The sequence below is a fragment of the Acanthaster planci genome, linkage group LG15 (assembly GCF_054643075.1).
Source record: "Acanthaster planci isolate LZ-2023a linkage group LG15, COTS_SCS, whole genome shotgun sequence".
Lineage (NCBI taxonomy): Eukaryota > Metazoa > Echinodermata > Asteroidea > Valvatida > Acanthasteridae > Acanthaster > Acanthaster planci.
This window is the reverse complement of record NC_141791.1, coordinates 11,421,301-12,567,424: the sequence shown is the minus strand read 5'-3', so window position 1 is coordinate 12,567,424 and position 1,146,124 is coordinate 11,421,301. Positions and strand designations below refer to the sequence as shown.

Sequence of the window (1,146,124 nt, the reverse complement as noted above, 5' to 3'; positions counted from 1 at the left end):
CACCATCTGAGATCACCCTGCGCATGTTGTACATGCAAAACAAGAAACTCGAGGAACAACTCAAAAAGCAAAACGAGGAGCTCCAAGAGATAAGACAAAATATGCGACAAGGGGAGGTAAATTCGAGAGGAAAACGTGTTGCTGTTCCTCGTGAATGCTCGGTGAGATTATGAAAAATGTTTTTTTTAAATTTTGTCTCCTTTTAAATCAATTTGAAATGCTGATTTCCGTCAATTTCAGATAAGCACCGCAACTTTAAACATTGAATAATCTTCATGTGAGGAAATTAAAATTGTACTCATTAATAAGACTTAAAATGAGGCTACAATGAATGCAAAGAATTATGGGAAAACAGAAACAAGCAAACGAGGAACAGGGCGGTTAACTAACTTTTTCAGCGACTTTTGTGCATGACATTCTATGGGAAAAGAAAAACGGTGGCATTAATGATAAGTACATGTAAGGAAAACTGTAGTTACAATAAATGTTCTTGACAAGTTTATATCAACCCTTTCTTTCCTCATAGCAATCTGTGAGGGACGTGTACGGAAAGTTGTACAGAGATGGGATTGGAGGATTCAACCTGGCACAAATGTACGTATCAAATTTATCATGCAGGCGGCATGTGACATTTCCATCACTTAATTTGTTTTCCTCTTTAAACTAGTGGTACACAGTTTATCATTTTAATATTATCAAAATGACCAACTGACTTTGCAAATAAAAGAAGAGAAGATTTTACACTGTGAATTATCATATGCAAATGCTTACTTTTTATAGCAAAACTTCCAGAGAAAATGAAGAGACAATTTCGACGTTAACCAGAGAAATCAGAACTCTTCATGGACGAGAAAAATGGAGTTCTGCTCAAATACGAAGTAGGTGAAAATGCAGTATTTAGGATATGCATTTGGTGAATATTGTCACAATACAAGCCCAGCTATTGAGATCGGGAAAGGTTAACACTCTTTCTTGTAAGATTAGAATTATTTGAATCTTTTAGTGTTAAAGTTGAACGAAATGTCCTCAGGGATGTGTTAAAAACATTGTCAATTGTCTTAAATCTCTGTAAGATGAGTTTAGAAATGCAATTTAATTTGCGGAAATGGGCAGCGTATGCCTACGTATAGTCCTGAAATTTATATGACATAATTTGCTAATAGCCCGGCTGTAGTGGAATTTGGCAATGGCTGTTTCTGACGTCTGTTATCTGTATGTCTGGGTATATATCAATGCTTATACCTGACAGTATAAAAATTCATGCGTATTATTGTGTTTAAAATTTCTTTATGCAGAAGCTGCCAAAACGTACTTCACGTCGCTTCGTGACAAGCAGCGCCGCATGGAGCGTGGAACATACGATCAGCACGCACTGGCGGCTAAAAGGCGAAGCAGGAAATTCAGGGTGAGTTCTTCCCTCTCATATATTTCTCATGTTGAATTGTCCTTTCGCATAAGACATCACTTTAAAGCAATGTTTGAACTGATGGCACGGGTTCATGTTTGAGTAAAGTTTCAAGGGGTCTTTTCGTTTAGTTCGCATGGTATCTTACAGTATTTGACATGCGTTTCAATACGAGTGGAACTAATTATACAAAGCTTCACGTGATTTTCAAGGTTTAAGCCCTTTGTGTTTGTCTTGATTTGCCGAGAGAACTTTATGCTCATTTTTGTGTCACCTGCTCATCGACTTTTTCCCTTCAATTTCTTTCTTTTAAACAGAAACTACAGAGGCGACAAAGCGCCCTGAAAACATTACAGGCTTCCCAAGAGCTCAAAAAGGAAGCCCTCGAGGTGTTGACAATAGACTACATGTCTTCCGAGGAGAGTATGTCGGAGGGCGAGGAGGATCGCTCATCTGGATGCAAAACCAGAAGGCTCCTGAAACTGCCGTGGGAGCGGTCAAAGCTGGCATCACTTAAACATAAGCTGGATGCACACTTTGCAAAGACCGCTCCTGCAGTAGTTTCAAGGTTGCTTCCTGAATTTGTCATCTCGAATGTGCCTTCCTCTCGCCCTCCGCCATCAGGTGCTCCCTCTTGGGCAGTGCGAACCCCACCAAATTAGTTATAGGCCTACATATATTTAATACCCATTCCTGTTTTTTTGTCTATTCATAATCGGTAAATAAAATATTAAGGTTGAACTTGATTTTTAGAGAGAACATGCAAAGTAAAAGCTTTTGTTGTTTGTTGCTTTATGTTAAGCTACTTTCGGGTTTATTGTATTTTAAAACCATTCAAAGTTTCTGCACTCCGCCAACCTCAGTTCAATTTAAAGGATTTCGGAAATGAAAAAGCCAATTGATTTTGTTTTACACATTGGAAACACCACTTTATCGAGAAAACAGGATTTATGATCAAGGGCAAGTGAGAAAAGATTTCTTTTTTATACTGTTGTTAAATTGGGACTGGATTTATAATTCCCTTGAATTTGAATTGAAAGAGTTCTCCCCAAATTTTCGTTGTGATTTCTAGTTTCCATTCTTATGAAGTTTTCTAAAAAACGATCAAAACAACACTGGGTGTCCGCTTCGTATTTTATTGATCTTGGTGCACCGTGTTTAATGTTCGTTTACATGTATATAGCTTTATTTTGTGTTGTGAATCACATGAAATGTGAGACTATGTTTTTCATCTTAATTAACTCATACCATGGGTCTATTATGACACATTCACAAAAAGTGGGCAAGTGGACAAATAACTCTAATTTAGGCATTGCTAATGCATGATAACTTTGTAGATGTACAATGTACGTGTACAGTGTACATTTATGTGTAAACGTGGTTGAATAATGAAAGTGCACAAATGCACGTGGTTCCACTGGGTGGTACAGAAACAGCCCGTGGTCGATCACTGGGAGACAGAACAAGGACATATTAGCTCCCAAGAGCACTGAGGTGGGACAGCCTGGCCTCAGTTGAAACTGGAGGTCATCCAGTGGCTTTAACAAAATTCACCACCACACATACACGCGTACACGGGATCTTAAGACGCGCGAACATAAATAACTACAAATAAATTTTAATATGATGCATTGGTACCATTGCCAATGAATGAAACAAAATATACATGTACCCACAAAGTTAAAAAGACATTTTTGGAAAAGATTTTTATTTAAGTTTGGCTGGTTCACTTGCTTATGAGATGATTGGATGTAACTGGATTTGAGATAAAATAAAAAATCAGGGGAAAAAGATGCGTAAATGATTGGCTTTGTGTCCTTCCATTTAATCATGTTTTGTTTCTTAAATTAAATCTATACTCATGAAAACCCTGTTAAGAAATAAACTGTGCCCCACACGAGGTTTATCCTTGAAATAATCTGCACACATTTTGATTTCCAATATTTCATGTACCATCTTAATTAACAAGAAAGTACCCAGTGGATCAATTAGGCATGCAAATTTCGGTCGCGATTCCGATATTGCGGAAACGTGGTAAACGACCCAAAGGTTTCCCCGCCAGTTTCCGTGGGGCAGTAAACGCCGTAAACGAGGGGTGCATTTAAGTACCCAGGAAACGGGCATGGAAGCGGCCAGCGGAAAGGGACAGCATACGCGCTGGAAACTGGCTGGTTTGCGGCCAGTTTCCACACAAGTTTCCGCATGCGGAAATCAAACTTTTCGCACAGTGCTAGGATCGGCCCTTCTTGAGGGAGCTAGCGGAGAACGCATTGATTTATAGTGCGTAAGTATGGCGTTTAATGCGCACGACTACTTTCAAGTTGATCAAATTCGGCTTCCTACGAGTTGAATGTTCGCTTATTTAGAGCAATGTACCCACCATCAACATTGCGAAGTTGGTGAGGTGGTTGCATTCGCAGACGACAGACGTCGAGTCCGACAGGTCAAAGTTCACCTCGCAGCCTTTTGTCGACCAGCCGCCTTGTTTATCTTCAAAATAAATTAATCAAAATAAACTCGTTGATATCATTGTTAAAGGTGGGACACATTTGGTTCTGGTTTGATCATCTCAAAATAAGAAATCTTTCAAATCTACAGGCTTGTCATGGTTTTGTTTTCCTTCTCCGTTGTTTGTGACTAGCTTTATAAGCATGCACACTTACTGCCTGAAGCAATGTTTTTATGGCAACTGCCGTAAAGACGGCATCGCGTAGAATGAAAGCCCTACTTTCAATACAGGCAGATTTCACTTTTTAATTGACTTACCATTGGCTGCTGTATCCCAGTAAGCGCACTGCGGGTTTTTAGCTTCCTGTGGATAATTGAGGTTCATGAATCCATCAGAAAAATAATAGATTTGAAAGAATTTCCAAAGGACTCGGTTCTGGACATTGTACTCTCTTGGGTATATGTTATTAATACATTTGCTTGCCTTCTTTTCTTTTCTCTTAGGCTTTCGTTTTAAATTGTGTTATCCATAACTTGTGTGGCAAGCAGACTACTGCACAGTTATAACAGTGACCCTTGATTCTCACTGTTTGAGTCCTCTTCAGTTGCATCAAGATCGGCTCTCGTAAATCAACGACAGACAGGTTGCCCATGCCCGCTGATATGACGGCGCTGCTCAGCAGCGTGACAGCGCCCTCTGGGGCCGGTTTCAAATCACCAAAGGGGTGCGCCACCGATGTTGTGACCACCTAAAATAAAATTCCAAAAGAAAGTGCAAGAGTGACAAGACTTGGGATTTTTCCTATCGAACACGGGTATATTTCAAGACCATTTTTAAAATTTAATTGTGTCAAGCAAGGTGGAAGTGGCGAGATCAGAGACAAGTTCTTTAGGTGGCATTACAGAGCTGAAAAACAAATTCAAAAAAGGGTTTGAAACTTGTTTTGACAGTATGCGAACCCTGTTTGTCTTATATTGTTTACTCATGGCAACCGCCATCCCCCCTCCCCTTTCGGACAGGATAAGAGACGGAAACCACTATAATTATATATCTCTCTTCAAATATAAGAGACACCTACAGCAATAAACGAAGCAACGGAAGTCAACTCGCAGAAATCTACTTACGTTGAAGTATGTTGTGTCTTGGTACAACAAAAACTGTGTCCTGCTCAGTTGGTCTCCAAGTATGTGGAGGAGGCTTGGTGGAAGAAGCACTGATCCTATGAGGTCTGTCGCGTTCTCTGGGGCACTTCCGTTCAAGACAACGAAGGGCTGAAAGCACAGTTTTTCATTACTAAACAAAATGAATGCCTATAAAAAACCTGCAAGAATTTGTATTGTGCTCAAACCCGAAATTTGATAGTGCATATTTCATGCTGATTGAAACAGATAATTAAATGCACCAATATTTTTATGTCAACTGAAAAAGTGCCTAATACATACATGCTTGTAATTGCAAAGATTTGATTGATCTGCTAAACTACACGCGATTTGTAGTGAGTAGGTACCTTCACATTGTTATTCTCCAATGAACCACCGAAAAGCAGACTATCGATTGACTGATCAGCGACATCGAGAATGATGACGTCGAAAGCACGTGACTCCGACGTCAACGTTGATGTGTTCAGTAAGGGGACGTGGAGCGCTATTTCATCGATGAGTTGCAAAAGCCTGCAAGAATTTCAATCATAACTTGCTCGCAACTGGTTATCAAAAACTGGACTGTCATAGCAACAGAAACATTTGTACAAGCAGAAGATCAGAAGTAGTGAATTGAATGCTGACAGTAAAAACCGATAGTTGATGTAGCATCTGATTACCTGCTCGTTGTGCGGTTTATTTTCTGACTCTCCACAAGTTTTTCGAACTTCACTGACGTCATCTGATTGGCCGTTACCATGGCATCCAGGAAGATCTCCTGACCTTTCTCAGGGTACCGGATGAGGGCCTCCAGCAGGCTCTTGAGGGCATCCACAACGACCGCCACATCATCAGCTGTTAGTGCCGGGGCGTATGACGTCACATTTTTAAGCTGATCAGAAACGTCTAGCACATTATCTAGTTTAAAGTTAAAGACATAAAAAATGTAAAGCGAGTGAAGTTGAGTTGTGCTCACTGTCCAAACTTCCCTTTATATTGCAAACGAATTTATCCTCTGTTTTAACCACCTTCAATTCAACAAAACCTACTACCAATAACTGATTTCCTTGATGTTTTGAAGTGAGTGAGTTATAGAAGCGGGTCAAAGTTTGAACTCCCGCTAAACCCGCTTTAGATCTGCCAGCAGGTGTACTCTTTTGAACACAAAAAACAATCACAAGGTTAAATTATTTTTTTAAATGAAACAGAAAACACATTTTACCGTATGTGATGTTTATGCGGATAAGTTCCTCCAGGGCTCCCGATGCGGTGGGACATTCACTCATGTCCGGTTCTTCCCAGATGACCCAGCCTATGCTGGCATACCCAAAACTGAATCGAAACAAAATCGAAAATCAATCATGGTTTTACTTTCCACTAATAAGGCTGCTTTGTTCTTGATAGTGCTATCTTAAAACTTCAACAGTTTCGTTTGTTTGATTGAGGAAAGTTAACTTCGCTTGTTGCAAATACAGTTTTCCACCGCGGTTGTCCAAAGCATAGAAATTCGTTTCGATTGGTCAACAAAGTTGTTCACTTTGACTTATCTCTTATTTCAGGCGCGACTTGTATCTTGGTTCTATTGATTCAAGATTTAATCATTTATGGAAAGACAGAAATAAAATTTACCACGTTCTACGAGCGTATCGGTCGGTCTCCGGATCCGTGAGGGACGGGTACGGGCAAGGGACGACAGCAGTCCGGTTGGCAATTAGTGCCGGCCACGTGACGACACCTGTGTCGCCCTCTGTCACCTCTTCCGGGCACATGTGGCTTGGAGGAACCTCACTGCTGGGTGACGATGATTTAGACTCCGTTGTGGGTTGTGACGTGGACGGGGACGATGCTGCAGTTCCTAGGGGTGTCTCCGAAGTTACCTGGTATGGTGGTGGGGTGTCCCGTCCACTGTCTGTCGGTTGAGTTTCACTCACCAGACTGTTGTCGGTCGACTGCAATCCCCTGTCTGTAAAGGTAAAATGAGCGGATGGTGAGGTGGCAGTGGCTGTTTGAGGTTTGTTGTCTGTCCATTCTGTTGGAGACCGCCAGCTGTTAGTTTGTTCAAAATCTGTTGAGATTGAAGGAGTCGTCTGATGTCCGATGTCTGTGTGGGAAGTGTCAGTTGAAAGGTGTCCCGAAGATGCGCTAAGATGGGTTCCAAACGTGGCTGTCCCAGTTGTTGAAAAGGGTTCTGAGGTCTCCAGCATGATTTCCGTCGGCGCAGTGTCAGTTCCCAAGAAGGGCGACGTAGTTGGGGATTCGGTTCCAGCAGACGACGCTTCCTTTGTCATGTAAGCTGCCGAAGTTTGAACCTTGTTCTCTGTGCGCCAAGATGCGGTTTCTGGGAAGGACGTTGAAGTGTGGGATCCAGTACCTGTGTACAGCAATCGGCTCGTTGAAACGGGGTCTGATGACGCGACCACGCTATCCGTCCCTGGGTGTGTTTCTAGCAGAGGTGTCGGAGTCCTTCCCGTGGTGTATGTTTGCATGGTTACCCAGTTGTGTGTCGTCACGGGGAAACTTGTCATCGGAGAATCGGTGGTGACGTGGCTCGTGTCTGTGTGCAAAGGGCAAAGTTTTCCCCAAAATTTCGCATTTCAGCCTCTGCATTTTAAATGTTGAGATTCCCATTTCGAAGTTTGAATTTAACTATCAGTAAATCGACAGAAATTTACCTGCTGTGCTTGGTGCTGCAGTTGTGATAACCAGCGGCCTCCGAAAAGGAAAAACGTAAGTATCTGAAAGAGTAAAATGGAACGCAATTTTCTACTCACGCAAATATCGCCAACGTTCACAAAATAACTGAAAGGCTCGATTAGCCTTAATCGAAACATATAATGCAAACTTACCGTTGATGGTGTTGAGCTCTTGATTGCATCCGTCGCTCTGACAGCAGTAAATGCACCGCGAGGCCCCACCGTCAGTCTGTCGGCATTGGGCCTGGTTAACGGACGAAGCGGCCCTTTGACAGTTCATCATGACAACACAGGATTTATTCATCGAGACGCTTCCATCCACAGCGTAGGCCACCTCATTTTGGCAGGTGTCTTCCTGTTTAAAAAATATACCCACGGTCCCTGCACAATCACGCTTTTGCCGTAATTTGACCTTTTGCAAACAATAATGTGGCATGTTGTTGGCCTTATTGTACAGAGGTTGGTGCAAGTGTGGAATCCAGGCTGCCGGCCCGAGTTTTGGCCCTTTTTGGTCCACAGCTTTATGCGGGTTTTTAGACTGTTATCTAACATTGATTCAATTTTGGGAGTTTAGACCTTTATCATCATTGATTCCATTTCAGGAGTTTTTCCCGAATACAACGTAACGTTTTTATTGTTGACTTACAGGAAAGCACGTGCGTGTAGTGCATTCACTACTGTCAACAGCGTTGAGGCAAGTGTGGCACAGACGGTCTGTGAACAAATTGACCGCAGAACATCAATGAGGAAAGCTTTAAAAGGTGAGACTTGCCAGATCCTTGTGTTTCGACAGACAACTAAGACCCTTAAGTTCAATAAGCCTTTTGCGAGTTCACTTTGACCCAAATCTGGCACACTGGGTTCTTTAAATTCACGTGAACATAACAATTTGATTTCTCCTTACTAAAACCACTGTCGCTATGCCTCGTGATTCGGGGCAAGCTTTTGCTTAGTGACATAAGAGACGCCTCGCAACAATACACTGTTCTTAATGGATAAGAAGGGCACAAAGGAACCAGTCCATTCCAGAGATCGTGGTCGCTATGCAAAAGCTTGCCCCAAATCACGAGGTGTAGCAACAGTGTCTTTAGTCTGGGGCATTCAAATCGTTACGTTTATGTGCAGTCAGATAACTCAGTGCACCAGATTTTATTCAAATTGAACTCGCAAATGGCTTATTATCATGCTATCTAGGCTGTTTTCAAAGGGTTACTTAAACGTATGATGTTTCGCATGACCTAATTGTGGGTTTAGTGGCACTGAACGTTGTCACTGTAGTAGCGGAAGTTCACTGCTCATTTCAAAGAACCCCGATTGGAGCCCAAATCAAGTCAACACTTGCAATGCGAAAACTCTTTTGTGTAATTCTAAGCAGTTTGTGAGACTGTAACGCGAAAATCCATTGTGTACTCTTGCCAGTCCAGCCTCTTTTGGCACCGCAACGCGTAAAGAGCTCATTGCCTCGTTCCTTTACACGACGTGCAACACTCACTCTTAAAGCAAAACGTGGCGTCTACTACCGCTCTACCGCTGTACCTGTCGTCCCCGCACACGGCACCCTCAACGATCTGAGCACTCACGCTCTCGAGGTTGATGATCCAGCTTTTGAAATCGGTCAAGTTGCAGCCGCATTCGAGCGGGTTACCTGTAAGTATTCTGAAGCGAAAGGCGGAAAAGAAAGCGATAAGGACAGACGATCATTACATCAATCAACAATCAGACAAAATTTTCAGCGACTTTGTACTCTTCTTCAATGTATGAACACTCATAAACAATCGGTTAAATGCACTGAAAGGTGAACTTTTTTAAACGCTTAAAATTATCCATGATTTCCTGGACAACTGAGGGCGCTGTTGCCGTTATGTCATCCAGGGAAGACACAATTCTGTGCACCGGATTTTCTATTAAAATTGTGAAGCCAGAATCTGCTTACTGAAAACATTTCAGAGAAAAGCACTCGTGCCCACGTATTGCTATGCATATAAACAACAATGAATTAGCAAAGAAGAGAAAATGTAGTCCAGCAAAATCTACAAAAACGCATGATTTTTGGGTTTACAAACCAGTGTATCATTTCGGCTTTCTTCCTGGGATGACATCACTTTTTTCTTAATGAATATGGAAATACTCATTGGCATAAAACCAAAAAGGTAGTAAAATAGTGGAACAAAAACTGAAAATAAGGTTAACTGAAACACAAAGGTGATTTTAAAGGTCATTATTTATTTAAAACAAATTCATTGCAGCTACCCTTTAAAGTAATGATTTGTGAGGTTCTGGAAATTAAAGCAAAAGTGTACATGAAATTACTTTTCCTGTGTAATGTTAATTCGCATATGACACTCATCCCGCAAATTTGCTCAAAACCAAACAAATATTCCCAAAATATATGTGGCAAAGTTTCTACTTACAATTTCTGTAACGTATCCAGACGCCGAAAATGTTGTTCTCGGATTAGCTGGATGTTGTTATTAGTCAGATCTCTTTGAAAGCAAATTTACAACGAAACAAAACAAAACAACAAAAGCAGGAAATGTTATAAGCATGTCATCATATCTTTTTCATCCATCCTTTTATCGGAATAATCCTCGCTTATCTCTCATTAAATGCATGGATACCAGGCAAAATTCACTGTTAATGAACAAAGTCAGCGCCATAAATAGACGCAACTGTAAAGTTTTGTATTAGCTCGATAACCTATTGATATTGTCGATAAGATTTATAAAACTGAACAATGTGTAAGATTGAAACGTGCCTCAAATCAGTGGGATAGAAACTCAATTTCTCCACCAGAATGGATTTCCTTATTGTCCTTGGATTGAATCGAATCGATTGCTTTATCACTCTCCTGAAGTTTTGCATCTGTACTGTACGAAAACTATGGTAGCTGAGATAAAATTCAAAAGAGGTTGCAAAATTAGAGCAGGCGACTTACAACACTGCGGTGTTGACCGGTATAGTGGGGATGTCCGTCAGTGATCGACCGGTGCAGTCGATGTTGAACGCCGCGTCCGGGTCCACCTGCTGGCAGTTACACCGGGTCCCGCTGCCACCGGGCCCAGTGCCGCTCTGACACACGTCCTGGGAGTCCGTCCCTACGAAGACCGTCATTAGTAACAGAGATGCCACCACGGCACCGCGGTGAACCAAATTTCGAAGCCTGCTTTCCATCCTGTTTTTTTTTTCCAGTTAGACCCGAAAGGGACGCCTCTAAAAAAAAGAACGCACATTATTACACCAGTGCAGTGATACTTAATGTGAAAAATCTCGCATACTCGGATTTTAACGAGCCCACTTGTGAGTCCATTACGTTACAATCAGTCCACATTCAGTTTGCAGGTGGTCTTGCCCTTTTGCGAGAATATTCTTGGATAACATTGAGGACATTGAACTTTCAAAATGTCACGGCACATTTCAAGCTGGAAGTGGGTGATGAGATTATAAAATAGAGAAAAAAAACTTGTGTACATAATAAAGAGGATGCCAGTACCAAGACAATGTTCACCGTGGACGGGAATGACACCAAACACCTGACCCTTCCAGCATTGGGCGTCATTGGCGCAAGGTCCCCATACACACAACAACGCAGCAACAGCCTGGGATAGAAATCTGAATGCACAAGTTCATTTGTATCGCAGATTGTTCACTCGAAAACTCTGGTACCCAATATACCAGACCATATGGATCCCTTTTTTCGCAACATAAGTGGGCAACGTCCATGCATCTGACATCCACTTCAGTAGAATGTGTTGTCTGATTGGTCTTTAAAACGTTTTAAGAGTATGAAACGATACGTTCTTTAGGGAAGAACGTCAGCACTGGCAAAAGCTTGGTTGTTCATTTAGTAGTGCGTGATATCTATACCGATTGCTTAGTACCTAAACAGACATCGGCGACAAAAAAATAAAACTATACTTTCAGTGTTATGTCAACACCAAGGTTTTGTTTATGTTCGTCTATTTCTATTTGTTTTATATCCTTTATTTATTTATTCTAATGAATGAAACAATTTTTCTACACTGTTAAGCCACATTTTAACGCCCATTCATACCAAGCTCTGATTCCAGATTTAACGTGGTAAAATTAATGTTTAAATAACTTTTTATGAACAGTGGAAGAAATGAACTGTGGCTGTATGCCTCGTCGCAGAAATGACTGTCAGATGAGGCGAGATAGCGTCCACAAGTGGTGCTTTACCCGGGGGAAACAGATCTATCTTTCTGAACTGCCTCATCAACACCGATCGTGTAGGGTTTTCAAGCGCACTCGAGCCCGATCCAGTCGGCTGGCATACGCGGCACGTTTCAGCCCCCCAGTCTGCTGGCCCGTCATTTGTCAACTCAACAACGTCCACCGTTCCCCGTAGTCCCGTTTTGATCCAGCTGGTGATTTTTCCCCTTGTTAGTACGGATCTCAACACTATTTCGCAGCGACACGCAAAATTCTGTCCAATAGCGTGATCTCTGATAAAGTGTACGCCAACTATTTCAATTTGTCCGGTCACATTTTGCAATAAATTTTGACGAATGCTGATGATTCATTGACGTTTTGCCAAGACAGGTGTGTAGGAACAGATGGGCAATAAATTATTTTTGAACTCCATGAATAATAATGTTGCACAATCTAAATCTAAAATCTTACTTCAAGTCTCCCAAATCATTGAAAGATTAAAGCCTCCCAAAGCACGGTAGAGGCCTACATGGCAAAAAGCAATAAAAAAAAGATTAGTTTCAATCATTAGGAGATATTGCTTCGTTGAACTACATGAAAAAGTACGCTACATGTAGTACGATGAGCTGTTTATTAGCGAGCTATTTCATATGTCATCTCAAAAACGCTCCCACACGCGGGCACTTATCTGGATGAAAATGCGTTTCGCATGACTGATTTGTTCACGTGACTTTTTTGTCTTTCAAAATCGAACTGCCAGCTCCGGCGTATTGAAGTGCATAATCCGCAAGGCAAAGAGAACGTAGAGCGGTGTAGCAGGAAAAACGGACATCAAAATATAATTGAGGGGAGATACTCTTTTCTATTTGGTGACAAAATTAACGCCTTCGTATTAAAACAAAAGCTTGAGCTGGCCACGAGCACGTTGCGTACGAGTCACTGTCACCTTTTCGAAATCTTATGCCGAGACGATGATGAGGCTTGTAGACATGCGAAACGGCAATTTATGACTCTGTTATCCTATCCCAACGCATCAGAAAGTGCCTCAGTGCAAGAATACCGTGGACTAATCTGAGTACATGTATACCCCATCACGGGCATCATTCATTTGAAGGGCGTTCATCATCGATTGCCAGCTGTATATTTTATTGCTCCTCGTTGTTTGTTTCCCATGTTGCGGACTATTGAATTTTGACACCCATGCGTGCGTTGTGTTAATGTTGACTTTGCCATCTCGGTATTTTCTCGGTATGCCCACGGAGAGTGGGTGATGATGGATGCAGCTGAGCTGATTAAATCTAATTGGCTCTATCTAGTTTCTTATAAATTCCTTTATACGTTATAAACATATGCTGCCTTTGTGTATCAATCTATCCCTCTTCAAATCATTTAGTTTGTGATCTCATCGGTCACAGTTTATTTACTGGGCCAAATTAGATGGATTATCAGACGTCAGTTCGGAATACCTATGTCAGGTGTGATAACATTATTTTCCTTTTTGTTGTGTTTATGGGGGGTGATTGCTAAGAGCAATCCAGAATATCGTCGCTCAAATATAGTGGAAACGTACATTTATGGCAAAAATACATATTGACTATAGTTAAATAGAGTTTTTTTCTGTGCGCAGGAAGATCCGTTCTGTTTAACCCTACCAGCAAAATCTCCGGGGGGGGGCCGTTGACAAAGAATTGTCTTTGTGCATGCGTGGTCCATAGAAAAATTTACCAGTGACAAAGTATTTGACATTTTGCTCAACTGGTGTTAAAAGGACTACCAAGCACAAGTGGGAAAACTCATGAAAGCTTGGCGCTAATCAAAACCGGGGCCGTGCTACACAGGCATTTCACCTCGCCCCGTGTAAATCAAAAGAAAAATGTCGGCCCATATTATTTGATTCGGCCTTTAGTAGGGTTCATTCTGATAAAATCTAAACAACTTTGGAAGAGGAGCGACCAAAATGTAGCCACATGGAAATTTGACTAAATTTATAGAAAAAAACTTTGAACAGTTATACTCCAATTGTTATTTGTTGTTGTTGTTGTTTTTTTGGTTTGCCTGACCGTGAGGGTAAACTCTATAGGTGCAGTGATACTGTAACATGCCGTGTAAACGATCTTTCATTCGTCGATGTGACCATTTATACTGGTGAAATACCCGAAAATAGCCAGCACGAATTCTGACAGCAGTGTCAATTGAGTGTAGAGTTTCTTATATTGCCTACAACATACACTACAAGAGCTTTTAGCACGTACCTCTTCGGTCCGTTTGAGCAGCAGAAGTCTCGATTTTCCCCACGGCAAAATGATTCCCGTGAAAATGACACACAGTGAAGGCACGGACTTTGAAACAGATAGGACCTACACGATGTACTTTGGCAAATAATCGCGGGAAATATTCTCATCTGATAACCAGTTTCTGAAAATTCCGTAGCTTTTATCTAACAAGATAATTACATATAACGTAGACATGAGCGGCACGATAAAACGTGGTTGTTTCTTTGGTTAATCCTTAAACCTCACTTCAGCGCATACTGCATGACTGCTCAAATAAATCAATTTAGCGTGCTTTCTAAACGGTTGGACATGCATTCTACTACTCGAAAAGGAAAAAAAAGAAGTCATGTTTGGCCTTTGACCTTCTTTCTAATGTTTGTTGACACTGTGGGTAATTATTGCACAGGAATTTGGTCTACGGGCGATAACTTAACACAAGGTACAGTATTTGGCAATGTGTGCAATGCAATTACACGCCAATATTTTGTGAACAAAGCGATCTGGGGCAGAACATTTGTTCTTTATTTGGACGTCATGTCGTGGACCTAACACTTGACAGTCATTGTATGAGAACAAATCAACGCCTGCGGTCGCGAGGGAAATAAAAGTACTGCAACCGCTTCTCGTGTGGAACACTCCGATTGCACCATGGAATCCTTGCGTCTAAATACCGAAATGGGCCCGTGTGGCGTTGCGTTTCATCGCGTCTTCTTTACTGCCCACCATCAGGCACACGCTGTCGAAACTTTCCACCGATTTTTCACTGCCCTCCCGGTTGTTTTCATGCATGATTTTATATCATATTTAAAAACCCGTATCAGATTTGACAATGGGAAGTAAAATCAATGTTCATTCGGCAGCCATGTTGGCGGCATTTTCTTGTTTCGTTCCGGTAACAAACAATAGATGAACAATGAGCAACACCCATATCGGCTAACCTCGTGGAACAAACGGCACCCATCTCTGCTTGACTTACCATGTTGCATCCTAAATTAAATTTAAAACGTGTCTTGAATGGCACGCGTGTTCTGTCTGTGTTCCTTTATCCGCACGTACAATTTCCCCACAAAGAAGTCCTCATAATTATTTCATAAGCTTCTGTGCTACGCATACCAGAAAAGTCAAACATAATACGGTCAGTTTGCAAATGAATTTTCTAAATACTCCTGTTTCCAATGAGTGAATATCTAGAAACTAAAATCAGGGATGTGACAAGACAAATGTCCATTCTATCCAATGCCTACGGTTTCTGCTTCTACGTTTCGTTTCAAACATGTGGTTTTGTCCGGTTCTTCCTTTCAGTATAAAGTGTAATTTTACTCTTGGGAAATAAGAGTGGGCTTTTATACAGGAAAGAAAATAAATTTGATCCACCTACTTGAGTCTGTCGAGGTTTTATCTGCCAATTTTCCAGTAACTTGCGATGAGCTCAAAGGGAGACGCGCTGCTGGTTGGCATCACGGGCAGCCACGGAATGAAGAAAACCCGAGCGGCAAAGCGCGCGATCCGTCCAAATTTCACGGGAGCCTGGCAACCAACCAATCGGATCATGCGCAGTTCAAGCCCGTCATTTCAGTCCTGAACTCAACCTGCAACTTTGGGCCTTGCTGACACTTTTTTCGTTGAAACACCACGGCAAAACGGAAGAATTAAGTTCTTCTGGCCTCAAAGATGAAATTGCTATCGTACGTAGACGGAATCCTATAAAGCAAAGTCCGTAAGAAATTTGTGCCGAAGTGTGCAAACGTCACATACCAGAGCACGCCACTTGGATGCACGCGTATCCAAACAATACGTATCAGGCCTACGTGTATCAAATGCCACACTTGTTACCGGGTACGGTGCGAACGCGAGATTTCTCATATCAGCGGTTTCTGGGTTTCGACTCGGAGGTGTACAAATGCTAGCTGGTTGTCAGCTAAATATAATATATTCACTGGGGACTGTGAGTGACATTACTAGGTTATCAGTGATATATCCGCAAGCAATGGACAGGCAAACAACAGCAAAATAGCCAAAGTGTTCTCTATTACGACAGGTAGTGCTAAATTTAAAATTCCGGAATAAAGTTGTTTGTCGGCTGTCAGTATTTTCTATTCAATATCGAGCCACGTGTCATACTTTGCCCGTGAATTGGTTTCGATGACATTTTCCTCGTCCAGAAAAAAAGTATAGGAATTGGGATTAGTTTAAAGCGCGGAGGAGGCTTTGCAAGAAGGTGAACAGTGAAAGCACTTTCTCCTTCCTTGAAATGATAAAACCTAACGTGAATTTAAACATTAATATGGGTCTTAAGAATTATGGAATCGATAGATTTTAGTCAGTGGATCATGTAGGAAGATCCAGAGGTATAGAGGCCTTATTGCATGCATTCTGGAAAGATAAAAACGCCGGGAAAGCATTATGAGATTTCATTTGATCAACTGTGTCACAAACACGACGAGTATCTCTTTCCCGTTGTCTGATTGGCCAGGCGTAGTACTACGTGCATACCGCACCGGTACGGTACATGCCAATAGCACTGCGATCGTGCAAGCGTAAATTCAGAATGAGCCATATCTCGGTATTTCCAAAAAAGCGACTCAGGGGTCGTTCGGGAACACAGAACACGCGTGCAAGGCCGCCCTGGGCAGCGCTGATTGGGCAGCCTCGTAAGCGCGTCCGAGTGACCTCGGACGCGCTTCATTTTGGGCATGCGCTGTTGGAATACCGAACTAGTTCACTGTCTTGTCCTAGGGTCGCATCTGCTCCTTGGTTAAGCAGAGTTTCCACATAGACGTAAAGAGACGGAAAGAGCATGGCTGATTAGTTCCCGACGATACATAATAAAATGGAAACACTTTTTCGTGACTAACGCAAACAGGGACGGCGACAGCCGGCAAAGCTGAACTTGGTTAAACTTTGCTGACTTTCTGCGCTCGGTCTGTCTGCCAGCGTAGGCTGTAATATAAACACGCATGCTGGAATGATGTCTCTCCTATGACCGTACATATGACGCCCCCAATTACTGTCAACAAAGTGGCAAACCGCGACCAAATAATCCATCAATCTGGAGTATCAGTTTTGCTTCAAGAGGTGGCATCACCACGTAGGCATTTCATGAGAAAATTTTCCGAGATTCGGACGCCATTTTGCTTGTGTTGGAGGAATGACGTCGCGCAGCCTCTCTGTTGTGCGTCTTGATATCATGCGTGCCACCGGTGTTCGTTAAGTTTCCGTTATTCGTTCGTGTATGTGGAAAATATAGCTTCACCTGTGATCGTATGAACAAAGACACAATCTTCCGTTTCCAAGAATGAATTTTTGACGTATGCTTTTCTTTGTACTGAGTTTTTTTTATAGATGTGAATTCAAATTCCCGCCTTTATTGGATTAAGATTATTTTTTACAAAATCGCTCTGACATGGAATATGATTGCTATGAAAAATCAAATCATTTCATGTATAGTGACCGCTTATCCACTTCTTAATGGCCAACTTTTTTCCGCTTGTTTAATTTTTTTAATATTTTCCCCCAAAATTGTATATTTTCAAATTACCTGAAATGGTTCATGATTCTCTTCTTTTTTTTTCTAATTATGTTTGTTTTATGCTTTTTTCCAATCAATGAAACACGGCAAGAGAACAAAAAGGCGCATCCCAACACTTTTAACAATCGTTTGAACTGCAGAAACACCAGTTTTGACTTCAATCGTTGCGATCTATTAACTCGAGATACTTGCTGTAAAAATAAAAGAAACCTGCAGTGGTGCGAAAAAACGGGCACTGTGCGCTAAATTTACCGTGGATGAGTAGGCCTGAGCGTTTTCTAACAACTCTTGGTGTCAATTTTCCCCATGACGAGGGGGTGTACAAGAGTTGTTGTAGCGAATGCTTGATACTCGTGCTGTGTACAAGAAACAGCTCGTGAGAATCACTTGCAAAACATAGCAAACGAACACGCTTCTCTGCAACGAGAACTGTGGCCCATTTCAATAATAACCCAGTTCAATTGTAATGATTAATCATAGTTTATTAAAAAGTCACTCAAGTGGGTTAAGGAGTATAATGTTTTCATGTTTAACATGCATTTAGAATCTTGACAAAATCTGTCAGTTGATGTACTTTTTTCTGCATGGCAACGCATTAATTTGCTGATCTACACAACTTGTACTCCATGCATTTGATGTATTAATTTCCTCTCCCTTTTAGTAGAATCGAAGCAGGTAGAATATTTCACAGTGTCTTCCCTTTGATCCGTGATATTCGGGCTGTTAAATTAAGCGTTGGTTGTTGGGACTAACTGGTTTGGAAAACATTACACAAAGTTGTTGGCTGAAGTAAATAACCATAAAAACCTTTCACGTCACTTATTCCTTCTTTGCTGTTTCCTCCTTCTTCCGAATCAGCATCATATTGTCCTAATTTTGTTTGTTTTGGAGGGAAAGAAATAAAAAGAGATGCTTTCGAAATTAAACAAAATGTGTGAGATCGTTTGCTACAGTTTTTATGAAGTACGTGGTGAAACCTCTCCAGCGGCTTTCTTAAACCATAAAAAAAGTATAATTGAGGGAGCAGACTGCACGAGCGGGTGGAATCTGTCACCGCAAAGGACAATTTGCGCAACTTCACACGCACCGCGAACAAATAAATACTCTCACGAGCCCTCCATCAAATGCGCTGAGCCGCGGGGCCATGCTCATCGAATGATACCCCTAACTGGTCGAATTAATCAAGGAGATTGAATCTCGGAGGAGTAGACGTGTGCGCCGGTAACGTTTGCTCGCGCCTTTGTTCTGTTGATTCTGTCTGATTGTGGGGAGAGAGAATTGTCGAAAATCAACAACGGGATGATTTATTTGCATTCACTAAGCAAACCTAGGAAAATAAAAATCCCGAAGTGTAATGTACCATTGGTAATTTTACACCGTGTATAATTAGTCTCTTATTACTAAAAACTTAAATTCCCATGACCTCACCCACAAATGCATTATTCTTACATGAACGGAGGGTTACCGACATGTAAAGAATGCAGCGGTGATGACAATTGTATAATTTTGGTTTGTAATAAATCTTTAATATTTTGAAACTATGACCTAAGTAGCAACGTGTTTAATATTGAATTTAAAAAAACTAATAAATGTCTGTTTAAAATTATGCAGCCAAAAAAAAAGGAATCACAATTTCAGTTATCCCCTTTGGCGTTTTTAAAGACATTTGAGAAGACGTTAAGTTAAGGTTGACGTTTGATGGTCATCAGTGCCCTGCTACTCAAACAGACGCCATCGCGCTTAATCCCTTTCCTGTCAGTGGTTGCTGAAAGCCAGTGGAAGCGCGCCATCAGCGTCAGCTCGTCACTTCAATTGGGTAAACGCACTGACATTCAACACACTGAGACCCCTTTAGCTGTTGACCTCAACTTCAAGAGATTCTTGACGAGGTACAAGTAAATAAGAAAATATTACTTCTGTATGTCCCGCTTTCCAGCGAAAAATTTTAACCAGACAACTGAACTCAAGCTGAAAAGTGGATCCGGTGCTAAAATCCTCGTAATTTTAAGCATTTGCTTCACTTGTTTGAAAAAGTTGTCTTCTTTCACTTGAGCGACTGCAAACTGAAAACGTTAGAGTAAAACTCGACTCATCAAATATACCCGATAGACAGAGTTTATGCTCGATGCACCATCATGGACAGAAGGCTGTTGTTCTCGCGTGATTAAGACGAGTAGGCGTTTTGCATTTTGATGATTGTGCCCAGTCTAATGGATTATCCTAACCACTAATTTGAATGTAATTAACATACTTATGCTTGTATCTGAATGTTATTTATCATGTTTATCTCGCATTTGGTAATCTTAGGATCGATATGTTTCTATCTTTTTACCATTGTGTATCTAAATATATGTCAATTTATTATATCAAATATAACATATAATGTTTACTCTTTTATATATGCTATAATTATATCGCCTAGTCCTTAATTTTCTCTAAATGGCTCATTGACGAAAATACTTTCATCACTAGCTGTTTACTTAGGTTACAGCCTCTAACTACGTAGGTCTCTTTGGAAGCAATGTCTCCTTGGTACGATATTGCAGTAATTCGTTCAGACAAACGAACGTCATAAGGTAGCAACTCCACCAATCCACTCACTGTGAATCACAACAAGACGAATAACATCTGCCAAATTTCATTTTTACTTTCGAGTGGTCACTTTCACATTCCGACGGCTTCATTATCCACTCATTGTTCAGTGACATGAGTATGCTTGTTTGATGACAATAGCACGTGGGTTCATTTCCGTGTTGTGAAGGAATTTCCTGTCCTGCATATTCAGTCACGAGCCCAAGGATGGCCTCCATGATTCAACAATTAAACCCGCTTACATAACTCCACTTTGTTCAGTAGAAGGAAACCTATTCACGCGGACACTAAGGGCATTTGCAGTGGGATAATCCCTAAACGGTGACTGGTATTCAGTGCTTTGGGAACGGCGGTCCGTCTGCTGTCTTTATTTCCTGGTGTTCGTGACAACTTTTGTCCGCTCAGATTGTTATTTCACTCTGACGACTTCGCAAAAGTTTATCTGTGGCTGAGCAGTTTATGCCCAAAATAATGCATTGTTTTGTTGGTTGGAGAGAAATCGTCGATCCCTTCACTGTAATGTAATGGCCTGGTGAGTTTTGGGACAAACACATAAGCGAAGACTGCACCAACGAAGCTATAACTCGAGTCACTGTTGACTGGATAAACAGTGAATCGTGCGTGCATAAACCACGAATACAGATCAACGGAGCGGTAAGTTGTTTTCGATGTTTAAATCGTGCCTGGCGGTAAAATCGTCGGGGGCAAGCGCTCGAAAAAGTGCACTGCAATTTCGAGTTGTTTGTCAAAAGTAACGTTGTGCCTCTTGCGACTAATAATTGGTAATGGTGCTAATATTTTATTTTGATGATTATCGCCGGGAAAAAGTGCAGAGTCTCAACTGCCGGTACTTACCTCGCCTTCCGCCTTTGCGACCCGGGGATCGTCCCTACCTAGGCCGACATGTGGATTGGGATTTCAGTCCTAAGACTTAACTGTTCATCATTGACTTCTTCCCCATGGCTACTTTAGGGAAACAGTTTGTAAGTTTGTAAGTGAAATTAACCCCGGTTAAATGAAGAATAACTAAGACAGAAAGAAACGAAACGCTACGTAGTAATAATATCTCAGTCATAATTAGCCATTACAAGTCATGGAAACAGAGTTGCAATGACTCGAGTCAATGACTGGATTGAGACTGACTTGATTGAGTCACAAGTGTTGGCGACTCGTCCGGAGTCTTTGCGACCAAATGACTCGACTGGAATCGAACTCTCATGGAGATTCGACTCGAGCACAAGCTTAAAAGACTCAAGTCTCAAAAGAATTAAAAGCAAAATTTTAGTTCGCTAGATACCTGTCACCCTAATTAATTTCAGTATGTCTAAATGAAAATAAAAATACCAAAAAATGGCTTAATTACCTGCAGTTTTGTTTTTCAATTGTATTTTGTTCAAAAAATTGTGACTGAAATTGGCACGAGCGCGGTACTTAACTCGACTGGAATCGACTGCACAAAATGACTCGACTCGAGTCACCTAATTTAGTGACCCTTTACAACACTGAATGAATTTACCCATATTAATAGCAAAGGTTCCAGGATCCCCATTTTTGTACATGCCCAACAAACTGGCTTGTAAATATAACATTCTTTCAAATAATTATCCCCTATGAAAAGAAACATTTGCCCCTCCTTTTACATCAACGCTCCACCAGTTTGGCGTTATTCTCACAATAATATAGAATTAGAAATTTAACCACTTCTTTTAGCTTGTTGACAACTTTGTGTTGGAACTTCGAGGACAACAAGCCCATAAATATGTAAACATGCAGCTGTGACAGGCCATTCACTTGATCATTTCCAAACATGAGTCCGTTTTAATACCGAACCTTGAAAAAGGATACAAACCTTTTACATAAGCAGTAAGTCATGAAGTTGTGACCTACGCGGCTTCAATTAGTACGGCGATACTGCTTGCAAGTCTTTTCTTTACAGCCAAACTAAATGCCCTACCTGACTCCATGAACCCTGAACTGTATATAACCCTGCATTACCTTAATTCAAAACAACAACAGCAACAAAACTACAAGAATAGTTTTTGGAGCGTGTCAGTCCGCATCCGTTTGCATTACTCGACCATTAACCTACCATATGTTAATTAAGTACTTGTTCACAGAAGCTTTCAACCTAATATCCCCACCGCCCGCAGAGGTCATAAAACGTACCAGGCGTTCACTTTCATTCGTGGTTCAACGATTACTGCATTTGTTAACTAACAGGCATCGGGCCATTTTGGTCGAGATTATCCCTCCCACTTAATGAACATCTCACACTTCCAAGAGAAACCTTCATTACATTCATTATCCAGCTTCTTATGCAGTCTCATTGATTGGCATGCGGTGGCCCCGAAAAGTACCGGCAAGTTTTGCTTTCAATATTAAAGTTTACCTTTGAGGTGAAACCGTTCTGCTGTTTTGTCACCAACTAAATAAAGATAATGACGGAGATTTTGGAGACCCAACAGCCAAGAAAACCCCAAACCACACTTTACATTAAAAATTCCATTGAGTACACTGCAAAAACCGGGTTTAGCCAGTAAACATTTTTCTAAACTTTTTTTTTGCTATCAGTTTGTAAATATGTGTAGATGCTAAGCGTGTTTGGATTTTCACTGAATTGTAAATTGGTTGTTAATAACTTTGATTATATTAATTCTCATAGTGATGACATCATCAGAGCCCTTTCTTGGCATAACTCACAATTATAATTGAACCCTTGCCATAAAAGTCTTAATTTCACGAGTCACCCGTTCAAGTCAAAATACCTGGTCGATGATGAGCTGTGACGAAAGCATTCCTTTGTCACTGTCCACCCCTTTGACACTGTGACTTGAAACCTGACTTGTTCGATTACCTTAGCCATCATCCATAAACAGAGTGCGCCACGTGTTGGCTGTTGCTCCGTTGTGAGTGCAGTTTTCCCCAACTTTGAGTTATTTATCATCAGTTCTTTTATTTTAAAACAAATTTGTAATGTCCGGTAAAAAGGGACAGAAAATTTGGGAACTAAGGGGGATGTTCGGTCTTTCCGAGTGTTCGGTATAGCGATGTTCGTTACAGCGACGTTCCACTGTATTAGTTACATGTAGTGGCAAAATATTTTATTGCGATTTGAAAATTAAATTACAGTTCCTTAAGAAAGTTCAGTCGGGTGTCATTCCCTAAAAGTACTGACAGTAATTGTTTACATATTTCTTAAAATATTCGATTTGACTTAGTGGGAAGAGGCTTGTAAATGAGGGATGTTGGAATCCCAGCTCTTCCGTTGTTAGGACCGAAAAAGATACAAGCGGAATGTTGCCTGGTGATGTTAGAGCGTCTGGTGCTGCCACCAAGGAAATAGTGACATAAAAACTAGCAATAAAGAAAATGACAGTCGGTATTCTCTGTAAAAACTGTCCTGAAGTGAGCTTAATTTTGGACCACGTTGTTGTAAATATAATAGATTCTGTCCATCTTTTCAGTCTGTGGTTTCACTCTGTAACGTTAGCAGATCATGGCTTCAGATTTGTTTAGCATTGGGAGTTCGCAGATTCATGGAGAATTGTGGAGACGCCCCCACGGGGCTAGAGGTTTTTAACTTTTTTTTTAGTTTCTCAAAAACTAACATCCAAGCTCTGAGTTCCCTGTGGTGCAACCGGAATGGAAAGATTTGGGCGTGTATCATGAGCAATATGGAGGGTCAATTTTGGGGTCCGAGCCCTCTCCCTCACGGCAAATGTTGGGTGCACCACTGGACATTAAACTGGCCCATCATCGTCACCTACCAAGCTTCGCACTGGCAACGTCACAAACGAAAGTTTGAAATAACTTACTCAAAAGCAGATTGTGAACACTGTACATTGTAACTAGGAAGTTAAAAGTGTGCTGTATGTGCAATGGTGATTGTTGAACATTGGTGACATTGGCGCTACACGAGGCGCATAGTTGACCCAACTTTACAAAAGGAAGTGAGAGAAGCACCGTATATAGCAGAGTCAATAACATTAGCCAAAGGCTTTATAATCAAAGAGATAACCTTTCATATAGAGTGTCAACAAAGAACTTCTTTCCAGCACGTCTTCTCGGCGGCTATGGAATAATGCAATTTGAATTAAAAAGGAAAAAAAATCTTAATACAGTCACGTGTTGGCCTTTTCTTTTCATATTCTTGCACGTACGTGTGACATTTACGCCAGTGCGTAAGATACAACACACCTGTTTAAATGAAGTCTGAATATTTTCTTTCGATGTTCGTTACTCGGGATGTAAATATGCCGCATTCCATAACACACGGGTTGCCGTCATCTGTAACCGTCACGCCAAATCAAGCCTGGTTTCCATGTCGACGTAGAGGGGTGCAGAGAACATCGCCGATCAGTCCCCAACGAGACGCATTGATATGAGAATACTTTATCATGACTAACGTAAATATTGTCGGAAAAGTTGGATGAGGTTCAACCATGGCGAGCCGGCGTTGAGTTGCAGAGATGGTCTGTACACTTGATTACAACTTAATGAAAACCGGGCTTTATACAGACACACAGCTTGATGAATGGAATGACACACAGCTCATTCTTCAAATTGTGTGAAAAACCTATTCCAAACAACACATATTTCTCCGAGATTTTGTGTCATTGTTCATTATTTTATACAAACGGGGTTTTACCCAATGCATGAATTTTATGGGAGGGTACAATGCATGGAGATTTAAGCAATAGGGCCTCGAAAACCAAAGCAGGTCCGTACTCATAATGCCATCTGGTAGCCATCTTGACTGAGCGCGCATCATTCAGTAGCATTTTACTGCCTGTGATTTGTGTGAATTTGATTCCTACACTCACGCAACTAATGTGTGGTAGAATACAAAGTCATTGTGGTGCCTTTCTTTTTGTCGATGAGAAGGAAATGGATAAAATTAGACAACACCATCATACCCTGAAGAAGGATTGTGTAGTTTCGATTTAATATCTTTACTACAACAGTCGTTAAACTTGGACTTCCCTTGCGCCCTTATAAGGAGTATTTGCCGCTCACAGGATATCTGCGGAGATAATCACAACTTTCTTTTCTGGCCACAGCAGTCCCACTTCCTTTCCCGTAAAAGCCATCTTTTTAAAATAATAAACACGTCAGTGTCAGTCTGTAACATTTATTTGGGTTTCCTGCATTTCTAGAATACCAAGGTGGACTTTTTAAGAAAAGTGCTCAGGAACTTAAACGCATTAGGCGCTTAATGAAATGCAGTTGTTATTCTAATAACTATTACTAGGTCCTTTTTATATTTTTATTTTCGGTTTTCCTATTCTCTTTTCTTTCGAAAAACCACATCCACGTTATTGATCATTCTGTTTCGCAATGTACTGGAAGTCGCACGCCGACTTGCAGATTTCCAGAGTTCGTTTTGTGAGTTTGGGTCGAAAATTGAAGTTGGCTTTTTTTTTCAAAACAGAAAACCTGAGGCGGTGCGTTCACGGAGACTTCTATCATTCCGGCAACAGCGCCAGTCATGACGACCATTGCTCCAACCTCCCTCTTGTTTCTCGTCCTGCTGTTGATACCACGTGAATCAGCTGCAGTGGCCAGCCAGCAACCGTTAGCGTGCGGTGACAGCACGGGCGCCGTGGCGCCCCTGTGCCGTTGTACCGTCGATGGCAGCAGGAAGATCGTGAACTGCTCCGACTTGCAGCTGCAGACCGTACCCGCTGGTATACCAGACGACACACATATACTGTACGTGTATAATCAACTCAAAACCTATTGGTTATTCTTGTTTTCCAGGAGTTCCTCATCAAAGCAACGACTAAAATCCAACCAATGTAACGTATGTAGGATACATCAGAATCATTCTAATGGGTATTTAATGGACACCGTACACACTGCCATATCATTGGGTGATTGGCAGGACATCGGGCTAGCTTGGAAGTGTGATTATGTACGATCAATTAACTTTGGTATGTATCGATTCACTTGCACGACCATCAGTGTTGTCAATATTTTGACAAGATTGAAACTTGACGCATAAGCCAGCAGTATAGGTGACCACAAAGACCAAGTTTTAACCAGGTTTCTTTCTGTCTCCTTCCAGAAACCTCAGCGACAACTCTATCGAAGAACTAAGTAGTGATGTTTTCAACCATCTGGTTGAACTTCGAGAACTGTAAGTACTCGTTCAAACTTGTATCCTTAGCGAAGACTAATTTACATGTAACAGGATTTCTTCCGTCACAGTTTGGACTCTAACCCTGGGCCAAATTGCAGTTCTTATACGGCAGCCCAGTTTGCTTGCATTTTCTATAATTAAACATGCAATAAACTCGATACAGAATACCTGGAATGAAATGCTATGGACTATCTTTCCCCTCTGAAAACCTGCGTTTCTCAGCAGTCATTCAAAGAAAAATTAAAACCAGCAGTTTCGGTCGTCACCTAGATTAATAAACTTATGCCGTTCCACATTTCAATACATATAATGTGATATCTCGAAAATGGAGAACAGTTTTTGTGTGAACTGTAATTTCTGACCTTTGATTTCAGGTATATGGTGCAAAATGCAATACGCAGCGACCGTCTGGACGTTGCCACTTTCAGCCGTCTTTCCAACCTCCAATTACTGTAAGACAATGACGAAAAGTAGAGTTTATCGAAATCCTGTGCAATACCATACTCATAGAAATGTCTCAAAATATTGCTGTGTCCAAATTGGTCAGTTTGCTAGCCTCAATTGTGAGGTTTTTATAAAGCTTTCAATAATTCAGAAAAATGCTGGTTAATCCCAAGAAGTCGGGCAATCGCAACTGTATTTGATCAAATAATTAAGGACAACCAGTCATGCTGGCTCCCTGATGATAGCCAGCCTGCGTTATCAGCTCAGTAAGCATAATGTTTGGCGAGCAGAAGGAATGTGTTGCATGATGGGCCACTCTGTAAATTTAGGATTGATGTGTGACACTTTTTTTCCGGTTAGTGTTACACCTGACCGGTGTACTATGTAAATTGATTTCCAACTGTTTCATTTGTTTGGTAGGTAATTTGCATTACTTAATCACTCCTGGAAACTACAGGATGTGCTCCAAGCTTTCAAAATCATGTGACAGATGTAACGTGACCCTGATGCGTTTCGCTTTGCAATTGCTCTGGTTAGCAACAGGCGTCATTTTATGACATTAACAACAATAAGAAGTACCAACCATGATTTATTTCATTGCTGTATTCTGTACATTTTCCCGTTTATTTTAGAGATATGAGCAGGAACCGACTCAGATTGCAGGAAGCAAGTGACATAGAACCGTTTCTGCCTTTATTCAGGCTGAAAACTCTGTGAGTATAACCGAAACGTATCGGGCAAGTTGGGTCGATATTGGATTGTCAGTTGACAGCCAAAGATGTTTATCGAGGTTTTTGGTAGTTGGTCAAAGAAAATTGTGAAGTATATTGCACGTGTATGAGAGCAGACAAAAAGACTGTGCAAGGCTCATCGATAGTTTTCTTTTATGCCTTATTACAGAGACATGGCACACAACAACATTGCAACAATCGACACGTCATTTCTCACCGTATTAGACCGACTTGAAAACCTGTAAGTATCACATTCATTTCCAAACCCGTAGATTTTATAGTCGTTTCTTTCCTTTTTCGCTCATCTAATGCCCACCCAGTTAGTACGGACATCGCTAGTTTTTTATGTTTGACTAATTTGAAGGCTATTTTCATTGTGAAGAGCGTAGATGCCTAGAAATGTATCGCTTGTGCTCTGACAAGACTCTGGCAGATATGCCTGGTCCTATCATAAAAGGTTTCATTAAAAGAGACTGTGTCACTAAGTTGGATTGCTTTTGTTTGTTCGTTATTTTCCTTACAGCTACATGACAAACAACCCACTGGTGTGCGACTGTAACCTCCTCTGGTTTAAGAACTGGCTGCTTAACAAAGGGACGCAGCCAAACTTCGCAGCATCAGGGGTGCAGTGCTTCACGCCGGAATCTGTGAGACAGCAGACGGTCGATACTGCGAGGTTCTGCATACCAGGTTAGCTCTACAAGACTAAGGAAGCGGGCAAACGGTCTTTATGAGACTCAACCCACAAAAATAATTCTGACGTCATCAGAGTCGCTATTGAACTCATATCTCGTAAACAAACCTTGCAAACAGGAAACAGTAATAACCATGTTAAATTACTGAGCTGTCAAACTGTGCGATTTGAATAGCCAAATTAAGGATACACCCGACTGCGTTAAAGGTGGCGTTTTCCTACTTTGGGACAAGTGCAAATATAGGGCAAACTGCTTCGGTTGTAAGAACGAAGTAGTTCTGAGTAAATTTGGCCCCTCAGGCAACTTACACACATCAATATCATTTTGAGACTATGAAACACAGCACATTGTCATTTCGATAGGTCAGAAGGAAAGGTCAAGTTACTTAGAACTGCTTCGTTATGGCAGAGGTAATTCTTGAAAAACCACGACCCATAGATTTTCATGGCACTTAATCAGTCTGAATGTGTTTTGGTTTCCAATTATTCTGGGAGAGCCTGTGGATGGATAAACATTTCAGTTCCCCAAATGACATAGAAACTGTCGACTTCTGAAGTTTAGTACATATATTTTCTCTTACAGTGCAGCGTTGCTACTTTTGTGACTCAGCTTCCACCAACGCTGCCTGTAATTTTGCGCAACAACAGTGCTCAGGAATCAACGTAAGTTCACTTGCTTTGCTCTAATTTCGTTTCTGTAACGAACCACCAAGTGCACAGCTTTGAAGTAGGTCTCCCAAAACTATTACTGATCTTAAAAATTTTACACTTCCCCTTTTTACCAAATGAGCCGTTTCTTCCACGATTTGAGTAGAAAACCTTACCGTTACTGATAAAATCCTTCAACTGTGCTAATTCAAGGTAGAGGGCTGCAAAATATGATAATATAGGGAAAAAAACAATTGATATCGTCGTTTTAGGAAAGATTTCAGTTTCCTTTCTGGTGAGAATAGCTTTATAAAGGAGGAAGTCAGTATCTCAGGCTGTATACAGACTACAAAAACGTTTACACCCGTGATTTGAAAGGTCATAGGTAAAAACTTAAAATAAGTAAAACTGTATTGTCATGTCGGCCTAAAGAACTTATTAGAGTAACAACTAACATTTCATTATTTGAGATAACTTTGTCATCTTATGTTTCTGCACTGCACAAATCAGGTGTTAAATTTAACACCCCTGATGTCATCAGAGGACAACACCAATACCTTTCACTGGTGTTAGAAATTTTGGTGTCATTTGGTGTTACTTCTAACACCTTCGAGTGCATTGTAACACTTATAGGTGTGCAAAGTAACACCAGCGGTGTTAAATAACACCCTATGATGTGGTCATCTGATAACACCAAAAGAGTTGTTTTTAACGCCAGAGTTTTTGCAGTGTGTATGACTTCACCGAAACGTGGTTTATCACTGCGCTTCTTTTGTACACTCACTGCAGCCGGCCTGCCAGAACGAGGTGCGAGTCACCAGCGGGAGGTTTCTGATCAGCAAGAGCTGCCAGGCCCTGGATGCCTGCCTCGTCAACGCCCAGCAGAACCAGAATGATTGCAGCTCGAGTACAGTGAATTCCGTGTGCCGCTACTGTTGTCAAGGAGACAAGTGTAACTCCCCGGAAACCGCCATTTTGAGTATGTCTCACCATTTGCGTTACTTTCGTATAAACTTTAAAATGGAGAGTAGCCTTCTCATGGAGCTGAAAATTAATATTATTGCTAAGTCAATCTACTTGCTCTAGGGCGTTACTCAAAAACATCTTAGACCGCGTGTGGGCCAGTAATGAGCAAGGCACCCATGGCGGTTGGCTGGTAATCTGTGTATATGTATTGTTGATTAAAGTTAACAAGATGTAACTACACGGGGAGAAATTTGCTAACGCACAGTAAAGATGAAAAGAGGGAAAGTAGTTCTGGTGAAAACCACTGGAAATTTTTAAGTCGGTGGGATGCGGTCGATTTCTTGTGGTTGGTAGGACTGTGCAGCTGTGACAGCGACAGTTTGGAACTTAATTACATGTACATGTATTACAACCACTGCTGTTAACTGATCTTGTGTTCAAAGCTGTTAATATGGTGTAAGCGTGGTAGGATAAAACTGAAAGCGTTAAAACATCTCGGAACACATACTCCATGCAGTGTACATGAATTTCATCTGAAAAGCGGAGGTAAACATTTTGTATTTCTCTGTTTTGCCAAGACGGGTACCGGTTTCCATTCCCTGACGAGATAACGGAACCGCCAACAGCAGGTATGTTGGTTCTCTGGATGTTTCTCCAAGTACTAGAAACAAACTCAGTTTCAAACTGAAAGATTCAAACGTATGGAACATTTTCATAATACCAGTATACTTTCCGTTCAAAGATTAGTCATTGTTAAGCCATTATTTTTCCGTACCTTGGATACTTATTCTTTTTGTCATCGTACATCTTTCTTTTATACTGCCATCATTAACACCAATAATGTATACTCACTGCTTTTGCTTTACTTAGCCCAAACAACTACCCAAACCTTATTAACCACTTTTAAAATCCAATCAACTGATGCCCCATCAACTACTCTCCGAACCCCATCAACTACTTTGCAAGTCCTATCAACTACTATCCCAGCTCCATCAACAAGTGCCCCGTCAACAACTACCCAAACCTTACCAACTACAGTCCAAACTCCAAGCACCAAGGTGCTGCGAACTCTTGATTACAGTAAGTAAGCAGTCCACTCATAAGCTGAAGTGGAGAGCATGAATGATGGTAATGGTCACTATAGAAGGTCAAGGTGCACGATCGGTAGTATCCACCAAAGATCGTCCTCAAATACTAGAAATGCACTAACCACTTCCTCAACGGCTCAGCTGCTGCACACCAACACCCAATTTCAAGCAACGAATCGATTGCCGCAAATCAACAACCAACAGTCACTTGGGGCCTATCCACTTTCAGCACCGTCACCCGGGCTCCACTTAGGATAGACTGCCTCACCTTTTCAAGATAGTAAGTAGGCCTCGCTACAGTGCATGGTTTTCCATTACTGCTTGTGATTTGCATGACGTCGCCTTTGTGGATCGTTGTTGGTTGTTCATGACATCGCTTAACTCCGTTGCTGCACTATTTTTTTGTCTTCGCTGATTATACACCTATGTTGTAGGTAGTTTGTGGACTCGTTCAATTCCGTTACTGCATGTGGAATGCATTGTTTTGGTTGTAATGAGAAGTGCACAGTGTTGCCCAACTCCCTAATTACATTAGGAATGCGCTGTCCCACACTAGATGTTCGGTCAGCTCTTAATCCCATGCTTTGATCAAGATCAACTGTCCATGTATCCACAACGCCAAACAACCACTAAGATACCAATCCACAGCCATTAACCAGCATGCCCATCGACTTTACTATCAAACCCTCCACTCATTCAGTCGCCATAAACTCCCACCCAGTACACCAGGCACCTTTGCGGGAACTTGTCTGCGAGGGTGACGAGTTCTCCATATCCTGCGGCATGGGTGGGACCATTGACGTTCAGTGGGCCCTGTACGGCCGCGAAGACGGCAGCCAGGCCTGCATCACGCCCCGAGCCACTCCGTGCGGTGACCCGGAGGCCTCCTTATCCATCGTTCGAGAGATGTGCCAGGAGCAGATGCAATGTGGATTCGTCGTCAGTAATGAACGATTTGGGGGCGATCCATGTTATCTGGTTCATAAATACCTGGTTGTAAACTATACCTGCAATGGTCAAGGTCAGTACATCATTCATGCACATTATGATTAGAGCCTCGGGACGTATGGTCCCTTGAAACTTCTTATGAAACACCTGTAAGAATGCAGTCTTTGTACCTGTATGGGTGTTACTTGCCTGGGTAATTTTCACTGTTTTGCACCAACGCAAAGTTGAACATTCTGTTACACGCACCACACTAGACCCTCCGCTAGGAACACTTTTCATGATAGTAGAAGCGACGATTCTGTATCACTGTTCAGCACCTTTGGTGGATGGAATTTCAGTTCTCGGTGACTCGTTGATTGCATGCCATCCAAGGTGGAGAACTCCACAAACATACTCGGTTTCAAAACGCACAACCTCCTGTTTACACACAAATTTAAACGTAGAACTTCCACGAACAGAGTAGGGCAAATGCAGAAGTCGACATTTCACCAATCATTCATGTAGGATATAGGATGGAGATCCATTGGGTAAATCCTCTTCAGCCACTGACCGCACCCATGCCTTACCCTATATTCTGTCACCACCTGTAGCATTTTCGAACTGCTTTCACTTCTGCTCTTTGATAAAGATTCCAATTCGCTTCCAGTTGGTTCATGCGCTCCATGAACCATATCTCCTCCGAATAGCGCTATAGTTTATCTGTTTTTCCCAAGGATGATGATGCACGTATTAACCTACTACTAATGCCACTGCTGAATTCAGCCACAGCAGAGACTTCTGCTCGACGGCTCATAACCATTTCAAAATCCGGAATAGTTCTTACCCGTGACAATCCTACATCTGGGGCAGCACTTCGACAGCATGGTACAAAATGCCACCCGATTTTAGGCACTGACAGTGCTGAGTGACATGCGCACTGGTGGGACTTTGATTAGAAAGCCAAGGTATTAACACAAGTCTCGTGGTTCTTTTAGGGGAAGTATCCTTGCTTCTTTAACCCTAACACTCCTCAGTCCTCCAACAGGTGAAGGAGTGAGGAGGGTTAGGGTTAATAGAAAGAGTACACAGATTCAATAATTCATACGCCTCATAATGCCTCATTTCGGTCCCATCAGAAAATAAGTTCTTTGAATACGCCGTAAGTTGAGTACAGCCACTGCAGCTAAACGCACCGCCATCTTGTAACACAGCCACCGCAGCGTGCGGTCAATTCGGCTTTTCCTTTTGGAAACATTGTTAATGTGTTTTGACTCTCTAGCAACTAGTACCAGACGGCCTCCGCCAGCCACGCCGACAAGCCGACTACCGGTGCCAGCCCCATGTCCGGCTGAGGAAACCCGGGGTGTGACGGGGACGTTTCAGTGGCCGGAGACGGCTTCTGGAGATATTGTCATCCTGCCGTGTGCGTACGACCTTCAGCTGAAGAGTGCCACAAGACTATGGTAGATACTGCCTCTGTTGTTTATATTGACACGGGTGACGAGTTGGTCATGGATTTGTTTCGTCTTCGCGCGCGGTTCGCTGCTGTCCGCACGAGCTTAGCGTGTTCGTTAACTGGTCACCAACTTTGCGACGATCGACCATTTAGTATAAAAACAAGTCGCAACTCGACCAACTATTTCACTTGTCTTATACGAGAGCGGCATCAATGCATCTCTACTGAACTTCACAGACAAAGCGCGACTATCTAACCAGTTGCCATTAACTGTTTTGTTTATAAATATTTTTTAAATTACTTAATCTTTGTTCACTCAAAGCTTATGTGGTAAAGGTTGGTGTTTACAGGTATCTTATTTGTCGTTTAGGCTTACTTTGAAAAAATACAGGTCACATGTCTCCAAAAGTCCAAGCATCCAATTATAGAGTTGTTAATTTCGCAGTTTTTATTAAATATCGTATACCCGATTTGTCTTACAGTGGGGACGACTCATCTGGTTGGGTTGAGCCGAATACCCGCGAATGTCCGACTGCCTCCACAATTCTCGAGGAACTATCAAACGTTACCATCGTAAGGGGTGAGTCGATTTGACTATCGACTGAAATTCAGTCACCAAAAAATGAGTGAAGCATTCACTCAGTCTCGTCTTCTGCCAATTTTTGGACAGTAGATTCACCAATGATGCATCTAACGATCCACAATTGCTCAGAACAGTTTGTGTTTCTTGCTTCAAACAGAAAACGCCTTGGACGTTTCTGAAACTTTGACTGACGTCACTTCAGTCCCGGATGTTCTGAAACCAAATGACGTCAGCAACGCTGTAAATACTTTTGAAAATCTGGCCAACGCCCTCGGTAATTATCAGGAGGAAAGCCCAGACGTCTTTGGAAATGTCTTGGACACCTTAGATCAACTAACCGGAGTGCCCAGCGACCAGCTCGTACAAAGTCAGCTGAATGACGACTCTTCATCCAGGTAACAATAGTTCTGTTGTAAGTTGTTACCTTTTTCATTGGAATGGAGCTCCAGATATGTCACTTGAAGTTGAAAGCTGCCGGATGCCTTGAAAACAAACTGTTTCTCAAAACTAGTCTTACGTTACACTCCCATGCAGGCTTCTCCGCTCTGTTGACACTTTCAACCTCGGGGTCCAGTTCCAGTCCAACGTTCTTGAGGAAGACACACCCTCTGTGGACGTAGTGCTGGTAGACATCACTGATCCAATGGACAACGGCCTGCTTTTCTTTGGATCCGGCAAAGACCTAGATAACGCTCACGTGAGTGTTAAATATAAACCACATTTATGAAGCCTGCTACTTTTAAGGCCACGGGGGTTATGGCAATTTGAATCAAACTGAAGCTTTAGAAATCATAATTCGTTTTCCTAATAGTGACACTTTTTTCTTGAAAAGCCCACATTGGTATCTGGTTCAGCCAGCAATGCAGACGAGGTCCAAACCAACAACAAGAGCTCCAGCACGGATGAGATTGTCAAGGGTTCTATCTACCTGCCAAACTCCTTGCTTAAATCCGTGGGAAACAAGCTGTCGCGATGCCAGTTTGTCATGTACGAGGAAACCACATTTTTCGACGTAAGCATATATATCCAAAACTTTTCAACTGCAAGCACTTTGCAGTCCACGTTAACGACGTAGTGTTTGTCTCTCCATTTACTCAAAAGCTTTGTGATTGCCATCATCATCTGAAGAGCTAATTCATATGCACGCTGTCTCCAGGTTATCCAAGAATCAGCAAGGAACAGAACTATTTCCAATAAGCAAGAAGACGAGGTTGATGCTATCCCAACGACAGACAGTGGGGTGTCGACGACGGACGTTGCGACCAACTCTACCTCAGCAAGTACATCCCCACCTGCAGATTGTATCGCCATTTCATGTCGCGAGGGGTACAAGACCGTCATCAACAGCGTCGTCATATCCGCTGCGGTAGCAGACCTAAATATTACCAACTTGCAGGAGCCAGTGACAGTCACATTTCGTAAAGCAAGAATGGTAAGATCATAACGTTGGTCAGCTCCTAAAATGTTAAAGGAACAGACTTTTTCGTGAGGCATACTGGAACAAAATTCAATTATAAGGGGAAATTTTGCCATCGAATACCTCCACTTATTTTCCAGCTAAAACATAGTTTATTAAAAGCACGGAAGATTCAGACAGTGGTTTTACATACAATCTCATGCAAAGATCTACCATTTTGCTTGTTTCGTTCGTAGGATGCAGACAATCCCCGATGTGTCTTCTGGGACGAGGCAAAAAACGGTGAGTGGCTCCCCCACACGACTTTTAACTCTGGTGTTTTGTCTTGGGCCTGGCACTGAGCCAACGGGAAATACTGCAACACCAGTTTTCGTACTTACCTTTATGGTGATTGCCTCATGTTGTACTTCGAGTGTACCAACAAGAATTCTGAACACTTTAGGGGATGAAGTGATTTTATGAGCATAGCAGAAGGCAAACTGCAGTCCTGTTAAAACCTTACAGCGAGTACCAACAGCAGAAAACAGTTTTGCGAACTACGAAGTGGTAGAATACAACTGATATTGTGAATGGCCAAATCTTATGTCTGTTGCCCCTGGATGAGAAATTGGTACAGTGTTCTGAAGTCAATCAGAAGTCAGTTACAATAATTAACAAAGGCAAAGGATGTTTCCTTTAGAGTTCCTTGGTATAATCACCTGAGACAATTGGATTCATTCTATTAATTCATCAGAAAATTTTCTAAATGCCAGACACTATAATTTACAGTATTCAGAGCAAATAAAGACGTATGGATCGTGACTCATTGGTGATGCCATCATTGGTGATGCCATTACGGACGTGAATGACATCATTCCAATTTGCCTGCAAACGTCCAATTAAGCAGCGTATAAATTGTTGAACGGTTGTGCTGTCACACGACGGGTGTAGATTAAACACTACCAGTCTTGTATTCTGTGAATCAAAGGTGGTTGGGGAGGCTGGTCCAACGAGGGCTGCAGCCTGGATATCAACAACAACATAGACGACACCAACGTGGTTTGCAAGTGTAACCATCTCACCAACTTTGCAATGCTGATGGTAAGTATGTGTTGTAGTCAGCACCAATAACGTCTAAATAGCGATAGGCTTTAAATTCACTTTCTTCCTTTTTCAAGGAGGTGGTAGCTCGGCTGCTTTGAGCTTGCAAACTCTGATTGATAGGGGTGCATAAAGAATATGGAAGAAGGGTGAATAGTGTACATAACATTGCAATGAAAACCACACCCTATTCGACTACATATATACCGCTACTTATATAAAAGAGGCCCGTGTAGCAAAGTAGGCTACAATACCTGTGACGCTAATCGTATGATGCAACACAGTAGATAGATTTATAAGTAAGGCTAGTCAGCGTCACGAACGTTTGCATGCAGAAGGCTCGAACAAGCTTCACAAGTTTGCCAACTGTATTGCGTCATACGATAATATATTAGCGTCACAGTTATTGCATGGCTATTTTGCTGCACAGGCCTCACTTATAAGTTGCGTTGGGTAGTCGGATCGGGTGCAAACCAAGTACTTGGGTTAATGATTACACAGAGAATCAATGTTTATGAGTCCAGTAGAAATTATTTCATGAGGTGATAGATGGAATGTTATATTTTATTACTGATCCTTCCCTATTTCTTTGATTAGGATATATACGACGGACCGGATATTCCGCCAGGTCATCAGCTTGCACTGTCTATTATATCATACGCTGGATGTACGCTTTCCCTCATCGGACTTGTGTTAACTCTAATAACGTACACTTGCTGCGGGTAAGACAGTAAGCAGGATATCTCTACTGTGAAACATTTTTTTTTTCAAGTTTCTCCACGTTTCGGCAGATTTTTCTCATAGGCCTATCAGCACATGAGATATTTTGATTATGAACTCTTGGTATGTCATGTTATAGTGCAATTATGTACAATAAAGGGACCCTCATTGGCTGAGTAATTGGCTTAGTCATTTTGGTGTAAAATCTCAGTTTCTTTCTTGCTTGATTTTCCTTTCTGATGAACATTCCTTTGGCTATCTTTTTATCCCACAGCCCAAGATCCAAAGCTAAAGTGCACGAGTGAGTAATTTTCGAATGCTTTATTGTGAAAAAAAGTTGTTTTCGGCTCTTTTGTCCTTCGTTTGTAACTCCAATAGTTTGGAGTTTCTTTCTAACTGAAAATTTGGTATTTAATTATTTTTAGTATACTCGAAGCCCAAGTATAAGGACTTACTAGTTCAGAAAATAGTCATTGGGTCTGTCCATCCTTCAGAAAAAAATGCCTCTATCAGATGCCAACCAGGATGTATGCACCTTAGTGCTGTTTTCTTACATTTCAAATATTGTTTCTGGAAATGAAACCAAGGATGCCTCAAATTTTGAGGAGAACCATTGAAATCAAATTTGGATTGGAAACTTGAAGCTACATGTCGACCGACTCAGGTCGAAAAGGTGAAATAGGGAAAAATAACCCTGTGCCAACTTAAATTTATAATGGTGGGAATACATAAAAGGATTTTGATACTTGATTCACAGAGCATAATGTAACTAAGATGGTGTTAACCTTTCTTCCATTTTTCCGACGACAGCAAAAAGTTCAGAGGCGACAAGCGCGCCAAGGTCCTAGTCAACTTCGTCATCTCGCTGATTTTTGTCAATGTCTTCTTCATCGCGGCATCCGTGACGGCCGAGTTCCGGGAGTCGGCGCCGGACGAGCTATGTATGGCCCTGGCCGTCTGCTTGCACTTCTCGATCTTGGCCGCCATGGCCTGGATGGCCATTCAAGCCTTTAACATGTACATGGCACTGGTCAGGGTCTTTGCAACGTATTACTCTCACTTCCTGCTCAAGATGGTGATCGTGGGCTGGGGTGAGTCGTCTTAATTGACGCTGTCAATAGACGTTGATAAATTAAAGTCCACTTGAAATCTCACCTCCATGGCACTTGGCACTTCTTTTCTGTGGATTTATTTATTTTACTTCTCCATCACAGCCCAAGGATTACATTGAGGACAAGTTTACAATAAATTCAATAAATTAAAATTAAAGCAGTATAACTAAACATCATGTCTGAAAATGTGACGTGTTACGTGTACATGGGACTCAGAGTAACATGGAAATTCTATTCTAACATATCAACTTGGTCAGGCTGTAAAAAGAAGGGTTTACCGTAATAAGAGAGACTTACGTCAGTGGAAACGTTCGTTTCTAGTGAAACAAATCGTTGAGATGATTGCTGAGACTGCTTTTGAATAATGTCAAAGAAACAAGAGGTGACATTGGCAATGCATTCCACTCTCTTTTGGAGGAAGTTACTTGGAAAGACTTGGTTATTTGTGAATTTGACCAAACCTGTAGTGCTTTCTGAATTTCATAAAGCCAGGTATTTTAAATGGAAAGCTGACCACTGTAACTGCTGTTTTTCTCCCAGGTATACCACTTATCATTGTCGGGATAACAATAGGTGCAGACCTTCAAAACTATGGCAGCAATGCTGATCTGTAAGTTGGATTGCTCATTAGTTTACCCAAACTCGCAAGGCAGCGTGTTAAAGTTCTTTGCTATTAAAGGTTTTATAGGGCCAATAAGTCGAATTTGTTGCTCTTCGTATAGCAGCAGGAGATGCAGGAATGAAGGAGCATAATAATGTAACGCATGTTCGATGCCGGATGTGGAGGCCCGTCCGAAGATAACAACTCCAGCCTATGTATTTATTTTACAAGGTGCTGGCTGAGTGGGATCCCATTCTATGTGGCCTACCTCCTCCCTGTCTGCCTCATTCTCCTCTTTAACGTGGTGGTCTTTGTGGCGGTCACTTGGAAGCTGTGCCAACTGCGCAAGAGCAAGATCAGCACGTCAGATCGCTTCGACGTGGCGGCCCAGCTCCGGGCCACGGTCAGTGTCACCATCCTGCTGGGGCTGACCTGGCTCCTGGGCTTCTTCGCCATCGGCGATGCCAGCCTGACCTTCAGCTACCTCTTCGCCGCTTTCAACTCCCTGCAGGGCTTCGCCGTCTTCGTCTTCCAGTGCCTGCTGCAGCCGGAGATGCGGCAGCGGTGGGTGTTGGCCTGCTGCCCGTACTGCGCGCCGGAGACTGGTGACTTCCGCGACTCTAAGTCTGGTGAGAGAGATGATGGGAATTACCTCTTCCTGTCATTCTGTCTTGACTCATTTGCTAAATTGTTCTGGTTTCTTCCTTGCCGTGTTCATCCTAGTTCACTGTTGAATCTTTATTCTCTCTGATTCTACCCACAATCGATCTAGTATGGTCTCATCTGATTTAGTCTCATCCAGATTTATCTGATCTTAAATTAATCTGATCTAAAATGGCTTTCTTATCGAGGCCGTAAAGGGGAATCTTCAGCTGCTTGAGTTAGGTCCCATGCAGAAATTATTCTATGTAGTGCATCTCAAATCTAGTTTAGTGGTCTTATTTTGGAGATGTATTTGTTTCCTATTCTGCAGGAGTGTATTCCAGATCTGGAAGCCAGACTAATGGAGCAAAGGCACCGAACAATAACTGGAGGAAAGGTACCACATCCACAGCCGCATCTTCGTATATGGGTAAGAAAATGAAAAATTGTGACTTGCAGTGAATATTCATACGTCATGCTCTTTCATTTTGTATGCCCACCTTCTGCCTTCGTCAATGGGCCTTGAGCTGGACCAAGAGAGGGCGCTATTTTCTTAGCAACGGAGGCTTCTTCGGCGGGAACTGAACTTCGCCGGTACACAAACGACTAGGAAATGCATGCGTCACGGCCGCATTGCTACCGACAAAATGAACCCCGTGATTAACCGATGAGGGAGCGCTTCAGCTCTAGGTGGATAATGTGCTCCGATCATGCCACAGTAGTAGGGCCTTTGTGATTTCCATGTATGTGCTATCACTGGCACATCATGCGTTTCTGATTGTTGTATTTTGTGCAGCTTTGAATACACCTGGAGCTGTAAAAGGTAAAAACTGTTGACAAAGATTAACTTCAAAAGCAGGGTTTTTTTGCATGGCCGTGTCTGTTTACACTTCCAATATGGTTAACTGGTGTCAAGCACATGCCTCTGCCAGCATGATAATTCATTGTCATTTGTGCCATCTACATCAAACCACATTCACCTTTTTTCCTACCTCGTTCACTAGAGCAAATCCATTATTAAGTGTTTTTGTATAGTCTGCAGTTTGACATGCTTGTAAATGAGCTTTCCTCTTATGAAATAATTTGATGCTTTTTTCATACCCATCGACCTTGTTTGCCACTTTATGAAATATTTTGGCCTGCATTGCCCATCCAGGTTTTGTTGAAACGCATTATTTTCACATGCATGGATACCAATAAATACTAACGCCCTCATTATTGAGCTTGTTTTAAGAAGGACAATGTCAAACCTTGCCAGTGGTTCATTCAATTTACCATCGTTTCAGACGCTGCAAATGTATGAACCTGCAGTGAATTGTCCCTTTGTTCGATGAATACATAACCGTTGTTTAACTTTTTCATGTCGCAGACAATCCAGTCTATGAGAATACAAGTGCACGCTGAGGGTAGAAGCTACGCAAGGGCGGGAGGCCAGAAGACAATCAAAATGGAACTTTCCATTCATGTGCATTCACAACGACGGCCTTCATTGCATTGTGTTTTACTATAAATCTGTAATTTGTAAAGTAAACTGTGATTCTTACTGAATATTTTTAAAATCAATATTTAGCAGTAGTTTACATTAGTGCTAGCATTTTCGCTCCGAATATTACACACAGTTTTGACTGAGCATAGGCCTAATTATTTAATTTCACTTTCATAAAAATAGACTGATATTTTTGTACAGAATTATTGTTGTCGAGAAGAATTAAGCAAATACGCCTACAAGTACTTTAACTTTGGCTCACTGTAGTGTAATTCACTGCCCAAACTGATTCAGTTGATACTTTTGATTGATACTGATCTTTTCAGTACCTGTAACATGAAATCTGAGGTTATGCCCTATATCATGCTGGGAGATAATCTTCAATGGGGTTTGGGCGAGCACGACTCGGCCCTGTTTATTTTCAAGTCGACTGAGTTTGCCTCAAAGATTTAAAACATTTCTCTCTTCCAAACCTCGGCGGCACCACGGAGCATCTGAAATCCTGGAACAGTCAGAGAACCCTGGACTCCCATCGCAGCCGCTTCGCGTAGGCGCACCGGCGTTAAAGGCAGCACGTAGAACCTGTTTATTTTAAATCTCAATCAGTGATCTCGATGCTGCCTCGCTCCTTCCATTAGGTGGGTGCTGATGTCAGTGAACTAACGTTGGATCACTGATGCGATCCGGATTTGTGTGAAATAAACAGGCCTACAGGTTGGATTTCGGCCATCTAATGAATGCACCCATTTCTGGCTATGCTATCAGTGCCTACACCAACAGGTGACTCTAGGAAGAGCATTGTGATTCAAAGTGTCAAAATCTTCATCCAACTTAGTGTTGCAAAAGTCTTGGAAAGGAGGGCGTGGGAAAGAGCGATCCGATGGCTTTTTCTTTTTTTTTATTTCAAAACATTTTATTGATTTCTTTCCCTCAGCTAGTTTTCAGTGAGGGAATTTTGTAGTTCTTAATTCTAGTTGGTGAATGTCAAAGCTTCATGAATGATCGCCTTTTGGGAGATCAAGCTTGATCTATGTTGGCTGATTTTACATCTATTTACGCACGCGTAATGCAACCTTTTTGTCTTAATTTAGTCACCGTCAAGATTCCAAATCATGTACAATCGAGGTGTACACTATACTTGTAGTAGACTAAATAAATTGATAAATACATCTCAGATGTAACAGAAAACATCTTACTTCTTCATCCATTTCAAATCGATTTTTTGTCATTCTGTAAAGCCCATTATAATGCTAGTAGTACCCAATTATTTTGCAATGCTGTGACTGTGTACCGCGCGATTCCATGGACTATGAAAAGCAAGTATTTTTACGTATAAACAAAAGACCAGTGTGAGATTTTGAGACACAGGTGGCAACAAACATAGCGGTCCTTCTTCAAGGTGCTACGTGCGCTCAGAATTATGCATGCGTTATATAAAAACTGGTAAAAAGGACGTCGACCAGAATATTTGTCGCCACCAAGCGCCTTAGAGTCTCCCATTAAGACCGCAACCCTTTCAAGTATACTTATCTTATCCTAAACTTAGATCGAAGGCATGGAACTCAGTGATTGGTTTGCAACACGCAGAATTGTTTCATTATAAACAAACCTTCAAGTGACGTTGTGAGGCCCTTGATATACTTTGAAGTTTATGAAATAAGGATGTCTCGAATCTATGTACATTCTGTGTTGAGTTACAGTGTTGGTAGCTTTTTGAAAGCAACCATATATAGGTAAGTACTACATGTACATGTACTTCAGAGTTACATGTTTTTCCTTAAGAAGGTGAAAATTTTTCTTAGGTGAAAAAGGGTCACCCTAGATCCAAAAAGGCGTGGTAACCACGAACTCTAAGCACCAATAACGAACATTGTCAACAACTCTTGAAAACTGGCATGGGCGTCCTTTCATCCATCTGAGATATCCTTTAAGGACGTCACCGTCGCCGCTCACACAACGACCGTGCTCTGGTTTTCCTCTTCCCCAGGCCCGGCGTGGGTCTCATTTCGCAAGGTTCTCGCCTGCAGTTGGGCTCGAGTCAGCATATCAAACCTACCCGCCACGCACATCCGCAGCCGGTAGCAGCCGTAGGCGACGGAATGGAAGACGATTGCAACAACCGCGAAGGCTATTACCGCCCCGATGGTCTTTCCGGGGTTGGTCCAGTCCAAAAGGCTAGGGTAGATGGCTGGGCTGTCGATGTAAGGGTTAGTCCCTCCAGCCCAGTAATACACCAGGGAGAAGAACATATAAAGCAGACCGTACCCGACGGGATAGACAAAATGCCAGAATGTAATCGGTGCGGCAGACACGGCAAGGTCGAGGTACACGAAGATCGTGTTGAATGCATGACGGTGGACGGTCAGCGCTACTCCGTAGGCGCCTCCCTGATTGGCGTAGACGAAGTCGGGGTCGAAGATGAAAGCCCAGTAGATGATGCTGATGATGGGTCCAAAAGCAAGACACACGTTGAGGAGCACCCAGGTGATCTTGAAGTAGAACGGTAGCCGTGTGGGAGTTATCTGAGGAGATGTGTCTTCTGGCACCGAACCGGACGATTCGGGATCTGGTGAAGATGACTGTGGGTAGTTGTCATTGCTTCCCGGTTGACGAATGGGGGCAGTCTCGGCTTTGTTGAGGTTTACTGAAAGGAAAATAGTGCTTACTCATTGATCAGTTTCAAAAGCCATTGTCGGGGAGTGTCTCCAATATTTGGTGCCAAAATCACCTAGTTCGAACCAAATACTGCAATGATATATATAGTATTGATTAGTCTTTCTACGGACACCAAGATCAGCCGAGCTACAATAACTGTTAACTTCGATCGCAGCCATAAGGTCAAAGTCTAACGAGATGGGACGTGTCTCCTCACTTTTAGGAAATCAAAAAGTGCACATTTACCTTTATAAAAATAAAGCGCATACCCTAAGCCACTAGCCCTTCACATGCATGTATCACTTTAACTGTAAAAGCTCCAGAGGCCTGTGGAATGAAGACACTGTCAAGGTCAGGTCTTAAGGTCAGTATATATGATTCCATACGATGTGCTCTGTCTGAACTTGTGAAGGACAGAGACCAGGAAGATGAGGCGCAAACTCTGCACGATGTACTTACAATCCGAGGTGCGCTTTCTGAGCGTGTATACGTCGCATACATGCAGGAACTGGCAAGATACCAGCTAAGCTTACTTGCATCCAATGTGTGGAATCTGACCTTGATGAAACCATCGACAGGCAAGGGATGAGCACGATCAACATGTACTTACATCTTGTGCATGTAGTCTGACCTGGCTACACAGCCCGCGCGGACCTAGGAGCTGCTTAAGATTGACACTTAGAACTCAGCATTGTGTAGGCCTATACATGTACTTACCATCTGATGGGCACTGTCTGGTCCTGTACGAGGCATAGGATGTGGATATGCATGAGATGACGAGATAAAAACTGAGCAAAATGTAGGTCCAGTTGGTCAGGAAGACAAAAAATCCACCCAGCCCCGTTGTCTGGCCCGCATTGACGATAGACATAATAAGCCAAGCGAAAGTGTAACAGGCCAAGAAGGCTCGGTAGGCGATAAAGACGGGCTGAGGTATGGACCACTGTCGGCAGAAGAAAAAAAATGCATCAAATACAAAGGACACTTAAAAAAGACCTTGCACAATAGGTGGTTGTTTGGTTGTTTTCCCTCCCTTCTCCTCTCCCCGACTCAGATAGATAGCCGACTACATCACCATTGGAAACGGCATGTGTTGGTCATATAACTGTTGACCTGTCAATCCAGTGGAGGTGGGTCACCAAGCAGTTGTATGATCACGTGTAGCTGATCTTTATTATGCTTGTCCCTTTAAAAATCTGTATGTGTATGGTGTTCCCAATCCCACTTTGGAACTTTGATCGATCAGTGTGGCGGCCATCTTGGATTTAGACAAGTCACCCCACTTTGTGAGGTGATTTGGGAAGGAGGAATGCATTGGAAGGATTGGTTTTATGATTAGCACGGTACCGCGATCCATTCACTGCCATAAGTGATTCTTTATCGTTAAATTTCACATATTTTCGATTATGCAGGAGAAAGGGCTGATAACGTCCTCCGTCTAAACACTCATTTGCGTGTAAGTTTTCTATCCAACATTCAGTTTCAGAAACCGCACACAGGTCCGGTCCTTTATTATTGTTCGCAAACCAATTGTGCATGTGCGCGTATAGAACCATAATGATACCAGCAGCATATTAGCAATTACACATAAAAATTATGTGCCTCCCATTAGAAGAAACAATTATCCGGCGGATGACGTGCAAATTTAGGCATAATGTCGTTACATGCACTGAGGTTAAGCCGTTGAGGCGCTGTGACAGTAGGCCTACCTAAAATAACTTTACGGCTACTTCGTGTCGGGAATCATCATCCACCCGAGGTTAGACGCTTGATTCGAGCTAGTCAAGCCGTGCTTGTTTCAGACAGGGAATATTGATAAAAGTTGTTTCCTCTAGAACATTATTCAGAACTTCTTCCTCATAGTGGGACCTGGCGCATGCCCTTAGCCAACAAGCAATCGTGTGTGTTTTCTCTTAGAAGGAAAACATTTCAGCCATTACACATGCAGTAGTCTGTCGGATCCGTTGAAATCCGGCGTACATGTACCTGTACAGTATTATGTACTATATGTACACACTTTGTCCATGCATGTTTTGCCCAACCCTAATGCTAGTTGTTATCAGATAACAAGGCCTTTCCACTTTGGGTCTTTACTGTGAAACGGGATCCATTTGTCGTGGATCAATTTCGGCCCAGCAGATAGTTCATTCGTATAATGGTTAACTCAAGGCAACAGAGGCTAGGGTTCCAGGTATTGTTCGCAATGTTTGCCCGAGTGGCCCATTCACAATAGATGACTATTGTGAGGTGCGAATGGTGGGTCCCTGGCTGAACCAAACCTTCGCTGTCAGTCGAGGAGCCTTGTTCGTCAAGTGCTCGTATGATTTATAGATTCAAGATTCTCCACAACTGCAATTGAAGCTCGCGAGTTTTCTTGTCGGAGCAAAGTTTGCAGTCTTCCTTCATACAGACTGAATTCGTGAGAACGTTCATTCGTGCCAAATGTCAGTTCATTCGTGCCATATGTCAGAGGGAAATGAACATCTTATAGGCAAAGACAGCCTTGAAGTCTGTTATAAGTCTATACGGACAGTCTATACAATCCATGTGTTAGTGGGAAACTTTCGCGGTCGAAGTTAATAGTTGGAAACATACGTCAGGCCTACCATTAATATAATCTTAGCTATCACACAAATAATTTGGCGATCTTTTTATGTTTCATTCTCAGTGTTAAACGGATATATGGCAAGTTCATCTTTGGGTTAAAATTAAGCAGATCCAATCTCTTTAACTGAAATAATTATTAGAGATCGAAATATTCCTTCTCGAAAGCGAAACATACAAGCCCGCAATCATATACTTTGTGTATGTATAATCCCCGACCTCACCTGGGAGTCCATGAAAAGTGTGGCATCTTCACTCAGGCCGAAGTCCGTCGGGTGCGGTGGGAAATGATGAACTAGCCAAGACCAGATACGATTAGGGGTACACGGCGAACCACACATGATGGCAACTCGGAGGAGACCCAGCCTGGGAGTGAGGTTTCCCTGTAGTGTAGGTCTAACTCAGTGGAAGACGTGAGGCACCAAGGGCTTTCTGCAAGCAGACAAGTTAACAGAATTGTCAACCGATGCATTAAACCTCCTCATAGGCATATATTAACTCCTAGGATAATGGAGGTTGATAATAGAATGAAGTCCCTTCCTTGTACGTTATGTAGGCTCCCGCCAGTCGTTTGTGGTATTAGAATTAAGGAACACTGGACAAACTGAGGAAGCTACTTTGGAGCACACAGGTCAGGCAGGCTGTGTTCCAGTTAAGCCACATAGGTCTACACGTGACGAGTACATTTGATCCGATTCCAATAACAAGGAAACAGGACATGGCAGCATGCACTGCGGCAACATGCTATACTATGCTCAGTCCGTGTGTGATATACGCGAAACAGCAGTGCATAAAACACTGCATATCATTATCACAGAGAACCTAAAGCATATAGTGAAAACAATATTACAATAAGCCCACTGTACTATTAATTTCTGTGTAGTACCTTGTATGTATGAACCGAGTGCGCGCAGGCCCGGCCCGGAGTGAAGTTCAGCTTGGCAAAGCTGTCCACGCCGCTCGCTACGCGATAGCTGTTCAGTTCGTCTGAGCTTCAGATCGATTCAAGCTCCACGAATGTTTGGACCCCAGATAACAGTCTCCGATAAGACTTTAGGATTTAAAAACAGCCCGTGTGGTGTGGCTACGTGCACTTGCAAAATCATGACCCCCATGTTGCCCTTTCTGAATAATAATAACGGTGTGAGGTTATCCTGGAGGTCATGTAGACGTCACGGTAAGATATAGGCCTGGCATGGCGACACATTCTTGTGCCGTGACATAGCCTACGCGGTAATTTAGCCTCATGCAAATTGCAGTGCCAAAGCTCAGTGTATCTTTGTGACTGAAGCTGTTTGGCATGTAGCCTAGAAACCAATAAAACTGCAACGTTGTTATACTTGATCCATTTGTATTTTATCCACCTGTAAAAATGTAAATTAATGTTAATTGGGAATATAACCATGAAAAAAAATCCACAGTAAATTATCATGATAATGTAGGTCACGCCCTTTACATGGGCCTCCACAAAATTATCTCCGAAGAAATCAAGGGACCTGCCCAACTTATAACTTACGGTTTTCATGCCTTTTAGCAGCTGCAATAATTCGATGTATAACACTCGGATATTGATCAAGCAATAAAGCCAGACGGGGGGGGGGGTCAGTCGGATGGCGAGAGTAGCCGATTTATTGAGAAAGTTCGACTGAGTTTGCCCGGTCTCCAGAGGGCGCGTTGTCAAGCACTACGAAAATGGCGGCCTCCGTGACGGATTCAACTCTTTTGGATGTGGCAAAGGAACCGCATGAAAACGAAGAGCCCATGGATGAAGAAACAATGTACAGAAAGCTACTGATGCAGGTTAGAAAGGGCGAGAAGTTTCAAGCAAAAAGGGGGAGTTCTGGTTGGCTGGGCATATTTTGTTCAGGTTTTAGAAAAATGGTTTTAGAATGGTGGAGGAATTATGATAAGAACATTCCTTTCAGATCCATCGTGGTTTACTGAGCGTGTCTAATTTTCATGACTTTCCGCGTGCATTGCTGTTGGTCGGCACAACGAGGTATAAATTATGTTAGGCCTACTACTGCTGGGTTCGCCCTGTGCTATAAATTTTCAACTATTTTTCTGTTTTCTTTGTGAAGTGAAAGAGGATTTCAGAAGAAACATTTTGATACAACTTTAGGCCTATATAGTTTGGATTCCATCGGAAGTAGGGATATTTGAGATGTTTTGGGATGTTTGTACTTTGTAGGCAAGTATATAGCCAAAGGAAGGACAAACAGTAACCATGGTAACTGATTATTTTGTACACAAAATGAATGTGGATTTTGAATGAATAGCTTACAATTCAGATTTTCATAAAAGTTTTGTTCTTTCTCGTGCCTTATATGTCAAGGAATTAAATGCTAGCTTCACTTGAAATTTCAAAACCTTTGCAATCGAAAGAGAGGAGCAAGAGACAAAGAGACAGAGAGACAAATTTTAATCACATTTTCCTTTTTAAAAAAATGAATTCCCAACTGAACAGCATCCTGACTCATTTACACATGTCCTTTAGGCTTTAAAGCCTGGGTCTTGTCTCATGTCTCTGATTGGTCAGTGCTGGCTGACCAATGTGGAATCAAACTTAGGGAGGTAAAACCACACCTACAGTGGCAGTAGTACTACACCAAGGCATGCGCCTAAGTCCTGTTGTTTTTAATTTCAAAATTTCCCCACTGTTTTATGCAATAAAAATATCTCCCACACTATTCACTCCGAGCGGAACAAAAGAGAGTGTGTTTTTTTAGTATTCACCGCACAGATGCGCGTTTATAATGGGATAAGTGGCATGCTTGACACAGAGCACACTGAGTACGTATGACAAATTTATTCCTTACTGTAATATCATTGCGTACACGCAGAGCGTGAGCAAGAACCCGCTTGGAAAACTTACTACCAACTGTCTTTCTTTTGTCGCTTGGGGTGCGCTTCAACTCGGGGCGGATAGCAAAAGAGAGTTGTATTCACATATATTGCTGTAAATGAGGAAGAAAGCACATAATTCCCTGTTCAAATGGACGGACTCAGCTTTTATGTGTTCATCCTGGAGCTTTCACAACCTGAGGACACAACCTACAGGAAGTTGAAAACATAGTTGGCTTCTTCGTAGTGCTTGTTTTCATGGCAGACTGTCACGGAGCTCCTTGATGGTATAGGGAGTTGCATCCTCAAATTGAATAGAGATTTTCCAACAAGTGTGCAGTAGGTTGAAAAGCCTCCGACCAAGAACATGCTTAAATATTAGGCTTCACAGTCTAACATAGGCCTACATAACATGCAGTGGGGCTAGTTTTCATGGACAAAAGTTGATAGTACTTAAATGTACTTGGTAGCCTCCGACCAAGAACATGCTTAAATATTAGGCTTCACAGTCTAACACAGGCCTACTTGACATGCAATTGGGCTAGTTTTCATAGACAAAAGTTGTTAGTACTTAAATGTACTTGGTTGTTGTGTTACAGTGTTAGTTATACATGTGTGGGAATATGCTTCCTCAAGCAATGGAAAATGATGGACCATAAACATAAACTTATCCCAGGTAGGCTTGTGGATTGTGTAACAAATCCAAACATCCTTAAGTAAAACTAAACCCAATGCGGAGCTTTTGAACTTTTGTACATCAGGACAGATGGATGATTCCTGGTTTTGACTAACGGTTGTCTTTCTCCCCTGCCTGTCCTGTTGGAGATTTACGCACGTACTTCAAAGTTGCAAACGTCAACATTCATCACAGATATAACTCTGTCAGAGTTACTGATACCAGCAGTCTGTTTCTCTTTACCCTCCCACCAATTTCTATGTACATTTAGGCTGCTGAGATGCAAGGCCTTGACCCCAATGCGTCCACCCCAACCTACCACAGAGTAAAGCCAGAGCCAGGCTTCTGCATTAAAACGAAGAACGGCAAGAAGGAGAAGGTCTTCATCAATGTCTGTGTGTCATTTGAGGTAATTAAGAACCAACCTTGTGTTCCCCTTTGAAGTGAAATATGTTCTTGAGTACACACTGTTGTCGACTTGAAGGGTGCATAACAGTCAAGTGGAACCGACTGATGGCAAAATATACACTTTGAAAAAATTTACATCGTGTATCCCACTGTGACTGATATGAAATGTGCACTTGTTTTATTGTCTAAGTACACTGTACATGTATGTGTTGAAAAATACTGGTCATAAAGTTGATTTGTTTTTTTTCTTCAGTGAGCCAGTCAGGCACAATGTATTAAAAAACTGTATGCACAAAATGGATTGCATCAGGTCTTTTGGGATTTATCAGTGTGTGTGTGTGGTCAGCTGCCTCGTACCATAGAGGAAGGACACAGAAGGAATTGCAACTCTGGCACTTCAAAGTGTTCAGTGATGGTCGCCGCCGAGTCGGCCAATAATAGAAAACATTCCCCAAATGCCCCATTACTGTCTGTATCTTAGCGATCATAGGGTACAAAGGGGTTTCATGGTTGTGAAACAGATGGTACGTAGCAAGCACTCGCTGCACTCTGGCTATGGACATACCTGGCATGCCAGAAAGCAGAAATTGGCCAGATGTTATAGCCCGGGCAGATCAAACTCCTTCTGTGTCCTTCCTCTATTCTCGTACACACTGAACATGTTTCAAGTATTTTATCCAGAATGAACTTGACTTATTTGAATACCGAGCTGGCTTATTTGTCTCCTCGCCAACATTTTGGAGTCCCTTTAAGCTGCTAAGCAAAACTCAGGCACTGATGAGCAGGCATACATTAAATGAATTTCTGTTTCACCTCACAGCTTCCAGCTCCTTTAGACATCACAGAGGGAGAGTTGGTAAAAATCCTTGAATCTGATGAGCCAAACTACAGGGTACCACTAAGTATCGGTGAAGGACATGCAGAAGTGGACAAAAGTAATTATCAGTCCTATGAAGGAACAGAGGTTGATTTATTTTGAACATTGTCAAGGAGGGTGGTTGTTGAAGTTTCATCCGGGGAGAAATGATGAAAAGTGTGTAATGCACGAAAATGTTGCTTGTGAAGGCCTAAGAGAAGAGAACGCTTCAACTACTTTTCAATATGAGTTGAGAGCATTAAGTAGTCTAATGAAAATGGATAGAGTTCTGCAAACATATCGTAGGCTCTTCTTCTACTCTTGCTCCATGATCAAGACCTAATTCACTTAGCAGCTTTGTTGAGCATAACTTGGCAGGAGCTGGTCAGAATCAATGTAATGTTCATTACAAGAATTTTGGGCAAGCAACTGTTTCCGCAAAGCAAATATTTTCTCTGTTCCGTAAACTTTTGTGCTAGGCAGCTTCTTCAAATTCAACACAAGACGAGTTCAGAATTGACTGGAGTAATTTAAGATGGCCTGGAAGGATGAGCCTTTCACCATATCTTCCAACATAAGTAGGAGTACACCATCTCCTCTTTGGATTGATAGAAAATCTTTCTTTGCTTCCAGGTGGGAAAGGCTGCATTGCTTATGATGTTCTCATCAACACAAGCTTTTATGAGAAAGTGCAGAAGAGCGACGTTTTTAAAGGTTTCTTGATGTCTGTCATCTTTGAGGGTCTGGAAAACAAATACCAAATTCTGCTTGACAGAAGTAAGTCCTGGAGTCACTTCAGCAAGTATCTTGCTTTATTCAGCTTTCTTTGTATTAAAAACTTTTTTAACAGGGATTAAATGATCATGTAAACACATGTAGAATACAACATCATGTATAAAAAGCTAAGATCGGGAACTTACATTATTGAGCCTCCCAACATTCGGGCCAGAATTTCATAGAGTGTCCTATTATACAAATACAGCATGGTTTGAGGGGAAGGAGTGGGAATTACTGGCCCTGAGGTGTAGGTCAGCTTGATTACCTCCTGACGCGAAGTGGAGGGAATTAGTCAAACTGACCAGTATTTCCCAACATTTTTCCCGAAATAAACCATGCTGTATTTGTTTTACTGCACCTCATAAATATTCAAACAGAAGTCTCACGTTGCTTGTACTCACAGACACCATTGTTGGTTTCTCAGCTGCTAAATTTCCATGTAATGATAGTGGAGTGCAGATGTGCATAGAAACAGGGCTTCAGTAGTCTGGTGCTGACATATGTTTTGGGTCTTTACTGTAATAGTTATTAGGATACAACTCCAGATAGACTGGTTCTGTAAAGATTACATGACACAGACTACATATTTACGCTTTGGGTTCCAGAGGGATTTTTTATGCTACAAGAAAAAACAATTGCACGGCAGTGAGGTAGATACTCACCGTTATGATGTCACCTGGTCGCGTATCATTTCTACTTCCCAGATGCGAGGTGGAATCGGCCAATGACGTGCTCCGATTTGCTCATGAATATTTACGAGGTGTAGTAACACAAAATACTGCTGGGCAACTTCATGAGCTTGACCAAACTTGGCAAGACCAGTCACACGTAAGGCATACAGAACTCGTGGACTAGTAAGGCGACCAAATAAAATATACACTTCTGCTTCCCATTACATGTACATGGCATCTAAAAACAGGAGATGTATTGGTAGGAATTTCTTTTTCTCACTTTTTATAATACTTGGTCAGTGTGCAGCTAGGTGTTAACTTCTTAAAAATGACAACAGCAAGAAAAGTTGGATGGCATTTGTTTCAAATGAAATGAACAAACTTTTAAAGTGTACTAGTTGCAAGCATAACTAAGTCCATTGAACCTTTTGGCATCGCATTCACACTAAAACAGACACTTTTTTCTTTATTTTTCCCAAAATTTTCCTTCAAGACATCTAAGATTTCAAGCTGACAAAACAAGATAGGTAAACATGAAGCAAAACATTTTAGGAGATTACCTCACCTAATTTCTAAGCTTTGCATATTTCTATGCCCAGAAGTTCTGAAAGATTGGTTCCAGAAGACACAAAGGACTCCTGTCAATGTTATAGTTAATCCTTAAAAATCCCAGAAAAAAACATTAATCGCTTTGGAAATTTCATATTTTTACCTGGAAAAATTAAGTGAATTTGAACTCTTAATAAATTTGGAAATAAAACTCACTGAAAAAGCGATCTCAAGTCCCCTTAAGTAGGCCCCTGGACCCCAGGCCGTGATCCGCAAGACTCTGGTTGCTTCACTCCCTCCCTTTGCCATTACTATATTGTCCTGCACTAAAATATGGCTGGCTTTAACACCGACTCCTATATGGGAACATTAGTCTTTGTGAAGTCAAGAACCAATCACTGTTGAGAACACAGGGGATCTCTGATTTGTCGTATTCCAAGACTATGCAACAGAGATGTTACCAGTTCAGAGATACTTCCTAATGTCAACTCTTCCAAAAGAATTTTGAGATAATTTTCACCGAAAGCACAAAACCACCAGTTTTAAAATCTCCTGAAACACATGTAATGTCCCATTTTTTTATATTTCTCAATTCCAGAAATTATAAAGTTTCAAGAAAAGAAAGTTACGAAAGTTATAAAAATTACATTACGAACTGCATAGTTAACTCTTCCTCTACATGTATATGTCTTCGAAATTTCTACATGGTTTAACAGCATTTGTAAGTACATGACCTGTTACATACCTTTCTTAAAAACTCTTTCTGTTAAACAGTTTCCAGGCTTTTGTTCAAGTTAAATGAGTAACAAAGTAATTCACAAGAAAAGAAAAGTAATGATCAAGTTGTCCTTTTCTTACAGATTGGATACAGCTTAAGAACAGAAAGAGTCTCGGAAACCTCAATGAGCACAATATCCGGACCAAATCAAAACCCAGGATCCTCGAGATGGAATCGGCCGATGGGAACAGCCCAGGCACAGGCACTCAGGAGAAGCCCAGGGCTCCCTTGATCACAGAGGTGGACAGCCCTCAGACAGTGGTCAATGCCTCCCCGAAGCCGGACTACACCATCATGAGAGAGCCCGCCGAGGGGCATCCTGAGTTCCTAGTGGTTGAGATTAAACTACCTGGTGTGGTGAGTAGCCGTTTACTAACTTCCAAAGAACCAGGATTAGCTATTTTTTTTCTGTAATTTGATTGGCTACTACCACTCCTATGAAATCCCCGGTCCCCTGGCCGCATCTAGATTTCTGCAGATATACGGTGTATCACCCACAATTACAGATGAATGTAACCTTTACCACGAGAGAGAACATTGGTTCACATTTGAGGGATGAACAGGCAAGGCATCACACAGTCATGGTGGGGGTACCTGACTACATGTATATACATGTTTCTGTTTGTCTGGTCTACATTACTAAGTTTAAATGAAACATTTTGTGTCAGTGGGATTTTTTGCAATTGGTAATCCACTGGTGTTACTGTACCATGAGCATCACTTATTCTGCATTATTTGTAGACTTAATTTCATCACGAAGCATTAAGGATCCCACTGCTTTCAACCTTTTGTAGACTTGATGATTATTTAACCACTGCACTAATATATTGTGTGTATATAGAGTGAATTGGTGTATGAAATGTCTTTCATTTTTGCAATCTTGGTCCCCAAGCACATGGTGGCTATCAAAAGCAAAATTAAAAATACTGACAAAATAGGGAAATTAAGAGTCATTTTCTGACCTTTTTTTTAAATACAAGCACTGGCAGAAGGCAAACGCTATTCACAAAACATATACCTGTATATGCATTCCTGAATTTGATCTCTTGAGAATTTATTTTGCATCGTTTATCAGAAATATCAGTGGCATAATATATACAATGCTTGAATTGTTCGGGGTTACGTGTTTGGCTCAAGCACATTAACCACGTGAAGTATGTTACACTAGTACACATAGGCCATCTGAGGAGCATACTCACTTAACATGTGAGAAGACCACAGAGCCCCCTTCAAAGTTGTTATGTTGCAAATACCTACCCCTCATGGTGTATAATCTGGATCATCTACGTCTTGGTTACTTGCTTCTGCTGCAAACTGACGCCGTGTGCGCTTGCACAGTTGGGATAGACTCTCCCGTGCCATCTTCCACAGTATCTCACACTCTACGCCACTGCATTTTGGGCCGTACATCTTCATCAGGCACTCTGGAAAAAGTACAGATCAAAGGAGGCTACAGAGTGAAATCAGGTCACCAGAATCTGTGGGTACGGTGCTGACAAAACAAGCCAGAAATGGAGATTATACACTGTAGAAACAGGAATTACAATATACATTTGGTCTACAGGATCGTGATAGGTTACAGGTTGAGTATAGATTGAGTACAGATGAGACATGCCCATGGGTGTAACCCACGGCTGCAGAATCCATTGAGATACAAAGTGTATCAAAGCACAGTGTTGTGAAGTGCTTAGATCTAAAGGCGTAATCATATTATGATAAAATATGAATTGCAAACCTTTAATCTTCTTGATACCATCTCGCTGGAGAGGATTCATTCCATTCCGTCCTGTCACTGTCGACTTGGACAAGACTTCCGAGCCAAAGATACAGTCCCTTGCAAGCCTGATAGCCAGCCTTGGTCCGCCAACATAGGGGCTGAAAGTATTCCAGCGTTCATCACTCATGATCTTCTTGATCATATCTGCGTGAGATACAACGTTGCAGTGTAACAAGTGAAAGGGAATCACTTGGCTTCATCGTTTTTTTCCAGTTACTTTGAAAGTGCATTTTTAAATCAAATCAAAATCAAATCTTCTTCCAGAATAATTTCTGAATTAACCATACACTGCATACTCACCCGTAGGATTGCTTTTTTCGTGTTCTCATTAAAGCCCAAACAGTAACTAAATCTAAGCAGAAATAAAGCAGTAAAATCCTCAAAATAGATATACGTGTATTTCTGTGTTATTTCAGTTTTGTTGATGGTGTCCAGACACTCAACATGATGGACAAAGAACCTGTTACCAATGTGGCTGCATTCAATGCTGTAAACACAGCCTGACATCATTATATTTCACGGAATGACCATCGGTCTCTTTGGCATATAACCCCAAATTACCGTTGCTCTCTGGTGTGTTAATGGGAGGCAAGGTTGTCTCCCATGTCTGGCCCTCGGGTTCTTTTTCGCTCTCACTTTGCCCAGGATCCTCTTCACCTGCCTCCTCCACCTTCTCATCCCTGCCTTCTTCCTCTTCCTCTTCTTCCTCCTCCTCCTCTTTGAGACCATCGATGGCATCAGACTCAGCAGAGACTGTCCCGGGCTCTGCCTCTTCTGTCTTCTCAGCGGGTTGAGTGATGATCTCTGTGAGGTATTGGAGCTGGTCTTCCATGGATGCTAGCTTGTCGGAGACAAATTGCATCTAGGAAATGGATACAGTAGCAAACGTGCCGTAATGAACTCAGGAGATAAAAACCTCACAACCATTTCCAATTTTTCCGGCCTTTTTCCAAGCAAAGCAGCTGAGGTAGTACAGACGCGAATATGGAAATTGTTCTAATATACAAAACTCCAGGCTACATGTACACCAACAGCACTTGTTATTATGAAAGAAGGACATTTAACTTCTTGGAGCAGGCTAATCTCTAAATTTTGATTTATAGCCAGCGTTTCAAATAAACCCCAACTAGTATGCACGTACATGTACATAATTGTGGTTCTCCCGAATTGTTGACCTGACAGTGTAAACACGGAATTAAACCTCAGTGGACCTGACGATGCTGACTGCTGAGGGTAAAACGGTAAAGATTTCACCCACTTGAACCCTCACTTCATCATCTCTGTATTGAAATAAAAGCATGACTTGAAAGGGATGACAGTCACTCACCCAGGATTGAAGCTCAGGCAGAAACATGGAAAAGCACTGCGTGCCTGATGATGAAGCAGGAGCACTACCTCCACCATTGGTGTTGTGTTGCGACTGGATGCACTCATCTTGAGGGGAAGGAGAGTATGTACCATGGCCATTGGCTGATGGTAGAGATGATTTTGATACAGCTTTCTGTCCTAGGCCTCTTGGCTTTACTAATGGTTCTTTGTTAGTTTGAAAACTTGTCTCTTTATTCTTGCCTGCACTTAAGTCACTGATGAGATTGTTGGAAGCTGAATCAGAGGTTAGTTTATCCAACTGTTCCCTCCCTCTTCGTCCTATCTCGATTCCCAGAACTGATGATGTCTTAGCAGCCAGGCTCGAAGTTAGTGCGTGCAGCCTTGCCGTCTGAGGATCATTTTCTCTGGACGTTTTCTGCTCCGTGGGAATATTTTGAAAACTCGGGATGGTTAAATTGGCCCTTGTTTTATTCTGAATTTGATCGCCCGGGAGGAACTGACTTGCTTTCCGTGATGGCCTACCCAGGTACTGGTCAGAGTGACGCTGACGATTTACCTCTGCACCAGACCATCTGCTGTCATATGTCTTCACAGGCTGCTCGTTAGAAGCTCGATTCAGTCTGCAATTTGCCGCAACAGCTTGCCCCTGCATTTGATGCCCTGCATCTTTGTGCATTAGTTCCTTCTGTGTGTCTGTATTCGATACAGGTAATTGTTGAGAGCCTGACTTTTGAAGTTGTTGTCTTTGTGGTGCAGATTCTCCAAGCAGGAGATCCTCTTCCAGCGAATCACGTGTTTCTTGGCAGTGTTTAGACCTGTAGCCTCGCCGAAAGGTAAAGGTACTTGAACTGTGCACATTGTCTTTTTTCGAAGTGCTATCCATTAATTCTCTGCTACAAAGCATCAATTTGTCTTTCCATTCTTGACAGCCAACCAGCTCCTCCCGGTAACCACTGCTTCCGTTTATTGGGTTTGCCCTGTCCGTGTCCATGGTTTCGTCCTGAAAGGCTTCTGGCTCTAAGATCAAACTGTCCTTTGAGGAAGAGTGCCTCAAGGTTGTCTTGGACAGCAGCGAAGGTTCAGCTCGACCTTGGAAACCAGCCGGACGCTTCTCTGTGATCAGGTTCCTTCTAGGCTGGTTCTCCTGAAGATGTAAAATTTGCTCTGTCACAAGTTCAGGAGCCTCGCGTCCATAGACCCCACTTGAAGAGGTGGATGCTTGTTTGGCTTTGACAGAGCTTTTGGAGGGTATCCACTGATCGTCTTCAGTCTTTGATGAATATAGTTCTGCAGCCTAAATTTAGAAATAAAAATGAAATCAAAACGTTTATCCCTCTGATCAAATTCAACAATGGCTTTTGCATACATGTATGTAGTAACAAATAGGTGGAAAAAATAACTGGTTTATTTAATTTCCTTGTTTGATGAGTATTCAATTTTGGGTTGGGTGTAACAAAAGAGAAAAAAATGAGCTGAATGAGAAAGCTAGGTATGTGTATTTCATTTTATTATTTTTCAGAACACCAGGCGCTGTTGTTAATGTTATGTTTTTTTGTCTTCTCTGTGGTATTTGTTGTTGCGCCTTGACCTTGTTTTGCCTTTAATTCCTCTTACTTCTTCCGTTTTTATTTGAACTGTTGTTTTAAATGTGATTTTACTTGAATATGGTATGTATGTACCTCAAAGGTTCTTGTAGCTTGTCTTGATGGCGAAGCCGTTGATGGCCAGTAAGATGTCGAGTCCACCTTTAAGTTGCGGGGTGAACCAAATTTAGCTGGACAATCCGATTTCCGTTTCCTTCCCCTCCTCTGCGCGGACACAAGTGACGTCATACTCACTCGTCTTACTCCGTCTCGAACCGTGTCTGTCCATCTGTCTGCAAGACAAAGGGTTTCTTGACCCCCAGTGGACTGAGTCAGTTCGAATTCTTCAGAGGCAGGGTTCTGGTCGTTGATTTCCTGTTTCATGTTCCCTCTTGTCGCACCTCGGGTCACGCCAGTGTTATCGTTGTTTGTTGGAGTGTACAGGCCATTCGCGGTGTTTTCAGCTTCCACTGAGTCTCTGTTAGCAGTGCATTGTAACTTCGGATCGCGGTATTCCGTTTGCTGTGAATAACTTATGTCGTTTAACAAAAGCGATGGACTGTCTTCTGCTCTTCCAGGAAGAAAGCCCGCGTCAGCATGAACGGAATTATTTCGTGTCAGGGCTGGCGTGGTAGAGTTTGCGTCGTCCCCGTTGCTGTGTTTAGCCGTCCACCGCAGTTCACCAGCCTCGGTCCCAACCGGACCAGCGCACCATACCTTCCTGTCCCGGTCAACCCTAAGCCCCAGCGTCTCCATAGCCCTGAAGACGGTGGACCGCGACAGGCTGTGTCCTCTATTCAGCAACTCCTGGCTGAGGTGGGAGATGCTTAGGATGTCCATCTCAGCCAGGATTTCGGAGATGGCCCGGAGGAGCCCCCCGGTCAGCTTGGTCCGCCGGCCCTGCCGGCCCTTCTTCTTGTAGTAGCTTGCCCGGCGTTGTCTTGGGCTCAGCATTTTCTTGGATCCATATACTGCGATGTCCATGCTTCTGAAAAAGAACAATACACCAGTATTTATAGCTTGCTGACCACAACCAGTTCGTAACTAAAAAGTGGAACGGAAAATTGACCTAAGCCCAGTGCCAGGTGACAGTAAAATACCTACTTGTAACTTGTTTTCATGCATTCTTGCAAGTTTCGTCCGTGTACATGTAACTTTCAACTTTTGATTCCTTTCAATTCAGCGAAGACTTTCTCAACTTCCTTGCGTTCTCTCTCCCTGAGTCCCCGTAAAAAAACTTCAAAATCCTGGCAGGGGGTAGTAGAGTTTTACTGGGGTAATTGTTTAATTTTGTTATACACCCAGTTGTTCTCTAACTCCTGTAAGAAGCAGTTGGTCGAATTAAAGTCGAATTTTGCCCTTTCTCTTTCTTAATTAATTTTTATGCTTTCAAATTTATTGTTGGAAGGACTAATGCTTAGTAAAACAACGAACTGCAACAAAGATAAAGATAGTCTAATGTTCGCAGATGGCTGTATAAACTGACTATGGTTTGACATAAAATCCTAATTATAATCGCGCGAAACAAAATTGAGAAGTTACAAATCTAGAGGCCATCATAGTGTTCAAAACATTCATGACTATTGACATATTTAATTTACAAATAAATGCGTAGCTTTAAAAAAAGAAACCAAGCCGGTCCATAGCTATTGAGCACAGCATGACATGTTTTCTCAGTCGTGGGCCATAAACAGCCCTCACATCTGACCGTCTTTAAAGTCTCCGGCCAACGACCTCCGGCCTGATGGTGATTTTGTTTCTCTTTTTTTTACAAACATTTCCGGCTATCTTGTGAATCACACCACGCCGAGCTAGACGTAACAAAAACAGGAAATGGATGTTTAAAAAGTGAAGTTTCCGCCGAGGTTTTGTAAGATAAGGGATGCTAAGCGATTTTTTAAAAGAAAGTTATTTTGCTCCAAATCCTACATCAATAGCAATATCTGCCGTTGTTGATGTGGGTAGTAGCCCCGTAATGAAATGATTACGATAACAGGCTGTTACGTAAGATCTCAAATTCCATTTTGTCGATCCGTGTAATCTGGTGTCATGTAAGATTCTTACTACCGTGAAAACGTGCACTGCTTGACATGTCATGGCACTGCTCGTCCGCCATGTACGCTGCATGCGCAGCTGTGTCGAGGGGTCCGTTTGTCAAGGAGTCAAAATTTATTGCACACATGTCGTAACCCAACGTAATCATCCCCAGTACGCTGTGCGGATTAGCTCTACACCGCCTGTTATTCCATGTCTGCGGGTGTGGAATGTTCCGACGATGGAATTGCTATTCATTAATTACGACGGCAAAATGAGCGACATAAATAATTTGTTATTGTAAATGTACGCTGACCTGACGGATCGATTACAAGGAGCCGGAAAGAGGTGCTTTCAGCTGCGTATAGTACATGACTTTGTAATTGTATATGAAATAAACATGCAGGTTGTCCGGATTTTTTAAAAAAGATACACCAACGTACCAAACTAAAGCAAACATTTCAAACGGGGCAATAAATATAGAAATTTGTGTCAAACATAGAGTTTCTGCTGGTTACAAAGAACGGGAATATGGGAATTCCCTGAGTCACTGTGTGCCCCGTGAGCCTTACACTTTACACTCTCGAATTATGCTCTCCCACATGTACCATTTTTACCGCTGTCATCATGACAACGCGAACTTCCAAACACAAAACCAGTTCTTATTGCCCCACGCACCTGCAATTCTAGTTATCGTTTCTATAATATTCACCGTTATACATACTTGCTATGAAGAAAGAAGTTGCTAAAGATACTTACCTCAACTTGAAACTACCACAGTCAAAAAGGCATCTGAACAATGGCGCCGAATACAGAGAAACGTTTTTTTTTTTTGCCCTGAAGAAACCGTTGCAGACGTGGCACACAGCTTGATAGTCCGGTACAAAGATCAAGGCCGTTCCGTTAGCGTTTCCCGCCGCACTCAGCACAGCCGGCCAGCCCGGCCCTGGGCATTCGTTGGTACGTCTCCGCGTGTTACGTCAACCCTGTAATAATAGACGTTTACGGTCACTTTATGACCGCACTCCACCAAGAGACCCGTATCTTTTCGAGACACGTCGAGATAAAACTCGCCCTCCACAGTACACCGGTAGTTTGCTGAATTCAGCTTTGGAAGAATTCCAGTGTGAGGAAAGAAAACGCCACGAACACACGTGACGTGTATCTTGAACTCTTGCCCAGACTTAACGGTTGAAATACATGTCCCAAAACCTCCACTGAACCACAACCAAAACCAGACAAAAAAACCGGTTGTGTGTTGAAACGCGTCTGTACAAGGAAGGAAATGGCGTTGTTGCAGACGTGATGTCGACCGACTCGCTGGCTGAAATGAATACAGTAGGCCTATGTGCACGAACGCTGCACGCTGAGCGTGGGGACGGTTTATTGTAATCCTACACCAGCTTCCCAGAACACGTGTACCACGCCAGCATTCTTTAGAAAAGACGGGTTAGGATCATATGAGAGCTGGAATACCAGTGTTAGTCCACGGGGTATTCGGCTTTATCGATATAGTAGACCACGCTCTTCTTCACACGACTCCATGTTGACACTGAGCCAGTTCTGACGGCTCTGTGAATAAACCATGGTCTTAGAGAGTTCCCTCGTTTCATTTAATTGAACGCAACCATTAACAACGAGGAAAACTATAGTGATCGGTATATATGCTCTTCCAGTTTGTAATTAATATCCCGAAACTAATCGGTATAATCCTTCAGCCAAAAGACCATGAAAGCGTTAGGGAAGAATGGGCTGAAGCGTTTCAGTGAGTGGTGGGCTTTTCAGTTTTCAGCTTTATTGTTATGCTCATGCTGAAGGGGTTTTTCGTTGTTGGGAATGGGTAGGCCTACTACGTGTTGAACATGGAGGCTTTCTGAATAATTAATTCATTTTCTGTGTGGTTATGAGGGTGCAGATCTCTGCAGCTTTTAACGTTAGGCAGGCGAAAGATCATAATGCGTCGATTTTATAGTTGACCTGAACGGCTACAGCATAAAAGATATGCGATTTTCTTGAGTGTTATGGGGGGTACTGAATTTTCACTTGCTAGTTCCGGTCCCCCGGACTTTCTTCTGGTTACGCTAATTAAGAAAAGGTGTCCCATGGTGAAAACAGAGGTCTTTATTTGTTGTTGGTTTTTGTTGTGCAGTTGCGGAACCATAAATGAACTTATAAAGCACTACAAAGTTGGCTCACTTCCAAGTTCATTCTTTCTGTTTAACTCGCAAACTATGATGTGTTAACATAATGACTTGTGGGTGATACATGTATTTGTTGAATTTACTGTACATGCAGTTATCAGAATTGACCTGCTGTTTCACCTGCGTGCGGTACCAAATAGTGACACTCAGATTACGGTGTGGCACATGTATAACGCATTTGTCGCCGCACCATACTTTCAGAACCCAGAAAAATGAAAGCGTAGGTAGTTTTGTCCCATTTTTCTCAAAATGATGGGTTAGTATTATCACGTTTTTTTGTCTGACAAATAGTAAAAAGCAGTAACTGTTTTCTCTAAAAGTAGTGACCATGGTTTATTAAATCAAAATCAAAAACTTGACTATCTGGCCACGTTGTTTACTCAAACACCCCTGACAGTGTACCGGTGTGTTTTCTTCCCATGGGACACCTAAAAAAAAAAGACCCACGAGCTTGTTTTCTGTGCTGTTACCCCCAATTTCCGAATTCAGAACTGACGGCTTGATGATATCACATTTTTCTTACTCGATAGAAATACATGCTCTTACTTTATCTTGTGTGATATTTTCTTGTTGGTTTGACGTGGGGGGAAACAGGAAAGATAGCGGATGAAATATAGTGTCCAAAGTAGAAACTTTAGAAAACCAATAAGAACAGTGTATTGTAACGAACTCTCTGAATACTGTGCTTACTCGGTACTTCTGCTGGTTGTAGGATGTTATAGTGTTTTCCTTATGTCACGTAAGGGCAGCATAAAGAACGCTGTATTAAAAAGTACTACTAGTTGTTTTCTGAAATCCTTATTTTGTTACCAGTTACAACATTGCGTAAATTTGTGTTATCTTTTCCAAAACTGTAACCCCTCAAAAACTTTACAAAAATGAAACGTTTTGGTTTTTCTCGCAATTTGTGAAGTCTATGCACTGTATGTTCATTATAATTTCCTGAATAATAAAATAACGTCAAATAATTTCGATTATATTTTTAATGGTTCCAAGAGTCAATTTTTTATTTTTAGTGGGCTCGACTGCCCAGATAAGAATTTCACAATAACAGTTGACAATAAATGCAATACAAGCAAAACTCTGCATTCAGGTCACACTATCTCTATAGGTGAATAGATAATAAGGTCATTACCAATTTTTGGTTTGGGGCTGGTTTGGGCCAATTACAGTCATGTATTACTGTTACAGGCCTTGTGGTACCCCTTTGAAACACCCAGTCATTGTGTGTTTGTTGTTTCTTGGAAATATCTGGCGCCTGCAAACAATTACACATCGTTACGTTACTTTGCCCCCTCGTGACTAAGTCTCGAGAGTAGGTTTTTGTAATTTCCAAAATGCCATTTTCAAAAAAGGATCAGTTTCGCTAAAAGTTGCAGTCGATGTATCGCTTTTTAACCCCTTATATGGTTTTTGTAACCATGCTGTTGAACTGAAGGGCTCCTTTAAAACTTGGTTTGATAGTCTACATGTACCTTTAAAAGTGAAGGCTAATGTATGTGTTTTCAGGTACACGATCGACGTTACAGGCAGTTTCATGGCATTGATGTTATTGGCCATATGAATTATATATGTAAATTGATTGTTTTTATTGAAACTCATTGGGAGTGACCTTGTATTTTTTCCCCTTAACGTAATTGGATATTTTCTTTTCGTGTATGTTGTGCCATGAATTTGTTCGCCTAAATATATCATTATAAGTTCAGGCAATCTCTGGTCCGAAAGAGAAGGGGATGTCCCACTTTTTTCGGATTTAACATTGCGATAACTATTACAAGGAGACTTCAACTGCAGAATCTACAGTTCTCGATATCCACGCAGTTAAATAACAGTCATTCTTCCTTTCTCCACAGAGAACAACGAAGACGCTGAGTCTCGACCTCGGCGAGGATCGAGTACTTCTCCATGCCCATCCCAACCTCTACCACCTTGACATTTATCTGCCCTTCAGTGTCGACGCTGAGGAGAGTGGGGCACAGTTTAACAGAGATAACAAGGTGAGCTACATGAGTAGACACACTGCCGCAAAGTGGACTGTGCAAGTGTCGACAACTATGAATTTTACACCCCATGGGTTAAAGGAATTGAATTATAATTTCTAAGACTTTACCAATTCCCTGCAGCGATTGTTTGGAACACAACACGCTTGGATAACCAGCCTTGAATTGAGGCCATCAATCGAGGCTCTTGAGGACATTTTTCCAAAGGGAAGATTCCACGAGTTGTGAAGTCTAGTCTCCTCTCAAGACTGACAATAAAACCAGTTTGCCACAGCACTTGTGTAAAAATATTGCTTCCTGGCAAATTGTGCATTCCTCTCAACTACCATTTACATGTACATACTATCAATAGATAATACAAAAGAAATAAAGTCCTAAAACTCTAATTAAATACTTCCAGTGTGAGTGTATGTACACCAAAATTTTACACTGAACCACAAGACAGATGTTATCCAACACACACACCAGTGGGGATTTAATAGTACAGGAAACTGTACTGTATGGGCCTGGACGTCACGGAAACAAGAATATCTCCGAGGGGACCTCCTTTCAGACACAATACAGAAACACCTGAACGACTTTCGTATTTGTGCAGAACATCAAACTTTACTCTTTAAAAAAAACAATTCAATGAGATACAAATATAATTCTTTACAGACAGGCGACGTATCAATCCACATGCATTTCTTGTTTTCTCTTTGCTAGATACACTTGCACAAAAATGCCTTCCGATTTACATGAAAATTGTAGGCTGTATAATTTGCTGAACATCATATTACCAAATAGCATCACAATACCATTTTTACACTATTTAACTTATTAATCCAGATCTATTAATGCAGTTGTGGAGCAAAATGTTCAACTGTTGCAGTGCCAAGAACTTCTCTAGTAAGAACAAAAAATACCCAGAACATGAATTTTCTGTCATTCCTGCAGAGAAGAGCAAACAAAACACTATTACATATACCAAATTGCTTCTTGTACATACACGCTGACAGTGTCACTGCCAAAATCACTTCTTAAACTGCATTACACTGGTACATATGTACAGAGTAATTATACTGAACAAAAAGGTGAGAAATCGTCTTCACACACGTACGGGACGGACGGACGGGAACTTGGTTTATTTTAAAGAAGTCCGTGTTTATTATATCAGAAAACAGGGTATTTGCATGTTATAATTGTTTGGGATGTACGTGTAAAGTGGACTTTTGAAGCAGAGTTAGTGAATGGAGGATAAGTAGAAGATATTGTGCCGTATCAGACCCAAAATAGCTACATGTATTCTGACGTCTGCAACATTAGTAAATGAATGCTGTCAGCCCCTTTCTAGTATTAAATGGGGAACTGGGAGGAAAGGTGTAGGGAGAATGTACAGTGTTATTGAAGAACAACTTGATTTGGACGTAAACTTTAACTATCAAACACTCCTTGAAATTGCCTGAATTCCTCAAAAATTCCCCCACTGCACAGTAAGCCAGTTTCAAGGGAAATCAACTAGCGTCAGACTTGAAAAAACTGACCTCCAAGACACGGGCACACTGTGACAAGTGATTGTACATGTAAAACATTGGCGCTAGACCACTCACTGGCCATAATTGAAAGCTGAACAAGGAAAGCTACATGCACGGGCTTGTTCCCGATCACCTCATTGGAATGCAGAGGGGCCCAATCTCATCAACTTCCGTCCTTCAGAAAATGTATGCACAAATCTGCTTTTTGTGGATTTGTTATTTAGAGGGCGCTTCAATTATAACAGCCAATCAACTATTCAGATTTATTTTGAGATCAGTGCCCTTGGCTGGCACAGTGCCCCAGCCGTAACTGGGGGTTTCAGAGCATCGAAGGATAAACAGGGTGTCTTCAGTGATGCTACGAGAGCAGTTAATAAAGTTATCTTTTTCTCCTTTTGTTTTACACAGATCCTGACACTGACACTACCTGTGCTTCCCCTGTCCAGATAAAAAAAGAGTACCATTTGCTTTACCCTGCCCCCTTCCAGGCTGGCTAGGATATCTGACAATTGCAGGTGGACAGGTGCAGATGGATAGGAGCGGTGGACACCTAGGTTATTTTCCAAGTAAGAATAGGCGACAATGTTCCGGAAGATATTCATTATTTCAAGTTGCCTTGTAATGGTAGGAGTAACACTGGAAAGTAACATGGGACCGAAACCTCACTTGGGACCTGGGGGATTAGATTTGTTGGGGCCCTCATAACCCCGTTCAGTGGTGACATTTATCGGTTCCACACTTGAATGTCTTTGCCAGTTGTACACATGAAGATCCTACCGGCTTGTGCACATTTCGTACGAAAACTAGTTCAGTGTACTTGGCGTCAGACCGAGTACATACAGTATACTTAACTATACTGGTGTGTCAGTTCCATGAAATCTATTACTTAGAAAACCTGCCTTCTCAATCATGCGAAGAATGCACACTGAGTTCTATGATAGTCTTTTCAGTTTCATGGAACTTTGTTATTTTTGTTTCGTTGAAATATTGTTTTATATTGGAAATTAAATTTATAGACTTTCATGTACAACTGTACATTATGCCAATAAAGGCAACTTGTTATTAAAAAAAGTTTTTAAAGACTTTCTGTTGACAGTTTTAGTGGGATGTGAGCCTGGGGAAGGAGAGGCAAACGAAATATATTACTCTTTTTGCTAAAATATTTGGGTTTCACACACATTTCACAGCATTTATTCATGTTTAGTTTGTGCTATGTTTGTAATGGGTCCCTCCTGGAAGGGAATATGTTTCCAGTAACTTTGAACCTGAGTTTTAGGTTTGCAAAAATGCCCCGCTAAGGCACTTCAGGCTCTCTTATCTATTATCAGTGAAGCCAGAAACTGCATAGTAGGAGTTACTCCTGAGGAATTTCAATAGAAGACTCTTTTCACTGAGAATGGAATATGAGAGGTATCTTTCCCAGAGAACAGGTTAAATTTCCTTCTAACTGGCTCTAGTGGGTCTCAGTTCTGTACAGAGGTACCAGAGTTATCCCCGAGTTCACAAGCCGTGACCTCAAAAGTGTGAAAAGCATTAGACTGCTAGCACCTGATAAGGGTAGCAGCCCCCTTGAAGGCTACCTACCCGAGGTGTGATGGCTTTCTAAAAGGATCTAAGACTTCCTTGTCTTAAGAAGGCATCTTAAAAGTTGGAATGGTTCCAATGCTCAGTTGGGCACACTGGCCATTTCACTTGGTACGGTCAGTGTTCCCAGCCGAATGTAAGAATGGCTGCCGTCCTGTGGGAACGATCTGTTGGACCGTTCCATGCTTTTTCCTACCTCTAGTTTTGTGCCATTTTGTAAACGAAAACCAGAGTTTGTGGCATCACTGTCTTCGTCAAGGATGCATGCCTAAGGAATACAATTATTAGATGGACACACAATGCCCAATTACAGGTGTCCCTATTTGCACTGTTCCTGTTCCCAGCCGACTGTTCCAAGGGCATATGTGCCCCATGCAACGGCTTAACCGTTCCACTGGAACACGGAACAGTGTCTGTGCTGACAGGCAAATAGACCGTTCCAGAGAAATGCAGGAGTGATCTGATGAACAGTCCAACGGCACATTCCCATTCCGCTTTTTGAGATGCTCCTTAAATCTGAGCAGATCCCCTCACAGGGTGTCATACACTCTCCCGGATTACTGCCTGTCCACGTATATCAGCCCAGCTCGGGGAGCAAGGGCCAGTGTAAGGGAAAGCCCTAATCGTAGCTAGTAGCTCTTGACTGTGGCTACCACGTGTCTAAGAATGCTCGAGTGCCAGCCACCTAAAACATTTCATGTGTCGAAATGAGCTGTCTCACTATCGCAGGGCATTTCATCATGCTGCTTGGATTCTGCCATATATTCTAGTAGATGGTCCATGTGACTTGTTTGATGTGGGACTGCTGGCCTTGGATCTCCTCCAGGGCTTGTCTTGAGCGATCTGCATTCATCATGCGGAGAGAATATAAGGAGAAAAGTTAAGCTCACTATTAAACGACAATCCGGTACAAAACATGATATAATTATTTCCATGTGTGATTACTTCCCTTGCACTTATCTATGTTGTCTTCTTAGGTTTGTCTAAAGCAACAGACATAACTTTCTTGACTTGAGCCAATTTACCCCAATATGCAACGACTTTTCTCAACTATTTACTGCAGTATCAACTTCACATTGTACAACTAACTGCGTTGTCTTTGCATTCCATTGTGGGATACTTCCCATTAAAGTAACCAGCTTTGCAGGTTGGTTACTTTGGCCAGGCCGGAGTATGTGTCTAATCTAACGCAGTCATGCTTATAGCTCTCAGACCTCTCCTTACTTTTCTAATTCACTAGACATAGAAGACTCACCTGTGATACAAGGGCAGCCATGGAATAATAAAATGGAAATCCGTGGACAGAATTGTACAACTGCTTCAACTGCGTCATCTGTCAGGTGGATGCAGTGATCCATGTGGACCTCCATAAGCGACTGCTTACAGACTCCCATGGCCAGTGCAATCACGCCTTCATCTGATACCTGAGGTCAAAAACATAACGCTCAATATTCATGTAAACTCTCTGGTTTAAAAGGAGCCATTTATGAAACAATATTATCAGTCACCCCCAAACCGGTCTACAATCTGGTAGAGTTTTGCCATGACACAATGCAAGATTGGTGGGCATTTTATAACTTGAATCTGCTTTCTCCAACACGATTCACGGAAGGATAAAAAATTCACAGTGACATCTCTGTAAAATGGGATGTTTGTATCTTTGACCCTTCTGCTTAGCAGGGATTGGGAGCAATGCAGGAAGGATGCCATTCATGCCCCTTCCCTCAGTCTCACCTGCGATTTGGAAAAGTTAAAGCTTCTCAGCATGCGGCAGTTCTGACCAACAGCAATGAGCGATGAATCGGTGATCTGACGGCATCCACCGATGTTGATCTCCATCAGCTGGCGACAGTTCTGGGCCAGTGCAATCAGGCCAGCATCGGTGACGTTAAGACAGCGGCGGAGGTACAGGACCTGCAGCAGGGGGCAAGACTGAGCAACCACTTGAAGGCCTGTGGGGAAACGGAACAGGCAGCTCATCCCATGTTACTGTCTTCATCATCAGTCTCTGTAATGCTACACAGATTGCAAAACTCATCCAATGCCATCAATTCCTGCCACACATATGGCATTCAACATGTGATAAATGGACATCGGACCACTAAAGTTAACAAACATGTGTATAAACATACTTACACTTTTACAATATCCCATCTCTTCTCCTGATCAATGGATTCTGTACATTCAGCACTGTTTACATGAAAAGCTCATAACAAACACCTCAGAAAAGCATCTACCTCAGTATAAGAAGTCCCATCAAGTCGACCACAAAACTAGATATCCCAGTGAATCTGTGTGCATGTATTGACCACCACGGAGTGGTCAGCATGTACATGTTCCCTAGCACAATCGAAGATGAGTTTAGCACAAATAGTGATTTCACAATGCCATATTGGAGTGTGGATTTAAGAAAAAATACGGCAACGGAAAATTCCCGACCAGAATGAAAAGACAACTGTGACTTTCATCACCTGCAGACGTCACTCTCGTTCTGCTCTCTTTGGCCGAGTTCAAGTCAAGCTTCCGGAGATTCTTGCAAACAGTCAGCTTATTGAGACCCTCATCCGTGATGTCACACTCTCCAAGGTCAAGAATCTTTGTGCCATTGTGAATTACCTTGGGGGGGGGGAGTACAAGGATATACTTTAGTACATGTAAGCATGTCCAAGACATTTTTCAAACATTTGATAGTAACCCACCAGATATTGTGGGACAATCCACAAGGCTGAGCTGCAAACTAACATCTGATCTTTGATGAGAAACTGCAAACTACAGCAATTCTATGTTACTATTGTTCATCTCAACATTTAAAAATCTTACAATTACATTAACTTTGTGAAAAGTATTCAGATGTGTGAACCGGAAACCGTCTTCATTAAAACACGGTCAATTTTGCCCAAATCCCCCCCCCCCCGAAGAAGAAAAACTCGCCATTAAAATGAAATTACCATATGTCAACTTAGAGTGTTTCTCAAGTGTGTCATTCCTATTACATGTAAGTGAATTGTATAAAGACAATATTCGGGCATTTCACAGTAGTGAGCCTCTAAGTGTTTGCTACCCATTGACCAATCACAGGGCGCGAAATCTGTCTGTCCAATTCACATTTGGAAAAGGTTGACAGATTTTGCACCTTGTGATTGGTTAACACGTTGCAAACTCTTGGAGGCGCACTATTGTGAATCACCTGTAATTCACACCATCTGCACTGATGTTGTATAGCTGTATGTACCCAAAGCCACTATTTAGAATCCTTGCTGCACACATGCCTGTGTATGGACTTGCTGACAAAGGCGTAGTTATATTTTAAGGGCAACAGGAAAGGGTTTTCATTTTGGCAGAAAATGTGACTCTCAGAAGTATGTCACAATATGAGTGGGCAGTGATGTCATCTGCAATGGGTCTTCTGGCTACCTTGTCGATGACGTCATCTGTCACCAGGCCTCTTTTGCTCATCAGGTGCAGCAGCTTGTTTTTGATGTGAGGAGGGAGGCGTTCCACATCCGACAGGTGGTGAGGGAGGACACCGAGGAGCTTATCCACACTCCTGAAGGGAACAAGTAAGTGAACCAACTGATTGTTACTGTGCTCGTTGTGAATGCCAACTACTATGAGACTATGGCTGTGCCTCACATACCTGGCTGTGGCTTGAGGTCAAACACGAGTCTATGGTCAGGCCTGCAGCCATAGAATCATTTGATTTCGATTTGTGGCCTATAATGAGTAATTTGGACTTGGCCTCATTTCACAAGAATTGCCGACCTTGGATATTTGCTCAGTGCCAAAAATGTTTACTTTGCAAAGACCGGTTACCAGCCCAAAATAATGATTAATGTGCATGTTTCTTGTGGCTGGTACTCTGCCAATTTTGGCTTACCCGCATGTATCATCAACCAATTAGTAAGATATCTTCCTGGTGGGTTTATGAAACTGGGGCCCAAATGGTTGGAAGTCAAACTATGGTAGTTTTCAGTAAAATGATTTCCTATCACTAATCAACCCAAACACCATTTCTGCATCAAATTTGAAATCAGAGGCTTTAACTCGCATTTGGTTAACAGTGATCTACATATAAATGTACCAAGTACTACCCTACGCTACACCACAGCTTTGACAGGTGTTAAAATTATTCTCATTGCTATTGACATACTGTGGTCATCACTACACATTACATTACCACAAAGACCTGATTGCGAAGCGCTGTTTAGGTGGAAATACTGACGGGATCAAGTGTACAATTGTGGCTGCATGGGCCTAATCTCTATGAAAACCAACATTCATGTACTATTTGGACACTTTTAAGCACCTGGAAAGCACAGTTCTTCTTGTTAGCTTAGGTGACATGTGAAAATGGTTTGGACTGAATACCTGTGTTATTTAAAACTGCATCTTCAAGACAATTCAGAGCCGAAATTTTCGTGGAAGAAGTGCGAGAACTTTAGGTTGCATGCATGTAAAAGTAAAGTGCATGCTTGGGTAAGTGGATTAAAATCGTATGAAAATTGGGGTAATATCAGGCCTCATAGTCTTTGTTTTCACAGATTTCTTTCCACACACGTGTGCATGCATTCACGAGTGTAAGGTCAACTGATCAAGGATCACCCGGATCTGTAGCCAGGCCCCAGACTCTGGCTACATGTAGGTCTAATGTGTAATCAGTTGGCCAATCACGTTGCCATGGTTACATAAAAGCAGGCTCCCACAGAACTACTCCTCGTTAATATTAGGCCACATATCACTGATCTCGGTCATGTCTGTCATACCGAGATATGAACCAGTGCATGTACCTACTTCATGTTCAACTGTTTCGTTTCTCCAGACTAGGCCTAGTACTTTTTAGTAGTAATATTAAAAACCATCAAAATAGCCAATGGAAGTACTAATGAATGAAAGCAGACATTTGTTAGCACCCTCTAGACAAGGTTCAAGGAAACAATGACAAATATCACTGCACTTTGACCAACTTACAGCGTCAGAAGCGAAGAAATTGCAAAGTTGTTCAAATCGTCCGCCATCTTTCATCTACTGTTTGTATTTTGATGCCTGTAGGCTGCAGGATATGTGCGCGCTGATGCAGTTAGACTAAAGAGGGCGCTTATCAACCAGTCTCACTTTGAGCGCTTAGGGGTGCACTGAACCAATTCTAGCTCCATTGAAAATAGTGTAAAATCAATCAAGTTTGGAGCACCATGGCAGGCAACTAAAGTCCCTGAGGCCTCTCAAACAAAAACAGTGTGTTGTTTGGTCCTTCAGATTTCATTTGATTTTCAATTTTTAGTAGGCTAACCAATGAATTTTTTAATTATCCGCCAAAAAACAAACAGCAAAGTGACGGTTCACACGCCTGCTCGAGGCCATTTTTCAAATGGCTATTCCCTTTACTTATTGAACACTGAGGACCGTTTTTCATCCGTAATTTTATCAGCTCTGCCCTCTGACGGACGCACCCGAAACCCAGGGAGTCGATTATGGCTTATGTTTCCACGATCCCTGTATTTTGTCTGGTAAACAATCTTAATGAGCGCGACAGAAGTTATCTATTGAATTAGGGCACTACATCCTTGGGACACTTTCTCAGCACATTTCAGCGCATGTGATAAAGCTGGTTTCCGTATCGACGTAAGAAACGCAGAGAGCAACTCAATCAAGACGCAAACTGCAACGCAGACAAATGGAAACATGCCAAACGGAAGTATCGCCGATAACGCAAACCAGCCCGAGACACTTAAAGTATTTTAAGTTTAAATAATACATCCTGGGGAAAAGAGGGCTGTAATTCACATATGACTCCTATGTTTTTAGAAATAATTGTGCAAATAGTATAGGTTTTCCCGGCCGAATTCATCATCTTTGCACACGAATTAGCGACAGTTTCATTCAAATTTGCACGAAATGGATTGGCGATTTAAATCACCATTCAGAGAGCCAAACCGATCATTCATTTTCATTGTAAGAGCATGTGATTGTACAATCTTGTGATTCAAAACGTGAAGGGTTATGATTCAATTCGGAAAATTCGCAAAAAGCATTCGGATTTGCGCGGGCACTCCTGCGTTATGTGTCTTGGCGTTCACTTTCATGAATCGACAAGCACTTTTGAGATTCGTGCAATGCTATTTATGAAACGTTAAATATTCTAATTCTTTTTTTTTCTTCTTGGTGACTAATTTAGGCAAAATATTTCATGAAAGGAAACATTTGGTTCACGGGTAGAGATTTCTGTAAAAATAACCGTTACGATTGATCAGTGTTTATTTGCTAATTTGTATTTTGTTTCTGTTTGAATTGTTATGAAAGAATAAATAACAGCGAAGTAAATTTATATTTATATCCCACAAATGGACAAAGTAGTGAAATGTCTAAAAAGGATGAGATAAAGAATGAAACGTGAAAGCAAAAACAGTACTTTAAAAATGTGCTCAAAAAAGGAAGTAAGCCGTTGTTTAAGAGAATAAAAAAAAAATCTTAGTATACATGGACATTTACGGAAAGAGATAGAGCGAGTTTCTTGTGTATAAAAAATAAAGAAAGAAATTACAAATCAGTAAACTACATCAAAAGGATTTGTTTCAGCATCCGTGATGAAGGCCCAGGTAGGGTTTTATTTCAACATTTTGATTAAACGGGCAATCAGTATTGGATCAAATGTACTGTATTCCCGATGTTTAATTTGAGATAATAAATATATACATTCAAGTCAATGCATGGGACACACTTCTAGCGTGTTTTCTATTTGGAATTTCCCTTCCTGTTCTATACACACCAATGGAAATGCCCAGAATCAAACTGACTTTACTTTCATGGAAATGGCAAAGTTGGAAATGTGCTACGGAGTAGCGGTTCAAGGCGAGTCGCATCATACATTTACTGTAGTGCTGCACGCTTGCTGTCCACTGAGTGCGTGGTGTGTAATAGAAATATACGCTAGAATCTCCATCATATTGGGAAACAGTTTGGAGGAACGTAGCACTAAACTCTCAAAGTATATAACAAATATTCTCTTCAGCTTGGGATCCTCATGCAACAAATAAACAACAAACAATTACCCAAATCAAAAATGAAGAAGTGCACCGCTATTTCTCCAAACAGCACAGGAAACTTCATCATCCCTTTGTGCGCACCACTCTTACACATAACACGGTCAAGCATGAGGATCCCAAGCTGTGGAATTTTCTAAACGTCTCTATTAAGAATATATGGAATCTACAAACATTCAAACAAAAATATAAGGCTAAATTATCAAATAGGTATATAAATTCTACTTAATTTTATTCAGTTTCTATGCCTTACAGTGTTACAAGACTTACTGTTTCATGTATGTTCGGCCTCCATAGCCTGTGCATTTAGTTTGTGTATTCGCGCATGCGCAGTAGTGACATAAAGGTCGTTCGGCTGAAAAAAAATATTCAAGCAGACGACGCCTATGGGTGCATGGTGACCCATGTGAGGAATTTGTACTGCAATAACTGTTGAAGACCTCATGTGTGAATAAATGGCCAACAATCTATCAAACGGTGATATTTAATAGCTTCTGGTAAGAAATATCTCCGGAAAATTATCAAAGAAAGTGGAAAATGTCAATTTTACGACAGGATAATTATGAAAGAATTATCGATTTTTCACTTAAGTTTGTGTTTTATTTTCAAACGTTTGCCGACTTTACCTTCGAATAACCTTGATGACTAGTAACTCTTATGAAAAAAAAGTTGATCACTTCTAGGACGAAAACTTTTTTTTGAAAATCACTTTTCCGTGCTTTTCACCTTACCTAGTGCCCATTTTTCACACTTTTGTTGAATTCCCCTCAAATCATCGGTGATACTGTTTGTAAAAGTGGTAAACCGTTTGTATCTATCAGCTCAGTTTTTCAAGACCGAGAGCATTTGTTTGAAATGTGGTTCATTTTTCATGCGGATTCAAATGTTCGCACTGAGTCTGACGACGTTCCAAAATAAGATGTCCGGATTTTGGGCGAGGCATTCACGTACACGCACATATACCTGAATACAGGTGTGTTCTTGTCGTACAACGACGTCAAATTCCCCGAATTAAAGGCACAAACAAAAGCTTTCCGTTATCATTCATATATGCGGTTTCCTTTTTCATGATACTTTCCCATGAGAGCGTTCATAATATTCCTCACCACTCACAAGTAGCGAAATTGTAGGGAAAACCCGGCAAAACTAAAAAAAATCCCCTCAAAAATGTTGACTTCACTTCCAGCCTGTGACTGTTACTTTGGAGGTGCGTGACAAAGACGTGCAAAATATTGACAGAAAATGGTTTTCTGTAGTGTACGAGTTAGCAACTGGACTTTGAGTGTTTAAATTCTAATCGGTATGGAAATGAGGGGCAAAGAACTTTATCGGAGCTTGATGTTGATCGATTATTTTTGGGGTCCACCTGCCTTAGTCAAAAGCCATTTACTGGCTTCTGGCTGTAGTGGGATTCAGTACACATGCGCACCAACTAATTGAGTGGCATGAGCATACGTGTATTAAATGTGTATTATTCCTACTCAGGGTTCCTACTATACTCGACAAGCACGGCTTCTATGGGACCCCAACCCCATCTATACCTACATTAAGCCTACAGTTATGTGAAAAAAAGAATGAAAAGAATGAATGACTGAATCGTGGCTACGATCCCTGCATTCTGTCTGCCAAACAATCTCATTTTGAAAAAAAAATGGTTTAATGCTAATGGGCTCAGCAGAAAATATCACTTGAATTAGAGCATTGCACCCTTAAGACCGTTTCAGCAGTTTCCGCGACTTTGTCTCTCACTTTGCAACTCAGACGTCCAAGCCAAAAATAAAATACCTCCTTAAGCAAAGCTCACTTGAATAAAGAGTACATTTTGTATTTGGTTTTCCCCTTTTTAGTTTTTTGTCTTGTTAACGTATCATCCTCAATATAAGATTGATAATATTTTACCTAATCATTCACTGCTCTCTGAATCTACATGTAACCGAACTTTTCGCCGTGTAACGAAGCCACGTGTGAAATTTTACATAACTCGAATAACCAGCCAATGTTTTTCTTTATAGTAACTTTCTTTGAAGCGATTAAGAACTTTTCAGGCAATCCTTTATAGAAGTGCGAATAACAGTCAGCTTGATATCTTCTTCCGTGTTCATGTGTTGCTTTAAACTTAAATACCCATGAGTTACCTTTTCAGTTTTTCTCTGCTTAATGTGGTTAGTTTTGTCGGTCAATACTACATTTCCACTGATACGTAGTATTTCAAGACAATCTTTCATTGACGGTTCTACTAAAATTGGTACAAGATGGGATCGTCAAGACCGCAAACAGTGGACTGGACCAAGCCCGTGGTGGCAAAAATACTCGCAATTAACCCTCACTCTGTGGGGATGCTACGATTCTCTCACGATACAGACTTTCGTAATACTTCATGCTCTCCTCAGCGCAGGCCCGCACATCTTCCGCGAGGCTCGCTGGATCTGGGACAGGGCCTGGCTTGTCGAATCGTTTGCTCTCGAAAGCGTGCTTGTAGAAGTCCAATAAACCGTTCGACACTGACAGAACCTTACACATGATCCACGTATTGGTGATTTCATCTCCCGGTTCCCAGTACAGGAGCTTGCTAGAGTACGGCATTCCCATCCTAGCGCAGTACGTGGACAAGATCCCTGCCGGATCCTGCAGCAGATCGTCGGCGTCCAAGATGGCAGGATGAGGGTCGATGTTCTCCTTGACGTGCTGCACCAATTCGAACAATTCTTTGAAGCCCCTTCCCGGAGGAAATATAAGCGAAGGTAAGGCACGCATGTCCGGAAAATCGCCCATGATAACAGTGAGGTGCTTCTTCCAAGAGCGGAACACCTTGTAAGGATGGCGAATGAGGAAGCTGTACTTGAATCCACGAGGCAGCAAGTCGTAACGGCCGTCGAGGTACTGAGCCTGATCTCGACAAAGCAAAACTTTCTTGTCGGGATAAGAGGCTTGTAAGATCTCATCCCGGATCCCCTTAAAGGACATGGAAGACGGAGCAAGCCCCCCCAATTCTGCCTTTTCACCTTCTTCGGCGATTCTCTCACGTAGTGCAAGAACTTTGGTCAAAAATATGTCGTTTGGATCAGGCTCTGGTCGTATCGCTTGGGGTCCATAGTAGAAGGCAGTCGCATAGGGCTGGTTCACAATTTGAATCCCGTCGACGTAGCTGAGACACTTTAGCACGGCTGTCGACATGCTGCGAGTGACGCCCCATAGAAACACGCGTTGAAGTTCATCGGTCATTGCTGCAACGCTACTCAGTGTAACAGGATTCGTGAAAACACACACACAGTGCCGGAGTGACGACTATAATCAGTTTCCAAGTTGCTTTAAATTACAGCAACCTTTCTTCGGGACACCTTTCCGTATTTCAGTAAATTAAAACACACAACGATCTAGCAAAGGAAGGTCCAACTGGTTAACCCTGTAACTTGGCTAGGCTTCTTATGGTATGCGCTCTTACACGCTACGGCCATGGGCATAAAGAGACTCACACTGGAAGTTTCACACGATTAAATATGGTCAGTTCACTGGTTCCCGGTGGTCAGTTCATCATTACCGCTCGTACGCTGCACTGGAAAAAAGGGCAAGGGTCATTTGAACATAAAAGGAATCGTTTCACAGTGCGTCCTGAGCGGGCGCTCTTCTCTGACATTTGTTTGCGTAGTGAATGTTAAATACGCAATTCAGCTAGAGCTCCGATTTTTATCAATTCTTTTCAAGTTTGAGTTAAATTTTGTCCAGGGATGGATGTGAGAAAGATCTTTCAATTGATGAAATTCGTCTGTGGACCGTGCCCCGATGGAAAGAACTTTTCAGGAACAACAACATATACATGCTGTATTTAGATTAATCAACACTTAATCTACCTTAATTTGTATTAAATTGCCTGATAGTTTAAACTCATACTTATTTAAAATGTCAGTTTTCTTCCATTTTCAGTTTCATTATATCTTAAAGATACTGCTTTCTGTGAAGATTTCCTGGAGTGAATTCCATACACGAATGTGACTAGACACAAACCCTATGAGGCTGGTCTGATAAGTGTTTTCTAAGAAATGCTTCGATTTTCTCACAGCTAAATTTGACTTTTTAGGACATATTACTGCTTTCTGGGGGCTGATAAGGCCCTGCATGGGAAAGTTAGTGACATTTGTATGCGTTTGATGTACAAAATGACCATTGCTATAAAGTTCATTCGCGCACGCGCAGTTCGTAATTACTTCTTGGGGCATGCTTTACGCTCATGGCATTATTTGTAGGCTGGACGAAGAGTGAATTGGCCATTTTATGTCGTCGCAGCATGAGTAGTTATTAATAGTGAGGCAATCAGTTGCAGGCTAAGAATGAACACCTTTAGATAAGTTAAGTAAGAGGAACTGGATGCACAACCTTGTATGTTCCAACAAGGTTGCGTGGGCATTAGATAAATAACATAGACAACGTGGTTAAGCAACAAAGGCAAATTAGGAATGGGCACTCTTTGGTTTACTCAATGCTTGTTTAGAGTTTTTAAGGTAGCTAGGGTTGTACCAGACTCTTAAGAATGACGGCACTCAGAGGCAGAAATTGGTTTTGCAGTGCTACTTCTATTTACATTATTTGACAATACGCTTTAGTGTTACAGCAAGAGTTGGTCCAGAGCTGGGGGTAGTGATCGTGATCATGCTACATGTGTGTATTTGTGCATGTGCGTTCTTTGTAAGTCGGTGGCCCTCTTTCGGTAGCCGAGAGTCCTTGCCTTTAACCTATCCTATAATTCAGTTTACGTATTACATATAAGGTTTACTATAATTAATGAGTAACAAAACCAATGATAAGCTGTGGCAAAAGTTCAGAGAATGGTCTGACCATGAGCTGTTTGTGTTCGTGCGTAATCACTCTTTGTAAGTGCAATGGCGCAAGTGGCAAAGTTCATCTGAAAAGATGCCATCATGACCCGGCCGTGGCCACCATGCTCTTTCGAGATCTGCTGAGTTTATTAACTCCGGAGAGCGTTGACCTTTATGTGAGAAAGTCAACTGACCTTGATCTCAGGTGACCCGTTTTTTGTATGGCCGATATGCAAGGCACGGTTAGCAAAAAATGCTCAAACTGTAAGGGTCTGTGTGCTGCATGCATTATATACCCCCTGACCTTTGCAATCCTGCAGCTGATCTGTGTAAATAATACGAGTTAGCTTCAACATTGTTGTTTCTCAAAGCGTGAAAGTTTATATGTTCTTTTGTGAAGATGAAGCGGACTGTTGCGACCGTTTCACGTCTACTACAAGACTACGTTTATCATAGAATCCTGCATGGAACTGGTTTCATAAAGTTGACCGGGACAGTCGGGAGTTCATTTGGCAATCATGGAAAAGGGATCCTATATTTAAATGCAGTAACAGAAACGATGTATCATCAAGCATCATGTTATAATTACTATTAGTTTATCGCATCAAGTGCAGTATGTACAATTTCACTTAGATCTATGGTTCATGAGTTTGACACCCGCTTCTTACCCATTGCACGTTAACTTTTTAGTCTCCCAGCCAAATTCGCTAGTCTTTTTCCAGTCGGTGTTCTGAGTCACTGCTTGCAATCGCTGGGCGTTGAAAATATAGACCCTATTTACGTAGAGGCCATTTTTTATCTTATTCCCAAATCTGTTTTATATGTTGCAAACTGTCGATTAGGATGGCACCAGACTGTTTTATAATTCTGTGCATTCCAAGCCTCCCCTTCATTAATTTTCAGAATCTGGCAAGGTGTTCCGTGTGTTCAATCATGAATTCGAAATTATTCATTGTATTAGAGTGGACAGGTGCAAATTTTTCACGAAATTTCATTTTATTGCTTTAATTTTTACTCTCAACATTCAAAAATGGAGAGTTAACCTCGCTTTCAAATCCAATATGGCCGGCCTCGTGAATAAAGTCTATTGTCAGACGCGACAGGCGTTGTGAACATCCCATCCGCGGTTGTGCAAGCCACAATGGACACACATACAAAATCCATGAAGAAGCTAGTCCACTGCTGTCAGGCGTATAGTGTTGGGCCTTGCACGCTCTTAACTTCGAGCTGGCCTGATCTTTAGGAAGAGGCTGCAAAGGAGGAAGTCAAAAAGGACCAGGAAGCCAAACTTGCGTCCCCCGACGTAGCCTGCCAGAACACCATGCCAGTGATCTGCTTGCAGTTTCCGCTTCGCCCATTTACCACTTCGCCCACCCGCCACTTTGCCCATTTGCCACTTCGCCCACGCGCCACTTCGTCCACGCGCCACTTCGCCCCGCTGTACATGTACATATCCGACAGAATGCACCGCCGAATCACGTACCTTAACTTCACTTATAAAAGTTGAACATTTTGAGTATCACGGCTTTTTAACAAGTGTCATACCAGCAGAATGATTACGTATATGGAGAGAGTATATATATGATGGATGATACATGTATGTGGCGACCATTTTTTGGCGGGGGGGTCACTGCAACAATTTAAATTTCCAGAGGGCGCTGTTTCACCGCAGCAAAGTTTCTGGACTGTATCGCCAGTGCCAATTTATGACACACGAAGGAGTAAATTTCTGGACAAATCGCTCTAATTTTGACATGATCAAACCTCATCAGCTCTGCAAAGTGAATTACAGTCTGTGGCCTGGAATCGATACAGTTGTTTATGTTTGTAATTGATGACGCAACTTTTATAAGTGAAGTTTAAGGTACGTGCCTCGGCGGTGCCTTCTGTCGGATATGTACATGTACAGCGTGGGCGAAGTGGCGCGTGGGCGAAGTGGCGCTTATGGGCGAAGTGGCAAATGGGCGAAGTTGCGGTGGGCGAAGTGGCAAATGGGCGAAGATGTAAATGTGGGCGAAGTGGAAAATGGGCGAAGTGACCGACACCCCATGCAAGTGTATGTACTCGCTGACAGAGGCTTATTTATATTTTAAGGACAACAGGAAAAGTTTTCATTTGGGCTGAAAATGTGACTCTCAGAAAACTGTCACAATATCAGTGAGCAGTGACGTCACCCACAATGGGTCTTCTGGCTACGTTGTCGATGACGTCATCTGTCACCAGGCCTCTTTTTTTATATAACGGGTCTTGCCCTTTTGCTCATCAGGTGCAGCAGCTTGTTTTTGATGTGAGGAGGGAGGCGTTCCACATCCGACAGGTGGTGAGGGAGGACACGGAGGAGCTTATCCACACTCCTGAAGGGAACAAGTAAGTGAACCAATTGATTGTTACTGTGCTCGTTGTGAATGCCAACTACTATGAGACTATGGCTGTGCCTCACATACCTGGCTGTGGCTTGAGATCAAGCAAGAGTCAATGGTCAGGCCTGCAGCGAACTACCGTAGAATCATTTGATTTCAAGCTGTGGCCAGTCCTAAGTAATTTGAACTTGGTCTCATTTCGCAGCGAAATTGCCAACCTTGGACTTTAATTGCTCAGCGCAGAAAATGTTTACTTTGCAAAGACTGGTTACCAGCCCAAAATAATGGTTTATGTGTATGTTGCTTGTGACTGGTTCTCTGCCAATTTTGGCTCACCCTCATGTATCATCAACCTGCTAAGTAGAATATTCTTCTAGTAGGTTTATGAAATTGGGGTTGAAATGGTTGTAAGTCAAACTATGGTAGTTTTCAGAATATTGATTTGCTGTAACTGATCAACCCAAATCGGAGGATTTAGACCTCATTTGGTTAACAGATATACACATGTATCATGTACTGCCCTATGCTGCACCACGCTTTGGTGTTAAAATTATTGTCATTGCTACTGTGATCATCACTACACATTACATTACCACAAGGGCCTGATTGCAAAACACTGTTCAGATGGAAATACTGACGGGATCAACTGTAAAATTGTGACTGCATAATGCTGATCTCAACGAAAACCACCATTGACATTCTACGTGGACACTTTGAGCACCCCGGAAGCGTACTTATTGGTACTTACATGACGTTTAAAATGATCGGGATTAAATCTGTGTAGTTAAAAATTGCATCTTCAAGACAATTCAGAGCCCAAATTTTCAGAGGAGAAAAGTAAGAACTGCAGTTTGCATAAGTGGATTAAAGTCATATGAAAATTGTGTAATATCAGGCCTCATAGTCTTTGTTTTCACAGATGTCTTTACATACACGTGTGCATGCATGAGTGTTAAAGGTCAACTGGTCACGAATAATGCAGAGATAGCCCCAGACTGTGGCTAGGTGTAATATCATGTAGGCCTAGTAGGCTTCCTATCATGTACCACATAACCAGTACTCCTCATAACAGGCCGAACAATTACGTAGATACATCATACATGTAAATAGTAGACGGTATCACTGACCTACTGTCATTTCTGTCATGCATTCAGGCCCCATACTAGCATGGTGTAAAAAGAAAAAGTTGGGCTGGATAACCACCATGACCACCGACCACTAGCACTGGCAGATACGGGTCCAGTGTGAATGTGCCCAGCATGTACCAAAGTCACTGTGTAAGAAAAACAAGTAATTTTATACCAGATTCACGCAGGAAAACGAAAATTTTTCGCGATGTGAGGGGCCACCATCTTTCTTTGTTCTGCCGTCCACGCGAAAACAAGATGGCGGCCGGTTGGGCTGCACGAACAGAATCGACATCGTCGCTCAAATTTCCACACTCAAATATCATTCTAAATAAATGTTATATAGTGAATATCGTCATCCAATCAGCCTGGGAGCGAACGGCCAAAAGGGATTTTTTTGTGGGCGGGAAAACGCAGGATCTTTTCATTCATATTGGGGTCACAATTAATGGGGTAAACATTAAATCACGATGTTTTTGAAATGGTTACGTATTTAATGTTATTTTAAAATACTCATGCGTGAACTAACTGTTTTTTATTTCTGTTACCCTTTATAAGCACTGCACCCTTGTGATAGTTTTTCAGCACATGTTCACTACTTTCTTTTCAGCTCAAACAATCAAGCTGAAAATACAATAATACCACAAGCTAAACTCACTTAAATAAAGAGTACATTTCTTTTATAATTTGTTGTATTTTTCCTTTTCTGGCAGTAACAATGCCAGATCTATATTTTACCTAATCACAGCTCTCTAAACCTACATACAGCCGAACTTTTCTGCCATTAAACGAACCCACATGTGAAGGTTTTACATAAATCGAAGCAATCAAAGTTTTTCATCATAGTGACTTTCCTTTGAACCGATTAAGAACTTTTCAGGCAGTCCATTACATAATTTCAAACTGCGAAGAACCGTTAGACTGATTTCGTCTTCTGTGGAATAGCTAATGTTTAAGTAGTAAACTTAAAAACGCCCTTGAATATCCATCCTCGTCATTTTCTCTTCTTAATGTAATTCGTTTCGTCTGTCGTTAGTCCATTTCCACCGAGGCGTAGTACCGGTATTTCAAGGCGGCCTTTCCTTAGTGTTTCTGCAGAAATCGGTACAAAATGACACAGTCAAGACCGGGAGACTGGACTAGACTAAACCTGTGTATGGGAAAGTACTCAAACTTTTAAAACCCTCACTCTACGGATGCCGTGATTCTTTCACGATACAGACTTTCGTAATACTTCATGCTCTCCTCAGCGCAGGCCCGCACATCTTCCGGGAGACTCGCTGGATCTGGAATGGGGGTGGGTTTCCCGAACCGCTCACTCTCGAAAGCGCGCTTGTAGAATTCTTGAGATTCATTGCACAAGACGATTTCCTTACACATGATCCACGTTTTGGTGATTTCATTCCCAGTCTCCCAAGACAGCATCTTGCTTGAGTATGGAATTCCCATCCTGGAGCAGTAAGTCGATAAGATCCTGGCCGGATCCTGCAGCAAATCGTCGGTGTCCAGGATGGTGGGATGAGGGTCGATGTTCTCTCTGACGTACTCTACCAAATCGAAAAGATCTTTGAATCCGCATCCTGGAGGAAAAGCCAAGAGTGGCAATTCGCGCATGTTGGGGAAATCGCCGAAAATGCCGAGGAGGAGCTTCTTCAAAGAACGAGCCACCTTGTAAGGATGACGAATGAGGAAGCTGTACTTGAAGCCACGAGGCAGCATATCATATCGGCCTTTGAGGTAATGCGCCTGATCTCGGCAAAGAAGAACCTTCTTGTCGGAATATTGGGCTTGCAAGAGATCGTCCCGGATCCGCTCAAGTGACATCAAAGACGGAGCAAGCCCCCGCACCTTTGCTTTTTCACTGTCTTCTGATAGTTTATCATACGTTGCGACAATTTTGTTTAGAAGTTTGTCGTTTTGATTTAGTTCAGGCCGTTCTGCTTGGGGTCCAGTGTAGAAGGCAGATGCGTAGGGCTGGTTTACGATTTGAATTCCCTCGGCGTAGCTTAGACACTTCAGCAGGGCCGTCGACATGCTTCGAGAGATGCCCCAAAGAAACACTCTTTGGATGTCATCGGCCATCTTGTTGTTCTCACATAGCAGAGAATACCTTCACGGGAGCATCCAAAATATTAGGTTGTGTTTGATATCAACATTGTATCAGCCATGATCAATTTCTCAAGTTCTACATAGAATTGCCACTTCCGAACAAGGAACCAGCGACTACATGACACAAGCGTCTGTGAATGGGACAGGAGGCGCTCAGTAGTTTCCATGGCTGTACTGTACGAGTACACGTACATGTACATGTACTGTACAATGTATGTCAATACTCAATCCAGTAAGAACATTATCATGGTACATACGCAAGTGGCAAAGTTCGTCTGAAAAGGCAGCTGCCATGACCCTGGGCGCCATGCTCTGCCGGGAACTGCCAGGTTCATTGATTCCAGAGTGGGTGACCTTTTACTGAAAATAAAGATTTCAGGCATTCAGTGGATATTAAGTTCAAATGAGGGCGCTGTTCAAGCTGCTGCCACATCTCCTTTTAAATTTTAAATCTCGTTTCTTCTGAAGTTGGCATTTCCATCGTATTTAAATCTTCGTGTGATGTGATTTGTACTTGTCTGTGGAATTTAGTTTGCTGTATTTTGTGCAATTTGGACCGTTTTGAGTAATTTTTCAGTAGATGGTTTTCACCGTCACGTGGCCCTCGGTGACCCCCGGCCCATGACTCATGCATTGTAAAGCGTTTGCTTAGTGGGTGACCCGACTGAGTCTCGCAAACAACATGCAGAGGTTTTCCTGCGTTTACTGTGTTCGAAACAGTCGGAGAGATGACAGAAAATGTCAGATTTTTCAGCATACCACGCATAGTACCACACCAAGGGAAACAAATGCGTGAGATTTCAAGACTTAGATAATAAGAATGAACAGCAAATATTCACAGAGCTGCGGTAAGCAAAGGACAAGTGAGGCACGCACACATCTGCTCGCTGATGGCACTTCTATCAAGGTAAACATGGTAAACATGCCAATAATAATGTCATTCAACCGCTCAAATCACTAAGTTTTGAGAGAGAACACTTGTATTTATTTGTTGATCATATCCACATAAATCTTTTATTTGTTAAATGAATTGGAATCCTTTACTCATGACAGGGGTGGAGGGGGAAATCCACTTTTTACTACGCCATATCATATGCTAAATACAGGAACATGAGGAATGGCGGTAAATAGTGGTCATGGTGGGGAACACCATCTTGAATATCTGATTATTTCTCCTTCCAAAGCTTCCATGAGTGACAAATGTGCACACTTAAACAAACAAACAGCCAGGAGGGTCACATATCCTGGCATTCGATTTGCAGGCGGGGTTGCAATTACCTGTAACATGTTAAAGTTTACAATCACATGCATGTAACTGTACTGCTGAAAACAGTGTCCTCCAACATTTAGGGGGGTGTTCCATTGATCCTCGGAGTATAATACTTATTGGAAAATTATATTTACCATCAGCTGTGTACATTTGATGTACATGTGCACTTAAAACCTCAGAATATTTCATTTTACCAATTTCTTAATCTTGGCTAACTTGAATTTGAAGTTGAAAAGGAGTCCGAGTTAATGAGCTTCAAGCCCTATTTTATTTACAGTAGCCCTGAAATACCTGTCAGTGGCTGTCGAAACAATTTTAAAAACTGAAGTAAGAAACAGCTCTTTGAGTAATAGTTGTACTCTCTGAGAAAAAAAAGCTAGTGAATTCCTAAAGATATGCACACAGGGCCTCAGCAGCATGTAGATGTAAGTAGCAACATTCTTTCATCAGTCTCTTCAGAGGATGAATTATTTCCTGTCATGAGTACAACAGCTTGCAAACCATTAATGGTTTACATTTTTTGTGTGCATTTATACAGGGAAGCCAGCAAAGCTGTATGATGAGCAAACTCACCCAGACTGGGCACCTTCTCTCTCGATGGGCCACTCATCAAGCAGTGTCAGAGAAGCTTCAAACGTTCTGCACTGAAAGGGCACCAGGGATTTGTGCATGGATCAGCAAAGAGACGATCATCCCTTGAGGCTATAACAACTAGATCTATCTGTAATCATGCAGATGCACAATCACAGACCGAAGGCAACACAACTGCTGAAACAGCATAAGATGTTTCATGTATATCTAGTTCCTGTAAAGATTTGGAAACGGAATTAGCAACGCGTCTTACTGAAATGCAGATTGACCAAACATGGATGGATGGAGACAGACTTAAAAATAAACCTATTACAAAGAAAGGCCCTGATAAATCCTTAGTTGTGGACAGTTTTAACAACGAGGAGAAAGTGTATTTCACACTGATCTACCATCCTTATCAGTTATGATGGCGGTCCTTGATTTTCGTCATAATCGTTTTCGAAGTCCTACCAATACGTCTCAACGACGGAGGAACCATCTTGCGTAAAACGCATCAGTTCAAAAATTCCAGTTGTATCAGAGTACTATCTCAACACTTCAACGGTGTTAACAGTTATGGTGTTATTTCAAACTGTTAGTATTACTTTCGATACCCTCTAGTCTAGTGCAGTGTAACATTTATAGTTGTATAAAGTAACACCAACAGTGTTAAAGTAACACACTTTGGTGTGGTCAATTATTAGTAACACCAAAAGTGTTGATTTAACACCACAGATTTTTTAGATTTACACAAAATAAAAAGCCAGTAAACTCTACAACAGCATTGAGTTGTTTCCAGTTTTAACATCCAGGTTGTCCCTGTTCATAATTGGCATGTCTCGCTGTTTGGTATCAACAAAGCTATAGAAAGTGGCGAGGCCACAGACCTGTGTGTATCGATCAGTGATCCTAACGCTGGTTCGCACTATCCATTAGGCGGGCTTTGGTGATCCAGATCCGTGTGAAACAAACACGGCCAAAGTGTTACATTGCTTTTCGAAATTGTGAGGCATCAATCGGGCCGCAATTACATAGGCCTATGACGGGTCGACCCTCGCTCTACACCGATGCTATGATTCTCTCGTGGTGCAGACTTTCATAGTACTCCATGCTCATTTCAGCGCAGGCCCGCGCATCTGCCGGGAGACTCGCTGGGTCTGGCATAGGGGTAGGCTTCTCAAACCGCTCGCTTTCAAAGGCACGCTTGTAAAAGCCTTGGCATTTGTTGGACACCGAGACGCCTTTACTCATAAGCCATGTGCTGGTGATTTCATTACCCGACTTCCAAGATAACAGCTTGCTGGTGTACGGGATACCCATCCTGGCACAGTAATTGGACAGGATCCCCGCTGGATCTTGCAGCAGATCGTCGGCGTCAAGGATGGTGGGATGAGGGTCAAAGTTCTCCTTGACGTACTGTACCAGTTCGAAGAGCTCTTTAAAGCCACCTCCCGGAGGAAACGCCAGCGACGGCAAGGAGCGCATATCGGGAAAATCGCCCCAAGTATCGGTGAGGAGCTTCTTCAAAGAACGGAACACTTTGTAGGGATGCCGAATGAGAAAGCTGTACTTGAAACCGTGAGGAAGCATGTCATATCGGCCATTCAGGTAATGAGCTTGATCTCGGCAAAGCAGAACCTTCCTGTTGGGATAAGAGGATTGTAAAAGATTGTCCCTGATCCACTCCATTGTCATGAGAGACGGCATTATCCCCTCCACCTCTGCTGTTTCGCTCTCTTGTTTGAGTTTGTCACTTTCTGCAACAATTTTAGTTAGAAGTTTGTCCTTTGGATTGGGCTCTGGCCGTACGGCTTGGGGCCCACCATAGAAGGCAGATGAGTAGGGCTGATTCACAATTTGAATTCCCTCGGCGTAGCTCAGACACTTCAGCAGGGCCGTCGACATGCTTCGAGAGATGCCCCAAAGAAACACTCTTTGGATGTCATCGGCCATCTTGTTGTTCTCACATAGCAGAGAATACCTTCACGGGAGCATCCGAAATATTAGGTTGTGTTTGATATCAACATTGTAACGGCCATGATCAATTTCTCAAGTTCTACATAGAATTGCCACTTCCGAACGAAGAACCAGGGAATACATGACACAAGCGTCTGTGAATGGGACAGGAGGCACTCAGTAGTTTCCATGGCTGTACCGTACGAGTACATGTACATGTACTGTACAATGTATATCAATACTCAATCCAGTAAGTATAATGGTACGTACGCAAGTGGCAAAGTTCGTCTGAAAAGGCAGCTGCCATGACCCTGGGCGCCATGCTCTGTCGGGAACTGCTAGGTTCATTGATTCCAGAGTGGGTGACCTTTTACTGAAAATAAAGATTTCAGGCATTCAGTGGAAATCAAGTTCAAATGAGGGCGCTGTTCAGGCTGCTGCCACACCCCTTTTTAATATTAAATCTCGTTTCTTCTGAAGTTGACATTTCCATCGTTTTTAAATCTTCATGTGATTTGATTTGTACTTGTCTGTGGAATTTAGTTTGCTGTATTTTGTGCAATTTGAACCGTTTTGAGTAATTTTTCAGTAGATGGTTTTCACCGTCACGTGGCCCTCGGTGACCCCCGGCCCATGACTCATGCATTATAAAGCGCTGGCTTAGTGAGTGACCCGACTGGGTCTCGCAAACAACATGTAGAGGTTTTCCTGCGTTTACGGTGTTCGAAATAGTCTGAGGGATGACAGAAAATGTCAGATTTTTTCAGCATACCACGCATAGTAACACATCAAGGGAAACAAATGCGTGAGATTTCAAGAACAGCAAATATTCACAGAGCTGCGGTAAGCAAAGGACAAGTGAAGCACGCACACATCTGCTCGCTGATGGCACTTCTATCAAGGTAAACATGCCAATAATAATGTCATTCAACCGCTCAAAACACTAAGTTTTGAGAGAGAACACTTGTATTTATTTGTTGATCATATCCACATAAATCTTTTATTTGTTAAATGAATTGGAATCCTTTACTCATGACAGGGGTGGAGGGGGAAATCCACTTTTTACTACGCCATATCATATGCTAAATACAGGAACATGAGGAATGGCGGTAAATAGTGGTCATGGTGGTGAACACCATCTTGAATATCTGATTATTCCTCCTTCCAAAGCTTCCATGAGTGACAAATGTGCACACTTAAACAAACATGGCAACAGCCAGGAGGGTCACATGTCCTGTCATTCGATTTGCAGGCGGGGTTGCAATTACCTGTAACATGTTAAAGTTTACAATCACGTGCATGTAACTGTACTGCTGAAAACAGTGTCCTCCAACATTTAGGGGGTGTTCCATTGATCTTAGGAGTATAATACTTATTGGAAAATTATATTTACCATCAGCTGTGTACATTTGATGTACATGTGCACTTAAAACCTCAGAATATTTCATTTTACCAATTTCTTAATCTTGGCTAACTTGAATTTGAAGTTGAAAAGGAGTCCGAGTTAATGAGCTTCAAGCCCTATTTTATTTACAGTAGCCCTGAAATACCTGTCAGTGGCTGTCGAAACAATTTTAAAAACTGAAGTAAGAAACAGCTCTGTGAGTAATTGTTGAACTCTCTGAGAAAAAAAGCTAGTGAATTCCTAAAGATATGCACACAGGGCCTCAGCAGCATGTAGATGTAAGTAGCAACATTCTTTCATCAGTCTCTTCAGAGGATGAATTATTTCCTGTCAAGAGTACAACAGCTTGCAAACCATTATGGTTTACATTTTTTGTGTGCATTTATACAGGGAAGCCAGCAAAGCTGTATGATGAGCAAACTCACCCAGACTGGGCACCTTCTCTCTCGATGGGCCACTCATCAAGCAGTGTCAAAGAAGCTTCAAAAGTTCTGCACTGAAAGGGCACCAGCGATTTGTGCATGGATCAGCAAAGAGACAATCATCCCCTGAGGCTATAACAACTAGATCTATCTGTAAACATGCAGACGCACAATCACAGACCGAAGGCAACACAACTGCTGAAACAGCATAAGATGTTTCATGTATATCTAGTTCCTGTAAAGATGTGGAAACGGAATTAGCAACGCGTCTTACTGAAATACAGATTGACTAAACATGGATGGATGGAGACAGACTTAAAGATAAACCTATTACAAAGAAAGGCCCTGATAAATCCTTAGTTGTGGACAGTTTTAACAACGAGGAGAAAGTGTATTTCACACTGGTCTACCATCCTTTTCAGTTATGATGGCGGTCCTTGATTTTCGTCATAATCGTTTTCGAAGTCCTACCAATACGTCTCAACGACGGAGGAACCATCTTGCGTAAAACGCATCACTTCAAAAATTTCAGTTTTATCAGAGGACTATTTCAACACTTCAACGGTGTTAACAGATATGGTGTTATTTCAAACTGTTAGTATTACTTTTGATACCCTCTAGTCTAGTGCAGTGTAACATTTATAATTGTATAAAGTAACACCAGCAGTGTTAAAGTAACACAGTTTGGTGTGGCCAATTATTAGTAACACCAAAAGTGTTGTTTTAACACCACAGATTTTCTAGATTTACACAAAATAAAAAGCCAGTAAACTCTACAACAGCATTGAGTTGTTTCCAGTTCTAACATCCAGGTTGTCCCTGTTCATATTTGGCATGTCTTGCTGTTTGGTATCAACAAAGCTATAGAAAGTGGCGAGGCCACAGACCTGTTGGTATCGATCAGTGATCCTAACGCTGGTTCGCACCATCCATAAGGCGGGTTTTGGTGATCCAGATCCGTGTGAAACAAACACGGCCAAAGTGTTGCATTGCTTTTCGAAATTGTGAGGCATCACTCGGGCCGCAATTACATAGGCCTATGACGGGTCGACCCACGCTCTACACCGATGCTATGATTCTCTCGCGATGCAGACTTTCGTAGTACTCCATGCTCATTTCAGCGCAGGCCCGCGCATCTGCCGGGAGACTAGCTAGATCCGGTACAGGGGTAGGCTTCTCGAACCGATCGCTCTCGAAGGCACGCTTGTAAAAGCCTTGGCCTTTGTTGGCCACCGAGACGACTTTACTCATTAGCCATGTGCTGGTGATTTCATGACCTGACTTCCAAGATAACAGCTTGCTGGAGTACGGTATGCCCATCTTGGCGCAGTAAGTGGACAGGATCCCCGCCGGATCTTGCAGCAGATCGTCGGCGTCAAGGATGGTGGGATGAGGGTCAAAGTTCTCCTTGACGTACTGTACCAATTCGAAGAGCTCTTTAAAGCCAACTCCCGGAGGAAACGCCAGCGACGGCAATTCGCGCATATCGGGAAAATCACCCCAAATATCGGTGAGAAGCTTCTTCCAAGAACGGAATACTTTGTAGGGATGCCGAATAAGAAAGCTATACTTGAAGCCGTGAGGCAGCATGTCATATCGACCCTTCAGGTAATGAGCTTGATCTCGGCAAAGCAGAACCTTCTTGTCGGGATAAGAGGCTTGTAAGAGATTGTCCCTGATCCACTCCATTGTCATGACAGACGGCATTATCCCCTCCACCTCTGCTGTTTCGCTCTCTTGTTTGATTTTGTCCCATTCTGCAACAATTTTAGTTAGAAGTTTGTCCTTTGGATTGGGCTCTGGCCGTACGGCTTGGGGCCCACCACAGAAGGCAGATGCGTAGGGCTGATTCACAATTTGAACCCCGTCGACGTAGCTCAGACACTTCAGCAGGGCCGTCGACATGCTTCGAGAGATGCCCCAAAGAAACACTCGTTGGATATCATCGGCCATCTTGTTGTCCTGAGGTGGCGGAGAATACCTTCACGAGAGCACCCAAAACAATAAGGTGGTTGTGTTTAATATTAACGTTGTGAGAGATATAACCAATATCCCTAGTTCTTCATAAAATTGTGACGGCTGAGCAAGGAACCAACCTTTCACACCAAGAGTTTTTCCATTAGAAATGTCCCAGAATGGGACACGAGGCACTCAGCAGTTTTGATGAGGCTGTACTTTACAAGTACATGTACTCTACAATATACATTAATATCCAATCCAGTCACACTATTCAATCTAGTAAGTACATGTCCAATGATGCATACGCAAGTGGCAAAGTTGATCAGAAAAGGCAGCTGCCATGACCCTGGGCACCATGCACTGTCGGAAACTGCTGACTTCATTGATTCCAGAGTGGGGGACCTTTAACTGGAAAAAATAAAAACAAATTAGGCATTCAGTGGATATCCGGTTCAACTTGTTTGCGTGTATATTCCTGTATTTTGCAAAATTAGATTTAAAAACTTGTTTCCCTTGAAAGTGAGAAGGTGGTGGTAATTTTTCAAAAGAGGCTTTGCGCCGGCACGTGACCCACGTTGACCCCCGGCCCATGACACATGCATTATAAAGCGTTTGCTTAGTGAGTGGCCCGACTGGGTCATGCAAACAACATGGGCAGATTTTTACGGTTGAGCGAAACAGTCTGAGAGAGACAGAAAAGGTCAGATTTGTCAGCACGCACAGTTATTCACGAAGGGAAACAACCGCGTGAGATTTCAAGACTTAGACGAGAAAAAGGGATAGCGAGATATTCGCTAAGGCTGCGGTAAACAAAGGGACAATACGGCCGTTTCACAATAGTGCTCCACCAAGAGTTTGCAACGCGTTGGCCAATCACAATGCGCGAAATTTGTCGACCCAATGCGCGTTTGGAAAGGGTCGACAAATTTCGCGCGTGATGATTGGCTAACACGTTGCAAACTCTTTGGTGGCGCACTATTGTGACTCGCCCGTATTGATGCACGCACACATATTTGCTCGCTACCGGCACAAACCAGTAGCTGCAACTGCACTTGGTACCAGTACGGACTACTCAGATTCAGTTTGAGAGAAGCATCACAGCTTTTGGCCAGGCACACTTTAATTCCACTGTCTACTGCTTCAGATAGGTTGTAGCTTCTGACATAAAAGGGGCACTTTGTGTCGTGACAAAAACAGGATGAGATGGCATCTGGACTCACGCCGAGGCACGGGTAGTCTGGATTAATTAGCAGGCCCGAGTAGTCCTTGAAGTTGAAGTCACTATGAAGTTCAGTCATTTCCTTCAAGAACAAAACAAACAGTTTTCATCCAAACAAATCAAGGTAATAAAACTGTCTTTTTAAAAACAGTTCTATGAGTTCACAAGAAATTTGTAGTACATAGATGGGAGCACATAGTTTTGCCGATATTGCACTACCTTGATGGTTTTCATCATAATGGCACATACACGCCCACCCAACTGCACTCACAAATGGACAAGGTGGAAATAGTGTATAAATAAAAATAAAATTCAATTTGCCACATCTTTACTATATGGCAGTCAAAAAAATCTATTGTGTACTTGTACATGTATTAATTCTGAAATGTGAAGCTCATACAGGACACAAAATGCACGTGCGTCCTTTGCCCCAATTACCTGTTTATACTGGTCCAGTGCTTTTTTCTCATGTGTACAACCCCACGCAGTAGCCTTTGATGAGAAATTGGATGCAATGCACATATCCTTGATGAAACTTATAGAGGGTAAAGCTTGGTCAGAACGACAAGCCTAGTGGAACATGCTGGCCGTTATTCTGCCAGCTGTCATCTGAGAATCTTGGTTTGGCCTCGAGTAGACCTCTCTATCCCTTTAGACTGTTCCACACATACATTGATCGTCTCAAAAATCTCTTTAAATTTAATCAGTAAATCTTGTTAGCTTAGTGAGGAGAGTTCTTTATGGTAAAGTTGAGCCAGTGGCTGAGGCAGGTCGAGGGTTTCCATCTTTGGACGGTAGTCCTTGCTGTAGGGTGAAATAAGTGACATGATTGCAGAATATGTGTCTGGTGAGTGTAAACTTTCAGAGAAATTCTCGATCTGTGCTGGTGATAAGTGGTTCTTGAAGCTTCTGTTGGTTGGCATTCAGTGTCTTTTTGGTTGAATGTAGACGCAGCAAGTCCGTCTATCTATGCTTTTCCTTTTCTTCTTCATTTAACTTAACTTGAAGTCAGTGTGTCTCAGTTCCTGATAAGGTGTGCCTGAGACAAGTGTTGGTATAATCCACACATAGGAAGCAGATGTACAGGTCTTGGTTTTGAGGAATCGCACTCCAGCTTCCACAGCAAACAGTAGAGCCCCAACATGTGAGCACACTTCGCCTAAATCGACCACAAAGTTCCAATGAGTTATCAATCTTACGTCAGTGGAGTCTGATGTATGCGTTGAGAGCGGTTTACCTTTTAGTGGCTTACAGTTTACAGTGTTCCTGTTGAGGGTGTTCTATGCTTTTCTTATTTTCACCCATGAGGCCTACGGTTTTAAGTTTGGCCTAGCCTAGTCCGAGTAACTTGGTCTCTACGAATCGCCTTGTTTAACATTTGGACCTGGTTGGACGATCTAGGTCCAAATGTTAAACAAGGTGATTTTCTCAAATTAGGCCCAGCCCTAGTCTAGACTATGGCTCCGTACTGGATAGACTCTGTACTTTGGAGTCTATTCAGTGCCAGGCCATTAACTTTACACAATAGAACGTGTCATTACTTGTCCTAACTGAGCCTAAGGCAAAGTTTAATCAGCTTAGAAATGTCATCGATTGGTGGTCAGTGTCTCGGGAATCATGGAATAAACGTGTTACCGGCTTTGAGAGACTAACAACCTTTGCGATCAAAATCTTTAATCTGTCACTTTGCCGACATAGATGCATCAAACCCACCAAACAACTCTCTGAAGCCCTTTCCCCGACCAAAGGCCATTGAAAGCAATTCGCGCATGTCGAGAAAATCGCCGAAGAAAATGGCAAGGTGCTTTTTCCAGGAGCGAAACATCATGTAAGGATGGCGAATGAGGAAGCTGTGTTTGAATCCGCGAGGCAGTATGTCATATCGGCCGTTGTCATGCGGAGCCTGATCTCGACAAGGTAAGACTTTCTTGTTGGGATAATGGGCTTGTAAGAGATCGTCCCGGATCCTCTGAAGTGACATGAAAGACGGACCAGCCCCCCCCCCCTTCTGCCTTTTCTCCCTCTTTGGCGAGTCTCTCATTGACTCCAATACTTTGCTTAACAGTTTGTCATTGGGATCAGGCTTTGGACTTACTGCGTCAGGCCCATGGTAGAAGGCGGAAGAGTGGGGCTATTCACAATTCGGATCCCGTCGACGTAGCTCAGACATTTGAACACGACCGTCGACAACCATGCCCATGCGGGTGCACAACAATTTTACATTCAGTTGCTACAATATTATCTTTGATCATAACAAAAAAACGCATTTTCTTCCCTGGGCTGCATCTTCTCGGTATGTTATAAAGCCTGGGGGAGGGGAGAGAAATGTCAGCGGTGAAGGTAGAACGATTAAGGTATGACTCTGTTCCCATGTTGGTAATCAGGTTTGTGGGAGTTAATCAGAGTCTAAAATTGGGGAGGTTTGTTGCATAATCCGTCGAAGTTAACAAGTAATACCCTTAGTTAGTTTGTAGGGTCTCTTGTGAATACCAGTATGCGGGGGTTTTTTAAGCTTCGATGAATGTGGAATCCGGGATGACGTACATGTATTGATTGGTGAGGAAGGAGCAACACTTTAATCAATTGAATTAGAAAAAGAATCATCAAGATTGCTGAGCGAGTTTGAAAATGATGTGCTTGAAAGAATATGGAAAAACGATCGGCTAATGTTGGGCATGTCACAATGACAACACATCCATGAAATACTACTGTTAGGATAAGCGTGGTAGACTTTCGACAATGTTGGCCCCATCTTGCTGATTTTTGGCAAACAGGGCAGGGATACTGAACAGGTCGTTGCCCTGGGTTACCCTCTATAACCCCAGCCTGTCAGCGGTGAGTTTGTCTGTGAGTTGAACTTTGATTTCATTGATAGTTATTTTATGGAGCTAAAGACCATCATTGATCCAGGTTTAGATGGTTGTTGGTTTAAGGTTGAGGTGGTTACAGTAGTGTCCACAAAGTTTAAGCCCATCTTGCTCTACCAGAACACTATGATGCTGGGTGGACTTTCCTCTACATATTCCTCATCCCTGTATATGGTAGGCCTTCGCGTTTCATTCAAGTTCCGATTGGTTCAGTCTGAAGAAGGTTGTGTGATCATTAATACTACTGTTGGGTTGTTCTTGATAATAAGCACAAATGATAAAATCAGTACAACCAAGTTGAGGGTCATGGGGAATGGCAGTGCCATGGTTGAGATTATTAGGCCTAGAAACTGATCAAAATAATCTTGCCACGCATTATGAAGTGGGTAGAGACCAACACCAACAGCTAACTATGCTGAAAACGATGCTAAGCAAGAAATTGAAACATGTGATAGGCCAGATGTGAGGGATGAAGTGGTTGTGTAACAAAAGGCGGAGAGGTACACATATAAAGGTCTCAGGTCTGCCGGGATGTACAAACATCACAGCCTCGATGCCATAAAAACATAACGAAACTAAAGATTACAGTCAGCTGGTCGGTGACTGCGCGTGCGTGGTGAGGTCGCCATGTTAGATTTGAACCAGCCGACACACAGGAACTGCAAAGGGGGCCAAATGAGGTTTCCAAGGTTCCAAAAAGCAACAAATTGACAGAAAAGCACGAGGAGTGTATCACAATGACGTCTAAGCTGACAAATAATCTTGTAAAAAGTAGGAAAGAAGAAGTGAAAGAACAAAGAACGGAGCTAGAAAACTGAGTTGCACCCGCACTGCAAATGCGTGCGCACGTTGGAGGCTGCCGTTACCCTGGGCAGCATGCACTACCTTGAACTGCTGAGTTCATTAATTTCGGATTGGGTGACCCCCCTTCTGAGAAAATTAAATCAAAAGTGTAGTGGATATTCCGTTCAACTTGTTTGCAAGCTTATACTTTATTTTATAACAATGTAAACAATATGTAAATACTTTTTCCTTTGGAAAGGAAAAGAAGGTGTTTTTTTTCAGTTATAAGGAAATGCTTTCATAAACGTGTGTACGAGGGCGCTATGTTAATGCCACACGAGGCACTCCTTGTCAAAAGAGCATAACAACATGACAAAGGTCAATCCTTCAAAATCTCCCACCAACAATGCTTTCAAGAACTGGTAATTTGAAAACCAAGTATTAATTGAAACTTACTTCAAGTACAAAAAAGAGTGTGATACATAATACACAAAGCTGTGAAAAATACTCCACTTCTGCCTTGGTTAAAAGGCGTGGAAATCGTCATTAGAGTAAAATGCAAAAGGCTGTCATCTCTCTCTTTAAGTATTACAGCGGAGTTGGACTGTCATGGTAACATGAAAATCCGATTACATTGTTCTTCTAAGTCAACTGTCCTAAAACTTCAGCGACCTGTATTTGTCTGGCCGATCTGCATTGTACGCATAATAGACCGGCGTTGCTGTTTCTTAAAGCATGAAAAGTAATTATATTCTTTTGTGAAGATTAGCGGACTTGCTACAAGTCGTTGTCTATGTTTCTAATTACCAAATCTTACTTTTTTATATATACAAAATCAGAAACACAGGCAAAGTCGAGGGTTACACGGCTTTGCAAATTTCTTTTTTCCGGACTGTCACTCCACCGGCATTCCTTCACCGGTCAAACTTCGCTCTATACGGATGCTACGATTCTCTCACGGTGCAAATTCTCGTAATACATCATGCTCATCTCAGCGCAGGCCCGCACATCTGCCGGGAGACTGGCTGGATCTGGGACAGGTGTTGGTTTGTCGAATTTTTCGCTCTCAAAAGCATGCTTGTAGAAGCCAAAAGAACCGTTCGACACTGACACAGACTTACTCATGATCCACGTGTTGGTGATTTCATCACCAGGGTCCCAAAACAGGAGCTTGCTGGCGTACGGGATTCCCATCCTAGCGCAGTAAGTGGACAAGAGCCCTGCCGGATCCTCCAGAAGATCGTCGGCGTCCAGGATGGCCGGATGAGGGTCGATGTTCTCCTTGACGTATTGCACCAACTCGAAGAGCTCTTTGAAGCCCCTTCCTGGAGGAAAGATCAGTGAAGGCAAGGCACGCATGTCGGGAGAATCGCCCACTACAGCAGTGAGGTGCTTCTTCCAAGAGCGAAACACCTTGTAAGGGTGGCGAATGAGGAAGCTGTACTTGAATCCGCAAGGCAGCAAGTCATACTGGCCGTTGAGGTAGTGTGCCTGATCTCGACAAAGTAGGACTTTCTTGTCAGGATAATGGGCTTGTAAGATCTCATCTCGGATCCCCTGAAGTGACAAGAAAGACGGAGCAATTCCTTCCCCTTCTGCCTTTTCGCCCTTTTCAGCTATTTTCTCACGTAGTGCAAGAACTTTGTTCAAAAGTTTGTCATTTGGATCAGGCTCTGGTCGCGTCGCATGGGATCCATGGTAGAAGGCAGTGGCGTAGGGTTGGTTCACAATTTGAATCCCATCGACGTAGCTCAGACACTTCAGCACCGCCGTTGACATGCTGCGAGAAACGCCCCATAGAAACACTCGTTGAAGTTCATCTGTCATTGCTGCTGCGCGGTATAATTTGCACAGAATACGGTACCTGAAAACACGCACGTTGTGTTGCAGTGGCCGGGGTGACGATTACAATCAACTTCCAACTTACTTCAGATTACAGATACACGAGGCCTACCCTCATATGTGGGACACCGCTCCAGTTCGTTGGTCAAATACACAACGATCTCGCCTAGAAAGGTCCAGCCCTGCCACTCAGTTTCACATGATTTAGTGTGGAAGAGTAGGGTGGGCCTAGAATTTTGTGCAGGTTGAGTACGAACACTGGTATACGAGTGCGGCATTTCGGTACAAAGTTCAACAATGCAATGGCTCCTGTCACGTGCACTGCGTAAAACCCTGCTAATTATAGACAAACCTGTTGAATCGCCGTCGCTACATTCATTTATATAGACTAATTCGGGGAGACGCCATAACTACGGTACCGGTAGCATTGCACGGGCGTTTTTAAGCCTGGTATGCTCGTGCTTTTGGCAATTTACAGTACCGTATCCGCTCTGAGCGGAACAAAAGAGGGCGCAGTCTTTTTGGTACTTACGGCATAGGCGCGCAATGAAGCGAGCAAGAATATGCGCGTTTGACGCTGAGCACGCGTAACTAATTTATTCCGGTTTGTATGGTCTTTGCGTACGCACAGAATGCGTGCACGAACACGCTTGTAACCATTGGTCTTTCTTTCGCCGATTGGGGGGTGCACTTCAGCTCGGGACGGATAAGTTCGCATGTAACAAATTTGGATCAAGTGATAGTGCTATTATTTTCAGTTTTCTACCTGCCTGTTAAAACGATCTGGTTCAAAAGGTTATCGATTGCTTTTTAAAATTTATGTTTATGCCAACAAGGCGACTTTTGATCACTAATCTTGTATAAAACACGGAGACCGAGCTTTTTGTCAAATGTTTGTTTACTATTGATAAGAAAGAAAACTGCGTTTTCCCTCAAATATTTGTGATTTTTTTTGAGTCAGTTGTTATGAATGGATCGAAAAGCTCCCTAACAAAAAATTATCTATTTTCCAAGTTTCATCACTTCGTAAAAACTTCCAAGATAATGCTGATCAACACACAGCATTTGCTATCCGCAAAGTTCCTGATGTCGCTTGAACCTTTTTTTCCGAAATAAAAAGATGATTGTACCAAGATAACAGAGAAGTAACTGCCTCGCTCCCTTCGTTGTTTCTCATCTTGCAGATTTAAAGTTCCTTGCTTAACTCATGGTAAACGTGTCGTTTCTTTCCAGGTACATATTTATATGCTGAATCGTGGACTTTTCCTTTCAAAATTGGTTTGCACAAAATAAAGAGCCAATCTCTCTGATTTCTTTTTCAATATTTGTAAACATTTACAAACTCCCCAAAATTAAATGGGTGTTTGACTTCCTGACAACATTTCCTAATGGCCAGTGGCAAACTGAGTAATGGAAAGATCAAGTCTGGCTGACGGCAGACCGGCAGTTTGTCCCGACACCTTCCAATCGGATTTGGACAGCCGCAATCAGTTCCCACACCTGGGAAACGCTAAATTGTTAACGATAAATTTCCCTTCCGACCGGCCTGCACCATCAGCCAAACGAGGTGGCGACGGAGGGCAAAGTTGCCAAGCATAATCAACTTCAATAATTTATGAAGTTTAATCTTGGAGTTATTTGCAGTTTAACATCCAGGATGGATATCAGTAAATAAAACTGTCTTGTCGATAATCCACTTATTCAGAATAATCCCAAATGCCGTTAGCCCCTAATAATGGACGAGAACAAACATGAAAGTTTGGTACTTAAAGACAGAATTTTTTTTGTTCAGACTCATAAGGCAAAGAATATCAACGACAACTCCTTTTTATGTCATAGTTATCCTTTGAGAGCTGACAACTACAAATTACCACACGTAGTCGTCCCTGTTGGCACAATTGACATTTCTTGCTATTTGGTATCAACAAAGTTACAGAAATCGGTGTGGTCAACTGTTACATTGCTTCTCGAAATTTTGAGGCGTCACTCGGGCCGCCGGGATTCCATATCATGGGTCGACCTTCTCTCTATACGGATGCTATGACTCTCTCGCGATGCAGGCTTTCATAGTACTCCATGCTCATTTCAGCACATGCCCGCACATCTTCCGGGAGACTTACTGGGTCTGGCATAGGGGTAGGCTTCCCAAACCGCTCGCTCTCGAAGGCACGCTTGTAAAAGCCTTGGCATTTGTTGGCCACCGAGACGCCTTTACTCATTAGCCATGTGCTGGTGATTTCATGACCCGCCTTCCAAGATAACAGCTTGCTGGTGTACGGGATACCCATCCTGGCACAGTAAGTGGACAGGATCCCCGCTGGATCCTGCAGCAGATCGTCGGCGTCAATGATGGTGGGACGAGGGTCGAAGTTCTCCTTGACGTACTGTACCAACTCGAAGAGCTCTTTAAAGCCGCCTCCCGGAGGAAACGCCAGCGAAGGCAAAGAGCGCATATCGGGAAAATCACCCCAAGTATCGGTGAGAAGCTTCTTCAAAGAACGGAATACTTTGTAGGGATGCCGAATGAGAAAGCTATACTTGAAACCGTGAGGCAGCATGTCATATCGGCCATTCAGGTAATGAGCTTGATCTCGACAAAGCAGAAGCTTCCTGTCGGGATAAGAGGCTTGTAAGAGATTGTCCCTGATCCACTCCATTGTCATGAGAGACGACGCTATTCCCTCCACCTCTGCCGTTTCACTCTCTCTTGCAATTTTGTCACATTCTACTACAATTTTGGTCAAAAGTTTGTCATTAGGATTGGGCTCTGGCCGTACCGCTTTGGGTCCATCGTAGAAGGCAGATGCATAGGGCTGGTTCACAATTTGAATTCCGTCGGCGTAGCTTAGACACTTCAGCAGGGCCGTCGACATGCTTCGAGATAGACCCCAGAGAAACACACGTTGGAGGTCATCGGCCATTTTGCTTTCCTCACGTGGCAGAAAATACCTGAAAGAGAGCAACCGAACAATTAAACGGACATGATGAATATCCCGGGTTCAGTATATGACGGCCAAACGAGAACCAACCTTTCACCTTTCACAAATCAACAAGCTTTCTATCATCAGAAACTGCACAACGATCTGGTGTAAGATGTTGGAGCCGATCAGTGTCTGCCTGACACAGTTGTCCAAGAATGAGACTGGAGGTAGGCCCACAGAGCGGTTTTGATGACTGTACACTAAACCACATATACATGTACACCTGTACTGTGCAAGTACTGTACAGCGATATTCCCTCGTGTAATTAACAATGGGGCCAGTGGCAAAGTTTATCTAAAGCAGCTGTTATGGCGATGGCCAACATGCACTGCCCAGAACTGCTCAATGCATTGATTCCAGAGTTGGGGTGACCTTTATCGGAGAAAATTTAGTCAACTGACCTTGATCCCAAGTGACCTGTATTGTATAGCTGATTTGCAAGGCACGGTTTGAGGGGGGAAACCATGCTCCAACTGTAAAGATGTGCGCTGTATAGCTGATTTGCAAGGCACGGTTTGAGGGGGGAAACCATGCTCCAACTGTAAAGATGTGCGCTGCATGGAGGCACATTATCACGGTAGACCCCCTGACCGTTGCAATCTTGTGGCTGGTCTGTGTAAACCTAGAGTAAGGTGTAAATCAGCTTCAACATTGCTGATTCTCAAAGCACGAAAGATTTTGTTCTTTTGTGGAGATGTAGCAGACTGTTGCATTTTTGAGCGTCATGTTATAATATTATTATATATACCATTAGTTTATCGCATTAAGTGCAGAATGTACTACATGTATTCCGCTTAAATCTGTGGCTGACTTGCATCTGTTACACAACGTGGATCCTACAGTTGGTTTTGGTATCTACTCATAGCCTATGCTGAAAAAGTTTGACACCAGTATCTCATTCTAATTCTAGCCAAATTTGCTAGTCTTTGTCCAGTCGGTGTTTTGAGTCACTGCTAGTAATTACAGGGCGTTGAAGATATTGTCAGGCGGGACGGGCGTGGGGAACATCTTCTCTGCGTCTGTCCAAGAGACAATGGACACTTAAACTTAAGCTGGCCGGATCTTATATGAAGAGGCTAGAGGAGGAAGTCATAAGAAGCCAAGCTCGCGTTGCAGCCATGCAGCCTGCAAGCAAACCATGCCAATGATCCGTTAACAGTTCAGCGACCCTGTACCAAGCCTTAAGCAAAATATTTGCTCAGCATTTTTACAGTTGTACATTGGAACATGTGTCGTGCAATTATTGTATTTAGGATTGTTAAAAATTTTCCCCAAAAATGAGGGCGCTTTTCCATTAATGTCATTTCAGGAAGCTCTGTGCAAAGTTAAGACTGCCAATTCATTGACTGTGAAAATGTTCTTTATGCTCAAAAGGAAAAGCACTCGTGTTTACATTTGTCACCGTGTGCTTCAGTACGTTTATTGGATTATGGATGGTAGAGCACATAAAAACTGACAGCGGCTTTCAACTGCTAAACAAAATATGTGAGTTTATAAACTTGCACTAATACATAGCCTACGATTACCATTTGGCCCAGGTGGGCGCCCAAGCACACCATCCACGGCCAGCCGCTGTCCACTGCTCTTCCGGACCGTTTCTCTACCTTCGAATCCTGATCCGAACGCTGCTGGGATTGAATTCTGCGAGCGAGTGACAAGTTGCTACAAGGAACCGCTGACCAAAAAAAACTGGGGCCTCGTCTCCTAAGGGAAGTAAAATGTGGCACACTTTTCATCTCCGTTGACTAGTGCTGTTTTGTGTCTCGTACGTTTAATCCATTTTTTCACGGCTGTCGACAGCTCTAGGAACGCAATTTTAGCGGTATTTCAACGCCACTAGTCCGCAAAGTTGTTATCTGTGCAGTAAACCGTTGCCTCAGGATGTAAGTTCCGCTCCTCGAGGCTTCCCAGGCTTTCAACGTCCTCGAACAAGACTACCATACGACAGTCTCGTTGCACATTGCGAAACACAACGGCTCGTGTCTCGCCGCATTTCTGCTTAATTGAGTCTGCGTGCATTCTGCCCTAATCTTGAATGCTGCATGTGCCACAAGTTGGGGCCGGTATTGGCACACAGTGGGCGCTGGGCCCAGGGCCTTCGAGAAATAAATTCGAGAGCCTCCCCTATTCAGAGCTACGCAGATGTAAGAAAAGGTTCGGAAAGTTGTGCTTCATTTCTAGAATGTCCAATTTGAGGGACAGTTAAGCCCGCTCAGAGAATCAGACTCAATATAAACTGCTAACCAGCAATTTGAAATTTTTGGGATGATGCCCTCTAATATTGGATTCACAAATGGAATGCTGTGGTCGATGTTACAATGGATCACATTTACAATACAGAGACGAAGTCGAACAAGGACCGACAGTGAAACCAATTCAAAAATCGATGAGACTGTGGTACGCTGTGTGTGCACGTACATTGGCAGGATCGCGGCTGGAAGTGCTTGGAAAGAGTTCTTGGGTTAGTTGGGTTAAATGTTTAACCCTAAAAGAGCCGGGTGGAATGCGCTCCAGCCTTTTCTCCAGTGTCGTTGCAACAAGTGCCACGCCGTAGCACCTTCCAGCAGTTTTACCACCAATTTTGTTGAAAATTGGGACATGCCGTTCTTCTTGCAACGGACATTTCCCCGAGACAGGACAGCCTAATTAATGTATTCATTTTCCGTTGACCAGTTAGATGATGACGATGATGCATTATTTATTTCAATGCTGTTATTCTTTACAATGTAACCCAAACACGTTCGCATTACTTAAGTACTGAATATATCTGGCCATTAAATTGACTGAATAACTTTACGTAAAACAGGATTATACATTTGATAAATTACATGACAACATTTAAGTTTAAGATTAAGCAGGAAGGCTGTTGTACCCCAACGTATAGACAGACGACAACGATGAAATATAGGACAGACAAATGATGAATAAGACAAAGCAAGAATAAAGGGCCTAGCACAGATCCCTGGGGTATCCAACACGTAATGACTCGTTTGGTAGAATTTACAGTTCATTGCGTGACAGAAGTAACTTAGAAAACCCGGAGTCACATTGAATTGTAATTATTTGAAACTGATAACTGTGTCTTTACATACATGCCAAGTTACAAGACGAACAGGCATGTGACAGCCGAGTTCTGGAGCGAAAGCACTTCAAGTAGGAGAAATTTCTCGTGTGGCAATCCTGCTTTTGAATTCTCGTCAGAGAGTAAGGTTGTGGATGAGGCGTGACTTGTTGACGTTGACAGGCTGGGCGGAGCATAGTTCCCAGTGCCCGTATAATGTTTAGACTCGGTACTACAAGAATGTCGCTCTGATTTTGTTCTCGACACGCAATTGACACGTATCGCCTAAGTGTATTGGCGTAGGGACGCTTGTTGCCTTGTCCCCAGCTTGCGGATGACGGACCATCCAATTAACTGAAGAATTTGTTTTCAGATTTGTACACAACATTATGAGAATCACCAACGAATTTTATGCAAATTGCACGACTGGTTCATACTCCAGGGTGATAATTATTCATTATAGCAACCTACACATGTGTTCAGGGTCACTACTCAAGGCACGTAATTGTGTGCATGTAGTCGCCTATCGATCTTTGTACGGTAAATTTAAAGAACTCAAATAATTCCTTAAGAGATTTTACGAAGCTACTGTTAGTAATTTAGATTTTGGAAAACACTTAATAAAAATACCACAGTCTTTAACGCTATAAACAAATGCAAAGATACAGCTGGTTCCCACCAAGGACAAAGTACCAAGGAAAAGGAGGTACAGTGATCAGGCGAAGCAGACGGGTACAATAGAGGAGGAGCTTCTACGGTACCTCGGGCAGGCTTTGGCGCCAACATGGTTCGTCTTTATGCTTTTCGTCTTTTTAAAACTGAGCCCAAAGGGTGGATCCAAAGGGAAAGGGAAATGAGGTGGAGTCATAGGGGGGCATGGCCCAATTTCCCCCTCCCCTCCCCTGATCCCTCCTCGCACGATCCACCCTCCCCTAAAACAAAACCTAGGTACGCCAAAGCTCATTGTCCCATACGTGCACAAACCAATTGTGTATAACAGAATACACACTGCTCGTTATGAATGAATCCTTTTTAGTTTCTACATAGGGGCAGAGCATCATGGGGAAAAAATATTCATTGAGACAAGGGATACGATCTCCTAGATGGGTACAATACCTCCAGAGATAAACAGTTTTAATGACAGAATGGTAAACCAGGATATTCTGTCCGCCCGTCCGGAGAAGGAACATCCCTCTTGAGAGAAAGACACTCCCTACACGCGTGCCATGTAACTAAATGTTAAATGGCGACGGCCTTTCATCTAGTCCAGTGACGTCATTCTCGTCGATAGAGGGGGTAGTTGGGCCTGTAGCCCGGCCCTGCATTTCGGGTTCTTCTCGTGTAGTTGGCTCTGCGCGAATAGGGGGCACGCCCTTTTTGCGTCTCTTGAGGATGGAGACAAGCACCAGCAATGACAGTGATGCTACGAAGAAGCCGCCGCCTGTCAGATAGGTTACCGTGTACCCTCCAGTTATGTCATAGATTTTACCTTGGACGAAAGAAAAGCACCGGACGTCACATATTCAGCAAACTATTCATCTTCAGAAAAAGCAGAAATACTCAGCTCTCATTTTGCTTGACCAACTTTCCAATCAAAATCAAATCGGTTTCCTACTGTTGTGGAAATCCAAAATGCACTCAACAAAAAAGTTACAATCTACATACCGACTCTGCAACCCGACATAAATGATAATTTTGACCATGATAAGATATTGGAGTTTTGACATGATGGTCATGTGGGCACCGGCTCCCTTTTCCTCCGATTTCATGCATCATTTTTATCAGACAAGTTTTGTCATCTTGAATTTCATTCATTACATTGTTTGATTTTAGACCTCCTGGAACATTGGTAGGAAGACCCTTCTTGTTTCACACGGACCCAAATCTCGATCAGTCATTTGTCGTTTCACTGACACCATAACCAGACTGGTGGATAGTGCGAACCAGCGTTCGGACCTACGATCGAGATCCAGAGTCGTAGGAAACAAAAACAGGCATGCAATTTTTTAAGATTCAAATTTTCTAAACGGATATTTACCTGCGACCACCGAGCCGGTTCCATTGGCGACAGCGAACACTGCCACGAACCAGCTCATAGCTGACGGGATCTCTGCTTCAGTGACCAATGTCTTCAAGATGACGTTCATTAAAGGAGATGCTATACCCAGGCAAGCACCCAGCAGAACTGCACAACTAACCAGGAAGCCGTAACTGTCTGATACCGGATTAAGGGAAGTCGCCAGAGCAGCTCCTGCCAGGCATCCGAACTGGAGCTGAAAGCTGCCGATGTACCCTTTGTCTACGAACCAGCCGTGTGCCGTCCTCGTGGTCATGGAGACGACGGCGAAGATCGTCAGTAGTAAGGCGCCTTGGTCTTCGGTCGACCCAGCTTCCTTGGCCCGCGATGGGAGATGCGACAGATGAGTCACCCACCCCATGGCATAAAAGAAGACTGCGGCAAGGCAGAGCACGAACGGGACACGAGTGAAGACTTTGAGAAAAGCCCATTTTTCCTGAGAACCATTCCGGTTTTCCGATTCTGTGCTTTCCCCACCCTGCATAACCTCCATCTCAAGGCTGGTTTGCCGTCGCGAATCACTGACAGGCTCAGTCTTTACTATGGGTCGAAAAAGCGCACTCCCGACGGCTGAATTCATTTTAATGGCTCCAAGGATAAACATGGCACCTCTCCACCCATAATTAGCGATCAGCAAGCGAATCAACGGAGGGAAAACCATCTGGCCCACGGTGCCACCGAGAAAATTTAGACCAATGGCCAAGGCGTAGCGTTTCTTGAAGTACTGTGTGATCATAATGATACCTGTCGGTAATAACAGCGACGCTGCTGTACCTAAATCAAGAACAAAGAAGATACATTTGAGACATCGGTTTTGGAGAGTAAAAGCCAGTGCTTGAATGTCACAATTTAGCGCTAAGAGAGGAATTGGGACGGAGTGGGAAAATGCAAAATGGAGAAATATCCAGCATATCCACGGTCTTTTCAATCAACACGAACTGCTCGTAGAAAAATTCAATGCCCTCCTACCTGATAACACGCCACAGAGGTACAGCTGCCATATATCAGTGGCGAACGATCCAAGAATGGTGGCAAGTCCTATCAACGCGCCACCGACCATGGCCAGTCTACGGACACCAAGACGTTGGGCCAGAGCACCGATGATGAGACCTAGGATGTGATCAAGAATGGTATTCTTCTTTTTTTTATTAATGCTCGTATAATACGGCCGATTCACAATAATGTGCCACCAAGAGTTTGCAACACGTTGGCCAATCACAATGCGCCAAATCTACCGACCCTTTCCAAACGCCCACTGGGTCGACAGATTTTGCGCATTGTGATTGGCCAACGCGTTGCAAACTCTTGTTAGCGCACTATTGTGAAACGCCCGTATCCGGTGTATATTGATTCCATAAATTTAACCAGGACGTGGAAAGGTCCCAGGACTAACATCAATTCTCCGGGGTCGTGAAATTGGTAGTGCAACAGGATTTAAACTGGCAAGAGGAATGCTGAAGTGTCATGTTGTTGGAAACAGGATTACTCATCGATTCAAAACCCTTTCATCGTGTATTGATCGTATTCATCCTTGTCAAAATGGATTCTATTAGACACCCGACATTAACTGATCCATGAGCATTACCAGGTTCAAATAATGACTGCTTTACTCACTAAGTACTGAAACAGTCAACCAGGGTAGACTGAGAAGCCAGCTGCTAGCTGTTGCCGAGGTGTCGAAGTGCTCCTTCCACTCGATGTACAGGACGCCAAGAGAAGTGAAATAGCCCACGGTTACCATTTGACCCAGGTGGGCGCCCAAGCACACAAGCCACGCCCAACCGCCGTCCACTGCTGTTCCCGACGGTTTCTCTGCCTTCGAATTCCGGTCTTGCCTGCGATCCGACCTCTGGTTGGACTGCATTTTGCGAGCGAGTGATTGCCTAAGTTCCTACAAGGAGCTGCCGAAAAAAGGAAAACAGCCCCATGTGTCCTTAGTAACGAAAGTAAAATGTGACACACTTTTATCTCCGAATACTAATGCTGTTTTATATCTCGTACGTTTCATCCTTTATTTCACTGCTGTTGAAAACACCTGGATTGCAATTTTAGCGGTATTCCAACAACACTAGTCTGAAATCTCGTCATTTGGACCTAGCACCATACCACACACAATATTCGCCGTGACAAATCCGTGAGATGCTGATGATTTTTTTAACAATAGTTCCAGGCGAGACGATTATTGATCTGTATTACTGGTGACAAAACTAGTTCGAAAATCGATGAGACTGTAGTACGTTGGGCGAGATCGGGGGTGCCTTGTGCTGAAAAAAAGTTCTAGGATTAGTTGGAACGAAGGTTTAACTCAAACAAGCCCAGTGCCGAGCACCCCCCCCCCTTTTCACTATCGTCGCAGTACATTTTTGCACACGCCGAGCTGTAGCAATTTGTAACGTCTCGCAGTCTTTTTGACATCAAAATGACTGTGAAAAATCAGACATGCCGTTCTCGGGCAACAGACATGTTTTCCGAGCCGAGACGGGTCAGCTGCAAATGTATTTTTTCCACTGACGTACTCAATCCATAAAGGCCATGCAGGCCATCAACTCCAAAACGACCATAACACCAAAACCCTGTGCCATATTTTCACGTTAAGTCCATTCTCAGTTGATTCACTAATAATTATAAGCAGTTATCAGCAGAGAACAATTTATATCTTCAAACCTTGGGGGGGGGGGTTAAAGTGCAGAAATCGTACTTTTTATTGACGAAAATCTCTTTCACCAGGCCTGCTGCTCGGAAACAGCTACCATATTTGGATCATGCCATTCTGTTCTACGGGTGATTTTGAATTTGAAAAGTTTTCATGTGAAGAAAATCCTTTCCTTAATTAAAATTTAACTTCCCACTGATCAAATTTATTCCCTACTTTACACCTTACACTCAGCTTCCATAATTTCAGTTTATGATGCCTTTGGTGAATTCCTGTCGGTATATTTGAAGCTGTTTTCAGGTTTATCCGTTCATTAATGGAGACTCCCAAAACATGCAAACACTACACACAAGAAAATTGGCGACTGTTAAAGAAGTGAAATGAACTCTTAGTCGATGGTCAGCCGACCGTTGTAAAAAAGAGACCAATATTTATGTTTTCTCTAAAACTACATCAGTCTGGGCGGAAATATTTTACAGACTGATTAAGACTGTTATGTACTGCCAATTAAGATATTACAGGATTATACGGCAGTCCGATTTGGGGGATTTTACCGATGGTGTACACTGCCTTAAAAGAGCTATTTCTTTTAACTGAGTGAATCCTCTTATTTGCAAAGTCCTGCGCATTACACCTCACTGCAGAAATGCATTGCATGTATATTATGGGGATCGTGTGGTTACAGTGCGAGAACGTATTGACTATGTCGTCAGATAAGTCCAAACTCGGCGAACTATATTACTTACATTAAATCAGAACCGAGCCGATGTATTTCGACGGATGTTCGCGGACAAAATACAACTATCTAACGCCTTGTAATCAAGTCAAGGAGTTCATGGGACAAGCTTGGGCTCGCGTGGTTGGTTGGTGAGTTGTTGCCTTGATCTCTATTGTACAGTGGACATGTTGGAGTTGGCTTGCCTTGGACACCAAGCCAGTAAGCAGTTGGCGTTGTGGTTGACGTTATATGTGATGCCTGTTGCAAATCCCTGGATGGACTGTTTTATTGTGTTCCTAGCCTGCGCCTGCGCACAACGATTCTCTACATGTCATACATCCACCAATGGAAGGCGTGCGCACACACGCAGAGTCGTGGATACCAAACACAATGCAGTCCATTACGCTTTGTACTTGCATATTGCACGCTATGTGATGGGGCGAAATTTCCTGAACCCAATTTCTTCCTGGGTCCAAAGACCACCGTACCAAAGCAGTCTCAGGGCTAGGACAGGTTAGTTTTGGTGGAAATATACCGTTGAAGGAATTGATTGCCTGAACCTGCTGAATAAGTCACAAAATACGAACGGCGGGACACCTGATCTCGGGACTCAATGTATTTCTGATTTACTGACCAGATCAAGAAATAAAATGGCAATAACATATGAAATGTATTGGGTGAACTTTTATTTATTGAACCTGCTGTATGGCTGGGCCGCCATTCACGTGCAAGGCTGACTTACCTCGCTGTGTGGCAGACTACGTTTCTACACGGTTGACTAAATTGTTTACAGTTATAATTCACAACAGGATTGTAGGCCAACTCGCCCACTGGCCGACTCGCCCCTTACCGACTCGCCCCCTAGTCAATTCGCCCCCTGGCCTAGTCGTCCCCTAGCCGACTTGCCCTTTGCTCATTTTCCCCTAGCAAACTCTCCTGCTGACCATGTCGCCCCCTCAGAGGAGAGTCTGCTGGTTTGGACCGTTAACTACATAATTTCTAAAGTCATAACAGGCCTAATTGCCTGACAGAAGGCGGGATATTGACAATTCACCCTGAGGGGATTATTGAGAATTATTTAATAACCTTCCGTTCGCTTTATTGTACAGCGCGCTAAGCTTATCAGAATTCATTGTCTGGCACGCATTGTTACCTCGACATGCGGGTATTTAAATTGTTCTCCCCAACTGATTTTGTGTAAATCTCACTTTAGATGTAATTTAAATAAAATGTTCTTTGAAGCTGAACTTGAAGCTGTGTTCATTTTGTTTTATTATAACCATTACCACCGTCCTTGGTTGAGCGCATGATCAAGGGAAGCCGATAGTTTATCAAGCAGCGCGTCGGATCACACTAGCTTAATCCGTTTTCAGTGTTGGTTTGCATCACTAATGAAGAATGATGTCGTGATTGACAACTTCTGAAATGCATTCTTGCTTGTGCTTTATTGGGTTTGGAAGCAAGGCAAAATCGCAACAAATTGTGAACGACCACTCCAACCGGCGCCACCTAAGAACATACATGTATCAGCATACAATTACACATTATTTCCCCACAATATCGTAATTCTTAATCGTATCGCTTAATGCTAATAAGGAGCGCGTACATCGCGCTCTTACACGCGCGCACGATAACAACCGCAACGGTACATCCCCTCAACTGAAAACAGGAGAGTCTTTCACATCATTTTTCTTGCCTGGCTTGATATTCATCCATGCCTTTGTTGACGTACTTGTCTTATTGTTCATCCCACATCTGCATATTTGTTTCTCTGGCCTCAGTCAGCCAATCTTGATAGGTGGCATTGTCTTCCAATTCTGAACTGCACGTATCTTCATACGGGGTTTCGTTATCAACCTCCTCAACAGGTTCCGAATCAATGTCAACCTTGTTCATGTCTGATTCCTCTTCAGCGTGGATATTTTCCCTGTGCCTCTCTAGATTAGACTTCCTGGAGTTGACTGAGCTGCAACTCTTATACTTCTGTGGCAAAATGATTTGCAAGAAATGACACCTAAACAAACGAAACATTAGTCGAACATGTTCAATCAAATCGTCTTTTTTTGCAATTCATTTGGCCACAAGTGCGGTTGCAGCTCCGTCAACTCGCTTCTAATCTTTTAAAGGAGCGCAATTACAAGGTGTTTGACTTTAAATGAACATTGACAATAGCAAAATGGGAATTGAAGAGCAAACTGAGCAATGAAAAGAGCAAAATGAGCAATGAAAAGAGCAAAATGAGCAATGCTATACTTACGGCTTCTCTTCACAGCACCACCCACGTTCGCATATTACACCTGTAATGTGGATGTAATATGCAGATGCACAGTTTATACATCTATGTGGAACTGCTTGGAAGTTATCTTATTTGGCTGTGCTGTTCATTCCAGAACGGCTTTTATAACTGTAACACAAGCTCTGAACCAATAGGGGGTTTCCAGTCCCGGATGGGCCCTAAACACACACACACAACTACTACTGACGTTCCCACGCTCGCTTCCTGAAGCACACGGCAATGCTGGACACCGTGCACCCAATCACATCTCATCTGTACACGGTCCGCGTGCACTCCAACTGTGACACTGCTCAATGTGGGACTTCCCCTATACAGTCTAATTTGAGAGGAACGTTACGTTACCGTGCATTCCCATTGAATTTAATTTTGTAATTCTACGGGAAAGTCCCGGTAAGTTACCCAAAAAAAGGCCGATGGAAACATGGCTTTAAATAAGTCGAACTTTCGTCACAGTGGTCATGATACATGTGCACATAGTAATGTACATATCCATAATCAAATGAATAACCTGTCGCTTAAAGGGTAGCTGCATTCAATTTGTTTTAATATGAACCTTCAAAATGTACCTTTTTGTCTCTATTATACCTATTTTCAACTGTTGTTGATTATTTCTAAGGGTATTTTACTGCCTTTTAGGTCTTTATACAAATGATTATTTCCATATTCATTATCAAAACTGTGATGCCATCCCAGGAAGAAAACTTAAATGTTACATCGGTTTGTATAAAAAAGTCATGCAGTTTTGTAGATTTTGCTGGACTAAATGTTCTTTTCGTCCATGATTCGTTGATGTTATGTGCGTAGCAATAAGTAATGTTTTCAGTGAGTAGATTCTGGGTTCACAATACATGTATTAACAGAAAACCCAATGCAATGAACGATGTCTTCCCTAGATTACATCACAGCAACAGCGTCCTCAGTTGTCCAGGAAAGCATGGATATTTTTAAACGTTTAGAAGAGTGCACTTTTCAATGCATTTAATCACATGGGAGTGTAAAAAAATTCGTTGCGGCTACACTTTCAACAGTAGCTATCCGCCCCAAGTCGGACAGGGAAAAGGCACAATTCTCATGTTATGCATGCGTTGTGATTATATCGCAACCAACAATAAGAACACTTTCCTCAACATGGCTATAATTTAGGTGCTTCTAAAGGCGAATGGGCCAGTTTGTATATACGGCCAAAGTTTATAGAAAATCCAGTCTTGGTTGGCTACAACTCCTGCCTCGCGATGCACATTTTGCATTTTCAGTTTTAAAATCAGGGCATTTCTATTTAGTGGTGAATACACATTTACTATTTGTATCTATCTTTGTATAACATCACATTTATTAATTCATTTTGCTGTATTGTATTATTAACTTGTGGCATTGTGGAAGTAAATGTCGATTGATTATCTATTTAATATGTTATTGAATAGAACTTTATAAATAAACCATGATTGGCAAATATTTTGCGCATGTGAGGTAGCAAAAGACATGTTTAACCCTGTTGCAGAAATGGGTAATTTTAGGGCTACTCCAAATAAAATACATGTCCCAAGTAATAAATCAACCTTCCTAATCACATTACTTCACATTTCATTTGTTTGTTATTTTAGAATACATTATTTATCCTGTACCGCCAATTCCACGGTCATCAAGGTTTTTCTTAGCAGGCTTGGGCCCATCGTGTATTCAACATCGTTAACACTTAGTCACAATTGGCGTTATGTTTCCTCCAAAACGGACCTACACTTTTAGCCTTGGGGTCGCTCCGATCGAGTGATCTCCTGCCTCTAGCAGGATTTCGCGCTGACTTGGTTCATCTTACTGTGCTCCCTTCACCTTGTTTTTCGTTTTAAAATCGAGCCCGATTAGCTATACCCCCAACCCCCGAAGGATGGATCCAAATTTCGGAGGCCAAATGTTGGGGGGGGATTTATTCGTTTAATTTTCTTTGGACTTTCTTGGGATTTTACATGTTTTGAAAGGAAGGCAAATGAGATGATTCAAAATTCACTCTTTCTCTCATTGGGACTGTTTGAAAAAACAGCTTCGATAGGGGGGGCTGGCCTTGATGTGCTGGACTTGGATATGCTACTGTTCGCTATACCGTACATCCTAAGTCGGTACAAAGTCGTTGCCATGTCCGCTGTTCAATTGAATGAACCCTTTCCTCATTGGGCAGAACATTAGAAGGGGAAAATTACCCATAGAGATATAGGAAAGAAAACTAGAAGGAAACGATCCTTCCCAGGATAAACTGTCAGGAAAGGAATATCCGTCGTGAGCAAAAGACTCTCCCTTTTCATATATCGTAGTAAAGTGTAAAAATGGCGACGGCCATTCATTTAGTCCAGTGACGTCAGTCATTCTCACAGCTAGAGGGGGTAGTTGGGCTTGTAATTTCAGAGCCGTGTATAAAAGTTGCGACATGAGTGTCTCTGTTGTTGGAACCAAAATGGTGGATTATACGTCAGTGCAAATTGACAATTAACCCAAAATAGTTGCATGTCGTACTGGTTTTGGTTCCAAAGTCTGAAGTTGACGCTACTCTTTCTATATACAGCTTTGTGTAATTTGTCCCTGCACTTCAGGATCTCCTGGTGGAGCTGGAACTTTTCGACCAATTGGCACGCCCGTTTGGCGCCTCTTGAGGATGAAGACGAGTACCAGCAATGACAACGATGCTGCGAAGAAGCCGCCACCTGTCAGGTAGGTTGCCACATAGCTGCCCGTTAAGTCATAAATTTTGCCTAGGACAAAACAAAGATCATTCTACGTCATTGTTCCTGTACCTGTTCTGTTTACATAAATTATTTTGGTGCAATTGGCATTTCAAATAAACTTTTTTTGGTGTGAAAGCCAGAATTAAAAAAAAAGATTACAAAGTCGCAATTCGCTCGTAGAGGCCTGAAATCACTGGCCAGTGCGCCCCTCCCCCCACACACTTTTTCGACTGGGGGAATTTTTGCAGGCCCTACAATTGGTGGGGCTTAATGGATCGGCCTATTAATGGCTGATGCCTGATGGTCTCACAAATGCCGCCTACCTCGTTTCATTCCCTGAAATACGTGTCTATTAAGCTCTGAAAAAGTTTCAATCCTACAACAGTAACCGTCAGGGGGATAGTGTAAACACATTCTACCAAAGTCAAATCTCTTTTTACATTTGTTGTAAAGTAAATACAGGTATTCCCTGCCACCTGGCATTTCCGATATTGTCAGTTATTGATAGGCAACATTGTCGAAGCCAACTCATCAGCTGATGTAATTGTTGGCGACTTTCAATATGGTAGACTGAGACATCTCCCCCCTCCCATGCCCTTGACTCTCAGTACACTGATCCGAGGAGGCGCCAGCCCCCATATCAGGTGGTTTCTTCATTTTTCAGCTTCGTTTCCAGTTTGAACCACTGGAAAGGAAACATTCTTTTTACGTCCTGATCCGATGAAGAAGCAGCGAGGAAATTTTTATCTCGTGCATTTGTAGTGCTTAAATTCAACGTGCATGACGTGTTTTCTCTTTTGCTGTGAATAGTCACATTCACTTTCCCTTTTAAACAATCCCCATTTCTCCATTTGATTATAATAATGAAGTAAAAAAAAGTGTTACAGATCACTGATTCGATTTCTCTTCTCTCAACCAGTTTGTTATCCGGCGTCCAACCAATGTACCACTCTTGTCATTCCAAAAATTAAGTAAAGACTTTTTAAGAAGATGGACACCATCGTAGTCAGATTCACTTTGTGCAAGTCTTTAAACAAAACTTTGTATTTTGGAGTGCCTTCAGGCCTCTTGGCACACAGCATTCTGAAACTTGTAAATTTCAAATGTACCTGCAACCACCGAGCCGGTTCCTTGAGAGCAGGCGAACGCTGCCACGATCCAGCTCATAGATGCCGGGATCTCGGCATCAGAGACCAGCCCCTTTATGATGACGATGATGAGAGGGGACCCAACACCCAAACTGGCGCCCAGCAGGACCGAACAGCCGACCAGGAAACCGTAACTGTCTGATACCGGATTCAGGAAACTCGCCAAAGCAGCGCCTGAAAGGGCGCCGAATTCGAGCGGAAAGCTGCCGATGTACCCTCTGTCTACGAACCAGCCGTGTGTCGTCCTCGTCACAATGGCAATGATAGCGAAGATCGTCAACAGCATGGCGCCTTGGTCTTCGGACCAGCCGGCTTCCTTGGCTCGCGATGGGAGATGGGAGAGATAAATCATCCACGCCATGGCATATAAGGAGATCACTACTAGACTCAGTGTAAACGGGGCACGAGTTAAGACTTTGAGAAATAAGAAATTCTCCTCGGCACCATCCTGGCCTTCTGATCCTGTACTTCCTCCACTCCGCATAGCCTCCATCTCAAGGCTGGTTTGTCGTCGTAAGTCATTGGCTGGTCGTGCCTTTAAGGGTCGGAAGAGCGCACTGGCCACGACTAAATTCATTTGAATAGCTCCAAGAATAAACATGGCGCCTTTCCACCCGTAATTAGCGATCAGCAAGCGAATCAACGGAGGGAAAACCATCTGGCCCACGTTGACACCCAGTAAATTTAAACCGTTGGCCAAAGCGTAGCGTTTCTTGAAGTACTTCGCAATCATTATATTGCCGGAGGGTAATATCATCGACATGGCTATACCTGCATTGGAGACACCACAAGAAATAGATAACACTTCGATCAGAGTATAACATTTTTTGTGGGCGTTCAACATTTCAGTTTTAGCGTACAGGCGTCTTGTCTTCCTATCGTAAGCGTCAGAAGGCTCTTTTTCACAAACATCAATTGAACTTAAAGAATGTCTGAGCTCTCCTACCTGATGATATACCACAAAGGTAAAGCTGCCAAATCTCTGTGGCGAACGAGCCCAGAATAGTTGAAACTCCGGCCACTGCTCCCCCGACAATGGACAATCTACGAATGCCGAAACGCTGGGCCACAGGACCCATGATAAGACCTGAGGCGAAGACATAAATCATTCACAATAATTTAAGGGGCCAATAATTTAAGCCTCAAGTTAAAAGAACTGACTTGTAAACACATTTACTTAAAAGTTCTTACTAAAGAGAGAAGAAGCCAACCAGGGTAATGTGAGGATCCAGCTGCTAGTTGTTGCCGAGGTATCGAAGTGTTCCTTCCACTCGATGTACAAGACGCCCTGGGAGGCCAGGTAACCGGGGGTTAACATGTGGCCGAGGCTGGCGCCCAAACACACCATCCATGCCCATCCGCCATCCGCAGCTCCTGCCTCGGGCGGATGTACCGGGTCCAAAGCCCGCCGGGGCCTGCGGTACGACCAACGTCTGCGTGTCATTTTGCCAGCAAGCGAAGAGGTACGTGTTTCTCGGAAATAACGCTGGTAACAAAAATAGGGGGCTCGGTGATAACAATCACATCCTCATTGTGTTGCCGTCCAGCGAGTCTGTCCCAAGTCCCTGCATATTCTACTCATAACCAGTTTAATGAGCCATTCAAATGAAGTGTGACCAAGAAACTGTGACCTTATGACTGGTCTGGTGAAAGGACTTGTCGCTAGGGGGCTCGATTACAACATTTTCCATTTCCAAAAACTGCCCAATCTTGTTCACTATCCAAAACTTATGAGTTTAAAACTTTTCATCAGGAACCATGCATTCACCCCTCTTTTCCTGCTTACGTTTACAACCTCAGCCAATCAGAAAATGGTGTACCTGACATTGTTGAATGAACCGCCATAAAAAAACACCAAAAAAAAGCGGATATCCGCTTCGCACCACAGTCGAAATTTATATGAAGTTACTTCGCCCCTTTACTTTCTTATTCCACATACCTTTTGCCTCGAGAGTTTTCACCATTGTCCGACTACTACGGAATAAATTCTACAACATGGTCCTCGGGACTTTAAAAACTACCTTGTTATAATAGTTACCTTGCATCAGTAAGGGAAAACAAAAGACTGGGGACCTAAATTTGCAATTGTTATGAGCGTGACCTTGGATTAACAGTGCTCTTCTTATCTGTATATTGCAGTTTGTAGAGTAAATTGGCGTTGCAATCGGTACTGTTGGACACACTCTAATTAATATGACCAAAGAAGCCCAATTTGACATGCCGCATCCATATGCTGTAGCCTATTGACATGCGTCCTGCGTTAAATTATGATCTGGATGATACCACAAAATCGCAGTATGAAGAGAATGATTAATTTTACATAAACTAGAGTCAGCATTGGTTACAAAAATCATGCACCTTGCTCACAGTTCTCTGGGTATGTTTGTGGTATGGAGAGGTCACCGAGTCGGTGAAGTCATGCGCTTGGGTATGTTAATCCGCGGCAAGTACACTTCCAACTTGAACTGAACAAAAACACTGCTAGAGCCTGGGACCGTACTCTAAGATTTAAAGTTTAAACCACTATATGTATGGTGACACGACTTCGTGTTTGTCAAATTATGTAGGCCTACACAAACTAACCTGCATAACGGCTGTCACCACCACCGAATTTAGCAGCGAGTACTGAGTTTAAAACAGACCAGGGCCACCTTCATGGCCTTTCAACGGCAAAGACTGCAATCATCGGTTTAAAAGTCGAAAGCATATCGACCTTGGTTGCTCTGAGAGTTAGCATAGTCAACCTGGCCCCGTCTAGTGTGCGACGGTAGTTACACGAGTAACGTTGCACAACCACGGAGCGAGCACGTACTGTACATGTACATGTACAGTGCGTGTCACGTTCATGTTTGCATAGCTCGTGTACACGTACATCGTACTATACAGACTTTGCAAAGTGCCAGGGTAGGGTCATGTGAGCATTTGTCCCCCTTTAGCTTTCAGAGCGTTCATTGCCAAAGTGCGCGTGCGCAAGAATTGCGCTTAACAACAGCATAGCAACAGACTGTGCCTGATTTATGGCAAAATAAGGCGACGTTTTCTTTGTGGATTTCCAGGAAACCGAGCATAAATAATGCAATTGTTCATGACAAATCCAAATAACATTAATAATTATTTCCCTCCTTCTGTTTTAACCGTCAAAATCAGTCAAAAATGCCTTCCAATTGATTTTCCCCAGTACACAGACACATATGGGAAATTTGACTGATTTTGACTGATATGACAACTGTGTCAAGAATGCATCTTAGCATAGGATGGTTTTAATCATTTATTTTTCCGTAGCATTGATTTTGCATCTTGCTTCAGAAAATGTCATGTGATGTGTAGTTCTAAATAACCCAGAAATTATTTAATTTTTCAACCGAAAAAAAATCAGCGTTGCTGAATTCGATCAATTTCTATTATTAAAGATGAGTTTTCCCGGTTATAAAAAGAAGACTTATATCAAGTAGAACAATTTAAAAACTTTCGCATAGCGATCACCATCTCTGGAATGGACTGGTTCCTTTGTGCTGTTCTTATCCATTGAGAACAGTATATTGTTCCAAGGCGTCTCTTATGTAACTAAGCAAAAGCTTGCCCCGAATCACGAGGTATAGCAACCATGGTTTGGTATGGAGAATTCAAGTTGTTATAATCATGTGAATTTAAAGAACTCAGTGTACCAGATTTTATTCAAATTTAACGCGCAAATGGCTTATTCCACTAGTTCACGGTGAAAACGTGTGGTAAAGACCTTTTCACTGCTATACACATGAGCAGTAAACGCCGACGCCGCCCTAAATCCTCGGCACACACCCACACTTGGCTGATCCCACACGTGATGAAGTGTCTCCTACGCATGCGTATTGTTCTGTTCCTCGCCCCGAGGAACGAACCAATTACTCTAACTACGTGTGGTTTAATTACTAGGTAGCTCCTACGAAGAACGAACCACTTAATCTATGTGTGGCTTTCTGAATTTATTCTTCCCTCTAACAAAGAACAAATCAGCTGAGTGTCTCAATTGTTGGAACCAAAATGGTGGATTATCATGTTGTATGTACTGCGCACACAATGGACCGCCATTTTGGTGCCAAAGTCTGAAGTTGGCGCTACTCTTTCTATATACAGCTCTGTGTAATTTGTCCCTGCACTTCAGGATCTCCTGGTGGAGCTGGATCTTTTCGACCAATTGGCACGCCCGTTTGGCGCCTCTTGAGGATGAAGACGAGTACCAGCAATGACAACGATGCTGCGAAGAAGCCGCCGCCTGTCAGGTAGGTTGCCACGTAGCTGCCTGTTAAGTCATAAATGTTGCCTGGGACAAAAGAAAGAATATTCTACGTCATACCTCATGTACGTGTTCCGTTTACACAAGTTCTTTAGGTTCGGTTGGCATCCCAAATAAACTTCTTATTTTGTGTGAAAGCCAGATATATTAGATAAAAACAGAGTTGCGATCCGCTAGTAGACTGCAGTGACCTGAAATATAGGTGTAAAAGTTTCGGTCCTATAGCAGAAACCGTTGGGAATAATTCGAGAACGCATTCTTTCTCTTTTAAATTTACTGTACAAGTCAACACATGTATTCCCCGCCACGTGGAATTTCTTATATTGTCTGTTATTGCTAGGCATTGTTGTCGAAGCCTAAACTAATCAGCTCATTGCTACTTTTCACAGGACGTATCGGATCCTCTTTTCCCGTCACTTGACTTTCAATAGACTAATCTACAGTAATTCCCTGAAAAGGAAACTTTTCTTCTGTGTCCGGATTTGATGCAGAAACAACGAGGAAAAGATTTATCTCGTGCATTTGTTAAGTATAAATTTAACACGTATCGTGTTTTTCCGTTTGCTGTGAATACACTAACTTTCCCTTTTGAACAGTCCCCGTTTCTCCATTTGATTAGAATAATATTTAAAAAAGTGATGCGGCTGATTGGTTCGGTTTCTGTTCTCTTTGTTATCTGGCGTCCGGCAACCACTCTTGTCATTCCGAAGAATTTAGTTAAGACAAGACGAATACGAAATTTACAATCAAGCAAACTGTACCTAACCCTCCTTCAGTAGACTAAACTTCTCCAGTTCTTTTGAAGGGCAAGGACACGCCCCGGGGAATGTGATTGTACTTTGAGGATGTTTTAGTCTCAACTTGAACCACAAGCGAAAGCCTTTGTCAACGGCCTTGTAAACGATTGGTTGTTAACCAAGTGACTTTCACTACTGATTTTACCATACTTAGATGTCTTACTTAAGGAACCAGACCCTTTTCAAGAAGATGGAGACCTTCGTAGTTAAGACTCACTTTGTCTAGTCTTTTAACAAAACTTCGTGTTTTCGAGAACTCTTTAGGACTCTTGGCGCAGCATTCTCAATCTTGTAAATTTCAAATGTACCTGCGACCACCGAGCCGGTTCCTTGAGCGAAGGAGAACACAGCCACAAACCAGCTCATAGATGCTGGGATGTCAGCATCAGAGACCAGCCCCTTTATGATGACGATCATAAGAGGGGACGCAACTCCCAAGCTGGCTCCCAGCAGAACCGAACAACCGACCAGGTAACCATAACTGTCTGATACCGGATTCAGGAAACTCGCCAGAGCAGCGCCTGAAAGGGCACCGAATTCGAGCTGAAAGCTGCCGATGTACCCTCTGTCTACGAACCAGCCGTGTGTCGTCCTCGTCAGAATGGCAATGATAGCGAAGATCGTCAACAGCATGGTGCCTTGGTCTTCGGACCAGCCGGCTTCCTTGGCTCGCGATGGGAGATGGGAGAGATAAATCATCCACGCCATGGAATATAAGAAGAGTAATGCTAGACTCAGTGTAAACGGGACACGGGTTAAGACCAAGATAAGCAATGATTTGAAATGTATCGCCAAAAGACACGTGACCAGTGATACTTAAGGAGAAGATAAATTACCACGTTGTGATTGTACCAAGGCCATGTTTTGTTATAGCCGAGACTTTGCCCGTATCAAAGTATTGCCATTGGCGAACCGAAAAGATTAAATAACGCTTTGCTAACAGGAAGTGATAACCTCGCGGTCACTTAATGATTTTTCATTTTCTTTTCAAATTTCCATTCATTAACCGATGACTTTTGAAGAATTATTTACACGGAAGGTCACCTCTACAATGCAGTTGTGAATACCCTCGCCATTTTGAAATATCGATGCCCACACTTCTCGAAAAATAGCCGTTTTCAGGCACCGATTTCTTCCAAATCTTTTTGCCCGCTTAAATCATTCTTTACAGTACAAATGGGCCACAAAATGCTATATTTCGTAGAGAATTTGTAGTGCATACAAACTGTGATTTGGCCCATGCAAGCAATTTTCGGCCTATATGCTGGCCTGCAACCAATTTTAGTTCAAGTCATAAGAATTACGCGAGCAGCCGAGTGCGACGACCGTGTACTGTACAGAGTGAAGGGATGGCTGATTGTGGAAGAGCTTCGTGAGTCGACTTGAGTTGCATCAACTACAGTGCACGCAAAATGTACATGTACATGTACATGTACACGTACATGAACGTGCCCTGCAGTCGATTTCCTCTGCAATCCGCTTCGTATCAGGCCAGCGTAGGCTGGGAGAGGTCAAGTATACCGTCCTGGCCGGAGCCACTCACTGACCTCTACACTGCCGGCCGGGCTCAACCTTGGTCATCCGTCGTCGTTTGTCCGCGCAGATATGAATAAACACACGGGTTCAAATATTTATTGATGCGATTAATGTCCTCAACAGCCGAAGTACCACGCACAAATTTTAGTTCACATTTTTCCAGCCACTGTCAATGGGGCTTACAGCATACGCATAATGTACACTGCACAGAGTCTATCATTAACCATGGAGGAAGGAGGGGTTACTCCATTCTTTAACACAGAGCATTAATTGCTCCGTGCTCGCTCTGATTTATGCCGGAGAGGATTAAGTTGTACATGTTTAATTTATAAAGGCAACCGTGGGACGTGACCACAGAGGTATGTACACTGTACATGTATGCGCTGCTAAAGTGCTCGTCGCTGTCACGGTGTTTGTTGTGTAACCGTACGTGTTCCCGTGTGGTGAAACTCAGAGTGTACATGTATTTCCTGTGTTATGGCTATAGATGTAACTTGTTTGCAAATATTTTTGGTCAGGAGACGCGGTCACGTAATCGAAGAAGCCCTCTACATTTTCCTACTGTTGTACACAACCCACGAGTGCCACGTGTACACACCTTGGCACTGTGCCATGCGTGTAAATTTTCTGTGACGATTGCTTGTGTCTCGTGCGTGTGTCAGTTAGTATAGTGTGCATGAACACAGAGCACTCAGAATGCCGGGACGTCAGTATACTGGCGGTCGTTCTACTCTGCGGGAATTCCTGTCGTCGCCTTGTGCGCTGCACATGGGCACAAAATAGGCCCATACAGGTGTTAGCGGTTGAATTCATGGCAAACCGTAGGGCCTTTTTCGACTTGATTTTTTGCCTTCGTTCCGTAAATTGAAGAGGAAGTTCACAACATGATACTTAAATGTTTTTATGCAAGTTAAACTTTGTGCAGTGCCGAACGTTTTTGACCCATATACGTCACGGGCTTTTCTCAGTTTCGTCTCATTCACAAAAGAATAATTTGCGAAGTGCAATGAAGGAAAACCTAAGAGGAAATAAGTCCTGGTGTAAAATGAGGTCGGCCAATAACTGCTAAAAACATTGTTTAGGAAATAAAAGGAAACTCGTTGAAGCTTATTGGCGACCGCTGTGGTTTAGTGGAGACCACTGTGAAAAAACAAACTGACAGAAGAGCAGTGGACAGGTCAACATCATCGTGTTGCGTGTGGGAAAATGAGGAAGGTGAGTCAGTAAATGTTGTAATCCTTGTGTGCTAAACGGGGGGTTACCGTCAATCGAACACCATAATAAAGCACCCAATGAAAAATGCAGCGTCATCAGTACAGAAAGCATATTAGGCCTACTGCTGGCCAGACCTGCAGATGCACCGTCACCGTGGTTAGGTTGTGGCTTTGGGTCTGTAGTGCTCGGCCAAGCAACAGTTTTGCTATGTTTGATACTCAGGGACGTCATACATGACTAAAGAGATCTGGACCCGTCATCACTAAACAGCCCGCAGAGGTCATTGAAGCCACCAGACAGCCATCTTACCTTGCCGAATACAAAGGTAATGTAAAAGCTTGCATTTTATCGAACGACTGTTTTAGCATAGAGCTACAACCCAACCGCTCACACAGTGATCCTTACTATAATACCATAGAGCTACAACCCAAATCACATGTAGGCAATTCCCAAGAGTGCCTGAAAAGTCTGCCCTAAGGTTCCGGCGTTAATTGAGATACGACTGGAGTGCAGGCGATTATAACCAGAAAGAGTTCTAATAAGTTAGCTGACGATCATAATCAATACCTAATGCAAGAGAGTGGGCAATTTTTGAAGAATATCGCCCGTGCTACACTATAACAACTGAGAAGCATCTCATACTGTGCCGAATTCATAGACCCTATGCATCCCTGTACATCTTTACAGTCAGTTTGAAGCCCCTGATCATCTGGTCAAACGATGGCGTTAAAACGGAGGTCATATAGCAGGCCTTCTGGGACTTCGAACGCGGAGGATCCACCCGCCGAGGCAGGAGTCGACCGCGGTTGGGCGTGGATAGTGTGCTTGGGTTCCCACTTAGCCCAATTGCTAACTACCGGCTACCTGAGCGCTCTCGGGGTTTTGTACATCGAGTGGAAGGAGTACTTTGACGCCACGGCAACAGCCAGTAGCTGGCTCCTTAGTCTACCTTGGCTAGTCTCTTCCCCCTGTAGTGAGTAAATCAGCTAGTATAGAGGCTTTGCGTGATAGCCATCTTGCAGGGCAGTTGTTTTGTTCCAGACTGAAACCTCTTCTCTGCATACCCTGTGGAACAAAAGCACTGGCCTACAAGATGGCAGCCATGCAAACCCTCTTGTAAAACCAGATCCGTGCAGGTTTATGTTGTGGCATCAAGGTGACGAACTTGGTGAGAGTGGACTGGGGTGGCAGCATGACTTTCATGACAAAATAGGAAAGACCTACAGTGTAAAGACCAAAAAATCAACATGAACCCAAAAGTTAAATGCAGGAATAGATTTTGTTTAGATCGTTAGGGCTTGTGCTGTTCATAGTGGCTAGTGTTGATAGAGTTCAAGCAGCACTTACGAGGTGAAAAAAATTAATCCACCACATTGGTCAGTGGAGAAACAGTAAAATGATGAGTGATGAGCATTGTGTCTGTTAACGGGCGACTTGGCTACAGGATGCCTCACCAAGTCTTGATACATGTAGATAGTCGTGTAGCTCATTCAGCCGATATACCTTTGTCAACTCATTGAACACTACACCACATTTTACTTCGTATCCGTAGCCCAGCCATTCAATACGAGAGTAATTTAATTTTCTCGAGCTATTATTTGATTAGTAATTCACTTCATGGTGGAAGTTTCATAATTTCCTTGTTTCGTCCCCAAAATGTTCTGATAGATATTGGTAGTCACAAGCGCTCTTTGTTTCAGGATTTCAGGAGCAAATCCAGTAGAATTTTTTCAACAGGCGGCTTAGCTTACATGAAGCCTTTGGTGTCTTGGTGACGCCCCACTTGCGAACAAACCTTGTATATGTGCACCAACGGGTTTTCACCTGATTATCGATCAAAATCTTTCAAATATTCTGCACCACATTCCAGGTCCCATCGTTGGTGCTCTGTCCCCACGTCTTGGCATCCGTCGAGTGGCCATGGTCGGTGGCATGTTGACTGCACTGTCGACCATTCTGGGATCGTTATCTAAAGAGATGTGGCAGCTGTACCTTTGCAGCGTATTGTCAGGTATGGGAAAGCTTAGGGCAGTTCAAGCAACAACTATATTCAACCACAGGCTGATTTTCCTGGTACCCGTGTCACGTTTTGCGTCTACGTTACCAGAGAAAAATCAACTGTAGTGATCAAAAAGGTCGTCGCTCGAACTTACCCCAGCATTAGTGTAGAGAGATATGACGTGTAAGTAGAGTAGCCACTGACAATCGCGCGTGTTACTTACAAGAAGACAATGCAAGATCGGTTGGCTCTTTCGCGAGATTCTCGACCCTGGGGTTTTGCACTCTGTATCAAGTGAACCAAACTTTCCCATATCAACATTTGTCTCCTCGAATAATTGTTGTCTAATTATTATTTTCATTGGACCTTCAATAGGTGTAGGCTTGTCGATGACTGTGACACCTGTGAACGTTGTGCTTACACAGTACTTCAAGAAACGCTACGCTTTGGCCAACGGTTTAGGCATTCTTGGTGTCAATGTTGGTCAGATGGCTTTCCCTCCGCTATTCCGCGTCCTGATCGCTAACTTTGGATGGCAAGGCGCCATGTTCATCGTTGGAGCCATTCAAATGAATTCAGTTGTAGCGAGCGCCCTCTTTCGGCCCCTGAAAGCCAAGCCCAGCACACGTCGGCTTACAAACCTTGAGATGGAAGTGATGGATACTGAGAGAACTGTGGAAACACATCACTCGAGTGGCTTCCATGAGAATTTCGTCACCGTCATTAAACTTTTTACTAACGCCCTGTATGTGATGAGTTTAGTAGGAGCCTTCTTCTTTGCTATGGCGTGGATTATCAATGCGAATCACCTTCCATCGCGGGCCAAAGAAGCTGGCTGGTCTGAAGACCAAGGCGCCATGCTACTGACCGTCTTCGCTGTCTTTGGCATTCTCACAAGGATGACACACGGCTGGTTCGTGGATAGAGGATACATCGGCAGTTTCCAGCTCCAGTTCGGTTGCATTGCAGGTTCTGCACTGGCGACCTTCCTGAATCCGGTATCGGACGGTTACGGCTTTCTTGTCAGCTGCTCTGTTCTGCTAGGCGCTTTCACGGGAATCGGAGCGCCTCTCATCATTGTCATCGTTAAGAGCCTAGTCTGCGAAGCACAGATTCCATCAGCTTTGAGCTGGTTGTTTGCGGTGTTCTTCATCGCTCTTGGGACCGGCTCGTTAGTTGCAGGTAAGCTTCCATCGCGAACGTTTTCTTCAAAACCAGAGGTTTCTCATAGGCCTATTGCTGTAAATCTTCCAAACGAAACACTGGGCAGTAAACCAACTGCACATCCTTGGGATTTTTTAACTGGTACAGGTAAGGAGTAACGTGCTTCAGGAAAAGCCTGACAGTAAACGGGCTTTTGCGTCCTCGATCCTGCAAAATCCTCCCACGCTTCCGGGTGGATTTTGAAGGATCTGGATGCAGATGGGTTGAAGCAGAGGCCATTTCCCAAATCCCTGTCTTTGTTCCTGCTCACGCTTTGGTTGTGCTGTTCGTTCTTTCGTCCAGCCTCCACAAAAGTAATATACGTATATATGACTGGGTTTTATTCCCACGAATCTTCCCAAAACCAGGGGGATTTCGATTATTTGACTGACTCATACACGCTAGAGGTTTTGACTTCCTGTTCCCCCTCATTGCTCTCAGGTAAACTCTACGATGCGACCGGCAACTATACCGCAACCTTCCTATCAGCTGGTGCCATCTTTGTAGCATCGCTGGTCTTATTTGTTCTCGTGTTCGTCTTGAAACGACGGCAAAGAGACCCTGCCGCCGGAGTGCCAGATAAAGTACAACATTCACGTTGTCGACAGCATGAGGCGCCTTGCACAACCACTCACTCTGACGTTGAAAATCAATAACATACCTCCGTGGGGTGGTGTCCCACAGACGATGAATGTCACAGCTCTGGACAAGAAAGGCTCTTTTGTTGATGATGATTAACTGGACTTCCTGTCTTCGTAAAAACCGTTTACCTATTCCTGTAAATTTTGTTCGACATCTCAGGTATTCCTGGTTCCAAGACGTCCTGAGCAGTGCCGTTGAGTCAGGTTCATACATGCATATGCTGTTGCTCTTTACAAAGGCTATACCCTCCCGCTAAGAACGGTGTTACGCCAGTATTACATGTACATCGATCTCGGGTCAAAAGTGCAGTGTGGCTAACGCATGCTTAACCCGCAAAGGGAGATTTAAACAAATTCTGTGCCAACTGGTAGAGTTGAACGCGTGGTGTACGACAGAACAAGAGGTGCCATTAGGTTGATAATCTCCGGCACTTTCTGGTTGCCAGGGGCATTACACATAATGTGCGCTTGAAATATATCAAGAAGACTTGTTGATCTATAGTTTAATAAAATTGAGGCCAGTGAACATATTTGTTGGTGAATAAAGAGGCTTCAGATTTATAATTTTGTCCCCTTTAAATTTTGGTAGATTAATTAAAAATTCCTCAATATATTTTCAAAAATATAGATAATTTCATAAGCTTACCGTTATTATATCATGGAATTGAAATCCATAATGACGTTACCAATGATCAATAGAATTTTCGACCCCTCCACATCTCATATACATGTACCTGTCTTGTTAGTGACATTTTACACACAGTGTGGTGACCATATAAACCAGGCTTTAAATCGGAAAATGCAACACCGTGCAGACTCAAAAATTCTGGTGTGACTTCACTCTGTTAAGCCTATCCAAATGTGCACCCCTTTTAGAACAATAAGTCATTATCGTCTGTCAATCACCTTTAAATTCACTCCCATGCATGTAGCAACCAGGTGTGGGCATTTCTCCTGAACTTCATAGGGCCTGCTTATACGCAAATGCGCGCAGAATAATGGCCTAGCGGCCAAAACCATTAACGCCTCGTTGAAATGTACGGGACCATACAAACTTCAATATCATTGTCAGAGACGTAAATCTGCGCCGGGGACTGGGGTACGGGGAAAATGGATGACGTAGATCAAAACAATTGCCCAGCCATGGAAATTTGAATAGTGGGTTGGGGAATGCTGACACCAAATGACCGTAGGGGGCGTTACTTGTGCGCACCTCTGATGATACCGGTACATCCCTGAAACTTACATCAAACTTTACAGCGTATTCACAGTTTTTTTGTCGCTTCTTCAGTAGGCTATTGAATTCATTGTTGGGAAGTCCGAAAAAAGTCCGCCTTCATTTTTTTTCTCACTACAAATCACCCCGATCAAAAGTGGGGGACATATACCACCACCCTCCCGGGATTAACGCACCTGATTATCATCACTCAATTTCTCTGGAACTTTTCATTTTTTTTTCTCCTAGAAATCCTCTAAAATAATCAAAGTTATTGATGCTAGAAGGGTTTGGGGTATACAAAATAAAGCCTGACATGGAGGAATTTTCAAACTGAGATCGGCGGTTTTCGTTTTCTTTCTTTCCCTTATTATCTTTTTTCCCTTTTGTTTCCATTTATCGGAGACGTGCTCTTTGTTCACCTCGCCTGTTTACGACGCCCGTGACAGCTATCACTGCAGGCGAGCTACCGAGCAACATCTATGACATCTACTGATGTTCTGTGAAGTGGCTTAGATTGTTTTGCAGTATTGTTCAGGTTTAGGGGGAACGTAATTCGGTCAACTCTTGTCTAAAATCAAATAGAAATTATCAAACTAATTAAATTATCTTGACAAAAATACAAACCATTGCTTATTACATATTAGAATTTAGAAAGAACAGAATAAACTACAAAAGGCTGAAGTGGGGAAAGAAACTTTCAGTGACAGCCATCCGCGAGTGTTGCAGTTAAGTTGTGACCCCCAAAAGGCTCATTTTCTAACGATTTGATGTCGTCATGAGGCATGCACCAGCGGGAGCCGAGTGGGTTCTTACCGGAACCTTGCCCCCCCCCCACTCATCTCTCCGCCCTACGTGCGTAGGCGTACACTGCTAACTCTTTCTGTCTTACCTTTCCCGCGATTCTATTATTGCGATTCTCGTCAGCTGCCTCTAATCGATACTATGAAGTCTTTCGCTGGTACCGCATGGTGCAACGCTGATCACACATAAACAGGCTACCAGTGGCATGGTATGCAACATATTGCGGAACTGCGCTGTTCAGAACCTGGTGCACATGTGAGCATATGCACGCGTTGTGAAATTACGATTTTTTGCGCAATTATAAGTAATATCAACAATAAGTTGTCAACAGAGTTAAGGTTTCAGCCCATATTCGAGAAAGCTTGACTGGGGTGTTTGGTTAACTGAAAAATGCCGAAAAATAAAGGTAAGAGAGTTCTCCAAAATTGGCACGACCTGCTCCGACCAACCTTGCTGTTGCATGCTAAACCATGCATGATGCAGTGATGCACTCTTTGTCATTTTGTCTTTGTATTGTAATTGTATTGTTTGTAGGCCTATATCTTACTCAGTCTTGTCGATTAGTAAATCTTAAACGTCTGTTTTCTTGCTCTGTGATTGATCAAAGCCAGTGTAGTGACTTCATCTAGACCATGATCAAGGCTTGGACAGTCTGCAAACCGACAGTTCAGGACTGTAGAAATTACAAACATGACAAATCTCCCATGCATCCTTTGCTTAATCAAGTGGCGTGTGGGGCACTAACATTAGGCCCAATAACTGTGTGTAATTAGGCCTACTAATGAAGAAGTCTGAAGATTTATATGATATGATACAAATACATCTTGAAATTCCCCAGCCTAGACCATGCAGACATGTCAGATTGGATGGCATCGTCACAACATTGTGTCAAAATAACATGTACTTGTCGTGTTGACTGCGACTCAAAATCACACATGAGTCTATCTTAGGACTCCAGCTTCATGTCCACTTTGACTTGGGTATTTTTGTATACGTGTAAATGTTTATCGGCTTGTTTATTTATTTATTTGTGTGTGTGTGTTGTGTAGGAAAGGGAGGTAAAAACCGGAGGAGAGGAAAGAACGAGAATGAATCGGAGAAGAGAGAACTGGTCTTCAAAGAGGACGGACAAGGTAATGACCCAAGAAATTCCAGCATTGTTTGAAGAAGGAATTTAATTCCTCTAAAAATCTGAGATCGTTTGAATTATTTTGTTAATGTGCGTGATGCTGTATCAGTCGTGTCAATCCTAACCCCTCCTCTGTCCTCTAAAATCCTCCGGGCCATTTTGGAGGATTTTGGAGTTTTGAGCCTGAATGGCAGGAAAGTCTGGTCGATTGCAAAGGATATATTGCCTCAAGGTTGTGGGTTAGACCTTGTCTTGTTTCAGCTCAGTCATGCATAAACTCGTGCCTACATCACATGTGAAACCTTCCATATTGCTCCCGGATACTGTTCACACTACCTCAACATAATAACAGGAACTGCCTGAGGATTTTTAAGGATTGAGGCAGTGGTCACCTCTCAAAGGAGCATAGTCAAGAAATATTGGAGGATTTCGGAGGATTGAGGCTGTGGGTTCCCCACCAAGGAACATATTCAAGAAAAAATCTAGGATTGAGACTGTATCCAATTTTTCCATGGGGGCAGTTTGATTTTGAAGGATTAAGGATGCATCCAAGCCCAAGCCAGAAGGGTCAGGTCTTGGGCCTAGGGATAATCTCTTACGTCCTTCTCATTGCAGAGTATGCACAGGTTCTGAAGATGTTGGGAAATGGCAGATTGACCGCACACTGCCTCGACGGCGTGGAAAGATTATGCCACATTCGAGGAAAGCTTCGCAAAAAGGTAACCTAAGCATGCCAGACAATGCACTAATAAAATTGAATCATCGCCATTAATGAATAACGACCTACCATACAGAATCAGCTTGCTTTCAGTTTTATGGGGAGGAGAAAAGGCATTGACTACCGTATGTCACTTGGGCTTACTCCTGGTCCTGCAGAGTTGGCGAAGTTCTGTCATGTCTGTGTACCAGTCACAAGAGATACCGAAGACATGTCATCTTGATCGGTAACCGGCTTTTTTTGAAGCAGAAGTTTTCTTTGCCTAACAATATCTTTTAATGGACTTGCAGAGATTTGTCATTAACTTGACCACAACTCAGATATGTTGTCTTATCTGTGCCTAGTTAAGCGCTGTAAGTACTCAGAAGTTTAAGTAGTAGGGTGAGACGGTTCACAGGAAATAAGACGCCAACGCAGTTTCTGTATTTCCACTTAAATTGTCCCTTGCAGGTTTGGATAAACACAGGCGACATCATCCTGCTGGGCTTGCGAGATTACCAAGACGACAAGGCCGACGTCATCCTCAAGTACAACGCAGACGAAGCCCGCAACCTCAAGGACTTTGGCGAGCTGCCCGAGTCATACAAGATCAATGACGCCACGACCCTCGGACCGAACGAGGATGATGACGATATCCAGTTCAAAGATATCGAAAGGGTGAGTGATTGCTCCTACTTCCTCTGTTACATTCGAACCCTGGCCAACTTAAGCACTCGTCACTATGGTTATGATACCTCAAACTGGCCCCAGACATTGGATTATATTTCAGCTGAAACTGTCCACTTTTTGAATGAGAAGAAACAACAGTAACGGCACTTAACTCCGTTGGAATTTACAAACGGTGGCCCCCACAATCACTTGTTCAAGATTTGTACATTTCTGACCTCAAGTCCGTTTGTGCAGCACTCGGAGGCATTGCCATGGAACTATATTTGCTCTCCGCTCGGAGCGGGAACAAAAGAGGGTGTGTTATGAAATGAACATGATAGTCCTCTTGCACGAACTGCAAGTTTGTGCGCATTTGGCGCGGAGCACGCTGAGTACGTGTGACAAATTTACACTGGAATTTATGGTCTTCCTGTGTGCATCGAACACTCGCAAAACCCGGCTGGAAAACTTCTCACCAACCTGTCTTTCTTTCGCTGGTGAGGGCGCACTTCAACTCAGGGCGGATAATGCAGGCTGTGCACAACGGCCAGGTAGGTCTCTCTCAAATGACGCCACTTCCTGCAGATTGCCACGTGCATCGGCATTTGGACTTCAAAGTTTCATGATGTGCATCGGCCAGACCTTATTTGAATTTTGAAGATATCTGGATCAGCGCGCATGTATAGAACATTTATACACTGGGCTCAAGCACGCCTGATGGCATTGCATGCGCAGATGGCGTCCTATGAGAGGGATCTATACATGTTGTGTGTATATACAAATTGAATGAGAGATTTTGACATTACAGCGTCCCCAGCCGCTGTGATTGTCCATTACCAGAACGTGTCCACACATTCCTTGTGGAACTGTCCTAGCATTGCTTTACGCATCCTCTGACTGGTTAAATGAGGCATGAGTGAAAAAAAAGAGTAAAACTTTTAAGTAAGAGCCTGAGAGTAATATTTCACAGTCCAAAAAACTCTCGAAGACACTCAATAATTGCAAATTGAAATAAACCAGTCTAATGCTCCTGGCAGAGGCAGAAATTTACCATCACGTGACTATGTTTAATTTTGATAAAGTTTGCCCTTACAAACATACATTTGTAATGCTGTATACTCGGTGTTTGTCTGAGAGTTTGCAAAAAATTCACAAGCTTACTTGAGTGGGACTCGAACCAACAACCTCCTGCTTACTAGTGCCGATGCCTTAACCACTTGACCACCAATTTCTCTCAGGACAGTTTGCAAGTCCGAGTCAGATTTAGCAGGAGTCAGATTTAGCAGCGGGTACCGCAAAGTATTTCAAGATGTAAACTTTTTTCCCGACACAATGTACATCTTGAAATGACTGTTTACTAGCTACAAGCCAACGGTAAGCACAAATGTTTAACAGTTTTTTCATGACTTCTTTTTTGTTAACACAGGTTTGAAGACGGGTCCTTTGGCTCAGGCGGGGTGCTGTAAGATTTGTAAATTGAGAATTTGTTCCTTGAATGCTCCACCGGAAGACATATCCATTGAAGTCCCAGCCTTTGCATTGCCTCTGGTGGGCATGCAGTCTTTTTTTTAAAGATGGCCAATGTTTATGGGTTCCCTCTCTCATGAAGGGGGGCTGACGTAGACTCAAGTAGCATGAAAAATAACGCCAGCTCTTCACTTGATACGTTTTCCGTACACCAAGTGCTCTCAAGTATGTTCTTATAAATGCCAGCTTTGCTGTACGATACATTGGCCATGATGAAAAATCCCTGAAAGATATCCATGCCCTTGGAATGTGTTTGATTAAAAGAACAGTGTCTTATAATTTGGCACCTGGCAAGCATGCCACAAAATGAACCATCTTGGCTTTGCACACAAGTCTTTGTAAAAAAAAGGGCAGCCTTGTCTGAATATTAACCCTAACCCATCCCAATCCTCCAAAATCCTTCGGGGGGTTTTGGAGGATTTTGAAGGATTGAGAGTAAATGGCAAAACTGTTGTGGCTGATTGTGCAGGATGCCATGTGTGAAGGTCGCGGGTTGGACCTCGTAATGTTTAGCTTTAGCCTGCTATTACTTTGAAATCAGCCGCAATGCTTAAGAAAGCCTTTCGCCACACCTCAGCATAATGGCAGGAATAAGCCATTTGCGAGTTAAATTAGATTAAAATCTGGTACACTGAGTTATCTAATTGCACATGAATATAAGAATTTGAATTCCCCAGACTAAAGATGCTGTACCTTGTGATTTGGGACACGCATTTGCATAGCGACCACCATCTCTGGAATGGACTGGTTCCTTTGTGCCGTTTATTATCCATTGAGAACAGTGTATTGATGCAAGGAGTCTCTTATGTAACTAAACAAAAGCTTGCCTCAAATCACGAGGCAGATGTATAGCAACAGTGTTTTAGTATGGAGAATTCAAATTGTTATGTTCACATGGATTTAAAGAACTCGATGTACCAGATTTTATTCAAATTTAACTCGCAAATAGCTTATTGCCGGAGGATTTTGAAACGTTTGAAGAGCTGGGTACCTCTTATTTTGAGCGCAAGTGCAAAGATTTGAGGATTTCGGAGGATTGAGGATGAATGCAATTTTTGGACTAGAGCCACTGGAGGATTTGGGAGGATTTTGGAGGATATGTCTTAGCAAAACGGCTCTAGTGGGTTAGGGTTAACAATACAACTTACGCCACCCTGTTTTGTCTGGTGACTGTTACCTATTTTGCTCTGCCATAGCATTCACAGTGTCCATACTAAGGGTTACCCCTCCCCCCACAACATTGGGTAGTACATTTGACCCCTCTTCAATAACAAAGCATTGTTAAAACTGCCTTTGCAGCCATGCCATTGAACTGTAGGGATCAAACATGACCTAGATATTTTGTTCTCTGTCATGGTTTTGCAAATTACATTCTTGAAAACTTGCAGACACAAAACTCCCTTGCAAAAAAACAAACAAAAAAGCCATTCTGCAATGTACAGAAATTGGTTACATGTTGACGTCTTGTTTCTGAGTTATTTTCTGTTTTGGGTTTCAGTTGAAGAGCGTCCATGTTTGTTGGAGCTGTGCCAAATTAGTTAATAATCATGGACGTTTTGTGGATTATCCAACTAGATTTCTTGTATTGAAATGAGTCGCCGCTTAGGGATCCAGTCAAATTTTCATCGGCCTGTTTATGGTCACTTCTTTTTCTGACAAAAAATCTATACATTGGTAGGGGAAGAATGTATTTTTCTTACACACTACCCGCGGATCACTTATTACCGTGATTGTCTGTGGAATTCCAATTGCTGCTGCCTTGCTTTTATAAAAGCAGTGGCCTATTAAGATAAAAGCATTGCCAGAACCCTGAGGGAAATAGTATTTTTTTTTTTACATTTAACCTTAAATAGAGAAAGCTTGAGAAAACTTTTGTATTAGCTTCTGAAAAGTTCCTCAACCTCTTCCCCTGCATGCAACTGTAAAGATACACGACACGAACCACTTCTGCAGGTAAGCCATAGAAGTGTTAATATTTGTGTGCTATTCAACGATGGAACAAGAATCATTTCTTCAGTTTTGTCTCCGCTGTTGAAGCTGACAAAAGAACGTTTTATGTCCTTCGTACATGGGAAAAGGATGTGCTATTTTTGTCAACCTTTGCTGTCTTGACACTTCATCACGGCAGGAAACATTTCAATGTTTGCAATTTGTGTAGATGTAGACTAAATGGGAAGAATATCCAGTCAAAACTGCAGGCCTGGTACATACAGCAGTTGGAAGAGGACAACCCAGAATGACCAGTAGATTGGAATAGATGTGTAATTGTTAAAATGTTCTTAAAGTGTAGAGTGTATTTTTGATTCAAGGTAACGATCATTTGAGGGCAAAATTTGGTTAGTGTACAATACTATAAACAGTTCAATGTGTTATTTAATTTCAACAAACATATATGCATTATTTCCTCTGATTTCTGTTTTTGTTTTCTTTCCTGTTTTTGTTTCACAAATGCATTTGGCTCATTCGGTTATTAAGGAAATATGTGCTTGTCCCATCTCGTGATCCAGTCAACAAGTGGTCCAGGTCAGCCAAGCACACATTTATTCCCATTCATAAATACCTTTTGAGTCACCGAGTCAAAGCAAATTTTGGAGATTTATAAACGTCAGTGATTTTGTTCAACAGTTTTACTCTTTTTCTTGTTCGAACAACGGCCATGTTATGGTATGTTCCTCTCGCGAGTGGTCTTCAAAAGTATGCGCCAAGTGACTCATGGCCAACCAGTGCTTTATCAACTGTTTAAAGACTGGTCATGTGATGGGCTCTGGACCAATAAGAGTGGCTAAACTTCATGAAATATTTATGAATACAGTTGACTCTCATTATAAAGCTCACCGTTATAACCAAATACGGTAACAAGAACAGATTTCCAGAATCCCGACTTCTTAAATTCTGCTGTTTTCTTTATTTCTCCACTCTCTTTATAACAGAGTCCTGGTTAAAACTAAAGATTGTATAGTACCGAAGACGTAAGATGGGATAACTCTGCCCAAAAGGTGTAATTACCACGGGCGCCATTTGAGCAAGAGATATGCTTACGCAGTTTACGGTAATGCTTCGGCGCAGGCTCACCATGTGGACGTGCCTGCCGCAGCGCCTGCGCATTAATGTGCAATGCGCAGGCGTATCGCTTGCTCAAATGGCGCCCATGCGACTACAACGTTTTACGTGTATTCACGATGAAGTTCGCCATCTTGCGCCGCTGCGCAGCACAATATGATCTTTGGTTACAACAAAGCAATTTGTCTGTTCCCTGCAACTTTATAACGAGAGTCAACTGTTCTTATAAACAGTAAGTTTCTTGAATTTAAATGTGACACAGATTTGTAACAAATTTTGGGGCGAGTTAATTAACAATCAGACTTTACTTGAGACAGCACATTTAAAGGCTCAGATTGAATGCACGCCCAAACGTTGGCAAAGATGATAGAGAAGCACAAAGTGCCACAAGTTAGTTCGAGATTTATGGAAATGAGTAGTCTTTGTAAATACAAAGCAGCATTATTTTATTTAATCAATGTATGTCTCTTTTTTTGCAGTCAATATTGTAAGCACGAGTGATATCCGCCTCATCATTAGAATAGTTTGGGTTCAATTTCAGAGTTTTGAAATAAAATTCATCAGAAATTGTTATATTGCCAATCTGTTAACCGCGTTGTCACCTCCCTCCTGCAGTAGTGGCAATTTGAATAGGTTTGATATTGGAGGCTTGTTTCGTAAAGCAGACAAGCGACATTATTGTCGATTTTTCAACAGTTCATTGTGTGGCTGCAATTCGTCTCATCTCATCTGTAGAGAGTCGTGCCACCACCGACCATTTTGTTACACTTTTTCAAGTGAAATAAGGCGTGTTGAAGCAAGGGGCTTACTTTTCTTGTAGTGGCACTGTGCAACTTCCATACAGTAGATGATTACCCGTACAAAAGACATGCGGCACTGATTAATACATGCACAGCAGTTAGAATGCTCAACTTTTCATCGGAATATGCACAAACAATGCATGTCTTGGCAGAGTAAAGTACCTTATCATGTATACATGTAACAGCAGTGGCACTCAAAGGGGTTTTGGGAATCTCGGCTTTGTTGCCACCATGGGCTTGCTTTCAGTAACATGAATTACACTTGCACTGTGTTTGGTCTGTGGACCTACGTTTTTATTGGAAAGAAATTGGCCAGTTTCTTACTTTCTAACATTGTATGTAAGCAGTAAGTTGGGCAGGATATACAAAAAAGACGGCGTAGACAAAAACAAGTACTTTTTTATCTTTATTTAAAAAGTCAACTCCAAAAATAACCCAGTAAAAACTGTTGTGTATAATACATTATCCAAGAGCTTAGCAAAAAGTGATGAACTAGCCAGAGTTTGAGAAGTAGTGCACCCCCACCTATAACACATTTGTCTACTGTTCGTGATTTGGATTAACAGACTAACTGGCTGCTTGTGGCCCTGTCAAAATCTTCCTTGCTTTCCTGGGCAAGATTTGTACACCCTATCAACTGGACTTAAAAATGCCAATCCAAATGCATGCTAGCTCCGGAGTTGGTGAGCTCGCACATGTTTGATCTTGCAACCACTTAAATGATGCAGGAATGAAGTTTTTGTGTTAACAAGCGCTGGCCTCTAGACCTCCATTGAGATACATGTTCTCAGTTGCCAGGGATACTCGTCAGCGAATTCTGTCCCATCTCCAGACGGTGCTGTTGTCGCACACACTGATTATGACTGTTCCGTCTCGGGACAGGGTCGTCTGTCGGATGGCAGAGAGGCACTTCGGGTGAGTCAACTTTGTGCACCTGACATTCGAAAAGAAACGGTACCAAGAACGATTTGATTGCTGGAGAGGTGATGTAGGATAATGGATTTCTTGATGGTCACAATACATAGTGAACACACATCTCCAAATATTTCTTGCAATGTTTGGACTCCAGTCTTAAATATGACATGCTTGCTCTCTTGAAAGTTGAAATTATTTTTGCACAGGATATCCAAGAAATGCACAAATTTACTTGGGGAAAATGACCAACGCAGGTAACTTCAAAGTATTACATGGAAAAAAACTTCAAATGACAAAAGTTGGTCATCTCCATTCTTCCTTCGATTCTGTCCAAGTTGCCTCATCCTTAATAGTGACGAAATGTGACAGGATTTTGTAGATACTTGTTGACATGCATATGGGTCATTCTGTAAATTTGGGGTCCGTTTTCTTTTCCCTGTAGCATCTGGCATGTGATTTTCTAAGTTTTAGAACACATATCTGTTAATTTCTAAGAGTGATTTAATCATGCAACTTATATGTATATGCCGATCAAATAATAATCTGAAGTCTATATGACGGGGACGAAAGCAATGTTATTTTTATGTCACATGTCCGATCCAAAATAACTGCAAATCTGAATGCAAACTTTTCAGCTTTGAACTCTTGAGGGCACTCTTGCCACAGCTCATTTTTTTTACAAGAGCCTGACAAGTTCACTGACGGCATCTGGCTTACCATTTACATTATTTCTAGCAACTGACAAGTTGCCCCTACCAACTGTGCATACTCTACCTTGTCTTGGACGGGTCCTCAACGTCGAGATCCCACACGTACAGCTTGCCAACCTGGTTCCCAAGGGCCAAAATCTGGGAACGACAGAAGGCATCAGGTCAGTTTGGAGCACTGCTTGTCACAGTTTATGACTGCTTTAAGCAAAGCTTTGTGAGTACACAGTTGGAGTTCGGGTGAAATGTTTTGTTCCAACATGGACAGTGCTGTTATTTGTGTGTGATCGAGGCCACTCTTCACATATTATGCCCATGTTTCAGTTACGTACAATATGACCTTTGGGTAATGTATCCGAGTCCTGACTGCTTAAAATTTCTTAATATCTTCGCAACGCAACGTATAAACCTGCGACACTATTTCATGACAGTGGCATGGAGAACTTGTAAACATTTACCAAGGTATATTTCTAGTAGTGGGTGACCTATGTACCCTCACAATTTAACAATTCTAACTGATATTGCACATAAGTCTTAGTAGGGCAGGCTGCCCATGCGTTAGGCCCTAACGTGGTTGCTGTAGCAAAAATCACTTTGTGGCATGACCTTCAAAGGTTGAAAAAGACAATGTCACGGTTAGAAATGCCACTTAAATCTTTGTGGGGCATGACTTGAGTCCCACTTGGTATATAAAAGTGACTCTTGTATCTTGACATTTTAAAAATAAGAGGTTTTTTCTGCCAAATGGGGGAAATTGTTTTGAGACGGAACCGTCCCAAAGTGGTTTAGTACCTTTTGTGAGTAGTCCATGCTAAATCGCATGAACCAGATATCGCACTGAGCATACTCAAACTTGTGCAGTACTGTGACCCTGGAGTCAGATGGCTTGAGATCCTCTAAGGTATCCGACAGGGAGCCTGGCTTCCAACAAACTATGCAGTTCTCGCATGACTGTGGAAATCAGTAGGGAAAGAAAAAATATGTCCATTCCGTCGAAAAAGCCAAATGAGAGGGTTTCATGTCAACAATGTGCATATCATCCCCCTACCCACAAAAGTCTGCAATTCGTTATTAGATGTTTACAGTTCTGTTCTCTGGATAAAGTCAGTGTAGATTGAGTTGTACTTCCAAAAGTGTGTACAGAGAATGTACCTCTGGTTTCCTGTGCAAATTGAAGCCTTTGAGAATTTGAGAATGATCCTTGCAGAAATGCCCCGAAAAGAAGCTTTTACAATGAAGCTGCTGTGTTACTACCTTGGACAAAACAAATTCTCCCAACCAGCGTACACAGTCAACGTAGTTGCGATGTATGTCCCTGGTGGAGAAGTCGGGTGTGTTGACGAAAAGTGTCTTGAATGGACTGAAACACAAAACAGAAATTCACTGTTTCATTACGCCGATGGTTCCGATTCAGCAATAACCATAGTCCAAGTCTGAGCAAAAGAGATCAAACTTGAGGTGCATTCTGCCCGGGCAAATGGTAGTGTTTACATAATTATAACAACAGATAAACAACAGGTGTCTGTTTGCATCTCTCAATATGACAGGATGGATTTGGGTTAGGGCTGTGGATTCCATTTGTAAACAAGAGAGGGCGCTTTTGTTACTCTGACTGACATCCTACTGGGCCAACACTTCACTCAATGCACTGATTCAAGCACATGCTGTGTGCATGACCAGTTTTCATCAGAATTTGCACAGTAACCATTCCATACATGCCCAGCAGAGCACCATTATATGATAAGTACATAGTTTTACTTAGTATTCTTGGGGCATTTATATTTTTTCAGGAATGATTTATAAGCCCGATGATCAGGGGTAATGAATCCATTGAATGCTATGCTTTATGGGCACCGCCAGATGTGGGCCTCACCGGTCTGTCTTGCTGGCGCTGTATTCGTAAGAGCTACTGATGGCTTCCTGGACCATAGAGGTCATCAGGTGCCACATCTTGAGAGAATGGTCCATGCCGCATGACACCATCTTCGTCCCATCAATGTCAAAATCCTGAGAAAAGAAAAAGCATTGATTTCTTGTGCTTATAAGTAATTTGATAGCTTTGTTTGATCAAAGAGTTGACTTTTTAGTCCCCACCTGATTGCCTGGGTTTTCCTCCCACCTCTAAATCAAGATCTTCTTTCACCATCTTGTCTGCAGGTTTATTTCGGGCTTGCAAGTCGCAAGCCTTTTTGACGGATCCTTGGCTTCCAGCACCAGAAATGTAAAAAATTAATAAAGAATAATTCTGGAGAATAAACAAAAATACAAAAAATTGCTTACCGCACTTAATACCTCGTCCCTGTGTCCTTCCACACCACCAAACACGATAACCAGGCTGTCCGTCTGAATGTTCCACAGTCGCACTGAATGATCTGTGAAAGAATACCATGCGGCAAAATGCCTTAGAAATGTCCCACATGAAGGATTACGAAGTTTTGAATTTTTCAGACTATTTCCATCGAATGTAATAAACATACATTAATTTACAAGAAAATCTTTTCAATTTTTGTAGTATTTTCCACATTGGATATTTCTGTATCAATTTTTTGAATCTTGATTTCCTTTGAAAGGTTTTCAAGCTCTGTGTAGTGAAATAAGAGACGACCTCTGAAGGTCAAATGAGGCTGTTTACCCTTGCTGACTGACAGCAGCAGGTTACAATCCTTGGGATGAAACTTGAGTTCGTTGACTGCGTTACCATGGGCTATGTAGTGCTGAAAAGGACAACAAAAAATGTAGAAACGCTTTCAGGTCCAGCATTGGGCCTCGCAGAAAATCTGAATTCCTCAGAAGTGCCTCAAAATTTTCGAACCTGCGGGATTCTCATAGGATTCTTCCAAGTTCTGAGGTATTCTCTCGAGGAGGAACAGCTTGGCAAACTCTACAAATGTTTTGTTCATTTTTTTTGAGTGCTCTGGCAGAGAAAACCTCATTCTGCAACCAAGCTCTTGACATTTCTTATGAATTATTCAGGCTCTACCTTAACACACTGCATGGTGATCGGGCTGATGAGGCGGATGGTTCCTCGCGACCCTGCCACAGCGAGCAATGGCAAGCCCGTCTTCTCCTCGTAGGACCAGGCGCAGGTGTAGAAACTCTCATCAGACTGCAACCATGGTCAGTGTTTAAAGTCAAGGCCCAAATGAACTGATCTCAGACAAGGTCATCTGAATTCTGGGCAGAAACCAAGACCATCATGTGTACTGTAACAGGGCAAATATTTATGAACGAGGAATCTAGTTTACACTTCCTTGTAATGCTCATTGAAGTTGTTTATTTTCAGGTGTTTAGTTTCAGTAACTTCTCTTTAACCCTAACCTCTCTTGATTTTTCTCCAGAGGTTTTGGAGAATTCTACAGTACCAAAGACATGCCACAAGTTCTGATTAATGCCTCTTCAACATTCAGTGGAGTATTTTAGAAGATTCCAGAAAGTCTCTGATGCCTTGGGTTAAGATTACATGGTATTCCAATAAGGGTTTATTTAAAAAACAAGAGTTTAAAATTATTTGTGAGCTTGAACAAAGTACTTGAATGATCTGCAAAATATCAGCTGTGTACAACTCCAAGATAAACTTGGTATTATTTACAACAAAGGGATACATCAGCATCGATGTAGCTCTGTAGAAGTTTCATTCCCCCACCCTCTACCAGCTCGTAGACCGACACGCGATTGCTGCCCACCGTGGCAAAGACCAGGGCGTCCCCCTCCTTGTAGAAGGGGTTGAAGGTCACCCCAAAGATGGGTAGGCCGTGGTCCTCCTTCAGGGACCCGTTACACTTGTACTGGAGCTTGTTCTTAGTGGAGCGCCACCGGCCGCGGTTACTCTTGCGGTTGAAACTGCCAGTGGTCGATCCTGTAGGTGTATCGGAGCGTGAGTTGCTCTCCGCAGTCGGGGTGCTGGCTTCACTTTGCCCATCGTCGAGTTCTAAAGACTGGGAAAATAACAGAACAAAATGATAACAAACAATGCTACTTTCAAACTGCTGAATATTTCCATACGTGTTTTAGGTTAAATTACCACTCCAGTCTTGTATTCAAAACAACTTTGAAGAAATTTAAAGTGGCCTGTTGACGTGAAATATGCTCTTTGACATAATTGATATGCAAACAGGGAAATTCCATACCATATCATAACATTAACAATCATTATCATATTATCATAGAAGTTCACGTATTGGTTTGGAACATTTGGGGGTTCAGTATGAAACGGGAATGAGTTTGATTAGAATTCATTTAAGCCAATAGAGGGCCTGCATGGAGTTCCCTCACAGACCTGTCCTCTGTGAGGGCGCTTCACGCAGGCCATCTGTGAAATGACATGCTGGTGTTTTTTGGTGACACTTTGAGACTAAACTGCGATTGTCCAACACCAAATTCTCGTCAAAGCGGCAATCAGTAGCTGCTGAAAGCATAGACATACAATAATAATGCAAGATCAAAGCCTAGGATAAGATCCAAGTACTCAGAAGTAGGGCCTATAATTTTATGAGTGCGACTGGCTGATATGCACAATTGCTTGATCTCTGCGTGATCAGTCATGTCAGTCAGTTGATTATCATGATGAAGTCACGGGAGTGCATGATTTGATTTTGATATTTCTGTCATCCCATGTCATCAACCAATCGCCATTTCTTTTCTTTCTAATTCCCAGTTGCGAAAAACTGGTTCAAAGAAAGGAATTAAAGTAGAAGATTTTCCTCAGAATTGACCAATCGCGCAGAGCGATCATAGAGATCGCGCCCAACACATTACCCATCTTGCGTTTTGCGTCCGGAAAATAGGCACAAACCACACGAGCAGTGTCAAGCTGATTTACAATTAACCACCCCCTCCCAAAACGACGAAAAACAGCCGATGATTTCACTTACATTTTCATCACCTGAGGCAGTATTCTGATTGCCATTTTGTGGAAGTGATTTTGGTCTTTTTAGGACTGATCCTGACTCGATTTCTTCTTTGTCCGACATGCCTGCTTCGCGGGAGAAATTTGTGTGTTTTGTGGTATAGCGCCACCTAGCGGCACAAAACAAACGTTCTATTGTGAGTGAAACGTTTACCAGTACAGTCGGTGCTTTTGCCGTAAAAATAAATGAATTAAAAAAACTTTTGCAACTTAACACGTACTTTGTTGTTTACAAGGAAATGTTGATAAATAGGTGTCATTACAGGATTCGGAAAAAAGCTACTAGAAGTCAGCCTCCAGCTGTCAGTTCTTTTTTTTTTACTGCAAGAAGTTAAAATTTGACAAGTTCATTTGACAAGGACAAAACGCGAAGCGGCGATAATTATTTTGTTGCAGAAATTAAGTTGTCAGCAGGGAACACAGAAAAAAATCTTTATTAAGATACGTGTATCGATATGTGACATCCAAGACACATTTGGATAGGTACCATTGAAAATATTCAGTGCAGACAAAAATCAAAGACCTGCTTGCCCGACAACTAAATGAGATAAAAAGCCCGCTTCAGCCTGTGAATGAGATAAGAAATGTTTTCAACGGAAGTAAAATAAAGGATTCTGAGGTTTCTGTAGTCTCACCGCCGTGCCGCTGGCCACACCCCTCCATTAACCTCCTTTCAAAACTTCCGTTACCAACATTCCACTCAAGGCCCTGAGTTTATTTTTTCACCGGCTATTTCTAAAGGTCATTAACAACGAGGCTACACCACAACATTGCATTTTTGATACAGTTTTTCAGCTGCATTTAAATGCCCCCCCCCCCAACAAAAATACGCGCATGTGGGCATTTATAAAAAAAATAGGCCAAAAGGTCATTGCGCGTGCGCTTACGGGCAGAGTGGATACGCGATACATGAACTACATGACAAAAATGCAACAGGAGTGAAACTGGAAGACCGAAGCGGACATTTTTATCGCGAGAAGAAGACAACGTGAATATTTTTTTGCCGTATTTCCAACATAAGTTCGCCGAGCTTGGGAATATGAAGAGGCGAAATGTCGATTATGGAAAGCTAAGACGCCCTCTGAAACGGAACAAGATCGCAGAAGGCATCTACGGCAGGTGAGATTTGAGGGTAAAAATGTGAAAGGCGTGCAGAAAATTTACCATCCGGACCGAGTCTTCCGTTGTCTGTGCGTATGGTTGCATACTTAGAAAAAGTTGCACCGTGGATATCAAATCACTAACCAACAGTCTGTCACAAAACAACTCGTCTGTCGATGTACAGTTTGTGAAACCATGGTGAAACTGCATACACAAGTATGGTCTGTGTTCGCCAGAGACCTTCATATTATTTTTTCCTCGTAATTTCAATAAGAATTATGGATTCCTATCGGCCTATGTTTACCGAGAATATTGTCACAAACATGTTGACAGTCGTGACAGTGTGACATATGTACACTAATCATTATAGTATAAACTGATAAACCTTATTGGTAATACTATAACAGGCCTACAGCATGAGTGATTTTGCACAATGGTAGAGAGGTGCTATGGGAAGGAAAAAGGAGCAGTATTTGCCCCCTTTTCCTTCCCACTATGCCTTTCGACAATTCTACCATTGTGTACAATCAGCCATGTGGTACTATTATTACCAATAACTTATTATGATGTTAACGACAGTGTCACTAACAATTCACCATATGTAGGCCAGGCCTACATCCATATAGCACCAGGTTGAAGACTTTCCTAACCAATATAAATTTACAGTAGGCCTACATGCACCTTATGATAAGGACTTTGCCATAGCCTAACATGCTGAAAGTGACAGTCCCAAATTCTCCGATTTCAAATGATTTTACATTCACCTTGGGGGGTTAGGATTAATTAAAGCCAGGCCAACATGCACATGATTTGTATTCCACTGCATTATTGGAGAGAATCTTGTCAGTCTGTGCCCTGCATGCAGTGCACCTCATGGTACTTTGAAGCCCCGTTCCTACATGTACATGTACATAGGCTTACATTCATACATTGATACCAATGTCAGTCCATATCATTAATTTGGTCAGTGACAGATACTCCAGGAATGAGTTCATTTAGTTTGATTTGCATAAAAAAGGCTAATAATGCTGCACATACCTTTTTTCCCCCCATTTATATGTACATTTAGGCCCAGAGTACAAAATCAATATGACAAGTAAATATTGACAAAGTTGATTTGTAAAGGACTTATTATGCCATGCATACAGGAACCAGACATGTACATGAACCAAATTACAACTTTAATGCTTTGTTCAGCTTGATCAGAAATCGCCCACGATGGTTTCAGCGCAAAAAATTGTGCCAGGATATGATAAAATAATTAAGATTAAGAAATTAGTGTCATTTAGGAAAGAATTCCATACATGTATTGTATGTGGACGCCACTTGATACCTGTGCACAAAACCCCATGAGACTAGTCTGAAAAATTTAAGTGTTTTCTAAGTGAATACATGTACATCAATATTTTTGACTAAATTTGACTTAAAAGGACATTCTACATGTATTTTCCGCTGGCTAAATAAATGTACATGTAGCTCTCTCAGAGGAAAAATCAGTGGCAATCAGTGGCATTCTTTCCATAATTTTCAATTCACAGTTGAAACAAATGAAATCTTATGTGTGTCTAGGACAGTGTTTACCACTGATGTATAACCCTGACCTTCCCTCATCCTACAAAATCCTGCAGGAGTTGATGGATACATGTAGTACACAATTTTAGAATGTACATGTAGCGCCCAGCCACTTTTACCTTACAAGTTATGTACATGTATGGACGTGGTACTTAGGGTCCTTGGAACTTTGTGTGGGAAATAAAAAAACAAAGAATTTCTGTGGTTTCTTGCGTAGTCATGAACATGCAGAATTTTGTAGGATTCAAGAAACTTTCTGGTTATAAAGGCTCACAAAGTTTGAATTAAGTCATGTTTGATAATAGCTCTTCATTCCAGACATTTTAATGTAGATTCTGGTGAAGAGGCCCCACTAAATTTGATATAGAATTTGTTTAAGAATAATGCATCTGACAGACCTGACAGAGATCTGACAGACGAGGCCACAGGTCACTTACAACAGCTTAATGATCTACTAATGTACATGCATTTTTGGTTTTTTTTGTCTTGTTTCTTTGCTTGAATAACTGCAGTACCTTCTTGTACCTGAAGTTCCTAGCAATATGGATGTTTGTTCTGCTGCTGGACTTCATCTTGGAGTTTCGCTTTGAGTACCTCTGGCCCCTCTGGTTGCTCTTGCGGAGCATCTACGACTCTTACCGGTACCAAGGGCTGGTAAGTAGGCACTCAGAGGCCAGCATTTGTCTCTCAAACCCTCTGTGAATAGATCCAAATCCTGTCCCCCTTTGATTCGGTTTGTGGCTTCCCTTGGCATCTTACAATTGATTGTCCCCGCCTTAATTGCATTGTGGAAACGATGTGATGCCGATTTTTTTTTGGGGGGGGGGAGTTTCTCTCATTGAAAAATGCCAGTGCTTTTTCCTGATGCATGAGGGCGCTGTTGTCGCAAGGTCATCACAGGAAGAGACAAGATTACCTGTGCAAAGTTTGAACCCAAACTTTGCTCTTTGAACATTCTGCCGTAGATGGCATCACCTTTTTGCTCATAGATCTATACAAATTGGGAGAACCATAAAAATGAAAGAGGCAGGAGTCCCTAAAATTACACCAAAATTTCAAGTCGGGCTCAACGGGAAACAAAAGAGAATTTACAAGACCTACAGTAAAAAAAAATTCCATAGACGTATAATGTACGGGCCTTTTAAGGGTTAGTTGACAAGGCCTAGACCATGGAATTAGAAATAATCCATTAAACATTTAGAACTCTTAAAAATTCCTGTCTGATTTGCAAGTGAGACATAGCAGAGGCAGCATGTCAAACAAAATGTCACTCTGACCTTGACACATGCACGCATTACAAAGAAGCCAGAACATTAATCCCTTATACATGCAGGTTACATTAAGCACATTTTAAAGTCCCAGTTTACATCCCCAATTCTTCCCAGGCTTACAAATTTTGGAACGCCCACCATTTTTTGTTTTAAATATACCTTTACTCCCAGTCATTATAAGTGGATGGCATAAAGGTTTCAATCTTTGTTGATAATCTTTGGAAAGTGAGTCCTAATCCAATAATTAAACCGAACAACATTTCATTTATTTTTTTTTCAGGGCACCCTCCTGAACCCCACAGAATCCAACAAAAGGCTTTTTGTTCACTTCTAACATCAACAAAATCTCACCGAAAGAGCCCATTGGGCATCATTGGGTTCAGCATGGTTAGGGTTCAAAAAAATGTCAAGAGCTGTTTTTTTTTACTCAAAGTAAGGTCTGTATGCTCACTGGCGTTGCATATTGTGGGACAGGTTTAAGTGTGTTATTAACTAACACTGCTAATGCCATGGTACAGTGCAGCCTTTGTATCAACGACTGATGTTTATGAATTTTTACAATCCAATATGAAAAAAGGAAAAAAGTGTTTTCAGTCATTGTTTGTAAAAGCATATTGGGTGATGTTACTGGTGAAGATTGTTTCCTTTTAGGCACGGACAGACGTGGTTTTTGTGTGGGTTTTATTAAAATCCAAAACAAGGGTGTATCTGCTCTTTGCCATACACATATCTGAAGAATTGTGCCCAACAGAAATTGGAGCATAAGAGTGTCTCTCTGTACAAGTATGCCACAAGTCTGCATGGAATTCAGACCTGTGCACATAGTGGTACATGTACTTTCTGGACTGCCACGTTTGCACAGAGCGGTACAATGTACATGGCCAGGCAAGAAGGCAGAGACCAGAGCAAAACATGCAGTTTGTTATAGAAATTTTATGTTCTGGATATTTTTGCAATACACGTACATGTACTTACATGTACCTGTAGAGCCATTCGTCGTTCCATGGCTTACATGGTCTGTGCATTTTGCATGGGACGAGTTTTGTTTTTTACGTTTTTTACGGGAGTACATGTGCATGCATTTTCTTATGGTTTGGATGGTTTGCGGTTTTGTGTCTCAAAACGGTCACCCTACTGCTTCCGTTCTGCTCAGTGGAATAAAAAAGGACCCTGTGTTTTGCTTATCACAACTTGACCAAAATCATACTAAAAGATGCTGACGTCTTGGCTGAACTTTTCTCGGCAATGGTCACCAGGGTCACTGAAAAATTGCCTCCTGTCCACTAAACATGGTACCATATCTGTGGAAATGACCAGTGAGATGCCCGCAAGGGTTACTAAATGGATTAATCGACCAGTTTGTCATTTATTGGGTTGTCTGATTAATGAAAAAACCACTCTGTGATATAAATACCATCCTTTCAGATGGTGCGAGAGACTGGCCAAAGAGCTCTTAAACCTACCCAGTATATAACCTCATTGTTCCATGCACTTAATGTTTTTATACTGTACCAATCTAGTACTTTACTTGTGTATAAGTGGATAGTGTGCAGTGTGAACATTGCAAAATCAGCCAAACGCATCTGTATCAATTTCCTTGATATCAAGGAAAACATGAGCCAGTAAAACTGTAAATCAGAAAGGGACGATCACATGGATCGGTAAATGTTGTACCTGATTGAAAAAAACTGCAATCTTCCCTAGAAATTTGCCACCCTACCGTACATGTATACACGTGTACATGTACCGGTACTGATGTACATGTACATAATGCATCACAGATCCTTCCTGTGTAGCACAGAGGTAATGGAGCTTCATTGACAAAAGTAAGAATAGAATGGAAAGAAGAAGCAATTTTCAGCGTACATCCATGACATCAGGATGCATACATGTATCGTGCACTGTACCCGTACATGTACATGTGTACATCCACATGTACACATTACATAAACCCAGAATTGAAAAGGCCGTGCGGTTGGCTTTATCACTCACTCTAAAAACCAATAATATGCCCAAGAAGCATAATGTGTAAATGTTCAGACTTGGTGTGTGCAGCCAGGTATACTGAAACAGCATTCTTGATATTGTCTGTGTGGTTGATAAGCTTCAGGGCTACCATGCCCAAAGCAACTCCGCGGCTGAAACACATCTCTAGAGTGCTCTCTCTCATCCACTTCCTCTCTCCCACGATGGTGTCGTTTCTTCCCCCCGTCGTTATTAATATTCCGCCGCCATCAGGACAGCCCAGTTGGCTCCTTTGTTCCATGGCAGAGTCACGTATTCTACTTGTCCCAGCCCGGCCATCACCTCGTGCTCGTCATAATGGTCCGTAGAGCGCTGAATAAATGCGGTGAATTAAACTGCACCTTGCTCCCACAGATCGTCACTTACATGTATTTGATGAAATGCCTGTTTCCACCTGTCATTCACCAACCGACTGTGACAGCAGGCGGCCCTTTTTACTGGCCGCAGCCCGTTTTATCTGGGAGGGTTTTTTTTGTACCAAGGACAGTGCAGTGCAATTCTCAATTTTGTGTCATCAGATGAACCAGTGTACAGTTGCAAATGTACGTGTTATAAATGTGATTGTGGAAAAAAGCCAGGTAGAGACAGAAACTTCCCGAACCCTCCCGTTTTCCAAATTCATTATAAAACGAAAGTGTTTTTTTTTGTCTGGTTTTTACTTGCCGTAGAACTGTGTATTACATACATTTACATGTACAGTACTTACAAGGTATCTCAAATGACACCGACAGGGTACCAGTACGTGAACTGGTCCAGGCATGTACAATGTACCACATTTCCCTGCTACCACAAACTGTGTATGACTGACAGTTCTTTGACTTCATGTTATATGAATGTGTAATGTGGAACCTACAGACATGTACATCAAATGTAATGTACATATGTACATGGTAAATGTACATGTACATGTCTTTGTTCTTCTGCTGTATCTTTATTCTGTCCTGGTTACACGTATTGCTCAATCTTCAGTCAGAGATGCCACTTTTTCAGTTTTATCCGGAGTTTCTTTTTTTTTTTTAACAGACCCCCGAAATTCCATTTTTCCCTTGTAGCTCAAAAGAAAAGGCCCAAAAAGAAAACACAAATGGGAATGCATTTATTTTCACCTCTGCATCTCCAATGATGGTCGCACATTGCATTCACAAATGTACATGTAGCTCTGCCCCTGTAGGAGGCTTAAAACAAGGCTGCAGAGCTTGCATGCGAAGCGGCATTTGCTGCCTACACGTGTATGCCTTTGTGATCCTTGAAACAACCAGAGTGTGACCCGATTTTGTGTGTACTGCATGCACCGCGCTCCTTACATGTTTGCAGGCGGTTAGCGTACTGAGTACATTAATCACACAGCCTTGAATTCAAGACTATCATGTCAATCAGTGGTTTCCAATCACAGTGATTGTATGGATTGGAATAATGTACATAAACCGGAAACCAAGTACATGTACATCATGGTCGCGCACTTCTGTTTGGAAGGACGAGCTGTCGATTGATGTCTGCAACGTAATCGTGCACAGTTTAGAGTAAAAAACCTCATTAAATCGTGCTACAGATTTCATCCAAATAGGTAAAGTTCAAAATTTTAGAAAGAACGGACAACTTAAAAGCCACTGAATCAAAGGCAGAAAGGACTGGTAAGTGGAACTGGACACGGCTGTAGGAGAAGAAAACCCCGGTCATTATGTCCTCCACCCTCTACGCTCGATTGTGCGCTTCAGTGTTACATGTACATGCATTTGTCATGATTAAAACAGTTCCTTGTTTTTAGCAGACACTGTGGCATCTGTGTTTGGGGCATTACCGCCTAAGATTTTGAATGCACTTTGTCCAGAAACACTTTGTGAAAGGAGGAGGCTAGGGTTTGTAGCTGCCAATCATTAGGTGAGAGGTTTGGATCCAGCAGGTGGTTATACAATGTGATCTTGGCCAAGTCACTTTATATCCCCAACTTGTTTGCCTCTCTCCACCCAGGATTGCCCAGGAGTATAAAGGAGTTGAGTACTGTGAGGCCAGAGATAGTTATTGACTTGTGTTTTGCCCGTTTGCTCCAAATATTGCAGCATTGAGCTGTGTGTTTTCCCCAGGGAGCTGCAGTGTTTTCGGGAGGAAGGTTCAGCTGTGAGCAGGGGCAGGGATGATGATTATATCCAATCGGTGCTTTTCCAAGGACAAAATTATTATCTGTTTAGCACTGTAATGTGTACAACAGCAGGTTCTCAGAGTTGGGAAGACCTGTGGAATTTTTTCAAATTAATTTGCTGTGCCATAGAGATCTTCAATCCCATCGTATTATGCAAGGGTCTGTATTTTCAGACTTGAGACTGGATTTGTCTGTGACTACTTTTTACAAAACATGATCAGGAAAAAGGCCACTTGTAACTTTTCCAACATCCAGCGTGCAAACAAAAATAACACTGCAAGAGAACAAAACGATCAAAAGCCAGGTGCACGTACATGTACATGTAAGGTATCAGCTAAAAATGTAATAAAGGCTACACGTACGTGTATGTATGAAATTAAAGATGGAAAGCACTTCTACCAGATAATGGGGATCTCTTCTGGTCAAATATGCTGCTCCATCCACTGGCTTCCCCGCCCAGCCCAGCTTCCCCATCCACCCCAGCTTCCCAGCCCAGCCCAGCTTCCCCACCCAGCCCAGCTTCCCCACCCAGCCCAGCTCTCCCGCCCAGCCCAGCTTCCCCGCCCAGCCCAGCTTCCCCGCCCAGCCCAGCTTCCCAGCCCAGCCCAGCTTCCCAGCCCAGCCCAGCTTCCCAGCCCAGCCCAGCTTCCCAGCCCAGCCCAGCTTCCCCACCCAGCCCAGCTTCCCCACCCAGCCCAGCTCCCCCGCCCAGCCCAGCTTCCCCGCCCAGCCCAGCTTCCCCGTCCACCCCATCTTCCCCGCCACATTTTGTACAGTTTAATCAAAAGTACACCTGTTTTTTCCTCCCACACTCTCTCTCTCTCGGCCAGGCGTTCTCTGTGGTCTTCATCTTCATCGCCTTCACCTCCGACATGATCTGCCTCCTGTTCATCCCGGTGCACTGGCTCTTCTTTGTTGCCAGCACCTACGTCTGGGTGGAGTTTGTCTCGCACACCGGTACGTGCTGTGTTTCTTTTTTACAAATGTATTTGAAGTCCTAGCCCAACACCAGCGGCCGTTTTTTTTTTTCTGTGGGTCGAGTGCTGCAGGGTTTGAAAGATTCACTGAACCGGCGGACTGAGGCCAGTTATTTTGACATTGGCCTTGCATCCTCTAGACCTGTACAAGCCCGGCAGTCTAGGATTTTGTATTCAATAAAATTAAAAAGTCAGTTGACATAAACCAGTGGTTTATGATCTCTTTTGTTTAGCGTGTTGGTCTTGTGACATGTGTTTTGGTGCAGTAAATTTTAAGGTTACTGGCTCTGCGGTCCCGTTATTTATGAAATGCGACTCCTGAGGAGAGTATTCTTGAAACAGGGTTTGCTTGTCCTCAAATAAGTTCCCCACAATACGGTCCATGTGGGTCATTTCAGAAAGTCGGGGTCCAAAAGTGTGACATTTTGTGTCCCGGCTACATCTGACCTTTGTTATTTGACATGGAAATATCACCGGAAAATGATTTCAAACTATTGCTATTTGTTTAGCAGATAATTTGCATTCATTCATCAGTCTTGGAAATTAGAAAATGTTTTCTGAACTTACAAAATCGTATGTCAGATATGACAGGGACATGAAAGGAAGTGGACGCCTAATTTCTGGCATTACCCATGTGCATGCCGACAAGTGCTGGCATGAAGTAGATTATGACAGATTCCTCTGGTTCACATCTCGTGCTCGTACAAAGATTCTGAATAGTGTTCTTTTCATTGCACAGTGCCGCCATAACCTCACGGGGGGGGGAACACGGAGCCCATGTACATGCATTTTCAGCTTTTTTGTACTCTCAGCCTAAGTTTGGCCACGTTCAGTTCATGTGGTTTGCGTTTCACAGATGCATAAACCAGGAAGTACATTGTAATGTGCACAAATTGTATACATTGAAAGTAGCATGAAATAAATCAATATCGTCAACTTGTTGCAGTGCCTGTTGTTAATCGGTTGACCATCAGACTCGGACATGGACCACTGAGTATCATTGTGTTCAGGGCTCCTACAAATGTTCCAGTCTGAAGCATATGCGTACATGTATGTACCGGTAGGCCTGTCAGTTTCAGGTCCCTATGATTTTTGTAACTTAGACTGAAAAAAGTGGTTTAAAGTACAAGTAGCTCTCTCTCTCAAGATGAAATTTGTGCATGGACATTTACATGTACTAAGGAGGTGTTCCTGAGAATCTGAACCACATTCTTAGTCTGTCACATGTGGAGCAGATGTCTTGCAAAATCCCACCCGAGTAGGCTTATGATTTTGTTTTCGTAACATTGAGAATACAGTGTAAATTAAACATGTACATGTACATTGTAATGCAAGTCGATGCAAGGGTACACCTGCAGTATATGTATATAATTTACACCATTCTACCGCTGATGATCAAACATGTACTGGATGTTTCCCTTTATATGATGAGGTGGTTGATATGAATTTAATCTCAGCATGGATAATGTTAGGTACGGTGAATACATGTACATGTATACTACTGCCGTACCGCATTGCACGTCACACTGTACTAGTAATGTACATGGACCTGCATGTTGGCATGTCAGTTTTAATGGATAGACAAAAATATCCCTTACCGCACAGAGCTTTGTACATTTTGTAATCAAGCAACATACGTACTGGTACATGGACATGCATGGTACTTGTACATACTTTGCTGATTATATTTCAAAACAAGGAATTTCGAATTGGCCCTCGGGATCATTGAGACTTTGAAGGGGCTTTTCATTAACATAGTTCTTTGAAATAAACCTTTTCTGTTCTGTTATTTTATATGGCCACGTTATTAGCATAGTTTACTGGTGTTTCACTTTGGAAATGATGTTCTGTGTTCTCTAAATGACAGCTTAATACAAGCCATGTTCCTGTTCAGTATCCATGCGTTCAATTTATTGCTTCATATACTTGACAGGCTTCACTTCAAATTGAATTTCATTATCTGTGATTCAGCTCGAGAGCTTGAGCTGGTATCCATGTGACAACCTCACACGCCTTTTGTGGCACTAATTACTCTAAACAGTATGCTAACGATTGCAAAGAAACAAAATACTGTTATTGCACTGTCCTCGCAGGGACAAATTGCACCGTTGCCATGGCAACCACCGCATCCTCCCCTGCCAGATGTGATTAAGAGTGATCCCCAGGTGGGATTGTCGGTTGCCGTCGTTTAAATCCCTTAAGGTCTCTGTGCTCGTCACTCAACTAGCGCACGTAATAGAATTGGGCAGTTGGCAGTCAGCATCTGCCGTCGTGTGGCACAGGTTGGCTGTGAGCTAATGTACATGCATGTACATGTATCTGGCATTTATATCGAGCATATTCATGCACATGTACATATACTCGTGTAGGCCTGTGTACAAAGGTACAGGTACATATACAAGTACATGTATGTGCACTTGCCCGAGATTTTCCCTAACATTAATTTTCGATTATGCTGTTTTGGTTTGAATGCCTTTTGGCAGCCTGCAAATGGTCAATTAATTATGGATTTTTGCCCTGCCCGACGTGTTTTTTAACACTGTATACTCAGTGTATGCCACTGAAGGCTTGTGAAAAAATCCACAAGCTTACTCCGGTGGGACTCTAACCCACACCCTCCTGTTTACTAGTGCATCTTAACCACTCGACCACCGAGTTTGCCGGTGTCGGCTGGCTGGTTCGAATCAGATATAGCAGCAGGTACCCCGAACAACAAATCCATCCAAGAAATAGCCTGGAAATGGATTCATTTAATTGCTAACAGAGTAATATTTATACTCAAAATGGATATTTCGAGAAAAGCTTGCCATGTGGCTGGATTTAAATGAAATAACGAGTTACTCTTGGTAAGTAAGGTTACTGCTGTTTACATACTATAGATTTGTCCATGTTGTTCTCGGGCACAGAACCTGGAGTGATGTCCCTGGGAAAGTTTGGCTGGCACCTTACTGTTTTTAAGTTTTTTCAGCAAAAAAATGTGAACTTGGAACACATTACTTGTATGTAACCCATGGTGGTTTTTACCTCCAGCAAGAATTTACAAGTGGTTTGCAATACATTGGGTTTAAAATGTGATACGCAAGTCCTCCCAAATCCACCTGTGCATGGACATTGTGACAGACGAAGCCATTCAACATCAGTTGTCCAAACGGTCCATTGAGCTATTGAGTTTTCATAATCAGACAATACATCAGTGTGTAGGACCACGGAAGATTCATCCATCAGTCCGGGCTGCCATTTTGATAACTGCCAAATCAAATGTTTGGTGTAACATCTCTATTCCATAGGCCCTGAAGGTCTCATACCTTGTGCTGAAGAAATAATATGAAGCTGGTGAACAATCCATATCGTATTCCAACATAGTTGCTTGGTCTTCCTTTTCCCCTCGTCGTAGATCGAGGTATATGTCTGCCCACGGTGTCGCTATGGCTACTCTTTGTCTACATCGAGGCGTCAGTGCGGTTGCGGGAGCTAAGATCGGCGATACCGTTCCATCTTGACCTCTGTCGACCGTTTGCAGCACACTGGTACGTGCCCTGTCTCCCTCCTTTCAACTTTTTCCCAGAGCTTCCCTAACCCTAATTGCCTGGGCCCTTTTGGCTCGGATACACCCTCAGTCCCTCGAAATCCCCAAGTGTCCCCATGAAAAAACTGGATACAGCTTCAGTCCTACAAAATCCTCCAATAGTTCTTGAATATGTTCTGTGGAGGGGTGCCCACTACCTCAATCCCTCAAAGTCCTCCGCCAATTCCTCTCATGATGTTGAGGCAGTGTGAATGGAATCCTGGAGCAGTATGGAGGATTTCACACATGATGTGGGCATGAATTTATGCACGGCTGACCATAAGCAACACATGGTCAAACCCACAACTTGGAGACAATGCATCCTTCACAAGCAGCAATGCAATTTTGCCATGCAGTCGCAATCCTCCAGAAATCCTCCAAAACCGCCCGGAGGAGTTCAAAGGATTGAGGATGGTTGGGGCTTATGTGCCCATCTTCTCAAGTCAACTTACAATAAATTGCCCAATGTCTATCAAAATGACGGGCCTTTAAGATGTACATGTAAACATCAAACAAAGCCAGATGTCAGGTAGAACTTTTGCACTGGGCTTCCTAATTTGCCTGATGGTTGTTATAAATTAAACGCAAACCAGTGTCTAAGATTAAAAGTCCACTTGTGCATGTATGAAAAATTCTATTTATCTTCAATTTTCCCAGAATACTGATGATTGTTGTATTTTTATGATAAGATCTTTGCACTGTTCATTGTATACTTAAGGATTTCACATTGTTATCTGTATTTTGCAGTTTTGCAATAGTTCATTTGCATAAGTTAATAAAAACGAGTTTAACCTTTAACTAAAAAAAATTGCCATTTAGGACGTGCTTTGGAGTTCTCCGACTCTATATTTTTGTTTCTTTGCAGCATTGGTTATCCAGTGGTCACGCTCGGTTTCAATTTTAAAACATACGTGGGCTACCGGATGAGGCTTCGGAAGCAGAAAGAGGTACAGAAAGAAAACGATTTTTACATTCAGCTCCTGCAGCAAGCCTTGCCCCCTGAGCAGCAGCAACATCATCAGCTGCAGAACACCTCGCTGACGACAGAGAAGCAAAAAGGTATGACTTGTAGTCTGTCCTTGTCTTTGTGTGAAGAATGCTGGTGTCCAGCGGTTCTGGTCTTCAACTCCTGGGCCGCGGTGTGTAGGTTTGGACCCCATGGGTACCGCGATGCTTGTGTTCTTGGGTAGGATACTTTGTGGCAATGACCTGTCTTCTCCCAGGGGTGTCGAGAGCTGAAGTAAGTATGTCGTCTTTTGTGAGTTGCCAAGGTGATGGTTCCACACAAAAGTCACTCAGCCGTATCCTTGTGCCTTTGCAACGAACGTTGCACAGGACTAGTTACTATGTGGAACCATCACCGTGGCAACTGACATCACGCCTCGGTACTTCGTAAAGTGTGCATCTGCGAGGGTATCTGCGCGCGTAAGGCAAATTTCAAAATGGAAGACCAGGCTACACGGAATGCTAAAACAGATTTCATGTTTATGCCCAAAGGTGTTGATGACAGGGTTGGGTAAGATTTAATTGATACTTGAATTGAATGCATTTTCGGGCACACTTTTGTCTGGGATTTTAGAATGAGGTTTCTGTGTTTGGCACAATGTGTTACTTTGATAGAGTACCAAGCTCCCCTTGTTACCCAAAGATGCACACCACTAGTTTGGAGCTACAGCTTTGAGTTGGTTTGGATCTGCTCGTGAACAAGTTTCCTCTGTGCTAGGGTAATGTTTTTTCGAATGTCAGACTGACATCTGTTCAGGCATCTTTCTTTAACGTACAGCAATGCAAAATGTGCAAGCAGTGTTCCTTTTTCTGTTTGTATCTTTTGAACTCTTTGATTGACTCTTTTTTCTACAGCGATAACCTCTAAAGCAGAGGAGCCCTCGTCTAACGGAGTGGTAGCCAGGAAAGGCTCACCTGTTATCCAAGGAAATAAGGGTTCATCGGACGGTGGTGACAAGGCAAAGGAGCCCCCACCATCGCGCAAGCAGGCCACAAGCAACAACGCCACGGTGGGCACAGCCAAAGCCCCTGCGGACCCCGAGTTGATAGAGACTAAGCTGCCCCAGCGCAGCGTGAACGATTACGACGGGTCCAAGGAGAACCTTGCCAACGAGCAGGTGCAGGCCAAGAACTTGAGACAGAATGCCTCGGGCGGGGGCTCGAGCGGCAGTGGTGGTGGGGGGAGCCAACGCAGCAAGAATCCACCCTCGGGGAAGCAGGACAACAGTGGGTCGTCACTTCCCCACCCCGGCGGTGGCGGCAAGAAGCCTAAGCCGCTGGCCTCCAAGCTGGAAAACAAAGAGAAAGAGAAGGACACAAACCTGAGTGCGGATATCGCAAATGGGGCGGTGCCTGCGCCGCCGGCCAAAGATGAGAAAGTGTTGAGGTAATGGAGAGTGTGTGTGCGTGCATGCGGCTTCCACACCTTTGCCGTAGGAGATGTTGTAGCATTTGATGTCCTGGTGTTCTCTGTGGAAACAACCATTCGTTATACCACTCCAGTGTTCTCTGTGAAGTTTTTAAGGTTGTCTCGTTTTTCAGCCGGCCTTTGATCAACTGATTTCCTCATTGGATTGTAGGTTAACTCGCCCCCTGGCCGACTCGCCCCTTGCCAACTCGCCCCCTAGCCAACTCGCCCCCTGACCCACTTGCCCCCTGACCGACTCGCCACCTGGCTAACTCGCCCCCCTAAGTTTGCCAAGCAAGTATGGCCGGCCCATTCACCATTTAATAAACAAAACACTATCAGTCAGAGATGGAATCAGTGATTGCTGCCCGTAAAAACTTAGGTTCTGGGGTTTGCAGCGGGCACTCAAAGTTGAGAATTATGAAAGTTAAACTGTTTAAAAGCTTGCTGGATGTTTACTTTCTGTGGAATTTGGGGTAAAATTTTTTTTTTTAGATATTGATAAAACTAATTCAGTATTATTGTGTGTATGGGCCATCTGTCCAGCTGCGTCCCTTCTGCGGACCTCAGTCACATACCCAAATGTTAATGGGACGGAGGGTTCGAAGTTGTTGATCCTGAGGTTATGTTGGATGTACAAATAACCTAATCAGACAGTGGACGTGGGAAGCACTAGGATGTTTGAATAAATAAGTGATTAGTGGTGATGTCCAAATATCCATCACCGTCTGTGAGCCGTTCTTGTTGCGTCGATGGTTAGAACCATTCGGGTTTTTTTTAAACACATTGGGCCGGCCATACTTGCTTGACTTTCCTAGGGGGCGAGTCGGTCAGGGGGCGAGTCGGCCGGGGGCAAGTTGGTAAGGGCTGAGTCGGTCAGGGGGCGAGTTGGTAAGGGGCGAGTCGGTAAGGAGCGAGTCGGTCAGGGGGCGGGTCGGTAAGGGGTGAGTCGGTCAGGGGGCGAGTTGACCAGGGGGCGAGTTGGTAAGGGGTAGGTCGGTCAGGAAGCGAGTTGACCTGACACCCCTCATTGTGCATTGGCTGTTTCCTGGGAAGGCTGAAAGGTTTTGTAGAATGGCTCTTACAGTAGGGACTTGTGAAGACTCTGTGTCTTCATGTGGTCATGTTTGTGCCAACATGTATCGGCAGACATGGATAACAAACTTAGACTTATCCCATTTCTTTGCCAGTCTCTGAATTCTAAATGCACATGACATCAATCGCAACCCTGTGATGATCGTTTAGTACTAGTCTTGCAAAAGTGGGATCCATCAGGACAGGATAAGAACATGTGCGCAGAAGATGATTACCACCTAAACCGAGGAGTCTTGCAAACTGTAGTGTAATGTTTTCTGCCAGTGGTTTAGGGGAGATGCTTCAGAGACATGTGTTTGGTCCCGGGGCAGATTTCGGGCACTGAGGTCGACCCAGCTTCAAACGTGTGTTTTTTCCCTTTTCTCCGTTTACCATCAGGTTGGAGTCCGACATCAAGAGACTGAAGGCTGATCTTCAGGCAAGCCGCCAGGTCCAGGCTGATCTCAGGGCGCAGGTCAACAACCTTCTGTCAGACGACCAGCACGACAAAGCTGAGCTGGAGCAGATGAAGAAGGACTACGAGTCTCTCCAGACCAAGTAAGCTCATCACAAACCTGTCTCTTAACCTTGTCAGAAGCCATGGATTTTGTAGGTGTATAGTGAGCTATTCCAAGCCCAGAAATTTCCAAGGAAACTTCCCAAGTAGATCTTACCTTCCTACTTTTGGTACACTGCCAACATGACAGTCAACTTGGGAGCTTGTTGAGACCATTTTAATTGGCACAAATTTGAATCCCAGTTTGTTCCCTTGGTAGAATTAGTGCAGTCGGAAACAAAATATTGCGCCATTTGCGTTTCAAATGTAGCTTGTTCATTAATGTGACTGGTAACTCCAGATTTAGTAGAGTGACCAGAACCAGACCGTCTAGAGTTCTCTAGCCTCTCTCATGCGGCCTGTTTAAGAACAGGCACTCATTTTAGAAAAATAGTCAAATTCTTCCCAAATTCAAATACATAACAAGGTTACAGTGCGTAGAGTTACTTGGTTTTGTTGAGGTTTTCTGAATCGTCACATCTCTGATTTAAGCTTGAGGCTACAGCTCACAATTTGAGGCCCTTAAATTTGGAGACATGGACTAAGTGTACGTCTGTTTTCTTCAGTGGGTGTAAATCCATGTGAGGTTTGGTCGAAGTTTAGTGTGTTGGGTTCAAACATCAAAGGCTTCTAACAGCATGAAAATGGAGATTAAGCCATAACCAGAGTTAAAGCCGGGGCTCGAGAAATGGCTTGAGTGCCTTCTAGTCACTCAGCGCTTAGTCACTCATCACTTCATTGTTCCACTTTCATTTTCCTTCATTTCCCTTGCGGCAGGCTTCATAACCTGGTCACCCAGAAGCAGCAGGACAAGCAGAACATCGCCCGGCTGGAGCAGCAGCTCAAGACAGAGCGGGAGTCGCGGTCCTCACTGGAGGCTCAGATCCGGGAGGAGCGCAAGACCCGTAAAGCCAAGGAGGCAGCCGCAGCCCGAGCAGCGGCTATGGCTACCGCTGGCCGGTACGTAACCCATCGCCTCAAAATTGTGCAAATTTTCATTGATGCTCAGAAAATTTTCATCCCTGTGCATACTGGGATTATTTGCAGAACTGGCCGGAAAGAGCGGTTTAAAATCAAATTGTTTGGAGAACTTCAATGTATTGGTTCATTGGTGGATTTCATTGCAGCCTTTTTTGTAAGTTTTATTGGATGTCAAATTATTGACGGCAGTGTTTGATGCTCCTTATGCTGTAGGCCGGTACTGCTCCCATGTGTCTGCAGTTGTGCTGTAAATGTATCTTTACTTTGGTATTTGATGTGTTTGTAAGGCTTTATGTTATATTTTCTGCCACTTTATTGTTTTAGGTCGCAGCACAGTTGGAAATAAAGACAAACCTTTGCAAATTGGGCTGTACACCTGTCTTAATTTTTGTGAAGTTGGCTGCCTGTGACGAGGTAAAAACTTGGGCATATTTTTTTTTTGTCATCAATGTGACTTGGACTTCATTTCCACTCAGATACGGTGAGTGCGGTGACTCCTGTCGCATGAGGATGCTGGACCAGGACTCGGAGATCCTCCGTCTACGCAAGGAGTCACGTGACAAGGATGACCACCTCAGAGAAATGGAGAAGAAGACCGAGGTATGTCGATATTGGTGCCAGGGAGTGAGAAGTGGATTTGCGTAAGAATTTGAATGGGTGTATTTAAGTTAAAACAATGTTTCATAAAAGATATGCTGAGTATAGCGAACTTCAAACATGGCTTGTAAGAGTTCTGCTTTAGCTTTCTTAATCAAGTTAGGTACAGTGTGGGCTGTCCCACAACCAGTCTTTTCAAACTTAGACACATGTAAAAGTATCTACATGTAGTTTGAGAACATCTGTAAAGTGTTAATTCAGTCCGACAGGTCTTTCTTCTGGACATTTATAATTCACTTTCTCATGTTTGTCATCCTATGCACTGAGCATGTCAAGGGGAAAAGTTGAATCTTCTGGCTCACCTGTCCTTTAAAAATGAACATTTTGTCAGAAGGTTATGTCCGATTTTCATTAAAATCAGGAACGACTCCGGCAGTTTTACCATCACGGGGTTAAAAATTTATGAATCAAAAAAGAGAGCGTTCATGGTCATCTTTTTTTGTTTTTTTTGTTTTGAAACTTTGCAGCTACTGCAAGAGCGGCAGGAAACACAGAACAAGACAGATCTGCTCATGTCTGCGCTGATGGCCATGCAGGACCGGACAGCCAAGCTGGAGACCAGCCTGAGTGCCGAGACCCGCCTCAAGTTGGACCTCTTCTCCGCCCTGGGGGACGCCCGCCGGCAGATGGAGATTCTTCAGAGTGAGTCCTTACGCGAGTCCCCCTATCAAATGAAATCAGACCTTCTTGTGTGGGGAAACATTCCTCGTCGATGGAGGATTTTAAGATTTGCCGGAAAGTTTCCTGTTGAGGAGATTTTGTTTTACAGAGTTTTACAAAACTTGGCCTCAAAGGTGTCGCTGTTTCACTGCGCTTTGGATATCTTCATGTACATGTGTAGGAGATACCTTGCTGTGAAATCATTTGCACTTGATTGTCAATATATACATCTCCATTGGGAAACTTTCAGAGAATGATTAAGAAAAAGCAAAAATTAAAAAAAATTTTTATCTTTCTGTGTCGTCTCCTTTGCAGCCCAATTGATGAAGAAGGAGCGCGAGATCCACGACCTCAAGACTAAGATAGCTGAGGTGATGGCCGTCATGCCGCCCAGTAACTACTCAAGTGCGGGCTCTCCGATCTCGGGCACGCCTCGGTACTCCGTTAACTTTGTCAGCTCGGAGGAGTCGGGCCCCACCCTGCCCATCAGTTCACTGGCTCATGGCGGCACCGGCGGCGATGCCCGGGCCATTCCGGTATCCCAGAGCGTGCCCCCAGGCGTGGCCCTGGGTGTGGCCCCGGGTGCAGCCCCCACTGGGGCATCAGCCTCCTCCACCCCGGTGTCCGTCCCGCAGGGTTCTTCTTCCTCCCAGTCGCCCTCACCCTCGGTCAGCCCCGTGCCGAGCGTCGGGAATGGGAAGTCAGTCCTAGACCCCAATGCGGCTGTGTACAGGCCCAAGAGCAACTAGAGAGTTTAAAAAAAACCAGGAGAGCAGGGGTATGGATAGGATTGTGCAAGGGCATTTAGAACCGATAGTCGTTAACACTTAACTTACATCTGTGTTGTTGGGCAGTGCTGTCCATGTTTTCAAAGTTCACTACCACTATGAAGTAACTCAGTTGACTTATTCATGCTAAATACATTGTGTGGCAGGTGGAAACAGCAACCCTTTGTGGATATTCAGACTTTTGATATCAACATGCATGAAGAACAAGTGGCCATTTCCAAAAACTATGGTTTCCAGATCGGGATTTTGTTCAAACTGAGTAGCGGTTCTCCAGGAATCCGGTTGCTGTTTCTCTTTTTGCAATATTAACGTTCACCGTGGATCTGGTCCGCCTTACACTGAGAGACCAGTTACTGAGACTAGACCGATCATTGGAAATGTAACACTTTGTTCCAATCACCAACACTGGCAAAGAACTTTATCTTGGTCTGCCAGCGGCGAGCATTGCCCAGCAATATGATGCATGATGACAGCAATTTACCTGGCCACTGGCTTGCTTGGAGGGTACTTACTGAGGCACGGTGCCGACACCTGATCAGACCCGACTGATCAGGAGGCAAGTGTATGACTTGAAAGGAATAAGAAATGGATAGGGGATAGGAATTAGACATGGAGAAGGACAGGCCCTAGCAATAACAGTCAGGACTGTTTCAGAGCAACCAATCTTTATCATCACCCTTTGGTAACTTCAGTGACTATGATAAAACAGCTGCAGGCATTGAACCTGATGAAACCAATTCTAGGCTAGAAAACCTCGTGACACTCAACAAGATTATCAAATCATAGAGCCTTAATCTTGATTCTTGATGTATATTTCTTTGGTTGTGGTCCCTTGTCCATGACACATCCTCTGTTGTACGTGGTGCTTAAAAATTAACTCAGTATAAACTGTTCGTTTGTTTAAAAGCCAGTGGCCAGGCATGGGTCTGGTACCTTTTGTTCCTTACCTGATGCCGTGCTCTCTATTTCGCTCTCGTTAGACTGTCGAGTAATGTAGTACTGTATTAAAAAATGGGCGCTCTTCAGATAAACTAACCGAGACAGCCTGGTGTCCCCACCAGTGGCTGTCGTATGTATTTGACCATGTGCTTTGTCTAACGTCTAGTCCACATCGAGCGGTTGTGGCGTGTTCAAAAAGAAGAAAAGTATTGCTATTTTTTGCCATTACATTGCTTAATTGGTTTTTTTGTCTGTCTCTCGCGCGAGACATTGTTGTCATTGAATGTGCTTTTTAGTAGAGCAGAAGCGGAGTGTACAAGGTTGGCAGTACACAACGAGCACAAGGCAGCACTTACAGTGGCAAGATATGACCCCGACCCGTCGTCCACTTTTCCATTTTTCTCTTCGCATACTCCGCAGATTTTTCAGGAAAGTGCACGGTGATCGGGCGACCATTCAGTTGACTTGTGTTGTGTGTTGCTTTGGTAAACATTTTCTGCGGTTGTCAAAATTGAAGATGACAAACAATAACTTTGATCTGATGCCAGATCACCTGTTGCCAATTCTAGTCCGAAAAAATGAGGATTTCGGACAAAAGGCAAAGACATGTTAAAAAGACCCGCATACAGTGTCCATTTTGGCTGTAATTCCTTCTTATTGACCAATAGTGTGTCTTCTACTGGATTCAGCAACTATGACAGGTGCTTTCATTCATTTGGTGAAGTCTGGTTCTTTGTGATCGTTGTAGTTTCACGTGTGTCTTGTTTTGCATCTCACGTCTGAAGCACGTACACAAAGATACCCCAGGGTCTTCCGTGATTCACGAAAGTAACCTGTTTTCTGTTTTGAAACTTTCCAGTGTTCAGCATGGACAACATATTTCTTGGTCCAAAATTGAAATTGATCGGTGTCACAGCTCTTTGAAGATGAAATTGTGTTGATTTTATTACCAGATACGGGGACTAAAGCACTTTCCACCCAATGGAAAACAAATCTTCAGATTTCAAGGTTAAACTTAAATTATTTAAAAATAATTGTACTGAGGTATACCATCCCTGGAAATGTATGGAGTAGCTGTTTTAATTAGTTGAAACAACATCCCTGTTGTGACAAAATATCAAAATGTTGCAGAATGAATTTTTATTTTGCTTGCAGATTGTAGGAAAAAGATCTCTCTTTTTCCCCACAAAGACAAGAGGAAATAGTATTTATGGCATTATTGAAACAAAAGTGTTTAATGAGGAAGTATTTTCATGTAAAAAGTTTAATTGTGTTCGTGTTAAGTTTGACAATTTGTTAGGAAAAACGGAGAACCAACAAAGGAACATATTTGACTTTAAAAGTTGGGATTTTTCAGAGAAAATAGCAGTTTCTCAGCATCCTTGGAAAAGAATTCTCCTATTCCAGTTGTGTTTGAAAGTTTGTTTTCATCTGTCCCCCCAAATTCTTGTTACAAGAGAAGAGCTTGACATAGGCAACAGGGAAAACTGAAACGAATCTTGGCGAGTACATGGAATTGCCCAAATGCCAGAATCAGTTATTGCAAGAGTTCGAATGCCTTGCCATGCTGAATACTTGGAATTATGGTGAAATTCAGAGCTGGACACTTTATTGGCTAATATTTGGTTTATATAAATTCTTTGGTCTTCGTTACATGTATAATTTCAGAATTATATATTGTAATCTCTGATGACCAGTACCTGCAAAATGTTCTTAATCTAATCAGAGCCACTTCTCTGATGGTGAATGGAGTGGCGTTTGAAATGTGTAGAAGTTACATGCATTGCTCTGTTACCCTTGCTTGTCTGTACATCTCAAGACCAACTATTAGAGCTGCTATGAAATCTACGAGTTCGAGAGAGACCCACACAAACTTTCAGCATAGATTTCTTTGGGTTCACTCCTAGCTCTTTGTTGGGCAATACATTTGACATAGATGATTTAACCAGTGACCCTTATGCAAATTCGTCTTACCTTATCTCACGACCTTTGGCGCTGTATACCGAACATTCATTTGTTTTTGTCTTAATCATGAACAATTTAGGAAAAATTGGAAGGGTCAACATCCAGCCGTCGTCATATTTGAATGCCAGGTTTGAGAAATGCCCGGCTCTGTCCTTGGAAAAAAAATTGCCGTGTGTACTGTATGTTGCTTATTGTGGAGGAGGGCACAGATCTGCCAAGCACCCTGCTCAGCCTGGTCACACCCTTATTTAGTGTTGCATGTAACAGGCTCCCAAGACAGTTTTCCTTGATGAGTAAACTTGCTTGGAAGTAAATTTCCCGGCTGTTGGCAGCCTGTATACTTGGGTTCTGCTTTTCTGCCCATGCTTTGTACGTGAATTGTATATGGTTCAGTAGCAAGGCTGTCTGGCCCGCAGGGGCAACAAGTTCACATTAAAAATTGTGTGTTGCAAAAAAAAAAGAAAGTTGTGTCTCAGTTTGTTCAACCCTTGCACTTTTAAAAATCTTACGGAAATTCTGGAATGTTGTCCTGAAATATTAAAATCTGCAAGGGATTAGCATTGCTAAGGAACTTTATCCCCAAACCTAACTTCACACCAAATCGTTTAGAAATCATTTTTGAATGAAAAGAAACACATTTTTGTCATCTACAAGGCCTGTAGAAATCATTTTTGTTAAAAAATGACGGGTGAAAATTTTGAAAAAATCTGCAAGGGGTTAGCCTTGCAAAATTATCAAATTTTGACCCAAATTTGATTTTTCTACAAATCTTTGGAAAATCATTTTTGAATGAAAAGAAACACATTTTTGTCATCTACAAGGCCTGTAGAACACATTTTTGTTAAAAAATGACGGCTGAAAATTTTGAAAAAAATCTGCAAGGGGTTAGCCTTGCTAAATTATCAAATTTTGACCCAAATTTGATTTTTCTACAAATCATTAGAAAATCATTTTTGAATGAAAAGAAACACATTTTTGTCATCTACAAGGCCTGTAGAGCTCATTTTTGTTAAAAAATGACGGGTGAAAATTTTGAAAAAATCTGCAAGGGGTTAGCCTTGCAAAATTATCAAATTTTGACCCAAATTTGATTTTTCTACAAATCATTAGGAAATCATTTTTGAATAAAAAGAAACACATTTTTGTCATCTACAAGGCTTGTAGAACACATTTTTGTTAAAAAATGTGGGGTGAAAATTTGAAAAAATCTGCAAGGGGTTAGCCTTGCAAAATTATCAAATTTTGACCCAAATTTGATTTTTCTACAAATCATTGGGAAATCATTTTTGAATGAAAAGAAACACATTTTTGTCATCTAGAAGGCCTGTAGAACTCATTTTTGATAAAAAATGTCAGGTGAAAATTTTGAAAAAATCTGCAAGGGGTTAGCCTTGCAAAATTATCAAATTTTGACCCAAATTTGATTTTTCTACAAATCTTTGGAAAATCATTTTTGAATGAAAAGAAACACATTTTTGTCATCTACAAGGCCTGTAGAACTCATTTTTGATAAAAAATGTCAGGTGAAAATTTTGAAAAAATCTGCAAGGGGTTAGCCTTGCAAAATTATCAAATTTTGACCCAAATTTGATTTTTCTACAAATCATTAGGAAATCATTTTTGAATGAAAAGAAACACATTTTTGTCATCTACAAGGCCTGTAGAACTCATTTTTTATAAAAAATGTTGGGTGAAAATTTTGAAAAAATCTGCAAGGGGTTAGCCTTGAAAAATTATCAAATTTTGACCAAAATTTGATTTTTCTATAAATCATTAGAAAATCATTTTTAATGAAAAGAAACACATTTTTGTCATCTAGAAGGCCTGTAGAACTGATTTTTGATAAAAAATGTCAGGTGAAAATTTTGAAAAAATCTGCAAGGGGTTAGCCTTGCAAAATTATCAAATTTTGACCCAAATTTGATTTTTCTACAAATCATTAGAAAATCATTTTTGAACAAAAAGAAACACATTTTTGTCATCTACAAGGCCTGTAGAACTCATTTTTGTTAAAAAATGTTGGGTGAAAATTTTGAAAAAATCTGCAAGGGGTTAGCCTTGCAAAATTATCAAATTTTGACCCAAATTTGATTTTTTACAAATCTTTGGAAAATCATTTTTGAATGAAAAGAAACACATTTTTGTCATCTACAAGGCCTGTAGAACTCATTTTTGTTAAAAAATGTCAGGTGAAAATTTTGAAAAAATCTGCAAGGGGTTAGCCTTGCAAAATTATCAAATTTTGACCCAAATTTGATTTTTCTACAAATCATTAGAAAATCATTTTTGAATAAAAAGAAACACATTTTTGTCATCTAGAAGGCCTGTAGAACTCATTTTTGTTAAAAAATGACGGGTGAAAATTTTAAAAGAATCTGCAAGGGGTTAGCCTTGCAAAATTATCAAATTTTGACCAAAATTTGATTTTTCTGCAAATCATTAGGAAATCATTTTTGAACAAAAAGAAACACATTTTTGTCATCTAAAAGGCCTGTAGAACTCATTTTTGTTAAAAAATGACGGGTGAAAATTTTGAAAAAATCTGCAAGGGGTTAGCCTTGCAAAATTATCAAATTTTGACCCAAATTTGATTTTTCTACAAATCATTAGGAAATCATTTTTGAAGGAAAGAAACACATTTTTGTCATCTACAAGGCCTGTAGAACTCATTTTTGTTAAAAAATGTCAGGTGAAAATTTTGAAAAAATCTGCAAGGGGTTAGCCTTGCAAAATTATCAAATTTTGACCCAAATTTGATTTTTCTACAAATCTTTGGAAAATCATTTTTGAATGAAAAGAAACACATTTTTGTCATCTACAAGGCCTGAAGAACTCATTTTTGTTAAAAAATGTTGGGTGAAAATTTTGAAAAAATCTGCAAGGGGTTAGCCTTGCAAAATTATCAAATTTTGACCCAAATTTGATTTTTCTACAAATCATTGGGAAATCATTTTTGAATGAAAAGAAACACATTTTTGTCATCTACAAGGCCTGTAGAACTCATTTTTGATAAAAAATGTCAGGTGAAAATTTTGAAAAAATCTGCAAGGGGTTAGCCTTGCAAAATTATCAAATTTTGACCCAAATTTGATTTTTCTACAAATCATTGGGAAATCATTTTTGAATGAAAAGAAACACATTTTTGTCATCTAAAAGGCCTGTAGAAGTCATTTTTCTTAAAAAATGACAGGTGAAAATTTTGAAAAAATCTGCAAGGGGTTAGCCTTCCAAAATTATCAAATTTTGACCCAAATTTGATTTTTCTACAAATCATTAGAAAATCATTTTTGAACAAAAAGAAACACATTTTTGTCATCTACAAGGCCTGAAGAACTCATTTTTGTTAAAAAATGTTGGGTGAAAATTTTGAAAAAATCTGCAAGGGGTTAGCCTTGCAAAATTATCAAATTTTGACCCAATTTTGATTTTTTACAAATCTTTGGAAAATCATTTTTGAATGAAAAGAAACACATTTTTGTCATCTACAAGGCCTGTAGAACTCATTTTTGATAAAAAATGTCAGGTGAAAATTTTGAAAAAATCTGCAAGGGGTTAGCCTTGCAAAATTATCAAATTTTGACCCAAATTTGATTTTTCTATAAATCATTAGAAAATCATTTTTGAATAAAAAGAAACACATTTTTATCATCTAGAAGGCCTGAAGAATTCATTTTTGTTTAAAAATGTCAGGTGAAAATTTTGAAAAAATCTGCAAGGGGTTAGCCTTGCAAAATTATCAAATTTTGACCAAAATTTGATTTTTCTACAAATCATTGGGAAATCATTTTTGAATGAAAAGAAACACATTTTTGTCATCTACAAGGCCTGAAGAACTCATTTTTGTTAAAAAATGTTGGGTGAAAATTTTGAAAAATTCTGCAAGGGGTTAGCCTTGCAAAATTATCAAATTTTGACCCAAATTTGATTTTTCTACAAATCATTAGGAAATCATTTTTGAATGAAAAGAAACACATTTTTGTCATCTACAAGGCCTGTAGAACTCATTTTTGATAAAAAATGTCAGGTGAAAATTTTGAAAAAATCTGCAAGGGGTTAGTCTTCCAAAATTATCAAATTTTGACCCAAATTTGATTTTTTACAAATCTTTGGAAAATCATTTTTGAATGAAAAGAAACACATTTTTGTCATCTACAAGGCCTGTAGAAATCATTTTTGTTAAAAAATGACGAGTGAAAATTTTAAAAGAATCTGCAAGGGGTTAGCCTTGCAAAATTATCAAATTTTGACCCAAATTTGATTTTTCTACAAATCATTAGAAAATCATTTTTGAATAAAAAGAAACACATTTTTGTCATCTAAAAGGCCTGTAGAAATCATTTTTGTTAAAAAATGACGGGTGAAAATTTTGAAAAAATCTGCAAGGGGTTAGCCTTCCAAAATTATCAAATTTTGACCCAAATTTGATTTTTCTACAAATCATTAGAAAATCATTTTTGAACAAAAAGAAACACATTTTTGTCATCTACAAGGCCTGAAGAACTCATTTTTGTTAAAAAATGTTGGGTGAAAATTTTGAAAAAATCTGCAAGGGGTTAGCCTTGCAAAATTATCAAATTTTGACCAAAATTTGATTTTTTACAAATCTTTGGAAAATCATTTTTGAATGAAAAGAAACACATTTTTGTCATCTACAAGGCCTGTAGAACTCATTTTTGTTAAAAAATGACGGGTGAAAATTTTAAAAGAATCTGCAAGGGGTTAGCCTTGCAAAATTATCAAATTTTGACCCAAATTTGATTTTTCTGCAAATCATTAGGAAATCATTTTTGAACAAAAAGAAACACATTTTTGTCATCTAAAAGGCCTGTAGAACTCATTTTTGTTAAAAAATGACGGGTGAAAATTTTGAAAAAATCTGCAAGGGGTTAGCCTTGCAAAATTATCAAATTTTGACCCAAATTTGATTTTTCTACAAATCATTAGGAAATCATTTTTGAAGGAAAGAAACACATTTTTGTCATCTACAAGGCCTGTAGAACTCATTTTTGTTAAAAAATGTCAGGTGAAAATTTTGAAAAAATCTGCAAGGGGTTAGCCTTGCAAAATTATCAAATTTTGACCCAAATTTGATTTTTCTACAAATCTTTGGAAAATCATTTTTGAATGAAAAGAAACACATTTTTGTCATCTACAAGGCCTGAAGAACTCATTTTTGTTAAAAAATGTTGGGTGAAAATTTTGAAAAATTCTGCAAGGGGTTAGCCTTGCAAAATTATCAAATTTTGACCCAAATTTGATTTTTCTACAAATCATTAGGAAATCATTTTTGAATGAAAAGAAACACATTTTTGTCATCTACAAGGCCTGTAGAACTCATTTTTGATAAAAAATGTCAGGTGAAAATTTTGAAAAAATCTGCAAGGGGTTAGCCTTGCAAAATTATCAAATTTTGACCCAAATTTGATTTTTCTACAAATCATTAGAAAATCATTTTTGAATGAAAAGAAACACATTTTTGTCATCTACAAGGCCTGTAGAACTCATTTTTGTTAAAAAATGACGGGTGAAAATTTTGAAAGAACCTGCAAGGGGTTAGCCTTGCAAAATTATCAAATTTTGACCAAAATTTGATTTTTCTACAAATCATTAGGAAATCATTTTTGAAGGAAAGAAACACATTTTTGTCATCTACAAGGCCTGTAGAAATCATTTTTGTTAAAAAATGACGAGTGAAAATTTTAAAAGAATCTGCAAGGGGTTAGCCTTGCAAAATTATCAAATTTTGACCAAAATTTCATTTTTCTGCAAATCATTAGGAAATCATTTTTGAACAAAAAGAAACACATTTTTGTCATCTAAAAGGCCTGTAGAACTCATTTTTGTTAAAAAATGTTGGGTGAAAATTTTGAAAAAATCTGCAAGGGGTTAGCCTTGCAAAATTATCAAATTTTGACCCAAATTTGATTTTTCTACAAATCATTAGGAAATCATTTTTGAAGGAAAGAAACACATTTTTGTCATCTACAAGGCCTGTAGAACTCATTTTTGTTAAAAAATGACGGGTGAAAATTTTGAAAAAATCTGCAAGGGGTTAGCCTTGCAAAATTATCAAATTTTGACCCAAATTTGATTTTTCTACAAATCATTAGAAAATCATTTTTGAATGAAAAGAAACACATTTTTGTCATCTACAAGGCCTGTAGAAATCATTTTTGTTAAAAAATGACGGGTGAAAATTTTGAAAGAATCTGCAAGGGGTTAGCCTTGCAAAATTATCAAATTTTGACCCAAATTTGATTTTTCTACAAATCATTAGAAAATCATTTTTGAATGAAAAGAAACACATTTTTGTCATCTACAAGGCCTGTAGAACTCATTTTTGTTAAAAAATGTCAGGTGAAAATTTTGAAAAAATCTGCAAGGGGTTAGCCTGTAGATGTCAATTTGACTGAAAATTCTATTCTAGCTATATATTTTGTATTAATTTAGGATTTATTTAGACATTTTCAATTTTGTGAAAAATTACATTGTACAAGAGGTTAGCCGTACATTTTTCTTCAGTTTAAGAGAAGTTTTCGGTTTTTCATAAAAACTAAAATCTGATAGGGGTTACCTTGCATTTTTATTAATTTTCGGGGAAATAAAGGCTTTCTAAAAAAAAGCCGTATATTCATATTAACTGAAAGAAATTTTCAATTTTGTGAAAAGTTAATCTCAAGAGGGTTAGCCTTACAATTTTACTATTGCCACGTGCACAGACAGGAAAGACAGGGACAGACTTGAGATTTTATTTGAACCAAAAAATGTAATGTCCGACAGGATGAACTGCTAAGACAAAAGTGATTTCTTTTCTCAGGACACCCCGGCCTCCACATTCGAATGGCGTAGCCCAAATTAACTGGATCGTTAACAATACCTACTAACTCACTCCGAGGAATTCTCTTTCCGGCCCCCAAAAAAACACAGATCCTGTCCAGTGACAATAAATCATTTGATGAAACCCCATGGGCCTAAAATGGATTAATTTTCAGGACAATTTGGGCTTTGCTACAAATTAAAAACTCCAAGGGGTTGGCCTTGACATTTCTGTTAACTTTTCAGCTAAGTGAAATATAAAATCTGTAAGACGTCTGCCATGCGTTTTAATATATTTTGAAAAAAAAAATGTTTACTTAAAAATAAAATCAGCACAGAGGGTTGGTGTTATATTTTCATTTTTGGAAATTTCTGGGTCATATGACTTCAAACTTGGAGTTTAACCTGACTTTCTGGAAATGAATTTAAAAATTCTTTGTCAAGTTTCATAAAAGTGAAAGAAATTACACTTACTTGTACAATTACAAATGAATTAACTGGAAACACAGAAACAGGAAACATATGAAGAGGCAGCTAGTTAAATGTCCGTCTTCAATATTTTACAATGTTTTATTACTAAAGTTAAAATTACAGATGATCACATAGAAAAGCAAATCATTTTTGTCCATTTGTCAAATTCCCTACAGAAATCAGAGGGGCCTATACACACCACTTTGGTTTGGGGGCAATTCCCTTTGCATCATATTTTTTTTTCTCAAACACGACCACTTGCTAAAAATTACTTTCCCAACTGACGGTTTCATTTGGGAATAGGCAAATAGTTCTGAATTGAAATTGTGTATGCATGATAATAAATGCTAGTCCTTCAAATCTTCCCAACGAAAGTGTTAATGATCAAGATTTGTTTTTAGTTCATCTGGATTTTTTTCAGGTATTTTGTCTGATAACACCCTTTGTGTGATTTTTGCTTTCATTTCGTTAAAAGTTTCGGCACAAAACCAGTAAAACACATTGGTGTTAATTGACTGACATTGGGGAGGACTACAAAAAAGGATAGAGGTTACAAAGCTAGACTGTTATATTTACAGAAATCTAAAAGAGAAAACGAATCATATACATGTGATGGTTACAGCAAACGGTTAATAAATATGAGAATTAAGGCTGACAGAATCAAGTAAGTAGGTCACATTAGAAAGGAAAAATACATTCACTTAACAATAGACAGCTGTACAAAAGACAATGGTTCAATTTTGACTGCTGACAAGGACAAATCAAAGTCAGAATCAAACGTGAGATTCTACTGTACTTTCGCAACATGCAATGGTAGCCTGGTGGGGTTTTTTGGGGGGGAGGGGAAAGAAACCATTTCAAACACAGCTTTTTCAGGCCTATGATTTATTGGTTTTGGTTTTTCATTTTTTATTATTTTTTCAAAAATTCAAATGCCAATTCATCAGCGAGACATACTGGGGGATTGACAGTCTACAGTACTCCAGTTGATGGGCTACAAAATGATAGGCCTGGACTGCAAATATCGGCCAAGTTTACACAAGTGGAATGCGCCCTTGGGTTAACAGGAGGAAGGAAAGAACATGCCCATGCGGACCATGAAGGAAAGCATTGCTTGGTGAAATGGCAGTCAAGCTCATGTCCACTGAGAGCATTTCACTAAGAACCTTGCTATTATAAGCAAGGGCAACATACTAATCTGCCACTCCCAACATAAGGCAGTATTTTCCAATACAACAAATTTCACATCAGCATTGACACTGGGGCCCTTCAAACCACATCATTGGCCGAGGACCAAAGCACAAAAGATTCCAAATGGCACAGCAATGGCAGCCTTGCTTTCAATGCTAATTTCACATCCTTAATGTGATTTAGATATTTAAATTTGTAAACAAGGAATCGTTGGTCGATACATCAATGTACTTGGGTATCCAGTGGGCAGAATGTTGTTCTTATTCTGTAATATTTTCTGGATTAAAGATTCAAGAAGGGCAGACAAGATACTGGCCAATGTGTCTTTTTAGGTCAGTGGCTCTCAGTGCATAACACTTTTTTTTTCTAAACGGGATGCAGAACCAATTTTGTCAGAAATTGGCAACTGCCACACAGGCATTCTTGAACATGAAGCAAAAGGCTAATGGTCCCTTTACTCCTCTGAGAAGTTGTACTGACCCACGCTGAAATGTAGTAAGATGCAAAGTACAGATAATCTCAGAATCACATCTGCAGGGAACAGACTGAGGGATATAACAAGCAAAAGAAAAAAAAAGGGAAAAAACCTAGCCTTCCATGAATTGGTATATTGAGTTGTGGCTTGTAAGCAGTGGGTAACATTTCTTCAACATAACAAAGCTGCTAACATTTCTTTAAAATGAAAAAAACACTGAATACACTTTAGGATAAATGCAACATGATGTACATTGCAGGCTTTTGGTGTATAGGGATAAAATACCAAAACAATACTGACTTTCAAATAGGCATATCTCTCTTGTAAGTAAATACATTTACAAGGTATACTTAAAGTATTCCTAATCAACCCAAAAAATGATTATAATAAGTACAAATGAAGAAAACTGAAAGAAAAAAATAGTACCGGCACATCAAAGACTCTGCCAGTATTTTGGAAGAACTGTTAACGTAGTTCCACATCAGCAAATAATCAAAGACAATGCCTTGACACAATAAATATAAATTCATCATGCGGTGGGTCGAAGTAAACAATGGACAGCCTAAAAGGTACCACAGGGACCAAGTGGGAGCCTTGCAAGTGTGGAGATTTAAAACTATTGATGACTTGGCTATTCTGCAAGAAGTATAAACTAGTTTTTGTTTCTTTCTACAGTGATCTACTCCAAGTAAATTTCAAATAAAACTACCGAGTTGAGGATTGGTAGAGAGGTATAAGGCTTTGACTGACAGGGCATGGCTCTATTACCGGCTGCAAAAATGGTCATTTTGAGTTGTGGAATGATCCGAGTGGATCTCACACCACTGCCATCTTGGTCTTGTTCCTCAACAACCAGATCACAAGTTGTCCTAGATGTCTGTCTTTTGAGGAGGGGCTGGAGTCACCATGATTTCCAGCATCCTCAAGCACAGTATCTCACTGTTTTGGTTGTGCCGGTGCCCATGATGTCACCGTGTGGCCATCTTGGTCTGGTGCCTTGTCTTCCTCACCAAAAAGGTTCCAGGTAATCTAACATCAAATGCCACAGGCAACAGCCCCATCTTTTGGTTGATGCTACGACACCCACACACTGAAGACGTGTGCAAAGCCTCACAAACAAGCAGCAGCTGCAACAAGGTGGGTAGCCCAAATGGCTACTGCTTAGAGGCCGGTGCTCGCTCGCACAATTGACCAAGGAGTAATCATCCTCACAGTAAATCCCCAAAGTGAAGACTGCCCTCTACGAGTTGTACATGGAGCAGTTAAGCACACCGGAAGGCCCACTACCTCCGCTACTTTCTTGCACAAGTTTGCTGTTGTAGACCTAGTCGGGCCAACTCTACCTGACACAATTAACATCTAGCCAGGCTTGACAATACCATTATCTGCCGTCGTTCACTCTTGCTACGCAATCAACTCCATTTTCTTTTGCAGACTCTGTCCGTGACACTGGCCGTTTGCTCACAACCATTTCATGCAAAAAATCCTAGGAAATCAATAAGTATCCTCTGCCCTCACTGCCTGCACTTATGACCCTGTGTGTCACTGTGTACGCCCTGCAGTCTGTCACATTCTGCCTAAGCCAGTTTGGTCAACGTACAATGTTCAGTTGCAGCTTGGCTCTGCTGTGTTTGAAGATGCACTGGGAAGCCCATGTGTGTTCATGTGTGCATTTGGTAATATTTCTGTGACCACTTGCTGTACCCTACGTCTCGTTTTCTCTATCACTGTGTTCGTCATCTGTCATGACGGTCACCAGAGTCCCTACCGCCTTGCCAATGTTGTCGGCCATGTGGTGGAGACTCCCCACCTGGCTTGCACCTAAGCACAGAAAGGAACACAAGCGATTCGTTAGGAATGGCAATACTTGTAACTAAACCCTTGGACCTAATTTGAAATTAGTGCTTCACATAAAGCCAAAACATTTGAGATAAATGTTCATCTCAAATGATTAATGATCGGGCCATTGTTTACCACTTTAAAAAGTTGAAAGACTTTTAAGCACAACTGGAAATGGCTACTGACCAGTTGAAGTAGCACCTTTGTCGTCGGGGATGTTGTTGAGTTCCTTGATGACCTGGTCCAGGTCCACCTTACCCCCATCCTCCCGGATGGGGTCATCTTTGAGATGCGGAGGTGTGTGGGGGGAAGGCTGCATGTGGTCTTCACCTGAGGTGGTGGCAGAGGAGACAGAAAAGCAGGTGGAGTGGGTCAGTATGCTTCTGGCTTGCAAACCACTAAAGCAGGGCTTTGATTTCCAGGACTGTTCATGATTTCGGAATTTCTGAATCACAAGTTGTGGATTTTTATTAACAAAACAATTTGAATTCCCCAGACTAAAGACACTGTTGCTAGACCTGGTGATTTGGGGTAAGCTTTTGGATGGCGACCACCATCTCTGGAAGGGACTGGTTCCTTCGTGCCCTTCTTATCCACAAGAAACAGTGTATTAGTGCAAGGCAACTCTTATGTAACTAAGCAAAGCTTGCCCCAAATCACGAGGTATAGCAACAGTATCTTTAGTATGGAGAAATTCCAACTGTTATATTCACGTGAATTTAAAGAACTCAGTGAACCAGATTTTATTCAAATTTAACTCGCAAAAAGCTTATTCCATTTACCGGCCATATCGCTGTCATAGTCGCTGGTGCCCCCGTTGGCAGGTGACCGCGATGACTCCAAGGTGACGTGGCCAGGGAGCCTGCGCGACCGGGGCAACGAGCTGATGGAGGAGGTGGGGGAGACGGCAGGGGTTGTGCGAGAGGAAGAGGCTTGCGACGCGCTACGGTCAGCGGGCTGTGAAATGTAGAACAGAGAAAGAAATGAAGGTAAACTCTGAGGCTCACAGCTGTTTGAGAATCCCACAAGAACAACTGTAGACTAATACAGGCTTTGACTGGAACTAAATAGGGAAATCAAACCAGGTCACCTCCCCAAAACTTGACTACAATTTTCAGAAGAGTACCCTCTCGTGACTGATTACACCTTCTTTAATGAGTAGATTTAGCTTATGGGTTAAGCGCCAGCCTCATGCGGACTCTCTTTAAGAAAAGCAGTTGCAGTAAATATGGTAATAAGGTTACCTTAATGAAATAAAATTGGCCAAACGCTAGCTTTACTCAAAAAATGTTGAGAAATTCAAGCGAGCTACAAATTTCTTACATTAATGACAACCTCAACAAACGAAAGGGTGAAGTTGACAACACAAGCCTGTGCACATTTCAGGTGTGCATATTCTGTACCACGCACACGCATGTAGGTTATCAGCCTAGTGGGATATTCACAGGTGTCACTAAGGGGAGGGGCCCAGGGTAGCTGACATTTTTTCAGTGGGTACTGGTGGTACCGCAGCACTACCATGCTGGTGCCGAGTCCCCATCTTAATCCTTGGTTCCCTCGGTGTGAGAAGAAAGACAAGGATCCTCCCTCCCTCTCCCTAACCTGTTCCAGGAGTTGCCTGAGCCGTTGCAGTTGAGCCTCCAGCTGCCGGTTGTGGTCCTCCAGGATCTGCATGCGGGCCTCCAGGCGGCCCTTGTGCTGCCGCAGGAGCTTGGCCTCTGCCACCAGCTCCGTGTCCCGGCCCGGCGAGTGATGATAGTCCTCCTCTGAGCTCACCTCCGCCCGGGTGTGGTCGTCGCGCCGCAGGGCGTGCAGCCGGTCCAGCTCTACCAAGAGAGTCCTGCGAGGACAAAGCATCAACATCGAGGCAAAGTCATTGACACTGGAGAGATTCTAGAGAAAAGTTTCAGCTTCTCCTCAAAAGAAAGCCAAAAAGATGATCTGGTTATGATTATTTACACTGCTTGTTTTCCTTTCACATATATACGTTTACTTGAATTTAGTCTTCTTAACACCAAATGATGCCTAGTAAAAAGTCCATTATGTAGATGAATTAAAATCCCTTCCAACAAAGACATTTTACAATGCAACAAGGCAATAAGTCACAAAATTTCAACAGTACACAAGTTCAGGGATTTCAGGATTAAGTAAGGTGCTACTTTCTATCAGGTTCACAGGAGAATTATAGTAACGTATCACAGTTTCCGATCTTTTTTATGTACTTCAGACACAGCCATGTTTCTTAAGGTCACTTGGTAATCTTTTTCAGTCAGCAGAATGAGTGAAAAAATAACTTTTGCATACTGATGTGCACTTCTTTAAGAGAATCTGGTTTGGTTGCCTGTGCGATACCATAGGCTCCATGGCAAATTCTCCTTACCTGTTCTCTTCTTCCAAGATGAGAATTTGGTTTTCTAGTTCACCCCTCTGTTCAGATTCAATGGCTACAACTATTTGAGCAGGGCTCCGCGGCTGAAATGAGAAGGGGGAAAAAGCAGCCGATAAATGCCAAAAACCCTGACCATGTCGTCAAACAGAAAGGATTAGGAAGGAATGCTTTCACAACCAACTCATTGACAAGTCAACCATCTCTTCTGGTCGTTTTGTGATCGCAATGAATTTTTGTTTCTGATAACTGTTCAGCCTTCTGTAAAAGCATCTCTGATACAGTGACAACATTTTCTAACAACACCACTTGGAAAATAAAATCTGACTGTTTTCTGGCAACAGGTTCATCTCGGAAAGCTTCAATATGCAAGGATCCTTTCCAATTACATCAGGTGCATGGAGTGCTTTGCCTCTCAATCGAGTCTATCAGAACAGAAATTCTTTTTTGTGCTGTGTAAATTTTTGTACTTTGTACTGTAAAAAAGTTCAATTCTTCCATGACATCATTTCATGGCGTCGATGCTTACCACAGAAGACATGTCCCCTCCTAAGCTCTGGCAGTACTGTGCAATCAACTGGTGCTCATCATCCCTACGAGAGTTATAATCACAGAATTACAAACTACGTTCTAAACATTTAATTCTTCCAAACGAACAAATGATACTTTCGGGTAATGTTTTCTTGACCCATTTCTCAACTCAACTTTGAAGTAACAGGTACCTCTTCCCAAAAGCAACAGACACAATTTCTGCCAAAACTTACAAGTCGGGGGATGGTGTCAGAAAGGACCCGTGCTGTTCCACCTCAGCTAACCTGAAATTATCAAAACACGTAAAAATTGAGAAAAAAATTTAGATATTGTTTATTTCCATGTTGGATATGAGCCCTTATAATGTTCAGCTGGAAACTTTCCTGGAACCTCTAACATCTACCACTTTGCAGAAAAAAAGGGCATCTTCACTGTACTTTTAAACTTTTCAGGGAAATCAAAGCCATATGGTGAGTAATACTGATTAGGCTCTACCTTTTTTCAGTTTTTTTAAATCACCAAATCCTCAATGAAAATCTTCAAAGATCATAACGGCTAAAAAATTTTTTTAAAGTTACAAGTTAATTCCGACCAGTTAAAGCAAAATGCAATTTGTTGATGATGTACCATTATTAAAAAACAAAACAAAAACGAAGCCAACTAAAGTTGCTGATACTATGCCTAATCTAAGTCAAAGTAATGCTTCATTCACCTGCTGGCATACAGTTCTAATCTGGTATGCATGTCCTGATTGGCCATCTGCTGTGGTGATGTCACAGGTCTGCACATGGCAACGGACAAAAGAAAAGAAGCAAAATGCAAAAGGTTTACCTAATGATTCATGCACTGTTATCAAGAGTGATGTTGAAAGCTGAGTTAATTGTCTTTATCGTGCCAAATTCCATGCACATCTGAATAGGTTGTTGTTGGTGGTGGTGAATTGAAAGGTTGTAATGATCCTTTGTTCTCTTTATAATACCAGCATGTGACAGACTCTATGGGCACTGTGCGGGACCAAGAGAGGGCTCAACTTTCGTGAAAACTGAGGCTCCTTTGGTAGGATATACACTTCGCTGGTTCAGGAATAACTGGGAAGTGCATTCGTTGTTGTCGCATTGCTACCAACAAAATGGGGGCGAATCTTTAATGTAAGGACTTGATCATTTCCAGTCTCTCCCTGGCAAAATTTCAATCGAAGCTCCTCCGTCATTTTTGGGGGCAGAGTCAGAGGGAGGAGGATGGAGGGGGGAAGTCCATGAGCCACTTACGATTCCAGGTCATCCCCTTCTAGTACTGACTGAACGGGCAGGTAGCCCACCCGTGGATGTTTCTGGTAGTAATGCTTGGATTTGAACTTGTTCCGCACAACTTTAGCAAAGTCCCTCACGTCTTCTCCCGAGGTAGTCTGCAAAGGAGACGCAAATCACGACACAATTCTTAACATAACTAAACAAGTGAAACACAGGTATTTCTAAGATTTCAACAGCTCATTCACATATGAAAGTTCAGTGCTAAAGTCACATAAAAATAAATTACGTCCAGTCCCCCGAGTCTTCCAAGCAGCCCATCGAAGACACTGACAAACATAGGGGTTGCACTACATGTTTTTCAATGGTTCCTTGCCACGTGAAAGGGACTATTACCAAGTACAAGCTGCAACAGGCTTATTAGTGGATCTCTAAAGCCACGTCCAAACTGACTGGCTTTGGCTGGGGACAACAAGTGCACCTATGGGAAGTGGCCGCAGCCGCAAGCTAGTGGTTTTCACAAGCACAGGTACTATCGACAGCCATAGCCGTAACTTTTGGATGCATCCAAACCCAGTGCTGCACAGCTCAGCAGGTAAAGTACTAGTCCTGCAAGTTCTGAAAGTCTAGGGTTCCAATCCAGCTAGTCGTGACATGCAACTGACATGTAACTTACTGTTGTGCAGTACTCCTGCATAGGATGGGAGTGCTTGTGATTTTTCGACACCCGGCCTGAGAAGAAGCAGTTCTGAAAGTCAGAAACCAAAGAAGGCAAGAGCAGATTAACGTCAACAAACAGCTTTTGTAAGGAAGGAGGTACGGAAATGTGCCTTCAAATATCAATCTGGACACTAGTGGGTGTAAAACTTCCGTGTAAGAACAAAACAAGATGTGATTTTCTTTTCCACCCAATAAATGGTAAGGTGCTGTTTCAACACCACCCCAAAAATGGGCTTTATTACATCCAACCAATGATAACTGGGTACCAACCTGACACATGTCAAAGTTGAAGCACTTGAGGCAGCGATACCGCAACCCGACGATGGGGAACTCCTTGCAGACGTTGCACTTGGCCTGGTGCTTGGCCGTCTCGCCGGCCGCCATGCGGTGCAAGACGGGCATCCAGACCATGGACTGGGGCTCCAGCTTCATCCAGGCCAGGAACTGAGGCGGCTCAATGTGGGACTTGCCACCGCTCTGAACGGGACACAAACAAAACAAGAAAATCGTCAGACTGGGCGTTGACAAAGTCATGTACATGTACCCGAACTCAGTCAGTTACAGTTCTGTAGACGGGTCGGGCTTTGCAGGATCAAATGATCACTGCTCTACCCCTCGATCTCGTCATACTCTCTGTTGATCCTACCATCATTAAACAATCACTTTATCTTTCGAGTACATAGCTCTGGATCCACGCTGATTTTGAAAAGAGAAAATTAAGTCTTAAGATTTCCAACAGAATCGACTGACAAAGACCCCAATGCAATCCACAAAATGTACCGAGCTACCAATCTTGCCCAAATTGAAGCGTAGTACACACACTCTAGTTTAAAGTGGATTGCATGAGCTATATCATCGTGGAGTCTTCTCAGAGAACACATCTACTTTGCATGTTCCACATCAGTGGTACAGGTAGGTACCACCGATAGTAGGTGGTAGAATCGAGCCCCAAAACAAATAGAAAGAGGGGTGTCTGGACACAGAGTCTGATACTGGTGAAAACCACAGGACTCAGACTTCAGTCCTAGCCTTTTATGCCATGTTTCCTCAGAAAAAGCCAAAGGTCTCACACACAACTTTCTAATTGCTCCAAGCTGTACTTAAACAAAATTGCCAGCCTTGGAAAAGAACGTGAATGAAGCCGAGTATGAAGAAACCACTGGTTCACTCAATCACGACAAATATTTCATTTCGCAAGCAAAGCATATAGGAAATAGGACATGCTGTCTTTGCTTCCGAGGGAGAAATCATAGCCTACCATGTTGAAGCAGCTGCGCACGCTGGGTTCGATGTTGCTGCCGCCAAAGGACGCCACCTCCCCCAGCTGCCGCGGTATCTGGATGCAGTCATGAAGCAGGAGGCCCAGGCCTCGCTGGTCAATGAAACCGCTGTTGTTGGCCACACACCGGATGATATCTGAACACAGATAACAAGACAAGAAAAGGTTGGCCCTTCACTGAAAGAGATCTTGGACTGATTGGATAAGACATGTAAAGTAACCATACAGACAGGCTGTATCTCATGATTTGGCCGAGAGAAATTCTATTCACAGACATCACACATTTTTCCCTACAGTGGTATATCAGCCATAAGAAAGCGATAACATTTCTAAAATGTCAAGTTAAACAAGGAAAATTTCCTTAGAAAACACCTAAAATTTTTCAGACCAGTCTCAGAGGGTTTGTTCACAGGTGCCAAATGATGCCCGTATATGGAACTCTTTCCGTTTTGCCAAATGCCTGTTTTCAGTAAAGAAGACGTGTTCTAAAGTAGGCAGCTGTACCAAGGAAAGCAAAACTTTGCAATTATTTTTCTCTACAAAACACCAACTTCCTCTACCTTGTTTTTTTTTAGCATGAAGCCACTTGCAAGGAAACAATGTCCTTCATATAAAAATGGCTCCGAGGTTACGCTAGGAATAAATGTTTGGTTTAACTTACATCTGTATTTGTCTTCAAGGTGAGCCTTACTGAGGATGATGATGGCCAGTTTGAAGGAGAGCGCCCTGATGCGGCCACTGCGCACCCTGCAGGGAAGACAAGGAGATTGTTAGAGGTCTGCACAGAAGCCGTAAGTGTGGGAGAGTCAAAGTGGACCACAACGGACACACCCCGCATTCATACAAGTATGTGTTTACCTCACCACAGAGGACGGAACACAAACGAAACATAGGGTGTTTCCCCGTCCTTGGAGGTCAGTCTTTTGTCCTCGGTCATGAGTAACTGTACTGGGTCTACACGAAGGAGTTATACACCAGAAAGCACAATACTCTCTGCACAGAGGTAGAGCAGAAGTAAAGCATGACTGTACGATTTTATCTGCACACTATCTGGAGTAATGCAACCAAGGAATCTGTGATGTATTTGAGTCCATCACAAGTCCCTGCGAGTCTCTGTAAGTCCATCACAAGTCATCCCATCTTAAGCCAAGTCACAAGCTATTCAAATGGACTGAGACGAAAGCACTCTTGTGACTGGACTTGAGAAAGGACTTGTGACGGACTTGACTCCAACGCTGCAAGGAATGCTTGAAATTTCTGTCTGTCTGTCTGTAGGCTGAGGCTTGACAGGAACAACGCGCAAGTTCGCAGAGATGCGGACGCCGCCACTTACGTGTCGTAGACGTTGAGGAGCCAGTTGAGGCACATGTCCACGCACTGCGGCACCACGACCAATGTCGGATGGTCCACCGCAATGGCCTCATACACAATAGTCAGGAAGGTGATGATCTCATTGACGTCCAGCGTGCGGTCAGTGCAGGAAGCCAGGATGTCGTGCTGCTGGAAGATCCGGTCGGCACTGTTCATGCTCAGCAGATCAACTGAGGAGGAAATAAATGAAGAGAAAGACATGCAATACAGCAAAAAAAAATCAACTTATCAGATCAAGAACGAACTGACATATGATGAACTGAATCACTTCGTTACATCGTAGTTTTAGCAGCTCAAGATATCAATTCAATCGTCCTTTTAAAATAATAATGCCTTGATTGGCATGACATAAAAAGTCTAAATTCAGATATCAGCCAATGAAGTCTTAGTCACAGTGTGGAATCTCAAAACAACTGGTAGAGTTTGAAAACCGCAACTAACCTGATGGTAGTCAAAATCTGTGGTGTTGTGGGTGCGAATGCAAATTTATGTGAATTAAGATGTCACCAGTTGAGAATGATGTTTGTCAGTGAGGTTTTTGGGTATTACTCCAAGGATTTTTTTTGGGGGGGTACTTACAGCAAAGGGCTTTCTGGAGTTTCCTCAGCTTCATGGCAGTCCTGTAAGCTGAGAACTTGACGGCGTTCAGCTCACCTAATGACTGGAAGAGCTCTGTCATCTTGGGATGATCCCAGTGAGTTGTCTCTGTTGCGTGGCTGAAGTTAAGCAAAAAAAAAAACAAGTACAATTACTAGGGACCCTTAGGCCAATTCCCAAACACGCAAAGAATTTGCTCAGCGCATGTACCTTTTACTAAGCACTAAGTGAATGGACCCAACGTTGTGCTATGCATATTGTGATTGGTTCTCTAATGTCTTCTGCTCAGCCAAAAAACTGCTGAGCAATATTTTCTGCTAAGCAACTCAACGATATAATTTGGACCAGGGTCAACTTCACAGAGCTACTCTACGCACAAATCTGCTTAGCAGGATCACTTATTTCTGGAATGATACTTGCTTAGGGCTGTGTCCAAATCAACAGGCCGCTGCCGAAAGTAACGCACAGATCTATTGGGAGTGGCTGCAGCCATAACCAGTGCCTTCAATATGTGCCATGTCAGAACCGTCGGAAACCAAAATTTGCTAAGGAAGTTTCTTCCTGCTTACTGCATCATTAGTGGTGGTGGAGATTACTTACTTGATGTAATAGGGGACTTTGTTACCGGCTACTGCCCTCTCCCACGGGTGCTGAACTGACACTGCAAGTCAACCAAACAAGCCCAATCAATTTTTTTTAATGGTCCCGGAGGAACTACAAATCATGATTTTATGTAGGTCAACGGCAACAACTTGGGGCCAACTTGCACCCGTCCATTTGGGTGGTCTTTTTAATTACACCTGCTTGATTCTCAATAAAGTGAAAATCTGCAGGTTTATGAGCCCTCTCAGGGTGGTGACAGGATGTGATATCCAGACTTTGGGGACTGGGTGTCATTTGCTTACATTACACGGACTATTCCACATACTATGTCCCTCACAAAATGAAATTAATGAGTTCCAATTGATGCAGAGCGGGTCGGATTTCTGCCAGAAATAAAACAGAGACTCATTGGATCTTGAAAAAGACCATGAATTAATACGGTTTCCTTGCTCTACAATATCAGAAGAAATATGTGCACTATTTATATATAGGCTGTGTTAACATGAGAGAAATTCTCCATTGGTGTCTTGTTTATAAACTACAGTAATGCTGATGACATTTTCTCAGAAATCCTTAGTTTCATCAGCAGAATGGAATTATCTATTTTTCTGACAACAAAATATTGAAAGTTTCCAAGCTCAATATCCTATCAAGGTACAATAGTAAATAGGAGATGGACACTGCTCTTATGTGTATATCGGATTTCAATGAGCCAGATGACCTTAACAAGTTTTAACTCTCCAGCTGAGAAGATTTCTCCACTCCTGAAGAGAACGTTATAGGTTCCAGTCCCACTGGACTTAGCCAAATGTTTTGCTCTTTTCAAATGTGTCCTCTCGCATGACGTTTCTAATGATTTGTAAATCCTTGTTAATGAAGTTTCAGTGACGACCAACCTCTGAGGAAGTGTTGGGACTGAGGTCCAAAGTCCCGCAGGGCCTCGTTTAGCAGTTTGCCCCTCTCCTCCACCGATATCTGCAGCATCTTCCAGCGCTTGTACAGGTCCTCCAGCCGGCTCTGGTTGACGGTGCTCAGGGTGACGGCGGCCGGCGGGAACTGGGCCGCAAGCTGGGAGAGGTGGTCCACATCCCGCTGGACGGGCGCTATCCTCTCCTGGAACCGCTGGGGGGGGGGGAAACAGAGAGGGAAAAGACTCAATTGTTTCCAAGTTCTAAAGGCTGTTTCACGAGCAAGCTTTTCATTGCCACGGCTATTGTCAGCTGGTTCCTGCATGGCTGGAATAGGCAAACTCCTGGCTCTAGATTCAGGGGCAGCCTATGATGCATTTAAGTTTATTCTTCTAACAGAGATACAAAGCTTGGATTTAATTTGGTTTGAACTTTTTATCAGAACAGAGAAAGTTCCATAAAATGCAAATGAGGGAGTTCAATGGTTGTGACAAAAACACTTTTTTTAGTAGGAGAATCTCCTCGTAACTCGTCCAGTTAAATAGTTTTACAATATCAGGCCAGGTCTCTCGTCTCTCTTTCTAATTCGGACTTCCGGTTCCATACCTTGACTTCTTCGATATGCTGCGGAAGGCTGTCAATGGTCAGATCACCGACCATCCGCCATCTTGACTTTAAGGACTCTGCCTCATGCAGCTTGGCATTCAGCTCGTCCATTGTTTGGTGGAGTCCAAGCATTTTCTACAAATTAAAACAATTTTAAACAGACAAAATGTCTTTTCAATTTCAAACAACACACTCCCTTATGGGGAAAACAGAAACAAAAATTTCGTGCTTTATGTTAAAATCACTGCAATACAAATGTGAAACCTTACGACAAAACAAGAGCAAGCAAGATATAGTTACCTCAATTTCACTTCCTAAAGTTAAAACCATCATTTCCAATCAAGTCTGTATAGTTTCCAGCATGACATTAAACTACTTTTGCTAAGGCGGATGGGATAGGGGTAGGGTTTACTCAATCAAATAATTCAGTTTGTGACTGGATCCCACAACATGAGTCTGAAGACAATTTTTTCCCAGTAAGTTTGTTAAAGTTTATAGAAGAAAGCGCAAACCGTTTCCAGGTACCACTTAGACGAAATTCAAATCATGTGGGTGAAAACCTGAGTCATTTTGCAAGGTTGGGCCACGTTCTGATTATCCATATTGGAATACTCAATGAGGAAGGTCACAAAAGGTTTAAAAAAAACACAACTGGAGACTGACCGCCAGGACATCGTCCAGTCTCTTCTGCCAGTGCTCCGACCTGCCGTTGAGCTGGGCCCACCTCTCTTGCAGGCCGGCCAGGCTCAGCCGCAGGCTCTGGACGATCTGCCGGGCCTGGTCCTCGGCTGAGGAGGCCGGCTCGGGCTCGCGGTCCAGGCTGCTTGCGTCGTCGCTGCCCCGTGAGCTGAGGGTGACTGCCTCGCTGCTGCTGCTGTCAGCTGCCGAGGTGACGGCAGCACCGTGCTCCGTCAGGTAGAGACGGCCCATCTGGATGTTCCTTTCCATGGTGGGTCGCTTCTCCTCCAGCTGGCTCTTGAAGACCTGATAAATGTCAAGTTGGCAAAAAGTTGGCTTCACTCCAAACTCTGCTAGCGTGCTTGCCGAGAACCTTCCTCAATCATCCTAAATTCTCCTCTACGCACTAAACCAACGGCATGAGTAACTTCAAAAAACCAGGAGCATCAAAAGCCATCGGAAGTAACGGCAAAGTGCCCGTACCTTCTTCAATCATGTAAAATCCTCCGCTCTGAAAAGTGGTCAAGGTAAAGGGTTAATCTTTGCTTCGCTAAAACCTCTGACTCACTTAGGATATGCATGTATTTGGAAAAAAAATGAATGTTTACAAGTGCAACAGAAAGAACAATTTCATTCGGTGACAGTTTGAATGTTACATTCCTCTCAGCTCCAAAACATGATATTATCATTACATCTGTCACCTCATGAAATTATTCTTACAATTGCACACATTCATTACTTGTACATTATTACCCTAAGTGAGGCACAGCATCCGTGGATGCAAAGATACTATGGAGATCACCCAGAGAAATTCAACTCACTTTGTGATCTTCGTTCTGCTGCTGTACTGAGTTGTAGTCCCCTCCCACCGGCTTCTTGGAGGTGAGCTCCTCCTCCTTTGAGCGGATCCACTCCAGGAGGTCTTGGAAGGCCTTTAGGAGGGTGCTCCACTCCTCTGCATTGGCCTCCAGCCGCCGTCTAGGAAAGAAGAGATGGTACTGCTTGATACAAGAGAGAGCACCGCCACACAACAGCCGAGACAAGCTACATGTACTTCGGGTACAAATGTACCAAGTCTGGCGAAGTTCTGCTTCACAAACACAGGTTACCAGCCAAATTCCTGTGTGATTGACATTACTGTTCAACGGTTCTCTGCTGACCTTTTGCTTAGCACAGAAATCTGCCAAGCAATTTGTCCACTTGGCCATTTCTGGCTATTTAAAACACTGAAAACTGAACACAACACATTACATTACAAAGAAAAATCCACAGTAAAAAGAAAGTGGAGTGTGAAGTATCGGGTAAATATGCAAGATTAATGAAAGAGTAAAGTGAAACCATGAAAACAGTTAATTGCCAAGAAAGACAGTATTTGACTAAAAGAGGAAAAATTGCTACGAACATGTTATAATCCTGATTCCACTTCGTTTTGTGCACGGAAAAAAGTCATAAGTGCTAACGACCTTTTGCCGGGAAGCATAAAATTTTTGTTCCCGGCAAAAGGACGTATGTATGCAATTATTTTATTTTAATGAAACATAAAGATTTCTTTGCATACAGTTCTAAAACATTTCCCAAGTCATTTGATAAGTTCTTCAAAGGTTGATTTTTGCAAAGCCTGTGTTGATTTTGTGGTAAATTTTTTTCCGTTTTTACTAAATAAAGAGAGTGTCTTTCTTACACCCTTTTACCGGCAACATTTTTTCTACTGTGATCATGCTTCCAGGCAAAAGGGCATAAGCACATTTACAACCTTCTGCCAGGCACATGACAACTTCTGTTTAATAATATAAAAATAATATAATTACAGAAAAGCCTCGACAGTTTAGAAACTCGTGTTTCCAAAAACTAAATGAACTACATTAATATTAACAGAGTCCTGTTCCACAACAAAAGGCAGGCAGAGGGTCACGCATGAAACAGACTGCAGTTAAAGAGACACAGCAGGCTGCTCATTTTTTGGCCATTACTTCGACTCTGACAAGCAATTTAACAAGACCCAGATTCCTAAAATGTTTCTGTAATTGTTTGGGGATGGTTTCTACCATATGCTCAAATATAGCCAGGTCTCTAGTGCTCCAGCAATCAGCGAAATGGGGGCATCTTGTTGAGAAATTCCTCACTCAGAAGTCTGTGAATTCATCCAAATGGACAACAAGCAGAACAGAGATGGTCAAAGATCATCTCATAATATTTATCCCGGCGTTTAAAAGAAAAAGACAGACAAAAATAACTGCACGGCTTGGAATGGAATTTTTTTTGACTCCAAAATAGAAATGTCACAACATCTGTAACCAACCAACTCTAGAAACAGAGCACAGATGTTTCTCATGACACATTTAATCGCAGGAATTTAACAACTTTTTCTCCTTCCAAAACCAGCCTCCCTGGCATTTCTTCCTATAAAAGAATGATTCCAAACTGTTTCTGTAGGCTGACTCACAGAAACAACATTTGGCATTTTCACAAGTGATTCCACAGAGCAAAATGGGGGGAAAATAGTTACACAGACAGGTGATTCAGGCTTCTAGGATATATGAGTTGGAACATCTTACAAAATTCATGACATACCTTACCAAATTTATGGGAAATAAAAACAGACAAGTGATTTCAGGATGCAACTTTGGGCCTTTTCACCTTGCGTTTGCCAAACCCAGAAAACATCCAGTGATTGTATGTCACCTGGAGGGTTAAAGTTATTTCCCTAAATTTTCTCTAAATAATTCTAAAATACTAAAATCAGCAATTTTGGTCGGATCAAGTCAGAGGCCATCAACAAGGGATATAAGCCCTCCAGAAACGATGGTCCCCACAACTCCATGCAAGCCTAGAGAAATTAGTATTTATGGACTTCTTTTCATTAAGCATTCACCCAGCTAGGGTAGCCGTATCAGTTCCCAATAAACTCTTCTTCCTTAACCCTAACCCTCCTCAATCCTTCACCTGTTGGAGGACTGAGGAGTGTTAGGGTTAAGACCCTTTGGCAGAAAACAATGCACAAATATTCCATTTTAGAGGTGGGGAAGAAAACATCACAGGTAAGTATTCCAGAGAAACTCACAGAATCGGGTATTGACTGAAAAAGAATCACGATTGACATTAAAGAAGCCCTATCCACATGTCAGCCTAGGCGGGATTCGAACCCATGCAGCGGAGGTGGGAAAGCAAGGACAGTGCATGTACTACTTGCGCCAACCAGACTCCCCTTCCCAGCCCCCTTGCAAGACGAGACCGCCCACCCACCTGATCTCAGACGACTTCCCCTGCAGCTTACTCCACCTCCGGTTCATCTCCTCCAGCCGCTGCTGCAGCATCTCCGTCTCCTCCTTGGACTCGCCGCTCTTGAGCTGTGTGCCGCCCGCATCATTGAGTGCCGAGAACACATTGTGGTGGGCCTCAATCTCCGCCTGGAGGTCCTGCAAATGGGAGGAGACAACAGTTTGATGTGATCTTTCTGGTGGCTTGGCAGAGGAGAAAGCGCATGCTGCATGAATGCTTGAACAAGGCATGTATTCTGCTAAAAATGGAAAACATTTCAACACAAAAGGGGCTTCTGAAGCATCTACCAAGAGCTCCTCTCATATCAGATAAAAGACACAAACAAAATGGTTCAAGGCCAGAAAAACACAGATGATTTTGCCTGTATCACCAACATAGCTGTTACCATGATTAAGTTCTCAGATATACAGTACATGTACTAGAAATCTGCATTGCTTTAGCCGAGTCACTCTGCAGGACACTGACTCTAACAGACAGGTGCAAAACTCCAGTGTGGGACTTGAAAAAGATAAAACTGCCTGCAATGCCAACAAACGTGCTGTGCAAACCTCAACCGATGCTCCCATCCAAAACGATGGGATGCCAATTTTCAGGTATTGGTGAATATTGTGAAAATTAACATGATTACAGAACTAATAGGCACATTTATCACTGAAATGACGGAGCAGGAAGTGTAAGCTGAATACAATGGCTGTAAAATGACCCATACATTTAAACATGCAACCATTACCACCATTACTTACAACCGTAAAAAAATTAAGGAAACTTCAGTTTAGGAATGGGAAAGTGAGTGTAAAATTTCAAGCCGAGATTTGACTCTCTCGTTTTGCTATCTTGAATGCCATGTTGGGGGGGGCGGCCTCACCTTCTCAAAACTTTGCAAGACCTCCTGCAAAACCAGGTTTATTCTGAGCATGACCGAAAAATCCAGTCCGACCATAGGAAACTAGGTATCGAATAAACACCTCGCTCCCTTAAAGGCATAACTGCTCCTCCAAGCAACCTCATCCAGGGCTACAGCATCTGCAGGACGGGCATCATTTTTCTCCACGGCGATGAAGAGGGACGCGGCCAAACGACTCCGACAGGACAACTGTCTGCTGATGTCAGAAGGCTGACCATCCTCACCAGCCGCATACCACAGCGGGTGGGCAGAACCTTAAGCCATACTAGGGTCTTCTCCGATTGACAAATTAAACCCTGCTTACACCCACCCGCCAGTGAAACGGGAAAGAGAACAGTGGGATGTACCAGCACCGTTTACCGGAGTCCGCTGTGCCAACCAACAATTTAGCCACCAGAGCAACAATATCCCACATCATCTTTCAGTCGAGGGTGAACGCCTTGTGACACCAAGGCATGCACAATGCCTCCCGTGTTATGAAATATTAACAGCCTCTTAGGGTCAAACTGATAGCCTGAGAGATGGCCCATGAAATTTTCATTCACAGAAAAGCACCAAAATGGAGACTAAAAACAAGCTGCACCCACGTCGACGACGGTACTGCATGTTTCTCATTGACTGAACACAGTGAACAGACAGACAGCAATCAATAATATAACTGGTTCATGTTCTTCTTCATGTTCATCCAACATGATTGGCCTTAAGAAGGGCATGATCAAATGCCATCACATTGGCAACGTACACCAATCTTGTCCATTCTCACAATACCAGATGAAAAATACAACAATTACGGTGGCAGCGATAATGGTCGTTACGTTCCAATGGCCAGTTGCACTGAAATTATTTCTTCACCACCACAAAACACAGTAGCAACTTGCACACGATGCTAAATGATGGGAAAATTAGGATAAATATCTATGCAGGGAGTGCCAGATAATGAAAAAAATTTTTTAAAAATGCCGATGTAAATTGCATGTAACAATCGAACAAAATGAAGTTCACCAACCCCAGACCAAACCAGTTGTAATGTTGTAACTCACAACAAAGAGAAGACATTTGGGTGGTACTGAACTCCCCTAATACAGGCAACAAAAGTCTACAGAAGAAATAAAGCAGCCGTGTGGACACTTGGAGCAGGAGTTTGGATTGTAGGTTGATTTATGGTGCGTAAGTTGGATCCCAAATGGCCAGAATGCAAGGAATGTGTCCTCTGACATGGGTAAGCGATCTGGCACACTCTGTATAGGGTCATCCTCACAATGAACAATATCTGTGTTAGACAGTTCTGGCCTTGTTTTGGACCACCAATAGTTTTGCCATATTCTGCAATAACTGTCTTTTAAAAAATATTTATTCCATCTGAGAACCCCGGGCTCAGTTTTGTTTGCTTTTCTTTTTGTTAAATATAAGTCCTTTTGTCTGTACATGAACAAGTACGACTTCAATTTGTTTGAACAAATTGATGAATTAAAAAAAAGAACTGTTGCAAGATGTTAAAAAAAATCCAAGCACAAACTTCTTCCTTGTTTTCCAATAAAAAATACAACTAAACCTGTGAGGCTAAATAACTGCTCGTGTAATGTACATGTAGATTGTTTATTAGAAAAACAAATACATGTGTACATGTGTTTACGACAACGCACGGTCCCTAATTCTTCAAATCCTCTTCAACAGACAGGGACAATGTTGCTGCTCCCTTTAGGCAGGAACTGACTAATTTGCACCACTGCTTGACACACTGAAGGACTGCGCTGTATCTGACTAGCCTGTGTGGTCATATTGACTGAGAGATAAGACAGAAATTGTACCTTCCTCAACCATGATGCACACACGTGCGCATGAGTCCGATCCCACAAAGAGAATTTCGGAGAGCTGTTGGCCATGGCAGCTTCCTGGGTACCCCAAGCGGGTTCAGCTGAGACAATGTTCTCCCTTACCTTAAATCTGACCCTCTTGTTGGGTAGGCTACGTTTTCCCTGCATCAGTATGGCATTCGCGACAACATCAGGACAGAGCATTGCTGAGTGCACGGTCAAGATGGCGGCCCATTAGGATAAAAAACTACGTGGCGCGATAGTCGGCCTATGGCTGGCTGTTCGTCATCTACCCTCAGCCCTGCTTTTTGCTGTTCCAGCACGAGTCTGCACTGCGAATGGACTGATAACATGAGGGACCGCCCCTCTACTCAGGAGCGTCTGTGACGCAACATCCTGTGCGGCTGATGCTGAACCAATGGCGCACCTCTGATGGATGCCTGTTTGGAAAATTGAGGAAGTCCTGGGATAACGAAGTTTGCAAGGTTTTCCTGGACGCGGCTGGGGTTATTTCTGATATGAAAGTGAAGCATTTAACTAGCACTACCTGTGGAAGGGAACACCTTGGACACACTATTCAGTCTCACAGGGCCCATAACGATAACTGGAGCCAGATTTTAAAAAATGCCAGTCTTGCACTTTACAAGGATCAACCAATCAGAAGATCCATTTTTCTGTTCTCAGTTGCTTGTAGAAAAACTTGAAACTTTCTTGCAATCTTAAAAATCAGACTCAAAGCAATTTTACAAATCTACTAGTACACGCGAATGCTTCATTAACATTTTTTCAACACACTTCCAGATCAACCTCAGCATATCTTCCTCTGGTTGAGTACCCTGACAAAACTTTAAAATATTCCAATATCCATCGCCACATGTCACATTTAAACCAGGTAAGCTAGCCCTCGCAAGCTGGGTGGTTGGTTGGTGAGACAACTGCACTAGCAAACAGGAGGTCCTAGGTTCAAGTTCCTTCCAAGTAGCGTTGGAAGCTTTTCCAAATATGCTACCTCACAGTACAGAGCACATGAATGCAAAACTAAGTGGGGTCATGTCCTAAGTCCAACATCCCATAAGTTTAATGTGTCATGAGTCCGACATTTTAGACTAATGAGGTATCATTTCAGACTAATGAGGTATCGGGCTTTGGGCTCATTCTAGCTTCAAAGCCTCCTTGGTCCGAACCAAGTTGATTTATGAGGCATTGGAGCGATATGGACCTTACAAAGCAAGCTTCATTTATCAACAAAGATAAAACATGAACTATTACGGACCACACAGCATGTGTAATCTCCACCTGTAACACTCAGTGGCACTATTCTGACATTTGACGTGGTGCTTGCATTCATTTATACTGGCTGTTGGATAAACAAAGCAACTGACTTAAAAAAAAAGCATAAACAAAATTTAAGTGTTGGACCAATGAGGCATCTGAGTGATCAGACCTGTTAGGAGTCAGAACGATGGGGCGATTGATGCAAGCACGGAGTCGCAGACCCCAACAAATGACATCATTCGGGTACCAATCCCATCAAATGGCGTTTGGTTCCACTTGCATACCCTTGGTCTGAAGCAACAGTCACTAGTCCAGCTTCCTCCTTCCAATGGTAAGAAGCCAATGCATCAGTCCATCCACAACTGACCCTCCCACTCACTCAACGGACTGCTTGCTGCGGAACCAAAGATCCTGCTCTCCTCTCGGAGGCGTGAAGCTGGTTTGGAAACAAATTGAATGCCTCTTGACCACTTCAAGTTCAAGTGGAAATGGCCTAACCAGAAATTATTGAAACTGTGTGAGTTTTGATGTGGAAAACAACTGAAAGGGGTCACAAGTTGTCTTCCTGTAGGCCCAATTTCATTTCGGGGGGGGGGAGTACCAAGTGCAATAGCCCCACTTCCTCACGGTGTATAAGGGTACTTTCTTGTGGTGTTTCATCCAGAAAATCCAATACTAAAGCGATCTATCATAAATGGGATCACATCATCACAGAGACCTATCTAATGAGAGAGAATTTGCAGTTCCTCCAAACGAGGAAATTTAAATGTAATGGAATGGACACGGAAGTTCAATAAATTACAGATATATCTAAACTTGTCTTCCTTTGGTTTCCTTGCAAAATTCAGATCCATGCAGGTGTATTCTGATGAATACAAAATGTTCAGATTCTTGGTACCCATATAAATAGGTCACATTATCTACAAGTAATGAAAAGACTAGGCCAATACACAGCACTTCCTCATCATAATGCGATCTGATTGTATGTGTAGAAATACATCTATACCTCAGGCGCAGACTTTGACATGGGTATCAATGGACCCCAATACACTCCCTTCCAACCCACGCTTGTGGAAGAATAAAACAGATTCGAGTCCCTCGGGAGTGTTCCTACCTGAACTAAGGAAGGTCAGATGGCAGCTAAGCCAAACAAAAGAGGTGTTGAGCGAGACAACATGATACACAGTCATCAATAGCCAACATGTGGCACATTAGCATGGTTCGATTCTCAGGGTAAACCAACTGTAGGTGGAGGAAAATTTCCCAGGGAGAATCTGTTTGTTTTCAGCATGACCCTTGACCTTTCATACTGATGATCCTTGACCTTTGAATGTACACTCACCAGTCCTCCTCCAATTCTCAATCGAAATGCTTTTCCTGTAAAACTTCTCTTGGTGTCTTCTCACACTTTTTAGAAAGGGGAGTCCAAATATGGTGAGAGATAATGTTGTTAAAGAAATACCAGAAGTTTTCATATCAACTCACCATAAAGTTTCACCGACACACAACTTGAATTCACCACAGTTATTTTGTTTTCTACACTTTTCTCTGCTGGAAATGGAAAAAAAGTAATGAACAATTCCCAATGCAAATTGAATTATACTTCATAACAAAGGTTTAACCACAAAGGCAGTGCCAAAAGGAAACTGTACATTCCATGGTTCCAAAAAAAAAGTGTTCCAATCCACAACCAAAATGCAAGATGCTTGCTTGAAAAAAATCTCGGAAAGTTTACAGCTGTGGTTTCACACACGATAGTACTGAGGACATAAAGACTAATCACGGCGGGGATCCTACAGCAACCTCCCTCCCGGGCAAACGAAAGAAACAAATTGAAAGTCAGCTAGTCAGGAAGACAGCTGGAAACAGATGAGAGTTTCTCCTCCTGCCAAAAAGCTCCCCATGAAGCCAATCTAGGTAGGATAGTTGCTCCATTAATCACAGTACCATATCTTCCTGCCCAACAATTTCCAAGTGACACAGGAGTTCAACCATTGATTGGTTCATTCCTCGTAGTGGATGGAAAACCAGACAACTGGGCTGACAGATGAACCATTCCAGAGATGTGTAACTTTTCATTATTATTTCTTTTTTCCAAGGAGGGTGTTAACTCAGATCAAAGAGTGAAATAATACCCTGGCATGATTTATTAAAAGAAATTATTGGCATTCTACCGGAACTATTCATGTCTCCCCAGCCCCCCCCCACCACTTGCCATAAGAAGACAGTCAAATAAATTTCATCAAATGGAAGTCTAGGCCGTATCATCATCCACGGTGCAGGCTCAGTCAAATGATGATGTGTGGTCCACTACGCCATGACAAAAGCCCCGAAGTAAATTTGTGTGCATTAGACGTTGAAGATGAGCCTGAAATGTGACAGGTATGACCGCTCTGACATTTTCTCCACATGAAGATGAATATTTAAAGTCTACATTACACACTAATGCTATATTCGTCAAAGGTAGATGCACATACCAGTGTGAGGTGAATCTGCATCCCTTACTTTCATCATGGAGCATGGAACAGAATAGACCTGTCCAAATAACACATCAATACTTCCTTAGAACACAACATCAGGGCTAACAACACCACATAATACAGCTGGTACAAGGTGAACTATAGACTAATCCAAGGGGATGCTATAACTGCGGTGGCGCCGCGCTTGCACGCGCATTCTTCAGCTTGACGCGCGCGTGCATTTTGGCAAATCATGACACCCTATTGGTCGAGGAGGCAAGCAACGCGCGTGTACCACCTGTCCACGAGCGTTGCACCCCCGCAGTAATGGCTTCTAATTCTGGTTGACGAATTACACTATGGTAATAAGTTTTTTCTTGGTTTCAAGTGTGTCACTCCATGCACTGGAGAGAATCAATCTTATCCGTCCCTGTTCCCTTTAAAACCATCAGGTTATGAAAGATTTTGTACGATCGAGGAAGGAACAGTCCAGTCATAATAAATTTTTCCATTAGATATGAAGATCGTAACATGAATACAGGGTTCTCTGCTTGGAAGGCTTGAGAAGTTACCATCAAGGAGGAAATCAAATCTGGCCACCGAGTAGATTCCGGAGCAGTGTTGATCCACATTACTCAATCTTAGTCAACAGCAGCCCACCACATGATGCATACTACTACCTAACAAGCCCCTTTGGAGTACCAGACCAAACCCCCAAAACCAATCAATAAATAAACACCGGATCAAGCCAACAACACAAGAAGTGACAAGAAATGGAAGTGCGGTATTGATTCCCCAGACAATAACTCCGCCCTCACGCTTCATCACATCCTTACACTGGATCCCTTTGTCCCCTCCTGATTCTGTTTACTAAACAAAGCTCCTGACAAAATAACCTTTACATGCAATGGGGAGAGCGTGGTGCACACCAGGAGAACGTGGGGCACACCATGAATGCCAGCAGGCCTGCTAGAGGTCGACCATGACAGCCTAGACCACTTCCTCTGTTTTATGTTGTGGACTCTATGGAATGGGGATCCCTTGTGCCAATTGACACTCCTTTTGTTGTGTTCCACAAATTGGGGTACTGTTCGGATTTCAATGGAAATGAATGAAGTGCCGGAATGGCATTTGATGAAGACCTTGCCATTGTAACTGTAGCCCACAGCCGTGCATTATGTTTAAAATGTTCACTCCTGTCCTTATGTACTGTGTGATACAGGTTTTCTCAACCACTGTGGTTGGTGAGAAATGGAAATCACGGCGATGCTACTGTCTCGCCTTCTGCCTCTGTGATCTACCGGTGGGTTCGAATCTCACCCAGGCCAAAATTGGACTGCATTTACAGTCCCTGCCTGTTTCCACAAGTGTTAAATGAGATAAAGATACACGTAAGTGGGAATGGTTAGCCAAACTTACCCCAAGGTCACCCATGTGCCTAGATCTGATCATCTCTTTCTTCCAACAGTCATTCACAGTGTCACTGATACTCCACTACCATTTCAGCGTTCGCTTTTCTTTTGCAGTAAAAAAATATGCCTAAGAAGTGACCTATGACCTACATGAATAATTCCATGCAGTGAGTATATGACACTCACACCACTGAATACAAATAACATATTACACAGTCACGAAATTGAAACAACACATCAATTATGTGCGGCAATCGTTTACAGTGTACTTACACATTGGTCCTATTGTTGGATATTTTATGACTGCCTCATCATGGTAACCAGGGTCACTCGGGCCAGTCATAGTAAAAAATTGTATCCCAAGTCAATTATATATTTTATGTGGCTAGATATAAAATGCCAGCAGTGATATATGCTGGTAAGTTGAGTCAACTAAACACTCACTTAGGTATGCAACGAACTAAACTGACCTTTTAAGTCAACATCAGAACCTGCATGTCAGTCACAGAATTCAAACAGTTCTCTCAGAGTTTCGAAATCTACTTGGACGAGCCGGGCAACATGTATGTGTGTGTTGTTTGACTAGCTCCATGTGTATGCACTCTGAGCTGGCTACAATCTGACTCCCACAAATACCGAATACAGACGCATGACAGATAGAAACTGTGATTTCAATTTCAAGATGAGTAGTAAGGCAAGCTTTCCACATGTACATTTTTAGGGTGTGTTGCGTACATGATGCGTTCATGCGTTTCATTTTCATGGACACAAAAATCGACTCCATTAACACAAAATCCGCTGGCACCGCATTCGGCCCTCAAAATCACTCCGGGGGCGATTTTGACGGATACGCAACGCTTGGCGCAAGTGTTGACGGGCAGATGGAAAGGGGTCTTTATCGGTGTAATTCTGATTGACTGCAACCTGTAAGAGCACAAGGACATCAACTGTCTGAAGGAATGCTTAGAAGTGAATTCCATTAATTTTAACCTGACTTTTCTTTCACTCGAGACTCTTTAGGCTACATGTAACTCGATACGAGCATAAGTATTAGCATGGTTACACCAAAACAGAGAAGAAACTAAACCAAATACAGGATAGAAACCAAAAGATTTTACGGTTTGGCTAAACAACAGCTGTGACAAGTGGTACGACATGTTCATGGTGCTTTTATTCTTCAGAATGATAATTAAAACAACGAGGGTCAAGAACAGGGAACAAATAACCTACCAATTTAGGGCTGAGCAATTTCAAACACAATAAAACTCACTGCTTATTAAAAAAGGAAAATGTAACTCTGAAGAGAACACATGGCTACGTCGACCATAAAGACAACTATGAACAACGTTGGGTTGAATATTCTCAATTTCCGGCCCAATTCACTCACCCAGTCAGTGTCCAGGTCAATGCCCTGCCAGTCCCAGCAATTGGTGGTAATGGGGGTGTATTTGATTCCCTCCACGGGCTCCTTGCTCTCCTTGGATTTCCGCTCAAACATGCTTGAAGTCCAAACAGACCTGGATTGTGGGGGGAACACTGTATAAAAGACTTCTTCAACGAGGCCCGGCTGAAATTGTCCCCGCGCACGGGATCGCGGTCGTCATGCCAAGTAATCCAATCCGTATACACACTCCTCTTTGCTGTCTGTTTTCCTGGGATGCCTCAGAATCAAGTGTATCTTTGCTGTAACCATGGAAACAATTTTACGGATGAAGGAGATGCAAAAGAAAATTCCAGGGAAGAAAATCCAGATTCACTCCAAGCCTTGCTGTATGTTGTTATCTTGTGTTTGTCAGCACATTCACTCCAGCAGAACAAAACTTTCAGAAGTTATGTTCCAATGTGTTCTCCCCTTGCATTTCCGCACAGCTGTTGAGTTCACTTTTAGTGAAATCCACAGAGTCAGTCCAACCAAAAAGGAGGAAAAATTAGGCTTTAACTTTCCATCCGGCCCAGACACAACACGAGCAGTGAGTCCAGACGGGCACAGTCTCCCTCAGTCCCTCATGTCAGCCGAGTTACCCCAAATTCAGCTGACAGTGGCCAACCTGGCAAGATTTGTGGTTCTTCGATCAGATCAGAGTGAAAAAAGTCTATCCCAAACACTGCCCCACTTGTAGCAGCAGAACCAGTCAGAGACATGTGGCTCGCACACGCACACACCCCGGCAACTTTCACCCACAATGTTGCACTCTGGGCCGCCCTGTCAGTGACTGACAGATCCGATCAGAGCAGCCCACAAAGCAGCCCTCGACTCTTGGGAACACAAAGTTCAAAAAGACAAAAATGCCGGGCCTGACATGCCATCGTTGAGCAGACAGTATGGTCTAATAGTCCTTGGTGCCTCATTGACCGCAGAAAATCGAGGTCGGCTGCTGACGGGATTTGTGGCCTCCCAAGTTCAATTCAATCAGCTGGTTCCAAGGATATTCTGGTTTCTTTCATCCACTTAAAAAGTTTCCTAATTGCTCTGCCTGGGGCACTTTACCCAGAACCAACAGTGCAGCATTCAACTCATTAGCTATTTTGGGTCACAGATTTTGGCACATCAAAACGTACATGTACATACTCTCCATGTGCACTTTCAAAGACTCATTCACAAATGCATCATAAATGTGTAAGGACGAGTAGACCATCAAATGTCATGACTGTTTTGAAGAGATGTCCTCCGGAACAGACAGGCACATGAATCATTTTAGCGAGCTGACGTAGACCTGTCATCAAATTTGTACAGAGTTTAATATAGGCCTACAATGAGCACAGACCAAGATCCATTGAGTCAAAGTTTACAACGAACTGCTTCCCAAAACAGAAGAACACAAAAGCATTCAGATGACCTGAAATCCTCTGTCAATGTTTAACCATCAAATGGGCCTCGTCAAGTACATTACAGACCTCACTTCACCCGGCTGTCTACTGTTCAACAGGCTTTTCCCAGTTCTGTGTCAAATATCTTCCGCCTTTATTTGGTCTGGGTTTCAAGTAGGCAGCCCACGCAGAGTACACACGGAACACATCCTTTGTGCAAAAGACCAGACCGCTAGTTTTCCAGGTTGCGCATTCAATCGGTGGCTACTGCCAGAGTGTCAAGTGTATCAGTTGAGCAATCAGCTTCTGCCAGTTTTTTTTTTAATCTCTGAGAGATTTTGCAGATGGGCTTATCCAGTGTGTGCAGAAACACTGATCCTTACTCACTCCCAGTAGAAAAAATAACCAAGCCTGTAGCTGTACTGTCATGCTGTCCATGTACACAGTTACCCCCCATTAACGTTTACAGCCTGGTGTAGTGAGCATGCATCTTCCAATCATGACTTCCGGACGCCTCCAGCTTCATGAATGGTCCTTTTGTTCAAGTCCTCCTTCCAATGCAAAGCTCTGATTCCATGCCCGCAGTGAAGTCATCCCACCCCCTTGGGGAGATCAGGGAAGTGAACACTTCACAAGAATAAGGACACTTATGTGTAGTAGTAATGTGAGAGGTCTTTTGTATCCACCTCTAGCCTGTCGTGTGCCCCTAGACTGGAGTTTTCTCGCCCCCGTAGCTACCAGCAGGAACTACCAGCAGGTGTTGGCTAAAAATGTGACTACCTTATATTACCTCTTGTCATACCTTCCCACTCTAGGGGCTTAGGCCACCACAAACAAGAACATGGTTTCTCTTTCATGGCACGTGACATTTCTGAATGCCCACAAGGTTCCTTCTACATGTGAGTATCACGCCGTCAATTCCACTTTTTCTGTGAGACACCTTCGGTTCATAATTAAATCCTGTCTAGATGGGAATTTGGGGAAATATATGTAACGCCTTAAATGGGATCCAAGAAGTTGCAAACAGGCAGAAATAATTCACTTTTATCTGAATACATTTCAGAAAACATCTCACTATTTTAGCCTGGCCTAAGCTTTCTCCTTAGTAATCATATGGAGCTATTAAACGCAACTCCATGGTAATCAGTAGTACATTAATTCTTATAGGGCAATTCACCTGGATAACCATACAATGTGGATGAGAAGGTCACATAAATCATAAATTACAGCCATCAAGTGCATGCTTGTCAAAATATCGGGAACATATTTTAGGAAAGAACAATACACAATTTACTCTCCAATTAAATATTCATACAGTACTCTTCACAAGCTGTTTCCTGTTGGATTCAGCTCAGGAGAACCTTTCAGATCAAACAAGGGAGAAAAACACACAAAAGACCTCAAAAAGTAATTTCTACAGGTACTGCTGGAGAGCCTGTTGTCAACAGTGGACCAGCCCAAAAGAACCAGCATCAAGCATTCAGAAACTGATTGTAGGGAGAATCCATGTAAATCCACAGGGGTGTACGCATAAACCACACTTGGGTTATAGTTTTGAGTCAGAGGTTTGGAATTCAAAACCACAGGAGACATATATCATAAGCAGTGGCAATCATAATCACTGAGAGATTGTGCAGGAATGCAATTGAGATGGAAAGAAGATCATTTATCAGTACACTAGATGCCTTCCAGTAAACAAGCCGTTAGACTGTTCATCTTGCACAGTGAGCTGTGTTGAAATAAAGAGCTGGGTGGCAGGGACTGTGAAAACATGACAAAACTCTCAACTTTTTTAAAGGGATGAAGTTAGGAGGGAACCTTGATTTGTACACACGCAAATGTAGAGTGTTGTCTTGCCTAACTTGCGATGTGCATAAAAATTGAACATTAAGAATATCATACTCTAAACTGAAATGAGTTTGACTGTCAAAAATGTTGGTTTCAGGACCTCAGCAAACGTGAACACACCAACTGATTGGTAAAATGATCAAAATTCCAAACAATTTAACCATTAACTGGGACAAATATCTGCAATAATCACTCCCACAGCCATCTCACTGAATACATAGCAACACCCCATCTCTCTGAAGTTGTGGCACAGGAACAATCTTCCCAAGAAGCATTGCTCCCCCCAATCTAGTCCACGTCTTGAGTGTAACCCCTGGATGTGGATAACATGATACATGTAGCTCTCTCGTAAAACTGCCAATTGGGACAATAAACTACACTTTGCACCAAACACAATTAGTGACCAATTACTGGAACCTGATCATAAATGATGGTCCCCTTAACAAGGTCTGGTCCAGTCTGGCCCATAAGCACCTCTCTGTTTGCCAGTTCCCCCTATCAAAAGTTCAGTTAATATTTGATTGAACTGCCAGTAACCCAGGAATGGGCAAACCCTGTAATCCCTACCCCCCCCCTTGCTGCAGATTGATGACGAGGGACAACTTTGCACTTGCTGGCTCTTGATGACCAAGTCCTTTGGGACCGTTTTTGTGTTTATGGCATCGTTCCCTAGTGCGCTGACACTGTTTGCAGGGATTTCAGTGCAATGTGGCAAGAGTCGAATTGACAGTTGGGCCATAAACTACAAAAATATCCTCCATCGGCAACCTTCCCCCTCCCTTGACCACCAAAGGCCAAAGATGAGGGAGGTGGATTGTAGAGAGGATGGCTCGTAAAGTAATGCCATCATTTATTCAATCTGCAGTACTGTACATGCACTTAACCATTCACACTCAACTTCTCACAGATGTGAACTGATATAATTACTGCGGTGTATATTCAAACTAATGGTTCCCCCCCCCAAACATACAAGTGACAAGAGTCATTACGTGAACAATGCATTCAATGTTACAAAACCAAAGCTTGTCCGGGCAAACTGCTGTGAGTGCAATCATTTATTTACAACAGCATTTGCAGCATGAGTTTTATGGCTCATTCACAAGTACCACGTTGCAATTCTCAATATCTGAATAATTTCATTTCATGTGTTTTTTTCTCTGATATATCTATTCCTGAAAAAAAAAAAACATTAGCTGAAAGATAAAAGAGACAGGCTTGTTGGGGTGTGAAAAAATTTCCTATCCACGGGGACTAGTCACTCAAGCAATAAGGGAAGGACAAATATGCGGCTGGAATGAGACTAGAACACAAACCTGACCTTAAATTTCTGAGGTCACTGTTTAATACACACACACATACTGTAGCTCCCTGCATACACACAGACAAGCATCTGGCATTTGGGAGATTTAATGTCTCTCTCAAAAATAGCTGGCAGCCATAAATCTACAAGGCCAGAATGCCCTCCAAAAATGTCAGGAAGATTTGATTGAATTACGAGCTGCCGCTGGAACTCAACCATTAGTTTCACTTTACTAAATGACAGCTACTGGAAGGAGGCACTGATGTAAACACTGAAAGCTGGTGTTCGGACCTCTGACTTCTTGTGAGCAGAGAATTTCTATCCAATATTTGAGTGGAGAACCTTCTCAAACATCTTCTTCTCCACATTATCATTTGACATGTGCTTTCAGCAAGAACAATGTGGAACAATGTCACCAATTCTTCCTTCTCCAGACTGAAAGCTTGTTTACCACGGACAAACTTGCTCTGCTGAAAAGCTTGCTCAGGTTGCTCATTCAAAGTTACTTAACAGCAAATTTACAATCGATTTGGGATTGCATCTTAATCCGAGTCGACATTATCCTAGTTGTCCCTGACATTAGGCATGGCAAAAAGCAATCATTGAGAGTAAAGAAACGAGATGGTTCACCAACCACCCTGAACAACTACACTATGATTCTATCTCAACAAAACTCACTTTTCAATCTGACTGCAAAACAAACATAAGAATGTGAATGGTAACCTAAAAAAAATCACGTCTGTTACGTGAAATGAATGAAACATTAGGTTACACAGCGGTTACACAGCAGACCATCTAAAAATACCCGTAAATGAAACAAATACATTATCATAACATCCACAGGAATAATCAAAATGGCTCATGGCTCATGTTTCCGCACACAGCAGAAACCATTTCCAGATAGTGCAAATAAAATTATATCATAGAATTCTAGCCTTTTTCAGTGGTCAGCAAAGGCCTTGAACACTGGCAAAAGCCCCCCACAACACTTGTCCATGGACTTCTCAATAAATCCGCAGATACTTCAGCTGCACAGTAATTAAAGCAATATTGCATTTCCCTTCATGTCCTCCCACATAATCTTCCAACTTAAGCTGTAAACAGCACTATATTCCTCAAACTACTACTCTTTTATGAGTTGCCTTGGAGAAGGGGGGGGTTTCTGTAATTAACTGGCATTTATTCAAAGTTAATTGAACTCGACCAGTCTGACAGGTCAAATCTGTGCTGATTTTTCACAGCTGGTGAACAGCAAAACCATTCAAAATCCTTAAAGCAATTTCAAGTATAATTCTTGACAAATTTCATGAAACTATACTGACTTCATATACTAGCATAAAAAACTGCCAGTAGTTTAATAATTTCTGTATTTTCAGAACTTCCACTTGAGGGATGGGACAAGCTACAAAAACTTAGCACTTTCAAGAATTCCAAAAGCAAAACGAGAAATTAATGGCTTTGACCTTTTATAAACATTGGCCACTTTTGTGTGCTTCATTTTCAGTGTTTTTCTTTTTGTCTTTCTTCTATTCTCTCTTTACCATTCTTTTTCCTTTCAAATCGACACCACCGGGATGGTTTTCATTGCAACTTCGCATCCACCTGAACACATCCATGCTCTCTACGCTCACCAAGTTTCAGCCCAATCAAACAAAACAATTGATAATGTCTGGAAATTAAAATCCGTATCTGCGTCCTTTGTACAGTCCATGAAAACAAAAATTAGCACTCTTCAGGCCCCTTGTATCAAAAACAAAGTGAAAACATGCACACTTTTCCTTGTTCTATGTACACACTGCAAACAAGTTATTTTGATGACCCTAAAATTATTTTCTATTGAAATACATGTACATTTTCCTCTAGACACAATATCAGTCAGAGTTAGCCATCTATCGGTAAACTCAAAAGGGCTCGGTTAACCAAAATAGAAAACAACCTAGACAGCCTTGAAATTGACAATAATATCAGTCCAATTAGGTTCGAGTGAAAGAAATGGTGAACTTACCCCTAGTTGCTGCAGCCAGACCTCCACCTGATCCTTGTCGCGCAGGGCCGTCTCGTTGTCCGTCTCGCGCTTCAGCGAGTCCATGGGCTGCTCCAGCTCCTCCAGCCAGAGGAAGAAGTCGGCCAGCTGGGAGGGGAGGTCCTGCATGGAGCGCAGCGTCTCCTCAATGGCGTGCAGTCGCTGGTTGGACCTGGCCAGCCGAACAAATAAAACACATCAGCACTGGCAATTTGTTGAAACCAGCTCACAGAGCTGCAGCTACGACTGTTGGCAGTGCGCGGCCACGTATTTTGGCCGTGGCAAAGACCTACACACACAGCCCCACATATAACATTCGGACACTGCCACTATTTTGCTGCGCTAAGGCCGTGTCTAAACCTGGCTATCAAAGCTTCACCTACATTCCCTTATCTGCATAACATGCCCGTTTGGGCAAAACCTAGATTGAGCTCTAAATGCAAGGAGCGACCACCTCTCGATGATAGGGGCTTCCAAATCTATACACACCTACACATTTGCAATGGGTGATAACCAAGACCAGTTCAAGATTCGAGATTGGGGCGCATGCAAAACAGCTTGTTAAGAACGATCTTGAATAATGAACGAGGGAAGCCACCAATGGAGAAACTTTACAATTTCAGGAAGCCTAAAAAGTCTTGAGGTCTCCTGTGACACTGACGAGTTTAGTTTTAAATGTACAGTGAAGCAACACAACATCCAACAGTGACATTATGCAATGGAAGTTAGGGCTTTCATTGAAAATTTCAAGACACAAATGAAAATTTCCTTCATAATCAGGAATGTATAACAGGTTTTGGTAGGAAAATCTTTCCTGGATACAGAAAAAGCTCACCCACACACATACGGCACAAATATCTTATCTAAAACTACAAAGAAATGTCTCAAGAAAGGCTCCTGTAAGACTTACATCCTTCACAAGTGCACCAAGTCTCATGATTAAACTTCATCTACTGTTTGATAAAATCTTTAATTTAAGGAAGCCGTGGACTATAAATTCTGTCAAACTACTGGGAAGACCCAAAACTTCAGCCTCACACTGTTAGCTTTGTGTTTCAACAGCAAAAAATGTTAATAAGGAACATATACTTGATTATGCAAAGTCAGAGACCTGAACTCATGAAGCAAGAGCCTGAAGCCACAGTCAGTGATCGAATCTGGTTTTATTCTGTCCATGCTAGAGACTACTATACTGGATGTCTGGACTACTTGGCTTGCAGCTACAAACACATGCACCAATGAAAGTCAATGCCTGGCAGCTGTAGCCACTTCCTAAAGAAATGTGTGCTTACTCCCAAGTATTACTCCATTACGAGAGAGCCCTGAGAGTCTCGGTCCTCACCTATCACATATGGTGGTCCAGCGGTCCCGCACGGTGTCCAGGATCTGCCGAATGCGGTTGGTGTCGTCGGCACTGTAGTCTACTATGAGCCGCTCGCCCGACTCATTCACCGCATCGATGCACGGCTTCCACTGCTCGACCTCCTCCAGGAAAGCCTGCCAGACGGTCAGAGTTCAAGGGTCATCCTTTGATTCCAATGAGCCAGTTCAATATTTTAACAGTGCATGTCCTGCACGAGGCTATTAGGGAACAGGCACCCGCACCTGCAATAGTCTGCCCTATCAGCACAGCCACACACTAAGTCTCGCAAACATTTTGTTCCTGGGCTTTTCAAACTACCCGACTGGCTCATTCAGGTCCACTTGATCCTTGAACGGAAGTCTCTGAGATTGTCTCAGAAATTATTAACGAAGGTGACCAAATACCTTCAGAAAGATTTCATGTTGTCTGATTTAGTTTCCTTATTTTTAATGCAAAATGACCTTTGAAAACAAAAGGTGGGCATATTTAGACTGAGTCCGTTAAATTAGTTCAAGTTGGTTAAGATGAATAGATTCCACTTCACTGACCTCAGCAATACCATTAAAACCTAGCCCCTCCGAACAGGTTTTATACATGTATCCACAGGGTACAAAACAGCACAGCCAACCGGACTAAGTTAAGGAAAGAGAAAACAATTTTCCTCCAACTGTTTTCCTCGTTATAGAAAGCAATATGAAATTACATTCGGTCTGTGAGACAGAACCTGAAATAGACTGCCCAGCATGACTAATACTGCTCTTGTAGGTATTATCCACTTTACACTGTGCATTCACAAATTTCTACCAGAGTGCGCATTCAACACTACTCCAAAAAATTAAAGGATCACACTCACTAATTAATTTTTAAAAATTAGTTTTTACATAACAGTCATTTAGTGTACATGTAGCGATGTTCAGGCGTGAACATGCTCTTCAGTGTCCAGTCAGTAAAAATCAATGAAGTACTCACCTGGCTGAAATTTTCGAAGACAAATGTCTGATCCTTTAATTTCTTGGAGTAGTGTAGCTTGGAAAGTACGTATGTGTGGCAGCCTGTTTTAACAGGCATGTGATTACCGTACAATCATCCACCAAGCCAGCAGTAATTCCAGTCTGCACTGCCTACTCACCAAGCCAGCAGTTCATCTAATCAGCATTCCCTCAACCTAATCCCCTTGCCCCCAAAGTCAAGCCGCAACTTCTGAAGCAACAATTACAACCTTACCTCTCTCTGGATCAGGAAAACCATTACCCTTTTCCAGCAATGCCTACATGCAGCAGGGTGTAAACATATGAATCACAAACTCTATTGACCTTCAACTGTTTGTCTGCCGAGTACACAAAAATAACCGGCATAGTTTCCCCACAGAACTCACAATACAAGTACCTGTTTTGTACAAAACAAAACCCTCTCTGTCAATGCATGACAACTGTCATCTCTTCCCCACAGAGGTACCCTCTCCTTGAATGGCCAGTCATGCGTTTCTCACTGTACCTTTTGTGATTCCAACTGGCCCTGCAGCACCGCCACCTCGTCGCCCACGGGCGCGTAGCCGTCCAGGGTCTGCTCCATCTTGCCCAGCCAGTGGCAAAGCTCGTCGGTCAGCTCGTGGAACTGCTGCGAGTCGGTCAGCATGGCCTGCAGCTGGCGGGAGCGGGAGCTGGCCCGCAGGGAGGCGCTGTTCCACAGGTCCAGGAGCTTGTCCACTGGGAAAGCCAAGCAAAAAAAACCCCAAAAAACAAACAAAAAGTAAAACTTGTTTTATAGTTGATTTTGAATCACCTTCCACCTCTAACTGTCAAAGAAAAGAAATCTGTTTCAACTCCTTGAGCTTGTCTACTGTAAAATGCCACATGACAAATTAGGTAAATATTTGTTTCAGTGCTGAGTTTGAATCATGGATATTTTTCATCTCCAACAGAAGAAAAGGATCTGTTCCACACATCCCAGAGTCGGTCCCCTAAAATTGACCAATAAGAAAGCTTGTTCTATTGCTTCTGAATTGCACTTTTCCCAACTAATTGTCCAAAGAAAAAACAATTGAGCCTCAGGCCCAGGAGCATGTTCACTGAAAAAAGCCGAGTGAAAAATAAGAGAAAGTTTCTCAAAAAATCTGTCAACATTCATTTGAGGTAAAGGCTGGAAAAGCCTTCTCTAACTCGGGAACATTTTTACTCAAGACCAACAGCATGCATTTATCACTATTGTAGAGATGCAATATTTGGAGGCAATCTGCTCCCGCTACAAGCACCTGAACAGAATTGGTTGTTGTTGGGGGAGGGGGGTCATTTGAACCAAGTGCTCTGTGCCACGTAAAGGCTACAATTTTCCATAAGAAAATTGGTTAGGTATGCTCTTGCTCTCGCTTTGTACATGTACACGTAAAATCGATGAGCACTTACTCATGCGAGGAGCTTATGGTGTGAAGTTCTAGCCTCAACTAAAAGAGTTGATCCAAAAGTTTTTGTTTGCAACATAACTTTTTTGGAGGGTGGTGAATTCATATAAGATAGAGACTTAGTTTACCCTTCTCTTGCAGCAGCTGTTTGCTGCCTTCTGTCTGCGACTCCAGCTGGAGCGTCTTTGCTCGGCTGACTAACTCGTCCAACTGTGGGTGCTTCTCCTCGAGGTCTTGCAGAAGAGACTGAGGGAAGGTCAGAGGACAAAATGTAAAAAAAATTTTCAAATTTCTTAAAAGGCCACAGTTGTGGGTTTGACGTAGTGCAAGAGTGCTGAACATAAGGTGAACGTCACCTGGTTGATGCAGTACACAAAATCATCAGTGAAGACAAAAACCCCAGAAACTTCAGGAATAAGAGATACAAGAAGTCTGCGTATAATAAGCACTCAAAGCAAGCCTCCTGTTTTGTTTTTAGTTTCCCGGACACTGATTTTATGTGTACTGCAACAACCATGTCTACTTGTGAGGTCACTTGTGCTGTCACCATGGCAACAAAAGAAACTCATGTTCCATTCATGAAACTGAAAACGGCAGCAAAACAAACCTGTGCGATGGTAAAAAAAAAAGATCATTGCAGCTTTATAAATAAGACTTTTTAAACTACCTGCCTCTATGCCATGAACTTTATTTTTCCTGTAACAGACTTCTTCCCACCAATCCAGCTCAGCTAGCTGCCTCTATGCCATGAACTACATGTACATACTTTATGTATAGACTTCTTTCCACCAATCCAGCTCAGCTAGCTGCTATTAGTTCTTCCCATTTGAGCAAATGGCAGCTTTTCTGTTTTCAATTGGCAACAATCAGCTACATTAGAAAAAACCAGACTACGTCTTTGAATGTTATTCAAAACCTCTGGGCTTTTATCTCCCAGACTTTTGGAAGGGAATGACGTGGCCTTGCAGTTTTTGCATCACATTCAAGATAACGTGGGTTCAAAGACTGGGGGAGAGGGGCTAAAGGACATGTGTCCACGGGCAACACACATCACCACAAGCTGCTTCCCTCCACCCAGGGGTGCACAGGTGCCTACGAAGTCTGACAGGTGTTGTTTTGTTTCAAAGAGTCATTAATGCTGGAACGGGGGCGCTAACACACTCCTCTAATAACTGAGATCATCTTAGGAATGCTATACAGGCCTGCTGACCAGGGGTAATAATGATGCGGCATCTTCAGTGCAATAATGGATTGCACCTTGATTGGTTTTACGGATAAGTGCGCTGTATAAATCTACAGATATTATTACTACTGGACTAGATGCATTATGGAAGTATGCATTTTCGTAGTCTGAGACTGTCAGTTTGCAAGTGAGACTTTCTAGGAATGAAAAGAAATCCATTCTCCACAGCGGCTATCTGGAAATCACATAAACACCAGATTAAACAGATTGCTTACACGGTTACATGTCAGTCTCTTTTATCTACAAGCTTAATGCTCTATGTACAGGAAAAGAACAGTACCAAGCAAGAATAGAAAACTGGACAGCAGCTACTCAACTGAACACTCAACGATACTGTATGTCAACCATGTGTAGAGAGCTGAAAATACGGCATGTACATGTACACTGTATATCCGCCTTCCAACAAGGAAAAATGACTACTCACTATGCTTAACATGTGAAGAAACTATTCTACACCAAAAAGTACTCGTGGTACTTGTCGGGCAAGATTATTATTATATGCAGGAATTTCAACTGACAAACTTTTGACTTTATGACTACGGTTCGTGCCAATGTTTCCCAATGAATATGACCCACGGCAGGTAACTAGCAAATTGCCTCATCACACTGAGTGGAAAAGATGAGTTTGCACAATCTAGCACACCAGCACTTCGCTAATCTGAGGAGATTTAAAAAAAAACAGCTTTTGGAAGCCAAAAAAAAATGCCACAGCAGTGCACCTGCAAATTCCTACACCAAGACAGAATGAAACATCCCCCAAGACAATGAAATTATGTTACAACAACTTTAAAGGGCTCAATGCTATAAATGGTGCAGCTTCAGTAGCTTCGGGGAGGGAAGGGAGGCCCCACCCTCAACACTGCTCCCTTCACAGCCGCATTAAAAAAGTTCAAAACCTAGATGACAAAAACCCGGCATCACTGACATAAATGTCCATGCTTAGTACACTGTCACCATAGCACTGCTTCTAGCAACTTGAACTGTACCATCTCGTTCCTCAACATGCATGCATTAAAAATTACGCACCAACTAAGAAGACTGTCAAGTCATGAAGAACTGGTAAATATCAACGAAGATCTACACTGGTACTTCGGCCTGAAGTGAGACTTGAGGAAAGATTACAGAAGCAAGCTGCCTGCCCGGTCAACCTTTCCTTTAATATTCAATCTGCAATCGTTGTTTACTTTAAATGTGCAGAGAGATCTCCATCCCATTGATTTTTGGGCACTCCTTTGATGTTATCGGAGACGCGGCAATATATGGGCAGCCACAATATTATTTGCAATCTGCTAAGGAATCTTCTGTGCACGCTCGATGGTTGAGCCTGGTTTAAAAAAAAAAGGCCGCCAATGGACTGCAAGAAAAGTGATGAATTGGTCAATGACCCAACACACAGGCTCCAAAACATCTATGAGAAACTTTCTGACTATCTCGTAAGAGAGCTGCAGAGTTTCGTTTCCTGATTGCATCCTTCATGATGTCAAAGTTGGGAGGAAAATCAAAGAACTGCTCTTCAACTGCGGAAATGTGATCACGTATTAGTTTTTTTTTTTGTTCTTTCCAAGGCAAAGCTACAAAAAGTTGCAAAAGAATCAGTTTCTACCAAGATTCCTACTGCAAGAGTTAATTTTGAGGCTACAATCGTTATTCTACATGAGACCTTAACATGCAGCTCATTCCGGTTTAATCTGATCTGTGGGTTACGCCTCTAAAATGTAATCAGACATCCCTGGCAATGCTTCGCCATGATCAACCACGGTGCAAGAATTAAAATCGTGCCGTGAGTGCAGATGAAGTGACCATGATACGTACGGCATGCAATATCTGCTCCATGCACAAACTGCCAATGAGCCCAGACTCTCTTTCTCAATCTTTTCAGACAATTTTCTGGAAGGTTTTGGTATTAATAGGATTGTTATAGCTGCCTCCCCTCCCCCTTCGCAATTCCATTTTTACTACTCTGTCATCCATGGAATCAGTAAGCCTATGTAATCATAATGACACACCTTGTTTACATGTGCTCTTTCTTAAGGAGCGAATGGCGGCCAAGGGTCCACTGAGTAGTCTGAACACCATAGGAAAGCACAAACGTTAAAGTGTTGCATCATCCATTTCTTTCATGGATGTGTTCAGATCGAAAAATAACAGGTGCTACTCCATAAGAAATGGATTTTTTCCAATGTTCTCTGATGAAGGTATTGGGAATCAAGCATTTATTCGCTTTGCTCTCTCTCACCGAAAAAATTTTGTGAAAAATAAACATTGAAGCTTAGGATGTACTGGTACAGTGAACTTGGCTTTGCAATCCAGATAGCAACACCTTTCAGTCTGGTCACCAGGTGTGCAAGAGTACCGGGTAACGCCTTCAATTATTGGTCAATAGGCAGGCAGAAATGTGCATGGAACAGACTTGTGTGAGTGTACGGTGGATGTGCATGTGCCCCACGAACAGTGCAATCGAACAAACCATGCAAGATAAGAATCGCTCTTTTTGTGAATGAGCATCCCCATGATGCAAAAAAATTAATAAGCCTTGCTTTAGAATTCTACTACATGTATTATTAAAAAAAGGCAAATATAACCTCAACTTGATGTCTACGCAAGCAAAGTATCCTACTTTTTTTCTAATCTGTAAAGTCAAGCACGGTTATCAACACATTCCAGCATGGATTAGTAATAGTTCACAGAATGGTTATCCCAGTAATGCAATGTATCTATATTGAGTGTTAGCATACAAAGATAACCGGCGATAACTTGAGATTAGCAGATAGTCCGAAACATGAGGAATACACCACGAATACTGCGATATTATTCTTTCAGTGCGATGTCCTTCACCTTTAGAATCCCTTTCTCACTTTTGCAGCTTGATTTTGTTCCCTATTTCCTGGATTGATGTGTGAAGTTGCCCGCCGATTTAACCATTTCAAAAGAAAAACGACAAACAAAGTGTGCTGGGATGCCACGTTGCCAAGCAACACTGACTGGAAAGAAGACAGCAAACAAACCAACCGACCTCTAGCTGTACTAGCATGGTGACAATATCTACCACCAGACCCCCTATGAGCTGCCTGTCGCTGGGGGCCAGGGCAGAAAATAAAGGCAGCACCCCCGACCAGATCTCCTGGTGGTAACGAAGGGATAAGGAAAAAAAATTGGAGAGAAATACAGAGACAGAAAAAAAGAAAAGCAATACACCTTTTTAACTTCCAACCTGAATGTTAATTTTCTTGATTGATGTTTTTCACACCATTAACTTTTTGGGGAAGAAGTTGATTTTAAAAGTAACACAGTTTGAAATTTAAAAAAGAGATTCATAATTCTGATTGTTACAAAGATGCAGTAAAAATCAAATCTTTACAGAGATAGAAAAAGATTAGCACAAAATCTATCATTTCAAACATTCAAAAGCTCATTTCAATTATCTCCATGTACGGTCACTGAGATGGGAATGAATCAAATCACTGCAGAAATTCTTTTGCATTCCTTTGTTGCTCCTACAAAACATGAAAACTTGTGTCACTTTCTTAGAGTGTTGGTCCAACAAAATGATTGCAAAAAATGAGCTTGTCCAAGGGTGTGGATCCTAAGGGAGGGCTATTCCTTACAACTTAAGCAATCCAAATCGGAACATTTATGCGAATCGGGTCCCAACTTGCCAATTTACCGTGTTTGTTTGTAATGGGGGGGGGGTTTGGGGAAATTTGCTCTGCATCTGATGAGAGGCACGGTGTTAAAAATGGTGAGTGACGATGGTGAATGGTGGTGAATGATGACGTGGATGATAAATGGAATGCGGTACGATGCTGTCGAATGAACATTTAACAAGGCACATGGAGATACATGTATATTGTGCAATGACGATGGCTTTGCAAATGGTAACGCTTTATATGCATAATGGCCTACCCCTGCATCAAAATTATTAATCAGCATGAGGTTACATATTCCAGTGAAACTTCAAACTATTGCTGTGCATGCAAAAAAGATTGCAAAAATTTCAAAGCTGACACATTTCACAGCTTACTAAATGACAATAGAATCTGGAATAAATTGAATAAAATAGATGCGCTGAAACCTCAACCACTTTGAATTTTATTTGAATATATTGATATATTGAATAAAATAGATTCGCTGAAACCTCAACCACTTTGAATTTTATTTGAATATATTGATATATTGAATAAAATAGATTCACTGAAACCTTAACCACTTTGAATTTTATTTGAATATATTGATATATTGAATAAAATAGATTCACTGAAACCTTAACCACTTTGAATTTTATTTTACAAATGTCGTCTTCCACACTGGAAATTGGGCACAAGCTGGAAATGAACTCTTTGAATAAAACAAAAATTCAGGATTCATCTATTGAAAGAAAACAATCTCAAATGTGTTTAGGAATTCCGAGCCAGTGTTCTTTTTCCTTTTGTCCCACCAACTTGCAGCATAAATACAAGAGCTCTCAAAAAAGAGCACACTGGAGATGTAACTTAACCTCCCAACTGGGCAAAGAACTAGCAATTACTGAAACAAAGGAGACACAACAGGAAGAAACATTTCCTATGTTAATTTTTGGGGGTTTTTTTGCACAAGTCACTGGTCCCATAAATTAATGCGCTTCAAAGGGGACTTCCTCTGGATGGAGCAATTAGACAGGCAATGGTCATTAGGGCAATGACACTGCACTTGATGTTTATAAACCAGGGAGAGGAAATGTGAATCAACAATGTGAACATCTGGAAGACCGAGTTCATTGCAAATCCAGGTATTTACGCACACTGATCAATTCTCTGTTGGTTTTTTGTTTTGTCAGGGGGGTTGGAGGGGAGGAATTAAAGTTCTGTAGGTCACATTTTACAGCAAGTCACATTTGTTTTTCGGCTAATTGAGCCATCCTGATTTTTATAACTGAGGTGAATCACACCCGCACGCATCTCCTACTCAATACTGCTTTCATGTAAATGCTCGTAGGTGAGTTCCCAAACTACATGTGTGGATCACAGAACAAGTGCAAAATGCACAAAAGCATGATGCCGCCTCGGAAATGGCTTTGAATGATGATCGTCAGATTGGATCAACCCCAAAACCCAAACTAGCAGGTCTTAAAAAATCCACGGTTAAATGTTCAGTTCTGCCCGCATACAACTGTGCACGTACATACTGCATCAGTTGTTCAGTCCGCCCATCCAACCTGATGTCTATGTAAGTCCTTCCTTCTTTCACAGTTGATGGTAAAAACCGTGAGACCTGCATGTACTAGCACATGCACACCTTCTCTTCTCCGTGGAGCCTTTTTTTTCTTCGGCAAACAACCCGTCATTGGATCTATTTTCGGCTCCCTCTGGCAGGGTTCGTTTGCCGTGCAAAATAAATTGGTCCCAAGATCATTATCTCGGGTCCAAAACAGGTATGTAAGATCTATATTTACAAGCAGGACCTTTTCGCCGAGCATAACAGGAAGGAGCTATGGGGATACAAGCTTGAGCAAGACTCTTAACTGGTCCCAAATTTGAACTGAACAAGATCCGAGAGCACCCAAGCAGGAAATCACTGGTGTGTGCTTACTTTCGGTCCGTAAAGCTGTTTTCGATCTCAGTAGAAATGCCCTGGCTGAGATGGAGAATGTCTGGATTGGACAATTTAATCTCTTCCATCTCGCAAAAAATGAGATTTATGATCGTCAAATTTATTCAGACTGGTTAATACTGAAAAAGGTAGTATTACATCAACATTAAAGTAACCATCTTAATGTACAGCAGCGTAAACCGATTGCAAAAGAACCACGCACAGAACAGAAATCCCTCAAAAGTCTGCCAAACCAAATGCCAACCACGTCTGCCAAAATGAAAAGGTCACACAGCCAATGCTGATTCTGGGCAGGCCAAACCAAAATCCGAACTGAAATTGGAGCACGGTCGCCTTGATGACGAGGATCAAAATAAAATACAAAAAAAAGTCAACTAGCCGTGGAGCGGAGGCTCAGACTAACATCGCTCAGAACACAGTTTCCAAAGTAAAGACTGCTGACTAACTGTAGAAGGGGTAGAGCTGCAACTAAAAATGAACTGTTTGGCTATTCCGATGCCATGGGGTGTGAATGGAATACATGACATTTCCCCCAAACAGCATTAATGTAACCAGAGTAGTCACATCCTACTCTCTGATTTTTAAATGATTTTTCACAATAATGGATCTACTTTTGATATTTCTTTGTCAACCTCAACTAGTTGGTAGTTTGGAACAAGTTCTGCGACCAGGCAGGGAAAAGAGCTTGATGAATTTACTGGCTATTAATGTTAATGTTAGCCCGGGGAAATGAAGCTGTGGTTTGGCCTTTGACCCCTCACCAAATGAATATTCATGAAGCATCTGATAAAACCCAAATTTGAAGGAAACAGTCTTACCTTCTGTTTGGCTATCATCTCCTCCATTTCCTCCAGGTCGCCGACGGTAACCGTCTGCAGTCGCAACATCCGCTCCAACAGTGTCAACCAATCACGCAGCTCTGCGACGACCCTGTCAAAGTCAGGCCACGGGGAAGTGGTTTCCACCACCGCTGTCTCCATCGCCGACCGCTGGACTTCGGCTCGCGTGGTCACGGTGGACGTCTCCGTTATTACTACGGGGAAAACCAACAAGGAATGGACTTTAAACAACTGAAACAGGGCGGCCATGTTGGACGGGCAAGACTCTCCTTAGAGCGGCCAGCGCTGGGGATCTCATTGCGCTACCGTATCCGGAGGAACACACTGCTTAACGAAACAATCCCAAAACTTGCTGATTACGTACGAGTGAAGATGATTAATCTACGCTGACTGTGAATCACATGCGGTTCAACGCCTCCTGTTTGCACATGATCATCACTAGACATGCATGTTTTACGTGGGTAAATATGCAGATGACCTCAATGCCTCATTGAGGGTCATGAGACACTTTCCCCTTTTCCCAGCTTGAGCGGGAAGTTGGACAAACCAAGAAAGACAGTCACGCAGGAAATTCAATTAGGAATTATAGTTGTAGCATTTACAAGGCACAGTAAACTGTGTAAACTATTCATAACAGGCCGTATTTTCATTTCTCACGTGAATCTTAACCAGAAGAATCTTTTTTTTTTCAGCTTACAAAATGACTACGTTCACATATTCTTGCATTTATTTTCAATAAAAATGATTCATACTACAGTACAGTGCACTTGATGATGAATCAGAGAGGACTTGGCATTTGTGGCCAACAGAGGGGGCTATTTGCAATTCACAACCCCTGACCCAGTGTCTTTTGGTCTTTTTCTGATCTGAACACTGCCTCACTGGCCGAGTCTATTCAAATCAAACGGCTGCAGCTGAGGGTAGCACACATTTGGTGGCTAAAGAAACAAGCCAGTAGCTTCCATAGGGGCATGCATTATTGCAGTGGTAGCCTCAACTTGTCAATGAAGTCAGTTTGTCATTCTGGAAATGTTCATCTCTGAAAAACATCTCGGCAGAACGTGAACTGACCTGCTCTCTGCATGATCCTCCGCTGCTCTGCGCTTAACTCGGCGGGGGTGGGCTTGAGGCGGGCGGCCAGGTACTGGATCTTGGCCCAGTCCCCGTTGAGCTTGTCGAGCTTGTCCTGCAGGGGCTCTGGGAGAGCGGCCCCCACGGCCCGCGCCTCCCGCTTCAGCCGGTCGCCCGTGTGGTTGACGCTGTCCATGTTGGCCTGCCGGGCCTTGAGGGCTTGTTGCATTGTCTGTGGGGTTAGGAGGACAAGCAAAATAGACTTCTAAAAAAGCCACCACCTAAGTTTTTGGGATAAACCTTAAACCTTCCCAAACATGGGAAAATGCAACTGGGCCAAAAGCCGGGGTCACTTTGTTACACTTAGCAATCAACAGAAGCTGAATTAAGTTCCTAAATTGAGAAACCAGTCCCATGTAATACCACAACTGTATCCTGAAAAAGCTGCTAACGGCAGACTTCCGAGGCTGTTTAGCCTACCGGATATTGCACCTGGTGGATAACGCTGATCTTGACAGGCAAGTAGCTGATAAATGATGTACACTGACGCTTCTAGCAAGATTTCTATCCCAAATACCTTCAGGACTTGGTATAAATTCTGGTGCCTGAAATGCCATCAGTTGAGATGCTGTGTTTTCTCCACTGCATGAACTCCCAGGTCAAGAAATTTAATCCCCCCCCCAGCCCACAGGATGAATGTGTGAAGGAATGCACCCAGATTCCGTCGCATTACCTTGGGGTCCACAATTATGGAATCGTCTCCATCATCCGACGTGACAGACCCGACGGGCCCGTGCTGTGTCTTGAGGAGGTCCATGGTGGCACCCAGCCACTTGCCCAGTTCCTCCAGCTCCTCCAGGAAGGACCGGGTGTTCAGGAGACGCTCCCCAAGCTGTAGGCAGTACTTGGGCAACGACGTCGACACCTGACCACCACCAACAAAAAACAATACTGACTGTAAGCTGATAGCACTCAGAAAGGCTTCGAGCACGGTATTTGCCAAAGGTGGCCCCCGGGAGCTGAACGGATCTTGGGTGTAGTACAAAGCAGATAGCGCAGAGGACGACCCAACGATGGAGTGGACCAATGATATGAAAAGGTTGACAGGGCTTAGTCTGGAACTAGCTTCACAGCTAGTACTGGACCACTGTAGACCAGTAGACCCGTATACTGATGACGCCACACTATTTACGTAAGTGCTTTCCTATGGTGCTCTGTGGACAGGGGGCTCAACTGGCTCCAGAGGAAAGTGTGCATGTAAACAGAATGTGACTACAGCAGTGCATAGGCCTCTTTTTGAAAGCTGATTCAAGAAATAAGGGATGTGTCCAAAATAGCCCTCATCTATGCAAAGGTTCCAAAATTCCATGGTACTTGATTTCATCAAAAAGGTCAATTTTGAGCAATACTGGAAATATCTTGTCTACCACAAAAATTTATTTGCACATCCAGTCAGATCCACTTCTGAGTAACGAGATGCAACTTTGGCAAACTGCCTTGCTCATGGACACAAGCACTGTAACTCCCCAGTGGAGTTCAAACTAGCATCAGAACTCCATTGGACAGTCTGCACCATGATAAACAGGCCTCAGCTGTCCATAACTCAACAAAATCAAACAAAAACAAAGCTTAACAAACCTTTTGCAATTGTGCATTGACTTCTTTGAGCTCCATGGTAATGTCCGACACCAGACTGTCACTGAGAGTGCCGCTGCTGAGGAGTCCCTGGCCAGACTTGTTGACATGGTTACCGATGTCTCGTCTGGCGGGCAGCTGTCTCTCTCGCTCCTGTTCGTTAAGGAGACCATTCTAAGAGTGAGCTATCCATACATGAAACAAGGCCCACAAGTTCCCCTGAGCTACGTGAACCGGTACCAAAGCAACAGCATCCCTCCACTGGGCAATTATGGGAGGATAACTGATAACAACGCTCAGTCACAGTGACTAGGAGCAGCGTTTGGTTGAGGGGCCACGAAGCACTAACCACTCATAGTTTCACAGCTTGCCAAAACCACAGCATAGTGGATACGGGTGGATATGGCCCCTCTTATGTACAAAACACGCTGTGTGGTGGTAGTGGAGTCCATCAGGAAGGTTTTTTTACAAGTCGAGTGAAGAGTTACAGGTTGAACGTTAACAAAGGAATACTTTTGCTGTAGGTCATCTGAGTGGATTGTGACTTGATGAAACAGGATCAATTGTTATGGAACCTCTGATGGACTTACATGTATCAAAAGACCTTCAAAAGGAAGCTACCTTTTATCTTGTTTCCTGAATCACATTCAATGTAATGTGAAATGGAGTGGTGCCAGACTATTTTAGGTTACAAGCCTCACTTTCCTTTTTTTATGTAGCCTAAATATTGAGATACAATTTAAAATTATCCCATATTTTAAATTATTCTATTCTTAAGTTATGAATTTGTTGTTTCATTACTGTCATTTTTACATACAGGTTCCTAAAACAAAAAAATTAACCTCACTTTCAATTCAAGATGGCAGACACATGAATATGGTCTACTGTGAGTCTTAAGATGAATTTGTATGGACCTGTGATGGACTCGACCACAAAAACCCAAAAAAATCACATTGCAGCAGGCATGCAGCCACAGGCTCAGTGTACCGGTAGACGGCTCACCTTGACCTTGTCCAGAAGGTCCTGCAGTGACTTGGCATCGCCCGGGATTGGTTGAGGGCCTTCCATCAAGCCTTGGCACTCGTCCAGCCAGGACTGGAGCTCCTCATACTCCTCCCGGTAGGCTTCCAGCTGCTCACCACCATCTTGGAACCTGCAGGGAGGGAGAAAAATGTCTTTTGACTGTGGGCAGCCACTAGGAATTCACAGTCGTGTAACTTAGAGCAGTGCAGCTAGCTAGTATTTGCTGGTGTTGGCAAATATGTTATATAGACACCAACTACTGGATTGGATTGGATTAATTCGGTATTACCTCACAATTAAGGTAAAACCGGGGATAGCCAATGAAAGTTTTGTGACATATTTCCAAAGGGGTCCCAATTGATTTAGGAAGAAGGTCCAGTTTTAGAGGCAGGAGGAAACTGGAGTACCTGGAGAAAAACTGCCAGAGCGAGTATGGAACCCCGGCCTCATTGGTGCAAAGCGAGGAAAGAACCGCTACGCTAACCCGCTCCTACTATTTGTTGCAATGGCAACTGATGCCAACTTGTGTACAACAACCAGTTGAAGTGAATGGCATGTCAAGCAACAAAGGTTTCATTTACTACTTCAATCCGTCTTGTTTAAAAAAAAAATGCAACAGGTAAAACTGGTGTTGCTACTTTTTTTATGAAATGGCCGAGTCCTTCCAGCAAGTTATTTTCAGGCTGTAATTAAATTTCAAATGGAATATCCTTGGGTCTTTTTTCCCCCCTTTTCGGGAAACGTACTCATACACCGAGTCAAATCCACCCAACTGAAATTTGTCAAGCACCCCTGATCAGCCAAACAGATTCATGCCCAAAGTATAAGCCAAGCAAAGTGGCTTTTTTCTGCGAGAATTTCCATAAGATGGGCCCCTGGGTTTGCCTTCCACAGATGAGGCTCCTCTGCTTCCTGTAATCAACACCTACAGGGAAAGGCTGATCGGAGTAGCGAGGGATCGGACACCGGTCGAGTCTTCTGGCAGTTTGACAAAGCTGGATTGAGTCTTTCATTATTATCTTTGCAATGCAGAATTGTTCCGAGTGTGAAATTCTGTACAGTATTTTGCTGATTACAAGCAAGTGATTGATAGCAAAGTCATTGATTGAAAAAGTGTGATTAAAACACTCCGTAATCGGCCGCTCCTTTGTCACTGGAAGGGGTATCAATGTCAAGAATGTGTCATAATCAACAGAACTATTCTCATCATCACCAGATCTGTTACTGTCCTTGCAAAAAAAAAGAGGATCTCTTCGCATTTTCAATGGAGATTCACAGATTTGCGTGATTGCTTTCAGATTAATGTCGCAACTTAAAAGATACATAATCAACTGGGCTGACAGTCTAAGATATTAAGTAAAGATCTTGCAGAATTATCCCTGGACAAAAACTGAGAGCATTCCTTTGTCCCCACTTTTTAATTGGCAGCTGAGGTTTGAAGATAACACCAACGCACAACAACAAACTGCGGCAACTAATGGCGAAGTCAAGAATAGATTCTCACCGCTGAACAAACATTTCTACACAAATGAGATCGATATGACTTTGACACCCCTCAAACCTCATTCTTGGACCATTCCAAAATGGGCTTCCAGCACTTTCCCCACATCTATGGTCAACTTGTGCCCATGTTTTGCAACGACCGAAGACCTAGATCCAAGACCCATGATGTAGGACGCGGCTGCCCACCCTGTGAACAGCCTACAGCATTCTGAGGACCACCACGGGTCACCTTGTTCTAGCACCCACCTCTCCTTCCACGACGTGACCTCTGTGCAGACTGACCGCCAGCGGGCGTTGAGCCGGTCCAGCTTGTCCTTCATCATGCCGCCGTCCGGGGTGGAGGTCTGGGCAATGATGGTCTCACCGTTGTTATTAAGCGAGCTGACCATGCTTTGATGGTTAGCGATGCCTTCCTCCAGACTCTGTCGAAGAGAAATAACGGGGAAATCAAGGCAAAACATTTTCTAAGAGCCATAAAAAATTCGCGTGAGTAGCTGGTGATAGTCTTTGGATGTCCACACAGGGTTTTGATCCCTGACAAGTTTGTGGGAAATTGATGGCAAGTGAACATAACGTGCCCATTGCCAAACATTTCTGAATTACACGGATAAAGCCTGAAGTCCTACAGCTGCAGAAGAATATGCATCCCTGATTATACCTATTTCAGTAATATTTTCACAAGGGGATCAAAGCTAATTTGACATTTCTATAGATATTCGCCAACATACTTACACTTTCTTTCACCACTTTGAATTCACTGCTTTGTGAATCTTGGGTGAAGCTTCTCAAGTGTCAAGACGTTTTTAATGAACAATAAACCTCCCACATTTTCACAAACTGCCATATCCGATTAAGACCCAGAACTAGTCTTTCTCTAAAGGGCTGCGTACAGATTTCAAAAAAGTGTTTACTAAAAACTTGAATAAAAGAAGGAGAAAGGGTCTGCAAGTTCAACAATGACGGGGGCAGTGTCCAACAGAATTTCAGTGACCAGAATAATCTGAGTCTAACCCTAACACTCCTCAATCCTTCACCTGTTGGAGGACGGAGGACTGTTAGGGTTATTCAATGACTTGGTTTGAGGCCTACCAGTTGTCGGGTGCGGGCCTTGTTGATGTCCAGACGGCCGGAGGAGTTGCGACAGTCCTGGACGATCTTCTCAGCTTGGTTCAGCCACTGGCCCAGATCCCTCATGTCGCAGTGGAACTTCCGCCACTGCTCAAGGCACAACTCAAACCGCCTGCATGGGCGCGAGTAGGAGACAATGCAAGCCAATCAGAAAACCATGGTAGATAATGCACAATCAACTCAGTGCAAGACTTGTAGAAAGCACACTGTGTAACAATCTACATGAGAGTGGACTGAGACTCTAAATATGACCCTATCCCACAAAACGAGTCTGATTACTTCCCTTTTCTCAAGTAATTCGGTTTGTTTGTAACTACCGAACTGACTGCCTCCAATTCTAGCATCTCCGCAGTGAAAACGTAAGAACCAAATTAAATTGACTGCCTCAAATTCTTGCACCTCGGCAGTTAAAAATGTAACTATTCATTTTCTTCTCAAGTATCAAAACTTGACTGTCGCTGGTTTATATCAACACAAACATGCAATAAAATAAGATTCAAGTACAGTCTTCCAGAGCGTTTTTGAATAAAACTTTCCTACATGCATCACTTTTTAGTTTACGGTATCTTGTTGGTTATTTTCACAACTCTAGTTCTTTGAAAATGCAGGGCAATTTTGACATCAATGAGGTATAAATAGCAGGGAATTCCAAAAAGCTTTTGGCAAGTTTGAGCGACAAGTATTGTTCAACCACTCCTCACTTTTGCCAGATACACAGGGTATCTCTTGTGCCCAGGTTACCAGGGAAAATGGGCTAGTGGTTAAGAAAAGGTCTGTCCTTGAGTTTTCCCTTTAATGACGGGTTGCCTCCCAACCTACCCATGCCTATCCCGGTACTCTCTGTTGACTCTGTCCCAGTCTTGACCGGCCGGCTCCATCACCTCCAAGATTGCAGTACGTTCTCTCTCGCTGGCAGTGACCAGGAGGTCATGCTGACGGGTCTGCAAGAGGTCAACCTCGGGTCGTAGGTCGTCGAGGGCTTCCTGGATCACCTGCCAAAAGAACAGCGCAAAGTTTGGGCATCACTGAATGAAGTTCAGCTTTGGAAGAAAAGGAAAACAAGCTAAGAAAATCAATGCAGGTGTGCGCGAATCCTTCATTGCTTCACACTGAGAGGAAGACAACCAGTATTTTAATCTACCGACGGGGATTTCAACTCTGGGTTTGAATTCCACTTACACAATGCTGACACATTGAAGGAATTCACAAAAACAATCACAAGAAGGCATCGCTCTGAAGAACAATTCAAGGGTTGGCAGCTGATTTCTTTCCAGCAAATTTCAATAAAGTTGAACACGCTTATCCTCAAACTCCACCGCAGCACTTCAACACTGACTTGAATTGTTCATGAACCAGTGAGCCCCTATCCTACTCCGTATCGGGAACAAGAAGCATTCACAAACAAAACCAAGCTCTGCAAAGATTACCATGGTGTTTACAATGAGTTGCAGCTTCACACACAAACACCCTGAACTAGATCCAATCTTTTAACTCCTGAAGTGTCCCTACACATCACAGCTTGAAGTGCACACGGACCAGCTTCGGTCACATCTGGAAATCAACCTCTTGGCTGCCAATGCATGACGTGGCGGACTCTACTGACCAACCTTTTGCTTTTTTGTTCTGTCTCTCTCCTCTCTTGTCCTCACAGGAAAGACTTGGAGATCAAATTGAATTGCCAATGGAGTCTGGACTGTCAATTACAGGCAACTGGGCAACGGGGTTAAGTATGTCATTGGCACAGTGGCATCTTGAGCAACGACAGAGGTTCGTCTGACTACTAACTACTCATCATTACTTTCCTTCAATGTTTTATAAGTCATTATCTTCAAGCAAACTTGAATTCTGAATTCTGACTGGTCAGTTCACGGCAACAAACAGTGCGACATAAAACATATACATGTAAACGTATTGAACGGTTCATCTCAAATTCTAATGCAATGCGTTGTGATATTTTTCTACAACAAACAAAATGCTCAGGTGGCGCACTGAAGATAAATTCGTTATCACGCTTGAATGTAGTGCGTCTGTGTCGAGTATATACCTTCATGGTACACGGAATACACATGCACTACGTGTACATTAATTCTGTGTTCCACTCGTGCTCCTGTGATGTCCAATATTATCCTCAAATCAATACCAATCCTGCATTAACTGGGTCCAACGAACCACACCCATCCACGGCAGGATTCAAGCAACCAAGATAACATACATGTATGAAGGAATTTTTCTTTTTTTTAAAGAGAGACACGCGCATTGCAACTTTAACTTCAGGCATCAGTTACTGATGCATCTGAGGTTCAATGTCCCAATTGTGTCAATATTGAATTCCAAAACCGGGCATTCGGAGCGTGCCAGGAGACAATTTGACATGCAACACCTGTCTCCTCTATTTCAATGTCTTTTTTTCTTTCCAGCCCTCCCCCCCTCCCCCGCATCAACGAAGAGGCATTTAAGGATGCCCAAAATGTTAAATATTACAATTAAGGTAGTGCTTCATTTACCCTGTGAAATAGAGACATTTTAAAGACAGCTGGATGTATAACCATGTAAATATAGGTTACTTACGTTGAGTACGCAGCAATAGCCTATCAGAAAGTCCAGTTTAAAAAACGATAAGAGGTAAATCTCGGCTTTGACAGTGGCTTTGCCTTCAGTATCAATAGTATCTTGTCCGCTGCTGAATCTTTCCAAATTGCCACGGCTCACTTTCTCACTTCAGTAATATTACATTGCCTATGAGTTGAGCCAAAGTTCAGGTGTTGTCTGTATTTTCATTTGGCATCGATTCTGGTGACCCGAGTAAGGCCAGGAGTGAAAAGAAGCCGAGACTTGAAGAAAAAAAAAATAGCCTCTAGTTTGATTTGATTTTCACAGTACTGCCCGTTTCTGTCCTTTTTCGGGGGTACTTTTTAAATGTTTATTCTTTTCAAGTTCTCAACGACTGTACACTTTCAGTTGAAAAGAATATTGGATGCCTGTGGCAGTGAGGATGACAGAGTAGCATCTCACATTCAAAGGTGTCAATGAAACGATTTCACACAACCAGAGAAACAAATTGAAGTTGTCACTATGAAGGATGAGGCTTGCAAATCGTTCATTACCTATATATTACATTTTTGGCGATAGGGCACATAACGGCGGGGGGGGGAAAGGCTACTGTACACTTATACCGATCATTACAGGAGCCCGGAAAGACTTTTTTCTTCTTCTTTTTTTTCATACAGGACTGTCAAGAATGGAACTGTGTTATTGATCCTGACGGGATCCTGATGGCAGGTTTGTTGAGGGAGAGGAGAGGAAGGGGGCTGACAATAGGAACAGCTGGCCATCTCAATAGGGGCCTCGCCAGCCGGCCGGCTGAGATGCTAACATGCTCTGTGTAAGGCTCGAGCACGCCTACTGCCTCAGCACAATCTAGCCCCACCATTGTTTACGGCCTGCTTCGCACGCCTTGGAATGCGTGTGCAAATGCTCGTAACTCAGGCCTTTCTGAAAACAAATTCCTTTTCTTGATGACTGCTTTAATCCGGATAAATGTTTGTTTTGAAGGCTTGCTAGACTGTTTCAGTGTGAAGTGTCGGTCCAACAATGCATTCCACATCTCCAAACAATTTTACACTGTCACACTGTCCCAATTTCAGACTGCACACAATTTGGCCTCGTCAGTGAAGATTTTTGGAAATCTTAAACTGATTTAATTTTTTGATTGAATATTACTCCAAGTATTTCCACAAAACAAAATCGACTGATATCACAGTTCAGAAGCAGACGTGACTTCCATACGTGCTGTACGTTTTTGGGGATGCGTTACGTACAAGATGCGGTCATGCGTTTCACTTTCACAGACACAAAAAACGACTCCATTAACATAACACGTGTGCATTGCGTTTGGCCTTCAAAATAGCCCTGGGAGCGATTTTGACAGATATGCAACGCAAGTTGACTGCATAAGGAAAGGCGCCTTAAGACTTGGGTGTGAAGGAACACAGGAGGAATGATACCTCCTCAGCACTTTATAACATGTACATAACGGAGCACACTACACGTACATATACATGTACTGGGATGCAGCTCTGTAACAGAGGTGTGAGTGACCACATACCAAAAAAGTTTAAAAACAGCCGGCAAAAAGGGAAATTTAAAAAGTACCCATAATTTTGTGCAGAGCCGGTGTACAAAAAAGCTGAAATTCAACGTAATCATCTCGACAAAAAAGCTGAAATCAGCTTCGAAGCTGAATTCTTACAATGGATATATTAAGTGATGGAAAATTGAAACAACTGTAAAACAATTTTTTTTTTAATATACATTCAAACAAAAAGAATCACAGCAAATCTTTGGTCATGTAATACAATATAGCTACAGACACATTCAAGGGTTATGCCAACAAGTTCCCGAATCCCCTCTAGAAATACTAAAGAGCATATCATCTCCACTTCAATAAAACTGCAATTTCAATAGAACCGACTTCATCTTCAATCTTCAAATATCAACTTGGTAGTCTCCGCGGAGACATTACTAAGAGCCATTTTGTAAATTATGCAAACACCAGCGCTGATCAATGTGCATCCAGAGAGATACTTTTTAGAGTATGTACATCTCGGGCCAGTAGATATGGACCCACTTATCTGGAGTAGCTCGGCAAATACACGCCGCATTAATTCAATGTAAATGTTACATTAATACTACCATGCGAGGACCCGGCGACGCAGGGTAGACGAAGCACCCGTCAAGCAGGTGCAAGTTCTCCAACTTGCATTAAATTCTCCCGCTCCGTCTTAGCAGAAATCTTTACATGGGGACGGCCAATATACCACTCTGCATCCAGTATTCCAACCCACAGTGCAAAATGCAGGCAATAGGGCAATACGTTCAAATACATGTACAATGAAACAACATCACTGGCTTCTGAATTATGGCTCGGCGGACAAAGAATACAATGCACTCTTCTCATCAAGGACAGCTCCAGAGATCACTGTATTATCATTTCTTTCTCTGCCGAAGAATGCCATACTCTTTTAACATAAAGGGGGATGGGGTTTCAAAGGCCTTCAGACTGGAGTGGCATTTTATGTTGAAGAGGGAAATGTGTGGGAATGAGTGCAGATGAATACTATTGCCACAGCAACTGTGCATATCGTCTGGTTGACTGAAAACCTTATCCAGGCTAGCGGGGATTGGGTAACAAACAGGTCCTCCCAGAATTGTGGCGTACCAGCTTGTGCAAAAAACTGGCCCTTAATGGGTTTTTCTGGACAGCGATGGATATCATACTCATTATGATCAGAGTACAACAATGACTTGCTGACTGATTCCTTTGAATTTATTCAGAAACCAATTTGAGCGAATGATGTCTTCATTAGGACAAATGGCCTGCTTGGGGTAATGGTTTGGCAATTATTTAATGAGCTGCCCCTACATCTATCTTTGTGGCTTACTGGAGAGACCTCAGCCAGAACAAAGTGATTAGGATTCAATCAGGCATTGTTACTGGAGGAAAAACACCATGAAGCGTAATTTAGGATGATAGGCTTAATAGTTTGCTTAAATATTTTGGATATTCGCTGCCAAATCACCATGACGAATCTGGTTGACTTTGCCACACTAACTCCTCCTTTAATGAGGTCGATCAGACTCCTCATGTTACGCTCAGCTGCATCTTGTTTTGGTTCCTCGTTTGTTCCAACCGAGATGACACCGAATAAATTACACACAACATTGGTGGTATGTTTATCCCATGAGTCTTGGTCCATGGTTCTCTGGTCCATTTTAAAATGTGTTGCAAAAGTCCCCAGGTTGTGGAGCCAAGTTGGTCCGGCTATTTGATATATGCACATATCACTACCTTCGCAAAGTTGCTTCCAGAAGTTAACGTGGCCTTCAAGTGGCCAACTCTTCATGGCTTTATACTGGTGCTGGTGCCGGCACCATGCTAGTCCTGTCCCAAGGATGTCAAGGGTTTTGTTAGGAAGGTAAGCGCAGGTGATACTCTACGAACTGCAGAATGCATGGGCTTTTGTGCACAAACAGTAGATGGCACTTCGAGTTCTCGCAGGAATGGTTTGGGAACCATAAAGTGCCACTAAGGACCCCATATGGCACAGATTGAGCACAACAGATTTTCATCTGAATGTACACAAGCTGGGTGATACAATGTATATCTTTGCACAGACACCAGGTGCACAGTGACAATGACATCCATGTGTCTCATGTCTCTCTATAGTCACTGTAAAACTGATGCTCATGCTTAACTTCAAGTCCAGATGCTTAATATTACACAGTGCATCGGTGACGGATGAGAAAATTCAATTTAAAGTGGTTCAGCACGGCTGTGGCTCCTAATTAAGGCCCAGTGCATGCAGCATCGCGGTGCACATCTTACAGGGCTTAACACACAGCACAGATACATGTAGCATTTGCTAAATGAGATGGGACTGCCTGTCAAACAGCATGTGAGGTACACGTGGCTTAATGTCAATTCTCATTTAACTTTTTGTGAGACATACATCACTTGCTCAGGTGTATTTCCTGCACAGTAGAACCATGGAATGGGCAAGGCTCATTCATGGCCTTAGGACTTGGCCGGGAATTATAAAGACTATCTTTCCCTCTCACTGTATGCTTTGATTATCTTAAAACAGTAAAGCTAACATGCCTAGCAAGGTGAGGTCTCTGTCTAAGGAATATACATGTACATGCAGCTGATACTTCCACGGTGGTAATTTCTGTTTGGCCCGAGGGGATTACGGCAGGTTCTGGCCAGAGCGGAACGACAGCTCGGGGCTCAAAATTAAGATTTACTAACACCGCCGGTGTGAAATGGAATTCCCAAGGAGCTGAGTGAATATGACATGCGAGTAATACTTGTGTTCTGAGAGCCTGCAATGTGTGGGTTTGAATCTGATGAATTGTTACTCAAATGTAAACTAGAGCTAATGTTCAGTTACAGGAATGTTACAGACACAATCAAAAATGCTTCTGACAGAAAGAGTTATTGTGAAACGACAAATCTTTAAAGCAAGAAACCACAGAAGACGAAGTATATTTCCGTGTGTGGTCATGTCGTAGATATTCCAATGAAGTCTTAATCCTCTACAAGGAACGAGACTGATTTATACTCTGTGAAATTGTGGGTGGCTGCATTGCAAAGCTATCTGCGTCCAGGAACTGTTTGCTTGGAGCAATCTCATCAGCGGTCCGTTAATGATTGCCAGCGAGTGGGGGATGATTCTTGTCTCCTATTTTCAGAGTTTCACCATCTGAAAGTGAGTCTTTGTGTCCCAGACACTTCTGTTTCTAGTCACCGACTTCTTAAAGGTTAAGTTTACATGCACCAGGGAAATCATGTCGAGGCAAAAGGACTCTATAGAGTTAGAAGTAATCTCAAAATTTGGGAATGCTGGCCTAACTTCAAAGTGTTTAAATCCTTTGAGTTATCACTTACAGTGCTGAAGTGCTCAATATGCTTTATGGGTAGTTCCAGAAATTAGGGGTCCATTTTTTTCGTGTCCCTGTTAGATCTGACCTATGATTTTGTAAGTTCAGAACACATTTTCTAATTTCCAAGAGTGATGAATCAATGCAAATTACCTGCCAAACAAACAGTAATACTTTGAAATCAATTCCGGCGATGTTTCCATGTCAAATAACAAAGTCCAGATGTAAAAGGGACACAAAAATGTCACACTTTTGGACCCCTGATTTCTGGAATTACCCTTATCCGATTGGCCACAAAATAGGCTCAAAAAGAGTGCCGATAATACAATTTGGCTGCAAACACTTGCACAGCATCAGTTTCCTGGCCATGAAATTTGTAAATGAAATCATATAACCTGTTCCCAGAACAATGCAAACAAATTCAGACATTATCAAATTTGCTTTCAGCTTTCAATTCGTGGAAGTGAAATCTAACACTGAGACATCAACAACTTTTGTCTCACTGGTGTTTCCTGTCGGAAACGGTCTCCTCCAAAGCAGACTCAACTCTGCGGATGAACGCTTTGTTCTTTTCAAAACAGCAAAGCATAAAAGGATGAACAAACTACATTTACTCTTATCTTGATTTGAAAATGACACTATTTCAGTGTTGCCATATTGGAAGGTATCTTAAACAACATTTAAAAATGAGCAGAAGACAGACAAAGACACATTTCGCACATCACGGCAGCGGAAAATCAGGGTTAGTTTGCCTTGAAACAGAGGCAGAGCTCCTAGTCGCTGTGTTGACAGCTTGCGAGTGGGACGGCCGCCGGCTGGGATCATGTCACGTGTAATTAAAATGAATGGGAGTTGAACATGAATGTGATCTGTTGGGTTCAGCATTACAACCACGCTAAGAACATGGAGAATTATCGACCGCGCTCGATATTGAAGCGGTCGAGTACCAGCTGGAGACACAGTTGGGCTTAAAGCTGGTCGGGTGTCTCAGCGATCGATTCAACCTGGATGCTTTACCCACACACAGAGTTTCAGACACAAAGTAATCCATTCAGCAAAATACTTGATTGGTTCTTCAAACAGCTTTTACCAATAACTCGAGCCCTGGGGCTGAATTCCACCCACCCTAAGGCACCGTCTCCATTATCACCACAAAGCCTTTCTTTGACCAGAAAAAACTCTGCAACTTTTCTGCTGATACATGTATGGGACACGTACGTGTATTTTGACACCAATTTCATGAAATCGATACGCATTTCTCGCAGACTCTTCAATGCTTCAGCACGGGTTGAATAAGAAATTGCGCAGATTTGTTCTTCCCCCCCCCACAATACCCTTTTGCCATTGATCATGCCTGGAAGTGCTTATTCACCATGACAATGAGAATCTTCATTGATTTAAACTACATGTACACATACACAAAAATCACTTATTGCTTGGATTCAAACCTGGATGAAATAGCAAGCAATTCTGGAGATGAGTTTCGTAAAAATCTGTCACAGCACAACAACAGCAAACAGGGAAGGAGGCAGAATCTCCTTCAAACCCCATGCCCAGCCTCTGCCCTAGCTTCTTCTCAGCTTAAAAGAGTAGAAGAAGGGCACAGCCATAAATCAGCAATTGACAATCACAACTCTGTACAACTTGGATGTTCATCAGACACCACTTGAAGTTGTCAGATGTGGTCAAGCTCAAACAACAATTTACTGGTTTCTTCAGAACGTTTTCTAACCCACAAAAAAATGACCCAGGCCGCATACTGATACTGTGGCGAGCATGAGTGTATTTAACAGGCACATCTGAGAATGCAGAGCGATCGCCATGCGTGTCTAAAATGTGGACCCACGCTCCCTGGCTTGATGTGATAAGCGCTGGACCGTTACGCCAACAGACCCAGCATGAAGTGAAATAAATGTCGATGACTTCCCCTCACACGAGGACCGGCTGCCTCCGATCCATATATGTTTATGTAATGGCAGCGAAGAAGTAAATACCAGTGTCTCCCAGCACTGAAACCGGTCTTGTGTTGTTTCCGACTGAAAACAATCACACTATATTACTCTAAACGGGCTCTGACTCCAAAACTGGAAATTCTCCAGCAAATAGGATGGTCCCAGAATAAGCCATTTGCGAATTAAATTCGAATAAAATCTGGTGCACTGAGTTATCTGACTGCACATAAACATAACAATTTGAATTCCCCAAACTAAAGACACTGTTGCTATACCTCGTGATTCTGGGCAAGCTTTCGCATAGCGACCATCATCTCTGGAATGGACTCGTTCCCTTGTGCCATTCTTATCCATTGAGAACAGTGTATTGTTGCAAGGCATCTCTTATGTAACTAAGCAAAAGTTTGCCCTGAATCATGAGGTATAGCAACAGTGGTTTTAGTAAGGAGAATTCAAGATGTTATGTTCACATGAATTTAAAGAACTCAGTGTTCCAGATTTGGGTCAAAGTTAACTTGCAAAAGGCTTATTGAAATGGAAACCAAATTTAGTCAAAATTGGAATGAATTCCCTCACAACTGGCAATGTAAACATTTATAAATCTCGGTACTGACTACTCGGTAGGCAATCGTGAATTGACCATTTTCTTACGAATTTCTACACAATCTTTGAAAGCTACAGAGAAAAAATCCCAACCATTACTTTATCATCGCTATTGTATTTTGCCTCCTGTACAAGTAGCGGAAAAAACAAAATCCACTCAGTCAGCACTCCAAACATGACTTCTCAATTTGAGTCTGAGGCACACAGACAGCCACAAAAAAAGACAAGATGCATTACCTCATTTGTTAAGCCAATCGCCAAATCCCGGGCCAAGTGGAAATAGGTGTGAGGTCTGACACGGCCGAGAGGGTTACAATATCCGGCGCGCATGGGTGCAGCATCTGCACAAGCCATTTAGCCCCTGGGCCGGCAGCAGTTTAAACAGTAGTGGAATGAGAAGAGCTGCAGACCCACGTGAGCATGTGCTCGGCCAAGCGGAGGGCCGAGTGGTTATTACTGGATTGCTGAAGATCCTCTGGCGACGGTCCCCGGCGCAACAAAAAATGATAGCCGCCCATTTGGAGTGGAAATAGAGCTGTCAAATTTGGAAATTACACTAATCCGTGTCATATTGGAATAACGCATGTCCAACACTTCCCCCCTGCTCTCAGAAAGGGGGAAAAATTGCACTCATCGTGACTGATCGAAGAAATTACAATCCCACTGCTGTACTGACAGAAAATCACCCAAGCAAAGATTTCATGGGAGTTCTGAATACAGAACAATGTGTTTTATTCATTTGGCTCATTCCTTTTTATATTTAGGCTGTTTCTATGACAACGCGATAAGTTCATCAATGCCAGGGCATCAGAAATCAGAAATTTCATCTTGTCCTGTTACTGTGAAAATGCACGATAACTTTTTGAACTCAAACAAAGATCTGGGCTCCAGTTTTCAGCTACAGGATTGTACAGTCGTTCATGGAAAATGAAGCTTACGGTACAATTTTGAGGGTTAGCGCACTCTTATAAACATGTTAATTACAATCAGTATTCACACTCGCAAAACACTGATGCCAGATTCCTATGAACGGCCCATTATTCCATCTGAGATGAAAGTGATTTCTATTAGTTTTCCAAAAATAAAAATTTCAAATATGAACATGTACCGGTATGTCATTGATATGAAACTAATGCAATGCATGCACCTGTGACCCTGGAAAACCACTCTGCTACTATTACACCAGACAGCAGCATAAAACTGGACAGAAGATTCACACCTCCTTAAAAATATTTCCAGGCCCGTGCCCCACGCGGATCTGTGTATCCCCAGCGTGCGCATTTATAATCAGATCAGCTGATCCTATTACAGGGCCCAAAGCGGTCCTGAAAATTGAGTTAAAAGCCTTAAACCCCGGCCTCTGCAAAGTCAGATCGGGGCCATTTGGCAATGCGTATTGTACAGTGACCTCAGGCCAGGGTGTGCGGTGACGGTTGGGGCGCGGTATTGGGAGGCTGGTAATGTGGAAAGAATAGGCGTTCATGCAGTTAACTGGTCATTAGGGGAAGAATGTGACTGCTAAATTGAAGGACCCAAGGTGGTAGGATGGCGACGGGCGAAATGATTAAGCGACTTCGGGGTGAATTCTCTCTGTAAGGACACTGAATTCTGGTTCGTTATTATTATTCTTGGAAGTATTAATCAGAACTCTTTCTTTTTAAAAAGAAAATAGAGGGAAAAAGGTACTTACTGGAGAAGTTGTAAAGGAACCATCACATTTTATAGTCAACTGTTCTGTCATATGAACAAACATTTGTTTTAATTGTAATTTTTTGTAACTTTCACTGACTACCGATAGGTAAGATTTCTAAGCAGTGTTGGAATCGTTCACACCACATTTTTACACTAAATGCTTCTTATTCATCATCATTTTGAACACAGGGCAAAAGAAGTTCATGTTAACAACTTTCAGGTTACATAATACAGAGTTTATTTCAAGCAAACTATAAGCATTACACCAAATATCCCTTGTCAGTGTGGGAAAAGGTACTTAAATTAGAGTAATTCTTGCATAGTTTGTAAGGTGAAGGGTCAAAGTCTTCATTCTGCCTCAACTACATGCAGGACCAACTTAAAATCCCCAAATTACGACAGGCAGAAACGCACTGATGGACAGAAAGTGACATCGGAGAGCAGGAGAAAATTTGAAACTGCACTGCGGCAGGCACTGCTCCACTGAACATCAGACATCACCAGCTTGCTTTCGTGAATGAATCACCACAGAATGAATAAAAAAAATCAATTTACCGTCTTCTAAACATTGCAGGAGTCACGTACGCGCATTTCCACCATCCACTTAAGGACCTGACCTGGTGTTGATTTTTTTCCCCTCCCAATTGGAGACATCCAGTTCCGTCCTCAAAGACTGACCGACACTCCTCCCCCAGTCCATTACGGACCGCCCTTCGGCGTGCGTATCGAATGGATGATTTCAGGCGGGAGGGAGGGGGTAGGCATCGAGTATTGATCTAGACCAATTAATGCCAGTGATTGCGGTCTTGATGAGACCCAGCCTAGAAGGAACTGGGAGCCAGTGGGTGGTGTTTGATTTCAGGGCTGGGGCGGCTAATACAAGAACGGTGGAAGTGAACGGGCGCAGGCACGAACACTGCAGATGCAGTATCACCGAATAGGTTTCAGCCACCTCACAATGTGACGGTCCTCAACACCAGACGAAATGCTGAATTCGAAAGAGGCAGAAGCACTGTAACTTAAGATTACTGCTCGGTGAAAGAATTTCACTCTTGGAGACAGAAAGGAGGGAGTCAAAGTAGCCTCAGGCAATTCCATGTCTGAATCAAGTCAAATCAATTCGGTATTCAAAATACTTTTTGGAACATGGGCCCCGTGGAGTAGCATGAATTCCGGTTCCTCTAAGATTCAGTTTCTGACACTCCAGAACTTGTGCTTAAGTGGTAAATTGATTATGTGTTGAGAGGTGGATCACCCTCTCTTGTTAGTGAGCTTGTATTCGTTAATCAATGCTTGATTTACAGATCTTATAGACGTTTTCTCCAAGTGTTTTCTTGCTGGCACATTTGGCATTCATTTTAAGTCCTGAGATACAATTCCTGAGGAATAAAACGAGAATGCAGTCCTTCGCATCTGCAAATAGAATGTGTACATACGCCACACACGTATGACACCCAAAGAACAGGGCAAACAAGAAGGCTTGGTGGAGAACAATCTCCGACTGACTTCATTTAATCAAACTGATCTTTGCATTTGTGATGTGCAAACATCATGCGTCTCAGTCCTTCGCATCTGCAACATAATGAAGATTTAACGTGCCTCGTGGAAGAATCAACTGCAATGTGTTACCACATTTCATACTTGGAAAGCCAAATGTTCACATCATTTCAGAATTTATAGGGGCATCCTTCATCGAGTTTAGTGCCCCTATAAACCATCCAGAGCAGCGCACATTCCCTTCGGCAAAATTTCCTTTGGACTGAAATGTGTTTGCCGCTTTTGCTATAAACCTAAGCTTCCTGGATTGTTCCTTATCAAACCACTTTGCAGGAAATAAATGCCACATTCACTGTACAGTGCTTTTAAAGGAGCATCATCAGTAGTAACAAGGCTCTGCCGGTATCTTCCACAATCCAACAAACTCTTCCAAAAACCTGGTGGCGGATTCAGAAAGATGTGGGAGGGTTAGGGTTAGTCTACAAGTACTGGTACCCTGTGTCCAGCTGCTGACACAATGGAAGTGTGAATGTTTTCATTTCAAGTATTAGTGAATGTACGCAGGTTGAATTGTTCCACTGGAGAAAACTGACAGATAAAATACTTGACCAACACAAAGGCAGCTTCACACTGATGGAAAATTTAAAAAAAAGTTGTCCTTGAAAAAAAATCGCCTGTGATTGTTTCATCACAATCAGGAAGCCTGGCTTCTGTGTGCAAATGGAGCCAGCTCAGTGAGCCACAGAGCTTGGTATAAAAGCCACTCGGGGGATAATTACTTAATGCAGCAGTGACTTACCTATTCGGCAACACTCTTAAAAGAGTTCTCATTCCCAATTCTTCAATTAAGTTGATGTACCGGCAAGGTCAGTCGGGGAGAGAGCCAGACAAAGACGTCAGAGATTAAGACTGCGTTTCTTAGGATGAGAATCAGACTTGCATCTCTTTCATCCTTAGGAGTTCATTGGCAAATTGGTAATTGGTCCCAAGTCAATTATATACACTGTACCTTGATCCCTGGCAAATGCTGCAGGCACAGAGGGTTATAAAGTGGACATTCAACATACATGTACATGTACACACTGGGCCAAGCCATACAGTACAATTTCACCAGGCAACTATCACTAACATCGACTTTTCCCTTTAACCCTAACAGTCCCAAATCCTCCCATGACAATATGATTTTACATATACCCTAGAGGGTTAGGGTTGAAGATTGGTTAGAACCAGTCTTCATTTCATTGCTTCATCGCATGAGATGATCTTTCTTTTGAGTTCAACTGAGAGCCTCCTTCAAGAAGTGATGTATTCAACACACAATGAATCATGATCAACCACTAAGCTTGGATTCTGCAAGTCTGTGTTCCAAGTCACCTTTCAGGGAGTGCACACTGAAGTTCCTGTGGCAGTGTCCAGAAGTTGACTTCCCACCTCCTCCTCCCTGTTTTTCACATTTTACTGGCATGGTCAGATCAACTTACTACATTTGATGTGTTTAACCACATGGCAAAGATGAACACGAAGTAAGTTTCAATTATGCCGAGGGAATCAAATGACGGCAGAGTGAAGTTCCATGCTAAGAGACGATCGCAGTGGGAACCGATACCCAAACCCCAGCGGGGCCCAAGGATGCAAAAAAAGATGAAAAAGCCCCCTAAAAATATTCTGCTGAGGTTGCCTTTGGTCAGCATACTGTACGGATGATATTTTCACAAGACGTCAGGGAGTGTAAGCGTGCCTGCTCATGGCCCTGGGGTAGCAGTCAGGTTCAGTATCCATCATCTCTAAACAACACGATGTCCTTTGGTGCTTTCTTGACAATGTCTGGCCCAGATATGCACCAGCACGATCTTTGCTTTTCTTTGAAACTTGGGGGAGGGGGCAAGCAAGCCTCATTTGAGAGGGCTGAGAATGCAACATCAAGTTTTCATCCTACACGATAACTAGACTGAAGTAGACTTGCATACTGCCTTATCTAAACATTGCAAAATGTTTGGTATCCATCAGGTCTGTGGCCAACGGGTGAAAGCCACTAATGAACACATGAGGGTATCGCATACAGTTACCCCTCTTTATGGGAGGGTCTCTCTCATTTATCTGAGGTTGCCACACTATTTCGAAAGAATCCATTCAAATGCAGAAGCATGCCAGTGCAGCCTCTCCTTGAAAATTTCGGCTACAGCAGCGACATGTCAACCGCTCATGTAGATGGCTCATGTTCTTTTACCAAGAAAAAAAAAACAAGAAAGGAGGAAGCTCTAACCCTTCCACACAAGACTTCTGACCTTAATGTGATTCATTACTCGGGAAAGAAAACCTTACCAGACAATTCAACGCCAATATTCGTTTCACTCCAGGCAGACATACCCCAAGAACAGATGCACTTGAAATCTACCTCCTATATCCTGCAGTACAACCCCCCCCCCGGCCTAAACCCCTTTTACGCTGTTACCACTCCCTCACCTCAATTGCCTTCACTTTGTTATTCCAACAAGTGACTGATTATCTTCCCCCATAAAATAATTCGTTTTTTTTCCTCCCCCCCTGAGCATGAGCATCAACCGGGACGATCACAAATCAAGAAGATGTGCTCTGCGAGCCGGATATAAAATGCCTGGAAGAAGACATCTAGAGTTACATACATGTACGACTGCTGCCGGGAGGCAAGAGGGCAAAAAAAGTTACGGCCATTCTAGGTCAACACAGACAATCTGCCCATAAAATACAGGAACAGAAGAGTCTGCGAAATGAGGAGAGCGCAGCTTGCGAGAAACCGTTGGGGGTGAAAGAACAGAACGAGGGAGCTGATCCAAGCATCCATTAAGACGTTTCTGGTAACGCACCTCCATCTGGTGAAGCAATTACGACTCGAGATTAAACAATCTGATCTGGAGAGCAATGAGTAGGATCTCCAGACACCGAGAGAGAGAGAGAGAAAGAGAGAGAGAGAGAGAAGATGGCTGTGAACGATGTTGATGTAGGGATGGCTGATGTGAGTAGCTTTTCAGAATCTGCTTCTGGGGATTTTTTTCCCCACCACAGCTGTTTTTCTCATCCTTCTCACAAAAATCTTGGGATCATGTTACTCAGGTAACCAAGGTTCTAAGCATGTGTAACTGATAAACGCCAGCTACAAACCATAAATTCTGTTTCCAAATAATCTACAGTCACAGTGCTCAACTATTCACAGTTCGTGATGCCCATGCTTGTCTTTTGACGAGCAAGCATGGCATTGATCGCAACTAAACAAACATCCATGTCAGGCAAGCTTTAAAGTTTAATCCAATCAAACATTTCAACAATCAACAACTTTACGAATTAACTGATCATAACCCTCTCAACAACAAACAAAATATTTAAGAAATTCAAATTCAACAAAACAAACCCCCCCCAAAAAAACGCTGCCAATAATTTGTTTGCATCACGGCCACTGAAAAAAAATCACTTAAGATGTTTCTGCAAGTCCGAAGATTTCCACCGCCGCTCGTGCTGATAAAAGTTGAAATCATCAATTATATCCGGGGAAAGGTGCAACGTACGTGCACAGTGGCATATTGAGATACTGCAAGTCAAAGGATTAGAAAAATCCTGGGATGAATCGCTCCGAAAGAGATGTTATCGGGGATTCAGGAGGCAAAGTTTATCGCATTACCGGGGTGGTGCCATATAGGCAAAAGTTAATAGCATCATCGATCAAAGAATTAATTTCAATATTCCGAACTGAGAGAAGGTCATATGAGAAGGTGAGTTGGGTGCCAATAAAGAGGATTTTTGCATTACCATTGAGAGTGAGGTTTTTTCTTCCTGACTGAATTCAACACTGTGATGAGGTCCATAAGTGGGCTTGGTTCACTGTTTGAGGCATGTGGGTGACAGAAGAAACTCACCTCCCAATTTGCTGCCAACAAGAGATGCAGATAGAGACCAACAGTACCATATGCGGAACACCCCAAGTCACTTAATAGAAGTCCTGTCACTTCTCGGAAGTGGTTGAATGGTGACGATCAGTTTGTGACCATATCAAAGACTTCAAATGCCTGCACTCAGACTCCCTCCTTGATGACATTTGAAGATATTCAGGGTCACATACAGAACTCCACTCCTTCATGTCTCCTCACAATAAGTGCCCCAAAGACTGCACTCTGTGATTGAACTATCGACACTTTGGTGCCAGAATTCTTTTTTTGACCACATGTAAACGTATCAACCACACATAAATCCCCAAAGAAATGGGTAACACATTCCTCAAAGCAAGAAAGCTGAAAAGCAGCCTTTTACTAATGAACCCAAGACACATGAGTGCCTAGTGTAATATATAACAACACGTTTAATGAGCTCACGGAAAACTTTGTACCAAAGCACAGATTACATCTTCTCTGAGCAAAATCTTCTTATACAAGTAATACATACAGTCCCTCACCCCCCCCCAAAAAAATCGCTTCCAATTCTCAGTAAGCACGGGCCACTTTCCAAGAAGACGCCCAAACTCTAACTTTGATGGGACCATGCTGAACACTGCATAATAAACATGCTGTTCCACCTGTTCGGACTGGTTGTTTTTCCTGTCCTTTATGTTAAGTCCGTTTGTGAAGATCTTTCGTTCACCCGGATTCTCTCTTCTTCAGTTTCTGTCCTGAAAGCTCGCAGCTTGTCCTCCCTGCCAACCACTTCCTCACGTTCCTGCCATTGATCCAGACTTAAGCAAACACAGGATGCAAATACTCGACAATATGCGAGGGTTTGGGATGAAAAAAAAGGGAAGAGTGACAAAGACAGGAGGGTATTATATCTATCTTAAAAAAAAAAGGTGAGGCCGAGGGAGCTTGATGGCACGGCTGAAAATTGGCTTGGGATTCTAGTTGTTGTACTGGTAACATAGTCAAAGCAAAATTAACATGACCGCCCCCCCCAAAAGTAAGTCTTCTGCTTGACTACTACTCATAAAAGTCCTCTGTTGAACTGCAACCCTGAAATCAGATTTGGCGCGGGGGTAAGCGTGATCGTTGCTTATTTGATGACTCCCTGATCTGGCAAAGTCCCACCGTTTTTTATTTGGACAGGTTTTTTTTTTAATCCTTCTGTGGGGAGAGATCAACAGGGCCGTTCAAGACGCAATCGCATTGCTGAGCGTTATCATAAGCGCGCTGTGAATGAATAATAAGGATATTGATGACCGAGGACCGCTAGAGTTGTTGACACTGCTTTTCGCGGTGCTGTTTATGAAATCAGTGATTTGTTAATATACTGTACAAGCCTTTAGGTTGCACGCCTCGGAAGCATATGTACACACTGAACTGATCTCACTAACAACATTAATACACATGTAGTAAAGAGTTGGCGGTTTGCCCTTTATTAAAAATTTTTTATGTGATTATTTTAACTTTTTAGGAGTGCTGGGCTGAAGGTAAAACCTTTTGTAAAGTACCGTATTCAGGGAAATTAATTCTTGAAGCAATTTTAGCACCAATCACGGGAGAAATACTTACGTGCAGATCTTGAAAAATGTTTTTAATAACGTCACTGAAAGAAAGAGGCTTGGTTAAATTTGCTGTCGGTACTTTGGGTGTGAAAGATTTTTACGGGTTTGCACACACATGTGCTGCTCTCATTAGGCAAGATGAAAACGGTTCGGTTACCGACACAGCCAGCCGAGATCAAATGAAAAAAAAATTGCCAGCTAAGATGGCAGCGGCTGCTGCACAGTGTGATTTGATTATGACTGGCTGTTATCAAGTATGACATTTCCAGTACCCACTCGGTTGAAAGAGAAAAACTGGCAGACAGAGGATGGGAAAATGGATGGATATCAGAAGTAGAACATTTTATGTGATTACTCTATGTGGCTGTCTGGTCTAACCTCTTTAATCTGAAAGGCCTCCCGGTCACTCATTGGTAAAAAAAAAAATTAAAAGGCCCATCAGTAAACAGAAAATGTGACTGTTGATATTTCATAATTTCCCCAACACAAAATAAGCCCTCTTTAGATCCACCCTTCCAAGTTAGACCCAGCTGCAGGTTTGAGAAGGCAAAACGCTCTCTTTTGCGTTATGCATCGCAAACACACAATCGTTCGGAAATCCCACTCGTAAATCTCTCTCAAGCGGCACTAGTCTGTAAAATTAACGTGCCGGTGTGTTGTACAAGTGCGAGAATTTTGAGATTTACTGCCTTGAAGGAGTGGGGAAAATTTAATCGTGAATTCCCCAGTGCAACTGCACACGTTGCGTAGACAGAATCGGATGCACAAAGTGACTCTGATGCAAGACAGCGAAAATAAGGCCCATCTGCCACATAAATTATGACGATAAATCCTATTCTATGTGCTGGGGACGCAACTTGTTCACGGATCATGTTGCCCGCTGTGTTTTTCCTGCCCCAGGATACCAGTCATGCTAAACATTTGCCGACAACGTCAAGTCTACTGACTTGCTCATAATTTCAGTGGCTATTACAGCTCACTGTAAAGACGTGAACCATGGGGATGTACCGTACAGCATGCCCTGTTCCTAAAACTACAAGGTGTCAAGATTCCTACTGGTGAAATCTAGCTGCCACTGACACATTTTCTGGCTCTTAGATCAGTCCCAGCTACAAAAACTCTCCATCCTCCCACAACTTGCCTCGGAACGTGCGCGGCTTTCTTCTCGCAGGCAACGTGCATCGTCTTTCAAACTGTCAGCACGAGGAGAAAGAGCGGCTCAATTGACTGGAATAAAAGCCGCATGATTCATGCAACTCCTTGGGGAAGCTTTCTTTGAAATCTTAAACTTAGAAATCTTGTTATTCCTTGATGCTCTCTCTCCTCCTTCGGTCGTTGCCATGGAGGAGGGTTTGGAGGAGTGAAATTCGGCTCTTGAACTGACTGAGAAAGGCATGAATGGAGAGCTGAGATTGCCTTTTACTTTGGTTTTGACAGTGAGAAGCCGCAGTCCTGATTTCGTGTTTGCAATAAGCAACCAAGTGAGCAACTGAGTCAACAAGGAAAAAAATCTTTTTTCCAGCCTAGATGCTGCAGTCACAAAGGAGTTGTGCTCCAATGTTTCAGAGCTCTCAGGGGTCGATTTACAATTACCCCTGAAAAACACCTGTCAACGTCAATGGGAAAATTCTCATTTCAAGCAGTGACCGGACTGTTACAAACCACTTGAGGCTGACGCTGTAAGTTAGAAGAAACTCCCATTTCACATTGCTGGCCAAAGAAAATGAGTCCTTAGACGTAAAGATATGACAGCAAAAAACAGTCTTTCATCCCCACATCACACTGAGCATCCTACACAAGGAGATGCACCGAAAGTATCTGCGTATATACAACATGATTAAAATTTTAACTGATGCCCTGTTGCTATAAATTCACAGGGCTGTTGAGAAGAGGTATCTGCTATGCACAACAAATGTTTGCTAAGCAAAAACAGGCTGCCAGCTCAAAAGCAACTGTAAGCCATGTCTAACTTATTTGGCTGCAGCTTTAAATTACGCACATGTAATTTGGACATGGCCTGACACGTGTATCCATGTGCGATTGGTGCCCTGCCGACAACGGCCAACATCTTTCTGCTGACCAGCAGCTAAGTGTGTAATAGTACATGTGACATGGCTCCCACTTTCTCCTTCTAAAATTTGTCACCGAGATATTTACCACGATCTCTCTAACATGTTCTCCTCCAGGGCAAACCTACTGCAATCTTGGCACCCTCTGATCTCACCATGAGGGAGTACAGGTCTCTCCGTTAATCAGCTTCATCAGGACTGGTTTCACCCACAAAATTGAGGAAATCAACTCCCAATCCACCTCGTAATTGTATTAAAAACCTGTGACTCACTGGGACTCATTTCAAGAGAATGCCGAGCTTTACAACATACTTTAGTCGACCGTAAACCAGCATCGGTCCGGTCCATTACACCCAGAAAGCTACTACTCATATCACAGCCACAGTGATTACAGTAACACACTTGTTCATGAAAATTTATAAAAATATAACACGGAAGAGGTTTGGTGAGGCTTGATTTGTATGCATTGCAAAACAGGTGAATATGTGAGCCATGGGCTGTGCTATATGGGTCCTGTCTACATACTGATGTTTACTCTGGACAGATATTTTCAGCCCTGGCCCATTAGTAAAATATGTCACAGAGTACACAAAAATTGCTCAACAAAGAAAAGTTTTGCTCGGGAAGAATGGGCAAGTTGTTGAAATGCATAATGATGCGATGTACTGCCTATGACACATAAAGGCTTTCGCTTAAAAAAAATAATTTGAAAGCAGTGTTTTTTGCAAAACAGTGCCACAAAATTGGGCCCAGCCCGTAGTCCTTGACAGGTTTTGGCTCAAACCTGGTTAAAGTCTGCCCTGCCGAGCTGAAGCTTGTGAAAGCCGAAACAGCGAGACACAGCAAACAAATGCCTTGCAAAAAAATACGCTCCTCATTTCAGAGTTCATATTCTCCTTCCAAGCTGAGCTAATATATTTCACAAATCTGCTCTAAATGAACTGGACAAATTGGGAACACTGACTAATTTTGTTTTAGTTTAAGCCCATGGTAGAAATTCAATTTTCCTGGCCTAATAAAGAACCTTGTATGCAAGGTCTTACGGTTTGATTGAACATGCAAACCAAGGGATTTGTGCCATCTGGCATCAAGTGACCGCAGCTAAATGACTTCATCAAAAAGCTTTGAACCTTGTATGGAGTCCTGCATTTCTTTTGGCATTAATCAACTGACTGGGTCTGTGGGAGCAGACTGGAAGGATGCCATAGGCAATTTTTTTGTCTGAACGTAATGAAGAAACCTTAACTGTATGAAAGTCAGAAAAGAGTACAATAGTAAGTTCATGTACATAGATCTCATGCAAACTCCATTCCTGGTGACTACACCGGGGAAGTTACTGTCAGCCCAAACCAACTGTGCACACTGTCTACAGTGTTGCCACGGAAACCAATCAATATTGATGCAATGCTGAACATGAGCACAATGTGCCCATTGCTGTGAACAACGGTTTCCATGCAAGAGACACGCACAGTTACAGTTCAATTGTTGTCCTTGATATCTAAGAGGAGATAATGTTTTACATCAAAAATGCAGAGATCAATTTCTTAAGAGTAACATTTCAAGGGTACTTTTGACACCACATTGCTGTATAATAAAACGTGATACTGTATATGGATTTCAACATTACTGAATGAATAAGAGATGCATTTTAACATGACTGAATGAACATGAAGCATGTTTAAATCATAAGTCTCTTGTGGGCTTGCATTACAGATCTTACAGCAGCTTAGTCGGACCTGTGCTAAATAAAACAGTTTGGTATGGGATCAATCGGCCGACTAAAACCGGATTCTGGAAAATCCTCACAGCATGTGTGGAGTGTGCTTTGGCAGGTGTTTTCAAACAGAACCGATTCAGATTTTGGTTATTGGTTGAGCATTTGATTCTTTGCTATTTCTGTGAACAGCAATGGCCTCAGGTTCTGTTCATGGTTTTATGACATGAGCAACATACTTTTGTTCCATAAACACAAAAACATACCCTTTAGTTGTACACTTATATAAATTGTACATGTGGGCAAACTCGGTGTTTCCTTAGACTATCAAGTCCTGAAAGGCATGTCTGTCTTTTGTCTTCTGCAAAGCCTAAGATTACAGCAGTACTGTTGTCAGCTGCAAAGTTAACACTTTGCCCCACAGCACGTCACTGACACCACAAGAACATACTTGTGACCTCAGCATGCTGTGCTTTCTTGTAAAAAATGTCAAACTCAATTTTCAGACAACCAACACCGCAACAGAAAGGAACACATGTTGTATCTTTGTTTCCAAAGAGTTATTGATAACTTCTGGGTTTTTTTTTTTTTTAACAAAATACTGCTACAGCATCTCTGCCTTGGCTCTCCATCACACAGCACCACTATGGGCGTCAAGTGGATGATGTGCACATCCACGTACGTGGTGTTCAAATCATGAGGTTGACACATTTTGAGGGTGGGTTGGAAATGCAAAGGGGATGCAGGGTGAGAATTCCCTCCAGTTCAGCGCACACCGTGGCCCCCGTGGGCTGCAGCTACGAAAGTGCATACAGCCGCAAGGAATATTCGTCTCCTAACCGTGAATTACGTACGTACGACGTGAACTGAAGGACCTTTGAACCTGATGGATACGAATTGTGAACCAGAAGACAACTTGATACAAAGCACAGGCACATGGTTAGGTAAATGGTTTTAATTTTCAACTGCATCTGCACAAAAACCCATAGCATCGTTACAGGAATCCTACCGGTAGTTACACAGAGGCAACGGTATTCACATCTTTGTCATATAACACTGTCACTGTAATGGGAATGCAAGTGCATTAAGGTTTGTAGAGGCAGTGCACTTCAGTTACAAAAACCATGGTACACAAACGCAGAGCACAAGTGCAGCAGAAAGTTGGACTTTCAGATATAAATGCAGGAGCCCAACTTTGAAGGTTCTCACGTGATCTCTGCATCGTCCGATACATGAACCATTCCAAACTTTGCAGACATACTGTCTGACAAGAAGTACAGGCAGTATAAACAGTGCATGTGTTTTTTGAATTACAGGCTACATGCCGCCGAATCACTGACTGTGCAAATGAAGTCAACTCCAAATGTTGTTGATTGCAGAAGTTAGAGACACAACATGTATGGACACCATCCGGTGTATCATTATCCAAACACATACGAAGTCAACAGTGACTAAACTGATCTAAACTTAAACAGCATGTGCTATTCGCGCATTCAGAAAATTTCAAGCAATGTTGCCTCTACCTGGCAATGGACATCGTCATTCTGAGCAATGGTTAAGGAGGATGCGTTTGAGCTCTGCACCTTCTAGGGGCACGGGACACTTACCTCTTTTCGTCCATGCTCCTAGACCATCTTTAGGCAGCAGATATAGAGTTATCACAGTCTAGATATGACAGCTTGTATCCTGAGGACAAGGAATCATGCGCGAGCATACGACGCCAGCATATAAAGGGGACCTCCCAGACTGGCTCTTCAGGAGACACTAAACCAGGTATGCTGCATCGGTGTGCGCTAACTATTCCATCTGATATGACCGAGGATCCATTTATTCCGCTTCGGTGCCCATCGATTTTACATCCCTCCCCTCTCCGTTCAATGGAGGAATCCCAGGAGAATATCAGTTACTTGGACAGCACGGGCGAGTTCATTTTCAGGTTTCGTGTGCAGCAAGGGATCTGATTCAGAATGTAACACAGAAAGATAGCTGCCTGCATGACACGAGCAAAGACAAGCCTTAACCGAAGAAAACCAAGATGTTGCCTGGCCTTGAATTCCTGATTCATTTAACCTACAAAGCATTAACTGCATGTATGAACCACGTGAGATGTACATGTACATAACACTGTGCAGAGCATCCACTGTGCAGAGCATCGGGAAAATTCCATTTCTGATGTAGGGAAGCTACCGACAGAATGAACCAAATGTGGACACTTGCTATGCACTGCGGCAAAGGGAGCCATCCATCATTTTCAAGTTGACAGCGATTTAATAACTCTAATTAGATGTTGACACTGACCAGTCACGACTGGATGGCACAGAGACGGCACGCTCGAGTGGGGAAGTCACAGCTTGTATGTTTTAAATGTAACCGAGAAGCATCCAAGCATACTTATGTAAGAGAGAAATACTGTGCGATGAGAAAAAGTCATTGGAATTTCATGTCAGTCACGGGTTGGCGATCTCAGCGGTCCAGTGATTAAGCATCTGCTCATGGTTCCAATCCAACCTGATATTGATTCATTTGAGAACAGATATCCCAAAGAAACCCTTTCCAGTGTCAATATTTTACACAACTGTCCCAACAATACTATGATTAATCCCACGAACGGGGAATAAAGCAAAGATAATGACTGAAGTGAGTTCCAACCTTCTCCTTCTGGAGCACCGTAACGATGCCCTTCTAAGGCTGCCTCCGAATCTGTTGTCTGGAGTTAGGCCGAGATCTTCACTCGATGAAAGCACGCTGGGGAACGCTGACAACGGAGGGACACGTACACGTAGCTGTTGCTCTGGAACTCTGGTCCAGACGTGGCATATGTTATTCCATCCTGTGACAGTAATCTCATTTGTTTCTGGTTTCAAAAAGCCCCTGGAAAATGTCATAAAAAATACCGGCCATGTGGTTGGGGATTACGCGCCAAGTCACGATACCAACATTAGCAATGCTGCCCAACTGGAAAACAGCAATCGAGTATCTCTCAGAGAGGATAAGGCTTTAGTGGATACAGCTCCAATGTGTTTGACAGGATTTTAAGCATCCGCATTCCAACTTGAGAGCAAGTACCGCTCAGAGACATACATCCACACTTCAGGCTAAAACGTGAAGATATCTCCATATCGGGGTTCATGAAGCACAGAGGAGACAGAGAGAGAGAAAAAAAACAGATGGGCTCTCTGCTAGCCAGATGCCGAGTGACACATAGGCCCTCCCCTGAAGTACTCCCATTAGATTTCTAGTGCACTTGACCTGTTCTGACTCTGTGATATTTTTTGAACAGGCTACCAATCCTGCGGTATGTCCTTAATGCACTTCCACATTCCAAGCTCAGTGAGTCCAAATGTATGTTTGACTTGAAATGAATCAATCTGTTTTTAGAGTGCCCAAAATTTCACAGAGCTACTCAAACATCTACTGCAGTGCAAATGCAAACCTACAGATTTACATATACAGGTAGCTCTGATTAAAATGTCTGAAAGTGATGATTTTCTTAAAAGCGTTAAATACCCACCAAAAGGCCTGAGCTCTTTTTAGCAAACCATGAGAAGACTGCACATCATTTATTCTAATACATGGATCGGGGAAAAAAATTCCCCCAAGTCCAAAAGTTCAGTTTTGGGTTCACTATGTAGGCCTACAATTCAGAGGGGTCAGATGACATACTGCAAACACTGCATACTATATGATAATACACGGGCTCAGACGATTGCATTACAAAGGCCTAATTAGAAGAGTATTTTATCACAGTGTCGGGTTACACAGATGCCGCCTCTGTGGGAAAGTTACATGGGTAGGGTTTACAATGTGAAAAGGCCACTTGTGACAAGGGTTTACAATGTGAAAAGGCCACTTGTGACAAGGGCTTAGCACCAGTCTTAAATTATCAGTGGGAGGTAATTCACTTTATGGTGAAGTCCAAGCAGAGATCTCTGTCAAGACAGATTTTTCTACACAACAGCCACATGTAAAACAGTTACTGTCACTGAGCCACGGCCGGTCCTCTGCCAGATTCCTCCTTCTCGTAATTTGATCGAAGTGGCATCATCCCTCATTACGGTTGGAATCCTACACTGTTATCACAGCAGGCGACACTGAATAAAAAGTACGTTCCGGGACGAAATATGGGCGTTCTGCCGTAATGCTACACGCACACTTCTCTCTGGATTGTTTATCGGAGTACAGGTAGATTGTGTGCTAGGAAGGAGCCGCAGTAACATGATACCACCTGTCACAAAAGCCACTCCAACGAATTAGGCGCTGGAGTTTTTCCCCAATAAATTCTATAAAATTTCACACAATGTCAAGGCATCTGATAACAGTATCTTGTGTTACTGTAATGGACAAGACACATTACTTCAATGCAGCTGAATAAATCACAAACAGTCTGTACATGCCCACGTTTTCCAATAAATACTCTGTCAACTTTCTACAATTTCAAAGCTTGTCGGTCAAGCTACATGTATAATGCCTAATATAACTAAATATCTGAAAATGACTCTTTGATGAAATAAACTAAAAATTGCATCACAAGAATGAGACATATTCCACTCCGTGCAGGATGTGTGTATGGATAAATGCACAGGGAGTTGGTAGCGCTAAATCAGATGACAAAAGAGAAAAGTCAAAACAATCAAAATCTGTTCCCACTCTCAAGAATCAGCAACTCCTGGCTGAACTTAAAAGAGACCCCTCTTGCAATGTACGCAAGGAGCAGTCCTAAACGTCATAAAGGCAATGAACTGCAGGATTCTGTCCAGACGCTCTCAACGAGTCAGTCACTGATATTTATCCATAATTCTATAAACATCTGTAAAAACAAGGCCTGGGGTGAAGAGATTGGGGTCTGTTGGGGGCAGTGACAAACCTGTCAACAGGAGCTCGACCTGGGAAAACAGTTTAGCACCTACGCCAACTGATGACGACTGATAAGATCAGAAAATATCATTTATCAAGGATCTTTCGGGATCAGAGACTACTCTCTTTCCTTTATTTCAACCACAGAATGCTTGAAGTGCTTCAACTCCGGGAGCGATCAAGAGGGAGGTTCACACTTTTGAGAACTTTCATTAGTCACAAGTCTTGAGTGCATGTTTATTTTATTTTTCAACTTATGGAATCTTACTCTGATTTTAAAAAATCTCAATACTCAATGTAATACTCACACAACACATGTCCAAGTCAACAAACACTGCCTTCAAAAGGCAATGTTTTGTGAAGCCCATCTCCCACGGCGTTTTTAATGATCAATTTCTGTTGTGACAAATTTCATGTTAGCATTTAATTTCTGATTCATAGTACTCCAATTGTTTCTGTCTGCAGCATCCAATGAACCCCTGACTAAAGACTGTCCCACCATGGGCCACTAAGCCACATGAGTCCCCAAATTTGCTGTACCGGGGAAAACACAACACACTCCAAAGATTGACGACGCTTAATTACCACAGTCAACATATTGCCTCAAGCTCATAAATCAACTCAGTCCCGCAGTCTCCCACCATGGTAAATCATTTTTCTGGTCTCTCCTTCGACCACCTGAATCGCCAGGTAATAAAAATGGCAGAATGTTGGCAGGAACCTGCCGCCTCTGCTGGAAAGGAGATGCAAAAATGAGAATCAGACCACAAGGAAATCTGTTCGGGGAACTAGCTGTGATCTGAACAAGAACAGAAGCACTTTAAAGTAATGTTCACAATCCAAGGCCCAAGAAAAGCAGCTGCATTCTACAAATCATAAAAAAAAAATCACCCCACATGTACCCATATCATCTGATATCTGGAACTCCAATATTGTATATTTCCTGTGTTTTCAATTAACAACTACTGTCCTTACTTCAAGATGATTTGATAATGAGTAGATAATGATTCTAGCCCGCTGCAAAGTGCTTCACATGACAAGAATTAAGGCACCCCATCTGTCTTCTTCAAATTATCCAGTTGCTCTTTTTCACTACATTTGGGTAGCAAAACGCAGTGTTTTTTCAAGAGTAGTCCCAGAGTATGAGTCAATCTACCGGTAGTGTGTTTCCAAGACCCCAATCTTCATTTCTCTGTACATCAGATACAAGAGTAATCAGGGCTGGGGTCTGCTTTATTCCACCCTGCAGAATCTCCCCACCCCATACCCCTGTGATTGAGAGGGATTTGAGAGGAACATTCCCATTTGCTTTGGCTGGAGACAAGGAGCTGCCCCAAAGAGGTTGTGTATTACATCACAATGAGGTCTGTCAGATCTTAACATTTCATTTTACCCTAACCTCCCAACAAACTTACTCTCCGATATCCAATTCATCCCTCTCCTTGCAACAGGATCACCCCTCCAACTAACCTGACCTCATTAACTGCGCTCCTCTAGGGGTGTAATAACATCAGCTCGTTAATCATCTGACTTGCTGGCAGACTAACGAGGGCAGTTAATTAGGCCGGCCGGACCTTGCTACATGTACATTGTACATGTGTCCACCTGCCCAGAAACTCTGATGAGTTGAAAACAAAGTTCCTCATACATGTACGTACATGTACTGTACATGAAAGTGAGCCCAGGACAGCTACATGTACATGTACATTGTACCAGTGCCTTGATCGGCTTCGGACAGCATGGACAGTGCCCAGAATTCGGAATTACTAACACGTGTGCAAACCTGTGTCAGTCACACAGGCAAAGGCATCCCGTCATCAAATATGACCAAACATTCTTGAGAACCCTCTTGCCCAAGGCAACTGAATTTTCTGGGTAATGGCTACACATTAATTTCAGGGATGTGGCCAGCAATTTAATTAAAGTCTCAACACGGGGCAAGGTCTAATGCTCTGAAATTATCTCTCTCAACTCGGACCACTTTTTCCACCCAAAGTCACTTTAAAATAAGAATTCTAGATTGAGAAGGAATGGCTTAAGACTAAAGGCTAACATGTCTTATGCTTGCACGGCAATTATTGGATTCCTTTTTTATATTACAGTCACTGTATTTTAGTCCACCCAAGAACACTCAGGCATGCACGAAGTTGGAATAAATTGACATCAAGAATAAATTCTTTGTGTATCCATGGATGCAAAGGTAAACAGTGCATGTACATGTTGCCATGCTGTTGGCATAAGCCTACAGCATACTAGTCTTATTATACTATCTGTCACAAGTTGCTTTTAAAAAATTGAACTCCAGAAAAACTGTCAGCTCTCATAGAAGATTGTGCATGTCTAACTATGGTGAAGTAAATCGAGGTCGAATTTTAAAATCCCAAGGGGCAAAAGCACGGTGATTAAAAAAGCTCGGAGAAGCGATGCTTCCTGCAATAACACAAGATACTAAATTTCATTATTCTGTTTGGAAGTAAGCTAGGATTTTGCTGGCAGATACCCCCAGCTAACTGAACATACACTGTACATGTAGCCCCATCTTAGAAAGTGTATGCACACCTGCAAGTCAATACTGAGGTGTAAACATGCGTTTCTCGGCATCATGTAATGTAAACAGTCACTGATGGTGCGGAACCGCAAACCGCAAGACTCTGAGCTAAATGTCACTCTCCTGAATCCAACATTGCCTGGACAGGATATGAAGGTCACCTAGTATTCACCACAGAACCAGAGAGTAACATCTGCCAGACATAAGTACAAACTTGCATCTTGCATCTTCCCAATTCCACTCAACCGTATCATTTTGAGGACCTGATAACCCACAAGGATGATTCCTGTCATCCTGAAAATACTTCAGCATTCTGTAGAAAGCAAGTAAAAACAGCTGAATCCAAAAACTTTCCATCAAAATATATCTACTAGATGCGAGAGTAAGACAGGCAATCTCAGACAGAAAGAGAGCAAGAATGAGCACCCTATGTGGTTAAAGTGCAAATATCATGTACACTTTACTGTAGACAACTTCTCACAACAGATACAAGTGAGACAACAGAGGGCAGCATAACAAAGCCACAGTCCGCCACGACAATACCAATGCCGGGTTTCATTCAGACATACAGTTTGCAGTGCCATGCACAAGTCTTGTTCATGGCTTTCAAAAAGTGTAGGCACCGGTACAAGAAACCTAGAACTGCTAGAGGCATACGAGTCATACAAAAGTAATGTACCTTTTGAGCAACTAAACTGAAAATTTATGCATATTTTATCTTATATCTTATCAATATTTTTTGCAGAAACACAGACTTCTCTGAAATAATTTGAGCTCTAATCCACTTTCTTCTAACTGTAGACCTAGTGAGAGAGGATACAGAGTGAAACTGATATCCAGGCAGATACCTTTCTGCAAAACTTTTTATGGAAACCGGGTCAAAATACTGGTAAATGTGTGAATGAAAAAAAACAGGAAACAATGTACATGTACATGCAATGGAGATTCCTGCCCGAGGTAGTTTCCTAGAAATTTGATCAATGCACTGATCATCCTCAATGGGAAATAGACATGTTTGCCTACCTTGAGCCGATCCTCCTGCAGGGAGAAACTGTCAAATGCCCCACCATTCAACTCCCTGGTCTCCAGCTCCTTCATCACCTCCTGAATCCTGACCCAGACCCGCTCCACCTCCTCCAGGAACTCCAGGACGGCCGTGGACACCGACTCTGCCCCCTCAGGGGAGCGGACGGCGGAGTCCGTGGCTTCCACCTCGGCCCCAGAACCAGCCTGCAGGGTCTTGTCCAGCCGGTAGGTGGCCTGGATGGTGGTGACTGTCCGCTCCACCAGGATCTCCTCTTCCACGGGCCGGCGGTACTGGTGGAACTGCGACTCCACCTCCCGCCACTGGGCGTGGAGCCGGAGCTGGGCGGGTGTGACCACCGACTTGGCCCCCTTCTGGGCAAGGTCGTTGCCTTCTAGCATGAGGCGCTGCAACTCCTCCTGCTTCTGGTCAAATTCTTCTTGCAGGGCCTGCAGCAACGACATTAAAAATGTTAAGAAACGCATGACAGTTTGAACTTTCCAACAAATGAACTGTGATCACTATTCATGGATGAACACCTGCATTCTTCCATTATTTCGTAGCTCTCCCTTTGTAGCATTTTGCACAAGGGAAATGCCCTTTCTAAGGAACTTAGAAGACTAATGTGAGACAAGATCTATTTCACCTTCCCAAATTGCCTGTTTTTTTCTGTCAAACACAGTTTTTGTGAGTTCTAAGAGAAACAATGGTATTTGTAAAATTTGGGATGCGTGTCTCTGCAAATGGCAGAATGGACGAATATACTCAACCCAAAAACCAAATGTTTCATCAGCATCTGTTCTGGAATACACAATCAACTTAACCCTTCAATTTCTTTCTCATTGTTATCATTCCCATGAAAACTTCTCAAATCTATTTCGGGGATCGGCTTCCGCAGGAGTACCCCTGAGCTATGTATAATTCAGTCTTAAAAGGTCCAAAGAAAAATATGAAGGACAGCAGCACTTGTAAGCAAGCATGAATTTCACACCTTCAGGCAACCGACGGGCCAACTATCGATATTTTGCCAATGACAGTTTTCCAGCATTCTCCAAAATGCAAGATTAAACTGTTCGCATTCTTGGTGATGAACATGGAATAGGCTGGCTAAAACACGAGAGCAACCGCCAGGATATGTTTTCATTGTAAATTGAAAAACAATTTACGGCAGGTGTTACCTGACCAATTATGAGTGACAGGGCCGTCGGAAATGTCGGACATATCGCTGTCAGCTTATGAGGGCAATATCCGCTCAGTGGAAATGCATCACAGCATGCAACAGCAGCATTTTTCTAGGCTGGATTAATTTGAAAAAATGAATGGTACAGGAGGCCGGAAGAAACTACTGCATTTTCCTAATGGGCAGAAATTTTTGGCTCCACATGAACATGTTCAAACCAGCTCTCTGCAGACTGTCACTGTAGCCAAGGTATCCACAAAAAAAAAGGAAATACCAAACTTAAAAAGAATTTGTTCACTGCTTTTCAGTTTTGCAATGGCACACTTGGGAAGTAAAAAAACAACAAATTGGCTAATCTAAGGAAAAGGTGCTTGTCTGTATAGTGTAAACAGATTGGGTTTTTCATAAAAAAAAATGTTGATTTCATGAAAAAGTCAACAATGGAATGAAAAAAATTCTTCTGGGGAAATTCAGTTAGAGAGGAAGCTGATTCACATGTCAGTGATTTTGTTGGTGTTCAACTCATAGGAGAAATCTACAACCATCCAGAAAACATTTTTTACCATTTAATCTTCTGTACCTTAAAAAATTTGCCTGTGCAATCTCAGACAGACCAGAAGGAACCAAAATGAGTGGGGAATCAAAATGTAACTCCCGCACGGCATACTTGTGGTCTTACAAGCAAGCTATCCAGCCCTCACCGAAGTAGCTTCTGGATATGGCTACAATTTTTCTTTCGAGCCACTATTCAAAAGGCTTGATACTGTATGTCCAAAATTGGCTAGGGATGACTCTCAAAATCACAAAGCTAAGGACATCAGCAATGCCATGAGCCAAAGAAATAAATGGTAATCAGTGATCACCCAGGGAGGTTGGCATAGGACAGTTTTCTCTTTTGCAATCAATATGCCAAAGCCTACTGTACGTGCGGTTAAAAGACAACAGACAGGAAAAATGGCCAGAGGAAAACTACTGGAGGTCTACTGACCGGACCCCAAGCCAAAGTCAAGGTTGAATGTGAGGGATTGGAAGGAAGAAACCATCCTCATACCCAATGTCAGGGGCCTGGAAAAAAAAATTCTACAACTTGGTGAAGTCAGGAACCACATAAAAGTACAAAATGATTCTGCTCCCGCAGAAGTATTGGCAATTTGAGTACAAATATTGAAATGAAGATTTTTGCCACTGAAACCTCACCCAGAACGGAAGATGAATTGGCATACTTGATATCACGTACAATAGGTAACTTCCTCCCACAAGTTTTCTCCGCTTCTACAATATTATTACTAATACTCGCTTTGCACTTTCTGAAATCTTGTGAGAAATCTGCATATTTTTGCTGCAATAGAAAATTTCATCCCAAGATTTTTTCTGCCAACTCCTTCAAAAACAGAGTATACATTGTTCTTAAACGGAAAAATTGGTGCGAGGTGAAAAAAAACCTAGTTGAATAATTTATACGGCTTCCATAGTGCACCCCCCCCAAAAAAAGGGAGAAAAGTCCATCAGATTTGGCTAAGAATTGAAATAAACCTTACGGGCCGAAATGCAGAGAAGCTGTGGTTGATCCAAAGAGCAATGACTAGGGCGACCCAGGCCAGGATGTAGCTTAACACCAGCAGCATGGCTACTGAAAAATAGCCAACGTCTTGTTCTTTCCAAACACAAACAGTAATGTCCAGTGACTGGTCGGAGCCAGTCGGTTAGCCAGGAGATAGTTCAAAACAAGCCGGAGGGGTGGTTCACTCTTTCGTTACTTAAGTCTCGGGCACCAAAAGATACAAGAGATGGGTCACTCCATGTACGCTCTCAACAGCTGTTCCAACATCCATGCAAGCGGTGAGTTGCCCATCTCAAGCTGGCAGACCTGTTAGGCTGCGACTCTCATGAACAATCTTGTGATTTTCCAAAGATTCCTACAAGGATGCTCAACAGCTATTCGCAAAAATTCAAATGCTACAGCAGCCAGCAGGCTAACACGAACATTTTCTGAGCAGTGGGATTGCCAGAGCAGGAGAATCTCCATATGCATGCCCTACAACGACAATTGACGACTCTTTCCTGATAGTAGCAGCATCAGACAAGCTAACTTTAATCAATGTCTTAGTCATGATGCACAGGCACGTGGCAACACTGATTAATTGTTTCCTCGTGTCTCCTGCCTCCAAATGACTCTTTACGTCATGCCTTCCCACGGCTACCTCAACCCAATTACAAAGTACTGAGTTACCATTGCCTTTGTGTCGGCCAACATTAATGTCAGTGGCCTCTGCGTGCAGAAAGAAAATTGAGCAAATCCTTTCCAGACAAGCCTAACAGATTCATGAGAAGTCAAAGGTCATCATCCGAGACATTCGTGCCCCTCAAAATAAGCGTGAATTTCAAAGGTATTTTACTGTATGTGGTATGTGGAACTAAACCTTCCTTGCCACGAAGCCTATTAATACAGGATTCAACTGATTCAGAAAAATACAAATCAAAAGCTTTTAGGAATGTCCAGGACTTTAGGTAAACAAGCTTCCTTCCATAAAGTCAGACTGTAAGAAAATTTCAAGTTGCACTGTCATCCTCCACCTAAAAGCTGAAACAGCTCAAATCCCAAGCCCGGCACAGCCAATTCATAGTTAATAGACTTATCACACTGCACTCGCAAGTAGAAGTTGCACCCTTTAAACTTCTAGAAAGCTTACTGCATTAAAATACATGCTCATTCTTCCAGAATCAGACAACTCCTTTCTGCTCCCCTCCTGTCAAGGAATCAAGGGCGTTGCCACGGTAATCCCAGAGAATCCTCCCCCATCTCCTCATCATCTGTCCCTCTCATCCTTCTCTCCTCGTTGAAGTTCTCTCGCTCCTCCACAGCAAACCTCTTGCCTCCATGCCAACTGCATCTCTGGAGCAACATCTCGGCCCTTTCTTGCCCAAAACTCTTGCAAAGACACTCCAGGAATGCCATGGGTATGTCAAAGAGTTGCCGCGTCAAGTCCGGTCTGATTTTTCTCATCCAGAATTTCGCTGCTCCTGGTCAACATTGCATCGCTCAGCAGGGTGTCAATACACCAGCCAGACCCTCAGGCCACACAATAAAAGATGCAGCTTAGCAGAGAAAATATACTTCACAAGCTCGTGTATTGCTGCAATACCGTACATCTCCCAGCATAACATTACGAAGTGACGAGGATAATTTCAGATATGACAAAGCTACTTCCATGACAAGCACCATCTCCAAGGTCAGAGAACGATGAGGAACTTTTCATGTTCATGCCCCAAACTCAGTAAGGATTGATCTCTGAACTGAGGTTAGGACACACAGTGACAAAGGAGGCAACTTAACGGACAGATAACTCTACAGTACACTATCAAGGACCACGAAAAAAGATTGTCCATTTTCCAAAGTCAAGCTACTTGGATCAGTTCACTCCTTCAGCTGAGGCTGTGGAAACTCAGGTCGTGGAAATAAGCAACGATTTTAATCTTAAAGATAACGTTTCTCTTTTTCAATGGTGAACATCCTGTCACAAAAATGACCAGCCCACCAGGATAGCGTAACTAACTCAGAGCAGTTGTCCCTGGACGTCAACCACAGCTGGTTTAAGTCAAGCTGAAGTGACCAGATAATCTGATGTCAACTCTTACAGAATCAGCACTACAACTTGTATGTTCTGTTGAGGGTGTGTGATGACTTTATTTTGGGAAACTTGCCAATCATATCTGGATGATGTCAAGGCTATTAAGGATAATCTTCGTCTCAAGGTGAACTATCACATACTTAGGATAGCGGGCAATAAATATCTTTCTAATGGATGGGTGATGTACATGTAAATGTTCATTTATACTATCAATTACAAACACAGCTGCTCTTTTGGCACATGCTTGATGGCTGACTGGAGAAAAGCTGTCCACCACTACTTTAATGAAAGAGATCACTTTCTACATTTATTACTTCCAATCTTTATGAACTGGAATAAGGCACTTTTGGCAGCAAGTCCAATGCTTGGCAGGGGCCAATGAAGTCGCTTCCCACAGATTCAATCAACATTCAGGGGTTCTGTTTTCACAATATCACGGAAGCCTCAGTTTAAGATCAGCAATTTTCTGACGAGAAAGACTGACTGATCTACATGTATGCGCATCAATGAAATCACTCAAATCACTCAGATCAGATCACCCTGTGACCCCGATCAAATCAACCTACTGGTAACCTTCACCCAGAGATTTTGGAGACTATAAATACTGAGCTATTACAACACTATTTGTCCCTAAAAATATTTCAACTCAAGATAAATTAAGACCTTGTAAAATAAAACTGTATGGAATGTGTTCAACAGAAAAGCGGACATCTGTTTTTAGTTGAAATCAACTACAGCTGCATGCACAATGACAGAAATCAGAATTCTCCTCTCACTTTTCCCGGCTATTACAAAAGTAGCATCGTAGAAAAATAGAAACGGGAAATGGCTGGCCCTGGGTATGATCTGTCAACCCCTACAATAGAGGGTTTTCACAAGGAGCCATATTAGAGAACTAGTTTTGCAAGCGTTGATCTTGAACACTTGGGGGATAAAAACGCTTTCGAAGAATGCACAAAAAATTAACAATCCACCTTTGCGAAAGGAAAGTTTTCATTAAAAAAACAGCAGTAAAGCAAGAATGTGAAACTTAAACCAATTCAGTAATTACAGATTGCCTTGTTCAGAGTGAAGGAACCATTTCAAATCTTTAATGAGACAACAAGAACAGAGATTATGAGAGTAGAAGTATGCCAAGAACAACTTCACTTGATTGATTTTCAACATGACCAATGGGAACATGTTTCTCCATGTAGTGGATTTAATGGCATATGATGAAAGTAAAAGAAAAGGTGCCCAAGAGTTTAAAATGCATCACACATTTTGGGGTTTAAAATGGAAAAACCCATAAAAGTCTGTTTGTCTAAGCATGTCGACACCATGGATTTTGGAGCCAATTTCTAGTATGGTAAAAAAGTTCAGTGAACTATATTCTTTCCAAAACATTTCAGTCACCATACCTTATGCATGTACCTTGTATCTGAACTTAGCTTCACTTCATGAATAAAATGATTCTCAGTGAATTTCTTGTTGACTTGACCAACACAATTAAGAGACACGTCGTATAGTTGTATTTTTCATTTCAACTTTTCAAGGAAAAGAGAAAATTAAGTAAGTTGCCTATTTATATTATGGTGCACACAGAATTGGTCTACACTTCTTGCCAAAGCCTACACTAACAAAAGAGGAGGTACAATGTACCAATCAAAATACAGCCAGATATGTCAATATTTAAACAAAAAAGGGGAAATCAACATGATTGTGATCTACATGTAAGTTGCATTCAAAGCTTTTTTTGTATAAATGCATACTGTTATTGGTCCAGGGAAAAAAATCAGTTGATGAACCGTCTTGAATTGAGGAAGTAACACGGAGAAATGAAATACTTATTGCAGCTTTGTGTACTGCCAGGAATAAGGATACTGGTAACCCGCAGATGTGCCCATTTTGCAATTGCTCAAATTGGTGGACTGGACTGTAAAACAATCTTGAGTGTCCAGGTCTGGGCAAAGCAGCACAATAAAAGTAGAGGAAATCTGGATGCAAGACTTCACAGGTGACTATCCTTTTGGACAATGGAATTTGAGACTTCAGTCACCATGCAGACTCAGACCTTGGTACCCCTGGGCTTGGTCGTGGCAACACTACTTTGCCAAGCACATAGTCAGATATTCTCAGTCCACCCACAAAACAGGAGAGTTTACGAAGGAATGACTGTTTCAATGACTTGTTGGTCTGCAAAGATGGACAGGCTCACACCAACATACTGCAATTGGCCAAAGCTACGCTGGATGAAGTCCACTAGCCCTGAAAATAAAGAGCGCATTGTTGACTGTTATACTGTGGAGGACTCTTTTGATCATCGCATGACAGCTGAACTGGACAAACAACGCAGCCAATACCGGCTGACCATTTACAACGTGCAGCCACAAGACAGTGGAGAATATTTCTGTCGCATGTACTCTCCTCACAATATTAGACCAGTAACACATGACTCTGCAAGGGCATTACTGACAGTAAGCAGGTGGTCTCCACCCATTTGTCAGGTTGAATTCCAACAACTGGAAGTGGGTGCATCTGTTTTATTAAGATGCAAACTCTCGCCCCAAGATCCACATCCATGGCTTTTAACATGGTTTGAATCCCCAACATCCAATCAAAATAAACTTGAAAGATCTTGGATAACACAACCAGGAGATTTATTCTCAGTAGAGAGGGTCTTGAAAGAAACTGACAACATGAAAGCTTTTGTGTGTGTGGCTGGTTATAATGCTAACGGACCAAACTGTTCAGTAACACCTCTCAACATTGCCCCAACTGTTTCAATCTCACCAAGTTCACTGACACTCTTCGAAGGAGAAACAGCAACATTCACCTGTCATTTGACAGCAATACCCTTAATGGCCCCTGATAAATATGTGTGGTATGTAACCACACCTGACAGGCCAACAGTGGTAGTTGATCTAACAACTCTGGAAAATCACAGGGGATTGTACAACCTCAGTCAAAATGCCACAGTATTGGAAATTCTCGAGGTACCAGTATCAGCAGTGGACTTCAGCAATAGTGTCATCAACTGTTCAGCATTTCTTGGACAAACACCTTACAGTGGTGTCTCCTTGCTGACAGTTCTACGTACACCTCTGACAACAGTGATCATAACTCCAGCTGCAACAGAGACCACAGCTACGGGCATTTATAAAGACAAAAGTGGGACCACAACTCAGACAACCTTCACAGGGTTTATCATTGGAGGAGCTTTGGTGATCACAGTCCTTGTCATCATCATGGTTCTGCTTGCCCAATACCTGATCAGAAACATGCGGAGGGGTGGAAGACAACAGAGGCCGGGCTTTCAAGAATCATCAAGGGAGGATGCAGCTGGAGGCTCCTTGCCCTTGGAGACAAATCCAACTTATGAGAATCTTTCGGACATTACTCGAAGTCCACCTGAACCAGCTAGTCAAGCAACTAAAGAGACTGCAGGACACAGGGAAGATTTGTATGCAATCCCAAATAAAAGACGTGTAGACATCCAGCACTTCACTATGACACCGCAGACCAACAAGGCCTCTGCCATCCCTGGGTTTGTGAGTCTTCCTCGCAACTTGGAGCCTGTGTCCTCCTCCGGTAACAAAGACCAAATGAGAGAAGGCACAACCTACGCCAAGGTGAACAAACCCGGACGGATATATCCAAAACCTGCTCCCACAAAGCCACACTCGGACAGCTCAGCCTCAGTCAGTGATGACATAGTTGAACCTGGATCTCAACGGGAGATAGACGAGTTGGAGTACGCAAATTTGAACTTAGACCATCCTCCTCGAGAAGGGACTGATGCCATCTATGCAAAACTCAACAAAGGTGACTAGGGCCACTCCAAGACAGCCTCTACTCAAGACACCTAAGGTACTTGTACCTGTAGCAATCAGGTTTTCCCCCATTTTCATACATTTTCATATCATGAAACACATACATGTAGATGTATAATGTAGGTTAAGTTAAAATGGCTCCAAATTAAACTTCTGGCGAGTCAAACAACGAAGGAAATCCAGTACTGGAACTTCAGCCTTCCTCTCCTGCCAAAATTCCATTAGTTCATTACTCTCTAAGCAGCACGGAAATAAGGGATTTCGATTTTCACTTTTGTTTGCGGGGGGATGAGCAGACACATACTGGTAATTTATTTTATAGACAACTGATTTCGGCCTGGTACGATACAGGTACCATTTTCAAAGCGACAAGTAAAGAGTCTCCGGGAGTTAGCAACGGATTTAAGAATTCATCAAAAACTGCAGGACGAAATCACTGCAACCGTGCAACACCAATTTGATGAGAACTAATTTCAAAATACGCGGTATGTGTTCGGAAAAAGACCTGCAAACTACAAATGTTCATACTGATTTTAAAAATTCCACCAACGTCATTAGGTCAACATAACATCACTTCATATGTGCATGTACATGCATGATTAGGAGTACAGGTGCCACATTCATGTACCCACTGAATATCATTTTGATCAGGCTTTGACTGATCAAATATTGCAGTTTTTGATATTGTGGCATCAATTTTTGCAATAATCCACAAATCTACACCTGCAGGTGTACATGCACAACCAGAGATCTTGCACAAAGAATTTTGCAAATACCTTGTTTTTTGTTAAAAAGGTGTTTAGACGTAAATGAATAATAAATAAAGAGGAAAAGTAAACGATAGAAAATCTTGTGATGACACTTTCATGATGTCTTCGTTTTAATACCATCTATATGTACATGTACATTATAGGATCTTTCTCTGGGCATAATTTAATGAATATGCAAGTTTCAAAAGTAACCAAAGTAGCAGCCAGAAAAAAAAAGTGTACAAAGTCCAGGAAACTTATGGGAGAAAAATCGCTGGCAGGAAAAAAAATCTGAACTGAAGAATGCCTCTACCACAAGTACATGTATGGAGAAAGACAAAAGGGAAGTCATACCGTGGTTAATATGGGGTTACATATTACCCAGAGATATTAAATAAACAAGTCTGCTTAAAAAGAGGAAGTAAACTTTCTTCCAAAACAGAAAAACGTGCAATCACTTCCTTGATTGCAGATTTATGTATCTCTGCTGATCTAAAACACCAAGCTATCTATAAGCAGAATGGGAAGGAAACGCAATAAACAATTTATATGGACTTGTGATTTGGATGTTCTATATGTACGAGCATGAACATTGTACTCCTATTATTACAATGATGACACAGGGACTACATGGAAGTCATTCATGATAATCACCATCTAGTGGCCACAGCAAGTACACCTTGTACATGGACCTTATCGTTAGGTAGGTACTGACTGCAACCTCATAGCTTGTCTGTCAACAGCTAATAAGAACAAGGATACAATTCATTCTGCACTCATGGAATAAGACTGGATGACTTCAACATGGCCAGAGTGTCTTCACAAATGTTGCCTATTGCATTTGTCATCTTAATTGTGCTGCTTAACAACTGTCAATCATTTACACACCATCCACCTCGTGAGATGGTTGTTAATGAGGGAGAGAATGTAACACTGACCTGTTGGTCTGACTTTATCAACATAACTGATATCAGAGACTGTGAATCCACAAGCACGACAAAGCTCCGTTGGCTGCGGTTTGCAAAGTGCAATACCACAGCTGAGCGAGTTGTTAAGTGTAACACAGCACAGGGGCCTTTCAGCGGTCGCACGATTGTTCGATTTGATGCATCAAACCAGCAGTATAGTCTTACTATAAACAGAACCAGGCCTGAGGACAGTGGAGCATATTTCTGCCGACTCTACTTCTCTTCAGCAAAAGTAACATTCAGTTCAAATGCAGCCTCGTTAACGGTAAACCCACGTCCATCTCAGAATTCCATCTGTGAAATACATCCTACACAACCAATGGCTGGTGCACCAGCTTCCCTTAACTGCACTTTATCAAACATGGATTCAGCTAACCTCTTGGCTGGCTTTGCAAATCTATCGGACTGTCTCTGCAAGACGAGAAGCCACGTACTGCGTGATAATGCAGACAGGAAGGAGTTCACCTGCGTGGCTGGTCCAGATGTGAACAGTGGCCCTACTTCAACTGTGGCCCAGGACACTACATGTACATTAACCCTCTCTACAAAATCTCCCCCGACAAAACCAACCATCTCTATTGCTCCCTCATCAGTGACCATTACTGAAGGTCAAACGGCAGTCTTCATATGTCATTCTGAGGCAATGACACTATCGACAGTTGATGAGTACACTTGGAGTTTGCACAAAGGTGACGGAACAGAATTCATGGTTGGTTTGTCGACAAAGGAGGAGCAAGAGGGTCACTTTAAACTTGGATTGAAAGGACAAATACTGGAAATTTTGGAAGTGTCAGCCACTGATCATAACAAGTCCGTGATAGGATGCACGGCAGTTATGGGCAGTGTGACTTACAGAAGCAGTCAAAATGCTTCTTTGACGGTCGTGCCCGGCAACAGGGGGGATTGTGCAGGGATGAATACATCCCACGGGAATTCCACTGTGGTTGCAGTGGGAGCCATTCTGGGTGGGCTCATCCTTGCGATAGCTGCTTTGGTTGTTGGAATCGTCCTGCTCTCTAAGAGAAGGCACAGTCATCTTAGACCAAGGGATGCCAGACCAAGCGTTCAGGAATTGCTCCGGAGAGAGCGGGTCACCCTCTCTGTGCCGATAGCTGAGACAAACGCCACCTATGAAAACCTTCCACAGAGTGATGCACATCAACTCCAACCATCGCCGAGAAGTCAGACGCTCGCCGAAGGGACTGCAGCACCCAAGGGAGACTTGTACGCAATCCCCAACAGAAGAGGTAAAGACATCCGCCACTTCACAATGACACCGCAGGCCAACAAAGCCACGGCTGATCCTGGATTCGTGAGTCTCCCTCGCAACTTGGAGCCTGTGTCCTCTTCCAGTGCCAAACAACCCGGCACGACCTACGCCAAGCTGAGCAAGCCCATCAGGAAATATCCAAAACCTGCCCCAGCAAAGCCCACCTCATACAGCTCTGCCTCAACCAGTGATACCACAGGCACTACTTACCTTGGACCACAACCGGAGACAAAAGAGCTGCAGTATGCAGACTTGAACTTGGACTGTCCTCCTCAGCGGGAGATTTCTACTACTGATGCAATCCACTCCAAACCCAACAAAACAGTTACTGAAAAAGGAATGACTGACTGATTGGTTTGTACATCACAGCCAACAGTCAGAGCACGTATGTAAGTGAAACGAGAACTCCAACTGATTTTTAGTTCAGGGTTTGGGAAGTGGTAGTTTCGGTTTCTCAAAAAGGAACATTTCTTTGGCCACAAAATAAAGACGTAAGAGAAAAAAGAACACTCTCACAACATGATGGAATGTGGGGAAACCCTACAACTTACTATTCATCAGCATCTTGTCACTGTACAGCATGCTATGCATAAACCATATACCAATTATACCCTTTTCCCACTACAAACTGCTTAACCTGGAGATTTGCTCCCTTGAGGTCACAACTGGCATAATCCCTGCCAAAGTACCTTACTACATTTCTACGTTAAGCTTTTCCATGAATCCTATGAAAATCTACCCTTACTTTCATCAAATCTCAGGTAATAAACCAAGCCTACAGTCAAATGTACATTGTTGGCATTTGGTATCATGTAACCTATAAAAGTTGGCTACATAATTGGCTTATTTCCTGTCAGGAATGCTGAAAATGAAGACGTATTTGTGATTGTGCTCATTTAAAGCAAAGTCTAGGCAGCATATTCAACAGGATGTCTTGCAAATCTTCACACAGGCCTGTGGTATGTGTAAGACCTAGCCCAGGATCCTCATACGAGAAAATTTACTGGTAAAAATACTTAAGTCGCCAAGGGACGTGTAGTTTGTAAATGTTGTAAAGGGTGCAAATAAGAAAAGTTTGGACAAAAAAATTCAACATTAAGGATAGGCCTCAGAATTGACCGTGACAAAAACATGTCGACAGCAATTGATAACTTAAGTGGCTTAGTGTTGTGTAGAGTGTATAAGTTGAACAATGCACAACACATTGATTAACGTAAAATATACGCTAGCTAGATGTACATTGTAAGTTTGTGATAACTTTGTGTTTTAAACATTTACCAAATCCTGAATTTTGGAACAAATATTACAGATACACGGGAGTATTTATTTGAGTGTTTTGGGACTTAATTCAAATTGGAGGTATTTGTGATACTGTTGTGTGAATGAAAACATTCTGGCAAACACTAATCAGTGTTTTTCTGTAAACTGCTGTAAATTTCAAAGTATGCGCCATAAAAGTAGAACAGTAGCGGATATTGGTATGTTGGAGAATTGTACAAATCTGAGTTTCAATGGTCTTAGGCTTTGTCGGTTTGTCTCCTCGTCTGTGTAATAAGCCTTTTGCGAGTTAATTTGGATCAAAATCTGGTACACTGAGTTCTTAAAATTCACATGAACATAACAACTTGAATTCTCCTTACTAAAATCACTGTTGCTATACCTCTTGATTCGGGGCAAGCTTTTGCTTAGTTACATAAGAGACGCCTTGCAACAATACACTGTTCTCAATGGACAAAAAAAGGCACAAAGGAACCAGTCCATGCCAGAGATGGTGGTTACTATTCGAAAGCTTGCCCCGAATCACAAGGTATAGCAACAGTGTCTTTAGTCTGGGGCATTCAAATCGTTATGTTTATGTGCAGTCAGATAACTCAGTGCACCAGATTTTATTAAAATTTAACTTTCAAATAGCTTATTATAGCACATGTACATTTACCTATGTCTTTGAATTAAAAGCATGAGCTCAATGCTTTTCTCTGAACCAGGATTTTCTTTTACTAAGCAAGAAACTGTGGAGTCAAGAGTATGTCTACACGCACTGTATGGCGTACGTATGTCACGCAAGCCAAGAGATACACACGTACTGTATGGCATGCGTATGTCACGCAAACCCACACAAGTGTGTATTTACCTGCAACTGGGGACCCCCTATTGTTCCTCTTTTGTTTGCACTTTAACTTTTTTAGAAGACCACCCATATGTTTGGTACACAGTTGTCAATCGGGGACCCTCTGTCAATCGGGGACCTTATTGTCCTCTATTGTTCAGGGTCCCCAATTGAATGCAGAAACAAACTCAGAGACACACACATACTGTACGACATACGTATGTCATGCAAACCCAGAGACACAGTCGAAGCTGAGATTTGGAAGGCCACCTTTTGCTTTCTTAAACCTGGCATGACTGCGAAGAAAATGTAAAAAAGCAAAATGGCTGTTTTTCTGATCACATGTACAATACATGAGTAACATGGAGGAAGTTTTGTAGCACATAGGTATATGTATGCATGTCTGCATGTCTTCACAATTTCAATACACAGTACTTGAAAACCCCAAATTTGTTGGCAAACCTGAGCCGAAATTTCTGCTTGTATCGTACCATGTCTTATAAAAATACAATTGTACTTGTACGCGATATTTCATGTTATATACATCTATCTTTGACAGTCCACTGTATCAGTACACGCAAGGATAAAATCTACGAGGAAGTTGATTTTTAAAAAAATAGCTTCCCATTTCCTCCAGATTTTCATTTGTTGACAAAGCAGGAAAAGGCAAGCCAGCATTTTCTACATAATTAGTGGGCCTCTGTGCAGAGACACACAGTTGTTTGGATGTTTGCATGTGGTGTGTGTGAGGAATACAGTACATGTACATGTACATGTATGTACTGAGAAATTAAACAGACACACAGGAAGTCAATGTCCAAAAAAGGAGGCACCTTCTTTTTACATTTTGAGGAAAAAGGAATGAACATGTGGCCATTGTGCTGAAACCATTTTAAATGGCAAAGCTTTGTACATACATGGTGTACCAATAAATTTTTTTGTACATGTAGGTAATTGCAGCAACAGACATGTAGTTTAGTTGATTATAATTAAAATTTCTAAAGAATTACATATTTCTTAATTTATACACGTACATGTATGTATTTCTGAACTGAAAACATTAAATGCACTCATGACAGACAAAAAAACATGCAATTTGAGTATATTTACAGGACGAGTTTATCAATGTACACAAATGCAACTTACACATAGAAGGCTCTCATAAATTATCGAAAAATGTTGGTCTCACGCATGTCTCATTTTGCAGTAGCCTACTGTATTTTCCAAAATACCCAGTATGCAAGATTAAGTTTTACAGTGGACAGATGGAAAGGATATCTCTTGTGGGGAGAATAGTTTTCCTAAATATAAGGACAACAATCATACATGTATGAGACATTTTTAGAACTGTGTCCATGTGGGTATATATACCTGTTAAGCTCTACATTTACGGAATGCTGCTGCACTTACGTGTGAATGCCATTTAATCTGCATAAATATTCCAGATATTTCCGAGACAAACAAAAATAATCAAATATATGTAATTACATGTAGCTGTAAATATAAGGTGCTAACGAAGGGAATGAGCCTTCGTGTATATTCTCATCTGCTTGCAAGTACAGAACCAGTTTTACTCGCTTTCAAACACACATTGTGAAATGTAATCCGTATATACCGGTAATGTAATGACAAATTTTACAGTAATTAGTATTTTAGTAACATTATTACACAGTTTTTCCAATTAGTCTGACTGTGCATCTTCCATTTTGGACACGTTGGGATATCCTGTTTTTGTCGAATCCGCATCTGCCAACTGGTCAATTTTTTCTTCTCAAAATTCCAATGATTTCAACATCATGTTTCTTGATAATGTTGTCTTATTATGACAAGTACTTGGTGTAACAATGAATGTAGTACTAAAGAGGGAGTGTAGATGTAGATGTAGACTCATTTATCATTATCACGCTAGTTTCCAGTAACTGCTTTGCAAGTTATTTGTATAATCAAAATTGTACACTGCTTGGATTTTTTTTCAATGGGTCAGTGGACTTGAAGAGATTTTTTGCCTGATTCCATAACTCTTGGCACTTTCCGTTGAAATGTAAGCGATCTCACCAATTGTTTACTGGATCTTTTCAAGAATTCATATATCTGGTTTGAAATTTAGCATCGCTGTTTGTGGCACGTGTTGTTTTAATATTAACCCTAACCCTCCTTAATCCTTCACCTGTTGGAGGACTGAGGAGTGTTAGGGTTCATGAAGTTGCCAAAATAATATATAAGCGGACATGAGTGAAAAAAATTGAGCTCCCCTTTCAGTGTACATGTACCGGTACGTTTCTAGGACATAAAAAAACAGTTCCACTGGAAGAGTGCGTAATTCAGTTACAGAAGGGTCCAAGGGATATATTTCAACAGTAGATGTATTGTGCAAATTAAGTAAAAACCAAATATGAGGTTTCGGCTCCAAAGTCCGCTTTCCCTTTTGCAGCTGGTACTCTCAGCTTTAGTGACTCAGAAAAAAAGTTAGTGTTGAGCAAATTCCATGTAAGCGACAATTTGAATTGATGCCAAAATTGGTATCACCCTTGGTAACTGCAGTTCCACCTTTTTGAGGAATCAAATCCACCAAAATTATCAGTTCCATTTCCCTTTGATTCAATTCCGGAAATGTTGCAAAAAGACAGAAAGGGTTATGCCCTTTTCCCCAAATCGTGCAAAACTGAAAAAAAATAGGGATTTGAAGCAATTTTAAGGCAGCTAACCAATCACGTTAGAGACAGGTTAATATCTAATATTCACAACTTCCTGACAGATGGTAATTTCTTTCATGTTATTTTTAGTGGTGGCAATTCCTGACATTTACTCCAAAAAAGCTGAAATTGTCCAACACCGGAACAAATAATGCAGATATTAGCGTTTTAAGGAAATGGCGAAGCTACACAAGTTGTAAGGCAATAATTTTGTTCAATTAAAGAATGCATGCCAAAAAAGTGGCTCTTGTATTTTGTGTCAGTGTCTAAATTTCTCTCCTAGGGCGAGTCCATTATGGCGCTGCTTCAAAATATAACCTTTAACAGTCCCCCTTTTCGGACCATTCCGGGCTGTGAACTTTCTTCACTCTGCCAAGTTTTCCTTCGTATTCCAAGACCAACGGAACGCCAAACCACAAAGGGAGGATGGCTTGGTGGTAGGACCGTCTCGTATCCAGGTGCCAGTGCATTTTTACGCAACAAGCATTATCAAATCGCAGTGGACATTATCGAATGTTAGTACACAGTCATGTTGTGTGTGTCCGAACAGAGAAACTGTCTGAGGTATTTATGAATTGCTCTTAGTTAAAAAGCACGCCTGCAAGGTTGTCCAACATCCACCGAGCGACAATCTCTCAGTATCTGCGTTTCCTTTTTCCCCATCACTGGTGATGAGTACAGATGATACCTGAATGCAACTGCTACACAACCATGTGCCCTGCGCCCGGGCACGGGTAATGCATGTTTAGTGCATATTCAAATGTGTGCAGCATTCAGGTTGAACTGACGATGGTCAAAAGTCATGAAGTAATACAACTCAGCCCCCGCCGGCACCTAATTTAGCAAGAGTTCTCCCAGTAACTTCCAATATACCTTCTTGGTGTCTTTTCTACCTTTTCTATTCTTGAAATCATTTCTTTGACCAATAAACTCAGCACTTCCTTTCCACTTTTACTGTAACCGTTGCTCTGTCATCAAGATCTTTTAACTCCCGTCTTACCTTCACAGTGTCTTCATCTTCCTTGCCTTGCTCTATCCTCCGCCCCATCTCCTCCAGCCACGCCTCCATCTCCCTGACCTCTCCCTGGTACCTGCTCCACTGGGGCACCACCTCCTTCAGCGCGTCCTTGCGACTCTCCGCATCTCCCCGCAGCGTGTTCCAGCGATTGCGGAGGGTGCCCAGCTTGGCCTCCAGCTGCCGGCACTGCTTGGGGTTGTGTTCCTTGGTCTGGCTGATCAGGGTCTCCCCCTGCGCTATCAGGTTTTCCACGTCGGGTTGCAGGGAATCGATGGCTTCACTGGTATCCTGAATGGGAAACCATTAACATTTACCCCAAAAACCGAGTTTGATTTAAATTTCATTTTGGGGGTTTCTTTATAGGGTTCATCTCATACTGGGGTTCCTTGCATTTCATGAAAAGTAAATTCCCTTATTTTTCTATGAGATTCCCTGACAAATTTTCCGAAATCAGGATAATTATTTAAACCCATTTCCAGTTTGACATGTTTTCCATATTGTTGAAGATGTTTCAGGTGTGAATGAAATACAACAAGCTGACCACTTTCTCTTTTGGCCTAATCAAATTCCATGACTTTTCCTTGACTACAATAGGAAAATGGAACTCATTTTCCAGGTTTTCCCTGATTTCCAGGGTAGCTGGGAACCCTGAATGTGGTTTTAATCTGTAACACCCAACAGACAGTTTACAGTCTCAATTCTCCAGGCAGCCATGTTGGTGGTCATGCACTGTCATCAGTCCCTTAATGGCATATGTTTCAATGAACACGTTTGAATGTTGTTGATCAGCAGAATGGTTCAGTGCCACATGTAAAAATGAGTCATAAGGCCACTGTTTCAATACTGTTTAAGTTTGCATGAAGAAAAGCAAGCAAGCTCTTTGTTTTGATGGATCACTTATTTTGATATCATAATGAAAATGGACGCTGTTGGGGATAACATGCGGAGCCTTCCCGCTGATTTCCATTGTGCACGATTCTACTGAAAGGCCTACAATCCAAAAGTGGCTCAGGTGACTTCTGGTCCATTTTCACAGAGCAGGTTACATGTATTCAAGGAGAGCTCATCTTTTTTGATAGCTGCAGGATTGTTTTGAAGCACCCATTCTACATAACACGTGATACCAACAAGGAAGACATTTCAGTAGAAACTGATGGTTTCCTCACTATTCCAAAACACAGTTTCCTTCTCTTGAAAGGCCTCAGCCGGCTAGAAATTAAAAATGCCTGAACGGACATTCAACATGAAGGATTTCGTTCATCTTACCTGCACACTCTGCTCAGCATCCTGTTCAAAGTCTTCCGGTCTCAGGTCCATACCGTCCACTAGTCTGTGATCACACAGGTCAATGGCTTGGTTGGTCTGCTCCAAGATGACATGAAACTCGGCAATGTGCCTCTCAGCTTCCTCGTCTTTGCCCGCCTCGCCTGCCTCCTTGTCGCCGACGCTGGCGAGCACCACGTCCAGGTTCAGGGCCCCCTGGACCGTTTCCACGACCTGCTGCTCACAGCGCTCGTCAACTGTTGAGTCCGTCCTCTCAGAGCTGTCCTGTTCCTCCCCGGCTGCCAGCCGGGCTGGGGTGACCCACTGCAAGGTGGAAAGGTCCGGCTGCATCTCCAGCTCCTCGATGGACTCGCAGTGCACAGTCTCATCAACGATCTCCTCCGAGATCTGTGCAGAAGTCTCCGCATCGTCAGGGACACAGGGGTGGTTGGGTGCTGACTGCACAACATCTTCGGTTTCCATGGCAATGGGCTGCTCAACTTCCTCCTTGGGAATCACCTCAGTAGCAGAAGCAGCAGCCTGACGATCCTTGTCCTCCTGTTTTAATCGTTCCTGTTCTCTCTCTGCCTTGAGTCTTTCTTGTTCTTCCTTTAATTTCTCTTCTTTCAATCTTTCTTCCTTCAATTTCTCTTCTTGCAATCTTTCTTCCTTCAACTTCTTTTCCTTCAATTTCTCTTCCCTCAATTTTTCCTCCAACCGTTCTGCCATCAACTTCTCTTCCTTCAATTTCTCTTCCCTCATTTTCTCTTCCTTCAATCGCTCCTCCTTCAGCCGTTCCTCCTCCTCCCTCTCCATCCTCTTTCTCTCTTCCGCCTGCCTCCGTTCAGCCTCCTCTTCCTCCGCCTGTTGCCGTGCCGCCTCATCCATCTCAGCAATGATGGTCTTCTGCTCCAGCTGCTTTTCCTGGCAATGGAAACACAGGTATTGCAGGAATGTCAGTGACCCTTGATCTCAACCGTGAGGCCCTTTGAGACCCAGTTGGGCTCTTAACGGCCTTATCTGTCACAGCCCCACTGTACTATTTACTTGTCAGAAATTCATAGTGTTGAAATATCAGGGGGGCCTGACTCAATTTGTCAAGGTTTCTCAAACTGTATTTTGTCGTCTCTCCCTTTTTTGTTTCCAAACGACTGTCATTAAAACTCTCTAAGCAAACAATTTGCAAGGGGGGCAAAGAGGACCCCCCCCAAAAAAAGAAGTCTGGCCCCCTGAATATTTGGTCTTGGAATTATTTTTGATTATTAACTTAACCACACAAAACAGCACGATTTCTGAGAATACCAGTACTTAAATTAAAAATTTACTCAGTCACATAAAACTGTTCAAATGGGCCAAGTGAGAAACAACTTTTTTTAACTGCCAAGGGTTACACTAACCACCCGGTCAAATCGACTGGTGGAGAAGTCATTTATCATTGCGTACTGCAGACAGAATTCTGATACAGGATACGATGTGTTTAGATTCCAACTACACACAACAACAACATCTGGTTCTCAGGGCCTTGTGCCCTGATCAGGCCAACGGCTTTTTTTATTCTTTCCTTCCTTTTTCTATTCAATGTGTCAAGTTGTAAACTCCACCCTTTCATCTCGTATTGGCATTCTTTCACTAACAACACATTCCACAGATACCGACATGAAGGGCATCTGATTTCATAACATGCTGGAAAAACACAGTGGACAGTTTGGGTCTCGGTGATTCCCTACACGTCCACAACACTCCCTGACAACTTCCCAAGATAGTTTAAAAGCAAGGCAGCGCAACAAAGTCCCTGTTTATCCAGAACTTGTTTATAGTTGAAAGAAAAACAAATCATTCAACCATTGCAACAAAATCAACTGGTTGACCACAATGAAATGAAACAGGGCAGAAAACACGACAAACACCAACAAAGCGGCACGTATTTTCAATTCTCCACTAATTTACTGCATAACATCCATTTTTTCAGAATCACTTTCACTTCCCACGTTTTACTTGCTCAATGTTTACATTTTTCTCCCAATCACAAATTTCAATGTTTACATTTTTCTCCCAATCACAAATTTCCTTCCAGAAGTAAAAACCTGTATGTTCTACGGGCCGCAAAAATTAGTACTTAAGTGGTTCTTTCACATATCAAGTAAGGAAGCTGTTTACCTTAAAGACACTATTTGCAAAAAACTACAAAAAAAATAAACAAGTGGCGCAGAATAACGATGGTCATAAAAGTGGTTCTTTGAATAACATATTTTCAAGTTCGGCATCTTCAAGATGATTTTGCCACTCAGCAATCTCCCTGTCAAATATTGGTAACGAGAAGCTCTCTCTACTCTATGCACACAAAATCCCTGGAACTGAGATTTAGAGCAAGCAAAGAGTAAGCGAGATAGTTCCTGCATTAAACACACTAAAAGCCATTCCTTGCAATGGGACCTATCCATGAACAATCCAAACATCTACTGTAATAGCAAACTTCGGCCATTTGAACAGAACAAGCTTAATACCCCTGATAAAATAAGAGACTTTGATAAAAAAAAAAAAGGCATAGTCTTTTTCCCTTTATCAATGCAAAAAGCGAAACTGATGTGCAACCTACCTTGGCCCGTTGGCACACGTCTTCCCATCTCTGGTTGAGGCTGATGAGGTCGGGCTCTGTGGAGCGACGGCAATCGCCGCCCAGTCGCAGCAGCTCCAAGGCCTGGTCACGGATCTCTTCAACTCTCGTAGCTAGGTCCTCCGATTCCTCTTGCAATTTCTGTGCAAAGAAAAGGGGAAAAAACTAAGACTTACAAGCCTCAGAAACATAAAGTCAGGAGGCATTCCCGATAGCAAACAGAGTATACCTTTCAAAACGACGAGTGGAAACGACCGGTTCCTCTTGAAATCACACAAATAACAAAAAAGAGAGTAACTTCCGTTTTGTTTCCGTACACCTGCCATACTTCGTTCATGTCTGCCATGCAAACCCGTAAGCCTCATTTGACCAAACTAATTACTTTCCAAACTTCAGTTAGAAAGACAGGATTCTACCACTTTTGCTTTTTACATCAAGCAGCGGCAAAATCTCCATACGAAGTCGGTACCCACCCTGCACTTGGCCAGTTCCTCTTCTCCGACTTTCTCCTCTCTCGGCAGTTTGTCCGAGGCATCTAAGATCCTCTCAGCCTCGGCGAGCCACGGCTTCACCTCACCAAGACTGTGACGGAACTCCGCTATTTGATCGAGGTATTTCTAGAGAGAAACGCAGTAGTTCCAAAACAGATAAAACTGAGTCTCCCCCCCTCAAAACTGATGATACAGACTTTAGATCATTAAAATCAGTCAGGGTTGCAAATCGTGTCATCACAAGTCAATATCTCGCCAATCACAAGACACCTTACCTCAATTCTGTCCCAGAAAATTCAAGTGATGTGTGATGCATGAACTCCATTGTTATTGCTTATTCTCCGTAACATTAAGTCCCCTTTCCTTGAGACCTGACTTTTAATTTCACGTGTGACAGACTTGCTCATGACACTGAAATCAGTCCCGCTGTTTCAGTAGGGCAATTTCAATTAAAAAAAGAGAGTTGTCACCTTTACAAGGCATGCTTTCACTTCGGGGCTGTGGGCACAACTCTTAACCAAACTGGCGATCCTTAGACCACTTGCGGAATAAGTTTCTCAGAAACTGATTAGATGCCTAAAAACTTCTTCAGTGATTGGTATTGGTCAAGCTCCCGTGAAGCAGTATCTCACCTTGAGTTGCACGTGCCTGTCTTTGACTTGGCCAGACAGCTTGGCCAGTCTCTTCTCTATCTCCTCACAGTCCTCCTTGAGGGAGTCCAGGCTGCCCTCCTCGGCCAAGGCGATCAGCTTGTCGGCCAGCTTCTTGCACTCGCCCATTGAGTTCTGCCGCTTCCTGACGTCGTGCTCCAGTTTCTGCCAAACCAAGTCACAAGAGGCAAACCGTTACATTTCATCCCCCCAAAAACTCAAATGTTTCACTGCACTCCAGGGTGTCCACTGCACTCCATAACATGAATGAAATTACCCTTGAATCTTACTTTATGTGTTCTTGTAAAAACACTTCGACATGATCAAACATTTATTATAAACATCAAAACCATCAGGAAACATCTTTCATTATTTGCAGATGTTATGAATACAACAGTTTGGTAATGCCTAGATTTTCCAAAGTCACTTGTCAACGTCATATCCCATAAAGTACCAATTTTACTTTCTTCCAGAATCTAGGAGTGTAGGCCAACTTGACCAAAATGACCTGACAGAATTTGGGGACTGAAAAACTCCAAATATTCCACCGGAGGGGAATAATGACAAAGACAAGAGTTAAAGAATTACTTTCCAGAGCTTTAAACACCTGACAGGGCATGGGTTGCCTCCCAAATGGCTATGATTATGAGAGTTTTACACCAGTTATTTTGTCCAAAGTGCGACATCAGTTAAACCTCTAACAATCATCAATTTGGGGGTGAGAAATCTTGGGGAGCTTTCCAATAATTGGCTTCATCTCCATCTGATATTTAACCCCTCTGATTTTGAAGTTGTTGGCCCAACAATAATTCAAGTAGTGCAACCACAACACCGTACAACAGCAACAGTGCCAAATACTGAAGTATTTCTGTTTAATTTGAACAACTTAAGCCCACATCTGGGGAGTGCTTTTAGAGATGAAGCCTGAGATGCCAAGTACTGGAAAATGGCCTTGAAGTCCGGGCAAACCCTAAGTGGACACTGAAAAAAACATACACATGTGGCAGAACAAAAGGCCCAGCTCACCTTACACCACTCAACCTCCTGATTCAAGCTCTGCGGAGCGCCCTCCGCGTCCTCGTTCTGCTTCCGGCCCAGCTCCGCCTCCCGGGTCTGGCACCACTCGCCCTGGGCCACCAGCTCCTTCTTTGCCTTGCGGCTGAGCGACAGCGCCTTCTCAAGCTCGTCCCGCCCCTCTGTCACCCGCTTGCCCAGTTGGTTGTACTGCAGCTTCAGGGCATTCAGCCGCTCCGTCAGCTCAGCTGGGTTGTCCAGCTGCCGGCGCTCCACGATGCTGCGGCCTGTCTTAATGACGTACTCCACCTCATGCTTGATCTCACTTAGCGTCTTGTAGAAGCCCTGAGATAAATAGTCATCAGAACAGATGCTGAAATGTAACAAAACAACTACCAGCAGGATTGTCCAGGACGGCTTGAAATTAAACCACACCACAGTTGACAAACTAGACAGTTTTTAGTGACATTAACATCACATCTGTACAACCTAAAGCAAGTTTCTGAGTGATGCCAACTTGTCAATGACTAGTTGATTTTACCTGGTAACCTAAGTACACATTGTATCCTGGGTACCAGGCAAAATAAATGAATAATTGTAGAATTGCTGTCAACTTAGCTTGACTGAATCTGTTCAACAATGTCCACAAACAAAACTGGACAAAACCAGTTCCAACCTGTCCTCACTGGATCCAAGTGACAATTCTGGCCCGAGCAAAACTGGCCCAAAACGGGTCCAACTGGTCTAACATCAATAATGCTTGTCACATCCAAACCAGACAAAACCACTTCTGACTGGTGGCGACTGGATCAAACCCACAATATTTAAACAACTAAACCAGATAAAACCATTTTTGACCAGTCCCGAACGACCTGACCTACCATGCAGGCATCCTGCTGGGTCTTGATGACCTCTGGCTCTCGGTTCTTGACCACCAAGACCCCGATGCCTTCCTGGACGTTGTCCAGGATCCCCTTGACGTGGGCCATCTTGGGCTCAAAATCAGACGGTTTTTGGAACTTCCGAAACTTGTGCTGGAGCTCATTCATATTTTTCTACAAGACAAAAAAAAAACAACAAAATCAAAGACATCCAAGATATGCGGGGACCTTATCTTCTACAAGAAATCTTTCCTCTATTCACATTGATTAGATGATATTCTTTGTCATTTGGGTAAAGATCAATAAATGCATGCCCAACACCTGGTCGCAGTTTCTAAATAACCCTATTTCCCAAAGTGATATTCTTGACGTACGGAGGGGAAAAATCTCCTGATTTATTTTCTCCTTTCTGATTCATCCATTCAACTCACCCGTAGTATTTCCACCTGCTGATGGAGCCTCTGATTGGCTGAGCTGCTGGTCTGTTCCATCAATGCGGTGGCCCTACTGTCGATGTTGGACAGCACAGTCTCGTGGGCTTCAAACTCCGACTTCATTTGCTGAAACGACAAAAACAAGAAATCCAGTTGGTCGAGGGCACAATAGTTCCAATTCCTGAATGGATTTAGCAAAGATGGAATGTCCCAATGAAAACGGTTTGTAAATTAATGAAGGGCAGGCTGAGAAGCAGAGGTAAAACACAAGATCTTACATACAAAGCCAATTTTAACCTGGGAAAATTCCACAGGATGTAACTTCTTTAAATGAAGAGGTTTAAAAGCCTGCAAGACAGTCAGTAAACAGATCATGCTAAAACTTAGCAGATGTCTCAGCACTTTTTTATCTTCTGCCAAAGCAATAATTTTTCCTGCAGGGAGCTGGACGGTGAAGCACATTAAATTAAAGAATGTCATTATTGCTTTGTGTTCTAAAAGGGGTTTGGTTGGTAGTCTCTGCACCATTTGGTCCAAGACGTCAAAGCATACACACTACAGATAACATCACCCACAAAAGGCACCACTGAAGAGAGAGTAAAACAAGCGGAGGACAACCATCAGGTGGTTTTCATTTCAGCAATTGCGGAGTTTGGGATGTTTCCAACCTACCTCAAATTCACTGGGGACATCCAGGGCAGAGACCCGCGACGCCAGCCGGCCGTTGAGCGTCCTGTCCACGATGGTGATCCAGCTCTGCAGCACCAGCATGTCCTTCTCCAGCTGCTGCAGGAGCTGCACATTGTTCTCCAGCCGCTGTTGGCACTCTTTGGCCTAATGTTCAAACAAACACGTACCGCATATTAAGAGTCATTCTGTTTAGTGTTTTATACAAATGGACTAAATGGAGACCTTTGGCGGTACCAGAAACTAGAAATGAGCCTAACTCATCCCTGGTTTCCACAGATATGTAATACAAAACTGCTGCAAACTGCTTGCCGACTACAGTGACCTAAAGTACAAATCACAAAATACGGAGGGCCTGACGTTTCGATCCCAGCGAAATCATATTACCTTCGAGAAAGATTCCACTAGGATCAAAACGTCAGGCCCTCCATATTTTGTCATCCCTGGTTTATTCAAGTACGATACAATTTTCTTAAATATAATGATACACGATAAAGACCGATACCACATCTTCAGGGTTTAACCTGCAAGTCGCTACTGTCATTGAAGGCAAATGTTCACAAGCTCTGGCTACATCCATAGCAATGAGCCAGTTCAGTATTCCAACAGTACAAGCACAAAATGGCGATCGTCGTAGGGCATTAGTGAACATCAATATGAAGTCAGCCCTCTCAGCACGGCTATGTGCAAACTCTCAAGAAATCAACATATTCAAGCAGCGGTGACATCAGGTGCTTTATAGAGAACGACCTTGCCTTTTTGAGTAACCAGTGAGCTCAATGGAAAGAGAACTTTGTTTTCAGTGAAACACTGCATAGGGAAGCTGCATCAAATGTTCATGACAATAAAACTTTGGCTACACTTCAAAATTTGCTCGCTGAATATCTATTCTTAAATGCAATAGACCTCTATCATGGGGCAGCCATCGTGGGTTTCTACCATTCAAAGCATCATAATTAACCTGAGGCTGGAAAGAAAAAATAGTCTCTTCCCTTTTCTCAACACCTGAAGTTAAATTGCTACTGCCAATGGGTCAAAAGGGAACAAGACAAACCTGGCAGCATTATGATAAAGATCTAAGAGGAGGACATCTTACATTTACTAGTTAACAAACTCTGTTCAATTACTACATTGGGAGGATACACCATCATGGTTGAAGCACCCCCTCTTGGGTTGAAAAGAGCCATGTTGGTGGGGAGTGTTCATTTTGTTGGTAGCCACACAACTATGTGGTTGTGTGGCTTCATAGACATTCGTGAACCAGTGAAGTAGAGTTCCCACCAAAGAAGAGTCCCTAGCTAGGAAAATTGAGCCCTCTCTTGGTCCTACTCAGGACAGACAGCTTTTCTAATCTGTCCACTTTGGTGATTTGGCGCATGGACATCTACACTCATGGTGGTTCTAATTCCTGTACCTGGGCGATGACCTCCTTGGCCTTCTGGTTGTAGATCTTCGTCTCCCGCTCCACGGCAGACACCATGATGTCGTTGGCCACCAGGCTCTGGCTCAGCTTGTTGATGCGTTCCAAGTTGTCGACGGCATGCTTCTGGACAGCCAGCTCCAAGGCCTGCCAAACCAGACAAAGGTTGGGTGAGCATGCTAACCTGCAAAGGTCATTCAACTTCAAGTGAACAATTCACGAGGAAATGAAAGCATGAAGGTTGTCAGAGAGAACAATGCACAGTTACCAAGCTTTGCCCATTTTGAAGCATTTACAGTACAATACGCAGTTCCAAAACTTCTGAGATTACAACTGTACTTCAAGGCCATCCCTGACTTGAAGGTGAGTTAAACCAACATCAGGGAAATGGAGGATTCAACTCTGGTGAAGTCCCATGTTATTTGAGCTTTTTCTTGCGGCAGAGCCATCTGTATTTTTCTTTGTTGTTCCTTTGGATGAAGCAGTGGCATCAATGGGGATTCAGCGATAATTGATCAGGTATGGATTCCCAGGCCCAATTAGACTACTCTGAAGGTGGCTCATCCAATGACCATAAACCGCAAGAAAATAATGAAACAATAATAAATTTACACTATTTTTTTCAGTGATTCCAATCTGAGGCAGTAACAACGTACCTGACACACAAAAAGGAAAGGTTTAGAGTGGCCAGTGAAATCAACTGAACACTCACAGGCATTCGGCGACTCCAAGTTATTCTGCAATACCAGCAGCAATCAGACTTGGCAAGAAAGTTTCAGGGGCAAACGGAAAGACGCAAGTGCCAGTCAACGTGGCCAAAGAAAGGCTCATTCTGACAAGAAACCAAGAATCTCTTGCACCCTGCATTTGAAACACATTTTTCCAACAATTTACATTATCTGTTTTCCCAAACTCACATCAATCTCTTCCGATATCTCCTCGGCGTCCAGGCTCAGGGAGGGATTCTGCAGCTTCTTCTCAAAGCCCTCCATCCACACGGTCTCCTCCTCGAGCAGCAACTTTAGCTGGCGCCAGTTGTCGGCGGCCTCGGCCAGCAGCTTCTGCGCAGAGGCCAGCTTCTCCTGTCGGGCTGTCCAGCGGGCGTTCAGGGCTGAGTACTCCGACGAGAGGGCTGGGGCAGTGTCCGGGGAGGCCTTGGCGACCAGCGCCGAGTGGCCCTTGGTTGCTGAGGCCATGACAGGTTCTTTATCTTTGGCATCTTCCTGAGCTTTCTAGAAGTTGGAAACAAACTAGAGTTACCTCCCATTGTTTGGATCCCACAGCTTTTGGAGTAAATTTCTCAATTCTATACATTTGATCGACAACACAGAATCACTTTAAGTAACAATACTTGATGTAAAAAGAGTCCACCTTCACTGAGAATTGTAAAAACCCAAATTTTACACTTTCCTAAAATATGACAATTTCCATGACATTTAATACCATTTTTCAGAGAAATGTTGTTTGGTATAATGATCTGGAAGCCTCTGGTGGCCACAAGGATTTTCATATAGACTGCAAATTAATCATTATTCTGTTATCCCATCAAAAGCAGTCCATAACCCTTGCATGATCTTCATTCCCGTATGTTTTAACCCTCCTATGTGGAAGTCACTCTTTGGGTCAGTTGGTAAACACCTCAAAGAAGCACAGCTGTGTCATGTTATGCACTGCACCAACTGTCCCTCACAGGAATATCAGATTGCACTTTTGTGCTGCCCAACAACTTTGCCTCACTGTTTCATGTGCATAACTGTGCAGTAAGCCAACTGTAGCAAAGAGGACTGTACCAAAGACCCTGAGTCATTTTGTGCTGGCAACCAACTGTATTCCCATTGAACCTGTGTATATCTGTGTTTTGTACAGAAAACACCTGCACAACAGCGACCATGGGCATTCATGCATATTTATGCTGTTAACCATAGGAGGTTTAATGACTTTTTCCCTCTAAAACAGGATTCGAAAGCACCCTATTTCTCCAATTTCCCTGGACTTTTCCCATGACTTTAAAGTACAACTTTCTTCCAGGATTTCTCAGAATTTTCCACTATCGTAGGAACCCTGGAAAGTGTGTTGGGGGAACTAAACAGCTCTCCATGTCGACATTTGAGTTGCCGCATTTATCAGAATGAGAGCTATCATTCTGCCTACTGATTAAGACTCTCTCAGTTTGCTATAAAGACTCTCGCTTGGGTACATTTCAAACACACTAGATCTTTTGGAGGGAAAAACTGCTGACAAGAAGCCTGCCCTTTCAGAGTTAGAATGTATCCCAGAAAGGTGAAAAAAACCTCCCGACCTTGACTTTCTTGAGTTTGTTCTGGATGTCGGTGGGGTCTTGGATGGATGCGTCTTTGCTGATATAATCCGCTTCGGTCAGGTCCAGCCAGTCGTTCAGTTCCAGTATCTCGTCTTTCAGCTTCTTGCACATGCCGTGGGCTGTCTCAAGACTCTGCCGAAGGGGGATGAAAACAGTCCGCCTATCAACTTCATTCGAGAGAGAAAACTATTAACCCCTTCACGGCAGGGTTATGTTGACCGCGACTGCTGGGCTGTATTATGCCCTAAATGGGGGGCTTGGTCCAACAGCAGGCCCCATTGAACCAGCAGGTGAATAGACTGTATGTGTGGTATGCACTCATCCTCACACAATGGTGTGGTAGTAGCAGTCCTCCGTAGCGAAGGGGTTAATGTTCAACATCCTGAGTTGTTTCATAACGCTGTCTTCAATGTACAACGCCAACGCTCAACAAATGGAAAGTGAACATGTGTCATCAAACATGGCTTCCCTATTCTTCCTAGCTCAAATACAAATTCTCATCCATCCTTACGTCATAAAACTGATAATTACGACTACAAAAAGCAAGAAGAACGGGAGGCTTTTGTAACACTTGCTGGAGCCAACAAGATCAATCCAGTACTGTTGTTTGCATCACGACAGTGATTATATATCAATGTTCAAAATGATGCCAACAGTACTGGACCTGTCATGTGGAACTATACTTTTGCCACCACCGAGCGGTTCGGAGTATCCCATCCCCAGCCCAGAGTATTACCATATATGGGCATAGTAACCTTTCCCTACTGATACAGGAATATTTGTCCAAATTCAACTTTAAATATCTCAAGTTGGCAGCAATGAATATTAAATCCCATCGGTACAAACATGTTTTAGAACGTTTAGTTTATGTCTGTAGTCAGGTTTTTTTGAACAGCCAATCAAACTTCTGCAACTGAAATTTTCGTAAGTGTTTTTTTATTCCAATTTTCGTAAGTGTTTTTTTATTCCATATGCGGCAACGTTTAAGAAAAGCACTCTATAACACGGGAACACCCACACAATCCGTTAATTAAAGGCTGTTAGAAGTCGTCTTGTGATTGGTCAGATTGCATGAGATTTGTCACGTGATAGGCCGTCCAAATATGGCAATACTCCAGACTGATTCCCTCTTCACCAATGTGGCAAGGTTTTTGACGACTGATGAACAAATAAAAGCCGAATGACCGACCTGTCGCTGTTCCCTCGCCAGCTTGGTCACCTGCGTCCACTTGGCTTGCAACTGCTTCAGCTCCGCCGTGATGCGGTCCGCGAAAGGGGAATCTCCCTCCTTGGCCAACTTCTGCCCGGTCTCGTTGATGTTGTCCATGTTTTGCTGCAGCGTCTGGATGTCGTCGGTCAGAGCCTGGGATGGTCGGCAAACAGTACACTGGCTTCATTTCTCGTCAAGTGGCCTTGAGGATTTCATTTCTGTTCTTGTATGCAATCGCGTGTTCCATCAAAATAAGGTTCCCAGATGGGAGATATTTCAGGATTAGCATGGCACAACCGATTCAGAATATGGCTGACCTGTTTTGTTTCTCTATCACGCCATGCATAATGGTAGGATCTGCTTAAAAGTGAATTCTCTAAGATCAGAATTTCTAAAACGATGTGTATACTGCTTCGTGGAATTTGGTCAATAATTTTTCATTTCAAAAGATCTCAGATCTTGGTCTGAGAATTTACTCAGGAGTCATTTTATTTGCCAAAAGAGCCTTCCACGTGTGTCTCCAAGGCTCCAAAAGTGTGAATTTTTTCCCTTCGACTAAATCCTAATGCTGATGAATCCACTCATATTTCTGATATCTCAGAAGAGACAGCTCATCAGTTTTGCTGCGTGGTAATGAAGGCCTGGAAATTAAAGCCTGTGCGTCACACATGCATTTTGACTCCAACAACTGTCAGGAATACCTGACTGCAATCCATCAAGTGATCCAAGCGCAGAATGTGGAATGCCTCCCTCTTTTTAATTTCCTGTTTTCCAGCCGTGGCCTGTTTGTTTATGGCACCATATATTACTCAATGACTCCGGCTAAATGAACACGAGTCCTTTCCCGTGCTGGCTTTGGCAGGCCCGCACCCTTGCAATTTACTGATCGAACATTAAATGATTTACAGGTGTTGGCAGGCAGGAAATAAAGTTCAGTGCGTCGCAGGAAAGCTTTTTGGTTTGTAGTCATTTCAGTTGCTTTTACCTGACCAGGTTAGAGTGCTTTATGTTTCTCAGTGGAATACACTGCCTCCATAAATTTCAGGCACTTTCTAGTTAAATTTTTTTTTCTCGTGGATCTTTTGCTGTCATCGATCCAATGTACATCTTTTAGGGTAACAAAACCAGGAACTCCTGAAAAGTGCAGCCTGTAATCCGAAACGTGAAATGCTGACGAAAATTGCAAAAGGTTACGACGCAGCGTCATGTAGTTACAGAGACGAAGGAGAATCTGTGTTTTGACTTGTTGGAGGCACCCACAAATTCACAGACTGACAAACTGAGTCCACAAGGTTGCCAGAGATAAATTCGAACCCAGGTCCAAGGGATAAAAGGTGACAGAAGTATCACCATGCGAACTTGGCAGTCCGCACCACAAACTTACTGTGGTACAGATGAGCACCACGTTAAAAATGAGCCACAGTTTCTACGAAAAGAAAGACAGCTTAACTGAAATAGTATTCTAACGTGACCTCTAAAACATCTCCCTTCAAGAGGAGTCCTGGGTTCCAAGTTTGAATTCTGCATCAGCAGTTTTCCATTTCAAACAAATTATTTGGAATGACTGAAGTAGTTTTCCTAGTATCCCACATGCTTTACTTTGGAGTAAAAAGTAAGCGAACAAACATTACCTGGAAAGTCCGAATGTCTGTAAAATCATTTCCAACGAATTTCAAGTTTGAGACGCCTACCTGTCCTTGCTCCAGCTGGGCCTGGAGAACTTCTAAGTCACCCAAGGCAATTTCCTCAGCAGACAGAAACGTGTCAACCTCAGCCATCCAACTCTTCAGGCCGTTCACTTCATCCTATGGATGACAATCAATGACGGACAAAACAGGTCACAGTTAAAAAGTACTACACTTGAGGTGACACAAGGTATCCTCTGTGAATTTGTTGCTGAGGCTTTCGGAAAAACTTCTGAAGCCTCACAGTAGCAATACCAGGTCAAGTGGTGTCGATGCAAATGTACGATTAGTGCTGGTCTCGTTGTGCTAACCTTCAAATCTTCCTTAGAAAACGTTAAGTGGAAATATTGCTTGTAACTTGAGCAAATGTCACATCTCTGATTACAGTAGCAAAATGCCTTTGGAGAAGGAAGTTTTCCCACAAATAGGGTACACACTATCGAGCACTGGTTTTGCCAACAAAATAACTGTCGAGGACAATAAGAATCCTATGTTTCCTTTACGAGTCTGTGCTATGTGGTACAAAGCCACACAAGACTACACTTATGAGAGTGTATCGCTCTGAATGCTGCCGACCTTTTTTCCAGTCTGGTGCAGCAACACAGCTGATGTGTACTGCAGACCATCATAAGACCAGACACCAAACCATTCACAAGACCAGTCGCAGGGTGAACAATGACAATGAAATGCTTCGTGGGTAATCCATTTGGATAGCTTGTGGCTCGAATTCAGACCGGAGGTCTTGCGTTGGTCCTGTGGGGTCTTGTGACGGTCATTAGGGGTCTCAACTTCCACAGTGATCTGAATCAACACACAGGCCATCTCTTTGAATGAGATCTGTAGAATGGAGGAACCGCCACTGACCTGCCACAGTTTGAGTTCGCTGAGGGCTCTCTCCAGCTGACCCTGCCTCTCCTCCACCAGAAAGGTCACCTCACCCCAGCTCTGGTTCATCTTGTTCAGGTCATGCTGCAGGGTCTCGGCCTGCGAGGGTGACGGGGCACCAGACACTAGGTCCTTTCCCGTCTTGTTGACAAAGTCGTAGTTGGGCTGCTGCTGCTGTATGGTGGATTGGAGTTCCTGAAAAGATGCAGTGTTGACATTGCAGATTTCAACTTTGCAGGCTCGAGGTCAGTTCATACTTAGTACAAAAGCGCACACAAATGGCATCAAATATTCTCACTACGAATTCACAGAAGTCAAACACATTTCAACTCGAGAGATATTTTGCAGCACATCTTTCTTGATGTCATCTTTGCTTTGCTTTGCTTTCACATCTGCATGTGGTATGAACCAGCCTTTAGTGTTAAAGTTAGCCCACAGACAAATCAACATGTACACTCTCCAGTTCTAAGTTTCAAACAGGGCTAAACTTCAATTAGAGTGAACAAAAAGAATGCAAATATCCCTCGAATTCAAGAGGCTCTGGGGTCTGGAGTGGACAGTGACATCAGTAACTTGTCAAAAGCAACTTAAAATTCCACCCAAGATAGTAGGATCTTTTAACACGTTTTCACAAGCACTGATCACACACCACAAGGGTCATAACTTAAAAGTGGAGGACAAAAACCAAGGGCAAGTTTGAGTGATGACCATTTTCGCCCACTGCTCAATTTTTCCTAGTAACCTGATCAAAAAATATTTGCTGGGTACCTTGCAAAAATCAAAATGGTTGACAAAATGGTTGTCATGTGAAATGGCCACAATACCACACTCATACTACCAGTACCTTCACCTCAAAATGCCATCAACAGAGCGGAAGTAATCATCCGACGACTCAGGTAGGATTCGAACCTCTTAAACTTTCCTACCTTGTATTTCTGCAGCTGGTCCTCCAACTCATCCACCTCCGTCACAAAGAACTCCTCTGACCTCAGCACCGCCTCCACGCTCTGCAGCCACGACGTCAGCGCCTTCATGGCCTCGATGTAGCGCTGGGGTGGGGCGCAGTCCAGCGCCCGGCCCAGCAGCTTCTCCTTGTCCCCCAGGGCGGCCCGAGCTGCCTCCCACGACTGGCGGAGGGCCTTGGTCTCCCGCTGGGCCGAGCGGGAGATGGTGGCGTCGCCCGTCAGGTCCTTGGAGGTGGCCGTGAGGCGCTCCAGGCGGTGGCTGTTAATGGTCATCTCCTTCTGCTTAGCCTGGGGAAAGAGCGGGTTAAGGTGACTGAGATTGAGAAATGGGGCAATTGAGGGTAAATGCAGGCTAGCAACCTGCGGTGTCTACTTAGCCTGGGAGTGAAGAGTTGATGTGACTAAATTCGGGCTAACACCTGCGGTGTCTAAACGTCATATTTTACCTCCTCACATTTACCAAGGCACTTCTGCTGCAAATGAATTGACAAAAGAGGTCCCTTTGAAATGCTTCAAAAAATAACTAATTTAAAAAACAATAAAAGGCAAATTAGATTTTCAACTTTCACGAGCATAAAGCAATTACATAATTCTAGATGGGTGCTCATTAATAGCGGCTTACTGGTTTGATATTTACAAACAGCCGAGTACAAACAAGAGAACCTAAACCTAAAGAACCGAAACTAAAACTTTCAATTTTCCTCAAACCCCATTCAAGAGGTTCTTTTCTTCCTTGAGCATGTACAGAAACACAGTTAACTTCCCTATTCATTTCTGAAAGATTTCCACTTACATCAATTTCTCAAAGCAAAGAAACCTTGAATGCAATGGAAATCAACCAAATTTGAAAACCTACAGATCTTTCACAGCTCTAAAATAAAAGGCAAAATTAAACAAATGGTAACTTGGGGTTTACCTCGAGGTTTCACAAGGTCTAACAGGACTTAGTGGGGTACCTCGGAGGAAACCTCGAGTTATCCCCCGTTCACTTTTTCCATTCTTCCTTTCGTGCCTCACCCTGCACTGGTCTAGCTGGGCCTGGATCCCTTGCAGGCTGTCGGCCACCGTGGCGTGTTCCTCCAACCAGGCCTGGACCGACTGCACCACTTCCTGGACCCGCTTGGACTCGTCGCTAAACTGCTTCCGCAGGGAGGCCTGGTCCAGGTTGCGCTTGCGTCCGTCCACTATGACGCGCACGTCCTGCCAGCGCTCCTGGAGGTTCTCCAGCGAGTGGCGGATAGGCTCGGTCGAGGTTCCCTCTGAGGGAGAGAAGAGACAAGGATGAAAAGCACAGTACGGTAAACTGCGACAACCTTAAACGTGTGCATAAACAGTCAATATTTCACCTGCCGACATCTAAACAGAGAAATGATGTACAGGACGAATCATGTCTCCAAATTTTGATGTCGTATCTTTCAATGCATAACTTCTTCAATCACAGTATGTCCGTACCTGGTATTTACCAGGGTCTTCCTGCAAAGGTAAAGCTGCCAAAGGAAAATTCTCTTTACTGCAGGCTTAGAAAAACTTTCATTTCAAACTCCATTTGTTACACTTCTCACTGCTGATTGGCTGATTTCAAACTCCAAAGAAGCCTTTTTGACAGACGGGTGAATTTCAACTAGTGAAGTCAATTTATTTTCTTTTCATAAAGTGTGCAAAATTAAGGCTCAAAACTTTAAATGTGAATAATGAATGCCAATCTGGTTTATTGATAATAGTTTAGTAAGTTTAATGATGGTTTTGGCCATCAGTAACTTAGTTGACTGCTAGTTTATTGAGACAAACACCGGTTCTTACCTAGGCGGGTTTGAGTGATCAGCTTGTTGCCAAGCTCCGATACATTCTTCACCCGGGCTTTCCTCTCATTCAGATCTCTCTCCAAAGTCTGTGGGGGACAAACGAGACCCATCACAATAAATTACCAAGACCAGAATTCCAGCACTATGGTGCTACTACAAAAGCAGCAGTCTTGCTCTGTTTAGCCACCCAAGTCTCGTAAGTTTTTGTTTGCCTTATTTTCACTTTATGCAATGAGTCTTGTAAAACTTTTCTAGAAGAGTCATTCCTTGAATAACTGAACACTTAACAGTTTCCCGATTATGAGTACAGAACGCTGGACAAATACTTTGAATATTTCAAGAGCTGCTACATCACACAGATTTCCTGTAAAAACTACTAACATCTGTTCTCAGTAAAAAATCTTTTAAAAGCTTTTAAGTCTTATATCCAAACGTTTCTGTCATGACTGTTGTTATAAACATGGTCCTGATGTTCCTCGTTTGATGGAAATACAAGACTTACACTGTAAAATTTCCTCTGCTCGTCCAGGTTGGGATCCTCGGGCGAGGGCTCACGGGAAGACATCAGCTTGTGCTCCGCGTCCTCCATCCATGACACCAGGCTGCCCAGCTCGCCGTCAAACTGCCGCTTCAGCTGGCTGTCCTCGTGGGGCCGCTTGTGGGGCTCGCTGGCAGGAGCAGGGGTGGGGGCAACGTGGACGGTCTGGGTGATGGTCTTGGTGACCTGGGTCTCGGTGACGGTGCCACCCGCCTCCCCACGGTAGGTCTTGGAGGTGGTGGTGCTGCTGACCGCGTCGGTGATCGGGATGGCATCCAGGTTGATGTCACTGTCAGCGATCTGACGGAGGTCAAGTATAGAAATGTTTAATGGTCAATACTGGTGACTTTCTCTGGTGACTGTGAGCTCAACTGGCATGGCGGTTTCCAACAGTAATCTGGTTTTCCTTCTACCGTACCCATTTGGAGTGCATTTCCATCTGCTGGACCACGCTGTCCCATCGCTGAGAGAACTCGTCCAGCACCAGCTGAATGTCCTCCACCGCCCGGTTGTTCTCCTCTAAATGCTCCACGATGCTCTCGGCGCTGCGGTTAAGCTTGTCAAACTCGTTGCGCTGGATCTCCAACTCCTGCTCCAGTATCTAGCAAGAGGAAGAAGAGAACAATTCCGCTAAGCAGAGGCAAAGAAATTAAGATGTCATGCAGATTTCTAAGTGACAGAATTAAGCGCAAAAAATACTGGTTATAAAAAGCACCCAATTCTACACAAGAGCACAAAAACTAAGCTCTGGAGCTGCTAAAAAACGCTAAGCAAAGAAAATATCTGCTGATTTGAAATTGCGCCTCAGATTCACGTCTCTTAGTCGGTTTTGTATTGTGAGACATTCCGTGAGATAACACAGGCATGAAACCTGGGCTTTGATCAAAAACACGGAAATTCCAATCTTGACAAGACTTTGCACAGTGTTTTTTCAATTTTCAAAGGCATGAGTGTGAAGTGAAAAACAAGGAAATCAGTTGATCCGAGGAAAAGCTGCATGCCTGATAACATGGTGAAGAAAGTCACATCAGGATGCGGCATTCCTCATTAAAGCTACTGTTTTAGTTTGGTAAGTTTTCCCCTAACAGTTGCGTGCAACGGGGCCCGAGTTTCATCAAGAACCTTTCACTGTGACGTCCAGCGTCTGCTGGATATCACCCACCCCCTCACCTTGAGTATCTTCACCCTCTCAATGGCCCCCCGGGCATCCTGCACGTCGGCCAGCCGCATCTGGGCCAAGGTGGACTCCTTGTCACTCAGCCAGTCGCTGAACTGTCGCTGCTCCTCGGCAAAGCGCTGCCAGTGGGCCCAGATCTCCTGCAGGACGGCCCAGCGTTGCTCGGTCCACTGGCAGACCCGGGCCCAGCGCTCACCGAGGCTGGTCAGCTGCTCCTCAAGGAGAGCCGTGGCTGGCGGGAGAGAAAACGGACAGTTGGTACTTATTATCATGTAAGCGCAAAGATGTCGGAGCTGCAAACTTTTTTGAAGTTCTGGAGTACTCCTATCAATATTTGCCGACTGATTATGACAGGCTAACTTCAGTGAAAAAAACTGCATAATCATAGTACGATTAATTAAACTTAAAACATCATATCTCTTAACTTCACAAACAGTTGGTGCTAAATGTTTTATCTCAACAAGCTCAAGGTAAAATGCCACATGGTCACTAAAATAATACAAGCTGTGAAAAAGCTATTCATACACTTTCTCAGAACAAAGCAAAACCGAGATACGTTTTTGCACTGACACTGCAATATCAAGTCATCTGTGGGAAAAAAAAGGGCCCTTCAAAAACTCATCCCCTGACAGCCAGAAAAGCCTAATCCAAAGTTGATGTGACTGCTTTTGTTTCTAGACAAGCAAGGTGCTGACTGATGCCCAAACCAATGCATGTCCGCACTCCGCCTACCATTCTCTGGACTACTCTCATCCACCACCACCACCATGTGGGTCAGGGAGTTGACCTGCATCTGCTGCTCCTCCAAGGATTCTTGAAGCATCTGCCAAGCAGCGGCAGAGAAAACAAAAAAAAAGCAGGACCAAGGGGTCAAGAATAGAACAGCTTGTTTACATCCGAGTGAGACAAGTACTGGCTCCGAGGTCCGTATCTGTCCATCTTAGACTTTTGTACTTGTGAGAAATACTCCAAGAAGCACATTTGTACATCTACAGACAATGAAACTTCGTTTTGCCTACTAGTACCAGATGAAAAAAAAAACCACAAGCAAAAAAAGGAGCAACTAAAGCACAGTTCTATTTCAAATTAAAAAATGTGGGTATGTCTAACAAAAAGAGGTCAGTATTTATTTATAGAGTTCCTGACACTCAACTGTCACACTCACATTAACCCTAACCCCCAAGGGTATATGTAAAATCGTATTGAAATTGAAGGATTTGGGACTGTTAGGGTTAAGCATCAAACGGGTGATACTCACAACTTAGGGACGCAACTTGGAAGTCAGGGATAAAACAAGCAATTTCCAAGCAGAACAGAGACTTTGCAAACTGTTTTATTTGAGGAATAATATGGCTCAAGTGGGAGCTGATCTGAGGAAAAAAAACTGCGGCCTGAGAGCAACTTTAGACTGATGCTTTTCTTCTCAACAACGGAAGGTTGCCTCTCACCCTGTGTTCTTCCACCTGCTGGCTGATCTGGTCCAGGTTGCTGCCCATGCCCTCCTGCCGGCCAATGACCTCCTCGGTCCGGTCCAGCCAGGCGGCCAGGTCGTCCAGCTGTTTCTGCTGCAACTCCATCAAGACCTCGTGCAGTCTGCAGTTCAAGAACCACACGAGTGTAATCACTTATCCTGCTGTTCAATAATGAATATTTGACTCTACAAGGGGTCAAACTAAAAATCATTGTAAAAGTCCTGGATCTATTTCATCCCAACCCTGTCAACCTGCTCTATCTCTGTCTCTGATTGTTAGACTTCTTGTTCAGAATCCTTAGCACCCCTCTCATTCTTTCCTGCGTCTGTGGATCTTCAAATTTATTGACCTGTCAACCAGCAGAGCTACTATCCTGATTTTCCCATACCTGCAGTTGAGCTCCTTAAAACTCAGCCTCCATTACCTCCGAGTCTTTGTACATAGTTGGTCTGTCTGTCCACATCTGCTGTCCTAAATTTTCCCACTGGCTCTTTGGTTCCCACAAACGTAACCCACATGATCTCGGATTTACTTGGTCTGTCTATCCACAGCCATAATCCTAAAGGCTCTCCTAGCGGCTGTTGGATTTCCTCAAGCTTAGCATGCACAGCCTACATGGAACTTACTTGGTCTGTCTATCTGCAACCATAATCCTGAAGGCTCTTGGAGCCATTGTTGGATTTCTTCAAGCCTAGCATGCACAGCCTACGTTGAAATTACTTGATCTGTCTATCCACAGCCACAATTCTAAGGCTTTCCAAGCGGCTGTTGGATTTCCTCACACCAAGCAGGCAAGGCCTCAATAACGTGAACTTACTTGGTCTGTCTTTCCATGGCTGCTATTCTAAGGTTCTCCCAGCGGCTGTTGAGAAGGCTCATCTGCTCCCTGATCTCGTTCTCCTCGTCGTCCGTCACCTTGTTCTCCAGGATGAGATAGTTGCCTTCTTGGAGGGCGTTGCCGACACTGTTCTGGTGGGATGTCAGCTCCATCATGAACTCCTGCATTAGAAAAAGTAAACATCTACCCTAGCCCTTAAGGTAACACTGTTGTTACATAGAATCACGTTGCGTTCATCTCGGTCAGGGTTCAGGTGCAAAGCTCAACTAAGACCATGACAGCCACGCACACCATCAATAAGAAGCTGCTTATATACTGGCACATTTTACCTACACAACCTTCCTCCAATAAAAAAGTCTTCAACACTCTCGAGGTCCCATCTCTGAAGGTGCGGCATTGTCCTATACTAGTCCGTGTACATTCACATCAATTTAGTCTAACCATTTTACTAAGCCGACTGTGTCAATAGGGTGACCCACCATTCCAAAACCAGTCAATTCTCCCAGCAGTTAATTTTCATACTTCAAGACGATCCAGTTTAAAGATATAACTGTCTGCATAAAGGTTTTTTGCATATGGCTTACAGGCAATTAAAGTTGCGGAAGTTGCATTATTAACATGCACAACGGTATCGGATTCAAGAGCCGCTGATTTTTTCAGCCTGATTTCCGAACAGTAGGTCACGCACAATCCATAGTCAGTAACACCTCACCTCGTGCGTGTGGAACTGCTCCTTGACTTTGTCCACGTTGTTCGAGATGGCACCCTGGTGGCTTAGGTGGTCTTCAGCTTCAAGCAGCCAGGCCAGGACGTTCTCCATGTTGCCTTGGTAACTCTCTATATCCACCTCGCTCATGTCTGAAAAGGACTGCTGTGAAACAACCCCACAATTCTTTACACAAGGGGAAGCAACGATCAACGGATTGGAAAAGCAGGAACTGGTTTTCTACAACAAGTTGGCATTTAATAATGGAAAAAGGAGACCACAACAGAGGAATCCAAAAGCATTATGTACAAGTTCAGATATTAAGCATTTCTAACCAACAACAAATGGATAACAAAGATTGAAGGAGAGAAGAAAGTTAAAGATTCAGAATTGTTAAGATCTTGACTGCTAATTTCCAACTAACACCAAAAAAGATGCTTTTGTGTGACTCAGCTTACGGTTTCTGATGAGGGAGTGACGGGCGTGTGATCTGAGGAAGAGGTCTTGCCAGCCCCGGGCCGGGTGTGTCCCGATTTACTTGATATGACTTCAGTTTGCTGCGACAAGACTTTGAACATGTCGATCACGTAGATCATGATAGATTTCTTGTCTGGGAGCTCAACATTGATATCTGCACATGGGAGGAAAATAATTCAAGAAAAGAAATATCCAAGAATGAAAATGTGGGAATTTAGCATAACACAAAAATCTATGCCACTTTAACACGTTGACTGCCGCGCACAATTTCAAAGGGGCATTCCCCTTCATCAAGCATAGTATGCCTGTGCATATTTAGTAGGTGCCTTTCAGGTGTCTGTTTGAACATGAGCGTTTTACAGATGTACATCAGATCAACACTGCCAGCAGTGCATTTGTTATGCTCTTCATTGATGCCAATGTACCGTATTCAATTTACATGACAATAGCCTTTCTTTTCCTACAAGTATACTTAAAGGCTGAGTTCGGGCGGCTTGTTCTCGTTTGTTCACAAACGGCTCAATTTGTTGCTCATGGGTCGGTCACTCGAACGCCGGGAATGTACAACCGGTTATTAGCGCTAGTAGTTTTTTGTGGCAAGCAACATGGCAGTGTCCATGTGCATTCTTCGAGAGTTAATGTTGGATAACTGGGCTAACTCCTTTTCCAGTTGAAAAATTCATTTCTGTCATGGAAAATTATTAATGTGAACTTTGCAAAACTTTCTATTGTTTTCAGCTTTGTAAAGCCATATTGCTACTTTTTGCGGCTGTTCAAAAATCAAATCTCACGAGTTTTTCTGTGTGTTCATGTAAAATCCTGACGAGGAGGTGGTGTGTGATCCTGTTCCGAGAACAGTGTTCTTGGGTCGTGTTCCCACTGTTCAAGTGCGAGAACACGAAACCCGTGTCAAGAACCGACCGCCCCAACTTGACCATGGTGGCAGAATTGAGTACCCACCTGACTATGAGTATTCCCGCAGTCGGCAGTCAACATGTTCAAACACAATGTCATGATTTTCTAACCCTGGTACCATCCCACATGCATGGTTAAAACGCAGTCACAGTATATTAACTGTCACAGAAACTATACCCAATTCTTATGGTATAGTGTACGGTGCATCAGTCAGTTGGAAGAAAAAGATAAAACAAAGACTCAGCCAATACCCTGTTTGAAAGCCACAGTTCAAACTTTGTGCAAACACCGACATTACATCATGGATCAAACAGTCATTAACCCAACTATTTCTCGACCACACCCACATGAGGATTCAACATGCAAAATTGCTAAGACTACGCAAATTCAGAATTCCATTTAAATTCAGAAAAACGTCTTAGTTAAACCCCTTCACGGCAGGGTTATTTTGACCGCGACTGCTGGGCTGTGGTATGCCCTGAATGGGGGGCTTGGTCCAACAGCAGGCCCCATTGAACCAGCAGCTGCATGGTGAATAGACTTTATGTGTGGTATGCACTAATCCTCACACATCGGTGCTGTAGTAGCAGTCCTCCGTATAGGAAGGGGTTAACCATCTCTATACTATATATGTAATATTTACGATTGCTTTTAATTTCCAGCTAATTTTTATTTCCACCTGATATTTAGTTCACTTGTACACTCTTTTGAATCAGCCTCAGGGCCACTGAAAGTTTTAATAAACCAGTGAGAAGGAAATACACCAAATAAGGAGTACATGTATTTTCATGTGTGCATATAATGTTGGAAGGTGAGCAGACCTAACCGAACATCTGTTACAGATGGAAAGAATTCTTTAAGATAACATAATCCTGACCAATACTGGCTCCTAATCAGTCAGCAGCCAAAAACAATTGTTTTCCTTGCCAGGGATCCTAGAAATCAGCTTCCCGTGATCAGGGAAGGCTCATGGTTTCTAATGGAGATGAACTTGAAGACATTGATGTAGTGGAGGGGATTACATGGCCAGACATGTGATCCCTCTGCCTGTCTGGGGTATCAGCACAACAAATCAATCAGGGACTGCCAATTTGTCAAGAGACCTACAGATAAATAGACTCACCTAGGCGACTCCTGGAGCAGAATGCAAGATTCCAAACTTGATCTCGGATTACCCATTCCAGAATCTTGAAACAATACCAGGGGGCAGCCTGCGAAGTCATTTGATCAGTAAAACGCGGGCTCCCCAGAATCACTTTAATTGGACCAAATTGGCACTTCCCTCCCCCCTTTGGTCTCGCGATTTGTCTCTTAAAGGGACAAAAAGTCCAGGAAAACTTTGGCGATCCAAATTACTCCAGAAAGGGGTCAAAGGTTGGGGACTTCATGGGAAGTAGCTCTGGTTTTTATACCAGGACAGCGCCAGACATCAAAAGCGACATGAAACTATGTAAATTGCACTCGGCCCACAGAGGGACGTTGTGAGCTGCTGCCAACTAAGCATACCAAATGAAACCGCACACACTAAGCAAGATTATGTTACATGAAATCAAACCTGACAAAAGTCATTTCAAAATGATTATTTCTGTGAAAGCCACTGCATTTGAAGGTTATTACAGCCAATTCCTGAGTTAAATTGAATGATAACCATCGAAGGATCAGAAGCAAACAACGACGGCAGTAATTCTTTTACAGCACATAAACATGCATGTGTGTAAATATGTAGAAGTAAGAGCTCATGCGTTATCAATATAACACTATAAATAAATACTAATTACCAAAAATCGGCCACTTGGGAGACATTCCCATAAGAACGTGCACAAACTTTACTGTGCAAAAATTTTCTGTCCCATAATTAAATATTCCTCAATCTGATCTAAACCCACCTTTGTATGCTTTCAATGAAGACTCTAATCTATCATCTCTCAAAATTTGGACATTAAAATTCGACCTCCTTCTGGTAGATGGGGCATTAAGGAGACATTAAAATGTCTCCTTAATGACCCATTTGTAAGAATACAGCATTATATAAGACACTGTGAGATTGCTTTACTGATGGAACTTTGTGTTGGGGAAATATAACTTTCCATACTGGGTGTCCCCATCACGAGTTAGTGACTTTTCATGACCACTCCCAAATCAATGTTCTGCAAGACTTTCTGTGCAACAATTTCACAAGCATGCACAGCTAGGACTGAGTAATCTCTCATTCAAGATCTGCTTTGGTTCAAGAAGAGCGGACAGCTGCAATGTCCTTTTCTCCCCCCAGCTCAAGCTTTATTTGTAGCCCCCTAAATCAAGTGCCTCTCGGCCTTGCAACGTCAAATTCCTCATTTTGCCCGCTGGAGGCTGAGCCTGCACTATGTTATGTCCTCAATACGCCACATACCTTCGGGTTCCAGATATCGGTGGACGTTGAACTCCTCATGAGCAATGCGGAATGCATGCTCCAGCCGGGCCTCGGGGTTGAGCTTCAGGAGGGCGTCGTAGTCAAAGAGGTTGGGCCTGGGGGGGGGGGATGGTGGAGAGGGAGACCGTGAAGATTAATCATTCAGACTGGACAGATAAGATCTAGGTCTGTCCTAGGTTTTTGCCAGACTACCCATACCTTAAACTCTCAGAAATTGGTTGATTCAATGAAAGTTATAGTATACAAATACTGACTGTTGACGGTTATCCTCCATTTTAGCCCAAAACATTCACCTCAGAAGGCTGAAAGTAGCTTTACATATACATGTACCATACCAAACAACAGCGAGTCTGTTTATATGTGTCTTATAACACCTAACTCAAAAGTTTTAAAGAGTTTAGATAAACTAAAAACTCATGCAAATGTTTTACAATATTTCTTTTAGAGTGGTCAAAGTTTGAATCCAAAGAGACTAACCACAGCACCACACCCTAGTAAAACTCTTCCCCTCTTCCAGACGAGTAAAATCCAACTGCACTGTCACAAAGGATCAGTCAACGCGTATCTGTACTCCTCCTAAACCCTCCTCCAGAGAACTGAGATTTCGTTAGTGTGGCCAAGGATGATAGAATGTCCTCCTTACAATTGCCAGGGCATACCTGTCGGTAACCCGATAGCATTATCGCCACATGCCAGGCGGCAGCAAAGACGTTATCGCATGGTGTGCTCACCTGTACTTGTGCAGCAAGGCGTTGAAGGCCAGACCATCGCGCCAACTCGTGGTGAAGTTCCGGACGTCCACATTCCTGTACCTGCAAAGCAAGCCAAATGATAGTTTCAAAGTGGATTAATAAGATGCAACTCTGAAATTGTATGGTTTGGCTGGACTTGTGAAATGGACTTAGCAAAAAAAAAACAATGCTCAAATTGAAGGCCAATAAAATCTGCTAAAGGTCTTTAAAAACCACTAAATTATGTTTACAGGAATTCTGTACAGACAAAAATTTAATTACACCTTTAAAGATGCAACAGACTCAAAACAGCCTAGACCTTGGCCTATAGTATGAAAATACCAACCAGAAAAAAAGCTTGCCAAGTTTATGCTTTCAGAAAAAATTGCTAGAAAACATGTTAAGGATATTTCAGGTGGGAGATCACTTCTATGCTTAGTATGATTCTGGGAGTGGCCTGTAATTTCATAATCGGGCAGGTATGCAGCTCCAACTTTTTAGTCCTAGAAACATCCCATCCAAGACAACCCCTCCCACTTGAAGTAACTCTGCGGCACGTGTCCAACAAGGATCTTTGTGGGTCTGCAAAAGAGCCTCCGACGGCTCCTGTACACAACTAGAAGATTTACCCCTGCGTTGTCTCCCGGCACCAGTTCAAGACCGTCTTCTCGGTGCTCGTTTCTCTGCTGCTGTCGCTCATATCTGCGTTCAAAAGTTCTTGCGCCTGCAAGCCCAAGAAAATCCGCCAAAGCATTAGGGTCCTTTCAGAACCTGAAGTTACCTAAGCAGCAGCATTATCTGCAACAACAGTAGCCTTTATCATCCTTCGCAGCTTGTTTTAGAATCTATCACAACCATTTTTCTGTCACTGATTTCGAATGTGGAGCTTGGTATACAGTACATCTTCTGGGACTATTCCACATACATGTACATGTAAAATGTAAAATCACACTTGCTACCGACCCATTCTGTATGAACACGTACTACATAAGCAAATTGAATTTGGGGGGAGGTTATCTTTTATTTTATCGTTCCTTTCATCAACTGCTGTCCCTTTTTGCATTTAAAATATAAATTTTCATATGGTTAAAAACAAGAACATCATCAAATACGCGAGGACAAACACCAGCAAGGGTAAAAAGGTAAGTGCACACGGTACACCAGCCCTCACTGACCTACTTTCATGCTCATGGACTTGCATTAATGTGGAACGAAATTGCACAAAGCTAGGTCTCCTCTGCAACTTGAGTCAGCCCCCCTCCCCAACCACCCAGATCAATAATTATTCATTGGTTACAGTTCCCCTGCATGGTTCTAGCCATCCCCCCATGCCCAGCTGATAAAACCCTACTAGGTTATGCGCATTATCCTTCAGGATGTCTGGGCACCACTCACGCACCACGGTTCTAAGCCATGTCAAAATCATTGCAGCCAACTGTCAAGCCACAGCCTTGTGATCTGGACATCATGTAACTTTCCACGTGAGAAAGACTGTTGGCCAACCATTGCAAAAATTCCAAACCACTTCAAAAAAGTTAGCAAGGTACCAGCACCCCTATGTTTAAATAGCCTGAAGGGGCATACCATACCAAGCTCATGCCTGCAAACAGAGCAATGGAAACACATCAGGCAGTCTGTTTAAAAAAAGTCTTTAGGTTTACCATGAAGGAAATTTAGCACCCAGTACAGTAGCTAGTCAACATTTCATTTTTGGGGGCAGAAATGGGAACAGCTGTGTGTCCCATTTCACAGAACTGGCACTGCACACAGATCTACTTGGCAAATTCCAGCTCGTTAAAAGTCACATGAGAACTTGGTAAAAGAATTATACACTGCGTGACTTATAGGCTAGTCTAGAAACCAACTTGGGCTTTAATAGCGAACATTATCTGTGCGCAAGATTTTTTTGGCCTTATCAAATTGGTCCTTGATCCAGCATGTGCCTTTAAAGATGGTGGAAATAACATTTCACTGCCGGAGTTCCGACCGGCTTCCTGCAGGCCATCTCTGGGAATGGGAGGAATGCGAGGATGAGAGATTTGCCGCTGACCCGACCCGGGAAGTTACCGAAGATGTGTAGCCAAAATATCATCCCGCCAACAAAAATTAATGTCGATGTCGAGATAAGGTGATAAGAAATCGTGCATGCCCCAGTATTTCCTCTCAATGGGTCAACTGTTACGACTGCCTGCTGTAGTCATTTTGGACACGGCAAAGACAGAGAAGATGGATGAAAAGGAAAGGGCACTTGAGACGTGGTCAAAATATCAACATGCCAAGACAATTATTATCAAGCCTCAAATAGAAAAAAAAGGGTATCATTGTTTTGATCTTCAGAGTGTCAAGAGCAGACGACTGTTACTGAGAAGGATTTAGTTGCAGAGAGAGAAATGCCGACCTTCTGATCTTGGATGCAGCAAAATGTATCGCCAGTCAGCAATTTGTGTTTGGGAAAATCATGCTGCTCGTCATTTGAATATTACTGAAGCTTAAATTGATCCACTGTAACTGACAGCATCATATCTTTTCGTGAGGCTGGATCTGTGGTCAACAGTGTAATGTGCAGGACAAACTGAATGAATGAAGTACCGTTTGGTTTGATTTTTAAGACAAGATCCTTGAACTTTGATTTTAAATGGGGATCATTCGGGCAATCTTGAGCAAGTCCAATCGGTGACAAACTGTCGACCAATCACGTTTCATCACCGATAGTTCATATCTGCACTGCATCACGTACCGTATGTGTGCTACACACAGGCATGGAAGCAAATACAAAAAACAACTTCTTTAAAAAGAAAAAAAAAACACACACACACACAAACCCCAAAGGTTACCCCTTGCTGATTTAGTAAACATTGAATGGTTAAAAGAAATGCATGCGAAGTGCATCTCTCTGCAGAGGCTATGGATTTCCAGTACTGTCAGTCAGGCACCGAATTGTGCTCCATATGGAAATCCCTTGCATGCCAGATTTGGCATTCACAGAGAAACGGCCAGGAAATCACCAAGCCTTGTCAGTAATCCCTCGGGAGAGGGGGGGACCGCATATTAACAGGTTAATTGAGGACGGTGATTTTCCTTATTTTGTTCTTCAGAAAAGACTGGTGTTTCATTTTGCTGATTTTGCTGATTTAGAAAGTCCTTCTTTGCTGTGCTTGTTGGGTCCATGATACCTGCAACATAGGTTACAGCTTACGTTTGAAACTTTCATTCAAAGAAATCGTTTCTATGTGAACACTGCTCACAACACAAGAGGGTCACTAGACAAACCCCTTTATTAAATGTAAAAGATGTGGCACTAAACTGTCTCTCTGTTTCATTAGTCATTGAAATTATTTCATTATTTGGTATTTCACCATCTTTTTAAACTTTTTATAGCAGGATGATTTCATGAGTGCAACACTTTTATTTTGTGTGGGTGTTTTTTTGGGGGGGCGGGTTTCATTAGGGAGCAATGCCTCTCTTCATCACAGATTGTGAAATGCCACTAACTGAGGAGAGAGAGCTGAATGCTAGGCACAAATCTGGTAAGCTGCCTCTTTGTCGACAATCTGAACTGACACCCTAGTCACCCCAAGGCTAGCCGGCGTTCAAGTGCAACAGTAGACGGCCAGTCTTGGCAGATTGGAGAGTATTCCCCACCCACTTGCCTGCCATTCACAGCAGAGATATCGTCTCCAGGTTTTCAATTTCTCAGCCGGCCAGCTCGGGAATTTTCCAGATCGGGTAACCAAAAAATTGGGGAGCAATAAGCTGTCCTGCATCTTGCATTGCAGCAGGGTTAACGTTCTGGATTTATAAACATCTTATCTCTACTGTGGTACAGTGTTATCAGAGCACAGGCCCTGGGCGGTCTATGACAAAGTTCATTTAAGCTTTGAAGCTTTGCATGCAGTGTATAGGTACATGTACGTTGGAAAATGGAGAACTTTTGACAACAATGTGCCCGTACATAAAAGTATAGGAAATAATATTCCACAAGAGTAATCCCCCTTGTATGGAGAAATACATGAAATGGTTCTGAAAAGAACTACACTGTACTTGGTAAAGTTGGCAAGCTCTACTTGGCAAGTTCTACTTGGCAAAGAACTTGGCAAGTTCTACTTGGCAAAGAACTTGGCAATTTCTACTTGGCAAAGAACTAAGCAAGTTCTACTTGGCAAGAACTTGGCAAGTTCTACTTGGCAAAGAACTTAACAAGTTCTACTTGGCAAAGAACTTGGCAAGTTCTACTTGGCAAAGAACTTGGCAAGTTCTGCACAGCAAACCTGGATGTCTACAAAGCTAATAATGTCTCCCTTGTGAGTGACATTTCGGCAACGATTTTGAAAAAAAATGTTACTTCCCTAAGTTTTCAAAATCACACGTTCTCCCGCAACTTAGAGCATTATCACAACAATGGTACAATTAGACACCCCCCTCCTAAAAAAAGGAAAAACTAACAATTACCCCAACAGGATACCTAGTATTCATATCAAGTATGCATATCACATACACCAAACAAGAGAAACCTGATGACGGATATTTTGCCCAGACACGGAACCTTAAAACTATAATCCAAATTTACCGTTACATGTACAAGAATGCATGCACACCAAACATATCGGTATGTTCCTTCCAGTTACTTCCAGGCGATTTATGCACGTGTACATCAGTATGCTTGTACACATTCGTACATGCATGGCCTACATTTACTGTGCCACATACAATATGGAGGCTATACATGTCCAGGCAGGGTACATCTTCTGTACAATGTATGTGCTCACATGCCGTATTGGTAATTACCCCCCCCCGGGTACTCTTGCGAATGCAGTAGTCAATGCATGTACATGTGCGAATGAATGCAAAACAGATGTAATTTGATAAAGGGCAACTGAGACCCACACGTATTTGGGGGGAAAAAAATTGCTCATATGCGCACATGCATTATTTAATATCACAAAATGCCATCGGCAATTTAGCTATTGCTGGAAGTAACGGTAATGGGAAATTTCAAAGAAGGTATGTAGGCCTTATCTTTAAATATAATCTGAAACACTACAGTCAGCCAATTGTACATTACACACTGAACTCCAATAGTAAGTACACGTACCCATGAGTACAATGTCCATGAACATGCACTACGAGTATAAAGCCAGTTCCAGTATGGCGCTTACGCAAAGTTTCTACTGGCTGTGTGCACCAATTTAAGGATCTTTATTAAAAACGGTTGAAGACCCAGATGTTTTTACAAACCATATTCTGTGGCATGTGTAAACTATCAGTATAATCTACATTTCTAAACATACCTAAAGTTGCTGTAAATTTCCAATCCGGCAGTCTCTGTATGTGTTCCTTCAATGCTGTATCAAACAGTTTTTATTCAGTACCTGGCGGTAACACACTTCAGAAATCTTTAGAAACATTTTTTTGCCAGGGACGTACACTGGGGTTTTGTCCTGAATTTGACAAGGGGGAAGTGCGCAAGGCAAGCCCAATTTATCACTGTCATGTGCAGTGGATATTCAATACAGAGTTGTGGTGAGTTATTTGACCTTTTGGCCTCTCCTTCTGGGATGGCATTCTAAGTACTAGTGTCACCCAAAAATGTCAACAAACCAAAGGCACCATTACAGTGGTAGGGGTTGAACCTGGAGTGCAGGGGAAAAGTTTAGATGATGGTGTTGGTTAGAATAAAGAAAGTATGTACATGTACATACATGTACAGCGTATACATGTAGGTGAGGGCAGAGTAAGATGCCAGTAGGGCATTTCTTGTTAGAAAACTACCAGGAGGTTTTGAAAAGGTTTTGTGGAGTTAAAGAAAAGAGAACTTTGAGGCTTGATGCCCTTGAAAGTAACAAGTCTATGTTCAGGATCCCTTGAGGATTTCTGAAAGATTTGGGAGTGTTCCCAACAAAATTGACTTAGGGTTTGGGGCATATTTTACCAAAGATATACCAGTATTATATTATTTATGGTACAGTGTTCACTCCATAAAAAGCTACAGTATTGTGATCTATCAAGCTGGTACCGTAACTGGGCACACAGCCATGAGAATTTTTCCAAATTCTTGGAGGTGCACATTCATCGAATGCATACATGCACAGCTGTCGGCTGCTTTTTGTTGTTAAGTCTTTGCGTTGAACACAGATGTTTTATCTGCATGCTAAAGCGGTCAGCCCTGATCAAGCAAATGGAGTATACCCTGATATGAGCTCATCAGACTGTTTATCCGGCGTCCTCGGTGCGTAACAATCAAGAATGTTTCCCATGTCAGCCTTCCATGCATTCATCCTTACGAAACAAGATCGGCACTTACTGAGATGAGTGTGTACCGTGTACATGTACCTCAACACCCTTAAGCGCAGGGGTAAGGCAAGTCAGGTTGATGTGTCTAACATGCAACACAAGTCCCGCAGCTGGATTTGAACCCTCCAAAGATCAGCAAAGGTCTCAAATGTTACCTAACAGATCTATCTCCAATCTGGACCACTGGCACCATGGTCGTTTTCCAATACTCAACTTCGGCTCCATCTCAGGCTTCAACTGTTTTTTACTAGCTGACTTTAAAGCTGTAAGCTCAGTAATTAGTCAAATAGTGCCACAAAGCATCAAATAAGATGTAAGAGAGCCAAAAATTACAGTAATTCAATGTAATTTAAACGCTTCAGGCCCACAATTGGGGATTGGTTTTGGGAACGAACCCTGAGACGGAGACGAAGTTGAGTATTGGAAAACGGCCCATAATGTAACAGCCTATTTGGTCTTAACTGGTACTTCAGAGGACATACATGTATATGTACAGGTACAGTCTGTGTGCATAGGAGATTGATTCACTTCTGGCTTTGCTTTTAAAAGTACATTTACATCACACGTATTATTGGTTTATTATTGATCTGGAATATTTCGATTACAAAACAAGATTCCCACATGACTCCGTCGCAGGAAACAGTGTCCTTCATTGCTCTGGTTGCAGAACCACTTGACAAGAAAAGCAAACGTATCTCCTATTCTGTCGGTCATGTGAACTGATCCATCAAAACTATAGATTTTCTTTTTTCTTTTTCTTTTAAAGAGACTGGAAGAAACGTGAGCCATACGGTACCTGCCAATGTGAAATGATACTCCAGACGAGCCCTAGCGTCAGCTTTGGGTTACCATCCACGATGTCATTGTTGCTGATGTTGACAAGACGAACCTGCGAAGGGGGGGAAGAATGACAAAGACAAGACTAAGAATGACCGTAGAATCTCAGGAACTGACAGCGCCAGCATCATCTTAACCTGAAGGACACTGAAGTTAGCTTCCAAAGTCAATCACATCAGTTACATCAGATTCCCTCTTCTGGTCATGTTCCTTGAAGTGCCCCCCTCCACACTCGTGTCTTCTATTTCACTGTGAGAATACTCTTAAGTACGGTACACAGCCACCCAGTGACATCTCTGATTCCTTCCAGCAATGATAACAATCCCCACACCGGCAGGGAATTATACACAAGAAGTCATTGATTTTGGCAGTTTCCTGCACCCAGCAAGTGGAAATCAGCAAGTGGCAATGCAGTGCCCCTCTCTCTGACCTTGTCCAACCACTCCACCAAGATAGTAATGTCACACTGGGTTACTGCGAACTACTTTTGATGACAACCAAACATAACCCCAGCAAAGATAAAAAGGGATTCCTTTCAAAACTGGCACTTTACTAGGAACTGGTCCAGGTTCTACGACTGGATTGTTAATGTGGTGTAGTACACAGAGGACATTCAACACTCGAGATCTTTATTTCAGCCAGGGACTGTCCAAGGTATCTTTTGAGAGCAGCAAGTTATCTTTGCCGAATTTTCCACTATTTTTAACATGAAATACATCATTACAGGTGAAGAAAGCATGTTTAGCCCTGAACCGGTACATGCGCCTACATTTTACCCAGCAGCATTAATTCTCCAGCAATAACCACCAAAAGATTGAGACTTTGTTCACTATAATTACTACTGCAAGGATAAAAACTAATTTGTTTTGGATGACTTTTATTCACTTTCGCTAGAGGAGCTCATAGAAAATTGCAACTTATTAGAGCCTCAAGCACCAGTTGTCTATTAAATTCCAGCTTGTTATTCCCTGATAAAATTGACCAAAGATAAAGCCCATTCCAGCAATCCAAAGTTCTACTAGATATTTCTCCAGATGGATTTTTCCTCTTCTCTTTCCAAACCAACTATTGTAATGCAGAGACGGGATGAGGTTGGCTCCCAAAGTTCAAGTTAGGGTGACTCTGCACCTGGGGTCAGAGGTTATCTCCGGTGGTTGCACTCTCTGCAGTGGAATTCAAGCTGATGTCTCCAAAGATTCCCATCGAGTTGCCAACACCAGCCAGCGCAGCGATAAATGGAAAAAGTGCAGTGTGCATAATCTGTGCTCTGATAACTGTGTGCCTACCCTGTACGCATGCACAAGCATTTCCAAACAGAGAAATGACAACTCACTGCGAGGAGGCCAAGCATACATGTACATGTTCTGGAATGTGTAGGCCTACAGGTGCTAGGTTTTATAACACAATTTTATGGCTGGTAACATTTACCTGTTGTTGGCTTAGTATCTGTAGAGCTCTGTTGACATTGTTCAGATGATGTAATCGCATATGACCCTTTTCTCTTTTCTGTGAACAGAATGAAAAAGGATAGGATTTCAGATACACCTCTGCAAATTTGTGCTGGTTCAGAAATACTTTCCTTTTAAGTTACAAACTCAATCGTGGGTTCAACAACATGCACCTGAAATGCATGTACCATAAGCTCAAAATCAAACTGTACTATGTCGTCAAAAGTAGGAAATATTTCAAGCCCAGCGGAAAAACATTTTTAATGAAGATATAACTTGACAGGAGAGGTACACAGAAAACGGATAAAGAAAAGAAGACACTGAACAGCGGAAAATCCTGAACACAAAATGAGGGTGTTTGGAAGAAGAAGCTGTGGAGGGAGGAGAGGGAATTTCAGGTGGTGGGTTTGAAGGAGACAGGGGTCCAGGCTTTAAAGAGCTGCTTGTGGGGTTAACATCAATCTCGTGGATCACACTTACTAGTTTTTGTCCGCAGAGGACCTCCAGGAGAGAGAGAAGGTGGTTGCCGTCCCTCAGATCAAGGAAGAGGTCGTTCACAACCTTGCCTTTTTGGTCCTGCAAACAGAGGTACAATTACTGTGACTTCTACTTTTTCTCACTGTTCATTGCTTGCACTGTACCATTTGGCCAGACTTGGAGTGTGTCGTTTCATCTGAAAGGACCAGTGGAATGAAGATAGACAATACTGACAGCGCATATTAAAGACTTCATTTGCAGGCATCTTTGGAATTCTTTAACCTCGTTCATCGCAGAACACCGTAATCAAGCCATGATCTTGGTGTAAGGGGTACTTTTAGAAAACTCAGCCCTCTGCTAACAGTGACAGCTACTCTGGTCTATACAAAAAAACTAAGCTACATGTACCGTACATATGTACATGTGAAATTTCCAGAGCCATTCATGTTTGTTCATGTACGTGTACCAGTTCATGTAGGCCTACAATTCACGTACAGGTTTATGCGGCAATGCATTATATCCATGAGGGGCTATCGACTTCTATTTATTACTAAACTTTATGAATATCAAATATTTAAACATAAATGAAATGGTCACTAAATGTGAGCCAATTACAATACTTGTCTCTGAATTCACTTCACAATTTTCAGCAAGATTCCATGGCCATGGACAAACTACAGGCGTACAGCATTACCTCATGTACTTCGTTCAAAACACCTCCAAGCAATGTACTAGTACATGTACACGGCGGACTGTGCAGCAAACCAGGGCTGTGGTATTATGTTTGTTAACAGGCCATGAGAATCTTGTCATGGTAAAAATGTTCAGGCATGCTCCTTATCATCAACTGCTGGTGCAGTGGGAACATTCCAACGGGGTCCCAAGTGAACCTTGGGACTTCACAAACAGGCCGACTCTCATCAAGGACAGGCACTTTGCATTGCTCTCAGGGGTCCATATACCCCTCTGCCTTTTCTTGTTTCCTGCTCCTCCGTCTTCCCTTTCTTGTTTGCGCAAGAGCACATGCATTTCAGACTTTTCTTCCCTATGAAAGAAATTCCTTGTGAGAATGCATGCATGCATGTATCAGAGCAATCTCTGTCCTTGGAAAACCCACTTGCATAATTTGTGTGGTAAATAAAAATCTCAAGGCAGAGGCCAGGCTCTGTCCCCTGGACCTCTGCTGCAGAGGGTCCCTGGGATGGTTTACAGCATTTGGCTGTAAAAAAATTACCAACTGGGCCGTCCACTTCAAACAAGCCAGAGATAAAGCAACACACCTCCCTTGACATCCAAGTGAACTACAAAATACACATAAACATGTGAGCATCATACTCGTATTTTGTACATGTCTCATACATGTACAGATACACAATGCAACCCATTGCTAAATGCTTTCTATGGAGAGACCTTTTGTTTTTTGGTATTTTTTTTTTCAACGATACCACTTAGTACATGTCAGTGTACATCTGCCATTCACATCATACAAATTAATCTGAATATATACTACATGTACCTGCAAGGTGACATGTACAAAACACATGCACACCACACTGTGCACATACAGCGCACAAAATGGAGAAATGCTAGTACATGTCATGTACATGTACACATGTATGGTAAATGGCACACTGTGTTTGATACACATTATGCAAAGCATTCATGCATCCTTGGTTGCTATGGTAACCGGGAAGAAATGGCAGCAATAAAACCAGCATGTCTCACAGAGGCATATTTGTAGCTTGTGTGACTTAGTACAGGTACACTGTACATGTATATATCTGGCTAACAGTCTTTTCTAATAATCTGAATTTCATCCACTCTAAGTTAACCAGTAAGTAAAAATATATAACTTTCAGAACAGGTGAATCCAGTTTAAAATAATGCTCCTTAAGTTACGCAAATCATCGTCATTCTCTTAATGCCTCAACACCTCCATGTGTAACTGAAGCAAACAATATCTTGTTAAAATAAAAGACAGACCACTTTAAGGGTACACTGCAGTTCTGCATCTCCTTGCTGCTATAGCAACTGGTGAGGAGACAAATACTGCTCCTTGATGAGGATGGCATCTCAAAGGAATTCTTGAGAGTTTTTTCTTGTTCTTCCCACGCCCAGTCAAGATAACCTTGTCAGCATCGTCACTATCAATCACGACTCATCACTGGCTGGGTGCTTGGGCCCTTTCAATATTGATTTGTGTCCAGAGGATCCACACGTATATGGTACGTATGTGACGGTAGCTGCATCCTTTTAGGTTGCACTTCAACAGGGCACATTTATCATTCAATTATGTGGCCACTACAAGGAACCACATTTATTAAAGAGCTTATTTGTTGGCAGCAGTTCAGGAGAAAAACTGTGAGCATCAGCCGTCCATCACTTCAATCCCTAACAAAGCATATATACATGCAGATAGCCATAAAGCCTACATGTAGGTCACACTTTCACAAGTTTAGCTCCAATAGCCCCTCCCCCTTCCCGATTTATCAAGTCTTGGTGATGTAATGTAGGAAAAGTGAACTAATATTCGAACAATGTTTCTTTAATTCCAAATGAATTAACTGCACCTACACTGTACATTCACATATACTGGTAATTAAAAGCATTTAAGTAAAATAAAACCTTTTTTTTAATCCTTTTTTGGTTGCACCCATTTACATCCGTGTACAGGTATTTTGAGGGTTATCACATGTACAGTGTACATAGTACAGGCACATGTGTATGTAGTTGACACAGACAAAAGACTGACGTGATTTGTTTCAAAGCAGAGTGCACCACTGGGTCGCTGCAGCATTGTTGGATTATGAAGTTTCTAGACAACCTCAGCGAGTAACCTTCAATGCTCCTTGACAGTCAGAAAAGTCCCTCTGCTGTCCCCATGAACATGTACAAAAACATACAACATATACTAGGATGTGATGAGTGTGCTCAGCCTGTGCTCTGACCCAGGCTGTGACCCAGTTTGTTGGGCAGGACAACAACAACTTATTCTAGCCAGCCTACTTTTTCCTCAGAGCAGCAACCCATGGGATCCACAGGAAGCAGTGGCCTCCGTAAGCGGTTGCCTCCTTTCTTTTGTTGGTACCTGTAAGTGTCAAAGGCTAGCCACACTGGGAAAACCTGCTGCTGTAACATAATACATAAGTGGATGTACAAAAAAATGGGCTAACTGGCAGCAGTTGGGAATATTCAACAGACATACATGTACATGCGACAGAAACGTACATGTACGTGTTCAACGAAGGAGAAAATAGGAATGTACTCAGAACAGTGTCCGATTGAATCATGCATGTACCCGGTACTGATATGGTGATTTTTGATCAACCCTCTTCACGGACAGCGATCCCCTTTATGGACTTTGTTATACACTCTCATGTTGAGTCACAGGTTTTCCGTGTCATATTTTGTTAAATGTTAATGACCAATGTATCTGCTGGTCCTGGCTCCACGCACAGTGGTATTAATCACAAAACAGTTTCTCAAATTAATAACAAACTCACTTGGTTCAACATTGAGAACCACAGTACTGTATCTAACGTAGGTACAGTGTATATATCTATGTACAATAATACACGTAAAACACACGAGGGCTGCTGTGACTTCAGACATTCAAAAGATAGCGGAGTATCTTAAATAAACATTGCTGAAATGCCCACTGTACCAGTAAAATATGTAATACTGTACGTAATGTCCATGCCAGTAGGCCAATATAATCGGCCAATATAATCGGCCAATATAATCCACTACTTGCCAATCATGCAATACCGGTACATAGTCGCATACAAATATATATTCGCCTTTCACAACAAGTACAACGCACACAACTCCTAAGACGAATTTTGCAAATGGTTTCCCACATGCAAAATGTTGAAAAATGAACAGGTACTTAATAGCCAGAGGCTATGAAGTACTACGTTTTTATCTATACATGTACATGTCCCAGTTCATGATATAACGGTATCAACCGTAAGCTACTGGAACCAGTATGTGGTCCAAATCTGCATTCCAGTCCATCACATTCTATACAATAAACAAAGTAGCTATGTCAAGTCCGCCACAGCAGTGATATACTTTCTACCCTCCCCCGTTACTTCCTATGATCCGCCCACTTGGAAGGATACGCATTTCTACGTGTAGCTACTTACCCTGGACAGCTGTGAATTCAGCCACTTGGTGAAGGTTTTCTTCTGAATGTCCTCCCGCTGATCTGTAATACACACAAGAGAAATAAAAGTTTCCGACGATGAGTGATGAAATTTCTCAATCCAGCAAACATCCTGGGGCAATTGCCTAGAGTCAAGCACTGGTCATGTACGCGGATGAGTTCTGACTCATTCCTTTGTTATTGTCAAGCCTGGCCTGTCAACTGAAAGTCAAGCACTCCAATGTGCTGTGTGTACAGTAATTGCATTAACATAAATGTCAAGGCGTGCATGCTTCTACCAGTGCAGTTTTTCTGTTTTGTCATCAGAATTTCAGTGAATTCTTGAGAAATCATATCTTGGAAACTGTCTTTCTGAAGTCTATGAAAATGTTGTACCAGTAGATGTTTGGGAAATTCTGAAGGATTTTTAATCAGGCAACAAATCAATATTCTGCAAACATTTTTAGATTTCCTTCAACCTTAATACATGTAAATTTATTCACATCATCGAAACTTTACTTTTAAAAATCATATTTTTAAAAAATCTGCAAATTTTGAAAAAACTCAGTACCGAGTAGCTACGTAATTTACAGCCAAAGTAAATATACATGTACATGTATCAAACAAGCTCTGCCATACAAGCAGTCCAAAAAACTAAAAAGAAATGTACGTGTATCAATCCCCCCAAAGCCATAGCGTATACATGAACGAGGCCTCTACACATGATTTATTTTTGAAAACCTATTACACTTCCAAAAATATCTACTGGCCTCGGGTACAGCAAGTGCAACTAGCAGTGCATGGACACACAAATGAAGATTGTCAACTTCCACAGGTGCCCACAGGGTTGCTTTTATTCAGGCCAGTCAGGCTGGTTTTGGGCAGCTTCAATTTGCTTCCCTTCTGAAGACAGCAGAGTATTTGTTTTATAGAGCACCCAGACATCCCATCCAGTTCCCCTGGCGAATCTCCCCCCCACATGGTGTAAAGTGCTGAAAGAATTCCCCAGACAATTGCTGGGGCTTATCCCCCCATCCCAAAAGGCCCCTTTGCAGCACAACAAAACACCTTCAGAAATTTGACAGTTGTCTGGGTGATCTCCCCTGAGGGCCCTTCTCTTTTTCTCACACTCTTCCTTCCTTGGCATCTTTATTTGTTGGGCCTGTTTGTGTACAACCTGACAACCTAAATTTGCCGGGCTGCTGTCTCGGAAGCAATGTAAGGGGATAAGAAAAGTGAACTAGGCAAAACAACTGAGTCTCACAAACAGAGGGCAAGTGGCCATTCGGAACGCAAGCAGGACTCCACAAAAGTTGTGACAGTACCACTGCGTGCATGTACATGTACAGTGTACATGTACATGTATGTACCCCAGTAGATGTGCATCACATAGTGTATTAATTGTTTCAACAGAACTTCACATGCAAAATTCAGGAATTTTACAATATTGAAGGCATGGCAGTGCACATGTACTCCATGTACATGTCTGTACTAGTACATGTAAATGGTATGAATTAAGGCTGGTTCATACTTCAAAAGTGAAACAAATTCGATGTCTCACAACATTTGCAGCAAAATTTGCTTTGAGCTCAAATGTGTCCAACTTTTGAGAATTTACAGCATGAATCTGATAGAGTGTTGTTCATATTCATTTTCACGCCAATTACGGTACATGAACGGTATGAACCACAGTTTGGTAAGTCTAAGCATTTCGGAGGAATGTTAAGCCTTTTGTCAACCTCATACAATTTGACATGTACATGTGCAGTACATGTACTCTCTATTTAATGTACACTGCACCTACTGGGTAGGAGTTACATGTACATGTACCCCTAGAGTGGCTTATACATGTTCCGGTATTTGCAAAGCTAGTAATACATTACAGGTCTAACCACAAAATCCAACAGAGAAATCTAAATGTCTGGATGCGGTGTTGATAGACCAACAATGTGAAATGAATTCACCAACTTGTGTACACATATCTAGTTTATGTACACTCTGCAGTCTTCATGTACACACATGCACTTGATTTACTTTGGTTTTCTCAATCTACAATGTTTGGCAAGTACACATAAATGTCATTTCTGCAAATACTTGAAAGTCCAGATTTTATAATTCCCCATTGACATACAGTGACAAACATATATGTAAATTGCTTGATAGTAAAGATCAGCCATCCAAGATAATGCCTCCCTTTCCCATCTTCATTACGCCCCAAACACTTGAACAAATCAACCGCAAAAGGCCAAAAAGGATTCTGAATCTAATTTAACAGAGACATTTTTCACTCCGTTGCAAAGGACGTGTATCGGTAATATTATGCAAGTGCACGCTTTCAGCCCACCACACTCGGAAGTTGTCACAGAGTAAAGGCTTACCCCGTGGGTGCCATGAGAAAAATGGAATGGAATGACAATCCTTAAGGTTGAAAGCAGCAGAAACTATCCAAGAACAGGCAGGTGTGAAACCTCTTTATTCCTGTCACCCATTTCAAGATACAAATGGACTAATGCGTTCTGAGTGAACACAAAACAACTTCATCTGCTGCACTGCATTTCACATGTACGTGGACAAAGACGCGTGGTTTAATTTAACTTGGCATTCATAAATTAAAATAACGTGAACTGTTATCAGGGTACACATGTACTGGTGTTAAAATGTACTCCTACATACATACATGTACATGTATGCACAATGTGAGCGTGAGTCCTCATCTTTTCACAGCTCAACCATCGAGTTGAAAAATGTAACTTCTTGGTGTGGTGCATGTATTTTCAGCCTGTGGTATGACTGAACTTTTCAACTTCAAACATGAATAGTTCTTTTGACAGTATCGTAGATCTCTCTAACAATACTCGGCACCAACAAGCCCGCGTATTATGCAGGTAAATGGACTTTTATATACAATGTACATGTATACATATATGTACCGCGATAGTACGCTGAACTGTGCATGCATGGCCATTCATTTCAAGAATTGCCATTATGTACACGTACAGTCCGGTTGGCATAATGGCTCTTTACTCAGCTTCCACCTCTATGGCCCAGGTTCGATTCCCGGCTTAGTCCACATGTGAATTGCATTTTCAGACCCCATCTTTATTGTTATTTGGTAGATTTTTACCCAAAACATTTTCCTCTGGGGCTTTCCTCCCAACTCTCAAACTGTAACTGCTTCTCACTGTCTCCCCTCTTCAGGTTTCGTCAGGCTTCTTCAAGCTACAATGCCTAGAAATCTTTGGTGTCATTACCAGAAATTAAATAATAATAATAATACCATTGTCATAACATTATCAAGGATTGTGGTCACATGGTATTCTATCATTTCAAATTCCTATAAGGGCCTCAATTAAGCACTTGATGTGCATGGTTGGTTGTACATGTACGCCTGTGGTCAATTTACGTTCCTGTTGCCCGCATATTTATCAATAAAGCCAATCAGTGTTTGACCACTCCAGCAGGCTCAGCTTCACAATGGAAATCAATAATCGGAACAAGCGGCTATTCTAACCAAAGTCAACAGCCGCAACAATGGGCTCCGACATTCCTGTCAGAAAGTCCAGTCACGGAACCCCCCCCCCTCCTCCCACGCCAGCTCACCAAAGCTTTTGGAACACTGTTGCCGGCTGGGACCGGTCCCATGACCTTTGGCCAAGTTTGCCCAGCAATGATTGTGAAGGGTAACTTAATCATTCCACACACAGAAGATACATGTACAGTATATCACTAACAGGAAAGTTCCGCGACGTTGCCTGTATATTTTAAACCAAAGCTGCATGTACATGTACATGTACACTGAATCACAATCGTACAATGTAGTTGATGCTGATTATCTGGAACTTTTCCAAGTCTCTGGTTATCTTACCAATAGAAGGGTATACTTTTGAAGTAAACCTCTCCTGCATTCACTCAATGAAAATTAAAGGAGAAAGCTCCCCAAGATGGCTAACTTTAACTGCCAGGAGTGCTCAGCAAAAAGAATGTCTATGTACTAGGTACGTGTACATGTGAACCATTAACTTGAACAATGTTTCCTATTAATTGCTCTCGGGGCATGTAAAAAAAAGCTTTGATGCAACTATCAACCATTTCCATAAACATTTGTGCTGCATCTAAAAGAAAAATCAATTCAGAAAAGTGATTGATCCTGCCATGAATTGACCGTTCCCACATCAGCCCCATCACCACGGCAACACAAGTGGGGAAATTCTTTGGTCAGGTCACTGAACTACTGAGCATGACTCACGGGTGTTAGGGAGCAAAGTGACCTACATGTACAGTACATGCATTCTCTACTGCCCAGGCTTCCCACATTCTGCCTCCCGCCAAGATAAAAAATAGCCTCCAACCAGAGACTCTCGGAACTCTCTTCCAGAGAGTTCACTCTATGTTTTTGGCTTTCTTGAATAAAGTGCTGACAGAATTCCAAACGCTTTCTTCATGATTCCTGATAACGTTTCATTATTACAACTGTTTTTTGTTTCAAAGTTTCCACGTACATGTACTGTATCTTTGAAACTCAACAGGACAACACTATTCCTGGGATTAACTGCACTTCACAAATGGCAATGATACACATGTACAAACATGGCAAAAAATAATCAAAACAAACGAGATAGGTGCCTGGAACAATCGGGTTCCAACAGATTACAAAATCTTAAGAGTAATAAGTTGAGGTTTTCCCGCTTAAAGTGCACATGTACCGGTACATGTATACATGACGCACATTCGACCAAGCTGCCCAGTACCACTGAAAGCAAGCTGACTTAATTGCATAAAGTGTAGTACACATGTCTACTACACAATCTAAATTAATTTGCAAAGTGGTGATTACATGTACATTGGGCTGGACCACGGATCCGCTTTTCACTGTCCTTGCTCTCTCAGTCCATTCATCTGGATGGAGATGCCTTGAAGAAAACTAATAACTGTCAACATGTACCAGTCAAGCCAGGCACACCTACTGGGTACATGTCTCTGGTAATTCAATTAGTAAAAGTTCCATTGGGGTAATGAAGAACTCAGTGAACCAGATATCGCTGCTGTTTTTCAGACCGGTGGCTAAGCCGTGTTCCCAAAGGGCTTTCTTCTGTGCCCTTGCAGGACCTTACTGTGACTCCCTGCTAACATTTCTTTACATAAAACTTCTCTGTGTTCCCATTTTGCCTTTTTTAATATGGCACACGTGTTAATCCTGCCTGTGGTTGGACAATGTTCAACAGCACTGGCATTCAAAGTGTATCTTGGTGTAATAATACACTACTCAAAAATGTTAAGGACCACTTTTTCTTAACTTGTAATTTTTTTCCAAGCAATGAGTGGGGTCTACATGTAGTTCTTTCATTTTTTTGTTTGTCTTAATGGTGTTCTCATTGGATTAAAAAATTTGTAAAATGTTTAAAAACATCAAACGCACATATTTTCAGCTGTAAAACATCTAATATAAAAAAGTACACACAAAATAAAAAGTGGTCCTTAACTTTTTTCGGAGTAGTGTATTTAGTCAGCCTACATGTTGCTCAAGCAGTTACAAGTCACACAACTGATACTGAGTAAATTTCTTTGTCAATTTGCAGTCAAATTTTTTTTTCTCCCTACCAAAACTACTGTACATGTACTAGCACAAAATGGGTCACGTTTCTCACCATCTGATTCAATCTGCCACGATACCGGTATTTGTGAGACAAGAGAAAACTGCATCGATGAAAAAAAAATACTGCCATAACAAAAAAGCTGAGCATGTATGAACCTACGTACACGTACCTATTCACACAAAGGAGTCGGGGAACCATTCTTCACACATGGCATTTCACAGTGCATTCTGTGGAAGTCTTAAGTGTAATGCTGCTACCATTAGATTAATCAGGGACCTAAGTCACATGCCTGCACGTGGAGTTCCGCGACCACGTTACCAAGAGAGTGAAGTATGATTAAACTAACAGGGCTGTCAATTCTCTGTACAGTATGTTCCAATGGGACTTCTACTCAGCCTCTGTCCCTCTCCCCTCCCCCAAAGGCTAACGGGAACACAGGTTTAGGTTAAACTCAGCTGAGTTGCACCCAAGAGCATTGCAGACCCTGAAAACAATTGTTCTTTTTTCCAAGCACTTTTCAAGAGCAAATTTCTGTTCTTTGCACCTCCAAAACATTGACTCCAGGTTACAGGCACCAAATTACACTACTCATTTACCTGCTCGTCTTCATAGACCAAGACTGTTTTCATGCGCAGGTGCGTACACAGGCTTGACATTCTGCCTAATGGGTAAATACATTTGTCTCTACGCCGGTAAAAACCTGTGCTCTGTGTGTCTTTCATTCAGTGGATCCAAACTTACCTACTGTACAGGTAGAACAAACATGATTATAAATGTACGAAAGCAGAAGTCAGGGTACAATACATGTACCTGCACAAACACAGTATTTGCCTTGAGGCAAAGACAGTTTTGAAAACCATCATTGGTCCTATTCCTGAACTTACCCCAAGGAGAGGAACCTCTTCTTGTACAAACTTCCAGGGAAACTCCTACATGTCCTACATCCACTGACGTACTGTCATAAGCACTATACCCAATTTACAGGTTCACATCCAACTAGACAGTTAACGGAACACAGGCAGGCCTGCTTGTGACATGTACAGTGTGTAACTCAGATTTTCCTCTCTGGGGGAAGTCTGGAAGTGAATAAAGAATTCCTCCAGTATTCCCTGTCCAGCAGGGAGGGCAAGACATCATCACGCATCATTATTCACATACATGTGCATGTGCAACTGGACAGGCTATTCTTTATGCACAGTGGAGTGTTCTCTCGCCAACGCTGGCCCCGGACCATGAGTCAGTTTGCTGTCCTCAATGAAGCCTCTGCCCTGCCTGGCCTGCTGCCTGGCCAAATCCCACAACTGGCCACTGAACATGAATGCATGCAATGTAACTCACCCAAAATTAATGTAATCTTAAAGGTGCTGGTATACAAAACAGTTTGCACCCCATGTGGAGGAAATGGAACATTCTCCAACATACATACATAAATTTACACAAGTCTATGTAGGGTCAGTCTACCAGCTCCTCAGTCCACTATAAATGAACAAACTACATTTACTGGTACATGTGCAAGACCCAAGGGCCAAACAACCCTCCTGATATGCAATATGCTACCGGTATGCTTTTATGGTATGGATATGATGAACTTACCGGTATGTAAATTTTAAGCACAGATGGAGGCAGCTCTTCATAAAGTCAGTCACACATGGAGAAACAGTTGCCACCATATTAATTCTGTAGCAAATTACACTTGAATAGCCACAACCGAGAGCACTTATTTCATGGCTGGCTTTTCAATTGATGACGTGGAAGAGACAAATCATCAGACAAGTCGGCCAGTTCAAAGGTGGTAAACAATTGAAAACACATCCATCAAAAGCACTGCAATATTTACTAGTGCACTCATCTACATGTACACTGTACATAGAAAATTAGACATGGGGCTGATTCACCTTGCGGGCATTGATACGCACGACCTACAAAATAAACCACCAACCACACCAGCAAAAATTAGCTGTTCCAAGATTTTTGGTGTAAAAACATTGTAGTTTGGGGCTTTTGTCAAAGTTTCTTTTTTGCCACAATAAGCTGTGCATATTACAGTAAAGATTGCGGTAACACCATGTATTTATCTCTTCTTTGAGTATGTGTGGTTCTGAGAAGAACCGGGGAATAACTGTGCATATTAGTTGTAAGAACCTGTAGTACACGCCAACTTCCGTCCTTCATGATCTTATGCAGCTCTGGAGTTGATGCCTATCAATGATCAAGGCTTCCTTGGCCCTCCTGCCACAGGTGACACAGTCAACACCTGCCATTCATGCCCAGCACCAGACTGGCCAGCCAGTGCAGCTTATAAACCCGATCTAATTTGGAAAATGTGAGCAATCGGGAAGGGCATATTCCTTGTGGCAGTTGTCAGTGGCAGAAACTTTATCCAGGTCAAATGCCCTCGCCAAATGAATGCCCATGATCCAGGTCAAACGCCCTCGCAGCATGAATGTCCACTGAGGAATCACAACTGGATCAAAACTCCTGATTGAATATGAGAACTTTAATCAATATTTCATGGTTTTCCTTCTGGTACACAGATTTCTCAATCTTCAAGATTCCACTGCCTGTAATTCCATCACTGTGGTTTTCTTACAGGTCATCTACTCAGACAGCTACATGTACACCAGAGGCAAATCTTACTGGGCAGCTAGGGACACACACTTGCTCAAGACACCCAATTTCAGCTTGGCATATTATCCATGCTTTGCGGGTATATCACAACAAGGACGGGGTCACTGGATGTTGAAACTGGTTTCCACTGATGAATGTCTTTGCACTGCTCAGCAAACGGCTGATTAATCATTTGGCTTTGCATATCGATACGTCCTCTGTTCTGCGGTTCCATCAAGTACGTACAATGTACATGTTCATGTACAGTGTACATGTACATGCGGTACTTCGTTCTCTACTTAGTTACATGTAAGTCTCCTAATATGTACATTAGGGCTGTGCTAAATATTTAAATACATGTATGTATTCAAATGATTATTGAATATTCGATTATTTGTTTTCAAATTCAAATATTTGAATGCAAAATTCATGAATAAGAAGGGAGAATTTCCTTTTTTAAAATGAAAAATATTGCATTATGGAGGCTTGTTTCAAGCAGATTCCAGACACTTGAAGGCAGCTGATGCATGTTTGCCCAACAGCCCGATATAGAATCCATCCCAGAATATGGAAATTTATAGCTTCTTAAAACAAATGTGAATGTGCCAAGATAGTATTCTTTGTGATAATGATGTACTGTACTGATGCAAATTTATTTGGTTGAAATAAAATATGATGACACCTTCACGACAATATTTCAATTTGAAATTGAATGACTGGACGTCTGAAGAGGAAGATTGCCTGCATCAGACGAAAGTTGTCTCTCGGCAACCACAAATTGTGGTGTTGGAGACATTTTTTTGGGTTATTAAAAGAGATTTGCAGCTTTTCATGGTGGAGTAGCAAGTAAACTAGATAGGTTTGCAGTAGCACCAATGTTAAATGTACATTTGGGGAAATACAATCCAGGGACATAATATACATGTGGGTTTATGAGCAATTCAGGGACATAATGTACACTAGGGGTTATGTGCAATCCAGAGACACCACCCTAGTACTGGTAGAAGGGACAGTGACGTTTGCGTGCGAACAACTTTTGCTGTCTGGGCAATAACAACCATAAAAAGAATAAGATTTTTAAAAATATACTGTACTATACCGGAGTATGTACGCGTACATGTAAATGTCGCATTTACAAGGCTTTCTTGTGAGAATTTCATTTACAGTTACTGGTTCTGTACCAGAAGTTGACTAAGGCTGCATCTGAATCTGCTGTCTAGAGCTAGGTCTAGGTCTTCACTCCATTGGAAATGCGTGGAGACGCGCAGACAATAGACCTATCCGTAGCTCTGGAATCCCGTTTCGGACACGGCCTAAATATCAGTAGCTACCAATCCAAACAGTGGCTTAAAGAATGAGAAAACGTTATCGCTGCAGCCACTGCCTAGACATTTAAACCAAAGCCTAACGTACATGTAAAGTACATAGTTATCAATAAGACACAATCTTTGCGGGCTACATGTATGGCCATGTGCACTAGTGAATACAGATCTATGCCCACAAACAGGAGAACTGACATCCAAGCAGCTATCTAATATCCTGTATTGGCAAGTATTACTTCCTCCATTTCCAGAACTTGCTCCCTCCAGATTAGTACGCTGAAGACCGTGGGCACATGTACCCCTACATGTGCACAGTAATGGTAACAACATCTAGCGATCTACGCACATAACGAGGAAATGGGTTACAGAGAGGCTTCCTGGGAGCATTAATGTTTACTATGAACACAGCTCAGCGATGATGGATGGATCCTTGGATTCTATTCCCTGTCTGCTATTAGTGACTCTGACCTCCACCATCTAATTCAATTCCTTCACGACTTCATGTGCAGAGCAAGGCCTTCATTTTGCTGATGGATAGGCAAGGATTTTTCACCTGTCGTGTACCATACTATTGGCACTTCAATTACAAAATCAAATCATGGGGGGAAGTGCCCCAGCATAGGGGGAAATGAGAACATCTGTCTGCACATGCTTATTACATGAACATGTAGTTACCACGGTTTCCAAGTTTCACTTTGTTACCTCAACTTGAAAACTGCACAGAAAACGAAGTTACTGTTTCATCACACCATGGAATGCAGGACACCTTCAATGTACATTTGTACCTCCTTACATGTAGTACATACTACATATTGGACTACTAGATAACGGATCTGGACCGATTACCCTCTCAAAATACATGTACATGTTATGGAAGCTGGGGTAGTACCAGTTAAAGCATTCAGGACTGAACAGGTACAGTAATCCAGGGGTCATAGGTTCAAGTCTCACTCAAGTCTCAAGTAAAGTTTCTCGGCTCACTCTCATAAAAGCAGTCAGAGAAAATCATTCATCCCAGAAGCGAATCCAAACACAACCTCGTCTTGCCCATAAATTGAACACAAAGTCCTAACCCAAGGATTGCAAAGGTGCGAAGCAATGACTAGGTCTAACGTGCGTGTCATCAGCTAAATCGGCAAATGCAAATTCACACTCTATTGACAATTGCACACCAACTTCCAAGTACCCAGACATGTAAACTTCTCGAGATGTCAACACCTGATGACCTCCCTGTGCTACTGCAGCACGTGATATGTCAACAAAATAAAATAAACACCGGATCTTGTGTTCATAAATTTAAAAAATCTTTCACACAAAAGTCATTGGGGCTTGGGGTCAACTCAACTTATTTTATTAACCACATCCTCCGATTTTCAAGCAACCTGGTGGAGGCAAACAAAAATACTCTTCAACCCTTATGAAGCACAAATAAAATGGCATGTACATGTAGGCTACTGGTACTTCTGATTAATCTCCCAATTGGTACAAAAATAAATCATCTCTTACAAATGTACATTGCTTATTAAAATTTCTCATCTCACCCAAAACACAATGGCTATAAACTGTATGTTTTTAATTGTTTAAAAAAAACTGAGTCTTAAATATGAATTTAAAGCTCAATTGAAAATATGGTACACAAACTGTTTACTGAAATGAGACTGATTTTTTTCCAAATTCTTTCATTTTGTCAATGTGCTTACAAATTTAAAATTCATTAAAACTTTCACCAAATGTGTGTCCAGCTCAAATGGTCCAATACTGTACATGTACACCAATGTACATGTACAGTAACTCAAGCTAACAATCCAAATATCTTGAATGCATAGAGACCAATATACCGCTATGCATCCCGACCCTACAATATAATTTTTCCTGGGATGACCAACAACTGCGTAAATTATACAGATTCCAACCATAGCTCTGCAGACTCCTACCAGCTGTGCCAGCGTGTATCAATGTCTGTCCGTGCAGTTTTCCCCGGTCCCCTTCCCACTCAGCAGGGACACACAGCGAGTCCAGTCTGACCTCAAGTCTCCCTCGCCATAAATCAAATCCAATGGGCCTATTGCTGTCTGTCCCATCCAGAAGGCTGCTGCTGACAGGGACAGGGTTGCTGCTCATTAACAATGGATATTAGTCTCCATTCAGGGAGCATTTCAGGAGGATATTGGCAGAGTGTGGGAGTAATTAAGCCAACATGTTCAGCACCATTGGGGGAATGTTAGATAAGTACGCAGGTGCTGAAATACAGCATCTTGCAATGTGGTCACTCTACGAAGCTTTTTTTCCAAATGCACATTCAAGCTACACTTTCTAATAACCACGTATAATTTGTAACACGTACAGTGTACATGTATGTACATTGCACATGTGTACATAATAGTGTCAATCATGTACATTGCATCCTACAAAGCTACGGTGTCATAAATCCATCACATGTCAATCATGGGTCAAATCAAAAGTCATCTTGAGCCCAGCAAGTACACTGTAAGTCACCAGCTACTTCTATTCAAACCACATGAACTGTGACTAAGGCATTCCTTTGTTGCTGCTCAGCTTCTCTTGTGAATGAACTTTTGCACTCAACAACAACCAAAGAAAAAAAAGGGGTCACTATAGACAAGTACAGGTACGCGTCGAGTTTCCCCGTGTAATGAGCATTCAGGAGGGAGTTTATAATCAAGCTACATGCAGTCTTTAAAAAAAAGATTGTGGCCTACAGATGGCAAGCCTACCGTTACCATACCGGTGGCTCTATGACGAGCATTTCATAGCAACGTTACGTCCCTCCCACACAAGCAAAATAAAGAAGCTGATCCAAGAATTGTTCCCCTGCTCAATAGGAAACGCAGTAACTGACTCTCCCCGAGAAAAAGGTCATCTTAACCCCTACCTCGCCAAACTCTTGACTCTGAGGTCTCACAGACTAAGTACACCGCTGCGAAAAGAGCGTGCTGAAGGAAGCAAGCCCTCCAAATCACTCAAAGAAAGAAAAACTGAGAAGGATAAACCATGAACTGCTGTCTGCAATGCAACACTTACTTCGGGTTTCAGGAAAACATCAAACGTGAAGAATCTGCATCAAGATTCCTTGGTGAACTTTAGATTAAAATGCCTTCAACTTTCACAAATGATTTCAGATCAAATAAGTAGGCATGACTTGAAGAAAATATTGGGCAGTCTGACAAGTCCGAACAGTGAAACACAGTCTTTTATTCCATTCTGCTTTCTGGCTGGGCATATACATGTACATGTACATACATGCGTACATGTTCGCCAATGGAATGTCTCGAAATTTTTTAGATCACTGCTGTCCAAGTTCAACACAAAATAATAGGTATTAAAATTAGTTTCAAAGTGGAATTATGAGCAGTGCACAATTACTATGTACGTATGTAGTACGAGAGTTGCATGTGCCTCGATTCACTTGTGTACTCTCTGCAAAGACCTGGTTAAATGGAGCAGTATTTCAACAACAGTTGATGTGTGTACATGAACATGCCAACAGGAGATTCTACTTTCCCACAGAGTCCTCTTCATTTGTACATGTACAGTAGGCAGGTACATGTACATGTACTTGTAAACGAACAAAGCTCTGTATATGACAGGTAGTGTTACATGCACATGAACAGTATGTACCTTTGATTCACTTGGTGTGTCCATGAATTTATTTTCACTCTCTGTTTCTGAACACTTTGCAAACTGTTGCCTATCGGAAATTGGTCTATAGGAACCAAATACCGGTACGTGTAATTCTGTTAAGTTCTCCAGTGTCGTTTTTATTAGTGATGTGCGTACTACAGCAAGCATAGCAACAATGATGCATTGCACGTTTCCCTCAATGCACAGACAATACCACAATGTCAGCTGTTGTCAAGATCATTCTCGCCCAACTTGTCCCCCTTTTCTTGTGCCCAGACTATCCTCCATGGGACAGCCGCCCAGCACAATAGAGCCGTCTGCGCCAGCGGTTGACAACCCTAGCTGAGCGCATTCAGCTGAAAGCCTTGGGTAAGATAATGTTACAGAGAACTGTGGAAACATGGAGTGAAGTTTCCCTTGCTGCAGAATGCAAGCTGGAAAAGCGGGAGAAAAACTCAAGGGAATCGTCTTCCGCTTTTGCAGCCAAACAGGTGAATGTTTGAAGGATGGACAGATTACTTGGGGATGAGTTTTTCTACAGGTGTTAACAGTGTGCACTAATCTGTAGCAGCGCTGGAATTACCCATACATACTAAGTAAACATTTCAAAGGTGCTAAAATATACACCTGTTAAACCTTTGTCAGTTGAATTGGAATGCGAAACCCAACTACAAACATGCACAATGTACATAACATTTGGCCAAAACCATTTTGAAAATGGGCCTACAAAACCTGAACTACATGTACCGTACTTGAACCTAAGAGGACCAAGCCAGATCCAAGGCTTAGAGTGACTGAAAGCTTTCAGGACTGAAGGATCAGCCATACATGGTTTCCTGTCCAAAATATGGCCCAAGTAATGTGACACTGGACAAAACACACTTGGGTTTCAGTGGACTTAAGACAATTTTCAACAAAAAATTCCTTGTGGTTAATAAGGTACATTACATGTGCTTGTACATGTATATCATGTTAGCGACACAAAAGAATTAGTTCCAAATATTTCACTGACCCCATAGAACTGCAACTAGACGAGAACTGTGCTGACGACATGGTGATCATGCAACCTTTAGTACACGACACGAAATACCCTACCAGTGCATTGCCATTGCACAGAATTTGCTCTTGAATTTTGTGGATGAACATGTATGTACACGCACTTGAAGGAACGCACTTACAAGATACTTCATTTGTCGTGTACAAAAGTACATGTAGTGTATTGACTCCCATTTTCAGCATTTTCTAAATAAAAAAATTTATAGTTCCTACAGTTCCTAGTATGTCCAATAGTTCCTAGTCAACAAAAATAGCAAGTATTCAAACCATAGCCAATTTCCTGCTTGATGTCAGCAAAATTTACACCCAGTTTTATTAGATATTCCTCAACTAAACAAATAATTAAAAAGCTAAATATTACATGAATGGTTCTTTACCTGTATATTTAAATTACAGACCACAGTCCTTACATTAAAATATTCAATGTTTAAATGTATACCTACAGCTTACAATCAAAACCTTCATACACCAACATTAGGATTAGGGCCTACTGCGAAATCCTCAGGCATGAGGGCTCATCTCCAAGCTCACGTGTCGTGGGTTCCACAAAACGTTAACACTGATTCTAATTTAAAAAGGTAACAACTGATTCTCATTCAAAAGAAAACAATTGATTTTCATTCACCATGTTCACCTGCATTAAGGTGCCTTTCCACATGAGCGTCAACACTTGTGCCAAGCTTTGCTCATGCGTGAAAATAATTCCCGGAGTGATTTTGAAGGCTGAACACAATGCACACATCCGTGAAAGTGAAACGCATGAATGCACCCAGAAAGGTACATATGGACAGGATGGAAAGGTGCCTTCAATCACTGCGCTCACACTTTTTTCCCCTTGAGATGTAGGTTTCAAACTTTCAGCATTTTGGCATTTCTTTCCCAGCAAGGAAAGTTTGTCTTCAAGGAAACATGCTGATTAATCGCACAAGATATGTAGTCATGGTATTTGGGCGTTGTATGGTTAAAAGGTTTCAAAGTCTTTGTCTCAGGTCTACAAATCTCGAAGTGGACCTAGCATGCCTAGGCCAGTTGAGCTTTCTGAATGTGCCTCTTAAAATGCACATGATGTACAGTCCTACTTGAAGTAGGCCTAGGTGCCACCATAATCAAATCTTTGGAAACCTCCACCCAAATGTTTAATTAAAGACCGTGTCAACAGTCAGTGATGCAGGTCATCAGAGGAATCGCAGAGAGGAACAAGCCAGTTAGTTAGAGTTGCATGACTGACAAACATATGTTCAAACTCACTTACCCTGTAGCCTAAAAATGTAGGCCTAGGTATACTGCTTGGCTTGGTGAACTTCACCAGACTGGGCAGTGGAGTGCTAATATGCAAAGAGACAGTAGAGAATCTCCCAAATGCTCACGCCACAAAGGTCAAAGTTTGTACTTTTACTACTTTACAGGAGCGTAAACCAACACGGATCCTTGCAATGTTGTACGTTCGGATGATGTTCCCTGTCTGTAATGCAATGCTTCTTTCATGCACTGCGCGTATGGCACAATATTGCCGACTGGCGCAACATGCACCCACGTTCCACGCTGGCCACCCAGCACACATATACAACATGCATTTCTAGGTGACAGGTGACTTTTTGAGGGTTGGTATGAACAGCGCCCTCAAGAGGCAAGATTTTCCAGATAAACTTTCAAAAACTTTCACAGATCTATACATTCCACTGCTTACAAAGCTGTTTTCGACTTTTATTGATTTTTTATGTCAGAAGTCCGAAAATAATGTTTTTTCTCTCTGATATCTCTCTCCAAACCCATTCAATATGTTATTTCTCATTCCAGCAAGCAAAAATCTAAAACTGTCAGACTTGTTTTACAAAATAATGAAATAACAAAGAGGAAACATGTTCAAAATCACTATTTGAGAACACAGTGTCACTTCAAGGGATAAAAAATTAACGAGTAAAACATTTGTTTCACAAACCAATGACATTCAGCTATTAAATGATGAATTTTTGGACACCTACTTTTACCCTGGAATGTTTGTTTTTAAGTTTATAAAATGCCAGCATGAAAGACCTAAAGATACAACAAATATACTCATAGTTGTAAAAATGTTTTAGAGTGATTTTGCAACATCAGAAAACATTCAATTGAATTGAAAATGTTTTCCTGTTGTTGTTTTTTGATTCATTTTCTTCAGTACGTGTCGTAACAAGCGGGGACATGCATTGTGGCCTGGGGCCCAAACCCAGGGCCTGCCCGTCCCCCATGTTCCCCCCTCACTCAGAAATTAGAGAAGGAAACAGGGGTGTCACAAGAGGAGGCAAGTGGGGCACTTCTGCATCCCCCCCCCCAAAAAAAAAAAATGAAGGAAAGAGTGAAAGAAATGATAAAAACAAGAAAGAGGATCAAAATCACAAAGTTTTGGCTCATGCAGTGGTTTGGCCCCAGTAGGAATCCCCTCCCCCCCAAAAAAAATGGATCCCCACCCCCGAAAAACTCTTGGCAACACTCAGGGTAGGAAAAATTTGCTGATATCTGCCTTGAACAGTATTGTAAGTGTGACGAGATCCAGCAAATGAGGACCCACAAAATGTCCCCCTGCAAAATGTGTGCCTTTTTTCCCCAAAATGAGAAAAAATAACATGATACTTTATTAAACTGTGCAATATAAAAACGTAAAATTCTGCTAAGTTGCGACTATTGGAGTTGTAGTATCAGAAAAAAATTAATTATTTTAGTCTTTACCAGAGTCAGAAAAGCGCCTCTTCTCTTAAAGTGCCCTCAGCTTGCAGGCAATTTTAACCAATTCCACTGACGCAGAACAATTTCATACTTATTTTTACACATCCTCCTGGAAAAAAAAAATGTAATCCAACACACACGAACCAAAAAACAAAACCTCCAAAATGTGGCCTAGGATGGAGTTGAAGTAAACTGCAGCGTGAGTAATTGAGATGAATCAAACTCAGAAATTTGCTGCATCACCTTGTTCATCGCACGCATGCTTCTCCTCAAACTACTCACCCACACTGCACTCCCAGTCCTCGTCATCTGCATCACGCCTTGTGAACCGCGACCCCGCTTCAACGGATATAATCCTATTAGAAGGTGCAAGACGTGCCACACCAATGTGGACAGGTCGCCTTGATGAGGATGCCCGGAAGGCCGACATGACAAATCCCAAAAGAGCAACAGCAACCAAATCCTCTACCGTATATCAAAATTCCCAATGTGCCACTCTCAGATGCTGAAGCACCCTTCAAGGTTGGGCGGACAAAGACAGATCCTCCAAGAAATTAAGGAGCCCACAGCTCTGCAGATGTACAGAGATGCACACATCACTAACACCATCAAGATCCCATAAACCACTCAATACGGTAAACCTCTTTCCACGAAAGACCGTATTTTTGGTCAACTTCCTCAGCAGCTCAACAAGATGCACTGGCATCCCCAAAAGTCCCACCTCATCCACTACACAGTAAATCTAATGCTCTAATTTGCGGATGGATCCTGCTATAGTTTTACCATCTGATGAGTGATCAAAGACAGATCAATGGAGATGAAATAATGTTTCTTGTAAACCAATCCAACCGACTGCCCTCACCCCAACAAAGGCTGCCGACTGGTTGGAGAAATGCGACCAATTCTAAACAGTTTCCCATCTCCGCCTTCCAACATCACCGCTCTGTGAGAAAAAAGTTGAGTTCCAAATATAGCTGGGCATTTCTAGAGTGGCAAACCAAAATAAACAAAAGATTCTCTCACTGTCAAAACAAATGATTGAGCTGGGAAGAGTAACTTGGCACCCTCCTGGCTTTGTGGATTTTTTGATGTTTGGACAAGGACATTATGACTGTGAACTGGAATTTGGCAAAATGCATGGAAAATACTGTTTGCTTTTATCTAGATGCCACACAATTCTGAAACTATTCAGAGGAAATGTAAAAGCAGGTATTCCCTTCACTGTAGAATAACCTGGGATTAACTTTTACAAAAGTTATCAACAAATTGAAAATTTCTACGCCACAGGCGAATTTCACTGCAAGAAACATTATGCATAATAATTTTCAACAGATCTGGCAGAATGCTCATCAGTGTGTATCTCTGTAACACAGCAGGGAATCCCACAGTAGGAGAGAGGACATAAATTTTGAACAGTTGACATAGGAGAGCCAAAATGGCTTCCTTATATACAACGTAGCCCCTATTCCACATGGGTAATTCCAGAAAATAGGGGTCCAAAAGTGTGACACTTTTGTGTCCCTGTTACTTCTGACCTTTTTTGTATTTGACATGAAAATATCACCAGAATGGATTACAATTTGTTTGGCAGGTAATTTGCATTAATTCATCACTCTTGGAAATTAGAAAATGTGTTCTGGACTTACAAAATCATATGTCAGATGTGACGGACACGAAAAAAATATGGAGCCCTAATTTCTGGAATGACCCACATGCTTATGATTTTCAGCAATCACATAGCAGCTACTGTCTGACGAGCACTAATGACTTTGTCCGCAAACACCTCCCCTGATCTCTCAGGTGCTAATATTCGGTCTGCGGCTCGAGAATATCCATCAAGCCCTCAGCGTCTTGGATTTCCCTGCCTCCAAAACAAGGCACGGCCAGCATCTGACTGGTCCTCTCTGCCGGCCTTGAATTATTGATCATGCTTAGCATACAGAACATAAAAGTCAGCGCACTGAGTCTGCCATGGGTTGATTCATGGGGGAAGTTTCGGTTGGACTCACGCTCCGGTGGGTGGAAAATTGGATTTGATGAGAAAGGCCACAAATTTTCAACAAAAATTATACAATTTGACGGATGAAGTATTCACAAAGCAAAGAAGTTTATTTGTGTATGACACTGACCTGCGCTCATTAAATGATTTCAAATGACTTCATTTTGATTTCTTAATTATCAGGTCCTACTGGCTATGTCTCACAATGCTTCTGTGAATTTTTCATGTTTAATTCATTACATTCTTTTAGTTGTTGTAACTTTACAAAAGAAGCCTGAACGACCACATTGGCCCAATTTAAAAGGATTAAAACCTCGCATCTTTGATCTTCTAATTTTACATAATTTTTTATGCACCCTAGACAATTTTGTGGTGAGATGTTTCAGCACAAAATTTATTAACATTCAAAAATTAACACAAGCATTTATTTCTCACAATCTTTTGATACCCAAATGTTTACCTTTGAAGAAATATTTTTTTCATGAGAAAATAAATATCCCCCCCCCAATTTTTATGAGCATTGTGCAATGTAGCTGAATGGGCCCTAAACAGAATCTTGAAATTTTCCATATCCAAAAATCAATCAACTTTTTGTTATCCTCACAACATGTTTAGGATGCAGAGCAGCCGCCCATCTTTATCGAGAGCAATTGTCACTCCATTGGGATAAAACTCAATTGCAATAAAGCTGGACAATTTTACAAGTCCCACTGTGAGCACGCAAAAAATAAAAGAATCAAGACTATCAAATATGGCCAAGCAAGGTGTTGAAAATCCCAAATCCCCTACCACCTGCTGTGTAATTGTTAACTCAGTTTATATTCCCCCAGGGGACAGTGGTCAATTGGGAGGGGAAAGACAGCTACATGTACATGCAAATTGGGTCAGACTGCTGACCAATCACCTAGCAGAGCAGGCTGACAATATAGTGCATAATCATTCCTCTCGAGGTAATTTGTGAGGCCGGAATAAAACACATGCATTTTTTTCTTTCAGGGTGAGGTTAATTAAATTGGTTTGTTTAATTGCAGGCATGCAACAACCTGTCATGGATGTGAAGAAGAGGAGGGATAAACAGTCAAGTGGAGAAACCACTATTTTTGGAATAAAAGTTTACACCTGTTAGCCTGTGTGAGCAGGGCATCAAGAAGAAATTCTTACCTTACTACTCTTTCAATTCGGAACTATCAACAGTTTGATCTTTTTTTAATATAAATCATCAACTGTCCATTCAGCCATAGCTGGTGGTTTAAAATCAAGAGCTTCATTTCTTTGTATGATTTCCTCTGATTGTCATTGTAAGACAAAATTCCAATACTTAGGATTCCTGCATAAATGCCTACGGAGCCCCCTCCCCACATAAGAACTCATCATTACATACTTGTAAATGAAAAGAGTGTATATAGACAAAGTTGGCTTGATCATGCTTTAGCATTAGGAGGGAAAAAACAGACCTTCCCATCTGTTTCTTTAGGTTTTTGTTGCTTTATGTTTTGGGCAATTTACACACTGCCTTGGGGCACAAACTTTTACCCGGTTACTGATTGACTTCAAAATAATCCTGATCTCCGCTTGCCTAATCTTCGCATGGTTTCACTTCAAATCACCCAAGCAAGGTGAACCCATGAACCCATGCATTCAGAGTGGCTACTACTAGACAGAAGCTCCAATGGCCCCGTGAGAAAACAGCGACAAATCATGAAAAGGGCAGTCACATCAAAGGAAAGTCAAGGAATTCGAAGGTCCCTATACTGAGTCTATCCCTCAGTGTGCAAACTGCATAAAATTTGAAGTTGAATGTGCATGGTACCTGCAGGCCCCCAACCTAAAAACAGTGTCTTTGATGGGTGGGTGAAATTTTCTAAAGAACATAAGAAACTCAGGAAGTAAACTTGATTCCCCACTTCTTTTCGGAGCCTAGAGTTGTTGCATAGTGCAACTGCAAACTTGAACTATTTACTTCACCGTATTCGGGTGTAACTCTTCACATCTTGCACACACAAGTTTATCTGAAATTTCCCACCACTTCTTTTACACTTGTATACACGTACTGTCTGTGCACCTGTCGGTGCAATCTATTCTCGTAGTGATGTGTGGTGCTGTGATAATGCAGACAATGGTATGTACAACTCATGGGAAATAATGATGTGCATGTTTAGAAAGCCCCTCTGGGCATTTTCATGTCGGTGAGATTTCTGCCCGGGAGATTCTGAAGATAATGCCACACACCAGTGCAGAAAAGTGAAGTTCTGTCTCAACAACCCATGCCATCTTATTACATTTCACACTGTGCTTTCATTTCTGCTCACTAACGTTTGCCTCAGCCACGGCCCCCCATACAAAACTTCAAGTTTCGCACATTCGCATGCCCGGTATCGATCCCATCCGCTGCTTGGCAAGTCGTAACCTCCTGCTCATCACGGTCCAATGGCAACCCAAGCGCCTGCGGCCAGCTTAGCAAAATAATACTGGGCCTGGAATTTTTTTTTTGCAAGGAAATCATATCATTGGGGAGCTGCATGGGAAAATATCTACAGGTTATGGATGTGTGGTTTCAATAGTATACACTAGGTACTCCCGTGCAGAGGGGTCATGGGGTGCATCTCCGGGAACAACAGCAATCTACAAAACCACACAAGTCAAGAGGAGGACTTTTAATCAAAGTGAGATTTCATACCAATACCTTTGATTATGTTAGATGTGAGAAAGCTTTTTCAGAATGTGATTCAATTCTTAACATGCGTTCATTCTTAAGAGGCTGGCAAAAATTGACAGGTGCACTTGGATAAGAAAGGATCAACCCGCCTTTACAATTCGCATGTACACATGGCACCATGCATGTTCTTCAATGACAATGAGTTTGTGAACATCTCCTGAATTCCTGTTCCTAACAGGCAACTGTACATGTACATAATTCTGCTGAAAAGAAAAGACCAACACAGGCATTTTTTTTCAGGTGTAAGCACTGTAAAGAGAAAAGTTCACTCTGCACTTTCTGTCTCTCCCTATCTCCTGCTGAAAGCAAGGCAAGCCAAGTGTGAATGACAAATGACAGAATTCTAGGCACACGCACGAATGTGCTTTAATGCTCAAACATCTTTCTCAATTTTAAAATATTTTCTCATATTTGAAGCTGGCTTAAGTAGTAATTCTACTGCCTACTCACAGCTTCATCTCCTTCTAAAATTCTTCGGAGGGGGGAGGGCTGACGCAAGGTGTATAGACATTCCCTTTAACCCCCAGGAAAATTTTCCTGTATTGATTTTTCCCCTATAGACACAGAGAGAAAAGTTATATCAAGCACAAGTCTGCATGCCCTGAAATCTTAAAGAAAATTTTTGAGGCATAGGTAAATTTGTCTCCACAATTTCATTTTGTGGACTATGAAGGAAAAATTAATCCCTGGGTCTTGGTCAGGAAACATGAGTGCCATCCCTCATGTCTGGAAAGATATTAAGTTAACGGAATTTAATTTAGAGAGAGATTTGTGGGATAACTACAGTTTCTGCATGGTCAAGGAGCAGCTTCATTTATTGTACTACACATGATGCACACAAAGGGCTGCATGAAAAATTATGAAATGATCCATGTCTAATTCTCCAAACATGGATTTTTTATCTTTGTGATTTTCTCCATCTATATAGGGTAAGGCATATACCTTCAGGGGAACAAATTTCCAATGCAGTGTTTGAGTTTTATGACTGTCAAATACACTCTTCTATTCTAAAATAGCTTTTAATCCAGCTAACAGTCCTGAATCCTCTATTTTCAAAACACCCGTGGGGATTTAGGGTTAAATTAAAAGTCTCGCTTTACAGCAGGGCCTCCTCTCCAGATGTCACCTTCATTTTCAACTGGACGGATTTTTCTCATTGATTAATCATGTTAACCTGAAAAGAACAGAGTGAGATTACATGTACTTTTGTCTGTCATATCACCATGTGTTCGATAAATCTGAAGTGACTGTGCCTTCATGGCTAGCTTGACTGCACCAAACCAGCTTAACTGCAAAACTAATACGTAATCCTATCAGGCTCCGCAGAGAACATGTCTCCATCACTGTCCCACTGATAAAAAGGAAACTGTGCATAGCCTTGGACACAATGCAATGGATCAAGAAAATTCTACCTAATTTCATCAGTGGTTGGCCTCGTCAGATCGGAGGATCTGATGGTGACCAGTAATATGCAGTTTACTTGATGCAGCCAGCTAACCACTTCGACATCATGGAATAACAAATGACTATATGAAGACGACTAGACGCCAGTTGGAGAGAGAAGAACCTGTAAGAGAGGAGATCGTGACCGACGAGTTATCTCCATCAGTTGAGGCAGGGATAAGAGCATGCGGTGTTATATGAGCGGCAGTGCTGCAAGCCTAGACAGCAATGGTGGTGGCATGCTAAGGACTGATGTGCTAATTGACGGGATTCATTTACCGGATTGAAGAGCAGACAGGAGCATAAAAGAAAAAGCCCAAGGGGGGATTGGGTCTGCGATGGGCACCTCATACGCATTCAACGATTGGCTCTTCATGAGTTTAACAGAAATTCTTTTGCCTTGGCCTACTACTAACATGTTCAATCACAGCTGGCCAAATTTATTGTACGATGGTAAAAGGCTGACATTGCCAAGGTCCACTTTTGGCATCTCCAATTTGAGTCCTGCACGTACGGAACAGATACTGTAGATGAAGCAGAAGCGATTTTACTTTTTCAGTGTCCTTGGCAAGATTTCTTTGATGCCTTGTTTTTGTTGAAAACCGAGGAAATGTTAAAACATTTGGGGAGGGGCCAGAATATATGGTTTTCCCCTACAAAAAGGAAAATCTATGTGGATAAGAGTACAGAAATTTGTACAGGACCCTAGCACACAATGCTGGTTACTTCCAAAATCTTATATTAAGTTTCCCTAGAAACAAAAAGGACAATAAACAAATATCAATCTTGGAATTTGAAGGACAAGCCCTTGAGAAACTAACCAGTACATCTGAGTACTGCAAATCTGTCCCTACTATTCCAGGAAGGTTGGAAACCATGAATGACCATGAAGGTTGGAAACCATGAATGACCATGAAAGAAAGCCACAAATACATTTACTCCTCTGGCAAGGCAATCCAAGATTCTCCAGTAGGTATTCCACACGGGAAATTAATTAAACGAAAGAAACATCAATCAATATTGCCAAAGATTAATGCAGTGCAACAAAGAATGAAGGCGTCAATGAAGGGGCTACCAACCAGATGCTAATTATGTATTAAGAAGATTAAATACAAGAGAAAATGTCTGTTTTTTTTGTCAGACGATTAACCATGAGGGATGAGGTTGGTCATTCCTGAAGAATGTTTTGTCATGTGCCCTATTAGATCTACCTGTTTCCATTCTGTATTCAACATATGAAATTAAAGACAAGGAATTTTTTTTTGGGGGGGTGAGTCAAGAAAATAAAATATTGGGTACACTGAATTACAAACAACTCTCACTTTATCTCAAGAGCGAAGGAATACTTTGAAAGCAGCAGGCACGCAGAGTCAGCCCTCATGAAATTCAAATGCATGCTCGTCTCGAGAGCATGTGATTACGAATGGCTGTCGATCAATGACGAATCATCTGCTCGGGCCAAGGGTGAGATGGAGTGCAATAGGATGGGAGACATGCATCTAGTGTTCTGTACAGCAGAGCAAATAAGTCAATTTTCTCCTGACATTATGGGGATTTCAGGTCTCGTAGATCCATCTCGCAGGGACAGTCTTGGTTTTCAGGAAAGATGTAGGGTTTTCAGCACAAATCCGGCCCCTAACAATCGCAATCCATCGCTAGTTTAAAGTGTAAAGAAGAGACCTATCTTCTTAAACTGACTTTTCACTAACTTTACTGTTAATTTTTCAACGTTCAAAATTCTATTAATTTAAATCACCCCCTCAAATATTAACTTAGCTTCTCTTTCTTTTTCATTCAAGTCTTAACTTGGTGCCTTTGTTGGGGAGGTATCACCTATAATATTTCCCAAGTATTGATGTTTGGTTAAGTCTTTTTTACAAATTTTTAAAGTAGTTTTATTCTAAGTGGTCTTAGTCTTCTTTTTTTTTGATAGTATTTTATGTAATGCGTGTATGATCATTGTCATGAAGACCACGCTATACAAATCTTAATTTATTATCATTATTATTATTACCACCTTTCATTCTACAGCCAATAGGCTTGTAAGCAAATCCCAGTCAACAATTTCTTGGGTTTTTTTTCTTGTTGTTTCCGGTGCTAATGTAACAAAGCTCTGGTTATGAAAAGGTTATTCGACTAATCATTGTTATAAGGGGAGTTGACTTTATCATCAAACCAAATAAAAGCCGATGAAAATTAGAATGGAATGGAACAGATACGGAGAGAGGCAAGGTTTAAGGAGGAAACTTTTATGATGTTTTTATTTAATTAAGAAATGAAATACATTGACAGCATCAGTCAAGTACCTTGTGAAAAACTTGATAATTTAGAACTAGAATTGCCGGCATAACTATTCGACATTGGAAGTGACAGAACAGATGTGGTAGCTACATGTATTAGCCCCGAGCTGGATTATGAGAGGATGCAATTTCCTAGCAAAGCACTCAGGCTCCTATGGTAGGAACTGCACTTCACTGGTTCACAGATGACTGAAATGCACTAGTTACGGGCACATCGCTACCAGCAAAATGAGCACTCCAAACCAACATGGCTCTTTCAACCGATGAGGGGGTGCTTCTGCTCGAAACAGATACCACTTCTCTTAGTGAGAAGAGGCATCATCCCATTTACCTATGGATGGAACTGCTCAAAATATACAGTATACTAGTACATGTATAATTAGCCACACGTTTGAAGTGGAGAAGACAAGATGGCACAATTTCCAAGTCACAAAATATTAATTACAAATATGTTGATTTGCACAGTCCCTGGGAAAAGTCGGTTTTGGGTAAAGTGTCAAGTACTTGCTTGTCAAGTGTAGGCTTATTTCTTCATGATAATAATGTAACTCTTTTAAAGCAAGTACTGTATTTGCTCTGCTCACAAAATCATGACCAAAATAATACATTGTATCTATCATCTCCATGCCTACCTAACTTCTGTGAGTTTGTCCCATTTACACTACTTATGCCAGGATGATGATAAATTTCACCGAGCAAGATATTGAGAATGAAGTGATACTGATAGAAACTCATCACTCAAGATGAATTCATTACTGGCAAAGCATGGTATTTTAATATCCTGGTGTCCACTGTATGGTTAAGTGCTGTTGGAATCCGCTTTAAGCAGAACAAAAGAGGGTGTGTGTGGGTTTTTTTGTGCCACCGTATAGGCACGCCACAAGGTGCGCAAGTATATGCGCATTTGACCTGGAGCACGCTGGGTACGCGGAACTAATTATTCCAGCATGTATGGTTTTTGCGTATGCGCAGAACACGTGCAAGAGCCACTTGTAACCACCTGTCTTTCTTTCGCCAATTGGGGGTGTAATTCAGCTCGGGCAAATAACCGTCACCACTCTGACCTGTTATTTGAGAGCTGTGGCGACTGTCATGAATATGCAAATCACAATGGCAGTTAAATAAATTTAAGATCCATACAATAGGAAGAAAGAATAAAATGTTTAAAGAGAATAAATAAAATAATTGAACTTATAAGCCCCTACACAATTTTCAGCTTTTGACTATGCTTTTTGGTGTACCTTACTTTGGTGGAAAAGCTGCAATAACACTGTTCCATACTTGAACCTTACCTCAGCAATGTTGTGACTATCAACTCCCATTCTGTTGTTTACTGTTTTTTTGCTATGTTTCAAATTGTTTCAAATTTTGTTTCAAATGAAAGTCATCATCCTCTGTATAAAAAGGCTAAAAATCACAAGAAACAGTACTCTTTCAGCAAACATCAGCCGGAGGAGAAACAAAGAGGAGCATCACAGCTCCAGAGTTCTATGGAAATGATCTGCCCAAGCCAGGAGAGAGAAGACTTAGGAATTCAGTTTTGCATCACAAGACACATCAGAGGAAATCGCAACTGAAACCAGAAATCCACACTGCTGTCCATGAAGATCAGCTCTCTACAGACTTGCAACAGTGAGGCAGGTAATTTACGGAGCTGATGTTAAAGGTAGAGTCCTTCATTTGCTGCCATCTAAGAAATTGATGACATCACTGCTGAAAAGCAAACTTAGTTTAAAGATAGGGGACTAAACCCACTGTAAAATTCTTTCTGACAGGCTGTCATTTTGAAGAAAATAACGAAAGAGGGCCTTTTCAAACGAAATATCTAAAGACGCATTTTTGGAAAACTGCCATCAGCTGTTCGTTATTTCGGAGAAGCACACCCAAGCATTGACACAACATACACGAGTACGGTTTTTATAATTGTTGATTCAGTGTGCGACATCGTGCAGCTACAATCAGCTGCATGAGAATGTGTTTGGGAGGCTGATTTGTGGGGCAATTCAAATCATGACTCCTACAACCTGCAATTTGAAGTCAAAATCCTTTTTTTACCCAAAAATATGCAGCGTTCACTGAGTAAACTTTCATCGCTGTTTGGTAACCTTCTTCACACTGTGAGTGATTTTGTTACCTCAAGTGAACATAAAGAATGACAAATGGTGGACTGTACCTTTAAAGAAGATGTGTTCTAGTGCATGTATCAGAGGTATCAGGAATTTGGTTTAAACCGCTGATGTCAATGCAGAAAATATCCCTCCCCCCTAAAAAAAGACTGTTTACCGACAGCCTTCATTTGAAATGAGAATTATTTAAAAACGGAGTACTATATGCATGTCAGAAGCAATACAAGGTTTTAATTAAATTACTTAGCCTCTTAATTTCTTGAGACCCAGTGGCAGTTATCATTGAATTGCTCTTGATGGAGTCACCGGGATTTAAATGGATAAACACAGCATGGCCTTTAGAACTAGATATCAGATTCAGCTGAAATGTCAACAAATGTCTGTTTGATGAGTCAGCCTGGAGTATTGAATCAATTCTCATTACATTTTTTCTTTTTCTCTCATTGCTGGGGGAAAAAATTATTTTAAAAAAAGACAGAACCCAAATTGAACTTGGACATGCACAGACAGCCGTGAGGAAAACAAATGTGATGTTCTCCAGGTTCACTGGTACCTGCAGCTTAATTGGAATTTATTCAAGGAAAAAGATAAGTTGTAGTTTATTACGTCTTTATGCCCTGCAGCCTTTACAAATTATCATTTGGCGCAGTTTCAATTTCAAGACCACCAGAAAATACAATTTAATATTCTAGCTTTCAAACATAATGAAATTCTTAAAAACCAAATCAGCTTTGCCCACTTTGTTAATTTCTTTCTCAGAAGTACCTCAATATTGTTTATGTGTGATACTGAGCGTCGACATCAAGCATCTGAACATCACAGACCACCACACTGAAATGGCTAATTTATTCGTGCTGGCTGTTTGTACACTGGCAGATTCCTGATGGCTTCTAGGGTGCTGACGGAGTACATAAATCACACCCATGATGCATTCTGGTGCAAAAAAATATAGCCCGTGAAGCAACAGTAGACAGACGGCTTCCCCTTAGTATAAACTGCACGTTCTTGGTAACCCTGCTCGCCAACCAGTTACTAAGGAGCCTTGTTTGTGTTGGCGTGTATTGCAGCACCATGCTGCATGTTTACAAGTCGTTGAGTACAAAGTGATTAAATGCCACCTTCATTCTTGTTACCTGAGAGCTCAGAGGTAGAACACAGTGGCATCAGGTAAACAACATGAGAAATGTTGGAAACCGTTGACGATCATTTTTATAGCCCTGTGAACCAACCATATGTGACAAAAATTCACCAGCACAGGAACTTCATAAATCATTATTTTAATTGCCCATTCTGTAAATAACTCAAATAATAAATCAGTCTTTGGAAATAAAATTATTTTCCAATACTTCAACACAAAAATAACTGCCCCCTTTTCCTTTGAATCGAAACAACACAGTTCATATTTGTAAAGAGCTGGGCCCAAATTCACGGTGCTGCTTACCCAAAGCGAAAAATCGGTGCTTACCATAGCAGAAAATTCTGCGCTTAAGACGAATGTACTTCACAGGTTAACTAGGAATTTTGGCTTGTGTGCATGCGTACATCCCGTAACTAAGGATTAGAGCAGAATTTTTCTGCTTGTGCAGTTAGCGCAGAATGGAGATCGTAAGCACTGAATTCTGCAGTAAGCAGCACCATGAAATTGGGTCCTGAAGAAGGGAACTTTTCCAAAAGTGATTACTTCTTTCACCTTTCCCACTTTGCTGTGGAAAAACTGTTGTTCATTACATTTCAAGTCACTCCTGTGGCAGATTGTCATATCTGACATTTTTTTTATTATTAATTTTAAATTATTGCAACTTTAAGCTGAATTTACTGAATTTCATAATTTCGGATGAATACACAAGACATGCAGTTCATGATTTAATCTCTCCCAAATTACATTTCTAGTGCTTCAGCCCTTTCTTCTTCTTCGTCATATTGGAGTATTTTGGTACAAAAGGCATGGGTCACATGCTTATTTTGTTTCATTTTTCCTGGGGTTGTTTTCTTTAGATTAAGATTTGTTAAATAGTTAAAGTTCTGATTCCTACTCATAATTTATGCCCTTTAGTTTCATATTCACACGGGCATTTCGTGGTGATTTGACTCTGTATTGCTAAAACCTAGATGGCTTGCTGACAAAACCTGTATTGAGTTTGGCTTCAGTTTTTTCAAGAGTTCCACATTAATTTCGCCTGATTTTCTTGGTGAATCGACAAGCTTGTGGAGGTAGCGCAATACCCATTTGGATTCCCAGGAGTGGGTTCTGACACCAAATATTTCTGACTCTTACTGATGAAGATCCTCATTAAACCAGCCACCGGGAACTGGTAAGATGATGATACAAGCCTTCTGCTCAGCCAACACATCCACAACCACCCCAGGAATGATAAATTAGCCCGGTTCCTCAGACCGACTCATCTGTTGTCTCCAGACCTGATGCCCGAGGGTAAAATGGGTGATATTTCACGGTCAAATAATCGCCCAGAGCGTGGTCCACCTTAGCAACAAAGGAATTAGTCAAGAGGGATGTGGATGCAAGCCAGAGCCTCTCTGAGCTTCATTTTTGAGTGATTTATGATTAGCCATGCTCCGTCTGCAGGCATCTTTCAGTGATGAGTAATATATATGCTGATTTACATGAAATATTTATGATGTTTGTATCCCAACTCACAAAGAGAGCACCATCTCATTGAAGAAAATATTGACTAAAGATGTTCCAGAACCAAAGAAACCATTTTCATGGAGTCAGATACTGTTTTACTAACCCCCATGGTCAGAGAATCCAGGTTTCCTATGTAGATGTATCACGCTTTGAATAAATAAATATGTAAATAATTAATTATGATTCCACCTGAATGTTATCAGGGAAAAAACATCTCTATCTGCATTCAACACATCAGGAAGCCTATGGGTATGTGAAACTGTTAATCAGAAACTGAGTTTTTACTTAATAAAAATCTTTGAATTTCTCACTGAAATTTAACTTGGTTAACTGCAGTGATATTCCTTTGTGAGCAAATGTTCTTTGAAAACATATTTTGACATCGTATCGAGTTTACAGCAAAAATTTAAAAACAAAAAGACTCAAGGATGGATTGCTGCAAAAATTGTTTTCAACACCACAAGGTCTGGTTACTACATGTAAAACTGAACTTTGGAACCTGCATTCTTAAGCATGTGGTTGTCTTGCTGACAATTATCTGCAGATGCGTGCAATTTTGCAATGAGTAACCACCGTGCTCGTACCCTCCCTCCTCTGCACAAGCACAACCCATGTGACACAAGGGTTGAGCACTGGATCTAAGATATCATAGACCTGGTCTGCTACTGGATGCAGATAGGAAAACCTGTGTCTTTTTCTCGTCTTACTGCCTGTTCTTGTTTTGGGCTGACATTTAAAACTGCGGACACATTACCATTGCAAATTAGTCAAACTATACAGGTGTTGTTTGAATACAGAGTGCAAGTTCTTGCCTCTGTCTAGCTAGGCATTTATTGAATTAATTCACTTCATTTCTCTGGCCTGGGAATCTGGGGATATATGTTTTATTGGGGGATATCATGACATTAAGAGTTTTCTATGTCAGGCGGTCAATTCTGCACACAATTTATTACTGATTTCAAGTTTATTCAAGGAGTTTCAGTTTCTCAACAACCAAGAAGCATACAATTAAACCAAATGGCAAGACCTTAGCATGGGATGAAGGTGCAAATGCCAAGACCCTAGCATGGGTATGAAGGTGCTAATGCCAAGACCTTAGCATGGGATGAAGGTGCAAATACCAAGACCCTCACATGGGATGAGGGTGAAAATGTTAATCACTACTTGAATTAATTTTGATAAGAACAATTAACATAAAATGGGACTTAGCTTCAAGTTTTTCTTTTATATCGAGAGCTATTTATATAAAAATGCACATATGCAAGGTTTGCAGAGAGACAATTCTCATTGTGGCCTTTTACAGCCTAGATCTATAGATGTCAAAACTGTAATGTTCACTGTATTAGTACATGTAATTTACTGACAGAATCTTAAGAAAAGTGCCTAAGTGTTATTTGACCTGAAATGGTGAGAACATTCAAAACAAGAATAATGTCACTGATACCGTTCAGAAGACAACACTCTTGATGCAGTAGAATAAGGTTTATGCATGATTTGTACATACTGCCACAGGGAAGCTTTACATCATGATGGTGACTTCACAGTGAAATCTCTTCTATTTTGGATAGGACCAACTGATAGATGAGGTTTTCATGCTGTGAATACTGGATGACCCCCTCCCCAAAAAGCCAAAAATAACATTTATTTTCTCCCCAAACAGAAATAGTTGTTTTGGTACAAAATTAATTCATATTACATTTATGTAACCTTTAAAAAATGATGACTTCATTTAAATCTGATGATGCATTGCAGAGATAATCACAATTACGTACATGTAAGACAAGTGTGTGTTTGTTCCATCTAGTGAAATTTCATACAGTGCATGCAGTCACTGAATTCAAATCCTGAATTGTCTCACAACTGTTGGGTTCCTTCTTTCAAATTTCTTTCTAGCTGTAAATTTGATGAAACTGGTGCTTGTTTCAGAGGGCAGAGTAGGCCTATGTTAAGTAAAATTTAGCACTTTACTTTTGGGTTGCATTTGTTCAGGTGACGCCCTCTATATTGTAAATGTATTGAAACATTGAAAGATTACCTGACTTATTCTTCATCATTCTTCTGAAGTGAGCGGCCTCCTCCTTCTCCAAGATGCTGGGATCATACTTTGGAGAAGATGCACCATTTTCATTGGCAGCCATGGTGACTTATGGTGAATATTCATAAAAATATAGATCCAATATGGTTGATATGTCAATACCTGTCAATGGAAATCAAAGCACGTTTCAAAACTTATTTCCTTAAACACTCTCAGGTAGAATTTTAAGCATTTCTTTGGGACTCAGATGTTGTCCCGGAGGCATTCATTTTTTAGAATGTGTCCCGCAGAACCAAGTTCTTACACGACACTTCGAAAACTATTTCAGAATGGTAGGCCAACTTTAATTGCAGACTGAGTCACAAGGGTAGCAAGTGAACCAACTTGTGCCTCTGAATTGGTGAGAAGTTACCCCCAAACCAGGCGCCACTGAATGTGGGTCAACAGCTATAAACAGCTTCCCTAAGTAATATTTGTTTAGCAGAGTTGTCAGAAAAGGTTTCCCCTGAGGCCCCGCACAACCAAATGTGCACCCACTCCATGCTGTAGGGTGCAGAGTTCACGCAAAGTAACCCCCTAATTTGAAGAGGGAAGAAAAAAAAGGCATTTCAAACAATTGACCGAATTTGGGTTACAGGTTTGGTTGTTTTAATGGACAGGCAGCGAACTGCCCTGGAATATACCACATTTGTTCAGTGGTAGTGAATTTGTTTACTTTGTAATCAATGCTTTTTATCTGTGAACTTTGAGCCCTGTTGTACTACACAAACAGAACTAGCACAATATAAAAAGTCATACATGTACATGGTGGTTGAATGTTGAAAGTAACTGTGGCAGCGCTTGCATTCAAAATTCACCCTCTGCTATAGATTTACATATGAAGAGAAGATGTATACTTCCCATTTTCCGAATGATACACATTTCAATCACCATTTCTCATTTGCGAATTCGACCCCAAAAATTAAATGACTGAAAGTATGGCTATTGTTTTTCTGCAGTAAATGAGTGCTAACTATTGACTTAATTAAGGTGCTTACATTTACCTCACAGAGCATTCCCCATATGTATCTGCATGCTATTTTTCAAAAGGACTTTTTGGGGTTTTTTTACATTATTTTTTTACATTTTCTTCTCAAAAAAAAAAAAAAGAGTTCAATATGAGTGTTAATAGTCCTGTTTAAAATGAGTCATCAATCTTGTCAAAGTCGAGCATTTTGATTTTGGGTCCAACTTTAAGAGTTCCCTCCCCCCACGCATTAGTATTATCTTTTTGGAAAGAATTTCATCATGTTCATTAGCGGACAACACTAATTTTCCCTTAAAATGTTATAATAGCCGTCAGAAAGTGATAAATTTTCCTAAAAAGTGAAATTTAGCTAAGAAAATTCCTATTTACTTAGAAAACACTTGTTTGTGCTCAGGGGCATAACGTGTTGTCCGTATATGGAACTATATTCTGTATATTATATTTTCTTTTTCTCCGAACAAAATTGAAAGATATTTCCATCGAAATTGTGTCATGAAAATATATCATTCTTACCTGAAAGAAAATCGTTTGGAACGATAGAGCTCTCATTCAATTGCGTGTACACATCCCAACCTACAGCCAGCAGACGATAACTTGCATTTCACGCACGTGCTACGTGCGCGTGGATGAAAACAACCTGCTACGTCGGCACGCACTGCTCCCCCTTGTCAAACCATTTCGTCACCTACTCCTACAAAAAAACGCAAATATCGGTGGTTTTCTCGAAAGCGGGGGTCAACAAGAACCAAATCCAGGCGCCCGCTTAATCCAAAAACGTCTGGTCTCGGTGGCTGACACTTGGAAATCCGTGGTTATAAGTGCCACAAAAACAAAACAAAATTCAAGAAAAATTGCATCCGTGTATATTTTATTCTCCATTCGCTCGCGCAGACGACACTTACCAATGCGCAAAAATATAGCCGGGCTTTTGTTGTCTTTTTTGTGTACGGAGAGGGCGCGCCCACTCCCCCGAAGGTTATTTATTCCTTTGTTGACATTTGATGCGAGGAAAATGATGTGGTCCAATTTTGCAGACATAGAGCTGGTTTGCATTTTCTCGTCACATTTCGACGATGGAGACAACATCTTAAAAGCACAGTTTGCAAGACTTTTTTGTGGAGTTCTACGGGGAAAATTAATTGCTTTGCTGCGATCATGAAATAGGAACCACCTGAATTTTTAAGTGATTTCGTCTCCCCGCTGCGAAATATGGTATGACCTGAATCGAAAACGCAGGCACACGACCGCGGCAAGGGCTTTGTACTGGTCACGTGACGATATCGATTAAGGTGGAATGCTGGATAATTTTCCCCCGTCCTTTTTCATCGCCCGTGTCAAATGACCCTCGGTTTGTATTTGTCATTGTCAATGAACGAAGACACCCAAAGGTTGGTGGACGACGGAGAAAATAAAAGGGTTTCAATTGAATTTCGAGGTCTACGTACAGGCCTCTGGTCTCACGGCAATAATGAAAATGCTCAGTGCATGTACATGTAATTATATGGGCCTCCATTAAAGGTTACGAGAGCGTGTCCAGTTTAGATATTTAATTATGTTCAATGGACACTACCACGACAAGTGTGTGGGTCATTGAGTATTTTGAGCAAAGTGGTCTGTATTTAGAATGCAATAATCTTAGTAACAGTTCAAACTGGATGATTTTTTCAAATGTAAACTACAGCAATATGCAGTTCATGATATCGAGATCAAACCTTGACCGGCGCGGCTAAGTACATCCTCGAATTTGTACTGAGGATTACGTTTTCGAACAATTATCTCGCAGCGGCATTTCCAATATTTGTGAGCCAGATCTGGGTGTTGATTTAGCTGATGGGGTTTAGTAAAAACAATCTGACAGAGTTTATCTAAGGTAATCGTGTTGTGAAGACGACAAAATCATTTGCAGTAGCGCTTCGCCTGCCACAAGGCAGGACCATAATTTATGTTGCACGTGGCAGTAGGCCTATAGCTAACTTAATCTGAATGCTTTTAAAAGGTGGTTAAATTAATACGGTCAAGTTCAACTTTGTGTTTATAGATTTCCCCTAAGTTCTCTGGAAACGCTGTGAGTACATTATACTCGTGAAATGTGACGCAAATTTGCACTGAAACTTTAAAAAAGGAAACCAAAAGAAAAATAGTCCACAAAATGTAATTTCGTTCGTTCTATTTGCGCTTTCATTTTTTGTCTATTTTGCCCTTTCCTTACCGCTTTAAGTTTTCAGCCAGTAGAGCAAACATATCTGACAAACTCTTCAGCTTTTCTGAAGGTTACAGCAATCGTATTCATTTCTTTACTGCACGATTTCAAATGAAATAGGACCGATGTTCGCAAGCGGTATTTAGTCGTGGTCGGGTGTACTGACCTTCAGTGCGAGAGAGATCTAGCAGTACAGCGCCCAAGAGGCGAGACAGCAAAATGATCATAACATAACTACATGCACTGCACTGCGACAGACTTTTTCTAGCGAAATAAAAAAGTGTCGATGATAAATGATGCTCAGCTCTGGCAGATGCGACAGGTGACATTACTGCGTCTGGTTACGCTCAGAGTATCGGTGATACAACACTAAGGACGTGTGAGCAGAAACCCACAACTTGATAGCTAGTGAAGATGCGCATCGCACAGGCGCTGGATATGGCGTCCCGATCTTGGTCGGCGTCAGGTTAAATTGCCAGGTGTGTCGACCAAGCTCGGACAAGGGGTGGGGACATCTGTGTCACACCTCCACAGCCTAGGGTGTGGGGTAGCCACTCCCCCCCCGCTTCTGCCTTGCTATTTTCCTACACGTACTGGTCGTGTATTGCGATTCATGGACGCAGTCTGTAGGTTTCTGCACCTCACTGGTGTGGATGGAATTCCAAATCCACTCACATGTGACCCCACTTGGTCGAAAATGGGTTGCCTTGCATGGTTTGATTGCGTCTATAGCCTCAGCTCGATTTCTCACGCCAACACACAAGCAGAAATTACAATTTTAAATGTGGTTTTCAAATCATACGGTGCATTCGTTCTGCAGCTTTGGACGAGGATCACGTCCTGTACGATTTGACTGCTTCACCGAGAAGACGCCGTATGACAACCAAACCCAAGGGAGCCCAAAAAATAATAATTTCTCCAACTGCACAAATCCACAAATCAGTTCTTAATCCCCCTGAAAACGTTCTCGCAAAATAGAAAAACACCTGCTGATGTAGCCAAAACTGTGAGAACTATTTTTTTCCTTGCAACAAAGTTCGTCACTACAATCAATCGAGCCCGTGCACTGATTTTCTCTCGCGCTTGTCAACTTTCCTGACGGTCCTGCCCGACTCTTTACTTTTAAATGTAAAAAGTTCCCATTCTGTTTACCAGTGACAGGTTTGCTGATCAAAAGGACGCTGTCAAAAGGACGAACTCCTTTTCCGACGTGTGATTTGGGGCTTTGGCATGTTTGGAGTGCACTTTTTTTTAAATTAAGAAACAAAAAGATTCAGCAAGAGATATAAACGGTTGTCAAGGAGTGAACAAAAGCATTAAAACTGCACTTAATTCACTACGACTGAAAATGCGCATGCCACTATGGAGTTAAGTACATCATGAACCGAAAATGACATAAGTTACCCCTCGCACGCTTAAGAAAAGTACCCCGCGAGCGCTGGACAGGGATGGGTCGGGCTGAGACTGAATGGTAGTTTCATCATCGCCTGGGTATGCCAGATTCACTTTCGATTGGTAGTCAAGGTGGTTCGTCTGCCAAAGCCATCGGCAATAAACAACTTTTCCAATTGGTATTCTCTGGAGATTTGGGTCCCTCGATTAGGTAGGTTTTCTCCGGCCCTCAGTGTGTGACAGCGTCTGGACAACCCTCATTAAAGACGCTGTCTCCGCGCTGCTGTCAGAATCTTGGAAAGGATCGGCCGAAAGGGTGAATTGCTTTGGTTGCAAAGTGCCTCGAGCGATGGACTTTCAAATGAGATGTCGAACGAGGGGTGAACAGGAATCGTGCAAAGGTCATAACATTTCGCATTCAGAACTGTGTTTATGTCTATGCATCTTCATAAAAACACTCGAATTCTTATGTTCTCCGACATCTGGGTAGAATAGACTCCTTGAAAAGCAACGGAAAATCAATAAAATCTAATGAACTGTGTGGGTTGGGCCCTTTTCAAGGTTCAACTTCAGTTTAGACGTCATAAGAGAAATGCTTAAATTAAGGAATTCTTGACATTGTGCAGCAGTGCTTTATTTTTATCAAAACAAACATATATAAGGCATCTTATGGAAACTGGAAAACCATTTTTACACAATTATGTTACATTCAAATATCATTGTTTTTAAAGCTATACAAACCGAAGCCACAACTGGACAAAAGGTAAAATATAAAATAAAAGTTTTCATTTGTAGCACAGGTGAGGATTAATTTACACTTTGTTTTATACAAACGGGAAGTCTGGACGGCTGACAAATTTCCAATTCAAAGGTTCTCCAAAAATCTCTAAATATACAAAATTATTAATTATATTTTGGTGTCAAAAGAAAAGTATATACATGTACATGTACACTAATTAAAGACTGGACGGAAAAACCAGAATTGTCTTTGTAATCATGCAACAAGAAGGAACTTCAGTTTTGCTGAAATCTGACACCCACAAAGACACAAACAGTTGAAGTTCTCTTCGTTGTGCCAGATAGAAAAGAACCAGATTGGAGTGGGCAGACTACAATGGTAATCTTTGGTTCCAGAGTATTCAGATATTGCTTAGTGTCTTGTGAGATACATATTTGCCATCGACAAGTTTGTAGTTTCTCAACACTACAAGTTTGCCATGCACCCATTTGTGCTACACCAGCTCCACGTAGGGGCCAACAGAAAACTTGATGCCAGTGTCTTCAAATGTGAATGGCCTAAAGAGTAGATGCATGTGTTCAAATGTATTTTCCTCTCTTTCAAAATGCAATAATCAATGTGGCTTCAAGTGTTTTTATTGGACAGTTGCATTTAAATACAAGTATTCATAAGATCATGACCAAGTTAGCCCACACCCTCAATCATACTGACACCTTAGATCTGCCCACTGACTTTGCTTGAGAACTGTCGATGATGAGGTCTTTAAAGATGTATTATCCGTTGACGATTTAAACATCAAATGATGACATCAAACCTGACCTCGTGATAACATTAAAAAGACAAAAGTGTTTTACCAAATGCTACTGAGACGGTTATCATAGTTCACTTAACACACAAGATATGCACACCTTAAAATTGATTTGAGGTACGATAGCGTGCTTTCATTTTTGACTTCCAAGAAATGCAATCATCCGTCTTCTCCAGACTTATTTGAAAGCTGGATACATTACATTTTTGTTCCCCAGGGTATGGATACTACATCTTTAAGACACGATCTAGGACGACAATGCACCGTTTCCCTTCAAGACATGATGGCCGAGGAGGAGGGCTCTCGTCCCTTGAGGTTCAGGAAGAGGATCATCTTGTGGTCAAAGTCGATGGGCCGGTCCTCCGGATGCTTGTAGCGGCCCGTCATGTGGCCGCCCAGGTAGCGGATCAGCTCGCAGTTCTCCTCAAACTGTTGGAGTTTGCGGCGGTACTTCTTGCGGACGTAGTCCGAACTCCTGGGATTGTAAGCTGGGCGGGGAAATAAGGAAAGGCCCAATCAGGAAATACTGAATATTTCATTTTAATGTCAGTTATTTCGGAATGGAATGTACAAGGAGAATGTAATTACTTGATCAACAAAAAAGCTCTGACATGGACTTCAGAATTCATACTAGATATCCAGTCAAGATAAAAATCTTCCAAAAGTGCTTAAAGAAAGAAAAAAAATCCATAATGCTTGCCAAAGCTGTGAGTTTGCAAACTGCATTCAGAGTCTCAAAATAAAGAGCATTTCTTCATAATAAAAACACAAGCACAAGACAAATATTGTAAGTACAAATATATTATTTTACATAAATCAACTTTTCCTCCTAGTTTTCCAGTGCTACCTATCTTCTCAAAGAGGACATCTAAATATGGGAGAAATGAAGACATTCTACAATAGGGATGTAGGGTACAATAAATGTGCTTGCTATTCAGGAGGGCTGTTCTTTTTGCCTCTAAATCCAACCAAGCGCATGATTTATTAGTGTCAGCACATAAGCAGAAAAGAAAAGAGCATAGATCAATGAACTTGCAGCGTACTACAGCCGAGAGAGAAAAAATGGGAGCACATGGTCGCTTGGGAATAGACTGCAAAGCTGTAATCCTGAGCAATTCTCACAGGAGCCAATGGCAATGTGAGTTCCCACACATAAAAAGGAATGTTTCCCACAGGCAGAGACAAAAAAAACTTGCCACGCAAGGATTACCTATGTACCCCCAGGAGATATGCGACTGTTTTACCTCTTACGCAGACTCGACTCAACTCCAAACCGAAACAGCCCAGCCCACCTGGGGGGGGGTTTGAGGAGAAGAGATTTAAACCCGGCACTAGCTTAGCTGCTCTTGGCAATATGTTACATTACCGAGGTTTATCGCCGGCTGGGAATTGACCCCGTGACCTTTCCATGCCCTGCGAGGAGATTGGGAGTAAAGTGGGCCCTGGATTTTTTTCCCCCTTGGCACTTGAGTCTTAACCCAGATGGAGAAGCTATCGGTTGGAACATTAGTTAGTGATCCAACAGTGCAAGGTGGTGATAGAATTTAATCTGGCAATATTTTTCTATGCGAAAATTGTCGCAGACTGACTGATGCTTGGGAAAAATACTGAATTAATTGTAAGTTGCAAGGTGACAGTTCAGTCTTTAGAGCCTTCAAACAGATCACAGAAAATATTCTGTGATCAATTTGACGGTGCAACGAAACATTTTCTGGTTTTTCTGTAAACTATGGTAAATTCATGTCAACTAATGACTTTCCCCTTTTAAAAGAGAAATGATATAAACAGTACTCAGTTACAAAGTTAACAATGACATAAGAAATGACATCTAGAACGAACCCTTCTGCACATTCGCCAGTTCAGCATGTGGATGGGTTTTTTACAACTTAAACTTAAAGGGTGGCCCAAACCTCTTGCCAAATCACCTAACTATAGCATGGTGTGAGGGCAAGTAGTGGGAATCAGTGGTGCCCAGCTTTGGGTCAGCCTGACAACCTTCCGACCAAAAGTATGCTGCTTTGTTTTACTGCACCTCTTAAATATTTACCTCATAAAATGACGGCAATTACTCGTAGCAGCCATTGTTGTTTCTGAGCTGCACGGTTCCGTGTGATATGGCAGCAGGGCTGAAATAGTTTTTACGCTTTAATGTGTCTGTACTGCAGTAGTTACAAGGACTGCAACAACAGACAGCATGGTTCCATTAAGATTGCATGCTGCAGACTACATGTCTACCAGGCAGGTTCCAGAGGTGATTTTCGGTGTTACCGGAAAACATACCGCATGGCAGCCAGCTGGATGCTCATCGCCATGATGTCATCTGGGCACATATCACGCCCCGGTTTGCTCATGAATATTTTTGAGGGTTAGCAATATTCGTCTCCATCGGAGTCGATGAGATTTTAAACTTGGGATAATTTGAACAACAGATGAAGGTTGGTTTTTGAGGAAATGCACCCTCATTCAAAATACTGTTTTTAAAATTTCATCTGCTGCTTTTGCTGGTAGTCTTGGTTATAGTATATTGGCGACAAGCTTTGCGAGAATAAAGGAAAAGGTTTGCCAAACCAAAGCACGATATTATTACGGTTCGACTACAGCACATTTCAAGGAGTTAAATGTCCCAAGATAAGCGACTTGTAGCTTTTGTTGGAAACATCAGAGTGCTATCCAAAAATTAGAATGAATGAGCCAGTTCGGTATATCAACAGGGCATGCTCCAAAATAAAGCACGTCTTAGATCATTTAAAGATATGTGTACATGCGAGGTCATTCCTATCAATACAGAAAGGAATGGCTTACCCTCATCTCTGAGCTGGCATGTTGCCAGGTGCTTTGTACCCTTTTCCTTTTTGAAATACCAAAGTGACTCATTCAACTGAAATTTCCCAAAAAAGTGACTCACATTTTAGATGGTAAGCCACGTAGAGCAGCGCCGACCGCGAGGCAGACAGGAAAGGGAACTTGGGCTTGAAGCAGCCCACGGACGTAAGGGCCTTGGTGATTGCCACGGACAGCGTCTGCTCCATGTAGCCCAGCATGGGCAGCGAGGTGACCAGCAGCGGGTCCTTCTTGGGCGGTAACTTGTGGGGCAGCTTCAGGTCGTAGTATTTCTCAGGGTTGCGCAGGAACTTCTGGAGTTTGGCCTCCGAGAGAAAGCAGTAGAGATTCTGGCGGTACTCCACCAGAAGGTCAGGGTTGCCGGGAATGATGGCTTCGTATCTGGGGGAAGGGGGGCAAATGGAGGGAGATGCAAGCCTTTCAATGGAACATTCTCAAAGGATCACACCCTGGACACCTCGCACCTTGAGACTTTTGTAGGAACCCAGTTTTGTCAGCCAAGTTGCAAACTAGAAGTTCAGTCCCATTTGGCATGTTTTCTCTGTCCCAAGTTTGTTTCTGCATTCATCTTTACCTGGTTTACCTTGGTTCTTTGCTTGCTTGCTTGCTTGCTTGCTTGTCTGTCTGTGACACTTTGCCTTTGTGGAAAAATTCTGCCGCATGTACAATCGAAATGTCAAGTCCTCCAACTTTTTTGGCTAATTTGCTTCTTCCAATGTCCTCATGCTGTTTTTTGGAAACCTCCATCCCACTGCAATCTGTGCCTGTGAACATTCCCCAGCTATGCTACTCTAGGAACCTTTCTGAATACTCTACAAATCATCTGCTTTCAAGGGCAACCGACATCACATCCAGTGTTTTTACAAAGAGAAACAAATTGCAAATATGCAATCACAATCAGTGCTCCCACCTGAGTTTGCCATCCAGGTATGTGACTGGACAGTATCCTTGCAGCTCTAGCTGCATGGGGAACATAGTCTTGACCTCCAGGGGGGACCGCCTCCGAGGCAGCAGCTCGGGGGGTGGGAGCTGCCTGGGGGCCAGCGGGGGCACAAACTGCTCGGGGACGGCCAGGAACTCCGCCAGCTTGGCCCCGTCCTCCATCTTGTAGTAGCGGCCCCGGAACTCAGCAGCAAACTCCATGGTGGGGTTGACGGAGCAGTCCACCAGCTGGCCATCCCGGGCCAGGCTGACCGGACAGTACTGGCCAAAGTCGCCCAGCCGGGCTAGGAACTCCTTGGGGGTGATGCACATCTCAGCCACAGAGGCTGCCTTGCCTGATGAAGGAAACAACAAACTGTTAGTTGGAACTGTTCAGCTTACTTTCAAAAGATATATTCCAGTCTATTACATTAAATAATTAAATTCAAACAAGGGTCTAAACGAGCCAGCTTTGCTGATAAAAGTCTATGGTCTTCACCTCATTGCATCTGACTGAGATTGATTTCAATATTACAAAGTTACAAACAATAAATGTTGTCTTATAGCGACCACAGCTTTAACTTTACAATCTAAGTCCCTCCTCGTCACCTGCGAGGAGATTGGGAGTAAAGTGGGCCCTGGATTTTTTTCCCCCTTGGCACTTGAGTCTTAACCCAGATGGAGAAGCTATCGGTTGGAACATTAGTTAGTGATCCAACAGTGCAAGGTGGTGATAGATATGTACCCAATCAAAATCTGATTACTGCAGAACGAAATAGACCCTGTTAGTTCATTGTGTCCAATCACTTTTAAGCCGAAGTTCATATATACTGGTGTGATGGGAAAGCCTCTCACCTTCGGATATCCTCTGCAGGTATTCCTGGATGTGTCGGACAGTTCGCTTGCCTTCTTGGGCCGACTGGTTCCACACCCACCACTTGGAGCGCTCGCCGTCCAGCGCCACCCAGTTGCGGTGCTGCTCCTTGTACCATTCCCGCACCGCCGTGATCTCCTTCTGCCAGGCCGCGATGCGGATGGCCAGGATCTGGGCGCTGTCGTGGAGTGGCAGAACCCTGGAAAAAGAGACAGAGAACAACCGGGACCGTCAGTCATGCATTGGGACAAATTTGCCTGGGCTTACTCTAACCAGAGAAACTTCACAAACTGGCAGAGAGTTCTGCAAGACTGATTAATTAGCCTACTTCCATACTTGTCGATAGGTTATGGGAACTATGCATGGGTTGAAACATGTAAATTGTGGGGACCAAAAACATTAAAGAGACGAAGTCTTTTCGCCTCAACCTGGCCCAGATGTTCCTGACATGAAATTGTCTTCTTAATGTGGCGGAGGCCTACCCTTCAAAGGAAAACAGAGCACTGCAAGGTTGGGCAACAAATGAACAAATACCAGCAACAGGACCTTGACTTAGGAGAGTACAGGTCCTTTTCCCCACATGGCTTTGACGAGAATGCAACTCTGAGTCCTCACAATAACTGAAAAAGTCCATGTGTACCTGTAAGTCCCAATACTCAGGTTGTGTCCAAATGATATGGCTATGGCTGAAAATGATAACACATGTCTATGGGGAATGCAAGAAGCCCCAAAATTGGTGGCTTTCTCAGGCTTTCAATTCCTACTTTGCTAAAGCCATATCCAACTCAAATAGCTGTGGCTTGGAAAAACACGTGGGTCTACTGGAAATAGCCACAGCCGCAATAGCCAGCAGCTGCCACTGGTATGTGTGTTATTTCAAGCCCTAGCCATAACTTCTGGACACAGCCCAAAAACTTGGGGAGACTTCATTCTTCACACGCCACTTGATCTGTGCTGATTGGTTTAAACATACGTAGCGCTGTATGCGCATCACACACACACGTACAAGACCACTCCCGAGCACTGTTATGTAATAACTGCCAGAATACAATGGACTTCAATGAGACTAGCGCAGGGTCTTCGTGTGTTACCTGTCAGCTGAGTTCTTGTCCTTCATTCCTCTCATCATCAGCTCTCTGCTGTCCACTTGCAGCTCAATCACACAGACCGGGATAATACAGTGGTCCGTCAGGAGGTCCACCTGACGCTTGGTGACAGGGTAGCCGTCCAAAACGTAGCTGTGAGAAAGAATTTGGGTATCACAGGTTGAGTTGAAAAACAATTTATATTTTTTCCCTGGATTGAAAAAAATGGGTGAGGAAGGCCCTTATTCATGACAGTTATGTAGTTTTTTCGAAGATGACCAAACAATAAATGTGTGTCCACAGTCACTGGGGTATTAATGAACAGGTGCACCTAAAATTAACAGGTGCTCACAATGACAGGTACATCGACAATGTACAGGTGCAACTACAATGAACAGGTACATTGACAATGAACAGGTGCTCACAATGAACAGGTACATCAACAATGAACAAGTGCACCTACAATGAACAGGTGCTCACAATGAATAGGTACATTGACAATGAACAGGTGCACCTACAATGAACAGGTGCTCACAACGAACAGGCACATCAACAACGAACAAGTGTACCTTCAATGAACAGGTGCTCACAATGAACAGGTACATCGACAAGGTACATCGACAATGTACAGGTGCAACTACAATAAACAGGAGCTCAAAATGAATAGGTGCTCACAATGAACAGGTACATCAACAATGTACAGGTGCACCTACAATGAACAGGTGCTCACAATGAATAGGTACATCGACAATGAACAGGTGCACCTACAATGAACAGGTGCTCACAATGAACAGGTACATCAACAACATGTAGCCCCAGCACTTACCCTCTGGTGTTTGCCCTCATGTCCAGCAACGAGACCTCCAGGGCCTGCACGGCCAGCTCATCCGGTACCGTCAGGCCCTTGCACAGGTGGCGGTTCAGCTGGCCGGCCAGCTCCGTCTTGGGCTGCTGATTGAGGACAAAACGGATGGCCTCGCCGATGGACAGGCGGACCATGCCATACTCTGTTATGAAACGGTTTGCCACTGAAACGAGACAAAATGGTTGTCATTTGTGACTAAGTAACTCAATGGATGAGGAGCTCTGAACTCTTTTGTACATGAGTGGAAGAAAATGCTCAGAATTTAATTTCTTCAGCCTGTAAAACACCATGCCATTTGACTTATCTATAACATCTAAGTTTCTCCACCCAATTTGTAAGACAAAAGTATTTTATTTCTTTTCAAAAGTAATGCAGACAATGAAGAAATAAAAATATTGTGAAGCTCAGCCTATGGGCAACACACAACTTTTAGGTGGACATTATACGTTATTGTTACTTGTCTTTTTTAAGATTCAAATTTTTTACAACCTCAGAAAGGAGACATATTCACTGAAGTAATGCAGACTTGGGAATTTCTTCGACATATAAGGACAAAAATTAAGAGGCCAAAATATGTTGAGCTGAGGCAGTTGCAGGACTTACAGGTGGTCTTGCCTGACTTGGGCGGCCCCAGGATGGCCATGCGGATGGGGACGACCGGCTTGGGCGAGGGCTGCTTGAGGAACTTTAGCGGGTGCATGGTGAACTCCTCCCGGGCTGGGGGATTGGACAGGAAGTAGATGTGTTGGCGGTAGATGCAGGGGAAGGAGGGGTAGCCTGGCCCTTGCATGGGCTGGATGCAGTCACCTTCATTGAGCTGAGGCAGGAGAGTAACAAAGGCTATGCTGTCAGGATTAAGGCTGTATGTAACATCGGAACAATCTATCAATTACTGAATTCTGTCCAATTCCGTCAGACACCTCAATTGGGTACCACCTTCTAAAGTGGCCAGAAAAACTGCAACAACTTTGGAGTACATCTTCAACAAGAAATGTGCAAGCTGTTTTGGTACCACATACCTTAATCGGGCACCATCTGCCAAAGCGGCTCGGGTGCTTGTAGCCGATCTGCAGCATCTTCTTGGCCACGTGCTCCTTGATCGGGTAGGCCTTCTCAAACAGGCTCTCCCGGCAGTCCACGATGGGCTTGAGGTTCTGCTCCAGGGTGTAGCGGACGATGTGGGGTTTGCGGCCGCCATTCAACTCAATGCGGGGGACCAGGATCTCCTCCAAGGTTTCCTATAAGGAAACGGAGGAAAATGGCACACAAAACGAAACGATCCATGAAACCAGTTTAGAAAAACATGACAGACATGTAGCCTGGTGGTTTGGGTTTCCAACTCCAGAACAAGAAGTTGGAGGTTCGAATCCAGGAGCTGTTACATATTGTGACCTTGGAGGGGAGTTGCTTTTACTCCAACTTGTCTCTCTTCACTCAAAAGGAAATATGGGTACCCATGAGGGTAGAGAGATGGTTGTTGCATTTGATTGCACCTGAAATAGCAATGCCAAGCTCTATTCACTCTTTGCATGCTGCCGCCATAGGCATGCAGAGCCTCAAACTGGCAGCTTGTACGATCGCGTCAGAACCGCGTCAACGCAGCTTCTGAAATATTGTCCAATCGCATGGCAAGAGCTGACACAGTACGCGCAAAATCATGAAGCGACATACACGCAAATCACTACATTAAGCTACCAGATCCAGGCTCTCCATGCCTACCGTGGCAGCCTGCAAAGAGCGAGCAGAGAACCGACATGTGACGTCATTTTAAACCAGGAAGTGCAGTGCAAACGAATGGAGTACCCCCGCGTGTTGGTTCAAGCGTTGGTTCTTGTGCTAATACCTTTTACACACATAGCCATGCCCGTGATGTAATCACTTCAGTACTCATCCTCCCAAGGGACCTGAGATGGTTTTCAGGAATGGTCATGTACCCGTTGAGCAGCGGTACTACTGAGGGCTAGCATCTGGAGTCCAAGCAAGGGTGGATACATCTGCTTTATGTATACACACCCATATGCTGTGATCTACATCGATTGGCAAGATGGGCTTGGTTCTGACGTGGCTTCTTACTTGTACTGATGCGAGCTTGTTGGTGTCATCGTCGTACATCTCTCCGATCTCATTCTTGAGACGGTCTACGGCATCCTCCTCCAGTTCCTCCTCCTCTTCCTCTTCTTCCTCCTCTTCCTCGAACTCCTCGGCCAGGAGGGCCTCGATGTCTTCCTCTTCCTCGTCGTCTTCCTGCTCCTCTTCCGAGTGCTCCGAGTCATCGCTGTCTCGGTCGGCCGCTCGCTGGGCCTTTGTTTTTGGCAGGAAGAAAGGACAAGGGTTACTGTAACAAGGATGTTATGCCAAGCATACAGCTGTAGGAAACATGCGCCTTGAGTTACAGTAAAACCTGACGACATTCTTCCATTGATCATTTTTAACAAATGTCTGAATCTGGCCTTTCTGCTCGCAATATGCAATGAAATATTGCTAGAGCTGCTTGCATGGTGAATTTTGGTTATCGCTTGCCACAGGATGTGCACATATTTACTTAGGGGTCTTCTATTTTGGAAACAGACACACTGAGTTCTGTTGGAAGAGCACTTCTACAGTATCCTGGGAGTCGGGAGTTTGAATCCCACCTCAGAAAACTGTCTATGAAAACTGGTCCAAGCATGTCTTGCAGATTCTTACGTGTAACTCATTTTTATCCAACATCCCTTAGTGGAAAAGCACTCTGACAAACTCAGAGCATAAAGTGATTTCTCCATACTCTAATAAAAACAACTTGTACTTTCAAACCCATTTTGTACGTGAAGCAAACAGAATTTTTTAATAGCGGCAATAATGTGAGTGCATTTTGACCACAGTGCCAAGCTTGCAAGACAGACGTGGAGGCATAGTGCAACGATGCGGCTGGATAATTCACACATTCTCGGGATCAAGATTTGCGGCACAACGTTCTTGTTTTACTGATGGTTCACTGGCCCCGTTTATAGTGTATTTAACATTCTTTTTATCCTTCACTAAAAACGGACGATGAACTCTTGTGGTGCAAAGTGTTTCTGTGATTACATGCACGAAAACTTGTGTGCCTCGGTGAGCGTGAGTGGGCGTTGGTTGTGTGTGTACATACCCTTTGTATGGCCTGGTGAACATTTGAAGATAAAAATAGATTGAGGAAAAGGAACTGATTATTTCATGGTATATGCTCTTTGGTATTATAGGAAGGGTTGGGGAAATAAATTATTATGAAATATGACAGCTGGTGATTCTTATCATTCTGACGATGACAGAAATGATGATGACATTGACATCTGTGACAGAAACGATGACACAGAGAAATAAACTATTATGGAAGATAACAGCTGGTGATTCTTATTATTCTGACAATGACAATAATGATGATGACACTGACATCTGTGACAGAAGCAATGACAAAGATAGTAAACAGATATAGCCATTGAAATGGAGCTTGAAGCTGGAATTACTAGACAATCGGCCAATATTATGCAGGGGTCCTCATCTTTGATACCACACGGAAGTTTTATTTATTTATGGTATTGTTAATCTCAGTTCTGTTGACTCTGTTAAACGTGATTCAGAAACAGCAAAAAAGGCAAATCTTCAACGAGTAAAAATCTTTGAAGCTGCTTGAATTTCAAGAAATTATTTGACAATTTTGACTTTCAAAATACAGCTTTTCCTCCAGGTTGCTTTGCGAAGAGAGCTGTGGAGATCTCTGATTGCCCAATTATCTGTCTTTGCATTCTGACGACTTGGTCAGAGGATGAAATGCCGAAAAAATGCTTCAAGGTCAAGGAAAAAACACGCCTGAAAGACAGCTATTTTCCCAGAGCGAAGCTACTCACGATTCTCTCAGCCTTCCTCTCCGCCACCTCTGCAACCAGCTCCTGCCTCCTCTTGTTGATCATGGCCTCCCGCTCTTTCTTCTTGCGCAGCTTGCGCCGCTCCTTCCGCGCCAGTCGCCGGTCCCGCTTCTTCTTCCACTTGTCCAGCTTGGGCGGCAGAAGGCGGCCCTGGATGTCTGCGTCCTCCACCGCGAGGATGACGGCCGCGTCCGGGAAGAGGCCATGCTCTGCCAGGTAGTGGGCCTCCTCAACAGTGCGTGGGAAGCCCTCCAGGACAAATCCGGTGGACCTGTCCGGAAAATGGAGGAGTCCAAAATGAAAAGCAGGAATACAAGACTTGTCAGGCTGTGCAAAGCTAGGAAATGGGCCTTTTGCAAAGATGTCGAGGAAGCCTTCCAGGACAAATCCTGTTGATCATTCGAAAAGTGGAAGACTGACTACCAAGAAATGCAAGCCAGGAATTTCGTCTACTTTCGAAGCACAACAGCATCATTGTAGGAAAATGGAACTAGGAAGACAAAGACAATGAGGCCTGTTGAAAAAACACGACACAACAGCTGCACAAAACCAGCAAGTGGGCTTCTGCCGTGAAGCAGTGGAACTCTCCTGGCTAAAATGCAAGTCAGATTTCAAATGCCTTTGTCAGGCTTAGCTGCATTTTCCACAAAACTTTCATTTTTGAAACACCTTCCATTTGCTGCAAAAACAAACAGTAAAACCTACCACTTTCTACGGGAAAAAAAATGCTCTCCAAGCAAGTTGATGAAGCTCTGCATATTGTTCAAGAATTTCAAATGTCCAAACTAAGTTGTTAGATTCTTGAGTGCAAGTGGGTACATATGAGGAGTTGGGGTCGGTATTGTTATGACAGAGACATATTTCTTGGCCCATAACCGACATCCCCACGCTTTCCTTTCTACATGATATATCTACAAGCAAAACTTAGTCCCCGAGTGAATCTGGGTACAGAACCTACTTGAACGGCTCGGAGTTCCACCAGCCGGGGACGATCTTCTCCAAGGTGTCGGGGGTCAAAGATTCTTCCTCCATCAGGTTGCCTTTGATGTTCTCTTCCTCTTCCGTCCACTCAATCTCCGGCTCCTCCTCCGGCTATTGGAAGGATAAGAAGCAAATATCAAAACGATTTCCAGGTGATATAGTCTACTCCATCACAGGCCTGTCACACGCAAATTGCAAGTTAATTCACAAATCCTGTAACCCACAGCAGAAGCCAAACAATGACAAAGGATTGCTTTTATCTCAGTTCATCTAGACAGCTTGTAACTTAACTTGCAATGGATAATGGACTTGTGATGGACACCACAACAATGATTAACTTTACTTTGATCTTTGATAAAGATATTTTCCTTTCCTCTAAAAAGTTTTTCGTGGGCAATTTCTCTGAGGGGAAATTTCTCTGAAAAACAACAACCCTTTTTCCTGTTTCCTGTTCCAAGAACCTCCTGCAGATGTCAACTAATTTCAACATGCTTCAGCATCACCTGATCACCTTCATAAACAAAGTCCCAGATGCACTGACTGACGAACAGTTTGATCCTGAGAAAATTTTGCCCAGAGGCAAGTGACAAGGGACACTGACACACAGGCAGGGGACAGACATGTGGATAAAAAGGATCAGACGAATGAAAACTATTAGGAACCTAGGATGGGGGGAAGCACAGTGCTAAATGTTGGAATTTGTAACAAATTCTCGGTCTCACCTCTTCTGTTTCTTCTTTGTTTTCGGCAGAGGCAGCCTCGTCTGCTTCACCTTTTATACCATTTCAAAACAAAACGATGTTATGAATAATAACGCTCGAATAAATCTAACTGAATGCTACAAAGGAGGCAAGGCTTCATTTCCAAGGGGGCCGTATTTGGAGGTGGAAGCTCAAATGTGTGCAGATGATTTCAAGCGTTCATATAATGTTCACATTACATACGCTCACATTAACCTCAGGAGGTGCTGTAAATAGACCATCTAAATCTGCGTCGGTGAGCTACCATGGTATGAAGGATTTGTGTCCAACAGACCGATGTTTGAATGAACAGTCATGCAAGGCACATGCATTATACATGCCCACCTGCACATGCACACAATGTGCCAGTGGGGTAGTGTCAGTGTGCATGGCCTCTCTTGCTTATGGTGCCTCTATTCTGATCACAAACCTTATCATTAAACAGCAGTGGGTTGTCTACTCACCTGAGCCTTCCACACCAGCTGGAGCAGTCTGGCTCTCGCCCGGTCCGGTCCCAGCCTCTCCTCCCGATGTTGCCTCCTCCTCCTCCGGCTCGCTGTCCGGCTCCTCTTCCTCCTCCTCGTACTCGGGGCCGATCTTCTTCTTGGTCTTGGCGATGACTAGCTCCTGCAGCCGCTCCTTGAAGCAGATGTGGAAGAGGCCCAGGTTCTCGGCCAGGTAGCGTCCGTGTAGGGTCTTGCCTGCGCCCCGGGGCCCCAGGATGAGGAGACGGACGGGAGGGGGCTGGAATAGAGAGGCAAAATGGGAGGAGACTAAAGACCAAGACCGAGCAAAAACTGTCCACAGGAATGGTGGTCCTTTCACAGGAACAAGTCCTTGCACAAGTCCCTTCACAAGTCCCTTCCCGAGGCCAGTCATAAGTAACAGGGTGAACAATGAAAAAGAATGCTTTTGTTACAGTTCATTTGAATAGCTTGTGAATTGGCTTAAGACTGAACGACTTGAGATGGACTTGTGATGGACTTGCAGGGACTTGAGATGGACTTGTGATGGACTTGCAGGGACTTGTGATGGAGTTGTGATGGACTTGCAGGGACTTGTAATGGAGTTGTGATGGACTTGCAGGGACTTTTGATGGACTTGTGACGGACTTGCAGGGACTTGAGATGGACTTGTGATGGACTTGCAGGGACTTGAGATGGACTTGTGATGGACTTGCAAGGACTTGTGAAGGAGTTGAACACAACCCTGCTCAAGTTCACGAGGGAAGTTACCCTGGTAACTTGTAACTAATTGAATAGATTTAGCCAAAAATGACAAGAGGAGGAACACCATTCTCCTTCCAAACTCACCTGAAACGGTTTACCCTTAGCCACGTACAGCATGGGCTCAGCCAGGAACTTGTCCCGGGATTCGGTGCTGGAAAAGTAGTAGACCTTCTCCCGGTACTTCGCAGCAATCTCGGGGTTACCAGGCCAAAGCACATAGCTGTCCTTGTACTGGACGGGGCAGAAGTGCTTGGTGTCGCCAAACTGCTTCTTTTTGTTCTTCATCATCTCTTCGTCCTTTTTTGGGGGGGTCATAAAAAAATTTGTACTGTTTAGGCATAATTTATAAAGAATAATCTTTCAGATTTCAGAGTTGATGCTTTCTGTTTCAATATCTGACAGGTGTCCTCTACAGAGAGTTAGAGATCGATGTGTTTGAAGTTCGATTTAAAAAAAAAAAAGAATTCTTTTTCCAAATTATACTGAAACTACATTTCCAAAAAGCCAATTTCAATCAATTACGGTTCGCACGGTTGTTAAACATGTCAGTGGAACCGGTCTTGGACAAATTAGATCTTTGTTATCACTGTGTAGAGGGCAGTATTGTTGCCTGCTTCTAAGAACCATGTTTGTACTGGCAGTGATGGCATGCCCCAGCCAAATTTGGCTAAAACAATGCATGGAACATACCCCTAAATTTTCAACGGAATGAGCACAAAACCACCTTATATTGTATACGTGGTTTGCGGCCAATAAGATGTCTTAAGCTCAACCCAAAAGTTATGGCAGCGGCTGCAAATTTCACATGTGACACTGACTTACCTCCTCCTCTTCCATCTCATCTTCCTCCTCTGCCTCCGCATCTTCTTCCTCTTCGTCCAGATCGATGCTGGTATACTCCCATGGGCGGTAGGAGAACGGCTCTGGAATACAAGGGAGCAAGAAGTGAACCTTCAAACTGAATGATGTACTGCAGGAGTCAATCTTGCTTACTTGATATTCAAAACTTCACCCGAGGGTCCTTTGCAGAAAATGACACACACTTCACTTGGAGTCAGTGCTAAGTGAGTTTTTGTAACCTACAGCGTGTTCCTTGTGGAGACTGACGGACCCTGTCTACAGTCGACAGAACTGTGCAAAAACTGCTGAATGAGCACAACCGGCATCTTCCCGTAAGCACCAATTTCACAAAGCAGCTCAGCACAATAATTCACTAATTATTCACAGATTATCCATTCTTAGCAAAAATATGGTAAGCAACCAAAGAAGCATCCAGAGTGCAGTAGTTGAGACTGGCTCTCCACTTGTATCTGCTTATTAAAAAATCTGCTTATGCAGTTTTCTCCTTAGCAGGTACAAGAAGTTGGGTCAAACGCTGTCACAAATATGACGACAGTGTTACACCGAGTCTCTAAACAATATTGGTCTGACCAGCCCCTCCCTGTTACACTTGAGCAAAAGACTGAGGATGAACTCACGTTCTACGGCAGTGAAGGCTTCTTTCGTCAAGTCCTCTACCTGACGATTCTCGATGTCCACCACGATGGGTTCCACGTTCAGCATGCCCGTCACCAAGGCCTGTACTGATGGCCACTCGCGCTCAAATTCGGTGCGCAGTTCCTTGAACTGGGTGGTCTCCAGGCCCTCGGGGGGCAAGGGGTCCTCCACGGGGGGCGGAGTCTCCAGGTGCTCCTCCTCTTCTTCCCCTTGCTCTGCGTCCTCTGTGCCTTTGCCTAATGAAGCGATTGGAAAGCATTAAGGTCTCACATGGGGTCTAAAAAAGCTCGATTGCACATTTGGCTTTGGCTCCAGGCTTCATTTCAATCTGAGTCCTAATGTGAAAATTCTAGTGTCCATGATGAAGCTGAAACTAAAGACTTTGCCACACTTGAAAAATGACCATAATCTGTAGACCTTAAAAAGTGACCAAACATGTGAAAGTGCTCTAATGAATAAAACCATTTCTTAAGAAGCTCCTTATGTTCCTGATAAATTGACATATCCACATGGACATTAAACTCACCAAATTTGCAAATAAAATTTCTCTAAACATCAAAATATAGCTGTCCAATAAGTTGCAACAGTAGAAAGTATAATTCCCCAAAGAATTAATATCTGATTCTTAAATCTAACAAATGGTACACACCTCAATCTTTCTTTAAAAAGCAAGATGCGTAATTGACAAAGATGACATTCCTCATTAAAAAAATGCCAAAACAAAATGGCATTTGCGAGTGGAACTCGCAATACAAAAATATTTTTCAGACACAATTCAAGCTGTGATCACCAACACCAGCAGAAATGAATATGGAAATGAGATGAATATGCATATGAAATGACTATTCACGCCATGGACCAATCAAAGTGCTTCATTACCTTCTCCATCCACCCCAGTAATATCACCTGATGAGGTTTGTCCAATCACCACTTTAGGGGGCTCAGCAAACTGATCTGATATGTGTATGATGGCATGAGGGTGGGCAGGCCAACGGAGGTGGGGGTGGTTTGAAGTTTTAGTGGAAAAAGTTAGTTGTAGGGATTTTGCAGCAAAAGTCGGCAAAGATTCAAGGTAGGGTGTTGGGTATGGTAACAATGAGGAAAGCAAAAACAATAAAATGATGTGGATGAAGGGTGACGATGACAGAACCAAACTAATACATTTCACACAAAAAAAGATAGGCGTAAAATCTTACATTTGCATAAATGAGTTTTGCCCTCACTTATTCAAATTAAGTTCAAATGTCTTAATTGTTGCATCTCAGAATTTTTCAGTTCAGAATTTAAGAAATGCCCAGGTTGTAAAATTCAGTCAACAGAAAAGTGTTGGGTATGAAATGCAGTCATTACACCCACTCCATGCATATTTATGAGCAAAATGTAATTGGCCTATGTTTTACTGGGTCTAAAACCAAAAATATCAATCAAGAAAGGTTTCTTGAACAAGATTTTCAGGCCATTACAGACTTCAGATTTGACAATACGGCCGTTTCACAATAGTGCACCACCAGGAGTTTGCAACATGTTGGCCAATCACAATGCGCAAAATTTGTCCACCCAATGCGCATTTGGAAAGGTTGACAAAATTTGCGCGTTATGATTGGCCAACGCATTGCAAACTCTTGGTGGCGCACTATTGTGAATCACCTGTATTTGTGATGAACTTAAATATAGCAAGACTTTTCTAGGGGTTTCACCCTTCACCAATATATACTTATGAATGCATGAGCCCTGAACTTGACCAACAGAGGGTGCAATTTTCCTAGCAATGGAGGCTCCTGTGACGGGAAGTTGGAACTACACTTCCCGGTTCACAGACAAATACGAAATGCACATGTTACAGTCGCGTCACTACCAGCAAAATAAGCTCTCCCGACCATCCTGGTTCTTTTCAACCAATGAGGAGGGTGCCTCTGCTCAAGGCAGATACTCAGTGTTGTCTGAGGGCTTGCAAAAAAAGTTTGCAGGCTTTGACACTTGGGTGGGGTTCAAACCCACGACCTCCTGCTTACAAGTCAAGACCTCTGCTTGCCGGTTTGAGTCAAAATGATATATCAGGCTAATTTATTAAAGGCTTCAAATTTCTGTCACAAAGTTTGAATCAAATCACTCAGCATCAATAACTTCCACGTTAAAAATCTGCATTATTCCCACACAAAGGTTTGAGTCAAAATGACATATCAGGCTAATTTATTAAAGGCTTCAAATTTATGTCACAAAGTTTGAATCAAATCACTCAGCATCAATAACTTCCACGTTAAACATCTGCATTATTCCCTCACAAAGGACCAAGCCCTAAATGTCACAAAGTGCAATGGAAAGGATGAACAGCTTTTTCACTTCCAGTCGCTATTCAAACACTTTTAAAAATTTAAAAGTAAAGACACAAAAAGGAATGAAAAATATAAAAGTGCTGCCACACAGAGAGAAACACAACTCAATGATTTGAGAGAGCAGGCAACATGCAACTGTCTGGCTTTTGTCACGAATCTTAAAATCCACAGCAAACTAAAGCCATGATTCATGCAGCCGAGCCATGATGCAATTCTACCTGAAGTCTTCGCGTCAACGTCCATGGCAGAGACTGCCGTGCTGGGCTCGGTGATCGTGGGCGTGGCCAGCAAAGCTGATGAGGGCGTAGCATGAGAAGGGGAGCAAAGCATGGAGGCAAGACGATCAGCTTGCAACAATTCTAACTGTCTCTGAGAGCATTTCTGCTTTGCAAACTTTGTTGTAGGAGGAAAGGGCTCAACAGGATGAAGGTAAAAATCTGCATCTTTGTACTTTGGGCAAACGTGAAAACAGCTCGCATTATGGTGCAGTTATAAACCAAAGAAAGCACTGCATTCCTTAAAAAGAAAAGGAGAATTGGCAAGAGTTGTTCAGGGAAAGTTGAAGATCACGGTACCTTTCTATGCATGAGAGCTGTGGAAACACCTGTTTTGTTTTCATATCAATATACTGCTCCATGCACTCAAAGTACTTCGTGAGCTATATAGTTTATCAAGGTAACAGGTGATGTGGGGGTTGAGGGAACAGCCAGAGAGTATTTGGAGATCTCATGAGCCATGGACATAAGGATGCTGATGTGATGAATGCTGCTATACCAGACATTCATCAAACATCCACTTTTGCCCAGGAAATTTGTCCATGCCTGTGTCAGGTCATATACCTCGACACACATTCCTTCGTGCCTACTGATGGTTGGATTTGGTTCCTCTTTATAAATCACCTTTGGCTTCATTTTCTTGGGGACTTGCCAAAGGAACTGACCTCAAATCAACACAATTTATCAAAGTCAAACTCAGGACTTGGGTGATCCCCAACAAAAAAAACAGTCTTTAAGTGAAACACTAGCCAGCCACATATACCGAAGTGCAAACACTACAGTGCAGTTCTGTGCTTGCTTAATCTTAAACTCCACACTGATAACAAAAGTACAACATGGTTGTTCCCAACATGTTTTATTTCATCTTGTAACCACCAGTGCAGTGTTTTCATTCACTGTACAAAGCTTCCAAGCCTGTGCACTCTTTAAGAGAAACGTATGTAGATTTTTTGCATTTGAAATTGTGCTGAACAGAGAAAGAGAAAGTGCTGTGACTACAGGCACTATACAACAGAGAAGGAATCGTGTGCAAAGCATTTGGAGGAAAGGAGTGCGTTCACACAGAGCAGGTGGGAGCGTGGGCGTGTGTGTCTACCTCCATCCTCTGTTGCCTCCGCCGGTTCCGGCTCCGCCTCTTCGGTGGGCTGCTCGGTTTTCTCCACCTCGCCTTCCTCTTTCTCCCCACCTTCCTTTTCTTCTTCCTCCTCCTCCTGTTTGGGTTCTCCTTCTGAAGAGGCGGTGATGATTTTTAAAGTGGGAGGCGGACAGCGATCAACCAAAGATGGATGGAACTGGATTATGTCTATGTCTACATTTTATCTCTTGGGAGAGATTTGTTCCTTTCCCAAAAAATGAACTTTTTTTTTCTATTTTTGTAAACTTGTCTCAACAGCTGATGAACTTGTCAGTTAGAATATCAATTAATTACAAGAATTGACAACAACACGCAGGTAGCTACAACAAACACTTGACCACTTTACATAATGGACAGGTGACGGGCACTGACCACAATAAACAAGTACACGTTGTTCCAGAGGACAGGTGGTGGCAGTGAACAGGTGGACTCTGTGAGCAGGCAGCCAAAATGAATGGCTGGTCAAACAGGTGGTAATAACGGGCCAAACTGGACAAAATAAACACCTGCCATTTACAGGTGGTGATAATACAGTTGTCATAACAGGTTGCCACAATGGACTGACTGGTGGCCACAGAGGCACAAAGGATCAGAGTGAACAGGTGGGCCAAAATGGACGGGTTAACACAGGTGAACACAGTGGCACCGTACCTCGCCCTCAATGAAAAAAAAATACTCTACTTGATCCATGCTCTTTGTTTTCCAAGCAGTGACAGTTTAAAAATCTAAACTTCGGATGTGATGAAAAGAGCAGACACGTTAAAAAAAAAGCTTTGGTAGAAAATTGCAAACTTCATTGCTGCTAATTTTACATGCCCAAAACATGCAAGCGACAAGTCCATGCTTCATTCATACATGCACATATGCACATGCAACAGCCACACAAACCACGTCAATCTACATGTAAATCAACATTTGTAAAGTTGGCCTCACAATGAAACCAAATTTTACAAATGAAGTTCCATTTCAGTGGTCCCTCCAGTCACAATGTTCAATAATTACACACTCTGTGTATCATTAAAGCACCATTTCAAAATCTTATCGGGTGGGTGTCGGACAGAACGGTCCGACCGATACATTTATTATCGGTTGGCTATCAGGTGAAGTGTTCTCAAGTGGCCAACTCTAAGCGATAAATGCTTATGCATTGCATCACTCCCAAGGCTATGTGGTTTCAGCGGAGCAACACCCCCTCCATTGTTCACTCAACACAAGTCACTGTTATTATTTTTAATAAAATGGCCCTGTCCTATAGTCAACCAATAGGAATTTTAAAATGATGCCTAATTTTTCAAGGAAACCTTTTGAGGAAGTTTTCAACAAAACAGCATTTTTCCTAGCAGAGCAAAACGCCATGGACCTTTATTGGAAAGGACACAGGACTTCAGCAGCGGTCCAAATGTCATTCTTGTCCAAAATATCACTGATGTATTTACCATTTAAACATATATTGGTCCAAACAGTTCTTAGACAACAGCAAGAGAAAGAATAAACTAGCACATCTATGTCTTGAAATTGAGCTTTGCAAGGTTTTCATTCAGAAATATTCAACCAGAACAAATGAGGTCAAATTTTGTGAAATCTTATTTGACAAAAGCAGGTCATGTGATCCAACATCTACATCATTTACCGTCTTCTCCTTCTGCAGCTCCTTCTCCCGCCTCCTCAGCAAGCCTCTTTCTCTCTTCCTCCTCTTCCCGCCTCTTTTCCTCCAGTTCTCTCTCTGTCTGCAGTCTGTTCATTGACGATGCAAGGGTCAAGAAGGAGAAAATGAGTTATTTTCAAGACACAACACTGGATGCACTTAGTTCAAGCATTCCTCCATAATTTTTATCTTTCAGCTGAAACAAATGTTGGTATTTAATGGTGTCTGTGTCAAACAATGCTTTCAGAGACACAAAACTGGGGAAAAACTCAGTCCTTATCCCAAATATGCCAATGACCACAAGTCTCTCTGTACCCCAGACCTCAGTTAGTACCGTAGTCAAGTTCATCGCAAGTCATTTCACAAGTCCAGTCGTGATGAGCCTTTTCACAAGTCACACATAGCAGGGTGAACAATGACAAAGGAATGCTTTTGTCACAGTTCCTTTCAGTGGATTGTGACTTGACCTGCGGCTGGATTTGCCCTCGGATGGATTCGTAGAGACTTGCAGGCACTTCTGCTGGATGCAACTCCAACATGGTCTCAGCATATATTTGTAGCACAACCACACGCATCAACATTCCAGGTTTGCTTTGTTCTGGTGACTTTTAAATCTGGACGAAGACAGTACATTTTTTGTGCTCATTCAGTTGAAAATGCACACCTCTACCACTGCATATACCAATGAGAACACATGCCCAAGACCGTGTCCCCTTTTACTTTCATTAGTGTCAGTAGGCCAGCATAATCCACATAACAGATGTCCCAAAAATCATACACCATCAATGTGCTCTTCCAAGAGAGACATGATATGCAATTGTGGAACATTACAACAAGCTTAAAAATGGTACTACCTCTCCGAGTCCGTGCTCCTATGAATGGTAGGCATGCAAGAAACAACAGACAAGTTTTTAGGAGACTATATATCTCTAAACAATCAAGTTTTTTATTCACAGCCATAAACAAAGCAACTTCATAAACATGAAGCTGTGACTATTCTATGCAGTAAAATACTACGTTAAAAACAGCAACATTAGACTATGGTCCTGAAATCCAAAATATCGAAAGAATCAACAGGAAGAGAGACAACTTACAGACGAAATGATTCTGAAAAACCAAGACAAGCTTCTGGAGACTGTGGCATCATCGAGCCAGTTAACTGTGATATTTGGTGGTCATATTGCAAATGTGATAGTTGATGACTTGCTTTTTTGTGTATGCTAACTACAAGACTCTGACTTGAGGAAAAGGGTGTGTGGTGACCCCATCTATGCCAGATGGGGAGAGTAGGAAGAGCGAGTAGTGATGATGAGATGGACACGCGAAGATGCCTCCTACCTCGCCTCCTCCAGGACCCGGGCCTTCTCTCTCTCCTCCTCGTCCTTGCGCTCCTGCACCTTCCGGTCCACCTCTTCCTTGTTCAGCTTGTACCACCTCTTCAGGAGGTAGGCGCCATTCTCGCTGGCATCCTTCAGGAAGATGACCTCGTCCGGGGCCAGGCCACGGTCGATCAGGGCCGTCCAGTGCTCCCTTGTCTGGGGAAAGTTGTCCAGGACCCAACCACCAGCTCTGCATGAATAGATGACAGTTTCAATTAGTGGCTGCAGAAGCCAGGAAAAGTTTTACGGGCCAACCTGATCAGCCAGGACAGTGGTCCAATCTGGTCCATGATGACTACATCACATAAACTCACTTATACAACACTGATCACTAGAACCCAAGTGGTATAATTGTGAATACAATTTATCCTTCACTACAGTAACATGGTATTTTCACTATCTGTGGAATGCATGTTGCAGTTCACACGAATGGTTTGTGGCTTGAGCAGAGACTAGGCTACCTGTATTGTGCGAGTCGTGTGAAGTAGTTGACTACATACAGTGCTTCATAAGACTTAATCAACTTTTAATGCCAGGAGTTATAAGGATTAACAAGGTTTTACTCAAAAGGAGTTAAAAAGAGATACTCACAAGGAGTTACCCAAAAGGAGTTTCTTAAGAGTTCTTCAAAATGAGTGGCACATGAGGAATAATTACAAGGGATTACTCAAAAAAATTTTCATGGAATAACAAGGAGTTTCAGAGCGTTACTTACAAGGTACTCACATGAGTCCCTTAGGATCTAATGAATTCCTCACAATGAATGGCAAAAGAGTTCCAAGCTACTCACATGGGTCCTTTGGGATCCTTCCGCCTCAGTTCCTTGTGGATCTCAGTGACGGCCTCCTCCAGGGCATCCACGTACTGCTCAGGGGCCAGAGCGTAGGTCTGCTTCTCCGCTTCCTGGACGGCAGCTGCCACCATGGCCTGGACTTCTGGGTGAGTCTCGTCCACCTCGATTGCCGGCGGGGGAGGGGCAGTGACCGTTGTCGTGGCCTCGGTGAGGGCTTGGGAAGGGGCAGGCTCCGAGATGGTGGTTGAGTCTTTGACCGTGGATGTGTCGCCTGAGATCAAGATTTGTAAAGATTTTGAAAACACGCAATACCAAGTTCACTCACTCTTACAGTTTGTAATTCAGTCTGATGACCCAAAGTATAAACCACATTACATCAATTATCAGCATATTATAATGGACTCATACATAACCATTTTTAGGTCTGCAGAGTTCTTCTGGTTCCAAGTTACATTCTTTTCTATTCTTTGTTACTGCCCTTGGGTTCACAGACCCACGACACGACAAACCACGGCACAAGAAACCTTTCGAGTCATAAAAAATTAGGGACATACTGATCTGAGATGAAATCTGCCTTACCCTCATCTCCTTTCTTTTCTCCTTCACTTTGGGAAGGTTCTATGAGTATGAAATGAAGTGATATGAAAAAAGAGTGCCAGTGAATTAATCTGCAAAATCTGTGCATGGTGTGAATAAATATGTATGGTGAGTATTCACATCGAATGATTTTCCAAATTGATTACTTTGGTCTCAGCCGTTCTACTGTGATGAAAAATGGGGCATTTTGAATCAGGGGAATAATTTCTTCAATCAATTCTCTCTTACTGAAATTCCCAACAAAACTTAAGCCCAACAGAAATTCTTTTTGACAGTTTTCAGATTCAAAGAGAAAATCACGAGTTTCAATAAAATGAATGTGCTTTACAGGTGTGTAAGCTTCTTGTTAAACAATCAGTGCAGAAATTCCATTTTTATGAAGATGAATTAGTTTAGGCTGAAAGGGAATGTTGACTACAAAGAGTCTTTTACAGAAACTGTGGCAGAAATTCTGTCAGTCGTGTGTTTTTGATAAGAAGCCGGTAGCTCAGGTGAATATGGCCACATTACTGATTAAATTTCAAACCACAGAGGAAATTAAATTTTCAGGAAGGGATTAAGTATGGAAGTGACGTTTAGGAAATGTGTTTTTGGTTCCAAACATCATGATGATGAATTAGGCAAATATTAGATACTTTTCAAATTATATTATGTATATCATTTTGAAAACAATCTGCATTACAGGATTCATGTCTCATGAGAAGTAACCTTTACTTCAGGTCTGTATTGAACAACTAACTATTTATCTACCACAGGTTAATTTTACAACACAGGAGGCAAACTGCAATTCAACAGAAAGTAAGTGGCATTAATATAAAGAGTGACATATTAACAAAAAAGTAAATAAGAACACAGATTGAAGAGATGCCAGAATCACACTGGACGGAAAGTGACAAGTCTTGACACGAAAGACGAAAATTAATTTGAAACAATACACAAGGTACAAAAGTTGAGGGGGAAATGCTGATATATAACAAAACCACAATAAAATGGACGGTTGGCATGTTGAAGACTGCATGATGAAATTGATGCGACTTTTGTGGGCAATGCTTATTTACCAAACGAATGATCATCAAAACGATATTAAAAACTTTGTGTATTTTCTCATTCTGACGGAGCCAACCATTATGTGCATGTTGCAAGTAAACTGACTAGCATATGGTGCCAAATTTGGGGTATATCATTAATTTCTCTTTACTACAAGAAAACACGTCAGGAAGGTATTAAAGTAGTGACGACCCTTTGACCTGTAAAATAAAAGATACAAAGTGCTCAAAACCACTGTTGATCACCATGGTGATGATGGAGGTGCAGAAAATCACAGCACAGCAAACTGAATTTAGAAGTGACAACGGTGGTCACAGCAACCAGACTGAAAGTGTTGACAGTGACGGTCTTTGTGTAGCATAGATGCTCCCTGGGTAGAGCCGACAGCTGTCTGATGAGGGCATGCCTGAGCCTGCTGGTCAAATGGCCACGTTATGTGAGAGACTGGAATGTGTGAGTGAGCCAACACTGGTGGATCTGAGCTTTAAATTTCAAGGAATTGGTCTTTAACCGAGTACACGAATGAACAATGTACACGGGGCATTAAATTCAGGAGTTTACTCTTGTGAGCCGTATCACACAGCATTCAGAGTGCATAGGGTTTAAATTAGGTTAGGCTTGCCGTTGCACCACGTACAAGGAAGAATCTCTTTGATGAGTGTGTGGTTCTGAGAAGAACTGATGGTGAAAACTCGGTTCTTCTCAGAACCACACACTCATAAAAGTGATTCTGCCTTGTACATGGTGCAACCGCAAGCCTAACCTAATTTAGTACTTCCACCATGCATAGCTTCAAGTCTTATCAGTAAACAGGGTTTGCTAGGCAAAGCCAGGTTACCAACCAAAACTGCTTCTACGGTACACCATTTCTGACTCATTCTCTACAGACAAATTGTCTGATAAATCGACAGGAAATTTACTTGACAAATTAGCTGTGCCACATACTTCTATAGCAAGATTGATGCCAAGTCAAGTTATTGGTTTCTTTTTCTCGTCGAATATTTTGATTTGGAGTGGGTAAATAGGAATTTTTTGTTAGATTTTGAAAAAGAAATTGGTCTCCGAAAAAAAGTTTTAAAATTAACTCCATCCTTTTGGTCACCAAAGTCCCAAAGCTGACGGAGGAGAAGGCCATATAGTGTGGTTAACTGAAGCTAAAGTCTGAGCATTCGATGATTACTGAGTTCAACAATAATAGTTCGGTGCATACGGTGGCAGACTGCCAAGGCACAAATATGCAAGAATTTCCTTTCATAAGGGGGGGTACGACCTATTTATTCACACCCCGATGAAAGGAAACTCTTGCATATTTGTGCCCCTGGCGGAGCGCTTTTCAAAGTGGGAGGGGGGGATAATTGTGAAACCACTGCGCATTAGACATTGACAAATCCAATGGGCCACGCCCATTATAGGAGTTGCTTTGAGTGGGGGGCCATGCCCCAGTCAAAAATGTAGTGGGAGCCACTCCCCTTCTCGGTTTCTGTCGCCAGTGAGTACGTGCATGTGCTCAGATCCACCTGTGTCTCAACCAAAGAAAGTCCCACAAGTCCACAGCAAACCAAGCAACACACGGGGAGGGATAAGGTGGGATGGAGGGAAGGGAATCCACAGCAAACCAGGAAGGGTGATCAAAGTCCGACGATTTTTCTCTCTCTCTCTCTCTACCTTCGCTGTCCCCACCAGCCATCTCACGCTCCGTCTCTGTCCCCTCGCCCGAGTCCTCCTCCTTCTCCCCCTCGGGGAGAGTGGGTTGGTCCGATTCTGGCTCGGCCTTGTCAGCATCGGTGTCAGTGTCGGCCTTCTCCTTTTCTTCTGCGTAGGGGTGATTGGTTTACAAAGTTGGATAAAGGAAGGATGAGGGATTGGGGAAGTTATTATTAATGATCTGAAGCGATCACCGGTGGAATGTTAAGCCCCGAGGTGTTGATCCGTCACATGTTACCATTTAATGACCAAACGAACGTCATAATTTCTTCTGTGATAGATCAAGGTTTACTAAAGGCAAAGTCACAGAAGGAGGTAAGTCCATCCCCAGTGCATGTTGCTCTTTAATGAACCTTGATGCACCAGTGAATATATACCGTACTTCGGGCTGGATATAACATTATTACATTCGACTGACTAAGGTTAGGAGGGACTACAAAATAATACTTAAGGCATTGGTAAATAGCGAGGTTTAGCAACATCTTATGGGGAAAAAAACTGGAGCGTGGACAGTTTAGGCACACATACACACACACACAAATGGCTTTTATGATTGCATATTAACTGATGTTCGCATAGGGTGTGCTAGTAAACCTCCCTAATATCATCACATGATCAGCCTGAATACAAGGCTAGGTATTCATGATCAGCTTGAGTACAAGGCTAGGTTTTCATGATCGGCTTGAGTACAAGGCTAGGTATTCATGATCAGCTTGAGTACAAGGCTAGGTATTCATGATCAGCTTGAATATAAGGCTAGGTATTCATGACCAGCTTGAGTACATGGCTGGGTTTTTCACGCTCACAAGAAGTTGTAAGAGCATTTTCACCGGTAAATTAAAGTTTGTTAATGAGCAGTTACTCTTTTGTGAGCGCAGATCCAGCACCCTGGAATTTAATTACACAGTTGAAGCACTGTCGGTCAGGATAACAACTACGTGCAGAGAGAAACTCAGTATATGCTCTTTCTATAGTTGAAATTTGAAGGGGCTTTAATGAAAGCCTTGGGCGTGAATGTGGGAATCACAGTTCATTGCACTAACCAAGTTGGCTCTACAGAGGTTACTTTTCAAATCACAGTCGATATCTTGTGTATATTATTCCACTCTGACTGGCAAGAGCATACAGGCGTTACAATATTGAGGCAACACCATAGTTACGGTTAGTATAATTCCCATTATGAGTTTAACCTTTGACCCATCTAACCATTCAAACAATGCAGCAGTACTTATTAGCAAAAAAACAGTGCATCAAAACAGGCATGTTAGAAATTAATGAAAACGAGAATGCATTTCAGATATCAAATCTTAATTTAAGCGTGTCCTTTGCAAATGACACCCTTTTAATTAAACAGAGGAATCCAGCACATTTCACTGGAAATTCCCGATGACCCTTAAAAATGTGGGAAGCGATGTGTTGGATCTTAAACGGACAGACTGTCATGAAACAGTGGCTCTGGGCAACACTTATTACAATGCTTACTGCAATAAATGGATTCGTCCAAAAAACAGGCTGACATCTCCAAAGAGTCTGGGCTAACGCGATGTAAAGTTAGGCAGGCTAAGACACAACCCAGCGCTAGTAATATTTTATATTTTCTTTGAAAAAGATTCAAGTTGTAGGTGTGGCCTCATTGCACTCTACGTTAACAAATTTGAACCCACTCATGTAGGGCATTTCAATATCATAAACAGCCATACACAGACTTGTGTCTACCTTTTCCTTGGCACTTAGAACACGTGGAATCACCAAATCATGCTCTTTAGTACAAGTTTAAACCAAATTTATTTAAATTTCATGCCCTAGGTATGTCAAAATGTAATGTACAGGTAGACAAGCACCGTATTCCGTTTGGGGAAGAAAATGCATCAATGGACCACCACAGTGGTAATGAGAGACGGTTTGCAGCGATGCAATTGATGCGGGGAGGAGGTTGTTGGCAACGATGACCTCAAAACACGAACTGCAAAAACATAGTCTGAGATGAACACAAGGGGCACAATGCGGTTGACTGCAATCATGTGTGGATACATTCACGTACATACATGTACATATAGAATTACTGATTACATTTATTACTGTTAAGTACTCTGGTGTAGTTCACTCCGCACTGTGTCAAAAATGTTAGACAGGTGAGGGTTTAGGATGGGGGCAGGACAGTGGAGATAAGTGGGAGGTGGGGGTGAGGTGGGGTTGGGGGTAGAGGGGATGTGAAGACAAGGGTGGAGTGAGAACAAGAATACGTTTGTGATTGTTTGTGGTGTAAAATGAGGGATAGGGGTGGGAACTGGGGTGGGGATAGGGTTGGGAATTGGGGTGGGGATAGGGGTGAAAATTGGGGTGGGGATAGGGTTGGGAAATGGGGTGGGGATAGGGGTGGGAATTGGGGGTGGGGTAAGGTGGCAGTTGGGGTGGGGGTAGGGGTGGAAAATGGGGTGGGGGTAAGGTGGCAGTTGGGGTAGATTGGGGTGGGGGCAGGGTGTCGGTTGGGGTGGGGTAGGTGTGGTGGTTGGGGAGGGAATGGGAGTAGTAGAGAGATACGGCTAGGAACAGATGCAGAGTGAGTGGAGTAAGGGTTTGGGGAAGGTGTGTAGTGGGGCATAAGCATGGTTTACACCAAGCGCTAAGCGTGTCTGAGTTTGTTGTGTTACATCAATGGGCGGGGTGTTGCGGAAAGCTTGAGGTCACATGACCCAATACCTTGTTCATCCAAGTCATCCGCGTCGCCCTCTGAAGCAGCTGTTTCAATTTTTCAGGAAAAGTAACAATTTGAATATTCAATGACAAACACAGACCTAACATAGCTCAAAAATGTGGAAATAAGTTCAAAAAAGGGTTGGAAGATTTTGAGACTTTCAAAATTGAGAACAAATCAAAACAAAGAATTAATAAAAGACTGTAACCCCGTTTGATCAACAAAACTGTGAAGAATGGCTCTCAAAGGATTTCCTTTAAAAAAAAGTTGAAATAGGTCAGCCCAGAATATATCCATACAAACTGATCTACGGAATGGAAATACATTTGCCTTTGGCAAAATATCTGCATTAACCTTGAGTGTATTCCAAAGCATAAACGAGAGCAGGCATACGTGTTGCATCCTCTTCCCAATACGAAGAGTTTTATTGGCATCAACCACTTACAGTCTCTATAATGTCATCAACAGTCTCCCGACCACAATTCGGCCAACGAGGCCACAGACCCCATTTCAATTTATCCGTCGTGAATTTCAAGGCAATACTTTGAGGTGACTTACTCTCTTCCTTCTCCCGTAGCTTGGCCTTGACAGTAGCGATGGCCGACTCCAATGCCTCCAGCCGGTGTAGCTCCACCTGTTTGGCCTTGTGCACTGCCATGCGGGACTTGATCAGCTCATCCAGATCCAGCACCTGTATGCAAATATAAACAAATTTTATGCAGAAATATATGCAAAGTTATGCAAATGTATGTAGTTTTTATGCATATGTTGCTCTTTTATATGCATATGAAATTGACTCACTATTCTGTGCAAGCAAACCATGCTAATACCTACAATGTTATGCAAATTTGTGTAATAATTAGGCGTCACAACGCACACATGCCGCAGAGTTTGAGCTTCAAAAGAACAAAAATGTAGTTTGCTCAAGCAAACGCATTGAGCAAAAGTTAATTCATATGCTTATAAGATGGGAACTGAAATTCGAAACTTGCCAAAGTGTTCATTTTTAAAGTGATTCAAGACACTAGGAACTTATTTACACTGAATATTAACATGGAATTAAAATTAATATGACACATTAATATGACTATTTTTTAGATTTTTCCAATAGATATCAATGTGTGACACGTTCAGAGCCCAATGGCTTTCTTGCCATGGCTGTTCACTGGACACTTACCCTGCCGTTGAACTTGTGTGCGAGCAAGTGACACATGGTGGACTTCCCAGAGAGGGGTGGACCCACCACACACAGCTTACAGGGTGGCCGGGGCTGGGGGCTGACCAGGTAGGGCCGGGGGTTCTTCAGGAACTTCTCCATGGCCTCCGGGCTGGACATGACATAGATCTTGTCCAGGAACCTGCCCAGGAGGGTGGAAAGAGTGCAATCCTTGCTTTAAGGACCTCACTTCTGTGTAACTTATTTGTGTCCTCGGCTGTCAAACTTGGTAAGAATTTCACATCCAGCAAGGTTCTCTACAAAATTCAATCCTCAATCCTTCTGTAGCGTGTAAGAAAGACTTCCTATATAGGTAATTTTAGTCTGTGTCACTCTCTGCGAGAAGCTTCGAAATTTGAGTCAAACAAAATTGTTGGGTTGTCCTGAAGGTGAGAATCGCCAGAAAACGAGTTGTCACATGGATGCTAGCGCTTGCACACATTGGGCACAGGCTGTTGGAATACCAAGCTGGCTCACTGCCAGAAGTTGAACTACAACCAAACTTGCCCCTACAAAGAGTTCAGACTCACCCTACTGCAAACTCGGGTTTGCCCGGTACCACGTTGCCTTTCTGGAGCTCCACGGGGCAGGCACGGGCCCAGCGGCTGCGGCGCCATCGATAGCGGGGCGCCACCATGTTGGTGCCGCCCAGCGTGCGCATCAGCTCCTCCGTCTCCACGTCCTCGGGGAGGTCCTCCTCGTCCGGGTTCTGCAGCCGGATAGGCACGGCCGCCCGGCGCAGCACAAAGGTGTTGAGCTTGGCCAGGAGCTCCTTGAAGAGGCCAGCGGCCGGCTTGTTGGCGTCCATCTCAATCAAGTACTGCTGGGGGTGGTCCGCAATGTAATCCTGCAGACGGAAGAGGAGAGGGGGGCATTTACCACCTCTTCTGAGGTTTGTTTTAGTACTTACAACCAAGACTTTGTTCTGTTGTGTCTCTAAACTACACATTTAGGGGAATTTGAGTACTACATCACGGTGTGTTACTCCAGCCAAACTTTCCCCCCAAAAATTTGCTGACAAGAAACAGCCAAACCAATTCTTAGCTTTGACCATCTAAATGCAGTCAAGATGTTGCTTGTTGAGTATGACCTCATTTACGGCCTCAGCTTGAAAAATGTAGATCACAGAAAGACTACTATGACCTTGTGACGACTCTGCCCGACAAACCTGACCTGTTTTGGTTTCTGGGAAGTTGCCAAATTCTAAAAGAGTCATATGAGCAGTGCACAGTAAACTGCCACAGTCATGCATATGTGGTGTGCAACTCAAAAAAGGGAGAGCTTTTTACAGAAAAAAAAAAAGGATTTCACAAAAACATTTCCACTTTTTTTCCTCAACACCATTTTTGTAATACTTGTCCATCATGCAAAGATTGCTGACAGAACAACTAACAAAACTGAATCCTTCGACAGCAATGTTCCTCACCTCCAGCATCCTGAGCATTTTGTCCTTGTAAGTCACGATGTTCTCCTGTGCGTGATGCACCATGTCTTCTGGTCTCCTCACCAGCCGCTCGATGACCTCAAAGCTCAGCTCCTCTCGGGGCTCATCCTCCCCCTGCATCAGATCAAAACCAGAATTACAAATCAACACACTGGGTGCTTGAAAGAGACTAGACAGCCATTTGATCTTGACTTCCATTACTTTCCTTCATTCGTTTCCTCTGGCACCCTATTTTTGGCCAATTATCCATGACTTACCAGGAAAACTTTTTCCCAGCATTTCCAAGATTTCCAATGACATTGGCAACCCTGCCATGGAGTTGCGTGTACCTTTCAGCCGCAGCCAAGTAATTTGCACAGTCTTATTGAGTTCTGTGACTCATCTTACCTCCTCCTCGCCCATCCCTTCCTCCGCCTCCTCTTCTTCCTCTTCCTCTTCTTCCTCCTCCCCTTCGCCCTCGTGGCTGGGCTTGGGCTCGGGCTTGTCCGGGTTCCAGACATCGCTGGTGTACAGGTTGTTGGTGATAGGGTCCACTCTCTGGCCCACCCGCCTATCTTCCAGGTCCTTGTCTGGCATCTGAGGGAAGCCAAATTATTTTGATATGAAAAGATTTTGGATGTTAGAAATGTCAAAAGTGATATCAAGAAAAATACAGATGTCAAAAGTGTTGTCCCTTCAAAAGCTAATTACTTAAAGGTTTTAGGCATGAGCAATTGACATCAAAAGGGTCAAAAGCGTCATCCCCTGATGGGCTGATTTCTTTGAAGTGCTAGGCATAAGTATATGTCAAAAGCTTTAAAAAAGTCAGAAGTATTCTCCCCAGCTAAGCTAACTTCTTGAGGATTCTAGGCACAACAAACTGCTAAAAGCAGCAAAATGCTTGGCCAAAATTGGTTGCCAGCCAAAGAATTTGGTCTTTGTTGTACTCTGACAGGATTTTGACCTGGTGACCAGATTTCACTGGGTCCATTTTTAATAAACAAATCCTGGTTTCAGAGCAACAAAGTCAAATTCTACAAATGATGACCACATCTTAGCATACTGACAATAATACACTGCTCTGAGAAACAAAGATGTGTAGCAAGAGCCCTGAGGAAGTTATTTCATGAAACTGAACTGTTCTTCCTCAGAAATCGTTCACCATAGAGGATAATTCCAAAATGACGGATTCCTTTTTACTGTCTTTCTTACCCGCAAGTTAATAATGAAGTCCGGTTTGAGATTCCAGTTCTTCACTAGCTCTAGCTGGTCCGTAACCTTCATGTAGTCCTCGCTCAAAGATGGAAAGCCATCCAATACATAACCTGTCAAGGAACAATCCAACCTCAATTGCCTTTTCTCCTACTAAAATTTTCATTAAACTGAAAAAAAAATTTCTCCATATTTGGGAGGGATGAAAAAATTGGATTTGCCCTCAGTCCTCTAAAATCCTCCAAAATTTCCTGGAAATGTTACTTGGAGGTGTGCCTACTGCCTCAATCCTTCAAAATCCTCCGATTTGGGAGGGGTGAAAAAATTGGATTCGCCCTCAGTCCTCTAAAATCCTCCAAAATTTCCTGGAAATATTACTTGGAGGTGTGCCTACTGCCTCAATCCTTCAAAATCAAAAGATTTTGTTATAAGTAATTTAGAGGAGCCAAAAACATGCCAAACAATAAGACAGAACATTAATTTTCCTTGATGGTTTTTCCTTTTTTAACTTTCTGTAAAAACTGCCTATTGTGCTTCAGCTTTTGTGGGAATTTGGTACAAACGAACATTCAACAGAATGGAAGGCTAAATATTCAAATATTTTAGGATTTGAATTGGCCTTACATCCTTGGCATGAATGCTAGGGAGTTCTGAGGAAAAAAAATCAGCGACTCACCGTGATGCACCACCTCAGGCGAGTTGATCTTCTCCTCAATCAGCCGTGCTGCCATCTCCTCGGGCACAGCGCCACCGCGCTGCAGGATCTCCTGCAGGCGCTGGCCCAATTCTGTCTGCAGGTCCAGGTGCTGGAGGATGAGGTCGGTGGCGTGGACCAGCTCGCAGCGCCAAAACTGGGACAGGCGGCGGGCCAGGGCCGTCTTGCCAGCACCCGGCTTGCCCAGGACGATGAAGCATGTGGGCTTGGAGTGCAGGAAGCGTAGCTCCGCCTGACGAGTTTCAAAGAAAAAACAAATTTCAGACGAGGATTGTCTTAACACTTTCCTTACCACTTCTTACTCTTATCCTCCTGATACTTTCCGGGAGCCTTAACAAGTACAAAGAATAATGTCTCATGCAAGTTTTGACAATGGCTTGACAACATTTGGACATACCTTTCGTGGAAAAAATTACGGTCGAAAGATCTTGACCTTTTATTGACTGTTGAAACTACAAAAAAATCCTGATTGATATGTGGCTCTGAAATGACAACCAATAACTTCAAAACCCTCTGTCTACCTGCAATGACACTTTGTCACTGCACACCACTTGGATGGCTCCTAGTCAAAGCTAAGTTCCCAACAAACATAGATCTGTTATTGAGAGGCAGATATTATCAATAATTTTCTAGTGAAGATGATAAGGCTGAGTTTTGAAACAGTTTCATGTCCTTGCCCAGCAGTTTCTCCCATCAGCATTTTCTTTTTGAAATCCTATTTGGCTCAACTTTACACTAAGTGTTGTTGGTTGAATTTTGAGTTCAATGAGTGATAGCCCTTTAAAAAAAAAAAAAAACAGAAAAAAAGAAAACGCAATCTGTTTATAGGGTATGTGGCCCAAACTAATGACATTATACATGTATTTTCGTTGAGCCTGAAATACCTGATCCTCGTCAAATGGGTCGGCGTCCAGGGGTTGCAACAGTTCAGTCAACGACTCAGCTGCTTCGATGTCACTCATGCTGGTCACGCTGATAATTTGCTTCTCAATGGTGTTCTCCACTACAGGGGCTGCTGCCGTCATCCCCCCACCGGGGGTGACCGACTGGAAGGCGGCCATTGTGTTGGGCCTGGTCTCGGCCAGGTCTATCGTGACACTGGGCGTTGCCGCTTCAAAGTTTGCATCTTCCTACAGCAAAGTAATCCAAATCAATACAAAACACAGGTCCCTTTTCCCACTCACTTCATGAAATTTGTGCACGTAGAATAAACAGAGCGATAGGTATAGATCTGTGCACTGATTGCAACTTGTTTTTTTTTCTACTGTTGATCCAGTATTTTCAGCATCTCAAGTCGGTGTTTTCAGCATTGTGGTTGCAGTAGAAATAGGTACCCAGCCAATCCGTAACAAGTGGTTCTGGGTCTTGACTTCCTTTGTTTTACTAAAAATCTTTGACACTAACAAAATGAAACAAAACCAAAGACACAAAAGCAGGCAGCTGATATTTAAATCAGGAACGAAAATGAAATATCCTGCTACTGAGGCCTAGTACTGGATTTAAACAATCAAAGCTATAAAAATTTTAGCAAGGAAAGACTTCCATATATTATGAGCAAAAGTTGATGCCCCTGTGCACAAACCTATGTGGTTTGCTTTCTAAGTAAATGCTTCGGAACTGTGTCTTAGCTAAATTTCACTTTTTTAGGACATGTTATAACTTTCTGATGGCTGAATGTATAACATTTTAAGGGAATATTAGTGTTGTCTGTGTAGGGCCTATGAAACTGTTTCTTTACACACACATGGGCTGGCAGTCATGGCAGTGAGCAGTTTAGGCCTGGTGCTGTGTTTGCATAATGTGAGGTCACGGTTTAGGGGTCACAAACTTGATGATTCGAGCTGTCAACATCAACGAGCACGAATGTATGAAGTTCAAAAATTAAGCCTAACTAGCTGGAAATTTCTCGAAAAGTAGGCCTAGGATTACGTAGTGAAGGATTGATTTAGAAGTGGAGAGGGTATGGCATAGGCCTACATCGAGCAACTCCAATCGTGAAAATGCTTTCATTTCAAAGCACTTGAAAAAGTCAACAAAAATTCGGTGGACCTATAGGCCTATGGGCATGTGGCTATAGGGGAGCGCAGCGTACCGTGGGCCACATTAACAGATTAATGGGGCTATGATCATGATGATTGAACATGGAAAATCTGGATTAGGATAAGGGCCTAGGCCTAGATCGAGGCCCAAAGACTCGCTCTTGATTGGACCAATCCCTGCATGCATCCTACAATTATCCGAAATACAACGTGTTGTAAGACTGTTCTAAACATAAATATCTTTATTGACAGCTGAGAAGAATGTTTAGGCCTTATTGACAGCTGAGAAGAGTGTTTAGGCCTAGGCCTAAACACTCTTCTCAGCTGTCAATAAGGCTATTTATGCGAACTCGAATTTTTATCCAACCTACCTCGTTCTCCGCCATGTTGTTTGATCACCATGGCGATCCCGCAATGTAACGCGATGTTTGACGAGATTTGCTTGTTGTGTCAGACCTACCAATAGAGGGCGCTACTCACAGGTCTATCATCTCAGAGCCGTGTATACGGCTCCAGTTTTGGCTAGTCAATCAATGGGTGCACCCACGCAAATAGGCCAGAAATATAACCGCCGAGCTCATACACACCAAAAAAATACATGAGAGTCCCGAGAGCCATGGAATTTGGAAATTGAAGAAATATGGCACTGAACTTCTGGCCCGGACTCAGGGCTTCCAATTCTTAGCAATTTGGATGCAATCGGGTCCAAAAGTGGCACTATTTAGCGCGTTTTCAGAGCGATGCATTTTCAAAATGGCTGCTTTTCAGGGCAGTGAAATTTCCTTCATTTTAGGGGTGGTCTCCTTTGGGTGAGAATTTCTCAAAAATTCATCGGTCAACCAACTAAAAATTGAAAGAAAAAGGCAAGAGGACAAATCAAACATCATCATTTTTTTGTCCAGCCTGGACACTTAGGAGAGTTGTATTTTTAAACCCAACTTTGTAATGTAAGGATTTATCATTGGTGTCGACACGTGTCTATGGGAATTTATTTTAAGGGTGCACCACTATAATCCTTTATCCCGATCATGTAGCTTTCCGGAGCTCCCTTTTGCCTGCATTTACATGTTGGGCCTAGGTGCGCACAAGAGGTCACACCTTTTGTTGATGTGGTAGATGAAGTGAATGTTAGAAGTACTCGGGGTCCATGTACATGTAGAACCGGATTTCCGGGGGGCGGGGGCTCTTGACGGAGGGGGACAAAAGTTTGGATTTTGGTTATCTTGTAATCTGTTGTGGCCTTTCTCAAGGGTGAGACTACTTGTTTTACGGGCTTCGGAAAGAAGGGAAATGAAACTGCCGCCCCCCATAGAGCCTTTCCCACATTACATTTCATTCCAAAATGGCTCATTTTTCCGGGGCATCATGGTCGGCCCCAGTGGCCCCCTGAATCCGCCCTTGCATGTCCAACAAAAAGACACCCCTTTACGTAGACCCAGTCCCTTGCATAGTTTGCGTTTTAGACGCTAAATCTACGCGTGTGGTGAGACGAAGAAGGAATTAACAGTAAACAGTTGACAGAGTAAGACTCGTTCTTTATATAAGAGGAATGAGAACGTTGCTGTGTTTATTCTATATAGTGTGCAAAAAAAATGTACAACTATAAAACATTCGTAAGCTCTTGATTCGTGTTACTGAATCATACAAAAATTGACCGATCGGAGTTTGTACACTATTTGCAAAAAAACTCAACAATCAGACAGCATTTTGTAATTTGGATCTTTTAGGGATGTTGACCCTCGGAATGTACATAACACAAAAGTGTTTTCCCATGTGAGGATTACCATAGGAACCAATGACAGAAAGATAGGGTCACAAGTTCATACAAAATAAGAGTCCAAATTTTGGTATTTTTATACAAGCCTGAGCAAGGTCTATAGTCTTGGTGCAAGACGCTACTTGTAATGGGCCGCAGGGCATCGTCGAAGAAAAGTAGCCTATTGTAGAACACGAAGTGCTGTCATTCGGCGACGAGTATAATACAAACAGCAGCGTCTTGCTTCAAGACTATGAAAGGTCTGGTTTCAAATTATGAATTGAGATGTTTGCAGTGGTTTATCCATAATCGAATAAACAAGTACCCTGACAGTACCGGTCCGATGGAGAAATTAAGCAGAAACGAAGATCAAAGTTACTCCTGACCTTTCAACCAGCAGAGGGATCTGCGACCACGCTCTTTCTCGCACACTCAAGCAAAATATCGCAAAGTCTCTCATTTCACGGGCAACTTGCGTTGATTTGAGTATGAAATCTTAAAAATAAAAGTAACCTTCTACTTTTTGCCTCAATAATAGTAAAGGAACTCGTCAGAATACACTGTGTTAGTCTCTGCAATGGGGGTCCAATTAGAGGTGCAAAACATATTTCAAACGTAAAGAGAAATTTTCCCTCTCAGTGTGCTATCCTTAAAATTCCTCTCCGAAAATAAGTTCATTTCAGCCCAAAACTCGGTGATAACAATTATATGGCACATCGTACTCGAACCCAGAAATCAGCTGCGAAATTCAACTCTCCATTCTCCATTTTGAAATTTTGAACAACAGAAGGAAGGTTTCCCAATGTCTTGGCCGTGCCTGGTGCTAACACAGGCGTCCATGGGAAGTGTCAGCAACCACTTACCGTTCATATAGTACAGATTATCAGAGATGATGCGGACGCGGGATACATGCTTGAAGTAATCTGCCAAAACCTTCACACTGTGATCTTTGTCATTTGGGTGTATGAACTCAATTATGGACATCCTCTTGAATCCAGGTTGTCTAGAATCACGAATTAAACAGTTTTGAAAACAGGACTATTTCCAGATCAATTTGAAGTTGATATGCACCGAAATGACAAAGCTCACCATGTGACGGGCTTTTCGCAAATCACATCACATATCCGGCTTGGTAAAAAAAAAATAGGGCTTGGGTGATTATTTAACCGATGTGTGCAGATGTTTCAGAAACCAATGTATGTATAGACGAACATATTGATCATTAATGTGAGATGCACATTGCTAATACAGTATAACATAACATAACCACACGAAGCTGTGATTAAACCACGAGCCGCATGCGTATCCCGATTGTAATGGACTCTACTGCCACTGGCGCATGTGTTAAATGCTCGCCGTAGTCGAGAATTTGGGACAGTCTTACTTGAAGCCAGCACGCTGATTCCAGTTCACTCCCAATTCATGCTTCAAAATAAACGCAAAATTAAGGGGAGCGATTCTTTGCCTGGTTGCCAAAAAGGTAACAAGACCCAACAAATTCTAGCTGGGCACCAATGATTACTCGCTCGAGCGCTCATAGCCATCGCCCTACCGAGAAGGTAACGTCGAACGACTTCGAACGGTATGACGTGATTTCTTTCAGCCCTCATTTGATACAATTTGTTCCAACAATGACGCGGTTCACCACTTCCGTGTGCTTATGACACGTGCGCCATGGATTTGCATGTATTGATTATGGCAGTAAACTATCCACAATGCTTTGCGATGCCCATGCTTCCTTTCGAATTTTTTTGAGGCGATTAAACCTGACTCTCATCACCGTGGATGGTTGGGGCATTGGGTGAAAGCAAACGGAATGACTGGCTATGAGCAGAGCTGATTTGGTTAATGCATAATTATGTTTATCGTTAATACATGATTGTAATGTACATTTCTACAGTTATTGACATTATTTTGTGTGAAATGAACATCAAAACTCATTTGTCAAAACCGCGAGTTACTGCCGTGACTGCTCCGTTGGTGCGCTGCGTTTTCTCATGACAGCCGTGTGGTGTGAGCGGCTCAGTTTGCATGCCCGTGTCGCGAAGGCAGAAATCAAAGAATTTCAGTCCCACTGCCAGAGGCGAAAATCTATTTGGGGGACTAGATTTGAAGGAAAACATAACACAAAAACATCCCGGGATACAGAGGTACATCTTGTGTCATAATTACATCCAAACGCCGTCTAAAAGCGCTGGTAATTTTTTTCTCCCAGTTTCAGTACCACTGAATACATGTTGGTCGTTGTGAAGTTTGAAAACACCTCAAAAGGCGACTTTTCCCCATTCATCACGAAAGTGTCAGGGTGTGTGTGGGTGAGTTTGTTTCTGCATTCAATTGGGGGCCCTGAACAATAAAGGACAATAAGGTCCCCGATTGACAGAGGGCCCTGATTGACAACTGTGTACAAAACATATGGGTGGTCTTCTAAAAAAGTTAAAGTTAAACAAAAGAGGAACAATAGGGGGTCCCCAGTTGCAGGTAAATACACACTTCTGTGTGTGTGTGTGTGTGGGGGGGGTTGATCCAATGTCTCTTCCCCGGGTCCGGGTCAGGAAGTCTCCCCTCACCTCCCCCAGGATTGACACCCCTACCTACTCCGGTTAATCTTACTGCTTGATCTCCTACATGTATTACTGTTATGATAATTATAACAACACAAAGTCAATCTATCTGAGGTAAATTCGTCAGGGAGAATACAAAGCGGTTCCTTGTCGGTAAAAATTACTGAGCTGCTGGTCGGACAAAGGCAACGAGATAGGGGGCATCGTAGTTCAAGTTGAACCCGAGGTGTGACCCAGATACGTTGCTGGCCACAGAGGGCGCTATACTCTGAACACTTAGGCGCTGCTCTGTCCTGGGGTTTGTCCCACCCCTAGGCGCAGTTCTGCCCGCGGTACTGTTGCTGCACGTGACGGCTGTGGGCCCGCCGCCACGGGCACTGAACGCCGCTCCCGAGTTCGTGGGCAGAGTTCTAGCGATGGTCAGCAGGGGCTCGGCGGAGCCCTGCCGGGCGAGGGCGCCCTCCGACAGGCAGTGGGCCAGCGGGGAGGGCATAGCGTAATACTGATTGGTGTCCACCGTCAGGGGGGTCATCACGCCGAGCGGGAGCTGCGACAGGCTCGCCTGGCCCGGTGCAGTCTTGGAGTGCAGGGCCTCCTGGGCGGGGGTGCCGTTGCGGGCCAGCAGGGCCGACCCGGGCGGGTAGGCAGCGCAGGCGTTAGTGTGGGCGAGCTGGGGGGAGGTTTGAGTCGAGCCAGCGGCCGCGAACTGCTGCCCCGCTCGGTGATGATGGTGTTGGCGTTGCTGCTGCTGTTGCTGCTGCAGATCATAATACTGGTCGAGGGTCAGCCGCGCCTGACTGGTCCGTAGCTGGTTGTTCAAGTCCAGCTTGCTCTGGGACTGGATCAAGTGCGCCCTCAGGCGGATGATGATGTCGTGGTTGGGAGGGAACCCTTCGACCTGCACCAGGTAGCGGATGGTCTCCTCCATGCAGTCTTGGTACCCGTCCATCATGGCGTCCACGGGAGCGAGAGGCGGGTTGAAAAGGCTTGGTAGTGGCCCCTCCCCCAACGATGGAGTCGACTTAGCCGAATCTAAAATTGCATACAAATCAAAAGCAAACAATTGTTTAAAAAATAACCCAATCTGTAAGTACTGTTCGTACTTATTGTATTTCTTGAGAGACCTGGGGCCAATTTCATAGAGCTGCTTAAACACAAAATTTGCTTAAGCGTGAAGAAACAAATCAGGTTACCAGCCAAAACTCCATGTGATATATATTGTTTTGGAACGGTATTCACCTGTCTTTTGGTTCGCATGACGATCACGTAGATTTTGAGCTGCTGACTTTCGTTTTTTTAAGCAAGGTTTTTTCGCTTAAGCAAATTTTGTGCTTAAGCAGCTATGAAATTAGCCCCAGGCTGTACTAACAATTAAAGACTTTTGACTGCCTCCAGTTCGAACAACTATTGGTTTCCGTGAGCAGTACAGTTTATGATAACAAAAACCATTAGAAACAAGGAAACACAAGGATGGGTATTTTTGACAACTCTCGACCATACCGATCAGAGCGCAGTCTTTTGCTCTTCACATTTCCGCATAATTTTACAGCAATTAGGACTGGATGCTCTCGTGAGAAACGTGTGAACTCATTCAACGTATCAGATACCCTGCTGTAGTCGTCTTTAGGGGACGCTAGGTCAGGATACTTCTTGACGTGAGCTCTTTAAAGTGACCGTGCTTGACTATACTTGCGAAATCGTCACGCCCACGCAGAATGGTCCAACATTTAGACTTTCGATCAGGTCTGACATTTTAGATAGAAAAAAGGGGGTTGTTGCATCACAGCATGGGTAGCCTGTCTTGCATCGATCCACGATAGGTCTACCAGTCACATTTAGTAATGGAGGCAAACTCATTGCATGAGGTGTTATCGATGATCCGCTTACTGTTATTATACCAGCAACGAAAACGGGTTTCCCCTCAGGCGATCGCTGGTTCTGACAAAAGCGGAGCGCCGACTATCCACCCCCAAGACCGGCGTTCCATTATAGATCGGTTTGTTTCTGATTCATCGAGGCAAGGGGAAAAAGGCTGCTTTCTAAGTTTGGTGCACGGCGCGGCGGTTGGAGCAGTGCTACCTCAGAAACGTGTACATTTTGGCGTACCTGCTGACCAGTGTCACTCAAAATATTGTGTCTTAGCTTAAAGAATCGTGGTGTTAATTTTGAACGAGTGCTCCACCATGATACCACAGAGCGTTATCAACACGGCACACCCGTTAAAGCAGGCCCTTTCAAGCCCCCGTAGTCGCAACTCGCGAGACAAAAAGGCGAGAAATTAGATCAGCCCGCACCCCATGCCGCCCCCCACTGATTTATGATCAGCGCATTTCCTCAAAACAAGGGCAGTTCTGGTCAGCACCTTTTCAGCGTCCGAATGAATTTTTGCCACCGATTTGTTCATGAATTTTCAAACGGTGCTCCGACGATCGAAGATTGTTTGAAACGATGGCACACGCGGGTCTGTATGATGGACAGGTGGCTGGATAAGCAATGCATAAAAAAAGGTTCACGAGATCGGTCGAAGAAAAGCTTTCCCAAAATTGAAGTGAATTCGTAGAGCGTGCGGCACAGGAAAGATTGAACCCAATACATTTTAAGACAGTTGCTGAAGGCGCATTTCAGTTATGGGCCTCCTTTCCACGAGTCCCGCCCTGTGTGACTGCATGAATGTTGGCTCCTGTCGCTCTTTCCGTGTTTACGTATTTTGCCAACAACTTGTTCAGCATCTTTACGCGAGCAGTTGAGTGATTACAAAGTTGCCTTGCGACAAAATGGCATTGGAGTAGGTCGTTCAACCTCTGGGGTAGGCTCGCGTGCTACCTTTAACCACATCAGCCTGACCGAGGGCAGTTGTGCCGGCATGCATCGAGTGCCCCTTGTGATGCAGGCGGGCCGCTAAGCGCTTTCTCTCCGCTGACCCCTCGCAAGCCACCCCCTACGGGCGTATCCACAACGTCTTTGAGTTAAACCCCCAAGCCGAGTGAATACTTTTTGATTCAGGGGGGGGGGCTTTCAAATACAACAAAACTAATCGATTGGTGAACCGACTGGTTTACCGTGCGCGTGCCCCACTTTTTTTTCCCTTCCAACTTCTTAAAAAGCACACTACTGGTTCGGGGCTTAAAGTCTTAAGTTGGAAGCCCGGGAGCAAAGGGTTTTCAAGGAGGGCACAGGACTTTAGGATGCTTTTGTGCATTCAATCAATGGCGAGTGCAAACACAGGCTGGTCATTATAGATGCTTGTATTGATCCGAGGCGGCGGTAAGACCTGTCGCAAGGGAGTCTTTTCTTGCTCACTCCCGCCCCCCCCCCCAAATTCAGAAGTTCGCTGTATGGCCCTCGATTCCGACGAGCGAGCACAAACAGAAAGAGGTTTGGGTTCTATGAGTGAATACTCCAGAAATGTGCACCCTTTTTTCTCCTTTCTTTGAAGAATGAAAGGAGAGAAAAATATTCTGAAGGGAGGGAGACCGTTTGCCAGAAGGGTAAATGCGTAATTCTCGATGCCGAAGCGGAGCGGATAATAGAAAGGTCGGACTCGAAAGGGGAAGAGCCCCCAAGGAGAGAGTTTAAAAAAAAAAAAACGCTTTTGAACATGGAGGGCTGAAAGCAACGCGGCCCAGGATATACGTCTCCCAGCCGCATCCCCGTGGGGCCACGGACGTCAAATCCAGGGCCCGAAATTGCCAACTTCGGCACACCTCATTTTCCCCTACTCTCCTCCCCCTTCCACCGCGTGCTACCGAAAGTACACAACGGCGAAACTAAAGGCATTCCAGGGCCACAGCAGGAAATTGTCAACTGAGCTAAACACAGAAGGGTGAGAAACCCTCCCTTTGCTGGCTTCAATTCAGAGTCACGAATGCTATTGAATTTTTTTTTTTGAGTATTCGGTCCGTCAGGACGGAGTTTCATTGCGCAGCGCAAGACAAAGCCGACCAGCCAACTAGGGAGAATCGTTTGGAGTCTCCACTACGGCATATGAGTAGCGACTTTGCGAAGCGACCAAAGCATTGTCTGCAAATGGGCTTGGTAATTTTTTTCTTTGCGGCTGTCAATAAGGACGATTGTTATGAAATGATAAGATTAACTAGGTCTCTCTCGTGTCAGTTCAGATTTACCGAGAGGCCGACAAAAAAGTGATGCTTGCAAAGTTTTAGTTGCTACTTAATTCAGTCGTCAATATTGTAGTACATTACGAACTCGAAAGAGGTTCAAATGGAAGCTGGCAGGCCTGCTGAGATAAAGCATGATAGACCAAGGACCAGATAAAGTAACCACACGGACTGAACTGATCTCTAAAATTATACTAAACGTCAGACAATTGAATGGTTTGGTAATTTCTTTGTAGTTGCAACAGCTGCAACGTATCTAAAGAGGTGTCTTGTTTGATCCTTGAAAGTCAATTTGTTAATAAACTGCTCGTGAGAGAGGAAGCAACCAGCCCGTTGCAGTTTAGGCGAGCCGTGGGGTCGCAGCTCCTCACTGCACCCGGCGTGACACCGCTCTATCTCCGGGTACCACGGGCTTCCGCGGCAAGGCCATCTCTATTCAATTCTTGTGCGCCTTCAATATGAAGAAGCCGGGGAAAAGGGATAAAAATCCTTTATGGTCATCCTCATATAATGTATATATGTATGTATATAAAAGGACACGCCAATACAATGGGTCATCTTCGCGCCACGTGCACGCGCTGCGGCCGTCTCTTTGTTGCCGTTATGACGATATATACGCTCGTGAAATAAAATGCACTACACGCTGCCTCGTGTTCCTCGTGCACTATGTCTGTTGGTGCAATAGCTGTGTTATTCGACGGTAGTATGAATCTATTCATTCGAAAAAATCAATTAATTAAGCCTTCACATTAAAGCACAATATATTACGTGGGAACTGCAACAATCACCCAATTCGCTCTTCTAACCATGAATCTCCCTCGACCAAAGAAAACCCTAAAAAGCCGTTTTAGACAGGCCTGAATTTATTTATAATCACCGCACATCCTCGGTTGCCACCTCTTTTTTTATGACTCCATGAGGGATGTGCATGAGGCAAGCAAACATCCCGAACTGCATGGCCGCAAGTTTCTTCCCAGAAATCACTCGGTCTCTGCATGCAACGCGCTTTTCTCCGCGCCAAACTTCACCATTGTGTCTCACTTGACATCGTTTTCGGTGTTGCTTTCACTTTTTAAAGGGTACTGGCTGCCCTTTCGATTCTAATGCTGATGTATTTCCATATTCACGAGCAGAACTATATCATGCCATTCCAGGAAGAAAACCTCGAGGTTACTTTGGTTTGTGATGAAACGAAGTCTCTTTTAAATTAGAACCCAATATTCAAAGGTGCACAGTGAAAGCAGCGTTACCCCTCCTATTCCCACGTTTTGAACAAGTTTAACGAATGGTATGTTTATTGAAATGAGTTTAGGAAAGTGTTTAAATGCTAAACGCTTTTCCATGGCACACGGTGAGCTTTGTGAAACATCCGCTTAGTATTATAAAAAAATTAAAGAACGCATTTCAATGTATATGCCTCAACATGTGGGTGAAACGTGTTTAAAAAGTGGGGAAAAGGTGTTCGAGAAATACGTTGAAACTCTGAGAGCCTTGTTTACATCTATCGGTATGTTGGCCATAGCGACAGGTTTTTGCAAATTTGTTGAATTTTTCGGCCTGGTTCCCAGAAAGGACGACTTGTTACTTTCGAATATGGTGGGTGAAGTTGGGCTGCCATGGGGTTGAAATGAAACTTATGAGCGGCAACAGTGTCAATTTTAAATCACATACCAAGGCCTCCATAATGCTGCGGTCATTCACTTTCTGGTGGAAGGGGTGCCACGCAAACGAAAATGCATCAAACACATCACAAAAGGGCACAGTTCTGAAAAAAAGGAGTGGGCATCTACGTCTCTATTCAAATCATGCGGCCGATGTGTCCCCTTCACAGCATGATTGCATCACGTTGTGGTTCAGGAATTATTGAGACTTTGGGATTTCTCAACGTGACCTCAGCGAATGCCACTCGAACCAATCCGATTACTCAAATCCCCAATCAATCCAGACAACTCACATTTTCACTTTTTTTCTCCTCTTTACTCCCATTGCAATTTTTGTTCTTTTACATTCAGGATTTTTTTCGCAGGTTGATTTAAAATCACAGTCTCGAACTGATGTCCTTGTTCGCCCGTCTCTATATTTTTTTTTATCTGGAAAATCTTTCTTTTTTCCCCTCCAGGTCCATTCAGGTCGAGTGTTTGTCGGATTACACGAGTGCTCTGAACCCTGAGCGGTAGGGAAATTTTGGAGGGCATTTTTGAAAGGTGTCATTGTGGGCGCATGGCAACGGCCCGCGGCCAGCCTAGGCACGGTATATATAACCTCATGAGTATACAAAACGCGAAATGCAAGTTACAAAATGGGTGTTGATATTTTCTGACATCACAACAGGCAACCCCCCCACCGCCACCGCCACCACCGACGCTCCCCCAGCGGGGGATGATTTGTTAAAAACTTATCTCCACCAAATATTTCATGACCCTTGGCACTTCCTCGAGCCGTCAAAGTACTTTTTCAACCCTTCCGTTCTTTTCAACCCATTGTTTCTTTTCGTTTTCTCTACTTCTTTTGCTGGGTCTCGGCGTGTCATTTACGAGGTACGGTCCTGCGTGCTGAGGCCTGCTCAAATATTCTAAATGTTAGTTCCACTTTTCGAAAAGGATCATTCGCGGCAAAGATCATTCGCAGCATATCTGTCACGCTCGCTTCAATTTTTTTTAGCATGTCACAGGTAAGTGAATGATTTGGGGCGCGTTTAATGATACTCGAAACGGCCCTGGTTTATACTGTTGTCAAGTTTTTTATACCGAATGAGCCACTGTCGTCAGACAGTTCTGGGAAGCAAGGACGACTCGCTGTCACACTATGCGTGATCTGATATTCAACGAGGCCATCGTCCTCGGCAGGATGGAGAAAAACCAACCGAGTTCAAAACCACATCCAAGTACCCAAATATCGCATCGTCTGTTAGACATGCATCTACGAGTAATTCCTACAAGGTCATTGTTTTTTCCTCGCTTTGGTGGGTTAATGGAAATTGGGACTGAGAGGATGCATCCATTTTAAGAACCGGAATGTAATTTTCAACGTCTGATGTTAAAGATGGCATCTTGTTTAAAAACCTTGGTTGCTCTGAAATTTAAAATCGCGCCAGTTGTGCAATGTCGGATGCTTCTGGAGCACCACAGCACTACCCCCTCCCCGAATGAAACAGCTCACCCTCGGAAGTCCCATACACGCCATTAAGCGTGGATTATATCAGCGACATCTGACATCCGAAGAAAATCACATTTAAACTGCACTGTACAAAAGAGGATTTCTCGAAATGACACAATTAAGTGAAGTAGCTCTCTGTATTGGCTTGTACGGATGAGATAAATGTGTATATCGCCATTAAAAAGTAATTACCATCAACCGTTGGTAACGACCATCGTGATCCGTCTCGGGTCTCTGGGATGCTTCTTGTTGGCGTTTGTGGTTTATTTATTAGCGGACTTAACCATCAGATAACGACCGGGGAATGCTCGATTTCCCCCCTCGTTGATGATGTCCCCTCCCCGGCAGCCTGTCACTCGAGATTTAGCTAAGTTGTTTAATGCCCGCCAAATGAGCATTTCTTGTGCACGGGCGCTTTTAAAAAAAATTGCTAATGACCACTTTCTCTCTGCTTTGCCATACCACAGAGAAGCTAGCCTTTTCTTCCTGTCAGGCCAATTTGAGCGCATTTATCACCATTACAGTTGCCCAAGTCCCATCTTCTGGGGTTCTCTTTGAGTGTCTGGAATTAAGCTGGATGTCAATGGCGATGGACCAGCACAGAGAAATTGGGGAAGCGTGCACTGCAGGATCGGGCCAACCTTGGACCCTTTTTTGCCACGTGACAACTGTAGTCTTTGCCAACCAGTTGTTGGAAACATAAGAGTGGCCCTTTACGCGACAAAAATAGCTCAAAATCTTACGCACCCCCTCATCGGTTGAAAAGAGTCGCGTTGGTCGAAAGTGTTCAGTTTGCTGGTTGAGACGTGACCGTAACGCGTGCATTTCATATGGTCGTTCGTGAACCGGCGAAGTGCAGTCCCGACCAAAGGAGTTTCCGTTGCTAAGAAAATAGCGCCTTCTCTTGGTCCAGAGCGAGGCCCATTAAACGCCCAACATGCTAATAACTAAAGAATTTCAAATGAAAAGATCTGCCTCTCGAAACGCTAACGGGGCAAAAGGTCTATTTTCAGAAGAAAGCCGCTGCCAAATACGCGTTAACTCTTCCCTCGAATATGATTGCCAGTACAAAACGGCGGCCAATGCTTGGAAACAAAAGAAAGGCTCTGGCTATGAGCCATCGTGGCACGCTACAGGCAAACAACGGCAGTCGTAGCCAAGCATTGCACGCGACGCAGACACGAAAGGGTCTTCGGTCAAATTTGAGCATTATGTGACATTGTTATGACGTTCGTCGGCGAGAGAGGTGCGTACACGTACATGTCTATCTTGCCAAGTAAAAATCCGAACAAAAGTCATTCTATCCCTTCCTGTAATTGCTTCTATTCTTATTTTACATTCGACGGCAGCGAGCTATTATGCTAAAACGCCAAGATCAATGCAATTCGTCAAGGACGGTTGGAATAATTACTGGCATCCATGCGTTCACTAGCTGAGGACTCACACCGCGAGATCGTATCGCCAAACTGAATGAAGACGGTAACAGCACCCCAGGCCTAAAACGAATTGAAATGCTTGTATCGTTCCAAGTAACGGGCAGTGCAGTGCCGACAGTGGCAGTATAATTTGCGCGATAATAATATCCAAGGCAATGACAGGAAGAGGCAATCGATAGACATGGCAGAAGCGCGCCCACAGGCCGGGCACGCAGGAGGAGAGCAAGACGTCAGTGCTCGAAGGTGCGTTGCATTTCGCCAGTGACGATGGAGGCATGTGTACGAAGCGCTAGTCGAGGGCGAATAATCGGTATGGTTTTTTTTTCGCTGGAGCCGCGTAACGCTGCGGAGCGACACGGTCAAACGGTTTGGTTGGGCCTGGCTGAGCTCTATGCTATCAGCGATTGAGCGTAACGCTTGGCATCAGAAGTCTAAAGTATCGTGCAAAAAGTGAGCCAGAAATCATATCCACTTTTAAAGAAATAATCCACAGCGTTTTGCGAACCGTAAATTTTAGTCTGAAATCATTTCTAGTTCCCGTGGCCATCTATGTGTCATATTTCAGGAACAGTCCAGAGCAGATTTTTTTACATACATGCAAAACATAAAATAAACTCATTACGCTTGTCGATGTGGGCAAATCCCTTGGCTTAATCCTTTGTAATCTTCTCGTCAAGGGCCCAGGGTACGAAAGGACATCTTACGTTTCTAGTCAGCTTTTCAAGATCCCTTGAGAATTTTAATGTGGACAAATTGCAATTACCCTGGGCAAGACACTTGCACCATCTGTCCAAAAATGTATCTACTTCTCCAATTGACACTTGGGTTTACCCAGACAATGTGCCGTGTAAACCTCCTTGAAGAGGTTGGCACTGAAGAAGCTGCATTAGTCAGAGATTAGGGACAGCCCCTGTGGTAAGGGGCCGGAGGATTAAAAGCTTTCTGATCGACATTAGAAGACATCGCCAAGATGAGCTGGCGGAAGTGAGGACGCGACGAGTCGCTCATAATCTCGAACCGTGACTAATTTCCGTAATGGTTTTAACCTTGGCAATCTACCTATGGTTGCAGGCTTGGTAAAAAGGCCCCGACCAGTGCGGACCAAATCACGATTTGCATGCTATCAATAATTCCCTGTTGGCGCTTGGACTGGGAATTCTTTTGGTGGGGGAGGAGGATGGAAGCTACCGATAGGAATTTCAAATTGTCTTCTGGAAAATATTGGACAAATCGGGGCCCTCCAACAGGGACTGTAGGCATCAATATTCCAAATGGCGATGGGCCTCATGACTTTTTTGAGGGGTGATCATCTCTGGATAGAAATATCTTCAAACATCGTCGGTTCGTTGGTTAAGCCACAAAGCCATCTTGGTCTTCTCCATCTCATGCAGGCTGGTGGCATCAGCAGACAGGAGTTCCCACGCTCAAAGACTTGAGCGTGGGCGTCGAATAATTTTGTCGGGAGTGCGGCTGACGAAAGGAACACAAACTGAATCTTGTCCATCTCGATTTAGCAAACCTCGAAACGGTCTACTCGTAGCGGTGACAATGTCAAAGCTTCTATGAGCACACGGCATTGTCAAAGTCAACGGCCGTCACATTTCACTCAGCGGATCCAACACACGTTGCATACGATCTTAAAGGTCACCATTGTAACTACAGTAATGCGGCCTGCTGTTGTCCAGGGAGGATGTAAGCAAGAAACACATTTTATTTTTTCGGTGTAAAAGGAAATGTGAAGTTGTGGGCGGCAGTTTAAATGTCAGTGAGCACTTGCGGCATTTTAACAATTGCGCCGGTGACGCGATCTGAAGTATATTGCCAGAGTTTACATAATTGCGAACCGATCGATCTGGTTTTTTTTCTGCCGTAATTCCGGGGGCGTTTGCTTCCTCTGTGGCCGTTCTGGTGCGTCAGTGATTCCAACAAGGTCAGTTCTCCCGGATCGTAGTCTTGGGTTTTGCTCGATATCAACAATGATCTTTTTGTACAGTTGCTGCCAATGCCTGAAGTTGATGATTTTGTTTTGTTTTTTTTTAATCTCCAACAAAAATCGGGGACAGATAATCAATAGCACTTCGACAGCACAAAAGAATACCACGAAAAGTAAGGAATCGATACGGGGATGGCCGTAGGAGGAACAACGACGACTTAAGACCGGTAAACTTCGCAGGCTCACGTGGGGGCTGATGAGTTGTTTGCCCCGGTTCCTAAGTTGAAAGCTCCCTACTTTGCACGGTCGTAAGTTCGCCCCGTGTGATGCATGACCAAAATGCGTCACGCGTAGGAAGATGAGGAGCTCGCTTTCGCTTTCGCCGACTGCCTTTCAATTCGCCTCCCCATCGCTGGATTACGAGCCCCGGCCCGTCATCTCCGTGGCAAAGTTGAAACTGTCAAGGTGAGATTTACCGAGTCCAAGATGCATCTTTGGAAAATCGGTGTTTATATCTTCGTGAATTGATCGAGGCAGATATGGATGATGTTCGCAAAAAAGGAAAGAAAAAGGAAAACCCCTCTAGAGAAAAACTTTAATTCTAAGAACGTACTGATTACAACGTAATCTTAGACACATTTTATTAATTAATTTTACCACACTCAGGATGACTGAACATCCAGTGGGAGACATCCGAGACATTGAAATGCAAGACTGACGCAACAGCCATTTTAAGAAAACTGCTCGTCGTTTCCCCTTTTTTGCAGCCTCGGGGCATATTGGGCACTTAACTATATACCAGCAATTACTGCCGACTTCTATTCAGTCTGGGATCGATAGTTATTGGCTACTTGCTAAGGCTAATCGATTGAAGGAGGTAGAGGGGTGATCGAGCGCTGTCTCATCGCGTGGACGTGAGCGCGCCTTCGACCCACGTCACCTGCCGTGTCTTCTTGTTGAAAATGCCCACATCTGGAAAAGCAATTCGGTACAAAATTCACTGAGCGATCTTTGCAAGAAGGGGTAAAGTGTCCTGGTGTATAATAATGCTCCCATTCAGAGTGTATCCGTGACCTGCACCCGGATGTAATCTCGGGTCGATTTCTGCCCACACTCACCCCCCCCCCAAAATAATAATAATCAAATTGGACCGCACTTTCAGAGATTGTGCACTCGAAGGCTCGAAGGCTGAGGTGTATATCATCAACAAAAAGGACCAACAGCAAGAGCTTATCTCACATCCCAATTCAGCCGAATTCTTTTCTGTCCCCGATTTTTCCCCTCGGTCTATCCTTGCTTCCATTTTACCGGGGGCCGACTTGAGAAAATTGGTGCAAGCCACAGCCTGTACACGTAATTTCGGGGGCAGTCTCTCCACCGCTGGGGTGCTGGGCCCTGCCGGCGGGGGGCGTGTCTTTTTTTGTTAAGGAAAAAAACCTGCATTCCGAGGAATCTTGCAAAAAATTAATGCTCGGCTGTGAGGTCAAGGATGTTGATGTGGGCCTTTGGCAGTTGTATCCCCGCCGACCAGACGGGTCACGTTTGGTCATGTAGCCATCTTGTTCGACAATACAACGAGGCGTTGGAATAAAAGAGTTAGGGGCCGCTGTGTGTGACTGCCGTAAACAACCCCCTTGCCCCTCTCTTCTTAGCGAACACCTGTTCAGTGAATGAAAAACAATTTTCGGTGGTAATGTTTATACAATTCACAAATAGCTTAAATTGGTGGACACATCCCTTCCACTTTTCGTCTTTGCGACGTGTCGTCGCTCTGCTCAGTATCAGTGCAATGATATTTTCACTTCAGCAATTACGGTACAGCACCACTTTCTTAAAATGTAGCATCAGCTTCCACTGTCAACACGATGTTTGCACGTATTCCGACAACGAATACGCATGATGGAAAAACGACGCGACCATCGCCATAATTACGAGCATTGCCAACACCGCTACAAGTATTCCTTTTGGTTCTGTAAATATATAAACATGTAATGATGTATAGCATTTCTACAACTTACAAGCCTTGTCAACTTTTCAACGCGGCGGGTTGAAATTCCGTTCACGTTCCACCATCCATACGGACTGGGGACGTGCGTGACTTTATTACCACACCCTGACACGCGTAAAGAAACACACAACGCCCTTGAAGCGTCTGACATCGTATCGTTATGATCGCTTTCCCAGTCTTTCTGCCGCAGCTGCATCGCAAGCTCACCGATCCATTGCCAGCGTTTGCCGTTGGAAACAAGAGAACGCTCACTCTAAACTTCGACCTCATATTGCACAATTTCATGTTTTCGTAACACTGAGAGAGGGGATGCCTGTGAGCTGGAGGGTCCTAAATCAGGGGATTGAATTCGTTGCACTTGAAGCCTGAAATTGACGACAGAGCGAAGCCGGGATGTGGGAAAAAATTAAAACGACAGCTGTTATACAGCGTGGCGAAAATGGCAAGGTTTACCTCGTCATCCCTGCAAGGCAGTTCGTTATCCGGCGAAGATCAAATTTCTTCCTTTTGATGGCATTAAACCTCGCCAGAAAGACAGATCTTTCCCCGTGTGCTTCCGTGCCTTGGTCACTTGAACGGCTCACAATGTTCTGTCTGGCGTTTATAATCCATACCACTTGATGCATTTAACAATCACAGTATGCAGTGGACAGTGTTCCTAGCGATCATGTTTATGCATTCTTAAATCCACTGCAACTGTCAAATCTGTGATAAATGCCACAGGTTAGTGGTCAATAAGAGACCACTCTTCCATCTTCCAAATCTGTCCACGAGAAAGCTGCATTTCAGGATGTTGCACACGGCTCCTATTTCTTTGATTAACACAAGCGACGAGCCGCATACAATAACCTGATACAAACACATCGAAGGGGCATAGACGGGCGTCGTTGGCAAGAAAATCATGCCAGTCAATCATGACCCAAAAAAAACGTCAGCTCTTCGGTAATAACTATGTACCTGTCGGCTCGCACAGCCAGTGGCGGGCGCAGACGACATGCTCTCCGTCGAGTTCCGAGGTCAGCGAGCTCAGCACGGCAGGAAAAGAAAGGAATTCTTCAGACATCTGATCGGTTGTTTCCGACACGGCCGCACGACGTGACAACTTGCCCGAGCTGCCACGCCAAAATAAAAATTGACGGGCGAGATGGACCGGCGGGTCAGTGCATACCGCGCGCGGCGCGTCGGATGATCGTGCGTAGCTCGAAAATATCCGCGACACGGATGAAAACACCAGGTGATCGCAGCACGTAAAGCAATTTCAAACACGAGGTTAAAGCTGAGTTGATCCGTCACTTTGGGACGATGTTTTAGAATAGTAATGGTCAATTCTTTGTGAGCGTAAAATCTACAAGGAAACTTATTTATGGAGTCAATTTATTGCCAAGTTGAGAGGAAGTCATTATGATCGCGGTTTTGCACCGGGGCATGTGAAAATTTGACAGGGGCAAATATTCAACTTTTGGAACTATCAGCTGACATCATAACATCCTCTCAGATCGGAGCAATAGAAAAAAATCACAGCACCAATTTCCACGGTCTGATAATTATTACAAGTGCAGGACCCACGATTTTTAACCTGTCAAAAATGATTATAACAGGACCTTGAAGTGTGACATTAAAGAGCATCTCAAAGGAAAACATGTTTTCTCTGATTTTATCTGTTCAAATAAATACGGAAGCATCGACATCGAACGAAGTGTCATTTGTCTTCAGAGCTCAACCATATATCAAGCTAAAAAGGGCTTTTTTCTGTTCATGCCAAAATGTGAATTCTGAACATGCTGAATGTAGATTGCGTCATTCTGAGAAAACAGAGAAACCGAGGGGAGCCCTCACCCTGTGTTCATAGTGGATAAACCCTTGTGCATGCCACACCATGGCTACAGGCAATGGCTAAATGTGCTGTTTGACATGCGCAGCACCGTGCGTACAGGCTCTATGACATTCGCGCTCGAAAGGTTTTGAGATTAACGAGCCAGTTAAATACGCACTAAGCTCTGTTGACTGCAGTTCTAGGCCTGTTGTGTTTATTTTGTACAAACGCTGTAAAATGAATCATGGTACATTTTCGCAGAGTATAGGAAGGGCTGCGGAGTTGTATTGACTCAAATCAATGACTCACAATTTTCGACGACTCGACTCGAGTTTTTACGTTACAATGACAAAAATATAAAGTGAAGTGACTCGTTACAACTCTGAAGGACTCTGTTCACGATTGTTCCCCCTTCTCCCCATTTCCAACAATATAATTCTTACCTGTCGACCAGGATAGCTGATCCACAGAGGACGAGGTTTGGACAGACTTGAGGTAGTCCACCGCCGACTGTAACAGGTCTATCTGCTCGCCCGTCTTAGATCCATGCTGCAAGATGGGGAAACACGAGAATACAGGAGAAAATACGTGATACTGCGAAAGACCGAGTTGAGGTCGTCGGAAAAGAGTACCAATAACCACGACTCCTCAAAGAGAGATGAACAGCATTAGTGCAAAGGTGAATTGAAAACACTACAGCTAAAAGCAGGTGATAAAATCAAAAATTTCAGACGATGCATTGAAAACATTGGATAGGCCTACATGGGTTATTTTATGCGCACTGTACTGACAAGATTACAACTCTTGTCATTGGAATATACCGGTACAAGCAACGTCCGTCATACAGACAAGTTTTTGACAATATTTTGACAGGTTTTTGACAAGAGTCTGGAGCCTGAAGACAAGAACATTGCATTGAAAACAACTGATGTGTTGCCCTTGTCTTGTCATACCGACAACTGAGGTGCCTACTGCACTGCCGTATCAATTCAAACCAACGATCCAACCTCGACTGGCCCAGTAGTTAGCCTGCGGTTCAAATCCCATCGGATTAAGCATGTTTGATTCACAAGCTCTTGGAAAGCACTGAAAACTTGTCTCTGAGACAAGTGAATTCTCCTTACAGCCACTTGGACAAAACAAGTTTTATCTTGTCTACGTGACTAGCCTTCGCTACGAGCGTGATATTATCCCCAAATACCTGCAACTGCATGGCAAATTACTGGAATGCAGGAATATCAGGAAAGGGAACTTTATGACCCTGGACCACGCCCCAAATTATTTGCAAACGTCCGACAGAGTCAGTTGTAAAGACCTGGATTTTTTGAGGGGCCTGGCTCTTTTTTCAAACTGCCTCAAAACTAGGACTAAAACTTGTGAAAAGGGCGTCCCGTTTCATCCATTGTATGTGATAATTACCTGAAATGGGGCTTCTGGAACTCGACGCGACTTGTATCAGACACACACAAAAAGAGAGCATGAGAACAACATTGTAACAACACTAGCTAAATGGGATTGACCTCATGAGGTCATCAAGCAAGTGAACTCCGATCTTACTTCACTGACCTCAGGGCAAACCCGGGATTGCGCAGGTCAATTAACTCTTCCAAAGCGAGGCTCAGTGACATGCGTTAACCGGCGTTAAATTGCTCCCAATTACTCGGCTAAGGGATCCGGCTCTTTTGTGGGCCGTGTTTTTCCAATCGGCTGCATATTGTCGGCGGTTCCTTGCTCCGTGTAAAGAGCAATAATGCCTTCGGGCCCCATGGCAATTACACAGCGTGTGTCGTATGATAGTTTTTGTCGGGACGATGGATCGCGTGTTCCCGTGATTCTGCACATCGGCCTCATGTGCCTTAATTAATTTGCGCGTGGCCCTCTCGTGTTTGAAAAGGCGAAGAATCTAAAAGAGGTCGCTAACAACAGGCAGACAAAAAACGGTCAGCTAACTAGCAGCGGTTCATATCATCATTTGGAGCACTCCAGTCCCGCCTTGCATGCAATGCAGAACCATCAGCAACTCAAAATATAAGAACATCTCTGCAAGCAACCTTCAGCGTAACATTTTCATCGAGTTTTTCTACCCGGCCCTGCTCGGTTATGTTTCACCGTTGCTTACGGGGAAATAAAGCAACCTAATACCCCAGCGTAAAATCTCCATCTCCCGAAGTTGCCGCGCATGGAAATGCGTTGGTTCGACATGATTCATCTCCCTTATTCGCCTGGAGGATCCTTGGGGTTCCCCAAGCTGTAAAAAAGATCCCGGTATGTGGAACAAAAACGAGCCTCTACCCAGGCTAGGCTCTCTCGACCTTTACCGCTCACAAAAGAAGAGAATGCCGTCTTCTTGTGCCGTTTACTGGTAATGAAATTTGACACCCATAGCCCCTGTGCCGGTTTCATCCCTGTTCTTTGCCAATTTAATTTTTTTGCCTGTCGTGTAAAGCGGGGAACTGTAAAATTATGAAGTCTGAATTAGGAAATGATTTATTCAGATGTTAAGCTGTCGAGTTGCGCGACGCGGTGGGCGCGGAGGGTCGAGTTCGATTTTGTGAGCATGTTCCGTTGATCCGACTCACAACTTTATAGCAAAATATCTACCGATACTTCCTCGTCCGTTGCACCATTCAGCTCAAAACTTTCACATAAATAAACAAATAATTAAATGAAATAACCCGATCTATCTACGGGGATCACTGCATTAACTGACGGGTCCAAGGCCAAGTCGAACATTGTGGAGTCCGGGATGTGTAAGTGGTTCATATACCAACATTCAAAAAGTAAAATGATCCGGTTTGATTTTACTGATTTTACTTCTTGCCGAAGAGTAACATCAGCCTGGTAAAGTAGGTGCAGATGTTGGAGAGTGATCAACTTTCGTTTGACCGTTACCACTTTGGCATTTTGTTATAATTACGGCAGTCTGACACTTTGGCAGCTGATCCCGTTGAACGTCACAGCACTGAAAAAACATCGTATTTTGAAGGAAAAGGTGCCAACTCCTCTCGACGAGTGTCCTATATATCCTGGTCATTCTCCTGAGGGGCCAGGAAGGGCCAAGTCCAGCTAGGTTAGCGCAGGGCGTTCGACTTACCGCCGTCGTCCGACCCACGCGCCACCTCAGCTGACCGCGGTAGCAAACACGCGGGCTAATTCGTAAAACCCTTCTTCTGACACCCTGGAATTCATTTTCGCCGAGTGACCAGTGGTCAAGAGACACCTGATAGTCGATCATAATTGCTCTGACGACTGTTTAAAAAATGACAAGACAGTTTCTACTCCGATGCGCCCTTATCGGCAGTGACCATGTTGTTAATATTCATGGTCAAATAGTTCTGACTTCTTCCATTCCCGGTAGTTCTGAGTAGGCCTAATTGTAGTCAGTGATGCCTAGCGAAATATATCTGGAGACCTCTTGTCATCGAAACAGTGACAAGACAAGATGCAAGAGCGAACTTCGGGTACACGGTCTGTGTCTTTCACGAACATTGCAATATATCTCAATGGAGATCGTTACTCATGAGAGAGGTTTGGAGTGCGCTTGGGACGATAAACATGCCGAAGTGTTACAAGAGCACACGTGGAAAACAACGAGGTCATAAATATATTGCTCCCTCAGGTCCGATAGCAACTAGGCCTAAAGTGAGTCGTGACCTTTATGCTTAAAGACTTGGGTTGAATGAAACTAAGCACGCAAACAAGCCTCACATTCAAAGAATATTTCCTGAATTATTGTTCATTTTAAACACAAATACGCTAAATTAAACAAGGTTTCGAAATCTCCCGTCGAGGGTGTGCTCTCTTGAAAATTAGAATTCTGAGAGCTGTTTTTATTCTTCCATGAACAGATATCGTCTATTCGCTTTAGCTGATAAACAATTCCGTGAAAAGCATCTAGCCAATAGTTGAGAGGAAATAACTTAGCTTGAATCAGCATGCGTCAATATGTGGGAGTTCCAAAAAGACCGTTTTCAATTCAGGAATCTCTGGGGAAAGCATCGATGCCATCCAAACGCTGTCAATAGCCAGGATGACCTTCTGGATACGACCAGTCAAAAAAGTGTTTTTCAAACTGTATGTCATCGAAGACGTACATGTTCTTCATTGGCGGCATCAGGAGGACGTTAAGAAACAGTGTGCTTGTTTGTTTGTGAGCTCGTCTGTTTGTAGTCTACACAAATAGATGTCTTTAAAACGGACGAGGAAGTATCGAATATTAAAATAAATCCTCATCTTTTAATGTGCACTCGCGCCAGCCAACAAACAAGAACAAGAATTTCGTTGCTTCTATTTTATAATTTGGTCTCGAGATTTGAAAAAAACAGAAGACTGACCCCCACGAGTAACACGTAATGACTGTTTGCCTGTCTGTTGGTTATTTCAGCTCAATCTCTGGATGAGGATCTGTGAGACATCAGGGTTAATTCTGACCAGCAAGGCAGGCAGTTCCGCTGGTGATAATGCAATGATTTCTGCAAGCATGCGGATACACACGCTGCACGTACAAAATAAAGAGCTTTTAAAGTGAAGGGCTTGGGGTGAATTTAATCCCGTGTGGTTCGCCTGGCCAGCCAGGAGAGACATGCAGGTAAATTGCTTTTTCTTGGCCATTACGCTCAACTCACTGACACGGCGAGGCTATCGGAGTGATGGTACCATTCAGACGGCATACATTATGCATTTCAATTTATAAATAGGATTAATTCGCTCGGTATTGAAGTTTACGATCCGTAACTTGGATGCTGGTTTATTTAAGCGTGCATGGCGGTTCCCCCGGTACTTATTAAACTGCGCGTTAATATCATTGCGTGTGTTATGATTAACCCCCTGCTCATTTGGTTGAAAGCTTTGAAAACTCTCTCTAGGCACGCGTTCGACATCCCGCCTGCCGGGGAGGGGGGGGGGAGAACAGTGTTCCGGTTCACGGAACACATTCTCCCGATTGTTCGCGCGCAAACAAGCAAGCATGGGTTCGACCAAACACGACGAGCCCTCTTCAGCTCTTGCCCGTCCACAAAAACTCACTGCATCGGGCTTCTGTGGGGTGACAGGGGTATTGCTGCGCCTTTGGAAAACGGTTTACTCCAGCGTGAAATCGTGAAAAGAGGGGAGAACAAAAATTAGTGGGAGATCAGATCGGGGCGTGCATTGTGCTTGCCCAGTGACCAGACTGCTATTCAGTTTCCGGGCGAGTTGGCCTCAACACCAGGACGGCAAACTGGGTACAAAACACCAAACAGAACAAGCATCGCAACCACTGGACCTTTTGCGACGGAACACATGTATTAAAAAAAAATCCGAAATTTTTCCTTTGTGAAAAGATTCCTTGCGCCGTGCACATGGTAGACACACCTCGGTTATTTATTCAATAATTCCAGCCCTCGGCTGATATAATGAAAGCCGAATCGATACGAAATATCGATCATTCAGGTAAAAGGTACCTTTTGCTTTGCGACATCCGCAATTTTACAAATTGCGCCAACTTGATTCCGGAGAAACCGACCATTCACTCATCTTGGAATGATGGCCGAGATCTTAAACTGACGCTTATCGAATTATACGGACCAACTACCTCTGGTGCCTTTTCTCAGTTTGTCCTCAACAAAACAAACGGCAGCGTAATAATACAGTGCTGACATAAAATCATGTAGGCCTAGGCACTGCATAGAAGGCAGTATTTGTTGTCAAACCAACGACTGCATTTTCAAGAAATGTCACTGAACGTGCGTGATAAAAAATGTGCGCCAATAGAAACAGGGAATCCTGAGGGCACACGAGGGCGCTTTTTAGCATGGATGTAAATATATCTTTGAAAAAAATTCGAGCTTGAAAGGTGTTGGCGTCAAAACCTTTAACTTCGTTTTGAAAGGATAGGAGTAAATAACCTGAAGGGATGCACATTTTTTTTCTTTGCATGTATTTGCTCTTTAACTAAAAGGAGTCACCACTGCACTGGCGATAGCCGAAGGACTCTCGCCAGTGCAGAGATGAACTTGATCATGCATGCATACAAAGGGTGTCTGTGATTTTGTGCAGCATTCTGGGTTTCCTTGGGAGTAAAAGGAGAAGCGGTTTCACCGCCAAGTAACGAATTATAAAAATTTGAACGGAGGCCAGTGATTATGCTGGCAACTCAACCAGAGAACGCGACTTCTTGCGAATGGGTTTCAGTGAGCAAGCGGGCGTGGTTGGGGCGAATCTCTGATATATCGACCCAAACAGGTCAATGCCTGAGCGATCATTATGCACTAGCAGAAAGTCACTCAACTTAGGGACGATTGACTTTGGGAGGATGAACGAAGACTTTTCAAATAAGAATAGCTTTATAGCCATCGAACGGTTTCCCTTCGGAGAAAGGAAAGAGATACGGCTCATGCTCCAGGGATCAATTTTTGTTCCCGACCATTGAAATCTTTACCTCTGACTTCATCTGAGGCGGGACGTGTTTTCTTCAATTTCATCGTGCAGTTTAAACCTGCTATCGATTTGGCGCTGATCGGATATATTCGCAGAAGCCCGGTGCTCCTCATTTCGCGTCGATGAGCACGGAGATAGGCGGATTGGGAAGGGTTTTAAAGGACTGGACTTTGCACTGCTTCGAGGGTACGAATTATCAGCAATTTTTATTGCAACACATCTTTTTCAGGCGAAAGTAGTTCTTGACTGAATTCCGACATTCTATATGATTAAAGAGCATGCGCATTCGGAATAGTGACCCGGAAATGGTCAAGTGCTTTGCTGGTGAGCCCCCCCCCCTTTTCTTTACATCAAAAAGAGACCTCAGGCCTTAAGTGCACACGCGATGATCCTACTCTATAAGCTTAACAAAGCCAGTTGGAAAGGTTTCATGTTCGGGGAGTTTATGACAAACAAGGATGAATCCAGAACCATTTTTACTGGGGGGGGGGATTGGAGGGATATCCAAGCCTTTTGTGGCATTTCTTCCCCCAGCATCTAGTTTCTCAATATTTTTCGAAAGAATCTCCTTTGGAGGAGGGTGGCACCAGTTTGCCCCTATGGATTCGCGAGTGATGACAAGTGCATTATTGACAACTTTTAGCAGAAAGGGAGCTGGGAGTGATCAGAGTCACACGGGGAGCGGCGTTTGCACGAGTCTGCCACGACGCCATGCACGCGCGCCTAGTGCGCTTTTGCTCGCCGGTGCAGGCCCCACCGACCGGACAAACCAAGACAACAAGGCTGAACTTCAACTTTGCCCCTTGAAAGTTGGTGCCAACAAGATAACGCCGAGTGCAAGGATTATAAATACCTGCCCAGAGACTGAGGAAGAAAGGGCCCCGGAACCAGATCGTCTAGTGGGCGACTGGGCGAGGTGCAAAATTCAACAACTTGTTTGTTTAATCGTGACTGAAATGTCAGGCGGGAGGTTACACGCGTGCATTGTTTCCAAAGAGTGTGATGCGGTGGAAAACGCTGGTTACCGCACGGCCCCAGTCGTGGTTACGGTAAACTCAGACGTACACGTGGGCGGTTTAATTTTCACGTCCTCAAACTGTTTGACTTCCGAAAAAAATCTCATTATCCAATAGACCATTCTCCTTTTGCCTACAACTTGTACGGGCGGTCAAAGTTTGCAGATATATCCCCTTTTGGTTCGTTTTCGATTTTACGTCAAAGTAATTCAAAATGGACATTTGTCAAATTGATTTTAAACAGGGTTGTATATTCGTTTAGTATTTAGTAGTGCGTGAACTATTTTCTGGAATCCTGATAGCTGGAAGGGACTAGATGACACTTTGGGATTATTCTTTTTCTTTTGTACCGACAGCTAACCATAGTGTTAGCAGCCATTTGTAGGAAAAACACGACTGCGACGTCACAAGAACAGACCCCCATTTCAGTCAATTTGGATATATTTGACCAAGTACATGTACCAGCTAACGTCGTGTAATTTTGATCACCATTTGTCAAAGCATCAACCAACTGAGCAATACGTTTGCACATAAATCTCAACAAGGAAGAATAAATAAAGTGGAATTAATGCTTCCCCGAAACCCCCCCCCACACACACACACAAAGTGGAAATTGTGAGAACTCTAACAAGAATCTTACAAAGAGTCCAATGCAACCATGATTTTTTCCCTGACACAGCAGTAGAGATATTTGCCATGCTTCTCTCCTTGTCCATCAAACTCGTTCCCAAGACCCACCATAATTACGATCAAATTCATTATCTGACAGCGTGTATAAATGCTGGGTTGTAAATGAAAGAAAACGGCGCATGAAACTCATGCTGATGAACCTTACAATGACACTGCCTTGGAAGCCACAGATATTATTGCTTTTGTTTTAGTTTCTTTGCTATTCCATTGTAACGAGCGCCACAAGTATGGCACCGAGAAAAGGAGTACACACCGACCATTAATATGTGGATCAATCGTAACAAATCCACAACAACTGTCCCATTCTGTCGACATTACCGGTAGCTATACACTTGGATTTGAAAAGAAACCATGCGCAAAACTGCAATCATTTTGTCGTCGGGGAGAAGTAACTACAGACGTGAAATAGCCCTGGGACTGAATCCCATGATAAGGAATAACCATTATGACCATGCTATAACACGGTGGACCCCGATCCGTCCAAAATGGATCGCCTCGATAACGAAATGCAAACTAAATGCGATGATTCACCGTATAATGTCAGCCCCCATTGCAATAGGAGGCGAGCATTGTTGGCGCTAATGGGAGGCGCGAGAGTGTTGTACATCACCACCGATTCTGGTGGACTTCAGGGGGTAATGCGATAGGGCAGTCGCACCAATGATTCATTCCCAGGGCCTCGAGAGGAGACCAGCAATTGGACTGTAGAGAGACTACTCCCCCCCCCTGACTCGAGCAGCAGGCCCCTATCTCGTTTGGACAGGCGGCGCGGATGCGTCAAAATAAATACTGGCCGAATTTGCGCGTCGGTCCCCATAAATTTGGTGTATAAATTTAGCTGTGTCCCCCAAGAGACATGGTTGACAACTCAGTTGCACAGGACAAAAAAAAAAGTGTTTGGAAGTTTGTGTGCTCCAAATGTAGGCCTAACATGTTTTAGTGAAAAGAAACGGTTTTTCAAACTAGCCACTTCGCTCTTTCTAGCCAGTTTCAACTGTCGAGGGCACCGAAGACTATGCGCAAAATGATCCCTGTTGTCAGTGTTGAACAACAGACTTCATTCTGAACCTTCGTTTCGATGAGTAATGTGTACCGAGGTGAGGTGAGGTGCGATTTTTGGGTTCATTTTCAACACTTGCCCGAGTGCAGGCTTTATTTCGTTTTCAGCTGTATCTACGTAAACTGTATCCTTTGTGTGTATCTAACACACAGCGCACTATCTTGCACCTGTACGCAGACAATGAATGCCGCTTGGGCTGGCAGTTCGCTAGAACAATAAACAGGGACACCGGAGCTATATGTTTTTTCAGGGCACGACTTCTGGCTAAGGATTCAGAAGTCGTCAGCGAGAATGTTACATAAACATGGTCTAAAGAACACAAAATGGAGTCCAAACGAAGCCACAAACGGGTCATAAACCTGACCACATTATTACTATTATGCTTGGACGGCAAACAGGTATGCACAAAACGAAATGTGGGCAAAACGACCTTCGTCAGTGTGCGTTAATTAATTACAAACGATGACTTTGGATCGCTGTATACAAAAGCCACCTCGTTATGGATATTTCAGCTCAGTGTCAAATGTAGGGCTACCATGGCAACGGCACAAAGCGGGATCGTGTTTTACTCGCAGAAGGAAAATTGCTACTAATTAGCGCCCAGAAACGGAGTATCCTTACATATCGTGTCTATACTGTGACGACCAGAATAGCTCCAAATGTCGTGTGAATAACCAACCGTTTAACCCTGTTTAACCCTAATTGTTTTTGCTCGTTAAACTTTGACAACAATTGAAGGGAAGGACCTGAAGAAGAAATCTCAATCACAACATATACAAATGCCAATGGCGCCTCATATTGGATAAGGTGAAATTTCGGGCATCCCATAAAGAAATACACAGACGCGAGCTTCGATCAATCAAAAACATCCTTACATAATAGCTTAGGCTGATATATGAGATGACCCAAATTTCTTTAAAATGACTTGCCCCAGCCATTTTGCTTGATAGTGTCATTCTGAAATGCCCATGGTTGCTCCCGTTCAACAATATTGCAATACTGCGTTGAAGTTTGTGGGAGCAAAATTCAACGAGTGTTTCAACGCATATATTTTCAGTCCCACAAGCCTTACCGAGCAAACAAACGACTGACAAACGAAAACCCAAACAACCCAACAAGCAAGAAAACAAGCAAACAAAATGTACGATATTGTATGATGTACTTTGTTCACCAGCGATATGCCTGCACTCTAAAACACGCGATGCTAAGAGTTTGACTGTCCACGGTGCCACCACAATCAAGCGTTTTATGGCGAGTTACACTGACTTTCTCGGGTTGGTTTATGTTTTAAATATTTCCCAAACCGGATACACACGTAGAGGGTTGTCGTAACTTACTAGGAAATGGAGCATGGACAAAAGTTGGGTACCTGCGTACAGTACCTTTCATATCTGCACTCTGTTGTCAGGAAGCATGAGAAAATTCCGATATGCAATTCCCATGAACATTTTATTTTCTCACGGGAAACGATCCATGAATCATTCACCCGTCGGAAGAATAGGTCCCCCAAAATAATCCAAACGCGGCCGTTGATGCGCTAAAATCTGAAGCCCAGTGCGGTGGCACGTCTGTTATGTACAACCCGGTATTCATTTGCTTGTCGTTATGACTCAACCGATTTTTGTCGCGACAAAGAGCCAAAAAAATACAACCCATCACGGCTCTTCGGCCCGTCATTTTGCTGCGTTGGCCCCGCGGGCTTGTCGTCCTATCCTCCGCGTTTTTTTTTCAAAGATTGGCACCATTAATTTTACTCGTTGTGCCGGCATCTATAATGCGTGTTGTAACACTGCCATTGTGTGGAGTTTTCCGTCGGTTAAAAATCAATTCCAATTTTTTTCTTGTGATTTCCTGTTTTTTTTCCCGTAAGGCCTTCCGTCGGTGATGGATTGATGTTACTGAAGCGACTGTAGCCGCTCCAGGAGGCGCGGCCCCCGGACGATCATTCAGTGGAATTTGGGGTAACAAATTGATACGGAAAATTTCACTACGTGCGCCTTTTATTACCTAACAAAAAATAAACAATTGATGACGGAAGGCGCGGAGGTGACTTGCTTCGAAGGCAAAATTCCTTCCACGGGCACAAATAGCGTGTGCTCTGATTGGCGTCAAATGACGTCAGAGCTTGTCCAGAATGGGGAAGGCTTCGCAACGCTAGTCCGTTTTCTTGAAATGGACTAAGAGCTGGGGTTCCAGACGCACCCTTTAACGTTCCAGCCGCACTGACACGTGTTCTCCTTTAACGCCGGTACCCCGAGTGTTCCATCCCATCAAACTCGTTGACGAAAGAGGAACCAATCAAAATCATAAAATTAAAGGTCTTTTGAAGCCGTGTGATATGAGTCGAATTACGGCAACTGAATATGAGTTGGGCCTTGGGGTCGTTGGTCGCCTTTCACATCGACAGCTACCGGAACCGGTATTCAGAGCCAAGCAAGAATATGAGGGATGGTGTAGCCTATTTTATTAAGCTTTTCTTCCGCAGTTGAGAATAACAGTTTGGGTCTGTAGCACAGAAGATATATCTGCATGGCGTTCGGTAATTTTGAACACCATGAAAGCTAATAACGTTTTTCTTAGCCCGAGGCACTGGATATTAACGTTATTGCTGTAGCATGGAACTCTGGGAATCATCAAGGGAAGAATCACGAAGAAAGAAAGGAAAACCTGTAGCGGTTGAGGAGAATGACGCAAGATTCTCAATCACCTGCTGTTGGAGAATTGCACTTGTTGATGTTGGATGATAACCTTTTATGCAATTTAAATCATGAAATGCTAAAAGAAACCGCATAACCTTTCACCACTTGGTCCCCTTCTAAAGCCTTCCCTCGAAAAACAAAAGTATTAGTCATTTCCCCAAGTGGTTGAACAAGACAGTTCTTTCGAAACGACTTTTAACCGCCTTATGGTTTCCAGTTTTGGTGATAAACGTGTGAGTACTCGGTATTGAAAAAAAAAATTCATGTACATGTACATAATGGAGACAAATGGTATTCCAATTCTCGCCGGACAGCTGTTCTCACGACGGAAGTCCCGAGACGTGGCTGTTGTTACAGATCACGGCAGACGCTGAAGGGCTTGGCCCCCGCTTGCAGGGGTCTCATCTCTGGAAACGAGCGGCACGGAAATGACGCGATGGCGAGCTCTCCCGAGGTCACATCACTGTCTCGTCTGTGGTCTGACAACCCATCTCGTTAGACAGTTGAAGACAGATGACAGGCAGTTTGGTGACGGGGAAGGGAAAAAATCCAGGCTTTGAGGAAACAGAATCCCCTTATTTGGTCTGGGAGATCTTGTACACACTTATACAAAAATCCCATGATGACCCATGATGTCTGTGAGTAGTTTTTTCGGCATCTTTGATGCACGTGCGTCGCTAGAATCCGACCCTGCCCTAACCACCGCGGGAGTGATTCCGCGCCGGCTTGGGCACCGGTGCGGTACGTCACTAGGGACTCCTTAATTTGGGGAAAAGGAGGAGTTCTGGACACTAAACCGACAGAGCCATTTTGTTTTCGGTTTTGTCCTTCCGCTAAAATCCTCGCCAAGCGGCTGTCGGTAGTTTCGAAAGACAGAGTTCTCCAGTAATCATCGTTGATGTTGGATCAGCGATAGAATCCGCACGGTAATATTCCCACTGGTGCTAATGTAGGACTCGATGAGTCACGACTTTTACCGATTATAGCCCGCTGAATCTGCATCAGTTCCAACATACTTAAAGAGATGCCGGTGCGCGTGAGAACTACCAAAAAAGCAAAACAACAAAAACAAAAAACATACCTGCTTGAAGTTTGGAAGGAGTCGCTTCAGTTCCTTTAAGCTGTGGCCTATTCTTTCGCGACTTCTCTTTTCGACAGCTCGACGAAGAGTCGATGCATCCTAAAACAAAATCACGTGCAAACTTATCAGATAACCATGAAACAGAAACCAGTGAGAAATGTCGCAATCTTTGTCAATTCTTTATCATGACTGCGTCAGCAGGCAGTTGTCAGGTATGAGAGGCTGAGACGTTTTATGTATCATTACTGACTAATGCATATTGCAATGGGAGACTTTGACAGCCTTGTGGCAGCAAACAAATCGGTCCTTTGGCAGAGTATTGGGCATGCTCAGAACTGTGCACGCATACTCAGACCTGGCAAAAATATCTCCCACTGACTGTGAAGATCCACAACACACAACTTAGTTCCTCGATTTTGAACTTCTGAACATGAATTTAGCTCTAGGAGCCCACGGTAAATATCACGCATCTTCTAGGTGTGTAGAGACATTTCATTAAGTGCAAAGTCGCTTCGCTTGTCAGGCGACCAATATTACTTTTGATGCAGCGGTATATTATTCTCACTGACTTCACAAGTCACTTAACCTAGGTATGTGCTCATGAATTAGAAACATCCAAGCATTTGTGATTGGCCCTTTATTCCTCAATGACTGGATCAGCTATGACTGGACTCACTGAGTTTCGCCCGAAATAGTTTGCTTTGAAACTCCAAACAGTAATGTTGATTGCGTACGATACCGTACGCTATATTGGGTACTCGTTAGTGTGGAGCGAGCGCCAACCAGTTACGCAACCATTCGTTCCCCTTCATAAGCATCCGTGATTTGTTAAAACCATAAAGCAAAGGTGCAACCACAGCGTATTTCTTTCTACATGCATGAATGAAGTGTGTCGCCCAGAGTTATTAGAGAACTTGTGAGCGAAGCATACAGCATTCCTGGCTCATGGTCCATATCATATGGAAAGAGTTGACTGAGGGCTAATACATGTATACACAGGCCTGTTCGTCAGGATGACTTTAGAACTGGTCCTTTTAATAGCTCCATGGTCTAACGAGAAACAAAATGTGGTTATTGCAGAAAGACAGATCATAAGCTACCAGAGATTTTGTTCCATCGTTGGGCAGAAAAATATGAAACGAAACTTTCGGCATACTTGCATGACAATAACTCTAAACCGCTCATCTTGAGTCTTTTGAATGTAAAAAGTGGAGCCCGGGGCGCATTTGATAAGTGGACGTTCACGTATTCATTAACCTCCCCGACATCTCCATTTCGAGATACGGCACATTAACAAGATCACATGGGCCTTCCTCATTATTTTGCGACTTTCAACTGGCATTGTTCCCCCCAACAAGTTATTAGGCAGCTTGGCATTCGTGTCTTGACTCGCCCAACAACGCGGCCCGCCTCAAGGGAGCTTCGGGTAGACTCGAATCAATCCTTCAACGGGCCCAGTCCACACAACGCCACCAACTCGACGGCAAAAAAGTGAACTAGGAATACATGTACACGGTACCAAGTCTAAACTGTGGCAGAGGAATACAACCTAAGATTAAGAAGTACATGTTATATGCCTACACATTTCTTCTTGTTCAGACATGATCTGAAACAAAGGTTCTTTCAACTGAGATGCAAAACGTGGATTTCGGTTAGAAAACATGACAACTCGTCGCCATATTGTCACCCACAAGGTGGTTTATTCCCATCGAACAAAATGGTTTTGGGAAACTGATTTACAGAAGAGAACAGACTATAGAGCGTAACTGTATGTAAAACAGAGGCTGGATGGTTTGAGAACTAGCATGGTAAAAATGTAAGAAAAGCTTATGCAATTTTCGGAAGTGAGACAATAAATATTTCAAAAAACGATGATGCTAAACTCCACGATTTTATTTCCAATTAAAAGAAACGATGTGCTGGTAAGATAACAAACATGCTTACCAAAATGTTTGAACCTTTATATTCAGTACCAATACAAGCCCAGTTCCACACATTAAATTCTAAAGGAGGCAGCTTTTCTTGAATTGGTAGTGCGCTGCACGTTGAAAATGATTAATTTATTTAGTGCAAACTACTTTGAGCAACACACTCGATTTCTAAAATGCCACGAGGCAACACTGAGCATACAAATTGCCACCAATTTAAGCATAAGTTGATTACTCATTCATGGGATGCGGCGCGACATCGACAGCGCCCGCGAAGATCTCCGCAGCAATGCCACAGTTGGGACTTACATGTCCTGTTTTTCGTTGTCAAAATCATGATTCATCCATGGGTCATTCATACATCGCGCCACCGGGCAATGCGATCATAATTAAGTCCTTTGACTTCAATAAAACGGCATGGCCTCGCTGACGGTACATGTACTCACCCTCTGTGTTCGCCGCATACTTTCTGTGCAGTGATGATATCTCGTCTTCTGGCCAGGCTATAATAAAGTCATCTCAGCAAGTATGGGAATTTCTTTCGCGAAAATACTTGGTTGATCTGCAGATTAGATTAAAATTGAGCAGACCGCATTAACACAACATATTTTCAAACACACCACCGCTTTAGAACCTTGTGCAAATTTTGACACCTGATACACACACATGAAATTGCACGAGTGGTCATACAATCTTGGATTTTCTCTCGAACACGATACTGGCTGATTGAGAGCCTCACCTATTTTCCTGCGCAAAATTAACTGTAAATTGCAGTCTCTGCCATCTCCTGTGTATTAAAGCCTTCATCTAAATGCACGATAGTGACAGAAACACCGACACTTCTCAAAATAATTTACCGCACTGATGAACATGTGCGGGTTGTACAGAATACGACAGGAGCTGTAGGTCGGCGCTGTGTGATTCACCGTTGAACACGCAGTCTGGCCCGACCTGCGCTATCTCGACGTCATATCGCCCAACCGGCAGCTGTGTTAACATTACCCGACCGTGTCAGCCCCGTATAAACTAAATAAGAGAAGCTCGCTGAACAAGACAAACAACGAAAGAGAAAAAAACACGCCGAAAATATGGCCAGTTTTTAACCCCCGTCTCACTCGCGAACAGTTCTGTGTACCCGTCCCAGATTTTAAAAAAAATTGAGATATCTAAACAACGGGGTAGAAAAAAAACAAGCCCCGGAACACAAGTACAATTAAACGTGGATTTATCACGCGGGGAATCAAAAATAAATATCAGTCGGGAAGAAATAAAACGACATAATAATTACCGTGTAGCTCCACTTGAACCGGGGAAGTAGCCAAGTGTATTTCCATTCATGTCCTTTCCATATCTGATAGCTGGTAGATACAATTTTTAAAAAATTTATCTCCCTGCGAAGTAACAATCGGCGTGGCACTTCTTTGGAAGCCCGTGCTATGCTGTCTGCCTATTCCGGTTAGACGCGGCGAAGCGATTCAGAGAGAGAACCCGAAATGATCTTTGTTCCACGAGCAGGATTCCTCAGAGGAATTTTCCCTTGTAGACAAAAAACTCAACACCGTCAGAACGTGAAGATCGACTTAAAGGTGGCACGATCGTTAAGAAGAAATGTCTTGCCAGTTCCGGGGGTCGTCCCGCTTGCCCCGCACGCTTTTACCCCCTCTTCTCTCCTTTTTTCTTTTAATCCGGGGTGTCTCCAAGGTGGTTTTTCTGCCAGGCGGGTGGAGTGAATTGAGGGGTGCACTGGAGAGGGCCAGCAACAGGGATCTCTCTGCATTTAGGGGCCCGGCACTCAGACACCAACACAGAACCCGCGGCTCGCGAGCCAGACGCCAAGCCGAGGCGCGGGAACTGACCAATGGCAGGGCTCGTAGGGCCTCGGCAGCACGTGCAGCCAGGTGATTGACGCGTGGGGGGCTCGTCAATGAGACTTGTACAAAACGACTGGGCGCTCTCTGCGTGCGTGACCTAGCCCCGCCACAAAAGAATGGCTGGGGGCGTGGTTTCCACCGCACTTTGTGTGAAAAAAAATATATATCAGTACCGTGGATGAAAGGAGACGTCTTCAAGTTGCAACACGAACTTTAGTGGCTTCTCTCTTGAGAGAGGGTCCATGTTTTAACCCATAAAAATTGACCTTGAAGATCGGTGCTGCCGTATTAAAGGTACAATACAAGTTACATGCGAGAACAAAGAATGCAATCGCCCAATGGAATTATTTTCAAACAAGGCTCTACTTAGTAAAAAAAAATACACCTTTAAGTTCGGAACTGGCTTGTACATGTACATTCCTTAACACAAACATGAAGGCAAATGCCTTAACACTGGAAGAAATGTATATATATACATGTATATATGCCGGCCTGCAAACTGGGTTTTGTTTGCCCATGTAAAAGAATATCGCAACAAAGCAATCTTAGCAAGCTTAGTGGTGCGAATCATTCTAACCGGCTAATAAAAATAGACTCCACAAACGGGTTGTTTCTGAAATCATTGTGAACAGCAAACCTTTGCTAGCCTCAAGGTAACCTCTCCGAAAGGAGAGCCAAGAACAATGGTTTCAGGGGAAAAAACAGCTGTGCGCAGTGTAAGAGAGTTACGCTGTAGCAAACTTTCTTTGCGTTTCTGAATTAAATGGAATCTGTTTAGTCGTGTGCATGCAGTCAGTTAAGCGAAACGCATTAGGCCTGCACGCGGCTGTGTCAGCATTAATTATGAACGACACAAAATGGCGCGTTTGGACCTGTAGCAGTTGGGAACATCACCATACGAAAAAAACCCTTTGTGCTTGTCCCGGAAACTGGCAAAATGCATGGGTGATCTTTGTGAAGACAAATCTAGGTACCCATAGTACACCTGCTGCTGTAAAAAAAAAAAATCTGCATCAAGCCTGGCAAGTCACCATATTTACTGTATATAGAGGGGGTGTATTTGATGATTTTCAATTTCGTATCTATTCAGACATTTCAAGATTCTTTAAGATATGAGACCACAATCATACCATAGAGCTACAAACCCACAACAGTTCAACTTCCCCTGCCTTACCGCATTGGTGTATCCAGGGCTTGAATCCAGGGAAGTAAATGGGGATCTTTTTGTCCGTCAATAATTGTTTTCTTCTGAAAAAGAATCCACCCCCACATCTACACCCACAAAGTGATAATAGTGCCTTTTCCAAAGCGTTGGTACTTTTCAATTCCTAAACAGAAATGGGCACATGTCGAGGGGGGGGGCTTCCCCTCTGCACCTGTGCAGCCTTTCTAGTTGGGACACCTCTGTATAGTGAAATCGTTATTTGAAGCATAGTGTACCAATTTGTATGTATAGGTTTGAAAATCAACCTGAAAAGCTAACGAACCCTTTGAACATCTGGGGGTGGGGCAAAGTTTTACATTTTACGAGGTTTTGCCACAGGGCCAAAGCGAGAACTTTCCCAAACTGGTCAGAAAGCGGTCAAGTGACTTTCCCCGGGTTTAAGAGAGACACAATTATTTTGAAATCTTTGTTTTATTTATTTTAAACGGGAATGTATATTTCCTCCTTCTGGCAACCACGCTACATTCATCATCGTCTTAGGCCTACATAAAAAATGTCTCAGGTCCTATTTTCTACAGAAGAAAGTGGAACCGCCTCCTGCGTTCCCGAAAGAAAACGACATAGGCCTATATCCACTAGCTAACTACAGGATCACTTTTGTCATGCTGATTGCATCCGCCGAATTTTGGGGGAACAATAGCCCGGCTCTTTCGTTGTCACCGGGCTCGTCGCATGCCGTTATGTCTCAGACACGTGCGGGCCCATTGTCCACCGGCTCTACGAGCACAATGACGTATGATCTTGGCCGGCTGAGGGGGCCAGGTGCACGCTGGCCCGGGTATTCCGGGCCCCTGGTGTTTGCTCGTCTCTTTTGTTCCGGCATCAAAAACATGTATCTGTTAGGCGTTTTGTGCCAAGTATGCCGTCAGTGCCCCCCATCTTTTTTTTATTTTACAAAGATGACTTATAAAAGAAATGCATCGATTTTTTTCCTTCTATGGCATCAGTGCTACGTTCGGAATTTGTTTAAATTAATGTAAAAGCGAGAGACACACAGAGACGCCAATAATACCCGTTAACTACTCTCCCAAGTGAGTTCATTTATTTTTTTTCCTTTCTTTTTCGGGGGGAGGGACAGGCGAACTGACCTCTAAAAGCAGGTGATAGAGCTACAAAAACATTGTTTTGTTTGATATTTCCTGCAAGTGAATGCAAAAAGCGATTGATTCCCCCCGTCCAATCCCAGTAAAAGTGTAGGATGCACAAGCCGAATTGCCAAAGAGTGATATAAATATCCTACTCAAACTCTAATAAACATTGCAAACAAGCCAAATTTTTTTTTAAACGTCCAGGAAAAAAAGGTATAAAGTTTAAAACTAAGGGTACTATAGTGCATGCGGTCATAGCAGTTTCCTACCAGCATATCTGTCCCATACGCGATGGCCGAGCAAAAGTGTTTACAGGAAAATCATCCTACTCCCCCATTCAAATTCAATCCACCTTGCCGGAGCTCATGTATGTAAATAGGCCGGAGAGATTGCGAACCGTTTTGTCTCCTAAGCGTGCGTGTTACATAACCGTCGTAATAAACAAACCATTGTTGACAGTCGAGCCATGCATTGGCGCGAGCGAGGGGAGGCCTCAACCCGTCGACGTCAGCGGTGGTGCTCGCCACAAAACGCGTGCCAGGGGGTATGGCGGTTTACCTTATCTCCTCCAACACACAGGGAGTCTCAATGCACATGCAGATGGTTGTCTTCTGGTCTTGAGAGAATTCAGCTTCGAAATTATGGGAGCGTAGAAATAACACTTGGAGCTTTTCATATCTTATTGTTTAACAAAAGAGACAAATTGGTCTGTCCCTTCTTTTGAGCAGGAAACGTTTCATTGTAATGCTGCAGGACTGAAGAGTGCGACTTGGGGCCCGGTCTGCTAATATTGGGGCCACATCACCGTCAAATACACTCGTAAAATTTGCATTCATTTTGCGCTCACTTTCTGAGATATTGACGCAAATTGCATTTCCAGGAATAGGCCTACGTTGCCAAAACTGCAGGGTATGTTATAGTCCCGGTTCAAGGATTTCCTCTGAAATCATGTCCCTTCCACTTGACCCAGACGTCTGGGTTTCTTCAAATGTATTCAAAATGGGAGAGAGAGAAAAAAAAACGGTATTCACAAATTATTTCTTTTTATCGTCGAATGGGGATTATTTCTGAGAAGAGTGCGCCCCCATCGGCAGAATTCTTAAATTTTGGGTTGAGGGCACTGATCTCTATTACAATATAATAGAGATCAGTGGTTGAGGGGTACAGACATGATTTAATTAACAGGAAATCATGGAACTGGAACTATAACATACCCTGCAGTTTAGGCAATGTATATACCTGGAAGTGAATGCGCTTTTAGCAAAATGCAGGGCCTTTGGAACTGAATCTCTCTGTCCAATTGCGTATTTAATTTATATTTTGCTGTTTCTATTTATAGGGGCTTTTAGGTGGCACTGCCCTGTTTTGTGTATTATGTTTATATATTTTTCATATTCATGTCATTCCGACAAGAAAGTTGATTTTACATTTTATTTCTTGAATGTGAATAGTGTTGTTTCAGTTCATGATAGAACTGAGGCCAGTTCGTAGTACAGGCGAATGTTGTTATTATTATTATCAATAATTTCAGGTAACGGATTCCTAAAAAGGGCCCTAAGGACTGTAGCTTGAAAGCCTGAAGAAACCTGTTGAGTGGAGACAATGAGAAGCAGTAACAGTTTTAGAGGTGGGAGGAAAACCTCAGAGGAATATTCTGGGTAAAGGTCAGGGAATCAGGTGGGGACTGAAAACCCAATCCACATGTGGACCGGGTCGGGATTCGAACCCGCGCTGCATTGAGGTGGAAGGCGAGGAAAGAACTACTACGCCAACCTGACTCCCCAGTCTCGGTCTACAAGTCTGAACGTGGAAGTGAATTTGAGGTCACGAAAGATTAGCAGTAAACTTCGCTTGAGTCGTAATTTGTCAAAGTTTGGCGCATTTGCGGAGTATTGGAGTATTGACGTCCCGATTCGCGTTTAGTGTTCGAATGAACAGTGGCGTAGCTAGGATTTTACCGGGGGTTGGGCACAAAGGGGGCACCGGCATCTTATGGGGGAAGGTTACCCGCTTTCAATGGTGTGGTTTTTTTTGGGGGGGGGCATGTTTTGTTAGCCTTGTTCAATATCCATTCATCCGGTTTTTTTTAGGGTGGGGGGCACCCTGGGGGCATCGGGAATTTGTGGGGTGAACGTGCCTCCCGTGGCTACGCCACTAGGTATGAACCAGCCATTGGAATCTCGTGAGAAACGTTTTATCACAAAATGTATCCCACCAATCCAAAAACACACTGTGCTGTTGGCTGGAAAATGGCTCCAGTACAGGCACGAACAATACAAATTCCACAAAAAAATCACTGCTCAGTAACTACCAGACAAGAAATTAAATGGATAATGCCATACAAAATGGCCACGTTTTGTCACAGATCTGATGTCAGGCTATTACAGTTTTCATCAGCCCTCTGTCAATCAAAATGAAATGCAACAATATGGAATTAAAGGTTGTCATCTGCTCTGGGCAACCTTGACATTACTGTCAGCTGGGCGATCCGTACTTAACCCAGATAATTCAACGTCACGTGTACATTGCACGTCTGAACACAATGCCACAACTTTAACTTTCGATTAAAGGAAGGTCCACAGAAGTCAGCTGTAAAATTCTGGGTAAAATTAACAGCTGCATTGGCTTCAAGTTGCGATACCACACGCACCGTTTCTTTCCATGCAAAATAATGTCGTTGCCCGAAGAAAAGAGTTCTCTGTGCTAGACCAAGAGAGGGCGCAATTATCCTAGCAACGGAGGCCCCTTTGGTAGTAACTGCGCATCGCTGGTTCGCGAACGACTATGAAATACAAGCGTTGTAGTCACATCGCTACCAACAAATTGAGCACTCCAGACCACATGGCTTTTTTTTCCACCGATGAGGGGGCGCTCCTGTTCAGGACGGATTCGCAACGCTGACTGATCCCTAAAACTTTAACCTCAAACGTCGGTAAACATTAGAAGAAGGACTCCGTGTGTGGACCGTAACTTTTATCTTCTTTTGTTACAAACGTTCATAAAAATCATGGGCCAACTGTGCGTGCAAAATCAAATTCTAGCGTTCGTCCACATTCACATCGTTCAAATTTTCCACCAAGTAAAATTAGAAAAATACTGAGGAAAGAAAACCAAATGCAGATGTCGTCGAATTTGGTTTCTTTGCTGTTTTATCACAAAACGACATGACGATGATGCATACATACATTTGAGCTCGGATAAACACTGTGCAACAGCATTACGTTTATCCAACTTAAAGAAAATTACAACATGCACTCTAACGTGTTGAAGAATTTTTTTCCCAGACTTGTTTAAGTTGGCAGACAGGACAAACTCCCACGAATTCAGGCAAAATCAAATCTTGTGAGTGCACCAATTGAACGCACAACTCCGCAGAAATCAGTGAGTAGACCTCACACGGCAAGCCATTTTAAACCGTGTTCCCTGAATCAATCTTATTCAATGCAATCTGTTGAACGGGGTGGTGCCAGACTTGTTTGGGTTCCATGCCTAAGTTAACTTAAACAATTGTGGCTTAAACATTTAAATACAATTAGTCACAATTTTGAAATCATTCATCAGCATAAACGACATTAGTTTGTGTTAAAATTTTAGTTCACTGATTCAATTTCTATTCTCAGGTTTCCAAAATAAAAGTTAACAAATTCAACTTGTGAATTAGGACAATAAGCTCTATCAGATAATTTAACACCTTCAACTTGAAATTCTGTCGACAATCGATCGACATACCCGAAAGGAAAGGGACGGATGACCATACTTGAAAACAGAATGACACAAATCCTCCCCAACTTTAAATGGACCAGCCCATGAAAAGTGTCTCCTATTCAAAAAATCAGTAACACTTCTCACCAGATGAAATGTAAAGAAGTACAGCTACACAGATATATGAAGTAAAGGTAGTAACATACTCAGCGTTCCTCAAGATAAGGTCAAATCGTGCATGTCTCCCTTTTTTATAAAGAAATACATTATACCACTCGCAGGAATCGCCAAAAAATAAATAATATCGCTGATATTTAACTTCAACAAACTGTGACATGAAGTATGGACATCTATTTCAAAATAGATGATCCATACTTCATGTCTACGAAAAAAATGCATCCAGTCTGGCCAACTTTACACCAACTCGACGCCTGAGAACTCAGATAACCTTTGAAACATTCTTCAAGAATGTAAGTACAATGGCTATTATACCCAAACGTTTAAGAAGCTGCTGTCTGGAAACTGGGCAACTATCACGACACTTGTAAATTTTTACTAACACTTATGTTACATAATATGCGGCCCTGATAACTTATTTCTGGTTGAGTACCAGATCGAGTCTGACCTCAACAATGAAAAAAAACTCTCGGCTCCTTCGCAATTTATGTCGAGGCCCAATTTCTAAGCTTCTGTGTAAAAGGAATGGTTGAAAACCACACCCAATGCCGCCCAGGGTACACCAAAATGTGGCCTGCTCTCTTTCCCCCAACTGCCTTGAAGTTTCTCGGGAAAACGTCTTACTCTATCACCCACTGTTACAGCTGTCCTACATTATAAAAACCTAAAATCCGTTCAACCTGAAAGAAACACCAACCCCCCAGCTTTTTTACACTATCAAAAACAGTAATATGACTAGCACAGAAAATGTACAGGACAAGTTAAAACACGATCACTTACTACGTCAGATATACATTTAAACCAACGATACAATTGTACATGTGACCACCTGGGTAAAAAGAAGAAGTTAAACTGAAGGTCAGGCTTCACCCTTGCCTATCATGTCAAATTTTTCCTTTCGATTTCTTTTGTCAAGAAAGAAAAAAGGAAAGAGAAAAATAAACACTGCTCAGAATGTCCTACAAACAACTAATAAGAATATGTGGGAGGGTTAACAGAGCACGGAGGCGGAATATGTGGGAGGGTTGGCAGAGTGGAGAGGCGGAATATGTGGGACGGTTAACAAGCACAGAGGCGGAGTATGTGGGAGGGTTAACAGAGCACGGAGGCTGTGCTGTCGTAGTTATTAAAAAAAACTTAAATGTTTCCGGGGTAGGGTAGAATAAATGGATGATGGAAGCACACTTGAAATGCATGAGGGAAATTGAAGAAAAACCTCCACGTTAAATCTACACATTCTGCCAGAAAGAATTCTGGGAAAAGTAGCAAGTACACAGGATGTGAGGCAGCACTGAATGTTTGCCAGGAGCATGCTTCCACGCGTGTGGCTACTTGTGAACTCCAAAAACACAAAATTATGACTTTGAATGATACTCCAGGCCCAGAAATAGGATTTAGGAGTGTTGGTGCAGAAATGCTCGCAGGGTGACGACAACAAAATGGTCCATGAGAATTTTCGTCCACCTTGCAGAGGATGTGATAAAGGAGTGTGATTCCAAAACAAAACAAAAACAAGGCTGGAGAAAAGACTATGAGCTCATCATGAGAGATGGTCGGCTTGTTACCACGAGAGGATATGGCAGGATATGCACGATTTCCCAAATACTGACAAAAACTGGAACGTATATTTAAAAAACCCTACATCAGCTAACACTTTGGCCGGCTAAGACAACTTGATATTGCTTAAAAGTTTGGTATCTACAATAGTCATAATACTGACAATTACAATAAATCTGTCAATGGTCTTCGTGCATGAATTTGTCTACAGGGATAGAACTATCTATGACATATGCTTAAGTGCGAGTTAAAGTGCCCATCCACAGGTGATGAGTAGCCTTCATATCATCCCAAGATACAATGGGTCTGTGCAGATTATGGTGAAAAATCGAAGTGCCTTCTTTCACGTCACTGGTATATGCCCCCCCCCAGTACAAGTGCTAGTAATCTTCACCAGTTCCAAAAAGTAGTCAGCATGGGTGCCACCTACAATTCATGCATGCAGGCCATTAAGCTCTACAAATCTGAGATCTATGCATGGATGGACATGAATAACAGCTAGATTAAGCTCATTGCCGACAAAATTCTAACCACTCTTTCTATCAAGAATCAGTTCCTACTTTTGCACACATTAAAAGAACCTGAGTACGAGGATTTCTATCAGATTCGCTTATTTCCAGACACAGGCTTAAAGTATGAAAATAAAATCTGTATGAAACACACAATCAATGCGTTTCATTTGCAAAACAAGGAGGGAAGGGTTTGCAGGTGGGAGGAAACGTATATCTACGTGTGTAAACAGCGCCCTCTCCAGGTCATTCCCACCTCAAAACTCTAACAGCTACTGTAAACCAAAAATCTAACAGCAAAAATATAAACGAATATAAAATGAGGTTTGCGAAATATTACAGGAAACTATCTTAAAGCTCCCCAATTCAAACAAAACTAAACCTGCTGAAAAGACTTTCAATTACTTGTGAACCCCTTTTTCCATACTTCTCAGCCATCTGGCATACATGTAGTTCTGACAGCATTGTCCAACACACTTTACCTTCACACAAAAAAATGATTTCATATAAATAGACACAAAAATAAAATCTTCAAATCATAACGATTCATTTTCTACTTCTAGTTGTCACAAATAGCTATTTACTGATTTGGGTCGGAATATACCTCAAATAGGAACTCCTTTTTTTTTGAGACATATCCGATTTGCGAGAAACAAACAGTGATTCTACAACTCTAAAATTTGCTGAAGTTACAACAGTTTTTTTTTAACTACTAGCAACACATTAAATTTCAATAGTCATACATAATTATATACAGTTCAGGAAAGGAATTAAGTTGCTAGAAGATGCATTAACAATGCAAATATATATAAGACACGGTTATGGAGGTACATGTATGTCTGAGTGCAGATTTCCCCACTAAATCTCAGTCAGAAAGCATGAAGCTCAACTTCATGTTTCTAGGTGACAAAACAAGTGAGAGGGTACATTCTTTTCACCGAGAGATTCCATTTTGGGGGGGGGTTGATTTTTGTCTACAATCTCCATGTGAAAGATCTGGGTAGTTTGTTGGCCGTTGTGGGCTGTATATTAGAGTGAAGCTGTGCACTGGTTCCCGATTGTCCATTTGGAATGTGTGTAGGGAACCAGTGTGGACCACTCCAATCTCACACAACAAAAATACTTTACAAATGGAGTGGTAACATGGAGAAAAGTGTCTTTGCTTCAAGCAACCCATGGCCAATACAGACTTTTCACACAGCAATCTGTAGTTACATGCAACTCCAATACACACAAATAGATTTATCTGCACCACACGAACTCTGGAAAGTGCCCTCGCTTGGTTCTTGAGGCTTATTAAGTACGGATCCCAGAGAGAGACACACACAAACTATCCAGATTGTTGGGAATTCTAAATCGACGCTTATTTTCTCAAACTAGCACACTGTGTCATTTGGTTTACACGAGAAAGGGAGTATGAAGCCAGGTCTCAGACTGGCTCATGGCATATTTGGGCATTGGCCTCGGGTGGTTTCATCTCGTTCATTATTTTGGATTGTTCCAAAGAGTTGCTTCTGCTTACTACAGAGGGCTTTCATCGGCAGCCATGTTGGAGTACAGTTTCGCATAAATTAACTCCATTAAATATCTCCTAGCCAAACCTGCGCATGTTGGAAGGCGGCAAAGACTAGCTTGCTCCCCAGCATGGCTCCTTGTAAAAACCTCACATTATCTGATACAGGAAACCAGCAGTGCTCCGAGTTCCTTCCTGGGTAGGTGGGGGGAGGGTGCTGTTTGAGGGGAGGAGGGGTGAGTTTGGGGGTTGTATGGTGGGCCTCACTTGTCAAACATGATGTCAGGGTTTTCCACCAGGATCTCCACCACTTTTTTCTGGTATGTCAGCAGGTAGAGGTTGTCCATGATGGTCTGGTCGTTGGCCTCTCTCAACAGCGTCGGGCCAAAGACGATGCCCACGTTCTCCGCGCTCATCTTGTTCTGCTCCTTGTGCTGAACCACTCTTGAGGGAGAAATAAAAAAGGGGAGACTTTACGGTACAGTGCTCCACAGTGGCATAACTAACACGGGGGGTTCTTTCGCAGAGTTGGAGTTGAATCCCTCACAAGTCCCTTCATGAGACTAGTCGTGAGTAACAGTTTGAACAAGGATAAAGGAATGCTTTTGCCACCGTTTGTTTGAATAGCTTGTGACGTGAGTAAAGACTGAATGACTTGTGTGGACTTCACTACACCACTGCCCTTCTGAATAGTCATCGATCATTCGCGCCCAAGAGGCCATCTGCCAAGTTGATGGTCGCCTCCCTATATACTGTGCTACAGTGTACCATCCACACAACAATGATTATACAACACAAGGGAGAGACACATTAAACACTCTCTGAATGCATAAACTTCAAATGGTCCTGTGCGGCACAAACTGCGTCACAGGTGGTAAAAGTTACCCATGTAACAAGGACACCATCACAAATTGTGCCCAACCTGATGTAATGACCCAGCAGCAGAATGCCGCACCAAGTAATGCATAACCAATTCTTTTATCCTGACAAGCACAAAACCAAATACACTCGAACATGTCCTACTGACGGTGACGACACTCAAAAGTTTGCGAAGCATGGACGAGGGCAGCAGTCACTGCATGACCCCTGATCTCAGTGCTCATGCTTCTTTCTGTTTGAGACCAACAGAGGGCGCCCTTACCTATTGAGGTGGTTGATGAGATGTTTCAGTGTGTGGTAGTGGGCTGGCTTGATGTTGTACAACTCACTCATTGCGTCGTGCAAGGCCTCTAACCTCTCTGTGGCGTTGACGATTTCTGCACACAACCAAAGAAAAACAGGAATTCATTTTTGAAAAAGTGGGAAAAAATATGAGTGGTTAATTACACTAAAACAGCAACTCGTAATTCATAAGCCCCTTAACCTTCAAAGAATTGGATTACTTTGGCCCGTGTCACAGAAGGGGTGGGGCAGGGTGATTCTGCCCCCCCCCCGAATTTGGCTTTGGCAAACTCAATTCTTTTGAAACTTCAGATGCAAGTAAAGACACTCTTTATCACAGCAAACGATTGAAGTTTGAATGCAATCCGACATACAGTTTTGCTGTTACAGCCACTTAAAGTTCAAGGTTACATGACAACCAGTCCACATACGATGAGCACCACAGTGGAAAAGTATAAATTTTTGGCTGACCTGTCTCAGAAAAATTGGGAGCTGAGCAACCACGGTATGTTTGAGTTTCACACAATTGATGTCAAACTGACTGCAAAGAGTTACTCTAGAATACATAGAGGCTCAGCTCCTAAAAAAAAGCACTGCCATGATACTGGACAAAAGTATCGAGGGGGCAGAATCGGCCCTCAGCTCTTTCAGCTCTTTCAGGGTTAAAGAGATCCCACATCTTGGAATTTTTATTTATAAAGTACACATATCTACCAGTCTTGGTGCTCAAGGTGATAAATCATCATTACCCATGCTCATCGTGCCTTCAAAATATTTCAACGGCTATCTTGAGTGAACAGCTCAATGTTGTTTGACTGATGTTGTTTGGTTGATCCAAACACAATGGGTATCCCTGCTCTCACAGGTATCTATTACATGTACTCCTGGGGAAGGGGGGTTATTGTGACAAAATGTCCTGCCCAAGGACACAAATACAGCCAACGGCATGGGCTGGGTTTGAAAACAAGAACCTGCAGAATACCCGTAGGATTTGGAGTTCTATGCCTTAAGCTGCAACACTCTTCAGGAACTGTGAACAAGGATACTGGAAAATATTGCTACAGGACTTGATTCTGGCCTTTGGGACCAAATACCGACACTGACAAAGCTTTAGATTACAAGGTCAAAAACAAATCCGTCACAGGCTAACCACTACTCCAATTCCCCGTATGGTCGCACACCGGATGAACGACAACCAAGAATCCCCTTTATCACAGCCCGTTTGAACAGCATGTGTCTCGACTGGTGACTGGCTCCGTTGCCGGCGGCTCAGTCACTGACTTGTGAGAAGTTTAACTACAAGTACAAGACAGGCCGAGTCGGTACTCACTGGCTGCCATCATGAAGCGGTCGTACATCTCAAATGGGACAAGGGGGATGGGTAACTGCCTCAGGTACATCTTGAGCGCTCCGGAGATCACGTTGATGTCGGGGAAGTCCTTGACGCTGATCTTGGCACTGGCCCCATCTGGACAGAACGTGGGAAAAAATCAACCGAACCATTACCAACGAGGCACACGTGCTTAAGTACCATACCATCAGAGCTAGAGTGCTCAATGCTTTCTTCACTGCAGCAGTTTCAGATGTGAAGGCACAAAAAAACTTATCTGGGCACCACTGGAAACTTGAAATTGTTTCCATCGGGTAACAAGGAATTAAAAATGGGGTGGCAGGGCAAAGTTTTTTGGGGGGAATTTGAGGGATAAGGAAATGGCTACTCTAAATTCTGCCTTGAGAGTTTTAGACAGCTTGTGGAGGAAGACAAAATGACAGGCTTGCAAGGGCAAAGCTGAAATTCACAACCTACATGTACTCGATGGGTTTCAGAAAAGACGAGCAAAGATGAAACGATTTTAGTGAAATGAAACCGAAGCTGTGGACTGGTTCAGGAGATCAGAGTATCTGTCCCCACGTATGAAAGAGAAAGGGGACCAGGCATTCCGTAATATGAATCACAGGGGAATACCATGGTTTTTTTATTCAAAGGGTGAAAACGTCTATACTGTAAACAAGCTATTTTTTTTTTACATGGCACGGGGTCTCAAAAATCTTGATCACTGATAACTTTTCACTTCACCCCCCCTTGGAAACACTGACATACCACTTTCTCACAAATTTGGTGGTGAGGTCGTTTTTCATGCTAGACAGCTGGCCAGTCATTGTTTCAACAAGTTCCACATCAATTTGGATTCTTATCCCCGATTGAGATGCATCATGTCCGATTTTCATTTCCGATGACAAACCGCCCGGAAAACAATCAATTAAAAGCCAAATAGATTGAGCAAATGTAATTGCCTGTGAGTCCTGCAACAATTACGTAACACTGGGTAGGTAAAGGGGTGGGGGGGAGGGAAGTTAGGCAAGGGTGTGGCTTTGACATCATCAGGCTAACCCCCCCTCCTGATGCTTATTTCCTCCTTGTGCACTTTCTTCCCAGAGTCAACCTAGCCCCCAGTCGTCTTAATCCCGCTGAAGGACGATTTCCTCAAGAGAGAGTCCGGGCGGTTAATGAGACCCTTCCTCATGAAAAGAGGGGAGGGGTAGCCCCAGGGGAGGGGAGGAGTGTGGGTCACGAGACCACAGGGTTTCACCTGCTGAGTTTCTCCGTTTTGCACGACATGGAGTCTTAAATCTAAACTCCCCACTGACTTGATGGATTACCTACTTAAACAAGGTTTCGACAAGATAATCCGCAAGATCGGGTGAAACGTACTGTTAAAATGGCCCGCTTAATTCCTTCCCAGAAATGCGTGCTTGAGCAGTTTTGTCAATGAATGACAAAGATTTCCTATATGAGTTTCACAAATAACACTTGCTACTCTTGTTTTGATCTTGATCTTAACACAAGTTGCTGACAGTCTGTTTTTGAAACAACGGAGTCAAACAAATGTAATATTTGATGTGAGACAGGAAAATGAACACGATCTGTTTTTGCCGGGAACAAAATTGGAAAAGTAGTCTTTCTTTTGAACCGAGGGTTCAGCTTATGAGGGGATCTCCTGCCAGCAACACAAATCTTCTTTTATTGAATCTGCTTCCCCATTCCACCCCCAAAAAACAACAAAAAGTATGTCCCGAACGCAAAAATACAAGGAGTGAAAATACTGTCCATGGCCTTGGCAGTTTCACATTCTTTCGGATGCACACAATTGAAATTGGAATCTGTTCTGTAAACGATGATGTTTTTTGTTGGTGAGGCTTCTGAATGTGTCCCTGGTACTGTACGTGAGCAGCGAAGGACAGTGAACTTCAGTACAATGGACTTGGAATGTAAGTGTGACAATGAAACATCACCTCCCATGAGACATACGCTTGGTCGCTTTCTCACTTTTGTGGATTTCTTTTGTTCGTCAGATGAAGGACACAAAGTGACACTGACAATGAACAGATATCTTTGTGACAAACAGAATTGCTCTGTTTCTCTACTGAAAGACCTTATTCGCTCCCGGCCATTGTCGGGCCTGAAGAATAATAGAAGTCTTCTTGCAAAGATAAAACTTGTTGGAAAGGGAATGCAGGAATTTAACACAAAGCAGATGAAAGAATGACTAATACACACGCAGTGATGCAACCTGGACAAAATAGGCAAGGGGAAAAAAAGACACAGATGGACACATGTCAAATGGGTAACTCCACACGTGCAAAATGAAGGATGTTTTTGGGCCAGCAGGGTTTAGTTTTTCTGTCCGTGACAACCGACGACCAGACATGCTGGATACCTGCAAACCAGCAACAGGTGCGGAATTTGGACACCCCCCCAGCTGTAACCTATCAAAGAAGACATTGTCCCCCTTGCTCCATCCCGTCTGGTTTAGGTTTTTCGAAGAGGGAGGAGAAATTATCGGTGGCCTGTTTCGTTTATCTGGGTCCAATTAGGCTGGGGCCAGAAATAATGACGATATGGCCCCTCCTGTTCCGCTAGTGGGGGTCTCCGTTGCATAAGAAATATGACAACCTGGCACTTGGGTTACATATTTTTCCTTCCTGATGGGAAGACAGTCCAGGTCCCCAGAGAACTGAGGAAAAACTCAGTGATTATCTATTCTCCTTCACACAGTGCCCCAGTCAATCTCGCAAAACTGATTCAGGTCTAGGTTCACGTTGCTTATTTTTTCCCATCTTTGTATAAGTGAGTAGCAGATACGTACATGTACATTATTTTCAGGGTCTTGTAAACTATAATTTGGCTTTGTAGTTTGTCTGACCTCACCTCGTGTTTTTCCATGCAACACACTTGCATTCAAAGTTGGGCGCTCATTCTTTCTGATATTTGGAACGACAAAACAATTTTCATTGCTGTCTGAAAATACGTCCTTATCGCTCATGGAGGGACTTGTAAGGAGTGTGGGAATGTAGCAACTTGTTTCGCATTCATGAACATTTGTCTTTCATCATCTTCAAAATTAACTTTACCCTGCGCATGCAGGAAAAAAAAGACACTTTAGGACAAACTGAATAAAAGGTCAAAGAAGCAAAACCTGATTGAAGAGGGCTTGTGCTAGAATTCAAACCAACCTATGTTTAACCAATCTATATTTGACCTACCAGTGTTTGAGTGTCTTTGGTGAGAATCGAACCTGGACTGACCGCTTTCAACAACAAAGCTGGAAATTAGACTAACAAGGACAAGTTAGCACACTGTTCTTTCATGATACTATTTCAAGTGTTTCCACCATACAACATTGATCTCACCTTTGTCAAACCGCTGCCTACAGAGATCCATGTCATCCTGCATGCCTGGTATCCTGTACAAACCCTCAATGCCCAAACCTGAAATCAAAGGGAACCATTCCATTACTTGCAAAGCAGATGGATTAATCCCAAACTCTTTAACGTGACACAAGAAAATTTAGTTTTCACAAGAATGCATGCGCCACTGTGTTTCATTTTGGGTGGTGTATCTTGCCTTTTCTTTTCTAAAAGAGAAATGCTGGACTCAAAACAAGACTGTCTTCTAGACTCTCATTTATTTCAGAGGGCACAATGAATCCCAATTTCACGTGGCTCCTCTTCTCACAGTTCACAGCAAATAAATACTTTATAAATACGAAGACTGTCAAAAGCAGAGCACGGGAAAGCACGTGTTAACCTTAGGGGCAAAATTGGCTTGAAACGTAATCTGACAATACAAATGTTATAATTCTTATCAAGTCTTGGCCATGCCACATGTTCACAGAATCTTTCTGATAAGAGTTAATGCCGCTCTTTTGGAAGCCGTTTCCAAAGTGTCATGGATGTGGATGCAAATGAGATCGGGCCAGCTCTTTGATTCTGACCTCTGGATTCCAGCTCCTCTATGCATCTGTCCACTACCACGGACCGCATCGTGCCGTGGGCTTTGGCCAGGGTGGTCAGGTCGACACCATAGACCCGCTTGATGAGGCGGCGGTCCGGCATGCAGTCCGAGGGCACTCTCTTGGAGCACTGCTTGTGAGTGCTCAGACCACAGTCTGTAAAAGCCGAGGGGGAGAGGAACTGTTAGATAAGAGGACATGCAGTCCAAGGACATACTTTTGGAGCAGTGCCTGTGAGTGCTCAGACCACAGTCTGTAAAAAGCGAGGGGGGAGAGGAACTGTTAGATAAGAGGACATGCAGTCCAAGGACACACTTTTGGAGCAGTGTCTGTGAGTGCTCAGACCACAGTCTGTAAAAGCCGAGGGGGAGAGGAACTGTTAGATAAGAGGACATGCAGTCCGACTCCAAGGACACACTTTTGGAGCAGTGCCTGTGAATGCACAGACCACAAGCTGTTGAAACCAATGAGGAGTGGAATGGTTAGACTGGAAACATGCACTATGAGGACATGCTCTTAGAGCACTGCTTGAAAGTGCTAAGACACCTGATCCCAGGGCGTGCTTTTGGAGCATTGCTTGTGAGTGCTCACACCACGATCTGTTGGAATCAACGTGACCATTTGAGTCTCTGTCTTCCCGAACAATAGAGGGCATGTTTTTACACAACAGAGACAGTCGTTTGGTGGGAGCACATCGTGTGCCCACATAGGTTCATGCACGTTTGGCATCGAACGCAATGAGCACATGCAACCATTTTCTGTTTGAAAGTTGGGTCTCTGGATGTGAGTGGGGCGCATGCACAAGCCTTCTTGAAAAACTTGCATCTCTTCTTTGCTGATAAGGATACACTTGAACTTAAGGCAGACAGGGCAATATTTGTGTAATTATTTTGTCTGTTTTCTTTCTTTTTTGCTTTGAGCTTAAAAATTGAAAAGAAAAACACAAGCGCTAATGTTTTTCTTCCCCAAACAATCATCAGTGTAATCCATTTAGGAGGCGTCAATTAGAGCGAGCAAATCACAGCAGGAAACGATTTAAGAGTAAATAACTGGCACCGTTTCTTTCGAATTGCGTGCCAGTGGAGGGGTACATGCATTGCTGCACATGTAGATAAGAGAGGAAAAGTCTAAATTCGGTGCCATGACATCCATGCAATGGTCGAATGGTAGGTGCTGAAGGCAGCTACGGTACATGCAGCCGGCATCTATTTTTATTTATTTTGATTGAGAAAACTGATAGAGAAATGAGGTCTGCCATTCGTTACATTTCTGTGTTTTGGGCACCGGAGAGGAAGACACTTTTTTTCTGGTTTTTCCTGTCAATGTAATCACGTAGTTACATTGTGCACAGGGGGGGAGGTTTTTTTTTTTACCTCGAGATCTGACGAATCAGGAAATGGAAATGGAAGTGACAGCTGGCATTAAGCATGTTTGCTTTTTCCTTTCTTTGAAGGGTGGGTGGACGGGTGGGGGGAAACATGGGCCAATCCACTTTCAAGTGGGAATTCCTGCTAACTGTGTGCACTGTACATTCTGAGATGCTCAAGAGAAAATCCTCCCTTCTGGTAGCTTGCTTATAATTGGACCTGCGGCATGACTGCCTGCTGACTTTGGAGCAGTGCTTCACCACAAATTTGTCTGGTTAGGTTGGCAAACCGTACCCCAACAGACAACTGAAACAACTGATATGTAGCTCCCAACGGGAGGAATATCCAGACTTGTGAGCTCAATGAGCAGGGATAATAGTAAGGTATTGGCAGCCCGGAATGACAGATATTCTCATAAATGCTTTATCACTATGGCTAATATTATTTTAAGGAAAGCTGCTTTGCAAAAAGGAGTGAAATGAAGGGGAAAAAAACATATTCCACGAAAGAAAATTTAGGCTTACTAAAATCATCTACTGATATATCAACCACAACAGTTCAGACTACATGTACCTTTAATAGTCAGGGAATTCAGGACTATTTAGGTTGAGAAGTGAAACTGTTATCACCTCCATTTGATTGGATTACAACTTCCTTGTTCTGTAACTTTTCGAGTCAAACCTGACAAGTCGGTATTGATGTGATGGCTGGTGTTTTCAGAACCAACTACTGAAATACACGCTCTGGCGTGACTCGTGAATGTGCCAGTCAGCGCATAACGTGAGGTGTCTGTCCCTTCCACTCACCGACCCGAGCCAAGTGCGTGCGCGGCGCTGATAAGCCGGGCTTTGTGCGATATTTTTAGCCCTGCGGTTCTTCGGGAAGTGTCTCCGGGTCCCTTCCTGTGCCCAGCAGCAATGTTGTCTTTGTTAGTTTCCATGGACTCAAACTGGTTTTCACCCGGTCAAACAATTTTTCACCCCCTCCAGGTGTACAGTCTTATCAATGACTCCACCCATTTCAGGGGTCATCCAACCCTTTTTTTTTCTCAATATCTACTTTCCAAGTTGAAAAAAAGCTTCCACGCCCAATACTGGCAAATCTTAAATGCCCATTTCCCCTGTCAAAAACTGAACCATTCCAGCTTTCAGGGCCATTTACACGTAGCATCAAACGTCTTAAGAGTAAGCGAGCTGTTCCAAATCTTATTAAGTGCTTGGGTGGAGTCAAACACCTCCACAAATTATCTTATTTTCCAAATTTGAATTCATGAAAATTGTCGACTGGATGCATGTGTGAAATCAATCTTTAGTGCATGATGGTTAAACTGAAGAAGCGTTGATGTTCCAAGTGCAAATTTGAAAACCCTGTTTTTGTTTTCCTTTGAACTAATCTAGGATACAATGCAAGGAAGTTGGCTTCTTCATCTGACTCTCATAAGTTCACTGAACACTGACCCCTGCAGTGCATGCACAAAGTGAATAGACTTTCATCCATCTTACCTGTGCATCGGACGCCCTGAGCTATGAGACCCCACATGAAGTTGCCGCAGTACTCGCACCAATTCAGACCCTTGAAGTTGTGCACCTGTCACAGCCGAGAACCAACAGTTAGCTTGGCAAAAACTTCAGCTTCAAGGCCACAAACAATAATATAATATCATTAATCTTTAAGCCAGGGGTACCAATACATACCTTATAAGTCTTATGTGAGTTAACTAAGAATAAAGCCTGATACACCAAGTTATCTGATTGCAACACAAAGATAAGAATTTGAATTCCCCAGACTAAAGACACTGTTGCTGTAACTTACTTAACCGGAATCACAAGGTTAAGCAACAGTGTCTTTAGTATGGAGAATTCAAATTGTTATGCTCACGTGAATTTAAAAAACTCAGTGTACCAGATTTTATTCAAATTCAACTCACAAAAGGCTTATTATGAGGGGCCAAGTGGGCCTTCAATAATAAGCTGGACCTTATTGTCTTTTCATAACAAATTTGTTTGAAGACTTGGTTTTGCTACTTCTACATTAGGGCTGAGTCAATTCGAATAATTCACTGTATGAATATTCGACCTTCAATTTGATCAAATATCTGAATATTCAGTCGTACCGACCGGCAGATTGTTGATGAACAAACCGTATACAAAATCAGTTGCAATAACACACACTTTTGTATATTATGATCGATATAATAGCTTCTCACATCTAGGAGAATCTCCAGCCATGATTTAGCAAGAGTTAAGAAATGAACAAGACTTATAGCCCTGTAGAAAATTTCTATTCCTTTTAAATTGTTTCATGAATAATTGACTTTTGCAATTCGTTGTAAGATTTCTGCTTGAAACAAGTCTCCATAGTGTAATGTTTCTCATTTAAAACAAAAGAAAAATTTCCCTTACTTTTCATGAATTTTGCATTCAAATATTCAAATTTGAAAAATAAAATCTGAATATTCAACAATCGATCAAATATTCGGTTATTTGGATATTCGGCACAGCCCTATTCCATATTTATTTTTTGTGTTCATACCTTGAAGTTATGTGCCTTCTCATACGACGCTGATGTCACCACATTGTCTAGGCATTCGGTTTCACTTGTGCGCGAATCAACCTGAAAGCAGACAAATATATCAAACTCTTAATATTGCCACTTCTAAAAGGCACTTTCTGATACCTTTCAAATCAATTCACACCCAACCCCCTGCCCTCTTGAAGTTCCTCTTTTCAGTCTCTCCAACCTGCACCCCAAACTCTCCCTCATTTTTTGTTTCGCCTGCCATCTGCGCCACGGTGCCTCTTCCTTGCAACTGGGCTACGTGTATTTCATTTTTTTCCGTAGAAAGTTACAGTCTGCTCGGATCAAAGAAGTCAGCCTTTCAAGCTTTTCAGATTTGTAAGTTTCAAATTACCGTGGTCACCAGGCAGTTTGCAACAGTGGTTGCACTTCTGTCTTTGACAAAGATTCTGCCAAGATGAGAATCATCCGGTTTTCCAACTTCAGTTTAATTGGGTGAAAAGAGCAAAACCGAAACAGCTTTTGCTGTACTAAAGAAGACATCAACTCCAGATCTTTGTGATCCCTGCTTGAGAGAGTCAAGTCGCAATAAATTGCGGAAGGAAGAACAAAGAAGAAAAATGGGTGTGGAGGGAAAAGAGGCAGGTATGTAGGAAACGCAGAACCCTGGGGATGGTGAACTGTGAGAATGAATGCCACCACAGCCTTATCTGAATTCCCAAGAGTGGTCTCTCGTATATCCCGTTTCCCTTCCTACTTCTTCTTCCGCCCCCCGCCCCCCCAAATGGGCACATTGTTTCCTTGAACTGCGGCAATCTCAAATCATACAGCCTAATACCGACTCGGTGCCCCGTTGGAGTTGCCAACTGCCCATGGATTACTGGGATTTGGGATATTATCAATTGAGCAAATTAAAAAAACCTGCTCTTTCGAAGCAGGCAACCTTTTGACCTACCATAAGCTCACCAAAACAGAGGCCATTTTACAGTGCACTGTGGGAAACAGCTGATGAATTTATTTGCTGGCAGTGAATGGGAAACTTGAATTGGGCCTGATGTTTGGTTAAAAAACTGATGAGTCTATTTCGAGTATCAATTTTATGCTGCTCCCATTTTGAAACTCATAAAGATCCAGATAACTGGCATGTCAGGCGGCCGCGAACTTGGACAGCCCTTCTGGGGCAACCTCTTGGTGGCGCATTGTATTTCACCAATACCAAGCCACTCCTAAAAGACTGAAATGATTTCAGGAAAGTGTGAGCTCTATTTCATGAAACTGATAAGCAGTAAATGTTGCTAGGAACATGTATAAGCTGAGCAAAATGTTGCAGAGAACTGCTGAATACAAACACACATCACATAACTTTTTGGGCTGGTAACCTCTTTTCTTGTTGGGAAACGAACAGTTTCTATGTTTTACCAGAATTATGTGATAAGCAAGATCCTGTACATGAAACCTGCCCTAAGCATACATCACTGGTTACTGGACAGATTTTGGATTGGAAAACACTGCGCTCTTTAAGCTGGTTTCCTGCATACTTTTGCAGACAGGCGACATTTTTTCTCAGCAGCTTGAGCCCCTGTGCAGTGCTGGCCCCCCTCTGCCTCCGCCTCCCCCTCAGAGACAATTAGGCCAGTAACGCTCCCTCCGACTGGACGCGACAGCTGGAGAAGAGGATCCCTAATCACAAGATGGCTTCCCAATCATCCGCACTAAGCCGTAACCCTGTGTAAAGTGCTTAACTATTGACACCCTCGTCAGGTGTTGCGGCTGGCCTTAATGAGACAAGACACTTGCCAAGTGAGTTGGGTATGCGTCATCAAGTTTAGGGGTTGATTGGGAAGCCAGGTAAGGTAACCTTCAACTGGACTGTTTCCAGAAGCAACTGCTATTTTTGAGGAGTAACTTTTGAAAGAAAACCATTACATGTTGCATGTGTGACCTTGATATGCCCATCAATCTTCACACCAATATAGTCTTGCTCGCTGTTCGGATTATTCATAGGGCAGAAACCTATCAATATTTTGTGACCAGAACTTCCTGTCCAAGCTATTTGAATGTTACCAATTCCTTTTGGTTGCTAATATAAAGAAAACTACGGCTGATCGATGTCTGCAAAGATTGGGCAGGCCATCAGATCAGGGAACTAGACTACCCACAGTGCTTTGCATTGTGTTGATAACATGTTGTGAGACAGAGTAGACAAGTTGGTGGATATGAGCTGAGGACAGGTGGTGAAGTGACCTCTGTAGGCAAACAGCCTTTGGCTGCATGACAACGGAGTTCAAGACCAGCTTCCAGAGCCGAGGCTAAGGTACATATATTGTACATGTACATCTATTGACATCATGCACCCACTCATTTACAAATGATGAATTTCTAGACTCAGCTCAAGGTGCAAGACTTGAACACAGTCGTACAGACCTTGCCACACAGCTCTTCTCACCTGATCAGAGATGGAGGCCTGGTGAGTGATGTTGGCAGGGGGGACTACAGCCCCGTTACTGACTCTCTTGTCCCGGATGGTGGCGTAGCGCGAGTGCTTCTCGTAGATGGGCTCCGACTCCATGGCCTTAATGTAGTCGGCAGCCTTGGCCTCCACGTACATCGTGATGAGGCCGTCCGCCACCAGGTCGTGCAGCGAATCGAAGCGCTTGTCCGCCACGTAGTGCTTGCCATCGTAGTAAAGCCGGAAGTTCCACGTGGTGTGGTTCAGCCTGCAGGTTGAAATCGGTAAAGGAAAATACTCAAGGCAATTAAATAATGCAGAAGAGCCAGGCATTTACTGGTTGTGGCTAAAATGTATGCAACAGCCGGTCGTTAGCTTGTTCATTTGTTGTGGGAAATTTGGACAGGGCTGGGAACAGATGGAACTATTGCTGCATTGGACTACACCAACTACTAGGCTAAAGGCAGGGGTGCAGGCTGATTGGCCGGGAGGGAAAGGTGCAATTTTCAAGAAAGCGGAACTCAAACTCAAATGAGGAAAGCAAGTGTGCACTTGAGAAGTAGATTGCCCCGATAAATGTATTTGCTATTTTACTTTTAGGTCATCGTGTATCAAAAAAGCCACATACTTTCACTTTAATAAATTAACGTACTGCTGTTTGGTAAAAATAAAAATATGAACACCTCATGCAGAACTCCTTTCTGCTGGTAGGGGGGTGTGCATCCCCATCCCTTGCACCCCCCAAGCCTATGCCCTTATATAGGCTTTTCTTAAGGGAAATAGCCATGTTTTATGCCTTTTGAAACAGTTTGTACGTACATATAGGTACTGTTATCTTGGCATTGAATTCATATTTTTTTTAAATAGTTTGGGTCTTTGGTATTTTTTCTTTCTTTGCCCCATCTGGGGGTAAATGGAGGAAGTTTTAAACAACATCCCTTGCCCTTGTTGCTATGCCAACTGGTATTACATTTATGTCTTTCTTTAATGTGAACCAGTTTTGTAGTCAAGACCATTGCAATAGACTAGACACAAGATCAGACATAAGACCACTCACAAGACCAGTCATGAGACTTTTCATAAGACCAGTCATATGACTAATCACAAGTTCGCATAACAAGATGAACAATGATAAAAAAGGTTTTTGTTACAGTTCATTTAAATTAGACTGGTGATCTTATGTAGATCTTGTGTTGGTCTTTAAAGGGGGGTCTTTAACAACTTCTCGAGAGCAAAAATATACGTCTTCCCAGGATTCTTCCTCAAACTACGACAAGTACTGCAACTAGCAATTCTTTTAGTTCACCATCACCCTACAGAACTACAGCATGACGTGACTAGCCAATTAGAAAAAATCGTCCCTAATCGTCAGGCTTTCCGGCCAGCCTTGGACGTGATATGATGCATGGGTTCAATATTTTGACTTCTTAATGCTGTTGTGGTATCAATGCAGGATTAGGCCGAGATCTGAGCGATTTCTCTTTTTTTTTCTAAGGGATATGGGGACTGAGACAATTCACAGACAGGATGCACCACATTTGCCATATCGAGTGGCAGACGGCTGACCAACGCCGTTAGGATTACTCAATGGAGCCAATATTATTGAAGGGTAAATCCCACTGTCCAAATGAACACTTCCCCTGCGGATGTGCAGGCGTGAAGTTGATGGTCATGTAGCGAGGATCTGGTGTATGGGCGTTGTTTGCATCGTATTTACACAACACGAAAAGGAAGATATTGACTGCCACGTGTCAATTACAGGATGGAATTTAAAAATAGTTCTGTTTTGCAAAAACTAAGGGTTGGTCCCACTCTACAATTAAACAAACAAACAAACCCCCTTTAACAGATTTGGGATGAATTCAATGGCCCTTGAAGAAATTTTGTTAAAAAGCCTTTTGCGAGTTAAATTTTGAATAAAATCTGGTGTACTGAGTTATCTCATGACATATAAACAGAACAATTTGAAGTCCCCACACTAAAGACACTGTTGCTATACCTCATGATTCAGGGCAAGCTTTTGCATATATGTGCCGGTAGTGACCATCACCTTGGGAATGAAGTGGTTTCTTTATGCCCTTCTTACCCACTGAAAAAAGTGTATTCGTGCAAGGCGTCTCTTGCATACATCAAAAAAAGCTGCCCCAAATCACAAGGTGTAGCAATGGCGTCTTTAGTATGGGGAATTCAAATTATGTTCACATGAATTAAAAAAACTCGGTGTACCAGATTTTATTCAAATTTAACTCGCAAAAGGCTTATTGTATGTTTTTGTAATCTGTTTATACAAGTAGCTTTGTTATGTTAAAATTCTGTACAAAGACGCATACCTGAAACTTATGTTATTTCAAACAAATAAGAACTCGGGCAATTAGTGTCACCTCGAGAAAAAAAAAAGATAAGCAAATGATGCATGAAAATTGTCTGAAACTGAGAAACACACACTTGCTTGTGAGTTAAAAAAAAGGATGTCAATATTTTTGTCTGTGCAAACACGAAGAATTAGAGGTATCCGCACCAATTTCTGGCTAGTTTCACAGGTTTCCTGATGATTTCTGGACGATCTAACCCCCTCCACCTCTCCTCAATCTACACCTCCCCGCCCCTCCTCCGATTACCATCGACAACTTCTTAAACCTTCAATGTCTCAGTTTGGTGCAGTTTGATCGGCAGGATGGACGGCATTAAAAAATTAAGAAAAAAATCTACACGGCCTAAAAATGTTAACACCGGTCATCCATCTGCAACTGCACGTTTGTGTATCATTCCTCCTGGCGTTATGATCCAAGAAGGTCTCCATCTCCAAAGTAGTGAAAAACTTCCGGCCAACACCCAGGTGTCTGTCCAAAATTATTCCCTTAGGAGCAGGAAGGGAAAAATGGCCTTGGTTCCTCATTTGCAGTTTATTTTTTCAAGTATAGGGTCCGCACAAACTGCAGATTCACCGTTCATGCCTTGCACAGCAGTGACCAGAACTGACCTACCGGTATCTGCACCACCCATGAAGTGCCAAACGCAGGGGGTGAATTCTGAATGAATTCTAAACTGAGGGCAGTAATCCCCCCTCCCCCACTAATGAAGTCACAAGCAAAAGTCTAACAAACTGCTTGGTGAGCCAAAATGAAACCAATTGGAGCAAATATCTGGCGCTGATTAATGCATCAATCTTTTCGTCCTTGAAAGTGTCAACATCTGTGCAGGTGGCTTGGTATATTCACGGTAAACCACTTCATTACAGCCAATCAGTGAGTTTACATTTCCCACATGTCTGTTACGGTTTTAGTAGCCATAGTCCGGTACTTTCAATGCCACCTCCGATTCAAAATGACAGAAAAACCAATGAACAAACTGGATCTTTATCCTAACTAGGAATTGACATCAAGCCTTGGGAATGAGCTTAAGTTTAGGTAACTGAATTTGCAAAATAAGCAGAATGAACGCAATCTGTTCCAGTGGAGGTTAAATCTGAAAAAAGGGGCACTCCGTAAGTCAAAGGTCACCTTATTCCTAGGGTGAAGTTGCCAGGTGCTCGTTGGCTCTCTCGGACCAAGTAGCTCCCTTCTCCGCCCCTCCTCAAAGAATTGTCAGCCTCCTCCCGAGTTATCGCTCCGTGAAACCTACAAGTGGATAAATGCAAAGAAAGAAAAATTTTATTCTAAAAATATATCACACACACTGAATCCGGATCAATTTTTACTGGGACACCAGTAAAAAAAAAAAGGAATGAACTGAAGATCTTCTACATCCTGTATTGATTTTATTCAAATATATACATGCATACTCATACTCAAATTAAACAATATGAGGATTGATTGCTGCTGACATGTATGAAATGAGATGTGACTGGTTTGTCTCTTTCACTCAAGTCAAAAGTCCAGTCTCAAAGAGTGCCTTTCTAGCCCTCTTTTCCCTGTCAATCCTTAGCTACAGCTTCCTGTTTTTTAGGAGGTAGCCCGGGAAAGGATCACTCAGAGCTACATGTATACAGGAGCTTGTTAACGACTATTTGAGAAGAATTCACTTTTCTTGAACGTCAAATGTCAACGCGTCAAACATGTCAGTCCTGCTTTGGCCACTGGCTCGTGTAATGGGTCTTGATCGGTGGACGGGGAGGGGGAAGGAAAAGAAAGCCTTGATAATGGCGATTTCAACTTTGGATAGGTCTGGCTTGCTATCCTGGAGCAATTTTGAGCAATGGCTATAGTTAACCATAGTTTGACTGATGTCACTCAAACTACAGATGGTTGAAATGTACAGTTGATGAGTTTGGACACATGCCCTCATTCATGGTTGCGTGGTTACTGTTGACCAATGAACATTTCTTCATTGTCAACTGCTTCAGGGCCCTTGGGAAGAACAGCTCAATGATTGGGGTAAACTGCATAGATCGTATTGGGTATTCCCTCAAAACGTTAGAGATCTTTTTCTCCATCAGGTCCAAGTACAGGGCCAAGAAAGTCAGGGCATGGCTTTGTTTCTTTGTTAGACACCGATGAATGTACAGCCAAACGTATCAGCTGATTAAGGGACAAGACCCCAAAGAGGAAAAGTCTAATCCAGTCTGCGATCAATAATTGTGAGCTATCCATTTAAACCCACCCCCACCCCGGAAACCAGACTAATTTCGGGGAACCCAAAGTCTAATGTACATATCAATGCAATGCTATACTTGCACGGACTCGGTTACAGCGTGCGGATACAATGTAGCTACATGTACTTAATGAGATCTTAATTCAGTAATGCACTGGTTTGGGGGGGGGCGAGGAAGGGGAGGGGTAGTGGCTTGATATCACATTACACTTGGGGGGGGTGTTCTTCATGATACCGATCGTCTATTGCCGAGTAGAAGGTGCCAGTGCCTATACTACTCGTACACTCGTGGAGTGCCGTGGCCATGTGGTATAAGAGTGTTGAATTCGCGATCGATGGGTAAAGCCGCACACTGCGGGTTCAAATCCAGCCCGGGGTCATGGTACATGTGCCCTCCTTGGGCAAGGCACTTTGTCACTCATTGCCTCTCTCCACCCAGGAGTAATTGGGTGCCCTGTGATGGCAGAGACGGTTATTGTGGTTGATTTAACTGCTTTGGGCTGAAAATGGCCGCATTGAGCTGTATACTCCCCAGGGAGCTGAGATGGCATCTAGAATGTTTCGTGGGCCCAGTAAGCAGGGATAATAATGGAAAAGCGATTTGAAATTAACTTAAAAGCACTATATAAGAACCTGTTGTTATTATTATTATACTAAGCAGGCTGTAATAATGTGACTAGCATTATATAAATGCTTTTTGTCAGGCACAAGATGTGATTACCATTATTCAAATTATCCACACATGTACATGTACTGTATAGATGTACTCATGTCCACATGCCTTAAGCACACATAATAGTGGTTGGTACCCTATGTGTGATTAGATACACACTATTGTTCTCCACTTTTCAGTTCTACCCAACACATTTTGCTGTTTGAATGTCTGAGTATAACTTCAACTTGTTCTTGTTTTTGTTATAACCAAAACCTGGAGGTGGCGATTGATGAAATTTTCCTTCCGGTATCCCCCTGATAAAAAGTGGGGGAAATAACCCTTTCCCCATCTGGATTTACCACCCTGTGTCCAGGCGTTTCGAATTACTGTAGACTTTGGCTTTCAACATAAAACTATTTCATCCCTCTGTTGTATTGGTTACATTTCATACTCTATGAATCCTGATCAATGAAGCATTTTCGTTTGGAAATATCGTTGATCCTCTAAAATCAGGCCCTACGGTCTAGGAAACTAACGGTAATTCTGTGTATAGTGTAATTCGACCACAAGAATCAGAAGCCATTACTGCAGCGGCACAACGCTCGTGGACAGGTGGTGCGCGCGCATTACAAGTCTCTTTGACCAACAGCCTGTCTTGATTTGCCAAATGCACGCGCGTCTCAAGCTGAAGAATGCGCCATAACTGCAGTGCCACTGCAGTTATGGCGTCTAACCGGATAAGTCGATATCTCGCTTCATTTCAGGAGTGACCAGCCGAATGCGAAGTACCAACGGCTATGCTGTTCCTGCACCATATGTGTCCAGATTTCTTCCCATCCTATAAATGTAGTATTTCAAAATTTTCCAAAGTACGTGTACAATAAATGTTTCCTCTTCCCTCTCAATATGGGCGATTCACAGTAGTGCACCTCTAAGCATTTGTAGCGTGTTGGCCAATCATAACGCGCAAAATCTGTCGATCCTTTCAAAACGCCCACTGGGTCGACAGACTTCGTGCATTGTGATTGGCCAATGCATTGCAAACTCTTGGAGGCACACTACTGTGAAACGCCTGTATTAGGTCTTGCCACAAGCGTATTCGTCTGTATACATGTACATATGAATGTTTACTATTGCTTTTTATGGTTGAAGTACCGTACATGCACTTGGTAATTCCAAGAAGTAGCTCATTTGCCTAAATCAATGGATTATTTAATGCCGTAATGTTTGTTGCAGACCATCAAGCCACTACATACAAATTATTCGGAGGAAGTGTATGATACGTGGAATAAAAACAGACGATTATGACCGGCATGGTTTATGGTGTGCTTCTAGAGCCACTGAAACCAAATTTGAGCAGACGCCAACAGCGGCAGAGATGAGAACCGCACTGAATGCAGCAAACTGCAAGGAAAATTGTGTGGATTTCTGTCGAAGAGTGCAGTGTACAGGATGCACCCAAGAACTGACTCCGTGCATTCACATGAAGAACAAAGGCATTTTTCGATTGGTCTTAAAACACCTACACAGCATACAGTATAGTGCATGTACCGGTACATGTAACAATGCAAAAATAACGTTTGGACTACATTTTGAGGTTGGGGGAGGTATTTCCCCCTAAGAATAATGCCCTTGCTGACAACTCAATCACAAGACACTTATTCATCTGCACACTGACAAATAAATTAATATAACATTGGCGTTTCATTTTCACTTCAATATCGCAGGTGAGAATGACGACAGTAGGCTCCATTCTGATTGATTCAATCAGAGCTGGTTTCCTGGAGCCGCTATTTTTTCCGGAACCCTGAGGTCACCTGGGAAGGGTCATCTGACTGTTTAGGTCTGATTGGCCGCACAAGCACACCTGTGATAATCAACAGGTGTCCCGTCCCTTTGCATGTAACTCCCAGACCGGAGCAACCTCGCAGCTAGAGCACGTCTGGGGCCCCAGGTGCATGAGAGGGTGCGAGTTAGAAATGCAGACCCGACCGTTACCTCACACGCCGGGTGCTTCCTATTGGCCCCTTCCTGCGCCAACCTTGCAACTCAATTTAGCGCCACCAAAACTGTTGTACTGAGGCCCTCTGAGGGTATTCACACCACCACCGAGGCCACTGCAGAATACCTCAGTGTTCAAATCCTTACTTTCCTGCTATGGTTCACTCAGAGCACGCACTTGGGTTATTTGAGGGCATTTGCTCTCAGAGACAAAAGCAAAGGTGAAAGTCCAAACTTTTGTGCTACAGACATGTAGAGTGCTTTGAAGGTCAAAGGTTAGAAAAATACATGCACTTCATTAGCTCAATGTTCCTTATTTTTGTGCTGAGGTTCTTATGTACATGTATTTATAAAGTACCGGTTTTTATAAAGTCTGATGTTTGGAAAATTCACTCTTCTCTAATTCACTCTTATCATGTATCTGAAGTAAAGAAACATCAGAATGAAGTCTTGAGTCCTGTCACTTGGTATGTTACGAAAAGGAAGGTCTTCAAGCCGTATTACTGAAGGAATTCACTTGAGAAGAAACATAGAAAATGGAGTCCAAAGTTTTGGATGAAGGTCGGTTGTGGTCAGTTTACCGTCATCATTAGCGCATGTACAGTGTAGATGGATTGGGTCTTCAGTTCAGAATTAGACTTAAACTTTAAGGGCTTTTGCACTTCCAAGTCTTCATGACAATTGAATGTGGTTTTACTTAGAATTTGGGCAGATTATTACTAATAGTCAAACAAAATTTATAAAGCGGACACATCCACAGAGACTGGATGCCACAGTGACAAGGAACAACAAATTGATATCTTTTGACTATTTAGTCTAGACATGAGATATCCGTTACAGACGTTGTTGAATTGTGATAAGTACAGTAGGGGTGCCAGTGATGAAAAGTCCCAGGGTTGAAACTTATCAAAGATGATGCATACTTTTCTGGACAAAGACAGAAAAAATGATTTTATTCTCTGACTGGCCAACCGGCACTACTAGGATTTACATGTATGCGGCTACAGAACTGATGATTGTCAATTCCAATCCTCCTTTGTGACGGAAGATCTAGCCAACAAATCGTCACTTAGAATTGCTTGGAAATCGTGTGGTGTGCCAATATTCCTTTCCCAAAGGAAAATGGTCTTAATTTTCAAATCATACTTGATTTGCCGAGATACTGTTTTTTCTTTGAAAGGCATTTTCAAAACAGACAACTCATTGCAACCGGGTAGGTAAGTAAAGCTTCATCAGCAAAATGGTTGATTTTGCCTGGTGCCCAAGATTTATTCTGCGAGCGGGTTACCAGGGAAAAATCAATCAGTGGCTGCTGAATGAACTTTGCTTCCCATGTATAAACTCATGTCACTTTTAATGTCTCACAGTTCAAAGATCACAGGGTGTGGGCAAATAATGTTCAAGAACCAAGGATGAGCAACCATTTTCCCCATTAACTTCAAAGAAATTTAATCGTCATGGGGAGGGGGGGAAGAGGAGACAACTGATCTTTTGAGAGAGCAACGCATCCTTCCCTTCCATCGTCACATTACCTGTTGCGTGTCTCGGATTACAGGTGAGCAATTAACCCTCCAACTCCCCACAAAAGAAAACCCAGGATCACACAGGTACACTCATTAGAAACCCTTCCTGGTCAGATGATTGGAAACCCATGTTGGGACAACGACACACCTCACAAAATTAGTCCGGGATTGAAACTACGCTACAGGTAGTAAGTGGAAGGTACTGGGCAGATACAATTATCTTGCAATCCAAAGGTGAACGGAAACACTGGATCCCCATACATATGAAACTGACCTCATGATTCTTACTTAAATATCCTGCAATTATGACCCAATTACTCAAAACTCCTTGCCCTGGAAATCAGGAACACATGCACAGATACATCGTAAGTCGTGCTGAGGATGGCACTGCGTAGCTCCTTGGGACAGTTTCAGGCCTAGCACCATATCTGTGACTTTGGCTTGTGGCGCTGCAGGGCACAAATTCACAAGTTACTGGAGCGTGTACATGTAGGTATTTGAATGACAGCGTGTCACCTCAGAACGTTCATCTTTGAGTGAATCCTTTTCCAACACCCTCTCCCACTACAATGGTTCCTTTTCAACAGTGCCTCTCACATGATCAACAGTCCACCAATCAAATGACAGAAATCTTTACAGAAATTGGAAAACAGCAGCTATTTGTATTGCTAATCATTCATTCAGAAAACTGCAAATCCCTCAAAATCCCAGCAGGATCCCCAACCCCATGTAAATGAACTTGGGAATGATGTTTAAAGTCAAGTCACTGAATGGACTTTTCGTGTACTGGGACGTATTGTGATGACGTTTCATCCAAAACTTTCCAACTTCACCAGGCAAGTAAGATTTGCTTAGCAGGTGTTGAACGTGATGGTTCCGAGCAAAGATTGATTGGTTGCCTGCTCTTTAGTTGCTGATTGAAGGTTGTTCTATTTTCTAGCCAAGATGGCTTACCCCTGTGGAGCCAACATTCCCCTTTATCTCGGATGACGTTTTTGTTTGCAAAACCACATGTACTGTACGACCTAATTCTTTGAGATGTTGAAAGACTGCTGAATTTTGTGCTTTGTTGGTGCAAGGCCAGTGGTGTTGTTGAAACGTCAAATAAACAAGTTCCAAAAGTATACATATCACCACATTGACTTGGTGAAGACAAAATGCAACAGAACTTGGGAGTACTTACTCTCGACCGTAGTGCGGGGGCTTGTTGTCCGTTGGAAACAGGCAGACGATCCGCTTGGGCTTGGGCGCCTCCTGCTGCAGGTTGTATACTGCAAACAAAGAAGAAACAGTCCTTGAGCGCACGTGACACTTTCTCTTCACCGCCGACAGCGACTGCACCTGAATACGGTACTGACGCAGATGCCGGTGGGGACAAATGGACAGGAGCCAGTCTGGGGACACACTGAAGCGGTTGTACTTCTCCGGAAGCTCCAAGGAAGAGCGGACCGATCGGGCTGTGGCTGCATTCAATTTCATTCTGAACAAATGTGTTTTCTCGTCAAATCCTATCACCTTTGTTATAAACAGCAAACTGAAAATACTCTGGGTACTAAGGGAAACCACTCACACTGACGGAATTTATATAAATTGTATTCCCGTTACTCTCTCTCATATTCTGCACTAAAATTATTTGTTACGTCAACGGACACAGCTTCGATTTACCCCAGAGGGGATATCCCTGTAGTTTAACACATAACTGGCCCATATGGCTAATATCCTGAAAAGAAAAGTGCAATTACGCTGAAAAAAAGGTGTACAGTAAGAGTAGGAAACTCCAAAGGAAATGATTAAAGCAGTTTGAGCCATTTCTGCTGATCGGGCATGCTGGCGCCATCCAATGGAGTTATTCATTCCCGAGTTATCACAAAAATGTTGCGCAATGCTTTGCTATTTATAAACCAAAATGTGGCAATGTAATCATTTGGTTTTTCTGGTATGTCACTCTACGCATTCAGGGTGAACGAAAGGAAACCTAACTGGCGGTAATTACACCTTACACACCATTTACCTTCGGATAATGCCAACGTGTACCTGTCTTCAAAAGGACATGTTGCTCATTTCAAAGCCTTTGCAATCATTCCAAATGGAATGATGCAGTACTTTTGTATCTTATTCAACTAACACTGGAATTTTTTTAATAACCAGCCAGTACGATATTAATAAATATAGAGTAAAGTGCAGAGCACTTTACACAAAAGTGCTTTACAGTAAAAATCTAATAATAGTTTGGCAGTGGGAGAAAACAAGCCCTTCGGGTATGGACAGTCACCAAAAGAGGAGAAGTAAAGGAAAAACTTGGAAAGATAGAAAATCAAAATCAAAAGGACCTAAGTGGATGTAAACCACAGGATTACTTTTGAATGGGGGAAAAACGACCTTTTGAGAAAGAAATTATTCCACAGCTAGAGTTTAAAATGAAGTCAAACATCACAAATCCACTGCACTGACTCTTGAAAGTCAGTTTTTTTCACAATATCTGTATAATTCATGATCTTTTCCAGGAACTCTGAGGGTCGGCGACTTTGCAATCTTTGCCACATTGTCCCAATGCCGGGCCATGTACATGTACAGTAGCCATGGTCAAGTTCAGCGCATGATGTCCTTGTACCTCCACTGGCTTGTGCCGGTACCAAACAAGTGGGAAATCCAACAATTAATCAAATCACGATCGCTGCCATGAATGTACTGACGCACATTACCAGAGTGTGTTTACACCCTCTCAGTGAAACTGTCAACAAAAACCATTACAGGGTTTAAGTGTCTCCAGGCACTGACTGGTTTGGAAATGGAACAGTAAGACACAAGGGAAACGACGACAGCACAATTCATGCTCATCAGATCCAAACCTCTCTTGAATCACAATTTCAGCTGGAGTGGGATTTTAAATTTGGCCACAGCAAAATGGTGTAATTGATAGACTGGATGTGCCTTTACCATTATGTGGTATACACAATACATGTAAAAAGCCAGCACTCCCTACGCACATTCAAAAGAACCAAGATATGTGTAAAAGCCATGCAGCCTACATGTACATGCAGGTTGGACTTGAATCTGGGTCACATATATGTATAGCCTTTGAGCAAGGCAAAATGGATAGTCGCTCAAGAGCGAGGAGCTGGAGGAGACCAGTGTAAGCACCAAACCAACGCACGAAGAAAGACTACACAACGAACCGCACGCACGCCCCGACATACACAGCTCAGCTACTGCAAGCACATGCATGGTTAATTTTGGGCTTGCATGCAGTTCTTTGTGTAGTCTTGACTATGCACTTTGCCACAGGCGCCTTGATCGAAGGCTAGGCCACATACAGAGTACAAGGAAATGTTTAGCTCCAGTGCATTTGTGTGACCCCTGTGCCCCTAACGCGACGCAACTTTCAGGTGCGATGTGAACCCCGGCCACATGCGCAGTAAACTGTAGCATCACTGCAGTAAAGTGCATATAGAAATAAACGATGAACATTTCATGTGGCCATTATGATCGGCAAATCAGCTAAACTAAACCTGGACGTTTATGTGTCATGGTGGCCATGCCCTTATTTTGGAACACTACACACAGCCAGCCACTGAGCCTACGGAGGATGCCTTGACTAAGGCTGACCTTAAAGTCACATGATTTCAGCCTACATGGGATTCGCCAGTCCTGGCCCCGAAACTCCCCCTGCCCCCCTAAAACGTTACACCATGTCACCGATTTCCACTCTGCTACCTTTGTCTAATCATAAAAACCGTCCATTGTGTCACCATTCCTTTCAGTCAGGCCACTGTGCAGGGCACATAAGTCAAAAGTTTAGAGCTGACACCCAAAAATGCAAATTGATATTGATGCCTGGCCAAAGAACAATTAGAACAACCCCCTAACTGAATTTCCCTCTCTGACGTTCTATCAAGTTTCTCCCCGGCCGGAACACACGTACCCGACTTGAACCAGAAAGGCAGCAACCCCCTCTCCATCTCGGCCCAGTCCATTTACGGTTCAGGTAGCATTCTTATAAAGCGGAACATTTGGTCAGTGCCAAATCAGCTTCGATTGACACCCCCAAAATAAGCATACATGTACATTGGATTTAACAAGAAGTCACTTTAAAAACCCAGAAAAAAGACATCCTGGACAAACACAGAAAAAACTTCTATCTATAAAAAACATGCCTGACCACTTGTTTCCGATATGGCAGGCTCACGGAGTCCATCATCCGCTAATGACCAGCCCGATGTCTTTTCAGGTAATGCTCTAATGAGAAACACGTACTGAGGAAGGAACCATGATATCCCTGCCTGATAATAAGAAACAAGGACACTCAACTCCTGGAGGGAGATGTTGCAGCTTGCCCGAGGCATTTTGCGGGTCAAATATCTCCAAATGGGGGGAAGGACCAAATTTCATACAGATTCATTTCTAGGGGCTCCGTAGTCACAAAATTATGGGAGAATGTTAAGGCCCAGGTGATGCCCTGGTTGGAAAAAAAAAGAAATAAGAGAGACATGAAGGATGGAGTTAATTGAAACCTAATCAGGTTAACATTACACTCCCGTGTTTAATTTCAAAATGGTTAAATACTTGTCAAAACTATTGACGGTGCAAAAATGAAACCTGACACGTGGAACGGGACGGTGAAAGCAGTAAAACAGATCAATGTGAAATTAGCTCCATTTGGTTACATCTTTCACCAGGTTGTTTTCAACTCAATGAAAAATTAACACCAAACTTGCTACAAACTGTGTGAAACTTCCACAAGTATGTAAACACCCCACCAGGGTGGATAGGTCATACAGTAAGAGAGGAAACTAGAGGTGTAAAGGAGCTGAAGATATTATGAGCACGCACATACCGGGGGGGGGGGTAATATACCATCTCAGACATGCATTGATGCAAATCACATACAGGAGAGTTGAGCTATAACACAGTGGGGTGCATGGGTGGGCAGGCCTTCATTGCATTAGGGGGCAATTCGTTGTGGGGACATTCGCTGTCCAAACATTTTTGGTACCTCCAAAACAGACGGAATATCACGTGGTTTCTCCTCACAAATATGGCACCAATACGTTTGCTCAAGTGCTATTTTGCGACTTCGCACCTGCATGAGGTGTGCTCAGCACTTCTCGGGTAGGCCTGCCAAATTCGCCAAGACTGGATCTAGTTGACACAGCTTCTTGATAGCATCCGCTGTCCCTGTCCAGCTTATCTGCACTGACTAGGTGCCTGTGCATTATGAGGAGCAGGAATGAACCCAAGTCCAGTCCCGGGCCAAGACTTGGGGAGAGGACTGATACTGCTTGAGCTCTGTGCTGGAGATGATATGTCACAATTCATGTACATCACATCTGCCAGAGAGGCCTGGGAAACTGGGCCAGTTGCATTTGAATGGTTTGCGCTGTAACTACCTAGCTTCAATCCTGTATGAGCAAGCCTGGGCCCCAGGGCCTGACGTCAAAGAAGAGAAACAGTTCTGCCAGGACTTTGCCGAGGCCAAATGCCACCCAAGTTCAAAGCCCTCTTAGGATAGGGGAGGGTCGGCAGTCTCTCTGTGTAAAATTTGTCCTCGTATAAAGAGTGCAAGTGGCTAACTTCGACCTTATTCTCTTGGAAGCTATTTATGGTCTTAGTCCCTGAATCTGTTTTACATATTGCAAACTCTTGATGAGGATAGCATCAGACTTTGTAATGATTGCCAGCCATTCCAGACCTCCCCTCTGATGTTTCGCTAAATCTTGCTTAAAATACTTGGGTACAGTTTTGCATGTTTTATTTTTTAAACAACCGTCAAGAACTATCAAAAATTCCTTCCACTTCCCCTGTACAGTACATCTATAGACAAATCATCTGTCACTTGACTGATTTTGAGGGATAGGACAACTGTGTTGAGAAGTCATCTTTGCACAGGAGGGTTAAAAGTTTGAAATTATTCCTCAGAGCAGACAGGTACTGATTTGGCTGGGATTTGGCTAGGACTGTAGTTACTAGGTTGATATAGCGAAGCCGTTTTCATCCTTCGCTACTCTGGCTTGAAGCAAGTTTACTGGACAAAATGTACCGTGTCAGGTTATTCCATATTCGAATCCAGGCCTTCACTCTTTCATTAACACTTCAAAACCCACCAAGATCTTTGTGTAGAATTGCTTTTTCGTGAAAAAATCACCCTGTAATTTTTTCTCCAATCATCAACTTCTCTGACATAGGATCAAACTCCACATTGGACGACATATGGATTGGGTTTTTCATGTCATTCGAGAGCTGCACGTGTCATTCTTGCTTACGTGCAGCCAACAAATTTGCTGAGCAAATTTTTTCCGGCAACTCTCCCAAAAACCTCTTAAGTCTCGCTTAACTTCCCAAGCCGATTCAACTCGGCTGTTACGATAAATATGACACATTGATGAAGCGCAGATTGCCCCAGCCACAGGAAATACAAGGGATTGCAAAAACATGTAACAGGAGCGGGGCAGAGAATCCCCCAAATGCCTGCGGTGGGTCCTACTATAGGAACACCCGACCCGAACCAAACCCAGGGGACTAACAGTAAGGCATCCAGAATTACTCCTTATGATTCTTCCTGCAGGGAGTTGAATGGAGACAGCTCTCCACCGATAACTGATAGTGAGCAGGGCAGACAACTTCTGAAGCTGACAAGCGAGTTGAAAATTGGTCGGACAAGTAATTTCTGCTTCAAAATGACTGACACAGCTAGCTTTTTTTTCTGTCACAGGCCTCTTCAGCGCAGTCGTTGAAATACAATGTACCTCACATGTATCTATTCTCTAAATTTTGAGCGATAAAAATGAAATAGACAAGCGAGTCACAGACTGTGAAGAATTACACCGTTACCCTACCTACAGTGTAGCTGTTCTAATATATGGAACCAGTAACCATGGTAACCACAGGGACAACATGCATGTACCAGAAGACTACCACAGCTTGCCCTTAGTCAGCTGTTCATTGAAACAGTTGTTCTTACATTTCTGCTGAGGTACAGGTAATGTGTGGGACTGAATAGGCTGATCCACTGAGCCTATCCACAATGTAAATGGGCAACTAACGTCCTCTTCTCCAAGCTTCACATTCCAGCTGCGCATGCTGCATGGCCTGTGAGCACATGTTGGACTTGTGCATGTGCATGTCTGATACAGTTGTGATTGATCAGGGAAACATGGAATGGGCTGAATGGATCAGTCTATTGGCAAAGCACACTGACACTGTATTTTGGAGGTCGAGACCTAAAACAAAATGACATCACATTTTGTTTACATATGTACACTTGCCTATGGGAGGTATCTCTCGCATCCCATCTCACACTCTATAGGAAAGTGCACACGTGAACAAAGTATGACGCTAGTATGGAACAGGTCTATCCCATGCTATCAAGTTTGCTTCATAAACTCAGTTTTCCTTGAAGCTTGTGTGATAGTAATACACACCAGAATGTTGCACAGAGCTAACAGAGCAACTTCAGAAAAATTCACAGAAATATTAGTGATCTAGAAATTACATGTACCTCATCTTTCTACGAAAAATTTGCTCTGACAGCATGAGAGTCAACCATTAAGGAATGCACAAAGGAGTTGTTGGAATAATAAATCAAGGGAGATAAATTCATGCATTCTTACATATTGGTTTTCGCCGGTTCTTTCTGGCTGTTTTGAGAATGTACTGCTTGACTTCATTCAGATAATCCATGCTGTTGCCATGACGGCGAGTATCATTCCTTAGCAACGAATTCATCAATTGTGCAGACTCCTGGGGAGGCAGGAATGGTGGGGGCGAGCAGGGAGGGGAGGGGCGGCGAGCATCGATGACGGGAGTGGGCGGATCCAGACTGTACTCTTCTGGGTAGACGTTCAAGAATGAAGTCTCAATGAAGATTGGCTGTCTCTTAACTCTCGGGGGCTCTGAGGGCTTCTTGAAGAAATCGCGCGGTGGCGGTGGCTGGCTGTTGTTGTTGCGGTCCAACAGGCAGCCGTTGGTGGCAATCTTGAGGCGCGGTCGCTCAGTGTTGAAGAGTGTGAGCGTGTCCGAAACCTTCTGGTTGTTGTTCATGTTGCGGTGCAGGCCCCGGCGCGAGCTGATGCGGGGGTTTGTCTGCGGCATGGCGTGGCGGCGCGGGTGATGTGAAGGATGGTGGTGGCTGTGGTTCCACTGCTGCCTGTAACCACTGCTGAGAGTCGCATAGCTAGGATATGCCATCCTAGAGCAGTAACGGTACACTACTTCACCTCCAAAAAACCCACGAATACAAAAAGGAAAACTCAATTGAAGCCTGACTTAAATGTCACACCTTCTGTGCTGATTTAGAACACAGCACTATAGTTCAGTGTTGTACCACAAAGTCCATTCTTCAACTCTGCCGAATTCTTACGAGTTCCTCTGATTTCTAAGTGGTCACATCTGGTTGGTAACTTATAATCCCTCAGGATGGTAGTTTGTAGATGAAGTCAAACTTTATTCCCGATTACAATGATTCAAGTCCGAAGGGGGGGAGCAGGTCCTCAGAGCCTGTGGCGATATCACAAAACGCCAAAGATGGAACAAGCCAAGTTCTGCCAGCTGGTTCCCCCTTCCTGACAACGTCTCAGTGCCCACTCATACTGCTCGGCCAGTATTTATAGCAAAGCCAATCTGATCATTTTTCCTGTGGAAACCCTGAAACAAGATCTGATTCCACCACACAGTGCCTTCGTTCAACCATTGCTGATTTTTATGCAAATGTTGCTGAGGGCCCACATATCCAACCAGGAAAGGCATGCATATTCAAAGGCTTGGAGTGGCTCGTCAGAGGCTGGATACTGCAGCTTTCCCGATAACGTTGCCGATTCTCATGCAAATTTACTACTGCCTTGTACCCAGTGAAAGGGCGTGTGAATATTCAGGAGCTTCCCTCTTGGCCAGTCAGAGGCAGGAAGTGGTCTGTGGGCTGGCGGCTCCAGGCAGGAAGATGCAATTGTGCTGTCTCCAAGTCTGACAAGGGGGTGCGTGTTCTTTTGGGGCTGATCCCTTAAGGAGCACTGAAGCCTAGATTTATGGACGAAGCCTCTACCTCCCTTTTAATTTCAAGAAAGCTGAGATGTCCGCTGTTAGTGTTAGCTGGATGCGTCAGGCAAGGTGACAACTTGTCATTCATTGAAGGGGAATCTAAATTGTCAATTGAGACTTTGTCAGCAGTGAAATCAAGACTACACCGATTTACACAAGGATAAGAAATGTCAACTTTTTTATTTTTTTGCCAGGTGCCTTGGGGATGGAATTAAAATGTGAGATTCAATCCACAAGCCATTTTCACATGTAAAAGTTAGCAATTTTGATCGCCATGTTCATAAAATAAACCATGTACAAGTACACATGGTACGTGGCTGATGCCTGTTTTGAATTTTAGTCATTTGAACGTTACGTACTGAAATGGACTTTGGACAGTTGAGATCCATTTTGCTCCCACTCAGGAGTGTTCCTCTGCGACAGCATCTTTTGTGCTCATTCTGTTGAAAATTGCCCATGCCATTCACATGTGCAAACCAGTGCAAACACATGACACACTCTTCCTTGGCTCCTGTGAGTGCATCCAACCCGTACAACTCTGCTGCAAAGTTTGCCAGGTGTCAGGAGTATTTAAAAGTAAAATTGGCAGAAGTATTCACTTTTCAGACTGAATAGATGGCAAAATAGCAAAACTACGTACTTCCGCTCTTCCTCCTCCAGCTCAAAAAAATGCCAACTGGCAACAAAAGTCTTCATCCAAAGTTCTCCTGACAACCACAGCTTACAGACGCAGGGTTAAGGATGAAGCACGGTGAATCACTCTCACACATGCCAACTTGTCACTAGGCCGAACACACATCATTCATAAAAAGTTCCTTCCCTGATTATTGTTTTCGACAGGTACTAATCTGGAATGCATGAATAACACGTGCGCAGAGCCTTTTCAGAGACCACAAAGTCCCGATTTTGACAATGCTGAAACAGCTGCTTGTGCCCATTCCAAGTTGGGATTATCCAGAAAAGACTGATAGATCTATAGTAGCCATAAAATCTAATTAGATTCAACTATTAAAGTGCAGAGGACAATTTTCCCCGGTTATCTGTTGGAAACCAGTTTTCCAAACTTGAGACCCCTCTAGCACTGCGCGTTAAAGTTCGACATTGGCCAACGTGTTGCAAACTCTTGGTGGCACACTATTGTGAATCGCCCGTATTGCAGATGGAATGGTATTTACACAGAAAACCTGCATCTTAAAAACAATCTCCCCATCATTGCATATCAAATGATGTGCACCATACTCCCCTGTTAAGGTGAAAACATTCTTCAGTGATTTCCTCCGGGCTGATCCCCTACCATGGACTGAACAACACAATGGCAAACCAGCAGAATAAGTGACCTTGAATGTTCTTGAAGCATTACAATGGAAGAGTAGAGTGCCCTCAACTGCTTATGCACTGACTGGATGGCGGGGAATGCGCATGTAGATCCTCATCTGAAGAACGCGATGGCGACCGTCAATCTTTCTCTCTTGCCCGCAAACCTCCTCCCCGAACTGCCGTCCTCTCCTGCTTCATATCGCATGCTTCCTCATTTTAACAATTCACGGAATTATCATTTTTATGACCTTGTGCAGATAACATCAGACCAGCACTATGGCACACAGTGATCTTTTGTGTTCGTGACTTCCAGTTAAGCTGCCACCGCAACGTCACATTAATTATTCACAGGGTCGTGCGGGCAGCATAAATTTCTGCAACTGCATGTATCCAATCTGAAGCTGAATCGTCAGGTGGACATCTTGACGCATCATCCGACCTTTCGTGGATCCGTAGACCACCCTGGGGGTCACTTCATCTCCACAGTTGAGCAGAGAGCAAGCGAAGGACAGCTCAGCGCTGAGGTCTCAGGCCGCTGATAATCTTAGATTACATTGGCACATCTTGAAGACAACTCTGCTCTCTGCTACATGAAGGAATAGGGCAGGTGTACATGTACATGTAAATGTATGCTCAGGAACAGAAGCTAACACAATGACAGCTGAATCCAATTACAGTGTACATCTACACAACAAATACTATAGAAAATAACATCATTAGCATTACAAGCCCCCACCATGCTCTGTCTTACAGCCCTGTGCAGTCAGTGATCCAACTGCTTATTTATACACACATCATAAACAGCTGCCCATGATCCAGCAAAATAAATAAATGAGCATGATACACGTGTGTACGTGCAAATGGGCAATTCCACAACAAAATTTTCGGGAGTGGGGGAAGGCAATTTTTTTTGGGGGGGGGAGGACAGTTTTAGAAATTTCCAAAGAAAATCTGGATGGCCTCTCTGAGAAGATTGAATCTTGGGCCCTTCAAAATGCTTTGAGAAGGTCGGGAAACAAACGAGTCGCTCCCCAAATCTTTTGGTAATTAAAGAAAAGTTGCTCCTGAATATGAGGCATCAGTGTTTGCATTATCAAAATATGATTACAAAGTCAAAGGCAAACAATATGCAAACAATTACACATGTCAAAATCAAACAGTAGGCAGGCGCTCTTCACTGTGCATACATGTACAAATTATTGTCACTACAGGTACACTTTTGAGGCAAAAGTTAAATAGATTACCAGTACACTGGTGCACCATGCAACCAGCACAAAAATGAAACAACTCTGAAAACAATATGATATGTCCTTATTCACGTAATCAACTGAGGACACAAACGTAAAGTTAATCTATAAGGGAATATCTACACATACAGCATGTGACTGAGAGCATGATTACCATCATAGGCAGCTGTCATTCATCATAAATGAGTTGATCACTAAAAAGGTCAATTACACAGAGGCGCATGTACATGTGTAATGAAACCGTTGGGTTGTTTTTCACACACTGATATTCTTCACGGTGCTTAACACTGTACAAAGGTGTTTATGTACAGTTCTGAATATAGGCAAGTTAAACCTTTCAAGCTAAGGCACGTAACGCACCCAAACAGGTACAAGAATGCGAAATGCACTGGGCACACACACCTGCTGTTTATGAACCTGTAATGATGTGCTGCATGATGTGCATGCACAATGGCTTTGTGTGATTTTTCCCTAATTTTTCACGAAGACGAGGCAATGTCAGTTTCAATGAATAAAAGCGTATGAAGGGAACGAGAGAGAATATTTACATGTACACACCTTTGATGCAAAGGGTGCCCAGCATTTCACAAATTAATAACTACATGTACTGTAATTCAGGTTCTTAATGTTTTTCCAACCAACATGTACAGTACATGCTTCATTGGCTTTTCTCCACAAAAATACTGTAGGACGGAAACTGTTGTAATGTTTCTCCATCCAGTCGCACTCGTGAACAGTCGCAATCCTATAATGCCGGTATATTTCAAAATGCATTCAACAACTTTCGTCCCACTTTCTGCTCGGCTCTGGAGTTGAGCCATTTCAATATTTCCGAAAGGCAATGCCCTTTAAAGAACAAAGCGCATGATGTTGCACCAGTTCAAACACGCCATGTAAGTTGGCGTATCACTATGCTGATAGGGCCAACCTCGCATATGCGTATATGTACGTTCTCAGGTTCCGCCCGCTTCATTTTCAGCCAGTGCTTCTGCCAACTTGTTTAAGCAATATTGTTCTTCACCCCGTTTTCCAGATGCCAACAACACATTCCAGTTAAATAAAGCCTCATATGAATAACCGTCACATTGGACATCAATACTTTTTTACTATCATACTTTTCCTTTTTCTCTAACCCATCTTTTTTTCTTCTACATGTATCCCTCTTCCCCGTTGAAAACTTTGAGAGGCCACTGAAAGGCCTTATCCTGGGAAAACTCTCTTTGAAAAGAAAATAAAATAAAACATAATCAATTCCTGTCACTGACTGCCACAAGCAGTGTTTCATGTGCATGGTGTTTACATCAGAGAGTTTATTTTTTTCCTCTACCCAGTGAAAGTAAAATCTCCAAGTTAGAACATTCCACAGCTTTTACTTTCATATTGCGGAAGCCAGTCCTTGCCAACCACACCACATCCTCGCCAGGGCTGTGGCCGGGTGTGACAGGCTGTTTTTGACCTGTCGCCTCATTGTTTCGCAATCCCTTAAACTAATCAGCGGGCCCTAATTGTTCAATTGTCCCCGCCAGGATGTGCACCCTGAAAGCCTTGGCAGTGGGATTACGCAGTGCTCTTCCTCCACTTCCAAATTAAGGGCCGGTTATTTGCAATCATTGAACAATTACGCGCAGTCGGGGAAGGCCACCTGGCCTTTGTCTTTTGAGCTTTTCATACCGGCAGTTCAAGTTTGAGGAGGTAAAATGCCAGGGGCTGGGCTGAATGGTAGGGTAGTCTGTGGTCTGTTTTGATCAAATTAAGCCCGGAGTGCATAAGATGAGTCTAATCTATTAATAGACGGTTTTGATTATCTCACAATCAATCATTCCCTTTTGGATTACAGATTTAATTCATAAAACAGTTTATTTTGCGAATTTTCATGGTAAGTCTTATTTTCATGATAAGTCAAGGTTTAATCGACCAGAATAAACAAGCTATCAGTCCATCTTGGGGAATTCATTTGCACTGAAGTGTCCTCATACATGTATTTCATGTTAGCCACTCATAACTGCAAACCACACATGTACAAACTTTTTGTGTTCGTCAAAGATATTTTTGCTAGAAAAATACATAACATAACTTTCCAATAGTCTTGGGCCATTTTTTTTACCATCTTTAAGAACTTTTTCCACAAAGAAGTCTTCAGTTAATTGAACAGAAAAATGTAACAGTTATCAATGAGCAGCCCAAATCCATTTTACTAAGACCATTCATGAAGTACAGCAATAAGCAAACCCCATAGATAAAAGCAGTTGCATTTGACCATTCATAAATGTACATGTATAAAATAACCTTTGCACAGGCTGTGAAAAGCGCTTACAGTTCACACAAATTATCTGCTCCTGTCAGCAAACTGCTTCTGCTAAAACCATTAAGCTGTGCTTAAAATCGACCCTGTCAGATAGCAGAAGAAGGAGCTTTTGGAAAGAGTTGGTTCCATCTGGGCGCAGTACAAATCACTGCTTTTACAGTTTCTCGGTTCTTTGTTCAGCTCCGGTCTCCATTTGAAGCAAGTGGAACTGACAACAATCTACAAAAACATTCTCAAACATTCTTAAGAGCTCCATGTTTATTTACGAAATAAATCGGTTGGTTGGGTTTGGTACTTGAACACAGGGCTGGCAAGATGTTTCACTCAAGAGGCCAACAAGGGTGCACAGGGACGCACCACAGACAAAACATTAGTTTGTTATTCCATCACACCTTCCGTTTGCACTGTTAATGACCCTCGGCTGGTCATAACAATAGCTTCCACAAACTCCGACCACAATGGGTTCCTAATGGGTTTGCTGTGTTTCCTGGCAGTGGCCCTACACCCGGTCCCCCCCCCTCCGTCACTGCTTTTTTGGGGAGGATGTGATCATTAGACGGCTCGACGGCAGGAAAGCCGACCTTCCATTCCTCACTAGATGATTTCCTCCACCACACCCATTGTTTTTGAGGGGGACACTTGAAGAAAAATTATTTATCTCGTTAATTATAGTTCTCCTCTCTTCTGATACAGGCGATTCACAACAGTGCATCTCCAGGAGTTTGAAACGTGTTGGCCAATCACAACGCTTGAAATTTGTCGACCCTTTCCAAACTTGCAGTGGGTCAACAGATTTTGCACACTGTGATTGGCCAACGTGTTGCAAACTCTCAGAGGTGCACTATTGTGAAATGCCCATATTTTGAATGTCTCACAAGCGCTCCCATGTTCAGGTAATGCTCACTTGAAAATGAGGGGGCCTGGGTGCCATTTTGGTCAGTGAATGTCAGCAATGAGATGAACAGACTTAAGATGTGGATTCCCTGATGTTTCCAAACTGCAGATTTGCAATGACAGCAAAAACAGGCAACAGCCAGGCAATGTTATTGTGGCAGTACAGTACCAGTAAGTTAACCTCTTCAAAAAACGGGAGCAAAACACACGTACATGTACACTGTAAACTCCTCTTAAAAATCATTAACTATGTTCTAGGATTCAATTGTACACGTAGCATGGCTTGAGAGTTGATGACATTAGCTTCCTAAAAAGTATTCAGGTACAGTTGCAGATGAACAAGTTCCAATGGTGAAGCCAACGTGAAGATGGGGATTATCTCTATCAAGAGGACCCCATTGACGCCCTCATTCTCTGTGGTGACCTATAAACTGGCAAACATGTACATGTAAACCATCTCAGTTTCTATGCAATCCGCCTCGAGCAGAAGCACCCCTCAGCGGTTGAAAAGAACCATGTTGGTTGGGAGCGTTCAACTTGTTGGTAAAGATGCGACCGTGATGTGTGCATTTCCTAGTAGTTTGTGAACCAGCAATGTTCAATTCTGACCAAAGGAGCCTCAGTTGCAAAGAAAATAGCGCCCTCTCTTGGTCCAACTCAAGGCTCATAATGTGTAAACTTCTGCCCAGAACACATCAATACATGTACAATGTACAATGTACAGTATGTGCACAGACTCATACAAATGGAAGCAGTCTGTCTTCCATCAATCCCCCAGCAGACTGTGAAGTGCCGAGTAGACAGGCCCAGCTGACTCTTAAAAAATGGTGGAATTCATCCCAATGCTGTCCTAGAATTCAGATTCTAATTGCAACCCCCTTCACATGTCCCCAGGACACATCCACTTGAAAAAACTATGATGACATCCACTAATGCACTATGGTAGTAAAGTATACATGAATTAAAACCAAGCTTAAAGATGCAATTGCTTTCTTACATGTAGAGGTAATTAATTACCACCTGAAACTTGTTCAGAGATGTTCAAAGGCTTTTCTGTGACAAAATTTAAACAGCCTGTCTGTTTCTTCCTCAAATGCATTTTTGTAAACTTTCAGTTGGAATCGACTTAGTTTCAGAACTACCCAGCAGCATTCAATCCCCCCAAGAAGAAGAATTAGTTTGTTACATGAAACAAAGTTTGTTAAGTGCTTGTCAAAGTTCTGATGAAGAAGCTGCAGTTAATTCTATAACATGCTACATGTACATTGTACCTTTAAGCTGCACCTGGTCTATAAAACTGGATGATGGCCAACAGATTTCTGTAGGATTTAAACTGCAATTCCTTCATAAATGCAGCAGGCATGGCAGGGTGATAGCCAGCAAGTGGACTATATCATGAGCTGCAAAGTACCTAATTGAATTTGAAAAGGGAGGATAGCGAATATTCAACCCACAAGATAGAAAATAGAAGGCCGCTTATCTATGGCGGGCACGGCCCCCGTGAACAAAGCCGCAGTCTTTGAGCCCAGGAAAGCAGCTTGAGCTTCTACCTTTTACGAAGGGTGTTAAATGACGTGCATGTGACGCACACGCTCGGATTACCTGAAGGCTGCTCGCAGGGCCCCCCATTCTGGGGGCATTCCCCTGGGGCATGGAAACGATCCCCTATCAGCTCAATGTGCTGTTACCTTACTCTCGTGACCAAAATTGCATCTTCCCTCTCTGCTAACAAGTGCAGTCACCTACTCTGCAGCCTCCACAACTCGTGTTCTGCTTTACACTTTAGTTCAAACTAAATTGATCACGTGATGCAGTTCCATATTTCTATTACATTGGATTTACTAAAGGAAGGTTGGGGTTGGAGGAGTTGGATACAGTGACTAACATTTTACAGCCTTGCATCAAGAAGAACATCGGATTTGTGTTGTGTAATATTGTTAGCATGTATGCTGCATTTCGTTAGCAGACGACTGCTGGATAACATGAACATTACCTGTTGTCTTTTTGAACAACTTTTGTTGGCATACCCTTTGACTAATCTCTAATTTGGACTCAACCCCACAGGGCTAAGAACTACGGTAGGTCCCTGCAACACTGAGATGTATTCAGTTCACAGGAGTAAGTTTCCCCAAAGGAAGGTTGATGCTCAAAAAACCCACGGAATCGACCGAGTACTGAAATAAATTCACATCAACTACAAAATTAACAGGCAGTTCAGGGCATGTGGGACAGGTTGCAGAGGCTGTCAAGTTATGTGCCTCTCGTGAGAGAATCGGAAAGTACATTGTTGCTCAGTTTCAAATTGGCTAGTTTCAGACCTACTCGTTTTAAACTATGCTGTCAGACTGACCATGGAGCTGTTTAATAGCTCCATGGGCTGACGTGGTTTACAGCGAGTCCCTATCTTGTACCATTTCATTGGTGCCCTGCACATCACTGCATTGAGCAGAGATCACCAGTGCTCACTCCTTGTCAGCCACTTCCTTGGCTGTTTCTTGTAATCAATTCAAGCCCATCACTTCAGCAAAATTGACGATCGATCCCACCAATGCCTTTATAGGGGTTGACAGTTGGGGGGCAGACACTGGTTAGCCATGAGGTCTCATAATCGGTTGCCTGTCATCACTATGGGGATTTGAAGCAGGTTGTCTGGGGTGCATAAATCCCAGATCTGCATTCATAGCAAGTTTGGGTCTTGAGTGTCAAGAATGCATATTCCAAAACTTTGATGAGTCAACGGTTGGCCAGGCTAATGACCCTTGAGCTGGACCAAGAGAGGGCGCAATTTGCATAGCAACGGTGGGTCCTTTGGTCAGAACTGCACTCCGCTGGTTCACAAATGGATATGAAATGCACGTGTTGCGGTCACATCACTACCAATAAAATGAACACTCCTGACCAATTTGGCTCTTTTCAACCGATAAGGAGGTGCTTCTGCTCGAGGCGGATTACCATAAAATGATATATTTCCAGTGATATGAACATACTTGAAGATTTGGAGGCAGTACCGGTACATGTGCATGCATGTGTAAATCACAGCCAACAAAGAAACACCTTTAATAATGTGGACCATCAGTGAAGGTGGATTTTGTGCAAAAGGGTCTTTCAAAAACCTTTCTGTATACATTGGTGGGTGGGGACGGGGCAGTGCGGCAAATTTATTATTGTTTCTGAAATATGGTAGTAAGGCAATTTGGTGGACAATTTCATTTCCCTTCCCTCCACAGGAATGTACATTTAAAAAGCCCGAAAATGTAGCCTCCCTCTCAGAGAGCCATCAAGATAGCCTAAAGAAGTAACAAGTTTTGGCCCCCTCCTTGAAAAAAACCAAAAATTGGCACTCCTGAAAATTTGGCCCTGAATCTGCCCTTGTCTATACATTGAATAATCATAGGACCTGTACATGTAAGCAGTCACTCAAAAAAGGGCCATTTATGGGTATTTTTATCACTGGAGGAATTTCTGAATATTTCACCAGTCATCAGGTGAAAGCTGAAAGTGAAACTGACATGTAGACCAGTATGTCATCTGCATTCCTTATGTTATGGAAAATAGGGACTTGGAAATATGGAAAATAGAAAGTGTTTATCACAAAGTTGTCATTGGCCATGGATGAGCCATTGTGTGAATAAATTAATTGTCACTAATCATTCTAATCAATTAGTTATCAAAGCTCATGTGAACAATTCTCTGACAAAAAGTGGCAGAAACCTGACAGCTTACTGTCAACAGAGGGGGCTCTACTCCACTACCACACATCTGCACTAATGACTAAAGGGCAAGTCTGCATGACTCAATGTACATGTAGTGCCAACACATCCAATCACAAACCCACCTGATTCGGATCAGCGCTTCACTGACACAAAGGCCTGGATGAATCACGTTATGTCAATCTATCATGCAACCATGCAGAACTATGACCATGAAAGCTTAATTGCAATGCATTTAAATCAAACAATTTTTCCATGAGACAAAAACCTCACACTTGTACATGTACAATGTAAGCAGGAAAGTTGAGGCTCCAACCTTAACCTTCAAAATCTATTTCCGTACAGTCTGCAGTTGAATAGCTGCCATTCTTAATTTAAAATCTACTTATTATATTTACATGAAAGTCTCCTCTTAGAATATGAATGAGTCCATGTACCCATGATGTCATATCGGGAGCTGGTTCAAAAGTTTGTGACCAACTACCTTTAACAAAATTTAGAAATTGCATGAGCCTTGCAGAACAAAACACTCAATCTATCACTAAATGAAAGCATTCTTTCCACTGCTTGAAAGAGAGACATTCGTTCATTGTTTCCTACGCCTTCTTTGTTTACACACACAATTTTCCTCTCTTAAGTTGGCATAAAAATTGCATTATTTTGCAGCAAGAAGTTGTCACATTCCATATCAGTTCGTCCTTCAACAGTGCCCCCAGATGTCAGATTGCAAAAGGCTTTTCTAATCAGACAGCGTTTCTCTATTATTGGGAGCATCAGCATCAGTTAAAGAGTTCAGGCATTCAGTTAAATGAACGAGCAGCATTTTGTGTATACCATTGGCAGTCTTCCATTTAGTGTGAAGGGCTTTGCTACACGAGCATATACCGGGTACGCAGGGGGAGGGTCAAACGAAACCCCCTCCCCCCATTTGTAATATTCTCCACTGTTTCACTATAAAAACAAAACACAGAAGTTTTGTCTTTTGAGGCATTTCAAATGCACCAAATTGTAGGACTTCTGATGCCTTTGGCTAAAATTTTCTCAAGGGAACATGCCCTTGGATTCCCTTGACTACAGATGCCAGGCCACCGGACTTCAACATCCCCCCCTTCTAATAATCCCGGGTACGCCCCTGCCACACACTGTTAATTTACTTGTGTACATGTACATGTACGGTGATTGTAGCATGCCCTTTAGTTTGGCCAACCAGAGCTCCCTTGATGGTTACATGTACATTTGCAGTGTGTTTATATTGGGCATGCCACCAAAATGGGTCCAAATCCAAATAGTTTGGCCAACCAGAGCTCCCTTGATGGTTACATGTACATTTGCAGTGTGTTTATATTGGGCATGCCACCAAAATGGGTCCAAATCCAGACACTGTACACGTACATGTATTTCATGTTACTGTATGTGATCTGAATGTCAGGTGAATTCATAAATCAGTTGATGAAGGTTTGTTCAGGCACTGAATAATACTACCCTAGAGAAAGCACACCACAAAGCCTATACACAAGGAAATCTTTCCAAAGTACTTCCTTATTTGTCTGTCACATTAAATATAACAATAACACACAAGAGCAAGCATGCACACGTACTGGTACGCTCTCACCGAACATCCCGTCAAATCATGATTTCATTCAGGAAACACCGTACCAGTACATACCGATATCTTTCTGAAAAACAAATACTGGTTCTTTCTTTTGTTTCAGCAGTTTCTTTACATCCTGTCAAAATCTGTTAAGTTCCTGTAAAATGAGGTATTTTATCACAGCGGCCAATTTCTTTTAATTAAAGGAAGAGAATCCCCATTTCTATTAATTCTACCATTACAATTTCTAAAAAAATCACTGAAATCACTGCCCAAAATCAAAGTCTAGCACAGCAGAGCAAGCAAGCAAGCACCGGAGCACTGTCTGTTTCAAACAAAATACCGTATCGACAGGCAATCTTTCTATAAAAACCTTCATGCAGAGTATATGCTAGTTGTTTTGAAACGGACACTTTTTTTGCCCTTGGCAATCCAGAGACACATGTACATATACATGTAAATGTACTGCCTAGTGAACACACACCAATCAAAACCAAGTCTGTGCCCCTTTCCAATCAATAATTATAAAACCTATTCTTTATAAAGACAACCATGTTTTAACTACATGTACATTTTTGATTTCTGTGGAGATGTTGACAAATGCACAAGACAAAACTTTGATTGCTTGGGTTTTATTGAGGGAATGCTGGTCCCTCTGGATTGCCAAAAGCCAACATATGAAATGAAAAGCATCATCATCAAGCCGCAAGTAACCTCTTCAAACCTGGTACCGTAAAGTTAAACGTACCGCCAGTTTATTTTTTTAAATAGACAGATCATGTATTTGCTTGCCTTAAATATTTCAAAATTTTCCGGTAAACTTTCCCCTTAACTCCTCTGGCAGTTTCCTCAAACATGAACAAACTACCAAAAAGGTCTGACTTCCTGTGAAAATTCCCTTTGAATTTCCAGAGGAATTTCACACCAGAAATATACTCAAGTATTTTTTTCTAGTCACACAGCTTAAATTAATTCACACAAGTACCTATGTACATGAGTACATGTCCACTTTAAAACTGCCTTTAACATAACTCTTAATAATACTTGGGGTCACTCCATGAGGTTGGGGCACAATTTGTGACGGCGTCCATGTTACATGGGTAACTTTTACCACCTGTCATGACCTGTAGAGTGGGATATTTACTCAGTAAAAATAAGACACACCTCTGTATTCAGCCTAGCAAGATGTATAACAATGTCAATTTGGAATCCACATGCAGGGAAATTACTGTTCATTTTTATGGAACCCATGTAACAATTGACACCATCACAAATGGTGCCCCAACCTCATGGAATACAGTAAGTTACAGCATGAACTACAAGGCAGTTATTTCCATAGGGGTTCTGATGACTTGAATGTAACAAGGGAAGTGCGGACATAATATTCAAGGGCATCACCTCAATCAGTGCTAAAAATGGCAGCTCTTGTTATCCCCAGAATGCCTCATAACGCAACCACATCCTTTCAACAGGGTTGGTACACTGAGAGCACCGTGGAACAGCTTAGGAAATCAAGCATGGAAAGACTGAATTACCACATATAATGAGCTCATAAATTTCAGCCCTGCTGCCTGAAATCAAGGGGAAAAAAAAGAATGTGAACCTTTTTTGGAGTGTTGGTACCTAGCAGCAGTGCAGAAATTCTGTTAGTGTCATTAACAGCAGGCTTGGGCAACTCATGGTGAGGTCAGCCACTCTGTAAAAAATGTAATCATCTGCTTGAATAAACCTTTTGGGACTTGGAATCAGCTGCTTCAAAAAAACATTTAAAAAAAGTGGAGGCACAATTCTGATTGATCAATTCAATATGTTGCATATTTCAACAACTAGAATTGGACTTTATACATGTACATGAACGTGTACAGCTACATGTGTACATGTACATTGTACAGTGTACAAATGCTGAACCTCCTGTGGAGAATAAAAACTCCCGTTCCTTACATGCACATGTACACGTACTGGTACATGTATGGACGTGTAAGCGATGACCAAAACCAGAATTTCTGGTTTGCCAAATGGTGTTATTTCAAGCACTCCTGATGGATATCAAACATGACATCTTGATTAAAAAAAAAAAAGACGACTGATGAAGATACACCTCGGGGCAGATGGTTGCTGTGCCGACCTACAGAGACTAATCCCCGGACAGATCAAAACAAACAGCGTTATTTATTCTGCTGGCCGCATCGGTAGTGGGAATATGGGTAACCTGGGATGCCGAGGCACATGCATTTGCTTGGAATGCGAACCGCCTGGGTTTCTTAAATCCTCTTAAAGTTCAATTACATTAATTGAAAGTTCATTGTTTAAAATCAGAGTTCATTTATATGCACTTATGCACGTAGTACGTGTACTGCACATGCTCGTGTACTAGTAGTCTCTACCAGTACCATTCAATGTACATGTACATGTAATACTGCTCAACACTTCACAGGTTCACACAAAACTCAACGTTATAGGGGGATTGAACCTGCGAAGTCATGTGACCTAAATGTACATGTATAGTTGGTATAGAACATCATCAAACATGGTATTCTCCCACAGCAAAGTGTGTTTTAAGTGTTGTTCACCAAAAATAAAGCTGGTTTTTTGGTAGAACGTCAGTAGTCCAAGTACTCAACCGGCCATCAGCTTTATTTTTGGTAAATGACACTTATGACACACTTTGCTACATGTATGGGACGATGCAATGTTTGTTGACCCACTACAGGTCAAGTGAGAAAAGTGGGCGGGCAAAGGTCAATTGGTTTGAGAATTCCAGATCTTCATGCCAGAGCTATGGGGTTCTCACTGATAAATTATGCACAGAAAGATGCTTATTGAAAACCATGAGACTGGGCGAGATGATTTGGTGAAATTTGAGTAATGTACAGTATTGCCCCCACAAGCTGGTTGAACAAGTAAACTAGCCTGGAACATGTTTTGTTAATGTGACACACTGTGTGAAAGTAAGGCACAAGTCACCAGAGCCACTTCTTGGGTATTACAGGCCTTTGAAAAAGCCTTTTATTGTGGGAAATCCACAGGAACCATCAGCACCTGTCACCCACATTACACATGTACAATGTACATGTACGTGCAATTTCCATTTTCACCAGGATGCCAAAGTGAGTGATACAAAAGACCTACCGGTACGTGTAAACTGCTCTTTCTAATGGAAACTGAAACAAAATAACTGGTAAAAAAGCCTTGTGACTTGTTTTCGTTAGGTGAGTCACAAACATTAAGCTCAGAATAAGGTCCTGAGAGCATTTTCCAAAAAAATCATGTGATTACTTTTACAGACCTTATGGTATTGAAACTACATGTAGGAAGTGCAGCATACCCTTTTCAGCCTTTTACTGAGTTAAGTTTTGAAAGAAAAATACTTCTCTGTACAACAGTCGGGGCACCATTCAGAATGTCAACAAGCTGGTTCTCGAAATTGGGACCCAAAAAGTGATTCATTACACTACAACAAACCAATCATCCGGCTTCTTGTCGGTTCACTGGTGGAGACTGTTCAATTTTTCTCAGAAATTGGCTTCCTGTCAGAGTTAGATGTATGGTACTTCTTGGAGTAATTTTGGTTAACATGTACCGGTAATTTGCTAGTCAATTTACCATGTGTTTCACCGCCTCAGCAACAAAAGATGTGACATGCAGGCAAATACATTCAATCCAAATTATGGTGATTTCCCATGTTATCACAAACCACAGCTTTTTACCACAACACTAACTTTTGCAGAAACACAACAAAAAAAGGACCAAAAAACCTCACCAAAAACCAGGAAAGTGAGGGGTCCAAACTTGGCTAGGGGCCAAATTAAAATAAAACTGACACCTGTCCTGTTTCAATTACATGTATCAGTTTAAGAAACCACCTGATACATGTATGTGTCAAGTTGCAAAATTTATGCTCATAAATTTATGCTTACCTGTCCCAAACCAAATTATAGGAGGAAGTTTTGTACTTCCAAAAAGAAAAAAATAATCAATAAGAAAGAAATTTAGCTGAAAAAAAAGCAATTCAAAAGACATCAAATACACGCGCAATTGTGCATAAATGTATTTACACATGTACATACATGTCGATTTAAACCTCTTTTGCTAACTAGTCATCAACTCCAACCATCCGAGTCCAAACTGGGGAAATAACGGCAATTCTGACAATAAACTGCCAACAATGTGCCCCTCAACTCATTGTGTGTAATTCAACAAATGCTGAAAGACATTTCAATGATCCGCACAATGCACTCTGTTAATGTGCAATTTCTGTAAAAGACCAACTCCGTTCCCACGGAAGCAAACTATCGACCATTCCGCAACCCCGTTCTTGTGACTTCCCTTGATCTTTTTACAGAACAAAGCATGGCGGGGGGAAAAGAACAAAGCATGCCGGTGGGAAAAACAACAACAGACGATTCTGTTAAAATACTTTACTTTACTTATCTTTACACAGTGATCTTGAGAGATTGCACTTTATGTTTTTTCAATGGTTAACTTCCTTGGCATGTTAAAGGAACCATAACAGAGTACCAGATGCAAGAGTTCATACCAAAGCACCTTTCATTTCTTAAAGATGCCTTCATGAATGCTCGTTCTGCTTGCCCGCAACATTATTTTTTATGTAAGAGCTGAGTGTGAGAATCGACCGAACAAAGCTCTGGGAGTCTGTTTCGGACTTACCGGTAAATGTGCATCGTACTTGTGAGAAGCATATATGTTTTCATATTTACATATTAAGGACAGGACAGGGTGTTCCATTTCATTCCTTTGGTGAGAGATTACCCGTAAGGCAAACCGAGGGTAAAAATAACCTGAAAACATGTAAGTTTCAAACTCAGTATAGGAAGGGTTGGTAGCCCTGTGTTTTGTGCTGTGAAGCTTCAAGCTACCATATACATGAATGGGTCATTCTATAAATACAGGGTCCAAAAGTGTGACATTTTTGTGTCCCTGTTTTGTCTTTTATACCTGTGTAATTTGACATGCAAATATCACTAAAATTGATTTCAAATTATTTTCTATTTGTTTGGCAGGTAATTTGCATTAATTCATCACTCTCTCTAAATAGAGAATAGAAAGTGTTGTGAACTTTAACAAAATCATACGTCAGATGTGACAGCGACACGAAAAGAATTGAACCCCTAAATCTTATAGAATGATTCATTATACAAAGCGTCATGGTGGTGGTATTTCTTCAGTGACACAGCTCATACAATGCACCACACAACTCTGTTCCAACTTTATGATACCTGTAATGACACATTATGATGTAAGGGATTCTACAAGTTGAAAATACTCATAGTCCAGGACATTTTAGGCATTTGCCTGTAACTTTCAGTCCCCCAAATTCTCTGGAATTAGCCTCCAGATGATCAAAGCAAACGGATAACATCATCCATCCTGGGTGCAACTTCATGCAGACTCTAAGCAAGAAATGGGTCTAAGCAAAGTTTTCAATATAGCCAAAATTGGCTTGAAGGACCTGCTTTTTGATGAGAAATTATTTTCTGTCCTTAGCAGAAATCAGGCCTACTTGTACCGGTAGTTCTTTTCAGGACTGAGAAAACTGCTACCGTATGAGCCATCTGGGGAATTTACAAACATAAACTACAGGTACAGGTCAGTGTGGACAAAATAAACAAAGAGGTATGAAAGAAAAAAGTGGAGGTACAAGGCTTAAGTGCAAACAAACATACTTACAATGAGATTTCCATTGATAGGTCGGCTCAAATTCTGTAATGGAAGGGAAAAAAGGTATATGTAAATGCCTCACTGATATTAAAAACCGTGGCATTTGTTGTTCGATCTTTAACAATCTCCGGTAGTAACTTAAAAGCCCTTTTCTGTTTCAATTCCTTAAAGATCATCCAACCACAGGATTTTAAATAGCTAATGTTGGACCAAGGGTCTGACCACTACTTGTAATTATTATTACTGGTACATTCACGTAGGCCAGTGCCTTAACCCTTGGAGTGTGTGGAAAATCCAAAGGTGCCGGAAGGTTGAGGTCTGTTAGGAACAATGTTACGTGACAGAATTGAACTCGTTTCCAGCAGAGTGGAAGACTGTGCAGGATTCAAGAAGGCTCCATTTTGGAATGCCTGGGGATTTCTTTGTTTCTTGTGATAGCTTTGAGAAAATCAGACCTCTTGGTTCAAAGCAGGGACCAGGAGCAAAGGACTAGTTCTGAAACCCCCAGTTCACCGTGGAAGATTTTATTTTGAGAACAGGGTGACCTACTTGTATAATAAACACGGCATGTTCAAAACTAGGATGTGGCAAAAGATACATGTACAACGAGACATCCAACCAGTCGTCCCAAGTGGGAACAGCTGATGTTCCCAGATTGTTCTCACTTGGGACAGTGCGAATGCTAAATTTAAAAAAGTAGCGTTCTCAGTGGGATTTTCCTAACTGCGACAATCTGAAGTGTTTCCAATTTGAATTTGCTATGATTCATCTGCAGCAAGGACTGAAAAAGAATGCCGAAAAGAGTTCCATAACACATGGAAGCCACTTGACACCCTGTGCGCAAAACCTATGAGACTGGCCTGAAAAATTCGGTTTTCTGTGAATACCTCGACAATTTTTCCTGGTAATGTGAGGAGTCATTATTAATGACTTTCTCCAGTTATTATTGTTAAGATTTCAGCATATCCCCAAACGTTATCGTTAAGAACTTTGAACTTTTAAGGTCATGTTATGGCTAAAAAATAAATAAATACAGGAAACTTAGTGACGTCCGTATATGAAATTCTTCCCACAATATCCTTAATTTCTTGCAGTAAAGTAGCTCAATGAAAAGACTGGTCATCAATATCGTTTGAAATTTGTCAAATATACTGTGTGCGCAGGGTTCAAAATTAAGGTTGTGGAAACAGGCGAAGTAAGAAAACCTGCTGATCAATACCTTCTAGACTACATGTACTTCAAGTAGGCCATTACTTTGGTGGTGCAAGCCGTACCACACTCAAGAATGCATGCATTTTTACAGAACACCACCCGACTGGTTGGATAAGTCCTTAGTGCGCACATGTCTGCGTGGCAAGCTTGGAACCAAAAGAGCTACCATCAGTAACTTTCATTCTAGTCACTAGAGTGGTCTACATGTTGGGTGCAATCGGTTGATCTGTATTATAGCTCAATCAAGGGCAAGTTCGATCAGCGACAACTTATTAATCAGTGGTCGATTTTGCCTCGTGCGTGGTACATATTTCAACTACATAAGTTACCAACCGAAATCGACCACTGGTTGACAATTTGTCACTGATCAAACTTAACCCTCACTGTACAATGTGTTGATTACTCTATCTACTAATACAGTAATTGCATTTTCTTTCCAATTCACGGCTGTGGACGACTTTTTCAAAAAATAAGGAAAATAAAGTCGGATCAACGATTGGTGCAATGCCCAACAACACCCCCAACAGAATACTTGCACATGTAGCTATAGAGAGCCAAAGTGAATACGTCACACACTCTTGTGTATATAAAAAGCATTAGCGAGAGTACCCGTGCGTGAACCAATGCGCGCGCGTACTCCATTCGATTGTAGGGCATCTACTGGTTCTAAATGACATCACACTTTGGTACTCCATAGGGAATACACTGAGTAGACATTGTGGAGATCAACAACATTACCGGCATGGGAACAACTTTTGTCCCCAAAACTCAATCTCAACTTCCCTTACCAAATAAATTGTCCCCTCCAAAGCTGTAACGACTTGGTAAACACTTTTCAAAGGGTGCAGATACAATGATTGCGCCTGGAACAACACACACCATGACATATAGACCAACCAACCTTGACGGGTGGGTCATTCAGATTTTATGTGTCACCGTGACATTTCCAATGCATAAATACGAACGTACACATCCAGCAAAACAGTAGCGTTCAGCATAGTTGAGGTGGACTCCTTGACCGTACCACGTCAGTCGTAATGTAATGAAGACTGGTGTCCAACCTAGGCTAGCGTTCAGCATAATCTCGAAACCTGCACAAATTTATTGTACTCCATAAAATCCATTTGTTACCAGTACTCACTTACGGTACTTGGTTCCTGGTTACTTGGTTGATTAATCCTCTTCTCTAATGGGATTATCAACTCAGGAGGGGTCCAATAAATTTGCTCAGAAGTCAAGGTTAGCTGAAAAATGCCAGTCACTGCTTCGGTTGAAGTTCAACATGTTCCGACACAGGCCGGCTGAGTTATTTGTAGAAATGCGAAGAACAAAACACTCAACAAAACCTGCCATGGCCGGTCATGCTAGTGTAACTCAGTCACAGGAATAACATTAAAACCTGCATGAAAAGCAACACTTACCATCCTCCGACACCTCTGAAGACGATGGTGTTGGAGGCGCTGGCATGACCTGCGTATATTGACGATTTCTCGGGTCACTAGCACGCCTTGCCATGTTTACGTTTTCCTCTAGCAATTTCACCGTCGCTGGGTCACACAATGAAAACACTGTGGGCCTATTCTATTTCTAAACAAGTAAAAAACCACGTCTCGGATGCAGACTCTCCGGACATCACGCACGTGATGAAATCCATACATTCATGGATTCCCCGCAGTGTCGTTTCGGTTCTTGATGGAGATTTTGCAATGTTTTGGTTAGGTAAAAAGTCAAGTCCTTTCGACGACAGTGCAAGGAGGCAAAATGACAGAACCACACACAATGCAATCGAATCTTGCATGCACACGATCTTCCGGGATCGGGATCCAGCGCGGTACCCAGACGACAACTCAGATCGTTGCAGATTATCAAGGGAATTTGGGCGGCTGAGCTTTGGGTACCATACGGACAGCTGAAACCATTTATTGTCAAGCCGCCTTTACAAATGGTTCGTGCTTCATTAATTTAGCAGTAAATATTGATCTTAATGTTTTTGACAGCAAGTGGGTACATATTTTGCTTTCGCTTCTAGATCACAGTAGTATCACAGTCAATAGGTTTTTTGTTATCGGCTCACTCATGGAGGTGGTTCACCTTTCAGGCTACACTCGTCATGCTCGTGGAGAATTATCTTCTTCAACAGTTTTATTTGCCCATGGGTAACGCCCCCAGTGTGGTTGTGGCCAGCGCCTGGCTCCGGCCCCGCCCCTCCTCGGCGTTTGTCCCCAGCCTGTGCCTCACATTTTCAGACCTGCAAACCTAGCCGTAGTCTTTCCTGAGGTCAGGCATTACCAAACAATAGGATAAAAGGGTATTTAAATTAGCTTTCACTTCATTTGAAATTTTAATCTATTAATTAATTGTGTGGTAATGCCTGACCTCAGGAAGGAGTGTGGCAGGTCTGCATTTTTTAAGAGCCAATATGGTCACTCAGTGCTCGTACCACAGCTCTATGCCCTGGCACTGGCTGTCATTACAATCCAACTAGCCTGGGGGTGGAGGGGTTAATAGTTGCTTTGATTCATCCATTTAATTTTTAAAATTCTCCTTTAAGGCAGGTAGTTATACCTTTTCCATTGTGTTGGTTTTTTTTTTCAACATAAAACCCCACCCCTAACAAACAAATTTGCAATATGTGTGTGGGAGGTCCCTTCACCCCTGCCCTTGCAGTGTCATGTATATGTACATGTATGGTACATGCCACTTGATCCAATCATGATCCAACTCCCCTGGGTGGGGCATTCTTGAATGGGGAGTGTATACAGGGCAAATTACTGATGAATATTCGGTCCAATTTTTTTTCCATACCACTACCCCAAGATTATAATCTCCTCTGCCAAATTGCAAAAACCTTTCCAGTATGCATTAAATATGCCATTGTTTAAGAGCAGGTAAGACTGCCTCAGTTACTTCAGCATCTAGGCTACAAAAAAAGCCCTTGGTCGAGTGCTTATAAAAATTCAGTTTTTATGTAATGGTTACAGTCTGAATGCATCACTTCATTTTGAAATCTTGCCTATGTGAATGTACCATCTCGTGCCCATGCTCTCTGGCTTTGTTTCCTCCTAACAAGTTCAACATTAATGACTGTAGTTGGTACTAAACATACTTTTGATATCTAGGTCATTAGGTCAAAACAAAATCTCAGGTTATAGGTATACTAAATGGTCAACAAGAATACTGATTCATATTTCTCCTCACAAATTTGCACTGGGCTTTCCAAAACTAATTTTAAACACTAGCTTTCACAAGAAGATATGTGTATTTTTTGTTCACAGTTCCAGTAAAAATGGCATCATCAGTGGCAACACCTGAATCACTACCCAGCAGAGGGAAGATCGGAATCATTGGAAGGTTGGCCAAGTGGTCATCAGTGTTGTGGCAGAGTCCCTCGCTAGTCCTTTCACAAATCCCGTCGCAAGACTGGCCACAAGTACGAGGGTGAACAGTGACGAAGGAATGTTTCCGTCACAGTTCATTTCAAGAATTCTGTGACTTGCGATGAACTTCCAGGGACTAGTGATGGACTCGACTTCAACACGGCTGTTCAGTCGATCAAAAGGTTATCAACTGGTTTGTCAGTGTTCAGTCTCCTCTGTGGAACAAGTTCTTGTGACCATCTCCACAAAAAAAACGACAATTCACGCTTTAAGATCATCTTTTCTTTCATGCAGTTCAACAGTGGCATATACATGTTTTTGTTTGCAATTTGTTGCAGTCAGTAATAGATGCCAAATTGTGGTACTGTTGGTATAAGTTGAATACACGAAAAAGTGACAGATTTGCATAAATAAAGTAGTCGATGCACTGCCCATTGATTAACAGCTCAGGTGGTTAGGAGCTGGTAAATTCACACTTTCAAAAAGCTTTCAAACCCTGCTTTCAGAGGTGGTTTGTGTTTGTATTAATTTCCAGTATTGTTGTGAACAGTCAGAAATCCTTTGGAAATGTTCATGTAATATTTCTTTCGAAGTACATGTAACTTTCAATGTTTGGGGTTTTTGTGCCTTCCCGTTTTGACTTGTGCCTGAAGAAAGTATCAAGTAATTCAGATTTCCTAAAGTGTACTTTTTGTAACTTTTTTTCTGAACACTGTAACACTAACTTAACATGATTCCTGTTAGTAATTCAACTGTGGCCAATTCGGTGACTGCTGGTTTTTTTTTTTTCATCATTTGGCCACAGCGGTCTGATTGGACGAAGCTGGACATTGATATTCATCAGTGCTGGATACAATGTCACAATATTTGATATTGAACAGTCCCAGGTGAGTATATGTACTTCCAGGTTTTCATGCTCGCAGGTGAGCCAAAAATGAAAAATTTAACCAACTGACTTGACACGCACTACGTACATCATCAGGTGTGCTGATGTGGGAATGTACAGTGGGTGAACCTTACATCACAACTCTGTAGAAATGCAAGTTAAGATTTCCTCCAGCTGAGATCTTCCAACCCTTCCTCCCAATTCCAGGGTTAAAGACACATATTTCTCAAAAGCGCAGTTTGTCATGGGCGTCAATTTTGTCTATGAATTTATTGTTTGTCATTTCATTTGAATTCCAATAACTTTTCAGCTTTCAAGTGCCTTGGTTGACATTGACAAACAGCTGGTGGAACTCCAGAAATCGGGACTGCTAAGAGGCACGCTGACCCCAGAACAACAGAAGGCACTTGTCAGCGTGACTAGTGACATGAAGGAGGCAGTCACTGGCTCCCTGCATATACAGGTTGGTAGTCTGCAACCCGTGTCGAAGATCAAGTCACAACTCTGCTTGACCATAGTTTGGCGCACATCACTGATGGATGGTTGGCCAGGTCAGGTTGTCCGATCTGGGAGCAGACCTTTGGGCACGTTTTCATCACGGATAATCCATTGCCTTGTTTTGTTATCAAGCAAGGAGGAAACCACTGACATAAAAAGAAATGTGCGAGGTGTAATGCATTGTGAGAGGCTGATTGGATATCACAAAATCCCAAGGGGTATTTGAGACAATTGTTTTACCCCATCTCATTAAGTAATTGACCAGTGGTCATAGTAAAGCTTTGCTTCGAACCAAGTGTGGAATGACTCCTTTTTAGACGGGACCGTGAAGAGGTGCAAATGCTCGGGAGATGAATTTCTTTGTGTGCTGGACAGGAATGCGTGCCTGAGAATGAAGCCTTGAAGAAGAAAGTGTTCGCCGAGATAGAGCAGTTTGCCAATGATGCGACTGTCCTCTGCAGCTCCACGTCCTGCATTGTGCCTTCAAAATTCACAGAGCATCTCAAGCGACGTAGCCAGTGCATCGTGGCTCACCCAGTAAGATTTGTTCCATGAGAAATGATAGAACAGACAACACTGACCACTGTTAAGGGGTTTTTGCATTTCTACTGCTTGAATCTTGCTGGACGTTTTAGACATTTGCACTACAAAATGACATAACGTAGTGTTGCCATGCTGTAAACTGATATCTTGTGGTCAGTGCATGATATGTCAATTAATGATGAGCCAAACCATTGTTTCCTTGCACTTGTCACTTTGGGATCTTATGAACTTTTTTCTAACAGGTCAATCCACCTTACTACTGCCCTCTTGTTGAGATTGTCCCTAGTCCATGGACAGAGCAGTCTGTCATCTCGCGCACACGCACCCTATTGGAGGAGGTGGGCCAAGTACCAGTGACAGTGAAGAGGGAGGTCGATGGGTTTGCACTCAATCGACTGCAGTACGCCATCATCAACGAAGCCTGGAGGCTGGTTGCCGTAAGTACACAACGGTCTCTGCTGGTGGCACCTGAGAGAAATATTCAACCGGTGAAAATGTTAACAGCTATTGCTTGATTGACTTGTCTCATTCAAAATGATTTCATCATTACCCATATGAAATTGCTGCACTTTTGTTCCTTAGCAAGGCAATTTTCTTTCCATTACTTTGGCTATTTCCTCGAAGAATGATGCACGTAGACAAATAAACCTATATTCCGAAACAGTCTGAATTTTTTTACGGTATCAGTGGATTTGAAAATATTTATTCCTTTTTGACTCAAAATAGTTAAGTTTGCGCATCAACACCAAAGACTGCTTTTTGTTTTTACCTCTTGCAGTCATGCTTGAATACATTCTATCAATTTGGGGTCCAGTTTTTTTCCCGTCCCTGTTACATCTGGCATGCGATTTTTTAATTTATACAACTCATTTTTTTAATTTCCAAGATTGAAAAAGTACTGCACATTACCTGCCAACAAATGAAAATAATTCAGTGATATATCATTTGTTAAAGTATACACGTCAGGTGTAATAGGGACGGAGAAATATCAACACTGGACCCCGAATTTACATACACGTTTTTTGCAGGATGGGGTAATGTCACCCGAAGATGTTGACAAAGTTTTCACTGCCGGATTGGGAATGCGTTATGCATTCTGCGGACCGTTTGAAGTCATCCACCTAAATGCAGAGGGTAAGTTCCGAAAGGTTTCGCATTAATCATCTGAACAACTCTTTGGTTCATTGGTTTTTTTCGTACCCGACAAAATTGGGTTGGTTAGTGGAGATTTACTGCATAATTTTCACTTTTGCATGTGTAAGCCGGAATCCAGACGAGTTTCTGCTTGATGAATGTAGGTAATTTCAGAAATTAGGGGTCCATTTTTTTCATGTCCCTGTCACATCCGATTTTGTAAATAACAAAGGTGAGATGTAACATGGACACGAAAACGTCACACTTTTGGACCCCTAATTTCTGGACTTACCCATATTCACAAGCTTCTGCTTTTTATATTTATTGTATCTTTTAAACTGGTGAACTGGTCTTTACAGTTCTTCCCATAATACTGGTTGCAGTGAAAATATGGCCCCAGCCAGCACCCAAGGAAGCTCTGTTGCGGAGGAGAGATAAGATGTTACAATCCCAGATGAAACCCCGGTTGAATGTTGATCAGAGTGAAACACTTTACGGCAGATGTGCTCAGGAAGCAGTTTTCTTCAAGAATTCTATTTTCTTTCATCCTACTCTCTCCAGGCACTGCCAGCTATCTGGAGCGTTATGGCTCCACCATAGAGCGCGTAACATCAACGTTCGGGCCATCACCGACATTCACCGGACAGGCGTACAATGCTGTTGTGAGTGATAGTAACGCACACTATCCTCTGGACAAGCTGCAGGAGATCCGTCAATGGCGCGATGCCAGGCTTGTGGCGTTGGCCAAATTAAAAAAGGACTTGGAGCCTCAAAAACCTCTCCAATATCTACACTGTGCTTCAGGAAAATGATAAGCGCCATTAGACATGTGAATATTGTCATTTTGAGGATTGGTGTTTAAAGCAATGATTTCATGTCACAGTTGAAACTTCTGCAGCTAAAGTAATGAAAGATGAGCAGTGCTCTGATTCTTAATAAATTTGATTACCTCTATATGCCCCTATACTTTGAAACTTGATCAGCAATGGCACCCTGCAGAATATTCAGTCAAAAGTTCCATTTTAAATGTAGAATTTTCAAATTTGAATAAGTTAAATAAACGTGATTGGATATGATATATATTTTTAAATGTTTACAATTGAATCTGAATTTTCAGTTTGCACAAGTTATGCAAAAGTTATTCAAAATTAAACGCAAACAATAAAGTTTTTGTTGATTTCTTTCAATATGAATATTTTTATGAATAATCAAGACATTTGATCTATATTTCTTATAAATTATATAATCTTGCCAAACCAGCTAGTGGCTCATAGAAATTAAAGTTTCCCAGGAATTACCACAGATCACACCACAAAAGTGATTATACCATGTGATTATAACTGTTTCAGTTATTACACACCAAACTCACAGAGTATTTGGCTCCCTTCCCACGCTAAGGTACAAATTCTTCTCTGCAGTGACAGGTACGGTATGACTGACCAGTGGGAAAAGAGGACGAGACGTGCTTACCGCAGATTTTATAGGAGTGCCAGGCTAAACTGGTATCCTCAAATAATTGTACAAACTGGCACACCTAGTAGCCGGGAACCAATTAAGGTCCAACTTAAAATCCGAATCGCGTTACAATACTGTGTTTGCAACACGTCACAATGGTTTCCCCTTTTTTGGACACTCAAGTGGCTTGCTAGGTTACGATTCTGCGAGAAACCTTTGCTGCAAATGTGACAAGTAAAAATGGCTTGTCCATGAAGTGCATTTGTAAGTTAAAAAAAACACTTCTGTCACAAATAAACGACCTTTCTTTTCTGTGAGACAGTTGCGTTGGGTACATACACCCGCAGGAAAATGAAACGGTCCGGGTGGGCCGGGAAATCTGTAATTGGGTATTATGAAACTATCTGAACACTGTCTTCCCGGAGCGTAAGTCGTTGGGTGAGGCATGTAGGAATAAAACACATTATTGTTTAGTATAGGATCTGGGCCACAGAAAAGCCCTTTGTCCTGGTACGTTTGTGCTAAAAGCTTAATTTTTACAAACAAGGTGATGGTTTGAACGCATCATTCCATTTTGTAACCTTACCTTTGTGCACGTTCTATCCAGTGCCCGTGTCTTCTGACTTTGTCCCCTCACGAGTGCAACATTTGGGAGCGAAATTGGTGCTTGAAACTGACAGCTAGGTCAATCGGTCAATACAAACTCTCAGGTTATAGGTATACTACATGGTCAGCAAGAATATGTTAATCCACATTTCACCTCACAAAGCTGCACAGGGCTTTCCAAAAATAATTTTAAACGCTAGCCTTCACACGTAGATAGGTGTATTTTCTGTTCAGTTCCAAAATGGCATCATCAGTCACAACACCTGAAGCACCACCCAGCAAAGGGAAGATCGGAATCATTAGAAGGTTGGTAAACAATGACAAAGGAATACTTCTGTCACAGTTCATTTCAAGAATTTTGTGACTTAATGTGATGGACTTCCAGGGACTTAGTGATGGACTCCACTTTGACAATGCCATTCAATCAAAAAGTTATGAACTGGTTTGTCAGTCGACGGAACAAGCTCTTGTGACTGTCCCCACCATAAATACAATTCACCCCTTACGATCTTCAGTTCTGGCATCCAGTTACCAGTAGCACATGTTTTTGTTTGCGATTTTGTTGCAGTCAATAAATGCCAAATTGTGGTAATGTTGGATTAAGTAAAATATATAAAAACTGTTAGAGATCTGCAGTAGCCAACGCATCACCACATATTAAAATTCAAGTGGTTAGTTGGTACAAATCACACTTTTAAAGAAGAGTCAAGCTTTCAAAACCTGTTTTCAGAAGTGGTTTGCGTTATTATTAATTTACAAACTTGTTCATAAGGTTATGTAAATTGTTAGAAATCTCTTGGGAAATATTCCTGTAACATTCTTCGAAACAGCTTCCATTGTTTGGGTCCCTGAATGAATCCTTTTTGAATTGTGCCCGAAGAAAGCAAGTAATTCCAATATCCTAATGTCTACTTTTGTAACTTCTTTCTGACCACTTTACCACCATCTTTACATGAATCATGTCAGTAATTCAACTACGGCCGAATGGAAAACATATGTGCCTTGATTTTTTCTCCTTATTTTGGTCCCAGTGGTATGATTGGACGAAGCTGGACATTGATATTCATCAGTGCTGGATATAATGTCACACTATTTGACATAGAACACTCCCAAGTGAGTACATGTAGGGCCCGGCTACTCCAGAGTTTTACAGGTCAGCCAAAAATGGTGACTTTTGCACTGAAATTCTCTTTGCACACCACGTGTTCTGATAAAGACGGGCCACATACTATAAACGACCTACAACAACGAAACTCCGTGGATTTGAAAAGTTCACAGGCGTGGACGGGGGGCACTCTGAGACAAAAAGTACACAATGAGGAAAATATTTATAGAAAAAAAAATAAGTGCGCCAACCATTGTAACAACGTCATGTACAATGTTTCATAACTGATCCTGCTTATCTGCAAAAATGAGCGAGACATTATAAAAAAATCTCTGGCCTAACCCCTTCCCACTGGAAAATTCCTGGATTCGCCCCTGGTTTAGATACTTCCAGCTGAAATCGTCCAACCCCTCCTGCCTATTTTAGGGTTACGAGACAAATTTGTCTTAAACACAAGGTCTGTCACAGGCATTGATCTTATCAATGAATTTATATTATTTTGCTTAAATTCCGTTAACATTTCAGCTTTCAAGTGCCGTGGCATACATCGAAAAATAGCTGGTGGAACTCTAGAAATCGGGACTGCTAAGAGGCACGCCGACTCCAGAAAAACAGAGGGGGCTTGTCGGTGTGACCAGTGACATGAAGGTGGCAGTCACTGGCGCCCTACACGTACAAGTAGGAAACCCCAGTGTTGAAGTTCAAGTCACAACTTTCACCATGCATGTAGTTTAATACACATCACAGTATGGATGTATGATTGGACAAATCTCGTGGACCACGTGGACCAACTGGGACCACACCTTTGGGCAAATTTTCATCACTGATTCATCACAGCCCTCCTTACTTCTGCCGATCGTCCCTAGTCGCTGGACAGAGCCGTCTGTTGTCTCAATCACGCAAGCCCTGATGGAGGAAGTGGGCCAAGAACCAGTGACGGCGAAGAGGGAGGTCGACGGGCTTGCAATGAATCGACTGCAGTACGCCACCATCAATGAAGCCTGGAGGCTGGTTGCCGCAAGTACACAACAGTCTCTGCTGGTCAAGGACCTGAGATATTGAACCAGTCAAAATATTGATAATGCTTGATCTACTTGTCCTATTCCAAAATGGTTTCATTGCTCACATGAAATTGCTGCCATTTTTGTTCCTTAGCAAGGCAATTTACCTCAATTTACACACGTTTTTTAACACTACAGATCATTCCTTGAAGAATGAAGCAAGAATGATGCATGTTGATAAACCTGGAGTCCAAACAGTTGGCATGTTTGATGCCATCACTGGAATAGTGCACTTTGTAAACTAAGAAATATTTGGACAGAAAATAGTTGTAAAGTTAGTGGTTTTTCCACTTGCGGTCTTGCTTGTATGCATGTACACGTTTCCTGCAGGATGGGGTGATGTGACCTGAAGATGTTGACAAAGTTTGCACTAACGTATTGGGAATGCGTTACGCATTCTGCGGACCATTTGAACTCATTCACCCGAATGCAGAGGGTAAGTTCCGAGAGGTTTCGCATTTATCATCTGCACAACTCTTTGGTTTTGTGTTTTTGTGTGTGTGATAAAAAATAATGTGTGGGTTCAATGTTATTGTAATAGTTCCCCATCTGTCAACAGAGACGTACTTCAAAATAACTGGATGATTTCCAGTTGGCTACCAAACCCAGAGTCCAAATGACTACTGTGGCACGTAGTTGTACGCCGTCTTGTCCATCGCCCATCCCAAGCACACGGGAATGCAAATTGATACCGGCGGTTTCTGCTTGTCGCATATTCACAAGTTTCTGTTCCCCATACATAATCTTTCAAACTGGTGAACAAGTCTTTGCTTTACAATATGTTTGCGGTGGAATTGTGGCTTCAGCCAGTACCCAAGGCCTGTAATCTTGGACAAGTTTTTATGGGAGAAGACGAGCAATGGGGGCTGAAAAGAGATTGGTAGATGTTGCTATCCCAGAAGCAACGCCAGTCGTACATTGATCCGAGTGCAATGCGATACCACAGAAATGCTCAGGAAGCAATTTTCCTCTTTAAATCTATTTTATTTTGTCTTACTACTCTCTCCAGGCACTGCCAGCTATCTGGAGCATTAGGGCTCCACTATACAGCGCGTAACGTCAACATTCGGACCGCCTCCGAAATTCACTGGTCCAGCCTACGATGCTGTCGTGAGTGATAGGCAAGTATGATTTAAACCTCTTGAAACTCGCGTTTATTCATTGCAAATAGTTAAATACGTTTGGCAACTTTTATAATGGGCAGTCTTTTGACTTGCTAGACGTAATAGCCATCGAGCCTTTCAACTCAACATCCGCAGACGTGTAAAACGCCTAAAAAGTTAATAGACAGAAACATCAGTGAATTTACTTTTTCTGTTAAAAACGAGCGAGGTGAGCTCTTGAATAATATCTACAAAATTTTAATCGAGTTCGAAATTTTTTAAAACGCGTATATAATAAAAAAAAAATAAATAAACGTCGAGTCAAACATGTATCCGGATTTGGGCAAGTACCCAGAGTTAAACTCGGTCGAACAAGCAGAGACTAAAGTCTACAGGCTCAAAAAGATCAAAGAAATCCAATCGCAGATCTTAAGAGAACGCAACACTCGCGAAGTTAGTTACAAAAAGATTAAACGACTTTTAACCGCGCTCGGTTACGTAGAGTATGACGAACAAGCGATAGGCGCAACTTCTGCAGCTATAGGAATTCCCGCAATCTCGGAAGCCATTACCAGCCCTGTGGGTCTTGTTATGAAAAGCATTGCTATCGGCACATTTGGCGCTTAAGCGATGTTAAAATACGCCAGCCGCCGACTGTCGCACAAAACAAAAAAACACGATCAAATCCGCGTTCTTGCCGACGTCAAGCTAAACACGATCGAGGAATACGTTTCTCACGCTATAGAAGACGGCGACATATCCCAAGAAGAATTTGTACTGATTTTATCCGAGCTGAAAAAGTCTAACGAAATGAAGGAAAAGATCCGCTCAAATACGACGACAAAATTGAAAGAAAGTAAATTGACGAGTAAAGAAGAATTTGAACGAGTAAACGAAAGAACAATCGATAAACCAATTTAAAGATTCGTTGCAGTACGCAAAAACGCCGTTTAATTTCGTAGTCGCACTGGGGTCATACCTGGTTCCCTCTGACATGGACTTACGCATCGGAACGTTTGCAGGTTATAATTACAATTTACAAATTGCGACCAAAGACATGCAGACCGGTTACATACCGAGCTTAAATTCTGGTGTTATTCAAACCGTTGATTTTGACGATCAAGTAGAAGAAAGCCCAACAATTTTACCAAAACCAAACGTCAAGCCAGATCCTATTCTAAACGTTAGCTGTGTCTCAAGCTGTTAGACGTACAAAACGAAGAAAAACTGTCTTTAACTATTGGAGTCATCGCCGTCGGTGTAATAGGCTTTATGCTGTATAAAGTATTAACTTAGAAAAATAAAAAGCACCAAAAACCCTCCTCAAATTTGGCGAGGGTTTTTAATTTTTTTGGCCCAAGTTAAAACTATTGTTAATTAGCTATAAACGAAATCACGTTTTTTGTATAAAAGTCAAAATTACATAACGTACCGCTAAAAACAATTAAGGTCAACACGTGATTTGCGATCCAACCAACCGCTTTACTCGCCACGTTGAATAACCACCCTAAAATACTGCCAATTTTTTTTTCCGGCAAAGCGCCTAAAGCTTTCAACCCGAGTTTCTTCAATACGTTAGCCAAATTCCAAAATTGCCGTTTTATCCAGTCTGTCATGCTTCCTTTACTCTGTGGTTTTGGTTCAGGTGCTGGGGTCGGTTCCGGCAGCTCTCGCGGCGGCCACTATGCTACTGACGATGGTACTCACGGCTAGTGAAAAAGCCGTTAAGAGGGTTAGGGTCACAAACATACATGTACTGTTAAAGGTTTCTCTTACAGCTTTTAACTGTCATATACATATAAGTCACGATTTTAAATTCGTCTGTACTCTCCCGTGGGTTTCATTTCACTATCCTAAACGAAGCGTTTGTCACAATTGTCACATCGGGTAAACGGTTTACCTCCAGTGTGGACCCTCGTGTGTGTTAATAAATGGTTATCCCGAGAAATAACCTCTGCCATAGAAAAGTAAACGGTTTCTCTTTGGTGTGGACCCTTATTGAGGGAAACCTTCGCAACATACCTCATAAGTAACAGGAGAGTATTTTGGTGGTGTGGACTATTGTGTGTCTTTTAAGAGTAGAATTCAGCGCGAAATATTTGCCACAGATGCCACATGGAAACGTGTTCTCTTCCCTCGCCCATGGTAATTTCCGTTTGAGAGGGCTTTGCTACAAACGCCACAGGAAACTAATTTCTCATCATTGAGGGCACTCTTGTGTTGTGATGAGTTGCTTTTCTGGGAGAAAGCTCTGCCACTGATGCCACAAGTAAACAGTTTCCCTTTGGTGTGGACTTTCATGTGTCATTGAAGGTTAAAATACCGTGAGAATACTCTGCCACAACTGTCACAATAAAACTGCCACAACAAAGACAACGAAGAGGTTTCTCATTTGTGTGGATCCTTGTATGAAGTCGCAGAGTACTGCTGTTTCTACAGGTTTTGCCGCAAATGTCACAAATATACGGTTTCTCTTTTGTGTGGATCCTCATGTGTTGTGTGAGATTACTATTTTAGAAGGAAGTGGTTTCTCATCGGTGTGGATCACCATGTTGGTTCGCAATTGAGCCTCCTGTCGGAATCGTTTGCCACAACTTAGACCAGGAAACAGTTTCTCATTTGTGTGGATCCTATGTATAAAGTCGCAGAGTGCTACCATGCTTAAAGGCTTTCCCGCAAATGTCACAAGCAAATGGTCTTTCTGTCATGTGTACACTCCTATGTTGACGAAGGCCAGTTAGGTATCTGAAGGCTTTGCCACAAGTACAAGCAAATGGTTCCTCTCCGGTGAGTTTCCTCATGTGTATTCGTAAGTAACAGTTTAGTGGAAGCCACTGCCACAAATGTCACAAACGAATAGTTCTCTCCAGTGTGTATCCTCATGTGTGCTTCTAACGTAAATTTCCGTGAAAATCTACTGCCACAAATGTCACAAGGGTTTCTCTCTAGTGTGGACCCTCATGTGTGTTTGAAACGTAGATTTATGTGAAAAGTCACTGCCACAAACGTCACAAATAAAGGGTTTCTCTCCACAGTGTATCCTCATGTGTCTCCGTAGAGTACATTTCTGTGAGAAGTGACTGCCACAAATGTCACAAGTAAAGGGTTTCTCTCCAGTGTGTTTCCTCGAGTGTGTTTGTAACGTAGATTTCCGTGAAAAGCTACTGCCACAAATGTCACAAGAAAAGGGTTTCTCTCCAGTGTGTATCCTCCTGTGTGTTTGTAACGCAGATTTGTGTGAGAAACCAATGCCACAAACGTCACAGGAAAAGGGTTTCTCTCCAGTGTGTATCCTCATGTGTATTTCTAATGTAGATTTCTGCGAGAAGCCACTGCCACAAATGTCACAAGTAAAGGGTTTCTCTCCAGTGTGTGTCCTCATGTGTGATTCTAATGTAGATTTATGTGAGAAGCCACGGCCACAAATGTCACAAGTAAAGGGTTTCTCTCCAGTGTGTATCCTCATGTGTTTTTGTAACGTAGATTTATGTGAAAAGCTACTGCCACAGACGTCACAAATAAAGGGTTTCTCTCCAGTGTGTATCCTCATGTGTCTCCGTAGCGTAGATTTCTGTGAGAAGTCACTGCCACAAATGTCACAAGTAAAGGGTTTCTCTCCGGTGTGTATCCTCATGTGTGTTTGTAACGCAGATTTGTGTGAGAAACCAGTGCCACAAACGTCACAAGTAAAGGGTGTCTCTCCAGTGTGTATCCTCCTGTGTGCTTGTAACGCAGATTTGTGTGAGAAACTAGTGCCACAAACGTCACAAGAAAAGGGTTTCTCTCCAGTGTGTATCCTCATGTGTATTTCTAATGTAGATTTCTGCGAGAAGCCACTGCCACAAATGTCACAGGTAAAGGGTTTCTCTCCAGTGTGTGTCCTCATGTGTGATTCTAATGTAGATTTATGTGAGAAGCCACGGCCACAAATGTCACAAGTAAAGGGTTTCTCTCCAGTGTGTATCCTCATGTGTTTTTGTAACGTAGATTTATGTGAAAAGCTACTGCCACAGACGTCACAAGTAAAGGGTTTCTCTCCAGTGTGTATCCTCATGTGTCTCTGTAGCGTAGATTTCTGTGAGAAGTCACTGCCACAAATGTCACAAGTAAAGGGTTTCTCTCCAGTGTGTTTCCTCGAGTGTGTTTGTAACGTAGATTTCCGTGAAAAGCTACTGCCACAAACGTCACAAGTAAAGGGTTTCTCTCCAGTGTGTATCCTCCTGTGTGCTTGTAACGCAGATTTGTGTGAGAAACCAGTGCCACAAACGTCACAAGAAAAGGGTTTCTCTCCAGTGTGTATCCTCATGTGTATTTCTAATGTAGATTTCTGCGAGAAGCTACTGCCACAAATGTCACAGGTAAAGGGTTTCTCTCCAGTGTGTATCCTCATGTGTGATTCTAACGTAGATTTCTGTGAGAAGCCATGGCCACAAATGTCACAAGTAAAGGGTTTCTCTCCAGTGTGGATCCTCATGTGTTTTTGTAACGTAGATTTATGTGAAAAGCTACTGCCACAAACGTCACAAATAAAGGGTGTCTCTCCAGTGTGTATCCTCATGTGTCTCCGTAATGTACATATTTGTGAGAAGTCACTGCCACAAATGTCACAAGTAAAGGGTTTCTCTCCAGTGTGTTTCCTCCTGTGTGTTTGTAACGTAGATTTCCGTGAAAAGCTACTGCCACAAATGTCACAAGTAAAGGGTTTCTCTCCAGTGTGTATCCTCCTGTGTGCTTGTAACGCAGATTTGTGTGAGAAACCAGTGCCACAAACGTCACAAGAAAAGGGTTTCTCTCCAGTGTGTATCCTCATGTGTATTTCTAATGTAGATTTCTGAGAGAAACCACTGCCACAAATGTCACAGGTAAAGGGTTTCTCTCCAGTGTGGATCCTCATGTGTGATTCTAACGTAGATTTCTGTGAGAAGCCACGGCCACAAATGTCACAAGTAAAGGGTTTCTCTCCAGTATGTATCCTCATGTGTGTTTGTAACGTAGATTTGTGTGAGAAACCAGTGCCACAAACGTCACAAGAAAAGGGTTTCTCTCCAGTGTGTATCCTCATGTGTATTTGTAATGTAGATTTCCGTGAGAAGCCACTGCCACAAATGTCGCAAGTAAAGCGTTTCTCTCCAGTGTGTATCCTCATGTGTGTTTGTAACGTAGATCTCCGTGAAAAGCTACTGCCACAAATGTCACAAGTAAAGGGTGTCTCTCCAGTGTGCATTTTCGTGTGTGTCTGTAAATAACACTATTCCGAGAAATCTTTGCAATACGTCACAAGTAAACAGCTTCTCTCTGGTGTGGTCCTTCGTTGTCTTCTTCAGAGAGCCTTCCATGAGAAACGTTGTGCACAAAAGTCACAAATGAACGGCTTCCCTGTCATGGCCTCTCTTGCTGTTCCACAGTTCCATTCCGTTAAAAAGCCTCTGCCACAAATCATAAACGCTTTACGGGTGTAGTGTTTCTTGTTAATAGTTGGAGCTGTCAGTGACATGCCGAACTGTTGCTGAAAAGGACCTCTTGCAAGGGGCTTCTAGCAACTATAAGAACAGGAATAAGCACATAGAGAAACGATATTAAAGGAGTTTACAAGTATACCATGGTGAAATCAAGAATATTGGGTTCCACATACACCCAACAAGAAGAGTGTTTTTCTGTTCAATGGAAAAAAAAACTACACCGACTAACCTCGGTAACGGATCATCACAAATTGGCCTTTGGATTTGCACCACGGTTCATCTTAAAATACAAATAGGAACGTTCTGTTGGAACTTTCCTGGGGAAGTTTTCACGTTCCTTCTGAATTTCAGTCTGTATATATATATGCCATCGGAAGTGAGACTATTGTTTTGGACCGTTTCAATGCTCCAAAGAAACATTCCTTAGGATAAAAAATTCCACTAGAAACAGGAAAAGCCTATGACAATGAACATGTTGAATGTTCACTTTTAACCCTAACCCTCCTGAATCCTTCACCTGTTGGAGGATTGAGGAGGGTTAGGGTTAATGTGCTGGGAAACCATGCTTAATTGTCGTCATTGGAATTAAACTCATTTTTTTATCTTTTAATGATCATGTAAAATGCTGTCCAACTGTTCCCTTTGTTATCTTTGTCTGATCTCCGTCATTTTGAAAATAAACTTGCATTCCATTTCTGACACAATCTCTTTTTCTTCCGTTTATTTATTGTTTTAGTAAAGGGCAGAGGCTTACACCCCCAGCGCCACACTCTGGTCCCCCTGTCCTAGGGCATACATGCATGTCGTTGGTGAAAATAAATCTGTGCCACACTCCTTTTGGAACAGAATAGTTACAAGGTGGAGTAAACGGCAAAAGAAATCTGTACCATGAAAGTAGTTTTTGGCACTCCCGTGTTCAAATAGCCTATTGCTTCATGACCGAGTACCGGTAGTCTGCCACGAATTCCATATGAGTTGCTTTGTAACATACGTTTGGAAAAATAACATTTATTCACTTATAAAGCGCAAATTTCATACGGACATGTTCAAAAGGCACTGTGCAATGAAGGCAATGTATGATACAAAAAGTCATTAAGCGTGACTGAGCCTATGACATACAAGGGCGCCTCAGGCGGTCGCCATACGACCCATAACCAACCACACCAGCAACGAGGAGACAGGAGGTAACGGTTGGGAGGAAAACCTCCAGCCACGGAATCAGGCATGGACTGAAAACCAACACGCATCACGGTGGTGCATATAATCCCCAGAAACAAACATGTTTTGAGGACTGAGGCGTATTCACTCGGCAAGGACGAATTTTTCGTGGAAGCTACGATGCCATATCTGTCCGTAACATTGCCTACAAGAGTGGGTCCATAACGTGTCAGAAACAGTTTAAATAGTGTTTTATTGAAACAGTTGATCTGTTACAATATTATTTCATTTCTTCCATGCGTATTGTTGCTAATTTTTTTAAACAAACTTTTAGAAAGGTTGTTTGATTTTGATCTCATGGGCAATATTCTAATTGTGAAGGATCGATTAAAATTTAAAAAACCAGGAAATGAATTTTTCTTAGAATCACTTTCTATCTCTGTATTTTTCCATGTACGAACACTGTTTGAGATCTTTTTTGAATTATGTGAACTGAACGGTGCACTTTTTTATAACTGAAAAATTGATCAAGCATTTATGGACAAGTGAGTACCCTGTTGCTTTGATGTAAATCCAGGAATACAAGGCTAAGCCAGACCTGCAGGCACTCCAAGATGCGGATACAGTCCGTGTCATCTCGCTAACTATTACTTACATGTACACTCACAAGTCTCTGAAGAAAGAACCAGGAACAGTGGAGGGGAGCCATTTGTTGTTCACCTAGGAATTTCGTTTGCAGATACAGCAAAGAGGAGGGGGCTTGGACTTGTTTTGCAACCAAAACATGCACCTAATCCAACGGAAAAGAAATTGGGGAGAGTAATACCGGTCATGAGCACATGGTTAATACAGCATTGATGAAACCCAAGCACGAGTATGAGTGATTAGCTATTCTGACCAAACCCTTTTACAGAGAACATCCTGGCGAAATTGCATCTGATGAAACTGGCAGAAGTCAAAGACAAAACGTTGCCTTGTGTTTACAAGTCAAGGCCCGGCCCTCGTACTGACAACAGAATTTACAGGTTTCGTGCTTATTGTAATATGGGCATAGCATAAAACCCTGCTTGATCTATAGAGGCAGACAGCTATGGAAGTGATGTGAAGCCTGCAAACCTTCCTCCATGGACGAACTGAGCCCAACAGCTGGTATAGAAGCACTGGCCTAAACGGATTTTTATTCACTTCTAACATAAACGCCATGTATTGTACAATCGTGGCATGCGGTCATGGTTGTTTCGTGGCAACATGGTAAAAGGCTCCAGTATTTACCGAACTGTGGGAACACGTCAACATGTTCCAGGGGAGCAGTTGGTCCGTGCCCTTTGGCAATACCCCAATCGAACCATTCACATTTCATCCAAAATAATCGCGAAAGCGTTTTCAACACCCACTTCATTTCTCAATGGCGGTCAAGCCTCAGGCGGTGCTGTCATGGTTTCAACAGGAGTTCATTTACCAGCTTCGGGAGGAGAATACTTCGTACACAGCAACGAGTCACCGTCTTGCCATCAAACTGACCTTGCAATGCGTACTGCTCCTGTCGCGTCACTGTCGTCGCGTTGCTGGCGCGCAGTGGGCCTGCATGCTACATTCATATGCCGACGACTGTTTCGCGGACGGACGCTGGTCCTCAAGATGCCGTTCAGAAAACAGTTTCAATGACGGCTTTCCCGATAGGCTCAGTCGGAATCCAAAAATTTGCTGCCTTGGAACAGACGACAGCAATAAATACCCCCACGCAGTACTGTGATACGTTTGTATTTTTCATACTTTACTGTTGCGATTTCTCTGTCGAAAACTATGTCAACATGACAGCAAGCAACCTTATCTCAGAAACGATTTCAAGGAACAATTTAGGGTTGAACATTTGAACATGAAAACATACAAAGTGAAGTGTGTCTTGTCCATAGAAATCACAGCAATAAAGCAAACTGTTATCACGAAGGCTCGAACAAATACATCAATGGAGTTGTTCTTGACTCCAAAAGGTTTCATTAGTCTTCGTTAGTACAGAAGAGTATAAAAAAGGGCTTTTAAAAACTTCAGAACACAGTTCCTTCAATTATAAACCTTAAGTATTGCGTGTATCTGAAATAAAATGCACGTTCAAAGGTGTTTTAATTTACAATAAATGTGCGAGAGATTTCCTGGAGGTTGTCCTTGTATTGAAAGTGGGGTAACCTTTGCAATAAGCCTTTTGCGAATTAACCTTGACCCAAATCTGTTCACTGAGTTCTTTAAATTCGCGTGAACATAACTTGAATTTTCCCGACTAAAACCACTGCTGCTATACCTCGTGATTCGGGGCAAGCTTTTGCTTAGTTACATAAGAGACGCCTTGCAACAGAACATGTACACTGTTCTCAATGGATAAGAAGGGCACAAAGGAACCAGCCCATTGATCCAGAGATGGTGGTCGCTATGCGAAAGCTTGCCCCGAATCACGAGGTATAGCAACAGTGTCTCTAGACTGGGGAATTCAAATCGTTCTTTAGGTGCAGTCACATAACTCAGCGTACCAAATGGCAAATGGCTTATTGGGAAATCTAAGAGCAAATATACAACTGCAAAATAGATATCACATTTTTATTTAGAATAATTTGAAATTTGCCACCATAACTCATATCTGAATGTACACAAATAAGGCAAATAAGACAGGAATTGAGGTTTGCAACTGAGAAATCTCGCACCACAGAACAAATTTATACACAGAACTGAACGATACAATTGGGGAAGATAAAAAGTGGTTCCCCGTGAAGAAGGTCTAAGACATTGATGTTCTATCTCGCAACCCATCCGCCTGTTGCAAAGACAGGCAAAACCCATTTCAGTCTGAGCTGAAACCTTTCACTGGATTATCGAATTCAACTCATGGCTCCAAAGTGATGTCCGCAAGCCAGGGCAGATCCAGAACATATTTTTTCAAATCGTCTCGATTAGGGAAGTCCAACAGTTTATATACCCCTCCATGCCTTGCCAGGTGGATCACAGTTGAGACTACATTTTCCTGCTTCCTCGCGCTTTTGGAAGGTACATGTATTCGGTTTCCAATATTTTCAAAATACTTTTGATCCTGGGGATGGTGGGATGGTCCCCGTTGGCTCTCCATCTGTTCTTGTACCAATACACCACTAGAGGCCGGTTCATACTTCAGACATACACGACAGCGGTAAAGAAAACCAAATTTTAATGTCGCAAAATATCAGCAGCGAAATTTGCCCAATCGAAGTATTCTCAATTTTGCGGAAACGTAGTGCGAAAATGTGATCCGGCATGGTAGTTAAAACTTGTTCAAATTCCCTCTTTTTCCTTTATAAAAAGAAATTATAAGTAAATCAGTAAATAAAAAAGAACACATGTGAGCCCTTGCGCACTAAACAAAAGTCACAGTCTGAAAAATTTAGAAACATTCAAACACTGCCTACTAGAACCTAATACTCTACGTGTATTTAAAAACTTCATTTGATACCTGGCTTTTAGTTGAGGTGAACTGTCCCGTATTCTCTGAAGTTACAATTCTTCGTCACTAAAAAGTTTCTCTGATATGGACTCTTATGTGTCTTTCAAGAGTACAATTTATTGAGAACATGTGTCACAAACATACATGTACTGTTAATGGTTTCTCTTACAGCTTTAACTCTCATACACATACAAGTCACGATTTTAAATTCGTGTGTACTCTCCCGTGGGTTTCAATTTGAATATCCTAAACGAAGCGTTTGTCACAAATGTCACATCGGGTAAAAGGTCTATATCCAGTGTGGATCCTCGAGTGCGTTAATTAATGGCTATTTCCAGAGAAAGCTCTGCCATACATAAGTGAACAGTTTCTCTTTGGTACGGATCCTTACGAGTGTTTGAAGATTATCACTCTTGAGGGAAACCTTTACCACCGACGTCACAAGTAATAGGAAGGTATTTCGGTGGTGTGGACTTTTGTGTGTCTTTTAAGAGTAGAATTCAGCGCAAAAGATTTGCCACAAATGCCACATGGAAATGGTGTTCTCTTTCCTCGCCCATGATAATTTCCGTTTGAGAGGGCTTTGCTACAAACGCTACAGGAAACGGATTTCTCATCAGTGACAACATTCTTGTGTTCTGATGAGTTGCTTTTCTGGGAGAAACCTCTGCCACAGATGCCACAAGTAAACAGTTTCTTTTTGGTGTGGACTTTCATGTGTCTTTGAAGGTTGAAATACCGTGAAAATACTCTGCCACAACTGTCACAAGAAAACAGTTTCTGTCCTCTGTAGACTCTCATGCATTTTGATAATTTACTATTCTGGGAGAAACCTCTGCCACGGAGGTGACAGGAATACGGTCTTTTTTTGGTATGGAGCCTAATGTGTCTTTGAAGATTAAAATACCGCGTGAATTTTCTGCCACAAATGTCACATAGAAAGGTTTTTCCTTTTGTGTGAACCCTCCTATAATGTCGTTGAACATTACTCTCCGAGAACGTTTTGCCACATGTGCCACCAGGAAATGGTTTCTCCGTTGTGTGAACCTTTGTATGACGTTGCATGTTATACTTGTGTGAGAAAGCTTTGCCACAAATATGACATGGAAATGGTTTCTCTCCAGTGTGGACCCTCGTATGCTGCTTAAGGTAATTTTTGTTTGAGAAGGCCTTGCCACAAAGGTCACAAGAAAATGGTTTCTTATCAGCGTGGAGCGTCATGTGCTGTGATAAGTTGCTATCCTGGGAGAAACCTCTGCCACAGATGTCACATGTAAACGGTTTCTTTTTAGAATGGACCCAAAAGTGTCTTTGAAGATTAAAGTACCGTGTGAAACCTTTGCCACAAATGTCACAAGAAAAGGATTTTCCTCTTGCATGTACTCTCGTAGGATGTCGCAGGACACCATTCTCTGAGGTTTTGTCACAAATGCCACCAAGGAATGGCTTCTCTGTGGTGTGGATCTTCGTATGACGTCTCATATTACTTCCGTGTGAGAAGGCTTTGCCACAAATGGGACAAGGAAAGGGTTTCTCGTTTGTGTGGACCCTCGTGTGTCGTCTCAGGTAATTTATGTTTGAGAAAGCTTTCCCACAAATGTCACAAGAAAACTGTTTCTCTTCAGCTTGCACCCCTATGTGTCTTTTCAGATGATAATTCTGCGAGAAGCATGTTTCACAAGATAATTCCTCTGCTGTATGGGTCCTCGTATGACGTCGTTTGTAACGTCTGTCTGAAAGGTTTTTGAAGCTACTATCGCAAGGCAACGGTTCCTTTTTGGTATGGCGTTTCTTGTGGATTGATAAGTTGCTTTTCTGGGAAAACCCACTGCCACAGATGTCACAAGTAAACGGTTTCTCTTTGGTGTGGACCATCACGTGTCTTTGAAGATTAAACTTCCGTGTGAATCTTTTGCCACAAAAGTCACAGGGAAATTGTTTTTCTTCCTTGTGCAGCCCCATATGACGTCGCAGGACACCATTCTCTGAGGTTTTATTATAAATGCCACCTCGAAATGGTTTCTCTTTTGTGTGGACCTTCGTATGACGTCGCATGTTACTTCTGCGTGAAAAGGATTTGCCGGCAATGTAAGAAGGAAATGGTTTTTCGTTTGTGTGAACCCTCATATGTAGCTCAAAGTAATTTTTGTTGGAAAAGGCTTTTCCACAAATGTCACAAATAAATGGTTTCTCATCCGTGTGGACCCTCGTATGTCCCATAAGGTCACTTTCCTTCGGGAAAGCCCTGCCACAAATACCACAAAGAAATGGTTTTTCTTCGGTGTTCATCCTCATGTGCGTCGGTAAGTAGCCTATCAGAAAGAAACCTCTGCCACAGGTGTCCCAAGTCAACGGCGTCTCATCGATGTGGACCCTTATGTGTTTTTGAAGGTGACCATTTCCGGGAAGCCTGTCATGTTAAATGGCTTCTCTTCAATATGGACTCTCGCGGGACTGAAAACTGCCACTGTGATAAAAGCCCTTGCCACAAGTAACAAATGCCTGTGGTTGCAGTGTCTCTTCTTGAGGTTCGTTGGAGCTTTCACTGAACCGACTCACTCTTGTTGAAAAGGACCTCTCTTAAAGACTTTGCAGCCACTCTATTAACAGAAGTAAACACATACAAAACAAGTTAAACCAAAACAGGATAATGATGTCCAGACCACTGCGCACCAACCACATGAGTGGCTGCCGTTTCTCTGTTTTGTAGGGTAAAATTTAGCGCGTGAACCTCCTCCTACGTTTGAGTTTTACTGTCTGCTTTAGCAGGAACCAAAAACAAATTCCTATGTGGCAGGGTGGAGTACATAATTATGTAGATTAAATTAGCATTACGGAACATCTCAACAGTACAAACAGAAACGTTCCGTTGGACCCATCTTTCGGAACGTTACAAGGTTATGTTGGAATGTTTCACTGGTCTAAGGGAACAGTCCGTGAGACTCTTATGTTGGACACATACGCTGCTCAGAACGTTGCTGGTAACATAACAGTGATTAAAGTTCACTTTCTCAGCTCTTGTCATCTTGTTCTTTTTGTGTATTTATTGATATTGTCCTTTGTGGTGACAAATAAAATAATAGACGTTCTACTAATTACAGTGTTCCTCTGGAACCGGAGCAGTCACAACGGGAACACTGGTCTTTGTGTATCGTACACCTACACGTATCGAATTACCGTCTTCCTCGAGCAAACGAGTTCGGCAGAGAAGATCGTGACGTTTGTTGTTTAAGGCACAACGTGAATGGGAGACTTGCCCCTTGCTAATTGCGTGATACTACTACGTGTTCCGCCGGCCAATTTCGGCAAAAAGTCTTTCCATGTTACACATGGCCAAATTAAATTCGTTTTTAAATGCAACGATTCCTCACATGAGCATTCGAAAAACAAAAGTAGTTATTCGATTTCGTCATTGGATATTCTTTCTAATTTAGGAGTAAAGAAGGGATCAAACGCCAAATATCGACGAAAGAATAAGGGGGCCTTGTTAATGGGTTTCCTACTAGCATGAAGGACATGTAATAAGCCTTTTGCGACTTTGACCCAAATCCGGTACACTGAGTTCTGTAAATTCACGTAAACATAACAACTTGAATTCTCCTTACTAAAACCACTGTTGTTATAACTTGTGATTCGGGGCAAGCTTTTGCTTAGTTACATAAGATACGCCTTGCAACAGAACATGTACACTGTTCTCAATGGATTGCAAGTGGGGTAACCTTTGCAATAAGCCTTCTGCAAATTAACTTTGACCCAAATCTGTTCGCAGAGTTCTTTAAATTCACGTGAACATAACTTGAATTTTCCCGACTAAAACCACTGCTGCTATACCTCGTGATTCGGGGCAAGGTTTTGCTTAGTTACATAAGAGACGCCTTGCAACAGAACATGTACACTGTTCTCAATGGATACGAAGGGCACAAGGGAACCAGTCCATTCCAGAGATGGTGGTCGCTATGCGAAAGCTTGCCCCGAATCACGAGGTATAGAAACAGTGTCTTTAGCCTAGGGAATTCAAATCGTTATGTTTATGTACAGTCAGATAACTCAGTGCACACGATTTTATTCAAAATAACTCGCAAATGGCTGAATCTGTGGAGGCAGAAAGCTGCAAGAACGTGTGATATACTACCATCAATACCCTCACTGCACCCCAAATAATCCTAAAATTGTCTGATGCACCCACTGCATGTTTCAGGAAGAGGTAATGAGTCAAATGGCGGTGGTGCCATGGTCGATCATACAGCTAATTCACCATGAGTTCACTTACATTTGGGAAGAGAAAGAAATCCTTCCAACAACGGCGACTCCATCTTGCCATTGACCTCAATAGTTTTATATAATGGGGATCAATTAACTCGACAGCTGGCACATAGGTTCACCCACGTTAACCCAGCACTGCTGGTGTATCAATTTAGTTGATACATGGGGTTTTATGGGGCGGCCCATGACAGGGGTAGCCGTAATCTGGTCTTGTCTCCCGCGATACGGCTTCGAATTCTGATTAAAAGAGGGAGCAATGGAGAGCCGTGGCCAGTGTTCGACATATGAAGCTTCATATGTGCAAGATAATGAGGTGGAGACAACCCCCCCCCCGCCTTTGTGTTGGTCATTGTTATACTGGTACCTCAGGAATTCTTTTCAGACATCTAGGGGGGATGTGCTAAGTGACGACAGACTGGAGTTTGTATAGGGATTGGTCTTGTTGGGGGGTACCCCTCTCTCCCATTTCGTGCTGGTATAGTGTTCGATGTTTGCGCATGCCATAGTCTCACATGGAGACGCCGCACTGCGTCTTGCAAACAAAGTACAACATAAACCGTTGAAAATATTTCGTGTTGGGGTCTTCCTGAAGATATACCCCACATTATATATTCGCAATGGACATTTGTAACGACACACAAGATCAAGCAAACGTGCAGAAGTTTTTTAAAAGAGACTGTAAAATAACGATACTCACTGTAATGAAGCTGTTGCGTTTCATGCAACAGCTTCATTACAGTGAGTATCGTTCCTTCTTGGCATACATGTATCATAAAGTGATTACATCGACACCAATAAACCCTACACTATTCGAATATCAAATGCACTTTCGGTTAAGCAATGTATATTGCTGTGACAGAATAAAATCACAGCGAACCTGATTTTTAAGTTCGTGAATCTGGCTTTAAACAACTTTTGCAAGCTTACGACCATCAGGATGGCCTTAATCAACGCTGGCTTCATATTTATGTGTTTCACGTTCTTGGGAAAACCCCAATTGCAAGAATATCATGATTTGATTTGCACGAAGAAAGGAAATTTTCACTGGTTGAAAAAGGCTACTGCATACATGCACCTGATTACTTAAGAGATGTTGACTCACAAAATAATCCATCAAACGTTTCGTTTCTATCACAAAAACTCACTGGCGTTCCAGTGTACGCCCTGAACAATAAGCAAAACCAAACTGAGGAAGGCGTGAAGGAAACATGTGGGCTGCGCTCATATGCCGACGACTGTTTCCTGAATGACACAACGACCGCAAAGAGGTTGCTTCGAAGCATAGAGCAAGTGTTCAAAGCAAGCGTCCTCAAATAAGGTTCCGACGTTGCTCCGCTCTGGCACAATCTATAAGTGGCTGCTTTCCTGATTGGAATAGGACTGAAGACCAGTTAGCCGGCGGTGGATAAGCATGAAAACTATCACGGTTCACGGTCATGTGGCCCCCTGTACTGTTCCCCCCCCCCTTCCCCGTTAATGCCTGAAGCTGGCGACAGGGCTGCAATTAGCTGTCTTTAGGTAAGAAACAGCGAAAAATATCTCTACTTCAGGAAAAATACAAGTTTTTACACACATATCGTATAAGCTCATCATCTCCTCATTTTTTCATTTCCCTTTCAATTTTCATATTCACTAACGAGGACCCATCACCTAAAAACACTTCATTGCAGAAATGCGATTTAAAGAGTCCCGTGTACTTTCAGAAATGCACGCTGGCAGTTCCGCTAGTTTCTATCCTCTTTGAATACAAACCATCCAGTTCACGTGCCACGAAATGCTCTAATAGCTGAGAAAACTATCAGCTATTAGAAAACTATCTATTAATATACGTTGGGTAAGGGCAAAACCTGTTATATAAAATAGCTGAGAAACTGACGGCAAACAAAACGTGATTTGGTCTGCACATGGAACCACAGGTGAGGCTTTGGATTTGCCTCCTGTGGTAGACTTTTTCAGTCAGTGTTAGTCGTCTCAATGTTGTACCAGGATGGTTCACTCCGAAGTGTTTGCCACAAATGTCACAAAAAACAGGCTCCTTATTCATGTGTATTCTTGTGTAAGTTTCGTAAGTACACGACAAAAATGTCTCACATAAAAGGTTTTTCGTTGCTGTGAACCCTCCTGTGTCTGGTACGACCATTATTCATTGTGAAAGCTTTGCCACAGATTTTACAAGGAAATGGCTTCTCTTTGCCGTGGCCCTTGATGTGCATTGTAAGAGTATATTTCCGTGTGTAGCCTTTGCCACGTATGTCACAAGTAAACCTTTTTTCGTGAGTATGGACACTCAAGTGCCTTTTAAGATTACGATCCTGAGCAAAAGCTTTGCCACAGATGTCACAAGGAAATGGTCTCTCTTTCGTGTGGACTCGAACGTGTGCTTTAAGACTTCCAGTCGTGGAGAAGCTCCTGCCACAAATGTCACAAGCAAATGGCTTCTCTTTAGAGTGGACTCTCGTATGTCGTCGCAGGTAACTTCTCTCTGCAAAGGCTTTGCCACAAATATCACAACTTACACAAGGATATGGTCTCTCTCTGGTGTGGAACCTAAAGTGAGCTTGCAGATTAGATTCTTCTGAGAAACCTTTGCCACAGACATCACAGGTAAATGGCTTCACTTTGGAGTGGACCATCATGTGAGCATGCAGCCCCCCGACTTTTTAGGAAGCCTTTGCCACACACATCACAATAAAACTGCACGTCATTGGTGTAGCAGACCCTCGTATGTTTTAATAGATTAGCTTTTCTTGAGAAACCTTTGTCACAGATGACACATGTTAGTGCTTTCCCATTGGTGTGGACCCTCGCATGTTGAAGCAGGTTACTTTTATCTGAGAAGCCTTTGTCACAAATGCCACAAGTAAATGTTTGCTCCTTAGTTTGGACACTTGCATGTTGAAGCAAGCTACTTCCATCTGAGAAGCGTTTGTCACAAATGCTGCAAATAAATGTTTTCTCTTTGAAATGGACCCACGCATGTTGACGCAGGTTACCTTTACCTACGAAGCCTCTGCCACAAATCTTACAGGTAAATGGCTTCTCACCAGTGTGAATCATGCGATGTCGTACCACGATGAATCTCTGTGAGAAAGCTTTACCACAAATGTCACAAGGAAATCGTTTCTCTTTGTTTCGGTCTCTCCTTTGGCTTTGATGATTATCCTTCTTTGAGAAACCTTTGCCACATATTACCAATGCTTGTGATTGCAAAGCCTGCAGTTGATGTTTATCGGTGCTTTCACTGATCTGACTCATGGTGGCAAAAGATGATCTGTTGCAAGGAACTTCATCCAACTGTACATGTAGGAACACAAATTTTGTGATCTATAAAATATCTGTTTATTAACCATCTCGAAGCAGTGCCCTCCAAACAGACTTGTGAAGTCAAGACCAATGAGCACTAGCTCTGCCCAACGCAGCAACCAGAACAAAGGTGGCTCAACTGTTCTACAGGACAAATTTTCAGATAGATTGTAGAGAGCAACTCTCTTCCCCTTCTGGTTTTTCTGTTATACTCTTCAGGATTACATGTAATCATCACTTTCTCATAAATTGCCATTATGAGTTTGCCTGGATTGGTTATACTTGCATTGGGGAGTGTCTCAAAAGTTGGCAATCCAGTGTTCCTTTTGAACCTTGTGAAGTTGTGAGTGCCCATTTGAACAGAGACCTTTCTATGGAAAAGACCTTCCTGTGATACAGTTCCACTAGGCATTCATGCCTATCAGAGCATTTCATCGAAAACAGAATGGATACGAACACACGCTTGAAAGAGCCTTGCTTCCAAGGGTAACTTTAACAATAGTTCCATCAGATTACAGGAAATCTGCATTGCTGGTAACTGGGTGACGTGCTGTCGTATGTAAGACAGGTGAAACTTGTGGTAAAAATAATTGGACCGATAGGCTTCCTTCAGCAGACTATTTCTAAGGAACGTTTTGACAGGCAACATATACTCCAAAATGCATGGAGCCGCCCAAAGGAATGTTGCCACGGAATTCGCAGCTGAGCCACACATTCATGTACTGTATGAACTAGTCTGAGAGGCTAAGACTCAACAAATTAGGGTCACAATTAGTCGGTACCCCATTACACATCCCACATCATAGAGGGCTATTATGGATTATGGAGTCTCACCAGACTGTTTGTGATGTAACAGTAGCTGTATTCCTGACTATATCCACTCTCTGGGACACGCTCTTTAAATAATATCATCGGAAAATTTCTACAAGTTGGTCTATACATGTACATGTATTTTTGTGTTCACCAATTTAATTCGAGGTTATGTGGCTTGTACTTGACGATCGGACTCGACGCTACACGACCTGTAAAGGTTTTATTGGTGTCCATGGGAGATAACAGCAACTGGCTGAGAGTATTAAATTCGATTTTTTTTTCGAAACCACGGATATTCTTCAAACAACATATGGCAACATGCAAGGTGTGGACGGCTGACAAAAAATGAAGTGTTGAAAAACTACATACCTATACTTTTACGAAGCTGGGGAGCTTTCCAATAAAACAGTGATATCAGCATTTTACATGACAGTAAAAAATAATGAAATGGTCTTCGTTCGAGCCCTAATGGAGCCAGTCTGCAAGAAGTACGGGGCACATTTGTAAGAAGTGATAATCTCTTTCACCAGTTAAAACCACTGCGCGTCTTAGTAATTGTCCTGTGTAAGTTGAGTTCCACTCGAGCAACGTTATACTTGTCACATTTTCACAAGTTTTTATCATATGAATGGTTTCCTGTACACAAAAAGAATATTGTTGAACAACCATAAAACAATACCTAAAGGCCTGGTTTCAAATTATTGTCAACTTCAACATCAACACAGACCAAACAGCTGACTATTTAATAGATGATGGTGGAAATACGATGTACAGGTTTACAGTCGTCTCATGAGCTTGTTATCCAAAATCACAAGGAAATGGTTTCTCATTGATGTGGATCTCAGTGAAAAAAAATCCTCCCTCTGCCACAAGTATCACAGGTAAATGTTTTTCTCATTGGTATAACCCCGTCGCATGTCATAGCAAGTTCTCGCCATTTAATTAAAACAAATTCCATAAGTTAAGACTTTCATCTGTGTGGATCCTTTCATGTCATACCGGAATGGTTCGACCCCTGCGGTACATACATTATATGTACATGTATACTATCAGTGGGAATATGGGCGATTCACAATATTGAGCCACCAAGAGTTTGCAATGCATCGACCAATCACAATGCGCCAAATCTGTCGACCCTCTCCAAACAGACATTGGTCGACAGATTTCACACATCATGATTGGCAAATGTGTTTCAAACTCTTGGAGGCGCGCTACTGTGAATCGCCTGTATTGAAGGGGAGGAGTTCCAAATACGGACGCCAGTAATTACATGTACATGTATTCCCCACTCAGACCTCGGCCTATAAGCTGTCAGAAGCAAAAACAAGATTTTTTTCTAGATTTTAATATGGGCTAATAAAAATGAATTTCAATTTTCCTTTTATTCTTTGCCCCACCCACCATTTCGAAAAAAGTCGAAATTTAAAAAACATTGAAAATTTTGTGTGGCCCCTGAGACCTGTCACTGTGCAAGAGAAACATTGAAATCTTCTCCAGATTCACAAAGAAAAACCAATAATTTTCGCGAAGTATGGAGGCCGCCATCTTTTTTTACTCGAGTCTACGTGAAAACAAGATGGCAGCAGATCATACTGCGCCGGAGAAAACAGCGATCTTGGCGATGTACCCACGCACCAGCCAGTGCGAGGGTCGGGTTGAATCTTTATTCTTTGATCTGCACGTATGCGCATGCTCGTTGCAGTTGTTTTCACCGGCACGGTGTGGTTGCTACCCGTATTTTTTGTGAAACTACCGGATGTCTGCGCTGCCCCATAGTACTTGTAGCTGGGTTCATTACCTTTAGCACTCTGTTCCTAGTATTATAAGAAAGCAAATTCTACTTTTTCGAAATAACTTATCTAAACAAGTTGTTGGTGATATCTTCTTTCATATCAGAAAGAAAAGAGAACAGGACTTTTGGTTTTTGAGAGAAATTTTTGGGTAAAACGGCATCCTACATGTAGCTGTGAACGACAAAAATTTAAAAGCAAATGTAGTCTGGTGCCCTGACCTGGATGGAGATTTGTTTTCATGAATCCAAAAAGCCCGAGTCGGGTAACCAGACGAAAAACAAAATGGCGTGATTCGACTGTGCGGTTGTCTTTTGCCAAACTAGGCCTATCAGGATTGAGTAGTGGCTCCTTAAGGTCAAATGATAGTTAGTTTGAGAAAATGGACTTTGTTTCCTTATTATAGGAACAGGGTGCTTATGGTCATGATGGTCATGACATGATGAACCCTTGTACTGTACTTGTACTAGCTCCATCATGCTTTCTGACCAGTAACACATGGTTTAGAGCGCAGTGTGTCAAGCGGCGTCCGTTTATGGAACTCTTTCCGAATTAAAGATTCAGATATTCGTGGGTAGATTCACTTACGTTTAGACAGAAAACTGAAATTTCTCCTTGAAGTGGGGAAACGACCCGACCCTGGTGAAAAGCTACAGTGTCGAGCAGCAGCTTGCATTAGCGTTGTCCTATGCTTCGTACGTGTAAGTACAGTACGCGCGGCGCTCATTGACTCGACCGGCCCCAAACATCACTGACGTCTGGGGACTATGTAGGGATCGGGAACCAATCAAACGAAGTACTCGCATACCGACGACTGTTTCATGAATGGTAGAAGACGTTCAGTATTAGGTGTTAACCAGCTGAACACGTCTGTATAAGTAAAGCAAATAATTATACATGCGACGGATTAAGCATTTATTTACACTTCAGGCAAAAGTTGAAAACGGATGCCTGTCAACTGCCAGATTACATCTTTTCATAATTGAAAAAAATTGTTGTGCTCTTTTTTGGGGGGTGGGGGCGATGAGGCGGAACCCCTCTTCCATTTGGAGGACCTGCTTGAAAGATATTTTAACAATATAAAACCCTCCGCCCCGGTTGTCTGGTTTCATAATGGTCGACGAGGTAGTCCAAATTGAATACCTTCCACTATCTGGCAGATGATGGTTCAATTATTTTAGTCGCCTCCTCATCAAGCAGAGGCAACAAGTACATTTGTTTCTCATTGCTCTGGGATCTTTTGTGAACCTAGACGCTGCTGCCAACGAAAATTTGGCCTCTGCCATCTGAAGTTCCCAATAAACTCAGTGATGTAGTTCATTGGAGCCGAGTTTATGAAGGTCCGAGCTATGTCTGAGTCCTATTTTGTCCAAGTCCAGATGAGTCCGAATTGTCAAGTCCAAGCCAAGTCAGAGTCCAGTTATGAAATGGTTAGTAGCAGAAAGAGAAAAACTTCATTTCTACAGTATTAATGTTCATGAAAAAAATTATTCCTTTCGTTACTTTCAACAGGTGATTACATTGTTCAGAGTCATAATAGTTAGATACAATAACATGAATACTTGTGCCAAAGTCTTCACACGTGAAGGATTCACAGAAGTGCAATCACGTATTATGCGGTTCTGATGGGCGGTTACTTCAACCTCCATCTGAGATGGTTGCTTTTGTCCTGCAAGATTCATTTGAAAATTACACAGTTTGTGACGCAAAACTGGATCACCCAGAGAAATACATTTACATCCTTTATACTTATAATTAAAGACAAGCATTTTGCCACCCCCCTTTTTGGAGAGCTTGGGCTGGAGTGCCCCCTCCACTGATTCCGTTCCCAAAAGAGGTTGCAAGCATCCTTCAGATCTATGTATATATATATGTATGCTTATTTGAGCCTTGGTTGTGAGACCAAGTGAAATACACGTATGCGCCAATTCCCTGCCCCCGTGTCGCAGGTATATACATGTGTACAACACTTTTCTTGGTCGGTTCATAATGCAGTCAGATAAATTATTATATCTCTTGATGGTCACAATTATTTATTTTGTATAGGTTTTAGGACTATACAAAAAGCATGTGTAGTAGGCCTACGTAGTTTGCTCATAAAGTTACTGTCCAAGATTGTTCGGTTGACTACAGAGAAGAGAGTATCGGTGATGACTAAGTTTGCTCGTACCCAAAATTTAAAGATTCAATATGAAGTGCATTACAGTATTCCAAGAAAGTACATATGATTGAACCCTTCACGTACTGAATCTTATTGAAGCCAGAATCCAGTAAAATGGCTCTTGACCCTGAATTTATTCAGACACGAGGTGTTCAAGGGAGATGGCAGTACAAATACATCACATAGGTCGCCACCATGTCACTATTGCACATCATTAATAACACATCTGGTCTGTTCATTACAAACAGGAGGGAGGGATAACTCAATAGGATTTCCATGCGTGCTGGCATGTCCAACTGCAACTTGATCCCCAGCCCTATTTGTCTCAATGTCCAGAAAGAATGATTGTTTATCCATCCGTGACCGTGTGTGAACATATTGGAAGGAGAGAATCTGTGGCTTGAAGGTGCTACTAGGCATTTTCGGTGTAAAACTAAAGCTGTCTCCTCAACATTCAAAATGACTATTGTTGGTTTCTTCTGCAATACGGGCGATTCACAATAGCGCGCCACCAAGAGTTTGCAACCCGTTGGCCAATCATAACGCGCAAAATTTGTCGACCCTTTCCAAACGCGTATAGCGCCGACAAATTTCGCGCACTGTGATTGGCCAACGCGTTGCAAACTCTTAGTGGCGCACTATCATGAAACGACCGTATAGCACTATGACAAAACAGCCACTGACAGTGTTAAATTCGATTTTTTTTTTCAAAGTTTATGTAAACATCTCCGCACGCATATTCTTCAAACAACATATGGCAACATGCTAGGTTTGGACGGCTGACAAAGACTGAAGTGTTGAACAATTTACCGGCATTTTTACGAAGCAATGAAACAGTGATATCGGCACTTTACATGACAGTAAAAAAATTACATGAAATACATTTAATAGGTGATGGTGGAAATACAATGTACAGGTTTACAGTCGTCTCCTGAGCTCGTTATCCAAAATCACAAGGAAATGGTTTCTCATTGATGTGGACCTCAGTGAAAACATCCTCTGCCACAAGTGTCACAAGTAACCGGTTTTTCATTGGTATAAACCCACACGTCACAGCAAGTTATCTCCATTTAATTCATATAAATTTCACACGTTAAGACTTTTGGCCTGTGTGGATCCTTTCACATTGTACCAGGATGATTCTCTCCGAGAAAGCGTTTGCCACAAATGTCACGAGTAAATGGCTCTTTATTTCTGTTAGTTGTGAGTGTTAGTTTCGAGATTACTGTTTGGTCTGAAGCATTTGCAACAAAACTGTCCTAAATGAATGATTTTTCGCTGATGTGGACCCTCATGTGTCTGGTAAGACGAGAATTCACTGTGAAAGCTTTACCACAGAGTTTACAAGGAAATGGCTTCTCTTCGGCGTGGCCCCTGTTGTGCATTGTAAGAGTATGTTTCCGTGTGAAGCCTTTGCCACATATGTCACAAGTAAAACTTTTTTCGTTGCTATGGACGCTCAAGTGCCTTTTAAGATTACAATCTTGAGCAAAGGCTTTGCCACAGATATCACAAGGAAATGGTTTCTCTTTTGTGTGGACTCGAACGTGTGCTTTAAGACTTCCAGTCGTCGAGAAGCCCCTGCCACAAATGTCACAAGTAAATGGCTTCTCTTTAGTGTGGACTCTCGTGTGTCGTCGCAGGTAGCTTCTCTCTGCAAAGGCTTTGCCACAAATACCACAAGGGAAGGGTTTCTCTCTGGTGTGGAATCTCAAATGAGCTTGTAGATAAGAGTTATGTGAGAAACCTTTCCCACAGACCTCACAGGTAAATGGTTTCTTTTTGGAGTGGACCATCATGTGAGCATGGAGCCCCCAATTTTGTGGGAAGCCTTTGCCACACACTTCACAAAAAAACCGCATGTCATTTGTATGGTACATCCTCGTATGTTTTAATTGGTTAGCTCTTGTTGAGAAGCCTTTGTCACACACAACACAAGTAAATGCTTTCTCAATGGTGTGGACCCTCGCATGTTGAAGCAGGCTACTTTCATCTGAGAAACCTTTGTCACAAACGCCACAAGTAAGTGTTTTCTCGTTGGTGTGGACTCTCATATGTTGAACTAAACTACTTTCATCTGAGAAGCTTTTGTCACAAATGTCGCAAGTACATGTAACTGTTTTCTCATTGGTATGGACCCACGCATGTTGACGAAGGTTACTTTTATCTGAGAAGGCTTTGTCACAAATCTCACACTTAAAGGGCTTTTCACCTGTGTGGATCCTGCGATGTCGTACCAGGATGAATCTCTGTGAGAAGGCTTTACCACAAATGTCACAAGGAAATCGTTTCTCTTTGTTTCGGTCTCTCCTTTGGTTTTGAATATTACCCTTCTTTGAGAAATCTGTGCTGCAAATGACCAACGCTTGTGACTGCGGAGCCTGCAGATGATGTTCATTGGTGCTTTCATTGATCAGACTCATGGTGGTAAAAGATGATCTCTCCCAAGGGACGTCATCCAACTGCAAGAACACAAATACTGTGGTCTATAAAACACCTGCTAACCATCTAAAGGCAATGCAATGCCCTCAAAACAGAGTTATGAAGTCAAGACCGATGAGCATTAGCTGTGCCCCACACGGCAATCAGAACAAAAGAGGCTCCTCTGTTCTAAAGGATAAATTTTATGATAAACAGTAGCAAGCAACTCCCCCTCCCCCTTTGGGTTTTCTATTGTTCGCTTCTGTCTCACTTATCCCTTTCTCATCAATCGCTATTATGTGTTAGTCTGGGTTGATTATATCTACATTAGGGAGCATCTCAAAAGCGGTAACAAGACGGTTCCATTTGGCCATTCCAGGGTTCCTTTTGAACCTTGTGAGTGCCCATCGGAACAGAGGCCATTCCACGGGACTGTTTCACTGTTTGAAAGGAAATGCCTGAGGTACCGTTGCACTGGGTAGCCATGCCCGACACTCTGACAGCAGACCTGCCAACCTAGCCGTACTCCTTCCTGAGGTCAGGCATTGCCACACAATAGATTAAAAGGTATTGAAATCACAACCGTCGATGGAATTAAGCATGGAGTTGCACTAAATTTCCTGCAAAATACGTCGTCCGTGGGCGTATTAGTAATTTTAACACAGCATTTAGGGATTTCGGGATGTGAGAAAACAGGTTGAAAAATTTCGCTACGGCAGGAGGACCCCTAGACGTTTAGGCCTATTGAAATAGGTTAACGACGTTACTCGCAATGCAATGACCAATGTACGTGTACAATGTAGACGACGTCAACTGGGCTAATGATACTCAGTATTACACTGTTTATACATATAGGCCTACATAAAATTACTTATTCAGTGGGAATTGAAGTAAATTCAAATCTTCGTGGTTTGGTCAGTCACTCACGTTTGGGAAGAAAACAGACACTTCTCGTGGGAAACGATCCTCTCGTAAACCTGCAGAGTCGGAGCTGTAAGTCGCCATTGTTCTGTAGAGCGGTGCAACGACTGCTCCCCGTAACTGTACATTTACTGGGGTCTGCAGACTGTACTTAGGGGACGGGAACCAACCAAACCAAGTGCTCGCGTTCCGGCGACTGTTCCCTGAATATCTGGGCAATTGTATGAAATTCATTATGCCACGGGGGACTACAGTGTTGGGTGCTTTCCAGCGAGAGTCCACTGGGCAAAACGTCCACACAGAGGCCCCAGCTGGACACGTCTAAAAAGTGCGCATGTAAAAAGTATACCTGCAACGGATTAAATATTTATTTAATAAAAATTATAATAGAGAACACTTATAATGCGCCGGTATCCGCCAAAAAGTGACGCTCCTGGCGCAATAAAAAAAAAGATATTCAGGAAAATATTAATCAACAATCTGCATACTGAAAGTAGTTTACCAATCAAAGTGTACTGCAAGTATGTGTATTTTAAAACTGCAACTCACCATTTGGACGACTTGCTCATGCCTCCCCGTAAGCTGCAGGCTGCCAGAAACGTAAGGTTATCAGCAGAGGCTGGCAAGAAATAAGATGCTAACTCTGGCCGACGTTGGATCGAAATTAACAACTCGCGCATTTTCGCTCAACAACAAAACTCTTAAAATGCCCAAAACAATGTGCGGTATGCAAAAAGAACAAAAGCGAGGAAGCAACATATTTTTTATTCTAATTCCGCGCGTAAAATCCGGGGCGCGACCAGTGTGAGAACCAAAAGTATAAGGCCGCAAGAGGGCGCTAGTCAGAATTGTTTATGCTCACAGCTGACAGCACAAAGTAATGGTCTGCAAAAGTACATGAAACTTGAAAGCTGAAAGGAACAGGATCAATGTAAGGAACCTGCGTCAGGTGAGAGTAGGGCGAAACTCGACCTGGTTACGTATGCTCACCCAGCACTGCCTGTGTATCAATTTATTTAGCTAGGCTAGGTTACATGTACATCATGGGATTGTATGGGGCGTTGCATAACAGGGGTAGCCATAATCCGGTCCTGTCTCCTGCGACTACGGCTTCGAATTTTGATCAAAAGAGGCAGCGGTGGAGAGCCGTAGCCAGTGTTCGATACTTGTGCGTGCCGTAGTCTCACAGTCACATCCCATACATGGAGATGCCGCATCGCGTGTTGCCTTTGACAATATTCCTTATTGGGATTTTCCTGAAGATATACATGTACCCCACATATATATTTGCAGTGGACTTTAGTAAAACATGATAAAGCCAAAAGAAGAAGAGTTTTTAAGTGAACCATTTTGTGCAACATCATCATAGAAGCCAGTATTGATCCTTGACATATCATAAACTGATTATGCTATAAATAGCTGTGAAAGAATAACATCATAGCAAACCAGATTTTTAAGTTCATAAATCTGGATTGAAAACCTTAGTTAATGACCATCAGGATGACCTTTAGTTAAACACTGGTTTCATAATTACATGTATGTGTTTCACATTCGTGAGAAAACCCCGGTTGCAAGAATATATTGATTTGTTTTGCAGGAAGAGAGGAAATAAACAAATTTTCACTGCTTGAAAAAGACTACTGCATATACGTATTTGATTACATAAGATCATGGACTGACAAAATAATCCGTAAAACATCTCATTTCCATCACAAAAGCTCACTGGCATTCCACTGTATGACCGTGAACAATAAGCAAACCTAAGATGAAGAAGGAAAAACGTGTGACATCATCACATGTATATTGTACGAGTATGTTATGTAATCTAACACAGTGTTACTGTTAGGAATTACTGGGCCCAGAGTGTAGCTCATGTGTGTCATAGTAGGACTCTACAAATTGCCTCTTTCACATTTGGGCATGGTCGGCGGTAATGGCATTGGCCAGATTGAAAATCTGATCATTTTAGGCCTATCTAATCGGCTGATATTTCATGTCTGTCTTAGTTTATGAATCTTCAGCTCAGAACAGCATCTTTACAGTTAACAACAATGTCATCTACTCAGCAAGGAAGAGGAAAGATTGGAATTATTGGAAGGTGTGTAAAAGTTGAATGGAACAATTTCTGCATCTTAATTACATGTACCATCATAATCATGTGAACACTTGTAAAAAATATTCCTCCTTGGTTCCGATAAATCGCCTTTCCTCAATCCCCCTAAAATTATCAGGTGCCCCCTTTAAAACTTGTCAGTGTTTTAATAATGACATTTAAAACTATTCGATAGTCCAACAGTTCTCTCTGCATTGAACGTTTGTTATCCTCAGGATGGGTGAGGAATTGACCAGGCAACCTTGTCCTTGACAGTAACTTCATTAAGCCTTCACTGAAGAACCTTTCGTAAGATCAGAGCCACAAATCAATTTCCAGACCTCAACTCCAAGAATCCTTACAGCAGTAGACCGATTGCATCCGCTGAGTCACGTTACCTGCAGTGGGTTTACACCAGACATCAACAAACATGGCATTCTCCCACAGCAAATTGTGCATTAAGCCACCTGTCAGTAGGGCCTATAGTACGTGGCATATGGTAGCTTGGGTACTGTACTGGGACCATCATCCCTATTTTTGGTAAATGATAAGTTAAACACACTGTTGCTTTGCTCTATATGTAGGTCACATGACTCTAGCAGGCTCAATCGGTCTATCATTCAATGGATTGTCTCCTGAACTGTAACCGTCCTCAATCCTCCAATTTTAACATAAGTTAATACGCGCCCTAGGGGGTTCAGGTTGACAGGAATTAACACTGCAATACAGAATTTCGATTTTTCAGCGTGGCAAAGCACTTACATACATATACGTGATCCAATGCTCTGTAAGACCCTGTGGGTGTGAGTTTTAGGATAAACTTCACAGACTTTGGAGCGGAACTTGGGTCCGTGACCTCTTGGCTACATTGTGTAGGATGCCTCTTTTCCATTCTGTCAAGCTTTTCTATTTTTCCTGATCCTATTGAAGTGGCCTGATTGGACGAAGTTGGGCCATGATATTTGTCAGCGCCGGATACCGCGTCACAATATTTGACGTCAAAGAGTCACAGGTTAGTTCCCTGCACTCCACCCCTACCTTTCGGCTTACATGTAGTTTCATTCCAAAACAAATCCTAATTATTTGATACATTCCTTTTATAATATGTCATAGCTTGTAGTCAAGCCCATGACACGTTCCTATCAGGCCTTGTCAAGTCATCTCGTCTCAAAGTCAAGTCAAAACTACTCACGAAATGTAAAAAAAAGGATTTGTTTGTCATTGTTCACTCTGTTGCTCGTGACTGATCTTTTGAAAGGACTTGTGACAGAGCTTCAGAAATTACTTAACCCTCCTTTGGTTTTACAGCACAAATGTGCACAAGTGCCCAAGGTCACTCTCTTGCATGTTGGTGCAGTGCACAACACGACACAGCTGTGCTTCTTTGAGGTTTTTACCAAGTGACCCAAAGAGTGACTTCAGCATAGGAGGGTTAAATTGACTCCACAGCAACATTCCAAGTAGTCAATTTGTGATTTCAGAAAGGCAAGGCCTTCAAGCCTAAAGCATTTGCTTGTGCAAGTGGGTGTGCTGTAAGGGCAGACCTCATGCAAGCATAGTGCTGTTCTCATGGGACCTAGGACTCACTTCTTTTGGGCATGCACTATTGAAATAACAAACTACTTCATTAACTGTGAGTAGCGGTGTCAGAGGTCAAAGGTTAAATTGTGTTTATTCCTCAGCTGACTGGTGCCATGGTAGACATTTCCAATCAGCTCGCCGAGCTCCAGAAATCGGGTCTGCTGAGGGGTACGCTGACCCCCGAACAACAGAAGGCGCTGATCAGCGTGACCAGTGACCTGAAGGAGGCTGTCACAGGTTCCCTACATGTGCAAGTTCGTAATTCTAACAAAACTGCATAAAGCTGGTCACAGCTTTGAGCTGTTTGCCAACATCCCAGTACTCCTGGCCACAGATTGGGCAGCTTGGGATGGTTAATCAAGTTATAGCAGGTTGAGTGAAGGGGTGGATGCGAAAACCCTCCTTGCCCACAGCTGCCAACAGACATTGCCATCCAACATACATGTACACATTTGGCAAAGCTTTCAGAATTTTGCTAACAGTCTTGCATTTGGGACAAGACTTTTTCTTTTCCTCAACTTGCACAAAAACAATCGATCATGAAGCATACCCAATAAAAAGATTGTAAAGTTGTTTATATTAAGCCCCAAACTACATGTACACATCAGTCCCAAATACAATTGGGACAGTCAAAACGGTAGTTTTGCATTTCGGCTAGCCCAACTATAGTCGGCAAAAATCTGGTGAATATATTGCCACTTTTTCCAGGTTTTGCCGCTTCCAGCAAAGATTATTCTTCAGACTCATGCCAATTGGACATTTCATCTTTGACACAAACAAACACTACTTTCTGCCAACAAGTGTGGCCAGTACAGATGGAATGAGACAGCACATGCTCTTGCACACGCTCACACGCTTCACAACATGGGCCGGCCCAAGTGCAGCACCATCGTTCGGACCATTTCATCTATGACTGAGACAGATGCTGCAGCTGGGCCATCGCATCGGATGGGACGATCCCCCCAACCCATGATTTTTTTTTTCCATGCCTCGACAGGAATGTGTGCCTGAGAATGAGGAGTTGAAGAAGAAAGTCTTCAGCGAGGTGGAGCAGCATGCTAGTGACGAGACCGTCCTCTGCAGTTCCGTCTCCTGCATCGTGCCGTCCAAAATCTTTGCGCATCTCAATCGGCGCGGCCAGTGCATTGTGGCCCATCCGGTAAGCTTGTAGAAGGTCACACAATGCACCTTTGCAAAATATGCATTGAAGTCTGTACGAGACATCTCTCTCTCTGCTTGTGGCTGTCGGCAAAAACGCGAGGGATGATTCTCTCCAACCGTTCCCCCACCCCGCACCTCTGCCCGCAGTTTTAGGGGTTAAGTAGCTTTTTGAGAGTTCTTGCTCAGAAAAAAGAGATGGAAAACATAAAGGATAAGTGCCAAAGAGATAAAGATAAGGTTTTTTGATTGGTCCAAAATGATAGCATTTGTATTTTTGAACACTTGCTAAGATTTGAATGTGGCCCAGCGTGACACGCTGGACCATTTAAATACAGAGTATGTCATTGCATGTGACAAAAGTTACCATTTCTGCACCAGTCTAATGAGTATCTAAACCTCATGTTGTTCCTACAAGGTACTGTCACAGTCTCCATGCTATTGCAGCATTTGGGGGGCATTTGGGAAAGGGGAAAGCCAGCTGTTGAGAAAGGCATGCTGCTCAAATTTCGATTTATGCCACAGTGTGACAGAAAAATTGTGGAGCCATTTCTGTAGCCTAACGACAGGACAGGACTATCTGTCGGGGTTTCCCCTGCCTATGCCACCATGAGGCGGCCCACCTCACCAATTTTAGTGACCACCTCAGGCTTTTCTGTTGAATTTACCACCTCACAGTAAAGATACATGTAGACAAAGATGTAAGGAAAAAAAGAAAAGTAACTTAGATATTTTGAAGTAGATTAGTTTTAAATCGTTCAGAATGGTAAAAATGGACACAGAATACAAGATCCATTTATTTTAGAAGGGTAAGTTGGAGTAAGTGTACCATTAAACTATGTAGAATTCATGTGAGGCCTTTCAAAAATTCTCACTTTTGTTTTGAGCGCTAGAAGTTTGGCAAAATTTGTTTTGCTATCTCACACATTTTCAGTACCCCAGGGGAAACCCTGCCATCTCTGTAGCTGTCATGTACATGTGTTTTAATGTGCACTAAAGCTCCATCACATCAACCTTTTAGCCATTAATTTTTACACCCGAGTTTGAGTGGCCTCTTAGTACTTGAGTGTTGTTTCCCAGGCCTTTAAAGGTATTCCTAATTTTTTCTCTGTAGACTAACTCTCCCTTCTACTGCCCTCTTGTTGAGATCGTCCCTAATTCCTGGACAGAGTAGTCCATAGTCTCCCTCATGCTGGCCCTGCTGCAAGCTAACATCTTGTGGTCAATGCATGATTTGTCAAGTAATGAGCCAAGCCATCATGTCCTTGCACTTGTCACTTTGGGATCTTCTGAACTTTTTTCTAATAGGTCAATCCACCTTACTACTGCCCTCTTGTTGAGATTGTCCCTAGTCCTTGGACAGAGCAGGCCATCGTCTCGCGCACCCGGGCCTTGCTGGAGGAAGTGGGCCAAGTACCAGTGACGGTGAAAAAAGAGATTGACGGCTTTGCACTGAATCGAATGCAGTACGCCATCGTCAATGAAGCCTGGAGGCTGGTTGCGGTAAGGAGTGCTTGTTGCAGTCAGCATATTCCAAGACTCTGTTAGAGTCAAGTTGACCACAAGTCTCCACATGGCCTTACAGTTTGATCAGAAGTTCAACGCAAGCCATCCATTCAAGTCAAAAGCTATTCAAGGAAACCATGACAAAAGCAACTCTTTGTCTTTGTTCACCCTGTTGCTTGTAATGCAGAGATTTGTGACTGGTCTCGTGAAGGGACTCGCAACTAGTCTTACGAAGGGACTTGTGACTGGTCTTACGAAGGGACTCATAGCTAGCCTTATGGAAGGACTTGTATTAAATTGGCCCCATGAAGATACTCGCAACTGATCTTGTTAAGGGACTTGTGACCCTGAAATTGTGAAAGGACTTGTGACTGGCCTTATAATGATTTCAAACAGCAGAAGACTTTCATGAATATCTTGGTCGACCGCTGTGAATCTTCCAGAGGTCGTCTGATTTTCAAATTTGTATGACTCAGTCCCTTCTTAACATTGGCTTGTTCTTTTCCTGCTAATTTTTACCTCAGGATGGAGTAATGTCGGTCGAAGATGTGGACAAAGTTTTCACTGCGGGATTGGGAATGCGCTACGCTTTCTGTGGACCATTTGAAGTCATTCATCTCAATGCTGAAGGTATAGTTAATGAATACTTGTTTCTTCTCGAGACCTAAAATTGTATTTGTTGGACAGGCCACAGAGAGATGCTAACCAGGTTCACCCCTTTCAAACATGATTCAGTGGCTTCCAATTGGCACCCCTGGAACACAGACGAACAGCGAAAGCTGATAATAGAGGGCTTGATAGCCAGAAGTTGGTTGCACATCTCTATCGTTTCCCAAATACTGCAGGTTCCAATTCCCCTCTAGTCAACTTGCCAAACTTCAAATAGAAAGACTGAACAGTTTTCTTTAGTGATGCCTCAACTCTCATTTTTTGAGATCTGTATCGAACTAAGAGTCCACTTTCAAAATTTGAATTCTTCCAAGGTACTGCCAGCTATCTGGAGCGTTACGGCTCCACCATACATCGCGTAACATCAACATTTGGACCGCTTCCGCAATTCACTGGTCCGGCCTACGATGCCATTGTGAGGGACACTGATGCCCACTACCCACTGGACAAACTCCAAGAGATCCGGCAGTGGCGCGACACCAGGCTGACGGCTTTGGCCAAACTCAAGAAAGATCAGGAGGCCCAAAAGCCACATTAACCAATTTGCATTGGTTTTTTTGGCATCATAGTAATGCATGGTGTCACAGGCAATGTGATTTGTGGCTTACCTCAACCGACAGATTCAATTAGATCACAGTATTATTTTTCAAAATCCTTAAAATTTTCTGTCACGTTTAAATGGCATTCTTTAAAGTAGACTTGAGGGACAGTTATTAGACATTCATGTTTTTGTTAGTGCCGTCAACAAAACAGCCTGGCTGCATTTATTTATAAATGAACCACTGCTGTCATACAACGGAGTACAGGGTTTAGTGGGCAATTAAACACTGTCAGTTTCTGAGATGATTTCAAGTCTATTTTAAAGTGCACCCCTAAGTCATTCAAAAGTGCAAAATAAGTACCCAGGTAATGAACTCTTTGTGTTCGGGAGATGTCGATTGATGGGCTGTAGCCTGAGGTGCATTGTGCTTAATACATTGCACTGTACTTTGAAAGAGTAACCAATTACTCAATTCAGTTTGCATTTTTGAATTATCGAAAAGGGTTTGTATCTTAAAGGGTAACATTATTTGGGCAATATTTCGGACCCCAAAACAAAGACGAAACAGGAACCATAACCATGATATCTTGGAATTTTGCGAACAATCATTACTGTTGCTTAGTTGAAAATCGGAGTTTGACTGTGTTGACAAATTATTCCGTGATTTCAAACAACGTAACCGACCTCCGTTTCAACATCTAAAGTCACTCTTCAGAATTTGAATAAAGTAATAAAATGATATGCTATTTTTCCAAATATAATCTGTTTTGTTATACTTTGCGATACTTCTGTTTTCTGAATGAGAGAGTGATTGGATATAATCCTAATATAAGAGTACAATACAGGAAATAAATGTGAGGTTATATTGTATTTAAAAAGTAACACAAAAGTAAGCTGTTGGAAGTCTTGGGCATGCCAATTGGACATGCCAACGCTGTTTGTGTAAGCAATGGCGTATTTTCCAAATCTCCTCGCAGTTGTAATTCGGGGGTAGTGTTGAAACAAGCTCCTAAATCGTTAACATGAAAACTTACAAATGAAACTTATTTCCAAATTCGGTTTGAAAACAGACGATTGTAAAAGAGACAAAAATTCCAATAGTAATTTTGTTTGGCTGTGGAAATGCGGGTAAATTTGAATACACGAGAGGGACGTTTTGCTACCCGCGTATGAAGCCTCTGTCCTATATCTGCGAGGAAATCTTCGAGGAGAAATTTGAGTTCGCGAGAGATTAAATTCCTTCAGGGTGACCGTGTGCCAGTCGATGTTTCGCTAAGACAAAAGAAAACACGCCTCGTCTGCTTTAAGAGCAAAGGGGTCTTTCTCAGTGTTTAGATTGCTTGTTCATTACCCGCCCTGACGGCTTTTGCCCGCCAAAACAAACTAAACGCTGTTTCTACTGCGACTTGGAGAGTAGTGCCTGCGAGCAAACATTAGTTTAAGTAGCAAAAATCACCTGGGATCACAGGGCAATTAGCGTTTAATTATTTACAGCCGTTGACTTCCATGAATTCATCGAGGAAATTGAAAAACGGTGTCCTGGTTTTTCTGTTATTTTTTCATTGGCAGATTATCTGAGGTTGGGGTTAAAACGGAGAGAGTTAAAAACAAAAACATACACGCCTATTAACCCCCTCCCCTTTGACAACTACTCCACCCTAGCCTAGCCCTATCTGGCTCCGTCTCGGTATTTCAAATCCAACGAGTAAGACACGTCGAAACTGTTGCAATGATAGTCCCTCCGTGAGAGCCTGAGCTTTAAGAGGGAATCTTGCTTTCTGTCTTGCAGAAATATTGATCACCTGTTTTCCATTGAACTCTTCAGAGAATTCCAAGTTCTGTTCATGTTTTTCCCCTCTTGAAGCCATGAGGCTTCGTTTATTGCTCATCTTCAAACAAAACAGGACAATTGATTTCCGCATTACAAAAATGATGAGTTCATACAAAGGGGGTTTAAGGTAGGTTTACGCATGAACATGTAGCTTTCCTGTTCATCAAGAATTTATCGGCGATTTGCTGGTTTTTGTGCATCTGTTTCCTTCCCAAAAAATGCAAATGACTCATCGAAATGTTTTGTGTTGGCTTCTGACACCGAGGCTGCGTCTTACAGAGGGCTTGCATAGATGCCATCTTGCTGGCCATTGCTTTTTGCTCCGCTTATAGTCCTGTTTATGAATCTGTCAAACTGAACCGATTCGATATAGTGCACATAAGGGTAATTAATGATAGCAATAATAGAACACTAATGACGAAAAAGGACTCCGAGTTTGGCTGCAGTCGCGTGAGGAAAAGACTACGTACATGTGTAACAAACTACTTTAAAGTATCATTGCTCGCAAGAAACTATACTAGAACTGTATGCGCAACAACCTAGCATCTGTCTGGTCGACTGCATCCCGATAGGTCTAACCCGTCATGTCTATAGTACGATCACAGTATTTACCTCACAAGCAAGCCCTTCCCATCTCCACCGTGTGCAACGTCAGCACGCGTTCACCTCGATCTCTATTCCGCACCCCTGTTTCGACCCTTCATCAGACGGTTTCCACCTGGACCGGAATCCGGCCGAATGCTGGCTTTTCTTTCTCGCCCGCGCGGTTCAATAAAACGGCGCTCTTCAGTTTCAACACCGCGCAAGCGTTGGCTCGATCACGTCGATGGCAGCAAGAATGAACGGCGGACTAGCGTGATTTTGTTGAAAAGCTCCATTCGCTAGATCATTAGACGGGAGGCGTTGAGTGGGTGGTCCCTTTAAAAGAGACAGGGCCTAAAGAATATTTTGAGGTAATGTAAAATAAACCAGTTGATGAGTTAACGCCGCAGTTACCTAAAAAATGCACATCAAGCAGGAGCTTTAAAAAGCTGACCACTCGACCGAATTGCAGCCTGCCTTTTTGCGTATTATTAAAATTGTAAATTGTGCATTGTACAGTTGCTCATACTTAAAAATGGCCATTCACCTTTAAAAGCTATGTCACGTGCACCACTACCAAACCGTGTGATAAGCCACGTATAATTTGTTCATCATCATGTTCACATTGCTGATCAAGAAATTTCCTAGTAATTAATTACCATTATCCAATTTTTAGCCACAGGATGTGCATTAAATTAAAATACTGTTGAGCCGATTCGGCAACTATTAAATGAAGGCGAAGGCCCTCGTGGTAATCCCTTCTCCAAATTTCCTGGCTATTTGGCGGGGCGACTCTCGTCAATTCACCCATTGCCGTCCGCGCTGCGCCCCTCGAAGGCTGCGACTTCCGTTGCCGCCACGGGCGTCAAAATAGTGCCGCCAAAAATCAATATGACGTCATCGATTCTGGGGGAGTTGGCGCTATTTGGTGGGTTTTGATTCGGCGTGTGTGGCTGGTGTAGTTGTGTTGCGATGCGTGTTCTTGCCTTGGATATTTCTTTGCCCATGGTGATAAATGCCAGGCTTCGCTAGGGCAGTTCGTGACCAAGCTTTCTGATGAGCTGGTGCATCCTTGTGGGACAGGGAAGGCTTGCGCGTGCAAACCCTGCCACCGAGATTGCCCATGATTTGGACCGCAGATCTGGAACAACTCCGTCTCGATTTTCAAGAGTCCGCAGATAAGCTGCATTCAACATTTTTTTTCCTTGGGCTTCAAACCAATCAAACCTCGGTTTAAAGCTGCAAAGCAAAATCCCTGCTGGTGATCAAGAAAAGCGTGAATTACTATAATCTGCTCGTCGGGCAATTTTTTTTATTAAAACCTCAAGTCATCGTGCGATATACACGTACTAACCGGAGGCAGTCAGCTTTAAAGGACAAGGTATACACAGTCTCCATTCCGAACGCGGCCACAGCTCGATTGAGGCTCCATGAACCGTGACAAAAAGCAAGTACAGAGCTTTTAGGATCCATTAGACGCCCTGCAGGTAAGTCTATATGGGAATTCAAAAATATTTTATAGGGGAACGGAGCGATGAACCATGAAGCAAAAGTGCAAGCACTCAAACAAGATTCACCTCTTTGTTCTATAAAAGCTCTGAAGCAAACCCTTCAATCTGTCTGACTGTTGTGACGCAATCTATCCCGGTTTCATTCCAGACACAACAACAAAAAAATGCTCTGGTTACTAGGCACTGTCGGAGATCGATGTCCGAGCTGTTCACTTAGATGAATTGGCGAGTTACGAACATGTAAAGAAGTTGACATGCACTATTTTACTACTGAAAAAGGAAGGCGGTTATTATTAAAACTGCGTGCAGATTGCTTGGTTCATGTAACAACAAGAGGATGGCAAAGTCTCTAACCTTTAGAATGAAGTCTGTGATAACAACCTTTAACCTCCTATTTAATAACGACACACAGGAGTTATTCTGTAAATCATTGCTGATGTGATAAACTTTACGTCACAGAATGCCGGTTTGTGGAAATTAAACGTGATGATTTGCTAATTATCGTAGTTGGGTCATTTCTGCTTTGAACACCTCGAAGGGAAAGACAGTGATTCGTTTAGGAAGGCCAATTACCTAATTATATTATGATGAAAAGAATGAACCTACGTGTCCCAGTGAAAATACCGGTATGTTGGGGATACTCGTAATGGTCATCGATTATTACCAAATCGAAACAACACGGGGGGTTCGAACTCGTGGTGGCAGCAGACAAACCTGTTGCCTACGCAACTCGGTGCATGCGCATAACCACTCCTGCAACTGCAATTTGGAGACAGAAGAGAGACCATCAAGTCGTCTGGCTACAACTCAAAATGCATGAAGTTGTTTACTCTGTGAGAGTGAGAACAGAAGGCCAACAAGCTTTGCAAGCACTCAGCCAATAAGTGTGAGTACCATGCATTGCATTGTCGAAAACATGTAGTAGACATTCTGTTTTTAATAAGTTCAACTTGAACTTTCGTCTATCCGTCGAAGGCTGAAGCCGGTTGGTGATACCGTCCATAACCGCACAAACTTAAAAGCGAGACACTGCAATACCTCCGCGCAGTTTGATGGAGATAGCCAAGGAAACAGATTGGCTTTCGTCTGGCAAAACTTTGTGTTCGTATACCGTTTTCGGTTCGAAAGTCCGGCAACCCTTGATATTTTCTCGGCTGAAATTCCATTTTTGTCAGGGATTTGCGACATGCAGTGCAGAGCAGGGAGTCTACAGTGACTGGGGTTCTTGCTGTTAAAGCACCAAAGATAGGACCATATAGGCTGTGTACATGCATTATTCAGAGTGCATTCGCTTGAGTATTTGAGTTTCTATATTTGGCTATCACTGAGGCAGCCCCGCTGCCCAGGAATCACTGTGAATTGTTAAGTTTCAAAGATGTTTATTGCTCTTATTGAGGGTTTGGTGAAGTATAAAAACACCTACGGTCGTAAGCAAGTGTAGGCCTATGGTGCAATGCTAACAACTGCTACGCGCAGACTATTTATGCTGTCGGTACTGGTAATGTCACACTTCTGTGCTGAAATTGGTTTCTAAATCCACTATTGCACGAAACTCGTTTCCGTCAAAAATTCCAACTCCCAATGGAAAAAAGTCTTGAAAGAGGCAATAGTAATCTTTTTGTTGATATCTATAAAAATACACAGATCACTGCACTTTAGTCTATGGCAGCCACCATTACCGGTACTTAATGTAAAGAATCATCATACTTTTGCACGTGCGTTGTATAGCTGGGGCTACGTTACTATTTGTGGTGTATGTAATTGAATACAGTTTTACATTTTAGTCATGTTTCTCAAAAGGTGAATTCACATGAGTATAAGAGATCAAAAACACGATGAAAATTTTGTCACCGTGTTTATTAATTTAATGGAGCGACATTCACTCAGCAGGTACACATCGTTTCTTTGTCCTGTATACATTTTTATTCGGTTCCTCTACTAAGCTCCTTTGCTCTTTTCTTTGACACGGACAATAGGCCTAAGTCGGAAAGGCTCTGTAAGCAAATTGCGGGCATCCAGTAATCGGCAGCTGCAAGATTGAAGTTATGGAAGATATCCGAATGTGTGAAAGCGACACGAAATCGTTGGGGTCAACATGAAATGACAACTGAGCTCTCCTGATCTTATCACAGGTGAAAAGATGGATCGTGTCGGGGCTGATTACCATGGTAACGTGGCAAGGCATTCATGTCGGTCGCCAGCGTGTCAATACGATACATACGTTCATCTAGCATCGAGAGTCTGACCAAATTATAATAATTTGTAGGCCTATGTAAAAAATGAGTCCACGGAGATTATGTCGCATACAACTGAATGCAGCACGAGTTCCCCCAATGACACTGCCTCGATCCCTAGATGAATACTGATGAAGCATGAGATGTTGGCAAAGGTGAATTATCCAGCTGATGGTAATTTTTAGAACAAAAGTTTGTCACTTTCAAAAAAATTACACAACAGTTGGACACCGTGTGACCAGAAGTTGGGAAATTGATATTTACACCAATTTAGAATTAAGTTGGCCAGAAATGCCCATTTTTTTCAGCGCAGCTTCGGCACATCAGTTTGTGCCTTAGGTTTGATTAAGATTTTTCGATACTCACGAGGGACCCCTACAGAAAAGATCTGATCACCATGCAGTCTCTCACCAATTTTAAATGTTAAGATCTCACCAACAAGAATTTTTATACAGGTTTCAACTATTTCACCATAGGCATCAAAAGTTGGGTAAGCAACGGATACAATTTTTTAACAAAGGAAATAAGGGGTAACGAAAGAAATGGGAAAAGAGAATGAAAGGGATGGAAATCACCACTTTGCTAAAAAAAATCGACAAATCAGAAGTGTTTTGCCTTCCCTGGATATGCCTTCCTCGGGAAAGAGTGATTTTTCCCCTGGATAAAAATCCCTGCGTAAAAACCACACCCTGGCGCAGCCAGAGCTTGTCAATGCATCTAATCTTGGAACTCAACAGTGCAAAGATCCCTTGACACAACAGTATTATACAGATCAATGTGAAACTCGATAAATGAAAAGACCGCATTGTAACTTCTGTTGTTCCTAAAATACCCATTCAAAAGTCTTTCGAGAAGGGAACCTTTCAGAACTGACAATGTATCCGCCGTTGAGGGATACTCTTAGCGTCCAACAATTTGAAAGCTTTGACGACTGAACATCACAGCTGAAGATATAATATTTCTCGCCGAATAGAGAAATCAAATCTCTGTCTGCGATATCCACCCTCTTTTTAAGCCCCAAGGGAGGAGAGAGGGGGTGTTGCATCGCGCATCATCTGTCGTCATTCTCGGCCTGTCATCCGCAGATTCGGTGAATGGAACAGAAGGGGCATCTACCCGAATTGAATCTTCAACGCTGTAATGCTCGAGATTACTGTGCGAAGCATATACATGTAGAAGCCCGTGATGGCAAGACAGAAGTACTCGCGTTGCCGACGTACGCTAAGCGGAGGTCCGCGCGCCTCTGTTAATGCTGCTCTGTCACCGTAATCGCTGATCGATCTCTTAGCAAATGGCAGAAAACCGTTTGCACATCGGCAGGACGGTACACTCCAAAATAACATCACACAGAGTAATAACATCACCTGGTTTGCCGTTGTGAGAAAAAAGGCCGGCCGAAGAGGACATTTTGTCGCATTAGAATCGACCAACATACAACCTTCTTTTTAATTTAATGTCCATGCGCACTGGTGTATAGCGCAAAGAATGAAGCATAGGACAGTACCGTTTCTCCCACTAATCAGTGCATGTGCAGATAATTCGTACTTCTGGGCGAAAGATATATGATCAATTTTTACAGTCGTGCAATTTTTAATTCCTACATCTCAGAATTTTTTATCCTGTAACAGACACCTACCTGGCATATTAAAAAAAATTCCATAAATTGCTGTGACAATTGCCTTCAAACATGACTTTGTGTATATTCGGCAGGCATTCGAAATGTTTGCAGATACTCTCTATTTACCGATAGATACGGACAGACGATTTATAGGTATCTGTTGATCCCTCAATTAACGCGAACCGTACAACTCCTCGCAAAAGCAAACATTGCTGCGGGCGACGAGTTACAGGAACAACAATGTCGGGGGAAGGAATCGTCGTCGAGTTCAGCTGCAAAGTTATCCAAACACAGGGCGCATATCCCCGGCCCGCCGTGGTGGCGTAAACACGGAGGGTGTATTTTTTTTGGTCAAGCCTTGATGAGACTGATGGGCTGGTGCGTATTATCAGGAAATTACCGGTATTGAAAGAAAAACAGTCCTGGCGGACGGGGACGACACGTTGGTTGTGTGCTGAGGACGCACAAATGGCTGCGCATATTGTATACGTAAAACCATTCTTGCATCTGTTGACACGTAGGTACGGTTTGTATACACGCACACAATTAAATCATAATATAAAGGGGATGCACTGTTGTTCCCTCAAATTAAGTATGATAAGATGCACTTCCACATCATGCAAAAAAATGTTTGAATGATTGCAGTTAACCCAATAAAAGTCTGTAGAAAAGTGGAAGGTATGATATACTGAGCTTGGTCTCTGTTTTAGAATACCAAATGCCTCGACTACAGGTACACCTCATGCTGGAATGCATCCATCGACTGCATACAGATGGACGAGGAATGCAGACGAGTGTCAACAACAGACGAGCGGTCACTGAAGCGTAGCGCAACTCCATCAATTCTTTACCTCCGCATCTTTGCTTCGTACTCAGTGATGGTCTAAGTGCTGGCGGGCCCTACTCTGCCGGCCTTCGGCGGGACAGAAACGGCCGCAGAGGCGAGAAGACTAATTTCATCGCTGGAAAGGAAAGGAATGAGTGCAAGGGGTAAAAGAAACGGAGGTGTGCGCACTTGAAAATGTCGGGTTGTCACTTCACATGCCTGGATTGTCAGCGTGACCCCGCAGTGTTTTACCGGAAGCTTTACGTTTTTTTCCCCTCTGAACCGAAAGATGTGACAAAGCCGACAGGAGATTTATGAGCGGGTGACCACCCCGTGTCAATTGGCGATAAAGTTCGCCAGTGGACTTTCTGAAGTTCTATGGCCAACATTTTTAAAGTTCCAATGGAAGTCTTCAGGAAACGTGTTTCCTACTGAGAAACGCTGAGGTCTCACGTTCCATGTTGGTCGCCCTTGTTCATAGAGCTATTGCTGGAGGCTTGAACGGCTATTTCCAGAGATCACCGCAATGATAAACTTTTTTGCGTAAAGGTCAAAAATACAACAGATAACTGAAACAATTCGACTAAACAGTTGCATTTAATATTGCAAAAAACTGCCGCTGTAGATCTTCCTCCATTGGTGAACAGATGTTTGGAAAGGCAGAAGAACGCCACATTCAGTGCTTATTTATGGAATCCTTTGCCCAAATCACTCCCTCGGCTGGAGCTCATATCCTTTTAATTTCATTAAATATCTTCCGCCAGGGCCGCAATCTGGAGAAAGTGGCGGTTCGGGTTTCCCGCCTGATCGCGTTGGTCGGGTCCCGCTGTCCATTACCCGGCGCGGAGGCGTGATAGGGGTCAGGGGAGAGGATCAGGTGGGAAAGATGAGAAGCGAAATCCCTCGCGATCCACTCACTCAAGAGACGTACGACGACAGAGTGGACCCTGCCAATATCATTGGAAAGAACCACTGGCACAAGTTTTAAAGTACATCAGCAATCATTTTGCCCAAGGTGGAAAAAAGGTTGTACTTTGGAAGTGTTTGGAGTGTGGGCTCGACCTCTTTGCTTGTTCCTTGTTCACGCTAAATTAAAAGCCGAGTTCACTTATACCTTAAAGATGCCTGTTTTCAGGGTCAAACGTTACATGAAAACCAACAGGTACGACTGAATTTGAAGTTTTTATAACACCCATTGAAACAAAAGAAGTTTTTAAACCAGTTTTGTTATAATCAATGACGGGATTATTATACAAGTGCAGGCTTACTGGGAAATCCATATCAGTCAAGCAACCTTATGCAATAAATCGTTGATGAATGTTCAGCAGCATGCGTAATTGCGTACGATTATAGACTGGTATCCACGCATATACATGTACATGTACATCGGGACGATTTTGCATCAGCAGCGAATGGCGTCCTTTGGGTGGGACGTTCTACAATAATTGTCATATGTTAGGACGGTTGCCACTGAACCTTTCCTTGTTTTATACAATAGTCAGCAAAGCAATGAGGCTTTAGTGCTGCAACTGGAGGCATTTGGAGTAAGCTGTCTATGAAAACCGCAGCACAGCGTGCAGTACCGGTTTTCGTATAGGAATCCCGTAATCTTGGGTCCGTTTGTTGGCACACGGATCCGGGTCGCGATCAATGATCCGACGTTGGCTCACTGACTCGCTTAATGGGTGGAGCGAACCTGCTTCGGGTTCACCGACCGTGATGTGAAACGAACAGGCCCTACGTTCCTTAGTCCGTGGACAGCCAGAACGGCGGGAAGCTGCAGGGAGATTCTCTCCTTTTCAGGCCGTCACCCCCCCGTCCTTGCGCTTGTCTTAATCAATCTCCCTTGTCCATTAATCAAAGTCTCTGAGTCCTTCTTCGAGATCGCCATCCCGTGGCGGAGTGCTTTTTCGCAATCAGCCCAGAACGCCGCGCCTTGCACCCCTCTCAACACGGTACCCGTCAACTCAATGCCACGTCACCCAGAAAGGCTGATCAATAAAGACCTAGGCCGCTGAGATGGAGGAGAACCCTGTCGTTCGGTCAGGGAAGCCATGTAATGGATTTTCGGTTATTTCATCAAAACTTTAGTACCAAAGGTTTGGACCTGATGAAATTCTTAATTTCGTGCTAGCTTGGCTTTGTAGAATAACAACATTCCGAAAGTATAGTGCTTACTGCACAGCAGTTTGTGATCAAGAATTTCAGTTCAGTTTTTCAATACAGATAGATTTATAACATGCTGCTGCTAAAATATGTGTAATTCAGGTCATCCGCAATGCTGCAAGTTATCCAAGAACACTCATTCACATCTTGGATGGGTGAAAAATGGCATCAAAGTTGCAACAAATGGACACTTTTCGCCCAGGTGGCACTAACTGATGGAGTGACTCGTCGCTTTCTTTAACGTGTCACTTTAGCTGTACGTCTAACTGGAAAAGAAACACCTAATGGCTCGATCTGGTTTACTATTCCATCATTCAGACGACAAAAAGTAAACATTTCTGCACCCAAACATCGAAGCACGCGAGCTGCAGACAGAAAACACGACGCAGAAATGGCGCGTCACAGTAACCTGATATTGGAACAATTACGTACAAGTCTGCATCAACACACTGATAAGTGCGTGTTGCGCCACCAGCGTGTCATGGATCCATGCTGCGGACGGTTTTTAGAAGCATATCCGTAGGGGGGATTGTTATCAAGGACACTGCAGACCCATTACGGACTATATCTATTGATTCAGGATCCAAGAGGTAACTTGCCTCATCGGGGATGCCTGTTGGATTTTACCGTGAATCGAATTAACGACTGAGCTGGGGGGGAGGGATTCAAGTTTCAATGAAAATGTACCTAAATGTTGAAGTTTTACATGCATCAGATTTCACAATCCGATGCTTGTTAATCCAAATTTCACTTTACTCCTTTTCCGCAATTACGGGTGCCTGTGAAATTTAGTGCCTATTCCAGCGATGCAGATTCCCACAAAATTGACTAAAACCTCGAGTGCATTGGCCCCCTTTTCAACATTTTATGTGCAGAATGTGGATCCAGAAACACTCAACTGCCCACCTGTTTATCTTGTAAATTTGAAAACCGCCAGACGATTGACTGCCGCTCGTCTCGGTGTTAAAAGGAGACTTAGCATGAATTGGTTTTTAAATGCAAAAGGTTCACACGGACTCTACGCTTTGCACTGGAATAAAAAGTGCGCAGTGAATAATTTTGTTAATTTTTCACCATTTTCTAATTGGAGTAGAACTCCACCAGTTTACTGATGATGTTAATGGATCTATGTCGTAAATATTTATGAGTTGATATCTTGCAAAAGGTCATTTCATAATAATGTTAAGGTGCTAAGCTCAAAGAGAAGTATTACACCGTCTATTCTCACCAAGAGGTCTTTAGAGAGCTGAAAATTTGACCTCTTTGTTTATTGTTTTGTTTTATTTATTTACTTGACATTTAATATCGCAATGAATATTTACATGTGTGTACGGCGACGTTATTAATGTTCACGAGAGAGGGTATTATCAATGATGACGGCTACTGGCTGGAGTTTGCCACTGTGTTCACACCCCTCGGGTCCTTGGGAGTTGTTGTCTTGCAAGTCACACACTGATCTGCACACGGGCTCAGTCTGTCGCCTGTAAGGTCAGTCTAGGTAGAGGATTTCCATCTCATGAGGGATTTCGCTCACACTCCTCGGTCTTGACGAGAAGGCAAGCAGCATAGAGCTCTCCCTCTCTCTTTCTCTGTCTCAGTGCCCGAAGGAGTAAGCGCTTTCATTATCCTCCGTCATGCCTGTCTGGGTCCAGGCTCAGTGGCGGGAGGGTTTGAAGACGTGAGGAGCTGACTCCAGAAGGAAAAACAAAACAGTATATGGGGGGAAGTCATTCCCCGGTGCATGAGGAGAATTCGCCGAGAGCCATCCCAGGAATACCGAACCTTCCCCTTCCATCATAAAAAAAAGAACCGGTGTGCCAAATACGAGAGGGAAACTGGAGACGTGGCTGGAGCTTTTAGCTAATGGGTGATACAGACGAGGCAGATACTCATCACCATCGTCATTATTCTCCTCATCCACATCATCAGTGAAAAGAAAACACCGTGCGGAGGGGGGCACCAAGCAGGCGATCGGGCACAATGGACTCCGGGGAGAATCGCACGTGCAGTGCCTGTAAGGCTGTGCTCTAAAAGGTCTGTGATGTTTATATGTGATCTGAAACATCAAGTCATTCCCTTCGCTGAAAGTGTAGGGAGCGGTTATGCGGGTATACACCTGCATGTCATAACAGCCGAGTAAATGATTCGCAGTGACAGTGTGTGAACTACCGTTATATGGGTACATTTTCGTTGGTGTGGTTGTATAAAAATCAAATATGGAAATCATGTACAATCTAGATCAATGCGTGCGTGCTGACTAAAAGACACCAACATTCCACCATGATGTGCTTTAACACTGTTACGGGAGAAATGCATTCCAGTAATGCCTTGTGCAAAGAAAGTTAGGCTATGCATGTTGTACGTTTGTCGCATAAAGCTATTGCCGCCAAGAAACAAAATAAAGCTAAATTTAATTCACTGTCGCGTTATTAATGGTTCGACAGCTACGCCTTGTCGTGTACAGTTGACTGCGTTTTCACAGAGCAACATTTGCGAGGCCCACACGTTGTACATTCAAAGTATAAGACGTCGTGTTATTTGTTGGCAGTGGTGCATTGCTGTTGTCAGGGACCTTGTACGAACATCCGACGCAGAGGCACAGCGCTCTTATTAAAACACGCGCCAGCTGGACGGAATAAAAAAAAGAACCTTGCGTAAATCACTTCGGTTTACGATTATTGGAAAATCCACACACAACAGGTTTTTTTTGCTCAAAACCTAACAGGTTTTGCTTTGACTCCTCAAAATACCAAAGGTTAAACGTTAGGCGTGCCGTTGTGGGAAACACCGTGCATAGACGCCTGACCAGAGCCTCGGCTTGCTGAGCGTTGCATTTAGTATGGGCCATTTCGTTGCGTGACATTCTAGACTGGATACCTATGAGTAAGTTCCCGGCTGTGGCTACTTTTCGGCAAACTGTTATCCATCATTGTTACATGACCACATAGACATAACGTTAGTGATTTTTCGTCCGTCCAAAACTTGTGGTGCGATTTTATACTATTCATTTGAAAGCGTAATAATGGTAATGATTTAAAGGCCCTGTTTGCCAACATCGCATAAAGATAGGAAAGGATCATCTGCTTTGAAGTTTTCTTTTATTGTGGCCCGCGGACGTGAGGGAAAATCGAATTAGTGCAAATCTGTTTATGCGAGCGAAATCAGCGCCTGTGCGTAGTACGTACCTGCCAGCTACGCACCGTACCTCCCGATGCATCGTGTCGTCGAAACGGCCAATGACCGGGGCTTAGAGCTTTATCCCGTGTGTGTGGTCACTGTTAACAGCCGATGCAAACCATTCACCCGGGTATCTTTTAATTAATAAAAAAAAGTTCCGCGTGTGCGCCTGCATAACGATGGGCAAGCGATTATTGTTGGTGTAGTGTGCAAAGAGGATGCGCTTCCAACTCTCGTGCATCACAACCCGACCCTATTGCCATTTCGACTGCGACCATACTTCGATGTTTTCCAAATGGTTCGTTTTTCAAAGGCCACCCGTCCTTGCTTAAAGATGCAGAGAGCATCGTTAATCGGCTAGCTGTGTGCCGACGCTCACTTATCGTCATCATCATCATCTTTATGATCGGAATTAACGAGACCTGTTTGCCTTGATGTGATGTAGGTACTGGAGGCAGAAGAGCGAGTCCTGCAGGGGAAACAGACGGGGTGTGACGCGCTGGACTGGCCATGACCACGCCAGGAGCCACAAGCCACGAACTACCGCCTGACAACTCTCTCCAGAACCACAGTCACTATCGGCGTGGTCGAAGAGCCGGACTTTGGGTTTCCCTCTCTTCTCGAACGGTGTTGCCAGAGCTGAGGATGACCAGTCGTGCCCTCCCCACGACAGCGGTGTTCCTGGTGGTTTGGGCCGGTCTTCTTTGCCTGGGTACCCCGGCTGCCGCTTACAAGATTCAGCTGACGGAAGACGGGGACTGCCCAATAAACACGGTGCGGACGCTGGACGGCGATGCGTGCATGTCCTGCGCGACTTGCTACACGGAATACTCTCCTCAAGACTGGCTCTGTCTAAACTGCACACGAGGTAAAAAAAAAGACTGTTTGTCCGTGTCTGCGTTTGTATAGCTACGGTGTCTGTTCTAGGTATAGCACTTTCTAAAGGTCGTGGGTAGGTATACAGCACAAAATCTTGACGCAACATGGCAGATGTGTTCAAGACAGGGTACCTTTACGAAAGCCACATCAGGTCACAAACAGTTTTCATCGAAATAAAAATCAAATACCTCGAGATCCCAAAACGTTTGCGTTATTCTCATATTAAAATTAAACATGCTGATACGGTTCGGATTTTGCTGAAAACCGTTCTATTTAAGTAGTTGGTTTGCAGTATTTGACTTGAGGCCCATTCATTTCGGATCGCAATTGGTAACAGTTTGTTCAGATCTGGGGAAGGATGTGATTGTCACTTTCCTAAATAGGACTCCAAACGGAAATAATCAAACCTCTTGATATACCGATCATCTTTTGACAAATATGCTTTAAATTACTTCTCCCAGTCTGTGCGCTGCCAATCCCATTAATTTGGGATCCCCCAACACAATGCCGTCTGTAATCCACTCAACTTTATACCAAAGCGCGGATTCATCAAACGGAGCCTGCGCGTAAGATCCGAAATTTGCGAGTGTTCTTGTGCCTCTAGCACTCTGTCCGGAAACAATCTGAGTCAATTGGGGCTTACCTTTACGCCATTTGATGATGCTCGTTAGGCAATATTACACCTGACAGATATCAATGACGAACGCCTCAACGTCAAAAAAGTATAAAACAACAAGCCCTCTCTTGTGTTCAACTTAGAGGGCCTTTTAGAATGCAGTGATCGATGCTAATGTTCTTCTATATCTGTTCATCGTTTGAGCTGTACCCCCCCGAAGGAAGAATACCCCGCCCCCAGATTATCAATAAAACTAGCAGATCTGAATGGATCATAGCTAAGTTGTGACATTTTAGGACCCTCTTTAGACTAAAGTGTGTACAGTTTGCTGCGAGTATAATGACCACAGGAACTCTTTTCAAGCTTCATTTTAAAATCTTAGGCATTGGTTTTCCCCAGCAGTTTGGAGCCTTTTTTTTACTCAAGGTTCACCCGTTGTGGAGTAACCGTTATTTCCTCGAAATCATACGGTCATTTCTCCAAGGAGAATTGTTTTCGGACCGCATTGCGGGATCAACGTTGGGCATCATTCTGTGTCGAGTCAGTGTTGACGGGTGTGTTAGTATCAATAGAGGCTTTGCGCTGTAGCCATCTTGCAGGACAGGTCTTTTGTTCCACAGGGAAACTTCCTTTGTGCATACCCTTCGGAACAAAAGGACTGGCCTGCAAGCTGGCAGCCACGCAAACCCTCTATATATATATAGCCCTTGGCCGCCGAGTGAATTCTTGATTTTGCCAGGGACGTGTTTCCCCCAAATAATTGCAATGGAACTTAAAGCTCGCAATCAACGACGGCACATTCACGTGCATAGATTTGACTCCAGGGTCCTTTGACCGACGAACACCGTTTGGTTCCCTTTCAAAAGGAAACCGTAAGTGTGCAAAACAGCACACTTTTCAGTATTAGACGAGATCATATTAGGGGAAAGCCCGTGAGTTTCACTCATCCACCGAGGTTGCAACTATAGCCATCACCAGATCGAGTCATCAGCCTCATAACATTTCGTTATTTCAATTTAACACCAGCTTGATATAGGCCTAGTCCTACGCTACGCCAGCCCCATACACCCTGGGTAATATGTCTCTTACTCGTATTCACCTCATATTAAAAGCAAATATACAGGCTTGAGTTTAAATCCTCGTGTAACCTCATGTCACATCAGCGGTGTCACAAGCCTCATAAATACCCCCATGTCACATCATCTTTACATATTAATTCTTGTCATATGAGCCTCATTTCAGCTCAAGCCATATTAACCTCATTTAAGTTACAAAAATCTACCGGCTTGCATATTCGATTAAGGTTATTCAGCATTGAGTCCAGTGCTTTCTTTCTTTCTCCCCTGGGAAGTGGTTGTGCGTGCAGATGTTTGTTACCTGAGTAATAAGTCTCCGTTCCCTTATAATCCAGCTTACTTGCACTCCAACCGAAAGATATACGCCGCTTAGGCAAAATGGAGAAATTACGGTATAACGACATGGGAAGGGTGTTATACTTCGCTGTTTCAAAGAGCGCCCCTTTATTTCCTTTACTTGTGCATTGGGTTTGGTGTCATGCAATATAATTTCAGTTGATAAATCTGTATTCCTAAAATGAAACTGAAAAAAGTCAAACCACAATTTTTCGAATAAAATTATTTGAATGTGTATTTAAAGCCGGGATGACCAAAATATGTAAATGTTTAATTTAATTCATATGATTGTATTACATTCGTCAAAATGTGCTATATCGACCAAGCCATGACGCATTCTTTTGATTCACGTCATAAAGGAAACCGCGGATTTCATACACTGTTCACAGCGTATACATTGCTGCTGTATACATAATGATTGTGTACATGGCCGATGGTATGCCATCACCCAATAACTAGGCTACTCTTCGCCCTCCAAATCTCGTCTACTGGGAGATTAGACAAACAATGAGCCGGGCGAGATTTTGTTTGATTAATAGATTATGCTAGTATGCAAACTGTGGGGCCGTAACATGCATGTGATTGTTCACAAAATACGGCCGAGCGAGTCATTTGCATAGAAATGACTCTCTTTTCCATTTTGAGCGGGGCAGCACCGTAATACGCGCGATGATTCGCCTGTCCACATTGACATGATACGGGAAATGAAATTGTGTGCTAGATGATGGAATAATGGAGTGCGTTGACGTACGGTGCTATTTAGCAGGACAAAGATTGGACATGTTGAAGCATGTTTGATGCGGCGCGATTTCAATAACATGTGGAGTTAAGTCAGACTGCAACGAGGTTTAATGAAATATAAATGGAGATGCCACATATCTGCATGTCCAAACATGGAAGCCACCATGGAACCGAATGCACAGCTGATGTTCATGGAAGTCCTATATACTAAACGTGACAGTTAATTAAGCTGTTAGCGTGACATAGCCCGGAGTAGCCTTGTCATCATCGCCTTCATATTTATCGTTATTTATAGTCGTTAAATTTGCCATCATGGTCATCACAGTGACCCTTTTGACCTATCAACAAAATTGTCACTATCCTCACTGACGACTTTACCTTATTAAATTCTCTTCCCCATCAACAAATTATCATCCTCCATATACCTGATTATGCCATGACAAAATTTAGACACCTCATCTACTGTGATTATTTAACCGAACAAACTCGCACTTTCTTTATAACTCATCGACGTGACTTATACCATAAGAACAAAGCAAAAACATGTAGCATTTAGGTACCGCAATAAATTTGATTCCCGCCAAAATTTATTCCCCAATTTCTCTGAAACTCCAGCAGCCTATATATTTTGCTCCGCGCACACTACGGGCAGGGTCATCGCGTGGACCTAATCCCGAATCAACTCCGCCGAGTCTGACCCGCAAGAGCTGGCCTGTAGACCTGATTCCGCCCGCTAATTTTATTATCATCTTTGATTCTGAATGATCAGAGTTACCCACTGGTTATTGTCAGTCTTCGTGAGGCAACCTCTCCACGCAAACCCCGCGAGTCGTATACCCGCCTTGTCGCAGCGCCTAAAAATATTCTGCTCTCTATAAAGCTGGAAATACGGGCAGGTATTCTTTTTTTCATTCTCCTGTATGTGAATTTTCTCGCCATTTTTGTTTGTCCAACTGTGCAGCCGTATTCTCAGTCGTCCAAGGCGTCAGTTCGCACTCAGAAACGGAAAAAACAGCGTGTTTTATTTCGGCCTGTACACAATACACACTGGAGATATACAATGGACTGTGTTGCCACGACTGAAGTCATGAACATGACTGTAAATTTATTATACTTGAGTATGTTTTCGCTGGACGGGATATGAAGAGAAAAATGGGAATGTTGAAATTGGCTCCTGTGGAATCTGTGACAAGATTTGGTGGTATCTTTGTGATATGTTGTCACACAAAACGACAGAAAAACCAAAGAAAAAAGGGAAAAGAATATCAACGACGACACGGGTCGTTTGAGACATAAAATACAGCGCTCTGTGGTGGATTACTCGATGCGTGTTCCTGCTAACATTCATTATTTACAAAGCTGGAGGCATTTGTGCGCCATCAAAGAATAGCATAATGCATTTATGTTGCACTGCACTTGCGCCGAAACAACGAATCCCTGTTCAACATACCAAATGAGGTTCATTTCCAGAGAAATATCCGTCGTGCGGAACTCTTTGACTTTGTAACGTCGGCGATCCTTAGTATTCCGTCCATGTGTTGTACCACTGGAAACCGAACCTTTTCCTGGTTCGATTATTCATATCAAACAGGATAAGTCAACATTATTAATAAGACCCTGAATAAAAATGTTTAAGTTATTATCAAATTTAAATCGACTTGATAGACGAAAGGTTCAAGTAAATAAAAAATATCATAAAACACGCCATAACACACCATTTCAAAGTACTTTTGTTTGGCTTCTCTCAGTTCGTATAAAGCATTTGATCGGGCACCCCAGGTATATATTTAATCTTACCAGCAGACCCACGCACCTCACGTAAACCTACCTAACCTTTTAACAGTCGAAAGTATGAGAACAGACACTCAAAAGCTCTCGAGACAAATGGAGCACGCGAACCGTCCTCGCGCGTAATTTTGCCCCAGCCGAAAAAAAAAAATCATCGTGAGCGTCGGATTTTGTAGACCCCACTGCCTGGAGCCTCTGCGGTAATTTCAAGGCAGGGCCGTTGAATCGTTTGATGTGCGAGTGTTTCTGACAGTCGAGAATATTAACAATCGCTCGCTGCTGTCATTTTTCTCCTTATTCGTGAGTAGTTTTTAATTTGGTGACTTTAAAGGGAGACAACTTTGCAGGTGCACTTTGACCCGAGCCTGCGGGCGTGGTGGCATTAATAATCATACCGAAAGTCTATCGTACGATTTTGATGAGTACTCATCTTGGCTCTGACATGACTCTGCAGACGACGGTGCCTGTTGTTTCAAGAAGCAATCAGACATATTCGAGTCAGTTTCGACCCAAATTGTTTTTGCTTTGCAGTCGCCCAACATTTCTTCTTATCTGAAATGTATAAGAAAATCTTTCAACAAAGCTCTTTCTCAAAGCTGAGATGGTTTTGGCTTTATTGCCCAAGAACAAGCTGGACATTTGATAGTCGGACCTATAATGAAAAGAATGCCATCCGTGAGTTTCAGGTTTTGCGGGGTTTTTTTATTTGTTTACTTATTTTACGTGTGCCCTTCATACATTTAAAAGAATGGACACCTAATTAATGAATTGAGCTGGAATTTCTAAAATGAAATGTCATGTTGACTGAAGCCCAGGGCCAAAAATGGAGAGCAAAAGGCGTTGTTTGAGAAGTGGTTTTATGAAACACTGTCAGGGGCGTGAAAACATGTGTTGTGATTCGACATCTTTTTTTAAAATAAACTTCTTTCCAACTATAAGATTTTTTGGCACCCTCTATTAACACCATAAACCTTGTTTTGCGGCTGTACTTTGTCTGTGTAGTTACAAATTAGTGAAGTTATTCTCTTTTATCAGCTATCTTGGACCCATCCCGCAGTTGTGATTGATAATTTTCCCTCCATGAGGTCTGATCGTTGAGTCTCAGCACTTGAGATGTGATGCAATAGGGGGTGTCATCTACCGTTGTTCGGCAGTGTAGTCTGGTGATGGCAAATCCGTCCGCTTTAACGGTCATCAACTCCAAACAGCCGGTGTCCGGACCATATACTCTGAGGCTATAGCGCGCAACTTCTTTTGGTTTCTCAATACGCCAACCCCCCGACCGGTGGGGGAAGGAATTTTAACGCCCGCAGAAGAAGACGTGAATCTTTGGCCAATATTATTTCAGCTCCTGCGGGAAATGGAAGACTCGGTATGTAATTTCCGGGTGACAGCTAGGGGGCCGGAACAGAGCGGACCGTCAAGGAGACGACACTGCACGAAGCGTCAGACTCACCCGTGAGCCGCCAGTCATTCTCTGAGACTGTCAGAGCACATGAAGTTCGGAAAGCCGATTCGAAACCTTGACAAAAGAACTTTGACTGAAAGAATCGACTTGGTGCCACGGCAGCTTTCCTTGCAGTTCTAAGGCGGCACCACACGAACATCTTCAGTAGGCCTATAGATACCTCAGTTATAACACTTATACTAAACACTTATATTAATATACATGAGGCCGTTACCGTTTCATCTCGTGCTCCGCTACAGACGCCGAAGAACGCCCACATTTTCCATGTATACATACTGTGCATTTCTGGCAAGAAAACACGGCAATGGGGGAAAATGTGCGCTTATGAATACGATACTGATAACATTTCAATGGACAACTTTCTCCACATACAATTATATATTCATGTCCTCCAAGCCAGACACGAACCTGCTCCATTTCATTTAAATCACCAATCAATAACAGGATTCTGGAATAATGTACACTTCACGCACAATGAACAGTATTCAGGCTAATATAATCGTAAATGGAGGAAAAATACAGTCTGCTCAATGCAGTTTCTTATATTTAACAAGCCCCACTTCTGCATATTACATTGACACAACAGACCCTCCTGTGCTATATGTATATGGGCTCCGGGTGCCACATCAATGCAGTTGGCCGGATACATGTAACGAGGGGTGCATGCTAATGAATACCCAGTCGAGAGCTCGGCCATGCTTCGCCCGATAGTTGTATCGTCAACTCAATTAAATACCTGACCGTTTGGGATGAAGATATGATATTACGAACATTATAGGGTGGCTGGCTAGAGGCAATGGGTGGGCGGCTCCATTTGCCGTCAGTTGGGCCGTCTCGTTGGCCCGAGCCACCGTGGACACACTCCGCTCCAGCCAAGGGCCCAAATCAAATTATTTACTCAAAATAGATGTAATTAATATTCACGAGTAATATGTTGTGTATGTTGTACGTGTGTGCATTATAAATAGAAACAACTATTGAAGCTGGTTGCAGGGACGAAAATTTAATGACATATCCTTTGTCAAACTCACAAAACTCGCCCAATCCTCCCTTTGACAAATTAATACCATTATGTCTGTTCAGTTCATTGCATTTGACATTTTTCTTGTAATGCAACATGCCCAATGCTAAATATACATCTGGAATGTGGATGCCTAGCTTTAACTGGATGTCTTGTGCATCAGGAAAACGACCACATTTTAACCAAGTGGAATTGTCTTCAAACAGGGTACCACTCCCTGAATCTGAAAGAGTTAAACTGGGACTAAATGTTTTAGAGGGGAAATCATTCCGAATTTACATTAAAACAGTTTGAAAAACAACCCCTTTATAGCGGGAAGATTTCATTCTATTATAGAGCGAAGAAAGTTCCCTGATGTTAATCGGGGGAGTTAATTGTCATTAGAATGGGGTGAACTTTCACCCATCGCAATTTAGAGAGCCTTAACACCATAAAACAGCAGCCCTGAAGGTGCATGGTAGATGGCAGTTTTAATGCAACGAGGAGTTGCATCAAAACCAAACCAAAACACTTGTATTAAAAAGAACGGCTGTGTCAGAGCAGAAGTGACCGATTACGCATGCTTAGTCACGTGACCTATAGTGGATATCAAAAAAATCAACAAACATGGCGCCCTTCAATAGCAAAGTGTGTTTTAAGTGTTGTTTAATTGTCAAAAATAAAGCCAATTTTCGGCGTAGTACTCAGCACATCAGTTGTCGGAGTGCTTTGCTGACCGTTGGCTTCGTTTATGGTAAATGACACTTACATGGACGCCATGTTTGTTGAGGTTAGATACTCACTATAAGTCACGTGACTCAGTGGGGGCAATTAGTCCATTGGCAACCAATAACAGAACCAGTAAATACCCTCAGAGCCAAAACATCGTTAGTGACATACATTGCAGGATTAAAACTGCAACAATACTAGCAAAGCATCCCAGCAACGCGGCAGCAGCAAGAGCAGCAGCTAGAACAACAGCCGGTGCCTTTAAGAGGTGACCGCCGCTGGAAAAATCTACATAATTATGTAGCCACACGCGGCATTTCGTCCCTGCGCCGTTCTAAAAGGTCAGCCAATAATATTATTACGAAAACATAATTTGCGTTCGATTGAACTTGAACAGTGCCAATTTAGCGCGTCGACGTGAGCCGGCCAATGAGGTCGGACTACCTGCCTTTTCCAGCCAGCGCCACAAAGCATGCTGAAATTGGGTTTAGATAAAAGGGACACCAAATCAGTAACTGAGGTTAACGGGAGGGGGGAAAAAGCAGCAGACGTCTTTTTGATTTGCAATACAGGCAAATGCGAACTGATATCGGCCTCGATTGTATCAGGGAAAAAAATCTTTCGATAAAAATCTCCGCTCAGAAAGAGCTCATAATCTCGGGCCGTACGATGAGTGAAAAATCTTGGCCGCAGATCAAGCGTGTGTAGGTTACCGTTCATTCCACACGATTGGCCCGTCACAGTATCCTATGATAGCTCGGTTGACTTGCAAATACTGTGCCCGGCGATCTTGGGCTGCAGACAGAATGGGGGGGGTGTGATCGGAGGGAGAGAAATTAAATCAAGTGTTGATTCAGGGAGACGATGGGAAGGCTGTGGTAGTGTTTTGGCTTTTTTGCGTGAAACAAAAGATATATCACGATAGTAAATTGAAACAAAATGACAAGGTAAGAGTGAAATGAAGTTGTATTGCATCTATACTTCTTTGCATGCGTCACACAAACGATAATAACGCCTTACTAGCTATATATTTGTTTGGAGTGGTGCATGATAGCCTTGTTGACAGACTGAAGACAGCTGAAGTCATCTCTGAGAAGAAATAGGTCGATGGGCAATTCAAAATGTCAAACTGTAAAATCGAATCAAACGGTGAGCAACTAAAGTCCATCCTCAGCAAGGGAGGGCCAAGGCAGGTGCACGCTCGACTGAAACGGCGAGCTCGTTGGTAAATTAAAGGAGGGGAGGTTTGGGGGTGTTGTAGAATCCATCCAGTAGCGGTATATAGCCATACGCACGCCATGCCAGGCGGATCCTGGTCGACTAAGCCGGGCATGTTTTCCATTTCCCCTGCGCACATATCAATCATCCCGCTCACGCACATCATAACATTGCGCCCACCTGCGCATTGTGCTGACTTGTGAAGCAGTAAAAAAAAAAAAGTACAGTGACAGACACTTAAGTGCGGCATACCAATGACGGATGTCCCTGAGAGCCAAAAAAACCCGCCAGCGACATCTTCGTGACTTAAGCACGTAATCACGTCTGCCAACCGCAACGGAACGCCTTACCCGCATGGTGACCTTCATTGGCCACCATATCACAGAGTCATCCAAATGTTTCACCGCTGCCGCAAATCATGCACTTATCGTAATGAAAATATTCACCAGATGATGCACAAACAACATGGGCCTGGAAACGGCGCGAGCAGTATTAAAATTAAGGTACTAATTAGTGCAGTTGAAGGGGGCGTGTCTGGAGGGTGCAAGGCATCCAAATTCAGCCTTGACTCCAAGGCATGCATTCCAGCCTTCAAACCCAAATGGCCATGAATGAAAAAAATGCGAACTTGTAATGCATGGAGTCAATAATGAAATTAACATCGTATCGTGTCATTATAATAACGCACACTCGCAATTAAGGGTTATTGATTTGAGGTTCACACGTCTTTTTACGTATGGATTTGACCCCAAGTGATCTCAAGCGGAAAGTAAATGCATTTACACATGTTTAGAGGTGCAGCATGCCGTGTATAATTATTTTTCGTCTTCAACGTGCAACCTCTTGTTCCAAATTGTGTCAGCGATTTCTGGGTGACTATGCTCTTGCTCGATATTATGTTTTGTTTCACATTTGGTTATGTCTAAACCTATGAACGCAGTGCTCACATTAATATGCCTATTATGCCAATCAACAGAAACCACCATACGGCGCATCTTTAAGGTCCGGGCGCATTCATAAGCAGCAAGATTCAGTCTGTTGTCGACTTTCTCTCACTGTCTCTCTGTTTACAGTCTCTAAGAATGTTGTTTCGAGATTTCAAAGGGTTTTCGACGAGCTCTCTGACGACCGGCTGTGTTTGTCTTCCCCAGGCCACGGAGAGCCATTAGCTGGCTGTTGCGACCGCTCAGTCCAAGTCTCACATAAATATCCGTTGCCCCGGAAACCCAGTGTATAACTCAAGTGAAATGGTTGGGGAAAATTGAGAGGTTGAAAAAAAAAGAAGACTCTTAACGAATCTGAGTTAATGTGTAGTTTCGCTGAGGAGGAGATCGAGAGCACCGAACCATTCACAAAATAGCCGGGCTGCAAATTTCCTCTCTGGCATTGGAAGGTTTCCTGAAGACCGCCAGGGTTGCTGGATTGCAGGAACATTACGGCAACCTTATATGCATTCTCAGCCGACCTTGCTCTTTATTGTGGGCCAGTTCCGCAAACTGCCTTCCTCCCCCACCTCTTCTCTGCGTGCTTTTTACATCCTCCGGATTACATTTTGAATGCCATAGCAACCGACCAAATTCCCCGACGCACTGCGCGGATAGATTCGTTAAAAATTAAGCAGTGAAGTGCAATTTGCAGACTGCATGATTAAAGCAGGCTGAAAGCGTTCTGGGGGAAAAGGTCCTCTCAGGTGTAAAATGAAAAGATCGTCTCGACTGAACGAGTTACAAAACTGAAACCATACTTTTTCGAGGCCTCTTTCGCATTATTGTAATTAGCAGATACATTTTAATTTGATTGCAAATCTCTAGGACAATTCAATATGGTTGGGAACGGAAAATTAGCATCGAAGGAAATACATGTTTATCAAAAATGGTTCTTTATCATTGTAAAAATTACACTGTCAAATTTTCCCTATAACAAAATAAAAGAATACCAACCACGCAACTGCCCTCAGCAAAAACATTCTGCTGCATTTGTATGTGTTTATAGCAAACTGTGCATGTACTTGATTACGACCGAAAAGAATATCACCTACTGTGTGATTTGATTACATCTTCCTATGTGAAAGTATTACCAGCAGTATTTTTCAAGCATGGTGAATCTCTTATAGTTTTAACAGTATAGGTTTTCACAAGAGGTCATACCAACACAACAGAATATGATCGAGACTTGAAGACAGTATTCATATTATTAACTAAATATAAACTGGTTATCTTGTCCTTTTATTGAGTATCTAGTCTCCGATATTCACTATAATATATTGGGCTATTAAATCTGCGATATTCCGTGAGTATCGGGCCTCGTGTCCAGAAGATGAGGTACGACAGCTCGCTCTTGTATCACTATTACCCTTGATTTATAGCACGCGATCGGAGATGATGAAAAGGGAGATGCACTGTCAGCCAGACCCATTACTCCGTCCAATCTGATAAATCACGATTTCCCTCAGCCACCAGCCGCCTGTGCGTTAACAAGCGAAAGTCAGCAAAATATGCATGGCACGGTGCCCAACAAGAACACTGCGAGCCACTTCGAGCAATACGCTTTCTAAACCAAACGCATTTTCTCCCGAGCTCGCCCCAGACTTCAAAATCTTGAGCGTCTGGCCCAACATCCGACTGAAATTTAATAGTACATGCCTTCCAGCAGTTTCTACAGTCTCACTCAATTGGAGTTATTGTCATGCAAGGCATAAGACAACCGAAAAAGGTTGATTTTTTTTTTTACGGCTGTGGTAATTTTGTTACTTCTAAAAAGACACTTTCGTTCATTATTGTTTACTTAGTATAGGCCTACATGTACGTAACTGTCCCGTAGACTGCCATTTTGTGAACATGTTTTCTGTAGTCCTCTATGATGGTATAGTTTATGATGGATATGGTTCCAGTTGGGAAAGGTGGTGCAAACAATAAGAAAGGGCAGAGGTAAAGTCTGTAATTAAATTCGATTTGATATATTTAGACAGGTCAATTGTTAACCGTTGGGGCGGGGCAACGGAACTGTGTGCCTTTCAATGCGGGCAATTCACAATAGCGCGCCTCCAAGAGTTTGCAACGCGCTGGCCAATCACAAAAATGCGCGAAATCTGTCGGCCCTTTCCAAACCCGCACTGGGTCGACAGATTTCGCTCACTGTGATTGGCTAACGCGTTGCAAACTCTTGGAGGCGCTCTATTGTGAAACGCCCGTATCTAGATATGAGTTTGCAGGTGCCGGTATTCTTTTCAAAGTGGGCATTTTCTAGCATGATTGGCTTGTACTTATGAAGCCCACACCTAACAAACTTTGAGTTGAGCCTATATTACCAGAGCCTCGATACGAAGCCATCTTAAGACAACCTGATGAAAAGTTTTTGGCCGATTAGCAGATGAAAAGATTTATAATCTTTCTAACTGAGCATCTGTGAGAGACCACTGCATTATGTATAGTTGAGATTTTTTTTCCATTCACGTTTTTTTGTCTTGCAATCAACTTCCATCAGCTATTCCCGGGGGAAGAAACGTGCGAGAGCAGGTGTATTATGATATTAAAAGTCTCGCCATTAGATCACGGGCGCCGGGGCCCGATGTATTATTGATAAACTGGCTCACTGCCTTGGCCCTTGGATTACCACCGCCACACCTGGTAAGGTGTCGAGCCGCGCAGTGGAAATATGCACGGGCCGCTCGTTGCCTGGGAATTCGCACTCCGAACGACCCAGCTGGGGCCTATACGAGGAAAACTACACAAGGCAAGAGACGACCATGCTAGAAAAAACGTTGAACGAGGGATCAAAAGTATTCCGTGGCAACAATAATTAGAATACAATTTCCGGATTCCTAAAGTAACAATGCAGGAAAAATGCCATGCGCCAGGTTCGACACGGGCGACGGTAATAAACTTTCTTTCCGGCCACCTGTTACCTCGGGCACATAACCGATCGCAAGTTTTTAAATAAAACAAATTTCTGCCGGCATAATGGCGAGACCTTGCCCATCGTCAACAAAAATGTAATTATCTGCGATTATCTGTGATTGTTGCCCGTCGCTTGTTGCAACATAGGCCCAACGTAAAAAAAATCGGCAAACGTTGACCTCCAAATAGCATTATATGCCAGAAGCTCACATCATTACCGGCATGTTATTTCTAAATATAAAAGTCAGAGAAACAAACGGGCGCAAAATGCACAGGGAACCACTTACGTCTAGACTAACCATCAACAACTGAGAGGCCCCTCATTTGACCCATTACCGTGAAAACCGCCTTCCGTGGGAGGTGCGGCTGCATGCTGCCAAGTCCGCGTGCCTCATTAGGCCGAGCGATGCAATATCCTATTAGGGCCAACCAGAGCAAATTGCTCGGTAATGGCCGCTCTAATCCAATGGACTTGATTTGGTACACGAATAGACACGACTAATACGATATCTAGACTGACGGCCTTCGCAGATTGGAACACGTTACGCGTCGATGTGCTCAGAGTCCGTAAAATGTAAGCAGAGCCAGGAAAACCCTAGCGCGCATAGATTTTAAGGATATACAGAAATGTAGCTGGGGAGGTGGATACAACATCTTTTTAGACAAGCACCAGTAGGGAGAAGGTGCTAGAGTGAAACTGAATGCGACATCTTATATTGCTTAAACTAAACTTGAGGAATTCACTATACCTGTTTTTACAATGGCACATTGGTGTCTTAGAACAAAATGGAAGGGTGCTCGTCAATAAATGCCTTGTGCGCAAAGGAAATTCTCTTTGGCAACAACATACAAACGCGTTATCGTATCTTTTGTCGAACCTCTAGACGTAACCAGACGAGAAACTGTGCGTATCAACCAATGAGGTGAGAGTTATGACACATGATCATTCATGGCCAGCTGTTCAAGTCAAATAGTCATTACATTGGATGAGCTGGTGAACCCGAAGGACCGCCTTCACGTGGTGCATTCGGACAATCCTCTCATCGGTGTAGCAACGTAGGCCTACGTTGCACCTTCTTTGTTTTTCAAGCTCACGACCTACAGTGCTTTGGGCACTTTTAAGGAATCTTTGTTTTCATTACCAGAAAGACTTAGTAAAAACAGCTTTAAGATGGCTGCGTTTATACTGCAGTATAATAATATCACCAGTATGTTCTATCTTTTGCCTGCAGGTGGCAGGCCTTTTCTAGGAGATGAGCAGAAACTCTACGAGGACCTCTTCCTCAAAAAGCCACTCTACAACAGGCACCTCAGACCCCTGAGGAACCACTCTGACCAGTTGCTTGTCTACTTCACCTTGAAGATCAAACAGATAGTTGATATTGTAAGTCCAAAGAAAACGTGGATAAATGTAATTTGATATTAATAGCTCACACACCAGACCAGTTGAAACCAGATTGAAAGAGACCAGACCAAAGCACTGTATACTGAATCAAACTGGATCAGACCAGAGGAGACCAGATCAGTTCAAGCCAGGCAAGTCCAGACCACTTCAGTCATGGCCAGAAAATTCCAGATTCATCAATGGAAATGCAAACTATTTAAGACCAGATTAAACCAGACAGACCAGTCTAGACCTGAGCAAATCAGACGTGAAAGATCATGGCATATCATGCTATGCATGTATCTGTAACTCTAGACCAATACTCTTAGACACCTTGCTGTCGCCCTCTTTGGAAGGACTGATTTTCCCCCTCTTCGTATCTGTCACCAAGGATGAAAGGGACCAGATCTTAAAGTTGAATATCATAATCAAACAAAGCTGGAAGGACATCTGGCTGCAGTGGAACCCCAAAGAGTATGGAGGACTAGAGGAGCTAAGAGTGCCTGCCTTTGATGTCTGGCTCCCAGACACTACACTGTATAACACGTAAGCTTCATTTTCCCCCCGGGGTATTTGTAGGTAAGAAGGGTTTCTGGTTGGAGAAAGACACATTAGGTAAATTTTGCACAGGTCGCTGAAAGTGAAAACCCATTCTTTCCACACCAATGAAGTCATTTTCTTTACGCAATCATTTTCAGCCCCCATAGACAGACGTTTCATTAATTGTTCTCCGGTAATCCCTCCTTCGGTTTAAAAATAGCTGTCATAATAGATCCGACCTGCTAACCCTCAGATAATTGCACATCCCTGTTTGGTTTCCCTAGAGCGGACACAAATTCAGCCTACGCAGGCACAACAGGCACAAACGTGGTACTGAGACACGACGGTCTGGTCCGAATGGAGACCAAGCCTTTCATTCAGCGCAGCACGTGTGAAATCAAGATCCGGTACTTCCCCTTCGATGAGCAGAAGTGTAAGCTCAAGTTTGGGCTCTGGACATACGACTGGTATCTGGTGGACCTGTACAACTCCACGGCCGGCCCGGACATGGGGCTGTACCTGGAGAACGAGCAGTGGGACATGTCTTACACCTGCTTCAAGCGACACTTGGTGGACTACGTGTGTTGCCCAGTGAAGTACGTGGACGTGACTCTCTACGTCGGCTTGCGGCGGAAGCCCCTCTACTACATGTACAAGCTGGTGATGCCTATCGTGCTCCTGTCGGCCTTGTCCATGGTGGGCTTCCTCATGCCTTATAACGTCGGGGTGGTCAAAGCCAATCTCAGCATCACCCTCATCCTGTCCATGACCGTCTTCCTCCTTTTGGTGGCTGAGACGATTCCCAAGACATCAGAAGGACTTCCGCTTATCAGTAAGAGTTTTTTTGCCGTTGCTTTTTGAGAGATCTCAATCCAGGTTCCTTGAGTCATCTGATGGACAGATGACAAACTAGTTATGCACGGTAAAGGTTCTTTTGTCTCTGCATACTTAAAGAGTTAGTGCAGTAGATGGGTTTGAAAATAAATCTTACCGTCAAATGTCCCCTCAAACCTTTCAATATGGGGCAACTCCTTACTCTTCCTTTGCCCGTAAAGACATGAGCTTTGGGTATCCTGTATAATGTAAACTGCCTTCAGATCTGGATACTAAGCATATCCTTGGTAGCTTGCGGATATGGACATCAATTTCGCGTTTAAGAACGGTGGATGGAATGTAAGGGAACAGAAATTCGACTCACAAGTGTCCTGCCAATTTCCTTAATCAGAATGTCTCTAATATACGATCATAATCGTGTCTTTTCCACCGTAAGGTGAGTATTACCTCATCATCATGTTCCTGATTGCCATCTCCACGGCGATGAACATCACTGTGCTCAACATCTTCCACCGGGGGGAAGACGGCACGCGTCAGGTACCAAGCTGGCTGCGGACGTTGGTGCTAAAGTACGTGGCCAAGGTCATGTGCATGGATTGCAAGGGGGAGTATCTGCTACAGCGCCGCAGCGACCCCAAGCTGGACCAGGCGCGGTTGGCCATGCTGAGGAAGCAGCGGTGGTTTAATGCCAGGTGAGTGGGAGGTGCTGAGGTGATGGTCCTGTGATCCCGTCAGAAGGGAAAGGGATGGGGGATTGGTATGGCCAATTTGCATGCTGAAGTGATGAGGATAGATTGGGTAAGGTTATCTCGGAACCAAAGTGGGGGCCAGGTTCCTGGGAGAGCAGAGTTTGTCTCACAAACGGAGGTTGGAGTTAACATGGATGGCCAACTTTCTAAATCCCAACTGGAATTGGGATGAGATTGGTTAAGCAGTCCATTGGCCAGTTGGGAGCCTTTGCTTTGGAACTGCAAGGCAGTGTTGGGACGGAAGGGAGGGGTAAAGTTAGTCGAGATTCCTATCTGAACGTGTGTTGCAAGAAAGTTGGTTAAGTTCTACTGCCTTTGAGGGTTCATCTTTCTGCCACTCTTTCATTTAAACCAACGGGTTTTTAATAATGACACAGTAGAAGATGGCAGCAGGAAATAAAATGTCAAAATTTTTATCGGAATTTTCGATGTGCATAAACATTACCACAAATTTCCGTCCTGGATATCTGGCCCAGTGCATGCAGCCTTGAAGCAACTACCACAGTAGGCCTAGCATAGTTCTTCACAGCAAATTTAGAATTCCAACCCTCTTTAAGTTCCGTGCACTTGAAGGGTATGCAGACAGGGATAACCACGCCTGCCTTCTTGTTGGCAGGTATGCTACGTCATACTCCCCCCTCATCTCTGAGACCTACCGCAACGACATCACCTCGGCCGGCCACCAAAGCAACGGGCACGGTAACCCCGAGGCCGAGCTGGACCACTTCGTGGACCACCTAGGCGAGTCGGACGAGGTGCGGCTGACCAAGCTTGAGTCCAATGTCCACGGGATCTTGCGGCAGATCCGGGCCGTCCAGAGGCGGACAGACGGCAACAACCGGGTGCACACGGAGTGGGCACTTGTGGCCACGGTCACTGACCGGCTCCTCTTCTACATCTACGCCTGCTTCACCGTCTCCATGTCCGTCATCGTGCTGTTGGTCAACCCGGCCTTCAACGGGAACAAGTCGGACAGCGTTTGCGGGGAGGAACCTACATGACTGAGATTGTGACTGCATGAACGTTGATGTTTTCGCACGGATAGTGGAAGGTGTCCGTTTTTTCTATTGGAAGCTGCCAGTCGTTTTCCTCTCACTATTTGTTTTCCCAAGATGTCAAAAATTAGAGTTTAATTCATGGATTTCCTGATAAACTGATGCTCAGACGGCAACAATATGCGAGTTTGGGAGAAAATGTCAGCTTAATTTTACCCACATTTACCATATTCACAAGTCGGCCACACTGAATTGAAAGCAACTTTTTGGGGGATCCTAAGAATAATAAAAGCAATGAAATAAAAGTTCACTGTATATTTGTTTGATTTCCCATGATTATTCTGAGATTTATTATACCTAAATGTTTAAGCAACACTTAAAATAATGAGGCATGGAACTCTAAAAATAGTCTGGAACCACCCCATTTCACAGATTACATTGACAGATTTAGGGAACCTAAATCAAAGATGGCTGTCTTGTGGATAAGGTCTATTTCATTAGATCTCGGACCTTTTATGCAGTACTTATAATTGTTACCTACAACTGGTTCGTTGTTGTATTTCCATACTTTCAGAGACAGGTTAAGTATTATGTATAGGACTTATGATGTAAATTTTAATCGGTGGAAGTTTGTTCATCTCATCTCAAACAATGAAAGCTCTGTCGTCCAAGTTTTTCTTAATCTTATCGAAAAGTGCACTTTTGTAACATTTAAAATTCACCATGCTTTTCCTTTGCACAATGCTTTTCCTTTGCACAAACAGGGCGCTGTTGCAGTGATGTCACTCCAGGAAGACAGTGTTGGTTACGCTTCTTTCCAGATTGTGATCAAAATTTCTGTGCACTGAAAACACTTTCAGAAAACTGTGTTCACTGGCTCACCTTCATACATTCAATGTTCTGCCAAACTTCGGTGCTGAAATAAGTGTCACTGACTGAGGCTTCTGCTGTCTGTTGCTACCTAACCCACTTCTACTACATATTTATGATTTGACTTGTGAATAACCTGAATCTAGTCCTGAAGAGCAGTACTAGACCTTTAGAGGGCAGTTGATCTCTGCATAAAACGGTTTATCAATGGACACTGTAACATGTGTATTTTAGTTTGGGGGGCCAACTGTACAGTAAGTAATGTGTGTTTGCATTGCCTTCAGAACATTTTAAAAGTTACTTATGGCTGTGAGGTCTCACCTTCATGTACTTCACTGTCTTTCAATTTCAGGGATGCTGGGAATGTTGTTTGCTTTTTCTCGATTTTGTATATTTTTATAATTAAAAAAAATCCCACCATTTTGTGTAAAGTCCGCTTAGGAACTTGCATTATGTAAATAGCGTATAAATTCAAAGGTTTGTAAAATTGAAGGAGGAATGAGATGCACCAACTCATTTAAAAATTCAATATTAAGGGGCAATAACGGCATGTCTGTGAAAATGTAAGGCAGTGTGCATGTGCTCGTGGAAAAAATGAACTGTGTACAATGTAAATGCATCACAACTTCAGGCAAATATATCTGGCCGAGTGTTTTTAATATTAACAGTTTAATCTTAAATGATTGTTTTCATCGCAAGACAGCTGTGCACACCTGTACTTTGGGTATTATGAATGTACACATATTGGCTATAATGTATTGGCTGGCAGCCTATTAATAAAAGATGCCACTGCCTCTTACAGCAGTTAATATTTTTGGCTGTGCGAGTGCCTAATGACTTGCATGGTGTAGTCACTGTGCACGATCTTTCGAGGGGGCTGTTTGACACCCCTCATGCCTCTCTGATGGCTGCTTTGTCTATTTACGTACAGAACCACCTTAGAGGTTCACGGTGTCGTTACTTCAGTGACAATGAATGCCCCAAAAAGGCTTCAAATGTCTAGCAGATTTAACCCTCCAAATGGTTCACCTGGCCCGAGACAAGAAATGAGACTCGAGTGACAACTTTCCCACTCCGTTTTCAGGCTAAAATCTGGCTGTTTATTGATATCTGTGAACTCTCATAGAGCATGATTTGAACTGGTGACAATATTCAATGTGAACTTCTGGAGATATGCAAATTAATTTATGGTCTGAACTGAGAGTGATCCAATGGTCTATCTCTTGCCTGAGACACGGGGGGCCTTGGTTTTGGGGTTGACTGCAGCCTTCTGCTTGACTTGCTTGGGCTGGACCTGCACAGTAGAGCAAGAGGAAAGAAATTCAGTTGCATTGTGTCTTCATCTTAAGGTTTGGAGGTATTTTTGCTCGGGAGATTTCTGAGGCTTGCAAAAATTCCACCACTCTGCAGGGAGATGACACATTTTGTAATTCAAATCTCAAGGCACATCCAGCCTCAAGCAAAGACTGATGGGGAGCCGCATGCTCCTATCTGGCAAAAACAAGACAAACTTCCCTGAGGGTTTTCATGATTATGGGAGGACTTGGGTTCAATCGAAGGTTGTCACGCTAAAACCTAAACCTTGCTGATGACCAATATGGGTAACATACACGTGGATTACCCAGCATGAAACTGACCGATTCCCACGACAGAATCTGATGATAAAAGCGAGCTGAGGGCTTTCTGGCCAACACAGGGCAAGTTTGAGTGACAACTGTGGTTTGACCAACCTCGTCCCAACAATGGATGGGGCGCGCAGTTTATAAGCACAGAGCGAGTTGCGACATGAGTGTCTTGACTGTTGGAACCAAAATGGTGGGTCATGCATCGGTGCTCATGGACAGCTAGCACACAATAGCTGCATGCTTTACTGCATACATAATGAACAGCCATTTTGGTTCCAAAGTCTGAAGCTGGCGCATCTCTCTCTATACACGGCTCTGGTTTGGACCACCTAGTCAACCATTTCAAAGCAGGCCCCGGGGCACGATCACACTGATGGTTATAACTCGCCAATCTACCAGTACCGAGGGAACCATTAACATCCAAATAAGTGTACAAAATGTCATTAACCATGTATGCCTAGAGAGTTGCAGCCAGTGGCAAAATGGGAGTGCCAAAGGGACTTTACAACACAGTTCAACTAGGGCTGTTTGAGTGTGGCTGTACTGCACATTCTTAAAAAGCAACTGACTAGTGGTTGAACTATAGATCACTCCCAAACTCGCCCTAAAGTCAAATGTTTACAATTACAAGCACCCAATCAGGTCACTGCATGCCATGCCACATCATCCACACTTAGCAACTCAGTGCCAATCCAGTGATGGCCGAGAAGTGTCTTGACCATGCACGGCAACCCACGGCATTGCTGGAGCTATGAGACCACTGCCCTTCCTCCATTCATCTCAAGCCACCAGTCAAGGGGTCAAAATAACTCGGTCAGGGGTAAACTGTGGCACATCCACTCCAAACCACTACTGCATCAAGACAGTGAAATTCTTTTCAGCACGGGCTGTGTCCAAACTTGTGGCTGGGAAAAAAACAGTAAGAGCCTGTGACAGTCACTAGCTAGTGGCTGCAACTTCTCCCCATAGATGCGAGGGTTAAAATATCAGCCACAGCCAGTTAAAACGGACATGGCCTCAGGGTCGGGTTAGGGTCTCACTGCAATTACTTTACCTTGGCAGGAGCATTCTTCTTAGCCTTTTCCTTGGCTGCCTTAGCCTTCTCCTTGGCAGCCCTGTTAGCAACAAACAGAAAAAAAAATTACGATCAAAACTGTAAATCCACAGAAAGCTTAACAGGCATCTCAAACCATGCCCCAATGTTGTGGCTCTGTTGGCTGCGGTATTCTGGGTGTGCGCCGCCCATTCAAAGCTTAGAGACTCATCCGAAGTTCTGGTCTAGCTTCCAGCGAGGAATTCTTACAAGCACATCATCCAATATCAACATGTGAAACGTGTTTACTGTTTGCGTGGAGCTTTTCAGCAGCAGTGAACAGTAAGTGGAGTCAGAAAATTAGACCCAAGATTGATGTGGCTGTTTCTTGCTTGCCAGAAAGTTCCGTGAGTGAAAGCTCATGAAGTACAAAGTTGAAAATAGATTTAAGGGCTAATTGTCATCCACAATTAGGGATTTTGCAATGAGAAAAGGATGACCTCATCCGGATGTTACAGCCCCTTCAGATATTCTAATATGCAAGCATTTTCATTGATTTTTTGGTTAGAGTTTGGTTGGAGAAATACAACAAACTTGTGGTAAGGTAGTAGAGCTAATAATAAAATTTATCAACTTCAAAGAAATTCTTTAATGTTTGAGTTTGGGGGAATTTTTCAAAGTGTGCCATTCCAGCATGGTTGGGAATACTCTCGGGGGAATTCCGGACACCACCCTTTTAAAATTTTGGACGAAATTTCGTGACACTGAATGTTCATTAGCATGTATTATGGAGGTTATAATGCAAGTAATAACAAAATGAAGTTTTTTCAACAAGGGTTTGGCAACAAGTCAAGTGAAAGTAAAGTGCGCAACAATCTGGTAGCACACGACGCACTGTGCTTTCCATCGATCTTCCCTATTACCAAAAGCGTAAGTAACGTTAGTCCAAAACACAACATCAGTCACTTTTTTTTTGTTCTAGCAAGTGAAAGTTCAACTTGTTTTTCATTCTTCCATCACTTTCAACTTCCATTTGACACATTCAGGAGTTCAAACTTAACACAGCGCTCAACTGAGTGTGAGACATAAAACAATGACCGCATGTTCCGTCACATATATGCACAGTACATGCCGCATGCACACCGTGCCCCGAGTCTTGCCGCCCATGCCGCTCAGCTTGCGCAAAATGCTTGAGCATTACTGGTTCCCTACTTTGGCTATCTCAAGTGAACACCGGTAGTGTGGGAACCAATGAAGTCAGCTCCTTTTGGAGTCAATTTCTGTATATGTGTGTTTCATAGGATAATGTGCCCCGCTGTATGCGTAAATTGAATCTTGTCTCTATTATTATTACAGCGTGAAGCCCTGTGCATTTTGCATTGCACAATGTGCGATTTATTTTTAAAAAGAGTGTAGCATTTGGTCAGTATAGCACTGCAAAATGTGATGTGATACAGGGGAAATCGAACACTGCTTGTAGGCTTACTTGATGGCCTGCTCCCGCTGCGCCTTGCGGACCTCTGGCTTCTGGTTCCTCTTGGCCTGGATCTGCTCCAGCGTGACGCCAACGATGGCTCGGTGGAACTTGGTGGTGCGCCGCGTGCGCTTCTTGGTCACCTCTTCCTGCGTGCCCTTTTTGTGCTTGCGGCGGTACAGGACAGTCCAATTGATCTTGCGCGGGTTGCGCTTCATCATGAAGGACGCCACGCACTTGTTGCTGAGGAAGTTGAAGACCTTGCGGGGAAGAGGGTAAGTTTTTCAAAATTCGGTGAAACAGGCCTATTCCATGAGTGAAACGACTACACTTGGCACCCTCTACAACTACATACACAATGCACATGATTTATGTCGATAAATCAATCAATAATGTATGCAACATACCATTACTAAAAACCATTAACCCAGCAGTTCCAAATGACAGACGAAATATCGCGATCTTCAGCAGGTCACTAAGTAGGCCCTAATAGAAGGGTAATGTTTAGGACAAAATTGACATTTATATTTCTGTACACACGTACGATTTACGTACCTTGCCATCGACCCTTGCGAATCGGATGCCATGGCCGGGGTGGATTTTATACCCACTAAACTGACACAACTCTTGCCTGAAATTAAACAGAATAAACAGATTTGAGCAACAAATTTGTCTGATTTTAATATAAGGGTCCCCAAATTTTTGAAAATCTCTAGATTTCGGTGATGGAAGAGGATTTTAATAGATTCGCTCATTACTACTCACTTCATGCTGACGGTCTACGGGAAAAAGAGGCCCTTAGTCTGGTTTCTGGTTGCAGTATAGTACATGACGTAAATGAGGAAGTTCGTGGTCCGAGACTAGACTTGTGAAAAGCAACGTAAACGTCAATAGAGGGCGCCCGCCAACCTTCCCACGGGAGCCCACATCTCACAGACATAAATAACCCATTTATGTCTATGGCCCACATCTCCAAAATCGAGTAAACTCACACATTACACAGAATGAGCCCGGGAAATTCGCAAGGAAATTTCCGAGTCCTTGCACTGTGGTAATTCTCATCGGGAAAATTCTGCAGAATAATTATTAATACAAACATGATAGACTGCAGTGGTTGATAACCACGCAATATGGCATTACGGAGGAGAGGGTATCGTGGGCATGGGGCATTGCCCCCCCCCAGCGGAGGGGAAGGTCCCCCACCCCTCACTTTAGTCGACTGGGGACGTAACTCCCCACCCTGCAGATATTTGGGGCAGGGTTTAATGGATCAATCTGATACCTGATGGTCACACTCACACAACCCCTCCCCCACTTTGAAAATCGATCAAGTTCACCGCCGTAAAATTAATACTGTTGTTTTTGATGTGTACTTGTTAAAGTTCGAGAATACTTTTCAGTATGTTTTGTGCAGTGAGATGTGATTCTTTTCTAATACTGCTAGACCAGTAGATGGGGAACTCTAGGGGGAGCCTGGGATGAAGTGCGCTTGTTTACTTGAAGGGTCACTGTTCGACTTTCCAGCGCGTGCTCCCTCAAAGAGTTTGAAATTCAAACCTTTCTCAGCGACTTCCACAGCGTTTTAAGAGATTAGAAGAATGCATCCCTTCAACTTTACTGATAGGATTGTTCTTGCGAGTACTTCATGTCTTTTGCTATTTTATCTTTGTTTGTTTTGGTGGAGTTTCTGTGTGTGTATTTTATACTTAGTTGCATTTTTGCTACTTTTATTTACAGTTATTCGTTTATCCCTCCTATTTTTTACCAACTGAGAGCGGCGGGCCAAAAAATGTATCGATCCACAGATTTCGATCGCCCGCCGGTCAATCTGTTAAACTAAAAGCACGCCCTCTTGTAATTTTATCTACTGGAAAAGAAATAGCCCTTGTAAAATATCGGCTCTCTATACGCAGAGCCTTGGAAACTCGGTTTCAAAACTTACTGAAAACCTAAAATTTGGCCTTTTGTTCATAACGTTGACCTTTATATAGAAGATAATAAAGTTACACTGGGTCTGAAGATTTCAACTAAATTTAAGTCTAAACTAAGAAATCTGAAATCTGAACCGGAGCTGTTCAGGGCGAGATTTAGAAAACGCCAAAAATATAAATAAGCGCGGATCTTCAAAATGGCGGACCCCAGGCACATTCGTCTGCAAGAAAAAGGTAGCTTTTTGTTTTCATATTTCCTTTCTACTGGGGCTGTATTAATGTGCATTTTTGTTCTTTTTCTGAAAATAGTTGCCAGCTGGGTCGGTGGAGCTGGGCTGCATGCATGCCTAGGGCCTGGCACCAGGCTAGACCACGAGGATGGTGTCGGAGTGTAATTAAATTTCATGAGCCAATTTCATTTTCTTGTCAGAATACATACGCATGGGGGGTTGTTACATGTAATGTATAGGACTTTTACTGGTACTTAAAAGAATTTGTGATACATTATTTCCCTGACTAGCTGAGTAGAGGGCCTGCATGGAGTGCCGTCCCAGACATGTCATTGCCAGAGGACATGTTTTGTATGATGTAGATTTGATGATAATAAATGCACAAATGGTTTACTTGAGCCTATCCTAAAGGAAAAAAGAAATGCCCTCTAACATGATGTCATATGCCAGGGGTCTATTGAGGAATAAAAAGGCCTATGTGCTTGGTCGGTCTTAACCCTAACTATCCTCAATCCTTCACCTGTTGGAGGATTGAGGACTGTTAAAGTTAAACATGTTAAACACTCATGAAGTCCGGCTCATGAGAATGGACGTGGTGAGGGCAAGGGCATTATCAGTGTTCATTCTCCTAAGCTAGTGTTAAATGTTAGTTCAAGACCAGCCAAGCAAATAGTTATTCCCTTTCACAAATACCATTTTAGGCAGGGAGTCAAAAGAAATATGCGAAAATTTTCAAGGAATGTGTTCAAGAATTTTACTTTCGTTTTCCCAAACACTCCCATCCATTTCATGGTAGGCCTGTTTTGTGCTTGGCACATGTGTGGCAAATTCTGCTCTTGCGGTACATACAAACTCTTGACAAATACTTGAAGGAATGGATTAATCTGTCTTGTATCCAGTTGCCAGCCTGTTTTTATGTAGCGAGCATAATATCAAATCGTAGTGGGTATTATCAAATATTAAAACAGTCGCATTGCCCTTTGTTGAACAGGGAAACTGTCTGAGGTATTTATGAATACATATTTCTTTACAGATGTTCTCAGACCTCCTTAGTTACAGGTCACAGTTTTTAAAATACATGTTCACGATACATATATAAGAGCAACGTTTCCCTAATAAGAATATTTTGCATAAAACGCATTGTATTCTAAGCGTGATTAATGCTAATTTGAAAGTACAAATGTGAAGGCATTGAAGGAAATAGTCTAATGGTCTTCTTCTAATGGTCATTAGTTTTATAATTCAAATGAAAATAATAATTAAAAAACTGTCAGAGATTGGACAACCGAGGATTCTCCTTCAGAGCAAGCATGTACCTGTACCTTCCTTTTGCAAACTTCTGAGAAAGGTCAGCAAGTACTTCATCAAACGAAAAAAAATAAAGAAGATTTTAAAATAAAACCGTCAAACTGACTGTCAAAGGTGCTGATTGTTTCATTCGCACTTGCGCTCGATATTTACCAAATAACGTACATTGTGTGGAACTCGTGATAATAAGAGGGATGTTGATTTCCACTTTTATTGGGTGGAGTGCGGTGAGGTAGATTGAGAGCATAATTCATCTGTCGGCCGTGGCTGTTTCGTCCTCACAAACATTCATTGTTTCTGGAGGAAGCCACCAATAGCGGCGTAATCTCGGTGGGAAGTCGATGATTATTGGTCCCCTTACACCACGGGCTACAGGTATCAAGTTACAGGCAACACCACCTCCTGTTCTCTAATACACTGTGCGGCATTGAGTCACCTTGGCTTTCCCGGCATCTCTGTTTGGGCTCAAGGCCTCAAAGAATTCAGTAAATTTAGACAGTTGATCAAAATGTGATGATTTTACACAAACTCATCTTGCAGAGCACGATGCTCTTTAATCAAACTGAACTGACAAGAAGAATGTACATGTACATGTACACGCACTGCCACTTCATTTTAGCACAGCCCCTTACTTGTGACCACACAGTCAGAAGCCATGGTTTTTGTCTAACTGGTCCTTCCCCCCCTCCAAAGCATCCCGAAGCACCTTGCTGTTAGCTCCTCAAACTGCCCAGAATTGTCAGTTAGTGACTGCTACATCATCGGTTCTGAAACTGGCATCTGATGGCTTCTATCATCAGCTTTGTGTAGTCAGCACATTGTCTTCATTGGTTAAAAGAAAGAGGATAACGGTGTCCATTCTTAAGATTACACCAAAAATGACCAAATTCGGCTGAAATTGTGGCCCTTGCTTGAATCTCAAAGAGTTCACATGAATTCCCCTTCTGTATGCTGATCAGTATATTTCACAGACCTATCATGTGAAAGCTGTGCTAGAGAAATTCCAAACAGCAAGAGCTTGTCAAGATGAATGAGTTGACATCCTCAATGAAGGGAGATGGGCACTATCATTTTGTCCACCCCCGTCAGAGTTTTGGATTGTTCCTGTTCGTCAGCCCGGTGGATGAGCTGTTAGTGTGACGATGACTAAAAAAGTTTGCCCTACGTTGGCACGTCCAGATCGCTTTCATAATCCTGGTTGCTGAGAAGGCAGGTTAGAAGCAGAGAGCTTAATTTTGTTACAGTTGTTAAAATTGCTGTGGCCTAATTTTCATCGGCGTCATTGGGCAGCTGTGGAATCATGGTGCCGGTTGTGTTACTCCTGCATCTGTGAACGTGCTGTCAGGGGAAAACATTCAAGTGTCAGGTTTCCAAAGGGACTGTAGTCAGCATGCTGTGAAGAGATCCAAGATCGTCCTCTTGTGCAAGTGTGTTGGGGTTCGGTCTATCATTTGGTGTCAAATCTCAAGATTGAGTTATGGAATCTATTGCGACTTTCCCACCTTGGGATCCGATAAATCGGGAAAGGTCAGACATGGAGGGCTACGCTGGAGAAAAGAATTATGAAGGTAGGCAGAGCAACCAAATGGTCATCACGGTCTTCTTTTATGAGTTGGTGTTCAGTGACAGTGTACTCGCAAATTACGATTAGAAATTACGATTAGTAATTACGATTAGTCGTGAGTAGCTAAATGTATGTGAACGAACGAGTACAAGAACTGTTCAACGGTTATGGTTATTCAACTGAAAGATTGTCCAAAGTGCAGTCTGTAGGCCTATTCCTTTGCTTTATGTGACAAACTTGCAAAGTTGGACTGCTGGACTAGAAATCTGGTCGTGTAATTAACAAACACAGACTGATTAACCGATAAACTGATGCATGTGTAGTACCCAATGTACAAATGTAGTCGAGACCAGACACAAGGCCGTGCACAAGACTAGTTACAAGAGGGTGAACAGTGACAAAGAAATGCTTTGTTGCAGTTCATCTGAATACATGTACATGAAGCTCGTGACCTAAATTCAGACTGGGGGTCTTGTGTTGGTCATGTGAAGGTCTTAAGTGGTCTCAACCAAAGATCACATAGTGCCGCATAGCACCGCAAGATGGAGAACTTCGCGTAACTTCACACAAAAAAACGTTGTAATCGCATGGGCGGCATTTTGGTTGGACTGCGTTTGCGCAGTGCATGTTAATCATAATGCAACAGGTGCAGGCGCCAGGACAGGCATGCACACCTGGTATGCCTGCACTGGCGCCTACATGTATATATGCATTAACGTGCACACTCAAATGGCGCTCATTGTGATAACACCTTTTTGGCAGAGTTCTCCATCTTGCGCTGTTATGCGTTACTATACTATCTTTGGTCTCGTCTACAACACTGGAAGTACATGTAGCTGTAGTGTCCCCTAAGCAAGTGCTGATTTTTGTCTAGTACCTGATGGTCAAGTTTATATTGGTACACACTTTAATGATAGTACCAAATACATGTACATGTGTAGGTTGATTTCTCATCTACATGCACATGTACATCAGCTTGCCTGTTACTGAGCAGGTTTGTTCTCACCTCTTTTGAGCAGAATGCTCTAAATTTCTGCAGAGGCAAAGTGAAAGGTTTGCATCACAATCACTGTCCCACGATCCATCAAAATCCTCAAACCACGAAATGATGGATTAAGAACAGGCGTAAGATCCCAGCCACTTTTGTGGGTACCGGTACTTCCCCTTGAGGTTGATGTCCGACTCTTGTTCAAGTTTGCAGAGCTTGGGTCAGAGATTTTTTTTTTTTATCAGGCTCCGGAAGATTTCTAGCCAAAAGGCCATGGGAGTCGGGGTTCAAAAATTAATACAGGGGCTATTTCAATGGGGACTTTAGTCTGGCACTGACACAAAATGAAACCATGTGTAGAAGAGGTCTAGATACAGGTGGAAGCCTAAAATTGAGTGTCGGATTCAGGTATGAGGCCAGTGCCCTGGCTGGCCTCAATATTTAGGGCATACTTTCATTTGATAGGAAATTTAGGACTGAGTCATGGGGACAAGCATTTATCCCTCTAATTACTTCTGTTCAAGTACCGGAAGGGTGCCAATGTGTGTGTGTTCAGTCACATTGAGGCACTAATGGTACAAGTGTTACACAGCACCACTATCACTGGGCTTTTTTTTTATAATAGCTGGCGTAACACCCGATCCGACTACCCACCGCTACTTATAAGTAAGGCCTGTGCAGCTAAATAGCTATGCTCTAAATGTGATGCTATTATTATCGTATGATGCAATACAGAAGGCACACATATAAGTGAGGCTTGTTCGAGCCTTCTGCTTCCAAATTTTCTTGACACTGACTAGCCTCACTTATAAGTGTGCCACTGTATTGCATCATACGATAATATATTAGCATCACAGTTCTTGCAGGCTATTTTGCTGCACTGGCCTTGCTTTTAAGTAGCGGTGGGTAGTCGGATCGGGTGGGCGTAATGCTTCAATCATTACTTCAGTTGGCAATTTTGTTGAGTGCAGAAACTGGCGAAGCGAAGAAAATAAGTTCTCAGCAAAGACAGGTTACCAGCCAAAAAGTCATTCACTGTATACTTGTTCATGTACATTTGCCTTCACTGGTTCTCCGCTGATTTTTGTTTTTGCACTGTTAGCTCTTTGCACGCTGCCGCGGTAGGCATGCAGAGCCTCGAACTGGCAGCTTGTACAGTCGCTTCAGCAACCGCTTTGTCCAATCGCATGGTATACATTAAGTACTAACGCAGCATGCGCAAAATTACATTTAGCAACATACATGGGAATCACTGAACCAGGTATATTTATTGTGTAAAGCTGCCAGATCGAGGCTCTGCATGCCTAAGGTACGGCGGTAGTGTGCAAAAAGCGAATACCGGTACATTTGCCAGGCAGTAGATTCTGCTTAGCAATGTGTTTTGCTCATAAGCAATTCTTTAAAATCAGGCCCAGCTAGAGAGGCAGCTTGAGTACATGTACATGCATGTACAATGATCCAGTGATCCCGTGCCCTGTTTTATTGATATACAGGTACCTGTATGAGCACACAGATGTACCAGTTCATGCATGCTTAAAGGTACTGGCACAGCCATCCTTACGATAAATATACTGCCTATCTTGACACAATCGAGATCCAGCAACGCATGGAGGATTTACACGTGTGGCTACCTACCACGCCACAACTGTAAAAAAAAGTCTACTGAGGACAGATGACGGTCATGGGCCCTTTTCCAATACTCGACTTGGGCTCCGTCTCAGGCTTCGTTCCCAAAACCAATCCCCGATTGTGGGCCTGAAGTGTTTAAATTAAATTGGATTACTGTAATTTCTGGCTCTCTTGCATCTTATATGATGTTTTGTGGCACTATTAGACTAATTACTGCGCTTACAGCTTCAAAGTCAGCTCCTTAAAAAACAGGTGAAGCCTGAGACGGAGCTGGAGTTGATTATTGGAAAACGGCCATGGTGATGCTGGAACAAAATGGTCGATGAAACCCACCGAAAAATCCCACCCTCCTACTCCTTATCTCGCCATCGCATGTTTCATGGAAGGACATGGTAGTCCATGTTGATGGAGGGTGTGTGTTCAGCGTGTCGAGCACGGGCAATCATTTCCTCCCGAGGTGCACATTATGGAATGATTGAGGATTTCCTGGCTGTGCGTTACTCATGCTACTGGCTTTGGAGGGTCAGAGTCGCTTTGGCTAATTGTGCATCACGTGAACATCTTGGAAAGACTCCCATGAAATATCGGATACCTTTGACGGCATCAAGTTTGGGGGGATATTTTTATTTTTCATTGAAATGGTTAGAACTGTGAAGAAAAATAGAAACTTGGTAAATTCAGATAAATTGTCAATGTTGTTGTCAATTGTCAATGTACTCTCTTGGAAATCTTTTGCTAAAAGTAGTCAGCATTTGATGGGAAAAGGGCCCACGTTGACCAGACGGAACAGAGACATGTATACATGTATGGGTACTTGTACGCTCGTAGGGAGCTTTAAAGATAGGCCCCTTCTAGAACGAGCCAGACTTGGCACCGTGCACAACTCCAGCCAAGTTCAGTGTTCTCAGGGCAAGTGTGTAATTACACATTGGTAAACAGGAGGCATGTGGCCTTGTGGTTACTGTTTATGATCCTCTGATCTGTAACTTCCGATCATAGGGTCAGGTGGCACCATGTTGTGATCTTGGGCGAGTCACGTTACCCCTATGTGCCTCTCTCCACCCAGGAGTAAATGGGTACATGTACCTGTGAGGGCAGATATGGTTATTGTGTTTAGCTGATATATGAAAGCAACGGGTTAGAATACTCCCCGGGGAGCCGAGATGATCTGGGGATTATTCTGACATTGTGAACCCAATGTGCAGGGATAATGATAATCTCTGGGCGTCTACTTGACAGATAGTGTTAGACACTATGCACCTTATGCTTTGTTATTATCTTTAAACTGGATGTTAGGGCATCACAATGTTCTCTGTATTTTTCCCTATGAATGACACACCTGCGCTACTTGGCCTTATTCAGGGCATGGGGGTCACAGTGGAGAATGTATTGGACAAAGACAAAGGCCTACCGGTACCGTTTCAAACGTACATACATGTACATATGTACCCATAAGAGAAGTCTGACTCGCTACTGCAATCCCCGTCTCACCTACTGCCGCCTATGGCCACCCACTCCCCTGCGAAGGTGTTTGCCCGAATTTGGCAGTTTGATATTTGAAACTGAGGACGCGTGGTGGTCCAGTAAACCATCACCACAAAGTGAGGACATATACCGGTACCTTGCATGAGCACGATGTGCAGTTACGTGTCCTTCTATGAAGCTGTTTTAATGGAGCTGTTGGAGTAAAAACAAAAAGCCCATTGGTTTTGTGCGCGGAATCATCCTGCTGTGCGAGGATGCTGAACAGTGTGACCCTGTAGTTTAGCAGGGTGTTTACTGCTGATCAAAACAGTTGGCAAAACTGGGTTGTTCAGATGTGAGCTTCCAGTTTGATGAGATGGTCATAGGCAGCCTTTTTACCATCACCTTCAGAGGACATAGCAAAAATGTACATGCTCAAGTCAAAAGCCAAGTAGATTCATGTAGGAATTTGCAAATACCCAAAACCATTTACAAATGTATATTTTCATAATTAGTGCTTTGATTTTAATAAATATCACATGTTATTAAGATTACGGGAATATTGAAAACAAACCATTTAATAAATGCCTGGCTGTTGTTCAAACAGCAGAGACTTTTTCATTTCTAATCAGTTGAGCATTTTGTAGTTTCTTTCAATCAGAGGGCCGAAATTTCCCTTGGGAATAACCCAGCTACCGTACGTGTATGGAACATGTGCCTCCCCCCCTTTTTAATAATTGAATTCAATTTTGTGCAGTTGTGCTTGTCGCCTATTTCAGCAAAGATCCAGCATTTAAAACAAAGAAAAACAAAGCCCTTTTCACAGAATAAATAAGTACACTGCCGTGTACTGTACACAGATGTGTACATAATAGTATGAAAGAATTAGCCTAACCTTTGTTCAAGGAAAGTGGAAATTACTTCAGGTATCTTTTGTTTAATTAACTACCGCTGCGTGATGCAGTAATTGAGTTGGCGTCGTCCCTGTACTTGTACATGTACACACACTGGCCAACCGTACATGTGAATCAGGCATGTCCTTCAATTTAAATGCATTGTCACGTTCTATACATGACACTTAGCAATATTTTATGGAGTTTCATTATACATGCTCCTTCACAGTTCTCCTTGGGCGTATTTGCTGCGCTGCATGGCGTTCATGTATGACTAATGAATGAACATTTTGCATCTCGTGTTCTTCCACTCCCCTGAAGTTTGTGTGTTTCTGTTATTTTCTTCTGACACGTCAGTTTCGGCACGATCCTGTTCCGACTTCAATTTTTGTACGTGCTCGTTGCCAGACCAGTTTTGACAATGTGCAGAATGTTTAAAATTTGGTATGAATGGAGAAATTAGGGGACCAGCCTACCGGTTACATGTACATTTGTAAGGATGGGTACATGTACCAGCTAACATGTACATGGTCACACAGTTGATGTACATGTACGTGCACCTGTACATGGTGTCCTTAAAATCAACCTGCAGTGTTTTTGGCACATACACATGTATACTATGGATTGCAGTTTCAAGCAGCACTGTCTAAGGAAGATTGGGACCACTGAGAAACTTGACCCGTATTTTGCATTGGAGAATTGCTGTGTACCAGTGAAGTGTTTGCCTTCCACCAGCCCTGTGTGTATTCTTGGTGTCTTTTTGAACGAATAATAAGGTTTTGTCTCACACTAGTTTGTATTGAAATATTATGTTGGGCGTGTTCATTGTGCTGCCATACCTTCGTTGTACGTGTACAGGGGTAATTCAAGAAATTAGGGATCCAGTTTTTTTCGTGTCCCTGTCACATCTGACATGATTTTGTAAGTTCAGAATACATTTTCTAATTTCCATGAGTGGCAAATTAATGCAAATTACATGTACGCGCGAGACAAATAGTTATAGTTTGAAATCAACTCCGGTGATATTTCCATGTCAAATAACAAAGGTCAGATGTAACAGGGACACCATAATGTCACACTTTTGGACCCCTGATTTCTGGAATGGCCCACATTGTTCTTGAGTTACAGGTAGGATACAGGGCATTGGGTATCTTTGTTTCGCCTAATACCTAAATGTTATTTGCATACCGTACATGTAACTTGATTCTGTGTTATCTACAATAACAATGTACATGTACTATCTTTGAGTTATCTAATCATGTATTTTTTTTACACTTAACATTTGTGTTTAAGCATACTGTACAATGAATGGCAGCATTGACAAGTGTTTCAACTACTTCATGTACACGTACTATTAAGGAGGAGCCTCATTTTGCACTGAAGTACAGGGCCCAATTTCACGGCGCTGCTTAGTCCGCGATTTCACGCTAACAGAGGCTCCACGTATTTCACAGAGGCCCCATGTATTTCACAGAGGCCGTAAAGCAGTAAGCACAGCCTAAGGCATGCTAACCTTGGAGGACAAATTTGCTTAAACTTAGCGACACAACATTACTTTATGTATTTTTTGTCACGCTTACAAACTGGATGCTGCATGAACTGTGTTGACCCCGCAGGTGCGCGCGACAAAGATCAACTCAGAGAGCCTCGGTTTCGATGGGGTTATGCGCAGACGGCGCTAATATGAAATCCCTCTATACATGTACCCTGTTATTTCTTCCAGAGAATATGGTGATCCTGGACCTCTCAGGGAGGGGCCTCAAGAGGCTGGACAGGGTGCGGCCAACGTCAGACGACGTCTCCCCGTCATCATGCACCACCCTGATCCTGGACAGGAACGCCATCTCCAAGATTGAACACTTGGAAGAATATCACATGTTGCAGCAGGTAAAGAAGACCTGTTTATATTAGGAACTACAGGGCTTTACATGTGTCTCCCATGTACTATGCTACTTAAAATGCATCCTCTTTGTAACCAGTGGGAAACTTAAGATTCTTAAGGGGTTCCTTGTTAGGTGCGTAGATGAGTGTGTTCTCTCCAGTTGAATTTGTTGGAGTTTGTTGACTCTACAACCCCAAATTGGTTATTTCTTCCATAAGTAGATGTAGCTTCAATTGGTTATTTTTTACCATGATGAATTTGCAGTAGATTAGTCATGGCAATATTCATAGTGACCAGTTTCTACAAATCTAAGAGCACTTGAAATGAAACCCTTTGAAAGTTCAATTTTGGGATGAGATTTCATACAAGAACATATCCTGCCCTAACTTTAGTAGCCACTCTGCTGTAGCAGGAGCAATTGTGGTAAAGTGTCTTGCTTTTGGACACAATCATCAAGCACCCTTCACAATTCTCCTACCTGCTTTCCCATTTGTTTCTATACAGGGCTTTCACAATTCACCTGTCCTCTTATTCCTCTGACCTGTACTTATTACAGTTGTCTATTGCCAGCAACCGTCTGGTACGCATGAGCGGCGTTTCCAGGATAACTACTCTACGCGTGCTTAACCTCCCCAACAACAGCATTCAGTCCATCGAGGGCCTGAGGGACCTGATTAACATAGAGTGGCTGAACCTCTCCGGAAACAGCATTAAGGTAAAGCAGAATTCATTTCGGTTGGACCGTCCTATTTTAAAAGTTTATGAAGGTGAACAAGGAAATTGACTGGATTGGGATTTGAACCCGCGGCCTCCAGAATACTGTACCAGTGCTCTACCGACTGAGCTACCCAGCCCTACGTTGGTGGCTCTTCCCATTTTTCAATATCTTTGGGGGCGCTAGCCAGAAGCGGTTAAACCTGAAACACCTTATAGCCAGGGAGCACACCCTCTTAACATGTCTACATGTACATGGTGTTTCAGGTTTAGGGGCTTCTGGCTAGCATCCCCTAACATAGATATTGACAAATGGGAAGAGCCACCAACGTATCGGACTGGATAGCTCAGTTGGTATAGCAACGGTATGGTATTCTAGAGGCCGCAGATTCAGATCCCGCTCCAGTTGATTTCTTTGTTCATCTTTATAATCATTTGTAAGCACCTAGTCAGTTTCGCAATATAATTTGTTTCTATTTTAAAAACGTTTATTTTACCGGTGATCAAATGTCTTCGTAAAGGTTTCCAAACCAAAATCAAGTTGTGTACTGTCGAAAGAAGCAGATTAACAGAAGCGCAAGTTCAAGTCGATGTACATGTACATCTGAGCTTTTCAGATCTGTATCGGTAATTTCCTAGTTTGTCGGCATCAATCTATCAAACTCTTTGACCTTGCTGATCCCAGGCGATTGATCACCTCAACTGCAACATCAAGCTGAAACATCTTGACCTGTCCGACAACAGTATATCGTCGGTAACCGACATCTCCATGCTCACCAACTTAAAGGTAAGGCTCTGAAGAATCTGAGTACAGATTGAAAAGTCCGGTAACCGCCGGGTCTGTGACAAGAACTCTGTTGGGTTTTAGGTCAGTTGTTGTTTCAGCGACACGCAGAAAAATAACGGCTTGTTCTCAGAATGGGCAAGGGAAAGCCGCCAGAAAAAGCATGGAGAAAGAAATTAATTTGTGAAAATCTTTTAACGGAAAGTGTAACAAACACAAAGACAGGTACACTACCTGTCCGAAAGCACACGTACATGTACCGGACTTTAAGGAGGAAATTTATTGTTTCCAGAAGCATTTTATTAGTCTTCACATTTTGAAACTGAGCAAAGGAGCTGTTAATTGTTTAGGAAAACTACTGCAAACATGGAGGTCTTGTAACCAGAACAGTCAATTTGATTTTGGGGGAGGGGAGAGGTTTGTGCAGGGCCTGCTTGTTATAGTAACAGTTTAATAGATATGTACATGGGCAGTCTTCGCCAATTTTGCATTAATGATCTGAGTTTACCGAATACGTTATGCACACTTGATATTCAAAACGAAACTGACAAACACAGTTGCATAATTTGCAAACCAACCCCCAACCTTTCAGAAGGGAATCCGTCAAGAGTCGAACATGTTGCAGCCTCCAAACGGCACACCTCTGATACTTGGGGGAAAAAATTAACAATTGAGTCCAGTCATGCAAAGCAATGGCTCTCTGAGTTCCTCCTAATCATGCAAAACCAGATGTTGCATTTGTCAGATTTCTAATGGATATGTCTAAGGTCGTGGAAACTGAAGTGACTACTGAATGCGTGTTGGTGTTCCTTCGCTAATTAATAGCAGGGGTAAGGAGCTACTGTGTCATTTCCAAGATGGTAGGTTATCATCTTGGACATCAAACAGGTTCCGATTTGTCGGTCTGGAAGTTTGTGCTTTTCGCTCCAAAAACCTCCACCCAGCTGAGAATCAACAGGAAATTGACAATCAGTGTGACAAGGCATCACGGCTATATTGAGTCCGGCCTGGGGGGAAAACACGTCAGTGCGTGTTTCAAGCGCAGGACAAACGTAACAGCCGGGACCAGTTTTCCACGGTTTTTTATTTTAAACTTTTTCACACTGTTGAGGTCATTAATTACCCTATATAACTTGAGGCGAAAAATTTAGGATAGGCTGTAAAACCCACAGTGTGTAATTATTTGTTTGAGCCCTGGCTAGACAGACAATGGAGTTTTTGAGTGTGGCATTTGTCTATTGCCATTTCCGGATTTACTCAGCTGTGGCTTGAAATGACACGCAACTCTAGGAGAAGTGCTTGCAGCCACTGTTGTGGACTACTGTACTCCATAATTCTGAGCCGCAGCCGTAGTTCAGACAATTCCCGGGTGTGCAGTTTTTTGTTCAGTAACTGCAGGCGAACAGCAGGAGAGCAAAAAGGGCTCCCAGTAGGGAACGTGAGGGGGCAGAGTTTAGTGGGGAAGCTACACCCACAAATCCCAATTATCCCATACCCAAAATGTTTCATTTAGTCCCCCGAAAAACTCTTGTTTCTGGTCAGGAGCTTTCTCCAAAAGTGGTCCGGCAACACGGCTTCTTTGTTTTTGGTACCCTCACTTTTTTTTTCTCTGGAAATGATGCATGTATAACATGCAATGGCCATTGTGACTGCATGCACACTTGACACCAGCGGCTATCAACACTGAAATAGACTGCCCCTGCACTTTTTATTGTTTAAAAGCATTTTCAGCTTATACATGTACACAGGATATAAGACCACCTCGATTGTCTGGTTCCCAGATGTAAATGTATAATACAGAAATGACATCTGAAAAAGAGCACCCAACTAAATATAGCGGGAACTACAGGGACTCCTTCACAGTACATATTACTCAATCAAAAACACGTTAAAATTATGCAGTAGCAGGATTCCTGTTGATTAAGCAAGTTTGGCTGCATTTGGACATCGTTTTATATCAAAATGATAAACTTTTTTTTATTTTGCTGAAGCATGGGTCTACAGCGACGCTCGTGCTGACCAGAAACTGGAGACTTTGGCGGGGGGGCCTCAGGGAGGCTTAAAGCAGTTTATTTCCTTTGGAAATCTGCAAGACTGTAAAAGCTATGGGCAGGATGCCACAGAATGTTAATAAAACAAAATCCATTAACAACATTCACTGTTTCAAACAGTTGCACCATGTTCCATTCATACTAGGTCCAGCTTGCCTGGCGTAGCAGTACCATAAATTGAACGCCTTGCCAGGCCTAATAACCTTGCACATCCTGCCCATTAATAAACCCTTTCCTGATCAGTAGCAACTGATGATTTGCTTTAACCCATGGTCATACCGGTATATGTACATGTGTGTTTAGAGAGCATCAAGTACATCTCCCTCACAGCTGTGACATTGAAAGGCCATGGTCAAATGGCTCTGCACAGGACAGGCGCTGGACATGTGTCGCCTGCGTACGTGTACATGTTATTTTGACTTAAATTTTGACCTTGATTAATGTTGACGCACAAACGTTATCAGATGGCGATGTTGGGGAAGTTGGTGAAACACTGAAATTTTGTTGGTAGTCAGATGGGCCTTGGTAGGTTTATGACTGAAGACTTGGGTTTGGATTGTGGCCAGATCAGTTGATTTTGAAAGGATTTTTGCTGCGGCATGAAGGATTTTTCAGTAGATTCTGGAAGTTTCCCAGCACGCATGCCTAAGGATTGAATTGGTGTTGAAGACCACAACCTTGTGAATCAACATTTCAGGATATATAAATAACTCGTCCACACACACACAAAAAAAAGCGACAACGCCCTGCGTTCATCTCCTGACCTCCCGTGTTATCATGGCTCAGCAGGAAACAAAACTCCAATCAATCGGTCCGTCTCTTGCACCCCGCCCCTACCTAGAACAAAGCACAGATGGCTAAGCCCGGCAAAGACCCCCCAAAAAAATATTCTCAGCAGCCCCCTCGATAGGGAGCTGGTTGCATACATGTACAGGAAGCCGCCGTAACGCGGCTATGTTTAGTTGCACTATATGTGCACAGTGAGTGACCTGTCACAGAGGGGTAGCATTCAGTTCTAATGCAATTACGTAGTCGTCTGGATGGAAAGTCTAGAATCAAGTGAACCTGTTGCTTCTAATGCAAAAAAACCACAAAACCTTTGTACATGTACATGTACTTCCATGTATTTAGATGTAACCTTTAACAGACTATTAAAAGTGTAATGTGGTGCTGTGTGTATCACTTGTGTGGTTCCCTGTCTTGGACAGTGATTTATGCTCGTATTCAAAAGCAACTGTTTTAACTTTCAAATGAGTATACTTTGATGGACATGTGCACTGTAATCATATACCGTAGGGTACCTGGATGCAGTTGTCAAGATCTGTCAAGAAAATCCATTTTTTTTTCAGACTTTTTTATTTTCTGGATGTGCTTCCGGGTATGTACTTGTACACGTATTCCAATGCTCAAGCAGAAAGGATGATGATATATTTTTTTCAGTGTTCGTACTTGGGGCAACTGAATTTGTAAACACAACAAAAAATTTCAAAAAATGGCAGAGGATAACAGGTACACGTAGGACTGTTTTTACATTTTCATTATTTGAAAAGCTTCTGTTCATATATTGGTACTTCATATTTTTTTGTACTCTGTCATCCTGGAAGTTGAGAGAATTTCAGTCCTGTGTTCAAAGGCTTGATAGGTACATGTACATGTATCCATAACTTTCTGTCGTGAATGGCACTTGTGCACGCACAGTAGATGCAAGACCCCAAATGATAACTCACGACAAGTTGTGACAGGAAACAAGGGATTTCAGTTTGAAAAGCACTCCCAATTTGAGCAGCTGCAGGGAAATGATGATTCGTCCGGGTTCGGGATCAGCCGCCCCCTCCCCCTGAGAAGATGAACAGCTGTGTAATGGCGGTAACAAGCTTCAACCTTGACATCCAGTCATTGACATGCGTCAACCTGGGTTTTTTTTTTAATAATAAGGAGCATTTATATTACGCAGAGACCATACAAATATATCCAACTGCGCATAACAATACCCATCACTAGCAGAAATGAAAATCAGGTGTTGGAAAAAGCTTCCTGAAGGAGATGACAGATGAAAGAGATTTTGTAGTCCTCGTATCCTCCATGTTTGATTGCTTAAGCTCTATTTTTTTTAAGAGCGCTTTTCCAGTGACCACGAATTTAAAGTATGAGAGCCAGTTTGTGAAACTTTACATATACATGTACACACTACATGTATATGTACATGTACCTCAGATTGGCTGGTTTTCCTTTTGCCTGATAATCGACTGAAAAACTGTGGGTAGTGCATTTTGTTTTTCCCCCCAAATACCAGACATAAGTTACTGTTTGTGTAAATGGATTGCACCTTTAAAAGAAGCAAAAAGGTTGGTGATTCACTGAATATGCTGTAAATTTGAATGAAAGTAGGATTTGCATCTCCATTAAATCCCTTTTTCAATTAATTTTTGCTGTTTATATTTCTTCTATTATGCATTGTTCATTTTGAATGTCTTCAAGATCTTTTGTACGGTGCTTTTCTTTAGCTACGGTCAAAAGTAACTCTGAAGACTCCTCAGTGTCATTACCTTACAGTCAATGTCTTCACTTAACAGCCATTGTCCTTACCTAACAGCCAGTGTCCTCACTTTACAGTCAGTGTCCTTACCTAACAGTCAGTGTCCTCACTTTACAGTCAGTGTCCTCACTTTACAGTCAGTGTCCTCACTTTACAGTCATGATCCTCACTTAACAGTCAGTGTCCTCACCTAACAGTCAGTGTCCTCACTTTACAGTCATGGTCCTCACCTAACAGTCAGTGTCTACACCTAACAGTCAATCTCCTCACTTAACAGCCATTGTCCTTACCTAACAGTCAGTGTCCTCACCTAACAGTCAGTGTCCTCACTTAACAGTCAGTGTCCTCACTTTACAGTCATGGTCCTCACCTAACAGTCAGTGTCTACACCTAACAGTCAGTGTCTGTTCAATCACAGCTTCATGTACTGGCGGGGGTCGAAAGTGTGCACATTTAGGGCAGTAACTTTTTAGATGCTTATTTGCATATGAACTGACCCACTTTCATTTCCCCTTCTCTCCCTGCCCCACGTATGCTGCAGACTTTGTTACTTCATGGCAACATCCTGACCTCCCTGAGGAGTGTGCCGGCCTACTTCCCCACCCGCATTGAAATCCTGTCGCTGGCGGAAAATGAAATCTCCGACCTAGCAGAGGTAAATGAAGGCAGTGGCTGTTTCTTTTCCTTCACCCCCACGGATGGAGATTAACTGAAAGTGAGATCTAAATCCGAAAATGCAAAAGTCGCACCTTGTTACTTGGCAGCAGTGACTCACTGGACTTGATAACTTCTGCAATTGATAATTTATCCTTGCGGATAATGGTACTGTTGCAGAAGAGGGGCCAATCTCATAGAACTGCTTAAGCACAAAACAACCTTGCTTAAAAAACCAAAGGTTACCAGCTCAAAATCTATGTGACTGTCATGCTAACCAAAAGACAGGTAAATACCATTCCAAAACCATATACATCACGTGGAGTTTTGGCTGGTAGCCTGATTTGTCAAGCAAGGCTTTTTCACGCGTAAGCAAATTTTGTGCTTAAGCAGCTCTGTGAAATTGGCCCAAGTATTTGTGAATAGACTGCCAAACAGAGCCTATTCATGTTTTCAGATCACTGTGCCCCTTGAAGTCTCGTGACATCTAAGTCCAAGTTCAGTTAAGAGAGCCTTCAAATATTGAAGTTTGTTGCAGTTTAACTTAGTGAGGTTGTCAGGTTTCTGTACTGCAAGGCTATGTCCAAATGTTATGGCTGCGGCTGGAAATGACGCATGCACCTATGGTTGTCACTGGCTAAGGGCTGCATTCCATTCCCACAGACTTGGGTGCTAAGCTCAGCCGTAGCTGCTCAGTTTGGACACAGCCTTAGCCCGCTATTTGACTACCAGATTTTACATGTACACGTACATGCTCACAGCCTGACCTTTTCACCTCGGCCATACACTGGGAGGTGGTCAGAGAGGTTCAGTGGAAGCTTAAGTCGTTAAACTGTCTGATGGATGTGGCTTTGCCCTGGATAAAGCCCTTTCCTTCAGGCGAGATAGGCATATCCCCTGCAAAGCTGTTGATGGCCATCAGATACATGTATATTCCCCAACTTCACTTAAAGGGGCTGGACTCGGGTCCGAGACTTACTTCCAATCTAACCACTAATTCTTCAAACATGTGCTGATCATGTGCTACATTTTAAAATGATCATTACATGTACTTCTGTTAATGAAGCACCAATATTGTATCTACGCTGTTATTTTCTGAATTTTTCATGTACATGCATGTACGTGTATGTGACCTAAAGTGTATACTGTCCAGCCTTGGGCCAACATCATAGTTCATTCAAGGGCGGACTTGGGAGGGCATTTGGGGGGGAGGGGTTGTTTTGGATATAAAGCATAAACAGTTTTCATTTTTTTAATGTTTAACCAAATTATGGCCTTTCTGAGGATTGAAGCTGCGTTTGGGGACTCTTTGCATGCTTTTGGAAGGAAGGGGAGCGAAACACATGTGTACATGTAGTCTTCGTGAAGTTTCCTTTATCTCATTTTTCAAAAAACGAAAAGGTTTTTGCTCCTTGGGGGTGGGGAGTGCCATGGTGCCCGTTGCCTCAATCCCTCCCCGGGGTGCACCATTGAGTTCCCTACAGGCATCCACTGTGCGTTGTAAGCGTGAAGAAACCTGCGGAGAGGAAACGTTACGTCTCCATTTGAGAGGCAGTCTGAAGCACAATTATCTCAGGTCAAAAAAAAGCCAGATTACGGTAGGAACTGGAGAACCTGTTGAAAGGTATCGGCTTGAATGGGACGCGCATATCACAGAATTCATGTGACGCTGTTCCAGCCTGACTTCCCACCTGTTTTCCTGCGTGGCGTCGTCAAACATCTGACCGTCCATCTCATTGTTGCTTCTTTCCTCCACAGGTGTCCTACCTGTCCTGCCTGTCCCAGCTTCAGCAGCTCTCAATCATGAACAATCCTTGTGTCATGATGGCTACCTCCTCATCGGACTTGTATCCTTGCTTATGCAATCACAGAACCCCCTCTGAAAAAAGCATGTCGCCATCTTGTGCACGTTGCCTTATTGTTTCCTAATATAGAATGTGTCGACAAGTTTTTTCTCAAAAGTTTTGTTGGGGTATCAGAACACTGTATTCTTCACAAGTACAATTTTGGCCCCAGCTACAGTAAGTAGATGTCATTGTTTGAAACCTCAACAAAGTTGAGCTATTATCAGAGTTCAAGAAACTTTGGAGTTACTGACCTTCCGAAGCAAACATTTGCCGAATAGAAATCAGGGGCAATTGTAGGCATGTCAGAGTATGTCAGAGTTTACCAGAAAGCTAGCTTCAGTGTGACTTTCATGCAGACTTCCAACCGAACAGTCTCCCCCCAAGGCACTGCAGTTTACTCAACCGTGATCCTGTCTCCATTGATGTGAATTCCCCGTGTCTACAGCCTCCCGGGGCTGATCAGAGGTGGCTTTTTCGGTGTCGGAACCCCGGAAGCCTGTGTAATGAATGAGTTTCCTTGACCTTTTCCTGCTGACCAGCTGTTTCGATTGCAGGCCCTACGTTATCAACTGGTGTTTGAGCCTGCGCATTTTGGACGGCTACGCTGTCACGCAGAAAGAAAGGTTAGTCAAGTTTAACCACCTGTGGGTATTCATTTATTTATTATTATTTTTTTTTAATCTTCAGACATAAAAACAATAAAAGTTATACAGGGGCTGTCTTGGAAATGCAAAAGTTAAAAAAACTGTCGTCCGAAGACAATAAATGAAATAAAATACAAAAACAGAAAACAACATCCCAAAACAAGTAAACAGAAAAAAATATTTAAATAAGCAAGTCAAAATCCTTAAGAACAGGAAAAAAAATAACCAGCAGAAAGTAAAAAATTAAACACTAATAGGAAAAAAAAAGAGAGAAATGAAACCATTTAAACTGTTTGTGCAGTTTGCAACCGGGGGAATGGTAATGTTTACTCAGGGGTCGACAGTCAGTTTTTTTACGCAGAGGCTAAAAACAGCTCCTGGCCTTTCAAATTTCAGGGGTTTTGGGGAGCTATGTCACTGAACCCAGGAGCTGTTTTTGGTAAAGTCATATTCGGCCGAAAAATAATGGTTCTGCTTTCAATTACATGGCTCTCAAAAATAGGGTCGGAAATTTTGGGGGGCAATTTTTCTGTGCTGATTGAATGGCATAATTGGGGACAAAAATTTCAAAAAATTGGTCTCAAAAAGTGATAAAAACTCAACTTAATCCTTGTAAAAAATTCTACAGTAGACAATTCACACAGTGCTGGTGAGGTAATGACGATGGCAAACTGGCCGACGTTGTCCGTGTATCGCGTGGGAAGCATCCGTGATGCATCCAACGGGCAGGCAATAAACCCTGTGCCGCGGCAGGATATTTTGTGGAAACACGCTCGCTTCAAGTGAGAGCAAAATCATCTCAAATTACAGGCCCGTTGTCTGACCAGAGACTGGGGGGGAGGGTTCGTCAAACCTGGAAGTGAATTTTTGGCACTGTGAACACCTATTTTTATATAAAGGCTTATCATAATGTGATTTGGAACACAACATAGAACAAGGCCCATGTTTGTCGCAAACCGAAGGATGCATTTAAGACTTGTAAGGCCCCTACTTCAGTTTTCAATATTCACGGCGTGTCGTAAATAGGCCTGGTATCTGAACTTGCTCGTCACCCAGCGCCCTGAATCGGGCACTGGGTGACAAGCGAATGATATGAACAGTATTATTTAAAAAAATCTCAGAAAAAAATCCCATAAAAGTTTCAGAAGTTCCAAAAAAGTGATAAATTCTAGTAAATCATTACCTCCACTCACCTAACAAAAATTGTAAAAAAAAAATATTTTGGGGTGCATTTCATTTTGCATTTCGGAAAAAGAAATCAGGCCGAAATAAAATGTCATCAGATCTTTGTAGCGGGAATATAAGAAATGGACATTTATGAATCAGAATATTTGGAGTTTGATTAGATTTTCGGGTACTTTCGGGTACGCAATCTTCCATTGTAACATGAAGCAGCACATGAACGAGTGTTCTCATTAAACCTAAACTTTTTCAAGTCCTCAAAATTAGCAATTCTGGCGGGCTGGATTAGTGTCCTTGCTGGGTGGGCCAGGCGGCAGTTCTTTTTTTGAACAGTAACAAAGACCAGTAAAATGATAAACAACATGGACTTACACAACCGTAAAAGACAAAAATGAATAGACAGACCACACAATTTGTGAGGTGTGAACGGTATTTACGCTGCATTTACAAGTCTATTCAGTCTTTCTGGACTGGTTTTCTTCATTTCCAACACGTGAGCAGAGCCAATGTAAACAGCAACCAATGAAAACATGACTGCCTTGTCCCCGCGCCCAGAACGCTGCACTGCTTGTACACGTGGCTGGCTGGCCGGCGGCGGCAGCCTGGGCTAGGCTGCGCTGAGGCATGGCTTCGCATTTAGTGACTGATTTCATTCTTCAAATGTTGCCGTATAAGTCGCCCGGAGTATAAGCCGCAGAGACATATTCATCATGAGAATCAATGTAGAAGCTGCGGCTTGCATTCTGAAAATTAAGGTATATTAAAGTTATAATTTATTTAAAACAAAAAACACCAACGAGCGGAACTCAGAAGCGAGGGGGGAAGTTCGTTCATACTCCGAACCCCCCCCAGCCTACAGGCCTGAATTAAACTCCTGAACACTGAGAATACATACATGTACATAGACAAGAAACCAAGTTCTGTGAATTAACTTGCAGAAATCCTCTTGCAACATTGACGTTTTTTTCGACCTGCAGCAGTAGGGCCAATGAAGCGTAATCAACTTGGACGTACATGTTTAGACTGGTTGGCACAATTCCATCACGCGTTCTTTGGCATGGGCGTGGCGCGGCGGGAACCAGCACAGCTTTGCTTTAAGGGATCGAGCTTTGCGCACAGGTTTCTCCACTGCAACATGAAAGGGGCCTGTGAAAAGAACAGAAGTTTCTTTTCAAAAATTGCAAATGTAAGTCAAAAAACATATAAAAACAGGCATTTTAACGTGACAAAAGGTTGTCAAACCTACCCTCACCACGGTTAATTTTTTGATGATTTCTTTGGAATAAAGTGAGTCATCACCTCAAAGAGGATCGGTAATGGTCTGGTGCTATTTTCAGTGCCTGACCTCTCCCTTTATTGCGGGTTACCATGTGCTAATAATGGTATGTCGGATGGAAAGCAACAGTACGCCTGCTTAATGTCGACCCCTGTTGACTTGAAATTTACATATAAATGGCAAACAGACAGTTAACACAAATGACAAAAGAATATGAACACAATAAATTAACACAATGGGTAGCATCATTCCGCAATGAACTCGTACGCGCTGCATTATTTTTGGCTGAAAATGTAAACTTTTTTAAAATGGCAAGATGGCATAACCACACTCATTCACAATGTTGGATTGCACAGAGACTGACCCTCGGTGGTCATTTGTTCCAGATTTGTGCCAAGTTCTTATCGCATCGTTGCTCCTCCGAAACTCTTGAAGTGATGCCATTTGCTACAATGCCGCTTGAGGGCTCCTTACTGTAATACTGAGCCCCCTCCCCCCCACGGACTATTGGTAGTTTAGGCCTCTGTGCGTGTGCAAACAAAGTAGCAATCACCCAAGCATGGGGACTAGTACAGTTGTCATCTGCCGCACAGAATTTGCCAAAATATATTGAAACATCCTCCGAACGGGCACGGAACATTACTGCATGTTTACATGTCATCTGGTCTGAAGTGGTTTCCAGAAAAAAAAGAGAAACTCTTCCGCTTTGAATTGACAGCGGCACCACCGTGTTTATGTGCACCTTACAGTGGAAATGGAAGCTAATCCCACTTAATTAACTTGCGACATGCACTGTAATGATTTTCTTGCCATTTGTATGACAGCTCCACCCACCTGCTCCTTAATTTGTTTCGCCTCCCACGACGAGGATTTTTTCGTTTCAATTGTAAAAATTTGGAGTTTCCTGTTGCATATCAATTTAAGGGTGCTTGGAGGGCATAAATATGCTTAGAAGTTTGGGATTTTACACCGTAGATAGATCATTTCTGACCGATCCCTTAAAAAGATGTCAGACATAACTAGGCCCTCCATTGATTGAAATGTGACACCTACCTTGTGCTGTGGGTACGTCCGTGCCACAGCATTATTCAGTGTGTCGCAACAGCTCCCTTTCATGAAACCTGCCTGTGCAGTATGCATGTCCAAAGACACATGTTCCCTTTACAGTAAAGATCTTGCAATACTGTATTCACAGCTTGGCTTTGTGACTGGTGTCAGTTTTCACTGGTAGTCTGTGCCCACTATTAAAGTACCCTTACCTGGGGCTAATGAGCTGACCGTATAGCACCCTCGTCAGTTCACACACAAAACCCGTATTTAGTCTTCCACAGTATCTTCCAAGACATGTTTCCTTTTAGCAGCAAAACTTGGCCCCTTGGCAAATTAAATTTTCCCTCTCCAAGTTAAAAGAAATCATGTCAGATTGACAAAATCATTCTGGCTGTCCAAATTTTACAGAGCTCCACCTTCATGAAGTACACAGGCTTCACTGTAACAGCCTAACTATTGTAGAAAAGAATTTTTGTCGTAACTTTACCCCTGTCCTTACTTTTCCCCCTCCAACTGTATCTTAACAAAAATCACGTTGTTAAATGAAACCATCTTAGATCATCTAGGCTCGTCAGCTTACATAATGGCTTTGGTCACTACTGAGGCAAGGAGTCTTTCAATTGAAAAGACTTTTTTTCTCAAATCAATCAGGGAAGGATCTTGAGCAATTGTCATGCCCCGTTAAAGTCAGCTTGTCCCAGAGTTGGCAGACAGGAGGCAACCGAAATGTTGCTACCTTCTGGACCTGCACGCTCCAGCAGCGCGTTCAGGGTGCTTCCATGGAAAACAGAAGTGCAGTTTGCAGAGCAAATAATAGGAAATTAGTCTGGGGGAAGAGCTGGATGACCAGAGAGGAAGCAGAGGAAGGTTGCCGCCTATGGTCCTTGGATTACCCTAGAGTCTGGGACCCAGACCTCAATTTTTAATTGGACTGCCCATTTCCATCTGAGCAGAATATGTTGCTCAAAAGAATTACATTTGTGTACACGTATTAACAAGAACCAGACTGTGGATTGAAAATTTCAGTGATGGTCCCCAAAACTTCTTAATTTTCATCAATGGAGTAAGTAGAACCTGAGTTACTGCCTTATCTCAATGGATCTTCATCCATGCAGATCTTCAGTTGTCAGCAAATTGCATGGACTTGCAGCCTGTTTGTTAATATTCCGCAAAATGTGTCTACGCATGGCTCAGTTTAGCAGGTCCACAATTAAGTAATTGGCTCCTGGTACCCGTGAGTGCCTTTTTAGGGCACTGCTTGATCCAACCCTAAGCAAAGGGATATTGGATACATAGTGATATGTGATGAAACTGGGATGGAATAAACAATTAGTTATGCCAGTAATTAAATTAACACTCAAATAAGACAGTGGGACAGTAAAATTTAATAAAAGGAATTTGCTTTAGATTTTGGAATGGACTGTATAAATATTCGTAGATTTTTGTACCAATTAAAGAATGTTTTCTTTGGTTCAGTTTGAAGGGAGAGTGGTTGTACAGCCAGGGCAAAGGTCGTTGGTTCCACCCAGGTCAGCATGCTCAGCTGGTGGAGTATCTGAGCCACACATGCCCACTGACCAATGAAACAGAGGTGAGTCTGTCATCTCGGTCAATCTTGTAGAAATCCCCATTTTCAAAGTACCCTTTAATCCAAACCGTGCTCCACTGTATTGCCCGTGGTTAGAAACTGCACCCAGAAGGTCAGGGTTGATGTCACTGTTTGCATCTTTTGGTGAGTTGTTTGCTACACATTATATGGTGGTTTGTCATTACATAGGCTGCATCCGAATCTGTTGTCTAGAGCTAGGTCTACGTCTTCCCTCCATCAGAAATGTGTGGAGACGGGTAGACAATAGACCTAGCCGTAGCTCTGGAAGCTCGTTTCGGACACGGCCTCTCTGTTCTGAGATGACCTCGAACAGACTTTTGCACAACAGAAACAGTCGACTCCTTTGACTAAATCAAGCGCAGGCCGACGCACAAGTCTTTGTCACAAGGAACAAGAAAAACAAATGATGACAGAAAGCCTTTGTTACCATTTGTACAGCTCCTTACTTGAGACTGATGACTTGCGAGAGAATTTCAGTCGACGTCAGAGGACGTGACTTTCACATCCTCAAAACAAACTGTGCTGGCAGTTTTGTGATAACGCCAAACACAGATTTTCCCTTTGGTTCAGAAATTCAATTTCCAACAAGAGGCTGATTTCTGCATTGCCTGTCCCTGCACCTCGTCGATATATCACATCCTGACGAAACAGATACACAGGCAAAGCAGAAAAAGCCACCGCTTCCGATGATTCAATTACATCCAGCAAGTCGGGCGTGAAGATGCACGGCCGCCTCGCAAAGAGTGCATGGCATCAAAGGGCACGAAATGTCACACAAGCCTAATCCTCAATTATCCTCCCAGTCCGCTCCGCCCCTCGTGGGTGTCAGTGCTAACCCTAGTAGGACACTCCTTGCTGCTCTGAGGTCAAGGTTCAAAGTCACTATGCTGCCAAGCCGAAACCATAGCTCAGCAGTCCCTGCTTTGCCAAAGAAAAAAGCTTGCACGAATGACAAACCCCGCACACAATAACATACCGGTAAATGTACTTGCGCAGAACTGGACCAGATTCTCATCACAGGTCAGAAATGTGTGCCTTCAGTGGCACGTTTTGAAAAAGAAATTCCAGCTCCATGTAATGTCTTGACTAAAAGACACCAGTATTAAACGCCGTTGTCCCACGCCATGCCTCTCCTCGCCCTCCTGAATCTTAGCTAAACTGCTGCAAGATATCATTCTGAAGGTTATGGTTTGTTACTATGGTTTGTTACTATGGTTTGTTACTATGGTTTGTTACTATGGTTTGTTACTATAGTTTGTTACTATGGTTTGTTACTGTGGTTTGTTACTATGGTTTGTTACTATGGTTTGTTACCATGTATTCGCAGAAGACCAATATTCTAGGATCTCGATTCAAATTATTTCAGAGTTGCGTTTCGAGTTTTGCCCAACTTCAGCATCCATCTGATGGCAGCTATGCAATGTTGCACACTGATTAAAGAAGGCAAGCATGTGTCTTTTGTCAAAAAGAACCGAACTACTAACTGCAATTTCCACAACTCCGTCTTTAGACACGTCGTTGGAAATGGCCCCCTTTCACTGCTTTCTTCACAGTGACAGCTTGCCCGGAGAATGAGTTCACAGGGAGCTTAGTCCCATAACTAATGTATTCTTTTAAACCGAGTTGTCATGCTTTTCAACAATAATTTCATCAGTTACTTCATGGACAGCTGCAAATGCGGAACTGTACCTTTAAAATTTGTCTCCTGGAACCCTGCGATAGCTTCTCATGTATTTCTGCTCTGTTAGTCTCAGATGGCGATGAAAAAGATTATATAAGGATTTATCACGAAGAGAGCTTGAATGATTGAGATGAAATTTAGAGAGGTCTGTTTCTCATGTCAACTGTTGCCCTGCTTAGTTAAAAATAAACCCTACTGCTGAACAGATTGATGAAATCCCCCGTCCAGGTCCCCTCAGATGGCCCTGAGGGGTCAGCAGGCAGGACATTGTTATCGTTAGCGTGCAGCCAGGATTCCCCTTCCTCTGCTCCCCCACTCTGGTTGATGGCATCACGGCATCCGCCACTGAGGATCTCTCAGTCAGCACTCATTAAGGGGCCGTGTGGCACGGGCCGAGGGGTCTCGCTTCCTGTCGCTGCGGCCCCCTGGCTCTAATCCGGGCTGGCAGAGTTTGGCGACACTCGACTCGGAGCTGTCTGCTCTATCATCGACCTTCACTAAATACGCATCTACACACAGAGGTTATTGATACAAGTATTCTTTTGGGTTGAGTGTTTCTGTGGCTAGTGTATTTTACAAATGTGATGATTGAGAGCCCCAAGCTGGGCTGAGAAGGCGTGCAATTTTCCCAGCAACGCAAGCTCCTTTGGTGGGAACTTGTTCTTCACCGGTTCACCAACGACTATGAAATGCATGCCTTACGGTTGCTTGCCTACCAACAAAATGAAGACTTCTGACCAACATGGCTGTTTTCAACTGATGAGGGGGTGCTTCTGCTCAAAGCGGATTATTGAAAAGTTTTTGGAAAACCTCAATCGTGTTGGTTCAGTGCGTCCAGCTAGTGAAATGCACAAGAACCTTCCCTTCTAACCCCTTTAAAAAATCCCCAGTTAACAAATCTCCCAAACCTAATACCCCAAACCTGCTGTGGACATGTACATGTAGGAACATGTACAAAAGCTCCGTGTCCTCATACCTTGCACTCCCGTACAATTTCCATGAATGCTCTCTACCTCTTACATACATGCATGTGCAGATGTGAAGTGCACTGAAGATGTGTCTGTGGAAAGACACATTAACCCAGAACCTTTTTTTTTTCAGCATTTTTGTCAGCAACTGTCCGAAATCATGTAGAATCAACTGCATTCCTGGATACTGCAGCATTCTCCAAAAAACTCCATTCACGGTTCGGAGCTTATGGTGTAGTTCTCTCTGGAAGACAACCGGTTGTCAGTGGAGGTATTCATCTTCGGGCCTTTAAGAGGGTTGCACCTTCATCCGCCGTTGGAGAAATTACATGTAAAAGCAGTCTGCTTTGAAAAGATCATTTGACAGATGTCAGCAGCTTTTGTACTGTTCGTTCTGTGACTCGTCCACCAATTTTCCTAAAAGGCCAAATGCCTGTGTTTGAGAGTTTAACAAAGAATTAGTCCCTGACCTTTTCTGCGTCTTCTTCAGCACCTGTTGTTCATGCACGACTAGATGTACACAAACACAGGGAACAGCCCCCCCCCATTCTATCAGAGCTGACATGAGTATGGGATTAGGCATCGAAGCACAGCATGGCATTAAAACGTAGGGCAGCCCTCAACCACCTGTCAGGACACCCTGTCAGGATACCTATAAATACGTCGGGTGGTACACACACATACCAAATGAAGCTTCACGGTTTCGGGGCATAGTGCCTGAATTATTTTCTGCTTCCTTCTTCTTCCTTTTTTTCATGTCAAGAAAGGTCGCCAAAAAGTCTTCACGCAAAGATTTTACGCAGTGGTTTTAAGACACGCAAATGTGGCTGACCCTTTTTTTTTTTTGCAAAGTCTGGGCAAGCCAGTGTATAACGTGTTGAGTTGGGAGTGGCGAGAATCAAGCTGATTCAAATGGCCTGTTGTCGAGGTTTTATCCCTGTGTTGTCCTTAACATGGTTCTGTACATGTATCCATAAACATGTAGAATTTTGAGGGTTAAGTTACACTAATCGCCCTTGCGTGCATTTGTAGCCTCAGTTCAAATGACAAGCCTATAAGCTTTGGTACTTAAATACCTGTAGACTTGGCACTGGGTATATTGAAAAATGTAAATTTAGTTGTCATTATGTGAAAAATCCAATTAATGATGGAACAGAAACGAGCAAAGATTTCAAGTTATCTTTTTGAAATGTTTCTTCACATCATACTGGTCAATTTCTTTATTGTAATGCGGAGTTTGGGACTTTGGGAATACATGCTTACATTTTTTTAGTAAAATGTTTGAATAACACTTCCTGTATGCATAGCTGCAGTCTAAAGAGGACGAGAAACTGGTCAGGGTCCTGAAGCAGCAGCGACTGCACCAGAAGCAGTTACAGCAGGGCCCCACCCAGCCACACCCTACACCCCCCGAGCACCACCACCCGCACCGCTCCCCACAGCAGGCCCACCACACGCCAACCCCCACACACCACAGGCCGCGGTCCATGGCAGCCTCGCCAATCAAGCACTCGCCTCCGAAGAGTACCAAGATCCCGGCCAAGAATGCTTCCCCAAAATCGACGGGCGTGCCCGCTCCCGTCTCCCCATCGCCTCAGGGCCCGGCGGACGGGCGACTGCCGGGCAAGGCTGCTTGGGATTCGGGCCACGTGCAGTTGACCCTCAAACCAGCCTCAACGGAACGAGAGAGCTTGTTGGACATGGTGTTGCAAGATCTTGAAGGTATTCTACCAAGGACCATTTTGATATAAATATCTTCTTAGTGTCAACCAATGAAGCAATTTTACTGGAAAACTTGGCGAACTCAAAACCTCTACCGTTCTTGGGGCCAGTTAAATACTCTTTGTACTTAACACGTGTAATTTCAAGGGGCATCAAACCACAGTTTGCAAGTAGTGTTTTGGCTCAACTGCCCTGAAGCATTCAAAATGTTCAAAAAATGGTGGAATTTGTAGAAATCGGGAAAGGCACAATTTTATTACGGAGCAGTAATGGTTGGAGCAACAGAATGTGAAATGAGAAACTGGCTTTATCCACAGTGTTTGATGTCAGTTGAGAGATAAACAAGGCCGGTAGTTTCAGTGATGCCACCATGTTGAGTTTTGTTTTGACAGATGAGGAAACTATGAGTAACAGCAGTCAGTTGGCCTCTGAGTCACTGTACTTGCCAGTCACCAATGAGGCCACACCTGGTAAGACCCCTGACCAGCGCCCTTCCACTGCCCCTCCCCACAACATCCCCTCCCGCGATGTAGACATGGCTAGCGATGCGGTGTCTCAACGGCCTGCAACAGCCTTCACCCCGGATCTGGTGCCCACCCCAGGAGGTCACAGAGACATGTCAGGTCTTCGGGGCCAGGGTCACGATCCCTATTTGAACGCCCATGAACCCACCACCGGCATCAGCAAGTATGAGGCCTACGACAGCCGGCCCGTCAAACCCCTGAACAAGGAGAAGGTCCCAACTGTGAAACTGACAGCCCACGTCTCTGCCAGCCCCAAGATGGCCCGCAAGACGAGGTCCCAGGGCAAAACTTCCAATCCAGGCACCCCCAACCCGGGGACACCCACTCGCCACCGATCACCCAACAGGGAAGGCCCCAAGAAGGAGGATCTGTACAGCAGCGCAGAGCTGAAGCGAATCAAGGAGATTGCCAACAGCCGGAAGATTGGGAAGACTCCGAACGCATCATCTACCCTGCTCACCCCATCCCTGTCTCCGAACACCAAGCAGAGCAAGAAGAGGGATAGGCGGGGAGTCGCGGTGGAAAGATCCGACCCCAGGGATCACCAGGTTGAAAGTCAAGCCAGACATCAGCCTCAGGAGTTGGGCGTGGCATTGCCTCAGGACATGGGTGTGGCATCCCCTCAGGAGGTTGGAGTACCATCACCCACTCAGGATGTTACCAGAGATATTCATTCAGAGAATGCAGCCAGAAGTAAGAGGTGAGGCAAGAATCCCTATGTTGTGTCATTGGAACAGATCATGGTTTAGCTTGTGGCCTGTAGGAAAACATTTCTGTGCGGCCTTTTTACGAATTCTGGAACTTCAATTCAATTTCAAAACAAAAATCCTTGTGGAATTTTACTGTCTTCATTGATCCTTACTCCAGTTTTATTTTACAGATATAGGTATCGCACCTCTGTTTGAACATAATTATTTAAAAATTTCTACCTGGGGAATCAAGAAGACAGTGTAATATTTGGGGTTTTATCCTTTTTACTCCTACCTGAAATTTATAGCCAGTTGGAAGAGAATTAAACCATGGAGAATGCTTTACACTCTCTGAGAGCAGGTTTCAAAAATGCAGACAGCAAGAATTTTAGCATGTTAAGGGTTGTTGTCCCTCCCCTCCACCCCCTTCCCCTTCACTAGTTCCGAGCAAGAAGAAAAGGCAGCCGTCAAGATCCAAGCTTTCTGGCGCGGCCATCGAGCCCGACGGCGCGACCCCGTGGTTGTCGACACCCGCAATGCCATCCGAGTCCAGCGGGTGGACGACCACATCAAATTCCTCAACAAAGAGCTGGACAGGTACCATTCTCTGCCGTTAGTTTCATCCTTGGAGGGACCACTTGAATCCATTTTCCATTTGTTGACTCACCAAAAACAATTGGGTTCTGCGATGATGTGGTCCGTGGTGCTTTGGACGCCTGAGAAGGCTTATGGTGCCAGCGGTAGAGATGAAGGTGCGATGCGCCCTCAAGGGTGTACAAAATCCACAACCACATACCTCAGCAGACAATAGTTCTTTTGTCATGCCACAGTCTTGTTTTTCACCGAATTTTGAATAACAGAATTAAATTCAATAATGCCTTTTGAGAATGATAATTTTTGGGAGTTTTTTGACACCTTTTTCATAATAATGTAGGCAAATGACTGACGGACCTGAAGGACAAACAAACTGTTGCTTGACCAGTAAGACAAAGTTTGGGTGAAGCAATGCCTTTTCAAACTGAAGTGTTTTGCATTCTTTTTTAATCAAGGACAAGGCAGTTGTACGAGCAGGAAAAACAACTGCGTACTCTGCAGATGGAGGCGTTGAAACTGCTGTGGTCTCAGGTAAGTGACCCTCTAGGGTGTGGCTACAGAGAGGGTAGTTCGGGGCAAGCTGTACAAGAGCTTCCAAGATTTTATCGGATACCTGAACACCTCATGAATGATAAGTTCTCGCAAACTTGGAAAGGAATGGACAAGGGATTACTGTCAAGTTAAAGATTCTGAAGGGTACTTTAGCACTCTGCTTTGTCATTTAGCATAGTCTTCCACGTCTCAAACCGGTGGCTGTTCATTCTCAGGTTAAGACACTGCATGACTGGAAGCATGACATGGAGGTCAAAGAGGAGAGCCGGTCGGGCCGGAGGCAGACCAGGAGCGTGGCCACCTCACCGCTCTTTGCCGAGATTAGCGAGGGAGGGCGGGCGTTTGTGTTCCCCAAACCCCAAGTGGCCAGCCAGGTGGAGGCCGGCCAGGAAAGCCTCCAGCACCAGGTGAGTCCGGCCAGCAACGGCAGCGGTTCCATGAAATGCTGCCCACTTCTCCTTGAGGCAGCTTTGGGCAAGTTTGGGTGGCAACCATCTCTCGACTACAGGTTGATTTTTGCCTGGTGCACAGGGCCTAATTCCACGGCACTGCTAAGTAAAGCGTACAATTTTATGCACATAGAGTTCGTGCATATTTCATGAAGACCGTAAGCAGTGAGCACAGTGGAAAGCATGCTTACCTCAGTAGAAAAATTTGCTTAACTTGGTGACTCTCTGGAAATCTCTGTTCGTGCCCGTGCAGTTTTTGTGCTAAGCATGTCATATGCTCCCATTGAAAATCCTCATTGTTGAGCCAACTTTTTGGGCTGTGGTTATCAAAAAATTTCAAAATGATAAGCAGAGACGTGAAATTGGGCACTGATCATATTTTGTGCACAGCCAACAAAAGGTAGTGCCTCGAACTTAACCTTTCTTTGCCTGTCCAGAGTTATACTGGCTAACAGTGCCTGGAAAAAAAAAGAACTCAAAGAAAAAGTCCTGGAAGTTTATTTTCTATTTCAAGAAATGGAAAAATCATGGACATTTGTGAAAACAACATAGGTCGTAAAGAATCAGGGAGCATTTTAGGACAGATAATGCAATTCTGTGCTGAATCAACATTGCAGAATACCCACGCTGAGATGATTAGTAATTCTGAAGTGCAATGATAGAAAGAAGCCTTTTGAACTCTCTTGTTGGTTTCAACAACAGGTGAAGAGGCTACAGGAGTCTATGGATGCCATTGTCAGCCTCATAGCAGCCGGTGGATTGCATGATGCACAGTCTTCAAACCAGCCGCCGCAGTCACCTTCCCCACTTCGCAAAATCAAAAGACCGCAGGTAAACCCTTATTGCAGTATTGTCAGGTGTATTTGAAGTGACTCCTGTGATGTGCATAGAAAAGAAATGATTTTATTTGTTTGTCCTGTTTCTTTGTCAGACTCTCTCATCGCCACGTGATTCAGAAAGTTCCAAACCAAAGCCAAGCAAGCCAGAGAACTTGCGCACTGTGCTGCGTTCGGACACCAGCCTCTCCCTGAGCTGGGAGCCCTCAACTGTCAGTGAGGCGCCACTGTCCTCTGGAAACACTTCAGAACTTTCCATATGTGGCTATCGGCTGTATGTCAGCAAGGATGAGCGCCCTCTGGAGACGATTGAGGTGCCAACTTGCCAAGCCATATTAGGTGGACTGTTGCCAGGGATGTACAGGTCAGTCCGCAGATCAATGTGGCAAATAAATTTTGAACATGCTGTATCTTAGGATGTCCAAATCTCAGTAAAATATATTCACCCCAATCCCTACTCTCCCATTACAGATACACAGCAAATGCAAATACAAGATTCCCCACCCATCCCTGTCACACCCCTCTCATGCCCACAGGTATATAGGAAACAGAATTTTGGGCATAATTAATTCCCTACTTGCTTTGAACTGTTGAAAAAAGTGTTTATTATTTATTTTCTCAAGTAAAAGGGAAGCAAATTTTAAGGTGTTGCCAGTTCCAGTTTCCGTGTTCATTTCCTAATATTTCATGAATGCCACTTCAGGAAACCTGTCAATTGATTTCATGGAGAACCGCACTTGTGAAGATCAGAACCACCTGCCATTGTTTCAGAGTGATCATTTGAGAAAATATTTGGAAGAATTCCTCCAATCTGATTAGGGAAATCGACTTATCTTGAGGTTTATCTTGATACCATTTGCATTTCAGTTGGTTGTGTTTGAAGAAACAGAGCATTAAGAATGGAGTGTGGTATTTGGATCGTGTGCATAGGAATCACCCTTTGCATTCAGCTTTATGCATTTTGGAAATCTATTTTGTAGAAAGTAGCGGTGGGATGACAGAATCCTAACGTAAAGTGGTTGTGTGACTTTAGGAGCTTGGCAGGGTTCATTTGTGGGAATTTCTAACTTGCAAAGTTGTATTTATTAACCTTTGACTTGGGCAGATTTGCTGTACAAGCCTTCACGACAGCCAGTGAAACGTCAGAGGAGTCAGATGCTGTCTTTGTTGGCATTCCTCCAACAAGCGAGTATGCTGAACCCAGCAAGACTGGAGATGCATGGGCTGAGGCTGAGCAACGTGTAGAAGGTGACATGGAGGATGCTGGTGAACGCGTAGATGGTGCTGTCACCAAAGATGACATCAGCACACAGCAACATCTGGAATTAGAGTCTGACGATGTGGAAGGCCAAGACACCCTTGATGATGCCCTTTGCAGTAGTCTGCCTCCATCCCCAGAACCGCCCCTCGTCCAATCTGTCATTGATGACTCCCAGATTGAGAGTATAGCCGCCTACACCGTTGCTCGGGAGATGAGCCACGCTATCGTTGAGCAGGCCTTGCAGGCAGCTCTGAGCGGGGTTGGCTCGGCAGGAGATGGGTCTGTTGGTGCTCACCTACCCAGAGATGATCCAAACGGGGATAGCTCATCAGGGGATGGGAACTCAGGAGACGGGGGAGGAAAAGGAGCAGTAGATGAAGCATCCAAGAGTCCAGGTACTGAGTCATCCCAAGATGGTAGCTCCTTTAACAATAAGGCTGACATTACTTCGGTGCAGCAGCCTGTAGATCACAGTGTTTGCCAGTCGATTGAAAGTGTTCAAGCTGTCTTGGGTGCCGATGTCTTGCCTGCATCTCAACTGAGTGCCAGTCACGTTATCGCAAAGGATGATGGTGAGGAAGGTGATGATGAGGTCTTTTTGTTTGTAACGCATGACCAGAAAACCATTCCCAAATTCCCTCAGAGGGACCAGCCGAAGATGGCATCCGGGATAAACCCTCAACGTCAGCAGCTTCAGCAGGGACACAGCTCTGTCGATGGCCATGAAGGCGTGACCTACAAGGGCGACCTGTACTTACCTGTCTTCAGTATCGAAGGGCCCAACCAGCTCAGCTCAGCCAAGAATTCAGCATTCTCAACTGCCTGCAGTGTTCTGTCCATCAAGAGGCGAGCCACCGATCCTGTCAAGACGCAGAGTATGCAGTCCCCTGCCAGCCCAAAGACACGCTCTCTCCGGTCAGCTGATAACCCATTCCGAGGTGCCCGGGAGGCCATGAGGAACTTGTTGGTGCGGGACCACAGGAGCCGGAGCCCCTCCCCAAAGAGACCCTGCAAGCAGCGGTCGCAGTCCCACACCGACACAAAGCACCAGAAATCACCAGAGCTCCGCGAGCTCAAGCTCAAACCCAGCAAGCTGGCTATCAATTTCTCACCATCGCCACTGGACTCTTTTGCTATGGAACAATTCAATGCTATCAACTTTGATGACCGTCCAAAGAGTACCGAACTGGACGCTTTAAATTTAGAGCTCTCATCATTGAAATTAAGTAAGGAGCATCTCAGGCACAACAGCTCTGTAGGGCTAAATGAGGTATCGAGGATAATGAGTAGTATTGAAGCAGATCCAAACAATGCCTCTTCTATGAATGAATTCGACAGGCCTCCAAGATTCCTGCGGCTGGCATCCCCAGAAGGGAATGAGGACAGAAGCGCCGATTCAGGTCTGCCAGGTTCCGTGGAGCAAAGCCAGTCCGAGGACTCCAGCTTTCATCCATCCCCAGCGGTGACTGCCGGTGACCAAGACATCGAACCAGCTCCTGGTAGGAGGTTCGTCAAGAACGGTTCGTCACACAAGAAGAACGCTCCTGCTGGTGCAGCCAAGCAGATCAAGGACACCCACCCTCCAGACCCCTCCCAAGAGGCTGCCAGGGCAGGCCGGAGGAGCCCCACGAGTCTGGGGTCACCCGGCAAGAGCAGGCTGCCCAGGATGTTCTGTGGGATCCCTGAGCCCAGGGCAAGGTCAGCTTCTCCATCTACCAAAATGGTATCTCCAAAGAAGAAGACCTCGCATTTCTTCAGCAGCGGAAAGACCAAGGCAGACAAGGTAAATCCCAATTGCTTTCTCACAACTAACACCCTATTCTCATCTGTCCAGAAATTCAAAGCATGTATTTGGTGTAGAAAATTTCAGAATCTGTGTACACTTAAGATGGTTTTTGGTGGTGGTTTCTGTCATGTTGGCCAAACGAAAGATTGAATTTAAACGGAGGTACAAATTCTGGCATTTGGACTTACATATACATGTACACGTATGGAGGGACAGTACTCACGGACATAACATCACCTCCTCTGGATGGGAATGACTTACATTCAAGACAAAGTCTCAAGTTATCTGACTTTGAGTTAACAAGAGTTTACTGTATTTAGAATGGAAGAGATGGCTTGTTTCCCCCCCCCAGCTTTTTTAAGATAAGAACTAATCAAGTGCCGATAAGAGGTGGAGAGAGAGAATTAGCTGTACAGGTGCCCAGTATCTATGGTCAAGTTAAAAGCAATTTTGAGTTATATCTTACTAGAGTTTATTATAATCATGAAACAAATTACATGTACATGTATATAGGGAAGCTGACTAGGTGCTTATACATGTAAGTGATTCTAAAGATGAACGTAGAAGTTAGATGGAGCTGGAATTGAACTTGTCGCCTCCAGAATACTGTACCAGTGCTCCACTAACTGAGCTATCCAGCCCTGTGTTATTGGCGCTTCCCATTTGTCAGTGTCTCTGTTCATGTCCATGTTTACTATAAACGGAAGGGGTGGCTGGACCTGCCTCCCTCCATCCCACAGCTTTTTTCAGGAAGCAAGATTACATGCAACTAGCAACCCCCCCCCTCTTCCTCTTGGAAGTACCAGCCACAACCAAAATAATGAAAGCAAAACAAACAATCCAGTTCAATTTCTTCCAGTCACCATTTTCAGTTTTTTAAAATTTTAATCCATTGCCATGCCGTCACATTATAACGATATGTACATCAGCTCGAATGACTCATGCGCAATGCACGTTTGTCGCTCGAAACAGTTAAAAATTTACAACTTAAAGCAGACATAAAACTACGGCACGTACATTTTTCACATACACCACGAACCACAGTGACCTATTTACTGTTTGCGTTCAGAGATCATATACTTGAATTGCAGTAAATTTCAAAATTATTGTACATCCAAAATAGATTTTGTTGTTCTTACTGTTAATTTTTTGGCTTTAGTTCATGTCTAGTGAATACATGTAGGTTATCCTTCATTTCTTAGTTAAATTATATTACACACCGAATTGAATACTCTGGGTTTTTAGCATAATACTTACATGTAGATGAAGAGTTCATGTCACAATTTACGCGTACAGTCACATGTATGTAAATTACCGGTATAACTGCCATTTTAGTTAAAATTGATGGAATTTGTACTAAAATATACACATACATTTTACATGTTTGTGCTGTACCACACCCAAACCGAAAAAAGTGCCAGCCACAATGTTGCCAATATTGAAGGGTTTGGCACTGTGCATCGTGTAATTAAGCGATTGCAGAAACTTACCGCGCACACATACAATGATTTGTCAGGTTGTACGGTGCTTGTGAGTGCAAACGTGTACCTCTGCAGAAAGCAAAATGAAAGGCCATAATGCAAGGCAGTCTTGTCTTCAAAGCCTTTACTGGGGGGTCACGTTTATACATGTAGCCATCATTTGTTTGAGATTTGGGTCACATTTCAATAAAACCGGATCACCCAAATAATGTGAGGGACTCAGAGGTCAAGAATTGTCATCCACGTGGACTGATTTCGCACCGTAACAAGCACAAGTTTCTGGTCCCACGGTAAGACTTTTTCTTTACCTAGCATTCAGTGCACGTCACTGAGATGACTTCCATTATGTAGTGATGCAGGGTACATGTACATAGATGTACATGTGTATACCGTACTTGTATAATACCACATGTAAATGTACATGTATATGGTTGGTACGTACAGCGACATGTACATGTATGCATACCGGAAGGTGGAAAGGCATTTCTCATAGATACACCAACTTTATCGTCTAGTTTGGGTTGAAAGATTGCATCAGTCACCATGTACAGTGGAAGTAAAAGTTTACCTCTGAATTTGATGCCCGTCTTTTTCCTTCACTTTCTGGACCTCATATCCAGCAGTCAAAACTAGTCTTTGTTTTTACTTGGTAGGAATATTAATTAATTTAAGTACCGATACGTGTAGAGCATGGTTTTCTAACTAAGAATCACGTTTAGATTGAACCCTTGTTGATAGGGCATGATTTGAGTCTGCTGTCATCATGTCTACAGTACATGTACATGCACCAATCAGAAACAAATGATGTACCAGTACCAGTGAAGTCGTCTGCTGATGGTTCATTCCAACTCGCCACAATGTAGGCCGGTCAGCGGCAGATATCACATTCTGCCTGCAGGCCCATGTCAAAATGTGGCACAGAATTCAGGTTTCCAAACATTCCTGTGATTGCTCGGATGAGCGGTCTGACAACTGAGACCCATCCCCGGGAATTACCGCTTTGCAATATGAGGACGATGTTGACCGATCTGCGTACTCTTTCTATTGATTACCGTGCCGTGCAATATTGGCCGTCGGGGCTTTCCATAAATAAATAACCGAAGCATCAAGATCAATTTTATACACACGTAACACTTTTCACACCCACAAAAGTGGGAAGAAATCCCTTTGATGGGACATCTGACGCTTTGTTATTCCTGCCACGTTCATCATTATGGACATCTTCCGAAAGACGTCACCAAAAATTAAACCCTCCCCCCCGGAGCTTTCTAGGTTTTTTTCCCCTTGCTTGTGCCAACCCGCGTTCATCTTCTGGCCCGGTCTTCCTGATTGTAACCAGCTCAACCCGTTGACATTTGCTGTCTCGGGTCCTCTGTTTCATTTTCTCTCTTTCCAGTCTGCTTTTGAGTGGAAGTAGCATGCCAAACGTGATTCCGCTGGTCGGCATATTGAAACAGCTTTGCGTGAGCAGCTTTGCAAACCCTGAGTCGTCTTGTTCTTCTCCGCCGCCCCCTCTTTCCTTCCTTTCAACCCCCCCCAACAAAAAATTTGCAGGCTAATTTGCACATCCACCAGTCTAAACACGGCATGTGCGTGGACGTGCATGCTGATGGCCCCCTTAATTTCTTGCGTGTAAAGTGGCGCGGTTGCACAAGGACGATTGTTTGATCATCTTCCCCGTAATGGTTGATTCCACTGTTTAATTTTTTTCTCTCTCTCATTTAAGTAGAATGCTACTGGCATTATTGAACATGTTCATCTGCTCAGGCACAAGATATCCTGAGAATAGCCTGCCCAGCACCAACAGGATGTTAGCGCATGGATTTCAGCCAGAGGGTTGTCTGGGTGTCTTAGAGATATCCCGTTTAAATGTAGACCTTGTCATTTTATACGGCACAGGTGTCATGCGCAGAGAGTTCTTAGCCATCCAGTAAACACATGAGTTCTTATTTTCAAACAGAAAATGGTAACATTTCTTTGTTCATTGAGGGAGAAATCTTCCTTTTTTTTTAGAATCTCCACACCCACAATTAATTTATCTGTTCTTGTCCGTAGAATCTCCACACCCACAATTAATTTATCTGTTCTTGTCCGTAGAATCTCCACACCCACAATTAATTTATCTGTTCTTGTCCGTTATCTTTTCTCTTTATTCCAGTGGCAGTTACCCGTTTGCTTTTTTAAAATCCTACCAAGTTGCACAGCATTTGAAAACAAATCATAATGGTACGTGCACCGATTTTTGTGAAATCATCGCCCAACAAAACTTGCTCTGTATTACCCCACAGGGTTGGGTTTTTCGGGACACTGCTAAAAACCGTTGGCAGATACCGTTTACGGTAAAAAGATTCACTTTTGAGCAAGGCATGTCTTGCACACGTCTCAGTGTGCATACATGTTTATGTTACACGTGTGCACTTGTTACAGTAGGTGCAGGGACATACATGTATATACAAATACACCTGTACATTTCACCTGTTTAGTGAGGACCGAAAGCATTGTAGGGACAGAGAAGTGTCCCCACAACTCGGTCCTAATATGCCTAACAAAAGAAATTACCCCACTCTATGCAGTGAAGGCTTGCCCTTGTGGGTGGGCACATGGCCATCCGAGAACCTTTCACTGAATATTTGTCTGGGCAAACTGCTTTTTCGGAGCAGACTAAAATCAACAAAGAAAAATAAGGTATTCCCACATCCCTTAAAATTCAAAACTTAAAAGCAATGAGGTAAGACTGGTTTGACTATTAGAGATCTTCTGTCAAATCTGTGACTTAAATTTGCGACTTTCAACATGTACAGTATAGTTTGTCATATTTACACAATAGAATAGAATACATTAAAATACTGTCTGGACTGAATTTCTTACAAATATTGGGTCATTTAACTTAAAATTTTGTACCTGTATGTGATTAACTAAAATTAAAGTTTACATATTTGAAGTGGTGAAAATGCTGCAGTGAAGGGTTTTTGTCTGAAAGTATACCTGGAGTTAAAGTGTGTAGGTATTTAAGTTTGACCGATACCTGAATTTTATTGTCTAGACCTTTACTAATAAGTATACATGTATGCTTGACCGGCCTTAACATGAGTTTGAGGCCGTGTCCGAAACGGGCTTCCAGAGCTACGGCTAGATCTATTGTCTACACGTCTCCACGCATTTCTAATGGAGTGAAGACCTAGACCTAGCTCGAGACAAAGGATTCGGATGCAGCCTAAGACTGGTTCAGGAGAATGGATATGGCCTGCGGCTCGGGCATTACCAGTGTTCGTTCTCCTGAGCCGGTCTTAAACTAACCAACCAAGCACATAGATATTCCCACTCACAAATACGGTTTTAGTCAGACAAAAAAAATGAACATACAGGTATGATAAATTCCCAAGGATTTTGTTCGAGAATTTTACATTTTATTTTCCCAAACACCCCCCATCCATTTGATGGGATATTCCTTGTGCAAGTAGTCTAGAAGAATATCCTTATATGGACTTGCGCACTTGGCGAGTTCCACGCGCACATTGTTGAATAGGAAACTGTCTGAGGTACTTATGAATATTGAATAACAGATTTGGTCAGAGGAGATTGATGTAACAGCAGACGAATAATGTCAACAAATTTTACCCAAGTTAAATTCAAGTTCAAGAGCCTTGTGCAGTTGTGTGCAGTTTGTCACAGAGGTGTTTTTTAGCCTTCTTTCAATTCTTGTGATGACCGTAGTTCCTGTGACTCAGCTCATTTCAAACAAGGGAAATGCGGACGAAGCATGCGAGAGAACGAGGTGTGCCTAAAACGGCATTAACATTTTGCCTTACAAGTGATGATCCAACCATTAGTGGGTCGTAAATGTTCCTCCCTGTTTCGAACAAAACCTTTTGTCGAAATCACCATTACCATGGCTGGCAATGTGGAACCTTTTAGTCAGACACTTTCTGGATTTGAAATGTACATGCAGGCCCTTTTCTTTCTTCCTTTTTTGGTAACTTCCACCAAGTTCAGGGCCTCACCTTTTGAATACATTGCCAACTGACATCAAACATTTATCTGAGAAAGGGGAAAAATACCATTCACTTAATTGAAAATTTTCATTAAAATCAAAGACACGGAAATGATCAGAATCCCAAAATAATTTAGCCAAAAGTTTTCTAGCCCCCACACACAGCACATAACACACACTACAGACTACGAGGCGCGGCATCGTTAATAGCCTAAGTCGATGTTGAACATGCTCATGCAGCAGTCCACCTTGATCTTGGTCCGCTGGATGGGCTGGGAAGGGTCGACCACCGGGATCACCACGGCATCCACCAGCCGCTCCCGAATCTCGCAGGTTACGCCCTGGATGATCTGCGACTCCTCGTACAGGCAGCGCTCCTCCAGAAACCACTGCTCCAGGTTGACCTCGGGAAACTGCGATCAAGAAACGACAGAAAATATGCATCAATTCGCTCATACTTTTTATCCTGGGTGTCACTTCAGTGCCTGCTCGAAGTTGACACATGTACGTGTATTAGAAGGTATAAAAAAAAACCTGGAAGTGTGTGAAGATGGCGATGCAAATTTTAAGGAATTGCACACCACAGAAATTGGTTATGAGAAAACTATTAATTAACAGTTAGTAAAAGATGTTTCCTGGCCAAACATCGTACAAGTAGATGTACTGTTTGCGAATTCTGTTGATTTTTTTGCTTAGTAGATTTAGACAATCTGATGAGGCCCTACATGTACATGGTGACACATTAAGCGGTATTGTACAGAACATTGTACGGTGCATGTACATTTATATAAGCACGTACTGGTACATGCACAAGAACTCGAGTACATAGTTGTTAAGCATGGATTAGATTAAGGTAACAGGTTGTAGCTGTAACAGGTTGCATAGGAAGCCTTTCTGTGCTCAGGGGCTTTTAGCCTTCAATATCAACTTCATGGAAGTAACCCCTCCAATTTCTTGGAGCTGACAAAGCAGAAGGCACTGTTTGCATGCTTAGCAAGGATCCCCTCATCAGAACCAGCCGCATGTATGTGTGTACACTTTGGTTTAGGGACTTGTTTGTCCAGTGCAAATGTTTTTTTTCTTTTCTTTTCTTTTCTTAGTAAATATCTAAGGCTGGTGGCTTCATGATATTGGGCCCTGGTCTGTCTCCTAATTTGTTTGCTGTGAGCATGGAACACTGGCATTTTAAGTGCAGGTACTGTATCTACCCAGTCACACGTTAACGTAAAAAAATATCTTCCGCTGTTTTGCTTCACGCTGATACAAAGTGCCTTATTAATGAACCGTTTACAGTTCCATTTTGAGAAAGAGCCAGAAAATGATGCATGCTGAACCCCCCCCCCAAAAAAATGAGTAAACATTTTGCTTTCAAGGCTGAACTGTTTTGTGGGCTTTTTTGTGAGAGGAATCAGATTTGGCAAACGTGTTGCTCAGTCAGCCGGGACAGGCCAAACACGGTAATGAGAAGTCTCAACACAATCAGAGGCCTTGTTCAAATTCCAGTGATATTTGGTCTTTTACCAGAAGATGGATCAGAGGAGGGAAATTACCGATAGATCCTTTTTAAATCCCGTCCCGCTTGGGGACCCCAAGAGACAGCACTTGCACTATGCGAGTGCCCTCTATTAAATTGGAGCATCCTTTTGGTTCCATAGGGCATCCAAAGATGGCCTTGCCGCCGCATTTTTGCTTTCCCTAATTCTGCCCTTGGTGAGATATTTCCCAGAAGGACGTTATTTTGGCAGATCACAACTGAATGAATAAAAAACATTGTCAGTGATTTTCAGTCGCAGGCCCCTCAAACAAATCTTACACAAGTTAAATCAATCTGGTTTGTCTTTTTACAATAGGTTTAACAAGGAAAAGACAAAAGAATGCAGAACACAATATCTAATCAAAAAATTGAGTACAGCTATTCCTAAATCTGAATGTAATTTTTAGGACTTGGGTTCCATTCTTTTCTGGAATAGTTTTAATTTCGTCACATTAATGCAATATGCTGGTTTAAAAATACTTGTTTGGTATTTGGTCAGTCATTTGATCTGAGTTGAAAATAAATTTATCAGTAGCAAAGGTTAATAGCAAAGGTCTGTGGTATTCATTTCAAGAGAACACTGACTGAACCAAAAATATTTACTGTAAATGGGGTTTGTTAAACTCTGTGCCATTTACCCTTTATGGCGGTGCTTGGTATTTTCTATAGAGAGTGTTGTTTCTATCTTTGTACTTCTTCTTCTCCAGCTGATGAAATACACTGTGTCAGATTTGAGTTAAACGGTCACAGGTTCGTACCTGAGTACTTACTGCTTTTCATAAATTTCAACATATGAAATTTTTGAGGGTTGCGTTCTTTGTTTGGGTTGGAAAATTGGAAAGAATTTGCACTTTTAGCCACGCTCACGTGTAGATTTGATCAGTTGCACGTGTCAGCTCCGCCAACAATTTTCCCACAAATCATGGTGCGCTGGTGGGTACATGTATTCCCCCACTTTCTGTGTTCATTTCTGTGATCAGAGGCAATTTTAATACATGAAAATGTTCATCTTCACAAACCACTGCTTGAATTTTAGCATTTTGCATGGCTTCACATCAGGATTACTACTGAGAAAGCAATACTGTATAATTGTCTCTGCAATTGAAGATAATATTTCACAGCAAAGACTGTGGACGTTTTCCAACCTACCTACCTGTGCTATTTGTACCAGCGTCCCGTTTGCTGTCTCGGCCAGCACTATATTGGACCACGTCTCCACCACAGGGCACACCTGCAGGCTGAACACCTCCCTCTTTCTCCTTGAGTGCCTCTTGGCCACCTCTTGGGACCCTGCGTCCCCCTGGTGCCTTCCTGCCTGCTTGTCCTCCCCGCCTGGTTCATGCACAAACTGGGCAGGACTGAGTCGCTGCCTCCGCCTGTGGCCACGCTGGCCGGAAGAGGACTCACTCCCTGACGTTCTTTTTTTGCCTGTCCTCCTTTGTGCACCATGAGACTCTGAGGACAGCGGACTGTTTAAGAATTCTGAAGCTTGCTCAGAAGGCAGATTTGTTTGGTGGCGGTAGGAATACCCCTGCGCAGTCCCTTTGGCGCGTGAGTCCGAGTAAGGCTCCTTGCTGTTTTGGGATTTTTTAGGAGTAATCCGATTGGCATGTTTCGCTCGGAGCCTTTTCCTATGGGCGGGGTTTCTGCAGTTACTGTTCAGGCTGCTTTTCCCGCCTGGGGGTGGGTCCTGGCTTAGTACTGTCGGGTTGGAGTCTATAGTTCTGTGGGGTTCTGGCTGTGATTGTGGGACATCCCGGGAATCTCCGTCTGGGTCTGACGCGAGGTCATCCAGGTCAAAAGAATGCCCCATTTTCTCCAGCTCCTTCAGAATCTGGTCAACGTGCAAGTGCGCCGCGTGGTCTTGAAGTTGGTTGATATTCAGGGCGATGGGTTTATCCTTTCTTGTGATCGTTTTGGAGGCAGCCTTTCCTCTTGCCTGGTTGCCTGAAACCTGAGGAGGCAACTCTGCCTCTTGCAGATGATTCTCCATAGATTGCTGCAAGCGCTGCTTGTTGACATAATCACGTATAAAGCCCTCGGCCTCGTTCCAGTTTGGTGTCCCAAGGATTTCATCTTCTGGAAGAGCATTTTGATGGCCATGGTTATTACCTGTATTCAGATGGGTGCTTTTCTGGAGCAGCTCTTGAACCTGATCCTCTGTGAGATGTATCTCGTTTGGTTCATGGTTTTGTTGGGGTGGGGGCTCGGCGATGGGTTCCCTATCAAAGCCTCGCTGGTTCATGGTCAGCTGACTGACCACTTTGTGCCTGGCGAGCGGCAGGGTCTCCCGGGGGTGGAAGAAATCCTTGTAGCGCAGGAGGATCAGATCGCGCTGGTGGTCCTCCAGCCGCACCAGTGGGGTGTGTTGGAGCTTCTCGTTCTCCAGGAGGATCTGCGGGAAGAGCTCCAGGATGTCCAGGAACTCCTGGCTCTGCAGCAGCTCCAGCTGCTGCCGGGGGCTGAGGTAGACCTCCGAGTCGCAGCTCAGCTGGGAGGGGCAGAAGAAGCCGCAGAACTTGCGCCAGAAGGCTTGGCTCTTGGGCTTGGGCGTCGCGGCCGCCTTGCTCGGCTGCGGCTGCAGGAGGAAGAGGAGGAGGAGGAAGAGGAGTCGAGCGTGGAGACGGGGCATCTTGGGTTGCGGCAGAGTCATCTCTGTGCTATCTGGACAGAGGAAAACAAAACTACCATCACTATCAACCTGACACCAACGGTTTCTCAAAAAGATTGTTAGCTTGGTATGGCGTCTGAAGTCAGCATGCATACGGAAACCTATATGCAGAGAAGAAAAACGTTTAATGCGAGAAACGCTGCGTACATAGAGGAACCACTGATTTGGCTTCACACTAAAGAAATCCTATCTTTTCAGCAAGAGTCGGATTTAAACCTGAGTCCTGAAGGTTGAAAAAGACCATTGCAGCACTGTTTTAGCCAGTTTGCAACATGGTATTTGTTCATCGAACCCTACTTAAGAAATCACGTCCAAGTTTGTCATGAACTGGGCCTCGCTGAAGCTGCCTGGTTGTTGTTCACAGCCATTTTTTCAGCGTTCTCCCGTATATGGTAAGCCGACAGGTGTTTGCTCAGATTTGAAATATTTCTTAACATGCACATGTACTCTGTATCTTGCTTTTCTGCTGAATCCCAGTAAGTAATGGGTAGAAACATTTTCCCAAAGTGGTCTTACATTTGGGCATTCAGTCCCCGTCACTCTGTGCAAGGAGATATGTTGATGTCAGTGGGTAGTACACAACTGGCCTACTGAAGTGGAAAGACAGCGGCTTATTAAAGTGTTTACAGACAAAAGCATTCGTCCAGTCAGTTATAGAGCTCCGACGGAAATAGAACTCCCACATCGTTGTCCGTTTTGCAGGAAGCAGGAAATGAGACCAACTGTTGTTCTTAAAAAAAGTGGGGGCAGTCGACAAAAAAAGGAAGGTTTGTAAGAAGTTGGAATTGGTCATCGTCTCGGCACCGACAGTAGCATTGTCGTGCACGCTCTATTGATCCCGTGGGCAGGCCAATCGCAGATTGCCTTTGAATTCTCTTCTTACAGTTCCAGTCCTCCACCCCCACCTCGTTTCAAGTTTGGATCTCACTTTAAGGATGTCACTGCATTTAGAGGCCTCCTATTCTCCACTGATTGATATATTTAATCACCTCACAAGAGGAAACCCAAGACAAAAAAAGATCTACCAAATGTATTTCTAGTAGTGCATGTTTTAAAGATGCTATAGAAATGGAGTGTGCAGAATATAGAGAAAATTCTACAATTAATACTTATGAGTTTGCTTTAAGCAAAACAGTGAAAAGATCTTTTCTGCATAGCCCAGATATTTTCTTCAGCTAGCACAAAGAAACAAGCCAATTTGGAGATGAGCTGGTTTCAAGTTTCAGGTCAGTCGGTTTGGAGACCGCGCAATGATGCGGAGGTGTGTGCGGATTGACCTTTCCCAGTGTGGTGTCGGAAAAGGGACGAAAAGTGGCGCTGGCTTCATTGTTAGCAACAGCCCTGGAATGTTTTGTTCGACCGTTCAACGGAAAGAAAAATCATAACCTGATGAGCATTTCCAGCCTTTCTGGCTCTGCATTTTAGTCAGATTAAACAAACAATTCTCTCATTTTGGCACCATAAGAAGGTCTATTCTTGTAGTGATCGATACTTGTGCAATATTGTAGCACAGATACCGGCCTGATTTCGAAAAATAGTCATCTGAGATCCAATGAAAGATAATGGAAAGAAAATCGGGAAAGATAAAACCACTAATATTTCTTCTGTCACACGGTATCCCCCCTTTTTTTTATAGAATAAAGTTTTCCAGTGAAATCTATCAGATGTAATGAACTTTCCAGAGCCTGGCTGTGCGTGGGTAGTGTTTTTGTAGCTTGAACTAGCACCAATTTGTGTTGTGTTGAGTGATGCCCGTTATTAAATATTCATTTTTCCTCCTTTTTTTTATTTCTAGACCCGGGTAAAATGATTTCATTTTGTATCTCTGAAGAAGAGCCAGCACTGTACCTACTCATACATGAAAATCAGAGGACAGTCCTGCTTTTCAGGGTTTACAGGATCATCTCCCTATTGGTTACTGGAGACAGGTGTCCGCTACGTTTTTATGGGGGTTGGAGTCAAAAAACTAATAGTAAATTGAATTACCCAAACTGTCTTCCGACATAACATGTTGATCCAAAGTTAGCCGTTTAGTCCATTAACCCTAGCCCTCCAGTCCTCCATCAATTGCAGGATTTTACTGAGGACTGTTAGGGCTGACGGATTCACTCGAAATTCACCTACATGTACATTGTAAGTACAAATCATGCAGGATTTCCTCAGTCATGTGGGTGTCACAACACTACTTATCCATTGTGGCTTCTAACGTTAATAGTGATGCCTCAAATACCCAAATCAAGTTTCGCTTTACGCAATGCAGAAAGTGAGTACCGATAATTCAACAAATATACTATTTACATTGTAACTGGATTTTTCTGGTTATTTTTGCAACACCACAAAGGACATAATTTCAGACGGGCGGGCGGACAGGGGAGTGGATGTTTCGACTTAAATTTTGAAGGACTGTGATTCTGTGGCTGCTGTTACCTGTGCTTGCATGAATAAAACCAGAAAGATTTGGAGAAGGGAATACTTAATGACAGGGAAAAAAATTGGAGGCCAGGACATTTAGAAATCTTCCCACTTGCTTGCATTTTATCACAACTCAAGAAGTTAAACTATTCATGGGGATTTAAGGACACTTTCAGTGCCCCATCAAAGAGTTAACTATATACTCTTTCCTGTTTTTTTTGTGCATGCCCTTGTAGTGGTTAGGAGGTTTGAAATCTTCCGAGTAATTGAAGCTTTCTTAGCGACGTCGTATAAAGACTTGACTTTCCACCCCCACCCCCGTGCTGTGCATTTTTACATTTGTCTATTTTCCCCGTAAATCCGTGCTCAGGAGACACTGCAGTTCTGCAATTCAAAACGAGGCCCTTTCAAACTTTTCCTTAAATTGTCTTTGGGACGGACGGTTTGTTATGCCAACTAAAACTAACAAATGGAACTGAGAAATTATAATATGCATTAGTTCCCTGGGCCAGAATTTTATTTTTAACAGTCATAGCTGTAGAAAATTACAAAATTATATCTATCATCTTCAAAGTCCTGTGTCTTGTGAATGACTGGATCGCCCTTTGTTGGAATAATTCAGAACTGGCTCCTTTTGGAGCCACATTTCTCCACAAAATTTATTTCCACATTTGATTACAGAAAGTGGCCTCAAAAGTGCCACCAGTCCCTACATGTAAGTTTACAAGTCTTCCGACCTTGAATCAAGGGTTTCTTGCTTTTAGTTCTTCATATCATTCGAAATATTAAACATGATTTAACTTTTAACTTTCAATAACCATTTAGGCACCTTGATGGTAACGTGAATTCCAGTAATATCTGTGGACCACAGCATTGTGAGTTGTTTTATCCCCGTGGAATAGATTTTTCCTTTACAAAGCCTGAAATCCTAAAATCGACCAAGATGCGAAAGTTGGTTTTGCTATTCGGCCTAGTCAATGTTTCTCGTGGCGTACATTTTCCCTCTAATGAAGAGATTTTCCGATTGCCTGTGATTGACAGAGTAGGTTTGGCCTCTAGTAGTTCAGGATTGTCGGTAGCCAAAATACCTGACGACTCAGGGTTTGACCAGAGGTTGTCTCACTTGTGGAACATTGGTCCACGATGTAAATCCTTATACGTGTATTGATGTGTGAGCTTGCTACATGGTATTCCATGTGTGGGGCCTGAGAACAGAAGGCGTGGATACCTGCAGTGGAAACCCGCCAGGGTCCTTTATTTCCCCCTCTGTGAAAAACAGGTTTAGAGGCATTTGGGAATTAGGGTTTTTCCACTGCGAAAGAAAGAGGAACTGTCAAGTAAACCACCGGCAAAAAACCCAGCTTGAGGTACAGGCAGCGTTCATAGTGAATGGAAGATGAGCCTTCCCACAAATCACAATAGATTGTGTCATTTAGAGAAAACAGGGGGAACCTTCACCCTGTGTTCATAGTGGATGAACCCTTGTGCATGCCAAATAAAGCATGCAGCCATTGTTTGGCATGCACAAGATTTTATCCATTACGAACACTGGGCAAGGGTTCTCCTCATTTTCTCTGTTTTCTCCGAATGACGCAATCTGCACTCAGAATTTGCATCTTGACATGAACAGGAAAAAACCTTTTTAGCTTGTTATAGTTAAGCTCTGAGGACAAATGACACTGCATTCAATTTGGACACTTCCATATTTATTTGAACAGATAAATCAGAGAAATCATCTTTTATTTAGAGGTGCTCTTAAAAAAGAAAGCCAGTCTAAGTAATCAGAAATAAAGGAGAGCACACTAAGTGTTGAACTGTTAACATTTCAAATCATGGAAATGTAGTCAAATAGCTGTTTAACCAAGATACTAAGGTTACACATTGAAAATAAACATAAGTTGCCATGATTGATTGGTTTCAGTTTGGTTTTTCTTCAGGTTAATGTACATGTATTTTGTATGGGTGTCTTAAACTTTGCAAAAGACCGCAAAAGCAAAGAGGAAAGACAACTCAGACTTCAGTTCAAGTCCAAAGCCAAAGTCTTCACTTCTGTATAATAAACTGCCCTGTCCTCACCCAAATTGCCATTATGAATAAAGAGTCAGTTTGTTCCGGTTGGAATCGCATCTACGGCCTTCAAGTTAACCCCCATTATCTGTGGAAAACCAGTCGAGGGTGGCTATAGCCTGTCCCAAAGTTATGAATATCAATTGGGCATAACGCAGCAGCCGAGTGATGGATTATCTCTCTCCCCCGAGACGATACCTGCACAGAGCTTCACCGACAAGGGCCAACCTAAATTTGGATTGGTGACATTTAAGCGGGCAGATAATGAAGTTCACACTTGAGCATCACCGGTATTTACAGGCGGGTTTGGGATAAATTTGGAATTTGTTTTGCAAGTTTCAAAGTCGAGGGTGCAAGTTTTCAGGCAAATGTTTGATTTCTAGCTATTCAGTTAAAATGTCGGACCAGTATCAGGCCTTAACAATGTACATGTATTTAGGCTTCTCTGGCCTTATTTGCATATCCAGGCTTTGGACAAGAGCCTGACTGGTGTCCCTATTGTGTAAAACTTTCTCTTGTTTAATTAATCTGTTTAATGGTAATTCAGAGATTACAATAGGGATAAATGGGTACAAATCCCCAATTTCAGGTTTCGTCGGGAAAAATTGCACAAGCCTTAAACCCTAAAGGGGAGGGGATTCTTCTCAAGACGGGTCAGCCAAAAAATGTCACCTTTTCCGTCGACGATTCCACCACAAGCGGGTCGACAAGCATGAGGCCATGAACAACAAATGATCAGAAGTACCGCTACTCTGTACAACAAACCTATATCTCAGATTGAATTGAAATTCCACATACATGTCGGTACACACTTTGAGTGCCTTTCATATGCTTGCCCAGTTCCAGAAAGATTGGGCAAGAGACAGTCAAGCGCTGCTTGGAGTGTCTTTGTTGGTGGTTAACACTGATAGGCCAAAACCACATCATTCAAAAAAGAACCTTAGAATAATTTGCACAAAGCTGTGACCGTTTGTGGCTGAAATGCTGGTACATGCAGATACAAGTTAGAATTAATGTACTTTTCTGTTCTCTGACCTATATTCAGTTTTCTTGCCTACTTCTTCACAGACTTTGATTTTGATGGCAAATCAAACTTTAAAAAACTAAATGTTGTAATTTCTGGGTATATTATTTTGAACACAATGAAGATGGAATAATTTGCTATAATGATGTCGGCGACGATGATTAACAGTACACGCTACAGCCTCTCTATCATCCACAAAGGGCAACAACTGAAAAGCACATAATGTGAAATATCGTGACGCTTTTTAACTTTTGTATATTTGGCCCTCTTCCCAGAAACACATCTGCAAATTCCACTTAATGTTGACCCCACCATGCAAACTCCACCTGTATTAGAGTTGTTGTTTTCTGCCCTAAAGGGTAAGAGTCGACCTACATGTACATGTATCTCATGTTGTGGCAACAGATTAAGGTCTGACCATGACATTCTACAATGGCTGGAGTCGTGAGCTGTTGGCAAAGAGGAAACTATTTTCATCTTCCCGGAACCATGCATACCAAAGCATGTACAGATACAGGTAGCCATGAAGCAGGTGATTGCTGGTGAGATTAGCTGTTGTTGTGACTCGGCAAGATGCAGTTCACCACATCTTTGTAATTTTTATTTTCTCTCAGAGGAGCATATGGCGAATAGCTCAATGGATCGACGAGGCCCCCAAAACAGCTGGGCTTCATTTCAGAAGGGCACTTTCGATCCAGTTTTTGTTAATTGTTGCTAATTTTGGAAAGGTACTTCAACCGGCCTTACGTTTTAATGTTCAGGGGGCGGGACACTGGCTTTGACAGTAATCAGGCGTTGTGGATATCAGTCATTGGAGGGAATAGAGAATTTTTTGTCTAAATAATAGGCCTTTTACAATAGCAGAATGAATCAAAAGCCTCTTCAGGCCTCTGAGACAACTCGTTACTCTTTATATTAAATTTTTCTGTCCGTGACAGAAATGACCAAATTGCATTAGGGAAATTGATAAACACAGTGATCAGTCAATGGCGAACAGTAAATTGTGCCAGTTCTGAAGTGTCTCTTAATACTTGCATTTACCTAATGATGACAGATCTTTCATAAGGAAGGGCTTAATTGATTGAGGTAGACGTGTGGTGTTCCAGACGCCCCAGTCATACATATTTCTTTTGTGTACACATGCATCATTCCATTGCAAATTCCTTTTTAGGTCACGCCAAGTTTCTCTACGACTATCACATTATATTCTTAACCATATCAGTTTTGTACATTTAAGTCAGAAACGCGGGTCATGCCCATGCCGTGTCTTTTCACAGGTTACCACAGGTACAGTCTGTGACATCCTCAAGTACAGAGTTGACATTGGATTACAGTAGAGGATTTTTGACTCCCGTGTTCAATTAAGCCTTGGGCTTCGCAAGTGGCAGACTCAATGTTCTCACTACCCTTCCTGCTCTTCATGTTCTCCCACAGCGGGAGGATTTTTTTCCCAGGCTGGCTTGAGCCTGCTGGATATCCCTGGTATTAAGAACGGCAGTCTCATTGCCACCCTGATAGTTCTGCCACATGTCAGCGTTGAAATAACTCAAACACTGAGCTGGACTAATCATCCGACGGTGGAGGGAGATACAGTAGATCACCGTGGAAACAAACATCTCAGTGTTCCATAAAAAAGAGTATTGGGCCCCGTGATTGGTTGGTTTGTGCGTACGAGACAGATTGCCAGTCAGAGGTGATGTTTGTCACAGTCAAGTTGGTGTTATCGTTCTTTTTGTAATAGCAGAGTTCCAATCAAAAAATGACGTAGGCAGGGCCAAAAATCAAACTGAAAGGAAATTGATAGAAAATGTGCCTGGGATCAAGGAAACGTGATTTTTTTTTTTTTTAAACAATAAAAAGCTCAGGCAAGTATCTGCCATTTGTTTAACAATTCTACTTCTTAAGGCTACCGGTTTGTGGCGACACCATGGAGCTTGATCGAGCTCTTTTGTGAGAATGTGTTGCTCCGAATGGAGCCGGTTTACTCGGTGTTTTGGTCAATGTGCTCTGTCCACTGTCTGCTTCTTGCTACATATACCTGATACACAACCACTTTGACACGTCTTACCTCAGCTCACTCTCTTAATCCCGGCATTCATTCCTCTGTCTTGATAATAATGAACAAAGATTATCATATGGATGGTAATTTAAATGCAGTTTCTCACCATCAGATCCCCGAGGCATGAAATGACGACAGTGGAGGATTTCTCGACTTTGCATTCAGCAAGCTCTTGAGTGGGGTCTGTCCTGTATCTTGCCAACAATTTTTTTTTATCTTGTTGGATGAAGTTCAAGACTTCAGTGGTGTGAAATCAAAAGTAACTTTCACACAGCCGCATATCCACTTGTAGGTGGTGAAAATTGTTAGGAATATATTTAAATGCCTCTGCCTGGTGTGAGCTACATTGGAAATGATGGCACATACCAACGGATGCACATTTTGCAGATGTGTTGATATTAAGCTCGCATGGGTGTGTCGTATCAAGTTCCTGAAAAAGTCTGTTAGTGCACAGCCAAGATCTGAAGGGGAACATTCCCACACCCCTTTTCCTCAGTTCCTGCCTCGTTTGTAGGGTTCAAGCCCTCTGTTCTATGTTCATAACAGCAAATATCCATGACGACAAAAACATGACTTCCCATCCCTACCACCACCATTAACCCTAACACTCCTCAATCCTTCACCTGTTGGAGGATTGGGGACTGTTAGGGTTAATGCATCAATTGAAACTGTCCTATTATCTACCGTAACTTATAATTCCTCAGACAATTTCATGTGAATGGTATTTAACAGATGATAAAGAAACAACAGGTTTTAACAACTTTTCCAGTTTTGTACGAAAGGTTGACGCTTCTGTTATAGATCTGTGCTAATCCTCACACGTGACATTCATTGTCACGCAGGCAGGCACACGCAATATAACCACTGAGTCCCCTATCCATAGCAGGCTCTGCTAAGTTCTGTATCACATCACGTACCATGCTCCACACCCACCAATTTCCATATATTAGGAAGATTTTTTTGTCATGCACGTGCGAGGCCCATGCCATACATGTACATTATATAGCTGCAGGGTTATTTCTTAACATGTACATTTACTGGTACAAGGTGAAATGGATGAACATCATAGTTGGAAAAACGTGATTTTGTATAAAATTACTTGCTCACCCAAACAGGTATTTATATACGAGTTGGGTTGGTTTTAAGCCACCGGTAATACCTTTGTCTCAATTTACTATCATCCTTAAGCCCCTAGCCAGGGTCAAATGAAGGCCTGCTAGTTCTAAAAAACACCCATCATAGCTTTATGCCCTCGTAATGTAAACTCACACCAGAACCATAAGAACCTACAATGTAGCCATCACTTAACCACCCTCCAATCAGCCGCTCCATGCAAAGCAACCTCCGACCTGCCAGCCCCTACACCGGAACTTAATGACACACAGCCATTGTCCTTGCTTCAGTGTATCTACCCCATATTGATATATATTTTTTTTCTCTTATTGTCCGCAGAACAAAGCGCAGGGTTTGCAGCACAAGGTCTTTTAGCACATTTGTGAATGTCATCAGCAGGCAAATATCGATGTGTTGTCTTTAAATAGAAGGGCTAATCGGGACTTAAAAAAAAACCAAACTGTAGCCTTCAAGAACAGTACACGTACACGTACACGTATATTTGCATCACATTACACTGTACCATTAACTTTGTAACTTTAAGTTTCATGCCTTTATGATGCAGTTTGTAAATGATGCTGTACGCTGTACTTTGTATTAATGCTCTGAATTATTTCTCTGACAGTAGGCCTAAATGTGAAATAAATCTTTTGGGGGTTTCCTTTTGCTAGTGACCAAAGTGGAGTGAATTGTTCCATTACCGACTACTTTCTGGTTTGGTGAATGCTCAACGTTTCTGTGTTAATGAGAGGGATGTTGGCACAGTTTTTAGTTGTGTTGTTTCAAAATGTTTTGAAGCAGTCAGAATTTTACTCGGTAGGTTTATGAGGAAAAATCCCAACTGATGTAGCATGGATGTCATGTTATTTTTATTATGTACATGTATGATTAATATTTGAAGATTTGTTACGCTGCAAATGTCATATAAAATCTATAAAATGCATGTACATTTATGTAGTTATTGCAAAGCCATAAAGCAGTCAGGTTGGCGTAGTGGTTCTTTCCTCGCCTTCCACCTCTGTGGTCCCGGGTTTGATTCCCGGCTCGGTCCACATGTGGATTGGGTTTTCAGTCCCTACCTGATTCCGTGGGTTTTCCCCAGAAGATTCCTCTGGGGTTTTCCTCCCACCTCTAAAACTGTAACTGCTTCTCATTGTCTCCTCTCTGCAGATTTCTTCAGGCTTACGAGCTACAGTGCCTATACTGTACGAATCCTTGATGTCATTACCCAAAAAGATTAATAATAATAATGATGACTCGTGATTTTTATGATATGTATGATTTTTGATATTTCTACTGTACATAGCTTTGTGTGGGTGGAAGCAGATCATTGGTATTATGGTATTTGTCACCTGGCAATTATTGTCTTCTTGTACGGCCTCTGTCCTACGGAACGAAGACAGCAATCCAATCATTTTAAGGTGTGCTCAATGCTGACAAGTGCCACCTGAGCTTTCTTGGTATCTCTCCAAACTCTTACCTTTATTTCAATCTGTCTTATTTTGATGATATCTTCACCATCTAAATCAGAGCCAGGAGAAAAAAAAGTCTTGTCCTTGTGGACGAGCTTTTTATCAGTTGGTCTTTGTGAGCTGAAACATGGGAAGGGAGAGGGGGCTTGCATCCCCGTCTACAATTGATTCTGGGCCGCCAAGGATTTGTCTTGCCTTCAGTCGGGAGAAAATGAAATTGCAGAGTGTGAAGTCGTAGATTAAAGACCTGCCAACATGCACGGATGGAGGCACGGCAGTGTCTGCCCATATGCACTTCCAATAAAATATCGTACAGGGCTTAACGGTGAGCCCCATGAATGAGCTCCTCAACGGGCAACCACCCCGGTCCTCTTCTGCTCCTTGTCCTTTGTCTGTGTCTGCTTGGCTCAGCTCGGCCTGCGATACCATCACGTTTTCCCCACGGATAGTCTGGGCCGAGAGCCTCACTTCCTCTATTAGCCCTCGGTGCGTCTGCACTGCTGAAAAGATTTCCTCTGTGATCTCTCTTCACACTGCCTCCTCCCAGCCGTTTTTTTTTTCCCCTACTCATTTTGTAAACAAATGTAAGTTGCTATTCTTCTTTTTTCACGTCGTGTTCATAACTACAGTAATTCTGGATATTCTTATAGCATTCTTACAAGTTTCCTAGAGTTATTCTTGGTGTTAAACAGTCAAGAATCATGTTGAATCATCACAAATGTATTCAGATGAGTACAAATATTACCAGAACAACTTATGTACAAATACACTCATATTTTGAAATCGGCACAATTCTGGGGTTTAATTAATCTTTTCCCGTCTCGGAACTAGGGAAAAGAAAAATTGCTCTGCCTCAGTGACGAATTAAAACTCTGCCCAAAAAGATACCGGGAGTCTACCTGTCTTTTATTGGTTGTTCAAATTCAAGCCTGACACAACATAGACATTCTAGCCCGTGGGTGTTGTCAGCTTTTCTGCCTGGGAAGGGGAAGAGGGGGCCAAAGCATCATGCTAATGCTGGAAGGGGGCCAGTTCTGAGGCATCGGTGATTTTCCTCCCGTCATCTCCTCCTTTTTCTTGTTCTTGTGCCTTTTCTTTCCCCCCCTCTCCACTTTTAAGCGGCTTCTTGCCTCGCAACTCCAAACACTTGCATTCTTACCACTTTTAAGCGGCTTCTTGCCTCTCAACTCAAAACACTTGCATTCTTACCACTCTGTTGACATTTGTGGGGAAAAAACAAGGCAGCACTGTGCTGGTTTAGAACCCAAAACAAAACACCCGGGAGACGGTCACTCGCTGCTCCTTGCGCACCAAGTCTTTTCTCTCAACCAGGGTCCACTTCAAGAGAACCCGAGAAACGATCAATCAAATCAAGAAAAGATCGGTCAAGTCAAGAAGAATCAGCACGCTTGGTGTCAAAAATGTCCATAACCACAGAGCTGACGCCTGCACTTGGTAGAATTCACACGATGGCTATCTTCTCCCGCCCCTCCCCCAACTTAACGACTACATGTACCTTGCGGTTTTCGGCCCATGAGCTGTAATACTATTTCATCATTAGCCCACGCTTGACGGGGCCTTAAGCAAGGAGGACAGCGTATTTATGAGGCTATATAACACTCTAATCTGAAGCGCATCACTGAACCCTAAACACTAAAGATTCATCTCACAGACACATGCTTCGGTCATGGCGGAGGAAGGACAGAATGGTCGAAGTCCTGTCATCTTCCTGAATTCCACACCATGGCAGTTTCACGAGCATGTACTCTGTTGTATATTTCTTTAACCCTCATAACCCCTGTGGGGTGTATGTAAAATTGTTTTGAAATTGGAGGATCGAGGACTGTCGGGGAAACATGCAGTGGGCATTCAACTGAGACTTGCGACAATGAAACAAGCAAGATCTGAAGAATTCTTTTAAAAAGGGACGGGTAGCTGATCCAGTCCTTTTTTGTTTCATTGGTTCTTTTCAGAGGGCGCCATTTTTCTGTTGTCGCACAGTAAGGCACCAACCACTTGTGCAAGAATTCATCCCTCACAATTACCCCCAACAGAGTTTTGAAGAAAGACTGGCTGTCAATTAATTCTAAACACACCACTTAACATCGTGAAAATAAGTACAAAGGGAATTTCCTCTCAGAAAATGTAAAAAAAAAAGTATCATTTATAACTGTACAGAGCTTTGGAGCCTCTGCTATTCTGACATCACACTTCAGCTCATGAATATGAACATGTTCATTAGCATAAAATGAACAGGTTAAAGGTTCTCCCATTTACTACCACAAAGAAGATGGAGAGTCAAAGTTATACCCAGCAAGATATGGGACAGAGGGGTAACCCCCTACATGTCCAATCCCTATACACACTCTAGACTTTTGTTACCTCCCAGATGTCTGAAAAGTATTCCTGAGATTCCAATCAAACAATGACCAACACAAAGGGGGGGTGGGTCTCTGTCCCATATCTTGCTTCTAATGTAATTTCCATACTGCTTTCCCCCAACAGATTTCTTAATAAGAATGTGGCGACACAATTTGATTGTGTGGGCATCTGGTTAAGTTGGTACACATGTATGTGCTATGCACACACACTGTTTGCTGAGTATGGCGACGGATAAAAATAGCATCTAGATTTAAGCAGACACTTACTGCAGAAAAACACCTGTCAAGTAAAAACAGTAACTCCATAACAAGAAGAGAGTAGTTACTGCGCCTGGTTATGGATTTAATCCTGTTTCGGATTTGAACCATTTGTCAAATTAAACCAGGTCCGACTTAAAACCAGTTACTTAATTAATGAGCCACCATGTAAAATATATACAGTGACTGAGCAAGTACATGTAGCATACATGTACACGTACCAGTACCTAGTTATGCAAACTCAGAAAATAGGCTTTATTTCTTATTTAATACCTTTGGGTCTGCCTCTGTACTTCATCTATGGACTCTGAACAAGATAATGTCATGCATGTTGCCAGAAATGATACAGTTTTATTTTGTTGGGGGGGTTGTAAATTAAATCAATGCATCTGTCTCAAATGAGATTTGTAGCAAAATTCAGAGGTAAATGCGAGGTAATTGATACAGCAGCGACAGTACTGCCCAGGGTTGAGGAAGAGGGTTGCATGTGGCGTCAGCCACAAGCCCTCACTGCTATCTTGGCCGTCCACAGTGTGTAGTGTCCACCAGGGACCAGGCAGCGATTTGTGCATACTTCTGTGTTGAATCACTCCAACATCTTTGGTATATTGAGCCGATGAGAATGTTTGCTATATTGGAACGGTGATATTCAAGATTTGGTGTGTTACACCGGTGATATTCAGTGTTTGGTATCGTACATGTACATGTACAGTGTGTATTGGACCGGTGACATTCAGTGTTGGATATTTTGAGAAAACTTAACTGGGAAAACAAACGTGTTTAGCAGGAGCATGTAAAACTTGGATTACACCATTTTAAGAGCCCATCTTTATTGACCCTTACTCTGTGAGTATCCTTTCTTCATGGAGCAACTTTAGCTTTCCAGAATGTGACTTTAGTGACCTCCATGTACCGGTATAATTTCCTTTGTACTTACAGTACATGTTCTTCTGCAGAGTTATGAGTTAATGCTTCCTGCATAATTGTGTGTTATCGCGCCAGACCCAACAGGGTAGAATTTCTCAAGCGGTTTAGGGCAGTTGCCAAGATATCAAACTAAATAGCCAAGCATCCAACTGTGTAATCTTCCAATTAGTCCAGCTCTCTAGGCCAATGAATCAGAAGGGTTTGGTACTTGCTCACTTGGGTGGTTTAATGTGAAGATAGTGTTTGGATGAAAGCTAGCTGGTCCACATACAGTATTGACATATTCACAAACTTGATCATTTATGAAAAATCAGAGAACCTTCGGAGCAAATTGGAGAATGAAAAGAATTAGAAAGATAAGGAGAAACAAAACAGTGTTAGGTAGAGGGGATTTTGATGTCACCTTTAAATGGAACCTTTGAGAAGTAGCTATTTGTATCAAGCGGTTGTCTCTGCCGATAGAAATGAGATATTTTTACATTGTGCATGTTTGTACATATTGTTGGTGGTGAAGGTGTAAACTAGCAGGGTTTGATGTATCGCTGTGCTGGAAAAAGTCTCATTCCGAAAGAAGTTTTTAACTGATTGTTTGAGCTTGACGTTTTGATCAATGTGCTCTCTTCATCTTCAAGAAAATGTTGTAACTTCCATTTTTTTTTTAGTCACCAAAAATATCCTCCACCCAGTAGCAACCAGTTTTTCCAGTACGCCGTCATGACCTCCTGGAAACTTCCATTCCAATATTGGCTTGCTTGAACATGTCAAATTGGCTCAGCGTAATCATAAATATACATTGTACTATACAGATCTGCATTTTGCAAGATGCCTGTCCCAGCATGAATGCTACAATTATCATTCCAGGACAGATCGGTCAAATTACATACATGTACATGTACGCAGCAGCTCAAGCTCAGCGCCACGGCACACAACCATGCAAACCATGCCCTGCTTGGTTGGCAGTAGCTTCCACACAAACATGTGCATGTACACTCCTGGCTTCAGCGCTCTGTATTTCCCTTTAAAGAGATCATGCACTGTACAAAATTAATAAGATTCCTGACTTGGCTAAGAGTGTTTCAAATATTTCGGGATACCGAATACGTACCTTGAAAGGCTGACTCCAGTTTTAGCAAATCAGAGAAAACTTAGGCCATCATTCATTTCTAAATTTCTAATACAAATGGCTGATTATAAAAATGGGAAGTACACGCTCTGAAACCGGGCGTTGGCCTTTTAATCTCCCAACACAGTTCATTAGCTGGGGGGGGGGTCCAAACAGGTACCCACAGGTTATCTACCACTGCTACCTGCACCTACATTTACTTGTACACACTATAACACCATAGTAGTCTGGTGGCATTCTGTATAACCACAGAGAAAGGATTACTTCTGCCCCTGGAAGAGTCAATTCTGTTGTGCTTTAGTGGTCATAAAATATGGAGGGGCCTAACGTTTTGATCCTAGCAGAATCTTTCTCCTGATTTTAGATGATTCACTAGAAACTTAATGGGGCAGTTGTGCTTCCCCTTTCCCCAGGTTCCATCCTTAGAAACACTCCAATAAAATGTGCTGGGAAAGCGCACCGACAGGTTCATCACAGTGCAGCAGGGAATTGACCACTTACAGATTTTCATTGGACAGTGGTCACTTGCGTTCATTTTTATTTTTAATGTATCCATCACCAAGGCCTGCCAATTTATGAGAACAACACTCACGCTCGTGGTATATGGTACAGGCAGGTCGAGGCAGCGTGGTGTCGAGTGTACCCAAACCTGCTTTTCTCGTTATCGAGTTCATGTGGATTTGAGGGACCTTAATCCCTTTCCCCGGGAGATCAGAAGTGAGAATCAACAGCAACCCTAAAAATGGAATATTATCTTTTGAGACCTGAATATGTGGAGAAAATTCCGAAACTCAAGCACGAACTACACAAGTTTTTTTTTTTTCCTCGTGAACTTTGTGCAGATTTGAGGAACATTTTATCCCTCGGTTGATAGAGTTACACCTTCAGGCAATGGTATTGTCTAACATTTTGTGAGAAGTGACAGGCCGGTTTACATTCCCAGTATTTCTCCTGACCTCACCAAATGTACAGCCTCCTTCATGCTCTGGTAATTCTCATTCACTGCAAAAACAGTGTTGAGGTGGCTTCAGTATTCCCCAGAAACTGCAATTTTCGAAACTTCTCAGCAAGCTCTCTGTAATTAGAGAGAAAAATGTCCGATTGATCGAGGAATGTGACTAAGTACGTGTAAGTTGTGAATCGAATACACAGTGAACCTGCCGAAATTGACGACAGTTTTGCGGTGTTGAAGGATTTAGGACTTTAAATCTGAGTCGCTCCTTCTCAGCATGGGGCTGCATGTTTCCTGCAGGTACAGAGAATCTGACATGGGGTTGCTGGCTGCGCAGCGTTGGAATTTTTTGTTCACAGCGTATTTTTGAAAGGTCCCAATGCAAAAATTGTCAGATAATTACTTTATCTATTTAATTTGATTTAACTTTTCAAAGTTTAATACCCTTTTCCCCCCAGACTGACAAAAAGAAGCTTACAAGATACACAGTATCAACAATTTTGGATTGGCAAATTTTGAATTGGAGTTTGTCATATTTTGATTTTGGTAGACTGATTACTGGTACCTCCCCACCCAGTCTCATAACATCCACTTGGATTTGGACAGATTTTTACTTGACTGAGGGAGACAAGCAAGAGCCCAGCCATTGTTACCTCACATACATTGTAGTTTGGAGAGGATGTCTTCAGCAATAGCTGATACTGTAATTGAAGATCCCTAAAAATCACCACTGATTTTGTAGACAGGGGAGACTGCAGGATTTGGGCAAGTTTTTTAAGCAGAAATGTTGGGGGAGTCGGTAGGATCAGTGAACATTTTTTTTATGATGTCATTTATATGTGATCTTTGAATGGTGAACTATAAGTCTACCTCTTTAATTGTCATTGTGGATGAGTCTTTTTGTGTATTGACATTAATGGGGGTGAATAACTTCAAGACCATTCCTATAAATTTCATTTCACAATCAAAAACTGAAATGTAAAGCACAGCTGTGCGCAAAACAGCTCCTTCTTTTTTTTTTTTAAAGAAAAACCCAGTTTCTCGTGACCGGAGATGATTTCATTCACAAGAGCTGAAGCATGTATCAAGGTGTCATTCCCTGAAAACCGAGTGCTCAGAGATGGACTTTGTAATAAGTCGTCAACCCATTCGGGGAGATAGAGTCAACTGGCCCCGGTCGGCTCTCGGACCGATCAAGTTGTGCTGCCTAATTCAATTGGTCGGGGTCCAGCCTGGCTCCGGTTTACCCCATGGTGTGTGTTTATCGTAGCTGGCCTGGATAATAATATCCACGACTGCACGGAATGTGGATTGGAAATCGCTGCCGTGCTCACCAGTCAAGATCTTGGCCGCTTGGCCTGTCTTTCACTGAGTCTCTTTGAATGTATAAACAGTCCACAGTGCGTTAGACACATTTTTGACCAACAAAATGAGCCTGAAGGGTCTTGTTTTCCCTAATAAATTTCAGTTTGCATCACAAAGAGCAAACTCAGCCCTTTGTTTTGATGCATCACAGATTATTTAAACAAAAGGTCCGTGCACTGATGGAACTAGAGTAAACTTTACTTAGTAAGCCAACAAAAGGTACTTCATCCATGAATAACTTGGTATTCAGGGTTTTGCTGCAGAAGACTGGATTCTTAAGACTGATAGGAACTGTAAATGTTGATGTTGGGTGTCAACCAATTAGACCATCAGTAGTTGAACACAATTTACATTAATAAGTCCCCTAACAGCCCTGAATCTGTTCAACTGTGAAAAAAAGTTCATGGAACGGATTGTGTGTTGGGGGTAATGTTGATCTCATGTGCCAACCAATTAGACCAGTGATTGAACACAATTTACATTAATTAGTCCCCCCATCAGTCTTGAATTCCTCCAACAATGATATCTTGGACATGTAAGTCCCCCTCTTGAGCGAAGTATTTTTCTATATTCCCCATCATTTTTAGAACATCCCTGTACTTCCAAGTTTCCCTGTAAATAAATTTAAATAAACACACATTTTGTTTAAATTTGAAATTTTTCCTCATCAATGAAATTCCATGATTTTGTGCACAGTCGCTCCTTCGATTTTTTCTAGTTTAAGGGTTTTGATCAGATGGACTTTAGCAAAAGTTTTTTCCAATATCTCTGCAAATTAAGGAAGGAAATGAATTTGCTCAACACATTAAATCATTTTGCTTAGCAGAAACAAGTTGCCAGCGAAAACTCCATCACTTGTCTATTGCCGGCAACCGGTTCTTATGGATTTTTTGCGTTGCTTGGGAAGTTGCTAATTCAGGTTCACTCGTTCCCAAATTAGTGTCAGGAATGCCCCCATTAGTTTTATTCCGCATGAAAATTCTTGATGGCATTGGGAGAAATCATAAGCCCCAATTCACTGCGTGTTAGCAGAACTTAAGATGAAACAGGGAAAATAATCCAGAACTGGGTACAAATTGGAAGCCGAATCAGACCGAATCAAGCCAAATGAAAGTGATTGAGTGCAAAATAAAACCAAATTGTTGTGATTAAGCCGAGAATAATAGATACAAATAACTCCAGAATCATCCAGAATGATATTATCTTATGAATTTAATGAGAACAATAAAATAAAATATAAAAACCAAATCTTGAAATTTGTTTCGGAATCAACTCGACAATTTCAAACAGGTCCAAATTTGTTGGGGCACATTTCGATCTTGGTGATCTTTCATCAAACACCATGTAGCAGAATCAACCCGGGGCCGCCAAGACACAATTTCAATTTATCCGAGAATTGCTATTCATGGTGATTCGGCTTTTACAAATCAGGAATGCGCGCCCTTAGTTGAAGCTGAGTATTTTTCTGTCGAACCTTATGATATTGGGCCCAGTCGAAACATCGGTTGCTGACTGTTTCTTTTTGCTCAGGAGCCGTTTGTTTATTTAATTTGCACAGGCAATTTAAGCTGAGCACAAAGCATGCTTTTAAAGGCACAATGTGCTAAAAATGCACAAAATGGCAGCGGAAAAAATTGTGTGCACTGGTCGTCCCCCTGCTAAGTGCACTGAAGGCCAGTACAACTTTTTTGCTAAAACTGAGCTCAACTCTGGCGCTGTCTGTCCCGCATAGTTTCTGTCTTTCTAGCAATTAAAACCTAGCATTCTGTAATGCTGTATGCCCGTCCACATGCTCATCCATGGTGACTCTGAAAGAAATCTTTGTAGGCAGCACACGGGAAGTAGAAATGAATACTACATACTGTTCTTACCTGAGACAGTTGGAGCCAGGGTTAATCCATTGGTGAGATTTTGCCTCCACCGTTCAAGTTGATGTCAGAAAAAAAGAGAACCCTCGACCTGGACCAAGCAGGTGATGTCAGGCTATTACTCAGTGATCCCACGTCTAACTTTAGCACCGCCGAACAGACGACGACCCCCAAGAGCCGATTTAAGACGATGTCGGAAGTGATGCTGTCGAACTTGGCCGAGACCCGACAACTTAATGTACACACACCAGCCTGACATTATATTTTTCCCCCCTCGTGCTTCTAAAACACTGCACTACTTGGCTTTGGCCTTCCCAATCCTACTCCAGTGTCTCTCTCTCTATTTCTCATCAACTGTTCGTGTGTCCCTCAGTGATGCAGAGCCTTCCATTGTATCATTGAGGGGGTATTTGTGTTCAATTACCCCTCACTGAGAGACGGTTCTATGCTTGCTGCATTTAATCGAGATAGACAGGAGTTCATGGTGGGAGAAGTGCAGAGATTTTTTTTTGTAAACTCTGACACTGTTCTCTGGGGAACATTGATTTTTTTTAAACCAAAACATTGACCTTTCGTTCCCTGTTTTTGTTTCTTTTTTTTTTTTTTTGGTGAAATTTTTCTATTTAACTCCTCATTTACAGCATTAATTGGATTTTCCCTTTAATACCAGATGAAACACACTTTATCACGAGTGTGTGATAGTGGAAGTCAGCTGCTTGTGAATTATTCATTGATTATGCAAATGAGTTTCTACCAGCACAGTCTTTGGCTGGTGGGAGAGTCGTGCATGTTTGGTGGGTCGGCTTACACAATTGGTTGATGACATTGCACTGATGAGCCCAAAAGCAGCCGGCCAGTTTTTCAGAATCAGAACTTGTTTGACGTAATTCCCTCTCTTCCACCCCCCCCCCCCTGCAGCAAGGATTTTTTTTTTAAACAGTTCTGCCCTTGAAAATTCCCACCGGCTGCTTCATTTTATATGCGCATTTCTAACCTGGCGCGGGGCTTTTGTCCGCTGAGCCGGGATCACGCACAACAGCCCGCCGTCCCAAATCAATTGGATTAATTTAAACACTGCCCGAGGCGAGGAAACTGTATGATTTTTTCTGATATCTTTTGCATTGTGTCACGGCTCCACTATGGAGGCTTATTTCCATAGCTGTCATTATTAGTTGGTCTCGGGGGCCCCATCTATAGGTTGGTCTTAGGGGACTCTCAAGATGACTTCACGGTCCTCAAACAGCCAACTAAAATCAAAGAGGATGTTCCTTACAAATGGCTTGTTCAAAAGCTAGGTTTCAAATCACCAATATTCTAAAGCTATACTATTCTAGTACAGCTTTATGCCAACATTTGTATTTTCGATTAGTCAGGTTTTTTAGTGACAAGATCGACTGCATACACTCCCCGTAGGGGCACTTGTTTGTAATAAAGGCGATTTGAGAGAATAAAAACAAGCAAATCCAAGTCAGTGTTTGGCAGATCGTCTCCAATGTGGCTGAACTTAGTTTTGCTCCTGTCATGGTGCCAGTTCAACATGATTGGTTGCACTGTTCCTCAAGGGATGCACATTCCCCTGCCAAGAAAACCCACCCACTTCAACTCCTTAAAAGGTGGCTGCATAGACAAAATAAAGGTCACTTCTCGCTCAGAATAATTGCCGGCATCCTCAGTCCATATGTAGGACGGCTTGACAGGGGGACTTGGCCCCCCTCAAGTGTCCGGTGTTAGGATTCAACAAGCTCTGACGTTTTGTTTTTTTTTTAAGCCATTCTCTGACAAGTGTTTGCAGTGATAAAAAGCAGCAAACTGGAAAGTAGCTGTGGGCGGCTGTTCGGCATCAAAGGGTTAAGTTAGCCATTGCGGAAGCCGGAGCTAAGCCTGCTTGTAATCCCGTCTGCTGGGAATCGTATCTCAGCAGGTTGGGACTGGCGTAAATGATAAACAGTTCCCCTTGCTGATGACAGAAACAGGATCTGCATGTTTGGTAATTTTTTGCTAACATGCAGACATGAAATGAATGTGAAAGCCACTAAGCAAAACCAACACCTAAGCGATGTTGGTTAAATAATAGCTGCATTTTTGGTAAAATTTCGTTAACATATCTGGACCTGAGATGAACGAAAACCAAGGCCGTGTTGATGAAAGTCAAATCCCCAGGAATGATTTGATTCAGCGTGGCTCTGCTGTGCCCGTCTGAACTCGGTGTGAGCGATTTTCAACAAAACATGCGGCGCCTCGTTTGGCGGAAGGAATTTCTTATCGCAGGCGCGGCTGAAAGACCAAACTGTTGACCGCAGCTGTGTCGTTTTCCACCGCTCCAGTGCAATGATCTGGAGTAATGCGACGCAGAGTCTCATAAATGTTCAATGAGAGATCGACCTGCGTGCTGGTGTCGCTTGCAGAATCAAAGATCCTCCGTTGTGCACAGCGTCAAAATTAGTCAGAATCACCCAGTTTCTGGTGTGGGCTTGTTATGTAGACTAATTTCATCGGATCAGAACAGGTCGTTAATGGCAGTGTGCTCCGGTTGTTTGCTTTTAGTAGGGCTGAGTCAATTCGAATAATTCACTGTTCAAATATTCGACCTTCGATTTAATCGAATATCCAAATATTCGGTCGCACCAAACGGCAGATTGTTGATGAACAAACCATATACAAAATCAGTTGCAGTGTAACACAGTTATACATGTACATTATGATCAATATAATAGCTTCTCAAATCTAGGAGTATCTCCAGCCACGATTTAGCAAGATTTAAATGATGAACAAGACTTCTTACCCCGTTGAAAAATTCTACTGCTTTTAAATTGTTTAATTAATAATTTACTTTTTAAATCATTGTAGGATTTCTTAGACTTTTCATTTGAACAGCTGCTTGAAACAAGCTTCCATAGTGCAATTTTTTTCATTTGAAACAAAAGAAAATTTTCCCTTCCTTTTCATAAATTTTGCATTCAAATATTCAAATTCAAAAATTAATATTCAAACATTCAACAATCGATCATTTTAAATTCAAGCAGATTGGCTCGGACACGTTTATTTTCTGAAAGAGACTGGTTTGCTTGGAAGTTTTATTTACCAATTCATACTTGTGACCATCAGTTTATTCGATTTGACACATTGACCACTGGTTGCTTTCAACATGAGAATTCAAAATGCCTGCAACAACATTATACGACAAGGTTTCTCTCTAAAGGATTCGTTTTCAAGTCTGTCATTTTTAAGTGAAGTATGTTATACACGTGTAGATCTCATGAGATTAACTTCACAAGGAAGCAGTGGGAGGTGAAAATGTCAGCCCCATGAGCTTCCTGCATCTGTACAGCTTGTACTGTCAGAATGGTACCCCGGGCGCGATTGATCACTTGTAGGTAAACACTAACATCAGCAAAACGATGACGTGCAGTCAGTGATTATCCTCAGATTTGCCGTCCTGTCTGAGCTCCCACTCCCACTACCCCCCCCCCTCCTCGACAGCCTCCCTTCCGTGATCCATTGATCAGCAACAAATTGACTGACCGGCACCACGTCAAGCACGGTCAATTTTTTCCCCCATCCGGTCTACGGCAAAGGCAACATTGATCCCCGACGCTGCGTGGGCTTAGTGGGGGCTCTCGAGCCGGGAGCCGGTTAGAACTCGAGTGCAGCACTGTCCGATACACCCTCCCCGACAGATCTATTTGTCGAGCTCAGACTGGAAGTCTTCTGTACTCCTCTCGTTCCCATCAATACAGTATAATGTTTTTAAACGCCAAGCTGGCAATGTCCTTATCTTGTTCTCTGCCGATTGTGCGTAGGAGTGGGCGTGGCAGGTTGTCGATGCCAGAGATTATTACTTGTCACAGTGGCAATTATTTGTTGACCAGCGTGACATAGTAATCTCTCAGCCCCTGGCTTGGTTTTGTTTAACAGCAAGATAAGATAGGCAGTTCTTTTGAAAACAACATGGGGCATAGCTGAATGAAAGCCCAAATGCCTTGTTATTCCCATGACTTTTCAGGAGGACAATTTCTTTCAGCCTTGAAGCTCATCCCTTTGAGCAGTTCAGCGGGGAGTTTTTAATCATTAAAAAAAATCAGAAAAAAAAGCATGTCTCCAAATTAAATGTATAATACTTTTTTCAAAACATGTCCCCCTTTTCTGTTAAGAAACAAGCACACTTTACTTCAGTGGATAGTTTTTCTAGATCCTGTGCCAATTCCGATGAAAATCTGAGTGATCTGCCTCTGCGAGACTGAGTAATCAAACATTTGTTGCGGGGAACTTTTTGTCCAGATCTGTTTCTCTGTCAGTTTTAATTTCAATTTCAACTTCAATCTGATTTTTACTCAAGGTTGTATTTGTATCACCATTACATGAATTTGTGTTTTCCTGAGTAATTCATGACATTATTGTCAAGCATTTGTTGTCAAGGAAACAGTAGTTTCAATTTGTCAAGCCTCATCCAATCATCAGAGATTGCCAAAGTTCCCTTGATAACAGAACGAACACAAAACAGTGTGTCACACTTACCTGGTACCTTGCCCTTTTGGGACAGCTATTTCCAATCCTTGCCGAACAGCGGGTCTTTAAATCCATTGATTTCGGCAGTTGGCATTCATACGGCTATCGATCGCTCCTATCACAAGAGCCAGATGTGCATTTGTTTTTAAAAAAAAATTAATCCCCGGATCTGCGGCAGTCCATGCACTTCTGTTCAGCTGGTCAAGTTTGTGTACAAAAGATCACTGCTCATGCTGTCAGCATGCAACACACTCCAGTGAAACGGCACTGTCAATACTCAACACATCCTACTCCTAGATTCCTACAAGCATGCCAATGCCTGTACACATTATGAACCACTGGCTGGAGAGAGACTGATGCTGTAACAGGAAGCATTGCGCTTGTCGCGCTAGTTTTTGACAGTTTGGGGAAGGGAGGGGGGGCCGAGTTCCTTTTGAATAAAGGTCAAGGTTTCATTCACTTCATATATACATGTAAACCTGATCATTGGTGTATTGTGCGCACGGAACAATTGACACAAACTCATTCAGAAGTCACGTTAATGAAGTTAAGAACTAAGTTTGTGGCTGGAATTGAAAGATTACCCTGGTCTTGCTCGGAAGCAATTTTTGTTCCGATTTGTACACACTTTAAGAATTGTTTTTGGACTTTCAAATACATGTATGATGTTTGATAGTTCCTTTGTAGCGAGATCAAACTAATTTCTGTGGGAAGAATCAGACAGCATTTATAGATTCTTTGGTCATCGAAACAACTTCGCCGTTAAGAGAACCACTGCATTCAGTGCTACGGACTTGTGCAGTGTCAGTTGTTTGGAGCAGAAAACCTGTTACCAGCTCCAACCATAAGTGGCAGTGCATGATTCTCAACAGCATACTACATGCAGAAATGCTTTGCTCCTCAAGTATCTGACTGCTTTTTTGTTTTTTGCCAGTGTGAAAGGATGTGCCAGAAAAGGAACTGGGGTCAATTTCATAGAGCTGCTTAAGCACAAAGTTTGCTTAGGCGGGGAAAAACTTCACATAATAAACAAAGGTTACCAGCTCAAATTCTATCTGATTGTCATGCTAACCAAAAACAGCTAAATACAATCTCAAAACAATGTACATCACACGGAGTTTTGGCTGGTTACCTGATTTATCAAGTAAGGTTTTTCGCACTTAAGCATATTTTGTGCTTAAGCAGCTCTATGAAATTGGCCCCTGGTTTTGGTTTCAGTGTGTATTCAAATGTATACAACTCTTGTTCACCTTTTGGGATTGCAAAAAAAATTGTGAGGGAAATTTTTGTTCATTCCAGCGAGCTGGTGGCAGGCTCCAAATGTGCATCTGTCCCCGCAAAAATAGTTTTCCGCGTTATTATTGATTTGGATTAAATTGATTTGTATCAATCAGTTACCAGCAGGTTGTTCGGGGAAGGGAAGGCTTCCGAGCGTAGGCTTGACAGGGAAAAAAGGCTTGAGTTGTATTGATTTGATCCATTACACGTCCTCCTCAGTTGACACTGTAATCAATGGGACAGGTTTTCTGTGATTAGAGCGAAATGATGAAATCGGCAGTAGCAGACGGTCATTGCCAAATCCAGGGATGTGTCAACCACACTGTGGCATTGAGCAGTGGACCACTTGCCACTTCCTATGCGTGCATTGTTGTAAATTCAAAGGGGCATTTAGTTGGTCGAGACAATCTTTGATGTAATTTGAGATTATTTGCCCAACTGTGAGTTTTGGAATCATCACTTCATTAACTCTAATTCGTTAACACTCGACACTTGTACTATGAACCTTTTTGGAAATCATCCAGATTCAATGCTCAGCATAAAGCCAGTGAGACTTTCAATATGTATGACACTCGAACGAGACACAGACGTCAAGGCCCGTGCAAAATAATAGTGGTCAGTCTGTATTGCCAAAAATCATGTGTTTCCGAACAAGGTTTCAGACAAGCGGTTGTTTTCCTCATGAGGTTTTTGGCCCCTGAGAGTATGTAGTGGGGGGGGGGAAAGGAATAGTCCATCTGAAAGTGGTTTTGACAATGGGATTTATCAAAGGGGGAGGATATGTACTCATAGGTGGCAATCTGGCAAACCAACTGTTTGAAGGGGATCAGTTCTGAAGTATTTACAGGCTACTTGATGATTTTCATCCCTTTTCTGTTTTTTAAAAATCCTTTCTTTCACATTTACGTTTTTCCAGGGGAGGGGGCAAGTGCTAACCCTCCCCTCCCTCTCCCCACGGGGCAGGTGGTTGTGACTACACAAGGAATCTTAAATTTTTTTTTCCAGGAGTTTTGTTTTTGTTTGCGTTCGAAAGAGCAAACCGAGCTATTCTTTGTTTTTGATGCGTTGTATCGGTTCACTTCAAACAAGAAAGAAAAGGACACTTTTGAAAATGGAAAGTCTTTGGTTTTTGGATGTCACATCCTGTCATGCCAGTGAAGGTTCTTGCGTCCCGGCCCTGAATGTGGTAGCTCTGGTTTGTCAACAGCTGTTTCTTGCCTGTCAAAACCATTCCACGTTGTCATTTCTGGAAATGATTATACTGTCCCAGTAGGTACATGTATGCTGTCATTCTAAAGTAAATGGCATTTCATATTGGAACCTGTAAACTAAATGAAAATGTACATTGGTCTACCTTTTTGCTGAAGTAGGACAAAATGTTAACCCCTTCGCACCAGGACGCAGCTAGAAACGCCGTAAAAATTGAGATCCTCACCCCCACTTTTCAGCTATTATTCTCCGCCCACGCTGGAGCGAACATGGTGAAAGAAGGCAGACCCTGGCTCTTGTATATATGGTAATTGGCCTTTGTGTGTAGCCCAGAAATGAAAAGACCGAATTTGCATCATAATCACCAGCTTCACAATAGTCCCCACTTTGAAAAGAGGCAACGGGAATGTGGAAGCGTGAGTAGAGCTACATGCCACCGAACAATCGGCCTTTTCACCGTGTAATTCAAAGCGTGCAGAGCACGGCGGGCCACAAACCGAGAATTTGCAGTTTGGCAGGTGGCCTTCGTGGCCAAGCGAGGCTGGAATTCTGGGAGTCGGCTTTCGGGAAGAAATTCCCGTCGTCAAGGGGTTAACCCCAAAAATGTATCAACGAATTTAACCAGCAGATTTTTTAATAAACAGCATATGTCAGTGCCATTTCTGTTGGGTTTTTTTTTGTCGTTTTTTTTTTTTTTTTTTTGAGAAACTATTTGTACATATCCGGTATTTAAGATACCATTTTATGAAATGTGACTACACTGGTGACTAAAATTGTGATTGGTGTTATTTCATCATTTCCAAAGGTTTCAGTAGCTGTTGACCTGATACCTTTTGTATCCTGTAAGTCATAGATTTACACAAACTTGTACTCCTTTTTTATTTTTTTCTCTGGTTTCTGTATAGTCAGACCTGTGAGCTGTTGACAGAATCATTACTTTCATTGCTTTCGCTAGCACTCTCCGCTGAGAAGTTATCCTCTTGTGGTCTACTGTTTTTATGACAGGGAAGAATGATTTTGGCTGCAGTGGGACATGGTGCCAACAGTTACTCTATATGTATATGTGACAGCCATAAATATTAGTTTGCCCTTTTGTCCCATCCAGTCCATTTCTGAAATTAGTTCACATAGGGGCCTGTAAGTCTGACACCCATGTCGTTCAGGTCCCTGGAGGTTTTGCTCCCCCCCACCCCTGAAAGCCCAGTTGATACAAGAAAGCCACGCTGATGAAACTGTAAGTCTTTCCAGTTGTCAACTCTCATCTGCTGGTCAAAAAGATGAGCAGGTGTGAAAGGATCACACCCCACACTCGCCATTATTGACACTTGCTACCAGAGGCAAAACTGAAATGCTGTCAGGTTGGGGTGGGCCCTGTCGCTGTGACCCATTTTGAAGTTTTTGTTTTGCATGTCATGAGGGAGGTAGATGACTTCTCGTTGGACACACTTTGTTAATGATTGGAAACTTGCAAGCTGTGTGCCATGTTGCAGAGCAGAATTATACATGTATGTAGTCATCGTGACCTTGATTAAGGTGCCACAGAAATTAACCTTGAGTTTTAGGGTTGCGGTCAGGTACTTTCCGACTGCGTTTTTTCACTACTAAACGTCTGAGCTCTCTGTTGGGAATGCAGTGATGGAGACATTGACTGGAGACAGCCGCTGAAGTTAGCGAAAAAAAGAAACATTAACCTTGGGAGTTTTAGACGCATACATGTAACAATACTTATTCTGACATCCGGAATATAAACACAAAAATGTTGATTTATATTCCTGTCTCCAGGCCAAGGCTTCGGATTCTCATACTGAAACTTCATTCCAACGTAGTCGGCCTGCACCCAACAGCCACTCCTCCAACTCCCCCTGCAAGAGCAAGATGAAACGCCCCAGCAACATGCCCACCTTGAAGTCCTGCCGCTCGGAGCCCAGCCTCTACCAGAAGTCCAGCTCACTCTCCGGCAGAAGCCCTGTTGCTGAGATAGGCCCGAACCCAACCTCCAAGGGCCGGCGGAGCTCGGCCAGCCACCAGGGCAGCATCTCTCCTGGCAACTCCCTGTCATCACACAGCCACTCCAAGATCCCGACCAACAAGCACCTGTCAGGGAATGGCAGTATTCAGACCCGTATCAGCCCTCCAAGGAGCCCAAGGATTGCCAAGCATAAGAAGGAGGATTCAGCCAACGGCAACCTCAAGAAGCTAGGAGCTAACAGCCACAGCTCCAGGCAGGGAAGGACCTCGCCAAACACAAACAATAACAACTACAGTCAAGATGGATTGCTGACTACCAAAGTTTCAAGACACAAGATGGCTGGGGTTCTTCAGATGTCAAAACAACCTACTTAGAGCAATCACTGTAACATCAGAGTTTGGTTTATTAGTTTGAAACCAGTTTCAACCAACACCTCATGTAACATATTCATATCTTGATGTACAAAATGTGTTTTTAAAAAAAACAGAGGAAAAATAAGGAATAACAGAAAATGTTTGCAGCATTATAGCCAAGATGTTTTAGATTATTATCTTACAAAGAGATTTGTAGTTTCAGCAATTTGGTCCAAAACTATTTGATTACAGCTTATAACCGATTTTCAGGTTTAAGAAAAAATTACAATCAGTTAAATCTACATTTTGTGCGATTTTTAAAACATGCTCGGCTTATAATCTCAGAAAACTGAAATTGAGAACTTCAATTTTGCACCATAGCAAAATTAACACTTTTCAACAATTTTCAGAACAAAAAACCTAATTCCATTTTTTTTACACAGACATTTTGGCAGTGGGATACTTACGGATTATTTTTTTATTTAGGGGGGTATATTTGTTCTGGTTACATTTGATTTGTCATGTTCTGTCTTTTCCCCTTTTTTTATTCGTGATTTTCATCAACTAAGAACAAAGTCAAACAAAACGTTGGTCAGGACAGAGAGACCTTTTCACGATACACAGACCAGTGAGGGTCAGTTCAGTTGAATAATGGTTCGTACAAGTTCGCAAGTCTGGCAGCATTGAATTGTTTACATGTAGTCACAAGAATAACATCCTTACCTTTTTGGTAGCTATTAATTCCCTCCAGCGCACCTGTCTTTTTGACGGTGGGCAGGTTGGCTTGAAACTAATTACAATTGAACTGAAATTTACGTTATTTGTTAGCCGTTCCTGCAGATGTGGGGATTGAAAAACAAGGTGTTATTCAGGAAGGCAAGTCACTGTAAGATTTTAAGAAGATGAGAAGAACAAGAAGCCAATTGGACGGGACCCAGCATGAGCTGAGCTCATCGAGCTGTCAACAAAATTATCCAAAAATAACTGTTCAGCAAAAGTCAAACTGAATGTTGCATCACAGGTGACATTGGGCTGTCAGTGATGGTCTTCATCCTGATTAAAAAAAAGAAGAAAATAATTAGACTCCAAAGATCGAAAAACAAACACTCCCAAGGATTTTGTACTATTCAGAGTTGAGAAAAATCATTTGATTTGCATAGGATGCATTGGTGATCGAGACAGTAATGACGACAAGGGGTGGCCGGAGAGAAGATGGAGAATTTCAGCTGAGGGATCGTTCTCCAGATCTCATTACTCCTACTTGATCTGTATTTGAGTTTACCCCGGAGACCTAGCCAGCTGCAAACCCGAGACCGTGAGGTGGCATACATGCAGATTAGCGTCGCCTGAGCAATGCGGCAAGCCGAGGGAGCCAAACACGTCATCTCTGGGTCCGTTCAAGCAGGCGCAAGACATTCTTTGCAGTGAGCGTGGAGTGCGTGTGCATACGTTTCTGCGGGGTTTGGGCAATCTGTGGGATTACGAAGGAGTTTGCTGGTCACTCAAGTCGCGTCAGAAGAGGCTTGGTAACAACTGGTTGCCAGTAGCAACAGCCAGAGAGACGTATGACTCAATCTTATTGAAGTTCTAAATAGTCCATCTAATGCACTTTATTCTTGACAATGATGCATCAGTGAATTTTTTACTATTCTGAGCAAAAAGCGACATTTGACTTTTGCTGTAATTGGGAACAATGTGTGCCAGTGCCCGTCACTCGGACCATTCAGCCAAAAACACAAATACCCTTTTCCGGTTGATGAGGGTCTAAAAGAAAGAAGAAAACTCAACCTTTTGGACAGTATCCCACGGTTTTCACTTCCTGTATTTTGAGGACAGAACATGCTTTCTCAACAAAACTGATATTTCACAGGTTTCCTCTCAGCCACACAAGATGACAAAAAAGATTTCCTGTCACTTGGACGTATAGCACTGTGCAGTATTCACCTTGCACACCATCAAATCTTAACTCGCGTTTCACCTGCTGTAATACTCAGTCCTATGCAGCCAAGTAGCCAATAAGATGTGTATTTTGGGACTCCAGGCACACACTCATCTTTTAGTCGTCAGTTGCGTCTAGTTCACTAAATCTACCTTTGAACTGAAAATTCTCATTTGAAGTTTGAAGACTTTTCCCTGAAAATCGTTTGTTTCCCAGATCTGATCAATCAGTACATCTGCTTTAATTCTTCATTTACTTGTTCGTGTAAATAAAGTGAATTGTTGACAGATCACCTACAGGAAAAGAAGAGCGGTTGCCCAGAGTCTGCAAAATCTTCAATATTGTAATTAAACATCTCCAGTCCGAGGGTATGTAAACTTTCGACCACAACTCTACGTGTACCGTACGTGGATGTAGCAGTGTACACCACTGCAGTGTTTCCTCTTGTGTCAGTTCCCACTCAAGTCCCTGTTTGCTGACACGCGGTTATAACATAATGTCAGGGCCGTCACCGTGATTGCAGTGACAATACGGCAGTTTGTAGTGCAAATTGGCACAATTGCAGCGTCTGCTCTATTCCTAGAGTGCCGTTTGCGCTCCAGTTTACAGATACAGTGCTAAGCGATGCACACTGTCACCCCCCCTCCAGCTGGACGCTGGATGTTCAAACAGTCTGCCCCGGGACTGCTTGCAACCCAAAGCTGGCATCCATCAAATGGTCTAAAAGGTGTCGCGCCCGGTAACATCCAATCTGTCTCAATGAATTGATAATATCTCCTGCCCCCTTGCCCAAACCGACTTCATTACCGACAGCTGTTCGTCATCATCACCTCAATGGATTGCACCAATTTGCAGGGACCCTGTTTGCAGAGCTGACAGTCAAGTGACAACACACCAATAAATTATTCTGAAAACTGGATGCTTTGAAGAGGCTTCAACACTGATGTTTCTCACAGTGAGGTGTTATGGGGAGAGATTTATATTGTCTCCTGGCGGTGGCCAGGCTGTTTTACTGCAGTGCCGCTGAGTAAAACCAACAGATCAAAATTGGAAAAGTGATTTCTTTTTGTCACAGACTCTCTGAAATTTTGAGAATTTCCTCAGTGATTTCTTTGCATGCTGGTACAAAGCCTGAGTGGAAATCATGAAAATACAGGAAATGTCATTTTTTTATTGTGTAATCTGTGTAGGTGTTTTTATGCTGTGATTGGGGTATACTGTTTTATGTCAGTATTTTTCGTGTTCTTTAATCTTGCCATCTATAAACATAATTTCAAATCACTCCCGCCTGTCCCTTCTATACAAAAGATGGAAACTTCAAAGTCTTGAACAAAAGCAAAGTTTCCTGAGTTGATGTGGACAGTTACAAACTAAAGAACTGTGGATTTCTTGGACTTCTGAAAATGCAGGTCACAAGAAAAGTCTGAAAATGTATCCAGGCAAAATGTGGCTAGCCTAGGCACCCATTTCCAGTGTCCCTGCCAAGAAGTGACGCCAACTTAAGTCTGGTACCCTTATAATGAGATTCAAACCCACGTGATGGCAAATCTGCACCAAAACTACGCTGTCTAGTTTGTCAAGTTTCGCATTGCATCATCTTTAATTTCCATGTCCTGCCTGTTGAACTTCACGACAATACCACCTAATTGGACTAAAGTTTCCGCCCCCCCCCGATAAGTGCCCGTTCACCCACTTAACAATGTCAATATTTGCCCAACACTTCCCAGCCCCTTTTTGTAGACTGCGCGTCATGTTAACATTTTCAAGATGTATTCGCTAATTGATCAATGTGCCAAGACGCAGCAAGTGCGGCTGGCTTTGTGGAGATTTCGCAAATGTCAAGTTGTTTTTTTTTCCTCTCCCAAAACAGTGCAGTTTCATCATTTTTCCCTCCTACAACATACAGAACGACGCCGACAACTTGACAGGGAGCAGACAGGGACAAGGGAGCTGTGTTGCGACCGTGGGACGCATGCAGCGCCACACGCCGCGCATTATGCTTCTCTATTTCCTACCCATCCGACTCGCTCAATTGAGCACGCGCCGAGATGATTAGGCATCCCCCATTTGGCAATCGGGGCAGGCCACAAGTGCCCTCTCTGAAGCTATTTGTGTCTGGCAATAATGCTTTACGGCCTAACGGCACTACAGGGAGATAGGTTCACATGGGTTGCTGATAGACCGATGTCATTTAAGCACAGGCCCTCATCTTTCACGCTTGCCTATCGAAAATCTTGACATAAAAAGTCAATCGTTTCTGCGACTCTATCCACAGTTAAAATCATGCATTTGTCTGATACACTGCATCTTGGTAATTGACTTGCTCAAACCTGGCCTTACATGGTAATCCCCCTTTTTCAAATCCACGTCAGTATCTGCAACAATTTGTAGGTCTTAACCGAAATCTCAGACTGGGTCACTTGAAGTCAAACTGTCATTTTGGAGCACGTGTACAGGTAAACCGACCAGACTCATTCAGCATGTAGATAAGGGTCACACTAGATAATGCGTGTGTTATGTGAAATCTGGTTAAGGCCCGTGTCGTTACATACGGACAGATCTTGACCGTTTAAGCTCATTTGTATCAAATTATACCCTGGTAAGAAAAATAATGCCCGTTGGATGATTGATTAAGTAATGGGGGGGGTGTATATTACAGGTTTATCCAGTGGTGTGTTCCTATTGTGAACATTTTCCGTTGCTAAAAGTTGAACAAATTTTGCCCAACGAGGCCAAAGCAATGGGCCTGTGTACGGATGACGTTGTGCTGTTGTTTACTCAAAACTGCACGTGCCTGCACTTGACTGTGGAGCCAGGGGAGGAGGGGGGGCAGTGGTCCATCAAGCAGCATAGGAAAACACACTCGTAAATGAAGTGTGGCGTCATACGTAGAGTGCCCTGTTGTACCTACAAGCAGAGAACACTTCTTTTTTTTTTTTTGATTTCTGTCGGTCCCATTTGTGGTAATCACATGCCATGGAGGCACAGAGTACATAGAACTACTCGTGTTTCCACGGATGTGCTAACTTCAGCAATCTTTTGAATTTTGTAAGCATTCTTAGATGTGTGATCAAGAGAGAAATGGACCATATCCCGAGTCAAGCTTTTTTGTCCTTGGTGACCGTGGTGATGTGATCACTGGTTATTTTCAGTGGCCCCTGCCTATGGTGGTAAGCATTGTGATTAATACTGTACAGAGCCAGTTCTTTCCGCCATTAAAGGGGACCATAAGGAATGTCCGGTGACAAATGTCACAGTGACCCACGAGAAGGGGAATAACTGGTCATTTTCTAGACCGGGGCCTCAAGTTTTAATCGTTGGATTCACCCCATGCTCCAGAAATCATTTCCAACTATTTACTGGTAAAATAAGAATTTGAATCCTCTGACTTGAGCAGAAATGTGAAATGCTTTTGCATTCCAAATAGACTGGTGTCTATCTTATTTGAAGTTTCAAAGGGTAATTTGTTTAGTTGATTATGGGTACCCAGTCCCAATCTGGAGCTCGGGTGCCAAATTCTGATGTGCAGCCCCTAATTGCTAGCACCATAGGGGGCCTCGTGAGCAAACAGTGACCATGGGTGAGGGTTCCTCTATGCATTAAAAGAATGTAAAGTCACACTTTCACTATATAGTATTAGCAAACCATCAACAAGGCGTCTGTTCGAGCATGTGATTAAGTATGTAAGTTTTAAAGTATGCACAACAAAGATGATTGTAAATATTTTTCTGAATATTATATGTTTCATTGGATCAATGACTTTTAGAGATAGTTAACATTGAAAGGAATTTCAAAACTGTGCATAATGTTGCTGTCACTTTGTGAGGCCAATTCCTTGAAGAATAAATACTCCAGAGAAGTCATTCCATGTTTTTGTTTATTCGGGTGCTTCAAAAATGCTTTTATTTTTTCCACTTTATTTATGACTACTTTTTATTCCATTTACCAGTGACAAAATGTGTTCTCCAACTGCAGCCAATGGAAGGGGGAATTCCCCTCCTCCCCACTTTGTGAAACTACTGGCTTCTTTGCCCCTCCCCCCATCTTGTTGGACTGGAGAGAAGAAAATATCAAGGCGTTGACGGGAATTTGGAGACACAAAGGCAGGCGTTACTTTTGTTTTCAAAACAATGAGCACCGTTTTGTACGTGTCGCCCTCATTTGCTCCGTTCCTGTCAAGGTTGGCAACAGCATTGGCCCAAATCTGTTGAATGATCGCCTCAGAATTTAAAGATAGAAGAGATATTGTATAATCCTTTTGTTGGTTGCATAACACTGTCAATACTTGTGATCTGTTCCTTGAGTTTTACGATGAAAGCCTCTCGCGCTTTGCCAACAGGTGGCTGGCATAAACTATGAATGTTACAACAAATTTACACCCTGTGACAAATGACACTCAGTGTTGGACATTGATCATTTTGATTTTTTTGGCCCCAAATTAGGGAAAAACTAGCATCACACAATAAATTGAAAAGTATACAGCATGTTGTTACATCTCATGACCCCAGATTAATCACAGTTTGACCAGAGGAACTGGAGCTGACCATGAATATGTATGAGATGCTTTTTGAAAATTAAAATACTTGTAGCAGTGGTTCCAGCACATTGTACAAACAAGAAAACAGAAAAATCAGAATTATTGCACAATCTCTTTTAAATCTAATGAATTTCATATATCCCTCTTTGCTTACATGAACATAATCATTTCATACGATATGCCTTAAAAATTACCATATACTAAAGATATACTATCATCAAAATTAGTAAAACTATCCAAACAATATTTTGGAAACTTTGAAATACCTCGGTATAAAATAATACATTGTAAAGAACAACGTGCAAAGTACTATCAAGTACATAAAATACGCTATGCACATTTGAATGATGTTACATTGAATGCCTGAGGTACATCTTAAGCTTTAAAGGTGACGCTGTATTCATGCAATGTTATTCTGACTATTTTCCATTCAACATCTTGCTCATCAAAACCAGTTGCTTGTCTTGCCCAATTGTGCGTAATCCTGTGCCCAACACTCACAAACATCCGCATGTCATGAGTTGGCTCAAAAGAACGCTGTTGAGCGCCCTTTTTTCTTCACAGAGAGGGAATGCAGCGTGCCTACAAAACTGACAACTGGGCCACATTTGATCAGCCACCGTCTGTCGACCTGTGGTCAACTTTCCCCGGTAACCCATACACATAATATATCACAGGTACCAAGCAAAATCGACCCGTGGTGGATTCAACAGTTGCTGATCGAACTTGGCCCTTGTTCCATGAACATGCCTATCTACATCTAGACATAACACATCTACACTCGGACATTTCAATATTTCGTGCAGTTTTGACACTTTTTTGCAGCACTTACACTTAGATCCCCGATAACAGTAGATTCACATTTGTCATTCAAATAAACATTAGATTAAGAAGCATTCCTGATATATATAGCCAGAAATATGAAAGGCACATGCAATTTTATTAAATAGAGGGCGCTGTTCCTGGAAAATATACAGCAGTCACATTCATTACGACATATACATGTATATATATATATGCAAGTACTGCTTTCTTTTCTTTGAGGAGCACCTGTCATCTTTACCAACCTGCAAATGCCCTATTAGTGAGTATCAAGTGTGCGCACAAGCTAGGTTCAGGCAACAGGCATGGTACAACCTCTCTATAACATCTCCTCAGTGACATCCCCAAACCTGTCTTACTCTTTAAATTTTACGCACTGACAAATATCAATGAAATGGTATCTATCGAGTTCATCCAATCACAGGTTTCAGTCGCTAGGTACAATTTCTACATCACGTTTCTTCCAATCACAAGAAACTACAACAGCAGCTGCTAAACATCTAAATCTGAATCTCGCGCATCAGGCATCCTGAAAACTTTGTGCTGACTATGCACAAAAAAACCAAACCCGTAGGCTTTTGATACTGGTGGTTACAAGTGAAGCTCAATTCCGAAATGAATTACCTAGGAGTTACTCCGCTCGATGGCTTCACGAAACATGCCCATTCCTATAGGCGCTGCCCAGCCACCGAAACCTTTCTCCAGGTGCCTGGCCACGGCTAATGTTAGGTGGTCGTTGTATCGATTGGCGACCACCTGTATTCCGAGCGGAAGACCCTGGGCACTCAGGCCCAGGGGGACCTGGGTTGCCGGAAGGCTGAGCGCGTTGAAGGCAGCGGTGGGGCCAAAATTGCAGGGGTACAGGAGAGGGGCGTTGTGGAAGGGTGCCAGCTTAGGGTGGGAGGGGTAGATCAGCACCCCGTTTGGCCCCAAGATGCTCTCCACCTCTTCGCGGAGTTTGCCCAGCTTGGCCAAGAGCCGCTGCGTACGGTCCGGCATGAGTTTATCCATGCCCTCGATGAGACCCAATGTGATGGCGGGGACTGTGTGGCTGGACAGGCCCACCAGCCGCTTCAGCCCCTCCCACAGGGGGAAGATCCGGGGCCCGTTGTTGCCCATCATGTGGGTGAACGACTCGTTGTCGATGGTGGACATCATACTGAACCACATGTCCACAGCATATCTCAGACGGTGCAGTTTTGGACGGTGGACGGTCACACCTAATGTCTTCTCCAGGTAAGTCCTCACCTGTTGACAACCAAAATGCGAGTTATTTAGCTTTGAGCCTTTTCCACACCCACGTACCCTCTCCCAAACTCAAATGTGTAAAATTTAGGAAATCTTGCAGTTTTGTGAAGGCTCTCTCAAGAATGCAAATATTACATACACAACTGTCACATATCACAATGAAATGCAGCTCATAAAACTGCACTTCGCTGGTTCCCAAATGACTACGTTATACACACGGTCACATCGCTGCCAACATAATGAACATTCGATCCCACCGACGTGGCTCTTTTCAGCCATTGAGGGGGTGCTTCTGCTCAAGGCAGATAGACCCCTTGCACTCAGTACTTGCTAAGCATTCCTTTCAAATGGCATGGCACTACTGAAAAATTGTGTATTCATTTTCTTCGCACTTTTCTCCAATATGGCTTATCCCGACCCTGTTTCATTTTGCAGGTGCATTTTGATGGGTATAATATTGTTGACACTGCTTGTTGAAAGGAAGTAGTCTTATATGCGTATTTGTGATCTGTCGCCACAAAATGAGCTGCAAGTCCAAATTTTCAAAAATGGAAGTATTGGGCAGAATAAGGGCTTCCCAATGGCACGTAACACTTAAATATTTAGGACAATGGGGTGACAATGTGACATTATTCTGGCAGCTTTGCGAAACTGTTTCAACATTTCTGATCAGGCAAGAATAATGCTATCGCCAAAATTGGTAAGAAAATAACATTTTAGATATCTGATCCAGCTTAAAATTTGGAATTAAATAGAAGAAAGGTTCATCTTATTCATCTTGTTCATCAAATATTAAAAAAAATACCAAATTGACCTCCCCTTCAAGTTCTGACTTTGAACCATTACAGCAGGAAATAGAGGAGTGCTGATTTTTGTCGTGACGGGTCACATTTTTTTCCTTTTTCAGATTTCAAGCAGGAATTCATCCCTACCTGCGCCTGGGCTTCCACCAGCTCCGGGTCCAGCGGCGACACGAGGCGCAGCCGCTCGTCGTCCCCCATGCTGAAGAACTGCAGCGCCCGCAGGTCCACTGGGTCGTCCAGCCGTAGCTTGGCCAGCCCATAGCCGCCAGCCATGATGCGCAGCATGGGGTCCAGGTCCACGGCGTAGCGGCACATGGGCCCTGTGCCCAGCATGCAGTCCCGCTCCTTGCCGGCCGTAGGGAACTGCCCAGAGTTGAGCACCACGCCTAGGACGAGGGAGAACAAGACCAATGTGCTGAACAACAAAACCCCACCACGCCCATGCCTAAGCCCATGCCTAAGCCCATGCCTGAACCCATGACTTTAGTCTGTGACCGCAAAAATCTCCATTGGGAAAAGCACCTCCATTGCTTCAACAATACCGACCTTAACCTTTGACCTGTAGAATCCAATAGGCTCCTGAAACCGAGACCAAATTTGGAATTAATATGCCCAGTCTGTTTTCAGTTATGAAGACCTTGACCTTTGACCTATGGAGTTATGAAGACCTTGACCTTTGACCTATGGAGTTTAAAGCAACATGCTTCTAGAGGACATCATTTCAACCCACACACGCTGTACCAAGTTTGAAGTTGATATGGCCAGTCCTTCATTAGCTGTTGCAGAGAAATGATATCAATTATTTCCACCATAATAACTTGGACGTTTGACCTGTGAGTCCAAAATCAAATTTGTGTATAGGGTAAAGATGCAGTCAAACTGAATGTCTTGAGAACTTATGAAAAGTCTGCACAGTACCTGTGCTTACCTGGGCTTGGCTTATGGCCAAATATTCCATTGAAGAAAGCTGGCATGCGAATGCTGCCCCCAATGTCTGACCCGATACCAATCACCGAACCTGCTGCTCCCAAAATGCAACCTTCTCCTCCTGACACATAGTTTCACAGGAAAAGAACGGACACCCAAAAATACAATTTAAATTTGTCAGTCCCAGTTTTGTGCTCTTAAAGGGACGATAGAGATGAAGTTCCAAGGTTTATCACTGAAAAGAGTTGATTTGACTGTGTTTTTTTCTGGTATCAATAGGCCTAAAGCATCATGACATCATGCTTTGTTTGCATGTGCACTTTCTTGCGAGGTTTCATGGGTTTTGTCCTACCTCATTGCCACGTAAAGAACAAGTGACGTAAAGTGACGTGTAATTCGACCACCAGAATTAGAAGCCATTACTGTGGTGGTACGCGCGCATTACATGCCTCTTCGACCAATAAGGTATTTTGATTTGTCAAACGCATGTACGGGTCAAGCTGAAGCATGTGCGTGTGAGTGTGGTGCCACCGCAGTTAGGGCATCTTATCGGACTATTCTATAGTTTCAAAGAAACTGGTTAAAGATTTTTAGAGGTCGCGAATTAAGAGCAAGCTGGCACAATTCAAGACTAAAAATAAGAGGGGTGAACAAGTTTGGAAATATTTCCATTTGGGGGGATTTTCGATAAAAGAATTGAATTTTTATAAAATTTAGAAAAATCAGTGACTAAATTTGAATGAAATTTAATTGTAGCTACATTTTGAGAAATACTGATATTAAAAAGCGTACGTTTCTGTTGGAGTGGAAGGGATACAGAGGGGGTGGAGTCTAGGTAGGGTTGTGGTGAGGGGCTTAAGATTCTTACCCCTCCCTATAGAGGGCTTGCACAATGCCCCATCATGGAGGGCAGCTGTTACCGTGCAAATTCAGTGACAAGGTAAGTTCTAAAGCCTCTAATCATACACATCGTATGGGTCCAATAAGCCTTCCCTCTGTGACTGTGCATGATGCAGACAGTCTATGGGAGTACGCAGTTATCCACTGGATTATTTGATACTCACTGACTTACAATGCCTTATGGCCTCGCCTGTCAGTCTTGAAGGAGGCCCACATACCTGAACTGCCCCCCACAATCCTGCGGATGTCGTAAGGATTGTTGGTGCGGCCGTAGACAAAATTTGCCGACTCGTACCACATGCACAGCTCGCTGATGTTGGTCACGCCCAGTATGACGCATCCGGCTCGCCGCAGGTTGTCCACCACGGGCGCGTCGCGGTCTGAGACGATACCCTTGCGGTAGACGAGCCCGCTGGTGTTTGGCTGACCTGCACAGGTGTGCAATGTCTCAGACATGAATGCAATGCTTCAAGTACGTTTAGGGAAACATCTCCAAGTATGGAAAGCTTGGGAATGTTCAATTGTGAATACTACATTTGACTGCAAGTGTAAACTGTCGAAGCTGAGTCCATCACAAGTTCTTCACAAGTCCTGTTACAAAACCGCTCCCAAGTAACAGAGTGAACAATGACAAAAGAATGCTTTTGTCACAGTTCATTTGAATGGCTTGTGAACTGGCTTAAGACGGAAGGACGTGTGATGGACTTGCTGGGACTAGAGATGGACTCAACCACAACACTGCGTTCCAATTCCACTTTTTGCTCCTAAGAGAAACATGTTTCCAATCAGCCTACAAGTCCCTTCCCTCAGCCTACAAGTCCCTTCCCTCAGCCTACAAGTCCCTTCCCTCAGCCTATAAGTCCCTTCCCTGTACTCCCCAAAAGAAGTTCTGCCTTTTACTCCCTGTACCACCTGAAAACTACCCAAGCCTTGTTTGTATGGCTTTACAAATTCATCACGAATTACATGTCAATGCAATGTAACAGCAGTGCTGATTTGTCAAGTGCCGTGTCAAACTCCATTTATATTTCTTGCTGGGAGCTTTCCTAAATCTTGCCCTGTCCTGCACTGCATAGGAAACCAATGACAGATTTGTTGTGCTTGAACTTGTAAAGCCGCTGAGGAGAGACTCCGCCCCTTTAAGGGTACAGTCCGTCATTTGTCATTTTGTGCGTTATGTTCCTTTGCGGCAACGTCTACAGTTTATTTTAAGGTTTTCTAGCACTTCTAAGACTGAAGACTTTTTTCTTGTCTCCTCTCTCTTTAGAAATAATCAGATTCTCTGAGAGCTACAATACCATGAGTGCTTTTGGGGAAAACTTGGTTTCAAACAGGAGAGCACAACTCAACAGATTGCCGAAGTGTGATGTCACTGTGAACCAGAAAGTGTAGCGCTTACAAATGAAGCACGAGTGATTGATTCACATGCTGGCTCTTGTGGTAATGCCTTTTATACACACAATTGTGCCTATGACATGGTCACTTCGGTACTCTAGGGTTCCAATCTCTCTCACCTATGACAAAAAAAGCTTCCTTAACAGTCAATGGTACCCCTAGAAACGGAGCGTTCTTCTCTGAGTAGCGGTCAGGTACCTCGCCCGAGTCCAGCATGTCGTCAATCTGCTGGGCTTCCTCCAAGGCTTCACTGAATCGGTACGACACCATAGCATTCAAGAGGCCGTTTACCTCCTTGATGCGTTCAATGTAGGCTTCCACAATTATCTGGCTTTTGATCTAAACCAAATTCACCGAAATTCATAACATTTGATTTGTTTGATTAAATTTCATTTGAACTAAGTGAACATTTAAGTCTTTAAGATCAGTCAAGAATTCAACGAAATTTCCTTCAACAAGTTTAAAACCTAGTCTAAAAATGAGACCTTACGAGACTTTAAGTCAGAACGTGGAAAAGTTCATTTCGATTAAATCCTTCCTTCTAACTTCCTTCAAATTCAAAAGTTTGAAGATTTTTAAGAATATGGGACAATGGATCCCCGCTTTTTAAACTAATGTGGAGCTTTATGACTAGAAAATGAAGGTACAAATTGATTGATTTGATAGGATTGCAGAGGGCTTTATAGATCAGTGTCTAATACACTGTGCTAATGCAAGTACTAACTGGTCAAATTGACGAATGCAGTCTGTCTACGTAAGATTCACATACTGAGATGGAACAAAATCAGAAGAGGAATTTATATCTCATAACTCTGACTGCTTAACATCCAAGGAGAATTGACACCCATGTCTGATAAATTAGTGCCACATGATAGAAAGGCTGCTTGCAATCATCTCCAATACTAGGTCATGCTATTTATTCGCGGGATATTTACAAGTCGGGAATAACAAGAACTGCAGCAAGCTACGGGCATGCGTCGCACATCAGTAGCTTGTTTGAAGTCGTGTACACAAAACGTTTTGCAGTTTGAGTGAAGTCCATATGTATGTGCCTGTTAATTTTAAATTTTTTAAATTTAACATACTTGAAGAAATATGAAAAATCAAAGCATCGGGACGACGGTGAAAAATCAGGGTAGGTTGTGACGTGAACCCAAAATTAACTTCAAATGGCCAATCGATCGCATCTACATGTAATAACTCCATGCGAAAATGCTGACAAGTCACAGTAAAGATGTTATACCCCAACTACAGCATCAGTCCCAACTATAGTTGGGCCCGTTCCAACTAGAGGTTTATAGTTGGGCCGGCCCAACTACAGCAGAGAGGTCCAGCGTGCATGTGCCCAGCATGTGCCAAAGTCATATTGTTTATAGTGTCGTGTCATTGATGAAGTGCCATATTTTAGATGAATTGTGTCAAGTGCGAGATGCATAAACTTGGATAAGGTTGAAGAATTTTCTACAAAAACTGGTCAACAACAGTTGGGCCAGCCCAACTGCAGCACTACAGTTGGGACTCTCCCAGCTATCATTGGAACAGATACTATAATTGGGGAATAACAAAGATACCTGTCGTAATCTAATCTTCCGAGCCAAACTGGAAGCGCTCTGGAGGAGCAGTGGGTTGCGGACGGGCGGGATCTTGGCTGGTGGGCGGTCCCCGTTGATGATGAAGGACATGAAGCCAACAACGAACGTCAAGAAACTGTTAAGGAGAGACTGGAACAACATCTTCACCTCCATTCTGGCCAACTCGGTCTCTCAACTCTATATATTTTGGGGAAAAAGGAAAAAGAATGTTAAATTTCAGTGGTTTAAAGAATCAAGGTTATGCAGTGCCGTTTGCTGATGCCCTGGGGGCTGTTCTTCTTCACTGTAATTCAGATAATGCACAAAAGGTTTACTTGAGCCTGTCCGAGTGATGCAATGCCCTTGACCTCTAACTCTGGCTCAGTGCGATAACCTACTTCCAGAATAGTTCGAGTAACTTGGACTCTACAAATTGCCTTTTTAAACGTGTGGACATGGTTGGGCAACAGTAGACATCCGATCACCTCCAAATATTTAAAAAGGCAATTCATGACAATAGGCCTAGTAGTACTACTACTAAGTACTATCATGATCGTGATGATGCTGGGTTGCACTAGTTAATTATAATTTTGTTCCTATTGAAATGGCTGTTTAAGCTAAATATCTTTTCTTTACAAGCTACCCTGGATTACAGAGAGGCAAAATTATAATAATTCCATAAATTACCAGGCCCTCGTTCTCCTGTCCATGTGTGCCGACTGCGGTGGCTTACGTTATTAGGCCTACAACCACCAGAAGGCATGAATCAGTACTCCGAGTCAGAGATCTAAACATAAAGATGCTTTGCTTTTACTTTCCGTTCCTTGGCCTGCTATCGCTTCTTCTTGCCTTACTGAAAGATCCGTTTTAATGATGAAATCTTGGAAAGAGTTGCAAAACTTACATGTACGTAACTTCAAGTCCCTTCAGTATCGCCCATGCAATTAGCGCAGCAGTTTATTTTTAGGGTTGATGACAACCGGCGCGCCGGCGCGACCAAATTTTATCGAGCGCCCTCTATCCGTCTTTTAGCATGGGACCTTTTTCCAAATGTCGGTTTCGTTCCATTGCACTGCAGCTATTTCCCAATACATTATAGTTGCAAACATTGGAGGAACTGGATTTAAGTTTTTTTCCAGTTTGACCTGAGCTTCACACGAAAAAATACTTATGCTGCTCACTCGTTTGTCTCCAAGTGTCTGTTCAATATTGTGGAATGTAATGAATATGTTTACAATGTTTCTGTTAATTCGCACCATGTTCATGATTGTTTCAGCACCAGCAAGCTAGGACCCGATCCCTTCATTTATCTTGTTTCCGCGTGCTTTCCCTCGTCTTTGGTCAACTCTCCCTGAACACGTTCGCAATGCTATTGTTTTACAACCTTTTTCAACGTTTATTCTCACTCTTCGAAACAGCATTTTCCTTTCATTAATCCCAACCCCATAATTATGTTGCATGTACATGTTCTTTTAGGTAAGACTAATAATTGGTTATTCATTTAACTAATTCAATTTCATATTCAATTGCGTATATTATCTTTATTCATTTCCAGTAATATTTTCTCTAAATATTTAAATATTTTCAAGTGCTAACTTTTGGCTTCAAATACTTTTATATATTAGTATTTTTATCTATATTTATTCATATTTATTTACTCTATACACAACTTGATGAGGAGTGGCAGGTCTTTGGCCACAGGAATTGTTATCGCTTTTGCCTCTCCAATGCCCATCTTGTATGTGATAAAACGAATTGGCATGAATAAATAATAATAATAATAATAATAATGATAATAAGGGAGCTACATTAAGTTCCCCACATGCGATCCCATCTTTGGTGCGCATGCCGAACATGCTTGTCGTGCCGTGGAACGGCAGTCCTGTGCACATAGTGCATCGTGGAAGTGGAGATTTTTCTCCTTTCGAAGACTTTTGATTAGGCCTGTAATAGTTTCTCCAGATTAGCACAAGCACGATGAGGTATTTCACGAACCGTCTGCCCGATTACACCGCTGGGTCGCCGGTGGACATCCCGCACGCCCAGCTCCGGGGGCGGGTCGCGTCCATCGTGGATGCCGTCGTGAAGCACGTGCAGCCCCGCCACCTGCAAAACTGCCATGGGGGCCTTTATGTCGGCGCGGCGGGCATCGCCTACGCCCTATGGTACATCACTCAAACCGACCAGTTCCCCAAGGAGGCGCTGCGGTACCAGGGCCTGTGCAAGCAGTACCTGGTGGGGTCGGTAGAGTACGAGAAGAGCAACAAGATTAAGAGGGAGGCAGGGGCGTCGTTTCTTTGTGGGGCGTGCGGAGTTGATGCCGTCGGGGCATTGTACTACCACACTTCGTCTTCACAGTCCGAGGGAAGTAGCAGTCATGCAGCTGCACAGTTCCTTGAAAGGTATTGGCATTTCAGATTTGATAAGTTTAATAATATGTTTATTTGAGAAGTTTAATATACAACATGGAAAGAGCTCCATACACAAACCTGGTATGAATAATTCAAAGTGTTTTCTAAGTAGCCTTAATGCTTTAATATTTTCCAGTTCAATTTGGCTTTTAACTAGCTTCTTACTATAGCTTCTTCGTATTGTTATGCTCCCACACACTGTTCCCTATATGCATGTACAATGTACATGTTGATTATAGCGTACACGATATCTCTATTATGTACATGTACACACCACGCACTCCCCACAGCGAGCGCGCAATGACCATCCACATCACGTGCAACATGCACTGTACACAGCGCAGGTAATACCACGCGCGACGCGATAGCACTATGCTGCGAAAGCCCTAAAATCGCTGTCTATACTTCGTAGCACATTTCCCCAAATCTTTGTCGGAGTCGATCTTACTTTCAGTCACACATACGACCCGTACATTCGACCCACTCAGACCCGCACTTCATAATAGCGTATGTGTCCCGCTGAACCACCCATCGAAAGCCTGTGTCCAGTCACGGCATAGCAAGGTCAACTACCTCCACCCGTCCACAGTTTCACCCCTTAAGAATTGTGTGTAGATTTCCTTGCCATCCAGAGACTTGGGTGTTGTACACAACTCAATGTACCGAGAAAGGTTCACCCTTTCCTTTCCCCGTAGCATACCCACGAGTAGCCTTTCACCCTCCCGCTTCCAAACTTCGCGGACTGTATGAGTCTTCAGAAACGAGGTCAGCGAAGACCACGTGTGCACAAAATCCCCTTGAGTTTTCTTCCAAAGGCTTTCTACAATATGAATAATTCATAGCCACCCCAATTCAGTGCTCTCATTGGCTAAGACGCGGCCCTGAAGTCTATAAATGAACCAGCCCCGACGGTGCGGACGAGCATCGATCATTCCCGAGAGGACAGCTTTGGAGTAATAACTCCTAAACCGTTCGTGAGTGCATAGTTCTGCCATGAATAACCTATCCGTCACTCCTGAATAAACAGCTTAGATTTGGACAAGCTGTACTCTGATTCCTGTGATGAACGTCCCATACCGTAATATCCAGTCTCACTAGCAACAGTTGCTCATTGTACATGTGGAGACGATGTAAATGAATTTTCGGATTAAAACAGTAGTTTGTGTAAGTCAATCCAATGAGTCTCTATCATTCTTTTTGATAACGGCTCCTTTCCCTGAGAGAGACGGTAGAGTATTAAGAACATATCATTATATTATTGCTTTTTGATGGAAACAACTGCAGGGGGGAAATGGGTAATATTCATAGGGTCTATGGAAATCTTTCTTAAAAGGAAAAGTTAAGTAGTGTGTAAGTACCGTATATTTCCGCTGTCCTTTTGCATGTGATAGTCAATTTTGTCAGACCTTCCACAGATCAGTGGCAGCAGTACCATTTTGAATGTATACATTCTAAAGTAGAGAGAAAGATGAATAAGTCCCAAAAGTTGAGAAGAGTCCTCATTAACATCAAGTGGAGGAGAACTACTGTAGTGGCATCCGAAGTCTTCTCAATGTTGAGGAGATCCCAATATTTAACAAAATTAGCTAGCTATACGTGGGCGGGACGTAGCTTCACTGGTTGAATCCACAAATGGCTTAATGTTGAGAAGGTCCCAGCTCAGCAATCGTATTGAACCATAAGGGATGTAGAAAGGTAAACTACACTCAGGAAGCAAAAGAGAATTCTTTGTAATGGATGAATTTTGTATTACAGTTATGCCAGTTTTGCCCAGATTTGCACCCCAATGAACTTCCTTGGACCCTGTGGGTCAGACGAGCTGCTGGTTGGCAGAGCAGGCTACTTGTGTGGGGTTCAGCTGCTGGCCCAGAAACTTGGCAAACAGGTGAATCCAGTTGACAGAAAGATGTGAAGATAAGCTCTTGCAGCATTTCAAGATAGTATAGACAAATCCAGCGACCGTGAGTTCTTGCCAACCTTGCCCTGGTTACCGTTTTCTGCTTGTAGGTTCTGAGCCAAGAGACCACCAATTCCCTGTGTGAGGTGGTCGTGGAATCTGGCCGCAGCTACTCCAAGCGTCACCAATCTCCTTCTCCGTTGATGTATGCCTATTATGATACTGAATATCTAGGTATGCGGCCTTTTCTCTCCAAACCATCCTTCAAACTAATTACGTGCTGTAAAATTCCAGTTTCAAGAAACAAATATTCATTATATTTGCCATTTTGTTCAAATCATTTACATTCAAGGTTGTCTTCCAGAAAAAAAATGTTTTAATGTACCTGATGATCTTACATGTAAAAGATTTTTCTACCTAATCCCTCTTAAGGGGCTGCGCATGGTCTGTCAGGGATACTGCAGGTTCTGCTTGGCTTTCCCAACTTTGTGAAGTCAGATTTCTCCGCCTCAAAGGACATTCGCGATTCCGTTGACTTCTTGGTGAAGTGCCAGGCCAGTCACGGGGGGAACATTCCACCCGCCCTACACAAATGCGGGGCCAGGACCAGACCGGCCAAGCACGAGTTGGTACACTGGTGTCACGGGGCACCGGGTGAGTGTGAACCCCACTCCCTGGGAAATTCTCCCGGTTGGAAACCTTCCTGCATCCTCCAAAATCCTCCACTGTGCATCCAAGGTTTGGCACCCCAACATGCTGAAGGAATGCTCAAGAGTCCCTAAAAAATGTGTTGTAGTCAAGACGATCACAAGACCTGTTTACAATACCAGTCACAGGAGCAGTTACAATTGGGGACGGTGAGCGATGACAACGGAATGTTGTAGTTCATGTAAAAAAGCTTGGCACTAGAATTCAGACTGGAAGGCTTGTGATTGTCTTGCGACAGTCTTATGATCACCTTGTGGGGATCTTATGTTGATGTGGGTGAGTGGTCTCATCCATAATACTGAAAACAACCATAAGCTGCCAAGTGTAGAATTCAGCCTTGCATAGAAAATACTTGCTTAGGAAAAGCAAGTTACCAACTAAAATGTGTTGAAATATGCATTATTTGTGACTTGTTCTCAGCTGATTTCAGCGTAGTCCATGAATTTGCTTAGCAAGTTTTCCAATCATTCCACCTGTGTAAAAGCTAACCCGAGTTGGGGAAGTTTTAAAGTTTCAAACACCAGGAAACTGTTCATCCGTCTTTGTCTTGCCTGCTTATCTGTTCCAACAGGGGTGATCTACCTGTTCGCTAAGGCTTACCTGACCTGGAAGGACGACGCCTACCTCCAGGCCTGCCTCAAGTGCGGCGAGGTGACCTGGGAGAAGGGCCTGCTGAAGAAGGGCCCCGGAATCTGTCACGGCGTGGCTGGCAGCGGCTATGTCTTCCTCCTCCTCTACCGCCTCACTGGTGACAAGAAGCACCTGCACCGAGCCCTACAGTTTGCCGCCTTCCTCGAGGAGGAGCAGTTCCGGCGAGAAGCACGGGTGCCGGACAGTCCTTACAGCCTGTACGAGGGCCTGGCTGGTACGGCCTGCTTCCTAGCCGACCTGCTGCAACCAGAGAAGGCCGAGTTTCCATTCTTCAACGTCTTCTAAATGTGCTTGTAACCACTGTGCTGGAATTCAGTTAATTAGATTTATTACTTGACTTTCGACCTAACAGACTTGCTTAACTAACCTAACAATCGGATAACTCATAAGCGTGTCTAAAAGTTGTAACCAGCGCGTCCGCACGAACGGCAGCTAATGAAGTATCATCACCAAGCTAACGGAAAAAAAGATTTGCGAAGAAGTTTGCTTTTTATTGCCAGGTGCCTGAGTGTGAATGAAAAATTAAAATTAAACCCATTTCTTGGTTCATTCTTTGCCTGCGTCGATCAAGTTTGTTTTCACAAGTGACAGCATGTGGCATCTTTAAGAGTTAGACAACCAAACTGTAAGGTACTTGTTCGCATTCACTATAAATGTGAAGATTTGTCACAGTGGATTTTTAAGAGAAACTCATAGAGTTGTATTTTTTTTGTAGATAGCTTAAAGCAATGAAAGCCAGTATTAATTCTACCTGTATCTCTGCTTGGTCTGTTCCCACCTTAAGAGGGCGCTGTTTGGTAAATAATGAGGGGCACTGCTCTGCCTGTAATGCTCTATGGTTTATCTTGCATTGTTTTGGAAGTAAAAATCTGCACGGAAATATATGCCAACCAGGGAAATTCGAGTTAAGTCTCATGATACGAACAAAACAAAATATGCTAGTTCCTACCTGTGTGTAGACTTTGCTAAAAGTGTTTCAGGAGCCAATCCACAGTCCCCTTTGTTATCACGCCCTATTATCCTTGTTAACAATATTTGAAAATCATGTCAACTGAGTGAGAGACATTAATGTAGGATATTAATATTGATATATATTGTATAAATATATTAATTAATATATGCATATTAATATTGATTTCACAAAAGCCAAATCAACACATAAACAAATTTCCCCTGTTTTTAGATCAATTTTGTGTTTTGGATTGAGGAAGTCAGTTAAAAAAGGTAAGTTTCCGAAAAGTGTATAAACTAGGCTTGAAGGGCTACTTAATAACATACTGAAAATGTTATTGTTGTGAAGATGGCAAAAAATCGCACAGAATAATGGTATGAAAACTTGAAATTCTATCTTCATTGTACATGTGTAATTGGTGGGTGTTTGTTTTGTTCCATTTTTGTTTGTTTTTTTTTCTTTAATTTAGCTGCCAAAATTTCATTCAGTCCTTCCTCCGTGGAATTATAAACTTGTGATGTTAGTGCATGGGGGACACATTTTTCAGGGGGGACAAATTCGTCGTTTGGCAGGGGGACAAAATTACCTTTTACCGGGGTGCAATCCGGTAAAAGTGTCTGGGGGACACATTTACGGGGCGGGGGGGACAGGACGGTTATACCGTTTACATCGGCGCGACCAACTTAAATTTTATCGAGCGCCCTCTATCCGTCTTCTGGCATGGGACCTTTTTTCAAATGTCGGTTTCGTTCCATTGCGCTGCAGCTTTTTTTCAATAGCCCGTCATCTCAAACAGATTTAAACGTTTATTGTAAGAACTGGATTTCAGTTTTTCCAGGTTTAACTTTCATTTCACACAAAAAGATACTTATATGGCAGATTAGAGAGCTACCTTAGTTTTCCACTGGGGTCTACTGCGCAGCGCGGTATATACAATTCATGTGCGCATGCCGCACATTCGTGTCGTACTTGCAGGGGCGCTGTTGCGCACGTAGTTTGTAAAGATTTTTGTCCTTTCAAAGACTTTTGATGAGGCCAGCAATAGATTCTCCAGCTTAGCATATTTTACCACAAGCACGATGAGGTATTTCACTAACCGTCTGCCCGATTACACCGCTGGGTCGCCGGTGGACATCCCGCACGCCCAGCTCCGGGGGCGGGTCGCGTCCATCGTGGATGCCGTCGTGCAGCACGTGCAGCCCCGCCACCTGCGCAACTGTGAAGGGGGCCTGTATGTCGGCGCGGCGGGCATCGCCTACGCCCTGTGGTACATCACTCAGACCGGCCAGTTCCCCAAGGAGGCGCTGCGGTACCAGGGCCTGTGCAAGCAGTACCTGGTGGGGTCGGTAGAGTACGAGAAGAGCAACAAGAAAGAGGCAGGGGCGTCGTTTCTTTGTGGGGCGTGCGGAGTTGATGCCGTCGGGGCGTTGTACTACCACACTTCGTCTTCACAGTCCGAGGGAAGCAGCAGTCATGCAGCTGCACAGTTCCTTCAAAGGTATTGGCATTTCAGATATGATAAGTTTAATTATATGTTTATTTGATAAGTTTAACCCTAACCTTCCCCAACCACACAGAATTAAACAGTAGTAAAGTGTTTTATTCTGTGGGGATAGGTCTGGTAGGCCCATAACAGCTGGCTTTGCACTGGGTTTGGCATATATCAGAAAAACAAAGTCCAACAGCCTCTGCGCACAAAGTCCTGTATTCTGAATGGGGATGGGAAAGGTTAGGGCTAGCAACCCTTGGGGGGTTAGGGTTAATAAAACATGGAAAGAACTCCATACACACTCTGCAGACGTGTAGACAAGCCCAGTACATGAAAAATTCAAAGTGTTTTCTAAGTAAGTTCATTAACCCTAACGCTCCTCAGTCCTCCAGCAGGTGAAGGATTGAGGAGGGTTAGGGTTAATATTTTCCAGTTCAATTTGGCTTTTAACTAGCTTCTTACTATTAAGGACATGTTATTGCTTTCTGATGAAATAACTGCAGGGGAAAATGAGCGATATTTATATAAGGCCTACGGAAATCTTTTGTAAAAGGAAAAGTAAAGTATTGTATTTTTCCGCTGTCCTTGCATGTGATTGTCAGTTTCATCAGAATTTCCTTAGATGGCAGCAGTACCATTTTGAATGATGAAAAAGTCTCGAGAGTTGAGAAAAGTCCTCATTATCATCAAGTGGAGGAGAACTACTGTAGGGGCATCCAATGTCATCACAATGTTGAGGTGATCCTAATATTAACAAGAAGGGGCGGGACGTAGCTTCACTGGTTGAATCCGCAAATGGCACAATGGTGAGAAGGTCCAAGCTCAGCAATCGTGTTGAACAATAAGGGATGTAGAAAGGTAAATTACACTCAGAAAGAGAATTCTTTGTAATGGATGAATAAAAAAAAGCTGAAAGACTGTGGTTTTTCTGTTACAGTTATGCCAATTTTGCCAAGATTTGCACCCCAATGAACTTCCTTGGACCCTGTGGGTCAGATGAGCTGCTGGTTGGCAGAGCAGGCTACTTGTGTGGGGTTCAGCTGCTGGCCCAGAAACTTGGCAAACAGGTGAATCCAGTTGACAGAAAGATGTGAAGATAAGCTCTTGCAGCATTTCAAGACAAATCAAGTGATCGTGATAATGCAGTCACATTTGCGTGGCCCCCACTGATGGCAGTAAGCATTGTGATAACTTTTATATGGAAGCCTTGTTCCATGGCCATGGCCCTATTGGTCCCCCTTCCCTCCCCAAATCTGCCCTTGGGAGTGTCCAGTGAAACGCTGTTGAATCTATGAACTGAAGTCAAACAACCTCAGAGTCTGAGGTTGCTCCCATTCTTTCAGCTGAGAACTGGTAGTTGATGCCGTTCCTTTACCTACTCAATGCAACAAGAAGCCCACAGATTTGTACATCTGTTCTGAGTGATTAAGTGAAAGCCACATCAAACACCTCTACGAGTTTTTGCCAACCTTACCCTGGTTAGCATTTTCTGCTTGTAGGTTCTGAGCCAAGAGACCACCAATTCCCTGTGTAAGGTGGTCGTGGAATCTGGCCGCAGCTACTCCAAGCGTCACCAATCTCCTTCTCCATTGATGTATGCCTATTATGATACTGAATATCTAGGTATGCGGCCTTTTCTCTCCAAACCATCCTTCAAAACATTTTCTGAAATGTCCAGTGCAACCTTACCACCCAGGTTGTCACGAACCTCATAAATAGATCCAATTTCACAATTATGAATGGAAGAAAAGTTAGTGGGTCATTATGAATTACCTTCCAAGAGATAGAAAATTATGTGCTGCAAAATTCCAGTTTCAAGAAACAAATATTAATTATATTTGCCATCTTGTTCAAATCACTTACATTTAAGGCTGTCTCCCAGAAAAATGTTTTAATGTACTGTCCGTTGATCTTACATGTGAAAGTTTTGTGTATCTTATCTTTTTTTAAGGGGCTGCGCATGGTCTGTCAGGGATACTGCAGGTTCTGCTTGGCTTTCCCGACTTCGTGAAGTCGGATCCCTCCGCTGAAAAGGACATCCGTGATTCTGTTGACTTCTTGGTGAAGTGCCAGGCCAGTCACGGGGGGAACATCCCACCGGCCCTGGACGAATGCGGGGCCAGGACCAGACCGGCCGAGCACGAGTTGGTGCACTGGTGTCACGGGGCACCAGGTGAGTGTGAACCCCACTCCCTGGGAAATTGTCCTGGTTACCTGGTTAACCTTCTTGCATCCTCCAAAATCCTCCACTGTGCATCCAAGCTTTGGCACCCCAACATGCTGAAGGAATACTCAGAGTCCCTAAAAAATGTGTTGTAGTCAAGACGATCACAAAACCTGTTTACAACACCAGTCACAGGAGCGGTTACAATTGGGGAGGGTGAATGATGACAAAGGAATGCTTTTGTTGTAGTTCATGTAAAAAGCTTGGGACGAGAATTCAGACTGGAAGGCTTGTGATTGTCTTGTGACAGTCTTATGATCACCTTGTGGGGGTCTTAGGTTGATCTGGCCGAGGGGTCGCATCCACAATACTGAAACAACCAGCAGCTGCCGAGTGTAGAAATCAGCCTTGCACAGAAAATACTTGCTTAAGAAAATATGCATTATTTGTGACTTGTTCTCGGCTGATTTCAGCGTAGTCCATAAATTTGCTCAGCAAGTTTTGCAATTATTCCACCTGTGTAAAAGCTAGCCTGAGTTGGGGAAGTTTTAAAGTTTCAAACTCCAGGAAACTGTTCATCCGTCTTTGTCTTGCCTGCTTTATCTGTTCCAACAGGGGTGATCTACCTGTTCGCTAAGGCTTACCTGACCTGGAAGGACGACGCCTACCTCCAGGCCTGCCTCAAGTGCGGCGAGGTGACTTGGGAGAAGGGCCTGTTGAAGAAGGGCCCCGGAATCTGTCACGGCGTGGCTGGCAGCGGCTATGTCTTCCTCCTCCTCTACCGCCTCACTGGTGACAAGAAGCACCTGCACCGAGCCCTACAGTTTGCCGCCTTCCTCGAAGAGGAGCAGTTCCGGCGAGAAGCACGGGTGCCGGACCGTCCTTACAGCCTGTACGAGGGCCTGGCCGGTACGGCCTGCTTCCTAGCCGACCTGCTGCAACCGGAGAAGGCCGAGTTTCCATTCTTCAACGTCTTCTAAACGTGCTTGTAACCACTGTGCTAGATTTCAGTTGATAATATCTATTACTTGACCTTTGACCTAACAGACATGCATAACGAACTTTACAATCAAATAAGTCATAAGCATGTCCAGAAGTTGTAACCAGTATCAACACGAGCGGCAAGCTGACTGAAAAAAAAAAGATTCGCGAAGAAGTTTGCCACTTATTGCAAGGTGCCTGAATGTGAAAAAAGAACAGTTTCAACCCATTTCTGAGTTCATTCTTTGCCTGTGTCGATCAAGTTTGATTTCACTGAAATAAGTTTATGAAAGAAAAAAGAGTGACCACGAGCAGCATCCGTAAGAGTTAGACAACCAAACTGTAAGGTACTCGTTCGCATTCACTATAAATGTGAAGATTTGTCACAGTGGATTTTTTTACAGAAACTCATAGAGTTGTATTTTTTTGTAGATAGCTTAAAGCAATGAAAGCCAGTATTAATTCTGCCTGTATCTCTGCTTGGTCTGTTCCTACCCTTAAGAGGGCGCTGTTTGGTTAATAATGAGGGACATGCTCTGTGGTTTATCTTGCATTGTTTTTGAAGTAAAATTAACACGGAAATATATGCCAACCAGGCAAATTCGAGTTAAGTCTCATGATACGAACAAAACAAAATATGCTAGTTCCTACCTGTGTTTAGACTTTGCTAAAAGTGTTTCAGGAGCCAATCCACAGTCCCTTTGTTATCACACCCTATTATCCTTGTTAACAATATTTGAGAATCATGTCATCTGAGTGAGAGACATTAATGTCTTAGTTAATATTGATTTCAAGCAAATCAACAAATAAAGAAATTTCCCCTGTTCTTTTAGAGCAATTTTGTGTCTTGGATTGAAGAATTTTGTTTGAAAAGGTGCGTTTCTGAATAGTGTATAAACTGGGCTTGAAGGGCTAGTAAATAATTGGAGGATTGATGAAAATGTTATTGTTGTGAAGATGGCAAAAATTGCACAGAATAATGGTATGAAAACCCGAAATTCTATCTTCATTGTACATGCGTAATTGATGTTTGTTTTGTTCCATTTTTGCTCGTTTTTTTCTTAGATTTTCTTTTTTTAGCTGGCAAAATTCGTTATTGCACGGGGGCCACAATTCTCAGAGGGGACAAATTTATCCCTGCAGGGGGACAAAATTACCTGGAGGGGAACACATTCACCTAGATAAATGTGTATCCACGGACACTTTCACTGGGCAGTGATCCGGTAAAAGTGTCGGGGGCACATTTTACCGTTGACACCGGCGCGGCGCGACCAACATTAATTTTATCGAGCGCCCTCCATCCGTCTTTCCGCATGGGACCTTTCTTCAAATGTCGGTTTCGTTCCATTGCGGGTTAGCCATTTCTCAATAGTCCGTCATCTCAAATAGTTTCAAACGTTTTTTCCAAGTTTGACTTAAATTTTACACGAAAAGATACTTATGTGGTAGATTAGGGAGCTACATTACTGAGGTTTCCACTGACTACGGGCCTCCTGCGTGGTGCTGTACCGTATTTTTGGTGCGCATGCCGCACGTTCAATTTCAATCGTGTTTTGTTCTGAAAGTACTGCACCAAAACCCATTTTCAGGGGTCACAAGCACCCTTACCTGTGTCACTGTTGCGTACGCAGTGTGTATTGTGGAGATTTTTCACCTTTTGAAGACTTTTGAAATAGATTTTCCAGATCATCATATATTTTACCACAAGCTTGATGAGGTATTTCACGAACCATTTGCCGGATTACACCGCTGGGTCGCCGGTGGACATCCCGCATGCCCAGCTCCGGGAGCGGGTCGCGTCCATAGTGGAGGCCATAGAACAGCACGTGCAGCCCGGCCACCTGCAAAACTGCAAATGGGGCCTGTATTTGGGCGGAGCGGGCATCGCCTACGCCCTGTGGTACATCACTCAAACCGACCAGTTCCCCAAGGAGGCGCTGCGGTACCAGGGCCTGTGCAAGCAGTACCTCGTGGGGTCGGTAGAGTACGAGAAGAGCAACAAGATTAAGAGGGAGGCGGGGGCGTCGTTTCTTTGTGGGGCGTGCGGAGTTGATGCCGTCGGGGCGTTGTACTACCACACTTCGTCTTCACAGTCTGAGGGAAGTAGCAGTCATGCAGCTGCACAGTTCCTTGAAAGGTACTGGCATTTCAGATTTGATAAGTTTAATAATATGTTTATTTGATAAGTTTAATATAAAATATGGAAAGAGCTCCATACACAAACCTTGTATGAAGAATTCAAAGTGTTTTCTCAGTAACCTTAATGCTTTAATATTTTCCAGTTCAATTCGGCCTTTAACTAGCTTCTTACTATTGAGGACATGTTATTGATTTCTGATGAAATAACTGCAGGGGAAAATGAACGATATTTATATAAGGCCTACGGAAATCTTTTGTAAAAGGAAAAGTAAAGTAGTGTATTTTTCCGCTGTCCTTGCATGTGATTGTCAGTTTCATCAGAATTTCCTCAGATGGAAGCAGTACCATGTTGAATGATGAAAAAGTCTCGAGAGTTGAGAAAAGTCCTCATTATTTTCAAGTGGAGGAGAACTGCTGTAGGGGCATCCGATGTCTTCACAGTGTTGAGGCGATCCCAATATTAACAAGACAGGGGGCGGGACGTAGCTTCACTCGTTGAATCCGCAAATGGCACAATGGTGAGAAGGTCCCAGCTCAGCAATCGTGTTGAACGATAAGAGATGTAGAAAGGTAAATTACACTCAGAAAGAGAAATCTTTGTAATGGATGAATAAAAAAAAAAGAAAAACTGTGGTTTTTTGTGTTACAGTTATGCCAGTTTTGCCCAGATTTGCACCCCAATGAACTTCCTTGGACCCTGTGGGTCTGACGAGCTGCTGGTTGGCAGAGCAGGCTACTTGTGTGGGGTTCAGCTGCTGGCCCAGAAACTTGGCAAACAGGTGAATCCAGTTGACAGAAAGATGTGAAGATAAGCTCTTGCAGCATTTCAAGACAAATCAAGTGATCGTGATAATGCAGTCACATTTGCGTGGCCCCCACTGATGGCAGTAAGCATTGTGATAACGTTTATATGGAAGCATTGTTTCATGGCCATGGCCCTATTGGTCCCCCTTCCCTCCCCAAATCTGCCCTTGGGAGTGTCCAGTGAAACGCTGCTGAATCTATGAACTGAAGTCAAACAACCTCAGGTTGCCCAGCCATGACGGGCCCAAACTGGACATTGTGTAATGGAGCAAGCACCAAGAATCCCACAGATTTGTACACCTGTTCCAAGTGATTAAGTGAAAGCCACATCAAACACCTCTACGAGTTTTTGCCAACCTTACCCTGGTTAGCGTTTTCTGCTTGTAGGTTCTGAGCCAAGAGACCACCAATTCCCTGTGTAAGGTGGTCGTGGAATCTGGCCGCAGCTACTCCAAGTGTCACCAATCTCCTTCTCCGTTGATGTATGCCTATTATGATTCTGAATGTCTAGGTATGCAGCCTTTTCTCTCCAAAACATCTTTCAAAACATTTTCTGAAATGCCCAGGGCAACCTTTCCAGTACCACCCAGGTTGTCACGAACCTCATAAATAGATCAAATTTCACAATTATGAATGAAGGAAAAGTTAGTGGGTCATTATGAGTTACCTTCCAAGAGATGGAAAATTATGTGCTGCAAAATTCCAGGTTCAAGAAACAAATATTAATTATATTTGCCATCTTGTTCAAATCAGTTACACTCAAGGCTGTCTTCCAGAAAAATGTTTGAATATACGATCTGTTGATGTTACATGTGAAAGTTTTGTGTACCTAATCTTTTTAAGGGGCTGCGCATGGTCTGTCAGGGATACTGCAGGTTCTGCTGGGCTTTCCCGACTTCGTGAAATCGGATCCCTCTGCTGAAAAGGACATCCGTGATTCTGTTGACTTCTTGGTGAAGTGCCAGGCCAGTCACGGGGGGAACATCCCAATGACCCTGGACGAATGCGGGGCTAGGACCAGACCAGCCGAAAACGAGTTGGTGCACTGGTGTCACGGGGCACCGGGTGAGTGTGCACCCCACTCCCTTGGAAATTGTCCTCTTTAGAAACCTTCCTGCATCCTCCAAAATCCTCCACTGTGCACCCAAGCTTTGAATGCTGAAGGAAAACTCAGAGTCCCCCCCAAAAATGTGTTGTAGTCAAGACGATCACAAGACCTGTTTACAATACCCGGAATACAGGAGCAGTTACAATCGGGGAGGGTGAATGATGACAAAGAAGGCCTTTGTTGTAGTTCATGTAAAAAGCTTGGGACGAGAATTCAGACTGGAAGGCTTGTGATTGTCTTGTGACAGTCTTATGATCACCTTGTGGGGGTCTTACGTTGATATGGGTGAGTGGTCTCATCCACAATACTGAAAACAACCAGAAGCTGCCAAGTGTAGAAATCAGCCTTGCACAGAAAATACTTGCTTAAGAAAATATGCATTATTTGTGACTTGTTCTCGGCTGATTTCAGCATAGTCCATAAATTTGCTTAGCAATTGTTGCAATCATTCCACCTGTGTAAAAGCTGGCTCGAGTTGGGGAAGTTTTTAAACTCCAGGAAACTGTTCATCCGTCTTTGTCTTGCCTGCTTTATCTGTTCCAACAGGGGTGATCTACCTGTTCGCTAAGGCTTACCTGACCTGGAAGGACGACGCCTACCTCCAGGCCTGCCTCAAGTGCGGCGAGGTGACCTGGGAGAAGGGCCTGCTGAAGAAGGGCCCCGGAATCTGTCACGGCGTGGCTGGCAGCGGCTATGTCTTCCTCCTCCTCTACCGCCTCACTGGTGACAAGAAGCACCTGCACCGAGCCCTACAGTTTGCCGCCTTCCTCGAGGAGGAGCAGTTCCGGCAAGAAGCACGGGTGCCGGACCATCCTTACAGCCTGTACGAGGGCCTGGCCGGTACGGCCTGCTTTCTAGCCGACCTGCTGCAACCGGAGAAGGCCGAGTTTCCATTCTTCAACGTCTTCTAAACGTGCCAGTAATCATTGTGCTAGATTTCAGTTGCTAATATCTATTACTTGACCTTTGACCTAACAGACGTGGATAACGAACTTTACACTCAAATAACTCATAAGTGTGTCCAGAAGTTGTAACCAGTATCAACACGAGTGGCAAGCTGACTGAAAAAAAAAAGATTTCCAAAGAAGTTTGCTACTTATTGCAAGGTGCCTGAATGTGAAAAAAAGAACAGTTTCAACCCATTTCTGAGTTCATTCTTTGCCTGTGTCGATCAAGTTTGATTTCACTGAAATAAGTTTATGAAAGAAAAAAGAGTGACCACGAGCAGCATCCTTAAGAGTTAGACAACCAAACTGTAAGGTACTCGTTTGCATTCTCTATAAATGTGAAGATTTGTCACAGTGGATTATTTTAGAGAAACTCATAGAGTTGTATTTTTTTTGTAGCAAATCAACAAATAAAGAAATTTGCTCTGTTCTTTTAGAACAATTTCGTGTCTTGGATTGAAGAATTTTGTTAAAAAATGTGCATTTCTAAACAGTGTATAAACTGGGCTTGAAGGGCTAGTGAATAATTGGGGTATTAATGAAAATGTTATTGTTGTGAAGATGGCAATAAATCTCACAGAATAATGAAATGAAAACTTAACAAAATTGTGTTTTCATTGGAAATGTGTAATTGTGCGTCTATTTTGTTCTATTTAGGTATGTTTTGTTCTTGTATTTTCTTTAATTTGTTTGTTTCTTTATTTTTTAGCCGCCAAAATTTAAGAAGTTGCTATAATTTGTTTCCTGTTTAAAAAAGGGGATTGTTTGGTTCATGCGCAAGAAAGTCAAGATTTGCTTTAGATTTGTTTGGATGAGGTGTTCATTAATAAGAATCAGTCATAAAACTTTACAATAAAAATCACCTTCCTGACTTTTGTATTTCATTGCATTCACATATCATGGAGGATGTGCATTAACTTTGGTGTTCCTGTTAATAAACACTAGCTCTGTGAAAGCTAAATAAAATGGTATAAGTTTTTCCTAAAACTTGAAAATTATCAAGACTTTTAATTCATATGTTACGTCACTTGTTACCTTTTTCATATCTATTTGACCTTTTATTGTGTTGTTTTGGGGTTTTCCCTTAATTTTTTAAAATGCCCAGACTCATAAAAAAAATATGCGCATAATTGCCATTAAGACGAATTGCACTCTTTAAAGTCCCCCTCCCACATTCTAACCCCGCCCAGTTAACCCTCCCTCGTTGAAAAGGTAGGTTACCGTAGCTTGAAAGTTCAATAAATATCCTTAAAGCGTTTGGGTACTAGACAAACGCTGACGAAGTTTTTTCGGAGGCACGTCTAATACTATTGGCTTAGAAATAGTAATCTGGAGAAGTTCGTCCAATCAACAAACGCCTCAGCGGAGTCCTTGGAAAAATTATGGGATGTCACGTGCACGCCATGAATTGCTGCGCGATCGCGTGGAAATGAGCTTGTTCTCGATGGTGAACAATTTTTTTGACGTCTAATTTTCCCCGCAACGATGGAAATATTTTCTCACAAGTGACTTGGAATTTTTCACTTATAACCATGGATGCAGTGCGGCTGTTTAATAATGAGGTAAGGTCAATAGTTTCGGACGAAAAATTTGGAGAATCAGTGTAAAGCGAACTCCGGTTTTTGCTAAGCTCAAGATACGCGCCGGCGGCACTAGTCCAGTCAGGACAATTTTCATGGCAAATTCAAACGAGAGCTTCAGCATGTTCTGTGTTTTATTTTTTGTATAAGTATTGGACCTACATGTGCAGTGCATTTTGACAAATAATGTAAATGGTTATTGACAAATCATGTAAATAATTAATGCTAGCTGATAAAGAACACGATAAAGTGGAAAAGGGACACAGCGCCCTCTGTTGATTATGAAAAAGTAGGCCAAAGTTGTGGAATTTGTGAGCTTTTAAGATTTAAGTGACCGGCATTGTGAAAAGTTTTTATCATTCAGAGAAGTACTTTGAGAACTCAAAAGTCACTACTCCCTCACACTTCGTGTAGCTTTGAGTCAACACGGTTTACATGGTGTCGTAATGCTACAGGGTTTTGGAATCAGATTTTGGGGTGAAATGATTCGTTGGTGTAAGAAAGCAAATAGTTAAACAATTATACATGGTTTCACAGAAAAGATGGAACAACTGTCTCAATGTAGACAAAAGACAACACAGAGGGAAGAGAACTGGATTTACTGAAGAAGATACTTTTGGTTAATGTCTGAATTGCTCCAAAAACATCTGAATCAGACACAAAAAAATATTTGAGCGTGAAACTATAACTAGCCGGTTTTATGACAAAGTATTTCCTATATTCGAGAAAACTATTTTGTAAGAAATCCACAAAATATAAAGAGGGTTTGACCTTGCTGGTCCACTAGCCAAATTTTAGTCAAGACAGTCCCCCCCCCATGGCAGTGATCCTAGCGTACACAGACAGTTGTTGCCGTACTCGCTCTCAGTGTGTTCAAAATCGCATGAATATAAATTTGATGTGAGTTGGGGATTTTTCCCATCAGTTTGCAATCCTGGAGCTGGAAAATCTACCAAAAGAAATTGCTCTGATTGTGACAAAATTACGACCAAACTAAATGGCAATGGAAGGAAGTCGGGTCTGCAAATGCGACGTGCATGCACCAGCTGCACACAACGGACAAAGTAGCACCCACGTGAACTTCATAAATATGCAAGTCTTGTGACGTGAAGGGCTGTAGCTTTGCATTTGTTGGCGCTGTATCGAAATGAATATGCAATATACAATGTAGTCGTTTCGATTTATGATTTGTGGTTGGGATGAAAGTGCTGGGGTGGTTGTAGTTTCGTGATTGCTTGGTCTTGGCATGGTCGCAGCACATGTGGCAGCAGATGAAAAAGTCAAGTAAAATTTCCGTAAATTCATTGGGTGGTTTTTTATTTACAGGAATTCTGAAGCATGAACTCAATTTCCTTAAATTAAGAAATACAACACTGTACTTCATGTAAAATCTCCTTGTTATAAAAGTTTTTGCTGAGGAACGGATTTCTTTCGTGGTTACTGCTTATTTGTGAAAAAGTTTCTCGCACAATTGGGAATTGCTTGAAACCGATCTTGCATTTACCAGCAAGAAAAGTGTAGCCGTCACTCCAGTCGACCCCATGAGTTTAAAATTCAAAGCTTACATTTGGGAAAAAATTTTGTAGTATCTAAACACACACGATAGACTACTGGCCAGTTTCAATGAAATCTGACGTTTTCTAGATGTAATCCAACTGAACACTTTTCGAGATCCAAAACTGAAAGAAGATGGCTGTATCATATATATTTCGATACTTTAAGACGGTCATCTTGCCAGCCAGGCGCTACATGTATATGATTTTACTTATTCAGTGCACTGCCATACAGTGTACATGTACATACAATGTACTGTACGTGTATGCACATGTACAGTGTACACAATGTACATGCATACACGAAGCTGGAGCAACGGCTTTGCGTGTGCAGTGGTTCACTACACGTTGTCGGTCACCTTCGCAGTCTGCGGTCGCAGGCCCTGCCAAGATAAGGAGGTCTGGGGTCAGGCTTATTGTGCATTGGACCAGCAATGCACAGTAGAAACCGCAAAGCGTACATTGAACAGCGTGTCAGGTTCACTGATCGTGTTCATAGCATGTCGGCTAAAATTCTGACCTTTACCGTACTTGCCGAACAAATAGTAATAGTTTGAAATCAATTCTGGTTATATTTCCATGTAAAATACATGTAAAGGCTAGATGTAACAGGGACATAAAAATGTCACACTTTTGGACCCCTAGGCCGTTTTCTTATACTCAACTTCGTCTCCGTCTCAGGCTTCGTCCCCGAAACCAATCCCCAATTGTTGGCCTGAAGTGTTTAACTTAAATCGGGCTACTGTAATGTTTGGCTCTTTGGCATCTTGCTTGATGTTTTGTGACACTATCAGACTTACTATTGCACTTATAACCTCAAAGTCAGGAAGTAAAAAAAAAAGTTGAAGCCTGAGACGGAGACAAAGTTGAGTATTGGAAAACGGCCCTAGTTTCTAGACCTACCCTTATATGAGGCAAAACCATTTTGTTACGCCTAAAGACTGTTCATGGGCCTAAGGTGCTAGTTCATGAATGAGCTGGTAGAGCAGTAGATGGTGCAGGACATACAAGTAGATCACCAAGTTTTAGTGGGTGCATTTGTGAGCAGAATTACATGTAATTGATGGCCATGCAGGCTGCAAAATGCAACTTTTGTTCTTTTTGTGTAACTGCCAAAGATAGGTATGTTCTTTAACTTTGAAAAAAATCATATAGTTGAACGCTTGGTTTGGTTTAAGTGCATGTAATTTTTTTACTCAATTTTTTTGGGGGGGGAGGGGTTTCAATGAGCCCTCCAGTCCTCGGCCCCCAAAATGCAAGAAGCAGAGACTTAAAAAGGGAATTGTGTGAAATGTAGTACCCTCTATTTCTAAGGGCATTCAGAAACTTTTCACGGTCAGGGGTTTAGATTACTTTCTTCAAGCCATGAGTACAATACCCTCTTCCTTGCTTAGAGTACAGTACAGTACTCTTTTGCCCTCAGTACTGTTTAGTATTGTACTTCTCTTCACGAGAGGGAGAGTACTGTACTCCCTAAGAGGTGGAAGATCTGAGTACCAGTATTATGCAAGTTAGGTCCTTCTGCCTTAGTAAATACAACAATAGGCCTACCTGTTAGTTCTCTTGAAACACAGTTAAAAAACAGCGCTTAGTGATAACCATGAACTCATGACACCGTAGACAAAATCACATAAGTCTGTATCTGCCCGTGTACGGCAGCACGTGTGAGGCTACCGTGCGCTGACGCCATGTTCACTGGCCGCCGTGCCCGCACGCCCGGTGGTGGCCACGCGGAAAATCACGGTGTACTTCAGTGCTCCGCAGTCAAATGGGCTCACTCTCACTATCTAAACCTCAATCTATATATCTTTCTAAGGTGTTTCTGACCCAGATTTTCCAAAAATAATACCTAGTTTGTTGTAGATGTACCAGAAAGCCTCTGAAACACCACTTGGAAAAAACGCCTGTTTTTAGCAGATCAAAACTTGCAGAAAACTTTACATTTTTTTGCTGAACTTTCGATGAGAAGTTCAAGCAACTCAAACCCTATCCATTTGTGAAAAATCGACGGTCTTTCCTGTCGATTCGAGATTTTCTGAATAATTTATCATGGTTATGCACAGAGATGTGCACTTGTGTCAAGATGAGGAACTACATGTAGATATAACCAATACGCTCTGCTCAATCGACAGCTCTCCAGCCTGTACGAGAGCAAACCGCCCATCTCCAGGGCCAAGATGACCCAGGTCACCAAGATGGCCATCAAAGCCATCAAGTTCTACAAGCATGTTGTGCAGAGTGTGGAGAAGTTCATTCAGAAGGTAAGCGACCCTGAACTCGTCTTAACCCTCCTATGCTGAAGTCACTCTTTGGATCATTTGGTAAACACCTCAAAGAAGCACAGCTGTGTTGTGTTGTGCACTGCACCAACTGTCCCTCACAGGAATACCAGATTGCACTTTTGTGCTGCCCAACAACTGTGCTTCACTGTTTCATGTGCATTATTGTGCAGTAAGCCAAATGCAGTGAAGAGGACTGCACAAAAGACCCTGGGTCAATTTGTGCTGGCAGTCTACTGTGTACACCCCCCCAGGTAGTCCCTGGCATTTGTTTCTCAAGTTAAAGAAACCTTCGATAAATATCTTGATACAGCATAGTTTCAGTCGTTTTACAAAAAAATGTTTGCCTGACATTTCATTGCCCACTTCGGATACGACGTTTTGCATGCACCTCCGAGTGCTTGTGCATTAGAATGGTTCCAGGTGTGGGCAATTTATTAAAGTGCCATTTCCACAAGGGGACCAGTGCAACCGTACTAACTGATGCATGCGATTTTTAAGCGTTTACGCAAGGAAAACTGTATTTTCATTTCCCAATTCTGCTTCCAGTGAGGACTAGCCAAAAGGCGAAACATGAAAGGAGATAAAGATTCATTTGACAAAATGCAGGAATATCTGTGTTTTATATTTTTGACTGTATTATTTGCTGATACAGTAAGTATTGGCCTAAAACCCTTACACTGAAACATCTTGTGGGGTCGGCTGCCACACATTGGAATGGGCTGGAGCTTGGAATGGGCGGTTGTGTGTATCTGTGACTGAAAATTGTGGAATGACTGCTATACAATATGTGTGGACCCTGTTGTGTTTGTTAAAGCAACATTGTGGATAACCTTGAGAAGAACAAAGATTGGTGAACTTGTAGGTCAGATTTAGGGAATTTGTCATAGCATGTAGCATATCAGTTTCCATATCATAAGTTTATCCACTGACGTTTTTGTCGCCTGCCTGCTGTTGATTCAGGATGCCTTCCTCCCCCCCCCAAAAAAAAAATTGCTAAAGTGAACTTTAATCTGTCTGAGTTTTATCGGTTATCAATTTACAAAACTTTTGAAAAATTTTTTTTTAAGGCCTTAACTCCGTCTTACCCATGTTACACACAACTAACTGTTGCCCTTTGGTACATGTACCGTATTTTGACCGGACTGCTTGACTCACCCTGAATGTTTTGACAAGGCTACCAGTGTTTTTACTTTGGTTGACATCTGGCCCATGGTGGTATCGGTGTGAATGGAGAATTCTCAATTTTGGTAGTTAGGACATTTTGTCATGCTTACCACAGCTGCAAGAAGAAACATCTGGAACAGTAGAGTTGTGCATCGAGATTGGGTACCAGAAGTACCTGGTTGATAATGTCCAAAAATGGTAACCAATCATGGAACTGGAAAAAATTGCTCAGTCACTTTTCAGACAAAGAAAAAGACAGTTATCAGGTTTTCTAGACAGAAATTTTTGGAAATGGAATGTTAAAGACAGTGAAGTTCACTTTTGATGTCAAAGGTTTTTGATAGTAGACGGAGTTTGCAGTTTGGTCTTTGTCGTTTTTCTTTTCTTTTCTTTTTTTTAATATCGGGATATGAAGCTAACTTCTGTGGTTCCGGGGACTGGCTGTTATGTCAGTCTTGTGCCTGTGGATGCACACCACTATTGAAAAGTCATGCAGGAATGCCGTTTTTCCAGAATTTTTTTGTTTTCATTATTTCCTAAAACATAATCGGCATAAACCGTCTAATGTTGCTGGCAAATCCCACTGTTTTATGTGCAGTGGACCTGTAACTGACCTACATGTAGGTGCTCCAACCCGATCATATCATGAAGACAAATTCTGCGAAGAAATACCCTCTCGCTTTCAGGATTAAATGCAAATTTATGTATGATACAACCAAATTGTTTGTTTGTTGGTTTTGGGGGGAGGGGTTGGTGTCTTAACCCTAACCCCCCAAGGGTTGCTGGCCCTCACCTTCCCCATTCACACAAAGTTAAACACCAGTATGGGACTTTGTGCACAGAGGCTGTTGGACTTTGTTTTTCTGAGGTATGCCAAACCCGATGCGGTTTGTTTTTACATAGGCATTATTTGCAAGCGCTCATCCTCTTGAGCCAACGTGCATGAGCCTGTGCATGGTTCTTATGTGCCAGTTCACAGTCCTGGAAGAGCCGTGGAAAATTTTTTTTTAAAAAAGTCGTGAAAAGCACCAAAATTTTCATAGGATTTCTGAAATTTGAATTCATAATTTTGCATTGGAAATCTGATATTTTACATGCGTCCCTCACAATACAACAACTTCTACCATGAGTGAGGTATTTTTAACACATCACAGCTGTCAGTGATTGTTTTTGTCATATTTCTGTCTTGAATTCTTTGTAGTTTTTCCTCACCAGGAACGTCAAGTACATGGATCTCAGTCCATTGCTGTCTAGAGAGTCATACTACGGCGCAGACATGATGTTTTGCCGTATTAGTTTAACTTGGTTGGTCATATGTCTTGTCTGAAAGCAGTATACTTGTATCTTCAAAACCATTTTGTTTTGGTACATCTTGATGGAAGGTTTATGCTTCTTTCCCATAGTGTCGACCAGAGTACAAGGTGCCAGGCCTGTACGTTATCGACTCCATTGTCAGACAGTCTCGACATCAGGTAAGCCCAAGAATTACATCTTGAAGATAGTATTTTACAACCCCAGTCATCAGGCATCTTTTGAAGAGTCATTGTTGAGGTGACGTGGCAACTTACCCCTCACAGGCTAAAGCTTAATTGACTAAGGCTTAATTGAAGTTGCTTGATTGGGGCCAACAGTTTGTTAATTGAACAAATACTGTGGCATGAGTAACTGATGGCCCATTTTGCAAAACATGCAATCTGAATAACTTCAGATAAAAAATTCTGACTGTTTGGAGTCATAGAATGACCTTTTATGGATATTCAAGGAAATCTTATTTCCATTTCTGACCTGATATTTTTAATTCTGCGATATTTTTTCATGTCAGTTTGGACCCGAGAAAGATGTCTTTGCGCCACGCTTTGCCAAGAACATCGTCAACACCTTCCAGTTCCTCTTCAAGTGTCCCCCTGAGGGGCGGGCCAAGATTGTCCGTGTGCTCAACCTGTGGCAGAAGAACTCTGTCTTCAGTGCCGACATCATCCAACCCCTGCTGGACATGGCCAACCCAGAGAAAGCTGGTAAACCATTTCTGTCCACTGATAATTTAATCTGTATAGGAAAACCTGATAACTAAGCTCATAGATTTGCTAAGTGTTGAGGGTGTTTACCCGGCAAAGCAGGTGACCAAAGACAGGTTACCAGGGAAAGATTTAGTTGCATGTTGCTCATGATTTAAACTCTGGTATTTTTTGCTCAACACTTGTAATTTTCTTAGCAAGAGTTATTGTATTTGTGTATTAACTGAAGAGAGAGAACCCTACCAGCCATGATCCATCAGATAACTGATTTTGACTGTTGGGAATTCTGTACCTACAAAGGCAAGATTGAGGCACCTGTCGATATGTACGCCCTTTGATCTGCTCTGTATTCGCATTTATTTGCTGCGTTTCTCTCCGGTGGAGTTTCAATGAATATGCGCCACACTCGATACATACAGGCACAAGGTGCATGCACCAAAAACACGACTATGGAAAGGCACCCTAAACTTGCTGTAACTGTGTCATCCTGTGTCCCTTCAGTCAACCCGTTGACAGACTTTGACCGGTTGTAGTCCTTACTGCGCATGCAGCCTGACTGTCAGTGACTGGCCTGTGGATAAAACGGAGCAGGGGAAGAGGGGTGGATTTGCTCGTAGTCATTTCTTGCAGTAGATGGGTCAAAGCATTGGCGTTGTGTCTTGATGTTCCATGCAGCTGCCGTTGAGGCTACGGTAGCTACCCCTGCTGTGCCCAAGCACGACAAGCCGGACGTGAAGGCATGGCTGTCCCAAGCCACTGAGCCGAAAGGAGGGAAGGCCGAAGCGCCAGCCAAAGACGACACCCTGTCCACCGTCCAGCAGATCCTGCAACAAACCCAACAGCAACAGATCGTAAGCTGAAAACATAAAGTTCTGCTAACTATGCAAACAAGGCGTGGAGGTGCTAGGATTTTATACATGAGCTAAATAACTGTCGTGAAGTCCCTTCAATTGTCAGTTTATGTTCTTTTTGAACACCATACAGCGATTCACGGTAGTGGGCCACCAATAGTGTGCGACGCGTTGGCCAATCACAATGCACGAAATCTGTTGACCCTTTCCAAATGCCCATTGGGTTGACAGATTTCACGCATTGTGATTGGCCAACACGTTGTAAATTCTTGGTGGCGCACTATTGTGAATCATCCATATTGCCCAGATAATCAATAATAACGCTGCATTTTTAAGCCCCATTATAACTATCGGTCATGTATTATAATTATCCCCGCTCTTCAGGCTGATGTCATCTAATTATTCCTGAAACCATCTCAGCTCTCTGGGGAGTAAACTAGCCCGATGGCTGCCATGTCGGGTGCATGTGACCTAATACAATAACCATATCTCCCCAAACAGATACCCATTGACTCATGGGTGGAGAGAGGCACATAGGGGTAAAGTGGTCACAGTGTGTAACCACCTGCTAGGATTTGAATACTGGTTCCTGTTACCAGAAGCTACAAACCCTGACCACTATGCCACATCTTCCCATGTGGAAATTGGAATGATTTTTAAATGGCTTTCAAATCAAACTTCAAATTCAAATCAGATTTCCAACTTAGCCCTCCAATGAAATGTTTATTTGCTCCAGCAAAAGTCAAAATACTCTGTGGAGATGAATGTAACTTGACTGGCGTCACTGTTTCTCCTAAACAGCAACAACAGCAGCTGCAGCAGTTACAGCAGCTGCAGCAGCAGTTGGAGCAGCAGAAGCAGGCCACAGACATGTCGGCCAGCGGCGGCAACACAGGGCTGGTGCTGGACAGTCACCTGGTGGAGCAGATCCAGACGCTGACCGCCTACCTGTCCACGCTGACCGGCAAGGTGGCCGGAGGCAGCGGGGGCAGTTCCAGCAGCAGCAGCAGTAACAATGCCGCTGCTGGAGGCAGCAGCAGCGCCAGCAACAGCAAGCCAGTGGAGAGTAGTAAGCCGGCAGTGCCCACACCGGTCCCGGCACCCAGCACGGAGGCCAAGGCTCTAGGCTTCAATAAAGTGAGTTGTCTTGGTATCTTTTGGAATTCTCACAGCCAAAAGTGGTGTTACAAAGAGCACCAGGAAAACTAATTTTGGAATTGCTCGTTTCTTTAAACCTTCAATTCAAGCAAACACCAAAAAGAAAACAAGTTTTCCCTGAGAAACCCTTGTGAAAGGTAGATGTAGCCTAAAGGCATGGGTACTTTGGTAGTGTTCATAGTTTGGAAATTAGGAGGAACAAGACATTGTAGACCATAAGCATGTTAACACAAAGTGCTGCCAACAAGTTGTGTAAGTCCTCTTACAGTGACAAGATAGAAAGGCCGTGTCCGAAACGGGCTTCCAGAGCTACGGCTAGGTCTATTTTCTGCACGTCTCCATGCATTTCTAATGGAGTGAAGACCTAGACCTAGCTTTAGACAAGAGATTCGGATGCAGCCAAAGGTTCATTTCACAATTTCAAAAGCATTGTGCTGTGCACACGTATATTTACTAGATTCCATGCCAACTCGTCAGAGTTCAGTGACTCCCTTGTACAAAGTTGACCCATAGCAATAATAGCTGAAGTGTAAATGTGTAAAGCTGTAATACGGCAGTAAAAAATAGTAATGTTATTTTGCCTTTTTTGAAAGTTTGTTTTTCGCGAAATGTTTTGAATTGTTTTTCCAATTCAGGCTCTCCTTGATTTTGACTACGGCGACGAAGAGGAAGAGGAGACTAAAGAGACGCACCCAGTGGCCGTCCCACAGCCCAAGGCATCGGGCATGGAGCCCAACGTGCAGGCCGTGCAACGGCTGACCGAGGAGCTGAAGAACGCCCAGAGCCAGCAGGAGTTCCTCCGCCAACAGCTGCGGCAGCAGTCTGGGATGCCGGCCATGCCTCCTGGCTATGCCAAGATGATGCAGGTACAATAAAAGCCCCCCCCCCTCAAAAAAAAGAAAATCAAGCCATAGCTTCCTGGGTCATCCAAATTGTAAGATTTTGGAGGAAGGTAGGTCAGTAGCATTTACTTGACATGCACAGAAAATTTACCACTGGGTTCTACATGGAAGGATTTGGGAGGATTATAGAAGGTTCCATGAAAAATTCCTGGGGAGTTAGGGCTGTGTAGAGAGAGCGTGTTCCACAGAGTGGAGGTTTTGTTCCCATATTCCAAACACTTGATGGGCTTTGCAACCTGTGCCCAAATGGGATTGGCTATTCCTCAGTGACAGTGCACGTTTGGAGACGTGTTCTAGTGTTGAAATACCCAGTGAATACAAGATGAATTTAGAATTAATTGCAGTGGCTTGATTTGAATAGATGTGTGGTTTAAAAGTCTCACTTGGAATACTAGGTAACATTGTCCGCTCTGGTCAGAAGAGGGCATGGGAAGTGTTGATGTTTGAAGAGGAATGTAGACTACATTAATGTTGACAGTTCTCAAAACGAGGGTGCTAGGAGCTGAATGGTCACAGATAGAGCTACTAGGTAGAAAGCCTGCAGAAATGAACTTGTAAGAGAACAAATCAAAATGTCAACAGCGAAGACTAGGTGCACATTGAGGAAGTAAGAATTTACTTCTTTCTCAACTTGCATATGTATGTCCCTTCCACAGCCACCAGAGCCCGAGGCGCCACCAGAGCCGGCCGCCGATGTGCCGGCCGTCAAGCAGGACACAGCAGACGACGAGGAGATGCTGCAGATGCAGAAGCTGCAGCAGGAGGCCGCGGCCATTGAAGAGCAGCAGCAGCAGCGCCGGTCGGGCCGACGACACCACGAGAACGACGACCAGGAGGAAGGAGAGATCGTGTCGTCCCACAAACGGTCCCGGCACCGCGACAGAAGCAGGTAACAGAGCAACTGCCTAGCTTGTCCTTCTGGTCATTGGAAGGGGAAGAGGGTTGCAAGTTATATTCCTTTGAGGGTATTTCCTTTGGAAGGTTGGGCTGTTTTGCTCTACAGAAAAGATCATTTGGGGGCACAAATCAGATGCTGTTCCTGTGGATCTGCACATATGGATCGGTAAAAGTTCGTAACGAAAATTTTCCTGGAGTTAGTGTTTGAATTTGTGGTAATGAATAACAGAGTCTCTTGGGCCTGTTTAATGTGGAAGCTTTTTGCAGACAGTGGTGACGCGGAATTTTGACGGAAGGCTGAGCTCTTTTGCTGAGTGGTTATTTCTGACAGGTTTCCCGTCATACTTAACATTATGCTTGCTTCACCTATATTCTCGGCTAAGGATAAGTTGAGGTGTCAGTTCACAGAATGTCTTTATGGATTTAATTTGCTTGAAGCAGCCTTTTTTGGCCAGAAATAAGATCATGCAAGAGCCATCTATTTCTCTTTTTTGCGCAAGAAATCCAGATTAGGTGTATGCCCCAATTTATCTCGGTAAAGAAGTCAAAATTGTGTCTTGAAACTACATGTGCAATGTATTTCCGTACTTATCAAAAACAGTTTGCAGCTGTGGTTAAGCAGGAAAGTCTTTTAACTGAATTTCCTCCACCTTTTTTATTGCGTTTGTGTGTTGCACATGGAACTTGAACAGGCAAAGGTAGGTCTGTTGTAACTCTGACTATTCAATTACAAATATTCATGCATGCCACTATGACATGAGTTCTACGTTGTGACAGTAGAATCTGTTTTTGTGGTTTCTTTTTCCGCAAAATGGATTTTATTTATCAAAGTGAGTTTAAAATGCTAGACGGTAAGGAGGCCAGACAGAAAGACTTGCATCAAATGCATCTTAGGCTCAGAAAGCGTACATTGCGTACTTTAAGCATCCTGAGCATAATATGCATTTGACAAATGTGTTGTATGTGGCCTCCTTTTCCGTCTACCATTTAAAAATAGGTGCCTCCAAGCATTGACCACATTTCTCAATTGTTTTTTGTACGGTTAGTTTAATCTGTAGTGCTGCGTCTCCAGAAACCTCACAATGGTGGTGACGGGGATTCTTTCTTGCGTAGATATGACTTTTTTTCTTTTTTTTTTGACAAATTTCATCATGTCTGACTTACTGATACTTTTGTTTTGGAAGTTGTAGACTGTTAAGTACGTGTTTTAAGCATTTCAGTGCCCATTTATTTTGTAACTGTGACCTGTGTTTCATTTTAAGAGTGTCTTTGAAAATGGCTATAATTTTGGTGTTAGAGTTTGTGGAAAGTTGCATTTTGTGTTGGCAGTAAGTTTACAAGTCCAAATTTTTGGAGTTGTACTGATTCAGTGTTCTCATTCGCAGATCCCGATCTCGGTCACCCAAGAGGAGACGGTCGCGCTCCCGGTCCCGCTCACGGTCGGGCTCCCGGTCACGATCCCGTTCCAAGCGGAAGAAGCGGTCGCGCTCACGCAGCCGGTCACGGCGCTCCAAGAGGTCGCGTTCCCGGGACCGGCACGAGAGGAGGCGGGAGCGGGACGAGGAGGAGCGTAGGAAGGAGAAGGAGAAGCGGGAGATGGAGAGGGAGAGAGAGAAGAAGGGCCTGCCTCCGCTCAAAGAGAAGCATCTCAGCGGTAGGACATTCTTTCCATCCCAAAATTGAGCTGTGGTTGGTGGAAAAGCGTCACAGTTTTGTCCTTTAGTAAGGAAAATCTGTTGCATGCTCTTGTGATTTCTACTGCTCATCCTCAATTAGTCAAGCTTTTTGGGATAAAATTGTGCAGTGCTTCGGCTCAACCCTCTCAGGGACACACAGTTTCTGAAGGTATTATCCTTTCGATGCCTATCTCATCAAACATGCTTTGATGTGACATCATTTTTTATTCACCAAAGATGTCATAAAAGTCAGATGAAAATTCACCAAAGATGTCATAAAAGTCAGATGAAAATTCACCAAAGATGTCATAAAAGTCAGATGAAAATAGCTGAAATCATTTCATTCCCTTTTTTGTCAATATGTCTTCCTCCGCAGTTTGCACCAAGACACTCTGGGTTGGGCGGCTGCCTAAGCTTGGGGCAGAGACCGAACTGAGAGCTTATCTTGAAGACTTTGGACCCATTGCAAAAGTTGATGTAAGTTGCATGTAGTGAAAACATTCATTTCAGTTGGCCTGGTATACGGTGTTTTTTTTTCATGTTTTTAGGTTAAACAAAAATTGATAAATGTTGTTTCACAATGGTTGGTATTGAACTGTAGGACCCTGTTCAGTGTCCAAAAGTAAAAAAGTCCAATTTAAATTGTTGCCAAATAGTGCCAAACAATTTCCTGCAGTGTCCATTAGGGCTAGGGAACGTAATTGTTTATGTCAGATGTTAAACGGCCGCATAAGTGACGCAAAGCTACCATCCTGTATACTTTGGCAGCTGGTTCCTCCCAGAGGATGTGCTTACGTCTGCATGGAGAACAGACTGGATGCCTACAAGGCCCTGGAGAGGTTGCGGAGAGGCAAGATGTTTGGAAACTCTGCCAAGGTACACCACATTATTTATGTGGCCTTATTTGTTAACCACTTCCTGCCGGATTACCCGTTTTTGAGTACATAGGCTTTATACGCAGATCCGAGGAGCGAGAAACTAGGACAAAAGAGTTGGGCCTTATAACAAAAGACCGTGCTCAGCACAAAAGACTGAGCTGCTGGGCATTACCGACATTTTTTCGCTCTCAATGGTGGAGATAACCCAGCCTTGTTTTGAAACGGCATACCACGAATTGAGGCAGTTTGAGCAAGCGGATTACCACGGGGGACAAAAGCTCTCCACCACTGCAGCGATGAGCCACACAGCACCGCTGCTAGCTAATCCGGCCCCTATTGAAAAGAGGTCAGCAGTGCACTGTGCCGGTTTCAGGAACAAAAGAATCTTACATAACACTGCACAATCTTGGCTCTTTTCCCAAGGCTGCAGGCATGACTGAAGTATTCAAAAGTCAGTGAAGGTTGACTGTCAGCTTTAGAGCAGTGCCCAAAGAATCCTTCATGTGGGTATAAACGGCCATTAAATGAAATGATGAATTTTTGAAGAATTTTGAAAACGGAAAATCTTGAAAAGGACCCGGCATCTTGTCTTGCTCAAGGAAAATCCACCCGGCAGCAAGTGGTTAACTCTTATCTACAGTTCCAACCACCAAAGTTCTACAAAAGTCTCTTTGTTTAGGCTGCTATTTGTTCAATTTGTAGCTTGAAAAATGTGTAATGTATGATATCAATTACCTTGTCTTTCGATAAGAACCAAAATTGATCCAAAGACAAAAAGAAAAATGGGTCTTAAGTCACATTTTCCTTATTCACAAGTATATTAAGCAAAGAAACTCAACCACTTGCCTCCAGGATTTTCTATCCATAGCCTGGGTAACCGAAATTGGACAAAAGAGCTGGGCATTGTTAACAAAAGACTGTACTTAGAACAAAAGACCAAGCTGCCGGGACCTGCCATCATTTTTCAGTTGGCGTTGGCGGAGGTAATTTCGTCACTGTTTTGAAACAGTATACCACTGTTTCCCGCATTCAGTGCCAGTGGATTATCAGCGGAGACTTAAGTACTCTATCACTTTAGTGATGAGTGATACCGTACAGCTGCGCGCTAATCCAGCCTCATTTGAAAAGATGCCACTGGCATTCAGCAATGCACTAGGCCAGTTTTGGGAACAAAGGAAATTTCACAACACCAGGCTTTCTTTTAGGTGGCAGGCCTGGCTGAAATACTGGGCGTCAATGGAGGTTGCCTATCAGATTAGAGTACCACCAGACAGTCATTCGTGTGGGTGTAAACATCTAGTAAATGAAGTTACAAATTTCTGGAGAATTATGAAAATGCAAAATCTTGAAAATCCCCCGGGAACTCATCCTGCACATGCAAATTCCACGTAGCAGGAAGTGGTTAATATCATTGTGATTGAAAGCAGCACTACTCTGCTTTCTCAACTTTTGTTTTCATTGAACCCCAGAAGGGTTCGTTTAAACCTAGCAGAATCTTTTCAACTTCATCAGATGGTTGAATCACTTTGTGCTAACCTGACTAATGATATCTTATTTAGTCTTCAGTGAAGCCACTTTTTCTCCAAAGTTTTTGGTTTGAGTTGGCAGCCATACAAGGTTGACAATTTACTTTTCCCCTATACTCAGGGGAGACTGTTGAAGGCAACCTTAATCAACCTCCTATGCTTTTGGTGTTAAACTGATGTGATTGAGCACAGCCAAGCCACTGAACCATCCTGATCTCAGTCACAGTTAATGTTTTCTGCGCTCACTTCTTCATCCTCAGATTGCTTGGGCTCCCGGAAGGGGTGTGAAAGAGTACAAGCAATATAATGATTTCTGGGAAGTGGAGAAAGGCGTGACCTATATACCGTGGGACCATTTGCCTTCAGAAGTGGACCTGAATGAGTTATCCGAAGGAGCGGCCATTGATGAGGACACCCTTCCGCCTGGAATGAAGCTTGGTAAGCGTAGCTCATATTAAATTCCTGACATCTTTTTCTCTTTAATGAGAGAAATGTTCAATGTGTTGCGTAGAAGGGTAAAGAGCTCTTTTTTTTAACTTCAGGATTTTAGGTTTCTATGAGTGTTGCATTTTTTAACAATATGCTGAAGCCCATTTACATTTTAGACTTAGTATTTAGAGCGGGGGCAGTTTTTAGCAAAGCAAAACTATTTCTCTGTGTTTGAGCAACAAAGTTGATCGACATTTTTGTTTGTAAAAAACATGTTTAATCACTTGTCAAATTTTAAAGTAGTGTTTCACTCACATGGGCAGATCCATGTCTGACAGCTCGTTGAAGTATTCAATTTCTTTTTATTTCCAGAGTTGCCAGTTGAAGAAGTTGTTGAGGACACGCCAGCACCAGGAGTAACTCAGCCTTCCCAGATCATCGCAACTGCCGTGGAGAGCCAGCCTTCACCTGCCAGCATCATGATACCTGGCCTGAGTTTAGTGAGACCTAACATGGCACAGCCCTTAACCACCATAGACCACGCAGTACCAAACACCCTTCAGGCCATGCCTATTGGGGCCCGAATACCCGGCCCAGCTCCACCCACCTCCAGTCAGCCACAGGCTGTGGTTCCCCCCGCCAGGCCTGAGATGGTCCGTATGCCCGTGTTCCAGACTGGCATGTTCCCTCCTTTTGTGGGATACAGTCCACAGATGCCACCACCGCCAGGTTTCCGCTTCCCACCTGGTTTCCAAGCCCCACCTACCACAGCTAATACCCCTGTGAGTGCTGTCCCACCATCAGGTGTGCCTCCACCTTCACTATTTCCCAGAGGAGTTCCACCTCCTACTAGCCAACCAGGCCTACCAGGAGCCCCTGCTGTGAAAGCAGCTGCCACTGCTGACTCTAACAAACCAAGCACAAGTGACGACAAGCCTGACTTTAAAATCCCGGGACTTGGCGGAGATCCTGTGTCCATTAAAACACAGGAAAGCCCATCCCATCTGCAAGGCATGCCACTGATAGGGGTACCACGTCCAGGCTTCCCCATTTCTGGGGCTGCTCTGCAGCGTAACATGCAGCAACTAGGGGGCACCCCAACCAGCCTAATGGGAATTCACCCAGGAGCCCTGCCACCAGGATTCAGCCAAGACATAAGGCTAGGAGTGCAGCCACCCATACTGAGGCCACCTGGGCCTGTTACCGTTTCACAACCAGAGAATAGTAACTCTGATCCAGCCAAGCAGGCTAAGAATGATGAAGGCAGACCATCGACATCTGGGGCCAACGAGAAGGGTGATATGGGACCACCACAAGGTATTTTTGCAGTGCCAAAGCCGCCAACCTCACTTCCCAGTAAAATCAAAGATTATTTGGGACAGAGAGTCCCCTCTCCAGGAATGCCCATCATGCCCAGTAAGAAGGATGTTGACATGAGGGAAGAAAAAGTACCCTTGACTGGTGCCAATCACTTGGAAGGGGGCTCTGCTACCGGTAACCCTGATCAAGATAAGATGGGACATCGTCCTCCAATGTCCCAAGAGCATGTCCTCCCCGATGGCAGTCGATTCCCTCCTGGCATGCGTCTGATGAGACCAATCATAGGTATCCAGGGGCAGCCACTGATACAGAGAGCCGTCGCCCCAGGATTCCGGATGAGACTTCCAGGACCAGGACAGCAGTTTGCCATGCAGGGACAGGTGATCCGCATCCCAAACCAAGGGATGCAGCCAGGCGGTCCGCAGCTCCAGATGATGGGGATGAGACAGATCCATCCAGGAATGATCGGAGGGTCTGTCCGAGGCATGATCCCACCTCAGGGGATAGCTACCTCTGGAGGAATTCACAGGCCAGGAGGTGTGGCTCCACCTGGTGGAATGCCTCAACCAGGTGGAATGCCACCTCCTGGAGGAATGCTTCCCCAAGGCAGTATGCAGCCTCCTCAAGGGGGAATTCCTCCCCGTGGAGCCATGCCCCCACCAACCGGAGTGCCTCCAAACAGCAGACTACAAGCAGCCAGAGGCAACCAGGGGGGACAGCAGGAGGCAGAAACTCGTGAGCCGTTCCAGCCAGGCATGAGAGGCAGACCTCCTCAGATTGAAGGGGGTCGGGTAGACAGTGAGCGCAACCAGGATGCAGTACCCGAGAGGAGCGGAGCTGGACGCAGTCGATGGGGACCTCCTGTGCCTCCTGCCGCTGAGAGAGACCGGATGCTACCTGACCGAGGCAGACCTGCCCCAGAGCCCTTGATTGGGAAAGGAGACAAGGATTTTAGTGAGAGGGATGTTGACATGCGAGAGAGGAAATGGCCAGAAAGGGGATGGCATGATCGTGACGATCGGGAGAGAGGTGGGATTGGAATGCGTGACCAGGATTGGAGGATGCCACCTGGTGGACCAAGAGGGCCAGATTGGAGCCGAGACCGAGATGACCGAGGCTTTTTGCGGCCTGATGATAGAGATATACGACGGCCAGACTTTGGCAGGGAGTGGAAACGACCAGGAGACCGAGACATGGAGAGGGACCATTTCCGTCCAGACCTGGACCGCGGCCGGGAAGCAGAGAGGAACCTAAGAGAGCGGGAACCAGACAGAGGTGGTTTCCGGGATCGTGACCGGGACTTTGGACGAGGAAGGGATAGGGATCGTGAGAGAGATTTTGACCGAGACAGCTTTAGGAACCGTGACAGGGATAGGGATCGTGACTGGAGAGATCGTGACCGCGAGAGGGATAGAGATCGCCGGGATCGTCGTGATGACAAACCACGTGAAGGAACCAAAGAGCAGATGGCAGATGACAAAATTGTGCCGCAAAAGAGTCAACAACCTTTAGATTCAAATCCACAACAATCCCCGAAGCCCTTACTGAGCCCACCACCCAGTGCCCAAACATCAAGTGGAATTCTAAGAAAACCCTCAGAAACAGCTCCTCAAGAAGCCACTAGTAAGCAACAAACTCCTGAAGCTGGTGGGTCGGCACTCCCGGTTCCTGCACAGGCTGCACCCCCGGTTCCTGCTCAGGATGCACCCCCGGTTCCTGCTCAGGCTGCACCCCCAAGATCGCCTCAATTTCCAGGACTGCCCTCGGCCCCCAAGGAAGAGCCCACAGCAGCCGCTGCTGCACCAGAGTCCCACAAACTCAATCCCCTTGCTGAAGCCTTTGTGCCAAGCGGTGGTGAAGAGCCATCAAAGGCCAAATCCCCCAAGGGACTCTACGCAGATGTCCCAGACCCAGTACAATCGCAAACACAGTCACCTCAGCGTGCACAGGTTTCTGAATCAGAGCAGCAGAACAATGGCCCCATGGGCTCTGCCAATAACCAGGTGAATTTGGGTAATTCATTGAGTGAGGGCAAAGCAAAAGAAGTTCACTCCGCTGAGAATGCAAGTCAAGCTGCCACTGGACAGACTGACTCGGGAAGTGCAGTTAATGCCCAGGATAAAGAGAGTACGTGAGGTTCCCCTGGTGCTAGGATATGGCTGGACTGAACGTTTCCCCTGAAAATGCTCCAAAGGCCCACTAACGTTTGCCTTCAAAGAAGGGCTTGATCTTACATAAGTTAATGGGAAAGTGACCAGCAAACTGATGCCCAGACCTGTAGTAGGCTTTCATAGTTCCCTCTGTTTGAGGCATGCTTTGAGATCTGCTTGTGCACTCTTGTGAGCTGAAAAGCAGCCCCGACCAAATGGAGGGAAACTAGCTTCCCCTGACGCTGAATGATTCAACTTCAGTGTCTTTCCATCACATTTTTGACAAGATTTTCTTTTGAATTGATTTTTGCCCAGTTGTTAAAGCCTAATTATCTTATGCTGTGTGAGTATGTTACTGCCGAAAGAAGTTCAACAGTGCAAGATTTCACAAAATACTGCTTGGAGAATGTGCCTAATTCCTGTCTAGTTCTTCCTCGAAGGAGGGGTGCAAATTGCTAATCCTTTATCCATTATCGTCAGAGTTCCTGATGTCACCTCATCGCCTAGAAAAGTGCAATGTTAATGTGATGCCATGCCAAGTTACCACGGCGAGGTTGCATACTTGTGCCATGTGCAAGATTGATTTAACTACAGTTAATGCTGAATGTGTCAGCAGCAGAGTATTCTCAGCACTTTGAAATGGATTATGGATTAAATAGCATTTCCAGATTTAATACCACATGCTGAAAAATATACTGATGTCAGGTATAGATACCAAACGCATCCAGGAAAAGGGGGATACATGTAAATACCTGTTGAGAAGGCCAGCCTTGTGAGAGGAGTAAAAAAGCTGTCATCTAATCTACCATTTTTAATTTGAGAAGTTCACTTTAGTACTTATATATAAATTTCCGAATATTCCTTTTTTTCTATTTCCTGAAATAATGACTCAAGGCCGTGAGAAGTGGTAGTGAGGTTGAAGAATTCAGTTTTACAGATTCTTCCATGCTATCCTCGCATCTGCCAAATGAAGACAAACTTGGTTTCTAACTATTGGCTTCAGATACATACTGGAAATGACGAAAGGCGGGTAGTACTGGGAGTACGGGAATTGAAGAGAGCTCCGAGATTGAGCAACATTCGTTACTCTGTGAGACACCGAAAGTCGTTAAGGCCTAATGATGCTTCGATCTTGTGCATGGTGTATGCTTCCTCTTTGGCGTCTTAGACAAACAGCGGTATTATTGAGCGGTTTGATATCACTCTGTTGTATTGAATCAAGAACCCAAATTTGTTTTTAAAGGTGTAAAAATTATCCTTTTTAATTCAATTTTTAATAAGTTGACAAATTGCGTTTCTTACCATACTTGCTTGGGCAGTGTAAATGCGAAGAGGAAAAGGCCCTGTGTCTGGGATAATTGGTTGGTTGGGGTGGGGGTTTGCATTCTCGATTATGGCTTGTCAGTTATGTGTCATCTGTTGATTACTAAACTGTTCCAAAAATGGGTACCCCCCCTTTTTAAGTGTAAATGTATCTGCTCAAAATCTTGGCTGACATCATTCCTGTGTCTTTTAAATGCTCCCCCCCCTTTCGCAAGGCCATGCTTCAGTCCCCGATGTACCGGTAACCTGCCAAACTTACTGTTAAAAGTTCTGGGGCCAACCCAAATCTTTGAACTCATGGTTGCAGCTGCTTTCAGTACAGAGTGGAACTTGAATCCCAACCTGTAGTGCATCACAGACCCTGTGGTGATGAGTTGGTGTCTTTGGAAGACATTAAAATCTTCAGTGGCAAATTTTATACGATAAAAGAAAGTCCTTGGTGTGTTGGCTGTTGATGTACTTATGTAGATTGTTGTTCCAAGTAGTTGCAAAATGTGTTAACAATATGTGTGATAGCTACTTCAGTTTCTGTCCCTTAAAATCAATACAAAAATGAAAAGGCAATTACACTAAATTCGTATGCACTTGTGTATTCATCTTTCGCACATTGAGCAAATTCCGAGGATTTTTTTAATGTTATAGTTAGCGCACAGTGTTTTGAAGGCAAAACACTGATCAACAGTTTTGGGTCGACAGTCAACATTAACAGCAGATTTTCGAACATGCAGTGACGCGTCAAAGAGGGGAAATATTGTAGCGCAAACCTTGATGCGGCTTTTATTTTTGTTTTGATTTAAAACTGATCTGGCATTGCAGACATTTATCTTTTTTTGTTTGATTAGTGTACAAATGAGTTCCAACAAGTTGATTCTGTTCATTTTTGTTGTGATTGCGTATTGTTAAAAATGTTTTTGAGGAGTTGAAATTATTTAGCAATGGGAAAACTGTAAAAGAAGTTACGTTTGTATAAAAGTTGAACGGAAATACTTACGCTGTAAATACTAAGCTTAATAATTGTAGCTTTTTTGAATCAATTTGTTGAGCTCATTTCTATACAATTGTTATCACAATCTTGGTTAACCATTTACAGTAGTAAAGCTTAAAAGGTAAGGTTTGTGAATATTAACTCGGTCTCAAATTGAGACTCAGCGGATGAGCAAGTCGACCAACCAAGATTGGTCATCAAAACGTCCGTCAAGGCACCGCCACCAAACGGAAGGAAAGGACATTACAGCGCACGTCGCAAGTGATGGTTCAAGGACCTTCAAATGTGTTGGAACTTTCGGCAAGGCTGGCACGGGTCTCAAATCGAGAGCCCGTGTTTCACGGGAAGTATAAATGGATTGTGGCTTGTATGAAAGGGAGGGGATATGCATGCTGTGTTCACTGAACTGTGTATATATACATGTGTACATGTAATGAACGACTTGGTGAAGGACCGGTACATGTCCTTGAAGCTGGGAAGAATGACGCCAAAGCGGTAACGCCTCGAGCTTCAAAGTTATGCAGAAGATTTCGTGAATATGCATGTAACTGCAATGTATACGCGGTGAACCCCGTTGTATATAATCGCTAGTTTGTGTACATACGCGCACGTACTTGTAAATATTGTGCTATGTGGTGTGTTCTTCATTTGTTCCAAAATTGTCCAATACAATTATTGTGCAGCATCTTGAGAAAAAAACTAATATGATGCTACATTACATTACAAATGATGAAGAAATTCCATGCTCGGAGAAGCTTATCCATGTACTTTGTGAAAAAAGCAGCCGAGGCAAAGGAAATCTACCGCCCTAAACCAAGTCCATGATATTTCCAGAAAAATTAACGATCATAATATGTTAAAACTACAGAAACAAAAGTTAGCTTCATGGAATCACCTTTTTAATAGGGAGCGGCTCTTCAAACAACGTTTGAGTGACGCTCTTTAAGTGGTCGCCTTTGTAAGTTAGAAATTTACCTTTGCTGATTTGATGTGAAATTGAAGCCTTTTAAAAGTTGGAAAAGGAGGCTTCTGTGAAACAAGACTGTGCGTGTTGAACAAAGTTGAAATTTTATTAAAAGAAGTACAAATAGGTTCAGACAGCTCTGTTGCTGGTACCGAAACACATTACCCAATGAATTCAGAAGCAAAACTAGACATTTAATCATGCACAACTGCTGTTTCTTTCCATTGACGTATAGCCCTGCAGGTCATTGGTCAAGTAAAATGCTTACTGTGTATTGCGTTGTAGCTAGAACAATTGTTATTAATATCAAGAGTGGTGATGTAATACCCTTAAAGTTTCTATTTGTTAAGGTGAGTTTTCATTGCCGCAGACTGCGACTTTTTATTCTCTTTTGAGTGAATTATTTTTGTGATTGATCAGTTTTGTTTAAATCCTAGTTTTTTCCCGAAGGTTTTTTGTTCGCTGCGTTTGTTTCCGTATAACGAATGTAAAAGGCAACGTTGGGGTGCAGTTGAGGCATCGCCTGCGAGGCGGGTGGTCCCAGGTTCGAGACCCGTCCTGGGCAGAGATGGCCAGTGACGGGGAAACCGCTGCGCATCAGAGTTCCATGGTGGCTGTCTAGGGAACAAGATAAATAAAATGGGTGCTTTTTCAGGTAAGCGTGCAAGCAAAAAAAAGCCTCTGCTTTACCACGGTGGAGCCGAACCCACTACATTCAGTGCGAGCGCTAGAATGGCCTATTTCGCCAATACGGTCATCTTAGGAGATTTAATAAGATACGTTTAAACCTTCCGTCCAGATCAACGCAAACTGAATTTCATCGCTCATGCGCCCTTCTGATATCAGCTGCTCGGCACAGAGGGGGCCCAGTGCCCCCCTAAAAAACGGACGAATTTATATTGAACAAGGCTAACAAAAGCCTAACCTAAAAAACACAACTGAAACCTAGTGCCCGTTATAAGGTGTTGGTGCCCCCCCATTAGTATGGATGAGGAAATATTAGCCTAAGTTGGCGCACATGCCATTTCTCTCTTCAGCACCTCAAAATTAGTAACATCTGCAAGTCCATGCATATACTTAGTCTTGTGATGCCACTGTTTTGTTTTTTATAAAAGAGAAACGCTCCCCTTAATTATGATGTTTTAAGAAAAAAATCTTTTCATTCGAGAGATGTTTTCTTTTGCTCGGATCAATTGAAGCACTGTTCTTAAACCAAAGGTCGCATGTCGTCTTATACTGCTTTTAGTAAGGTTCGGGGGTATTTTCCCCTGAAAATTGAATTTTGGCTTTTCATTGTAAACCTTTCCCGGTGTTTTGTAAGAAATATTTTGATGTCGAGTACAAAACTCAAGAGAAAACTATGTTCAAATATTATGACCTCCAACTGTTCTGGAGAGAAAAAATAGTCTTGTGCGCCATTAAGTCTTTTTTTTTAATAGTTTTTTAGCAAAATACCTAGGACTTTTTTTTTCTATATCTCAAACTTGGTTAACTTCATAACGGTGCAACGAAGCTGTAATTAAGGTGTTTGATTTCAAATTCAGATGGAAATGTTCTGAAATATAAAAAAAACTACTTTGGTATAATTTTTCAATCCATCCAAAGATGCGGGTTTTTTGTTTTTGGGGTTTTTTTTGAGAAAAACAAAAGGCTAACCTCGAATAAAAACGGTGAAATGGAAAATCTTCCTATTTTCTTAGATCTTCGAATTTTTACGCTTTATTCAGAAATTTGTGCTGAGAAACATGTCCCAAAACAGTTAATATCTCATCAGAATTGTGGAGTTAGGACTGGGATATTAAAATGACTGACAACGATACGTGACTCTCTGCTCCCCATTTATTAATTGATAGAAAATAAATTACGTGCGTGTAAACTTAATTATTTTCTTTTTCATAAAATGAAAAAGGGCAGATGTTTGTGTTTGCCCAGCTGAACGAATCATTGGAATAGATTGTGACTTGAGTCTGCTAACTCTGCTGATGACGAAGGCCACAGGTCTTAAATCAAGCCTTACCTCACACAGGCCTAATTGAGTTACTTGTAATTGCCTGAGATAGAGCCTGCCCTAGTTCGGTTTAGTAAGGGGAACCATGCGTGAATGTAATGGTTAAAACCATATCTTTGGTTGAAACACATGTTGTGTGCATGCCTATCCATGAGTGGAAACTGTAATTAACAAGGTGCAATCCACCCACTTAAAAATTTACTTGTTTCCTCTAGCTTTTTAAAAGCTCCATGCTCTGAGCGCGCTAGTGGGGTACCTGATGTACGTTTAAAACATACAAGGTATAAATAATTATGTGCAGGCGTGGCATACATAGTGTGGACCTCTGCACAAAAGAAGTCCACATTATGTAGGGTGTGATGCCGTTGTGTGGACTCGCACACGTCCACACAATGTTTTCTCCTCTCTGAAAAACAGTTTCAGAGGCTTTTTTGTGGTCAAGGTTATCCGTGGCAAAATGAAGAGGAACAGTCCAGGAAATCATCATCAAAAATCCAGCTCGAAGGAGTTATCCTAGTGGGAGAAAAAGGAGCATTTTCCTCAAGTAAGTTAACCACAGGAAAACAAAGGAATGTCCACACTTTGTATGTGAAACAAGTGTGCGCGAATGGGCATCGTACTAATACGTGACATACATCGCTTAGTATACTCAATTTGAAATGGCGTTTGTCCAATGACTAGCTACGATTTACCGCACGAAAAATGTGATTTTTTTCGATTCAAATTGTAGGCCTTTAATGAATCAACGGGCCTCCAACCTTACACAAGACCAGGAATCTATAAGGATAAAAATTTGAAATCTATATGCATAGGCCTACTTGCGAAAAAAACTTGCGGTGACTTTTACAGAAAACTTCCTTTCACCCTACACTCAGACAGAGTGTATGCGGGAAAAATTTAAATGAGGCTACAAGGTCCATTTTTCATTAAAGTACCTGCAATTCTTTCTAACCGTACGTCACGTGTCATTCAAGTAATTATAATAATAAATGTTGTGCTCATTCTCAGCTCCAAACAGTTTTAAGTGCAAGAAAAATAGTATTGAGCTGTAAGGCTACCATTAATTTCTCCGCGCATGACACTGATTATGTTCATTCTTAATTAAGTTCACTGTACCTAAGCACCTTAGTTGGAAGCGGTCTTCCAAATATACACCACGTTACTTATTAGCCTGTGCTGGGACGATGATTGGTAAAGATTTGCGAGATCATCATGCGAAGCGCTTTGATTGGTTCACAATCTGGTTCGTAAGTGTGACGTCACTTCAGTTTAAACCACGCCCACTGCACATAGAGTTACATGGAACTTGAAGTTAACGCGCAACTTGTCTGTTTATCCAATGGGAGCGTAGTGCATGCATGGCACGTGTGAAAAGCTAGAGAGCGCGTGTATTTGCTTGATTTTGCAGTCTAAGGCACGTCGAATCTTATAATTTCTGTCGCGCGAACAGTCATTTTACTCCTACTCCTAGTGGCAGTAGCGCGCCGTGGGAGCATGTGGCCAGAATAGTAGAGAGCTTGTCTCTAAAGCTCAGCCATACTGTGCTGTCGGAAATATACCCACATGGTTCTATATCTCCAGCTCACGTATAAAAATCGTGTTCCATAATGACATCACCGTATGGAGTGCACAAATTTTGTCTCTAGAGACAAGTTAGAACCCTGGGCCTCTGGTATAAGTCGTGAAAGACTTTACTGGGTAGGTACTTACTAGTTGTAGGCATGGCCTATGGTAATTGATTCTGGTGAGGATTTTCCTTCTCTCAATCATTTCATGGGCCTTTCTGTCTGGCATGTCTGGGGTATTAATAGAAGTTGCCATAATCTGTAAGGAATACGTTCGTGACGTTGTTTCCAACCTCCATGTTTTAACGTGAGAAGGAGACCTTGTCACCTTTGTCAAAAATCCACAGCAGGCTTAAGTAGGCTTAAGTTGGCATGCTTTTTCAGTAGGCCTATCTGATTTATATTGTGAAATTGTGCATGCTTGATCGCCTCGTTTACTTTTTGTCTCGAAAAGGATTAAATGCTTAGGGTGGAGTCCAAGCAGCCGTAAATATTCCACTGCCAGCTACTGAGCACTTCGAGTTCTGTTGTCAACATGGCAGGCAGTGCACCCTTACAGACAGGCCTAGCTTCCCTAAGGCCCAGGGGCTGTACGACCCACTGCTGGAGAAAGACATCTGTGGGGTGGGGTTCATTGTCAACATACACAGCATCAGGTCTTGAAAGGTAAGACTGGATGTGTATATTTGATATTTTTTTCTGAGTGATTTGGTCCCTCTATACATGAAGTTGAGGATATACTCCTTGGTCTGTGTGTACATATCGGCCAATCAATTACTGTTTGAAAATGGTATACAGGAAAAACAAATGTTTTATTATTTACTGTTTTTAGTACATTAAAGGAAAAAAGGAAAATCTTATCCTTTACCGTTTTTCTTTTGTGAATCCAAACAAGGAAAAAGGGAAAAACTGTCCTTTACTGTTTTCTGTTTTTGAATCTATTAAAAGAAATAAAAGAAAAAAAAAGAAAATTGAACTCCACTACACTGTTTACTGATTTTTTATCTGAAAACAGGATAAAGCTAGCTTTTCCATTTACCATTTTTAAACTGAAAAAAGGGAAAATCATTACCTTTTACCATAATATAATCCCGGATCGATTTACGGGAAAAGTCCTTGGAAAGATTACCGTCAACATTGGAAAGCATGCGCAAAAGCAAATGGCTGGAGAAGTTGCACAATCACCTGTATTTTGGCAGCAAGTTTAAAAGGAATGACACTGAAAGTGGTGGGACGTTGTAACCGGGAAAGCAGGCAACTGCAATATAAGGAATTAGTTGACCTGCTGGACGTACAGTTTGGTCTGGGTCAAATGACCGAAAATTAGTTGATGGAATTGCAAACACGAAGACATGGACCCAAGGAATCCCTGAGAGAATAGAGGACCGAAGTGTAACGTCACTGTGAACCAGAAAGTGCAATGCAAACAAATGGAGTATGCGCGTGTGTTGGTTCACGCGCTGGTTCTCTCGCTAATGCCTTTTACACACTAATTGTGCACGTGACGTGTTCACTTTGGACTCAGGGTACTAAACCCAAGTAAGAGTGAACGTGTATTACGTTCTGAGACCATAGCCGGCATCTTCACAGCGGTCAAAGCAAGTGACATACATTTAGAACCAGAGTCTGCAGAAAGGTCTGTATTGGGAGCAGAGGTCCCACCTCATCTCAAAGAGCTTTACGATAGAAGTATTCAAAATTTGGAACCAAACTTCCACAATGAGGTCAAGAAACTTGCGGTTGAGTTTGGTGATGTCTTCTCTGAGGGTGAAGCCAACCTAGGTCGGACAGACCTCGTGAAGCATACTATATATGGGCAATGTCTGACCGATTAAGCAACAGTTGTAGAGGCAACCCGAATGCAATCAAGAAAAGATCTCCCAACAGGTGAAAAACCTCTTGGATAGAGGAGCAATAGAACCCGCAGAAAGCCCCTGGGCACCAAATGTGGTTCTTGTTAACAAGAAAGATGGCTCGAAAAGATTTTGCATCAATTACCGATGGTTAGATTCGGTTACGATAAAAGAGGCATATCCTGTTCTAAGGATAGACGACTCCCTAGATGCCCTGTCTGGAGCAAAATGGTTCTCGACATTGGACCTATCTTCCAGATGTTGGCAAGTTGAACTTGACAACAAGGCAAAACAAAAGACTGCATTTGTGGTGGGGGAGGCTTATACCACTGACGAGTAATGCCCTTCGGACCTAGCAATGCTCCAGCCACATTTGAAAGATTAATGGAGCGAGTAGTTGCAGGGCTGCAATGGCAGACTCTGCTGGTATACCTTGATGATGTGATTGTACGTGGGAAAACAGTCACCGAAGAGATTGACTGCCTTGAGGTACATATATTCAGCCATTTCCGGAAGGAAAAGCTGAAGCTGAAGCCGGCAAAATGTTTCCTGTTTCAGAAAACAGTGAAATACCAGGGTCAGGAGGTAGTAAGTACTGACGAGGTAACTCAAAGGAGTGATTTGAAAGATAACATTGTGTCGGTAGACGAGCGGTTGGAGACCCCTCTAAACTCTTGTAAGGATAAAATGGGCAATCCAAAACCTGCAGATTTTCAAGATTCTGTGAAACCCTCCAACATAGTGATGGGTACATGCAGGTAACCAGTGAAACAATAGCAGTCACTGTGAACAACTCATAAATTGCCAGTGAGGTATAGGGATTAGAGGGTAGTGTTGGTTACCATAATCCCTCTGTTCTTGTGTCTTGTTTCAGACCTTGCTCGACTATGGCTACCCCAGAAGACCTGGACACCACCAGGTTCCTTCATTGCAAGAAGCGCCAAAAGGTATTTCTACAAAAGAGGATTGTCATGGGCCTCCAATATACCTTGCCTGTCATCGATGCACTTTCCAGTTCAAACACCGGGATAATCTGCAAAAGCACTACAGGAGGGCCCATGAGCAGTTCCTTGGTGACCTCCAGACCAACGACCATCGGCAGCTCGCCGGTCTGGTGCAGAGCACTGAAATCCCTCCTCAGCCCACATCTTATAAGGTCTTGAATGGAGTTGAGATCCCTGTGGCTGAAGAGTTGGTCATCTCTCCATCAGTGTCACTCCTGCCAGCAGAAGCCGCCAATCAAGGCTCGACCACCAACGAGGAAATCCCTGTCACACCAGCTACATATACCAAGATGGCTTCAGTGCCAGCACCGGTCACTGGCAAGTCACTGGCCAGTGAAAATAGCAAGGTGGATAATTGTTGTTGAATGAGCTGACATTGACACATTTTCTTTTTTCAGGCATTTTTGTGATTTAAGATAAAGCCATCAATTTTAGCTGTCACTTGTGACGTTTGCAAGTTAGGCACACAGAGAAAGTGAAAGCTGAATGTACTCTTCAAGGTTTTTGTTAGAAATTTCCGGTTGAATGGGTATTTATTTCTAGCTCATTGCATTTTATTTGTCTCATCAAATTCATAATTTATCAACAAACAATTGAAGCCAGTTTAGATTGGTTTTGTTCATTGGTTCATGCTTTTGGTGAGTCTCTAGTTTCATTCAACTTTCTATTATTGTTCAATTGACATCACTTTCTTGATTGAGTCAGGCTCCTCTGGTCTTGTACCTCAGTGCACTCGACAGAGTCTGTAGTGAATGTTCCACTGCTGTGAATGAGGGTTACACACTGCTAGTTCTGTCCGATAGGAAAGCTGGACCGTTGGATTGAATGTTCTCCCAAAGTTAAGTGGTCACCATGAGAAGGCGTGTCGGGCAGCTTTGTCAGTGTTTTTGAGTGGTCTATTTGACTTGTATAGGTCCCTGTTGGCTTTTGACGCAACCCATATCTCATCAAGACCCGCCAGTGGCTCCATGTCTGCCTCGTCAAGAACAAGCTTTATAGGAAATTTTTGGAGAAGTTCGAAATATCAAGCAAATTTAAAGTGTATAGTTTTTGAACGTTGCATTTGTAATAAGGGTGTATCCAACAAAGTCTTTAATGACACTATTGTCATTCTTGAGAATATTGCTCCTTACGCATTTTGAAGGAGGTGACCCTTCTCATTTTGCGCGACAAAGCCCCCAACTCGTTCCTGAAAGTGGGCAAAGTTTTTCCCAGACTTCAAGCAAAAGCCAAAGAGGTAAGTTTGTGACATCCCCAAGGTGTTGGTGCTTTAGCTGGTGAGCACATTTCAACTTTATTGAAGTTTTTCTGCAGATGATGCATGAGGATAATTTCGCATTCATCTGCAGCATGAAACCTTTATGCCATCGGAGACTGGATAGAAACAGGTCAACCTAAAATGGCCAATGTTTATGAATATTAGACTCTTTCTTTCTTTTTTTTCGTGCTGCAGAATTGGAGGTAAAAGTATCACGGGGGAGGGTGGGGAGTGTGAAGATTGCTACATCTGCGACGACCCCGGCAACAGCGTACGCTCCGCCATCAAGCGTCCAAGGGACGGTTTGGAGTTGCAATCTCCTACCTGGCTCATGCTGATGAGATCAAGATGGCACAGGGAGCCAAGCCCAGGGAAGGAGGTGACCTACCAGGCCACAATGTATACAAAACAGTGGCTTCTTTTAGCCAACCCTTAAGTTACAAACTTTTTTATATTACACTTAATTTCTCTTGTAAAAATAAGGTATCTGGAAATGAGTTAATAGTTTATTTGTCTTCCATTTCTAATTTTTATTAGAAATTAGGTATTTTTAATGAGACTTATGAAATTTGAAAAGTCTTGCTTGAATTCATGAATGGTATTAATTTCATTCAAGTTAGCTGAAAATTTTCCTCATGAATTTGAAAGGGTTCTCTTATTTGAATGACAGTGTTTATTCTCAGAGGTTGATTTCCTGGAGAGATTTTGTGTTGGCACCCATTTTATAGTGATGTTTTGTATTTTTTATCCAGGTGTCTGACAACATTGCCAAAACTTTCTCCTCCGTTCCAGGGGTGGGGTTAGTCTCCCCTCCTCCTCATGACATCTACTCCATCGGGGACTTGGCAGAGTTGATTTACAACTTGAATTACGTTATTGATGGCAAGAAAGATCACGTTTCATTGGTCATGGAGATCACCAGTCAGAGCAGCTGAGGTTCCGCATCGCCAAGTAAGTCAGGATGGGCTTCATGTAAATTGTCATTTTTGTTTAAACATCTGGTATAGTTGTAGTTTGACAAAACTGAAATTATTGTTTGCAAGGAAATTAATCTTAAAAACGACCAATTTATAAATTGTCTACAAAATTACTCACTCTTGCCAGTCCCCTTGCTTTCTGAAATTGAAACTAAGGCTGCATCCGAATCTCTTGTCTAGAGCTAGGTCTAGGTCTTCCCTCCATTGGAAATGCACGGAGACGCGTAGACAATAGACCTAGCCGTAGCTCTGGAAGCCCATTTCAGACACGGCCTAAATTCAAAGTTTATTTGAAATTTAGCAGGTGTTTCCACTGACTTAGGAGCACTTGTAATTTCTATGTGCAATCTTTGTCCCATATTTTCTTACCTGTTTGTTATTGGGTTAGTCATTCTGCTTGTACAGAGTCATGCTGTTGCCTTGCTGTTTCCAACAGGTAAATGCATCTTGCTTCCATGTGGTGTCTTTTTTTACCTTGTTTCTTGATCATTTTAACAAATTTCTGTCTGGTCTGTAGAAACTAGGGTTTGCCGGATAAGTCCACTGAGATCAGGCTGCATGGATCGGCTGGTCAGGGCTTCTGTGCGTTCCTAGCCCGTGGCGTGCACTTGGAACTTGGAGGGCGACGCCAGTGACTATGTTTCCAAGGTAACCAACACCCCTCCCCCAACTCTTGCATACTAATTTTTGTCGTTATTTGCATTCCTGTTTATATTCTGACTGATTAATATCATGATTTATGATATCCAGTGATTTATGCTTACAACCTTCATAGAAAATACTCCATGCATTGACTGTACATAATTTTTGGTGCTTTGCCCTGTATTTACAAGTCGGTTCAAGGAATTTGTCCTAAGATGCTGTTGTATGTTTTACCCCAAAATCTCATCTTGTCTTTTTGCCAACTAATAACAGAAGTTTTTACTCTCACAAGTAAAGACCACTTCTAATTAGAAATACCATTGTAAGTGTACACTTTGCGTTCAGAAGTGCAAACAATGTTTAAACAGCTCCCTTACAAACCTGGCAAGCAGTTTTCAGAATGACGCCTGAGCTGGACCAAGAGAGGGCGCAATTTTCTAGCATCGGCAGCTCCTTTGGTTGGAACTGCCACTTGTGTGGCTCACAAACGACTATGGGATGCACGCATTACGGGCACCTCGCTAACAGCAAAATGAACACTGCCTACCGACGTAGCTATTTTCCAACCAGTGTGAGGAAGAGCCGCTGCTCGAGGTGGACACTAACATCCAAGTCGAAAAGAACAAACCGCATTTGCAGTCATTTACATCCTTTGTCTTTCTGTCTGTCGGGGTTTGACAGGAGGCACTGTGGTCCGCCTGAGGACATGCTGGCTGACTTCAAAATGGAGGAGAACATCATCGTGGGCAAAGCGTGCCTGTACAGAGCAACGAGAGGAAAACGTGGCGGCAGAGAGATTCTGTGGCCGAGACTTTGATGCAACTGCTGTGTGTGAGGTACCTGTGGCAAGATTCTTAAGACGTGTGGTGAATAGAATTTATTGTATTCTTTACTTATGTAACCTGTTTTTGTACACAAATGAAGTTATCACAAAACAATCTAGGCTTGAATTTTTAATAAGGAGTTTTGTTTTTCATTTTTTTTCCGGGGTGTAGGGAATGATGGTTGTGAGTACATGACCGGTGGACGGACTATCATTCTGGGGCCAACTGGTTGTATCTTCGCCGCTGGAATGTCAGGAGGAATCACCTATGTTCTTGATAGGTAGAATTCTATTCATTGAACTGGGCTTGTGCGGTTTGAATTTCCTCCATTCTCAATGGACTCCACCTCCCGACTATGTCTTATTTTTCTTCCTTCGATTTGATTGGACTTGTTTACATTTGGAAGTAATGTGACTTGAACTGACCTAGGTGTCATTGGAGCGTTTCAGTGGAGCTTTCAATTTTTATTTGTATCAATTTTTTTATCTTACTTGAAAAAATGTTTTATTTGCAAATGTTGCTTTTAATTGTAACTTCATCTTTTTTGAAAAAATGTTTTATTTGCAAATGTTGCTTTTAATTGTAACTTCATCTTTTTCTCCGGGTCAGGAAACGAGGAGTCAGTCCACCCTTCGACTGGTTACCAACCAATAGACTTTACTTTCATCCTGGAACATCTCCAGAAGTTTGTTGAGCTGATCTTGTCAGAGGTCGCTGCTAAGATCCTTGCCAGCTGGGATGAGGAAGTGTAGTGTTTCATCAAGGTAAACTTTTTGGAATTTGTGTAAATTCAGGGGAAAAAATTTTTCAAAAGAGACGAAATTTTGTCGCCTCGTGGAGCAGCCTGATAATTGACTTTGTATAAAAAATTCAGCCAATTGCAAGTATAATAGAGCAGTTGCTTCATTTGCTTCATTTTTTTCCCAAGAAAGTTACCCTAAATTAACTGTAATTTCTTAAAACTTTTTTTATGTCTTCCCTGATCAGTACAGATATGCCCTTCTCAAATGAAAGCCAAAACCTTGCCAGGCTGACCAATGGAGTCGGATATATGAATGGTCCAACCAATCAGAATGAACCTCTGGAAATCAGCTTGGAGAGACCAACCAATAAGAAAACAGAACCCAAAGTGATTGACAATGAGGAGACCGTATCCGATTGGAGCAAGTTCAAAACAAAGTACTTGAACATATTCAGCTGTCAAGATGATTCTTGAGTGGTTGTTATTTGTGTTAGAGAGTTTATAAGCTTCAAACTGAATTCTTTTCCAGGGGTTTTGTGAAATATAAGAGGAACAGCCAACCTTATCGGAAAGAGCAATGCAAACGAAGGACTGGGGTGAAATCTATGACCACAAAGCCGTAAAGAAGGAACTACGTACCCAGCAGAAAGGTAGATATTTCAGTCTCAACTTTCCAGTTTTTTCATCCAGAGCTTGTATTTTGCAGTAATTTTTTTGAAAGAAAAGCGTCAACGTACAGGGAAAAAGATAATTTTCCTCTTTTTTTTTCATCCTTTTTTGCTTTGCCCGGCAGATGTATGGACTGTGACACCCCCTTCTGTCAAGGTCACACCGGCTGCCCCCGTGGCAAGATCATCCCTTCCTGGAATGACCTCGTCTTCAGAGGTTGAGGCTGGAGGTCACCAACAACTTCCCAGAATCCAGCGGGAGATGGCTGCCCTGCTCCCTGTGAGGTGAGACTCCAAGCAAAACGGAATCTTCTCCCTGGCTGTATTTTTGTTTGTGGCTATTTAAGAATGCCATGAAGGCATCACCAATTTGTCATGACCTGCTGTGAACTTGTGAAAAATTTGGGGCTGTACCACTATGTTGAAAGGAATTTCAGGAGGATATGTGGGAAAAGGCATACGAATGCACAAAGACTAAGTAGAAGTTGCATTGAAATGATGCAATCAATTATAAGGACTCCAGAAAACCTGATTTTGTTTCTGTTTGTGACTGTGCCGTTTCAGGTTAGCATAAAATATATTCTTATCAATATCTTCTTGATTTTTTTTTTATCCATTCCCTTGGTATGAAATCAGTCAAGAGACTAATGCAGTAATCATTTTTCGTGAATGTTCCAGGGAGCTTGTGTCCTGGGCATCAATGCACCAGCAGTCACCATCAAGAACATCGAGAATGCCATCATCGACCATGCCTTCAAGCAAGGCTGGATGGAGCCCCGCCCCCCAACCTTCCGCACCGGTAAAACCTTGGCAATTGTCAGGAGCGGGCCATCAGGTCTAGTGGCCGCGGCCCAGCTGAATAAAGCCGGTCACCAAGTGACAGTGTACGAGAGGAATAACAGGATTGGTGGTCTGTTGATGTACGGGATACCAACGATGAAGCTCGGCAAGGCAGTAAATATAACAATCCTCACCCTCTCTTAGCCCATGCGTGCCTCTCTCACAAAATGAGGAAAATGGCACTTGAATATTTACTTGGAAGCACTCCACTTTAACACAAGTAGGAGTTTTTGTGTACTTACAGGCAATCCAAATTCAAGATTTTAATTGCACGACCAAATTATGCAAGAAAGAGTGAAGTTTACTTCAGTTCTTTAAAGTATAGAAACGAGCCTTTAACTGAAATCATTACAAACTTCCATCTTAATTTTCTCTTTCTATCCTTTGACTGAACGTTTCTTGCCTGCTAATATCATCCTCAAAGGTCCAGTGCTTTTAGACTGAATAATTACATTCATATAGGAATTAAATTAAAGTTCTTGGACACAGCTATTTACAAGTGTTTTTGTTCCATGGCTTGATCATGTCATTTAGCATCGCATTAACGTGATGGAGATGAAGGGATTCAGTTTTTGACCGATGCCAACGGAGGCGCCACCGTCAGCCCCAAACAGCTCCTGCTAGACCATGATGCATTGCTGCTCTGCCTAGGGTCCACACGCCCCTGAGACTTGCCCATACCTGGTAAGAATGTGACAGTAGGGACCAGTCTTAACTCTAATTACAGTTCAGCCATTCTGTTGGTCAAGAGCCCATCTTGTGGCTGGTCGTAAAACAATTGATGAAGCACTGGCTGGCTTTGTGCCACCTCGGGCAGTATGCACCCTTTGCTAGCCAATCTCCGTATAAGGAGATTTTGTGTGACTACTCACGAGAGGAACATACCATAACATAGCTAGAGGGGTGTATAAAGGACTCAAGGGAAACTTTTGAACCAAATCATTGGCAGTTTGCAGTTTTTGAAACTTGTTTCTGCTTTGAATCAAAAGGTAAATACCTTGGGAATAAATTTATGCTTGGCCAGTTTGTTTGAAAACTGGCTCAGGAGAATGGACGCTAATAAATTCTTCTAATAAAGGATTTTTTCAGTTTTAATCTTGGTCTTAAAGTTGCATCCCAATAACGCTTTTGTCCGTCAGACCAACCAAGCGCTTGGTCCGAGCCCCCTGCATGTATACACACATCGCATCAACACGGGATCTTGAACATTCGTGCATGCACATTATGCATGACCTGTGACCTCAAAATAGTCTCGTTCAAATAAAACATTATTTAAAACGGCTCTGAAAGTTTGAAATCTTAATTTTCAATTTGCCCAGTATAGTTTTAATTGGGTTTTAGAACTCTGGGCTGACCTAATGACCTTAAAGTCTGCTTTAAGCAACGTGGTTGCTTTCGTCGCACATTGTGCATTCACACAACTTCGCAGACATACATCTTTCTCCATATCGCCTTGCCAATCTGAGCAATTTTATTACAGCATCGCTGGTTTTGAAAAGGAAAACATGGTTCCAAATCCTTCAAGCCCGAATCCCAGAAAGAATTTCTGGAACCAGCTTCCAGCAGAAATGAAAATGAAGTTCGGAAAAATTAGTTACAAAGTTGGTTAATGGGGCATTCGTTATTTTTTGTGTCCTTAGATTGTGACCACGGTCAGTCGGTTGTGGTTCAAGCCATCAATGAGGGACAGCAGGTGGCGTGGGAGATTCACCTAGACCTAAGGGGTCACACATCCTTGGCTGGCCCTGGAGGTGTGGTCTTCACCCCTGGTGTCAAAGTGGACAAGGCCAAGATGGTGGCCATCAAGAACCAACCCATGGTGGAATGTGTGGCTTGAAGGGTCAGTGGAGAATGTAAGGGGGGGTGGGGCAAGAGAAATGAATATTCATGAGATGAAGTCATTGTTGCACGTGATTTGATCGAGCCAGGTTTGGACAATGTCATTTTATACATACCTTTCCATTGTATAGCGCCCTCAAGCAGCAGTGCTCAAAGGTGATGGGCCAAACTCCACTTGCTAGTTGTGAATTTTTTCTTTCCTTCTCTGAAATTATCTTAGGTGGAGCAGAGATCAGCTTTTCGTTGTACTTGGGTTTTATGCTCAATCTATGCAATGCCGAGGTAAAAACTGAATTGATTCGTTTTTCATCTATAAATGCCCGTAACTGTGCTGACAGAGATGAGCAGAAACTAACCATGAATATTAGTCAGTTATTTTCAGATTTTGAAATATAGATGTGTCTTCCAATTAATCTTTGGGTAATCTTTTTTCTGCCTGCACTTCCATGAAATTTCTTTTACTTCTTTAATCGCAATACTTTCAAACATTTGAAGTACTGTGGCATTTGTTTTAATGCTGCTCTTCTGATTTGATTTGGACGTGGATGTGTGTCTGAGTTATTGTGTTCAGCACAAATAACTTGGACACTTCATTGGTGATGAAAAGGCAGAAGTTTAAGAACATTTATGAAACCTTCCTTTATAAGTATATTTAGAATATATAAATTTCAATTTATCATGTGATCCTGCTTCCTGTTAATAACATTGACTTTTAAATGATTTTTCAAGTTCATTCACACTGGTGTTGTCAAACGTCCATTTAACAGTAACGTTTGCTTGACTCGTGTGAGAAGTCTTCAATTCAAAAGGGTATCAAGACACTGAAGTGAGAAAATATACGTAAACGTACATTATCTATCTTTGATGTTTGGATCTCAGAATTTCTCGATATGCATTGTCTTCAGTGTATGCCTTTTCACATTACCCTCAAAAGGAAGTCTCACGCTAATTCGGCGAAACCTTGCAAAATGGCTCAAATAGCATGTTTGAATTCCTAATGCGTGTAATGTGTCAGTACAGTGGTTGATGGTATCCGCATTCTATATGTAAAGATGAATTGTACGTAATATTCTTTACATGCTACAGTTGTGAAAACTGCTGATATTGTCTTTAATATGTTTGCCTTGTAACAATTGTCAGATAATTGTACCTGTGTTCATCACCTCAAAGGGGATGTCCTGCAGGAACTGAATACAGGGAAAATCTTTTCCAAATGACTTGAAAAAGACAATACGGTCATTAGAGTTTAACTTACTGCTTGTTTAATATTTCAGTATGCCTCATTAAAAAAATTTGGGCACCTTCAACATAGACAGTAGTTCCCTGCTGTGTCTAACGTCATCCTGTGAAACCAAATACTCCACATTTTTGGCCTCATATTACTCTTGCAGGTGTCATAATAAAGTACCAAAAATGGACCAGTGGTTGTAGCCTGAGACACAAGTCAGAATGACACAAAGCTGTGACTTGAGAAATTGGACTGCCTTTTGCTCAAGGAACTTGTATGTATAACAAACAAAGCTGTCAGGTGCCCGGTGAAGGGTTCTTTTATACATGTGACACCTCTAACGAAAGATAATTTTTGGTATCTAAGAGACCTCCAGATCTTAATATTGATAAAAAGTCCAGGGTCAAAATTTTTGAAAAAATCTGCAAGGGGTTAGCCTTGCAAAATAATGAAATTTTGGCCAAAATTTCACTTTTCTCCAAATCATTCAGAAGTCATTTTAGGATGAAAAGAAACATGTTTTCATCATCTGTGGAGCCTCTAGATCTCAATTTCAATAAAAAGTCTAGGGTCAAAATTTTGAAAAAATCTGCAAGGGGTTAGCCTTGCAAAATAATGAAATTTTGGCCAAAATTTCACTTTTCTCCAAATCATTCAGAAGTCATTTTAGGATGAAAAGAAACATGTTTTCATCATCTGTGGGGCCTCTAGATCTCAATTTCAATAAAAAGTCTAGGGTCAAAATTTTGAAAAAATCTGCAAGGGGTTAGCCTTGCAAAATAATGAAATTTTGGCCAAAATTTCACTTTTCTCCAAATCATTCAGAAGTCATTTTAGGATAAAAAGAAACATGTTTTCATCATCTGTGGGGCCTCTAGATCTCAATTTCAATGAAAAGTCTGTGGTCAAAATTTTGAAAAAATCTGCAAGGGGTTAGCCTTGCAAAATAATGAAATTTTGGCCAAAATTTCACTTTTCTCCAAATCATTCAGAAGTCATTTTAGGATGAAAAGAAACCTGTTTTCATCATCTGTGGAGCCTCTAGATCTCAATTTCAATAAAAAGTCTAGGGTCAAAATTTTGAAAAAATCTGCAAGGGGTTAGCCTTGCAAAATAATGAAATTTTGGCCAAGATTGGACTTTTCTCCAAATCATTCAGAAGTCATTTTAGGATGAAAAGAAACCTGTTTTCATCATCTGTGGGGCCTCTAGATCTCAATTTCAATAAAAAGTCTAGGGTCAAAATTTTGAAAAAATCTGCAAGGGGTTAGCCTTGCAAAATAATGAAATTTTGGCCAAAATTTCACTTTTCTCCAAATCATTCAGAAGTCATTTTAGGATGAAAAGAAACATGTTTTCATCATCTGTGGGGCCTCTAGATCTCAATTTCAATAAAAAGTCTAGGGTCAAAATTTTGAAAAAATCTGCAAGGGGTTAGCCTTGCAAAATAATGAAATTTTGGCCAAAATTTCACTTTTCTCCAAATCATTCAGAAGTCATTTTAGGATCAAAAGAAACCTGTTTTCATCATCTGTGGAGCCTCTAGATCTCAATTTCAATAAAAAGTCTAGGGTCAAAATTTTGAAAAAATCTGCAAGGGGTTAGCCTTGCAAAATAATGAAATTTTGGCCAAAATTTCACTTTTCTCCAAATCATTCAGAAGTCATTTTAGGATGAAAAGAAACATGTTTTCATCATCTGTGGGGCCTCTAGATCTCAATTTCAATAAAAAGTCTAGGGTCAAAATTTTGAAAAAATCTGCAAGGGGTTAGCCTTGCAAAATAATGAAATTTTGGCCAAGATTGGACTTTTCTCCAAATCATTCAGAAGTCATTTTAGGATGAAAAGAAACCTGTTTTCATCATCTGTGGGGCCTCTAGATCTCAATTTCAATAAAAAGTCTAGGGTTAAAATTTTGAAAAAATCTGCAAGGGGTTAGCCTTGCAAAATAATGAAATTTTGGCCAAGATTGGACTTTTCTCCAAATCATTCAGAAGTCATTTTAGGATGAAAAGAAACCTGTTTTCATCATCTGTGGAGCCTCTAGATCTCAATTTCAATAAAAAGTCTAGGGTCAAAATTTTGAAAAAATCTGCAAGGGGTTAGCCTTGCAAAATAATGAAATTTTGGCCAAGATTGGACTTTTCTCCAAATCATTCAGAAGTCATTTTAGGATGAAAAGAAACCTGTTTTCATCATCTGTGGGGCCTCTAGATCTCAATTTCAATAAAAAGTCTAGGGTTAAAATTTTGAAAAAATCTGCAAGGGGTTAGCCTTGCAAAATAATGAAATTTTGGCCAAGATTGGACTTTTCTCCAAATCATTCAGAAGTCATTTTAGGATGAAAAGAAACCTGTTTTCATCATCTGTGGGGCCTCTAGATCTCAATTTCAATAAAAAGTCTAGGGTCAAAATTTTGAAAAAATCTGCAAGGGGTTAGCCTTGCAAAATAATGAAATTTTGGCCAAAATTTCACTTTTCTCCTAATTACTCTCAAGTACTTGAGAAAAAAAATAAACGCATTTAGAAGGGTATCAGAACAAGTTTAGTTCTTTATGGTTTATTTCAATTAAAACTGAATTCCACTGAAATTACAGTCGACTCTCCAGGAGTGAAACTCTTCTAGTAACAGCAAGTTTTGTGAATCTCAGTTTCTTGAATTCTTGTGTTTTTCTTTCTATTTCCACTTTTAATTACAAAGTCCTGGTTTTAACAAAGTAACTTCTCTGGTCCCTGTGACAACTTCACTTCCAGTCAAATCCAGGCACGTTCTACAACAAAAGTACCCTCACTTCAAATATTTCAAAGTTCAAAGTGGACCCTCTATTCTGAGTTGAATTCTGAGTTGCAAAACACCACTGTTTTAGTAATTGAGAATACTGATACTTGTCTGCAATTCCATGTGAAATAGGGTCAATATTTGTCTGAATTGATTCCATAAAATACAGTTTGTATAATGTGGTTCCTGTCAATGCAAAATTTTTCCTAATAAATCATTTATTTTAACCAAAATTAAACACTGATACCTTTAGAAAAAGCTCTTCCTGTTTTGCAAAATGCAGTTTTCTCCTAACATCCATTTTCTACAGCGGTTTGGAATTTGAGCTGGAGAACAATCATCCTCCTCATGGATTCAGAAAAAGAAAGGAGAAAAAACAGAATGTGTCATCTACAGAGAGACCTGTCACATAGCACAAACAGTTCACTCACTTTTAATGTTTCAAGCAGTGCAAAAATATCAATAACCCGACAAAATTAAAATACTCATTTCATTTATCAAATAGAACAAAGTAAACTGTTGGCCACGTTTTCTGCATGGACAGGACAGTTACTCCAGAAAACTCTCAAACAACTTCTTGTTAAACTTTACACTGACAATATAACACTGATATGCCAAACTGCAAAGTTCTAGCCCAATAGAGGCTGGATACTGTTTTGAGGCCGTAAAAGCGGTAACATTGCATCAGCCTGCTCATCACCTAGTGTGTTCCCTAATCACAGATCCTCCCTCACAGCCGGCGTCCTTGGAAGTCAACATCGGCAGCTTTCTGGAAATGAAAAGGAAAAATTTGTCATCGCACTGAAGAGACGTTTGTATCAAATTTCAGGTTTCTTTGAAAAAAAAATAGAGTTTCAGTGATTCAGAATCTTCAAAGAACAAGTATGGACTAGGTCACTTATTTTAGCACCCGCTCAGAAACACGAAACTTGTCCAGGAGTATTTAAAAATCTGTTGTTTTCATTCAAGCAGATTTTCAAAGGCACATTTATTGACACTGGAAAAGTGAGGAAATAGGTATTGACAAATTCACAAATTATTTTCAAAGCACAGACAAAAATATATATCCAGATCCAGTTGGTGGGGCAAAATGGAATTTTTGGGGGAAAATAACTGTCCGAAGTTTTTTATCAGTATATTCTTACTCAAGGAAAGGTAATAGTGCTACTGTGGGGGGAGGAAGCTGACAGTGTTCTATCATGACAATCAGATCACTGAGTCAATGTAAGCTTTCACTGCAGAAAAAAAAAGAGTTACCTGCTCATCAGCATGAACAGCTTACATGCTGTCTGACCTCTGACCATTCAGTCTCTAAAAGTTAAAGAGATACAAGCAATGTTAGCACCATATCTAGCAATATTAACAGCTCATGTTCAAAACTTTGTAAACCTACTGGACAGTTTTATGAAATAAATCATGCAGGATTAACTCTTCAGAATATTTGCTTCTCATTTTCTGTGAAGATCTTAGAAATGAAATGTGCTGTGTTGTGTTTGGTGCCCCTTTCAGTGATGACCAAACACTGCTTACCTTGTATAGGATTATCGGGTTTGCCATGGTAGCAGCCGTGTCCCCATTCCAGTAACATCTGCTGTCAAGATGGAAGGTGTTAAAACCAGGACTGACCTGAATGAATACAAAAAAGGGTCACATAATTTGAAAATGTTAAAATCCTGATAAGATGTCATGCCTTTTGTCGACTTCAGAAATGCAGAAGTTATGTTGAAGCAATTTCATTCTTTGCTACACCATTTTAGAAATTTTAGAACACTAACTAATCTATTAACATGGAGAAAACGCATTGACTCAGAATTTCTAATTCCACCCCGTAAAAATCACTCCAGTGCATTAGAAGCCAATTTCCATTCTGAATCTGAAAGTTATCAAAGGTTTTGAGTTTAGAGCATTCACAACGAGGTTTAGACCTTCTCAGAGCAAGCTGTCAAGTTTATTTAAATTCATACATTACTGACACAAAGACCCAGTTTCTTAAACAATTACTTCCTGAATACAAATACATGACACTTGTGACATAAAAGTCCACTTACCATGTACCGGATAGATCATATATCCTTGGTGTGGTTTAGGTCACCAAATCAGGAGCATCCCAGAATACCAGCCACACACGCTCTCGGCATCGGGTCCATCGGCAGCAATACGGAACATCACGCTGCCACTCTCTGGTCTGGCCTCCTGAAGGAGAGTACCTCGCATCCAATTTCCTCCTGACATTCCACCCCTCCGATGCAAGGATGTCCCACCATTTTATTAGCACTGCCTTAGCTATGCCACTTCCTAACCTGTTCTTCATATAAACTGGTAAAGGACACAAAAAAGGAAAACAGAATTAATTAAAATGAAACACATTTTTACTTCATCAAATTTTCTTTTTAATAGCTACATTCTGATAATCAGTGACAATCTTAGGGTCTTTTCTAGGGAAATGCATAGCTTCAGAACATTGCTGTAAAGTACAAAACTTTTAGTTGGTGTTATCATGCAATATGAGAAACAGGAAATTGTACTAAAGGGTAACAGCTATGTTTGTTATTAAATTCTTACTTTTGAGTGCTTTTTTCAAGAAGTGGATTTTGTACTTTTGTCTTGGAATTGACTCTTTGGAGGTCAGTACTAAATTGCACAACTTTGATCTGACGCTGAAGAAAGAAGACATCCTGGTAAGGTTAGTGAAAACAGGGCCACCACGTGAAGGTCCCAGGATACCAGCCCCGCACGCTTTCGGCAATTAACGGGCCCATCGCTGGACAGACTGGAGTTGCCCTGTGGCCACAGGGGCACCATCTGCCACTGTCCGGTCCGCCCTCCCGAAGGAGAGTGCCCTTGCCTACTTACGCGCGCCCTCCCACCCCCGGGTAGGTGAGAGGACGTACCAGCGCCTTGCTAACCATCAGTGATAACAGGGCCATGCCCCTATGGAAGAGGTCCGCGGCCCTCGACGCGAGGGACACAACTACCTGCATCTTTTTCGGCTAACGGAGACGTTGGTAGGGATAGACGGCCCACAGTGAGCTCACGCCTAGCCCCTTCAAGGGTTTCGCACATCTCGCATTGGAACCCCCCAGGACTCCAACTATTGCCGCACTTCTCGCCATTGGAGCAAGTTCCAATTTAACATTGGTATCCCGCACCGCATCTAAGCCCTAACGACATAGGGATATAGGAGATCCCATAGTCTTTGCACTTCTCAGAGGGATATAACAGATCCCACTGAACTAAAGGAAAAAAACCCTACAAGTGAAACGTTTCATTTCACTGCTAACAAAAAAGTCCCTGATGAGGAAGTATACCTATGCCCTAAATATGATCCTCGCTGGTGGAGCCTTGCAGCGGGGGCAGATCCAGGGGCAAGTTCCCTAACCTTACTCTATTTACCTTTTTTTTTTCAACAGACCATTGTTGTTTCGATGTCTCCTTAAGAATTTCAAAGCTGTTACCATGACGATCATGGTATATTTTTTCTCTGCCAAGGATTAATTGATGGCCTGCTATGTTTTAGATGACTAACATGCATGCTCCCCAGGGAGCAGAGTTTCCCCCTTCATTGCCACTCAAGATCCGCCCCTGGGTGGACGTAGGGATATAACAGATCCCCTAGTCCTGCTGGTCTTCCGTTGGGGATATAGGGATATAGCAGATCCCATAATCCCATCTCGAGGACATCAGGATATAGACGATCCCTTAGTCCTTTTTGTAGTCTTGTAAAATGCTCAATTTGAGCCGATGACATGCTCAATTTGAGCCGATGATCTGTGGAAAAACCAAACCCCACACAAACACAGCACAAATACCAAACATTGACACAGACAATCACAACATGTACCACCACCACTAACAAAAACACTGACAATACATTATCTGAACCACCCTGGAAATCAATTAAACTTGGAAAACATGGAATGGAACAAACTCACACTTCAGCAAAATTTGAATTCTTCAAGTGGGCATAGTTCAAGCTCTTGGGTAATTATTAGACAAATGATTTTATCAAAGCTTGTAAAATATCTTCCAGGGGCTTGTTGAAGTTGAAGTTGTCCAAAGTTTCTGTCGCGTAAACAAGCCGATGTCAAATTGCTTTGAAAAGTTGCACTGAAGATCTCCCCACCATGAACACTGCTGCCTACTCCCAAGGTGGTTTCAGCAACACACACTAACAGGAGGCGTAAAGGTAAAATCAAAGAGTTTGACTCACTCTGAGCAATCCATCGACCGTTTCCATTTGCAAACTGTACTCGAAGTCTTCAGTTCCTGGGTCTTGTGGTCACTGGCTCAATTTGAGCGCTAACGGCTGAAAGAAAGGGTTAGTTTACCTTGAGTGACCAATGCCTTTCTTGCTGGCTTGGTTGACTTCTTGCTTGCTTGCTTCTTTTTTTATGATGTATCCTCTGTAGAAACAGAAACCGGAAAATAAACTTACTGGCTGCAATCGCAGGAAATGACAGACCATTCAAGGACAGTTCAAGAAATCTTTTTAGGGGGAAGGGTTGGATTGAACGTTTTAAGTAATCCTTTACAGTCTGTCTGAGGGGAGAGGCTTCATTTGGGGGCTTTTACAAGATTTGGAAGAAAAATGAATCAGACCAAAGAAATGGCATTCATTACTTCTCCAAGAAACAGTTGGTACTTGGAGCGCAATTCACCCCTCTAAAAATAGTAAAACGAGGTTGAACAATGGAAAATGAAGGGGGCAGAGTTAAGAACTGCCCGAGGCACTTCAAGATTTGATTTCTCCACAAATATTTGTAGGTCCTGAAGAAAAGCGAGAAATTTAAGCAGAAACTCCTTAGTGGCACAAATGGGTGACTTTTACAAGTATTTAAAGACAGAAAAGTCTAAATTCAATTTCATGGTGAAATGTTTTGAAATTTAAAAGACACATTTTCTGGACCACACTCCTCCTTTAGATGCCTCATCTGTGCTAAAGACACTTGCAATCTGGCCATGAGATCTTGTACATGCTGACAGCTGCAAGAAAGGTTACCTCACCTTCGTGAACACGTAATCTTGTTCCTGGCCTCTATTTGCTGATTTTCCAGACATCCAGCATCCATTTTCCCTTGTGGTTTAGGAGCCATCCGAAAGTGACGACATACATACCCTAAAAATCAAATTTACCTGTTAGAAGAAAAGAAAAAGGGAAAGAGCATTGAATGAAATGAACAGCATTTCAATTCAGGCAATCTTTTTGAGTTTAAAGCTGCATGCCGATGATCAGTGGCAATCGTCAGGCTTTTCCGATTCAAGGAACTGGCTTTAAAATTTTGTCATGAAGTAAAGAACTTTCTTCAGTCAGCGACACCATGTAACCTGGAAACAGCAAGTGGTGCAGGAAGGCATAATGACAGCTACATGGGCTTTAAAATTTATATATAATTGTGAATGCCACTTTAAAAAGTTGATTTTGTACTCTCTCCTAGGAAAAGATTCTTTAGAAAAAACCTCTTGATATGCATCCAAATTATTAAAGTTGTCTGCATTCTATTGTCGAGTTCTGGCATGCTTACCTTTTGTATGATGCTAAAAAAAAAAAAGAATATCCTGGTAAGGTTAGTGAAAACAGGGCCACCACGTGAAGGTCCCAGGATACCAGCCCCGCACGCTTTCGGCAATTAACGGGCCCATCGCTGGACAGACTGGAGTTGCCCTGTGGCCACAGGGGCACCATCTGCCACTGTCCGGTCCGCCCTCCCGAAGGAGAGTGCCCTTGCCTACTTACGCGCGCCCTCCCACCCCCGGGTAGGTGAGAGGACGTACCAGCGCCTTGCTAACCATCAGTGATAACAGGGCCATGCCCCTATGGAAGAGGTCCGCGGCCCTCGACGCGAGAGACACAACTACCTGCATCTTTTTCGGCTAACGGAGACGTTGGTAGGGATAGACGGCCCACAGTGAGCTCACGCCTAGCCCCTTCAAGGGTTTCGCACATCTCGCACTGGAACCCCCCAGGACTCCAACTATCGCCGCACTTCTCGCCATTGGAGCAAGTTCCAATTTAACATTGGTATCCCCGCACCGCATCTAAGCCCTAACGACATAGGGATATAGGAGATCCCATAGTCTTTGCACTTCTCAGAGGGATATAACAGATCCCACTGAACTAAAGGAAAAAACCCTACAAGTGAAACGTTTCATTTCACTGCTAACCAAAAAGTCCCTGATGAGGAAGTATACCTATGCCCTAAATATGATCCTCGCTGGTGGAGCCTTGCAGCGGGGGGCAGATCCAGGGGCAAGTTCCCTAACCTTACTCTATTTACCTTTTTTTTTTCAACGGACCACTGTTGTTTTGATGTCCCCTTAAGAATTTCAAAGCTGTTACCATGACGATCATGGTATATCTTTTCTCTGCCAAGGATTAATTGATAGCCTGCTATGTTTTGTGATTAACATGCATGCTCCCCAGGGAGCAGAGTTTCCCCCTTCATTGCCACTCAAGATCCGCCCCTGGGTGGACGTAGGGATATAACAGATCCCCTAGTCCTGCTGGTCTTGCGTTGGGGATATAGGGATATAGCAGATCCCATAATCCCATCTCGAGGACATCAGGATATAGACGATCCCTTAGTCCTATTTGTAGTTTTATAAGATGCTCAATTTGAGCTGATGACATGCTCTATTTGAGCCGATGATCTGTGGAAAAACCAAACACCACACAAACACAGCACAAATACCAAACATTGACACAGACAATCACAACATGTACCACCACCATTAACAAAAACGCAGACAATACATTATCTGAACCACCCTGGAAATCAATTGAACTTGGAAAACATGGAAAGGAACAAACTCATACTTCAGCAAAATTTGAATTCTTCAAGTAGGCATAGTTCAAGCTCTTGGGTAATTATTAGACAAATGATTTTATCAAGGCTTGTAAAATATCTTCCAGGGGCTTGTTGAAGTTGTCCAAAGTTTCTGCTGCGTAAACAAGCCGCTGTCAAATTGTTTTGAAAAGTTGCACTGAAGATCTCCCCACCATGAACACTGCTGCCTACTCCGATCCCAAGGTGGTTTCAGCAACACACACTAACAGGAGGCATAAAGGTAAAATCAAAGAGTTTGACTCACCCTGAGCAATCCATCGACCGTTTCCATTTGCAAACTGTACTCGAAGTCTTCAGTTCCTGGGTCTTGTGGTCACTGGCTCAATTTGAGCGCTAACGGCTGAAAGAAAGGGTTAGTTTACCTTGAGTGACCAATGCCTTTCTTGCTGGCTTGGTTGACTTCTTGCTTGCTTGCTTCTTTTTTATGATGTATCCTCTGTGGAAACAGAAACCGGAAAACAAACTTAGTGGCTGCAATCGCAGGAAATGACAGACCATTCAAGGACAGTTCAAGAAATCTTTTTAGGGGGAAGGGTTAGATTGAACGTTTAAAGTAATCCTTTACAGTCTGTCTGAGGGGAGAGGCTTCATTTGGGGACTTTTACAAGATTTGGAAGAAAAATGAATCAGACCAAAGAAATGGCATTCATTACTTCTCCAAGAAACAGTTGGTACTTGGAGTGCAACTCACCCCTCTAAAAATATTAAAACGAGGTTCAACAATGGAAAAGGAAGGGGGCAGAGTTAAAAACTAACAGAGGCACTTCAAGATTTGATTTCTCCACAAATATTTGTAGGTCCTGAAGAAAAGCGAGAAATTTAAGCAGAAACTCCTTAGTGGCACAAATGGGTGACTTTTACAAGTATTTAAAGACAGAAAAGTCTAAATTCAATTTCATGGTGAAATGTTTTGAAATTTAAAAGACACATTTTCTGGACCACACTCCTCCTTTAGATGCCTCATCTGTGCTAAAGACACTTGCAATCTGGCCATGAGATCTTGTACATGCTGACAGCTGCAAGAAAGGTTACCTCACCTTCGTGAACACGTAATCTTGTTCCTGGCCTCTATTTGCTGATTTTCCAGACATCCAGCATCCATTTTCCCTTGTGGTTTAGGAGCCATCCGAAAGTGACGACATACATACCCTAAAAATCAAATTTACCTGTTAGAAGAAAAGAAAAAGGGAAAGAGCATTGAATGAAATGAACAGCATTTCAATTCAGGCAATCTTTTTGAGTTTAAAGCTGCATGCCGATGATCAGTGGCAATCGTCAGGCTTTTCCGATTCAAGGAACTGGCTTTAAAATTTTGTCATGAAGTAAAGAACTTTCTTCAGTCAGCGACACCATGTAACCTGGAAACAGCAAGTGGTGCAGGAAGGCATAATGACAGCTACATGGGCTTTAAAATTTATATATAATTGTGAATGCCACTTTAAAAAGTTGATTTTGTACTCTCTCCTAGGAAAAGATTCTTTAGAAAAAACCTCTTGATATGCATCCAAATTATTAAAGTTGTCTGCATTCTATTGTCGAGTTCTGGCATGCTTACCTTTTGTATGATGCTAAAAAAAAAAAGAATATCCTGGTAAGGTTAGTGAAAACAGGGCCACCACGTGAAGGTCCCAGGATACCAGCCCCGCACGCTTTCGGCAATTAACGGGCCCATCGCTGGACAGACTGGAGTTGCCCTGTGGCCACAGGGGCACCATCTGCCACTGTCCGGTCCGCCCTCCCGAAGGAGAGTGCCCTTGCCTACTTACGCGCGCCCTCCCACCCCCGGGTAGGTGAGAGGACGTACCAGCGCCTTGCTAACCATCAGTGATAACAGGGCCATGCCCCTATGGAAGAGGTCCGCGGCCCTCGACGCGAGAGACACAACTACCTGCATCTTTTTCGGCTAACGGAGACGTTGGTAGGGATAGACGGCCCACAGTGAGCTCACGCCTAGCCCCTTCAAGGGTTTCGCACATCTCGCACTGGAACCCCCCAGGACTCCAACTATCGCCGCACTTCTCGCCATTGGAGCAAGTTCCAATTTAACATTGTTATCCCACACCGCATCTAAGCCCTAACGACATAGGGATATAGGAGATCCCATAGTCTTTGCACTTCTCAGAGGGATATAACAGATCCCTCTGAACTAAAGGAAAAAAACCCTACAAGTGAAACGTTTCATTTCACTGCTAACCAAAAAGTCCCTGATGAGGAAGTATACCTATGCCCTAAATATGATCCTCGCTGGTGGAGCCTTGCAGCGGGGGCAGATCCAGGGGCAAGTTCCCTAACCTTACTCTATTTACCTTTTTTTTTTTCAACGTACCACTGTTGTTTCAATGTCTCCTTAAGAATTTCAAAGCTGTTACCATGACGATCATGGTATATCTTTTCTCTGCCAAGGATTAATTGATGGCCTGCTATGTTTTGTGATTAACATGCATGCTCCCCAGGGAGCAGAGTTTCCCCCTTTCATTGCCACTCAAGATCCGCCCCTGGGTGGACGTAGGGATATAACAGATCCCCTAGTCCTGCTGGTCTTGCGTTGGGGATATAGGGATATAGCAGATCCCATAATCCCATCTTGAGGACATCAGGATATAGACGATCCCTTAGTCCTTTTTGTAGTTTTATAAGATGCTCAATTTGAGCCGATGACATGCTCTATTTGAGCCGATGATCTGTGGAAAAACCAAACCCCACACAAACACAGCACAAATACCAAACATTGACACAGACAATCACAACATGTACCACCACCATTAACAAAAACGCTGACAATACATTATCTGAACCACCCTGGAAATCAATTGAAATGGAAAACATGGAATGGAACAAACTCATACTTCAGCAAAAATTGAATTCTTCAAGTGGGCATAGTTCAAGCTTTTGGGTAACTATTAGACAAATGATTTTATCAAAGCTTGTAAAATATCTTCCAGGGGCTTGTTGAAGTTGAAGTTGTCCAAAGTTTCTGTCGCGTAAACAAGCCGGTGTCAAATTGCTTTGAAAAGTTGCACTGAAGATCTCCCCACCATGAACACTGCTGCCTACTCCCAAGGTGGTTTCAGCAACACACACTAACAGGAGGCGTAAAGGTAAAATCAAAGAGTTTGACTCACTCTGAGCAATCCATTGACCGTTTCCATTCGCAAACTGTACTCGAAGTCTTCAGTTCCAGGGTCTTGTGGTCACTGGCTCAATTTGAGCGCTAACGGCTGAAAGAAAGGGTTAGTTTACCTTGAGTGACCAATGCCTTTCTTGCTGGCTTGGTTGACTTCTTGCTTGCTTGCTTCTTTTTTATGATGTATCCTCTGTGGAAACAGAAACCGGAAAACAAACTTAGTGGCTGCAATCGCAGGAAACGACAGACCATTCAAGGACAGTTCAAGAAATCTTGAAATCTAACCGGAGAACAAACTTAGCAGCTGCATTTGCATGAAATGACAAGCTTTTGAAAGAAAAATGAAACAGACCAAATCAACTGCGTTTCATTACCTCTCTCGTTACTTTTCAAGAAAGAAAAATCTTGGGGACACCCACCATTGAAAAAACAAAACAAGGTTTGCTGACAGGAAATGAAGGGGTCAGAAGTTGGCACCACAAGAGGCACTGTAAGGTTTGATTTCTCCATAAACACTCTAAGATCCAGATGAATAGCAAAAACTAAGCAATTAACTCCTTACTGGTATAACTGGTTGAGTTTTGGAGCAAGAAAAATCTAATATAATTTCATGGTGAAATGCTAAAAACTTTAAGATGCTTTTTCTGGATATCGCTACTCCTTGAGATGCCTCATCTGTCCTGAAGACCCTTGCAATCTGATCTGGAGGTCTTGTACATTGCTCACAGCTGCCAAAAAAGGCTACGTCCTATTTGTGAACATGCAATCTTGTTCCTAGCCTGTACTAGATGATTTTTCGAGACATCAAGCTTGAGTAAAAACAGGACAAAACAGCAGTGCCAGAGTTTATTAGCAACAAAGAGAAGAAAACTACCAAGTGCTTGCCAAAAATATTTATTTGAACTTAAAACTGATCAATTTTTTCAAAACCAGAGTGCTATGAAGCAAGACACCTATAGCTGTTAATGCCCCAACTGCAGATTTCCCTGGACGTTTCTCACATTTTTTTTGTCTCTTGAAAAATTGGTATAACAACTTAGATAACAAAATTGATCTCAGGAATAGAAGTACCGATGCTCTACGAGCTATCCAGTGCTATGTCGGTGGCTCTTGCCATTTGTCGATATCTGTGTTTAGGGGGCGCCAGCAAGAAGCCATTAAACCTGAAACACCATATGGCCAGGGATCATGCCCCAACACGATACCACCTTAGAAGTGGAGAACAGGGATCACTCAAAGAGGACACGGCTCTCTGAACATAAATCATGAAAGAAACTAAACTGACTAGGTGCTTATAAAAACTTGAGAAACTGGATGACTACATTAGTGACACAACTCTACTTTTTGCTATATGATTCAAAAACATTACAAGCTCTCTCAGTAATTATCGCTGTCCATAACCCAGGCAGGCAACTTAGACATTGACAAGAAATACAAAGATTCCCAGTCCAATTTCTATGACTCTGTCCAGTATTTTTCAAGTTTCAATGGCATGGGTGTGAAGTGAGAAATAAGGAAATCAGCTGATCCGAGGAAAAGTTGCATGCCTGACAACCAAGAAAAGGCAGGGCAGGAAAGAAGTCCAAATATGGACGGAATGCAACAGCACTTGCACAAACCCTGTGAGACTGGTCTGAAGAACATCTCAAATTTTCACTGACTTTTGACTTTTTAGGAATTTTATTAGTTGCAGAAAAAATACATGTACTTGATCAAGACAGGAAAATTTGTCCGTACACAAACTTCTTCCCAAAGGGCATTTTTCAATTTACACCGTTTCCAACCCTTAGTTACATACAAAAAAGGGAAAGAATTCCATACACAGTGAAGTATCTGAAAACACTCATATGACCAAAACAGTCACAAATTTTTGCAGGAACAATGTTGAGGCATTCACATACTAAAAACCTAAGAATTTTTCGGACCAGTTTTATAAGTGTTTGTACACAGGGTGCCAAGTGGTGTCCGTATATGGAATCCTTTGCAAAAAAGGTCCATCACCTCAAACCTATTCTAAGAAACTTCTTCATATTTAAAATGGTGCTTCCTGACCTTTTGCAAGTTGAATATGAATAAAATCTGATACACTGAGTTCTTTAAATTTGCCTGAACATAATTTGAATTCCCCAGACTAAAGACACTGTTGCTATACCTCGTGATTCAGGGCAAGTTTTTGCTAAAAAACCACAATCTCTGGAATGGACTGGTTCCTTTCTGCCCTTCTTATCCATTGAAAACAATGTGGGGCTTGTTGGTGCAAGGTGTCTCTGATGTGTTTGATGGCTCCATGGTTATTTCAACTTGAAAATTGCAATGCTTGGTGCATGACGTATTTCCAGTGGCAAGTTATTCCATTCTGCAAAGGTTCTTGGCAATAATGAGAACTTGTAGCAGTCTTTATGCGCGGATGGTTTCATGAAGGAGATTGCTACCTGTTGTCTTGAAGAATGACTTAGTTTGGCCTGGTACGAGTCCGTATTGATGACAATAATTTTGTTGACAGATATGTAGAGGAGGGTCGATCTCTGGGCAGCTCTGTAATGTTCCAAGGGCTCCCATTCCAGTTGGGACAGCATTTAGGTGATGCTCTCCCTCTTTGTGTTGTTGAAGACAAATCTGGCAGATCGTTGTTGAATCCCTTCCAGCTGTGTAATTTATGTTCCTTATGATGGGGATCCCAGACTGATGTACAGTACTCTAGGCAGAATCCGACTATAGAGTGCTTTATAACCACTTGCTTTTACATCAAGAGCAGCTGTATAGATTTCTGCATAGCAGACCTGGAATTTGATTAGCTTTAGCGGTAATGCTTTGTATGAGTTGCCCAACTTAATTTATTGTTGATACTGACTCCTAATTGTGGTTGGTGACAGCTTGTAGTGTTGCATCCCCGAACTTGTAGTCTGGCAGAATTGGTTTCTTTTCATGGGTAATTTGCATGGTGTAACATTTAGTCTTGTTAAACTTCATTTGCCGTTGTTGTTCCCATGTGCAGAGGTGGTTAATATCATTTCGAAGATCCCGAGTATCAACTATCATTGATGTTGTCTATCTGTAAAGGATACAGTCGTCTGCAAATAAATGCAATTTCGATGTAATTTCATTTGAGATGTCATTACCTAAGACTGTACCTTGTGGGATGCCAGATGTCACATGAACGGAAAATGGGGTTTCAACCTGTAGGACAACTTGTCGATTATGTCCTAATCCAGGTATGGAGTGAACCATTTATTCCCAAACGGCTAAGCTTAGCTAAGAGTCTTTCGTGCGGAATGCAGTCGAATGCCTTGCTAAAGTCCATAGTAATTATATCTACTTGTTCTCTGTTGTTGAGGATCTTAGTAAGGTCAGAAAAACAGATCCAAATCATTGCCGTCTCTAGTTGGGTCTGTTACCACCTGTCGTAGGTTGTACTCTTAGAGCCAGATCTAGAATCGGTTTGCTGACTGTTGGATAAGAGTGCTCTTTGGAAGTTTGAGAATTTGTTCCAGCTGATTGATACATTCCTGGTCGGTAGTCTTGCATCCTGTATCAGGTCTATAAAAGACACCTATAAGTAGACAGCTTGACTTCCTTTGATGCGGATTCACAATGAGATGAAAGGTTTAGCTCTTCTTTTGCAATGAGGTCATGTTTACTGGTGAGGACTCCTCCACCAGTTGATGTCTTTCTGTCCATTCTGAACACTTGGTACGAGGGTGGCAGAATTTCTCTGGAAAAGATCAATTCATCTAACCAAGTTTCTGTGCCTGCTATTACATCTGGTTTTGTAAGTTCGGTAGTCCACACTTGTAGCAAATCCATGGGCACTTCATACATTTCACAGTACAGTCCGGTACATTTGTTGTGATCCCATACCAAACAGTTTTCACCTTCCATAGCTTTCTGATTTACATTCACATTTCTCCTACAGATTCCACAAGGATACTTGGGACGTGGGTTTGACTGAATATCACCAGAGATGAGTAACAGTAACAAAGTTCAAGCTGATGTTGTCATTGGTTTTTGACGGAACGGTGACCATGACGACATGCAAATGTTTCTGAAGGTTCCTCAGTGAACCTCTATAACAGTTAATGAAAAAAAGACAGAACCATGGAACAAACTCACCCGAGTGCTACAAGTTGGCAGGCCTAGTGTGGATTTGATAAAATAACTCACTCATAATTCCACCGGAACACATTCTCCGTACTGGCAAGTGTCCACATTATTCATCCAAATGATGACAGACATGGAGAGGAGGTAGGTGTGTCGCATGTTCATTCTTTACCGTGTTGAAGTGCCGATTCCAAGCAGTGAAGAGAGATCCCACTCAATTGCACTGTCATGTAACACTATGCCGACATGCAGTAAAAAAGTACTGTCACAAGTCCACAATATCACAAACAAGAAAAGTCCTTAAAAGGCACATTCTTCGCTAAAGTGTTCAAGTTGAAACTAGGGCAAAATATCAACTACAATGAATATATGAAATCTGCTCAAAATCATCAAGTTTAATAGCTCCAGAACATGGAACAAAACCAAACTGATTCTTAACTCAACCATATTTTTGACAAATACTTGAAGTTGAACCTTCTCAATTGTATTTTAATGACCTAACCGATACAATACCACCATTCTACTTATACAAAAGTTGGTTTTGAAACAAAATCTGGGGAGGCTTAAAGGAACCAGGAGATAGAAATATTTTTATAAATTTTACTAAAAACCCTTGAAAATGCATCTTTGCATTTCAATTAACCTTATTTTGAATTTTTGTTTTGCAATTTTAACCCCTATTTTGATGATGTTGTTTTTATGCTAATGCATATTTGCACATTCATGAACGGAACTATGTCATCCAAGGCACTGAATCTCAATGTTGCACTGACCAAAAACTTTCTAGATTTTTGTAACCACTGCTATGGCAGATTTTACTTTCTTGGGCAATTTATTGCTGTGTAAGTATATGACAATAATCCAGCAAAAATCTTCTTCCCAGAAATGTTCCCAGATTGCAAATTTAGGATTCACAATTTAAACATGAAAACATGCAACGTGAACCATGTCTTCCTGGATTTAAATCAAAGCAAAAGCGCCCTCACATGTCCAGAAATGCTTGATCAATTTTTAATGTTTGAAAAGTGCACCGTTCAGTTCATGCAACTCAAAAAAGATGTCAAACAGTCTTCATACATGGAAGAAGAGTAGAGAGATACACAAAGAGCAATTCTAGGAAAAATTCATTTCCTGGATCCTTTAAACCATTATGAATTTCAGAGCTAAACATCGTGAAAGACAGAATTTAATTGAGGGATTTTATTAATGGTATTTGTCAATGGTATTTGCCTAAATTCTAGATTGTGAGAATAAGGTAGAGAAACTGTTTCTCTCAATCAGACATGAACATTACTGTCCGTTGCTACAACTATCACTTTGCATGTTGCAATTTCACATTTATTTGCTATGAGCCAAGTAGTTATCTTTTTGATGAACAGGTAATTATACAAATATTTTCTGATGAGATTGAGATAGCAAGATCCCAATGCCAAGGTCTTTTGGTAATGTATCTGGCAAATCAAATTTTAAAAATGTGATGTACAGGGTAACACAGTGAGCAGCACTAACACAAAGCTGTATACATGTAGCTGCTGTAACCAATTATAATAAGGATGTTATTGAAAACTCTACACTCTATATACGACATGGGCATCGTCAAAAACTAAAAAAGGGGACATCCTACACACGAACAAAGCCAAATATCGACAATTTTAAAAAATCAATAAAAGCCAATTTTGCATTGTTTCACACATTAGAAACGATCCGTATTCCGTCATTCTATGTTCTACATTATAATGTGCATTATGAATACACAGAGTAATAGAGGAGATGTTTAACCCTAACAGTCCCAAATCCTCAAATTTTGATATGATTTTACATACACCCTTGGGGTTGGGGTTAAATGACAATCTTTTGGAAAATAGGCTAACTTCTAGGCCTAATTGAAGTTAAGCCTACCAAAATGCCTTGGAATGAACAGACACTGTAAGTCCACTTCAAGAAAATTCATATTTTTAGATAAGATTTTGGCAATATTTAAGTAGATATGAATTTCACTGGTACATATTGTGGCAGGCAAATTGAATTAAGAGATTTCATTGATTCTGTTTGACAACGAAAATATCATTTTGATATTGGAACAAAAACATTACCAAGCTGATCAGATACGTTACCATACTATAGTGAGATATTCCATGTAAAACAATAACAATGGTTTCATGTTATCAAGTTTTCATGAAATTACAACTACCTAGCTCTTAAAATCTTTATCTGCAGATTCTACAACTTCCATATTTTACTAGTTAAAATTGCATAATGCTATATTCACCATAACTTCAAGAATATTCGGCAGAACTTCAGCACAAAATGTACAATCCTTCTTGGCAAGCATATGCACTGTGATTCACATGTGCAAGAACCTTTTACACGTGTGGAAAACTGGGAATTGATGACATTATCTCATGTTTGTTGACATCAACCTATAATTTGCACAATGAATTTGTAATCAGCAACGTATCTGGTGTAAAGTATCTGGCCCACTTATGTTGAAATAGGCTTCCCTTGACAAAATGTGTAACCCTACTTACTTCTTGCACCACTTGATCAGTCATTATCTAGCACACTGTGCACTGGTATGCATGTTTGAGGTCAGCTGTTGTTGCATGTCTACAGAGGAAAGGGAAAATAGATAACGGCACTACACATACGTAACAAATGGAATTTTTTGGGGCTAACAGTTCTAATTTTTTTGTTTCAAAACTTATTAGATTTATGCCTTATGTACAATATAATCCCAATTCAGTCTAGTCTGTGGGCAACTTCAAAGGGCATGTTCCTCAAATGTTAACTGTCGTTTTGAAAAAATGGTAATAAAGGCAATAAATATCACATTACTCTCGCCATTTCGAAGATTTTTTTTGATTTAACATATGGGTTTCTGAAACAAAAGTCAGCCACGAAGAAAATTCATATGAAGCATGTAAAGTATTATCACATACACTATTAAACTTCTAAAAAAGACAAGCGACACAAAAATGACACATTTGAACGCTTAAATTTAACGGAGAATACGCCAATAACATCAAAAATTGACGTCCAAATTAAAAAATACTAAGCTAAAATCGCGATAAGAATAGTTAAAAACAACTTCTGAGGGTTAAAATGTGACGATGCATTGGAATAAAAGGGATATTTTTATGGCTAAAATTTTTCAGATATCCCGCGAAACAAAATGTACGTCTGCTCTCATGCAGCTCAGTCACACACGCGCAATGTTATAAAATCTGCTATATTTCCCTGAAATCCCCTTAAGAGAACCTCCAATGAGGACTGAAGCTTCTACTTTAACAGAGAAAGTGAAACAGCTTTATTTTTATCCAAAAAATAGAAAATTTACCTTGAATTGGACAACAACGAAGAGCCACACATTCTCTCCAAACCCGCGAAGAAACGAATGTCGCAACAAACCACGTGTAAAAGTCGCTGCTGCGCAGCCGTGGTATGTAAATATCCAAGGGCACCCTATATTAGCATAAATTTTGTAAAGGGCTGGTAAAAGTTGTAGATGATCTCACCTCGGATTGGTCAATTAATGGTATGCAAATATAGTGCACAACCTTTTCTCATGGTCTACTCCGGGAAATGGCATAATTAAAGTACAGGAACCGTACTGCTTGATGTCGTGCGAACGATGCACATAACATGGTATCCACACTGCCACCTGCAGCGCGAGTGGGATCCCCTATCGAAATGTTTAATCAAAAAGGATGGAGTACTTTTGTCTTCCTCATAGCAGAACTTATGAAAATGTTAAAATTTCCTCATTAAAAAATTGCCTTGAATTTCACTGCTCAGTTGCAGCTGGCTCTTATTGAGAAGGTCCCAAGTCCCAAGGGCGGACGCAGGGGGTCCAACGAGGGCCATGCGCGCCCACCCAACCCCCCCCAAGGATTTTCGTTTACCCAAACTGTAGCCAATAAATATATCAACGAAACTGCATTGCAGCACTTTTATCACAGACATATACCACCATACCACAAGTTCTACCGTTCAACCATGATTTTGAAATATGACAGCACGTTCAATGCGCATTACGCGCAACGCACTCTAATTGCCTGTATTTGTTTAAGAGTGCTCCCAAATACGTTCTTTTTTCTTCTTCTTTTTTTTTTTTTTTGCTTCTTGATACTTTTTTTCTTCAAGTGAATTGCAGCCGCGTTGTTTTTAACCTACATAAGCCTGATTAAGTAAATAGGGATTTTTCTTAACAGTCGAAAAATAGCTTCTTGAAGGCTGGACACACAGTGCGTAAATTCCCCATACAAGTACCTAGGTACCTATATAGGAGTGAAAATGAACTGGTGAATTGACCCCCATTCGCCCTTAGTTTTGATTTTGGTTAGGCGCCGCGCGGATCTGACGAAATGTCCATGTAGTTTTGAAAGCGATCTGGTGGTCTGTGCGTTTATATGTCAGTGATTTTTACAGAATGGAAACTGTATCAAGAGTGCACCCACGCAAGAAGGCCAGAAATATGTCCGCTGAGCCATTAACGAAAGTAATACACATCGCAGAATATTCTACATTAGAGTCCTGAGAGCCATGGAATTGAGGAATTATAGAAATATGGCACTGAACGTCTGGCCTGGACTTTGGGATTCCAATTCTGAGTAATTTGGATGCAATCGGGTCCGAAAGTGGCACTATTTGGCAAGAGGCATAGTTTTTCAAAAGGGCTACTTCTGTGGGCAGAGACAGTTTCTTGATCATATTTTAGGGTGGTCTGCTTCTGGGGAAAATTTCTCAAAAACTCATTTATCAGCCCCCCAAAATTTGAAAGGACAATAAAAGGGGAAGTTTAATCATTGTTTTTCTGTGCAGCCTGGACACCTATGAGAATTGTACTTTTAAATAATTGTGAAGCATGGGCATTTATCATGCTGTCTATGGAATCTACTTGTTGCGGTGCACCATCACGCGCCATTCACGTACCCATCTCCAACAACTGGTGGCGCCCTTCACGGTACCAAAAGGCCTCCTCGTGAAGAATGAAGAATTTCTGTGTACGGGGACTGGGACATCAAACATTTCCAAAGAGTGAATTCTGGTCATAGTTTCCAAATCTAATGCCAACTGATGATTTTTGATGTGAACATTAGAATCAAACAACGTCATTGTAACCGTCCTCGAAGGTTCCATAACAGTAACAGATGATTTAAAAAGTCAGCCTGTAAACAAAATGCCTAAGAACTCAAGCCACATTTTTCTTTCCTCTCAGTTTACTTTTAATAACAAAAATCACTTCTGCAAAGTGGGCACCACTGATACACAAGGGGTTTTTTCGGTACATAATTTCTGATGTTCGAACTCTAAAGCAAGTGCTACACTAACGTTCAAGGTTGACAACTTCCATCTGTTGCATGACATGAATTAAATTACCTTAAAAGTTTTCAAAACATAATCACCATAGTCTTAGGGTCTTTATGGCGAATTTTTATCAAAATCTGGCCATCCCCAAGTAATTGGAAACATGAACAGCCTCTTAGACGTTCAAACTCAAAACTGGCTATTTGTGCAAATGCTACTGTCTAGCTACACCCTAAAAGCAGAAAAATCCTACAACACTTTGTGAACTTCTAATTTGGTTGAAATAGTTACTTATTCATCATGCATATAGGTTTTTCTTCACCAACATTTTATGTCAGAATTTACACACACACACACAAATTTACGATCAGGTGAACAATGACCGATCCCCTCCTCCACAAAATCAGTAAACAAACTTGATCGAGTTATTCAGACAAGCCCAACACCACAATAAACTGGTTATGCTGAAGGGTGAACTCTGCGAGTTTATGTCTTGCAGGTGGCGAGCCCAGGCTGCTTGTTTGTTTTTTTTTACTTGCTGATACCAATGACGCCACAGGAAAGACGTCCACCAGCGTTGCCTGTGGTCAGGCTTAGTTCGTGACCGCCCTTGCCTAGATCATCCACATCGGCGTGCACCTTGGGACGAAAATGAAAAGAAAACAGCAATCGTACTTTAAAGCCTTAATCTTTGAATGTAACGTTTCGCCAGTCAGGTGGGATTACCTTATCAGAATAAAACTACCAGACAATAAAAACAAAGGAAAAAAAGCAAAGGACGAAAAAGGAAATTCCAAACGGCATCAGACTTAGAACAACAGACAAAAAGCAGACTCATACTCGGCACAAATACACAACTGAGACGTCGGATTACCTATTCATTCCACAACTCCTCACAAGTTGAACACACTGCAACTCAAATGTAGGTGACCAGGCGTTATTCAGTTTGCCATGGCACGGTAATGATATTGAAAGATCACAGAGCATATACAACATTATGATCACTGCTCATCGGGCTCCTGACGTCTGCACATTCCTGAAACCATCTCAGCTCCCTGGAGAACATTACAGCGCAGTGCTGTCATCTCAGGTGCAATCGGCTGAACACAATAACCACATCTGCCCTCAAGGGTACCCGTTTACCTCTGCGACATGCAGGGGTAAAGTGACTTGCCCACCACCCCAACATGTGACCAGCTGCTGGATCATACCTCCGACCCTATGATCAGGAACTATCAACCCTAACCGCCGGGCCACATACCCTCCACCAAAGTCTGCTGATCCGTGGAGCAGCTTCACACCTCCACATCTGGAGGGGGCGAGGGCTCATTTTTTTAAAAGCCAATTTAATTTGGCATTTCTTCAAGTGTGTGGTTCCCGAACCTGTAACTTTGGGCTATGCATCGGGCATTTTATGCAGTATCAAATTACAACAGATAATAGATTGGGTATAGAGTGGCTGAGCTTTGCACGGGGCATGACAACTCACCACAACTGCACGGCCAATGATGGAATTTGGACCGATCAGAGAGATCATTTTATCCGTGATGTTCACGCTCACTGTGCCATCTGAGCCGGCTTCCACATTGCCCAGATCTCCAATGTGCCTGAAAACAAAGGAGGTAACTTCCAAGTGAACAGGTCAATCAATTAAATTAGAACAAAACACCACCATTGGGGAAAGAGTGTAAAAACTTGATGCAGTGTTCAACTTAGAAGTTTGAAAACCACGAACTTTGGTCTTGAAATGATCTGATGCTCAACAACTGTCCCGTGCACAAGTTTTAAAAAATGTATAATTTAGCCAGACCTTAACTATGTGCTGGTTTTTCTGAAGGTGTTGAAAGATCTCACCTTCCCAAACCACTTGAAATCTACCCCCAAAATTGTGGCTGATGAACTCAAAATAACCTTAACTCATCAAAGCACAAACAAAGAATCAAGTAAAGCCTGAATCCAAGATACATAACAAGGACTTCCTTTTACCTCTCTTCGTCCGTCGGTGCCCCGTGGTTCTTTTTGAATGGGTTGAAATGGCCGCCGGTGCTGGTGCAGCCTGCGGAGTTATGTACAATATACATGTAGGTAAAGGAAAACGAAAACATTTAGAACGGCGTTAGTCACTTCAAGCAGAAGTAAAGAACTGAAGTTTTCATTCGGCATGGGAGGCTAGATCTCTGTGCTCATTTTTGGTTTCAAGTAATCTACACTTTACATGACTGGAAAACTTGTTGCCCCTGGAAAGACTTTGTGCAACGAAAGCGAAATCGGAATTCATGCAGCAAACCTGCCTGTGTTGGTTGAGTAAGCTCTTCTGAGCTACGGTATTTGATGCAGTCTCCCATCAGTTTGTGTCTAAGTTGTGTTTTGTGCTGGCCCTGTCTATTGTCCATATCATGGTGCTTTGTCTGTGTTTTTATCCGATACCTGCATGTACATGTTGTTATTTGTCCGGATTCTATTTCATCCATGTGACATCTTTTTATCATGAATTTTCTTAGTAATTTACACGGATTCTGCACACTGTAACAAATGGCAGCATGGAGATAAATGTTTCAAATCTTATACATCTCTGCTTTCCCTTTCCTAAGTACGCGTTCATAATTACGCAAAAGTGAATATCCACCGTACTGAAAGATTGTGATGGGTGGGAAAACTAGCTTTTTGAACCCCTAAATTTGATTCCAAACATTTGATTCAAGGGCAAACTCCTTTACGCTGAAAAGCGTTTCGTATTTGAAGTAACTCACAGTTTTAAGGGATGCTTGTCTGCATGTTGTATATGTCCTTAAGTTCATGTACGTAACACAAACGTAGGTGCTTTGCATGCAAGACCAGAGAGTCAACCCAGGGCAAAGTCAACTTTACCGAGGTAGGGACAGAGAACGTGAGGTATTGTTTACACTGCAAAGGGCCTAGGTGTACGTATACTCACCACCGGTGTAGTCCCCGAACTCGTGGACGTGGAATCCATGCTTGCCCGGTGCCAGCCCAGTCACATCACCAGTCACTTTGACAGGTCCACCCTGTTGAAAGCCAAAAACAGGGGGGCCGGACAATTGAGCTAACTAAACAAGTAACAATGCGACCACATAATGGTAGTGGCAAATGAAAAGCGACATCAATTGCTTAGATTGGTCAAAGTGTCCATCCCATATCTACTTCAGCCATGATGCTGAAAGTGTTTAGCAGCTGTTTTTGTATTTTAAGAGGAAGAAGAAAGAAGGAACAGGCAGTTGGGGTTTTTTAATCTTTTATTTACATTTTCAGGAAGGCCACTAGGGACTATTTTTTTGCTGTGATGTCAACCACGGAAGAAAATGGATCTATGGCTTTTCTATTGAACAAATAATTCAGTGACGTGCTGAACGATCAACAAATCAGATGATGGGGATTTACGCGGGCATTGTACATGTTGTATAACACCCAACTACTAGATACAGGTACCGAGCCCCCTAAGTTAAAAATACAAATTTTAGCGAGTTCATTTTTTTTTCCAATCTGACTTCTGGGCAATGCAAACCTGAAGATTCATCTTAACTTCCATTAGGGTAAGAGTTCCTGCCACTCATATCACCATTTCTTTCCCCTCTGCAGTGGTTTATTAGAGTGATTTAAACATCTCCTAAAAAGTCAACAGTGGCAGTAAAAAATGGAGGCATTCACTTAGAAAAGACATTTCTTTAGACAGGTCTGGATGCGCACATCACAGACTGTGCTTGTGTTTGGAAAAGTCCCTTTATTCAAGGACAAAATCAGCCCCCGGAAAGAGAAAATGTCCCTCTAAATGGGGACAGTTTTTTTCCAGTGGGCTTGGTGATCCTACCATTGCTCTGGGGATCCTTTTAACCCTAACCCCCTAGGCTCCTGCACTAGAAAGCATACTGAACCTCACAAAATCCAACAGGTTCATGTACTTGTCTATGTACTTGTACATGCAGGTTAGTGTACCAAACCTGATAAACTCCAACAGAATGAGCCCGTTGGAGTTTGAGTGATATGGTATGGATGGGTCTATGCAGTATAGGATGACTTGCATTGAACAGTACCAAACCTGACAAAATCAAGCATAGTCCAACAATTGGTATAGCAAGTCAGACACTGCACACAACGAACCCTGTGTGTCCCAACTCACACAGAATCCAACACCATCTCCCTGGGCCTTTCATCCCAAGTCTCACAAAATTCAACAGCAGGTTCCTCAGGTACGGTACCAAACCTGCCAAAACCTGCTGTTGGAGTATGGCAGGTTTTGGGCAGTTAGGGTTAATGCCTTGTTTGGATTCAGCAAAACGAACCACCCAATTCTGTCATTTAAAAAAAAAAAGTGTTTTCTAAGTACATTGTACATGCTTTCAGAATTTTCCTCTGCTAAATTTCACTTTTTGGGACATGTTTGGGACAAGGGAAAAGTAGTATTGTCCAGTGCTGTCAGTATATGGAACTCTTGCCTATTGCCAGGGCCTAGCTAAGTTTCACTGCAGACTGTTCCTCCATAAATTACAGTTGAAGCAAGGCACCACAGTGCACATGGTGCAGCCCAGAAGTCGACAATGAATGTACCTAGCCATGACTAACTGGGCCGACTGAGTGCTAAACTCAACCCTTGCCTTACCGCAGTTGCTGGCACCAGCCATTCAAGAAAAGCTTAAAGAAAACTGCCCTGGTTTATGTGGACCGCAGTTGCTGGCACCATCCATTCCAGAAAAGCTAAAAGAAAACTGCCGTGGTTTATGTGGTTAGTCCTAGGCTATAGGCCTAATACATGCAAGTGTTAACCTCTTCTTGTTCGAAAGTAAGTTGTCCCTTCACCGTCTCTCCATGAAGCACGCACTTTGCCTTGACACTTTTGACAGACATTTTGGGTGGTAAATTCAGTTTGAAGCGAAGAGAGGAGATAGAAATGCTCAGCTCAGTGGCCCAACTACAATTCTTGCAAGATCACGCCTCGAATATAATGCCGGTGGCAGGTGAACGTACTTTTGCAGGCCTGCTTTGTAACGGTACGGAAGCTTATCACGGCATAAAATTTAGGCCAAATAGCCACGGTGACTACTCACTTAACAAAACAAATACATCCGAAGACAAATTGAGAATCGAATTTGTGCGATGATGCCATAATTTGTTTCAAATCTTCGTTCCCTAAGTGTTGCTTCTCTCAAAAAATACAATATTGACAGTCTCCAGCTGCAGCTAATATTGATGGTCGTTATTCATGCAAAGGCTTCCATAAAACGCACAAACACTTGTGATGCAACGAAAACTCACAAAGAGCGCCCTCACGTGGTGGAATTGCAGCCAGTAGATGACCTCTTTGAGCAACATGTTGACCCCTGATGGCGCGCTTCTGGAACTTGTACCCTTGAAAAAGACAAAATTAATAACGTGTAAAATTTTAGAATTTACAATAATTTTTTTCATTTATTGGCTTCTTAAATCGCCAGCTAAAAAACCCTCTTAAATCATTCCTACATTCAAATTTAATTTATGGAAAGTGAATAATATCATGCCAAAAATTGGTCTTCCAAGTAAGGGTACTCCCTTCTCAGTGATTTAACATACATAACAACTTGTGTTACTTAATGTACTTGTACGCTCGTAAATATTTGCAAAAATTGTTATGTGGTGATCTTTTAGGTAAAACCTAAAACAAGTGACCAAGATAAGTTGTAAGATTTTCATTTTTTAAAAACAATTCAAAGCCAGTTCCCATAGAGTCGATTGTAATTTTGCGCCGCAGCCAAGTGATTAGGACGCCGCCTGTTCGTAAATATTATTAAAAACGGATAAAATGTACAGGAACTGAACAAAATGTAAACCATCTTGTGAAACTATAAGCCTCTCAGCTGAATAAATTTGTCAACTTGTTGCCAGTTTTTATGGCCTATTTTTTGTTTTGTTTTGGTTATTTTGTCGACTTTTCAGGTCCTGAAATTAAAACTAGACCGCTGTCTTCAATCTTGCTGGAGTCTTTCGGGCCCATCCCCGGGGAGTGCAAAAACTGTGCTTATAAGCTACCCCAAACTGTGGGCCAAAGTGAGGCCGAAGTAGGCATGGCATTCTTATACAGAAATATTCCACTTAGCATAGGTATCGTATGGTAGGCCTAAGGTATTTGGAGCTCCACCAAGTAGTGTGAGGTTAGGAAATATTTCAGTGTTTTTCCATACTTGCAGACCCACTCAGGTCATAACGTCGAAGAGGGTTTGTTTTCTTTCATTTTAATTGGTGTAATGTCGAGCAGTGGCGCAGACTGACAGATTGCTATGGACTGATGGTAGAACAACTGCATAGTTGCAGAACCGTACCCACTCCCCTCCCTCCAACCAAACATCACGTCAAAGCTTCCGGTCGAGTTCGTGCATCATATCCGATGAACGGTGTAAGGTTTTCTCGACTCTGGCACCCACCGGGCGGGATGCTCTGCGGTATGGTATAACAGAGCCGCATGCGCACGTGCCATTAGCAGGGACTAGTTCAACCCATACAGCGGGATCTTGCCCTACTTCTCCTTAAATTAGTCATCTGGATGCTGTCAACAAGTGTGACATTACTTTTTCCGTTCATTATCAACCACAGGTTCCGAAATCGATATTCAACATTCTGAGAGCTTTCCGTATTCGGAATAATAGAGTTTGACCGCAATAAAAGGGATTTCACTTCACTTTATTCATGGGTCCTCGCCATGATAAGAAGTTATTACCGGGTACTAATTCCAAGGGCCAAAATTCAAGAGCCCACGCCCATCCCAAGCCCCATAGGACTCACACTGCATTGCACAACTAGTACTCGCGCCTTTGTTGACAAACATTCGCGTGTTGCCAAGACATTAGAGAATGAATCTGTGCTTTCCAGTGCTTACAGGGAATGGAGTCGCATGCTTGAGCCATTCCTCGCACCATGGCCGCGGCAGTGCGCGAAACAAGTGTATACACATCACGTAGACACAAAGATCATTGCTTGGCAAAACAATCCTCTCGCGTCAACGAAGAGAACCAAAAACTGTCACTGAGAACTTGAGAGTGTCATACAGGTCCGCGGTTTTGTCTAGAAAGAACCCACATTTTTTTAATACACAGGGTATCGCAACTGGTTTTGTCAACAGGTCCACAGTTAGAGGTCCTCCATTTTACTCTCTTTGTCAAAAGGTCCACAGTTAGAGGTCCTCCATTTTACTCTCTTTGTCAAAAGGTCCACAGTTAGAGGTCCTCCATTTTACTCTCTTTGTCAAAAGGTCCACAGTTAGAGGTCCTCCACTTTACTCTCTTTGTCAAAAGGTCCACAGTTAGAGGTCCTCCATTTTACTCTCTTATTAGTTTTAAATTTTGGGGAACGAGTGACAAACCGTACCCTGGGCAAAAGGGAATTGGAGACGTGTACACTTTTCAAACATATTGGACCGTTCTCACAGAATTCATCGTTAAACTGTGTTCTTTTTCAGTCTGTAGACACTGATGGGGGATCCGGCAAGGGTAAATTTTATATGCTTGTGAAAAATATCAACAGCATGGGCCATTTTCCAATACTCAACTTCGGCTCCATCTCAGGCTTCAACTGTTTTTTAACTAGCTGACGTTGAAGCTGTAAGCGCAGTAATTAGTTTAATAGTGCCACAAAACATCAAATAAGATGCCAGAGAGCCAAAAATTACAGTAATCCAATGTAATTTAAACGCTTCAGGCCCACAGTCGGGTATTGGTTTTGGGAACGAAGCCTGAGACAGAGACGAAGTTGAGTATTGGAAAACGGCCATGGACTCTTAGTATAGGCTTAGGTCCTACACTTAGTCCACGGCAGATTTAAAAAATGATTACAAAATCTGAACTTCTAATTAATATCGCATTTAATTACTTGTTTTTTCTCTCCCAAAAGAACAGCTAAAGAGCGGGCTTCATTCTGTATTCAATGTAGTACTTAAAGTGTTAGATTATGCGAGGGTTTGGCCTCGCTCCAATGCTCCAAACGGAAACTGATCCCAACCCGGTCCTGATCACAGATATGAGGTGTCAGGGTTTTTCTTGTGGTACCACTTCCTTCCTCCCGAAGCAACACGCCTGCGCAGAGCAAACCAGCCTTAACGGGTTGACCAAGAGCGGGCATCTCGGCCATGCATTTCCCATCGTCAGAGCAAAATGACCCGGGAAAAGTCCTCTAACAATGAGACAACGCCGTGTCATCGATATATCTTTAATCATACCGCGTGCTTATAGAAAAAAACAAACGAACCAAAATTAAAGGCAACCCCAGCCGCAAATCATACAAATAATCCCGAGTAAATAAGCTCAAATTTGTCTCCGTGCTTGGTTGCTCGTATAAAACAAAAACAATGCAACGGTACAGAGGCCCGAGATGGCGCTCAACGGGTCAATTTGCTTCACACACACCACACAAAAATGAAATTTTACTTCATAAATTGAAGGCCTCCGAAATATTAAGCAAATTTATCATAGCAAATAATATTGTCGCTTACAAGCCACATAGTGCTGAGAATAATGCTTCGCTGAAATAAAGTTTAACTTACTCTAACTGCAGGGGGCAGTTAAAGAACTCCATTTTCTGGAGGGGGTTACTCAATGGATTCGGTCAGTTGAAAAACTGACCAATGCGGACTATTCTCAGTTCTTCCTTATTTTTTTTAATTCTCTACTCTACGGGGGAGGCCTCGAGCCCCCCCCCCGTTACGCCACTGTTTATCTTACGCAAACTTTAGCACTGAGTCCAAGAGACAGTTCCCCTCAGACTCACAAAGGATGTTTGAAACACTTACCCTTTTTGGAAATCATTTTGAAACAGACCAAAGTGCATGATCCCCTTCAAACAACAAAGACCTAACTTCAACTAGCCATCGAGTGCTGATAAATTGAAAGTGATTCACTTTTGCCTTCCCTAGTTGCGCTATCACAAAACGTCATCTCTATTAAAACTGATCAACTCTGATGGACTTCCCATTGATAAAATTATAAAATGAAACTTGTAAATACAGAACTATAGTGGTTTTTTCGGGGGAGGAGTAATAGTTGGCTTATTTAATGCAGCGAAAGTTTGGGCGTTTAAAGGGCAATAACAACTTACTACAGAAACAAAATCGAAACAATTCCTCCAGGCTGCAGTTTCCTTGACTTCAAGTTCACAGTAATCTAAACAAGAGTATTCCGGTTTCACCTTCATCACCCGCAAAGTCCAAAATAAATACAGGTTTTCCAGGCCTAACTGGATCAGGAAATTTTTTTTATAGATTTATTGATGCTACTGCGGAGATGTGGCTATACCTATCGTTGTTCGATGCAGTTGGAGCTTTGATCCGATTACATTTGTTTTAGACGCGCCGCTTCACGGAAACAAATGCCATTTATAACATCAATTTTCAAAGAACAACATTCGTAATTCAAAATCATAAGACGTGTCGACATAGTTCAATCATTATCGCAGTTTGCCTGAATTTGCATAATAATGGTAAATATTTTTTCAAAAGCCTCTTTCATTTACTCTCCTTTAGAGCAATTCCTACAAACAAAGGGTTATTTAAAGAGCAGAAAACACAAACGTTTCAAAAGTGAAGGGTTTGTGAGGTGTGACCAGCGATACAATGGAACAACGGGACAGAGGAATGCATTATGCTTTCTTTCTGAATTCGAACGCATTTTCCTTTAATTTACAGAACACTGGTGAACATGACTGCAGCACTAATTTGGACGAGAAAATCTACAAATTAAATTATGTTAGACCTTAACCTTAAGACGATGTGAAAATCAAACCCAAATGAGACAGAATCAGTTAAGCTATGCATATTTTATACACTCAACAATGCCATTAAAAAAAGTTAGTCTGATCCAAATCAACAGACTTTTCACTAATAAATTCATAATTATGGACGCATGCGCACAAATGGCCTTGGTGGCAAGGGCCATTGAAAATGTACAGGGGTGCGATTTTGATCATTTCCTCTAAAGGTTTCTGGCTTTGTTCATTTTTTTCTTCAGAAAATCAAAATCATATTTGCTTATCCAAGTGGGATTTTTAGTGTTCTGTGTAAAAGACTTTATCCTGTGTGCACGAGACTAAGCGGGAAACCGAATACCATTTAGATTAGAAACTAATAGCCAAAACAATTTTTCTGAAGAAATAAATGAACAAAGCCAGAAAACCTAAGAAAAAATTATCAATATCGCACCCCTGTACATTTTCAACGGCCATTGCCGCCAATGCCATTTGTGCATATAACTGCATAATTATGAGTTTATTAGTGAAAAGGTCTATTTGGATCATCAGGCCGGTTTGTCTCCGGTTTCCTTGGCATGAAATGACTGAGAATATTTCTATTCCCCCTGGATGGGATGCGAATCCATCGCAGGTGGCTTCCCAGCTAATAGTGGTACCCATTTATACTCCTGGGTGGAGAGAGGCAAGCAGGGGTGAAGTGGCTTGCCAAGGGCCACAACATGCTGCCAGCAGCTGGATTCGAACCTCCAACCCTATGATTGGAATCCACAAACCCTAACCACTTGGCCACATGCCCCTAAATGTCCCCATTGTGCCATTAATGGAATAAAATATAATGTCACTTCACAATAACCATAACAACCGCCAGCGGTTATGTTAATGAAAAGCATTTTTGAGCATAAAAAATTGTTGCAAATATGAAAAACACTCTAATGAACTAATTTTATTTCGACAGTTTACTAGCCGCAGAGAGTCCCTTCATGTCATGTAATACAACATACCCCATTTCAAAACAAGTACCTCCTATAATTCTCATGCAGATGAAATCGAGAAAGAAGCTACAAGTCCTTGGTTTCTGTAAAATGGTTCGATAGACAAAATGGCCAGCAGTTTTTGTTTACCTTGGACATCAGGACGTAGGATATTGATGTACATGTATGTACTATTTACTGTTTTAACGCACTTATGAAAATCTTGGCTTCGTGTTAAACCATGCACCACATACAAAGCGAGTACAGTACAGGAATATATTAACTGTCATATTTAAGAACCTCTGCCTTTCGAAAGCATCAGCATTAACTCAGTGGCTTTATTAATTCAATAGCGAGTGTTTCATTTTTTTTCAACACTAATTACTGATTTCCATGTACGTGGCTGATTCTGTTTTCATTGCTTGCGAATTTCGCGCACGAGTTTCCTCTGGTACCTCTCCTATCGCCAGGTATCCCCCTGTGCCGGTACTGGACCCCGGCGGTACCGATCGAACCGGGGAGACAACCGGTAAGTTCTTCTCGGCACGAATGGTCACCATTTCTCGATTTATTTGCTGCTGGTTGACGGTTTCAGGGTTGACGTACTCTCCTGAAGAATGATACAGAGCATTCCCTACCATGCCATCGGGAACGGAGATCTCGACGTTTTTCCTTGAGCTGGGTGTGTCAATGTTGGTCTCCATAACAAAGTTGGGAGATCCGACATGGGAGTACACGGGTGGCGTGGAGGCACTGCTCATCGGTTGCTGGTATCCGCGAGCGTCCACGGACTCTTTCATGGGTGTCGAACCGGGAGTAGCTCCCCACTTCTCATCCGGGTCGAAAATCGTAGCGTACATGTACATGCCGTCGGTACCGGACCCGGGGACTTGATGCCCTGGGGTGGGCCCCCCGAAAGTGCTGGGGGATATCCGGAGGGGCTGTTTACTGGCAGCCGGGGGCTTTCCAGCCCCTCCCCTCTTGCATTTGCGGCAACAGCAGAACACGATGAGCGCGAGAAGCAGGGCCACGAGGATGGATCCCCCGCTGATGATGGCCACGGTCGCCGGGTAGGAGCCGAAGAGGAGGAAGGGGTCGTCAGGCGGCAGTCGGCTGGATGTCACCGGCGTGTCCCCCGTGCCAGCTTCTTGCGTAGTCTCGGCCGTCGGATAGACGACGGTGTTCTGCCCCGGAACATCGGGTGAGATGACCAGCTGAATTTGTCCTCTGATTTGTTGGCCACCCTTTAAATGCACAGTGCAATAGACGGTCATACCCTGGTCCTCCTCTCTCACCGTCTCCAGACGCATACGGCTAGGACCAGAATAGGAGAAATATGCGCGGTTACTCTCGAGAGAGGGGGTGGTGTGCCAAGAAACGCGGACGGTGAGGTCTGTGGCGTTGGGCATTACGGTGCAGAGAAACACTGCCATTTCACCCACAGCAACTGGGTTTGGGGCGTAGCTGACGACTACCTGATGCTCTGAGAGCACCGTGATGGGTCCGACGGTGCACGTCCTGGCGTCGGTACTGTCGGTACTGCAGCCGTTGAAATTTGCCTTACAGTGATAAATCGCCCCATGATGATCTTCTGTTATGGTTAGGCTGAGCTTTCGCGAATATATGTCCCGCATGGTGTCGTGCATGACTGGCGAGTCTACAATGGTGCCGCTGTCGAGCGTCCACGTAGGCCCTCCATCCCGTCGGGCGGTACAGATTAAAGTAACTTCGTCTCCGATCAGAACAGAAATAGGTCCCACGGGGTTGCACATGCCCTGGCTGTCGAAATCCACCACTGACGAGATCTCCTTCGAGGCCGACCCGACGACATCGTAGCCGGAGCTCGCTCTGGGGGCGAACACTGTGCAGCTGTAGTTGCCGCGGTCTTGCCTGCACACTGGGTCGATGGTCAGCAGCGAGATCACTCTGTCCGGGGTGGGCTGCGGGATATTGGGCAGGACGAAACGAGATGAGCCCGGTCCCAGCGGATCTGGGTTTGGTAACAAGTCCCCGTTCCACGAGATGGGCTGGTTGTCCTTCATGATGGCCATAACTTGGCCAGGCTGGACAGCGGCGTTGCATTGCAGGACCGTACGTTCGTACTCTGTTGGCTCCGTGTTGGATAGTTCTATGGACACACTCCAGTCCTGCGGGGACGTGTTGTCGGCAACAGTACCGACTGCCCCAAGCAATAGCCAAATCGCCAAGAATGCCATGGGAACACACAATGAACAGCTCTTCATTCTTGTCACAGATACCACACGCACTGAACTTTCCTTCATGCTGGGATGTATTATCTCACTCAAACACATCACCAGATACAAACATTGATGGTATACGAATTCACCACTGGAGTTTTATAATCAGAACCAACCGGATGCTTAAACCAGCCCACTGCCTATTAAGGCAGACGCAGTTTCCTGTTTCCCGCTTGATGCACCAAGCTGGGTATCCAGGTAGACCGACTTAGTCTGCCGATTTGTGGTGGTTGTCTAATTGGTATGTGAAATTACTGAGTGGCTTGTGAAACCGGAAGAGGCAGTACCAGGGAGGGCATATCTACTGAGTATGATTCATGACTTCTGACCAACCATGTTCACATCAGAGTGGAAGGAGTGTCGAACGTGCGGTGCACATACCTTCCCTGACGCACACTATCTGCTGATGATGACAAAGCACTTAGTAAACTCAAATTTTGAGCCAGTAGAAACAATCCCACAATCCTCAACACTTCCACTATAGGATCGTACCACTGGTACTCATGAAAAGAACCAATCCACCAACTGACAGACCAACTGTAGGCCAAAAAACATAACCTTTCAAACCAACGAACAACAAATCAAGTCAAAGATAAGAAAGAAATTAATACGAACATTTAACCATAATTTCAAGCGAAATCAAACCGACAGGGAATAAAAATAAAAAGCAACTGCTTAAAACACAATTCAATCGTCCGTATGTTTCAAATTAAAATATGTTTGGCTGTATTTCACATTGAAAGGTTTATTTCCATTTATATAATCTGTATACAGACAGTGTACATGTAAGGGCTGTGAAAAATCATACAAAACTTATTCTTTCCCTCTCGTTTTTTTATACCCATCACTGTAAAAATTATTACACCTCGCCCACAGAGTTTGTAAAGGCTTGATTAGCCAAGAGCTAGTTATGTATCATTCGCTAGTTGTGCTATCTAGCTTTACAAGGCCAAGACAGCTGTACCCGTTGTGCCCGTTCCGAAGTCCTTGCAAGGCAACGGGGCTGGGTTGAAACATTTCGTGCAGAGGTAGTTAGGAAAAGCGCGGGCAAAATTTCAACAAATCTATCACTCATTCAAATGGGCGTACCTTCTTTTAAGGTCAGGTTAATCACTTATCACTCATATCAATCAGAATGCGCAGGGGAGGTGTTATAAAACAAATGCTCTTGGCTTTTATCTCATGGTGGAGTAAAAATTAGCCTCTCTCCATGCTCCATGAATCACCGAGGTAGGCCAGTATTCCTACACCACTTGATGCAGCTGTGAAGATTTTACACAGTGAAAAACACAATCATGTAAATAGGCTTTGCATGCTTACAAAATAGGCTTTTTTGTTTCATAAAGCAACTCTCATAAGCGTTGTTGCATCGTTGAAAATTATATGAAATTAATTTAGAAATCACGCACCTTATTTTCCCCTGGTGGTATCAGATCGATTTTTCTCATTTGCATTAAGGTTGCCTTTTAAAAAATATAACATATTTTTGTGCAAAACATAATTTACAATCCTTTATTTACAATTTTAAACCATAAGAGCTTTAAACATCTTTTAAGGGCATTTTGCATAAAGAATAGGAATTAATACCACAATTTTGACAAACCATTTGTATCCATTGTTTATGGTTGAAAAATGCTTGGCTTAAAATTCCCGATTAGTAGTTATCATAATACTAAGGTGCCTTGAGAGTTTTGTAAATTAAATCGTTTGGAAGACACTGTCATTTCTGTGTAAAGTAAACGAGAAGGTAAATGGCTGTCCACATTTTAAAAACTGAGTTTTTAAATGTTTACAGACAATTTGTAAAAAGATTGAGAGTTTTTTTTTTACAATTTAAACATAAAAATCAACACATAAATTGGCTACACAGTAACGGTGTCACATAAGAGAATTTGCATTTTAATGGCAAACCTGGACGTTGGTATTCTTTTCGGGGATCCTTTTCTGTGCAAGTTGATCATTCCGCTAGTCTACTATTTGTCTTTTATTTGACCTTCCCTTCCATTGCACCATTAGATAGTTGAGTCGGCCAATTGCTGTAATCCAGTTTTACAAATTTGTCCACAACTATTTTTATTTGTGACCAAATACAAACAGAAATGGGTCTTAAGGCTAGATTCTGAATTGTATACATGTAGTTTGTATTCCTAAGAGCAATTGAAGTCTGCCTTGATTGGCATCCTGAAGAAATAAGCATGAAACAGGTGGAAAATGTTGAGAGTTTCTATTAATTTACACTTTGCAAGATTCTTTTAAAGGCTTTTAGAACTCAGAAGTTGCTCCAGCAATGTACAACTCATGTTGTAAGGATGGGCCACAATAATTGTCCTTGTCCAAAATCACTGTTCCAGCTGTCTCTCAACTGGTTATTTTTCTGTCCTACTCACAGTGTCGAATGAAAGTGACGTAGCTTGATGGATGGGCAGCACTCATGAGAGTAGTGTACACCGTGCCTCTGAGGTAAACAGCGAGGGTGAATGAAAAAAAATTGCACCTGAATGGAGCTGGATTTGAACCTGTGACCCCCGGAATACTGTACCGGTGCTCTACCAACTGAGCTATCCTGCCCTATACGTTGGTGGCTCTTCCTAGCTGTGAATTAGTTTTGTTCAGGGGCACTAGTCAGAAGCCACGTAACCTGAAACATCATGAAACCACGGATCATGCCCCAATTATACATGATGCAACCTGGGAAGTGGTGAATAGGGATCACTCGGAGAGGATGCGGCTTTTAGGGCACAAATCGTGAAACAAACTAGATAGGGAAACTGACTACGCGCTAATTATAAAGAAGAACAGAGAAATTTTACTTTATCTTTATTTTTATTTCACTTTGTCTAAGCAATATCTTAAACATTCAAAGAGTGTAAAACTATTTCACTTACGAGTTGCAAACAAGATGTATGGAGAGCACTTTGAGCATCCCATCTAGGTCGATAGCATCTTGGCCAATGGCATTCATCGCTTTGTTACCAGGATCCCTGTAATCAGCAGCAAAGTAATGATTGGACCAAATATCTGTACACAAGCTCACAAGGGTATTCTTCCATGCCTGATTGGTTGAACCAGGATACACCTTTTACTGTACATGTATGGTAACAGCCAGTACGGTACAAGTTATGTGAATTAGTTTCCTCTTTAATAGTGAGTCATTGCTTTGCATCATGCCAATAATTTAAGGTTCAGGAAGAATACAGAGCAGCAGTTACAGAGTGATGCAAAACACTAGCTACTTGCATGAATAAGAGAACAATGGCATCTTTTACAAAGGAAAAGCATACAGGTTCATATGGATTTGGCAACCAATTTCTGGGTGCATTCGGGAAGCTTTCAAGAGTCGACTTGGGTTCAATCATGTTCCAACGTACAGTGTCCATTGTTTGAAAAACAGCACACAAGGCCATCCTAGTTCAGAGTTAGCTGCCCTGTAGAAGCTACCTGAACAGAATGCACCCACAGTTTGGATGTAAAGTGCTCCTAGTCAGAGCCAATACTGAGGTAATAACAACTTGCCCCAGAGGTGTGGCAGTTACTAATGAAAAGCACTTTACATAAACAAATTTTTTACACTGTAATTCTGTGCACTGTTTTACACCTCCTGGTGGCATAGTGCTCAGACTTTGTTCACAATGATGTCGAAGTAAGTTTATCTGTGACATCATTCCAAATATGGTTAAATTATTCAAAAGCAAATAGATACAAATATGTAAATTGTGCATGAAACAAACTGGCTAATGGAATGCAACATTTTCCTAGTCACGGCTTCATAGTAAGTTTGATTGCATACCGTCGGTCGTCACTCTTGGGTGGTGGTTCCCAGTGGTCATAGTTTGTCTCAAGCACAAACCACCTGGCAGCAAAAACAAATTAATATTAGTTTATTCAGCAAAGTCTTTGCATGTCAAACAAGTTTCGTTAGACTGGTGTTAATCTCAGGTTCCCTGAAATGAAACCACTGAAAATATTTCAAGTCCAATGATCACTGGATACTCCCAGGTCAGTGGGGGTATTCGTTTACAAGGAGGGAAAACAAGTAAGAGTAAAGTGGTTTTCGCTCACGGGCATAAGATTCGGCCAGCTGCCGGGTTTGACCTCTTACCCTCCGATTATGTGCGTACTTTCAAATGGTGGATTGCTTTCAATAAGCTTGATCAAAATACTGGTATTTCATATTCATTTCACAGTCTGCCATTGCACTTATATGGGGAAGATTTACATGCAATGCAAAACAATAATTGGATTTTGTCCAAACATGAATGACTTCAGTGAAATTGCCAGGTCTCTGCACTATTTGCATACCTAATAACTTTTATTGGGTAGATAAAGAGCGCAGAGACCCAAATTCAAAATGAAGTCACACAAAATAGCCTTTGAGATTACGTCGGTGACCATATGCTGGGATAATTTCTACATTGTCCAATGAGCCTGGTTCTCAAACACCTAATGCTCATGCAGTGTGTGAAGTGTGTCAGTAACCTAAATTACTGACATTACATCATTAGAGGTTAGAGACAATCACATTTTGTTTCCATGCTGACCCTACAACTGAGACAGAGGTTGTGTCTGAAACAATTGGCTACGGCTTGGAGTAAAATATGTACATATAGAAGGCACATGGCTTGTGGCCGGAGTTACTTCCCATAGATTTGTGTGTTATTACCAGCCAGGTACGAGCCACTCAGAAATGGCTATACATTGAGGCATTGTTCAGACTACAGTGCACTACTGGCGGTGGCGAGACACTTACCTGCCCTTTGACAAGTCAAGACGCCAGACGTCAGCTGCAGTGAGGCGGTCCCTTGTGATGACAGCGCCCTCTGTGGCCTTATTGCCACCAATGATGAAATAGTTGGGTGCCGTTTCAGGGTGGTAGGCCAGGTGCTTCAAAGCACTGTCGTAGGTCATCGTGTCATTACGGGACAGAGCCTGCACATGCAACATAACAAGAATACAATTAATAAGGTCAAGTAAAAAGTAATTTCTCATTTATGCCTGCTTCATTTTTTTCCTCATCAACATAGTATGATTCTTTGTCTCTCTTGACAAATGTAGCCAGCAACTTTTAAACCTATTTGACAATGTGAAAGGTCTTTATTTCCCACACAAAAATATCAGCAAAAGACCGGAGTCTTGAGAATCCATCCATCCATCCATCCATCCATCCATCTATCTTAGGCAAAAATATGCTAAGAGAAAAAAAATTGAATTTGTTAAGAAAATATTTGTTTATTCTGCCTAATAATGATAACTTCAGTCACTGTTTTTTGTAAAGAGTACCAAGAGAGAAAAATGTCAATATGGCAGACATTGTCCCCTGAGGTCAAACTGTCAGGGAAAGGCAGATTAACAATACAAAACCGTGCTTGTGACTTTGGAACGTAAAATTGCAAGGTGGAATTTATATAGCACTTCCATACTTTGAAATTTTTGCAGGGTGTGGAAAGACAAGGGTTAAGAGATAAGATTTTACTGACATTACGCAAAGTGTGGTATACATGTCGAGTAAGAGGAAAACCTGCGATTAAAATAACATGGTACACGTATATCTACACACATGCATGGCAGCAGTTTTCACATAGGGTGTTCTTCTAGGGCTTGTTTATGAAATGGCCTAGGCCACAACTACCACGGAAAAATTCTGTGCTGATTCACAACATATTTCATGAAAACATTAACTCTGATTCAATAAAGGAGGCTTTCACATGAAGTGCTAGTAAATTTGGTAACTTCAAACACATTAAGTGATAGGAACTTGCAAACACTGTTGTAGTCAAGACCACTTAAAACGTTCACAAGACCACACAAGACCAGCACGTACAAGACCTCCAGTTTGAATTCAAGTCACATTTAAGCTATTCAAATGAACTGCAACGAAAGCATTCCTTTGTCATCGTTCTCACTGTTACTTGTGTCTGATCTTGTGATGGTCTTGACTACAACAATACTTCCACAAACAATGAAATGATTAGACGTGTCATTTTCCCATCTATGGCTATTACCGATGATGTACTCACATCTCGAATCTGAAAGGAGGTGAAAGCAGTCTTGTTGGAGATTAGAGCCTTCAAAAATTGAATGACGTTTTCCAACATGCTACCTTTATCTAAACAAACAGAACAAATGAAAAAAGGGATTATAGTAATTCTATTTACTGATAGAAGTCATTCTGACATGATGATGATGGAAACTAGCGTTCTTTAATTTCCATGAGAGATTTGTGATGCAAACCACCTGAAAAATAAAAACAGTCTGAAGTCGATTTCAGTGATATTTCCATATTGAATTACACAGGTCAGGTGTAATGGGGTCACAAGAATTGTTCCACACTTTTGGACCCTGAAGTTATAAAATGACCCACAAACTCATACAAGCTACAATTGCAAGTACCACTAAGATGGGGAAACTCCTCAGTTTTAAGTGGGAGAAAAACTCAGCTGAATCCTACTGCGTCAGGCAGGATCCGAAACTCAATTTGTACGTATGTACGTACGCAACTGGCAAAATCACCACGCCGGCTAAATGAAGCATCATGTGCCAAGAAATGTTACTGACCTCTCTCGTTTAATGACACAGTAAACGCATTCGGCCTCTGTCCTGTGAACACCCCTGCTTGGCCCAGAAATGTAGTGGAAGTGTACAGTGTCTATGGTGCAATAAATAACACATGTAAAACTGACCTAGATCTTTCATGGGACACTAAGAGTGTCGGGGGGAGGGGGCAAAGCACTCGTCAGTAACAAAATGGCAAACTCTTAGCAATGGAAGGGGTCAATTCTGAAGTCTGTTCAAGTGAAATGGGGGTTTCACCCCCTCCCCTTCTTGAGGGCCAACTCCCCCCACCCCTTTTTTAAAAAATTTGTTGGTCTTCTGGGGGAATGAAACCAAAGCAGCCCATTCCCCCCCCCCACTACCCCAAGCCCTTAAAAGATAAACCCTACACGTAAATCCATGATTACTATGCATGGAAGATCTACAAGAACCTTCACCCATCATCACTCACCTTGCCCTTGCTCTGAAAGTCAACAACTACTGTCCAATTCCTCAGCGTAGCTGTGAAATCGTAGTCCATGTTGCGAGCATGCCAGATGTTCCCCTTGGTGTCTTCAGCGACAATGCTGGTGCACCCTCTATAAACCAAGTAAGTCCAGAAACAAGCCAGTTTGATACTCCAAAAGTGCATACTCAAATGGAGCTCAACAGAGGGTCAGAATTTATAAAGACCAACTTTGTAAAGCAATATGGTTTTGGTACTTCTTCATTTGAAAAATTCAATATTTTCGACTGAAAATAATACAGCACCTGGAACAAGTCAGAGCAGAATACTTTTATAAGTATTTTTATACTGTTCATAAGCAAATACATGTACATATGCATACCCAGAAACAGTGAGGTCATACAAAGTATTCAAAAGTACTACTTCTCCAATGTCCATCTGTAAGTATTTGGCAATGCCACGGATCTCTCCAGCATATGGCGCAGGCAGATAGTCGTCCACCGCTCCAGCAATAATGTCAAGAAGATCGAGTACCTCTGCAGTCATAAACTTGCTGTAAAAGACATGTCATATTTGAGCAAGGTCAAATTAAACCACATAATATTCAGCATGTCCAATTGCTGGATTGTCCAAAGGTAGATGTGTATAGTTTTGGCAATTAAGACTGAAACAAAGCACTACAATTAGAATGATACATTTATCAGACTCAAATCCTGAAACAAATGGAATGGACTCTGTTCCCAAAGCTTTCCTGGATTTCTAAACAATGTGCTTTAGAACCAAGCATCACACTCGACGATTTTGAGGATAAAAGCCAGCATTCATTGTACCACTGCAATAAACTCACCATGCTCACTGCATGAAGGAACACATCCATTGATTAAACTCCTGACAAGTGGCATGCCGTGAGGAAATCACTAAAATTGTTCAATCTTGCGCACTGTGCATTTCGTTACTTACTGCATGATTTCCTTGAATTTCCTCTGGTAGTCCCCCACATCCCAGTGCCGAAGGATGGCATTCCATCGCTCCTCCTCCGCTAGATCGAGGTTGAGGGAATACCTCGGGGCTTTGGGGAGACCTCTACTCAAAGTAGGCCCACCAATGACCAAGAGGGCTGCAAGGATAAACCAAGAAGAAATGCGCCACATATCGAGCTTTGCGAGGAAGTATACTGTTCAAAGCAATGTTCGTCGACTATGCGTCAAGGCCGGCCTTCACTTTGTTGAAATACATAATAGGTAATCACATGACACCTGTACCTGCCCCATGTGATCGTGATTTCCGTAATCACGTGATAATCGGGAGGGGGTTCCCGGCCGTGTCATGAGGTAGGTTACAGCATTGCTAAGCAGTAATTGGCCAGATGTTACAGCCCGGGCAGTTCAAACTCCTCCTGTGTCCTTCCTCTATGGTATAAAAACCACGACTAAGCGAGCTATATGCAATCATACGTAACCACGATTCACTACCATGCACAATGCATGACATCTAGATGCTCGCTATTTGCACTAACCCGGTCCATACTATATAGTGCTATCTCGGGTTTACAGTGTACAGAGCAGATTTGATTATTTGTAATTGTTCAGTGACCCAGATATTCTGATCACTTCGTGATGGATTCATGCTACAACTCCCTGAGTTACATGTTGCGCCTTTTTTGTTTTGTTTTGTTTTGTTTTTTACAGAGAGGGCCCGTGGATCACTGGCGGCGGAAGCGGGACTGCGGGAAGGGGAAGGGCAAAGTTCCTTCCACTTTGGCAGGTCCTATAATTGGGTGGGGCTTCATGGATCGGCCTATTGATGGCTATAATGCCTGATGGTCTCACAACTGGCCCCCGCACTTTGAACAAAAAAGGAGAACGCCTTGTTTCTCTTTCTTTATTTCAAAACAAAAAGCAACGAAAAGGAAAGAGCAGTTATTCCTCGTATTTTCTTTAATACGTACCATGTACTTTTCCTTCGTTTGTTTTTCATTTTGAAAACGAAAAATGAAAAACAAGCCTTTTGCATGTTGTATAATAAGAAAAAAAATAGAAAAAGTCGTTTCTTTTTTCATTTGAAAGCGAAAACAAAAGGTTCAAAAAGTGGTTTTTTCCTAAATACGAAAAATGAAAAGCGAAAACCCATTCTTACGTACAAGAAATTAAAATAAAACCCTTTCAGCTTATTGTTTCAAAAAAGTTCAATTTTTTATTTGATTTTGAGAGGACGTCAAACAACATTCTATCTATAAGGAGCCACTGCTACCTGGACATGTATAGGCCTATGTATTGCATGTGCAATAGATACGGCCGGGAACCATGCTACTTCAAAATTCATGACCAGTAAAACGAAATATGGGTTTAAAAATTTCACAGAAATTACTTTCGTGTTCTGTTTTGATCCTTCTCAACACGTATGAAAACAAGAGACTACCTCTTTTTCCCATTTTCATTTTCAAGTGGAAAAACGAGAAACGACTAAATGAAAAAAGAAAAACGACTTGTTTTCCGATGTTGAGAATTTTCAATCGAAAAAGAGTGAACGAAACGTACACGGACCATAATTCTTCATTTTTACCAAAACTTCGTTTAACAGACACGAAATCGAAGTTCGAAGTAGGTTGGTCAAGCCTACTTAAATAAAAGTATGACGTCATGCTGCTAGATGTCTTTTCCATTTTAGATGCAGTATGCACATGTCCGTTATGTTTATAACAGGTTAATTAAAGATGTGGAAACGTCGAGATCGCTATAAAACATGGACTAAACAGTTGGAACTTGAAGAACTGTATATGAACCTCAAGCTGCACCAAGAGAAGGCGCAGTTGTGTTAGCAACTGCAGTTCCTTTGGTTGGAACTGGTTCACGAATGAATGTGAAATGCACACATTACTGTCACAACGCTACCAATGAAATGAGCGCTCCCGACCAACACAGCTCTTTTCAACCGATGAGGGAGTGCTTCTGCTCGGGGCGGATTAGAGTTGTGATGTTGTCTGTGAAATCGAAAAAAACTGCAATTTATACAAGCCCAGAATTTGTGGATATTTCCGAATATTAACGAAATTCTTCCATCGTCATTCTCTGTTCAGCCATGTTTTAATGCATTAATTCGGCCAGCTATAAAGGCGTTTCTTATACCACCAAATGAACAACTGTTTTTCATTCATCAAAAGTGCATAATAATTCGTTTTCAACTGGGAAAAATGAGAAACCTTTCTTATTTTTTGTTTTGTTTTCAACTTGTAAAACGGATTTTTTCGTCATTAAAAAGGCAAAGTGATTTTTTGATAAAACTTTCAATTGTTTCTGTTTTTAAATCGCGTACTAGTGAACGAAACGTGCACGGGCCTGAGCGCTTTTTCTAATTCAACCGTCTGTGATTTATGAGAAGCCTATAAACTGATGATTTTGTGAGTTTTCTCATAGTATGTTTTTAGAAGTATCCATTTCCAGGTGGTCCCGTTGGGCCTGGTTCCAGATTTCTTCCAGTTTCTTATACTTTATTTAAAAGTGAAATTAACAACCTGTCACAAACTTACATGCCTTTAAACGGGCTCATAAAGTATAGCGCCATCTTTCTGTTGTTGGCGTCCAATAGGGCCACGCCCTATTGAACAACGTATGCCCGATTGTTTGAATATAGAGTTGGATATCACCTTGATATTCTGTTGAAATACATCCGCATGGCTCTAAAATAAGCCTACGTAACGTAATTGGACGAGTTCCAATTTCAACTACATGTATATTCTCCAGCTGGGGAGGAGGCAATCAATGTTCCTGCACTAAAAGGAAGAGGAGCAACTGGCCCTAGAGAAGGGCCAGTCTACTGGACTCCTTCCCACGCAGAGGGATCGAGTTCAGCAGTAGACTGATTCTAGGCTAGAGCAAAACCAAATCAATTACCGACTTGATAACAGCCAGAGCGATGCCACCCCACGTACATGTACATGTGAATGCCCCTCACTTAGTTTGTGCGCATGCGTACTGAATCCAACTACTGCCAGAAGCTAGTAACATGGCTCGTCTCGGTCAGGGTGGACCCCAAAAGTAATCGATCAACATCGAGCTCAGAAGAAGTTGTTTGCCCTTCATTCCCCGGCTATTTTAACACTCAAAGTCCCTTTTGCTAACTTGAACACCGTAGAAATCCATTTTCTGCCAAATGTTTGCCCGTCTTTCTCACGTACCTCCAAAGTAACCGAGTCAGAAGTTGGAAGTGAAGCCAACCGTTAACATTTTAGAGGGGATTCTTTCAATTTTGCCGAGTTTTCCCTGACATTTCTCTACTCATATAGTGAGGAATATCATGGACGCTGAACGGAAAGTTTTTGTTTGGGCCTTTTAATAGTCGGGCAATTTGATGTCCTACATGTACATGTACGTATTAGTGCAATGGTGTAATGCAGCAAAAGTCAACTCGTACCGAAACCCACTCGTACCCAGGAGTGTGTGCAAGTACGGGTATGCCAGGCCCAAAATCCGGACACCTCATTTTTCACCGCTGTCGGTCATGTCGGACTCAGTGGGGAAATTTGAATCCGCATGAAAAACGAACTGCATTTCAGACAAATGGTTCTCGATCTTGAAGAAATGAACTGATGGATACAAACGATTCATCAGTCTTCCAGACAGTCTCACCGAGGATTTCGAGAAAAGTGTGATAATTGGGCACTTACGTAAGACGGAAAACACGGAAAATGACGAAAATGGGTCCCAATGAAAAAAGAAATGAAGTTCAAAAAAGGTTTCTTGCCTAGAAGTAATAAACTTTTTTGTTCATAAGTTAAAATGGTAAAAATTAGACACAAAGTTAGCTAAAAACGGACAATTTCTCATAATTATCCTTTGTCGTAAAATTGACTTTTCCATTTTCCACATCTTTGATTAGTTTCCGGAGATTTTTCTTATCAGAAGCTATTAAATATCACCATTTGATAGACTCTTGGCAATTTATTCACACACGAAGTCTTCAAGGGAAATGGCAGGACAAATCCCTCACCGATATGTGTCGTCTGCTAGAATAATTTTGCATGCCGACGACCGTTATGTCACTATTGCGCATGCGCGAATCCACAAACTAAATGGCGCACGTACACAGCGCCAGCCACGGATGACGTCACTGTTTCTTTCATCTTTGTTTCGATTATTGTGAACTCAACTAGAACTGCGAATGGCCTTGCGCTTCACGTTAGCCATGCACAGAGTATTTGGTGTAGATAATGCACAACAGACTACATAATACGACGCTGATAGGTGAGGCGTGAACCACAGCATAGAATTTGCCTTTACCTTGGTACATGTAGGCCTAACGTATATTACTGGATTGGTGGTGTTCTACATTGTCTAGCAACGTACATGTACACGTACATGTACATGTATGTAGGCCTACAGTACGTGTTGGTGGCTTTACGCACAGCGCCACGACCAGTCACATATTGCCGCTTTTCTTCCTGCTCCGAAAAACAGTTTGGCGCAAAATGTAGCTGTAGCACTTGTTCAGAGTTTGTTTTACATCATTACACATACATAAATAAAGGTAGGTATATACACAGTACAATTTCCTGTATTCGAGTGGTAAGTAGCCTAAGCCGACGAGTTGAAAAGCTAGTGTGTTATATACTGGAGCCAGGAAACGGGTTTGAATACCCGGACCGAAGATCATGGCTGTACCGTTCAATGGGAACGAACAAAGAGCCAAGTTGGCCACTAAATGGCCGTAGCGACTGATCTGCGGAATCTATAAGTCTGTCCTGTGCGGATCGGATAAGGGTCGCTCAGTGGTCTCACGGTGCTCCGTCACTTGTGTCACCCAGGTGGCCCGAGCCCCTTTGTCGCTTCCAGACCAGAGGTGGTTGTCGAGAGGCATGTGCATCTAGCTATAGGAATATCTGTTTGGCTGAGACAACCTTCCTTCCATGGTCATTCATCCTGGCCATGCAACCCCGGAACTGCAACCTGCGTCGATGGATACGAGTGAATACAGCTTCTGCGTTCCACAGCAACGGTACACTGCTGCATTTTATGTGATGGAATCGTATTTGAGAAGGATATTCCTGAGACATTTACGATGGAGAGCGTCAAAGTTCGCAGATCGTTGAAGACAATGCCCACGTTCAAGTCTCACTTGCATATAACCGCAATTTCGAGGAGGCGTAGTTAGATATCTAGGGCCTATGCTAATAGAGGCCAATCGCAAGATATGCATTGTGCAACCTCAGGCTCTCAAACAGGATGCAGATAGAAGAAACCAGACACACAGATTCATTGACTGAGGCCCGGCACCTCGGCACTCCAATCTTAATAGTTGTGGGTAGTGAAGGGGCCAAATCAGAGAAAGATTGGACTTTGTTTTTGCCAAACTTATGGTACCGGTAAGTCCTATAAGGGGGTCGTCTCTTGAGCCATAACACTGAGAGCATCTGAGATCACATCACTGGGTCTTGGCAAAAAGACCAACATCAATCTACATAACACAGATCGGCAGAGAATGGAGGAATAAAATGTGGAACACTGAGGTCAGGTGATTGCTGCAGGCCTTTAATCTCTGGCAACACAGAACAAAATTGGTGCAGCATCACACCCCTGACGAACCCCAGATGTTGTTGGGAATGGATCAGACAGCAGTCCGTCAGACCGGGTGGTTAAGTAGAAGGCGCGTAAAAGGGCGACCAGCTTTGGGGTAAACTCACGCCCCGAAGCAACTTCCAGTGTGCATCTCTGTCAAGTGAGTCGAATCCGCTTTTGAGGTCGACGTACGCTGTCGTGAAGAGTTCACGGAACTCCAAGGGAACGGGGCACCCAAAACATACGAAAATTAAACCCACTGTCATTCCTGCTGAAAATTGCGTTGATATACTGTAAGTGAGGTTAGCTTTTTCCGATCGTATTCGAGACGGATGCAGCTGTACACGTCCCATAATCCAGACCTAAGCAAAACTCATTCACTGTACTTTATCACAGGGTTACTTTGAATAATGAGGGAGAGGTAGGACCGAGAGAGAGGAATGACTCGCTTTCAGCTCTTGTCCGTGGTGGTCGCTTTCATGGTGTTCTGCCGGGGTTGCCAGCCGTGTAAAGTGGTCAACTGGAGGCCCAAAACAGTGGCTGAACAGGCGGCCGAGGCTGAGATTATCGTTTACGGTACCATCACGGAGCACTATCCGTTACCCGATGTTCCCTTGGACAGGGTGAGTCCCAGTTCCCTGAAATTTGATCCCCTCCAGTCCTCGGATCGATAAAAGCGTCCCAACAACCCCTTCCTGATCATTCGAGTGCACTTATTTGGATTTTTACCATCTTGCAGGCCTACATTGCTGAAATGAATGTGACCTGTAACTTGAAGGGAGAAGTCCTGCCCTCCAGAATCAACATCTCAGAGGCAGGCAAACTGACCTCATGTCATCACACGCTGCTGCCCGTCGATGGCACGTACTTCACCTTCCTCGAGCGGAACGCGGACGGCAACTTGGTACCAGACGAAGTCAACCATCTCTCCGTCGCCTTCCCGCCCACGAAGGAGAACGTGCAGGGCGTGGCAGAGGCGGTGGGGAACTTGGAAGAACGGTGCCCGCAGCTCCACGAGCGACCTGCAGGCTACAGTGGCGGTGATGATACGGATGGCAATGGCACAATTAGAGCTGCTGGATCATTTATGTGTATCGTTGTCATGGTTATCACGGCAATTACAGAGAGTTCCTTGCACTTTTAATTTGAACGCTTCTTTCGTCATGGCGTAAATTTAAGTTGAAATTTTCAACCCTTTTGGCTATTTTAGAAAACAAATGCGTTTTCGGAGGGTGAAAAGTGTGGACATTGTTCATGCAACTACATATGGGTCTATTTACACATTTTTTGAAGGAAGGGAAATGAAATACATGTAGAACAAAATATTTGCCCCTCTCCGTTTATTTTTGAAGATAAATTTTTGCACCTTTTCGGGAAAGGGGGGGGGGCAGGGCGTGGTCCCGTTGGTCTCCCGGATCTGACCTTGTCTAACGATTGTAATCAAGTGGACTTTACCTACAATTCCTCATGTTATGAACTACAATGAGGAAATAACTACATGAAAAGATAAGTTTTATTTCAGTCAGAGAAATAACTCTTAAAAGTTCCAAATTTCTAATATTAATGTCACAAATAATTACCAACTTAATTTAGCCAAGAGGTTGTTTTTTAGTAGAATAAAAAGCAGTACAGCAATTTCAACAATTCATTTATACCCCAAAAGACATACCACAACATAGCTTGGAGGGCCGTTTGAAAAACTCGGCTCGGTCCATAACTCGGCGCCTATTCTCATGATCCGGTCTTCAAAGAACGTTTATAAGACCGAACAAGCATGTAGTTTACCCAAAGAGAACAATAACTGTTTGGTATCCCAGTGGCATGCATGAAATTGACAGCTTATTGAATCTTGAGAGTTTTTAAAAGATTATTTCATTAAATATGTCAGCAGTAATAAAAGAAACAAAGATACAATTTTGTATGCGGTGTTTTAAAAAAAATGATAAAAATTTCTGAGCGCACCTTCCCTTCGCAAATTAATGCTTTCGGGTAGAGATTTTTCGGTGTCAAGACAGGTCGTGTCTTGCAGATGCAAAACAGATGTGACGAACCAAACTCGAAGAAACTAGAACGTGTGTCAGTGGGCTTATGAAGCCATGATCTGCAAACGGCAAAGACTTGTAGACCATGAATGTACCATGCTGAAGCCCCAGTGTGCACAGATCACAACAATCATTCGGCATCCAACATTTTTGTGGAAATTGGAACATAATTCGACAGTAAGCAGTCAAACTTGAGGGCTGCTACCGGTATATGGCGGGAAATTTTCAGGTGTACACCCCCAAAAATTATACATTCAAGATATTCTGTTTATATAGAGGGTCCTGAGAGCCACGCACTGAACCTCCAGCCTGGACTTAGGCTTCCAATTCTGAGCAATTTGGATGCAATCGGGTCCGAAAGTGGCACTAGTTAGCCGTTTTGCAGAGAGATGTTTTTCAAAACGGCCACTTTTCCCAGTTAGGGAAATATCCTTCGTTATGTGAGAATTTCTCAGAAAGTCATTGGTCAACCCTCCAAAAATGGAAAGGAACAAAAAGACGACATGCTTTTTCTGTGCGGCCTGAACACCTGTGAGAGTTGTACCTTTTAAAAGAATGTTGAAGTACGGGGATTTATCACTGGTGTGTATGAGAATTTACTTACCGGGGTGCACCCTCCTGATCATGGGCAGAGGCTATAGATTTACCACGATACGAACAATGGCCTGGTCTAGTGTGCCAGCTGTTGACTGCCATCTAAATGATGTGGCTATTTTATTTACCTGTGTGACATATACACAGAAGTATGTTGATCTGTCTTGAAGTGCACAAGGTGTAAATTGCACGAACGCTTGACCTAAAATTAGACACGGCATCATTCCGGAAACGTGCAGGCATCTGAAAGAAGAGAACAACGTTTGAACATCCAAGTCAAGTGTGACACTGAAGTCCAAGTACTCGTTCACTTTTGAGCGATAAGTGCGTGACTTAATCTCTGTGGTGTTTGACATATTCGCCAGTGTAAATACAGAGAGCAAATACATAGGCCATTGTTAACGAACACTTCTGGTGAAAAGGGGTAAACTACCAGGATTTGACCAAGGGTCTAAATGATTTTGAAGCACGGATAAATGCATTGTGAAAAACAGTGTGTGTGTTATGCGTTCATTTCGATTAGCAAACCAGCTGGCCTGAAGACTGCTTTGTTTTTATAGAACCAGAAAAAGACCAGCTTGGGAGGGAGAGATGACTCGCCTTAAATTCTTGTCTGTGATGGTGGCTGTCCTGGCGTTCTGCCGGGTGTGTTGGCCGTGTTCAGTGATCGACTGGAAACCGATGACTGTGGCTGAGCAGGCCGCTAAAGCAAAGATCATCGTGTATGGCACGGTCGAAGCGCACCACAAGATGCCTGATGTTCCCTTGGACAGGGTGAGTCAATTTGAAAGATAATGAAAGGAAATCACTTCCGCATTTATATATTACAAATGCCACTTTGTGACCATAGAGTTAATCAAATATATTATGGTATATACACGGTTTGTTTTTGCAATGTCTAGGCCTACATTGCTGAAATGAACGTGACCTGTAACTTGAAGGGAGAGGTCCAGCCCCCCAGAATCAACATCTCGGAGGCAGGTGAACTGACCTCATGTCATCACACGCTGCTGCCTGTCGACGGCACGTACATCACCTTCCTCGAGCGGAACGAGGACGGCAACTTGGTACCAGACGAAGTCAACTATCTCTCGGTCGCCTTCCCGCCCACGAAGGAGAACGTGCAGGGCGTGGCAGAGGCGGTGGGGAACTTGAAAGATAAATGCCCCCAGATCGCTCATCTGGGGAACGGCTCGAAAGGAGTCTCCGTTTCAGTCATGTTCATTCTTTCCTTGACCATGGCGGCAATCATATTGTGAATTGAACAATCATTGTGAACTGAAATAAAAGGCTATTTTAGGGCTTTTGTACTGACGGCCAGCCACATTTTTAGCAGCCACTTGCAGGAAAAACATAACTGTGACGTCAAAAGAACAGACCCAATGAGGAAATAACCACTTGAAAAATATGCTTTAATTCAGAGAAATAACTCTTTAAAGTCCCAAATTTCTAAACATTATTTCTATGTTACAAATAACTACTAACAATTAAACTGACAGGTTATAATTTTAAATTGGATTTTTAATGATCAGTACTGACAGCAAGGCAACCCGTCACAATTCATTCCCAAGAGGAACATAACATGGCTGAGAGGAGGTAGATTAAAAAAAATTCGACTTGGGCCATTTATAAGCCCCGATTCTCCTGATCCTGGCGAGCACTTATTTTATTCCCTGATTCGAAACAGTACAAGAACTGTTTGATATCTCAGAGCTTAGCAGAAGTCTCGAACTTGAGTGATTAGTAGATCGAATCTGAAAGCACCAATGATGAGAAAAATGTGGAATTGCGTATGAAGTGTTTTTAAAAAGATGATAAAAGATATCGGGAGTGCACTTTTGTTTGCCAAAATGTATAGTCGAGTGGAGAATTAATCTGCGTCAGGACAGCAAGTGTCTTAAAGGCGCAAAACAAAACTGGTGACTCAACCAAACTTGAAGAAAGTAGAAATTGCCAGAACTCAAATCATGAACATTCCTTTAACGAAAGATTTTCAGTTTCTCAGCTTCCAATTTTTACAATACATGTACATAGTTGATGGGAGTTTTCACACGTCAGCGAAACAATTATACATCGGAAGTGTTCAAGAATTGGTCGACGAAATCTGACCTGGTCCGAGAACGGTAGTTTTCGAAAGCTGATTGACGTAAACCGGCGTGTCCAAACGAACGTCCGGGTCGGCGGTCACGTCTGCTGTCACGTGGTGGGCCTATGTGTCCACTACGTGCAAGCAGCAAAGACCTAGACATGGCTCTAGACTCAAATTAGTCGCTATCATATCCTTACTTGGCCGATGCCTCAGTGCACCTTAGTTGGTCAAAGGCAAAGGTGACTGTCCGCGTACACAACCTCGACAAAATGGTCGCACGATATACGCGTAAAACACCATGTAACTTCACATTCTTGCGTTTATTATTCTGTTAACCCAAACGAATTCGTGGAATACGGGCGATTCACAATAGTGCGCCTCCAAGAGTTTGAAACTCGTTGGCCAATCACAACGCGCGAAATTGTCGACCCTTTCCAAACGCGCATTGGATCGACAGATTTCGTGCATTGTGCTTGGCCCACGAGTTGCAAACTCTTGGAGGCGCACTATTTATGAAATGCCCGTATTGACAAAAGAAAAATACGCAATTTATCTGCGGAGTTTCAAAGTAATTAGACTTAAATAAGTTCCAGAAATTATGAGTGGAAGAATATGCATTTAAAAATAAATAGTCGAAAATTGATTTTTAAATTCAATGAATGAGGCCACTATGACGACACCAGGTCAGAGGTATAATCAGGGATTGACTCAGTATTTACTAAGTGAATTTCTTAACAATGAGACGTTGTTTTTAAAATATGCGAATCAAACACAGTGCTTTTGGGTGACGTCATCAAGACCTTTTCCAGTTTGGTACAATTTTAAAGTAAAAATCAACAACCGCTAGCGCAATCACAAACTATAATGTCTGATACTGGCTGCTAAAACGGGCTCACGGAGTGACACTTTGGTTGTTGAACTACCCGAAATATCCGCTCCGAGCGGGAACAAAAGAAGGCGTGTTTTTAATTGAAATTGGAAGTCCTTTGGTTCGAACCATTGGTCTCCATTATACAGTTTTGATGACACTAAATTTTTGGGCTGGTTATTTCGGCATTCATTAAATCGTAGGATACGTCAATTTGCGGGGAGAATGTCATCCATCGGGTTCATTCCTGACCTTACTACCGTCGGGCAATTGTTGCAGCGAGGGTGGACAACCTAGCCCAGGTTGGACGATGTCTTCATTACATTATGACTAAAAAACAAATGTTTCCCAAAATAGAAACAGCGTTTCAAAAACAGACCACAGAGAGCAATCAAAAATCTATCTCGTAAAAAGAAACGTGGAAAAATATCCTTCACTTTTTCAACAACAAAAATACTGGATGGCACTTCAGGGCTTTCGTACATACGCTTCCCCAAATGCCTTTAGGCGTCATGTTGTATGTCACGTCCAACCTCTATTGAACGACATACGCCATCGTGTTCGATCCAGATCTACACTGGACAGCAAAAGAAACTTGCCACTTCTGTCAAAGGCAACACATAAAAATTCACTCCATAGAAATAAACAATTTTTGTACACAGGTATGCTGCAATACACCTTTAATCACATGCCCAAAAGCAAGTGATTGTCTTTATAACAAAGAAGAAATTGACATGCACAGCAACTGTCCATTGTACTTGTACATAATGCGTGAACTACTTTCGAAACAAAATTGGCACAGCTCTACATTAATTTGTTATGACCATGGTCAATGATATTAAGGATTCCTCAAAAGCGTCCCGCAACTGTAGCTCAATAAGTAGTCACAGTTTTAGAGGAAGGAGGAAAACCCCAGAGAAATATTCTGGGTAAAACCCACTGAGGAGCAGAGATTCGAACACGGAGCCACATGGAGGTGAAAGGCGAGGACAGTTCCACCACGCCAACCTATCCCCTAAGTTTTGGCCGGGACGAGGCAGTCAGCATCCCTTCACCGAGTGAAAAATACGTGCCATGTGGATCGGAGCATAGACCTGGTTTTCCTCCAAGTCCATGATCGCAGAAAATCAATTACCGGATGTACTTGGGAACCAGTCAATCCCGTCGCGATGCCGGTGCCAGTCACAGACTGCCGTCACCGTTTGACAACGGAGGTAGGCCTTGGATGGTATCACCGCCATGGCCATGGATGGGGGAAATGAGATGGAATAAATCCACGGCACATAAGGGCTACTTGGTATTTATAGCAAAATAATGTACAACGGGCCCACAATGTGACGCTGACAAGTGAGGTGAAAACCACTTCACGGAGGAGTGGTGAACCGATTGACATTTTCAAGAGAAAAGTCGCAGGGATTTCTTCTTCAAGCAGTGTTGTTGAACGGGTACGTGTAATGTAGGCGTACTTATTATGGGAAGGGCAGTTTTCCAGACATTTTTATAACTTGTTTATCGTGCAATTGTATGTCCAGGAATAGCGACGTTTTGGGAGCAGGCAAGTTTGAATTCCCGGATTGAAGATCAAGGCCTACCTTTCAATGAGAACAGCTCTATGGAACGGGCGCACCTTGAAACATACAAAAATAGAACTCGAATTGTCGGTACTGCTGAAATTTGCGTTGTTACCATAGGCCCTGGGCATGTACACATGTAGGCCTATATAAAAACTAGAGCGCTGATGTCATACGTGTACAAAATGATGCCTGTTGGGTGCATCCATGTTTGTGCACAATTAAATTAACATGGGGCCCAGCTCTATGGTTGTTACTGATGGCGTAGCTGTCGATCTTAAGGCGAGACGAAGCCATGTACTCCGGTGCAGACCTTTATAAGCAAAACTTGCATTCACTGTGCTTCTTGCAGGGTTACTTTAAGGCGGGAGAGATAGGACTCAAGACTGAGAAATGACTCCCTTTCAGCTCTTATCCGTGGTGGTCGCTTTCATGGTGTTCTGCCGGGGTTGCCAGCCGTGTAAAGTGGCCAACTGGAGGCCCAAAACAGTGGCTGAACAGGCGGCCGAGGCTGAGATTATCGTGTACGGTACCATCACGGAGCACTACCCGTTACCCGATGTTCCCTCGGACAGGGTGAGTCCCAGTTCCCTGAAATTTGATCACGTCCAGTCCTCGGATCGATAAAAGCGTCCCGACAACCCCTTCCTGATCATTCCAGTGCACTTATTTGGATTTTTACAATTTTGCAGGCCTACATTGCTGAAATGAACGTGACCTGTAACTTGAAGGGAGAGGTCCAGCCCCCCAGAATCAACATCTCGGAGGCAGGGGAACTGACCTCATGTCATCACACGCTGCTGCCCGTCGGTGGCACGTACATCACCTTCCTCGAGCGGAACGAGGACGGCAACTTGGTACCAGACGAAGTCAACTATCTCTCGGTCGCCTTCCCGCCCACGAAGGAGAACGTGCAGGGCGTGGCAGAGGCGGTGGGGAACTTGGAAGAACGGTGCCCGCAGCTCCACGAGCGACCTGCAGGCTACAGAGGCGGTGATGATACGGATGGCAATGGCACAATTAGAGCTGCTGGATCATTTATGTGTATCGTTGTCATGGTTATCACGGCAATTACAGAGAGTTCCTTGCACTTTTAATTTGAACAACAACAACAACAACAACAACAACAACAACAACAACAACAACAACAACAACAACAACAACAACAACAACAACAACAACCCAACAAACAAACAACCCAACAACACAACAAACAAAAAACACAGTAAAGGCGTTGCGCATTTGTCAAAATCGCTCCCTGGACAATTTTGACGGCCGAGCGAAACGCACACGTGTGTTATTTTAATGGAGCCGATTTCTGTGTCCGTGAAAGTGAAACGCATGAACGCATCGTGTACGCAGCGCACCCCAAAAAACGTGCACATAGAAAGGCGCCGTAATGCGTTAAACGCAAACAGTTTCAATGGGGGTCATTAACCTTACAGTGCTGGAGTTGGGAGTCCACCGCCCTCACACTGTCTTCTTGGAAAAGACTCCCCAAACGGTGTGCATTTGACCCCTCACGAAATTTGTTAATTATTAAATTGCTCTGCTTGTTGATTTTTTCCCCTATAATCACATTAAGGTCAGGGGTTAAAGGTTTCGAGAGATGGGGGATTTTGCTAGATTTACCCCTTATTCTCACATGCACTGATGGCATCTTTATTAAATGTATTGCTAACCACTGCATTAATTAACGCTATGCACCATCAAGTTAACATCAAAACATTTCATTTGGGGTGTGTAACATTAAATGTTTTGCCATGGGCACCTCACCTCAAGAGATTACAGTAAAGTACATATTAAAAATAATTGTGATCAGTTACCTTTCGGCAACTCGTACATGCCAAGCAATAAAACAAAGTGAAACCAGACTAGATCATACGAATGTCACTGCATTATGTCCATTGGGTTTTTGGAATGGAATGCTCTTGGTTTGTCGTCTCCGCTGATTTAGAGGCCTAACGCGGTCAAGTACTTGTCATGAGACAACAGACGGGGAGCTTATCAGGTTAGGAAGATACATCGAGATTTTTGTGCATACGCTGGAAGAAAGGAAATGTGGCGTCATTTTTAAAGGGGGGCAACTTGTTGAGAATACACGATGATAATTACCTTGATAATTTAACGTTTTAAGTGGATCTGATTGTTCAAACACAGCCAGTATACCCTTATAAGGGTGTTCAATGTGATGATGTAAAAAACACAATTCATGCTGTAGGTGGTGGAGTGGATGATGGAACGCACAACAGACTGGAAGGAAGAAATTGTGTTTGGATATGCCCGATGTGTGATATTATGAATATCTCTGATACATTGTTTAACTTGTCCTTGGAAACTGAGACACCAAACCGGTATTTGGTTCTGGAAGCTGATGTTGTTGTTGTTATGTTTTAATGGCGCTTTCAGCAACTCAGGCTATTTGCACCAATAACTGTACGTTTATTCATACACTTTATTAATCAGCATCACATTACGAAGTTAGGAACAAGGTCAAGTTTTAGAGGCAGGAGGAACCCGGAGTACCCGGTCTGGAAGCTGATGATATAAACCACATAACATAAACATAAACCCACCCTCTAAATCTTATGATATGGGGGGGGGGTGTCCCAAGCAAGGCAACTAAATCCCAAGGCAGGAATTCGCTAAAAAAAATCCTGGTGGTGAATTTCCAGAGCATCAGAAACAAAACCTCTGAAGTAAAGGCACTTTTGGATCAGTATAATCCTGATATTGTATAAGGGACAGAAATCTGGCCTTCGCAGGATATTAATAGTACAGAAGTTTTTCCGGATACTTATGATGTTTATCTTGTAGAGACAGACAGGATAGAATCCATGGTGGTATATCGATCGCAAGTAAAAAGGAAATTATTATAACACATGAAGAGTTTGAAGAGGGGTAGTGAACTAATGTGGAAACAAACTGGACTGAGACGACGGCACTCACTCTTAGTAGGTACTGTCTACAAGCCCAGACATGTTGATAAACAGTCTGCATTGGAACTTGAGAGTTCATTTGAAAAAATATGCAATAAAGGCAAATATGCAATAAACGACCTACCGGATCACATAAAGTGTAAAGCGAGGCTTTTTACTGGTGATTGTCTTATGCATGTACACCGGTTTCCAGTGCAGAGAATATGAACTCTTTACAAGATCTCAAATCCCCGGAATCATGGAAACACATATACCATGGCAAATGAGCTTCGATCAACCAACTAAATTATGGTCATCTCAAATAAAAAGAAACCGCCCACGAGGGACTACATTTTGTGCCGACAAACGCTTTGTCATGCAAGTTCACAATCATACCTTGGAGTCCGCTTAATAGTAAACTTTTGTGGAGGGAACATGTGGATAACACTGCCACTGAGGCCAACCGGACATTACGATTCCTGAGGAGGACCTTTGGTTCTGCGACAAGGAAGTGGAGACACATATAATGTAAGTCAGACCTATTTTGGAATGTGTTACATGCTCCTGGGACCCTTATAAAACCTGCCACATCAGTAAACTTGAAAGGGTACAGAGGAAAGCAGCACGGCTTTGCTTCGGAGATTACAACAGAGGCAGCGGCATTACCCAGGTGGAACAGTTGGAAACAAAAAGAGCGAGAGATAGATTAGCTATGTTGTAGGCCTACAAGACTCGGAAGGGGATGATGGGAATACAAGTGCAGATAAATATATTACTTACCGGAGAGGAGAGCAAGCAGGACTGAGACTTGAAACTCGTTCTTTGTAAGATCTTCAAGGGAATGGAATAAATTTGATAACGACATTGCCAAGTCAACACCATTAGAGAGTTTCAAGGGGGCACTTACAGCGCGACAGTACGCACAACTCGCCCAAGTACGTCAGCGATATGCAGAGAACTGCTCCGTTGACTACAACTTCAGAAAAAAATTCCGAAAAGTCAAGAATGTATGGGCAAGATGCGCAGAAAAGATCCTGTTTAGTCTAGAGGGCGCTCGCAGTGCAAGTGATACAGCAAAAACAGCTGCAGTAGTTAGCGACGCGCGCGGTGACCGGTGGTTCACAGGCTACTGTAATTACGCAGCATTTTTCGGTGGCACTGCGAGGCCAACAGCAGCGGTAAAATGGCCGATTTGTTTGACATATTGCCGTCCGAGTACGGTTATGTAGTCTTGGTGGTGTTGTTCAGTTGGGTTGTGGTGCAGTGGATGGCTGTTAGAGTCAGTTCTGCTCGCAAGAAGTACAAAGTTGAGGTGGGTAAAAAACCGTCTCGCCCCGACCCGCCATGCCGGCACGGCAGGCCTTGCCTGCGCCCCGGCCCCGCCCTAACTGTGGGTATATTTTGTCGTCCACCGCGCCGTCCGTGGGTACACGGCAGACGAAGCCCGCCTCGGCTGTAGGGCCGGCCTGTTCGTGTGCTCCCATAGGCCGACCCCTTCTGCTAGCCCAGGTCGACTCCGGCTCCCTGACCGTACTACGTTACAGAGAAATGGCGTCCAACCTGGGCCACCCCTTCCGCCCCAGAACCAGTGGTGTAACTTGGGAGTACATTTTACTTCAGTTGTGACTTGACTACCTACTTGTACGTGTCTGACTCAAATGAGTCCCGTATATGAGTATGACAAGTGTCTCTTATCAAACCATTTAGGTGTGCTTACATTTGTATTAAATTTCCAAGTGACTAAACTTGCTGGTACTTGTTTTGTGAAAAGTAAAACATTAACGGTTCCTTAGTCCACGCTTCTCTGTTTTGGTATTTAAATTTGCATCTAGGAACTGTTCGTACACAGTGTACATCTAGGCTCAGACTTCGAACATAGACTTCTTGCATGGCATTATTAGCAGGTACATGCATAATTGACTGAACACTACACTAGTAATAAATACACGTACAGGTGCCGCTGTGATGACAAATCAATTAACAGAATGCAGAGATGAAGAAGTAAAATTCACGTTTAACATCCTATGTTTGATTGTAGTACCCAGCCATGTATAGTGACAACAACATGTTCAACTGTGTTCAACGGGTCCACCAGAATACGTGAGTACTTTGTGTAATACATCAGTGCACAATCATTCTGTTACATCCCAACTGCGGCCTCGATCTCAACCATACTTGGACCGTAGTTGCCACCGGCCCAGCTATAGTTTGGGCCGGTGGCTATAGTTTGGGTGTAACAGTTCTGACCAGAATGTAATTGGATATATTGAAATTTCATGGGTCTTCAGCAATGGATGTTGGGAGTCTTGTATTTTCTAGGTCCACGTTCACTAAATTTGTGATAATTTTATGGAATGAATTCCACAAACCGAAAGAGTGGCATGTGCTACTGTTGTTGTAGGAGGGTTGATTTTGGGCTTTAACCCAATGCGATTGATCTGTGGTCACGATGTGCTGGTTCAGTGCTGTAAGGTGCAGTAGGTCAATCTTGGCATGATTGCTGGATCTCGCTGCTTGATTTATTGATGATTTCACTATCAGCCGATTGCACTTTCTTTCAAATGCACAGTTGTTGGAAATTATTTCAGAAAAGGGAAGGTGTGGATTTCCCCTCGAAAAGACCAACAGTTCAAAGCAAGTTTGCCGTCATGTCAACAGCTCTGAAATTCTGAGTGCATGGTATTGAATTGCCAAGGTGTAACTACATGTACAATTACAGGAAATGGTAATTAATGCAAAATTGGCATATTGATTGGAATTCTGACAGTGAAGGCACCTGTCCCTTCAACCCATTGCATTTTTTGGTGTTGTTCGCTGAAAGAGGATGCTCATGCAAGCAAGTCAAACACTGACCACAATGCATGGAATGTGGTTGCCCTGGGAACACACCGCAGTAATCTAAAGTGCACACACTGAGTTCTTCCGGAAACTGTTCCTGGTGAATTGGGTTTGGGTGCTGTGGTATCGTTTCTTAATGCTCTCTTAGTGCCGCTTTTACGTGTGGGTGGGTGGGTCGATGAATGAGTGTTGCAGCAGACATCGCCAGAAGTACATTTCTTATTTCATTCACCTTGGATGTTTGAACATGGAAAGTCTGTTTAAGAAAGAATAATAACCATGAATTACAAACTATTCAAGTGAAACCATTTCACGCAATTTTGCGCAGAAGTGTGGTGTGCCATAGCAAATCTAGAAAATATCTTGCATTGCAAAAGTAGGTTACCGTTAACAATGTCATACATTCTGTATTTCATGAGTCACTGGTTCTCGGCTGGCTTTTGTTTAGCATCTAAATCTTCTTAGTTTTTGTTTGCTGTTTAGATATGAAATTTGGCTCCAGGACGTCCTGGATTTTAGTTGTGCATTGGGTCAGATGCCTCATAGCACAAATCTGCTTTGCCCTGCTCCTTTTTAAATTTGCTGTTAACTTTATTGCTGACAGTCAGTTGCCATTGATGGACAGAATATAAGGTGGAAAGGTTTACAGATTGAGGTGATGGCATTATGGGTGTTGGGGGGGGGCAGGGATGCTTGCACCATGCCCCTAGGGAAAAAACTGAGAAAGGGAAAAAGAAGAAAAGGTGAGAGAAGTGAAACAAAGGGAGGAATTGGTATAAAAATCAACAGTTTCCTTGACCTCTTTGAAACCTTTGACCTCTTTGAATTGACCTCTTCCACCGTTAATGCTTGTCAGTCTGCTGAGGAGTACTTTGTCCCTCCCCGGCAAAAAATCTTGCCCCTTTAAAAAAATACGGGTGACACCCATGGATGAAAATCATGGCATAGACCAAGAATTATGCATAAATTTAAAGTTGACCTTTTTTATTATCTGCTTTAACCAGATTGGAGGTCTTGGGTTACTTCATCGTGCTCCTCCTTCTCGGCGGACTGAAACATCCCGTAAGTTTGTCTTGAATTATTTGGGCCACGTACTCTGATGCACGGTTTCAACAGTGGCTAAGCCAGGTTGTATTGTTTCAGGGAGGGGGCAGATGTGAAAAAAAGGTGCTCAGCTACCGTGGTGAAAATTTTTTTTCTGATCACACGACTTCCGAAAACTCTAAAAAGGGAAGGCCCATTCCTAGTAAAGTAACCATTTCACTTGCCCTGTGCAGTCGGTGGCCATTACAGGTGTATCACAGAGCAGATTTTGTGTGCATAACGTGTTTTATTTTGTTTACAGCGCATTTCGGCCGTTTCCGGTCTTGTGTGGGTCGTGGGTCGCATCTCCTATGCTCTGGGCTACTACACTGGCAGTAAGTAATCGGTCATAAATAGATTCCACGTAAAAATGATAGGAATTGTGGATTGGGTACCTGATTAGTCTTCACCCGAATGTGTACAAATCTATGGCATATTTGTGTAAGATTGACAGATTGCTGAGATGTCCTTGATCTGCACCCGAGGTACTGGCTATGTGGGTACTTGACTTTTACCAACTGGGCCACATGCTCATGGCCTGCCGTTGACTTTTTACTACCAAAAGCCTCCATTTTGTGGAATGGTTGCATTACAATTTTCCGCACTTACTAAACACATGTTCTGTGGATCGGTTCGATATATTGAAATACAGCATATGCATTTGTTTTATAAGTGAATGAAATGTAGCCAGTGCTCACAGTTGCTTGACATTTTGAAGATTTAAGATTTTTTGTATTTTCCATTTCAAATTTCAGATCCAGAAAAACGTTTGAACGGAGCGTACGGTTACTTTGGTCTCTTTGGTCTACTTGGGACCACAGTCTCCCTGGCACTCAGCCTCCTGGGCTTTGTGTAGTCGGATAGCTATAAAGGTGTGGCATGGGTGTGGCAGTAGGGCGTGGTTGAGAAGTCCTTCTGTGTTTCAATTTCAATGGAAACTTGGGGCTGTGATCAAGACAGGGATAGGTTTATCGACAAACCACAAATGGGTTTGTTCAGATGTAGTTTTGTATTTGCAGAGATGGAAATTTGAATTACCGGTTGATAAAAGTACAGAAATTGCAAATCCTCCTCTTACCATTTTTTGTAATCCCTGCTGGTTTTTGACATTTATACATAGGTGTGGGTGAATACACTTCATTTTTACAGTAAGACAAACTGATTTGGGTCATTCCTTGAGGGTGGGGCACAATTTGTGACAATGTCCATTGTTACATGGGTTCCATAAAAATGAACACCTATTTCCCTGCATGTGGATTCCAAATTGACATTGTTATACATCTGGCAAGGCTGAATACAGAGGTGTGCGTTATTTTTACAGAGTAAATGACCTACTCTACAGGTCGTGACAGGTTGTAAAAGTTACCCATGTAACAAGGACACCGTCACAAATTGTGCCCCAACCTCATGGAATGACCCATTAAGAAAGTGATGTCAAACCTAGTCATGGATGTAGTCTGTGTGTGTAGTGCATAGTTGGTTTGTACTGAAGGATATGAAATGTATTCTTGACAAATTAAATCAGGTGACTGAATAATTTTGAAAGGTTTTCAAATAATGTTTTTACATCTGCTAGTTATGAGTGGACATTGTAGTGATGCAGTTTCTCATCGAAGTAGAAGAATATGCCAAAGGGGTGCATGTATATATTTTCAGTGTAGGTCATCGGAAGTTTATCGGTAACAGGTGCATGAGTTGATATGTAAATTTTGGCATTTGGGTGTTCTTTGAATCAAAAGAAACCAGAAATTTAAATGGCTAGTGTCAATCTGCTTGAAGTTCAATTTTTTTACGGGTAAAATTAAATCAAACTGCCAATAAATTTGTAGAGTGCCAAAAATAAGACATGCCACGGAAATATGTCCTGTTAAAAAATTCTGCTAGATTCAAAAATAAAGGGACCTGCAAGGTCACTTCTGCCCATACATTGTTAAAAAGCTCAACGAATGATGCTCTTCAGCTAGTCCTGGAAAAAGTGTTTTTAGCTGTTCTTTTGGTCAGCAGAGGCTCATTTTCTAGACTGGTGCTTGACTGGTCACTGATGTCGACAGTGAACAGAACTAATTCACTGTTCAGAGTATGGTCAGTGTGATCTTTTCTGTCTGATTAACCACAAGACGTTCAATTGATGGCAAGGTTCTGGGAGTGATTGTGGTTTTCATATTTTTTGAATCACATGATTCCTTTTCGGATGAAGATAAAAAAATTGATACTGTTTACTGTATTTCTATGCAAGTTTTACTTCTTAAATTTTACCCTACCTAATGGTATTTACTTTAGGTTTTAAAATTGTAGCATTGTTAACCGAAATTTGTACTCATTTGATAATGTTGTTTTTATCTAGACCGAACAAGTGTCACTGTATTTGTTCTAGTTGGAAGCCGAAATTAGTTCAGAATAAAGCATGGACACATGACAAAAGTTAACTACAAGGATTCAATTAACTGCTTTTTGTTAATTGGCACTTTCTGCTGTCACCAACCTTTGCTCAATATTGAAACAAGTCCCAATTGCTTATTGCTTTGGGGGAGAACACTGAAAACAACATGTCAAGGGTCATAGGTCATTCATGGGCAAAGCCGGCCTTGCAAGGGGAGGGGGGGAGCAAGGGAGCATGGACCCTGCAGGTGGCTAGTGCCAAATCAGAGACATAATTAGACCAACATGTGATAAGGCTTCGTGTAATTGTGTGGGTAATGATTGCATTGAGTAAAGAACAAATTTGTGGAATGGGTTTTTTTTCATTTGACCCCCGCCCTGCTTTCCCATCAAACATCATCAGAATAAACATGAAATACAGTGGAGGACTACATCTTGTGACTATTATGTACCCATGAGTGGAATGCTCTCTCTCAGTTTTGAATCCTCACCCGTTGAAGTAGAACTGGAGAAAGAATCTGGCCTCATTTTCCACACAGAGCGAAGGAAACGGACCACACGTGGCAGTTCACCTGGGGTTAAACATTAATATGGACGCAGGCTGTCCACATAGATCCATTCCATGGCCCTGTATGGAGACAGGAGTTTGCAGTACTGCATGCCAGCGATGCTCTGGATGGGAAACGCAGCGGGCGTGAGGAGAGCGACCGATGTCACCTGGAGCGCATGCATGAAAAATGGCAGATAAATAAAATACCAAGTCTTGGTGATGTTCTGAGCAGTGTTTGTTCATTTCAACATTGTTACAGGTTTCACAGGATTTCTCCGTGATACTTCCAAGTTAAATTTCCAAAATGCAAGTTGAAAATGGTGTGTTTACAGAGAATTACTTGGGAGAAACTGGTTTTAACAGTAAGAACCTGTTTCATCCAAAGTGATTTCTCTGTGAGATGCTTGCTGGTCTGTTTCTAAAAAGCTCTGCAATATTCCACAATGACTAGAGTCACAACCAGCATTCTCAACAGCAAAAGGGTGCTATGAATAACCCTTTTCTATCTCATATACAAAATGCCTACATGTGAAAAATGTTCTCCGATTTCATGGAGAGACCATTTATTCAACATCTCAAAATGCTGGTGTTTCCTGATTGGCAGCAATCTTTATCAATGGTGCTTACCTCCAGATCGCCATTTGGCGTGTAAGTCAGCCGTAACTTCTCCGACAACCAAGTGGAGCCCGTGAAAGTGAGGATGTCAGACTTGAATTTCATCTTCCGGCCCTGGTTGTCGTAGCGGCTGCGGGCTGTGGGAGATGCCTTGCTAAGAGCCCACTGGAGAGCCATCTGAAGGGTCAAAGGTTATAGGGAACCTCAGAAAGTTTCTGACCAATGCGGATGCCAACAAGGGATGCTGTTTTTATGTTCAGGGAAAAGAGTCTTCGCGAAACTTGCGACGATCAAAACACGTGCAGTGACTGTTTTGCTGCTGGAGTCATCTGAAATTAAAGGCCACACTTGTGCCTGTCTCAGAAAAGCAGGTGCTCTGCAAGAATATCATTTCTGATTTTAACAAAATTTGTGAAAAAATACCTGCAAAAACTTACTAAAAAAGTTTTCTAAAAGCTACCAGTAAGTGGGTAGAGATAATGCCCTGTGAAGAGATACCAGGAAAAACGTTGATGGGGATGGCTGCTTGCCCTGGCTCATTTAGGGTTAAATGGCACAACAAAACATGAAATTCAAGTTAAATGGGACAAAAAGGAGCATCACTCCCAGGTGCGGTTCTGGAGTCAATTGGGGAGGGGGGGATGTAGACTTTGCATAGCATGTCGCCTTTTTACTTTTGCTACTCCTCTTTCACTCTGGGAGTAAAATATAAACCTGTAGCATTTGGGGGGCTAGACAAAGGTATTGGGGCACCAGACAGCCCCCTACCACCCTGTACAACCACGCCTATCCACAAGAACATTACTGTGAGAATTAACACTTCATGGTGACTTTAAATCTTGGATTTCACTTGATATCTTTGATTATCCGGACTATGTCTCACCATGTTAATCTCTTTGCATGTCACTGTATCATTGTACCGTTCACCCCCCAGTACATCTCTGACTGCCTCCTGCCGCTTCATCTTGGCTGCGATCTCATTGGCAGACTGCTCCGTCAATGACACATCGGCGAGGTTCTGAGGGAACTCGGCCCGGGCCCTGGACTTCACCGTCACAATGCCATTCGCTTCCTTGGTGATGGAGGGTTTGGACTGGGCAAACTCCCTCAGGCCACTGTAGGCTCTGTTCTTCACAGTAAGACGACTGGCAAGGCTTTCTGGGACACTGATCACAGCTTCCTGCAAAGAAAAAATTGAACGTGCAAATCACTTTAAAAGCCCAAACAGAAATACCTTTGATTGTTCATGTAAGAATACTGACTTTCATCATATCTTGGGCATTACTTGGGCTACACATTTGTCTGCTAACAGCCTATGTAAAGCTACTGATGCAATTAATGTCGCAGAGTTCATCAAAGAAAGAAGCTTTTGAGCTTTAATTGGGGAGTCAAGTCAAACTTTAGGGGAACTCATAGTGTGTTTAGGATGTTAACTTATTTAGGATGATTACAGAGGTTTGCGGTAGCACCATGCAAGGATATCTCTTTTGCTTGTGTGGTTCTGAAAAGAACCGGCTTGACCGGAGGGTACTCAGCTTTTCGGACGGTATGCTCTGTCCATCGTCAGGAGACTGCAGAGGCTCTAATGACGAAGCTGCTTCGTCATCTTCCACACCACATATACTCAAAAGAGATACCCTTGCCTGGTGCTACTGCAAACCTCTCTAACATGCCACCTTCACCATGGAAAGCCTATCTTATGGAGGATAATCAAAGCTGCATCCAAATTATCTGGCTATGACTGACAGAGGAACATGTGTCTATGGGAAGTGACTGTAGCCGCTAGCCACTGGCTTTCAATATCTCTGAAAACAGCCAGGGTGGACCCAGAATCAATTCTTTAAAGAACAAAAAATTTAGGGAATTTCTTTCTGTGGCTTCTCTGGAGGCAAGGCTAATTACTGTTACTTTTGGCATGCTTTGGTTTGGAAGAGGAGTGAAAAAGTCTCCAAAAATCATATTTTAATTTTTTGGGGGTTGGGATGGAGATATTGCCCTAATAAAACTCCTCTAGACCTGCCAAGGCCATAGCCACACCTTTCAGATTCAACCTTACACTGTTTCTTAATCAAAAGGCTTCGTCTCTAACTTAACATCCAAGATTGGGTATCAATGGGAGACTTGGAGACACTGGTGGCAGCAGACATACCGGTCCTTTTTCGGTGTATTTCACATGCTCAGAACTATGCATGCATGCTCAGAACAATGCACACTTGCTCAGAACTGGTAAAAAGCTTCTCAAAGTCTCTCAAAGGAATAAGTTTACCTGAGCATGAAGCACCCACGGTGATGCCTCTCCTTCCTGTTCCATGTCCTTTGCAATTAACAGTGGTGCAAACAATTCTCCGGTCTCTTGCAAAACCTTCTCGATCCGGTCCTTCGCATCGGGCAGCGCTGCAAATGTCAACACGATGAAGTCGGCGGAGGCCTGACCAATCAGGTCATGAGCTTGCTCGAAAGTCAAGGGGGACGCAATGTCATTGGCCACGACGTTTGGGGGCATCTCGCCCGAGGCAAACTGGCCGTGGTTGACATCCTTAAGAAGGACGACAGAATAGCGGAATTGGGAGCCTGGATCTGTGGCTTCAAGGGCCTCCATCTCGCTGCAAAACACCAAAGTGAATCATTTCTGCTTTATTTCAATTTTCTACATTGATGTCTAACAGCACGTATCCAAGTCTTAGGTCGGGGTGGGGGAAACAAAGACTTTCATCCTGAAAAGAATCTTGAACCCCCCTACGCCCTACCAAAGAAAGAGATGGTATCATTTCAATATGACACTTTATGAAAAGTTTATAAGAAAAAAACAGATGTGTCTCAGGGAGACTTTCCCCCGCCCCATTGGATACCACACCATCCATCAGTACACATTCAGTGTTTGAAAGCCCACAGCTACACAATTCTTATAGTAAGTTTTCTCAAGTTCAAATGTTTCTGAGGGACATTTCTTCACACTATTGCATTTTATTACTGTAAATATAGACCTTGGATTAATTAACATTTAATGTTAATAAATCAAATTTCAGAAGCAGAAACAGGATTTGCTTTGGAGTGTTGAGAATCTGATAATCCTGGATGGGAATTTTGAAGACAGATGTAAATTTGGGCAACTGGGATGTGATTGTGGACTTCTGCATTCGAAGTGCTAATACTGCTGCCAAACACTGTCAATCTTTTAAAATGCATAATCCCTTGCAACAGACCAGTGGCATAACTAGGGTGTAATTTCTAAGGGGCACCCATGAGTGGACAGATTTCTAAGGGGGCACCAAAAACTGGTGAACATAAGCTTCTTCATAGGTTGTGTACATTTCAAAATTTCAAAGGGGAGGAAGCTTTATCAGGGAGGGAGCACACAGCTCTGATAAAAAGGTTGTACTCCCTAGCACCCCCACAGTTACAAATTGCAACAGAATCCCCTCTTCCCATGCGAACTACATACCTGTATACATCGGCAAGTCTTGTGAGGCGCGTCAGGCCGTCCAAGTCCCCAGACAGGTGCATGACTGGCACGGGGTAGGAGGCAAGCTGACGGTGGGCAGCTGTCAGGTACGAGCCCCAAAGGAGAAGGCCAGAGACCTGATTGGAGTTGGAGGCTACGTAGTTTTGGACAAACGTGCCTATGCATAGAACATAAAAATGGTGCTGGTGGCATTTATGATATCAGACACATGTAAGCATTATTTGGGGGGGCGAATTAATCAGGCCATGGCTTCCTCCAAACATTGCTCTGGGGAATTTACAATTTTTCACGCGACTTTTGGAACTTCTTACAAAGGCCCACATCAGTAAAACGATACCTTTCCAATCTTGATAAGTCATTTTTGCCTGAATGAAGGACTGAGGAGTCATTTTATGCTACAGAGCAACGTAAAAATTCTCACCCAATTGGCAGTGGCATATATACAGATTCTGTATGTAGTGGCAGGTTCATAAAAGTAAGGATTGCTAAATATTATCAAACCTCCAAGAGAATGGCCTGCCATGAAAGTAGGCACGCCGAACCGACTCATCCCCGCTGCCCGTAGGTCTGCCAGGGCCAGATCTATAGCAGCCGTCAGTTGCAGTGGGTTGGGAATGTCGCCCACAAATCCTGTTGCAATGCCGACCCACAGCTCGGCGGGTGCAAATTTCTGAATGGCCTCGGCCACGGGACGATAAAACTCGCCAGGGATTTCTGCCCCCGGTATGATGATCAGACAGAGCTCCGCTCCCTGGGAAATCGGCGGGAGGACGACAGTTGTCAGTTGGGCTTTGGCAGGGTAGGAAAAATACGCCATTGCTACCAGGATAGCAAAAAAAGAACAGTGAATGAGAGATGCCATTCTGAAAAACTTGAATATGTTAAATGGACCAATGGTGCCCTACTTTTGCACAGCAACAAGTTCCAATTACCAACTCTGCTCAACTGACGTGGATATTTGTATCCACATTGAAAATAGTCAAGTAATCTCCTCAATCAAATTAATCATTAATCTGCTGATAACTATAGTAACCAGGCTGGGGCCATAGTGATTGATCTTCAATTTTTGTCTGGTTCAGTGTAACTTAATTGCAACATCCAAGTAGCCATACTAAGCCAATTCTGCACCTTGCAGCTCAAATTCCCGCCAATTTCCGAGCAAAGGTTCCAAGCCAATGTCATATTTCAATCACTATGCCCATAAAATGGTCGCATCATGAACTATTATCATTTAAAAAACTCTCAACAAGATGAATGAACAAAGGAAAACAGGGTTAGTCTAAGTTTCAGCTGCAGGAGTGGTATCCATGGGCATCATCGCTTTAAGGACATCTCCAAAACGTGTTAACGTTGCCCCACAAGTTCATAAGTCATTTTGATTTGAAATATACAAACTTCCTTTCTGATCATGAATCTGCCTGAGATCACCTAGAGTTTCCCAAAATTGGCTTCAAAAATTGCCAACTGTCAAGTTACAAGGGGCACATACCACTTACCCCACTCAAGGGCAGCATTTTTGGATGTCACAAGTTATGCAACATCCAACAGGGTTTATCACAGTTTTGTAAATGGATGGCTCTATTCGGAGAACTAAATAAATGTTGTTACTTAAATATCAGTACGAAAGATAAACATAAAGATAAACATATGCATGCGGTTACAAAGAAATATATGCATAATGGAAATCACAAGAAATATGTTGATTACCTTTTGTACACAGTCTCTCTGCACAAATCAGTTTCAAAGTTTGCCGAGCATTTTCTTTTCAAAAAGGCAAAAAAACATTTTCTTCTACCTTGAATCTCACTCTTACTCGGATTACTTTTACCTCTGCTAAATGTAGGGGAATTTAATAAGTAAAACCGTCCTTATCTTGATCATGAGGGGTAAGTATTCTAAGCACTTAATCTTCTTTTCTTTGTTGTATTACGAAAGGAAACGATGCACTGCTTCTGCTGGGAAAAAATAAAGAATGAACACATGTATACCTCATAATACCCACAGTAATGAGTCTATCCTTGGGGGTTTGGAGGGAGGGGATGCTATCAACTGTGCTCAGGGGTAAACACAACGTGCGCCCCAGAAGTAATTAAGAAAACAGCCAACCAAAAACCACAAATGAAGAACAAAAACTACAGCAACAGCCAAAATAAAAACTCAAAATTAAAACTCACCGGCCCTTTCAAAATAATCTCAACCCTCCCTCTAACCCCCTTCCCAGGGATATAAAGAAGATAGAAACAGATAGTAACAACAGAACATAAAGAAAACCACAGATGTAATGTAGATTAAGCCTACATTACATTCTGAACAATGCCCAAAATCTTACAAATAAATTCTCACAGATAGTTAAGATAAATCAACATGCAAAATAACTAACACAAACAAGGACACCTGACTAGAAGGCCCTGAATCCACTTGTATCCACCATGGTACATTATGTTATTATAATTCATTAAAAGCAGCCTAAATTTCATAAACAGACATTAATTTAAAGAAATATCTCTCACTACTTATGAATAATACCTTTTTCTTATGCAATTCCTATGAACATGCATCATTGGAGCAAGTCTTTTAAATAAACCAATACAGTTTTGTATCTAAATTTTACTATCTTCAAAGTTATGGTTGACTTGATATCGGAAAACAATGTCATATATTGATGTTAAGTAGGCGACAGAAATTGGCACTGTAGAGAATATCTACCAACTGAGCTATCCTGCACTATTGTGCCAGTCTCCCCATTTTGTTCAGGACGTTTTTATGATGGACAGAACATTTTCTGTCAAATATGTCTAAAATTTAATACATACATTCCAGAAAAATAAAAATTCAACAAATCAAGCCACTTCCCAAAATGACTGATGCAAACTACACAAAGTCCAGTGGGAAAAAAAAAAATGAATAATAAATGTTTCAGCGGACAAAATATTTTGGAAGGTTGAAATTATATCTTGCTGAGTTCAAAAGAGAATCAAGTGAAGATCAGAGTGTACAGCATACGTGTACTCAGTTAATTCAGCAGAGTCTGTAAGCCAGGCCAGAGTGTCTCCTGCTTAAACTCTGACGAATCGGATTCAAGAAATCTACATCATCATCAGTAAGAGTAATTAACGTGTTAAAACGAAAACTCCATAAAGTCAAATTTCTCCTCTGTAGGTGTTTTTTTTTTAACCCCTTCACGACGGATGACTGTAAGAGCCGCCGTAAAAATTGAGTTCCTCAGCCCACTTTTCAGTTATTATTCTCGGCCCATGCTCGAGCCACCCTGGCTCTTGTATATATGGTGATTGGCCTTTGTGTGTAGCCCAGAAATAAAAAGACCGAATTTGCATCATAATCACCAGCTTCACAATAATCCCCACTTTGAAAAGAGGCAATGGGAATGTGGAAGCGTGAGTAGAGCCGCATGCCACCGATCAAGGAGTCTTTTCACTGTGTAAATCAAAGCTTGCAGAGCACGCAGGGCCAAAAACCGAGAATTTACAGTTTGGCAGGTGGCCTTCGTTACCAAGAGAGGCTGGAATTCTTGGTGTCGGCTCGGAGTTCCCGTCGTCAAGGGGTTAACTAATAATAGGTTATGACTTTCTTGTCATCATTCAGTACTTCTCATGAACATAAAGATGAAATCTGCTTGGAATGAGTATTTCTTCTGTGTCCTAGCTGCACACAGCAAGGTACAGTACTGTGCTGAGTAGCACGGCCAGTGACAAGGTTCCTGTCTGCGGAGGAGTGGAGGTGGTGCTGCAGGAGTGAGAGGCCGGGCCCAATCCCCACTGAGGGAATTAGAAGGGGCTTCGGCACATAGGACAGGTAGACTGGTTACTGGTGCTGAACCACTTGTACTATAAGAAAAAAAATGATCAGAAATCATTTGCTATCAAGAGGACTTGAAAAACAGTCCTCTACTTGCACCACCAGTCAACCGACAAATGAACCAAAATTGGTCTTGCTCTTATGTCCGCTCATAATCCAACTCTCGGACATAAAAGGCCAGATTTCACATACTCCAAGCGGGAGTTATTGCAAGTCACCAGAGACGAAGTGTCACTGAATGGGAAAGTACCATCATCTTTTCACACTTTTACGCACACTGTTTAAACATGTTCATGACGCCTGTTATGAAACATTATAACACTCGAGTCCAGATCATACAGGAGTGACAGTAGAATATGATGCCACTCAAAAATCACCCCCAGAAAATACATGACTGAAGGTTGAAGGTGGTATATCCCATGCATAGCCTACGCACTCCAAGGATGTCAACAAGAACACGTGACAGGTCATTTGGAGGCAGGTGCAAGATCTGCCCTATCAGTGCCTTGCTCGTTTGAAATACTGAACTTGCTCATTCGTCAGTGTTTCCATGCTAACTCACCAGGCAGGCTGAGTGGTAGCGTTTCTTGCAGGTCTTGCACTGCAGCTTGGGCAGGGAACAGTTGGAGCCGTGGATGACCGAGAAGCAGATCATGCAGTCGTCCACCCCCTCAAAGCGCTTGTCAACATTGCGCTTCCACAGCGTCAGGCCGTCCATGATGCTGCCATTCTAGTTTGTGAACAAAGTACACGTTTTATGGAGTGACTGAGGAAGACTTATCAATGAGAGGAAGCTTAACTTAACATGGCTCCTTCTTGGTGGTCATCCATGGTTCACAGGCTTCTAAATTGTACAGTGACTGAAAACTAAAGCCGGACACAGGTGCCTAAAATACTGATTAAGAATGAACTTTGACACACCAACTTTGTTTCTCGGTCCTCATAGATCTTCTTTTCCACAATATTCTAGTTTCACATGAATTTTAGGCTAAAAAGAGACATCTGAATAAAATACGCTTGTGTCACCCTTTTGTCATGTCTTTTTTTGGTAACCCCCAACCTTGCATAATTTCAGGCTTGTTGGTGCAACCTTAAAACAAGAGAAAAAAGAAAAATTCGGAATGCTGAAGAGCAAACACCTCGTATGCACAACAACGAAAATTATTTAGAAACTGTTACGCTGTACTTGGTTGCGTAGGAATGTGGTCAGTTGTAACGTCCAGTTTCGCCATTGCGTGGTCCCCACCCCAACTTTTTTCTCGCTGTCCACGGCGATGATGCCTAGCGGGTGGTTGGCTGGAATGCGAACGGTCAGGTCCATGGTCAGATCCTGCATGGTGTAGGTGGCCACCACCTCGCGCGTGGCAGAGCGCGCCTTGACCGTCATGTTCTCAAAGGTCTGCGGCGCAGTCTGTACACCTACGACCTCTTGGGCTGCGAGGAGGGGGCTGGCATATTTGGTTGTGAACCTGCGTGAATGACAATGGCAATAAATGTACGTTCATACAGGGGTAATTCCAGATATTAGGGGTCAATTTTTTTGTGTCCCTGTCATATCTGACATATGATTTTGTAAGTTCAGAACACAATTTCTAATTTCCAAGAGTGATGAATTAATGCGAATTACTGGTACCTGCCAAACAAACAGTAGTAGTTTGAAATCAATTCTGGTGATATTTCCATGTCAAATAACAAAGGTCAGATGTAACAGGGACACAAAAATGTCACACCTTTGGACCCCTGATTTCTGGAATTACCCTCATAAGTACTTCACACACGGTATTCTGTGTGTGTGTACTTCAGAGGTAGGCCAATTAATACTGTGAGGAGGGTATACCATTAACTACTTGCTGTCGGGAATCCTGTTTCGAGCACCATGGGTTTATACGCAGAGCAGGGCTGCCCAAAATGGGACAAAAGAGCTGGTCTGCGTAACAAAAGACCGTACTTGGAACAAAAGACCTGCTGCTGGGAATTGCCATCATTTTTTGGCTTTTTCGAAGGTAATCCGTCACTGTTTTAAACAGTATCAGTATACCACTGTTTTGGGCATAGCACGCCCACGGATTAGCACCACGGACAAAAGTGCTCCAGGGCCCCATTGATGAGTGACACAGAACCGCCGCATGCTAATCCAGCCGCATTTGAAAAGACGCCACTCTCATTCACAGGGGACAAAGGAAATTACGTAACACCTCACAATTCTGGGCTCTCCTTACAGGGGGGCAGGCCTGGCTGAAATACTCAGGAGTCAATGAAGGTTACTTGTCTGCTTAGAGTAGCCACGAAACAGTCATTCGTGTGGGTGTAAACGTCCATTAAATGAAATGATGAATTTTTGAAGAATTTTGAAAACTGAGCATCTTGAAAATCGCCAGTATGTGTGTACTGGATTTTTAAAAGCACCCAGCAGCATGTGGTTAAGGATGCATGGCAACCAAAGAAATTTCAGAACCTGACTAATTTTGGGGCTGTCCTCAAAACCTACTATTTACATGTAGAAAAAATATATCAGGTTTGCAGTCTTTTGCATTGAAAGATGCACTTAATAATATCTGTGATTCCTGGATGACTGAGGGCGCTGTTGATGTGATGTCATCCAGGAAAGACATGGTTACGTGCGTATGTCTTTGTGTTCAGATTGTGATCACAGAATTGTGAAATTGTGAACACAGAATTTACTTTAGAAAATGAAGGGGTACATAGATGTAAACCAATTCAGCACTGGGGTTTTATTCCTGGGATGACATCAAAGTTTTGATAATGAATATGTATGTATGAATATGTAGAAATACTCATTAGCATTAAAAGCCAAAAGGGCAGTAAAATACCCTTTAAAGTAGTAAAACAAACAATGAAAATGAGGTTACCTGAGACACAAAGGTGCATGTTGGAGGTTTGTACTAGACAGTTCCATTGTTGGAACCCTTTAATCTTTGTTCATCTGGATTGCATTTTTGTCCACATCTAGGCTTTGTCTCTATCTCTGGTTTAATCTGATTTTTACCTCCTGGCTCTGGATGTGAGCTCAACGAAATGCCATGCTTTAACTGCATGCAACTGACCCGAAGATATAATTACTCTCATTTAGATGGAACATTTGAGGCCTAGCTATGAGTGGTTCTTATATCAGTGAAAAAAGTTGACAATGCCTTAAACAGAGACGAAGCTGAGATTTGAAAACTCCACATTGAGTGAATGTGCTGGGACTATATACGGAGGCCCATAACTGACCTGTCAACAATGGAAGCCACCTTCTTATCCTGATTTGTCCACCACTGTCGCACCATGGCTGGTAGGTCCTCCAGGATACTGTAATACAGGGTGCAAGCCTGATGCTGAATCTCTTCCTGGCTTGGGGAGATACCTGTAAAAGTAAATGTGTAACATTTTATTAAAAACCATTAACCTGGGAGGACACTCGATCCGTTATCATAGCTTTGCTTACCGTGAGCAAAGAGTACCAGCTTACTGTCGGAGCAACTCGTGCTCCAGTGGTTATCCGCTTTCACAAGTAAGCAGTAATTTCAGCTTATGCATGTGCACACATGTACCACTAATACATGAGGATTCCGTGCTTACATGATTCGAATGGAATTTCTGTGCTATCACAGTAAACAGAAAAAGAGACTGTAAGCAGAGAATTCAAAGGTTACTCAGTGCCAAGAGAGTGGCTCAGGTGTATGGCAAGGTGGTTAAAACTGGCCCACAATATTAGCAACGATAGGCTTAGGACTATCAAAGTTTTGTACAGCCAAGCTTCCGTACAGTTATTACAATCCTCAATGGCTCAATGCAATATATGAATAATGTAGACAGTAGTGAAAAAAAAAAACTGGAAACAAAAATGCCATCTGAAACTCCAAAAAAGTTTATATGAAATGCCTGGTTATGTGGTAAAATGATTTCTCTACGTTAAACTGGTTAAAATATTTGGTGATAGTCTGACATACTGGATTAATGTTCTGTTATTTAATGGGCCCCAAGCGGGACCAAGAGAGGGGGTAATTTTCCTAGCAACAGAAGCTCTTTTGGTAGGAAATGCACTTTGCTGGTTAACGAATGACTATGAAATGCATACGTCGCGTTAGCCTTGCTACCAACACTCCCCACCAGCATGGCTGTTTTCAACTGATGACGGGGGGTGCTTCTGTGCAGGGCAGATACAGTTAAGCATTGAAGTTTATCTGATTTAGCTTGTTTGAAACCACACCAGCTCAGGCCCTGTCCGAAACGGGCTTCCAGAGCTATGGCTAGGTCTATTGTCTACGCGTCTCCACGTATTTCCGATGGAGCGAAGACCTAGACCTAGACCTAGCTCTAGACAAGAGATTCGGATGCAGCCTCAGTATTTGACATTTAACTTGGTCCTACTCGCTACAACACGGACTGAATGATGAGGTACCTTTGGCTTTCATTGGCGGAGCTATGTTGAACATATTCCTGGGTGCAGGTCCCTTGGGGGTAGGACCACTGATCAAAGGGGGGTCAGGCATCAGTCTGAAAATGTCTGCCATCAGGCTGGCCACACCGTCTGTCTGACGAAGGTAATTGGCATACTTGGCTCGGACCTGTGGGTTGGGTTGGATGTCAGAAACCAAAAGGTCAAATAAAAATAAATCCGAGACTGAGTGAAGTGCATAAACAGCAAAATCACGTTGTGGTCGATTTCAAAACAGGGCAAAATGGTGGCATACGTGCTACTGTCAGTGACACAGCAAAGAAAGGCAGACTCATGAATGATTTATACTTTAATAATAAGACAAATCCGCATTTCACATAAACTGTGCTCTACATGTTTCAAGCTTCAATTCTCAAAACAGTAGCTCTCATAAAGACAATTCAAAACACCTCACCTCTGCTGAAGCAGCTTTGAACATCCTCAGGTATAGTCTCCACACTAACAGGTAAGTCAGCACGCTGGACAGACTCTGGTGGTAGCCTGTGCTGGTAGGGTCCATCGTAAGGCATTCTCCGACTGGGATATCAGTCAAGATGGCTTCCATGTAGGCTGACGTGGAGTCTAAGATTTCCTTCAAAGGTTCTGGAGGTGTTCTGCCAGGGAATAAAAAGTCCCCCCCCCAAAAAAAAAGAAATTCACTTGATTTCAATTTTTTGTGAAACAGAATCAAAAATGAAAAAAAGTGCCAAAAGGAACAAGGTAATTTCTTTCTTGCCCATGCTCTGAAGAACTTTTACACGCAACTAAATATGTTGTTAAAATGTTCACATTAAACCAAGCCATTTGGCTGCCTAAGAAAGAATTTGTACTCTTCATAATGTATTGCTTCACTTGCGCATCTGTATATGTAGCCTTAGTTCTGGATTTGATCATCGGCATGAAAAGTGGCTCTTACATTGCTGATTCCTCCTCCCTCTGATCCTTGTCACTGTTTGCCTCCTCTTTTACACGTTCCTCATCTGCTTTGGCAACTCCATCCATAACCCTGCAACGAAGAAACAAGAAAAACAGGACTCCTTTCAAAAGCTGCATGTCAGACCATATGAGAATCTTCAAGAACCAACTTAATACTAATGTACTTGATAGTCTGTTTTTCTTAGACATTTTGGACTTCCACACACTACATAAACACAGGGACGTTACTAAACTTGGGGGATGGAAACATATACATGTATATACCGTATAAGCAGAGTGCTAATTTTGCTTTTTTTTAGATTATCGTGAAATTAATGCATTTACCAGGATCAACGTCATCAAAATCGACAATACACAGAACTTCAATTCTTCCCAAATGTTTAATGTGTATATCTGATCCAGGAGGTGAGAGCCTAAAAGTCTGCATGTAAGTGTAGTCACTTTATGGTCCCTTCCAAACCCTGCGTGAAAAATTGGACTTTGTCTGGCACAAACAAAACGTTGAAGAGAATATAACATTCAGAACAGCTTTTGTTTATGCGTTCAGTTTTGCAAGATTTCCTCCAAAAATAACCAAACGAATGTAGACAGGTTCTCCATCTGGATTCTGAGAACATCTGCTTCTATCAACAAGCCTGCAATAAAGATGCCAGGCACAATTTGATAAATTGATGTGCACAATGATAGCTCTGGGCTTGTGTGACAAATTACCCATGAAATGGACCACAGTGGGATTAATGAGATTTTTGAAAAAAAAAAAGGAATCTGATTAAAGTGAAAGTTTGGACCTTTTAAAGCAAGGGTGATGATGATTGTTGGTTGCTTTGCTCTGGCTTGATGCAGAAGTATGCTTAAAAACATGAACGTCTTACTGTGAAATTCTTGCCTAGAATTGAATAATGACTGTCATGGGATCTATTTACTACTTTTTAATATCTATAACATCACATTACATGTATACCACTGTTGCAAGTTGGGCTGTTAACTTGCTGTATGAAATCATTGCAATGCGATATTAAAACAAGTACAGTGTAGCATATCAACACACAATTTCATTTTGTTGCAACAGCTGATGGCACGACAAGGTGCCATTGTCTATATGAAAATGTCAATAAGTGGAGTCCTGAGATATGCAAGCTCATATTTAAACTATGCTCAGAGAAATGGTAACCAATGTGCCATACAAAGTTTATTGCATCATGCTGGTTCTCTGCTTAATTCTTCCTTAGCACAGAAATCTGCAACGCAATATTTTCTGCTTAGTTCCTTCATGAAATGGCGCCCAGCTGGATGTCTAAAATCTGATGAGCAGCATTTTAGCTTTAACAGAATTTAGCTGTGCTGCTGGAACTAACTCTAAAATGCTTGAAACCTTCTTCTCAATAGAGATCATCCCGTGTGACCAATTTGGCTGATTGCCAGACTGAATGATAAATTGGCCCAATTATGGTGGCTTTCAACATCTAATCCATTACACAGATAATCACATCCCAGACATCTTTGCCAGGCAACAATCAAAACATTGCAACTGCATGTAAATGTTGAAAAGCAAAAGTCCATTTCAAATAAATAATAAGTGAAGCATCACAGGGAAGGAAGTCCCAATATTTCCTTCTGCAAGCCGGAAAAAAATTGAAATAAGAACAAATTTTGCTCGATTGGATCTGCAGACACTCTGAAATGACTGAACTTTTCTGTGCACTGGCATTATTTTATCACTGAATTCAATTTCTCAAGATAATACATGTATATTATTCAAAACTCAACACAACTAATAATTAACAATACCTGTGCACCCCATTAAAGGTGCAGGTCTACAAAAATGTAAACTGTAATTTAAAGAAACTAAAGCCAAAACAGGTGATTTACTGTCCGAGTTAAGTGCACCTGTGATAAGCAATAAACCACCAATGGTGACTATTTAGAACTTTGATGGTTCTGTATACCGGCAGGTTGTCGATGGCAGCATGGGGTAAGATCCGTATGCTTTAAAGAGGCAGCCCGCAGTTTCTACAAGAAAACTGGTTAACTGTAAAAAGCCCGACATGAAAAAGTGAGGAACATCTAATGCATGAATTGATTTACATGATGCAATCCAGCCTTGGATGCTACCATCAGAGTCTCTCATCTAGCCACCTCATCACAGGTCTAGAGTATAAGCAAAACCAATTTGGACAACAGTTGTTTTTATGCAAAATTGACAACCCCTTTTCTTTTACCAATCTCAAGCATTACATAGAATGAAAACAAATGGGCTCAGATAGCACAAAGGGGTATCAGCTTGAAGTTTTCGGCAGGGAGTGGACAGGCAGGATTAAACATTAATTGGTTGGGAAGAGGCAGGATGATTTTGTGGTCCTAGATGAATGCCTCGTTACCTCAATACAGACTAATTTCAAATTGTGAATCAGAAACAGTGCACACAGTGATGTCCCATTGCTTATCCCAAACTTTCCAAGTTGCATAAGGGCACAGCACTCTCTCCGCAGGTAGACCAAAATATGTAAGGGTTCTCAGTGCTAAGTGTGCCCTCATCAAGGAACAACAGAAAGGCTGTTATAGAGCCATGATGGAGAGGCAGCAACAATCTACGCAGCTCCAGCGCATAAATGGAACAACTGTTTGTTTCACACCATTCTGGATCCCCATCAGTGATCCCAAGGCTGCATTGTGCTATCTATCAAGCTGGTTCTGGTGTCAAAGAACCAACCAATGATAGATCACTGATCGCAATCAAGATCTGCGCAAAACAAATGGGCCAAAAGAAACGGCAAATGTAACCGGTCAATACAAAATAAGGTTTAAAGACAATTTTTTAAGTTTTGCAAAATCTTTACTTCGTATTTCTGGATCCTGTAAAACAAGAGCCTTCCAATAATGAGGGGGTAGTGAGCTTGGAAATGGAAATGACAACAGCAAACTAGTAGTTTCAAAAGTACTTTTTTGAGAAACTAGCATTTGAAACCCCACACTGTATTAAAGCTAATGAAAAGTCAGAGATAGAATGGATAAGTAGTGATTTATAGATGTCTGATTGAATACAATCAAAGTAGGAGAGGACTTAAGAGAAAGAACTTCACTAGAAGCCAAAAATATTGATTGCCCCTTAAAAATGTAGCTATTCCCCACACTTATACTAAATTACAATATCTAACTTGATGCTGATGTTGTTGTAACTTATGGTAGAAATGTTGGTATGGTGATTAACCCAAAGGGAAGGCACTGCAAGGTAATGAAGTGGCATGTATCATTCATGCATTGATGGGACAGAGAACAAAACCGAAACACCCCAACGAGAGTACGAGACAGCCAGCTTTTGTGTATTTGTAATTTGGAGAGCCATTGTTCAATGAATCCACAATGTGACGAAGATAAACACCCGATTATTACTATTATAATACTGTTACCTTCCCTCATTGAAATTTTTCCTATTCCTAGAAAGAGGCTATAAAGCCGTGTTCATTTTGGGTCAATTACTAATACAGTGCTTAGCATACGATTATTAACTGTTTGTTTTCAACGAATGTGCTGGCATTTCATTTGAGGAAAAGGCCTGAAGTTAAAGGGATCAGTTAAAGAGGAAATAAAACATAGGCCGTTCCATCCAGGAAGTTGTGGCTTTCGGCCAGGAAAGGACCAGTTGATGTGAAATTCTACAATGCAACTGACAGCTGACCCCTTAGAAAGATCGCTGGAGATGAGAGAGGCATCACTGCGAGATTAGGTGATGTTGGAGTTGCACGTAGCTGGCCGTCAGTTTTCCTGATAGTCGGAAGGAAGCCACGGTCATATATGCCCACATCACGCTACCTTGGATCTATCACAGCTGGTGTGGGATCAGTTTACAAGGTTTAATAGTGTTGTTTCTGTAATAGCCCTTTGCACTTTTGCTTTGGTGTGCCGGCAGAAGTAATCAATCAACATGAATCTCTTTGAGATTCGGTCTCCGTACCTACAGATTCGCTTCATGTAGATGGCTCGACTGGTGTATGGCACTGTTTGGACGTCGGTACTATCGCACTGCGAATCTACTCATCTGGAGCTTTGGGACCGTTGAAATATTCTCAAAGAGTTAAAAGTGCTGGCATTGGAAATAACTATGTGACTAGCTGATCTGATGAGTGAAGCAGGTTTACACATTGACACCGCCAGAAAATGAGGAAAGTTCATTTTTGTCTTCAGCAAATCTGTCGGATTTAACCTTTGGCAAAGTGTTTGAATGAAATTTGTCATTTTTCTCTGGTTTTCGGTCCTGCATGAAAAAGCTCCACTGGTAACTATGGAATTGACAGAAAGTCTGGGGACGATAAGCTCTGTGAATGCATCCACTGAGAAAGTCACTGAGAACGGAGCCTCACATACACCATTTGCTGTTTTTGTCACCATTTTGGCAACGCTGGCAATTGCAACAAACTTCTTGCTAAATCCGCTGATGCTCTTCACGCTGCGACGTGTCACTAGCATCCAGCCCACCACCAAAATATTCATGACCTCTCTCACACTTTCTGACTTTTGCAATGGAGTGTTCTGGGTCTTCAAATTGACGGAATTGTATGCCGGCAAGTGGGTGCTAGGCGACTTCCTCTGCGCAGTCTCTGGCGTGACGGTCAATGCATTCCACACCCTGGGCATCTTTTCCCTGCTGCTTCTGACCGTAGACCGCTACATCGCCATTTCCTGGTCGCTGCGTTACACACAACTGATGACCGTACGCAAGGCGAGGGTCACCGTCTCTGCGACCTGGGCCACAGCGTTCATACTCTGCCTTTTGCTGTTTGGACTTTACGATCACAAAGTTGTGTCGAGTGAGAGCCCCCACTTTTGCATCCGTAAAACGTATAAGGACTGGCGAGTCTACATTGCCATTCTCTTGATTTCTATCTCCCTCGTAACTATATTTATCATCTACGCCCATGTCCTGGTCATTGCCCGACGCCACAGCAAGCAAATTGCAGCCGAGGTGAGCAGCAATCAGCATGGCCGACGCATGCTGCATATGGGCAACGTCAGATCAGTCACCACCATTGCCATCATAACCGGCACCCTGATAATCACTTGGGTGCCCTGTACAATAATGCTGTCGATACTGGCCTCGCAAGAAACCATGGAGTACAATGACAGTTTTTACGCAGTCGTCTTGTCAAATGTGCTGCTCATGTCGAACAGTTGGCTTAATGTCATCATTTACTATCTAAGGAACAGGGATCTGCAACAGACACTTTGCAGCTTGCTGTCAAATTTGTGCTACTCTTCAAAAAGCTGACATCCTGGCTGTACTATTTTGCAGAAAGTATCAATGTAATTTGGAATATTTAAATAAAACTTTCAAGTTTCCTCTCTTTGCCGGGGAAGGAAGTGTAATATAAATATCTTCAAAAATACTAACCTTCTTGAGGCATTTCTTTTGGGTAGATAAAGGGTACGCAATCTTAACTCACTTAATTACAAAAAATTGTAAATTGTTTTAAAAAATTCCTTGCCATTTGAAAAAGAAAGATGGTTCCCCAAATTGAAGTCTAGCCTTGGGGTGTTTCTGAAATGCATGGATTCAGCTGAAGACTTCAGTTTCGCTGGTTCCTGTCAGAGCTTGAACATGTGGTTTCAAATGCTCCTTCAAAATGGTTGGAACCAGCGAAACTGAAGTATAAGCCGAATCCAAATGTTTCAAAAATGCCCTTGGAGTCTGCTTGATGGGTACCATAAACACTTTGCCAGAACACAGAAAAACAAAGATTGAAAACAAAATGAGTAAATGGGTATTTGCAATGGAACTGTTTGATGACAAACCTTCAGAGTGCACCTTTGTGTTGCAGTTAACCTTATTTGCAATGTTTCACTATTTCAAGGGGTGTTTTACTGTCTTTCCGGCTTTTATGCTTGTCAGTATTTCCATACTCGAGAGGAAGACTGTGATGTCATCCCAGGAAGAAAGCCTCTGTGTCAGATTGTTTGTACACAAAAAAATGATGGTATTCATGTGCAAGAAGCACTAACAAGGTTACAATGACACTGGGGTTGCTAGCTAAATTGACTTTGATTGGTGAGATGTTCTGACTGGTGTTCTGCAGAATATCAAACCGGATGTAAATTATGATAGAAATTGCCTTTGCAGAACCCCGCTCTAACTACACAACTGCTCTGCATTGCTGCAACTTGGCAAGAGACTCAGAAGACAACATAATCCTTCATCTACATGTACATTGACAGGTGCTCGGGGAAAAAATGGTCAGTTTTCAATCAGTTGGCCACCACAATGAATGCAGTGATACATGTACATGTATTTCAAAATGTTTTCTTTGCAAAGGCATTGTTGTCTCTGACTCCGACAATGGTGCAGGTTAACATAAACAGGTTATTATCAACCCCAGTTTATAATAATTACACTGGTGCTCATTACTGGTAGGTGAACTGGGCATGATAATTATTAAGGCATTTGGCATTCGGAGTAATTGTAGTGGTGGCTGAACAAAGGCACCGTTGCCATGCAGTATCGATCAAATGATCAAATCATCAAAATCAATCTTGCACAAACTGCTGACAACAATTTGATGTTACTGCATGTGCTTCACCACGTGTACAACATTCAGCACCGGCATGGCAGTCTCAGCTGTCTCCCGGTCTCAGCGGCCCCCCCTTACCAAATATGGTAAAAATACGTCATGCCATCTCTGCGTACAACAACGGGAAAGTCGTCCGTTTAAGTGGCGTGCTGAGCAGTGCAGTCCATGCATGCTTTACGTTGTACGTGACGTGTACTGTACATAGGCCTACACCAAAGATAATAGAACTGCTTATAGTACCCTGCGAGATAGTCATGTGGACATCTCGGGATGGAAGACCAATGAGACCGTGCTTGAGTCGTACTGAAATGTCTGGCTACATTGGGGGGGGAGACAGCTGAGACCGCCACACCGATTCCAAACGTGTACACGTCTACTGCGGTGAGGTTCATTGTTGGACATGCCTATCTGCCCTGAGTAGAAGTGTACTCTCACTAGCGAAAGAAAGACAGATGGTACGAAATTTTCCAACCTGGCTCTTGCAGGTGTTAACGTAACATGAAGACCATAAATTCCAGAATTAAATTCAATGTGCTACTCAGCTTGCTCCATATCAAACTTCACCTATGTAGTGAGCTGGTACCAAATGATGGCTCATTTCATTTGAAAACACGCCCTCTTTTGTTTCCATTCAGAGCAGATTGCCATCTGACCTTCATTATGACCATTTAACGACATCATTACAAAGACATGTGCAACAGCTGACAGCCTGAAAACTTTGAAGGGCCCTACAAATTAATTCAACCCATCTGGCTTTTGTTACTTGACTTTCAGCAAAACACTTTTGAAGAAAGTAAGCCATTATTCCTTAAGAAGAGCTACTGTATTGCCCGACATCAATGGAAGGGACATCCATAAGCTCTGTAGGTTCCAAGAAGCACATTCACTGATCTTTATTGCTGATTTATAATCAAATGCTTACTAATGCTGTATCACCACAGGTAGCTACATGTATGTATTTTGTATCTTGCACAAAAAAAGCTTTGATACTAACATTCAAAAAAGCACCAGAACTCGCAGGAAAACCTTTTTAAATTGCAACAACTCTTAGTAGTGTTGACAGAAATTTGTCCTTGCATCCTTTAAAGTGACATACTAGTTAGAAGAAACCAAGTACGATAATATAATCCTCAACTTTAAATTGTGAAACTGTGCTCTATGGCTTTATATTCGTTGAATAATATGGGGTGGTTATTTGTACCAGTATACTCTACGATGGTCACTATCTGCTGCAACTTATCTCTTGCTAGAGTTGTTTGAAAAAAAAGTGTGACTGTTCAAATAGATGAAAGATACCCTTTTAAACCTTTATGAATAAAAGAATACTGGACACCCTGAATGCATGTCCTTCAAACACTTCATATAATTTTTTAATGTAAAAATCCTCAACAAATCAGGTGCACTTTGAACAGAGATTTTAGTAAGGGAACAAACTCTGGCCATTATGCTGCGAATCAACAATATAATTTATAACCTTAGATGGCTCGTCTTGCTAACATGGTGCATGAAATTGTAGTTTTCTTTTCTATTGTTTGTTTCAAAACAACAACCAGGTAGTGTTCTTGTACATGTATGTGGCATTTAGGTTGGTGCTGATTGGATGCATAAAGCATAAAAGGCAATTAGTTTTGGTGATAATCCTTCAAATTACATGTACCTGCCAAAGATGCAATATCAAGCAAAATACATATATGTGAATGGTAATCTCTATCTTGAGACTACAATGACTTCTGGAGGGTGGCTGCAATATCATCATTAGATATCAACAGACCCACTGCCATGAATGTTCTTTAGGTTACCAGCCAAAATACATGTACCATGTACGTGTAATAGCTATTTGGTTTGACTGGTTCACAACTGCATCAAGCTGAACAGAAAAGTTTGCAATTACGGGTTTTCTCACAAGGCCCAGGTGGAGTGTGAATCCTACACAACACCATTTTCTCAGATTGCCGAAGAGCGAGAAAGTCAGGATCCACAACAATGTTTAATAAATCACATATGGCAGTGAATGGTGCATACCAAGTGGTCACCGTCATCGTTGCTTTACTGGCGCTGACACATGGGCACGTTCACAGGATCACCTGTTGCCCTGAGGGATGGGTGGAATGGAACCACTCTTGCTATATGCTGACCAAAACTAGGCTGTTGAGGAGAAGTGTCCACTCACTTTGTGACAGATTGGGCACTCATATAGCCATCCCCAGCTCAAATGAAGAGAAGGTATCATATTGATTTGTTAATAAACCTCTCAAATAAGTTCCCTGACATGGCATTCTGTGCACATACAGTAAACTGAACGCAATCTCTTACACATGAAAATGGCTTGATTGTATTTGGTCTTTGACAAGAAAAGGGAGTGAAAAAATGAGGGTTTTGGTAACCGTTGATGATGAATCTCTGCACCAGAGAGGGAACTTTTAATGTTAATCTTAAACAACCACTTCATAGAGGGAAGTCAGATAAACAATAAACAGCAAATGCAATATTGCCGTCTTTGTTGCCATTGAACAAAGAACACAGACATTCAGAGTAGTTCTAAGCAAACATGATTTTATTTATTATAATGGATCATTGGCTTCAATGATGATATCATATCCACAATACAAAATATAATAGTCTAAGTACATGTAATGTACACTAAATATTTAATATCCCATTAGTTTGCATTAATGTTGTCTTGGCAACAGGCTCAAAAAACAGCCCAAATAGCCTTCATCTACGTCCTGTAGCGCTCAGAAAATTCTCTCTTAATGGCATCACTTACTGATACTTCAGGACTTTATCATATCTACAATGCCACCGACTAGTCCTATGCAAAAATATATAAAACGCCACGACTGTATTTAAAACTATAATCTTTGCAAGTAACTCCTTGTTTTGCCTTTATGTCACTTTAGCAACTTACTCACAATACAGCACAAAATTGTCGGGTGCTCCAGGAAATTTCTCAATTTTCATCAGTTGGCTGCATGTACCAACAATATGAATGCAATATTTCAAAACGTTTTCATCACAATAGCGTTACTGACTGTGAAAGCAAAGATTGCCGATCACTGTCCTGAGGGATGGGTGGAATGGAACCGGTCTTGCTACATGCTGACCAAGACGAAGATGATGTGGAGAGATGTCCACTCACTGTGTCGCAGCTTGGGCGCCCGCATGGCTGTCCCCAGCTCCAATGGAGAGAATGAATTCATGAGTAACCTGACAGCTCCAGATGAATTGTGGATCGACTGCACCGACAGTGACACTGAGAGTGTGTGGGTTTGTGGTGAGGATGACAAGACTCAAATAGGGTACCGAAACTGGATGACAGGTGAGCCCAACGACCAGCCAGGGAATGGAGGTGCCAGAGGAGCGGACTTTGCACGTCTAATAAAAAGCGGATACTGGAGAGATACAAACGACAAACCTCTGCACTCAATGTGTGAGATGAAGCTGCCATGGATGCAGTGCTGCACCATCACAGCTGACGATGATTGCCACTAGATCTACTCCAGAACATTCAGCACGAGTGTCAGTGGTACACTGTACATGCTAACTATCTCATAAATGCAAGCAGGCTACTGCCATTACTAAACACATCTAATGCAACATGAAAAGCTCAAACATCATCAGTATGTACCCATGTACATGTACCGGTACGCAGCCGCCAACTCAAGCAATGCATCTCAAAAACTATTCCCTGCAAATTGTGATGTGCCCAGGAACCAGGTTCAACACATCTTGCTCCACATCCATCAGTGCACTGCAAGTGACCAATTGTTTCATCCACGAAACTGTTGGGACAGCTATACAGAGACTCATATCAATGAACTCTATCAATTCCAAGGAGCATATTCAATCACAAAGCAAAGACTCACCAATCTGACATCACTCAACTATTGGCAGGAACGAAAGCCAACTCATACTTTCCCAGGTTATGCAGACAGACTGCAACTATGGCACCCGTCACGAGGGTATTTGGGCTTGACTGGAACTTGCTACTGCAAAACTGGCCAGGAAGAAGCAATGGCATTAGAGCAGACTTTAAAAGTCTAAAGGCCAGTTCAAACTTGCCACAAAAGTGAACAAAAATGCACAACCGTGATGTCAGATCAAAGGTTTATGCTGCAATTTGGCGAATGAACAGATTTCAATTCAAGCGAATTCTGCTGCGTAAGTTTGCTTCCCTTTTATGTTAGCCCATTCAAAGTATGAACTGCTTTTAAAAGTAACCAGGGTGACAACCAACAACACTCAACTTGTGAGATGAAGGTACAATGCATGCAGTTGATTTGATGCTACTCTCTGCAATTCACCACTTGTAAAACAATCAACACGAGTTGCAATCAACACGAGTTGCAATCAACACGAGTTGTAATCAACACAAGTTGCAATCAATGCGAGTTGCAATCAACATGAGTCGCAATCAACACGAGTTGCAATCAATGTGAGTTGCAATCAACACGAGTCGCAATCAACACGAGTTGTAATCAATGCCAGTTGCAATCAATGCGAGCTGCAAAGGTTCATACTACATGTGCCCATCTTCCCCAGTAAGGTTCATTATTGGACATTCTTAGTGCCACATTACATTAGACAACATCACTACAAGAATGTGTGCAACAGCTGACAGCCTGATAACTTTGAAGGGCCCTACAAATTAATTCAACCCATCTGGCTTTTGTTACTTGACTTTCAGCAAAACACTTTTGAAGAAAGCTAGCAATTATTCCTTTATTCTGACGTCCATGGAAGGGACATCCACAAACTCTGTAGGTTCCAAGACACACATTCAGTGATCTTTTATTGCTGATTCATGATCAACAGCTTACAAACACTGTACCAGTAGCTATGTATTTTGTACTTGGTGCAAAAAAGCACCAGAAATTGCAGAAAAATACTTTTTAAATGTCAACAAGTGTGTGGTGTAGTCATAAAATACTCAGTAGATCCTTCAATGGTACGTGATATGCTAGTTGTAAAGAGACATTTCTTCTGACTTCTTCCTGCACAAGTATGATAATACAATTCTTAACTCTGAAATTGTGCTGTATACCTTTTTGTGAGCTACTTGTATATTCTGTGATGGTCACTATCAAATCTTTTGCTAGAAACTGTTTAGAATTCACTCAAATGAAATAAAATGCGATCGTTCTGATAGATGAAAGATACCTTCCTTGAACCATAATGAATAAAAGAATTTTTGGCATCCTGAATACATTTACTTTTAGAGCTTTATGAAATAAAATCTTCAACACTGTCTGAAAAGCTATAATGCCCACTGCTGTTTGTGAAAAAGTCTGAAAATGCTCACAGAAACTTGAATTTCAAAAATAAATCTCCCACGCAAGAATGTGTGTCACTGTATAAACTTTTCACTCAAGTAACGTTGTTGGATCTTACACTTGCAGTTTTTTGAAGTGTGTAAAATGCACAGCATCAAAGAATGAATATGGGGGAAAACATACAAATGAGAAAGGGTGCTATGTCACCTAGCAACAAGGCTGCCATACATGAAGTGCGGTACCATCATGGCTGACAACAAATGCTGCTAGTTTCCCTCCAAAATATAAGGCAAATATGGCTATCAACTCTTATCCATCAATTCTTATCCGACCTTAGCATTTAAATCACAAAATTCTTTGATGGTGTGTAATTTACTCCTGGTAGAATGACAGATCTTTGTCATTCTGTGGAGAGAGTTTTGTGTACAATTTCATTAAGCACTTTCTCAAGTTTTTTGTCTTTGACAATCATCTAACGGTTTGAGGACCCTCTAAAAAGTATAAACAATGAGGGGGGGTGTGATTTTCAACAAAGCGGAACTCCCAACTCCAGCATTTAAATGAGGAAGGCAGGTGCGCATGTGAAAAGCAGACTGCTACTCTACCCTCCCCTCACCATACATTCTTCTTCAGTTTGGCACTTGAATCAGAGCACGACTGTGTTTCTTAACAGCTCAGATCCATCTTGTAGACTGCCGTTTGCTTTAAAAATCAAAGTATGAGCACCTCAAGTGGAACTCCCTTCTGCTGGCTGGGAGGTCTCATTTTGCTTGTACAATAAAGGAAAAAACGAAGAGAATTGCAAGAACTACATGTACATGTCGTAATCCCCCATCTACAAACAACATTTTCCTGAACCCCCCCCAAAAAAAAACAAGCTGCAAAATTGCTGAAGTTTAGGACATCAAGCCCAAAAGTGTCGCACATCAAAACATAACCCCCATGATTCATACATCTTCAATATCTTGCACTTGTGATCATCCTACTTGTTCGTGTATTTACCTCCTGTTGGGATTTAAAGCTATTCATGGTGACAGACGACTAAGATGGAAAGCTTGCGGTAAGCACCATGCAATATCTCTTTTTGAGTCTGTATGGTTCTGTACGAGCCTCTCCGGTTCTTATCAGAACCATACAGACTCAAAAAGAGATATTGCATGGTGCTTACCACAAGCTTTCCATCTATTTACCTCCTACATGTATATACTACAGTGGCTGCTGCCTAGCCAATATCGGTTGCATCAAGATCCAAACAATCAATTTAATCTCCTGTCAAGACGGCATGTGCAATAACTTCTGGTTGCTGTGGCGACTAAATTTGCAGATCTTGTCGGCCATTAGTGGGTAAATGTCTCAATAAATGTTCTTTCAACTTGAAAAAGGCTATTTAGACCAAACAATACATGTCAACCCCTAGTAATAAAGCCAATTTTTGCTGACGTGGTGACGATTGCTTCTGGAAAAGTGTTACAATTACACTGGTAGACTCCATTATTGCACCCTCTGTCAGCACGGCGGCCTCTCCCAAGAACACTAATAAATTGAGGGTAACCAGTCAGAGTAAAATGTGATTTATACTGCTTTAGATGACTGATCAACAGCTTTACCCTTAGCATACAACAGGTAAATTAGTGCAAGAGGAATTTTCCTCAAAAGGACTGTGAAACTGTACCCAGACGGCACATCCAAAAAGATCAATTTGGAATGATTTTTAGGTGTGCACGTACATATATGGAGAATGAGTAACATGGGTGGCATGAAGAACTTAGTCAGATCAATTTTTGCAGGGAATGGTGTGTACCAAGGCAGTGTTTATCAAACAGTGTTCCTCACAACAGCTTTGCTGGGTCTGACTTGGGGGCAGCTTAACAGTTTCAATCACTGCCCTGAGGGATGGGTGGAATGGAACCAGTCTTGCTACATGCTGACCAAGACGGAGATGATGTGGAGAGATGTCCACTCACTGTGTCGCAGCTTGGGTGCTCGCATGGCTGTCCCCAGCTCCAATGAATGAGTCACCTGGCAGCTCCAGATGAATTGTGGATCGACTGCACCGACAGTGACACTGAGGGTGTGTGGGTTTGTGGTGAGGATGACAAGACTCGAATAGGGTACCAAAATTGGAACAAAGGTGAGCCTAACAACCAGCCAAGGAATGGAGATGGCAGAGGAGCTGATTTTGCCCGTCTCACATCAAATGGATACTGGACAGACATCAATGACAAACCTCTGCACTCAATGTGTGAGATGAAGCTGCCATGGATGCAGTGCTGCACCATCAAAGCTGACGATGATTGCCACTAGATCTACTCCAGAACATTCAGCACAAGTGTCAGTGGTACACTGTACATACATGTACATGTATTAACTATTTATTCCAGTTCACCATGAACAATGCCTAAAAAATGCATGCAGGCTACTGAAATTATTAAACACATCTAATGTTAAAGGTAAAGCTCAAACATCATAAGTATGTACCCATGTACATGTACCGGTACACAGCTGCCAACTCAAACAATGCAGCTCAAAACTATTCTCTGCAAATTGTGATGTGCCCAGGAACCAAGTTCAACACATCTTGCTCCACATTCCTCAGTGCACTGACAGATGACCAATTGGAACAAAGTTGAACTTCACTATTATAAAGGACCAGATCTTAAAAGAGCAACATTTTAACATGATAAAGGCATTGCAGATGGTCCATAGATTTATAGCTTTGCATATAGTGATGTACATGTTTTAGTACGAGAGAAGGTAGTTGCATTTTATTTCTGGAAAAACTTTTATGCACAAATATTTCATGCAATGTTTTGAAAACCTTTTGTGAAGATGGGTCAATCCACCTTTTGTGTGTGGAATGAAAATTCTACATGTATGTTGCTTATACCCTCTTTCACTAACTTCAACACATCAACCATGGATGCATAATTCTGGACAATGAAAGTAAATGGAACATTCTTGAAATGTAAACATATTTTGAATATATAACATACATGTATGAAACGCAAATACATGGAGGAAATTACTTTACTTTGAAAAAAAGGAACCGCTGAGACAGAAATCTCACCTCAAGTTTTCTGCTGATCAGAGCTAGAATCTTTACAAAATCTGTGTGATATTCATGTTCAGAAACACTGTTGTGTAAGAATGTGTCTGACACCATTGCCTTTCAAAATATGTTGAATTTGAGTTATACATGTTAAGCTTGTGGTATTTCAATGCTATAGCAGCCTTGTGCAAGGGAGTGAATTAAAGTAAGGGAATAAAGTGTTTTATTGTCAATAACTTTATTTAAAAACCATGGAAGCGAATGACCAATGTAGTTGACACTTTTAGAAAGAGAGGATTTTGGAAATGAGCTCTGTGCATTACTGAGAGGGTGCTTTGTTGCCGAGCAATGGCCTCTCTTAGAGCTGACACCACTGATTTGGCTGATTTGTTCTTCACTGGTTGATGCACACCATTTCTTATTCACTTACATACCAGTTGGTTGACAAAATTCAAAGTAATCTGCCTATGCCTGGGACATAAACTGCTGAAGAAAAAATGAAGTGAACAGTTAAGAGATACAAACAATTGAAACCAAAGTCTGTGCAGTTCATCCATGTCAAATAGAATGTACAGCTCGTGACAGTTCTGATTATTTAAAAGAATCATAAAATCGTTTTACCGAACAAATTTTCTTTCTCCTCTTAATATCAACAACAACAACAACATGGCACAGACGACTACACATGAGCAGTCCACTGTTCTTATAGCTACATGTAGTACACATCAACAATTTCTTTGGATTATATGTAAGGGGAAAACTGCATATGTTGTAATGAGACATTCCGAAGCTGACTGTTCATGACCATTACACTGCCACTCCTTAATAGAGGCACGGGTACCAAACCTAACAGACATTTGGTATTCTTGACAATCGTGGTGGCTGCTGAATAGAGGTACTGTTGCCAAGCCAATATCAATCGACTCAAAGCCCAGAAAATAAAGCCTGCTCTCCTCTTCAGATTTCTTGATACTGGCTGCAAGTAAATTTATCAGGCATCAGTGCACCTATTTTCATGAAAGGTCCTCTGTATGAGAAAAAAGAAACGTTTCCCCGATTAAAAACTAGGGTTACCAGCCATAAAAACAGGTGATTAATACTGCTTGTTGCTGGTTCAAAGCAGCAATGTCCTCAGCCATCAGGTATGTGAAGACTATTTTTCTCGGCGAGACCAACAATTAAACAAGGACTGGCGAGTCTACATTGCCGTTCTCTTGATTTCTATCTCCCTCGTAACTATATTTATCATCTACGCCCATGTCCTGGTCATTGCCCGACGCCACAGCAAGCAAATTGCAGCCGAGGTGAGCAGCAATCAGCATGGCCGACGCATGCTGCACATGGTCAACGTCCGATCGATCACCACCATTGCCATCATAACTGGCACCCTGATAATCACTTGGGTGCCCTGTACAATAATGCTGTCGATACTGGCCTCGCAAGAAACCATGGAGTACAATGACAGTTTCTACGCAGTCGTCTTGTCAAATGTGCTGCTCATGTCGAACAGTTGGCTTAATGTCATCATTTACTATCTAAGGAACAGGGATCTGCAACAGACACTTTGCAGCTTGCTGTCAAATTTGTGCCACTCTACAAAAAGCTGACATCCTTGCTGTACTATTTTGCAGAACGTATCAATGAAATTTGGAATGTTAAAATAAAACTTTCGAATTTCCTCTCTTTGCGGGGAAGGAAGTGTAATATAAAATATCTTCAACAATACTAACCTTCTTGAGGCATTTCTTATGGGTTGACAAAGGGTACGCAATCTTAACTCACTTAATTACAAATAAATTGTAAATTGTTTTAAAAAATTCCTTGCCATTTGAAAAAGAAAGATGGCTCCCCAAGTTGAAGTCTAGTCTTGGGGCATTTCTGAAATGCACGGATTCAGCTTAAGACTTCAGTTTCGCTGGTTCCAGTCAGAGCTTGAACATGTGGTTTCCAATGCTGCTTCAAAATGGCTGGAACCAGCGAAACCGAAGTCTAAGCCGATTCCATATGTTTCAAAAACGCCCTTGGAGTCTGCTTGATGGGTACCATAAATACTTTGCCAGAACACAGAAAAACAAACATTGAAAACAAAATGAGTAAATGGGTAGTTGCAATGGAACTGTTTGATGACAAACCTTCAAAGTGCACCTTTGTGTCGCAGTTTACCTTATCTGCAATGTTTCACTATTTCAAGGGATGTTTTACTGTCTTTCCGGTTTTTATGCTAGTCAGTATTTCCATACTCGAGAAGAAGACTGTGATGTCATCCCAGGAAGAAAGCCTCTGTGTCAGATTCTTTGTACACTAAAAAAATCCTGCATTTTTGTTTGCTGGACTTTGCTGGAGTTTGCTGGACTAAATTTTCTCGTCTTTGCTGATTCATTGCTCTTTTGTGCACATGCACCAACAAGCTTCAATCCCTTTCTCAGATGTGTTGTTAGTAAGTGTATTCTAGGTTCATAAGTTGAACAGAAAAATCTATGCACTGAACTATGTCTTCCCTGGATGACATCACAGCAATAGGACTGTCAGTTATCCTAGAAAGCACAGATAATTTAAAAGTTTAAAATGTACTCTTTTCAATGCATTTAACCAAACCCCCCCAAAAAAAACAAAACAAAACAAAACAAAACAAAACGAATATACTAGTAAAAGAGTTTTTATACATTGAAGAAGAGGACAAACTTGTAGAAAACTTGTTTCTAAGACAATATGCTACTGGTACATGTACATGCATAGCAGTCAGTGCTAACCAATGAGTGCACATACAGATATGTACATGGTTTCTACGTGGGCCACTGGCTACCCAGTTTCAAGGGCACCGCTAAGGAAAACATGTTTTCTCTGATTTCATCTGTTCAAATAAATATGGAAGCATCCAAATCCAACGCAGTGTCATTTGTCTTCAGAGCTAAAAAGGGCCTTTCTGGTTCATGCCTAGAAGCGAACTCTGAATGTAGACTGCGTCATTCGAAGGAAACAGAGAAAACGAGGCTACATGCATTGTTTGGGATGCACAAGGGATTATCCACTACGAACACAGGGCGAGGGGTCCCCTCATTTTTTCTGTTTTCTCCAAATGACGCAATCAACACTCACAATTCCCATCTTGGCGTGAATAAAAAAAAACCTTTTAAGGTTGTTATAGTTCAGCTCTGAAGACAAATGACACTGCATTCAATTTGGATGCTTCCATGTTTATTTGAACAAATAAAATCAGAGAAAACATGTTTTCCTTAGAGGTGCTCTTTAAACACTTGCCCGAGCCTCTGTTTGGCTATATCTTGGCTGCGGCTTGAAATTACATTACACAACTCTATGGGAAGTGGCTGCAGCCACAACCATAGACTCCTGCGTAACTTCAAGCTGCAGCCAAGAAATTCAGGCTTGGCCTTCTTCACTGACGAGGGTATGCATGTACTGATGCATGGAGTACTTGTCCAAGCAGAGCCGAATGGAGACAAAGTTTAGACACGAGGTTATGCTTAAGATGTGTCCCATGGCACTATCTTAGTTCCAAAATGATGGTATTCATGTGCAAGAAGCACTAACAAGGTTACAATGACACTGGGGTTGCTAGCTAAATTGACTTTGATTGGTGAGATGTTCTGACTGGTGTTCTGCAAAATATCAAACTGGATGTAAATTATGATAGAAATTGCCTTTGCAGAACCCCGCTCTAACTACACCACTGCTCTGCATTGCTGCAACTTGGCAAGAGACACAGAAGACAGCATAAACCTCCATCTACGTCTACATTAAGTGACGGGTGCTCGGGGAAAAAATGGTCAGTTTTCAATCAGTTGGCCACCACAATGAATGCAGTACTACATGTACACGTATTTTAAAAATGTTTTCTTTGCAAAGGCATTGTTGTCTCTGACTCCGACAATGGTGCAGGTTAACATAAACAGGTTATTATCCACCCCAGTTTATAATAATTACACTGGTGCTCATTACTGGTAGGTGATCTGGGCATGATAATTACCAAGGCATTTGGCATTCGGAGTAATCATAGTGGTGGCTGAACAAAGGCACGGTTGCCATGCAGTATCGATCAAATCAGAACCCAAAATATCAAGGCCATTTTCCTCGTCAGACTTTTATTCTATATACGGACAGAAACTTTAATCAGGCATCAGTGCAACCACTCTTATAAATGGTCCTCTGCCTGAGGAAAGATTTCTCTGATTTAAAATAAGGGGTTACCAGCTAAAATGCAAACTGATTGATAACCGCTATTGGCTGGTTTACAGCAGCATTGTGCTTTGCTGGCAAGTATTTCTAGGGTGTTTTTCTCAGCACAACCAAACAAACTGAGTCCAAATACAGAATCTACATGCTAGATTAAGCATGGCCAACACAGTTGGAACTAAGAAGTTTGCCAGGACAGATTTTGCAGTGAGTGGTGTACATCAAGTGGTCTTTATTGTGACAGCTTTGTTGGCTCTGACATGGGGGCAGGTTAATATCATCAATCGCTGCCCTGAGGGATGGGTGGAATGGAACCGGTCTTGCTACATGCTGACCAAGACGAAGATGATGTGGAGAGATGTCCACTCACTGTGTCGCAGCTTGGGCGCTCGCATGGCTGTCCCCAGCTCCAATGAAGAGAATGCGTTCATGAGTCACCTGGCAGCTCCAGATGAATTGTGGATCGACTGCACCGACAGTGACACTGAGGGTGTGTGGGTTTGTGGTGAGGATGACAAGACTCGAAAAGGGTACCGAAACTGGAAGACAGGTGAGCCCAACAACCGGCCAGGGAATGGAGATGGCAGAGGAGCGGACTTTGCACGTCTAACACCAAGCGGATACTGGAGAGACATCCATGACAAACCTCTGCACTCAATGTGTGAGATGAAGCTGCCATGGATGCAGTGCTGCACCATCAAAGCTGACGATGATTGCCACTAGATCTACTCCAGAACATTCAGCACAAGTGTCAGTGGTACACTGTACATACATGTTCATGTATTAACTATTTATTCCAGTTCACCATGAACAATGCCTTAAAAATGCATGCAGGCTACTGAAATTATTGAACACATCTAATGTTAAAGGTAAAGCTCAAACATCATCAGTATGTACTCATGTACATGTACCGGTACGCAGCTGCCAACTCAAACAATGCATCTCAAAACTATTCCCTGCAAATTGTGATGTGCCCAGGAACCAGGTTCAACACATCTTGCTCCACATTCATCAGTGCACTGACAGATGACCAATTGGAACAAAGTTGAACTTCACTATTATAAAGGACCAGATCTTAAAAGAGAAGCATTTTAACATAATAAAGGCATTGCAGTTGGTCCATAGATTTATAGCTTTGCATATAGTGATGTACATGTTTTAGTACGAGAGAAGGTAGTTGCATTTTATTTCTGGAAAAACTTTTATGCACAAACATTTCATGCAATGTTTTGAAAACCTTTTGTGAAGATGGGTCAATTCACCTTTTGTGCGTGGAATGAAAATTCTACATGTATGTTGCTTATACCCTCTTTCACTAACTTCAACACATCAACCATGGATGCATAATCCTGGACAATGAAAGTAAATGGAACATTCTTGAAATGTAAACATATTTTGAATATATAACATACATGTATGAAATGCAAATACATGGAGGAAGTTACTTTACATTGAAAAAAAAGAACCACTGAGACAGAAATCTGACCTCAAGTTTTCTGCTGATGTGAGCTAGAATCTTTACAAAATCTGAGTGATATTCATATTCTTAGAGTCTGCTTGATGGGTACCATAAATACTTTGCTAGAACACAGAAAAACAAACATTGAAAACAGGGTAGTTGCAATGGAACTGTTTGATGACAAACCTTCAGAGTGCACCTTTGTGTCGCAGTTAACCTTATTTGCAATGTTTCACTATTTCAAGGGGTGTTTTACTGTCTTTCCGGCTTTTATGCTTGTCAGTATTTCCATACTCGAGAGGAAGACTGTGACATCATCCCAGGAACAAAGCCTCTGTGTCAGATTGTTTGTACACAAAAAAATCCTGCATTTTTGTAGAGTTTGCTGGACTAAATTTTCTCGTCTTTGCTGATTCATTGGTCTTTTGTGCACATGCAGCAACAAGCTTCAATCCCTTTCTCAGATGTGTTGTTAGTAAGTGTATTCTAGGTTCATAAGTTGAACAGAAAAATCTATGCACTAAACTATGTCTTCCCTGGATGACATCACAGCAATAGGACTGTCAGTTATCCTGGAAAGCACGGATAATTTAAAAGTTTAAAATGTGCTCTTTTCAATGCATTTAACAAAAAAAACCCAAAAAACAAACCAAAACAAAACAAAACAAATACACTAGTAAAAGAGTTTTTATACATTGAAGAAGAGGACAATCTTGTAGAAACCTTGTTTCTAAGACAATATGCTACTGGTACATGTACATGTACCGCTACATGCTTAGCAGTCAGTGCTAACCAATGAGTGCAGATATGTACATGTGGTTTCTACGTGGGCCACTGGCTACCCAGTTTAAAGGGCACCGCTAAGGAAAACATGTTTTCTCTGATTTCATCTGTTCAAATAAATATGGAAGCATCCAAATCCAACGCAGTGTCATTTGTCTTCAGAGCTAAAAAGGGCCTTTATGGTTCACGCCTAGAAGCGAATTCTGAATGTAGACTGCGTCATTCGAAGAAAACAAAGAAAACCAGGCTACATGCATTGTTTGGGATGCAGAAGGGATTATCCACTACGAACACAGGGCGAGGGGTCCCCTCATTTTTTCTGTTTTCTCCAAATGACGCAATCAACACTCACAATTCCCATCTTGGCGTGAATAAAAAAAAACCTTTTAAGGTTGTTATAGTTCAGCTCTGAAGACAAATGACACTGCATTCAATTTGGATGCTTCCATGTTTATTTGAACAAATAAAATCAGAGAAAACATGTTTTCCTTAGAGGTGCTCTTTAAACACTTGCCCGAGCCTCTGTTTGGCTATAACTTGGCTGCGGCTTGAAATTACATTACACAACTCTATGGGAAGTGGCTGCAGCCACAACCATAGACTCCTGCGTAACTTCAAGCTGCAGCCAAGAAATTCAGGCTTGGCCTTCTTCACTGACGAGGGTATGCATGTACTGATGCATGGAGTACTTGTCCAAGCAGAGCCGAATGGAGACAAAGTTTAGACACGAGGTTATGCTTAAGATGTGTCCCATGGCACTATCTTAGTTCCAAAATGATGGTATTCATGTGCAAGAAGCACTAACAAGGTTACAATGACACTGGGGTTGCTAGCTAAATTGACTTTGATTGGTGAGATGTTCTGACTGGTGTTCTGCAAAATATCAAACTGGATGTAAATTATGATAGAAATTGCCTTTGCAGAACCCCGCTCTAACTACACCACTGCTCTGCATTGCTGCAACTTGGCAAGAGACACAGAAGACAGCATAAACCTCCATCTACGTCTACATTAAGTGACGGGTGCTCGGGGAAAAAATGGTCAGTTTTCAATCAGTTGGCCACCACAATGAATGCAGTACTACATGTACACGTATTTTAAAAATGTTTTCTTTGCAAAGGCATTGTTGTCTCTGACTCCGACAATGGTGCAGGTTAACATAAACAGGTTATTATCCACCCCAGTTTATAATAATTACACTGGTGCTCATTACTGGTAGGTGATCTGGGCATGATAATTACCAAGGCATTTGGCATTCGGAGTAATCGTAGTGGTGGCTGAACAAAGGCACGGTTGCCATGCAGTATCGATCAAATCAGAACCCAAAATATCAAGGCCATTTTCCTCGTCAGACTTTTATTCTATATACGGACAGAAACTTTAATCAGGCATCAGTGCAACCACTCTTATAAATGGTCCTCTGCCTGAGGAAAGATTTCTCTGATTTAAAATAAGGGGTTACCAGCTAAAATGCAAACTGATTGATAACCGCTATTGGCTGGTTTACAGCAGCATTGTGCTTTGCTGGCAAGTATTTCTAGGGTGTTTTTCTCAGCACAACCAAACAAACTGAGTCCAAATACAGAATCTACATGCTAGATTAAGCATGGCCAACACAGTTGGAACTAAGAAGTTTGCCAGGACAGATTTTGCAGTGAGTGGTGTACATCAAGTGGTCTTTATTGTGACAGCTTTGTTGGCTCTGACATGGGGGCAGGTTAATATCATCAATCGCTGCCCTGAGGGATGGGTGGAATGGAACCGGTCTTGCTACATGCTGACCAAGACGAAGATGATGTGGAGAGATGTCCACTCACTGTGTTGCAGCTTGGGTGCTCGCATGGCTGTCCCTAGCTCCAACGGAGAGAACAAGTTCATGAGTCACATGGCAGCCTCCAACTCAATTGACTTGCTGTGGATCGACTGCACTGATGGCGAGAAAGAGGGGGTGTGGGTTTGTGGTGAAGATGGCATGGGTAAAAATGGCTATCGCAATTGGACAGATAACCAGCCAAACAATTGGCCAGGAAGTAATGATGGCAGTGGAGCTGACTTTGCAAGTCTTTCACCAAATGGCTCTTGGAAAGATTGGGGCGACCGTCAACTGCACTCGATGTGTGAGATGAAGCTGCCACGCATGCAATGCTGCACCATCACTGCTGACAACCAATGCTACTAGATCTTCGCCATGACAATCAGCACTCCTGGCAGGGGTTTCCTCTCACAAACTCTTCAGAAATAACTTTATTCAAGTCATTTGATTTCACAGGCCAAAAACTTGCATGGATAAATGTTGCTACCAACTGGACTGCTACAATTTCCAGGCTGTCATCACAAACTTCAAGGGGTCCAGGAACTGAGTCAAGAATGAACGTTTGTCATGCCACTTTCATCACTACAGTATGTCGAGAGTGAAAGTGACCGATCGTTTTATCCAGGGAACTGTTAGAAGACTTATTCAAGAGGCTGATACCAACAACTCCGATGGATTCCAGCAGCACATTTAATGACAGAGCAAGCATTCAATAATCCGATATTACTCTTTCAACTAAGCATTAATCAAAGCCAAATTATGCTCTTGTATTTTGTGGACAGACGGACTGTACATATTGCAAATAGCACTCAGGAAGGTACACAAGCTTCGGTGAAACTTGTTACCCCCGAGAGCTGGCCAGAAAGCTTGCAGCGGAGCAGACTTGGCCGGTCACATACCGAGTGGCCAGTGGGTAGATTGGAGCGACCACTGATAACAACACTCAATGTGTGTGAGATGAATCCACCATGCATGCAATGTGCACCATCACTCCTAGCCTGACAACAATTTGGCTCCTTCAAGTAGTTCTTTATCAGAGCATTCAGAACACGAAGCAAAAATTTGCGTTAGACTTTGCAGTTTTACATTTTATGCTGTTATTTTTAAAATTTTTAATTAGCCAGTAATGATTTATTTGGCTGTCCATGGATCCATTTGTAACTTCTACCCAAACAAACAAGTGACAAACAACTGACTGTCGAATTCTTAACCCTAACCCCCCAAGGGTTGCTGGCCCTAACCTTCCCCATTCACACAAAGTTAAACACCCATAGGGGACTTTGTGCACAGAGGCTGTTGGACTTTGTTTTTCTGAGCTATGCCAAACCCAATGCAAAAGCCAGCTGTTATGGGCCTACCAGACCTATCCCCACAGAATTAACTGCTACTACTACTACTGTGGAATTCTATGTGGTTGGGGGAGGTAAGGGTTAATATTCCATTTACACGTGTCAGGTGAGACTTTGAAGAATATAATAGGCAAGTTTAATTGAGAATTCTGGTAGGACTATTGGTTAATTGCTTAAGCTTGCTATTGATGCATATACATGTAGAGTCAGCCGTAGTTGAACCCTTTTTGCAAAATCACTTTTCACATATTTTCCACTGAGTGCAATTTTTAAAATCTCTGCCAGGTCAAACCATTTTTTTTTCTTTTTAGTGGTTTCTTGTACTTAATTGCTGCCAACTACAAAAGGAAATGGATAGTTTGAACAGTGAAACTGCTCTATGAGCAAGAATTTTTGTGAGTTGTTGTTTCACTGTTTTCTGTTTCGACTGATATAGTGATGACAAGTTGAAAGCTTAGTCAAAGTTTACTAGTGAACTGTCACACAAAATGCAACTTCTTGTTTGAATCATCAAGAAACTGGACTGGCTTCTAGGCCATAGTGGATAGAGGCTGTTAAAGTTACAGCTACAGAAAGATACTCTTTAGAATTTATGTATTCACTTTACTTCATTTTACCTGTGTGCAGATGTGGAGTGATCACTGAGAATAAACTTCAGCCGCACTTTACATTTTGTTCACTTGTTCCTTTGCATTTTACTGACTTGTTTTAGTTAATGATTTTCACGTTTTGTCAACCTCCTACCACTAGTTGTCAAACAACAGCTTAGCCACTGTTTGAATATATAAAAACAAACAAACAAACACCCCAACACCCCAACAAACAAACAAACAAACAAACAAACAAACAAACAAACAAACAAACAAACAAACAAACAAACAAACAAACAAACAAACAAACAAACCAACAACCCCCAACACCCCAACAAAAAACAACAAACAAACAAACAAACAAAACAAAACAAAGCTACATCTACGCCAACTAAAGGTATGAATTCTGTCAACCTAAGCCATATAGGAATCTACCGGTACTTCCACAATTACAAGCATTGTGGCGTCTTATCAATATTTGTTCTTTTTGACTCAAACTAGATTTCCAAACCTTTGTGTGCATTCAAGGCCAGGTTTGCCAAATGACATCACAATCAGAAAGAGGACAAAGCCAGTGATAGGGTTTCTGACCGATCTTCAGTTGAGGTTTACAGTCATAGTCACTGAGCATCTGATTGGGTCAGCAGAAAGGACATTAGCGACCAGCTGATCCAACGAATGAATTCAATGAATGTCAATGTGACCAGTTTCATCATAGAGCAGATAATCAACCCTAGACTTCCCCAAGCTGTGGCCGGGTGTGTCGGGCATAATAGGCATTTGAATATTTAATCTTTCCAGCTATCAGACAACGGTGTTGCTACCAAGCTAATGGTATCATCAATCAAAATTTGACAAGACAGTACCAAAATTATCATCTTCCTGCAATAATGATATTATTAAAAGGTTGACTGAAATTATCTCATGCATCAGTGCACCCATTGTTACAAGTGGTCCTATGTTCAAAGAAACTATTCACTAAATTAAAAAGATTGGTGGTAACCGGCCAAATTGCTGTGTGATTGATACTGCTTTTGGTTGGATCACAACTCTGTTACATGTACATACAGAACACCAGTGAAGTACAGGTACATGTATACATATGCGGGACATGTTTTGCTGCAAGGACCATATAACTGAAGCCATCTCAGCATATACATGTACATTTTGATTTGTAGACTGAGAATGAGCAACAAAGTCAGACTCATGAATACTGTAAAATCAGTTTTTCGGATGAAGAGCACATCTCTGACAGCAGTTTTCATCATGGCAACTATGCTAGCTCTGACACACGGGCAGGTACACAATATCAACAGCTGCCCTAAGGGATGGGTGGAATGGCACCGGTCTTGCTACATGCTGACCAAGACGAAGATGATGTGGAGAGATGTCCACTCACTGTGTCGCAGCTTGGGCGCTCACATGGCTGTCCCCAGCTCCAATGGAGAGAATGAGTTCATGAGTAACCTGACAGCTCCAGATGAATTGTGGATCGACTGCACCGACAGTGACACTGAGGGTGTGTGGGTTTGTGGTGAGGATGACAAGACTCGAATAGGGTACCGAAACTGGATGACAGGTGAGCCTAACAACCAGCCAAGGAATGGAGATGGCAGAGGAGCTGATTTTGCCCGTCTCACATCAAATGGATACTGGAGAGATATCCATGACCAACCTCTGCACTCAATGTGTGAGATGAAGCTGCCATGGATGCAGTGCTGCACCATCACAGCTGACAATGATCGCCACTAGATCTACTCCAGAACATTCAGCACAAGTGACAGTGGTACACTGTACATACATGTTCATGTATTAACTATTTATTCCAGTTCACCATGAACAATGCCTAAAAAATGCATGCAGGCTACTGAAATTATTGAACACATCTAATGTTAAAGGTAAAGCTCAAACATCATAAGTATGTACCCATGTACATGTACCGGTACACAGCTGCCAACTCAAACAATGCAGCTCAAAACTATTCCCTGCAAATTGTGATGTGCCCAGGAACCAAGTTCAACACATCTTGCTCCACATTCCTCAGAGCACTGACAGATGACCAATTGGAACCAAGTTGAACTTCACTATTATAGAGGACCAGATCTTAAAAGAGAAACATTTTAACATGATAAAGGCATTGATCCATAGATTGTTGGTCGTTGGTCCATAGATTTATAGCTTTGCATATAGTGATGTACATGTTTTAGTACGAGAGAAGGTAGTTGCATTTTATTTCTGGAAAAACTTTTATGCACAAACATTTCATGCAATGTTTTGAAAACCTTTTGTGAAGATGGGTCAATTCACCTTTTGTGCGTGGAATGGAAATTCTACATGTATGTTGCTTATACCCTCTTTCACTAACTTCAACACATCAACCATGGATGCATAATCCTGGACAATGAAAGTAAATGGAACATTCTTGAAATGTAAACATATTTTGAATGTATAACATACATGTATGAAATGCAAATACATGGAGGAAGTTACTTTACATTGAAAAAAAAAGAACCACTGAGACAGAAATCTGACCTCAAGTTTTCTGCTGATGTGAGCTAGAATCTTTACAAAATCTGAGTGATATTCATATTCTTGGAGTCTGCTTGATGGGTACCATAAATACTTTGCCAGAACAAAGAAAAACAAAGATTGAAAACAAAATGAGTAAATGGGTAGTTGCAACGGAACTGTTTGATGACAAACCTTCAAAGTGCACCTTTGTGTTGCAGTTAACCTTATTTGCCACGTTTCACTATTTCAAGGGGTGTTTTACTGTCTTTCCGGTTTTTATGCTTGTCAGTATTTCCATACTCGAGAGGAAGACTGTGATGTCATCCCAGGAAGAAAGCCTCTGTGTCAGATTGTTTGTACACAAAAAATTCTGCATTTTTGTAGAGTTTGCTGGACTAATTTTCTCGTCTTTGCTGATTCATTGGTCTTTTGTGCACATGCAGCAACAAGCTTCAATCCCTTTCTCAGATGTGTTGTTAGTAAGTGTATTCTAGGTTCATGAGTTGAACAGAAAAATCTATGCACTGAACAATGTCTTCCCTGGATGACATCACAGCAATAGGACTGTCAGTTATCCTAGAAAGCACGGATAATTTAAAAGTTTAAAATGTACTCTTTTCAATGCATTTAACCCCCCCAAAAAACCCCAAAACAAAATGAATATACAAGTAAAAGAAATTAGCCGTTAGATTAGATGCATTTGAAAGTGGTGTAGCTGCTACTGGTTTTAATTTGAGAAGAGTTGTCATTTTTGCTGATACTTTCGTGTTCAATTTGGAAAACCTTTGGCCCAACAAATATACTTGCAGTACGCATTAAAAATTTGCACTTGCAGAAAGAAATGATTCTGCATATCCCTACACTTAATAAGAGAGTGTGCTTTGTTGCCTAACAAAGGTTTCCCTTTTAGGGTGATGCCACTGGTTGATATTTGAACTTTGATGGTCAATGTGAAGAATTCCTCATTCATTAAAATGTGCATTTACTACCTTGAAAGTAGTCTGCAAGTGAGGGGCATATCAGTGTGGCAGGGGAATCATGTGAATGGTTGAAGGAGTTATGAAACATTGAAAAGTAAGCAAAGGCTGTAAGTGTATCCATTCTGTAATAATGTGCAATTCGTGATGGTTCTGCTTAATTTAATTGTGTCATAAAACTGCTGTATTGAAGAAATTTGCTTACTCCATTTTAGAAACATGAACAATGTACCTCAAATGACATTCCACAGAAAAATACATGCACTTCTATGCTTTCCGATGTTCTTATAGTAAGTAAAATTTGATTGCAATATCTTCAGTGGAAAATAACATTTCTCTCAATACATAACCAGAGGCTGCAGGTTTACAATAATTATACTGGTGCTCATTACTGGTCGGTGTACTGAGCATAACAAGGCACTAGGCATTCAGAGTAATTACAGTGGTGACTGAACAAAGGCACCGTTGCCACACAGTATCGATCAAATCAGAACCCACGATATAAAGACCGTTTTCCTCTACAGATATGTTTCTACATATTTAACAATTTATCAGGCATCAGTGCACCCATTCTCGTGAATGGTCCTCTGCCTGAGGAAACATTTCTCTGATTTACAATAAGGGGTTACCAGCTAAAATGCTAAGTGATTGATAACTGCTATTGGCTGGTTTACAGCAGCATTGCGCTCTGCTGGCAAGTATTTCTAGGGTGCTTTTCTCAGCACGACCAAACAAACTGAGTCCAAATACAGAATCCACTTGTTAGATTGAGCATGGCTAACACAGTTGGAACCAAGAAGTTTGGCAAAAGAGCTTTTGTAGTGAATGGTGTATATCAAGTGGTCTTTATCATGACAGCTTTGTTGGCTCTGACATGGGGGCAGGTTAATACAATAACTACTACCCTACCCAAATAAGTTCACTGATATGGCATTCTGTGTAAATACAGTAAACTGAATGCGATCTCTTACACATGAAATGGCTTGATTACATTTGGTCTTTGACATGAAAAAGGGAATGAAAAAATGAGGGTTTTGGTAACCGTTGGTGATGAATCTCTGCACCAGAGAGGGAACTTTTAATGTTAATCTTAAACAACCACTTCATAGAGGGAAGTCAGATTAACAATAAACAGCAAATGCAATATTGCCATCTTTGTTGCCTTTGAACAAAAGATCACAGACATTCAGAGTAGTTCTAAGCAAACATGATTTTATTTATTATAATGGATCATTGGCTTCAATGACTATGTCATAGCCACAATGCAAAATATAATAGTCTAAGTACATGTAATGTACACTAAATATTTAATATTCATTAGTTTGCATTAATGTTGACTTGGCAACAGGCTCAAAAAATAGCCCAAATAGCCTTCATCTACGTCCTGTAGCGCTCAGAAAATTGTCTCTTAATGGCATCACTTACTGATACTTCAGGACTTTATCATATCTACAATGCCACCGACTAGTTCTATGCAAAAATATATAAAACGCCACGACTGTATTTAAAACTATGATCTTTGCAAGTAACTCCCTGTTTTGCCTTTATGTCACTTTAGCAACTTACTCACAATACAGCACAAAATTGTCGGGTGCTCCAGGAAATTTCTCAATTTTCATCAGTTGGCTGCATGTACCAACAATATGAATGCAATATTTCAAAACGTTTTCATCATAATAGCGTTACTGACTGTGAAAGCAAAGATTGCCGATCACTGCCCTGAGGGATGGGTGGAATGGAACCGGTCTTGCTACATGCTGACCAAGACGAAGATGATGTGGAGAGATGTCCACTCACTGTGTCGCAGCTTGGGCGCTCGCATGGCTGTCCCCAGCTCCAATGAAGAGAATGCGTTCATGAGTCACCTGGCAGCTCCAGATGAATTGTGGATCGACTGCACCGACAGTGACACTGAGGGTGTGTGGGTTTGTGGTGAGGATGACAAGACTCGAATAGGGTACCGAAACTGGATGACAGGTGAGCCCAACGACTACCCAGGGAATGGAGATGGCAGAGGAGGGGACTTTGCACGTCTAACACCAAGCGGATACTGGAGAGACATCCATGACCAACCTCTGCACTCAATGTGTGAGATGAAGCTGCCATGGATGCAGTGCTGCACCATCACAGTTGACAATGATTGCCACTAGATCTACTCCAGAACATTCAGCACAAGTGTCAGTGGTACACTGTACATACATGTTCATGTATTAACTATTTATTCCAGTTCACCATGAACAATGCCTTAAAAATGCATGCAGGCTACTGAAATTATTGAACACATCTAATGTTAAAGGTAAAGCTCAAACATCATAAGTATGTACCCATGTACATGTACCGGTACACAGCTGCCAACTCAAACAATGCAGCTCAAAACTATTCCCTGCAAATTGTGATGTGCCCAGGAACCAAGTTCAACACATCTTGCTCCACATTCCTCAGTGCACTGACAGATGACCAATTGGAACAAAGTTGAACTTCACTATTATAGAGGACCAGATCTTAAAAGAGAAACATTTTAACATGATAAAGGCATTGATCCATAGATTGTTGGTCGTTGGTCCATAGATTTATAGCTTTGCATATAGTGATGTACATGTTTTAGTACGAGAGAAGGTAGTTGCATTTTATTTCTGGAAAAACTTTTATGCACAAATATTTCATGCAATGTTTTGAAAACCTTTTGTGAAGATGGGTCAATCCACCTTTTGTGTGTGGAATGAAAATTCTACATGTATGTTGCTTATACCCTCTTTCACTAACTTCAACACATCAACCATGGATGCATAATTCTGGACAATGAAAGTAAATGGAACATTCTTGAAATGTAAACATATTTTGAATATATAACATACATGTATGAAACGCAAATACATGGAGGAAATTACTTTACTTTGAAAAAAAGGAACCGCTGAGACAGAAATCTCACCTCAAGTTTTCTGCTGATCAGAGCTAGAATCTTTACAAAATCTGTGTGATATTCATGTTCAGAAACACTGTTGTGTAAGAATGTGTCTGACACCATTGCCTTTCAAAATATGTTGAATTTGAGTTATACATGTTAAGCTTGTGGTATTTCAATGCTATAGCAGCCTTGTGCAAGGGAGTGAATTAAAGTAAGGGAATAAAGTGTTTTATTGTCAATAACTTTATTTAAAAACCATGGAAGCGAATGACCAATGTAGTTGACACTTTTAGAAAGAGAGGATTTTGGAAATGAGCTCTGTGCATTACTGAGAGGGTGCTTTGTTGCCGAGCAATGGCCTCTCTTAGAGCTGACACCACTGATTTGGCTGATTTGTTCTTCACTGGTTGATGCACACCATTTCTTATTCACTTACATACCAGTTGGTTGACAAAATTCAAAGTAATCTGCCTATGCCTGGGACATAAACTGCTGAAGAAAAAATGAAGTGAACAGTTAAGAGATACAAACAATTGAAACCAAAGTCTGTGCAGTTCATCCATGTCAAATAGAATGTACAGCTCGTGACAGTTCTGATTATTTAAAAGAATCATAAAATCGTTTTACCGAACAAATTTTCTTTCTCCTCTTAATATCAACAACAACAACAACATGGCACAGACGACTACACATGAGCAGTCCACTGTTCTTATAGCTACATGTAGTACACATCAACAATTTCTTTGGATTATATGTAAGGGGAAAACTGCATATGTTGTAATGAGACATTCCGAAGCTGACTGTTCATGACCATTACACTGCCACTCCTTAATAGAGGCACGGGTACCAAACCTAACAGACATTTGGTATTCTTGACAATCGTGGTGGCTGCTGAATAGAGGTACTGTTGCCAAGCCAATATCAATCGACTCAAAGCCCAGAAAATAAAGCCTGCTCTCCTCTTCAGATTTCTTGATACTGGCTGCAAGTAAATTTATCAGGCATCAGTGCACCTATTTTCATGAAAGGTCCTCTGTATGAGAAAAAAGAAACGTTTCCCCGATTAAAAACTAGGGTTACCAGCCATAAAAACAGGTGATTAATACTGCTTGTTGCTGGTTCAAAGCAGCAATGTCCTCAGCCATCAGGTATGTGAAGACTATTTTTCTCGGCGAGACCAACAATTAAACAAGGACTGGCGAGTCTACATTGCCGTTCTCTTGATTTCTATCTCCCTCGTAACTATATTTATCATCTACGCCCATGTCCTGGTCATTGCCCGACGCCACAGCAAGCAAATTGCAGCCGAGGTGAGCAGCAATCAGCATGGCCGACGCATGCTGCACATGGTCAACGTCCGATCGATCACCACCATTGCCATCATAACTGGCACCCTGATAATCACTTGGGTGCCCTGTACAATAATGCTGTCGATACTGGCCTCGCAAGAAACCATGGAGTACAATGACAGTTTCTACGCAGTCGTCTTGTCAAATGTGCTGCTCATGTCGAACAGTTGGCTTAATGTCATCATTTACTATCTAAGGAACAGGGATCTGCAACAGACACTTTGCAGCTTGCTGTCAAATTTGTGCCACTCTACAAAAAGCTGACATCCTTGCTGTACTATTTTGCAGAACGTATCAATGAAATTTGGAATGTTAAAATAAAACTTTCGAATTTCCTCTCTTTGCGGGGAAGGAAGTGTAATATAAAATATCTTCAACAATACTAACCTTCTTGAGGCATTTCTTATGGGTTGACAAAGGGTACGCAATCTTAACTCACTTAATTACAAATAAATTGTAAATTGTTTTAAAAAATTCCTTGCCATTTGAAAAAGAAAGATGGCTCCCCAAGTTGAAGTCTAGTCTTGGGGCATTTCTGAAATGCACGGATTCAGCTTAAGACTTCAGTTTCGCTGGTTCCAGTCAGAGCTTGAACATGTGGTTTCCAATGCTGCTTCAAAATGGCTGGAACCAGCGAAACCGAAGTCTAAGCCGATTCCATATGTTTCAAAAACGCCCTTGGAGTCTGCTTGATGGGTACCATAAATACTTTGCCAGAACACAGAAAAACAAACATTGAAAACAAAATGAGTAAATGGGTAGTTGCAATGGAACTGTTTGATGACAAACCTTCAAAGTGCACCTTTGTGTCGCAGTTTACCTTATCTGCAATGTTTCACTATTTCAAGGGATGTTTTACTGTCTTTCCGGTTTTTATGCTAGTCAGTATTTCCATACTCGAGAAGAAGACTGTGATGTCATCCCAGGAAGAAAGCCTCTGTGTCAGATTCTTTGTACACTAAAAAAATCCTGCATTTTTGTTTGCTGGACTTTGCTGGAGTTTGCTGGACTAAATTTTCTCGTCTTTGCTGATTCATTGCTCTTTTGTGCACATGCACCAACAAGCTTCAATCCCTTTCTCAGATGTGTTGTTAGTAAGTGTATTCTAGGTTCATAAGTTGAACAGAAAAATCTATGCACTGAACTATGTCTTCCCTGGATGACATCACAGCAATAGGACTGTCAGTTATCCTAGAAAGCACAGATAATTTAAAAGTTTAAAATGTACTCTTTTCAATGCATTTAACCAAACCCCCCCAAAAAAACAAAACAAAACAAAACAAAACAAAACGAATATACTAGTAAAAGAGTTTTTATACATTGAAGAAGAGGACAAACTTGTAGAAAACTTGTTTCTAAGACAATATGCTACTGGTACATGTACATGCATAGCAGTCAGTGCTAACCAATGAGTGCACATACAGATATGTACATGGTTTCTACGTGGGCCACTGGCTACCCAGTTTCAAGGGCACCGCTAAGGAAAACATGTTTTCTCTGATTTCATCTGTTCAAATAAATATGGAAGCATCCAAATCCAACGCAGTGTCATTTGTCTTCAGAGCTAAAAAGGGCCTTTCTGGTTCATGCCTAGAAGCGAACTCTGAATGTAGACTGCGTCATTCGAAGGAAACAGAGAAAACGAGGCTAAATGCATTGTTTGGGATGCACAAGGGATTATCCACTAAGAACACAGGGCGAGGGGTCCCCTCATTTTTTCTGTTTTCTCCAAATGACGCAATCAACACTCACAATTCCCATCTTGGCGTGAATAAAAAAAAAACCTTTTAAGGTTGTTATAGTTCAGCTCTGAAGACAAATGACACTGCATTCAATTTGGATGCTTCCATGTTTATTTGAACAAATAAAATCAGAGAAAACATGTTTTCCTTAGAGGTGCTCTTTAAACACTTGCCCGAGCCTCTGTTTGGCTATATCTTGGCTGCGGCTTGAAATTACATTACACAACTCTATGGGAAGTGGCTGCAGCCACAACCATAGACTCCTGCGTAACTTCAAGCTGCAGCCAAGAAATTCAGGTTTGGCCTTCTTCACTGATGAGGGTATGCATGTACTGATGCATGGAGTACTTGTCCAAGCAGAGGTGAATGGAGACAAAGTTTAGACATGAAGTTATGCTTAAGATGTGTCCCATGGCACTATCTTAGTTCCAAAATGATGGTATTCATGTGCAAGAAGCACTAACAAGGTTACAATGACACTGGGGTTGCTAGCTAAATTGACTTTGATTGGTGAGATGTTCTGACTGGTGTTCTGCAAAATATCAAACTGGATGTAAATTATGATAGAAATTGCCTTTGCAGAACCCCGCTCTAACTACACCACTGCTCTGCATTGCTGCAACTTGGCAAGAGACACAGAAGACAGCATAAACCTCCATCTACGTCTACATTAAGTGACGGGTGCTCGGGGAAAAAAATGGTCAGTTTTCAATCAGTTGGCCACCACAATGAATGCAGTACTACATGTACATGTATTGTAAAAATGTTTTCTTTGCAAAGGCATTGTTGTCTCTGACTCCGACAATGGTGCAGGTTAACATAAACAGGTTATTATCCACCCCAGTTTATAATAATTACACTGGTGCTCATTACTGGTAGGTGATCTGGGCATGATAATTACCAAGGCATTTGGCATTCGGAGTAATCGTAGTGGTGGCTGAACAAAGGCACGGTTGCCATGCAGTATCGATCAAATCAGAACCCAAAATATCAAGGCCATTTTCCTCGTCAGACTTTTATTCTATATACGGACAGAAACTTTAATCAGGCATCAGTGCAACCACTCTTATAAATGGTCCTCTGCCTGAGGAAAGATTTCTCTGATTTAAAATAAGGGGTTACCAGCTAAAATGCAAACTGATTGATAACCGCTATTGGCTGGTTTACAGCAGCATTGTGCTTTGCTGGCAAGTATTTCTAGGGTGTTTTTCTCAGCACAACCAAACAAACTGAGTCCAAATACAGAATCTACATGCTAGATTAAGCATGGCCAACACAGTTGGAACTAAGAAGTTTGCCAGGACAGATTTTGCAGTGAGTGGTGTACATCAAGTGGTCTTTATTGTGACAGCTTTGTTGGCTCTGACATGGGGGCAGGTTAATATCATCAATCGCTGCCCTGAGGGATGGGTGGAATGGAACCGGTCTTGCTACATGCTGACCAAGACGAAGATGATGTGGAGAGATGTCCACTCACTGTGTTGCAGCTTGGGTGCTCGCATGGCTGTCCCTAGCTCCAACGGAGAGAACAAGTTCATGAGTCACATGGCAGCCTCCAACTCAATTGACTTGCTGTGGATCGACTGCACTGATGGCGAGAAAGAGGGGGTGTGGGTTTGTGGTGAAGATGGCATGGGTAAAAATGGCTATCGCAATTGGACAGATAACCAGCCAAACAACTGGCCAGGAAGTAATGATGGCAGTGGAGCTGACTTTGCAAGTCTTTCACCAAATGGCTCTTGGAAAGATTGGGGCGACCGTCAACTGCACTCGATGTGTGAGATGAAGCTGCCACGCATGCAATGCTGCACCATCACTGCTGACAACCAATGCTACTAGATCTTCACCATGACAATCAGCACTCCTGGCAGGGGTTTCCTCTCACAAACTCTACAGAAATAACTTTATTCAAGTCATTTGATTTCACAGGCCAAAAACTTGCATGGATAAATGTTGCTACCAACTGGACTGCTACAATTTCCAGGCTGTCATCACAAACTTCAAGGGGTCCAGGAACTGAGTCAAGAATGAACGTTTGTCATGCCACTTTCATCACTACAGTATGTCGAGAGTGAAAGTGACCGATCGTTTTATCCAGGGAACTGTTAGAAGACTTATTCAAGAGGCTGATACTAACAACTCCGATGGATTCCAGCAGCACATTTAATGACAGAGCAAGCATTCAATAATCCGATATTACTCTTTCAACTAAGCATTAATCAAAGCCAAATTATGCTCTTGTATTTTGTGGACAGATGGACTGTACATATTGCAAATAGCACTCAGGAAGGTACACGGGCTTCACTGGAACTTGTTGCCCCCAAGAGCTGGCCAGAAAGCTTGCAGCGGAGCAGACTTGGCCGGTCACATACATGTACTAAGTTGCCAGTGGGTAGATTGGAGTGACCACTGATAACAACACTCAATGTGTGCGAGATGAATCCGCCACGCATGCAATGTGCACCATCACTCCTAGCCTGACAACAATTTGGCTCCTTCAAGTAGTTCTTTATCAGAGCATTCAGAACACGAAGCAAAAATTTGCGTTAGACTTTGCAGTTTTACATTTTATGCTGTTATTTTTAAAATTTTTAATTAGCCAGTAATGATTTATTTGGCTGTCCATGGATCCATTTGTAACTTCTACCCAAACAAACAAGTGACAAACAACTGACTGTCGAATTCTTAACCCTAACCCCCAAAGGGTTGCTGGCCCTAACCTTCCCCATTCACACAAAGTTAAACACCCATAGGGGACTTTGTGCACAGAGGCTGTTGGACTTTGTTTTTCTGAGCTATGCCAAACCCAATGCAAAAGCCAGCTGTTATGGGCCTACCAGACCTATCCCCACAGAATTAACTGCTACTACTACTACTGTTTAATTCTATGTGGTTGGGGGAGGTAAGGGTTAATATTCCATTTACACGTGTCAGGTGAGACTTTGAAGAATATAATAGGCAAGTTTAATTGAGAATTCTGGTAGGACTATTGGTTAATTGCTTAAGCTTGCTATTGATGCATATACATGTAGAGTCAGCCGTAGTTGAACCCTTTTTGCAAAATCACTTTTCACATATTTTCCACTGAGTGCAATTTTTAAAATCTCTGCCAGGTCAAACCATTTTTTTTTCTTTTTAGTGGTTTCTTGTACTTAATTGCTGCCAACTACAAAAGGAAATGGATAGTTTGAACAGTGAAACTGCTCTATGAGCAAGAATTTTTGTGAGTTGTTGTTTCACTGTTTTCTGTTTCAACTGGTATAGTGATGACAAGTTGAAAGCTTAGTCAAAGTTTACTAGTGAACTGTCACACAAAATGCAACTTCTTGTTTGAATCATCAAGAAACTGGACTGGCTTCTAGGCCATAGTGGATGGAGGCTGTTAAAGTTACAGCTACAGAAAGATACTCTTTAGAATTTATGTATTCACTTTACTTCATTTTACCTGTGTGCAGATGTGGAGTGATCACTGAGAATAAACTTCAGCCGCACTTTACATTTTGTTCACTTGTTCCTTTGCATTTTACTGACTTGTTTTAGTTAATGATTTTCACGTTTTGTCAACCTCCTACCACTAGTTGTCAAACAACAGCTTAGCCACTGTTTGAATATATAAAAACAAACAAACAAACAAACAAACACCCCCAACACCCCAACAAACAAACAAACACCCCCCCCAACACCCCAACAAACAAACAAACAAACAAACACCCCAACAAACAAACAAACAAACAAACAACCCAACACCCCAACAAACAAACAAACAAACAAACACCCCCCCAACAAACAAACAAACAACCCCCAACACCCCAACAAAAAACAACAAACAAACAAACAAACAAAACAAAACAAAGCTACATCTACGCCAACTAAAGGTATGAATTCTGTCAACCTAAGCCATATAGGAATCTACCGGTACTTCCACAATTACAAGCATTGTGGCGTCTTATCAATATTTGTTCTTTTTGACTCAAACTAGATTTCCAAACCTTTGTGTGCATTCAAGGCCAGGTTTGCCAAATGACATCACAATCAGAAAGAGGACAAAGCCAGTGATAGGGTTTCTGACCGATCTTCAGTTGAGGTTTACAGTCATAGTCACTGAGCATCTGATTGGGTCAGCAGAAAGGACAGTAGCGACCAGCTGATCCAACGAATGAATTCAATGAATGTCAATGTGACCAGTTTCATCATAGAGCAGATAATCAACACTAGACTTCCCCAAGCTGTGGCCGGGTGTGTCGGGCATAATAGGCATTTGAATATTTAATCTTTCCAGCTATCAGAAAACGGTGTTGCTACCAAGCTAATGGTATCATCAATCAAAATTTGACAAGACAGTACCAAAATTATCATCTTCCTGCAATAATGATATTATTAAAAGGTTGACTGAAATTATCTCATGCATCAGTGCACCCATTGTTACAAGTGGTCCTATGTTCAAAGAAACTATTCACTAAATTAAAAAGATTGGTGGTAACCGGCCAAATTGCTGTGTGATTGATACTGCTTTTGGTTGGATCACAACTCTGTTACATGTACATTCAGAACACCAGTGAAGTACAGGTACATGTATACATATGCGGGACATGTTTTGCTGCAAGGACCATATAACTGAAGCCATCTCAGCATATACATGTACATTTTGATTTGTAGACTGAGAATGAGCAACAAAGTCAGACTCATGAATACTGTAAAATCAGTTTTTCGGATGAAGAGCACATCTCTGACAGCAGTTTTCATCATGGCAACTATGCTAGCTCTGACACACGGGCAGGTACACAATATCAACAGCTGCCCTAAGGGATGGGTGGAATGGAACCGGTCTTGCTACATGCTGACCAAGAAGAAGATGATGTGGAGAGATGTCCACTCACTGTGTTGCAGCTTGGGTGCTCGCATGGCTGTCCCCAGCTCCAATAGAGAGAATGAGTTCATGAGTAACCTGACAGCTCCAGATGAATTGTGGATCGACTGCACTGACAGTGACACTGAGGGTGTGTGGGTTTGTGGTGAGGATGACAAGACTCAAATAGGGTACCGAAACTGGATGACAGGTGAGCCTAACAACCAGCCAAGGAATGGAGATGGCAGAGGAGCTGATTTTGCCCGTCTCACACCAAGCGGATACTGGAGAGATATCCATGACCAACCTCTGCACTCAATGTGTGAGATGAAGCGGCCATGGATGCAGTGCTGCACCATCAAAGCTGACGATGATTGCCACTAGATCTACTCCAGAACATTCAGCACAAGTGTCAGTGGTACACTGTACATACATGTTCATGTATTAACTATTTATTCCAGTTCACCATGAACAATGCCTAAAAAATGCATGCAGGCTACTGAAATTATTGAACACATCTAATGTTAAAGGTAAAGCTCAAACATCATAAGTATGTACCCATGTACATGTACCGGTACACAGCTGCCAACTCAAACAATGCATCTCAAAACTATTCCCTGCAAATTGTGATGTGCCCAGGAACCAAGTTCAACACATCTTGCTCCACATTCCTCAGTGCACTGACAGATGACCAATTGGAACAAAGTTGAACTTCACTATTATAGAGGACCAGATCTTAAAAGAGAAACATTTTAACATGATAAAGGCATTGATCCATAGATTGTTGGTCGTTGGTCCATAGATTTATAGCTTTGCATATAGTGATGTACATGTTTTAGTACGAGAGAAGGTAGTTGCATTTTATTTCTGGAAAAACTTTTATGCACAAACATTTCATGCAATGTTTTGAAAACCTTTTGTGAAGATAGGTCAATTCACCTTTTGTGCGTGGAATGAAAATTCTACATGTATGTTGCTTATACCCTCTTTCACTAACTTCAACACATCAACCATGGATGCATAATCCTGGACAATGAAAGTAAATGGAACATTCTTGAAATGTAAACATATTTTGAATATATAACATACATGTATGAAACGCAAATACATGGAGGAAGTTACTTTACTTTGAAAAAAAAGGAACCGCTGAGACAGAAATCTGACCTCAAGTTTTCTGCTGATGTGAGCTAGAATCTTTACAAAATCTGAGTGATATTCATATTCTTAGAGTCTGCTTGATGGGTACCATAAATACTTTGCCAGAACAAAGAAAAACAAACACCGAAAACAAAATGAGTAAATGGGTATTTGCAACGGAACTGTTTGATGACAAACCTTCAGAGTGCACCTTTGTGTCGCAGTTAACCTTATTTGCAATGTTTCACTATTTCAAGGGGTGTTTTACTGTCTTTCCGGCTTTTATGCTTGTCAGTATTTCCATACTCGAGAGGAAGACTGTGATGTCATCCCAGGAAGAAAGCCTCTGTGTCAGATTGTTTGTACACAAAAAAATTCTGCATTTTTGTAGAGTTTGCTGGACTAATTTTCTCGTCTTTGCTGATTCATTGCTCTTTTGTGCACATGCAGCAACAAGCTTCAATCCCTTTCTCAGATGTGTTGTTAGTAAGTGTATTCTAGGTTCATGAGTTGAACAGAAAAATCTATGCACTGAACAATGTCTTCCCTGGATGACATCACAGCAATAGGACTGTCAGTTATCCTAGAAAGCACGGATAATTTAAAAGTTTAAAATGTACTCTTTTCAATGCATTTAACCCCCCCAAAAAACCCCAAAACAAAATGAATATACTAGTAAAAGAAATTAGCCGTTAGATTAGATGCATTTGAAAGTGGTGTAGCTGCTACTGGTTTTAATTTGAGAAGAGTTGTCATTTTTGCTGATACTTTCGTGTTCAATTTGGAAAACCTTTGGCCCAACAAATATACTTGCAGTACACATTAAAAATTTGCACTTGCAGAAAGAAATGATTCTGCATATCCCTACACTTAATAAGAGAGTGTGCTTTGTTGCCTAACAAAGGTTTCCCTTTTAGGGTGATGCCACTGGTTGATATTTGAACTTTGATGGTCAATGTGAAGAATTCCTCATTCATTACAATGTGTATTTACTACCTTGAAAGTAGTCTGCAAGTGAGGGGCATATCAGTGTGGCAGGGGAATCATGTGAATGGTTGAAGGAGTTATGAAACATTGAAAAGTAAGCAAAGGCTGTAAGTGTATCCATTCTGTAATAATGTGCAATTTGTGATGGTTCTGCTTAATCTAATTGTGTCATAAAACTGCTGTATTGAAGAAATTTGCTTACTCCATTTTAGAAACATGAACAATGTACCTCAAATGACATTCCACAGAAAAATACATGCACTTCTATGCTTTCCGATGTTCTTATAGTAAGTAAAATTTGATTGCAATATCTTCAGTGGAAAATAACATTTCCCTCAATACATAACCAGAGGCTGCAGGTTTACAATAATTATACTGGTGCTCATTACTGGTCGGTGTACTGAGCATAATAAGGCACTAGGCATTCAGAGTAATTACAGTGGTGACTGAACAAAGGCACCGTTGTCACACAGTATCGATCAAATCAGAACCCACGATATAAAGACCGTTTTCCTCTACAGATATGTTTCTACATATTTAACAATTTATCAGGCATCAGTGCACCCATTCTCGTGAATGGTCCTCTGCCTGAGGAAACATTTCTCTGATTTACAATAAGGGGTTACCAGCTAAAATGCTAAGTGATTGATAACTGCTATTGGCTGGTTTACAGCAGCATTGTGCTTTGCTGGCAAGTATTTCTAGGGTGTTTTTCTCAGCACGACCAAACAAACTGAGTCCAAATACAGAATCCACTAGTTAGATTGAGCATGGCTAACACAGTTGGAACCAAGAAGTTTGGCAAAAGAGCTTTTGTAGTGAATGGTGTATATCAAGTGGTTTTTATCATGACAGCTTTGTTGGCTCTGACATGGGGGCAGGTTAATACAATAACTACTACCCTACCCAAATAAGTTCACTGATATGGCATTCTGTGCACATACAGTAAACTGAATGCGATCTCTGACACATGAAATGGCTTGATTGTATTTGGTCTTTGACATGAAAAAGGGAATGAAAAAATGAGGGTTTTGGTAACCGTTGGTGATGAATCTCTGCACAAGAGAGGGAACTTTTAATGTTAATCTTAAACAACCACTTCATAGAGGGAAGTAAGATTAACAATAAACAGCAAATGCAATATTGCCATCTTTGTTGCCTTTGAACAAAGATCACAGACATTCAGAGTAGTTCTAAGCAAACATGATTTTATTTATTATAATGGATCATTGGCTTCAATGACTATGTCATAGCCACAATGCAAAATATAATAGTCTAAGTACATGTAATGTACACTAAATATTTAATATTCATTAGTTTGCATTAATGTTGACTTGGCAACAGGCTCAAAAAATAGCCCAAATAGCCTTCATCTATGTCCTGTAGCGCTCAGAAAATTGTCTCTTAATGGCATCACTTACTGATACTTCAGGACTTTATCATATCTACAATGCCACCGACTAGTTCTATGCAAAAATATATAAACACACCACGACTGTATTTAAAACTATAATCTCTGCAAGTAACTCCTTGTTTTGCCTTTATGTCACTTTAGCAACTTACTCACAATACAGCACAAAATTGTCGGGTGCTCCAGGAAATTTCTCAATTTTCATCAGTTGGCTGCATGTACCAACAATATGAATGCAATATTTCAAAACGTTTTCATCATAATAGCGTTACTGACTGTGAAAGCAAAGATTGCCGATCACTGTCCTGAGGGATGGGTGGAATGGAACCGGTCTTGCTACATGCTGACCAAGACGAAGATGATGTGGAGAGATGTCCACTCACTGTGTCGCAGCTTGGGCGCTCGCATGGCTGTCCCTAGCTCCAACGGAGAGAACAAGTTCATGAGTCACATGGCAGCCTCCAACTCAATTGACTTGCTGTGGATTGACTGCACTGATGGCGAGAAAGAGGGGGTGTGGGTTTGTGGTGAAGATGGCATGGGTAAAAATGGCTATCGCAATTGGACAGATAACCAGCCAAACAACTGGCCAGGAAGTAATGATGGCAGCGGAGCTGACTTTGCAAGTCTTTCACCAAATGGCTCTTGGAAAGATTGGGGCGACCGTCAACTGCACTCGATGTGTGAGATGAAGCTGCCACGCATGCAATGCTGCACCATCACTGCTGACAACCAATGCTACTAGATCTTCGCCATGACAATCAGCACTCCTGGCAGGGGTTTCCTCTCACAAACTCTTCAGAAATAATTTTATTCAAGTCATTTGATTTCACAGGCCAAAAACTTGCATGGATAAATGTTGCTACCAACTGGACTGCTACAATTTCCAGGCTGTCATCACAACCTTCAAGGGGTCCAGGAACTGAGTCAAGAATGAATGTTTGTCATGCCACTTTCATCACTACAGTATGTCGAGAGTGAAAGTGACCGATCGTTTTATCCAGGGAACTGTTAGAAGACTTATTCAAGAGGCTGATACCAACAACTCCGATGGATTCCAGCAGCACATTTAATGACAGAGCAAGCATTCAATAATCCGATATTACTCTTTCAACTAAGCATTAATCAAAGCCAAATTATGCTCTTGTATTTTGTGGACAGACGGACTGTACATATTGCAAATAGCACTCAGGAAGGTACACAAGCTTCGGTGAAACTTGTTACCCCCAAGAGCTGGCCAGAAAGCTTGCAGTGGAGCAGACTTGGCCGGTCACATACCGAGTGGCCAGTGGGTAGATTGGAGCGACCACTGATAACAACACTCAATGTGTGTGAGATGAATCCACCATGCATGCAATGTGCACCATCACTCCTAGCCTGACAACAATTTGGCTCCTTCAGGTAATTCTTTATCAGAGCATTCAGAACACGAAGCAAAAATTGGGGTTAGACTTTGCAGTTTTACATTTTATGCTGTTATTTTTAAAATTTTTAATTAGCCAGTGATGATTTATTTGGCTGTCCATGGATCCATTTGTAACGTCTACCCAAACAAACAAGTGACAAACAACTGACTGTGGAATTCTTAACCCTAACCCCCCAAGGGTTGCTGGCCCTAACCTTCCCCATTCACACAAAGTTAAACACCCATAGGGGACTTTGTGCACAGAGGCTGTTGGACTTTGTTTTTCTGAGCGATGCCAAACCCAATGCAAAAGCCAGCTGTTATGGGCCTACCAGACCTATCCCCACAGAATTAACTGCTACTACTACTACTGTTTAATTCTATGTGGTTGGGGGAGGTAAGGGTTAATATTCCATTTACACGTGTCAGGTGAGACTTTGAAGAATATAATAGGCAAGTTTAATTGAGAATTCTGGTAGGACTATTGGTTAATTGCTTAAGCTTGCTATTGATGCATATACATGTAGAGTCAGCCGTAGTTGAACCCTTTTTGCAAAATCACTTTTCACATATTTTCCACTGAGTGCAATTTTTAAAATCTCTGCCAGGTCAAACCATTTTTTTTTCTTTTTAGTGGTTTCTTGTACTTAATTGCTGCCAACTACAAAAGGAAATGGATAGTTTGAACAGTGAAACTGCTTTATGAGCAAGAATTTTTGTGAGTTGTTGTTTCACTGTTTTCTGTTTCAACTGATATAGTAATGACAAGTTGAAAGCTTAGTCAAAGTTTACTAGTGAACTGTCACACAAAATGCAACTTCTTGTTTGAATCATCAAGAAACTGGACTGGCTTCTAGGCCATGGTGGATAGAGTCTGTTAAAATTACAGCTACAGAAAGATCCTCCTTAGAATTTATGTATTCACTTTACTTCATTTTACCTGTGTGCAGATGTGGAGTGATCACTGAGAATAAACTTCAGCCGCACTTTACATTTTGTTCACTTGTTCCTTTGCATTTTACTGACTTGTTTTAGTTAATGATTTTCACGTTTTGTCAACCTCCTACCACTAGTTGTCAAACAACAGCTTAGCCACTGTTTGAATATATAAAAACAAACAAACACCCCAACAAACAAACAAACAAACAAACCCATAGCTGAAAAGATAAAGAAGGGGAAGAATTTTGGAGAAATAAGGATCAGAACAGTGATGAAGACCACACTGCACACTACATACATGTACGTGTACAGTACATCAACAGTCACCACAACTGAAAATTCAGACCTTGAAGAATTTACTCCCTGAAATTGTTGCAATGGTACAAAACAGTCCAAAGGATGAATAAGCCATTTGCGAGTTAAATTTGAATTAAAATCTGATGCACTGAGTTATCTGACTGCACATAAACATAACACCGCTGCTGACAAGAAATGGACCTAGTCCACTAGCACAGCTGAAAAACATTAGGGATTTCTAACAGGATTGGCTGTCATATCTCCCTTCACCCATCACAAGTGGTCACTGATCTTTACACTCTTACATCAAAACTACAAAACTTGCACTGCTGATGAATGCTCTAACCAACAGAACTTCATCTGCCGAAGAGCCGATATTTTATCTTCTCACTGACAAAACTACATATTAATGTAAAACTTTACCCAAACTCGTGCTCAGAACTCCATTATTCATTGTTGTATATAATCTGAGGGGTGACTCGACCAATTCAATCATTCGAAACTGAAAAAGAAAAGTGTTTCAAATGGTAACATTTTCATGCATAACAAATGCTTGCTACGGTTTGGCATAAATTAACTGTGTTGCGAACTTGTTCGAAAAAGAAAGTTGTTCTTCCTTAGATAACTTCAACTAGGTCTGAAATAATATGACCTGAACTTTCATCATTCTTATAGTGGAACATAATCTGAATTATTTATTGACTCAAATGGTACATTTTCCAAACAGATAACCAGAGGTTCAATGAACATGATGAACGTGATATTTCAAGCTGTGGCCGGGTGTGTTGGGCATAACAGGCATTTGAATATTTAATCTTTCCAGCTATCAGACAATGGTGTTGCTACCAAGCTAATGGTATCATCAATCAAAATTTGACAAGACAGTACCAAAATTATCATCTTCCTGCAATAATGATATTATTAAAAGGTTGACTGAAATTATCTCATGCATCAGTGCACCCATTGTTACAAGTGGTCCTATGTTCAAAGAAACTATTCACTAAATTAAAAAGATTGGTGGTAACCGGCCAAATTGCTGTGTGATTGATACTGCTTTTGGTTGGATCACAACTCTGTTACATGTACATTCAGAACACCAGTGAAGTACAGGTACATGTATACATATGCGGGACATGTTTTGCTGCAAGGACCATATAACTGAAGCCATCTCAGCATATACATGTACATTTTGATTTGTAGACTGAGAATGAGCAACAAAGTCAGACTCATGAATACTGTAAAATCAGTTTTTCGGATGAAGAGCACATCTCTGACAGCAGTTTTCATCATGGCAACTATGCTAGCTCTGACACACGGGCAGGTACACAATATCAACAGCTGCCCTGAGGGATGGGTGGAATGGAACCGGTCTTGCTACATGCTGACCAAGACGAAGATGATGTGGAGAGATGTCCACTCACTGTGTCACAGCTTGGGCGCTCACATGGCTGTCCCCAGCTCCAATAGAGAGAATGAGTTCATGAGTAACCTGACAGCCTCCAACAGCATCAGGTTTCTGTGGATCGACTGCACAGATAGGGGCAAAGAGGGTGAGTGGGTTTGTGGTGAAGATGGCAAGGCTGGAACCGGCTACCGCAACTGGAAGGCAGGCCAGCCTAATGACCTGTCAATGGGCGGTCAAATTGAAGGAGCTGATTTTGCCCGTCTTACATCAAATGGATACTGGACAGACATCCATGACCAACCTTTCCACTCAATGTGTGAGATGAAGCTGCCATGGATGCAGTGCTGCACCATCAAAGCTGACGATGATTGCCACTAGATCTACTCCAGAACATTCAGCACAAGTGTCAGTGGTACCGGTACACTGCACATGCATACAACTTATTCCACCAAAGTTCACCATCAACAACGCCTTATAAATGCATGCAGTCTACTGCACCAAAAGGGCTTAGTTGCTTCATCCAAACAACTGTTCGGACAGTTATTCAGGAGACTAATATCAATGAGCTCTATCAATTCCAAAGAGTACATTCAATCTCCGAGCATGGATTTACCAATCTGACATGACCGTTTCAATTATTGGCAGGAACAAAAGCCAACTCAGACTTTGGCAAGCTTGGAAGGAATACCATGGAAGCTCAATGTGTGAGATGAAGCTGTCACTGCTGCCCTATCACTGCTGACAACAGAGGCAACTAGATCTCCACCAAGATGTTCACAACAAACAGCCAAGGTACTGGCTGCCAATCTGTTCAATGTTCACCATGTGGACTGCCCAAGGCATGGTTGATACGTGTATGGTATTGCCACAGTCGATGCAAATGACTACAGAACCCAACTCAACTATCGGATGTGAAACGAGATCACCGAAACCATGTTGAAGAGCAGGGGAACCCCATTCAACATGTCTGACTTTTACCATTCCACTGGCACTTACTATTTACAAACTTGAGTGACCACCACCAACACTCAGTGTGTGAGACGGAGATACAATACATGCAGTACAGCACGTACATTGTAATGTTTGCAACTTAACTTTTGTTGTTTCAATTTTGACGAAAGTATACTGTGAGTACCAAAATAACACGTCCTCTTTGGTTCCGCTCGGAGTGGACAGGACTTTGGAGAAGTCACACATGTACATGTATACACCGGTAGATCATGGGGCATTTTCGAAACGAGTGGATTCGGCTTAGACTTTGGTCTCGCTGGTTCCATCCGTTTTGAAGCGGCGTTCTAAACCACATGTTCAAACTCTGACAGGAACCAGCGAAACTGAAGTCTACGCCAAATCCACTCGTTTCGAAAACGCCCTTATGTTAGTGAAGAGCTGTGCCAATGGTTCATGTACATAGTTTGTACATGTAAGTGATATACTTGTTGGGAAGAGATACTTTTTGTGACCTTCTTTCTGGACAAGTATGACAACAGAATTTTAAACTTTGAATCAAAAAACTTTTATTAATTGAATAATATACGGCAGAAAAATGTAACTGCTATGATGGTCACAATCTGCTGGAAACCTGGAATCTTTTCCTGAAAACTGTTTGATATTCACAAAAAAATCATGTGTGATTGCTCCGATAGATAAAGGATATACATTCTTTAAACCCAATGAATAGTAGGATTTTTGGAGTACTGCATACACGTGTACACGACTTCAAAGAATACATACCGACGTACATGTATTATTTGTAAAACTTTAGAAAACGGATGATCAGCACTCTTTGAAAAAGCAATAAGCCCTTGTTGCTTGTGAAAAGATCTAAAAATACTCAAAGAAACTTGAATAAAAAAAGAAGAAGCAAAACTCTGTTTCACTGTATGAACTTTGTCATGTTTGTATTGGACCATACCCTTACAGTTTTCTGGAATCTGTAAAATGCACAGCATCAAAACATGTTTGAATTAAACACATACTGATGAAAGGAAATGAAACTGATTTTCAGTGGCTTTGTTCCACAAGTACAGAGGCATGTGTCCAACATCTCTAGACACAAGATGTTAACAGGGAAATATGATTGTATCTATCAAATTCATACACAAATGAGAGAGGGTGCTTTGTCACTAGGCAACAAGGGTTCACTTTGCTGGATGACGCATGCTGCTCTTCATCCATCAGATGTACACTTACGTATCAATCAGAGACAGTTAAGAGACGGTTTCCTACCCTTACGTATCTCACACTAAATATGCAGACAGGAACTTTTGCTACTCCACTTTTGTTCATGCATTTTACAAAAAATTGACCATACCGTCTAAGAAACTAATGTATTTGATGCTGCCCCTATTAAACTCATTTTGACTGTGATTGCATTGGCTTTATAGAGTACCGAAGTAAATATGTCACGCGCACAATTAGTGTGTAAAAGGCATTAGCGCGTGAACCAACACGCGCGCGTACTCCATTCGTTTGCACTGCACTTTCTGGTCCACAGTGACGTCACACTTCGGTACTCTATGTCAATCATGTGCTGCTGGATTATTCATCGCGATGTATGCTGCGTAACTGCACCATGAAAACAGACCAATCAAATCCATGAAGCATGCAGGTACATGTAAAGTACATGTAATAAATACAAGAATGGTCTACACTACAGGAGAACATTAAATTCCAGAACTTGTAGGTGAAGCAGGCATTTATTCGCGTGGGGAAATATTCAGGATTATACACATAATGTTTCACATTTGTGCCACGGAAATTGACATTGGAAAGAATTTCATTTGCTGATAGGTAACATTAATCATTTTTATGGAATGGAACATTTCATCTGTCACATTATGAAATCATTTTTACCGCTGCAATCATAAACATGCATTAATTTATGGTACAATTCTTAAAAAGAAACCAGTAAAGATGTCCACAAAATTGCGTTCAATTTCCTGGCCTTATAAAAATATGTCACTGATGGACCTCAAAGCAAATGCCTGCAATGAGGTTCCCCTTGCTTGCTAAAATCAATACGCAGTTTCTAGGGCAACCATACCGGTATTTACTGATACAAATTACAGTTATTATCAGCAGACACCATACATGCGAATGACAGCAACAGGCTCTTTAGACCTTTCACGGCCCATTTCCCCTTTCCATTGTGTAAGTTGTTCATTGGCAACTACTGTCTGTAGATCTGCACACCTTAATTTTGGCATGACTGCACCCATTAAAAAAATTTAATCAAGAACAGGTGCCATACTTTAATAGCTTATTAAATGCCGCTTTTTAAATGAGAGGTTACCAGTTGAAGTGACATATGGTGCATATATTTTGATGGGTCCCCTGCTCAATAACTTGTGTGCTACAGTGGACAAGTGAAAACTGGAGACAGTTTAAGCGTGGCATGTACATGATTGAACTGTTGCATCTGGGGTGTGGCAAACTTAGAGATAGCTAGCAATAAATTACTGCTAAAAAACACAAGATTGATAAACCTTACAACAGAATTTGGGATAATTCTCCTCCAAGAACAATGAATAGTGTATATCAAATGATGTTCCTTATGGTAGCTGCTCTGACACTGGGGCAAGCTAACAAGATTGATCACTGCCCTGACGGATGGGTGGAATGGAACAGGTCTTGCTATATGCTGACTAAGACTCAGATGATGTGGAAAGATGTCCACCTAAGTTGTAGCAGCTTGGGCGCCCGCATGGCCGTCCCCAGCTCCAATGGAGAGAATGAGTTCATGAGGCACCTGGCAGCCTCCAACTCAACCAGCTTACTGTGGATAGACTGCACTGACAGTGAGAAAGAGGGGGCGTGGGTTTGTGGTGAAGACGGTGTAGCCGGAACTGGGTACCGCAACTGGTGGCCAAAGCAGCCAAACGACTGGCCAGCAAGCACTAGTGGCAGCGGAGCAGACTTTGCAGGTCTCGGAAGCAGTGGCCTCTGGTCAGATTGGGATGACCGCCAAGGACTCTCAATGTGTGAGATGAAGCTACCATGCATGCAGTGCTGCACCATCACAGCTGACAACAAATGCTACTAGATCTCTCCTACTTCTAGAATTCCTCCTTGTCAGAAATTTTTCAGAAATCCAGGTCAGCAACTCATCAGCAGGTCAAATGTTGTGAATTCTAACATATTAGACAGCTCATGATGGCTCTATCCATAATAATTGTTAAAAAAACTATTCAGCACAATAGACTGGTTCATGTTACCACTGCCAACTGCAAGTCACAAATCACTTAAACAGACCCTTCTCACAGCCTGAAACATACACGATCTTTATGCAATCTATTTAAATGAGTGCTGACTGAGAGTGCAAAACTCAAAGGAAACTACATGCAGCTTCCGGTATTTATCCTTCATACCGCCAGACTGCACTGCTGCTACCAAGCCAGTACCAAGCAACTCATTTCTATAAAGCCAATCTTCTTGATAAATCACGACAACTTTGGGAATGTGGACTGCAACTTCATTACACATACATGTACATGGATGCATTTTATTAAAACAACCTGTTATCGAGAGTGGTTCCCTGTCCTGTGGGGGTTACCAGCAAACATGCGATGCGATTGACACTACAATGCACTAGTTCACAGCTGCACTGTGCTCACCTCACTAGTTTGCTATGATGGAGCTTTTTCTTCAAAACACTTTGATATTGCATGCTGACGAAGAGTCAAACCTGATACTTAACAGTCATTTCAGTAACTTGTAGAGTGAAAATGAAGAACATCATGGATGGGATCTCAAACTGCAGTGACTTGCAGAAACATGTTCCAAGCACTGGTTTATTAAGGCAGCTTTGCTGGCTCTGAGACCTGGGCAGAGGTACCAATCACATGATCGACCATTGCCCCGAGGGATGGGTGGAGTGGAACCGGTCTTGCTACACGCTGACCAAGATTGAGATGATGTGGAGAGCTGTCGACTCGCTGTGTCACCGCTTGGGTGCTCGCATGGCTGTACCAATGCAGAGATCGTGTTCATGAGTCACCTGACAGTCTTCAACACAATCAGATACCGGTACATGTACTTGTGGATCGACTTTTACTGGCTGCAACCATGAGAGTGAGTGGATCTGCAGTGAGGTTGGAACCGGCTACCGCAACCGCAAACTGAACAATGTAACAGGAGGTGGAAGCAGAGCTGACGCGGGAGCACAATCAGCGTGAGGCTACTGGTCCGATTCGTCCAATGGTGACTTCCCCTCAATGTGTGAGATGCAGTGCTGCACCATCACAACTGACAAAAAAGATGCTATAAGATCTCCATCAGGACATTTAGCACCAGGAATACACACTACAACATGTACGCCTGCTGCCACATTCAATGCATCTGACTGGTACAGCCTTAAAGACGTCAGTGGCTACACGTATGCAATGACCACCTCAACTAAGTATTGCATCTGCAGAACACTTCTCCCCCAACTGTGAAAGCCCACAAACTGAGTTACCAGTACATACATTCTGCTTTTGCTTCATTTTAATCAGCACACGTTTAAGTGAAACTCAAGGGGAATGCGTTTCATCCAAGAAACTGTTCTCACCAGCTATTCATGAACTAATCTCCTTAAACTGAAGATTTCTAGAAACTCCTTTGACCATGTGATGTTGCTCTGTTTGCTAACTATGAACAAATCCCTAAACGCATACTTTTAATGGCTTCATGTTTCACGTGTGCATGTTCATGTATGTAACGTGTAATGCTTGGAATACAATCTTTCGTACACAATAAGGGCCTGTTTGTTCCATGCAGATCTGGATCGTGATCAGTGATCCCGCAGCTGGTTCGGGCTATTCATTAGGTGAGTTTGGCGTCAGCGAACCAACCACAAATCATTGATCGCGATCCGGATCCATGTGAAACAAACAGGCCCTAAGTTCAATCACATTTGGGATGAGCTCAGGAGGCATGCTCTCTTGTGTTTACGAAAAGTTTGAGTTGTTCATTTGTCGGTCGCTCTAACTTATAATCAGTTTTCGCTGGTATTTAGTGACAAGCACATTTAACCACTTGCTGCCAGGTGGTTTGAAAAATGCAGTGCACATAATCGGGACTTTTTCAAGATTTTCAGTTTTCAAAATTCTTCAAAAATTCATCATCTCAATTAATGAACGTTTACACCCACACGAATTACCATCTGGTGGCCACTCTAGTCTGACAGATAAAATCTATTGACGCCCGAGTATTTCAGCCAGGCCTGCAGCCTTGTAAAAAGAGCCCAGATTGCGCGGTGTTATGTTTACAACTTTCTTTTGTTCATGAACCTGGCACAGTGCCCTGCTGACCTCTTTTCAATAGGGGCAACATTAGCGTGCAGCGTTGCTGTGTGGCTCATCGCTGCAGTAGTGGAGCGCTTTTGTCCCCGGTGGTAATCAACTCGTGCTAAATCCCCAAAACTGTGGTATACTGTTTCAAAACACGGCTGAATTACCTCCAATATTGAGAGTGAAAAACTGTTGATAATGCTCAGCAGCCTGGTGTTTTGCTTCGAGTACGGTCTTTTGTTACAAGGCCCAGTTCCCGTTGTCTGATTTCGGAGACCCCGGCCAGTTGTATAAAGAACACATGTCCGGTGCCAGCAACCCTTGCAGCTAGTGGTTAATTTTTTGGGGAGATTAATTGGTCTATTCTTATGCTTATTGTAATTTGCCAATTGTAAGTCAGTGTAAGGGCCATTGCTTGAGGACATTGATGTAATTTGAGAAGAAAGAGAAAACTCAGTTCTTTGATTGATGTTTCACTCAGGGTGGCATCCTAATGAAATGGCCATAATGTGAAGTGTCTGTTGATTTATTTTTGCAAGATGCATTTAAAAGCTTTGAACTCTAAAAAAAAAGCTTTCATGAATTACGACGCAAGGTTGAAGGTAAGGTTACAAGAGAAATTTAAATCTGACACTTAAGGGTTTTTTGCTAGGAACTGAGCAGAATCTTCAAGAGTCAGCTACACTGAAATCTAAACCACTTTCTAACGTCAACTTTCAAGGGCTCATCAAACTCTTTGTAAATAATAATGACTAGGCTCTACCATATGTAATCCTACAAAATCCTCAGAAAATTTCTCAGTAAAATTTTAAAAATTTCAGAAGAATAGCGTAACACCTTCAAGAACTTGATGTGTAAGCAATGTGTTAGTTAGTAAGCACAATAGAATTTTCTGTCGCTCGTGAACAAAGTGTACTTAGTCCTAACCTTTGAAGTGCATGGATGCAACGCAACGAATAAGATCCTATGAAGAATAAAGTGCAGTTGAAGAAAGATAGTAGACTTACTTTTCTAGGAGCTGGAATGCTGCCAGTTTGACTGATCGATCTGTCTTCAGAAGCATAGGGCACAAACGGTCCAACAGGATATGAACTGCATCCTGGGATGTGTTGAAATTATCGGTTAGCTTTGCTGCTCCCACAGACAGCGAGGACTTTGGTGGAAACGTGTGTTTCCTGAGTTGTTCTGATGGGTGGTGGCGGACTGCGTCCGATGCTGACTGGAGCAGGTGATGTCTCAGGACTGACAGATGGTCAGAATCAGTAGCCTCTGCACGAATGAAACAAATACTGCGCTTAATGCCACATTTTTGCAACGTCCGAGAAAAATGAAAAACACACAAAAATTTTTAGCCCGGGTGACAGGGAGAAGAGTCTGCTTTTCAGCTGTGGAATCATCTCCCTTGTGGTTGGGACTTTTCGGCAAACTTTCCGCTATCCAAAAAAAATCTTGGCCTTTGAAATTCTGAAAAAAAAAAAGGTACGGCTTGAAACTACTGACCGACTATCCTGACAAACGCAGGCAGCACCAGCGTGAAGGCCGCGTCGCTGTAAAACTCCACCCACTCTGTGCATAGGTTGGCAGGGAGGGACGAATGACCACCGGGACTGCCCAGCAGGGTTGCCGCTGAGGTCAAGAGGTCAAAGGCCGTACAGCAGAATGCAGCGGTGAGGGTGGAGGACAGGGCATGGTCGATACTCTGACTGCAGGTCTTGAGAAGTAAAAAGTCAAAATGACGGCATTAAAATGCCAGACAGACATAGGAAATGCAAATGGCATACTGAGGACATGTTTTTCGCATAACTGAATATATACACTTTAACTCATTATGTCATTTTTAACAAGTAATGCCTCTTCACAGAACTTCTGACTCGTATATCTGCACATTTTTTACAATTAAGCTTTTCCTGGCAAATGAGGGCACTGTTGCTGCGATGGTCTGACAGGAAGGCATTGGGCAGTTTGGGGATTTCCTGCTCAAAACTATGAACCCAAGATTTGCTCACTGAAAATTTTTTTTTGTGAGAAAACTTTTCTCACAGGCCTGCTGTCATGAACTGCAACAACAACGAATCAGCAAAGCACACAAAAACCAATACCATATATTTATATGAAAGATTCAGGCAAATTTCAGTGCAAAAACAGCTGTGAAACCAAACTTTCTATTTCAGATAACATCTTTTCACTCATGAATATGCAAATTAAGATTAACATAAAATTACAAAGGAACCAACTTAAGAAAAAGCCCTTAAAATGAAAAAAAGGACAACAATGTTAAATGGAATACAAAGGAGAATTTACAAGAACTGCAGTTATAAAATGACATTGCATGAGTCCTTGGAAGACTGTACGGTAATTTCTTGCACTTCTACAACTAGTTTGGAAAACAGGATTCCAGTGGATTACCTGGATCCAAGCTACAACGGAGCAAAGCATGAAGTCCCAGGATGGCTCACTCAGTGCTGTGGGCAACTTTTCTATGACTAGCCGTATTAATTGCATCATCTTGACATTGATGAACACGTCGTTTAAAATTGATACTTCGTGAAGGTCTCTGGTGAACAAAATTTAGCAAATATTTGAAATTCAATTCTGAAAATAAACACAGAGCTAGCTTTAAACGTAGTGTTCAAAACTTTTCAATATCCAGAAGTCAACTTTGAAGAATTTTATAAAATTACAAAAGCACAGCCCAGCCGCTATTATAGAAAGCAACAGCACCTTAAAAAGTGAGAATACTTTAATTACAAAGGAAAGATAGTCATGGACTAAATATTAACAAAGGGCCCACCCCTCCCCTGCCTTGGTTGCTGATACTTACCCCTCTCCAAAGAAAATAAATTTTCCCTTGATGAAGGCATAATTTGGTAATGCCGAATCTAGTGTTGTATTCGGGTCCATCACAAGAAGTCCCTGCAAGTCCCTGTAAGTCCATCACAAGTCATTCAGTCTTTACTCTTAAGCCAATTCATAAACTATTTCCAATGAGCTGTGACAAAAGCATTCTTTTGTCGATGCTCACCCTGTTACTTGTGCCTGGCCTTGTGACGGGACTTGTGATAGACTCGAACACAACACTGGCCAAATCAATACAGGCAATTCACGATGAAGAAAGGCAATTCAATGGAAAGGTCATTTTTTTGGCAGAGCACTGTGGGAAATGGTCCACGAATTCTATTTGTCAGAGCGTGTGTTCAATTTGCATTTGAACACAAGCTCAAATGTTGACCGTAAACTTGAAAAATACAGCCTCTCCATGGCAACCTCTTTGAGGCACACTGTGTGGTTGAATCGCCCCATTAATACACTGATCCTTACTTTCCAAAGAGAAACAATTCCGGATAGTCCTCCCTCCATTTCATGAGTTGCTGGATGCAGCTAGCCACAACCTCAGCATGGCTGGCAACATCAAAGCCGTCTGGCTGCCGGACGATGGCTGCGACTACCGACATGCTCCCCAGGCCACCTGTGAAATCATAAAAGAGGCAGCCTATTGATCAGTCATGAACATCCGTAAATGTTTTGGAATTGTATCATTCGTATGGCTCTTAAGTCATTTTAAAACAAACAGACAAATCAGTTACTGCTTCAACTATAAGGGCAGTCACTGAATCTGTACCATGGAAATTTGATCCTTTTAACAGTAGAAGTTGAGCCCATGCTAGACAAAAATGTGGCCGATTTTACAACTGAATGCACACAAGTCCATAGTCCTTGGGACAGACATTTTGCACTGTAAATACTCATGAGTGCTGAAATGGCCATTTATTATGCAGGACAATCACCCTTTGACCTTCAGACTGCAAACCACCCAGATCAGTCCCCTCAGGAGGCTGGTCATGCGATTTCAGAATCCAGCCAAGCTCAAAATGCCTTCATCTATCTTGACAGCAACAGTCCACTAATGCAGAAAATGCTGTGTGAGTCAATTTACCATCAACATGAGCCACCATCTCTTTCTCTGAGGATAAAAGCTTGGCTGAGTTGATCTCTAACAACTCCAGCCTCTGTGCCTGGCTCAGGTGAGGTAGGATAGCTTCCAAGGTGTGGATTGCCGGTAAAGACAGGACAGCAAATCTGGTCAAAGAAAAGGTACAGCTGCATTCAGAAAAACATGACGGCTTCTTACGACAGAGATTGGAAGGTTCCTCCATTATTATGGTGCATTGATACGCCATCTTTACTTTGAGAAGTGTGGGAAGAATTCTTAGACCTTACTCCAGTTGATAATCCAAAACTGCTAAATGTGACACAGCCTATCAAACGAGTTGGAAGTCACCAGAGCTAAAGGAATCTTGAACAATGTAACAGGAAACTAGACATTTTTCACCCACACAAGGTCTGTTTCCATCTGCATGTCGAACGAAAAGCTCAGTTTGATCTTTCTAATCCAAAATAAATTTAACCCCAAATGTTCTCTTCCCCGAAATGTGACATGGGGAAATGGGACAAATTCCCGCTCTGACTGGGTCCTGCATGTACCTGTCTGTGCCCTGAGCAAGTTGTAGTAGGTTGAGTTCCCTGTGCTTTCCCTGGTACCTTGAGTAGCAGCTCAGCAGATAGGACAAGGATGATGACCACAGGTTACCGGCTATCATGGACCTGTTTCACAGGAAATTTTTCTTTAAATGCCAACTCACTACACTGTATCTCTAAGTGATGACCAATGTTTCATAGTCTGTTCTTAGAATCCTACCAACTTGTATTGCATGGGGACTACTAGACTGAATGAAAATATGCTTTAGTTAAGAACAGTAACAGAAATTGGTGAATAGAGAAAGTTTCAAATTATCACATAGACATCAACGATTATACTTATAGACTTATCTATTCATTGTGATAAAAATTGAATGCTTCCTCAAAAAAGCACAGGCACTAAAAGTGGGAAGCCTTCAGAAACTTGCTGAGAGAAAAAGATGAAGTAATGCTCCGTTTCAGAGTTGGGAAGAAAATCCTGGAACAACGTTCCAGGAAAAACCTGCAGAGTCAGGAAGATATGAAAATCCAACCACATGTTGGACAAAGGTGGGATTCTGAACCCAAGTCACAGAGGTGGAAAGGTGAGGAAAATTTCACTGCACCAACTAGAATTTCTTAACAAGATCGCGTTTGAATGAGATACTCACATGTCAAGAATGTCCCCCACCAGCCTCTTCCAATCGTCGTTGCTCAGGCCCTTCCAGACACCTTCGAGTGTTGTGTTGATGACCGTGGCAACCTCCACACAATACGATGGCATTTCAACGCCAAAATTCTGCTGAGGAATCTGTGCAAAAACCACAAACCATAACTAGCTATCAAAAATGGATTAATAAAAGGGAGCGCGTTTAAAACTTGGAACATGTGGATTACTGATCCATTGAAAAGCACTTCCTTTTGATACAGAAATTGTTACTTAGGGACACATGCTTTTTGGCTGTTAGCCAAGTTTTGAGGAATAGCTGCACCTGATTGGTCAATGCATTAAGGCCCATGGTTCCTTTACACCACTGCAGAGCATACAACAGTCCCTTCAGTGCCTGCGCTATAACATCAAATCTCCATGGTAACTGGGCCGAAGTGACGCTGTCTAACTCATCCTTGTCTTGCTCAGCAAGCTCTTCTGCTTCCAGCACGGACTCGCTGTCGACCTCAGGACTGGTTGATGTTTCGGAAGGCCTGAGGAGCGTAGCAACAAACACAGAGTGGACAAGCCCTGTTGGCATGGTGACGGGGTCAGTGGGGGTCATCTCTGGAAGTTCAGTAAAGGTCAAGGTTTCATCTAGAAAGGATGACACCATCCACTGTAACGGAGGAAACATGCAGCAAAGAATTACTTGCGTTCACTGTATCTGTTCAGACAAGTTACTTCAACATTCACATCACAGAAGCGCTCCAATTGGGGAGTCTTTTAGATCCTCTCTTCCCAATACAATCCAAGCTCCATATCTAAAGCCCCACCTGATTGGACATAGCCAGGTTCTTGTCCCACTCAGTCTCCGATGGCATCAACAGTGCGGCAAAACTCTCTGCTGTACTCAGAGCATCGTGGTCCTCACTCAGTGGTAGGCTGGACGATACAAGGCCACTCAAGGTCATCGCTGGCTTGGCTAGTAACTCAATGCTAAGGTCAACAAATACAGGACAAAATGAGATGATGGAAAATGGCGCACAGGGCAATCTTTCACATTCACACAAAAGACAGAAACCACTCAGTATGCCAATTACTTGCTCGACAGAAAAAGAATGAGAAAGCACCCAGCCATGCCCCTCGGTCTATGATGTCATACCAAACAAGACTACCGACTAGCCAGAACGGGATTTAGTCATGGTTTGAAGTAAATGTGTTCATGTGCCAAGTTGCCTGATAACTGCACAAATAACAAAAGGATCACGGTTCTCCAACTTGCTAAGAAGTTGCAAAGTGGTAATAGATACAAACTGAAATATGGCACTTGGCCACTTGGCACTGTCTGATGTGAGAACATGCAGGAATTCCTGAAGGACGTAATAACATTTTCAAATTCTTCATGCACCACCGGATGTCTATACTCATCCATACATGGCGGTGGTATCTTGTTATTCTAAAAGTGGGTACATTAAGCCAAACATAACACTACACGTGGGACAAATTCACTATGAAATAATACTCAAACAATCAAAATGAACATCTGCAAGCAATCCGAATGCCGTAAATGGATGCAAAGCAACACTGCGGAAATTTTCACCGCTGAAAAAGGTGCCCATGTATTTCAGCATGACATCTCGGAATCAACTCATACCTGAGTAGGCTGTGCGGGCCTTGCTTGAGGCACAATTTAATCCAGCCGGCCGCCCTGCAGAGGAACCCCTCCTCCTTCAGGAACCCCCCTGTTTGCCGGATGAGCGACTCTGCCCCATTAGTCCACGCTGATAAGATTTTCTTCTGAACAGGTTCTGAATTATGAAAAACAGGCCATCACTTTTCAGTCAATACTTTCCTATTGAAAAGTGGTTAATATCAGTTTGACAGATAAAAATGACGAGGCTTCAGGGGCACTGGCAAAATGCTGACTATTCATCAGTACAAGGTTGCAGATGCATTTGGATTAAAACAGCATTCTTCTCTATATGGAAACGAAGCCTGCTGCAATGTTTTCTAAGAGCTTGTGCAAAAGAATTCATGGGCTTAATCAGGTGGGATTCAAATCTGTTATCTTCTTCTACGTATAGACTTCTTGAAACCAAACTTGCAAAAGTCAACCAGGCGGTTCCAAACCAGTTTAGCAGCAGGTAGCACGCACAGTCAACATTAAAAAAAAAACCTCTTTGGAAGACTGGCAAACACAAACCTGGAAAGTTTGTCGCCTCTTTACAGCTCAGTTGGAACAGGGCCAGGAGCAGGTCTTCAGCAGAGGAAATCAAAAGACATCCCTATCATTCCATGAAAAAAACAGACAAACTTCAAATTGGACAAGGTAGAAAACAAAATGCCAGAAGCATTTAGTCATGCTCGTCAAATGTTTTGTAGGGGGACTTGCTGATGTTGGGCTTGTAGTGTGTCTCACAATTGATGATTTTTTGAACTGTGCTCGACGTCTTTCCTGGCTTGTTTTAAACTAGGAATTCTCACTTTTTTGTAAATTCCATTGACATTTTGTTTCATTTACCTAATTTGATCCTGATGTTTTTCTCATTCGATGCACTTTTTCTTAGTCTGCCATGTTTAGTTGCCCTAATCTAGGATTTTGCCATGGGCTGCCAATGCAACAGTGCATATTCACAATGAAGATCGTCTGATGTCATTTAAGAATAGCACTACGCATACGAGATGTCTGCGACTGGCCACATTGAGCATGTTTGAGCTTCCAAGCATTGTTCTCAAATAACCTTGCTTGTTTGAAATAACAAACTGCCTCATTTCGCAAAGTTGAAAGACAGACTGGAAAAGATTTGAATTGAAAACCTCATTTCATCAATTGATTAGAGTCACTGCAGTAAGATAAGATTATTTCACTAACAAGATGCCATCTTGACACAAAGAAAAAATAATGCCAATTTAAACACTTTTGTAATCCAAACATGCGATATCCTGCCCAGGAAGCAAGGAATGGCAAATGAAGCATAAAAACCTGACCTTGACTGCACTGAAGAAGTTGGCGGCCACATCGCAGATGAAGCTGATGCAGTTGTCAACTCCCTGCTCGCTGCCTTCAAGTCTGACCTTTGACCTCAGCAGAGTGTCAGTGAACTTGCACAGGATTTGTTCGGCATAGCCAGAGTGAACTCTGGGCTCTTTTTGTCCCACAAAGAAAAACAAATTATGGTTTTCATGCAAGGTTTCAATGAAAAAATCTCTTTTCCAGATAATTCATTTTCAAAATGATGAAACTCTACATTCGTAACAGTTCAGAAGTTAACACATAACTCTAAAAAGTGTTAGTGACTTCCATCCACATCCCTCTACCTTTTTTGACTTTTTTCTTGAAGTTTTACTATCTCTCAAAATGTGAAGACAGTACCTTTCAGATGAAGATTTTGTACAATTTACGAGGGATAAAAAGTGAAGTTCCTGGTGAAATTAGGATAAAATCGTAAGCACTTCGGACGTCACCGACCAACCTTCTTCGGCCTCCATGGACAGCCCCAAGTTGATCAAGTCCCAGCTCTGCGATGCTGAGCCGTTTGCCTCCCCATCAAGTGCCTGGGAGCACAGCATGTCAGTGAGCTTCAATAGCTTCTCTCCAAACACGGCCGACTTGAGCCATGCCCTGACGCAGGCGCTGTGAGAGGAGTCTAAGATCTGCACACGAAGAATCCAACAAATTTGATGGATCATTTTTATTTACCAAACAATCAACCATTATTCAAGTAAGCTTTACAGTCCTTTGCAAATATTTAAGACTACCAGGAATTTATTGGTATCTCTATCATTGGGCCTGCATTGCATTGTCTCACTTAATGATTACTTACAATGGTGCATAACATCAGTTTAGTGTGATTTACCCATTTGAATGAAATTTTGTGCAAAGGCAGGTTTTGTATGACAGTTTTTCTGTAAGGCAGCACAGGTGAAAAAAAAGCCAGTCTAAGTAATCAAAATAAAGGAGGGCACACTAAATATTATACTGATAACATCTCAAATCATGGAAATGTAGCCAAATAGCTGTTTAATGAAGATACTAAGGTTACACATTGAAAATAAACATAAGTTGGCATGATTGATTGGTTTCAGTTTGGTTTTTCCCCAAGTTAATGCATTTTGTATGGGCGGTCCTAAACATTTGCAGATGACTGTACTGACCGATGTGGGTCACTAAACATCATCTTTTCATTTATCCCTTCCCCCTACTTTCTCCGTCCAGTTCTCGATAGTCCTCAGGTATTGTTAGCTGTGCAATAACAGACCTTCAGGGCAGTGCTGTAATGCTTAGTCAGGTCAGACACTTACTTTATCTGTGCAGTGATGTGGGACTGATGTTTATCTTTCCTTTTACACAGTGAATAGTTTTTGGAAATGAAGTGGAAAATCCGGAAACTCCAAACTAGAGTCCTGCCTTGGTTTAGTGTATGCTGTGCTTCACAGTTCCGTTGGAAAAAAATGCCGAACTGGCAAAGGAAATCATCCAACTTGAAGATAAACTGAACATTAGTGTGCATAGTCCAGATAAAATTGTTCTCACCTTCTTTATCAGGAGGTACAACGTCTGTGGTCTACTGGTCTGTTGGCAGAACTCATCAAGGATGGCTTTCTTTTGCTCGTCGTCACAGTAGCAGAAACCAGCAGCCACAAGATTCACCACATAAGGCAGGACCTCCTTCGCAGGCCTCTGTGCCTCCTCTTCCCCATGTTGCCTCTCTTCTTCTGACTGCACCCACGGCAAGAGAACCTCCTCGAAGCACCTCTGAATGACAATCGAGGAGTCCTTAGCATCGTTGGCGATATCTGAAGACTGGACTTCGGAGCATGGGAGTTTTGAGTCACTGTCTTCATGGCCTGTCTCTGAGTAACCCCCATCTGAAGTTTTTGATTCCTGCACCCCTTCTTCACTTCTTGGTTCACCATATTCCTCTTCACTGTTTCCTCCTAATAGCTCCTCGAAAACCTCAGCCAGCTGAAAGGAATCAAGCAATTTGACAAGAAGCGACAGGTGGGGCAGCGAACCAGTGCGAGCAAGCCCACAGCTGTTCCTCACGAGTTTGCGAACGAGGCGGATTAGCTCCGGATATCTCTGAAAGACGGCCTGCAATGACGATTTGACCTCAGTCTCGACTGGAGCAGGGGGCCCATCCTCAGAGAACGACACGCTCCGTTTCTTCATCATTTTGGCCCTGAGCGACTTATCCGGACACTGGAGTTGCGTGAGAAGCACTGCCATCTTTTCCAGGGATCTGCTGGCATTTTGGCTAATTTCTGCAGGGCCGACCTGCTCTGAGCATATGCTGCTGAGACTCGTCCAGAACATTCGGAGAGCGTCCCTGGCAGGAGCCTTCTCAAGCTGCTTGCACAGGTGGGATAATAGCTTCGAGGTATGGAGATAGAGGGAGGTGGTCGCTAGCTGACTGTCATCGTCAGTTATTGACTGTCTGAGGACAGGCATCAACTGTAAAACCAATCAGACAAAATCTGTAATGCTAACCCTGACTGTAGTGTGTTGGTTTGGCCCATAGACTGTCAAGTTCCTGCTGTACTAATCATACTATCCCCAAAATCTGATACTTTGAAACTCTTCTTGATGGACCCAGACTCCATAATCTGTCAAGCTGGCACATTCTTTGTGTGTGTGGCTGTCACGGTGTGTGGTCTATACCTTCCTCAATCCTGCAAAATCCTATAAAATCTTTGAACAAATGTTCAGGATTAGGGAGGGCTGCAGCTCAATTATTTGAAGGGGTGCTGTATGGCGTTTGTGCACGTCGAGTCTACGTCTTCCCGTAAAAACCCAATTTTGTTATTGTAACACCTCTCCCACAAATTCTGTACCTTGCCGAGAGCCAGTCACACAGCATCCACTATTTCTGCTCTCTTGTTTTTCACAGCTGAAGGAAGTATACGCATAGCAACCATGACCTTCAGCACTGTGCATACTGATGCCTGCATTGCGGGCTGTGCATCATGTATATTCCAAAGCTCTATACGGCCACGTTCAGACATTTTGTGGTAGTTTAGAAAAGCGCTGGTAAATGTTCAACTTATTTCTTATTCAGATGTACCTTTCATAAATATTTAGATCAAATTAAGCATACATCGCTTACATGAATGAGAATCTGTGGGAGAGGCGTTGTAAAACATGGAACATCCTAGTATACCTCGGCTTCGCCTCAGGAAAATAGAATGCTCAGCTTGAGAGGCAAATTTTACTTCATCACTCCAGGCAATATTTGTATGTTCGACAAAGGGCCTGTTTGTTTCACAGGGATCTGAATTTCGATCAGCAACCCGTAGTTGGTTCACGGACACCAGAACCCACCTAAAGAATGGGGTGAATCACGGATCGAGACCCAGATCAAGTTCAAAGTTGACGAGGAAAGTTCTTCATGATTCTGTTTGCCTGACAAATCCTACACCACCTCAAAAAACAATTCTCAAGTAAAGAGACGGCAAAACATACCGCACTTATATTAAATAATGAAACCAAAGTAATGTAAAGTTTACCTCTTCCTGAATGAGGTAGGCTTGAAGACTCTGAATATCCTCTGCTCCATCACTGGTAACTGTTTGAGAGATTGAGTACCGCAGACATTCCATATAGGACTTAATGATGGCTCCATATTCACTGGTGCTCTGCCTGGCTGAGCTGCAAGTCAGTCTGAAATGGACAAACTAAGAAATGTAACTTGAACAAGGCACCGTATTTTCAAAAACTTAATTTGTGTGTTCATAGGCCTGGTTATAACTGCCATACAGTTCATGGATCAATAAAATGCTACATAAATCATATATAATATCATATTTCACATACCTATATCACATTACATATCAAATATATTATATCATATATGTGTATTTCACATATATATCTTATATAAGATATCCAATATATCATGCGTATATCACAATTATGATACATATAGTGTCTTAACACTCACCCTTCTTTGATATTGCCGAAGAACTCCCGATAGAACCCTATCCCTGACCCCATGACATCGGGCGGAATGTGACTGAGCAAGGGTAGCAGATGAGGGTATATGACCGTGGCGCTACCATTGCCTCCTGCTCTCAGCATGGCCCAGAGCTTTGGGAGGATGGCCTTGCGAACGTTCACATGCTCCCAGCAATTCTGGAGTGCGATGCATTAAAAAAGTGGTTTAGAAAAGTGAGCCACGAAGAAGGAGACTTTGGATCTTGACAAATGTGAAGATTCTTCAAGAAAGGTGTACTTAAAAATTTGATGTTGATGTTAACTTTAAATACTATTTTTAATGCTCATAGTCACATAGTATTTCAGCCTCAGGGATGCACGGCGGCCAAGGCAAAGCCATGTTGGGTATAAAAATACCATATTCCACATCAACAGTGATAACTGTTAACCAGTATCAATGAAATAAAGTCAATCTCATGCATGCGATGTTGTTGAATACTGTTGAGTACTGATACAATCCATCAACAATTCATGAGTTTTATGATGTGAAAAATGTTTTTTTTCACCCTCCCCCGGATGAGAATGCACGGTTTCCTATGATCCTATACTCAGGTGCCATGCACCTGGCTGGTTTCAAAATTTCCGTATTCCATATATCAGCGGTCAAAAACTGCTGAATGTCTCTTGACTTACAGGGAACGTAGACATAAGCAAGAGCACTGATTCCCACAGCGCTTGCACAGCTAAGGGGTCCGATTCATCAAGGCCCCCTAGCAGGGTGGTGGATATACAGGCTAGCTGGGCCTCAGCAATAGAGGGCACACTCTTGATCAGGCTGCCCTGGAGAGAGTACATGGCACTCCGCAGCTGGATTGAGTACACGGGACAAATATTAGCATAAAGCAGCATCTCACAACTCCTGTTCCTTTCAGAGAAATGGAAACTACCCATTCATACCAAATTTAACAAAAACTGTGTCAGCACTACATTATTCTGTGTTTCACGAGTGGAAGCGTGATAACAGATTTATCTTCAAGCAAACTTGACGCGCATTAAAGATGTTATTGAGGCCTATGCGGGCAAAGGCACCACCTTTGAATTTAAAGTAATTTTGCAGGTGTGCGTTTTGCTTTTCGTGTAAAAACAGTGCAATGCGTTGAGTTAAAACGGTGCGCTGGGTTTGATATGAACTGTGCAATACAGCTACATATCACGCTGTTTGTTGCCATGGATTGACCAATCAGAATTAAGAATTCAAGTTTGCCTGAAGGTAAGGCTGGTTATCAATAGCTGTGCATATGACACAGAATAGCAGGAACCAGGATCATGAGTGTCATGATGACATTTGACCATGCAGCTGGACTAGCGACAGTCGCATTTTAATGTTACTTTCCAGGCACAAGGCCCATGGACCTCAAGAATCAACCACAAGTAAACGAGGTCCTTACTTGGATTTGCTCAAAGAAAACAACATGAAACTCGGGTGGGCAAATCGGGTAACAAGTAAAATTTCATGAAGCAATTTCTTCGTTCAAAAAACTGAACTGGGGAAAATAAACAAAAAGATAAAGAGAAAACTGACTGCCTCTGTTTTCCCTACCTGTGGTGATTTGCTCTTGGCAAGTTTCCAGAGCTTGCCCTCGGCCAAGATGGATGCGAGGATGTCCTGAACGGAGGAAATCTCCTTCTCCGGCAGCACTGTCACAAACTCACCAAGGGCCAGCAGCGAGGAGGTCAGAATGCGAAGATATTTCTCCTCTTGTTCCTCAGGGGTGTAGGACCTGTGATAAAATGCTCCAGAAATCTACTTTTTGGTCTTCAGGCATGGACTCTGGGGACAAACAAGTGCAGGTGCGTTTCTCCTTGTTTGGACCTTAGAACAAACGTGGCCCCCATCTTGTCAGCAGTGAAGACCTTGATCAGACTTACAGCTGTGAAAATGCTTCCCTCACATTCAGCACCCTATGCAGAGTCCCTGTGGACCTCTACTTTATTGGAAGGGATGATGTGATTTCTTTGAGCATGATTGCGCATGATGATATGGCATGATTACCTGGAGGGAAATGTGACCTCAATTACAGTAAAATATCTCGCTTGGGGACAAGGACATGTGCGCAATATGTTATATTAATATCATGAGTCCAATAACAAACCACCAGGCCACAAAATTCAAGACACTTGGAAGATGACACAAGTGGTTGCAAGAATACCGTAGAAATTCTGATGTCTCAAACAAGGCCAAAACAAGGCTAGTGGTGTAAGCCACAGCAACCTGTAAACGACTGAAGGCTTGGCACTACTTACCTGGGGTCACTCAGTGAGGCTGCCGTCTCTTTGAAGAGGTTGTCTTCAAGATACTGAAACAAAAGCATGGATTTGTCCCCATTAATGAGTATTCAAGTAATGGCTCTGAAAATTTTAACATGAACCTGCATAGATTTCAAAGCGTCTGATTACTGCCACAAAAGAATACAACTTGATACACCGTAGCTCAGCTGATAGGATCTGAGAGAGATAGCAGATTCAATTCCCACTTACGTGAACTACAAAGTAATATCTGGATAACCGTATCACAGTATCATACTAGCAGCCAAGCAGCTACACTAACAAGTAGAAATTATAGCACAATATGGATATTTGCATTCACATTTGGGTAGTTTATTTGCTGTGGAGTATCACTACTGTATTAAAATACATAGACAGTTCAATCTTTACTTCTGTGAATTATAAAGTAAATATTTTACTTAGAACATACTTAAATATTTTACTTAGTGAACATCAGGATTGCTACATCACCTTAGACATAGACTTTAAAACTACTGGAAACAACGGATATTTATGTTTTTTTTTTCTTTTTGGCGTTGAAGCCGCGCTCAATTATTTAAGATGGATGGTTTGGTTAGGAATGACGTGTGTGTCCATGGAAACCACTAGAGGCTACAGCCACTCCCCATGAACATGTTTGCTATTGCCCTGCTCAAGCCAAGTCATTCGGACACGGCTCAGCTACTCACCCTGAGCACTTCCATCTTGCAGAAGGCCACCGCCTCCCCTTGCTTGGCCGCGGGGAAGGTGCTCTGGAAGGCTGCCCTCGCCGAGAGCGCGGCCGGAGCATAGGTGTCACACTGCGACAGCAGCCAGGTCCCCATCAGGGGGCGGAGCTGGGGGGCCAAGCTGCGACGGACACGCAGGACCAGCTGCTCGAAGGCCTGCTGCATGGCCTCCCTGACGCGCTTGTCGTGGTCCTGTCGGGACCCGAGGAGGTTAAAAAAAGGGTCTGATACACTGATCTCTACAAATTGATTGGATAGTGCGTGCCGGTATCACGGTGCACGGACAACTTCAACCACTGTGGCTCCATTTTGGGGGGCCTCGTAAAGATGGCTACCACTACATTTCATGCAGGAGCGAGTACTACATACATTTGTAATTTTCAAAAGTTTTGAACAGTATCAAGAGATAATTAAATAATTCATGGGTTAAAAAATGTGGAAAAATCTTATCCAAATACCCCTGAAATAAAAGTAAACTGAGGGCACATAAAATGGTCTGAAAGAGTCTTCCTATCACCAACACCGTGACTGAGACTTTGATTCTCCTGCGGGGACTTCATCAAGAGTCTTGAGGATAGTGCCTCTGTTTTAAACCCTTGATCTTCCTGCTGTGAAGCACACATCAGGAGAACTTTCAAAGTCTTCAACAGTAGTAGAGGTGGCCTTATTTGGCATCAACAAATTCCTATTGCAGAAGGAAACGATTCTGGAGAAAGAAACAGCAAACCTACGGTTGCCAGTCGACTGTAGATCCTCGGCCAGTGGGGAAGGGTGCCTTTCACTGCCTCCACATTCTTCTCTGTGCAGAGGGCGCCAAACTCCTGAATGGCCTGCAACAAGTGGGCGGAACAAAGTGAAGTTAGACCGTGGCCAAACCTAACCGTGGACCAATGATCACGTTCTTTGATGTGGAAAAACAGAGCTGTGGGACTCCCCATTCCAAAAGAAAATCAGGTTTTTGACTCATTTTTGACTAAAGGGGCACTTGGTCCCAAATTGAACGTTGCGTTTCTCACGGTGCTGCATGCCTACAATCTAGCTTCAGACTGTTAGTGTTTTTACTTGAGATCATTTAGAAGGTCAACAAAGAAGGCTTAAAATCTGCAATGTACATACAGGAAAATATGGTGACCGTGGTGACAGTGTTACCGGTCATTTGTAGTGGCCTGGAGCCACTGCTTTGGGACAGCTACTCTTCACAAAACCCAACAAGATGCTTTTGTTCATTACAAGGGGGTCACTGGAAATGCCCAGTGAAACATTGCTGGGTTCATGGTCATAGCTGAAATGAAATTACATACCTGCATATGGGTTGTTTGTACCCTCTGAACACTGACAATGGATCAATGAAATTTTCATGCGGTTGACTTCAAAGTGGTAATCAATGATCATTTCCTAAATCAGAATGATGAGATTTTCAATCAGTACCTTTAATTTGGTAACCACATCTCTCTTTGTCAGCTTCCTCAGCGCCATGCGGAAGTCGGCCTCCAGCGAGGAGTCCTGGTCTGACTCCAGACTCAGCGACTGGGCAGCAGGCACGTAGCCCAGGTCCCCGGACATTGCGCCGAAGCCAATGAAGCCAGATGCCCCCGGACTGGTCCCACCTTCTCTGGCCAGAAGCTCTGCAGCGCGGCCGCTGCTGGATGGCTAGGGAGGGGGCACGTCGAGGGAAGGGGTAGAGAGCCAAAAATGGTGAAAACACTTCAATCCAACTTAGTGAGGCATTGGTGCCTTGACACGTCAGTCTTAAGGCCAAGATAAGGGCAGACTTGTGGGAAGACCATTTTGTGAACCATAGTGGCATATCATGAGTGATTGCTCAATCCTGTTGTACCACATGATCTGCCATTCAGGTTCCCAGTTTCAAATTCAGCCAACTGTCTTCATGATCTTTTTGGCAAGAAGTCCATACAAGGACATCACTAATTTTTCCCTGTTGTGATAATGTTGACCATCAGGAACGATATGAATAAGTCCTTTAAAAAATAATCAAAATTTACAAAGGAAAATTTTGAGTAAGGCCTCCACCTAGAAAATATGGAAAGAATTCCATACATGGATGGCGCCTGACATCCTGTGCACAAACCCCATAGGACTGGTCTAAAATACTCTAGCCCCTAAATGCTTATCAAGTGGATACCTCAAAATTGTCAGCACTCAATTTGACTTTCAAGGACATTTTATTCCTTTCAGATGGTCACTGATGAGAAAAATCAGAGGTGTCCATGTGTGGTATTCTTGCCAAAAATGCTTCTTTCAGATCAGGCTCAGGCTCTGACATGCTTGTCATGGCTGTGCACAGGATGTACAACGGCCTCCAGACATGAACTCTTTCATCATAAGCCTTATCACTGTTATGCCCTAACTATTACATAAGTCCCAATTATAGTTGCTACAGCCCAACTGTAGTGCTGCAGTTGGGCTGGCCCAACTATTGTTGACCAATGTCTGTGGCAAATGTCTAAGCATTATCCAAGTCAATGTGTCTCACACTTGACACAATTCATCTAAAATGTGGCACTTCATCTGTTCCTGTAGCCCTATGACCGATGACATGACATTTGTAAACAATATGACTTTGGCACATGCTGAGTACATCATGCACACTGGGCCTCTGTGCTGTAGTTGGGCTGGCCCAACTGTAGCACTCTAGTTGGGACGGGCCCAACTATGGTTGGGACGTGTGCTATAGTTGGGGCATAACATCGCTAATATGGGTTACTTTGCAGTGTGAGAAGGAAAAAAAGAGCACACATTGCCCCTTTTTCCTTCACACAATGCCTTTCTACCATTGTACAAATTCATGGCCATGACACACATGATGGCTTTCCTGTGTCTGAGTCATGGTTGTCAGGTTGTTTGTGAGAGACTGTCATGACTGTTTCAAAATTTAAAAAAAAGAGTTAAATGGGAGATTTTATTAAGATTGACTATAGCGGAGAGCTCATCGACTGATTGATTATGCCCAACATCACCACAATCATGACAACTAACGTGCTATTTGACTATTCATGTTACTAAGGCCCTAGACATGTAAACAGGGCCTGACGAATACTCCTGTGTCTTATACTGGGCATTGTCCCGATTCATAGGGAATGCTTTAGAAAAGTGTTATCTGGGATGTCCTGGGACATTCGCTTGTTTGTATGAGCCGATATTGCTCTGGTATGTTCACTACTTACAGGGTAAACTATCCAGATCTGAACGAAATTCGTAAGTGCTGAAGTCTGGGTGCAAACTAGACAGGCTCTCGTACAGGCTTCCATTACTTAAACATACAAAGGAGTCTGTGTAATGTACAAGTCAGGCCAATATTCATCCGGAGATGGAAAACGGCAAAAAAAGGTAACATTTTAACCTCCAAATAAGGAAAAGGCAAGTTTTCTGCAATTAGCAACCTAGCGGATAGTTTACATGGTTTACCCCCTAAGTAGTGAACATATACTATATAGCCTAGCCTACTGCCACCGGTGCAATATCAGCTCATGCAAACAAGCGGATGCCCCAGGATATCCAGGATAACACTTTTCGAAAGCAATCCCTAGTAAGTATGAATATGGACAGGGCCCAGTATATGACGGAGGAGCATTCCTCGGGCCCTGTTTATGGGTCTCGTAGTAGTACTAACCTGACTATAAGGCCTAGGCCTACTTACCCGTAAATTTCCCTTCGTCCGTTGTTTCTGCTTACTTGCCATGTCAATTATCAATTAATAAACGGAAATTCGCTCTTCAAATTCACGTTTTACAACAGTTATCAACAGCCTCTACTGAAATCTACTGTCTCCCTTAAGTTTGTGATTGTAATGTGGATACTGAAGATAATTACACCGTCATAATCACTTAACTGTCTCCAGATGACAACGCATGGGGGCTGCCATTTTTTTTACACTGGTGTCCTTATCATTCGGAACATGTGTTGGTAAAGTGTCCTACCAGGGAAAGTGTTCAAAGTCGCCCTCTATGTAAAGCACGTTTTCGATCGGCTGGGTGATCGGTGTCGCGATCATAATTAGTTTTGAAATGGAGAAATTAGTCGAAGCAGGCCCTTTCCTTGCCCCTGAAACAATATTTCAGTTCGTGTTCATTTTTTTCTGGGTGATGTACATGTGGGAATCCTATCTCTCGTACCGACAGGTGAGAAAACATATTGATGATCATAATGATGATGATGATGATTATTGATCTGTACAGGTAATGTATGTATGATTTACACATGTACTGTATATTGCTAGGCCTGTACATGTCGTCCGTAGGCCTAATTCTTCTCTGTTTGTGTAAACATGTTAAACTTAAGTTGAATTAGATTAGAACTGAATAAGATTAGCATGATCAGACGAATGAATAAATTCACGTATATGTAAGTTGGTGTGATCATGGAGGAATATTAAGAACATTCCTGCATCATGTGCATGGTCACGATGGTGTGATGTTTCCTGATGAAGGCATTGCCAACTGGGAGTAGAGGCACAGATCACAACTCAGGAACTTTCCCTGGATTTGGATAATTCCCTTTACATGCTTAATTTGGGGACAACACTTTCAATAGAAAGAATTCAGCCCAGTTATCCAAGCATTAACTCTCAGATAGTGTACATGGATGCTGCCATGTTGCATGTTGCTTTTCGCTAACTTCCAGCGATAACCAATTGTACGTTCCCCGTGCCGGCGTTCGAGCGGCCGACCCAAGAACAACAATCAAGCTGTTTTTGAACATATGAGAACAAGCCGCCCGAACTCAGCCTTTGTGTCTTTGTCAAGCTTGTTTTCAATTTTTGTTTCACTATTTCAGAGTGCGTTTTACTGCCATTAGGGGGTTTTGTGCTAGTAAGTACGGTACATGTATGAAAAAGGAATGTGGAAAAGGTGATAGAAAGAGGGTATCAAACGTTACTGGGAAAGAGGCTTCTGTCTCAGCCATCACAACTGCATCTTGAATTTGTGAGAGGCAGATTGCAATTTAGACTGAGAATGCATCGTCTGATGGTCCCTTTCTTCCCTCTGTCTTTGGCTCTGGCAGAGGCAAGTCTACCGTAACACTGCCGAGGTACCAGACCCGCTGCGCGACATCCTTGATCAAGGGACCTTTGAGAAGTCACGTCTCTACCAGCTGGACAAGAGCTCCTTTGGTTTCTGGCAGGGTGTCTTTTCTCAGCTAGAGTCCTCGGTAAGGTCACTTTGGGTGAGATCGCCGGATTGGCGCTGTGTTGGATCTATCATTTCTGCAGCTGTAGGTTGATAGTGGCTCATGATAAGGCTTGATTAGGTCATGTTGAAGGATTTGCTGATAAGTCAATCGTACAGTACACTCTGACTAAGTCGGCATCGCGAAACCCGTCATATCATCCAAGTCGGCCGTTTGACAAAAGTCCCGATCGTCTGTAATGCATTTCCTTTGAAAATTTCATTTCAAAGTCTACATTTGTAATTCATCATTTTGTATAAGTCGGCATGGTTTTCTCGGTCCCTTTTCCACATAATTTATTGAGTCCCTGAGAGTGCCGACTTGGCCGGAGTTTACAGTTTACATAGGAACTGTGCAGTAAAGAGCAATTCTGCATGACTGGCAGCATCAAAACATTTTCCACATTAAAAAATATTCCAGGGGATCAGATCCAGGGCTGTTGGCAGTGCCAATTTGTTTCCAGCACAAGTTAGCAGATAAAACAGAAAAAAACAGAGCAACACAAAAAATGATCTTATTTCCTCGACCAAACAACACATTTTAAGCATGCCCCTGAAGAGAAATAGACAAATAGAGGAGTACAAATCTTTCTTTTTTTTCTTGTTTTCTTTTATAAGGCCATTCTTCTCCTTGGTGGCATTCCATACTTGTGGGGACGAGCCGGCCAAGCCATAGCCTACTTTGGATATGGCCCAGAAAATGAGGTGAGTTGAATCCAGAAAGGAGGTGTAAATGGCTTGGTCTATTTCACTCCATTTCCTTCAAAAACATGTAAATAATCTCAAAATGTAGTCTCCTCAGAAAGACCATAAAAGGTTACATGAAAAATTTCTAGATTCCCCCTCCCATAAAAAGTAAGCTTGGCCCCTCCCCCCAAAATGTGGTTCTTGTTCCCGACCTTAGTGGAACAGGTGAACTGTACTCTTCCTTAATCCTTCAAAATTTGCCGAAGGCTTAGGAGGTTAGACTTAGGGGGGTAGAATCTGGATACTGTGCCTTTACACAGGGAAAGACGACCCTTCAGAGTTGAAGCACAATGATTGTGCCTATGGATTCCTGCAGTGTGGTGGATTTGGAAAGATTCAGGAAGAACCTTTGTAAAAATTCAACCAATACAGTGATGCCTGGAGTCAGCGCACGTTTTAGGAGCCACGGACTGAGACTCTTGTCGTTCAGAATGAATGCGAGATCTTCAAGTGAGGAAAATAAAGAAGACAGAGATGTAACATAACAATTGATGCCTCTTTTCTTTTGTAGATCATTCATTCGCTGATGTTTCTCCTGCTGGTGTCGGCTTACAGCACCGTTGTTGGCCTGCCGTGGACCATCTACAGCACCTTTGTCTTGGAGGAGAAACATGGCTTCAACAAACAGGTACAGCCAACCTAAACCTGGCTGACATTTTCTCTCTGAGAACTTCACAATTAATGCCTCTGAGCTTTCCATTTGCATCAGCCAAACATGTGCTTACGTATTCCTTCCAATCTCCCCCCCCCCACCTATCATCGTTTCTCCATTACTTTGGCAGGTAATTTGGATTGATTCATCAATCTCGGAAATTAGAAAATGTGTTCTGAATTTACAAAATCATATGTCAGATGTGACAGGGACAATAAAAAATAGACCCCTAATTTCTGGACTTACCCTGATACCTTTTCCCTCTCATACATAGAGTTGGAATTTCTGATTTTTAAATTGCAACTGATTCAGCAGAAAGAAGTAAATCATGTCGTCATTTTTCCGGTTTGTGTGCGACAGACAGCAGGGTTCTTCATCAAGGATCAGATCAAGATGTTCTTGGTGACGCAAGCCCTGATGGCTCCCATCGCGGCTGGTCTGCTGTACATCATACAGATGGGCGGCCAGTACTTCTTCATCTACGCCTGGCTGTTTGCGTTTGTTGTCTCCTTGGTGGGTCATTCCAGGAAACTGCCAACAACCCTGTTCTGCTGTGCATTTTTTATTAGAGCTCACATGATGTAATTTTTGCTTTGTGGAAATGTTGATAGTTATAGTGGGCGTTTTGTCCTTCGTTAACCCTGACCATCATCAACCCCCTCAAAATCCTCGGGGCGGTTTTGGAGGATTTTTGGAGGATTGGGGCTTCATGGCAAAATCGCATTGCTGATTGCGAAGGATGCATTGTCTCAAGGTTGTGGGTTAAACCTTGCGTTGTTCACGTTCAGCCATGCATAAATTCATATCAACGTTTTATTCGAAATCCTCCATACTGCTCCAGGATACCGTTTACGCTGCCTCAACATAATGAGAGGAATTGCCGGAGGAATTTGGAAGACTGAGGCATTTGACACTCCTCCACAGAACATATGCACTGAGGTCTGAGGACTGAGGCTGTATCCAATTTTTTCATGGTGGCTATTGGAGGATTTTGAAGGATTGAGGGTGTATCCTAGCAAAAAGGGCCTCGGCAGTTAGGGTTAACGTATATATTTATAAGCCCTATGCACTCTGTGTCGTCAAGAGGGTTATGAAAAATTTAACAAGTGTGCTTGGGTGGGACTCGAACCCACAGCCTCCTGCTTAGACGTCTTCCTGTTCAATCGCTGAGCTCGCTGGGGTCTACTAGTCTTAAAACTTGCCACAATTACAGTAAAGCATCTTGCCTAGGGACATAAGAAGGATGAACAGGTCATGAGCTTAAGTAGCTCATGTCAAGGGGATTGCTTTTGTTACATGCGCAGATCATGATTACCATCTACGCTGACTATATCGCCCCGCTCTTTGATACGTTCACCCCGCTGCCTGAGGGTGAGCTGAGGACCAAGATTGAGGAGCTAGCCCGGAGCATCGCCTTCCCGCTCTACAAACTCTACGTAGTCGAAGGTAGGTGATGCGTTGTTTCTCAGCCATTTCTAGCCAGCAGCAGCAGCAGCAGGGTTGATTTTCGACTGAATGTGCACAAAATGTAATCCAACCCACTCACGTGTTGCATTACAGCCAGCATGCCTGTGAATTCTCTAACAACAGCAACTGGTTGCATTAGTTTAGTGTCTGTAATAACAGAAACATCACATCCAAAAGACAAATCTATAACCATTTCCAAAATAAATAATGGAGTATGTGCGTTTGTTGGTTCAAGTGCTTTTCCTCACATCGGTGTACTTTTACGCGCAATTTTTTTCCTGCGTGCGACGTGTTCACTTTGGTACTGTATGAAATGTTGTGTTGTCAATTCCTCTGCAGGATCCAAGAGATCTTCTCACAGCAATGCCTACTTTTACGGCTTCTTCAAGAACAAACGCATCGTGCTGTTCGACACCCTGCTGGAAGATTACACGCCAGTGGGGAAAAAAGAGGTAGGGCGGGTGAATTTGTTTGGTGCTTGCTTTCATTTTTAAACACTTGTGGTAAATAGTTCATCCTGAAATGGAAAAATACTAGATCTTGACGAGTGTACAAAACACAATTGAAATACCGAACTGACTCGTGTCGCACAAGTTGAGCTTCATGCCAGGATAAGTTGCGGTCAAAATTAAAATTGTCCTAGCCCGGGCACCAGCTTGACAGCCGGTACTCCACCAACCAGACCGATTCCGTTTCACTCCGTCAGGAAAAACCTAAAGAGCAAAGCGAACCCACCACGCCCCCGGACGAGAGTCCGGAACCAGACAAAATAGAGGAGACCGGACCAAAGGAGGACCCAGCCTCCACCGAGCCGGCTAAGGAGGACGAGGAGAAGAACGAGAAGAAGAAGACCGGATGCAATGATGAAGAAGTCTTGGCAGTTCTCGCCCACGAGCTGGGCCACTGGAAACTCAGCCACAACCTTAAGAACCTCGTCATCAGTCAGGTAATGGTCAGGGCCACGACAAACGTTTAAACGAACAACCAGATCAGTTTAAAGAGTTTCTGACACATTTCAACAGAATCCATAAATTTCAAGTTAGACTTTGTGCATGTTTTTACATTATCTTTCCTCCCCATACAGAAACAGCAATGTCTGCGTAGCATGTCTTTCAATTTACAATGGTAATCCTGACAGTCTTTCTTTCTGCAGGGGCCAATTTCCTAGAGCTGCTTAAGCACAAAATTTGCGTAAGCGTGAAAAAACCTTGCTTGACAAATCAGGTTACCAGCCAAAACTCAATGTGATGTATGTTGTTTTTGAATGGGATTCACCTGTTGTTTGGTTAGTATGACAATCACATAGATTTTGAGCTGGTAAACTTTTTTTGAAGCAAGGATTTTTTGTGCTTAAGCAGCTGTATGAAATTGGCCCCAGCTGGCGTGTTACCAGCTTGTACGAGTGACAAGTGTGCGCTGAAAGCCCCCAGACTGGTAAAAAGGTAGCAAACAACCCACAATGCTTTGCGAGTCGGGCATGTCCTTTGCAAAATGTAGTGAAAGGGATTAGCTAGTCCCGGCACCCCATAAGGATGGTGATGAACTCGAGCGAACCTGTTGAGTAGAAAGAACATTCCTAGGAAGAAAACCTACAAAGTTGATGCCCCTCTACCATTTTGCCAAACTCGGAAGATTAAACCACTAGAATAAGAAATTTACAAAGTTAGGCAGACCCTCTCCTCTACACCACTTTTATCCTGTTCTATTTATACAACGATAATTTTTTTTTCCCATGCCTCTGCAGGTGAATTTGTTCCTGTGTCTGTTTCTTTTTGCCCTCCTCATCGAGAGGAAGGAGCTCTTCGAGGCATTTGGTTTCTACGGCACCCAGCCCACCCTCATAGGTCTCGTCATCATATTCCAGTTTGTGTTCTCGCCATACAACGAGGTTTGTCCAAAGCTCTCTCTTACAGCCATACTTTCAGTTAGTTTTCACCCCCATTTTTCCTGTAGCCTGTTTCGAAAATGGTGACTTTTTCTACCTCCGTGGCTCCATCTGGAGCATTGAAATTGGTTGGATTTTTTCTAGGTTAGAAATAAATGGAAATTCGCCAAAACTAGGCCTCATTTTAAGACAATTTGATGCGCCGGTAGCAGAAAATGAAATTTCATCGAGCCGTACCTGACCGACTGACTTGCCGATCGATGACTGAGCCATTGTCCTGACTGTAGTTATTCTTTCCGAGTTCACCTAAAAACTGTCTCCAAAAGGCCTTAAACTTGAAGAACTCTGGCTTTACACCAAGTAATCGCCAGCAATTTTGACAGCAACCCAAAGAGAGCCTCCGCTACTGGTTTGGGGCGGGAGGAGTTGGAGCCTGACTTTGTGGCCCATTTCTCTGCAGGTGCTGTCCTTCTGCATGACGGTGCTCTGCCGCCGCTTCGAGTTCCAGGCAGATGCCTTCGCCAAGTCCCTGCGCCGGGCCACCGAGCTGCGCACAGCCCTGATCAAGCTGCACAAGGACAACCTGGGCTTCCCACTGGCCGACTGGCTCTACTCCACCTGGCACTACTCCCACCCTCCCCTCCTAGAGAGGCTGGCCGCGCTCGGGGAGAAGACGGACTGAAATCGGCTGCTCTGCTGTCAGTTCCAGGAGCCTGTGAATTATCGAATCAGGACACACTGTACTCACTGCACACTCGGTGACTTATGTTGAAGGCGAGTCCTTCGTAAGTATTTATCAGTAGTCATCAACAGTGGTTTTCCAGGTGCTTGAGTAGGTGGACAATGACTAGGAAATGAACTTTGATTCAACCAGTTGTCAATCACTCTTTCACAATGCAAAAGGTCAGTAACTTTGGTTGCACTTGAATGACCCTAGCTTGGCCTTTTTAAAAAATCTGTCACTCAGTTTTCACCGTTGGCTGCGATTCTCACAGTGTACATTGTCACTGAAATCTCATGCAATTATTTTCATGTGAATGGTTCCCTCAGCACATGTATTGATAAAAGGAATCAGTTATTGATAAACAGTGGTGCGAACATCCCCTGGAGCCTGGTTGCAAATGTCAACTAGATAGTCCAAGTCATCCATACCCATGGCAGGGTTAAGGCGCCTTTCCATATGTACGTTTTTGGGGTGCATTCCGCTCACGATGCGTTTGTGCGTCTCACTTTCACGGATACAGAAATCGACTCCATTAATATTACACATTTGTGCGTTGCATTGGGCTGTCAAAATTGCCCTGGAAGTAATTTTGACAGATACGCAATGCTTGGCGCAAGTGTTGACGGGCATATGGAAAAGCGCCTTTGGTCAAACAACAGTTAACTGAAGTAGTGACTCCAACTTGCCCTTCGGTGAATAACTTGTGGCTGGAATCGCGACTGAGGCACCTGCCATATATACAAGTGAGGACTCAGGAGTACTTCTGATGTATTCAACGGCAACTTCGCTCAGTGAACCTCATGGCCATGGCAGAGGTGTGCGTATTTTGTCAGCTACCAGAAAAATCACACATGCAAGTGGTCTCACGGGACAGATGGTGCGGTCTTACACTATCAGAGACGACTTGCCGCCCTTAACAAGGATTCGCTTCATGGGTGTATCGCGTGCTACGCAGCCATAGGAAATGCTCTGTAAGTTGCCCGTTTTCCCTGTTTCTCTGTAAGCTTATGAAATCATGCACAATTTGATTGTAAAAGGACAAATCACCGAACACATTTAAAATGACTGTTTGCAAGAAATGGGACACTTTCATTGGAGGTAACCATTTTGATTGATGGTGTCATTGTGACTGAGTAGCCGGTAGTGGTGGGCATCTGTCGGTCCCCAAGGAATCATGGACTTGTGCAGCTGGATGTGGCTGGTAGCCTGTAATGGCCGTCAAAATAGCTAAAACCTAAGTTGTCGAATGTCTGCTTGAAAAGCTTCTCTGTTTTATGTAATGGCGCTCTCGTAGTCTTCAGTGCCATGTTCTAAGGCTCTGCCAAATATTCAGATATCGATCAATTTTCAAATATTTGACTGTGCATTTTCAATTTGGAATTTTCAGAGCAAAAAGTAACGAAACAAAAAGGGTCAAATTCAGTTCTTTGTTTACAAAATTGCATTTGTAAAGCGTATTTCAAGGTGTTGTAGGTAAACTTAAAGGCAACTGATGTACAATGCCCGACAATAAGGCCCCCCCAGTTAGTTTTCTGTCAAGTTTGTCTCTTTCTGTTCTTTCTGTACATGTAGTGTGTAATTTCGCAGGGACTCCAGTGGTAATAAGACAATATGTGTTGGCCCTTTTGAAAAATTACACTCTATCAAGTTTCAGATACTAAAAACCAAGTGGCAGGTAGAAAGGAAAAATTTTGTCCTGTGCTGGTGTTCAGAGGCATTCCTGACGTAGAAAACTTCTTGTCACGATTGAATTTGGTTCAACTTCTTTATAGCGCCCTCTACTGCCAGTGCAGCTTACTTGCTCTTACCATGCAAGTGTATCTGTGCAAGTGCCAGTGGATTATCCCCAAATCCAGTCTTGGGAAGAGACTGGCACAGATGACCTCACACTGCACTGATCATTGGCCTTGCCTGCCGTGTTCCATAAGCATGTGAGCCAGGTACACACGAGGTGTGCCAACCTACAGATGTTATTATGCACCTTCTGACTGTTTCCTGACGTCAATTCTAGAGTCATACTTCTTGCAGTAAATCGATTTACTTCTCACACAGGGCTATAACTAATAAGCCTTTTGCGAGTTAAATTTGAATTAAGATCTGGTTCACCAAGTTCTTTAAATTCATATTTAACGTAACAATTTATATTCTCCATACTTAAAACACTGTTGCTATATCTCGTGATCTGGGGCAAGCTTTTGCGTAGTTACATAAGAGACGCCTTGCAACAATACACCGTTTTCAATGGATAAGAAGGGCACAAAGGAACCAATCCATTCCAGAGATGCAAAAGCTTGCCCCAAATCACAAGGTCTAACAACAGTGTCTTTTGTCTGGGGAATTCAAATTGTTGCATTTATGTACAATCAGGATACTCAATTTCATTCAAATTTAACTCACAGATGGCTTATTCTAGGTAATCAAAACAAGTGGTTAAGCACATTTTTGTATAAGTGTAGTTTTCTGAGGAACCATGTTAAGGCCTGCGAACTGTAAAACATGCTTTGTTCTTCCGTAGGGCTCCTACGTTCGGTCACTTCTCCGTAAAAAAGTTTATTATGTGACTCGACCTACTCGGTTCATCAATTGAGACTTTGTGGATCAAATGTACAAATAAAAGTACCTGTTGGCTTTGCGAAATGATTTAGTTTTTTTTTACTTGTGCGTGACAAAGTCCTCAGAAGCACCTTATGACTAGAATAGGCACAACGTACATTATCAAACTAGTTTCAATTAAGTAAACAATGTCACAGTACTTGATTCTGCAGCTAACTTCTTTTTAATGGTGATGATGAAATCCACATCATTCAACTATTAATCCAACTATTAGTCCACTACAGTTTTTCTGGTTAAACACTGATTTAACCTCTATGCATGAATGGCACGAACCTATATAGCATATGTGACTGCATGTAGTGCTTGGATAGCAACGACTTAATGAACTCCCACTTTTAAAATCCGGCTTATTTCTGTCCCCATTTAGCCATTTACAGCCCTGGGAATGAGGCTGTCTGATAGCATTGCCTGTGTACAAAGCTGAGTACAGACAAAGCGACACAATTCATTCACAATGAACAATTCCGTATGAACTACATGTATCAGGGCACAAGCTGGAATGACGATGGAGGTAGGATTTCCCTGATGTGGCACCATTCTATCTGGACTGGATTTGAGACCACCCATATCTTTGGAGGCAGGTCAATTGGTGGATCACGTGTGCTTTTACATTGTCTTGAGTCTCTTGTCAGTTTAGATTATAAGATTTAGCTCATAAGGCAGAACAAAGTCTTGGCAGTTACCAGTTAACACTGGCAACCTTCAGCTGCTCTGTCAAATTCTGGACTGTCAGTGTTCCTATTGAGGATAGGCAAGGACCGACACTGAGTTCTGATCTGACACTGGAAAATTTCCGATCCAGATTTGAAATTATCATAGCAAAATACTGTGTAGTGTGTACACGAATGTATGCATTCAGGCCACATGTCATTTGCATGAGAAAGTACATGAAAATTTCAACATGGATATTACTGCACATGTTCAAGCCAGGGCAAATTGAAATTGCCACGATTTGTTGAGGGATCCTGGTTTCCGGGCAAAAGTCTGATTTTTTAGGGATTTTATTTTGAACATAGATTTAAAGTCTTGACTACATTTAGGCTTTTCTCGGACCTTGTTTTTAGTCAGAGCCTGACATTTCTGTTGTGTTACATGATTATAATTCCATGGCGGTCAGAGATAGGGAACCAGTTTAAATCACAATAGGTTTGTCCCATCGACAGATTGATCAATACTGATGGTGAATTTAGGCGTACTTCAGGGAAAGGCTGTCTTCACTCGCAAGTCCCAGAAAGGTCACAATACACACTACATGCGCATTTGTAAGCAACGTTTACATGCATGAGCTTCAACCTTATTACTGCTTCACATTTGAACAATTCACAGCATCCGCACGCTCATGTACATACATATATTGCACTAATTTTGAGAGAAATATAGTGTACGTTTCTTACATCTTGAGTCATAGTGGTATGTGGTCATTACGATGTCATGCCATTGAAAATATTCACACAGAATGTTACGATTGCATTCAGCTTTTAAAATATAAATGGTTGAGCAAATAACCTGCCCACATGTATGCCAGAGTATATTATGTAAAATATGTACAGTCGAATGCTATTAATAAGAGGTCCTTCGGACTTGGCAAATTCCCATAATAACGGGAACCTGATATTAGGACTAAAAACATTGAAAAGCAAAGGATTTAGGCCTAAAAAAGTCCTTGTTTATAAGCAGGACCTTGTACTGACAATGCTCTCTTATTAACGAGGTTCGACTGTATTTTAGTTGCTTACCGAGCTTCAAGTGGAACCACATGGAATATCATTGGGTAAAATTGAATAAACTAGGCCTACTGTAGGAGTCACAGTAACTCTTGTCATATAACTGACCATAAAGTAAATCTAACCTCATAAAATAGGTAAAAAGAACATACACATGTGTGATTTCCATAGAACACAGGTGATTGATTGTACAAAAATACATTTGTCATTCTTAATGAGCAGTAACTGTGCATAAAGCTGTCTACAATTGTTATGATGAAATATTTAAAACAAAAACCATCACACTATTCATGGATTATTAAAGCTTCTCTACTTGTACGAGTATAGTAGCTCACTGCAATTCAGTTCTCCTTTGTATATAGATGCCGAAAAAATAGAAATGATAGAACAAATATGCATTCATCACATTCAAATGCCATCAGCCTTCCAATATCAATATGATTTACACACACCGTAGGGAATAGTCTTGGTAGAACACAAAACCACCACACTATTTACAGAAATGGCAAAGACATTAGTACATGGAGTTTCATAATGTACGTGCATATAGCTACGGTCATGTCACTCCTTTGTAAATACCTGCACTGCAGAGACACTGAAACATCTTGGCAAATAACCAGTTAAGAACCGAAGATACACAACTGGGAAGGTAAGTTTCCACCCCTAAATCCAGTTTCAGGTATACTTCTTGAATACATATCATGTGTAAACATTAAACATTGGCAACTGGAACAAATGATTGTCGTCAGGCCATGTCTTTGCAATATAAAAGACACTAGCATCATGGCAGCGTGTCCCTATTGCTACATGGTCAGTATTTATAAAACCAATAATAACCGAAGTTCCCGTTCTGTCATTTTGTAAAATTTGAAATAAACCTGAGGTATTTTCTTTTTAATTTCAGAGCATTCAGCAAACTTCTCTGCAATATAACTTTGAAAACACAACAATTGTCAAATAACAGCCATGAAACAAGCCTGACGTTTACCTTCAGGCTTGTTTCATTATCAACAGATGGCTGTTATTTAACAGTTGTTGTGTTTTCAAAGTTATATTGCACAGAAGTTTGCTTGTAAAACTGGGTGCACAGCAGGCACATTTCTTACCAAATATGGGGACTGTCCCAGTACTCAGGCAAAAATTACTTGCTTCATCTAGTCCTAGATTACTACAGGTGGCCAATTTCTTCCAATTAACCATAGCTGTTGAGCAGAGTGGGTCAATGAGCAGGAATATGAATATATCCATCCATACAAGGTGCTTTGCAAGTTGATATGATTACCATTATTATATCTGCAGACCTTTGACTAATAACTAAAAGTAAATGAGAACATGGGTACATGCACAATGAACTCAACCTAAAGACTAGTACATGACTATTCAGGTATTTAATATACATGTATAGAAATGTAAGCCTTTCTAAAGTGACAAAACCATTTAGCATATATAACAAACACATCTGATGCAGGCCCAACATTATAGCTTGCAGATAAGGTCTGAAGCTATGCATGGTGGAAGTTAGGTAGGCTTGCGGTTGCACCATGTACAAGAAAACATCTCTTTTACGAGTGTGTGGTTCTTAGGAGAACCAATGGTAGACACTCGACGTTCCGAACAGTATGCTCTGTTCGTCTTCAGGGGGGTGACTGGTTGCCTGGCTCTGAGGATACTGGTTTTAAGCTACCTAACTTAATTATAGCTTGCAAATAACGCGTCTTGAAGCTTCTTGAAATAATTTGTGAAGCAAGTTTATAATATCCTTTATATCTGAGTAGACATTTTTACCTGTGATAAAATCATTTAAATGTCTGAACGTGTTTTACCTCATGACACTTTCTTTTATTGCCCTCCCCTCCTCAAAGGCTTTATGGAAACATGACCCCCCCAAAAAAAATCAGTAAAGTTGTCTCTTGCCTTCGCAATTCCTGCCAAACTTAGTGACATTAACCCCCCCGAAACTTACTCATTTGCTAGCCGCCTTATAATAAATGAATATGTATAATTATTAGAAAAAAATATAAAAATTGTGTATAACAAACATACATGTGCCATGCACAATCTGACTTGGGTACTTTGTCTGGTTTCTACTGGCCACGATAAGTGAGTGCATGGCAAAGTGGCATTCTTCTGCATAGGTTATGCGGCAGGGTGCTGCTCTTTATACAATCAACAAATACGTAAAATTTGCAAGGTTCTCTAGACGTATGTTTGACAGCATCCCGTTACTTTCAACGCCCTACATCCACCATTACCATTGCATCACTGATCAGCCTTGCATAAACATATGGACATATGTAAATGGGCTCCAGGAGAGTTGGTGTGCCATGTCAATAGCAGGAGAGTACTCCCGGGCATACTGTGGACCAAGTTTTGTCAGTGGCTTTTAACAAAAGGCTGGCAAGTTATTAGGGTTAACGACTCTTTTTCAAACTTCTATTCAGCTCTTTAGGAGAGAATTTGTACTTTTGAGGTAAAAAAGACAGATGCAGATGTGTATTACAAGCCAGATTCTTTGCAGTTTGGCTTCCACAGTTTTTTGCATTACAGGTAATCCTAAAACAAGAACAAGTTTATATTCACAGAGAGCAATGGATACTGAACACTATTCTCTGTTATAGTAGCATCAGGAAAACCATAGGTCCAGTTCCACTTAACTGCTTGGCTCAAAATACAGCTGTTAAGCAAATTCTAGGTGACAACCAGATACAACTGGTCTCAACACGTGACGTAAGTGACCCGATAATCTGTTTGGGCTAAGCCCAATTTGACTACGCTAAGCGAGTTCAGAACTTCCACAGAAGCTCCTGTTGTAAAGTAAACTCTGGCTAAGTCAGCACCCTCGGGACCCAAAAATGGGTGACAACTTACACGAAGGCCGACTTCTACTGTAAGTTGTCGGCCCCCGCGCGCCGACTTACATGAAATGATGACCTATGCATATATGTATGTAAACGTACATGTAATGATAGGGTTGCAGTACTCAAAATATCTTGTCCGACCATGGAGGAAGGCATAGACACAATGAAAACACGTAGCACGATTTGCAATGCTCCCAAGTTTTGACATTGGGGTTAGATTTTGTGAAGCACAGTGGTCTATCAGTGCAGTGCGAATGGAGTGCCTGCATACCTGAAAATGGACCGGTAAAGGCTGAATTCACCTGGTGACAGCCCAACAAAAATCACACTCCACAGGACTGCTGAAAATAGGCCTACGTGCACTAAAACTGTCAAAATACCAGTGAAAGCGGAAAATGCCTACGCATAAAAGGGCATCTAGATCTGTCAACCAGCTCATTCGCGAAGTATTTCACAAGTTTTTGATCACTTCATGTTTTCAGAGTGTCTTTGTCTGGAATGTCTGCACTCCCGGGTCGTCGCTGGGGTCACTGGCTCTCGGCCATTCCTTTCCATTCTCGCTATTTTGGGCAGTAGAAACCCGTGTGCCACACATGCTTTGAGTCTTGTGAGTGCTTCCATGAAACTGCGCTCACAATCTAACTCGTCTCATGATTGGGCTGCGGTAAAGTAGAAATTATCCAGTTTTACTCTACATACCCTCATATTATATACACATTTTTTTTGCAGGAAAAATCCATACAGTTTTTACATGGCATGTACATGTGTTATCCTCAAATGTACACGTGCTGGCAGAGAAAGGTCTGAGATCTGTTCATGATATCAGTGCATGCGATGGAAGGTATCCTAATAAGCATCGATGCCGCGATCATGGACTGTGCCAATAAACGGACATGAGTGTGTGACTTTTCACTGACACTTCTTGCCATCCACAGCCCAGAAATTGCCGCCAATGTGGGATTTTTTCCAATGCCGACTAACACAAAGGATTTTGTTGTGTTCTTTTTGTGGAAATGAGACCGAGAGTAACACGCCAACTTTAGCAAAGTGACAAACTATTAAGCCAACCTAGAAATAAAAATCTAATGGAGATGCATTAGAGAAAATTGGGATTTCCGGTGACTTAGCCAGAGTTTACTTTTTTCCTTCTAGCTAGAACCCCCAGGTTGAAGTGCTCTCGAGACAACCTGGCTAATAATCCTCACCAATTTTTAGGATTGCAGTCTTGCAGGTATGTTACTTGCTAGCTAGCATTCTGAAAGAAAGCGACGCAAGGATTAACGGGTACATAAAGGAACAAGGAAAACCCAAGAAGACATGTGAGGGTTCGACCTCGTGGGGCCTGGGTTTTATTAGTTAGCCGAATAAATCATAGTGAACAAAGTCTTGGCTCTGTTTCCACTTTTCATTCAGGGCAAAAACTACTCTTAGACTGTTGGTTACTGAGGCTTCACAGTTAATTCAGGAAACTTTCCAATCCATCTTTTTCTCCTCAAAGGGGGTGGGTCGATTTTATTTCCCTGTGCAATCTCCCCTTGCAACAACCTTGTGCCTTTATCTACCTTTCTTACGCTGTCACGTACTACCCTGACTTCACTGTCCACTATCCATCACTGATACTGAAACCCCATCACCACAACAAGTTACAACGTACATTTTATTTTAGCACGTCACCAAGAAGCAAAACAATGTAAAGCAATCAGTGTGATGGGCAAGTCTAACTATCTACATAAGTGACCCGCTCTGTGAAAATAAGTCATAAGTAGCCAGTGCCACTTCTTAAGTTTTCATTTGTACTGGAAAGAGCAGATTGATTTTTTTTGTTTGGATTTATCACTCAGAAAGTGGATACTCGGCGAGAAATGCCGTGGGTTCCTACTGATTTACACGGCAAAATTATTTTGAAGAACCTTTTACTAAGTGGCTCTGGCGATTTGCGACTCTTTTTGTCAGAGTGGGTCACATGTACTACATGTACTTCCACAGCACGGCTACATTGTACATCTACTAACTACTTACATGTATAAACGTAGTCACTACTTACTATGCTGTTATAAATTCAATCAAAATCAAAAGGCAAACAAAAACTCAGAAGTGGTGATTTCTTTTTCAATCAGTAAGTGGCATAAACACATCAAAACAAAACAAAACGCCACCATGAAACAATTAGCATGAAGATCAAATCTATCTCCATGCAAACAGGTGCACTTCATAACTTCCAATGCCTCACCTGCAACATCATAACTACTACCACTTCTAATTACAATCACTTCTTACCACTATACGTGGATATACAGAGTGTTTAAATCTGGCTTTTTGTTTTCAAAAAAGCAAAGCAAAAGTCAGAAGAAAAACCCTCAACAACTATTCATTTACTTTGGATCGGATGATCCCTGTCTAAGATATTCTCCTGACTGGAAATCCAAAAGGGAGTATGGTCATTCACTTTCTCAAATAAATTTTCTGTGAAACCCGCAGGGGTCAGCTCTTTGCTGTTCATATCCAATCCAGGTTTACGAACTCACCAAGGGAAACACAGTCTGGCCCTTTAATACCAAGCTGTAGTTTTTTCTCCTGCATCAACAACTACATAGACACGCTCCGATCAGGACTTGAACACTTTGACGATGGTTGTGATGGTCCCTCGGCAGATTGGGCAGGACATAAGCGACCTGGCGCACACATCGCACACCACAAAGTGCGTACACGGCATGAGCACGACATTGACGTCGTTGTCCATGCAAACCTTGCACAGATTTTGTTCCCGGAGTCTCTCCACCTCCCGCTCCATGTCGACCGCTGGAAGGACAAATGAGAAAGAAAAGCCTAAAACATGTGAACAAATGCCACAGAATGGCTTCATGACGTAGTGTCCCCAACCCTCTGTGGCCCTCCTAAAGCTACCGGAAGGTTTCAGGGGATTCCTCAGCATTGACAAGTGTAGAACCGAGCCAATATTGACCACTTTGTGCCGGGCCCATTTATTCATGTTGATTCTGCTGGGCCGGGTGAGTTTTCACTTTTTTCTGTTTTAAAGCTTCTTTAAAAATTCATAACTTCATTTACTAAATGTTTACAACCATCCATCCATGTTTACTAGACGTTCAGCAAGGCCTGCTGAAGTTAAAAATAGCCCAGATTGTGCGGTGTTATGCATTTTTCTTTTGTTCCAGAAACCGGCACAGTGCGCTGCTAACGGCTTTTCAATACGGACCAGATTAGCATGCAGCAGTATGGTATCGCTCATCACTGGAGTGCTTTTGTCCCTGGTAGTAATCCGCTCGCGCTGAATGCCACAAACAGTGGTATAATCTTTCAAAACAATGACGGATTTCCTCCGCTATTGACAACTGAAAAAATGTTGGAAATTCCCTGCAGCTCAGTCTTTTGGTCCGAGTAGGGTCTTTTGTTACAAGGCCCATCTCTTTTGTCCGGTTGTATAAAGAAAACAAACCCGAGACTGGGTCCCCCGGCAGTAAGTGGTTAAACAAAAAATACTGCCCTCTTTGAAATTTTACATGTACATGTATGTTTTGCTTGCCTCCTGCATAGCACAGAATTTTGAAGGATCCAAGCAGTTCTCCAGTGAAAATGCTGAATCAGATTTTAATGGTAGGATATGGTTTTATTTTCCATATTACTGTACATGTGTATCACAAAATTAACAAAAAGATGTTTAAAGAATGGCAAAAATGATACTTGGGATCCTGGTGCAAAGCAAATGTTTGCACAAGGTCTGGAATGAATCTTTCATTTCATTTCATTTATTCGTCAACAAATACTCCAGTCTTTTCAGTACATCTTCGTAAAAAAAAAAAAAACCTCTGACGACACCAGCTCCAAATTATCGTACACCATTTCCTACACTCCACATGAAAAAAGGCATATGTTTACCTGCTCCAGTGGTTCTGCCCTGTCCAGAGATGTGGTTGCCGACGCTCATGCTTTGTAGCTTCTCCGACAGCAGGCTCAGGTCGTCCCTCTTCCTCTCCACATGCTTGACCTGTTTCTCGGGCACCTCCTTTGTGAACTTCTCTACCCCTGTAGAGGCCCTACCCTTCTGTTCCTTCCCGTCCTCTCTTTGCCAGGTGCCGGCTTCTCTCTGCTCCTCGGCCTGCCACACGGCTTCCAGCAGGTCGTTGACGTTTTGGAACTCTTTCCCCGCCGTCCGGAGCTGGTTACCGATGACTTCCCTGACCAGGTCGGCATCATAGCCCATCTCGAGGATGTGCTTGGCCGAGCGGCTGTTCATGGCTTCATCTGAGGGAAAAAAGGTAAAACACATCTTACCTTCAAGCAAACTTGATTTCTCAATTCTGATTGGTCGATCCATGGCAACAAACAGTGTGATATTAAGTGTATTGCATGGTTCACATTAGACCCTGCCTAATGCGGTCTTCTAACTTCGCGCATTGCGCTATTTTTACATTAATAGCAAAAAGCAAATCTATAAAATTTACTGTAAATACAAGGTGGCGCGTTTGTGTTCATAACCAGAATGATGTGTTGACAAACACAGATGACCCGGCCCGCCAAGCCCATGCCTAATTCAACAACTTTAGTTTTTGACCACAAAAAAGATACGTTGTTGGAGTTACTGTGACCTTTACCCTGACCGTTCAGGCTGAAAAGCAACAGGCTTGTTGGGATTACCAACAACTTTGAAGTTCACACACTAAGTGTTTCTCAAGTTGTCATGCTAAACAGCTTTCTGCTGCTTTAGCCGTTGTGACCATGACCTTTCTGACCAAAATGCAACAGGCTTCTTAGGATTGCCCAAAGCAACAAACCCAAATTTGAAGTTCACACTCAAAAAAAATCTCGAGGTATGGCTTTGACAAGATTTCTATTATTTTTAGCTGCCTTGGCATTGACCTTTGACCTTTCAGCCCAAAATGGAATAGTCTTCTTAGGATTTATCACCAGGAGCAATCTACAAACCAAATTTCAAATTCATGTGTAATATACATGTATTTCTCAAATTATCACACTGACAAAACTATTTTACACACACAAGTGTGTATTTTCCTGCAACTGGGGACCCCTTATTGTTCCTCTTTTGTTTGTACGGGGACCCTCCGTCAATCGGGGACCTTATTGTCCTCTATTGTTCAAGGTCCCCGATTGAATGCAGAAACAAACTCACCCACACATACCCATTTTACATACAAAGTGTGGACTTTCCTTTGTTCTCCTGTGGTTAAGGAAACTTGAGGAAAATGCTCCTTTTTCTCTAACTAGGATAACTCCTTCGAGCTAGATTTTTGATGGTGATTCCCTGGACTGTTCCTTTTCATTTTGCCACAGATAACCTTGACCCCAAAATGCCTCTGAAACTGTTTTTAGAGGGGGGGAACATTGTGTGGACGTGTGCGAGTCCACACTACGCCACCACACCCTACATTATGTGGACTTCTTTTGTGCAGAGGTCCACACTATGTATGCCACGCCTGCACATACCTTCAGACACATACCTATAAAAAGGTTAAAGAGAAACAGCATGCCCTTTCCTTTTCATCCCAAGGCAATAAAAAGAGATTTGGAGGAACTACAGTATGCAATCTTACGGTAATAGGTTTGGGTTCCAAGGATTGGGTTCCAAGGTTTGATCGCCCTCAGCGCTCTGACACATGGTCCTTGTTCACTCTCCAGGGGCTCTGAGATGCATGCAATCGAGGCATACCATCATCTATTTGCCTGCACAAATCATCTTTTCTGTGATGGACCAATGCATTTTGCCTTGGTGGGATTCAGAGCTGCATTGGACCTGGATCTCTAACTTTGCAGCTGCTGTCTCTGCTAGACCAATAAGCTCAGGTCTGACCATGGAGTAACCTGATGCTCTAACTTTGCAGCTGCCGTCTCTGCTAGATCAATAAGCTCAGGTCTGACCATGCAGGGATCCGATGATCTAGCTTTGAAGCTGCAGCCTCTAGTAGATCCATAGGCTGCAGTTTGACCATGCGGTGACCTGATGCTCTGGCTCTGCAGCTGCCGTCTATGCTAGATCAATAAGCTCAGGTCTGACCATGCAGGGACCCGATGATCTAGCTTTGAAGCTGCAGCCTCTAGTAGATCCATAGGCTGCAGTTTGACCATGCGGTGACCTGATGCTCTGGCTCTGCAGCTGCCGTCTATGCTAGATCAATAAGCTCAGGTCTGACCATGCAGGGATCCGATGATCTAGCTTTGAAGCTGCAGCCTCTAGTAGATCCATAGGCTCCAGTTTGACCATGCGGTGACCTGATGCTCTGGCTCTGCAGCTGCCGTCTCTGCTAGATCAATAAGCTCAGGTCTGACCATGCAGTGACCCGATGATCTAGCTTTGCAACTGATGCAGTGCTAGACATATCCCTGTGCTGAAAGATGTGCTGGTCATTCACAGTGCAGCTCTGTCGAGGTCAAGGCATTATTCAGACACATCATGTCTTGGTGAGAATCCCCACTGCATTGTCCTGATGCTTTTTTAAGCACCAGCCTCTTGTTAGCGACAGCCTAGCTTTGAGGTGATCCATGAGCTCAGGTTTGACCGTGCAGTGACCTGATGACTGAAGTCTTCAAATGCAGCCTCTTGGACAGGCTCACGTATATCTATTTCTGAAGATGAGTGCTCCCTGCTCGACAGTGAAGCAAGGCTCTCGGTTAGACTCTTACCTGAGAACCTGATTGGAAAGTCATCCGCCAGGTCATAAAACTGAATGCGCCACAGAAAAATAGCTCAACTGCTGATGTGCCATTCACTGGGGGAATAACGCAGTGAATTGACAGTGAATTGAGGTAGAATCGGCATTAAACAATAGAAAGAAAATATCAGAGCAGTACGTGCTATGATTCAAATTCCGACATCTTAGGTGATTCCAGAAACTGAAAGTCTGAGGTTTACTTCTAACTTATCTTGACATGTTATTGGAGGTAATCAAATGTTTAATACTACTACTGTACCTCCCCCCCGGGCAAAGATTTCTGTCATAAATTTGATAAGCATCTCATTTCTGCTAAGCAGCTTCATGAGACTGGGCCCTATGCCCCATTCCTCTCAAGATATGAGGTTGTGTTCATTCCGATGAAAAAAATGATGCCGTGAGCCTTTGTGAAACAATCCAACTTAAGCAGGTATTATCAATGGGATGAAAATATGGAAATACTTTTTCCTCGTGCCTCACACTGCCACAACGGTTGTCTTTCTTTTTCGTCCATTTTCTCAGTTACAACTTACAATTTGCCTATCGTTCCACACCTAAGAATTGTTGTGAAGGCCCCCAAGACAGATAAAGATCTGACGACAGGGCACGTGTCTTACCAAGTGACGTCTCTGTAGCAGATATCTTCTTGTATAGCACTCCTGCCTCATCTCCGGGAGGATCCCTTGAGGAGGTTGACGATGATGGTGCTTTGCTGGCTGCCGGATTCACAGCTGGTGCAGAGGATCCACCTGACGGTGCAGCCTGCCATGGAAGAGATGTACTTTCTTTTAGCCTCACTAAGGTGTTTGTTTGCACAGCCATGAAAATTGGGTCCTAGACTAAAGGTCATGGCTCTACAGTGAAATTATGCACTTAGTATCGCCACTCTAACTTTGAAGAACTGGCTTAGAAATGTTGGTTTAGGCTTGTAAGCACAGAATTCTGAGACACTCAGCAACATAACCTAAAATTCATTGCTATACGGTGAATCACCTATGCATGTAAAGCTAGCAAGAAATTTTCTGCTAACGCACACAGATACAACACTTCTAGTTCAAAGCTCCATGTGAGAATGGCATTAGGCCCTTCTAACATTCATCCAACTTCGTGGCATTTAAGAAAATTTGGGTTCTCTGGGACTTACCTTTTTAACTTGATTCAGCTGTGACCTGTCCACGGGAAAATTACGGACCACGTAACTGACAAACGTCTGGCCTCTCTGCTGGAGCAACCAATCACAGACCGGGAACCACTTGGCGTGCTCGGTCCACGGCTCATCGGTCGATTCCCAGTGTTTGAGTCCCCCGCCGCAGTAGAAACACTTGGTGCTGTCCCCTTCTCCTACCACAAAGGGCAAACAAAGTTACAGTGCATGTACAGTGGGACTGAAAGGTGACAGGTCAGTGGAGGAACTTACATGTACAACACCAAGTGATCCCTGGACATTGCCTCATTTTACAATCCCAATGTACCATAACCACAACTACTATTGTTATTGATATTGCTCTTATCAGTACTGTAAAACTATTACTAAACATAGACCTGCTATAAACTTATTCCTTTTCATAAACTCCATGTTATTTTGTAAACGTACCACGATCAATATTACTAACTCCACGTAGCATTAGTATTCAGACTAGTACTTGTAAGAATACAGTCGAACCTCGTTAATAAGAGGTCCTTTGGACTTTGCAAATTACCTGTTATAACAGGAACCTTGTATTATTAGGAATGAAAGCAATGAACAAGAAAGGATTGGGACCTGACAATTTCCTTGTCTTAAGCAGAATCTTGTAGTAACAGTGCTCTTATTAATGAGGTTCAACTCTATAGCACTAACAGCACTACCTACCAATACTTGTGCAGACCGAGTGCTATTTGCTACTCTACTACAACTGCTATTAGTACTGTTACTACTGGTACTAGAATTCCAAAGCTTTGCATTCATTCATTTATTTATTTCTGATGACCAACAGCGGTTACCCGCCACTTACAGGCATTTATACGAGTATAACACTAACAGTACTACATGTGCTGACCCAGTACTATTTGCTGCTCTACAGTATTGCAACAGCTGCTACAAGTACTATTACTACTGGTACTAGAATTACAAAGCTTTCCATTTGTTCGAGTACCGGTATAGTACTGACAGTAATACCTACCAATACTTGTGCAGACCAAGTACTATTTGCTACTCTACTACAAGTGCTACTAGTACTATTACTACTGGTACTAGAATTACAAAGCTTTCCATTTGTACGAGTACCGGTATAGTACTGACAGTAATACCTACCAATACTTGTGCAGACCAAGTACTATTTGCTACTCTACTACAAGTGCTACTAGTACTATTACTACAGGTACTAGAATTACTAATAGCTACTGGAGTTTTCCACAACGACGTCACCATTACCAGTGCAAAGGTCAGTATTACAACACTAAACTGACAAGATTGATAGTGCTAAAACACAAGTCATTATAACACACCACTTCCTGGTTCTTTATCATGGTTGGCTGAAACACGGTCATGTGTGGTTCACTAATATGGGCTAGTACATGAATTTGGCATCAGCTTGACTAGACATGTGCCTTGTTCCAAAGACTAGTGTACTACTTCGTATTGTATTTAGAATAAGATACATTTCAAATTTTATAATAAAAACAATCATTCTTCTCTCACCTGTGAAGAAGAAGCCAGCTCGTGCCAGCTGCTGTGGTGTGATACCAAGGACTCCAGGCCATCCTTTAGCATAGGTGGCCAACCTGGCATTCTCTCCAACAAAGTCTGGGTACTTGGGCTTGTCCAGGACTCGGTTTGGGATCGGCGTCTGGTCCCACTGGCTCACGACTTTGGCGGTCTGAGGGAGGGCTGCTTCCAGCTGTTTGGAGAACTGTTCCAGAGTGGCGGCAAACCCGGATGGCTCCCGGTAGAGCATGCTCACTACATTGGAGGCTTGGAGCGGCGTGATGGGCTCATTTTTCACCTCCAGCCCCATGACAAACGGGCAGCTGGGAAAGTGCCGGGCGTGCTCCCGCTCAGGGTTGTCCTGGGGTTCCCAGTCACGGATTTTGCCAAAGCAGGCAAAGCACTGCACTAGGTCGTCCTTCTCAAGGAAGTAGAAGCCAGCCTTGGCCAGGTCCCGGGGCTCGATGGGGTGCGTCCGCGGCCAGGTCTGAAACGACAGGAGGCGCTTGTACTCACTCCGGAAGGTCAGCCGCATCTCGGACTCAGCAGAGTCGATGGTTGGTTGCCGGGTCGGATTCCCTTCACAGGTCTTCTGGCTCTCATCAAAGCCGCCGGCCTTGGTTTGTTTTCCAGCCCCTTTCTTCCCCCCTTGTGATGATTTCTTGGTCTCGTTTCGAGAGGCTTTGAAGAGCCCTGCCGCCTTCTCTTCTGCCCGTTTTTCTTCAGAGGTGCTGCCACTGGCTCCAGATTTGGATTTTTCCACAAGAGGAACATTCCTGTAATTGTGGTCACGTACAAAGGGGCACCTAGGGAAGTGTTTCTTATGTTCTCCCATTGCGGTGTCGCCATGTTCCCAATCCTTTATGAGTCCCAAACAGGCAAAACACTGCACTCGGTCCTCAATGCCTGTGAAGAAAAACCCGGCACGGGCGAGCGCATTGGCCGACACAGGTGCACTGTGTGGCCACAGCTTGAAAGTTGCCAGCCGGTTGACCTCCTTGTCCATGCCAAGGTCGGTGAAGTTGGGCTTTTCTGGGGTCACCGGCGTGCCATCGACCAAGGTGACCACGTTGTGGGACCCGACAATGCTGACATTTGAGCCATCAATGCGAACTTGACTAGCTCTGGGTGGATGATTTGTCCTCTTGCCAGCCCCATGATCACTCATTTTAGACTGAGTTATGAGTTTAGTGAGTGTTGACCTGATCTCCTCAGGGGACAGGGAATTCGGCGTGACCTTTGCAAGTCCTTCTAACAGTTGCTTTGGTTCATTAAGTTGGTCAGAACGAAGTCCTGACCAGCAGTCAGTGTCATCACAATGAAGCATATTTTTCCTTAGACAATCTTTTTTCAAACCTTTCAAAATAATACGGGCACCACATACACGAGTGAAACAACAAGGGTATAGACTTTTCAGCACAATGCTTCTGAATGGTTTCAGTGATCTGATTAGTAATTTCACATTTGTGCCTGCAATCAAAAGTTAAGTGAAATGTAAGCTTTAGTTTTGGTTTTTTGTTTTGTTTTCTAAGAAGTGAGATCCCACAATATGCACATATACATAGAAAGAATCTAAACCCTGTAAACGGAAAATGTCCCTGATTAGAAGATTGGACAGCTGTCGATCCAAGCGTAACTGCCCAATGGAGAGAGGCAATGAATGTCACTTGAGCAGTGCTGTGATAATGGGTTGCATGTCAGAGGTTGCGACGTCCACTTGAATATGATTTCAACTAAAAAGAAAATGTACACATGTGACTTCTCGTGTTTGCTCTCAGAGAGATGGTCATCAGTATCATTTCCTTCTGCAGATTCCTGTTCGGCGTTTGTGCAGGGTTCACCATGTCCATTTACATGTACATGTACATGTAGGCAGTCCGCCCATAGAGATTTTGAATAAACAGTTCGGCAAGACCACGGTTTGTCTGCAAATGAGAAAATAATTGGAAACATGTTGCTGATATACGTGTAAAACCACTCATGTTTAACAGTACCAGATTTTACAATCTGGATAGGGGTTTGACGAGTGAGGCAATCATCAAGATTTCCAACTTTGGGAGATTAAAAGCTGTGGAATAAGGGACAGCTGAGTGTGGGGAAGAAGAAAAGACTCCCCCTCCCCCTGACAACACTGGTCGCACGCAAACACCTGGTAATCACTTGCAGTTGTGCGGGGTATATACATACAGCATGTATAAAAACGTTATTTCAGGGATAGTTCACCATTCTTAAATTCAGATTGAAAACTGAGCCCTATATTCATGTAAACATAATCCCCCTTGAAGAAGTTTTATACTGAAGCCAAAAAATAGAAACGGCTGTACATGTACTTGTGTACAATGCTCGGGTAATTCAGACTGGTAGATACTGACAAAATATTACTGTTCTTAGCTAATGGACTTGCTTCAAAAATCACACAGCACAGATTTCAACCGTTTTTACCCCCCCTCCTTGACTCCAGAGGCTTAAAGTCTAATCATAATTGAATGAAAACTACCAGCACACCTGTTGTTCTGGTTCCTGTGTTCTTGTTCTCAGAATTGAAGGAACTTAGGAGTTCAAAACGACATATGATTTGAACTTCACAATACTTCCAATGAATTTTCTCTCGACGTGCTGATGGGCTGATCACATCCTCATCCTCAGCACAAACCTCCCCCCAAAACATGTCTACGGATGCTTGCTGGAAAGGACACTGATGACACTACATGTATATCCTTGCAACATTCTGGAAAACAGAAGGCATTTAATTACTCATGATCACTGTGTTCTATGGTACAGTTTACATGTACATTGTAAAAATGGAAGAAGCACTGACTAAAAATTGCGTATTCTACTAACAACAAACCTGTAAATAGTTATGGTTACAGCTGAAACTTGGCCGACTTTCTTTGACCCTTGATATGACACTTTTGAGTTTTAACCTTGTGTCCAATTTTTTTTCACAATTTAAAACCCTTCACGGCAGGGATCAGGTCAACTCGGACCCAAACCAACTCGGACCCATTCCAACTCGGACCCATGCCAACTCGGACCCAGGACCAACTCGGACCCACGCCAACTCGGACCCAGTACTAACTCGGACCCACGACCATCTCGGACCCACAACCAACTCGGACCCACGTCAACTCGGACCCACGACCAACTCGTTGGTCGTGGGTCCGAGTTGGCATGGGTCCGAGTTGGTATGGGTCCGAGTTGGTTTGGGTCCGAGTTGACTCGAAACCTCACGGCAGGATTATTTTGACGGCGACTGCTGGGCTGTGGTATACCCTGAATGGAGGGCTTTGTCCAGCAGCAGGCCCTATTGAACCAGTAGCTGTATGGTGAATAGACTGTATGTGGGTTATGCACCAATGCTCACACAACGGTGGGGTAGTAGCAGTCCTCCGTAGCGAAGGGATTAAGTGTGTAGTTTGGAGCCTTTGATGTCTAAAAAGGGCAAAATTCAGCACACACAACTCTACAAGGATATCGTGCAGTTTCCCTGCACTGAAGAAAAGTATGACAATGCACAAAAAATGAGTCTGAGAAAAATTCTTTGCATATTTTTCCTTTTAAGGAAAGCTAACAACTTGAACAACTTCTTAATCGCTGGTCAGATTGCAGACAACAGGAACTGTCAAAGTGAACTTGCTGGGAGACAACTGTTTTGAAAAAGGACTCATTTTGTGACTTTGCTAACATGGCTGATTCTGGATGAATTTTGATCAGTCTTATAAACACGTTAGTGCGCGTGCAAAAACTGAGCAGAAGGGGTAGTCCATAAAATACGCCTCAAAAAAGAACACAAATGTGCAACACTCATAGCAACCAGAAGGAAATAATGCAGACTGGACCAACTTTCTGAAGCATATTTGACTGATACAGATCATATCCCATACACTCTTCCACAATACAAACTGCATGCACTTGTGCAAAAATCATCAACATATCCTGCCGAGTATTTCACGTACATGTATCCTACATGTACATAGGCCTACAGTACCATGATTCCACCTTCAAGAAAAGTAGAGCAAATGTACATGTATATCCACGCATTTCTGGACTTAATTAAGAGAAAAGGATTGATTTTATTTTACTTGGATGCAAGCATGGAGGAATGAAAGATACACAAGTAATCACATGATTAGCGAGCACCAATGTGGACTTGCAAATAAGAAAAGTGTGTCAAAGAGTCAACCCGCACCCACCAGCACAGCTAAGAGTACGACACAATGTGCATACCCGTAATTGGCCTTTGACCATGAACTTTTTCTACACTGGAGCATACAATGTACATGTCCAATGTGACAGTAACACATGTATAATGGCCATCCTTTTCCAAATTTCTTTTGTTAGGCTAAAAGATACATTGACTGCATCATGGAGCGTGATTTGAACCTTTGACCTCTGGAATTGAACACTGTAACAGCTGTCCTGTGAACCACCCTCATACATTCAATTTAGTTTCACTATTCCACTCCACTAAAGATAAACCGACCTAAAACAGCACACAGCCCAGGCAGGGATCATGTTTTGTTGAAAGTACTGTGCATGTATTCAAGAATTTCAACTCATGCGTACGACACCACCATGGTCACTATTCAAATTTCAAATAAAATAGCCCCAGATTATAGAGTCAGTCTACCGGACTACAAGTATCTCCGCCTGGGTCTAGTAATATTTGCACTACTTCCTGCTTTTTAGCACTTGGGCCTATTTCCTTGTTTGCAAAACTCCTGACATGCCTACGCATGACTACCATAATCCTCTGTGACTAAAAATTGTTTCCTTGCTCAAAAAGGTTCGAACGTCAGGTCTTACACGTACATAATAACAAATTAACCTGATTGAAACTGGATACAAATTAATAGATTAACTTTTCAGGCAATCAGAAAATTAACAGAAAGGTTTTTAATACCAATTCTGGATTTAGGTTCGAGTGAAGTTGATTTGAAATTTCTTCAAGTTCAACTGTTTAAGCTGAGCCCCACCGCATAGCTCTAGCTGAAGCACCGAGTAATATTCAATGCAATTTTATGTAATTGTACATGTACATGATATAAATCTTGCCCAAGTTTCTTGAACAGAGTTCTCCGATCCATCCAGTAATCGCTGATTTGTCAATTCAATTTATGCCAGAGTCCTAACATGAACGGGGGTCTGGACAACTCGACCGTTTGCCCATGGCAAGTCGACTTGGGCCAATTCGACCGTTGAGACAACTCGACCGTCTGTGCATCAGAACGAAAGAGACACGTCGACCGTTAACAGACGACTTGTCTCAACGCGGTGAGACAAGTCGTCCGTCGAGACATGTCGTCCGTTCGTTAAGTCAAGTCCGCTTAGCTGTAGCCAAGTCGTCTGTTGTCAAGACGTGTGATGTCAAGTACTGGCTTCATACTATGGTAGGCTTTAACATCATTTTAATTCAAGATAATGTAGAGAAATAACAATGGTATATAGGCCTATTTTGTTGATGGATGGAGACCCCCAAGAACCACTGCTTGTTGAGTGGAGGCTCCATGGACACTTATGACAACACTACAGAAATCACAATCATTACCAATGAACTGCAAAATATATATTGACATAAAATGAGATAATGCAAACAATAATATGTAGGCTGTAACCTGTGATATATGACTTAACTGTTTGATAAATAGTTATTCAATAATTTATATTTATATTTAGCCTTAACCATAGAGGAACTGGCAACTTTTTTCAATGAATTATCGATTGAGCTCCACACATCTTTGGCCCCTCATCTTCTACAGTAGCTTTAGAAAATGCAATCGGGGCATGAGACCTGTCAAATTCATGACGTCTTGTAAAATAATTGTGGATTTCATCATGTTTTGTAAACAGTTGATTTAGGCAATTTGTTATGGTTGAGTTTGTGCATGAGGAAGCCCAGCTGATAATAGCTATCATAAAGTTTTAAAACTTCAGTTCAGACCTGTAAAAGAGAGAATTACTAGGTTGACGATAATAAGAAAAATAAGAGTAATTGTTAATAATACGCAGACCTTTTTTCTGTAATTTGAGCATTCAATTCAGATGACCACTACTACTGTTACCCCATGCAAGAATCCTGTTTATAATGTAAGGTAACAAGGGTATGATACAAAGTTAATACAATATTGTGAGAAAAGATTAATTTTAACTTTGAGATATTTACCTATGTTTCTTGAAATAACTGTAGAAATATGACTGATGTGTTTATTCTAAGTTAAATGTGTCAGTTTTTGTCATCTATAGATTCAAGTACTAGCTGTAGGCAGGTCCATTGCTAAACAACATACATGTATTCCCTTCAATTCAATCAAATTCATTTCTAACCTCATGACTGTGTCACAAAGTACTCGTACATCACTATGACTACAGAATATGTTACTCATCAGCAAAAACAATAAACACAGAATATTTGAAGCTGTATCAAAGACATCAATGTAAATAGAAAAAAAAGTGGGGGCATAAAATACAGCCTAAGTAGCAGAACACCATGTTATTTTATGATAGGATGAGATAAACCAAAACTGGAGTTGGGCAGATGCTGGGCCGGGGAGGAGCTGAGCTACGTCTAGGTCCCCCGTATAAAGAAAAAAGGCCACGCTATTTTTTTTAAAGCCACTCTTAGTTGAGTCGTCTCTAACGGACGACTCGACAAACGGTCGAGTTGTCCGAAGTTAACAGTCGAATTTGCAAACGGTGGAGTTGCCTGTCGACATCAATTTACATGTAGGTCTTATGTGGGTGGAGACGTGTGGGTAAATTTACCAAAACCCCATAAAACTAAACTTACCGAACATTATTTCTAATTATTCGTGTTCTGATGAATTGGATGCTTAAATTCAAATATTCAGGCAAAGTGGGCGTAAACGCACACGATACCTTTGAATTCAAAAATGCCCTTGGTAACGTTTTTTTTTAAACAACTGGAATTCCCCGAAAATTGCGACGCACCCATGTTAGCTGGTATCCGTAGGATAGAGTCTGCGTGGTTTTGAAGATAGGGCATGGGACCATTGCTGCTCAACCAAGATGTATGGCTGTTGTAAATTGTCTGGAGACCAAAAATTACAGAATTGTCACTCATAGTTGGGTCCAAATTTGGCATAAATTCTAGATACATTTGCTTTATCCATTTTAAATAGTGTCATATTTGCATTAAGTATGGAGGGGATTTTTAGTTTTTACAGCTGCACATTCGCTGAGCAAGGAAAGTTCACGACCTCGATGAACCTTCAACTCCGTGAGAGATCGTTACGGACGTGTGGCGGCGCCGGCGCGGTATGTACATGTACAGTACATATCCAGTGTATATGTACGGTATTGTTCTAGTTATGACGCATGACTCACGGCGACGTTCTCGCTATGCTTCTTGTCGCTTGTTTTCTTCAAATTAGCATGATTGGATTAGGCTCAGGTATTTGTTTTTTATCTTCTGGCAGTAGTGTAGTCAAACGGACCCGCATCATTCGATTCTTTGGCGACCTACATGCTACTCCCTAGGCAACTGGACGCTCGCTCTGTCTTCAAAGGGTTAGATGTTAAAAAGGTCTGTGCATCATGGGCAAAGCTAGCCCCACTAAGGTGGCACGGATCACTCCGGATATATCCTTAGCCACACATCCGTCTACGCAATTTCGTGTCAGCGCATCGAACATTCCGGCGCACCCACTTATCATCGTGGGTGCAATTTCTTTTGCACACAAACACGATTCTTGACTTTTCCGCTTTCTAAAAACCATTTATTGAATGATTTCACTCACGTTATTCAGGTATTTTCCAGTCTTTTTGCCTTTATCCATTCAATCTAACGGGCTCGCTCTTTCAGTCGCCATCTTTGAAGTAAGGTCGTTGAGCATTACGTCACTTGACCCCCCTCGTCTCTTTGGCTGTTCCATGTCAAGATAACTAAACTGCTGCCAAAGTTTTGGAAGAGCCTATTGGTACATGTAGTATCTTATTGCTCAGTCAGTATATTACATATGTCTTTACATGGAACAGCCGTCGAGACGATGGGGGGGGGTCAAGTGACGTATGCTCAACGACCTTATTTCAAAGATGGCAACTGAGAGAGCGAGCCCGTTAGATTGAATGGATAAAGGCAAAAAGACTGGAAAATACCTAAATAACGTGAGTGAAATCATTCAATAAATGGTTTTTAGAAAGCGGAAAAATCAAGAATCATGTTCGTGTGCAAAAGAAATTGCGCCCACTATGATAAGTGGGTGCGCCGGAATGTTCGATGCGCCGACACGAAATTGCGTAGACGGAAGTGTGGCTAAGGATAAGTCGGGAGTGGTCCGTGCCACACTAGTGGGGCTAGGGCAAAGCGATCCCATGATCTAGGCCTACATCACGCCATACACATTACATGTCACACGATACGAGAACGGTACCGCGGTAGACCTGGTTCTGGAGGAGAAAAGACAAGGTCGACCTAGCGGAACGCCAGTTAGGCCATGGGTAATAGGCCTACATTCATGACATTGTGTGATTGTACACTTGCGTGTCAAGTCAGCACTAGCGCTGTAGTACTAAAGGGTAAAGGCTCGGCTGTTAATGTTATTCCTCCCTGGTAAGACCCTGGCCTACTTCTGATATAGGCCTAGTTACCGAGATATACTTGACGTGCTTGATGACTTTTTAATGATGTACGTGTACTATGTAGGCCCTACATAATATGATCTAGGCCGTACGTCTGATTTAGTCAACTACTGTACTGCACAAATGCCTATGGTGGTGGGGCTATAGCTATCTCATCATTCTAGACATTATTGTATCATTCATCCACCCCTTTTCATGCTTTTGTCCACTTTTTTCATGATCATGTATCACTTCAATCATAGAGCAGAAAAAGGTAAGTCATTCCAGAAATGTTGGACCTGAGACTGGGAAAAACTTCAAAATTGTCAGGAAAGCTAACACAAAGTTTATTAAGTTCATACTGAGATGTGTTTGAGAGTTGCACAACTAGCTCTGTGTGAATGTTCCTTGGCAAGATATTGAGGGGCCCTGTCACCTTCACAATATTTTAGAACAAACTTGGAGTCGTATGCTGAAACAATATTCTTTCATGTCATACTAGTATTGGGCACAATCACTTGATTTTTGTGTGATCAGTCAACCACTCGATTTTATTGTATGATTTGTCAATAATTCTGCAATCAGCCACTTGTGTTCTTTTCTTATTCACGGTTCTGGAAGCTCGTTCAAATCTTGTCGTTTCTAACAATGAGCCCCAGAGTTCTGTGGGTACAGTAAGAAATGTAGATTCAAAGATAAGTAAAAATTCTATTGATTTTATTCTTTTATCAGGAAAGACTGTTTCATCATGACACCACTTTTCTGTCCGCCCATGTATCTCTGTTAAAATCAAGAATCATGCAAAGACACCTGAGACTGAAGATAGCTGAAGCTGAAATTTGTTATAAAATGCCAAAATTAAACAAATACAGACTCCCTACAGACTTTGTACATGACTTGGCAAGTGGTGTCAACAGTTTTCCCACTTATCAAATTGCGTTGTACCACTAGACTAGGCTATCCAATCGTCCACAAGACGACACAAATCTCAAAGACTTGAATAGTCTTTGGAGTGTTGCCGTGCGGCAGCTCCAGAGAGAATCCTTGAACCAGTAAGTCATGCCTAGTTTTGCCTACATGTTCATGTACTATGTACGTTTTTACAGCGAGGAACTAAGACATGGACGCCGCATTTGAGTCGATGTCACTAAACTGCACATTTGTGGACAGAGAGACTATCGTCTGCAATGGCACCATATTCAGAGAGACGGAACCGCCCCTGGACTTCCATGATAAGATGTTCTGGGTCTACATTGGAATCTACTGTGCACTGGTCCTGTTTGCCGGTTAGTTTTTATAATGCAGTGACAGGAGCACTGTTATCCTTAACCAGGGCCCAATCCCATGGTGGTGCTAGGCATACAGTTTTACAGTGTATGCTCACAGAGGCTCCACTGTTTGATAGAAACCCTAAGAAAGAAGCACATCGAAAGGCAAACCTCCGAGGAAAAATGTGCTCAGTGATGTAACAAGGGAAATCTCTATGAGCGTCCATGTCATTTTTGCGCTAAGCACGGCAACTGAAAAATATTTGCTGTGAAATTCACCCTTACTGTTAAGCGTATTTGTGTGCTATGGTCGACATAAAAATTGCTTAATGGTGAGCAGGTCCTACCTACATGTACATGTAATGCAGGAGGTGGTTTGGAATTTCGCAGGATTGTGGAAGGTACATGTACAGGTAGGGCCCAGCCACACAGGGTTCAATGACCCATGGAAGTATATTGCATTGGGATTGCAGAGGATTAGGATATGTCCCAGCCAGGATGTCTTTGGAGTTTTCCATTACAAATACTTAAGAATATTTGGCTCAGCCGACATGGGGAATAACATATTTTGCATTGCATGTTAAAACTGAAAAATACCTTAATGGCATTTTAACCCTTCAGTAGCTGGAAGTCAATTTTACAAAAGTTGTCTCAGTGCATGTGTCATCATGCCAAGCTTTCATGAGTTCCACCACTGATATGGGGCAGTCATTTTGACGTTAACAGCCCAATGCAAGTTCGTGACAGCAACGGAAAGACAGGCAAAGAGTACATGCACATGTGTGGGAGGCTTGCGTGATTTGATAATAATGAGGATTTGCATATGAATGCTTGTGGGTTTGTTACATGGACATGAATGACAAAAGCCAGATGACTTCACTGTAGGACTGATGTCCATGAAGGTCAGTTTGGAAGTTGGACTTGCAAAATGGGCATTGTTTTAGGCAATTGTAAATTGGGTGATGGAATTCATGTGGTGCTACCGGGAGGTCAAAAAGACTAATGCTCAATACCAAGTTGAGCCAATTTGAATAATCAAATATTCAAATATCCTTTTGATTGAACATTTGAATATACATGTACGTGTACCAAATTACCACAATGGCAGAACATACATGATTTCACAAATTAAAAAATATAAAAGAAAATAATCATTGAGCTTATTTGATGCATTCAGCTGTATTTGGGTTTACTCGAAAGCCACAAAATGTGCTTTTGATTAAAATGCAGGCATTAAATGTTTTCTTTTTATTTCATTGATTTTCACCTGAATACTTGATGTCGAATATTAGATATGTGAAAATTCAATAATCGAATATCCAGATATTCGAATAATCAGCACAGCCCTACACTGTACACGCTGTGGTTAGTAATAAGGAATTATTGTATTGTTATTGTGCGGCTACATTTTTGCTTCCCACCCCTCAGGTCTGATGTCAGGCCTGACCATGGGCCTGCTGTCCCTGGACATCCTCAGCCTGCGCGTGCTGGCCGAGGGCGGCAAGCCCCACGAGCAGCGCTACGCCAAGCGCATCACCCCCATCGTGGAGCGCCACCACCTCCTACTGGTCACCCTGCTATTGGCCAACGCTGCCGCCGTGGAGTCCATGCCCATATTTCTGGACAAGGTCACCAATGAGGTTATCGCCATCATCGTCTCCGTCACAGCAGTGCTGCTCTTTGGAGAGTGGGTATTATTTTTTTTCGGGCCCAATCTAACCTGAATTGCTGAAACATGTTAAACGCGTATTTTTAAAGTCTTGACCTGAAGTTACAATTGATTTATGGAACAGCTTTGAATTTTAGCGATTCACAAAGATTGTACGCAGTGATGCTCAAGAATTGAGAAACAGCCGTGTTCCTTAGAAACTGCTTTGCAGAAATGATGAGAAGTTGCATGTGCGTACAAACTGCATTCCTTGAAAGCTTAGCAGAAATGCCAAAGAGTCAGGAAATAGATAGAATATTCCTTGAAAACTTTTCAGCAAAAGTGCTCAAAACTTCAGGGAAAAACCAAGTCACATAAAGTTAACTTATTGCTGCCCATGGGTGCAACTGATGGACCGCCATTTTGGAAGTCTGATTTTCATTGTCAGAGACACCTGTTTTACACTACAGCGTAAATTGATGCCTGATTGATTGATTGATTGATTGATTGATTGATTGATTGATTGATTGATTGATTGATTGATTGATTGATTGATTGATTGATTGATTGATTGATTGATTGATTGATTGATTGATTGATTGATTGATTGATGATTGATTGATTGATTGATTGATTGATTGGATGGCTATGCTAGATGGTATTCAACATTGTTGTGCTTTTATAAAAAAACACATGCAGTACATTGCACACCCTGTACCTTTGTGATGGCTAATACACAGAAGTGCAGGGGTGTAAAGTAGTGCAGGCACCATGCATTATTCGATTAACTTACTAAAAACCATGCAGCGCAATGCATTGAATTGGTTGTTGCATCCATATAAACTTGTACATTTATCATAAATGAATGGTTAGTGGGCAACGTTATGACCCAATGCCAAAGCAATGCACATATCGGCCACCTCAACCTCCAGTATTTTGGAAAAATCAGTTTGGATTCCAAGCCTAAAGATTTGTCAGTTTGCCTCACAGCCCACAGAATATACCTAGAATAACTACACTGTAGCTCACTGAAGTCCCACTACTGTCCATCCCCTGTTAGCTGCGTCTACTAACCCAAGCTGTATTCTCTAGGCCTCAGTCATTCTAACACTAGTAAGGAGGCTCTGCATGCCGTTTTGTTTGGTCGTGCAATTAGCAAAGATGCATTTTGAATGGAAATGGAAAAACTAAGAAAAGTAAGCAGGGAACTCCAGATTCCTAGGAAACAGTTGGTAGTTTTTGAAAACTGAAGTAACAGACGGAGTTGCGCAGCAAATGTGAAAATAACAAGTGTTACCTGTTGGGGTATACATTTTAAACCGTTTGACTGTATGTGTGGCTTGAAGACAGGTTTATCGTAGTTGCCAAAATTGATCCTGGTCTACGAAGACAAACAAATGACAACATGCAGAATTACAAGAAGTATGGTGAATATTGTTCTGGGAGCAAGGTAGATCTGTATCTAGATGCCATGTGATATTTAGCTCGCTCAGTTCATTTGCCGTTGCCTATCTCTTGTACCGTGACCTTTGCTAGAGTTGTACCTCAAGCTGTGTGCACAAGATACGGGCTTGCGATCGGAGCCTGGCTATCACCGTAAGTACTTTTAGACTTTTTTTTTTGCTGGTACATTTTCAAAAATATGCGTGTAAACTTATCCGAGTGCGATTTGATCGTCACGATACCTATTTAGTGTGACTCCTTGTTTGAAACGGTGCAGTGTGCAGAGATAGCTATGCCCGTAGACCGCAATATTAGTTCAAGGAACTGTATCATTGGTACCCCTGCTCATCAAACCAAGCACAAGCGTATGAACCCAGTAACACCATCTTACATGTACCTGCAGCTCCAGGAGGAGCGTACAATCGATGCTGACATTTTGATGAAAATATCCAAATCAGGCACAGTGATACACCCTCACAGGTAGCCATTTACTCCAGGGCACTGAGAAGCAGTCAGTAACATACAGTGATGCCCAAGGACACACGCTGCATCCTCACAGACTGGATTCGAACCTACAGTCATCATGACCGCCCAGCCCTTTGCTCTGCTCCGGATCAACTTCTTGGTTACTCTCTCATTTTTTTAAAAGTTATTTCTTGGCCAACATATAATACCTTTAGCCGTTTTTTAGCTGTTTTTGAGCGTAAATTGTCAGGGGAGTTATCGCTATTGAGTTACGGGTGCTATTTGTGTTCTTTATTTTCTGCGTTCCTGGTGACAGATTGGTGATCCTTTTGATGATCATGTTCTTCCCGATTGCTTGGCCCATCTCCAAAGTCTTAGACTGTATCCTGGGTCATGAACACGGAACCTTCTTCAGAAGAGCAGGTTAGGTTATACCATTGATTATCACAGGTGGTAATTTCCATTTACTTTGATACACGTGTAGCAAACTTCAGCGCACCGTTTGAAGACTTAAAACTTGTAAATGGTAATGCCTTTTGTTGATTCGTGCTTAAATCAGCAGTCAGTCATACTGAGGCAGAGACGACTATAGGAAAAACAATTGTGTGACAAACCAAACAGAATTCCGAAACCAATAAAGAAGGATAAACAGAAGGACAGATGCACCTGCCCGTAGTTACCTGTAGAAATGTATTGATGTCTTGTTGCTTGCCTGAGTTTGTTGTTCTTTGATATTAGCATAACGAACACCGAGATGTAATTGACATTTCACTAATGGCAACAGTAATTGGACAAGGCATGACTCATTGATAAATTTCCATTTTGTCCTCACTCGAAATTAGGCTTCTGTAGAAACACCCAAAAAACCAGGACATTTTAACACGGATGTTAATAGACTTGCCAAGAGAAGTGATCATAACCACAGTCGAACATTGATGTCATGTTTAACCCTAACCCCCAAGCCTTTTTACTAAGAACCATCCCGAATCCTCCGAAATCTTCCACTTGGCAGAAAAGGATTTTGGAGAATTTGGGAGGGTTAGGGTTAAGACAGGGGCACTTTTAGGGCACACGTCTTTGTTTTTCTTCATTTTCCATCACTGATCGTACAAGGCACCGGTACCCGTTACACATGTAACAAGGCAATGTGGAACGTCCCAAGGCCCTTTTTTTTTCATGATGGTGTTCCGTTGTAACTGGATTCAGTATACTTTGTCGTCTTGAATCAGAGCTTGGTGCCTTGGTGAGCATACACAAAGAGAAACAGGAGCAAAATGAGGAGCCTCTCACAGAAGACGAGGTGCTGATCATACAGGGCGCCCTCAGTATGCGCAGCAAGGTGGTGAAGGACGCGCTGGTGCCACTGGAGAGTATCTTCATGCTGGATGCGCGGAGCCGTATGGATGCAGAATGTATGGAGAAGGTATAGTTTGAATCGGTCAAAATGCGAAGTCAAGATCACACATCCCTGAATAAGCACAATGAATAACCTGCTCTATCCCAAATAAAAATTCTTGATGGCATCAGAAGAAATCATCAGCCCCATTTCACTGTTTGTATTTTGAGAATTGAGAACTGAATAACCCAGACAAGGTACATGTACATATTGGAAGTCATATCAAATCGAATCATTGTGATTTCAGTGCAGAAGAATATTTGAAGAATAATACAGGACTAACTCCAGACTCGTCCAGAATGACCCAGAATGATACAGATTTCATTGCGAATTCAATGAGACGAAAGACCAAATAAGGCATAAAACTAAGACTTGATATTTGCCCACCCCTACAGTTTCGAACATGTCCAAACCATGGGGATGCTTCCCCATCTTGAACAATCTTTCACTGAACTATCAGCATCATCCTTAGACAGCGTAGATCCATTCCCCCATGCATTCAATAATTGTTAAGTAACAATCAGGAATTTGTGAACCTAGCTTTGGCAGAGGTTCAACACCCCCCATTAATCTGCATGTAGTAAATTTTTTAGGTATTTGTTTTTAAAATGTCATTTCTGGAATGATGCATTGTTTTGGAGTCATCCAGTGAAACGTCACTTTAATTGAGGGTGTTTAATTCAAAGTGATACACCTGTAAGTTATTTAGGTAGATGTGAGAAAGACCATTGTGGTGCACGCTGGTTCAATTCTCTTCAGCTCCATTTGAGGGATTTTTGAACTGTATGCTTTTGATTTGACACCCTAAACAAAGTGCTGATTCCGCATGGTGAGATTTCTCACCGGACTTCCCTTGCACCGACTCGCCAAAACTCCAGCAGCGCAAAGTGTGCTCAAAGTCAAGATCAACTTTTTCTGCATTTTGGTGTACAGCATGGCCCAGCCTGGTTAGCTCATACTGGTATGCATACATTGTCCGATTCTTTGTTCATGCGCAAGGACAAAGGCCGTCGATTTCCTATGGAGGAATTTTGTGGAAGTAAACAGGAAAAATAGATTTAGACAGTTTTCCATTCATGGGATGCGTAATCTTTTAGTGAGCTTAATTTGCATTGAAAAAAAAAATCTTTTTTGGGAATGAAATTTTAATTTCGTTTTTGTTGTCCTAACAGGTCTTTGTCAAGGGTCCTTACTCCAGGATACCAGTTTATCAGGGTCACCGTGGCAACATTCTGGGCCTCATCTTAGTCAAGACCCTGGTTAAAGTCGATCCCAACACGGCGCCGACCATCGGGGAGATTTTCCAGGAGCACGGCCGGACGTTGCCCAAGGTGCCCAGCAACATGCCCCTGTACGACCTGCTGAATGAGATGCAGACGGGGAAATGCCACATGGCTGCCGTTGCGTCGTCCCCGGGAGCCGCCGAGCCGAGGTCGCCTCGTGAAGGCGCTGACCAGGTTGACGGTTCCAGTTGGAAGGACGGGGTAAGTTGCCGATTCATGACCTGCTTTCAATTCTGACTCAGGGCACTTACTTTTCGGTCGGGCTCAGAAAACTGACTACAGCAAAGCTCTGACCTCATTAACCTCAAGATTTCCTGTACCAGGTGCCTTTATTATTGAGGGTTTTCAGTCTTACAGTGGTGTGTTTTATAAGTAGTGCTTACATGTACCTACTTTAATGTTATTGCTCAAGGCATTCTGGTTTTTGTACTGATTTCCTGTCTAGACTATTCAAAATTTGTTATTGGCGGTTTCTCTGTTGGCACGAGTCAAAGGACGTGTGCATAATATGCAAACTGTACATGTACTTACGGAGGCCATGAATTGTGGCACATACGCAAGCATATAAATCATACGCAAGGCTCAGCGTTTCTTAAGTTCTCTTACATTCAGTTGTTGATGTGTCATGCTAAGGGTGCTTCAGTGCCTTTTTGAATTTTTTATGCTAATGTCAGATTGCGTATTTATGAGCAAAAGTGTGGCATCTTCCTTGGTTCAAACCTAAGAGTTAAAGCTGTTCACGCTTAGGGGAGTCAGGTTGGCAAGGTACATGTAGTTCTTTCCTCGCCTTCCACCTCTGTGGTCCCGGGTTCGATTCCCCGCCCGGTCCACATGTAAATTGGCTTTTCAGTCCCTACCTGATTCCGTGGGTTTTACCCAGAATATTCCTCTGGGGTTTTCCTCCCACCTCTAAAACTGTAACAGCTTCTTACTGTCTCCCCTTTACTGATGTTGGTGAATGTGGGTCGTTTGGCGGCTGCCCGAGGTGCCCTTGTATGCCATCGGCTCAACCATGTTTAAATGTATTCATTGTTCCACGCTTAATGTCTTCATTGTACAGTGCATTTGAACATATCTATATGAAATTTGCGCTTTATAAATGAATAAATTATTACTGTTATTATTAGTCATGCCAGTACCCAAGCATACACACATACTGTACCTGTTTCCAGGTTATGTAAACTACACTTGTTGAAATGTAGACATTGTGGGGAACAACAAGTTATAGGGATGCATTTTCATCCCTACAACGCAGTTCTGACTTTCCTAATTTTCCGATGAATTATCCCCTAAGTACCAGTACAGAGTAGGCATGGAAGGCCTCCACATTGTCAATTGTAAAGTACATGTACATGTACGGTATGTATCAGTTTTGCTCGCCTGCTCCAATCTCCAAAGGACTAAGATACGTTCACATTTCTGTCTGATCCTTTTCTCCTCCCCTCGCCCTCCCCTCGCCCTCCCCTCGCCCTCCCCTCGCCCTTTCCTCGCCCTCCCCTCGCCCTCCCCTCGCCCTCCCCTCGCCCTCCCCTCGCCCTTTCCTCGCCCTCCCCTCGCCCTCCCCTCGCCCTCCCCTCGCCCTCCCCTCGCCCTCCCCCTCGCCCTTTCCTCGCCCTCCCCTCGCCCTTTCCTCGCCCCTCCCCTCGCCCTTTCCTCGCCCTCCCCTCGCCCTCCCCTCGCCCTTTCCTCGCCCTCCCCTCGCCCTCCCCTCGCCCTCCCCTTGCCCTCCCCTCGCCCTCCCCTTGCCCTCCCCTCGCCCTCCCCTCTTTGATTAGTGCCTAAGACCCATGGGACACTTACATGTAACTTTGCACCAGAGCAGAAAGACACTCAACAGACATTTTTCTCAAAACGACAGCTCTCTCAGTAGACCAAAGAGCAGTGGGAAATGTGATTCCATTTCTTGTGCCGTATGTTATCCTTCCTGAAAGGAAATCCCTGGTTCACCTCAAACTGTGAAGGACAGGCACCAGTCCTTGTCCTGTATCGACATGTTACAGGCTTAAGCATACTTGTGAACAGGAAATGCGACCCTCCACGAACATGTGCATATGCATGTAGTCAGTACCAACATTCATGAAAGAATTAACCCTCCTGTGCTAAGATGCATTCTTGACACAGTTGTCATCAGTCAAATTTCCCATACGTGTCTGTGTACTGGGGGAAATCAATTGGAAGGCATTTTTTACTGTTTTTGACAGTTAAAACACTAGGAGGGTTTGAATAAAGCACAAAGGCAACAATTAAAAAGAATTGTTTCCATTTTGAACGGCAAAATTTTTTGCACGTACATGTGCATACTTCTGTGAGATTTCCTGTTGTATCCAATAATGGAAAAATGTCCATTGTCTCTATGGTCCAGTGATATCTCTGTGGTCCACTGATGTATCTACATGTATATCACTCGATCATTTGATGTCACTTTCAAATTGATGTTTAATTAATATCAAAATCCAAACATTGTGAATGATATTTAAAATATCAAAAGCAAGTCAGATCCTCAACAAAATTAATCTCCAGTTTGAGTTACGATGGTCATTTTGGGGGGGCTTTGAAATAACAAGTGATACTGGAAGTACATGTAAAAATATTAGACATTGTTCTGCGTTTTCACCATCTGCCAGATAGCAATATCATGATAATCGCAATTGGAATGTCCAATGTGGTTGTACGGCCACCACAAAGAATTAAGAGATTGCATTGTGAGGGTGCAGGATATGACTGGGCAAGCAGGAGTGATCCGGCGATGTTGTGGTTATGTGTTCAATATTGCCAACTTGTTCGATCACAGCGGTACATGTACCATATTGGGTGCACTCCATCCCAGCATGAAAGAACAAAGTGCATTGGAGAGGAAGGACTCATGAACAGGTTTTGCAGTCTTTCTGCACTTGTTTGTGATAGTTTTGATGGCAGTTTTCTCATTTCTCAAGCAAAACTTTTAGTTAAACAGAGGTACATGTACATGTACCATGCATGTGGGCACTTCAGTAAGGTAGAGGTATTCATGTTCTTTTCTGTACATACATGTACATGTAATTTCCAATCTTCAAAACGAAAGGAGAATAGTTTTGAGTTTCTGAAAGTCTACTGCATATTGAAAATATTCATGAACTCTTGAAAAATTTGCTATTAACAAACTCTACATGTACTGTATGTGGTCATGCTTAGTTGAGTTCAAAATATGTTCAAAACTTTTATAGCGCCAATACTGAAAATGGCACGTACCTTTTACTTGGTTGGCTTTGATAACAAGTCTACTGCTGGACTTTTACAAACTAAACTCCTCAGATTTCCTTTTCTGAAAGAAACTCGACAGGTTTGGCAGTCCAACTCTGAACTTCACTGCACCTTATGATGTTGGGATTTCACTGTGAGAGGAACAGAATATAAAAAAATTATTTTATTCAGCGATGATATTGAAGCTTCAGAGGTAGATAAATTAGTCACAGGAAATTGCGAAAAAAGTGGTTTTACCAGTTTGTAGTGGTAAATGATTTGGCAAGGTTTTGTTGTTAATATCCTGTGGGAATTCTGAGAATTTTTTAGATTAAATATGTTATATGTAATAGGTTACACACCTTGATCAGATACCAATTAATGGAAGAGGTCTTTGCTTTTTACCTTTTCAGTTTTGGTTTTTATTTAGATTCTGTGCCATATTAATAAAATTGACGATGGATAGCCGCAGACAACAAGAAAGTAGGAGCTAAGGCCTACAATGGCCCCTTCTATTCAAGTTATTCAAGTTCAACGTTGAGCACAAGCATACAAAATAGGCCTAATTAATTCATGCGCAGAATTGTAAATGGCTGAAAAATCCCAGCCAATTTCAGCAAATTTTAGAAAGGAAGAATTTCACTTTTTTCTTTAGATTGGACCATAGAGGCTATTGAACTTAAACATTTCTCAAATCAGTTCACGTCTTTTTGGCCTGAGAATCATTGAACTACAGGCACATGTAGCCCTGAAACTGTAAAATCTGATATTAGGTAAATTTAGAAATAAATTTGGCTGTTCTTTGACAGGGTTACTGACAACTGCAAGACTAAAAGCTTTGCAAATTCACTTCCTGTTCTTGTATTTTAAGCTAATTGCTTCCCTTTATGTGATGCAGTATACTGTTCATATTGATCGAACTTGGAATTGACAAAATGTAGTGATTTTTTTTCTTTTAATCTAAAATGTCGCATTATCAAATGCAATTGGAATTATTGAAGAACGGAACCAAAATTTCTATCAATAAATTATGGCTTAGCTCTTTTTCTGGATATATGTTAAGGCATCTGGCATGCAATTTTAAATATCATATTTAACATATTGAACATTGACAAACATTTTTGCTGTGTAACGGTGTACGTGTACGGATGTACATGTCGGCACATGTACCTCAAAATATCCATTGAATGTTTCTGTTTTGCTGCTGTGGCCCCCAAAACGAGGAGATAATTATTTCAAAGGAAATCCCCCTTCCCCTTTACCAACGTTGTGTTTGAAAATGATGTCACAAAAGTGAAACCAGGCAGCACAAGTATGAGTAGATGGACATGTACATGCACATGTGCCAGAAAGTTTCAACACAAGTTGGATCGTTGAGGTGCATCATTTGCCAATATCAGTCTAGAGTATTACCACATACTGGTATGGTCAGAGTGACCCTTCCCTACTGTTACAGCAATATTTGTCCAAATTCAACTTTAAATATCGCAAGTTGGCAACAACGAATTTTAAAATCCCATCGGTACAAATATGTGTCTAGTTTATGTCTGCCGTCAGGTTTTTTTGCACAGCCAATCACATTTTTTTAATTGAAATTTTTCGTCAGTATTTTTGTTACAACATGTAAGAAAAGCACCCCTTAACATGGAAATGCCCGTACAATCCATCGCAGGCTGGTAGCACAAGCCTTGTGATTGGTCAGATTGCTCAATTTGTGACGTACACGTACATGTAATAGGCCGTCTAATACTTTAGAGTGAATATGAGCAAGCTTCCTTGATGAGTCACATGACTTTAATACAGACACAGAGTTCTGGTTTTACTCATAGGGTACTGTATCTCTCTAGGACTGAGATATCATTTTATAGTCGTCGATTTGATAAATCTACAGTGAAGTACATCAAAATGTTCACAGACACGCTTACCATGCAAGAACTTTGGATATACCGGTACATGTTACTACACAGGGTGTTCTTATTCCTCCATGAGCAGTCCAGCAGGCTTTGCATATGGACAAACCCAAAGCAGTCACTTGCACCACGTGTACATGTACAAAGCAGCAGGTGCCACGTGTTCAACACAGTGCTTTTCCTTGTGACCTTTGTTATGCTTGTACATACATGTACATGTACATTGGCAGCTTGAGTGCACAGAACAATGCACAAGTCCTAGCAGGGGTTAGGTTCTAGTCAGGGCTGTGTCTCTACTGGTACAATGTACTTCTACAGCAGAGTGTGTGTGAGCACGTTATATCTGCACAAGTGTCGTAGAATATCATGACAATTCCATCATTTTGTGGCATTGTGCAATAGGCACATCTACACATATGCAGTGAAAGTGCATTGTATTGATGTGACTCATGGATGAAAAGTTGTGTTCCTGCATGTCCAGAAATATGATCATCCACCAGATTTGCCAGAAATTTGCATACGAGCATGGACGGTATTGTTTCAGGGTGGAAAGCTCTCAATTGCCAAAATCTGTTTGACTGTGAATTATGTTCTACATGTAGGCAGCGCTTTAAGTTCAAACTTGGCTTGTGGGCATACCAGTATTTATAAACATATTACTTTTTCCAGTTCTGAAGATTTATGATTGCAGATTTGGCACTGTATAATCCCCCAACGAATTGCAAGTGGGTGTTAGTTTTTTTAATAAAAAAAAATCCTGAGATCCTTTTCCACGCATTCAGAGTTTATTTTGAATGCCTGTGACTGGCTTATCACCAGGACAACAACAAAAAATAAATAAATAAGACCACCTTCCAATGACTTGTATTTTTTTCAACATTTGTTTGTATCATTCACGTGTATGAATGAAAAAAAGAAGTCGTTGCGTATACATGTAGTGATCAGTGCCGGCAAGGTTCCCAGTTTTTTTCCAAGTGGTTTTGCTGGGCCTGATATCTTTGCTGCAAAACTGATGGAAGGCTTGTCAAAGTATCCAGTGCTCCGTAGATTGTGCAGCTTAAATAACCTCTTCTGTAGCTGCTGCATTCATGCACACTGAGAACCTTTCTTTTAAATCCTTACCCGTGTTTTGGCGGTTACTCTATCATGTGTATTGTAGAAAATGTAAAGTGCACTCACCTGTCACAATACATCAGTTGAGTTTCTTCGAGAACCATGCCCAAAGACTAGAAATTCTGTTGAAAGCACCACTAACTTCAACCTTTCCCCTTGTGCTTTGGCCATGTACATGCATGCGCTGCCATTGACAGTATGCAGAACATGTATGTAATGACACAACAAACTTTTGTGAAATTTGCTGCAATTTTAAGGTGTGATGAAATAGCATTCTGACTCAGACTTCACAGCGGTAGCACATGCATGCACATGGGTGCACAGAAATATGAAAAATATTGGCTTTAATGCAGCAACACATGAGTACGTACTGCACATTCATATCAGCATGTTGTAGTGATCTTGGTTGAAGACTGAATCATGGCTCCTCAATTTCAGCACTCACCTTGGAATTCGTTGTCCCAGAAAAATGCCTCACATTAGCTTTGCCTGCTGTTTACATCATACCTCAGTCATTCTTGAATATATGCTGTAGAATGTACCGAACCCCCCAAGTTCTCAACAATGCAATCATGTTTCTCATTTGGGGGAAACCCTGAATGAGAAATGTTGTAGACGTTATCATTACCAGTAATGTCAATCACAGTGCAGCATGTGAAGCACTTTTTTATGGCTTTTTTCTTGGCATTTCATATGCATGGATCATGCATGTGACGCGATAGTTCAAACAATAAATTACATGTACATGTACAATCCGACGCAGCTGTTTAATTGTGGTACATGTACATAGATGTACATGTACTCCAATCATTTTGTGGCAGGGAAGATGCATCAGTTCATATAACGGTTTTGCCCTTACCCAACGTATATTAATAAGCACTGTATGCTCAGTGCTTGTCCGAGAGTTTGGGAAAAAACCTCACAAGCTTACTCAGGTGGGACTCGAACCCAAGACCTTCTGATTACTAGTGCACATGTCTCAACCACTCGACCACTGAGCTTGCCGCGGTCAGCTGGCCAGTCTGAGTCAAGTGAAGCAGCGGGTATCGCGAACGATTTTTAAGAGGTATTTTTGCGTTGGGGAGATGTTAATTATATATAACGAGCTTTGCCCTTACCCAACGTATATTAATAAGCACTGTATGCTCAGTGCTTGTCCGAGAGCTTGTGTCAGTCTTTTACAAGGAGTAAATCGGTCCTGTTCCATTGAGGGAAGGCGATGGAAATTGCCGAGTGTCAATGAGCCCTTAATTTTCATAGTCTTGAACTGATGATGAGCACAGTTGCATTGACGTTGATTCACATGTACATGTATGTATCTACCCTGAGTTGAAGTGCACCCTCACCGGTGAAAAACAAGACAGACTGCTGCGAAGTTTTCCAACTGGGATCTTGCACACATTCGGTGCGCACGTGAAGACTATATACCACTCTATACATCGCGTACCAGCAGAGTACCAGTACATTGCAATCGCACTCTATACCGGGTGTTCAAATTACTGTACACTGAATTCCAGTCGTGTCTCGGGTTGCATGTTGTTCATGTACTTTTTGCATTCCAATTTGCAGATGCCCCTCCAGAGTTTTATCACTTAACGGTGCAGAGTATCTGACATCCAACCATATTGACCAAACTTCATGCCCACCATGTGCACCACTTGTTCCTCTCAGAATCAGACCCTTTGTTGCATACCGGGCGCGTACACATACACGCACCTGCCATACTTGTACATGTGTCACAGTGCATTCAAAATGCTCTTCCCAAATGAGATGGACCTCAGGATAATCTTCAGAGAGGATGAAACACCTGTCCTGGCGTCCCAGATCACAATTTGTGCGGCCAGCACTGTCCTTGATGCATTTTCACCCTCACTCGTGCCCTGTCTTCTCAGCAGCAACCAACGGCTCACTGTTTCCCTTTGGTTTTTATATGATTTTTACGTGAAGGAGATCCTGGGCATCATCACTCTGGAAGACATCATTGAGGAGCTCCTCCAGGAGGAGATAGTGGACGAGACGGACGAGTACGTGGACGTCCACCGTCGGGTGAGAGTGGCCAGGGCCAAAATGGCCCGTGCTCAGTCCAGCCAGCAGGATGCCGGTCACAGAGAATCTGGGGTCAGTATCCATATTTATTGTGGTGGTTCTCCGTGGCTCTTTTCATGCGACACACCAAATAGTAAGGTTTGTGACAAATTTTCTGCCTGGAGACTGTTTGCCTTACAATGTATTGGCTGATTTTTTTGTCTTTCCACATGAATGTGTGTCCAATTTCACCGGTATTCCTTGTGCCACAATCAGTAACCACTTACTGTACATGTCTTTATAACCGTAAAAGCTGTAATATGGGCGATTTGCAATGCATTGGTCAATCACAATGCGCGAAATCTGTCGACCCTTTCTGAATGCGCGTTGGGTCGACAGATTTCGTGCATTGTGAATGGCCAACGCATTGTAAACTCTTGGGGGTGCACTGTTGTGAATCGCCCGTATTGTTCCAAGATGTTCGTAAATACTGAAAACAGTGGATAGCCATGACACTGCAAATGAAACTTAACCCTAACACTCCTCAATCGAGTGTTAGGGTTAATCCCAAATGCAAACATGTATAGTGAACGCCACTATACCGAATATCGCTATACCCTAACATGCGGCTGTACCGAACATCGTCCTTGGCTCCCAATAATTTGTGCACAGAACCTACCGAACACTATTCAGTTGCCGTTTGGAAATTCCCGAACGTCAACATGATAAAACAGTCGGTGTTTTTTTTATGTTGAAAAGTGACAAGTGGTCATTATTTCCCCAAGGATTAGAAGGGAAAGCCACTAGTTGTCAACAGTATTGAATAGACAGTGGTTTTGCGACTCCACATAATCGGGTGCGGAAGAAAAACCGCACGTACGCGCACGGTGGCATTGCACTAACAATAGTCTGAAGAGGGTGCCGTTGATACACAAATCAACCAAGATGCGCCACAGCATGCATCAGAAATCGATCCTGAGCATAGTTTCACGACTTTTAGGATAAACTTGATGTCAATTTTTTGTCTCAAGTTTAAATAAAAACAAAAATAATTAACAGATACATTTCTAGAAACCTTAAACTTGAATGCAACGGCAAAACATCACGAAAACAGCGAACCAAGGTATTACAAGAGGGTGCACTTCGGTCAGGCGCTATTCAACATGGCAACGAAACAAAGTTAAATTCGCTATACCGAACGACCGCTGTACCGAACATTTAGCGTGGACCCGTCTTGTTCGTTATAGCGGCGTTCCACTGTACATGAAAGTGCATTACACCTCTGATTTATTACCGGTACGGAGGGCTTTAACGTGGCATGGAGTTATGCCAAGAACCGAGGTGTATTGGCTGCTGGTGCAAGTTGTAGTACGAAACTACTGCAGGTGATGCGGAGGTGTTGCATTGTAAATTCATCAATTGATACTGTGCGTGAAGTTACAGTAACCAATCAGTACTCAAGGACCTACGATGTACATGTACCCCTATGTTATTTATCCTCCTGGCCTATCAGGCCCCATAAACTCTGTGTAAGTGCAGAATGAATGTACCCACCAGATATGGAGTGATGACCAGGCTGCAGAGCAATAAGCTTTTCTCAAGAGCTTGTTGGAGGAACACAATAGTACCCCTACTAAATCCGCTTGTTTAAACACGCAGATCCCCTTCTCTCAACTTTGTGTGAACTTTGTGTTTTGTTCCCTTGACTACAGTTGACACGTAACGACTGCCCCAATAGCAGTGTGGAGTAGCTGCCTGAAATGCCAGTGACATTACTGAAAGAGTTGAACCCTAGTGCACACACACTGGGGCGCACAAGTGTTGTATGAGGCGTAATAAAACTGGCAAAGTTTTCAAGAGAGTGCTACATGTATATCCTGGATGGAGAATGAGGAAATGGTGGCACATTGGCATGAAATACAAAGTATTACACACAGTGAGAGATAATTTAAGTGCTCACGGCTCACATATTCTGCAATGTAAGGTGGTCAATGGTACTTTAGTTTGATCTAGCCATCAGATGAGGAAGCTGTATTGTGAAGTTTAGCTCTCCCAACAATTTCATCAGTCCTATCAGAGTTTGTCATTATGTTCATGTACATGTGTGCATTGTCCCGCCGAACCGTTGTTTTCCTTTTCCAGTGTAAACTGAAATTGAAATGAATTGACGTCTACGGACATGTATCTGTCAGTACTTGCGTTGTAGAACAAAGGCACTGTTCCCCCCCCCTTTCCCCTTTGTCACTCATCTGCTTTTAGTTGTAACGTATCCAGCGGTTTCTCTTTCGCCTCTCTGTAAGTACGCTTCATGAAGAACTATGTGTATACATCCTGCTTTATTGAACAGGCAACGGAAATATCACATTCCCAGTCAGCTGTAAACCATGGATTTATTACACATTGCATTGGATTGGCACCTGTTTCAAAGTGGTTCTTCAGAAAACTGTCCTGAGTTGGTTTGAGAGCGCCCTCAGCAGTATCACGATAGAGCTAATGGAATTCTACAATGTATCCAAAAATTATCTCCTTCCTTTTACTCTCTTCAACATTTTTTGTGTAATGCACAGGTGGTCCAACATCGTACTGCCTCCGTGTCCTGGGGACCAGTGAAAAGCCCAGGGATCCGAAACGAGCCTGTATTTCAACCAGGGAGGTACGACTGCTCTGCCAGCGGCCAACAACAGGGTCAAGCATCAGACAAGGCGAGACCAGCGAGGGATAAGCCAACTTCTTCCATAAATGGAGTTCACGAAGGAGAGGACAGAACATCCGATACCACGCCCCTCATAAGCCTGGAATGACACCGGCAGTGTTCCTGTGGACAATGTGTGATCCAAAGCAGTTGTAATGGATGCATACAGGAGCTGTAGAGGGCACTGTGGGATTGACTCCTGACGGACCAGAAAGGGTGCATCACGTGTGCTTGTGAGGCCATGATAGAGCCTCTAAACACCAATACTTGCTAGACATTGACAAGTTTAAGCTCAGTGAAATGGAGTGCCAGCCAAAGTATCATGTGAAGTTCAGTGCAGGGTGTATTACTTGGCTGGTACTTTGCTCAGCAAAAAAAAATTTGCTAAGTGGGCAATCTGCTCAGCAGCTTTGTATGTAGTAGTAGTGTACAATGCCAGTTGTTTTGTTAATGTACAACCAGGTAAGCAGACATGTGTTAAAATAGGGTAGTGCCGCCAGTGTTTACATACAAGGCATCAGTTTTAACATTGTAGTAAAAGGTCATGATCATCTATGCAGAAGAGGAAAACTTGAGAATGGTTGTACTTGTAGAGTGAAGGCAGTTGCAGAATTGTCTCACATTTGGAAGCAACGTAAAAGGATGTGCTGAGATTGAGGCCATATGTAAGATGTCTTCATCAAGAACTTACCGGTATGCCAACAATTTTGAAGTTAATTAATCTTCAATGATGGATAGAAGGTGATGTCAAAACTTAGAAAAAGTTGGACTTGATGATTTTGAAGGAATGTGATCTTGCTGCAATTGGAAGCTTAATTTGAATGGTAAATGTAATCATGCCCACTATGATGTGTTTATTTTCATGTGAACAAAACATTTACAGGTGTATTTTAAATAAGTGTGGCAAAAATAGTTGTATCCTTACCTTTCATCTCAGTATGATTCCCAGCTTGGTCAACATATAGATCTGGTTTTCAGTCCCTGCCCGATTCGACGGGTTTTATCCAGAATATATTCCTGTGAGGTTTTCCTCCCACCTCGAAAACTGTAACTGCTTTTCATTGTCTCCTCTCCACTTGTAGGTGGATGTGGGTCACTAGGGGGGTTGCCTGAGACGCCCAAGTACCGGTATGCCACTGGCTGCACCACATTTGGTATAAACATCATTGTACATAACTATGGTGTGTGACATTTCCGCTTTATTAACCTTCCCTAACCACACAGAATTCAACACCAGTAAAGTATGTGAGTTTATGGCATTGGTTACTGGTAGCTTACTATCTGGTGTTGACTTTTGACTGAATGGGTACTGTGGCCCTCTCACTTTATCCCAGCAGTTGGGGATGGATATGCTGCATGATGGTGTGTGAGTTTGTTTGAATAGGTACTGCCTGTCCATACTCTTTGTACTGTGCAGTGGGCCTGCTGTACCCAATCAAACAGTATCACACAGGTAAAGACCTGTTGAAGTCTGTGGGATTGGGTACTGTGAGGTAAAGAGTGTTTTTCCAAGGTGAATCTGTAAACTCGAACAGTTTTCTGAAATTAATGGTAAACAATCCAAAATTTGTTTTTTCCAAAAGTGAGAGCATTCCAGGCCAAAGATTTCTCAGCTTGAGCGACCATTATGTGCTCACTTTCTGATCAGATATGGAGTATTATTTTTAGGTTATTTGGAAATCATTCAGACTTCCTTTACAATTCATCACAAATCAGTCAGCATTCTTCTCTAACTTTTTGAAAGAAGCATGACCCTTGACTTCCTTGAAACTTTCTTTTAGCACAGTACATTACAGAAGTACAATTTATGCCCTGCCGGTCTTGACGAAGGGACATACTTTTCCACCTACCAGTAGTCTGCGAGTGTGTGTGCCCGTGGGTGTGCGTGGACATATACAACACAGTCATGAAAATACAACACTCCCCATGCTCCCCTTGTATTAATCATGATCAGTCATGTGTCACACATTACTCACTTGTGGCCTTGGATAGGGTGAGGCAGCCAGTGAGTCTACATGTACGTGTATATCGGTTCGCATGACAGGCCTTTCCCTTGCAGTACATGTACATGAATGAATGACCTTCATGTAACTGTTGAACAATGTGGATTGGAAAAAGCTGTATACACATTACACAGGGGTGTGAGTGGCCAGTTAACATCAATGCTGAAAACAGCTAGCAAAAAGTTGAAATGTTCAAAGTTCAATACTGTTGTACAGACCAGGTGTACAAAAAAGCTGAAAATCAGGCTCGACATCTACACAAACGCTGAAATCAGTTAAAACGCTGAATTATCACACTCCTGATTACAACAGGTGAGCCAGTAACGTACTTAAGAAGGTGCTGGGTTAAAATGTAACTGTCTCATGAATGATGAAGACATTCCATGCTCAAGGAAAAGTTTATAAAGGTGGTTGTAAATAGTGGGTTTATAACGTGGCCTCCCTCTTGGTAGTATTTCTGGATTTATGAATTACACAAGCATGATAATTGTCTTAGTTGGCTGGGTACAAATAAACTGCACACTGAAACTTAGGATGGTCCAAGGTTTTCATTTGTTCTAAGTTTTGCCACTTATGTGCAGTCTGGTTTTGTTTGGTTTTTCTTAAGGAGCAGGACGGATGTTTATTTATGTTTTAGTGTTTACAGACTTAACTGTTTTTCCATATCAATTATGGAATTCTTTTTATTTAAGATCTGTCAGGTGTATTACTATAAAACTATTCTTTGGAGATTTTGTTGAATCATGGTCAGCAAAGGCTGTCTTGGAAATGAGAAATTTGTTTCTGCAAATTCCATCTATCAAACTATCAGTATTTGGGTCAAATATTTTATATCTTATAACTTCATCACAAGCCAGTGCAAAATCATTGTTCATGTATGATTTTGAGGTTATTCCTAAATAATGGATATATTTGTAAACATCTGAAATGGTACAAATTATTTTTTACAGATATAAGTAATAATTTTCTTTTATATTATGAAATACCTGATGATGAATAATGTGGAATAATGAATGAATAATAAGGAACACTTGCATTTATTGTGTAATTCCACCACCAGAATTAGAAGCCATTCCTGCGGTGTCACAATGCTCGTGGACAGGTGGTACACGCGCGTTACATGCCCCTTCTAGCAATAGGGTGTCGTGATTTGCCAAACACGCGTCAAGCTGAAGAATGTGCGTGTGGGTGCGGTGCCACAGCAGTTATGGCGTCTAATCGGATTAGTCTTTACTTGTGTGGCATTGCCCACCAAAAGACACTTTGTAATTGCCAAGTTTGTAGGATTACATAACTGTGTTTAAATGAGACACCAACTGAGAAATATTGCCCAAAGTAAGCAGTACTTTTTTTTAGTTCCAGTAATGGTGTAGGAAGTCTGCCCATTGCTGGCAGGCAACTTGGACTTTGACCAAAAAGGAGGAAATTCCAATGTTTACAAGACTTTGTACAGTGTTCTTCACTTTCCAATGGCATGAATGTAAAGTGAAGAACGAGGAAATCAGCAGATCCAAGGAAAAGTTGCATGCCTGCCTTTGGATTCTTTAAATTACATGTAGCTCTGAGGTCAAGGTTTTAACTTTAATGGATATTACAATTTAGACATCAAATGCAGTGATTTATGATTGCGCCAATTACACTAGTTTGGCTTATTATTTCGTATATTTATAAGTTTGTCAATGACAGCTTCTTCTGTTAGGAATGACACAGTAATTTCATGACATGCAATTACTGGTTTTATAATCATGTAACCATGTCATTGCAATGCATTTTATACATTTACATGTAACATCGGGAGGTAACAAATTTTTTGTTGAATAATAAATTATACGTAAATTGTTTTGACAGATATTTAATGTAATCTTGCTGCTTCATATGGCTGTCTACCCTGTGGTTGGGAACAAGCATGTACATTTGACTGCACCATTTTTACCATGCTTACCTCTCTGTAAAATTCTTATTTGGACACAAATCACAACTTGTAGACTCTGAGAAATAGCAGAAATTTTGAAAAATACATGTAATTTGACTGTTGATTTTATAATCTTGGAATTGGAGACAAGAAGTTCAATATGGCGAGTTGTGAACATTGAAGGATGGAGCCAGGATGCTCATATCTGACTAGGAGTAGTACAGCTCTTGTCCATTAACCCTAACAGTCCCAAATCCGCCAATTTCAATATGATTTTACGTACACCCTAGGGGGTTAGGGTTAAATTAAAATCTCACATGACAAAGCTCAATTTCTTTATTTGGTTGGTTTCACAAGGTCCCATCAATATTGGTATCCATAAATATTCTTGTCATCATATTGGTTGGGAGTCTATCGTATCCCTGTGCAGTCACAACCCTGGGGGGAAATCTCGCCCCAAGATGCCCCATTTAACATGTACCTCCACGAGCTGCTAAACAGGATGCATTCTGGGAAATATGTCACACACAGCTGCTGTCCCATTTTCCACTGGCACCAAGTCTGCAAGGCCACTTCAAGATGGCTCTGGCCACATTGACTTGAGCCACAGCACACCAAAAGTAAGATCTCTTCCATACCCATTTACTACACAGTCCATTGTACCAACCTTCCATTTATAGCCTCAAGTAATTCTTGTCATATGGCTTACTTATGGACACAAGCTAATTCTTTCAGCATGGTTTAAATCAACGCTCCAGAACTCGAGAGGATTAGATGGAGGTTAGGTGCAGGAATTTTGACCAGGACAATTCAACCAATTGCATTCAAAACTACACAGCTGGTCAAATTTCTTGCTTTTCTTACGTGGTCCAATACCCCAGCTTTACCCTAGAAACCAATCAACTGTTAAAAGTAACTCCAGTAGGGTAGCAAAGATGTAAAACTATCCATACACGAGGTGACCTGATCAAGGAATCAGTTAAAGAGCCTGTCATTTTATAGAGTGAATTCCAATTCACAGCTGGATCATTCACTTGGGCAATCATAGACCACAAGAAACACCTGATCTGAAACTGGGTCACCCTCACTCTCCTTTAGTCAGGTCACTCTCCTTTAGTCAGGTCACTCTCCTTTAGTCAGGTCACTCTCCTTAAGCCTTTGAATGGGCAAATGCTTTTAGCTTTTATGACGGATACTGAAGAAAAACAAGCAAGAAGGCAAATAACATGCCCAGTTAGCATGCAAACCTTTTCAAATGTATTTAGAACAAGGCGTCATTGCTCCAGAAAGTGTGACTAAGGAAGTCTTACCAACAAAGAGGATGTGTCCGGAGGAATTGATCTCGTCAGCTCCCCTTATAACAGCTACATGCAGGCACCAGGTAGTGAGACCAAGAGGAGTGTGTGGACACGTTGATTCAAAGAGGCCATTGTGTGGTCAACCTAGTCAGAACAGAGTGCAATGTATACAGCTAAATATATTGGTACATTTAGTCAAGTCCATCTACATGTACTGCTGCTTTCGCAAGTTCAGTCACAAGACCAGTCATAAGTACCTAAGTACACAATGACATGCTTCTGTTGCAGTTTATTTGAACAGCTTGTAAGTTGTAGCTTGAAGGGACTTGCACTGGCATGACTGGCATTTTAACAAGTGAAGGCAGTTACAGTGTATTGCGACACTCTGAAATACGTTATTTAAGCAGGAATCTTGTATAATTGTTAATTGTTGTATAAGGTGTTATTTCTTGGAAAATGGGATGATTCATAATTGATAACTATGTGAGCAAAAAATCGACCTTTGTATGTATTGATCATGACAATGAAAATATCCTCCAGAAATTTATTGCAACTGTCTCATATTTGCTTACTCATGGTCCTGAGCCTTTTTTTATGATCATGAAAATTTTGCCCCAAAAAGTTGCTTAAAGTTGCAGTTTTGAACTTTTGACTTTATGCACCGTACAGCGGTTGCAGTTCCAAGATATTTTGCACACAAAGATATCTGTAGTTAGAGTTCAGATTCCTTTGATTTTATTGTAACATGGAGATTGAAAAATGATACCTTACATGTAACCTCGGTAGAAGCTGATTGACTGGAATGCAGGAGGATATGCACTCAACAACTTCTGTGTCTGGTGCTTGTTAGTTGTTGCTGCTCCCGACGTGCGTTTTATATGATGTGAACGCCCTGTAAGGTTAGAAGTGTTTGCTCATAATGGCCCTGTCATCATGTTACAATGTGGGAAATTCCTCACCTTCTACTTCTTTCATTTTCGCATGATTTTTTTAAGCAATCAGGAAAGAGGAATAAACAGCCACAGAATAGTTTCATTTCCTGTTGAGCAGCGAGGTGTTTCCCAGTCCCCATTGATGTCTGCATGCCTGACATTTCATCTTCGTCAAGTGGCCCGTCTATTTTTGCAGAGGAAGTACAAGCAACAGGTGGAAAGGCTTGCGGTAGCACCGTGCGAAGGAATATATCTCTCTTATGAGTATGTGTGGTTCAGAAAAGAACTGGCAGTATACTCAACGTTTTAGACTCCGTGCTCAGTCCGTCTCAGACTCCTGAAACGAATTCTGAAAATAAAAAGTGATTTTTACAATACGACCAGATTTGAAAGAAAATACGTCCATGGCCTTTCCCATTTTAAAACAACTTCTCCAGTTTATCCAAATAAATGAAATAAAGTGCCGTGTGTACTAAGATCCGATAAAAACATTGGTAGTACTTTCAAGTTATTGTGAATTTCGCACGAAAAACATTTGTCCGTGGTAGTTCATGAACGTGCACATGTGCACACATAAATCATTCCAGTGGTCGACAGAAAGGCAAAAGAGCTCTATGATCAAACTAACAAAGGACAAATCGCAGAAGCATAACGCGGTAACCTTTTTCAAACACTGCTTCAGTTATTAAGGTATGCATCATGTGTGGAAAACCTGGAGAACAATTTAAACTTTGTAAATACCCTTTTTTACGTTCGGAAATGTAACTCACACAGATATTTTTAACCCCATTTCCTCCCAAATGTCACTTAGGCCTATGATTAACAAGAATCACAAAATGAAATCTGAAGCCTGATTAATTAAGTGGTTATATACTTACAAACTTATACCCAATGCAGAAGATCTCCCCAGGTGGATTTTGGTATATCGTTTGCTGGCTGGCGTCGCCATTTGAACAAGCAACAAAAAGTGACTACAACTTATTTGCCGAATTTGAATTCTACTGTCGCGGGGATCAAGTTTCATCATGTAAAAATAAATCATAGGAAGAAAAACGCTGCTGTTATATAGAGGGTTTCCCATTGATACCTTTTAAAGTTTTTCCAAGCTTGACTCTGTTACACGCATCTTAAAGAGACTCAGTTACTGATTACGTATCACACTTACTTTGGAAAGTGATATTTCACCACGACATGTACATGTAGTGTCCAGTTCATACAGTACATTTTACTAGTAAAATCGGGAGTCAAGGTGAAATGACCGAGATCGAAACGCGGCTGCAATTAATTGGGACGCACCTGCTGAGCTGAATGCATTGAAAAAGCTTCCTTCCTTTCTCTTTTTATTATACCCCCTCCCACCACCACCATTATGTGGGTCAAAATTCGTGTTTTCCCCTCAGAGATTCGAGCAATACACTCCGAAATGTTGTGCATGTCCGAGCCCTGCAATCTGCAACGTTGCACGCCTCAGCTCTGCCGGGCGAATTCGTGCTATTGAACCCGGAGGTACCACACGCGCCACCTTTATATTTCGTAACATTTCCCATAATCACGGAAGAATGACATAAAACCCACATGGGAGGGAGGGGGGTATTCCCCACACTTTTTTTGGGGGGGGGTGCGCTATTGAATCACTGCCTCACTTCTTCGTGGATTGTCCGTGAATTGAATTTTTCGGACTTTCAACAATCAATTAAATGTATTCAAAAGCTAAGGGAACAAAAAAATGTTCGGATCTAAGAATGCTGCAGCAAGGTAACACCAATTTCAAGGCAAACCTACGCCGTTGTAAGCATATAGAAGGTGTAAATTACGTTTTTGGCATCCTCCGTTGTATTTTCAAAGTTGGCTGGAGTATATGGGTATGTAAAAGTAATTGGCAAAATATTTATTAAATCATTGGACAAAACAGCGGCTGTTTCCTGAATCTGAAAAAGAGTTGATAAAGGCCTAAAAAGGGCTGGAATTTTGGATGATTCCAAACGTGGTAACATATAGGCCTACGTGTCATATCTGAATACATGTATAAGCACTTCAAAACTGGGTACATGTACTTTTCTATTGGAAAATAGTTCTTGAGTCTTGAGACTCGAAAGGACACAATCTCCACGCCTCGTGGAAGTTCCCTTCCTGAAGTGTTGGACTTCACTTTGCCCAAAGAAATAGTGCAATGAAGTTTCTTAGAAGCATTGTGTGTGTTTAAATTTTTCTTCAGTATATGAGAAAGGATTGTTTGAAATCTTTTTAGGGTAATTAAAGTGCACTTTTACTTTCAAAATTGACCACGCTTCCAGACACGTGAGGGCGCTGTTAATGTAATGTAAATCCGGAGGCTTCGAAGACAGTTCAGAAGTGCATGTTTTTATGTTCAAATGTCAAACCCCAAATTTTCTCTTTGAAAATATTTCTGAGACACAAAATTGTCAAAAGAAATGGAAATCTTCGAAATTACAGTATAAAAGGCTAGCAAAATGGAGGTTCGTTAAGTTACCTCGGATTACATCACAGTTTTGCTCATGAATTTGCAAATTTATATTAGCGTAAAACCAACAAGGCCTCAAAATACATACAAAATAGCGAAACAAATGTTTAAAATGAGGCTAATTGAAACACAAATGCGCATTTTCAAGGATTTTAGTAAAATATTTCGATCATATGACCCCTTTATAAAAATGGAGCCTGTAAAAGGACAAAAATTAAATCATGCGCACCTGCGTATGATTTAAGTGTATTTTTTTGTTATTGTATTGTACTTAATTCAAGCAAAAACCTTTGGTCGTTTCCCAGAAGTACATGCAGTGCGTGTCACGGTGCCAATGGCTGTTTACTCAACCATGATGATGACTCAGCGTCTGCAGCATATAACTTGCCAAAAACTACCGGTACTTTGACAAAACATTGCGCAATAACTTCGAAGTCTGTGAGGACATCGACATCATCTTGATTTCGTGTTGTTCCTCGAAATAATTCTAAGAAATGAAACAGTCTCCGTCGCAGTTTGCTTTATGTCACTTTATCAGTGTCCCGACATTGCTTTTAAAATGTCCATCCCGTCGTGCAATCAAACGCCATATCCCCTCTTCGTCACTAAAACAGAAATGTTTTTGTAGCGGAAAGTGTAATGTGCATAATTATGAGCATTGCATTACTTATAGGTAGTATATGGGCATGCATGTCACGTGATGTAGCAGGATGGGCGGAGCGTAGAGCTTTGCGTATGTAGCAGGCTGTGTATGCACAAGTTGAACACTGACGATGTACAGTAGTTTATACTACTTATAATGATGGAAGGGGCCCATACTAAGAAACGGCTATCTCGCCGTGCACACAGGAAAAATGAAGATTATGAAGTCTTTTTACAAAGCACTAAAAATTCCACTTAAAGTAGAAACTAATATATCCGTTCAGTTCACTTCACTTTATTTTCCACATAATATTACTCTTCAGAAACAGTTTCACAAAGTGTGTAAATGTGGACGGGGCCCCCAAGAAGCAGTGCTTGTCGAGTGGGGGTCAAAAACGATTTAATGGGATTGTCTGAAGAAAAAAATTGAACAAAGCCTGAAAACCTGAGAAAAAAATGATCATAGAAATCCCACCAGTGTACATTTTTAATGGCCCTCTCACACTGCTTTCTGCAAAGGCGTGCATAATTATCAATTAATTAGTGAGAGCTCCACATGCGCTATGTGCGGGCGCGTAAGTGGGCGGAGCTTGCTCCGGTTCTTCAGTCTGGGAATTAAGGGCCATAAAGTTCAAGTTCACGTAGGCCTCAATATTCAATATACATGTGTGAATGGAGTTTATTTGGTACAATTTTTTCTTCGAGTGTGTAAAATTAAAACTAAGACTTTCATTTTATTGATGAATTTTTTTCAGTGTTGGCTCATTGAAACCAGACGGAAAAACACATGGACACTTTGGACATCATATTTACTGACAAAACCTATTGCATGTCCTGGTGGAATTCTCAGAGTTTCAAACATTGAACAAATCACGCTTGAACTGACCTAAAATGAAAATATTGCTAAAGCAAGACCGTACACAATATGTCTAAACAATGAATTAAACACAAAACAAACTAACAGACACATTCCGGAAATGATATTCTTGCATTTCTGCTTATTTTTGGCTTGTTTTCGGGAGGGAGGCCGAGGGTTTAGCCATCGTCTAATCAGAAAAAGTTTATGTCATTAATAAATTTTGACCAGAAATGCGCAGCATACAGCATAACATTACCCTCCTGAAGCGCCGCCGTTGTTCGGTCGCGCATTTTGTGCACAATGTCCAATGTCCTGGATGTCCTATCCAGTCTTTTTAATGGAGATCAATTAGCTGTGCGTTTCTCATAATCTCTCCTCAAGACCACACAAAGCAATCAATACAGGTTGTAATAAAGATTTACCCAATACAAATTAACATTAATCATTTAAATCAATGAATTACTTGTTAATGTTTGAATAAATCGCGTTGTTTAGGTTGAGGGCGATTGTCAGGTGTCCTCGTTGTGTATTGTCAAATTCAATGGCAGAGAGCACCACGGTCATAATCGGCGGTATATTTCCACCAAATGGATATGTTCCCTAATTGGTCGCTCTGAGTCATCTCTAGACCGAGGAGGAACCCAAGTTTACGTTACTGAGGTGAGACCCCAACTGGTTCCAGACTTTACTGACTAGATAGTCTTGTTTTCAAGACAAACATTTGTTGACGTGAAGTTAGCGGTTCGTAGTGATAGTCCCCTGTCGCGGCAGCACTCAGGTTATCGTACAAATCGAGCAACATTTTGAAATTAGAACCACTGATTCGCATAAAGGCAACCATTTCCTTCAACGAATGCAGTTACACACGGCCAAGTTTAGTTGGATTCTTTTGCCTTGCATCATCTCGTCTTAAATTGGTTGTGTTGGCTTTCGTTTGGTTTGGTTCATTTGCTCTTTTTTGGTGGTTTTGTTGATTGTTCAAGTGCGTTTTCTTGTTCGGTTTTGTTTTGTGTCGTTTTGTTTCTCATCCAACGACAGAATGATTCAGTCCATTCGGTTTCGCCTCGTGGAATGGAACATCCATTTGCCGCCGCGTGAAATTATTTTTACCATTACATTCGTATTATAGTTTACAGATAATGAGCGTGAAGTGGAAGGAATGTCAGTGCAATGATAATACTTGGTCGCTCTGAACATTAGCATTCAACTTAATAAATACACGTACATTTTTCATGGCTAAAACGTTGCTGTAAGTGTAACTATTGTGGCGGGCATCCCCGGGCCTACCCTGAGTTGATGGGATCAAACCAAGCACCATTAGTGGCAGAGTCGATCTTCCCAACCCAAGGCTTTTCCCCAGACGAGAGACCACACAGAGCGACCTCAAGGCAAAGGGTGCGGGACCGTTTTGGAGGAAATATACCGCCGATTGTGACCGAGTGTTAATTAGTCTCTGTTGAATTACACAATCAACCGGTAAAGAAAGTAATCCTTGACAGAAGAACTGTCGGTACAGGACGTTCAATTTATTCCACAATAATCAACACAAATCAACAATTGAAATGTACAGTGAAGTGATTGGGAGATTGGTTTGGTTGCCTGTGCATTTACTTACTTGGATTGAGCACTAATTAAGCGTAGGGCCCCAGCAGCAATACTCCAATGCATCAACTATGCACCATGCGCATCAGCCATTCACTGCGCATCAGCCACACACAGCGCATCAACAGTCACACTGCGTCAGCAAAGTACAACTTGTACAACTTCGTACGAGCTTCACCTAACGTGCATGCGAGCCAGCGTCAGCAACGTACAGCTCTCACAGCCTTGTACTTGCAACGCGTCAGCTACACTCACTAGTCAGCCACGTACAGTCTATACAATCACGTACTTACAACGCATCAGCACCACGCAACACTTCGCACAGCGCTGACAATGCCTTAGCTCCGTGCCAACTCACCAACTTCACTCTGCGAAGTCCAACAAGCAAAACCTATAATGCGATTGCAGCGCTCACTGCAGTAGCACGACCATGTGCACACAGCGCGCTACGCTATGCCTAGCCAGCACACGTTACCAAGTCACTAGCCAATCAGGTACGTGCACTGCAACTCATTAATAAAATTAGACTAGCTCTAGTCCTATACACTTTCCGTCACAAAGGCCCGAGCATGGCGGGGTATGTCCCCATACACCACAAGCCATAACAATTAAATAAGGAAAGTGTGTCTTCAACTTATAACTCTTCTACAACTCATAGAAGATTCACTGGGTCTTATACAAAGTATAACTCATTAGATATTTACAAGATCTTATACACATTCTAAGGGGAAAAAGAACGCCTAATTTTGCCTCATTTAATATTTACAAGACTTTACCAAAATTTCAAGGCACCTAATTTAATATTTACAGGAAAATTTGCTCACAACTTGGAAATGGCATACAAACTGATCACTGTTTCTCGCATGATTTTACACAAAATTAAGAGACAAGACTTCTGGCAGATAAAATTATATAAGTAGATGTTCTCCAAGGCTCACAATATACGGTTGATTTTACACAGGTTTTAATTTATACAAAAATAGAAAATTTCAAGTACTGCATGATTACACATGATTGAAGTATAGATTTCACTTACTCGTCCGTACCAACTTAAGGATTAAAACACTTATAAAAATAACTTATGTCATCTTTAAACAAAGCTTAAAACTCTTTTATATAAGAGTGTCGGTCCTCGTCTCTGGTTCTTTACTTCCCGGTCGGCTTTCCCTCCGCGTCTACTTCTATTTGCTTCTGGTAGACCGAGTTGTGTTCATCCGTCTTGACGAGCTTGCCGTCTAGATACACCTGCGTGCAAGTGTACTCCCGGACGGTGGCGGTGCGTGTCTTCTTCGCTGGAGGCGGTACAAATGGTAGCGAGGCGGCCTCTTGTTCGTCCTCTTGGGAAGCTGACGAAAGGCTCTCGGCGGCCTCCTCCACGACCATCTGCAACATGCCTTTCGGTTTTCCCCCGGACCGCACGTAGGGTGAGACTGTTTTGGACTGGGGCGACGAAGGGCGCTCCGTCAGTGGGGACATGGGGGTAGGCGACAAGGACAAAACTGCTGCTCCAACAGACTGCTTAGAGGCAGTTGCCTCCGCAACCTTCGGGGACGGACTTGACTCACTGGGCGACATGGCCTTAGTAGTCGGCTGACTACCGGTCACCACCGTTCGCACGGCGCTGAATAACGACCTGTCTTGACCAAGGCTCTGAGCCGGGCTTTTAGCGCCCTCCCCCGCCTCACTAGGGTGGCAGGTCTCCATATGCCGGAACAGCGTGCCTACCTGACCCGCCTGGTAGGAACACCTACTGCAAAACAAGGTACTCTTCGACTGATGTATATTTCGAATATGGCGCCAGAGGCTTTGCCTATGGTTGAACCACAGGGGGCACTCTTGGCAACTGAACCGCCTTGGCTTGGACCTTCCACGACCTTTGTCTTGCAGCATTTCTCTTCACACTCTGCAAGAGAAACCATAACAGAAAGAAATATGTATTAATGGAACATATGTCGATATCTGGACAACCCTCGATTGTTAGCAATTCCACTGCAAGTTAAGTAGATGCAATTTCACAAAAAAGCAAAACAACTTTGTACAGCGCTAACGGTAGCGCAAGGGCAATCTGTGCGCCCGTTTTGGGTACCGCCTCGACGGTGTTTGACCCGACACAAGATTGTCCTCATTCTCCGAATTTGACCCTTCTCTGACGTCATGAGACACCAGAGGAGTTTCACCATTACTGGCCTCATCAACCAACTCCCCAGATGAACCACTGACATCTGGAACATCAGTCACTTGATCTATCGGGAGGCTCTCCTCCACAACATCCTTGGGTTGACTTGCCCAAGTACCAACTGTTTCACCGACACACGGCTTTAACCTGTCAACATGGACAACTTTCAACTTATTCCCCGACTTTTGCTGAATACGGACGATAACATCCGATAACTTCTTGGTAATTAACCAAGGTCCTTCCCAACGAAGCTGTAGCTTGGGGGAAAGGTTCTTTCTTTTCGCTGGGTTGTGTAGCCACACAAGTTGGCCCTCTTCCAACCCGTGTTCGAATGCTCGCCTGTCATAATTTCGCCTTTGCCTCCGGGCACTTTTCCTGAGACAATCTCTTGCCCTTTTGTGGGCACTCTGCATTTCACTTCTCAATTTCTCAGCAAAGTCCAAAGTTGTGTCCTCTTCAACCTCAACACACCCCGTGACCAAATCCACTGGAACGGTCACTTCCCGTCCCAACATCATCATGTTGGGGCTTTCGCCAGTTGAGTCTTGTGGCGTACACCGGTAGGCGAAGGTGGCATAGGGGAGAAATTCGTCCCAGTCCTTCTGCCTTCGCTTAGGGTCAATGAGCATCGCCACAATGTTGACCAAGGTTTTATTAAACCTTTCGACCATGCCGTCAGACTTTGGATTGTAGGCGGTCGTACGAGTTTTGGAAATGCCAAGGACTCGGCACATTTCAGCAAACACCTCAGATTCAAAGTTAGTGCCCTGATCTGAATGTAACTCTTGGGGCACTCCAAATCGACACACAAACTCTTTCACCAAGGTATGCGCGACCGTAACTGCAGTTGCGTTTGGAAGCGGGAGTGCCTCCATCCACCTTGTGCAGTAATCGCCAATGACCAAAACCCAACGGTTGCCATTGTCCGTCATGGGCAATGGCCCGAGCAAGTCGATGGCTACTCGCTCCATGGGAACCCCAACTGGATACTGCTGTAAGGGTGCAACCCTTCTCTTAGCAGGTGACTTTCTTCTGGCACAAACATCACATCCCCTCAGATATGACCGTACGTCCGCGGACATACCTGGCCAGAAATATCGAAGTTTCACTTTGGCCAATGTTTTATTGACCCCTAAGTGACCACTGAGTTGCCCACCATGCAACTCAGCAATGACTTCCTTGCGGAACTTTGGTGGTAACACCAACAACCACCGAATGGACTTTCCGTCATCGGAGTCCCATCGTCGGTGTAGCACACCTTCGCGGACCTCCAACTGGTCCCACTGCGACCAATAGGTCTTGCAGGTCGCTGACAAGTGGGAAATTGTCTTCCACTCTGGTCGGTTTTTGTTCTCTTCCTTTAACCTGATGAGCCAACTTACGGTGTCATCCTGTAACTGTGCTTCTCTTAAAACACTCCCAGACAGGACTGGTTGGGCGGCCACGCCCCTAACCAAGAACTCACTACCCTGAGGCTGACCCTTGGGTACCATACCAGTTGCCTCAACTCCACTGATCTCTTCCTCACGGCCGCACTGTTTACATGGCCGTCTTGACAGTCCGTCAGCATTTCCATGCTTCTTGCCACTTCTGTGCTCAACAACCAAGTCGTACTGAGACAGAACCTCCAACCATCTCGCCAACTGACCCTCGGGGTTCTTGAAATTAAGTACCCACCGCAATGCAGCATGGTCAGTTCTGACCGTCACCTTCCGGCCATACAGGTATTGTTTGAAATACTTCAAATACACCACCACAGCCAGCAACTCTTTGCGGGTGACACAATAGTTTCGCTCAGGTTTGCTGAGCTTCCGGCTCGCGTAAGCAAGCACCTTTTCGTCACCTTCTTGAACCTGGGACAAGACTGCCCCAATGCCATCACCACTGGCATCAGTGTCCAGGATAAAGTCGCCTTCAGGAATCGGGTATGACAGAACTGGAGCGGCCTGAAGCCTGCTCTTCAGCTCGTCGAACGCCTCCTGACAACTCTCCGTCCACACAAAGTCCCTTGCCTTCTCCGTCAAGGCATGGAGTGGGCTTGCGATTTCTGCAAATCCCCGTATAAACCTCCGGTAATACGAGGCGAGACCCAGAAAACTTCTCACTTCTCGTACACACCTCGGAGTTGGCCAATTTGCCACTGCTTCGACCTTTCTTGGGTCTGTGGCAACCCCTTCTGAGGACACAATGTGCCCCAGGTACGCCACTGACTTTTGAAACAGCTGGCACTTGCTGGGCTTCAATTTGAGCCCGGCATGTCTTAGCCGCTCAAACACTATCCGCAAACGGGCTAAGGTCTCCGGCACCGTCTGACCAAACACGATAATGTCATCTAAATAGATCAGTAGGATCTCCCACTGCAAGCCGGCCATGATCTTCTCCATGAGCCGCTCGAAAGTGGCAGGGGCATTGCACAGCCCAAATGGCATGCATTTCCACCGCCACAGGCCATTTCTCACAACAAATGTCGACTTTTGACTGGCGTCCTCATCAAGAGCGACTTGCCAGTACCCCGATGCTAAATCGAGGGTACAGAACCACTTCGCCCCTCTCAAGGCATCAAATGTTTCATCAATGCGCGGGACGGGATAGGCATCCTTGATGGTAACCGAATTCAACTTTCGGTAGTCAACGCAAAAGCGCTTCGTACCGTCCTTCTTGTCCACCAGGACAACATTTGCTGCCCATGGACTATCTGAGGGTTCAATTACTCCCCTCTCCTCCAGGTTGCGTATTTGCTCCTGAATCTCCTGCTGATGCAGGTACGGATGACGCCTCACCCTCTCTTTTATCGGTTTAGAATCACCAGTGTCTATGTGATGCTTGACCACGTCCGTGTGACCGATGTCATGGTCACCCTTGGACAACACATCTTGAAAGTCGATCAGACATTTCTGGACATCCTCATGGTACTTGGCCTCCACATTGGCTGTACCCCTCTCATATAGATCTTGCAAATACGGGGGCAACACCTCGTCCGCATTTGCCACCACGTTGAATTCTTCATGAATTGAACTAGCTTCAACCTGGGAAACCACTCCCGCAGTTGTCCCCTCCCGGGCAACTCTTTTCTCCTTTCCAGGATTAAACACCCGCAACGGAACAACATCGCCTTCAGTCTCAACCAGAGACCTGGCCAGCATCAAGCCTCTCTTGGCTAAGTCACCACCACCTTCAACCGGTTCAACGAGGGCTGGCCCGAGCAAGTCTGTGCCCTTCCGAGCGATTTTGCCCGGGACCACAGCTTCATGACCTGGTGGAATTACTGTAGTCTGGGAAACCACAACACGCCCAATGAAGGGTTCGCCTGCACCATTCATGCACTTGATTCGCTCACCGTTGAGCCTCCACTCCCTTAATTGGAAGTCTATGTTTCCACCTGTTGGCACGAGAAAATCCATGCCCAGGATACCATCATACCTCATTTCGGCAAAGACGGCTTTCACTGGGTGCGTGGTTCGACCCACTTGCACCTCCACCAAAGCCTTTCCCAGCACAGCTAATTGGCTTCCGTCAACTTGTTTGACTTGGACATCCACTGTCTCCAAGACAGGTCTCTTCTCTTTTGGGATTTTATGGTACACTTCACTACTTATCAAAGTATCAGTCGAGCCTGTGTCGATTAAGAATCGACACTTGGTCGACCTCACCAACCCCTCAACAAACAACCCATAACGAGGATTGCGGCTTGAATCAGGCAGGGAAATTATTCTCTGCCCATCGTCTTGCTTTGACCTCTTTTCTCCTCTGCTGTCATTGTCACCGAATTCTCTTTTGGACCCTCTTGGTCTCTCAGCCTTCCCGCGGGTCCTACGGGGGGCTGATCGCCGTTTCCCTGTTTCGGAGCATTCTTGCACTCCCGGGCAAAATGCCCTTTCTCCTTACACTTGAAACACTTGAAGGTTCCAGGCTCGGCTCTCCCGGGCTTGCTTGTCTTTGGAGAAGACGAGCCTTTGCCTGGTCCCTGACCAGCGATCTGACCTGACAATGACTTCATCATTTCGGCCACAGAACCCAAAATCTTGGCCTGTTCCTTGAGACTTAACTCCAGAGTCTCCAACCTCTGTTCTGTGTCAGAGTTCAAAGCCCTCGCCAACTTGGCGGGCTTCCGATCCAACAATCTGTGTTGCTCGACCTTTTCAAAATTCTCAGTCTCTAGGGCAGCCTGGACTGCTTCGTCCAAAGTTTTTGGACGGGCCCTGTTTATACCCTCTCGTACTGAGTGACTGTCAACGGCATCAATAAAGTGGTTCTTTGCCAACTTCTCTCTAGCCTCTTCCTGAATTTCAGGGTACGCTCGCACCGTTAACTCATGGATTGCTTGCCCCAATTCCAACAAGCTTTCCTTCGGCTTTTGACGCCGGTGTCTCAGCTCAACGAGATAGTTCTCGCTCTGTCGAGCTGACCCGAACCTGCGCTGAAGCAACTTCACCAGCTCACTGTAAGTGTGCTTTTGGCCTGAGTCACCCACCAACCGTAGTGCGTCACCTTGCAAGCTTGCGGCCAGCCACTTCGCAGCTTGCTCTTCGCTCCACTGGTTTACCTCACGACAGGACTCGAAATGGCGGAAGTACTCCTTCCAGAGCACTTTCCCACTATACCGGTCAGGAGTTATGTTTGGCCTGCGATTGAATCGCTCCAAACTCCCCTTCTGACCCGAGTCACCATGGACACGTGCCTCTCGTTTCAGTGGCCAAGGACCCACTGACGAGCTGTCCACTCCTTCAACGGAACTGCTGTCCTTCGCCTCGACGGGTCGAGTTGCGAAACTTAGCAGATCATTGTGCACTTGTTTAGGGGTGGTCTTCTCCCCATCACAAGCAAACGGGTTAGTACTCGACTTACCCTTTTCCACGCCACCTTGCCCTGACAGGAACAGCGTCAGGTCGTCCATGACTTGACTCTCGCGCTCCAAGGCGAATGGCGTCAACCCTGCTTGGGGTTTCATCCCTGGGCTTGGGTCCTTCAGAGGTGTACTTTCCATAAAGCTCACCTCCCTCCCCATCTTTGGGGCCAACTCAGGCGTTCCACCTGCGCCTGACACCTTCCCAGCTGCTCCAGAGACGTACCCAGACGTCTCCCCAGGCAACTGAAACTCAACATCTGAATCAACCCGATGGAGCACACGCCCGCTCCCAGCTGGCGTGCCAACGTTCCCTCCCATATTTGAGGAAACACCCGACTGCTGTTTCATGGCAGCCTCCAGCTTCTTCGCAATTAGGTCATTTTCCCTCTGCAGAAACTGGGCTTCCAAACGCAGTCGCTGCACCTCGGCCTCAGCACTTGAGGTGCTCACTTGACCCTGCAAGCCTTTGCTCATACTGACGACCAGGCAACCACCAATACCCACAAGAAAATCACAAGAAAATTAACAACAAAAGCAGAGCAATCAACAATTGACTCAAAATTTCTTAACAGAGAAATCAACTTAATCAGTCACAATCATCCCACTTCTGACACCATTTGTGGCGGGCATCCCCGGGCCTACCCTGAGTTGATGGGATCAAACCAAGCACCATTAGTGGCAGAGTCGATCTTCCCAACCCAAGGCTTTTCCCCAGACGAGAGACCACACAGAGCGACCTCAAGGCAAAGGGTGCGGGACCGTTTTGGAGGAAATATACCGCCGATTGTGACCGAGTGTTAATTAGTCTCTGTTGAATTACACAATCAACCGGTAAAGAAAGTAATCCTTGACAGAAGAACTGTCGGTACAGGACGTTCAATTTATTCCACAATAATCAACACAAATCAACAATTGAAATGTACAGTGAAGTGATTGGGAGATTGGTTTGGTTGCCTGTGCATTTACTTACTTGGATTGAGCACTAATTAAGCGTAGGGCCCCAGCAGCAATACTCCAATGCATCAACTATGCACCATGCGCATCAGCCATTCACTGCGCATCAGCCACACACAGCGCATCAACAGTCACACTGCGTCAGCAAAGTACAACTTGTACAACTTCGTACGAGCTTCACCTAACGTGCATGCGAGCCAGCGTCAGCAACGTACAGCTCTCACAGCCTTGTACTTGCAACGCGTCAGCTACACTCACTAGTCAGCCACGTACAGTCTATACAATCACGTACTTACAACGCATCAGCACCACGCAACACTTCGCACAGCGCTGACAATGCCTTAGCTCCGTGCCAACTCACCAACTTCACTCTGCGAAGTCCAACAAGCAAAACCTATAATGCGATTGCAGCGCTCACTGCAGTAGCACGACCATGTGCACACAGCGCGCTACGCTATGCCTAGCCAGCACACGTTACCAAGTCACTAGCCAATCAGGTACGTGCACTGCAACTCATTAATAAAATTAGACTAGCTCTAGTCCTATACACTTTCCGTCACACTATGTTATGCGGAATATGGAAGGGCCGCGTAGCACCGTGATCAGAATATCGACAAGAATATAATATCAGATCAGTGCTCTGAAATATGTGATTGCCGAGCTTTCGGTAACTGAGTACCTTCTTCAGGGCAAGCAGATTCAGTTCGGTACTCCCAGTTACCGCTCGGCAATCACATATTTCAGAGCACTGATTCATATTATATTATTGTTGATACTATGTTATGCGAATAGTGCGCCCTCGTGCGGTGTCAAATATTTAACCCACTGGAGTAAACAATTTACTGTTGTACAAGCACATGCTGAATAAAAATTCTGAAACCATGGACTCAGTCGTAAAATACCGCCCTGATATCCGCTAAATTTAGCCTTCCAAACGTCTCTCACTAGAAGAAAAACAAGAAATTCTTGAATAAGAGAAAATATTGCAGTGGCAGGGTAAGAAATGAAGACCTAATCATTTGAGAATGTATTCCTACCGATGAACAGAAAGTGGGGTTTTCGCCCCGTGGATGTCGTGCACTGCAAAATTCAATTGTCGGCCATTTTGTTTTAACGTGTTTAATTTGATCATTATTGGAACTTAAGTTGAAAATTCATTCACAACGCGTACGTGCGTTGTTCTTTTACTGTGGTGTCCCTGGAAGTATTTTCCAAGGGAACCATTCATGCCAGTGGAGGAATCAAAATGGTGTTGATTGCATTCGTGGCATTTGAATATAGTGAACATGATAGTGATATAGCCTACAATGATTATATTGTAGGTCTAATAATGGTAAACGTTATGCATATCATGATGGAGCCTGACCACTGACCATACTGACTAGACTAACACTAGACCCGTAAACAGGGCCTAACATACACTCCTTTGTCATATACTGGGCCCTGTCCCGATTGATAATTTCTTTCGAACAAGTTTATCCGGAATGTCCGGGAGCATAATCAGACATCCACTGACTTTCCCTGAACAGTAACGCAGTACTCTGTAGGCCTTACTGATTTCTGATGTTTGATGGTTCCTGACCACAGATTTCCCTGACATCTCTATACATAATGGTAACCATCAAAAACAGTCAAAAATTCCTTCTACTTCTCCCTGTACAGTACATAGAAATATCATATGTCCGGATCATGTGACCTGCTCCTGAGAGAAACAAATCAGTAACTGGTTAATTTGGCCTGGCACCTAGAACCTGTTCAGAACCCTGTGCTTGCTGGGCATTTTCCACATGTTCACTCCAGTTGACCAGTGTTGTAAACCAAATCTGTTGCCGTATTGTGGTAATGTTGACTGGCAGGTCCCTGATTGATACTTGGAGAATCTTGGACGTTAAAGTGAACAGATATCACCCCATTGTTTCATGTTGCTTTCATTTTTGTCTTGATCTAGGGCACCAATAATGTCTGACGATCCTCCTGCCAAACGGGTAAGTCACATCTTCGGAATTCAGTTTAGAATTTAGTCGTTACAATATTGTTTCTTTGACATTTCCATTTTTACCTTTGAGATACCTCCACAATTTGCTGATTGTATTATTTCTACAGTGACATTCTGCCTCCTCTACCAACCTGATCTTAGAGTCTGTCTATATTTCTTTGCCACGAGTCATGTCAAGTTTAAACTTACGATTTTTGAAGGTACATGTAGTACAGTCGCCAAGCTTGTGCGTTTCTTTCTTGCATGATTTTTCACCATTGTTATATTTCGACTTCCTGCTTTGGCCTCTCAGATGCGGCTTGGAGGAGATGGCTTGGTGGAGCTGACCAAGGAGGAACTGATTGCTGAGCACAAGAAGCAGGAGTCGGACATCGCTACTTTACTCAGCAAACTTGATGGCAGTGCCTGCGGCAGTGGTAAGCATAGCAAAAATGGGGTACCAGCCAAAGTACCGTGCAAAGTATATTACCTGAGACTGGTTCTCTGCTTAATTTTTTCTTAGCACAAAACTTTGCCAAGCAGCCTTTTTCTACCTAGTGGCTCTGTGAAACTGGACGTGGACCCTTTGTATGGCTAGATTGAAAGCAGGGTTGTAGCTATGAATTATTAGTACTGTCTGTTTTTGACAATTTTTTAAAAATGAAAACATGCCATTTTCTCTCTCTCTAAAAAAATTGCAATAGTGTACTAATCTGTGCAGGCCAACAAGCTTCATTTTCATCCTTAGTGCTGACCAGTTATGTTAAGTGGTGGCTAGCACAGGCCGGGGCCGGCCAGCATAGCTACAACCCTGGTTGAATGAGAGGCTACACTGGCAAGCTTGGGCCACGGAAGTGAATTATCATGCAGTGACTGCTCAATATCAGATGCGAGTGGCATCCAATCGTCTCTGTTTTGCAAGTGCAACGTCACCGGTGTCCTATCATGCACCCTCTGTAGGAAAAGCAAAAAAAACGACTTCCCTGGATAGGCATTCTGTGTGGATAGGAGTGCTGTACTTAAGTTCTTTAATTACCCAAGTACGCTGTTTATTGAGATGGAAGATGAATCCATTAAAGCCTAGATATTATGTCCGTGATCACTGAGTACTCTGAATGCTTCAAAGAAATTGTGTTTTGTCACAGCCTGACACAAGAGTGGAACACCAACTGAAATTTCAAACAAACTTATTTACTGGACTTGCGTGACCATTTCCTGAACCCCTGCTAAAAAAAAGTATGACATGCAAGTGGAAGTGTATAATTTTGGACGTGCTTGTACTGTGGGTGTGCGTATGAATAGACTACATGCGCCAGTGGTGTAAAACAGAGGGTGACCAATTTTGAGTAGAGCAAATGTTGCTCAGCTTGAAAGAAGGGCTTTTTACAAGAATGATACATGATACGCGGAGGCAGGTGGATTCTGTCTTGTGGTGAAGCATCTCGGGTTCACTTGAAGCCCTGAAACCTCTTCTCTCTTTTGTGGCCACTGAAGGAGGTCAGAGCGAGCTTGAGGAACGACTGAAGCAGCAGCAGGCTGAGGCAAGCCGCAAGGAGAAGGTGCTCCTGATGCAGCTGACCAGGAAGGAGCAAGAACTTCAGGAGATAGCTGTAAGTACGAGTGTCGCCCGCTCTGTCAGGCCAAAGACTTCCAGTGTTGGAGGAATAATGGCTCAGTCATCCAAGACGAAGGCCATTGGTAAGGCTGTGACCCTCCAAGCCCAAGGCTTTGTCCTTCAAGGCCCATGCCAAATGACTAAACGTGACACCTGTGGCCGCTTTTCATCAGCGACCCTGTATGGGCCCCTGGCCAGTTTCCCTTGGTAACTTCGGCAAAGAATATATCCCAGTCACCAGGCAGAATCAACTGGTGGTTGAGTAAAGCTTGCGGATCGAGCTTGCTCCGTGGTGTAGCTGTGGTCCTAACAACTCAGTGTGCAAGGGCCAAACTTCTGTTCAATTTTCAGGTGTGAAAGCTCATACAAATATATTGGCAAAGCTGTCAACACAGACCGCAGGCTGTTTTTGACTTCTGTTATTGTGAACCCATGTGAATCTGACACAATGTGTCTTAAGGTAATTGGCATTGGATTTCATTGATCCAAGCAGGGAGTAACTGGCTTCCATTACAGTTGTTTTATATTCCGTTGGATTTGGCAACCTTTACAACACATTATTGCGTTCTGCAGGTGGGCCACATGTTAGCAAACTACAAACTGCAGGGTTTGGGTTTTTTCAGGATGACCGTGTGGAATGTTGCCAACGTGTCTCGGCTGCTTTGCCTCCTTTTTGCAGACTCAGCTGGGGGAGACCACCAAGGGCAGCGCCCCGAGTGCTGCCCAGCTGCGTTCCTTCCTCCTGGACCCCGCCCTGAACATCCTGTTCCAGCGGATGCGTCAGCAGCTGGATGAGAAGACCAAGAAGCTCCAGCAAGCCACGGACGACATGGCCGCCTGGAAGTTCACCCCGGACAGGTTGGCGGAGCACGTTTTAGGGAGGATGTGGCTGAAGAGAGAGGAGAAAGAAGGGATGTGGCTAGAGAGACAAGGGGTGGTTTATGAGAGAATGCAGGTCTGGCTTAAGAGATAAATGGTGTGGCTCAAGATAGGGGGAGTGTTGCTTAAGACAGAGGAAGGGTGTGGCTTAAGAGAAGAAGGGTGTGGCTTAAGAGTGGAGGAGGGTGTGGCTTAACCCTAACTCCCCAGAGTGATTTACTAGGAACCATACCCATTCACACAAATTCCAACCCCATATGGGAAACTGTGCACAAAAACTGTTGGACTCTGTTTATTTTGGGTACGCCTAAACCCATGTTAAAGCACAAGCAATTTAGGGGTACAGTACCCAGCGCCACAAATTCACACACTTTACTGGTGTTCAATTCTGTGTGGTTAGGGATGGTTAGGGTTAAGAGGAAGAAGGCGTGGCTGACTCGAGAGAGATAAGGTGTGGCTCAAGAGACATGGAGCGTGTGACACGAGAGAGACGGGGATATGCTTCAGAGAGGTGTTGCTTAAGAGAGAAAGGGTGCGGCTTAAGAGAGAGGGCGTGGCTTATATTAATTGAGTCAGCTTTCTTACTGTTAAAGTGATGAATCATTTATAGCACGAGCCCCTCTTTTCCTTTAAATTTTTGAAACTGCAATGTTTAGTCAAACGGGCAAGCGTCTGATGTCCAAATGCCGCACGTTGATCCAGGAAAACCAGGAGCTGGGCAAGCAGGTGTCCACGGGGCGCACCGCCCAGCTGGAGGCAGAGTTGGCCCTGCAGAAGAAGTACAGCGAGGAGCTGAAGGCCAGCCAGGATGGTAAGAAGCGGGGACGTGAGGAAGTGGATAGAGGGGTGCTTGCACGGATGTTTATACTTGCCCCTTCAGTTGAGAGCTCTGACCAGGCCTGACGGGCCAGGCCAAAGTCTTAAAGATGAGGTTGGGTTGGAGGCTTCAACCATATGCTGCCCAGTTTAATTTTGAAGTTGCATGACATACACACGGGGGGGGGGGGATTTTCAAGATTTTCAGTTTTCAAAATTCTTCAAAAATTCATCACCTCATTTACTGGACATTTACACCCACACAAATGACTGTCTGGTGGCTACTCTCGTCTGACAGACAACATTTATTGATGCCTGAGTATTTCAGCCAGGCCTGCTGCGAACGCTGGAGTGGTTTTGTCCCCGGTGGTAATCCGCTCGCACTTAATGCCACAAACAGTGGTGTAATCCTTCACAGCAATGACAAATTTCCTCTGCTGTTGACGAAAACGTTGGCAACTCCCAGCAGCTCGGTCTTTAGTTCCAAGTACGGTGTTTTGTTGCAAGGCCCTGCTCTCTTGTCCAATGTCGGGCACCGCGGCTATGCGTATAAACCCAAGGAGTCCGGTCCTGGAAACCCCGGCAGCAAGTGGCTAAAGAGCTGTCTTCTTAGAGTTAGTTCTTCAAACCCGCCAAGTGTTGCATCCACAGTCTTGCATGGGGTTGTAGTGCAAGTCATGCGTGCCTTGACCTTCCAGAAAATGCCCCCAAACCTCCAGGCATGGACACTGCTAAGGCGTGGGAGGATCCAAAAATTCAAAATGGTGGACAACGGGGAAAAAATGTGAGAAAAGAAGATGGTGGGGGATCAAGATAACCAATTGGCTCGAAAAATACCTTTGAATTGACCCCCCTTGCACTGCCCACGGGTCGTCAGTTTGCCGGTGATGAGTGCTTTGGTCCCCTCCCCCTGGAAAAAATCCTGTTGATGCCCCATGCCCCCTGATGGATTTTGAAGGACCCGGGATGGCTAATGTTTTTACCCTTAACCCTAACCGCCGAGCATATTGTTTGGCTTACATTACTCAGTACTACAAAATACTAAGTAATAGTCAGAGCCTGAAGGACCTAGCGCTACAGATTACTACTACTGGCTAGGTTCCTTCCATTGTTACTCGTACAGAGAACAATGAAACCATGCATTCATAGTGCCACAGCACTGTATGGTACATTGTCTTCTCTATTGTATTTTATGGCTTCAGGGAACAATGTGGTCATGTCCTCTTACAAGCGGCAGCACGGATTACTCAATTTTACTACAAGTAGTAATTGATGGTATTATGTAGGGTTAGGGTTAAAATATAGAAACTACTCGGCAAAATGCCTCTGGGCACAAGCAAGACAACATGTACAGTGTGGCCATTCAAAAGATGCAGGTGCAGGAGTGAATTAGGCTGGTATCGCTCATAGCATTTGAACGCAACTGTTTGGTATTGACAGGAGCATTCACTCCTGGGTAATTCCAGAAATCAGGGGTCCGTAAGTGTGACATCTTTATGTCCCTGTTACTTCTGACCCTTGTTATTTGACATTGAAATATCTCCGGAATCGATTTCAAACTATTACTATTTGTCTGGCAGGTAATTTGCAGTAATCCATCACTTTTGGAAAATAGAAAACATGTTCTGAACTTACAAAATCATCTGTCAGAAATGTGACAGAGACACGAAAAAAATGGACCCCTACTTTCTGGGATTACCCTCCGCCCAAATTATTAGAATGATCCGTCTTACATTTTGTTGCATATTGTTTACCTCTAAAACAATTAAACGATACGATACAAGACAAGAAGGTCATCTATAAAACGCTTCGATTCAAAGATGGTTTGGCTGTGCGTAACGAGAACAAGAAGACGAATGAACATGGAAACCAAAATCATTAGTCAAGTGAAAAACGAGTCAACCAAATATAAGTAAGCTGAATGTCAACAAACTAAGAAAACTTAAATCTCTAATTTCATAAGTATGTTTTGAGAGTCTTTTTGAAGACGTCCAAGGAAGGACTCAGGTTGATGCAGAGGTACATGTGGCTGGCATGCATTGTCGTTAGCTACAGTAGATATTCTGCGTACATGGAGCATTTTTTGGTCCAGACTGGAGCAGAGGCACTAGGTCTTGCAGAGTGATGTCCAAATAGGGATCAAGATCCCAAACTCCCAAAATATCTGTTAATTTTTACGACCGTTTGTGCTTCTTGCAGAGCTGAATGAATTTGTGATCCAACTGGATGAAGAGGTTGAGGGTATGCAAAGCACCATCTGCGCCCTTCAACAGCAGCTGAAAGAAGCGAAAGAAGAAATAGCCGCACTCAGGGCCAAAGCAAAACAGACTGAGCCACTGACGCCAGAGCAGCCGGCTCCGGGCCGAGAAACTCCTGAGCTGCAGGTTCATGAGCAGGGTATCCAGCCGGAGGAGAGGACTCCAGTCAGTTTTCAGGCGCGGGCCCCGGATTCGCCCATCTCAGAACCGAGCCCAGTCCCCACGCCCTCTAGCCCAAGCCCCAGCCCCAAGAGCCCAGTCCAGGGCTTGGCAGCCGTTGATAGGACACCCAGCGAGGAGATGAGCCCTACCGCGTCGGCTGCTGGGGAGGGCCCTGAGGATCAGGGTCCTCTCTCTAGGACAGCAGAGGCCTTGGAGACGTGTCCGGGGGTGGGGGAAGAAAGCCCCAGTGGGGAGGGAAGGACGGCTGAAGAGGCCTCGCAGCCTCCCACAGGGGAGGAGCATAAGAGGACTACCGCCGAGGGGGAGGGGGCCGAACCCGAAAGGACTACATGGATGTCCGAGCAGGTTAGGACGTTCAGCTCCGAGGACGTAGAAATGCAGGAGCAGCAGCAACCAGGGACAGTGGAGGAGACAACAGCTGATCAGGTAACTAGCGGGGAGGTGAAGGAGTCTTTGCTTAGATGCCCAGAGCAACAAGGCCAATGGGATTGGGAACAACAGCAAGAGGGAAAACAAGACCAGCAGGGTGAACCAGAGCATGGACAGCAGGAGCGAGAGGAAGACACTGAGGAGGAGATGGAAGTGGACCTTGCCAAGTTCGAGAACGACTCCTCCAGCACAGAGAGTGAGTCATTCCATATGGATGCCCAGCACGGTAAACCAGCCGGTGAGTTGACTAGCCAGGTGGGCGTTTGCGAGGTACCAAAGACCCTCGCGGGGGATGATTCAGACGAGGGCTTCAGCACCATGACCCCCGACCAAGGGTTGGCTGAGCCCCAAACTCGGCCCCGGGGCCTTGACCAAAACCCAACTGACCCCCGCAACGTTTACCACTCATCCTCAGAGCCCAAATTCTTAGTTGAACCTTTGGGTAATAGTAATGACAGTGATGTAGGGATAGTTGACTCGTCAAGTGGCCAGGGGACAGAAGGATCCCCGGCCGAATCTTACCAGGTCGTAGGTGTCAATAATAGGGAAGACAATGCCACGACTTCCCCTCAGTCCCAAAAAGTTAGTAACAGTACATTTCAGGACCAGGTAACTCATAGTGGAGCAGCGCCTGAAAGCCCCATCTCGGGCAAGGCAGCTCAGCCCACTCTGTTCCCAGAGGTCAAAGTGACCGCCAAAAAGCTGCCCCACAACTGTAGTCTGTCGGTTGTGGATTACGACACGGGTAGCAGCGACGACGAGGACTCAACGGCAGATGTCGACTCGTCTGAAGAGCCGCCCTGCCCGGAAAACCAAGCCCCACCCCAGGCAACGAACCACTCCCCATTGGACCAGTCGCCCGAGTCCCCGCGGCCCACCCTGTTGCCCGGAAATAGTCCGTCGGTAAGTCCTGTCAACGACATTGGCAAGATGGAGAGCGGAGTCCCTCCACTGAAGACAATCCCGTCCCAAGTGCCATCGGCTGATGGGGACTCTGATGCCGGGGTTCTGACCAAACCGATGGAGCCCAGGGACTCGGTTTGCATCGAGGAGAACGGGACAGGATTGGTTCATGACCGCGAGCAAGTGGCCACAGGCACTGAGTAAGAGGAACTCAGTCCATTAAAACTGTATCAATACATCCAAAATTTGTCGAAAGATTTTTTTTGGTGGAAAATAGCAGAAAAGAGTGTGTTGTGAACAAGTTGAAATTTGAAATTGAATTTCTGTATTTGAATACTTTTTGTTACGAAAGGTACAGTAATGTTAGAATTTGAATTCATGATTGTTTCACCGTTGTAACATGTCTCCGACAAATCAATGTGTCCATACTGTACTTTTTTTTTTAGATCTTAAGTCAAGTCTATTTCTCTTATGTGCACATATGTGTTGTCAACTTCTAACGCAGATCTTGGACGAGTGATTAGATGGTGTGAATTGCAACTAATGGAAACCTTCAAAATACTCCATAGAATTTTTGCATTGAAACTTACAAGCAGTCTGTGCTTCTAAACTGTGGGCCAAATTGCATTTCTTAACCTTACCGTCTCACAGCCAAAATGAGCTTCCCCCCAAGATCTGTGCATTGGCGTTTTCTGAAACTTCGACTTGCATTATGAGTACATGTGCCATGTTTCCATTCATTCTGACGTAGAGTTTTGTTAACAAATTAAGCCATCACACCTGTCAACTTTTAGCCCTGACTACATGTCAATGGGAAAAATTTAACCTATTTTGCGGACCTGTCAGAAGAATTGGCAATTTGCAAGAAGAGTCGGTTCAACTTTCCTGAAACTGGTGTCAACATTTTTGTTTAGATATTACTGGAAAAGTCTGGAAGGCTTGGAACAAGAAAGAAGTTCACATGCTTTGAAACGATCTCGGAAAAAAAAGTCAAGAGAAAGGATTGTAGTTTAGACTAAACACATCATCTCTCTCCCTTTCTCTAACAACTCTAACAGTGTCTAAGCCTACGGCGTGCCTCGTGTGGTTCTATACTTTTAAAGTTTGCTGGCCAGCCGGATTCGCTGACAACCTCCACACCAAGTTGGAGGATGCGGCAACCCTTTTTACACATATGAAAGACTTGGAATGAAGTGACGGCGATCATGTTCACTTGGTTAGCAGCATATCAGCTTGGCATTCCTTAAGAACTTGCGGTTGTTCAACCAAGCCCGGGGCAAACATTGAAGTAATCTCAAAGGTGCAGTTGAACCGGGCTGCCCTAATTTAGTACCCATGTCTTTTCCCGAGGTTGGCTAAACACGGCCTCGACCAAATTTTCACCCAATCGCTTGGTTTAGATTTCTTTATTTGTGTGGAATTTCTTTCAGTTCCATGGCTCTGAAAAATCTCTCTGTCGAAAATCCAAGCCTACTGTATGTGTACAATGATGAAAATAAAATTTCCTGACAATGCAACAAGCGTAAAGTTTTCTGCATCCGTATTGTCGATTGTGTCATCCGTTGTCGCTAAAGCATCACCCGGTCATGCACACTTGGAATCCCCTAAAGTCCCTCACTGTGGAGGAATGTGCTGTGCCTTTCTTGCTGTGGATTGATTAATATCCGGGTTGTTTGACGGGGGGAGGGGGCAAAATGGGATAATTATGGTCCAGATTGTTTTATTCCATTCTCACTCCCCAAAGAAAGGAGGTAATATTGCTTTGAACTTGTTGGTGCTTTTCATTTCCTTAACAAATTGGCACCATGTTGGGGGAGGGCCCAACTTACCCCCTCCTCCCTTCCCCAGTATAAGTCACAGTTTCACCAGTGCGCCACAAACCGAACTCCAGGTAACAGTGTCTCTGTCCTGCATTTCTCGACCCTGGAAAATCTTCAAAATACCTCCTGATGGATTTTGTAAGGTCTTGGAGGGTGAGAGTTTCAACCCATTGGTCAGAATTTTTAGCTTTGATAGTAAAGGACATCGGCTTTCTGCCAGAGACGCAGTAGCACGCATTCGGGCATCTGAAAATCCCCTAGAATCTGCATAAACCTTGGAATTGAATATCAAAATTAGTGGCTGGCAACATTCTCAACCAGTACACGTATTCCCATACACTAATGCAACTAGTCTCGTACATGTACGTACATACTGGTAGCATATTCCGGGCTAGAGCTATTTTTGTAACGGATATTAACAATTTTTAGAAGATCAAAAGTAAACAGGCTACATTTAAACATCTGCACCCATCTTCACGTAATGACAGACATCTTGGGATCTTCACCTGATAGAGGAACCATGGTCAGTAATCCAAACTCAGACGTCAAGTATAGACAACTCGCTTTGCGTCAGCGCTCACTAAAACCCATCTGTGATTAAACAAAGACATCATTGTTGGGAAAAGAATTGCTTAAAGAGAGTGTGATCTGGAGGCTGTTATTTGGGAAGAGCCAAATGGAGAACTAGCAAACAGTGTGCTGGTATCTGGGCCTCAGTGAAAGTACATGTACATAAGATGTGGAGTTTCTTAAGCCAGAAACGTGGTCTCATGACACTTGGAGAAATGCAATCACGACAATGCTTGTGATGTTTTGAGGGTGAATTCAGCACATTTGATGTTCCTTTCAAGTTAGTGTTCACTTAAATTGAAGTGTTCATTTGAATGCCAGAAATGATTCGCACACTCTAAGTAACCAGGCCCTCCCCCCCACACACACATAAATAGGCATGTGGAAACTCAGACAATTCTTGACAAAAATGTTGGGACACTTGGCAGTAGCCGTACGCTCTCCAGCCCCTTCCCCCACTCCCCCGGTCAATGTCATATACACCTAGGACATTGACATTTATCTGTTGATGTAGATTGTGAACTGTGCTCTGATTGGTTAGAAATATGGTAGCCATGCATGCATGTACACTGAATGCATTTTTCCATCCAAGTAACAATGACACAGTGTTTCACATTTTTCATTCATATCCGAATCACTATGTGGTGGATTCCTTAAAAAAGGAAATGTGTTGCGTATTGAATGCATATCACACCCTTGTTTTTGTCGCTTGTTTTGAAGAACTGATGATCAGTCGAGAAGGAAATCCAGTGGTGGAGGCCGGAGAAAAAAATGAATGATTTTTGAACCATCTTGCTGTGGTCTAGTTGGTAACTGCCTTGGGAGTGGGCCTAGGGAAGGCTCTCCTCTGGAGAATATTGCATGAGCAGAAATGAGTACCGGCCTAAAATTAATGCCTTGGTTATTGTCTCTCAGACTGGTACCCAGGTTATTTTTACTTAGCACATGGAGTTACCAAACAGTCCAATTCCTGCTTGGCTGCTATGAAATCAGGTCTGTCCTGGAGTGTAAACTTCCCAATTTCTTTTTCCCTTTTTTTTGTAACATGTAGTTCAGATCTAATTAATCCTCAGTCTATGCTCACAGGATATCTGCACTTAAACCAGTTTTAGGCAGAATTTTTTTAGGTGCAGAATATGTGCTATTATATTTGTAAAGCCAAGTGTCTTTTCTAAACAAGGAAATGAACATCTAGCACAGGGTTTTTCTGCTTAGCAGAGAGTCATTCATCAAAATGACAAGTCCTTAGAAATAGTCAAAAATTGGTTTGAAAATTTCATCACATATGTGCTTGGTAGTCTTAATTCAAGCTGTTAGTACTGTTTGGTAATTTGCTCACTTTCCTAATGCACTGAAGAGAATTTTATTGTTTGTAGTAATTAATCCTAAGTCTTATTTGGGTACTGAAAAGAAACAACTGAATATCAAGAGGTACAAGTTCATCAGCTGGAATGGAAGAAAACGAACAGAACTTTGCGTAAATAGGTTCCTATTTTGGCAGCCCAAACTGAGGGATTTGTACCTTGTGTAACCACTGCCCTAAACACTCAGTTGTGCTCATAGATCAGCTTGGTGACTTAGGACTCATTTTGCCAGGTCCAGTCACAATTTGAAGTGATCAACCTGTATTTCGTTCATGGGGCTCGAATTGGTAGGCCCTACTTGTAATCTAAAATAGCCGCTACCAACTTCAGAGTGAGGAATGAGAAGCTAGTGTAGCTGGCTGTCCTTTGTGCGCAACACAAATATCCATTTCTTAATGCAATACCTGTTATGGAAAAACTGATTTGACTGAATTTGGTTTCCAGGAAATTGCTTTGAACGTCTGGAGGGTATAAACCCAAATTGAGTATAATGTGGCAACAATTTAATAATTTCTCGCGGGCAGGTACATGCTATGCAGGTTACTAGCCTCTTTGACCAATAAGATGCCATGATCTGCGGAAATGCATGCTCCTTTCATTTCCAGAATGTACATGACTGTGTACATGCTACTGCAGTAATAATACTATACTCCTGTATGCAGGACAAATGGAAATATGGACTTACTGGAGTTTTCATGTACAGTTAAGCTTGACGCATAGGTGTTTTGCAATCTCTGTGAAAGGTGATAACACCACCCCAGTGGTTGTCATGAAAAGATTCTCATTTTTATATGGATAGCTTGACTCATTTACTGCACTGTTATTTGACGGTGGTTTTTCAGTCACATTTGGAAAAACATCCTGTACATCTGTTTGATTTCATATGTAAGAGATGTTCTCGTGTGTTTCCCACTTTCGAGGAAAAAGGTCATGTTGGTTTCCCAGCTCAGATTTGTCAGAAATGTGTCCAACTTTTTGTTGAAATTACATATTCCAGCTGCCTTGGCTCATATGGTAGACATGCTTGGTTCTTATCCATAAAATTTTCCTGGCATTTTTCGGGGTTTACAGTTGAATTTGGTCACATTACAACGGATTTTGAAATTCTGTAAATCGCATCCAGTTGGCTCTCGATTTTGCACATCTTGATTTAATGAGGTTTCCACCTTTCATTCTTATCTTTATGTGCAATCAAGTTTAATGTTTTCTGCTGCATATTGAACAATTGCATGTGCTTCAAACACATGAAAAGTAACGATGAAAACAAAGGCAGTAAGGGAACTTTTGAGTATAAATTTACGGACACAGAAATCGGACACCTTCACGCCAGTCCATTAACATTTACATGACAGTTTATTCGGTACATTATCATATTATATATAAATAATAAATAAATCACATGTACAATCATTGCTTTCAAAAATGATAACCCACATTCTTTAAAACGTCAAGTGGTTTGAAAATCAAACAGGTGCCTAAATTTAAAGTTGATTTAAGACGTGAAATCTAATCCTACGGCCAAACTTCTCCAGTTTGTTCCGCTGTCAAGTTTTAATAATTCCTTTCGCAGATTCCACAGATTCTCCTATTGACCGATTGCAAGCACAAAAGCCACGAGACCGATAGTGGGTATCAAACATCAACAAACATGATGTAATCCCATAGCAATGGGTGTCTTAAGTGCTATTTACCAGAACTAAAGACGGTCTGTAAATTACTCAGACTTCTAATGTGCTGAGTACAAAACCGACAACACTCAAAACAACACTCAAAACACACTTTGCTATGGCAGGATGCCATGTTTTTTTATGTTTGATACCCACTACAGGCCATATGACTTGGCAGGTGTTTTATTTGACCCTGTGCTGACCTTTTAGCCCCCTCCCCCTTCAAAATGCTGTCTACACACGGTCTGGTGCCAAGACTCACGCAACAGTGATGTCATATTACTGTTCATGCAGATGCTCCCATCAACAACACGATTGCCCTTGGTTATTTCAGCAGTGTTTGATGATTATTTCTACTGAGCTGTGCAACTCAATGACGATGTCTTCCTCTTAGTTACTTTTACCACAGTATACACACACGTGAAGAAAGATACTGCTTGGAAATTGACTTGTTCTTGTCAAAAGGTACGGGGCTGTGGATGAGTGATTTGCTAGTTTTTACATCTCAGGCCAAAATCTCTAGGCTGCAAAAATTACAGGATAGCTTTACTTCGCAAAAAGGTTACCAGCTAACAAGGGCCACCGGCCAAAATGTCCAAATTTGCACTGCTACGGTCCAGTTGTCAATTTTTAACTTAGCGTGTAAATATGCCAAGCTGTATTTTCTGCAGTAAAGCTCCGCACTGAGCTGAGCATGCGCAAAGAAAATATGCTTAGCAAGAAAACAAGAGACCAACCAAAATGCCATCCAGGGTCAATGCCACCCAGCTGATTTTTGCTTACTACATGTGTACATAAGTTTCACTTAGCATTATTTTCTGCTTAAAGGCATGGCCATGACCTTGGACTGTTGAGGCTGGTCAAAACTTTTGTTGTTTCCTGCTTCCAAAAAAAAAAAAATTCCCAGAACCAGAATGATGACTTTTATACAGGTTGCACGATATCGTGTGAATAACCATGGGCATGCAAGCTCAGGTGAAGGGTGAAATCCCATGAGGTTTCTGTATACTCGAATATCTCATCAGCACAAAAAAATATCAACCTTCCAACACACTGAAATGATGTGTACTGACAACTGGTTGGGTGGAGTTGTGTTCTCCATCGGCCTAATTCAAAAGCATCATATCTGCTCCGCACAGGAGTGAGATGGCACAGGAACGACATCCCTTTGGTGTGGGGCTATGCTGTGCGCATGCAACCACTTTCTGTTGAAATGTATTGCTTTGTGTGCACGTTGTGTGCCAGGCAGAAATCTTTCCCTGCCAGCCCGTCTCATCTCTGACGTTGAGGGGGTTCTTCTGGTCAGGGTGGCTATGCCGTGTTGTCGGTTGACACGTCAACCCAACCTCGCATTAAAATCAACATCTCCCTGCAAGTAAGTGTGTCCAATGTGCCATAAACCATTTATGAACCATGGTATACAGCACTGTGCTCCTGTGTTTGGTGATCAGGTGATAGGACAAAATTCACCCACACTTTGTTTTGTATCATAAAAATAAGTACAAAATAACCCTTTTAAAAGTGGAGCCCCTGTCTCGGTTTACAGGATAAGAGAGAACAAGTAAACAATAACATGTTTTGAGGGACAGACAAAAGTGCCCATTTCCATGAAGAAAATGTCCAATGCACAGAAATCACACCAATGTAGAAAAACATTCAGTAAATGTGAGTCAACTATCAATTTGGTCTTTCAATTTGTTTAAAAACGTGCGAGAATTATCTACATGTAAACAGAAGTACCATCTGGGTATTTGTTTTACGTGACACGGCAGCTGAGTAGCATTATAAGTATGTGTATTGGCTATGAGCATGGATAAAGAGGGCGCTCTGCTACCTAGCAACAGTGTCCCCTGGGGGCCCATGAACGTACTCACTCACGCCCTCATGCCATGGAAATGGCATTTTTGGGTGAATAAAGCATCCCACATCTTTTGTTTTGACAGATACACTACAGTATCTCTGACACTTATCGTCAGACCAAAATCTCAAATCACGCTGCTTCACATCCTGAATTTAAGTACTAATTGTAATGCCTAGATAAAATAAATAGTACCTCTCAAAAATGATAAATTCCGTCACAGCCTATGGAATACAGTGCCAGAACTCACAAAATCTCGGTTGTGATATGAAAAGATATAACTTTGCAGTGAAAATAACAACAAAATGTTTATCCCTTCTGTACACAGATTTGTTTTAAGCCCTTGAGGTACAACACATCGCTTTCTCACAAGACAGTAAAACCTAAATTACTGAAACTCTGAAGCACATTTGTCACCAGTTCTAGTTACGCAACTCTGTTCAACAGTCACAGACAAACCAAACTGTACAAATTATGAATATCAAAAATAATATGGCAGCCGACAGACACACTGGAGAGTAGATGATTAAAATATGGCACAGACTTGGAGGGAATCAGATGAGAATATTTCAAGATGAAGAAAATCCTCAATCTACACACGACCACAGTGACCCCAAATAATAACAACACTGTGAATTTATAAACACCAATATTTAGAAAAAAAACCCCAAAACAAAGATTTCTCTTCCGCATTTTGCTTTATGACTTCAAATAATTACATGATGCATTTAAACAAAACATTTTTCGGTCACATTTTTATTTCAGGTTGTGATTATTAGACAAAAAAAAAGGGTAAGCAATCCATGAAAGGTTGGCTAAGGACGGATGGAGATGGGTGTTAACGAGGCATGATGCGAAAAGAATACAATTCTAGTCTGGTAGTGTTAGGAACCATGTGATTTTTTACTCTGAAATCAATTTCTGAGAGGATGACTTCAGCAACGTAAAAGTCGCACCGATATTTGCATCTCAGCATGAAAATTTCATGGTTACAAACTCAATTTTTGTTTGCGATAGTCCAGCCCTTGTGGTCATGCAGTTGTAACGTCATCTCTGTTGGAGTTGAAACAGAGAGGTATTCTTGTAAATTAACAGGAACTGCAATCAGAAAAAATTCCTGAAGCCCCACTCACAAGAAGTACCCCTTTGAAGCAAAATTATTTGCTGCTTGGAGACAAGTATTGCACATTTTTGACCAGATTTCCAGGAGGCATGTCACTATTTTAGCTGATGCCATCGCAGCCAAAAGGGGGTACTTTCTTGGCAGGAAAAAAAAGAATGATTTAGTTTTTTCTGTCCAGATAATTCATTAAAAACAATCCTCATCTCTACCTCTTATGTGTTTACCACTATTTATCAACGCGTGTGGCAAATTTATCCGAGTGCACATCCGTAGCCATGTTTTCCCTGTCATTTTTACAAGCGTACAAAAATGTATGCCGAAGTTAACAGGCAGCGTATGCTTTTTCAACAGTGGTGATCGGCCCTCTGCATGCTCTTTCCAGAGGACAGGTGTTGAGGGAAAAGAGCATGTTTTGTGAGCTCCCAAAAATGACGCCAAAAATCGGATGAGCCTTCATGAGTTTGTTGTCAGCTAAGAGGGCAAGGGGTGTTATCGAGTGCTGGAAGGGGGGTGGGTTCTGTGTTATCGGAAACGAACAATTAAAACCTGACATTGCCAAGTAGGCTGGGGGGCAGGGTGGCTGACTAGCTGGGCTCCGGCCTCCTAGTGTGCTGAATTTTCATCTTGGGTCCCTTCTGGGGCGGGTCTTCGCAGGGGAGGACGAAGATGCCGGGCTTGTTGTCGTCAGGGGCGTGCAGTTCATGGACTTGTCCTGAGAAGAGTTATTGACAAGAAAATGGTCAGATCTGTGCTTGACAGAATTGAATCCTTAGCTTCTTTTTACTTCATTCCGCACAGCCATGTTAGGTTTACTTCAAAACTTGCCAAAATCTGCCATTAGACTGAATTCTTCCATATGTGCACAATTTGGTCCACGATGCATAAGATGCACATTTTTTAAAGGCACATCTGGGGTAAAATTTGTATATCATAAAGACGACTGACCACAAGTGCACTCTCGCGATCTCGTGATGTAGCTTTGGGGTCAACACACATGTTGAACAATAGTTATTACGTGGGGCCAATTATGCTTGGGATACACATCAGGGGTCCCCAATTTGATTTATCTTTTCCTTGCGAAAGAAATTCTCAAATCAATATGAAATTCCATATGAAGATCAACTTCCACGGTGTTCCAACCAAGAACATCAAGAGACCTATACTGCGAGCAACTGAATACAAAGTGTTCTCAATTTCACTGGTAACCGAGAGGCATGCAGCCGGAGACTCACCAGGCGCAAGGTTTGCTAACGCCGCCAGGACATCGTAGTCTATGACTGGCTCCGATTCCTTGACCGGTTCCCATCCCACCGGGGGCGACGCCGGCGGCGAGAGAAGATACTGCTTCGTGGGCTCCGGGAGTTCCAGCGTCGAGCTACTGTTGTTGAATTTCACTGGCTGTCGGGAGGAAACAGTCACCAGCTTATGAACCCTGCACCTGTTGAGACTACACGGTTTGGTCTTTGAAGGCATTATACGATAGAAAAATGCACATATGTTATTTGCGTATGCCATACTTGGAAGCTGCATATACGTGTAGAATTTGTTCCGTCTCCTTTCTTTATGTACCCCCCCCCCAAAAAAACGTGCGCATCAATTCAAAACGCCCACTTACAGGATGGCATCAAAGTTTCTCCATGACGTGGGTCGGGGGACTTTATTAATTTCATATCTCTGTGCAGCATTCACAGTTTCATACCAGAGTTGTACATGTATTCAAGTCCATCACAAATCCCTTAACAAGGCCAGTCATAAATAACAGGGTGAACAAATGACCAAAGAATGCTTTTGTCATAACTCATGTGAAAAGCTTGTGAATTGGCTTAAGACTGAATGACTTGTGATGGACTTGTGATGGACTTGCAGGGACTTGTGATGGACTCAAATATAACACTGTTTCACACTTCTGATATTTTCACCAATAACTTGTAATGCCGCGAGCTTACAAAGTCAATGAGCGTGCGTTAACCACTATTTCAATTGTTCGATTTTTCCATTTGTGCACAGGACATTATTTTATACCTGTAGAAAGAACAACTTGATGGGCTGCCCGCATATCTCTCGTTGATGCATTCCGATTCGGGCCCGTACAACCTGCTCGGGATTCTCGTAGCCCACTCGCACTCGCCGAAAACTGGGCAGGTAGACAAAGTGGACGTTCTCTCCAAAAGCGCAGAAGAGGTCCTCAAAAGCTTTCTGCACAGTAAGAACGATAACAACTGCATGTACGCTTGCAGGTACACTGAATTCTAGAGATGTGAATATTCAAAAAGCATATCGGCATTTATTTTATTATTATGCATCCAGAGAGACTAGCATTAGCACTGAGATCATAGATGAAGCCATTTTCCTTAGAGAAAGGACGTTGCTATTCCGAACTACCCAACTATCAACCTTGTTTTCAGATGCTAGAGGGAACAGAATTGATATTTTATTGGTCCTTAAATTTTCCCCATAAGAAACAAACGATATGCAGTCAATGAGAAATCAACACATCAATATGAGAAATAACCCCCGGGCGCCAAAATATCAAAATGACGTGTGTACTATGGTAATGAACACTGCCTGATTTGTATAATTGGATACCACTGATAATCCTTGTACAAATTGATTTTAATGGGTAGCTGCAATCAATTTTTTTATAACAAACCTGTAAAATGTACCTTTGTGCCTCAATAAACCTTATTTTCAACTTTGGTTTCACTATTTCAAAGGGTATTTTAATGCCTTTTTGGTTTTGATGCTGGTGAGTATTTCTGTATTCATGAGCAAAACTGTGATGCCATCTCAGGAAGAAGCCTCAATGTTACACTGGTTTGTGCACAAAAATCCTGCGTTTTTGTAGGTTTTCCTGGACTAAGTTTTCTCTTCTTTGCTGATTCATTGTTGCTCATGTGCATAGCAATAAGAAACCATCAATCCCTCTCTCAGAAGTGTTTTCATTAGGTAAATTCTGAGTTCACAATTTGTCCAGAAATACCGATGCACTGAACCTTGTCTTCCCCAGATGACTTCACAGCAACAGCGCCCTCAGTTGTCCAGGAAAACATGGATAATTTTGATTGTTTGAAAGTGTGCACTTTTCAAGGCATACAAACCAAATAGGAGGGTGTAAGAGTTTTCATACACTGAAGAAAAGTAGAAAAATTGTGTCGAAGAAAAATTCATTGCAGCTGCACTTTAATCAGATTGGTCATGTCAATCTGGTCGTTAACACTAGGACTTGAAAATGCTGTCATTGGGGATTAACATGGGAATTAACAATCGGCCAACACATTATCTGCACTGTATTTTCACACTGCCCATCATGTCCATGAACTGATTACTGAACATTAATTTTGTAAATATCTTGATTTCATAATCTTTACAGTATACTCCTCTACAACACTTGGACAGAGTTCCATATGGTGACCTAATAGCTGTCAGAAAGCAAAAACGTGTCCACAAAAGTTCAATTTAGCCTGGAAATAGCCTATACCAAATTGTTTCAAGTTAGAAAACAGCGGCATCTGTATGGAACTATATGGAACTAGTCTTTCCCAACATTTCACACATACATGACATAAATAACGACAACAGTACTTCTGGCATGGTAGGCCAATGTTTTATTCCTCCATGCTTTAAAGTTAAGCATAGTCAACATGCTCAATCACGTAGGCCTATATGCTTCTACATAGGTAATCATCGGGAAACATGGTACTCTGAACGCTAACTTTGAAAGCTCCACTACTTATGCTTAATCCAAAGATTATTGCAGGCGCAGTTTATCAATGCTTGTACCCCACACTTCCGATGTCTTACCACGGAGGTCACCAGTCACGCCTGCAGTGGCCTGGGCCTCCATATATGCATGCACGGCCTACCTTCTTTGCTGCATCAGTGAAAACAACCTCTGGGATGTTTGTGGCGATAAGCGCCCTGGGCAGGTCCTCATAAGGGATGTCGCCCGTCGACTGCCGCCTCGACCCCGCCGAGAGGCCTGCAGACTGCCCACCACCCTCGCTCTTGTTACTCGTATTGCGGTACTCCAAGTGCTCCCTTTGCAACGAAGCTACGGCCGCCGCCATGTTGATGTCATCCGCCGAGGGTTTGTTGTCGTTTTCCGACGGTTGTCGCCACCCTGCCTCGTCGTCTTCCGATTTCATACTTTCCAAAATCGACCTCTGAGGTCTACTGGACTTATATATCGACTGCCCTTGGCACTTCAGTCAAAATATTATTAATCCAGGGTTGTTTACGAGGAGAGAAATCACAGCTTTTGACATTGTTATGTTATTGTCCGACAAGTCAAGACCAACGATCATCGTCGAAGCACAAAGTTCATTGATTGATGTCATGGGTCACGCCATTGACGCATGCGTAGGCACCGACAGGAATTCCCGATGACGTCAACAATTACGCAAGTAACGCGCGTTAAGGAATTCCCTCGCATTGTGTAGTTACCATACCAGTGGTATTTATAGGTGTAAACACGCCACAATTAACCCTTACAAAAACGACAGAGGACTTCTTGAAAAACAACCCGGGCTAACCAAAATAGATCGATTTGTTTTTCTCTCAGGCTGCGGAGGTCGCAACGGTCAAAATTGTTGTTGGGGACAAAAAAATAATCCCCCGACTTATTTTGTAACTTGACTGATAGTTTGCAACACACCAAGGAGTGTCAATAAAAAAAAGGAAAAAAAAAACTCACGAAACAAAACAAATCAAAAGTGACGTCCCGGGGATCGTACCAATGCCGTCAATGCAATCACTGGCAACTGACTGCTTCGGGGTGAAAATCATCTTTTACTTGTCGAAGTTATCGCTAAAAGACTGGTATACATTTTCTACATGTATAGATGATGATAACGATCATGATCGTCCGTAGTACACGTACTTTAAAAGTCTTGATTTATCAGATTTAGGACTTCAATATTACAAAATAATCTTAACTTTTAATTACAAAATATTACCCGGATCATGAGCATAAATAACTCCTTTCACTGTCAGCACAATACTCAAATTTGCTGCAAGCACTATATGACTTTTGAGTGGACGAAATGACTTGTGACTTGACTTGGACTTGCAAAAGTTGACTTGTTATCACCTTTGACGTTATGCCATTCGTCCTCTTCTTAACGCTCACCGGGCCGGGGATTTCGGCACCCTGAGTGGTGATGATGCCGATGAGTATAGAAAATTTAATTCACCAGTCACGTGAATTTGGTCCAGCACATGCTTGCAAGCAATTCAGTCGATCACAAGTCCTTTTGTCCAAGTACAAGTTGCGCTTTGATTTCAAACGATAGCCTAGTCTTGGTTCAAACTAAAGACCTTCCATACGGTTATTCCGCGATCCGCCGCGACACGCGTCACGAACCATGCAGGAAGGTTTTGGATATTTTTGTTTGACCTGGGGCGGCAACAGACTTTAGTATGAATGGTAGGATATGCATAATTATTACTTGAGTGATGATCGGCCGGAGTTATGCAAATAACCTTCAACCTTCATGTCAACAGGCTTCACGTTCACAACGACGTTTTTGAACTGAAACATCAGTCAACATCATGTTCAACATTTTTAAAAGACGCTTTGATTTAAGCACTCACAAATATCCGTCTATACTGCGGCATGGCAGAGGCCGAGTTGCGATGAGCGCATTACCGAAATATTTGAGCCATTTTCAATTTTTGCCGTGTCGTGCATTGTCGCACACGGTCACGATCATGTATGATGTCTCCGCTCGCTTTATACCGCGAATCTGGTCCCTTTCTCCCTAAACTGGTAATTTCAAAGAGGACGAATCCTCGATAAATATCTGATTATGGGCAGTTGTTTTAAAAATAACCTGTTGGCGTGACTTGAATGCATGTTACAACCACCTAAACGTCGGCCTTCGAGATCGGGACGATTATCTTGAACTGATATGAAGAATTTAATATAAGGCTCAAACGAAGCTTGAATTTCGAAGTTGGGGAAACAATAAAAAGAGAATCAGACGTGGCATTGGACAGACAAGACCGAAGTAAAAGTCGCAAGCTGAACGAAGTTCTACGATGATTATTTTAAGAACGCAAGGCCTTAGGGCCTAAGCTGATAGGCCTAATTTAAAACTGCAATGGGTTCGATATAGTTTTCTGATTTGCACTGGTAACAAGTCACAATGTGCAAGTTCAAGTCAAGTCACAAGTCATTTTTTGCAAGTCCAAGTCAAGTTGCAAGTCGAAAAACCTACAGTTACAAGTCAAGTCACAAAAATAGCTACTCCAGTCCGACTCTAGTCTGGCCAAAGAGTCCGACTCTATCTAGTCAAAGTGAAGTGACTCATCAAACTCAAAATAATGTATACTATCCACGGGTGGGAGGTGGGTCGCCCGATTTACGTCCATGTCACAAGATGCAGCTGAACTTTCGACGGAAGATTTATTTGACCCTTTTCTACGGTTGGCCTGTGGGCCCCAAGCTGGACCAAGAGAGGGCGCGATTTTCCCTGTGGGAACGTGGGCGAGGTGATAAGCCTAGACTTTAATCAAGTCGGACTTACGTTGCTCTTCTCAAGTCAGCCATCCCTTCAGCCGGTACGAACCCGCGCTCCGTCCGCCAGCCTTGCGCAACTCGCATAACCCTTATATGACGCCCTCATTTGATAGCCTTTTTTGTACAACGTGTGTCATACGTCACCAGTCAGTAAGTCCGACTTGATGGATGAGCCAATCGGACACCCCATCGGTGATATGTAGTTGAACGACATGTTCTCGCATAATGTACACGGAATTTGTACCAATCAAAGTAGTCAGGTTTGTAGACTCGTTCATTATAATGCAGGTATGAACGATGTAAAAAACAAGTCCGGCAATATGATTGGCCACTACCACTTTTGGCAGATGAGCCCATTCGCTCGCGCTGGGTACAAACACGGACGTGTATAATATAATAAAATCTGGACTCGCAATGCCCTTAATCAGCTTATAGAGTCATTGAATCCACTCGCAGCCATTTTACCGAGCCGAATTCAAAGCTTTCCTGGTAATGCCCGCCTTTGTTCTTCCTGACGTCAATAGTAGGGAGCCAACCCACGCCTTTGTATTCGGCTCGGTAAAATGGCCGCTGGTTGGCTTCTTTTTCATACAAAGGCGTTGCAAGTCCAGGTTTTTTTTATATACGTCCGTGGGTACAAACGGTTGGCATCGGGATTCTGAACTAAACTAATGTAAAAAGTGGACACAAGAGGGCGCGAAGCAAGTAACGACGCGTGGTCTCGGTCACGGACGTGTATAGTAAAATCTGGACTCGCAATGCCCTTTATCAGCCTATAGAGTCATTGAATCCACTCGCAGCCATTTTGCCGAGCCGAATAAAGGGTGCAGACCACTAATTCAAGTGAGAATTTCTGACCAGCTCATTAGCATTAAAAGTGCCCCCCACAGTATCTTTTGAAAAAAGAGATTGTTTGGCCCCCAAAATGGTGAGATTGTGTAAATCGTCGCCAGGATCAACTCCCTGGGTCTTTGAGCTTTCATATGAGGGCAGAAGGGCTGAAAACTACGGTTGAAAAATGGTCCTAAGTGCCCGAGAAAGTTGAGGGTTGCCACTTGAAAAATGGCTGCAATCAGACTTCGGAAAAATCACTTTTTGGGGGGTGATTTTGTTTTGTGGGAATAATTAAAAATGTAATTGGTTAACCCACAAAAAATTGAAAAGAAATTGAAAGATAAGTGACCAGACAAGAATTTCATTTGTGTTTCAGAAATCTCAGGGATGTTGGCGTGCATGCTATTGGGCCCTGAACGGTGCTGATTTTACACTGTTTTCAATGGGGCTTGAATTAGTGGACTGGACCCCGAATACAAAGCTTTCCTGGCAATGCCTGCCTTTATTCTTCCTGACGTCAGTAGAAGGGAGCCAACCCACGCTTTTGTATTCGGCTCGGTGACGGTAAAATGGCCGCTGGTTGGCTTCTTTTTTCATACAAAGGCGTGGTCTCGGTACGTATCCAGAGCAGAAACGAAGACGTCACAAAAGAGATCCCGACTTGAGTCATAGTCTAAGATAAGCCAGGCACTCCGTGCTATCGACGTCCCTTAACCGTGCGAGGTAGAAACTCACGCTGCCAGGCCGGCCTGGCGGGCCACGGACAGACACCCACTGCATTCAAACAACACGTGGTGCGGTGGCACACGTGCACGTTGAGTGACGGTACTACTGGTACTGTACGAGTATACTGAGCGCATGGTGGTCGCTTTTTATCCGTTTATTTTCGCGTTTAGTTTTGTGTGTCATCAAGACAACACGTAAGAAATTAGTCTCTGAGAAATTGCTAGCACACCTACGTGATATGGAGTAAGTACAATGTATTTTGCCTTTATTATTCCACACTTACTTATAGTTTACAGGAATAAAATTCAGCCTGAGGCCTAGTCCTTGAGCATAGAAGTTAGAACGGCGTACCACAGCGCCACCACGGACAACGGACGTGTTGTTCATTCCGCTGCGACCTTTTGCAGCTTTTAATTTTAGTTTGCTTTATACCATCTTTTTATCAGATGATGTAGTTTTTACTTGGTTGACGCAGTTTTTTTATGTGTCTCGTTTGACCGTGGTCTCGGATGTTGTAACCTTTTTATTGACCTTCTCTTTCCTGTTCTGTGGAAGTTACATTCAAGATGGCGGCCGGCAAGGCGGGAAAATTCGGCGTGCATGTATGGACATTTGTGTTACTGAGTGTCTGTGTGCTCCTAGCTACAAGTCTGCACAACACTTATCATAGCTTCTGTGGTATCCCTAGCCCATTATCACCCGTCCAGCAACAGTCATCAGGTGGGATCTTTTTTAATTATTTTTCCTTGTTCAATTACCTTTGTGATATGCAATTTTGTGATTCTGCAAACATGAGAAGTAGGCATATCGTTCTTGGCAGTCATGACCAGGATGACAGTGATATGCAGTGCTTAGCTGAACCATGGAGGAAGGAGGGGAACTTAACATGCTTGAACAGTCTTAAATGTTTTTAACTGCAAGTACCCTGTATTTAAGTGGGAAAAAATTGTGTTTTCACTACATCAGCCCCTACGTTCTTACGTAGGCAACCTGAACTATTGTGATCTCGCAACTGCTCCTACACTTTGTGAAAAGTGTGGCAAAAGAAACATATTCGTGGGATGTGACATTCTTTCCCCAAGTTACACACACATCACTATGCACTTAAACCTTTTGATAAAACATAACTCCATATCATCCCCGTGTAAGCTGTCAATGATGTTGCAAGTATGTGTGATGTTATCCTCGTCTGGTGATGTTCATCCTAACCCTGGACCCCGCTGCAAGTATCCATGTGGTATCTGCAACAAAGCTGTCAAATATGGCCAGGATGGTACATGTATATGTTGTGATAACTGTAACGTGTGGGTGCACCGCAAGTGTATCCCCATGAGTGAGGACATATATCAGATTCTTGCTGATCACTCCAGTTTATCATGGACATGCCTCTCCTTCGGCATCCCTACCTAAATCAGCCAGTAAACTCCCAAAGCAAACAGCTTCCAAAATTAACACCAACGTATGCGTGTTATGATCACAAACTGTCATAGCCTTCTTGGGAAGAAAGGGCCATTTGCAGAGACGGTAAAGGATTCCAATCCCCGTATCATCTTAGTGACAGAGTTGTAGCTTAAACCTCGTATTAATGATAATGAATGCATTCCAAATAACTATACAATCTACAGGAAAGATAGGGATGGGAAAATGGGAGGTGGTGTCTTAATTGCTGTAAGAAAAGATGTGATCGCAGTAGAGGCAGAGTTGGTGTGGGTTTAAATTTCTATCTAGATGGCCAACTCCAAGCCAATTTACATTTGCTGTTTTTACTGCCCTCCTAATCAAGGCTAACCAAGGATCTGATCGTATCCAAAAACTCCGAAATTCACTGGAAAAACTGGACTGGAAGAACCCTACAGATTGGATTGGGGGTGATTTTAATGTACCAGAAGTCAACTGGGAAGTACTTGCCGAAAGTTCAGCTCTGAATGCAACTACCCAGCTGGATTCACTACTGAGCTCCTGAATGTACTTGATTTTTCTCTTGTTCAACTCGCACATGAGCCTCTTCATAATCAGCAAACAAGGTCACATAATGTGCAGAATATCTCCACCTGTTTTGTGTTCCAAATCCATGCTGCTTCCATCCCGTCAAGACCGAGCCTGGTATTTCAGATCATTTCAAAGTCATCGCAGATGCTGAAGCTAGACCATGTGCCCAGAGTTGTGAGAGAAGGCGGATTTATCATTGGCACAAAGCAGACAGGGATGGCCTAAAGGAAAGCTTAAACCAGTTTAGAAAATAAATGCATCCAATTATTAAACAATGAAAACTGGCAGAGTTTTGTGAGAGGTCTACGAGATTCAGTTGATGAACATGTGCCCTCTTTGCTGAAGTTTTCAAGATTCAGTCTTCCTTGGCTAACCAGATCAGTCAAATGACTGAGACGAAAGAATAGGGCCTTCTGTGCTGCAAAATCATCCAACACCGATCTACTATGGAAACGGTACAAAGCACTCGGGAAACAAGTCCCAATGTGACTCACAGAAGGCTGAACAAGAGTATCTCTCCTCAACTATCTTTAAGTCACTACAGATAAATGTCAAGAAGTTTTGGTCCTTCATCAAACACTGCAGACGGGACACGTGGTATCACAGCACTTTGGAGCCAAGGTTCATTGGAGAGCGATGCATCCAGCAAAGCCGAGGTACTTAGTAAACACTATGGGTCAGTCTTCACCATGGAAGACACCTGTCATATCCCATCTGTTGCGAGGAGTCCATTTCCAGAAGTGCCAAATCTCACAATTAGCTTGCATGGTATTACATAGCTTCTAAAAGAACTCAAATGTCAATAAAGCCCCTGGACCAGATGAAATCAGCCCCCGTGCATGTGCTGAAAATGTGTGCAGAAGAGATTGCTCCAATGCTTTAGATCCTGTTCATACAAAGCATCACAACTGGGAAGCTTCCAAGGGACTGGCGGTGTGCTAATGTATCTACTTTAAATAAAAAGCGTAGCAGGACAGACCCAGCCAACTACAGACCAGTTTCGCTCACATCAGTGATCTGCAAGTTATTAGAAAACTCTTTTACCGTCATGTTATGAATCATCTTGAGAGATTGAATATCCTGAACGACCACCAGCATGGTTTCAGGTCACGTCGCTCCTGCGAAAACCAACTATTATCTACCATTCATCATGTTTTTAGCGGTGCAGACAAAGCCAAGCAAGTACATGTAGATGCCGTCATTCTAGATTTCGCAAAGGCATTTGATACAGTTCCCCACAGACAATTGCTTCACATGATGAAATTTTATGGTCTGCGTGGCTCACTGCTCACCTGATGGGAATCAGATTTTCTCACAAAATGTGAACAAACTGTTGTTCAGGGTAAATCGTCCAAACCATTCCATATAGCCTCAGGTGTTCCACAGGGCACAGTGCTGGGGCCACTCCTGTTCCTATGTTACATAAGCAACCTTCCAGATGGCATCTCTTCCAAGTTTTGCCTGTTTGCAGATGATTGCTTAATCTATCGCTCTATTGAAGATAGAAAAGACTGCCTTGCCCTCCAGAAAGACCTCCATAAGGTAGAAAAATGGGAAAGGACCTGGCGGATGAGCTTCCAACCCGAGAAATGTAGCATCATCCGGTTCACAAGAAAACGGTCTCCAACTCATTACAGTTCTTCACTATCTGGTCATAAGCTATTAGGAACAAGTCATCATAAATACCTTGGTGTTACCCTTTCATCTGACATGAAATGGAATCAGCATATACATATTGTCACAGCGAAAGCCAATAGTGTCATCGGGTTCCTTCGTAGAAACCTGAATAATGCTCCAGTCCGTGTAAAAGCCCAGGCTTTCAAGAGGGTGGTTCGACCCCACCTTGAGTACTGTAGCTCTGTATTGGCTCTGCATACAAAGAAACACATCGACAAGATTGAGACTGTCCAGTGCAGGGCGGTGCGTACTTGTTATTCAAGATTATAGTAGGACCAGCTTTGTTACAGCAATGTTAAAAAAGCTCAAACTTCCCCTCCTACATCAGAGAAGACGGTACAGCAGCTTTGTCATGCTGCACAAGGTCATTCATCACAGAGTTGACCTCGACATAAGAGATTACCTTGATTTGCAAGAACCTCCACCAGCTCACACACGAATGTACACTAGGAGCTGCAAGACAAATCAACTTGTCATCCCACAGTCTGTGTCACAATCCCATCTTCGTTCTTTCCTAAGATGGCAAGAGATTGGAATAAGTTGCCAAAACACATGACTTTTACGGAGAAGTTATCTACAGTAGCTTCAAAACAGCACAGGAAAACCGTCTACAGCTGGAATGAACGACCCCCCCAGTTCCATTCTGAGGGATGCTCATTTAGAGCTGTTCAGAGTGTTTATCCAGATCCAGACCATGGAGAAAGGAATGGACCACATTGAGACCACTCCTAGGAGTAGGACTACATGTAATTAATTAATTACCTCAGATGAGAAGGCAAAATCCCAGTCTTTCTTGCCAGACTGACAAACTTTGGCATATAAATATTTCCAGAATTCTAACATTGCATGTACACTGTATTTTCCTACCGACATGTGCATGAGATGCCCGGCCTTGTAATTTGGGAAGGCTGATATGTGATTCCACAGCCCCCGAGCTCTTTTTTTGGTTAGAGTAGTTCATGGTTTTCAAATCTTCTTTAATTTTTCAGTGTGGTCATTTTTTTAAAGGGTTGATCAGTTTTGGGGGGGGGGGTTTGATACTTGCATGTAGATTCGGCGTATGAGTCCCTCTTGATTCAGTTCCCTGCAACCCTGCCATTGAAGATTCTTCAGTCAGTTTGAGTTTCTCTTATTGTGATAGCTTGCTATTTTTCCAGGTCTGCCTTGTAATCGAATGCACCCTATACGCCTGCATTGCATTGGCACACTATGATGCTGGACCCCTCACCTGCATACATACATGGCAGCTGGCAATCGGGTAAGAGATGACTGGACGATGGAGACATGCAAGTCCGGATATGACATCATGACATCATGCTAATGCACATGTACATGTAATTGACACCTGCTAACCCTTCTGATCTGATTGCAATTAGGTAGCTGAGGTGGCTTCACCCTCCACCCATGAAAGGGAAAAAAAGAGGGGAAGAAATTTGTTGAAGGGGGGAGGGGGCTGCGTGGGGTGGAAAGTGATGGAAGGCGTTACGTCACTGTGTGTGGGAGGGAGGAGATAATCTTTCTCCTCCCCTATAGGGTCAGGAAGATCAGGCATAAATTGAATAATGTATCTGCTTCAGCTGAAATCTTTCCTTATTTAAAATAACATTGAAGTTGCCACTTGGTGCAGCCATCAAAAAAAGGTACGGTTCTGTGTTAATTTCTCTTGTCTTACAGAACTAAATTAAAAACGAAAGAGACTGCAGTCACTGCACTGTGCCGGATGTTCTGCACTTTGTAGACATGATGAGAAATATTTTTTGGCTGAGAACATGACCAACTGTAAACCTGTCTTGGGGTATAATTTCCCCCAAAATTTACTGACAAAAGCCACAATTTTGAATCTTTGAACTTTTTTTGGCAGCTCCTTAAAAATAACAACATCAAAATGAATATTTGTCTTGTAAAAAGAAATTTTTTATTATAAATGGGTGAATTAGTTTTAAATCATTTTATGATCATTTTAATTTCACAGATCAAGCCCCTTATTGTCATAATAGCTGCTCTTGGAACATTGATGGAGGTCCAAGCAAGACGGTCAGATCGTGGAATCAAAGAGGGCCAGCAGTCTACAACCTTTAGAAGAGGAGTTTAAAAAAAAGGTGAAAACTGCATGTATCACTTTGCAAACACTGACCTTGACCCTAACCCCACCAGATGCAGCGTACTGCAGCACATGTAAAAGTCTGATGCACTATAGCTGTGTTCCCATTAATTGGACTTTTTCTTGCGCAGGCATGCGGAAACTTACCGCGACATTCCTTCATGTCAATCTACCGCGCATTCCCGCTTGGATTTTTTTTTAACCGTAATGGGATGTTTATTCGCTGTGTTAGGCCTAATAAGACCAGCTGATTACATTGCCTGCGGTGTACAAATCATGATGAAATCGGCAAAATCTGACCCAAAAAAAAGATAAAATCAGACAAATTCGGCCAAATCTGCCACAAAGTCAACAAACTTGTTCAGGAAAAGCCCTGTACCATACAAAGTGTGTAAAGCTTTATCCGGGCACGCCTCACTGTGTGTGCGCAGCATGCTGCTGTACTGTACGCATGGAGCTGGAGGTTGGGAACCATACAACCATTTTCTCTGTGTAGGCAGTAGTCTGGTTTGTATGTTTAGCGTGGTCGCGGTCAATCTACATTGTATGGGAACTGTTCCCATTGGACTTTTTGCACCCCTGTTAACTTACAGTGGCTGCGTAGAAATCTTCCGCGACCCTTTTCAGTCTGTTAGTTTTTCATCGCAATCACGGTAAAAGGACAGGGACGTTGGTTTACCGTGTGTTCCCATTGGATTTAATTGTGTAAATCTACAGGAAAGTCACGGTAATTTAACCAAAAAAGTCCAATGGGAACACACGTTTTGATGCACTGTGGGCAATCAACAGCAGCCCAACAAACTGGTCTCGTTGAGACAATAGGAGCTATAGTCCCATTGAACAATTCCACTGTTGGATCTTGTGGTGGCTGGCAACCACAGACTGCCTCGCAGTTTGGCCTTGGGCAGGGTTTCTAGCCAAACAACCCTGCACAGTTGGGGTTATATATTGTGCTTGTTTTAATTATGAAAATGGCTTTGGAATCGTTCATATTAATTGACAGAAATGAGGCCTTTCAATTTCTCCAGTCCAGTTAACTTTTTCTTTATTGTTAGGGCACTTGTTGGCAAGTGGATAGAAGCAGAGATGGTAGTGAGAGTGGAAGAAACCTGTGCTGTCCATCCAGGAGAAGTCTGTCTTCTGCCGTGACTGTAAGTTGTCTTTTCAAGTATTGAAGATGATGTTGAGGCCGTACATTGATGTCACAGACACATGCACAAAGTAACGTCAAGGCAGTATTGAAGATTTCAAATATAGACACTCAAGCCAATAGGGGTCCTAAGATATTACCTGAACCAAATCACTTTCAGGTTTGACAACTTGACAGTCACCGTTGTGCAGTTAATTGTGTGTGCTCATCTGACCCTAAAAGAACCAGGGAGTAGATAGAATCGGCCCCCTCAGGATTTTCTGATGTCGCCACAGTACAGTAGTGGAGCCTTCAGGAGTTTTTCAGTAACATTTTTGTGGTCTTTTTGACACCAATTCTGTGAAAATCGCACATACGTGTGTCTTTCTCGTTACCGGTTTGACTAGTCGGCGGTCGTCAATGGTCCCTGACCTTGTGTGTGTTCCTTAAAGTGCGCCCTCTAGTTGAAGTGCGCCCTCTCTCACCATGTATCTTATAACCTGTGGTACTATCCCAGTGGGCACGAGACGTCGTTATGACGTCTTAAAGACGTCTAATATTGACGTCTTATTAATGTCTTTTTTGAGTCGTATATGCAAAGCCAAAAGACGTCAGCATCCTGACGAGTAAACGACGTCAGTGGTCCGACTAGAAAAAGACGTCAGCGTTATGACGAGTAAAAGACGTCAACATCGCGACTAACAAAAGACGTCAACATCGAGACTAAAAAAAGACGTCAACATTGAGACCAATAAAAGACGTCAACACTGAGACTGATAAAAGACATCAACATTGCGACTAATAAAAGACGTCAACATTGCGACTAATAAAAGACGTCAGCATATTGAGCAGTAAAAGACGTCAGCATTAAGACGTCTTTCATCCATCAAATATCAAGGAAAAAAGACATCTGCATTGAACGAGTCATTTTTTTTTTACTTTTTTATGATAAAAAGAAGTTCACATGCCTTAACACGCTGCCTGGCTATAAAATAAATTTTGACTGAAGCGACTGTTTACAACTAAACAATTTTTTTTATTTAACTCTGATTCTTCATATTATAATAACCTGTTAGCACACTTTGCTGAAAATGATGGTCTACACAAATATTAAGTACCAATAATATTTCTGGTAAATTCAATGGCTTTGGACGTACCATTACAATTGCACCCAGCACGATCAAAGTGACGATGAAACAAGGTACACTTGTGTTTACACTTCCTGGATAAAAGCAGTTAAAAGGTTTTACTTTTACGGACAAGGCAAGAATGGGAAACATTAAGCACACAGTACATGTACATGTAGTATAAGCCATGTAACTGAATATTTGGCAGAACAAAACATTTCCAACCAGGCAAGACTTAGTACTAAAATACGTTTTAGATGTACATGTAATGGCATTTATGAGAGGTAGAAAAACAGACATCAGTTGATGAAAAGATGTATGCTTGTACTAATAAGACAATTCAAATCGAGTTGGCTTAGAATTTAAAAAAATGGAAATATTGAACACTTTTTGGACAAAATTTTGTCTCATGCAGTGGTTTGTCAAATTTTTAGAAAACAGACTATCCTGGAACAGGATGATCTAGTCAGTTACAATTTAAATTACTGTACATGTTTTAATCCTGCAAACAATTTTACCCATGCCCCCCCCCCCAAAAAAACGATCAGACGTGTAATTTTGTTATAACCGTACTTTAAACAGCCTTCGTTGCTTCAACCTGAGGAAATAAACCTGAAGAGACAATGTACATATTTTACTTGAACAACAAAAAGGTTTAAAGTTTCAAATAAGACCCAATACAAAAATAGGCTTTATGCTCATTAGTTAAATATCACCGAAATATATGAAACAGCCAGGAAACAGGTCATCTGATGCACTAGACTGGTCGCACAGTTATCCGGTGGGCATGCCTGCTGAATTACTCAGGGCTCTTGGTTTGTCTCTGGTAGGAATACTAAGCTTTAAGTACTTCGCTATTCGTTGTCTTACTGCAGACACTGTTGTGCCGCGTGATGCAATACTTCCTGCAAATGTTAGACAAATAAGACAATTTATTTTTGTAAAAACTATAAGGACTTTGGTGGCAGTAAATAAACCGGTCCTCTACCATTGTTTACACCACGTCTGAGCTGAAGTGCGCATGTTCATTGTGATTGAGAATGAAAAAGAATTTTTCTGCCACCAACTGTCTCGAACATGTCTACATCGAGTGGCCAATATTGGCAATATTGTACATTGCATCATATACATGCACTGCCATTACATTTTCACAGTTTAGTCTCACCAATACAATGGTATAACATTTAATCTTAAAAGGGTAAATTAGACTTATTGACACTGTTAGTATTTGCCATATTTGATGACGCTGAAGTATGGGCACTGTGGCAAGCCCAGATGCTCCTTACTGCACTACGACTGCGAGTCTACGTACGACTACGAATAAACACTGTCTGTGGTCCACCCATGGAGGTAGGAAACAACCGTGGCCAACCCGGTTGACTGTTGAGGATTAAAATTATTGCGTTTAAGCCTGACCTCTGCTTCACCAACAATGCCCATACGTAACAGAATTACAGTTTATAAGCACTTACCTTTTAAGGAAGGGCCTAACCTGTCTTTCTCTTCTTTAAACGGACAAGCTGCTTGCAGCGATACTTGTACATGTACATGTACTCGAGCTCTCTTAATTCAAAGCACGGACAAAATTATGAAGTAGTCTGGTTCCCTGACCTGAAGATCTTTATTCCATTTGAAATACGTGTAGACGCCAAAGTCAATAGACCTAACCGTAGTTCTGGAAGCCCGTTTTGACTTTTGGACATGACCTCAGTCTTTGCCATCGCTGGTTCCAGTCGGCATGCTCAGAGTCTCCTCGGAAGGCTGGAACCAGCTAAGACTAAGCCAGAGCCACTATAGTAGGGCGGTGCACACGCTCGAAGCCAGTCGTTGCTTGCGAGCAAGCAGGCAATTAATGAAAGAAAATAGCCTCATCCATTCTAAATGTAGGGGTATTTTAATGTCATGTTATTTTAAATCAGACGAGGGGGTTGAGGGTCAGTTCCACTGCAAATAATAATAAATCACAAGCAGGTGTACTAAACCACACTCGCAATTCCTCTAGTGTTAAAATTTCCCTGTAAACTGGACATTCGCACTATTGCTATCCCACACATCCCTCTTGACGAATAGATGAGAACAGTCAAACGGAACAGTCACCTGCGGCCGCAGGCGGGATTTCGCAATACACTGTATGCCATTGCTCTGTCGGACTTCCGCGGTGAAACCGAGTGAGAACCGGCAAAATCCGAGACAAACCAAAAGTCACCGTGCAAAATCTTCATAAAGTTATCTAAATCTTTTTCTGTTGTATGTTGACGATTTGATAACGACTGTAAAATGACGTCGTAAAGACGTCGTGTGTTTCATGTATTGCTTGTTGAAGAAAACAGAGAGAAAAAAAGACGTCGTTAAGACGTCGTTTTCTCCTTTCACTGTATGTGTGGTACCGATGATTCGATAACGACTTCAAAACGACGTCTTAAAGACGTCATGTTTTTTTGTGGTCATGGTTGCTGAAGCAATGTTTCTAACCGAGGATAAAAGACGTCTTTAAGACGTCGTTTTTTTGTCACGACCACTTTACGACACACGACCACATAACGACCACAAAAAGACGTCTTTCACGCGTCGTGTGCCCACTGGGATGGGAATGTAGCTCTTCTTTGTAAATTTGAGGCTGCATCCAAATCTCGTCTAGAGCTAGGTCTAGGTCTTCGCTCCATTGGAAATGCGTGGAGATGCGTAGACAATAGACCTAGCCGTAGCTCTGGAAGCCCGTTTCGGACACGGCCTGAGTGTTGCTTTTTTTGTAGTGGTTATGTAATTTATTGCATATTTAGAACTGCACTTTTGGGGCAGGGCAAGTTGTTTCATTCATCCAGCTGTATCAAATGCATGCTTCCTTTTGTCTGGTGAGGTGCTACACGATCATTGGCTTGTTACGCCGGCGTCACTTTGCTGCACGTATAGTCCATGGGTACGGTGTACAAGTTCTGTATGTGAAGTCAACACACACTGACTGTGCTGTCATTTTGTGGGTTAGGCTTCAGGCTTAGTCCCGATATTTCTTTACTTTATCCCAGTGGGCACACGACGCGTGAAAGACGTCTTTTTGCGGTCGTGTGTCGTAAAGTGGTCGTGACAAAAAAACGACGTCTTAAAGACGTCTTTTATCCTCGGTTAGAAACATTGCTTCAGCAACCATGACCACAAAAAACATAACGTCTTTAAGACGTCGTTTTGCAGTCGTTATCAAATCACCGGTACTACACATACAGTGAAAGGAGAAAAACGACGTCTTAACGACGTCTTTTTTTCTCTATTTGAATTGTTTTCTTCAACAAGCAATACATGAAACACACGACGTCTTTACGACGTCATTTTACAGTCGTTATCAAATCTTCAACATACAGCACAGCAGAAAAAGAAAAAGATTTAGATAACTTTATGAAGATTTTGCACAGTGACTTTTAGTTTGTCTCGGATTTAGACGGTTCTCACTCGGTTTCACCACGGAAGGTCCGACAGAGCAATGGCATACACTGTATTGCGAAATCCCGCCTGCGGCCGCAGGTGACTGTTCTGTATGACTGTTCTCATCTATTCGTCAAGAGGGATGTGTGAGATAGCAATAGTGCGAATGTTCATTTACAGGGAAATTTTAACACTAGAGGAATTGCGAGTGTGGTTTAGTACACATGCTTGTGATTTATGATTATTTGCAGTGGAACTGACCCTCAACCCCCTCGCCTGATTTAAAATAACATGACATTAAAATACCCCTACATTTAGAATGGATGAGGCTATTTTCTTTCATTGCCTGCATGCTCGCAAGCAACGACTGGCTTCAAGCGTGTGCACCGCGCTACTATAGTGGCTCTGGCTTAGTCTTAGCTGGTTCCAGCCTTCCGAGGAGACTCTGAGCATGCCGACTGGAACCAGCAATGGCACAGACTGAGGTCATGTCTAAAAGTCAAAACGGGCTTCCAGAACTACGGTTAGGTCTATTGACTTTGGCGTCTACACGTATTTCCAATGGAATAAAGATCTTCAGGTCAGGGAACCAGACTACTTCATAATTTCGACCGTGCTTTGAATTAAGAGAGCTCGAGTACATGTACTTGTTCTAGTTTCGCTGCAAGCAGCTTGTCCGTTTAAAGAAGAGTAAGACAGGTTAGGCCCTTCCTTGAAAGGTAAGTGCTTATAAAATGTAGTTCTGTTACGTATGGGCATTGTTGGCGAAGCAGAGGTCAGGCTTAAATGCAATAATTTTAATCCTCAACAGTCAACTGGGTTGGCCACGGTTGTTTCCTACCTCCGTGGATGGACTACAGAAAGTGTTTATTCGTAGTCGTACGTAGACTCGTAGTCGTAGTGCACTAAGGAGCATCTGGGCTAGCCATAGTGCCCATACTTCAGCGTCATCAAATATGGCAAATACTATCAGCGTCAATAAATCTAATTTACCCTTTTAAGATTAAACGTTATACCGTTGTATTGGTGAGACTAAATTGTGAAAATGTAACGGCAGTACATGTATGTGATGCAATGTAATTGGCCATTCGATGTAGACATGTTACTTAGAGACAGTTGGTGGCAGAAAAATTCTTTTTCATTCTCAATCACAATGAACATGCGCACTTAAGCTCAGACGTGGTGTAAACAATGCCGGGTAGAGGACCGGTTTATTTGCTGCCACCAAAGTCTTTATAGTTTTAACAAAAATAAATTGTCTTATTTGTCTAACATTTGCAGAAAGTGTTGCATCACATGACACAACAGTGTCTGCAGTAAGACAACGAATAGCGAAGTACCTCAAGCTTAGTATTCCTACCAGAGACAAACCAAGGTCCCTGAGTAATTCAGCAGGCATGCCCACCGGATAACTGTGCGACCAGTCTAGTGCATCAGATGGCCTGTTTCCTGGCTGTTTCATATATTTCGGTGATATTTAATTTATGAGCATAAAGCCTATTTTTGTATTGGGTCTTATTTGAAAACTTAAAACCTTTTGTTGTTCAAGTAAAATATGTACATTTTGTTTCCTCGGGTTTATTTCCTCAGGTTGAAGCAATGAAGGCTGTTTAAAGTACGGTAATAACAAAATTACACGTCTGATAGTTTTTTTTGGGGGGGGGCATGGGTAAAATATTTTGCAGCATTAAAACACGTACAGTAATTTAAATTGTAACTGACTAGATCATCCTGTTCCAGGATAGTCTGTTTTCTAAAAATTTGACAAACCACTGCATGAGACAAAACTTTCTCCAAAAAGTGTTCAATATTTCCATTTTTTAAAATTCTAAGCCAACTCGATTTGAATTGTCTTATTAGTACAAGCATACATCTTTTCATCAACTGATGTCTGTTTTTCTACCTCTCATAAATGCCATTACATGTACATCTAAAACGTATTTTACTAAGTCTTGCCTTGTGGGAAATGTTTTGTTCTGCCAAATATTCAGTTACATGGCTTATACTACATGTACATGTACTGTGTGATTAATGTTTCCCATTATTGCCTTGTCCGTAAAGTAAAACGTTTTAACTGCTTTTATCCAGGAAGTGTAAACACAAGTGTACCTTGTTTCATCGTCACGTTGATCGTGCTGGGTGCAATTGTAATGGTCCGTCCAAAGCCATTGAATTTACCAGAAATATTATTGGTACATAATATTTGTGTAGACCATCATTTTCAGCAAAGTGTGCCAACAGGTTATTATAATGTGAAGAATGAGAGTTAAATAAAAAGTTTTGTTTAGTTGTAAACAGTCGCTTTAGTCAAAATTTATTTTATAGCCAGGCAGCGTGTTAAGGCATGTGAACTTCTTTTTATCATGAAAAAGTAAAAAAAAAAAGAAGACTCGTCCAATGCAGATGTCTTTTTTCCTTGATATTTGATGGATAAAAGACGTCTTAATGCTGACGTCTTTTACTGCTCAATATGCTGACGTCTTTTATTAGTCGCAATGTTGACGCCTTTTATTAGTCGCAATGTTGACGTCTTTTATTAGTCGCAATGTTGACGTCTTTTATTAGTCGCAATGTTGACGTCTTTTATCTGTCGCAATGTTGACGTCTTTTACTAGTCGCGATGTTGATGTCTTTTACTTGTCATAATGCTGACGTCTTTTTCTAGTCAGACCACTGACGTCGATTACTTGTCAGGATGCTGACGTCTTTTGGCTTTGCATATACGACTCAAAAAAGACATTAATAAGACGTCAATATTGGACGTCTTTAAGACGTCATAACGACGTCTCGTGCCCACTGGGATGGCACAGTTTGGAATTGGAACTCGGTGGCAGTATGGCATGGTGGCAGTGGACGCGTGTGACTGACCTACATGACCTAGCCCTCTGGACTTTGCAGTATGTATGTAGATCATCCTACATCATCATCTCACCTCGTGCTTAAAGCAGCACTCCCGTAATATCTTGAATGACTTCATCCTCGTATTGACTGTCGTGTTTTTGTAATTTGTGCGTGTTTTGGGGGTTAAATATTTCCGACTTGTTCAAATTAATAATCCAGTGTAATATCCTGATTTCTAATTTAATCAAAGCAGCAGCTATATTTGTGTAAATTGGTGGTTGTCTGGAAGTTTCTTAGTTCTGCATCCCTGTTTCCTTGAATATTTTGGGTTCTCCACCATCCCTCTCTTTCTTAAAGAATCCAGGAAATGAATTTTTCTTAGAATCACTTTTTGTGCATCTGTGTAATCTTCTTCCATGTACGAGGACTGTTGGACATCTTTTTTGAGCTACGTGAATTGCCCGGTGCCCTTTTTTAAACATTAAAAATTGACGAGTTAGGGTGCTTTTGCTTTGACGTAAATCCAGGAAGACTCGGTTCAGGTTGCATATTTTCATGTTTAACTCGTGAACCCCAAATTTGCTATCTGGGAACAATTCTGTGAATAGAATTATTTACACAGCAATAATAGCCAAAGAAAATGAAATCTGCCATAATAGTGGCTAAAAAAATGCTAGAAATTTTCTGTGCACGGATCAGTGCAACATTGAGATTCTGTGCCTTGGATGACATCATGATGATAACCCCGCTCATGAATATGCAAATATGCATTAGTATAAAAACCAAAAAAGCACCAAAATATGGGTTAAATTGCAAAACAGAACTTTAAAATAATGTTAATTGACACCCAAAGATACAATTTCAAGGGTTTTTAGTAAAATGTATAAAAAACATTTCTATTTCCTGGATCCTTTATAATTCGACCACTCGGTAACACAAGCACCCCTTTTTCCTGAAAGAAAAGCCCCCCCCCCCCCAAAAAAGCAAGTCTGGTCCGAGCCAATTTGGCTCTGAGTCCGCTGTGTATTGCAGTTTCTTTGGCATGAAATGACTGAGAATATTTCTTTTTCCCCCAGATGGGATGTCTGTCCATCACAGGTGGCTTCCCAGTTAGAGCTGGTACACCATTTACACTCCAGGGAGGATCAAGAGAGGCAAGCAGGGGCGAAGTGGCTAGCCAAGGGCCACAACATACTGCCAGCAGCTGGATTCGAACCTCCAACCCTATGATTAGAAACATAGACCCAAAGGGTGCAGTGTCCCAATTCAAGGAAAATTCTCTGCCAGGCTGAAGCGCATAAAAAGTACCCCTACAGATACTTTCGAAAAGAGGGGTCTGTTTGGGCCAAGAAATTTTGGGATTGTGTCAGTATGGCTCAGGATCATCTCTGTAGATTCAGGGGCACCCATCTAGGGGCAAAGCAGACAAAAATGTGATTGAAAAATTGTCAGAACAGCCCGAGGAAGGTGAGGGATGTCATTTGAAAATGGCTGCTGAGAACTGAGACTTGGGAACATTCACTTTTGGGGGGGCGAGTTTGTTTTGGGAGGATAATTAAAAATTCATTGGTTTTAACCTACTAAAAATTGAAAATCAAATGAAATCTGAAGGACCAAACACCACATTGTTTTTTGTTTGAGAGGCCTCAGGGACTTCAGTTGCCTGCCATGGGGCTCCAAACTTCAGTAGAGCTTGAATTGGTTCAGTGTACCCTTAACCACTTGGCCACATGAAAGAGGTCGGCCACACTTTTCCATTAGCCTTTAGTTTCATGTAGCAGCTTTTTACAGTCACTTTGAAAGCAGCTCTGTAAAAATCAAACATGCTGTACATGTTCTCATGCGGCACCCACTTTCACGAAACAGGTCAACTGGTACGCTTGTAACTTTCAACTTCAAATGACCATATCAACTATAAGTTTTATGTCAGATTGATCTGGAACTCCAGATCTGTATTGATAAGGAGTGTTTTACATGCACGCTGAGTGTTAAAAGATCGGCCTTGGGACGGCCCAAATCTCGGCTGTGAGATGGTACAAAATAACCCGGCAACTTCAGGGTTAACACTGGAATAAAATTGACAGAACTTGATGATATTGATTGGTTCCTCCTAGCAATCCTGGCAGGAGGAATTTCCATTGTGTTGAATTGCTGCATCAGAGGCTCCACTGTAAAATGCTGACCAACTATAGAGGGCGCTTTAACCATTTCATGAAGCCAACAACATTACACAATAGTAAAGGAAAGATTAAAGGGGAAAAAGAACTGAACACTGCCATAATTAATGGCACAGTACGTGGAAATGGAAAGAGGAAAAAAAGAACTGAACACTGCCTTAATGGCACGGTGCATGGTAACGAATAGAGGAAAAAACAAACTTATCACTGCCTTAATGGCACAATGGTAATGGAAAGAGGAAAAAAAAGAACTGAACACTGCCCGAATTGCCTGATTGATATCAAAGCAGTAGCGCCCCCACTCATCCAGAAAAGCTAACAAATTTTAATGTTTATAGCAAGATACTGAAAATTGTGAAATATTCTGTAAATTGAAAAATTCAGAGGACCTAACGTTGCAATCCTAGCAGAATCTTTCTCCAAGTTATGTGTTCAAGTTTTAATCAACACAGTTGAACTTTTTAGTGACACATACACGATATAAAATTTAACTGAACAGAAAGGTTTGCAAATATGTTTGACTTAAAATATACTGAAATATATGCGTGGCCTGATTATTGTGTGTGTTCTCTGACTTTAACATATTGAAATTTTCTGTTTTGTTATTTAAATACATGGAAATGTGCTGTGCCCTCTGACCTTTTTTGGAATTGTGCAATCCTAACCTTTAAATATAAGTTCCGAAATTATTTCTCTCAAGAGGCCTGTGGCCTGGTGGTTAGCTTGCTGGCTGTCAGGCCAGGGGACCCCGGTTCAAATCCCGGGGTCCCCGAAAAAGGAGGTTTTTTTTTTTTTTTTTTTTTTTTTTACTAAGTTTTTTAACAAAATTGTGCATGCCCACCTGGAATTGAACCCAGGTCCTTGTGCATAGCAGTTAGTGTCCTTAACCGCTATGCCACGGCACTTTCTTGAAAAAATGTGCTCGTTTCTAAATGTTAAACCTTCCATTGTTTGGACTTAGAAAATTTTTCAGCCAAAACTGTGTACTGGAGATGGTCAAGGGTGGAAGGCCTAGGGGCTGGGAGTTTGAGAGCTGATAGGAAGGGTAGAGTGGATGGCTGAGGGCTTGGGACTATCAGTATTAGGGCTCTGAGGATCTGATGGGGTTGAAGGACATAGCTTCTCAATGTTCTATACTGCTATTGGGTTTATTGTAGCCCTTATAAGATTGAGACTAAAAGGCTCCAAGAGGGAACTTTATATAAGGAGCTTGGAAGATGTTTAAGACTGGCAGGGCTTCCATGTAGGATGAGGCTGTAATTTAAAATCTAAAGGTGGAAACAGATGTACCTTAAACTCTGGCAGTGTAACATGGTTCAGATTAGGAGAAGGGTTAAGTGGCAAAGTACTACAGTTTACAAATAGACATACATGTACAAACAAGTTGTTCTGCTAGTGTAAATAAATGAGCATTTATTTCACTTGCAAATAGAAATTAACTGGTTATAGCAATAAATGGTGGTTTTTTTTACGTATACACAAAGCTTTTTTGCAATATTTTCAAATGAAACAAATTTCATGTCAGTGCTAAAAGGTCCTTAGAAGGCACTAAAAGGTGTGTAGTGAAAAACATTGTTTTAGACATTAGTTTGGGAAACAATTGGTTACAATTTAAACATGTTGGCCGCAAAATATAGTTTGACTTTTTTCTAATGCTCTGGCAATGTGGGTGTACAACTTGGAAAATACAAAATGCACATAGAATTTTGTCTAAGGAAAAACTTAAGAAGATGAAAAAAGAAATTGACTGGAGTGGGATTTGAACCTGCGACCTCTGGAACACCGTACCAGTGCTCTACCAACAGAGCTATCCAGCCATATGTTCGTGGTTCTTCCCATTTGTCAATATCTCAATTCGGGGGGGGGGAACTTGTTAAAATTGAGGTTCAGAACAGCCACTGGGTTGACTGAACAGTTAGGGTATTTTGGCTGCCTAAATGGGAACACCATTCAATTTTTAAAAGCATGTAAAGTTACAAGCTTTTAGTCCTCAAAAGAAGTAGTATCAAAGTGTCTGGAGTCTAACTTAAATGTAAACATGAATGTTTTTAAATGAGCATTAATATGAGTTTATGCATTTTGATGAAAAGAAACAAAGGCGAAGAATGAGTCCTTCAAAAGCAAACTGACCAATTGTCTATTCAATTTACAGAGTACCTCTTAAGTCATGACTAATTTGGATGTAAGTACAGTACAGCGGCACTATACTGAACAATTTGGTACATGGAACATAAATCTTGGCTCCATTTTCTGCACACTTCTACTGAACATCTCGAATTTGCTTTAAATTAGAGAGAAAAAAAATTGGGACTGATGACAGTGTCTCAAAAGTTAAGATGTCAATAAACTCTAAAATTGGAATGGCCATATTATGAGCCCACAGCAAAACAAGCAGCCGCACAAGAGAATCTGTTTTACACAAACAAGAACAATCACGTATGTATGTGTAACAACCAACACTTCAACACAGGGAATAGCACCCTCTTTTTTCTGCAAATGGCACCTCTGTTTTGGAAAATAGCGCCCTCTTTTGCCAGGTCTTTTCCCCTTTTTTATGGAAATCAGAACATTTGATTTTTAAGGCCTATGAAAATGCGACAATTGGAGCAGTAAACATGAAATAGCAATAGTTGGGGAGGTATGCTACACCACGCATTGTATATGGACCGTGCCCCGTACTGCCACGGTATACCAAAATTACCAATATACACTACTCAAAAATATTTAAGGATCAGACTGGCGTACGTTTGTCTTTGAAAATTTCAGTCAGGTGTGTACCTCATTGACTTTACTTATTGTACACTGAAGATCATGTTAATGCTTGGTTCAGCACCACAGATTACGAGACAATGCAATTGGTTTGTAGTGTTTCAGCCCAATTAACCGAAAGGGTAAAAAAGCATTGGGTGAGGTGTATTGCTCAGGTATTGCACAACTTCAAAATGGCCAGGCTCTCTTTGCACATGAATTAAGGATGGGGTAACTCTGAGGCAAGGAGTTGAGAGACTGGGAGTGTCTTAGCGAGTTGGGGGGGGGTACAATGACATGAATGAGACTGGCCAGTACTATACAACCCTGTGGTAAAATGATGCACTTGTATGTGTCTCACTTAAGGACTTCTTGGGAAAAAAAAAGGACCGAAATATTGGACCTCTTGCCATTTTGTGTTTAGGTTTTGGAAAACTGTGAAGCTGCATTTTTTAAAATGTCCTGACAACCACAAATTTGATTTTTTGTATCAATCATCATTTTTGCAGATTAGAAAAATGTGTGATTTGGGGGAAGATTTGAAAACGGATACATGTCAGACATTGCATTATTTCACTGAATAAAAGGGTCTCAACAATTACATGTAATATTTTCATGCCGAGATACATCTTGAGGTGCTTCATTTTTGTGATTCAGAATCACAAATAGTGCCCTCACTTACCAGAATATACTCATAAACAGTGCCCTCACATTACCGCGATATCATTCCAATTCATAAACAGCGCCCTCACATTACCACAATATAATTTTAACTCATAAACAGCGCCCTCACATTACTGTGATATCATTCTAACTCATAAACAGCGCCCTCACGTTACCTCAATATCATCCTAACTCATAAATAGTGCCCTCACATTACATGGTTAAAACTCAATTTTTTTATACATCATTTTCAGGGCAGTAAAGGACCTGATGGACAAGGTGCTGACCAAAGTTGTTTTTTTTTCAGTGTCTTGAGACTTCAGTACTCTGTAGCAGAAGTTTCTTGTTTTGCCAGAAAATAGCCCAATTGAAGGCAGCTCATTTTCGGCGATGTGAATACCATTCGTTTAAATTATTAATCACTATGTATGATCCTTCGATCCTTTGAGTAGTGTACAAATGCAGATAGACTTGCTCCATCACTAAGATGGAAGCAAGGAACTGCATCTCTGGCTGAGTTTGGGCGGCTTGTTCCCGTATGTTCACGAACAGCTTGATTTGTTATTCCTGGGGAATAAATAACTGCTTATCACAAGTAACATGCAACATGGCGGCTTCCATGTACGTGTGTGTTATTCGAGAGTTAAGGTTTGCTTTTCTATATAAACAGGAACATTCATTTCTGCATTACGGAAAATAATATTAATTTTGTAAAACTTCCCATTGTCTACATGGTCAATGGCTTTGGAAACTATCTCTCTACTTTTTGCAGCTGTTCAAAAATTAAAACCTCACAAGTTTTTCCGTGTGTTCCTGTAAAACCCTGACGAGGAGGTGGTGTGTGATCCTGTTCCGAGAACAGTGTTCTTGAGTCGTGTTCCCGCAGTTTGAGCGCGAGAACAAGAAACCCGTGTCAAGAACAGGCCGCCCGAACTCGACCTCTGAGAAGATTGAGTCCTTTCCTTGCCTTTTTGTGAATCAATGCCTAAGATTCTGATGAGGATCCCTCATGCAATCTTGGAAACTGTTCCTCCTCAGTGAAGGAGGCGAGGACTGCCATCTATCTGAGTTCCTTCCTCTTCTTGACATTCTCATGAATCATCTCTGTGAAGTCCCATAGGATCTTGGCCTCCATCTTCCTTCTCTCCAGGTTGAAGGAGGCGAGGGCGCTCTTCTAATCAGCATCATGGTCTGCTTCCCCTGGGGCATACCCTCGGCTTTCATATGAGGAGGTCTGGGGAAGAAATTAATCACAAGAGGAACTAAATTGCAGCAGAAACTGAGACACTTCTTCAAAAATTATACTTGTACACACCTCATTTCATAAAAAAATGTGTTAATTTCTTTCCATCCATTTAATGTCAGAAAATGAACTACGACAAGAGAATTACTTTGACACTGCTGACCCATTACTTCTGAAAGCATTTGTGATTTGTACTCTTTGTTAAAACTATTTTTCGAGACAACCCTTTAGGGTTCAGTGAATCAAGAAGTGACTTTGTAAACACTAATAATTGTCTTTCCCTTGTCCTAACAAGTGAGGGCGCTGTTTCACAGTAATACTGTAGCGTCAATCAGCCTGGGAGGCTGGGACGACCACAAAACCTAAAATATCTATGGGCCAACAGCTCCTACAGAAATCTGTCCATCAGTCTATATTCATTGCCACCTTCAAAAAACCTGAATAAATCCCTGTAATGTATGTGATTTTAATTTTTAGACTTTATTTTTGGAAATGTTTTGGAAACACAGTTCTCAGTGCTCTATCAGCTAAAACTTGAGACAATTTGTTAAATTGTTAAAGTTGCTTTTCAAAATATTCACTAAACAACAGGGATGTCAGGAATTTACCTGAATTTCACATAATGTGCACCTTGGCTCCTACTAATGGCTTGTAATAATAGGCAATATTATGAGGAAGAAAAATTGAACTGTGCCGGGTTAGAACTTTTAAGGAAAAGACCAACACGGCCAAATAATGTTTGATGGACAATTGCCACAGTTGCCTCCAATCCATCTTCTTCGATGCAGAGCAGTGCTGCGCAGCAAATCACGAAACCCCAGGGGACAAGGCAGCGTTGGTCATGGTTATTAAAAATAGAAACTTTCCTTAAATTATGCCCCTGCTGTTGTCGGTCTAAAGGTTTTTCATGTCTATGATTGGACCTTTCATTTCACGAGTTTTCCTATTCAAACTATGAAACCCTAATTGCTCCTTGATCGTGGTGACCATGTCTCAGGAAATGCGGACCATTGATCAATGGTAATTTGTCATGAAACAGCAACGAACCATGAACGAAAAGGAACTTTAGGCCGGGAAAATGTGAACAATTCCAGTATAGTTGGTGCATTCAACTAGCTTGCCCTGGTTACAAGGGTGTAACCTCACCCCTATTGTCTTGCTTGGTTGACACAATGCAGACAACCATCCTTAGATCAGGGATGCCCTAAAAGCCAGCAACAAGCACCCAAGGGTGGATCCAGGACCCAATTGTTTGTGTAGAGAGGGGGGACAAACTTGATTCTGGGGGCCAAATGTTTTTTTTTTTAAGTTGTTTGAGGGGTTAGGCTACATTTCCACTTTTCAAAAGAAGGGAAATTGAATAGACCAGAAAGATCCTTTCATATTTTCAAATGAAAACAATTTTTGCTCCTTTTTTAGTCATGACCCCAATTGGCCCTCCTCCTTTCCTGTATTCACCTTGCAGAAAGCCAGCAATGATATGAAACACAGGACTCTTACCTGTGCTACTTATGACGTAACCTGCCTCTTCACTTCGAAGATGTCATCGGTCAGTCCACTCGCACCATGACGCTAGCCAGCCTCAGCGTTCATGTAGGCAGCCATGGCAGTACATTCACCTGGCAATGAGGCCTTCCCAAATCTAAAAAGAGGGGAAAATGTCAAAAAACAACCAGAATAGGTCACCTAAGGTTTTTCAGTCATACTGTAACAATAATCTTTTCCCCACATGAGCAAAACATCCACGTTTCAACCCATCACCACACAGACTCTTATTGTGGGTGGCTGTTAAATTTTATAAAAACCATACAGTGCTGGGGAGTGCAGGGTGTAACAGGCTGGGTGGGGTCAGGGCCCAATTTCATGGGGCTTCTGAACACAGTCAGAAGAAAAATCGTGCTAACTTTGGCAGAAAAATGTGCTAACCTTGAGCACTATTTCATGGCAGTGTTTGGGGTGGTTGTGCTAACGGTTGTGTGCAGAAAGAGATTTCTGTTGTTACATCACTAAGTTTAAGCAAATCTTCCCTCCAAGCATGGAGGTAGATCCATGCTCCAAGGCTAGGATTCATTTTGCTGTATTTAATGTTTACAGTATGCATGAAATACGCTGAGCCTCTGTAAGCATGAAATCACGTGCTAAGCAGCGCCGAGAAATTTGGCCCTGACTGACTGTTCCAATGAAATCTGAAAATCAAATTCAGTGACCTTTCCTGCACTTTCCAGAACTGAAATACGACAATTTCCACTGCATTTAATGCCACTCAGATTTGTTTGGTATATTAAACGGGAAGACTGCCATAGCCAATATCCATAACCACCATCAAAATCACTCTTGTACAATCTTCGATGAGTTTTCTTCAGACCAATTCTCCGTGAGTTTTCCATGACTTTCCGGGACAACTTTTTCCCAGGATTTTCAATGACTGTGGGAACCCTGTACAAGGACAAATTGGTTGAAAGTGCTGTACAGTCTATCATTTGCAGTAATCCAAAAGGTATCCAAAATTGTTGTTGAAAAGCGTACTTGGTTACGTAGAGGACTAAATTCCGGGAGAAACCGTTCTTTCTGGCAAGCAGTCATCATGAAGAAACAATGATTTCAAGCAGGCGCCTTCTCAAATTTTTGGGAAGTCACTATTAGAAATGCATGCAAGCACTGACACGATGCACAGACACTAGCAGTTTCTATAATTCATCAGTTCAGGGGGTGACAAGATGTAGCTGCAATCGTCTGAATATGAGAATGTTTCCCAGATGCTGAATTCAGGCACAATTTAAAACACAACTCAGCAACTTTTGATCTGAAATCTAAGTCCTAGAATAGTTTTCTCAGAATATGGAGCATCATTATTAAGCTAAACTTCATCTTCCTCAGGTCCGTTCTTGTGTTCCCTTCTTTAGATTTTGAGTAATTTTGTTGCTTCAAAGGAAAATAATCCACAAAAGACAAATGGTGGACTGTACCCTTAAATAAATTGTTGCGACAACCAAAATCATGACTACTACTGTGGGAAAACAAGAGATGGCTTACTCTACTGGGGCAGCGATGCCAGAAGATGAGCCCACAGGCAGGGGACCAACCACACTGCTATCGCCTTACTCTATCAGGGCAGTGATGCCAGAAGATGAGCCCACAGGCAGGGGACCAACCACGCTGCTATCGCCTTACTCTATCAGGGCAGTGATGTCAGAAGATGAGCCCACAGGCAGGGGACCAACCACGCTGCTATCGCCTTACTCTATCAGGGCAGTGATACCAGAAGATGAACCCACAGGCAGGGGACCAACCACGCTGCTATCGCCTTACTCTATCAGGGCAGTGATACCAGAAGATGAACCCACAGGCAGGGGACCAACCACACTGCTATCGCCTTACTCTATCAGGGCAGTGATGCCAGAAGATGAGCCACAGGCAGGGGACCAACCACGCTGCTATCGCCTTACTCTATCAGGGCAGTGATGCCACAAGATGAGCCCACAGGCAGGGGACCAACCATGCTGCTACCGGCTTACTCTATCAGGGCAGTGATGCCAGAAGATGAGCCCACAGGCAGGGGACCAACCACGCTGCTATCGCCTTACTCTATCAGGGCAGTGATGCCAGAAGATGAACCCACAGGCAGGGGACCAACCACACTGCTATCGCCTTACTCTATCAGGGCAGTGATGCCAGAAGATGAGCCACAGGCAGGGGACCAACCACGCTGCTATCGCCTTACTCTATCAGGGCAGTGATGCCAGAAGATGAACCCACAGGCAGGGGACCAACCACGCAGTATCACCTTTAACACCTGGTAAAAATATAGCAACAAAAAGGGAGCAGTTATGTCTGTATGCATTGTAATTAATGTATTTTTGTTTGGGCATGTCATTTGCCACAGACTTACGTAATTCTGTCAGCCTAAGCTGGCTGATTCAGAAAAGGTTCATATTCAGCCAGTTGACACATGTACAAAAAACAAGAGGTACCCAGTGACTGCTTTCTCAACTTAAGAAATTGTGAAAACTCTGGCTGGGTGAGTGGAAATTTCTTGAAGAATCTCTGAATTTTACCCTAAAGAGGGTAAACATATTTTCCAATATTATCAAGGTGCATATTTTCCAGAAGCCTTCTGGATTTTTTTGAATAACCCTTTTTGGTCATTCTGACATTTTTGGGCAAATCCAACATACCGTTCTCACACAGCACCTTTTTTCTGAGAGAGGTCAACCAAAATTGTATACTTTTCTGCTGCCATTGCCAATTTCCAAGTGACTGTCAAACCATATGACAGATTGAGATAAAACTTCAATACTTGAATTGAGAAGGAAAGTTTGTATCAAACAAAATCCAGCATTGGACAGCCCAATTCTTGGGGGGATTGCTGTGGGCTGTGAGGTGGTCCAATGTAACCAAGCTCTTTTAGAGTTAAGACGTTACGAAGCAGGGCCAAATCTACCTGCAAAATTTATTTCTTCACAGATGGCAAATATGACTGACAAGTGACAGCTTGTCTACCTGCTGTTTTCTCCATCCACTGTTCTTGTTCCACATCACTGTCAGAGTGGCCGTCACTTGGGGCCTCACTGAAACTTGAGTCTCTCTTGAGCCCGCTTCTTGAGAAGAACAAAAAGGAGATAAAATACGAACATCATCGCTGACTCTAGGTGTTCACTTCAGCAGTGAAAACAGAGTGGTGACTTCATCATAAAAATTTGAAAAAATGGACAACAATTGTAAGCCGTACCTTTCCTTAGAGGAAAGCTGCATTGAATTGTTGAATTTGTCAGACAAAGGAAGTCCACAGCACAAAGGTTTTGTATGGAATTGTTCAGTTTGTTTCTGCGGATATCTAGGGCCTTTTTACAGAGTCTTTGGACAAAGTACACATACTCACCTTCACTGTCTATGCTACGGGCTAACATCAGAGTCATCTTCATCATTTTTTCATTTTAACTAACATTTTAAGAAACCATTACTCAATCCTGATAGGCCTAGTTTAGGTAAATTTCGACAATATTTAAGCAAGAAAACTGCAAACTTCTAACGCGAGTTTGGCAAAAGACAACCACTCAGTCAAATGATGCCATTTTGTTTTTCGTCTGGTTACCTGACTCAGGCCTTTAGGGGTGCAGAGTTTCTGGCCAGCTCATTAGCATTAAAAGTGCCCCTACAGTATCTTTTGAAAAAGGAGATTTTTTGGCCCCCAAAATGGTGAGACTGTGTAAATCCTTGCCAGGATCAACTCCCTGGGTATTTGAGTATTCGTATGAGAGCAGAATGGCTAAAAACTACGGTTGAAAAATGCGGGTCCTAAGTGCCTGAGAAAGTTGAGGGTTGCCACTTGAAAAACGGCTGCAGACTTCGGAAAAATCACTTTTTTGGGGGGGGTGATTTTGTTTTGTGGGAATAATTCAAATTGTAATTGGTTAACCCACAAAAAATTGAAAAGAATTGAAAGATAAGTGACCAGACAAGAATTTCATTTGTGTTTCAGAAATCTCAGGGATGTTGGCCTGCATGTTATTGGGCCCTGAACAGTGCTGCTTTTACACTTTTTTCAATGGGGCTTGAATTAGTGGACTATAACCTTGGATTCATCTAAACAAATCCCCATCCAGGTCAAGGAACCAGACTACATTCGCTTATTTGTTGTTCATAGCTCTCTTTGGGGCAGTCATGTACGCTGCCGTTTTACCCAAAATTTCTCTCAAAAACCAAAAGCCCTGTTCTCTTTCCTTTCTGATACGAAAGAGGACATAACCAATAACTTGTTTAGATAAGTTATTTCAAAAAAGTAGAATTTGTTCCCTTACAATAGGAACAGGGTGGTAAAGGTAATGAACCCCAAAGTTACTCATGTCATTTTCACAGAAATGGGCCATGTACTGCAGTCAGTGAGTGTAGGCATTGATCCATAGAGCAAGGAATCCTAGTCGTACATGTAGGATTAGTCTCAACATGGTATTTTCCTTTCTCCATGGTCTCATCACTCTCAACTGACGAACTACGTACGCCTCTGACTGGTAATAATTCCTGTAAAGTGTGGAATAATATTAAAAAAGCAAAATCCATTGTACTTACTCCATCAATGTCATCACGTAGGCGTGCCAGCGATTCCTCAAAGTCTAATTTCTTATGACACACGAAGTCGCGAAAATAAACGGATTAAATTTGAAGCGACCAAATGTACAAGTGTGCCACCGAACCCACGACACGTGTTGTTTGCAGGGTGTCTGTCCGCGCAATTGGGATCTCTGTGACGTCTTTGTTTTTGCTTTGCGCGCTGTTACGTGCTTTGCGCCCTCTTGTGTCCACTACACTTCAGTGACGGATGACAAACGGCTGAGTTCGGGCGGCTTTTTCTCGCTCGTTCGCGAACAGCTCCATTTTTTGTTCGTGAATCGGCCGTTCGAACACCGGGAACAAACGACCACGGTTATTGCTGGTAGGGCATGTAGTGGCAAGCAACAAGGCGTAGCCATGTAGCCTACGTTATTTGAGAATTAATGTTTGGATGGGCTGAATTCTTTTTTATTTAAACAAGAACATTCATTTCTGTGTTATGAAAAAAAAATTAATGTTAATTTTGCAAAACTTTCCATTGTCTTTGGCTTTGGGAGCCATCTCTCTACTTTTTGCAGCTGTTCAAATATCAAAATCTCACAAGTATTTCCGTGTGTTCCTGTAAAACCCTGACGAGGAGCTGGTGTGTGATCCTATTCCGAGAAAATGCTTTGGACGCAGAGGCAGTCAACATGCCCGTAATGATTCAAGAAGATGATTGCCCTCTCATTTTTTAAAGGGTTCCCGGGGGACACATGTTCACGACTTCGACCTCCTCCCCATGGATCCACCGTAGTATTGTACACAACACGTAAAACATTTTCTACCGCCCACGAGGAACTCGAGAAATAAAAAGCATATGGTAGCGTAACATTTCATGAAAGGTCATGTAGCCAATGTGATGTTATCGATGATGGATGTAGTTTCAAGTGACCTTTTTAAGGGTAAGAGACGGGAAAGCTTGCGGGTACCAGGCTATTTTGACTGGGTGAGCATCCGTGTTGCGGAAATCAACGGCTGTCATTCTGAGGTCGACCTTTAGTCCCATTGGGTTGGGTGCCAAAGGACGACGTTACCACCATCAACTTGTTCAGTTAGGCTTTAATTTATTGTTTGAAGTCAAGTTACACTGCAGGTCTTGAAGTGCCGGACTGAAACTCAGCACATTTTGTCCCTCCCAAAAATATTAGTTTCATTGCGATATATTCGGGGAAAATGTACGAAATGAAATATGTTTGAGTTATATTCATTTCAATAGTGTAAAAAAGTGTTACGAAAATGTCAAAGCTGCAAATTGCAACAGTAAGGGGATTTTTAAGGGTGGCTGCAATCAATTGGTTTTAATACATACCCCAAAAAGACACCTTTGTGTCTTAACTCGATTTTCAACTTATGTTTCACTATTTTGTTTTAGCCGAGTATTTCATATTCATAAGCAAAACACTGTGACGTCATACCAGGAACAAAGCCTCGATTGTACTTTAGTTTGTGCACAAAAAAGTCCTGCAGATTTGTAAATTTTGCCGGATTACATTTTCTCTTCTTTGCCGATTTATTGTTGTTTATTTGCATGGCAATAGGTAATAATCCCTTTCTCGGAAATCTTTTCACAATTTGAACAGAAAACCTATGCACTGAACTATGTTTTTCACTGTATGGCATCACCGGCACCAACACCCTCACAACAGTTGTCCGGGAAATATGAATAATTTAAAAAACGTGCATTAAAAAAAATGAACCAAGTAGGAAGGCAAAAGAATTTTCGTTTATTGGAGAACAGTACAAAGTTGCTGAAAAAAACTGTGTCTAAGAAAAGGTCATTGCAGCTACACTTTAAAAGCAAAATCGGGTTGCTGATGAAGCGAAAACGGCATAATGAAAATGGGTTAATCTGCAAGAAAGTTCTTGTTGGGAACGGACAAATGAAGCCCTTGCCAATTAGCTGGAAAGGGAGGGTCTCTATGAACACAGCCAAGTTACGCTTTCATGTACATTTACTAAAGGCCTACATGAGCCTGTTGGATTGTGGGCCCAGTGGCATTAATTTGATTCCCCCTAGTTTCAATTCTTACCACAAAAAGGAAAATCTTACCGGGAAGTCACAGCCCTTCCCATGGGAGACTGAAAGCCCCTCAAAGGCTGCTCAAGGTCCCCTATTACATGGGGCGTCGCCATGAACCCATGGTACAGACACTAAACAACGGGCTCTGAGAATAAAACGAACCAAATCCACCCCCAAGTGAACCCCGTGCAGATCCGTTCCATCACACGCTCCAACCCATCGTTAAAATCACAACATCCTCTCAGACGCTTATTGTACGCTTTCAAAGTAAACTGCTCCCGTTCTCCCTTTCAACCCTTCGATTATTTTCAGCCGGCCGTGGGACAACAGCCCAGCGATAACCTTTGAACAGACATGAGCCAATATTTCTTTGGCCCCCGACGCGAAAATTCGAAGCGGATGACTGTGCGTGATACGTGCCGTCCAAAATGGGCGAACAGCCGTATGGGTAATGCGATCTTCCGCTGAGGGTACATTCGCGTGCTTTCAATGGGGGAGCATGTCAAAATGTCGCCAACGTCTAGTGAAAACAAAAACATACTCCATTCCCTTTCCAGCGTGAACTAAAATTAAGTAAAGTATCAGTTTCAATGTACGCTCCTCTTACGTTGTAAGTCAACAAAAGGTACGTACAACACACACTTGCAGTAGTGTAGCATAGGAAATCTTTTTTTCTGTTACAGCGTAGGCTCCGAAGTATAATTTTCAACTTCACCGTGTAAACTGAATTTTTCTGGTGTGTGTCAATCGGCCATAGGGCCAACAGAAAATGTCTCCCGTTTCTGATTAGGAGCTGGCTCCAAAAGTGGTGCGGTGATGCAGCTTTTTTTTTTTTTTTAACTTCACTTTTTTTGGAAATGATGCACGATAACACGGGATGTCCATCGCGGCTGCACGTGCACGTAACTCCGCCCGCTTCTACTGACACTTAAATAGACTGGCCCTGCACTTTTACTGTTCAAAAGTATTTTCAGCTTGTACAAACATGTACACAGGACGTAAGACCACCTTGTTTGTCTGGTTCCCAGATGTAAATGTATAATACAGAAATGACATCCTCTGAAAAGAGCGCCCAACTAAATGTACGGGGAACTACAGGGACTCCACAGTACATATTACTCAACAGTACCCCATCAAAACACGTTAAAATCAGGCCTTAGCAGGATTCCAGTCGATTAAGCAAGTCTGGCAGCTTTTGGACATCATTTTATACCAAATAAAAACTTTTTTATTTTGCCGATGCGCAGGTCTACGGCGACACCGTGCGCTGACCAGAAACTGGAGACTTTTGGGAGGGGCCTAAAGGCAGATTTTTTTAGCAGAATTTTGCTGCGGTGTAAAATTTGTGATTGGGCAACATGGTTCTCTTACTGGCGTACACAATGAATTTCATTGCTTAAGGAGTTCGGCAGCGCAACAATGCAAGCGGCATTCCTATTTTGTTTGACTCTGATATCAATGAAATTATACAATTTATTTAGCTCTTTTCAAGGACTCGACATATTAAAACAAAAGCGAGGCTTCATTTGTGTAGAACAAGATCTCTTCCGGACCGTTTTTGAAAGTTAGGGATACTGCCGCTGAAGCCACAGAGGGGTCCCTGTCAGCTCCGCCACGCAAAGGACTCAGGACGGTCGTCACAATCAGGGCGCCTTTACGAGCTAGCTTTAGAACAAATGTTCCTGAAATCACGTCACCCGGTCTTCGCTCTGGGCCTGCTGAATCCCGAACATTAACGAAGATGGTTTTGACCGCCATCAAAACCGTCTTTGAAAGGGTCCATTTCGTTACATTTTAAAGCGGTTTGATTGTCGCAGATAGGGCTCGCGGCAGACAGTTCGGAGGATAGCTATTATTATAATGGCTGGCGCAGTTTTGCGTTATCTTCACCTGGCACACACTGCAGTGACGAGGCGAACGCCGGCGGCATCAATAATCAGCGGTAAAGACGTACAACAAACCACGATGATGTCCTCCGGCGCGTCTTTATTGCTGTGAGGCACAGCAAAACATCCGCTGAGATCTGATCGCTTGGGACCCACAACTCTATAACTAGACGCTCCCCCGGAAACCAAAGAGGGTCCCTGAATTTTTTTTTTCAAAATGGGCCTCGTTTCCTCAAGACTTCGAGGACCCCAAGAGAGAGGAAACGCCTGCATGGGAAGCAGATTTTTGGAACGGTTGCCAGGAAATCTATTGAAGGTTGTTTGAAAAAAGGGGAGACGTATAAATGGTAACGTTGCTCAAGGTCAGTTACTGAGATGAATCCAAAGTCAAAGAAGTCTGCATCCTTTAACAGACCGACACAAAGGAAACGGTCGATCTGATGGAGTTTGATAGCGAGGAAACTGGCCAACCAGTTCGACAGGGGCGAAGAAAGGGGCAATGTGCGCCGATCTTTTCCACGGGGAAGCTCCAGTTTATTATTCACGGCGGTGCCCAGTCGCTTTGTGGCCGTAGGGGTAGTTCAGGGGCAGGCCGAAAATGACAGATTGGGGGAAAAGTTCCGGCCTCTTCCTGTTGTATCTGGACGTCCCTGGGTGTCACTTGGAATTACTGTAAATATCTCAATACTCTCTGGGTTCTGTTGAGACTAGGGCACGATAGAAAAACACCGATAACCCAATATTCCTTGAAACTCAGTGAGCTGAATGTCTGATAGCAGTTTCGAAGGAAAATAAAGGAAGTGGAATATTAATGGACTTGACAACGTTCATAATAGGCCTCCATAATTAGAAACACAAAATAACATCACTTTCAACCACAGTTTTTTTTTTCATTTTTCGTTATACTCCTTGTATATCCTCCAATTAAAATCAAATTTGTTACGTTATACACCTAAAAAAAGCGCCGCGTTACACTGGTGTTAGGTTGCACCCATAGGTAAATACCAGATGTATTATGTATGGATTTTGAAGGTGTTATATTAACACCACACTATGTCCATTTATAGCCTTAGCTTATCAACCGGTATATCAATTTCTAACACTTCAATCACTTTTTGAAACCACCTTTTTTCCCTCTACCAGCAGCTGCATGCTTCGCAACGTTTCCCCCAGTGTAAAAACATCCACAACCTTTACCTGGAAAGTCTCAAACATCTGGAGAAAAGCAGTAAGTTGCCTCCGTCGACTTATAATTATTGTTGCATGTTGTGCACCCCTAGACAGTGTCGAAAGTACACTCGGAAAAAGCAACACCTTACATCAAACACTGCGGTTTTCAATATTTATAGGCCACTGTCCCTACAATTTTGTAAACAAGAGGATGTTTAAATCAACCGTTTTTCACAGTCATTGATACATCTGTTAACTACTGCATTTTATGGCAACGTCACTTTCCTCCAAACGAAAACACAGAGTCTCCTTCAATTTTTATAAACCCGATCCTGCTGAACTTATGTTTCAGGCACTGTGTAAGTGGGCGAAATGCTGAGCGGAACCAGACCATTTAACATAATGCTTCGTAACTAGTGGCACTGCTCCAGGTAATTAGGTGAATGAATGGCAGGAAAGCAGTTCCTTACCGCAGTAAAAATCCCGTGATGTCCGTCACCGGTGGCGGCTACAAAAACAGGAAATACATTCATGGCCAAGGGAAAATGAGCTTTGTTAAGGTACTCCGGGAACTCATCCTTGTTGCAATAGATCTTATCCACACGGAAGCCATGTTTGATCGCATTCCCTGAACCCACCTTATCCAATAGCGTCCGTCAAATGGGGGTGATGCCAGACTATTTCGGGCTCCATGCCTCACTTTTATTTTTCAATTGTTGCTTCAAAAAACATTTAGATACAATTATCTCAAATTTTTAAATTATGCATCATCGTAAATAAAATTAATTTGTGATGAACTTTTATGTCATTGCTTTTATTATTCTTAGGTTTCCCAAAATAAAAATACCAAAGTTAGCCTCGCTTTCAATTCATTATGGCCGGTGTGCGAATATTGCCAATTACTTTTTCTACGCTAATAGTCACAACCCTAATGCGCATGGGTCAGTTTTCAATGGAATGGTTCTGCAAGACCTTATGTCCATTGGATAAAAAAAATCGTCTGTGTAACGCATGAATTAAAACATGACAATGAATTCACTTGGTACGACCTAAGTACAAAAGCCACATCACTGGGAACAATATTGGGGAAAGTGACTTTTATTCAACCCAATGTCGTTTCCACGCCCTTGTCCAGGCACACCAGTACCACTGGTTGGTTGTTAGAACCAAAAAATTAATAACCAATATTTGATGTGTATCCAACCACATAATAGTGCCAGTTTATCCAGTCTATTTTATATCTTACAAAAAAATCTGGCCAAATTACAAAATACATTTCTTGGATCGGGGATGACTTCTGTTTATGTGTTTACAGAGAATGACTACATTTGGGATTGGAAAGACAGTATTTCGGGCCAAGATACGCACTGACATAGTCACTGACCGTCGAATCATTGGTCATTTCCCGGGGGCGAGAAGGTCTTCACAAGACAACGGTTTGGAACAATGGAGGGCTGACCTTTGGACATAAAACAGACCCCTCTTGACACCCGGAGTCCGACGTTCAACTAATTTCGAAGCCATCCAGACACGCCCAAATTTTTGATTTTATTATAGCACTGGAAAGCAAGAAAATTTGTGACTCAACAAATCGGAGACTAAACGGACGACAATGTATGTAGTTGTCACAAGCCAATCTTATATTACATTCATATTTCTCAAAAATGTAATATAAAAAATTAAATAATTGTCTTGGGATAATTTAACTGAATCTTAATTGTTTCTGGAAAATGTGGTAGGTTTAGGAGAGAATGCACTGACAAAAGAAAACCAAGAAAACGTTTATTGATCTAAAAGGCGTCGCTTTAAAAAACAAAACAAATAGGCGTTCTTTTGTGAAAGATTAAAGAGTATTAAGCAAATCTCTGAAAAATTCCAAAATGTCCTCTTTTAGATAAGGCAGCGCCCTCTAGAACGTCGCATTTCAACTATTGCATTGGTCGTCGTTTTCTAATTAGGCATGCATGATCTACGCTGCATGCAAAGAACCGATAACAAATAATAAGCTGCCAGGGTCACATTGAACGACTTTCAAAGGATGCGATTTATTAGTAGCTGATAGGGCTATTTAAGGAACAACTATCATAGTGCATCAAAGCACGCTTTTCTTCTTCATAAAAATATTGCGACATGAATCCCGCCTACGAACCTGTATGACTAAAGTATTTTAATCATCTCCAATCCGAAAACTTGTTCCCACCCAGAAGTTATCTAAAAACTGCATTACCCTTACCCCCAAGCCCGTGCAGTCAAAAGTTTGGCTAGAAAATGCACTGTCGCCACAATGGTACACTTGCTTTCAAATTCCAAATTAAGTACCGCAATGATTCCCTCTTCAACTAGTAGGTTTATCAGGCACGATTTAAGAGAAATTTTGTAGTTGTGTATTAATGTCAGAAAACGGAGACATTTCGCTGGCGTGGGGTATTTTTTCAGTGAGGCTAATATGTACCTCCTTCAGCCTACAAAGAAATGTGTATGGAGTTTGGAATGAGGTTGAAGACAACGAAGGTAGGACTACATTTGTTGGACAACCTCGAAAGTTTTATTCTCCACTTCTACAGGAAACTACATGTAAGAGTCGTATGGACACCACCTGTCAGTGGTAATCAGTTCCACCGTTAAGACGCGAAGTGTAGAAGGTCCCCTGTCGCAAAGGCAGCGTAATACGGGACAAGGAAAAAAAAAAAAAACAGTCACCGGGAAATTTCTCATCAACATTCATATCACTGGGTCCTCTGGAGACGGTACCGAACATAAGCTTCGTCGTGATCATCAACTTCGTCCTGTAACCCCCCTTCCCAAGTCACCCGTCGGATCCCGGCCCTAGCGCGACTGTACTATGCTGCGGTGGTTTCACTAACCCTGTAGACTTCTGCGCGTCTGTTGCATGCAGCGGAAGTTGGGATCAAGGAGGGGGATTCGGGGAGCTCCAATTACTGTAAGACATTGTGAAGTCATTCGGAGGCTGGCTCGACGCGGAGTTACACAAGCCATGATGAACGCGGTGGCTGTTACTCGGCGTTCGGACATACCGTCGGTGAAGTGAGTCCGCACATTTTGTGTTGACGTTTGACAAGCAGGAGAGACTTCCCATGGAAATCGCAAGTGGGAATCGTGGAAAATTCGGGGTATAATTGACACTGGCAATAATGTCGTTGCCCGTGGACGACCGTCATTGGTGAACAAAACGACGTGGTCTTCTTTTAAAAAATGCACGTGTGTTGCTCCTGGTGACTGTCTGGAGTAGCGACAAGACGTGTGCGATTCAGTAATTTAGCATCAGGTACATCGCTATGTACTTGAAAGTGTCAACGTGGGATTTATTCAGAATTAACAGCAGTTTGGTTTGAGTAACACCATTCCATGCTGCACAGAACAAAAGGATAAACAATGGCTACGCTGATCTTTATCATCGTTTTGTTCGCAGTCTCCGCAGTTTGTCTTCTGGCCCAAGACACACCAGGAAGTCTTCCGTTCTTCGTCATGGAGCCGCGCGACACGACCGTGCAGATCGGAAGCACTGCGCGACTGGAGTGCCAGGTCTCGTCGCTGGCTGACAATCAGGCTGTCGCCTGGATGAAGGAGGCTACCTTCCAGACGAGCGGCCGCTCACTACTCACCGCAGACCCGGATAAACCGTCCCGGATCACGGTGGAGGGCAGCAAGTCAGACCCGAACGTGCACTTCAACCTCTTCATTCACAACGTGCGGCCAGAAGATGCGGGGGTTTACCACTGCTACGTGGTGGAGTTCTGGGAGCTGAATGAGAGGCGGTGGTCCAGGTCTCGCCCGGCAACGCTGACCGTCGTCGACGTCTTGAGACCGTCAGTGCGCTGTGTCCAGCCCACGGTCAGGCAGCTAGCGGATGCAACGACTCAGAGCCAAACGGCCCCAATCGGATGCACAGTGCTCAACAACAAACCAGGTATGACCATAAAATTGCAAGGTTTTCATGGGACTGTTTTATTTGAGAATAAGACGGACAGCACCGAGCCATACAATCTGAGGCACCGGATGGACGTTGCGGCTTTGCGGACTGGGAGAGTAACGTGCTTGATTGAGTTTAGGGACGAGACGAGCCAAAGCGGAGAGGCCAGCCGTAGTTGCTCGATGGGACCCTTCATAGAGATACCACCTGCCAGGAACAGGACCAGAATCACGGTTCACCTGGTCCCAGGAGGCGATGCTCACCTTACATGTCCCTTGAACAAGGGGCATAGGCTTCACGGCGCCCTGCTGGCGAAACCTAGCTGGAGCCTGGACCCCCCACTACCAGTTTCCCGGTACTCTCTCAGCCCTGATGGGATTAGGATTGTCCTCACACGGGTGACAACCCAGGACGAAGGGTTAGTGGTTTCCTGCAAGGTGCCTTCTCCCGGAGGTGGGTACCGCGTAGTGGACATGGAGGTCCGAGTTAGGAGCCCAGAAGCCGGCGGGAGCAGACCTGATGTTCGCGGACACCAAGTCCACGAGTCAGGTGGGAGTCTCGACCGCGTGGCACCGAAGCCCGTAATCGGCCAGGCAGCATGGAGTGTGTTGAGAGGCCGGGTCAGCAGCGGAAGGCTTAAGCCAGCCCCGCCGTCAATGTGGCCGGGGCCGTCTCCTGACACCGTGTACCACGCCCCATCTGTTGGGATTCCATCAAAGGCCACGCTGTCACCGACAGTGTCGGTATCTAAGAATACCAAACAGGATGCTGATAACGGAACATCCACACATTCGCCCGCCACAAATTCCTCGTCTGGAGGTACAGTGACCCCGGTAACAGACCCAGCGCCCTTGACCCTGAGCCCGTTGATCATCGTTGTCCTATGCGAGGCGGGAATGAGCCTGGTCATTCTGGTCATCGCATTTGCCGTGCTGTGCCAGTGTTGTTGCCGGAATCAGACCAAGGCCAAAGTCCGAGGCGACAAAGATTTGACCCTGGCCGGAGCGTCTTTTGGCAAGCAGTCAACCACCCCCACGCTGCTCACCTACAAGTCCACCTCAGGCTCCCCCAATCCGAACCTGTCGCACAAGAAGCTGCCGCCGACCCCCCCGGACCCAATCTACGCCCGGCCGGAGAGCCTTGCCAGCGGGAAGACGGTACTGAGAGAGTCGGATCTTCCGCCAACCGGCAGCTGGGTGTTCTCGTCCGTAAACTCCGAGAATGGTGAGGCTGAAACGAACGCCAGGGACTCTGAGAACGAAATTTATGTCACCATGGTGTAGCCGCTGTATAAACCCCACATTTGTATCACTGCGAGAGAGAAAAACACTCAAGCGATCGTCAGCAATCGCAGCAGGTGGTTTCGTGGATATAGAGGTGAAAGTCATGGCGTAGTTTAAGGTGGCAACGCCTTTGAAAACCAAATGATTTCGTGGTAAAGCATATAGAGAATGTTATTACTGTCGCATATGTGCATTTTGTGTACACCCTTTCAAAATTGTGAAACTGCTATGGAACTGCTCCTGTGTTAACAGTTTTCCTGTGTGGATGTGTTTGAAAAAAAACTCTAAAATGACATTCCTTGTTGACGTCCTGAGTTCGCTGAGTAATGGTGGCATAAAAGTTGCATTAGATACTTTTAAAAAGTGGTTACAATTCTGGACAATGTTTCTCGGTAAAGACTCTGACCAATGTGGGGGAAGAATTTGAACATGCAAGAGTGCAGGCAGTTGATGAATTGTTTTCCGATCAACGTAATATATCAATCTGCTTCATGGGGTTGAGTGTGCAATCACACTGGCTTAAAATAATCTTCAAAATCAGATGCCTCCCTCAATCTGAAGGTCACGTTGTACTTGAAGGCTACTCTTCGCGAGCTAAATTTGGAGCAGCGTATGAATCATTGCACTACAGAAATCCCCCGTAGTCAGATGGGGGGGGGAGGGGGGTTGATGACGTTTGAAGTAGGGCTGGACCCGACCTTGGTACGTTTGGCGATGTGAGATAAGTAAGGGCCACGCCTATGTGGCTTGCAAGCATCATTTCGCAAAGCAAATCAGAACGCTATTTTTTGTCAACTTTTTGATACCTTCCGATATAATTATTTGGATATCAGTTGGATATGGCATTTGCTATAGAGACGTGTTTATTTTTGCGTGTGACTAAGCATTTACAAAGCGCATTTACATTTTAACTTTCACAGGGATAAACTACCCTACAAGAGGCAAATGGCAAAGCTCAATTAAGTCCCAATTCGTCACAATTATTCATCATAAGAATTTTATTAATAACTCCAAGTTCTCTGGCCGGTGTAGCTAATTCACAGGTCGCCGCTTATTTTCTTAATACAATTTTCTCACTTTCGCCATTTCAAAAGAACAAAAAACACCAGAAACTTTAAGTACCTTAAAGGAACTTATAGGCTCAAATCGGTCTTGGTCGTCAAAGTAACCAGTTCTTTTGCCATACTTGGCCAATTTCCTTTTAACCGACTGGCGATAAGGAGGAAATTATGAACAGAAATCCTCCTAGCTCACATTTCCCGTATTTTCAATTTGAACCAGCTTGAAGAAAAATTGGTTATAATTTTTTTTAAACAAACTCTTTCAATTTCATGCTAAGGGTGAGATCTGCTTATCATGCTTGTAGGTCAGCTAAGGTCAACTATCCCAAAGCACTATTATGGTCTATTTTGGTGTAATCAGTGCTACGGCATACAGGACCACGTATTACGGATGCGCATAATTACAAGGTTCGATACATGTGGTGCGTTAGTTGAGTAATGTTTCAGTGCAGACATAAATAGAACTCTCAAGATATGCAGGCAAGGAACTGCCTGTCTTAAATGCAACTACGTACAGAAATGCGTATCAAGCAAGTTGCATTTTTTGTTTTGAAGACTTGAGCGACGGGTTAGGTCATTATGAACAGGCTAACATGTCACATATACAAGTTGAGCTCCTTCGGTTTAAAGGCGCACGAAAAGAGATTGCTGCAGTTATTGTCAAAAACGGTGCTTTAAGAAGGAAATGATCACACATCTTCCATACGTCTTGATTTGGACGCACAGATTAGAACTTTTTGTGGGGGTGGGGCGGGGGGACGCAGCAATTAAGGAAATATAAGAAGTTGTTGACATCTATTACTGATTGTGCTTTGCAGTGACGAAACTTTATAGTACACGTCAACTTGTCATAGTCGCCACTTTAAGATTTAGTCCACTCACTGATCACCGGACCTGCTTTATTAATACTTTAACTGGTACACATAATTGTATAGTACGGTCAAGGGTTGTCCAAGAATTGAGGATAGCGTAATTTCCACGCCCTTTGAAAAAGTTGAACGCAGTACGGTGACGCGCGGGAAAGATCGATTAACAGCCTCTAAGCTAGTATTCACCCGCGGAAATATCCTAACGATGTCGGTGATTGAATAATTGGTATCGCTACTCAGATCAAAAGGTTGACTTCCTCTAGACCAGTAGCTCATACAGCTACAAAGAAGTCCCGTGTATCGTGGGAGAGTGAACGATTGAATGATTGAACTCCAAAAGACAGTTTTGTGATGTCACTTGTTAAGAGAACAAACTTCGATGTGACTGGAAAACACTTGCATCTATAACTGACATCAGCTGTGAGAGCAAGTTTATTTTACGAGTGTATTCCTACGCGAGAAAGCCTCGGTCTTGTAGAAAGGGTTCGGTACAATTGGAGAAAGAAACTTTGTCTTCGAATTCTGTTTCACTACTCGACCATTTTCTTACACCAATCCTGCAGACTCGGAAAGCGCACCCTTTGAAAATACACGTTTGGAAAGGGTCGACAGATTTTGTGCATTTCGATTGGCCAATGCGTTCATACTTTTAAAGGAGTAGGTCCCAGGCCCGTTCAAACACCGAATTTTATGCACGTGTATACAATAAAACAAAACTTACGTGAATCGCAATTGCTTTTAATCATAGCACGTACAAAGTGCCAGTTTACACAACTTTGTTGACAATGTGAAATTGCTTAAAACTCAAGTAGATCATACAAGTCAAACCCGTCTGTACATATTTAGTGAGAAAATTGCGATACCCATCTTGCTTTTGGGAAGAAAAAACCAAAGGAACTTTCCATGCAACAGAGAGCGTGTAAAGTAGCCAATAAATTGATTCGCAGTTACTCTAATCCCACGTATAAAATCAATAAGGCAGTCCTCACGTAGCGGTAATATCCCTAATATGGTTTTTAATCGTTTATTTGTGGCGTTCTTGGGAAACAAATTCGCTCCAGTGGTTTACAGAGTTACACGACTGCCCAAATCGATGCCCGGTCTGGAGCCGTCGGTCACGTGGTGTCCGACTTCCCTAACAAAACCGAAGCCCTGGGAAGATAAGGAGAATTTGCGTTACAAGACTGACACGAGCACATGACTGAAGTATCACATCATTGCAGCTGGCGTCAAGAAAATGTGCACTTCCAAAGCAACAGCTTGACCTCACACTCTCCGCCTGTTAAGACACAAACGAGAAACACCTGTGCGCGTCTGACCCCGCACGATTGCTTTGAGGACGTGCGAGGCAGGCACACGGTTACTCATCCACTGGCTTTGTGACATGTATAGGTCATCACCTGAAGTTGATTCTGTAGCAATTGCCCCTGCCAAGTTTGCATTGCTAAATAAAGAGCCGTACCTATTGATTGCCATCCAGGCCTTGGTGATGGTGATAATCGGTGGGAACCTTTAACCCTCCATGCGCTTCTTTCTTCATCACAAAATGGTCGCTGCCAAGAGTCCGCTTACCTTGACGTGGTTCTCATTTTTCCCGTGCCGTTAATGGCGAGACTTAGGCCAACAACTGGAATTCTGAAAAAGGCGTTTCCAACTATAGAACTGCACGTTCGTAGTTCAAGGCCCGATTTCAATTCGAGCAGTAATTCCAGGACTTGGGCATTCAAGCATTAAGGAACAGTTAGAGAAAATGCAACATCCAGTGCATAATGCATGATCGTAAAAAAACGTCGAAAAAGCATGGCTGTCCAATCCACTGCATGCAAAAGTTGCACATTCCATTGCGCAAGCGCATTACTTTGTTGCTGTCTGCTGCCACCAAGCGGCACAACCCCTTTTTAAATGGGAGCATCAGGCCCATCAGAAGTCAATCACAAGGTCGGACAGGATAATCACGCTGCCCACTTGTAGACAGGTGATCTATAGCTCCACAGGCTTACAGTAAACACCTCTGTCACAAGACCTTGACTTGAAAGACAAGACAACTTGCGATTGCTACAGTTAAGAAGACATTGTCTCATGTTTATAATACCGGTAGTTATCATCAATATGGTGACTCAATTACAACAGCTAAAGTAAAGCCTTTGTCTCGTGGGTCGATTTGAATATTAAACAACTGGTGTTCCGAATGACTTATGAGGCCTACACTTTCATAAAGAAATCGGAATTTTCTCAAATTAGAAGCTCTGGCACGATGTGTGGCATACACGCGACCAATTAAGCGACATGAGTGAAAGTGTCTTTAAGGGAAATAAAAGTTCCATAAGCATTTGAATCAGTCGGTGTACATCAATTGCTCACAATCTGTGAGGGTGTGGGTCACACGCACGTAGCGTCCCTGTGGAAAACAGACATATAGGTATTGTTGATACACCTTTATTCATTTAGATAGTGAGCATAATTCCGCCAGATTAGCGACATGCCAGAATGTAGAGTGAAAAGTGTAAATAAAAGGCATATTTTTTTAATATAATAATTATATTCTATAATAAATGTCACTCTGGCACTGTATCCTCCAACTACCCCGCTGTAAGAATATTTTCAAGAATATTTGTCTTACTAACTAAACATTTCTTGGGGACCAATTACAATGAGAGCAATAATACATTACAAAAGCTTTGGTTGGTAAATTGGTTCGGAGCTCAGCCTTCTTTACGCCAAGTATCCCTCGAAATCTATACCAAAATGTATTTTTATATGGCTCAGTTATTTGTACTCCAATAACACGAGAAAAAATATATCAAAACCAGATCTTTTCAATTTACGCAACGGCTGAGCAAAAATAAAAAGCAGATGTAAGTTGACTAAGATTTTGCTTCACTTGTCGTTTCATGCTGTTTTGTGTGGGGGGAAAAAGCGATAGATGTTTGTACAATTTCCGAAAGGCAATGTGTTTTCATCCAACTTTTCAGGAAGGGGAAACCATCATTCACACTCGGGTTACACCTCAGCCAGCAGTGATGTACAATAAATCCGTGCTGGGAGGGGGGGTGGGGATGGGGAAAGGGTAGGAACGGGGTTGCTTTGCCTGGCTATCCATCACAATCTGCTTTAATTTCTTTGCTCATGTGTGTGTGTGTGAGTTTGTTTCTGCATTCAGTTGGGGACCCTGAACAATAGAGGACAATAAGGTCCCCGATTGACAGAGGGTCCCCGATTGACAACTGTGTACAAAACATATGGGTGGTCTTCTAAAAAAGTTAGAGTACAAACAAAAGAGGAACAATAGGGGGTCCCCAGTTGCAGGCAAATACACACTACCCGTGTGTGTGTCGGGGAGATGATTTAATAGCCCCCCCTCCAAAAAAGCGGGTGATATATACCCCCATCCCTTTGGGACTTACGCCCATGTCAGCCAGGGCACAGCTGCTGGAGAAAGTTCGCTCGTTTCCGGGACTGCACACCAGATCCCAAAACTAATGCAACTACGGGCTTCAATTTGGACCAGTTCGAATGATTGCCCGGCGCCTTATTACGCAGGCAACACGGCACTGCCGACGAATTCCTTTCCCATGCAGTGCTGCCGATACACGAGCGGCCTGTCGTCCTGGTGATGGTTACTCATTTTGGGAGATAAATTAAGGGATTGGCGGCGGAAATTAAAATTCGAACTGTCATTTCCTAACATTTCTGATGATGTATAATGTCTTCAATGTACTGTACACATCCCGAAGACATACAACCATGCACACGACCAAATGGCAGTGGATGCTTATTGGGGGTATTTCGATCGAATATCGATCGAATTCCAAGATGGTAGCCGAATATCCAATTGTTCGATCTGACCCAGCCCGAATTGGTCCACGCACGTCACACGTTTCAGTGCATACATTGTTTTTCATCTGAATGTGCACAAAAGTGTACAGTTTTTACAAGTGGGAGTCAGTCACAGGCTACAGTGCTTGTCACCGTTGAGAGAGAACATTACAAATATTTCGTTGGAGTAATAATAGGCATGTGGCGTCCTTTTATTATCGGATATCTACCAAGGCTTGGCTGCACTTCTGTGAAATTGAAAGAGGAACCATTACAACAGATGAAATGAAGAAACTAACTGATTTAAAATTAAAATAAGGGAAAAATGAAATCAAAATCTGAGCCTGTGGACCGATAAAATGTCATAAGGAATTATTAACATCGGGAACACTAAATCTGTGAGTCGCGCGACTGTATGCTGTACATTGCGTCTAAATCTCCGCGTACAGTGCCGGTTTACAACTGACTTCTTGCAGAAAAGCGCAGTTCACATTTTTCTAGTCATAGTTCACTACAAAGGCGTAATTGGTGGTCAAACCTGGCTATATCATGCTGGAATTCTAAGATGTTGGTAATTTACAGCCAAACGTCGGTAATTTGTGCTCAAAAAGCTCTACTTTCTCTGACTAGACATTGGGAAAAGTGATATGATGTGCTTCAGTTCTCCACCTGCCTTATTACGGCAAATCTGAATTCTCCACAAACGAGACATTTTAATCCTCGGACACTCCTGCCTGTTTTCGAGTCCACATTAATGCGAAAAGGTACATTCAAAATAATCTTGAACTGATTCTTTTAATTATTTCACAGTAAGGTCCCCTATATTTTGTGAAAAGTGACTAAACCTTCGCTTTTCACGGTCTGAATAACAGGTAAGACAAAGTTGCTTCCTGTAATTTGGCACACACCAGTTAACTCGCCATGATTCAATGCCACGTACCCATGCCACTTCGACTCTGTTCCTGGCTAAATCACCTACTTAAGAGTCATCCTGTTTGTATTTCATGCCGTAAAATTAGGTGAAACGAGCGCAGTGCACACACCCTCCCCTGCGCAGGAAAATCAATTTCTTCCTGGGTAACATACCGGTTCCCGCCATCCTGGCATCTCTCTGAAGCATCACCCTTCCTTGTGGGCGTGGTGCAACACCAATTCGCATTTCTGGGGGTAGGAAAGGTGCGATTCAACAGGTCCTGAGCATTGTGCCCTTGTTCATTCAGGGTTTGGGTGTATGGTCTTTTAAACCCTGGCCGGGACCCGAACCCAATCTCTGTTCCATTTTCTAAACTGCAATTAATCGAAAAATGTTACTCCCCGCCGCCAAACATCCACCGATGTGCTTTTGCTTTGTGTGTCCTGCAATGATAATCTTTGCCCTGCAACCCGTTTCCCCCGAATACTGATGTTCTCTTCATTTTCGCCTTCAAACCAGACCTCCACAACCAGCTTGAGTACTTTACCCTTTGGGAGCCAAATGAAAAGAATCCAAACTTTGGTCTCACATTTTGGTCAAATCGACTCATGACTCTTCTGTAAAAAGTGGGCTCGACAGGCCACTGAGTTCATGAAACCGTTGAAGTCCATTGGAGCCGAGATTCAATAGTCCGTTTGCAACACACAGGCCTCCACCTCCACTCTGGAAAAAAATGCTTGCGCGGAAGCAAAAGTCTAAATTTGGCTACCATGCAAGCAACGCAAACGATAATCCTATAAGGATTCTCAATCCCAACTTTATCAGCCAGGACCACGTGGAATGCACGATTAAAAAAGCATGATACTTCACGACACCATTTTGGAAGTAACTAAACCCTCCGGTTCGCAACATTCCAACGTAACCCTGAATCGACAGAAACCACAGGAGTCTTCGGGAGAAAAAATATACAAATCCAGAGATACTACAGAGAAACACAGGTTTTGTATCCGCGTACAGGTAAGATCGTCATCTGGCTAAAAGGATCAAAAGTGATAAATTCTAAGCAAAACTCTTCTCGAATTTCTCGCCGTTCCTACATCCCGTTTGGACCGACAGTGTTTGCCAGTGTGGGTGTTTCACCACAGGGGACGTGCCTTACTGGTCATCCACGACATGCTGTGAATTTATAATATTTTAGTACCAAGTTTTTTTTTACAAGGACCCTAGGATAAAATGTTACCCGTGACCCGGGACACAACCATCCCTGGGACACATAGTATCTTTTTCCCTCACTAAAGCGGTCATATCCCTGGGACCGGATAGTCCAATTTTGAAGCACTTGATAAGCAGTCATAGAGTGGAAGTTGGCTGCCCAAACGACCGCAATTCTCCACTCACTTTCTAGGGAGAAAACCTTTTTTTCTCGAGAAAATTCATGACTTGGGGGCCTAGTGCCTGATTGTTTCCTTGAAGAAATTGTATTCATGCAAGTGATCATGCGCGTCCAGAAATGCAAGGTGAAATTTGGTTTGCAAATGTCCGCACTTGGTGTACAAACTGTTGGAGTCATTCACGCGAGTAACAAATCCGTCATGGCAAGTGTGGGCTAACAGGAGATTTCAACGGGAAATGACTGGTATTGAGGCCAACGCATTATAGATGATTTCTCGCATTGGGGAAGTTACAAAATCCGCTAATCGTGGTTTATAAAAGAGAAATTAAACTGGACCAGGCCATCGCAAGCCATGCAAAAGACACTGGAATCACTTGGTCTCTTCGTTCATTTCTCGTGGCCGAACGAGAATTCAGGTATTACGTGAGCATCATTGAGTGTAGATTTCTAATACGTCGCAAGGGTTTATTGTGCACGTCCCCACTCTTCATAGGATAGAGCTTGCGAAGTAATTTGTATTGGCATAATAGTCATCTGGCTACTGACCCAACCTTACAATCTGTAGAATTAAACACACACTTGAGGGGTTGAGGACATTTATAAAGCGAGACACGCCAGACATGCTGCGGACTACTACTAACCAATCACGACACACGTACTTTCGAATTCGCATCAAAGCTTAGATGCCAATGGCTGCAACGTTGTTGGTTTGCGCAGTGACAGACGCAGTCCAGATAACTCATAAGCAAAGGAGAAGTGCAGCCGATTATATTACGGGTTTTGGCTTAAGTTCTTGATCTTTGGGATAGAGAGCTTTACGTAAAGGAAACAGTACGCCGCCGGCTCGCAACTTCCATTGCTCAAGACGCACGCTGATGCCAATCAGAAATTCTTAGGTCTTCCCCTCGTCAATTACGGGAACCCAAATGAGGATCTCCGCTTCTCCCAGAGCGCCCAATTGACGACACTTACATCACTCAGCGCTCCCCACAGTTTTCCTCTTCGCATTAAGGTAAATATGCACCGAGGGAGAAATCGGCTTCAAAAGAATAATCGGTGAGAGACATCTGGTTCCACGGGGGGGGGGGAATTCTTCTCATTCAGACAGCGAGCTGTCTTTTGCCTTTTCTGGTAAAAAAATCTTTGGGGACCGCAATCGGAAATAATATAAACCGTTCGAAATCCGCTGAAGAGTGTGGTAGCCATTTCCTTGACCCAAAGAAGATCGAAAACGAGCCAGTAGTTTTCCTATGTATTGGTTAATTCCGCTGGGGCCCATATATTATTTTATACGTCCGAGACGACGGTTTGCTCTGACTTGATTTTTAGAAGCTAACCAACCTTTTCCTTCATTGAGTGCCTCTGAGACACTATGACATTTCTACACCACACCACAATCAAGAATAGGCCTATTGCTTCGGACACATTCATTTCAAAACACAATCGAAACACCAGCAAGCAATAAATCAGATGAAATCTTTACGGACAGAGTAACTGACGATTTGTTTTATACATTCAGTTTATATAAATTACATAACAAAATGTGCCAGTTTAGTTTAACCTCTATATTTTATTAGAATTGAGATCATGTTTCGTTTCCATTTGGTATAGGCCAACCAATACTCCTTAACCCTAATACTCCTCAATCCTTCACCTGTTGGAGGAGTGAGGGATGTTAGGGTTAACAGACATAATTATGCAAGACCTCTGCATGTACAGCGCACACGTGGATGTCTGCAGTTTTTGTTATCAGCTTTGGAAGCGCGCGCACAACATCGTTCCCAGCGAATAGTTGCGTACTCGTTCACGTGGAAAACATACAGTGTGCGTTCCCACTCAGGGTAACTCTTACGTAAAATGGTGGTTCCCAACCCAACACACCCTGCTGTTTTTTTTACACACCAGCAAATATAGAGGCATGCGCATTAATCTCCGATTGGATAAAGGTTCGGAGAAAAAAAAATCAGCTAGCATTGAGGAAGCGCACCTGAATGGAATCGACGACTATTTGGGATCGGAAGGGGCACGTACACCACTGTCACCAGGCACACATACCAGAAATCCGGTCCACGCACGTCAGTGGCAATGATTGGATAAACTCCCGAAGGGCTCAGGGACCAGCCGTCAGGTTTCCTCTCTTGTCATATGGGTTTCATTAAATTTAATTAACCTAGTTTCCAGGGAGCAACACTTTAGCAATCCCAGCTGGCATAGTACGCCCGAAAGTTGCCGAACATGAATGTGTCTGAATAATCAGGGAAACCTCTGTAAACATGCACCTTCTCGGATATAGTTTCACGACCACATGTGAGCCCGTTCGGTATTCCAAAAAGCCGTGAGTCAGCGTACATGTATATGGCTGCGCTGATAGGACAGACTATCGCGCGTGCGCGTAGCTGTTCGGAATCCAGTTCGACTTCCGAACCGGATACCGACTGCCTCATTTGCTGGAAGCATTATTCGGGCATTGGTCAGATCAGGGGCCCAATTTCATGGCACTGCTTACCGCAGAATTCCGCGCTTACGATCTCCATTCTGCGCTAACCTTTAAGCACAGAATCCTTAGTTAAGGGATGTACGCATGCGCACAAACCCAAATTCCTCGCTAACCCGTGAAATACGTTTTCCGAAAGCACAGGTTTTCTGCTACAGTAAACGCCGATTTTTTGCTTGCGGTAAGTTGCGTCGTGAAATCGGGCCCAAACGAGAAACGACAGTTTCTTTTGATTGAATTTTTTTTAAGATGACGGAAAAGAGAGGTTTTGGCGCCAAAACTGCTGACGTACAATATAACGCAGACAGAAATTCACCCCTCAATTTACCAACCAAATATGTTTGGAGTCTAATGGAGATGAACCGTGTCCACACGCATACCCAAAATACTCTAAACGACAGGACCGATTCAGGATTTAAGCCCAAACATGGCTGCTGCAGTGGGAAGACAGAAAGGGAGTGCTACTGACAAGTATATGTAACCTAAAGCAATGGGCACCGAGCTGGACCTAGAGCGGGCGCAATTTTCCTTGCAACGGAGGCTCCTTTGGTACTAACAGCGCATCGTCGGTACACGAACGACTGTGAAATGCAAGCGTTGTAGTCGCATCGCTACCAACAAATAGAGCCCTCCCGACCTAAGTGTTTTTTTTCAACCCATGAGGGGTGCTCCTGCTCAGGGCGGATAAACATGCGCACATCTGATCCGAATCCCATTCCGACCTCGGATCGGATCTGCCAGTTTTCGGACCTGTTCAAGTCGGATTCGCAGCGAAATCGGCATTTCCGCCAAGAGCTGTTGGATCGGATGGAACCTCTACACTTCAATCCGACACGCATCTTTAAAACGCTAAGCAACGTTTGAGGGATAGAACGGTGATTAATCAGCAGCAAAACAATGATGGGTGGGCGCTCATACACGGCCGTGAATCACAAAAGTACCCAGGGAACGTTTCTTCCACGAATTGTTCTCCTCCCGTCTAAGGAACTCCCAGTGACCTTACCAATAGTGCGGGGTGCCAGGGGCCGAGGGAAGCAAGGCCCACACAGATCGGACCGTTTCGCCAAACCCCTCGTTCTCTGGGGGGTACAGTGATATCAGATGTAGTCTCGTGTTATCGGTATTTATGAGAACTGAATGAGGTGTCATTCAAACAGGATGGGGAGACGAAAAGGGAATGTAATCTCCTTCGTGGTTTTCAAAGGTCACCCGCAATCACGATCCCATACATTTGTGTAATTTTAGAAGATTTGTTTCGACAACTGGTGGGGGTAGGGAATTACTGGGGGAAAATCTCACAATTTCACGGGGGCTGGAAATTCGGAGAAGCGGGTGCTGGTCAATACGAGTCGGCCATGCTGATATCGAAAGCGAAGATAACTCTTCATTTTAGGAAGTTGCAAGTAGAAAGGAAAGCAATTAAATAAAATTTCATAAAAAAATTAGTTACTGTCTACTATGCCACATAATTTGAAATTTTGTAAGTAAACATACCTTGGTTTTTAATCCCCAGTTTGAAAAATACTTGAAAGGGGATTGGAACGAATGTATGCATAAAATATAGTCTGGTACCATTCCATTCGATAGATTACAATAAAACAGGTGCAAGGAATAGGATCGAATACCGGGCTTCCTCGTAAATAAAGTCTATACGAGTCACGCAAATACGCGTCGCTCTTCGTACTTTACTGAGGGTCTCCTTCCATTCAGTTTGCTGATTTTTCTGATTCCAACTCTCCCTGGTCTTGGTCTTGTTGACAGCAGATCGTCACGATCGTCTCCGCTTTTGTTTACCCCCTTACGATACGCCCCCAATTTGACCACGAAAAACATCAACTTTTTGCCGTGTATGATTAGAGGATTGCCTTGTCATACCACAGGGTTTGGTCGACCCGACTGTCTGCTTCCTGCCTCATTAATTCGGAATTACATCAAAAGCAGGTGAGCCAGTACTGAGACCACAGCACCCGGTGTGCGTACGTGAAACGTAGCCCATTTTGGGAAAGATTAATTTTAAACCGGACAAAGAAGACGTGTTTAATGTGTTTTACTATAAAGATACAGCAGAATTGATTAACACTCGGAATAAATTTACTGTATACCAGTAGCAAAATCAGGTTTTCGTGTAAAGCTGTGTCTTTTATATTTCGTTCCAAATGATGAACGAATCAACGAGTCCCTCCGCGGGAGGACTTGCAACTCTTCATTTCTGGCAGCAGTTTGTGGTTCTCCCCTTGGCCACTTTCCTGCATGATGTGACGCAACCTGCCCACAGCCTTCGTCGCCCAGGGCACAAACATGAACTCACCCCCTTTCCAACAAGTGCACCGCGACCTCTGTGAAGCCGTGAGTCACGGGCAACAATGATACCTCTTTCCACAGAACGAGAAATGCTAAATGCTTTTCCTCCCCCTTTTTTTCCGACTGATCATGATATCTAGGTAGCATCAGTAAATTTGGTAATTACTGGGGATTAGGTAGGGAACCCTGGGCCTTATATATAGGCCCACCCAGGTGCTGACAGGGTACGTATGCTGAAGACAGATTGCCTCCCCGTGTCCATTTCCGATACCCCCTGACACGCGCTGCAATAAACACGACCAACACGCCTCGAACATCGATAATTGGTTACTCCCTCCGGCTTCAATGCCAGCCAACGGCCAGAGAAAAAAAAGGAAGTTGAGCCAAACAAGAAGGGACATGTGGCACTGAGGAAGTACATGGTGATAACTGACAAATCCAGGTTGCTAACGGACCTCACTCCGTAAGACATTACCCTAATTGGTCTCACATCTGATACATGCATCTGCTGCAGGGAAGTCAGGTTGGCGTAGCGGTTCTTTCCTCGCCTTTCCCTCTGCGGTCTGTGTTGGAATCCCGGCACGGTCCATATGAGCATCGGATTTTCAGTTCCATCCTGATTCCGAGGGTTTTCCTCCCACCGCTAAAACTGTAACTGCTTCTCATTGTCTCCTCTCTACAGGTTTCTTCAGGCTTGCGAGCTACAGTGCCTAGAATGCTTTTGAGGAATCCTTGGTGTCATTTCCAAAATGAATAATAGTGATAATAACAATGTATCGTGAATTTGGGGGCTTGGGTATTGGGTTCTTTGCTTCTGTAACTTTCCTCTCAGCAACGAAATAAGCTCCCTCTGGCTCCCGTCTCAATAATCATTCGCTGGTAGAATGACGACGAGGCCCGGAATCAGGATACGGCATGACATGTCTTGAATGTGGAAGGATGTGGATAGATAATTGAACAGCTCCAACTGGCAGGTCACTCAATTCAGGTCAGAGAGGCATCCAATCAAACAGCTTTTCTATCTGTCTTCTAAATGTAGATGAATTTTGAACTGATGTGATGTTATATGGCACCTGATTCCAGGCCCTGGTTGTTGTAAGAATGACTGCTGAAAGCATTTAGTTCTTGTTGAAGGAACTGTTTGTGATAGAGGTTCGTGGGATCTTGTTTTGTTAGTGTCGACATCCCTTGTGTTGAATTTCAGGTGGTCTTCAGCTTACTTCTACATTATTGTGAAAATGCGTTAACCAGCAAACGTCACCAAGTTCGGTACGAACTCTAGCTCACTTCCTCATGAACGGCTAATCAATGCGCATGATGGGCACTGGAGTTCCATTGGAACGACCGCACCAGTTTTGTGAAATCGCCGTCGTCACCTCACAATGCCTCCGCCGGTTTCATCTTTCTGCGTCTGTGGTCTCTGCCATCTGGGGTTTTATTTTCACGTCAACAGCTCCCTCGTTGCTTAGAAAAATTGGATACTGCCACATATCGATGCCACTGTGCCCCTGGGCCTGGTTCCAGTCTAACCATCTATTGCTCGAGGGACGTTGGTATGACTAAAGTGAACTGAAGAGGTTTTGCACGTGACGTCACTTGACCGGCGTGGCAAAGGCAGTTCAAGAAGCGTTCCAAGTCTGCAGCGGCGTGTGCATTTTCGAATCTGCGTCTTTCAGTTGGCAAATTCAGGTACACCTGAATGCTCAGAGACTTCGACGGCGGCCGGATTTCCGCGCACATCCGTGTAAATTGAACGCTGACCGTCAAAAATCACGTGACTGAAAAACCTCTATAGTCGCCCTTCGAGCTTGTCCAGTCGTGTTGGTCCAAGCGGATGTGTCGCAGCTTATTAAAACAAAGCGCGTCTCTCGGCTCGTTCACTCTCGGTGATCATAGTGCTTCAAACGATCACGCCCAAACCATCACTCAACAAGCAGCCAAGAATGTAGAAACTTCGTCGTAGTCAAAATATGAACTGTTGCTGGACGCACATATATCACTTGGCACGAGAATGCTTTGCTCAGACAAAACTGCTTACCTGCTCTAAAATGTCACTGGATAAAAATAATTGACTTTGGCTGGTACCCGACTAATTTTAGAATCGAAAATTTGCTGAGCAATATGTGACTTTGTCATCGAGTTCAAGAAAAATTAATGGTGACTTTCGAGCGGGAATGCGTGCTTCAACGAGATATCGTCCGTGCATGCCTCGACCTTGCCTTATGAGCTTCAGAAAAAAAAAGTCACCATACAATGCATGGAAAAACTTCACCTGAAGTGAATATACCATTTTCTGAAAATCTGCTACAGCCACCGTTACGGAGGCCCCGAAAAGGTTTCCATCCTGCAGAAACATTCGATACCTAAACACTTCGTTCGGGGCTTCAAGCATAGCGAAACATTTGATATCCGACATAACTGTCAACCGTGAATGTCTCAACCATGCTGTCTAAGGCTGTGATGCCCAAAACGTGGACCTACTGTGGCCCCGACCTGCCGTCACTCATGGAGAAAATGCCGTTTCACAAACCTTTAAAAGAAGGCTTGAAAAGCTTCAGGACCCTATAATCATGGCTTAAACAAAGGGGGGGGGGGTTGAAATCCTCCATTTGCACATCCGAAATCATACCACGGCTCCAATGGAAACCTCCTCGCCTTAACGTTCACGCCCAGGCCATACTTCAACCACATAGGCCGAGTCCGTTGCGGCCTACTAGTTAGGGTTGGCTGGTCCCGCCTGATTTTGTTCAGCTACTAAGTTTGCAAAGGAAGAAAATCCGTTGTTATTTTTTGATGGGCAGTTCAACAGCATCATTCGTGCCTCAAAGAGCACGGAAGATGCAGTCAAATGCCTCATAACTGTGTCTTGTCAACCACGGCGTTGCCAACATTCAAAATGTGGAAATAATACATTATCGTATTATGCAATATACCTGTCGTGCTAATATGAGAGGCTATCAAGCCGATAACGTGTTGAAGTTAGTGTTTTTCCTTTGACTAACGGCGTGGGTCCGATCGGGCGTTCCGACATAGGGGAACATTACTTCAACGTCCATTGCCAAAGGGCGTTGCCCCCTCAGAAGGTAACTGTATTATTGGCCCTGCTGAAGTTAACCACGTTGAAACTTGCCACGCCCGAACCAGCCTGTATGTATTAAACTGTGGTTGAACCAGTCTTTAGTACAACTCCAGAATGAAACTGGGCTGCATTATTGCTGTCGACAAGCTGACTCAGCCTTCCCAACTCAGCTCCAAACCCATCACAAGCATACGGCCAAACCCCTCAAATCTCCAAAGGATATCCCATCTGCATTGCATTACGAGCACAGTCCAGCGCTGTGTGTAGAGCAAATCACAGAGGGGAAAAAAGAGAGTAGCAGTGCATGATTCCGCAGTGGGAGGAAACGCAAGATTCTCCACTCAGAGGAAATGGACTTGTGGCTCACAGGCCTCCGCCCAGGAAACCCGAGAGAAGAATGTTTCTTTGTTAACTGGCGATTTCCTATGCTCTCAGCTTTCCGCCCAGTCTGGGCGATTGTTGTCAAGAGATAGAGGTCGCAAGGGTCAATCGGGAGTCCAATCAGACAAGTGGAAAAAGAAGGGAAAAAAGAATAGAAAAGGATTTTAATTAAGCGATGACAGACATGATAGGATCAGAAGGGAATTTGGGAATTCGAGAGAGAGGTTTAGAGGAAGGACTTAGTGTAAGTTACGAGCGAAAGGGGAACTGTAGAAGGTCTATAATAAGATAAACCAGATGACATAGATGGGTCTCGTTGTTTCGCTCTATCGCTGCGACTATAATAAGCAGAATAACAGTAGGATCGCTGAGTGCACAGATTAAAGTCGTGTAACGTTCAACAAAATGGCGTTCAATCACGAAGTCTTTGCGTGATACAGTGTGAAAACCAAGCTAAGGGCTTACACACTTTTGTACCCATTCCTTTTAACACGCTTAGCCCACGACACGATGTTTATATATAGAAGTGTGTTTAAATGAGAAACGCTTTTCCAAGGTACATGTCACGTTTAGCTTGGTGAAATGTGAAATCCGCTTGGCATTTTAACACCAAAACGCATTCCAATGTAAAGGCCTAAACATGTCGTGGGTGAAATGTAAAGTGAGTATAAAAGTGCCCTTTTTAGTATACAAATAATGAATGTTACATGAGTTCAGTGGTAAGAGTAATTTCATGAGGTGGCAGCCGACTAAAATGTGCGATTCCACGAGGCGAGGACGAGTGAAATTGGACCATTTCGAAATATTTACCATTGCACGAATGTAAATCATTCATTACCTGTTTTACACCATTCCTGCATAAACCCTCTTCTGTTAGGAGAACAAATAGGTCCCGCTCGCGTATTAACCTGCGCCATTTTGCGAAACAGATTCATGTCCGAAGCGACATCGACTGGTAGGCTTGTACCCAGCAATTTCAGACTGGTTTCCGTCCTTATATAAACATTTCCTCTTTTTTTACTCTGAATGAGATACATAAAATGGGGCGAGAACCCGTAAATTTCAAATAATTCAATGACATGTGATCAACGATCTACCAATCAGAATGACGCAGATTTGTGTGTGTATTGTACAGAACGAAATGACACGTGATCGACGAGACATCAAACAGATAACAAGGGTTTAGTTAGGTAAAATAATTTACAGTGGTGCGTTTATAATTTGGGAAAACGAACACACTCTTCAAGCTAAAGGTTCCATAATGTGGCATGACCACTGATGTCTATTTTGCTGATTGAGATCAATGGCCAACGCAGTGCTGGAGTCTCCTTGGCCAAGTGCCAAGTTGCCTTCTCGGATATGTTAGACCGTGTTACATGCTGCTGGCGGAATATTAATCCGCGGAAACGCTTTCCGCTTTAGTTTAGCGTGCTTTTTCTGGTACAGACTTCAGAAGATGTCAAAGGACGAAAAGCCCAGCGATTTCAACTTGTCAGTCACAGAACAGTCATCGGGTCACTAGACCCTGCTCACATTTTCCCTTCAATGTTTAAGCAGACAGTTCTGTAGCTGTTTTCTGATCGGCCCATCCTGTGCCGTGTCATCACCTGTTCCCAGTTCATTACCTTAAGCCTGTTTGTGTCTTTTTTTTCCCAACGAACTCTAACATGAAGTGTCGACCTTCATTCGTAGCAGTGACGATGATGAGACTTTTATTGCGGAATTCCGCGTCAAACCGATGAAGGTTGGAGGGTTAAATGGGGAAGCAGGAGTCTGACCCGGGGAAGACCGTTTTGTGAAACAGTTTTTAACCGGTAGACCTCGTAAGTCAGGGAAAAGGGACTCGAGTACGTCAAATGCACGTCAGATGTCACCCAAGCCTGAATCTCTTTTAGGCCTACTATATGATAATCTGTGCTGGCGGGGGGGGGGTTGACCACAATCTTAAAATTGCCAGACCGTGGAGATCCAAAAGGGGGGCTGGGGGCATGCGGTTGGTTGTAGGGGTAAGTGAAGGTGGCTGACACCACAGTGCACTTACAGGCCTATGAGCCCCCAGCTGGTCCAAGAGAGGGCGCAGTTGTTCCTAGCAACGCCAGCTCCTTTGGTAGCTTCACTTCGCTTCTACTCAAGACGGACAGCTTTTCCCAGTCGTTTTATGATCTACGTGTGCATGTATATCACATTAAATCAGTAGAACGGTGCTTCAATTTCGTCCTCGACCATCGTCAAACTCGCAATTTCGATTCCCAAAAGCCACCAGTGGTTTTCACTGACGGGGCGGTTTTATTCAAACTTCTAGCATTCAAACTCGTCCTATAACTCCCGTTAAATTTGTCGCACGGTGTAGCGACCAGGGTTGTAATGAACAGGGTATTCGTTTTCGATTATTCATTACAGATGAATAATTTTTATTCATTTCAGAGGAGAGGAACCTCCTTCGTGCATACCCCGTGGAACAAAAGTACTGGCAGCCATGGAAACCTTAATCTTAGTTTCCCTCGGCGGTCATTTACGACGTCATTTCAATTTTCAACGCCAATCAATCCTCACTTGGGAGCACCCTGTTTGTTTCCCAGAAACCACAGGCAAGAGTTTTCGTTTCGCACGCCATGATCACACACCGAGCATGCTGGAACCTACGCACACCTGCAAGAAAGAGTGAGCACGTTTATCATGGAGAACTTCCTCGGTAATGCACTAACGGAAAGGACTACTCCATTAGCGCCTCCTTGCTGGCGAGGCTCCGCCGAAGGACTGACGGCTTCCTCCCGTGGAGGAGGCGCGCTACACAAAGCTGTCTCGGTGGTGTATGGACCGTTGATGGGGATTGCTGACACTCTTGGTGTGCGCTGGGGAATTGCTGATCCAGTTCTGGTGCGACTTCGGTGCCACATGGAGCCGTGAAACGGATGCACGTTTACATATTAAAGACGTCCAGTGCATTAAAGAAGTCACTTGCAATGTTCCAAAATTGAGCTCGCTTTTGCAAACCGGTGCCAAAATAATGAGAAACGCAATTAAAGCCTTTAAAAAAATAAATGAAGAAACAGCCTATGAGAAATCTGAGAGCCAAAGAGACACTTTTGAGAGTAAAAAAGAAAACCATGTGACATGCATGTGTTGATTTCTGGCTGACCCAGAGCAAAATATCATTCTCTCATTGTTTCTGCCGAGCCGAGCGTGTCCTGCAGGGTCTTGACTTCACAGTGTTGAATGGGGGCGCCATTTTGGACGTAGGGCCAAAGCTGGCAGCTTTTGCCTTCAACTGCTCATTTTGTTCCATTTGTGTTCAGAGGTTAAGTATTCATTTCCAGCAATATTACTTATTCTAAACTGTGGTTAAATAGCTGTGTGAGATTTTGCTTGACAGGGTGACTTACTTCTTTGTTTTTGAACTGCCAAAAAGTTTGCCAACCCCTAGTTTTCAGAATCTGCAGCTGTGTTGTTGAAAAAAGGGGTCTATACGAGTTTGACCAAGTTTGGCTCGCTTAAATAGTTGTACCAGAGTACATAGTTAGGCCCTATAGAGCTATAGTGTACAAGAGCTAGAGATGCATGTAATGCATAATCGAGCTTATAGGGGTTAGTGAAGCAATTGAAGCGTTTGGCGACCTCAACGAGTCATTTTAGGAAACCGTCGGGGATAAAAGCTCACGTTATACAAAGATGAAGCTCATCGTCACAAAACACAGATCAGATGTTGTTTTTCAACATCGTTTCTCAGGAGGAAAACGCCCATCGTATCCTTCGCTCAGCACGCAGCCTGCCTGAACTAATCAACCGAGATGCGTCTGCTCTTGATGGAGCGTCCGGGAGACATAGGGCTGGGAAGCGTCGGTCATCGCCCCGCAAGCATGCACATGCGTCGGCTCGACGAGGAGTGCGGGTTCCGCACCTGTCAAGACTCTCTGCCCAAGCCCTGCATACACAGCCCGCCGAGACGCGGTCAATATTTTGCTGGTGGTATTTAGTTCACATTCCCGATCCATCCTGCTTCATAATGGTGACAGATGATCTCTTTAATTACATCCGAGAATGCACAGCGCACTCTCCGTTGCTACCGGTGAGTAATTACTTGACAGAGCAAGTTGTCGCAAACATGTCTTTGACAAGCTTAATTTGCGAAAAAACAACTGTCAGATCGAAACTCAGATCTTGCACCAACGGAACACCCTTCGAACCCCGTTAATAAGAGGTCGTTCAGACTTGGCAAATTACCTTGTTAATTATAACACGAACCTTGTATTATCAGGAAAGAAAACAATGAAAAACAAATGATTGGGACTTCAAAATTTACTTGCTAGCAGGATCTTGTATTAACAGGGCTATTATTACTGAGTTTCGACTGTATTATTATTTTGGAGCTTTAAATCCCCTTTGACCAGCAATATTGTAATAGCCTCGAACAACGAGAGATATATACTCCAACTCAAACACAAACACAAACACTCAACATTCTCCAAGGTGTTCAAGATCTAGATATACATGTAAATTATGTGTAAAACTCGATTTACTAATTCCATTTTCAATTCAACTTTTTGACGATACATGTACACAAAAAGGATTTCTTGTTGGTTTCGTTTCCCTGCAATGATGACCACACAAAAAGCGGTCTATGTGTCGATCTAACTTCGGGAATGACAGGCCGAATTGGGGTTTAATTTAATCTAATTCCTCCCAAAAGTCTCGTACGTCACTAGTTTTCATGTACGTACATGTACATGAAGCTGATAACACGTACATACGTGAAACTATCATGTCCGTACGTGAAACTATCACGTACGTACACGAAGCTGATAACGTAAGTGTAAACTAACGCGTACATACGTGAAACTATGATGTCCGGACGTGAAACTATCACGTACCACCACGTACGTACGTAAAGCTGAAACTACCATGTATGTATTTGAAAATATGAAGTACGTGCCTGATAATAATCACGTTCGTACGAGAAAAAATACGGCAGCGGTTTTTTTTAATGTGCGGCGGTAAGACGTTTCCGCCAGTCAGAAATCCTTGTAAGAGATAATTTTTGGGTGCACAAATCACGATTCGGTCGACTTGGGCAGTTAACCGATCTTGAACTCTATGTCCTGAAACTTGGTGTCGGTAACGTAAAGTGTGCCCTTTGAAAATGAATGCAGTTTGACCTTATTTTAATGTAACAATTCGTCAGCGAGGTATCTCCATTCCTCCAGGAGCCTCATCGAATTTGAAGCCCTGCAGAAATGTATCTCCCAGCGTTATATCGCCCTGAGCAGAAGCACCCCCTCATCGGTTGATTGGAGCCGCGTTGGTCGGGAGGAGCCCTATTCATTTTGTCGGTAACGGTAGTGATTTTGTCGGTATCGATGGCGATTTTGTCGGCGCTACACGATCTTTGGTAGCGACGGACTGCAACGCTTGCGTTTTCTAATCGTTCGTGAACCAGTTAGTACCAAAGGAGCCTCCGTTGCTAAGGAAATAGCGCCCTCTCTTGGTCCAGCTCGAGGCCCATAACCGCTTCATGTTTCGTTCGACCAGTCTAAAAACACAAGTTTCTGATTGTCGCATATGCTGGACGGAGTGTGCAAAACCCAAACGTTTCTCTTTCGTGGTTTTGTTACAAATATTTGTTGTCTTTCAAAATTGAAAAAAAGTTCTAGGCTGCCTGAATAAAAGGCTACGGATTTGTTTGCTTCGATTTGTTTTGAACTTTTTGTTGTACTCGTGAACCTTCGCTGACTTGATTAAAGTTTGTACATTGTTACTTCCGGGACAAACCAAATAAACCAAACAGCAATTTATATATATCAGTACACAAACATTGGGTTCAATATGCTTTGATCGAACAAGCGAGAGTTTAAATAAAGAACAACTTGACAATCGCGTTTCTCTCGAAACATCTTTATTACAAAAGAGTAACCACATGTCGACCCTCTAAAACGAGGACAAGGTTATAAATGCCAGAATATGTGCAGACTTGTCACAAAAATGCCCACAATTTCAGTAACAGGTTTATTTATGCTTACATGATACAACTAAATGCTAAGGAGTGTGCATGAGAAAAGATACACGTGTATTGCCTAATGAACACGGTTTAGCACCAACAGTAGCTATGTCCAACATTCTCGATCTTGAGGTTGTTCAGATTTTCACGCGCTTCATTGACATCTATTCACGAATTGTAAGTACAAATAAGTACAGTTCATAAACTTGTAAGGTTTTCAAAATGACTATTCAAGGTTTAAAGAAGGCTACACACATTAAGGACAAGGTGGCAAAATAAAGGAATCTTTCAGCCTCCGTTGTGTACGATGAGCTAAATCTCAACCACACAGAAAATTTAATAAGCACTATTGATAAGAACAATTAGGCCTATTTGGACACACCGACAAAAAACTCAAGGAGGTCATCCGTTGTTTGAAGGGGCCATACAATAGATGTTTTTCATTACAACCTTAAAACGTGGACCTCTGTGTTTGCCTTTTTGGTTTTACGCTGAATTTCCAGGTTCAAGAGAAGAACAGTATAATGTCATCCAGGCTGGGAGAATGCCTCAGTCGTGCAGTGATTCGTTCTTAAAAACTGCTGGAATGGTCAACATTTTTCTGTTTTAAACTTCCTTTTCTTTGATTTTTTTGCTGTGTGGACTACACGGCAATGAATCAGAGCGGCAACCATTGTTCAGAAAGATTTTCAGTGAGAGAACTTTGGCCCGGCTGCACAAGTTGAACGGAAAAACAGTCAAAAGTGAATATCTCCCCTGAGTGACATCACGGCAACAGCGCCATCAGTTGTCCGGAAAGGCATGGTCAACTTTAAATGTTTAAAGTTGCACTTTTTCGGCCTAGAACGATGTCAGTTCATTTTCATACATTGAAGATGAGTGTGAAATTGCACCAAAATGGAATCAACGAAAAGTTCATTGCCTGGAGCAGGCAATGGCTTCTAAAACAAGCATCTATTACGTGCACTGAAAAAGTAAGTCCACATCAACTAAATCTTCTCAGAAGTTAGCGTGGATGTGTCTTGGAGGACATTTTGCTGACCAAACCATTCAGATTCAGATGAATACCACAATTTAGAATATAAGCCGCGGTTAATAAGTTGATTCTGCACGCTGAAAAATGCCCCTGCAACTTATACTCCGGGCGGCTGATAGGGCAACATTTGAAGCAATCGGTCCTTAAATGCCGCGCCGTGCAATGGTCTCAGCGCAGCCTCGCTTGGGCAGCCGCCGCCGACCAGACCGACCAGCCACACGTGCAAGCAGCACGGCGCTCATGTGTGGCGGTGTCAGCTGTCTCCCGGTCTAAACGCCCCCCCCCCCCGTGAATAGCCGGACATTAAACGGACGACTTTCCCGTTGTTGTGCGCGGAGATGACCACCACACCGGGCGGGGTGACAGGGCGGTCATGTTTTCGTTGGCTCTACTCGCGTGTTGGAAATAAAGGGAAACAGTCCAGACAGACTGAATAGACTTGTACATGTACCGCAAGTACTGTTCACATCTCAAAAATCGTGTGGTGTGTCTGTTTGTTTTTGTCTTTTACGGTTGTGCAGTCCATGTTGTTTATCATTTCACTGGTCATTGGTAACTGTTGAAAAAGAACTGGTGCATGGCCCACCCAGCAAGGACACTAATCCGGCCCGCCAAAAATTGGTAATTTCGAGGACTTGAGGAAGTTGAGGTTTAATAGCAACACTCGTTCCTTACACTCGATGACTGCGGTGAAACACGGTGAAATTTAATCAAACTTCAAATATTCTGATTCGTAAATGTCGATTTCATACACCCGCCACAACGTTGCGATGAAATTTTTTTTATTCCAATTTTCCCCGTCGCACAAAATGAATTCTTTTATGACGCATCTTTGCATAGGAATTAAGTCACAAAAACAAAGCTTTGACTTTATAAAAATAAACTTTGAGCATCAATAGAACATAAAATGAACACGTACATGTACACTGCTTTTAATGCTTGCGCAGGACAGTTCTTTGGCCTTATAAAAGTGGTTAGGGGAAATTAAAACCAGTCGACCCTCCAAAAAATGAGGGTATAAATTAGAAAATGTACAAACTCGTGACCACAACTTAACATTTTTGGGTCACGATATCTCTAACGTCACGAGCTTCTAGGACACGTACTCTAGACGATGAATGAGATGCAGGTTTTAAAAAGAAGATGTTATTTTAAATACATGCTCTTCAAAAGTATGTGCTGTACAGTCTAATTGCATAAAATATTCTTGGATTTTCCCGATGTTTTTCAGGAATTTCATTAATTTCTAACAGCTCATACACAATATGCCTCAACAGTTCCGAAGCTGTTGAATACATGTACATATTCAAGGTTTTAATAGTTGGAATACATGCATATGTACATTATAAACATGGAAATTTGCATACATGCCAAGTCGAAGCTGGAAAGTTGCAAGCAGTAAGGAAGTCTGACGAAACGAGTTAAAGCCACTAAGTTGCCGACACAACATATTGGCATTCGGAGCACGAGTGCCCTCCATTTGCATAAAAGTTTCAGTGATGTGAAACATTTTGGTTTTCGGGAACTCTAACTGAGCACTGCAATGCAATGTTTTCACAAAGTGAGACTTTTTTCTGAATTTCCCACGTTCAAACTTTCCGGGTACAATTTTTCTCAACCCCAAAAGTAAATTTAAAGCGTTCTCCTTAGAAACTCGTATCCACTACACGCTTGTGTGTCAGTTCATGAAAACCGAAATTATTCCACAACGCTCCAGTAATTCCAGAGCGCCTGCACATCCAGGCGTCAGTTCACGAAAGTAAAATTGCCCAATTACATGGTTTCATTAAGTGTTCGCCCAAAGCACTTGCATTTCAAGCGTGAGAGCCGGTGCTGATTTTTTTCTCAAAATTTTTCTGCAACTTTTTCACCCAGCTTCACACAGACTTGTTTCCTGTTGGCAGAATGATCCTTTACTGTTTTGGTCCGTTGACAAAAATCTTGCTGTTTTGAAAATGCTTATTAGCATTTGAGTTTTTAGCTTAACTTTTTGACCCTTGAGCCAAAATTTTAACAGAGGTCGTCCTTTCATGCGCTTCTACGCACTTCTATAGTCAGATGGCTACCGTATATAAAACTTTGCTTGCAGAAAAAAATACAATGACTGATTATTTTGGGGGGGTAAACTCATACTCACTGTCTTCCGTTTATCCAATTTAGCACCTGAACACTGACATCGCCAGTATGTTCCAATCTAAACTTACATGTATGTGGGATGTGCACTTTTACGGACCGCTGCATTCTTATGACCTCCATACAGGTTTCATGCGCCCACTGTGACATACTGAGTTGCCATATCCCACTGAGCTGTGACTAGGTGTACGGGTTGAGTTGTTTACCACAGGTGTGGTCTAGTTTTGACACTACGTGAATGGTCCAAATACGCATATCCAAGTAATGCCATACTGCTTGAATATGTTAATGTGATTTTGCATAGAGTTTCAATTGTACAACTGGTCACGCTTTAACAATATCTGTTGGTTGTTTTGTCGGAGAATCTCATTAATTTCTAATGCAGCACCTTCAAATTCACCGTAGAATTCATACAGTTCATTTTATTTTGTCAGAAAATATGTTTGGCATACATGCCCATCTGTTACGTAACCCACAGATATGAGATGCTTTGACCACAACTTGGAGCAGTTAGACCTAGTAGTCTGGGCTTATGGAAGAACTTTTGGATAACCTTGGTCTACAGTTCCGCTCGATTAAAAAAAGAAGTGCTTCTTCAAAGAACTATCTAGAGTTGACATCTCAAAGAGTTGACGGGATGAACATATGACTGAGTTGGAAATGCACTTATGCACATATCAAATCTAGAAGATGTTCACATTTTGGAGCGAGATTCAGTGCCAATCTCACTGAAACGCAGTTCAACCGATTCAACAAACCACTGAATGTAGGTGGTTAGGCCACCCTGGTTCATTCATTTAAAACTAGACCTTGGGCCTACTTGTGCTTACTAACCCTTTCCCTCTTTTATCTAACGGTAGCATCAATGGCAGTCAGTCTTACCTGCTTACCCGTCACGGCGGGCGGATCTTTCTCTTTTTTTTTTCAGCCACTGTAGGCGAGTCCAGCAGCTCTGACATGTTGTCTTGGTCCCTGTTGGTTAGCGATCTTCCAGGGTGTTACCTGCGTCGTCGCGACTCCCTTCACTCTGCCATTCCGATGCCGTACTGTTGCTTCTGTCTCTCCAGCCTGTCCTTGACAAACTTGTAGAACTCGTACTCATAGTACATCAGCTTTTTCATGATGGCCGCCGCCTCCTTTGATGGTTTCTCTTTGTATTTGGTCGTGGTTGAGGCATTCTTCAGGGCCTGCTTATCGTCTGCAACCAAAATCGTATTTTTTCCAATCATGAATCTTTTTTCATTCCGCATTAGTTAGCGTCCTTAGTTTCCTTTGTCTTCGTTTTGTGACATTTCAAAATCTGTCCTCTAAATTCCTCCACAACTGCTCCTCAGAGGCGCAAATGTTGTGAACAACATGGGCATGAAACTTGATTTTCACCAACCCATGCACAGTGTCGCAAACTTGCACACAGCCCACCACCACAAACTTGACTCAGATCCATCATTTCGTCACCAACACCACAATGTAGCATTCAACTGCACTTGTGTGCTACTTCGTGAAAACCATGTTTCCAACTATTTCGGTTTCACGAAGTAGCACTCAAGTGTATTTTGTCAATATAGCAGGTATAAAAATGCTTTGAAAGGTCCAACATGATTTGATTTACCCGTAAATATGTGACTTAACTAGAACATGATTTTAAAAACTCGTTTTGACTGTTTAACTTAAGGAAAAAGTCGATTCCTGAAAACGACAACTCACGTAGCACGTGCCCAGTGCTACTTCGTGAAAATGAAAGTAACACATCTCTGTAAAATACGCGCTGAAGCGGCGCACACATCTATGGATGGGTAGTACTTCGTGGTGTTGATGACGATATGCAGAGTTCCCCACAGAACGAGACAGCACCGGCCCACAGGGCCGTCTACAGTGCCTCATGCAAGATCAAGAGACGGTGTGCTTTGGTGTGGCACCTAGGGTCCTTTAATGGGAACTTGTGTGTGTGAATGGGATCACTGACGTCTGCCGCTGAACGCGCTGAGTGAGCGCGATCAGTTTATCTTAGAATGTACAGCTTAAGCATGCATGCCGCGTGTTCAAACAATTCCCACCAACCTGTCTCTTCTTTGCTGGTGAGAGTGCGGTTCAAATTGGGCTGAATTGCACTCAACTTTCAACATAGACAAATGAATGTTCCAGCTTTTACTTACCTGGTTCTAGCAAGAGCTTGACAGCTCCTGTGAAAAACTGCGGCAGGGCCTTCTCCAGGACTCGGAAGGAGCTCTCCAGATCCTCCAGGATGCCAACCACAACAAAGTGTTTCTCCACATTCAATTTGGCTTCGTCCAGGGCCCACTGCGACGGCCGTCTGCGGTTCATTTGAGGAGTAATCGGGAGGGTGGGGGGGGGAGAAAAAGGGTTGCAGAAGTAGTGACAACTGAAGTGGCACTGCGGCAGAGTTTCAGTGGGCATTTGAAATCCAGGTTTCGGTATTTGTCTAGCTTCAAAAAGCATGGTTTCTAAGTTTATGAAGTTGCTTATACTGTACATCTGAACAACAGAAGCAGCTGTCTAATGAGGCCAGTAAGGCACTGTTCAAGTTGAGTGTCAGTACTTTTTTGAGTATGAGTACATTACTATGAGTATGACTGCATTGCCACGAGTATGAGTCTTTCACTCTGTCTACGAGCACAAGTTCATTTCAATGAGCATGAGCACTTCATCTTAATGAGTAAAAGTGTTATACTTTGAGTATGAGTCTCTCACTTTGCAAAGGAGCATGAGTTCATTTCAATGTGCATGAGCACTTCATCTTAATGAGTAAAAGTGTTTCACTTTGAGTATGAGTGTTTCACTTTGAGTGTGAGTCTTTCACTTTGCAAAGGAGAGCATGAGTTCATTTCAAATGTGCATGAGCACTTCATCTTAATGAGTAAAAGAGTTTCACTCTGAGTATGAGTGATTATCAAAAATACGTTATCAAAGAGGAGTACAAGAACAATGCTGGAGAGTGTCTAAGAGACACTCATGCGTCTACCAGCCTCATCTTGTCCATTGGCCATGACTAGTGGCATTGCATAAAGTGAGTCAAAATGCATCGTACTGTCATGCATCGGCATTTCCCCCTTGATCTACTGGCACGGGTGAAGCGTGACAACATCTTACCGGCACTCTTTTCGCTGGCCGCAAAAGAAGGGAATGATATAGAAGCTGCCAGACCGCACACACTCTTTGTAACCCTTTATGATGCACTCGGTGACCGACTAAGGGCAAAGAACAGGTGTTTATTAGTTACCCTGCGAGCATTGGAAAAACGTATATACATGTATGCGGTTTACGCACACACATAAAATATTCCTAACGTGCACACGCCAAATAACAGTAACAGGTAGTTCTGCGATTTTCATTCACTAGTGAGCACTACAATTAATTATATTTTCCTCCGGTTGAAAACAAGACGGTAGCACCTGCATTAACGATTGACATTTTTTACCTTTTTCATTAAAGCCAACATTCTTAATTTCCTGAAAACAATCAGAATAAACCGTGAACAGGGAAGCGTCATGAGAGTGCACATGTTGAAACGTGCAGACGCGCTGCTTTCGAATTAACAGGGGAATTATGCAGTCGTGCGTTTCATGTGAGCATAAAACAGAGCGATATCCAGAATGAGAACAGTGCAAAACACAGGGTGCAATATGGACCGGGATATACAGTATAATATCACATACTGTAGTTAATGCCATGAATTGACCAATCAGAATGGACCTTGTTCCTGGGGAAGCCATTTTTGATCATGTTCACTGAATCTGTTTAATAAATAGTTAACTACTGAGTGGGATGGTATCAGACTATTTTAGAATTTGTTCTTGATGCTGTCAGGATCCTTAAAATGAAAAGTTAACCTCACTTTCAATTTCAATATGACCAACTCAAACATAAGGTCTACTGAGGAACGACGTACTGTAGTACCGCTTAACACAACTCAACACATTAAGAGTAGTTTTCACTTAATAGGGGACACTTGTTCCTGGAGACTATTGGTTCCATGCACGGATGAAAGAGGGCGCTTTGTTAGCTAGCAATGACATCCCCTTGGGCCAACACTGTCACTGACTTCACTGGTTTACATACGCCCCTTCTGATATGTTCAATGCACGCATACCAGGGAGGTGAGTAGACTGTTCCTGCCTGGTCCCTCCAATCTCATTCTGTAAAACTCTGGAGGCAGGAACTGAGCGGCCAGTCTCTTTTTTCCTGCTGTACACTGTTGGGTTGGGGGTGGGAACTTGCAAAGGTCAAATCTGGTATTAAAATTATTCAAATTCATCTACTCACTCTGTACTTTGCCTCCTTGGACCCCTTAAAGTTCTGGTTGCTCCGCCCATCCCCAAAGCGTTTGAAGTAGTAATTGGACACAAAGCGTGATAGTGGATCTCTTATAACATTGATGTACATTGGCTGCCTTGCATTAAATCTACAGAGAAAGTTAAAGGTAAAAATAAAAGAAAAATGAAATTATCTTGTGAGCGGCAGCTTAAACAAAAGAAAAACAAACAGGAAGGGGGGGTTATTCTATGAATCCCAAACTGCATTTGGTCGTCAGGAGACGAAACTCGTCTTTCACTCACTCTGTGAAGTCGACAAAATGCAGATGTCTCTGAAACAGGTACGGCGTCTTGACGCGCTCCATGACTTTCACAATGTAGGACTGCAGAGAAAAATCCAAATACGACAAAATTTGATGCAGGCAACTTCTCTGGAAAGCTCCCCCCTGAGCTTACCCTAGGAGTTAGTCTGCCCCTGCATCATCTCCGATATCGCAAACCATTTTTTTGAAATGGTGGGGCCTTCAGGAGTTACATGTATTCTACTGATGTCATGAGGTTATTTTGATGTCAATTTCATAAACATACTGTTCTTGTTAAATGCTCATTTTTACAAAGACATGTTGGCCTAAATGTGACCAAAACAGGCGGAAGTATGCAGGTAATCTTAATGTTTGAGAGATCCAAAGTATTTCCAGGCAATGAAAAATGCTGAATACACATTGTCCTGGTGCAAATCATAATCCCTTTCCAGATAACAGCTTACAAGTTTACTTGGCCTGCTTTTGCCAAAAATGTGGAAATTTTTTCATGTAATCCTTTGTGGGCTCTCTGAGGGCTGAGACTAGATTTGGGGGGCTTTTGGAAGGATGGGGAATAAAAAAAAGACCAAAACATTTGCCTTTCTCTCATAAATATTACAAAAAATACTTTTGGTCCTCTTTTTTTGAGGGGGGGTGGCCTGTTAGCCCACCCGGATCTACCCTTGGTCTTTCTACCTACTTGCCACTCTGTACTGATGGCTGTTGAGTTATACACAGTCGAGGACACCAGATTGAAATTGTTGAGGTCTGACAGCTTGCGCAGGATTCCAATTATGGTGCGACTGCCACATTTTCCGACCCGGTTGAAGATTATAGCTTCTTTGCTCTGTCGGAGAGAACGTGAAATACGAGTCAGAAAGCAATTGTACATTAATTACATCATGAATGATTGCGATTGAATCTAAAAAAATATTTCTAAAAACGCTAAACAAAATACAATTTGTGAGTACCTTCCAAACTCGGTCGTTCTTGTTCCGGAGTGGAAGACCCCGAAAAGCATTGCGGTCCCGATCATTGAAGTCATACACATTTCTCCTTGACCACTTCATCTCTCCTGACAGTTTTTCAGTGGCGGCTGGTACCCTCTCTCTCCGTATGGTGCCTTGAAGAAGCTTCTCTGTTGGGACCACAGACTGGCCAATCTTTGGGTCCAACAAAGCAGTTATCTGATCCACTCTCTTCCTCGTAGGTGGTGGAAAAGAGTGCTCAGTCTGGCCCCTGGAGGGAATACTGAGGAGCCCTACATTGTTTACTGCTGACAAGTTTTGTCCCGGCCTCTCTCCAATAATACTGTTTAATGACGGTAAAGGTCTCTTTGAAGAGTCCATGCTCCCTGAGGTACGTTCTTCTTTGGCAAAACCACCTTTAAGTTGGTGCGACGAAGGCTCATCTTTTTTACAAACAACAAGAAGTGAACATGATGAATGAACTACACTTGTATTGGCAAAAGTGTCAAGTCCAATGACATCACTTTCCACCATGCATTTAACTGTAAACACCCTCTCACCATATCTATAGAGGTGTTTCATGTGATATCACTTCACAGTCAACGGCAATTCAGGAAACGTTCTGAGTCTGCAGTGGTGCATGCATTGTTGATACATGCGTCTTTCTCAGTGTTGTATGACTCGAGTCCAGGACTCTGACTCGAGTTGGACTCGAGTCACACCTTTGGACTCGACTCAAATCACATTGGATAATGACTCAGACTCGAGGTTTGTGACTCAAGACTTGAACTCAGGACTTGAGACTCGGGACTCAGACTCAACATTGGTGACGTGACTACAACACTGGTCTTTCTATTGGCAAGTTCATGTGCGCAGAATTCTGAAAAACTTTGAAGGCGCGTGCATTTCCATGAACATCTGTGTAAACTGAAAACTGACCGTCAACTATCACCTGAGTGAAAAACCCCTTTTGTACATGTGGAAAGTCGCAGGCACAGTGCTATAGTGACATGCGGTGTACAACACAGCAATGCCCAAGCTGAGTGAAACTTACACTGCATAAAAGTTCAGGCTCATTTGCCACACTTGGCATGCCTAAGTTCAGATTATTAGGCTAACGACTGCCATGTACGAGGGTTTGAGGCCATCAAGGAGTCAAAATTCCACTTGAAACTAGACTAATGTTTTTAAATTAAAACCGGTCGGTAATTGTGTCAGCAGTATACATGTACGTAATCAAACCATGTGATGTGCTGTCAACCAATGCGAATGGGTAAACTGTCTGAAATACTTGTATTTAGAAAATAATTCTAAACACAACACTGGAAGTGTTTCTACCTGTGCCTTCCTTATTTCTGCTCTTCAAGTCCTCATCTTGCCGGTCTTTCCAGGAGATCTTTGCTGGCTCCCTGAGCACTTTCTGTGACAACAGCTGCTTGCTGCGGTGGGCTAGGCTCGGCTCGTGCACCGGCTTAAAAACACGCTGGCCCACCCACTGGCCGCTCAGGTGGACCAGCGTCAGCGTCACAGTCACTGCAATCCCGATAAGCACAACCAGCGCCGTCTTCCGTGAGGGGAGTCTGGCCAGGCAGTTGCGGTCCTCCTGTTCCAGCATGTTCAGCGCTTTTCCCCGTTCTGGAGAGGCTGTCAAACCTTCATGATCACGGATGGCTCATAACTCGTGCATGGCCTGGTCGGTTCCTGTATCATTTAAAAAAAACAAGGGATTTTGGATGTATACATGATACATCCGAGTTTGGTCAGGAGAGACGCAAGATTCCACTGAACACCAGTGAGATTGATTTGCGCTATGGGGACAATATTTTGTCCCATAAAACACTCCGGTTGGAATTTTTCCTTTGTCTTCCTCAAGTAATATGCAGGAAAAGTCACCTGGAGATGTGTAAAAAACAAATTTCATTAACGACCTTTCACTTCCGGCGATATTGTCCTAGGTCTCTTTGCACGTTTGTTTAATGTTTTCACTCCCTGTGCTTATGTGAAAACGAGATTGTACAACGTTGCAAAGATTTACCTACATGTACCTGCAGTCGATGGGTTCCACATTCCAATGAGTTGACATGATGCAGTTTTTGTCAGCAAAAGTTAGATGAAATATTTTTTAAAAGTTTATAAGGTCCACCTTATGGATTTAAAAAGTCTGTAAAAATATTTTCATCTGTTTTATTTTGGCTTTTACCAACAGACAACCATAAAATTTCAAACTGTAAATGTTCATCTGTGTATGAGACTGCCGTATTGCACTGTTGTAGGCCCCTAATCATAGATGTTCAGAAGTGAGAGGTCAGTTTTTGGCAGGATATTTCTCTTTAAAATCAGGTAATTTTTCATTTCCTATAAATTGATATGCAACTCACAAGCAAATATTTTCCAAAGCCCTTTTTCTGAGTTTGATTTTTTAGAAGTTGCTGACCGAAAAAATCACAACCTCTAAAATTTTTGCACATTATTTTTCCAGTCTAAGAATTCCGGAAGCACGCCATCAGGGGTCAACTTTCAGGCTCTACATCATGGGGGAATGGCGAATGACGAACCCTACAATACACTAGGGTAGGGGAGCAACCTACCTCCCTTGTTCATGGTTTGATCATGCTACCTCCATGGTTTGATCGAACAAGCATGTCCTCACATCCCTAACAATCCCCCCAAATCCTTCTTAACTCTATGATTTGTCTATTTCCTTGCTCTATGGTTTTACTTTTCATGGTCAACGTACCGGTTGTGTACTTTCTTCAGTGGGTGGTGAACATCCGGTCATTTTTTTCGTTCTAGAATGCCACGTAAAACTGTCGGACCTAACGTCAGGTCTTTCTGATTTGGAGGAAAACTTTCACTGATTGATATGTAACTTAGACTCCATGCAGTAAAATGAGTTTAAACACATTCATTCGTTACTTTCCCACGTAACTGTAAGAAAATAGTAAAATACAACAAGAAAGGATGAATATGGATGACACACAGCACTGAGAATTCTGACGATTCAGCATACATTTTTTTTCTTTCAAGACAAATTTTGCTGGATGAATCTAATTTAACAAACGTTTCTCACGAACACCCGCAAGTGTATGGATTTTACTTCTTGAATGAAAAACAACTGAAAATAGACTTGTCTAAGTCGTCTCGCTGTCCGATTCCTGGGCTGCCTACGTGGGCGTGTCCAGTCAATCTTGTGCCTCGGCAAATAACATACGCAGTCTTAGAAAACGGACCAACAGAGAATACATTACAAAAAAAAAGAAAATAAAAAAAAGACAAAAGAAAACAAACAAACAAAACCGCAAGGGCATACATACGGAGTTTTTTAAAATCCAAGAATTTTCACAGGGGATAGGCTTACGTTCATTACACACCATTATATTCCGAGTTTCCCCCATGCCCCCTTGTTTGCCTACACCCTCGAGTGCCCCCTCTCTCTCTTTCAAAGTTTTTCTTGGAGACTTGTGCATTGTTGGCTCTACAGAAATTCTTCTGTGCTCTATTTTTACCACTTCTTATGTTACTTCATGTAATCTTGTTGGCAGATCATCATGATCGGAGTTTGATGGTGGGGAATGTCGTTTTCAGTGTGAAGAGAAAAATCTCCAGTGGACTGGGTTTTTTTTTGGGGGGGGAGATTAATAAGTACAGAAAAAGCTTTCATGAGCTAGCACTTGATGAAGAAAACTTTAACTCACTTCAGTAGTATTTATTTCCAATGGTAACAACCTAATACATGTTACAAAAGGAAGTAAAAAACGCTCTAGATTTGGCTGAGGTATTGAAGAACAATTCTAAAGCTCATACAAAATATGAAATCTTGTATAATTAAAGTTGCAGGCAGATCAGTAGACTGTGACACTTTTGGCCAGATTATTCAGGAACGTAGGAAAAGTTTACACACCTGTTAAAAAAGTGTCAATAAAACCACCAAAAGATGAGATGGATTGGCATGCTCAGAAAAGGGCACAGAAAATGACTGCGAGAAGGTAACTGAAGAAATTCCAATACAAATCAAGATGCATTAGAAACTCCATCGACTTGAAGCAGAAACTACATTTTAAACAATACAAACTGCACGATGAGAAATGCCTCCGAAAAAGTCTATGCCCTTCCAGCGCATCAGACGTCAGCAGAACCAACTTTTCAATCCAAAAACTAAATAGAAAGTGAGCTTATCAAATGAGACATCTCTCCTAAAACATAACCTGTTTGGTATCACATACTTCATGGCGTTGAATACAAGATCATACATGCTTGTTCTACAGTTGTGGGGACTACATACATTTTGAAACGGATGTTGGGAACAATTCTGCCCCCACAACTCGATCTCATTCTCAACTTTCTTGACAAACAAAATTGTCCTGTCAGAGCAATAGACGCCTACCCACGCAAAAGAGTGCTCTGAATATACACTGTGGACATCTGCCACATGGAATCAAAACGAGTGACATTTAAATTTATCTTAACAACAGAAGAGCAATGCTCCGTATCACCTGTACATTTACCACAACTCATTACAAAAACAAAACTACTGTACAAAAATACAACATTTCCCTCCAAAAAGTCCAGTGCCAAGGTCTTCGCATCATAGTCGGTAAAAACAGCAGACATGGCATTTGACTCCTATACGTATCAAAATAGGAGTCCTTTGCCCCACATCCACTTTGACAGACCTGATTACAAAGATGCATGATCTGTCTCCCCATTTGGAAATGTTCTGTCGATCGGACTGCTTAAAAAATACATGAGAAACTTCGAGGAGATCAGGACGAGTACCCCCTTCAACTTCTCAAAAATCTTAAAACCCTTTGTTTGACACTCTGACTTTCATTTTTCACAAACCAAAGCAAACACTATCTTCTATCACGGTGCCTATCCCTGTCTCTGTCCCTTTCTCTACCTCTATCTCTCGCCCTGTCTCTTTCCTCATCTTTCCTGCGTCTGTCATCCCTGTCTGCCTCCCGGTCCCTCCTCCTATCTCTGTCCCTCTCCCGGTCACCCCTCCCTTTATCTCTTTCTCTGTCTCTATGTGTGTCTCTCCCCCTTCCGTCTCTGTCATCCCTTCTGTCACTTCGCCTTTTCTCCCCATGGTCTCTGTCCCTATCCTTGTCCCTGTGTTTCTCCCTGTGTCTGTCCCTGAATGCATCTTCATCGCTGGAACTGTCGTACTTTCTGCGCTTGTCCTTTTTCTGCCGCCTGCTGCGGTCATAGTCGCTACCTTCACTACCTGTACTACTCTCCCTGCGCTTCCTTGCTTTCACCTGAAAATATAGACCAACTGGGGGTTAATACAAATATTGACCTGGTAATGAAGTCAATAGTGCACATCTTTGCCCCTTTAGGATTACAAATGACCCCGAGAGGGACTATTCCCTTTAAATGTGGAAGGCCGTGATTTATGACACCCTATACTCCACAAAGTCATCATTTCTGGTGTTACAAAGAGTTTAACCTCAAAAGGCCCCGGTAACAGTCGGGAAGCATTGAGCAAATTGCCCAACTGGGCAATATCTTGCCTGACTGGCAAGATATTGCCCAACTGGGCAATATCTTGCCTGACTGGGCAACATACTCAAAATATTGCCCTGGTGATACTTGACGCATGTTTCTTATATGCTCAATGCAACTTTCATGCACAGGCCTATTTTAATGAGCCCCAGGTAAACATGTTTCGCCATCCAGCACGAAAAAAAATTAGAAAAAATTGGGTTATAAATTTAAATATCACTTGGCAACTGACATTTCTAGAATGAAGCTGTGCAGTAAAAAATATTCAGAAACTTGGGCATTCTTTCTTTCTCAGCAAAATGGGGAGGATTCATTCTTGCACAAGTTGTGCGAATGGGCTCTTTGCAAATGACGAGCATTATGAAATTAGCAGATTTTATGAAAACTTCATAACATTAGGAAACTGAACGTATTCAGTGGGCTGCGTGCTGGTTTCAATTCATTTGAGTGGTAGAGAGAAAAGAAGCATTGGGAGACGTATTTTCACTCCCTTGATGTGGTCTTGGAAACGATTCTAAGGGGCAACCTTTATTTTTCTGCTTGATCCGTCATCTCTCCTGCCGCTTGACTCGTCACTGGAATCTTGTCGCCTCTTCCGCGAGGCTGAGGCATGATGGGAAGGGGGTTCCAAGTCATCTCCTTCCAGAATGAGGTCATACTGTTTCCTGTGATTATTATACACAATTCGTTCCCTCAAAACTTCAAGTCCTATTCACCTGTTGAGCCCATGAATGATTCAAAGCAATGATCCTCACATTTTTTTGCTGGGTGCCCTTTGCGAATTTACCAAAATCTACCACAGTGCAGGATAAGCAATGGCACATTCTCTGTACTTGGACAAAGATGGCAATGAGAAGTCTGGTGGTACAGACCAGTCCAGTGATGTTTCACGGGACATTCCTGACGCCCTCCTTAATAATGGCCGCAGCATTTTGCTGGGTTTTGCACTGGAGCAACTGTTACAGAACAGCAGCTCCGCACAATGCATCGCGTCAGTGCTAAATGTTCTTATTGAAAACTGCACTGAAAAGGTCCTTGTTGAAAATACATGAGATTAAAAACAAATTTGGTTGAAGTTTAAATATATCGGCCCCCCAAAAAACTTGGTTTTTAAATAAAAGTTCAAAAAATGAAGTCTGTTTCAACAAAATATTTCTTTTAGGTTCGGAGTAAGGCTCTGAGAGTATTTTGAAAATTGAATTGTAGTAATGACTTTTAGTACTGAGCCGATGGATAGTTATCACAGTGCTGGTGGAGGCCACAGCAAATGACCCATGATGGCACTACCATGGTCACTGTATACGTCTATAGCACTGCAAGTGGATGCAGACAGACAGTGTCACCAACAGTGTTGCAATTCAGTCCTTTGAAAGGCCAACAAATACAGTTGAGCCTCGTTAATAAATCACATTGTTATCAAAATGTGAAGAAGTTCGGCAGAAATTGAACTTGACAAACTAGACAGTGTGTTGGGAGTAACATTCGACTGAGACGAAATGTGCTTGCATAAAAAGGTATGCCCAAAATGTCCACTGGCAAAAGGGCTTGGGCTACTGGTCTGAGTCCTATCGCAAATATTTGCACCTCTTGCTCCCCAAATCCTTTGTGTGTCCAAGCACTTATCCCTTCTTGTTTAAACAACTCTGCCAGCACTGCCTCCCTAGGTGAGTTTGATTCCTCATGCTTAATCTATTCCAGTTTCAACGGGAGACTTGGATAGGAAGGAGTAGACCATGATACTGTGACAAAACAAACTCACTCCTGCTTCCAGGATTTGTCTTTCAATGCAAATTTGGGCTTCTTGTCCGAGCTGTCCTGAGGCATCTGCAAGGGCCCTGTGCGGTAAAAAAAAAAGAATCACTTGAGCAAATACCGACGACAAACAAACCACATGAAAGAAAGACTATTGCCTCTTTTCAAATCGTGGGTCCATATCCAAATCTGGCTTCAGTCTCTAGCTTAAGAATTTCACACCCTAAATCAGACAACAGTCTCAGTGAAGGATCCTTTGTTGCAACAAAGGACTTGATAAGACTTGAAGCTATGCATGGTCGAAGTACTAAGTTAGGTAGGCTTGCGGTTGCACCATGTACAAGAAAATATCTCTTTTATGAGTGTGTGGTTCTGAGAAGAACCGATGGTGGACACTCGGCGTTCCGAACAGTATGCTCTGTTCATCAGTCGCCCTCCTGAAGACGCACAGAGCACACTGTTTGGAACATTCAGTGTTCACCATCAGTTCTTCTCAGAACCAAACACTCATAAAAGAGATATTTTCTTGTACATGGTGCAACCGCAAGCCTACCTGACTTAACAAAGGACTTAAGAGTCTTTTGTTTGGCTTGCTCACTATTAAACATTTTGACACACTTCTGGGGAGTGAGACACAGCTGGAGACGAAGGCGAGTTCTGGAAAAAATGCCAGATTTACTTTTACCCGACATTTAGTCCAGCAAATGAACACAGAGTGAAGCTGAATTCTACATCCAATGAACATTTGAAAAAGTGTACTACAGTCAGCCAAACGAAAATGTAACCAAGGCTTGTCTTGAATTTGAAACCACCTCCCTTTCATAGTGTCAGACAGCTGAAAATTGTTGTAAAGATATCAAAGTGTGTAAAATATGGATGCTGACCTTTGCCCTTAAAGTTGACCTTTGCCACGGACTGGCTGAAGTCTACATGTATGCGTCGGTCATCGATGAGGACATTGTCCATCTTGAAGTAGGCACTTTCACAATCTTCTACCTGACAAAGTGATGATTTTTTTCAAAAAAGGTGATAAACGGTATATAAAATTTAGCAAAATCTCGAAAATAAAATTTATGCAATGCATTTTTTCCCCAGGCAAAAGCAAGAATATAATTTTAGGCTTGCAAGCCATTTTGATTCAATTCTTTGGAAGAACACAGTTTCTGGGAACCAGACCAAGATGGCGGTCCAAAAAGCTTTACCAACCTACCAATACGCTACAAATAAATGCACCGAGAAAGCTGAAGTCATTCTAATGACTGCACTCACCCTCTCAAACTCTATGGAATTGCAGTGTCTGGAAACCAGACCAAAATGGCTGCCTGATGCGTTTACCAGCCTACCAATACGTAACAGACATCCGTACTGTGCTTAGAAATCTAAATCACTCTTGTAAACTCCAACTCACCCTGTCAAAATGTACGGAATTGCAGTGTCTGGAAACCAGATCAAGATGGCCGCCTGATAGGTTTCAGTTACCTGCATTGTGCTAAGAAATCTAAAATCACTCTTGTAAACTGCAACTCACCCTGTCAAACTCTACGAATGCATACTGCAAGGACTCGCCCGTCTTCTGGTCGCTGATCACCTCACAGCTGTCCAATAAAGAAGAATGCAGGCCTCACAACTGTCAAATTACAGTTGCCAACATGAGAAGTCACAACTTGTATCGCTAATCTCTTCAGCAGGATGTTGCATAAATTTCTTTTTTTTAATTCCACTGATCTCACTTCAACTACTGATTTTGAGAATCCAATTGGGAAGTGCCGTGTCAGAACAATAATGGATCGTAACCAAACTAAACTAAAATGCCTGGGACAAACACTGGTATTCTATGGATGCCGTACCTGTTGATCTGGCCAAATCTGGAGAAGATGATCTCCAGGTCCTCGGACGTGGTGACAGGATTCAGCTTACAGACAAAGAGGACGTTGTCTGGGGGCTTGATGTCTGCATCCGGTAGATCCCCGACCTATTAAACAGGATTGAATTACCTCGGTCAATTTGAGAAGCTACAGAGTACATTCATGTCAGAAGAATAGGCCTCAACTGGTGATTTTGCCATCAGAAATCTCTTTGCGGATGTGCAACTGTTCCTTTGCAGCAGTGAGTGAAATTTCTCTACCATCTCTTACCCACTCAAAAGCATCTGGTTAAAAAGACGCATGGGTAATTCCCGATATTAGGGGTCCATTTTTTCTTTGTGTCCCTGTCACATATGACATATGATTTTGTAAGTTCAGAACATATGTTCTAATTTCCAAGAGAGATGAATTAATGCAAATTACCTGCCAAACAAATAGCAACAGTTTGAAATAAATTCCGGTGTTTTTTCCATGTCAAATAACAAAGGTCAGAAGTAACAAGGACATGAAAATGTCACACTTTTGGACCCTTAATTGCTGGAATTACCCATATGCCCTGTAATCGAGATCTAAAACAAAGTCAAAAACAATAAGAAAAGTGGCAGGCCTATGCATTAAGTGGAAGTGGTTTGACAAAGGTTTGTCTTCATCGGGTCCCAGGTTTTACCAGCCGTTATTAAAAGCTCTCACCATTTCCAAGATTTGTGCCCTGGCCTTGGCCTCCTGTTCCTTGCTCATCTCTTGCACTTCTTCCACTGTTTTTCCTTCCGTGTCGTCGATATTCTCATCAGCTCCTATCCTGCCGCTCTGAGAGTCAACCACAAACGAAACATTTAAAAGAATGACGGAAAACTTTACAGGAATACACGTGACTTGCGTACAGTAATAAAATTTGGCGATTGGTTCCCTGGAACTTTCCTGATAAATCCCTACAGCAACTGGAGTACTGACTCAATGCACCAAGTGAAGCCTTCTGGGTACATCCATGATTGTCTACAAACCAAGAGGAAAATGAAATTTTCCAGGGCTTTTGCACAGCTATTTGCATACGTCTGTATTTTAAAATTATGCGGCAACAAAGCCGATATGTAAAAAACCTAAAAAACATAATCAGTAAATGCGCATTTGGTTTGGCTCCATGCCAACAATGTAACATTGTGTGCAGATACGTACAGCAGATGCTTACTTTAACCCTCCTTTGGTTTTACAGCACAAATGTGCACAAATGCCCACAGTCACTGGTGAGCATGTATTTTCTATATGGAACCCAAACATGCACAGGTTCAGTGTGTACACAGTAGATTGCCAGCACAAAATGACCCAGGGTCTTTTGTGCAGTCCTCTTCACTGCATTTGGTTTACTGCACAATGATGCACATGAAACAGTGAAGCACAGTTGTTGGGCAGCACAAAAATGCAATCTGATATTCCTGTGAGAACACACACAGCTGTGCTTCTTTGAGGTGCTACCAAGTGACCCAAAGAGTGACTTCCACATAGGAGGGTTTAATGACAGAAAACAGGATGTTATTTGTGAATGTTGCACTTTGTACATACTTTATTCCATTTTGGTTTATGATGTTCCCACCTCCATGGTTCTACAAAAATATGAATTCCAAATGTCTGCACCTAGGAGGTATCCAACCTCTTCTGCAGGGGGGGTTAGCACTCTAGAAATGTAATATATAGTTCTACGGCTAAATAAAACAAAACCAGACAGTGTGAGTTCCCTGCTTGTCCCAAAACAATCCAACAGTCGGAGTTGCTAGTGACTCTAACCTGTGAAAAGATTTTTCTGCTCAATACAACAGAATCCAACTGTGCCTTATTTCTCTGTTGCCTGTTACATCCAACAAGAATGTAACCTGTCCCGCGTATCTCTTGCTCTGTGTGAGTGAGCCTAGGCTTTATCCGCCTTGAGCGGATGCAACCCCTCTTGAGTTAAAGAGTGCCGTGTTGGAGGGGAGTGTTCATTTGGCTGGTGGCCACGCGACCGCAACTCGTACATGTAATAGTCATTTTGAGAACCAGCGAAGTCCATTTCCCACCAAAGGAGCCTCCGTTGCTCAGAAAATTGCGCCCTCTCTTGGTCCCGCTCGGGGCTCACAGGCCTGAAGTGTATTACTTGAATTAACTCACCTCCAGCTGCTCTTTGGTTGGCTCTGGTGATCGGTCTGGAACTTCCAGTCCCGAAGGGTCGTCAAATGGATCGTCAAGAATCACTGTGTGGCTTATCCTGTAACGAGACAAATCAATTAAACAATCATATCAATGAACTGATTAATGAGCACCGTCGACATCACAGGTGCAGTTGTGATCAAATGTTTACATACACTTCAACCGTAATCATTGAAATTTTAAAACTTGATCTATTCTGGCTACATCAGAGCCTCTACTGCACTTTAACCCTAACCCCCAGAAGTAGTATTTTGTAGCGCTAGGTCCTTCAGGCTCAGGCTATTACTTAGTATTTTGTAGTACTGAGAAGCCAAACAATATGCTTGGCGGTTCGAGTCTTTTAATACAGAACGGTTATCAATTCTTGATAACCGTTCTTTTTCTGCGGAGGATCAAGCAGCACATTCACTTTATTTGCTTGAATTTAAAAATAAAGGATTAACCCTAGCAGTCCCAAATCCCCCAATTTCAATACGATTTACTACTCAGTACTACAAAATACTAAGTAATAGCCTGAGCCTGAAGGACCTAGCGCTACAGATTACTACTTCTGGCTAGGTTACTTCCATTGTTACTCGTACAGAGAACAATAAAGCCATGCATTCATAGTGCCACAGCACGATATGGTACATTGTCTTATCTATTGTATTTTATGGCTTCAGAGAACAATAAGGTCATGTCCTCTTACAAGCGGCAGGGCTGAATACTACATTTTACTACAACTAGTAATCTGTAGTACTATGTAGGGTTAGGGATTTTTATAATTATAATTAAACATTTCCAGACCGAGTGTACGTAAACTTTTTACATCCCATGTTGTTATCTGATGTAAATCTTCCTTGGAAGTAAGTCACTCCAGTTGACATCTTTGCGGACATAGCTCTACATCCATGAGGATGGGGCTGGTTTGTCCAGCTATAAAGTTGCAATACCTCATACACTTTAAGGCCGTGTACCTTGGAGCAAGACATTCTGTTCTTTTAATAGATCTTTATTGAAACATCAAAGTCCCTACATGAAACATAAGCACCTACTCAATGTTTCAATTGTAAAATGTTTGCCATATGAAAACGCATGTCACATAAATTTGTCACACGTCAGGTAATACACACTTTAAATATTACGTTTCACACTTCCGGGATGTGATATTTATAAGCACAGAGTTCTCAGTGACAGCACATTCATGAGCAAAGGTCACGAGCTTGCTCATATGGGCTTCGAACCTGTGACGTCCCACCTACTGGGGCAGATGTTTCAACCAAAACACCACCCAGCTTGCTAAGATTTTAACCTGCCAGTCCAAATGGATACACATCACGCGGCATACTCTGAATACAACATTGACTCTTCTGACGAGATTCCAAGACTGGAATTTCAATTCCTAAGGGTTTCATCCAGGACCATCTCTAAATTTATTGGGTCTTGAACCGACCTGATGTCTTGATAGGGTCTGTTTTCCTTGTCAACCAGAGCCTCGTTGATTTTAGTCAGTACATCCAACCCCTCGGTTACTTCGCCGAACACTGTATGCTTGCCATCTAGGTAGTCAAGGTTCTCCGCGAGGGTGAAGAAGAACTGCATGTGGCAAAAGAGAACCCGGCAGACGCATGAATTTGGTTCATTTGCATTCCCCTTGTTGCTTTCGAGAAAGATTCTCCTAGGATCAAAACGTCAGGCTATCTACTTTTGAGGTGAGTTGAATCACTTTCCCGCTGTGACTCAAGCCGGCAAAACTTATCACTTATCTGGCACACTCTTCGCTTGGTTAAACTGACCTGTGATCCATGCATGTTGTCTCCATTGTTGACCATTGACACAGCACCCAGCCGGGTGTGTTTGATGCGGGGTGCCGTCTCCATCTCGAAGAAGCGGGCTTGGTCGCCGTAAAGCTTGCTGTATTATGTAAGCAAACGTCATTGCAAATGATCATGCTCGGCACTCAATCTGTTTTCACACAGATCAGGGCCCAATTTCATGGCACTGCTTACTGCAGAAATCCGCGCTTTCGATCTCTATTCTGCGCCAACCACGCCAGCAGAAAAATTCTGTGCTAACTTTTTTAGGCACAGAATCCTTAGTTACGGGATGTACACATGCGTACAAGCCAAAGTTCTTCGCTAACCCGTGAAATACATTCGGCGTAAGCTCAGAATTGTCAGCAACGGTAAGCACCGATTTTTTGCTTGCAGTAAAGCAGTGCCGTGAAATTGGGCCCTGCACTGCAGTGCTCGGAGATTCCGAGAGCTAAATGCCAATGTGTCTCTGTTTACCGTACAGAACCAAACACAAAGGGAGCGAGGGAGGTTACCATGTCCTCGGTGGTCAGTTTGTAGTCCTTAGTGGTACAATGCCAGTGCCTGGCACACTGGGGAACAGTTAAACTGCAGGAAGTACAATGTCCTCTCATCAGTGGTAAAGTGAAACATGACTGGCCGTTGAAGTACAATATCGTTGGGGTCTATTGGTCACACCCTTTTCAGCTGGTGCGGCCTACATCACCCAACAGTTCTCTCTACACAAGTCTGAGGACAAGTCAGAGGAGATGTACTGTACCACAAAGTAACCAGTTGAGACCTCCAGGTCTCAAGGTCTAACAGGGCCGTTCTTTTTAGTCCTTTGGGGGGAAGAACTGGATTATGCAGATTCTGAACTCGAGGGGACCAAAATGAATAAAAACTCAAATGATATCACAATCTAAAGGGTACTAACTAGCTGCATGCGTCAATAAGCATGCTGCATATTTCTGCATCGCATCATATTCAAACTAAATATGGACATACTTTTCTTTATTTCCAATTTCACATTGGTAAGGAACTAGGAAGCAAAACTTTTTCTATGGCTTGAGGCAACTGAATCTGACCTGATATATTTACATTTGTGAATGCTGTTGCTGGGCTGGCATAATTTGTTCACTTACCTGAAGACAGAATCACCTCCTTTGCCCGTGCCGGTGGGATCTCCTGTTTGGGCCATAAAATTCCTCTGCAATGTAAAAAGCAACAAAAATGAGCCTTCTTACCGGGAACTTCAACAATCTGCATCTTTCACCGTCTTCTAGATTTTTCTTGAACATTTTCTCTTCAAGAAAGCACCCGTGTGAGTGCAAAGTGCGAATTGATGCATTTTCAGACACCCATTTCGTGGCTGTGCACCACAAAGTCTACGGGGTGTTGTAAAACTTCGACCTCATTTTTCTGACAAAATTTTACATAAAAAGATCTGGGCCCAACATTTATGCTCTTGTAAAGTTCAACATGTTTCAAGATCTGGTTTTTCAAAAAGTGGTGTCAGGAATCTGCGTTCTCCCCGTTACAAGGGTATAGCCGTGAAATACAGCACAACAAATAGTCTGGATGAAAAACTCTGGGTGCTGTCAATTGTGACCATCAGAAAAAAAAAAAAATAAAAAACAGTGAGTCTGAAGGGTGCCTCTTTGCATTGTGCAAGCTGAAAGACGTTGAGTACCCAACAAGTAAACAACAAATGCGATGACCAGCCTCCCTGTTCCTCCTTTCATAAAATATTCTAATAGCCACGAGGGGCTGTTTCAAGTAAACTTTAATCGGTCTAAACAGGCTTATTCAGGTTCTTCTGTTCCTAACATCTTGTTCCATTTCTTGCCGAGATTGACAACGTCTGAATGGTCTCATCCATATACAGTGGTCTTTCTCATCAAGGTATACTACCATAGATGGTATAAATCTCTTTCAGTCAGCGGAAATAGCTTACAACGTTTGACATATCGCGAGATATGTCTTAGGCTGAGCAGGACCTCATGCCCACTCTCAAATGAAAAAAAGAGGAGGGTGCCTCTTGGCATAGTGCAAGCTGAAGATGTTGAGTACCCAACAGGTGAACAGCAAATGCACTCACCAATGGCTGAAAAAAATCTGAATAGTTTACTCCGATGCTTACCTGCACGGAGTGGAAAAGACAGAAGTTATAGTACTTGATCCTGCACAGCTTCAAGAAATTGAGACAACCTGAGAACATTAAGAAAACATTTTCATTTTCACATCCTTTAGATTTTATTGACCATAAGCCAGCTGATGACATGTAACACACTACTTTAAGGTTGTCTCATTGATAATGTAAATGGTAATGTAATTGCCATGCACGCCATATTTTTGGTGATTGGTTGCCGTACATGTCAAAAGTGACTCTCATGCACAATATTGCTTCATCTCACATACATGTATTAAGGAATCTGTTCATTTCCAAACTCAAGATTTTTTTCTTGTGATTAGTGTTTGAAACCTAGACCCACTACACCCATCCAGGAGGATTTCTCACTTTAACAGGATTTTTTTCTTTTCTTCCCAAAGGTACATCACCATCATTGCTAGAATCTTTGATTCACACTGAATCCTACATCGGTTCTATTAGAGAGTTTCAGTAATTTTTGGGGTGAAACACGAGGATTTTGATTCAGACATGTCGAGGTATTTAGCTATGATACATGGGTAAGAGTTCCATACACGTACACCATTTTCCCTTGCAGTGGTTTACTAGCAATCAGAAAGTGATAACATGTCCTAAAAAGTCAAATTTAAAAAAGGAAAATATTGAAGTGTTTATCTAGAAAACACTTCGAATTTATCAGGCCAGTCCCTGATGTGTGCCTGTTACATCTGTCCTTTGTTCTTTGACATGGAAATATCACCAGAATTGATTTCAAACTATTACTGTTTGTTTGGCATATAATTTGCATTAATTCATCCCTCTTGGAAATTTTGGAATTTTGAGGCAATCAAAATGTTTCTTATTACATCCCTTTTAATGCCACTTCAACTTGTTCAAGAAAACAAAAGAAATCATTTCAAATAGAAAGAGTTCCATATATACAGTGTGATATAAGGACGCACTTCACACCCTGAGCACAAACCCTATGAGACTCGTCTAAAAACATTCTGAGTGACTTTGTAGGCATAAGCGTTTTAGTAAATGACTTGATTTGTTTCCTTCTGAGGCATGCTACTTAAAATTACATGTAGTACTTGCTAGGCCTAAATTGAACTTGTCTGGCATGTCTGGACATGTTTTTGCTTTCTGATGACTAACATTCTGAAGGGAAGAATTACTGGCGTCCGTATATGAATCTCTTTCCAAAGAAATAGCTTAAAAATTCATGAGCCTCCCTACCCTACATGTACGCGATGTACATTGTACGTAACGCGGCGGCATGCGTAAGCCGTAACGTTTATTACATGTTTAACTTTCAGACCAAGTTGAAGTAGGGCCTCAGAGTCAGTCATGTCATGTAATTCATTTACTCACATCTAGGCCTTTCTTCGGGATACAAATCGATCACAATGTCTCCCAGAGTTGTCTCTAACAACACCGCCATTTTCTTCAAAATATGTAGAACGCTGTAGTCTAAATATACCTGAAATTACAACACCAAAATATGTGTGTGCCTACAGTACAAGTTACAAGGGCGCTGCCATTTTGGTTATATGTAAATTGCGCCCTCACGAGGTTAGTAAAAACTTGACTGGTGCTTGGAAACCAAAGAAGCTTTCTACCGTATCGTACAGGCCTACATGACACTTGCCATCTTCGAAATTGGGGGAAAAACATGGAAATGAGAGAAAGTTTTGCCACTAAGTAAAGGTAAGTCCTTCTTTATACCTCTACTTCCAAAAAGTCCTTTGATTTTAAACTGGAGGTACAAGGAATATTAGATGGGAGAACCGTAAAAATCAAGGGTTAGCCTAGCCCTAGAACTTGAACACCAGCGTAGGGCTGATAGAATGCGGGATCCAGTTTTCGGACACATTACAAATCTCCACTGTGTGAAAGGACTTATCTTGGCCATGTTGTACTCTCATAATTTCCCCACTGGACTTAATTGAGTCATTTGATCTGTGCAATAATCAATTTCCCCACTGGACTTAATTGAGTCATTTGATCTGTGCAATAGGTTGATTAGATTGTAGGAGTACACATGTAGGCCTACACAATGAAAACGAAGATTTCCCACCAGGTCAACCAACAGCACAGTGACCGGTCATGGAGATCGCGGTATCGTGCCCAGCATGCACAAACCATTCAGGCCTAGGCCTACTAAAAAGAAGAATAATTTTATTCTGGACCCATTTTTATAACTTTATTAAGTCTGCAGTGACAAGAGAGCATGGGCAAAAAGGGCAAGAAGAAAGAAAGTGGCAAGAAGAGCGGGAAGAAAGGAGGGAAGAAGAAGTCTTCTGAGCCCCAGATGACGATCCAAGAAGCCATCCTAGCATACCAGTAAGTGGGCACAATCAGTTGACCAGAGTAATTGCCCGATAGCTGCCATCGATCAGCAGGATCACTTGATCTGTAGGTTCTACGTGATCGCTCCAGCCATGATGTGATCGGTTGAGATTCTAGATTCTAGCGACTCATCCACCTGTCTTTTGGATGTGTTTTTGGACAGACCCCTATGCAAAATGGACTTGTATGAAACACACCGGGTGGAATTTTGACAAATAGATTGAAAAAGTGCCAGGTGGATAGTTTGGAAATCTCAGATGAAACCCTGACTCAAGCATTGCCCACTCTTGTGGCATGACCTTTTGAACCTTCTCCCATGAGCCCATCACCTCGTATTTCTAATTCACAGTTGGGTAAGACTGCTTTTGTAAGGATGAAGTGAAGAGTGATGTTTCTTACAGGATTGACTTATATGCAATGTGATCTGTTTGATAGCACCCCAAATTGCCTTGAATTTGTTATAAACTTCTGAGATCCAGCCTCAAAATTTGACTTCTTTACGTATGCTGGGCTTCACTGCCATCCCCGGCAATTGTGGAGAATTTCTATACTTCAAATGTGTCGCCTCATTGCCGCAGTTTGATTGAATAAAAAAAACCTGACTGAGTTATAAAAAATGTATTGAATAATTTGGCACAGAATATCTGTAGTTACCTACATCAACCGCATCTAACGGGTCCAGCAGAAACAACTAAAGGTTTCCTAATTATGTTTTGCTAAATATGCAGGTGAAAGGGTGCTGTGTAGGAGCTTTATTATTTATTTTACCAAAAATTAAATCCAGAATCAACATCAAGGAGCAAGCGCTGGAGGAATTCATGTACGAAATCAAAGGACTAGAAGAAAAGAACCAAAAACACAAAGAAAGGGTAAAGTACCTTCCAGAATTTGTCCTTCGTTTTCGTCTTTTTATCCATCTTGGTAAACAAATGGAGTATCCCCATCAAGAATAATAGTACATGTAAAACAGATGGAAGAATTTTGTATTTGTTATTTTTATACAATTTTTGTTCATAGATCATAAATTATTACATAAAAAATTAGTCGCTGGCACCACTACATTTTTAAAATCACCGAAACAAAAAAGACAAATAAACAAGAAAAAGAATACAAATTGAAAGCCGGATGAATTGCCTGTAAAGTTGTGACTTCAGACCTGCCAAAGTGATTTCAACACATCTTGGAAAATCTTCTTCCTCCCAAAGAACGAGCGTCTCAAGGAGGAGCAGCTCTACCACATCAGCACCCTCCTCAAGCAGGCCAAGGAGAGAGACAAGGAGCTGGAGCAGGTCACCGTCGTCAACAAGGAGCACGTCGAGGAGGCCCTCAAGGATAAATGGAAGGCGGCCAAGGAAGAAGATCAAAAGATCGAAGGTTTATTTATTTATTTATCTACCTCTGTCCCTGCTTTGTCCACTGCCCCAACTTTTTCTGGTGCCAGTTATGAGCAAGCTTTGGTGCAAACTATAGTCAGACCACCATTGCTTTATAACAATATGCCGAACAGTTCCATACACTCGGATGCCTGTTGACTCACGGCATAAATCTCATCATTACTCACATTTCGTTGTTGGTTGCAACTCTTGTGACGTTCATGGTTAATGACATCTCAGACAATTTGTTTAAAGTGAATGGCTCCCTCCACACTGATAAATGCAATCGGCTATTGATAACCAGTGGTGCAACCATACCCCGGAGTCTGGTTCCAAATGGTTACCAGGATGGTCCAATGCATCAAGCAATGTTGGTCGAGGTGTGGTTAACTGCAGTCGGCACTTGTACTTGCCCCATATTTCAGAGTCTAAAAACGACTGGAAATTTTCTCTTTATCTCGTGATTTATTCCCTTTCTTTTGCACTGACAGCCAGCAGTAGATTGCCGACCGCCAGTTGGCAAAAATGACCACACAGCAAAAAGGTCTATTCCTGTCCTTACCTGATCTCAAACAGACATGTACTCCAAGAAATCACCTGACAAGGCCTAGGTCCCTTTCCCTCTGTTGCTCCTTCGGTCTGTTCAGTATGCGCATCAATTGGCCATATTTCACTCATATACATTCAAATGGATACATACCTTCCATGCGGACCACGGTGCATGCTCAGGAAAGCCTTGACTCTGGTTTAATTGGTCTGCAGACCTGAAGGGGGAGATCGCTCAGCGGGCGGCTGAGCTGGAGGAGGAACTAGTGACGGTGGCCAAGTGGCAGGAGTACAGAAACAAAGGCCAGCACGAACACGCCAAGCACATCAAGTTATTGGAGCAGGAGCTCTTGGACATGCAAGTCAGCTTTGACGAAATGAAAGGTGACAGGCAGTGTTGTAGTCCAGACACGAGATCAGTCACAAGACCAGCAGTAAGACCAGTCACAAGACCAGACACAAGATCAGTCACAAGACCAGTCACAAGACCAGTCACAAGACCAGACACAAGACTAGTCACAAGACCAGGCACGAGACCAGCCATAAGACCAGTTGCAAGACAAGGCACAAGATCATTCACAAGACCAGTCACAAGGCCAGCCCTAAGACAGGTCATAAGACCAGACGCAAGACCAGTCACAAGACCAGCCATAAGACCAGACATAAGACCAGTCACAAGACCAGACACAAGACCAGTCACAAGACCAGCCATAAGACCAGGCACGAGATCATTCACAAGAGCAGTCACAAGACCAGACACAATACCAGTCACAAGACCGGACACCGAACCAGCCATCAGACAATATTCACAAATCAGCCAGAAGACCAGTGCCGAGACCAGTCATAAGACCACCTGTCACAAGGCCACTCACAAGTTAAATGACAAAGTGAATGCTCTTAGTTCCTTTCATTTGACTAGCTTGTGACTTCAATTCAGACAGGAATGGTGGCATATTTTTTGCTGACAGAAGTGGTCCTCAATCCTACAAAACCCTTTGAAAATAACACATTGATTTTGAAGGAAAGGGTTTTCTCAGTGGCCAGTGTGAAGGAAGTTACACTGGGAGACTTGTCACATGTGTCCGCCGAGATGGTCACAATTTTAATAGTGTATTTTGTTCTCATTCTGTTTACATTTCTCCAATCTCTAAGCTCATCTAGAGAGAACCCTGAACGTGGCCAAAGATGAAATCCACAAGTCCACCGAGGAGCGACTGATGGAACAGAAGCACATTGCATCAGAAGTAAGAATGATTTAAACAAAATCAGGCCAGGCGCTTTACTCATTCTTCAGCTGACAAACTGTCCTATTTTTTCCTGACAAGGAAGATCCTTGTTATTTCACAAGTCAAGCACGATGTCTCCATCCAGTTTCACAGTTTCTGAGAAGAATTTTCTTCAACACTTTCAACAGTATCGACTCATAGCCTCAATCTAGACTGGTACATTACATCGTATTTAGCATTGAGTAGTCCAGTGGCATGACTGTGGCGAGAATAAGCAGAAAAAGAGATGAGGCACCAGGTGTTTCCTTGGGTGCAGTTGCAGAGGAGTGTGGGAAAAGTGAAGTCTATCTCCTTGTGTTGCATGTCCTCACTGTCTTGTCTGCGGACTTTACGAATTCCATGTATTCAGACTTACAACGCAAAGCGTTTGTAATTCGAGGACCAGTTATGATCTGAAATAGTAAATTGGTTTCTTTGTCCACCACCAGAAAGCGATGACCACACTCGACAAATGGAGCACGCAAGAAGTGAAAGATAACAAGTGGTTGAAGAAAGAGGTAGCTGCAAATAAGCCCTGAATTATTCATACCCATTCCAAATTCGGGGAACGTAGAATTTACAGCCAAAGGACCATAGAAATTGACAACCAAAAGCTTAGATCTTTGCCCAGATGAGCTCTTGTGAAGGAAAGACCTGTTTTTGTGTGCCTGGGTGGACCACCAGTCCAGTTCAGATGTTTTAACAAAATAACAAACTGCCACATTTTTAAAGGGTGTGAATAAGTTTGGATGCAACTGTATAAGTAGATCAATTCAACGACTAGAGCCAATCCAGAAAGTAGATATTCAAACGAAACTGAAAGGAATATTAACTTTGAATTTAGTCAGCAAAATAATTAAAAACACCTGCCGTATCATGCAACACCTTAGATGTCGGCTGACCTCGTGACCGCCGACTACCTTCAGATGGCAAGCACATGTGCATCGACGTACATGTACATGCACACTTGAGCCTGTTGGTGTGTAAGCACATGCCCCCACTTAGGGCATATTGGGTGGGGGGGAAGTTGTGTTATAAAATAGAAGGGATGCTCACTTCTTAAAGGAGTTACTTCTTTGAGGTTCACTTGTACAGGTGCGTTTTACAGAAAAATTAGAGGGATATTTTTGTTTCGCTCGTAGGCGGAGCTTCATCGGGTGGAAGCTGAGCGTCTGGTGGAGGAAGTAGAGGTGCTGGAGAAGGAGAACCTAGAGATCATGAGCAGGTTGTTTGACTGCCGCATCCAGGACCTCAAAATTTCTAGGTAGGCCGACTGACGGGGGCTCACAGACTCCAGACTGAGGCTGGATAAATGCACGTCCCATTGCTGATTCACCAATTGCACTAAAATGCCATTTTGAATTGGTTCAAAGGCTATTGAGAACCAACGATGCGACCGTGCCCTAGGGTGTGGCTTCAAATGGCTTACTAGAGAGTCCCACCATCAATCATTTGAGTGATAGTCGCTTAACTGTCTGCCCAGAGTTTAAGCACACCCTCACTGGCAAGAAAGAAGGCCTAGTGTGATATGACCACACATTCAAATAGAAATTAGTTGTGTTCAGTGTGTCCTGAGCCACACGTACATCAACCTGGATGGGCTCACAATGAGCTACCAGGAAAGAACTATCGTTGCTTGGCAAAACGCCCTCTCGTGTTCCTGTTCGGAGCAGATAGTTAACTGAGTCATCCCTCGAAGGTAGCTCGTCAATGATCGAGCATGTCCAATTTTGAGTGTCCTGATTTCTGGCTGCAGGAATTTCTACCTGACCCAGTTTGGTGAGGGAGAGGACATTGACGACGGGGGAATACTGGAAGAGGACCTGAGCAAGATGGACCTGGAGAATCCCGACAAACCCCTGGCGATTGGGGGTGCAACACAGGGTGAGATTCTCCAAATCCAGGCACAAACGATCAAGTTAAAGGCGCAAGGGCAATTATTACAAGTAAAACTCCAATTCCAATCCACACTGTACGAAGCCCTTGCATAATTTCAGTGAATCTTGGTGGAAATATCTATCCAGGGGATTAAAGTTCTGACATCAAATTGTTACTTTCTTTGACTGGATTGGATTGGATTTATTTGGTATTACCTCACAGTAAAAATACAGCATCAAATAATTTAAACTACAAAAAGTGCTACAAACAAGAATTGCACAGTGCACTCAAATATTAGGTAATACCAGGGATAGCCCATGAAAGTTTTGCAACTTATTTCCAATGGGGTCCCTAGTATTGTCTTAAAGCAGATAAAAAATTTGAGGAAAAATAAAATAATTAAAACCAAAAACAAACCGACAACAAAGTCAACCAAAATATGACAACAGTGACTGCAACAGCGACAACAAAAAAAACGATGACGACTCGGGAAACACAGCCAAAACAAAACAACCCACAAACAACAAATCCTGAGGACCCAAAATTACCACCAAAGAACTGTATCATCAAGTGTAACGATGTAATGTCGTAAAGCCCGACTCTCACAGCAAGTAACTAATGTCTCCATCTCATATGCCATTTCTAAACTGTAATCTCTGTTTGCTTCCTTTGTCGAAATACTCGTTCGATGCGTAGGTCCAGCAAAAGCACCGCGTCCGAAAAGCGCCACCCAGAGAGCAGTAGAGGCCAAGGTGTTCTCTCTTGCCGTCAAGGAGCAGTGGGAGGAAGATCTGGGAGGCAGCTGGGCCGACGTCAACCAACTGGACAACTACTTGGATTACGAAGACGAAAACTTTGATGTGAGTTTATTTGCTTCGCTCTACGCACTGCAGTTTTATATTAAGATGACTGTAGTTCAGACAGAAGATCGTGAGAGAGTTCAGGCCTGGGCTGCTTCTCATTTTCATGCGTCCATCTGGACTCAAAGCTGTCGCATAGAGGCAAGTGGCTCCTAATACTATGAAAGTTAAGCCAAGCCACGTCCAAATCAGGTATTTGTGGCTAGGGCTTTGGTATCTCGCAATATTTATTAATGTCCTACCTTGAATAGTCGTACTCCTGTGTGGAAACTTGTGCTCCAGTTCTTTTGGTGTTTTTGATTAAAATATCTTCAGACTGACTGAATTCACCTGATGACCAAACCGCATGCTGAAAATTCACCTTGTAGATAGAATCTCATCGTGAGAGCGTCAAAGAGATGTCATATCTGACGAGAAAAAACAAGGACATTGGCAATGCTGAATACATAAATATTTCCAGTTTAGGCTTCTGTGTCAAAATGGTTATAGTGCAGAATTTCTGAGGTAGCGCTGTTGGCATAGAATGACTGCAAGCGTGACATGTCATTTACAGAGTAATCCACCTTAGAAGCTATCCAGACTATTAAGGCATATGTTGTCATTAGCCGTTCCCTGTTATTTGTGACCTGGGCTCACAACTTGACTCATTACTGACTCGACTGTAACTCTGCAAGGCACACTTTGTTGTTGTGTCTCAGGACTACTTGAACCTGGGTCCAGTAGAACTCAAACTCCTGCGAGTGACCGGCCACAAGATGACCGTGCACAAGCCCAAGAAACTCACGGATGAAGAGGAAGAGGCCAAACTGTCTGCCCCGGACGTCTGGCCTGTCACCCCCGAGATGCTGAAGACGGTGACCGACGCGTGAGTACGGTGTCAGTGTGTGAAGACGTCACGTCCTCATTCTGTATGAGGACATTACAATCACAAATGTGTTTGGATGGTACCAGAGTCAGGAAGCTTACTGTTGACAATTTGTATTTAACGTTGGCATGGTTGAGAAGAGCCTTGCTATGTTAAAAATGAAAGGTTCCTAACCGTAGCTATGCCCCAGGGCATTTTTGGACTATACAGAGTGACAGGTCTGAACATTCACATCCAAAGTTCCCTCTATTTACAATTAGGAATCAGGCCATTTTATTTTAGCCTATTGCATGAAGATTGTCCAGAAGTCAAAGTTGTGAACTTAACTTGTTGCCTCATTTGAAGGTATTGGCATGGACTGTCAGATTTAAGATTCAAAAGTAAGCTGTAGAAGTGGCAGCCCATGGAGGCATGTCCATGTGATTATATCCAAATTAATTTCATTTTATGACACATATTATAATTATGAAAAAACATGTTAAGGGAAATTTAAACAGAGCCGTTGGGCTATTCAAATAGAATGTTTTGTTTTAAACAAGATCTTCTTTTTGGTTTGCTGCATGTGGAGTTCCATTTATCTTATTCATCTTTGATTCCATCAAACCCATCCACAAAGTTTTGATGGGTTTTGGAAGATTGTGGAAGGTCAACCCAGGAACTGTTACTTCAATTGAGGCTTGATAATGCCTCTTAAGTTGTTAGACAAAAGATGCCCTGGGAATTAGGAGAAATTTGGCAAGTCCTAAATCTACGAAATGTGATGGACTTTGATGGATTTAGATAGAAATGAAGTCTAAATAATCTTGTGCGTTGTATCAAGCAGTACACCAGAGTAAGACAATTTGAACAGTTGAACAAAGACAAGTTGCCAAACAAAACCAAACAAAAAACTTTTAGAATTGATTTTTTTTATTACGTATTATCTTTGAATATGCAGAATGCTGATAGAGGTGAAAGTGATTTGGGAAGGATCAAATTAAATTGCACCAATTTATGCAAGAAATCCCCTGAAATTAAAAAGAAACACAATATACCTTCATTGGATAATTTCTATTTATTGAAATATGTGTTTATAATAAATTCAAACTTCATGAATCCACATGCATGCTCATGGAAAGCATTGTATAGTGTACAGAAGTTGAAGTTCCGTTTTTGAATATTCGTTAATGTATACCTGCAAGGATATTTCAGCATGGTATGCAATGTGCAAATGAAGTCCATGGTATCTGAACAGACTGTATGAATCAAATTAAAAGTATGATATAAATCACATGAATGTTCTGGTGTATATTACCTTAGTATGAAGTATTTGCTTGAACTTAAGACAAATTGGTTGTACTTATTTTTTTAATTACATACCGAAAATATGAGTAAAAGTCATATACAGTCACTAAAACTCGTCACTGTTGTAACAGGAACAGCTGTGGTATTCTTTAGAATTCCTTCATTCCTTTGATTCTCAGAACAGTCTACGTCCACTTATGATCTAGTAGTAGTGCGAACGAAGTAAAACGTTCCAGAACTGTTAAGAAGTTCTAGAACTTACCGGGAGAATGGTTAAAAGTTCCTGACCCTAACTTTTCAGGAAAGTGTGAAACCTTTCAGGATAAGGATCAAAAGTTGTATGAATTGGCATAAAGATGGAAAGTACTAACCTTCCAGGAAGGTTCCAAAGACGAGAGCTTACCCCATTTATTCATTGGAGACTCCAATCAGTCCCTTGGCCCACAGGCACACGATCCGTGACGTCGTCTGCTTCTGGAAGGCAAAGTCGACTTGTAGCCAGTCGTGTCCTTTGCGGGATTTAAACTGCCTGAGGGCTTACAGTGGTTGAGGGTCAACCCCTCACCTGGCTCATCAGAATCGAACCCCCCCAAAAAACCGACAATCAAACAACAGAAAATGAATAAATGAAATAACAGTTAAAGCAATAATAAAAAAAGATGACACCCCGTAAGGGTTATTATTTATACATCAGTAACAATGTGATGCACATGGCGGAAATCCCGGGGCAAGGGGGACACGCCCCCCCCCGAATTTGGTACGGGGGACACAATGTCGAGTGTCCCCTCCATGTTTTAAGCAAAACAAAATACTAAAGGGATTGATGAATTAAGAATTTTCCCTTTCTGAGTTTTTTATAAATGGAAAAAGATAACACCGTGTGCACAAAAAAGTGTAAATTTATGTACCCCCCGTGACAATAGAGAAGAGATTTCCGCAAAAATTTCTTTTGCAAATAATCTTGCACAAAAGCATGTTCGCCCAAAAATCATAATAGTACCAAAATGCTCTCGAAATGGCACGATAAATATTGAACATCAGGTTAAATGAAACACAAGAGAGTACATACATGTGCAAGAGCTCCATTCAAATTTCATAGGCTCCCAATGGAGTTTCCAGTTTTGGTGAAATGTTGCATATAAATTACCTAGGAGAAATGAAACAAAAAAAAATAATAGAACACGAACTTGTCTTCACATAGCTAAATGGCCCATATAATGCATACATGTATTAAGGATTCCCGCCTGAGATTGGTTTTTACAGAAACTCGTATTCGGTAAACTGCCAACAAGATCGACACAAAAATTAAGTGGTATGGCCTCCTAATCAACGCACTAAGTATAACAGTCAATTAATCATGACAAGCTTTTAGTACTTCTCTTGTTACTCAAGCAGGCTTTTCTCTTTGTAGCTGATGCAAAGGATGCGGTCATGTCATCATTCACTGAACAGGCAGCTTGACAGGCGGAATCTGAATTGTGTTCTCCACGGTGAACCCCGAGTGCAGAAATATTGTCAACATTGCCTCACCAAGCTGCGGCTAATAAAGGCTGGCTGCTCATCAAAGCGCAGCTGTCAGAATAGAGAACCAGCAATTTTCCCTGTCATTAATTTTGTCTAACCACCCCCACTGCGCACATCGACATCGGAGCAAAAACCTGAGTGATGTATCTATTGAAGCTACTCCTGCTGTACCTAATCTAGAAACCTAAGCATATGGCTAGAGTTCAGACATCTTTAAATTTCCCGAATGAAATCTGGATACTAATGCTTAGAAGAACATTCAGTTGCCAAGATATCAACCGTCTAGTTTTAATGAGCTGTAAATCCTATGTTCACCGACTGGTAAGTATTCTGCATTTCAAGTCATACTTGCTTCTCTCAATTCTTCAGCCAAAATGATTTTCTTTCCTAACACTCGCAGCATTCATTTGAATGTTCACTTCTCACAAACTTTTTTAGTTCATAAATTAACACGGGGATCCACAAAAGAACACAGACACACTTTATGGAACTGATGAGGCTCGATGACTACCCTTGAGTGAGATGAAGAAATGTTCGGTTCAAGAGGTGGCTGGGAAGAAAAGCATTTAGAATGTTTTCGAAAGTTACACAATCATACGCCAGTTGTAACATGGACAAAAATGAATTGGATCCCATTGTGTGGCAGACCCAACCATAAAAGATGTGTCAAACTCTAACTACATTTCAAACGTTTTGACGAAGCATGCTCCTCTAAACTTTTCATTTAAAATGTTCAGTAACAGAATATCATTTTGGACTGGGACTAAAAAAGTGACCAACATTCCTGTATAACAAATTTTGCAGCTTGGTTCACAATTCTTATTCCTGGCCGTTTTCCGTCGACTAATTTTTTTCGTTTTGTTTTTTTCTCTATTTAAACCAACAGGTAATTAACGCTAACACAATGTCTGCAGCAAACGATTCAACGGCTGAGGGCACCCCGAATGGGGTGGTCTCTGCAGTGCTAATGACTCTGGAGGTCATAGGCATTCTGGGTAACACTCTGGTCTGCTTCACCATCTTACGGGCCAAGTTCATGCATACCACCACTAACTACCTGATTGCACACCTCGCCCTGGCTGACCTGCTGGTGTGTGCGACTTTCCTCGGGTTCCAGAAAAGGTTCATCCCATCTAATCTGGATGACCCACTCCTTTGCGTGCTGTTTAAAGCTCATTTCCTAGTCTGGCTCGCCGTCGGCGTGTCGACCGCCTCCATGGTGTTGGTCACTGCTGAGAGGTACATAGCAATTGTGCACCCGCTGCACTACCCGCGCTATTTATCGAATTGGAGAGTCAAGCTTGGGATAGCTGGAATATGGCTGCTGTCGGTACCCCTCGCCTCGATACAAATCTTTGTGCCTAAGACTATTGCCGACATGAGAAGCTGCTTGCAAGATTTGACTGTCCCGTTGGACACCCTCAAAGCAGCCTATGCCTTCCACGTGGCTTTGTACGTCATTCCAATGTTGATTCTGTTTTACTGTTACGGCCGGGTTATGGTCAACTTGCACCGGAAAGCGCGCCAATATCGAAAGGATAACAACCAAGCCCACGCCGAGGGCCTGATACGAGCGCAGCGAAAGGTGGCCATCGTCTTGCTGATCGTTGCGGTAGTTTACATCACTGTCTGGTTCACCATCATCTTTTCTAATCTGTATCTCCTATTCAACGAAGTAGCTGACTGCAATACGCAAGAGATATTCAGACTCCTGTATCCAGTTCTCCTGGTCTTCAACTCCGTGGTCAATCCGATAATCTATGCTTTTAAGTACAAGGAGTTTCAACGAGGCGTGAGGGAGGCGATGTTTCCGCGATGTTTGACGAGGCTCCACAGAGTAGGCGTTAGAGGTGATGACATTGCAATGGGATAGTTTTTGAAAGTCTTGAAACCGAGCCTTCTACTACTGAGAATTCAGGTAATGAGCAAGACACTTCAGTTTGGTCGTCTGGTATGATTTATGTGTAAACAACGGCGGATCCAGAACTAATTTTTCAGAGGGCCACATTTTATTTTGCGGGTGGCGGCAAAAAAGTTCTTAACGCGAACCTTTTATGCTTTGTTAGGGGTTAGGTGGCTTATAATAAGTTTTGGGAAGGAAAGGTAATAAAAAGTCCCCCCAAATCACCACCTCTCATTTTAAGGGGAGCAGGGATGGGTTAGTTGACTGTTAGTTTCATAAAGTACTTGTGGAAGGATCGTCAAATTTTTCTTTTACGGTAAAGACAAATTGCCCAATGTTAAAATGGCGGTGAAATAATTTTTGTAAATTACTCATCTACCTGACTACAGTGTATATACATCCAAATAAATAACTTATTAGGCTCCAAATAGTTGTTTTCTTATTACATGTATATGGCATTTGAAACCAAGGTAAGTGTCGTTGGGTAGGAAGTTTCACTTTTATTTTGCACTTTTAAAGTCCGATTCAAAGTTCAGCCAAGTGTTAACTGGTTAAAAAACAAAGTCAACTGAAGTCAGGTGGGATTCGTTTCAAATGAAATACATGTACAAACTAGTTGCGTGCATAACACAAACCATTTTGCACCATTTTTGAACAATAATAGACACATTCTCCTCTCTTTTTCAAGGAAATCCAAGCAAAATTAAGAACCACGGCATATCGTTAGTAGATAATGTCTATTTATTGAAATACGTGTAAACAGAAATTAAAATTGATGAAGCCGTGTCTTCATAAGACATGGAAAACAATGTATAGCGTTAGTGGTTGGAATCTCATTTTTTTAGATTCCTGAATGTATGCAAGTATATCACAAAGCAGATGTGCAACGTAAGTCAGAAGTGACAAAACATAATTCAAAAATCCGAGTGACTGTTAACAACCTTAATTAAAGTAAATTTTGTGGTGCATGTCACTAAAAACGATTGCACAGATATGGATGCATATCATTCTTCAGAGGTTTCCTGACTAAGGGGAGTTTCAGCCTGGACTATGATTAAAAGATTTAGAACCTCACAGGATAGTGGTCCAAAGTTTTCGAACTTTTCAAGAGATGAGGTTCCAAGTTGTTGATCCTTCAAGGATAAGGACGAAATGTTCTAGATATATTAAGGATGATGGTCCAGATTTCTAGACCTTTTAAGAACAGGACTCAACATATATGCAGTTTCAAAATCCCTTTAAATCCTGTTTATTCTTTGAAGACTTCAAGTAGTCCCTCGGCAAAGACCCCTAAAGATCCTGGATGTCTGCCTCCGGAAGAGCAAGTTGCCTGCTTTTCTAGCCAGTCCAGTTCTTTACAGGATTTCTACAGGTGAAGGGTTTGCAAATGATTTTGTGAGGGAGTTAAGGTGGAAGATGGGTGAAAGGAGAGGTATGTTTTGAGGCTTTCAAGGTCGAGAAAGTATAGCTTTCGTTTGTGTGGGGTTTCAACTGCAGTTTGAATTCTTTCGTCAGGTTACAATCATGAGAAGTATTTATCTGGCCTTATCATCAGTATTTTTCGTACTTCCCAGAAGTTCCTGCTATGTTCAAGCGTGAAGCCAGAAATTAGTGTTTAGCATCCTCCACAACATTCTGTGATGTGGATGCTTAATTTAAGGGGGCTAAGACAAAATGTACTCACGACAATGGAACAAAAGGATGAGTTTATCTTGGTGCTGCAGCTGTCCATCATGCGACTGGATCGTGAACTGGCCAACGGGTGATGAACGACAATGTAACTCGTCGAGCTTGCTCTGTCTTTGTTGCATTTTGCTGTTTAGTGGCATCTGTCATTGAGTCCTCCTCACTGTTCATCCTCTTCATCACCTCCATCTTCATTATTTTTATCCCCAACATCCTCACACTTGGGCACTTTATGCACAAATGTGTGAAGAGGGTACGTGGGTCTTACTTTGCAGAGTCCTGTTGGCATGGAACCTGTGATTGATAGATAAGGAAATTTCTTTCTATTTGTTAGAAAAAATTCCGGGAAATTTATCCAAATTTGAATACTGTGCGCGATATGTTTTTGATTCAAGTGTACAGGAGACCCCGTAACCAAAAGGCATGTGCCCACCGTATGGGCTTTCTTGGCTGCCATCTTGTCTGAATGGAGGCAGCCGATTGCCTACAAACAAGAATCCAATTTTGCGTCGTGGCTGGACTTTGTGGCAGATCGGGGCACGATGTTGTCCTGGTACCAAACTCGTGCTCTGGTAACATGAGTTGGTTGCGTTTCCTCTGCTTTGGGATCCTCCACCCCCTTGCTTGTTGGTTCAACATCAAGCATTAAATTTCTTGATAACCTGGGGAGGAGAATATGACGTCTGTTTCGACGGTACTCAGTGATACTTATGTTGATGAAGTAGGACCGTGGAGTTCCAGCACTGTGTACAACCTCTCTTATTGGGCCGACTGTCCTTTGTTCGGATCTTGACCTGGTCTCCAGGCACGAAAGAACCAAGATCTCTCACACAATGTCTTTTCTTGAAGTGTTGTCCCCCTTTCTGATTATTTCTGTCGTTCGCTGCTTTCAGCCTCTCGTAAAGTATTGTCTTGGGTTGGAAAATGTGAGATAGGCTTGGAAGCGTTGTGCGTATCTCTCTTCCCATTAGAAGACCTGCCTGGGTACGACCAAGGCTGGTAAAGGTGTAGACCAGTACATCATAAGCGCTTGGACTGGAGGATCTTGACTCAACAATCTCTCAGCAATGTGTACAGCCTTCTCTGCTAGCCCGTTGGCCCGGGAGGTATATAATGCGTGATGTGTGGGAAGTTTTACTCACGAGCGAATTGGTCGAATTCACACCAAAAACTGTTGTCAGTATACTCACCACTTGCGGTAAAATGCCATATCTAGCGAATGTTGCCCGTATAAAGATAATCACCGAATCTGGTTGTTGTCGTGTGGAGGTGATGCAGAGCTATCCATCAGCAATACTAGTGTACCACCATGAGGTACATCTTCCCTTCGCCCTAGCAGGACCCCAGTTGGATTGGCTCGAAGTCGTTTTTTTCAGACATGCTTCGATGACCCTCGTGAATCTCGAAGACCCTCGTGCCACGAAGTGTATGATCACTATTGCTGGATATTCAGCCGACGAACTCAGCGTCATCTTCCGGTGCACTCACAGCTCACACATAGGTTTGAACTGGCAAACCTTGGTCGGGCGTTTGTTGGGGGTCTTCTATCGTGGTCAGGGTTGCACCGTTTGAACTGAGCTGTCTTGTTAAGTGCCCCTTTGATGTTATAGAGATCTCTGGTTGCTGTCTCTTGAGATTTTGCAAGATCAAGGGATTTCGGAGGATGAGTCTGTCTTTCGTCACAAGATGTTCGGCACGTACTCACTACGGAGGTCACAAATCAGATGGTCACGCAGAGCATCATCAAGAAATTAACTTAACCGGAAGGGCATGCCAGATCTTGGAACAGCATACTGAGCAATAGACTCCTTGTGGCACTGGACCTGTGCTTGATGGACCAGGAAAGTTTGGGAAATTCATCCGAATTTGAATACTGTTTGGGATATGTTTTGGATTAATGTGTTTAGTAGCCCATACGTTAAAAAATGACGGTTGACTGTCATTTTTCATGTTCAGAAATGATGAAAACTGAAGATAACCCCTTGGACATAAGGCCTGTACTCACCAAATGGGCTTGTTTGACAGGTATCTTGTATGTACGGAGGCAGCTGATGGGCTACAAAGTGCCTGGCATGGTCGCTGATGTGATTGGTCAGCTGTCCCTGGAGACGTTCAGAGACTTCTCAGATGCTCTTTAATGAAAGAAAAGAAAGCTTGAAAAACTTTTTTGATAAACGTAGTAGATTAGATGCTTCAATCAACTTCCCCAATACAGCAAAATGCCATAAATACTCACCCTCGAGATTCATCGGCAAGATATTTGTTCATTTCTTACCACAACCTAACAATACTCTGCAACACTATGAGGTTAGGCCTACAGTGCTACACCAGGCCCTGTCCCATGTTCAAAGAAAACTTTGATTTCTGGCTTACTTGTCCAACCAAATAATAATACTCACAATTCTGGACAATTTTAGACACAGACGCAGACACAGAAAAAGTACTCACGAGCACTGCAACCGAGAAAGGTTAAACTGTATGAGCCCTTAAATGGCGACTATTTTGGATGAAATGTTTAAGTACAAAACACTGGTAACTGGGGAGTAAAAACCTGACTTTTTACGGTCTACTGACGAATATAAACACCTCACCCATTAAACAATACAGACGGATGTAAATTGGCTATAATTGGCCATGCAGCTTAACAAAGATCACAAAGTTCAAATAAGTTGGCAGGTGCCCAACACAAGAAGAAATGAAGTGGTTGGGTCTTCCAATTACCGTAACTGAATCCACCTGTAATTGATGACAAGCTTTATTACCTTTTAACTAAAACTGCCGGCAATGTTCATTAAGGCTTTACAATATTAGCCAAAAAATATATGGTCAGGTCATCATTCACTAAACGGAGTGTCAGAATTGCAAGTCTTAATTGCGGTTTCCATGGTGAATCTCGAGCTCACAAAGACTGCCAACACTGCCTCATCACTCAGCAGCTAATAATGGCCAACTCTTCTCGAGTTGTAATGATGATGACTCAGCAATTTTCCCTATCGTCACACCACTCCTATACAGCACACATCAACTGCAGAACACAAACTGACTGATGCGCCCATAGAAGCTACTCTTATGATACAAGCATGTACTTACTTTAGAAACACACAGGAAAAAGTCAGACATCTTTAAATTTCGTATACGATGACTGGATACTGATGATTCGAGGAATATTCAGTCAACAAGACAAAGCATCGAACTTTACTGAGGTGTAAGTCCTGTGTACACCAACTGGTAAGTCTTCTTTCATTTCCAATCAGTGCTTCTCTGAAATCTCTGACGGTATTGATTTTTCTTTCCCACTTGCTTTAAACAAGTGTTCAATTCTCTGAAAACATTTGGACTGTGAAACCGAGGTTTCCTCGAAAGAGCACAGGCACTGTGGACCATGGGCACCCTGCAGTAAGGAGACGAAGACGAAACTTTCAGTTCCACAGGTGGAAGGAAAATTCATAAAATGGTATTTTAGGGGAAAGGCACAAAGTCAGGTAGTGACTGAAAACCGTAAGTGGGATTTGAACCCAGGTCTCAGAGGTAGAAGTAAAAAAAAACTACTAATGTGAGTACCTGACTCTATTTCTAGGCTACTGATTTAGGTTTTACCAAAATCAGGACAAAATGATACGATTCTATCAATCCATGCACATTATTTTCTATCACCCTCATTAGCTTGCAAGTTTTTGTGCTTTTTTAAAACTTAGCTTTAATGATTTGAATACAATGTTTTGTGAATACTTTTGAGAGAATTATGTCAAAAATGGGAAAACAACTCACAAAATGTCAATTTTGTAAATGCAGGGTGTCATTGTGTGTGAGAAGATTACTCATTTTTTACTGTGAGGAGACATACTAACTTCAGACTTTACAAGCATGATTGGGCTATAACTTTGCCGGCACCGAAGCACACATACGTGAGAAGCTGTCACCATGTTTCAAGGAATGTCACTTCGAAATGGTCTGAATATAAGTGAAGGTGTCACCCTTTGTCCTTTTTTTTCAATTTTTATATTGTCGACCAAGCACTCCGCTTTGGTTTTGTTTTGCTCTTTTTATTCTCCAATTTTTTTTTATTGACCAACAGATATATTTTAACACAATGTCAGCAGCGAACAATTTGACAGCAGAATACCCTCCAAATGGAGTTGTGGGCTTTGCAGTGTTAATGACCCTGGTGGTCACTGGCATTCTGGGAAATGCCTTGGTCTGCATGACTATCATACGGGCCAGGTTCATGCATACCACCACCAACTACCTGATTGCACACCTCGCCCTGGCTGACCTGCTGGTGTGTGCCACTTTTCTAGCGTTCCAGGAACATTTTATTCAGTCCCCAAACGAGATAGAAGACCCACTCCTTTGTGTGTTGTTTAAGAACCTACTCCTTGTTTGGTTCATGGTGAACGTGTCGATCGCGTCCATGGTGTTGGTTACTTTTGAGAGGTACATAGCAATTGTGCACCCGCTGCACTATCCGCGATACTTATCGAGTCGGAGGGTTCAGCTGGTGATAGCTGGAATATGGCTGCTGTCGGCACCGCTCGCCTCGATTCACATATTCTTGCCAAATACCACTGCGTACTCGGAAGGGTGCTTGCAAGATCTCACTCTCCGCAAGAACACAGTTACAGCACTCTATGTTTTCTTAACGGCTGTGTACACCTTGCCAATGTTAAGTCTCTTCTACTGTTACGGCCGGATTATGATCAACCTGCACCGCAGTGCACGCCAGCACCGAGGGGCTAACGCCGGCCATGCGGAGGATTTGAACCGTGCTCAGCGAAAGGTGTCCCTCGTCTTGCTGACGGTGGCGGTCGTTTACATTATTGTCTGGGTCACTGTGACCCTGTCAAATATATTTCTGCTGTTTTTTGACACGCCTGGCAGCGGTGTGTCAAATATAGTCAACCAGCTGTACTCCATTCTCCTTGTCTTTAACTCTGTGATCAATCCGATAATCTACGCTTTCAGGTACAAGGAGTTTCAACGAGGCGTGAGGGAGGCGATGCTTCCCCGGTGTCTGACAAGGCTGCACAGAGTAAACATTCAAGATAATGCCATTCCAATGGGATAGTTGATAAGTTTTGTTAAAAAATATAGCTTTGAGAAGAAACCCAGGCTGCTGGCATAAACAGTGTTAGATAATTAACAAGAGAGTTTTGTTCTAGTCATCTGGTATGTTTAGGTAAACAATGGTGGATTAGCACTGAGTAACGGGGGCAAATATGTTCTTCGCGCGGGGAGGGGCAAACGGTTTCTCAATGTAAACTTTGATGGCCACGATTTAGGTTGAAGGTTACATTGAGCACTTCTTACAAGCTTTATCAAGAGGTAAATGAACTAATTCCCTAGAAATATATAGTACCATTTTCTTATCCTGATGACACCACCATTTCTCGTGCAGTGCCCATTTTCCTGAGACAGGTCAGCCCAAAATGTGGGCTTTCCTCTGCCGTGCTCAATGCACGAAGGGAATGCACGAAGTTGAACTTCACAACTGGACTAACACAGAGTGTCTTTACAGGCATGCCGAGTTTAAAAGAAATCAGGAACGCGACAACCGAGTTCTTCGAGAGGGAGATGGACCTGCCACGCAGCGAGATGGTCCAAAATAACTGGGCTCTGTTAGAGTTAACAATGGGAAAATGTTACTGTAGACTGAACAAGACATCCGCCTGCCTTTATATATATTTACGTGCGTAATTGATTAGACCCAAAATAAAACTCATTCCTTTTAGTATTCCGCGGGATCATTTTGTTTGCACTCTGTCAGTACTGATTAAGAGTGAAACTAAGTTTTAACTGGTTAACAAAGTAACGGCAGCAGAGAAGTCAGGTGGCGTTTATATCAAATGGAATGAACATCACTTTACAGCGTGCATGTATAAATGTACGGTGAATCTTTTTGCACCACATTCAAACTACAATAACATTCTATACTTCATTAATTTCCAAGGAAATCCAAATAAACTTAACAATATATTGTCCACAGTCAACTTCCCAAATACAGCAAAATACCATAAATACTCACACTCGAGATTCATCGGCAAGATATTTGTGCATTTCTTACCACAACGTAATAATACCTTGCAACACTCTGAGGGTACAGTGCTACATCAGGCCATGTACCGTGTTGGCCAAGTAAACTTCGATTTCTGGCTTAATAGCTAACCAAACCATAATTCTGGACAATTTTAGTGCAAACACAGAAAAAGTCCTTCTAATTACCTTCATAAAATCCACCCGTACTTAATGACAAGCTTTTCCCTTTTTTACTCAAACTATAGGCAATGTTCATTCAGGCTTTTCAGTTTTAGCCAGAAATGATATGGTCAGGTCATCATCCACGGAACAGACAGTCCGCAATTGCAAGTCTTAATTGCGGTTTCCATGGTGATTCTCGAGCTCACAAATACTGTCAACACTGCCTCATTAAGCAGCAGCTAATAACGGCCAACTCTTCCCGAGTCATAACTTTGTTGACTCGGCAATTTTCCGTATCACTTGTCACACCACAACCAAAGCACACATCGACAGCAGAACACAATCTGACCGATGCATCCATAGACGCTCCTCTTATGATACATGCACGGACTTACCTTAGAAACCTAAACACACATGTGAAATTCAGACATCTTTAAATTTCTTACACGAAAATTGGGTGCCGATGGTTTGAGGGATATTCAGTTGTCAGGACAAACCATCTATCTTTACTGAGGTGTAAGTCCTGCGTACATCAACTGGTAAGTCTTCTTGCATTTCTAGTCAGTGCTTCTCTGAAATCTGTGTATTGATTTTTCTTTGCCACTCGTCTTAAAACAAGTGTTCAATTCTCTCTAAGAATTTGGATTGTGAAACCAAGGTTTCCCCGAAAAAGCACTGCTTTAATGCTTTAATGATTTGAAAAGTGATATTTTGCGAATGCTTTGGCGAGAATTATGTCAAAATGGGCAAGCATTCAAACTCACAAAATGTCAACTTTGATGATGTACATGTACTCATTTTTGGAGAGCTGCGAAGCAAATGCGATTTCCGTCTTCTGTCCGTCCATCCTCCTTTGCAGGTCCACAGGTTTTAAAATGTGCCACTGAGTGTTTGTTTGCTCCCTCTTGGAATTCCATCTGTATTTAAATAGTTTCATATGGCATTAACGAAATTAATGAATTTAATGAAAAAATTATAAAAGTTGGATGTTAACGTTTTGAGTTGTATTGAATACTAACCCTGTAGTACATACAGTACATACGTACCTGTTACTGAGCACTCCTGTGATGTACATGTACATGTGTGTATTGACAGTGTTTAGACCCACACAAATGTACAAGTACAGCATGTGAGGAAAATGTAAGGGATGTGGGGGGGGGACTCCAAGTAACAGATTAGGATGTTTGTTGGGGGTACCTGTAGGAGGAGGCTTATGGGGACAAGGTACAAGTATGTAGAATGTGGATGAAATGCTGGATAAGGTTGGCGTAATGGTTGGGCTGGATAAGTGGGATGATGGGACAACCAGAGTAAGAAGTGAAGGGAATGATGGGGAGGGGGCAGAGGAGATGGATAGGATGATGGGGAGGGGTGAAGTAGGAGATGGATTGGATGATGGAGGGAGGGCAGGGTAGGAGATGGGTAGGATGATGGGGAGGGGGTGGAGTAGGAGATGGATAGGATGATGGGGAGATGGATGGGATGATGGAGGGAAGGCAGGGTAGGAGATGGGTAGGATGATGGGGAGGGGGTGGAGTAGGAGATGGATAGGATGATGGGGAGATGGATGGGATGATGGGGAGGGGGTGGAGTAGGAGATGGATAGGATGATGGGGAGGGGGCGGAGTAGGAGATGGATAGGATGATGGGGAGGGGGCGGAGTAGGAGATGGATAGGATGATGGGGAGGGGTGGAGTAGGAGATGGATAGGATGATGGGGAGGGGCAGAGTACGAGATGGATAGGATGATGGGGAGGGGGCGGAGTAGGAGATGGATAGGATGATGGGGAGGGGGCGGAGTAGGAGATGGATAGGATGATGGGGAGGGGTGGAGTAGGAGATGGATAGGATGATGGGGAGGGGGGTGGAGTAGGAGATGGATAGGATGATGGGGAGGGGCAGAGTACGAGATAGATAGGATGATGGGGAGATGGATGGGATGATGGGGAGGGGGTGGAGTAGGAGATGGATAGGATGATGGGGAGGGGTGGAGTAGGAAATGGATAGGATGATGGGGAGATGGATGGGATGATGGGGAGGGGGTGGAGTAGGAGATGGATAGGATGATGGGGAGGGGTGGAGTAGGAGATGGATAGGATGATGGGGAGGGGCAGAGTACGAGATGGATAGGATGATGGGGAGATGGATGGGATGATGGGGAGGGGGTGGAGTAGGAGATGGGTAGGATGATGGGGAGGGGGCAGAGTAGGAGATGGATAGGATGATGGGGAGGGGTGGAGTAGGAGATGGACAGGATGATGGGGAAGGGGTGGAGTAGGAGATGGATAGGATGATGGGGAGGGGGCAGAGTAGGAGATGGATGGGATGATGGGGAGGGGTGAAGTAGGAGATGGATGGGATGATGGAGGGAGGGCAGGGTAGGAGACGGGTAGGATGATTTGGAGGGGGTGGAGTAGGAGATGGATAGGATGATGGGGAGATGGATAGGATGATGGGGAGGGGGTGGAGTAGGAGACGGGTAGGATGATTTGGAGGGGGTGGAGTAGGAGATGGATAGGATGATGGGGAGATGGATGGGATGATGGGGAGCGGGTGGAGTAGGAGATGGATAGGATGATGGGGCGGAGTAGGAGATGGATAGGATGATGGGGAGATGGATGGGATGATGGGGAGGGGGTGGAGTAGGAGATGGATGGGATGATGGGGAGGGGTGGAGTAGGAGATGGATAGGATGATGGGGAGGGGGAAGAGTAGGAGATGGATAGGATGATGGGGAGGGGGCAGAGTAGGAGATGGATAGGATGATGGGGAGGGGGTGGAGTAGGAGATGGATAGGATGATGGGGAGGGGTGGAGTAGGAGATGGATAGGATGATGGGGAGGGGGAAGAGTAGGAGATGGATAGGATGATGGGGAGGGGGCAGAGTAGGAGATGGATAGGATGATGGGGAGGGGGCAGAGTAGGAGATGGATAGGATGATGGGGAGGGGGCAGAGTAGGAGATGGATAGGATGATGGGGAGGGGTGGAGTAGGAGATGGATAGGATGATGGGGAGGGGGAAGAGTAGGAGATGGATAGGATGATGGGGAGGGGGAAGAGTAGGAGATGGATAGGATGATGGGGAGGGGAAGAGTAGGAGATGGGTAGGATGATGGGGAGGGGGTGGAGTAGGAGATGGATAGGATGATGGGGAGGGGGTGGAGTAGGAGATGGATAGGATGATGGGGAGGGGGCAGAGTAGGAGATGGATAGGATGATGGGGAGGGGGCAGAGTAGGAGATGGATAGGATGATGGGGAGGGGGTGGAGTAGGAGATGGATAGGATGATGGGGAGGGGGTGGAGTAGGAGATGGATAGGATGATGGGGAGGGGGCGGAGTAGGAGATGGATAGGATGATGGGGAGATGGATGGGATGATGGGGAGGGGGTGGAGTAGGAGATGGATAAGATGATGGGGAGGGGGTGAGTAGGAGATGGATAGGATGATGGGGAGGAGGTGGAGTAGGAGATGGATAGGATGATGGGGAGGGGGCGGAGTAGGAGATGGATAGGATGATGGGGAGATGGATGGGATGATGGGGAGGGGGTGGAGTAGGAGATGGATGGGATGATGGGGAGGGGTAGAGTAGGAGATGGATAGGATGATGGGGAGTGGGCGGAGTAGGAGATGGATAGGATGATGGGGAGTGGGCGGAGTAGGAAATGGATGGGATGATGGGGAGGGGGGCAGCATAGGAGATGGATGGGATGATGGGGAGGGGACAGAGTAGGAGATGGATAGGATGACGGGGAGGGGGTGGAGTAGGAGATGGATAGGATGATGGGGAGTGGCCGGAGTAGGAAATGGTGATTTACCTTTAAACGACAGGCACCTTTCAACACACAGTCTACACACAGCACTAACTAGGGTAGTACAATGAATTTTATTGCTAAGGTTGATAAAGTATCTTACACATCTGTATTGCAGTCGTATGTCAACCAATCTAGTAAACAAATTTGACAAAGCTTGATTAGTATTTTCTTGTTTAATTTAGTCACCATATTTGTATAATATACTTGGATGTCTCTTTCTTTCATGTTATTACAGTAAAGAAATTCAAATCCATAACAAGCAGCGAGCCATGGTGGCTTTGCCGTTCTAGTTGACTTTTTTAACTGTGAGGAGAAATACTAACTTTAGACTTTACTTTCCAAAGATGTGCATGACTGGGCTATAACTTATTTTACTTTTTCTATTCTCTAATTAATTATTGACCAGCAGGTCAATTTGACTACAATGCAGCGAACAATTTGACAGCAGAGTACCCTCCAAATAGAGATGTAGGTTTGGCAGTGTCAACGACCTTGGGAGTCACTGGCATTCTTGGTAATGCCTTGGTTTCCTTGAGCATCTTACGGGCCAGATGCATGCACAGCATCACCAACTACCCACACACCTTGCTCTGGCTGACCTACTGCAGGTGTGTGCAACTCTCCCAGCATTCCACTGACATTTTATGCAGTCCCAGGACGTGTGTGTGTTGTTTAAGGACCTCGTCCTGGTCACTGGTTCATGGTAAACTTGTCGATCGCATCCGCGCTACTTATCGAGTCAGAGGGGGAAGCTGGCTGCTGTCGGCACCGCGCGCCTCGATTCACGTCTTGCCAAATATCACTGCCTACTCGGAAGGCTGCTTGCAAGATCTGGGTCTCCCAAAGGACACGCTTATAGCACTTTAATACTTTCCTCGTGGCTATGTACACGATGCCAATGTTAAGTCTCTTCTGCTAGACTGTTACGGCGGGATTATGATCAACCAGCACTGACACTGTTACATTAGGCCGTCCATGCCGAAGATCTGAACCGTGCTAAGTGAAAGGTGGCCCTCGTTTTGCTGATGGTGGCTGTTGTTTACATCATCGTCTGGGTCACTATGGCCCTAATATATGTCTGCTGTTTTTGACATGCCTAGCAGCGGTGTGTCAAATATAGTCAACCAGCTGTACTCCATTCTCCTTGTCTTCAACTCCATGGTCAATCCAATAATCTGTGCTTTCAAGTATAAGGAGTTTCAACGAGGCGTGAGGGAGGCGATGCTTCCCCGGTGTTTGACAAGGCTGCACAGAGTATTAAACGTTCGAGATAATGCCATTCCAGTGGGATAGTTGTTTTGTTCTGGTGGATGTAGAACTAATTAACGGGGCAAATAATATTTCGCGCGGGGAGGGGCAAACGGTTTCTCAATGTAAACTTTTATGTCCTCCATTGGGGGTGAAGGTAAATTTGAGCGCTTCTTATAAACTTTATTAAGCTTTTAGAGGTAAATGAAATGAACTAATCCCCCAGAAAAATCGAATCATTTTCTTATCGTCTTAGTGACACCACCATTTCTCGCGCAGTGCCCATTTTCCCGAGACGGATCATCCCAAAATGTGGACTTTCCAGTGCCATGCTCAATGCATGGGGAAGGGGTTATAAAGTTGAAACTTTACAGCTGGACTGATATGGAGTGTCTTTACAGGCATGCAGAGTTTAAAAGAAACCAGGCACGTGACAGCCGAGTTCTTCGGGAGGGAGACGGACCCCACCAATGAGATGGTCCAAAATAACTGGGCTCTGTTCGAGTTAACAATGGGGAAATGATATCGCAGACTGAACAAGATATCTGCCTGCCTTTAATTACATGCGTAATTTATCAGGTCCAAAATAAAACTCTTTCCTTTTAGTATTACATGCGATATAACAATATGATAGATAGGTAGGAATTTTGTTTGCACGCTTTCAATACTGATTAAGAGTGCAGCTGAGTGTTAACTGGTTAATAACAGCAGCAGAGAAGTCAGGTGGCGTTTATATCAAATGTATATGTATACCTATAAATATATGTATACCTATAAATAACATCGACTTTCTGGTGGCTGTCAGGGTGAGGCGAGTTGCCTATGGAAGATAATTTCACTTTATTGGCTTTTAATTTTTGAAGAAAATATGAATGCAAAGAGTAATGACAGAACTGCAAAAAATTTGCCGTTGTTTGTTGTCCGCAATAACATAATATTTCACATTTACATGCTACACTGACACAGCTGCACGACTCTGTCCTTGAAGAAATATAGAGACAAGGTCCTAAGACTTTCTCAGAGAGGGTTCCACAGGGTCAGAACTTTCCAAAACGCATATGCAAACCCCGTTTACTCTTTGGAGACTTCAACCAGTCCTTCGGACCACAGGGCCACCAAAAAGTCCCAAACATCTGCTTCCGAAAGACAAAGTTGCCCGCTTTCTAGCCAGTCATGTTCTTTACAGGATATCAACTGGTGGAGGGCTTTCAAGTGGCTTGTCGGAAATCGTATTGCGGCTGGCTGAAATATCAGGAATTAAAACATAATAGATGAGGAATCTGACAGAGGGGAGTACCTTGGAAGAAGGGTGCGACAAGAGAGGAATGGCAGAAGGTCTTGAATATTGTAAATGTATAATTACTGTGAGTTGGGATGTGAATTGGAAGTTGAATGTTTATGAACCTTGCAGACACCAAACTGAGTTTCAATACTACAATGTACAGTGTATGTAATCATAGTCAACTTATAATCGGGAGGGAAAGCAGTTCTAAGGCCTGTTTTAGGATCAGTATTTTTTTACATCCCAGAATTTCCTGCCATGTCCAAGAGTGAAAACAGAAACACGCATTTGGCCTCCTTGACTGCACTCCATGGTGTCGATGCTTTAAGGAGCAAGACAAAAAACAAGTTGTCATGAGAGATACTGGAACAAAAGGTTGCATTACCTTGGTTCTGCAATTGTCCATCATGTGAGTGGTTCGTGAGTTGGCCAATGAGTGTTGAACCACAATGAAACTTATCGACCTCTCTCCATCTTTGATGTCATTGTTTGCATCTGCCATTGTGTCCTCACTGTTTTCTTCATCTTCATCTTCGTTATTTATATCTTCATCATCCTCACACTTCGACACTTCGTGTACAAACGTGTGACGAGGATGTGCGAGTCTGACTTTGCAACTTCCTTTTGGCATTGGACCTGTGATTGATTGATAAAGACAATTTTTTTGCTTTCTGCTAACAATTCCAGGAGATTAACCCGGAGTTGAAAGCTGTTCAGTTTGGGATGTTCTAGATTCATGTGTTCATTAGCCCCTACTTTCAAAAATGACAGCTGGCCGTCATGTTTTTATTCTCATAAAACAATGCAAAATAAACAAGGATGACCCCTTTGACAAAAGGCCTGTACTCACCGAGTGGGCTTGTTTGGCAGCCATCTTGTATGTATGGAGGCAGCCGATTGGCTACAAAATCCTCGAGCATCAGATATTTAGCTTTGTTAATGTGATCACTGATGTGATTGGTCAGCTGTCCCAAGAGATACTCAAACACAGACTTCTCAGATGCTGTCTAATAAATGAAAAGAAACCTCTAAATTTTTTGCATAAACTGAGTATTTTAGATACTTTAAATACAGCCAAGTGTCATAAATACTGACCCTCAAGATACATCTGTAGGATATTTGTACATTTTCTCACCACATCCTATAACACTTTGCAACACTCCGAGGCTACTACAGTGTTACATCAAGCCCTGAACTGTGTTCAAAGAAAACTTTGACTTCTGGCATTACTGGTTGGTTAAAGTCAACGAAATTTCCAACAGCAAAATACCAAAACTTCTGGCGAATTTTACTGCAGAAACAGCTGAGGTTTCTGCCTTGTATGACATCACTTTTCCTAAATTTGCGAATTTTGTTGGCATGTAAATAAAAAGGGCCCCCAAAGGCTGTCAAAATGTCTCGAAACTGAAATGAAAATCTGCTGAATGTGCACAAGTATTTAAAAAAAATGCAACTGAGAAAATCTCAACTGTATGAGTCCTTTACTGGAGATGCTATTTTTCATGACATGTTCATGTATACAAAGATGTCAGGCAGCGAAAACCTCTCTCATTTTTTGGGTCTACTGACGGCCAAATGCCTCACTGATTAAAAAAACATTAAACAGAATTCCCAATTGGATGTAAACTGGTCAGTTATGTATACATAATATCTACCATGCAGCTTACCAACAATCAGAAAGTTGGAATAAGTTGGCAGCTTTCCAAAACAGCATGGAATGAAGTTGTTGGGTCTTCTTATTACGGTAGCACGTACATGGTACGCCTGTCAATTACTCATGACAAGTTTTAATAATTTTTCCTCAAACTGCAGGCATTATTTATCGAGGAGGATTTTCAGTTCTAGCCAAGGATGCCATCATGTCATCGTTCGCTGAACAGAGTCGTAAAGCTTAATTGTGGTGAATATCAGGCCCGTGAACATTGTCAAATTGCCTCGTAAAGCAGCAGTTAATAACACCCAACTCTTCTTGAGTTATAACAAAGTCGAGTCGGCGATTTTCCCAGTCACTCATCACACACTGCCACAGTACACATCGACACTAGAACAAGAGTACTACATCCATAGTAGCTACACTTCTAATACATACTCCAGAAACCATGCAAGTGAAATTCAGACATCTCTTAATTTCATTGACGTAGACTGGATGCTGATGATTAGAGGAATAGTCAGTCATCAAGACATCGACCATCTAGCTTTACTTCAAGTCCTGTGCACACCAACTGGTAAGTCTTCTTCCGTTCCAGTCATTGCTTCTCTAGCCATATTGGTTTTGTTTTCCAACTCAGCGAGATTCAAACAAGAGCTCAAATGGTATTTTAGAGAAAAAGCCCGAAAGTCAGGCAGGGACTGAAGCATCTAAGTGGGATTTGAACCCTAGTCTCAGAGGTACAAGATGAAGAAACTACCACTGGGCCGACCTGAATCTCCATTTCCAGTTATTGAAGCTTTTACCAAAATAAGGACCGAATAAGTTCTATCAACATGTGCACATTGTTTTCTATCACTGTCACGTGCATGCTTGTTTTTGTCTTTTTGGATTTTTAAGTTGAGCTTGTATAACTTTGAAGACTGAAGTTTTGTGGATGCTTTGGCAACAATTGTGTCAAAAATGGGCAAACATTTATTCTCCTAAAATGTCAAATTTGACGATACATGATGACACCTAAGAATTCTGTAGGGGAAGAATGCGTAGTGAATTACTAGCCAGGAGTTTACAATACAAAAAGGTTTGCATGACTGGACCAAAACACAGAAGCACAAATATGCAAGAAGCAGTCACCATATTTCTATTTAACTTCATCACTTCGAAATGATTTGAAGATAAGAGAAAGTAACATCCTTCCTGCAAGTCAAATTTTGTACTGATATTTTTTAAAATTTATTCTTTTAATTTCATATTCTCGACCAAGCACTCCTTTTTTTGTTTTTGTTTTGCTTTTTTACTCTCATTTGACCAACAGGTCAATTTGAACACAATGTCGTCAGCAAACAATTTGACAGCAGAATACCCTCCATATAGAGATGTGGGCTTTGCAGTGTTAATGACCTTGGGAGTCACTGGCATTCTGGGTAACACCCTGGTCTGCCTGACCATCTGTCAAGTCAGGTTCATGCACACCACCACCAACTACCTGATTGCACACCTCGCCCTGGCTGACCTGCTGGTGTGTGCGACTTTCCTCGCATTCCAGGAACGTTTCATCCATGACAATCTCGAAGACCCACTCCTTTGCCTGTTATTCAAGAACGGTGCCCTCGCCTGGTTGATGGCGAGTGTGTCAACTGCCTCCATGGTGTTGGTCACTGCTGAGAGGTACGTAGCAATTGTGTACCCACTGCACTACCCCTGCTATTTATCGAGTAGGAGACTTAAGCTGGCAATAGCAGGAATTTGGCTGCTGTCAGCACCGCTCGCCTTGATTCAAATTTTCATACAAGAGACCATTGATTCGGTGGGGTGTTTGCAAAATTTGACTATCCCAAAGGGCACCCTTACAGCACTCTATGCTCTTCAAGTAGCTCTGTTCATCATCCCAATGTTGAGTCTGTTCTACTGTTACGGTCGGATTATGATCAACCTGCACCGCAGTGCACGCCGGCACCATCAGGCCAACAACGCCGGTCATGCTGAGGATCTGAATCGTGCTCAGCGAAAGGTGGCCATTGTCTTGCTGATGACGGCAGCCATTTACATCGCCGTCTGGCTCACTATGACCCTGTTATATTTATTTATCCTGTTTCATACCATGCCTGGCAGCGGTATGACAGATATAGTCAAACAGCTGTACCAACCAATTCTCTTTGTCTTTAACTCCATGGTCAATCCGATAATCTATGCTTTCAAGTACAAGGAGTTTCAACGAGGTGTGAGGGAGGCATTGCTGCCTCGTTGTCTGATAAGGCAGCACAAAGTAGACACCAGAGGTAATGACATTGCTATGGGTTAGTTTTGAAAGCACTGGCCTTGAAACCAACAGTAGAACTAAGAGTGTTAGGGAATGAACAAGAGAAATCTGTTCTCATCATCTGATCTGGTCATCAGTTGCGTGTTCACGGTTCACTGCATACAAGTTAGGGTTTTTAGTCCAGGCAAAAATATGTTTACTAATGTTTCAACTTAAGTTCAATGATTTTAATAAATTATACAAAATAGCTTCTTGACTATGTGTACATATTTAATTGATTACATAAATAATGCCATGTACTTAAAAATACATGTAGTCATAAATATTTTAACACACAAACATGCAGGAGCACACATACATCTAACGTGCATGAATTTTGCACTGTTGTATACTTTTGCTATATTTCTGTAAATATGCGTTCAAAATAGATCAAACCAATCTTCTTCGATGAAACATCCGAGTTACAACAAAGATGTAAAAATAAAAGGTAGGACGAATTACCCGGTTTAAAAGACCAAAAACTTTTATTCTGCCTTGAGCGGTTGGTGGTGCTGTGCCCGTAGCAACCAAAGAACACTTGGCATGAACACAGGCGTTGCGTGCAAATGCAAACTGGTGTGCCTGCTGCACTCTGCCTGCATTCCACAGGGTTAGCGCTACAGGGGCAGGGGTAGTTCTGATAAATGTTTGCCATGGAGAAAAGAATGCTTCATGGATCATCGAGGGAGACTGGTTTTGGTGGAGCACTCAAAGATGTCTATGCCTGCATTATGTATAAGAATTTATCCTGTAATTCACCATCACTTACACTGTTCACCAGCTGATCCACTTTCAGCCCTTTTCTGAAATCAACATTCTCATCAACGGCAGAGTTGAGTATGTTTGGCAAGGCCAGAGCGAGCAGATCACCATTGGAACTGTGTCATGTCAAAGAAGAAAAAAAGTTACCATTGAAGTAAGGATTGTAAAACAAACCATACAGTGAGTAACAGGAAATTTACCATTGGTATGTGTGGTCATTAAATCTCAAAACACAAAGAGTAAGTACATGTTGTTTGCTGTGGATCTCTGCAAACCCAGAGCATCCGAAAATCGGGTACCAGAGACACGGTACATGGCCCATGAGACCGGGGTGCCTGAAATCAGAAATTTCTCTTAAAAAAGGTTGCTGGACATTATTAGAAAAACGTACTTGCTGTCAGTCAAAAGTTTGGGCCATCAGCGAAGGTAATTCCATCGTTGATGGGCAACAATGGGTTCACTGGACCAAAAACCTGGGCTAAAGGTCGGGGTGACTGAACTTGGAAACAAAAGACCGAGCTGCTGGGACTCGCCAATGACGGTTCGTACACAGTAAGTGCTGGTTCACCCTTACGGTCCATGCGCACTGCAGTGTGCAGTGTGCTGGCCATTAGCAGGGGTAATCTGTCAATTAAATACGGCCTTTGCCCTTACCCAACATATATTAATATTGAAATAATCCGTCATTGTTTTGAAACAGTATCATTGTTTGCCACTGCCAGCACCAGCGGATTATCAGTGTGGACAAAAGCTCTTGCTCCAGTGATTAGTGATATGATACTCCTGAGCGCTCATGGAATCTGGCCACATTATGCGGCGTTCATTGTGCCGGTGTGCCCGTTGAATGGCTCGGTTCACCCTCATGGTCCATGCGCACTGCATAGCAAACACCGGCCGTCCAGCGTAGCAACTCACTGGGCTAATTCCCCGAAAAAGAGGAAATTATGTGGCACCGCATAATGAAGACTCTTTACTTTGCAGCATGCATGGCTGCAATATTCACTCATCAATGGAGGTTGCCTGTCAGATTACAGTCGCCACAGGACAGTCATTTTTTGGGGGTGTGTGCGTGCAGCAAATGAAGATATGAATTTTACAGAATTTTAAAATGGAAAAAAAGAAACAGTGCCGGGCCCAGCAGCCTGAACATGGATAACGGCCCGGCATGAAGTGGTTAAACTCCCATGTTCTGTTTATAAACCTCTCTGCTGACACAAGTCAGCCCACATTAGGTGTTTATGTTTGTGTATGAAATTAATTTAATGAAAGCTTCATAACGACGACAAGAAACAGTCATCGGTCAAACCCTATGGTCAAACTGACTATTTCAATATTAACTTATAATTGCTGATTAAGTTGTGACTGTAAAGATGACTAAAGGTCAGACAGATTGTTTTGCCGGGGAAGACAAATAATCAAATTAACACCAGAGATCTTAAACAAAATAGTCCATTCACTGAAAATTTGGTTCTCTTGTTTTCATTCAATACTAATGTTAGCTGGTTTCCATGCTGTCTGTACATACACACTACTGAAGCCCAAATGCCTATTGGTTGATGAGCCATTTAGTATGTGCCTATAACCAACATACGAACGTGGTACCACTTTCCTGGGCAAGATTATGCCAGAACCATGAGTCAACCTCTGGTTGGTTTTGCCTGGTACCCAGGATGTATTTTGTGTACAGGTGACCAGGGAAAAGTCGACCAATGGTTGACAAATGTTGTCCCCTGAATGTACTCAGTAAATGATTTCTATTCCTGTTCACCCTTTTGGTCTATTTTATACAACTTACGATCTTTGATAAGTGCTGATGGTGACGTGGGTGGAGTACGGACAGTCTGCCGGGGTGTCAGCTTGGTGCACGGTTCCCCGCGGGAAGTACAGCAGATCACCAGTCTGTGTTGAGATACCAATAGAATCAATATAAAAAAAAATCAAAAATTCATTTCTAGGGCTGCCGTGTTTCACTAGTGCATCAAATGGCAAAAATCGCTGCCAAAGCCACTGACCACTCAATCCAAACACAGCTTGACTTGTACGTTTGCTTGTACATTTTGTACTGTTGCTGAAAGTGGCATCAATCAATGGACTTTTGCTAACTTGATTCCATACCACATATTACGCCCACACTTCTTCATTTTTTGACAGAGCTTTACAAGCTTTGCGTTATTGCTAAATGTTCTTAATGTTTTTAACTCTCTCCAGGTATTTACACTGATTTGGATATTTATGAAGGTCATTAGCTTGAAAAACAGCCACCATAAAAAATTCCATCCGTAAATGTGATAAGTAGTAATAGCACAAAACCTTGGAGTAACACCTGGAAGTGACACCTGCGACAACCTGGAAGTGACACCTGTAACTACCAGGAAGTGACACCTGCAACTACCTGGAAGTGACACCTGCATCTACCTGGAAGTGACACCTGTAAATACCTGGAAGTGACACCTGTAACTACCTGGAAGTGACATCTGCAACTACCTGGAAGTGACACCTGCAACTACCTGGAAGTGACACCTGCGACTACCTGGAAGTGACACCTGCAACTACCTGGAAGTGACACTTGCAACTACCTGGAAGTGACACCTGTCAACTCCCTGGAAGTGACACCTGCAACTACCTGAAAGTGACACCTGCAACTACCTGGAAGTGACACCTGCAACTACCTGGAAGTGACACCTGTCAACTACCTGGAAGTGACACCTGTAATGCCATCAAGAGCTGTGCTCAATGTGGATGCCTACCTCCAAGACAAAGTCGTGGGTCGGCTGCCCGATATCGTCCTGGCTCAGATCTCTGCTGTAGTCTCTGGGGAGCTCCGTGGGGGGTGAATAGAGGTGCCAGTGCTTCCGACCTTCCAGCTGAAGGATGAACACCTGTCAACGATCACATGTGAAATATGTGGCTTTAGTTCCGTGGTTATGCGAGTGTTCAATCGCGTCATACTTTAAACGGGTCAGACTGGACCTGAAGCATTACAGATATAAACCGAATCAGACCCAAAACTGATCTGAGCTCCCCAAATCTGACCTGACCTGGCAAAATTAAGATCAAACTGACCCGAGAGGACCCAAAATCAAACCAACTCAAAAAATCCCCAAATATCTGGCTCGGATAAACCTTTCTGCAATTTTTCCAATTTTTGTGCCTGAAACTATCCAGGTTGAATGAATTCTTTTGGGAAATCATACCAAACTCCAAGCTGTTGCAATACACTCTAACAGTCCAGGTTGAAATTAATGCCGTAGGACAAAAAATCATGTGTCTTGCCCACACTGGCACTGCGACTCCTCAGTAATATTGCACCATGTGAACGTCCAAACTGGTTTTTGTTCAGTCTATTTTGGATACATGTATATACCAAGATGGCTTACCCAAACTGTCAAACATGAAACCCTACATATGCAAAATGGCCGATCCAGCCCTCTTGAAATGGTGGGAGGAACTTGCCCAATTGCAAATCGGTTTCAACATAATAGGCCTTACCCCCTCAGGATGGGGGGTGGGGGATACGGGCATTTCCCAAGCACTGCCACCTTGGAGGTGGCATGCATGGGATCGGCATTAAGACGACCGACAGTGGATAGTCGAATGAGCATTTTTCTGAGGGGAAGATGTCTCCCCCTCCATGTCTCCATAGTTGGCCACTAGGGGCAGCAGTTGGGCAAAAGTTACAGATCTGCCAACTTTTGTGAGGGTTTTTTGCTCGTTTGGAGAGGCCCTATTGTAACCTCTATGTTTGCCGAGTGGGAGATGTGCCCCTGCCATGTTCCCAATAGTTGGCCATTTAAGGCCAAATTTGGTCAAATGTTACAGATCTGTCAACTTTTGTGAGATTTTTGCTTCCTTGAATGGGCCCAATCGTTACCTCTACATCGTCGTAGTGCGGAGCCAACCCCTGCGAACCGCCGGGTGTTATGTAAACATTAGCCCCAACGAGGGAATGGAAGTAACTCTCCAACAACTCACAGATTTGCCACAGTCCATCCTGATATAATAAAATACAGACGACACCCAAAAAACTTACATTTACCAGTGCTTCTTAAAAGAAAAGTGTACAGATTAAAATTAACGGCAACAACATGATTGAAAAGCAGTTGTGCGACAGGCACATTTCAGACTGAAAATGTTGAGAGGACTGACACAACATGATCATGGAAAAAAAATTATATGAGCATTTTTTTTGGTCAAAATGTTTGACATTTTACAGGTGTTTGCTAGCAGAGTTGGCTACTGTATAATTTAAGCCATGACAAGGCAAAGGACGCATGCTGATTTGAAGGGGCCCAAACCTCAAGAATGACTCTTTATATTTAATGAGAATCGTATTGTCTGAAAAGTTTGAGATTCCCAGTGCTGTGTATAGGAGTCCCAAAGCCAAGTATAGTGAAAATATCCGGAACATAAAAATAGACTACTGTATGCACACATGTCCTACAAGCCCTTTACTACTTCATCAATCGACCGTGTCAAAAGAAATGTCTGGTGAATAGTCTCTTACTTCTAAATACTCTCTCCACAGTCATGCCACCAGACTACAGAATGGCCATTTTTTAAGTGGTGGACATAAACCACTCTAAACCAGAACTGTCTGTAGAGAGAGTTGCGACATGAGTGTCTCAACTGTTGGAACCAAAATGGTGTATTATGCCTCAGTACATATGGACAATTTGCACACAACAGACATAATGAACAGCCATTTTGGTTCCAGAGTCTAGTTGGCACTACTTGATCTACACACAGCTCTGGTCTAAACTTAGGATTCACATTGAAATCACTAGGCCTTCATTCTCAAAGGCGACATGCTGAAGAAAACAATCACTTAAAAGTTTAACTGAGGCTGAAAAACTGGCTGGCGAAAGACTAAGGATCTTGTCCCAGGTGGATGAAAATTTGACACGTTTCTTCTCTTGAGCATGTAAATTTGGCCTGATTTTGTTTGAATCATCTACAAACCTGGAACCTTTGAGGCTGGTGAAACTGAAGCGTTGCCTTCTTCTTGTCAAAGAGACTTTTGACTTTTGCCAAAGTTGCTCGACCGCGGCCGTTCAAGTTTTCTCGCTTGGATTCAACGTACCTAAGAAAAAAAGCATAATCCGTTGCTATTCGGAGGTCTAGTCTGGGCAACTGATTCATTGTTTGAACGGTCAAGCAATGCTTATTTGTGTGAGTGAACTGCACAGAAGTTTGCAGTGATTTCTCAATCCTGCAAAATCACTGACCACATTCAAACCCACACAAGGTTGGACCAACAACCCAATTTTTTGTATAGTGGGGGCAGCAAACTTTTGTTTGGGGACCCAAAAATTGGAGAATTTCTTTCTCCTTTGATTACAATTTTTAGGGGTAAGGCTGAAGTTTGGGGGCTTTTTCTACATGCTTTTGGAAGGAAAGGACTAAACAATAGTCCCCCTAAATCACCTTTCTCTCATTAATTATACAAACTTTGGGAAGCGGGCCATGGTCCATGTTGCTGCCCCCTTCCTCAAACCTGTCAATAGACCTGGGTGCATGATTACATGTACCTGCAGATGTTAATATCCTGGCCAAACTGAATGTCGTGCTTGGCCAATAAACCCATCAGCCCATCCTTGGAGAACACAGAGCCGTAATAGCTCGCCGACGGCCCAGCGTCTCCTCCCCGGTGGACGACCAGGGGTTCTCTCTCCCAGTGTCTGTCGAAGAACGTCGCCACGCTTACTGCTGGAGCCAGCAGTGAGGCCAGAAGGTCTTCTGGCTTGGTGGGGACCAGCTGTCCTAAGCTCTCCGATTTGTCACCAGGATTTACCACGGGGGTTGCCTCGGGCAATGCTGCTCTTCTGCCCTTGGCATTGGGAGCTTTTGTGGACTTCTGCGATCGTGGCGCAAGTCTGCTGCGTTTTGACGGAGAAACATCACCAACTGCTTCGCTGTTACGACTTGTTGTGCGTGTGGAGCCTCTTTTCCTATCTTTGAGAAAAAAAAATAACAACCAAATTGAGACTTTGGCTAGTCAATGCCGCTGCTTTATGCTCTTAGTTTTGGGGTGGATCACTAGCATCCTCGTCACACCCCACTGCATCCAGTCACCTTATATATTGACGACAGACTGAGCATGCAGTCCGAAACGTTGAGTATACTCCCGGTTCTTTTCAGAACCACACATACTCATAACAGATACATTCCTTCGCATGGTGCTACTGCAAGCCTTTCCACCTATTTCTGTCTTTCACCATGAATAGCCTGAAATTCCATCGTGGACTGGTCTATCGGCAAGATGGGTCAACTACACAATGCTATCAATCCAAATCTCGGATTTGCTTCACAGTTTTAAACTGATCTTCCAAACCATGAATAAAGAAAGAAGAGATGACAGAATTGTTAAGCCTTGTAAACAAATCCTGTGAATGTTTCTTTTAAAAGAAAAAGCAAACCCAAGAAAGAGTTGTTTGGGGGACTCCCCATGTAGTCCAGTGACCGGTGCAAGTAAACAAAACTGAAGCTGTGTGTACAAATTGGATATTAGAAACGGATGGAGATTACCACACACCTGCAATTTTGCAGACTGCCCTACAGGTAGCTTGAATTTAAAACCCTGATGCTCATGACATCGTGACCATTAGGGCTGAGGTTGCTCAAGCTACGGAATGATAATTGACCGATCGCGCTCAAGGCCTTCAGGGCATGTGACCTTCCAAGGGCCTTCAACATCATGTCCTATGGCTGTAGCACAGTGTGTGAGCTTGGCCCCATCGTTCCCCTGGAACTATGGAGTTTGTCGTGGAAACAGGCGGAGCAATGAACCCCCACAGTTGTAGGGGTAACTATACTACTGGTGTGGTTGGGTTACACTCCAGGGTCAGCCATCATAATCTCATTGAGCCTTTTGCGTTTTGACCAAGTAAAGACCAAGCGAGGAAAGTGGTATCCGATACCGTCTTCCTCCTTTTAGGTTATCCTTGTTTAGCTGAGGCATTTCAATATGGGCCTACCAGGCATTTGGGCCTTCCAAGCAAACAGATGCAGAATGAGACACGTCAGATTGAGTTTACAGAGACGCAGTTGGCAAGTCTCTTTTCAGGGGCGAGGCGCAAGAGGGTGGGGTGGGAGGGAGAGAGCTCCCACGGTGGATTTGCCCCCCCTATGGTTTGTGTAAAGGACGGTTCTTTCATCATATATGTTCACACCCGTAGCACATTAGGCCATGAGAAAGAAAGTCACAGATTTGCGTCCACTGCCTGCAGCAACAGCTGCTGCCCAAAAAATTCATTATTTACATTTTTTTCATTATTTCTGGGCAAAAGGCACTCCATGACTCAACATGAGTTTCAGAATCATTTGCCTTGCCCTAGATCGAATGCCCAGACATGCCACAGCTCTGGAAAGTGTACATATATATGAATGGGATACTCAGGTACATGTACCTGTTCAAACCTTTTGTGTTGAATGATGTGACTGGCCCGTTCGTTGGCATGGGCTGAGAACGGACAAATGGGGAACAGCGGTTTTTCCTCAACCGTGTTCGCTATTTCTCTGAACCATGGAGGAAGGAAAAGACCTTCCTATGAATAATCTTGGGGCACAATTCTTCAACAACCATCAAGAAGACTGCCAACTTTTCTTTATTCAGTGACCATGGTGAAAGCGTTTTGACTGAACTTACTGTGCACGTATAGGCTTTATGGAGGTTTGACCAAAACAAAACTGAGTGGACCCTTTATTTCGTGACCATGTCAACTTTTACAGAAATGACAGACACTGCACTATGAAAAACAGCCTCATGAGTTTTCAAAAACTCTGGGGCACAAACCATGAATCGTAGTATGATTTCCTTCTCATCTTATGCCGTAATTCATAATTATCACAGAAATGACAGATACCACCCATGCCTTAGCAGAATTCAGATGTCATGCGTGGCGACAGTCCCCCCTACAACACAAAATCCCAATTTACTGAGGGGGCTAAGAGTTCTCACGGAAGGCAGTGCCCCCTCCCGGCTATGGCACTGAAGGTTCTAGAGTATTTAATTATTTTACTCACCCATTCCTCAATTTTTAACAGTGTAACAGCCAGTTTTGCATGAACTTGTAAGTACGCACTCCTCGTCCGCCACGTGCATACTCGCAGGAGATTCGTATCATGTTTTTAAAGTGCGCCACCACGCGACACATTTCGTCAGTAAGCGGTACGGTCACGGTCATTTTGAACGAAATTGTTATTCTAAACTATACAAGTGACAGTGTGTGCATTTGTTTCCTTTGCTTGTTACCCTTTCTAAATTGTATATTGGCTTTCACTACACATTACTGAGCTATATATTATATTATATTTGGACATGACAAAGTGAATAAAAATCAAAACAGGACTCCAAGTGACCAAATCACCTCAGTTTGGCTTAACACTACCCCACCCTCAGGAACCGCTATGGCGGTTCCTGAGTGGCGCGCCACTCCCACGCAACAACTTGAATGATTCTGCTCATTCTCGATATCGTTTCTTTTTTTGCCTGTTCATATTTTTGTTGATTTTTCAATATTAAAGTATTACCTTTGGGTCTGCATCTAACAATTGAAAACGATAGTGGACTTCATTCCTTGTCAAACTAAAGCTTTCCAATTACCTTGGAGATTGTACGTCGACATTAATAGTTTTCTTTGAGGAGATGTGTAGTTCGATATTACTTGAGAACACATGTAGGACAGCTTTCTTGCAATGTTATCACGACTCTCCATCCCCTTTGAAGTAGTTACAGAGAGAAACTCCTACATTTTGGTTTTGCTGTAAATGGAAATGTTCATATTCTTGAGCCAAAGCGTTATGTCATCTGTCGCAGAACAGTAGTGTCCCCATATCTCCGTATACAAAGAATTACGTCACACTTTTTCCAAACCTTTTTTTTTTTTAAGTTATTTCTCCTTTTTACTTGAAGTTTTTTCGGACAAAAGGAATGACCAATATTTCTTCGACACAATTCAGGAAAACGGCCTTGTGTGTGACAAAAGAAGTAGGATCTTGTGTGTACTATTGTAACACATAGTTATGTGCCACGTGCATGAAAACAAGTTGAGCTGGATGTCCATTGCGCGTTTCCCTTTAAAGAAAACTCGAAGAAAATGGATTCCAGTGGTGCTTATCACCTTGAGCCCCCCCCTCCGTTTCTAGGCAAATAACTTTGACCCCAGAAGAACCTTCAGAGCGGAAAGGGAACCATTGTGCGGACCCGGGCAAGTCCACAGAACACCCCGAACCTTTCATATAGGGACTTCGTTCATTTTCTGGTCCAAGTGGGAATTGTGTCGATGCACAGCCCAAGACCGTTTCCCCTCTCCCTCCCACTTCCCTCGTTGCACTGAATTTTCCAGCCCAACCCCCTAAAAATTTATGGTACGTCGTGACCAGCTGCCTTAGAATCAACGGCTGCCTAGTAGCGACATACAACAAGGAACAACTCTAAACTCTTGTCCATCAGGAAGTGAAATGAGCTCTCAATCTTGGTTTTTCTCGAGTTCTTACAAAACAGTTTTTATTCTGTTATGATTTTCGGTACAAATATTTCCATCATTCTGGGCTTACTTAACCTGCAAAAACATGCTGCAAGGGCAGAGGCCTCTCTATAAGTGGATAGCGAAAGTCAAGGAGGCATGGAAATCCTTGGCCCAAAATGCACTGCTTATGTACAGACAACAAAAAGCAACGTAAGAAACATGCATGGTGGAGCTATTGCACCAGGACCACAGCGTTTGGTCAGAAGCAGTAAAGTCAAGCGGCGATTCCTCTTGTAGAACCCCAGTAGTGAAAAAAGGTACGTGTTTTCATTCGCTCCGTAATTTGACACAAACATAATTAATTTAATCAATTGATTTTGCAAGCAATTAAAATTTGCGTCAGGCGCTATGAACTATTTCCTAACAACGAAAATATTTGTATGAGTCATTTCTTGCAATCTGAAGCAAAGAATGTTTAATTCCGCTGAAGTCCGTTCTTGATAACGTAAGAATGATTCACCAAGTAGCCTGATCCCAAGATCCCTGGCACAATGTTACAAATATATCAAACAATTATATAATAGAAATGTGGTTTTACTGAACTGAAATTAGTCCGGAGTGGAAGTTTCCATTTGTTGTTCTTCTACTGAAAGAGTTCCAACTTTATATACATTGGCGGTGTATGAATTATACATGAATTGTTTACATAAAAAGGTAAACAAAAACATAACACGAGGAGTCTCTTTTATATTGAACTGTGTAGAGTTCACTTTGTCGGTCGGATCAGTTCTGCGGTGGAATAGGGCGACACGCCAGGCATGCGGTGCTGAGTTGCGACGCTGCCCGTGGGGTTTGTCTTGCACTGGGCACAGGAGCACGGCATGGGCCAGCTGCTGTACAGGCCGAGACTGGAGTTAGTCGGCGGGCCGACCGGCAGATGAGTGGGGAGCCCTGCTCGCTCTTGAGTTGCGCTGCCGAACGTCCTGAACATCGGCGACTCCGCCGGGGATGCGGCTGACTTCTCCGGACCCGTGGACACCGTTGTGGAGCAGAGCGGCGTGGACAGCAAAAGGGACTTGGGCACGGGCGCGATGGGTGCTGCTGGCGCGGTCGGGAAATAAGCCGGCCGGGCCGGGGAAGGGGGCAAAGGCGCTGACTGCCCCAGCCCTGCTACACCGGACTGTGCGGAGGGCAGTGGCGGCGGGTGCACCCCTTGGTACACCTCCCCCAGCAGTCTGCGCATGTCCTCCACGCTGCTGGAAAGCATCAGGATGTAGTTCTTGGCCAACAGCAGAGTGGCAATTTTGGAGAGCTTTCGGACCGACGGGCCGTGGGCGTAGGGCATGACCTCCCGCAGTCCGTCCAGGGCGGTGTTCAGGTCGTGCATCCGCTTGCGTTCCCGGCTGTTGATCTTCAGGCGGAGGGAGTGCATCTCCTCTTCGCTCATGACCTTGCTAGACACGGGGAGCTTGCGCCCAGACTTGCCGGCGAGGACGCCGCGCGAGTCCCGCCCGGCCTCCCCGACATATCTCTGGTGGGGTATTTTCCCCCCTCCTGCCTTGCCTGTGCTCCACTTCTCCCGGTCGCCTTGCCCCTCCTCTTCCTCCTCCTCCTCCTGGCCATGATCGGAGCTTGGTAGCTGTGGAGATGACGGCCTCGAAGGCGGCAAAGCGGATGAGTCCACGGACATGGCGTCATCGCTGAATTCGGCCCCGGAATCGGAGCCGGCGGGTGAGCAACTCGACATGGCCCCGACGGGGAAGACGCTGGTAGGTGGCGGGTTGTTTGCCGTGCTCGCAGACATTTCCTGTGCTCTCTCAGTCGACAACAGCATATCGCCTGTACTCGTTCGTTTCCGTCCGGTCGTCCGCGGCAGAGTTCCGGCAGCAAATAAAGTCAAGCGTTGGGTGCTCGTCGGTTGTTAATCTAAAGTTGCTCCGGACGCAAGGTCCTTAAATACCCCCCTTTTGTGGTGTCCACGTGCGGAGAGGTGTCGGGCGGGTGAGTTTAACTTTCACGCACTCACCCTTAATCAATATCAAGTAAGCAGCCGGTTGAGCCTTCCCGCCATACGATACTTTCTTCCGTTCCATCAATGGATGTGGTGTCAACAGCCGTTCATCACCCGTCGGCTTGACAAGCCAATCACATGGCATTTTACATGCACCACCCCAGCTCAAGTTTGTAATCAATCATGGGATTGGCGTAAACTTAGCGCCGCTGCTCCTCTGCGCATGCCCAACAGTCAATAGACTTCGACAGGGGGTTTTGAAAATGCAACAGCGGCTCACTGGTTGACATATGGCGTGAGGACATTTGGAATGTGTGTGAGCAAACATCGACGTGTGCCATCACTGCCTCCCTAATAAAGCGCCACACGCTCGACAGGCCGGTTCGACCGCTCAGCTAGCACTGCATGATGGCTGGCATTGTAAAAGAACTGCAGTCAATGGCTATTTTATGTTTATTGGTCGCTTACAAAGATAAGGTGGAAGTAAAGCTTAGTACACAGAAGAAATGATTTATTACGAAATCACCCGGCCCCAGCTGGTTTTCTTCTCGATGATGCGAACGTTTGAACCAGTCTTAAGTCACTAAAGCTGCAATCCAATTTGATCAAATTGCCAAAGAAAAACTGAAAAGAATCGGACTATATTGATGTCGTCTTCACTGAAAAGAAACAAAAGACCCCAAAGAAATAAAATACATCAAACATGACAATGAACAACAAAATCTTTTAAAGAAGGAATAAATGAAATTAACTAAATAAATTACAATTCCAAAACCGATTTCCTTTTACGATTTAAGTATGCACATATGGATTCCGAGAAAATCCCCCGTATACGATGCCATATATGTGGAAGACTTTGTGTTGAAACTTGCCATTTTTCTTTTTGAAAGAAATCTGGGGAATGGAACAGTCGTTTAGTGGAAATAAATTTAAAATAAAAGACACGAACAGCCAACTTTGATCAGGCCAGCACACCTCCTGCCAACCCTGGCAAGTAAAACAAATCGCAGGCATCATTTTGATGTACAAAAAGCAAACGGGCACCCTACGACAATGCATTTTAATCATCAATCTCAGATGCCCTGTCACGCTTTTGCGTTGACAAAAATCAACAAAGGAATTGGGAGAGAACTCCCCCATCCGATGCAGGGTACGCGCTCTGCGCAACCTGGCGGGCCCAACCCTATATAGCTGCTGCCGCAGATCGACCGTATACAATAGCGACGGCCGTACGCAGTCCCCAATGTGATAAGAAAACAGTGATTCAATTTTGCTCAAAAATCGGAACCGACTCAAGGGCATCGTTTCGGTTGGACTGCGTGCACATGTACATGTACATCCTTTTGTCACATGGTCCATTGGCGCTCTCCCACACATTTCCCTAACCGGACAAAAAAAGAAGAAGGATATCTTTTTAAAACAGTGCAAAATATTGTGGAAAGCAATGCAGTGATCGTGTAACGTGTAAAATTTCCCCCTTGACTGACCCTAGAGCGCAGTGGCGTAACTTTATGCCGGGAACGGGGGGGGGGCAGCCGGGGATGGTGGGGAAGAGGATGACTTGCCCTGCCATGGAAATTTGAAAAGCGATGTTAAGAATACATATCTACGTCAGTAATTGCGTATCACACTCTTGCAGAACCTTACACCAAAACGGTGTTTTAATAATAGCTTTAAAAACTTATTTTTAAGTATTAATATATTTTGGTTGTTGGGAAGTCCGAAAAACTCTTCAAAATCGAACTTATGTTTTTTTCTCACCAGTAGCCAATCCCCCCCGTCAACACCCACCCCCACGATTTCTATCCATGTTAGAGCGTCTTGAATTGGCAGAACTGTGGGTATCGTTAAAAAATCTTCAAACTTCGTTGGAAATAAAGTGCTTTTTCAAGTGACTGGAGGTCCAGTCCCGATTTGACTCAGCTCCATGGCAAATTATCGGTAAGTATATGTTCAACAGAAAACACAGACAATTTCGAGGCTAATTTTAAGGTGAACCTACATTGGTTCAGCAATCTTTGAAAGTACACGCTACTTTTAGATCGTCCGCAGTTTGTCGGTATCTAACAAAGTCCCACCTCGAACACTCTGAAACATTTGTCGGGGTGCTTGATGATGGCATTGTAACTAAAAAGTATTTCTCTTTCTGAGTTGCAGGTTCAGTCCTAGTTTGTATCATGAAATTTGGTGTTAGGATCAATGTATCATTCGTTACTTTTTTTGCCCAAAACATGCCTCTAAATTTGTTAACTACAAAAATCATTTATACAAAATAGCCGAGCTGTGGGGTTCGCGGATAAAATCCACAAAAACACCCAGAAACAGACAGTGTGCAGAGGTGTGTTTGCGGGTGGGGGGGGGGCAACCGTGCCCGTCATGGAGGGTCCTTGTTCCCAGCCTCAATTCGGCACCATATGCGGCCAAGGCCAGTCGCGTGCCATAGCTGTTGATCTTGGCCGCTGTCTAGCTTACCACTGGTGCACTCGTTCTGTGGTTTTTGTCTCCGCTGCTGCGGGCCGCTGTCGGCCGGGGGGCCCTGGGCGCGCGGTCTCTGGTAGCTCCGGCCCCGTCTGCCAAGCGTTGGATACGGCAGCTGAGCGACAAACCGTATGGCTTGGGCGAGCAGGTAAGACTGAACACCCCAGGAGCGCCGTTGATGTTTAATCTGACGGCCCTTGCGCCGTCATACTGAGGACGGAAGCCGGCGATAATGAAGCACCAGGGACGGTCACGGTGAAGCAAGCGGCATGATACAGTGGTGATGCTGTCAAGTTAGTGTGTGCTGATGAAAGCGATAGATTTCTTGGTACAAAAGCAAGAACAATAAATGGAGAAAGACCGTAATCAGTCGCCAATGCTAGGACACAAATTCTGCAACTCCCCCTTTAACAATAATTCGATAAAGTCCATGCAGGCCTAGTCCAAAACACCGACTTTAGGCCTACGCTACGCCTTCGAAATTACACACCTTGGATGCTAGATGAGCGCAACGAACCAATTGTCGAATCAAGATCCATTTGAAGGGGGGAGGTACGAATCCACGGACCAGTCTAGTTACTAAAATATTCCTAATGAACCCTGTAAATCAGCAGCAGGGTAACTGGGGTGAAATTTGTATGTGTACCCACGGCTGCACACATTGTTTTCAAGGGGGCACTGAAAGCGAATGAACTTTGGTTTAGAAATAGGATGTGTACATTTCGAACTTTCGGGGGGGGGCAGAGCTGTAACAGGTCACTAATTTGTTAGACTTGAGTTGAGTCATTCGGCAAACAACTCGAGTCATGTCACTCCAGTCAGTTCGAGTCACCTTTATTTGAACACAATACGATAAAAATAAATTGACATTATAAATCGGCACTGTAAGTCATTGTATTCACTTTCTTCCACGCAGAGAGGTTTGCTTTAATGCTTTTATGTTGGGGATCTCGAGTCTTGTTGACTTTCACTGGAGTCGGGTCTTCTGATTAAAGTCGCGAGTCGAGTTGAGTCATGTGCTCTCAGTGATTCGAGTCATTTACCCGTCGGGACTCAAATCGAGTCGAGGCCCCCAAAATTCCTGACTTGAGTTACACTCGGGTCGAATCACTTACTCGAGTCATTTATAACTCGCGGGGGGGGGGGGAGTTGCGGATATGGACTTCCTCTTGGGGCATGTTCCTCTTCTATTGTGCGCAGAGCTCCCGTACCTATGTCACTATATAAATAGTGACAATTTAGTGGTGTTGGGCATGCATTGAGCGACTGTCATCGGAACAGAGGCACCACGTTTACCGGCATTGGTGGGACCACTGATTATTCGCCTATATAGACCACTCACATTTTGCCTGATATCGGCGTCATACGTTTTCAGAAGACAGTATTACTTTCTGGGTCAGTTTTTGAAGTTACCTAAAATTCGTTTAAAATGAGCAAATGTCCATAGACTTAAATAGGGTTGTATTTTAGTAATACATGTATTCGTATCCGGTGTTCTGATAGCTGCGTGGAATCTTTAACACTTTCTGAATACTTCTTATACTTTTGTACCATAGTTTAGCAGCCACTCGTAGGAAAACATCACTCTGACGTCGAAAAAACAGACCTCATAACTCGGTGTGGAAACTTCTCGAACCCTCAACCCCCCTAGACCCACTTTTAAGATCCACAGGTGAAGAAGAAAGAAGGCTTGAGATCCTAGTTAAACAGATTTGCATTGTGTAGCGTGGAAATTCTGAAAGTATAAATTTTGATGACAAAAGTAATAATTTCACGACAATTTGAATAATTTTATCACATGTTCTGAGTACTCGTGGCGCCATGGAAAAGGAGTTTAACCATTTTGAATCCATTCTTCAGTTGTTGCTCGGCCAAAAATTAAAAGGGTCGAGAGTAAGTGGAAAAACTCACTCTCAATAATTGTGAGTCTCTTATGAAACCACAAGCGCTCCAAATGTAAAGTGAACGCCGCTCTAAAGAGAGTAACAACCACTCCAAAAAGAGTGAACAGCACTCCAGAAAAGTGAAATTTCCCCTCTGCCATGGAGTGGGCTTCTCTTTTAGCACAATTTTCACTCTTTTTACGTGGATTTTGTGGGACTCACTTTTTTGAGGGTGAGACTTACACTCTTTTGCCTTTGGAATGAGTGCTCGGCCGCTAATTGCGCACTCGCAAACAGCACACTTGGGTACGATAACAGTGGCAATGCTTTTTCGCCCTGTAAATATTGCAAGAGCACGGGAACAAGGTTGCTTAGAAGTCGCACAGCTGTCTACCGTGTTTCCAACGATCGTGCAAGTTCAGGTCATCAAAATGCCGATTTCTTGCCGTCTTTGTGGTGGATCTGCAATTTTAAAAAGACCCAAAACGGTAAGCGCTCTATTTTATCGTTCAGTTTGCTTTTCATTCGATTGATGGCCCAAGCGAAATGTATTGTCCGTAAATTTATTAGTGATTGCGGATCGACTGCTTTTTTCTACACAATGTTCAACCATTACGGCCTTTATTTCCGACACCAATTACTGACGTCTTGCTACATGTATTTCGGGAAGAGTTCCAGCAATTCCATCTAGATCCACGGACAACACTAATTTTCCCCTTAAAATTTTACAACAGCCATCAGAAAATGATAAAACATCCCTAAAAGTGAGGATTTTCAGTCAATAGGTTTGTGCACAGAGCATCAAGTGTTTTCCGTGTACAGATGATGTAGGCCCTATATCTTTCAGAAACATGGTATTTTTGTGTCTTTGTAGACGAAGGTGTAGAAGGACAAAATATCTGTCAATTTTTCTACTGGATGTTGGTTTGAATATACATGTAAGCCCTACGTTCATCTGTTCATTTTTTTTCTGATTTTGATTGGTTTTGTCATTGGCTGTTAAGATAACCATGATGATGTGTAGGCCCACATGATGATTACAAAAGCTAGGTTGATGTACATGAAGTGTATGACCATGGAGATTGGAAAAGATGCAAGCTTGTATTTATTAAGCGCAATTCTGAACCTTTGCACAAATTTATTGTACATGTATATGTACTTCCTTCAGAGTTTTTTACCTACATGTAGTCTGAACGTGTTACTCATGTACATAATGACAAATCAACTCTGGTGGAGTATTTAAATGCACACGGAGATTGAAATTAACAATAACATATTTAAAAAATTTCTTATGAGCTTCGTACAGTACATATATTATCTATATAACCAAAAGATTGTGTGCTTTTACCATTGGTAATCATAGGCTGCCTCCGAATCTCTTGTCTAGAGCTAGATCTAGGTCTTCACTCCATTGGAAATACTTGGAGACGCGTAGACAATAGACCTAGCCATAGCTCTGGAAGCCTGTTTCGGACACAGCCTTAGTCTCACTAATAGTAACAATTACTTCTAGAAAACAGCTTGAGAAGGCAACTGACATGATCAGTTGCCTTCTAAGTTCTATTTTCTATCATTCTCACTTTTTGGTAAACCATAATCATGATAATTCTGTAACCATGGTAACATATAGGATTTTGAATTTAGCATTATTGACTGTTTACTTGCATCTTAACCCCAAAAGCAGCTGGCCGATTCATACAGCGTGTAGATGCATTTCTTTAAAATTTGGGAACACTGGTGGAGAGAATTCTGTATGTACATGACCCTCTGTGCACATACCCTATGAGACTGGTCCGGAAAAATTCCAAGTGCTTTTAAGTGAACATATTATATTTTCACTGCTAGATTGGACTTTTTAGGACATTTGATTGGTTTTAGATGGCTCATACATGTACATGTGCTGTAGGCCACTGCAGGGAAAACTGAGTGGCATATATGGAATTCTTTCCATGCTGGAATTGGTACATGTATTTGGACCATTGCTCCGATGACTTCATGAAACATTGGGAGACTTTGAGAATACTTGCTATATGTGGGTGCAGACCACTAATTCAAGTGAGAATTTCTGGCCAGCTCATTGGCAATAAAAATGCCCCTACAGTATCTTTTTAAAAAGGAGATTGTTTGGCCCCCAATGGTGAGGTCGTGCAAATTGTTGCCAGGATCAACTCCGTAAGTCTTTGAGCTTTCATATACATGTACATGTATGAGAGCAGAATGGCTAATGGTTGAAAAATTGCCACTTGAAAAATGGCTGCCATCAGACTTCGGAAAAATCACTTTTCGGGGGGTGATTTGTTTTGTGGGAACAACTAAAAATGTAATTTGTTAACCCACAAAAAATTGAAAAGAAATTGAAAGATTAGGGACCAGGCAATAATTTCATTTGTGTTTCTGAAATCTCAGGGATGTTGGTACATGCATGTTATTGGGCCCTGAACAGTGCTGATTTTACACTGTTTTTAATGTGGCTTAAATTAGTGAACTGTACCCATGTAATCATAAAAGAGTGTGGTACCATCCTAATCATCAGTTTAAAATGAGTCAAATGGATTCAAGGAATAAGATCGAAAATGGCTTTCGTGTGAATAATTAATGTCTGTAGGCATACATATGTGTACATGTACAGTACATGTAATTCATGAATGAGCACACCGCATCTGGTCTTGATCGAACAACTGTAGAGTGATATCGGCGAGGTGCTATGTGCTGCGCTGTGTAGCTGTGAATTTGTGCAGCTACGGTCTGCAGTTTCAACAGCGCTCCACTGTCACAACAGTGGCTGTGTTGTTGATTCCTGTGCTGTCAAGTTATATCTTGTGGCACAATTTGTCGATCTGTCCCACTCCAGCAAATCATCCCTCTAACTCAAATCGAAGGCTACGGAAGACTGTTGTGAAGAGGGGATTCAAATCGCAAATTTGCTTGTCTTTTTTTTTTGTTCGTCTGTCTACATGTACATGACTAAGCACCACTGCGATGTCATCTCAGCAAGAATCTTCAATTATACCCTTTCTGTACCGGTAGCTATCACTGCTTCAAAATTTGCTGGAATGGTTTGGTCTTTTGTTGTCAAACACTGTGTTTTCTTTATTTGTGATTTGGTGTCGGCCCCAAGACATGACAGTGAGCCAGTAAGTACTGGTAGGCCCTAATGTTTTCTCACAAGTCAGATATTTTGAATGAGCTAAGTCTTAGCTCACACTTTCAACAGGACGCCCCTGTCTCTCTCTGATTGCACAATTCCCTCACTTGTTGGGAAAAGCACGGAAAATGAATCTCAAAATTGTCCATCCTTTTCCTCACAACTGCAATGTTTAAAAAAGTGCCCTTTTATTGAGAGTAACCAAACAAAGATATTCTTTTCAATAGGATTTAGACGAATGGGGACTGCAAATTACAAGATAAATGCATAGACAAAAGGAATAGGAAATAATCAGACTCAGTAGTGGACAATGGCCAAACTCACAATGCAAGATTGAGGAAGTCTTAGGTTCGAATCCCACCCGAGTAAGCTTGTGAATTTTTCTCAAGCATTCGGACAAGCACTGAGTATACAGTGTTTATTAATATATACGTTGGGTAAAGGCAAAAACCTGTTAAATAAATTAACATCTTGTCATCTTCCCAAAGCAAAACACATCTTGAAAACATTGAAAATGTTGGACAACAGGCTTGTCATTGGGTCTTTTGGCAGTGGAGAGCACTGAACAAATGATAAGGTTGGTAGGAAAAGAAAGAAAAATGCTAGCACTTTTTACTAGGGACATGTAGGCCTACAGGAACAATACATGTATGTGAATAGAGTCTGGCTGTCTGTGATCTGATGATGTATGATGCACAGTGTACTACTGATGGGTGAAAACATCATGTGCCCCTCGACTCGTCTCTGACTGACGTTTTTAAGGGTACCTTAGCTGGAATGAATTTTCCTCAGACACAATTACTTGTATTGTGGAACTTGGTACTCTTCCTCAGTACGTGTGAATACTTTTTTTCACTCCTATTTGGCTGTGTATGCACTGAAAAGTGCACTTTTTTAAAAACACTTTATCACCTATGTTTTTCTGGATGACTGAGGGCGCTGTTGTTATGATGTCATCCTGGGAAGATGTACATGTACATCTACATGTACAGTAGTTTACATGTTCAGTAGGTTTTTCCATTAAAATTGTTGTCTATCAAAGTTGGCTTATTACTACTGTATTGATACATGTACATTGTACGTCGCGCCTTCATCAAAATGTGAGGTTTTGGGCCCAAATGATCCCTCCAGCAAGTGGTTAAGAGTACATGTACATGTACCTACGGTATTTTACATGTTCAATGTAGGTGTCAAAATTTGTCGCTGTGCACTTACATGTAAGTCGTTCTATGTATATTTGGGGTCCAAAATGTGACCTTTTGTGTCCCTGTTACACCTGACCTGTGTAATTTGACATGGAATTTTACCTTACGTGTACTTTAATCTATTTTATTTGTTTGGTACAATGTAGATAATTTAAAAGTCTTTGTCTCTTTTTGAATTTACAAAATTTGTTCTAAACTTAAAAATGCATACACAGATGTGACTGAGACAAAATATTGAACTCCAAATTTACAAGTACAGTAATACAGACCTGTGTTGTACACGTACGTGTAGAATAATCCACTTGCTAGTTGGATGTAGCGGACCCACCAGACAGGCCAAATAAATGTAGCCTGCACAAAAGTTTAAGGCCTTGAAGAGAGTGAAGAGCTTCTAATATCTCTGTCCTTTTTACAAAGCCGGTCATCACCATGTGACCTTAGTGCCCGGCTTGTTGATCCTAAAGAGGTAATATTCATGTACGTCTGCTACTTCAGTAGTTAATGAGTGACAAATTCTTCATTCCTTGTCTATCACAAAACACCTTTTCTCCATGTTCATGTACATCCTGTACATGTATACATGTATCCACTGTACATGTATCAGGGAACCTATAGTACAGTCTTATTTCCTACAGTGCTGAATAATTATGTTGTGGTACTACATCTAGACACCTACATGTACATGTATGTATGTACCGGTATGGTACTTGTAAGCCCAAATCAGTCACATTTGGAAAAGAACTTGTTAATTTACATGTACATGTACATGTATAGTGATACATTTACTGGGTAAAGCTAACTACGTATTGGTACATGTACATACACTGTATGTTCACGTAACAGGTTTGTATTTCAAATTCTGCCTTTTTTTAAACCTTTGTACCGTTTGTGATATTCTGAAGTGGTGTTTTAAGATTAACCTTATTCGAAATGCCAATGAGAAATGCGCCTTAAAAGTTTGCAGTGAGTGAAAAATGACACTTTGTTGATGAAATTTGCAGTTTGAAGCTTTTACATGTACCTTCCAAGAATCTGTAAATTGAAGAAAATCAGCCTTGGATTGCCTGAAAGCATTTATTTCAAAGTATCTTAAAACACTTAGACTTTCATTCATGCTGGCCATGCACTTTCCAACAAATTTACACAGAGCTGGCTGTTGCTACACGAATGTGTAGTTTACTTTTTAGAAGGATTGAACTTTAATAAAACTGTCATTTTCCGGGGGTAGCGTGCATTAATGGCACTGGAACCATAGCCTTATCAAACAGTGGCACTGCCAAACTGGGAGCAGACGGGAGCGAGTAGTTGTGTGCTTGCACGACTGCGCGGGATGCACGCGGTGGCCCGGCACTTCTCATGTAGGTACGCCGGGCACCTGCCCGGCCGTGTTTACCGACATCTGTTCAGCTAATTTTGGCCGGCCTTTAAAGGCATGCTGCGGCCGGCACAGCACCCCCGAGTCAACGGCACAGTGCAAACGGCCTGTACCGCACGGTTTTTGCCTCTGCTATTAAATTCCCATTAATTTAATTTGCCCCGGGTCCTTGAATTTCAATAACCCCCTTTTGTTAAATAGTAGGCATTGTAAGTGATGGATGGACTCCCCCCCCACACTCTTTCCACACCGCACTGTGACTTGTGATAGGCAAGTTAGTGTTGTGCAAAGCCTTGCGACCTGTCAACAAGAATTTGCCCCGCTGCTAACCAAATGCTACCCGTATTTTCCACGCTGGACCCAGGGAACCCCTTTTTGGGACTGGCGGTAGACAGATTGTTGTGGGCTGGGCCCCCCTGTGTGTCAACAAGCACCCCGACTGGTCCCAAGCTGTGGGATGCATGATCATCAAGAAGGTGTTGTGCTGGATGGTACAAAGAATTGCTGTGGGTGAAATAATGGTTCTGTTTGGCAGAGTTGTACATGTAAATGCTGGGTTGGGTAATACATGTAGTTAGTGGCAAATGTGCAGAAGTTTGGCCTTCTTTTTTTCATGGTATTATTTACATGTACAATGTACATGTACATCTACGTGGAAGTGAAATTTTATCTTGTGACACACCATGTACACACACGTACATTAGAATACTAAGGGGCTCGTTTAAAATACGCCACACTCTGTGCTTTTAAAAAGTCTACAACTTTCATGTACACTTTTCAAAGGCTTGTTTGGATGTGAGAAAACTTGTCTTTCGTTGGAAATTGATGATTAAAATTGATCCCCTTTTGTGGAAGATTGTTCTGGAGTTAGTGAAGGTTTGATCTGCGAAGCCATTATACGGTGGTACATAAATTTCTGTTTGGTGGTTGGTATCTGGGCGCTTGTCTTCGAAAGTCCTGCAAACACACTGAACCCGTGCTGAAGTTTTTTCCCTAGTTGTACGTGAAGAGAATGACCACTTTGCCTTGGGGGCTTATTTAAATCTTAATTTAGCTTGCCAAAGATGACAGGGGACCTTGTGTGATACAGCGTAGAGGGGATTTTTAGCCGTGCCCTGGGGAAGTGTGTGTGTGTATGGAGGGGAAGCATATTAAGACGTAGTTAGGCAGGCTTGACTACAGACGGACAATGCCTACATCCCGTCCACCGCTTTTGTGGGGGGGATTGAGTCGTGGCTTCGACAGATGGGGCCTGTGCTGGCTCAAATGTAATTTCAAACAATTTTTGGGGGAGGTAAGGGAGGGCATTTGCAGCTCCTCAATGGGACTGCCGGGGGGGTGGGGGGAGTTGGTACACACTGCAAAAGGCAGGGTGCTAAGATTACACAATTTTGGGCCGGGGGTTTTTGTTTTCTTTGCAATGCCCTTGAAAAAAAAAAAATCAAGCAGCTTGGTGTGGGCATCGAGCGTACTCGAATGTTGTGAAGAGTTGAAGTTGATGCCCTGCATTGATGTGATTGCAGAGGCGGTTAGGCTTTGTACAACTTGTATCTTACCGGTACTGTAACTTATTATTGCTTTGCTTTACAGGTCACTTTAGAGTTTTGTTGTCATTTTTATCAATTTTATTACGTACAGTACGTGTACATGGGGGGGGGACATGACAAAATATGGCTACATGTAAATTCTTTACAAGTGCCAGGTTTTTGTGTCTAACTCTACTTGATTGTGTGACGTTGAAGCTTATCCGGGGTAACCTGGTACATGTGTTGAAGAAGTAAAATAGGTAAAGTGAAGTGAAGTTAAACGAGCACAAAGATCGAATGAAATTGGGAAAATGTGACTTAAAATATAAACAAAGGGTACAGTGACAAGAGAGAATCCAGAACAACAATCAGAGCTTACGATGGAATGAATTAATATCCTGAAATGATTTTCTTGTTCGACAGTTTGTCTGCAAAATGTCGAACAAGAACAATTTTTATCTGTCCCATTGTATAGTGTACATGTATGTGTGTGCGTGTGTGCACATGTACATTTGTGATCAGTGATCCACCGTTGGTTCACCCACACCAGAACCAGACTAACAGATGGAGCAAACCAGCCTTTGGATCACCGATGGAGACCAAGATCCATGTGAAACAAACAGGTTTTATCAACCCTTCTCCAGTTCGCATGTACAGTCCAAAAATATACTGCTTAGAAAATGGCGTATGCAAATCCAAACAACAACTGTATATTGGTAGTTGAAGCATTGCATCTGTACATCTCGGGCCTACACAACATTCATGACATTGAAATGAAATATCTTAATATGGGGGACTATGTTGAAGCATTGAGTTCAGATATTTTTATGCGGTCAGTTCTTGTATGCATAAAGAATGCAGAACTCCTCACCAGGTCAAAGTAGCGCTTAAAAGTTGTTCCAGGCCCACTGCATAATGTGTCTGGGTTTTGCACATGACAGCCTATTGTCCCCTTGCATGCCAGATGGGGATCTTCCCTCGTTTTGTCGGGCGGCCAAGTAAACCATCCTCTTTGTCCGGCCCAGTGACTGAATCCATGGTGCCCCGGGGCAGCCGGTACACACACATGGGTCCCAGGCCCCTCGGATGTCCTAATGACCATAAAGCTTATTAAAATCAAATCACAGGGAATCGAGTTAGTTGTGACAAGGCACGACTAACGCAATCAGGTCCCATAACGCTAATGAGCACAGCGTTTAGAATGGTAACACCTCCCGCCACATCTTCCACTTTTTTTTTTAATCTTCTGGGACTTTTGTTGGTGCGTGTTAAGCTGGTGAGGAAAACTGTTTAAGGACACTTCATGGAATGGGGCCGTTCGCACTGCAGTGCAAGAGAATTAAGATATAATTGAAAACAATTCTATCATGCTACATGTACATGTCTGAGCATGGTTTGTGCCCTGACACACACACTTATGTGTAAATACACCTGTACAGTGTACTATAGTTGGAACTACACTCAAAAAGCTGTACCAAACGTGAGTTTGAAATGAATTGACCACTGATTTGAACAGGGTGAGATTTCTCAGCTTTTTAGCTGATTTCAGCTTTTTTTGTTTTGAATTTCAGCTTTTTTTCCTCACTGGCTGTGTACCAAAGTATAGGAGATTTTCACAGATCAGCTTCTTATGCCTTTTTACAGCCGTTTTCAACTATTCTTATCTTTGGTAAATCTAATCCCTGGTTAAATAAAAGACGAGATGGTCTGTGCTGCTATAAAATCCCAAGAACTTTGAGTGGATGTGAAAATATCACATTTATCAAATATTTTGCCACCCTGGGTTAAAATTTAAGGTTGACTTTTTTTCAAGAATGATGCATTTGATGATATCATGAAACTGGTGTCTGAGGACATCTGTGGAAAACCCGGGTGGGCTTGGTGTTAAACACAAAACAGATGAAAGTACCGGTAGCACTGAGAATGGAACCATTTAGCGAGCATATTTGGCTGTCCACCTCACGATTTTACATACATGTACTTGTAGGGTTAATGACTGATAGACTGGGGGAGCAGAGATTAACAGATTGACAAACAAACCAACAAAATGACGGACCTTTCTAATGTCCTACTATTCAGAAGAGACTCTAACAAACCAACCAGATGAAGGTCAGAAATGTAACAATGAAACAAAAGCTATCATCATGATCATGTTTATCGGTACTCTGTCTTTATCTTCATTCAAACTTGATTCAGAAAAGCAGACCATGTACTGCATGTATATTTACAAGTGCAGTTCTTGTTTGGTCGGGTGGGGTTGGGGTCACGTGTAGGTACCTGTGCTTGGGGTACATATAGAAGGAGGCAGATTGACTTTTGTGAGCCCAAAAAAGCAGACTGTGGCCGTCGTCACCTTCAGAATACGGTGGCAGATTGTGCTCAGTGAACAATCAATCATCTTAAGAATGAAAACTTTCTTCCCTGAGTGGAGACCGATAATAGGAGGCATGCGTCGTGTTGGGAGGGGTTCCAGGGAGGGCATACAGCATCGAACTTGCACTTTGCTGCCCCCCCCCGATAGTGAGTGCTACCTTAACACACCCCCACACACAATACCTCACGTGAAGAACCATGTGTTCAGAAAGCAGCACATCAGGACCCGACTGACTTGACCGGCTGAAGGTGGTTGTACTTTACACCATGGTGTCTAAGGTCTAAGTGTTTTTTAAAATTTTTTTAAATAAAGCATGACTTAACATTGATCGGTCTGTTGCCTAATGCCTGTAAAAATGTGGGGAAAAGGACTGTTTCAGCATTACAAAAATGCCTCAAAAATCACGGCTAGTTTATTTCGGCGAGTGTTACATGTAAAAATCAATCAATAGAATGAAATGCTTCTTCTTGTAGTTTTTGTTCTTTCCACTCGAGATCCATTAACCCACTTAGTTGTCGGGCGGGATTAACCCTAAAATATCCGGGGAAGGAAGGTGGAATCCACCCTCCCCCGGACATTTTTTTTCGGTATCTTCGCGGTGCTTTTTTTTTCAGGAGCTGAGCCTTTAGGAGTTTTTAGAGTAACTCTTCACGGTCATTTTGACACCAATTTGAAAATTGAACCTACTATTCTTGTGCAGTGCCATTTTCAGCTCAAAATACTTTTTCCACTGCGATGATCAAAGCAGGCGGGCTGGCACATGGGTAGCCTTGAACTTCAAATAACCATGACAACAAAAACGGAAGGCCAATCTTTGATTGATTTCAGAGTTCTTTTTTGTATCTGCCCTGAGTTGAAGTACATCCCCAAGCGGCAAAAGAAAGGTGGTAGTAAGTTTTCCAAGTGGGTTCTTGGACGCGTTCTACATGTATGTGTACGCAAATACCATACCAGTACATTATATAAGGAATAAATTTGTTATGCGTACTCAGTGTGCTCTGTGTCAAATGCGCCATTGATCCCATTATAAATACGCGCCTGTACGGTGTCTACTAAAAAAAACCACGCCCTCTTTTGTTCCTCTCGGAGCTGATACAGAGTACCTTTACATGCATGCCAAGTTTCAAAAATATTGAGCCTAGTGCAACCAAGTTCATAAGGGGGGGCAGAATCCACCTACCCAGCTGTGAGATGAGCCAATATACATGTAACCTGGCTCTTTGAGGATCAAGGAAGGTACATGTAGAGCCCAGCCACGTTGCTTTGGGCTTGACACACCTTGAAAGTGTATCATTGATGTTCCTCGCACTGTTTCATTTTGGAGGATTTACGAGTTCTCAGTAAAATATCGGTAACTAAAGGAAAACATGGTTGATCCATTGCTAACAAATGAATTTCCATCTTGTGAAGCAATGTTACAGTTTTGGAATAAACAAGAATTTACAAATGTACACATGTCGGAAGTACTAAAATTACTTGTAATTGTAAAACTATGTGTATAGAGGCCTCAGTTTACAAAATAGCATAGTGCAAATGTGCTGAGGAAAAAGTTTGTTTCCTTGAAATTTTGTCAGAATGTTAAGGCCTGAGCATGGCTGCAGTACAGTTCATTGAGTCGTGTACAATGTACATGTACACCCACGTGTGCATTGTACATGTACATGTATGGTAATCATTGTGTGCAGCGTTGACTAGCAGTTCCATCTCACACCTTAAATTGACAGGAGCAAATACATAATGTAATCTGTCATCCTGCAACTCTGCCGTGCATATGCCGACCACACATTAGCTGCTGGGGGAGCAAGCTATTTAATGCCACCGCTGTCCCGCAAGGGGAGGGAGGGAAGGAGACAGCACATCGGGCACCACCGTGCGGCGTATGCGTCGCGGAGATGACAGCTGGCGCACCTCAGAGCAAATAATTACGGGCAAATTTGGAAGGCATTAAAGCATAATTTGAGCGGGGCTGGGGCCAGCTCGTATACTGCAGGCTGTATTCAGGGTGCGGTTTTACCGGGTAGGTTTAAGTCCTCAGGGAATACCATACTGTGGTCAAGCTTTCTCCCAGGTTTGGCTCGAGATTGTGGCCCTATTCGAATACATTTAGAAAGATCACCTGTGTATTTCCAGTAGGGCTTGCCTGCCCCCTCTCACAACACTCAAATTGAACAGAGAGTAGTGAAAGTATTTGCTTGCTTACTCTAGGCAATACTGGATGGTGTTCTGATAATCCTTTGCTTGGATTGTCAGAAGTACATGTAATTTTACACCATAGATAACTGTAGGTTTTCCAAAAGTTTGACAAAACCTCTTGAAAACTGGATATCTATTCTTTTGTGTTTATGAAACCAAAATAAAGCAACAGTATTAGATTTAGTCAGCAGTTACGCTATTTGAGATTAAAGAGTGCAATTATTTTAACTGTTAAATGGTTGGGTACGACAAAATGATTTAAGATAAATGTGCAAATTACATGTAGCTTTGTTGTCGCCCATGTACATGTATGCCTATAATCGCCGAGGGGACGACTTCATAAAAAGTTTTAGATAAAAGCTTTTAAACAAAGTGACTTTTTGAACCGTGAATCTCTAAAATGCCTTTGTGTTTCCCCTCCGCTGTCCGCCCATCGTTCTCTTCTTATCTGAGAGATTTATGATTTGATAAATTCATAAACCATTTAGGAATCTTGCCAGGGCTGGGTGTACATGTACATACCGTACATGTAATGGGCAAAGTGTGGCCTGCACACAAGGGCGGTGTGTACACCATCTGTTCCACCAACAGCCGGGGACACAGGACCAGACCAGACCAAACCCCGAGAAAAAGCATAGCCAACTCCACACACACAAACACGCACGTATGCCCATTGTGTGAAACAAAAACCAAAAAGAAAAAAAAAAAAGAGGGGAAAAATTGGAATGATTTATGTGGATATAAATGTTCCAAAAGCTGTGAAAGGAAATATCGTGTAGAAAGCCAGGGCCCCCCCCCTCGCACGCACACTTGGCAGACAAGTTGCCCGTAGACACAAAGCATCTGGACGGGGCCCAACCATTAGCAATCGGGACAGAGGAAGGTCTCTCGGTGTTGGTTTTCTGAGCAGTAGGGGAGATCAGTGTTTATTCGGGGGGGGGGACGCAGACAAGGAGCAGTTGCAGCATCATCGGAAGGTGGCCAAGGGGGACTGGCTGTAGGTGTGAAGTTGAAGGGTTTTAGCCTGTCAAACATGTACATGTATGTTTGAAAACAAAAACTTTTTTGTGTGTACCAGTACTCGTTTAGATAAATCAAGTCAGTCCAAATAAACGTACATTTTACAGTGTAATGATTGTGACTGGATTCCACAAAATGAGTCTAAATGCCATAAAAAAAAAAATATTTTGATTTTGTAATTTTGGGTACACATGTACTATAACAATCAGTTTGACATACCGGTACTGTTGGTACATGTAGTTTTTGGGACAATGGTAGTTAGAATTCCTTCCAGCAAAACTGCCAAGGGAAGATCTATACATGTACATGTACATGTACGAGCACTGAGTTTCAGTAGCGTTGTTACCCACTGTCCTATACCATTTCTTTGCTCATGCTTAATTTTTATGTGCAAAAGTGGTTTTGAAGGATACATGTTGCTGCAATCAGTTTGAAACCCTCAAAATGCAGCTTTGTGTCTCAGTTAACCATATTTTCCACCCTATTTTGTTCCACTATTTTGAAGGGTATTTTATTTCCTTTTTGGTTTTTGTGCCAATGATTTGTTCATTCATGAGCCAAAATGTGATGTCATCTTAGGAAGAAAGCCTCAATGTAACACTGTTTGTACACAAAAAGTCCTGCATTTTTGTAGATTTTGCTGGACTCTGTTTTCTCTTCTTTGCCGATTCCTTGTTTTTTACGTGTACATGTATGTGCATAGCATTACATTTAATCAATCCCTTTCTCCGAAATGTCTTCAGAAAGTATAGTCTCGGTTCACAACTTGAACAGAAGAGCCTACATGCATGTATGCCATTTATGCACTGAACTACATGTATGTCTTCCATGCATGACTTCCTAGCAACAACACCCTCAGTTGTCAAGGAAAAAAAGTGCACATATTAATGCATTTGATCAAATAGGAATGTGAAAGTTTTTCATATATAGAAGAAAAATTCTGTCTAATTTGAATTCATTACAGCCACACTTTAAGAAACTGTCCACTGTCAGGTTTTTGGCTTGCAGCAATATACATGTAATAATAATTTTTTTTTGGGGGGGTTATTTTTGCTTCACAGGGCTGTTGAAAAGAAACACGAACTACATGTATGTATTTCACCATGTTCACTGAAGGTGCCTACTACTGTACACATAACAGTACACACATTTACTGGTACATGCACGTGTATTGTAAACTTTTGGGGTGTGGGAATCTGGGTAAATGATATTGACTGCTGGACCACACCACTGTCACATTTTGCAAAAGGGGGAAGAACAGCGGTCATGCATGTGTGTAACTGTGCCATAGGCCTCTTTCCATGGCTGTGCTAACCACAAACTTTTGCAGCATTCTGTGCTTTATCAGTGCAGAGCTGCAAAAATTGTGCGCTTAAACTGAGTATTTATAAGCATGAAATCCTTAATTCCCCGGCTAACTTGTGAAATATGCTCACTGGTAGTGCAAAATTCTTTGCCACAGGTGTGGTTAGTGGTGATTTTTTGCTTACCATAGGCAGAGCCACGAAATTGGGCTCTGCAGGGCTCTGCTCATTTGACTGTCTGTTGTGCCTTGTTCAAGCAAATCTGCCTCAAGCAATGGCAAGATGTGGTAACGAGAACTGAATAGGGGCCCACTACAATACTCAAGACGGACTTAAAAGCTCATTCAAATGTCCTCAGCGAGCGCGTCGGCCCCCAGCACCAACTGTCACGCCAGCTTGCCCAAACACGGGCTCCCCCTCCCCGACAATAGCAAGAGAGAGTCCCAACTCGGAGAGGGAAGGGCTCTCCCCTGATCAAATTACCCAATTAGATGTCGTTCACGAGGGCCAACTTGCTATCAGGCTGGTATTGACTCAGGAGATGCAACTTGGGCTGCTTAATGGAGTCCTGAGAGAAGTATGTACCTTACATGTAGCACAGGGATGCTGATTTTTTTTGGGGGGGGGTCAGGTAAACCTGAATCTTGCGTCTCATTTTGGGACACTTTACAACACCTGCAAAGCTGAAAATATTAAGGAAAGGGGTCAGGGAATCAGGTAGCGATGTTTTGTCAGTCATTCTGCAAACTTCACTTGTGTACGTGTGCGTGTGTTTATTCAAAGAACATCTCACAACCTCACATGCTGATTTTGTTAACCCAAGCCAGTGTTGTTGTTCATGGTATTGCTGTGCAGAAATTGCCGCTTCAGCAAATTTTTAAGGAAAACCACAGGACCAGATATCATGTCACTGCAGTACGTAGCAGAAAAGTTGGCCGCCAGTACATGCGCGTACTGTATGGTGTGGTTGTACTTACTGTTACATGTATGTGCCTGGAGATCTGTATGTCACAAAATTACATGCAAGCAAATTTTCCTCTGAGGTAAGCATGCCTTTTGTTTTGCTTAATACTCCTTACAGTCTCTGTAAACTAAACAGAACCTCTGTTACAGCGTTAAATCATGTGCTTAGTAGTGCCTTGAAATTGGCCGAGGACTTGCATGTAATTTCTTAGCCCGCCCGCCAAGCAGAAAATAATGCTCAGGACATGTGCTGAGCAAAAAAGAAATGAAAAGCAGCCACAGCAAGTATACCAGTACAGCAAATTTCTGCGATTCACACCCTTTAAATGAAGCTGTTCAACACAGAACCAGTTGATGCATGACATTTTTGGCTGTGATAGAAACCGTTTTTGCTCGACAAAATTTGTTGTGCTTTGCAGATTTTTCTGTGTTTAGAAAACCTCCATGAAATGCAAGTTTACCGACCTTACTGGGTTCATTCTTGAGTCGGCTACATGTATCTTGAATCGAAAGTGGGACATTCCCTGTTAAAAAATTTCATGTACAGTTTTGTCGGGAATGAAAATGATGTGCCGCAGGAGTGAATTAAAGATTATTTACTATCCTTGTGCAGCACTGGGCAGTTTCAGACAATGAAATATTTATTTACTGTCAAAATGAAAAATGCATTCTCAAAGCGAAGTTATACTGGTACCTGTAGCTATAGTTATATGTACATGTCCAACAAAAATATGTACACAGTCGTAATAAAAAATAGCGCCATTCCATCTACCGTAGATCATGGCGCTGCATAACACTTGATAATGAAACTACTGTATACTGGAAAAAAGATGCTTTTTTATGTCTTTCCTGAATGGACATGTACATGTACATAGTCAGGTGCCTTCCCATTTTAGAGTGTTCAGTAAAACAAAGTGGATTCGGGGAGTACATGTTACTACATGTACATGTACCATCCAAAACACCCCTCCTGTGAACTAGAGCCAAGGTACATGTACGTGTCCATTGTAAGCTTGTGTAAACATGACAAGTTTGAAGATTTCCTAAAAACAAAAAAGTTATAGTCCATACAGTTACATGTACAGATGTACAGTGTACATGCTACGTACTTTGAAATACCGGTAGATTCTCGTTTCCAAGGCGTTTTAGCGAGTACACAAATGTAGAAATGGAGAAAAAGTCATGCGCAAAGCTCTTCCAAGGCAGTCAGGTACATGTGCATGTGGAGACAGTGCTCACAGAAATACACAAACATGTATGTTTGTACATGTACATTGGTATTTTTCACTATCCAATCCACCTTTTCAGGGGGCTGAAACCTTTAAACTGGAATGTTTTGGGAGTCAGGATTTCTGCACATGTATATGGATAATGTTACAAATCCATATGTTGTGTTAGCACTTTATAAGCGACACCAGTGGTGTTCAGCTCTTGCCCTCCAGCTTGTGTCAAAAATGAGGAGGCACATGGGGCCCGTTTGATTCCTACAAATCCGGATCCGGAATCCGAGATCTAGATCCATGTGAAACACACACGCTCATGGACTCATGCATGGAGCGGTTCATATTAATAGCTCTTTCTGTGTGTTTTTCTATGCAGGGGGATGCTCTGTGCAAAGAATGTTTCTTTGCGGCCTTTGAGGCAGAGATACACCAGACCATTGTGGATGCTGAACTGTTCAAGAGAGGCGAGAGGGTTGCTGTTGGTGCTTCCGGCGGAAAAGGTACATGCGCCACTGCAGTTTTCCTGTCTTTGTTTTGAATGGACCATAACCAGGCTTACATGTAGGTTGTTTTCATGTTTGACATTTTCTTTCCCGCGTTGCTTTGTTTCATACTTCAAAGTGATCCATAACCCTGACAGTCCTCAGTCCTCCACCTGTTGGAGGACTGAGGACTGTTAGGGATAATGCATATTTTGTCTAGTGAAAGCTTTCATCGTCACAGGCAGTGCAAGTTGTAGAATTCACATTGTTCATGTGCATGCGTACTGGTGTCATCTTCCAGATATTGGTATAAAAGCCTTCAGCCTATGGTACATGTAGTTTTGGAATGATTGGCCACACAGTTTGGCTTGACTGGGATACACGTAGCACCCTCAACCTTCGGAACTGCATACTCGTGTGGAACTTTCTGTACATATAATTGCACCATTCAGCTTTACAGTGGTCTTTCTAATCAGTCTGGCACTACATGTATGTCCAAATTATTCCTCACTGTTTTAAAGTGGGCACTTTTTTTATTCCATTCGATTCCCATTCAACTTTGGACTTCATACGAAGATAAGACCACTTAGCTCCTTGCTGATTGGAAATACCTGTACATGTACTTTGGGCATTCTGACCGCCGACTTGTCAATGTTGGCAGGTATGATGGTGGAAAGAGACACAGCTGCAGCACTTGAAGCCCATGTGCATATCCAAGGAGATGCCATAACTGCCGTGGCAGGTCATGCGTGCGCACATTTTTCAACTTGACAGGCTCGTGCGTTTGGCAAATCACGACACCCTACTGGTCAAAGAAGCATGTATGTACATGTTACACACACGTACCACCTGCCCACAAGCGCTGTGCTTCTTCAATAATGACTTCTGAATCTGGATAAGACAAAATCTAACTTTTGCTGCTCAGCGGTCGTTGCGTACTTTGTTAAACACGAGGAGTTCATTTTGTGTTTTTTTTTCATCCATAGACTCCACAGTCTTGGCTTACCTCATGAAGCTCTTGAACGAGAGACATGACTACGGGCTGGATATCGTGCTTCTCTCAGTGGATGAGGGAATAACAGGCTACAGAGATGATTCCCTGGAGGTAAGGATAATATGGCCTTGGCCATGACTTGGTGTCAAACTGAAAGTGAATTTTGCTCTTCAACGATGTACATGTACCGTGATGTCACAAGAACTGTATACTTTCTGATAGGTTTGAGGAAAAACCTTTCCAAGATTGCTTTTGTGGGACTAAAACCAAAAAAGTTCTTTCTCATTTGTGCGGCACAAATGTTATGTTCTCAGCCAAAAGCGTAAGATCTGGATGTGTGCAGGTGTGCAAACTAAAATGCCTGCTACCACTTGAAATGCATAAATTTTGGTGCAAAAGTTAATTTGCAGAGATTCTTTGTTTTGGCAAAAAAAGCCTTGGCACTAAGCTCAGAGTGAAAGGGAACCTATTTTTTTAACATGCATGAAAGAGGGAAATATTTGTTTGGAGCACTGAAGTGAATAAGTCACTCACATAAGTACCGGTATGGAAGTAGAACCAGCACGTGAACCAACGTGTACTTGTATGTTCCATTTGTTTGCATTTCAGCGCTTTAGTTCCCTACATGTATATCACAGCTTTTGCTATTTCCCCAAATGGAAAGTATGATTTTTAGTGACGTTTTGTTTGTGTTTTTTCCACCAGACTGTGAAGAGAAATCAAATGCAGTATGACTTGCCACTGAAAATTGTTTCTTACGAGGTGAGATTTTATTAAAAGCTAGCAAAATTAAGTGTCATTTCTGTATACGTAGAGCTCGTTCGATTACTTCCACCACAAATACTTGTGCAGGCTTGACTGCAGTCAATTTGGACACTCATGTGACCTCTCACTCTTACTGGGCCTTGAGCCAAGTAACCGATCCATTGGTCTGGTTACTTTAGGAAGTATCCCGCAATTCAATTCAAATACATGTCGGCCGAGTTGAAAATTGTGAAGGGAGGTTTCCACTGTCATGGTTATAATGCGGGAAAATAGTTGAGTGTAGTGAAAGAAAGGCAACAAAGTTTGTTTGAATGTCATTTGCTTTCAATCATTCGGATTTATGTTGCAAATTCAGTCAGTGTGTGATCTCCTGACCTTATCGGGCACTTCAAGTAACCCAAGATTGTTTATTACATGGACTACATATTACACGTGCCCACCTAAAATTGTGACGACTCCACGGGGAAGCTGAAGGGCAGTAATCAGTGTCAAGTTTTCTTCAAGTGTGCGTAAGATACAGGTATTAGGTTTGTGATATATGTATGTAGTAGGTTATGAAACCAAGGAATGTGTGAGTGGATTCCTGAAAAGTGCTGGACTTTTGAGGGTTAAGAAAGGATCCCGGCAAAGGCTTTTTGGAGTTAACAAAGTTTGTGAGAGCATCTCTGTGCCATTTTTCCATTTTCATAGGAACTGTATGGCTGGACTATGGATGCTATTGTCAGGCAGATAGGGCTTAAGAGTAACTGTACATTCTGCGGTGTCTTCAGACGACAAGCTCTGGACCGCGGTGCGCTACTCGTCAAGACGGACAAGATCGTCACAGGTATAGTCACAAGTAGTGCCGTTTCATAGAGCACCTTTTTTCTCCTAGAGGCGGGGATGAGATTGGTGTGCTGTGTGGCAAGCCTAACTTTTTGTTCTTTTGTCTTCAACAGGGCATAATGCCGATGATATTGCGGAAACCGTCATCATGAACGGTGAGTTCAAATGAAGTTAACATTGATAAGGAACATCTGATCGGTAACATGCCACCAGGCATTTTATAGCGAATGAAGTGGCGCTGTGCATTTGTGTACTAGATTGACCCTAATTTTATCATAATTTGGAATTTGCGTGGTATTTACATTTTTTACTTTTTTTTGTTCAGTTCTTAGAGGTGATGTGGCCAGATTGAGAAGATGTACAGCAATAACAACTGTAAGTGTTGCTGTGAAAACTGACAAGCAAAACAGATTTATTCCAAGTGAGTTTGCTGCGACGCTCGGGAGGAATTGTTAATGCTAGCAGTGTCCAAGGATGATGTGATTGGCCCAGAAAGATTGGCTCTTGATCACGCAACCTAAGTATAATTATTATTCAGTTTATAAGAGGAAAAGGGATTCACTGTAGGTACATTGTATTTGCCTTGAAGAAGACTTACTTCCAAATAGTGGAGAGGATACATTTGTAGACTTTATCAATAAACAAAATTGTAAAATTTGTTTACTTATACAGAAAGAAACATCCACTTGTGAGACTTGTCAGAATTCTTCTGCTGTCAGGATTTTTTTCCCCCAGGATTTTCCCGATCTAAGGATTATTCAAAAAGTCTCTTTCAAAATCTGGTGTTTTTGTATTGAATTTTTATGTTAAACACATGCAGCGACTATTTTAAGGAGTGCCTTCAGGCAAATGGACACTGTAGACCCTACGGCACACTGCTGTTGGGCCCTTAAAATTTTTGGTGACTAATTTGTGACTGTTTCATTTGCCTCCAATCTCGTCCACGCTGACTGGTATCTACGGCCAAATCTGAGCCTCAGCAGGCGGCTTTTCTGTACTGTAAATTGCTGGCTTTGTCCTGTGAGTATTGAGATCGGATATTCGCCCCTTTATCTATTCCATTTCAGGGAGCGGATGGTGCCCTGCCAAGATGCAAACCATTCAAATACACGTACGAGAAAGAAATAGTCATGTGAGTATCCAGTGTACTGGAGGAAACTTCTGTTTCCTGCCGTCCGTCCCGTGTTAAAAGGGGAAAACTAATAGTCGTTCTGTGCCCGGAAGAAGGTCGTAAGCGCTTACGACCTTTTGCTGGGATGAATGATCGCTGCCAATTAAAAGTTCCCGGCAAAAGGATGCATTTATGCAACTGTTTTATTTTAATGAAATATAAAGATTTCTTTGCAAAAAGCTAAAAAAAAAATTTCCCAAGTCGTTTGATCAGTTGTTCAAAGCTTGCTTTATGCACAGCCTGTGTTGATTTTGCAGTAAATTTTATCCGTTTTTACTTAACGAAAAGGGTGTGTTTCTTACGTCCTTTTACCGGGAACATTTTTTCTTCTCAGATCATGCTTCCGGGCAAAAGGGCGCACTTACGACGTTTTGCCGGGCACACGACGTAGTGTAGTTTTTAAACATGATGCAAAACAGATCGTGGTCTGCTCTATGTAGCTGGTGAACTGCCCAAGCTGAAGGCGAGGACTCTTAATTTTTGGTCAGAAGGTTAATAAATCTACGCCACAGGATGCTTTTAGAGGTCACAAAGTAGAAACAAGCTTAAGAACCGGAAAAATTCTAGCAATTTTGTGTAACTGATGTACTCCATGTGTTTGGGAGCCCCTTCTTGGCCAAGGTTTTTGCCACAGCACGCGTGGTGCTAAACATGGCCCAATCTTGAAATGGGTGCATGAGGCGTGCTACATACTGTTGCATAGAGCACGGTGGCCCTTGGCAATATTTGAATGGTGGTTTTAAACAATCCCTGTGACAGATTTAGGACCAGTCGGAGAGCTTCAAGTATCACATATTTGAATTCCGATCCAAGGATTTAAAGTCAGTTGGTGCTCTCTTTCTGTTACGCACAGGTACGCATATTTTAAGAAGTTGGACTACTTCTCCACGGAGTGTATATATTCGCCCAACGCATACCGAGGCCATGCCAGAACATATCTCAAAGACCTAGAAAAAATCAGACCTAGTTCAATCATAGGTGAGTCGTTGTTTCCATTTGCAAGTTGGAATTGACAGTTAACAACCGTATTCAGTTTTTGAACTCTGCGTGGTGGAGGCTAGACTGAGTGAGGTTTGTTGGTACAATATGTGAAATCGATCTCTTCAAGAAGTGTGGAGGTTCCGAGAACAACTGTTGAGCGGCAACTCAGTTTTGACCAGGGTACTCTGGTCATCATCTCTCCTTAGGATGACCACAACATCCTGGTCGAGTTCCCACTCATCGGTTCTTCTCAAGACCACACTTCAGAAGAGATGAATTCCACAAGGTGTACCAGTAACCGTTTTCAACTTTTCTGCCTGTGACAAATGAAGGAGGGGGGTTGTCACAACTTCCCCACCCCCCCAAGAAACACCCTTGAACTTTGCCCATTTTTGAATAGCGAGAAATTGACATTTGCAACATTTGAAATGCCCATCTGTAGAGGAAGTCTCGTATTGCTGCGAATGAGCTTTTTGCGGGTTGAATTAGAACAAAATCTGGTACACTGATTTCTTCACTTCATGTGAACATAACAATTTGAATTCTCCATATTAAGGGCACTATTGCTGTACCTTTGATTCGGGGCAGGCTTTTGCTTTACATAAGAGACTCCTTGCGCCAATACACTGTTTCCAATGGATAAGAAGGGCACAAAGGAACCAGTCCATTCCCAAGATGGTGGTCGCTATGCAAAAGCTTGCCCCGAATCACAAGCTACAGCAACAGTGTCGTTAGTCTGGGGAATTCGAACAGTTGCGTTTATGTGCAATCAGATAACTCAGTGTACTAGATTTTATTCAAATTTAGCTTGCAAAAGGCTCATTCTATGCACCTTTACTTCTTCATCGGCATCTCACTCCCCCCCCAGACATCATCCATTCCGGGGAGAGTTTGTCCATCAAGAAAGATGTCAAGATGCCCACGCAGGGGACGTGCCATCGCTGCGGTTACATCTCCAGCCGTCCGCTCTGCAAGGCTTGCGTGCTACTGGAGGGCCTGAACCGAGGCCTGCCCAAGTAAGTTGTGGCTAAAACTGAATGGGTTTTTATTTCCTGCCACTGAGTGTGCTAAGGCCGAGTTTGGACGGCGCGCTCTCAGGTGTTCATGAACAGCTTAATTTGTAATTCATGGGTTGGCCGCTGAAATGCTGGGAACGTACAGTCCGTTATTGCCAGTAGTTAGTGACAAGAAACATGCAACATGTTGGCATCCATTATCCATGTAAATGGTATTAAAGGTTAATGTTTGGATTTCTAGGCTGCATTCTTTCTTATACATAAAGGAATATTCGTTTCTGTGTTACAGAAAATAATTTGTTAATTTTACAAAATTTTACATCGTCTCCAGTTTTGTCAGCCATCGAGCTGTTTTGCAGCTCTTCCAAAACAAAATTCTGCTCATTCTCGTGGGGGTTCATGCAAACCCTGATGAGGAGGTGGTGTGTGATCCTGTGTGCCTGGGTCATGTTCTGGCTGAGTGCGAGAACAAGAAACCTCTGTCAAGAACCGCCCGTCCGAACCCAACCTGTGCGGGCAGCCAAAAATTCAAAGCATTCTCTGTGATGGCACTGCACTGGTACCCCGGTGGTATACCTACCCGAGTTAAATACCTCTCAGACCCACAGGATGTTGTGACTTGCCATCTCATATGCAGCAAGGTATGAGTCGGAGAGAACCCCCCCTGCTTTGTGTTGGTCATTGTCTCGCAGGAATCTGGGGAATTCCTTTCAGACATCTTGGGGGGGAAGTTAAGTAACAATAGTCTGGAATGTGTATAGGGATTGGACATGTTGGGGGGGTACCCCTCGGTCTCATTTCTTGCTGGGCATATGCCACCTGCAAGGCAGGTACGAAGAAAAAGGCAGGACTTTTCATCAGTTTCCCACCCCCCCTTGTTTTTGGCCCTTACAGACTTGGCATCGGGAAGGAACACAAAGAGAGAAAGAAGGTGAGAAAGATGACATTGACACCCGAGATTTTCTTCGGAAGTTCCAACTCAAAAACTGGCAACGCGCGGCTGATGAGGACTAGATTTTTTTTTTAATTCGGCGTGCAGCTCAGATGGAAGTGTCACAGATTTTGGCTTCGTTTATTAAACGTGTATCACGTAGAGATTTGTTTAGCTGATATCCGTGGATTCCTTGTGAAATAAAATTGGAGGGGATTTTTTTTAAAAAGGACAACTTTGATTTTGGCACTCGGTAAGGGCTATCCAAGTGTTACATACTGCAGTCTTTTTTTTCTGGGACCCCCCTTTCCTTTCTGGAGACTGTCGCCAAAAAGAAAGAAAAAAAAAAAAACAAATCAGGATTGTCATGCCTGGCATTTTCATCATTTTCAATATTTTTGAACATATTCATGATCCCCTGTTGCTTTCCATCCAGCGTTATCACAAATATGACAAAATTGGATGGCATGGTCCTTCCTCCGTGGTCCTGGTGAGCACTTTAAATGTGGCAAATATAGTGACATGAACTACGTGTATTTTGCCTTTCAGTTTCATGTTTTGGTCTCTTGTTTTCTTTGGTTGACAGTTGGCATTGTTTGAGGCACAACGTTTAAAGCAAGTTGAACCAGCGAAGTGACATGAACTACGTGTATTTTGCCTTTCTGTTTCATGTTTTGGTCTCTTGTTTTCTTTGGTTGACAGTTGGCATTGTTTGAGGCACAACGTTTAAAGCAAGATGAACCAGCGAAGTGACATGAACTACGTGTATTTTGCCTGTCCGTTTCATGTTTTGGTCTCTTGTTTTCTTTGGTTGACAGTTGGCATTGTTTGAGGCACAACGTTTAAAGCAAGATGAACCAGCAAAGAATACCAGCGCGTCACTCGAGAAGTCAGCATCATCTACATGTCCGTCATGTACATGTAAACCTGGAATCAGCACAGTCCCTCAAAGCGTAGATTTTTAATGGATATTCAAAAAATGTATTTTTGTATTGCTTACACCTGTATTACTCTTAATACAACATTGTTGATGTCATGTTATGCAAGTCAAAAGAGGAGCAGTCTTGTCTAGTTTTTATCTAGGGAAATATGGAAGTATCTTGTTTTATCCATCAAAGGTGTCTTTGTGTCCCATTTACGGTCATTTTAACATTTTTTTAACGTTTTTTCTCCTTTGCTGGGGTCATTTCTCTGCATTAGTAAACTAGCCACATTGAAGTGTCGCTAATTTTGTCCATAATGCTGGCAGAAACTGTTGAAGGACTCCCTGAAAAAATAACAGTTGAACCAACCACACCCACATATCAGGATTGGTCTTGTGCTACTTAACCCAGTGTGCCACGCAGTAAAATCACCCTCTGTAAACCATCTCTGATTTGTGTGCATTTGTGGGGAGTCAGTTTGGCGTCGTGATTCTTACCTCACCCTTCCACCTCTGGGGGTGTGGGTTCGAATCCAGCTCGGCCCGTATGCGGATTGGGTTGTCAGTCCCTACCTCAGTCAGTGGGTTTTCCTCCAACCTCTAGAACGGAACATCTCTTCGATGTCTTCTTCCCTCGTCATCCCGCTGTAATTGGCCCTAAATGCGCTGTTGGGTGATCGGATATAAATTCAGTCTTTATCCCCTGCTGTGTTAGGGCTGGTTCCCAAGCATTAAAAAGCTGCAATGGTGAGATTTTCGTAAGGGACGCCGGCTATTCTGGCACAAGAAATATAAAGTGGGAACACAGCACATGTAGATATTTATTCTGAAGTTATTTGTTAAAAGACTAAAGTATTTTATAAACGGTCTTTCCATGGAAAGAATTACCAGCCAAGAGAAAAGAAAATACAAGTGTTTGTTGGAATGTGGATTTTTACAGCTCTTGAATCATTTGCGCTGGGAGTTGTCAGTGATAGCTTTTTCAGGTTTTTTTTTTTTTGAGTTTATGTTATTTACAAATAGGTATAACCTGGCAAAAACTCACATGCCTAGAGGCAGGTGAATACTTAATATGAGAGTAAATCAAATTTTCAAGTCCCGGCAAAATTTGCTGGGTATGAAATGAAAATGGTTCACACTTACAAGTTTGACAGACTTAATCACAGCTAGGGTAACGTTCGAAGGCTAACTATAGGTCAACCAGTAGTCAGATGCATTCTAACAATGCGCATGTGCAATTCAGTAAAACTCGAAAGACCACAGTCGACCTATTTTATGAAATCTTATCGTTACTCACATTTCACCATTAGCTGCGATTCTCGCAATATGCAGGGTCACTGAAATCTCGTACAGTTATTTTCATGTGAATGTTTCCCTCCGTAATGGTAAACGAAATCAGTGATTGATAGCCAGCAGTGCGACTATGGCCTAGGGCCTAGTCCCAAATGGTCAACAAGATAGCCCAAACCACTTATCGTTCGGTGTTAGTCGAGCTACAGTTAACCATAGTCGTCGCTCGAACTCGCCCCTTGAAACACTTGTCACTCAGTCATTTCTTTCTTTGAGCTGCAAAAATGTCTGAGCCCTGTTGTATGCATTAGAGAACATTAACTCTTTATTTTTCAAAACAGCAATGGATACATTTAATACTGGACCAAAAATCTTGAGCACCGTGACCAAATACAAAAGCTGGGAATGAATATTACGCTTGGACGGAGAGTTTGGGAATGCTGTTCTTGTTCAGCCTCGTCACAAGAATACTTCTTGTTCATGTGGCACTTGGGCTACAACCTCACGACAGATGGGACGGTCAGCTTCGTGTCTGGGTAATCGCCACACGCTTCATCCAGAGTTGAGCCTGTGAATTTGAGAATCACACAGTCTTTCTTGGCTTCCAGTCTCGAGCGGGGAAGGACAGCCTTCGGGACCCCTGAAATTGAGAGAGAAAAACAGACTACAGGTGGTTTGGCGTGGCCTGTACTCTTGGCCAAAGATCGTATAGCGCCGCTACGCGGCGATGAAGAACTTTACCGCAAATACACGTAAAATGTTTTAATCGCATAGGCGCCATTTGGGCAAGCGATAGTCCTGCGCAATGCACACTACTGCATAGGCGCAGGTGCTGCGGCAGGCATGTGCACCTGGTGAGCCTGCGCCGAAGCATTACTGTAAACCGCGCAGGCGTATCGCTTGCCCAAATGGCGCCCATGGTAATTACACCTTTTGGGCAAAGTTATCCATCTTGCACCTTCGGTGCTATACGATCTTTACTCTTGGCTCAGGACTGGATTGGGATCTTTATTCGCTAAACTCATGCACACACAGACGTCTTGCACTTGCAGAGAAGCCATACAGTGGCAGAAGCCGCTACCAAGAACCAGCTCTGTACATTAAGCAGGGCTAGTTCAGTGTCCATACAGACATAAAAGTGAAGCCAATGCGATATTGCAAAACACTGGCAGCACAATTTCCATCAGTTGGAATGTGTTGAAAATTTGCAAATTTGCAGCGTGCATGCCTTTAATCTGATGTCACAAACGTGCATCTGTGCCAAGTAAGAACCAGCCTTAAAAAGTTCCAACTCCCCAACCTTCTTTGGCTTCATACATCTTTAACCACATCAGCCAACCCTGTTGGATGTTCATACTCACATAAGACCTCCCCGTCTTCACACACCCACTCTTCGTTCTTGTTCAGTATCACGGCACCCTTCAGTACCAACAGGAAAGTGTCGTTGGCTACCAAGTGAAAGACCAAAACAAAAATTCCCGTCGGTGACAAGTAATGAATTATTGAAAATTGGATTTCAGTACTCTCTTGGTAATGAAATGGAGGGGATAATCAAACAGACAAGGAGATCACAGACGGCGTGGGTTTAGACTTCTGCAGGCCAATATTAGAGGTGTGAGAAACCGCGGACTTCAAATCCGTGAACAATGTACAGAATCACGGATTGAAAACCCAATCCACAGGTCTGGATTGAGATCCTAACCTGTGCCGCTGAGGCAGAAATGAGGGATTCACTGTAGTGTCAAGTCACTCGAACCTAAAGCAAGTTTCCTGTCAAATGACTGATCCACATAGCCCTACCCGCTACGCGGGCAGGCAACAAAACGTGCACGTTTTCGATGCCAACTTGCACGAAATACACTCCTGTGACAAAAAGACACATGTTGACTTGAACGATAGGTGTTTGGGTTGTGTAGTGACTACAAATGTTCAACCAATCCTTGGGCAGAATCTGGGCATGCCTCTCTACTATGCTAAGTTGCATATGGTAAGGTACGTCTTGGTACGAGTGCATGCATGTTGGCCTTTGCTGGACATTTCTTGTAGGCGACCAATTGCACCCGCTAAATCACGTGGCCTATAGTGGGTATCAACCCCATAGCAACGTGTCTTTTGACAGTACAATACAGCCAAGTTTTGATATAGTAACCAGCACATCAGTAGTCTGAGTAAGGTACCTACCGTTGGCTTTATTTTTGATAGATGATACTGAAAACACCTTTGCTTTAGATGGATGCCGTGTTTGTTGAAATTTAATATCCACTATAGGTCATGTGACTTAGCAGGTGCAATCGGTCTATTGGTGAGACATTCCTCGGAATATCTTTTGGGGATGGAACTTCTACTTACCCCAGAAAACCTGTGAGGAGGTGGCTGCCTTGATCACCACACCAGGGGGTAGTGTTGGGTCAATCTTGGTGGGTGGTTCCGTGCTGGAGGCATCCACACTGCTAGTGGATTTGACCATCTTGGTCTGCTCGGATGTGCTGGCTTCACCTGCAGATGTCATTTTTAAAAATCGTCAAATAAACTCAACAGGTAAACAGACTTAGTGCTTATATTAATTATAAAGTTGAACAATGAAATTGATTGGAGTGGGATTTGAACCTGCAACCTCCGGAATACTGTACCGCGTTGGTGGCTCTTCCCATTTGTTAATATCTTTGTTCTGGGGCGCTAGTCAAAAGCGATGAAACCTGAAACACCATACAGCCAGAGATCAAGCCGCATCCTCCTGAGTGATCCCTGTTCTCTACTTCCCAGGTTGTATCGTGTAATTGGGGAGTGATCCCTGGCTATATGGTGTTTCAGGTTACATGGCTTCTGACTAGCACCCCTGAACAAAGTTACTGACAAATGGGTAGAGCCACCAACGTAGGGCTTTATGTTCTTTTGTGAGTTAAATTTTAATAAAATCTGGTTCACTGATTTCTTTAAATTCACGAGAACACAACAACTTGAATTCTCCATACTAAAAGCACTATTGCTATACCTTGTGATTCGGGGCAAGCTTTTCCTTAGTTACATAAGAGACGCCTTGCAACAATACACTGTTCTCAATGGATTAGAAGGGCACAAAGGAACCAGTCCATTCCAGAGATGGTGGTCGCTCTGCAAAAGCTTGCCCGAATCATGAGGTATAGCAACAGTGTCTTTAGTCTGAGGAACTCAAATTGTTACGTTCATGTGCAATCAGATAACTCGGTGTACCAGATTTTATTCAAATTTAACTTGAAAAAGGCTTATTTTTTTGTTAGTTTAACATTTACTTCTTTAAAAGCAGAAATAGTTCAGGGAAGCATGTAGGTAATAATTTTAGACAAATCCAAGAAACAAAATAGAAAAAATGGTAAAATAAAGTGTTAGAATAATTCTAACTTATTAATGACAGACAGAATACTATAACGAAACAACAAAGAAAAATTCACTGAGGTCAAAATATAACATACAGGAAAACAATTCAGAAATGGTTTTACACAGAAAATTTATAAAATAGAAAAATAAATCACTCAGGCATGCAAATAATAACTACACCAAAAAAGGTTCAAGCCAAAACTTTCCGTAGATTACTTATGACTGCATTTATGACACTTTATTCAACTGGACTGAAAAGTCTGCATCTGCGGCCTTCCATGAAAACTACATTTTATAAAAAAAAACCCATCGTAGAATAGCTGGAATGGGTGAACGTTTGAGGCGGGTGGAGCTTGACAAACTTCTGCAGCAAGTGCTCATGACATGGGTTACTGAATGTAATTTACGTGAATGTAGTGGAGTAACTACAGCTGGTGGTAGGGGTAGAGCGCACTGGTGCCTCCAAATTGAAGTCTGTGATCCTTGGATTCCCCCACCCAGATTTGTAATTTTGAAATATACACAACTGATTATATACATATACAAGCCAGAGTTCGTCCGCTTTCGGTGCCCCTTGACAGAAATGTGTTCAAGCGTAGGCGCCACTCTAGAAATCTCTCAGTGGTTAATAAATCACTCACTGCATGGAGCACGAGTATGCAATACACTCACCGATAACACATTCCCCAGTCTGGTGAACCACGGTCCTTGAGTTGATGGCTATCTTGTAGAGTGCATCGAGTGGAGCGTGGGACAGCAGGGCTGTTTCAGAAAGTCGTTGTATCAAGACCTGCAATTAATACAGAGAATTTTCTTCTCACAGTCATCCCACAGTCCCAACAACTCGACGGTAAGAGTTAAGGCGCCATTCCGTAAACACATTTTTTAGGCCATTTTCCAATTCTCCGGCTCCATCTCAGGCTTCACCTGTGTTTTAACTAGCTGACTTTGAAGCTGCAAGTGCAGTAATCAGTCTAATAGTGCCACAAAACATCAAATAAGATGCAAGAAAGCCAGAAATTACAGTAATCCAATTTAATTTAAAGGCTTCAGGCCCACAATCGGGGATTGGTTTTGGGAAGGAAGCCTGAGACGGAGCCCAAGTCGAGTATTGGAAAAGGGCCCAAGTGTGCTTCCTGTCCGTATGCATTAGCTGCAGAGAGTTTCCTTGAAACTGTAGAGGAGTGACATGCAACAAAGGATAAGGACAGGGACTAGACCGAAACACATACACAAAGAAAGGGGCCTTTAAGTCTTAAGTCAATCACACGTCGGTCACAATGAAGGCCTCCCCTCTCACCATATATCACAAAGTATATGAATGGATTATCACAAAGGTATCCCTCGGTCAATGGCGCGCACCCAAGGGGGTGGCTCCAGTGCCCCCCCCGTCCAAGTTTGTTAATTGTTTTTGCTTTATGGAAAACAAGAACAGAAATGGCACCTACTCACTCCATCACCAAAAGTGTTTTTAATGGATACGGGGTTTGGATATCCAAATATTGTGTTATCTTCATCCAAGCAGTGGGACTCAGAAACCATGAGCAATATGGCCCAAGACATTGCTCAAATGGTGACCAGGAACACTTCAGCATTAATTCCTAAAAGAAACCTCTGTGTACACAGAGGTCTGATGTTGACACACCATACCTCCAGTAGGTAGCAGGCATACACCTTCTTTGCCGCCGCTGAGCCAGCCACTCTCAGTCTCCACTTGTCCAGCCTCTTGGTGAAATCGCTGGCTGTCTCCATCTTGTGCTTTGGAGATTACATACATCCACAGGAATAGACAAGACATAGATACGACGTGTATTCTTTGGCCACAGTTTTTTCCCTAAATTTTTGGGATGAAGGTTCATAAAATCCACTTTTGGCCAGTTTTAATTCCTTTTCTGATCTCACGTGTTCCTTTTTTTTATCCTGGTCAACACAGCCTTGGTACTTCAAGTTGGGCATGACTGCTGCTGTCGGCCAGTCAGACAACTAGTCAAGCAAAAATAGTATTGTTCAATGGCAGATCCAAGAGAATGTGGGGGGAGGGGGGAGTGGAGGGAATTTGGAGGGGGGGATGTGGCAGAGATAGTGGGGATTACCTCCTCCCAAAACCAGATCAATAGCCCCCAAATTAAGCCCCACCCCTCTGAAACATTTGGTGCACGATATGTGGCAAAGGGGACCCCCCCTCTAATGTGTCTTCTTTTTTGTTGACGGAATCTTTGGAATTCCTTTCAGATTTCTAGGGGGGGGATGCAGTAGGCACAATAGCCGTAGGGCATTCACATTGGGGGTCCTCCTTTGCCACGTATCGTGCTGGATATACTCTGAAAAGGCACAAAAGGTTACGAAAAGTAATTTCCGAAATATTTCTCCCCCTCCCAACTAAAACAAAAAACTGGCCTACCCCCCCAAATGGTTTTTGATCTACCCTTGGTTTAAAGTTAATAAGTCTGGTTGCAACAGAAACTTTGTTTCATAAATATTGCACCTGACTGAAATTAAATTACAACAGTAAATAATTCCCGATTAGAGAATATTGTGGTTTATACAGCATTCAGTGCTCTTATCCACTATTTTGACTGTCTCCGTTATAAGGGCTGTGCCAAATAGCCAAATATTCGATCGATTATCAAATATTCAAATATTATTTTCTAAATTTGAATATTCAAATGCAAAATTCATGAAAAGGAAGGGGGAATTTCCTTTCTTTAAAATGAGAGAAATTGCACTATGGCGGCTTGTTTCAAGCAGATTTACATGAAAAGCGACAGAAATCTTACAATGATTCAAAAAGTAAATTTTTCATTAAACATTATAAAAGGAAGAGAACTTTTCAACAGGGCAAGGAGTATTGTTCCCCTCTTAATCTTTGTAAATCATGGCTGGAGATACTCCTAGACGTGAGAAGCTCTTATAGTGATCATAATGTACAATTGTGTGCATTATTAAAATCATTTTGTATATGGTTTGTTCCTCAACAATCTGCCGGTCGGTACAACCGAATATTCGGATACTCAATCGAATTGAAGGTCAAATATTCGACTAGTGAATTATTCGAATTGACTCAGCTCTGTCTGTTATGCACTTGTAATCCACGTTAGCGTCCAGATATGCTTCTTTATGTAATTTTACTATCAAATCCCCAAGCCGGTACATTCTGGACCCACTTTGGCTGCACTTATGACTGTGAAATTGTTCATTTCAGAATACTTGGGAAAAGAACTGCCCTCTCATTGGTACCTTTTTCACCACCTCGTTAATGACGGCATTCTTGATGATGATCATCTTGCATGCAGACGCCGTCTTCAGAGACACTAAGCTCGAACTGCCAGTAAAGAGGCCTGTAAATGAAAAATAAAGCCACTTCATCCAGAGCAAACTCCTAGCCAGCAAGTACAATTGGTCGGCGAATCTAGATACCCCCTCAACCATACACAACCAAAAAGTATCCACGTTTCTTATTATCTTGGCTCCATCTTAGAACATTTCAAATAAATCTATAAAGAAAACTTTTAAAAATGTGCTCCTTTCCTCTTCAGGTGGTTTAAGGAAGAATATATTAGGAAGAAAGTATACCTCTTTCAAAGCAATTCTTCCAACCCTTTTACGAGTATTTAAAAAGTTACTCAACCGTCCCAGAAATTCACCCAAGAACCACAATGGACATGTACAGTATATATCATTCAATATCTTACCGACAAGTTTTGGAAAAATAGTGTAGTGTTCATCAGGAAGACAAACAAAAGAGAGGGGCGGAATGCAATCTACATCGAACCCATGCAAAGCGCTAGTTCTGATCAAACACTATTTTTCGGTTTCAGTGTATAATTCATAACTCACACACCAAGCACTATTACTAAACTCTTCTTGTTCTAAAATGTACTATGGCAAACAAGTGCATCTGCTAGTTTTTGTCTTTCCTTGTGAAAGAGTTTCACACTCGTAAGTGTACTCATTTACAATGACAATTCACAGGGCTGAACAAAAGGGTACTCTAGAGATGGCAAGTGACCAATTAATCTACGAGAGTGCAAGATAAATAGTCAATCGCATCATGCAATTATCTAGTGTGCATTTCGTAAATGTGAACTGACATGTTGATGGTAAGGTTGTGTAGGAAAACACCCGTTCAGTACATTTGTACAGGAATTCTGTCAGCCAGCTAATATTCTTGAATATTCTTGGCGCAGAGCCAACTGATGCAGAAGCTGGCAGTACTACAAATGGGGGTGATTTGGAAGGTACATCCGATAATTGGGGGGGGGCACTCATTTTCTTGAAGGAGAAACTGCTTTCCCCGGCGTTCCTGGGAGTGCATGCCAGTTCACTTCGTCAGTATACCCTTCGTGGACATTACTGCAGTAATGTCCACGAAGGGTATTGGGCAGGCTGTAAAATATGAACGCATTGAGGAGAGGGGGAAGTCACTGACATTCTGTACACTTTGTGGGGGGGGGGGCTACAAAGTAATGCCTACATGCGCCCAGCGCTGATTTCGCACTTTTAATGTCCTGGGCCAAGACACTACACATTAAAAAAATCATTGTGACACAACGCCTTCGACCCCCACCACTTTGATCTCACCGGTTCCATCGCAATCCGTGTGATATGTCAAAGAAAACATGGGAACCAGCTGTTTTTAAAGACGGAAGGGGTCGAAAAGGAGGCCTATTCTGCGTGCATATTTTATGGATGGCCCCTTTTCTTGTGACAACTGCAGAAAAGCCTTGAAAGTTGTGGTGAAGAGTTAATTAAATAAGGTTAAGAGAAAGTCAGATTCTTTGCTAAAAGGCAAGGCAGAAAGTGTCTTACTTTAATAAAGATGGTTGAACTTTCACACACTTGGAAATCTGTGGGTGACAAATACGGCATGCATCCAAAACCTACAACTTCTCAAAAATCTCCAAATTGTTAGTACATATTAGGGTGTCTAAGATAAAAAGCAGTGCATACAGAGGAGAGAATTAATGAGAAAGAGGCAAAAAAGGTAAGTAAAGAATTTTTTGAGTCAGGCAACGTCCTACCATTTCTATCGGGATCCACATTATCTTGGTATTTGTGCCACTCGTACAGAGCTGGAATACATAGCAAGTGGAAGGGAACAATTGAGATGGCAGAGGAAACACGGAAGCAGCTTCTGGTATGCAATCAAATACCCTCACTGAATGCCCAAGGCTGACTTCAATTCTTGTGGAAAACCACCACAGTGAGATCCACACGTCTGACCTTTTGTGCACATCTATTTATGCGCATATATGCATCAAGCAGAAACAGCAGCGTTAGGGTGGAATTTCTGTGAGGGCACCCAGGGATTTGAGTCTTTTTGAAGGGGGTACCCAGACAGATTTACTGTGGCTTGTACATGTTTCGCACATGTCACAATTTCAAGGGGAGAAGGGCATGGCTAATGCCCCTCTTCCTACCCCACTCCCTGGTATACCAGGCAAGATATGGGACGGAGGGGTACCCCCCTTACCTGTCTAAATCCTATACACACTCTAGACTATTGTTACCTAACACGCCCCCCCTAGAAGTCTGTAAAGAATTCCTGAGATTCCGATCAAACAATGACCAACAAAAGGGCGGGGAGGGGTTCTCTCCGTCCCATATCTTGCTTCAAATGCCCCCAATTTCATAGAGCTGCTTATAAGCACAGAATTTGCTTAAGCACGAAAAAACCTTGCTTAATAAACAAAGGTTTACAAACAAACTCTATGTGATTGTCATGCGAACCAAAAGACAAGTGAATACCACTCCAAAAAAATATACATCACAAGAAGTTTTGGCTGGTAACCTGATTTGTCAAGCAAGATTTTTTCACGCTTAAACAAATTTTTCCCCTAAGCAGCGCTATGAAATTGGCCAAGGTCTTGCCACGGTGTGCAAAACAACCCCAGTGAAATATCTGCCTCGTTCATCATAGTGCAACGAGAAACGTGATGTCCAACCTGAACACTCAATGCACTGATACTTCCCGTGAGACGTGCCCTGCAGTCGCCAGCTAAGTGTTACGTAACACTGACATGGGTCACTGCACATTCCCTAGTGATGGATTACGCTTCGTGCACAGCAACTGGATTGGCCATTTGTTGTATGGGCTTATCTAGTCGTTTTGTCAGTAAGGCAAACTTGTTGCAGGCTACTTGGCAAGTTGTAATCTACGGAATGTTTGGATTTAAATTACCTCCGAAGTTCTGTGACTACCTGATTTGATTTGGCTTGATTTAAGGTTATCAAATTGCTCCACTGTGCAAAAAAACCCAAACAAACAAGCCCCTACATGGGCATGCACAGCCGCCATATTTTTGTCATATGATCCAGGTACAGTGCCAATTAATGCAGATCTTTGAACTGATTATCTAATCACTTTTCCGGCATGTTACATACAGATCAGTTTTTGCCTGAAGGGAATCAGCGCCATGTTTCCATAACCTGTGATTCTTTGAATAAGGGTCACTGTGTTCGCGACACATCACGCCTCTAGTAACCTACCTTCTTCGCCGTGCCATACTGGCCACCTAGCACTGTCCAATGATGTCAGTAGCTCCTTCTCTTTCAACACTTCCACCCTAGCACAGGAGGAAATAAAGACACACAGCTCCCTTTTAACAAGGTCAGGACACCTTTACAATTTTCTGACCCCCGCTCAACCAGCTTATAAATCCTTCCTTAGGTCATCTCAGCTCACAAAGGAGGGGACTTAAGCTTTACCATCGCGGTGCAAATTGACATCAAACAAAGAACCATGTATGCCTTTACAGCTATCCATCTGTTTACTTCTGGGCGGGGAGAACAAAAAGCAGTTTGGTGACAAATGTCTTGCCTGGGGACATATGCACCAAAACTCAACAGGCTGGATTCGAACCCACAACCTCCAAATCCACCTAAAGCTTTTGACGCTTGAAGCACCACTCCAATAACACTCCACACCAGACAGTTGGGGGGGGGAAGAAGAAAGGCGGAGCCTATACCTGCCCCGAATGATGACCACTATTTCGTCCGGCGGATCATCTTCCGTGGCGATGACGGAGCCAGCTGGAACCAATGTGACTGCAGGGCCCTCGGATTGGACTGCCTTAACCAGTGCTTCCACAGCAGTGTCACCCCACTGCTTAAACAGTGGCACCTGTAAATGATGCCGAATACCATACACTGAAGAGGGTTGCCAACTGCTTAATGATAATAATATAGGTATTTATAAAGTGCCTTTAACATGGATCGAAGCGCTGTACGTCATTATTACCCCTGCTCACTGGGCCCATGACACTTTCCAAATACATGTACCATCTCAGCTCCCTGGGGATGCTGCCAGCCACTATTCGGTACAAAGGAAAATCATCCACAATAATCATCTATGCCCTCACAGGTACTCAATGACTCCTGGGTGGAGAGAGGCCATGAGTGACAAAGTGCCTTGCCCAAGGGCACACGCACCATGACCCCAGGCTGGATTCGAACCCGCAACCTGTGGCTTTACCTGCTTACCGCAAATCCGATACTCTTAACCACAAGGCCACGGCACTCCACATTTTCTCCTCAGGAGCTGGTAGACCGCTCCATGAAGCCCCGCCCCGGTATGTCCTGACCAAAATCACAGCGGTGATTTATGACTGACATGTGTGACAGAAGTCTGGCATGTTTATAGGCATGTATGATGCGCATGGCTGGAACATTTAGTGCGGCAATGGAGTACAACACCTGTTCAGTGCCTTAGGGCACAGTGGGCGGGGCTTACTGAAACTGTTTGCCTGTTGGCATATCAGAAACATATGAATGACGTTTCATTATTCAAAAGGTCTATTATAACCACGGGGCCTTGATGCGGATCCGGATCCGGATCGTGATCAGTGATCCGTCATTGGTTCACTGACACCAGAACCCGCCTAATGGATGCAGCAAACCAGTGATATCACTGATCCAGATCCATGTGTAACAAACTGGCCCAAAATGTACCTTTTTCACTGTGACTTTTATGCAGCGCTGCACAGGGTAATTGAACCTGATTAAAATCACCACCAGCACAGGATTGGGTAGTGGAGGTTTGCACCCAGCAGGCTCCCTCCAAGTTTTGATTTCTTTTTTAAAAGAGAGAGACAGGTTTTTCCCCTTTCTTTTGAATCTTCATTGGTTCTTTGACAGCTTTAAAGACAGAAATCACCAGAATGACACCCTACTTGTAAGTTGGGGGTTCACCTCCATTTTGGGAGACCCCTCGCCTTTTGCAAACGTTGAACGCTCCACCTGTTTGTAAATGCTGGATCTGCCATCTTAATACAGCTTTAGAGTTTGTAAGACACACTGTGTACTCTACTGCAGCCAACCAGTCATTGCAAAAGAAACAAAGTGGAAAAAGTTCAGGAATTGAACAAGTGGAAAACTGTTTGTCTACCTGTCTTACATTGTGTTGGACAGGGTGCAAATCTCATGCCCCGTCAAAGAGTGCTCACGGATTGCAAGCTATTGCAGAGAAAAAACAGTGAAGTAGCACATACATGTACGTACCTCTTTTAACACAACTTTGGCAATTCTATGCATCAGCTCTGATTGGTCGACAGCCCTGCTGGTATCCAGGTATCGCTTCTTCACAAAGTAGTCCAAGAGGTTGCTGGACACCACCTGCCCATTCAGTGCTGCCTTCAGAGCCTCTGGTCTAAGCAGCAGCAGTAGGACTCTGAAAGTCAAGTGTCCATTCCTCATTCATAAATGCCATTTCTTAGCCACTATGTCTTGTTACTGGAATTTTGTGCTAATTGAAATGAACTCTCATCTAAAGAGGGCATGGTACATGTACCTACAATATCTGTGAATGGCGGACATGTGCATTAATTAGCAAAAACAAAAATTGGGTTTCTACTATCGAAGATCCAAAAAGTAAAGAAAGTTGAGAACAAGAAAATCTAGATTGAAGTACGGAGTATTCGGTGTGACACTTCCTTGGTACGACAATTTAATGTATCAGAGCATAAAAAAACCGAACCAAAGCTGAGACTGATAAAGACCGAGAGCATGCAACCTCAGCAAAGACTATGACCAGAGTGACCAGACACGGACAAACCAAACCAAAACAGATGCGGCCTGGCCAAAACCAAGGCCACATCCAAATCTGTTATCTAGAGCAACAATCCTGGACAAATCTCATTGGAACATGCCTCCACCTCAACCCTGTCAATGTGGTTTCTCATTGGGTAAGCTGGGCTTAATCTTGGTCCAATAGATGACCGCAACACTGAATGGGGGAAAGGGATATCTTTTGACCGCCCTTCTCACAAGGTGTTCCAACTATTTTGTCCAGGATTGTAGGACTGTAGGCCTTTGCTTCATTGAAAATACACAGAGACACGCTTACAACAGATGTAGACGTACATGCAGCTCAAGTCAAACTACGGACCCACACCAGACCCAGCCAAAACCAATACCAGACTGGACCAGAAAAACCAAACCTGACCAAGACCCAGGTCAGACTACAGACCCACACCAGTCCCAGCCAAAACCAATACCAGACTGGACCAGAGAAACCAAACCTGACCAAGACCCAGGTCAAACTACAGACCCACACCAGTCCCAGCCAAAACCAATACCAGACTGGACCAGAGAAACCAAACCTGACCAAGACCCAGGTCAGACTACAGACCCACACCAGACCCAGCCAAAACCAATACCAGACTGGACCAGAAAAACCAAACCTTACCAAGACCTAGGTCAGACTACAGACCCACACCAGACCCAGCCAAAACCAATACCAGACTGGACCAGAAAAACCAAACCTTACCAAGACGGTGGTCCGTAGGAATGAGAGAGGTAGAGCCAAGCAACTGTTACATTTTCATGGCGCATGCTGTCAAATTTTTCTGAGAATCACTTTCTGCGCACGTTTAAACTCCTTGAAGATGTTTGAATCGCTCTGGAGTTTAATAAGTGAACTGTAAAGTGCACTTTCTAAGATTCGAAATTGACCAAACTTTTCCAGGAAAGTGAGGGCACTGTTAGTGTGATGTAAATTCCAGAAGGCACTGTTCAGTTTGCATGGTTTCATGTTCCCATTTTGAAATCTAAATTTGCTCTCTGAAAACATTTCTGGGAAAGGCTTACTTGCTGGGTTATTGCCATACACACGAGAAATTGCCAAAGGCAAGGGAAATTTTCTATAGTGAAATTCCAAAAATCTAGCAATTTGTTTTTGTGCACAAATCAGTGCAACACTGAGGTTTAGTGGCTTGGATTACATCAAAGTTTTGCTGATGAATATGTATATATATATTAATATTAAAAACATGAAAGCCCAAACATGCAGACAAAAACAGCCACACTAAAATTGAAAACTGAAACACAGAAGTAAATTTCAAGGATTTTAGTAAAATATTTCTCTGACATGGTCCCTTTAAAGTACAAAGAATGTGTCCATTGGCTATCTGCACAGTGGAACAGTGGAAACTCTTCGGGCAAAACTGCCTCAACAGCATGTATCAACCAGACCGTTGACTTCACCACCTACTTCGTGGGTGTCTTGACGGTGGCTGTGCAGGGAATTTGAAACAGCGTAGACAGCTCACCAAACAGGTCCCCAGAAGACAAATCTGCAATAACATTTCCTGATGAGGAAACCACTTGAGCCGTCCCGGCGATAATGATATAAATGCCCTTGGCTTTCTGACCTTCAACCAGAGGAAAAAAAATAACCCAAGAAATTTCCCGTAATAATAATGTTGACTGCCGATATAGCATGTTGTGTTTTTAACATCTGGGGAGAAAATATGTGTCTTGAAATGTCAAATTGTCTGCCAAGCAGTGCTCAAGGTATGCAGAAGTGCAATGTGAAAGCAACTATAAAGCTGTGATATAGCATGTTGTGTTTTTAACATCTGGGGAGAAAATATGTGTCTTGAAATGTCAAATTGTCTGCCAAGCAGTGCTCAAGGTATGCAGAAGTGCAATGTGAAAGCAATTATAAAGCTGTGACTAACATGCACTTCAAAGTAGTGAATTGAATTGTTGACGTGGTTAATATCCCTCGATGTATGGCATGGGCGTGGCCATTTTTTATGGGGGGGAGAAGGCAGGATTTGCTCGGGGATCAAAGTACTTATCAGCAGCAAACTGATAAAACAATACAGTCATTTGCAAAGTTTAGGACCACCCACAACAAAATGCATTAACCTGAAGAAAAACCAAACTGAACCCAATCAATCATGGCAACTTACGTTTATTTTTTCAATGACCTTAGTATCTTGGTTAAACAGCTATTTGACTTCATTTCCATGATTTGAAATGTTGTCAGTCTAATATTTAGTGTGCCCTCCTTTATTTCTGATTACTTAGACTGGCTTTATTTTTACCCATGTTGCCTTACAGAAAACATGTCATACAAGGCCTGCCTTTGCAAAATAATTTCATTCAAATGGGCACATATAGCACTACACTAATGTTATGCACCACTGTAAAAAGTAACCCTTCAAGGAGACAATGTAATGCAGGCCAAGTGACGGAGATAAATGCACCAATGAAATGGTCTTCAACTTTCACAAATCACTGCAGTGGAAAAGAGTCAATTCTGAAGCTTTTCAAGAAAATTAGGGCTTAGTAATTTTGCGTGCCCTTTATCCTCTTTTATCGTGTTTCTTACATTTTTTTTCTTTTCTTTAAGAGTTCCCCTCCCCCGCTATAACCGTAACATGGGTTCCTCATTCTGCCTTTCCGAGCAGAAGAGGGAGCCCCACAGTTCCAAGGGTAGTCATCTGACGTGCCCTATTCAGAACCTTTGTGTTCCACACTGATTTTCGCATTCACTTAAAACGGGGCTCAACCGGTCAATACCTTTGGTAAGTATGACTTGCGGTTCCAGCAGCTCGACCCGTTCTGCTAAATCAGCAGCCCGGTCGATGACCGGCTCATCCACAACACCAGGGGGAAACGGCAGCGATAGCAGGCACACCTGCAGCTTTTCCAACACATGATCGGGGAGGCTGGCCCTCTTTTGGGTCGACCTTTGGGGCTTCCTTTGAGATGACCTGTTGGAGTTGGACGCCCCGCCGCCCATGTGGGCTGATGTCAATTCCTAGGATTCTGCCAATATCTGTTACAGCACGATTTTGAAATGAAATAAGCTAAAAAGTATCAGTTCATCATTCCCACAATGCAGGAAATCTTGATGTGGTTCACTCAATTCCACAGTATGTCAAACTTGAACAGCAGGCCAACATAAAACAACGTAACAAAATAGCAAAGTTGTTTCTGTACACTAGCAAACAATATGTGAACATGCTGCTTGGGCTGTACACATTTAAATGGTCCCATGAAGAGATCTAAAAGCATCCAAGCCCAGCTTCAGTCGTGGCAAGTCTTGAAAACATCCCAAATACATGTAATTGATCATGGGCGTAAATCCCTTGGAGGACGGGAGTATACATGTATATCCCACCCACTTTTTTTGGGGGGGGGGTTGGGTATCTATATTTTCCTTCTTGTTTTCCTGTCAACCACAGATGAAAGGCACACTCTGTTTGGCGCAATTTGCTTCCATTCCAATGACCAATCATAGCTTCGCTTTCATTTTGAAAGGGTCAGGAAAACAAGGAAAAGATAGGAGCTGTGTTCCGACTGGTCAAGCTGTCACACAGCTGACAGTTATGGAGAGTACTTGCTGCTGATTTTCTGTAGTGTGGATAGGCAAAATACTCAAGAATTTCACCATTTTTAAAGAAGATTTACATGTATAAGGTGAATAAACCTCCCCATGTGACATTTAACTTCACCGAGAAGACATGTACATGTATGAAATTTTGTTGCACAAATAGAGCGCTGTGATGGCAGAGTAAATTGGCACAATCGAAACAGACAAAATGTGTTTAGGCCACATGATAGAAATAATTAGTTTAGCATCAGCGCCCGCCTCAAAAAATCTTGCTGCATTTTTTTCCTTTAAAAGTTGTTTTTTCCGATATGCTTAGCTGTCCCCCGTAGTTCCTACAACGCCCACACAACCTCGTGCACGCACAACCTGGGACCTGAGTGCATACACACAATGTCATGTGCACTTCTGTGCACGAGTCTAAAGTGAACATATGGCACTTTCATTCCGTGGTTGCGGCAGGGATGTATATAAAAAAACCTGGACTTGCAACGCCTTTGCATGAAATAGAAGCCAACCAGCGGCCATTTTACTGAGCCGAATACAAATACACGGGTTGGCTCGCTTCTATTGACGCCAGGAAGAACAAAGGTGGGTTTTGTATTCGGCTCGGTAAAATGGCTGCTAGTGGATTCAATGATCTCTATAAGCTGACTAAGGGCATTGCGAGTCCAGATTTTTTTATATACGCCTGTGGGTTGCGGCAGTCCAGATCACTCAGCATGCATATCGAAGTACATTTAAAAAAACGAAAAACTTCCTCCCTCCTCGTTTTTTGCAAATACAACTAATGCTAAACTATCTTTTTCTTTGGTGGCCTTATGCGAGTTTGTACATAGCCCAAAACCTGAAGCTTACACTGTCACATAGGCCTAGGCGTGATTCAACTACGAGGTACAGTTCTGGAAGTAGGAGTCTAACGTAGGCCCTACTTGAAATCATCAATCAGCCACGGTCAGCATGATCAGCTGATGCGTAACTTTAAAACAAAATAGGCAGACGGGCTTAAATTTAACCGGGCCAGCCACAAAACAATGTCCAGTGAAAGGTTAAAAGGAGGCAATAAATAATCTTAACTTCACCTGAGGCGGTGCCTTAAAGGTCATGACGGTGGGAGAATCTACATGTACATGTATATCACTGACCTGTTGACAATGACAACCAAGTCCCACTTTAATTTTGGAAATCGCGCCCTCCTGTGAGCACTTAATTCTGTGAGAGTAGGCGTGGACGCAACCCCTAAAGATGGGGGGGGGGGATGCAACAAGTACTGTTCTACTCTATGTTTTCAGAAATGTGATGTGGAATTATCAAAGAATGTTCAAAACCTCATGCCCTTCCTCTTCCAAGAACTACAAGCTATTTCCAGTTCTACAGATTGGGGGATATTTGGTGGAGTAATTCACGCAGGGTGATAGGCGTTAAAATTCGAGTAAGTAGTGCGAGAATGTCACAATTCTGATTCTGCCACAGCCGTTGACAAACAAATATCTGTGCATTCTTTAAATGTGGATAATGCAGTGTATTTATCACACTTTATACTTCTTTTGTAAATGACAAGTTTAGTAATGGAAGAAAAAACAGAAATCGAATCGGTCAGGAATCTGTTAGTCAGTGAATCAGTCGGAATTTAACTGAATCAGTGAATTCAGTCAGGAATCAGTCCTGACTCACTTAATCTGCTGTTAAACTAAACATTTCTTTCTTTTTAAAATGGAAAGCAGTTATGCCTTGACCAGGATTCCAATCTGGGTCTTAACCACTACATCACGTCTTGTGCCAGAAACGTTTGCAATGGGCTGTTAAATTGAACACGTCATTTCTGTCCTTCATTTGAAAGGGTAAAAAGAAAACTGCCGTGACCAGGATTCGAACCTGGGTTATTGCGACCACAACGCAATGTCCTAACCACTAGACGATCACAGCGCTGACACAAACGAAAGCGAAATAATCATAATAGTGATTGTTGCATAAGCCAAAATTTCACCATCACTTGCCCATGAGTCATGATTGCAAGTCACGCGAGGCTCTTCATGTTGTTCCGGGTTGATGGGTTAACCGACTAAACAAAGCTGACCCATGTTTGCAGGTTCGCCGTTTTGATTAAGTTGACAGGTGCATTTTTTGGAAACAAAGTCAGTGTATTTGAAGCTACGGAATTAAAATCGCTTGACAATATCAATTCTAGAATTCGGCACTGGTGGCCGCTCAGAACTGGGGAAATATAAAAGTGAAACATCTTCCAAGCTTCCCGTCATACGGGGAAAATTCAGGAGAAAAATAACGTAAGAAACCAATTACTTTGTCATGACAGGGATTCAAACCTGGATTTTGGCCACTTTTCCCTTTTATCACTGAAAAGGATGCAAAAAAAAGCAGATGAGTTATAAATACTTTTAATTTCTTTGTATACAGCTTGTCAAAACAGAAAACATGCCGTGACCAGGATTCGAACCTGGGTTATTGCGACCACAACGCAATGTCCTAACCACTAGACGATCACGGCTCGTACAGAAACGAGGGCAATGGGCTGTTAAACTGAACACGTCATTTGGTCTTCATTTGAAAGGGTAAAAAAAAACTGCCGTGACCAGGATTCGAACCTGAGTTATTGCGACCACAACGCAATGTCCTAACCACTAGACGATCACGGCTCGTACTAGAAACGAGGGCAATGGGCTGTTAAACTGAACACGTCATTTGGTCTTCATTTGAAAGGGTAAAAAAAACTGCCGTGACCAGGATTCGAACCTGGGTTATTGCGACCACAACGCAATGTCCTAACCACTAGACGATCACGGCTCGTACTAGAAATGAGGGCAATGGGCTGTTATACTGAACACGTCATTTGGTCTTAATTTGAAAGGGTAAAAAAAAAACTGCCGTGACCAGGATTCGAACCTGGGTTATTGCGACCACAACGCAATGTCCTAACCACTAGACGATCACAGCGCTGACACAAACGAAAGGGAAATAATCATAATAGTGATTGTTGCACAAGCCAAAATTTCACCATCACTTGCCCATGAGTCATGATTGCAAGTCACGCGAGGCTCTTCATGTTGTTCTGGGTTGATGGGTTAACCGACTAAACAAAGGTGACCCATGTTTGCAGGTTCGGTCTTGATTAAGTTGACAGGTGCATTTTTTGGAAACAAAGTCAGTGTATTTGAAGCTACGGAATTAAAATCGCTTGACAATATCAATTCTAGAATTCGGCACTGGTGGCAATCAGAACTAGGGAAATAAAAAAATGAAACATCTTCCAAGCTTCCCGTCATACGAGGAAAATTCAGGAGAAAAAAAATGTAAGAAAACAATTACTTTGTCATGACAGGGATTCAAACCTGGATTTTGGCCACTTTTCCCTTTATCACTGAAAAGGATGCAAAAAAAACAAAAAAAAAACAGGTGAGTTATAAATACTTTTAATTTCTTTGTATACAGCTTCTCAAAAGAGAAAACATGCCGTAACCAGGATTCGAACCTGGGTTATTGCGACCACAACGCAATGTCCTAACCACTAGACGATCACGGCGCAGGCAAGAATGGGTGGAGAATTGGCACTTCTTATAGGCCCTATGTTTACTACTGTTGTAGTGTACAACCAAATCGTCATTACCGCGTGACAAGAAAGAGGATTGGCCGAGTAGACTCTATAAATTTGAAACCGTCTGTTTTGATTTGTAAGCGTTTAAAATTCACTGATCTGTTGGATTCGAACCTATAGCTGTAGTAATCATCTGTGAACAGTGGCGTAACTAAGGCTACATGTCCGGGCACTGCACCCTGGGTATACCTAGCAAGAAATGAGACCGAGGGGTACCCCCCCCCAACATGTCCAATCCCTATACACATTCCAGACTATTGTTACTTAACACATCCCCCCAAGATGTCTGAAAGGAATTCCCTAGATTCCTGCGAGACAATGACCAGCACAAAGCGGGGGGGGGTTCTCTCCGTCTCATACTTTGCTGCATATGACCCTGGGTGCGCACTTTTTTTTTTAGTCTGGATACCAGCCCCGATGATTCTGACTACTCTACGAATCAGGATTTTTTATCAGGATTCGTTAGAGATCTTAGGCTGGGAACCAGACTAACATATTTTCATGTGGGCATGCACGTGAGCTGTAGCTACATAGAATGTAACAGAATATTCACAGCTATCAAATTGGGGGAGGGGGCACCGGAGTGGTCATGGGCATCCGCCGCCGGGGCACCCCCCGTAGTTATGCCACTGTTTGTGAAGTGGCACCAAACCCACCATACATAACTCCTTTAGTTACTGCAAATATGAGCATGTCCCAATCTTTATGTGTTTCCCGAACCGGACTACGAGAAACTTGTCGGGATTTTGGATACAGTTCCGTGGACTTGATAGCCTGTGCACAATGTTAACCCCACGAGACCGGTCTGAAAATTTCTATTATTTTCTGAGATAATACGTCGATAGTTTCCCCGCTAAATTTGACTTTGTAGCACATGATGATCTATCACTTCAGGCAAAAATGAGTGATGTCCGTATAAGGCGTTCGTGCTCAGCGGGAACTCGACAATAAAGACCCACCTTACATTCCTTCCCTTTCTTGTGGGACACTGTTAAGTTTTTTTACCACCCCTTGCATCACTGCAGACTTGTTTGCACAAGCCGTGATAGGTCAAAGATACAGACCTCGTGTTGAAGGGGATGCTTTTCATACCAACCTTTGGACTTTGCGTACGGGTAAACGAACAAATGCTTAATTTCCGACGACGGCATGCATTTACTTCTCTCGCCACAACGCGTCTGATTAAGGCCATGTACTACACGAAGCCGGTCTGCGAAGGATCGAATCTACCAGGTAAATTGGGAGCGTAGAAAGAGGTAAAACTACTGCAAATCAAGAGATCTTAATACTCTTTAATTAGAAATAAATCATTGGGTTTTAGAGGCTAAGGTTGAGGGATTTCTCAGTGTCTGTGAGAGATGGAACACTGTACTCAATTCCCATCGAAGGTAACAGTTGTTATCACGAAAGCTTTCAGGTAATACATCCCTCAATGAAATCCGCTGAAATTAACGGCGATCGTTATGACAAGCCCTGGCCCCTCGTGAAACTGACGAAAATCTTGGAATATTGACAAGAAATTTGAGTGTTCAGGTTTTCAGTTATACTTCCGTCACTCGCAAAAATCTTTAATCAAGTGGAAACCGGAATGCTCCAGAACATTCCTGAAAAACACGAGAACAAAACTTCCCAAAGGCCTCGAATTATTGGAGCAGGGAAGTGGACTGGATCGGTTGCGCTTTGGTGCAGGTGCTCTGCCTCGAGGGTCACCGTACGTTCTGACTCACTAGATCATGACTGAAGATAATGGAATTTTGAAGCGTTACAAGAAAGAATTGCCATCCGACTACTTTGTGGGTCTTCCGGGCTGATGACCCAAAGCGCCCAAAGATACTGAAGGACACCAAAACTAGATTTCACCAAGAATCAGTGGCAAGTCTGGGTATGTGCTCGATCCCTCAAAATTGTCACTATAGGGTAGAGCAAATTGCCGAAGAATAACGATACCTTCAAGATCTTTCAACAGATTTGTTGCAAAACCTATTATATAGGTAGCACCTACAGCTTGAGCTTGTTGTCAGTCATCAATGATAAAGGTTACACTATCGACTACTATGAATTGTCTTGATAACACTATATGTCAGTCTTTATACATAGCTCAATACACTGAACTATTTCAACGATACTTCTTGAAAATTGTCACTGAATTCAGGTCAAAGTCAATGCTACAAAACTCTTTGCGTACTACTCATTTCCTGGGAATGGTTTCGTAATTGGACAGTTTAAAGAGGGGCCATTTATTCTGGGCTCAACTCTGTTTGATCAGAATGATAAAAATAATATCAAGACAAGCAAATATCATATAATGTTTTAATGTAAATATTCCTGCAAAGAAACACTAAGCCTTTCCAGCACAGTGTCACATAATTGGCTTATCTGCACTTCATATACTCACGTGATTTCTCCTTTTTCGTTAACATGATATTAGGAAGCATACTAAGGACAGTCGAATCACCATAATGAAAATATCTTAAATGGCTTTTTCTTTCCCAAACACCTTTTCTCAAGACACCCTTCCTTTTTCGTTACAGCTGAAATTCGTACATCCAGGCCGAGATGGTACAGCGCGGATACTAAACGGACTCCTGTGGTTTGTCGAAGCACAAGATTGATAAAAATAAACTTTGGGAAGACAACTCCACCCGTTCATCTCGGGAAGACTCCATGTTCTCGTGATTCACGTTATGCTGGCTGAGGCTCAATCCTGGCCATGCGTCGCTCCAAAATTCGCAAGGGTGCCACGGCGGTCGGTGTCTGCGTGGCCGTTTCGTTAATTTGCTGGACTCTATCTGCCTCAGACCAACGGCTAGTTGCCAAGACAGGTGCACGCTCTTGGGTCAAGTTGACGGGGCGGAAGCTTCTCATGCCCATTGGACTTTTCGACTCTATGTGCGACAGCTCAGGGGCAAGGGACCTCCCGGAGTTCGGCGGAGGATGCTACCTCCGCGACAAACTTACCTGCAACGGACTCCCCGTCATTCATTCGGCCTTCGCAGAGGCTGCGCGGAACGAGCTGGTCTTCGTGGGCGTCAAGCGGCGAGACGACGCCTGGGAAACGGAGACCTTCATCTGCGAGTTTCCCAACGGGGAGGCAAGCCTCACCGACCCTATCGTGAGGGACTACCGGAGTTTCGGCAACGGCTACCCCCAGTACCTCGTGGTCATTACTTGCCCGATTCCGCGTGGCCTCGCAGACGCAATTAGCAGGCGGCACATCATACGGTTCACGGTGAACTTTCGCCTGGCGAGGGATCCAAGGTACGCTTACACCGGCGTGCCGGTGTGCCTCACGGAGCCGGTGAGGCGTGAACTCACCCTCTGCACCATGGTCAAAGACATGGCGAAGTACATCCCTGACTGGATGTTCTACTATAAGAATCTGGGTGTGGAGCATGTCTACATCTACGACAACGACCCAAGTTCCAACATGCACCAAGATCTCGAGGATTACGTCAGCACGGGGTTTGTGACACTAGTACCGTGGGCGCACACACCAAGCCCGGACAAAACATACCTCGAGGTACAGATAGCCCACGAAAATGACTGTTTGTGGCGCCATCGCCATAACACGAAGTGGGTGCTAAAGGTCGACGTGGATGAGTTCGTCCAGCCCATGGACCCCAACCGGACCAGGATCACGGACTACCTCTCCTCGCCTCGCCTCGCGTCCATGGCCACCATACGGATGCGGAACTGGTTCTTCGGTCGGCCCCTCAACGCCAAAAGGAAAGTGGTGGCGGCTAGGACGGTGTTCGAGAGGAACCCATGGCGGGTGCCCAGCGCCACGCCGGAGAATCGCGGCCGCGACAAGTGCATCATCCGCCCCGTCAACGTTCACTACTTCAAGATTCACGGGGTCAAGATCGGGGGTGACACGCTGACCCTTGACCCCGAGACAGAGTTCAGACTTGTTCACTATCGCAAGGACAATCCACGACATCGAGGATTTCGCATGCGAAACTTGGTGAAAGACACCAGCATGGTTAACTTGTGGGATAAAATGACGGGTGGTAGAGTCGTGTCACCAGAACTATTCACATAGCATATACAAAACGGTTCCCTGGGAATCTCGATATAGACCAAGGAGAGCACAATTTTCTTAGTAACAGAGGCTCCTTTGGTCGGAACTGAGCTTCGCTGGTTCACGAGCGACAAGGGAGTGCAGGCGTTACGGTAGCATCGCTAATTCGCTACCAATGAAATAAGCACTACCGACCAATATGGCTCTTTCCAATGACGGGGTGCTTCTGGTCGAGGCGGACAACCCATTCATTAAAATATGCAACATATCACATGCATGCAGCTATAATAAATAGATATCTTTTCTATTGGAATTTTCATGGACCATTTGTCAGGACACATCTTTTTGTTATAGTGATTCTGAGTGATTTAATGACTTTTATTACTTTTAAAAGTTAACCTTGAGAAGTTCATATCAAAAGAGAGCTCTTTTGATCTAACACGCACAATAGACGGACATTGCACATTGAAAACGGCCAGTACGCAGTGTAGTCGAGGTGCAGCTTGGAAGCTAAAATCGGCTCAACTTTTTTAAAGGCAAAATATGGACGCTGGAAGGAGCATAGTTGAGAATGTGAAAATTGGGCAAACGGGCAGAAAATGTTTTGCAAAGTTTGGAAGGTTATCGGGTCACTCAGTTTTGTGACTTGGGTCAAGTCGAGTCGTTAGGAAATTGTGCCGACTCGAGTCACGGTGTGCAATCGAGTCGAGTCAATTTGTATCACAAATATTCGAGCACAATATAATAAATAACTACAAGAATGAAAGTCACTTTTGGCATATTTTAAAAACTTACATTCGGTCGAGCTACATTAATTCACGTGGTCACGCCACATTTGCCGCGTGATAAAACTCACCTGAACAACGATGAAGCCAGGAATTGAAAAATGAATTTGAATTTCGGTTTTAAGTTAGCCTCGCATGTTGCAGGACCACAGGGTGGCGGTCAGGGTCACGTCGGGGTCGGGGGTGACGGTATAAGGCTGATGTACCCGTCAGGGCTCATCGCCAAAAGTTGTGACTCCAGTCAAGTCACTAGTCATTATAACTCTTTCTGACAAAACATGGACTGCGCGTCTGTCATATCAACCCACCTAAAGACGTCAGCCTGACGTCATCATCCAGAACATGCGCAGATGATGCGAAGACACATCTCCACCGAAGTTCGGTAGAGGAGTTGACACAATGACGACAACATACTGTGACTTTCAGGGCTTCTGCGCACTGCTGTTGCTACGATTGCAAGGACTGTGATTAGGGCCTACGTGAATCTTGTGCTTTGTTTTATCATAAGGGAATAAATATGTGCTTGGTCGGTCTTAAACGTGCGTTTAAGACTGGCTCAGGAGATCGGACACGACTAACGTCAGTGCTGCAGGCTAGGGCATTATCATCAGCGTTCAAATTCTCCTAATCCGGTCTTAACTGACAGTTTAAGACCGACCGAGCACATATTTATATTCCCATCCATACACACCATTTAGTCAGAGAGTCAAAAGAAGTCAATATACGAAAAATGTCGAGGAATTTGGGTCACGAATTTTACTTTCATTTTCTCGAACAAACCCCCGTCCACTGTGTGGTATATTTCTTGTGCAAGTAGTTATTCATTCATTTATTCATTCATTTATTATTTCTCAGGGTACAAAAAACCAACGCAAAATACAAAAACCGATACATATCAACAAGGAACAATATTTGCTGACACCCCTGATGGATGGCCTAAAAGCGAACTCAATCACTGTCGAGAGGGTCTCCATAAAAATGTCAACAAATACAAGAAAAACAGTTGATAAAAAATGACTTAACATACAGAAATGCACAAAAATAAAACTAGATAAATAAACAATGGAATGTGCAGTAAAAATACAGGATCAATATTATGGCACCAGACAATATTAGCCTCAGGAGACAGCCAATGGTCTCTTAACTTTGAAATAAAAGAATTAAGACTGAAAACAATTTCTGTTGTGACATCCATGGGTAAAGTGTCCCACAATCTTGGGAATCTGACAAATAACGAGTCATAAAAAGCTTGTGTACACGAGGAAAAGGGAAGAAACTTGACCCTGTCAAGATGCCTAGTATTGACTACGGAAAGACTTTCAATATTAACATGAAACCTTTTGTACAGACATTTAGCAATGAAAACCACTGGCAAAAAGTTCAGCCTATAGAGTAAGGGAGGTAAAGCCAGTTGGATCCGACGAGCAGTATAATGTAAGTTGTTCATGTGAAATCCAGGTATGTGCCGACGGGGTAAACCTAAACAAGATCGAGTGAAACGACGTTGAACACTTTCTATGGAATGCTGCAAAAGACCAGACCAGGGAACCAAAGTTCCAGACAGCTCTCACTGATAAAAAACATTCCACTGCCTGCCCCAGGCTCCGTTTTGTAAACAACCCATTAGATTGTACACAAGGGTCCACTTTACAGCCCTATGGGAATTGCTGGAGGCTGGCGCAAGGCCGGCTGGATTTTTTGCATTTTTTCTGGTTATGGGAGGCCCTGGTTGTAAAGTGACTAAACCAGGTTTTTCAGCATGTACAGGGGTAGGATATGATAAGTAGTCGTTGCATTAAACGTTAATTAGCTCCAATGGACTCGCCAAAAGAGGCCGTTTCCCCTACTGAGGGTTATAATCTAAGTTGTTAATGTGAAATCCAGGTATGTGACTACGGGGTAAACCTAAACAAGATCGAGTGAAACGACGTTGAACACTTTCTATGGAATGCTGCAAAGAAACCAGACCAGGGAACCAAACCGGACAAGCATATTTGATAATAGGTCTAAATAAGAGCACAAAACAGTTTCATTTGGATTTGGGGATTTTTAGAAATAACCAACCTATTGACAAAGCCTGACATTCTAGTTGCTTTAGACACAGTTAAGTCAACATGCTTCTTCCAGCTCAGATCAGTAGATATAGTCACACCAAGATACTTATAACAGTAAACAGTCCCCAGTGCGTGGGAACCCAAGACATAACTAGGACGACTAAACAATTTGGAACGAGACAGACACATTACTTTACACTTGTTAATAACATTAAGATTCATTCTATTTAAAGAGCACCAATTGTCAAAACATGTCAAATCATTTTGTAATATACATCCGAGGGACTGAAGATTTTTCTAAAAACAACAGTGTCATCTGCATACTGTCTGATACTTGATTGAATGCAGAATGGAAGATCAAATGCAAATACGTTGAACGGTGTTGGTCCAAAGACAGATCCTTGAGGGACACCTGAAGGGACACGAGCCCAGTCCGAAAAACTTCCCAAAAATTGGACTGTCTCCATGCGACCTGATAGGTAAGAAGAGACCCATTTTAAGAGGGAACCACACACACAATATTTACGCAATTTAACAAGTAGAATGTTAAGGTTAACTCTATCAAAGGCTTTAGCCCAATCTAAGAAGATGGCATCAATCCTAGGCGATTGGCGTGAATTCAAAGTTTCTGCCCAATCATGATACAATGTAGAGAGCTGAGTAATACATGAGCGTTTGGGCAAAAAACCATGTTGGGTATCTGACACATACCACGTGTAAGCATGTGTTCGCTTAAATGATTTGCTACAATTTTTTTCAAGGCATTTTGAGACAGTTGAACAGCGAGAAACAGGTCGGTAATTACTAGGATCATGCTTAATACCAGATTTATAAATTGGAACAACATTTATCATCTTCCACTCTGAAGGGACCTGCCCTGTAGAAAGTGAAGCATCAAAAAGCTTAGACAATGGAAGAGCTATGGAGTCAGCTGAAATCTTAAGGAGGAGAGGAGGGATGTCGTCAAATCCACTCCTTTATGGGTCGGGAGTTCCTTAAGCAAGGGAGTTCCTTAAGCAATCGTTTCACCTCGAAAACAGAAGTCATAACAGTACTGAGACGGAAATCAGAGCTGTAATTATCACAATCTGGGAATTTCAGGGCCTCAGAAACGAAAAAAATGGTTTGAAAGCTTTTCAAAAAAGCATTAGCAACACTATACGGGTCAGAACTGGTTTCACCTTCTTCGTGGAGGGCGTTCAGAGTGGAATATTTTCGAGTTGAGCTACCAAAAGACCAGAAACGCTTAGGATTTTCAGCACAATTTGAAGCAAGGTCCTTAAGGTAATCAGAATAACATTTCCTTGTTTTGTACTTGACCTGGTTACGAAGGTATTTGTACTTGTTCCAAGAATGAGAAAAATATCCTTATAAGGACTTGGCGTGCGCGTGGCGAGTTTTGTGTGCCGCGGTGCACACAACCTCCTAACTGGTAGGAATGGAATAAACTGTCTCGTATCCCTTGATATCGAGGAGCCAACACGTTTTTACGCAGCGGACGCTATCAAATCGCAGTGGGCATTTTCAACTGTGAATACTGGTGTTGTATCCGAGACCTTGACGTCCAAGACTAAGACCAAGGCATTTGGGACCGGAGAACCACTCCTTCAAGACTGAGACCAAGACCCACTCCTTCAAGACCGAGACCAAGACCGAGACTTTTGCAGGTCGAGACGGAGAGCTGGACTTCCAGACCAAGACCAACATCAAGATCGAGACCAAGATCGAGGCCCACTCCTTCAAGACCGAGACCTGGACTTCAAGACCAAGACCAAGCATTAAAATGTATACTATTTTGTACAAAGGTAAACGAGAACAAGCAACATACAGACGATAAAATTATAATGAACACATAAAATAAGGAAATTAACATGCAACACACCATCAAATATAAATAGATTGAGTTTTTCTTCAAGACTTCACACTTTTTATTTTACCTCTGGGAAATACAAAATGTAGTTGTCATGAGCTGCAGAGTTTTCATGTGTCAGCTTTTACTCCCCCCATTTTTTTTTATCGTGACAGAGTACTTCCGACGTGCATGTGCGTGGATCATTTTTGTGTACAAACACATGGTACAGTACCTAGACTCCCTAATGACGCGATGCAGCTAAATAGTTTTTTTATCCCGAGGGAACATTCTTATTTTTATAGATTGTTGAATCAGGCTAAATGTACTCATTGAAAGTGCACTGTTATTTTCCGAATGGCCGGCACTGGACATGCACGTGCGATGGCCGGTCAACATAAGCCAAGTTGCATGCGATAGCATAAAGTACCATTTTTAGTGTTTTTTCAAGAGAGATTACATGTGCGGTCATTTTCCTAGTTCTGGATGTTTGAAATACCAGTAAAAACCTAAGATCGTGTACCTCTGTTGTGTTGTTCTTCAGTTCTGCATTCCAAGACAAGTTCTGCTTGAAAAATTGAAATGTAGGCTTCCTTGTAAAAAATTGACCTTAGAAAATTTCTAGAAAAGAAATTTTGGCCGGCTTTCCGATTCGTACTTCATCACTGTTTTTCAATGGCTTGTCAAAAATCACGAGAGCCTCCCCCCCCCAAAAAAATCGACAATTTACAGGGTAATAAGTCACTCACCAATTTGATTCCAAATACTTTTTTTCATACTCAACAGTCATATAGACGTTTGCATCTAATGTCTATTTAATCGAAATGACTTGTAAAGTTTCCGTTTGTTTAAAATTGGCCCAAAACTGAAGGTATATTTAGTCCTATTTTCTTGTTGAAAAATCGTTACATTCACTTACAAATTAATTTGGTTGCAGGACTTTTTGGCTACTCTGCGACTTACTGTCGCTTGATTATATTTAAAATTAACACCCTGTATTTAAGCTTTATTTTCTTGCAATCTTGTTTTTAGAATTGAAAAAACTGAGAAATTGTTTTGTGGGGAATTGTATGTGTTGAGAGCAATTTAGGTTTTCATATTTTTCCCTGTTTGTGATGGTGGGGGACGGTACTCTTGCTTTGTTGAAAGTCCAGGCCCATTCGAGTGTGTTTACCAGGTTGTTTACATCGTTAAACTGAAAGTAATTAATCAATGAAAGACAGCACTTGGTTGTTTTCCTTAGACAAAACAATTTGGGATATTCGTGTAGTGTCATTTACAACAGTTTTTTTTGGGGGGGGTCTATATGAATCTTGTGTGCCAGCAAACAGAGCCAAAAGTAGTTATTTTATACATGTACGTGTATGTGTAATAACTGGCCTTGGCCTCAGAGACTGTGACCTCGGCCTTGGCCTCTGAGTCAAATGGCAATGACTCCGTCTTGGCCTCGAAGGTTGTGGATTCGACGAGGTTGCAGCATACTGCATTGGACTGATCTCCATTAAAGCATCGAAAAGTCACATCACTGCCACTTTGGGCTCCACAGTATAGTAGTAGCACTGTGGCTGCAACATACGAAAATGACATCTTCAGATATTTTCCTGACCAACTGTTTCAAGTTTACCCTCAGTGCATTAATATCTGTGAACCGGCATACTTAACTTTCGACGAAAATGGCACTTTACAAATGGACCCCCTGTTTACTGGGCACGGAAACATTCCCATGAACCATCTCAACTCCCTGGGGGCATAAACACCATCAACGCGTCTATTCCAGGTGCTGCCAGATTATTGCCTCCAATAACCCTCGGATCATTAACAGTTACGTATTTGTACTCTTCAGTGTTGGAGAGAGGCAGGTGAGGGGGTATGACTTGCACAAGTTTCCAACACACTGAGCCCCTTCCAGGTTTCAAAACCTATAGAAAAAAGTTTGGTTTCCTTTATTTTACAAACCCTAACCATTGATCCAGGAGAGCTTTTGAAACGGGTAAATTGAATGTTGGAGTCAACAATCCTACGGTGTCCTCCATACCTCAAAGAGAGGTATGGATTGTCATTGTCAGCACGTGGAAAAAGTACTTTGACGGATGGCTTGGTGATTATCGCAGTTCAATGTCCTGAAAATTACATGAACTCATGAACTCCAGCATCAACGCTCCTGCTTCCTTAACAGTTAGCTGTTTGTACCGTTTGTACTCTTGTGGAAAGAGGCAGGAGAGGGGGCCGCGATTTGTTCAAGTTTCCAACAAACCCTTTGCAGGTTTCGCAACCAATAGAAACCTGTTTGGATTCCTTCATTTGTAATTTCATAACCCCATCCAAGAGCCACAATGTACCCAGTACAGCCTTTTTGATATGAGGCTTTTTGAAGTGGGTAAATTGAATGTTGGAGTCAACATTCAAGATTTTTACCCAAACCCCAATTATTAGCGCAATCCTATTGCGTCTTCCATACCTAAAAGTGGCACGTACGTACGTACCTTGCTATTTTCTGACACACATAGAGTTATAACAACATCTATCTAATGTAACTTAGCGGCTACTTTAGCTGACCATAATTCGACTAGTATCATCCGAACCATGGCCGGTCTGGACTATAGTCGACTATTTTGGACCAAGCCTCGGGCCATGGTCGCGCTGCTGGTTACCAAAAGCCGATTTCATTTATCAATACGGAGGGAACCATTCACATGAATTTCAGATACCATGTACGCAGTCAACGGTCAAATGAAACAATGAAATTTTCAATAGGGCCTACTAGGCAGACTATAGTTCGCACCTAAACTTGCCCCATAATGCAGTTGAACTGTTTCCCGGCTCTTCGTTTTGTTTTCACTTGACATGCAGATTGTATACATGAGATTCTATGTTCCCAGAGCAGGAACCACTCCATTTTACAAACCAAGTATATGGCCCCTTTCAATGGTAGAAAGCATTGTGCTTGGTTTTGCACGGAGCGACTGAAAACATTATTGGAGCAAAGGCTTTGG

General features: G+C 42.7%; 64 protein-coding genes, 4 long non-coding RNA genes, 6 other non-coding genes and 2 pseudogenes across 176 annotated transcripts in view; 31 read left to right on the top strand and 45 right to left on the bottom strand.

Annotated features, from left to right (window-relative positions):
- The window catches only part of LOC147796702 (uncharacterized), a 2,250-nt gene extending 157 nt beyond the window's left edge, over positions 1–2,093 (top strand). The window contains exons 1-5 of the mRNA XM_087146495.1: positions 1–161; positions 527–594; positions 781–878; positions 1,296–1,405; positions 1,723–2,093. The exon at positions 1–161 is cut by the window's left edge and continues 157 nt beyond it. Of these exons, the coding sequence (XP_087002621.1) occupies positions 24–161; positions 527–594; positions 781–878; positions 1,296–1,405; positions 1,723–2,067 (759 nt within the window). The 5' untranslated portion in view covers positions 1–23 and the 3' untranslated portion in view covers positions 2,068–2,093. The remainder of the gene's footprint in view (positions 162–526; positions 595–780; positions 879–1,295; positions 1,406–1,722) is intronic.
- Positions 1–15,892, bottom strand: part of LOC110981540 (adhesion G protein-coupled receptor G2-like) — a 32,684-nt gene extending 16,792 nt beyond the window's left edge. Inside the window, exons 1-15 of one of the 4 annotated variants that reach the window (XM_022239165.2) lie at positions 15,508–15,892; positions 10,622–10,896; positions 10,098–10,169; positions 9,179–9,342; positions 8,333–8,400; positions 7,840–8,041; positions 7,666–7,728; positions 6,623–7,547; positions 6,216–6,325; positions 5,674–5,911; positions 5,362–5,524; positions 4,979–5,125; positions 4,441–4,602; positions 4,172–4,217; positions 3,786–3,895 (exon numbers count right to left, since the gene is read on the bottom strand). In XM_022239165.2, the coding sequence (XP_022094857.2) occupies positions 3,786–3,895; positions 4,172–4,217; positions 4,441–4,602; positions 4,979–5,125; positions 5,362–5,524; positions 5,674–5,911; positions 6,216–6,325; positions 6,623–7,547; positions 7,666–7,728; positions 7,840–8,041; positions 8,333–8,400; positions 9,179–9,342; positions 10,098–10,169; positions 10,622–10,857 (2,706 nt within the window). In that variant the 5' untranslated portion in view covers positions 10,858–10,896; positions 15,508–15,892. Of the gene's footprint in view, positions 1–3,785; positions 3,896–4,171; positions 4,218–4,440; positions 4,603–4,978; positions 5,126–5,361; positions 5,525–5,673; positions 5,912–6,215; positions 6,326–6,622; positions 7,548–7,665; positions 7,729–7,839; positions 8,042–8,332; positions 8,401–9,178; positions 9,343–10,097; positions 10,170–10,621; positions 10,897–14,108; positions 14,309–15,507 lie in introns of those variants that run through there. The other 3 variants (XM_022239161.2, XM_022239163.2, XM_087146492.1) reach the window with 3 other exon arrangements.
- Positions 15,893–20,391: 4,499 nt separating this feature from the next.
- LOC110981503 (adhesion G protein-coupled receptor G6-like) lies at positions 20,392–42,182 on the top strand. 9 transcript variants are annotated; one of them, XM_087146731.1, is made up of 28 exons: positions 20,392–20,904; positions 25,682–25,962; positions 26,318–26,389; positions 26,767–26,844; positions 27,469–27,549; positions 27,737–27,808; positions 28,091–28,257; positions 28,845–28,924; positions 29,699–29,888; positions 30,454–30,504; positions 30,746–30,955; positions 31,685–31,984; positions 33,170–33,353; positions 33,829–33,926; positions 34,087–34,324; positions 34,464–34,626; positions 34,762–34,941; positions 35,086–35,361; positions 35,583–35,628; positions 36,314–36,426; positions 37,024–37,148; positions 37,421–37,447; positions 37,957–38,237; positions 38,799–38,868; positions 39,091–39,488; positions 39,833–39,931; positions 40,298–40,324; positions 40,871–42,182. In XM_087146731.1, the coding sequence occupies exons 2-28, from the start codon at positions 25,739–25,741 to the stop codon at positions 40,903–40,905; spliced, it is 3,885 nt and encodes a 1,294-aa protein (XP_087002857.1). In that variant the 5' UTR covers positions 20,392–20,904; positions 25,682–25,738; the 3' UTR covers positions 40,906–42,182. The 9 variants fall into 9 exon arrangements, with proteins under 9 accessions (XP_087002857.1, XP_087002856.1, XP_087002858.1 ...); XM_087146730.1 differs by having other exon boundaries at positions 31,664–31,984; XM_087146734.1 differs by having other exon boundaries at positions 20,393–20,904; positions 30,842–30,955.
- On the bottom strand, positions 42,166–47,388 carry LOC110981505 (protein rolling stone-like). Its single transcript, XM_022239116.2, has 4 exons — positions 47,133–47,388; positions 46,471–46,678; positions 44,360–44,585; positions 42,166–43,631 (listed from the first exon to the last, which is right to left on the bottom strand). Exons 2-4 carry the CDS (start codon positions 46,585–46,587, stop codon positions 42,937–42,939), a joined length of 1,038 nt encoding a protein of 345 aa, XP_022094808.2. The 5' UTR covers positions 46,588–46,678; positions 47,133–47,388; the 3' UTR covers positions 42,166–42,936.
- A 509-nt stretch (positions 47,389–47,897) lies between these two features.
- pih1d1 (PIH1 domain containing 1) lies at positions 47,898–68,742 on the top strand. Its single transcript, XM_022239083.2, has 7 exons — positions 47,898–48,046; positions 50,038–50,175; positions 50,995–51,109; positions 51,664–51,807; positions 53,888–54,162; positions 64,583–64,726; positions 66,652–68,742. Exons 1-7 carry the CDS (start codon positions 47,939–47,941, stop codon positions 66,691–66,693), a joined length of 966 nt encoding a protein of 321 aa, XP_022094775.1. The 5' UTR covers positions 47,898–47,938; the 3' UTR covers positions 66,694–68,742.
- Positions 51,813–61,878, bottom strand: LOC110981476 (uncharacterized). Of its 2 annotated transcripts, none has more exons than XM_022239072.2 (6): positions 61,288–61,878; positions 58,591–59,482; positions 56,910–58,205; positions 56,144–56,444; positions 55,541–55,726; positions 51,813–55,229 (listed from the first exon to the last, which is right to left on the bottom strand). In XM_022239072.2, exons 2-6 carry the CDS (start codon positions 59,476–59,478, stop codon positions 55,066–55,068), a joined length of 2,835 nt encoding a protein of 944 aa, XP_022094764.2. In that variant the 5' UTR covers positions 59,479–59,482; positions 61,288–61,878; the 3' UTR covers positions 51,813–55,065. The 2 variants fall into 2 exon arrangements, with proteins under 2 accessions (XP_022094764.2, XP_022094765.2); XM_022239073.2 differs by having other exon boundaries at positions 58,591–59,479.
- Positions 65,314–72,899, bottom strand: LOC110981485 (protein AMN1 homolog). The gene is made up of 6 exons (XM_022239086.2): positions 72,796–72,899; positions 71,242–71,374; positions 70,299–70,443; positions 69,562–69,779; positions 69,083–69,251; positions 65,314–68,670 (listed from the first exon to the last, which is right to left on the bottom strand). Exons 1-6 carry the CDS (start codon positions 72,840–72,842, stop codon positions 68,594–68,596), a joined length of 789 nt encoding a protein of 262 aa, XP_022094778.2. The 5' UTR covers positions 72,843–72,899; the 3' UTR covers positions 65,314–68,593.
- A 1,491-nt stretch (positions 72,900–74,390) lies between these two features.
- Positions 74,391–78,359, bottom strand: LOC110981496 (uncharacterized). Its single transcript, XM_087146515.1, has one exon. It carries the CDS (start codon positions 78,084–78,086, stop codon positions 77,181–77,183), a length of 906 nt encoding a protein of 301 aa, XP_087002641.1. The 5' UTR covers positions 78,087–78,359; the 3' UTR covers positions 74,391–77,180.
- Positions 78,360–83,635: 5,276 nt separating this feature from the next.
- On the bottom strand, positions 83,636–85,561 carry LOC110981482 (uncharacterized). Its single transcript, XM_022239084.2, has one exon. The coding sequence runs from the start codon at positions 85,242–85,244 to the stop codon at positions 84,348–84,350; it is 897 nt and encodes a 298-aa protein (XP_022094776.2). The 5' UTR covers positions 85,245–85,561; the 3' UTR covers positions 83,636–84,347.
- A 672-nt stretch (positions 85,562–86,233) lies between these two features.
- Positions 86,234–89,488, bottom strand: LOC147796701 (uncharacterized). The gene has a single exon (XM_087146516.1). It carries the CDS (start codon positions 89,062–89,064, stop codon positions 88,171–88,173), a length of 894 nt encoding a protein of 297 aa, XP_087002642.1. The 5' UTR covers positions 89,065–89,488; the 3' UTR covers positions 86,234–88,170.
- A 2,027-nt stretch (positions 89,489–91,515) lies between these two features.
- LOC110981495 (uncharacterized) lies at positions 91,516–93,096 on the bottom strand. The gene has a single exon (XM_022239098.2). It carries the CDS (start codon positions 92,845–92,847, stop codon positions 91,954–91,956), a length of 894 nt encoding a protein of 297 aa, XP_022094790.2. The 5' UTR covers positions 92,848–93,096; the 3' UTR covers positions 91,516–91,953.
- Positions 93,097–97,912: 4,816 nt separating this feature from the next.
- On the bottom strand, positions 97,913–99,967 carry LOC110981483 (uncharacterized). Its single transcript, XM_022239085.2, has one exon. The coding sequence runs from the start codon at positions 99,547–99,549 to the stop codon at positions 98,656–98,658; it is 894 nt and encodes a 297-aa protein (XP_022094777.1). The 5' UTR covers positions 99,550–99,967; the 3' UTR covers positions 97,913–98,655.
- A 1,228-nt stretch (positions 99,968–101,195) lies between these two features.
- On the bottom strand, positions 101,196–102,878 carry LOC110981487 (uncharacterized). 2 transcript variants are annotated; one of them, XM_022239088.2, is made up of 2 exons: positions 102,594–102,878; positions 101,196–102,513 (listed from the first exon to the last, which is right to left on the bottom strand). In XM_022239088.2, exon 2 carries the CDS (start codon positions 102,483–102,485, stop codon positions 101,592–101,594), a length of 894 nt encoding a protein of 297 aa, XP_022094780.2. In that variant the 5' UTR covers positions 102,486–102,513; positions 102,594–102,878; the 3' UTR covers positions 101,196–101,591. The 2 variants fall into 2 exon arrangements, with proteins under 2 accessions (XP_022094780.2, XP_087002640.1); XM_087146514.1 differs by having other exon boundaries at positions 102,601–102,878.
- A 3,960-nt stretch (positions 102,879–106,838) lies between these two features.
- LOC110981479 (monocarboxylate transporter 13-like) lies at positions 106,839–111,306 on the bottom strand. Its single transcript, XM_022239081.2, has 5 exons — positions 111,083–111,306; positions 109,298–109,584; positions 108,653–108,793; positions 107,645–108,457; positions 106,839–107,095 (listed from the first exon to the last, which is right to left on the bottom strand). The coding sequence occupies exons 2-5, from the start codon at positions 109,545–109,547 to the stop codon at positions 106,839–106,841; spliced, it is 1,461 nt and encodes a 486-aa protein (XP_022094773.2). The 5' UTR covers positions 109,548–109,584; positions 111,083–111,306.
- Positions 111,307–113,861: 2,555 nt separating this feature from the next.
- On the bottom strand, positions 113,862–121,353 carry LOC110981477 (monocarboxylate transporter 13-like). Its single transcript, XM_022239074.2, has 5 exons — positions 119,793–121,353; positions 118,401–118,695; positions 118,156–118,296; positions 117,171–117,980; positions 113,862–116,088 (listed from the first exon to the last, which is right to left on the bottom strand). Exons 1-5 carry the CDS (start codon positions 119,796–119,798, stop codon positions 115,892–115,894), a joined length of 1,449 nt encoding a protein of 482 aa, XP_022094766.2. The 5' UTR covers positions 119,799–121,353; the 3' UTR covers positions 113,862–115,891.
- LOC110981480 (monocarboxylate transporter 13-like) lies at positions 121,313–122,987 on the bottom strand. Its single transcript, XM_087146879.1, has 2 exons — positions 122,588–122,987; positions 121,313–121,509 (listed from the first exon to the last, which is right to left on the bottom strand). The coding sequence occupies exons 1-2, from the start codon at positions 122,985–122,987 to the stop codon at positions 121,313–121,315; spliced, it is 597 nt and encodes a 198-aa protein (XP_087003005.1).
- Positions 121,355–130,426, top strand: LOC110981478 (monocarboxylate transporter 13-like). 4 transcript variants are annotated; one of them, XM_087146513.1, is made up of 6 exons: positions 121,355–121,468; positions 125,253–125,355; positions 125,718–126,003; positions 126,901–127,041; positions 127,405–128,211; positions 128,674–130,426. In XM_087146513.1, the coding sequence occupies exons 3-6, from the start codon at positions 125,751–125,753 to the stop codon at positions 128,886–128,888; spliced, it is 1,416 nt and encodes a 471-aa protein (XP_087002639.1). In that variant the 5' UTR covers positions 121,355–121,468; positions 125,253–125,355; positions 125,718–125,750; the 3' UTR covers positions 128,889–130,426. The 4 variants fall into 4 exon arrangements, with proteins under 4 accessions (XP_087002639.1, XP_022094771.2, XP_087002638.1 ...); XM_022239079.2 differs by lacking the exon at positions 121,355–121,468 and adding an exon at positions 123,035–124,174; XM_087146512.1 differs by lacking the exon at positions 121,355–121,468 and adding an exon at positions 123,035–124,174 and having other exon boundaries at positions 124,898–125,355.
- A 673-nt stretch (positions 130,427–131,099) lies between these two features.
- On the top strand, positions 131,100–138,557 carry LOC110981486 (eukaryotic translation initiation factor 1A, X-chromosomal-like). Its single transcript, XM_022239087.2, has 5 exons — positions 131,100–131,299; positions 131,943–132,026; positions 132,638–132,741; positions 133,191–133,397; positions 134,815–138,557. The coding sequence occupies exons 1-5, from the start codon at positions 131,284–131,286 to the stop codon at positions 134,818–134,820; spliced, it is 417 nt and encodes a 138-aa protein (XP_022094779.1). The 5' UTR covers positions 131,100–131,283; the 3' UTR covers positions 134,821–138,557.
- Positions 138,558–139,043: 486 nt separating this feature from the next.
- eed (embryonic ectoderm development) lies at positions 139,044–145,419 on the bottom strand. The gene is made up of 10 exons (XM_022239113.2): positions 145,269–145,419; positions 144,000–144,332; positions 143,378–143,503; positions 143,030–143,111; positions 142,678–142,769; positions 142,271–142,404; positions 141,652–141,757; positions 141,190–141,348; positions 140,465–140,538; positions 139,044–139,709 (listed from the first exon to the last, which is right to left on the bottom strand). The coding sequence occupies exons 1-10, from the start codon at positions 145,365–145,367 to the stop codon at positions 139,583–139,585; spliced, it is 1,332 nt and encodes a 443-aa protein (XP_022094805.1). The 5' UTR covers positions 145,368–145,419; the 3' UTR covers positions 139,044–139,582.
- Positions 145,420–146,227: 808 nt separating this feature from the next.
- Positions 146,228–168,448, top strand: LOC110981488 (macoilin-like). Its single transcript, XM_022239091.2, has 11 exons — positions 146,228–146,422; positions 148,489–148,630; positions 154,240–154,366; positions 157,781–157,913; positions 158,817–159,010; positions 159,812–160,343; positions 161,838–161,996; positions 162,772–162,954; positions 163,452–163,575; positions 164,100–164,274; positions 164,608–168,448. The coding sequence occupies exons 1-11, from the start codon at positions 146,343–146,345 to the stop codon at positions 165,039–165,041; spliced, it is 2,283 nt and encodes a 760-aa protein (XP_022094783.2). The 5' UTR covers positions 146,228–146,342; the 3' UTR covers positions 165,042–168,448.
- A 7,660-nt stretch (positions 168,449–176,108) lies between these two features.
- dmd (dystrophin) lies at positions 176,109–349,821 on the bottom strand. Of its 6 annotated transcripts, XM_087146941.1 has the most exons (70): positions 349,427–349,821; positions 347,887–348,048; positions 315,698–315,759; positions 311,553–311,648; positions 311,053–311,130; positions 309,584–309,676; positions 303,126–303,220; positions 302,497–302,577; positions 301,745–301,860; positions 298,422–298,594; positions 297,970–298,128; positions 297,237–297,418; positions 296,396–296,540; positions 295,680–295,770; positions 294,941–295,179; positions 294,189–294,371; positions 293,735–294,070; positions 293,231–293,318; positions 292,448–292,689; positions 291,392–291,718; positions 290,445–290,660; positions 289,587–289,700; positions 287,875–288,048; positions 286,665–286,817; positions 285,283–285,597; positions 284,360–284,512; positions 282,931–283,092; positions 282,256–282,384; positions 281,825–281,998; positions 280,956–281,288; positions 279,912–280,094; positions 279,262–279,405; positions 278,771–278,929; positions 276,178–277,098; positions 274,894–275,199; positions 257,485–257,934; positions 227,433–227,605; positions 226,575–226,725; positions 225,732–225,907; positions 223,962–224,112; positions 222,963–223,112; positions 222,058–222,249; positions 221,325–221,556; positions 220,233–220,447; positions 216,842–216,949; positions 212,714–212,831; positions 211,682–211,893; positions 210,167–210,321; positions 208,807–208,996; positions 192,946–193,118; positions 190,524–190,680; positions 189,688–190,008; positions 189,025–189,159; positions 188,407–188,632; positions 187,508–187,568; positions 186,890–187,026; positions 186,273–186,480; positions 185,601–185,686; positions 184,919–185,076; positions 183,931–184,137; positions 183,617–183,688; positions 182,962–183,098; positions 182,406–182,474; positions 181,927–181,977; positions 181,692–181,755; positions 181,157–181,248; positions 180,379–180,616; positions 179,559–179,733; positions 178,963–179,106; positions 176,109–178,758 (listed from the first exon to the last, which is right to left on the bottom strand). In XM_087146941.1, the coding sequence occupies exons 2-70, from the start codon at positions 347,987–347,989 to the stop codon at positions 178,643–178,645; spliced, it is 12,225 nt and encodes a 4,074-aa protein (XP_087003067.1). In that variant the 5' UTR covers positions 347,990–348,048; positions 349,427–349,821; the 3' UTR covers positions 176,109–178,642. The 6 variants fall into 6 exon arrangements, with proteins under 6 accessions (XP_087003067.1, XP_087003065.1, XP_087003066.1 ...); XM_087146939.1 differs by lacking the exons at positions 347,887–348,048; positions 349,427–349,821 and adding an exon at positions 332,903–333,330; XM_087146940.1 differs by lacking the exons at positions 347,887–348,048; positions 349,427–349,821 and adding an exon at positions 332,903–333,330 and having other exon boundaries at positions 297,970–298,125.
- LOC147796700 (uncharacterized) lies at positions 264,087–267,230 on the top strand. Its single transcript, XM_087146945.1, has one exon. The coding sequence runs from the start codon at positions 264,310–264,312 to the stop codon at positions 266,104–266,106; it is 1,797 nt and encodes a 598-aa protein (XP_087003071.1). The 5' UTR covers positions 264,087–264,309; the 3' UTR covers positions 266,107–267,230.
- A 3,293-nt stretch (positions 349,822–353,114) lies between the features above and the next one.
- ak9 (adenylate kinase 9) lies at positions 353,115–389,653 on the bottom strand. Of its 18 annotated transcripts, XM_087146548.1 has the most exons (35): positions 389,546–389,653; positions 388,020–388,265; positions 387,097–387,367; positions 386,421–386,533; positions 385,617–385,805; positions 385,212–385,343; positions 384,316–384,632; positions 383,747–383,927; positions 383,128–383,260; positions 382,575–382,613; positions 379,836–379,982; positions 377,106–377,144; positions 376,524–376,797; positions 375,693–375,923; positions 375,209–375,226; positions 374,340–374,443; positions 372,671–372,802; positions 371,518–371,592; positions 369,846–369,920; positions 368,948–369,202; positions 368,292–368,392; positions 367,554–367,766; positions 366,705–366,984; positions 366,223–366,272; positions 365,478–365,611; positions 364,502–364,790; positions 362,712–362,939; positions 361,658–361,876; positions 361,242–361,455; positions 360,600–360,801; positions 359,780–359,926; positions 358,670–358,887; positions 357,804–358,170; positions 356,958–357,274; positions 353,115–354,540 (listed from the first exon to the last, which is right to left on the bottom strand). In XM_087146548.1, exons 1-35 carry the CDS (start codon positions 389,558–389,560, stop codon positions 354,326–354,328), a joined length of 6,180 nt encoding a protein of 2,059 aa, XP_087002674.1. In that variant the 5' UTR covers positions 389,561–389,653; the 3' UTR covers positions 353,115–354,325. The 18 variants fall into 18 exon arrangements, with proteins under 18 accessions (XP_087002674.1, XP_087002676.1, XP_087002677.1 ...); XM_087146550.1 differs by lacking the exon at positions 377,106–377,144; XM_087146551.1 differs by lacking the exon at positions 382,575–382,613.
- Positions 389,654–390,706: 1,053 nt separating this feature from the next.
- LOC110981522 (uncharacterized) lies at positions 390,707–424,684 on the bottom strand. 2 transcript variants are annotated; one of them, XM_022239134.2, is made up of 5 exons: positions 424,138–424,684; positions 423,296–423,411; positions 420,922–421,020; positions 408,402–408,507; positions 390,707–394,526 (listed from the first exon to the last, which is right to left on the bottom strand). In XM_022239134.2, the coding sequence occupies exons 2-5, from the start codon at positions 423,311–423,313 to the stop codon at positions 393,655–393,657; spliced, it is 1,095 nt and encodes a 364-aa protein (XP_022094826.1). In that variant the 5' UTR covers positions 423,314–423,411; positions 424,138–424,684; the 3' UTR covers positions 390,707–393,654. The 2 variants fall into 2 exon arrangements, with proteins under 2 accessions (XP_022094826.1, XP_022094827.1); XM_022239135.2 differs by lacking the exon at positions 424,138–424,684 and adding an exon at positions 423,589–423,780.
- A 5,480-nt stretch (positions 424,685–430,164) lies between these two features.
- Positions 430,165–484,590, bottom strand: LOC110981531 (beta-chimaerin-like). 2 transcript variants are annotated; one of them, XM_022239148.2, is made up of 12 exons: positions 484,455–484,590; positions 481,831–481,863; positions 457,232–457,319; positions 450,780–450,896; positions 447,277–447,547; positions 444,846–444,926; positions 443,816–443,900; positions 440,929–441,102; positions 440,345–440,422; positions 436,983–437,120; positions 435,633–435,747; positions 430,165–434,935 (listed from the first exon to the last, which is right to left on the bottom strand). In XM_022239148.2, exons 1-12 carry the CDS (start codon positions 484,546–484,548, stop codon positions 434,755–434,757), a joined length of 1,455 nt encoding a protein of 484 aa, XP_022094840.1. In that variant the 5' UTR covers positions 484,549–484,590; the 3' UTR covers positions 430,165–434,754. The 2 variants fall into 2 exon arrangements, with proteins under 2 accessions (XP_022094840.1, XP_022094839.1); XM_022239147.2 differs by lacking the exons at positions 481,831–481,863; positions 484,455–484,590 and adding an exon at positions 463,656–467,072.
- Positions 484,591–484,841: 251 nt separating this feature from the next.
- Positions 484,842–490,795, top strand: LOC110981535 (lambda-crystallin homolog). Of its 2 annotated transcripts, none has more exons than XM_022239154.2 (8): positions 484,842–484,978; positions 486,309–486,384; positions 487,216–487,297; positions 487,607–487,759; positions 488,170–488,331; positions 488,580–488,774; positions 489,366–489,471; positions 490,033–490,795. In XM_022239154.2, exons 2-8 carry the CDS (start codon positions 486,320–486,322, stop codon positions 490,281–490,283), a joined length of 1,014 nt encoding a protein of 337 aa, XP_022094846.1. In that variant the 5' UTR covers positions 484,842–484,978; positions 486,309–486,319; the 3' UTR covers positions 490,284–490,795. The 2 variants fall into 2 exon arrangements, with proteins under 2 accessions (XP_022094846.1, XP_087003022.1); XM_087146896.1 differs by lacking the exon at positions 484,842–484,978 and adding an exon at positions 484,983–485,001.
- Positions 490,796–491,081: 286 nt separating this feature from the next.
- On the top strand, positions 491,082–496,066 carry LOC110981494 (lambda-crystallin homolog; annotated as a pseudogene). Its single transcript, XR_015427885.1, has 5 exons — positions 491,082–491,364; positions 491,767–491,838; positions 492,564–492,645; positions 493,163–493,658; positions 494,029–496,066. The product of XR_015427885.1 is annotated as a lambda-crystallin homolog (transcript).
- A 1,518-nt stretch (positions 496,067–497,584) lies between these two features.
- On the bottom strand, positions 497,585–521,317 carry LOC110981533 (uncharacterized). 8 transcript variants are annotated; one of them, XM_087146893.1, is made up of 4 exons: positions 521,103–521,317; positions 520,560–520,902; positions 520,100–520,187; positions 517,317–519,673 (listed from the first exon to the last, which is right to left on the bottom strand). In XM_087146893.1, the coding sequence occupies exons 2-4, from the start codon at positions 520,679–520,681 to the stop codon at positions 518,471–518,473; spliced, it is 1,413 nt and encodes a 470-aa protein (XP_087003019.1). In that variant the 5' UTR covers positions 520,682–520,902; positions 521,103–521,317; the 3' UTR covers positions 517,317–518,470. The 8 variants fall into 8 exon arrangements, with proteins under 8 accessions (XP_087003017.1, XP_087003015.1, XP_087003016.1 ...); XM_087146894.1 differs by having other exon boundaries at positions 520,560–520,874; XM_087146892.1 differs by having other exon boundaries at positions 520,560–520,764.
- On the bottom strand, positions 502,696–509,804 carry LOC110981532 (uncharacterized). The gene is made up of 2 exons (XM_022239149.2): positions 509,152–509,804; positions 502,696–507,481 (listed from the first exon to the last, which is right to left on the bottom strand). The coding sequence occupies exon 2, from the start codon at positions 507,174–507,176 to the stop codon at positions 505,320–505,322; it is 1,857 nt and encodes a 618-aa protein (XP_022094841.2). The 5' UTR covers positions 507,177–507,481; positions 509,152–509,804; the 3' UTR covers positions 502,696–505,319.
- LOC147796699 (uncharacterized) lies at positions 509,902–515,630 on the bottom strand (annotated as a pseudogene).
- A 57-nt stretch (positions 521,318–521,374) lies between the features above and the next one.
- Positions 521,375–528,861, top strand: LOC110981536 (lambda-crystallin-like). 3 transcript variants are annotated; one of them, XM_022239156.2, is made up of 8 exons: positions 521,375–521,502; positions 522,560–522,651; positions 523,576–523,657; positions 524,328–524,480; positions 525,224–525,385; positions 526,693–526,887; positions 527,415–527,520; positions 527,874–528,861. In XM_022239156.2, exons 2-8 carry the CDS (start codon positions 522,563–522,565, stop codon positions 528,095–528,097), a joined length of 1,011 nt encoding a protein of 336 aa, XP_022094848.2. In that variant the 5' UTR covers positions 521,375–521,502; positions 522,560–522,562; the 3' UTR covers positions 528,098–528,861. The 3 variants fall into 3 exon arrangements, with proteins under 3 accessions (XP_022094848.2, XP_022094849.2, XP_022094851.2); XM_022239157.2 differs by having other exon boundaries at positions 521,383–521,484; XM_022239159.2 differs by lacking the exon at positions 522,560–522,651 and having other exon boundaries at positions 521,394–521,502.
- Positions 528,862–531,440: 2,579 nt separating this feature from the next.
- Positions 531,441–561,973, top strand: LOC110981499 (neuronal acetylcholine receptor subunit alpha-10-like). 6 transcript variants are annotated; one of them, XM_022239102.2, is made up of 7 exons: positions 531,441–532,000; positions 542,491–542,913; positions 557,025–557,176; positions 557,568–557,722; positions 558,001–558,548; positions 558,987–559,242; positions 559,916–561,973. In XM_022239102.2, exons 2-7 carry the CDS (start codon positions 542,556–542,558, stop codon positions 560,298–560,300), a joined length of 1,854 nt encoding a protein of 617 aa, XP_022094794.2. In that variant the 5' UTR covers positions 531,441–532,000; positions 542,491–542,555; the 3' UTR covers positions 560,301–561,973. The 6 variants fall into 6 exon arrangements, with proteins under 6 accessions (XP_022094794.2, XP_022094796.2, XP_022094795.2 ...); XM_022239104.2 differs by lacking the exon at positions 531,441–532,000 and adding an exon at positions 532,078–532,910; XM_022239103.2 differs by lacking the exon at positions 531,441–532,000 and adding an exon at positions 540,125–540,902.
- A 264-nt stretch (positions 561,974–562,237) lies between these two features.
- On the bottom strand, positions 562,238–566,143 carry rpl24 (ribosomal protein L24). The gene is made up of 5 exons (XM_022239112.2): positions 566,062–566,143; positions 565,852–565,927; positions 565,309–565,556; positions 563,844–563,904; positions 562,238–562,458 (listed from the first exon to the last, which is right to left on the bottom strand). The coding sequence occupies exons 1-5, from the start codon at positions 566,064–566,066 to the stop codon at positions 562,381–562,383; spliced, it is 468 nt and encodes a 155-aa protein (XP_022094804.1). The 5' UTR covers positions 566,067–566,143; the 3' UTR covers positions 562,238–562,380.
- Positions 566,144–567,172: 1,029 nt separating this feature from the next.
- On the top strand, positions 567,173–646,414 carry LOC110981464 (uncharacterized). Of its 3 annotated transcripts, none has more exons than XM_022239053.2 (17): positions 567,173–567,461; positions 577,027–577,190; positions 577,742–577,900; positions 578,585–578,686; positions 583,812–583,925; positions 585,683–585,771; positions 586,311–586,394; positions 591,400–591,514; positions 595,489–595,903; positions 596,296–597,127; positions 597,558–597,713; positions 598,166–598,241; positions 598,478–598,669; positions 599,414–599,542; positions 599,643–599,911; positions 600,653–602,591; positions 640,068–646,414. In XM_022239053.2, exons 1-17 carry the CDS (start codon positions 567,425–567,427, stop codon positions 640,626–640,628), a joined length of 5,433 nt encoding a protein of 1,810 aa, XP_022094745.2. In that variant the 5' UTR covers positions 567,173–567,424; the 3' UTR covers positions 640,629–646,414. The 3 variants fall into 3 exon arrangements, with proteins under 3 accessions (XP_022094745.2, XP_087002527.1, XP_087002526.1); XM_087146401.1 differs by lacking the exon at positions 567,173–567,461 and adding an exon at positions 569,881–570,333 and having other exon boundaries at positions 595,495–595,903; XM_087146400.1 differs by lacking the exon at positions 567,173–567,461 and adding an exon at positions 569,882–570,333.
- LOC110981465 (uncharacterized) lies at positions 603,439–631,796 on the bottom strand. Its single transcript, XM_022239054.2, has 3 exons — positions 631,296–631,796; positions 610,754–612,264; positions 603,439–608,479 (listed from the first exon to the last, which is right to left on the bottom strand). Exons 2-3 carry the CDS (start codon positions 612,251–612,253, stop codon positions 608,270–608,272), a joined length of 1,710 nt encoding a protein of 569 aa, XP_022094746.2. The 5' UTR covers positions 612,254–612,264; positions 631,296–631,796; the 3' UTR covers positions 603,439–608,269.
- LOC110981466 (fatty-acid amide hydrolase 2-like) lies at positions 646,410–655,761 on the bottom strand. Of its 2 annotated transcripts, none has more exons than XM_022239055.2 (7): positions 655,654–655,761; positions 654,750–654,947; positions 653,298–653,517; positions 652,002–652,211; positions 650,885–651,004; positions 650,086–650,342; positions 646,410–649,153 (listed from the first exon to the last, which is right to left on the bottom strand). In XM_022239055.2, the coding sequence occupies exons 2-7, from the start codon at positions 654,921–654,923 to the stop codon at positions 648,530–648,532; spliced, it is 1,605 nt and encodes a 534-aa protein (XP_022094747.2). In that variant the 5' UTR covers positions 654,924–654,947; positions 655,654–655,761; the 3' UTR covers positions 646,410–648,529. The 2 variants fall into 2 exon arrangements, with proteins under 2 accessions (XP_022094747.2, XP_022094748.2); XM_022239056.2 differs by lacking the exon at positions 655,654–655,761 and adding an exon at positions 655,437–655,647.
- A 943-nt stretch (positions 655,762–656,704) lies between these two features.
- Positions 656,705–661,875, top strand: LOC110981543 (lanC-like protein 3). The gene is made up of 5 exons (XM_022239166.2): positions 656,705–657,151; positions 658,916–659,045; positions 659,168–659,291; positions 659,490–659,711; positions 660,337–661,875. Exons 1-5 carry the CDS (start codon positions 656,727–656,729, stop codon positions 660,699–660,701), a joined length of 1,266 nt encoding a protein of 421 aa, XP_022094858.2. The 5' UTR covers positions 656,705–656,726; the 3' UTR covers positions 660,702–661,875.
- Positions 661,876–662,083: 208 nt separating this feature from the next.
- On the top strand, positions 662,084–666,840 carry LOC110981492 (lanC-like protein 3). Its single transcript, XM_087146758.1, has 5 exons — positions 662,084–662,866; positions 663,795–663,924; positions 664,357–664,480; positions 664,809–665,030; positions 665,637–666,840. Exons 1-5 carry the CDS (start codon positions 662,448–662,450, stop codon positions 665,999–666,001), a joined length of 1,260 nt encoding a protein of 419 aa, XP_087002884.1. The 5' UTR covers positions 662,084–662,447; the 3' UTR covers positions 666,002–666,840.
- A 466-nt stretch (positions 666,841–667,306) lies between these two features.
- LOC110981546 (lanC-like protein 3) lies at positions 667,307–671,987 on the top strand. Its single transcript, XM_087146757.1, has 5 exons — positions 667,307–668,139; positions 668,791–668,920; positions 669,333–669,456; positions 669,789–670,010; positions 670,600–671,987. The coding sequence occupies exons 1-5, from the start codon at positions 667,715–667,717 to the stop codon at positions 670,962–670,964; spliced, it is 1,266 nt and encodes a 421-aa protein (XP_087002883.1). The 5' UTR covers positions 667,307–667,714; the 3' UTR covers positions 670,965–671,987.
- A 409-nt stretch (positions 671,988–672,396) lies between these two features.
- On the top strand, positions 672,397–694,987 carry LOC110981475 (uncharacterized). Its single transcript, XM_022239071.2, has 13 exons — positions 672,397–672,562; positions 676,266–676,394; positions 678,983–679,051; positions 679,402–679,594; positions 680,270–680,445; positions 681,247–681,582; positions 682,239–682,469; positions 683,162–683,394; positions 684,788–685,056; positions 685,455–685,555; positions 685,847–685,954; positions 687,743–687,920; positions 688,284–694,987. Exons 1-13 carry the CDS (start codon positions 672,533–672,535, stop codon positions 691,364–691,366), a joined length of 5,136 nt encoding a protein of 1,711 aa, XP_022094763.2. The 5' UTR covers positions 672,397–672,532; the 3' UTR covers positions 691,367–694,987.
- A 2,996-nt stretch (positions 694,988–697,983) lies between these two features.
- On the top strand, positions 697,984–710,180 carry LOC110981523 (uncharacterized). Of its 11 annotated transcripts, none has more exons than XM_087146722.1 (14): positions 697,985–698,359; positions 698,681–698,892; positions 700,954–701,430; positions 702,537–702,740; positions 703,094–703,292; positions 703,836–704,796; positions 704,956–705,064; positions 705,394–705,548; positions 705,777–705,963; positions 706,056–706,176; positions 706,320–706,479; positions 706,873–707,148; positions 707,569–707,718; positions 708,675–710,180. In XM_087146722.1, exons 3-5 carry the CDS (start codon positions 701,243–701,245, stop codon positions 703,143–703,145), a joined length of 444 nt encoding a protein of 147 aa, XP_087002848.1. In that variant the 5' UTR covers positions 697,985–698,359; positions 698,681–698,892; positions 700,954–701,242; the 3' UTR covers positions 703,146–703,292; positions 703,836–704,796; positions 704,956–705,064; positions 705,394–705,548; positions 705,777–705,963; positions 706,056–706,176; positions 706,320–706,479; positions 706,873–707,148; positions 707,569–707,718; positions 708,675–710,180. The 11 variants fall into 11 exon arrangements, 10 of the variants coding, with proteins under 10 accessions (XP_087002855.1, XP_087002848.1, XP_087002849.1 ...); XM_087146723.1 differs by having other exon boundaries at positions 705,772–705,963; XM_087146728.1 differs by having other exon boundaries at positions 697,995–698,359; positions 703,134–703,292.
- A 2,465-nt stretch (positions 710,181–712,645) lies between these two features.
- Positions 712,646–715,604, bottom strand: LOC110981502 (uncharacterized). Of its 2 annotated transcripts, none has more exons than XR_015427853.1 (5): positions 715,526–715,604; positions 714,929–715,196; positions 714,411–714,506; positions 714,138–714,191; positions 712,646–713,649 (listed from the first exon to the last, which is right to left on the bottom strand). It is a non-coding gene; the product is annotated as an uncharacterized LOC110981502 (long non-coding RNA). The 2 variants fall into 2 exon arrangements; XR_015427852.1 differs by having other exon boundaries at positions 715,443–715,603.
- Positions 715,605–732,148: 16,544 nt separating this feature from the next.
- sod1 (superoxide dismutase 1) lies at positions 732,149–737,446 on the bottom strand. The gene is made up of 5 exons (XM_022239131.2): positions 737,034–737,446; positions 735,190–735,280; positions 734,241–734,310; positions 733,744–733,861; positions 732,149–732,893 (listed from the first exon to the last, which is right to left on the bottom strand). The coding sequence occupies exons 1-5, from the start codon at positions 737,112–737,114 to the stop codon at positions 732,786–732,788; spliced, it is 468 nt and encodes a 155-aa protein (XP_022094823.2). The 5' UTR covers positions 737,115–737,446; the 3' UTR covers positions 732,149–732,785.
- A 4,268-nt stretch (positions 737,447–741,714) lies between these two features.
- Positions 741,715–745,766, bottom strand: LOC147796698 (uncharacterized). The gene has a single exon (XM_087146213.1). It carries the CDS (start codon positions 745,255–745,257, stop codon positions 743,323–743,325), a length of 1,935 nt encoding a protein of 644 aa, XP_087002339.1. The 5' UTR covers positions 745,258–745,766; the 3' UTR covers positions 741,715–743,322.
- A 135-nt stretch (positions 745,767–745,901) lies between these two features.
- Positions 745,902–761,535, bottom strand: naaa (N-acylethanolamine acid amidase). Of its 2 annotated transcripts, XM_087146218.1 has the most exons (10): positions 761,395–761,535; positions 753,158–753,314; positions 752,580–752,750; positions 752,204–752,330; positions 751,756–751,846; positions 751,218–751,306; positions 749,951–750,129; positions 748,991–749,053; positions 748,089–748,184; positions 745,902–747,658 (listed from the first exon to the last, which is right to left on the bottom strand). In XM_087146218.1, exons 1-10 carry the CDS (start codon positions 761,414–761,416, stop codon positions 747,583–747,585), a joined length of 1,071 nt encoding a protein of 356 aa, XP_087002344.1. In that variant the 5' UTR covers positions 761,417–761,535; the 3' UTR covers positions 745,902–747,582. The 2 variants fall into 2 exon arrangements, with proteins under 2 accessions (XP_087002344.1, XP_022094813.2); XM_022239121.2 differs by lacking the exon at positions 761,395–761,535 and having other exon boundaries at positions 753,158–753,605.
- Positions 757,284–763,235, top strand: LOC110981530 (uncharacterized). 4 transcript variants are annotated; one of them, XM_022239146.2, is made up of 3 exons: positions 757,284–757,437; positions 761,945–762,158; positions 762,287–763,235. In XM_022239146.2, exons 2-3 carry the CDS (start codon positions 761,976–761,978, stop codon positions 762,641–762,643), a joined length of 540 nt encoding a protein of 179 aa, XP_022094838.2. In that variant the 5' UTR covers positions 757,284–757,437; positions 761,945–761,975; the 3' UTR covers positions 762,644–763,235. The 4 variants fall into 4 exon arrangements, with proteins under 4 accessions (XP_022094838.2, XP_022094835.2, XP_022094836.2 ...); XM_022239143.2 differs by lacking the exons at positions 761,945–762,158; positions 762,287–763,235 and adding exons at positions 759,145–759,371; positions 759,488–760,662 and having other exon boundaries at positions 757,285–757,437; XM_022239144.2 differs by lacking the exon at positions 757,284–757,437 and adding an exon at positions 757,444–757,720.
- Positions 763,236–765,634: 2,399 nt separating this feature from the next.
- On the top strand, positions 765,635–768,995 carry LOC147796697 (uncharacterized). Its single transcript, XM_087146219.1, has 3 exons — positions 765,635–765,786; positions 766,265–766,488; positions 766,605–768,995. Exons 2-3 carry the CDS (start codon positions 766,306–766,308, stop codon positions 767,007–767,009), a joined length of 588 nt encoding a protein of 195 aa, XP_087002345.1. The 5' UTR covers positions 765,635–765,786; positions 766,265–766,305; the 3' UTR covers positions 767,010–768,995.
- Positions 768,996–769,917: 922 nt separating this feature from the next.
- LOC110981539 (glutathione S-transferase 3, mitochondrial-like) lies at positions 769,918–775,177 on the top strand. The gene is made up of 5 exons (XM_022239160.2): positions 769,918–770,142; positions 770,869–770,930; positions 772,673–772,730; positions 773,014–773,086; positions 773,507–775,177. Exons 1-5 carry the CDS (start codon positions 770,014–770,016, stop codon positions 773,605–773,607), a joined length of 423 nt encoding a protein of 140 aa, XP_022094852.1. The 5' UTR covers positions 769,918–770,013; the 3' UTR covers positions 773,608–775,177.
- On the bottom strand, positions 775,174–783,507 carry LOC110981527 (uncharacterized). Its single transcript, XM_022239140.2, has 6 exons — positions 780,260–783,507; positions 779,738–779,915; positions 778,562–778,898; positions 777,179–777,475; positions 776,308–776,472; positions 775,174–775,847 (listed from the first exon to the last, which is right to left on the bottom strand). Exons 1-6 carry the CDS (start codon positions 780,618–780,620, stop codon positions 775,716–775,718), a joined length of 1,470 nt encoding a protein of 489 aa, XP_022094832.2. The 5' UTR covers positions 780,621–783,507; the 3' UTR covers positions 775,174–775,715.
- On the bottom strand, positions 781,577–861,184 carry ltn1 (listerin E3 ubiquitin protein ligase 1). Of its 5 annotated transcripts, XR_002598456.2 has the most exons (31): positions 860,954–861,181; positions 858,724–858,945; positions 858,027–858,125; positions 857,257–857,487; positions 856,547–856,599; positions 855,843–856,023; positions 854,936–855,109; positions 854,250–854,440; positions 853,816–853,969; positions 851,843–852,763; positions 850,782–850,962; positions 850,297–850,454; positions 849,512–849,593; positions 848,963–849,116; positions 848,142–848,304; positions 847,649–847,984; positions 847,328–847,467; positions 846,684–846,803; positions 846,136–846,278; positions 845,520–845,667; positions 844,608–844,755; positions 843,702–843,912; positions 843,209–843,470; positions 788,932–789,021; positions 788,431–788,629; positions 787,980–788,145; positions 786,809–786,941; positions 784,761–785,043; positions 784,137–784,304; positions 783,365–783,603; positions 781,577–781,713 (listed from the first exon to the last, which is right to left on the bottom strand). XR_002598456.2 is itself a non-coding variant. In XM_022239138.2 (30 exons), the coding sequence occupies exons 1-30, from the start codon at positions 860,993–860,995 to the stop codon at positions 783,544–783,546; spliced, it is 5,613 nt and encodes a 1,870-aa protein (XP_022094830.2). In that variant the 5' UTR covers positions 860,996–861,181; the 3' UTR covers positions 782,172–783,543. The 5 variants fall into 5 exon arrangements, 2 of the variants coding, with proteins under 2 accessions (XP_022094830.2, XP_087002327.1); XM_022239138.2 differs by lacking the exon at positions 781,577–781,713 and having other exon boundaries at positions 782,172–783,603; XR_015427784.1 differs by lacking the exons at positions 781,577–781,713; positions 783,365–783,603; positions 784,137–784,304; ... (2 more) ...; positions 787,980–788,145; positions 788,431–788,629 and adding an exon at positions 799,378–799,508 and having other exon boundaries at positions 860,954–861,184.
- On the top strand, positions 792,289–796,850 carry LOC110981529 (melanocortin receptor 4-like). The gene has a single exon (XM_022239141.2). It carries the CDS (start codon positions 793,171–793,173, stop codon positions 794,212–794,214), a length of 1,044 nt encoding a protein of 347 aa, XP_022094833.2. The 5' UTR covers positions 792,289–793,170; the 3' UTR covers positions 794,215–796,850.
- A 54-nt stretch (positions 861,185–861,238) lies between the features above and the next one.
- On the top strand, positions 861,239–877,302 carry zmpste24 (zinc metallopeptidase STE24). Its single transcript, XM_022239139.2, has 10 exons — positions 861,239–861,434; positions 862,318–862,464; positions 863,100–863,186; positions 863,740–863,856; positions 864,241–864,393; positions 865,185–865,326; positions 865,687–865,799; positions 866,054–866,293; positions 867,092–867,235; positions 867,693–877,302. The coding sequence occupies exons 1-10, from the start codon at positions 861,321–861,323 to the stop codon at positions 867,912–867,914; spliced, it is 1,479 nt and encodes a 492-aa protein (XP_022094831.2). The 5' UTR covers positions 861,239–861,320; the 3' UTR covers positions 867,915–877,302.
- On the bottom strand, positions 877,219–917,810 carry LOC110981472 (E3 ubiquitin-protein ligase XIAP-like). 10 transcript variants are annotated; one of them, XM_087146203.1, is made up of 10 exons: positions 917,544–917,803; positions 916,785–916,916; positions 903,829–903,971; positions 897,311–897,394; positions 887,026–887,248; positions 884,515–886,445; positions 882,979–883,175; positions 882,452–882,596; positions 879,046–879,411; positions 877,219–877,950 (listed from the first exon to the last, which is right to left on the bottom strand). In XM_087146203.1, exons 6-10 carry the CDS (start codon positions 885,845–885,847, stop codon positions 877,757–877,759), a joined length of 2,235 nt encoding a protein of 744 aa, XP_087002329.1. In that variant the 5' UTR covers positions 885,848–886,445; positions 887,026–887,248; positions 897,311–897,394; positions 903,829–903,971; positions 916,785–916,916; positions 917,544–917,803; the 3' UTR covers positions 877,219–877,756. The 10 variants fall into 10 exon arrangements, with proteins under 10 accessions (XP_087002329.1, XP_087002338.1, XP_087002331.1 ...); XM_087146212.1 differs by lacking the exon at positions 897,311–897,394 and having other exon boundaries at positions 882,979–883,169; positions 917,544–917,810; XM_087146205.1 differs by lacking the exon at positions 897,311–897,394 and having other exon boundaries at positions 917,539–917,803.
- Positions 891,576–915,413, top strand: LOC110981473 (uncharacterized). 4 transcript variants are annotated; one of them, XM_087146217.1, is made up of 9 exons: positions 891,576–891,795; positions 894,204–894,383; positions 895,794–896,052; positions 897,550–897,609; positions 898,238–898,344; positions 899,151–899,344; positions 900,490–900,801; positions 908,790–908,960; positions 911,435–915,413. In XM_087146217.1, the coding sequence occupies exons 2-9, from the start codon at positions 894,218–894,220 to the stop codon at positions 911,666–911,668; spliced, it is 1,503 nt and encodes a 500-aa protein (XP_087002343.1). In that variant the 5' UTR covers positions 891,576–891,795; positions 894,204–894,217; the 3' UTR covers positions 911,669–915,413. The 4 variants fall into 4 exon arrangements, with proteins under 4 accessions (XP_087002343.1, XP_087002340.1, XP_087002341.1 ...); XM_087146214.1 differs by lacking the exon at positions 891,576–891,795 and adding an exon at positions 891,797–891,931; XM_087146215.1 differs by lacking the exon at positions 891,576–891,795 and adding an exon at positions 891,926–892,063.
- A 14,308-nt stretch (positions 917,811–932,118) lies between the features above and the next one.
- LOC110981470 (uncharacterized) lies at positions 932,119–941,844 on the top strand. The gene is made up of 7 exons (XM_022239059.2): positions 932,119–932,261; positions 933,214–933,250; positions 933,554–933,677; positions 934,735–934,850; positions 935,535–935,713; positions 936,391–936,545; positions 938,750–941,844. The coding sequence occupies exons 2-7, from the start codon at positions 933,224–933,226 to the stop codon at positions 940,525–940,527; spliced, it is 2,379 nt and encodes a 792-aa protein (XP_022094751.2). The 5' UTR covers positions 932,119–932,261; positions 933,214–933,223; the 3' UTR covers positions 940,528–941,844.
- A 3,567-nt stretch (positions 941,845–945,411) lies between these two features.
- Positions 945,412–953,142, bottom strand: LOC110981471 (calcipressin-2-like). The gene is made up of 4 exons (XM_022239061.2): positions 952,589–953,142; positions 950,748–950,921; positions 949,958–950,123; positions 945,412–949,437 (listed from the first exon to the last, which is right to left on the bottom strand). Exons 1-4 carry the CDS (start codon positions 952,868–952,870, stop codon positions 949,310–949,312), a joined length of 750 nt encoding a protein of 249 aa, XP_022094753.1. The 5' UTR covers positions 952,871–953,142; the 3' UTR covers positions 945,412–949,309.
- A 3,533-nt stretch (positions 953,143–956,675) lies between these two features.
- LOC110981538 (uncharacterized) lies at positions 956,676–973,837 on the top strand. Its single transcript, XR_015427911.1, has 6 exons — positions 956,676–957,048; positions 957,361–957,525; positions 961,629–961,729; positions 962,444–962,570; positions 963,628–963,723; positions 972,160–973,837. It is a non-coding gene; the product is annotated as an uncharacterized LOC110981538 (long non-coding RNA).
- On the bottom strand, positions 964,717–967,405 carry LOC147796696 (uncharacterized). Its single transcript, XR_015427912.1, has 2 exons — positions 966,301–967,405; positions 964,717–965,733 (listed from the first exon to the last, which is right to left on the bottom strand). It is a non-coding gene; the product is annotated as an uncharacterized LOC147796696 (long non-coding RNA).
- A 438-nt stretch (positions 973,838–974,275) lies between the features above and the next one.
- LOC110981513 (uncharacterized) lies at positions 974,276–991,610 on the bottom strand. 3 transcript variants are annotated; one of them, XR_015427909.1, is made up of 5 exons: positions 983,981–991,610; positions 982,415–982,512; positions 980,948–981,707; positions 979,415–979,556; positions 974,276–977,905 (listed from the first exon to the last, which is right to left on the bottom strand). It is a non-coding gene; the product is annotated as an uncharacterized LOC110981513 (long non-coding RNA). The 3 variants fall into 3 exon arrangements; XR_015427910.1 differs by having other exon boundaries at positions 982,415–982,509; XR_002598448.2 differs by lacking the exon at positions 980,948–981,707.
- A 358-nt stretch (positions 991,611–991,968) lies between these two features.
- Positions 991,969–996,524, top strand: LOC110981491 (uncharacterized). Its single transcript, XM_022239094.2, has one exon. It carries the CDS (start codon positions 992,474–992,476, stop codon positions 994,292–994,294), a length of 1,821 nt encoding a protein of 606 aa, XP_022094786.2. The 5' UTR covers positions 991,969–992,473; the 3' UTR covers positions 994,295–996,524.
- Positions 996,525–1,016,474: 19,950 nt separating this feature from the next.
- Positions 1,016,475–1,028,232, bottom strand: LOC110981521 (uronyl 2-sulfotransferase-like). 2 transcript variants are annotated; one of them, XM_022239132.2, is made up of 9 exons: positions 1,028,041–1,028,232; positions 1,026,642–1,027,004; positions 1,025,307–1,025,746; positions 1,025,036–1,025,182; positions 1,024,337–1,024,416; positions 1,024,044–1,024,182; positions 1,022,871–1,022,968; positions 1,021,916–1,022,073; positions 1,016,475–1,020,960 (listed from the first exon to the last, which is right to left on the bottom strand). In XM_022239132.2, exons 2-9 carry the CDS (start codon positions 1,026,916–1,026,918, stop codon positions 1,020,785–1,020,787), a joined length of 1,515 nt encoding a protein of 504 aa, XP_022094824.2. In that variant the 5' UTR covers positions 1,026,919–1,027,004; positions 1,028,041–1,028,232; the 3' UTR covers positions 1,016,475–1,020,784. The 2 variants fall into 2 exon arrangements, with proteins under 2 accessions (XP_022094824.2, XP_022094825.2); XM_022239133.2 differs by lacking the exon at positions 1,028,041–1,028,232 and adding an exon at positions 1,027,892–1,028,034.
- A 742-nt stretch (positions 1,028,233–1,028,974) lies between these two features.
- LOC110981509 (peptidyl-prolyl cis-trans isomerase-like 4) lies at positions 1,028,975–1,042,077 on the bottom strand. 2 transcript variants are annotated; one of them, XM_087146646.1, is made up of 13 exons: positions 1,041,884–1,042,077; positions 1,040,522–1,040,589; positions 1,039,524–1,039,588; positions 1,038,382–1,038,499; positions 1,038,039–1,038,181; positions 1,036,568–1,036,664; positions 1,035,119–1,035,235; positions 1,034,411–1,034,535; positions 1,034,092–1,034,158; positions 1,033,448–1,033,559; positions 1,032,571–1,032,646; positions 1,031,338–1,031,476; positions 1,028,975–1,030,564 (listed from the first exon to the last, which is right to left on the bottom strand). In XM_087146646.1, the coding sequence occupies exons 1-13, from the start codon at positions 1,041,951–1,041,953 to the stop codon at positions 1,030,157–1,030,159; spliced, it is 1,605 nt and encodes a 534-aa protein (XP_087002772.1). In that variant the 5' UTR covers positions 1,041,954–1,042,077; the 3' UTR covers positions 1,028,975–1,030,156. The 2 variants fall into 2 exon arrangements, with proteins under 2 accessions (XP_087002772.1, XP_087002773.1); XM_087146647.1 differs by lacking the exon at positions 1,040,522–1,040,589 and having other exon boundaries at positions 1,041,884–1,042,076.
- A 25-nt stretch (positions 1,042,078–1,042,102) lies between these two features.
- Positions 1,042,103–1,050,920, top strand: ccdc83 (coiled-coil domain containing 83). Its single transcript, XM_022239119.2, has 11 exons — positions 1,042,103–1,042,219; positions 1,042,724–1,042,855; positions 1,043,646–1,043,730; positions 1,044,067–1,044,235; positions 1,044,997–1,045,164; positions 1,045,933–1,046,024; positions 1,046,495–1,046,563; positions 1,047,188–1,047,309; positions 1,047,802–1,047,929; positions 1,048,620–1,048,783; positions 1,049,482–1,050,920. The coding sequence occupies exons 2-11, from the start codon at positions 1,042,743–1,042,745 to the stop codon at positions 1,049,650–1,049,652; spliced, it is 1,281 nt and encodes a 426-aa protein (XP_022094811.2). The 5' UTR covers positions 1,042,103–1,042,219; positions 1,042,724–1,042,742; the 3' UTR covers positions 1,049,653–1,050,920.
- Positions 1,050,921–1,053,360: 2,440 nt separating this feature from the next.
- On the top strand, positions 1,053,361–1,054,329 carry LOC110981490 (galanin receptor type 1-like). Its single transcript, XM_022239093.2, has one exon. It carries the CDS (start codon positions 1,053,361–1,053,363, stop codon positions 1,054,327–1,054,329), a length of 969 nt encoding a protein of 322 aa, XP_022094785.1.
- Positions 1,054,330–1,060,135: 5,806 nt separating this feature from the next.
- LOC110981489 (mu-type opioid receptor-like) lies at positions 1,060,136–1,063,594 on the top strand. Its single transcript, XM_022239092.2, has one exon. It carries the CDS (start codon positions 1,060,136–1,060,138, stop codon positions 1,061,108–1,061,110), a length of 975 nt encoding a protein of 324 aa, XP_022094784.2. The 3' UTR covers positions 1,061,111–1,063,594.
- A 4,227-nt stretch (positions 1,063,595–1,067,821) lies between these two features.
- On the bottom strand, positions 1,067,822–1,081,415 carry riox2 (ribosomal oxygenase 2). 2 transcript variants are annotated; one of them, XM_022239128.2, is made up of 10 exons: positions 1,081,315–1,081,415; positions 1,078,821–1,079,244; positions 1,078,252–1,078,372; positions 1,077,164–1,077,283; positions 1,076,040–1,076,171; positions 1,075,088–1,075,191; positions 1,073,300–1,073,408; positions 1,069,434–1,069,590; positions 1,068,969–1,069,219; positions 1,067,822–1,068,543 (listed from the first exon to the last, which is right to left on the bottom strand). In XM_022239128.2, exons 1-10 carry the CDS (start codon positions 1,081,316–1,081,318, stop codon positions 1,068,373–1,068,375), a joined length of 1,593 nt encoding a protein of 530 aa, XP_022094820.2. In that variant the 5' UTR covers positions 1,081,319–1,081,415; the 3' UTR covers positions 1,067,822–1,068,372. The 2 variants fall into 2 exon arrangements, 1 of the variants encoding a protein (XP_022094820.2); XR_015427865.1 differs by lacking the exon at positions 1,067,822–1,068,543 and having other exon boundaries at positions 1,069,078–1,069,219; positions 1,069,434–1,069,586.
- A 1,379-nt stretch (positions 1,081,416–1,082,794) lies between these two features.
- Positions 1,082,795–1,084,744, bottom strand: LOC110981517 (uncharacterized). The gene has a single exon (XM_022239129.2). The coding sequence runs from the start codon at positions 1,084,591–1,084,593 to the stop codon at positions 1,083,526–1,083,528; it is 1,068 nt and encodes a 355-aa protein (XP_022094821.2). The 5' UTR covers positions 1,084,594–1,084,744; the 3' UTR covers positions 1,082,795–1,083,525.
- A 4,725-nt stretch (positions 1,084,745–1,089,469) lies between these two features.
- ctu1 (cytosolic thiouridylase subunit 1) lies at positions 1,089,470–1,114,471 on the top strand. 3 transcript variants are annotated; one of them, XM_022239126.2, is made up of 12 exons: positions 1,089,470–1,089,619; positions 1,105,836–1,105,959; positions 1,106,928–1,107,046; positions 1,107,641–1,107,697; positions 1,108,391–1,108,526; positions 1,108,639–1,108,680; positions 1,108,851–1,108,900; positions 1,109,593–1,109,657; positions 1,110,550–1,110,674; positions 1,111,546–1,111,693; positions 1,112,588–1,112,624; positions 1,113,443–1,114,471. In XM_022239126.2, exons 1-12 carry the CDS (start codon positions 1,089,563–1,089,565, stop codon positions 1,113,587–1,113,589), a joined length of 1,107 nt encoding a protein of 368 aa, XP_022094818.2. In that variant the 5' UTR covers positions 1,089,470–1,089,562; the 3' UTR covers positions 1,113,590–1,114,471. The 3 variants fall into 3 exon arrangements, with proteins under 3 accessions (XP_022094818.2, XP_087002629.1, XP_022094819.2); XM_087146503.1 differs by having other exon boundaries at positions 1,113,327–1,113,494; XM_022239127.2 differs by lacking the exon at positions 1,113,443–1,114,471 and adding an exon at positions 1,113,211–1,113,276.
- Positions 1,114,339–1,132,004, bottom strand: LOC110981514 (uncharacterized). 4 transcript variants are annotated; one of them, XM_022239124.2, is made up of 13 exons: positions 1,131,958–1,132,004; positions 1,129,999–1,130,257; positions 1,128,680–1,128,839; positions 1,126,690–1,126,858; positions 1,125,159–1,125,313; positions 1,124,680–1,124,756; positions 1,123,212–1,123,262; positions 1,121,428–1,121,528; positions 1,119,841–1,119,948; positions 1,118,863–1,118,980; positions 1,117,186–1,117,332; positions 1,116,198–1,116,284; positions 1,114,339–1,115,476 (listed from the first exon to the last, which is right to left on the bottom strand). In XM_022239124.2, the coding sequence occupies exons 2-13, from the start codon at positions 1,130,219–1,130,221 to the stop codon at positions 1,115,331–1,115,333; spliced, it is 1,542 nt and encodes a 513-aa protein (XP_022094816.2). In that variant the 5' UTR covers positions 1,130,222–1,130,257; positions 1,131,958–1,132,004; the 3' UTR covers positions 1,114,339–1,115,330. The 4 variants fall into 4 exon arrangements, with proteins under 4 accessions (XP_022094816.2, XP_022094814.2, XP_087002626.1 ...); XM_022239122.2 differs by having other exon boundaries at positions 1,131,895–1,132,003; XM_087146500.1 differs by lacking the exon at positions 1,131,958–1,132,004 and adding an exon at positions 1,131,671–1,131,828.
- On the top strand, positions 1,131,238–1,138,766 carry LOC110981544 (uncharacterized). 3 transcript variants are annotated; one of them, XM_087146502.1, is made up of 2 exons: positions 1,131,238–1,131,403; positions 1,136,954–1,138,766. In XM_087146502.1, exon 2 carries the CDS (start codon positions 1,137,133–1,137,135, stop codon positions 1,138,462–1,138,464), a length of 1,332 nt encoding a protein of 443 aa, XP_087002628.1. In that variant the 5' UTR covers positions 1,131,238–1,131,403; positions 1,136,954–1,137,132; the 3' UTR covers positions 1,138,465–1,138,766. The 3 variants fall into 3 exon arrangements, with proteins under 3 accessions (XP_087002628.1, XP_022094859.1, XP_087002627.1); XM_022239167.2 differs by lacking the exon at positions 1,131,238–1,131,403 and adding an exon at positions 1,134,984–1,135,678; XM_087146501.1 differs by lacking the exon at positions 1,131,238–1,131,403 and adding an exon at positions 1,136,063–1,136,304.
- On the bottom strand, positions 1,132,667–1,132,738 carry Trnah-gug (transfer RNA histidin (anticodon GUG)). Its single transcript has one exon. It is a non-coding gene; the product is annotated as a tRNA-His (tRNA).
- Trnah-gug (transfer RNA histidin (anticodon GUG)) lies at positions 1,133,247–1,133,318 on the bottom strand. The gene has a single exon. It is a non-coding gene; the product is annotated as a tRNA-His (tRNA).
- On the bottom strand, positions 1,133,395–1,133,466 carry Trnah-gug (transfer RNA histidin (anticodon GUG)). The gene has a single exon. It is a non-coding gene; the product is annotated as a tRNA-His (tRNA).
- On the bottom strand, positions 1,133,543–1,133,614 carry Trnah-gug (transfer RNA histidin (anticodon GUG)). The gene has a single exon. It is a non-coding gene; the product is annotated as a tRNA-His (tRNA).
- Trnah-gug (transfer RNA histidin (anticodon GUG)) lies at positions 1,133,693–1,133,764 on the bottom strand. Its single transcript has one exon. It is a non-coding gene; the product is annotated as a tRNA-His (tRNA).
- Trnah-gug (transfer RNA histidin (anticodon GUG)) lies at positions 1,134,279–1,134,350 on the bottom strand. Its single transcript has one exon. It is a non-coding gene; the product is annotated as a tRNA-His (tRNA).
- Positions 1,138,767–1,146,124: the final 7,358 nt, after the last annotated feature.

Excerpts from the sequence above, each read along its gene's own strand:
- LOC110981503 (XM_087146730.1), top strand. The coding sequence starts at position 25,739 with ATGACGACCATTGCTCCAACCTCCCTCTTGTTTCTCGTCCTGCTGTTG. Across the intron at positions 28,258-28,844 it reads TGCGAGGTTCTGCATACCAG|TGCAGCGTTGCTACTTTTGT; the intron begins GTTAGCTCTACA and ends TTTCTCTTACAG. Across the intron at positions 37,448-37,956 it reads TCCAAAGCTAAAGTGCACGA|CAAAAAGTTCAGAGGCGACA; the intron begins GTGAGTAATTTT and ends TTCCGACGACAG.
- LOC110981505 (XM_022239116.2), bottom strand. The coding sequence starts at position 46,587 with ATGTGTGGTTCGCCGTGTACCCCTAATCGTATCTGGTCTTGGCTAGTT. Across the intron at positions 44,586-46,470 it reads CACTTTTCATGGACTCCCAG|TGGTCCATACCTCAGCCCGT; the intron begins GTGAGGTCGGGG and ends TTCTGCCGACAG. Across the intron at positions 43,632-44,359 it reads CAGACAGTGCCCATCAGATG|TAAACCTCAACAAAGCCGAG; the intron begins GTAAGTACATGT and ends TTTTCCTTTCAG.
- pih1d1 (XM_022239083.2), top strand. The coding sequence starts at position 47,939 with ATGGCGGCCTCCGTGACGGATTCAACTCTTTTGGATGTGGCAAAGGAA. Across the intron at positions 51,110-51,663 it reads ACATGCAGAAGTGGACAAAA|GTGGGAAAGGCTGCATTGCT; the intron begins GTAATTATCAGT and ends CTTTGCTTCCAG. Across the intron at positions 54,163-64,582 it reads AGATTAAACTACCTGGTGTG|AGAACAACGAAGACGCTGAG; the intron begins GTGAGTAGCCGT and ends CTTTCTCCACAG.
- LOC110981476 (XM_022239072.2), bottom strand. The coding sequence starts at position 59,478 with ATGGACATCGCAGTATATGGATCCAAGAAAATGCTGAGCCCAAGACAA. Across the intron at positions 58,206-58,590 it reads AAGCTACAAGAACCTTTGAG|GCTGCAGAACTATATTCATC; the intron begins GTACATACATAC and ends TTCTAAATTTAG. Across the intron at positions 55,727-56,143 it reads TAACACACCAGAGAGCAACG|ATATGATCAAGAAGATCATG; the intron begins GTAATTTGGGGT and ends TATCTCACGCAG.
- LOC110981485 (XM_022239086.2), bottom strand. The coding sequence starts at position 72,842 with ATGGCGGACGATTTGAACAACTTTGCAATTTCTTCGCTTCTGACGCT. Across the intron at positions 69,252-69,561 it reads TTAACTTTTCCAAATCGCAG|GTATCAGATGAAGGCGTGAT; the intron begins GTGAGACTGAGG and ends TTTTGACCTCAG. Across the intron at positions 68,671-69,082 it reads TGGCTGCCCTTGTATCACAG|ATCGCTCAAGACAAGCCCTG; the intron begins GTGAGTCTTCTA and ends TGATGAATGCAG.
- LOC110981496 (XM_087146515.1), bottom strand. The coding sequence starts at position 78,086 with ATGACCGATGAACTTCAACGCGTGTTTCTATGGGGCGTCACTCGCAGC.
- LOC110981482 (XM_022239084.2), bottom strand. The coding sequence starts at position 85,244 with ATGGCCGATGACATCCAAAGAGTGTTTCTTTGGGGCATCTCTCGAAGC.
- LOC147796701 (XM_087146516.1), bottom strand. The coding sequence starts at position 89,064 with ATGGCCGATGACATCCAAAGAGTGTTTCTTTGGGGCATCTCTCGAAGC.
- LOC110981495 (XM_022239098.2), bottom strand. The coding sequence starts at position 92,847 with ATGGCCGATGATATCCAACGAGTGTTTCTTTGGGGCATCTCTCGAAGC.
- LOC110981483 (XM_022239085.2), bottom strand. The coding sequence starts at position 99,549 with ATGACAGATGAACTTCAACGAGTGTTTCTATGGGGCGTTTCTCGCAGC.
- LOC110981487 (XM_087146514.1), bottom strand. The coding sequence starts at position 102,629 with ATGATAGAAAGCTTGTTGATTTGTGAAAG. Across the intron at positions 102,514-102,600 it reads AGCTTGTTGATTTGTGAAAG|GTATTTTCTGCCACGTGAGG; the intron begins GTGAAAGGTTGG and ends GCTCTCTTTCAG.
- LOC110981479 (XM_022239081.2), bottom strand. The coding sequence starts at position 109,547 with ATGCAGTCCAACCAGAGGTCGGATCGCAGGCAAGACCGGAATTCGAAG. Across the intron at positions 108,794-109,297 it reads GTTGACTGTTTCAGTACTTA|GTCTCATCATCGGTGCTCTG; the intron begins GTGAGTAAAGCA and ends ATCACATCCTAG. Across the intron at positions 107,096-107,644 it reads AACCGGCTCGGTGGTCGCAG|GTAAAATCTATGACATAACT; the intron begins GTAAATATCCGT and ends CTTTCGTCCAAG.
- LOC110981477 (XM_022239074.2), bottom strand. Across the intron at positions 118,297-118,400 it reads GTTGGCTTCTTCTCTCTTTA|GTCTTATCATGGGTCCTGTG; the intron begins GTAAGAACTTTT and ends TCTTCGCCTCAG. Across the intron at positions 117,981-118,155 it reads CCTTTGTGGTATATCATCAG|GTATAGCCATGTCGATGATA; the intron begins GTAGGAGAGCTC and ends TCTCCAATGCAG.
- LOC110981480 (XM_087146879.1), bottom strand. The coding sequence starts at position 122,987 with ATGGCGTGGATGATTTATCTCTCCCATCTCCCATCGCGAGCCAAGGAA. Across the intron at positions 121,510-122,587 it reads AACCGGCTCGGTGGTCGCAG|GCAACATTTATGACTTAACA; the intron begins GTACATTTGAAA and ends CTTTTGTCCCAG.
- LOC110981478 (XM_087146513.1), top strand. The coding sequence starts at position 125,751 with ATGGCGTTAAAACGGAGGTCATATAGCAGGCCTTCTGGGACTTCGAAC. Across the intron at positions 126,004-126,900 it reads GCTAGTCTCTTCCCCCTGTA|GTCCCATCGTTGGTGCTCTG; the intron begins GTGAGTAAATCA and ends ACCACATTCCAG. Across the intron at positions 127,042-127,404 it reads CCTTTGCAGCGTATTGTCAG|GTGTAGGCTTGTCGATGACT; the intron begins GTATGGGAAAGC and ends GACCTTCAATAG.
- LOC110981486 (XM_022239087.2), top strand. Across the intron at positions 132,027-132,637 it reads CTTCAAAGAGGACGGACAAG|AGTATGCACAGGTTCTGAAG; the intron begins GTAATGACCCAA and ends TTCTCATTGCAG. Across the intron at positions 132,742-133,190 it reads GAGGAAAGCTTCGCAAAAAG|GTTTGGATAAACACAGGCGA; the intron begins GTAACCTAAGCA and ends TGTCCCTTGCAG.
- eed (XM_022239113.2), bottom strand. The coding sequence starts at position 145,367 with ATGTCGGACAAAGAAGAAATCGAGTCAGGATCAGTCCTAAAAAGACCA. Across the intron at positions 142,405-142,677 it reads GGGACGAGGTATTAAGTGCG|GATTTTGACATTGATGGGAC; the intron begins GTAAGCAATTTT and ends TTCTTTTCTCAG. Across the intron at positions 139,710-140,464 it reads GAGGACCCGTCCAAGACAAG|GTGCACAAAGTTGACTCACC; the intron begins GTAGAGTATGCA and ends TTCGAATGTCAG.
- LOC110981488 (XM_022239091.2), top strand. The coding sequence starts at position 146,343 with ATGAAGAGGCGAAATGTCGATTATGGAAAGCTAAGACGCCCTCTGAAA. Across the intron at positions 160,344-161,837 it reads AAAGATGAGAAAGTGTTGAG|GTTGGAGTCCGACATCAAGA; the intron begins GTAATGGAGAGT and ends GTTTACCATCAG. Across the intron at positions 161,997-162,771 it reads TACGAGTCTCTCCAGACCAA|GCTTCATAACCTGGTCACCC; the intron begins GTAAGCTCATCA and ends CCCTTGCGGCAG.
- LOC147796700 (XM_087146945.1), top strand. The coding sequence starts at position 264,310 with ATGGAATTTGAGACTTCAGTCACCATGCAGACTCAGACCTTGGTACCC.
- dmd (XM_087146939.1), bottom strand. The coding sequence starts at position 333,050 with ATGTCGGCCTTCCGGGCATCCTCATCAAGGCGACCTGTCCACATTGGT. Across the intron at positions 223,113-223,961 it reads ACCTTCTGGACAAGGTCAAG|GAGCGAGAGAGACAGCTGCC; the intron begins GTGAGCCGTCTA and ends CTTAACGAACAG. Across the intron at positions 221,557-222,057 it reads CCATAATTGTGGACCCCAAG|ACAATGCAACAAGCCCTCAA; the intron begins GTAATGCGACGG and ends CTAACCCCACAG.
- ak9 (XM_087146548.1), bottom strand. Across the intron at positions 371,593-372,670 it reads GGAGGCAACAGAGGATGGAG|CTTTGCTGGCCACGCCCACG; the intron begins GTAGACACACAC and ends CGCCCTCATCAG. Across the intron at positions 366,985-367,553 it reads CTAAGGGTAAACCGTTTCAG|CCCCCTCCCGTCCGTCTCCT; the intron begins GTGAGTTTGGAA and ends TCTCTATTCCAG.
- LOC110981522 (XM_022239134.2), bottom strand. Across the intron at positions 408,508-420,921 it reads TCCTTCCAAACTTCAAGCAG|CATGGATCTAAGACGGGCGA; the intron begins GTATGTTTTTTG and ends CCCATCTTGCAG. Across the intron at positions 394,527-408,401 it reads TCAGCTATCCTGGTCGACAG|ATTCGGCTAAGTCGACTCCA; the intron begins GTAAGAATTATA and ends ATGCAATTTTAG.
- LOC110981531 (XM_022239147.2), bottom strand. The coding sequence starts at position 464,232 with ATGGCATATCCTAGCTATGCGACTCTCAGCAGTGGTTACAGGCAGCAG. Across the intron at positions 450,897-457,231 it reads CCCCCGCACTACGGTCGAGA|GTTTCACGGAGCGATAACTC; the intron begins GTAAGTACTCCC and ends ATCCACTTGTAG. Across the intron at positions 435,748-436,982 it reads CCGCTTCATGATGGCAGCCA|AAATCGTCAACGCCACAGAG; the intron begins GTGAGTACCGAC and ends GGTTGTGTGCAG.
- LOC110981535 (XM_022239154.2), top strand. The coding sequence starts at position 486,320 with ATGGCATCATCAGTGGCAACACCTGAATCACTACCCAGCAGAGGGAAG. Across the intron at positions 488,775-489,365 it reads AAGCCTGGAGGCTGGTTGCC|GATGGGGTAATGTCACCCGA; the intron begins GTAAGTACACAA and ends CGTTTTTTGCAG. Across the intron at positions 489,472-490,032 it reads CATCCACCTAAATGCAGAGG|GCACTGCCAGCTATCTGGAG; the intron begins GTAAGTTCCGAA and ends TACTCTCTCCAG.
- LOC110981533 (XM_087146890.1), bottom strand. The coding sequence starts at position 500,025 with ATGCACACTGGAGAGACACCCTTTACTTGTGACATTTGTGGCAGTAGC.
- LOC110981532 (XM_022239149.2), bottom strand. The coding sequence starts at position 507,176 with ATGAGGATGAACACCGAAGAAAAACCATTTCTTTGTGGTATTTGTGGC.
- LOC110981536 (XM_022239156.2), top strand. The coding sequence starts at position 522,563 with ATGAATCTTCAGCTCAGAACAGCATCTTTACAGTTAACAACAATGTCA. Across the intron at positions 523,658-524,327 it reads TTGACGTCAAAGAGTCACAG|CTGACTGGTGCCATGGTAGA; the intron begins GTTAGTTCCCTG and ends TTTATTCCTCAG. Across the intron at positions 527,521-527,873 it reads CATTCATCTCAATGCTGAAG|GTACTGCCAGCTATCTGGAG; the intron begins GTATAGTTAATG and ends AATTCTTCCAAG.
- LOC110981499 (XM_022239102.2), top strand. The coding sequence starts at position 542,556 with ATGACCACGCCAGGAGCCACAAGCCACGAACTACCGCCTGACAACTCT. Across the intron at positions 557,723-558,000 it reads GACACTACACTGTATAACAC|AGCGGACACAAATTCAGCCT; the intron begins GTAAGCTTCATT and ends TGGTTTCCCTAG. Across the intron at positions 558,549-558,986 it reads AGAAGGACTTCCGCTTATCA|GTGAGTATTACCTCATCATC; the intron begins GTAAGAGTTTTT and ends TTCCACCGTAAG.
- rpl24 (XM_022239112.2), bottom strand. Across the intron at positions 563,905-565,308 it reads CAGCGGGAGCAGGCCATCAA|GGCTGCCAAGGAGAAGGCTA; the intron begins GTAAGCCTACAA and ends TGTTGCTAACAG. Across the intron at positions 562,459-563,843 it reads AGAAGAATGCTCCTGCCAAG|GTCCAGCCCAAGCAAGTCAA; the intron begins GTAAAGTAATTG and ends TCTACTGTGCAG.
- LOC110981464 (XM_087146400.1), top strand. The coding sequence starts at position 570,243 with ATGGAATCTATTGCGACTTTCCCACCTTGGGATCCGATAAATCGGGAA. Across the intron at positions 577,191-577,741 it reads AATATCACATGTTGCAGCAG|TTGTCTATTGCCAGCAACCG; the intron begins GTAAAGAAGACC and ends TACTTATTACAG. Across the intron at positions 599,543-599,642 it reads GCAAAATCAAAAGACCGCAG|ACTCTCTCATCGCCACGTGA; the intron begins GTAAACCCTTAT and ends TTTCTTTGTCAG.
- LOC110981465 (XM_022239054.2), bottom strand. The coding sequence starts at position 612,253 with ATGACTCTGCCGCAACCCAAGATGCCCCGTCTCCACGCTCGACTCCTC. Across the intron at positions 608,480-610,753 it reads CGCTGGTACAAATAGCACAG|TTTCCCGAGGTCAACCTGGA; the intron begins GTAGGTAGGTTG and ends TCTTGATCGCAG.
- LOC110981466 (XM_022239055.2), bottom strand. The coding sequence starts at position 654,923 with ATGGAGGTGAAGATGTTGTTCCAGTCTCTCCTTAACAGTTTCTTGACG. Across the intron at positions 652,212-653,297 it reads GGAAGCTTTTTTTGTCATAG|GTCAGCCAAACACCAGCGGG; the intron begins GTGAGAGAGATT and ends ACACCTGTGCAG. Across the intron at positions 651,005-652,001 it reads GATTGTGGGGGGCAGTTCAG|GAGGAGAAGGTTGCATTTTG; the intron begins GTATGTGGGCCT and ends ACTATGTGTCAG.
- LOC110981543 (XM_022239166.2), top strand. The coding sequence starts at position 656,727 with ATGAGGTATTTCACGAACCGTCTGCCCGATTACACCGCTGGGTCGCCG. Across the intron at positions 657,152-658,915 it reads GCTGCACAGTTCCTTGAAAG|TTATGCCAGTTTTGCCCAGA; the intron begins GTATTGGCATTT and ends TTTGTATTACAG. Across the intron at positions 659,046-659,167 it reads CCCAGAAACTTGGCAAACAG|GTTCTGAGCCAAGAGACCAC; the intron begins GTGAATCCAGTT and ends TTCTGCTTGTAG.
- LOC110981492 (XM_087146758.1), top strand. The coding sequence starts at position 662,448 with ATGAGGTATTTCACTAACCGTCTGCCCGATTACACCGCTGGGTCGCCG. Across the intron at positions 662,867-663,794 it reads GCTGCACAGTTCCTTCAAAG|TTATGCCAATTTTGCCAAGA; the intron begins GTATTGGCATTT and ends TTTCTGTTACAG. Across the intron at positions 665,031-665,636 it reads CTGGTGTCACGGGGCACCAG|GGGTGATCTACCTGTTCGCT; the intron begins GTGAGTGTGAAC and ends CTGTTCCAACAG.
- LOC110981546 (XM_087146757.1), top strand. The coding sequence starts at position 667,715 with ATGAGGTATTTCACGAACCATTTGCCGGATTACACCGCTGGGTCGCCG. Across the intron at positions 668,140-668,790 it reads GCTGCACAGTTCCTTGAAAG|TTATGCCAGTTTTGCCCAGA; the intron begins GTACTGGCATTT and ends TTTGTGTTACAG. Across the intron at positions 669,457-669,788 it reads TTATGATTCTGAATGTCTAG|GGGCTGCGCATGGTCTGTCA; the intron begins GTATGCAGCCTT and ends AATCTTTTTAAG.
- LOC110981475 (XM_022239071.2), top strand. The coding sequence starts at position 672,533 with ATGGATGCAGTGCGGCTGTTTAATAATGAG. Across the intron at positions 681,583-682,238 it reads AGGCTCTAGGCTTCAATAAA|GCTCTCCTTGATTTTGACTA; the intron begins GTGAGTTGTCTT and ends TTTCCAATTCAG. Across the intron at positions 685,556-685,846 it reads GACCCATTGCAAAAGTTGAT|CTGGTTCCTCCCAGAGGATG; the intron begins GTAAGTTGCATG and ends ATACTTTGGCAG.
- LOC110981523 (XM_087146720.1), top strand. The coding sequence starts at position 701,243 with ATGGAGTTGAGATCCCTGTGGCTGAAGAGTTGGTCATCTCTCCATCAG. Across the intron at positions 701,431-702,536 it reads TGGCCAGTGAAAATAGCAAG|AATTGGAGGTAAAAGTATCA; the intron begins GTGGATAATTGT and ends TTCGTGCTGCAG. Across the intron at positions 702,741-703,093 it reads GTGACCTACCAGGCCACAAT|GTGTCTGACAACATTGCCAA; the intron begins GTATACAAAACA and ends TTTTTTATCCAG.
- sod1 (XM_022239131.2), bottom strand. The coding sequence starts at position 737,114 with ATGTCTGTCAAAAGTGTCAAGGCAAAGTGCGTGCTTCATGGAGAGACG. Across the intron at positions 735,281-737,033 it reads TTACTTTCGAACAAGAAGAG|GGTGGACCTGTCAAAGTGAC; the intron begins GTTAACACTTGC and ends GGCTTTCAACAG. Across the intron at positions 733,862-734,240 it reads GCACCGACGGACGAAGAGAG|GCACATTGGAGATCTGGGCA; the intron begins GTAAAAGGAAGT and ends CTTTGTTTTCAG.
- LOC147796698 (XM_087146213.1), bottom strand. The coding sequence starts at position 745,257 with ATGTGTTTGAGTGAGATAATACATCCCAGCATGAAGGAAAGTTCAGTG.
- naaa (XM_022239121.2), bottom strand. The coding sequence starts at position 753,348 with ATGTGGCGCATTTCTTCTTGGTTTATCCTTGCAGCCCTCTTGGTCATT. Across the intron at positions 750,130-751,217 it reads CCTCCTTTCAGATTCGAGAT|GCTCTGTCCCGTAATGACAC; the intron begins GTGAGTACATCA and ends TTGCATGTGCAG. Across the intron at positions 747,659-748,088 it reads ATACATCTTGTTTGCAACTC|AGGCACGGTGTACACTACTC; the intron begins GTAAGTGAAATA and ends TGTTTACCTCAG.
- LOC110981530 (XM_022239143.2), top strand. The coding sequence starts at position 759,189 with ATGACTCGCTTTCAGCTCTTGTCCGTGGTGGTCGCTTTCATGGTGTTC. Across the intron at positions 759,372-759,487 it reads CCGATGTTCCCTTGGACAGG|GCCTACATTGCTGAAATGAA; the intron begins GTGAGTCCCAGT and ends ACCATCTTGCAG.
- LOC147796697 (XM_087146219.1), top strand. The coding sequence starts at position 766,306 with ATGACTCCCTTTCAGCTCTTATCCGTGGTGGTCGCTTTCATGGTGTTC. Across the intron at positions 766,489-766,604 it reads CCGATGTTCCCTCGGACAGG|GCCTACATTGCTGAAATGAA; the intron begins GTGAGTCCCAGT and ends ACAATTTTGCAG.
- LOC110981539 (XM_022239160.2), top strand. The coding sequence starts at position 770,014 with ATGGCCGATTTGTTTGACATATTGCCGTCCGAGTACGGTTATGTAGTC. Across the intron at positions 770,931-772,672 it reads CAACGGGTCCACCAGAATAC|ATTGGAGGTCTTGGGTTACT; the intron begins GTGAGTACTTTG and ends TGCTTTAACCAG. Across the intron at positions 773,087-773,506 it reads TCTGGGCTACTACACTGGCA|ATCCAGAAAAACGTTTGAAC; the intron begins GTAAGTAATCGG and ends TTCAAATTTCAG.
- LOC110981527 (XM_022239140.2), bottom strand. The coding sequence starts at position 780,620 with ATGGCATCTCTCATTCACTGTTCTTTTTTTGCTATCCTGGTAGCAATG. Across the intron at positions 779,916-780,259 it reads GGCAGGCCATTCTCTTGGAG|GCACGTTTGTCCAAAACTAC; the intron begins GTTTGATAATAT and ends TTCTATGCATAG. Across the intron at positions 775,848-776,307 it reads CGCCAAATGGCGATCTGGAG|GTGACATCGGTCGCTCTCCT; the intron begins GTAAGCACCATT and ends CATGCGCTCCAG.
- LOC110981529 (XM_022239141.2), top strand. The coding sequence starts at position 793,171 with ATGAAATTTGTCATTTTTCTCTGGTTTTCGGTCCTGCATGAAAAAGCT.
- ltn1 (XM_022239138.2), bottom strand. The coding sequence starts at position 860,995 with ATGGCAAGTAAGCAGAAACAACGGACGAAGGGAAATTTACGG. Across the intron at positions 853,970-854,249 it reads TTCGGCAATATCAAAGAAGG|ACTGACTTGCAGCTCAGCCA; the intron begins GTGAGTGTTAAG and ends TGTCCATTTCAG. Across the intron at positions 846,279-846,683 it reads CTTGCTCAGGGCACAGACAG|ATTTGCTGTCCTGTCTTTAC; the intron begins GTACATGCAGGA and ends TTCTTTGACCAG.
- zmpste24 (XM_022239139.2), top strand. The coding sequence starts at position 861,321 with ATGGAGAAATTAGTCGAAGCAGGCCCTTTCCTTGCCCCTGAAACAATA. Across the intron at positions 863,187-863,739 it reads GATATGGCCCAGAAAATGAG|ATCATTCATTCGCTGATGTT; the intron begins GTGAGTTGAATC and ends TTTCTTTTGTAG. Across the intron at positions 864,394-865,184 it reads TTGCGTTTGTTGTCTCCTTG|ATCATGATTACCATCTACGC; the intron begins GTGGGTCATTCC and ends TTACATGCGCAG.
- LOC110981472 (XM_087146205.1), bottom strand. The coding sequence starts at position 885,847 with ATGCTTCATTGTGATGACACTGACTGCTGGTCAGGACTTCGTTCTGAC. Across the intron at positions 883,176-884,514 it reads AGCTGGCTTCTTCTTCACAG|GAGAAGGGGACAGCACCAAG; the intron begins GTGAGAGAAGAA and ends CCTTTGTGGTAG. Across the intron at positions 877,951-879,045 it reads GGGCAGAACCACTGGAGCAG|CGGTCGACATGGAGCGGGAG; the intron begins GTAAACATATGC and ends TTGTCCTTCCAG.
- LOC110981473 (XM_087146217.1), top strand. The coding sequence starts at position 894,218 with ATGGACGCCGCATTTGAGTCGATGTCACTAAACTGCACATTTGTGGAC. Across the intron at positions 894,384-895,793 it reads TGCACTGGTCCTGTTTGCCG|GTCTGATGTCAGGCCTGACC; the intron begins GTTAGTTTTTAT and ends CCCACCCCTCAG. Across the intron at positions 900,802-908,789 it reads GTTCCAGTTGGAAGGACGGG|GAGATCCTGGGCATCATCAC; the intron begins GTAAGTTGCCGA and ends TTTTACGTGAAG.
- LOC110981470 (XM_022239059.2), top strand. The coding sequence starts at position 933,224 with ATGTCTGACGATCCTCCTGCCAAACGG. Across the intron at positions 933,678-934,734 it reads TGGCAGTGCCTGCGGCAGTG|GAGGTCAGAGCGAGCTTGAG; the intron begins GTAAGCATAGCA and ends TGGCCACTGAAG. Across the intron at positions 936,546-938,749 it reads GCTGAAGGCCAGCCAGGATG|AGCTGAATGAATTTGTGATC; the intron begins GTAAGAAGCGGG and ends TGCTTCTTGCAG.
- LOC110981471 (XM_022239061.2), bottom strand. The coding sequence starts at position 952,870 with ATGAAATCGGAAGACGACGAGGCAGGGTGGCGACAACCGTCGGAAAAC. Across the intron at positions 950,922-952,588 it reads TCACTGATGCAGCAAAGAAG|AAAGCTTTTGAGGACCTCTT; the intron begins GTAGGCCGTGCA and ends CTTACTGTGCAG. Across the intron at positions 950,124-950,747 it reads TCAAGTTGTTCTTTCTACAG|CCAGTGAAATTCAACAACAG; the intron begins GTATAAAATAAT and ends TCCTCCCGACAG.
- LOC110981491 (XM_022239094.2), top strand. The coding sequence starts at position 992,474 with ATGGCTACGCTGATCTTTATCATCGTTTTGTTCGCAGTCTCCGCAGTT.
- LOC110981521 (XM_022239132.2), bottom strand. The coding sequence starts at position 1,026,918 with ATGCTGGAACAGGAGGACCGCAACTGCCTGGCCAGACTCCCCTCACGG. Across the intron at positions 1,025,747-1,026,641 it reads CAGAAATAAGGAAGGCACAG|ATGAGCCTTCGTCGCACCAA; the intron begins GTAGAAACACTT and ends TTTGTAAAAAAG. Across the intron at positions 1,022,074-1,022,870 it reads GGCCAGCGAAAAGAGTGCCG|ACGGCCGTCGCAGTGGGCCC; the intron begins GTAAGATGTTGT and ends AATGAACCGCAG.
- LOC110981509 (XM_087146646.1), bottom strand. The coding sequence starts at position 1,041,953 with ATGGCGGTGTTGTTAGAGACAACTCTGGGAGACATTGTGATCGATTTG. Across the intron at positions 1,034,536-1,035,118 it reads GGGCACAAATCTTGGAAATG|GTCGGGGATCTACCGGATGC; the intron begins GTGAGAGCTTTT and ends CCTGTTTAATAG. Across the intron at positions 1,033,560-1,034,091 it reads CATTCGTAGAGTTTGACAGG|GTAGAAGATTGTGAAAGTGC; the intron begins GTGAGTTGCAGT and ends TCACTTTGTCAG.
- ccdc83 (XM_022239119.2), top strand. The coding sequence starts at position 1,042,743 with ATGGGCAAAAAGGGCAAGAAGAAAGAAAGTGGCAAGAAGAGCGGGAAG. Across the intron at positions 1,043,731-1,044,066 it reads ACCAAAAACACAAAGAAAGG|AACGAGCGTCTCAAGGAGGA; the intron begins GTAAAGTACCTT and ends TTCCTCCCAAAG. Across the intron at positions 1,047,930-1,048,619 it reads GATTGGGGGTGCAACACAGG|GTCCAGCAAAAGCACCGCGT; the intron begins GTGAGATTCTCC and ends TTCGATGCGTAG.
- LOC110981490 (XM_022239093.2), top strand. The coding sequence starts at position 1,053,361 with ATGTCTGCAGCAAACGATTCAACGGCTGAGGGCACCCCGAATGGGGTG.
- LOC110981489 (XM_022239092.2), top strand. The coding sequence starts at position 1,060,136 with ATGTCAGCAGCGAACAATTTGACAGCAGAATACCCTCCAAATGGAGTT.
- riox2 (XM_022239128.2), bottom strand. Across the intron at positions 1,073,409-1,075,087 it reads ATCAGCACTTATCAAAGATC|TTCCAATGGTGATCTGCTCG; the intron begins GTAAGTTGTATA and ends GACATGACACAG. Across the intron at positions 1,069,591-1,073,299 it reads TGGATCAGCTGGTGAACAGT|ACAGCATCTGAGAAGTCTGT; the intron begins GTAAGTGATGGT and ends TTCATTTATTAG.
- LOC110981517 (XM_022239129.2), bottom strand. The coding sequence starts at position 1,084,593 with ATGCTGTTGTCGACTGAGAGAGCACAGGAAATGTCTGCGAGCACGGCA.
- ctu1 (XM_022239126.2), top strand. The coding sequence starts at position 1,089,563 with ATGCCGATTTCTTGCCGTCTTTGTGGTGGATCTGCAATTTTAAAAAGA. Across the intron at positions 1,107,047-1,107,640 it reads ACAGAGATGATTCCCTGGAG|ACTGTGAAGAGAAATCAAAT; the intron begins GTAAGGATAATA and ends TTTTTCCACCAG. Across the intron at positions 1,108,681-1,108,850 it reads GGAAACCGTCATCATGAACG|TTCTTAGAGGTGATGTGGCC; the intron begins GTGAGTTCAAAT and ends TTTTTTGTTCAG.
- LOC110981514 (XM_022239124.2), bottom strand. The coding sequence starts at position 1,130,221 with ATGGGCGGCGGGGCGTCCAACTCCAACAGGTCATCTCAAAGGAAGCCC. Across the intron at positions 1,118,981-1,119,840 it reads ATGCCTGCTACCTACTGGAG|GTCTTGATACAACGACTTTC; the intron begins GTATGGTGTGTC and ends TATTAATTGCAG. Across the intron at positions 1,115,477-1,116,197 it reads TGAAGACGGGGAGGTCTTAT|GGGTCCCGAAGGCTGTCCTT; the intron begins GTGAGTATGAAC and ends TCTCAATTTCAG.
- LOC110981544 (XM_087146502.1), top strand. The coding sequence starts at position 1,137,133 with ATGCGTCGCTCCAAAATTCGCAAGGGTGCCACGGCGGTCGGTGTCTGC.